Raw genomic sequence first — 1,153,433 nt, 5'->3', positions numbered from 1 at the left:
ACCTTCCTAAACAGCTTGACGAAGGCCCCTGAGGGGCGGTGTGATGGCCATGGACTCGGAGAAGACGCTTGGCTCCGACACCCTTCCCAAGTCTTATAGCACTGGTGTAGCCTGAGATCGCCCCCGACATAGGCGGCCGGCTCCCGGGATCCGGCGGAACTTTTTGCCTTTTGATGACTCTTCAATTCTGAACCTTGTCCCATCCAGCTGAGTTGCGCCCACTCTTGCGGCTACAGCGTCTTGCCCACCATCCAGCTGAATTGCGCCCACTCTTGCGGTGCAGCGATAGGCGACTGCCACAGGACTCTCAAAATGGCGGCCGGCTCTTCGGTTTTGGGCCTGGTCCACTAAAATGGCCCTGGGACACCTTTGAACTCGGACGCTTCCCTGATAGGGCTTGGGTCCCATTCTCGAAAAGCCTCTCCTCAGCCGTGAAGATTCTACAAAAGTCTTGGGGGCCTCCGACTCCCGCAGGCTTCTGGTGGGGAGCGGCTGCCATGATTGCTCGTGGAATGGCCACGACGGAGCTACGAGATGGTAGTGGTCTCATGCTGACGCCAGCTTTAGTCTGAAACATCCAGAAACACTGTAGACTACCAATTCGATCAGTTCCGGTAGCGCCCCAACATGACCCGGAAGAGAAGAACTTGCCCTCCCCTCTTTGACTGATGGTTCTTGTTGCCTGTCCCCTCTGTTGTCATTTAACAGAACTTTTTGGACTGCTGAAAGGAGTTGTGTTCCGAACGCTGGTTGGTGGAGACATTTTGACTATATTCTTGACCTACGTTGTCGCGTAATGCGTTATATGACACGCCGCGTTACCGCACCCGGAAGTGATCCGCGGCGCGGCGCGCAGCGCGCAACGTAAGCATAACAGGACATGTGACTTGTTAATAAAACTTTTCATTGGTTCATTTTACTTTTGTTAATTTAATGATGAAAAGCTTGGTCATATGACCTAAAAATTACGCTTTTTATTGTTTTCGAACAATATTTTTTTTTCAAACATATGTTATAATATTCCAGGCTAATGTACTTTCCCGGAAAATTTACAACTGTCTTGTAAGTAAAATATATTCCTTTTTCGAGAAAAAGGGCGTTTCTTCCTTCCATAACGGAGCCGTTGAGTAAAAGAGATTCGGCCTGCTATCTTAGTCGCCGATACGCCTGATTATCAGATTCTTATCGATCACTTTATATTGCAGACATGAAAAACACAACTGCTATTAAGCATTTATCTTTACTGCGTTCCTACATATTATACCTTTTATCCGTCATGTAATTGGACTGCTTTATTTCACTTGCCTTTACTGATTCGAAAACAGTGACTAAAAGTAAAAACTTTACCAATGTAAATACTACTACCGTGTTTTGTTTTAAAAACCTTTATTGTGAAAATGTCAGTATACAAATACGGGCCTATAACCACGTGGGCCGGCCACGGAGCAAACTGAAATCGTATATGATGAGGAGACATTTACACTGTAGAAGAACGTAACGAGCGGGCCATTAGGTTGCAAGAACAAAGGTGTCTAACAGTTGCGGAATCGGTGGACGTACATTTTGTAATTAAAATACGACACAGCCACTTACAATAACATTTTCTAGATATACATTTGCGGGCAAGGAGTTACGAGTCCCATTTATACCGGCGCCATTTTGGGCGAGGCCGGGCAGGTCCAAGATATAGTCAAAATGTCTCCACCAACCATCGGCCAGACCAGAACCCCTTTCGGCCCTTTATGCTACAAGATGGTGTCTTCCATTCAGAAAATATTGTTGGCAGCATTTTGAAAGGAAACAGAAACAGCCGTTCTCCTAGTGAGTTTCACATTGTTACATTTAGGAAGAATGTTGAAGAGTAGTATGTGGAAAATCTGAAGCCATTTTTCTACAAACTCTCAATCAGACTTGGATGGAAAAAAAAAACCTGAAGAATGTACAAACTGAAAACCAATTTTTGTCTGTATAGCATCAACAGTAACGCTTGAGTCAGCTTTGTGTCAAGCCGCCATTTTCATTCAATCAATAGCGTCCCGCTGCACACATTCAGGGACCTGGTCGTGTCTTCAGATGAAACGGATTGTAGGAAAAGAAGCAGAAAGGAAAAGGAAAAAAGTTCAGCCGCACCTCGGGAGCCGGCCGCCTATGTCATGTGCCACCTTTGGCCACACCAGGGCAATAGTGAAGCTGCAGCAGGTGCAAATAAGCTTCAGACAGTCTTACAAGCACTGCTCAGAACTCTCAACTGAGGCACTCAACATCCAGGACTTGCCATTCGGATCTTGGCGCCTTGTGCTGGTTCCGACCTATTCACACATCAGTCCACTACTGACATCACCTCATAAGCCAACGGGGCACCCCACGCCGACTTTCGGCGCAGCATTGTAGGATGGCCACACCAGTGCGGCCACTTGCTGGACACCACCTCGGTGCCATCCGGATCTCGGCGCGTTCGAGTCACTGTGCCGGAAGAGTGACCGGAACTCAGCTGAACACGCCGTCTTTCGGCGCAGCATTGTAGGATGGCCACACCAGTACGGCAATTTGCTGGACACCACCTCGGTGCCATCCGGATCTCGGCGCGTTCGAGTCACTGTACCGCAAGAGTGACCGCAACTCAGCTGGACACGCCATCTTTTGGCGCAGCATTGTAGGATGGCCACACCAGTGCGGCAATTTGCTGGACACCACCTCGGTGCCATCCGGATCTCGGCGCGTTCGAGTCACTGTACCGCAACAGTGACCGCAACTCAGCTGGACACGCCGTCTTTCGGCGCAGCATTGTAGGATGGCCACACCAGTGCGGCAATTTGCTGGACACCACCTCGGTGCCATCCGAATCTCGGCGCGTTCGAGTCACTGTACCGCAACAGTGACCGCAACTCAGCTGGACACGCCGTCTTTCGGCGCAGCATTGTAGGATGGCCACACCAATGCGGCAATTTGCTGGACACCACCTCGGTGCCATCCGAATCTCGGCGCGTTGTGCTGCCTTTGGCCTATTCGCACATCGGTCCGCTACTGACGCCGCCTCACGTGCCAACGGATTTTCTACGCTTTTTGTAGCCCTATGCCGCATAACAGGTCATGTGACTTGTTTATAAAACTTTTCATTGGTTCATTTTACTTTTGGTTTCCTAAAGATGGAAGGCTTGGTCATATGACCTAAAAATAACACTTTTCATTGGTTTAGAACATTTTTTTTTCCCAAACGATGAAAGCCCCACCTTGTTTCTGGATGTTTCAGACTGAAGCTGGCGTCACCATGAGAGCACCACCATCTCGTGGCTCCGTCATGGTCATTCCGCGAGCAATCATGGCAGCCGCTCCCCACCGGAAGCCTGCGGGAGTCGGGGGCCCCCAAGACTTTTGTAGAATCTTCACGGCTGAGGGGGACGCTTTTCGAGAATGGAGCCCAAGCCCTAGCAGGCAAGCGTCCGAGTTCCAAGGTGTCCCAGGGCCATTTCAGTGGACCAGGCCCAAAACCGAGGAGCCGTCCGCCATTTTAAGAGCCATGTGGCAGCCGCCTATCGCTGCACTGCAAGAGTGGGAGCAACTCAACAACATGGTGAGCGAGACGCTGTAGCCGCAAGAGCGGGCGCAACTCAGCTAGATGGCCGCCACCTGGGGAGGCCCGTTCACGCCGCCTCCCCCACCCCCGGGCCGCCGCACGCCAATTTTCGGAGCAGCATTGTAGGATACCAAAACCAGTGCGGCAGTTTACTGGACATCACCTGGGTGCCTGTCGTACATGTTGTGTCAGCCATGTGACACTGGACACAGTCCCATCAATATCTCAACGCGTTCTGCTGCCTTGGGACTATTCGCACAACAGACCGCTACTGACGAGGCCTCCCCCCGCACCACCCGGGACGCCCCACGCTGTTTTTCTGTGCTGCATTGTAGGATCCCAAAACCAGTGCGGCACCCAGGCGACATCACCTGGGTGCCGTCCAGAACTCTGCACGTTGTGCTGCCTTGGGACTATTCGCACAAAAGACAGCTTCTAACCATTGTTGCTTTTTGTGTTGAAAAATGTTTAAATGTTTTTAGTTTTTGTTCCGTTCGTTATAGTTAATAGTTAATAAAGTTTTATAATCTTACTTTGTTGGAGTGTTATCTATTTTTTTAAAAACGGGTGAATGGGGCCTTGAATCGGGTATTGTCATGTGTGGGCTTTGGAAGTGTGCTGCTGCAGGATCGGACATTTCAAACTCAAATGCACGTTCTTTTTCTTACCTTTCCGAAGCATGGAGCGCAATAGCAGGCAGAGAAAGGGTGATGCACGTGTTGAACACTACCTGACCTGGCAAGTTGCTGGCAGTGCCTCCCCGCCCGCTCCTAAAAGAGGGCACACACACACCGCCGCCCCGAGTACTTCACAAATCTTTAAAAGACCATGCGCTTGTTCATGAGGCTTAAATGGTTTATCACCTCTTCTAGAACCCCTGCATCGACCCTCTGACGTTTCCTGGAAAAATTACCATGTAACACAATACCAAGCCCTGTCAGCTGAAACCCCCAAGGAATCGTGGGGCATATTATCAAGGGGGTTTATCTCCGCTTTTTTGGCTTTAAAAGCCATGAAAGCGGAGATAAAATTATCTCCCTATTACCAAGCTGTCGCTAACACCAGTTAGTGACAGCTAAAAGGAGATAGCGACCATCTTGGGCCCCGCTTTGCATGTCAGTGATACTTATCACTAATGACATGCAAAGTGGCGTACCAAGATGTTAGCGACTGGAAACAGTCCCTAACATCGCTATCTTCTATTACCAACTTTTGGAGATATTCGCGCTAAGCGCGAATATCTCCAAAATCTAACACCTGCCCTGAGCAGTTCTTAGCCATGTTATCCAATGGGAGGTGGATAACATGGCTAAGAGCATTTGCTCGATAATACATGAATATCGCTGACTTTTCTGCGATAATAGCAAGGTTTATCTGCGATAAAAATCGCCGATGTGCGGCGATAATTTTTGTCTCTAAACAAGTTAGAGACAAAAATTATCGCTAGTTGTTCGTAATATGCCCCCGGGTTTTTGCTTGCAGAAATCGGGAGGCGGGAGACTAGCACTGAAATCAGTAGTCACACGCCTGAATCGGGAGGGTTGGCATGTCTGAATTCTCTACAGCTGGGGCCATAAACTACATCCGCAGGGGTAGGTGATAGCCTGGGACCAGCCTGGCATCTAAAATGGATGCCGTGCACGACAAAATTGTGGCATTGGAAAAAAGGCAAGATGGCGCAGCCGCTGGAAGAGATGTATCAACATATATGAGCCTCCTCAGCCACCCTCAGGAAACATAGGGGATTAGGATACGTCTCCCGCACCCCCTTATACCTAGTAATTTAATTAACGAAGCACAAAATGGCGAATTCCCGTTTCGCTACCAGTTTGCGGCCCAGTTCGCGGCCCGTGAAGCGCTTCTACCGTGAAAAATCATTTTTTTTTTCTTTTCCCCACGGGACCCTTTAATAACCCCAACAACATTCCTAGGGGGTCAAGAGGGGGATACCTTGCCCCCTTTCATTAAATTCCCCCTTAGTTTTTCACCTCTTCTTCTCTCTCGATCCTACCGAGAGACAAGATGGCGGCCGCTCCGGACTGTCACGCAGCAAAATAAAAAAAAGCTCACGCACAGCCGCTGGAAGAGATGTATCAACATATATCAGCCTCCTCAGCCACCCTCAGGAAACATAGGGGATTAGGATACGTCTCCCGCACCCCCTTATACCTAGTAATTTAATTAACGAAGCACAAAATGGCGAATTCCCGTTTCGCTACCAGTTTGCGTCCCAGTTCGCGGCCCGTGAAGCGCTTCTACCGTGAAAAATCATTTTTTTTTCCTTTTCCCCACGGGACCCTTTAATAACCCCAACAACATTCCTAGGGGGTCAAGAGGGGGATACCTTGCCCCCTTTCATTAAATTCCCCTTTCGTTTTTCACCTCTTCTTCTCTCTCGATCCTACCGAGAGACAAGATGGCGGCCGCTCCGGACTGTCACGCAGCAAAATAAAAAAAAGCTCACGCACAGCCGCTGGAAGAGATGTATCAACATATATCAGCCTCCTCAGCCACCCTCAGGAAACATAGGGGATTAGGATACGTCTCCCGCACCCCCTTATACCTAGTAATTTAATTAACGAAGCACAAAATGGCGAATTCCCGTTTCGCTACCAGTTTGCGGCCCAGTTCGCGGCCCGTGAAGCGCTTCTACCGTGAAAAATCATTTTTTTTTCCTTTTCCCCACGGGACCCTTTAATAACCCCAACAACATTCCTAGGGGGTCAAGAGGGGGATACCTTGCCCCCTTTCATTAAATTCCCCCTTCGTTTTTCACCTCTTCTTCTCTCTCGATCCTACCGAGAGACAAGATGGCGGCCGCTCCGGACTGTTTAGAATGTTGACAGACACCGGAGAGCCAATCAGCTTTCTGCGCGCAAAGTTCCGATAAGCGAAAAGTAAGCGGACCGGATCGCTGCCCGGAGCGCTGTTACAGATATATATCTTGATTTAAACGTTAATTTCTCAAAATCCACTGAAGCACATATATTGAGACCTAGCAAAGGCACATCGGGCTACCAGTCCCTACAATTTTGCCAAGTTTCGTGCAAATCCATTCAGCCGTTCGAGCTAAAAGTGAGGCCAAAGGCCCTATGGAAAAATGAATGGGAAAAACGCGTTTTGGGACCCCCCTTTTTTCTCGGCCCCCCCTTGACGAAACCCCACCAAATTTTCAGGGGCTGCTCAGAAACAAAATGTGCCATTTTCCTGCCATTTCAGCCGATTCCGTCCACAAACGCCAAAGTTATTAGACATAGAATTTTCAAAAGTCCCATAGAGAAAAAATCCTAACTATATATACCTACTGGCTATCGCCAGTAGGTAATATATATATATATATATATATATATATATATATATATATATATATATATATATATATATATATATATATATATATATATATTACATTTATTATCTTAAAATTAAACATTCTCTATGACCAACGAACACTTTATCTAGGGAAGAAGACACTTCCTTTTAAAGGCCACATCTTCCTTTTTTGTGGTTATATCAATTTATAATTAAAGACACATTAATGCATCAACTTAAAATTGTCGTCAAGCCATGTGACAGGTCGGCCTGGATGACTTGCTTCATTGTGGATAGTTGTTTGGGCTTAAATCAGAATTTCTTAAATATAGCTCTTAAAGCTTCATTCACTCCCCTTTACCCCAAAGAAACTAGAATTGATTAAGGAGTGAGAACGCTTTTTGAAATTCTGGGAACAGTGGCTGAGAAAGGTTATTACAGGCTTTTGGTCATTTTAAGTCTGGCTTTATTGACTTACTGCTACGAAATTATTTGAAATATACATAGAGTTGGCTTTAGGTCTACCCAGAGGACTATTACCTTTCACCTCGGGATTTTTGCTCTTAGTCGGATTATTCCACTTCCTATGGATTGCCTAAAGCACAATGCTTCGGGGATTGTTTTAGGTCTCAAAAGGACATTAAGGCTCTCATTATGATGTTAGGTGGTCGGGTCACCAACAGGCCGTCAGTGGCGGTCTGACTGCTGACATCTGTTCGGTTCAACCGCTGCATTACGAAGCTGGCGGTCAGAACCACAGCTGTTGGACGACAGACCGCTGCCTCCGCCAGGATCAGAAATCCCAACGGAGTGGCAGTTAGAGCATCATCCCAGTATGCCAGCGGTGCCGAGCCAGGCATCGTCAGATTTACAATATCCCTTTCCGACAGCTTTTTCATTGTGGGAACATTGCCACGAAAATCTTCCTGGAAAGGGATATTGGGGCCCCGAAACGGGGCCCCCTTCTGTTGTGGTCGACTGCAAAGAGGCACCTTGGCTTGATAGCAGGTGTCAAAAAAAAAAAGCCACTCTTAAAAAGCTTCAATGCGTACAACACGCATCGGCCAGACTTGTTCTTAAGCTACCCAGGAGATTGTCTGCTTCGTCCGCCCTGAAAACCCTTCATTGGCTGCCACTACCCAAAAGAATACTATTTAAAATCTTAATCATAGCCTTTCGTGCATTCCATTTCACCGGCCCGACCTACCTCATCAGACGTTTCCCCCACTATAACCCTTCAAGGACCTTAAGATCCTCAGGTCAAAACTTGATTAAGTTACCAAAATTCAATTACAAAACTAAAGGAGGCAAGTCTTTAACCTTCTTATCTTCTAAAGCCTGGAATTCAATTCCCAATAATCTTAGATCCTTAACCCAGGAAAACCACTACAGAAAGCAACTCAAAACATGGATCTATTCCCTCCCAGACGATCATGTAATGACCCTTATCTAGTCTCCTAATCTGAACTTTTGCACACTGTTTAATTAGCGCCAGGATGCTCCTTTCAGAGCGATATTGCGCTTTAGAAATACACAATACAAAATACAAATGCACCGTGTGCCATGCACTACATGGTGCATGGTACCGGGTCCATGAACGTGCAGGAGATGCTGCATGGTGGAGGCAGGTGCTGCAGCCTACTCACTTGGTAGTAGCATGCCCCCACTCTGTGTCTGATGTGTTTTTGACCACCAGCCCAGCAGTTGCATCAGAATGCGGGGGTCGGAATACCCGTATGGTTATCAGCGGTCTCGTGACCGCTGCAATTGCAGCTGGTGGTCCAATCGATCTCCATCGTAATGAGGACCATAGTATTCAAGCATTGAGGGGTCAATTTACTAAGAGACAGGCCACAAAAAATGGTCACCAAATTGCGCAATATTGCAGAATATTTTATGAGTAGTTTTAAATTTAGAAATTTGATATATTTCTTTTGAGATAAAGAAGATGGGTGAAAGAGTAATGCAAAGGTATGGGCGTCGATTCACTTCTAATGGATTATGATTTTTATGTTTTACGTTATTTCAGAGGAAAACCTGCTTGGGAGAAGATATAACTAATGAGTTGTAACTTGACCAACAGCTTCTGCTTTGCCTATAGTGTTTGAGAACTTCACAGGAGTATTTTGTTTTCTATGTGTTTATTTTTTATGTTTTGCCTAGACAGTGCATGCACTGTCTCCGCAAGACTTTTGTGTACATATAGTGGCTTAGAGGCTGTCCTTAGCTTACCATTTCTTAGCTTCAGCATCACTCTAATTTGCTTCGCTCCAGTTTGTCACTGCATGCGGGTGTCATGTCCTTTTCTCGTGTTTGTCTCTCCCCTGAAGCATGTGTCCATCCACTGCTCCCATTTTCGAAACAACTTTTTTTTGTGTTCAAGTGCTCCGTAAAAGTGTGTTTTCAGTCCGTCTCTCAATATCCCCATCTATGTAGCTTCTATTCCCTCTCACCCGTCCACTTTCCATGTTGCTTATTTTACGTCCCACTCCCTACACTGCACTCTAAGCCACTGAACTCTATGCCACTGCACTCTACACAACAGCATTCTAGGCCACTCTACTCCACTCTGTACCACTCTACTCTATTCCAGTTTACTTTGCACTTCTGTACTCTACTCCACTTTACTCTAGGATACTCTACTCTGTGCCATTCTACAAAACTGCACTCTATGCCACTGCACCCTATGCCACTCTACTCTACACTGCTCTATTCTACACTACTGCCCTCTACACCATTCTACTCTTCTCTGCCACACTCAACTGCAATGCACTCTACTCTAATCCACTCTTCTCCATGCCACTCCACTCTAACAACTCTACGCCCCTGCACACTAAGCCAGTCAGTCCACTCTACTCCACTCTAATCTATGCTACTCCACTGCCCTCCACTCTATGCCACTCCACTATACTGTAGGCCATGCTTTGACACTACTCTACAACACAGCATTTCACAGCATTCTACTTTATTCTGCACCACTCTACACCACTCCTGACAATGCGACTCTACTCTACGCCACTTTACTCTACGCCACTTTACGCCACTTCACTCTACCCCACTTCACTCTACCTAAGTTCATCCTACCCCAATTCATTCTATACCACCCCACTTCACTCTACCTCAGTTCACCCTACCCCAATTCATTCTATACCACTTCACTCCACTCTGCGGCACTCTTCTACTCTATGCCACTCTACTTCTCTATTCCACTCCACATCACTCATCTTTACTCTACTCTGCTCTACTCCACTCTACACTGTGCCACTTTTCTCCACGGCAATCTAGTCTACTCCACTCCACTGTACTCAATGGTGCTCTACAACATGGTTAAAACCATCTGCAAAGGTGAAACCTATTGGCTTTGGCAATGCTTGTTTTGAAATGATGAAGGATTGTCAACATTTCAAGAGTCTAATTAAAAGGCTATTCCTCATTTTGTGTGTGTGTGTGTGTATATATATATATATCAACAAGAGAGTATGAGGTATATTCACCACATATTCTCCAAGTGAAAGCAAAACCAACTTCAAAAAGATGTTGTGATAGAGCAGATGATATGTCACTTGGACATTTACCTAGGACCTAGCGTCTACTAGAATGGTAAATATTTTGGATGTGAAAGCCTAAATCCAAGATATTGAGCATTCTAGGAGACATTAGGTCCTAGGTAGACGTTCAAGTGATACATTATCTGCACCATCACTGCATCTTTTTTTTGGTTGGTTTTGATTCCCTATTTCATTTCATAATTTGTGCAAGTTAAAAAATATTATTTCAGAACCAGATGGCATTGCACTGTGCAGAACACCAATAGTGGCATAGCAAAGTTTCCTGGGCCATAATGCAAGAGAAGAGAGCTTGCTTGCCAATACATGTTTCTTTTTCAATTACTTTATTGTAGACCGATGTCCATGACGGTTCAGAGTGTCTCAAACCCTCTTCTCACATTCAGTATTTCTTTTATACCTTGCTCCATTTGTATGAGTACGACCTGGTAATGTTTCATAGAACAAGGAAAAGGTTATGTTACCGGTAACAATCGTTCCCAGTAGTACTTACCTTATCTACCATCACATAACACTTGCAGGGCCTCTTTTTAGTTTTCGCCGGTGCTTGAGAAATCTCTTGTATTTAAAAATAATATCTATTAAAAGGAGCTTAGAGCCCACCCATCACTTACCTTTACTTACTGTTGTATTCTCGGTATGCTGTGTAATTCAGTTCTATTCTGGAACTGGTATGTTTTAAGTAGGGAGAAGGTTCATTGAGGCAGTTGCATACGGGATCTAGCCCTTGCTGGTCGCTGCTTTCCAACTTATCAAATAAAGCAACTTCCTCCAACATCACAGTGTGCTGACCCTCATTTTAAGTGGCGTCGAGCGGAGGCCCTGAACCGGTGAGGAGAGCAAAGGAACTACAGGGCAGTTACAAATTTGGAGTGTGAATCACGTTATTTTTCCGAGCGCAGTGTGTGAATAGCTGTGAACAAAACAAGCATTGGCATAGCCAATAGGTCTCACTTTTGGGACCTTATAAGTATTTAGTTATGCAGCACAATATCCTTGGTGCAACAACATCAACCGTTGCAAGGCTAAACACCTATAAGGTCCCAAAGGCGAGACCTATTGGCTGTGCCAGTGCTTGTTTATTGTTTCACTAAAGCAAGCTTTTTAAAATGTTTTATTAAGTGAAAAGAGAAGTGTGGCTCACTGGTTAGAGGAGGCAGACCTGGAAGCAGAGGTCAGCCCGGGACCAGGGTTCAATTCCCGGCCCGGCGGGGTCTTAAGTCCTAAAATGTCCATGGACTCGACAATTCTCGCTCCGGTGCCTACTCGATTCACGGGTTCACACTCTGCGACTCTGGGCAATAGCTTGCTTAATCTCCACAATGGCCCCTCTTGGTGGGATGCCTGGCTTTCACCTTGTGGATACCCTGCCGGGGTTATCTCACAGGGGAATACCAGGACGGGTTCCCTAAGCAAGCGCTTAGATACCGGGGCGGTGATTTGCACTATATAAATACATGTACATTTACATTCACACATTCTTGATATCTTGAATCATTTTAGGCTTTAGTGATAGGCTCTGCCTTAAAAGGTGACATACATTAATAAGTAGTCATTGCCATGATATAGTGAAAGGTAAGTGATCATGTCACTAGTAAAGAGTGTCCGGAGGATGTCCTTGTTCCAATCTTACAGCCATATTAACCCTGGCAGCACATTTCACTGTTGTTTTTTAATCAAGTGGATGATGTGCGGTAAAAGATAAGGGTGTCTGTCAAATGTTGGGCCACCAATATATGTTCCTTGGCTCGATGATATGACGTGCTTGATGACCTGGTTCTCTTTCATGTTATGGTAATTTTTCTAGATATCGTTCCCTTTCACAGGTATTCACCACAATATTGTTTCAAATGTATAAATAAATGTACAAAATAATGTCAAAAAATTGTGATGTAAAGAATTTTGTGGGACAGAATTTTGAAGACAATATCATATTTTTAAAGTATTTTATATTGTCTTTAAAATATATATCTACAAACTATCATTTTTTTATTCAATTAGTTTTTGTGTTAAAAGTTGTTATTACTCTATGGGTAAGTATTTTTATTTCAATTTATTATTTTTTATTGGTGGGATGTTAGGACATGCAATGGAAAGGTTTTTAAATATTTATGTTTGAATTGATTACTTAAAAAGCTATTTGTATTTGTTAAAATCATTATTAACTATGCAAATACTTAAAATAACATTCTCCATAGATATCTTTTAATATTGGTGCTAATTCTTTTCATGGTTAGTTGTTTAATTGGTTAATTGGTTCGGTAAAGTATGTATTTGTTTTTAATAATTAAACTTTAATTACATTATGTTTTTCATTTTTATATATTCATTTTATAGATTTTACAAAATAATATATATTTTTATTGTTATTGTAACTTGTGTTTGCTGGTTTGGAATTATATAGTAATAGGTTGGAATGGGTCTTTACTTTTTAATGCTTTCATTGATAAAATGTTTTAACACAATTTTAGTTATTAATTTAATTTACTGTTTTGGCTATTATTTCTATAAACTATATCATGTTAACATTACTATTTCAAAATATATTGGTGGAAATACATGTTATATAAGCACATGCACATATATTGAGGGAGATGTTATCAGTGATATCATTTAAGATGTCATCAGTGATGTATTCAATGATGTAATTTAATGTGTCATAAATGAAACAATATGTGAGGTCATGAGCAGTGCATGGCAGGGGCACAAGTTATACACTCCCGAATCGGGCCATAGCTTGTCTTAATAGAAGTGTCACAGTGTAAGTATCTGAGCAGTGCTACAAGAGCCCCTTCTACGCATATAGTCTTCATGATGGTCCATAGTAGTATGATTTTTCTAAACATGGAAGTAATACTTTTAAGTTCAGCAAAAAGAAAGCAGGTTTTGCTTACGAATAAAGTAATTCCTTCCAGGTCTATGTCACTAAGAATGTCACTTGTCCATTTGTTTGGTTATATTAAGCGCTTTGTCAAAATGGCTTCTTGCAGTGATCAAGGCGATCCAGGCCGAAATGCACAGAGGAGCGTCTACCTGCAATCAAATCACGTTTTGGTGCAACACAACTTGGTTAGTGCGCCTGTATTTTCGTACGTTTGAACCACATTGTTTTTAAATAAATCCTCATAACTAACACAATTGCATAGATAACAATAATCAATTGAACATAAAATGAAAGAAAAGAACAGAAAAGCAAACACATAAAATATTTTAAAACGGAGAATTCAATAATGATCAGGGAGGCTTGAAAGTCTGGTATGGCAACGGGTGAGAAGTGTAAGAGCAGGCGTTAGTAATGTTTATAAAGGTGATAAGGGGTAACCACAGTAAGTCACTTCTGTGATCTAAAAGGATGTGTTCTTCATAACATCTATCCAGTTTACGATGATGGCATACTGCATACGACCGGGCTTTGTAAGAGATATTAGCTGTTAGATGGTAATCTGCTGAAAAGCAAGGGCAATTTCAAGGTCCATCAAATTAGTATTAGAAAAATATGACTTCCGCTCTTCGTGGAGGCTACCAAGGAAAAGAAAGATAAAGGTGAAACGAATGGAAACACAAACAATTTGGTTAATTTGTTTCCAAACCTTATGCCAAAATAACAAAGTATTGGGAAATAAAAAAAATTGTTTTGGGTCACTTACTGGAAATGAACATGACCAACATTTGGAATCACCTGGAATAACATAATGAGACATGAATTGTGGAGTAAGGTAAAGTCTGTGATAAATAAAAAATAGTGCTTGAAAAAGAGTAGCTGTTCTAGAGGGTTTGTACATTTTAGGCCATATTTTGTCTCAAACAGGGGCTGACCACTTGTGAGCTAAATCCCCTTTCCTCAATGATTCCAACGAGGCTGTAGGTCTTAAGAAGAAAGTAACAATTTATATATGAGGGAAGCCTTAGGCCTTCTAGGGAGTAGTGAAGTAGAGAATGAGTATAAGGATCTTTGGGATTAGTTTCGAGTAAAGTTACGAGAGTGTCTAAAAAGATGTTCAATAAAGTAGAGAATTTAGATTTAAAGGAGTTAGGACTATTATAATTTAATTGAAATTGGGGCAAAGAGAGTGGAATATCATCATCATCAAGAAGATCACTAATCCAGTTAATTTCTTTATGTTTTCATGCTTTCCAGAAATTAGGTCTATTATTCAGTTGGATCAACTTATTATACCATATTGGTAACTGGTTAAAAGCCTGGAAACATTACATAATGTTCTACTAAGCGATTGGGAGGGGAGTACTTGACAAGAGTGTTGGAGGATTGGAGAAGACAAACAGGGAGAGTGAGAAGATTGGATAAGACATTCCTGAAAAGAAAAGATAGACATTGTTCTATAGAATATCAAAGTGGTGTGAAAGAGTAGCAGCTATGAAACAGTAAAAAGAAGCTTGATGAAGAGAAAAAGTCTTATCATATTGCTGGAAGTAAGGAAAATTCACTCCTCCATTACATTTATGGTGTCTGAGTTTAGATAGAGAGATATGAGTTTTATTTTTATTCTATTAAAACCTGGATACAAGGAAGTCACTTTTCTTCAAATATGTGTGAGGAATATGGACTGAAATCATAGGTAACGTATAAAGAATAAAGGAGAGGGTCATCATTTTGAAGGAATCTATATGGCCCCACCAAGATTAGGAAATCGGGTTCTATTTGGAAAGAAGAGATTCAATTTTACAAAGAAGGCCTGTAAGAGTGAGGGAAATAGAACGGATAGAATTTGAAAATAACAGTCTAAATATTTAATTTTAGTAGGAGCGAGGCAAATCCAGAAAAGCCAAAGAGCTGTTTAGTACAGCATGTATTTAGTGTAAAATTTAAATGTGATCAAAATTCACTTTATAACCTGAGAGGTGTGAGAAGGAAGAAATATCTTGAGAGTTAGTATGTAAAGAAGTGTCAGGATTAGAAATGAAAAATCGAACATCATCAGCATATGCAGCTAATTTTAAATGGTGTGACTCACATTGGAAAGTGGAGATCAGCGAGTTTTGTGGAAGTTTTAAAAGAAATGGCTATATTGTCACAATAAATAAGAGAGGTGATAGGGGACAGCCTTGTTGAATGCCTCTTTAAAGTGTGAAGTATGAAGAAGTTAAACCATTCACTGTAATGAAAGTCTTTGGAGAATCATACAGTGCAGGTATGTAGGAGAGAATTTTATGTCCAAAATCATACCATTGTAAATCTCTAAGCATAAAAGACCAGTTAAATCTATCAAAGGCTTTTTCAACATCAATAGTGATGGCAGCAAGCGAAGAGTTAAGAGTAGAGACCTTAGTTACGTTGTTAATAAATAGCTTAGTATTGTCAAAGTTCATGTGCCCTTTAATAAAACCAGCTTGCTCTGAACCCATTAATTGGCATAGAAAGGATTCTAATCGCAAATCAAGAAGTTTAGCAAAGATCTTCTATTACACATTAACTAAGGAGATAGGACAATCATTTTTACTTAAGGTAGCATCTTTACTTTCTTTTGGAATAAAGCAGATAACTCCTTCTAAAAATGTGCCCTTGGGAGTGTTATCTGAAAAGGAAGAAAATAAGTGTTACCATTTGGGTACTACTGTGGGGGCAAATTGAGAATACAATTCTACAGTGAAACCATCCGGTCCAGTATTTTTGCCATTCTTTAAGAGATGAAGAGCAGAAGTTACTTCAGAGAGGGAGATCTCCTGTTCTAGATAATGAATCAGGCACAGAAGTGGACCGTTTGTCAAGAGTCTTCAGACAAGAATCAACATCATAATTGGTAGGGTGATGCCCTGGGATATAAAGAGTTTTATAAAAGGGTGTGAATTCATGAAGAATATAACAGTATTTCAAGATCTGGGATCCTGAGCTGGACTTCAAAGCATCCACTTATGCATGATCTTTTCGTATTTTGAGATATTAGCAAGAAGTTTACTGGCTTAATTACGACCACCATAATAACTCGCACTGGTCTTTAGTAAATATTTAGAGACGTCATCAGAGGGAATTTTATTAAAGTTAAGGTTGGCTGTAACCAAATCATGTGATATATTAGGTGCCTTGGAACCACAATATTGATGTTCCAGTTGTTTTAAAAGGAGCCAGTAATTGCGCTTGTTGGTTATGAAAGGATTTATTTTTCTTCGAAACGTACTTGATAATAAAGTTACGTGCATTAGCCTTGAAAGTGTCCCATATTAATTGTGGAGAAAGGAAAGGATCGCTATGAATAGAAAAGAATTCATAAGACAAATCAAGGAAAGAGGAAGAGAAGTGGGTGTCTGTCAGTAAGGTATTATTGAATCCCCCTCTCTGTGGTGGTTTGTGGGGGAGGGGTAGAAAATTAAGGTCAACTATCATGGGAGCATGATCTGAAATTACTACTGGAGCAATTTTGCTTTAAGCAGAAAAGGTGTGTACTAAGAAATAAATGGTCTAATTATGTGATGGGGAGAAAAATGTGTATTAAAGAGCTGTTGGGTTACACAAACGCCAGGAGTCTACCTCCTGTGGGAGTTGAAAGAACAGAATTGTTTGTGCATTTTTATTAGGGATGATTGTAACTGGGGATTGTCTATCGAAAAAAGAGTCAGTAATTTCTCCCGCTAAAAGAAAGTATTCATCGTAAAAATTGAAGGTAATTTTTCATTATCAGGTCAAAGTGAAAGGGCTATATCTATTAAAAACAGGTAAAAGAATTTTGCTAACAATGAGCTTAGTAACAATCCCTCTACCCTCATTATCAATTTCTTCTGAAAGATCAGAAGCATCTATTATGTTTACTGCAAAGAATAATAACACAATTTTCTTGGTTGTAGTGGGGGAAACAAGCACAGTACCCACCCATGACCTCCTCAGTTTAAGTGCTTCCAAATCCATGAGAGTTTCTTGGAGAAGCACTATATCAGAAGTATATTTCGGAAGATGGGAGAGAATTCTCTGTCGCTTTATAGGATTATTTAAAACATTAACATTACAGGCAATAGCTCTGAATTAAAGTGATTTGAATCATTTAAAGACAAAAAGCTGATCCAAAAGAAATATTCAGGTATAAGGGAGTTATTGGGAAAGGAAATGGAAAGAGAAGAAACAGGGAGGTAAGAGGCAAGGACATGAGAGGGAGAGGATGTAGCCTTATGGCTAGAGTTGTCATCCTCGAAGCTGGGGAACTGGGTTCGAGTCTCAGCAATGACTCTCAACATCCTGTGATTCTGGGCAAATCACTTAATCGCCCGTGCCTAAAAAAATGAATGTGTCCTCATGTAACAAAACTGGTGCTCATGTAAACTACTTTGATACCCGATGTCTCGGTCTCGTTTGCGCTATATAAAACTATTTAAAAAAATGAAAGTATATCAGAAGATAGGACAAGCCATAAAGATGGTAACTGAAGGGAGTGCATGTCTGGGAAGATAAAAAAAGGGAGGGCATGGTGACAGCACATCACAAGGACAGACTTAAGGAGCCAAGCACAGTAAACCACCTTGAACAACAGGACATTGACAGTAGGGAAATAATCAACCTGCGACAATAAAAAGATAATATTAAAAGCAAGGAGATAAACATGAGAAAAACGATGTAAAGTTATATCCCATGGTGTGAGGAAACATTGGCATATGTAAAACAAACACACAGCCTGTGGCAGAAAAAGAGAAGTATTCTGATAACTCAATGACTATAAAGACTAGAAATCTGCATGGAAGTAGGTGCGTTGTCCTGAAGAAATTTCTTATGTTTCATTGAACTTGTAAAGGCAAACAAATTATCATATGTGACCTTGAATGTACTGGGATGAAGAAGACCAAAATGACCTCCCATGCACCTCAAAGTTGACTAAAGAGAAAGAAATTCCTTCATCTATCAGCAGTAGACTTGGCAACATCCAGTGTAAGGAATAACTTATGCCCAGACCAGACAATTTGTTTCATAGTTTTGGTAGCTTATAGGACTTTCAGAAAGGTCCATGCATTCCAACAAAAAGATTATAGTTCTCCAAGGTTTGGTTGAAGAAGATCCTTTACACCCAAGTCTAAGGGCATGTTGTATGTTGAGTTTTGGTGAATTGGTAATGTTTAAAATTTGATGCAAGAAAGTAGTGTAGAAAGAAACTGGGCTGCCCTCAACATCTTCCGGAAGACTGTAAATATGGAGATTTTTGTGTCTGTTTCCATTTACAAAGTCTTCATCATGTTGTTTAAGGAAGGCAATCTGTCTCTCTCTGTGTGTCTTGTCAGTAATCTTGGAAGTCACATCTTGAAGGACACTGATTGTTTGTTCTGCTTCTTCGAGTCTAGATTCCATGGAAGACCGTTTTGCATCTAAGAGCCTGATTATGATCCGACCGCCATTGTCACAGGCAGGTGACTGTCTGACGATGAGTTTGTGATCGCGTCCACTCTATTAGGATACAACCACCTACACAGGCACCGCTTCCATTGTAGGGATTAAAGTCTGAATGCCCCCCGACGGGCTCCTTGAGCCTGTCGGAGGCTGCGGTCAGTCCACCCACCATTATCGCTCCAACCACCGGTATTATAATCCAGTGGACCGATGGCCTAACTGTCGTGTGGACCACCATGAACAACCTGTAGATGGCTATCCGCCCAACATCACATCGAGGGCCTAAGTTCTGTATATTGATATTAATTTCTTCCACAAATGGGTGCAGAGCTCGTATTTTATCTAGCAGATTTTCTATAGATATCGAAGAAGATGATTTATCAAGTCAGGAAGGATCCTGTTTAAGCAGTCTGTTTGGCAGTTGAGTGAGGCTTAGGAGCAGCAATAGGTACATCGTCTATAGACATAGAAGTTGCCACTGGTTTAATGGTTTGCATTGAAAGGCAGCCCAAAGGATGGTTAATACATGATTAAGTTAAATTTCCTCAGTCTCCCAAGCCACAAGGGAACACAATTTTCAAGCAGGAAGCACAATAAAAGTCATATTCCTAAAAGTGGAGAGTAAAAAATTATCAAATGTTAGAAAATGTAAGTCATGCCAGTGATATAACCAAAATAACCAGTCTATAATGTGATGGAGGTAAAATTCCTAAAATACCTGAGAAGAAAAGAAGGAAAAAACTCTGTACAGTACCAGCAGGGGGCTGAAAAAGTGCTGCCAAGAGGAAAGCAAAATGGCTGTTGCTGTCTGAACAGAGACACAGGCTGTCGTAAACACAACATTTTGCCTGAAAGTAGGAGTAAGCAGCCCTTAAGACTGTGCTACAAGCCACTGCCAACCTCATATCAGTTTCCCTGCCTTAGGCAGTAAGCAGAATTGGGCAGAAAGGAGCCCAACACCAAAAAAGGTGATTGGCTGCTCACTGCTCCCTCAGCCCATGGCCATCCTCTTTGGCGTCAAAGCAACGCCCCTTACTAATCTTTCCTACCTTGGATTTGGAATAGTGAATTTGACCCCTCCAAGTTTAAATAATTTCTTATATATATTTGGATGAACAACAACAATGTAGCAATGGGTCAAGAAGAGAACTCTATTGTATGTGTCTGTCAATGCGTGACCTCAACTGTGAATAGTAAACAGCAAAATCAAACCTCTGGAACTTTCTCTATGCGAAGAAAATTCCCATCAGATTACCAACCTGTTCCGCCCTACATCATCTGGGAGCCTTCACCATGAAGGTAGATAGTCGTACCCTCGGAAGATTTGGCCAGGCTCAGCCAAATCTCACAAGTATGTCCCAGTGTCAGTATTATCTTACTGGGTATCAAGTGGTAACTGAATAGCAGTGCTAACTAGTGAAAATCATAAGTGATTAAAGTGAGATAAGTAAAATTGGGTAGTGAAGAGGAAAAGGTATTTTTAATAGGCACCTCCTTACTCCCAAGTTTTAAAAACAGTGCAAGTAGTTGTATAAACAAATAACTACTAGGATAGGTGTTAGGTCGACATGTTTCTGCAGTTAACCGGGGCCCACAGGTGCTACTGCTAAAATATTGTGAAACAAGTGAAAATAATTTTTTTTATGTCACCTGAAATTCTCCTGCTTTCGAGGTCCAATGTGTACCAAAGTGTTAAAGAGAATGGACGAAGGAACATATTGTTCCAAAATGCATTGGGTTATGATTTGAAGTGCATTGTTGAATTTTGTATATATCATTTGTGATTCTGCCTGACAGTGCTTATGAACTGTATGGAATGAAAATGCAAATTTGTTGAAATGAAATTGTTTATCATTGATTAAAGTAAATAATGGAATACTGCTTTAAGTTGTTGCATGTCAGAGTCCTAGCTGCTTGCAGGGGCTAGGCCACTTTCAGATATTATCATGTATGTCAGCAGGCATCAATCTGACATTGCACACATATCACACTATTGCTTTAAACACCGACTATAGAGTGCGATTTTCACATACATTCATTGTTTTATCACTCTTCTGCCCAAGTAAAAATCTGCACCAACCCTCGAACAATATGTCATTTGAATCTATTGCCAACATCACGGACAACCGTGCAACGACCAAAGTCTATACGGCTGATGAAGCTACGGAAATATACAAACTGATAAAGGAAACTAAAACATTTGATGCCCAAAGCGGATCAGTTACTCAACAATTTCGGCAACTAGAGTATTTAACTAGAAGTGAGCTCAACCAACGATTGTATGCCTCAACCTTAATTCAATATCACCGGGTCAAACGAATTCCACGTGGACTAAGACTAGCAATACTTCCAATGTTATTCAGGTTAAACAACAACAAGCAATTCATGGAGAAATGGTTTAGTATCCTGAACAAGTGTTCATTAGACTTAATACTCCTTTTGGTAGAAGAGCTGTTAAGAACAATCAATGAACTTGAAGAAGAAATTTACAATGTTAAAATAGAATTGTCAAACAGACTTGAAACTGAACCGTGGGGAAAATTCTTAGAAGATTTGGATATACGCCTTGACAAATATGGTAAAGAACTACAGGAGACTAAACTCCGTAAGTTCAAAAGGGATACCATCGACTACAAATTGAACAAAGCTTACACGTGGGCTGAGGTATATGCCCAAAGGAGATACAGTGGCAAAAAAATAACACAACCAGCTTCCTCAGAGGAAAGTGTTGTTTCTGATAGTGACACTAATATTTCAAGACAACCGGCAAGTCAACCTAAACCTACAGAAAAGACAACAGATGTAATAACGGCTTCTGATACAACATCTATGACTACATCTTCTTCTTCTTTTTTAGACAAGGAGGGATCACAAAACAGACCACCAGAACAGACAGCACCCTCAACATCAGAAAAAAGACAAGAAGAGGAAAAGGAAAAGGAAAAAGACATAAAAAAAAGGTCTAAGGAGCCAAGGGAAAATCTCGTAATCAAAATTTCACAACAGCCATTAACTAATTTTAAAACCCAAGTGTTGAATAAAGGACTCACATTTGTCAGCACATATCACACGACGCAATGAGAAACAGAAATATCGTTCTACAAATTCATGAGGATCCTTCGCCTCAAAAACTTCTTCACGCTGGTAAACCCTATCGAATCTGAGGACAATCCTTTGACCCAATTTAAACCTAAAAGTACCTTCATCGCACCGATCTCACACAAAAGCTTGGATACTTTTGAAACTTTAGTCAAGGCGGATCTCAACACCATCCAGTACAAAAGGAAGTTGAAAAACCTTTCACGAGCAGAGCATAGTGCGCTACAATCACTGGCTAAAAACAATGAAATTGTCATCCAAAAAGCAGATAAAGGCGGAGGAGTGGTGGTAATAAACTCTGATTTTTATCTAGCCAAAGGCACAGAGCACGTGACGAACACTGGGACTTAAACCAAGTTGGACAAAGATCCTACAGTCGAAATAGCCAACACACTGAGTTCAATTCTTGATCAAGCAGAGAAATTGGATTGGATCAATACCTCAACCAAAAGATATCTGCAGCAACATTTTCCACGACGACCAAAAATATACTTTCTGCCGAAAGTTCATAAAGACTTGAATAACCCACCCTTCAGGCCAATTGTGTCAGGATGCCAGTCCATCTTTGAAAACATTGGAAGATTTATTGATTTTCACTTACAATCTTTCATTCAGCAGTGGTCGAGTTATATTGAACTTGTACCCACAGACAATTTGATTCTATGCACCATTAATGTGGTTTCATTATACACATCCATTCCCCATGCACTGGGACTGGAAGCGATTGAGTGGGCTTTGTTACAGGAAGAAAAACCAATCAAACTGAAATATTTGATCTTACAACTTCTTGAATTCTGTCTGGAAAACAGTTATTTCACGCGGCATAATTATTTTTACCTTTAATTGAATGGCACAGCCTTGGGGTTTCCAGGAGCATGTGTATACGCCAATATTTGTATGGCCAAATTCGAGAATGACTACATCATGACGGACCCAACCTGGCAGGAAGGTCTCATTTACTACAAAAGATACATAGACGACGTATTTTTAATATGGAACAAGACTGAGGCGTCACTCATTGGCCTCATTAAAACCCTGAACCAGGTGGACTCAAGAATTCAGTTTACTTCTCATATGGATATACAGGAGTTACCTTTTTTGGATGTAATGGTCTCGCTAAAAGACAACACCATCCACACGAAAGTATTCAGAAAACCAACGGACAGAAACACAGCCTTACTGCACAAGAGTTTTCACCCGACGACTTTAGTCAACAATCTACCTATATCTCAGTTCATGAGAATTAAAAGAATCTCTTCAGACCCAATTGCTTGTAATAAGGCATCGGAGGAGCAAAGACAAAGATATATTGAGAGAGGATACTATCCCGAACGCCTTTATGTACAAATTAAAAAAGTCAAAGAAATGTCTAGACCAGTCCTCTTACAAAAGAAAACTAAGACACCAAATAAACGTATGGTTTTTGTATCTAAGTACTCTTCAGCTTCACTTGATATCAAAAGAATAATCCTGAAACGATGGGAAATACTGGAGATCGAAGAAGACTTAAGATCTTTGTTCAAAGAAAAACCCATTTTTGCCTACAAACGAGCACAAAACCTTAAGGAACTTTTGACAAACAATGCTAGAACACAAACTGACGCAAGCCAAAGGGTACACAAGGGCACAACCAAATGCTGGAACTGTAAAAATTGTAACAATGCAATTGTTGGAAACATTTCGCTTCACCCAAGAACAGGTGAAAAGATTAAATTAAGACACACATCGACATGTGATTCTGAGCATCTAATATACATGATCAAATGCCCATGTGGACTCTTATACGGGAGTAAAACCGAACGTAAACTTAAATTCAGGTTATCTGAACACAAGAGCAGGATGAGGAACAAAAATGTGACCTCACCGTTAGCTCTTCACTGGATGGAACATCGCCACACAATAGCGCAAATCAAATTTCAAATCATTGAAGTGGTACCACAGAGACTCGGTCAAGATAATTCAAAAATTTTACTACAAAGAGAAGTCTTTTGGATAAAAAGATTGCAATCTTTAACTCCTTACCTTACCTAGGAATCCTAGTGAATCATGATATAGAGAAGATTACAAAACGCAATCTGAATAAGGTAGCCGGAGATGTAAGACAACTGCTCGAGGCTTGGGCCTCTTTACCATTGAGTTTGATTGGGAGGTCAAACATAATCAAGATGACCATCTTACCAAAGTTCACTTTCCTATTTAATGCAATACCAATGGAGTTTGGAAAAGCGGAACTAGCACGAGCACAGAGAGACATTACAAGTTTTATATGGGCAGCAAAAGGCACGAGGATTGCTTGGAAAAAGATTAGGAGGTGCAAGAAAGATGGAGGGCTGGCCAGCCCAGACTTGGTAGAATACTGCAGAGCCTTTCAATTCAAGAACATCAAAGTACTACTAAAAAGCCACGACAACCACCCAACCTACTTGCAAGTAATTACAAAATCAGAAGATCATGCACTGTTTAAGTATGGACACCCCAAGTACTTTAAAAAATAAAGCTTAAGACACTAAGAGATGCAGCAAAGATGTGGGCACAAATTAGAGGTATCCTGAAAATATCATACTATAGTAAATGGGCCCCTATTTGGGACTCCCCCGGAACCCCAGAATGCCTAAAAGATATTCTTGCATTTTCACTAAAAAGAGCCAACGTAAAGTATTGGGGACAAATACTAAATGGCCCGAACCTGAAAACATGGTCAGAGCTCCAAGAGTTGACAAATAACACACTATCCAAATTCAAATATTACCAAATTCTAAGTTGGTCCAAGACTCTCCCCAGTGTAAATGGTAATGATATTCTGGAAAACGATATGGTTAAAACAACACGAATACCAAAAGAAGTAGCAAAGTGGTACTGGGCCCTGATAACGGCCAACGACATTAACCTTAACATAGAAACGCAAATATGGGGGAAAGACATTTTAACAGCAGATCTAGACTTAATTTGGGAAAAATCTGTGGCTAAATGCTGGTCAACTTTGAAATCCGCGGCCTTGAAAAGGAACCATTTGTATACAATTCATAGGGCGTATTGGACACCAAAAAAACTCTCCAAATTTAAAAATGCTGGAATAAAGAAATGCCCTAAGTGTGGAGAAGAAAAAGTAGACAACATCCACATGTTTAAAAGCTGCCCCCGACTGAAAGACCCTGAGCACTATCCTGTCAAAACAACTAACTGTAAGTATAATTCTTACCCTTTTTGGGATTGTAGATCCAGGAAATGAGGGGGGGCTCACTAAAGAGCAAGAAAATCTTCTCTTTGTATTAATAGTTCTTGCAAGAAGGGAAATTTGTATCAAATGGATAGGATCCTCTTGCCCAACTCATGCAGAATGGCTGAATTTGGCAATAAGAATCAACAAACTTGATAGGATGGGAAATGTAAGTAAGAGATTTAAGTTCTGGGATAGTTTTGAAAGTTTCTTAAACCCCAAATAAGACCTAAACATAAGTCCTATGATTAACGCGATACATCTTCTGGTGGACAAGTATGGTACTTGTCGAGTAGTCAAGTTGACTAGCTCCCTTAGTTCCAAATCAGAAGCATTGGTATGTAACGAGTAAAGGAAACTCCTCAAAAACCAACAAGAGGAAGACAAAACTCCCCAGACAAGAGAGATCGAGGGTCAGTGTCGGAAAAGAAAAAGAGGCAGACACCTGATACTCCGTAATCATACAGTTATCGCAAGATGAGGACAAAAAAAAAAAAAACAATGCAATTGTTGGAAACATTTTGCTTCACCCAAGAACAGGTGAAAAGATTAAATTAAGACACACATCAACATGTGATTCTGAGCATCTAATATACATGATCAAATGACCATGTGGACTCTTATACGGGAGTAAAACCGAACGTAAACTTAAAATCAGGTTATCTGAACACAAGAGCAGGATAAGGAACAAAAATGTGACCTCACCGTTAGCTCTTCACTGGATGGAACATCGCCACACAATAGCGCAAATCAAATTTCAAATCATTGAAGTGGTACCACAGTGACTCGGTCAAGATAATTCAAACATTTTACTACAAAGAGAAGTCTTTTGGATAAAAAGATTGCAATCTTTAACTCCTTTTGGTCTCAATGACAAGCTCGAGATGGCCTGCTTTCTCTTAGTTAAGCTCTCAACACATCATTGATTGCAAATTCATCACCCACACCCCATCACAACACTAATAAAGTGTTCAACCAACTATGCATAAATTGCCATAGATTAGACAATGTTGGATTGTTTACATATAGTCTTTCTGTTAATAATGTCTAGTTGATAATATGGACACACTGATTAGGGCAATATAATCAGATGTTGCAGATTGCAAAATTATAAGTACAATTTCTTTATAGCGTTTCAAAACAATGAAATTCGTGCAGTTTTACATATGTAATCCAAATCAAACCGTCAGACTATTTCACACACAAAAACCGAATTCTTTGCCCCATGTCTCGGCCGCTTGGAATCCCTAGCTAGAAAATAGGTTTTCGAATTGTGAATATTGAGCCCATTACAAAATGGCGCATTTTTAGTAGTTCAACATAGCTGACTACAGTCCTCTCTTTAGCCCGATGATTCCAGCACATATCAACATAATAAACAGACTGCTCGTCAAAATATCGAGATGGCGTGAGGAATCCTGTTTGTTGGATTTTTAAAAACGAGCGGGTAAGGAAAAAAGATTTGACGAACTAAAACTAGCATTTTCAAGTCAAATCTATAGTCACTAGTGAATATACTTCTTATTCTTTCGTTTTATCCGCAGTTTCTCCGCTCGAGACTCACACCAAGTAACATCGTGCGGCGCAACTTAACATCCCGCACCAGCGGGTAAGTTCGAACGCTATAGTTTATTTTCCGGAGGTTTTTTCGCGTTAAGTGATAGATCGTAATTATATTGTACATATTCTTTATTTACAGCCGTCGTTTGGACAAAGCTCCAAGCGTTTAAATTCCACGCCCTTTTCCAGTCATACGCAGGTCAGTTACATACTGATTCAGCACAATTTTAATTTTCTTCAGCACTGAATATTTCCGAAGGCTTCATTATGTAAACCAGAACCGGTTTTTGATTTGTATTTTTAAGTTGACATTGCCCCAATCCAATCAGCTGTTGACATAGGTAAGCTGGATATATTCTGAGAGAACATAGAGATATAATTATGTATCGATGTAACACACAAAAACAACCCTTCGTGTTTTTCACATGTAGGTTCCTGCAATCAGCAGTGCCATTTCGCGTTATTTAGTGTTTCCAATACCATTTAAATCGGTAAGATTCTGTCATTTCCCGTTTATTCTTGATTGACACATCATCATGCTAAAGCCACAACAAATACAGAATAGGCATCAATAGGAATATGTTTCCTTTATTTTTGTGTTTAAACAGAACCCCCGACGAAGGAACGTATTGTTCCGAAATGCATTGGGTTATGATTTGAAGTGCATTATTGAATTTTGTATATATCATTTGTAATTCCGACCTGACAGTGCTTATGAACTGCATGGAATGAAAATGCAAATTTGTTGAAATTAAATTGTTTATCATTGATTAAAGTAAATAATGGAAAGTTGTTGCATGTCAGAATCCTAGCTGCTTGCAGGGGCTAGGCCACTTTCAAAGAGAATAGACAGACAGAAACATACAAGAAAAACATACACAACATTAATAGTGTATACATATCGCATTATTCCTTCATGATTCATTGATCAAATCAAGGACGGACATTTCAGTATGTCGTGTTTATCTAGAGTGATATACCGTTAGGTTGTATCAACTTTAGTACATTGCCACTCACCTATGTGGTAGGAGAATGTAGCCCAACCTCACCTGGCCACAGCGCAGGTAAAACGGAGCACCGCTCTAGTTAGATAAGAAGAAGAAGAGGGTCAAAGGAAGAACCTCAAAACTACAGGTACAAGAATCGCTTTAAAGATTTTTGTAAGTCCGACTATGTTACATTTTAATTTCAATTTCATGAGTGCCCGACGGACAGGTAAGCGTAAGCGCAGGCCGATACGCGATCCTTCGATACGATAGCTCGAACTGTTTTCATTGTAGAATAATGATGTAGACACCCAGGGTGGACACGCTGGTTACACTATGCGTGGCTGCCTCTTTCCATTTGGCGTCCATGATGCGGAATGCTAAGCGTATGACCACCTGTTTGGTATTTCCACGAGGGAGTAAGATCGGCTTTCACGAACGCCTCCATACCAATAACTATGGCCGAACTGATTTGATATGCGCAGCGCCACTTATATAGGTAACTCTCTCCACAAACCCAGTTGCCAATGAGTTCTCAATCGGGTTTGTTTATGGACGGTGCGCTGTGAAATTGAACAAAGACATGTTAAGTACCATTGAGGGGCAGTAAAAATGCACTCGTGAAATTGAAATTAAAATGTAACAAAGTCGGACTTACGAAAATCTTTAAATCGATTCTTGTACCTGTAGTTTTGAGGTTCTTCCTTTGACCCTCTTCTTCTTCTTATCTAACTAGAGCGGTGCTCCGTTTTACCTGCGCTGTGGCCAGGTGAGGTGGGGCTATATTCTCCTACCACATAGGTGAGTGGCAATGTACTAAAGTTGATACAACCTCACGGTATATCACTCTAGATAAATACGACATACTGAAATGTCCGTCCTTGATTTGATCAATGAATCATGAAGGAATAATGGGATATGTATACACTACTAATGTTGTGTATGTTTTTCTTGTATGTTTCTGTCTGTCTATTCTCTTTAACACTTTGGTACACATTGGACCTCGAAAGCAGGAGAATTTCAGGTGATATAAAAAAAAAATTCTTTTCACTTTGTAGCCGTGGGAGGGGGGCTTGGGACGCTCTCGGTGGTGACAACAGGTGGCTCAACAGACACTTGACCAGTATATCTTTTCAAACTCGGTTTTATTTTTAAGGTACGTCTTGTACGGAACGTTAGTCTCTCCCTCGCAAACTCGATTTTATCCGTGGTGGTGGTCTTCGGGGCACGCAGGGCAACAGGTATTGAAAGACCCCAGGTTCCAGGGGGAGACGCAGGATAAGTGGTTTCTTCTTTAGAAGCAGCATCGTGGATACCCCAAGCAAGGTACGGTCTCAGGCGTTACTTCCCCGGTGCAGCCACATGGAAGAAAACAGATGGACAGAGGGATGCCGTTAGTCGATTATCCGACAAGCATTTGCACCCAATGGTTTACCGTGGTTGTGAGGGACACCGGTGTATTTTACAAACACGCTAGTGAGTTGGTGATCGTACTTGAGGGAAGAGTGAGGGAATGAGGGGTAGGTGCGGTACGGGTATAGGGTAGCGGGAAAAGGGGGGGAAACGGGAATCACAGAGGTTAAGTACACACAGGGAGCTTTTTACACTATTCACACGGGGCACTCTTTCTCCCCACACAAGCCGCCCAACGCCGCCGTACCTGGCTAAGCCACACTCCTCCCTCGGGAGCGTGGCACGGCGGAACACAGGGTCGTTGGCCTCCTGGCTTTCCCTCTTCTTCTCGTCTTCCGTTTTCTCCTTCGTCTTTTTCCTCCGTTCGGTGTTCCTCGCGTCCTCTGTCCCTCGGCTCGCCGATGACGTCACACGCCGCGTACAGGGCTTCCCCTGTTTTCAACCATCCCGGATTGTCGACGTCAGTGGTAGGCGGGTCCTCGTGGAAGTCATCATACGCCCACTTAAAGGGGGCTGTGGACGTTTCTTCGGTTTGATCCACGTCCCAATCATCCCTCGGAGTTGCAGTCTGTCGAGTAGAAGGGGCACAATCAGGGATCCACCAGTCCTCCCGGCAACCCGACCGACCCCGTTACACACTTGTTTCACAATATTTTAGCAGTAGCATTCATGGTCCTGATGTAGCAGTAGGAGACCTGTGGGCCCCGGTTAACTGCAGAAACATGTCGACCTAACACCTATCCTAGTAGTCATTTGTTTATACTACTACTTGCACTGTTTTTAAAACTTGGGAGTAAGGAGGTGCCTATTAAAAATACCTTTTCCTCCTCAATACCCAATGTTACTTATCTCACTTTAATCACTTATGATTTTCACTAGTTAGCACTGCTATTCAGTTACCACTTGATACCCAGTAAGATCATACTGACACTGGGACATACTGGTGAGATTCGGCTGAGCCTGGCCAAATCTTACGAGGGTACGACTATCTACCTTCATGGTCAAGGCTCCCAGATGATGTAGGGCGGTACAGGTTGGTAATCTGATGGGAATTTTCTTCGCATAGAGAAAGTTCCAGAGGTTTGATTTGCAGTCTGTAGAGTAGAAGGGGCACAATCAGGGATCCCCCAGTCCTCCCGGCAACCCGACCCAACCCCGTTACACTGCTCCCCCCTAGGATTCTCCCGATCGGGGAGGATGGGCGACCTCGACAGGTAGTCTGCATTACCATTGTGGACTCCTTTCCTGTGTACTATGTGGAACGAGAATGGCTGTAGGAACAGAAACCACCTCAGAACCCTGGAGTTTTGTGACATGTTTTTCTGCATCCACTGTAGTGGAGCATGGTCCGAAAACAGCGTAAATGTTTTACCCTCCAGGTAGTACCTCAATTTGTCCACTGACCAGCGGATCGCCAGGCATTCCTTTTCAACCGTGGGGTATTTACATTCTCTCGGGTGTAGTTTCCGACTGATAAAGAGAATGGGATGTTCCAACCCATCTTCACCCGTTTGCGACAACACCGCCCCTATTCCTATGTCTGAGGCGTCGGTGGCCAGGGAGAAGGGTTTTTCAAAGTCCGGTGGAATTAGGACGGGGCTTGATGTGATAGCTGACTTTAATTTTTCGAAAGCTTTGGTAGCCTCTCTAGATGGACTCTTCCCTAGGCTGTTTTTGGAATTGTTTTTCAGAAGGTCTGTCAAGGGAGCTGCAGTCTCTGCAAAATTCATGACGAACCGCCGGTAATACCCTATCAGACCTAGGAAAGCACGAAGTTCTTTTTTTGTGGTTGGAAAAGGAGTACTAGTGATGGCTCTTATTTTCTCCTCCTGAGGAGCGATGACCCCCTCGCCTAACATGAAACCCAAATACTTCACTCTGGGAAATGCCGCCCTTGACTTCTTTGAGTTTATGTGCAGGCCTGCATGTTGTAGGGCCCGTAGGATACTGTCTATGTGTTCTAGATGGTCCCTCCAGGTCTTGCTAAAGATGACAATGTCATCTAAGTACACTGAACTGTACTTGATGTGGGGAGCCAATACAGTGTTCATAAGTCTTTGAAAAGTAGCCGGGGCTCCATGGAGCCCAAATGGTAGTACGGTAAACTCGAACAACCCATCATCAGTGGCAAAAGCTGTTTTGTGCCTGTCTTTTTCTCGCAGAGGAACCTGCCAGTACCCCTTAGTCAGGTCCAGGGTTGTAATATATCTGGCCTCTCCTATTCTTTCGATTAGTTCATCAACTCGTGGTATTGGAAAGGCATCAAATGATGATATAGCATTCAAGGCACGAAAGTCCATACAGAACCGGGTGGACCCATCCGGTTTTGGAACCATCACTATTGGTGAAGCCCAGTTGCTATGTGATGGTCGGATGACCCCCAGTTGTAGCATGTCCATGACCTCTTTTTTTACGTCGGCTCTCCTGGCAGCCGGAATACGGTAGGCCCTTTGCTTCACTACCTTGCCAGGTTCAGTGTCTATACAGTGCTCAGCTAAATGGGTATGACCTGGCACATCCGAAAACATAGGTGCGAACCGTTGTAGAGTTTGCAGGAGCTCTTTCTTTTCAGGTTCTGTCAATTCAGGGTTAATGGGAAGCTTGTCGAGGGTAGTACCCTCGTCTCTTGACGGTAACGTCAGGTTCGCCGATTTGGGTAGTGGACCTATCCATTTCTTCAACAAATTGATATGGAAGGTTTGTTGCCTTCCCGGGGTGATTTGAACCCGATAGGTTGTTTTGCCTATAGTCTCCACGACTTCGTAGGGCCCCTTCCATTCGCTTCTGAATTTTTGGCTGGACGACGGGAGAAGCACTAATGCCCAATCCCCCTTGTTCAACGTCCTCCATTTCTTACCTTTGTCATACTGGTGTCTCTGATTCTCCTGGGATCTCTCCAGGTTGGAATATGCTAGGTCCCTGAGTTTACCCAGCCTGGATTTCAACTGTTTGGTATATTCCAACAGAGACCTCTGTTCCGCCTCCTCTTCCTTTTCCCAGGCCTCTTTTGTGATCTCTAAGAGCGATCTGGGTGGCCGCCCATATAACAACTCAAACGGGGAGTACCCCAGACTGCTCTGTACCTGGGCCCGCAACACGTAGAGAGCCAAAGGTAACAACTTGTCCCAGTCTTTGTTTTCGGCAGTCAGCATTTTTTTTAACGGGGATTTGAGAGTACGGTTGTATCTCTCAACCAACCCATCCGTTTGTGGATGGTAGGCCGAGGTGCGTATGTGTCTCAGCTCCAGAGTCTTGCAAACTTCTGCCATCATTTTTGAAACAAAGGGTGTCCCCTGATCTGTGAGGATCTCCCTAGGAAACCCCACCCTTGAAAACAATTTGAGTAATTTATCCGCTACATTCCGTGATGTCGGGGCACTGAGAGCAAAGGCTTCCGGAAACCTAGTGTTATAGTCGACAACAACGAGAGCATAGGTGTGTCCTCTGGATGTACGAGGAAGGGGACCAATGAGGTCCATCCCCACTCTTTCGAAGGGATTACCGATGATAGGTACTGGTTGGAGGGGCACCGCCGGAGGACTAATCATGTTTTTCTTTTGGCACACCTCACACTGTCGACAGTATTCTTCGGAGGATTTATAAATGCCAGGCCAAAAGAACAATCTTGTGATGTTCTGTAGGGTCTTTTCGGCCCCGCTATGTCCTGCTGTTAAGTGTGTGTGGGCATAGAATAAAATCTGTTCTCTAAATTCTTTTGGGACGACTAACTGAGGAGAGTCACCTGCCTTCCGTTCCCTGTACAATAGTTCATTAATGATTCTGAATCTGGGATACCCTTGGGACGGTGTTGTTTCGTTTACATGGGCTGCCTCCCATGCATTCAAGAGTGTTGGGTCATTACTCTGCGCAAATTTGAAACTCCAATCTATCTCCCAAGGATCGGTAGTGATAAATGCTTCTCGTGGTTGTTCCAACTGCTTCCGGAAGAGATTCAAGAAGTCAGGGTTATCCACCCCCAAAATCAGATCTTCGGGCAATGACTCTACCACCCCTACCTTCACTACACAAGACTCCCCACCCAGGGGCCTGAGTGTAAGATGAGCCACAGGATAAGGTTTCACATCTCCATGTACACATCTAATGTGTACCACCAGATCAGGGCCCAACTGGGAAGGTAGAACATGCTGCTTTTTTATGACCGATTGTTTACAACCAGAGTCTAAAAGGGCTTTTATACATTTACTGTTCACTAGTACCCTTGCGTAGAAGGAGGGTTCCTTCTCCGCTGTATACATCACGGCCTTAGGGATGTAGCCGACCTCCATAGGTTCTTCGGTTGATCGTTTCCGGGGACACATTCTAGCTATGTGTCACCACTCCCCACAGTCAAAGCACTGAGGACCTCTTTGGGATGGAGGCTCATATCGTATGGGGCGGGTTTTCAACGGCTCTGGTGCTGGTTTTGGTTTTTTATCTTGTTTCGCCAACCCTATAGGACCTTTGCTGCCTTTGTCCGTATCCCAAGGGAAGGCCTGTGGCATTGCTCTGTTATAGTTCGATGCCATCTCAATGGGCTGTTCAGCGGTAAGGCCTGAATGCTGTCTGAGCCACCGCTGAGTGCCATAAGGCAAGGCTTCCATAAACTGCTCCAGGTATATGCTGGACATCACCTCTTCTTTGCTCCTGCTCTCTGGTTTTAACCATTTGTCGGCGGCCATCTTTAACAGCAAGTACAATGTCTTAGGGTGTTCCCCAGCTATCCCCTTTTCTTTCCTGAAGCGTAGTCTGTAGGCCTCTGCATCTAGCCCGAGATGGTCCAAAATCACTGCCTTGATAGTCGCATACGGAGTTACTCCCGCATGGTTAGCTACCTGGTAGGCCGCTTGTGCCTCACCGGACAGTAAGGGAGCCAGGAAAAATGGCCACTTGTCCTCGGGCCATCCACAAGCTCTGACTGCTCGTTCAAAATTGAGAAGGAACGCGTCCGGATCTTCCCCTGGCACGTATTTTTGTAGCTGCATTCCTGAGGGATGGGGTCCAAAAGTCCGCCGCTCTGTTACGGTAGACACCCCGGGGTTCTGTACTACCTTGTGTAATCCCTCGAGTTGGGCTGTAATGGTATTTTTAAACATGTCCCGGTCAGCGTCCGCAGCCGTCATTTGGTGGCTGATAGCCCATTCCAGTTTCTGTTGGCCCTCAATGAGCTGTTGCACCACTTGTTCCATGGCTGTTGTTTGTATGGAGGGACCATATCCCACTTCTGACACCAATGTAGCCGTGGGAGGGGGGCTTGGGACGCTCTCGGTGGTGACAACAGGTGGCTCAACAGACACTTGACCAGTATATCTTTTCAAACTTGGTTTTATTTTTAAGGTACGTCTTGTACGGAACGTTAGTCTCTCCCTCGCAAACTCGATTTTATCCGTGGTGGTGGTCTTCGGGGCACGCAGGGCAACAGGTATTGAAAGACCCCAGGTTCCAGGGGGAGACGCAGGATAAGTGGTTTCTTCTTTAGAAGCAGCGTCGTGGATACCCCAAGCAAGGTACGGTCTCAGGCGTTACTTCCCCGGTGCAGGCACATGGAAGAAAACAGATGGACAGAGGGATGCCGTTAGTCGATTATCCGACAAGCGTTTGCACCCAATGGTTTCCCGTGGTTGTGAGGGACACCGGTGTATTTTACAAACACGCTAGTGAGTTGGTGATCGTACTTGAGGGAAGAGTGAGGGAATGAGGGGTAGGTGCGGTACGGGTATAGGGTAGCGGGAAAAGGGGGGGGAAACGGGAATCACAGAGGTTAAGTACACACAGGGAGCTTTTTACACTATTCACACGGGGCACTCTTTCTCCCCACCCAAGCCGCCCAACGCCGCCGTACCTGGCTAAGCCACACTCCTCCCTCGGGAGCGTGGCACGGCGGAACACAGGGTCGTTGGCCTCCTGGCTTTCCCTCTTCTTCTTGTCTTCCGTTTTCTCCTTCGTCTTTTTCCTCCGTTCGGTGTTCCTCGCGTCCTCTGTCCCTCGGCTCGCCGATGACGTCACACGCCACGTACAGGGCTTCCCCTGTTTTCAACCATCCAGGATTGTCGACGTCAGTGGTAGGCGGGTCCTCGTGGAAGTCATCATACGCCCACTTAAAGGGGGCTGTGGACGTTTCTTCAGTTTGATCCACGTCCCAATCATCCCTCGGAGTTGCAGTCTGTAGAGTAGAAGGGGCACAATCAGGGATCCACCAGTCCTCCCGGCAACCCGACCCGACCCCGTTACACACTTGTTTCACAATATTTTAGCAGTAGCATTCATGGTCCTGATGTAGCAGTAGGAGACCTGTGGGCCCCGGTTAACTGCAGAAACATGTCGACCTAACACCTATCCTAGTAGTCATTTGTTTATACTACTACTTGCACTGATTTTTAAAACTTGGGAGTAAGGAGGTGCCTATTAAAAATACCTTTTCCTCCTCAATACCCAATGTTACTTATCTCACTTTAATCACTTATGATTTTCACTAGTTAGCACTGCTATTCAGTTACCACTTGATACCCAGTAAGATCATACTGACACTGGGACATACTGGTGAGATTCGGCTGAGCCTGGCCAAATCTTCAGAGGGTACGACTAGTATCTACCTTCATGGTCAAGGCTCCCAGATGATGTAGGGCTGAGGTTCCGTCACGATTCGAACCCGTGTTTTCGACATTGTCGTAAATCCATAATTTCGGTACCAGTGAACCGTAAATGATCCATATAGTATATCCTGGTGTTTTCGCTATGCTACGAGCAAGAGCACTCCTGTTACGAGCACATTTTCGATACACCGATGGCATCCATTTTAGATTATGGCATCCATCTTGTATTCTTGCCCTCACATAGTCAATGGACACACAGTGACCTCTGATCAACTCATTTCACTTAAGGACACGTAGGCTTTAACCGGCGATTCACCTTGCTAGTGACACGTGCACCTTAGGACAGAAATGCTGTGGCCGCATGACTCGGCAAAAGCTGCCTCCTCTGCCTGAGGCCAGTCCTGCTATACTGGTTCTCGTGCTCGTTGGCCTGATCATGATTAGGCAGCCGAAGTTGGTAGCCTTGCCCATTTACGACCCACAAACATCTCTTATCCTGTTTTTCTATCTTCTGCACCTGGCTCTGCTCCTTTCCTTCTGGGCCTTTATTAGGGGGAGGTAACGAAATTTACAATGAGGCGGTCCGGCTCTTGAATGAAAAGATGACACGGGATTATGATCGAACAGTGGGAACCTCTCATTCGTAATGTTTTTGACATCAGAAATTTGTTGACGATTCCTGTTTAACGCCAAATATTTATTGTTTAGGACATAAAGTTTAAGAAACGTACTAGTATGTGGAGAATGTTGCCCCCAGCTAAAAAACTTGTATTTAAGGAGCAACCAACTTAGTGCAAATTGAACAGGCTCCTAGAATCTGCCCGTGTGTAGTTTCTGTGACTTCTGTGTCCCTGCAGTAATAAACCTTTTGGTCTTTGACGCCACCATCGAGAAGCCCGTGTTTCTGTTTATTTGTGCACCAAGACAGGTAGAACTCAGGGGTCTTCGGGTGTTGTCCCTGACACCTCTGGACCTTAATAAAAGTCCAGAACTCCAATTGGCGCCCAACGTGGGGCGACGTCATTCGGTACCGGTCCAAAAGCCTGAAGAGTTCGAGAAGCTTCGTGTGAAGATTCCAGAGGGAGGCGCCCCACTTCATCGATCCCGGCATATCGCAAAAGTGGCCCGACGTTCTCTTCCACGAGGGTTCCCGTTCGGACGGCTGCAGTGGTCCGCTGCCTTGACTGTCGCCCTGTCTTGGACCCGAGGTGCAGACCTTAGTACGGTGAGACGTGACGGGTTACCCCTTGGTGACGTCTTCAGTGCCTCAGTTAAGTATTAAGTGGTTGCTAGTTGTTTGGTTACCTCGTAAGGGTTTGCTCCTGTTTGGATAATCCTTTTTAGTTCTTTGGTTTGGTTTGGTTTCGTAAGATTATCACTGGTTGTTCTCGTTACGATAATCTTTTGGTTTGGTTTGGGTATCGATACATTAGTTCACTTTTGTAGGCCTAAGTTCTTAGTTTGAGTGCGCACCTTTGTTTGTGTTTGTTTTGTGTTCCGGTTTATAAAATGGTAAGTCGGAAAAACTGTATGTTTTCATGTTTTGGTTGCAACAGGGACTCCCGATTGGAGGACTCGTGTCCGGTTCCTCCGATTGGAACTCCTCTTTATGATCTTTACTGCAAGCACGGTGTGGGCCCTATATCTTATAATGAGGTATGGATCCGCTACACGGAGTAAGATGGTGTCCTTAGTTGGCCACTACATGGTAGTTTTGAACCTGCAATTCTCGATAATTTAGAAATAAAGCTGTTTAAGAAGAAAGCCCGGCCGGCAATGTTTGATTCTTTCCGTTGTTGGCGAAAAGAATCCAAACAGAGAGAGACTAAAAAGTTGAAGAAAGAGCAAAAAGAGCAAGAGTTGACCTTAGAACAGTCTGCCAAGCAGCTGCAACTCAATGAATCTGAGAAAGCGATAGAGGTAGCCGATAGAGAGCGTAATTTAGTGATAGACAAGTGCTACCCTGCCTTGCCACCAAGTACTGCTAAGACAGAAGAGGACCATGAAAAGGATCCCCTGTTGTCTTACTTGTTGAGGTCACCTCCACCGTATGCACAGGGTGCTACAGCTCCACCTCTGCCAAATGTTTTGTTACCGGTTGCTGGACAGCCTGGTATGCCTGCCCCTGCTCCCCTGAATCAAGCTCCGGCACTCCTTGTGGTTAACAATATTCCTCCGGCACCCCCTCTCCCAGGGTTGCCAGCTCCTCTGCCTATGCCTGCACCGCTTATACCTGTTGTTTCACAAATTACTTTGCCTGCTGCTCCTACTCTTGCTGTTTCTTCTGTCCCAACTACTACTCTACTTCAAACTTCCTCAAGCTATATGACTCCGCTTTCTGTTCGTCGGAGAATCACTGAATCTGTCTCTAATATTCTATCTCCCTTTTATAAAACTCTGATTAAGAGTCCCGCTTCTGAATCTGTTCAGAGACGTAGTCAGCTTCCTAGTGTTGAATAACGAGGAATATTAGATTCTACAGCCCTTAGGTGGATTTCGAAAGTTGGAAGGTATGAAGTACGGGATGTATTAGATACATTTATGCAATGGAATGAACCGACACAGCGCTATGCGTTTGATGTTATGTGTTCCCTTTTACGTGAGGAGTGGGAGGAGAACGATTCTGAACAAGTTCCGGATGAATTAATTCATGTTCAACAAAAATTTGCTGCAGGTATGATAGTAGGCAAGGATATAAAAGAAGCAATGGAACTGATCTTAAGCTATAGGGTTGATCCCTCCCTCAGTTCACCAAGGGACTTAGAAAAGCGCAGCACCAATAAAGGTCGTCAATATCCTATGAGGGAGGTTCCGCCAATATGGCGCAAAGCTGTTCAAGCTAATGCGGCCCAGGGTATTGCAGCCGCTCCAGCCCAATTCCAGAGAGTGTGGATACACATTCCGTGGAAACGAGCTGAAGTGTTAGCAGTAAAACAGGCCTTGCCAGATCCGCGTAAAAATCCCGCTGGATATTACAAAGAGCTGACCCAGACGGTTCAAGCTTGCGTAATGAATTTAGCGGACATTGACATGCTATTTGGCAATGTAGTACCGCAACCAATCTGGGCTAAAATTCGCAGAGAAAATCATCCAGTTGCTCTATGTGGTGATTGGCCAGCTATAATAGCGGCAGATGGTCAGCAAATTGGTGGTTCTAAACCCGAACCTCTGATTGCTAATTTGCCTGGTAGAATAATTGATTTAATGAAAACTCTGATGCCAGCATTGCGCGTTAACTGGGACAAATTGTCCGCATGCAGGCAGAAGAAAGACGAAAGCGTCTCCGACTTTTTCACTAGATTTGAAGAAACTTTCGTAGATCACAGTGGTCAGGATATGAGCACGGAGGGAGGCCAGAGATTATTTGTTGATAAATTTGTGCACAATTTGTTACCAGAGCTTAGTAATAAATTAAAAGATTCTGAAAATGCGTGGGCTGTCTCTACGACTGCGCAAATACTTGCAACTGCCCAATACTATGAAAATAGGGATAAAGAAGAGAAAGAAAAATCAGAAAAGAAAACAAAAGATTTAAAAACTAAAGTCCTTTTGCAGCAGGCATATCCGCCACGTACGAATCAGACAAACTCACAGCAAGCGCCATACCAAAGGACTGATTACGGTTCTCAGAGACCGCAATACCAATGGAATCAATGTGCTTATTGCAAAAAGGAGGGTCATTATAAAAATGAGTGTCCAGTGCTAGCACAAAATAATAATGCTGCAGCTCAGAGAGGTCGTGGTGGTTTTACGCAACCTTCTAGAGGTCGAGGACGAGGTGCTATGCCTCCACAAACGAGTGATCGCCCTTCTAATTATTTTGATCAGCGAAATGGACAATCTGTACAGCCAACTAGATCTCAACAGTATCACGTTGAGGATTACTGTGAAGTTAGTGAGGAATTTCAGCAAAATGGGTACTAGGACAGCCATGGACAAAGAGAGGGAGTAGTATCAGTTCCAGTAGATCAGAGTGGGCCTTATGTCGCAGTAGCCACATCAGGTGTAGTCGAACCGTTTCTGTTGGATACTGGTGCAGCAAAAAGTTCTATCATACATGCAAAACTCCCTGGCACACCTTTGTCCGGCTTAACAAATGTTTCAGTAGGTTTTTCAGGCGCCCCTGTTCACAACCCTGTTTCTGGTCCTTTGCCTATTTCTGTTGGGCCTCGTCAATTGAAAGCACCCTTGATTTTGACGACCGGTTGTAATGAAAATCTGCTTGGTTTAGACTTGTTAAAACGCCTGTATGCGACATTGTACTGTTCTCCATCAGGAGTACAGCTTACGTTAGGTAAGAGAATCATCTCCCCGATGTACTTGTCAATGTATGCGCTCCCACTGGAGCTGCGTTCTCTCCCTGATACTCTTTGGGCGGCTGGTCCTAACGATGTCGGTCTTTTGGAAATTCCTCCTTATGTAGTAACTTTGAAAGCAAATGTCAAATTCCCACGAATCCCACAATATAAGATCTCTAACGAAGGTGAACGTGCACTCTTATTGATAGTGCAAGATTTGATCCAGAAAGACGTAATAGAGGAAACTAGAGGAAATGTCTGTAACAGCCCTGTACTGCCAATTCTAAAACGCACTGATCCTTCAAAACCTCCAGTCTATAGATTTGTAATTGACCTTAGAGAGGTTAACAAAATTGTGATTCCACAGTTTCCTGTGGTTCCAGACATTACTGCATTGTTAACGTTGATTCCTGCAACAGCCACATGGTTTTCAGTGATCGACTTGAAGAATGCCTTTTCCAGCATTCCGATAGCCGAAGAGAGCAGAGACATTTTCGGCTTCTCTCTAGGAGGCCGAAGCTTCAGGTTTAAACGTGCTCCACAAGGCTATTGTGAAAGCCCATCCATTTACAGTCAGGCATTAAAAAGTCAGTTAGATTCTTTTGTGCTTCCTCCTGGTTCTGCCTTGGTGCAATATGTAGATGATCTTCTAGTGGCTGCCGATGACAAAGAAACTTGCAAAGCAGCTACAATTTCGCTACTGCATCATTTGTCTGATTTAAATCACAAGGTGTCACCTTCCAAAATGCAATATTGTTGTCAAGAGGTGACCTACCTAGGTCATCTCTTGTCAAAGGAGGGAAGAAGGTTGACCCCAGAGAGAATTAAAGCAATTACGCAGATGAATGTTCCTAACACACAGAGAGAAGTGCGTGCGTTTTTAGGTATTACCTCATACTGTAGGCAATGGATCCCAAATTTGTCACTTTTGGCAAAACCATTGGTGGCCTTGACTGGGAAAGGTGTTCCAAGTCCGGTGCCATGGTCTGCCGAATGTCAGCAGAGCTTTTCTGAGTTACGGAATGCACTGTGTTCAGCTCCGGTGTTGGGAACACCTGACTACAGTAAGCCATTTACACTCTATGTTCACGAGAGAGAAGGTTGTGCATTGAGTGTTCTGACGCAACGATTTGGTGATAAACAACGTCCTTGTGCGTATTTTTCATCAACATTAGATCCGGTAGCCAGAGCGTTGCCAAGTTGCTTGAGAGCTACAGCAGCAGCTGCAGTGTCCATTCGACAATCTGCTGGTTTGGTCATGAACAACATGCTAGTGGTCATGGTTCCACATGCCGTGGATACACTCATGAACCGAACAAAGACACAGCACCTCACCAGTGCTAGATTATCAGGTTACGAGCTAACACTGCTAGCGAGTCATATTCAGATTAAAAGATGCAATGTATTGAATCCAGCAACACTGTTGCCGACTAGCCAGGAGTCGAGTGATTCTGAACCCCATGACTGTTGTTTTAGAACCGAGGAGGAGACAAAAGGACGGATTGATCTTAAGGACACTCCGTTACCAGATCCAGATGGCACGTTATATGTTGATGGGTCTTGTTTTAAATTGGAGAATGGTGATGTGACAGCTGCCTAGGCAGTCACGACTTTGAGTACGATTGTGGAGACCGCAAGAGTGAGTCAGAATTCTGCCCAAGCTGCAGAATTAATTGCGTTGACTAGAGCGTGTGTTTTAGCTAAGGGAAAGAGAGTGAATGTGTTCACAGATAGTCAGTACGCGTTCGGCGTAGCGCATAGTTTTGGTCGATTGTGGAAGGAAAGAGGTTTTATTACGTCCCCTGGGACTAAGATCCAGCATGGTCAGCTAGTCAATGACTTGTTGGAGGCTCTAACCTTACCAATGGAAGTTGCGATTGTGAAGTGCAGTGCTCATCGAGCAATCACGGATGATGTTGGTCGTGGGAATGCTTTTGCTGATGAAACAGCTAAACAGACAGCCAGGAATACGATGAGTGGGATGTATGTTGCAACCTCTGCAAGATGGGTTGCTGAATCGGGAATGTGTGAGGACACAGTGGAAAGTGTGAAAGCAATTCAGGATGAAGCAACTGAAGAGGAAAAGCTTGCATGGAAAGAGAAAACGGGTAAATTGGACTCGAGTGGATGTTGGATCGATTTGTCGGAGCAGCAGCGTTGGATGTTGCCTGATGCGTATGTGCTTGCGGTGGTAACGATGGCGCACGGAGCAGCGCACATCAGTTCTAAAGGGATTTGTAAGATGTTGGCTCCAGTCTGGAAGAATGATGGAATTAGTAAGTGTGCAGAAAGAGTGGTGAGAAACTGCATGATATGCCTGATGCATAATCCTGGTAAGGGAACCCCCACACCTGCTGGTCACTTCGCTCCTCCTTCCTACCCCTTCGAAGTGATTCAGTTAGATTTCATTCACATGGATCGATGTAACAACCTTAGATATGTCCTAGTGGTAGTCTGTGCTTTTTCAAGGTGGATTGAAGCATATCCACTAAAAGATAATACTGCCTTGTCCACTGCCAAAATCCTCCTAAAAGAGTACTTCCCCAGGTATGGTATGCCACGGAATGTATGGTCGGATAATGGGAGTGAATTCGTAGGGAAAGTTATGCAGAGTGTGTGTGCGGGCTTAGGGATCAAACAGAAATTTCACAGTGCGAATCACCCCCAGTCAGCAGGTTTGGTTGAAGGGTACAATGGTACCCTCAAGCTGAAACTAGCCAAGATACAAGCCTCCACGGGCTTGTCCTGGCCAGACGCACTACCTTTGGCCCTGTTATCCACAAGAGCGACTGTGCATTCCCGAGTAGGGCTCAGCCCCTACGAGATTGTGTTCGGTCGTCCTGCTAATGTCTGTGGGGTACCAAGACCTAGGGAGTTTAAACAACTGGAATACCCAATGCTAATTGATTACCTTTTTGACTTGACTGCTAAATTGAGTCTCATTCACCAACAGGTTTTCGATGCATTGCCAAAGCCTCCGGAAAGTCCAGGTCATCAGCTGAAACCCGGCGATTACATCGTTATCAGAAATTTTGGACGGACCAGGAACCTCCAACCCAAGTTTGTGGGCCCCTTCCAAGTGCTGTTGGCGACAAGGACTGCTGTACGTGTGGCTGGACGGAAAAACTGGGTCCACGCGACCCATACTAAGCGTGTACCCCTTCCACTCCCTTATGACAACTGGGTTAGGCAAGGAATTGGTGCCTCTGATACAGAACCTGTTCCTAGATATGTTCCTTTCAGTGATGCAGAACTGATAACTGATTTACCGAACTCTAACTCTCCTTCTGAAACTGCTTCTTTGATCACTGACCAGAACACTGCATCAAACGAACATCTATCCTCTGCGAACTCGAACATTGTTACTCCTGCTGAAAACAGACTATTCCTGGATCAAACTACGCCAGGAAAACTGAGATACAACCTTCGTTCTCATTCTAAGGACAAATAAAGCAGGAAACTGCATTTTTTATATTTGATCTGTCACATTACCTCCAGCCAGGAAGTTTGCTATTCATGTTTCGTATTTCATTGTTTGTTTCTGTTGTTTCTATTACCTTGCCGTCTGGGTCGCCGTAGGCTCGTGGCTTTGTGCCTAGTTGAATCTGCGGGGGCCAGACACGAGGTCGGTCTTTCTGTTAATTCTGGGAACTCCCAGGGCTGATAGAGGCATTTTCAACTACGTACATATCATCAGTGGTCGCGAGCGGTTGTAGAAGATGGAGCTTCCTGGGCTGCACCGAGAGAATGTAATTTATGTTCGCAGAAACAGATTATACAAAATTCTACATAACAAATGTTTTCTGATGCAATGTGCTATTACATTTTTGATTATTTTAATAACGTTGGTGGGTGGAATCGTCTTTGGGATTCACTTAATTTTTGCAGCGATAATGACTACAGTACCTCCTCCTGATCTTGTTTCTCCTACTGTTGCTTCTTTTCATTCCTTTCATCCGTTTCCTGAACATGAGCAAGCTCGACGCTCAGAATTCATAAATAACACTTTTGTACAGCTCTTGCACCAACACCAACTGGTAGTTAACACAACAGACTGCTGGGTATGTGGTTTGATACCACACACCATGGATAAAGGCATTCCCTATCTGGTCTTGCCTTTTAGCTATAATGGATCATTTCGGGCCTTTCAGACTATATTTGTTTATGCCCTCGAGACCTATCCCCCGCGTCCTCCACGTTCCGCCAAGTATAACTCCGCTAATAAAGCCCTGATCAAAGGAATCATTGACATGATTAAAGACGTCAATAACACCCCATCTTATCCTAAGGATGAGCTACGGGTTTATCTGAGTTGGAATTCCACGGAGTATAGCATTAGTGTGGGTGAAAGCAAGCGTAAGAGCTCCACTCCAGTTTGGGTCGTACCTCACCGAGGTCAAGTCTGTTTGCAAGGTAATGGGAGAAATCCAAGAGCTCGGCTAGGGAAGAGTGACTGTGTTGAAACCTACGTGTATCCATCAAACTCTTCCCCTGCCTTCCTAACTGCTAAGGGTACCTACTTCATCTGTCGAGATAGGGCATATACATGGTTGCCTGCTGATTTTTCAGGTTCATGCTATATTGCTCGACTGTTGCCTCCGACATACACTGCTTCCCCAGATTATCACAAGACCAGAGTAATAAGAGGTGTTTTCAGCAAAGAAGATACCGCTGGTCAGGAAGCCAGAGACTTTTTCAAAGGTTTCCTTCCGTTCTGGGGGCCTATGGCCAATAGTAGAAATCTACGTCAGCTAACACGGGTAGTTGAGTCTACTATTACAGAAACTGCTGGTGCCCTTAGTAATTTAACAGCTGAGCTCCAGGCGGATCGTCTCATGACGTTACAGAACCGTATGTTTCTTGATGTAATACTTGCAGATCGAGGTGGGGTATGCAGAATGATCCAATCGAGCTGCTGTGTTTATATCCCCAATAATGCTCCGACCGTGTATGAAGCGATCTCTAAACTACACAAGATTTCCGACTCTATCCATGTAGACAAGGGAAATTGGTCGTTAATGGAATGGCTTGGGACTCTATTATCAGCGTGGGGATTGAAGGTTCTGATGGTCGTTGGTATTATCTTAGTATTCCTATTCTCGTGCTGCCTTATTATCCAATGTGGTCCTGCTTTGTGTAGCCTCTGTGCTGTAACCTGTTTTAGAAAACCGCCTGTGTTTGGAGATAAGGTGCGAGAAAGGATAATGCTGCAACAACATATCACTGACCTAATGAACATCGAGATAGACTCTGACATAGACTGAGTAATTGCCTATGTAAAGGCAAAAGGAGGGTCTGAGGTTCTGTGACGATTCGAACCCGTGTTTTCGACATTGTCGTAAATCCATAATTTCGGTACCAGTGAACCGTAAATGATCCATATAGTATATCCTGGTGTTTTTGCTATGCTATGAGCAAGAGCACTCCTGTTACGAGCACATTTTCGATACACCGATGGCATCCATTTTAGATTATGGCATCCATCTTGTATTCTTGCCCTCACATAGTCAATGGACACACAGTGACCTCTGATCAACTCATTTCACTTAAGGACACGTAGGCTTTAACCGGCGATTCACCTTGCTAGTGACACGTGCACCTTAGGACAGAAATGCTGTGGCCGCATGACTCAGCAAAAGCTGCCTCCTCTGCCTGAGGCCAGTCCTGCTATACTGGTTCTCGTGCTCGTTGGCCTGATCATGATTAGGCGGCCGAAGTTGGTAGCCTTGCCCATTTACGACCCACAAACATCTCTTATCCTGTTTTTCTATCTTCTGCACCTGGCTCTGCTCCTTTCCTTCTGGGCCTTTATTAGGGGGAGGTAACGAAATTTACGATGACACGGGATTATGATCGAACAGTGGGAACCTCTCATTCGTAATGTTTTTGACATCAGAAATTTGTTGACGATTCCTGTTTAACGCCAAATATTTATTGTTTAGGACATAAAGTTTAAGAAACGTACTAGTATGTGGAGAATGTTGCCCCCAGCTAAAAAACTTGTATTTAAGGAGCAACCAACTTAGTGCAAATTGAACAGGCTCCTAGAATCTGCCCGTGTGTAGTTTCTGTGACTTCTGTGTCCCTGCAGTAATAAACCTTTTGGTCTTTGACGCCACCATCGAGAAGCCCGTGTTTGAATTTTCTTCGCATAGAGAAAGTTCCAGAGGTTTGATTTGCAGTCTGTAGAGTAGAAGGGGCACAATCAGGGATCCACCAGTCCTCCCGGCAACCCGACCCGACCCCGTTACACTGCTCCCCCCTAGGATTCTCCCGATCGGGGAGGATGGGCGACCTCGACAGGTAGTCTGCATTACCATTGTGGACTCCTTTCCTGTGTACTATGTGGAGCGAGAATGGCTGTAGGAACAGAAACCACCTCAGAACCCTGGAGTTTTGCGACATGTTTTTCTGCATCCACTGTAGTGGAGCATGGTCCGAAAACAGCGTAAATGTTTTACCCTCCAGGTAGTACCTCAATTTGTCCACTGACCAGCGGATCGCCAGGCATTCCTTTTCAACCGTGGGGTATTTACATTCTCTCGGGTGTAGTTTCCGACTGATAAAGAGAATGGGATGTTCCAACCCATCTTCACCCGTTTGCGACAACACCGCCCCTATTCCTATGTCTGAGGCGTCGGTGGCCAGGGAGAAGGGTTTTTCAAAGTCCGGTGGAATTAGGACGGGGCTTGATGTGATAGCTGACTTTAATTTTTCGAAAGCTTTGGTAGCCTCTCTAGATGGACTCTTCCCTAGGCTGTTTTTGGAATTGTTTTTCAGAAGGTCTGTCAAGGGAGCTGCAGTCTCTGCAAAATTCATGACGAACCGCCGGTAATACCCTATCAGACCTAGGAAAGCACGAAGTTCTTTTTTTGTGGTTGGAAAAGGAGTACTAGTGATGGCTCTTATTTTCTCCTCCTGAGGAGCGATGACCCCCTCGCCTAACATGAACCCCAAATACTTCACTCTGGGAAATGCCGCCCTTGACTTCTTTGAGTTTATGTGCAGGCCTGCATGTTGTAGGGCCCGTGGGATACTGTCTATGTGTTCTAGATGGTCCCTCCAGGTCTTGCTAAAGATGACAATGTCATCTAAGTACACTGAACTGTACTTGATGTGGGGAGCCAATACAGTGTTCATAAGTCTTTGAAAATTAGCCGGGGCTCCATGGAGCCCAAATGGTAGTACGGTAAACTCGAACAACCCATCATCAGTGGCAAAAGCTGTTTTGTGCCTGTCTTTTTCTCGCAGAGGAACCTGCCAGTACCCCTTAGTCAGGTCCAGGGTTGTAATATATCTGGCCTCTCCTATTCTTTCGATTAGTTCATCAACTCGTGGTATTGGAAAGGCATCAAATGATGATATAGCATTCAAGGCACGAAAGTCCATACAGAACTGGGTGGACCCATCCGGTTTTGGAACCATCACTATTGGTGAAGCCCAGTTGCTATGTGATGGTCGGATGACCCCCAGTTGTAGCATGTCCATGACCTCTTTTTTTACGTCGGCTCTCCTGGCAGCCGGAATACGGTAGGCCCTTTGCTTCACTACCTTGCCAGGTTCAGTGTCTATACAGTGCTCAGCTAAATGGGTATGACCTGGCACATCCGAAAACATAGGTGCGAACCGTTGTAGAGTTTGCAGGAGCTCTTTCTTTTCAGGTTCTGTCAATTCAGGGTTAATGGGAAGCCTGTCGAGGGTAGTACCCTCGTCTCTTGACGGTAACGTGAGGTTCGCCGATTTGGGTGGTGGACCTATCCATTTCTTCAACAAATTTATATGGAAGGTTTGTTGCCTTCCCGGGGTGATTTGAACCCAATAGGTTGTTTTGCCTAGAGTCTCCACGACTTCGTAGGGCCCCTTCCATTCGCTTCTGAATTTTTGGCTGGACGACGGGAGAAGCACTAATGCCCAATCCCCCTTGTTCAACGTCCTCCATTTCTTACCTTTGTCATACTGGTGTCTCTGATTCTCCTGGGATCTCTCCAGGTTGGAATATGCTAGGTCCCTGAGTTTACCCAGCCTGGATTTCAACTGTTTGGTATATTCCAACAGAGACCTCTGTTCCGCCTCCTCTTCCTTTTCCCAGGCCTCTTTTGTGATCTCTAAGAGCGATCTGGGTTGCCGCCCATATAACAACTCGAACGGGGAGTACCCCAGACTGCTCTGTACCTGGGCCCGCAACACGTAGAGAGCCAAAGGTAACAACTTGTCCCAGTCTTTGTTTTCGGCAGTCAGCATTTTTTTTAACGTGGATTTGAGAGTACGGTTGTATCTCTCAACCAACCCATCCGTTTGTGGATGGTAGGCCGAGGTGCGTATGTGTCTCAGCTCCAGAGTCTTGCAAACTTCTGCCATCATTTTTGAAACAAAGGGTGTCCCCTGATCTGTGAGGATCTCCCTAGGAAACCCCACCCTTGAAAACAATTTGATTAATTTATCCGCTACATTCCGTGATGTCGGAGCACTGAGAGCAAAGGCTTCTGGAAACCTAGTGTTATAGTCGACAACAACGAGAGCATAGGTGTGTCCTCTGGATGTACGAGGAAGGGGACCAATGAGGTCCATCCCCACTCTTTCGAAGGGATTACCGATGATAGGTAACGGTTGGAGGGGCACCGCCGGAGGTCTAATCATGTTTTTCTTTTGGCACACCTCACACTGTCGACAGTATTCTTCGGAGGATTTATAAATGCCAGGCCAAAAGAACAATCTTGTGATGTTCTGTAGGGTCTTTTCGGCCCGCTATGTCCTGCTGTTAAGTGTGTGTGGGCATAGAATAAAATCTGTTCTCTAAATTCTTTTGGGACGACTAACTGAGGAGAGTCACCTGCCTTCCCTTCCCTGTACAATAGTTCATTAATGATTCTGAATCTGGGATACCCTTGGGACGGTGTTGTTTCGTTTACATGGGCTGCCTCCCATGCATTCAAGAGCGTTGGGTCATTACTCTGCGCAAATTTGAAACTCCGATCTATCTCCCAAGGATCGGTAGTGATAAATGCTTCTCGTGGTTGTTCCAACTGCTTCCGGAAGAGATTCAAGAAGTCAGGGTTATCCACCCCCAAAATCAGATCTTCGGGCAATGACTCTACCACCCCTACCTTCACTACACAAGACTCCCCACTCAGGGGCCTGAGTGTAAGATGAGCCACAGGATAAGGTTTCACATCTCCATGTACACATCTAATGTGTACCACCAGATCAGGGCCCAACTGGGAAGGTAGAACATGCTGCTTTTTTATGACCGATTGTTTACAACTAGAGTCTAAAAGGGCTTTTATACATTTACTGTTCACTAGTACCCTTGCGTAGAAGGAGGGTCCCATCTCCGCTGTATACATCACGGCCTTAGGGATGTAGCCGACCTCCATAGGTTCTTCGGTTGATCGTTTCCGGGGACACATTCTAGCTATGTGTCCCCACTCCCCACAGTCAAAGCACTGAGGACCTCTTTGGGATGGAGGCTCATATCGTATGGGGCGGGTTTTCAACGGCTCTGGTGCTGGTTTTGGTTTTTTATCTTGTTTCGCCAACCCTATAGGACCTTTGGTGCCTTTGTCCGTATCCCAAGGGAAGGCCTGTGGCATTGCTCTGTTATAGTTCGATGCCATCTCAATGGCCTGTTCAGCGGTAAGGCCTGAATGCTGTCTGAGCCACCGCTGAGTGCCATAAGGCAAGGCTTCCATAAACTGCTCCAGGTATATGCTGGACATCACCTCTTCTTTGCTCCTGCTCTCTGGTTTTAACCATTTGTCGGCGGCCATCTTTAACCGCAAGTACAATGTCTTAGGGTGTTCCCCAGCTATCCCCTTTTCTTTCCTGAAGCGTAGTCTGTAGGCCTCTGCATCTAGCCCGAGATGGTCCAAAATCACTGCCTTGATAGTCGCATACGGAGTTACTCCCGCATGGTTAGCTACCTGGTAGGCCGCTTGTGCCTCACCGGACAGTAAGGGAGCCAGGAAAAATGGCCACTTGTCCTCGGGCCATCCACAAGCTCTGGCTGCTCGTTCAAAATTGAGAAGGAACGCGTCCGGATCTTCCCCTGGCACGTATTTTTGTAGCTGCATTCCTGAGGGATGGGGTCCAAAAGTCCGCCGCTATGTTACGGTAGACACCCCGGGGTTCTGTACAACCTTGTGTAATCCCTCGAGTTGGGCTGTAATGGTATTTTTGAACATGTCCCGGTCAGCGTTCGCAGCCGTCATTTGTTGGCTGATAGCCCATTCCAGTTTCTGTTGGCCCTCAATGAGCTGTTGCACCACTTGTTCCATGGCTGTTGTTTGTATGGAGGGACCGTATCCCACTTCTGACACCAATGTAGCCGTGGGAGGGGGGCTTGGGACGCTCTCGGTGGTGACAACAGGTGGCTCAACAGACACTTGACCAGTATATCTTTTCAAACTCGGTTTTATTTTTAAGGTACGTCTTGTACGGAACGTTAGTCTCTCCCTCGCAAACTCGATTTTATCTGTGGTGGTGGTCTTCGGGGCACGCAGGGCAACAGGTATTGAAAGACCCCAGGTTCCAGGGGCAGACGCATGATAAGTGGTTTCTTCTTTAGAAGCAGCGTCGTGGATACCCCAAGCAAGGTACGGTCTCAGGCGTTACTTCCCCGGTGCAGCCACATGGAAGAAAACAGATGGACAGAGGGATGCCGTTAGTCGATTATCCGACAAGCGTTTGCACCCAATGGTTTCCCGTGGTTGTGAGGGACACCAGTGTATTTTACAAACACGCTAGTGAGTTGGTGATCGTACTTGAGGGAAGAGTGAGGGAATGAGGGGTATGTGCGGTACGGGTATAGGGTAGCGGGAAAAGGGGGGGGAAACGGGAATCACAGAGGTTAAGTAAACACAGGGAGCTTTTTACACTATTCACACGGGGCACTCTTTCTCCCCACTCAAGCCGCCCAACGCCGCCGAACCTGGCTAAGCCACACTCCTCCCTCGGGAGCGTGGCACGGCGGAACACAGGGTCGTTGGCCTCCTGGCTTTCCCTCTTCTTCTCGTCTTCCGTTTTCTCCTTCGTCTTTTTCCTCCGTTCGGTGTTCCTCGCGTCCTCTGTCTCTCGGCTCGCCGATGATGTCACACGCCACGTACAGGGCTTCCCCTGTTTTCAACCATCCAGGATTGTCGACGTCAGTGGTAGGCGGGTCCTCGTGGAAGTCATCATACGCCCACTTAAAGGTGGCTGTGGACGTTTCTTCGGTTTGATCCACGTCCCAATCATCCCTCGGAGTTGCAGTCTGTAGAGTAGAAGGGGCACAATCAGGGATCCACCAGTCCTCCCGGCAACCCGACCCCGTTACACACTTGTTTCACAATATTTTAGCAGTAGCATTCATGGTCCTGATGTAGCAGTAGGAGACCTGTGGGCCCCGGTTAACTGCAGAAACATGTCGACCTAACACCTATCCTAGTAGTCATTTGTTTATACTACTACTTGCACTGTTTTTAAAACTTGGGAGTAAGGAGGTGCCTATTAAAAATACCTTTTCCTCCTCAATACCCAATGTTACTTATCTCACTTTAATCACTTATGATTTTCACTAGTTAGCACTGCTATTCAGTTACCACTTGATACCCAGTAAGATCATACTGACACTGGGACATACTGGTGAGATTCGGCTGAGCCTGGCCAAATCTTCCGAGGGTACGACTATCTACCTTCATGGTCAAGGCTCCCAGATGATGTAGGGCGGTACAGGTTGGTAATCTGATGGGAATTTTCTTTGCATAGAGAAAGTTCCAGAGGTTTGATTTCGCTGTTTACTATTCACAGTTGAGGTCACACATTGACAGACACATACAATAGAGTTCTCTTCTTGACCTATTGCTACATTGTTGTTGGTAGTTGTATATGTATAGGGGCAGTAGCTACGACCGGTCGTTAAACATCCCCTAGGACCCCCCCTCTTTTCTTGTAGTTATATTTCCACCAGTGTGGCCATATCCTCTATCTTACAAAGCACATTAGGGACAAAGAGACTCCTTAAGAGTTTGCCAGAGAACTTTCCCTGCTGTATTTAGAAATGGGGAAAATACAAGGTTTACATCAGCTGAACCTCTGCTTGCCCTGCCAGTGTTACACTGCCATTGTGACCTGTCCACTGAAGTGGCATCAGGTCACAGTGATGGTTGTCAGAGTTCCTCTGAGTTTGGATCTCTGTTACCCAGAAGCCATGGTCTCCACCACACTTGTGTTCCTGTGTTTAAAGTAAAGTCTGTCAGCATTTCTATGGTGATATACAATAGAGGTAACTCTACTAGACATGGTGGTGGCCAGTCATCCTGGATTAGGCAGTTGATCTTCCACAAACGTCTGTTGGATTTAACTTTGAAACTTGGTTGATTCTGATGATCGTGTTGAAGCATGTCTGTGGTTCAGGACACAGTAATTCAGTCTGTTTTATTTGTAGGCGTGTGTATGGGGAATCTGTTGTTTTATATGGCAGATTAACAAATACTGCCCTTTTCTAGGTAATACCCATGGCATCATGGGATATTGTCTTAAGGTCTGGGTATATAACTATGAGATGCTTTCTTCTAGTTATTGCTTTTAACTGTTTAATTGGGCCACAGATTGGCACAGTGTCCTTTGGTGATGAATGGAGATGATAAATTTGTTGATTTGGAAATCAGATTATGGCATACTACATTATCTGGTTTGTGTATAATGCACACGCACCACTAGTGTATTTTCACTTTAGAAAGTACTGGTAGTTGCAGATAATGTAACAGGCTTGAAGCCTATTTCTTAATATTTGTATGTCCCCTTCAGTATCACATAAGGATTGAAAATAAGATGATCTGGATACTGCTAATCAAAAGTTCTGTTCTGTTAGATGTAAATGGACTGTGTACATCCACAGTTGTGCCATCTTGAGTCAAAGGAATGGCATTGGCTGGTGCATATTGTTGACCAATAAAACTTCGTGGTAGTAGTATATTTCCTTGGCATAACTATGCACAACAATGTCTTGAAAGGTGGATATTCCATTCATGGGTTATTTATGAGAAGCAGGAATCCTGTAATTAGTGGCGGCTCCTCCACTAAGGCAGATGGGCATCCCCCCACTTATCTTAGAGCAGTGAAAAAGGGAAAAATAGGATGATAATAACAACGTTATTATCATTTTTTTTTTCACTACTGTAGGGCTGAGCTAAGGTGAGGCGGGGCTGGTGTCCCAGGGATGAGGAGCGGTTTGGGTGCACAGAAGTGCTCATGACTGCTTGGCTGGATGTCTTGGCCAAACATTCATGCGCACTTTGCATATTCCCCACCAGGCTGTAATACCAGCCTGATGGGGAAGTTTGCACAGACTCCCTGTCACCATCTGAGCACGGATCCATGGCAATCAGACCAATCACCACGCTGCATTGCAGCGAGGTGATTGGCTCAGGGGAGCCTGTGGGCCTGGGTGCTTCCTGCAGCTTTTCTGGACTGGAGTCAGAAAGAGGAGAGAAGTGGAGATGGAGCAGAGGCAGGCGGAAATGTAAGTGCATTTTAATTTTATATTTTTCAAACCCAGCCACCCTTGTTCCCTAACAGCCGCCACTGCCTATAAGACGTGGCACATTAAAGGGAGACCGCACTGGAAGTCTCCACAGGTACCAACTGTGGTCTACCAAGTGAAAGAAAGACAACAATAATTTTAGCACGTCTGGCTGAAGCTTATTAAGGAGATTAGGGTGATGAGAACCGCTGACACTTTATTATATTAGCACAAGGAAAAAAAACAAGTAGGGAGATGCCTCTCTTGTCTATGATTAGGAGGGTCTTGTCTTTCATCTAAACTGTTGCTTATATCTATAATGTACTTGAAGTAGAGCCCAGACCTACATCTAGAGCAGACTCTGCTCTTTTTGGAATTATAAGTACAAATGTGAAATACATGATGGGGCAATAGTTGGTTAGGTCACCTGGGGAGAGATCGGACTGGTTCGCAGACCTGAGAATTTGCTTTATTTTTGCAGGGAAGGGGAGATGTCAATCAATCAATCAATCAATCAATCAATCAAACATTTATATAGTGCGCTACTCACCCGGAGAGTCTCAAGGCGCTTGGGGAGGGGGGGTCCGCTACTGCTCGAACAGCCAGGTCTTGAGCTGCTTCCTGAAGGCGAGGTGGTCTTGGGTCAGGCGGCGGTGGATCGGGAGGGAGTTCCAAGTCTTGGCGGCCAGGTAGGAGAAGGACCTTCCTCCTGCTGTGGCTCTTTGGATGCGGGGGACGGCGGCGAGGGCGTGGCTGGTCGATCGAAGCTGGCGGGTAGGAGTGTAGAGGTTGAGGCGGCTGTTGAGGTATCCTGGGCCTTGGTTGTGTAGGGCTTTGTGTGCGTGGGTGAGGAGACAGAAGGTGATTCTCTTGTTGACCAGGAGCCAGTGCAGGTCTCTCAGGTGTCCGGAGATGCGGCTGTGTCGGGGGATGTCGAGGATGAGTCTTGCTGAGGCGTTCTGGATCCGTTGAAGTCTCTTCTGGAGCATGGCGGTGGTTCCGGCGTAGAGGGCGTTGCCGTAGTAGAGTCGGCTGGTGACGAGGGCCTGGGTGACCGTCTTCCTGGTCTCGGTGGGGATCCACCGGAAGATCTTACGTAGCATGCGCAGGATATTGAAGCAGGACGAGGAGACGGCATTGATTTGTCTGGTCACGGAGAGGGAGGAGTCCAGGATGAAGCCCAGGTTCCGTGCGGGGGGCCACCAGGAGTCGTCCCAGGCGGAGGGCGAGGAGCCCAGGATGAGAACTTCCGTCTTGTCTGAGTTCAGTTTCAGGCGGCTGGTCATTATCCACATGGCTACGTCTGTCATCCCTTCGTGTAGGTTGGCTCTGGCGGTGGCTGGGTCGTTGGTGAGGGAGAGGATCAGCTGAGTGTCGTCGGCGTAGGAGATGATGTTGAGGTTGTGTTGGCGTGCGATGGCTGCGAGGGGGCTCATGTAGACGTTGAAGAGGGTGGGGCTGAGCGATGATCCCTGTGGCACGCCGCAGATGACTTCGGTGGCTTCTGATCTGAACGGAGGAAGGCGGACTCTCTGAGTCCTTCCGGCGAGGAAGGAGATGATCCACTCCAGTGCCTTCTCCTGGATTCCGACGTAGCTGAGGCGCTGCACTAGGGTGCGATGGCAGACAGTGTCGAATGCCACGGAGAGGTCCAGGAGGATGAGGGCTGCAGTCTCCCCGTTGTCGAGCAGGGCTCGGATGGCATCGGTGGCTGCGATGAGGGTGGTCTCGGTGCTGTGGTTGGCCCGGAAGCCAGACTGCGAGAGGTCGAGGGATCCATTCGTCTCAAGGAAGGCGGCCAGCTGCTTGTTGACGGTCTTCTCAATGACTTTGGCCGGGAACGGGAGGAGCGAGATGGGGCGGTAGTTTTTGAGTTCAGTGGGGTCCGCTGATGGTTTCTTCAGTAGAGCGCTGAGTTCAGCGTGCCTTCAGCTCTCCGGGAAGGTGGCCGTGTCGAAGGAGGTGTTGATGATGTCCCGCAGGTGGGGAGCGATGACAGCGTCAGCCTTATTGAAGACGTGGTGAGGGCAGGGGTCGGTTGGAGATCCGAAGTGGATGGAGTTCATCGTACGGATGGTGTCTTTGGTGGTGATCGGGGTCCAGGCGCGGATTGAAGTGGTGGGGGGCGTTGGTGCGGTCGTGGAGAGTGTTGGTTGCGTGCTGAAGCTGTTGTGTATGTCTGCGATCTTGTTGTGGAAGTAGGAGGCGAGGGAGTTGCAGAGGTCTTGCGATGGGGTGATGTCGGTGTTTCCGGCGTTGGGGTTGGAGAGCTCTTTAACGATGTTGAAGAGTTCCTTGCTGTTGTGTGCGTTGTTGTCCAGTCGTTCCTTGAATGTAGTTTTCTTGGTTGCGTGGATCAGTTGATGGTGTTTTCGAGTGGTGAGCTTGAGGGTGGTCATGTTGTCTGGTGTAGGGTCTCTGCGCCAGGCTCTTTCGAGGGCTCGGCAGTTCTTCTTGGAGCTCTTGATTTCCTCGGTGAACCAAGGTGCTTTCTTACTACCGGGTCTGCTAGGCGGGGTCCTCAGTGGGGCGAGGACGTCTGCGCAGGTGCTGATCCACTTCGTGAGGTTGTCGGCGGCCTGGCTGGGGCTCGCTGAGCTGGTGGGAGGGTGCTGGCTCAGGGATGCGACGAGCTGGCCGGCAGTGATCTTGTTCCAGCTCCTGCATGCAACCTGTTGCTGGTGATTGTGGATCGTGGTTCTTCTGAAGCTAAAGTGGATGCAGCTGTGGTCCGTCCAGTGGAGTCCGGTGGCGTGGCCGAAGACGATGTCCTTGCTGGATGAGAAGACGCGGTCGAGTGTGTGTCCGGCGTAGTGGGTGGGAGTAGTCACCAGCTGCTTGAGACCGAGGTTGGCGAGGTTGTCCAGCAGGGTGGTGGTGTTGCGGTCGTTGTTGTTCTCCAGGTGTAAGTTGAGGTCCCCGAGGAGGATGTAGTCAGCGGAGGGGAGGGCGTGCGGGCAGATGAAGTCGGCGATGTCTTCGCTGAATTGTGTGCGTGGTCCCGGGGGTGTGTAGATGAGGGTGCCTCTGAGGGTGGTCTTGGGGTCGGTGTGGATCTGGAAGTGCAGGTGTTCGGCGGTTGTGAGGATGTCGTCGGTGTTGGTCGTGATGCGGATGGTGTTCTTGTGGACGATGGCGATGCCTCCTCCGGTCTGATTGCCGCGGTCCCTCCGGGTGATCTTGTATCCGTCCGGGATGGCGATGGCGATGTCGGGCGCTGAGGAGGCGTTCATCCAGGTTTCCGTGAGGAAGGCGACGTCTGGAGATGTGGTGTCGCGGAGGTTCCAGAGTTCGATGGCGTGTCTGTGGATGGAGTGAGTGTTGAGCAGGATGCACTTCAGGTGGTTGCTGCTGGTGCTCGGCCTGGTGGGTGATCGTGTAGTGCAGGTCCGGATGCAGGTGAACTTGCAGGAGTGGTAGCTGAAGGGTCCGTTAGTGCGTCTCGGGGTGGCTCGGTAGCATCCCGGGATCCGACCGGTGTTGAGTGCGTTGAGTTCGGAGGAGTCGTAGGTCCGGTGGGTGGGCTGGCGTCAGCGGGAGCCAGGGGTCCGAGCGCTGGGCGTGGTCCAGGCGCAGACGGGCTTACCTTTGGCGCGCCTTTGGCGCACAATTGGCGCGCCCGCTGCGCGTCAACGCTGCGCGTGCGCACGGTCGCCATTTATGGCGAAGTGCGAGGGAGGGAGGAGCAGCTGGGAGGCGGGAGCGGGGAGGGCACAGAAGGCAAAGTGGGCGTGTCCTTAGACACGGCGGCGGGAAGCGGGGTGCGGGGCGGGAGGGCACAGGGGGCAGCTACGGGGAAAAACGGCACAGGGGGCACACAAAAACCGAGACAAAGGGGGCAAAAGCCTAAAATAGGCTACAAGGCAGCACAGTTAACTTTACAAGCACAGTGGCGCAGGAGACCACCCCGAGCGACGGCGGGGCGTGGTCAGCGGCAGGCGGGGGAGCACACGCTACAGCTGGTGGCCGTGCGGCGCGGGGGTGTCCTACGAGTAGGTCACCGTCTACAGCAAATATTGAGAAGATAGGGGTTGATTATAGAAAACAAGAAGATATCATGCTGAGAGGTGGCCTTCAGCTACTGTGTGCTTTGATAATGCCCAATTAACTTAGGCGAAAGTGGGTAAATGGGGGGTGGTGGTCATATTTGCTATTCTAACTCCAGTCTCTAATCCAATTAGCACTTGAAAGTACATATACTTGAGAGAAGGGGAGCCTAACTCTTGGGCAAGTGTATTTAATTGCATTGGGTGAGAGGGTGACCAGATATATTCTAACTCCAGTCATTCGAACATTAAGGAAATAAACATTCATGGCATGGGTGGGTGGTGGCAATAATTACTCTTCTAACTCCCATACAAATAATATTGCTGAAAAAACATAATTGGAGTGGAGGGATTACATTTTTATATAATAGTTTAATAATTATTTCAAAGTAAATATATATATATATAAAATAATTATTATATGTGTGTGTTTACTTTTGAATTATGTTTATTTGTTAAAATGTATTTTAATAAAATTAATTACTTTTATTATTTAATACATTAATTTATATATATATATATATATATATAAAAAATAATTGTACAACTATATTTATGACATCAATACTTTTTTCCTCTATATTTTTTATTTACCATTATAAATATAGGATGTCGATATTTATATATATACATATATTCATTGAAAAAATCATAGGTTTTAGGAGTGTTATAGTTAGCTGGATATTTCACTCATACAAACCATTGAAATTCCTCCGTTATAGTTCGTTGTACTAACTGTAACTCTCGCGCCCACAATCTAATGGTGATGATGTCACATATTACATCATTCATGACATCGTCAGTGACATCACTGATGACATCACTGATGACATCTCAAATTACATCACTGATGACATCATCCAGTGAATGTGGTTTGGTTTGTTAATCAAATATCTATTATATATATAGCAATCTGCATTTAAGAATCAGTGGATATATACCTATCTTGATGGAGGATTTAGTGGCAGTGTGATTGACTGTTTACTTGACTAATTTATAGTGTCTCACTAAATATATTAGATAGTGGCCACACTGTGTGAATATCTTTATTACTTTGTCAGTTGTTGTATAAACTGCTACACCAGTTGGTTACTAGCTATGTGAAAGTCTATATTAGTTATTGATTAGTTAACTGAGTATTTACATGTGAGAGTGAATGCGTGTGTGGTTCGGTGGGGGGGTGTGACTGCCCAAAGATGTGTGAATACTTGATTTAGTAGGCATATGACGTTAAGACTACATGTTATAATAATTATTTGGATGAGTGAATATCTTTATGGGTGTAGTGATGAGCCAATATATCTCTCAATGGTGCATGTCCAACAGAGTAGAAAAATAAAAGGCAGTGTATGTGACAGCTGTTGTATATAAATAAGTATATATGACTCATTGATTGCATGATTGACTGTATGGATAACTGTAATAGTGATTTCACAACACACTAAGTATGAGTTATTATCTAAATGAATAAATGAAGTGCTATTAGTATAAGTGTGTAGCTGAGTAAATTTAAATATGATACATTATTTGCAAAAGTGAGTAGAATGACTTCATAAGTGAATAGGATGTGTGCTGGTGTGTAATGTCAATATAGGTGTATAAGTATATTTGATAGTGTTCTATTGATCATTGACAGCATGTTTGAGTGAATCTATAGGTAATTGATTAGATGTGTGTGTGTCGATCTAGAAATCACTGAGTGGGTTTTTAGATACTTGTATTGGTGTGTCAATGGATTCAAATATGATACTCTGTATTTTTCAGTGAGTGATATAAGGTTATACTAGTGTATGATGAGGTGTATCTGATAATCATGTGGATGATGTCATCAGTGTTGTCATCAGTGATGTCATCAGTGATGTAATCAGTGATGTCACTGACCATGTCATGAATGATGTAATATATGACATCATCACCAATGGATTGCGTGCGCGAGAGTTACAGTTAGTACAACTAACTATAACGGAGGAATTTCAATGGTTTTGTGAAATGTCCAGCTAACTATACCACCCCTGAAACCTATGGTTTTTCAATGAATTTCTAATGTTTTTTAAAGGATAATTTCTAACTATAACCTGCTTGAAACCTATGGTTTTTTCAGTGAATTTCAAAGGTTTTTTAAATGATAATTCCTAGCTATAACCTGCCTGAAACCTATGTTTTTTTCAGTGAATTTCAAAGGTTTTTTAAATGACAATTCCTAATTATAATGTTCACCACTTCCCCATATTTTCAACAAGAAACCAAATCTGCAATGCTACCTAAAAAAACAGGCAATAGTTCCACTTACCACTAACAAATTAACATCAACATTTAACTAGTGTAAGGACGTCGACTATGTGCTAGGTGAATTATATTCAACTCACACCCATATTTAAAAAACAGTATGTGATAAAGGTACTCATATACTTCCGACACCCAACAAAATCACAGTACCTAGCGCCACAACCACTACAACCACCCCTCCTGACCCCTCCCCCTCTACTACCTCAGAGGCAGCGCAAAACAGGACAACGGACCTTCCCAAAATAATATATACCCTCAACAGCACACTAGCTCAATGTTCAGAGATGTGGCAACCAACTATGTATAAGGGAAGGAACACGTACATCAACAATATTTTACACAATGCCAAGACTACTGGTGAAATGCTATACACAACTCACTATAGAAACCAAAAACTTTTCTGTGTGTAGATATACTATTGATACGTGTAGTGTACTGCATAGTGGATGCAACCATATTATCTCAGACACTGGGGAATATTTCGGTCATGTAGCTGTGTTGTCCCCCCCTTGAAGCAGAAGTGGAGTGGACTGGTTCAACGTACGCAACGTCAGCGTAAGACTATAAATAATTAGCCTACGCCTTGTGCGTGGTTCACTTCTGCAAAGAGAATAGATTCCACCACAGCGAAGGTCCTCACCCTGCCACGTGGCTGTCGCCATGACCACGTGCCTCCTCAATACAGGCCCATTGCGAACTCAGCGCTAAAGCACCGCAGACTTATGTCTGTATCGACTACTGCCTTCGATCTACACTACGGACAGCAGGGTTCACAACTTAAATTCAGCTTTGGATCTACACTACGGACAGCATTGAAGTTAGCCTTGATTTATGTAAGGCAGAGACATTTGTACTCTATGTCCTCAGACTTTGTTAAAATAAGTGACAACATTCTTCATCGATATCTAGGCTGACTACTGCCTTCGATCTACAGTGCGGTCAGTACAGTTTACTACTTGATACCAGTTGCGGATATGCACTACAGACAACATTGAATTCAGCCTCAAATTATTTATGGTAGAGACAATTGTACTATGTCGTCATATTTTTGTAAAGTATGTGACAAAAAAGCATTCCTCGATGTCTGTGTCAACTACTGCCTTCGATCTACACTGTGGACAGCAGGGTTCACAACTTGAATTCAGCTTTCCATCGACACTATGGACAGCATTGAAGTTAGCCTTGATTTATGTAAGGCAAACACAATTGTACTCTATGTCCTCAGACTTTGTTAAAATAAGTGACAACAATTCTTTGTCGATATCTTTGCTGACTACTGACTTTGATCTACAGTGCGGTCATTAGACTTTACAACTTGATACCAGTTGTCATTAATCACTACAGACAGCATTGAATTCAGTCTCAATTTATTTAAGGCACAGACAATTATACTATATCCTCAGATTTTGTTAAAGTATGTGACAAAAAAGCATTCCTCGATGTCTGTGTCAACTACTGCCTTCGATCTACACTGCGGACAGCAGGGTTCATGACTTGAATTCAGCTTTGCATCTACACTACGGACAGCATTGAAGTTAGCCTTGATTTATGTAAGGCAGAGACAATTTTGTTAAATGACGCAACAAAAAACTTTCCTCAATGTCTGTACTGAGTAGTGCCTTCAAATGTACACTGCGATCAACACTACTTGATACCAGAAGCACATCAGCACTACAGACAACATTAAATTCATTCTCGATTTATTTAAGGCAGAGACAATTGCACTGTGTCCTCAGATTTTGTTAACGTATGTGACAAAACAGCATTTTTCGATGTTTGTGTCGACTACTGCCTTTGATGTACACTGCGGACAGCAGGGTTCACAACTTGAATTCAACTTTGCATCTACACTACGGACAGTAGGGAATTTACCCTTGATTTATTTAATGCAGAGACAATTGTACTGTATGTTTCAGATTTTGTTAAAATAAGAAACAAAAATCATTAGTCCATATCTGTGCTCAGTACTGCCTTCGATCTACAGTGTGGACAGCAGGGTTCACAACTTCAATTTAGCTTTGAATCTATACTACGGACAGCATAAAATTTAGCCTTGATTTTTTTAAGGGAGAATTAATTGTACTTTATGTCCTCAGATTTTGTTAAAGGATATGACAAAAAGAATTTCTTGATGTTTGTGATGACTACTGCCTTTGATCTACGTTGATCAAAGACTACTGCCTTTGATCTACGTTGTGAGGGCTCACGATTCAGGTGGAATGGCGATTGCACATGGCGCATTCCAGTAGGCAAGAGACATTGTACCAGTGCGACCCGCCCGAACCACACGCTGAGTTCTTCAGGTACCACTAACTCACTGCACCACAAGTCATCTCCCCGTGGCCTTATTAAGGCAGAATTCACTAAGCAAAAAACATTGCTCCTAGTGCGGCCTGCCCGGACCACGCATCATCACAGGTTACGTACACGCTCAGTGCGAAAGCTACTGCTAACTCAGTGCACCATAATTCATCGCCACGTGACAGTATTGAGTCAGATGTCTTATTTTGAAGAAAACATATCATAGTTTTTGGAGATCTACTGCAACTTATTCCCATAAAAGGACAACCAGTATTTATAAGAAAACTTGGTTTTAAAGACTTTGCTACCAGTGCGTCCTGCTTGGACCACGCATCATCACAGGCTCCACAGAACTTTGTTGCTTCAGGTGCCACTAACTCTGTGCACCACTTATCATCGCTGGCTGCACACACACTAAATTACCAATGCTGTGCAGCTTTACTCAACGCTACGTGGCCGTGGGCTCTTGTTAACCACTGCCTCCTGTCTACACTGTGGTCATCAGAGCACACAATTAATTAGACTGTTTATTAATTATTTGCAGAGTACAATACCAAACTAAGTATGATATTTATCAAACCCAATACAATATCCCTTTAGTATGCTTCCTTTAAGAACCTCTTTTATATCACTTATAGATTTAGTTGAATAATAAAATTCATGCTGCAAGTGCAAAGGCACACTTAATGTCAGTCTACACTGTAGAGAGCATAGGTCACAATTTGAACCTCACTTTTTCTTCATTGGAAACCTAAATTTCTTTTCTTGGAGACAAAAATGCCTACACCATCTGATTCTGATAATTTTGTTGCTGAAGAATTGATAAACATCCATGGTACTTTCTTTCCCCCCTCAAAGTACATGGAGTCCAGTATGCAACAGTCAATACTTTGAGTGCAGCCCGTTCAGACTACGCATCATCGCAGGGTGAGCACACGCTAAACACCAGACGTACCACTATCTCAGTACACCATAAATAATCACCACGAGGCTTTATTAAGGCAAAATTCAGTAGTCAAAAAACATTATCCCCAGTGTGGCCTGCCTGGACCACGCATCATCACAGGTTATGTACACACTCAGTCCCAAAGGTACTACTAACTCAGTGCACCATAATTCATCGCCACATGGCCGTATTGAGGCAGATTTCAACTGATTCTTCATTCATTATTTATAGAGTGCAGTACCAAACAAAGTATAACGTTCCTCAAACAGACACAATATCCCTTTACTAGTCTTCCTTTAAAAACTTTTCAAAATTCACCCTGCAAGTGCAAAGGCACACTCAATGGTAGTCTACACTGTGGACAGCACAGGACACACCTTGAACTATAATATCTCTAAAACATACATATTTTGACAATGTATTCCATACATGTTTCATCTTTTATTTCAATCGTGATTACAGATCATGCAGTCCAGTAGGCAACACGCTGAGCACCATACGTACCACTAAGTCAGTGCATCATAAATAATTGCCACGTGGCTTTATTAAGGCAAAATTTAGTAGCCAAAAGACATTCTTACCAGTTTGGTCTGCCTGAACCACGCATCATCGCAGGTTCCACACAAACCGTCCCTACCTTAGTGCACCACAACTCATGAACCCTTTACGATAGAATCTTCTGTGTATTATTTCACATGTAGTGCTCCTACCTTTGTACAGCAGAAGTCATAAACCGTTTACGATTGAATATCTGTGTATGATATCATGATTACTATTCTACGTGTTACCAACAGCAACGTAATAAAATGGAGTCGAGCACACGTGCCCTTATGCACTTCAACTATCTATGTGTCTGTGTATTTATTATGTTTGTAAAATGCTGCTCCTGCGCCCTACCACATTATATTGTACTATAAATAGCGTATGCAACCATCTTACCTCTGACAGTAAGTGTGGGCTGTTCCTCCTTTTTTTTTTTTTAGCATATTTATATAGCGCAAAGTCAACCTAAAACTATATCAGCAATTTACATGAGCGCCGTATTTACAGTACATTTTCAGGCACACGTAGATTACATAATTACTCTACAATAACAGGATGTGGACGCAACTCCGAGCCTCAAACACTGATTTCCAGCACCAAGTTCGACAGTGTATCTGAATGACCACATACATATATATATTATCTGCCTTTCATGTGACAAAAACTGCAACCTAAAACTTTCACAGCCATGTATTACTACAGCTACAACACTCCACTGAATTTACAACAAACATTCATATTCGCAGAAATGCGTCATGTCCACCCTCTTTTATGTGTACATCTATGGATGAATATAAAGTCAATGATACCCCGTACCTTCCATGTTAGCCATATTGTGGGATTTTACAGACATAATGAAACATTTAGGTGTAAGACCCGGGTGATGGCAGCACTACAACACGGACGCCTGAAGCAGTTGATTTCTCATATAGCTCACGACAGAACTACGCCCATAGCTCCGGAGTCATCGTTCACAGCCTCGTGCAGCACTGGCATACGTCAGTCCAGCCCACTCCACTTACGCTTCTAGGAAAACACAACAACGGTACATACATGGCCCAGATTTCCATTGTAGTGATTTCTTACATCCAGGTCTAGTTGTCAGAATAGCACACACACTCTCCCTCATGGCTGGAATATACCCACACCACACCCATCCAGCACATGTGACCCTACCAATAGAAAAGACAGGGCGCACGTGCTCTACGCCATTTTAGAGTTGCTCCCATCTCAAGCGCTGTGATGGCTCATCCTAGTGGTTCGGACACCTCATGTAGATACGAACTACCGAACAATGGGCCCACCACCATTTGTGTGGCCGCTTTGGTCACTGAGTTAGTGGTACCGCAAGGACTGAGCGGGTGAGGAACCTGCGATGATGATGGGTGCACAAGTATGCCTTAGCGATATCAAGACTCAGCACCATATCTGAGACTTCTTGGTGGCAGAGCAGGACTGCATGCTGTAGAAGATGCCCTGTCCATGAAAAACTGAAAAGTCAGGCCTGGGTGCGCAGCGGAGGTCATAGATGAGGTGCAGCAGACTGGATACAAAAAGGTGACGCAGAGATTTAGGCGTACGCAGTCGTATATACCGTATCTTATTGCATTTGTATTTTTTTCCAATAGCAGGAAAGTTTTTATAATCGGTCAAATATCCGTCGCTTGTGATGATCGAAACCACGTGTATCACTGTGCACCACTTGCTTTCACAACCGGATAAAAAACATTAATACTATACTAATTGTACAAAAATCGAAGCCTATTAAACAAGTTGGAACTGTACAAATAGTTGTTTTTTTTCAATGCGGGAGGGAAGGTGTGTGAAAGCGCAATGTAATTCTACTCCACATTAAGATAGTAAGAATTACCAATCATAACAGCTTTCTTTTACTATCTTTTAGATGTAGAGCTTCAGGGTGCATTATGTCCCGGCACGTGGTGAAAGACACACCGGTGACAGAAAGGTGAGCTGCGAATCCTCATTTCAGTAACTCTTTCACTTCCTCTCTCTTTTGATAAAGAAATTACGCACAATGTTAACTTCCTTTTTATCTTACAGGTTGTGTTTCACAAAGTAGCATCCCCCCACCCAACACCTCCAAAGCTCAATGTTCGAGGATTCTGTGATGATGCGCAGCCATCGTAACAATGTCTGGGAAGGCTGCTTCGACACGTGATGCACCCTCTTTGAATCACACCAATGGCACAAGGTGAGCAAAGAAGCTTGTTTCCAATGCAATGACAAGTCACCTGTGGGCGGAGAGAGTGGGTAGTGTGCAGCAGCTTGACTGCGTAGGAATGTACAATTACCTCCGGGCAGTGAGAATGGATAGGTTGCAACAGTCTGAGGGGCAGATTTACAAGCCCCTTGCGCGAATTTTGCATCACTTTTAACACGGGAAAAGCGACGCTAAAGTGGCGCATGGAGCTTGTAAATCTGCCCTTGAGTGCTCAAGAAAAGGCACTCACCTCCAGACTCTGGGAATCAATGGGGTGCAACAGTCTGGGTATGCAGTAATGAGAACTCACCTCTATGCAGTGGGAGTGCATGGGGTATAGTACTCTGGGGGAAATAGAGCGCACAGACACCTCCTTGCAGTGGAAGTTGATGTAATACAGTATCCTGAGTGTGCAAAGACCTAAAGCAGAAATATACTTGTGCAATTGTATGTACTCTGCTATTACTAACTCTATACTATCTTTCAGATCACTAAACTTGAGGGTGCACTATGAACTGGCATGTGCTTGGACACACAACCGAGGCAAAAAGGTGAGCTACGAAGATTTTCTCCAGTATTAACACTACCTCTCCTGCTCCATCTATTACTTTCTCTCTCTCTCACACTTTTAATGTCATTATTTCTCTCTTTCTCTCTCTCACTCTCTCTCACATTGTTTCTCTTTCTCTTTTAAAGTTATAGACGCTGCTGTCCACTCTGCCTATAAAAAAATCAAGGCTGAATTTAATACAGTCTGCAGTGTAGAACCAAAGCAAAACTCAAGTTGTGCACTCTGTTCACCACAGTGTTTACACAAGGTAAGCAGAGCAGCCTAGATACACAATGCCTCCAATTAAATGCGTTCGAAATAAACAATATTGTCCTGCATAATGATGTGATCTATCACCTAATCCTGTCTCATCTCTGAATCATTTTAAAGACTTGTTGGTCCATACTGTAAATCTGACGCAGTAGGCACTTCCGTACAGACACCTCTTCAACTCGGGCCTATAAGAGAGGTGGAATTTATCAGGCACACTGCAGACGTGGAAATAACCAAATATTGCCAAGTGTTACCTTAACGTGTGATCTTTGACCTCATTCAGTCACATCGATCTAATTTAAAACACTTATTTTCATTTTTGTTTTGCAGGTTATCTACCCTCCTTTCATTGGAGTCCATTTCACATTTTGTTTATTATATTGTTATGTTAAAGTTACGTTTCTCATTATTTATTGTTGTTTTAATAAAAGTTAATTTTTAAAAAAGTATATACGTCTTCTTTTTCTGACATTTCCCTATTATTTAGTGTGATAATCATGTGCTTAGAAAACATTAAACAATTAAAAATAGAAATGATGTTTATAACTAGAAGTATAATACTGAGGCTAACTCTTTACCAGCTCTTTACCAGAGTCTGTAGCTGCGATTAACGGTTCCTATGGAAAATTTTAAAAACTCCAGCACAGTAACTGTTTGGATTAGCAACATTATGTGGTAAACTTGTAACCTATGTGCTTACTTAAGTGTTCCATGAACTGTTACTATGGTAACAGGCAGTAAGCAGTTTGGGGATAGGGTTGAAAGGTACTGGCTGTACAGAAACCGTTATATTTACCCAGGAACCTCTACATGACAGAGAGGAAAGCAAACTAAGACACCTACATTGCAACTCATTGGCGATACGAGCCAGAGGGTGGTAATCCTCGGGGGTTAGACAAACATTTGAGCTCCCTCACCCATTTATTTTGTAGAACCGAGGAATGGGGATCCCCGGGCTACAGGGCCCCTCTGGACCTCCGTTAAATGTAACATTTTAGACCCCGGGATTTGGCCCTCCCAGGTAGCTAATTTTTAAACGAGCACAGGAACCCCCAATTTTATTTTTATTATGGCGGATCCATGCACCCAATGCACACTTCTCCACCCCACCCTCCAAAAAACCAATTTGGGACCCCCTAAGCAGGTCTAGATGATCAAAATATTTCTTACATGCCCCCTTTATACGTGTTGAACACTTGTCCCACTATTTTCTAGATCCTCGTCTCTACCGAGTTACAAAATGGCTGCCAACACTGGTTTCGAATATTGATAACCACTTCAAAGCCAATCAGCATTTTGCGCATGATCGGGACGGTGCTCTTATATTCATAAGATGCGCCGATCCACAGAGGCCATAGATATATATATATGTACTTTTAATTGTAATTTTCTCTGGAACTACTGAACAGATTTACACCATATAAGCAAAAGGCACGAGTCTGAACCAGGGACTACAACTTTGCCAAATTTGGTGTAATTCCATTCAGCCATTCAAGCTGTAGCCGCGATGAATGCTACCTATGGAAAATTGCATGGGGAAAACACGTTTTGAGACCCCCCTCTTTTCTTAGCCCCCGCTTCACGAATCACTCCAAGACTTTCAGGATAGGAGCGACCAGAGCGCCTCACCAGTTTTGAAAATTTCACGAAGATTCGTCAACCGTGAAGCGTATTCAAATTGGGTTGTACTGTCTACAAAGCCCTGGCCGGCCATGGTCCAGCATTTGTCTCATCCTTGATACATCGTTATACCCCTTTACGTGAACTACGTTCCTCCCATCTGAACCTACTTATCATCCCCACTCTCAAACGGAAAAAACATGGTGGTCTTAGATTTTCTGTGTTGGCTCCTCAATTTAGGAATTCTCTCCCTATGGAATTTTGATCAGTAACCTCCTACACCCAGTTTAGAACTCTCCTTAAAACCCTCCTGTTCTCTCAGGCATATGAGGAAGCTTCTGTCATCTCCTCACTGATGCTTCCTGTCCCTAGCGCCATCAAACCGATTGGTGTAAGTGCGCTTTATAAGTTATTTTAACATAACATAACATAACCGGCGCCAAAGTTATTCCAAATAGAATGTTGTGGATTTCCTATGGAAAATAGGGCCTAACTATAACTACCTAAGTAAATATATATATATAAAATAATTATTATATGTGTTTACTTTTTTAAATTATGTTTATTTGTTATATTTGTTAAAATGCATATTACATTAATTTTTTTTAATATTTAATACTTATTAATTTATTATATATATATATATATATATATATATATTTCCACAGCTTCTTCTTCCTACGTTAAGTAGACCAAAGGACACGGCACAGCAACAGATGGTTTTCAGCGTTCTTTATTTACACACCAGTGCAAAAAGTAACGTGCATCAAATGGACGGTCTACGCATTTCGGCTCCTGCCTTCCACTGGACCATAGAGTCCCTAGGTCTAGACCTTGCTTAAATAACGTGAACAGTGTAAGTACCCTCTACCATTTCCAAGGTCATCTAGACCAACCCACCCAGCATAGTCAACACATGGCCAGTACATGTTAAAGGTATATACACTAATATGTACAATCAACGTAAAGTACCATAACGGTAATTTAGAACCATACATTCGAAATAAAGTATTTATACCAATTTGAGTTCCATTTTACATATCAATGTAAAAAATAATATTAAATGTAAAGTACCATTGGAAGAGCAGAGCCGATAATTCTAAATAAAGTATTTACAAAAATTATTTACAAGCAGGTCCATCTATTCATATGATGAATTATATTGTACCTTTCCATGTGAAGTACTCGGACTGAGGGCTAAATTTAAATCAAAATGGATGATGACCCAAACTTACAACAACTAATCCAGAAAATTTATGAGAAAACCTAGGTGTTTAGAATTCAAAAGTTGCTGCAATGATCTAATTGATAAAGCATCATTTAAAAATCATATAAACATGGGGATAAGTCTCAATAATGCAAGTTATCATTATCAAGGTATACACAGCCTATAGTATATAATTATATGCATAATTTTGACAGTTCTTCCCCGTGCAGCAAAATAATATATGTGAAGTACTACAGTTTTAACTTAATTCCTCATGATATCTATTGTTGTCACAATTTCTGTAGGTCATCTTTCCACACATTCGCTATCCTCCAGTTAAATTATAGGATCTGCAAAGAATTAATCGGATCTGATTCCATGATATTCAAAACATGTACGTATTCCAGCTACAACCAGGTGGCATTCCCAAGATCTTATAGAATTCAACCCATTGAGATGACAGTATCATTAAATTGTCTCTATATTAGATCACAAATGTACATACAGTTCGGCATCCAAATTATGACCAAACGGTGCCTCAGTTCCCATGTTTAGAATCATTCTCGATTCCAGACGTCTCAATTGTTGTAATTGATCACCACCCCGTTCCGGGAGTTTGCACAGTTTTATTCCCGAATATTTCAGAAGAGTGGGATCACTCTGATGATATTGGGCAAAATGTGTGGCCATTGGGTAGCACGGGTCCTTGTTCTTTATCGCCCTTAGGTGTTGTAATATTCTCAGCTTTAGTTTGTTTGTGGTGCTCCCAATGTAGTACTTGCCAAAGGGGCATTGAAGCCTATAAACCACACATTTGGAATCGCATGTAATGTGGTCATATATGGTCTCTTTTCTGCCATTCTGTAATGAGTATTGTTTGATGTTCACCCCATGCTCACATGCTTTACATTTGTGGCATTTCCAGAAGCCAGGTGTTGTTAGCCATCTCTGTTTTTTCTCCTCACGCAGTACTAGATGACTTTGTGTTAGTATATATAAGAGGAGGTTTTTCTGTATGTTATGCTGGGATTTTTCGTCAAGCTCTCACTCAAAGTGTTATCCAGATGGAGAATTTGCCAATGTTTTTTGTAGGCTTGTCTCATTTGTGTGCTTTGGTTGTCATAGTCAACTATTATTCTGGTTATGTCGCTGCCCTGATTTGATCTTGGTTCTTGATCTCTCTTGAGTTTCTTATTTTTTGGGGATAGTAGTTCTTCTCTTCTTTTCAGATGCATCCGACTGGTAATCACTTCCATTGGGTATCCTCTTTCAAGGAATCTGGAGCACATATTGTCTATTTCCTCAATCAGGTCTTCTTCCTCAGAGCAGTTTCTTTTTGCCCTTAGCATTTGGCCATAAGGGATGCTCCATTTCAATCTTGTTGGATGTCCACTGTTAGCATGTAAAATGCTATTGCATGCTGTTGGTTTTCTGTGGATTTTTGAACAAAGTCTGTTATTTTTGATGAAGATTTCCACATCGAGGAATATTAGAGAATGGGAGCTGGTTGTGGATGTGAATTTTAGACTGTATCGGTTGTGGTTTAGGGATTCAATGAAAGCTTTCAGTGAGTTCTCAGTTCCGTCCCAAATGACGAACAAGTCGTCAATGAAACAACACCAAAGTTGGATTTTTGGCCCATCCGGATTTTCCTGGTCTTTCTTAACCCTTTCGATGCTGATGACGAGCTCAGCTCGTCATGATGCACAGTTGAGCTGTGCTGATGACGAGCTGAGCTCGTCATGAAAGAATGGAAAGAATCAAAAGTCAGCACCGGAGGGAAAAACGCCTAGCAGCCAAGGTGTTAATAACTTCACTCTCCCATGCACCCATCAGGAGGTTCGCATATGTCGGTGCAAATGATGTCCCCATTGCTGTCTCCTGTTTCTGGAGATATATCTCCCCCAGGAACAGGAATGCATTGTGAGTTAGGCAGTATTGGAGCATGTCCAGCAACATATTTGAATGTTCTAGAAAATTAACAGATCGTGCCTTGAGGGCTTCTTTCACACCCTCAATGCCATCCTCATGGCGTATTGAGGTGTAAAGTGATGAGACATCGATTGTTGCCATTTGGTAGGTTGATTTCCATTCACATTTTGATATTTTCTCTAAAAAGTCCATTGTATCCCTTAGAAAAGATGGTAAATTAGTCCATAGTTCATCAAGAAAATGTCTATGAATCTTGAGGTAGATTCTAAGAGGGACCCTATTGAGCTCACAATTGGTCTCCCTGGTGGATGGTCTAGTGACTTATGGATTTTTGGTAGGAAATATATGGTTGCCATGGTCGGAGTGTTCGTTTTTAGGTAATTGTATTCATCAAAATCCAATAGACCCCTATCCTTCCAGGTTAACAACATCGAGCGGTATTCATTTGTCCATACTTCCATTGGATTTATGGTCAGTTTTTCATAGTGTTCCTGGATAAGAAGTTGTCGATTTTCTTCCTCAATGTAATCTGTGACATTTTGGATAACAAGGTTACCCCCTTTGTCTGAGGCTTTGATGATTATGGACGCATCATTCTTTAAGTCTCTCATTGCTTTTTGTTCTTCCAAGGAAAGATTTTGTCTTCCAGTTCGTCCATTTTTTGTTGATTTATCTGAAATTTTCATTATTTCCTCGATCTTAAGTTCCTGAAATAGGTCAACCTTGTTGCCAGGTGGAAGTTGTGGGCAAAATTTAGAGTTTCTTTTTAATCCACTGTTTCCACTCAAGTTGGTAGGTAGACCAATGTTTTCACAAAAGTTCATTTCCATTTCCGAGGTGATTGTATTATCCTCTTGGCTACTGGAGGGGGTTTCTTTGATAGATGTTAGTGTTATCATAGCAGTTAAGTCCTATATAAATATATATATATATAAAACAATATTTTGTACAACTATATTTATGACATCGATACTTTTTTTCTCAATATTTTTTTATTTACCATTATATAGGATGTCGTTATTTTTATATGAATATTTATAACTCAATATTGTGGTATGGGGATATTTTAGGTGTTGATATTCTGTTAGTAAACCGAACCATCTGCAGCCCCCCAGGCCCTGTAACTGTGAATCCCCCCTCACCCTCAGGAAGAGAGACGTCCACCCAGGTTATCAGGAGGTGAGGATGGCAAGACCCCTGTCTCCACCAGCAAGAAACGCAGAACCAAATTACCTCCAGTGTGGGACAACCATTCACTCTGTCGACTACTCCTGGATGCGTTTACCTTTCTGATGGCAGCTGTATTTTGGACACGGCATTTCAAACCATTTTGGCTCTTCAACTATGGTCTTATTCACCATGACTGACTTCTTTATGGTTTGGTTTGCTATTTGATTTTCACTCTGTTTAATGTCTTCATGGTTAGTGCAATAAATTCACAACTCAGAAACTCATAGACTGGTGTTTTATTTCTCAACTCTATCAGTGCGTTTGTTTCCTTCCATCATACTTAACAATGACAAAAATCAAAGGATTGTTTAAACATAGATAAATTGACTCCCAAAAACATATATCATTAAATCTACTACTATGTTTACTCCATGTGACCTATAATTGTCTGTCAACAGTTTCATTAACATTACAGTCCATACATGACACTAATACTCAGTGCCTGTTTTCACATTTCCAGCTACAGAACTTGCCTACATGGAAGAAGGGGTTTTATCCAAAACAACCAGATTGAAAGGGCTAGTTTTCATTGATTCATGTCATCAGTTGGAGCCAAATCTTCAACATATGGAAGCCCACATCAATAACACCAATAAAAAAGAACAATAGACAAAAACATAGCAGTACTACATTTTGTAGGCACAGGATCATTCCGATACACTGTTCCAGTATCTGGCGGAATGTCATAGTTAAGTTTCAGTGGTGTGCCACAAGAAATATGTCCTACAATGATGAGACACATCAAAAGCTACATACACATTACACACAAAGTGTATGTTGCCAATGAGAAGGGAGATTAGCATGATGTGGTTCCACTATCACATGCGGTTTGAGCTCATGATGGCACACATACTACAGTAGTGCCAACACATGACAGAGAACAAATCCAACGTAATCTTCAAATCTTCCATTCAATCTCAGTGCAAGTTGCCTTGGTACAAGATTTGTACACCCTAAGTCTGTGACTGTCTTTCCCAGGATCAACCCATGTTCCCTTTGTACTTGAAAACAGCACCATATATCTGTAAAATATCAATCAATCAATGTAAAATATTACAACTCTGAAATGTCCAAATAAAGATGACATGGTGAAGGAACCTAAAACACATCAAAACAAAAAGATTACCAATCGCACATTACATAAAAGGCACTTTACAAAGTCAACTTTTGGAGGACACAGTTTCACAAAACAATCATAGATTAACAATGTGTAAGGATCCGGTTTGAGTTTCCGCAGGAGTGCCAGGAGCCGATGATAACCCCAACCCTTCCTCCCTACACCACCTGTGCCTATCAAACTCTAGGACACAGGGGTGATATGGAGGGAAAGGAGGGAACAAAACAAGGAAAGTAAGGGGAGACAAAACACTGGACTCTTCGGACACTGCTCTCTTCTGCTTCTGTCTGATGATGAAGCTACAAGGAATAAAGGGGTTAATACAACAATAATCAATCCGCCTATCAACCCCCTCAATGGTTATTACATAGACCAACAATCACCTGAGAGTATACAGGAGTGACAAGGAAAAAACTACGATCTCATCTGGAACCGTATATGTAAGAAACCCTATGGAGATTGAATATGACCTGAATTGAGGAATAGGTTTTGTAAATTCTAGTATGACCTTAATTTGTACTTATCTACAGGTATGAGTTTCTATCTTACCTCATCAAATTCACTTCTCAACTAATGGATTGATATGGTACAAGGTTGGAATCACAGCAGTTCTTGCCTGTAGGGTAATGCATACATACATAAACACCCAAGAGGATTCAACAAGAACACGATGTAATTATAGTGCGCTACAAGCGCTTTACCAGGTCTTCTTGTCTTTGCACTGTGATAAATGCCAGCATCCGGGAAGTCCAGAGAATGCAAAATAATAAGGTAAAAGGGGGAATAAAGAAAACTCGCCAGGCGGACCAAAAATCCCACAATGCCATGCAACCCCACACTCCCCTACTCCGCAAATACCGGCCGTTTGGCGGGACCGTAGTCCGGCCCAACGACGAGTCCGCAAGCAGCAGGGTGTATGAAATCACTATGACCCTTGGGTAAGATAGCCGGCACTGGTCGAGGGAAATAATAAACAATAGCACCCACGTTAAACAGCACACATGGGTCTATCGGGTAACTGAGGCAGGAAAACTCTGTGCAGCCTGTACGAAGCGATTACCGAGAAACACTCGGCTTACAGAGATTGAAGCTGCCAGAGATAACTAAAGAATCGTTGTCGGAAGAAACAGAACAGAGAATGGGAGCTCCGTGTAAACAGACGTTCAGAACAGAGGTCCGCGATAATGCGCCCCAAGCCGGGATCAAACTAAAGAACATCAACACTGCAAGGGAAAGCAGTGATCCGAAAATCAGGAACAAGTGTCCACACCAAACTTAGGCAGAAGACTGAAAGTGGCTAAGTGGAAGTGACGTAGTAACCAATGGGGAAACTAGAGCGCAAAGCGTTAGACGCCGAGGGAAACGAGCTTATGTTCCTGCCCGATTCCCTCGCGCATGCGCAGTTCCTCGAGGCCATCTTGCATTGGTCTCGATACTTCATCTGTGCTATCCGCGGATGCTCGGCAGGCATGACAGTACATCCCCCTAAGGATCCCCCCACGGGTTTAGGCTTCTGGGGATGTTGTCTGTGGAATTGCTTCACTAAGTTAGGGGAGTGTACCTGACTAGCTGGTTCCCAGGTCCTGTCTTCCACACCATACCCTTTCCAATGTATGAGATACTCTAACTTGCGCCTGACTCGTCTGGAATCTATGATGGCCTCCACCTCATATTCCAAACCATCATCCACATCTAAGGGTGGAGGAGAGGTCGGAAGGACTGTTCCAGGTGCAACAAGCTTCAATAAGGAGACATGGAACACAGGGTGTATTTTCATTGTATGGGGAAGGTCAAGTTTCATGGCCACAGGATTAACGACCTTTGTGATCTTATAAGGTCCTATATACCTGGGCTTAAATTTACAAGCCCCTTTCAAACTGATGTGTTTTGTGGATAACCAAACATTGTCCCCTTCATTATAAGAGGGTTCCTGTCGTCTGTGTGCATCTGCTCCCTTCTTGTACCTTATCTTGGCCTGGTCCAAAGTATCTTGTGCAAGTTTGTGGTTACGTTGGAGGTCTTGTACTAATTCACTAGCAGCAGGGATTGTACATGGGGAGGTAGCACCAGGGAGTATGCGAGGGTGATAGCCATACGTACAAAAGAAAGGTGTAAAGTCTGTGGAAGAGTGATGACTGTTGTCATATGCCATCTCAGCCAACCAAACTAACTCATCCCATTCTGTTAAGGACTGTAGGGCTTGACATCTGATATACTGCTCAAAACTTTGATTTACTCTCTCAGTCTGTCCATCAGTTTGTGGGTGATGACTAGACGAGAGACGTACATCAACAGACAAAAGAGCACATATTCCCCTCCAGAACCGAGACACGAACTGGGAACCTCTGTCTGAGATCAACACAGAAGGTAATCTATGCAATCTGACTATTTGTTTCAGAAACACAGAGGTCAATGTCTTTGCAGTCGGTAACCCAGTTAAAGGGACGAAGTGAGCCAATTTAGTAAAGGGATCTACCACCACTAGCAATGTGTTGTTCCCCTTCTGTGTAACAGGTAATTCGACTATGAAATCTAAGGACACTGTGTGCCATGGTCCTGGGGGAGTTGGCAAAGGCCGTAGTAGTCCCACAGGGTTCTGATGTGTAACTTTACTCTGAGCACAGATATGACAGGTCTGTATGTATTTTTCTGTGTTCTTTCCCATTCCAGGCCACCAGAAACGTCTCTGTAACAATTCCAAGGTCTTCTTATAACCAGGATGACCGGCCAAAGGATGAGAATGACACCATCTGAGGGCTTGTTCTTGTAAGTCTGTAGAAGGAAGGACCAAACCACAATCAACATGGTAGAACTCTCCCACCCTGACCACATCATGTGATCTCATTATAGGCTCCATCGTAGCTGTACTCTGTTCATGCCTTACTTTGTCAAGAAAATCATCCTCAGAACTGATCCCTCCTATAAATCTGTCTGGAGGTATAATGGGTGGTGTCTCTTTCGGTTCTTCAGCAGTAACATATCCTAAACGGAATAAAGCGTCTGCCTTCCCATTCTTATGACCTGCGCGATACACAATCACAAAATCAAATTCGCTAAAAAACTGAGTCCATCTAAGTTGACACATAGTTAACGCCCTGGCTGATTTCAGAAACTGTAGATTACGGTGATCAGTCACAACGGTCACCGTGTGATTTGTTCCTAATAGGTACTGTCTCCATACTTCAAATGCCTTCATAATGGCCAACAATTCCTTATCCCCTGTACAGTAATTCATCTCAGCAGGATTCAGTTTGCGCGAGAAGTATGCTACTGGGTGACTAATTCCTTTTTCAGGGTCAGATTGGGAAAGGACACCCCCCACAGCTTTTTCGGAGGCATCTGTCTCCACCAAGAACGGGTTAGCAGGATCAGGATGTCATAGGATAGGGGTTCTAGTAAATGCCTCTTTCAAAGTGGAAAAAGCAGCATCCGCTGCAGGTGTCCATTGGAAAGAGATACCTTTCTTAAGCAAAGAGGTGATAGGCACCACCAACCTAGAAAAACCGTCGATAAAAATTGGCAAATCTCAATAAACTCTGCACCTCATTGATACAGCGAGGAGTGGGCCATTGGTGTATGGCTTGTACTTTCTGGGGATCCATCCGGAGACCAGAGGAAGATACTATAAACCCTAGAAAGGCTACTTCAGGAACATGAAAGAAACATTTCTCCAGTTTACAGAATAAACTGTTTTCCTGTAGTCTCTCCAGAACTCTTCTCACATGACTCTTGTGTTCCGCCATTGAGGAGGAAAAAATGAGGAGATCGTCGATATAGGCGATTACAAACTCATCTATTAGGTCTCTCAATACCTCGTTGATAAAAAATTGAAATACTGCAGGGGCATTACAGAGCCCAAACGGCATCACTAAATACTCATAGAGACCGAATTTCGTGCAGAAAGCTGTCTTCCACTCGTCCCCCTACTTGACTCTCACCAGATGGTAGGCTCCACGAAGATCTAATTTAGTGAAAACGGTGGCGGTCTTTATTCTGTCAAGGAGGGCTGAAATCAAGGGGAGTAGGTATCTGTTTTTGATAGTGATGTCGTTAAGGGATCTATAATCAATACAACATCTCAAGCCTCCCTCGCGCTTTGGTATGAAAAAGAGTGACGAGGAGGCAGGCGAACGAGAGGGTCGGATAAAACCTATCTGAAGCATGTTATCCAAATAGTCCCTAAGGTACACGTTCTCTTTCTCAGTAAGGGAATACACCCTACTACATGGTATCTTAGCCCCTGCCTGGAGGTCAATGCGGCAGTCATATTGCCTATGGGGGGGAAGGCTTGTTGCTTGTACTTCATCAAAGATGATGCGTAGATCCGCATAATCAGAGGGTAGGTCAGAAGGACCAATTGAGGCGAGTGTAATACCTCTCCCGCTTACACACCTGTGTCCCTTACATGCATAACCATTGAATTCCAAAGTACCATTACTCCAATCTACCTGAGGGTTATGTGTACGTAGCCATGGTAACCCCAATAGGACAGGAAATTGTGGTGATTTTATTAAATCAAACGAGAGCACCTCATGGTGTCCTTGTTCTAGGGTCAGACTTAAAGATACCGTCTGATGGGTAATAGGCCCTGATTTCAACATGCTACCATCTATAGTGGTGACTTCTTCCCACACTGATTTCTCTGATGACTCAATAGCATGATGACTAGCCCAATCAGTGTCCATGAAATTTCCGGTTGCCCCAGAATCCAACATGATAAGGGCTGTGATTGACTTGTCTTCATATGACAAACTAGCAGGAATATAGAAATGACTGGGTATAACAGAAGGGGTGTCAAGAGATGAGACTACCAAACCTGAGTTACCCGACACCTTAGCCTCTCCAGGCATCGGGCTAGTTAGTTTTCCGACTTCTTGGTTTGGGTAGGCTTCACAGGGCAAGTCCTTAAAAAATGGCCGGATTTGCCTCAATAAAGACATAACTTGTTATCCCTTCTCCTCTGTCTTTCTTCCTGACTCAAAGGTCCTCTTATTGACCCGTTTGCATAGGCTCCCCTTCATTGGGTGTTTTCTCTGCTTCGGTCTTTCTATGATATACATAGGACTTGACTTCATAGCGCCCTTTCTCTCTTCTGCGCTCTTGTAACCAGTGGTCTAATTTGACCACTAAATCTATAAGTTCAGGGCAACTATCAGGAGGATCTACTACATGTGATAGTGCGTCCTTAAGTTCTTCTTGCAGCCCCCGATAAAACAAGGCACTGCGTTTTCTCTCAGGCCAATCTGCTTCTGCTACTAATCTCTGAAATGTTGTGATATAAGCGGAGAGCTCTTTAGAGCCTTGTTTGAGTGACAACAGGTCGGTATCTGCAGAATGAGTAAAAGTATGTTTATCGAATATCTTCTGTAATTCCCGTTTGAATGCTCTATAATCATGTAACATGGGATCGTTTCTTTCTACAAGCGGGATAGCCCAGTCCGCTGCTGAACCCCCCAAATAAGAAATAACAAAAGCTACTTTAGCCTGGTTTGTTGGGAAGCAACTGGCCTTGCACATAAAGTGTAACTGGCACTGGCTTATAAAGGTAGACAGTTTAGTCGTGCCACCTGTAAATCTTTCAGGGGGAGCTAACGGGACTGACTGGGGAGTAGTAACGTGTACAATTGGGGCAGGGGTGCTGGGCCCAGTTCCCCCTCCTGCTTCTACTGTAGCCTGTCGGTCTCTTTGTATGGTATCCACCCTCTGGGATAATGCTTGTGTCTCTAACTGGAGATTAACTGTATAGAGAAAAAGAAGGTACCCTGCCTGATATTTATAGAGGTCCCAGCTAGAGGATCCAATCGTGATAGAAGAGGGGGGGGGTGAATAGCCCAGAGGCTGAGGCTGCACAGGACAAAAACCTGGTCAATCCAAACAGACTCAAAAATATGTTGAAAAAATATACATTTTTTATTTTTCTCTTTTTAAATATATTATTCGAGACTTTCAAAAGACAAACATGTATACATTAGATAGTCAGTGATCATTTTGCAAGGCACATAGCTAAGATTCTTTTCGGGATTAAGATCCGCCCAGTACTGACCACACTTCAAACACACTACCACACTCATTCATACCAGGGTTTTCTAACTATGGTAGAAACATTCAACTTTCATTCATCCATTCATATAGTCCTGGCGTAGACAACAATAGATCTTTAATCGGTTGCCTGAATCGGGGGGTTCATCCAGGAAGATGGTATTAATACGGGTCCTGGTGTAGTTAGGACAGATTGCCGTATTCCTGGGAAAACGTGCCGACGCGCGTTTCGGTGAGAGGCCAATATGGCCACACCTTCGTCAGGGCCTGGGTAGTATGCTGGGCAGGGAACAGGCATAAAATTCTGTTTGCTTTATTAGGAACGCATGCGATCTAAGGACCACCTTCACCAATTCAGGAGGGAATGAATTCCAGTAGTTACCAGGCTCTAAGGTCTCAACTCGTGGTTCCTCCAGTAGAATATAAAATGCAACTTGCTCAACCCGATGGCTGTCTATGACGGTTTTGGTATTAGTAGGCTGTCCTGCACGTTCTAATACTTTGCCTTCAGTGCCGCGGGCTGAATCAGAATAATTGGATAAGATATTTCTTGATATAAACAAAGCCGGGCTTTTAAGTTAGGATTCCACCGACATAGTTAGGATCCAGACGGAATGCCGCTCACTCGATTTCCGTCAAGAAGTCGGTCATTTTCTTTCAATGGGGTTCCGCCGGCAGCCTCGGTCGGCCAACTGCGCGATACAGGACGCAGTTGAAAGAAAATGACCGACTTCTTGACGGAAATCGAGAAAACGGAAAAAAACTACGATCTCATCTGGAACCGTATATGTAAAAAACCCTATGGAGATTGAATATGACCTGAATTGAGGAATAGGTTTTGTAAATTCTAGTATGACCTTAATTTGTACTTATCTACAGGTATGAGTTTCTATCTTACCTCATCAAATTCACTTCTCAACTAATGGATTGATATGGTACAAGGTTGGAATCACAGCAGTTCTTGCCTGTAGGGTAATGCATACATACATAAACACCCAAGAGGATTCAACAAGAACACAATGTAATTATAGTGCGCTACAAGCGCTTTACCAGGTCTTCTTGTCCTTGCACTGTGATAAATGCCAGCATCCGGGAAGTCCAGAGAATGCAAAATAATAAGGTAAAAAGGGGAATAAAGAAAACTCGCCAGGCGGACCACAAATCCCACAATGCCATGCAACCCCACACTCCCCTACTCCGCAAATACCGGGCGTTCGGCGGGACAGTAGTCCGTCCCAACAACGAGTACGCAAGCAGCAGGGTGTATGAAATCACTATGACCCTTGGGTAAGATAGCCAGCACTGGTCGAGGGAAATAATAAACAATAGCACCCGCGTTAAACAGCACACATGGGTCTATCGGGTAACTGAGGCAGGGAAACTCCGTACAGCCTGTACGAAGCGATTACCGAGAAACACTCGGCGTGCAGAGATTGGAGCTGCCAGAGATAACTAAAGAATCATTGTCGGAAGAAACAGAACAAAGAATGGGAGCTCCGTGTATATGGACGTTCAGAACAGAGGTCCGCGATAATGCGACCCCAAGCAGGGATCAAACTAAAGAACATCAACACTGCAAGGGAAAGCAGTGATCCGAAAATCAGGAACAAGTGTCCACACCAAACTTAGGCAGAAGACTGAAAGCGGCTAAGCGGAAGTGACATAGTAACCAACGGGGAAACTAGAGCGCAAAGCGTTAGACGCTGAGGGAAACGAGCTTATGTTCCTGCCCGATTCCCTCGCGCATGCGCAGTTCCTCGAGGCCATCTTGCATTGGTCTCGATACTTCATCTGTGCTATCCGCGGATGCTCGGCAGGCATGACACAATGTAACTGATCACAGTAGTATATGTGTCAAAGCTTGGATGAGCAAACACCGTTGGCCTGTATTTCCCTCAACTTGCCCTTCCTAACACATTACCACCACATACTATCATCATCATATCAATAGTTGGAGTATTGGTGAAAGTGTTAACATTTAAAGATATACTTACGCTCATGAGAAGAAGTTGCCAAGCTCGCCGTACTGCTGACGAGAAGGCACAGGAAGCAGCCATGGCATGGGAAATGCTAGTGCAGGCACTGAGGGATAGTATGTTAGACGAGGAGGGGGAAGAAGAGGTGGAGGGGCAGGAGGCTCCTATAGCGGGGGCTTTGACTTCGGCACCGACACCAGGCACACACGAGCAGTAAACATGTAATGATCCGGAGACCCGCAGTATAAGTACATATCCTAGCACCAGACATAGTTACAGACACCGGGGTGGGAGGAGGAGGGTGGGGGAAGCGTCCCGAGATCCGGAAGCGGATTATGTACGAATTTCAGCGAGTGCAGGCGGGAACGGGGTGAAAATATAAAAGCAGAGGGTGGAGAGTCTCATATGTCGCATTGCAGCAAATGACCCAGACAAGAGAGTACGCTGAAATTAAATAGCGCCGCCCGACCTCCGGGTTGTGGGCTGAATGGCTGTGTACGGGGAATAAGGGAAGCAACAGGGGAACGACTCAGCACTCAGAGATTCTGATACCAGTAACATGATTTGTAATTGACTCTGCAATAAAAATTGTTTAAAAAAAAAAAATGAGAAGAAGTTTCCAATTACATCTTGACATAGGTTAACTCCTTCCTCTTAACCACTATCAACTTCATTTGGCATTCCCGATCCTCAGCCGGTGGCGCTTCATGTTTCCACCTGCTGCGATGTAATGGATGTTCCATCATAGGGCGATGTTGTGGAGCATGCAGAAGGCCAAGGTGATTTGGCATACCTCATCAGCTGAGCAGAAGAGGACTCCACCAGTTTTGTCCAGACAACAAAATCTGGCCTTTAGGAGCCTGAAAGCCTGCTCCTCTGGCTGCTGTGTTCTTCCATGGGCCTCACTGAAGTGGACCTCCCCTGGTGTTGTTGAATTCCTCAGTGGAGCCAACAACCATGGATGGTTGGGATAAGCTAATTCTCCTATCTGGAAGACAGAAAAGTGCCCAAAAATGTAATACATTTTCAGATTATTCAACTGGAAATTCCCTAAGCAATATTATGAAAGATTGTATTGACCAACAAGCCAGGCCCTCTCAGGTCTAAGGGCCTGATTACAATGGAGGAAAGACTGCCACTGACAGGCTGTTGGTGGCGGTCTCCCCGCCATAGAAACCAACTTTACCGCCCCCCATATTATAATGGCAGGCGGATGTGTGGCGTACGTAAGGACCGACTGCCACATATTCGACAGACTCGCTGAGTCTGCCTGTGTGGCGTAGGGGCTCGTAGTCTCCACAATGGTTGTAGTGCCTACCAGGCACCGCTGTAGGAACTACGATATCTCTTTCCGCCCGCTTGTTCATGGGACCTGGGGGCACCATGTGGCAGCACCGCATGCTGCCTGCCACATAGTGCAGGGATATGTAAATTGTTCCTTTTTTGCATTGCTGGCACAGCTGTAGCCAGCAGTACCCGCCAAAATGCAAAACATGGGCAAAGCAACCGCCCTGGTGGCGGTCGCATCGTAATTCATACTGTGGGACTACCATCTTGTAGATGGGCGATCCCAAATACAAAATGGTGGCAGAATCAGCCCCTAAGTTGTGACATTTGCAGGAGCTGTTCCATAGTACAAAGGAATCACGGGCAGACCCAGGGAAATGGAAAGGGGCGACCACTCGGTCCCCCCGAACGTATGGCAGAGTGCCTCGATCCCCCCGGGAAGCCATTTTTTGGGCGGGAGGCGCGTCTCGGCTGGTATGCCCGAAGCGGCGTAGCCGGGGCGCGCTTTTTCCCGCCCTTGAGTGGGCTGGCCTAGACACTGACGCCGCCGGCCACGCCCTCGGGGCAGGCAGGGGCGGGTTTACGCCCGCCCTGAAGATGGATAAAAGGAGACGCAAGACCAGAAGACATCCTCTTGTTCCTGTGCTCTGAAGCTGCACCCCCTCGCTGCACGTGAGCTCGAGACGGAACAAAGAGCCAATTTTGAGCGTTTTAATCGTTCTTGTTTGTTTTTCAGTTACTTTGTTGGAGAATGCCGAAGAAGGTTGGAAAGCGCATGAATACCGACCAGATGCTGCGTGTTCTCATGAAGGAGATGTCCGAGCTAAAGAAGCGGGTGGACAAGAATGAGGAAAGGGGTCCAAAACGTCCTTTGGCGGGAGCAGCCCCGGGAGGGAAAAACAAGAGGCCCAGGAGGGGGGCAGCGGGTGATGAGATCCCCGGTCCCAGTGCCCCGCTCGAGGCCCCAATTCCCGTGCCAGAGGAGGGGAATCCGATCACCCCCGTGTCCGAGGATGATATGCCGCCCGAGTTGGCAGCACAATTGGCAGCGTGGTTGGGTAAAGGTAACGAGGGCGCCACGGCTGTCGAAGCGCAGGCGCTGATAAAGCAATTGCGTGAGAAACGGGAAGCAGCGAAGGTGCCCGTGCCGGCTGCAGCAGGGGACAAGACACCAGGGACGATTGCGACCACAGAGGCAGCGTCGGGTGCAGGTAAGCGGCCATTGCCGATCGCGAGGGATGAGTCAACACCCTCTCGGAGAGAAAAGTTGGGGCAACATGTTCCTTTGGCAATTAAGGAAAAGATTTGGGCGGGGGAGTATGTGAACATTTTTTCATTGCTTGTTGATCATTATGAGGTGGAGCATGTAAAGAGTCAGAAGGATCTCATGCATCCGAGTGTTTGGCGCGCAAAAATGGCCGCCTTTAAAGTGAATGAGAATATCGGCAATTGGGGCAATGCCTGGGGAATCTTTACATCAATCTTGGGGGAACGTAGACCTGAGTTGCTTTCCGAGTTCCCAATTTACCAATCACGAATCATGGGGTACTCGACATCGCACCAGGGTAATCATTGGTTTTGTTACGATAATATGTTCAGAAAAGAAAAGGAGCATAATAAAAGTTTAACCTGGGATTGTTATGATGCCTTGACTTGGGATAAAATGAAAGAGTCAGGAATGTTGAAAATGCCGTTGGTAGGAAGTAATGTGGGCGAATCCTCCCGACAATATGCGGGGACGCCTTTTCGATCAGGTTCGGGTGCTGACGATCACTCGAAACCTACCGGCAATACAGGAAGAAAGGGTTTCTGTTTTAATTACAACAGAGGTAAATGTACGAGACCGCAGGGATCGTGTAAATTCAAACATGAATGTAGTGGTTGTGGGTCGTCCCATCCTGAGGCCTCGTGCAGAGCCAGAACGGGTGATAACGGGGGGAGAGGAGGTGCCAAACAGGTCTAATATAGTCAGAGGGGCGCCTTTACCCACTCCCATTGATACCCTGGCAATGATTCCTTGGCTCAGTGACTACCCGGATCGTACTTCTGCTGGGGTGCTGCGAGACGGTTTTTCGTATGGTTTCCGCATCCCGGTAGGGGACTTTCAGGGTGTGGATAAGTGTAAAAATCAAATTTCCGTCTTGCAGCATACAACCGTAGTACAGGATAAGATCCGGAAAGAGGTGACTCGAGGTCGGGTCGCTGGCCCGTTTAGTGTACCCCCGGTCCAGAATTTTGTTTGTTCCCCCTTAGGGGTAATCCCCAAGAAAGACCCTGGAGAGTTCCGACTAATTCATAATTTATCGGCTCCACGAGGTTTGTCCGTAAATGAGGCAATCGACCCAGAAGTGTGTTCGGTGCGGTACGCATCCTTTGATGAGGCCGTAGCCATTTTGAATCGCCTGGGGCCCGGGGCGCTGATGGCGAAGTCAGATATCGAGTCAGCGTTCCGATTGCTCCCGGTACACCCAGACGACCAGCGTCTCCTAGGTTTCATGTTTCAGGGTTGTTATTATATGGATAGGTGTATGCCAATGGGGTGTTCTATATCCTGTGCTTATTTCGAGAAATTCAGTAGTTTTCTACAATGGGTCTTCACAAAGAAAACGGGTTTCCTAGATGTAATGCACTACCTTGATGATTTCCTGTTTCTTGGGGCTGACGGGGGTCTTGAATGTGGCCGGGCCTTGGCCGAATTTTGTGTGTTGATGAAACAATTTGGTGTGCCATTGGCGCCGGGTAAAACAGTGGGTCCTACGACTTGCCTCGAGTTTCTGGGGATCGAGTTGGACTCCATTGAGGGGTGTTTTCGTTTGCCAGCCGAGAAAGTGTTGAAGTTCAGGGCGGCGCTGCAACTGTGTATAAATGCATCAAAAGTTACGCTGCAACAATTACAGCAGGTGGTGGGACAGTTGAATTTTGCCCTGAGGGTAATACCAATGGCCCGCCCGTTTTCCCGTTCAATTGCCCAAGCGATGGTTGGCCTTAAAGAAGGCCATCATCGCACGAGACTATCAGCCGAGATCCGCCAGGACATGCGTATTTGGTTAGCATTTTTGGCGGATTTCAATGGTAGAATCGTCTGGAATAAATCAGCCGTGTCTTCTGAAGAGCTGGGGCTGTGGACAGATTCGGCGGGAAGCGTAGGTTTTGGCGCCATTTTTGGCACAAAATGGTCGGCACAAAGATGGCCGACATGGTGGCATGAGAATGGCCTGACGAGTAATATTGCTTTCCTCGAACTGTTTCCCATCTTGGTGGCCTTGAGAACATGGCCTGATGGGTTCAAGGATCACTCTGTCATATTTTGGTCTGACAATATGACCGTGGTCGAGTGCATCAATAGTCAGGCAGCACGTTGTAAACTGATCTTAAGACTGCTTAAGGAAATTGTTTTACTGTGTATGCAATTGAACGTGCTATTCAGAGCAAAACACGTTCCAGGGGTGTTGAATCAGGCGGCTGACGCACTGTCTCGTTTTCAAATGCAGGCTTTTTCGGGTTTCCTTCCCTCAGCGGACCCGGAGCCGGCACCATTTCCCGAAGCTCTCTGGTCTCTCGGTGCCCCGAACTTCGTCACCTCGTGGGAGAGAGTCTAGCACCAAGGACGAGGAAGGCATACGAAGGGGCGTTTAGGGCCTATTTAGCCTTTTTGGGGACTGTTAGAGAGCGACTCTGGGGTCACGAGGAATGGGTAGTGAATTTCCTGTTGTCCTTACGTAGGGCTGGGAAATCGGTGGCTACGGCCCAGAGGCATCGTGCTGCCATTTCCTTTGTTGCCAGAGCACACGCTATCCAAGACCCTACAGCGTCTTTCGTTGTGCAGAAAGCGCTGCGTGGGTGGCAACGCCTGGAGGGTCGCAGAGTGGATTTAAGACGCCCGATAGGTTTGGATAGATTGTTCCAGTTGTTGGCTACACTACCTGCCACATGTTCATCTCAGTTTGAGGCGGTGCTGTTCCGAGCCGCTTTTACGCTAGCATTTCACGGGGCAATGCGGGTAAGCGAACTAGTTGCGAGGAACAAACTGGATGTGGCGGGGGGTTTGTGCCAGGAACACGTTCAGATCAGGGGAGAAACAATGACTGTCTCCTTTGTAAGGTCCAAGACGGACCAAGATGGGTTGGGTGACTGCGTCATCATACGCAGGATTCCTGGGTCCTCCATATGTCCGGTAAAGTGTTTAGAGGATTACCTAGCACGAAGGGTGGCATCATGGGGGGGGACTTTGTTAAGACACGCGGACGCCACCCCACTGACGAAATTTCAGTTTCAGCGGGTGCTTGCGATGTCAATTGCCGCTGCGGGCTTGAACCCGGGCGATTTTGGGACCCATTCCTTTCGGATAGGGGCTGCTACGGAAGCTACAGCCAGGGGTCTTAATGTTGAACAAGTGAAACGAGTGGGGCGTTGGTCCTCCAATTGTTATAAAAGATACGTGCGGTTGCACATGTTGTGAAGCTGTAATTATGTACCCTGTACTCACGCTTCTTGTTTTTGTTTGGTTTCAGTTACGCAAGCCTACGAGGCGGGGCGGACTACGCAGTCGACCCTACACCGGGCCAGCGGTCAGACATCACCGGCTGTGAAAAAGGAGGTGTGGGTCGTGGGCCACTCATACGTGAGGCGTGCCGCAGACGTATTCAAAGCAGGTGACTTGGTTCACGTAGCTGGGGAATACGGGTACAGGATGTCCTTCCACGGAAGGGGCGGTCTCTGTATTGACCAGTTTCAAACATTCTTTGAGGATTTGTTAGGGCGGACAAGGTCACCGCCGTCTATAGTTATAGTACATGTTGGGGGCAATGATTTGGTCACCATCGGTAGACGACTACTCCTGGAGGCAATGCTTTCCACTGTAAGTTGGTTGGCAAGGAGAGTTCCGGGGTGTACGATTGCATGGTCCCATTTGATTCCACGAAAGGTGTGGCGGGGGGCTATCTCTATACCTGCTTTGAATCATTCCGTTAGAAAGCTTAACAATAAAGTGAGTAGGTTGTTCCGTTCCAGGACATTGCATTCTATTTCCCATGGCTGTATTAATGATGACAGGATGTATTCGGGGGATGGTGTGCATTTGTCTTGGGTGGGGAATGAGTTATTCTTAGGAGACTTCTTAGCATGGTTAAAATCTTTGAAACATGACCTTTAGGTAGGAGTTTTTGTGGGGAGTCCGGATAGCCGGTCAACTATCCGGCCTTGTGGCGGTAAGGTCATGATCGGTGAGCACTAATTGGAAGATCCCTATGAGTGGGCGTCACCCAACACGGATGGGAGCGCTCGGGGGAGGTGGCCTTTGGCCCCTCAACGGGGAGGCGGTCCCTTCTAAGGATGGGTCGCCGAAAGAAGAGGAAAGGCGGTCAAGGCCCCTTCCTGTGTAGGAGGGGGTACAGCCCCCTCCTGGGGAATTTCCCGGGGCCAGGGACATCTGCGACGGCAGATGCGGTAAGTTGTGTGGGGTTGGGGGGAGGTCTACGATACCTTCTAGATACCTCACACGAGTTCGAACGACCTTTAAATGGCGTCGAGTTGATAAGTGCCCCCGTCAAGACAAGGGAAATTGTAGTAGTTGCACGTGAGTACGCCTCAGTGCGGTCGCCCCTCCCAAGTGGGGGGGGTATGTCTGGTTAGGGATCTTGACACCGGTTACGACCTTGCCGTTGGCCCTTAAACGTTAGGATGTACAATTTCAATATTTCAAGTAAATGTTTTGTAGGATGTTAGATCGGCTAGGAGAACCTCTGTATTAGAGAATCTGTTAAAGTTAGCCAAACATCGCAATGTGGTATGAAATTGTACATTAATGTTTAACCGTTTTAATTTTTTGTTTTAATAAATACGGCCGGGAGGGTCACTCCCTCCCACTTCCAAAAACTTCAAGAACTGTTTCCGGTTTCCCTCATTTGGGGATTGTGTTGAGAGGGGGTGGCGGGTATCTCAGCCATATGGAAAGGGGCGACCACTCGGTCCCCCCGAACGTATGGCAGAGTGCCTCGATCCCCCCGGGAAGCCATTTTTTGGGCGGGAGGCGCGTCTCGGCTGGTATGCCCGAAGCGGCGTAGCCGGGGCGCGCTTTTTCCCGCCCTTGAGTGGGCTGGCCTAGACACTGACGCCGCCGGCCACGCCCTCGGGGCAGGCAGGGGCGGGTTTACGCCCGCCCTGAAGATGGATAAAAGGAGACGCAAGACCAGAAGACATCCTCTTGTTCCTGTGCTCTGAAGCTGCACCCCCTCGCTGCACGTGAGCTCGAGACGGAACGAAGAGCCAATTTTGACCCACCCACCAGCCCCTGAGGACAGCTAGTTTGTTTTAATAAAGTTGATCAGTTATTCTATTTCGTTTTCAGGTTGTTTTGGTGTTATGTTGATATTTAGTGTGTAATAAAGATTGGTGTAATTTTCAGGTTGTGTGATTAAAGAATTTCGGATTTAAGGTCCATTTAGTACAGCTTTTTTCGGTCATAGTGGCCAATGTAGTTTCAGTTAAGTAGCATTTTGTCGTATTTATTTCGGTCAGGCGGTAGGCGGTAAGGTCATGATCGGTGAGCACTAATTGGAAGATCCCTATGAGTGGGCGTCACCCAACACGGATGGGAGCGCTCGGGGGAGGTGGCCTTTGGCCCCTCAACGGGGAGGCGGTCCCTTCTAAGGATGGGTCGCCGAAAGAAGAGGAAAGGCGGTCAAGGCCCCTTCCTGTGTAGGAGGGGGTACAGCCCCCTCCTGGGGAATTTCCCGGGGCCAGGGACATCTGCGACGGCAGATGCGGTAAGTTGTGTGGGGTTGGGGGGAGGTCTACGATACCTTCTAGATACCTCACACGAGTTCGAACGACCTTTAAATGGCGTCGAGTTGATAAGTGCCCCCGTCAAGACAAGGGAAATTGTAGTAGTTGCACGTGAGTACGCCTCAGTGCGGTCGCCCCTCCCAAGTGGGGGGGGGTATGTCTGGTTAGGGATCTTGACACCGGTTACGACCTTGCCGTTGGCCCTTAAACGTTAGGATGTACAATTTCAATATTTCAAGTAAATGTTTTGTAGGATGTTAGATCGGCTAGGAGAACCTCTGTATTAGAGAATCTGTTAAAGTTAGCCAAACATCGCAATGTGGTATGAAATTGTACATTAATGTTTAACCGTTTTAATTTTTTGTTTTAATAAATACGGCCGGGAGGGTCACTCCCTCCCACTTCCAAAAACTTCAAGAACTGTTTCCGGTTTCCCTCATTTGGGGATTGTGTTGAGAGGGGGTGGCGGGTATCTCAGCCATATGTGCACAGACATGTGTGCTTTACAAATCGGTAAGCATACAACTTGCACGTTGATTGAATAAAAGTGCTTCTGATTCCGATCTACCTGTTTTCGGGAGTGTTGTGGCACAAACACAATATGTGTGCCATCAATTGCTCCAACCACATGTGGTAGGCGACCCAAACCATAAAAAGTCCCCCTTCACATGGCTAAATCCTGCTGACATGGAAACCAGACAAAGCTATTGATGTGTCTCATCAATGAAGATAGAATTTCTTGTAGCACACCATTGAAAGTTATTTCTAATGTTCCATTGGATACTGACACAATGGAAGGATCTTGTGACCACAAAATGAAGTACTGCCATAAGTTTGACAATTGGTGTAATCGATCTGGTATTTCTGGTGTGAGGCTGAAGATCTGGCTCCAGCTGATGACATAAATCCGGTATAGTTTGCTTATTCAATCTGAACTTCTTTATTATATCCCTTTCTTTCGTGGTGGAATGGTCTTGTAATGGGCGGTCACCTGAGGCTGTCATCTCATCACTCTCCCATGGTTTAAATGTCTGCACTGGAAAACATTTTAAAAAATTCACATTTTCCACAGCAACATATTTGATAATTAACTCTAAAGTCATGTAGTTCTACAACATATATGTTTTTACTACATCTTTTAAGCAAACATATGCCTGTTGTCCTTTACTCTTCACAAATAACATTTATAGCTAAAATAAAATGTTAACAAAATGGGTAAATAATACATTTCAAATGTATTATTTTCTCTAAAAATACAGTCAACGGAGGTGTAAACAACACCACGCAAGTATCGAATTTTAGCACAGTAATGCATTACATAGAAATGTATATTTGAAAAAAAATGAGTGTTCATCGAAGTTTTAATATGTAAACAGGCCAGCCCTCATTTTGAGTGGTGATGACACACTTAACAGTCACAAACACACTATTTTGAACTTCTAAAATGGGGAGTGCCTTATCTCACCGATAGGAGATTAGGAATCAGACGGGCACGGAGGAAGTTGACCGCATAGTGGGCAGTAAACTCAAAAACGGACACATCCATTGGCTAACGTTGGTGAAAGTAAAATACGAAGGCCAATGGCTGTGTACGATTACGTTGGCGATCGCATACATCCTATAAATGTATGCTGCAGCTGGAAAAAAAGCTCACTTTTCTCCTAAAACTCTTACCATCAATATTTCCTCAATTTTTACTGCTGTTTGTCACCTACAGGAGCAACCATGACAGGTCAGGCAGATGAGAGGGCCCCTGTATTCATGCCAGAGGGGCTGGAGTTGCTTTCAAAGGATGCCCTTTCCCTGCATAGCAAGCTCTATGGCTCACCAGAGGATCAGGTACATGAATCTGTGTAACTGTTTTTGTTCCATCAACACAGGGTCTCAGGGTCCCTTTGAGGTCCAGAGTGAAGTGTATTGATTGATGTTACGTGTCACATATTTTGGTCCTTACACAGGACTATGATGTTTGGGATTTGTAAACACTTTACAATATTAAAACATTTGTATGTGTTGTATGTTGAAAGCCCTAGATTCTAACTCGTGTGTATGTAGAGACATATCTATGTATATATTTAAATTACATGTGATATGTTAAAAACTCACATCGTGGAAATTAGAAAGCACTTCAAATGCTTTTCACAACTGAACATGTTTTCTGTACAAACCAAATGAAAATGAGGTTAGCAATGTGTATCGTCCACAGATCACTAGATCAGGGCTCTCCAAACAGTTGTATGGGAGCAACTAGTAGCTGTCACACACTTTCAGAGTAGCACACAGCCTTGAGGTCATTTATCAGATGGGCATAAGGTAATTTTTATGCAAGGGTTAAGGAAAGGCTGTGTTAATGTGACATCATGATCATCAGGCTGCAGATAAAGAGGCCTGACCAATGAGCAGTGCTCAATTAGAATAATGGGCCAGGCTGTGACTGAGGGGGCCATTACGATAGCAGTGAATCTACTACCGGGAGCCTGCTGGTGGCAGATTCACCACCATTGTGCAGCCAATCTCCGCCCGCCAGATAAGGAAATTGGGCGGATTGCTGGTGGACGTGAAGTCCGTCTGCCACGGGTCCGACACAGGCAATCATTAAGATTGCCTGTAGGACCCACCCCGTATCCACAAAATGGTGGCGTGCCTAGCAGGCACATCTGCCAGATTAGGATGCTGCATCCCCGCCAGCCTGTGTATGGCGGTTCAACTGCCATTTACAGGCTGGCTGGGATGTACTTTGGGGGCCCGTTGCGGGGCCTACCACATAGTGCAGGGAAATGCAAAACTTGCATTTTTACCATTGCGGTGGATGCTGCAGCCAGCAGCACCCGCCGCAATGGTAAACATGCACAATGCGACCGCCACAGTGAGGGTCGTATTATAATTGCACATGCGGGACTGCTGCCATATTGGCAGCCGGTCCCACACCCTGTTACCGTGACGGACGGACTTAAGTCTACTACAAAAGTGTGCATTGAGATATTTGTTTTGCTCAGCATTTAAAAATACACATGTTGTATGCTAGCTACTAAATCATGCTACTGATAAACATTGAAATATGTTGTTAAATAGATGCAGACAAACAAAAAGTCATGAAACCTCTGTTTTTTCTTTCATTTCTCGTGTCCATACAGCTCAACTCCCTATCAAAAGCGGGACGTTTGAACAGGTCATTGCCTTGAAGGTGTGGACCCTGGGGTAAGCATGGGCGGAAAATCCGTTTCGCTCGCGGATTTTGCGGATTTTCGGTAAATTCGCAATCCGCGAGATTCGCGAATCTCCCGCAAAATCCGCAAATCCGCGAGCAGCGGATTTTGCTCGCACTGCTCGCACTGTTCGCGTGAGTTCGCGGCTTCCCAGTACAACTTCGCGCCCCGCGAATAAGTGCAAAATTGCAGAAATACGATCTTAGCAAAACTGAAACTACTTACCAGGTTCAAAAGTTCAGGCTCATCATTAGTAGCCATTTCCTGTAGTGCTTCCTGAGGGGCCCCTCCAGAGTTCAGTTGCCAGTTGCAACTATTATGTGACCCTGCTCTGAACCTCAGAATAGTTACACATATGCCACAAAGGTCCTGAATTACAGCTAAGGGAGACAAGCAGGAGCCAGGCTGGAAGTTCAAATCCATTAATCAGCCCCTAATTCATTATTGTCAGTTGGGGCAGGGCAGGTGTTGTAACTAATTTTGCAACAATGAAAGCACTTAGCAAGTGCAAAAGATCACTAATCAGGAAGCACTAAGGAAGCAGGTGCCAGCTAAAAAAATATTCTGTGACACATTAATCAGCCCCAAATTAATTCAGGTCACTTGAGGCAGGGAAGGTGTGCTTGCGTTGCCACAATAATGTACACTGACTGGACAACCAGAGGGTGCTGTGATGAAACAGAGGGTGGCATGGGTGGGCCAGAGGGTGGCATGAGTAGTCAGAGAGTGGCAGTGGTGACAGAGAGTGGCAGTGATGAAGAAGAGTGTCCCAAACAGGCTGGACACGTAGAAACAACAAGTTCGCGAAACTTGCGACCCGACAGGTAAGTTCGCAATTTGCGACATTGTACAAAACCCTCGCGAACTGGCAGAAACCCGCGCAAACACAAAAAAAAAAAATCCGCAAATTCGCGAGAATTCGCGGATTTTGCGGATGCGAGTTCGCAAATCCGCAAAATTCGCGAACGCGAGATTCTCAAAATTCGCCCATGCTTACCCTGGGGGTCTACAAGTGGTGGGAGGACCTGTGAAAATGAACCAGCAAGTCATCCAAAGTCCAGCTCGGGCAGTCCTCCTAATGTGGGAAGCGTGTGCGACGCACCCTGGTCCCCCTAATGGCCCCCATTCTTGCTGCGGCCTAAACAGAGCTTAATGGGTAGTTGAGGGCCCAATAGCAGCAACAAGGGGGTGCATTCTAATCAGAGGTTCACATGTTACATGACTACTTCTTTGTTACAGCCACAACTTTTTCCTATCAACATTAAGAGTGACTCATGTTTAACGTACAAAAAGAGTTCTTGACGGTGTACGTTTTGCACAATGTGTGTGATGATGTGTTTTGTCTATTAATTTATTGAAAAGGATCCCACTTGATTTCTTTTCACTACCAAAAGTCTGTTCTGAGCAGATACATAGCTGCCTAAGCTCCACATATACATCAGGATCTTCGATGTCGTGAGGAACAGTTGTATCAAACAGGCCAATAGTCTTTATTGAGTCAGGTGTGATGCTCCTTCACTGTTGTGGATAATGTAATGGTGGCCCTATTACATGTGACAGAGCATACTAGGCACTAATGATACAGTGAATGTACCAAACATCACATTGGTAAGTTAGGATTCTACACAAACAATAGTGAACATGTGATCCAAAATGACTAGTGTCATCAGAAATGATGGCTACATTTTGGAACCAATACATATCCAAATTGTGTTTAGTGTCAGAAATACTGCTCCATACATATTAAAAGTGACAGATTTGCAGGATGTCGTACTCCTTTATAATGAGTTTGTAAGCAATCCTGTTTTGGGAAAAATAATTGTGATAAGCATACAATTTGTGTTGAAACACAGACAGGAATGTGTACACATCGGTGACAGAGTAAAACATATTCAAATCCATTTTCCAATTTCCTTTGTCATATCCAGATGATAAATCAATGATGGAAAAAAATGGGAAACATAAAGGGATTTTGGAAGGTAGATTGAAATACAGAATCAGGCCCAACTCATGACTCATTAGGCAAATGTTGAAGAGCACCAAAGTGTAATATTTTACATATTGTGATTTGCTCCATTGCTCTGGTCAATCCCCACTCATTGTTAAACATCTGAATAAAGTAAGTCTCTCGACCCAGTGCTCTTTTTCCTTGAAAGATTGGGAGGCTCTCTGTTTATTGGGAAACAAATCCTTGCGCGCTGCCAACTATAAGAGGATGGCCTTCCTGTCTCGTTGGCTAGCCTATTATACGCCTGAGGCTATGGAAAGAATGTTTCCTGGAACAGAAAACAAGTGTTTTAGATGCTTAGCACACAGCCAGGGAGGATGGTATCATATCTTTTTTGCCTGCCCGATGTTGGAGTCTTTCTGGAAAGAGATATTCGCGGAAATTGAATTGGCCATTGGAAAATCATTTCCGCCAACGGTAGAAGTAGCCTTGTTTGGCATAAGCAAGGATAGAAGCAATATCAATAAATCGGAGGAGGTATTTATATTTATATCATGTGCGGTCGCTCGCTCTTTAATACTACAAAATTGGAAATCAAGGGAAATTCCATCACTTATAAAATGGTTTAATAAGATGAGGAGAACCTGTCTCTTTGAAAAAGCATATGCGGGCAGAGTAGGTTCTATTAGGAGATTTGAAAGGAATTGGAAATATTTTGGGGATTTGGAACATCTGAAGGAGGGATGAGCAGCAAAAGAAGGATAAAGATAAAGAAAGGGTTAATACATTTGACTGCACTAGCACTTTTTTAGATATCACTTTATCATAGTTTTTTGCACATGCAGTAGCACTTTATTGCAGGTTTTTGCACTTTTTTGCAGTGCCACTTTATAAATTGCGGATTTTGCACAGACCCTTCTTGATAAAATTGTTGTTTGTATTCCTTTTTTTGTGCTTGATGAATCTCTTCCCCTTTTCCTAATTCTCATGTCTGATATATATATGTATATAGATCTCTTTCTTTTTTTTATTTTTTTATTTTTAAGTCTGTTTAACCATTGAAATGATTATTGAAAAAGAAAATTGTAAAGATGCGTTGTACCATTGATCATCCATTGCTATGTTCAATAAAAAATTTATAAAAAAAAAAAAAGTGATTTACATTTCAATTTTAGAAGTTAAAATATATAAATGAATCAGTGTATGTAATATTTACAGTGATACTTTACCAATGTTTGCCTAAAGTTAAAGCCTGTAACAAACAACAATGTCTCAACTAGAAGTCATTAAAACTTAGCAATTTAAAAAATAGTGATATAAATCACATAGGAAAGGGGAAGAATAAAGGTAGGGAATTTGGAGAAGAATTGTATTTGTAAGTAGTTATTACAGTACTACAGTACAAGTCAAAGTACAGGTGACCATAACACTCAAGTAAGCACTGGGCGTTCTAGTGATAGTGAACAGCGCAGTGACACAAGGGTGCAGAACAGCGTGAATGGCGAAAGTATTAAGGTAACGATGTGGTAAAAGAAACAAAAAGTTATATACAGTGTAGGCTCTTTAACAATGAATAAATTGACCACAGCAATGCCAAAGTTCTTTGCTGGGGGGCCGACGGTGTTTCAGGCTGATTTATTCCAGGCCATCATCAGGACAATGGTCACAGATTTTCTAAGAGTGTTGTAAAGAGGAAGGGGCAAAAGTGGGGTAAGTGGCGGAAAAGTGTGGCCTGAAGACGAATAAGGGAACAGGTTCAGGCGGTGAACAATTACCTGCACGTAGCACAGAGTAGATCAAGAAGTCCAGGCAAGACGGGGTCAAGGGTTAAAGTAGGGGAGAAGAGGCTCAGTGTCAAGTCAGTACGTGATTAATCCTGGAGAGAAAAATAGGGCGGGACGAGAGAGGAAACACGGGGGTCAGTTGAGTAAGGTGCCATGAGTGTATAAGTTCCCTGAGAGGGCTGTAATGTGGTGAAAGAGCTGGTTCGCAGTAAATTACCCAATCAGTGCAGAGGAGTCAGCATGGAGTTAATAGGTGTGCCGATTCGATGGGGGTCAAGGAGGTACTGTGGTGGTTTCAAGTACCGGGTAAAGTAGATGCAATCTGTGTTATCGAGGAAAAAGGGGGGACAATTAGGGGCAAACCAATTGCAGTAGTAATGTGGCATGAAATGGGCCCAGCAGTGTTGTGACAACCTTGTTGAAAATGAACCGGGCTCGGGCCGGCAGAGGTGTGAAACAGTTCCTGGATAGGCATAATAATAGATAAGAGGCAAGATCATACATGATGGTGGAGCTATCATGGGGAATGACATAACTGTGACCAAATGTTTTTTTAGACAATGTTGCCTGCATGCATGAGTTTATGATAATGCAGAACAAACATTTGGGAGCCTTGAAGCAGGTGAAATCTGAAAACATGTGAACTGTTATGAAATCAAAGGTCATGATCAGCTCTGTTTACACAGATTCAATAAAACTATTGTATATCCTTTTCATCTGGAGGAGGCGAAGGAAAAGTTGCCAACATATGCAGGGAAGCAGCTGGTAACTGTGTTTTTTTGGTGCAGACATCTCCGATACCGAGGAAACAAGTGGCACAGATGATGAGGGAAGTGCAATGTAGATGCCTAGCTCCTCAACATCATCTACAAAGGCCTTGTCCAGCAAGCACTCCCTAATGGTGGTGGACCCAACAGGAAGTCAACTGCCTGCATTGTTGTTCGCCATTCAGAGTATCATTTCCACCCTCCCTCTGGCTCCCCCTACAGTTGCCAGCCCCCGAAAAGGGGCACAATCTCCTTCACTACAGGCAAATCACCCCGTGCCCTTGTACCCCTGGCTGTGCTGAGTGAGGAGGCTATTTACCACCTCAGGAGCATCAGTGTTGGTCAGACTGCACTACAGAATGCCATCCAGGGGCTTGGCTGCCAATTGCAACAAATGGTAGCCTACCTGGAAGGCAGTCACAGTGTTATGTCTGGCCTACAGAATTCTTTTCAAGGTCTAGCTTCTTTACTGACCACAGCCTCCCAACGATCCCAAACGTGAGCCCCACCTCCCGCTCCTTCTCCAATAAAATTCCCTATTCACAGACCTGTCCCAAGCACACTCACACCTTTACATGCACTCACTCAAAAAGACACAAGCAGCACACCAACACAGAAACACAAACACCACAATTAAATACAGACACACAACCAAACATACAGATACCACAGCCACCACCACACCCACAAACATCTCAACCACACCGAGCACCTCCACAGATATCACATCCGCTACAACATACCCGCATGCACCATAACCACTCCCACCACCTCCACAGACACTGCAACAACCACCACACCCAGATGAACCACACCCAGCAACTCCACACACACATACACACCTTAGAATACACACCCAAAAAACTGAAAAACTCACACTCAAGTAAACAACAGACACCTAGTAAGCAAGACACACCCAAATATGCATGACATACACCAGACCCACAAGCACCTGCACCTTTAACAGACACATGCACATCAGGCACTGCCACTCCCTCTACCTCCCAAACCCAACTTCCTGCCAAATACCCTGCCCATTTTCCCATTAAAGAGGTCCTTTTTAGGTCTCGCAGAGTCAGCACGCATGCGATGCTCGGAGAGACTTAGTAGGTGAGTTTTCAAAATGCCACTGGCTGGCGTCAGGCTTGTGTTTATGCTAGCAGGCACACGCGAACCGCCAGCCTTCAGCGCCATCTGTCTTTCCTCTTGCTTGCTCCCTGTCTCCGCCCCTCCCCACCTTCGCGCTTACAAGCAATCGGGATTCTCCCAATGGGTGCATCTCCATCAGGCAATATCACGCCCACCTTAACTTTCTCTTCAATCGCTGCCCCAACGTGCTTTCCCTTTCCACAAACTCAATGTTTATTTTGAGATACTTTTCATTTCATTTCATTTCATTTCATTAATCTTTATTTCGATCACAGATCATAAAAGATGAGAAACAATACATACATTTAAAAAGTTATTAAACAAAATGTGATCCAATTGATTAAAATAAGGATAAAACATTTGCGGAATGCCGCTGGACATGTCCCTTTATACCAGACTTTTCATCATTCGGCTACGGGTAAACCACAATGAAGTTAAAAATTTTGAGAGTGCAAAAACGGTAGGAGGGGAGAGATCAGATTTTAGGACTCTATAAGCAGTTTGATGAGATCTAAACCCCAGGTTCCTGAGCATCGGAACAAGCCAATATTTCCTGCTCCGCTCGTAACCCTTACAGAAAAGGACCGCATGCATGTCGTCCTCCTTCGGATGTGCACACATTGGGCAAATTGATGTAGTGGAGCAAAGTGACCAGGATGCTGTAAACGCAGCTAAAGGAAGGCATCCATAGCGCCATTGTAAAAACAGTTTCCTGGTTAATGCAGGCGAGATCTCATCTAGGGTTTTTTCAAGAAAATAGGTATCTTTTATGTTCAGAAAGAGGTTTGTCAAGGACCCCTCACGAGTGTCATTAGAGGCTCTAGTGAGCATCATGGCATAGTAAGTGTTCGCGAGTGCCTTTTTTGAGATCTTAGTGCAAGAATTGAGCGGATCAGTCCATAGTTCCGGAAGTCCCAATTCCTCGCACGTTCCTCTGACATAAATCAACCAGGGAATCTTCTTAGTGCTCCGTAGTTCCAGGAATTCTTGTAGTTCTTCTCTATAGCTTACGAGGTCAGGACTAGTCCACAAACGCCTCCAGAATTTTAGGGGTTTTAGTCCTAGCTCCTCTGCAATGGGTCTAATTCCCAGATCCAACCTTAATGGTAGTAGAGGGGTACTCTGGGGGAGGGCAGCTACCTGTCTCAAAAACTTATTCTCCGCGGTCTGTAACTTGGAGTACGGCATGTGTCCCCACAACTCTCCCCCGTAAGTGACCCCTGCCCTAGCTTGTGTTTTGTATATGTGAATAACTGGGGTGAATGGTCGATAGCTAGATTTATTTGCCAGACGCAAAGTGCCACCCGCCAACTGTGCCAGTTTGATGGTCACTTTGGCCTGGTGAGTTGACCAAGTTAAGTGTTCATTTATAGTGATTCCCAGGTATTCAATATTATGCACCCGTTCTAATTGAACCGTGCCGAGCTTGGGAGGGGTTCTATTTCGGGAGGAAGGATTTAAAATCATGAATTTTGTTTTTTGGGGATTGACTTCCAGTCCCCGATCAGAGCAGAAGTTAAGGAAGCCGTCCAGAATGCGCTGAATCCCCATAGGGGATTTAGACAGCAACAGGGTGTCGTCTGCAAACATAATTGCAGGCACCCTGTTGCCTGTCAACTTGGGGGCGTCCGAATAGGCAATCCCGTTGAGGTGGGCAATTACCCCGTTCACAAAGATGCAAAACAGGGTAGGTGCAAGTACACAGCCCTGTCTTACACCTCTGCGAACGGGGAACCGCTCAGTTAGTTTTCCACCTTTGCCACATCTAACGCGGGCATAGTTGTTAGTGTGGAGTCTTATCAGAATTGCCAGGATGTCTGCGGGGACCCCAAGATCTTTCATGACATTCCACAGCCTCGCTCTGGGCACCAAATCGAAGGCGGCACGTAGGTCTACAAAGATGGTATAGAGACTGCCGCCTTCGATTATTGCTGTTCTCCAATAGAGCAGTTGTAACCTAAATATTTGGTCTGTGGTGGAAACACCCTCCCGGAATCCTGCCTGATATGGGGATAGGATATCCATTTCTTGGATCCATGCTTGCAAACGATTTAGGATCAGTCTGCCAAAAAGTTTTTGAGAAATATCTATCAGACTGATAGGTCGATAGTTGGACGGGAGCAGGGGAGATCCCTTTTTATAAATTGGGACTACCTCTGCTCCCGTCCAAGTATCGGGCACAGTCATTCCCTCCAGGATGGCATTAAATATTATCGTGAGGTACGGAGCCCAAATCCCCGGTTCCTGTTTAAACAGGTCCCCCGGGACCCCGTCCAACCCCGGGGCTTTTCCAGCAGCTAAACCTTTAATCGCCTCCCTTACTTCTTTTTCAGTAAATGCAACCCCCGAAGGGCTGGGTGCGGGCAGATTGCTCCCAATACAAGAATCCTGCCCACTCTCAGCATATAATGCTTCGAAGTGGGCCTGCCATACCGTGGCGGCTATGTTAGGTTCTATTGCTGATGATAACTCACCCGTACCATTCGCTACTACACGCCAAAATTTACGTGAGTCTCTGGTAGATAATGCCTTCACGAGATTCTCCCAGTAATCGTGGTCCCATTCTACCCTAGCATTCACCAGGAGGGCCTTATACTTGGTTCTTCTTTCACGAATTACCTCCCTACTGAGGCGTCCCTTTATGGCCGATATCAAGAGAGCTTTAGCCTTCCTACATGAAGCATTATACCAGGATGTCTTTGGCTTATTGCCTCTCCTTTTCATGGAAGAAGTGAACAGGTCTTGTTCAAGGGAATCTGTGATGTTTTGGTGTATTATTGCTAGTTCCCTTCTGGTGTCATCGTCTGGGTTCTTAATACCCAGATCAAAGGCACTCTCTAGTAAGGGAATTAATCTTTCATAGAGGCGGGGTAGTTTGTCTGTGCTGCTAGCCAGCTTCTCCCACTTCACTTTCCTGCGGTTAGTTTCAAGTAGGAGACCCGACTTGTCAATCCCAAATCCCTGCGAAGTGTCCTTACTACCAGGAAGCAAGTAAGTCAATTCCAGAGAATTATGGTCACTGTCATGTCTTGGGCACACTTTGAAGTCAACTATTGCTGGCCACATAGAGGTTTTGACCATAATATAGTCAAGTCTGGATTCGCTACCAGGTTTGTTGTAGGTCGGGTTACTGGGTATGTCCGAACTACAGCGGCCATTACATGCCCTTAGGCCAAAATTAAGGGTGAGGGCATTTATTTGTAGGGCTAGGGGAGTCCAGGCCCTTGGCGGTGGCGCCGCCGTCTCTGGTATAAACCAGCAAGAATCTTCCTCAAGAGAGGGGCCGTCGCGTAATCCGGGCAGGGGTTCATAGTGAGAATTAAAGTCGCCCCCGACCAAACAAGCAAGGTCACGCGGAATGCCCTCCAGGAATCTAGCTAATTCCTCTATGGTAGACGACTCTTTATGCATTTGGGTCGGTCTAGAATAGATGTTAATAATTAGCAGCTTTGCTGAGTCCGGCCATTCTAGTAGTACAGCTAGGAGATCCTCGGAAGCAGTCTCTACATCAGAGGCTTGACAACCTAGATCCGTTGCTACCCCTATCATTAACCCCCCGGATGGTCTCCCCTTACCCCCCCACGTGGCTGTTTTGGAGAAGGAGGCAAAGCCAGTTATGTCTATAGCTTCCCGCGCCCAGGTTTCTTGCAGAAGTATTAGGTTCTTAGATCTAATGTAAGAGGTCCATTCTAGGCAGTCTAATTTACTAGAGAGCCCCGCTACATTCCACGAAATTGCTGTTATATGTGGCGGTTGGGCGCGCGGCGGACTCACAGCAGGCTCGGTGGGCTCTTGGTGGGCCCTATAAGTTAAGGGTGAATGTGTAATGTCTAGTAGACTAGTGGCAATAACTGGGGGAGGGTTCACCATGACTGGGGTCTGGATCGATTCGCCTAAGCCTGTTGGTAATATACCCGGCAGTGTATGTGAATTTGTATCACATACAGAAACTGCCGATATATTGGTGGTAATTGAATAGTTAGCAGGGGCATCATTCCCTTCTCTAGCCGTCTGTCAATCTACCATGTCTAGATTGCTATAGCGATTCTGTGTTGGTAGGTAGGCAGGGTAGTGCGTTCTATATGGGCCAGGTATTCCCCTCCTATGACCACCTCCCCCCCTCCTCCTCCTGGTGACGGTTTCCCAACCTGCCTCCTCCCCGTAACCAGGGGTATACTCATTTAGTCTCCCCCTATAAGGTGGATGAGTATTGATGTTTCTGTGACAAGTTTCCCAACCCTCCAGTAACTCTTGATGGTGCCCCCACCTATAATCCTCGCAATCATAAAGATCGGAGGGGTAGAAAAATGAGAGGGGAAGTGTTTGGATGATGTTACCAAAGTCTTCATCAGAGGCACAGGAGCAGATATATGCAGCTGTGTTGGGATCTCTAAAGGAGACCAAAATGCAATCCCCTCTGATGGACTTCCTAGTGTGCCCCACCCATGCTACTCTCTTTGCCGTGGATATATCACTCACAGTACCTCTCGGTAGTGGTCTATTAACCGAGAGCCAATTTATTACTTTGTTCTTGAGTGAGGTGTATGATTCAAATGTGGGGGGGTCGAGTTCTGGTACCCCCACCAAAACTACTGTGTAGGGGGCTGCTTCTGGAGGGAGGTTCACAAACTGTAGTTTTCGTTTGACAGGTGGCTTCTCTCCCTCGAGTGGGGGGTGGTCCTTGGTTTTAAACAGAGGAGTTGGGTTTGATTTCAATGGAGAGGCCGGTTTGGGGGTGGTGCTCTTGGGTTGCTGTGAGGGTATCGGGACTGTAAGTGTAACAGTAGGCTTAGATGAGTTGTTTTTTACAGATTGTGTGGATCTAGGTTTTGGGTCTGATGGTTTAGGGTTTGATGCAACCTGCAAGCTGTTGTTTTTAACCGAATTGGAGGCTGTACCTTCCTTTAGTGTCTTAGTAATGTTACTGTCGGTTTTCCTAGCATCAGCAAGTTGCACCGTTGCCTTTTCGATGCTCACTAATCTTGCTTCGATCTTGATCAATCTTGCCTCTAATGGGCTTAATAAAGACCTGAGTAATGAACCTATATCCTCCAAAGTGATGTCGTCCGAGGAGGTATCTAGAGGGGGATTGTCATTAGGTTGTAGGGGTGGGGTTAGCTTTGGTGTTCTGGAAGTAGATGGAATTTCTGGTCTGTCCCCCACTGTGGCAAGGGCGTTTAATTTCCTCCCCTTACCTCTAGTTTGTTTGGATTTAGGGGTTTTAGACCTGGGTTCTTCAAGGTTTTGTAACCCTTGCTTTTTCTTTGGGATCGCTCCCTCTCTGGCTCCCTTGTTGTTAACGCTATTGGATTCTAGGGTAGGAGCTACCTCGGTACTCTGTGGTGGAATAGGTTGGGTGTTTTGAGTATTAGGTAACACCATTAAGCTCATGTCCTCTAGATCACTTGTGGCATCAAGAGTGATTTCTGGGCTGTTTGTTATAATGTCTGTAGGGTGAGTTGATGTCTGATCAATACTATGCAAAATGGGCCTGCCCGAACTATTTTCAGGCGTTCTAGCTAGTGCCATCGGGCCCATTGACGATCTCCTTACCCAGTCAATTTCTTGTGAAATTCTTCGCTCCAGAACTTGAATCTCCTCAATCAAGAGTGAGCCCGCCTTGGCAAAGTAGGTGTCGATGGGTCCTTTGACAGTTCCAGATGCAGCAAGGGAAGATGTTTTACTTCTTGTTTCCCGTGTGCACATTATTCAGGATGTCAATCGACTTTAGGGAGGCAGGCAAAGAGAGAGGGCCCGGACCGGACTCTCCCGACCTCGAACGGCCTCAAACGGCCCGCTCTTTGCCCGGTCTTCGCCCCGCGCGCGTCCCGCGTCGCGGTTAAGCTGGGTTGGATTAAATGCACCAAGGCAGGGGGCGTGGCCGCCGGGGGAAGAGGCACCAGCTGAGTCAGCTAGGGCTGCTGGTCCTCGCAGTCCTCCGGTCGGCTCCAGGCACAATCCTACGCTCTATGCCACACCCAGGAGCGCGTTAGAACTTCACCGACTGTGAAGCAGCTCCCACTAGGCAGACACGGCGAGTATGCAAATGAGCGGCACCCGCGCAGCGGGTGTCGCGAAAAGTAGCGCTGGTCGTGGGTCCAGGAATACAGCAGAGTCTGTCTCACTCCTCAAAGGGCAGCAGCGCCAGAAGCACCCACTCGATGTTAGGACACAGGTGATCTTATTTCCGTGGAGGAGGGGGCGTGGCCGCCGGGGGAAGAGGCACCAGCTGAGTCAGCTAGGGCTGCTGGTCCTCGCAGTCCTCCGGTCGGCTCCAGGCACAATCCTACGCTCTATGCCACACCCAGGAGCGCGTTAGAACTTCACCGACTGTGAAGCAGCTCCCACTAGGCAGACACGGCGAGTATGCAAATGAGCGGCACCCGCGCAGCGGGTGTCGCGAAAAGTAGCGCTGGTCGTGGGTCCAGGAATACAGCAGAGTCTGTCTCACTCCTCAAAGGGCAGCAGCGCCAGAAGCTTTTTAGTATTACTGTTACACACACAACCACAACCACAACCACACACAAAACCACACACACACAACCACACAAAACCACACAACAACACACACACCACACCCACACACACAAATAACCACACACACAGAACCAAACCCACAACCACACCCACACAAACACACACACAACCCCACACACAACCACAAACACAACCCTACACACAACCACACACAACCACACATACAACCACACACACAATCACACACAACCACACACAACCACACACACAACCACACACACAAGCACACACACAAACAACCATACACACAACCACACACACAACCACACACACACACACACAACATACACACAACACACACACACACACACAACCACACACACCACAATTACATACACACAACCATACAAACACAGAACCACAACCACGCACACAACAGCACACACACAACCACATGCAACCACAAACACAACAACACATACAACCACACACACAACCACTCACAACCACACACACCCACAACCACACACACACAACCACAAACACACAATCACAAACACAAACACACACACAACCACCCAACCACACCCAACCATACACACAAGCACACAACCACACACACAACCACACCCAACCACACAACCACACATACAACCACACACACATAACCACACACACAACCACACACACAAGCACATACACAAGCACACTCAACCCCACACACAACCACACACACAACAACACACACAACCACACACACACACAACCACACAAACAACCATACACACAACCACACACACAACCACACACAACCACCCAACCACACACACAACCACACCCAAAACCACACACACAACCACACACATAACAACACACCCAACCACACACATAACCTCACACACAACCACACATACAACCCCACACACACAACCACCACAACCACATACACAACAACACCCACAAACACACAAACAACCACACACAACCACACACACACAACCACCCACACAACCACACACACACAACACACACACAACCACACACACCACAATGACACACACACAACCATACAAACACAGAACCACAACCATACACACAACCACACGCAACCACAAACACAAAAACACACACAACCACATACAACCACACACACCCACAACCACACACACAACCACAAGCACACGCTCACAACCACAAACACAACCACACACACACCCACCCAACCACACACAACCACCCACACAACCACACATACAACCACACACACATACCCACGCACACAACCACACAGACAAGCACATACACAAGCACACACACACACACACACACACACAAAACCACACACACAAGCACACCCAACCACCCAACCACACACACAACCACACACACACCCAACCACACCCAACCACACACACAACCACACCCACAATCACACACACAACCACACAGACAACCACAACAACACACAACCACACACAACCTCACACACACAACCACACACACAGCGACATCCAACCACCCAACCACACACACAACCACACACACACACAACCACACCCAATCACCCAATGACACCCACATCCACACCCACAACCACAACTACACACACAACCACACACCCAACCACACACACAAGCACACACACACAACCACACATACCCACACAACCACACACACACACAACCACACACACACACACAACCACACACACAACCCTACACACACACAACCACACACACACACAACCACACAAAACCACAAACTCAACACACACAACCACACACACAATCACACACACACAACCACGCACACACACACAACTGCACAACCACAAACACCCACAAGTACACACACAACCAAAACCACACACACAACCACCCAACCTCACACACAACCATGCAACCACACACGCAACCACACAACCACACACACAACCGCACAACCACACACACAACCACACACAACCACACACACACAAAACACACACAAACACACACACACACACAACCACACACAACTACACAACCACATATACAACCACACACACACAACCACACACACACACACACACAACCACACAACCACACACACAAACACACACAACCATACACACACAACCACAATCACACACACAACCACAACCACATACACAACCACATCCGCACACACAACCACACACACAACCACACACTTAACCACACATCACAACCAACCACAACCAACCACACCCATTCACAGCCACAACCACACACACAACCACACCCACAACCACACACAACCACACACAACCATCCCCAACCACACCCACCCACAACCACAACCACCAACACCCACAACACCCAACTACAGCCCATCATACCCAACCACACCAACATCCAAACACAACCACACACACACACAACCACACACACAACCACAACCACACACACAACCACAACCACACACACAACCACATACACAGCCACAACCACACTCTCACAACCACACACACACAACCACACACACCCACCCACACCCAACTACACACACAACCACACACACAACTACACACACAACCACACATACAACCACACACACAACCACACACACACTCACAACCACACACACATACAACCACACACACACAACCACAACCACACACACAACCACAAACATAACAACACACACAACCACACACACAACCAAAAACATAACAACACACACAACCACACACATACACAACCATGCACACACATACACCCATGCACAACCACACACAACCCCACAACCATACCCACACATCCACAACCACACCCACACCCACACCCACACCCACACCCACAACCACACACACACAACCACACACACAACACAAACAGCCACACACACAACCACACAAACAACCACACACACAACCACACACAACCACCCACTCACAACCTCAACCACACACACAACCACACATACAACCACACACACACACACAACCACACACACAAACACAACCACACACAGAACCACACACAACCACACACACAACCACACACAACCACACACAGAACCAAACACAACCACAAACACAACACACACATAACCACACACACAACCACACACACACAACCATGCACACACACACAACCACACAACCACACACATCCACAACCACACACACAACCACACAGACAACCACACAGACAACCACAGCCACATACACAACCACACACACACACACACACACACAACCACACACACAACCACACATACACAACCACACACACACCATAGACAACCACACACACAACCACAATCACACACACAACCACACACACAATCCATTCTCTACAATATTTAAGCAGCCTGTAAGTCTCCTATCAACCATACCACTCCATGCATTTTCTCTGATCCACATAGATATCAGTGGTACAGACAAAGGTAACCACTTTTCTTATCCTTCCTTCAAGCAATAACCAGAATACTAAACTGCATTTGTGCCCCCACTTAGTTTTAAACAGCAAACAGTTATTCTAATTGGTTTCTTTCACAGAAGTTGTGTCTTAGGAGAAGGGCAGTGGCACCCGCATGGTACTATACGCAAGTGTGTTCAAAAGAGTTGTTTAAAAAAACATTTTATGAAAAATTTACTCTTTTAAAAATTCTGATTCCACCAGAATCCGATTCCTCCACAACACCCTGTTTTTATGGCTGTCAGCTGTGAAAAGGAGACCAATATTGCCCCCATTTTTATTATTCTGTATCCTCAGTTCAATTATGGGGTGCTTTTTCAACTTGCTGCTAGTTCATTGCAAATCTTACTGTTACTAATTCAAATTGTGTTAGCTTTGGCTTATTTGCATTGCAAACTGTATCTAAATAAGTTGCTTTAACAAGCTGCAAGTCCACTACGTAAGCCCATTCATTTGCTAAATATTTTCCACATAAGGTTGCAAGACAATAAAGTGGAGTTTTCGGGATTTTGAATAGTTTCTTGTTTGAAGAAGTTACTCTCTCCTGCGCACCCCACTCCTGTACGAGGGTTATGAATGACTTGGCATCTGCCTTTCAGAGGTTCTTGCATCCACCCAAGTCAGGCCTGGCACTGGTGCGTCCCAGCCTGGCACACACCGGGTGATGATCTCTGCACCTCCCTCTAGACCCCAGCTCACTACTGTTTGCAGTCTGTCACTCACCCCTCACCTCCCTGGCACTCACCCTTCACCCCTCAGGCCTGGCAGTCACTCCTCGCACCTGGCACTCACCCTTCTGCCTCTTTGGCACTCAGCATTGACTCTCCGTAACACTCAACTGTCACCTCCCTGACACTGACTCTTGACCCTCCTGGTACTCATACTTTCCCCTCCCTGGCACATATCCTTCACCTCCCTGACACTCACCCATGTCCCTCCTGGCATTCACTACTCACCCCCTTGGCACTCACCCTTCAACTCCATGGCACTAGCCCTTCATCCCCCTAGCCTGACAGCTACCCTTAACCCCTTGCAAGCACCCTTCCCCTCCCTGGCACTCACCTTTGACCCTCCTGACTCTTACATCTCACCTCCATTTCATTCAACTGTCATCTCCCTGGCACTCACCCTTCATCCCCCTGACCTGGCATTCAACCATCACCTCCGTGGCGCTAGCCCTTCACCTCCCTGGCCTGGCAGCTACCCCTCACCCCTGGCACTCATACTTCCCGTTCTCGGCACTCACCCTTCCCCTCCCTGGCACTCACACTTGACCCTCCTGACTTTTACGTCTCATCTCACTGGCACTTACTCCTCATCTCTCTGGCACTCACCCTTCACCCCCATGGCCTGAGAGTCACCCTTGTCCCTCCTGCCCTTCTCTTCTCACCTCACTGCCACTTACCCTTGACCCTCCTGGCACTAGCCCGGTTTACCCCAAGAAAAATAAATATCAAGCATTGTCATAGACAATAGGTCTCGCCTTTGGGTCCTTATAAGTGTTTAGCCAAGCAACAGTTGATGTTGTTGCACCAAGGATATTGTGCTGCATAACTAAATATTTATAATGTCCCAACTGTGAGACCTATTGGCCATGCCAATGCTTGTTAACCTTGCCCTAACACCCTCCAAACCACCTCCCACCTTTAGCAAAGCCAAATCTACCCCGTCCACACTCCAACCCAGCCCTCCACAGCCCAAACCACCCCTACCAAACTCAAGAGTACTCCACCCAAAACCACACACCCCATCCCAAACCTAAGGGCACCCCTCCCAGACCGAACTCCCCTTCCCATGTAAGATCTTTGACGAGCCTTCCCTGAGGAGGTTTACTTTGGCAGTGAATTAGGAGGTGAGCGTTATGCCACTGTAGAATGTTCAGAATTTTGGACTTCATGGACTGCCATTTAACCTGAATATTACTTTGACTGCCTTATCTCATTTTGTGGAATAAATCTGTACTTTTGATTTCATCAAACTTCTTCCTGCCATTACTTTTCCTTATCAATTGTTTGATTCCTAACAATGTTTCTGAGCAAAATGTGAAGTACTTATTTTCCTTTGACATGATGGCGTTTAATACAACAGATTTTTTTAATGTCGACTTTGTTAAGTGCATATACTGGTTAACATAGTATGTGATGGTCATTTAAATTTAGGAGCAGGCATTCATCATAGTACGGCCACTAGCAGCAACTAATTGATGGTACAAATTTTGGGGGGATGTGTTACTACAGTTGTGTTTGTTTTACCTTGATTACTGATAAATATGAGACATTTTGTGACCATTGCAATTGGATACAGTACAGGTCTTGCAGTAGACAAGTGGAAATGTTACATGGATGTATATGTTGAATACTTCTAATTAATGACTGACATTGATGTCACAGTTAATGTCTAGGTTAAAAGTTAAACTTTGTGTACTGCAATTACATCATGTTGCATTTCACTCATCTCTATGATGTCTGTTGCATACACTTTTTTAATGTGGGAATTTTAGGAATTTCTTTAAACACACCTGTATGGTGACTTTTTGATTTTTATTTGGATACCCTTTTTTGTGCAACTGCCCCTTTTTTTAAGGCAGCCTGCACTACATTTATACATACAATGTGATCATACCGATGTGTTTGTTTAAATTTCTTAAACGTCAACATTACAAACATATGAATTGAACATAGATATGTTATTGCTTACAAGAGAGATTTATAAATGCACGAGTCCTGTGCAAATGTTAACAAACAAGTCAATAGGTAACAGCTAAAAGTGGAGCTTACTGTCGATTTCGCCCACGACAGTGTTGGTTTTGTTCGTCATCAAGCAGCAGTGGCAGGACTTGGAAGATCAGATCCACGGTGGACAGGAAGTGTGAAAGTGAGAACACTTGAGTTTCTGCCTTATATCCTTTCCATTCCGCCAACTAGGGTGTGGAAGTTTTACCACCACAGTCATGTCTGTGGGAAGGAACATTGTGAATGGCTCAGCCGGAAACTGCTGGTCCACCTTCTGACAGACGCTTTTGCCTATCCCGCCATTGACGAGGTTGAGACTTCTTCAAGGTGATGGGGAAACCGCAGCAGTCTTTCTTCTATGGACCCGCTAACATCTAAATAGAGTGGGCAGACGTCAAGCCGGCGGACGAGAAGACTGCCGAAAGACCACGGTGGGACCCAATCCACTCAGATCAGACCCTAAGTTTAAATCCTTCCAAATGGGGGGTGTTCAGCTTGAAAAGACAAAGGATCTGATTTCGATGTTGGCATATGGGTTACTTTGTCACAACAGTTTACGGATATCCTGTACACTGAAATATAAATCCCACAGGATAAAATAGTGTTTATATTTTAGCGAAAATATAAATCAGGCCCAAAGACTTTTCATTATTGGGGAATTCTCTTTAATTCATATTTAAGCAGAAACCTTATTTTAAACTTGAGGTTATAGATTACGTCATAAATCTGTGAAAGAAATGTTAAATATTTATAAAAGCAAATGTATCCCAGTAGGGACTTATAGAGGAGGTGTGTGGGGTTAATGTAATGTGGGAACTCTCAAAATTGGTTTCATTTATAGACTATTGTCGGTAACATGGAGTACAGCTACTTTAATTTGACATGAGGAATTGGGACTAAACTTTTTAGAAGATGTTATTGAGTTAGCACAATTGAGGCTATGGATCATTAGTTGGGGCAACCGGAGACCAACTTGGTTAGACTTTTTCTTAATGATTGCCTCACACTTGACAAATTAGGGATGATCCTTTGGTTTGCTTATTTAAGAAAAGCTTTAGAGCCAAGAGATTTCCCTGAATTTCTCAAGAACCAGCAATCGATAACTCTTAGCTGTAAAGAAACAGTTAAACAATTGTACCGTGACCATTACATGAGGTTGCGGTTGGAAATTTCTGGAAAGAGTGGATAGGCAGCCCTCCTTGTCAGCAATAGGAGGAATGGAACCCTATGTAGATTGAATACTGAACCCCACCTATTGTTTTTATTTTACTCTTTTGAGATTAATCACAGTGCACTTTATGGTAGCCTTTTCTTCGCAAGGAACCTGGCAACAAGATCTCCCACTTTGTCCATGTGACAACGTGTCTAAACACGGTACAAAAGGGGGTGGTGATGGACGGAGCATCTGAATCAATCAAACACTCACACCCAGTCAAAAGATCTGGGTTTAATCCATCACCGTTCTTTAGCCCACTCTGCCACCCCAGTTCAGACATGGCTATATGATTCCGGTAAATGGAAGACATGGCTTGGCAGTTCGGGCTGGACTGTTCCCATGACTGGGTGTGAGTGTTTGATTGATTCAGATGCTCCTTCCATCACCACCCCCTTTTGTAACGTGTCTAAACAAAGCATCACCTACTTAATGCTGTTCTGCCCACTGTATTCAGATTTCCTTTTTGGCCCCAACCTACAATGTGCTAATATTAGACAATATAAGGATGGCATGCTGTTTTTACTGCAACTACATACGCCAGATATGTGTAATGCAATCATACATTTTATAAAAATTGCACTAGTAATTTGGAAACATTATGAAGATTTAAATGTTTAACCTGAGGGTGATTTTTATGAGGAATCACTGCACTGAATTATCCTGAATGTGTTTAGATTACTACATATAATGTTTGAAAATGTATGTTTTTAATATTTTAAATGACCAAAGCTCGGATTTATGAACTGTATATATTATGTCTCACTTTAAGACTTTTGCTGAATAAAGATTATTGACTGACTTTCTGATTTGAACCAGTTTGCTAGACATGATATAAACCAGTTGAGAATCTTATCTTGGAAGTCCATGTGATTCTGTAATGTCTGGATAAGGGCGTTGTGATTCACAGGGCTGAAAACCACCAAGAGGTCTTGTAAAATCAGCAGACATGAACCCCTACATGTTTGATAGGTAAAGTGTCATATATGAATTATAGGATGGAAGTTTTAGTACTCTACCTAGTCCAAAATCCTAATTGGCAGTCATCAAGGAACCTGTTGTAATTGACAAAAAGTTTCAATTGGGTATTTATGCAACTTTTAAGTAGTTTTGCTGGGAATGGAAGGCCTGGATGGAAATTGTTCAGGCCAGTTCTTTTTTAAGATGCAGAGTGACTTAGATTGATGGTAAAGGGTGAGGTTAATCAATTTGATCCTTTGGAGGTAAGAGTATGACATATTTATTGGGCTAGGTAGGATAGTAAAGGGTCAGAGACTAGATTAGGAGGTTTGATTTAGGACAGAATGCAGAATATTTCGGTCTAACAAATCAGAAGATAGGCCGGCTGTTAGGGGCTTTCCTACCTACACTAGAGAGCAATGAGTTGAGAGGAGAAGAAATTGATTTATATTTACATCTCTTCTAGAATCAGCTTTGTTGGGTTAAAAGAAGTCTTAACAATCTTGAGGAGCTTCCTTAGTCTGTTATTAGGTAATTAATTTGGGAACTCAAGAATGAGAATTCTGATTCTAAGATGTGTTTTCTGTACGCTTTTGTGATTTCCCCTGTGTATAGGTTGTCTTTGGATGGTTTGAAATACCAAGATAGTTAGGTCAATCTGAGTATTTTTCTTATTTAGTTCTTTAGTGTACCAGGTTGTTTTCTTTTTTCTCCAATGAGAGCAATATCCTCCATAATCCCAATAAAGCATCATTTAATATGTTATTAGCAACATTCACCTCCACTTAAGCCAGTAGCAAAGGAAGGTTCAAGGCCAATCCTTAGGTTAGCTCCGTGGGGTTTACCTCCTAAGATCTTGAATCAATATTTTAGGATCCGTGGGTTGTCTAACAGGGGTAGCATTAATGGAGGTCATAGAGAAAAAATTTGGTGGTGAAAGTGGTAATCAGAACAGTCTACTGTCATAGGGTCTCCAAATGGGATGGAGTCTTCTCTGATAGTATCAAGATCTGGTGTTGCCATTTTTGCGTGGGTGGGTTTTAGGCTGTGTTGGGTCATGCATTTTCCTAAAAAAAAGGAGGGAAGGAAGGAGGATGGACAATCATTAAAGTTTCCTGTTGTGAGTTAGAATCTCCACCAAAGATATGATTGTGATTTGGTGGAGTAAGTTGGGAGGTGATGTGTTCTATTCAGCTGTGAGGTATTGACGGATAGGGTGGGAGTAAGCGGTCACTATACAGCAGGGAGATGAGTTGTGGTAGATATTTGCTATTCTGCCACAGAATTTTCCACACTATGTTGAGACATAAAATGAATTAGTAATATGGTAGAAGTGGAACCATCTTTGTGATGCTTTAACCCCTTCCATGCTCATGATGAGCTCAGCTCGTCATGAGGCACAGTGGAGCTGTGCTGATGACGAGCTGAGCTCGTCATGAACAATGTAAATCTGAAGCCTTCAGCACCGGAGGGGAAAATGCGCAGCAGCGATGTGGTTAAGGAGCCACGTCTTGCTTAACATCATGCAGTCAATGTTCCGATCAACATGAGAGTCAGCAGAAGCATTCACTGGGGCATCAAAGTGGAGGCAAACTTAAATGGAGACAAACTGAATGGGATTTCAATATGTTTAGTGGAATTCAGCCTTTGAATGCTGGAGGGGAGATGTCCCATCAAAATCAGGACTTTGTGGATGTTAGATGTGTGCAACTCAAGGAGCTAAGCAGGGGTGAAGAGGTAATCAACAGTCAAGGAATTAGTATGTTTCTCCAAAAGTTCAATGTTGTAATCTTCCAAAAGTGCCTTAGTTTTTCAAAGAGGAACAATTCTGTGAGGTTGAGTTTGATCAATTGATCTTGCGCATGAATGCCTTGGTCATGTAGGGTGTACTTTGTAGGTGTCAAATTAGATATGGGCATAGGAACATTGCATCATGTAATGTGTGCTTACTAGGTACCACATTAAACCTAGAGGATCTGTGCTGGGTGTCATATATTTATTATTATTAAAGATTTATAATGCACGCCGCTATCCAATAGGGTTTCTGGGTGCTGAGCAGGACAACGTGCAAACCTAGGTTGCAGATAGTCGAACAGAGGATTATACTTGGTTATGAAGAAAGGTCTTTAGCTTTTACGGAAGGCTAAAAGCGACTGACAGATCTTAAGTTCCACAGTTTAGGTCCAAGGTAGGAAAACAAGCGACCTTTCACACGATTAAGCCAAACTCTGGGAACAGAAAAAAGAAAGAGGCTGGCTGATCTCAACTGACAAGTGGGTACATAAGTTTTGGCCAGGCTTGATATATAAGGGGGTGCCAAGCCATGCTTAGCTCGAAACATGTAACATAAAGGCTTAAACTCGATTTGCTTGTTCACCTTGAGCCGGTGAAGATGATAAAGCAGAGGTGAGTCAGAGGCGTGTCGAGACAATCGAAAAAGAAGGTGGGCAGCCCCATTGTGAATGAGCTGTAACCGGCGGACAGAGGCTTTATCTGCGCCCAGGTACAGTACATTGCCATAGTCAAGTCTGGAAATCACCAATGCCTGCGTTACGGGTCTTTGGGCTGCGGGTGGATTTAACCAAATGATTTGTTTGTACTCACTTGAGAACCGCAAAGCACTTGAGGAGTGCATCATAGATAATACAATAGATCTTATGCATGAGTTCATTGCATTCTGTAAGGTGTATTTCCTAAGTACCACGCTAGATCTTTGGCATGGGTGCCTGGTTGAATACCTGGTGTGCTTCCTAGGTATCGCATGAGAATCTAGACATGCATGCATGGCACCATGCATACTGTGCTTTCTAGGTGACACATTACATCTTGGTAATGGTTGCCAAGGCTTTCGATTGTGTCTGTTGGCCCAATTTATGGGAAGTTCTGGCGGCTATGGAGCTCTGCCCATGTTTCATAGCAACACTGAAAGCCTTATGTGAACAAACAACAGCTAGGATCCTTCTTAATGGCTCTCATACTAAAAGTTTCCCAATCTTTAGGGGAGCACAGCAGGGTTGTCCTATTTCACCATTATTGTTCGATATTTATATCGAACCATTTCCCCAGATGTTGTGTCGGGATGATCAGATTATTGCTTTCAGTTCAGGCCCCTATAAAAAGAAAATCGAATTATAAGCAGATGATCTTGTAATCTTTATGGCAGATCCGGTTTTAATTATTCCCGCAGTGAAAGTCCTAGTTAAAGAGTTTGGGGCACTATCCGGTCATTTGGTAAACAACAAGAAAACCGGGATATTGTGTGGTATGTCCCAGACTGGTAAGGACATTTTCAGAGTGAGATTAGATATCTTGAAATCAGTATAATCAACTCATTAGAGGGAATTATCCCTGCTTAAATTGGAGAGGATAGCGAAAGAAATCAACAAATCACTCACCAGGTGGAAGAATCTTCCCCTGACCATGTATGGGAGAGTGAATTGAATCAAAATGGTGATATTGCCTAAATTGACATATCTTTTTAATTGCATTCCTCTGACATTTCCTAAAGGTATGATTGATAAGCTACAGGGGAAATTAGTTAGTTTTGTTTCAACATCTAAGGGAGCTAGGCTCGCCTGGAAGGAACTGAGGCGTAGGCTGGAGAAGGGCAGTTTGGCTCTCCCTGATCTAAGACCATATTGTTTCGCCTTCCAGTTCAAAAACTGCAGAATCCTCCTAGGCTAACTGAGGGCCTTGGTATGGGGTGGCCTGTTGGAGGAAATGGTAAAAGAGTGGGGCGCTAAAGATTTTCTTTATAATTTCGGGGCAAGGAACTTCTTTAAAAAAGTTAGGTTGAAGACGTTGAAGGCAGCACCCACTCTTTGGTTGGGGGTAAGGAAGACACTTGGAATGGGCTATTTTTCAGATATCTAACCAATCTGGGATTCACCAGGTACGCCAGAGTGCCTTCAAGATCGGTTAAGTATTCCACTAAGGAGGGGGGAATAGAAATGTGGGGGATCTCCTGACAATGCAGGTAATGGTGCCATGGGAAGTACTGGCGGCAAATAGGGGCGATTCCCTCTCAAGATTCAAGTACCTGCAGCTACTATCTTGGGTGGAGGCTAGTAGATGGGAGATTGGTGGAGCGTGAGAATTCGAATCAAAATTACAGAATGAAGCCCCTAGCAGAAAGGAAGTTGCCGATTGGTTTTGGACTTTGCTGCTCTCTGAAGATAAGAAGCTAAAACCCCCATATGAGATCTGGGAAGTAACAATTCAGATGATGGAGCCAGAGAAAAATTGGCAACTTTCATAAAAATTATTTTACAAGGTGAATAAACCAGCTAACCTGAAAAGAAACCACTTCTTCACAATTAACAGGCTGTACTGGACACCTCAGAAACTTTCAACGTTTGTATTAGCTCCAACTCCAAGATGTTATAGATGTGGTGTGCTAAGCGCCAATGATCTACATATGTTTTTTGAGTGCCCAAAATTACAGGAGTATTGGCATATTGTCGAGAAAGTAGTCAATTATATTTTTCAGGTCAATATAACAATGAGTTTAACGTTGATACTTTTGGGGCTGGAGGATCAGCCTACTCAGTCCCTCTCTGCAAATAGGAGGGATCTTCTTTTTTATAAGATGCTCCTAGCATCATAGAGATTTGCGAGACATGGACAGACCCCACTCCACCACAGGGTTTTGACTGACACCAGGCGGTTAAAACTATTTGCAAAATGGACACTGGTGTTAAGGGCGGCCCTCAAAGTATGATCTGGGATGATTATTTGAGTTGGTGTGGAACAGTAAGAACTTAATGGAGATGTCCTATGATTACACCTGCGTGAAACCAGTAACCAGGTAACTGGATGGACTGGATCACCGGCTAGATGTTTAATTGCAATTAGTCTGAGGCGGAACAGGTTGGGTACCAGGCCTGGCTTTGCATACACTGGTAATATGAGGACAATAAACAAAAAAACAAACAAAATGGTTGCCAGGTGTGATCCATGGTGTGCTTCCTTGGTTCCACATTAGATCTTGGACATGGGTGTGTGGCATCATTCAAGGTGTGATTCCTAGGCTCTATATTAGACCTTGGGCACAGGTGCATGGCACCATGTAATATGTTCACCTTGGGTACCACATTATCAATCACATGTGCTTAGATAAATTCAAAGGAATCAGATTGTTTGAGATTTTTTACGCTGAAAGCTGTGTTGTCAGGAAAGTGGTTTTGCACAACGGGTCTTCGATGCCATTTCAGGTCTTCAATGCCAGTCCAAATCTCCCTCCTTAGAATATCTTACAAATGGAGAAGGAAGTCCACATCCAAGTGAGCACCCAAAGGAGAAGTGAGGTGGTAGGGTGAAAATCAAAACATTTATCTTGGGTTCACTGGAGCTACAGTATGGTATTCAGAGCCAAGTTGAATGGTCCACAGCCTAGGCATAGTATTTAAGAGTGGGAGCTTAGGCATAGTATTTAAGAGTGGGAGCTTAGGCATAGTATTTAAGAGTGGGAGCTTAGGCATAGTATTTAAGAGTTAGAGCTTAGGCATAGTATTTAAGAGTGGGAGCCTAGGCATAGTATTTAAGAGTTGTAGCTTAGGCATAGTATTTAAGAGTTGGAGCCTAGTCATAGTATTTAAGAGTGGGAGCTTAGGCATAGTATTTAAGAGTTGGAGCTTAAGCATAGTATTTAATATTGGGAGCCTGGGCATAGTATTTAAGAGGGGGAGCTTAGGCATAGTACTTAAGAGTTGGAGCCTAGACATAGTATTTAAGAGTGGGAGCTTAGGCATAGTATTTAAGAGTTGAAGCCTAGGCATAATATTTAAATGGGGGAGCTTAGGCATAGTATTTAAGAGGGGGAGCTTAGGCATAGTATTTAAGAGGGGGAGCTTAGGCATAGTATTTAAGAGTTGGAGCCTAGGCATAGTATTTAAGAGTTGTAGCTTAGGCATAGTATTTAAGAGTTGGAGCCTAGTCATAGTATTTAAGAGTGGGAGCTTAGGCATAGTATTTAAGAGTTGGAGCTTAAGCATAGTATTTAATATTGGGAGCCTGGGCATAGTATTTAAGAGGGGGAGCTTAGGCATAGTACTTAAGAGTTGGAGCCTAGACATAGTATTTAAGAGTGGGAGCTTAGGCATAGTATTTAAGAGTTGAAGCCTAGGCATTATATTTAAATGGGGGAGCTTAGGCATAGTATTTAAGAGGGGGAGCTTAGGCATAGTATTTAAGAGGGGGAGCTTAGGCATAGTATTTAAGAGTTGGAGCCTAGGCATAGTATTTAAGAGAGGGAGCTTAGGCATAGTATTTAAGAGTTGGAGCTTAGGCATAGTATTTAAGAGTGGGAGCCTAGGCATAGTATTTAAGAGGGGGAGCTTAGGCATAGTATTTAAGAGGGGGAGCTTAGGCATAATATTTAAGAGGGGGAGCTTAGGCATAGTATTTAAGAGGGGGAGCTTAGGCATAGTATTTAAGAGGGGGAGCTTAGGCATAGTATTTAAGAGTTGGAGCCTAGGCATAGTATTTAAGAGTGGGAGCTTAGGCATAGTATTTAAGAGTGGGAGCTTTGGCATAGTATTTAAGAGTGGGAGCTTAGCCATAGTATTTAAGAGTGGGAGCATATGCATAGTATTTAAGAGTGGGAGCCTAGGCATAGTATTTAAGAGTGGGAGCTTAGGCATAGTATTTAAGAGGGGGAGCTTAAGCATAGTATTTAAGAGTGGGAGCCTAGGCATAGTATTTAAGAGTGGGAGCTTAGGCATAGTATTTAAGAGTGGGAGCCTAGGCATAGTATTTAAGAGTGGGAGCTTAGGCATAGTATTTAAGAGGGGGAGCTTAGGCATAGTATTTAAGAGGGGGAGCTTAGGCATAGTTTTTTAAGAGCGGGAGCCTAGGCATAGTATTTAAGAGTGGGAGCTTAGGCATAGTATTTAAGAGGGGGAGCTTAGGCATAGTTTTTAAGAGCGGGAGCCTAGGCATAGTATTTAAGAGTGGGAGCTTAGGCATCGTTTTTAAGAGTGGGAGCTTAGGCATAGTATTTAAGAGTGGGAGCCTACAACGAGTATTTAAGGGTGGGATTAGGTAACCATATAGGGTTTATACTGCAAAACATACCAGACCGTGCAATTACTTTTGATCTGAACCACCTCCCCACATCGGTAGATATTTGACAAGTGGTTTTAGGGATTTCATGCTTCTCCAAAAAGAAAGGCCATGACAAACCCAATCGCAACTAGGATACGACTCTCAAACACAGAAGAAGCAGGATAGAACTACGAAGCACAAAAAGGTGAACGAGAACGCAAAGTACAGGTTGACAACCAAATTTACATGATGGAAACAAGGGATAAAATGAAGCAAATGAGAGACAAACAAAGTTGAGTGTGAACTGATGCTTCAAACGGTAACCTTCCAAGACACAAACCTTGCCAGGTAAGTTGTTTCTTGCAGACTCTGCCCTGCTAGCTTTGGGATCTGTGCAGCACTAGCACCTCCCTGATCTGTGTCTCCTGTGTCTCAACCTCCACAATCTGTTCCTTCGCCTCCACATCAGGAGCGGCTTGTATCAGGCAAAAGAGGTGGGTGGGGGGCGGGGCTGCAAGGAGGTTGAAAAGAGGGATGAGAGAGACAATGTAAAAAATAAAAACAGAACTTACCTGCTGCCCTCCGCCATTGCGTAGCACTCTTCTACTGCTCTCCTCCTCACTGCAGGAATGCACAGGTTCCCAGCATGCCCTGTGGCTATCCGGAAGCTGCTCTCACATATGAGAGCAGCTTCAGGATTGGCCCGAGGGCCCTCGGTTTACGCTCCAGGACAGACTGGGAGTGAAACTGAACTCAGACAAAACAGAAGTCCTCATCCTAGGCACCTCCCCCTCCGCCTGGGATGACTCTTGGTGGCCAGAGGCCCTTGGAAAAGCACCCATCCCAACGGACCACGCACGGAACCTGGGCGTCATCCTGGATTCCTCACTCTCGATGAACAGACAAGTCAACGCCGTTTCTTCACCTTGCTTCAACATTCTTCGCATGCTCAAAAAAACATTTCGCTGGATCCCCACCGAAACTAGAAAAACGGTCACCCACGCACTGGTCACGAGCCGACTGGACTACGGAAACACCCTCTACGCCGGTACCACCGCAAAATTCCAGAAAAAACTCCAACGCATCCAGAACGCTTCAGCCAGGCTCATATTAGACATCCCACGTAAAGAACACATCTCCGGTCACCTGAAAAACCTCCACTGGCTCCCCATCAATAAAAGGATCACTTTCCGGCTCCTAACCCACGCACACAAAGCACTCTACGAAATCGGACCCGAATGCCTCAACACACGACTGTCCTTCTACACCCCCTCCCGCCAGCTACGATCCTCCAACCAAGCCCTTGCCACTGTACCTCGCATCAACAAATCCACCATGGGAGGTAGATCCTTCTCCTACCTGGCAGCTAAAACCTGGAACTCACTTCCCACTCACCTTCGCCTTACTCAGAACCACCTAGCATTCAGAAAGCAACTTAAAACGTGGAAATTTGACAAGTAATTCCCCACCCTTCTTCAAGCGCCTTGAGACCCTCCGGGTATGTAGCGCGCTATATAAATTTTTGACTTGACTTGACTTGACTTATTTAAGAAATGGGAAATTTTATAACCATGTGATGCGTTGACCAAAGGAAACAGGACCCTTTTGGTCCCCTATGTTGCGGAAAACCTTCCACAACAGACAATTACAAAAAATATTTCGGTTTGTGCCTTCTCTCTCCATCCCAACTGCGTTGCTCGGTTGGAGAGAGTTTTCACTGCGCATGACGGTTTGGCCGGCCTGAGACGGCCAGCCAAACCATCATGTGCAGTTAAGGGACTGACTACCAGTCCCCTCAGTGCGTGTAGCCACTGTGGCCCGGCCCCCAACACTCGGCACAAGGAAAAGAAAATGATAATACATCGGGTTTTAAACCCGGTTTATTATTGCTTTATTTTCCTTGTTTTGGAGGGTGCTGGCAGTAAGGGGTGATGCTTCTCCGCCATAGCGGAGGAGCTGCCCCTTGGCCACATGCCCATTCTCCACTTTTTCCACTGACCCGACTCTGTCCTAACCTTCCAACTACAGCTCTTTTCTGGTAACTCTTTCCTGAGCTTGCAGTAGAGGGCAATTGGCTCTGTCACGACAAAGGGCAAATTCTTAAACTGATTTTTCTGAAATTTAATTATAGAGCTGATCATAATGAAGACTTGAAATAAAACATCTCAGTCCACTTATTGAAGTGTTTTTTTAATTACTGAAATGTGGATCTTAGTCGGACTTGGAGTTTTTGATTCCACTCAAAAGATTGCTGATATTACTTACTGTCTGTGGAGGAACCACATCTGAAGAGACTTTTTCCTAATAATGGCCATTAATCACGACTTAAGTTTCATACTGAATAGAATTTCTGCAAATAATCTTGTTCAAAAGCCCTGCTGAAATTCTGATATATGAATTGGTAGGTTGTTCTACAGATGATTAAATTATTAATAAAAAAAGTTTTTGCCATTTTTTGATGTCTATTCAAATTGAAGGTAATATTTTGAGAACAATTAATAAACATTTTTCATGAAAAACAAAGTTATCGCTATATTAAGGTAGAGAGTAATGTAAGGCGTACCCTACAGGAACAATACTGTTGAATTGAGTACTATATACTGGAACAAGAGGTGCTGAAGGCAAGATGGCCGCCGACGGACCGTAGGAGGCAGCAGCTCCTGTCTGCTCTCCTGAGGTGATACGGATCTTTTAGAGTGAATTCGAGATTGGATGAATTGTTTAGAAACTGCAAAACCCTGATTAAATGAAGAGCAAAGCGAAGGAAGAAAGGAGTAGCCACATCGACCATCGACCATATGGATGGGAGAAGAAAAACTGAAAGTGATATTGGAGCATGTTTATGATTCTCCCAGCTTGGGCTTGGGCCAGGGGGTTTAAGTGGTCTGCCTCACAAGCTCTGGAGTACCTGGAGAAAGAATATTGGAACCTGCGGCTGTTAATAGGGGTACCAATACAGCGAGCGTGGAAGACTTGGCATGAAAGGAAGAAATATATGCCTTTAAACCTGATACGAGTCACCAAGGATATGTCAGAGGAAGAGGAGTCACTACTCAGTGAGACCGAGAACCCTTCTGTGGCCCTAAAAGTAAGGACAAGACGTAGGGCACAGTTAAGAAGGGAGGCTCTAAAGGATCGGGAAGAGCCGAGAATCTCTGTGGCAGAGAGAAGGAAACAGGATAAAGACAAGGCCACGGAAAAGAGAAAAAAAAAAGAGGCGCTAAAGAAAGGTGCCGGCAGGAATATAGAAGCAGGCTCAATAAGAACAAAGGAAATACCTCTCCGCCAACAGACATTGTTCCAAACATTCCCGGGGTTTGGAGCTGAGGACGCCCCCGGCATACCCGGTTCGAGTGTTAGGAGTGGCGGTAGCAGTGGTCTGACGGAGGTTACAGAGCAAATCTCCAAAGCAAGATTTGTAGCGGATTCTGGCGAATTACAGCTCTCAGTGGCGCTTGCGGATAGTCCTATTGGTGGAGGAAGAATGGAGTCTCCTAATTGGATGGCCGGTCAAGGTCAGGCGGAAGGACAGGCGGAAGTGCGAGACAACCCAATTGAGGTATCGGGTTGCGCTGGGATACCGGGACACGCTGAGAATGCCGAATATGCAGGAAATCTTAAAGAAACCGACTCGGCAGTAAATATGGAGCAGAATCAGAAGTTACTGCTGATAGCATCGTCAACTTTGGAGGAAGGAAATAGGAATGAAATCCAGGCAGGTTTGACAGAGACTGGTGCACCCCAAGAGGCAGAACATCTGATGGCTTTCTCTGGACAAACGACTGGTGTGAGGGAACAGACCACTCGAGGGGTAATGGAGCCTGTATCTCTGTTGACGGCAGTGGCTGAGTCGGTAGGTAAGGAGCAAGAGGGCGTGTCTGGCATTAATAAAGGCATTTTTGATTCAAAAGAGCACCCGTTACAGCTGGATAGTAACAATGGATTAATAACTATGTCTGAACCTATGACTATCGTCATGAGCGATGCCGCTGATATAAATGAGATCGTTTCAAATACCCCTATGAGGAAAGATGAAGGGGCTACCAAGGACAATGCTACCATTAAGTATGTGGAGGGGTTACAGGATAGCCCCGAAGGGATTGTCAGAAGGGTAGATGAGCAATATATGGATGGAAAAGATGTGTCTCTCCCTGTAGCAACTGGCTCACCCAGTGATGACTGTTTTTTTACTGGGAATGACGATGACAGGGAGGAGCTTGAATCTGAGGGGTCAGATGAGTTGACTCCTAATTTATCCTCTGATAAAACAGATATAAGTGCAGAAAGTGCATCAGATTCAGATACATCAGAGCTAGAGTCTGAGCCAATTCAAGAACACAACACTATATTAAAACGAAATCTGGGGTCTAAGCTGAGTAGGAAAAAGGGTGCTAAGGGGAGAACTTCTAGAAGAACGAAGAAAAGAGGAAGCGCAACACAATCCGGGGTGGCGAAAAAGCTGGACTGGGATCATGCGCCAAACTCACAGATACATCCTGAAGGTGCAGTTGGAGGTTTTGAACAGCCAAATAGATCACACCCCCAGACACACACATGCCCACAGATAAAGGAAAATAATAATGTAGCAAATTTTGAGCTTCTGTTTTCGACTTTAAAGCAGATTCAGGGAGAGGCTCGCCAGGAGAGCCAAAGAGCGGAACTGGCGAATAAAAAGATACAAGGGTCTCTACGTAAGGTGGATAAACTGTATACAGAAATGACTGAGCGGCTGGCGGAGGTTGAGGAGAGGACAGGTAAAGTGGAGGAGGAAGTGGTAAAGCTACAGGAGTTCAAGGATGATCAAGAAAAAACAACATCTGATGTCCTGTGGAAACTTGAAGACTTCGAGAACAGGCAGAGACGAAATAATATAAGAATTTTGGGCGTTGACGAAGAGAAGGAAGCCTCGGACATAAGGGGGTTTGTTGTTGAGTTACTAAAGGGAGCATTTCCAGAACTCGATAAGTGGGATTGGGACAAAGAGGTGCAGCGTGCACACAGGTTCCCCTTAACACAGAAGAAAGCTACAAATCAGAAAGCAAGGGCTATCTTAGTATATATTGGGAATTTCCTACTAAGAGAGGAGATAATTAAAAAAGCAAAGCCTACGGCTAAACGCTCACATAAGGGTATAACATTCTTCACCCGTCCGGACTTTTGCCACACGACTGTGGAAAGGAGGTGGCGAATGAGGCAGTTAATAACGCCCTTTCAGAATATGGGTTGTGAAGTGTACCTAATGTTCCCATGCCGTCTTAAAGTTGGTCACAACGGCCAGTTCAGAGTTTTTTTCTCAGAGGTAGCGGCACAAGAGTACCTGAATTACTTAAAAGAAATGAAAGCACAAAGAGAGGGAAAGGCACAAGATGAGAGAGCAATAGCTATTAGACAAACAGAGATGGTTACACAGAAAAAGAAATAATAAAATGTAAGAAGAATATAAGAATATAAGAAGAATATAAGAGTGGAGCAGGGTGGAGCAGTTCAAGGAATGATATTAAGGATATAGATTGGTTAAAATGACACCTCGGGAGGGTGGGAGCGGAGAGGCCCTCTGGTGGGTACCGGCTGTCAAATAGAGGTCACTATTGACCTCTTTGCCAGTAGGGAGGGTGGGGGGGAGGGTGGGGAGGGGTGCAGTCCTGGGGTGGGGGAGGGTGGGGAGGAACAGGGCACGGCAAGGCAAAAAGGACAGAAAAGACAAAAAAGAGTTATAAAATTGTTATTGAAAGCAAATGCAGAGACAAGAGAAAAAGTAGATACAGATATAGAAAGATATGAGATGAGTGAAGTTATGTTGCAAAGAAATAGAAGCATAAGAGCCAAAAGATATAGAGTGATAAAGTTTGAGTATGAATATAAGTGTAACAGGGTAAATAAAAGAACCATAGAGAATCACTGATGGGTACGAAATACGTAACATGGAATGTATGTGGGCTAAATGAAGCCCAAAAAAGACTTAAGGTATCAATATTATTGAGGCAAATGAATGTGGACTTTATTTTTATACAGGAAACACATGTCTTGAGTTCACAAGAGTTTCTATTAAAACAATTGGGATTTCTGGTCCTGGTGGCCTCGCACCAAAATGTTAAAAGAAGGGGTGTGGCTATATTAACCAGAGATAAAAATATTTGTGTGAGGAAAAAGGCACAAGACCAATGGGGGAGGTGGGCAATGGTGGAATGTAAGATTGATGGGGAGTGGACAACGTTAATAAGTGTATATGGATCGACTGAGGATGACCCGGAAATTTTTCAGTATTTGGATGTGGAACTGGCTACTTGGGCTCCAAAAATTATAATGGCTGGGGATTTGAATATCAATGGGGCTGATGGTCTGGGTTTAGAGTCATTAGGTAGTTATTGTGGCAGGAAAAAGCGGATGTGTCGTGCTCTTCAAGAATTAGCAAAAAATAATGCTCTATATGATGTATGGGGGAAAAAAATGATAGGCAATAAGGGTTATACATATTACTCTGCCCCACACAAAATATGTGTGAGATTGGATTATTTTTTTGCTTCAAATGAAATTTTAACAGAATCTAGGATGGATAGGCTTACCCGAATATTAAGTGATCATAACCCGCTAATACTTTCGGTGAGAAAGCAAAAAATCACCAAGCAGACAACTCAATGGACTTTTGAAAGAGCATTGCTATCAGAAGAAAAATATGTGGAGCATATGAAGGCATGGATAAAAGAATTTTTTGAGAATAATAGGGGTAGCACTTCTGTGGGGGTAGTTTGGGATGCATTTAAGTCGGGGGTACGGGGAGAGACTTTAAGTTTTAGTTTACATAGGAGAAAGCAGGAGCAGAGGAAGAATGCAGAGATAGCTGAGTTAGTGCTGAAGGCTGAGGAGTGTTTAGAGCAATGTATTTTGAGTGGAACCCCCGTAGAAAATGCATATTTGAATCTGTTAAAAGTGAAAAGTGAAGCCGAAGGAGAGATTGCTAGGAAAGCTGCAAAAATTTATATTAGCAAAAGGGAAAAATGTCATGAGTTCAGCGAAACAGTAGGAAGAACTTTAGCAGTTCGCACAAGACAGCAAGAAGCATTAGGTAGGGTGAGGGAGATTAAGGACCCCTCTGGTGCGATGCATGTAGAGACGGGAAAAATTAGGGAAGTCTTTAGATCTTTTTATCAGGAGCTATATGAGGAGCCGATAAAGACTGATCTGGGGAAAATTAGGGATTATTTACATGACATTCCCATGGCTAGATTTACGAATGAGGAAGCAGATGGGTTAGATGAGTCCTTTGTGGAGGAAGAAATAAGAAATGCTGTAGCAAACTTACCATCTGGAAAAGCAGCTGGCCCGGACATGATTCCCATAGAGTTTTACAAAGTGTTCCGGGAGGTTTTAAAAATAGATATGCTTCTGACAATGCTAAAAGCACAAAGCGGGGACTCAATACCTAAGACCTGGGGTGGTGCCGAGATAGTTATAATTTTAAAAAAAGGGAAACCTCCAGAAGAACCTGGCTCATACAGGCCCATTACGTTAATGAACACGGACACAAAAATCTTTTCTAAAGCATTAGCGACAAGATATGCCAGGATTATAGATAGAGTGGTAAGTAAAAATCAGCATGGTTTCATACCCGGGAGAGGTACCACCCACCACACGCGTAAAGTGATTACATTGCTTGATGCTGCAACAGTCTCAGGGGACCCGATAGCAATTATGCTACTAGACGCAGAAAAAGCATTTGATCGGGTCTCCTGGGACTATCTGTGGTTTACACTGGAAAGGGTAGGAGTTAAAAAGGGCTTCCTTAAGGCAGTACAAGCGCTATATGTAAACCCTGCGGCTTCGGTTAGGGTGAACGCGGGGGTCACCACACAGTTTGCGATAAGGAGAGGCACAAGACAGGGCTGTCCTTGCTCCCCATTGTTATTCGCAATGTATATGGATCTTTTAATCCGAAAAATAGAAGCAAGTCTCTTAATAAAACCCTTACCTACCCGGATGGGCCATTGTAAAATATTGGCATATGCCGATGATGTTGCAGTTATTACACCAGACCCAACGGAGGCTATACCCCAAGTAGAAGCGGAAGCCATGAAATTTGGAAGAATTTCAGGTTATAAACTCAACATTACTAAGACGCAGATTATTAAGAACTCCCACACCCCATGTATAGATGGGCGAGTAATTAAGTCTGGAGTATATTTAGGGGTGACCATATCGGCGGAATTAGATACCTTAGTAGAAACAAATATAAATCCTTTAATAAATAAGGTGCGAAAGGACTTAGATAGGATAGACAATTTGCACTTAACAATCTTGGGGCGGACTAATGTGATAAAAATGTTGGTGTTGCCAAAATTTTTGTATTTTTTTAGAGCTATCCCTTTACTCTTTGAGAGCAATATCTTTAAGAGAATAGAAAATATGATTAATAGGTTTATATGGTCAAAGGGGAAAACCAGGAGAGCACTCAGATTTATGGTTTTGCCAAGGGAAAGGGGTGGATGGGCATTGCCAGATTTAAGGTTTTATTACTGGGCAGCAGCTTTTCAGAATATGTTGGGTTTGGTGGGTGGGGGAGAATATGAAGTAGGGAATGAGCTAGGTTCACTGGCAATATATGGTTTGTTGTTAGGACCAGAAGCGGAAAATGCCTTGTTGAGGTACACTGAACCCAGTTACTACAAGAGAACGCGATTCAAGACACTCACTGCCGCATATACAGTATGGAAAGCTTTTACAAAAAAATTTGGGTTAGGCCGATATAATGCCTATACAAGATTGAAAGGAAATCCGAATTTGTCTGAGGAAATTACTTCGGGGAGTATATTGAGAGAATGGGAACGAAAAGGACTTAGAAAGGTTGGTGATATCATGGGACAACAGGGAGTCTACCAGTTTTCGGAATTACAAACTAAATTTGCATTGGATAGAAGGCAATTTTTTAAATATTTACAAATTAGGAGCTTTTTGCATGATAAGAAGGGCGGCCTGCTAGGATTTAATAAAAATGAAATTATGGAAGTGATACAGGCAGGGGAGGAATGTACTATCAAGAGATTGTATGCAGAATTATTGGCTTCAAGAGAGGACGATATAGAGAAATGGTCAAGCAGGTGGAAACTTAGCTTGAACATTAGTGAGGAAACTTTTGATACCTCATTAGAAATGGGGTGCACACTGTTGTGTTCAGCGTCCCTACAGGCACAGCACTATAAAACATTATTTCACTTATACCATACACCTGCAAAAATTGCTCAGTGGGGAGGTATAACGGGAACTAATTGTTTCAGGTGTGGGGACTCCGATGCAGATTTACTGCATATTTTTGCAACATGCCCTCATTTACAACCACTGACAAAAAGCATTGAGGGTTTTTTTCAAAATCTAGGAATAGATCTGAATATTACAACTTCAATTATACTCTTGGGGGTAAAAGAAGACGGGGAGGAACAACAACAGAGTAGCTGCAGACCTGGTGAGATATGGGAATATTTTTTGTTTATGGCTATGGCAGTATTAAGACTCACTATTGCATCGGCATGGCTGGATCCTAAAGTTCCATCATACCACCAATGGCTGGCAAAATTGCTTTCAATCTATAACTTGGAGATAGAAATTTATGCAAGAAAGGGGAAAAGACGTAGGAAAACTGGTAAACAGATTTGGGGGCCTCTTATGCGATGGAAAGAGGAGAGTCTGGATTGAAGAACGTAATCAGACACCTTTGTTAGAAGGAATAGGATTAAAGAAATGCTACGAATCTCTGTTATTTACTGAATGTACAAACATTGTATTCTTTGCCTAATTTTTCTATTATATTTTTTTTTTATTATTGCTTTCGTTTATTTTTTTCCTTTTTCTTTGTTATGATTAGATACTTGTAAAGTAAATGCCATTGTCGTGTCCTGTTTGTAATGTAAAATATGGGAAAAACTTGCTAATAAAGAGAATTAAAAAAAAAAAAAAACTATATACTGGAACAAACGAATTCGGGTTTTAATGATTTTTAGAGGGTTAATTTAGAATTGGCATAAAATGAAACCCCTTCAATGCACAGTCCTGTTCTACAAATCCCGAAAAAATGTACTGATTGAGTCAGGAAGGAAGCAGATGGAACAGGTCAAAGAACATGGAAAACATGCAGTTATTTGCATTTCATACAAAAACGCCCATATTGTAGTCTGCAGTGCCAAAAATCTGTCTATTTAGCTTCATTTCTGCTATTTTGCAGTTTTTATCCACTTTTTTAATTTCTTAATGCATTTATGTGATTGTTGTTTTTTTGTTGCGTTTCCCTGATTGTTTTGTTTAATAGTAGCTACATTAAAACATAGTTTCATTGTTCAACAGGAGACCCCTCTATGGTTCAAAACAGGCTGTCCAAGAGAGGACATTCCTTTTGGTGAATGGATTCACTTGGCTTAAGCAAGTTGGGATACACTGGTGTGAAGTAGAGAGCCCAACAGAGAAAGGAACTCTCCGTGCACTTCAGTTTAATTAGATTTGTCACTGCCTAAAAGGTGTTTCTTCCTCACAATATTTTTCCTGGCTTGTTTGACCCTCTGCAATAGGACAGCTCACTGTGTATGTAAACAGCGACAGAGGCTCAGACGGTAAATATGTAACGTTGGTGTAGAGCAGCAGCTGAGGTGGGCGATGCGAGGTTGCCATAAGCCCCATGCTGGGGGCATCAGTGTCTCCCCTCCAGGCCACGTCTGTTGCCAGTGTCTCTCCTCCTCAAAGCGCAGCGCCACCCCTCCGAGTCCTGCGGTGCGCCCAGATGCCCGCGCCGGCTCCTCTCCTCTGCTTTCTGCGCCGCTGCCTCTCAGCCCTGGGCAGCGCCGTGCCACCTTCCCTCGGGGCGCTACAAGCTGTGCCAGCCCAGGTGCAGACCTGCCCGGCACATGCGGCTCCTGGGCGCGCAGGCGCGTGCGCTGCTCTTCCGGCGCGCGCAGTGGAGTGTGAGGAGCCCGGGGAAGGCACGGCAGGTCGTACATCATCCTCGGTACAGCGCCGGGGGGAGGCTTCAGGAGAGACTGGTGTAAGCCTGTGTGTTTGGAGAGGCTGGAGGCAGCCACGCCACCGGGAGGAGGATGAAAGTCTGAGCGTACAGATGGACTCACTGCTTGCACTTGTGCGTAATCCCACCATCCATGAATGAGATTCCTTACCTCACAATTAACTTAGGGGCAGAATTACAAGCCCCTTGCGCCTCTTTTACGCCGCTGTTGCGTCACTTTTGTGGCGCAGAGGCGGCGCAAAAGATGCGCCATGGTGCGGGGTATTTACAACGTGACGCATCTGGGAGATTGTAAATGCCGCGCACCATGGGTGGCGGAGCTGCGGCGCACAATAACTGGTGCATCCCTGGGGATGCGCCAGTTATTGTAAATCTGCCCCTATTAGTCCTTTAATCGACCACAGAGAAACAAGAGTGAATGCACGGGATGGTTATATTAAACACACAAAACTAACATCAGTAGCCGCCCTATACCAATAATATTGGACTAACCAACAGCCTTGGGTTCCGAAGCAGAGTGCTGCCAGGTGGAAAACGCTTTAACGCCTCGTCGGGTGTAGTAAGAGCTATATAAATGCAATTACGAATTACGATTACCTAGCGTCGACATAACACCACCAGTGCTTCTAACCTGCAACGGTGAGCTACAAGCCGCTTACAGGTTGTCCCAGGGCAACAAAAGTTTGTATAAAGTTAGTTCTGGAGCTCAAACCCAGGGCAGTTTCCAACTACCTCGAACGGGTCCTGCCTCACCTGGTAGCCCTGGAAACGCCATCCTACCTCCGAGACACCTTTACAACTTTTGTAAGTGAGCTGGGTTTACCTACCTTTTTTGAGTTCTTGGCTGACTCTGATAAGTGTGTAATAATAATAATCACATTTTTACTTGCGTCCGGTGAATTATATTTGATGTTTAGGGGCCGTGGGGTGGACACATTGTGCAAACTACAGAAATTAAAGATGGTGCCTAGGCCCTCAGTACGTGTGGTCTTTTCATTCTGATGGGGCCTTTAATAGGAGTCACTGGCCCCATCGGAATGATATTTTGTGTGGGAGCACCGCAGCGGGGGCCCTTTCATCTGGAGATCTCACATGCTGCAAGTAGGCAATGCCTCCTGTCAACAGAGCAGAAAAAAAGAGGTAACTGGTATGGACAGTACGATTGTAACATGTTATTCCCCAAACTCTCATAACACTGTTATTCCATTATACCCCTCTAGGGATTACAACACCAATCCTTCCAGGAAGGGGGCGTAGTGGGAGCATGTTTACTTCCTGTTCCTGCTTAATAATGACCCTCTGACCAGGGGTAGCAGGCACAATGCCAGGGTTACTGAAGTGTTTGCCAGGGGTCGCAGGTGTGACTCTTAACTGATGTTTATGCTTTTGGGGGAGCGACTACAGGGTGACATAATATTTACCTTGTATTAATTTCTCTTGAATGGACATGTGGCGGTTAAGGGGAAAGTATATTTTTTATTTTTTACTCTCAATGCATAAATGTTGTGAGTTTGAAAGCACAGACTACCAGAAGTGGCAGTGTTTGACCACTATCACAGTGTGGTCTGGACTGGACATCTGTCCTGGCTGCTGCCCTCCAAGTGTGACCTTTCACTTCCTGATGCCTCATTTATGAGCCCTTGCATCACTTTTACGCCGCCGGTGCATCATTTTTTGTGACGCACCAGTGGCGTAAAAAATGCGCCTTGTTGCGCCATATTTACAAAGTGACGCATCTAGGTAGATGCGTCACTTTGTAAACCCCTGCGCCACATTATACCTGCGCCAGGTATAATGTATGCAAGGGGGGGCGTATTGACGCAAGGAAGGGTCGTAGAAGTGACGCAGTGAAATCTATGAGATTTCACTGCGTCACTTTTAGGACGCCGTTGCATCAAAATCTTGCGCCTGCCTCACAGCAGGCGTAAGACTGACGCAGGCTCTTTCACATGGGACTTGCCCCATGTGAAAAGACGCATTGCTGGAGTTGCGTCACTTTTGAGACGCACTCCAGCAATGCGTCACTTTTGCGCCTACAGATACGTCAGAAATACTGACGTATCTGTAACTCCTTGCGACATGATGCGTCATACATTAAATATGACGCATCAGGAATGTTGCAAGGGGTGCGCACTGAGAAGTGACGCATCGCTGCTTTCATGCAGCGATGCGTCATTTCTCATAAATGAGGCCCTCTGCTTCTAGCATAACTGAATTCAGACTCTCTAACCTGCCCTCAGGAACGTACCCAGAAATAGCCACACATTGTTTCGACCTAGCTGGTTTTCAGATCACTTGGAATGGGCTTCCAGTACATTCTGATTCAGTTTTCAAATTTGTATATTGAATTATGAGGTATGACATAATAATACATTTTAAACTGCCAATAATGACTGATAATTTCCCTGCACCTCAATTATGGACCGAAGCGGAAAGCAAAGGCTCAAAATGGCGTGGGGAGGGGTAATTGCCCTTTTTGCACTCCAGATGAAGGTATTAGGACTGCCAGCAGCCACCCACCTGAAGCATTAGGGGCGGTGTGAGAGCAGGAGCTGCCCCTGACCTGAAGAGACTGAAAACATGCCCAGTCTCCTGTGGTGGTTCCTTGGTCTCTTCAGACAAAGTCTATGCACACAAGGTTGCCCGGGCTCCTGCCTTTGAGTCTGATGACAGAGGAGTTCACTCAGTCAAAATAAAGTAGAAAAAACGTTTGCTAACATTGCATCTTTACGGTAGAGGTGGTATGGGTTATAGAAAATTCCATATTGTTCAACAGCCTCATGTAAATGAGTTGGCCAAAGATGATAGCGGTTAATTTGAAGGTCTCCTAGGAGTAGCTTTAGCTGTCTATTGGCGCTGATGACATCACTGTTTCAAAAAATTGAACAATAAGAAGTCCAGAGCATGTGGGGTTAGCGTCAGTCTCGTTTAGCCATTGATTTTCATATATTTTTGATGGCCTGTAATTGCTTGGAGGCCCTGGCATTTAATAAATGAATGTGTTGTTCGGAATTGTGTCCCCTTTAGGTTTTCTCGGTGTAGAATTAAGAAATCCTTTTGTTAGAATGCTGATATGGCATTTAGCTTGTAATTCATAGGCAAGACAGGTTCTTTATTGAATTTAATTTGTTGACACAACATTCTAATTTATAGTTTCCGAATTTTTTGTTTAGGAAGGGCATGCTGTTTGGATGCCTTAGCCTGACATAAAGACATTACGTGTTACACTCTAATTGTCCCTCTTTTTTGCCTTTGCTGTCAGAATAAAGTGTCATTGGATTTACAGCCCATGTTAACAGACTTCTGGGGAATGCCACCAGTTGAAGGGACCCCCAAGGCAGAGGCTACTTTTATAGGTGGAGGCCTGTAAGTTACCCCCCCCCCCCCCCGTCTCTTGCTGCTGCACCACAACCGACTCCTGCTTGCTGCTTCATATGGATCACCGCTTGTCTGTCCATTTTCCTACCCTGCCCCTTAATATTTTGCTTTTGCTGGGGTGATGTGTTCTGAGGTTGACTTTTGTCATGCGCTTTGCTGCTAGGTTTTGAAAAAGGAGAGAGTATGTATTCCGTTATTATATACATATTACTTTGAGGCTGAATCCTGTTGTCATAAATTCAAGATGCCATTCAAATGATAGGGTTGCTCCAGTTTAGAAAAGACAATCTTTATAAGTGCAAATTCAAACATTGACAGCCGACACGTGTTTCGCCCTCTGTGGCGATTGGCGCCAGGGCTTTCTCAAGGCTATTCCAAATTCATTTGTACATTCTGTACATTTCTCTGATTTTCATCATTATGTACACCCGACATCAAAAGTTACTGGAGTTTTCAATTTGGAGGTAAATCTCCTACGGTATACAGTGTTTTCACGGAGGTGCCGTGTATGGCAGAAAGGTCCCGTTGTCAGATGTAGCTCTGGAATCCTTGGACCTTTTTTCTTTCAATTGATATGAGCTTTGCTGCTCGGTGTTTGCTTTTGTTGTATTTAAGAGCAAGGTGGGCTCATGGTGGGCAGTGACGTTTATTTTTAGCTATCTTGACATCTTGTACCAAATGATTCACATCATTTGATATTTCATTTGGACCCACAAAGGGGGGCATCTGTAGCCTTAATACTTTAGAGGAGGTTGGGGACGGATGCTGCCGCAACTGTTTCTGCCCTTGTCATTCATGTAGTTTCTCCATTCTTGTCTCTCTTTGGGGAGATGAGAGATGTAGTCTGCATAAGGGACTAAGAAATTGGACCAGCACATCTTTCTTTCGGTGTCCGGGGGTCTTCTAGGGGATGCCTCTGCCGTGGATATTGAGGTTTGCATCAGAATCGACCTTGCACCCTTTCAGCTATGCTGAGGTATCAAGGTTTTGGTGGGCCTTTCACCACGCTATTCAGGGCCCGGATTGGTTTTAGAAGATGCAGGGAGAACCTGGGGCCTTATTTATGAAGGACTTGCGCCGCCGGTGTGTCACTTTTAACATGGGAAAAAGTGACGCACCGGCGGCGCAAGTCCTTCATAAATAGGGCCCCTGGAGAGGAGTGGGACCACGAGCTCAGAAAACTGTGCATAGGCAACAAAGTGTGTTTAGGAGTTTTTTTATATAGCTTTATAAGGGACCCCCAAACAATGTCTATATTTGTAATCGTTTTGATCAGATTACATTTGAGTGCTTTCCTTAATAGTTTTTCTTTGTTCCCATTGCAAAGCTGTGAAAATAAATATGGCCTGAGACTTTTATATCTAACCAAAAATGTTGCGGTCTCAGGCCTTTTCTGTTGGCCTGTCTTGCTTTTTAGTCAAGTAAGTCCTGGATAGGTGCTCGCCATATCAATTTCAGCTCTCTGGCTATGGAGCTACCCAGCAGGATAAATGTGAATAAAGGAAGCGGGTGGTTGAACAAGAATCCTAACTTATAATCGAATGCCAGCAATGCTGGAGGGGGTGGAAGTTTTACTTTAGCGCACATGCGCGCACATTAACCAATGGAAAATAAAGTTCAATATATCTAAAAAACAGATATTGGGGTACTACAAAAGATGTCATGCCAGAAGCATTTTGTAAATACATTCCTCTTGCCATGATATCTCCCCCTGCTGGCTTGTACCCAAATCAACCCAAGCCAGGACTCAAGGCAGGTCGCATATTTAGTTTTATGATTTAAATGACCCCAAAGTACGGAAATCTGTGCTACCTATTTATTAAATAGTTCTGTAAATCTCAGAGTTTGCAAAGTCCTAGGGATTTTTTTACTCGACTAGTTAAGAAGGTCAAATACCAGATAAAAAATCAGGGAGAAGGTGGAAAATAAAAAACATAAAAAGTCACATTTTCAACCTCTTAAATAAAATAGAGGACCCTTGAAATGCGTGAACGCGAAAAACGAGATTTCCAAGCATCTAAATAACATTTAAATATGGCAATAAACAGTACCCTTAACCTCTGATGTTTTCTTTGCCTTTTAAAAGGGTAACACGAGCAACAGCCGGTCATCTTAGCAAGTGATGGGGACAAATGTTCCCCGGGAACCGCTCATCAGTATCCGTAACAGCAACAGCACTTCTATCTCCATGGTCAGTTGCATGCTCATATGATCAGATGTTTAATTAGCAGTGTAAACAGCTTCTAATTAGTGAGAAATGGAAATGTTTTTACTAGCAGAAGGAGGCAGAGGCTTAATCATTGTGGAATTAAGTGGAATCATCACTTTGTCAGTTATTGCTGGATTTATATGCTGTGTGAGTGCCTGTAGCTATCAGATGCCATCGAGAACGAGGCCGGGGATTGCTGCCTCTGCTGCTAAGGGGTCCTACTTTCTAACCTTAGATGTGACTGTTCACCCCTTAGGGAATACAGTTCCCTTTAGGACAAGCAGCTCTGAGGAACAGATGTCTGTGACCGATGAGCTGTGACTACACAATCAAGTAACCAGGCAGGAGAGGTCACTTTAACACCAGGGTCGAATTACAGGCTGTCTGGAAACGTTTGCACATAGTGTTAGATGGGTCAAAATCAACAGGGTTATACCCAAATCACCCTCTTATACCTAGGTATGGGACGAAATTTATACAATAGAAAATGATATAGAAGGAAAAAATCCAGCACAATTCATGAGAAGAGCACATTTAATTACCCTCTCCAAAGTTCATATTTTAGGAAATATATCAAAACATTTTCATAACATACATGCGCAGAGGCACCCGATCTATGAAATTAATGTGTAAATGTGGGTGTACTTGTAAAGCGCACTGCGACTCCATGGAGTATCCTGGCGCTGAAGACCGCTGGGGAACCCGTCCTGGTTTTCCCTGTGAGATGGTCCCTTTCTGGGTATCTCCAAGGTGAAACCAGGCATCCCCAGCGTCTGTGGGGGCCGTTGTAGAGATAAGGCAAGCTTAATGCCCAGAGTTGCCGAGTGTGTTCCCTGGTTAGAGTAGGCACAGAGGCGAGAATTATCGAGTCCGTTTTGACCCTGGTCCACGACCCTGCCGCGGCGGGAATTGATGTAAATGTAAATGTGTTGTATTTGTATAGCGCGAACAGTAACCCGTAAGCATCCCGGCGCTTGTACTCCTACCACAAGGGAACCCCTCCTGGCTTTTCCTTGTGAGGTGTCCACTCCTGGGCATCCCATGGTGAAACCAGGCATCCCTTGTGTATCGGGGTCCGTTGTGGAGACTAAGCAAGCTATTGCCCAGAGTTGCAGCGTGGGGCCCATGCTTAGATTCGGCACTGAGGCGAGAATATCCGGTCAGAGGAATTTAAGCCCGATCCCGACGAGGCAGGAATCGAACCCTGGTCCCTGGCCAGCGCTCTGCATCAAGGTCTGCCGCTCTAACCATTGAGCCACACTTCTCCACTATCCGAGGCAGGAATTGAACCCTGGTCCCGAGCCGTTCCCTGCTTACGGGTCTGCCGCCTCTAACCAGTGAGCCACACCACTTAATGCAAAAAAGACATATATCGGAAGACAGAAAAAATCTATATATACAACATAACATAACACAATAACCCTACAGAACAAATTCTCACTAGTGTCCCCCTTGTACTTCAGGGTAAACCATTTGGAGCTAGTCCAGGTAACACACCTAGGGTGAGATGAACGAATGGATCTAACTCTAGTGTGGCACCTTACAGATATACAAATTATTCAAATTACAACTCCTCCTCCTTAGAAGTGTTAGATGGAGCACAGTTGGGATTCTTGTGGCATTTTAGATGGCCTTCAAAACTTTATAACACTCACATATTGTGTACACCAAAAAATTAAGAGAAGATGCTCTTTTTGGGTATGGGTAAGCAAAGTTAGGAAGTTGGTTGCCTTGTCACTTTGCATTTTTTTCACACATTTCAAGCTTTGCATAGTGGCTTTTTGTTGTAATAAAAGAATGTGTTGGCTGGAATGTTTGAATTAATCTCAGTAAATGGTTATTACTCTGGGCCGCGATCCAGTCCATTGTTTTGCCCACTATGACACTTCCAGAGATGTCGCAATATGCAAATCAGTCTTGGTCCAGCCTCCATAGAAATAGTCCAACCTGCCAAAATAGGGTCCCTTCAACACTGGAACCCAAGGGGCACCAGACTGGTTGCAGCCTCTTTCAGCCTGGTCAGTGACGCGCATCTTGAGGTCCATGGCACATTGAGTATGAGATTCACATATCAATACAACTGTCACACTTAGGGAGTCTCAGTTAGAAAAACAAAAAAATTATGAATTGGCATGCCTAAATTGTTATCAGACATGGCTAATTACTATGAGCTGAATCCCAGTCCATCCTTTCTGCCCACTATGCCACTCCAGAGCGAGACCAGATCAACTGCTCCTATTGGACGACAACCAAGTGCGATTTTCATAGGACAATCATACTTGGTTGTCAACCAACAGGAGCAGTTGATACTACACTGGCAGTCCAGGCCTACTTTAGAAAGGAACCCAAGCAAACATAGATTAGGGGGCATATTTACAAGGACGGCGTTAAAATTATTGCCGCTTTAGTGGCAGGAAACTGCCGCTAAAGGGGCGATAATGGGCTTGATAATAGGCTCTTGAGAAATCCAGAGAATTCTAATAGAAGCCCATGTTCTGGTGTAAACCTGGGCTTCGTTTGGAATTCTCCGGAATTCTCAAGAGCCTATTATCAAGCCCATTATCGCCGCTTTAGCGGCAGTTTCCTGCCGCTAAAATGGGGATAAATATAACGCCGTCCATGTAAATATTCACCTAGGTTTTAGCATTTATTTTTACTTACCTGATATTTGATGTCCTACCTGCATGAATGACTTTCATACCAGAAGGATTGCCATGCTTGGTCAGGACAGCCTGCCACAGGAAATGTCGCCGCAGGTGGGATGCACCTTGCCTTGGCCTATGTGAGGGGAATAGTTTCCCGAATTTGCAGCACTAACCAGGTGAAGTGAGCCACAGGAAACAGATAAGATTAATGCTGAACTTAATTTCTGTAGTAACACGCCACATAAATGTAATTTATATGAGTTCCTTCATTATGCGACCAAGTGCTCCGCGTCTTCCAAGCAACTGATTTCTCCCACTGTCATTTCTCACATTCTAACTTCAACATTCCACGTTCTACTGATGTCACCACTTCTCTTACATCACCTCTACAATCTCCTTTTAAGTCCCTTAGAACTGTTTGTTTTTCAGTGTAAAATCTTTGAAGAGTATTGCACACTTTATCAAGAAGCAACTTATGTATCAGTTTTGCTACACAAAATACGCTGGTGCTCTTTAGGGCATGAAAGTGATGTGGACCATTTAAGGGGGTGCACAATGCTTTGTCAAAAGACACCTATGCTCTAATCACTGACTTGTGTTCACATTTGTGCACAGCCTTTCATCTGGCCCTGGGAGGGCAGCCATTTTTCAAACATGATGACCTCCCTAGTGTACAAACAGCTGGAGGTCGGATTCAATTAATAATTTAAGTACTGGGTATATTTTTGCATGTTCAAGATTATTATTATTATTATTTATTATTTAGCGATTTGTAGAGCGCCTGGTGACCCGGAGGCATCCCCGCGCTATAACATTTGTGGAGACCAGAGGGAAAAAGGGGGACTTTATTTTGGGAATAGCAGAGTTTTCAGTTTTTTCCTGAAAATCGGATGACTGGGTTCCATCCGGAGGGTGCGGGGAAGTGAGTTCCACCCAGAGGATGCTTTAACAGAAAAGCGTCGGCCGCCGGTACATGTCTTCCTGAATCTGGGGACGTTGGCCAGACGCTCGTTATCCGAACGGAGGGACCTGTGGGCCTTGTATGGAGTGACCAGGTCTCTCAGAATAGCAGGTCCGAGACCGTTGAGCAGTTTGTGTGCAGTGCACAGGGCCTTGAATTCGACCCTTTGACGTATTGGGAGCCAGTGGAGGGCCTTGATTGCTGGTTTGGCTGAAACTCTGGAAGGGAGGTTCATGAGCAGCCGGGCGGCTGCGTTCTGCGTGCGCTGGAGTTTAGCCATGGTGGATTCAGGAGCTCCCAGATATATCATGTTGCTGTAGTCCAGCCGCGCAAGGATCAGACCCTGGACCAGGAGTTTTCTAGATAGGGGCGGAAGTAGTGGGAGGATCCTGCGGATGGAGCGCATGAGGCCAAAGCAGGTACCTGCTGTTTTGGATGCTTGGGTTTTCATCGACAGCTGGGGTTCTAGCCAGACTCCTAGGGTCTTAATTTCTTGTTTGGGGGTGGGAATTTCCCCGAACACGTCTGGACAAGCTGATGGGGGGATGGTGGTCCATTGCTTACCCAGAAGCATGACTTCCGTTTTTGACCCGTTTAGTTTGAGCGATGACTCGCACATCCAGTTGTGGATTTCTTTGAGGCAGTTCGGCAGATTGTCAGGATAGTTGTCCAGTTGTGAGAGGGAGACGACAAGTTGCGTGTCGTCCGCGTAGCTAACTATCTTGATCCCGAAGGGGGTGACCACATCTTCGAGAGGGGCCATGTAAGCATTAAATAAAGTGGGGCTTAGTGATGACCCCTGGGGGACACCGCTCGTGAGGGGGAGGGAGGCAGAGTGGGAGTTGCCATCCCATACCTGGAACGAGCGCCCTGAGAGGAAGGATTCTATCCATGTGAGCGCGGAACCTGTGAGCCCTGCCGCGGCCAGCCGATGGAGTAAGACACGATGGTTAACTGTGTCGAAGGCTGCGCTGAGATCCGGGAGGATCACTGCCACTGACCCTCCTGAATCCAGAATGCACCTTGCCTTCTCGATGACGGCGAGGAGGGCGGTGTCTGTGCCGTGGCCCGGGCGGAACCCAGTTTGGGACTGCCGCAAGATGTTATTTGATTCTAGAAACTGTGACAGTTGCCCATTGACTAGCTTCTCGGCCATTTTGCTGATGCAAGGGAGGAGTGAGATTGGCCGGTAGTTCGCCATGTCGGCAGGGTCCAGCTGGGGTTTTTTTAGGAGTGCCTTGACTATTGCACTCTTCCAGCTGGGGGGGACCGAGCCTTGAGAGAGCGAGATGTTTATGAGCTCCGTGATCGTGGGCACGATGGCAGGGGCTACTGTTTTCAGGAATCTGATTGGGGCGGGATCCAGAGGGGAACCGCTTTTCATTTTGTCCATGGTTGTGTCTACTTCGTTCAGTGTTACTGCCCTAAAAGCGGTCAGCTGAGGATGCAAGCTGCTTCCTGCGCGGTTGGTGGGTGCCTCATTGTCCATGTGGTTCGGCAGGCAGGGAGGGGGGAGGGAAATTAGAATACGGGCGATTTTAGAATTAAAGTAGGTAGCCAGCTCATTACTTCTGTCCGCAGGGGGTGCGTTGGGGGAGGGTGGAGCTGGTATTTTCAATAGCTCTTTGGCAATGAGAAAAGATTCCCTTGCCGAGTTGGTGGAGTTTTTTATTCTCGTATCATAGTGAGAGGCTTTAGTGAGCTTTAGGGTTGTTTTATAGATTCTCACTGACCTATGATATGCTTCCTTGTTGGCGTGCTGCCAGTCTTTCCTCCAAAGCCGCTCTGCTTTTTTGCAGTTTTTGCGGAGAGTCCGGAGTTCCGGGGTGTACCATGGGGCAGATCCTAGTTTACCGTTTTTATCCTCACGGGTTTTTATAGGGAGGATGGAGTCCAATGACGTGGTGATCCACTCCCTGAATTTACTGTCTGCGGTGACCGGGTCTTCCGAAGAGGTCGGGGTAGTGGAGTTCAGGGTTCTGGCCCAATCCTCTGTGGAGAGTCTGGACCAGGCCCTGTCCCTGGTATAGGTAGTGGGTTTAAGGAGTTTCTTGAAGGCTCCTGGTAGGTGGAGAGGCACCATGAAGTGGTCCGTCCATGGGAGGGGGAGGTACTCTTTGGCTTGGAGGGTAGGGATGTTGGTAAACACCGGGTCAAGCAAATGACCTTTAGTGTGTGTGGCTCCGGAGTTGGAGAGGTGTAGACCATAGGCAGCCAGTTCTGCGATCAAGTCGGCTGCCCCTGTGTCTAGGGTGTCGTCGAAATGAATGTTGAGGTCTCCTAGTATCGAGAAGTTGGTGGTGGAGTGGGCTTGAGATGCTATGACATCTAGGAGAGCACTGGTAAAAGGGCCAGAATGGCCAGGGGGACTATAAACTAGGAGGCCTGACAGAGAATTAGTCGGTGCTAACTGGATTGTGAAATTAAGACTTTCGGCGTCCAGGATATGCGAGTCGTTGGTTCTACAGGAGAGATAGTCCCGGTGGATGATGGCCAAGCCTCCTCCTCTGCCAGATGGACGAGGTTGGGACTGGATAAGGAAACCCGGGGGAAGGGCTAGAACAACGTCTGCATCCGAGTGATCAGTAAGCCACGTTTCCGAGATGTGACTTTCAAGATACCCAAAGTCAGCATACGCTGAACAAAACATTCCCACTCAAGGTAAGTGTGATACGAGGCATTCAGTGATACATTCAGACTGCTGACCTCGAGATAGCGTCTACATAAAGGTGAATTGTACCTTGTCTTATACAGCAAACACAGGGACCAGCCAAAAGCATCTGGAAGACAGTGATCACGCGGGCACAGGATCACCTTATGGGATGGTGCAGGTTCTGCGCAAGTGACACCATTTCTGATAGAAGTGTACCAAGTAATGCATTTTACAGCTCATAAATAAATATATATTAGCTATGCATGAAAGCCAGATAATGTTTCACCGTCAGATACATGTCTAATCAGAACCCGGCTACTCGGAAAGAGAATATGCTTCTAGTGGAGAAGCGTGGCTCAGTGGTTAGAGGCGGCAGACCCGGAAGCTGAGATCGACCGTGGACCAGGGTTCGATTCCCCGCCTCGGCGAGTCTCGGGCTCAAAATTCCACGGACTCGACAATTCTCACTCTGGTGCCTACTCAACTCACGGGGTCACACTCTGCGACTCTGGGCAATAGCTTGCTTAATCTCCACTACGGCCCCTTGCGGCGTGATGCCTGGCTTTCACCCTGTGGACACCCTGCCGTGGTTTCTCACAGGGGAACACCAGGACGGGTTCCCTAAGCAAGCGCCGGGACGCTTACGGGCAGCTGTGCGCTTTACAAGTCCAGCACATTTACATTTACATTTACAATATGCACCCTTGAACACACTTTGGGTTACTTCTTTGAGCGGAAGATTTGGCAATTATAGGTGACTGCATGAAAAAATGACCTAATCTGATCAGTTGTAATGTTATTTATTATAACATATTTAATGCACAACAAATACCAGGGGTCCATATGATAGGGGAAGCAAATATTCAGAAGATAAAATAAACACATTAGACAATAAAAGATGCAGCATCATTTCTGGTCCTAAAATTAACATATTAGACAATATTATACAACTGGAGCGGGAAACAGACGATTATAAAGGGGGAGAGGGCAGGAGGTATTAGGGGGTGCATTCAGATAAAGGGAGATTGGGGAGGAGAAAATATAATATTGCAGACAACATGTTTGTTTTGTGGCTACAAAGACTGTGGATGAGGGCAACCATACTGCAGTGGTTAATTTGTAAAAAGAAAAGTGCTGGGGTTTTCGCCCACTTCTTCTGTGGGCGCCGCCAAAAACAGAACCAACTAGTAAACATCAAAGTGGGGGGAGGATGTGGCATTATGGACAGAGCTGTCGACCTTAGAGCTGGGGAACCAGGTTCGAGTCTTGGCATCAGCTCAACATCCTGTGATTCTGGGCAAATCACTTAAATTACCCAAAAAATGCCCTTAACTGGTGCTCATGAAAATCCCCAGTGCTGATAATTAAGTGCTGGGTCTCTTATAGGGGAGTGTTTCAGTTTAGGACTGAAGAGGCTGGAATCAAAAAATCAAATGCAACACAAAAGTGGCTCTCAGACCATGGATCAATAAATATTTTAACAACGGAAATCTCCAAGCATCATCTCATTGTCTGTTCAATTAATAAACCCTATTTACTTGTGTCATTCTTGTAACAACTTACTGGCGTTTTCCTTTTTTAAACTTAGTATATACAACTCGGATGATTTGTACCAAATCATTACTCATATGTCATATAAATTGGCTGTATCAAACATTTATCATTAAAAGGAACCATGAAATAGAGCACTGACATATTTACATATAGAACAAAAAATGAATACGTTGTTCGAGACAACACATGAATGTAACTCCACAGATTAATCTAGAACATTCAAAAACAACATACAAAGAAAATAATTAATACATTCTAGACAGTGGACGTAGTAGACATTACATACATGTCAATATCACACCAAACTGAATATTCAAAATCTCCTATGGACTGAACAAATTCTTCCATATAGTGGATCCTGTATGCCCTACTTTTTTCTTGGATCGGGACCTATCTACTTTGTCTCCTCAATACTACTTCGGTGTATAGTCCTGAATAGGTCAGAGTACAGATATTGTAAATCTCGTCTAGGCCATCTTAATTGAGCTTAGACTTTCAGTCCTTTATGGTGGTGTTTACAGTAATCACTCTTGGCCTCAGATGAGTATGTGCCGACGCGTTTCGACCTTCGTGATGAGACCGAGAAGTATGTTCGATGGAAGGTCTTCCTCAGGGCTGGAAAAACTTTTTGTAGGACACGAAAATATGCCTCGTTTTATTCATAGGCATGTTTTAATTGGGACGGGAATCTGTCTGTGAAGAAGGGTGGGTTTCTGCACGTTCTCCTTTTCTTTCTGTCTCCATTATTTTCAGATTTCCTTTCTGGGCTTCGGAAATTTGTTCAAGAAGTCTCCGATGGGGTCCTCAGTTCAAAGAACTGAGGACCCCATCGGAGACTTCTTGAACAAGAGAGGAGGTCAGAATGGGGCTACTGGCACTAGTGCAATAAAATTGGCATGAAGAAGTCGGACAGCTAGACCGGCAACGTATCTGGTGTACTGGTGGAATAACACCTACACTTCCACACCAATCTCCAACCCGATTGGACCACTACACTAACGACTCGCAGGTTACAGAGGTGATTCACACGACGTCTGTAACTTGTGCGTTGCGTAATTATGTTACTCTGTCTCTTTGATTTGCATGACTTTTAATGATACACTGACTATTCTAATCAAAGCTTTCCTGTAGAGCATAGTGAGGGTTTCGGTCACATTAGGTGGCCTTTCCACCTGTTTACAAATAATAAGACTATAGCATCTCTCCTGGCAATTATATAGGAAGTTGCACTTGGTGGCGCACCACATATATGTTGAATTTTAAGTGGCACTGTTGAACACAAAAAAGCATGGATTTGTGGCTATTGCACTGGGATACATGAGATCAGTATGAATGTGTGGGTTATGCGAACAAGAATTAATAACCAAGATGAGATGTTTACAATTTTATTTACCTGACTGGTCAATATCATCATTGTTGGTACCAGAAAATGATCTGTTTTTTTCTTCTTTCTTGTCTCTCTGATATCCTATTGTGTTATGGGAAGAGAGGGACCAGTCCTGATGAAACATATCGACTCACTAAGGGTTTGCGAAGCATAAACCTTGTATTAATGTGGTTTTTAATGATGCAAAGAAACAGCCTTTAACTCCATGGCTGCTAAGGGTTTCCCCCCCCCGGTGCTGGGATCCCAGATTTTCCATTGTTCATGACGAGCTCAGCTCGTCATGAGTGCAGCTCCGCTGTGCCTCATGACGAGCTGAGCTCGTCATGAGCATGGAAGGAGTTAAGTAAAAACTTCATTTACTGACCTCGTCTTATGCATTTTTACCCTCTCTGTGCCTTTTTAAGGAGCACTCATTCAACTTATTGTCCCTCTTTAACTAACAACACGCGAAGCAGAAATGTATACTATTACTCTGTGAATTTCCCATTAAAGGAAGAAAGATAGGCTTCACCCCATTAAAGAGCTCCCAAGGGAACTGCTACATATCTGAGTCATTGGATCTTATAAGGAAGCACGCAATGACAAACCATGCCACTGGAAGGGGGTGAGGGTAACCATACATTTTAAGAAAAAATTCTAGAGGTGGACAGGAGAAATCATTTTCTCATTGTTTTTCATAAATTCTCAATAGCCAAACATTTCTCTGGGTAACATGCCTCCATGTTTTATATTAAGTGATGCTGAAAGGGTGTATCAGGCTGTACCCATTAAACTCTTCTCTTCCCCCTGTCTTTGTGTGAATAACACCAGAGGGCCTGGAAGGCCAGATCTTCAATCAGAAAAAGGTGCAAAGCAAACATCAGAACAGCATGCAACCTAGAGATGCGCGAGCGCGTCAACCAAGATGGCCGCCGCCACCGGAGCTCCGTGAATACTTCGGCCCGAAATTTCCTTTGACAACGATTTTCGTGTCAAAAAGTCGGCAAAAATAGCGGCGCTTGCCTCCACATACTGTTCCTTACCTGTGGAGCGGTTTTTGGACGAATTCCTTCGGCGGAAGTGCTTTTTCTGGCTCCATGGTTCCTGCTCCCAGCTTCACTTGCAGGTACTGCCGGCTTTGAGTGCCTGGGGGCGGATTAATATTTATGACAGAGCCTGGCTTGGGCCTAGCCACGCCTACAGTCCAATTTAGCTGCTGCACCTGTAGTTTTGAAGAGATTTTTGGTGTTTTTGTCACTATTTACGTCATTCTTCTCACATTTTGAGGTGGTGTTTCTTCACTTTACTATTCCTACGTATTAGTGAATATTTTTTCACCTCAGAATGGATTCCAAAAATTCAACTAATAATAAAAGGAAGCAGCAGGTTTCTCCTCCTCCAACCAAATCTAAGGTAGTGGAATCCTCAGAACCTTCTCTTACGCTAATTTTGGAGGAGCTTAAAGCATTGCGTCTGAATACTGACACTATTGCCTCAGAAGTCAAAAATGTTCATAAAGATATGGCTTCTATTTCAATGAAGGTTTCAGATAATGTCATTAAAATTCAGGATAATAAAAATAAGCTGGACGCTTTCACACCTTTAATGGCCAGAATTGTTCCAATGCATACTCAACTGCTGGATATGGAAAATCGCAATAGGCAATATAATCTTCGTATTTTTAATTTGCCTGAAGATGTTGAAGGGACAAATTGCCGACTATATCTGGAATCTCTTCTACCTGGTCTTTTGAATATTAAATTTCCAGAAAAATTTGAGATTGACAAAGCTCATAGAGTCCCGTCACATCAGAATCCTCGACATACAAAGCCCAGGCAAATGATATTCAAGGTACTGCGTCATCATCATTTGGTTCTCATTCGTAAAGCTGTGAGAGAAATTCCATCATTGTTGGTGAATGGTACCAAAATCTTTATTCACCAGGATTTTGCTAAAGAAACTGTGGCTATTCGTAAAGAGTTTTCTTCCCTTCGTCCGCAGCTGAGGAGCCTTGGTTTCAAATATGGTCTTTTTGATCCATCTACGATGCGTGTGTGGAAAGACAATGTCTCCAAGTCTTTTCAACGTCCTGAAGATCTTCAGCTGTTTCTTGACTAGCAAGCTCCTCCATCCATGGATACTCAAGATCCTAATACTTGAGTTGGTCTCGTCTGACTTCACTTGTCACATCTTTACATAATCTTTATTCATGGGCTTCAACGGTTACTGGCCATGCTTGAGGAACGGGTGTGCGTTTCCTTCTTTCTATTCATGTTTCTTGTTTGTTCATTCTTCTCTCTTTTTCTTTTTTCCCTTTCATATTTTCTACATAGAGTTACTCCTTTGACTTGGCTATTTCTTCACTCTTCTTGTTCTGATTCCTTTCTTTCCTTCTTTCTATATCTTAATGGCTAACATTCATAATATTAAAATTGTTTCTCTTAATGTAAAAGGTTTGAGACATCCAATCAAACGTACGAAAATTCTAGATTATCTGGGTAGTTGTAAAGCTGATATTTGTTTTGTTCAAGAAACACATGTTGGAGATAAAGTCTTACAGTACATGAATAAAAAATGGGTAGATTCTATTGTCTCCTCGCCTGCTAAAGGTAAGAAAAATGGGGTCGCTATTTTCTTTGCTAAAAGATTGCATTGTCAAATTCTTAATAAGATTTTAGATTCTGAAGGGAGATACATTATAGTTAAAATCAAAATTCATGACTCTATTTTCTTTTTGTTTAATATTTATGGCCCTACAGCAGATGATCCTGTATTTTGGGCTACAGTTACTACTGAAGTTTTAAAGTTGGGAAAAGTTCCTTTGATAGTTGGTGGGGATTTTAATGTTATTGCTGACCCCTTGCTAGAGAGATTATCTACCTCTAAATTTCGTCCATCCAAGATTTTCCATGTCTTTAAAACTTTTCTTCATACCACTAAGTTAGCTGACATTTGGAGATTACACTATCCCACTGGTAAAGATTTTTCTTTTTTCTCAAACCCTCATAATTCTCATTCCAGAATTGATTATTTTTAACTCTCCCCCTTTCTTATTCAATCTGCAAATAATCCTACCTAAGCATGGGCGAATTTTGCGAATTCGCGATCCGCGAATTTGCGGATTTGCGAATTCGCGATCCGCAAAATTCGCAAATTTGTGCGAATTTGCGGATTTTTGTTTTTTTGCGTGTTTGCGGGGTTTTTTTGCGTGTTCACGGGTTTTTTTTGCGTGTTCGCGGGCCTTTTTGCGTCTTCGCGAGCCGCTTGCATAGCGAAGTTACGCATGCAGTCGTTTATGGGAGAGGGAGAGAGAGATAGATAGATAGATAGATAGATAGATAGATAGATAGATAGATAGATAGAAAGAGAGAGAAAGAGAGGGAAAGAAAGAGGGAGAGAGAGAACGAGAGAAAGAAAGAGAGGCCGGATCTCAGAAGGGCCAGATTCCTGAGTTGCCCCTACAGAACATACAGCTTTTTATTTTTAGCAAAATGCATATGAAAATTGTGCTGTAAAGGTCTCTTTTAGTTTAACCCCTCCTGACAACTCAAAATGGGTGTATTTGGCATCCTCTCCCTTCTTCCTGTTCTTTATATCTGTAAGTGCTTCCTGATGAGGTTTCATTCCTTGGACAGGTGCCTCGTTGCCTACTTGTAACTATTCTCTGACCCTGCTTCAAGGGTCAGAGCAGGGTCAGAGAATAGTTGCAAGTAGGCAAAGAGGCGCCAGGAAGCAATTAGCAGCAGGTGTCCAAGTTGAAGTTAATTTGTTTGTAACCCTTTTGTAAAAGGTTACAAAGAAATTAGGTTCAACTTTTGCACCTGCTGCTGTAACCCTTGCTTGGCTGAAAATTCGTCCCCGCTGATTCGCGTTTTCGCGAGATTCGCGGATCGCGAAATCGCGGAAAATCCGCAAATTCGCCCACGAAATGGATTTTACGCCCACCCTTAATCCTACCATTGGTACTATTGATATCTCAGACCATGCCATGATTTCTTTTGTTTTGAATGTCTCGTCCTCTTTTGCTAAACAATCCAGATGGCGTATGAATACTGACATTGTCCTGAATGACACTCACAAACCCAAATTGTTACAAGCGATTCAAGATTATTTTATATTCAATCCGGAAGACTTTACTTCTATTGTTAATCGCTGGGATGCGTTTAAAGCTTATATTAGAGGTTCCACAATTTCTATTATGGCACATGAGTATAAGAAATTTAATTCTAATATCAAAACTCTTGAGAAGCAAATAGCCCAACTTGAACGTTTATTTATAACTTCCAATGATCCCCAATATAAAATTAAATTACAAAAACGTAGCTATGAATTTAATGCTATCCTTAGTACTAGGGCTGGGATCCAGATCTCTAAGTCCAATGCTAAATTCTGCTTTAAATCCAATAGGTCTGGAAAACTCCTCGCCAATTACTTACGTATTAAAAGGGATAAAACGCAGATTACCTCCATTCAAGGCCCTCAAGGTAAAATTGCACTTTCCCATAATGATATTGTTCAAGAATTTCTACATTTTTACTCCACCTTATATAATAAACCAGATCTTTGTGATGATTCTATAATTGATGCTTTTTTAAATGCTTCCAATTTACCTCATATTTCTCCTTCTGACAGACTTGGGTTAGACTCACCAATTACTAATGATGAAATCCTGAATGCCATCAAATCACTCCCAAAAAATAAATCTCCTGGTCCTGACGGCATGCCTGCTGAATTTTATAAAGAGTTTCGATCTCATCTATTACCTCACTTATACCAAATTTGTTCTCACTTTAGTTCCTCAGGTACCATTTCGGGTTCTTTTTCAGAAGCCTTAATTGTTGTCCTTCCCAAACTTGATAAAGACCCTACCCTTGTTTCTAATTACCGTCCCATTTCCTTGATTAATCAAGACTGTAAATTATATGCTAAAATCCTTGCCTCTAGATTAGCTCCTGTCCTACATTCTATTATCTACCCTTACCAATCCGGTTTTATGAAGAATAGATACCCTGCTAACAATACTAGAACATTATTGCATGTTATCGAACAAAGTCCCTCACTCCTTTTCCCTGCTGGTGTTATGGCTTTAGATGCAGAAAAGGCCTTTGATAAAATCCATTGGCAGTTTTTATTTAAAACTTTATTATCCTTTAATTTTGGACCCTCTTTTATTCGTATGATTTCGGCTTTATATTTTGCTCCCACTGCTCGATTGTTTATTAATGGTCAAATTTCTGACCAATTTTCCCTTTTTAGAGGTACACGTCAGGGATGTCCCCTTTCCCCTCTTTTATTTTTATTAGGAATAGAACCTTTTCTTAATTCCATCCGTAAGTGCGAAGATATTCAGGGTATCACCATCAAAGATGTTACTGTTAAAACTATAGCATATGCTGATGATGTGCTATTATTTATTAGTAATCCTACTTCGTCTGTACCATTATTGCTTGATATTATTTCCAAATATTCAGCTGTATCAGGATATAAATTAAATGTTACTAAAACTGAATTTTTTCCTTTGAGTATGCTTTGTATTCCCGATATGTTACCTTCACCTGATATTGTTTGGCAAAAAAGCAAGTTGAAATACCTTGGTATATTATTTTCATCATCCTTGCATGCTACCTTGAAATTAAATTGTGATTTCATGCTTGATTATGTTAAACAAAAAACTTCCAAATGGTCTTCCTTTCATCTTTCCTGGTGGGGGAGAATGGAATCTATTAAAATGAATATTGCCCCGAAAATATTTTATTCTCTTGCAATGATACCAACTCAATTCCCACTCAAATTTTATAAAGATATTGATAAACTATTATCTAAATTTCTTTGGAATAATAAACCTCCTCGTATTGCTTATAAAAAATTGAAGATTCCTAAATGCCAAGTTGGGTGTTGCCCTACCGGATTTTTATCTATACCATAAGGCTTTCATCTTAAACAGAGCTCATTATGGTTTAATATTTCACCTATTGTTAATCCTCCTATTTCGTTTCATATTGAAAACTCCCTTGCAAAGCCTTTTCCATTGCCCTCCTTGTTAACTATGTCTCATACCTCTAAGGTTATACATTCCTCGTCCATAATCAAATCATCCAGATTAATTTTTACTGATTTGGACTCTAATTTTGTATCTTCTTTACTTTCTACGGTGCATTTGTCATTATGGCATAGCGCTTTAATAAAATTAAATAGAAATATCTCTTTTTGGTCTTCATGGATTGACAAGGGCATTTTCCATCTTAAGGATGTTTTCTTAGATGGTGCATTCATTTCATTTGCTCAACTCCAATTAAAATTCAATCTACCAAAATCCGATTTGTTAAAATATAAATTTTTGTGTAATTCCATTTTAGATTCCTTCCCAACTGGTATTCCATTTATATCCTCAGCTGATTTTTTAATTTACATTAATACTGTTTCTGTATCTTCTAAAGCAGTTTCTGTATTTTATAAGAAACTTACCTTTTCATTAGGCTCCAACGTTGATATAATTTCCACTTTTTGGAATACTGAACTTTCCATTTCCCTATCAACTGACTCATGGTCATTAATTTGGACTAATAGTATTTCTGGATGGTTCCCAGTTTCACTTTATCAAACCAATGCTTACATTATGTTTAATTCTTTATGGACACTACTATGTTTATTTCAAGCTAAATTATTACCATCAAACCTATGTTGGCATTGTAATTTACATCCTGGATCTTTACGTCACATGTTATTTGATTGTTCTATTATTATGAACTTTTGGTCTGAAGTTTGGAATGTGATATTAAAAATGTTGCCTATTTCTGATTTGCTTTCTTATAAATTGTTAATATGTAGATCAGTTGTTTTGATTAATCCTCTTGAAGATGCTGAAGCAAGGTTATTTAATTTTTTGGTTTCGGCTGCGTTAAAATCCATTACTTTTTGTTGGAAGGATGCTACTTCTCTCTCAGTTCATGCTTGGTGGTCTTGGATTATCTTTACAAGAAGAGGTGCTCAATTATCTTTACAAGGTGTTCATCATAATTCCATGCATTTTCAATCTTTTTGGTCTCCTATTGATTCATATGTAAAGTTATGATTCATGTTCTTTCAATGTTACTATTTTATTTATTAATTATTATACTGTTTTTTAGCTTTTTATTGGTAACTCTATTTATCTAATTTATTATGGTATGAAATGTATATTTCCCCTTTCCCTTCTTCCCTCCCTTTCCTTCCTTCCCCTCCTGTTTTTAGTTATCCTTTGATTGACGATTGTACTCTGCGTTGTAATTTATTTGTGACTGCTTATTTATGATTGTTCTTATTCGCTTCCATGTAATTTAATGATTTAACTTGTAATTTTTCTGTATGTATCTCTGTGATTTTCCTCTGCTAAAATTCAATAAAATCATTTTGAACTAAAAAAAAAGAACAGCATGCAACCTTCTGACAAGTGTTTTTACCAGAAGTGCTGTCAAAATCTGTTTGTTATTTATATTATATGCAAGATGTTTGTTATAATATCAATATTTTACCGGGATTGTTTTTCTTAAGTAATTTATAATAGTATGTTCCTTCACCTTATTAGTTCCCCCCTCCCTATGTCACCTGTTGATGCATTCCCACAGTTGGAAATGCAGCCTGCTTTAGAATGTTGAGTGCTCTTAAGATTCTGCTCTGGTCAAGCCGGCCAGAGTGTGAAGTGATGGTGGAGGGAGGAGACGCCGAATAAAGGCCAGAGTTCACTGATCCTGCATCCTGTCATCTTTTTAACACTGATAAAGATTTGGTCTGTGTAAGGTGGCAGATGCCGCTGTCTCCTCCCCTTCTGATTCCTCCACACCTGTGTGGTATTAGGTTCCAGTTCGGGACCCAGTCCTTCTACCTGTTGTGGCTCTGCATTTCCATGTAATCCTACATGGACGAAGCTCCTGTGCTGAATTGACCTATTTAAGGCTATTTATTTTAGTATAGCCCATTACTTGAGGAATCATTCCTACTTCAACGCGGATTCTGACAGGGGTAGTGAGGAGCCTGCCTCTGCGTTTCCTTCCCACTCCTGTGGTTGTCCTGGTAGCTAGTGATTTAGCCACTTTGAACCTTTGGGAGCATGGAAGTGCGTTTCCTACAGTAAAGAGGAGATGCCTTGAGTGCAAGTTTTGGTTCTCAGCTATTGCTTGTTGCCTGCACCATCCGCGTCTCACTGATCTGAGCCTCTCCGTGGTCTCTGCTTTGTCTTCCTATTCTGGTATCCCTCTTGGAAGCCGACTGGACTCCTGGGTTCCGGAAACAGCATAAAGCTCTTTACAATGACTGTGCCCTTCTCACTTGTCCAGAGTGGTGTCCGAGCTTATCCAACGATTTCGTAGGAAGCAGGATCCCTACGCAGTCATTGCGTGGTGTCCTTCCATCCTTCACTGTAAGCAGCGGCTGTGGTGCTCTTCACTTCCTTCTCCGACTGGAGACCTCTGAAAAGTTCTGGGTGATGCTTCCGAGGTCTGCCCACCCTTGGGCAAGTTCCTCTACTAGGCATGACTCTGAGGCCTGGAGATCTGCCCCTACAGCAGTACAGCACACCCAAGGCCAGCCTTTTTCACTTTACAGCAGCACTTCTGTCAAGGGGCAAACACATTTGACAGTGACACACACCTTCATGGGCATGTTCTGCTCCTAATGTATCGCCTAAGCATGTTAATTCTCTCGACAAAGTTGAAGGTGACACGCACACTCATCTTCAATTCTGCTCTGCAAAGGTGACATGCACACCCGTGACTTTTCCCTCAACGTATCAGCCACAGGGCATGTAAATCTGACGGTGGCATGCACACCATATTGTGAAGGTTGAATGTTTTGTGCAGTGCATTTTCCACATAATCTTTTTACAGGGAATCACTTCACAATTTCCTAAATGAGTGTTTGCCTCTGATGACACTTCAACACATCTATATCCGTATATGTTATGATTCATTACTTTTACATACATAATTTAAGGAAGCTTTATCACTGCTCATAGTTTTTCATTGTATTTAGAGATAGGAACAATAACATATACACCATTCTCTGGATTAGAGCCACTGAAATTACCACATTTATGGACATTATATTTTAAAATTGCTTACAATTGTTTTACACTACAATATAAGCTTGAGTTGCAATTATTTGCTTTTAGGTCATTCAGACTGTTATATGTATGATTATAAGTTGTAATACAGTATTTGAATAAATCTGTACTCTCTAGCAGTTATATTTAAGAGTTATAGTGGGTAATCACGACTACTTCTAGTATATGAGTATATGTCACAATCTGAACCATTTTTAAATGAATTAGGAGAACCCAAAATACCATGGAAGGAATGGGTGAAGATTTTTTAATCCTACCTAATAGCTTTAGGGGATTAGAGGTTCAGCCCCTATGAAAGCAGCATAATACTCCATAATTTAGGCACACATGGTAGGAAAAGTTTTGAAACATTACCAGAACCATATATACCACAAGATGAACAAGTTGATGAAGTTGAAGATGTAGACAAGTATAAAATTACTTTTCTAAAACTTGAAAATCAATTTTGGGTCAAAATCGATATAGTACTTGAATGTCATAAATTCTTCAGCTGAGCCCAGGAAAAACATGAATATCTTGTAACAATGTTCCGAATGGTCAGAATTTATTTACTTAAGGCAGCAAAGTTATATTGCCGATGATCAGGAAGCTGTGGGCTTATGAAAGGAATGGTAACAATTTACTCGTATATCTGTCCGGTCTCTCGATGGAGCTGGCGGCGGGGATCTGCCTACGGTTACAGTGCGCGATGGAACCATAGGCCCACAGCTTCCTGATCATCTGCAATATAACTTCACCACCTTAAGTAAATAAATCCCGACCATTCGCCAAGATAAGGCATTGTTTGTACATTCAGGCAATTAATTAAATAGTCCTGATGATGATCCTACTATTCGTTGTGCAAGGGATCGAAACGTCGTCAACCAACTCAATAGTTCCATGCAACACCAATGTGCAAAATTAGTGTGTATACTATTATGGATAGCAAGTTCATTTTCTGATTTAATCAAGCTTCCGTTTTTTTTAATTTGCCTAAAAATCTTTTTGTTTGTTATATATCTGTTTCTTGTCCTATGTACTGGATGCAGGATTGGTCCCGCTCTATTGTTGTTTTTGCTTAATTGTGTTTAATTGATTCTATCTCACGAATTAAATTCTGTGTCCGGCTGGACACTGCATAAATATAGCGCCCATCATGGTCTATTTTATATTTGTTTTTGTATATATTGCTTCCCTAAGGACCATTGTTACAAGATATAATTGACACCCGGGCTCCTTAGTTGCTCATTGGGTCCCCTTGTTTATTTAAAACAGGACAAACATGAAAGCATGACTAATTATGTTGCAGTACCTAGTAGTTTGAGCAAGTTGTGTGACTTAGGGGATTTAAACGACTCCCTCATAAGGGACGCACAAATAACACCAGGATACAAGAATAATTATTTCAAAAACAACCGAATTTACAAGAAGTTATTGAGACTACGAAGTCCATAAAGCACACAGCCATGTGTTTAAAAGAAATAGGAACCCCTACTACAACAGAACAAGTCCCTGAAATAACAGAGGAGGAATGTGAAACTGCAGTGTGTAAAATAAAGACAATGAATGATTACCGCCATAAAAATGAGTCTGAAAATAGTACGCTTAAATGCTACTGCCGTGGCAGCGGCAAATGCTACCTGGCTAATTATTCCAATTGCCAAGCTAAATCAGGAGATTCATTAAGAAAGGCCACTTTGCCCGAGTATGCAGAGATACTTCTAGAGCTGGGAAGTGAGGTGAAATCAGAATGGCAGAAGAAGTTCCTCAAGTAGTAAGAATGATAATTTTCCAAATAACAGATAGAAGCTCTGTCAATCAAATTGAATTGCTTGAGTGCAATGTATATCTACATGGTAGCCCCACATAAATGTTTGTGGATTCAAGCTCCCCATTTACTTTAATTAACTTTACAGATTTTAAGTCCATGACAGATAGTGAAAGTAACAATCTTCAAACTCCGGATATATCACCTAGTGGGTACACTAAATATCCAATTTCCCTCAAAGGGATGGTTAAAACACTCATCACCCTCAAAGATTCTTCTACGATAGGTAAGGTATATGTGGTGGAGGAAGATTCCAACCTTCTAGGGTGCAACACCAAAAGGAATTAAGCATCAAGGTGGATCCCAGTAACCCTGAACAGGTCTTGAAGGCAAACCAGTCCATCACAGGAGATCAAATATGTGATGAGATCTCGGAAATCTTTACAGAAAAATTAGGGGTACTAAAAGATTTCCAGCATAAGATCAAATTGAAATCAAACACAAAGCCTGTGGTACACGAAACCAGACCTATAGTTCACCTGATAAGGGCACCTTTAGAGAAAGAACTTACTAGGTTAAACGATTTCCCATTTTACAACTCATTGAATATTCAGATTAGGTGGCACCCATCATCATAGCCAAGAAAACCCATGGTGATGGAATCAGGTAATGCGTGGATATGCACAGCCTTAATAATAATATATGGATTATAAGCGATTCTTTACCCTGCATCCATGAAATGCTAAGTACTATGGGGGAAGCTACATGTTTTAGTGCTCTGGGCCTATCCATGGCCTACCATCAGATGGAGTTGCACCCCAAATCTATGTGGTTAACAGCACAGGATACCGTTTGGACTAGCTTTTGTGGCTGCAGTCTTCCAGAAGATTATGCAACATATCTTGGAAGGAGTACCAAAAACCTTATGCTTCCAAGATAATGTCCTGATATATGGTGCCACAGTTACTGAGTATAACATGAACTTAAGAACGGTGCTTACCAAACTCAGGGACAGAGGGGTCACTTTAAAAAATGACAAGTACCAAATTGCCGTTAGTGCAGTGGAATATCTTGGATACACCATTTCTAAAGATGGGTTTAAACCCAAAATACGTCTTCTAGAAGCCATTGAGCTCCAGCCAGAACCAAAGAAAAGCTCAGGTAATTTTTAGGACTTGCAGAGTAGACTGCAAAATATGCTTACAATTTTGCAAACCAAACAAGCAATCTTAGAGATCTGGTAAAAAAACACACTCAATACAAGTGGCGGGAAGAACACCAATCTTCCTTTGAGAAACTCAAAGAAGCTATACTTACGGCTCAGTACTTATGCAATGTTGATCCCAGTAGAAAGATCACTCTTACTACTGATGCCAGCAACAAAGGACTACGTGCCACATTATCCCAAATCCTTGCTGGCAAAGAAACAATTGTTGCTTTCTCCTCAATAGCCCTCATGAAGTCGTAAACTAATTACACCGTTGTTCGAAAAAGAAACTCTGGCATGCTTCTGGGTTGTGAAGCATTTTAACTTATTTTTGTGCTGGCAAGAATTCATTACACATACTTATCATAAACCACTCAGATACATGTTCACTTCCAAAGGGTCTTCAATATCCCCTTCCCCACATAGCCCAATGGGTATTCAGCTTAGAGAGCTTTTGCTTCAAAGTGGAGTATGTTCCGGGAAACCAAAACACGCTGCTGATTTCCTATCCCGACCCTCACTGGACAAGGAAGAAGAATAAAAAATTCTGGAGTATCCCATGCTAGTAATGAGTTCCGCAGTTCTCCTCCCAATCCTAAGGATTGGGAGGGGAGTACGGCTAAGGTTGAATCTATAAAACAACTGAAAACATACGTATTACAAGGGTGGCCCAATTCTTGCAAAGAGGTGAAGGAAGAAAATAAAGTGTTTTGGGAAGTTTATCATGTGATCAGCATTAATGAGAACTCAATACTTGGAAATTACAAAATAATACACCCCACAGACAAAGAAATAAAGTTATACATCTTGCACATGAAGGCCACTTAGGGAGGAGCTTAACCAAATCAAGACCTAGAGAATGTTATTGGTTCCCTAACATGAATTCCATGGTTGAGTTAAAAGTAAAAGATTGTACCATTTGTGCCAAAAGCGATAAATCCAAATCTGTTTGCAAAATTCCGCTATCCCCACTGTCCATCTCAGACAAACCATGGGAAAACTTGCACTGGATATAATTGGCCCCATCTATGGGTTGGCATAAAGGTTACGACTTGAGGTAATTACTTTTTAAACTCGAATGCCTCTTTTAAATCTGGTGAATTTTTTTCTTCGAAAAAATGTTGGGGGAAGATGTGTTATAATTAAGGCTCCCGGTTTTCTGTTTTTACAGATTTTTACAGATAAATACAGACAGAAAACCATGTCTTTTCTTGTCTGTGTTTATTTTTAAATGTGGATAAAAACAAAATTGGGTGTTTTTTGAGTGATTCTAAATACACTTTGCCATGACTGCCAGGCCAATAACTGTATAGATTGATAGGTACGGAGGTTAACAATTAAAGGAATTTCAGTAAAGAGGCTTAAACAGCAGTAGCTATGCACAAGGCTGATACTGAAATGTGCATATTTTCATACAAGTGCATTGATTTATCTTCTGCAGGTGTTTATATCATCGAAACCTGGCAGGCATTCAAGCATGACTGCATATTTATTGGTTAAATAAATGTGGAAATATACCAGTTTCAGCTTTACTGTTTTCACAAAACCCATAATAAATATAGATAAATACAGATAAAGTTAACAAAAAATAAATATGGATAAATACAGACGGAAATGACCCAAAAAAAATACCATAACACTGGGAGCTCTAGTTATAATGTCATTATTTTACGGGGATGATTTTTCTTAAGTAATTTATAATACTATGTTCCTTTGCCTTATTAGTTCCCCTCCCTATATCATTCCCACGGAATGCTATAGGGAGGGGAGAGAAGTAGTGTGGCTCACTGGTTAGAGGCGGCAGACCCGAGAGCAGAGGACGGCCCGGGACCAGGGTTCGATTCCCGGCGCGCAGGTTTCTGGACCAGGGTCAGCGGACTCGATAATTCTCTCGCCTCGGTGCCCACTCTGATCAGCGATCACACTCGGCAACTCTGGGCATTAGCTTGCCTCATCTTCACTAACGGCCCCACCAGACTGCCGGGGATGCCTGGTCTCACCCTGGAGATACCCATTAAGGGACCATCTCTCAGGGAAGCCAGGAAGGGTTTCGCAGCGGTCGAAGCACCTTGGGACCCTACGGGTAAGTAGTGTGCTATATAAATGCCTATACATACATACATACACGGTTGGAAATGAAGCCTACTTTAGAAAGTTGATTGTTCTTAATGTTCTACTCTGGCCAAGCAGAGTGTGAAGTGATGGTTGAGAGAGGAGACGCCAAACATTGGTTGAAAGGGATAATGTCCTTCAACAGACCTCATTTGAAAGGGTCAACTTCCTGCATCAGACATCAAATAAAAGGAAAAATGTCTGCAATCACACATCATTTGAAGGAATCTGTGTCCACCACCAGACATCAGTTGAAAAGACCAATGTCCAGCAGCAGACATCTTTTGAAAGAGTCTGTGTCCACCACCAGACATCAGTTGAAAAGACCAAAAGAATCTGTGTCCACCACCAGACATCAGTTGCATCTGTCACTTTGTCTGGCTGTATTGCACCTGACAAAGTCACACGTGCACTTTGAAGCTCTCCACTGGGTGGGGACCAAGCACAGGCCTGCAGGGCCTGAAGGAGCATCTAGCCAGACCGCTCCGTCCAATCCTGGCACTGCTCTCATGTAGATTAACATCATGAGAGTAGCGGTTGCACTGGTTAGGGAAGCTCGACTTCCCCAGTAGATTCAGAATTGGAACACTGAGGAGGACGTGCATCCATAGGTAAGTCCCTTTTATTTTATTTTATTTATTTAAAATGTTATTCTAGGTATTTTTTTCTACTTTTGGAGGGAGGGTGTATTTTATTTTGGGCTTTCGGAGGGGGGTGGGTTTACATTGAGGTTTTGGAGGAAGGGGGTGTTTTATTTTGTTTTTTGAGAACTGTTGGGGCACTTCACTTGGCCTACCATTTTCAAAGAGTACCGTCCGCCACTGTATCATTTGAAAGAGTCTGTGTTCACCACCAGACATCAGTTGACAAAATGTTTGAGGGTAGCTGGTGCAACCCCAGTATTTATTGCCTCCGGCATAGACAATTGGCGTCCTCTTTTTTATGTGCAGCTTTTCCACCGGGGCTGCTGACGCCTCCATGTTGTCACAGTAGCATCGCACCCTCAGACTCATAATGGTCTTCCATGGCAGGCCTTTAATTATGCAGCTGAAACCAGTTAACAAGTCCCGGGAGAGCACCCTACAGAAAAAATATTTCCAATTCCAAAGTATCTTCTTTTATTACAAATTCAGGTCGACCACATGAGTGCCAATAACAGAGAGTGCAAAAATCACCCAAATGCGCGAGGAAAGAAAGCCCTGTAATTAAATGGCGGAGGAAAGTGTGAGCTTTCTCGTCTCGATTTGCATAAACCATCTCCTTGGACTCGAACAGATCATCGCCTGCGCGGCATTCCCGGGTAATTAATTCCTTCATATTCTGCAGTAATAACAGATCTCACTTCTGCGTCTTCCATTGAACCCGTGACAGTCGTTTTAACTCCTGGTGTTTTCCTGTATTATGCAAATCCACTTATAAAGGCTAATTAAAGGCAAAATCGTCGCCTTCCTCCTGCTTTTGTGGAGTATCAAAGAAACGGGCTGATAAGAGCCATGCCATTTCGGAGGCATTGTTACAATCTGCAGACTGTGCTGTCTGCCATGTGTGGTGTTCTTGTGTATCGCTGGTTGGAGTCTAGACAGTGATGGGTCCTTTTGTGGTTAGTGGACGGTAGGGTGCGACTTGCTCGTGTTTGCGGTCTCTCGGGGTAGCACGCGTGCCGCAAGCTCCATTGGCAGGCTCCGCACACAGCTGCCAGTCCCTGCTGTCACTGTCAGTCTAGCGATGATCTGTGTTGGATGAGATGAGTAAGTGCATCCTCTCTGTTATTGAGGTTCATGGAGGTTTGGAAGATGTGCATGTTGAGCCTTGTGGTCTCCAGCACCCTCTACCATGACCGCCATCTTTAAGCGGGAATAGTTTCATGTCCCGTGCACCTTGATCAACCCTGCTTCAAGAAAGACCTGGCTGAGCACTGCTCTCCATTTATAGATTGTTTTTGAGTGATGTACCACAGTTCACAAGCTGTGCCAATGAAAAAAAATGAGGAATGGGGTGTAAGGCAATCCTGACCTTCTGATTGGTTCAGATCATGTTCAGCCATAAAAGACATGGGGCCTCATTTATGAAGTTTTGCCGTACGGAAGAGCAGCAGGCCTTCCTGCTGCGCTCCCTTACGGCAAAAGAAAAGGGCAGGAATAAGTCGTATCTATAAGATACGGCGCATTCCTGTCCTTTTCCCCTGTGCCGGCGCACAATGGGCTGCCGAGCGCCAACGCAGGCACCTTTTCACCATGGTGCAAGGGTGCTTGCGTTGCGGAGATGATTATTATTGTATAGGTGGAGCACACATAGAAAAAGGAGAAACGAGGAGAAATAAAGACATTTCTCCTCGTTGTGCCTCTCTTACGCCTCCCCCTGGGGAGGTGTACGTTGTTGGCGCTGCCTCATATTTACGATTTCTCATAAATCTGGGGCAGAGTCAAAAAGCCATGAGTGTTGCTGGGAACTCCCCCAGCAACACCCTTTGCACGCCCCTTTAACGCGGACCACTGTGTTAAAGGGACTGATATTTCTGAGGCAGCATTGAGCCACTAAAAGTGGTTTGGTGCTGCCTGATAAATATCACGCAGGCTTCTGCGCCAAGGAACGTCACAAATAGTGGCTTTCCGGAGGCGCAAGGGACTCATAAATAAGCCCCATAAACGTTGCAGTCTCTTCAGTTTAGGGTTTGTTCACCATGGGAAAAGACAGGTATCAGCGCACGCAGTGCTCAGTTCTCGTTGGGGTTCCTTACATCACCCACCAGCTTTCAGTCACCAAAAGGCAGACAGCTGCAGCAGGAGAAGGTGGGGAAAACATGTGGAAGGGGCATCAGCTCCACTTATGAAGTATGCATCGTCAGTCATTTTGGTGATTGTCTAAAGGGTGGAAGTTTCCAGCTAAACACTAGCCATGGTAACCCCCCCCCTCACACCCTCTCCCCCAACCACTGAAGCCTACTGTCCTTGGCTGCACAACGCCCCTTATCTTCGATTCAGAACTCTAATCTCTTCTGCCTGTAACTAAATCCTTATATACCGCTGGTCCAGTGAAACCATAAAATACTGAGAGGAAATCACATCACACCCAAAAGGCGCAAAGAGCACTGTTGACCCCATGAGCTTCCGGTGTTTGCCACTGTTACCCCTTTAGCACAATTCCATCAGAATTGACATTTGGATCAGTTGCTTCAATTGGACTCCCTGGAGTTAGTGACAGATGAGATGCAAGGTGGCCAAAGTAATGCAAAGCTGGTGCATCTGACCACATCTGCATGCAGGCTTTTGCATTGTGCAGAATGGTCTGACTTAGTCCTGCATGCCTACATTGTGGTCCTTGTCAGGAGCAGCTTTAGGAGTCTATATATGACATCGGCCACTGATGTTTACACTCATTTAGGACTAATATCCTGCACTGAAGCTTAGACCGTTGCCCTGCAACACCACAGCAGCCTTCACGCATGTACAGGCATGGGTCTGCACATCCCCACAACCACTGGCTTTAAAAGCATGCACACATGGACGCACACTTGAACAATTTCATTCTCTTTATGCTTGCACCATTACAGAAAAACTATTTATTTGCAGCCGAGGTCGGTAGTGGGAGTACCTGCAGGGCGGTGATGTGGGGAGGGGGAGGGGCAGGGTGGGGGGTAGTAATGCATGGATTAAAACGAATTTTGTTGCGTGCACTGCATCACCAAATGCGATGCAGTGCGCGCAACGAAATTCGTTTTATTTATTTATATGTTTATTTACCTGTAAAACTCCATAGTCCATACATTACTACCCCCCACCCTGCCCCTCCCCACGTCACCACCCTGCAGGTACTCCCACTACCGACCGCAGCTGTTTATTTGCGGTAACCAGAAAATTATATAGCCAGTACGGAACCGCAGAAAATATTTGGAAATCCATGGAAATGTTCTTACATTTCTGTGGTTAAGCTCAAATCTGCAAGAGAGACCCAAAAATATTTGGAATGCAGTCTCATTTTCATGCTAAAAATAAGCCAATACATTAGATCAAATTACGCCTATTGTGTTTTTTTCAAAAACTCCAGAATGTTGAGAAAGCAAAGTGATCAAAGTCTGTGTGGTACCACCCCCGCGTGTGCGCGTCTCTCCCCTCCATCCTCTGCTGGGAGTCTTCATGTCAAGATGTCTAGAGCCTTCACATATGCCTTTTCAGCCGGTCTTCTGATCCCATAGTCTCTGCAAACATAACATGTTAATTAGATTAATAAGTATGTAAATAGTTTACTTGTTATGTTATTTAATTACTCTCTGTAAACATTGTTATTTATTTAATTAAATATATTAATGGTTAGTGTAACATATTTGTAAATATTTAATTAATGCAATGTAGTGATGAGGTTCGCAGCCAAGATGTAGTTTTAAATAGATTTATTAAGATCAGTTACAGGTAAAGATCCAGCATCACCAGTAGCAGTCTACCTGCAGCTCAGCCCATACATCAACTGTCTATTCAAGCATCCAGGCACCCAAACATTCCATTCAAGACCATCACACCAACATTCCATGCATCACATTCACACTGGCTGAGCAGGTTGGGGAGCAAGTAACCAAATAAGTATAATATAGATTACTACATGTAATCATTCTTTTAAATTGTTTATTTATTTTAAATTAATAATAATTATGTTATTAAATATGTAAATTATTTCATTTATTTAAAGTTTTCATTTCCTTTATTTTAGCATCTTTACGTGTTTGTTTTGTTTAGTATCATTTCACTTTTGTCTGGGTTGTTGAGATTGTAAGGGTGTAAAGTGGGAAGTGTTTTCATTGTACATTTGGTAGTATTTGAAATTGGTAAATAATGTTTGAATTGGTACATTTTTAGTAAGTAATTTGTTTGGGATTTTTTAAAGTAATGATTGGGAGTTTTTGGTTGTTTTTAAGATATGCTTGAACTAATTTACATATATTTTTTCCATCACTTTCCCTACTGTTGTGTGAGTTGGAGTGGGAACAGTAAATCACGCCTCCCATAGCCCAACACTTTCCCTACTTAGGTTGGAGTGGAAAAAGTAAATCTGACTCATTCAAAGTCCAACTCTTTACATACTGTTGCTGAGTTTAATTGGGAATAGTACAGTTATCCAAAGTCCAGAGCTTGAACTAGTGCTGCCTAGTTTGGAGTGGGAATACAATCCTGACCTCTCCAAAGTTCAATATATTCACCAAATTTGGTTAGGTTTGAGTGGGAATATTAAATCTGGCCCCTCTAAACCCAACACATTCCCTTCGGTAGTTTAGGTTAAAGTGGGAATAGTAATTGTTACTCTTCTAAAGTGCAATACTTTCCCTACTGGTTTTTAGGTTGAAGTGGAAGTGGTAGAACTTATTCTTCCAAAATTTTAATTTCTTTACTTTATTTTTCAGTTTAGAATGTTCATTTTGTTTTATTTTTGTTTTGGTTTTTATTTTTATTTTCATGAAATTAGTTTGATACTTATTTCAAGTTATGTTATGGTTATTTCTTTGCGTGTAGCATTTAACATATTCTATCCCTTTTTGTTGGAGATATATCTGTTTTTATTACTTGTTCTAGCTTTTTTTACATCAGCATTTCTGAATTTGCTTTTGTTTTTATTTTAAATGCTGTTGTTTTGTTATTTTTATTTTCAATATATTTTTGTTATTTTATTAATTTTGATAAGGTTTTAAAATGTTTAAAATGTAATATTCATTATTTGGTAATTGTAGTGAATACTTCTATTTATTTTCATGTTTTATTAAAAATGTATAAGATAAATATATATTTTGTGTTTGTTTTTAGTAATTGTTTTTTGTAAAAGAAAAACTTTTAAATTTAGTTACATATTTACATATTTTTTATATATGTTTTTCTTTATTTAAATGTATTTTTAAGTATATTAAAGAATGATATATACATATATAGGTGTGTGAAAGGGATGATGAGTGTGTTAGACGTTACATCTTGGTGTCCTTAGGCTCAATCCTTTTTTGTATGAATAGAATCAAAAGAGTCCGTGCTTTATAGGAAAGTTGCTCTTTATTTATGTGGATAAAAAAACGTAGACAGCCGACACGTGTTTCTCCCCTGTGGCGAATTGCGCTAGGGCTTTTTCAAGGCTGTAATAAATCACAATAAAAATTGTAAGTGTTCGTAATTGAGAAGAGAGCGCCTGTGACCCCAAGTACCGTGCAAGAGTACGAAAAAGAAGTAGTATAGAGTGCAAATTCATTGGTGTAAAGTGTGGTGTGTGATCACCGGATAGGAGAGGTCCCTTATGTGAGTTTTAAGAACGGGTGTGTGCATGCAGACGAAAAACGTCAGACACTGAGAGTTACGCCACCACGGGTTTAGTGCAAATTAGATATAGAGTTCTTGAGATTTACAGTTTAGATTAATTAGAGGTTAGGTAGGATCTAAGTGATCATGAGTAAGCAAATGCCACCACAAGTCTAGTTATAGAAAGGGTTAGGATATTTAACCAAAGTAGAGAGATTAGAGGGCGTGAGAGGAAGAAAAGTTTAACATTATCTGTTTCATACCTATTTACAATGTTATGTGTTCTGTAAACTTCCTCACTATATACACAGTGTTTTTCAACATTTGATCCGGTTTGTAAATCTGTTGACTCAACATTTTCAATTTTTAGAAACGGATTGTTATATTATAAACAGCCATTTTTACTGTAGTCATTAAGAACATACTTATGCCTGTTTCTAAGTCTAGTGCCAGTCTGATTCAGCATTTTCAATTTTTGGAAAAAAATTGTTACATTATAAAAAACCATTTTTACTGTGGTCATTAGGAACATACTTTTGTCTGTTTCTTTGTCTAATAACAAACTGGATCGAAGGATACAATGTAGTATACCGCTATCTATTCACATAAATATCATTGTTTCCATATTATGGTTCACAACATTTTAGCCCAGAAATTTCGACCTATGTCTCAAAATTATCATATGATAAAGATCGATGAATCGTAGTTAAACAAGTTAACTCCGGGTCATCGATTTGGGTCTAATGAGTCGTGTGAAAGGATATTGGGTTGGGAAAAGAAGTCCCTTAGTTTCTAGGGCGTGATCGTAGAGGAGTTAGGGCAGATGTTTAAGCAGTGAGTAGTTAGGTAGGTTTGTTGCATATAAGGTCTAGTTTATGACATTGTGGAGCCCAAGGGAAAACCAATTTAAATTGCATCAGCAAAAAGTTGTTCAAACCTTAGGGGTTTGAGCCCTTCAGTGTGTGGACACGGGATAGGCAGGTTTTCTTAAAACATACAAAATTCGCGCAATTTCTTGAGAGCACACACAATGGATGTGTGCGCCGGGGGTGGTAGTCCGACAGGAGGTGGTACGGTGCCGCATACTTCAATATGGAGAAATCAGCTTGGCGGGCTTTTTTAAGGGATGCATTAGTAGCACGGCTTAATTGACAGGACACCATGCGGGTGTATGCGTAGGGAGATGAATGTCCGACAATTAGTATTTCATGCAGCGTACTGTTATTTTAGCAAACGGGGACTGAATTGCGGAAATTAAGTCACTTACTTATTAGGGGTCGAATCCCTAGCGTACTCCTCAAAGTCTCTCGTTTCTTCTCCTGTTTCCACGAAATGCGCGTTTGCGGGACTCTTCCCATTTTAAACCGGAAGAGAAGTCTTGACCCGGAAGTGCTGATCTGAGCTGTAAATCTACACGGGTTGTTTTTGTGTTTAAATCTATAGTTCCGGAAAGTGATGTAAGAGATCTGAGGATAATCTACATTGTGCCCAGTCATTTATATTAAATATACGCATTGTTTTGTTGTTTTTACGTCACATAACCCTGAGGTGATGTGTGGGCGTGAATGGGTGAAAAAAATCAAAAACGGACTATTTTTGGAAACTGATGATCGTGTGGGTAAGAGTCAAGAACGGACTTTTATAGAGAGAGAGCATGTGTGGGGGTAGCGCCATATATGAGTGGTATGTATGGCGGTTGTTGACTAAGTGATTGATCACAGTGGACAAGAAATAGTTAATTATACATACTTGAAAGATCTGCAGAGGGTGATAGGCAGTTTTACTTATTCTCCTAATGATGCGTTGTCTGCTATTCATTAGTCTGTCCATTTATTTGAGGGTGGAGGGATAGAGTGTAAACTCCCTCGCTTTGAGTCATATATGTGAGGGAAGGGCAAAGCAAGTGCCCTTGTGCTTTATATTTCTACTTTTTAGGGAAGGGATACATTTATATCTAATTTAGAACCTGCAGCGTTCTAACGGGGGATGAGTGCGGGTACATCCGTTAACGGTCTCCTGGATTTTGCTCTTGGTTCAGTCTGTCTATTGATTATAACAGTTAGGCATCATCTTGTTCAATACTATTGATAAACAGTTGTAGTCTATACTGAGCTTAATCAAGACAGTTCTTAACTTAGATAAACTAATCATTGTCTCTTTGTCCCTATGTGATGTTCTCAGATGTCATTTATTCCAGCCAGTGGTGCCATTCATATTCTTGGTTCAGGCCCTTCTCCACTGTGTCCATTTTTATAATGAGCGCACTTTCTTCTCTTCGTAGGATGCGGTCCACATCACCTCCACGTTTTGGTGTCTTGAGTCTTTTAATACCTACGAAAGTAAATGTTCGATTGTGCTCATGGTATTGCAGAAAGTGTTCTACAAGGGATTGTCTGGTGTCAGTTTTATGAATGTTCCGGTAATGTTCCTGAATGCGAATTTTGAGAGGTCTTCTTGAGCTACCAATATAGTTTTTACCACAGGGGCAGGTGATAAGGTAGATCGTATTGGTGCTTTCGCAATTGATGAAGTCTCTGATTGTGTATTTTTGTCCATTAATACTGACTTCTTTGGTCTTAGACTGGCCAAGTTTGCAGATTGAGCAGTTTGTGCAGGTGTAAAAACCTGTGGTTTGTGGTGGAAATTTTATAGGTTTGTTTTTCGCCTCAAAGAAGGATGGACAGAGTATGTCGCGTAGGTTCCTACATCTGGAAAAGCCTAGTTGTGGCTTCGCTGTCAGAGAGTCTTTTAGGGTTGGATTGTCTCTCAATAGGTGCCAATGTCTGTTTAGAATTTTTCGGATTGTATGTTCACCACTGTGGTATTCAGTGTTAAAGCGAATGGTTGTTTTGTTCTTTTTGACCGAGTTGTTGTGAAGTAGGAATTGTCTGTCGGTTTTAAGGAATTTTTCTTGTTCTTTAGAGAGTTTTTGTTCATTATAGCCTCTTTGTTTTAATCGTTGGGTTACAGCCTCTGAATGGTTTTGATATTCTTTTTCTGCACTGCAGTTTAGACGGGCCCGACTGTATTCTCCTCCTGGGATGTTATCAATTGTATGCGATGGATGGCTGCTCGAGGCATGGAGAATCGAGTTTGCAGATGTTGGTTTCCTGTGTATTTTTGTTTGTAGATGCTGGTCCGAAACATATATAGTTAGGTCTAGGAAATCGACTTCTGTTCTAGAGATGTTGTATGTGATTTCGATGCCCCATTTGTTTGGTACTAATGATTTGATGAAAGTTCTCAGTTTTTGTTCCCTGCCCTGCCATATTAGGAGAATATCATCTTTGTAGCGACCCCACATAATTATGTTGTCGATGATTTCTTCAGATCTTTCTTGCCACAGCCAGTGTTCTTCGACTGTACCCATCAGCAGGCAGGCGTACGGCGGGGCAAATTTGGCCCCCATTGCGGTCCCTTGTAGTTGAATGTAGTATTTGCCATTGAATAGGAAGTAGTTATTGAAGAGGCAGAATTCCAGTAGATCTAGAATCATTTTGTTCCGTGCAGTTAGGTGGACTGATCTTGTTTGTAAGTATTTTCTTACTGCAGCTAGGCCATCAGTATGTTTTATTGAGGTGTACAGACTGCAAATGTCAATTGTAATAAGGAGGTAGTCATCTTGCAACGATACATTTTCTAATTTTTGTAGGACATCCATGGTGTCTTTGAGGAAGGATGGTAGTGCCTTCATCAGAGGTTGTAGTTCTGCATCGATGAAGGCCCCTATGTTTGAGCAGATGGAGTCGATTCCAGCAATGATTGGTCGTCCTTTCGGTATTCTTCCCGGCTTGTGCACCTTGGGCAACAAGTATAATGTTGGTGTGATGGGGTTTTTTATGAAAAGTAAGTTTTTTTCTTCTACGCTCAACAGGCCTTTTTCATACCAAAGGTCCAGTAAAGTAGTTAGCTTATCCTGGATATGTTTGGTGGGATTATGGTCCAACAGTTGGTAACATGTTTTATCCTCCAGTTGTCTTTGGGCTTCTTGTAAATAGTCAGAGGTGTTTAGGAGGACAACATTTCCTCCTTTGTCCGCTTCTTTGATCGTAATGTTGTCATTACTTCTCAAATCCTTTAGTGCCATTCTTTCTTTTGCAGAGATGTTCTTGGGGATGTATTTTTGTTTAGTTTTATATTTCTGGAATTCCTTAATGTGGGCTTGGATTCCTCTGTGGACCACCTCCCTTCTGTAGAAAACATATATAGGTGTGTGTATGTGGTATATATATTATATACACACACACACATATATTTATATGTGGATTTATTTATGAAGAAAACTCGTCCTCTATCCACAATCCTGCTCAGTATGAAGACGAGGCGAACCCAGATGGATGGTGCAAATCTTTATTAAATGCCCAACATCACCGCCATGACGCGTTTCAACCCACGTAGGGCCTTGATCACATCACTGGTGGATTTATATATATATATTTATACATACATATATATATTTATACATATGTATATATTGAGAAAGAGATGTTAATTAATTTATTTAAAGTTATTCTAAATAATTAGGGCCGCTAGCAGTGCTTGGACCGGCCGCCAGGGGTGCGGCGGTCCAGCACAGCCAATTAGGATGCAACTGAAACCCTGGCAGTCGCATCCCACATCTTTATCATTGCGCCGGGTGCTGCTGTAAGCAGCACCACCCATAATGCCAAAGAGGCATGTTGTGCATTGCCATGCACAAAGTGACAGGCACCGCACGGTGCTGCCACCTTGAGCATGGCAATGTAGGGGGGTACCATAGGTAGCGGTGGCAATCCACCTGCCATCATAATCACCCCCTTAGTACTAAAATATTTTTGTAGATGTTGTAGATATGTTTGTAGTTTACACTGTAAGCATGTAAACTCAATATTTAGTATCACAATGTTTTTTACTGTGATATTTGTGTCTCACAATGCTTTAGACATTGATATTTTGTCATAAAAGTGGTGGTCTATTACCGCACCTTAATTGTGTAAACCATCTTCTTTCTTCACCTTTTAATACATAGGATCCATAATACTTGGAAGAGGCCTTTACGTTGATTGAAGTAAAAATTAATTAGTTAAAACCATGCATTTCATGAGATCCTGGTAATGCAGCCAGTATCTTAGTCCAAGCCGTGTCCTTGATTGGACGAGCCACATCTTCCTCCCACTGCTGCTTTAATTCCTCTAACGGATTATGGATATCTGCCCTTACTTCCTCGTACAAACGTGCTACGGCCCTTCTCTTACCCATCGCCAGGCAGGGGACTCACAAGACCCACTTATGCAACATTTTCTTGTATTCTGTTTTTATTTCTACTGTTTCGGTTTTGTTTCACTTGACTGTTTTTTTGTGATGCGATTGGCCTACATTTGTAATTTTATTGACTTAGCTCTTAAAATGATTCTCCACCCAGACCTACTAGCAGTCCCCCTCCCACCCCTAGCGCCTTGAGACCCTCACGGGTGAGTAGCCGCGCTTCAAATGCCCCTGCTTGATTGATTGATGTTTGGCATAGAAGTGATGGTCTATTACTGCAGCTTAATTGTGTAAACCACCTTCTTTCTTTACTTTGTAACATACAGGACCCATAATACTTGGAAAACGATCAAATTACCTTGAAACTAACGATATACTCGACCCCTCTCAGATAGGTTTCAGGGCTACCAACAGCACAGAGGCCACGCTGCTGGCAGTACTGGACAACATCAGAGCGCGCTCTGACCAGGGAGGAGCGGTGGTCCTGATACTGCTAGACCTGTCGGCAGCGTTCAATACGGTCTCACAAAACAAATTGCTGAATACCGTCTACAAAAAGGGAATCCACTCCAAAGCTTTGGAATGGCTCAGTTAGTTTTTAAGTACCGAACACAAACAGATCAACTAGGTCATTTCCAATCTAAACCTACTGCCATCAGCTGTGGTGTCCCGCAGGGGGCATCGCTAAGCCCCACTCTATTCAACGCCTATGTATCATCCTTGGCGAAAATGAGTAGAAACACAGCTGATGGTAGCCCTCGAGGAAAGACCTGAAGTCACAAAAATAAAACTGCATAATTGCCTCTCAGAGATGGCACAATGGATGTCCGAGAACTATCTGAAATTAAATGCCGGGAAATCAGAAATCCTGCTTTTTGGAGGCGCCAACTTAATTTGGGATGCCACATGGGGGTCGCAAACCCTTGGTACTGCCCCAACCCCCTGCACTGCAATGCGCAAGAAACCTGGGCATCACTATCGATATTGCCCTCTCCATGAAGGAGCATGTGCGGGCCCTCTGTGGAAAGGGATATGCAACCCTGAAACTGCTGACTAGACTCTTCCTTTGGATCCCACCGGATTGCAGAAGAAGAGTCACGCAGGCCCTGCTCATTAGCCAGCTTGACTATGGAAATGCCCTATTCGTGGTCATGAATGAGCTCCTATTCACACGGCTACAGGTGCTGCAAAACGCTGCAGCCAGGCTGGTGTGCAACAAAAGTAGAGTAGGCTCAGCATCAATGTGCATGAAAAACCTGCATTGGCGACCTATGCGACAGAGAGCAGTATTCAAACCCGCTCAGTCATGCACATAAAGTACTACATCTTAACGGCCCTAGAATACTGCAGGGGAAAATCGAGTTCTATGTTCCCACAAGGAGCCTTCGGTCACTCCATCAAGCATTAGCCAGAACTAAGCGCATCAAGAAAGTGAGGACAGGAGGGCACTCCTTCTCATATCTGGCGGCTAGGAAATGGAACGAACTCCCCCTGGATCTACGCCTCACAACCAACTACCTATCATTCCGTAAAAAAATAAAAACTCATCTGTTCCCCAAAGACTACCATCCATCTGTTACTACCCCACCAGCAGCCTGGCCTTTCTCGCCATTAGCGCTTTGATATCCTTAAGGATGAATGCTGCGCTTTACGAATAAATAAAATAAATAAAATAAAATAAGAGGCCTAGACGTTTATGGCTATGTCCTTGGACTGCGACAGCTTTATCAAGACTATTCTTGGTGTCCACGTACATCTCCTGTTATAGCTCTCTGTTCCTGGCTCGAAGAGTGTAGGTCTTAGCAAGAGGAAGTATTTGCCTGTTTATGGTCATTTGAAAAGGGTACCCAAGAGAAAAGTTGTTTATCAAATGGCGCAATTATACATCTAGCAAAAACTTGCAGGAAAGGTGCGAGATGGAAAAATATATAGATTGTTCTATACTCCTGATATGGCTCTGATGGTGGACCTGCAAAGGTCCCCTTGGACTCGAGGTGAATATATGAGCAGGGTAGCAGGCTTGGCATACTTGGTGGTAACAAGCCATCAGCTTTATTTGTCCTCCTATTTGAAACATCTTTGTCATTTTATTACCTGGAGATGCCATAGGATCAGGACCTCAGACTGAAAGTATTGACCTAGCACAGTGACATCATGGCTTGTCTCATTGCACTAGAGAAAATAAGAATTGTGGTTTAGACACTCCAGCATCCAAACAGCAGTTTAGGAAGACGGAAGTATGCAATCAGAAATTCGATATATTGCTTCATAAACCTTGATTAAAAGTTACTCAGTACTAGGGTAACGTCTGATGTTACTTTAACTGTACAGTCATTTCTCACCAGTGCATTAAGGAATTACAAGGTGGGACCGATTTTCGAGTCATAAGCCACAAGGAATTCACCACTTTGTGTATTTACAGCAGACGTTTGCCGCCTGCTCTGAGCAGGCAGGATATGTATGTGCAGGCCTGTGGGTGGGGTTGGAGCTTGCAGAAGAGGGAAAGCAACTCTTTTTCGTAGCAGCAGGTGCACTGCATATTCCCTCTGCGAGAATAAAATGCAGGGTGAGGCTTGGCATCTCGTGCAGACAAAGCCTCCTGTGACTTTTCCTGCCAGAATTTCAGGCCGGAAAATTTGAATAGGGTTCCCCTACAGCTCCCAAAACTGTGTGTTTCAAAGACCTGCCAAGTCAGAATGAGGCTGAGCAAAATTCTATGCGATATTCTGAGGCAGAATCAAGAATTAAGATCTGTGCCTCCAAAAGGCATGGAGAGCTGGGGGGCAGTCAGTCATCTGCCTCGGCGTCCCTGGCATTCCTCAGGAAATGACCTGAGAGGCAGTCTTTGAACTTTTCTTTAGGATATATTTCCTAAGGATGCTGATTTCCCCCCAAAATCACTGCAGCACTCAGGCCCAGCAGAGAGGCAACGCAGTGCATGGGCATGACGTTCGAAATCCTTTCACCCTTTCTTGCCTAGGGTCTTTGCTTGCTTGCAGCTTTGCACGGGGGTGCCTCCTTTTTCAGGTGACCATGGTATGCAGCGCCTGCAGCTTTGCACGTTTGGCAAAGCATTACTTTCACTGTTACAGCGTGCACTCACTACTTCATTCGCAGTTCTGTAGTGATTTGTTTTTTGCAAAAATAATAAACACCTTCACTTCCCCCTGCCCATCCTCCCGCATACATCCACTCGATGCACCGTCCCCTCCCCTCCTCTGCTCCTTCATGCACTAAGTTCATGTGGGGACTGGTGGTGGCCCTTGGCATGAAAGGTCCCCACGCCCTACATGGCTTCATACTAACAAAGCATCATTTAGTAGATTCTGTAAACAGCGGGGTCGAGGTGGATGGGTTCCATGGGGAACGCGTGCAGGGGCGGAAGGCTAGAGGGCCTGCCCCTGCCCCCGTGCGGGGACACATCTTCAGAACAAACAGCCTCGCTATCTTTAAATAAACAACATTTTGCTTTGCAGAACGCAGAGGTTAATGCGCTTTATTGTTCTGTGTCATGTTTGCAGTGGGTTGTCTGGAGGGGAAAAGGAAGTGATTAATTGCCCATAAACCTGCAGATCTACAATTATTTGGTTGTTGTGAGCAAAAATCCGGGACTCTGGTATTCATCATGTTGAAATGAGGCAGTTATATAAATGATGGCCCGCCGCTTATGAACAAAAACCCGGCCTTGTTGCCGCGCCATCTGAAAATGCGCCTTAAAAATTGTAAATGAGATACAGCCTTTTGTGTCGGGCCCGCGGGTGATTTGTCTTTCTGTAATGTTTGTAACGCTGACCTATCAGGTGCCGCTTTTAATTTATGTCACGGCGGGTCCCTTCATTATACACTTTATGAAAACGAAGTGCCAATTTGTGATAAAGACTTGTCCCCCCCTCCTTTTTTGGGGGCGACGGTACTTCTTTTCATTAGCACCCATTTCGCCAGGCCTAGTTAAGGAATACAGGTAGACACTGAATATGGCCCGTCATTTATCATAATTCAGCTTCTCACTTTGTCGCAGCTCGGGTATTTAAGGAAGATAGATGGTGCAAGATGTTGTCTCCCTTCCAGACGCTTTCTGCTCTGGTAAGTGTGTCCGATGCAGAATTATTTTGCCACTTTATTATTTTCCAGTCAGTGTTTGTCAAAGCCCACGTGCCTTCTGCGGCGGGAGGGTTGCTTCCTGTCAATCACCTGCTTCCGGTCTTTGCGCGAATCATTTGCGCAGCGGCGCGCCACTGGCGCATGGCGCCTTCAGGGGCGTTAGTTCGCCTACTGACCTCCCGGGGATGCCTCTCCGAAGCAGAATTGTATTTTCAGGTGTTTGCGACACTTGCACATCACCTATGAAAGTTAGACCATAGATAAGAAGGTTCTGAAATATACTGATAGGCAGCAAATCTGGACCCAGAAATCAAAGAATGCTGCTGGTGAGTCAATGAAACAGAACAATAACCAAGACAGCAGACCCATGCAAAAAATAAAAAATAAATAAAAGAACAAAAAAAAACGTTAACTCCACAAACTGGAAAAAAGTCCCCAAAATTATAATATGTTGTGTTAAATTGTAGTTTCAGAGCACTTGACACCACAGGACTGATGGATCATGGCAAGAGAGCTTAAAAGCTAAAGGGAACTAAAGGCTTTTTGAGAAAAAAAACACACGTCTTGATAGCTCTGAGGAGCACCACAAGAGAGCACGAGGCAACGGTTATCTGTTTAAGTGGGATGGAGCTCGAAACACTTAGGGCCTGATTTCTAGTTTGGTGGTGCGGGAGCGGACCGCCATGCCGGCGGCGCGCTCCCGCACGCCAAAGCCATGTGCCCACCGCCCGCCAGATTACGAGTTTCCTTGTGTTTTGCAGACTTTTTGTGGTGGTCCCAAGGCGGTGCCCCTGAAAAGGGGAACCGCAATGGGAACGCTAAAAAAAGTTCCTGCACGGCATGGACTTTAAAGTCCACGCCGTGCAGGAACTAGGGTACATGAACACAGGGGGACACATGTTGTGCCCCACTGCATGCGTTCCATGCACTTGGGCAAAGTGGCCTAGTTAGACCTGAGACAGCGCAGGCGGTACCTGTGTTTGCTGCCCCACGGTGGACTTCTTGAAGGGGGGAGGTGCTGGCGAATCCATGGATTGCCGCCCTGTGACAGTGCCACACGGAAGATAGCAGGTGAGAGCTGGGGGACGGAATTTTGCCATTTTGTCACCCCCCTCAGTGACATTTTGTCACCCCCCTCATAGACGACACCGGGGGCGGCCCACATCCACCACCCGCCCCTTCCTACGCCACTGCATGGTCATCGTTTCAGGACTGCCAGCCTTTTCATGGATTATGAAAAACAGCGGTCCATAGGATTGAATTTTCACAAAAACAGATGCAAATATAGACTCCAATCAGTGCTATATTGACTAGTATTTTCAGTACCCAGCCCGGCCTGAAATTTTATTTCAAATATCAACAAATTTAAAAAGACCATCAAAGAGGTCTAATGCGAGGGTTGATAGGGTACAAGCCTGTACCTATCCAAAAGTACACTCAGAAAAGAATTCAAGGATGGGAAAGAAAGCAAGGAGAAGAGGGTAAAGAATATCAGGCAAAAAGAACATGGGAGCCAATTGTCCCTTGCATCAATAGCATATTCGCCAAGCAAGTTCAGACAACCAATTCATGTAACAGAGTCAGCAGAATGGGAAAGTTACAAGATTGGAAAAAGTGTCGACGGCGTTTCGATCCCCGGCTCCTAGTGAACTGGGATCATCATCAGGACATAAACAATGTATTGCCTGTATGTGCTTTTAAAAACCTTTTTCGAACGATCTTCACGTTTCTCTCGTAATTTCTAGGAGAGATGGTAGGGTGGAGGGCTGGTGCCTCGTTGTTCTATTCTGATAGGTTTTGGGTTGTGGCCATTGGTTCGTATCCAGTGTTGGATAGTTTCCCGCTTTGAAGGATATGAGAATCACGGGCCAACATACTTTTTCAGACCGAGTGAAAGTATACACTGGGTTTCAAAGTCTTAGCGCGGAGTCAATGTTCATTCCCTCGCGATCCGAGTGAAGTTCAGGCGGTGTGCACGATGGCAGTCCGCCGGCTTCCCGAAAATGGCAATGGCCACAACCCAAAACCTATCAGAATAGAACAACGAGGCACCAGCCCTCCACCCTACCATCTCTCCTAGAAATTACAAGAGAAACGTGAAGATCGTTCAAAAAGGTTTTTAAAAGCACATACAGGCAATACATTGTTTATGTCCTGATGATGATCCCAGTTCACTAGGAGCCGGGGATCGAAATGCCGTCGACACTTTTTCCAATCTTGTAACTTTCCCATTGTGCTGACTCTGTTACATGAATTGGTTGTCTGAACTTGCTTGGCGAATATGCTATTGATGCAAGGGACAATTGGCTCCCATGTTCTTTTTGCCTGATATTCTTTACCCTCTTCTCCTTGCTTTCTTTACCATCCTTGAATTCTTTTCTGATTGTACTTTTGGATAGGTACAGGCTTGTACCCTATCAACCCTCGCATTAGACCTCTTTGATGGTCTTTTTAAATTTGTTGATATTTGAAATAAAATTTCAGGCCCGGCTGGGTACTGAAAATACTAGTCAATATAGCACTGATTGGAGTCTATATTTGCATCTGTTTTTGTGAAAATTCAATCCTATGGACCGCTGTTTTTCATAATAATTGATTGCCCAAGGTCCCTAGGTACTGTTTGGGTCCCCCTTGTCTTTGAAAAATAGCCTTTTCATGGAGTCAAGACCTTCATGACACCGCTGGTGGTCCTGAAACTCACAATATGCATGCCAGTGCCACAGCAGCACCACCAGCATATTACTGATTCCCTCACTGTCGCTCCGCTGCTGTGGTGGAGGAATGGCGGTCCGACCACCCAACTTGTAACTGAGCATCGTACCGCCGGTGCTGCAGTGACTGGACTGCCAATGACACGCACCCGAGTCTGGCGGTCCTCGGACTACCAGACTTGTAATGAGGCCCATAAGGCCAAAAAGTAGAATTTCTCCTCTTACCAAGCGATTACAATGGAACAATTTTGCAACAAGAAGAAGAAAGGTTGAAGAGGAACCGATCATCTGCTAGTGGTCTAAGAGAGGATGCACCTTGGTATGAATATAGGGTCCTAACCAATAGATTCATAAACTTTGGAACCAGTGGAATGCCATGAGCATGGGGTCTAGTGTGGCTAAAAACAAGCATGCTTCCTAGTTTTGAATAATTTGCAGACAGTGAAGAATAATTTGGGGCAGTCCAGACATAAGGAGTTAGCATAGATGAGTCTGACATCTATGCTTTGAGAAACCACAGAGAAAGGCATTTTGCATCCTCAGAGGGGGGAGCAAATGTGGAAGGAGCAGTGGGACACCGCAGAGTATATATGGGGTGCAAAAGAGACCAGAGTCTGAGTGGACCCCAAGATTATACACAGTAATGAGCGGAACAGATGTGTGGATCGCGGCCACTGGTCAATAACTGTCTTACCTAGCGCTAGGCTGGGAGCCGTCCATCTTAACCTCAGCATTATCTACATTAAGTTTAAGCCATTGACCTCTCACCCACTGCCTGATCTGCCTTATACGGTCTTGAAAAATGCTGCTGGTAATGTATACATGCATGGGGTCATTTAGAGTGGAATTCCACCATTGATTAGATCTGTCATCTTATGATCTACGCTATGTGCATTCAGTCTGCTGAGGTTCAATTATATAACTTTGACTTGGAAACTGTTATACCATCAGGCAAACTTGAAACATGCTTTTGTCCTCGAGAGGAACCAGGATGTCAGTAGCCGAGGTGACTTTATAACAACAGTCAGCATGAAGATCAGTGACCGATCCACAAGCTGGGACAGAAGAGGGCTGAATATACTCCCTGAATTGAGGAGGACAAATATTAGATCAGTTGTGATACTTCAAGCTGGCTCGATGTCTTTTTTGTTACAATCAGAAGATATTTTATGGAAAAATGTAATGAAGAAATGGTCTGACCAGACCCTCGGCAAGGACACAATGTTTTTAATAAGGCCATCTTGCAAATATGATCTGATGGTACCAAATGAGGAAACCCTTTATTCTACACATATAACACATTATGTCTTCATCAATATGTTCCCACCAGAGAGACAATCAGGCAAAATGCCAGGATTCTACCTGGCAAAAGGTAGAAAATTCTAACATTTGGCCATGTAAAAACAATTCTGAAGTTTCATTGACACTTATCACAAACTTTAAATACTTTTTGTTATTTTGTCATTCTGCTCAATTATACGTCTCAACGCCCTCTTGTCTAGAATGGTCTACACTGGAAACATCCTTCAGTGGTTTACATCCTACTCGAATAAGAGGAAACAGCATGTGCAGTGTCCTCCTGCGGGCTCCAGTACTCTTCGGTCTCTTCAGGGAATCAAGGTGAGGTCACCTTGGCTGAAGCTGAACCCCCTGAAGAAGGAATCAGTGCTCCTCACCAGCAATTACCACCGTAACAGGCACCTATGCACAGCTGGCTATCAGTGGTGACCCTTGATGGCTTTACTTCACAGCGAGCAAGGTGCCAAATTTCTAGGATCCCACATCTACACCACCCTTTGCTTTAGAATAGACTTCTGAAGAAAAGAGATTAACTGCCTGACGCCAAATCATCCTTTCCCACAAAGTGAAGTTATTTCTTCCAAAACAAGCCTTTCAATTCAATTAACAATATATTAAAGATTTGGAACTCAAATGAGGTCCACATAAAAGAATACATATAACTTACTACATAAAAAATATACGGTAGGACATTTAGGGCAGCAACTACATATACAAATTGTTCAACGCATAGCAGCTTCGACAAATAAAGTTTGGAATTAGAAGCAATAGGATTAAGGTAACAAAGCATATCCATAATTGTGCAAAGAGCATTTAAGTAGCAGCCAGTACATGTGCAAATTATGATTGAAAGTCCAGCTTCAGCAGAAATTTGAGTTTAAAATTAGCAGCCAGTTCATGTGTAAAATACAATTAAAAGCCCAATTTCAACAGAAAATTGAATTTAAAATTAGCAGCAAGATAATAGGAATACCAAAGCATATCCTAACATGTATAAAAAAGGCAGTTGAGTTACAGCAGTTGCATATGCATAATATAGTCCAAAATCCAGCATCAATAGAGAATCAGATTTTAAAATTAGCACAAAAAAGTATACAGAAAGCAAAGCATATCCCAGTTGTGCAAAGAGCTATTAAGTAGTAGCCAAAGCATGTGCAAAATACAATCAGAAGAAGGAGAGAATATTAATACTCCATAATAGGGCGACAGACACAGGAATAACTGCCCATTTAGAGGAAAGTATAAAAGATTAAAATATATACATAAACTCCTTAAAAAAACTTGAATCATTTTACACAGACAGCTTCGTTTTTTGGATTAAAAAGGAAGCCACAGGGTGAAGCTATATCTTTAACACCATTTTGTAAAAACATCGGCCGAAGCCAGATGCGATGACTCGAAACCAATGCTGGACAGACAAACAAGACATGATCCAGATTCTGAATGCTCAACTCACAAAAATTACATATTTTTCCATTTTTCATGTTCTGTGACCAGCTTACTGTTAAATCATTTAAAAGTAAAAGATTCATGCGGCTTAAGGGGAGCCAACGTCAAATTCCATGTTCTAAATTCCAAGATAAATATTTCTTGGAGATTCTCAGGGAACTCGATATAGTTATTATCTTTAATCTCTCTTTTGCATTACAAAATTTGATATCTGTATTGAAGCTGAGGTTACCACTTAGAGTTTTTAAAAAGGATTTACATTCTAGTGGCGGGAGGGTAATCACTGTTTCTTCTTGTACACAAAAGAGATCCAGGGCCAGATGTATGAAGCTCAAATGGGTTTGCAAAGACCGAAATTCGCAGAACTCTTTTGAGCAAAATGGTATGTATGTAGCAAATTTCAGTGCAAAATAAGGATTAGCAAATTTGCGATTCCTTATTTTGCATTTGCAGTTAAGGAATCACAAAATTTGCGGATCCTTAAATGCAATGTATGATGCAAAAAAAATTGCTAATTGTCCCTAAGGAATCGCAAATTACCACCAACTTCAAGTTGGTGGTAATTTGCGAATTTCTTGAAAAATGCCCATTTTTGCATTTTTCAAAGTGCCATGTATGCCATGTATGTGCACCACATGTGCACCCATGCTTATTTCAGGGGTGCAACAGGGTGTCTTTGGACACCCTTGCACCCTTGAAATTATTCTCAATTTGCGATTAGCAAATTGCGAATCACAAATTTAGAATAATTTCACATTCATTCCTATGGGCCTCATTCAGGGTGAGCATTGAACATGTAACTCTTACACACATTGTTGGTTTATATGGATAGTTACATGCTACTGGAGACTGATGCATTCAAGACAATGTTAATTATGTCATGCTTTCCTTCGCAGGATTCACTGTAGTGTAAGTGAGTCGGAGGGTGACAGTTCATGGTTATTACAGGTTGTACCGTATTTAACCATTCTATTTCAGTTATATATTTTTGTTTATGGTGAAGGTGGTGATCCTTTTATCTCACAAACTTAGAGTGCAACAAGTATAAGAGCAGAGGCCCTGATGAATGCCGAGGGATTGAACACCCACTAGGCAGAAACATGTTGGCCCATCTATAGGCAGATATTTGTTACTGTCTTCTTGCACTGTTCTGTTTTTAATTAGGAGGCATGTCATGTCCATAGAATAAAGTTGTTACAAGGAGGGCATTCCATCCTATTTTAAGTCACACCTTTTTGTTTTGTTGCACCTGCCTTTTACCATCAAAGATCAGCCATTATGGAAGTTTCATGTATGTTGGTGGACCAAACCCCAAAACATCGATAATGTGCGGTTTTGTCCCTATGATCAGGGGACTAGCCTTCCACACCAGGGTTTGGCCCGGTGATATGACTGATCATTAAGTCTCTTTTGATGGAAACCCTATATGAATGTTTTTGGACTGGTTAGCCATTTATGAATATTCTGTAATGCATCTGTCTTTTTTGCATGTTGAGTCCATCCATCTAAATTTTCACACAACATACTGTCTTCATGATGTACACACTCTGAGATCTAGTCGACTCAGTATTTGACAGTGTAGCTTTAATAGTTAGCTGGCAGACCCCCTGTGTTTCTTATGTTGCACATTGAGTAGGAGCTGGGGATAAAACCAGGTGTGGGTCTATACATCTTATATCCCTTGGACCCCTTTGAAATCGTTGTATTTACCTCCTGGCCCATAGAAATAATTGGAAAATTATTCCTTAATTGCGATTTTTAAGAAATCGCAAAAAAATAGCGATTTTCTACATACACACCATTTTGCAATTCTCAAATAGCAATTCCTTAAAAATCGCTATTTGAGAATCGCAAAAGTGTATCTTGATACATCTGGCCTCCAGTGCCAGAGAGAAATCGCGATAAAAGGAATATTTCCCCCAAACACCGCCGAAGATTTCTTGACGCATGAAATCTCTTAATGAGTAAGGCTTGCTGTTTTTTAACTGGTATCCCCAATGTAAAATCCTGGATACACCTTGGATGTAGGAGCTTATCAGGCCCAATTCCAGTGTAATAGCAGCTATGGGACTATCGTGTTAAAGTTGCACAATTTACGTAAAATCTGGCCTTCAATCCTATCTAAAAAACTCCAGTCCTTTACAGGGATATATTTGATAGCATAAAGCAGAGTTGGAGGGATTTTTGCTTTGAAAACCGTCAGCAGATGTAAAAAATGCCTTCTGCCCATTGCACTGTAAAAAATGTGCAGACCATTAGCGCGGGATACAGCTTTACAGGAACTGTGTTCGATGTGAAGATTATTCTTCATATTACCAGCTATTAGTTTCCCTAAGTAAAGGTATGTATCTACCACCTCTTGCTTTTCAAGATCAATTTGCCACTTAAAATTACTTGATTTTCTACTTCTGTTGCATTTCATGATTAGAATTTTGCTGTTTGATACATTTATCTTCAAGAAGTGAGCCATCATGTAATTCTGTAATTCTATCACCTTTTCTTTCAGCCCAATAGGGGTTAGCTCCATCACTACTATATCGTCTGCATAAAGGAGACATGCGAAAGGACGGCTGCCTATCTTTGGTGCATCTCCCTCTAACTGGGAAAAACAATCAGGTAAATCTGCTATAAACAAATAAAATAATAGCGGTGCTAGTAAGCAACCTTGTTTCAGACCATTTTCTATGGGTATTACAGAAGATAAGCCTTGGTTTCCTCCCATTAATACCTGGCACCACGTTTGAGAGTGTAATGCAATAGTTAACAACTTCAGGGCGGCACGAATTTTCGCGCTGTGCTGAAGGTTCTAAATAACGGGCGTGGCCGTGACGGAACGGTTCTGTCATAAGCACAGCCCAACCGGCGCTCGTGACGGAACCGTTCCGTCACAAGCATCAAAGGGGTTAAGGATAGCAGGGGAGCTGGTAGTCCCATAATATGTAATTTTCTCCATAATAATGGTCAGTCTACCTTATTGAAGGCCGTTGAAAAATCTATAAAAACCATATAAACGTTTGACCGACGAGAGATCGTGTATTTCTCCTTAATTAGTTTCAACATGGAGATGTTATCCAGGGTAGAGTGATTTCTCCTAAAACATTCTTGTTCTATAAGGAGTACCTTCTGCTCTATCACCGATTCCGTGTGGTGTTCGAGAATAGCACGTGCAAATATTTTCCCTGCTGCATCTAATAAGGCTATTTGCAGATAAATACTCGGATGGGTTCTAGGGCCTTTTATGTGCAGAGTGATGAAAATACTACCGGACCAAGATGGTGGAGTCTTCCCCTGAGAGTAACAAAAATTAAACAGGGTTAGATAGGTGGCCCACAGAAGTGGCTCCTTTTTTATTACTGTCATGGGGATTTAATTTGGACCCATTGCTCCTGAAGATCTCATTTTTTTAATAGATCCAATCACATCATTCACTGATTGTACATGGTTGAATATAGAAGTTTCAAAGGAGTCAGGTGCAGCATGGACAAAGCTGGTAGAATTAATATAAAAGTTTCAAAGGAGTCAGGTGCAGCATGGACAAAGCTGGTAGAATTAATATAGAGGTTTCAAAGGAGTCAGGTGCAGCGGGGACAAAGCTGGTAGAATTAATATAGAGGTTTCAAAGGAGTCAGGTGCAGCGGGGACAAAGCTGGTAGAATTAATATAGAGGTTTCAAAGGAGTCAGGTGCAGCGGGGACAAAGCTGGTAGAATTAGCCTTTCAAGCCATGTTACTAAATGGAGACGAGGCCTGCACACCAGCATTCCCGAATCCTATCTAACCACTCTCAAGAACACCCTTCATGCACAACTGATTAAGAGAGTCAAACAATTTGACAGAATCTCATTCACCATGAGGGATCTTCACTGGCTCCATGAACCTGCATCAGCTTCAAAGCCCCTCCATCACCCACAAATCTGTGACACTGAGCATGCCTCCATCCCTGGCATGCAAGAGCACTGATCTTCATTGGGCGCTGCGATACCCACAGCAGCAATCTCATCACGCTAGAGACAAAATGTGGTAAGGAGAAGTCAATGCCTCCTCGGTCATGCTCCTACAATCCAAACCCTCAGCTGCCACAGGGCCAGCCCATGCAACCACTCTTATTATTCAGGATTACTTCCTCTTCAAGAAATATCTCATCTAGTGATCATCCTCTGGCTTTTGGTACCCTGCTGGGAGTCCACCTAGGCAGCCGTCCATCCCTTCGCTCTTTCCTCACTGTGCTCTTCTTCCTCTCCATCCTTGCACAGTGCTTGATTGCTGTGCATCGTTCGCACGATATAAACCCCACACACACGCATGCGTAATTTGAAAGGAGAAATTGAGATGAAAGTATTCCTGCTGTGAAAAGTTTTTTTTTCCCAATTTCTTGTACTGGGAGAAAGGTTTCACTCAGCAGTCATTGGAAATATGTGTCCTTATATTTAATGATGAAAGGGAGGGGCTCCTTACTGGAAGAGTGTGGCTCACTGATTAGAGCAGCAGACCCTGATGCAGAGGTCTGGTCCTGGACCAGTGTTCAATTCCTGACTCGGCAGGGTCCTGAGCCCAAAAATGTCCACGGACTCGATAATTCTCGCCTCGGTGCCTACTCTAATCATGGGGTCCCACGCTGCAACTCTGGGCAATAGCTTGCTTAATCTCCACTACGGCGGCCCATCCGCTGCGGGATGCCTGGCTTTCACTTTGGGGATGCCCAGTAAGGGTTATCTCAAAGGGAAAAAGCCAGGACGGGTTCCCAAGGCAAGCGCCTTGATGCCTTCGGGTGATACGTGCGCTATATAAGTCGCAATACACATTTACATTAATTGAGTGCACCAAAGGGGTTTGCTTTAGACACTGCCATTGCCACTCCCCTAACATTTCAGTAGTTGAGTCACACTTTTATTTAAAAAATGTCCCTCATGCAATCGCTGTATGACATTTTATCAACTGCCTTAAGGCAGAGTACAGGGGAAGGAAAGACGTGTGCTTGACAGAATGGTACATTTAGCGGTAGTAATATATACTTCTGTGTATGGAAGCACTTATGCCTTGCTTGAACGTTTTGTGATGCAAGCTGGTCTCTTCGCCCTGGAACTGAGAACATTTTTCAAGGCTTCTTTCTTTCCAAAGCTGCATTTGGATTTTTCACAGGTTTTCCACTTAGTTGTAATCTTAAGTATGCATAACACCTCTGCTTAATGCTTCCCACTGAGTATACATATTTTGTGTAAAATTCATATTTTCCTTAGGCAAGTATGTTTCTGCTGCTTTAGATGTTTTATGAATTTAAGGCTCGTTGTTGTTGTTGTTAGGGCATTTGCATGTATTTAGTTTTCCCAAAGGTTTTCTGGCCATGCTTGGCTGATTGTTTGCTTAATCGGGATTTGCAAAACATTCCTTGTTAGCTGATGCTATCTCATAATATAAATTCATTCAATATTAAATGTTAATTGTTATGTAATTGATAATATAACGTCCATCCAAGAGATAGACCACTGCCCAAAAATATTTTCTAACTGCTCCAGATTTTTCAAGGTCAAGATTTCCACGTACAACTTTCTGTCCTTTATTTCCGTCCCCTGATAGTCTGTTTGTTCCAGTTACTGTATTTTTTAGTGTTCAATTCATATGTGTATAAGTCCCCCAACGAAAAGTAGCAGGAATTCAGTTAGGTGTATATTTGTGCTCAATAGTATGTTTTTCCATCACAAATTGCTATCAAAACATTCCTCTCAATGCTGATCATTCAACACCATTTTACTTCTGATATTCAGCACATAGGGAGCCCTCTATATTTGGATATTTAGTAGCAAGAGTATTTCATGTAAAATAAAAATTAAAGTCTATTGTCATATTCTTCACCAAATATCACTGCTTCAGATAAACTCTTCTTACACTCCTTCTGTTTATTAACAAAAGTAGAACGTTCCTTTTAATTGGTACATTTAAACCTTTCAGAATTTAGGATACCACTGTGAATGGTTTATCTAAGTTTACGCTCATGATATAAATATGATTTAAATTTAGAATATACAATTGTCCAGGCCAAGAAAAGTTTGTAATCCTGATAACCTATCTTAAATATTTCTTTGTTTAATGCAACAGCAATCAGGAAATTAGCGTAGAAAGCTACCTAATATTGTTTAGGGTTTGTTGTCTTTTTATGTGGTTTAGCTGAGCTCTGAGATATGCACCTTACTAGAATGATTTCACATAAAGACCCTTTCAAGAAGTCACTCTTAGGAAAACTAGGAGCCACAAAGCGGGAATGCACTAACACTGCAGGCCAAGACACTGAGGGACAACCAAGCATATGGTGACAGATTGAGGGATACGAAGGCTCTCATTCACATAAACATGAAAAGACAATCGCACAGTGAAATAGGCACATAGATATGTGAACTCTGGATGACAAAGACACTGAAAACCATGCACACTGGGAAAGTAAGACAGCATCTCTCGGATCACACTCAGTATGCAAAAGGTCTAAGTTTACACAGAAAAAAACTCCTAAAACCCCAATGTGCTTGAGGCTTTACCAACAGCAGAACTGTTATAAAATACAATAATGGAAAATAACAGTAGCATGTCAGAGGTCTCAAGTGTATTATTACATCTCTCACACAAGTAAGTACATTTAGGAGCATATTGAATTGAGTAGAAGTAACCTCCTACTTGAGAGGGGCTCTTTCAACTGCTTCCAGTAGACCTCCTACACGGAAAACCATATTCAAAGTCAGGATTCCACTGGGATATCACTCATTTCACTACATCAAATGCTGTACATGGCAATTAACAAATAAATACTAAGTAATTAAAGTATTAAATCATTACAAACAATTGGCAGAAATAAAGTTTATAAATAATGTATAACAATCAGGGCTACTGGGGTTATGTGGCAAGGAAGGACCAAATTATGGGGCAGGGTTTACTAAATTATGCAGCAAGAAAAGGCAAATTATATGGCAATAGTATCAGCTCATTATTTTGTTATTTCTACACATATTAACACTGTCTGAACAAGTGTACTTCTTATTAGTACTAGCTTAACACCTAAATATAACAATATGCAACTGAAAGGTCAACCTTTGTGAAGTGTCTTCTGCTGCACAGCAACATGTGTTGTTGCACTTTTAGTAACTTTTGATCCGTTTGAGCAAGAAACATAATTATTTGTTAAAATCTGCAAATTATATTGAAGAAGATGTCTTATGTAGCAAATGTGGCAAATCCATAACTATGGGGAAAAAGTAATTGCCACAGAATCGTACAATTATGGTGGCCCTGACAATATTATAAAAAAAGTATTTAAGAAACAAAATGTCTAGGCAAACTCCCTAATGTTCTGCACATATAATAACGCTCCCTGTCTGGACATTGGTGTACTCGTAGACTGTGTGTGAATTTACACATATAATCAAGCCCCCATAATGGGTGTTAGTGCAAATGAGTGCCTATCCTTACACCCATAGCTGCAACACTTCTTTTCATGCCATTGAACAACCATCAAATTCAAAGTAAGCCATTAACCCGCTAACCAAAATTGCACTCTCACAACCTTTCCTACATCCAACACATTATCATCTCAAAGTTCGACCACCTGGCTTCCCACTCTCACAGCCTTCGAGCATTCAAAAAGCTGAGACACTCCAGTCTAACCATTCTACCCTTAACTTTTACCAGAGCTCCTATCCTAAAACCTTTGCAACAATCTTTCTATTGCCCTTCAGCATACTCAGTACAACCGACTTCCACCTCCATGATTCATTCTCTAGATGGCAATTTCCATATGCTCATCTGGTAATTTCATCATCCAGGGACATTTTAAGTTGCACACTGCAACTCTCCCTTTCATTATTCCAAGTTGGGATTTATCTCCTACTCTTCTTGGAGAAGTGCGATATACCAATAAAATGTCCTTAACCCCTTCTACAAGTTTTTATTGCTAACCAAAGCCAGCTGAATTTCTTCCTTTAACACCATGACCCCGAAAATGCCATTACTTTGAGGATAATAAACTGACATGCCTATATGATCAACTCCATCACGTGAATAAAATATTTTATCTCCTCTGAAACTAACTGAACTCACTTGTGTGTGACCAATAAAAATTGGACAACGTTCCCTCTCAAATACTTCCAATAGAAATTCAATTACTACTCTTGATTTCTCTCGCCCAACCAATTTAACTTCTGGCCAACATTGTGTGCAGTGCCACCCAGCCTCTACTATACAATGTATCGCACATTCAACCAGAAGGCCTGACTCGGCCAAATGGTATAAATAAAGGGCAGAGGATTGCTCGTGAATCAAAATTTGCTGCGTTGCTATTTTCCTGTGTCTGTGGGCATGCCCGTGCCTGATTTTGCGATTTATTTTGTTGCTCAGAGCCTCCGGCTGCGCCCTCTTGATACATCTGTGAAGTGGCTGCATAGTCCCAATCCAGTTTTTTCGCCACCCCAGATTGTATTACACTCCCTCTTTTCTTTGTTCTTCTACAAATCCTTCCTTTGGCTCCCTTTTTTCTGCTTAGCTTAGACACCAAATTTCGTTTTAGTATAGTATTATGTTCTGGGTTTGACTCTAATTCTGAGACATCTGTCTGCGAGGTCTCTGAGTCGCTTTCCGTAGTTGTTGGTGTATCTTCCATATCGGTGGATAAATTATGATTGGAAGCCGTCTCTTCCGGCTCTTCAGACTCAATTTCTTCCTTGTCATCATCGTTACTAGTGAAGAAACAGTCATCACTGGGTGAACCAGTAGCTGCTGGGAGGGAGTCAACATTTCCGTCAACATGTTATTTATCTACCCCCCCGTTATTTCTTTGGGAGCCATCTAGTATGTCCTCTGAAATATTGCTAGTGACATTATTAGCTTCATCTTTTTTGTGCGCAAGAGTAACTGAGGGATTTTCTTTTGGTGAAGCTGAGCCAATCATGGATGCAGTTCCCCTATTACTATCAAGCTGTACAGAGATTTCAAGAAGTTCAGAAGCGTTCTTAGTTAGATAGGATCCCCCCTCTTGCTCCTTACCCAAAATTCAGCTGCCGGGAGAAATACGGGCTCTGCTGCCTCTCCGGTACCTGTTTTACCGCATGCATCTATTTCACCCGTTCCCCCGCTGACACAAGTCTGGTGCTCTATAATTATGCTCGGCTGTACAGTCTCATTTTCCAAACCTGAGCAAGTTCTTCCTGTATGCCCTTCCTTGAGCATTGTTGCCGACTCGCTCTCCTCGGCATTTTCAATTACACTGTTCTCATTTGTCCCTCGCTGTACACTGCGAATACTCCCCGGTGCATCGTCCCGTTCTTCCGCCTGACTCCGGGCGACTGCTCCTTCAGAGAGCTTCGTGCTCTTTCCTTCAATACCATCTTCCGCCGACTTCATTCCGGCCTCTGAATGGTCAGCCTCTTCTATAAGCCTCGCACCAGGGAGTTGCTCTGTAATCCCGTCCAGTCCGTCACAGCCACTCAAACCGCTAACATCAGGTATGTCAGGGACGCCCTCGGTTCTCAGCCCCGGAAAGGATTGAAACAATGTCTGCTGTCGGAGGGAGGCTTCCTTTGATGTTTCGGAGCCTGCATCTACATTCCTGGTAGAGCCTTTTTTTATTGTTTCTTTATTTTTCTTTTTCTCTATGTCTTTATCCTGTTTTCTCCTCTCTGCAACTGATATTCTCAGTTCCTCGCGTACTTTAGCAGCCTCCCTTCTTAGCTAGGCTCTATGTCTTGTCTTCGCTCTCAGCTTCACCAATGGGTTCTCGGTCTCGCTAGTCAGTGGATCCTCTTCCTCTGACCTGACCATATCCTTAGCTGCTCTCGCTCTCGCTGTTTTTGAGGCCATATACTGCCTTCTTACTTGCCACGTACCCTGGACTCATTGTAATGCTTCTTCTATCGATGCTCCTAATAATTGCCACAAAATCCGAGGTTCTTTCTCCAAACTTGGCGAACACTTGTAGTGCGGACCACTTTGCGAGATTAGCCCAGCTCGTTAGGGACTTAATCATGCTGTTACATCCCGCAGTATCATACGTCAAATCTCTGTTTTCTTTCTTTTCTTTGCACTGCCGGTCACTCCCTTCTTTCCTCTATTCTCCACAGATGCTGGGTGTTGCAGTTTATTCCCCAAATTCACTCCATTCTCCGAGGTTTCAACATTCACCTCGGGAGAGTGGACAGGAGCTGCTGCCTCCTACGGTCCGTCGGCGGCCATCTTGCCGAGCCTCATCTTAAAACAGATTCAGGGAGAGGCCCGTCAGGAGAGTCAAAGAGCTAAGCAGGCGAACAAAAAAAATACAAGGGTCTTTCCGCAAGGTTGACAAAATGTATACAGAAATGGCTGATCGATTGGCGGAAGTTGAGGAGAGGACAGGCAAAGTCGAGGACGAAATGGTAAAGTTGCAGGAGTACAGGGATGAGCAAGAAAAACATCATCTGATGTCTTGTGGAAACTTGAAGACTTTGAAAACAGACAGAGACGCAATAATATAAGAATACTGGGCGTTGATGAAGAGAAGGAAGGATCGGACACACGTGCTTTTGTTGTAGAAGGGGGCTTTCCCAGAGCTTGATAAATGGGATTGGGACAAAGAGGTGCAGCGCGCACATAGGTTTCCCTTAACACAAAAGAAAACTACAAATCCGAAAGCAAGGGCTATCCTAGTATACATCAGGAATTTCTTGTTGAGAGAGGAAATAATTAAAAAGGCAAAACCTATGACTAAGCGGTCATATAAGGATATAACATTTTTTACCCGCCCAGATTTTTGCCACACTACTGTGGAGAGAAGGTGGCGTATGAGGCAATTTATAACGCCCTTTCAGAATCTGGGATGTGAAGTATATTTAATGTTTCCCTGCCGAATCAAAGTTGGCCACAATGGCCAATTTAGGGTTTTCTTCTCAGAAGTAGTAGCGCAGGAGTATCTGAATTACTTAAAAGAAGTGAAAGCACAAAGAGATGGGAAGACACAAAATGAGAGAGCGTTAGCCATAAGACAAACCGAGTATGTGACACAAAAAAAGAAAAAATGAAATGAAATAAAAAGAGAATAAAGTATCAAGGGTGGGGCAATACGGGTAAATAGCACTAGTGATACAGATTGTATAAAATGATACTGACACTTCGGGAGGGTGGGAACGGAGAGGCCCTCTGGGGGAGGATCGGCTGTCAGACAGAGGTCAATATTGACCTCTTTGCCAGTAGGGAGGGGGGGTGGGAGGGATGGGGCCTAGGGGAGGGGGAGGGGGGAGGGACAGGGCACGACAAGGCAGAAAAAGGCAGAATTGTTGATGGAAGCAAGGACAGGAGTGGGAGGAAAAGGAGATAAAATAAGATACAAGATAAGAGATATGAGGTTGAAAAGAAGAAGAAGGAGAAATATAATCGATAAGATGAGGGAAAAAAAAGATATAGAGTGGTAAAGTATGAGTATGAGTACAAGTATAGCTGGGTACACAATAGATATACAAAGAAACACTTATGGGAACGAAGTATGTGACATGGAATGTTTGTGGGTTAAATGAGGCTCAAAAAAGACTTAAGGTATCACTGTTATTAAGGCAAATGAATGTAGATTTTATTTTTATTCAGGAAACGCATGTCATGAGCCCACAAGATTTCTTTTTGAAACAATTGGGTTTTCAAGTATTGGTAGCTTCACAGCAAAATGTTAAAAAAAGAGGAGTTGCTATATTATCCAGAGATAAAAACATATGTTTGAGAAAAAAGGCACACGACCAATGGGGAAGATGGGCAATGGTTGAATGCATGATTGATGGGGAGTGGACAACGTTGATAAGTGTATATGGGTCAACCGAGGATGACCCGGAGATTTTTCAATTCCTAGATGTGGAATTTTAGCCACTTGGGCTCCGAGAATTATAATGGCAGGAGACTTGAATATTAATGGTGCTGATGGATTAGACTTAGGCACATTTGGTAAATATTGTGGCAGAAAAAAACGAATGTGTCGTGCTTTACAAGAATTAGCAACTAATAATGTTTTATCTGATGTCTGGGGGAAAAGAATGCCAGGGAATAAGGGCTATACATACTATTCTGCCCCACACAAAATATGCGTGAGATTGGACTATTTCTTTGTTTCAAATGAAATATTAATAGAATCTAGGATAGATAGACTCCCGCGAATCCTAAGCGATCACAATCCCCTAATCCTCACATTGAGAAAATCAATAAATACTAAACAGCAAAGGCAATGGACTTTTGAAAGGGCACTATTATTGGAAGAAAAATACGTGGAGCACATGAAGTTATGGATTAAAGAATTCTTTGAGAACAATAGAGATAGCACTTCGGTGGGGGTGGTTTGGGATGCATTCAAGTCGGGGGTACGGGGAGAGACTCTGAGTTTTAGTTCGTATAAGAGAAAACAGGAACAAAGGAAAATATGGAAATAGCCGAGGCAGTACTTAAAGCTGAGGAGGAATTAGAGGAATGCATTTTGAGTGGAACCCCTGTAGAAAATGCGTACTTGAAACTATTAAAAGTGAAGGGTGAAGCTGAGGGAGATATTGCTAGAAGGGCTGCAAAACTTTATACTAGTAAAAGAGAAAAATGTCACGAGTTTAGTGAATCAGTGGGAAGAACTTTAGCAGTTCGAACAAGACAACAAGAAGCACTAGGCACTGTAAGGGAGATTAAGGATTCTTCTGGTAGGATACATACAGAGACTGAGAAAATAAGGGAAGTTTTCAGATCTTTTTATGAAGAGCTATATGAGGAACCGATAAGGAGTGATCCCGGGAAAATTAGAGACTATTTACAGGATATTCCGGTGGCTAGATTTACGGGAGAGGAGGCAGATAGTTTAGAGGAGATTTTCTTGGAGGAAGAAATAAAAAATGCTATATCAAATCTCCCATCTGGAAAAGCAGCAGGTCCGGACACAATCCCAATAGAGTTTTATAAAATATTCTGGGATGTTCTCAAAATAGATATGCTTAGGACAATGCAGAAGGCACAAGATGGTAATTCAATACCTAAGACATGGGGAGGTGCCGAAATAGTTATAATATTAAAAAAAGGGAAACCAGCAGAAGAACCTTGATCATATAGGCCTATCACGTTGATGAATACAGACACCAACATTTTTTCTAAGGCATTGGCGACAAGATACACTAAGATAATAGACAGAGTGGTAAGCAAAAATCAGCATGGCTTCATACCTGGGAGGGGCACCACCCACCATACGCGTAAAGTGATTACACTGTTTGATGCCGCAGCAGTCTCAGGGGATCCGATGGCAATTATGTTATTAGATGCAGAAAAGGCATTTGATCGGGTCTCCTGGGACTATCTGTGGTATACACTGGAAAGAACAGGAGTCAAAAAGGGATTCATTAAAGCAGTCCAGGCGCTATATGTAAACCCCGTGGCCTCGGTGAGGGTGAATGCGGGGGTCACTACCCACTTTGGGATAAGGAGAGGTACAAGACAGGGTTGCCCCTGTTCCCCATTGTTATTTGCAATGTACATGGACCCACTAATCCGGAGAATAGAAATGATTGTTTTAATAAAACCATTACCTACACGGATTGGGTATTGTAAAATATTGGCATACGCCGATGATGTTGCAGTAATTACACCAGATCCAACGGAGGCTATTCCTCAAGTAGAAGCGGAAGCCCTGAAGTTTGGAATAATCTCGGGCTATAAACTTAACACTGCTAGGACCCAGATTATTAAAAACTGGCACACCCCCTGTACAGATAGTCGAGTAATTAAATCTGGAACATATTTGGGGGTGAGTATATCGGCTGAGTTAGATAAATTAGTGGAAACAAATATAACCCCTTTAATAAACAAAGTAAGGAAGGATTTAGATAGAATAGATAACTTGCATTTATCAATTCTGGGGCGGACCAATGTGGTAAAAATGCTGGTGTTACCGAAGTTTCTTTATTTTTTTAGAGCAATCCCTTTATTATTTGAGAACAACTTATTTAAGAAGATAGAAAATATGATTAATAGGTTTATATGGGCAAAGGGAAAAACCAGGAGAGCACTCAGGTTCATGACGTTGCCAAGGGAGAGGGGCGGGTGGGCACTGCCAGATTTAAGGTTTTATTATTGGGCAGCAGCTTTACAAAATATGGTGGGTTTGGTGGGCGGGGGAGAAGACGAAGGAGGGAATGAGTTAGGCTCATTGGCAATATATGGCTTGCTACTAGGGCCAGAAGCAGAGAATGTACTTTTGAAGTATACTGAACCCAGCTATTACAAAAGGACACGGTTTAAGACACTCATCGCTGCATATACTGTATGGAAAGCTTTCACAAAAAAATTTGGGTTGGGGCGGTATAATGCATATACGAGATTGAAAGGAAATCCAAATCTATCCGAGGAAATTACATCTGGGACTATATTGGCAGAATGGGAAAGAAAAGGGCTTAGAAAGGTGGGAGACATCTTGGGGCAGCAGGGAGTCTACCAGTTTTCTGAATTACAAATTAAGTTTGCATTAGATAGAAGACAATTTTTAAGTATTTGCAAATTAGGAGTTTTCTATATAATAAGAAAGGTGGTCCATCAGGGTTTAACAAAAATGCAATTATGGAAGTGATACAAGCAGGGGAGGATTGCACCATTAAGCGATTTTATGCAGAATTGCTGACCTCAAAAGAGGATGATATAGAGAAATGGGCAACTAAGTGGAAACATAGTCTGGAAATTAGTGAGGAAAGTTTCGATATATCCTTAGAAATGGGATATACATTGTTATGCTCAGCGCCTTTACAGGCACAACATTACAAAACATTATATCACCTATATCATACGCCTGCTAAAATAGCTCAGTGGGGTGGTACAACTGGAATTAATTGCTTTAGATGTGGGAACTCAGAAGCAGACTTAATACATATGTTTGCAACATGCCCTCACCTGCAGTCGCTGATAAAAGACATTGAGGGTTTTATAAATCAAGGATTAGCAATAGATGCGATTCTTACTCCTTTAATTATTCTTTTGGGGGTAAAAGAAGAGGGGGATGGACAGCAGCAGAGCAACATCAGGGCAGATGAGAGATGGGAATATTTCTTATTTTTGGCTATGGCAGTATTAAGACTCTGTATTGCATCGTCATGGTTAGATCCTAAAACTCCGACATACCACCAATGGCTGGCTAAATTACTCTCAATATATAACTTGGAGATAGAGATCTATGCAAGAAAGGGAAAAAAGGGTAGGAAAATTGGTAGACAGATCTGGGGCCCTATTACTCATTGGAAGGAAGAGAGAGTGGAATGAAAGGTTTGATTTAAATATTTGATGGTTTGGATCGATTCGGATAGAATGTATTAATATTGTTTGATTTATATGGAAATTAAAAAACATTGTATTTCATTTTTTTCTGTTAACTTGCCTAGTTATCTGTAATGCAAAATCTATTGTCGTGTCCTGTATGCATGTAAAATTTGGGAAAAAATTTGGCAATAAAAAGATAAAAAAAAAAAAAAGGATTGCTCGTGAATCTTTGGCGAGACCAGTAAAAAACCTCACAAAAAATCTTCCGGCCATTAAGAAAAGCGATCAAGCAAAACTAAAAAATAGTTGGGCACACCAGCTACGTACATGGGACCTACTGTTTCACATGCAATACTTTGCCACACCTTGTTGGGCCTCAATATCTTTTTTTCTTGGTTGTTGAATCACTTTTTGTAAGGTCATTAATGGCACACTCTATAAAGATCTAACCTCACCTTCCACACACCTGGCCACCCATTGCCACCAAAAGTTAGACCTGACTCTTCTCTGTTTGGTACTCATGCCAGGAGGACTGTCCGTCATGAGCCATTTCTAGAAAACTTTCATGCACATCAATAGGTGCCACCAGCTGGTCCAGTCTTAGCAATCAATCCTCCTAAAAAGGCACCTGTCCTGCCAATTGAAATATGGCAATTCATCATGTTTAGGACTTCAGACTCAAAACATTCTATAATCTTACTCATAGGTACATCCTACAATGGTGCTTCTTTCCATTCCTCCTCAGGAATATGTCCCTTGGAAATTATGCGGATAGAAATTGCCCTTTACTCATCTTGATCCTTTGACTTATCATTACCTGATTCGTTAATCAGCAATCTTGATAGGAAATCAGGCAATGCATTCCTAACTCCAGGAATAAATTCTACATGAAAATGAAATTCTTTTATCTTACATTAACATCTATCCTCCCTGGGAGGTATTTTTCTACATCACCCTGTGTTGAATAGTACTACAATCGGTTCTCACAAAAAAATCAAATCCAAACATACATTTCCTGCAATATTAAATTCCCTAACACAATGTTTCTTTTTCAGGAGTTGAATACCTAGATTAAGCTCACTTATGTGTTCTTGAGGATATACTAAAGTAACAACTTTATTATTGTGTTCCTTCCTGAGAACTGTTCTAATTCTTTGATCACCAGCATCTGTAAGAATAATGGACCTACACCTGGGGGTCTAAAAGCTGGGGCAGCAGCAATTTCCTTCTTCATAGCTTAAAACTCTCTACTACGGTCCTCATTCATTCAAATCTTGAATTTTTTTCATTAACATTCTCAAATATACTGTTTTATTGGCGAAGACCAGATCATCTTTTAAATAATATTTGGCTCAATCTAAAACAATCAAAGCTGGCTTTTCTCCATTGAATAAGGTGCTTCTTCTGTGGCTTTCACAAAATTTCTTTCGGATCGACAATCTTCTGACTAATGCAATGGTCTAAGTAATCAACAGAATCCTTCTCAAATTTACATTTTCTTTAGTGATTTGACATTCTAAAATGATAGAATCTCGTATTACATACCATAATGCCCTTTTTTGTTTTAAACAAATATTTAGATGTCATTGTAGGAAATCTGCTTTATTTATAGGGTTACCACACATTTTGTGCGTTTTCTTGACCCTATGTTATTGCTAATCCCTGATGGCTCATTTAACTTTTCTATGAGGTCATAGTATATGGTAAGCAGCACTTAACTAATGTGACCAAAAACACATAGCTTCAGACTGAATGCTGCATTTTAAAATCTGTGGTGCAAACAGTTAAAAGAACTCTTTATTCAGGTACAAGCCTATCATTAAATATTAGTAAATCACCCCCATGTAGGCCTTGTTACCAATAATGTATGGTGCAAGGCATTGTAGAAGATTAATGTTACCATGTACGTATAGTGGCAAAGCCCTAATAGCAATTTTTACAGGCGCAGGTCTAGTTGTCCTAGTACAGAGTACAGATTAAAATACTAATACTGTATCTCTGGAATGGGACTAGCTGGTAAAATATTTAATGCACAATTTCTAATAATTCTTAATAATTCAATTCAATGGGGAACTCAGATTTTTAATAATCATTATAGAAACCCACCTTTTAGAAAGGCACTCTTTACCTGCCTGAACTGTAAGAAGGCTGATTAGCATAAGCCTCTGCCAGCTCACAACCTGTGCTCAGCCTTGCATAGGTAAGAACGAGGTATGAAATGCCTCACTAGTCAAATAATAGGCTGACCTGAATGGGAAGAGATGACTCCTCTTTGCTCAACAAAATATGCAGGGTGAGAGATGAGGATATTTCTTTTGACAGTACAGTGTCCAATCCTGCTTGGCTGGTCTGTTGAGTCACATGCCACTCCATGGCACACTTGAAAAGGGGGCGAACAGGGTTGCCAAGTTGATTCTTGTGCATCTCTGGTCTGGTTGCTAAAGGACCCTGCTTTGGTCATACCATACTTCTGTCTCTGGGTTTGTTGTGGGTACAATCCCGGCTTCAAACTGGATTTTGGTGTTAGATGTGGAAGAACACTGGTGATTTCACTATGGCACTCCCTTGCTCACCCCCAGATAACAGATCCCAAGTTAAGTGTGGCCGAGTGTTGAAAATGCCCTGTCACAAGTAATTTCTACCATGTTTGCAGCAATGCAACCAGGAACTGCTGCAAAAGTGGGTAGGGTTAGCCCTCAGAACTTTTAACTCATTGGTTAGGGTGAAGCCAGGAATCACCCCACCCACTAGCTGGTCCCTGACATAAACACCCCCAGGCACCCTGTTCAGACCACTTTCTGGAAGTGCAGAAGTTCAGATGTTGACTGGACCTGCTGTCTGTTACCTGGCAGGAACCCCGACCTGGTCTCCATTGTGGTCAGCTTGAAATTGCACCTTAATCCCGGTCTACCACTACTATTGGCTATCATTGGCATTTTATTTTTGCCATCACTATTTATACTTAAAACCTTAAAACTTCATATCTCTGGTTCCCCTTATTGAATTTCTGTAATTTGGTGTCAATTGTTTTTTTTAATTGTGCTCTATCTTTCTATTTCACTTTAATATTTTTGTTGTTTGGCATTTAGACTTTATTTCTGTTTTGCTTCTGCATAAATACTTTACACATTGCCCTGAATTAAGTCTGTCTGCTCAGTGCAATAACTAGCAGGGGCTGAGCTCAGGCTAATTTAGTAACTTTAAGGGTTCACCCTGACAAGAGTTATGATTATTCCTTTAGGTGGGCAGTCACCCTGATGCTGTATAATAATTCAATTTCCAACAGTCATCCTGAAATTGCATTGAATGTTCCTGATCTTTGCCCAATTTATGCATTAGATGTAAGAACACTGCTGATGCAATATTAATCCAAAATGCACTCTCTTGTAACAGTGCACACCCTCAGGTGTGATAACACAATTAAATGTCTTGAATCTTCATGATGTGCTAGCGTAAATTAGGCCAATGTAACATCTTATGTGGTTAATATTTCAGCATTGCTAATTAAGCACAAACATTTATTATTTAGTCAGATCAACACACAATTGAATCTTCCGTTGGGCTTGTGATTCCTTCTTACAAAATATCTCTACTCCTTCTTTCAACACATTTTCACTGTTACTGGCATGATTCGTACTTTGTGAACCATAGCAGTGACACGAGCTATCTCCTACTGCTGTATAGCTGACTCATGAGTACCAAATCTGCCCTCAAAGAAATTGCCTGCCTACTTATTCCTATGGCACAGTGCAGTGTATATCTTTTTTACATCTACCACACAAATCTCTAGAATGAATTTTTCCTTTATCTCACCATTTCCTCGACATACTTCTTTAATTTGATTGTAATAAATGTTACTATTACCACCCCTATAATATCTACTCTTACCGTTTCTATTCCTGCATACTCTAGCAAAACGACCCCGGATTTCACACAGTGTACAAAGACCTGTCCCAATGCCAGACACCCTTTATCTGTTGCCACATGGTTAGAATCCCACATTGTAAGCAATCCCCTTACTTAAAGTTGTTTCCTCTTTCAAGTTATTGGCCATTCTTGGAAAGATTTAATTTTTCATTTTTTTGTTTATTTTCAATGTCGTGCTTTAAAAAATTTTTTTTACGGAGTTTTATATAGCGCGTACTTGACTGAAGTTATCGGGGATCAGAGCGCTTTACACGAGCACCAGATACGTTACATGAGGACACATTAATTTTTTTGTTAGGCACAGGGAAATTAAGTGATTTGCCCAGAATCACAGGATGTTGCGCGTCCTTTCCGAGACGTGAACCAGGTCCCCCAGATTTGAGGTCGACGCCCTAGCCGTTAGGCCAATTCCTCTCCTCATGCTTTACCATGTGAACACTTTTTTTCCCTCTACATTATTGCATACTAACTCTTTAAAACCAACCACCGTTTTTTCAGACAGGTGGGCTATAATCATGAATTTGTCTAGTGTTAAATCTTCTACCTGTAGTAGTTTCTCTTAAAACTTGTTATTCTTAGCTCTGTGACCAAATTTATCTCTGATCATTTGATGCTGAACAGATTGGTAATTGCACTTGGCAGACAAAACTCCTAAGTCATTCACAGATCCATTACGCACTTGTTCTCTTCCTAAAACGGATCTCTTGTGACTACTTCTTTCACTTTTATTCCAAAATTAAGTTTTTTTTTAAGCTGTTGCATAACGGTTTGGTTCCTCATTGTCTTCGTCTAATAGCAAAAGTGGCAACTGTTTCAAAATGTCCTTCTTCCTTCAGCTCCAAGACAATATTTGAACATTGCCAATTTAGCACTCCCCTTTAGCTTCAATGTATGCTTTAAATCCTTCGATCGACTGTGACCACTACAATAAAAGTCCTCCAGGTTGTTGTGGAAATGGAATAGGAGCACTTTCTAGAACTACAATTCTTCAGTATTTTTCTCATCTTTTTTCTAATTGTAAAGTACATTGGTGTGTGTCACTATGTTATAGGTTGTTCATGCAGTTGTATTCACTTTTATATTTTTTCTCCATATTCTCTTAATATATTTTGTGTGTTGCTAATATTAGGATGTGTAACTTCACTATATTTCTGGTTTGCGCATCACCATTGTTTAAAAAAATAGCAACATTTCCTTTGTTTCCCCACTGCTTGTGGTGCATTCCTATACATATCTTCACCCACAGAGTTATTTATGGTATGCACATCACCACTGGAGCATGATACACTTGTGTTACTAATTAAAGCCCAATTCAAAATGTCTGCCTCGGCTGCTGATTTATTCATGGTGTGCACATCACTGTTGTAGTGTGATGCACTTGCTTCAATAAGTGCAATCCAATTGAAAATGCCATTTGTTTTATGTGACCTTACTTTATTACCTGGTCTAAATCAAGATGTCCATCTCAGATGATGCTGTTGCCATGCTGACATATTACAGACACCTCTCATCTCATCAATTTCCTTATGGGAATTTGAGCAAAGTAACTTGTGCTCCACTGACCCCTCCTTACTGGAGCATGTAATTTTCCAGTGATCAACCTCAGGTCCACAGAACCAACTGTAGCTCCTGCCCAATTGTGTTTTTTTCTTATTTTTCTGTTCCTGGAGTATCTGAATTCTTGGCTTCTTTTTGGCCTCCTGTAATAGCTTTGGACCACCGACTCGACCCACTTGACACCAGTATTAAATCTCTCATGCAGGTAAGTGCATTTTAGGAGTTTTTTTTATTAATTACAAGTCAGCTCCTATCTGAGAGGGGGCATTGTCCTACTACATACAGTGTAATCTCCAACGTTAAAACATTAGATTAGATTAGATTGCACTAGAATACCACAAGTATCTTCTTCAGTCCCCTTAGTAGGTGGACGAAGGTGAAAACCTACACTTAGGGAGTTGCTGAGTGAGAATGGATCAACTATTCAAAAAGCAGTACATTTGAATGAATAAAGAATGTAAGGTCTAAACCAAATTCATACAAAAAATACAAATGTACAATATGAATATCAAACATAATTTGAGAAAAATAAAATGGTGGAAACAGAAAAATAAAATGTAGGAAACAGGGCAAAATATGTCTGCCTAATGTAGCTTGGAGTCAATGTGGCAAAACATAAACAAATAAGTCAAAGTGGTTCAATGCAATGCTTATTTTGAGCCAGAGGTTGGAAGTGGCGCCAACCGGCACTCATGGACGTCATTTGTTGGTAGTCAGGGTTTCCAGAAAATGTTGAGCCTCCTCTGAGGCCAAGGGTTGCACAGGAGGTGCCAGGAATAGCAGAGAGCAAGCTAGAGGTCTCAGCCGTGCCCCTGACTACTCACAAATAACGTCCATGCTGGCAGTCATTTTTGGGGACAAGCACCTATTTTTCTTCATCAGACTTTGTCCCGGAGCAAGAGAAAGAAAGACGCCCATGGGTGAAAGGCAAAGAAGAGAAAGATGGAAAAACCATGACAAAGGAAGAAAGGAGGGATGAAAAAGAACCCACAAAAGTGACATAAAGGGGTGGAGAGTGTCTGGTAGTGGGTTAAAAAGTCAAGAGGTGAAATCAAGACTTTGAAGCCTTGATATTCGGCAAGCTGACATTCAGGGGCCGATTTCCGATTTTGGCCGTAAGGGAATCGGTCAGTGCCGGCCGGATTCCTTTCTGAACGAGCCATTCGGGAGGGCTCGGTCGGAAAGGAATCCAACTCGGATTTCCGGATTGCGGACAACAGGCCCGGAGAGCCTATCCGTAGTCCGGAAATCCCTCAGTACTCCCCAGGTCGCCTCTTTACGACCAAGGGAGTACAATGAAAGCTTTTCACTGCCTTTTCATGCCAGTGTGTCCGGCACGAAAAGGCAGTCGGAAGTTGTCTCTGGGGTCCCCAGCAGGGCTCCCATGGGTGTGAGGCTGCCGGAAAGCAACATGGGGGCACCTAAGGTGCCCATCTGTTGATCCCTGCACCCGGTGGCAAGCACCTTGGGGTGCCGGCCACAGGGTGCAGGGATGAACTGCACCCCTGCTTTCAGCAATGCAGGCATGCATTCCACTCGGAATGCATGCTTGTATTGCAAAGTATACAAATGCGACCGAACCCTGTTCAGTCGCATCGTACTAGCAGGGCTGTAACCGACGACAGCAGGTCGGTCGGTTACAGCTCCTGGCCGATGTTGGACGGACTCAGGTCCGTCCGACATTGGAATCGGCCCCTCAGTAGCTCCGGCCACGTGCTCCTGACCAAAACGTTGGGTGTCTGCACTTAATTTTTTATTTATTTCACAAATTGAGCACTCGGTCAATGAAAGTCTATATGAAAGAGTGAAAAAGCCAGCAAATCTTCAAAAAAGCTTTGGAACTTCAAAGAATTACCTGTCATTTTTCTGACTCTTGTGACATGTTATGTTATGTTATGTTATGTTATGTTATGTTATGCGTTTTTATTTGGCGCACAGATGCTCCAGCTAAGGAGCGTGCTGGCGCCCGACAAGGCAGCTGCACAACACAACTAAAAACAAAAACAAACAAATGTACACAGACTAAGGGAATAAAAAAGTTTTCACCGCGCGGCGAAAGGAAAGCAAATCTCCCATAGCGCGAATCGCCGGGGGCAGGGAGTTCCACAGGACCGCCGCGCGCACTCGGAACGAGCGTCCTCCGGCTCTGCTCTGCTTGAAGCGCGGCACAACAGCCAGTTCTAGGTCCGCAGATCTTAAGAGTCGCGCTGGGGTGTAGTTGGCAAGGAGGGCCATAAGGATCGTTGCTGGGGACCCCTTCAGAATTTTATAGGCGACGCAGAGGACCTTAAACTGGATCCGCTGGGCCACCGGAAGCCAATGCAGTGACCGCAGGGTACTGGAGGTAGGACAGAATCTTGGGAGACCTACCACCGCTCTAGCTGCGGCGTTCTGAATCCTTTGTAGGCGCCCGATCTCTGCCTGATTCAGACCAGCCAGCAAGGAACTCGCATAATCCAGCCTGGAGATGACAGTGGCCTGGATCATGAGCTGCCTGGTGGGGGCATCGAAGAACTTAAGCACAGGACGGAGCCCGCGCAGAATGCCAAAGCAACATGCTGCTGTACGTTTGGTATGGCACACAAACGTGAGGGAAGGGTCCAGCCAGACCCCGAGGTTCTTAAGCTCGGTGACTGGGATGGGAACAGGACCCAAATCCCCAGGCCACCATCTCTCTCCCCACAGATCCGGCTGCCTGCCAAAAACCATGACCTCGGTCTTACTAGCGTTCAGCTGGAGACAGTTGGACGTCATCCAGCTGGCGACCGTCCGCAGTCCTTGTTGAAACCTGGGGGCATCGACTTCGGCATCCCCGCTGATCGTGACCGCTAGCTGGGTGTCATCGGCGTATGACACCATCGTCATACCCCATTGCCTGACAACCTCAGCTAGCGGCCTTACGTACAGATTAAACAGCGTAGGGCTCAGCGAGGAGCCTTGGGGAACCCCCAGGTTCAATGGATGGAATTTGGACTGGTAAGGTGGGACGGTCACGCTAAAGGCCCGGTTGGTTAAAAACGACCGGAACCACTGGAGAGCGATACCGGTGACACCAGCCTCCTCTAGGCGCAGCAGAAGGATCGGGTGCGAGACGGTGTCAAAGGCAGCGCTCAGATCTAATAACACAAGCGCTGCCGTTTGTCCCGCGTCAAGCACGGAACGAAGATGCTCCACCATATAAAGCAGAGCCGTCTCCGTGCTATGACCAGCCCTAAACCCATTCTGTGTTGCGTCGAGGATATCTGAGCGGCATAGATGTTCCGAGAGGACGGCATTTACATGCGCCTCCATAACCTTAGCCGGCCACGGCAAGAGTGAAATCGGCCGATAGCTCTCAGGCTTGCTGCCGTCCAGGCTGGGTTTCTTAAGGATAGGCTGAACCATGGCTCGCTTCCACTTCAGTGGGACCTCGCCAGATGTTAACGACGAGTTGATCAAGGAACATAGCGGTGAGATGTCATGTACCGCTAGGTCCTTGAACACATCTGGGCAAAGTGGATCCTCTGGGGACCCAGACTTCACTCGACGGGCCAAGGTGTCTAGGCTATCAGATGTTAACAAAGGTAAGGAATGCAATCCCTCAGATGGTAACGGCTTAGGAGATGGATTAGCCGAGGGAGTGGCCAAAGGAAAGGCCCGATAAATGGCATTCACCTTTTCCAAGAAAAACTCTGCCAATTTTTCACAGTGCTCAACAGAGCTCTGGTGCGTCGTTGTTACTTTTTTGGCAGTAAGGTCTTTCAATACCTTAAAAATAGCCTTAGACGGGTTCGAACTGGTCCTGAATTGTGCAGCATAAAATGCGGCACGAGTTCTGCATACCGCCCGATGATACACTTTCACAGTCGACAGGTAGAGAACTTTCTTCGTGCTGTTATAAGCTTTACGCCAAGCCCGCTCTGCACGCCTACAAGAGACCTTCAGTGCCCGCAGCGAGTCGTCGTACCAGGGGCTGGCTTTACCAGCTCCAGTTTTACAGCCTACCAAGGGAATAAGGGTGTCCAAAGCCCTGGATACCCAGCTGCAAAACCTGTCATAAACCTGATCAGGCGATCCCAAGATGTCAAATGGGTCAGCCGATAGGAGGTGGAAAAATTCATCCAGCTTAAGTTTGTTCCAGCGTCGTCTTGGAACCGAGCACACCACTGGTTTAGGTTGAATAGCCGCGATAGGGCAATGGATCTGTATCAAATAATGATCAGTCCATGCTAGAGGTGTGTAGCTGGTGATGCAGGCTTCCGTAAGATTAGTAAAAAACGGATCAAGGGTATGACCCCCTGAGTGGGTGGGCTGTGCCACCATCTGATTCAGCTGGAGCGCCTCAAGGTCTGCCACAAAACTGGACACCGAGGGACTGGTAGAATTGTCAAAATGCAGATTTAAATCTCCAATGATGGAAAAATTGGAGCACCCCGTAGCCAGTTCACTAATGGCGTCAGGTAGCGCCGCTCTGAAAGCCACTTCACTCCCCGGGGGCCGATAAATCAATAGGCCCGACAGGGTGAAGTTTGATGTAATAGCTACCTTAAACAGTGCGCTTTCGCAACCCGGGATTTTTTGCCCATGCCACATACAAGAATAGCAGGATTTAACCGCGAGAGCTATTCCTCCGCCTCTTGAAGCTCGGTTTAAAGTGAATACCGAGTATTCCGGCGGGAAGGCCAGATTGACAATGGCCGTGTCGGCATCCTGCAGCCAGGTCTCTGTCACACAGAATAGGTCAGGCAACTCCTCATCTAGCAGATCATAAATGTCTAGATGATGCTTAACAAGCGACCTGGCATTGAGATTCCATACACTGATACAAGGCTGTGGGCTTATGGCCGCGCGGGTGGCCTCCCTGCAGCTCCTACTTACGGGGGCGGACAATGAGAAGCATCCGCAACCACACGAAAACGGCCCGCATAAGGGATCCACCCGAGATGCTGTACAGGTCACCCAGGACCGGTTAATGGCGACCAGACTGTCTCTAGTGTAGCACCGCATGATGTACAGGAGTACGGCCAGGAGGGGGGTCAGAGTCCAGCCACGTCCAGCGCGTCCTGTCGCGGACGGGCGCAGACGGGCAGGACTCTGGCACGACTCCGGCCACGCGAGGACGCGCCCGCTCCGCGATCCCGCTACGGAAGGGAGGAGCATTTAGTAGGCGTCCCCTCGCACACACATGCGCAGTCACGCGCTGGCAAAGGAAGCTGCTCTGCCCCTCCAGAACCTTACAACTCTCAGGAATAATACATTAGGCTTCTTGCACTAGTGTTTACCAAATAAAAGGCACATTAGGACACCAACTTCCTCTGCTTCATATTCCAGTAGTCACTGATTCCCTCTTCTCCAAAACAGCAGCAGGATTTCTGGGCACAGCGTGACATTCCCATTGCTAATTGTACAATTTATCTATATTTTATGTTACTAATTTTCTTGACAGATTAGCATTCTCGCGATTGTGAGAGGTTTGGTTATGTCTGCAAAGCTCACATGCCACAGTTCCCTAAAAGTGTAACATTGGACTTTGTGTCACACCGACTATCATCTTTGCTTGGTGTTCGATGTCTGGCGCTAGGACGCAGGAAGTAAAGGTCTCCCCTGTTCAAGGATGGAACCATCAGGATGGGGCATCCTACTGTGCAACATAGACCAAGATCGCAAATCGATCAGTCTTTTAATTGGATTTCTCATTGACAGTAGCAGTCATGGAAATGTGGCTTCTGAATGACTAACTGTGCAAAAAAACAATTAGTAACTTAATATAATATATTTTGGATAAAGATAGCAAATATACTTAGATTTTGGTTCCTGTATGGCAATACACTTCAAATCGATAAAAATATATTGCTGTTGTGTTTTAGCAATTAAATAGCATATTGGCAGGTAGACCTACTGAGTGCAGGCACTGGTTGCTCCGGCACAGAGGCATGGAGAGACAGTAGGGAAACATATGTGCTTGTCTCTTCCTGCTTGGAGGGTGCCAGCAAACCTAGATGAACCAAGTCACTCTGATAGTTTTAGTGCTGCTGAAACTGTCTGGGATTGAACTTCTATGACAGAGAGATCACAAAAGAAGGTAAGAACAAAGCATAGCAAAGGATCAGCCTTAATCACATCTGGAAAGCGAGCCCTGCATTGATAATCTTTTAGTAGAGCCCTGCCTATAGTCTGATCACTTCCTTAGCAGATTTACACAAGGAAAGTCTCTCAGTCAAAGAGTGATGAGATGTTAAATTTATGTGGTACCATAAGTGAGTCAATTAAGACATCTTCCAGGAAGCATTATGTCAAATCCCCCATCCATCACATTCACATGTAGAACAGCAATGCTCATCATATTATAGATGAATATCTCAATCTGAGGATGCCCTTGTGTCCAGAAAGCCTATAACCAAAAGGTTACGTACAAAACCTGGAGTTTGTGACTGGGATCAAGTAAAAACTAACCCTGGGCGTATTAATACGCTACACTTGCGTAGTTTGCGAAGTGTTTGCTATTTCGCACTACTCGAATTGCACATAGCACAGTGCAAAGACATGTAGCATAGCGTAGTGGTAATTTTATGCTCAAGTTGGTGACCGCGAGCGAGCAAAATTACATCCCGGCGATACTTTTCCCTCGTGCGCGATCAGCAACATCAAGTTGCCGATCGCAAGCGTGGAAAATAAACCTCCTTGCGAGATTCTCACCGCGGGGAGGTCAGGTTTCTCATTGCGAGTGGTCGCGTATTCCCCGACCGCTTGCGATGAGAAACTTCCAGTCCGCATTGAGAAAGCTGTTGCTCTAGTAGAAATCTACTCAAGCGGCAGAAAGCGACCCCTTGCACTGTGCAAGATGCAGTTTGCACTGATTGCACAGTGCAGACAAGCATCCGGCACTGGGCAATCAATGCGAACAGCATTTTGCACAGTGCACTACGCTGTTCGCGTAACTCGCGTAGTGCGAAGTGCACTTCGTGTAGCTACGCGTAGCGCTACTATGCGAAGTATGCCCAGGGTTAGTAAAAAACACGAACATTGATCTCCACCAGGAAGAGCGTGCTTGAGGTTGGAAGTAAGATGAGGCTGCTTAAGCACATTTTGGAAGAGCCATAAAAACTTTAAATATAAAGCATCACACAAGCTTTGTATTCAAACAGGATTATAACTGCTTCTAATACTCAAAGAGCTGTCCTCCAAATTATCAGTGAATTGTCAGATGATTCCGGTACCAATCAAGGAGTAAATCCCATTACAAGATCTATGTAATCAATTCAATAACTTTTTCATTGCTAAAATCTCTCAGTTACAAGACGATATTGGAAAGAAACAATTTCCATTAACCAGTACAGTCCTTGATCCTGCCATCACAGGACTTTCTTGACATCAACCTTTCTCAGCTAATGATCTTTCCTCTGGCACTGCAAATTAAACCCTGAAGGACTTTGTGATCCTTGTCCACTAAAATCTTTTAACAAGTGAAAGCTAGTTTATTGCATTTCCTTAGGCTACTACTCAGTTCTTCAATAAGCAAGATTCAATACCTGAATAATTTAAATCATTAATGGTTGTTTCTACTTTAAAATACATCTAGTGTTGACTCTACTAATATGAACTCTTCATTCCATATACCATTTACTAGCAGTGACCCAACAGTTGGAAGCCCATGTAACTAAGCAATTAAGTACCACATTCAAACTACCCATTTACTCTTTGATATACCAAAGCTGGTTTTCACCCGGTGCACAGTATTGAATCAGTATTATTAGATGACCTCAGACTTCAAGCCAATCAAGGAGGGGCTAATGCTCTGATATTTTTTGATCAACTGTATTTGATACCGTAGTCCACACTGTCCTATATGATTGGCAAAGAACATCTGGCATCACCAAGATGGCTCTTGCTTTGTTTAAATCCTTCTTCACAGATTGTACTCAAGCTCTTAGCATCCCCCCGCATCATGCATCAGCACTACTTCTGAAATTCGTTGAGCCTGCAAAGCTCCACACTTTCACTTCATCTCTTTAACACTTACTCTTGGCCTCCTGCTAAAATACAACATACACTAGGGGCTAACGTATATATGTATGATGATGACACTCAGCTGGTGGTACATGGGATGATGAACGTTCCTCAAGCTAGCAGCTTCAACAATGTATGTGATCCATATGGCATTGAAAGGGAAGCAACTGGTTAAAGCCTAATGTGATAAAATAGAGTTACTGGTGATAAGTCTGAAACTTCTTTTGCCCTGCCGATATTTGTGATCTTCACGCTCCAGCTAAATAAGTCGAACGTTTAGGCATACAAAGTGATAGCAAATTATCCGGAGCTGATCAAGTTGCCTAGCTGACTTGTACTTGCTTCTTCCATATAAAGCTGTTGTGGAAAATAGTACATTTTCTAAATGAAAGTGGTTAAAGATTGTCATTGTTTTTCCTTAATTGGCTCCGGATCGAACTTTGTAAATTCTTTGTAAATAGTCTTACCTGCTTACCTACGTCAGAGTCTCCAACTGATCCAGAATGCTGTGGCACATCTGGTTCTTGCAAGCCTCAGAGTTTCCTGCATGTGCCTCAGTTTTTCTGTTCCACAGGCTTTCAATTAAAGAGCAGTTTATTTATTTTGAAAGTTTTATATAGCGCGAACAAGATCTTTGCAGATATCAGAGCGCTTTACAGACTAAGGGTACAACATGTGAGTAAGTAACAATTGGGGTGGGGAAGGTACATGCGGGAGCATAGTCAGACAGATACATCAATAATGATACAAGTAAAAATAAGTGGTAGCGTAAACAATCAGGTAAGTGTATAATAACACGAGTCATACAAAAATGCAGAAAGATCAGTAGAACTGGATGGTACAGCTTCTGTAAAAATCATCCCCAATAATAATTCAAGTGTATTTAGCCATGAGGATAGCAGTTGAAGGTTCTTTGCTCTGTGCACAGATCCCTCTATGGACAAGCTCCTCACTTCATGAAGAGCAGGATAACATACGGTCCTGCAAGAACCTTACGAACTGCAACCTGCTAATCTCCTTGTATATCCAAAATTCACAGAACTGGGGTAGGTTGTTGTGGCTTTTCAAGATGTTCAGTGAAGATGCAGCACTTATTGGTGGAGAATCTGCGTAGTGTAACACATCTTAGCATCTTTCCAAAGAAGTTTACTCTTCCCCAGTTCCATCTTGTTATGGTTGGTTTGATTGCACTAACAAGCCATTGGTGAATGAGGACTGTATGAATTATCATAACATAACATTACTATTATTATTATTATTATTATTAAGGAGTTTTTATATAGCGCTAGCCTGACCTGAGAGCTTCCCAACAGTTTTTGAACGAGATTCATACAATAAAGCAGTATTCTACATATAGGTTCGGAAGTCCAAGTGTGCTGAGCAGCATTGAGGTAGTATGGGAGTCCTGAGATAACCTCATAGAGTGCACGTTGTCTGGAGGTTGAACCAATTAAGGGTGGGAGGAGCAGTTATGGGTAGCAAAGCATAACATAACATAACGTAACATAATAAAAACATAACAAAACATAACAAAACAAACAGAAAAAAAGGCCCTGAATTTCACGATTTCATTGATTTTAAACTTGAAGGTCTTAAATGAGATCTATATGAATAAGAATAACAATAACTAATTAAAAAGTAAAGGTAAAATGTGGGGGAAGGTGACTTAAAAAGAGAACCTACTAGTACTACTAATACTATGTCTACTACTGCTTTAACCACATTTGCGACTTCTAAAAATAACAATAACTAGTTGTAGGTGGTGTTTGCCACCACAGGTTTTCTGTTCCTAAGCATTTTACATAAAAGGTGCTAGTTTTGCCCAATTTGCTGGTAATAAGTGGACGAGTGATGATAAGATGGGTCAAGGACATGTGTGCGTTGAAGATGATTCAGTAAAACCAATTGGTGGTGGAACTTGAAAGAGGGCAATTCAACTGAGATATGATGTGTGGGGGTCGAGGTAGGTTAAATAGAAAAGGAACAGATCAGATCACTGTAGAATGAGAAAAACCTCAAAGGAACCTCAAATTTCCAATCAATATTTTAGTAATACTCAAGAAACCGAGGAAGAACGTTTATAAGCAGAAAACGACAAGGCAAGTCACAGATAATAGCAAGGTTCTGAGCAGAAGAAAGAGTTGGGGCAGTACACAAGTCTGAATGAGAGGGGTAGAGAAAATGTGAATTTTTGCTTTACTAGCGTTAAGATGGAGGAAATCGTGACAAATCCAGAAATTTCTAGCAAACATATGTCGTCATCAGGGAGAAAGCGAAAATGTGTTGAAGATGTGTTAATCATTGCGCAGAATTATTTTGTAGGATTTGCAGATAAGATATTAGAAGCTGAGTGCTGAAACCAAGGGGACTAAAAAGTGGTTGGGGGCAGAAGGGTTTTTGATCCAGCTAATATGCAAAGTGAGAATAACAGGAAAAAGCAAGAGCAGGGTCTTACATTTAAATGTAAGAAAGGCTGGGCAATTTAATTGGATTGCTGTTCTAGATCAAGGTGCATATTTACGACATTCTGACACGTTGCTGCACCGCGCTGCACCAGAGCGAAAGGGCAGGAATGTGCCATATTTAAGCAATAGGGTGCATTCTGTCCTTTCTTCTTGCGCTGACGCCATTTTGGCTGCCTAGCATTAACACAGGCACCCTTGCAAGGGTGCCTTCATTACATGCAGGATTGTTTTTGAGCAGGAAGGACAAACTTCCTGCGCAAAAAGATCCATCAAGGCTTTTTCCTCTTACAGCAGAATGAAGCACACATAGAAAGAGGAAAAAAACTAGGAGAAATAAAGATATTTATCCTCGTTAAGCCTCTCCAGGGGAAGAGTACGATTTTGATGCATTCTGAGGTTTACTAGTCCTTGTAAATATGGGAATGCATGAAAAAACATAGGAGATGCGTGGAAACACCCAATGCAACACCCATGGAACTCCCCCTTGCGCAAAGTAAGGTGACACAACAATTTGTGCTGCATTGCCTTACTCCACATTTATGAAGCAATTCAAAGCCACACAAGGTGGTTGTGCGTGGCTTCATAAGTCTGACTTAGTGGTTTGTTTTACGCACGTTCCACTTTGCATAGTGCAAACGTGATGCAAGCATTTAATAAATATGCCCCGAAATGTTTTGGTTGTCACATGGTGCATCCTTCTTTTTCTACAGGGCAAGACAACTAAGGGCCTCGATTATAACTTTGGTGGTCTTGGCACCACTATCACATCGGTTTCACTGCCACCAACTAGTTGGTCAGCCCGCTGTATAACAATGTTGTTGGTTTGCTGAACGAAAGACTGCCGGAGCAGTGCCTTGACCTATTCACAGACTCCATCGACAGCAGTCGGAGAAAAGCAGCTGTCATATGGCAGTACAGAGAAGATCACCGCCATCCCAATTATGAGCTGGCTTTCTGATGAGCCGACTGTGGCAGGAAGACCGCCTTCTTCGAGTCAGCAAAATTGAAGGAAGTGGAGTGCATACTCACCCATTTCCTTTTCTTCCCTGAAATCTCTAACTTGGATCTCTTTCTCCAAGTCCCCCTTCACAGCAGCATCTTGACCTTGAAGAAAAGGACCCATTTTGGTGCCGCAATCCAGGTAAGCCCTATTTGTACTATTTACCCATTGACTGGACTTGGCACATATGGTCCAGACTCTAGCTATGGTAAAATACTTGTAGTAGTTATTTTTTCGTATTTGTCATGTATATGTGTACATTCGACACTTGTGCAGTCAAAATATCCACACATACATCAACATAAATGAAAAAATATACACTGCCTCCAGAAACACCACTGTTGGCCCAGCGGTCACATCGTAATACAGTGGGCCGGAGACCTTTGCTGCGGCAGTCTTCAAGTAACCACTGCCGCAGTGGTACACTGTATGACCTGCCCAAATCATAATCAGACCGTAAATAAGGCTTCTCTGACCTTTTCTGCTGATCTTCTACTTCGAGTTTTCAGTTGCAGGTTGGAGAATTTTCCTTCCTGTAAGACTACAGAGACTGGGTTTGAGGAAATAATGCATCTTTTTGAACCAATTCCATTCATGTTTTACTCTGAAGAACTGGTATATTGACCTATTCAGTAACTGCACCTCCTTAACCCCTTCGCTGTGGCGGCTATTCCGCCGCAGCGCTTAGGGGGAGGCGGGGGACAGTTCCGTCACGGCCCCGCCCGCTCTACAGAATGTCCAGCGCAGGCGCAAAATTCCACCACGCAGGCGCGGCGAGCGGGCCATGACGGAACCGTTCCATCACCAGCACAGCCCACCCGAGGCTCGTGACGGAACGGTTCCGTCACGAGCATGGGAGGGGTTAAGGGATTCCAGGGACAGGTGCTATGTTTAGAAACATAGACACCTTTGCTTCCCAAATTTCCATATTGCTATAGGCAACCATCAGCGTCCAGGGTTTTGGGTGAAGGAACTCTGGGTATGTTTTTTTACCACAATTTTCCTTCCTGTAAGACTACAGAGACTGGGTTTGAGGAAATAATGCATCTTTTTGAACCAATTCCATTCATGTTTTACTCTGAAGATCTGGTATATTGACCTATTCAGTGACTGCACCTCCTTAACCCCTTCGCTGCGGCGGCTATTCCGCCGCAGCGCTATGGGGGAGGCGGGGCTGCGCGGCGGTCCCGTGCTCATTACGGAACCGTTCCGTCACGAGCATGGGAGGGGTTAAGGGATTCCAGCGACAGGTGCTATGTTTAGAAACATAGACACCTTTGCTTCCCAAATTTCCATATTGCTAACGGCAACCATCAGCGTCCAGGGTTTTGGGGAAGGAACTCTGGGTATGTTTTTTTACCACAAAAATGTTCCTAGAAACTGAAAGGCGTCAGAAAACTTGGGATGGGGAAGCATAGGAACTGTATTACAATTTGTCAGAACCCATATAACAATATTAGTTGGGTTCATCCCTTGAAATTCCCTTGGTGAAGCATTCCAAGGGGAGACCTTGCCTTGAACTTAAGAGGGGAGAAGGCCTGCCTGCGGCTACTGCATGCAGAATTCTAGTCTATTCACCGGAGGACTGGAGAGGAATTCTATGGCAGGACCGGAGGCTTCTGATTATGCTTTCTCATTTCTCTACTGCACAAACAGCAGCCAATGAAAATGAAACTACAAATGTAAAAAACAACATTTCCCATGAGGCTTTGAACCACGCCTCTCTTACAATAACCAATCACAATGGTAATAAGCATATAAAGTATAGAGACACTAATCTGGCCCCCTCTTTCTTTGCTGCTCCGCAGCCCAGATAAGTGCTCTATTCTTTATATGTTTATTCTCAATAACTTGTGGCCTATGCCTTTGATATCGCCTTAGCGCGTTTTGCTGTAACTTTTACTGCTACTACCCACTGCTTTGTGTATACGCTTATGCTTGCTTGATTGATCGCTTTTGCGCTCACTGTTTGCATTGGTTTTTCACTTTTGCCCGAGCTGTCCTTAGTTTGGGACCGGAGCTCCGCTCCGCGTCCCGACCCCCCTAGTGGCGCGTGTTGCGCCCGTAGGCCCCCCCGCTCTCTTCCCCTTCATCGCTGCATCCAGCGGCCGCTTCCCAGCGGGCCGCGCTAGTGAGGGGTTTCGCCCCCCCCTTGGAGAGAGAGACGCACGCCGGAGCCGGAGAGGCCCTGCGTGCGTCTCGGAGAGCTCGCGCACGCCGGTTTGTGCGCGCGCAGTTCTCGAAGGTGCCTGATTGACGCTCTGCCCCCGGCTGAAGTGGGGATCAACGCAGCATTGGCCAGGAGCCGAGGGCGATTTCTGGAATCAATTAGCAGCGTTTTCACTGATTCGAGCAAAGGAGCCTTCCTGCTATTAACTCTTGCCTTCCTGTGATTCAGGAGGCATTACTGTAATTTTTGAAGGCCCTTTCAGTCTCTTGGAAGGGGCTATTTCCTCCATTAGTCCTAGATTGGGACTTTATTTTATATTCTTCTTGGTATTTCCGGCTCCTGTGCCTGGCACTCCCCAAATTCGACGCCCCTGCCTGGGCTGGTTCATAGCTTCCCTCTGGGGATTGGAGTTTGGAATTGCTAATTCCTTGTAATTATGGCAGACACTGAGTACTGCGAGGAGGAGGATGCTGCGTATGAATACCAGGGTCAGCAGGATTTCTATGAAGGAGAATCCATGGAAGATATCATTGATAAAAAGCTAGATGCCAAATTGGACAAAGCCCTTTCATCGGCCCTCCTCCCCTTGGCCAAGAAATTGGAGTTACTGGTCCCTGGTAAGCCTCTGTCCCTTCCTGATAAAGACTCTCCTCGTCCCCCCCTAAGAAAGTGGCTCTTGATCCGACCTGGCCCCATTCCCAATCGTATGAAAAGATTTATAAATCCAAAGAATCCCGAGCCAATGACAAGTCTGTGACCTCCCCCCCACTGCCCCCCCGAATGACACCACCACGGATACGGGCACCGATACTGATTCTTCGGATGCCGCCCCCCGCAAACGCACTAAGAAGCGTAAGCATACCTCTCCGGTCACTCCTTCTCCCTTTTCCTTTGACCCGACTGACATTGTCCACCCCAGGTCCTCAGACTGGGTTCCCCCCCCTGCTGTGGCGGCCTATCTGGAGCCTCACCTACGTAAAGGGTTTGATAAAGAGGTTCGCTCCCGCCTTAAGTCTGAGTGTCCCCGTCCCGATTTACCCCACAAAGTGGCAGTTACACCGGACATAGACCCCTCCATGACCACCTTTCTGAAGAAATATAAGAAGGACCCCAAGAAAGGGATGGATCGCGTGCTCAGAGCGTGCCAAGATAAGGTCCTGGACCTTTCGGGCCCTTTGGCCAAAATCCTTGAGTTAGCCCTTCAGGCTCAAGAGACTGGTGACGCCATCCACCCTGAAGTTTTGGCGGGCTGGGCTCAACGAGCCATTTGTATGCTTGGAAACGCAAACTGCGCTCTTGCCTCTGAACGACGGAAGTCGGTCCTTCTTCGAATCGACCCTCAATTGGTGGAATTGGCTTCTTCGGAGCCGGGTCCTTTGGCGGAAGGACAATTGTTTGGTGACAATTTTGTTAAGGACATTGCAAAGTTTGTCAATACTTTTGCATCCCTAGACAAGTCTCAGGCCTCGCTGAAGCGTGTGTTACATCAGGTCTCTGGCAGGGCCGGGCGTGGCAGAGGACGCTCGACCGGCCACTACTCGAATTCCAGTCCTCAACGAGGGTACGCCCCTAGACGGGGCAGAGGGTACACACAGGAACCGGACCAGGTCGGATTTTACCCGTCAAGATCCCGCGGCTTCAGGGGCCGCTATAACAGAGGGATCAACCGAGGATACAAAAACTTCGATAATCAGTATTCCGGTAAGTCCCTCGCTTCCTTTGATTCCGCTAGGGGGAAGGTTGCGGCATTTTGTCAGGAATTGGACAAGTCTCACAGCAGATGTTTGGGTCCTTCGGACCGTCCAGGGCTACGAGATAGAGATGGTGACCTGCCCCCTGCAACCCTTCCCCCGTCGCCCTCTCCTTTTTTCCCATCTCGAACAGAGTTTTATAGACTCAGAACTAGACGAGCTTTTGACAAAACAGGCCATTGCTGTAGGACCCTTCATTCCAGGGGGCTTCTGCAGCAACGTCTTTCTTGTGCAAAAGAAGGGAGGCGGCCAGCGCCTTGTGTTAAATCTGAGAGATTTCAACTCCTTTGTTACGTATCGCCACTTCAAGATGGAAGGCATCCATCTTTTACGAGACCTTCTATTGGAGAACAATTGGATGGTACGATTGGACCTGAAAGATGCCTATCTGACAGTCCCCATCTGCCCATCTCATCAAAAGTTTTTGCAATTCTCTTGGAAAGGGCGTTGGTTTCGTTACAAGGTGCTTCCCTTCGGGCTGTCCTCAGCCCCTTGGGTGTTCACCAAACTGCGCAAACCGGTGATCTCGCGCCTTCGAGAGATGGGAGTGCGTCTGATTGTCTATCTAGACGACATGCTACTCCTGGCTCAGGACCGGTCCCTCCTTCTCACTCACTTGGAGTGGACGAAGTCCTTATTGCAAGATCTGGGATTCGTGATCAATACCAAGAAATCGGTGCTGATACCGAATCAACGGATGGAATTCCTGGGCTTCCTGATAGACTCGGTCTCAGCCCAGCTTCTCCTTCCCCTTCCAAAAATCAGGTCCATCAAGAGGGAGATAACATCCACCTTGGCCAAGGAGAAGATTTCCTTGCGGGTGTTGGCGCGGATTGTGGGCCTTCTGGCCTCGTCGATTCAAGCCATCTTCCCCGGCCCCCTGCACTACAGAGCTCTACAGAGACTGAAAATCTTTTACCTGCAGAGGAATTTTCATTACGATCACTTGATCCCTCTCTCCCCCGAGTCCCGGGAGGAACTTCAGTGGTGGCTGGATCACATGTCATCCTGGAACGGCCGAGCTATCTTCGGCGCAGCCCCAGATGTGGTGGTAGAATCAGACGCCAGTCAATGGGGCTGGGGCGCTCGCTGTGGCGAGTTTACCACAGGAGGACGGTGGTCAGCAGACGAACTCTCACTTCACATCAACTGTCTAGAGTTGCTGGCAGGGTCCTTTGCCATCAGGTCTATCTCACCACTGAAGAGCAATTGTTGTATACTCCTTCGGATGGACAATGTCTCCGCGGTGAGATACATCAACCGATTGGGAGGGCCGAGGTCCCGGATGCTAGTCCACATTGCGAAGGAATTCTGGCACTTCTGCCTGGATCGCAAGATCTCAGTGGTGGCGGAATACCTTCCGGGGAAATTCAATCAGGTGGCGGATTGGAACTCCCGATTTCTCCGGGACTCCAGCGATTGGAGGCTCCATCCGTCATTGTTCTCGTGGATCATGGCTATGCGAGGCCCATGCCAGATAGACCTGTTTGCCTCTCGCCTCAATGCCCATCTTCCCCTGTTTTACAGTTGGAGACCGGATCCAATGGCAATGGGGACAGATGCGTTCCTTCACCATTGGGGGCGACAGAGGAATTATGCGTTTCCACCATTTGCGCTGATCCCGAGAGTAGCGGCGTTGCTACGCCGACAGAAGGCGACAGTGGTGTTGGTGACCCCGTTTTGGTCAACTCAGTCGTGGTTTCCCACACTGTTGGAGTTGTCAATAGATCTCCCCTTCCGGATCCCAGTCTTTCCAACGCTTTTGCAGGACCCAGTGGGGGCGTGCCATCCACTGGTCCTGCAGAACGAATTGACCTTGATGGTGTGGACGCTCACCGGAGACATGAACGCCTTGCAGGCCTTTCACGAGAGGCTTCCAGTTTTATGCAGCAAGCGTGGGCTCCTTCCACCCGGAAACGATACTCTGCATCCTGGAAGAAGTGGGTGGGTTGGTGCCTTTCAAAACAGGTGGATCCCGTGGGATCAAATGTGACTGAGGTACTTAATTTTTTATCTGACTATGCAACCTCGGGCCTGGCTTACAGGTCAGTTAACAATTTCAGATCTGCTATTTCTGCTGGTCACGACCACATCGACGGTAAACCTGTGGGGATGCATCCTTTGGTGTGTAAGTTGCTTAAAGGTGTGCGTGTGGCCAACCCTCCTCGGCCCAGGTATTCCACCAAGTGGGATGTTACTAAGGTGCTTAATTTGTTGGAATCCTGGCCCATTAATGGTGATTTGTCTTTAAAACAGCTCTCTGCCAAGCTTACCATGCTGTTGTGCCTCATTTCACGTCGTAGGGTCTTAGATGTCAGAGCTTTAGATTTGGCTGGTAGGATGTTTTCTCCTCAGGGTGTATCCTTTGTTATTACAAGACGTACTAAGACCATGTCTCCAGTGCTTAATTTGTAAAATATGAAGTGTAGGTGCTCAAATGTTTCTCGGAGGCCACACCCACTTTTTCTGGCTCCACCCACTCCCTCCACTGGCTCCACCCACTTACTCTACTAGCTCCACCCATATCTTAAACTGGCACTGCTAAAAGTCAAATATATTACCTGATCTGAATTTCAGAAAGGGAGCCTTCCTCATAGTAAGGTTTTGATAGGTTGATTAGGGACTCTACCCCTGCTGTTTTGTTTGTTGCAGGCCACACTAGAGAAATATTTTTCTATGCTGCAAAATAGTCAATTTTCACCACAAACTTGTTGTCCTAAAAAAAATTACAAACATGGCTCAAAGTTGTTGAACAATCACAGACGTGTAATGCCCTGTTTGGGAACATAATGTAGCAGAGTCCTCAGTATTCTTTCTCTCTCTTACTCTCTTCTATTTTTCTCTCTAACCCCCACACCCCCCTGTCTACCTCTAACTCTGACTGTCTCTACTTTCTCTCTACCTATCCCTCCCCTCAACTCCCCGGCTTTCTATATATCTTTCCTTCTCTTCTCACCCATCTCATGCTCCGTCATCTCATCTCTCTCTCTTGCTATCTGACCTCATGGCTCACCCCTCTTTGCCTCAGTCTTTTTCTCTCTGCTGCTTACCCTTTCCTCCCTACCCTCAACGAAGTTATTCTTCACCTCACCTCCCTCTTGCTATTATGCTTCTGCAGCTGGCAGTAATAATGAAGTGAAGAAAGTAGGGGCATAAATAAACTTCATTAAGTCCCCCCCCCCCACCACCAGGTATTCGTATTTCCTTAGTAGACACATACTGCAGCTCTGCCAGCCTCCACCATAAATAAAAGCAAACAATTCTAAGGAAAAATAAATCCGCACAAGCTACTCAAGAAAGCCAGTTGCACGAAGAGTCTACTGGACGGGCCCTGGACGCCTGTTTTAATCAAACGCTTGTGATAATGCACGATATAGATTGCTTCAAAGTTCAAATTAAATTAATGGAGGACAATGCAAGGCTGATTCTGACCTACTCCTGTCGGTTGTTTTTGCACATAATCTTTAATACATGCTAACAATTACATTACAAATTTAGAAGCACAAACCATTGTCACCATTGTGAAGGTCTAACCAACCCAGCAGGCGTGAGGGGAGCAAACAAATAAGACACCTCAGAAGGTGCAGGGGCAAGAGGTTGAAAGTTATGAAAACTGTGTGTGTCTGGTATAGGTGGCGACATGGATGAAGAGGAAGTAGAGCTGATAGATGGTATAAGGTGCAGTTGGGGGGGAGGTGGTTTGCAACAGCATGAGTTTAAAGAGTCAGGTGGTTAATAAGAGCATTATTAAGAGTACAATTTGTGTAAGTGAAATGGGGTATTTTGTTGTATTGGAGCTATTGTGTGAGCTTTGACTCACAATTAGAGTTGTTTTTTTGTTGCTCTGCCTCTCCCAGGAGACTTTACGTGGGCAAAGTATTTAGGAAACGTAGTTGATAAAAGGCTGCTAATACATTGTATGCTCTTTCAGGATGTAAACAGCACATGGGTCGAGGGTGCCGCAGCACAATATTCAATTAAACATGTTTGTAGATTGTGCGACTTGTCCATTGAATCTCACAGCACATGGTCTGCGCACACACGCAGCTTTAATGGAGTGACGAGGGCTGCCCCCCGCCCCCGCCCCAGACAAAGGTCTCTTGGATATAACCTAACAGCAGTTAATACGGCTTTTCACTGTATCTTAGAGGATTACATCGAGAAGACCGTCAACAAGCAGATGGCCGCCTTCCTCGAGACGAATGGATCCCTCGACCCCTCGCAGTCCGGCTTCCGAGCCAATCACAGCACCGAGACCGCCCTCATCGCCGCCACCGATGACATCCGAGCCCTGATGGACAACGGAGAAACAGCGGCCCTCATCCTCCTAGACCTCTCCGCGGCTTTCGACACTGTCTGCCACCGCACCCTAGCACAGCGCCTCAGCAATGTCGGAATCCAGGACAAGGCGCTGGAATGGATCATCTCCTTCCTCGACGGAAGAACACAGAGAGTCCGTCTATCACCGTACAAGTCAGAGGCCACCGAAGTCATCTGCGGCGTCCCTCAAGGATCCTCTCTGAGCCCCACCCTCTTCAACGTCTACATGAGCCCCCTCGCGGCCATCGCACGCCAGCACAACCTCAACATAATCTCCTACGCCGACGACACCCAGCTGATCCTCTCCCTGACCAACGACCCCGCCGCCGCCAGGGCCAACCTGCACGAAGGGATGAAAGAGGTAGCCGAGTGGATGACGACCAGCCGCCTGAAACTGAACTCGGACAAGACGGAGGTCCTCATCCTGGGCTCCTCACCCTCCGCCTGGGACGACTCCTGGTGGCCTCCCGCCCTGGGCACCGCACCCAAACCGACAGACCATGCACGCAACCTGGGCTTCATCCTGGACTCCTCCCTCTCCATGACCAGGCAAGTCAACAACGTCTCATCGGCATGCTTCAACATCCTCCGCATGCTACGAAAGATCTTCTGGTGGATCCCCACCGAGACCAGGAAGACCGTCACCCAGGCCCTCGTCACCAGCCGACTGGACTACGGCAATGCCCTCTACGCCGGTACCACCGCCAAGCTCCAGAAGAGACTCCAGCGGATCCAGAACGCCTCAGCCAGACTCATCCTCGACATCCCACGATCCAGCCACATCTCCGGACATCTGAGAGACCTTCACTGGCTCCCCGTCAACAAAAGAATCACCTTCCGCCTCCTCACCCACGCACACAAAGCCCTACACGACCAAGGCCCGAGCTACCTCAACAGCCGAGTCAACTTCTACGCTCCCAAACGCCACCTCCGATCAGCCAACCACGCCCTCGCCGACGTCCCCCGCATCCGAAGAGCGACTACAGGAGGAAGGTCCTTCTCCTACCTGGCCGCCAAGACCTGGAACTCCCTCCCGACCGACCTGCGCCTGACCCAAGACCACCTCTCCTTCAGGAAGAAGCTGAAGACCTGGCTGTTCGAGCAGTAGCGGCACCCCCCCCCCCCCCCCCCCCCAGCGCCTTGAGACCCCACGGGTATGTAGCGCGCTCTATAAATGTCTGTGATTGATTGATTGATTACACATGCCTCCCATTGAGCTAGGATTGTTACATGTAAACAGTATTACCAATACATTAAATATCAAATGTAGAATTTCTTATAAAGAAAGTGTTTGTATGGTAGTGGTGTTTGACACGATTTTTGTGTACTGATCTATTTTTTAATATTTTTATTTTTAATTTTGAAGGCCACCAACTTGATTGAACTTAACTTCAGTGAATGTTTTTAGGAATGGGTGTGATCTTTACTGTGCCGACTTTTTATTGAATTAATGACAGCAACAGTTAGCAATTATCCACGGATGTCAGCTATGTGCAAAGTAAACGCTTGCTTTCACGACAGGGCTGGTTGTTTCCGTAGGTGAAGTGGTTCCTTGATTACCTGTTGAGATGGCCCCTTTACTGCCAGCAGTATTTATGAGTCCGTGGATCCCCGAATGGGGGTGGGGGGTCAGGGGCCGCACTCCTCGGCACCTCGGCCCTGCACAGAGGGGAGGCAGGGCTTCCTGGCGCCTGGCAGCAGTGACTGCTATCTACCAGCAGATCTTGTCCTAAGGGCCCAAGTAAGTGACAACTTTCACATCTCCTTTGCAAGAGATTTCCTCCCTAAAGAGTCACTCAAGGCAAGCCCTCCCCTGGAGACCCTCATCCCCAGGTCTGTTGTGCAGATTTACCGTCTCGAGGCATGATGTCCGTCACTCTGTGAGAAACTGTAGCCTAGCCCCCCCCTGCCGAGCACACTGTTTGGAGCAGCGAAAGCGCAGCCAGATGCAGAGAAACCAAAGAGAACGGTGACAAAAAAACACAAGCACTGGCAAAATCCAATAGGTTTCACCTATGCGTCCGCCACCCATCTGCATGACCCGACCACTCCCTCTACGAGAGCCAGACAAATGCACCCCTCCCGAGGCCTGCTGATTGCTATCTTAAAGCGTTTAACTTTGAATCTTACCGTTACATGTGGTGGGCCATCGGGAATGACACTGCCTTGTGCCTTTGCTTAGTACGTACGTACTACGATTGATTAGGACGCCATGGCGGCCTGGTGGTGCTGCCTGCTTGCTACCAGTACCAGACCGCAGTCTGCCAGCAGTGCCAGACCGTCAGTACCGTCAGTAGTACTACTGGAGCCTGCCAGAGAGTTGATCGATGCCTGCACACAGACACAGGCTGCCCAGCTCTGCCCTCAATGTAGTCGTCGGGCGGGGGCCGAGCCGCCGGGCCGACTTAAGTTGAAGATCACTCGTGGGGAGCTAGGGAGCTGCGGACTGCGGTGGTTATGCTGGGGCGTGGCGACTGGTGGCACAGTGTAAAAATCTGCGCGTGCTTCCGCGCGCACAGCCCCTATCCATCAGAACATCCAGCCCGGCCCCAGGGGCCGCCCAACGGCCCAAATGCATCAGTGTGTGTGTGTTCTGAACTTCCGCGGCCTGCCCCCACTGGCAAGTGGCATAGATACAGTCAACACTACTTCTGCACTAGAAGGGCTGCGCGGCCGCCATGATATATATTATATTTTATTAATTTGAATATTCATTCTCTTGGACTTTAGCAAGGCTGCCTGCTGCAGGCTAAATGATTAAGAACTGTGAGCAGTAACAACACTAAACGCCGTGACTCATACTCGGCGGACAGTGCGATACGTGAAAAACACGCCACAGGCCCGCCTGCGGCTGCACCGAGTACAATTAAGGTATATTTTAAAAACATCAATGTGGGCATGGGCAGCAGATGCGTAGACCCGGCCCTGGTAATTAAGTGCAGGTGCTAAGCACCGGAAAGCACCGGCACAAATTAAGCACTGCATGTCTCGCTCAGTTGACTATCCAGCTTTTCCACACAACAGCAAGCTATGTGTTCTTCAATGTCTTAAATGTTATGAGGAGCGTACTCTTGCGCACAGAGTTGATCCTTTGGGGCAATTGTTGATTTCTGTTCAAAAGCCATTCAAGCTAGTCGCTGCTGCTACCTTAGCCAGATGGGTCAGATGGATCATGCCGGAAGCCGGCATTGACACTACTGCTTATGGTGCGCACTCTGCTAGAGGTGCGATGGCTTCCAAAGCCTATTTACTGGGTTCCCGCTTGGAGGATATCCTGAAGGCAGCTGACTGGTCTTCAGATTCCATGTTTAAAGTGTTTTATTACAAACCGATTCCTCATGTTTCTGATGCTGTGATTGACGAGCTTTAATTTGAGCTTTGAACCAGCATAATCAGAAGCCTCCGGTCCTGCCATAGAATACAACATTTTCTAGCTATCGCGACAAGAATTTTAGATTCTATTAAGGACACGGAGGCGAGGATTATCCCACCCGTTGGGACAGTTATGCAACTGTTGTTGATTACATGACGTTGTCTAACCTTTTTTATACCCACCCTCTGAGTTTTGTAGGTTGTGGGCGTTTTTTCCCAAACTTCTTTTTCTGTTTTAGGAAACGACTCCAACAAGAGTTGATTGCCGCCTGTGGATTCGACTGCTGTACCTTCCTACTGGAGGATGAGTTCTTACTGTTCTGGATTTCTCCGTTGAGAATGATTTATGGAACTGTTTCTCTCCGTTGAGAGCTAAGACTTTTGTTCAATGTACCGAGACTGTTTGAGACTGTTCGCGCAAAGAAAGAGGAGGCCAGATTAGTGTCTCTATACTTTTTATGCTTATTACCATTGTGATTGGTTATTGTAAGAGAGGCGTGGTTCAAAGCCTCATGGGAAATGTTGTTTTTTACATTTGTAGTTTCATTTTCATTGGCTGCTGTTTGTGCAGTAAAGAAATGAGAAAGCATAATCCTCGCCTCCGTGTCCTTAATAGAATCTAAAATTCTTGTTGCGATAGCTAGAAAATGTTGTACTCCTTCTCTAAGTTGGACACCTCCTCCTGCTTTTTCTTTGGGGTTGGCAGTACCAGTTTTTTCCATATGGGAAAGGGATGCAGGCCAGTAGCGGCCCGTGGTGGAAGTGCTGCCAGGCGGTGACATGGGGCGGGGGAGGGGCAGTGTGGGGGGAAGTAAACTCCGGAATACGGCAGCTCAGATGTAAGTAAACAAACAAATAAATAAAGCAAATTTTGTTGCGCATGCTGCATCGCCAAATGTCACCGCCCGGCAGCACTCCCACCAAAGGCCGCTACTGATACAGGCCCTAAAGTGAAGCATTCTTTCCTATGTGAAACTTACATTCTGTATCTGAAAGGTGTAGATTGTCCTTAGAAGATACTATAGTCTACCAGAAACAATTCCACTGGACCAATTACAAGAAGTTTCTCTTGCTATGCCTCATGGAATGCTTCTCTTTGTACTGAGAATTCTAGAGGGTTGTTTGAATTGGATATGTCCTTGTAGGGCTGAAAGCAGAGTTGTGAAAGTCTCCTGCAACTATAAACTGGAGCTTGAGTAGACAGTCATAAATATATTTTTCTTCAAAGTAGGGTGGCTAACAGATCTTTCCGAGAATCTTTAAACTTTGTGAATAACAACCAATTGCCGGATCAGGTTTGCATAAACGTAAACGAAGATAAGAAATAATGTTGGATTGAATCAATTTAAAGATACATCTTTTAAAACATGTTTTATATTACAGTTTCAAAACAACAACAAATATTTAGATTGTAGGTTTGCCCATATCCGAATACCACTTTCTGAAAAAATAGCTTGCCAGCGGATTCTAAATTAAAAAGTACCACATCTAATTTTTGAGGGTTTCTTTTTAAAGTGTGTCAGTGTAACATGCAAAAAAATGCTTCACTGGTGGTGTGGCAGAATCTATCACCTTTAAAAGCCAAAATGTTGTGACAATAATAGTGAAAAACATTGTGGTTCAACAGATGGATGAACGTCAACCCACTATTTAGAATAGAAATAGAGGGAAATATAAAAAGCTTACACCTACCAACAGTGACTCATACTCAATCCTATTCCACTTTAAAAATGTGTCGAATAAAATAGATTGTCTCCCTATTTAAGATCCCAGGGTAAAAGTAGGATATTTAGTCCTGTAGGCTTACACCTATGTTTCCAACTTTTATGTTACTTGCAACAAATTCTAGGGTTAGTCCTAGGAGCGAGTACAGTCCCACATTCCCAGGAATAATTATATGGGCATCAATTGAGCCATGGGGGATTATAACACAGTATTTTCTTATTCTCAGTGGAGAAAATATTATTTCTCTTGTAGAAGCCTATTCTGCTCGCTATTCTGGGGCATTTCCTTCCCATTCCATCGATCCAAACACTAATTTGCACAGGGATCAGAATCACCCATTGTGTGATTATTAGTACATCCTTGCAGTTTTCCCTTCATAGATTCTGGCAGGTCAAACATGCTAAAATGTATAGGGGCGGGCGAGGGAGCCTGGAAAAAAAATCAAAATGTAGAATTTGGGGTGTTACAAATCGATTCCTCAAGTTATGCCTCATCTTCATGTTAAAAACTTGGAGTAGGAGCTATTTTTGACACATGACAAATTATTTATCCTGTGATAATGGTATTTACGACATGTGGTAAACACCCCACTCTATTTCCCTCTACTTGAAATTGAGGGTCGAAGAGGGTAAACGCATCCTCAAAAGGGTTTCACCCATTTAGTCCCCCAGAATTTTTTGCTTTTGATTACCTCTTTTTTTACTTTTAGTGTAGGAGGGTCTCACTCCCCGAGTCACACTCAATGTAAATCCAAAGTAATTTGACTGAGTGTGTTTACGGCCAGTGTCCACCTTTTACGGTAAGGCTGCTGCAGCGCCTGTGGCTGGTTACATGTGAATATCTTTTCACATGTGTGTGCACATGTGTGGGCTGTAGAGACCACCATTGTGCGCAGCTTGGTAGCTCCACATAGGTAACATGTCTGTGGCAGTTTTAAACTGCAAATTTGACACGTTAAAATAATCCCTTTTTGACAGGCCTAAACCTGTTTAAATATTAAGTCACCCCTGAGTAGCCTTCATTTCCATTAAAGGCAGGGCGCAGGAGGACCTGGCTTGGCAGTTCAGTTTGGACTGTTCCCATGAGACACAGGGTCAAGACTGATTTGCATATGGCTGGCATGGTGAGCAAAAGAACAATGGAATTAACCCAGATCTTTTGGCTGGGAGAGAATGTTTGCATTGTCAGCATTCCGTCCATCATTTGTTTGCTGTAACAGGTATTTAAATGTAGAACATGTCAAAGATAATGTTGAACATGTCCTTACAGTGAAATATTCCTCACAGCTATTTTCACAGGCTGGTTGCTTTCATATGGAAGCACTGGAGTACATTATTACATTTAAGAAAAGCTACCTTTGAATTGGTAGCAGATAGAGAAATGATTCAGGGACTCAGTCTATTGTTATGCAATGTACAATTTAAAGGTAATATTGAATTTTATCTACCTAGTATGAAATGGTCACTTTAAAAAAGTAACAATTTTCTTACCAGAAGCTTGTAAATATTTAACTGTCACCTGACGGTTAGATGGCTCCCCTGTAGTGAGATGTGGATTGCTCCCAGACAAAGGGCTTGGGTGTGGGGAGGTACTGGCCTTCGTTTGACAGGGTGGCCTTGTGGTGCCCAAGCACTAGTTACACTTCAAAAGGGCCTACACTGTCACAAGCAGATGAATCTGACACCAGACCTTCCCCCTTCCTTTGTCCCTCTAGCCAACCTGCCACAAAGGGGGGTATGCCCATCACCATAGCCATACCTCTGGGTGAGCACAGGGTGCTCTGACCAGGTGAAGAAGGGTTCTTCCATTATGTATTGTCTCAGAATGCTGTGTATACTTTTTGTATCAAAATGATTATTTTTTCTGAGTTACATTCAGAGTTACGTCATGGAGTGTTAAAGGGTTAAATAATCCCATTAAAAGACGAGTGCTATCCCATCTGGCTAGACTGAAAACTGACATTGCCATGCTACAAGAGACCCATCTTTCAGACATTGAAGCTTCTAAATTGAAACGGCTTTGGGTCGGTCATGTTTTCTTCTCCCCAGCCTTGGGGAAAAAGAATGGTGTTGTTATCTTAGTTCACAAAAAGTTTACTGTTTCTGTTACTCATCAGGAAACTGACTCTGATGGTCGCTGGGTGATCACAAAACTAACAGTTGACAAAATACCTATTGTTATTTTTAATGTATATGCCCCTGTATCTGTTGACAATAATTTTTGGCCACTTATTTTGGACAAACTAATTTCTCTTGATGACAACTATATCATTTTTTTGGTGACTGCAATCAAGTTCATGATCCCATTCTCGATAGACAATCCCCAGTTAAATTTGTCAAGTCCAAAATGCACACTCAATTTACCTCTACCATTCGACGTAAATCCCTGACGGATGTTTGGAGGCTATGCCACCCTGACCTCCAGGAATTTAGTTACTTCTCCCCTCCTCATAAAACACAATCACGATAGGTTCTATCCTAGTATTTGATCATGCCCCAGTTATTGTCGATTTAGACCTAATCCCTTTCTCTCCTTCCTCCGGCAGATGGCGTTTTAACAATTCCCTTCTTGCTGACCCTAAATTCTATGGTCAATTCAGTTCTTTCGTTGAAGACTTCTTCACTACTAATACCAGCTCTGAATATTCTCCAACCATGATCTGGGATTCCTTTAATGCAACCGCTAGAGGTTTTATAATTAATTACGTTTCTCAGAAAAAGAAGGTTTCGAGCAGCAATCCACCCATCTTCTTGCCAAAATTAAACAGTTAGAATATTCCTACTATCATTCTCCTACGGACTCTTCTTTGAAGGATCTTATCACGGCCAAAGTCGCTTTCAATAAATTATCTACTGATTCTGCGGCTTCCTATCTTTTGAAAAGTAGTGATCGTTACTATGGGGGTCAAAACAAAATGGGGAAACTCCCAGCTAACTATTTGAAAACTCGGCAAGACAGAACCCGGATTGCTTCTTTAACAGACTCTACCGGTAAATCCCATTTCAAAAATGCTGATATCTTGCAGGAATTTGTCACTTTTTATAAATAACTCTACACTCCTGAATCCATACCCTCTCCTTCTGATTTATCCTCTTACTTTCAATCACTTATTCCTCCTTCTTCTTCCCATATTGATTTTGATTCGCTTGAGACAGATATAACCTTGGTGGAAATAGCTCACGCAATTTCAATCCTAAGACGTGGTAAGGCTCCTGGCCCAGATGGCTTCACTATCGAATGTTACGATCATTTTTCAAAACTTCTCCTTCCGCATATGCTCCTTCTTTTTAACTCCTTTATCGTTAATGGTTCTTCCCAAGGTACTTTTCAAGAAGCTATGATTTGTCTGATCCCCAAAGATAATAAAGACCCCTCGTTTTGTAAAAATTACCTTCCCATTTCCCTTGTGAATACGGATTATAAGATCTTTGCCAAGTTAATTGCTTTGCGTATTGATCCCATTTTACCTGAACTCATCGGCCCTGAACAATTTGGTTTTGTCAAGGGTCGTTTGTCCTCTGACAATTCTAGAGTTTTCTTTAATGCACTTAGTAAAGCTTCTTCCGTACAATATCCACTTGCAGTCATAACTTTAGACGCCGAAAAGGCATTTGACAGGATTAGTGGGGAATTTTTGTTTCGTGCTCTTACCTGGATTGGCTTACCCCCTAAATTGATTTCCCTTATCTCCCTTTTATACTCTGGCCCTACAGCTTCTATCTTTGCTAACGGGAAGATTTCTGATTACTTCTCCCTTTCCAGAGGTGAAGAACCGTTTTTTTAGAACCCAGCGGCGCCAGGGGAAACGCCCGAAGTCTTCGGATTCACCTGTCTTGGCAAACAGAGACACGGGACACTTCTTGGTGACGTCAATGATCAAATTTATTAGCTGCAGCCAGTAACAGAGGTCCTAGAACTACAACAGAGTGTATGTTCTAAGGAGACTGCTCAAATTCAGAGAGCGAGACATCGTCTTTTATGCCAAAAATCACATTCCTGGCTAGCATTAATTACTTACAAACTGACCAATCAGAGGATGACATTTCAAAGGTATCACATATCGACAAACCCACTTTCAGCCGTCCAGCCCACCAGAAATGACAAGGCAAAAACGAACATTCTTGCTCGGACAGGTCAAACGACCCCATAATAAAAGGACCTCAACCCATGTCATAAAATAGACCATAAAGAAGGAACAGAAACAGATGAGAAGTAAGATAGAGAGGTGTGTGCGTGTACCATAAAAACAGCAATGTCCTGCTGTTTGATCTCTATCTGACCAGCTGCCTAGCAAGGAACTGGCTCAGCAAGTTTAGCCTCGGGCAACAGGGTTTGTTCACTCAGGTCAAACAAAAGTCAGCACAAACTCAAGCTAAGGTGTACGTGTCCTAGAGACTCTTTTGGCCACAGTCATCAGCCTATGTGAGGGCAACCACACACAAATGGCTGCCGTACACAAAATGGAACCCGAAGGTTCAGACGAAATCCCTTAATACGCAGTGAATCCATCAATCGATCATGACGAAAACACTCGTACATACCGCACTCGTTATTCGCGGTCCGCTGATACCAAAATCATCACGATACGACAACCTTTATTTAACGGGTTCAGAATCACGGAACCTCAGACCCTCCTTTTGGCCTTACATAGGCAATAACCTAAACTCACGTCAATCTGAATCCAGGTCTATACTCATCAGATCATCAAGATGTTGCTGTAGCATCATCCTAGTACTTAGTAACTCTCTCTGGACAGGTCTCCTCGCACACAAAGTAGCACAAAGGCCACATATAGCAGGAGCACACTGTACGCAAAGACAGAACAGGAAAAGTATAGCTAATATCATCCCAATGATCTTCAGAATCTTCCATCCCCAGGTGGATAACAATCCCCAAAACCATCCTATTAACGACTAATCTCCTTCGTCCATATGTACAGACTCAGAGATCTTATGTAGCTTGGAAATGGCTTGGTGCACTGTTGGAGCGTTGTCTGGAATGAAAACGCAGCAGCTCGATTGGATCAATTTGCATACCCCTCCTCTATCTGCAAGTATGACATCTAACGCAACTCTGTTCTGAACAGTCATAAGGCGATCCGACTGAAGCTGAGCAGTCAAGTTACTAAGGGCACCGGCAGTTTCAACTATGGTGGACTCAACCACTCTTGTCAACTGTCGAATGTTCCTGCTGTTAACCATAGGTCCCCAAAACGGCAGAAAACCCTTCAGCAAATCTCCCAATTCTTGTCCTGCAGTATCTTCCTTACTGAAGACACCTCTAACAACTCTCATCTTGTGGTAATCTGCCACAGCTGTATATGTAGGAGGCAACAGGAACGAGACAAAACATGTGCCCGAGAAATCAGGGGGCAACCATGTATATGCTCTATCGTAACAAATGAAATAGGTACCCTTAGCCGTTAGAAACGCTGGGGAAGTCTGGGACGCAAAGACATACGTCTCAGTGCAAACACTCTTCCCTAACTGAGCTCTCGGATTCTTGCAATTACCTTGCAGACAGTAATGACCCTGATGGGACACTATCCAAATCGGAGAGGATCTTTTCAGTCGCTGGTTAACACTCAAACTAACTCCATATCCAGTAACGTTCCATCCAATGTACGCTAGTGTCTCATCTTTCGGGATAGTCTCATAGGAATCTATTCCTCTAATCATGTCTACTATACCCTTGACTAGAGCACTATTCTTTGGATTATCTTTCACAGAACGTAGGGGGTAGACTTCACGAGCATAGATGAACATCGTTCTGTATGCCCATACGGAACCATTGTAGCTAAAAGGCAGAACCAGGTAAGGAATACCTTTATCGGTAGTATGGGGCATAAGGCCACACACCCAACAATTAGTCGTGTTCACTACGAACTGGTGTTGGTGCAGAAGCTGAACAAAGGAATTATTAGCGAATTCCATTCTCCTAATGGACTCATGTTCGGGCAGAGGGTGAAAAGAATGCGAAGAAACAGTAGGAGGAGGCATACGTTGTGTAGTGGGCATAAACGTCACTTGAAAAGAAAATGTCACATATCCAATTAAAAACATCATTAAGCTAAGCAACATAAACAAACACAATATTAAAAATCGTTTTCGGCTCATCAGTTTACAAATTTTGCTCTTAAAGCTTATTCTCTCAACAGGTCTCTCCATCTCGAAAAACTCCATCCTCTCTAATTGCTGCTCACGGTGGTAGGGTGTTCTATGCTAAGGAATGCTTCTGTCAGTCCAGGGCAACTCCCTTAGACCGACCAGAACCGTCGACCTAACGTCTTCGGCTTGCACTCCAAAGACTTGACAACCGCGACCCTACAGCTGAACCCGGATGGCGGTTCGAAAAACAAAAATTAAAATAGTTCCTCGGAGAAGAGCTAACCTTAAAAAAATCAGTAAAAGAAAGAATCTCAGTGCTTTATTTGTCCCGCCACTCTCGGTCGCAAATTATAATTCTCTTTGCCAGGCAATGTCTGCTCACAGAACAGTAAGTCAGGTTCAACAGTGTTCAAACGATTCAATGGAGGCACAGCTTCTTGAAGAAGATCATCACTTTCTTGCTCAGTGTTCGTTCCAATCAAACGGGCATCGCTGAAAGGCAGAAAATGAGGCACGGTCTCAGTCTCGGAATCAGGAAGTCCTTTCTGGACCCACCGGTCATACGGCAGAGGCAAAGGAGCCCTCTTACAATGTACGCCGTGGATACAGTTCTTTTTACCGTGCACTCGTATTGCTGAACGTGTGGACAAATACACCAAATAGGGTCCGTTCCAGCTGGGCTGCTCGTTCTTGGTCCGCTGAAAATTCTTGACAAGGACCCAGGATCCAGGTTCAATGGCGTGTCCTGGATCTTCAGAAGCTTGTGGCAGTGTATCGTGAACCTGTTGATGCAAAACACGCAATTTAGCCGTTAATTCATAAAGGTAATCAAGCAACACAGGGTGCTCTATCTCACTGAATTTTGTCGGCCGCGGCACTCCCCAAATATTTGCCAGGCAACCAAAAACAACCTCATAAGGACTAAGTCCCATTTGCGAATGCACAGTCATTCTTGTGGACAAAAGGGCTAACGGCAAAGCATCAGGCCATTGTAGACCAGAGCTCGCCTAAATCTTGGCTAGCTTTAGCTTAAGGGTGCCATTATAGCACTCAACCAAGCCAGCTGATTGGGGATGATTTGCAGCGTGGAACTTCTGCCGGATTCCTAACCCATCACACACTCTCTTCATCACTTGACCCACAAATTCACTCCCATTGTCACTCCAGACCATTCTCGGAAAACCATATCTAGGGAAAAATTCCTTAATAAGGGCTTTCGCTGTGGACAAGGCAGTGTTATCTTTCAAAGGGTAAGCTTCCACCCATCTTGAAAAAGAGCAAACAACCACTAACACATACTTCAGGTTGTTGCACCTCTCCATGCGGATGAAATCTAGCTGCAAAGCCTCAAACGGATACGTTGGAGGAGCAAAATTACCAGCTGGAGTTGGAGTTCCCTTACCAGGATTGTACATCAAACACACCATACAATTCTTAACTAAATTCTCTGCACACTTAGGAATTCAAGCATTTTGCCATACCGGAGCCAACAACTTGCAAATCCCTTTCACGCTGATTTGAGCCATTCCATGCGCCATCGTAACCACTGGAAGCACATACGCATTGGGTAACAACCATCGTTGATGCTCTGACAACTCAACCCAACAACCATTCGAATCCAATTTACCCTTACTTTCTCTCCATTCATTCAACTCTCTCTCTGTAGCTTCAGCTTGGATGGATTTCACGCTCTCTATCGTATCCTCACACATACTTCTATCCGGAACCCATCTCGCCGGACCCGCAACATACATTCGACTCATCACATCTCTCGCAGTTTCTTTCGCAACTTCATCTGCAAACGCATTACCACGACCAACGTCATCACTAACTTTCTTATGCGCACTGCATTTCACAATCGCAACTTGCAACGGCAAAGTAAGAGATTCAAGAAGTTCATTCACCAACTGACCATGCTGAATCTTAGTCCCATGCGAAGTCAGGAACCCACGCTCTTTCCACAATCGTCCAAAACTATGAGCCACACCAAACGCATACTGGCTATCGGTATACACAGTCACTCGTTTCCCTTTCGACAACACACACGCTCTTGTCAATGCAATCAACTCTGCTGCTTGCGCTGAACTATGTGGGATGCGTGCAGCTTCAACAATTGTATGCAAAGTCGTAACAGCATATGCCTCAGTCGTATCACCATTCGGAAGCTTGAAGCACGAACCATCAACCCATAAAGTACCATCACATTCTGCAAGAGGAGTGTCCCTAAGGTCTATCCTCCCTTTTGTTTCTTCCTCTGTCCTAAGGAAGCAATCATGCTGTTCAGAAACATCTGTCTCAACTGAAATCGGCAACAACGTAGCTGGATTCAACGTGTTGCATCTCTTTATATGCACATGACTCGCTAAAAGTGTCAATTCATAACCTGACAACCGGGCACTAGTTAAGTGCTGTGTCTTGGTACGATTCAATAAGGTATCCACTGCATGTGGAACCATCACAATCAACGTATTGTCCATTACCAAACCAGCAGACTGTCGAATAGGGACAGCTGCTGCCGCTGTACCTCTCAAACAACTCAGCAACGCTCTAGCTACCGGTTCCAAAGTCGACGAGAAATACGCACATGGACGTTGCTTATCGCCAAACTGTTGAGTCAAAACTGACAATGCACATCCCTCTCTCTCGTGGACATACAATGTGAAAGGCTTACTGTAGTCGGGAGTACCGAACACAGGAGCCGAACACAACACATCACGCAATTCTGAAAAGCTCTTCTGACATTCGTCAGACCAAGGGGTAGGATTTGGAGTATCCTTAACGGTAAGAGCTATTAAAGGCTTCGCAAGCAACGACAAATTAGGAATCCACTGTCTACAATATGATGTAATACCCAGGAAAGCACGTACTTCTCTCTGTGTCATTGGCACACTCATTTTCGCAATAGCTTGAATTCTTTCTGGGGTCAATCTTCTTCCCTCCTTCGATAAGAGGTGACCTAAGTAGGTTACTTCTTGTCGACAATATTGCAACTTCGAAAGAGACACCTTATGATGGAAATCAGACAAATGACGTAACAATGACAAAGTAGCCTCTTTACAGATCTCTTCACTGTCTGCCGCAACCAACAAATCGTCAACATACTGAATAAGGGCAGCACCATCAGGTAAGACAATTGTTTCAAGCTGTGTTTTCAAAGCCTGACTATAAATCGATGGACTCTCACAATAGCCTTGAGGAGCGCGTTTAAACCGGAAACTTCGGCCTCCTAAAGAGAAGCCAAAAATATCCCTACTCTCCTCGGCAATCGGGATGCTGAAGAAAGCATTCTTCAAGTCAATCACCGAAAACCAAGTAGCAGAAGCTGGAATCAAAGTCTGTAAAGCAGTGATATCTGGTACAACTGGAAATTGCGGAACTACAATCTTATTCACCTCGCGAAGATCGATCACAAACCTATATACAGGCGGCTGTGAAGAATCAGTACGTTTCAAAACAGGCAAAACCGGACTATTGCACACATTACCTCTCGTTTCTTCAATCACACCTTTCTCAATCAGATCATAGATGATCGCCAAAAGTGCTCTCTCACCATCGCTGGAAATCCGATATTGGGGAATACGAGGCAATCTAACATTCGCTTTCAGCGTCACAACATATGGCGGGATCTCCAAAAGACCCACATCATTAGGACCAGTAGCCCAAAGAGAATCAGGGATAGAAGACAATTCAGCTGGAAGTCAGTCTTTAGACAAATACATCGGAGAGATTACTCTCTTTCCAAATGTAAGCTGTACTCCTGAAGGAGAACAATATAGCATTGCATACAATCTCTTCAACAAGTCCAATCCCAACAAGTTCTCACCACAACCTGTCGTCAGAATGAGGGGTGCTTCGAATTCACAATGTCCAACAGAAATAGACAACGGACTAAAAATCGGATTCGTAACCGGGGCGCCAGAAAAACCTACTGAGACATTCGTTAAGCCAGACAAAGGTGCGCCAGGGAGTTTAGAGTGCATAATAGAACTCTTCGCCGCACCAGTATCCAACAGAAAAGGCTCTGACACACCTGATGTAATCACTTCAACATAGGGTCCACTCTGATCTATTGGAACTGAAACAACTCCCTCTCTTTGTCCATGGCTGTCCTAGCAATCATTACCATCCATATTCTCACCTTCGACATAGTAATCGTCCGCATAGTACTGAGCCGTCCTACCAGACGCACCATTCTGCTGATCACAGCTATTCATAGAATTCTGTGGAGGCAAGGGACGCGCATTCTGGGGAAACACACCACGTCCTCTACCTCTAGGAGCTTGCTGAACACCCCGACCTCTCACACCAGAAGCACCATTCGTGCGTTGTAACAGGACCGGACAACTACTCTTGAAATGACCCTCTTCTTTGCAATACGCACACTGATTATGGCCTACGGGAAAACGCTGTTGAGAAGACTCGAATCTTTGCGAGTTTCTCTGATATTGCTGAGGTTGCTGATAATCGCGTTGAGTATTACGAGGCGGATAAGCTTGCTGTAGAAGAACTTTAGTCTTCAATTCCTTAGTCTTCCTATCTGCTTTCTCTATCTCATCCTTATTTCTATTCTCATAGTACTGGGCAGTAGCCAAAATCTGCGCTGACGTAGAAACAGCCCAAGCACTCTCAGAATCCTTCAACTTATTGCACAACTCGGGAAGCAAATTATGCACAAACTTGTCAACGAATAACCGTTGACCACCTTCTGTACTCATGTCCTGACCACTGTGATAGATAAACGTCTCTTCGAATCTAGTGAAAAAAGTCGGACACAGTCTCGTCTTTCTTCTGCTTACACGCAGACAATTTGTCCCAATTGACACGCATAGCAGGCATCAGAGTCTTCATATAATTAATAATCCTACCAGGGAGGTCAGCAATCACATCCTCTGGTTTAGCACCACCTACTTGTCTATTATCTGCAGCTCTAAGATTATTCCATGTATCACCTAATTCCTGTGCATGATCCGTATGACGAATCAATCCCCATATAGGCTGTGGAACAACATTCCCAAACAACATGTCTATATCGGCTAGATTCATAATACATGAATCCGCAGTTTGAGAAAGTTCCTTATAGTACCCTGCTGGATTTTTACGTGGATCAGGCAAAGTCTGCTTAAGGGCTAAAACTTCAGCACGTTTCCATAGAACATGTACCCAAACACGCTGGAAATGTGGCGGAATAGCTGGATTAGCGGCTGCATCACCTGGCCTCCAAACTGGGGGAACCTCTCTCATCGGATATTGTCGCGCCTTTCTCCTAACTGAAGAATCAGGCTCAAACAGTCGCTGAGAAGGACATTCACTCCTAAATGACAACAACGTCGCAACTGCTTTCTCAATCTCAAGACCCACCAAAATCCCTTTCGCAAACTCAGAACGTATACGGTACAACTCAGGCGGAGTTTGTCCTAAATCAAAAATGAGGATTCCCATTTCAAGTACTTTAAATAAAGAGACTTTAGTCTCTAGGGGGTTCAAACCAAGCAGAAAAGGGTGAGCCATATGTTGTATCTAAGGTTGCATAGAGATTGACAAATTTACAATTATAACAAATTTCCTCTGTTTCTGTAATCTTTAAAAACAATACATCAAATACAGCCCGGAAGGACAGTCCGTGAAGACGCCCGTTTGATGCTGAGGAGACATTCCAAAAAATTGGAAAGGAGTACTGTTTCTAACGAAAATCGCCGCCAAATAATAAAAAGCGTGCACCCTAAAGACATTGTGCAAGAAGAAAAAACCTTTAATCATATTGGGCAAAGAATAGGAACGACCGTCCTTCTCAGGATTTAATTAAAACGAAATCCAGGAACATTGATATTTTACCCAGAGGGCCCGGTAGTGGAGAGAACAATCAAAACCCATCCCTACTAAGAGGAATATTCGTAGGAACAAGAAATCATGATAATGTTGAAACATTTTGGATTCGCCCATTGATAAAAGCGACCCACCTACAGCTTATTTAGAGTGATTTTAAATGAAATATTGTCCTGAAGAAGGTGACGATTCATATCACCGAAACGCCGCGTCGACATATTTTTCCATATTTTTTTACTTTGATGTACAAAATTTTTTTTAAATGTATTTTATAAATAAATGTGATAATTTTTAAACTCAACATTGGTATGAACAGATAATAAATTTTTGAAGAAAAATCCTATTGTGTGTGCACATTCTCATCAGTCTTATTTGATGTATTGTTTTTAAAGATTACAGAAACAGATGAAATTTGTTATAATTGTAAATTTGTCAATCTCTATGCAACCTTAGATACAACATATGGCTCACCCTTTATCCTTGGTTTGAACCCCCTGGAGACTAAAGTCTCTTTATTTAAAGTACATGAAAAGGGAATCCTCATTTTTGCTTTAGAGTATCTAACCCCTCCCTTTTCATAAAAAGGGTTTCTCCTTAAAACTTTTTGGTTTGTCCTAAATCACCATCTTCCCATTGTTCACGAAGGAAAGAACACATCATATCAAAAACATATCTTTGTTTTGTTGCTTCCCATTGACGGAAAACATCCATAACACACTCAAGATCATAGTGCGAAGGATACGCAACCCATTTACGCGCTAAGTGATCTAACACTGTCCGTTCAACTGGACCAGGCAATTGGCTACGCAATTGCTTACGCTCTACAACAGGAGACATATCCAATGAACCAAGAAGAGGAGAAAAGAGACCAGCAACAGCATCAGTCATTCTCTGTCGAGCAGAAGGAGAAGTTGACAAAAGAACAGGAGACAAAGCAGAATGAGAAGAAACCAAGGTCGGAACAGTAACAGAAGGAACAGGCAATACAGGTGTAGGATTAACAGACAAAGGAGGTAACAAAGTCGGCGGCCCTTGAGAAGGCTGCGCCAAAGCAGTAGGAGCCAGTGGAAGAAGAGCTGGCTGTTGAGGAACCACTGGAGGCAAAACAACCGGAGGTTGCACAACTATAAGTTGTGGAGGTGCTGTAGCACTCTGCACATAAGGGGGCGGCGAACTCAATAGGTGCGACATGAAAGGATCTTTCACAAGATCTTTCTTTTCATCTTGCTGTTGAAGTGGCAGAGCTGGATAGCACTTGTCTACCTCTAGTTTACGTTGCCTAAGCAACTGTTCGCTTTCCTGTTCCTCTTCATTATCTCTAAACTGTATAGCAGCTTGCATTATTGAGATACCCTTCTCTCTTTTATTTCTTTTCGCTAATTTAATTTCTTTCTGTTTGGCTTCCTTTCGCCATAAGCGGAAAGAGTCAAACATCGCTGGCCGGGCTTTCTTCTTGAACAGTTTAACTTCGAGATTGTCTAAAATCTCTGTTTCAAAACTACCATAACGGGGCCACTGTAGGACACCATCTTTCCTGGTATATTTGATCCATATTTCATTATACGCGATGGGGCCCACTCCATGTTTTACGTAGAGCTCATAGGTCGGAGTTCCAATCGATAATCCCTATTACAACCACAACAAAATATCTTTCCAAGTCTGCTAAGACCAGGCATCTTCGCTCACTAGTCTAGCTTCAAACTTCAAGGGAGATCTTAAAACGATTGTCTTGTGAATACACAAGTCCCTCTGCTTTGGGGCCTGCAGGTACCAAATCAAAAAATCCCGAAGGGATACCAAAACAAAACTAAGGACTGGGAGACGCTCCACTCATACTTAACTGAATTGTCGATGCGTCACCAGAAGACCCTTTTATCGTCTTGCTATACAAATCGTCTAATGGCTCCAAGACAGGGCGACAGTCAGGGCAGCAGTCCTTCGTAGCCGTCGGAACGCGGGGAACCTCGCAGCAAAGACTTTCAGACCACAACGACATACAGGGGTCGATGAAGTGGTAGGCCTTCCTCCAGAATTTTCACACGAAGCTCCTCACGATCTTCAGGCTTGGAGCGGTACCGCTGAAGTCGCCCCACGTTGGGCGCCAACTGAAGAACCGGGTTTTTAGAACCCAGCGGCACCAGGGGAAACGCCCGAAGTCTTCGGATTCACCTGTCTTGGCAAACAGAGACACGGGACACTTCTTGGTGACGTCAATGATCAAATTTATTAGCTGCAGCCAGTAACAGAGGTCCTAGAAGTACAACACGGTGTATGTTCTCAGGAGACTGCTCAAATTCATAGAGCGAGACATCGTCTTTTATGCCAAAAATCACATTCCTGGCTAGCATTAATTACTTACAAACTGACCAATCAGAGGATGACATTTCAAAGGTATAACATAACGACAAACCCACTTTCAGCCGTCCAGCCCACCAGAAATGACAAGGCAAAAACCAACATTCTTGCTCGGACAGGTCAAACGACCCCATAATAAAAGGACCTCAACCCATGTCATAAAATAGGCCATAAAGAAGGAACAGAAACAGATGAGAAGCAAGATAGAGGGGTGTGTGAGTGTACCATAAACTCAGCAATGTCCTGCTCTTTGATCTCTATCTGACCAGCTGCCTAACAAGGAACTGGCTCAGCAAGTTTAGCCTTGGGCAACAGGGTTAGTTCACTCAGGTCAAACAAAAGTCAGCACAAACTCAAGCTAAGCTGTACGTGTCCTAGAGACTCGTTTGGCCACAGTCATCAGCCTATGTGAGGGCAACCACACACAAAATGGCTGCCGTACACAAAATGGAACCCGAAGGTTCAGACGAAATCCCTTAATACGCAGTGAATCCATCAATCGTTCATGACGAAAACACTCGTACATACCGCACTCATTATTCGCGGTCCGCTGATACCAAAATCGTCATGATACGACGACTTTTATTGAACGGGTTCAGAATCATGGAACCTCAGAGGGGTTCGACAGGGTTGCCCCTTATCCCCCTTATTGTTTATTGTGGCACTAGAACCATTTCTAACTAAAATACGACAGGACACTCAAATCACTGGCTTTAATCCGGGCCCTAACCAAGTTAAATTGTATGTCTATGCAGACGACATCCTTTTGTATTATTCTAACCCTGAGTCCTCTTTACCTTCTTTTCTTAGTCAGGTTGATGCTTTTTCGCTGGTCTCGGGATATCGCCTTAATCGTGATAAGTGCGAAGTTCTGCCCCTTAAGGTCTTATGTCTTCGTCATTATTTTGACCAAACTGGTTTCTCCTGGCAACCGACCAAAGTAAAATATTTAGGACTGTGGTTAGGACCTCTTCTATTTCGGACACCTTGAAAGCCACTTTTGATTATATCACTAAAAAAGTGTCTTGTCTGATTCTATCTCCAGATGGCACCCTCTCTTCCTCTCTTGGTGGGGTAGACTAGATTCAATTAAAATGGTGCTGGATCCTATGATCTTGTATTCTCTTTCTATGATACCTGTTCGTATACCTGGATATTATTTCACAATATTGGATTCAATCCTATTGAAGTTTCTCTGGAAGAATAAACCTTCACGGATTGCTTTATCCTCTCTTAAAAAGACAAGACGAATGGAGGTCTTAAGTTTCCGGACTTTAAATCATACCATTATTCTTTTATCCTTAAACAAGCTTCTCCTTGGCTGTCTACGGAAGTCCTCACTCATCCCCCTGTTTGGTTATCCCTGGAAAAATCTCTCATCTCGCCGTTTGACTTTCCTGAGATTCTTTCTTTTTCTGCTAAAGCTTCTTTTTTGAAATCTCCTATTATTGCTCACTCACGTCACCTTTTAACTCCGCTTTTACCCTCCTCTCACCCCTCTCTTGCATCCTTATCTCAACAACCCATTTGGCACAACAAGCTACTCCGAATCAAAAAACGCTCTTTCTTCTGGAAAACTTGGAAATCCAAGGGTTTACTGTGGATTTCCCAACTCCTACTCGATAACGTTCCTCTAACTTTTGCTGATCTCCAATCTCAATTTCTCCTTCCTAATGCTTTTAGGAAACAATATGATCTTCTACTCCCTGTTCTTCTCCAATACCTTCAATCTCTCCCTTCTTCCTCTGACCTACCTTTCCTCTGTTCCGGATTCTTCTCCTTCGGCCTCTTGCATTTACAAATGTCTGCTAACTCCCTCTGAGCGACTCAAAATGAAGTCTGAATTGGCCTGGGAACAGGATTTGTCAGTATCTTGGCCCATCTCTTTATGGGATAAGTTATGGTTAAAGATTCATAAAACATCAAGGGCTGCTAATACTACTCAAACCCTCTATTTCGTTTACCAACGTTTATTATTTTCCCCGGCTAAGTTGGCATCATTTTCCCCCGATCTCTCACCTAAGTGCTGGTCCTGTCCTTGCCAATCTGCCGACTTGCTCCATATGCTATTTCATTGTCCCAATATTGATACTTTCTGGCATTCAATTTGGTCCCGTATAAACACTATTTTTAGCATAAAGGTCCCCTTTTCCCCCCCTGCTGTCCTATTAGGTTCCTTATCTCCAGATCTGCCCCATTCCCCTTCTCACTTTAAGTTACTGGATTTATTTTAAGCTGTAGCCTTCCACTTGATCACCTCCAATTGGAAAGATTCGATAAAAGCCAGTTACTCTGCATGGTGGAATGCTATTTGTTTCAATCACAGACTTGATACCAACTACGTTACCCCTGTTTCTCTTGCAATTAAGAGGGACTTATTATGGATTCCTCTTACCACTTATCTTTCCTCACTCTCTACTCCAAGTTCCACCACCATTGGTACTCATACAAACTCATCTGATGAAGTCCGTAAACCTCCATGATTATCCTTTTGTTGTCTTTTTACATGATTTTTCTTTTCTTTTTTCCTAATTGATATTCATTGCTTATGTTTTTTGCCTTTATTACTGTCATATACGGCATACAATGTTGTATTTGCATATACTGCCTTCCTTAATTGTTTTTCTTATACGATTTTGTTTTCTCCTTCCTTTCTTTTTCTTAGTTTAGAGATACGTGTTTATTGATTCTGTTTTATTGTACACCAGCATTATATTTTTATCGTTTTCATATAATTTTATATTGACTTGATGCACTGTTATTATCTGATTCTTATACTTGGTTTCAATAAACTTGAACTTAAAAAAAAAATTACTATTCCAACTCCAGTGAGTGCAACAGTAGGGATCGTGGTGTGTGGCGGAGAGGTAAAAGGTTATTATTATTCCCACTCCAGTGGGTGCAACATTAAGGAAAGTGTTGGATAGTGGAGGGAGATAAATTACTATTCATACTCAGATAAAACAAAAATAAAAAAACATTACTTTTTTTAATTATAAAAATAAATCAACAATATTTAATAAATGAAAAATCAAATATAATAAATCTATAAAAAGAAAACATAATATATTATTTACATATACCAAAAACCTACAAATAAATTATAAAATAATAAATACATTTTTAAAACATAATTCTTTTAAACTTGAAAATATTTACAAACAAAAAACATTATTAATACATGAATGTATTTATTTTATTTCCTGCCCTATAACACCACACCAATAACAAAACACTTCAACGTTTGTAATTACATTTTCTTCCATAATTAACATAATTGATAATCAATTAAAAAATATTATTAATTTCAAAAACTAATAATGATTAATTGACTACACACACTTTTAAACTATAACATAATAAAACACAATTAAAACTTATTTTTAAATAAAAAACCATTACTATTAACAACTAACAATAAAGTAATTAAAATGCATTTAATACCCACCCTTCCCCCCTTTAAAAGTAAAAACAACACACCAAAAATAAACAATTAGCCAAAATAAATATCAAATAATTAACAAATATATATTAATTAATTGCAAATTACTTCCCACCCTTTACTCCTATAAACAACAAAACACACACCTAAAATTAATTACACAATGACCATAATTAATTGCCAATTAATCAATTACAATTAATTAACATCAAATTATTAATTCATCAATTAAAAATAAATTACTTCCCACCCTTTACACCAATAAACACCACAACACATGCCTAAAATTAATTACACAATTACCATAATAAGTTATCAATTAATTAATGAGAATTAATTACCAACTAGTTATTAATTAATAAATTAAAAATAAATGACTTCCCACCCTTTATGCCTATAAACACCACAACACACACCTAAAATTAAATACACAATTACCATAATTAATGACCCATTAATTAATTAAAATTAATTAACAACCAATTAATGATTAATTAATAATGAATTACTTTAAACATTTAACACTATAACATCTCAATTAAACACATAATAATAAATAAAGAATAATCAATAAACTTAATGTAATTAAATTACTTCCAGCTCTATTCCCCGATAAACCCACAACATGCTATGGAACTAAAAACTATAAAAAATAATAAATACTAAAAAATTAACACATATATGAAAAATACTAACAATTCATATACAAACAAACATACATCACATACATATAAAATATATACTAAAAGACATAAAATTAATTAAAAAAACATATTTTTAACAATTATATTTTTACAAACAATATTAAACACTTAGCTATTTTTAAAAACGATATTACTTACCTCAAGTCGATATTCTTGACCACGATATTCTTGCTGTTGTTTCTGAACCATGATATTAATGACTCAATCAATATTTGTGCAACTCGATATTTTTTACTTGATATTCTGGCTCTGCGACCTATTTATGCCAGAAACCTTTTTTTGTTCAAATTCACAAATTGTGCAGTGGATGATGGATTGTGTGGCAAATGAGGCAAATATATATATTTATGCCGAAAACACCATGGCTGCACAATTGCATAATTGCAGTGGCCCTGGTTAGTGTGGCACACATTCTTTAGCTGGCCATGTCTGACCTAGGGTGGTGTGGAGTGCAAAAAAACGATGGATTTAGGCTCAGATCTCTGTACTGGGGTGAATGTATGACATTGTTCTGCATTCTGTCCATCAATTGTTGTTTTGCATTTGTCACCCCGAGTGGGCTGAGTATGCTCAGACGTCAGTCCCAGGCTCTCCACACCACTGGAGCCAAGCTATCCTGGCTGAAGACGGCTGATAGCCAGAAACTGGTCCTAGGATGCGTGATTCCGGTCCAGGGAGGACTTGGTTTGGCAGTTCGGGCTGGACTGTTCCCATGAGGCACAGGGTCAAGGCTGATTTGCATATGGCCATGTCTGAACTGGGGTGGTGTGGAGTGGAAAAAAACGATGGATTTAGGCCCAGATCTCTGTACTGGGGTGAATGTAAGACATTGTTCTGCATTCTGTCCATCAATTGTTGTTTTGCACATTCTTTAGCTAGGCACACTGCATGAGAACATGAAAAACAGAATGTGCTTGCACCTGTCGCCATTGGAACGCCCTTCCATCTGGCCTCCCCATGTTTTCATGCTGCAGCCTCAAAGACAGAATTTACAGGAGCTAGGCCAGAATGAAGGCCTTCATATGTTCTGCCTATGGAAGAGATGTGAGCAGTTATTTGAGCTCTTTACTGTAGACCTTGAGATGTTTGTTTTCCGTCCTCTTTTCCATGTTGTTCTTGTTAGGTCTGGCGTGATAGTGCAACTGTCTATGTGACCTATTATTACCAATTCCTTAAAATACACAGAGTGGGCTTCGCTCCACTCAGAAGAATGATACTCCCTCACCGAATATGTGACAATACAATGCAATGATTTACGTTGCGGTACGTTACATTGTAGTTGTTACAACGCAAGTCGTTACAATGACATGCGCTAGAGGCGCTGGACTTAGGAATAGTATGATTTACTATTCCAACTCCAGTGTGTGTAACAGTAGGGAAGGTGTTGGAATAGTAAATCATACTATTACTTAGTATAGAGCGCCATCCAGCGCAAGTCGTTGTAACGACTTGCGTTGGAATGACCCCGATGTAGATGTATTGCGGTGTAATGACCGTGGTGTAAAGGTCATTTCCCCCCTCACCTCTTGCTATTGGCTGTTTGGTATTCAAGGCCACCTCTCTTAAAGTGCTTATATTCAAATATTTATTATTTGTGCATTTTATACAAAAATATTTTGTTTGTTTTGTTTTGACTGCAGCAGGCTTTTTCCATAATATTATATTCAGGACTCAAATTGCAAGCCAGACCTTTAGTCTTTGCCAGTGCTTGTTTTATCCATTTTACCATAATTAAAAACACTGCATGATGCTCAGCAAATCATGTTTCCTCCCCCTGGCTCAGTGCACTAAGCAGGGCGCTATTGCAAGCCCCTACAAACAAGTAAAGACCCATTATTAAGCACAATACCATAAAAATACAAATAGATCGTCTTTAATTTCTCTGATATATTCCCAGATGCCACGGTCAAAACATCACTGGCAAAGCCAATACGTCTTGCTTTTGGCTTTGCCGCTGGTGATTTTGTTTGTGAATGCTTTTTGTATGAATGCATGCGACTCACAAGCGGCCGGGTAACGGCGCTGGGGAGAGATTTGACTAAAAGACAAACTATCTATTCAACGCTTGAAATCGAAAAATTGAAGTGTAGGTTCCCTTTACCAGAGTACCTGTTTGTTTCAGAGAAGTGGCGGTGCTTTCCAAATAAAAGCAATTACGTCTCTCTCTTAAGATGTGCAGGTAATCTCCCTCTCAAAATAAAAAAGTGCTGGAACTCATTATTGGACAGTACCGGCCCATTTAAAGCACTGGATATATATTTTTTTTAATTACATTGCACCAGCAGTCCGAGGCAGGGATGGATTGGGATCAAAAATCGTTGAGGGCACACACAAAATAAGTGGCCCACATTTGCGAATTGCCTTTCCGCAAAACACTGCTTCAGCGAAGTTTCATGAAAAGAAAGGGGGTGAGGGGCATGTTTTATTAACTTCACTTAGATTTTTTAAAAAAGGTTCGTTCACACTGCTGAGCCACACATAAAAATAATTCTTACGGGGTAACCCAGTATCCCTGAGAACCTGGGCGATACAATAGTAATTTCAACAATGGTTCCTTCGGGTTTATCAACAATTACTTTAGGTCATGCAAGCATCTACCATAATGGTCAAAACATAACTTTGTTCATTATTATGCACATTAGTTACTTTTGAAATGCAAAACCAAACCAAGAAAAAGGGTCAGGATATTTTAATTATTCAGTTATTTTTCCTTTTTTTTGTTTTTTAACTGACACCTTAGATATAAGCATAAAATACTTTTTCACACAGTACAAAACACGGCGCAACAATTCAGATCAGTGTGCAACGTGACATAACGTGAAATATTGTGACACTGTGACATATAAGTGAAGTTCTATATACAAGTGAATAAATAGGTATGGAAAAAGAACAATTATTAAAGGCCAATTCCTGTTTTTGATACTAGAGTCCAACACGCTATTTTAATTAGCTTTGGTGTATTGGGCATGGTAAATAGGTCCTTGTGATGATTCTGTCGACGTTTCGACCCTATGGACACCTTATTTGTGGGTCTCTAGCGGGTCTTCTTCAGGACGGGGACTGGGAAGGGATTATTGCGCCAGGTCTTCTTCACACGGGCATCCCAATATTCTACTTTTAGGGGTATCCTCTGTGATCTTGAATCTATAGTGAAGATCTTGTACTTAATCAGGGTTATTCTTATTTGTTGGTTGCTTTTTCTTTAATTGCAACAGTCACTATTCTATCCACCTTCAATCGTCTATGCGTGTAACACTAAGTCCTTAGGAAGAGGCGATGTCGCTGTCTACCTCACTCATGACGCCTCATATTCAACATTAAGGATAGACTCGGACCGAAGTCGGACGCATGCGCGCTATTCACGTAGCGTTGCTAGGCAACACTGACGCCGACGTCCTCGAGACAGAAACGCGGAAGTATATTTCTTTCATGTTTCCTGACGCGCGTAAAGCCACTCGAAACTGCTAAGCCGAGCGGACCGGTTTGACTCCCATCTGAGGAACGCAAACAGTGCGTGGAAGAAACCCCGTAATTGAATATGAGGCGTCATGAGTGAGGTAGACAGCATGACCTAAAATAATTGTTGATAAACCCGAAGGAACCATTGTTGAAATTACTAGAGCCACACATAAATGCAAGTGAGACCACTTCTGCTCAGGCCCCCGTCCATACATTAACCCTTTCCGTGCTCCGTCCGCCATAGGCTGTTGTGCGCTCTACCTGGCTGGAGCTGCGGACGTCCGTTGGCCGACGCCGGCCCGCCCACTATTTAAAACCGCCGCACCGCTGCGGAATTTGCTCCATGGTTAATGGGCCAGCCCAGCGAGAGAAAGTGAGTGATACCTCCGCCCATCTGCCTCTAAAAAGGCCACTCAAGCACCCACTGGGCCACTGGCGGCATCCTAACAGCACGTACAGCCCCCAGACTGCCCCAAAAAGCAGCCCACAGCTAGAACTTGGCTACCAGCCCTTCAGCCACTTCCTGAATGCCCGCGTTACCAATCCGGCCCTGGTCCCAGGCACTGAAGGGAACTCTGCCTTTTGTGCGGATGTACACACTGTAAAGAACATATGTTGTCATTCACAGTCAGCCAAGAAAGTGCCCCATGCTATAATGCTGTGGTGGGAGGGAGTAAAATGTGAATGACTCTACAGCTGACCAATGGATGAAGAGGCTGACCAAAATGACTGTACGTAAGTATGTATAGTATTTATATATTTTTTTAATTAAAAATAAAAGCTCTTGGTTAATGCCAGACCTAAAAAAAACATATACATATAATTGTATGCAAATGCTTTAAGTGGAAGAGGTGCAAGCGAGCAATGCTGACAACTATCATCAGTCATGGGCGACATAAAAGCAACATTTTCTCCGCTAAAATAAAAATAAAAAAAATGCCAGGCGCCTGCTTGTGCTGTGTGGCTCATGGCCATGCTAGTTTCCTTCTACAATCGAAGCATTTCCTCTAGTCCATTTCTGTGCTGATATTGGCCACACGGTGGCGCCAGATGAGCTCTGCTTGAAACCTTGGCTGAGCCGCGGCTGCTCACTGATCCTGCCAAGTAGTAGCTCACTCTGGGGTTTGTTTATCAGGTTGGTGACGTCCCGCTTAAACCTGAGGATTCTGCACACACCCCGGTGGCCTCCGTGGCTAAGCAGGAGATGCCGAGCGAGCAGAACACTGCAGATGTTCCAGCATTAACCTCCCTGGACCCCTTCAATGCTCCTGTGCATTAGGGGATGTTTTCTTAGAAGATCCAGGCAGGCAAAAGGAAAAACACTTTCATTTACACATTGATGCACCACCTAAAACCACCCACAATCATGATTCTAAAAAGTGTTTTTCTTAGATAATGACTAGTTGTGTTTGACAAGAACCCTGGGACACAAAGCAGAATGTGTGTGTATTTACAATAAGGGATTGTGTCCCTTCCCTTTAGTGAAATGGGGCTGCAGTCAAGATGAGGATTACCATGAAGAGGAGGACATTCTGCAGAATGCAGCAGCTCGTCTGATAATGGGTAAACCCAAATTTGCGTCAGTAGCCCAAGACTTGGTGAAGCTACACTGGCTACCAGTGCGTAAAAGAATAATTTTTAAAACACTCTGCGTAATTTTTAAGGCTTTGCACGGTCTAGGCCCCCAATGCATGATGAAGCTTGTCCAATGGTACAAGCCTATAAGAACATTAATATCAGCAGAGCAGGAGCTGGTGGTAGTCCCAAGAATTAGGAAAGACCGATGGGGAGGCAGGAGCGTCTCCCTAGGAGCGGCGAAGACCTGGAATTCGCTGCCACTGAGCCTTAGACAGCGTCCAGACCTCCTTTCATTCAGGAAAGCTCTTAAAACACGGCTCTTCACACATCAATTCAGCGCCAGGACACCTTCGGGTATCAGTGCGCTTTAAAAATTGTCAAAATAAAAATAATAAAATACATGGGTGGGGCCGGAAGAGCAGTAGGCAAAAGTCCCTACAATCGTTATGTGCTCCACCACTGACTACAAGGCACAGTGCTTTACGTGAGATGAAAAAGATGGAGGGGTGGTGCAGCGAAAGAAGCTAACTCTGAGACCCCGCTGGACCCACCCCACTTAATGCCCTGACACTGCTCACATTAAATGAGTGGGAGCTGCCCCTCTTGGACAGCATTCTATCTGTGAAATGATACCACACACTTTTTGGTGGCCTGTAAAAAGGTCTAGTTGCTACGCATAAAGGAGAAACAAAATGGCGAAATGCAATTTTGTCTTTGCCACCAATAACCTTGAATAGGTGCTTCAAGAAAAATAGATTTAACAAGGAAAATGATTCTCACGCTCAACGGTGCCCAAGGCTCAGATCTTGGCTCCATCAGACCCACTTGTTAGTTCCATTGCTCGCATGGGTCTCTCACTTTGTGCTGCTGAATACCCCGATTCAATATGGTCAATCAATCAATCAGGGAATTGTGAAGCGCGCTACTCATTCATGAGGGTCTCAAGGCGCTGGGGGCGGGGAGGCAGCTCAGAGTTAGCCAAAAAGCCGGGTCTTGAGGCTGTTAAGGCAGGGGCAGCAGCACAACAGCAGGGCTGCTGGGGGATAGAGCAGGTCTCTGACCAGGACTTGATTTTTATTTGGTAATTTGCAGAATTTTGTTATACTTGCTTTGCAAAATTCCCGAAATTACACCATTAGGCCACTTTGTGCAATTACACGCCATTCACAGTCAAAATTGACTATGAACACACGTAAACAACTTTTGTCCACAGTGCATTGTTCAAATGCATAGTCGCCCCAAAAATTCAAGTGAGAAAGCGATTTGTGCTAAAATTTAGGGTAAAATTGCAAATGTACAATCCACATAATTTTGTGTGTAATTTCACGTAATTTTGCTGAAATGTTGCATAATTACGTGGAAGAAAATTATGCAAATTTCTCACACCCCTAATTTTCATGAAAGCAAAATCTGGCAATCAGAAATATAATTGTGTTGTAAATGTGTGTGTGGAAGGAGGCTATTTTCATAGGGAGTGAAGATCATTTCACAAGGGATCATTGCATTCGAGAATGCACACACAAAAGGGAATGAGAATGAGCAAAAGTGAGAAAGTGAGAAAAATGGCAAGAAATGAAAGAATTAGATGTGAAAGAGGTGGCAAAAAATAAAAAAGGAAAAGGAAAGGGATTAAAAGAGACTAGAGGAAAAGAAAGAGCTAGGAAATGGTGAGAGAATAATAGAAAATGTGGAAACATCAGCAAACATAATGTTGGCAGTAAGATGAAAACAGAAAATAAATACAGAATAAAGAAGATATGGCAAAATAAGATGAACAGAAATGGAGAAAAAATATAATCATGAAATAAAAGAAAACAGTAAATTTAAAAAAAAAGCAATGAAAAAATAGATGAATGAAGATACTGAGAACAAAGACGGGACCGATCTTGATAAGGAGTACAGAAGGAGGACAAAAGAAAAATAAAATTAAAGCGATAGAAAGCAGCAGGAGACTAAACAGGCGCTGCACGCGCCGGGTTAAAATGAGAGATGTCTCAGTGGGTTAAGGCGTCGACTCTACGTGACTGTGTGTGCTCCGTCTGAACGCTCCGTGCTGATTGCAGCTGCTGCCGAGACAGATCTGCATGCCATCTGTACGTCACAGGGTTTGACCCTAGGAGGAAAGCTCAGAGGTTAATGCCTCTGCAAAAGAGGTGTGATTGTAGCCTATAGGTCAAAAGGTATCAAATCCTAGTGACAGATTGGTGAGTTAATGTGCTAAATCTCCGTGAAACAGGCCACGGTCCTGGAGTGGTAGTTCAAGTGAAGCAGTGAAAAAGAGGATGCTTAAAAATCCAATTAACTGAAGCACTTACCTCTGGCATACATCACTGTTGACGATCACCCACTCTCCACACCCATTATATGCCCACACTCAGGGCAGTTTACATTACATGTGCCATGCCACGCCCATGCCAGATCAAACATGCACAGTTCCAGACCCCACTCAGCCTGGTTGTCAGAACCGCTCGACGATGCACAATCCGAGCTGGCTGCCTGGAAATATGTGTAGAGCACATCCAGGCAGAGCGCAGCGCCAAGAGGCAGGCATGCGCTATATAAATGAAAGTAACAGCATTCACAAGATGCCGCGGGGAGGGGCGGATCTTTCGGCGCAGCTGCATTTTACAGCTACCAGTAATGACCTTGAGCCCTACTCTTGCACTACTAGGGGCACCTGCTACACCCCTTCCCCCCGTGGGCGTCACGTGCACGCTGCTCTCCCCTCCAAAGTCCAGCGCCTCTGTGTGCAGCGCCGCAGCATCTGTGTCTGTTTACAGCCCAACAGGCGCTGTGTCAGCCAGAGAGCATTAGAGCTGCAGAAATATGGCTTTCATTACTTTCTGACTGCAAATGTATTGTTTGGGCGAAGCACGTCGGGAAGCGGCGCTGGAATTTTAATCTTACATTCGTCTGGCTCTTCCTTAAAGAGCGCTTGGTGCTAATTACCACAAAAAATGAGCTTGTGTTTGGAGGGTGGCGTGAAAGGGGCGGGGCCTGGCCACGTCCGCGTTATTGATGCGTGCGGTATTTATAGAGCGCGAACCTCGGCACAGGGGCTGCGGGGCACCCCGCGGAAGAGCTAAGTATGTGTTAATTAGCAACAGTAGACACATTCCTCCGCTTCTGCCTGCAAGGATGCCGTAGAAGGGCGCTCCTTCTGTTAAATCTTTGCTTAAAGGATAAAAGGTGGAGTATGCCCTACCAGGATTTGAACCTGTGGATTGACAGCTGGTCTTATATATCTGCAACAAATGCTCTAACCCACTGAGTTATGTCCCACTCGTCTTACGTACTCCTTCCTAGCGCACTCACTCACTTCTCAGAACTCCCTCCCCACCTCACCCTTTTACTCTATCCCCCTTAGATGGCGTTTGAAGATGACTCACACCATGGGATGCAGGTGTGAAGTCTTTGTGATTTCAGAGGGAGTTATGATGTTCAATTTAAATATCTTGCAGGGCAATGCTTTCTTAGTCTGTGGACCACTTACCAGGCCCACTTTTTAAAGTCTTACATGTTGTACCTACACTGACCATGCCAGATCATTGACTCTCCCTCAACCCTGGAGACCCCAGGCCTCGACCCAGTGAATGCTGCAGAAACCACCTGGTACTCAACCCCTTTAATTCGGTGACCCTCACATGTGGTGGTAACAAAAATATGACCCGACCTCTTCAACCTCATGAAACAGGACCACCCGCAACCGCGTTGAGGGAAGAGAAGTCCCTACGAATGATCATGCGCTCCAGCCTCTGTCCGCAATCTCAGGTCAACTGAGGAGTGAGAGAAGGTGCTTTTCACACTTTGAAAATGCTGCACCTTGTTGTACTATACCCTGGTACCGCCCAGAGGACCCTGCGCTGAACGCCGCTAACACCAAGTCAATCCAGAATGCCGCCACCAGACAAGATCCAAGCCTCATCCGGCAGATCTCCCATGCGGTTCCCCTCAAAGCCCTTCTCTGGCTGATAGTCGTACAGGAGGACCCTAGAAGGACAACCCAAACCCTTAGTGGCTGCAGTTCTTTCACCGCACACGCTTGTAAACCCAGGATCACCCTCTCAAAGAAACGAAGACAATTGCTTAGAATTCAGAAAAGCGATACAGACTTGGCTGTTCCCTGAAACTTAATTCAGCTGCTCTCATTACACAATATACTGGTTTGTGGTAGCAAATTGTGTTGCTGTGCCTCACTCACACACTACTTCAGATATCTCCTATCACATAAGGCACTCCGCTTGCAGTAGCCCGATTGGAGCACCCACGTCCAAGAGCTAACTGCCAGTAACCCGTACTACAAAGTATCTACAGACTGTCTATTGCTCAAAAAAGTTCAGATGCTTATGTCCTTTTGAAGATTTGTTTTCCTTTTATCTTTACTCACAGTAATCCTTTCCTTTACATCTTAAAAGTCAACAGCCAACTAGGTGGTGGTCACAGGCAGTAAATCACAAGGAAGAGGGTGATGCTGGACTAGATGGTGGTCACCGACAGGTGAGTTGAGAGGAAGAGGCCAATGCGGGACTAGGTGGCGGTCACTGTCAGGGAGTCACAAGGAAAAGGTTGATTCTAAACTAGGTGGTGGCCACTGACAGGTGAGTTGAGAGAAAAAGGTTGATGCCGAATGAAGTAATGATTATTCGGCAGTTGAGTCGCCAGGAGGAGGTAGATGCAGGACGAGGTGATGACCACTGGCAGGTGAGTTGCAAGAACGAGGTTGATGTAAAATGATGTGGTGGGATGTGGCTGGTTCCACAGGAGATTGTTGTTATGTTATGTAAAATAGTTTCTATATTATGTTATAAATAGTTTTCTTGAGTGCTCGAATACGCAAAGGTGTCCTGGCACTGGCTGAAATGACAAGCAGTGAGAAGAGTGGACCCAAGGCTACAGTGTGTTAAATAGCCAGGTTTTCAAAGACTTCCTAAAAACTAATAGATTGGGGGCCTTCTTAATGTGCAGAGGAAGTGAGTTCCAAGCTTTAGTGGACCCAAGTACAGTGCTCTTGACACTCCTGGTTGCATGCTTAAACCTGGGAAATACTGCAAATTAGGTTGCGGCAAAGCATAGGGTCCTGCCAGGGGTGTAGCATCTAAAGCTGTGTTGTGAAAAGAGTAGGCCGGGGCCAGGCAGAGCTTGGTAAGCAAAGAAGGCAGAGGAGGTCACTCATCAGAGAATCGAGGAAAAAAGCGATTGAAGACAGAATCTCCACCCACGCACACAACAGCAAGGAACTCTTCAGCATCATCAAGGAGTTTGCCCAACCCACCAGCGATTCCACCGACATCCCTCCCTCACAAGACCTCTGCGACAAACTCAGCATCTTTTTCCACCACAAAATCAAGAGCATCTACGACAACTTCGACGAAGACAACCAACACACTGAACCCTCACCAACCACCCCCGACACCCGGAAACCAGTGATTGATGACTGGACAGCCCTCACCACCGAAGACACACTGAAGACAATGAAGTCAATCCACTCAGGGGCCCCCACGGACCCCTGCCCCCACCAAATCATCAACGGAGCCGCCAACACCATCGTACCCATGCTCTGCCACACCATCAACCGCTCCCTGGCGACCGCCTCATTCCTCGACGACTGGAAACACGCCGAGGTCAACCCCCTCCTGAAGAAACCCTCAGCAGACCCCACCGACCTCAAAAACTGCAGCCCCATCTCACTGCTCTCGTTCCCAGTGAAAGTCATCGAGAAAGCTATCAACAGCCAACTCGCCACATTCATTGAAGAACACAACATCCTCGACTCCTCCCAATCCGGCTTAAAAAAAACCCACAGTACGGAAACCGCCCTCCTCGCCGCAACAGACGACATCCGCACCTTACTGGACAAAGGAGAAACAGTAGCCCTCATCCTCCTCGACCTATCAGCGGCGTTCGACACAGTCTCCCACCGCACCCTAATACGCAGACTCTACGATGCAGGAATCCAGGACAAGGCCCTCGACTGGATCTGCTCTTTCCTCTCCAGCAGGACGCAGCGGGTCAGACTCCCCCCTTTCCTCTCGGACCCCACACCTACCACCTGCGGAGTCCCCCAGGGCTCCTCCCTCAGCCCGACGCGGCCAAAGCATGGAACGCCCTTCCGCTCCACCTCAGACAGACAGCATCGCTCCCCATCTTCGCAAGAAACCTCAAAACCTGGCTCTTTGACAGACCCCCTCCTTGATGGAATGGAACCTGCACCCCCCTACCCCCCACCCCTAGCGCCTTGAGACCCTCACGGGTGAGTAGTCGCGCTCTAACAAACTCCTGATTGATTGATTGATTGAGGTCACTGTATTGACATGGTCTGAGTAGGTAAGTTTATCAACCAACAGTACCCCAAGGTTGCAAGTCTTTCTCAAGTGAGAAGGTAGGGGCCCCATATCCCATGGTCAGCTAGAAGGGGTCCAGAAGGAGGTTTGAGCTCGAACAGCAAGACCTCAGTCTTTGCTGAGTTAAGCTTGACGCAATTTTTGTCCATCTAGGATTTGACGGCCTGCATGCTGCTGCTGAATCTGGAGCCAATGACATTCTCGTCGTTAGCTAAGGAGATGCCATTCTGGGTGTCATCTGCATATGAGGTCAGGGAAAAACCAACATTTTTTATAAGGTCGGCCAGTGTGGTGACATGGACGCTAGGAAGAGTCGGACTTAGCGAGGAACCCTGTGGGACCCCACACGGAAGCAAGAAGGGATGTGAGGTAAATTTGTCTATGCTGACCGACTGCCCACAGTCCTGGAGGAAAGACTTCAGTACTGTCCAGGCTGAGCCTGTAATCTCTATATTTGTGAGGCGGCCCAGCAGCAGCCCTTAATTAATGGTATCAAAAGCTGCTGAGAGATCGAGCAGGATAAGGTCTGCCCCATTGCCTGGGTCGACCACCATCCTATTCTCTTTGGTAGCCTTGATCAACGCCAACTCCGTGCTGTGGCCACTATGGAAGCCAAATTGAGTAGGGTCAAGTACATTATCGCATTGAATGTACTCAACAAGCTCGGAATTCATGAGTTTTTCAGCGATTTTGGGTGGGAGAGGTAGACACGAGATAGGGAGGTCATTGTTACAGTCTTTGGGGTCTAGTGTGGCTATTTTTGGGAATATCGAGACCGTCTTCTATAGAGTTCGCAAAGTGCCAGATCTGAACATAAGATGGAGAATGGGTGTGAGCATTAAGGCAATGATCTCTGCAGAAAGCTTAGCCACTTTTGGCATACACGGATCCTGAGGGGCCCGAGGTAGTGGACCTGAGAATTTTGGTAACACGAGATTCCAGCTCTGAAGGCAGTGGTAGGGCAGATGAGTCTGCGGTAGTGAGAAAAGCTGCAGTGGAGACCCTATTGTACACTGCTTCTACTTCATATAGACAAAAGTTTGCCAACGTGTTACAGATTGGCTGGTATCTAAGTGTGTTTTGGTATCTGTTGTCAATGTGACAACCGTCTTGAACAATTCTTTGGTTGAATTTTTGGCTTTATTTCTTTTTCTAGTACAATAGGATGTCTTTTCCTTGACAAGAAAAGACTTGTATTCTGCTAAGCAATATTGAACTTCTTTTGTTAGAGTGGACAGGAGACCATGCGAAGGCGATGGATCAAGGGGCTTAGATTTGGTAATTACCGTCCCTGAGATCCAGCTGGACAAAGGTATATGAAGCTCTCACCCCAGTGAAGGAGAAGCAGGGTCTCTGACCCGAAAGTTATGCACAGAAGGTACTCCGCAGTGATGTGTCGGAAAACCCTCCCTCTTTCCCCCGTCAACCCATTGAGTCTATCTTTGACAAAAGTATCTAACGTAAACGGTACAATCCTCAGTAAATTAGGTGCAAAGTCTTGTGGTGACTTGTTTCCAGCTGTGCCCCCCACATAGGTAATTCAATGGGTCGGGGTCCTCTTGGCGGCTTATGTTTTCCAAAGTCAATAGTGTGTTTTTTTTGCAGAATAAAGCTAGCATCCCTGCAAATATTGTTTATAATTTTCTATACGTAGGTTGACCAAAGGTCATGGATTTCCCGGACCGTCCCGTTTTTCCAAGCACTGCCCTGTTGTCCCCGATGCTTTCCTAAATTTGAAGCTTATATCCCGGTTTTTGGGAAAAAGGTCAAAGCATCCTGAACGGAGAACTGAACGGTATGCTCTCCTTAAGTAAATTGTTCGTTTTTTTCAGGCATCACAGCAGGTCGGCTGCAACAGATGCGGAGTGGGAATGGAAGGCAAAGAGGCTATGGGTACTCCGGGTAGAGGTTGTGACATAGCTAATGTTATGTGTGTGTGAGTGTGTGCACGCACGCACACACATTTACAAGGCTACACAAAGGACCCGATTATTATCCCGTTCATAAGGGCTCCGAATCGGATTTGGGTTTGCCGAATCCGATTCTGAACCCTTGTTGCTTACCGAATCGTACACAGTTCCCAATGACCGATAAAGATGCCCGTACACTGATAGGGCTGTCCGAATCTGTTCCGAATGGCATTCGGATAGCTAGAGTCTTCCATAGCCAAATCGTACAGCCCTATAGACTCATTTTCCGAGCAAGCGAGCGATTCCGATGACCGATTCGAACAGCCGTTACAAATCGGTTTCTACGGAACAAATCGGCTGACGGAATATGTCTTTGGTGGCCGCGTAGCAGACCCCCTTCACCTGGGGCCCTCCGAATTGGGCCTGTGGGGTACCCAAGGGGCCCCACCTTTCCAACCATGCACAGTGTGGCAGGCACTATGAGGTGCCTGCCACAGGGTGCAAGGTTTTCCCCAGCCACCCTTTACTACAATGGGAGCCTGTGTTCTCCTTCGTAACACTAGCTCCCGTTGAAGTCAATGGGGGTGCGACTGAATCATATCAGGAAGCATCCAGATACATCCAAATGGCTCCTTCGGACTTTCCTGTTCCGAGTCGTCTGGAAAGCATTCCAGCACTGATTCGGTAGGAATGCTTTCCGGATAAGATTGTAATAGGCCCCAAAATTGGGACAGGCCAGAGGCTTTAGTTCTACTTCTATGTCTGGCTTGTCCCGGTTTCCCTTCTCACAATCTGGTCACCCTATCAATAGGTCATTCCCTTCGTGTTGAATTATCCACATTAGATATTCATATAGACCCATCACGCCCTCTCTTTTTCATGTTTCTAACACTAAATGCAGATTAACCTCTTTCCACATTTCTTTCATTAAACCCTGAAGCAATTAATGGTGTTGCCCTTCGTAGTTTTTTTTACATTCTTTGTCCCAAAGCCTGAAATAAAACACTTTATTCTACATGTATTCTTACCAAAGGGCTGCAAGCTGACGTTATCATGGCTTTACCTCTGAGTTTCACCTCTCTAGCTATTCAAACCGGCTAGTTAAACCAGTATTTGTGTGCAACGGATGCTGGAAAACATACAAAGATTGACAAAATAAATGCAAGCATTTACAAGTTTGAAAGCACATTCACGGCCACAATTTGTCTTTATTAAAACAGGCACAATACATCCAATTTGCATTTGCCAAAAAAGCGATATCAAACATTGAGCACCATCTATTGCAAAGGAGGCCAATGACTGCTCGTTTAAGAACACCCATTTTACCCCAAATGTTTTAATCTCCTGATATAATATGTATAATTAATTAAGTATAATTAAATCATTTATACGCATAGAAGCTTTCAGCCAGCCTTCTTCATCTACTAGTCTGTTGGTGAGTAATTCACGTTTTCTTCCACCCACTACACCATACAGCAGGGGGCAATGGGTCAGCCTACTTCAGGGTTTGTCTGACTTCACTGCGACTGCGGCAAAAACAAGGTGATGGATGGAATGCATCAATTAATCTCAGCCACTGACAATCGCTCCGGCCGCAAACCAGTCCATCGTTTTTTGCCTACCTATGTCACCTCAGTATGGACCCAGCCATATGTAAATCATTCTTGATCCTGGTCCAATAGGAATAGTCCAGCTTGAAGTGCCAGGCCAGCCTCTCCCGGAACACAAGCCACCTAGGACTGGTCTCATCAAGAGCCAGGTATTGCTTGATACCAGTGGTACAGGGAGCACAGGTCCAGCGCCTGGGCACAAAAGATCCCAGAAAAGAAAGTTATAATGAAACTACATGGGATACACGTTCGGCAAAGAGAGTGCAAGCAGTGAGAGAACGCACTAGAACTTTCAAAATAATATTCCAATGCAAGTTATGGTAGGGCAACTACAAAACTTGAAATTGTTGAAAATGTCAGAGAGTATAATCATCCCCCAATCATTGCAGAAATTGAAGTAAGAAAAGTACTGCAAGAGCTCTAAGAAGCTAGCATGAGCTCATAAGAGCCTAGTGGCACAATTAAAAAATATATAATCCTCAATGTTCCTGATTATTCTACTGGCCAGCTCCCTGAAATTGCCAATTTAAAAAAGACTCATACCCAGAACTAGAAAAGCAGCCAGAGATTCACCAGATGCTCCAAATAGATTCAAGCATATACAAAGGGCACTCCAATGGATGCTGAGACACATTTCCATGGAAGGCCTGAAATGAAGAGGCCCATGCGGTGATGGAAGAAGAGATTCGATGAACGATAAAAGTCTGCCAGAGAGACTTGTGATTGAACTCTGGGCATAAGTTGTGATTATACAAGAGATTCCTATATAGTTAATTACTGGGTGTTGTGGAATTAATTTTTATTGTCTTGCCTGCAGTATTTTAGAGTAGTATTCTGTTTAGTACAGGTAGAATAGAAGTTTATTCTCTGTGGAAGAGTATCCCTATTCAACATGAGAGCATTGAAGGATTGCATTGCCACTGTTTCACATGAGTATATAGTGTTTTCTGAAAGATTTTAGGATTTGTTATTGCTTAGGGTTGTGAAAATGCTAATTTTCTCTGTAATAGTGGTCATTACTTTCTCCTACTGCTTGTATGTATGCTTATGACATAATGTCCCGTTCTTTAGTATTCCTGGTCATACCCTTGCTGAAATGATTACAATGGAAAATGTTTATCTAACAATGAATTAGGAATAGATGAACATATTTGAAAATTAATCATCATCTGTTCCCCATGTTCCTATTGGATCATACGAATGTCTTCAGCAAACGCTAAAATGGGCGTCTGTTGTAAATTGGTAAAATGGGTTAGCGTTAGCAGAAAACATCTTGTATTTAGAAGTTATCTTATCCGCTTTTTAGAAGCCATTTTAGTTTCTGGAGGCCATCTTGTCCACCATGTGCTGCCATGTGCTCACTATGTGCATTGTCCTACCTTCCTTTTAGCTGCGCCTGAAGTCTGCCTAGTAACAGGATATATTTAGCCTCCTCCACTTCCACGCATGCTCAGAAATGCCTGGTAGAGTCTGCATCTGTTACTGATTAGTTTTACATAGGAATGTGTTCACTACGTTCTGAAACTGTTAGCTCCTCCCACTTGGTTGAACAAAGAGAACTGATATGTCCATATTAGGTATTCTGTGCATGCTCACAGGAGCCAGGACTGCCCCTTTCATGTATGCTTACTGTGTAAGTTTGAAATGTATATAAGGCGCCAGCCTTCTGAATTCCTCAAACTGCCTCATTCATTTGCCATGGCTTTTGGGCAACGCAGCCTCACCTCATATGAGTGTAATAAACTGTCCTTTGATATTTCAGAGTTCTGTGTCAGTCTTTTACTGCTTTATGGACTGCGTATCAGTGACACCCCTGAGAGGCAGGATTTTTGAATTACAACAGTCGGCTGCAACAGATGGGGAGTGGGAATGGAAGGCAAGGAGGCTATGGGTACTCCGGGTAGAGGTTGTGGCATAGCTAATGTTATGTGTGTGTGAGTGTGTGCACGCACGCACATACATTTACAAGGCTACACAAAGGACCCGATTATTATCCCGTTCATAAGGGCTCCGAATCGGATTTGGGTTTGCCGAATCCGATTCTGAACCCTTGTTGCTTACCGAATCGTACACAGTTCCCAATGACCGATAAAGATGCCCGTACACTGATAGGGCTGTCCGAATCTGTTCCGAATGGCATTCGGATAGCTAGAGTCTTCCATAGCCAAATCGTTTAGCCCTATAGACTCATTTTCCGAGCAAGCGAGCGATTCCGATGACCGATTCGAACAGCCGTTATAAATCGGTTTCTACGGAACAAATCGGCTGACGGAATATGTCTTTGGTCGCCCCGTAGCAGACCCCCTTCACCTGGGGCCCTCCAAATAGGGCCCGTGGGGTACCCAAGGTTCCCCACCTTTCAAACCATGCACAGTGTGGCAGGCACTATAAGGTGCCTGCCACAGGGTGCAAGGTTTTCCCCAGCCACCCTTTACATCAATGGGAGCCTGTGTTCTCCTTCGTAACGCCAGCTCCAGTTGAAGTCAATGGGGGTGCGACTGAATCATATCAGGAAGCATCCAGATACATCCAAATGGCTCCTTCGGACTTACCTGTTCCGAGTCGTCTGGAAAGCATTCCAGCACTGATTCGGTAGGAATGCTTTCCGGATAAGATCGTAATAGGCCCCAAAATTGGGACAGGCCAGAGGCTTTAGTTCTACTTCTATGTCTGGCTTGTCCCGGTTTCCCTTCTCACAATCTGGTCACCCTATCAATACGTCATTCCCTTCATGTTGAATTATCCACATTAGATAATCATATAGACCCATCACGCCCTCTCTTTTTCATGTTTCTAACACTAAATTCAGATTAACCTCTTTCCACATTTCTTTCATTAAACCCTGAAGCAATTTCAATTAATGGTGTTGCCCTTCGTAGTTTTTTTTACATTCTTTGTCCCAGAGCCCGAAATAAAACACATTATTCTACATGTATTCTTACCAAAGGGCTGCAAGCTGACGTTATCGTGGCTTCACCTCTGAGTTTCACCTCTCTAGCTATTCAAACCGGCTAGTTAAACCAGTATTTGTGAGCAACTGATGCTGGAAAACATACAAAAGATTGACAAAATAAATGCAAGCATTTACAAGTTTGAAAACACATTCACGGCCACAATTTGTCTTTATTAAAAACAGGCACAATACATCCAATTTGCATTTGCCAAAAAAGCGATCGCAAACATTGAGCACCATCTATTGCAAATGAGGCCAATGACTGCTCGTTTAAGAACACCCATTTTAGCCCAAATGTTTTAATCTCCTGATATAATATGTATAATAAATTAAGTATAATTAACCCCTTGCATGCTGATGATGGCCCCCATCCGTCATGCACTACGGTGCTCGTGTGCTGATGACGGCTGGGGGCCCTCATGAACCCACTCACTCGCGATTTTGCCGCACAGGCGCAGAATCGCGGCAGCATGCAAGGGGTTAAATAAGATATACGTATAGAAGCTTTCAGCCAGCCTTCTTCATCTACTAGTCTGTTGGTGTGTAATTCACATTTTCTTCCACCCACTACACCATACAGCAGGGGGCAATGGGTCAGCCTACGTCAGGGTTTGTCTAACTTCACTGCGAAAGCGACAAAAACAAGGTGATGGATGGAATGCTTCAATTAATCTCAGCTACTGACAATCGCTCCAGCCGCAAACCAGTCCATCGTTTTTTGCCTACATATGTCACCTCAGTATGGACCCAGCCATATGTAAATCATTCTTGATCCTGGTCCAATAGGAACAGTCCAGTTTGAAGTGCCAGGCCAGCCTCTCCCGGAACACAAGCCACCTAGGACTGGTCTCATCAAGAGCCAGGCATTGCTTGATACCAGTGGTACAGTGAGCACAGGTCCAACACCTGGGCACAAAAGATCTCAGAAAAGAAAATTATAATGAAACTACATGGGATACACGTTCGGCAAAGAGAGTGCAAGCAGTGAGAGAACTTACTAGAAATATTCAAAATATTATTCCAATGCAAGTTATGGTAGGGCAACTACAAAACTTGAAATTGTTGAAAATGTCAGAGAGCATAATCATCCCCCAATCATTGCAGAAAGAAATGTACCGCAAGAGCTCTAAGAAGCTAGCATGAGCTCATAAGAGCCTAGTGGCACTATTAAAAAACTATATATAATCCTCAATGTTCCTGATTATTCTACTGGCCAACTCCCTGAAATTGCCAATTTAAAAAAGACTCATACCCAGAACTAGAAAAGCAACCAGAGATTCACCAGAGGCTCCAAATAGATTCAAGCATATACATATCCCTGAAAGCGTAACCTTAACAGACACAAAAGACACTTTCCTTTTATACAACAATATAAACAATGAGAGAAGAATAATTATATGTGCTACTAACAATAACCTACAAAAACGTACCCAGAGCAACACATAGATGATGGACCGCACTTTCAAACTGTAACATCTACTACCATTGGAACATATCTACTCAAGCCATGGAGAACACCAAAATACCAGTATCCCCTTAGTTAATGTTATTTTAACAAATAAAAGCAGCAAGATACCAAAAAGTATTAAATGAAATAAAATCCAATACCAACAATGACAGTAAAAAACAAGATATATATTGACTTCGAGCAATCAATGAGTTCTACCATTTTAAAAATATAGCCATACACAGTGACTCAAGAGTGTTCCTATCATTTTTATCAAAGTATCTGGAGACACCTGCAAAAATTGTCATTAAGTGGGAAATACTACAGAAACGCAAAATGTACCAGTGAAATTAAAAAAAATAATTGCCTGTGCATACATATCTATACCTAAAGTAGCAGAACTCTACAACCTACTAACAGAATCACCTTACTATCAAAGACATAAACAAAATGTAACTCCCTTAATGGACTACTTTGACGATATCTGGGTTGGCAGACTGCATCATTCTGGTCACAGATGTCCACACAAGTATCATACACCTTGTTAGAATGTTTACAACTGTCCCATGGCACAACAGGCAAAAATCAACAATACCTAGGAAGTCTGCCACAATTCCTTTCATGGAGCTAAATGTAAAAGCTATCAAGATGGAACTAAGAATGAAATATTTGCTAACCCAACTAAAATATAATGTTTCAAAACAAAGCAAAGAAATACACAGGTTACAAAGCAAAGTCCAGCTCTTTGAACCGAGGGCTACTATAGCTAGACTCTATAGCAAGAATCCTATTCTAAGCAATCCAATGAAAATGCCAAAACAACCCTGAACAAACCTTTAGAAACCAAACTATTTATTTATTTATAAATATTATTTCATTTTGTCTAGTCAATTTTAAATAAAAAATAAGCATCCAAAATGATTTAATAGATTGAATTGTAAAAAACATGTTACATGTTTAATATATAAATAGACATTAAATATCACAAATATTAACTCTAAAAACGCAACTCAAAATACAGAGCATAAAACTATTATTAACATTAAACATATAACAAAACTACACAATAACAAATCTCACCATTTAAAAATTGAACAGAAAAGTGTTACTTACTGTTCGTAGCTGAGATATGAAGCTCTATAATAATCCAAAAGGCAAAAGTAATTCATAAATATGAATTAAAAAATCCTCCCAACAATGTCAAGGACAATAAATACAATTCAAAAGAAGTAATAGCAATCCATAGAGAACACCCAAAACCAGAAAAATGTAAATTTCTAAAAAGCTCCAGAAAAAAGGAGAAATTGAGGAAATAAAAAATAACATTGATTAAAATATGACTAAGGCTCCCTGTTTTCCATTTTTACTTATTTTTACAGATAAATACAGACAGAAAATCATTTATTTTCTTGTCTGTATTATTTTTCAAATATGAATAAAAGCAGGATTTTTTTTGAGTGATTTTAAATACACTTTGCCATGAGTGGCAGGCCAATACCGGTGTGGATTGATAGGTAAGGAGGTTAAAAAAAGGCATTTTAGTAAAGAGTCTTAAACAGCTGTAGGTATGCACAAGGCTGAAACTGAAATCTGCATATTTTCATATAAGTCATTGATTTATCTTCTGCAAGTGTTCATATCACTGAAACCTGGCAGGCAATCAAGCATGACCGCAAATTTATTGGTTAAATAAATGTGGAAATATACCAGTTTTAGCTATATTTTTTCACAAAACCCATAATAAATATGGATAAATACAGATAAAGCTGACAAAAAATAAACATGGATAAATACGGACGGAAATTTCCAAAAAATAAATACATTAAAACCGGGAGGCCTAAATATGACCAAATATATTTCATTGCAGAAGTGAATCATCCACAAAATTGATATATTTGATGACTCTAATGAAAAACCTTTAAAAGAAACACAATCACCCTCCTTCATTGGGGAAAGTGTTGGACTTTGAGGCTATTAAAATAATATTCCTGACAAACCTGTGTACGAACTGCCTGCCAGATCAGGAGTTTTTTCCTGGTCTGGTGGGTGGTTCTTTGGCAGTCCCAGGGTGGTGCCTATGAAATAGGAATGTCAAACACATTATCTGCATGGCATGGCTTCCTGCAGCCCATGTAGTGCTGGTACAGGGATGCATGCACACAGGGGAGTGTAGGACCCCCTTTGTTTCCTCTTCACCACGGTTTTCATGGCAGGATCCCCGGGGCAAATAGGAAATGTGTAATATGCTTGGCGGTCCACAGCTCTCCCGCCAAGCCTAATGCGACCTCAGGACTGCTGCGCAACCACCAGGGAACCGACTTGGCGCATGCGGCCGGCATAGAGAGGCCCAACCGCAGTAGTCATAATAGGACTGTAGGGAGACAGCCATGGTGAGGCTAATAATAAGGCCCTTGGTACATAGGGGAAAGTGTTGGAACTTGAATGGGGCATATTTACTATTCCCAACCCAATCTAAGCCATATTTCTGAAATACTTAAACTTTATAAAATCTATATTAAATATTTCCGATCCAACATTAAGCATGTTGCTAAAAAACATAATATGCTAAAAAAAATCACAGACTATAACAAAAACATTAACACCCTGATATGAATAAAAACATATACATTATATTATAAAACATTTATAATTACAAATTTATTATATTAAATAAAATATTAGAACAACATTTTCATTACTACAAAAAAGTACATTAATTAAGAAATAAAAGTTAAATAATTATAATCTTACAAAAACAGACTTAAAACAAATAGAAATTAAAAATATACATTAGAAATTAGTGTAAGAAATGTAAATAAACAATACAATAAATATTTTTAACAGTATATGTAAATTTACATAAAATGCTGATATCTTTATTAGAATAACAATTAATGCCTAATAGAAATAATATAATCAAGCAATAAGAAATACATAGACTTTACATAGCTATAAATATTTGTATCATTATAATACAAAATATAAATGATCAACCACTAACATGATTTATTTATTTGTTGAAAAAAATATCAATACATTATAAACTATATATATATAAACATATTTAAAAAAGATGTATACGAATTAAAAAATCAAAATTCAAAATGCTAAAAAAGCTAATTTTAAAAACGACCTACCCAATTCCCTTACATTTCACTCAATTCAAGGCAAAGTAATCTTTATTGAGATGTAAAAATCTAAAAAGACACAATTCTTTTCAAAATATCCAGACATCCTATCATAAATGCACTCCAATCACATTTAAACTCACTCATTCAACACGTTTTCTAAGTGAGTAAGAATTTCTTTAATTATATTGCACATATAATACATTTAGCTGTTGCAAAGAAAACTTCCACAGTATTTAGATTACATACAAAGTTAAAAGCATTTTTACAATGAATCAATCTACTGACAATAAATAATGGTGTTAAAAATTGTTTTCTAAAATCCGGATAAAATGTACAAAAAAGAATAAAATGATGGGTAGACTCTGCTAATTTGCCATTGCATGGGCAATTTGGTATGCACTTCACCCTCGACTCCCTTCGTGGAAATTTAACTATAAAGTGCATGGTGCATAGCTGGAGCCTAGTAAGATAAAACCTATCCTGTGTACTTGTTATAGTTGTTAAATAACTCTGAATACTACTGTATATTTATTCACAATCAGGTTTAGGTTGATACATTGTTCTAGTGTGCGGACCTCTCATCTAAAACGAAACTGCAAATCTGTAAGTATATTTTTGTCCTCAGCCCATGTATCCAGCCTCTCCAGTAGTATCCTTCCAAGCAACTTAACTGAGCTATCAAGGAGGTAAATTGGTCTTTAACATTTCACGTCCTCTCGATCTCCTTTTTCATATATGGGGTCAATTATGCTTTCTGCCCCCGTGATAGGTATATGTCACTTTGTAGCGGCTATATATACGTGAGTTAATATAGGTTCCCAAATCATGGGGTGTGACTTATACTCGTCTACAGGGACCCCATCAGGTCCTGGCGCCTTCTTATTTGCACATTTAGCTAAGGCCAATTTTACTTCACCCACCGTAATCAGAGTTAAAAAGGGAGGTAGGTTCCACATTTATTTTTCCTGGTTCAAATATCTCACTATAATGTGCCAGCCAATAATCTGGGTGTATATTAGTTACTATACCAGGTGCAGTAATATCCATGACGAATGGTTGATTAATTGTTCGGCAGAATAGGAAGTTGTCCCTCAATGTAGCTGCCTGTTCCAAGTCTTCACATGCTTTCTACATTTAACTCATAAAACATTATAATAATTTAAAAGAATATACCCCAAAAAATGTTTATACAAACAAAATTAAATTAAATAAAAAACACAAAAGATCATTAAAAACATACATCAAAAACAAATTGCATACATTTAAAATAAAAATTACTTTTTCCATCTATTCACCTAAAAACCCCACATCCCGCTCCTAAGAATGCAAACTAATTTAAATAAAAACATACCAAAAAATAATATTAAACAAGGCTATTAAACAACAATATTTTAAGCAATATTAACAATGATATTAAAAAAAACACTTTGACATCACAATATTATTGCTATGAAATTCTTGTGTCACAATATTTTTTTTCATTAATTTGTCAGAAAAATTCACAATCCACATTTCCCTAAAACAGTATAGTATCCGGAATTTTGTTTGGAATCTACCGAAATTCCCCTCCACAAACTGCACAGATTCGTACAACCCTATATGCGAGTGACAGGGCAGTGCTCAAAGAATGTGCTTTTGCCAATAAAAGTCGTTGTGATGCAGCACCTAATGATCTATACAAGTGTTGAGTAGGGTATAGACGGAGAAGCAAGGTTAATTCTTTTTCTCTGGAAACAGCCATCACATTGCATGTGTTAAAACGCATGAGATTACAAGGTGGTTGTTACAACGACCGCATTGTTACATCGCATTACCATTACAACGCAAGTTGTTACATCGACTTGCTGTAGGGGGCATGCTAACCTAAGGAATAGTATAATTTACTATTCCAACACCTTACCTTTCATAGGTTCCCAATGCAAAAAGGGGTGGGTGGGTAAAAGCCTGCACCCTGTGGTGGGCACCCACCACATTGTTCATGCAAGGAAAGGGGGACCCATTGGTACCCCCACAGGCCTGATTCGGAGTGCCCCGGGTGAAGGGGAGCCTGTTACGGCCCCCCCAAAGACCGATTCCCAAAGCCGTTTCATCTCGGCAAAACCGAGTAGGTACGGCTGTCAGATTCGATCATCGTTCTAGCTAGGTTGGAAGTCATCCCATTGCCCTGCACAAATCAGCTCCGAACGAGTCGGACTAACTGATTCGGGTACAGAACTGATTCGGTCGGCGCGGATGGCTTCTTCGCATCGTACTTGCTTCTTCGGATAGGGGGACGATTCGGTTGGAAACAGCGGCTCCGAATTGGATTTGTTCTTTCCGAATCCCGTTAGGAGACCTAACAAGATCGGAATCGGGCACTAAGTATTGAAATCTATTTTGTGAGTAATGTTAGTGTTTTAAAATCCTTGCTGGATAAAAAGGGCAAATATGCCCTTGAAATTAATTCTGACAAATATTTTGAAAAAAGCAGTTAGTGCTTAAAAAGGCTGTATATCACCTTTAGGTAGTGATCACTATTATTAGTTCACCCCAAGCGAAGATTTAAATAATCATGGCATAGGTATGAATTAAAAATTTTCCGACAAGAAAAAATGGCTTACAGGGTGAGATGTGCTAAACATTTTAGCAGGTTCACACCCTAGGATTTGCACAATTTGTGAATTTGTGACCAATAAAGCATTTTGTACTATGCATTAAACCCATTTTTGGTGTTGACAAAGTTTTACTTACTTTTAAAATGGGTTTAGAAATGAAATATGAATTGCAATATGAAGGGGAGTGCTGTGGGCATCCCTTCCACATTGTGATTACTATCAATATCTATGAATGGTTTACAACCGTAACAGCATTTTCAAACCATTAAAAAGTTACCAAAACTCATGTTGGGGAGGTAACTGATTCACAAAAAGGGAAGGAGTCCTCTTTGGGAAAAGGGGCCACTGCCAACTGCCACTAAAACTTCGAACTATAGATTTTCATTTTTAAGCACCCCTGTTCCTCTACCGAAATCAGGCTGTTTTAAAAAATGTTTTCTTTGTTTAAAAGCAATCCCAGCCTTAGTGGTCGGCTGACCCTGTCATCTTCCTATTTAAAGAAAATTCATTAGGTGTGTAGGCCTACGACCCACTCAAATATCTTACTTTATGAATGGACATATGAGTACACAGGTTGGTTGGCAAAGTAAGTTTCTGCTTGCAAAATGCACAGTCACAAATTGTGACTGTTTTGAGCAATTAGAAAGATAGTACATCTCACCAATGGTCACAAACTCATTCACTCGTGCAAGAACAGAGTAATATTGAGCAGGAAAGAGACATCCAAGTCTTAAGCAGTGTCTGCACAAGTGTCGAAATAAATCCATGGAATGCCAGTAAAGGAGAGCAAACAGATATCTGTGGGTATCTTGTTATAAGAGTGCAACTAGCAGGATCTAATTGAAGAGTGGAGGGAGATAAACCTAGCTAAGAGTTTCAATGGCATCTCTAGGAGCAATGTGGCTGCCGCATCTGACACCATTGACTGGTGGCTAAGAGAGTGTGACATCACAGTAGAAAATGGCGGCACCCTTGACAACACATATAATTGTGGAAGACAGCAATGGCTCATGGGATGAAGGTGGCACCCACGTTAGACATTTATTATTGTGGATGGAAACACTGCCACATGGAGCGGATAGGTAAAAATATTATCTGAAGAATTAAAGGGATGTATGACGTTACAACGCAGGCTATTACAACGCCTGCCTTTACAACGCGGTTTTTACATCGCATACCTTTACAACGCATAGCGCTTAGAGGTGCTGGATAGTGAAAAGTTTAATATTCTATTTTCTATTTCCAGTCCCCGTGGACACTAGGGAAGGTGATGGATAGAAAATAAACGTATTCCCTATCCTAGAGCGCCCCCCAGCGCAATGCGTTGTAATGGTTTGCGTTGTAATGACCGCGTTGTAATAGTAGTGCGTTGTAAAAGTTTTGTTGTAAAGGTTGTTCACCGAATTAAAGAATAGGTACAGCCCTGGTTGACTCGCCAGTTAACTCACCAGAGAGATCAATTTTGACAGGTAAATTAATTTTACAAAAGATTCTTGAAAGAAGATTAAAAGATATTCACTATTGTATTTAAAAACAATACAGTGGTGGTTGGCTTGCAGCTTTTTCTTCAGGTTCTAGTTCCTGGCTCTGGCACCTCAGTCATCACTGCCACAATCAGGACTCTCTGAGCCACTGGTGCTTCTGGCACTAGGACCTGCGCGGCATTCACCCTGCGCTGCCCCTGTCCACATGAAAAGCCCACAGAGCGGTGTGGACATCATACTCATCCTACAGCACTCCTTCAATTCTTAACAGTGTCGGACAGGTGTGGGGGCTTGGGACCCGCGCAACCGCCATGTTTTCTGTGGGAATAATCTCTGCTGCACTTTTTCTAGTGACTACTAGGTGACACGGAAAGGTCACGAGTGGATGCCATTAAACATGGCTCTGGTTATAATGCTGTTTTCGGAACAGTAAGAATAACAAAACTACTGATCGGGAAACAAAAAGCTCTTATGGGCAAGTCAAACCAGAATGGTAGGAAAGCAACAAAGAGCTAGGCAATTGAGATTGACATGAAAGCCATCCAGTCTTGGGCCAGGATTGGTTCTGTGGAGTATGGCATCCAATGCTGCCTCCCAGCAGACAGCTGGAACTGTCTGTAGCCAGACTGAAAAAACATATTTGGGAAATCACCAAACTCAATAAAATGGTAAGCAATAAAGAATGGACAGCAAATGACACCGGCAGAAATGTGCTAGATAAATCATCTTTTAAAAGCACTTTTCTTAACTACCAAAAGTGAAATACTTTTAGAGCATCTTATTGAAATTGAGTCCTCAGCATGAATTACAAAAAGAATAGTGCATCTGGCAGTACTGGTACAAAACCTATTTGTGGTGTTAAGTTGCCTCTGGAAGTTTGGTAGGTAAAAATTGATAATAAGATAATACCAACTTGTGTAAGGTCATTATTAATATGTATTGTCTATTTAATTTTTTATTTATTAAGAAGCTTATAAAGCGCACGGCTACCCCCAACGGGGGTGTCCCAGCGCTATAGACTACAAGCTAGAGAGAAATGAGCTACTTATGAGATAGTGAACAACCAAGTTTTCAGTTTGCTTCGGAACAAAGGTTCAGAGTCAACAAACCTAAGATCCAGTGGGAGGCTGTTCCAAAGTTTAGCTGTTACTACGCCGAACGCTCTGCCCCCACTTCTGGCACGACGGAATCTGGGCACCACCAGGAGGCGTAAGCTGTTCGATCTCAGAGACCTGACAGATTGGGACAGTTTAAGTCTCTTTCTCAAATATCCTGGGCCTAACCCGTTATGGGCACGGAAGGCAAAAATCAAAGCTTTGAACTGAATGCGACGGGCAATGGGAAGCCAGTGCAGCTTCTTCCGGTATGATGCAACCGAGTGGCGAAAAGGAATATTGCCAATCAGTCTCGCTGCAGTATTTTGTACTATTTGTAAGCGTTCAATTTGGTACAAGGGGGCGCCCGCATAGAGACTGTTGGCATAATCTAAATGCGATGTAATCAGGGCATGAACAATGGTTTTGCGGGAATCCAATGGGAGGTAAGGAAAGATCTTCCTGATCATACGCAGTTTGCCGAAGCAAGCTGCTGTGACCTTGTTAATTTGTGATTTGCAGGATAGTGCATTATGAAATTGAAAGCCCAAATTTCGAGCTGTCTGGACTGGGACCGGAGGAGGATTAAGTACAGTTGGCCACCACTGAATGGCAGGCAGCGCGGTTTTCTGTTAAAAAAATAAAACCTCTGTTTTATCGGTATTCAGTTTAAGGTGGTTAGAGGTCATCCAGGAGCAGATATTGCTGAGGCAGTGGCAAAAATTGATGAAATTGGTGTCAGCGTGATCTCTAAATGAAAACACAAGCTGAGTATCATCAGCGTAGGAGATCACTCTGACCCCCCAAGATTCCACTACTTTTGCCAGCGGAGCGAGATAGACATTGAAAAATAGAGGGCTCAAGGCAGAGCCCAGAGGCACTCCGCAAAAAAGAGGTTTACCCTCTGATTCAAAAGGTCGGAGAAAGACCTTCTGGGTCTGACCTGTGAGGAAAGATCTAATCCAAGTCAACACAGTACCTCCGATTCCCATCTGACCTAACCGATCCAGCAGTATCTCATGAGATACTGTGTCGAAAGTGGCGGATAGGTCGAGGAGGACCAACATGGCCTCCTCGCCCCTATCCACACACTCACAAATTGTCTCCGATACCTCTAAAAGAGCGGTCTCTGTACTAAAGCCTGTTCTAAATCCAGACTGCGAGTCATGTAACAATTGGTTGGCTTCTAGGTAGTCTGCCAATTGTTTCTGGGCAGCCTTTTCCAGGATTTTTGCTGGCTTTGGAAGGAGAGAAATTGGACGGTAATTACAGAATTGCGAGGGATCCACATCAGCTTTCTTCAAAATCGGGACTAACATTGCCTGTTTCCATGCCATGGGGAATTGACTCGTGCATAACGAGGAATTCCAAATAGAGAGGAGTGGGCTGATCAGTAAAGGGGCAAGATTGCCCATCACCTTAGCATGAACCGGATCTAACGGCGAGCCAGATTTGCATTGGACAAGTAGACTTAAGGCAGCCTCAGTAGTAAGCTCTTTAAAAGAATTCAGCGAAACTTTATGAGAGTCCGGGTCACTGATCGGAGGGGAGGCCAGAACCGGATTGAATGAAGAAGTTAAATGAATAATTTTGTCCTGAAAATAGTCCGATAGCCCATTGCATAGTGCCTGGCTAGGAGAACTCTGAACCATCATGGTGGGTGGGTTAACAAAGTCCTTAACAATCTTAAAAAGAATTTTAGTAGAGTTCTCTGCATTCTTAATTTGCTGGGAATAAAAATCTCTCATAGTGGACCGTTTTAATTTTTGAATTTTTTTTAGGGCAGTCTTGTAAATCATTTTCCACTCCGGATCATATGTCTGCCGCCATTTGCGTTCCAACTGTTTACAGCGGCTCTTTTCCTCTCGCAAGGCGGGGGAGAACCAGGGTGCAGAGGGCCTAGATCTAGTAGAGGTGATAGGTTTAAAGGGGAGATGGCATCAATAGCAGCTAAAAGAGAGGAGTTGTATTTCGCCACTTCTTCGTTAAGGTCCTTAGAGAGAGGATCAAACTGATAAGAAAAGAGAGGATCAACGGCATCACGTGTGACTTTATGCCATTTTCTCCCCATTTCCCTATCAAGAGTTGAGGAAATGGGTAATGAAGGGGGAGTAAGATCAAAAGGAAGGAGGTAATTAATTGACCAGGTAAGGGGAAGTGAGGGAAGAGTAGTGATGCCAGGATGATTCGTAAATATCAAGTCAAGAGTGTGACCTGATATGTGGGTCGGGCCCTGAACTAATTGGGACAAGGTCAGTCCTTGCAAGGTCTCTATTAAATGAGACGCTTGTGAACAAGAGGGATTATCAGCATGAAAATCTCCTAGCACAGTAAAGTGTGAATGTCTGAGGGAGAGATCCGCTATCATGTGCAAAAGGGTGACTAATGATGAAGCTAAAGCATTGGGGGGGTTGTATACTAAGATGCCAGCCAGAATAGTAGTTGCCGAATCTAGGATCGTAAAATACATGGCTTCAATAAGCCCTATATTGGTTAATTTCTTAAAGTCAAATTAAGATGTGACCTTAGGATGACGGCAAGTCCACCCCCGGTTTTAGCGTTTTCTCGATAGATACCCACCAGTCGGTACCCTGAGGGAGTGGCTAAGTGAATGTCAGGTTTCGAGGTTTCTTTGATCCAAGTCTCAGTGAGAAATAAGATGTCCCAGGCATGGGCATCGAGTGACATCCAGATCTCACTGGCGTGACGAGGAAGGGAGCGGCAATTGATCAGAGCAGCCTTTAACATCCGCGGGTGGCTCGGGCATCTAGCCAGATTCGAGTGCTGAGGGGAACGTTTCAACCAAGGAGTGAGAGTGAGCTCACAGAGTGAGCATTTGAAAGGATGGCCCTCTAGGCTGAATGGGCATCAGCGGGCAGCTGGTGCGCACGTACCTCGTCTCAACTCGAGGAGTTGAGTTCTAGTCCAGCAGATCTTTCTGGTGTTGGTGAAATTGACAGGGGGACCGGCGCTGGTCGTGGGCCAGGCCCGGACGGGCGCAGACGGGCTTGCCTTAGGCGCGCCTTTGGCGCGCCACAGGCGCGCCCGCTGCGCCCACCCGCTGCGCGGACGGGAAGTCCCATTGTTTTTATCCATACTAGAGGAGGGTGGGAGGCGTCCAAGAGCTGGACCGCTACCCTGCCTCCCCCTAAGATGGCGGTTAGCCCTCTGACACCCGGCGTCAGCGCCTCAATCGGCTGCACCGGGAGGGAGATCTAAATACCGGGAGCCTTGGAGCGTTGCAAATCTCGGCCACAAGGATCGGCAAAGTAGGTAGGTAGCTAAAACTGCACAATTAAAATATATACAGCATTAAAAATCTTACGATATAATCAGCCAAGTGTGAAATTGCGAGAGGGATAGTAGAGAAACGCCCCTGGCTTCTGCCTCAGAGGAAAGTAGCAAGTAATCTGCGTGTGAGCGGAATTTAGCACCTTAAGTAACCAGGGAGGGCGGGAGGAGTCCAAGAGCTGGACCGCTACCCTGCCTCCCCCTAAGATGGCGGTTAGCCCTCTGACACCCGGCGTCAGCGCCTCAATCAGCTGCGTCGGGAGGGAGATCTAAATACCGGGAGCCTTGGAGCGATGCAAATCTCGGCCACAAGGATCAGCAAAGTAGGTAGGTAGCTAAAACTGCACAATTAAAATATATACAGCATTAAAAATCTTACGATATAATCAGCCAAGTGTGAAATTGCGAGAGGGATAGTAGGGAAACGCCCCCGGCTTCCGCCTCAGGGGAAAGTAGCAAGTAATCTGCGTGTGAGTGGAATTTAGCGCCTTAAGTAACCAGGGAGGGCGGGAGGCGTCCAAGAGCTGGACCGCTACCCTGCCTCCCCCTAAGATGGCGGTTAGCCCTCTGACACCCGGCGTCAGCGCCTCAATCGGTCATTAGTTTGTTTAATGCTATTGAATCATGTTCTGTGCAATTGTGGTAACACCACAGCCTATAGCCCCAGATCCTTTTAAGGTTATTAGATCAGAAGGTGAATGTTTCATCTTCTCATATTCTGGCTCTTATACACCTGTGCATCACCTGTTTCCCTTTGAACTGACTACTCTCGACCTACTTTCAACCTGTACATGAAACTGTAACTGTACATCAAAAATATATGAAACAAAGAGTTAGCTAAATTTACAAACCTCAAAAGTAATATCCTGAGTGTCTCTGATTTACGAATTCCCATTATTCAGACTATTAGACTGAAGTCATTAGCATTTGTTCTAGCGAATTACATGCCAAATATCTCAGGATGCAGATCAGACACTGATGAGGTTGAGTAGAACTTTAATCGGATTCTACCTCTGCTAGCTCCTTTGTTGGTGGCCAGTGCATGTTTTCAGAGCTGTGTTTGTCTGTTATCTCTTTTTGAGCCAAGTATCAGTCTGCAATGGCAGGTTGCACTGCCTGCAGTATTTAGTAGGGTTTATGTTAAGAGGCAGTCATAATGAGCTGCAGTTGTCTCTTGTTCTGAAAGACGGTTAGATAAAACAAGGACTTTTATAAAGAAGCAACTGTTCAAGCCAGATTTTAGAGGCTCTCTATATCCCTGTCATCATCCCTATAGAGGCTTCCATTAAAAAGTAACTGTCTTTTATTATGAAAGATTCTATCCAATTGGGAGCTAGAAATGGACGAGCCTCTGAAAGCTTGAGCCTGGTCGTGCCTGATCCCAGGCTCTGGATCAGCTCGAGGTCCTTTCAGAACCTTGAGAACAAAGCGAGCTGAGCTTTTATGTGGCTTCTGTCTACCACACAAGACCTCTCTCTGACTCTCCACCTCTAGCACGAACAACCCACACTCCAACACAGATCACCTCCACTTCCAGATCCAGACCTCCCCAAAGACCACGCTTGCGGCACTCTCGCCTACAGACCACCGGGACCCCGCTCCCCGGCCACATCTGCAATCAATGACCTCGTCGAATCCTACATCCTACTCTGAGACCTGAATTTTCACCTTGACAACCTCTGCGACCCCGACTCCACCGCCCTCTTCGACAACCTTTCCAACCTCGGACTGAAGGAACTCGTCAACGGCCCCACGCACAGAGCAGGACACACTCTCGACCCCATTTTCACAGGAAAGTTCAAGTTCAGGAGTTATATAGCGCACTACTCATCCAGAGGGTCTCAAGGCGCTTGGGGAAGGGGGGTTCATTTTTTGTCGAAAAGCCAGGTTTTGAGTTCTTTTCTGAAGGAGATGTGGTTTTGAGTAAGGCGGAGGTGAGTGGGGAGTGAGTTCCAGGTCTTGGCCGCCAGGAAGGAGAAGGATCTGCCGCCCATGGTGGATTTTCGGATGCGCGGGACTGCGGCGAGGGCTTAATTGGATGATCTGAGTTGGCGGGTGGGTGAGTAGAAGGACAGTCGAGTGTTGAGGCATTCGGGTCCTGGTTTGTAGAGGGCCTTGTGTGCGTGGGTGAGAAGACGGAATGTAATTCTCTTGTTGACGGGAAGCCAGTGGAGGTCTTTTAGGTGTCCGGTGATGTGATCTTGGCGAGGGATGTCCAATATGAGCCTCACTGATGCGTTTTGGATGCGTTGGAGTTTTTTCTGTAATTTTGCTGTGATTCCGGCGTATAGTGTGTTACCATAATCCAGTCGGCTCGTGACTAGTGCGTGGGTGACAGTCTTTCTTGTTTCGAGGGGGATCCAGCGGAAGATCTTTTTGAGTATACGAAGTACATTGAAGCAGGAGGATGAGACTGCGTTGACTTGTCTGGACATCGAGAGAGAGGAGTCTAGGATGAAGCCCAGGTTGCGTGCGTGGTCTGTGGGTGTGGGTGCTGTGCCCAGAGCGGAAGGCCACCAAGAGTCGTCCCAGGCAGAGGGGGAAGATCCTAGGATGAGCACCTCCGTTTTGTCTGAGTTGAGTTTTAGGCGGCTATGTTTCATCCATTCGGCTACTTCTTTCATGCCTTCGTGAAGATTGGTTTTGGCGGTGTTAGGGTCTTTGGTGAGGGAAAGGATTAACTGGGTGTCGTCGGCGTAAGAGATGATGTTAAGGTTGTGTTGACGCGCGATGGAGGCGAGTGATCTCATGTAAACGTTGAAGAGGGTGGGACTGAGTGAAGATCCTTGTGGTACGCCACAGATGACTTCAGTGGCCTCTGAGTTGAATGGGGGAAGTCGGACTCTTTGAGTTCTCCCAGCGAGGAATGAGATGATCCAGTCTAAGGCTTTTCCTTGTATGCCGATGTTGCTGAGGCGTTGTATAAGGGTGCTTTGGCAGACTGTGTCGAAAGCGGCGGAGAGGTCGAGTAGAATGAGGGCCGCTGTTTCTCCGTTGTCCAGTAGTGTTCGGATGTCGTCAGTCGCTGCAATGAGGGTGGTTTCGGTGCTGTGTTTGGCTCGAAATCCGGACTGAGAGGGATCGAGGAGTTGTTGGATTCAAGGAAGGCGGCGAGCTGGCTGTTGACGGTTTTCTCAATGACTTTGGCGGGGAAGGGGAGGAGGGATATGGGTCGGTAGTTTTTAAGTTCAGAGGGGTCTGCCGTGGGTTTCTTCAAGAGGGCGCTGAGTTCGGCGTGTTTCCAGCTTTCTGGGAAGATGGCAGAGTTGAAGGAGCAGTTGATGACATCGCGGAGATGGGGTGCGATGATGGAGTCAGCTTTGTTGAAGATGTGGTGGGGGCAGGGGTCGGTTGGCGAGCCAGAGTGGATTGAGTTCATTAGGCGGATGGTGTCTTCAGTGGTGATTGGGTTCCAGGCGCTGAGGTTGTTAGTTGGCGGGGTAGGTTCTGAGGGGGGTGGGGAGGGTTGTTTGCAGGGAGTGTTCTCGAAGCTGTTGTGAATGTCGGCAATTTTGTTGTAGAAGAAGGAGGATAACGCATCGCAGAGGTCTTGGGAGGGAGTGATGTCGTTAGATGCTGGGGTGGTGGGGTTGGTGAATTCTTTGACGATGTTGAAAAGTTCCTTGCTGTTATGGTCGTTGTTGTCGAGTCGATCCTTGAGTGCTGATTTCTTGGTGGATCGAATCAGTTGGTGGTGTTTGCGGGTGGCTGCCTTGAGGGTGGCCATGTTGTCGGTGGTTGGGTTTTTTCTCCATGTTTTCTCTAGGGTGCGGCATAGCTTCTTGGATTTTTTAAGGTCATCATTGAACCAGGGAGCCTTTTTGCTGGCTGATTTGATCTGGTGGTTTTTCAGGGGTGCTAATTCATCAGCGCTGTGGGTGATCCATTGCTTGAGTTTGGTGGCCGCTTGGTTTGGGTCCAATGAGGGGGTGGGAGGGTTTTCGTTAAGTGATGTGAGGAGTTGGTCGGAAGTAATTTTGTTCCAGTTTCTTCGAGGAATAGGTTGTGGGGGGTTGTGGGTCAAGGTGGTTTTGTAGCTGAAGTGAACACAGCTGTGGTCCGTCCAATGGAGGGCTGTGGTGCAATCGAAGGAAATGTGCTTGCTGGAGGTGAAGATAGGGTCGAGCGTGTGTCCGGCTGCATGGGTGGGGGTGTCAACAAGTTGTTTGAGTCCGAGATTGGCCAGGTTGTCCAAAAGGGAGTTGGTGTTGCTGTTGTGTTTGTTTTCAAGGTGGAAGTTGAGGTCTCCTAATAGAATGTAGTTCTCGGAGGCGAGGGCATGTGGGCTGATGAAGTCAGTGATGTCATCGCTGAATTGAGTGCGGGTTCCTGGGGGCCTGTAGATGAGGGTGCCTCTAAGTGTGGTCCTAGGGTCGGTGTGGATCTGGAAGTGGAGATGTTCGGCGGTTGTAAGATTACCGTCGAAGCTTTTCGTGATTTTGATGGTGTTCCTATGGATGATGGCGAGGCCTCCTCCTGTTTGGTTGGTGCGGTCTTTTCGGATGATCTTGTAAGCGTCCGGTATGGTTATGGCGATGTCGGGTGCTGATGATGTGTTCATCCATGTTTCTGTAAGGAAGGCGATGTCCGGTGACGCAGTGCTGAGTAGGTCCCAGAGTTCAGTTGCGTGTCTGTGGACCGAGCGGGTGTTCAGCAGGATGCACTTCAGGTGGTTAGAGTCGGAGCTAAGTTTGGAGGAAGTGGATTTGGTGTGGGTCCTGAAGCAGGTGAACTTGCAGGTGTGACAGGCGAATGGGCCATGGGTACGTCCTGGGGTGGCTACGCAGCGATATGGTGTGCGTCCGGGGTTGAGGGCGAGGAGAGTTGCGGCATCATATGCGACTCTAGTGGGCTGGGTACGGCGGGGGCCAGGGAGTCTGGCGCTGGGCACGGTCCAGGCGCGGACGGGCGTAGATGGGCTTACCTTTGGCGCACCTTTGGCGCGCATGGGCGTGACCGCTGCGCGTGAACGCTGCGTGTGAACGCTGCGCGGATATGCATCTGTCATATGCGGATAGTGGGGGGAGGGGCGAGGGAGGGTCAGCTGGGAGGCGGGGCGGGCTGTGGAGGACGGGCTCTGAGGCAACAACAATAAAGATGGCGGCCAAAAACTAAACTAGAGGTAGGCTGGGTCACAAATGGTCAGCAAAGGCTGAGATAGTGTGTCTTGGTAGCGCGATGGCAATCTGCACAAAAATCAGGCAATGCAGCATAAACAATACAGCACAAATATCAACAGTTTATGCGAGCGTGAGTCAAAGCGCTGTGTAATATAAACAAAAAGCGCTATAAATGTTATTCTAAGTCGACAGTGGCACTCGCACTATAGCGCTATGCAATTGGAGGCAGCAATATTATTACGCGAGTAGGAAGCACAGGAGCGCGGATAACGATACCAGGCAGGAGCTGTGGTGAGGGAGCGACCGCTTCTGAAAGCGTCAGAGTGGTCACAGCGCTTACGGGTCTGGGAGCGAGCTGTGTAGTCCGTGGGAGGGAGGGTCAGCTGGGAGGCAGGGCGGGCTGTGGAGGACGGGCTCTGAGGCAACAACAATAAAGATGGCGGCCAGAAACTAAACTAGAGGTAGGCTGGGTCACAAATGGTCAGCAAAGGCTGAGATAGTGTGTCTTGGTAGCGCGATGGCAATCTGCACAAAAATCAGGCAATGCAGCATAAACAATACAGCACAAATATCAACAGTTTATGCGAGCGCGAGTCAAAGCGCTGTGTAATATAAACAAAAAGCGCTATAAATGTTATTCTAAGTCGACAGTGGCACTCGCACTATAGCGCTATGCAATTGGAGGCAGCAGTATTAATGCGCGTGTAGGAAGCACAGGAGCGCGGATAACGATACCAGGCAGGAGCTGTGGTGAGGGAGCGACCGCTTCTGAAAGCGTCAGAGTGGTCACAGTGCTTACGGGTCTGGGAGCGGGCTGTGTAGTCGAGGGAGGGTCAGCTGGGAGGCGGGGCGGGCTGTGGAGGACGGGCTCTGAGGCAACAACAATAAAGATGGCGGCCAGAAACTAAACTAGAGGTAGGCTGGGTCACTGCGTACATTTCACCTTCAACACCACCACTGCACCCATACTGGCCCCCAGCCTGCCACGAAGAAACTGGAGTAAAATCACAGAAGAACTCAGCGCCACCGTCCTCCAAGACCCCCCCACCACCGTGACGGACGCCAACTCCGTCGCCGCAGAATTTCACAGATGGATCTCCAGATGCGCTGACAAGATCGCCCCCTTCGCCTCCGAGCCAAACAATGCCCCCCTAAGTCCCCCTGGTTCACCACTGAACTCCAAGTTGCCAGGTGCACCTGCAGACGCCTTAAGAAGGCCTGGCAAAGCTGGAAAACCACAGAAGACTTAAATAACCACAGGAGTGCCTTGAAGAAGTACCACCAGCTCATAAGGGACAAAAAACGGACCTTCATCAAGAGAAAATTGACGCCAACGCAACCAATTCCAAAGGCCTCTTCAACGTCATTCAGCAATTCACCAAACCCCCCAGCAAGGACACAGACGTTACTCCATCCCAGGAACTCTGCAACAAGCTCAGTTCCTACTTCCATCAGGAGATCAAGACCATATACGACCTTTTCAGCGACAAGACGCCTTTCACCACTCCATCCCCCACCACTGACCACAATCTGACCATCACCACCTGGACTCCCGCCATGATGGAACTCATCACCACAACCATGATGAAATCCCGATCTGGAGCACACACTGACTCCTGCCCTCTGCACATCTACCAGAGCGACGCCACCACCATCGCCCCTGAACTACGACAGACCATCAATGCCTCCCTCAAATCCGGCATCTTCCCCGACATCTGAAAGCAGGTTGAAGTCAAGCCCCTCCTCACGGCCAACCCAACAGACCTGAAGAACTACCAGCCCATCTCCCTGCTCCCTTTTGCCGCCAAAATCACTGAAAGACTCGTTAATGCACAGTTGACCTTGTTTCTCTTAGAAAACACCATCCTAGACGCCTCCCAGTCCGGATTCGGCAGCAACTACAGCACCGAGACTGCCCTCCTTGCCGCCATGGATGACATCCGCATGCTACTCGACCAGGAAAATACTGCAGCCCTCATCCTACTAGACCTCTTCACGGCCTTCAACACCATCTCACACCACACCCTTGCAGCCAGACTACACAACAACGGGATACTAGAAACCACCCTCAACTGGATCCATTCCTTTCTCTCCGGCAGAACCCAGAGGTTCAGACTCCCCCCTTCATCTCCGAAACCACAGAGATCAGCTGTGGAGTACCACAGGAATCATCGCTCAGCCGCACGCTGTTCAACATTTACATGGCCTTACCCGCCGCCATCGTCAGACAGCATGGACTCAACATAGTATCCTACACCGATGACACCCAGCTCATCCTCTCCCTCACAAAGGATCCGGATGACACCAATATCAGCTTCCAGGAATGAATGAAGGACGTTGCAGCTTGGATGATGGACAGCTGCATGAAACTCAACACTGACAAAACAGAGGTCCTCATCCTGGGACCCTAGATCTCCGCCTCGGACAACACATGGTGGCCCTCCGCCCTCAGAAGCCCTCCCACCCCTACAGACCACGCACGGAACCTCTGCATAATCCTTGACTCCTCCCTCACCATGACCCGCCAGATCAACGCTGTCGCCTCCACCAGTTTCAACGCCCTCTACGCCGGCATCAGCAGAACCCTCCTTCACAAACTCCAAACCATCCAGAATGCCGCGGCCACTCATGCTTGTGACACCTCGCCACGAATACATGACGCAACAACGCCGTGACCTACACTGGCTCCCCGTCGAAAAGAGAATAACCTTCAAGCTTCTCATCCACACCTACAAATCCCTCCACAACATCAGACCCAAATACCTCAATGAGAGAGTCAGCCTTCACGCACCCAAAAGAAATCTCTGATCCACCTACCTCGCCCTAGCAGAGATCCCCCGCATTCGCCGAAGCAGAGCAGGAGGAAGGGCCTTCTCCTACATCATGGCCAAGACCTTCAATGAGCTCCCAGTCCGCATGAGACGCTCTTCGAACCTACACGCCTTCAGGAAGGACCTCAAGACGTTGCTCTTTGGCTGAGCCGGAGCTGCCTCCCCCCTCTGCCCCCTCAGCGCCTTGAGACCCTCACGGGTGAGTAGCATGCTCTATAAAGCCCTGATTGATTGATTAATTGATTGATACCACCTATGCTCTACGGTCATGCGCAAATAATTACAGGCTACACAGTATCCTTTGATGTAAAACATGCAGGAGACAGAGATACTCATTTAGAGCTTGAACGGTACAATGTAGAATGTTACAATGAAGATGGATCCTTGTAAGTTATAGGATGGAGGTTTATTTAGCTTAGCTACAGGTATTGCCCCAACAGGAGTAGCATCCTTGCTGCTCAGCCCATTCACTCCAACTGGCTCCATCCAAACACAAACACTCTGAACATTCCCATGACCTCACACACTGGCTGAGCAGAAGGAATCGTAGAGACTGTGAGGAGGGAGTATTACACAACACAGGTTACAACATAGAACTAGATGACCTGGATCAATTTCGGCTTCCCTGCTTCATAAAATTGTGTGAACCTTGACAAATATTTTATTTCACCGAGCCTCCTTTTTTAACCTATCCCATATGAGAACACTTTCAAATATGGAAGTTTAGAATGTCAGCTGTATGTAAACTTCTGGCATCTGAATCAAACGTTATATTTTGCTCCTTGTAAAAATCTAGGCCACATATTATGCTATACACATGATAAGTGACTTGCAGATTAGTTCACCTACGGCATGGTTGTCAGGGCAAGGGGTGGCAGGAAAGTTTAAAAGTTATTACTTGTAATAAATACCTCTCAAAGAAGTGATATAATTAGATGTACTACGGTGAAATGCTTCAGCATGGTAAAAAAAGTGAACCTTTTAAAGTTTCAAGAAACTTTATTGTATGTTTGCATTATGTCTGTCACAGTGGCAGCTGCTCTAGGCCAGTAATAGTGGGGAGAGGGAGTTAAAAAAAAAACAAGAAAAGAGCACTTACCTGCTGGCTCTCCTCCATCCTCTGCTTCTGTGTAGACTGGGAGCACAAAGGCTCCCAGACTCCCCTAAACCATTCACAACACTGCTGTCAGCAGCGTTGTGATTGGTCTGAGCACCATGGTTCGGCGCTCAGACAGGCAATGGGAGCCTTCGCATGTTCTCCTCACAGGCTGAGTATTACAGTCGGGTGGAGAACATGATAAGTGCGCATGACTGTTTGGCCAGGCCAAGACGGCCGGCCAAACCGGCATGTGCACTTAAGTGCCCCAACCACTCCTCCTCCCTGCTCTGTAAGCAACCCAGACCCAACCCACCAAACTGCTCTAGCATGGGAAAATAAAATGATAATAACAGCGTGTTATCATCATTTTCTTTTTTCTTTTTGCAGTACTGAAAACCAGTGGGGCAACGCTCCTCCGCCTTAGCTGGAGAGCCATCCCTGGTTTGTTATATAATTTACATGCCAAATATTTTCAGGGCTTGGCTAGTGCACAGACTCGTACAGCCAGCCAGACCCTTGGCTTGGCTCTCCCCAGGGCCGGACTGGCCATAGTGGGCACCGGGCAATCCCCAGTGCGCTGCACGGGTGGGGGCCGGTTTTGGGCCACTGGGGCCCGTTTTTGGTACATGGCCGTTTTTGCAGCATAGCTGCAAAATCGGCCCTGTACCAAAATTAGCCAAACACCGGCCCCTACAAAGCGCTCGGCGGCACCTCCAACCCCCAGGGCCTGTTGTGGTTCCCAGTCAGACCCTTGGCTTGGCTCTCTCTGTTATTTATTGGCTCACCCACCTCGAGTGGCAGCACCATGACAGTGGCAGACGGGTGGCACCTTGGGCTATAATATCCAAAGAGGTGAACGTTTAGTAACCCCATGTTGTATGTCAATGCATTGCATGGAGTCCTAATAATTAAAATAAAGGATTTTGAACATACATCCGAAATCAAATGAACACAGTACAATCTAATTTACCCATGTTCTCAGCAAGTAAAAACTCTTGAACTCGCAGAAACGACAGCCACTTTCTGGGAGCCCTTCATGACGTCTGAAGGGTTGTTCGAAGGCTGTCAGTAACTTGTAGCCACTGATGTGTAGTCCCATATATGCAATAAATCAAGCGTTGCTCATTGTAACAGACACGACTACGGGTTAACTTAGTGTACCATTCCAAATGGAGAAATCTATTAAAATAAAACGCCAGGAGGCCACGCGCTGCATCACACTGAGAATACCCCGTGCCGGCTCGACTGGCCGGAAGCGTCCTGCGCGCAGAGGCGAAGTAAATAGTCGGCTCCATAATGAAAGCGGGTCCATTGTTTGTCAGAGGTATTAGATGTGATTTGTCAAAAAAAGGAGTAGAGACATGCGCGGCCCCTGACACTGACTGCACCCCAATTTCACAGGATGCTGGCCTGAGTAGAGATAAATGGAGCCGGGCTGGCTGCGAGCCGCGCGCGAGTGGCAGGCGCGCTGACATCTCATCCCACACTTGGGTAGACGCTCTTGTCCTGAACTCCATCCACTCACCCAGACGGATTCTCCCAGAATCCCTCCCTCGCGGCATCATTCATTGTGACACTGGCTTGTTCAGCCGCTTCTTTGCGTGGGGACATCTTTGTCGGGCTCTGCAGTTTCCACGCTGATTCCCACCTCAACAAACAGCAAAAAAGGTCAGATTAACGTAGAATAACAGAAACAAAACAGAAGTAAACGCGCAATAAAATTAGAATTTGAGAGACTGTTCGGAAATATTTCACCCAGGCACGCGTGCCAATCCGGCCCTGCTGAAAACCATCGTCTTCTTGCTGGCGTTGTCCAGTTGCTTAAATCTATGAGCGCTACCGCGGTCAAGATATGAAATTTTAACTTATGCAATTTTCTTTAATTGAGAAGAGGACTTAAGTAATCACTATCAGCCCATGGAGGGCCAGAAAGCATGGCCAATGGAAGCAGGCCTCTATGACTGTGTCGCACATGGTAGTAGGCCGAGTCTTCATTTGCTCACCCGATGACCTCAGTATCCAATTAGGAAACGGCAGGGCACAAGTCCTAAAATAAGAAGTGGGGGGATGCTCCAGGTTAGGTGGTGTCACCGGAAGTGACGTCACGTAAGGTGGCTTGCACCATCAGATTCATTGCCTTCCCTCACACACCCCTTAGCAAATGCATCCGAGAAACCCAGCGCATAAGCAGCGCTCTCAATGAGCTCCGATCTCACCCCAGAGAGGCCAAAGAGTGAATGTTTGGCTCCAGTTATCGAGCTCTCAAGTTTTCCACGGTCATCGGCGATGTCAGCCAGTCCTGGTTTTACTACTCTCCTTGCTTTGCGTTATGCATAATCAGGGCTTGAGACGGGCTACCACGCGGGTGGACGGTGCCCCCCACTTATTTTACCGGGGGTACGCCGCCCCCCCCCTGCCAAACAGCTGGACTTCACTCTTTGGCCTCTCTGGGACGAGGAGCTCCTCCTCGGCACCTTTCGTGATGTCACTTCCTGCCGTGACGTCACTTCCAGTGACAGCGTCCCCCCCACTTCTTTTTATACGACTTGTGCCCTGTGCATAATATAATAATAGTAATAATGTAGGTAAAATTCCAATTGCACGGATCTCTCGAGTCACTGGGTAAAGGGAAATCGACGGGGCGGCTGTGTGGGCAAGTAACGCCATAATTGAAAGTCAAGCTTTTGGGCAGGGGGGATGGTGTCCACCCGGTAAAATAAGTTAGGGGACGCTGTCCATCCACGTCATACCCAGACTCGAGCCCTGGGAAACAGAAACACATCATGGAAGGTGATTGGTGGCGCTTACCATAGCAGAACTGTGCCGAGGCTACGGAGTCCATTATATTGAGTTTTTTTGAGAATGGTGCTCAGAGCAAGGGGTAGCTTGGGTGGAAGAGTGTGGCCAACCAACGCACCAGGAACCAGTGAGAGAGCAGCACTGGGCACAAGCAGGGGGAAGTTGTGAGGCTTCCACAGAGCTGAGACAGGCTGAAGGCAGCTTGGCCTGTCGGCTGTGCCTTGAATGCTGCAGTGTGGGTGGTGATAGAGTACAGAGGAAGAGATAGACCTTTGCTCTTGACAAGCTCTAAACCAGGTGTATGGTGGGGGCGGGAGTCTACGCCTTTAACCTAAGCAGTAGCCAATATCAGGTGAAGCTAAAGCCCTCCGGCTGGCTGCATACACCCACATCCTTCAGTGGCTTACAGGAAGGAAGGAGATGATAGGGGAGCTTCCCCAATGGCTAATAGTTCGCTGGCCTTGATAGGGGGCCCCTATTCTCATTGCGACCTATGACTCAATACTGCCGCCAGCCTGCCAGATGTTGCATTGCATGCGTAAGGTGGAGGATGAGTTACTCTCTTTGGTCCCGTTTTTAGGTTTTGCCTCGCCAAAAAGATGCGCTCTGCGCATCTTTTTTGCGCAGCAAAAACCTAATGAGTACTGTGTGTGGGTTTGGGTCGGCCCTCGTCATTCATTGGCTGGCTCCATAAATGGAGCCTAGCCATTGGACGAGGGGCCTGTCCGTCAATGCCGGACCAGACACGGGGGCGTTCCCGAGATTCTTTGGCTTTTGCCGACGTCACGCGACGTCAGCCGAAAGCCGGGAACGCCCCCGAATCTGGTCCGGCCGGGCCGCAAGCAAGCCGTAAGTCCCGCCGCCTCTTGTTTGTTAAGCATCGGGACTTTAAGTGATTTGCCCAGAAGCGCACGATGCCCAGAATCGAACCTATCTCCCCACTTCTGAAAATCAGCATCTCTGGCCGTAACCCCACATTGGTGGCGCTGCATGTTTGTCGGGTGGGAATTTCCGAGTTTACAGGAGCGTGCCTACAGTTCTGTCACAGTAGTGAATGAGCAGGTCTGACAGTCTGAAAACTGCACACTGTATCACTCCGTGAGAGAAAAGAGGCAAGCTCCCGTGTGCGACAGGTGGCATGGTGTATAGAGGCCCTGCAAAGCACGGTGCGTGCGTACAAGGACACAAACACACCCGGGCACACAGGCCCTCCACCCATGGTCTACTCCCAGAGTAACTACTCAGTGGGTGCAGCCTCTGTCCCAGAGTGCTGTGTGCACGGTGTGTAGGCCACAGGTCAGTTGGCGCACCTCAGGGGTGATCTACCAATGTGAGGTCACTCGCCTCATCCCAACAGGCAGGATCTTACTGACAGACTGGACTGTGTGTATAGAGTACACAGCGGGCGCATGCCGTAGTGCAGAGTGCCAGAGTGCCAGAGTGCCAGAGTGCAGAGTGCCAGAGTGCCAGAGTGCCAGAGTGCCACAGTGCAGAGTGCAGAGTGCAGAGTGCAGAGTGCAGCTTCAGAGTGGAGCTTCAGAGTGGAGCTTCAGAGTGGAGAGTGGAGCTTCAGAGTGGAGGTGGAGAGTGGAGCTTCAGAGTGGAGAGTGGAGCTTCAGAGTGGAGGTGGAGAGTGGAGCTTCAGAGTGGAGGTGGAGAGTGGAGCTTCAGAGTGGAGGTGGAGAGTGGAGCTTCAGAGTGGAGGTGGAGAGTGGAGCTTCAGAGTGGAGCTTAAGAGTGGAGAGTGGAGCTTCAGAGTGGAGCTTAAGAGTGGAGAGTGGAGCTTCAGAGTGGAGCTTAAGAGTGGAGAGTGGAGCTTCAGAGTGGAGCTTAAGAGTGGAGAGTGGAGCTTCAGAGTGGAGCTTCAGAGTGGAGCTTCAGAGTGGAGCTTCAGAGTGGAGCTTCAGAGTGCAGAGTGGAGCTTCAGAGTGGAGCTTCAGAGGGGAGCTTCAGAGTGCAGAGTGGAGCTTCAGAGTGGAGCTTCAGAGTGGAGCTTCAGAGTGCAGAGTGGAGCTTCAGAGTGGAGCTTCAGAGTGCAGAGTGGAGCTTCAGAGTGGAGCTTCAGAGTGCAGAGTGGAGCTTCAGAGTGGAGCTTCAGAGTGGAGCTTCAGAGTGGAGCTTCAGAGTGGAGCTTCAGAGCGGAGCTTCAGAGTGCAGAGTGGAGCTTCAGAGTGGAGCTTCAGAGTGCAGAGTGGAGCTTCAGAGTGGAGCTTCAGAGTGCAGAGTGGAGCTTCAGAGTGCAGAGTGGAGCTTCAGAGTGCAGAGTGGAGCTTCAGAGTGGAGCTTCCGAGTGCAGAGTGGAGCTTCAGAGTGGAGCTTCAGAGTGGAGCTTCAGAGTGGAGCTTCAGAGTGCAGAGTGGAGCTTCAGAGTGGAGCTTCAGAGTGCAGAGTGGAGCTTCAGAGTGGAGCTTCAGAGTGGAGCTTCAGAGTGGAGCTTCAGAGTGGAGCTTCAGAGTGGAGCTTCAGAGCGGAGCTTCAGAGTGCAGAGTGGAGCTTCAGAGTGGAGCTTCAGAGTGGAGCTTCAGAGTGGAGCTTCAGAGTGCAGAGTGGAGCTTCAGAGTGGAGCTTCAGAGTGGAGCTTCAGAGTGGAGCTTCAGAGTGGAGCTTCAGAGTGCAGAGTGGAGCTTCAGAGTGCAGAGTGGAGCTTCAGAGTGGAGCTTCAGAGTGCAGAGTGGAGCTTCAGAGTGGAGCTTCAGAGTGCAGAGTGGAGCTTCAGAGTGCAGAGTGGAGATTCAGAGTGCAGAGTGCAGATTCAGAGTGGAGCTTCAGAGTTCAGATTCAGAGTGGAGCTTCAGAGTGCAGAGTGGAGCTTCAGAGTGCAGATTCAGAGTGGAGCTTCAGAGTGGAGCTTCAGAGTGCAGAGTGGAGCTTCAGAGTGGAGCTTCAGAGTGCAGAGTGGAGCTTCAGAGTGGAGCTTCAGAGTGCAGAGTGGAGCTTCAGAGTGGAGCTTCAGAGTGGAGCTTCAAAGTGGAGCTTCAGAGTGGAGCTTCAGAGTGCAGAGTGGAGCTTCAGAGTGGAGCTTCAGAGTGCAGAGTGGAGCTTCAGAGTGGAGCTTCAGAGTGGAGCTTCAGAGTGGCGCTTCAGAGTGCAGAGTAGAGCTTCAGAGTGGAGCTTCAGAGTGGAGCTTCAGAGTGGAGCTTCAGAGTGGAGCTTCAGAGTGGAGCTTCAGAGTGGAGCTTCAGAGTGCAGAGTGGAGCTTCAGAGTGGAGCTTCAGAGTGCAGAGTGGAGCTTCAGAGTGGAGCTTCAGAGTGCAGAGTGGAGCTTCAGAGTGGAGCTTCAGAGTGCAGAGTGGAGCTTCAGAGTGGAGCTTCAGAGTGCAGAGTGGAGCTTCAGAGTGCAGATTCAGAGTGGAGCTTCAGAGTGCAGAGTGGAGCTTCAGAGTGGAGCTTCAGAGTGCAGAGTGGAGCTTCAGAGTGGAGCTTCAGAGTGCAGAGTGGAGCTTCAGAGTGGAGCTTCAGAGTGCAGAGTGGAGCTTCAGAGTGGAGCTTCAGAGCGGAGCTTCAGAGCGGAGCTTCAGAGTGGAGCTTCAGAGCGGAGCTTCAGAGCGGAGCTTCAGAGCGGAGCTTCAGAGTGGAGCTTCAGAGTGCAGAGTGGAGCTTCAGAGTGGAGCTTTAGAGTGGAGCTTCAGAGTGGAGCTTCAGAGTGCAGAGTGGAGCTTCAGAGTGGAGCTTCAGAGTGGAGCTTCAAAGTGGAGCTTCAAAGTGGAGCTTCAGAGTGGAGCTTCAGAGTGGAGCTTCAGAGTGGAGCTTCAGAGTGGAGCTTCAGAGTGGAGCTTCAGAGTGGAGCTTCAGAGTGCAGAGTGGAGCTTCAGAGTGGAGCTTCAGAGTGCAGAGTGGAGCTTCAGAGTGGAGCTTCAGAGTGCAGAGTGGAGCTTCAGAGTGGAGCTTCAGAGTGCAGAGTGGAGCTTCAGAGTGCAGATTCAGAGTGGAGCTTCAGAGTGCAGAGTGGAGCTTCAGAGTGCAGATTCAGAGTGGAGCTTCAGAGTGCAGAGTGGAGCTTCAGAGTGGAGCTTCAGAGTGCAGAGTGGAGCTTCAGAGTGGAGCTTCAGAGTGCAGAGTGGAGCTTCAGAGTGGAGCTTCAGAGTGCAGAGTGGAGCTTCAGAGCGGAGCTTCAGAGTGGAGCTTCAGAGTGGAGCTTCAGAGCGGAGCTTCAGAGCGGAGCTTCAGAGCGGAGCTTCAGAGTGGAGCTTCAGAGTGGAGCTTCAGAGTGGAGCTTCAGAGCGGAGCTTCAGAGTGGAGCTTCAGAGTGCAGAGTGGAGCTTCAGAGTGGAGCTTCAGAGTGGAGCTTCAGAGTGGAGCTTCAGAGCGGAGCTTCAGAGCGGAGCTTCAGAGTGGAGCTTCAGAGTGCAGAGTGGAGCTTCAGAGTGGAGCTTCAGAGTGGAGCTTCAGAGTGGAGCTTCAGAGTGGAGCTTCAGAGTGGTGCTTCAGAGTGCAGAGTAGAGCTTCAGAGTAGAGCTTCAGAGTGGAGCTTCGGAGTGGAGCTTCAGAGTGGAGCTTCAGAGTGGAGAGTGGAGCTTCAGAGTGGAGCTTCAGAGTGGAGCTTCAGAGTGGAGAGTGGAGCTTCAGAGTGCAGAGTGGAGCTTCAGAGTGCAGAGTGGAGCTTCAGAGTGGAGCTTCAGAGTGCAGAGTGGAGCTTCAGAGTGGAGCTTCAGAGTGCAGAGCGGAGCTTCAGAGTGGAGCTTCAGAGTGGAGCTTCAGAGTGAAGCTTCAGAGTGGAGCTTCAGAGTGGAGCTTCAGAGCGGAGCTTCAGAGTGGAGCTTCAGAGTGCAGAGTGGAGCTTCAGAGTGGAGCTTCAGAGCGGAGCTTCAGAGTGGAGCTTCAGAGTGCAGAGTGGAGCTTCAGAGTGGAGCTTCAGAGTGGAGCTTCAGAGTGGAGCTTCAAAGGGGAGCTTCAGAGTGGAGCTTCAGAGTGGAGCTTCAGAGTGGAGCTTCAGAGTGGAGCTTCAGAGTGCAGAGTGGAGCTTCAGAGTGGAGCTTCAGAGTGGAGCTTCAGAGTGGAGCTTCAGAGTGGAGCTTCAGAGTGCAGAGTGGAGCTTCAGAGTGCAGAGTGGAGCTTCAGAGTGCAGAGTGGAGCTTCAGAGTGGAGCTTCCGAGTGCAGAGTGGAGCTTCAGAGTGGAGCTTCAGAGTGGAGCTTCAGAGTGGAGCTTCAGAGTGCAGAGTGGAGCTTCAGAGTGGAGCTTCAGAGTGCAGAGTGGAGCTTCAGAGTGGAGCTTCAGAGTGGAGCTTCAGAGTGGAGCTTCAGAGTGGAGCTTCAGAGTGGAGCTTCAGAGTGGAGCTTCAGAGCGGAGCTTCAGAGTGCAGAGTGGAGCTTCAGAGTGGAGCTTCAGAGTGGAGCTTCAGAGTGGAGCTTCAGAGTGCAGAGTGGAGCTTCAGAGTGGAGCTTCAGAGTGGAGCTTCAGAGTGGAGCTTCAGAGTGCAGAGTGGAGCTTCAGAGTGCAGAGTGGAGCTTCAGAGTGGAGCTTCAGAGTGCAGAGTGGAGCTTCAGAGTGGAGCTTCAGAGTGCAGAGTGGAGCTTCAGAGTGCAGAGTGGAGATTCAGAGTGCAGAGTGCAGATTCAGAGTGGAGCTTCAGAGTTCAGATTCAGAGTGGAGCTTCAGAGTGCAGAGTGGAGCTTCAGAGTGCAGATTCAGAGTGGAGCTTCAGAGTGGAGCTTCAGAGTGCAGAGTGGAGCTTCAGAGTGGAGCTTCAGAGTGCAGAGTGGAGCTTCAGAGTGGAGCTTCAGAGTGCAGAGTGGAGCTTCAGAGTGGAGCTTCAGAGTGGAGCTTCAAAGTGGAGCTTCAGAGTGGAGCTTCAGAGTGCAGAGTGGAGCTTCAGAGTGGAGCTTCAGAGTGCAGAGTGGAGCTTCAGAGTGGAGCTTCAGAGTGGAGCTTCAGAGTGGCGCTTCAGAGTGCAGAGTAGAGCTTCAGAGTGGAGCTTCAGAGTGGAGCTTCAGAGTGGAGCTTCAGAGTGGAGCTTCAGAGTGGAGCTTCAGAGTGGAGCTTCAGAGTGCAGAGTGGAGCTTCAGAGTGGAGCTTCAGAGTGCAGAGTGGAGCTTCAGAGTGGAGCTTCAGAGTGCAGAGTGGAGCTTCAGAGTGGAGCTTCAGAGTGCAGAGTGGAGCTTCAGAGTGGAGCTTCAGAGTGCAGAGTGGAGCTTCAGAGTGCAGATTCAGAGTGGAGCTTCAGAGTGCAGAGTGGAGCTTCAGAGTGGAGCTTCAGAGTGCAGAGTGGAGCTTCAGAGTGGAGCTTCAGAGTGCAGAGTGGAGCTTCAGAGTGGAGCTTCAGAGTGCAGAGTGGAGCTTCAGAGTGGAGCTTCAGAGCGGAGCTTCAGAGCGGAGCTTCAGAGTGGAGCTTCAGAGCGGAGCTTCAGAGCGGAGCTTCAGAGCGGAGCTTCAGAGTGCAGAGTGGAGCTTCAGAGTGGAGCTTTAGAGTGGAGCTTCAGAGTGGAGCTTCAGAGTGCAGAGTGGAGCTTCAGAGTGGAGCTTCAGAGTGGAGCTTCAAAGTGGAGCTTCAAAGTGGAGCTTCAGAGTGGAGCTTCAGAGTGGAGCTTCAGAGTGGAGCTTCAGAGTGGAGCTTCAGAGTGGAGCTTCAGAGTGCAGAGTGGAGCTTCAGAGTGGAGCTTCAGAGTGCAGAGTGGAGCTTCAGAGTGGAGCTTCAGAGTGCAGAGTGGAGCTTCAGAGTGCAGATTCAGAGTGGAGCTTCAGAGTGCAGAGTGGAGCTTCAGAGTGCAGATTCAGAGTGGAGCTTCAGAGTGCAGAGTGGAGCTTCAGAGTGGAGCTTCAGAGTGCAGAGTGGAGCTTCAGAGTGGAGCTTCAGAGTGCAGAGTGGAGCTTCAGAGTGGAGCTTCAGAGTGCAGAGTGGAGCTTCAGAGCGGAGCTTCAGAGTGGAGCTTCAGAGTGGAGCTTCAGAGCGGAGCTTCAGAGCAGAGCTTCAGAGCGGAGCTTCAGAGTGGAGCTTCAGAGTGGAGCTTCAGAGTGGAGCTTCAGAGCGGAGCTTCAGAGTGGAGCTTCAGAGTGCAGAGTGGAGCTTCAGAGTGGAGCTTCAGAGTGGAGCTTCAGAGTGGAGCTTCAGAGCGGAGCTTCAGAGCGGAGCTTCAGAGTGGAGCTTCAGAGTGCAGAGTGGAGCTTCAGAGTGGAGCTTCAGAGTGGAGCTTCAGAGTGGAGCTTCAGAGTGGTGCTTCAGAGTGCAGAGTAGAGCTTCAGAGTAGAGCTTCAGAGTGGAGCTTCGGAGTGGAGCTTCAGAGTGGAGCTTCAGAGTGGAGAGTGGAGCTTCAGAGTGGAGCTTCAGAGTGGAGCTTCAGAGTGGAGAGTGGAGCTTCAGAGTGCAGAGTGGAGCTTCAGAGTGCAGAGTGGAGCTTCAGAGTGGAGCTTCAGAGTGCAGAGTGGAGCTTCAGAGTGGAGCTTCAGAGTGCAGAGCGGAGCTTCAGAGTGGAGCTTCAGAGTGGAGCTTCAGAGTGAAGCTTCAGAGTGGAGCTTCAGAGTGGAGCTTCAGAGCGGAGCTTCAGAGTGGAGCTTCAGAGTGCAGAGTGGAGCTTCAGAGTGGAGCTTCAGAGCGGAGCTTCAGAGTGGAGCTTCAGAGTGCAGAGTGGAGCTTCAGAGTGGAGCTTCAGAGTGGAGCTTCAGAGTGGAGCTTCAAAGGGGAGCTTCAGAGTGGAGCTTCAGAGTGGAGCTTCAGAGTGGAGCTTCAGAGTGGAGCTTCAGAGTGCAGAGTGGAGCTTCAGAGTGGAGCTTCAGAGTGGAGCTTCAGAGTGGAGCTTCAGAGTGGAGCTTCAGAGTGCAGAGTAGAGCTTCAGAGTAGAGCTTCAGAGTAGAGCTTCAGAGTGGAGCTTCAGAGTGGAGCTTCAGAGTGGAGAGTGGAGCTTCAGAGTGGAGCTTCAGAGTGGAGCTTCAGAGTGGAGAGTGGAGCTTCAGAGTGCAGAGTGGAGCTTCAGAGTGCAGAGTGGAGCTTCAGAGTGCAGAGTGGAGCTTCAGAGTGCAGAGTGGAGATTCAGAGTGGAGCTTCAGAGTGCAGAGTGGAGCTTCAGAGTGCAGAGTGGAGATTCAGAGTGCAGAGTGGAGATTCAGAGTGCAGATTCAGAGTGCAGAGTGCAGATTCAGAGTGGAGCTTCAGAGTTCAGATTCAGAGTGGAGCTTCAGAGTTCAGATTCAGAGTGGAGCTTCAGAGTGCAGAGTGGAGCTTCAGAGTGCAGATTCAGAGTGGAGCTTCAGAGTTCAGATTCAGAGTGGAGCTTCAGAGTGCAGAGTGGAGCTTCAGAGTGGAGCTTCAGAGTGGAGCTTCAGAGTGGAGCTTCAGAGTGCAGAGTGGAGCTTCAGAGTGCAGATTCAGAGTGGAGCTTCAGAGTTCAGATTCAGAGTGGAGCTTCAGAGTGCAGAGTGGAGCTTCAGAGTGGAGCTTCAGAGTGGAGCTTCAGAGTGGAGCTTCAGAGTGGAGCTTCAGAGTGCAGAGTGGAGCTTCAGAGTGGAGCTTCAGAGTGCAGAGTGGAGCTTCAGAGTGGAGCTTCAGAGTGGAGCTTCAGAGTGGAGCTTCAGAGTGGAGCTTCAGAGTGGAGCTTCAGAGTGGAGCTTCAGAGCGGAGCTTCAGAGTGGAGCTTCAGAGTGCAGAGTGGAGCTTCAGAGTGGAGCTTCAGAGTGGAGCTTCAGAGTGCAGAGTGGAGCTTCAGAGTGGAGCTTCAGAGTGGAGCTTCAGAGTGGAGCTTCAGAGTGCAGAGTGGAGCTTCAGAGTGCAGAGTGGAGCTTCAGAGTGCAGAGTGGAGCTTCAGAGTGGAGCTTCAGAGTGCAGAGTGGAGCTTCAGAGTGCAGAGTGGAGCTTCAGAGTGGAGCTTCAGAGTGCAGAGTGGAGCTTCAGAGTGGAGCTTCAGAGTGGAGCTTCAGAGTGGAGCTTCAGAGTGGAGCTTCAGAGTGGAGCTGCAGAGTGGAGCTTCAGAGTGGAGCTGCAGAGTGGAGCTTCAGAGTGGAGCTTCAGAGTGCAGAGTGGAGCTTCAGAGTGGAGCTTCAGAGTGCAGAGTGGAGCTTCAGAGTGGAGCTTCAGAGTGCAGAGTGGAGCTTCAGAGTGCAGAGTGGAGCTTCAGAGTGCAGATTCAGAGTGGAGCTTCAGAGTGGAGCTTCAGAGTGGAGCTTCAGAGTGGAGCTTCAGAGTGCGGAGTGGAGCTTCAGAGTGCAGAGTGGAGCTTCAGAGTGGAGCTTCAGAGTGCAGAGTGGAGCTTCAGAGTGGAGCTTCAGAGTGCAGAGTGGAGCTTCAGAGTGGAGCTTCAGAGTGCAGAGTGGAGCTTCAGAGTGCAGATTCAGAGTGGAGCTTCAGAGTGCAGAGTGGAGCTTCAGAGTGGAGCTTCAGAGTGCAGAGTGGAGCTTCAGAGTGGAGCTTCAGAGTGCAGAGTGGAGCTTCAGAGTGGAGCTTCAGAGTGGAGCTTCAGAGTGCAGAGTGGAGCTTCAGAGTGGAGCTTCAGAGTGCAGAGTGGAGCTTCAGAGCGGAGCTTCAGAGCGGAGCTTCAGAGCGGAGCTTCAGAGCGGAGCTTCAGAGTGGAGCTTCAGAGCGGAGCTTCAGAGTGGAGCTTCAGAGCGGAGCTTCAGAGTGGAGCTTCAGAGTGCAGAGTGGAGCTTCAGAGTGGAGCTTCAGAGTGGAGCTTCAGAGTGGAGCTTCAGAGTGGAGCTTCAGAGTGGAGCTTCAGAGCGGAGCTTCAGAGTGGAGCTTCAGAGTGCAGAGTGGAGCTTCAGAGTGGAGCTTCAGAGTGGAGCTTCAGAGTGGAGCTTCAGAGTGGAGCTTCAGAGTGGAGCTTCAGAGCGGAGCTTCAGAGTGGAGCTTCAGAGTGCAGAGTGGAGCTTCAGAGTGGAGCTTCAGAGTGGAGCTTCAGAGTGGAGCTTCAGAGTGGAGCTTCAAAGTGGAGCTTCAGAGTGCAGCTTCAGAGTGGAGCTTCAGAGTGGAGCTTCAGAGTGGAGCTTCAGAGTGGAGCTTCAGAGTGGAGCTTCAGAGTGGAGCTTCAGAGTGGAGAGTGGAGCTTCAGAGTGGAGCTTCAGAGTGCAGAGTGGAGCTTCAGAGTGGAGCTTCAGAGTGGAGCTTCAGAGTGGAGCTTCAGAGTGCAGAGTGGAGCTTCAGAGTGCAGATTCAGAGTGGAGCTTCAGAGTGCAGAGTGGAGCTTCAGAGTGGAGCTTCAGAGTGCAGAGTGGAGCTTCAGAGTGCAGAGTGGAGCTTCAGAGTGGAGCTTCAGAGTGCAGAGTGGAGCTTCAGAGTGGAGCTTCAGAGTGCAGAGCGGAGCTTCAGAGTGGAGCTTCAGAGTGGAGCTTCAGAGTGGAGCTTCAGAGTGGAGCTTCAGAGTGGAGCTTCAGAGCGGAGCTTCAGAGTGGAGCTTCAGAGTGCAGAGTGGAGCTTCAGAGTGGAGCTTCAGAGTGGAGCTTCAGAGTGCAGAGTGGAGCTTCAGAGTGGAGCTTCAGAGTGGAGCTTCAGAGTGGAGCTTCAGAGTGGAGCTTCAGAGCGGAGCTTCAGAGTGGAGCTTCAGAGTGCAGAGTGGAGCTTCAGAGTGGAGCTTCAGAGTGGAGCTTCAGAGTGGAGCTTCAGAGTGGAGCTTCAAAGTGGAGCTTCAAAGTGGAGCTTCAGAGTGGAGCTTCAGAGTGGAGCTTCAGAGTGGAGCTTCAGAGTGCAGAGTGGAGCTTCAGAGTGGAGCTTCAGAGTGGAGCTTCAGAGTGGAGCTTCAGAGTGCAGAGTAGAGCTTCAGAGTAGAGCTTCAGAGTGGAGCTTCAGAGTGGAGCTTCAGAGTGGAGCTTCAGAGTGGAGCTTCAGAGTGCAGAGTAGAGCTTCAGAGTGGAGCTTCAGAGTGGAGCTTCAGAGTGGAGCTTCAGAGTGGAGAGTGGAGATTCAGAGTGGAGATTCAGAGTGGAGAGTGGAGCTTCAGAGTGGAGATTCAGAGTGGAGAGTGGAGCTTCAGAGTTGAGATTCAGAGTGGAGATTCAGAGTGGAGAGTGGAGCTTCAGAGTTGAGATTCAGAGTGCAGAGTGGAGCTTCAGAGTGCAGAGTGGAGCTTCAGAGTGCAGAGTGGAGCTTCAGAGTGCAGAGTGGAGCTTCAGAGTGCAGAGTGGAGATTCAGAGTGCAGAGTGGAGATTCAGAGTGGAGCTTCAGAGTGCAGAGTGGAGATTCAGAGTGGAGCTTCAGAGTGCAGAGTGGAGCTTCAGAGTGCAGAGTGGAGATTCAGAGTGCAGAGTGGAGATTCAGAGTGCAGATTCAGAGTGCAGAGTGCAGATTCAGAGTGCAGCTTCAGAGTTCAGATTCAGAGTGGAGCTTCAGAGTGCAGAGTGGAGCTTCAGAGTGCAGATTCAGAGTGGAGCTTCAGAGTTCAGATTCAGAGTGGAGCTTCAGAGTGCAGAGTGGAGCTTCAGAGTGCAGCTTCAGAGTGCAGCTTCAGAGTGCAGCTTCAGAGTGCAGCTTCAGAGTGGAGCTTCAGAGTGGAGCTTCAGAGTGGAGCTTCAGAGTGGAGCTTCAGAGTGGAGCTTCAGAGTGGAGCTTCAGAGTGCAGAGTGGAGCTTCAGAGTGTCAAGAGCAATGCCAATAGCTCTAACTTTAACAAAGGCAAAACCATTGCATTGTAAATGCTTGTTTTCTCTGTGCCTGCGCTCCTCAGCACCTCTGCCGCGCTACATCATACGTCCCTGTGATTCATAAGGTGGAATGAAAACTCAAAGGAAAGCAGCGCCATCTTTGGGCCTCCTTGGCGCACCTAATTGATCAATATTTTAAATTAACCAGGTGATGATACCCTTTACTTGACTATCAGAAGTGTCCTGTTGTATTGGTCCAGGTACCAATCACTCATGATCAATAATTCTATTACTCATACATTCATACATACAGGCATGCACCAAACATTAAAAAAGCACATACAACTTATCTTCATTGTAAAGGGGGAAGCCTCGGAGGTCCCAGGAGGGTTGGGACTGCTGCCTTAGCGAATGAGGGAAGGCAGCAGTCCCTTACTCATCAGAAAGTGGGATGGGGTCAGTGAGACTGTTGACCCCACCCCACTCTGTGACGACATGTTACTGATTGACACTCGGCCCTATGTACTTCAGGGCTTAAATCTAAAGTGCCCAGGTCTGAGGCAATCTGAGATGTCATGAAGTGGAGGGCCTCACGGCACTTTTGCCAGGCAGAGGAGGTAACGCCCACAGGGCAGTGAAACCCTTAGTCTGGCAGACAGAAGCATCTGCATTTAGTAAATGTCCATCTCCTGGCTGCCTGATCTGACCAAGAAAAGTGCCTGTCAGGCTGACCTTTATGCAGCCTGACAGACATTCTTCTTTCCAGGAAAAAGGTGGCAGTGTGGCCCCTCAGCCCATATGAAGGGCTGTGGCTGACAATATCTATTAAGTCCAGCTAGCATTTGCATCTCACATAACTCCCTCTAATGCTCACATCTATGTCAATAATGTACCTCAAAGAAACTGGAGTGGATGTACGGAATGAGCATGCAAAACTAACCCCAATAACACCAATGGACTGACCACTAACTTTGAGCTCCCGGTAACGTGCAACTTGCAGAAAAGTGCTTCAAGGCCTCTCCCTGGAAATAAACACTACATCAATTAAATTACATTTAAAAGCACAGGCAGGTGGAGGAGAAATGTGTCTTTATTTTCCTCTTTTCTTTGTGAATCAGGCTGTTGTATCTTCTGCAGCTCAGCATCTCAAAGTCAGTCAGCCACTCCTCACCCAGAGGGGCAGGAGTTCATCAGCTGCCCCACAGCCATCTAGAATCTAGAGTGAACAATCTTCAAGCAGGGTCTCAATGTAAGAATTTAAAACAAAGGCATGGGAAGTGCGCAACACACCTAGCATCATTTTGAGTGTTTAAAAAATATTTTATATATCAACGGCATAAGCCACACCCATTTCTTATATACAAAATACAAATATCACAGGTATCAGTTGTAAGTTGGAATATTGTATCCATCTGACAAAAGCAGTGTGGTCTGAATATTGTTAAGAAAAATATTGTCCCAAATATTGTAACTTTGGGAAAGGTGTGTCGCAGCGGCTAGGGCGGCTAATGCCGGAGGCAGCTCAGCTCAGCATTATGCGACTCTGGGCAATAACTCATGTAATTTCCTTGATGGCCCCCAGCGCCTTGAGATCCTTATGAGTGAGTAGTTCACGCTGTACAAGTACCGGGTTATTGACTGAAGATATTCAATTATTAAGTTCAAAGGGGCGATATTTTTGTACACAACATTTAGGACTCAATGTTCTTGCAATGATATTCTGGTACCACACTCTGCCTTCAACAAGCAATGTCTGGATGTGAGGCTCCTGCCCAGCCTTCACACTCTAGCTGTTGTCGTCATCGTCCCATTCTTTTTGGGGTAAGAGCGGGGTCTACCTAGAAGACTCTATCCAACCTTAACTCTGTAGGGGTCCATTCAACCTGCAGTGTGAGCTGCACCTGGCTGAAAGGCTCTCCCAAGCCTTCACACTTTATTAGTCAAGTCCCCATTCAACCTGTGGTACGAGCTGCGTATGACAGAAAGACTCTCCCCTGACCTTAACGCTCTAGTTGTCATGTCCCCATTCAACCTGTGGTACGAGCTGCGTCTGCCTAGTGGACTCTCCTCTGACCTTCACGCTTTTGTTGTCATGGTCCCATTCAACCTGTGCTATGAGCTGCGTCTGGTGGAAAGACTCTCCCCTGACCTTTATTCTTTAGTTGTCATATCCCATTAAACTGATGGTATGAGCTGCACTGAGCTGGAAGACTCTCCCCTGACCATCACGCTCTAGTTGTCATGCCTCCATTCAACCTGAGGTCTGAGTTGCGTCTGACTGGAAGACTCTCCTCTGACCTTCACACTTTCGTTGTCATGGTCCTATTCAACCTGTGTAATGAGCTGCGTCTGGAGGAAAGACTCTCCCCTGACCTTAATGCTTTCATTGTCATTGTCCCATTCAACCGATGGTAGAGCTGCACCTAGCTGGAAGACTCACGCTGACCTTCACATCTTAGTTGTCATGTCCCCATTCAACCTGTGGTACGAGCTGCGACTGCCTAGTGGACTCTCCTCTGACCTTCACGCTTTTGTTGTCATGGTCCCATTCAACCTGTGTAATGAGCTGCGTCTGGAGGAAAGACTCTCCCCTGACATTAATGCTTTCATTGTCATTGTCCCATTCAACCGATGGTAGAGCTGCACCTAGCTGGAAGACTCACGCTGACCTTCACATCTTAGTTGTCATGTCCCCATTCAACCTGTGGTACGAGCTGCGACTGCCTAGTGGACTCTCCTCTGACCTTCACGCTTTTGTTGTCATGGTCCTATTCAACCTGTGTAATGAGCTGCGTCTGGAGGAAAGACTCTCCCCTGACCTTCATGCTTTAGTTGTCATGTCTACAACAAACAAAAAGATAGGTGGAGGGTCCGAGGGAATGTTTAACGACCTCAGCACAGTTATAATCCCCCTGACAAGCTATAGAAAACGCAAAGAATAACTGTGGGTCTAAGACGAAGGGAAAGCTATATGTGTGTACATATGACTATATATATGCTTCAAATTAAAGCAGATTACTGGACATTTACCCTTTGTGAAAAAATGTCCATCAGTTACTCTTCCTGTACCGCCCTATTCATCATTTGGTCTACTTCACAGTAGGTAGTCCGTATTTACCATCTCCAGAGATGTTACTAGGAGATTTTTGTTTTTGATGGTGTTATTTATACAGGATGATGGGTGGATGTTGTTTGTTCGTAACTGAAAGCAGTGCATATGTGATTTGTGAATAGTGATAAAGAAATGTGTCTGTGATAAAATTGGATAGTGTACGCAATATAACTTTATTCTGGAGTCGTGCACTTCCAACAATAAAAACAATAGAGTGCAAAAAAGTCAGATGGTTCAAACAAATAACTTCTGACTGGGTTATCTAGTCAACATGTTTCTGTGGACATTTAAAGGTCCAAAATGGTACCTGCCGCTTCTTCAGGACCCATAACCTTAATTGCTACTGCTCTTACGTGATGAACTAAAAAAACAATAATAGTGAACAACAATGATAAATGTCACCTGTTCACTTCTGGTATTCCTCCTTGTTAGTTGGAAGAGGTCCAGCTTAGATTCAAGGGGAACGTGTTTCTCCTCACCTGGCAAGCAGCTCAGGACAATGGAGCACCGCTCTGTCCGTCGGTACTCCTAGCAGCCTTCTGGGCTGTTTGGGGAGGTGCACACATATAGCTTTCCCTTCGTCTTAGACCCACAGTTATTCTTTGTGTTTTCTTAGTTGTCATGTCCCCATTCAACCTGTGGTACGAGCTGCGTCAGCCTAGTAGACTCTCCTCTGACCTTAACGCTCTAGTTGTCATGTCCGTATTCAACCTGTGGTGTGATCTGCGTATGACTGGAAGACTCTCCTCTGACCTTCACGCTCTAGTTGTCATGTCCGTATTCAACCTGTGGTGTGATCTGCGTATGACTGGAAGACTCTCCTCTGACCTTCACGCTCTAGTAGACGTGTCCCCATCAACCTGTGGTGCGAGCTGTGTTGGTTTGGAAGACTCTCCTCTGACCTTCACGCTCTAGTAGACGTGTCCCCATCAACCTGTGGTGCGAGCTGTGTTGGTTTGGAAGACTCTCCTCTGACCTTTACGCTCTAGTAGACGTGTCCCCATCAACCTGTGGTGCGAGCTGTGTCGGTTTGGAAGACTCTCCTCTGACCTTCATGCTTTAGTTGTCATGTCCCAATTAAACATGTGGCATGAGCTGAGTCTGACTGGAACACTCTCCCCTGACATGCATGCCCTAATTGACATGGTCCCACTCAGCCCTGGTGTAAAGGTTTTTGGAGCCCAGCAACAGATCATTTCTTTGAAGCCAGTTGTTAAAATTCAACACCCCCTGCATCTGTTGTGACACTATGAAAGAACTGCTTGTAGAGACTTTAATTTAGCACTATACATGGGCATGTTCAAGAAAATAGTGATACTATAATTCTATGTATACTGATTAAATTGGAGCTCTCTCCTACATCACTCTTCCTCATATCTTCCGGGTCCTACTGTGTAGTAGTGCTGCTGTAAGTAGTGGCGTGGAAGGCTCTGCAGCCCTTACAGGAAAACCTTGAAGGAGTTCAGGCGGAGAATGAGTATTAACATTTTTTTTATAGTGTTTGTTAGCATTTTCTGTTTTCAAAGACAAACAGTCAAAACTTCGACAAAGGTCTTCAGGCTCACTACTGCTAATTTTATTAACCTGATGATCACTGTGTATTCTGGGGCGGCCGGCAAGCCTCATGGGTGGGCGGCCGATGTGGATAGGAGGGGGTTCTTGTTCATAGGCTGTTTTAAAACAAAAAAATATTTAAAAAATAAAAGTTACTATGCAACCGCCGAGTTTTGCGTCTTCTCTCCTGCTCTCTTTTATTAGACAACAGGTTGGAACAGAAAGGAGGCAGCCAAGCTCCCAATGGAGTATTGTGATTGATCTGAGCACCGTGAAATGGCGTTCTGCCAGGGGGACTGGCCGTTGAGGGCACCGGGCAATTCCCCGGTGGGCCGCATGATGGTTGGGGGCCGGTTTTGGGCCCCTGGGGCCGTTTTTGTTACAGGGCCGTTATGCTGCAAAAACGGCCCTGTAACAAAAACGGCCGAAAACCGGCCCTGTCACAGAGCGCGGTCGCACCTCTACCCCCTCCCCTCTCCTCCCGGAGGGGGGGAGGGGCGCCGGCCGAGCACTTTGCCAGGGCCGGTTCTGGTTCCCAGTCCGGCCCTGGCTGTAGAGGTAGGCATGTTTTCCATGCAGGCTGTAATGCAGCCTGCATGGAGAACAGGGCAGTGTGCATGACTGTTTTGGGAGGCCAGAGAGCGCTTACTAAACAGTCATTGCACACAGGAGTGTCTACTACTCCACCCCTGCATCTCAGCCCTGTCCCTCACACACTGCCACAGCAGGAGGAAAACACAAAAATGATAGTAACATTCCGGTATTATCATTTTATTTTTTCCTTTCTTTGCTGCTCCTGGCAATGGGCGACGCTCCTCCGCCTTAGCGGAGTACCCGCCACTGTGCGCTCTTTACCTCTCTGACTTGTCTTCTTTCTTTTGTTTCACTTAACTCAATAGCTACATTAATTTGTCAAAGAAAAGACCTGCAACCGTGACCCTAACTACCTGGAGAGATTGGAACCCTTGTTAGTGAGTAGAAAATAGTATGTAGCAGAAAACTCAGCTTTGCTGGACTCTGACACCATGTCGAGTAACCCTGGGCAAAGTACTACGCTACGCTCGCGTAGTTTGCGAAGTTTGCACTACTTCGCACTACGCGAATTGCATGTAGCACAGTGCAAACACGCTTAGCGGTCATTTTTTGCTTGCTCGCAGTCCTCAACGTCAAGTAGGCGACCGCGAGCGAGCAACATGACATTCCGGCGAGACTTTTTCCTCGTTCATGATCAGCAACATCAAGTTGCCGATCGTGAGTGTGGAAAATAAACCTCCCGGCGAGATTCTCTATGCGGGCAGGGGAGGTTTCCCTTTGCGAGTGGTCACGTATTCTCCCGACCGCTCGCGTTGAGAAACTACCAGTCCGCGCTGAGAAAGCTGCAGCTCGAGTAGAAATCTACTCGAGCAGGAGAAAACGACCGATTGCACTGGGCAAGATGCGGTTTGCACTGATTGTACAGTGAGGACAAGCATCCAGCACTGTGCAATCAGTGTGAGCAGCATTTTGCACAGTGCACTTCGCAGTTCGCGTAGCTACGCGTAGCTCACATAGTGCGAAGTGCACTTCGCGTAGCTACACGTAGCACTACTACGGGAACTACGCCCAGGGTTAATGTCGAGCCCGCATCATTGTCATTCTTCTTTGCTGCCTTCTCATTAGGCGATTAGCATGCTTCACTTCCTTTTCTTGCAGTAGCGCATGGACCAAGTACAGATTTATTAGCTTTGATTAGTGCCCCTTTATTGGCCATCTGCTGCTTGCACTGGAATGCAGGTATTATTTCTGCGCTACGATGTAGTCCATGCTGGCTGCCTCATAGCTCTTTAAAAAAAACATATTAAACATATCCACCCTCCCATTCCTATTTCTACTCCCATGTTTCCTACCCACCTGTCTTTTTTTTAGGTCTCGCAGACCTAGCGCTGGAGCGCGCATGCGCTCCTCGCTCTGTGAGGCTTATTGTCATCAGTACGCTTTCAGAAGGGGACTTGAAGCCAGGCCCCTTCTTCCCATTGGCTTGCATCATAGGTCAAGCTACACGCTGGCTTTCTATTGTAAAGGAGGTTTCTTAGTCCCTCCTTCTTACCACCTGTCCACTTTTGGCCCCGCCCACCCGGACTGGATCCCTTACTTGCGGCGTAAGTCTGTCTCCTTTAATTACTGGGTGAGCACTTTCTTTATGTTATTCCGGCTGCAAAGTGAGATAGCACTCTGTTGTCCATGCATTTCCACACCCCTCACAAGCACTCCGCTGTCCATGGATTTCTGCACCCCCACACCCGCAATCCGCTGTCTGGGAATTTTCGCACCCCCACTCCCACCGTCCGCACTGCATGGATTTTCGCACCCCCTCCTCCCGCCCACACTCCGCTGTTCATGCATTGTGCGTTCTTGGTGAGTGTCCTTTCAGTGTTTGTGTTTTTTTGTACCATTATTAAGGTGTAGTTAAAAAAACTGAAAACAACAATGAAGAACGCATTTTCAGCTCTTCCAAGCCGTCAATGTCTCACAAATATGCCCAGTGTTTTTAACTTGCTAGAGTGAGAAACTGCTTTACTAAAATGACCGAATATTGGTGTTCAGGCCATATTTATAACAATAAACAATTGCCTGAAAGGAAGCTGGAGGTGGATATTTTCAGAGAAATACAAATTTGGAAAGCCTATCTCAACCACAGAAGGGCCATCACCATGTGGAGGATGTCCAGAGCTAACAACCAGAGCAGCCGACTCTGGAGCTGGAGAACCAGATAAGTCTCGGCAATGGCTCAACATCCTGTGATTCTGGGCAAATCACTTAACCTTCCCTGGCTACCAAAAAAAGAAAAAAAAACACAAATCAGTCCTTGTGTAATGCATCTGGTGCTCATGTACAGCGCTCAAATACCTTCGGTCGAATCAACACTGCATAAAACTGCAAAAAAAGAAAATAAATGGTGTGTGCACCAATTCCCTGCGCATCCAGTACCAGTTTCGCCTTCTTTTGTATTTTTTCGGATTACACGACTATCACAAGTCTTTGTATGGCCTCCAGGGAGCTGTACTGTAATATAATTGTTACAACGTGGTATAGGATAGGTAACACTATTTAAAAAACCTTTGATATTGGGTGTTAAGTATTACCTCAGGATTGTTTGTGGTCATTTCCGGCATTATGAGTGAGGCAGGCAGTAAAATGTGTTTCAGGCCAAATCGGGGTGTTGGTTGCGGTATATCGTACTGTGGTGAAATAACATTCATTTTTCTGTGAATCGGGGTTGTTTTATTTAGGGGTTGTTGCAGTTACGCTCTTGTCAGAGTGATAGAGCGCGCAGGTCACCCGGGTCACAAGTTTACCAATTTTCCCCACGCACTGGGCCCTGACGCGAGTACCAGGTCTGAGTTTGCGTGAACCGGGTGATTTCTTGCACGCCACTATGAGTAATTCGGGGGGTGACTCTTACACCATTTACTATTCATGTACCTGACTTACCACAGGCACATTACTCCTAACGGATCAGGAGCTAGAAGTGGATGGGTGACAGGTTTCCTAGGAAAGAATATACTTTATAAACCCTAAATACATTTGTCCACTCTATATACTGTAAAATGACCACAGACACCTGATGAGTTTTTAAAGTTTATCAAAAGATTTCAGAATGAATATGCCAAAATAATAAGCCAAATACAAAGTAACACATCTATCAGTAGAACCAAAACCACAATATAACTATGGATTAGGGCAAGGCTCATTAGAGTAAGTGAGAACACTGAAAGGTAATAGGTTTTCACCGCAAACTTAAACTATGGCAAGGGACAGGAATCTGGACCTAAAACAAGTACTTCTAGACTAGTTATTCTATTCTTACTGAGTTTCACTGCAATCATACTAAGGGAAATGGAAAAAATGGAACATACTACTATAATGTGACAATTCAGTAACGTCCTACGGGTAGGGAAAAGTGGAACAGTTCTAATAAACAATGGCATATACGTTGCTACCAAGGCAATAGGGAAATATTACAGGCAAGAGTGCTTTATTAAGAAAAGAAGAGAAAGTGAGAGAAAGACGCAAACCCACAGAGTAATATTTACCTAATTAGGAATGAGGACTAACCCTGGCCACGGGTCAGTTTGGAAGGACGGGGACAAGGACCCTCAAGAAAGGAATACCAGAATGCGAGCAGGTACAACTCACGGACAGTCAGGACAGGATACCCCTCAGGTTTTGTGTCAGGACTGGGCTCACCAAGGTACGACCAACACCCACAGCTTCGGATGCAACGCCTGCGTTACCCCTCTCTGCAAGTAATCCGCCAATAACCCCGATTGGGTTTTCGAATTTCCCAGCAAAGTGCTTCGCCAGCACTTAAGACTATTTCCACCCCTAGGAGTTTGTGGAAAGTATGGACAGAGTGCTCCGCAGCACTCTAGATTGAGCACCTATAGAGTTCGTAGGGTCAGTGACAGGCCTGCTACTCGGACAAGTCGGACAATTTCCCTAAGCTACACCAGGACAATTATACGGTTTGGGGACCCTTAGAGCACCCACTAATGTTGCAAGTGACAGTTTCCCACATTATGATTGGTCAGGAGAGGTGACCTGGTCATTGTCACCTCCTAGAATTCAGTGTTCCCATCAATAATATGAAAATTTTCACACCCGCCCCTTGGGTTCACGTTCCCAGGCATAGGAATACAGCAAGACAATACAGTACATAGCATATAGCAACAGTGTTGCTTCGCTCAAGGTAGGATTCAGTCTCCTGGAGAGGTTTCCCAGGCGCATTGGGCTTCAGGAGCCAGCTGGCTTGTTTTAGTTTCTGCGCAGTGAGGTTTCTCCCAGGTCACATGACAGGTCTCAGAGGAGCTTCATCATGGCGTAGCTCATGTGTGCCCCAGCCCCCAGAGATGCGGTACATGAAAAGTAAGCGAGAACAAATTAGAATCATACAAAAAAATGATCACACTGTATACCGTGATAGATTTTAACACACCCCTTATTTTATGACATCTATAGTATTAAAGTTTAGTGCGAAAAGACAGATAGGCGAAAGCAGTGGTAGCAAGCAGAGAGCGTGGTGAGAGACAAGCGGCCATCTTTGCATCAGTGCGCATGAGCAATACAATCCCTCCAAAATGCGAGTGCGTCACATCACATGGGTATGACCGACGCATGCGCAGATTGGATTTCTGCAAAGCAGCCATTTCCTTAGTGCAAGCATTGTGAGGATGAAAAAACACACAGGCAAGCCTCTCGGGGACACCCGCGTGTTGGGGAAAATCCTAAATAAATGACGGACAGTTGGATTAATATGATTATACGTTAGGCGAGGTTCATGAGTGCGAGCAAGTCGCTTTACGTGCGAATCCTTGCTCCATCAATCCCCTCCTTGATGATATTTACTATCATCACTACAAAGGAAACAGATGCCAACTTTCATTCTTCCATATCATGCATCTCAATTTCGACAAATTTATTATTTAGTTTTCTCTTGGCTTCTCTATGAGAGTGGTGATTCTTTACCTTTTTGTAGATTTGATTCCTTAGTTCTTCTAATTCTAACTCATCAATGTTTCTTTTCACCCCTCTCTTATTTATTATGTACTTCTTTTTAAATTTTTGGCATTTACAGCAGATGAATATGATCAGAACAACCACACCTATTCCGATTATTGGCATCAGTATTTTCCACAGAAGATTTCTACCTAAGTTAGAAAACCAACTACCTATTGAGGAGAGACCTCCTGTCAGTCTCGTCCAGGCACTGTCAACCTCCAATGGTTTGAGCTCTTTTTCCAAATTAGTTATATTCCTTACATATCTTTTAAGTTTGATACTTTTATCAGGTATGTAGGTGCAACAATGTTGAGCCTTCAGCATTCTACAGACTCCGCCCTCTTTTGCCAATAAGGTGTCAAGAGCAAGGCGATTCTGCAAAACCATCGATCTGATCGCAACCATTTCAGTATTGACCAGCAGGAATCCAGCAGCAGTGTCAGTAGATAACCGATCCACTACTGTAGACAATTTGCAGATTTGGTGTGTGTTCAGAACTACCCCCATTCCAGGTATCAGTGCACTGAAAATATCACCTATGATTTCTCCTACACTCTCACGTTTACTACGCACTAAGCCATTAGTATCCTCATCATTGCTTCCAGCAGCATTATTCACATGGTATATTTTCAGGAAAACAATGCCAAAGTAGCAGCTTCCATACCAGTGATCCGGTAATTTAAAATAAGCCTTGTTCCCACATATATAATATATTCCGGGAAACACAGGTTCTGACCCATTTTTGAAACCCCAACCTCCAATTACCTTATAATTATGTTCACACTCGCTGGAACCAATGAACACATTGTTATAATATTCCGTCCTTTCTCTATGGAGACAAAGTTTTCCTTTCCGTTCAAAATCCAGCAACAAAGCAGGATTAGCTTCGCCTTGTGAGGTGTTGTCCATGTGCTCGTCCCACCTAGGGACTCTATCCTTTTCATCATTTGCCTTTTTCTGAAACTTTTCCCTCCTTCTGTCTGCCATTTTTATAAACATCTTTTCCTGCTCTTGCAAAGAACAGGTCAGATTTTCTTGTCGTGCTTCATTTAAATCTATGTCACCTATAGTCAGGAAATATTCACCTATGTAACGGGTTACCTCGCTTTTAACATGTACAAGGTTCAGATGTCCTCTAATAGGAAGCTCAGAAAATATTACATCAGCATTTGAATAGTAGTACTGCAAAGTACTTCTATAAAACAAGCTAGTTAATATACTGCAGGAAATTCCGTAGGCTAGGGGTAAGAGGTGATATGTCACACCTTCAGCTACAGATGTGGGTAGCTTCATGCAGACATAACAATCTTCTATTTCCATAGCTTCTACATAATGCACTAACAGGTTAGCGAAAACATTTAAATGCGTCCGGTTTTTCATCTTGTGAAAGTGCAGTCCATCCTCATCTGATGCTTCTAAATTTGGTTGTGTGTGTTTCAAACTAACTGAATTGTCACATCGTTCTAAGCTTCGTGGTGTTTCTGCAGTCTGTACAACGTCTGTGTCTAATATTTCAGGTTCAGTAGGGGACAAGTTAGGATCTTTACTTATCATAAAAGGTATAAAGATTGTTAATCCTATCCACATCACTATTAGCATAGCTACACTACATAAGCATATTTTACAGCAAGTTTTACAACACCCAAATCTGGACCTTCCAGCTACGTTTGAATCAGACATTTTAGCTTACAGGTGGCTTTTGCAACCCCTCTTCGTTTCTTTACACCAAGGCTTCGCTCTGTTTTGTCTCAAGGAGGGTCTTCGTCCGAACTCCGATCAGTGATGGACTCTTCGTCACTTTTGCCACTGCGATTAGGCTCATCAATTTCTTCCAGCACCAGGTATGTCCATTCGGGGCTCCGATACAGTCTATTCTGTTTCTTCACTCTGTCGCTCTTTCTCAGAGACTTGCCTCGGGCTGCTTTTCTTTCACTTTCAGCCCTCTTACGGTCTTTCAGTTTCTCCTCGACTGTTTTTATTCGGAGTCTTAGCCTTTTGACGTACCTGGGTGTACTTTTGCTTCTGTGACTTTCAGTGGTCGAGGACACTTGGCCTTCCTCGTGCACTCTTTTTATTTTTCCCTTGTGTTTGACAGAGTCTATTTCCCTTCCTGTCTGACTAGTTCCAGGTCTTTCATCTATTTCTTCTGCCTGGTCCTCAAACTTGCCCTGTTCAGGTTCGCTTTGTAGGCTTTCTTTGCTTTCGGGTGAACTGGATTCCAATTCCTGAACACGTTCGTCTATTTCTATCTGCTCTGGTTCATGCACTTCGTTCCCTTCATTTTCTTCCGCATTAACTTCAACTTTGACCACTATCTGTCCCTTTCCAGACTCCGGAGTTTCAGGTGGAGTGTCGACGTCTTGATCTGTCCCTACTTGGCCTATTTCCTGATCAGGTGTGATGTGAGTCTCGTTGACCTGACCTTCGTCCTCTAGTTCTGTCTCACCTGGACTATCCCACTCACTGTCTAGGTAGGAATATTTCCTGGTTCGTATTGGATCATGAACCTGGTCGTCGGCAGGGTACCAATCAACGTCTCGACTTGTGCTCGGCAGTTCGATGTCAGCGAGATCCGGACTCTCCTCGGGAGTCTCCTCAGCAGTGCTGCCTTCAGCTTCAGTCGCGTTTTCTCCGGTTACCCGCTTTGTGTGGCTGGCATGGATCCACTTCGGTACACCAGCACACTTTACAGCAGTAGTGGTGACAAGGATTACTTGTCTTGGCTTTCCCCACTTTGGTCCAAGGCAACTCTTCCGGGTATGTTTCTTTAACACCACCCAATCACCTGGTCGTAGTTTATGTGCTGGAGTCTTGGGCCAGTCGTCAGCTGTCTCTCCAATCTGGTGGGAGATAGAACGCACTTGGTCACCCAGTTGCTTGCAGTATTCTAGTACCAAATCATCAGTAATGCTTAGCAGTTTGTGTCCAGGTACCCATGCTTGTCGCATCACTCTCCCCATTAGTACCTCATGGGGGCTCAGGCCTGTTTTTCGATTTGGAATACTTCTCAGACTCATCAGCACAAGGGGCAAAGCTTCTGTCCAGTTCATTTTGGTGGAATCACACATCTTCGCCAATCTGGACTTGATCGTGCCATTTATCTGTTCAACCACCCCAGACGCCTCAGGATGGTAGGCACAGTGCAGTCTTTGCTTCATTTTAAAGGCCTTACAGAGCTCTTCTAGGACATCGTTGGCAAAATGCCCACCTTGGTCTGTTTCAATCGTCTCAGGAATTCCATACCGAGGTATCAACTCCCTGAGCAATAATTTGGCTACAGTCAAGGCATCATTTTTCTTTGCTGGGTAAGCCTCCACCCACCGGGAAAACAGGCATACTATAACCAGGACGTACCTATATCCCTTGCATCTGGGCATTGTTATAAAGTCTGCCTGCATCCTAACAAAGGGACCTACTGCCTTTCCGATGGTATTTTGCTCTACTACCGTCTTCTTTCCTGCATTAAATTGCTGACACACTAGGCACCTCTGGCAAAACTTTTCCGCCTGGTTCCTGAATTTTGAATTGTAGAACACCTTGTCAAACACACGACACATGGCGTCCCTTCCCATATGTGTTGGTTCATGTATCATCCTAACCATGGGATCTATCAGGCTGTCGGGCAGCACGGGCACTCCAATTTTGTCTACCACCACACCGTCATTCCTCACTTTGCATTCATTCTCACTCCATCTACCCTTTTCTTCCCTGCCTGTTGACTGTTGTAAGTCTTTTAATTCATCCCACGTTGACACATTATCAAACAACATCAGTTGGCAGCTGTGTCCGCCCCATAACCCAATTTGGAGGGACATTTGGTGTCGGGCACAAAATTGTGCGATTTGGTCAGCGTATCTGTTCCCGGCTGTCACATCATCATTTCCTGATCTGTGAGCCGCACACTTGACCACAGCCAATTCTTTGGGCAATTGAATAGCTTCCAAAAATTCTTGTACCACCTTTCCGTTTCTGATAGGGGTACCTGAGGAAGTCATGAATTCTCTTTGTAACCATAGTTGGCCGAAGTCATGAACAACCCCGTAACAGTACTGACTGTCGGTATAAACAGTTATTCTTTTGTTTTTTCCCCTCCTACAGGCTCTTGTCAATGCGATGAGCTCTGCTACTTGTGCAGATTTCACCTCGCATAGGTAAGAGGCTTCTATGGTGTTTGTCAATGTGACAACAGCATAGGCAGCACACAGACCTCCACTCTCATGTCTTAAACATGAGCCGTCCACGAACATTGTAAGATCCCCATCAAGCAATGCTACTTCTCGGATGTCAGGACGGGGCTTAGTGCTGAATTCGGTTAGATCAATGCAGTTATGTTCCTTTTCATCCTCGTCGTCTACATCCAGAGGAACAGGTAACAGAGTTGCTGGGTTTAGGACATTGCACCGAGAAATTGTTACATTCTCAGCACCAATCAAAATTCTCTCATACTTAGTCAGCCGACTAGGTGTGAGATACTGGGTCTTGGTTCTTGTCAGTAGAATTACAACAGAATGTGGAACATATACTGTGACAGGATGTCCCATGACAATATTCTCACTCTGTTCCAGACTGACACAAGTAGCAGCTACTGCTTTCAGGCATCCGGGCAATCCAGCAGCCACCGGATCTAGAGTGGCTGAGAAATAGGCTACGGGACGCCTGACCAGCCCATGCTCCTGGGTCAGGACTGAGAGCGCACAATTTTCTCTGGTGTCACAGAATAGTTCAAAACGCTTGGAATAGTCGGGCATACCTAATGCAGGAGCGGTACATAGACAATTTCGCAATGTTACCCACGCGGACATGCTTTCACTGTCCCAACTGACTGGGTCTTCCACTCCTTTCCTGGTCATTTTTATCAAAGGTTTGGCTAGATTTGCGAATCCCACAATCCACTGCCTGCAGTACCCCACAACTCCCAGAAACATCCTCACCTCTTTCTGAGTTCGGGGTAGGTCCATTGCTTTAATTATCTTGATCCTTTCTGTGGTGACTTTTCGGATCCCTTTCTCTATCTGGTGCCCCAGATATTTTACTGAGTTTTTACAGAACTGCAATTTGTCAGGGGATACTTTATGTCCTCCCTTTCCTAGGTGATTCAGCAAAGCGATGGTGTCGGTGACACAGTCTTTTTGAGTTTTAGATGCCACTAAAAGGTCATCTATGTACTGTACCAAAACGGACTCTCCGGGCAGTATTAGGGACTCAAGACATTTCTTTAGGATCTGGTTGAAAATCGAAGGACTTTCAGTGTACCCTTGAGGGACACGATTCCAGACATAGATATGGCTGTCAAATTCAAAACTAAAAAGGAACTTGCTTTCTGGATGCAATGGGATGGAAAAGAATGCATGGCACAGGTCAATGACAGTGAACCATTCCGCATTCCAAGGAATCTGATACAAGATCACTGCAGGGTTGGGCACAATGGGACAGCAAGGTACAACAATTTGGTTTACCTTGCGCAGGTCCTGCACTACTCGGTACTTTCCACTAGGCTTTTTAATCCCAATGATTGGTGAGTTGCAGGGACTGCTCATTACTTCTTCTATGATTTCTGCTTCGAGCAACCTGGTAATTTCAATTGCGACTCCTGCCTTTACTTCTGCACTCATTTTGTACTGTCTTGTTTTGGGATATACTGCATTTGTTTTTATTGCTATTTTAACTGGGTCCACGTTTGCCATTAAGCCTACATCTTTTCCCGTGAAATCCCACACTTCTGGTACCACTCTTAACTGGAGTTCTTCAGGCAAGTCTTCAACCGACAAGGGTTTAATGTCAGCGTCAGGTCTTACTAAAATCAGTTTGTACAAACCATCTTCATCGGGGGTCTGAATTTCGACGCCTTTTGGTGAGCAAAAGATGGTGCAGTTCATTTTGCACAACAAATCGCGCCCTAACAGGTTCACAGGACTGGAATCACAGACCACAAATCTGTGCATTTCTTTAAAGTTTCCTATGGAGATTTCCATAGGCTCAGTTACTGGAGTACTTATTATTTAATTGGAGACACCCACTACTTGGATTGCTTCTCCCGAGAGGGGTAGGTTAGGAACATCCACTGTTCTCACAGTGGACCGGGTAGCACCAGTGTCCAACAGAAAGGTGACGTCTTTTCCTTCAACCTTTCCTTCAATGTATGGTCCAGTCTGGTCTACCGGTAAGGAGGCGCGAAGTACGCACTCCTTGTCCTCCCCTCTCAGGCCCCGTCAATCTTGTTCATTACAGAGGAAAGAATCATTTAACAGGTACTGTGGAATCGCTGCATTGCTTCCATTCTCTCCTTCCCATATCTCCGCCCTTTCATTCTGCTGGCCCTGATTCTTATAATTCTGTCTAGGAGCGCGAGGTACTGGAGGTAGCTTTACCTGTTGCTGGTTCTTTCTTGTCCCCTCTTTCTGCACCTGTGGATTTAAACCATTTATAGGGGCATTACCGGCCTGCAGGTGTGGACACTCGTCTCTCCAATGCCCTAACTGGCTGCACCCGTGGCAGGGGAACTTCTTCATAGCCTCTTCCCGACTCATTTTTGCCCGGGGCTTCCCTCCTCCCCCAGCAGTGGCATTCTGAGCATTATTATTGGAATTCAATTTACTTAACTGTTTTTCTTGCTGTTCAGCCAATTTCACCTGGGCCCACATAACCTTCTCCTTGAGGGCCTTCTTTTTATTCTCGATTTCATCTTCGCAGTATTTTGCGTATTTCAGGACATCATCTATGGGCTTTCCCTGCCAACTTATTTTATTATCTCGAATCCATTGTGATATTTCAGGCCTTAATCCTAGCACGAATCTGTAACTGAAATGGGTCATGTCTTTCATGTCCACATTATCGATACCACTGTAAGTCTTGAAGACTTGCAGTAACCTTTCATAAAAGGAATGGACAGTTTCATCGCGTTCTTGGGTGGTTCTATCTATCCTGGTCCAATCTGTTTCCTTTGCGGGCACCTTTTTCTTGAGGTACTGTATGACTTGATCATACTTCCTCATTACTTCAGGCGAGGGAGCTCCTGTTTTCTCGTCTCTTGCATATTCCTCACTGGGCCAATCAATCTCTATTTTGCACTCGGTCCATAAGTCTACAGGCACCACAATGTCGAAAAACCCATCCAGGTCTTTCAGAAGACATTTCTGAACTTTTATAAAGCGTTCGACCTGTCTGTACCAATCAACTGGTTTTTCCCGTAATTTCGGGAAGTCATTAGTAAATGACACAATATCCTGTCGGGACCAAGGGACATGGACATATTTCCCCCCCGGGACCTCTCTCATGGGACACAATTTTTCTGTCGGGGTTACTTCTTTTAGCACGTATTCTGAAGCCTGAGACTTAGCCCTGCTGTCTTCCTTTTTCTTTGCCCACCGGGTTCTCCATTTCCCTACATCTCCCCATTTATGCAAGAGTTTCAATAATTCCTTTATCTGGATCTGTTTTCCTACCACATTCAAGCTCTCTAAGTCTTTGTCCGAAAAATCTACTCTGTAGGGTTTCTGAAGGATTTTGGAGCGACTGACATCGATTCCCATTTCTGTGGCTGTGTCCATTAATCTTTCATGGAGCAATCTAGCATTCCGGGTAAGGTTTTTACTGAAGAACAGTAACTCTTCTTCACGGAAGGAGTTTAGGCGGTCTAATCCTACATTTCCAGCCATCATCTCTTCTATTTCTATCCTTAGTTTATAGATCTCTAATGGTTTGGATTGGGGAGTGGTCTCTTTCTCCAACTCTTTGGTCCATCTGTCTAATTCCTCTGGGGATACTACTGTGGCACTCCTAACCCCGGACGTACTTTCAATCAGAACCTCTTTTGGCCTACTCTGACTCCTTGCCCCCGACATGCTAGTCCTAGGTTCTCTAATGGGCATATCCATCAGGACCACTGATTCACATTCACTCTCTTGATCGTCATCTATGAATACTTCCCTTCTCGGGGGTGGGATGCTAGGAGTAGGCATTATTGGGGATATAACAGGAGGACGAGGACTAGCCAGGTTATCCCTATAAAGAGGAATAGCAGGCCCAATGGTTACTGGGATAGTCAGGGAATCTGGATGGGGGTGTATCTGGGCTATGGTCCGGACTAAATCATCTCGCTGTCTAGCCAGAGCTTCTTTCTCTTGTTCTCGCAAAACCCTTTCTGCTGATTTGTCATGCAATACTTGGGGAACCAAGGGAGGGTAAATACTTGGGGCAGTCGGAGTGACCAATCGAGGTGGGCCTTCTCCAAACGGCTGATAATTTGGGACCGTTGATTTAGGTCTGCAAAACCCATCCCCTTCACTGGTTTTACTGTCTGTACCTGTTCCATCTGTCTCGCTATCCCTCCGACATCTGGGATATTTGGCAAACGGGTTTGGTGAACTTAAAGGCTCTGACTCTGCTACATAGGGAGGTGGGTTTTTCATCAACAAATCTTCTAGGTGCTCATCTTCTGAGTCCCCTACGGGCATTAAGTGATGGGTTTTTTCTTTACTTTTTCCTTTCCCTTGTTCCAACATTCCCATCATTGGAAACAAACCCTCCACCATCATGCTTTGTCTCCAATGTTTCATTTTTTTCTCTTTGGTTTCTCTTTGGACCCTCGGATACCATTTACTCACTCCCTTGTCCATCCGGGGTCTATCTCTCTCCAAAGCCTCAATTTCCCATTCTTCTAAGGCTTCGTACTGGGTTAATCTGGGTCTGGGATGTAATTCATTCATGCGGGTCCTCAAGTTAAACAGGATCCTACCATTAAATGTACCATCAATAGGAAATGCTAGGACTCCGTCATCTGCAGTATACTTTGCCCAATTCTCTGGCCATACACAGGTATGATACCCTTTTTCAAACATCATGAAGGAAGCAGGAGTATTCGGTGGAGGAATGATCACACCCTCCCTCGTTCTAATGGGCTTGTCTATTTAAAAAAAATTCTTTACCTTGTCGGCAAATGACATTTTTCTTTTTATTCCATACATCATGTGCGGTCTACCTCGTATAATCTGTTCCTTACAGAAGCCTGAGTTTTGTGGATTAGGTAAGAACTCAGGATACCACATATGCCTTTCCAGGCTCGCTTCTAACTCGGCCTGATTAATTTTGTTTACCTTTGTACTTCCAATTCTAGCGCGACTCTTATTTGGTAGAAACCACTCAGCACTGCGAATACAAAAATCCTTGTCCAATGGGTGCGCGGCCTTTCGCGAGACGAGGTCTCACGCTCCGGCACTCACCCCTCCCTTACAAATTCAGCTTCACTACACACCCGCTGTCCTGACCAATACCAGCGCGGCACGGAGTGACGTCAGAGCAGTCTTCCGACCGACTCCCTCCTTCACAAGGTATCGGAAACTTTTAACTTTTCCTAAAGTGCGAGTGCAAAATTTAGTCAATAACACACAACGTCTGCCACTGTGTCTGAGTGTTCTAAATAGATAGAAAAATTTTCTTTCACTACAAGTAAACCACTTCTGTCTACTTTTCATTCACTCTGGATAGACTTCTTTGCCTAACCTCTCACACGAGCAATATAGAACCTGTTATTCTTCTGACTCATCCACTTCTTTCCGGGATATATACTGAGCCAGGATTTCACCAGCGGACTATTTTACTTACCAGTCAAGCCTCGGAGACCCTATTACTCCTCCCGTATGTGACCCTTTCTAGGTGATATCACAATAGAAGTTTTATAACGGACTCGTAGCTATCATATATTCAGATGCAAGAAGATCCTAATTAGCGCTTCCAGGTATTCCTAACCCTGCACTAATGACTCTAGACAAGTGACTTTTCCAGCTAACCGGATTCTCCTCACCGTTAGCTATATACTTCCCCCGGGGATTCGGACTACACTGAACGCTTACAAACAGTTCTTTGTTAATACGACATGTAACACTTATAGCAGTAAAGCAAAAATCATATTCATTTACATATAAATTCTTAAAACATTGCAAAATTATTTGAATCAATGAAAAAAATTAGCAGCACATTTTATCTTCACGGTTTGTTTATCAACTACCCTGTCTTCCTATCTTAACTAGTCCTAACCATAACTCTGCTACCAGAAAATTACTGATAGAGCGCGCAGGTCACCCAGGTCACAAGTTTACCAATTTTCCCCACGCACTGGGCCCTGACGCGAGTACCAGGTCTGAGTTTGCGTGAACCGGGTGATTTCTTGCACGCCACTATGAGTAATTCGGGGGGTGACTCTTACACCATTTACTATTCATGTACCTGACTTACCACAGGCACATTACTCCTAACGGATCAGGAGCTAGCAGTGGATGGGTGACAGGTTTCCTAGGAAAGAATATACTTTATAAACCCTAAATACATTTGTCCACTCTATATACTGTAAAATGACCACAGACACCTGATGAGTTTTTAAAGTTTATCAAAAGATTTCAGAATGAATATGCCAAAATAACAAGCCAAATACAAAGTAACACATCTATCAGTAGAACCAAAACCACAATATAACTATGGATTAGGGCAAGGCTCATTAGAGTAAGTGAGAATACTGAAAGGTAATAGGTTTTCAACTTAAACTATGGCAAGGGACAGGAATCTGGACCTAAAACAAGTACTTCTAGACTAGTTATTCTATTCTTACTGAGTTTCACTGCAATCATACTAAGGGAAATGGAAAAAATGGAACATACTACTATAATGTGACAATTCAGTAACGTCCTACGGGTAGGGAAAAGTGGAACAGTTCTAATAAACAATGGCATATACGTTGCTACCAAGACAATAGGGAAATATTACAGGCAAGAGTGCTTTATTAAGAAAAGAAGAGAAAGTGAGAGAAAGACGCAAACCCACAGAGTAATATTTACCTAATTAGGAATGAGGACTAACCCTGGCCACGGGTCAGTTTGGAAGAACGGGGACAAGGACCCTCAAGAAAGGAATACCAGAATGCGAGCAGGTACAACTCACGGACAGTCAGGACAGGATACCCCTCAGGTTTTGTGTCAGGACTGGGCTCACCAAGGTACGACCAACACCCACAGCTTCGGATGCAACGCCTGCGTTACCCCTCTCTGCAAGTAATCCGCCAATAACCCCAATTGGGTTTTCGAATTTCCCAGCAAAGTGCTTCGCCAGCACTTAAGACTATTTCCACCCCTAGGAGTTTGTGGAAAGTATTAACAGAGTGCTCCGCAGCACTCTAGATTGAGCACCTATAGAGTTCGTAGGGTCAGTGACAGGTCTGCTACTCGGACAAGTCGGACAATTTCCCTAAGCTACACCAGGACAATTATACGGTTTGGGGACCCTTAGACCACCCACTAATGTTGCAAGTGACAGTTTCCCACATTATGATTGGTCAGGAGAGGTGACCTGGTCATTGTCACCTCCTAGAATTCAGTGTTCCCATCATTAATATGAAAATTTTCACACCCGCCCCTTGGGTTCACGTTCCCAGGCATAGGAATACAGCAAGACAATACAGTACATAGCATATAGCAACAGTGTTGCTTCGCTCAAGGTAGGATTCAGTCTCCTGGAGAGGTTTCCCAGGCGCATTGGGCTTCAGGAGCCATCTGGCTTGTTTTAGTTTCTGCGCAGTGAGGTTTCTCCCAGGTCACATGACAGGTCTCAGAGGAGCTTCATCATGGCGTAGCTCATGTGTGCCCCAGCCCCCAGAGATGCGGTACATGAAAAGTAAGCGAGAACAAATTAGAATCATACAAAAAAATTATCACACTGTATACCGTGATAGATTTTAACACACCCCTTATTTTATGACATCTATAGTATTAAAGTTTAGTGCGAAAAGACAGATAGGCGAAAGCAGTGGTAGCAAGCAGAGAGCGTGGTGAGAGACAAGCGGCCATCTTTGCATCAGTGCGCATGAGCAATACAATCCCTCCAAAATGCGAGTGCGTCACATCACATGGGTATGACCGACGCATGCGCAGATTGGATTTCTGCGAAGCAGCCATTTCCTTAGTGCAAGCATTGTGAGGATGAAAAAACACACAGGCAAGCCTCTCGGGGACACCCGCGTGTTGGGGAAAATGCTAAATAAATGACGGACAGTTGGATTAATATGATTATACGTTAGGCGAGGTTCATGAGTGCGAGCAAGTCGCTTTACGTGCGAATCCTTGCTCCATCAAGAGTATTTTGAGATAAAAGCGGTAGTATAGTGCAGATAAACTTAGGGTTTGTTTTGGACTATTTTTGACCTTCCAGGGTGGCGTGGTGCAGCTAAAATTAATATCAGGACCGTTTTCGGCCATTTCATGTGTTAAAATGTAGTGTGATTTAGTTAGATGTATCCCCGAGTGAGGTGGAATCATTTTGTTAGCTTGAAATGGCGCTGGGGGCAGTTGACCATTTAATGGATTTGGGGTATGGTTTGAGGCCAAACTGCGGTAGATTGCATCTCAATCAATTTTCGGGTAGTTCAAAGTAATTTTCAGCAATAAAGATGATGGTGTGGAGTTAACTTAATTTCAGGACAATATTGGGTCAGTGTAGGTGTACAATTGTGGCGCCACGGGGCTACATTGTTTCTGTTTAATTCGAGGTAGCGTTTGTTGTTAAAGTATGGTGCGGTACAGCTGCACTCATGGGGACAGATTTACAAGCCCCTTGCGCCATGTTTACGCCGCCTTGCGTGACGCAACAGCGGCGTAAATGTGGCGCATCCCTGCGAGGCATTTACAATGTGACGCTTCTAGGGAGATGCATCACGTTATAAAGCCCAGCGCCACAATGGGGGCGTTCCCACGCAGGGTGGGCGTTCCGGCGCCTGTGCGCCTCGCAAAAGTGCCTGCGTGAGATTTCACATGGGCACTTCCGCGACGATGCTACGTCAATTCCTTACGCCTGCTTGAAGCAGGCGTAAGGACTGACGCAGCATGGTAAGTATTGGGCAGCCCTGACCATTGCTGGAGTTGCGTCACGCTTGCGACGCAACTCCAGCAATGCGCCACCCTTAAGTCACGAGATGCGTCACGCATCTGCCTACCCTTGCGCCACGGTGCGCCGCATTGTAAATGTGGCGCATGTGCCGTGACGCAAGGGTAGTTTTGCGTGACGCATTTGTTCTGGCGCATCTCTGCTGATATGCAGAGATGCGCCAGAACTCGTAAATATGCCCCATTATGCGGTGACTTGGAGCAATTTCAGGTGTAAACTGGCGCTGCAGAGCAGTTGACTCACTGTCAGGGTGTTTGGCTGTAATGTTTGTTGTCACATGAGTAGTCGGAGCACTAAAATGAAGTGCAAGTTGACTTGTGGCCATCTCAGGCGTTAAAGTGCGGTGTGTTCAATCCAGTTACTACCAGAGAGATCCCTGGTTATTTTAGGCGCCAGGGAGGTGGGCGTTGCAGTTAAATAATTCGAGCTGTACTTATGCAGGACATTGTCATTTACCGCGCCATTTACAACACCAATAGCTCTAACATGAGCAAATGCGAGACCTATTGCATTTCCAATGCTTCTCTTAACCTATTCCTACCCCTTCCCTGTTTCGTCTCCCCTCCCACCCGCCTGGTGTGTCTGTGTCTTTGCATGCACCTGCTGTCAGACTAGTTTGATTACCACACTCCATGCTTTCTTTCCATTCGAATATTCTTCCATTCAGAGGCGCTCAGGTATCTATAAAGCTGGTGCATTAACTCACGAGTTACTCTAAGCTTAGTAACACTGTAACTTTTTCCCCCTCAGCTCAGGAAGGTGAAACCATATTTGTGAAGTGTTCACAGGCCCTGGTTTGGTATAGACGTCGCCACAGTTAAAACATGCAGCTGAAGTATTTTAAAACAAATATATACAAAGAGGCACGCATTACTTTACGAAAATAGCGACGTTTATTTGGAAATTTGCATCTTAATTAACTTTTTGATTCCTCGATAAACATTTTTTATAGCGCTTTTTACAGAAAGCCCTAATTAACTTGGCCTCTTCCTTCATTAAAGAAGTTCTCACGCCAAGCTAGACGTTTGGCTCGAGCCAGGTTCCAGCCTTCATTGGCATAAGATGTAGCCGAAAAAATCCTAAAAGTTGTGATAAATGGTCTTTCTAGAGTGACAGATCCGAGGAATTTCTTGTTTATGGTCACACATTCTCCATTTGTGACGTAAATCATCCTGAATAGTCATGTGTAGTGTTTTGAGTTTTCTTTCTTTAACACATCCATTTCTCTCTCTTGTACTTTCTTCCCCCTTCCTTTCCCACCTACCAGCCCCAGTCTCTGCAATCTCAACCTGAAAAGCGCTACAAAGAAGCAGGCGCTGGATGCTTTACAGCACTTCTTAAAATTTTCACGCTATCCTCCCCCACCACTGCCCCCGGTAAGCCACCAAGACCCAATTGCCAAAGTCAATAGCTCACCCATGGGTGAGACCTTTTGGTTTTGCCGATGCTTGTTTATGTTTGGTCTCGTCTTACATTCAGAGAACGATGCTGCATGGGACAGAAGTAAGCAGCATTATTCTATTGCAAAGCAGCACCACAGGAGATTGTTTGCATTGGCAATACAATTCTCCTGAAGGCATTGCTTGTCTGGCACAATAGACCATTCTGTTTATTTTAATCTGCAATACATTGTGGAAAATGTGCTCAAAATGTGTCACTGGATATTTACCCATCCCCATCCCAGCATTCTTCTGTATCTAATTCAGTAATGATGACACTAATACCTGCACAAACCTCTTTGCACAGTTGCAGGAAGCTCACTCTCTATTTAGTGTACAAAAATGAAATATACTGTACAGAGAGTCCAGTTGGTCCCCAATTGGTTTACTGAGGCAAAAGTAGATAATACAAAAGTACTCTTTTTTTGGTTTAAATCTTTTATTGAAGTTGTAACAAGAGAGACATTGGACACATCAACAACACGGGCGTGCATGCGATCGCCCTCCAAAGACCAGCTATCCCGCCTTTCCCAAATGGCGGGGCCCATTGGTGCTGTATAGAGTGTGTCCTTGAGTGCCAGGTAGGCCCCGTAAGCGAAGTGAAGCTCCAGTCTGGTCCCATAAACATCCAACCATCCCTCCCCCTCCCCGCTCCCTCCCGCATCCCACCCACAATTCCCCTTCCCCGGTGTGGTAATTGCGGTGATATCAGTTCTCTCGAGGCCTGTAGTGTAGGCAGCTTTCAGTTGGGCGATCGAGGTTCCCCCCGGAAGTCGTCTGGAAGCCGAAGCACCCTGAGGTATTTTGGGCAGGTGATTTCATTAAATTCCTCTGATAGGAGAGAGACGAGGGGCTGCCATGTAGCAAGAAATGTGTCTCGTGTTTGGGTAAGGGAGGCCTGTATCTTCTCCATGCCCATAATATACCACAGGCGATGGAGCCATCCCGTGTGGGTAGGTTTTCTAGGAGTGCCCCAGAGAGATAGGATGTGTTGGGTGGCAGCCCCCATTGCTAGCCCCATCTGTCTCCCCCTGATCGATTTGAGAGGGTATGTGATGGCGTTAGGAAGGCCAAGGACCGTGTACGCCGGAAATCGGGGAAGCTCGGTGTCAAAGTGTGTGTCGAAGCTCTTGAGCACCTCCTCCCAATACCCCTGAACCTCTGTGCATTCCCATAGGATGTGAGTGAGTATCCCCTCTTGCCCGCATCCCCTCCAGCACCTAGGGTCCCTACGTGGATTGCCTTGATGGAGCCGTGCCGGTGTGAGGTGCCAATAGTACGCTATTTTCACCGCAGCCTCCTTACTGGCCACATTACGGGCGGTGTGATGAGCCCTGAAGTATATGTCCTGCCATTCCTTATCTGTGAAGGAGCGTCCTAATTCGTGCTCCCATCTATTCTGCCCCGCCGAACGTGCAGCAGGGGGAGGTGGGCTGAGCATCATGTATAGGTCAGTGATTGCATGTCTGTCAGTTGTTTTCGTGTGGAGCCATTTTTCATAGTCTGTTAGGGGTCTGCTCACGTGAGGTAGCACCTCTTTCTCTGTGAGCCAGTGTCTGATCTGGATGTATTGGAAGCGTTGGATTTGTGGGAGTGTGTAGCAGTCTTGCAAAGTGCGTATCTGCATGAAGCCCGTGGGGTCGAAGAGGTCACCGGCCGCCTTGCATTCTGACTCTTGCCACTGCGAAAACGACCCGGGGGTCAGTCCTGGAGGGAACGCTGGGTTTTCAAACAGAGGGGACATCGGGGACGGAAATGTGGTAAGGCCCTTCGGAACCGCTACTTTGTCCCATACCTGTATTACCGTCCTCGTAATGGGTGATTTCCTGAGGTATGAGGGCCTGTCTTTCCGTCTCAGGAATGGGACTTTCCATAGGGACATCTGACCCATGGCTCGGTCTTGAAATAACCACCGCTTTTCCGATTCGGGCCTGCTCCATTCTAGGAGGTAGCGAAGTTGTGACGCGTAAAAGTAGCGAAGTAAGTCAGGGACCCCGAGTCCGCCGTCCACTGTGGTCCGCGGGTTCAGGTCCCTGCGTAAACGCGGGCGCTTACCAGCCCACACAAAGTGTGTGATGGAGTCCTGCAGTTGTTTGAGCACGCCAATCGGGGGAGTTACCCGAATGGTCTGGAACAAGTACAATACCTTTGGCAGTAGGGTCATTTTTATCGCCGCCACCCGTCCTAACCAGGAAAGCGGCTGACGGCGCCATCGTGCCAAGTCCCCTTTTAGGGCAGCCAGTAGAGCCGTATAGTTCCCCTCGACAGTTTGGGCTGTGCTCGGGGTCAGAGAGATGCCTAAGTAGGGTATGGACATCTGAACTCGAAGGTCCCCATATGTCTGGTGGCCGCGCCGCGCTGCTTTTGCGTTCCGATCAAGAGGCAAGATTAGGGATTTCTCCACGTTTATCTTGAACCCCGATACATTCCCGAAACTCTCTATCTCCGAAAGGAAAGCCGGTACCGACGTCGAGGGGTTCTCCAGGGCCGCCAGGACGTCGTCTGCGTACAGACTGATGGTCTGTTGTTCTCTGCCAAAACGGACACCTGTAATGGACCCGTTGTCTCGGATCCGTTGGGCTAGGGGTTCGATGTACAGGGCGAATAGCAGGGGTGAAAGAGGACACCCCTGCCTGGTTCCCGTTCGGATGTCAAAAGGTTCCGAGCATACCCCATTAACTGTGATCTTGGCTTGCGGGGCGGCATAGCAGCTGGCGACCCACGTGCGGAACCGGTCTCCGAACCCATAGCGCGCCAGGACGGCATCCAGATATCCCCAGTCCACCCTGTCGAACGCCTTCTTGGCATCTACTGACAGTAGGACCGCTTCGGAATCATTGTAGTGGGCTTTATCAATGACATGAAGCAGGCGCTTGGTATTGTCCGCACACTGTCTGTTGGGGATAAATCCCGCCTGGTCCGGTTCAATGATTCCCGGTAGGCACGGGCCCAATCTGGCTGCCAGCACGCTTGTGAATAGTTTTAGATCGAGGTTTAGTAGGGAGATGAGCCTATATGCTTTGCATTGGGACGGATCTTTGCCCGGCTTAGGGATGTCCACAATGTCAGCGTCTAGCATGTCTTGAGGGATTGAGCCTTTGCCTTGGAAGGAGTTGAAAAGTCTGGTTAATGCCGGTGCGATTTGGGGGCAGAAAGCCTTGTAGAAGCTGGCCGAAAATCCATCCGGGCCCGGGGCCTTCAGAGGCTTGAGACGCGCGATCGCAGAGATTACCTCCTCGGTTCTGATGGGAGCTTCGAGGAAGGCCTTGGTGGGTTCATCCAGGGGCGTTATCTCTGTGTCTCGGAGATAAATGTCGGCGGAAGTCCGCTCGTCCGGTGGCTCCGCCGTATACAGCAAGGCATAAAACTCGCGGAAGGCTTCTGCTATGTGGTCATCGTCTCGGACGACTATCCCATCTTGGGTTTGGACGGAGGAGATTTTCGCCCGTAAGGTTTTAGCTTTGAGGCAATTCGCCAGTAGGCGCCCTGTCTTGTCCCCACCCACATAGTAGGTATGGCGCAGTCGCAGGGCTGCATATTCCGCCCTATCTAGATCTAAGCTGGCGAGCTGGGCCCTGACCGCCTTAAGCTGTCTCCATATCCTGGGAGCCCCGGTCTGACTGTGAGCTTGCTCGAGTTCAAGCACTTGTGCGGACAAGGATTGCCTCTTTTTCCTCCGTGCCTTGGCTTCTGCCGCGGCTACCGAAATCAGTTCCCCCCTCGCTACCGCCTTAAGTGCCCCCCACACCGCAGCCAGGGAAACCTCCGGAGTGTCATTGGTCTGCAGATATTCTGTGATGCGGTCTTGAAGCCGCTGCGTCACCCCCTCATGTTGCAGGAGTGCATCATTGAGGCGCCATCTACCTTTCCTTTGAGTGACTCCAGGGGCTTGCATGTGTAGGAAGAGCGCATCGTGGTCAGATAACGCCGCTGGGAGCACCTACACATCCTCTATCAGGGGTGACACGTCTGTGCTGCCGAAAAAATGATCGATGCGTGCGTAAGTGCGGTGTACGGGGGAGTAGAAAGTGTATCCCGGGGTGACGGGTGGTGTATGCGGCATAGGTCCACGAACCCCTCCTCCGACAACCATTGGCTCCCCTCCTGTGTGATCGCCCCGGCAAACCCCTGCCGATGGCCAGACCTGTCAATGTTGGGGTCCATCACTAGGTTAGTGTCTCCACCCACCAGTATTGCCTTAGTGTTAGGTTGCAGTGCATCTGCCAGTGCCCCCTTGAGGAATGGTTCTTGCTTGGTGTTTGGAGCATAAAGGGAGCCTACAACCATTTCTAGCCCCCTATGTGAATCGTGTGGGCTAGGAATCTCCCTTTAATTTCAGCTACCTTGTCCCCTACTGTCCCCTTAAACTGACGTGCCACCAGTAAGGCCACCCCCGCTTTCTTCGCTAGGATCGAGGAGTAGTGCTGGATCGGGAAGGCCCTCGAGCGCATCCTGAGCCAATCTTTGGAGAGCAGGTGAGTTTCTTGGAGCAGACAAATTTCCGCTCCCGAGTTTTCTAAGAAGGACAGGACAGCCCTGCGCTTAATGGGGTTATTAAGCCCTTTCACATTTAAGGTGAGAATCTTCAGCGTAGAACTAGCCATTCATGGGAGTTGTGTAAGTAGCGCAGTATGTTCGGCTTGCCCGGGGTCCGCCAGGTCCCCATGTCGGTCTGTTCCGACTCTATTGTACCACACCGGGAGGGACCTGATAACTCCTTCCCCACCCACCCATGACCCCAACCTCCCCAACTGTTGTCTTCTCTCACCCAAAATCCCCCTTGTTCCCCTTGTCCAACAACACCTCTTTCCCCTTCCCACCCTAACCCCAACTTGTGGTTCCCAACCCAAAGTCATAGTCCCAGGCGTATCCAGAGTCAGTTCAGGCCTGTAGGTCAAGTAAGTGAAGGAGACTGTGGCAGTGGCAGCCCTTGTGGCCCCCCACTCCTCTTCCCCCCCCCCACTCAGAAAGAGCGCATTGAGCATGGCCCCCTGTCCGAGGCACATTTTAGGATTTGGCGGTAGTGTCCTTAACGACCTCTTCAATGGCTGCGGCCTTATCCTTGGCAATCGTTCCCGGGTCCGGGCAGAGGCAGTTTTTAGGCGCGCGGCGTCTCCTCATTTGTTGCCAGTCTCCCCCAGATGACTGGGTCCGGGCCGCTTGCGAAGACGCCGGGGTGGAGTTCCCATGTGAGGTGTCGTCGGGAAGCTCGATGCCTAGCAGGGCGCAGGTGTCTTGAAGTGAGCGGAGTTGATGCAGGGTTCCCTCCCATTTGAAGATCAGGCGGAACGGGTGACCCCAGAAGTATGGCACTCCTTTGTCCCTCAGGAACGTAGTGACGACCCTGAAGTCTTTGCGTTTCTGAAGAGCACTAGCTGAGAGATCCTGATAGAGTTCAATGGGGCTGTCTCGGAAACGGATGGGCTGTGTTCTACGTGCTTCTCTCAGTATCCTCTCTTTCAAGGGAAAGTCCGGGAGGAATGCCAAGATGTCTGGCGGGGGGGTCCGGAGCCCGGCGAGGCAATCCCACTCGGTGCGCTCGGTCGATACGAATGGGGAAGTCGCCAGGTTCGTTGAGAACCTCTCGGAAGAGGTCTTGGAGATATTCCATGACGCTGTTCCCCTCCGCTTTTGATGGCACTCCCCGAACCCGTATATTGTTCCGTCGAGAGCGGTTCTCGAGGTCCTCCGCGTGGGCCTGGAGGCCTACCTGCTGCTCCTGGAGACGGATAACTTCTTGTTGGAGGTGCACCAAGTCTTCACAGCGTGCATGATTAGATTCTTCCACCGCCACCACTCTTTCCCCCAGACCATCCAGGTCCCGGCGCAGTTCCCTCTGTTCACTCACCAGGTCCTGTTTTAGAGTCTGAAAGTCTTCACGCAACGTGTTGAAGAGGGATTCTAGAAATGATTTTGTGATAGGGGCATCTGCAGCCTCCTTGGTCGGGGTGACTGCCTGAGCCGCCGGCGATGTGGATGCCTGGGATTTCTCTGATTTAGAGGAATTCTTCATTAGTAGTTCATTAATCGGCCGGCCCCCTCTGCGGTTAGCATTCGACATTGTGGGGTGAGAAGAAGAGCAGCCTGTGCCCCAGTGGAGTGAAAGTGCAGTGTCCGGTGGAGGCTTGCAGATCCAGTCTCTTGCGTGGCCTGGCGGTGGGACTAGAAATGCAGGCGAGTATTGCGTGCGTCCTACCCCCGCCGGAGGCTCGGTTTGCACCCCCCGAATAGCGGGGGGTGGCGCAGACAAGGACAACACACCACCTGTCAAGTGGTCCACAGGGCTCTCAGCACGCGCTCGGGGTGCAACCTAGGCACAGCTCCCACCTCCCCGGGCACCGCAGGCAGTTGTTAGTGGGCCCGGAGTGGGATCCAGCCTTGGGCATACACCAGCTCTCCTCCCGCCGGGGGTGCGGTCACCAGGCCCCCGAGTACCCCCAGCTCCTCACCTCAGGTATTACTGTGTCTCTGATCGTCCTCTCCGTAGGTGGGATGCAGGTGCTATTCCAGGGTCCCCCACGGCTCTGTGGGAGGCCCGATGCCACAGGTCGGGGCAGATCTCAGCAGTCACCTCGAGGTACGACCGGTGCTCCTGGCCGTCGTCGGGCCCACAGTTGCAGTACAGGAGCCCAGGCCGGGCCGGGGCCTGAATGAGTCGCTGCTGTGTGGGCTTGAGGCAGGGTGCTGTGCGGCGCCAGGGGGTTGTAGTGGGGATGGGGATCGTGGGCACAACCTCTTCGGGTTAGGCGGGCCCCCGGAGTGTGCGCGCCCACTGTCTCTCTCCGCCGTATAGGCCCGAGCCGGGGCCTGGCGTGCAGTGTCCCCTGGCCGCAGTCCGCCCTGGGCGCCGGCCGCGGCGTCCTCCGCTCCACAACGTAGACCCAGTGGCCAAAGGTGTTTTATGCCGGAGTCAGGTTCGGTCCGTTGGAGGGAGCCTGGACGGTGCAGTGTAGGATTCGCGCTCTCTCCCCCCACCAGTTCCGGGGTCCGCGCAGGCCCAAGCCGGGGGCTAAGTTAGGGGACAGCCCAGGATGCAGCTCGTTTCAGCGGCGAGGCGTCCCTTCGCTGCCGGCGGCTGTAGTGCGGCACTCCTTTGCCCCGGGGGGCACCCCCCACCGGGGAGCGGCTTCCGATTCACCAATACCGCCCCGCGGTAGCTCCGGGCGACCTCAGGGCCGTGGCAAGTCTGATCAGTGCAGGGCCCGGTCTTCGGCGCTTTCCCATCTCGATCCGCGGCGGTGGCAGAGATGGGCAGCAGCAGTCGAGTAGGCTCACACTCCGGGGCTCCGGGTCTACCCCGCTGTGTGCAGCGCGTTGTGCAGTGCGTGGGGGGCCAAATCAGTTTAAGGGGCTTTTGTGGGGGTTACGAGGGATCGGGCGAGGAGCTCCGCGGCTACACGTCCGTCCTGGCCGCCATCTTGGCCACGCCCCCCAAAAGTACTCTTTTGATGTCCTGTGAGCGAGCAGTTAGACTTATCAGAGGGTAGTGCTAAGCATGTGTTTTACTCACAGAGGTTATAAATGAGACAAAAATCAGAGACCAAATTAGAAAATAAACACTTCTTTTTATATATGTTTTAAAACCAAGAACTTCGTTTAACCCCTTCCATGCTGATGACGGCCCCCAGCCATCATGCACTACGGTGCTCGTGTGCTGATGACTGCTGTGGTCCGTCGTAAACCCGCCCACTCGTGATTCTGCCGCACAGGCACAGAATTGCGGCCGCATGGAAGGGGTTAATGGTAAGTACAGTTTTTGATAGAAATATTCACAGGTAAGTGAAATGTTCAAACCTGTGCGCTTTTACGCACAATGCAATCTTATCAGAGAAAAGTCAAAGATGTATAAAGGTAGGTACAGTCGGTTTTTAGGGGTTCACCTTCAGGGTCCAGAGTTGTAGTGGATCAAGGTTCAAAGTACTCCCAGCAATTCTTCGGGAACCGCCCAGGTTCTACTCACAGCAGGGTGCTGGTGCTACGGTGAAGGGGGGCCACCCAAAAACAGGCTGCACAGTGGGACTTCCAGACAAGCATGATGGCTCCCAAATGAGGGCAGAGGTCACAAGGAGTCTAAGAGCAAGGGGGCACAGACGGTTTGTCAGGACCAAGGCCGCAACAAGAAAACAAAACACTGGTAAGCATGGAAAAGCAAAGGGATAAGCATAAACATTATACAATGTGTGACCATTAAAATGTTCATTTTAAAAGCAGGAGACAACAAGAAATAAAGCACCAACGAAAACTGCAGTAACACTATTAAAAACAGGTGCTTCCCATTAGTGAGCGAATCCTGCATTTTTGGGTGAGGGTGTTATGTCCTATGTTATACAGTCGTATAACATAGGCCATAACAAGGTTGTGGAGTATCTTGAGGGAAACTCTTAACAAATAATCAGCTTTTGGGACGCCAAAACTACATGACGTGTGACTAAACATGGTAGGTATCACCATGACTGAGCGACCACATGGGACTAATCGCAGGAAGACGTGAATAAAAGAAACACCACCTTCGCAATATCACCATGGCAACGCGTGTTGCTTGAAGAACAAGTGACCAAATAGTCAAAACGGAATATTGCAACAGTACCTTCAGCTGGAAGAGAACTTGCCAAAGTCCTGCATCTCACCAAAAACAGGAGGGACATAAGAAAGATAAACAACAATCACAGCAATTCCTCCAAATGAGGATCGGAACATCTGACATAAAGGTCAGGGAACTGTACTTTGTGCGGGCAGAATATACTCTAAATTTGTAGCCTGTGCCAACCGCAAGATGGGGTAAAAAACAACAGGAGTATATCCCATAGACCAGGTTGAGATCTGGGTAAGTACGCAAAAACTAACAAAAATGTCTCAACCGGTATCATTGAGGAAGGAAAGTATATATGCATGTACAAGACTTTGCAAAGGAGGAAAAGGGAGACTTGTGGTAAGTTTTTAGAAAGTGCTCATGGCATCATATATTTGAAATACCAAATTATACAGGACAGTTATATCAGCACTTTGGGCATAAATACCAAAGGCAACCCAAAAAGGGAACTTGGTGCACTATTTGTGCTCGTGACACACAAGGGTGAAGGCACAAGTGACAAGTGAGAAAGCAGTGGAAGGCGCAATGTGACAAAGTGAAAAAAATATGTACAGAAAAATATGGTTCATCAAAGATTATTTACAATAGTTGGTCATGGTTTGGCTAGACATTTTATGTAAACCATAGTTGAGTATGCACCGTGGATTACGCTGAATGGTTTACACTGAATGGTCCACAGCATTTCAATACTATTTATTCAGGATCATCTTCAGGACCGGGTTGCCAAGTTAAAGGGTGCTGAAGGAAGCAGGGGGCGAGCATCAGGGTGCAGTGTGGTTTGCCCAAGGGAAAGGGAAACAACAAATAATGTTTCAGGGTGGGTAAGCTGGGAACCACGGGCGGAGCGCAGCGTGGAGGAGCGTCTGTGTAGCGGAAGGTACCGGTGATCACTCGGGGTACCTAACAGCGAGATAAATTGGGAAACAGGAAGGCATACAACAGGGTCAGAGCCCCGATCCACTGTGTGGGGTTTGGTGGGAAAATACGCTATGTGATAAGAATACATAAGTTATTCTGAGGAGTATAAGTGGTATTAGAACATTGGAATGTTGGGAGCTCCATTGAAAACAATGGAGTGCTCTGGGCTTATAGTGGCTGGTATAAGCCTGGAGTGGTATTCAGGGGAATTAATCCAGGGCCAGAACAAGCAATACGATAAGCGCCGAGCCGCCACGTTGGTGTGCGGTCAAGCCGGTGTCCCTTTGTTTTTTTAACCGTAAAATTGAGGCACACAGCGTACGCTGTGCTGGGTGGCTCTCTGCACGAACATGCACCAAATGTTGCTGCGCAGCATTACTGACACAGATGGAGTGCAGAACATCACAGAAGAGGAGAAAGCACAACAACGCTGAAGGAAATCAGCAAGATCCCCAGGTGAAGGTAAGCGGCGCGTGCGTTGTCCAACTCGTGCCACGTTTAAAAAAAAAAACTGCAACAGTTGAACTGTCACCAAGCACGCAGCAGCAATTACGCCACAGATCAACCCCAAAACAGTGAAAACTCTACTTGCCACTCCTTAAATGACTCATACAGCCTCCGATGGCAAAACAAAAAAAAAACATGTTGAAATCAGGTGCCGCTTCAGGCTCCTCAGAAGTAAGTGCTACCTTGAAGATTCACAAAGCACACACAGCAAGGAAGATAAAATTAACTTGACATCCGTACCGCTTCAATTCAGGGAGCACTTGTCATGGAGCAATACACAAGTCCTCACAGCAGAGTTGTGGCAGGCTGGTCCAAAGGTGACAAGGGAAACCACAGGTTCACGCAAAACCTGGAAAGTGTGTTTCCTCCCCTTTGTAGAAATCTTGTTCAATAAGTCAAAGTACGCAGCATCACCACATGTAGCACAAGTAAAGATGTTAATAGTTTAAGTATGGGCTGGCTATTAGCTTTTCAAAATGTCAACTCCAACAAAACCATCAAGAAAAGCAGCAGGATAGGAACACCTCTTCCAAGACTACAACAGACAGGAAAAAAGAAAGTTCAGCAGGTACTGGCACACGGGTTGGGGGCGACCGATTTCAAGGTCACTGGTGGAGTTCAGCAGTGCTAGCTTGCTTTAAATATGCAGTTTTCAGTTGATAAAGAAGTTCCTTTACCTAACAGTTGCTTTAGGCTTCACAGTAGCAATCCATTCAGGTAGCATACGCAGGTTCTTTTATCCTCGTCACCAAACTGTTGTGAACAGAAGAAGGTCTGGTCCAAGTAGTTTCTTAAGTAGATTTATTCCAGGTATGATGTACTTTTTGTGGGCAGAATATACTCTAAATTTGTAGCCTGTGCCAACCGCAAGATGGGGTAAAAACCAACAGGAGTATATCCCATAGACCAGGTTGAGATCTAGGTAAGTACGCTAAAACTAACAACAATGTCTCAACCGGTATCATTGAGGAAGGCAAGTATATATATAGTGGAGAAGTGTGGCTCAATGGCTAGAGCGGCAGACCCTGATGCAGAGGTCTAGCCCGGGACCAGGGTTCAATTCCCCGCCTCGGCAGGTCTTGGGCTAAAAAATTCCATGGACCTGATAATTCTCGCCTCGGTGCCTATTCCAATCACGGGTCCCACTCTGCAACTCTGGGCAATAGCTTGCTTAATCTCCACAACTGCCCCCACAACGCTAAGGATGCCTGGTCTCCACCTTGGGGGTGCCCAGGAGTGGACGCCTCACAGGGAAAGCCAGGATGGGTTCCACAGTGGTATTTGTACAAGCGCCTTGAGACCCTTGCGGGTGAGTAGTGCGCTATACAAGTATCAATTTACAATTTATATGCATGTGCAAGACATAGCAAAGGAGGAAAAGGGAGACCAGGAGCAGCCTTCCTGCTACTCAGCCCATCCACCAACTGACATCCTCTCACACCAACATTCCACAGTCACCTCTCACACCAACATTCCACTTCACAGTAACACTGGCTGAGCAGCAGGTATAACAGTTTTTTGCTTTTTCCATGTGTGCTGCACAAGGCAGCACACATGGAAGAAAACAGAAACAAGGAGAAATAATGTATTTCTCCTAGTTTTGCCAAGTTAAAACTAGAATGTACCTGTTCTTAATTTTGCCGCTGCCTCCTATGTACGCCACCCTTGTACATGGGGATAGCATCAAAATGAATAGGTGTTGCGGTTGAACGCCCACCAGAGCACTCACTGCCCGCCCCTTTCACGCTAACAAACGTGAAAGGGGGCCTTATGTACAAGGCAACGTTCAGCCACGTTAAGCGGCTTAACGCTGCCTCGTACATAAGGCAAGGCTCCTATCGCCACTACAACGTCAGTAAAAGAGACATTGTGGTGGCGATAGGGGCTTGTCTATATGCCCCCAAGTTTCTGTGTAACTTCAACTTACACGTGCTCATGAATTTATGACTCAAGTCGTGCATTTGGAGGAGTTGTTAAAGCCAGTAAGCAAAGCCCACGCTTGCCTTTTAAGAGGACATTGAAGAATGTGCAGTTATATTAGCCAAAGAATACATTGGCTAATGCATTCGCGTCTTCACATTACCTAATTTTCTGATGGTAATATATTTTTCAAAACTAACTTTAGTGGCAGTGAGTTAGTACATATATTTATAGTATGGCTATCAGTAGCAGTCGCAAAAACAACAGTTGATGGACAGAATGCAGAACAATGTCAGACATTCACCCCAGTACAGAGATCTGGGCCTAAATCTATCATTTTTTTGCACTCCACACCACCCCAGTTCAGACATGGCCATATGCAAATCAGCCTTGACCCTGTGCCTCATGGGAACAGTCCAGCCCGAACTGCCAAGCCATGTCTTTCCTGGACCGGAATCAAGCATCCTAGGACCGGTTTCTTGCATTTATCAGTAGCAGTCACCATTTTGGATTTTCTTTTTCTCCGAGGGCTGTCTCATTCGCCCTACAGGGGTCCCCCTTGAAATTCAGTGGCCAGTAGCTAAGACACCTGACCATCCGTAGTGGCCTCAACAATGACCCGTTCACCTGAACCCCCAAAACAGACCTTTTATCGAGTCACGCATTATTCCACGCTATCCACGCTCCATCGTGGGCTTTGCTCCTTTCCCCCAAGGCTTCCAAGAAGACCCCGCTAATTTAGCGGCCCCGGGGCCTACTTGGTCTCGTCTGCTTTTAATGTGCCCGGCGTTAGCGCCTTCGGCTCGTCTCGCGCTGGAGGAGAACTGCAAAGTGTGCCATAAATTGCGATGATTTAGGCCCGGCGCACAGTTTTATTAATACTCTTTAATGTATTCCCTAATTTATGGAAACATTGAAATCTGATGCGTCATAAATTATTCTGACAAAAAAAAGGGGTCAGAATTTTAGTGCCCTCGAACTGGCGGCTCGCAGCCTCTTAATCAATTAGAACAGTAAAGAAACAAAAGCCTGTACCCAGAGGCTGTAAAAACAAATGGTAATTTTATGTTTAGAGAACAGGCCCAATAATAATAAAATAAGCTCGGTTCTTCTTTCGGAAATCACTTTGTTCCTCTTTACTGCGCGCCTCGACATTGCCGCCATTAAAAAGTTCCCCTCGCCCGAGCTGCTGTCTCTGCGCCATCAGAACCGTCTTGGAATGAATAACGTCAAACTTCGCGCTTGGGTTATTTACATAAAGCATTGTTAATTTTTTTTTCACGCCGAGGCCCGGCCTGGCAGCGCCATACCAGGCGCGAGATTGCGCGGCGGGAAGGAGCGCTTTTAAGAGCTTGCGTGGCACAGCAGTCCACCGGGTTGCTGCAAAGAGGACGTATTTAGCATCCTTTAAAAGCTGGTAACCCTTCCCGCCGGAGCCGCGGGAGGCCACAAAGTGATCAATTTGTAACGGATTCTTCCAAATCAGTGTCGCGTGGAAATAGCCGCGCATCTGCGGGGGTGCGCAACGCGCCACTGGAGGGGCCCGCGAGACGGCTTTGTCAAGCAAGTGCTTTGACCTTGGAGCTTGAAACTTTGCACTTAGGGGACCTGCTTGTCCATACGGACGTGTGCATTTATAGATCTGAAGTAAACATGTTAGCCGGGAATTAGAAAATGTACTTCCATCAAAGCAATAGTTTCAAATTTTTTACTTGATAGGTGTCCCAACTGGAAAAAAGTCTAATTTTGTCTCTTACACGAAAATGTTTAAATCCGCTGTTAGCCTCGTGCTGAACATGAATTAGATTTCGACTGTATGGAAGTGACATGGTTTTGAGCAGTGCTTGAAATGGAAAAATAGAAGTGCAGGAACTTTGTGCCAGAGTACCTGCTTGTGTCTGAGAAGTGCCTGTACTCTCAAATTAAAAGTATCAGAGGGCATATTATCAAGAACGGCGTTAAAATTATCGCTGCTTTAAGCGGCGATAATGGGCATGCTAATATGCCCTTGCGAATTGCCATAGAAGCCTGCCTAGGCTCTGGTGTGAAGCGGCGATAATTTTAACGCTGTTCTTGATAATATGCCCCCACATCTTTCTTGAGAAGTGCCGGTACTCTTCCTTTCAAAATAAAAAGTGCTGGTACTCCGTACTGAGCAGTGCCGGCCCATTAAAGCACTGGTTTTGAGTTGTCCCTTTGTTGCAGCTTGGACCCAATGCTCTTTTATCGACTGCATGTGGAGAAACATATGACCACCCTTGAGGTGAGTGGCGGTGCTGAGGAGCACAAGGTGCTCCGGCCATTCAGCATCTGGGAGATCATCTCAGTGATATCCAGAAGGGGCAGTCATAACTTCACCCCACAGTGGAAGTGTAGACTACTCAACCAGTGCTTAATTTGTAAAAAAAAAAAAAAAACAGAAGCTCCAGGGCCCTTATCAGGAGGCCAGTGCAGCTTGCACAACCCACTGCCTCTTCCAGTGCTGCCATTGACACTGCCAATATGGATACCAACCATTGACCAATCAGACTATTCCAGGCCCTGAAAGCTATAAGAAGGGTTGTGTAGTAGATATTAGTAATTTTTACAATTTATTATGGAATTAATAAACAACAATTTTTGTCCTCATCTCTAAATTAGACAAATGGTGCCACCACCTGGCAGAATTTAATGAGTGTTGGTGCTGACATTTAAGTGCTGGTACCAAATGGCACTGGTCCTGGCTACTTAGTGAAAAAACTCAAACGATATCAGCCTGTAAGAACATTAAGGTCCAGTTCAAAGTTTCTTTTTACCCCACTACGAGTCCGCACCGTACGAAACGGGGGTAGATTTTTTTCTTTTCTTGCCCCTCATCTCTGGAACAAGCTGCCGTTTCATCCAGCGTCTATTACAGATAACCAGCGTTTCCGCAAAGAATTGAAAACGTGGCTGTTTTAGACCAAGAAATATTGGAACTAGATGTGACCCTTAGTCTCTGGAATGTCCGCAAGCGCTATGAGACCTACTGGGGATTTGTGCGCTATATAAGATTCTCTGACTTGACTTGACCAAGCACCAGAAACCACCAACTCAAAAAAACAGTGCTTAATTTGAGATGGGTTGAAGGTGGGGCCGACCCGTACTACTTTCTGAGGACTGCCACTAATTTGCCCTCAAAAGACTTTGATCCAGAGAAAGAAAAAAAAACTGAAAAAGGGGAATGAAGGAGGAAATGAAAGATTGAATACAGTGGCAAGGGTAGACAAGGGATAAAAAAGCACACCTGATGAAAACTCACATGGAGAGCTGAGTCGAGTGTCTGGGGTACTTCTAAGAGCCGTAGTACGCCGAGACCAAAGAAAATGTCTGTAATTTAAATTGCCCAACGGAACGTACGCAACTTTAAACATTTTTAACATTGATAAAACAGTCTTTATGGGTGTTTCCTTAGAATGCACTTCATCCCACTAATCAACCAAGTGACACATTAACCCATAAATCCATTTTTTTTTACAGTGCACATTTTTGGACCAAATTGCTTACAAGTGCTCCTGGCTTTAGCAGTCGAGGAAGATCAGGTAACTCTTGTAAAATGGCTTTACCAAAATCACATATTTGGCTCAAGGGGGAAGCTGTATTTAAAGACAGGTTTCCAACAGTTTTCTCGGTCACACTGTCTGAAATGTATCAATGGGAATAATATCTTCCTGTGTTTACTGTTTAAAGAAAGGACAAAGTGAATATTTGTTTTTCCAAAGCTAAAAAGCAAATTAGTTCCTTCATTCAATGAAACTGTCGTAGAAAGCATACAAAGCACACGATATATTAATCTGATGCTATATAAAAATTTTAGGCAAACAGAACTTGATCTAGTCAGAGGAGGAATAAGAGCACTAAATCAAATGAGTATAATACAAACATACAAACTACATGGATTAAAAAGTGCATCTATGTTGCTCCCAGTATGACAAAGTTAAGTGTAGAGACAACAGAGTCCTGCATGCATGTCACTGTTACTGGCCTCTGTGACTTCGCCAACAAAACTATTGCAGGAGAATCTCCACACCTTAATAGAGGGAATAAAACAGATGAACATAAGAATGAAGTCACAGAAGGGAGCTTGCACTTTGTGGACAGGTTCTAAACTCAGTGTGGGGCCGGGGAGGTTCAGCCCAGCGTTGCTTACAGGGGGTGACAGCTTGAAGAAAACGAACACAATGTTCATAATCAGAGTCTTGCTCTTTAAACACATCATAGCAGTCATCGCTTTTAATCTTGATGTAGGAATTGTCTCTGTTGAAGAAAGAGAATTTTTTTTTCTAACTAAGAAAATGATCAAGAACTAAGATTACCTACCTGCAAGAGGTTACTATAACATCGAAGAATCAATGAAAGAAGTTGCCCCATGAGAACTGAAACTTTGTTCCTCCTGAGTATTCAAAAACAATAAGACGAATAGATTTTTGAAAAGTTGAAACAAAATAACCGCCAAGGCAAAGGAAAAAATATTCCATATACAAGAGAAGTAGGGACGGGCTATCCAGAACCAATGCCAACAGAATCTGTGACGGAGTCCTGAGGAATGCGCAAGCCGAAACGCGCGTAGCCAGAACATAAACCGCCAGTTTCATCATTTTAAAGAGGAAAAAAATGAATATGTATTGATAATAAGGGAGATGTTGTAGGACAAAAAGCACATATGAATGTATCAACCAATGTATCATGAAATGTGAGAGAAATAATTGGTATTAAAAGGTTATGTACAAAGACAACCAGTTTTTTATACAAAGAAAATGTTTTTGATCAGAACAGATATCTGTCCGTAGAAAAATTGTTTATTGCTTTTATACTAAAAAAATAAGTGACTAATATCAACGTACTGAATACAAATTTGGACAAATGTCCCCCCAAAAAAAGAAAATAATAAAAAATGTGTTTTTAGTATAAGATTGTCTTGTGATGAAAATATATATATATGGTCATTTATTAAGTGCATAATATAGAATGTGCCTGTGAAATGTTTCACTTCAAGTAATTACTTAATATGAAATGTGCCTGTGATATGTGGTGATCCACTTTGCCAAAGTGATTCTTTCCACCAAAAAAAATCAGCCCTGCGACAGACCTCTTTTTCATTTTGCACATTGTTAGGTCTCGCCTAAAGACAGCTGTTATACAACTGAACCATGTCAATACCTAGTGTGGCTGAGGGCCATCACATGGCTTACCATCGGTTGGCTTCTTGTCAGTCCGATTTGCATGCTACTCATTCAATAGCTTTCCTTCCTCGTCTTGTGTTTGTCCCACTCTTTGAGTATAGCCTCCTTACTGTCCTTCTGGTAAAAGGCTTGTATCCTTCCACTGCTCATCTTCAGGGAACGTTGCTTTCAGATCGAAGCCTATGGTCTGCTAACAACTTCTTGGGGACATTTTGAAAGCTTCCCTGGGAAGGCATTCCTTCCATTGCTTACCATTGTCTGTGCCTTTTTTAACTCAGGTTTGCTTGCTTTCTATTTGATGGCTTTATTTGTTTTATTAAGAATGAGGGGGTCCCAGAGAGGGAAAGAAACATATTATTTAAAGGCTATTTGAATAAATCTTAGTCGGAAAAGAATACCTCTACAATGTTTTAATTCACATTATAGGAAAAAGCAGTAATAAGCATTTACGAAGCATACAAAATTGTGGTGGTACAGGTGCCCCTGGGGGTGGAAGGGACGTGATGTAGTGAGGGTAGAGTGGGGGGTATTCGTGACAATAAAAACACGATATTGATCAAACAATAATATGAGTTCAATGCCAAATATTCAGTGAAACAGATGATTAATCATTGCAAAACTTCAAATAACACATGCCCCAATGTCCATATTCATACACACGTAGTGGGTTGGAGGGGGCTGTGTAAAAAAGGGGGGACGTGTGTCGACGTTTCGACCCAATAAACGCAGGATTAGTTGAACTCCTTGCATACGGGTCTTCTTCAGGACGGGTAGAAATAGTGGGGCAACCACCTATCATTAGAAAGATGAATTAGATAATTTACCAAATAAATGAACAAATCTTGACTTTAGTGTGGGTAGACACATGTTATGTACAGGGCGTACCTGAGTAAATCAGTATAGAGAGAGTCGATATTTCAGGAGAAAAGTCGGGGGCGATTATTCTATCCTGTGAAGAATCATAGTTGAACCAATTAGTACTATATTATCAAGCAAATTAAATCTGATAAATTAGTGGTGGAAACTACCATGAGACTTACTTGTAAAGTAAAGTCCGGTTTCCACGGGGGGATCCGATTGCTGGATAGGGAGAGCCACTCAAACAATCTATACAGAAGGGGAACAGCATTTAAAATTGGGCCAATTCGAGATAAAACTTAAGCAAAAGGTGCAACGGAAGCAAAGCTTACCGAGTAGCATCGAGGTCCTCTTTTAAACTTTGTAGTTTAGGGTTGTGTTCTGATAATATCAAGAGTAGTGTCCTGTAAGGCAGAGAGAGTGATGGAGCGCCATTGATTTTAATTATTAGTATTGCAAAGGTGTGCTACATAGAGTTATATTGCGGGAGCCGGTGTTGAGAGAAGCTTACCGGTCGGCAAATTGCTCGACGTCTCTCTCGGGTTCCTCTGTCAAACTCTGTTTTTGTTGAACTCTGTTGATTGTATCAGGGCCAGTGTCCTGTAGGACAGAGAAAGTCACGGGGCGCCGTTACTTTAAGAATGGCCGAGATATGCTCAAAACGTTATCCTGTGGGAGTCAATGTCTAGAAGAGCTTACCGGTCGGCAGAAGGCTCGGCGTCTCTCTCTGGTTTCTCGAAGGAAGTGAGCAACTTCCTGAAGCCGTGGTTGTCAAGGCAACAGGGGTCACGTGGGATGAAAAAATGGATGAAAGACTACCAGGAGTCGTCCGTCTCCAGGGAAAACAATTTGGTAGCGTCGTTAGGAACCAAGATAATTTGATATCTTTGGAGCGTATTGACTCAGTGTATACCTAATTAGCTGGGGGTCGCGTAACTAGTAATACAGAGGTTTATCTAATTTGTCATATTAAATGACGAGTGTGGGAAGTGAAAAAATTGATTTAAGTTAACCATGAATTTACGGTGAGAAACAACACTGTCCGGGAGTGGTCAGAAAATTACCAAAAACCCATATGACAATTATATTGCAATTGAAATTGAAATTAGAGGTCAAGTACTGCGTACCTATCCCACGATGGTAAAGGCAGTATACATCATTAACAGTCAAGTAATTATTTTGTAACCATGATATACATGTTGGAAGAGGCAACGTGCCATTCAGTTCATTCTAGAAAAAACAATTCATACTGTATCTAGAGATGTACCGCGAACCTGTCACATGACGGTATAGGCAGTTACGTTCAGTATCAAGCATATAAATACATTCTCAGGTTATAGAGAGACATATCATATGTAACAGAAAATTAGTTGACATCATTCAAGCGCTAGTAATCCTTTCTACGGGAAGTGCCAGAGCTCCGCAGGCAGACGCCGGGAGACACAGTCTTTTAAAAGCCTGTAAAAATTGTTTTTATCTGTGTGTATTCATCCAGAAGCTTGTTGCTTCACCTACCAGAACTTAGCCCAAACAGCGTCCTTCGTGACGGCTGCAACGACCCCCAGCTCGCCTCCCCGGCGACGCACAGGCCACGCCCACGTTCGAGGCCACGCCCCCTCTGTGACCACACTTAAAAGCGCGCGCGCTGTGCGTCGCCTCTAGAAGTGCCAGAGCTCCGCAGGCAGACGCCGGGAGACACGGTCTTTTAAAAGCCTGTAAAAATTGTTTTTATCTGTGTGTATTCATCCAGAAGCTTGTTGCTTCACCTACCAGAACTTAGCCCAAACAGCGTCCTTCGTGACGGCTGCAACGACCCCCAGCTCGCCTCCCCGGCGACGCACAGGCCACGCCCACGTTCGAGGCCACGCCCCCTCTGTGACCACACTTAAAAGCGCGCGCGCTGTGCGCCGCCTCTAGAAGTGCCAGAGCTCCGCAGGCAGACGCCGGGAGACACGGTCTTTTAAAAGCCTGTAAAAATTGTTTTTACCTGTGTGTATTCATCCAGAAGCTTGTTGCTTCACCTACCAGAACTTAGCCCAAACAGCGTCCTTCGTGACGGCTGCAACGACCCCCAGCTCGCCTCCCCGGCGACGCACAGGCCACGCCCACGTTCGAGGCCACGCCCCCTCTGTGACCACACTTAAAAGCGCGCGCGCTGTGCGCCGCCTCTAGAAGTGCCAGAGCTCCGCAGGCAGACGCCGGGAGACACGGTCTTTTAAAAGCCTGTAAAAATTGTTTTTATCTGTGTGTATTCATCCAGAAGCTTGTTGCTTCACCTACCAGAACTTAGCCCAAACAGCGTCCTTCGTGACGGCTGCAACGACCCCCAGCTCGCCTCCCCGGCGACGCACAGGCCACGCCCACGTTCGAGGCCACGCCCTCCCCCGCCCATATCATGTGTTGCCAGCGGAAGCGCAGCGGACGAGCGCAGCGGGAGCGCCGTTTGCGCGCCGAAGGCGCGCCTAAGGCAAGCCCGTCTGCGCCCGTCCGCGGCAGACCGGGGCACGGGGCCAGACCCCCTGGTCCTCACCTCCCAGATAACCGATACGATAAAGAGGAGCTCCTCAGCCTTCGCAACAAATACCTAAAGGTATGCGAGCACAGTATTGATCTCAGTATACGTAGTCCTACAAATCCCTGCGAACACTGTGGCTTCATCCTCAATAAGCATCCTAAAGCAAGTACGCCCAACGACAACGCCCAACCAGAGCACAGTAGGAAAATCAGTGGTGCTCTGCTTAACTGTCGTTCCCTCAAAAAGCACAAACTAGAAGTATTCGACCTTCTAATAGACAACAAATGGGACATACTATGCCTCACTGAAACTTGGCTGGACGAAGACTCAGACCCTGAAGTCAGGGAGGCCCTTCCCCCTGGCTATGCAATTTGCAGGCAGGATAGACCTAAGGGAAGGGGAGGTGGCATTGCCATAATCTATAGAGTGAATATGACATGCTCCCTCGAACCAGCTAATATAACAGATAGCGAAACTGGAGCTTTCTCCATCGGTATCGACAAAAATACGGTCATTAAAGGCCTACTAATCTATAGACCCCCGGGAGGTAGCAGAAAATTCGCGGAAAGTCTCATCCAGAACGTTACCCCATCGGCTATGAGATACAGGAAGTTCCTTGTATTAGGGGATCTTAATCTCCACTTCGAAGACCTCAACAACTCAGCTGCTCAAGAATTGCGCCAAGAGCTGCAAACCTTACAATTAGAAACAGCCTCCCTCCTCCCGACCCATCGTCAGGGGCACCTACTTGACCCCATTTTTAATAATTTGGAAGATCTGAAGCAGGACCCTCCAATTCCTTTGCTGTGGACCGATCACTTCCTAGTCCCCTTTCACTTCCTAGTCAAGACTCACCATAAAAAAAACCACCATAGCGCCAATAAACAACAAAGGAAATGGGCCCGTTTCTCCATGGACTCTTTTGAACATCACTTCCTACTAAACGGTTCCCCCACAGACTTAGGAGTAGATGTTGACAGGGCTTGCATGGCCCTGGACGGACACATCACTAAAGCCCTGGACATCACTGCCCCTTGGGCCAATAAGGGCCCGGAGCGACAAACTAAAACTGCACCTTGGTTCAACACAGCTCTTAGAGAAACCAAGGCAGCCTGTAAGAGGCTCGAACGCGCCTGGAGAAAGAACTACTCACCAGAGGCAAGAGATGTGTACAAAGCCAGCATAAAAGAATACCACTTCCAAATTAGGAAAACCAAAGCGACCTTCTACGCTGATCGAATAGACAGTGCTAACTGCTCATCCAAGGAACTCTTTAGGATCTATAAAGAGATCACTACACCTCCCCCCTCTTCAGAGCAGGCCGACACCTCAGCACAATCTTGTAACGCCATCGCGGAATTTTTTCACAAAAAAGTACGCGACATTTACACCAGTTTCCCTGATGATGCCAGAACTGGCTCTAACCTTCTTCCTCCTCAGGAAGAAGCGACTTGGGAGGCAAAGAGCGAAGGCTGCCTCACAGTATACCAGGTTCCGACGGAGGACCTCCTGATAGCCACTGCTAAAGGAATCAAATCAGGCTCCCCTCACGATCCTGCCCCTGCCAAATTCCTGGCCAGTGCCATGAGTCTTCTGGCACCTTATGTTGGCCATATATTGTCTACCTCTTTTAACACTGGCAAGGTCCCTCACGGGTGGAAACAGGCAGTCGTACTGCCTCTTAAGAAAAAACCCCACATCAGTGCGTCCCAGCTTAGCAACCTTCGCCCCATTTCGCTTTTACCCTTCTTCGCTAAACTGGTGGAAAAGCTGGTCAACCAACAACTCTCAGCACACATAGAGTCCAGAGGCCTCCTACATACCAACCAATCGGGCTTCCGGGCCCGCCACTCCACAGAATCAGCCCTCCTTTTTTCGACTGAGGCACTGAGGAAGCACGTGGACGCCGGGCATGTGGCGGCACTAGTGCTCCTGGACCTCAGCGCAGCCTTCGACACTGTAGCACATCATACGTTGCTACAGTGTCTGAAGAAAGGAGGGGTGACAGGCATGGCCTGGTTATGGCTGGAATCTTTTCTTACCAACCGTAGCTTCTCGGTGGAGCAAGGAGGAGCACGCTCTGACACCTTTGACCTCGGTCAAGGAGTGCCGCAGGGATCAAGCCTCAGTCCAACCCTTTTCAATTTATATGTCACCCCCGTGGCTACTACTGCGGAACGCTTTGGGGTGGAAGTAGTGACATACGCAGACGACACCCAGCTGGTGGTCGCTCTGACCCAACCTGCTGAACAAGCCGCCGCGAACTTCTCAGCATGCCTCCAGGAGCTGGCTGGATGGATGGCGAAGAACTGCCTCCGTCTTAACGGTGACAAGACTGAGGTGCTGATTGTTGGAAAACCCCCCTCAGTCTGGTCATCTGCCTGGTGGCCGCAGACCTTGGGGCCCCTCCCTACCCCCAGTGATCAGGTCAAGAATCTTGGAGTATGGGTGGACTCAAAGCTTGACTACGACTACCACACCAGACGGGTAGCTGGTACGTGCTTTTCGATTCTACGGAAACTCCGCAAAACCATCGACCTGCTCCCAGAATCCTCAAGGAAGACCCTGGTCCACGCCCTTGTCACGTCAAGACTGGACTACGGCAATGCCCTGTATCTAGGCGCCAACGCCACTAGTCAGCGGCGACTGCAGACAATCCAGAATGCTGCCGCTCGCCTGGTCCTCCGGCTGCCCAGAAGAGCCGCCTCTAAAAAATCCCTACAAACTTTACATTGGCTTCCGATCAATGAAAGGATCGACTTCAAGGTCCTATGTATTGGTCACAGGATCGTACATGGCAAGGGCCCGGCCTTCCTTCGGAACCTTCTCTGCCCCTATACGCCCACACGACAACTCCGCTCATTAGGAGCAGGCCTTCTCGCTGTCCCCAGACACAAGAAAGCCAGAATGGGAGGTAGATCCTTTCGTACTTTGGCGGCACACAAATGGAACTCTCTCCCCCTGAGCTTAAGAGTGGAAACATCGGAGCTCATCTTCCGCCGGAAACTTAAAACATTCCTCTTTCCTAAAGATTAGCCCGTCTTGTTCTGACTGACGGAGTAACTGGCCCTTCTGACAGCGCGGGGACACACTGACAGTGTAACCAGGCGCTATACAAATTCAGAAATAATAATAATACGGTAGGGTCGCAAGCTGTGAGAATGAACTATCTTGTTCGTTCAGGCCTGAGTTAATAGAATCGAAAAAGAACATCCACTTAAGTTCCCTGATATTAAGTATATCAGAGATATTGCCTCCCCTAGGGCCTAAGGTAGCTCTTTCAATGACAACCCATTTCAGGCTCTCGGGTGGGTGTCGGGCTGCCCTGAAATGGTCAACTAATGGGGCACCTACCACTTCACACCTGATACGGCTCATATGCTGTAGGACACGTTGTTTAATTTTTTGTTGGGTTTGACCGATATAAATGAGGTTACAGGGACAAACAATCCCATATATCACAATGGAAGAATTGCAGTTAGTTAAAGATCTCAATTGGATTTTGTGCTGGTTATGCTGAAATTCTTTAGTCTGTATGGAACTATCACAGGCTTTACATTGGCCGCATCTGAAATGGCCAGTGATTGGTGGAAGATTCCAGAGTGATCTGATGGTTGGGTCCTCCCTGATTGGAAGGAGCGAGCGTACTACGTAGTCCTTAACACTTTTGGATTTCTTGAAGGCATGTAAAGGGGTGCCTGGATGTTGGATATCATCTGCAACCAACTGCCAATGATGATTAACAATCTTTTTGATTTGGTTGCTCTTAGTTGAAAAAGTCGTAACGCAGACAATGCGATCCTCTTGAGTATTGGTGGAATCTTTGGTCTTCAGGAGTGCCTCTCGTGGGTAGAACCAGGCTCTTTTTCGGGCCTTAGTAACCACTCTTTTGGGATAGCCACGGGCTTTCAGACGATCCGTTAGGTCTTCAGACTATTGGAAGTAATGTTCCTTGGTGGAGCAGTTCCTACGGACACGTAAGAACTGACCGAATGGGAGATTGTCTCTGAGGGCACGAGGGTGGTGACTATTGTATTGCAATAGGGAATTCCTCTCCGATGATTTCCTATATAGTGTCGTTAATAGTTGGCCCTGGTCGTGGTAGATGGTGATGTCCAAGAAGTCTATACTTTGGTTATCAGATTGAATGGTAAATTTTAAATGAGGTGATTGTTGGTTCAGCCAATTATGGAACTCATTGAGCGTGGTAGGATCACCATTCCAAATTATTAGAATGTCGTCTATGTAACGAACCCAGAGGTGTAAGTGATTACGAAAAGGGTTGTGAATATTGAGTATGTTATTGTCCTCAAAGGCTGCCATATATAGAATGGCTACATCCGGGGCGAATGGAGCCCCCATTGCCACACCTTGGGTTTGTAGAAAGAAATCATTTTTAAAGGTGAAGAAGTTTTTTGTCATTGCCACCCGGAGTAGGGATATGATGAATTCCGATGGTACCTGCATGGGTGCCGGTCTAGATTCCAAATATCTCATGATGACTACTAGTGCTTCCTCTTGTGGGATACATGTATAAAGAGAAACCACATCACAGGTCGCCAACAGTTGGGTCACAGGATCAAAGGGTGAGTTCTCCACCAGATTGATAGTTTGTAAGGTGTCTCTTAGATATGTTTTGGTGGCTTCTGCCAGGGGTTTTAGGAAGAAATCGATATATCTTCCAAGTGGTTCCAATATAGAACCGCACCCCGAAACAATCGGGCGCCCTGGTGGATTGTTCATATCTTTATGAATTTTGGGTAGAGTATATATCGTGGCCAGACGTGGATGTCGTTGGTTGAGATACTCAAATTCGTGTTTCGAAAGGAAGCCGAGATCCAGTCCAAGTTGGGTTATTTCCAGGATTTCACGTGCTATTGCTTGGGACGGATCAGAGCGTAGTTTATGATAACTGATCCCATCTGTTAGTTGGCGTTGAATTTCAGCTTCGTACTTTTGGACGTCCTGAATAACAATAGCACCGCCCTTATCAGCAGGTTTAATCACAACCTCTGTGTTCTTAGCCAGTGATTGGAGGGCATCTTTTTCAGTTTTGCTGATGTTATACCTGGTGTAGGTATGGTTAGATAAGGTTGAGTTGACATCCCTCCATACAACTGCCTCATATGCCAGGATTTTATTCGTCATGGTGCAGAAGGGTGGGACAAACGTAGAGGGGATCCTTAAACCCGTGTAGGAAGGATTTGTGTATGGGCCGGCATTCCTAAAGAAGTATTTGAGTCTGACCTTCCTGAAAAATTTGAACAATTCAGTGCGGACTGTAAAGGGATCCGGTCTACTGGTGGGAACATATGATAGTCCTTTGCTCAGTGCACGTATTTCCTGTTCATTCAGGGTGTAATGTGAGATATTTACCACGGGATTCATAATGGATTTTTGCGTTACCAATGATAGGTCTTGTTCCGTGTGGTTCTCTCTCCGTGCTGTTCCTGTTGAAAATGCACCTGTTTCGAAGTTTGGCCTCGTCCGGTGTCCCAGTTGGCGTTGTTCTGGTTCTGTCCACGTGTTTGGCCTCTGTTGGAGAAATGTCCTCTGCCTCTCGGTGGGCGCCATGGTGCAGGTCGTTGTCCTAAAAAAGGTGCGTATTGTGGTGACTGATAACCGTGATCCGGATAGTTGTATAGACGACTGGGGCCAGCACATTCCTGTTCGCCTTCGGAACTGTAGGAAGAATCTGAGAAGGTTGTGTAATTTCTTCTGCCACGGAAACTTCCTCGACCTCTGTTGGTGAATCTTCCTTGTTGGTCCTGTTTATAATAGTCGTCTTGGAGGTAGGGGTAAGTTTTCTTTTTGTCATATAATCTGATATCTCTGGCGAGTTTTTCTAATTTTCGATTTTGGGTGGTGAGGTCAAAATCCTTTAAAGTGGCTTCCAGATTATTGAGTGTTTCTTTGGCTCCTGCTAGATTGGCATCCGCAGCAATCTCTGCTCTGAGTGACTTGATTTCACTAGTCAGCACTTGGATCTGTTGGGCAGCTGTTTCGATCCCAAGCACCACCCAATGGCGAGAGCAGTTATTTGATATGTGACTGAAACCTTCCCTGAATTTAGGAACCTCAACAAAGATGGCTGGTTCTATCTTTATCTGTAAGCCAATCGGAATGATGTTCTCCTTAAGATATTTCGTGAGCAGATGTCCGTGCCAGCGGGTACGGATCAATTTCTTTTCAAGGCGTTCTAGCCGTTGAATTTTATCTTTTAGACTAAAGTCTAGAGTGGGTATGTCCGTTGTCAAAAAGTTATGGTCCGGATTCTCAAGAAGCTTATCAATGTAATCTTCAGAATAGGATAATAATTCACGTTCAACCATAGTTATGTGAATACCCTTGTATGTAGAATTGAATTCTAGAGTGAAAACCTCGCAGACAGCGTCTGCACGAAGTATGGTATAAGGATAAGGGTTAACCCAATAACGTCGCTGGGACCTGGGTGACTATCATTAAGAATGAGGGGGTCCCAGAGAGGGAAAGAAACATATTATTTAAAGGCTATTTGAATAAATCTTAGTCTTTCTAATGATAGGTGGTTGCCCCACTATTTCTACCCGTCCTGAAGAAGACCCGTATGCAAGGAGTTCAACTAATCCTGCGTTTATTGGGTCGAAACGTCGACACACGTCCCCCCTTTTTTACACAGCCCCCTCCAACCCACTACGTGTGTATAAATATGGACATTGGGGCATGTGTTATTTGAAGTTTTGCAATGATTAATCATCTGTTTCACTGAATATTTGGCATTGAACTCATATTATTGTTTGATCAATATCGTGTTTTTATTGTCACGAATACCCCCCACTCTACCCTCACTACATCACGTCCCTTCCACCCCCAGGGGCACCTGTACCACCACAATTTTGTATGCTTCGTAAATGCTTATTACTGCTTTTTCCTATAATGTGAATTAAAACATTGTAGAGGTATTCTTTTCCGACTAAGATTTATTCAAATAGCCTTTAAATAATATGTTTCTTTCCCTCTCTGGGACCCCCTCATTCTTAATGATAGTCACCCAGGTCCCAGCGACGTTATTGGGTTAACCCTTATCCTTATACCATTTATTTGTTTTAGGCTGTCCAGCTTGCGTTCCTCTCTCCTGTGGAGCATGTATGTTCTACAAGTGGCCCCTCTGACTAAACAGGCCTTTAAATCTTTTTCTTATCTGGTCACATTTGCTGTGCATTCAAAGACACGGGTTACATGTTTGGCTCGGTCTTCCAAGAGAGTTTGTTGTTTATTTTTCTTTCCCTGACTTCAAAGTGAGAGGATTTATGTGACAATCTTGTTGTGAAGGAAATCTTTTTTTCTAGCACAAAATGTAAATGTCTGTAAATGTACTTACTGTGCAGATATTTCATAATATATCCGAATTAAGAAAGTGCAAATGAAGCACTTTTATTGTAATTCTGAAGTGTGGTGGAAACAAATATTTTATTATCATCTAAACAAATCAATACAGTGGTTGATGACATTTTCACACACTATCGTTTGTGCACTGTATGCTTTTATCATTAAAACTGTATGCATGTGCATATGTCGTAGTCATTTCGATTGAAAATGTGCTGTCTGTAATAGCAGTGCACTACTATACCATGCATACTTCACGCTGTGGCACTTCACTCTACACCACACAACTCCACTCTACAGCACTGTACTCCACTCTATGCCCTTCCATTCTGAGACACTCTGAGACACTCTACAACATGCCACTCCATTCTATGACACTCCACTCTATGACCCTCCATTCCACAACACTTGACTCTATGCCACTGCACTCCAAGTCACTCTACGGCATGCCACTCCACGACACACTAATACACCGCACCCCACTCCTTTCTTCTCTACAAAATGCCACTCCACTCTACGCCTCTCCACTCTAAGACACTATAAGACATGCCACTCCTCGACACACCAATACACTGCACCCAACTCCACTCTTCTCTGCAAAATGGCACTCCACTCTACGCCTCTCCACTCTAAGACACTCTACGACATGGCACTCCTCAACACACCAATCCACGACATACCACTCATCTCCACTCTACAACATGCCACTCTATGCAACTCCATTTGTTGCCACTCCACTCTATGACACTTTACTCTTCACTACGACACTCTACTCCACACTATGCTACTTTACGCTATGCAGTTCCACTCTACACCACTCCACTCTAAGAAACAACACTCTACTATGCCACTCCACTCTACTACACTCTAATCCACTCTACTCCTCACTGTGCCACTCTACTCCACTCTACTCCACACTCTACTTCGTGTTACTTTGCTTTATTCTATGCTACTCCATCCTACTTCACTCTACAACACTTTAATCCACTTTATGCTTCTCCACTCTACTCCGGTCCACTCTACTCCACTCTTTGCCACTTCACTGTAATCCTCTCTACACAACACTCTATGCCCCTCTACTCTAACACTCTATGCCATCCCACTCTACAACACTCTACAACACTTTGCACAACTTCCTCTATGACACTCCATGCCACCTTACTCCACTCTACTCTATGACACACTACTCCATATGCTACTCTATGCCAATCTACTCTACACCACTCTACTTTATAACACTCTATACCACTCCAGTCTAAGACACTGTACTCCACTCTATGCCACTCCACTCTACTCTACTACACTCTACTCTACTCTACTCTATAACACTCTTCTCAACGACATTCCACTCTCCAACACTCCACTCAATGTCACTCCACTTTCTGGCAATCTACTCCACTCTGTGCCACTCTACTCTATGACAATCTACTCCACTGTTCGCCACTCTACTCTACAGCATTTCAATCCACTTTGCACAACTCACTCTACGCCACTCCATGCCACTTTACTCCACTCTATACCTCTCCACTCTACTCTATGGCATTCTACTCCACTTTACCACACTCCATGCTACTCCACAGTACTCTTCTCCACTCTATGCCCTCCACTCTACAACACTCTGCTCACGACACGACACTCCACAACACTCTATGCCACTCTACGCCAGTCCCCAATACTCCACTCGATGCCACACCACAATGCTTTACAGCACTCCACTGTAAACTACTCCACTCTACTCTACTCCATTCTATGCCACTCTATAATACTCTATGCCACTCGATTCTATGACATGCTACTCCACTCTATGGCACGCCACTCTGCGACAATCTACTCCACTCTACTCCATGACACTGTTTTCCACTCTTCGCAACTCTCGCCATACCACTCCATGCCACCTTATTCCACTCTATGCCACTTCACTCTGCTCTATGACTCTGTACTCCTCTCTATTCCATTCTACACCACACACTCTATGACAGTCTATGCCACTCCACTCTATGGCACTCTACTCCACTCTATGCCCCTCTACTCTACGCCCTTCCACTCTGGTTCCTCCACTCTACTCCATGACATTCTGCACCACTCCACTCTCTGACACTTCATTCAATTCCACTCCACATCACTCTCGTCTACACCACTAACTGTTAGCCATGCTGAAAAGCAGCCACACTGGTGTACAATACAGCTAAAACACATTTGCAAAGCCAAAAACTCTTTCATAGGCAAGACCTAGTATCATTGCGAATGATTTTTTCTTTTACTTTCATCACTCCATGAGAGGGAATGTGTTTCTTGTTGCCTCCCCAGCGGTGCTGCCCCCTTCTCACACTTGATTACTACCACACTTTCCTCAAGATGGACACACAGCCCCCAGCTCATTTGTTGCTTTTCCACCCCTCCATATACTCCTTGGCATTTTAAAACCCCACCAGCTCCTTCACAATTTTCCTCCTAACCTACGGCACAGTGCATTTTGTTAGGGGTGCGTATTCAGCTCTCAGAGTCATCCTGTCGACTTGGAAGTTGAGGGGCAGTTAAGTGCCTTTTCTTTTCACACTGTTTCACATCCGACCTCCTACTGTTGCTAGACGGGTGGAAATGAGTAAGCATGGGCGTAAAATACGTTCCGTTCGCGGAATTTGTGGATTTTCCTCAATTTCGCGGTCCTCGAATCTCGCGAAATTGCAGAAAAATCCGCGAAATCGCATGCGGGACGGATTTTCGAAAACTGAGGTACATGAAGCACTTACAGGGTTACAGCAGGTGCCCAAGTCGAAGCTAATTTCTTTGTAACCATTTACAAAATGGTTACAAAGAAATTAACTTCAACTTGGGCACCTGCTGTAACCCTGTAAGTGCTTCCTGAGCGACGCCTCCAGAGTTGTTGCCTACTTGCAACTATTCTCTGACCCTGCTCTGACCCTCGAAGCAGGGTCAGAGAATAGTTACAAGTATGGCACAATGCTCCAGGGTGTCACAAAAATTAAACCACAACAGGAAGCACTTACAGATAAGGAAGCAGTTGCCGGACATGAAGCTCAAATTCAGTAACACATTAACCAGCCCCCGGTTGAGGCTGGGCAGGTGTGCTTTCTCCCCATAATCTACAGTGGTGAACCAGAGGGTGCTGTGATGAACCAGAAGGTGCAGTTGTGAACCAGAGGGTTCTGGGATGAACCAGAGGGTGGCAGTGGTGAACCAGAGGCTGGCAGTGGTGAACCAGAGGGTGCTGTGATGAACCAGAAGGTGCAGTTGTGAACCAGAGGGTGCTGTGATGAACCAGAGGGTGGCAGTGCTGAGCCAGAGGGTGGCAGTGGTGAACCAGAGGGTGCTGTGATGAACCAGAGGGTGGCAGTGATGAACCAGAGGGCGGCAGTGATGAACCAGAGGGTGGCGGTGATTAACTAGAGGGTGGCCGTGATAAACCAGAGGGTGACAGTGATGAACTAGAGGGTGGCAGTGGTGAACCAGAGGGTGGCGGTGATGAACCAGAGGGTGGCAGTGATGAACCAGAGGGTGGCAGTGATGAAGCAGAGGGTGGCAGTGGTGAACCAGAGGGTGCTGTGATGAACCAGAGGGTGGCAGTGATGAACCAGAGGGTGACAGTGATTAACCAGAGGGTGGCAGTGATGAAGCAGAGGGTGGCAGTGGTGAACCAGAGGGTGCTGTGATGAACCAGAGGGTGGCAGTGATGAACCAGAGGGTGCTGTGATGAACCAGAGGGTGGCAGTGATGAACCAGAGGGTGACAGTGATGAACCAGAGGGTGACAGTGGTGAACCAGAGGGTGGCAGTGGTGAACCAGAGGGTGCTGTGATGAACCAAAGGGTGGCAGTGATGAACCAGAGGGTGGCAGTGATGAACCAGAGGGTGACAGTGATGGACCAGAGGATGGCAGTGATGAACCAGGGGGTGCTGTGATGAACCAGAGGGTGGAAGTGATGAACCAGAGGGTGACAGTGGTGAACCAGAGGGTGGCAGTGGTGAACCAGAGGGTGCTGTGATGAACCAGAGGGTGGCAGTTGTGAACCAGAGGGTGGCAATGATGAACCAGAGGGTGGCAGTGATGAACCAGAGGGTGGCAGTGATGAACCAGAGATTGGAAGGGGTGAACCAGAGGGTGGCAGTGATGAACCAGAGGGTGGCAGTGGTGAACCAGAAGGAGCTGTGATGAACCAGAAGGTGGCAGTGATGAACCAGAGGGTGGCAGTGGTGAACCAGAGGATGGCAGTGATTAATCAGAGGGTGGCAGTGGTGAACCAGAGGGTGGCCATGATGAACCAGAGGATGACAGTGATGAACCAGAGGGTGGCAGTGATGAACCAGAGGGTGTCAGTGATGAACCAGAGGGTGGCAGTGGTGAACCAGAGGTTGCTGTGATGAACCAGAGGGTGGCAGTGATGAACCAGAAGGTGGCAGTGGTGAACCAGAGGGTGGCAATGATGAACCAGAGGGTGACAGTGATGAACTAGAGGGTGGCAGTGGTGAACCAGAGGGTGGCGGTAATGAACTAGAGGGTGGCCGTGATAAACCAGAGGGTGGCAGTGGTGAACCAGAGGGAGCTGTGATGAACCAGAGGGTGTCAGTGATGAACCAGAAGGTGGCAGTGGTGAACTAGAGGGTGGCAGTGGTGAACCAGAGGGTGGCAGTGGTGTAACAGAGGATGGCAGTGATGAACAGAGGGTGGCAGTGATGAACCAGGGGGTGGCACTGCTAAACTGCCAGGGAGCCCTGTGGGTGTGAGCCCCTGTGCTGCTGAGCTGTCCAGGGGTTGTGAGCCCACGCGCTACTGAACTGCCCCGGGGCCCAGTGGGTGTGAGCCCCCGTGCTGCTGAACTGCCCCGGAGCCCTTCAGTGTGAAAATCATTCATGCTCAATTGCCTGGGAGCCCTCTGAGTGTGAGCACACATTGTGCCTAGTGCCCCCCTGCCCCCAGTACATATATACCCGTACCGCACAGCACCATTATGCTCTTGCACCATGAAGTCTGGTGCCTGGATGCTCCTGATCCGTGTAGGTGGTACCACATCTGCTGCTGTCAAAATGTAAAGTCATACCTTGCTACACAGCACCAATAAACACGTGTCCCTCCTGGCACCGGTATGCGCATTTACCAGGCATGGAGCACCCGCATGCCACAGCACCCTACTGCCCAGCGCCAGCATATGCCTGTATGGCGCAGTTTAGTATGAGATGGGACATTGTCCAGCAGTAGCAGCTGCATGCGCCTGAACCCACTGAGCAGGATCAGAATGGCTTTGTACCAACACGCGCAGCAGAGCTATCTTACACATCTGAAGGATTCTGGGGTCCTGTGCCAAATGTATTTTGCTCGGTCTCTGACCCTTTATAAACAAGATGCATCTGAACTCGCATAGAAGCCCCGCCCATTTGGCCCCATCCACCACACACTAGCAGTATGAAATGTCTTCCCGCCCGTCCCCACTATAACGGCCAGCTCACTCAAGGGACCTCGGCGCCTTTTGACGCACTGGCAAAGTTACAGGCACACGTGGTCACATATTTGTGCAAATGGCACAAAAATCCGCGAGTTCGCTGGAAAATTCACGAACTCACGGATTTTTTTGCCATTTCGCACTAATTCGCGGACCGCGAATTCGCAAATTTCACCCATAATTTGAAATGAGACAGGCTCTTCATTGCTTCCACCCAACTCCTGGCCGTCCAGTGGTGCAGGAATTGGAACAACCCAGGAAGGGTCTGTAAGCAGCTGTTTATAGGTGAGTCCTGGCTAAGGTGTCACACTGCTCAGCGTCTACTGAGATAAAAGAGAAGTGGGAGCTCAGGACGCCAACAGCGCAGAATGTGATTGCATATTGTGTTTTTAGTTTGAAGCCTATCAGACAGCACAGCTGTCTGGGTTCGCTAAAGACAACTTGTGGACATTCTTAAAGTGTCCCTGGGAATGTGGTTTATGACTTACATTTTCTTGCTTTCTATGTGCTGGCTTTATTTGTTTTAGGCTGTCAAGCTTGAGTTTGTCCCTCCTGAAGAGCATACCCTATTTACTGTATTCTTCCACTACTGTTCAGTTTCTGTAAATAGGACTTTGAATCTTGTTCTTACCTTTTCAATGTCAAAGGAACCTTCATTCAGTTCCATGGACCATAAAAGGTTGACAGACATACATAATACTTGATTTTATTTTCCATATCGAGTTTGTGCGGTAACATAAATGAAATCAATAAAAACCAACATTATATAGAGTTTAAGCAATTAGCACTTTGCAAAGTAGTATAATCCCTCACGCCCAGAACCCAGAACAACAGACTAGAATATCAACCGACAAATTTCATTAACATAAATGATTGTTATATAAAAAGTTTTAAAAAAGGCCTGTTTCTCTATTGTGATTCATATTGTTTTCCTATTTACATTGCAACTTAATGTAGTTGGAGACAGCGCACTGCAAATAGAAATAGTAGACAAAGAGTGCAAAAAGTTAAAACCATCCATATAAGTACAGGGACTGTTTTCCTCAAAAGTGGGGCTAAAATTGTACCCCCGGCTCTTTATAAAGAGGGCAGAACAGCATAAAGTACAGAGTGCTCTGAGCTGCCAAATTGTCACATTGGCAAGGGATAAGTTTATCATTCCATCCTGACTGTGGGAAATGCCACTAGAAAGTGCAAAGTGCGTAGGCGGAGTCTAGTCAGAAAAAAACATGTCTGTACATTGGTGGTAAAAGTTAGGTAAAATTGCTGTTGCAAGGGGAACAGAGCATGGATGACCTGGCACTACCAATTGTAGGTGGCGCATATTTGCCTCAGAGTAATGGGCCTCTTTTATGATGTTTTTCGCATTTGTATGGATGCTAGCAGGATTATCGTAGTAGTACCCCAGACCAATCTCATGGAATTTTTCTCCCATGAATTGTAGCCAAGGGATCGCCAAAGCACTGTCAAGATTGGTGCAGTCCTTAATGACTTCCCTTGAGAACATTAAGTCCTCAGACAGTCAGATTTTAGCCCAGAGAAGAAAAGGGGCAATATCAAGTCGATCCTCTGGATAATCCAGCCCCACCTCGAAGGGGCAAAAAAGTGTGGGGGCACTCTTTGGGGTCATCAATAGCCTTTTTATGAATGTATTTCTAAACTTGTAAATGGCGGGTTTTGTGATGGGCTTTTATGCACAATCAGTTTTTTCAATTTTTTTCATTTTTTCATTTTTCACACCATCCATTCGTTTAGCTATAATACCCCTCCAACTATTAACATTTCTATTTTGATACACTTATGCCTTTAACTCGTCACCCATTGGTGACTAATACAGCCCATACTACTCCGCTCCGAGATAAGACTTTCCCATAGTCTTTCGACCATGTCTATGGTCATATGACTGGTCACATGTCCGGCATTTTTTCAAAATAGTAAAGCGCGGCCGTATTTCGTCTGTGCCGACGCTTCCGGAGATTGCCAACTGACTCGAGCACGCCAAAACCTACATTCCAGGTTAGTCCACAACAACCGCCAGATTTTAGCATCCCGAGCGTTCCACGTTAACGCTCTTTAAGCACTACTGACTACGCTTTTACTGTCTTGTTACAGATGTAAAACAAACCCCGACGAAAGGCTTGTAAGTGACACATCGCTTTTCATTTTGTTCTGTTTTCTCATGTCACATTTGCACTTTCATGCACAGGGAACCCCTTGGTATCAACGATTATATTTAGCATGTTTTGTTCTTTAGCGTTTATAGTTTCACGAAGTGCAAATACTGCACAATGACGTTGTTTATAACGATTATGATAAACACCATTGTAATTGTCACTATATTGTATTTGCAGTGTCGATTCCCTGATGAAGGGCATGAATGAAATGCCCGAAATGCATTGGATACGTTGAAATAACATTGCCTGAAGTATATATGGTTAAAGCCCATGCACAAATGAAATGAAACTGAAAATCATATGTTGAATTTAAAGGAAAAATAAATGACATTTATGTACCAGAAATAACGGAGTGGAAGTCTTTTTCCAATGGGAAAGACAACAATATGTGTGCCTTAAAAGGGATGAGACTAGAGACCCTCTAGCTTCACTTCTAAAATATATTTTCAGACGCCGTTGGACCCTCGACGTCACCTTTGGGAGCACCATAAACATTTAACTAAACCCTCTCATTAAACAATGTAACCAACACCAGCTGTGCATCTATCCGAATTGCATTGTATTTTCAAGGAAAGTGTCCCCAAGGACAGATAGCACGCATAAATTCGATACACGAGGAACTACACAATGAGAAATTACGACGATATATCAAAAAGCCCGGAGGCCAGAGCCTCGACCTTCGCGTTTGAAGCCAAAGACGTGGACCAAATCTATTCTCTTATCAGGGAGGAACTTGCACAGGAAACCACAAGCCGGTCCAAAGAGCAAAATATAAGACAATTATTGTATCTCTCTAAAAGGAAAACTAATCAACAACTTCATGCCAGCACCCTCATAAAATGTCATCGCAATCAACGCATACCACGAGGCTTAAGAATCGCACTAAAACCATCCCTTTGTAAACATTCTAAAAAGTTCCAGGAACGGTGGTACGAAATTTTGAATAAATGTTCATTGGACCTGATTCTATTAATCATTCAAGAACTATCTACAATCCTAGAAGATCTCAGTACTGAAATCGAAGACGTATCAACAGAATTATCCAAAATGATGACCGAAGATGAACTCAAAACAACTTTGGACGACATAAAAAGTCAAATAGAGCGACATTCACGAGAAATCAACGAACGGAAAATTCGTAAGTTCAAGAGGGACACCCTCGATTATAGACTTGGAGAAGTCTACACATGGGCAGACATTTACGCCCAAAAAAGAAGGAATCGTCCATACAATTCTAACACCGACACTTCATCAACGGACAGTGATACTAGTCAAAAACCACGCAAACCACAATCGACCCGAACAGCACAAGATAAAACTTCAGCTGAACAACCTACAACCCGAATAGCACAAGATAAAACTTCAGCTGAACAACCCACCACCAGCGCAACAGCAGAAACCAATCCTTTTTTAGAACAGGGCCAAGCCCAAAAAGGAGACCCAGGAGAGGGAAAAGAAAAGGAAAAGGAGAGAGATCCACCAAACACACGCAGCACGACAGCAACAACCAAGGACAAGGAGAAAGAGAAGAGAACCAAAAAGACGCAGAACAACTAGTTATCAACATAAGCGATCAATATTTCAGCCCCTATGAACTAGGATTACTGCAAAAGGGAACATATTTCGTACCCACCACCACCACGGACAACTTAGAACTAGAAGTGAGCTTCTTTAAGCTGATGCGCAAATTAAGACTAAGACACTTTTTCGATAACATACTCCCGGAGCGACCCCAACAAGAAAAAGATCAATTGTTAGGATTACGACCACAGAGCACCTTTCAGGCTCCCGCAAGCCACAAGACACTGGACCTGTTTGAAAGTATAGTCAAACAAGACCTAAACAAGATTAAACACACCAAACCCAAAAGAAGAAATGTAACTCAAAAAGATCTCGATACATTACAGAAACTCGCATCCAAAGACAACATAGTATTCACCAAAGCTGACAAAGGAGGTGCAATTGTAATCATGAATAGAAGCATGTACGAGACAAAAGTGATGGAACATATCACAGACTCCAATACGTACAGCAAACTGGATAACAACCCCACATCTGAATATTCTAAAACACTGCGAACAATCATCGATAATGCTCATCAACAGGGCACAATCACAGACAGGACAAGAAACTTTCTCATATCTTCCAACCCCAAAAGCCCTACTTTACGTATGGTACCGAAGATACACAAAAACACCTTGGATCCTCCAATGAGGCCAATAGTATCCACATGTGGGAGTTTACATGAACCAATTGGTCAGCTAATCGATAAATACTTACAACCAACAGTCCAAGCGATGCAAACCTATGTCAAGGATACTTCACAATTTCTACTAAAATTACAACAAATACCATGGAATTCAGATGAAAAAGTGATACTATGCCCAGCTGATGTACGTAGTCTTTACACGAGCATACCCCACGACATGGGGATAGAAGCCATGGAAGCAGCACTTTTGAACACAGATCTTGATCAGGATTTTCAGACTTTTCTAATGGAACTCATGTACTTTACACTGTACCATAGTTATTTCAGAGTCAACGAATCATGGTATCAACAACTTACTGGGATGGCCATGGGCAACTCGGCGGCACCCGTGTATGCGAACATTTTTATGCAGTGGTACGAAAATAAACACATTTTTTCCAAAAAAGAATGGACGGATAATCTCAAAATGATCATCAGATACATTGATGATCTTTTCATCATGTGGACAAACACAGAGGAGAAATTGCAAAGTGAACTGACTGAATTCAACAAATTAGACCAACGAATCCAACTAACTTGGGATATATCAGACACCATGGTCAACTTTCTGGATGTCAAAGTTTCAATAACACCACAAGGATTCACAACGGATATATACGTTAAACCCACAGACAGAAACAACATGTTACTTCACACGAGTTTCCATGAACCCAATTTGATAAGAAACCTACCATTTTCACAAATGGCCAGAGTGAAAAGAATCACTTCTGAGGAACATACCCTCAATATAAGACTCAATGAAATGACCAATAAATTCACCAACAGAGGGTACCCTCAAACATTGATTGAAGAATCCAAGGGGAGGATTAACAAAATCAATAGAACCAAACTTTTAATTCCAAGAGAGAAACCTGAACAAACATGGACTGTAGTTGTTTCAAAATTTTCAACAGCCAGTAAGAGATATAAAAAAATCATTTTGAAACATTGGCCAATATTAAACATGGAACCAGATTTCAAACAGATTTTCAATCAACCACCCATTTTTGCATTCACCAGAGCAAAGAATTTAGGCGAAATTCTACAACACAAACCCCTTGAGATCACAGCACACACCGGAACTAAACCGTGCCTTAATTGTGGCAATTGTAACAGTATAATCCGAGGAAACACCATCAACCATCCAAGGCAAGGCAACCCCATTAAACTCAAGGTTAACGCCACATGTGACACCAGCAATCTGATCTATGGAATAAGATGCCCTTGCGGAAAGATGTATGTCGGGAAAACTGAACGTCGCATTAAAGTGCGACTAACAGAACATAAATCTAACATACGACTGAAAAATATGAAGTCAGCATTGTTATCGCACTTTGTAGAAGAACAACACAATATTTCCCAAATAAAGTTCATTGTACTTGAAACTGTCCAGAAAATTGAGGGGAGAGACAATACTAAACATCTCCTAAGGAGAGAGAACTATTGGATCCAAAAACTTTCTACACAAAAGCCGTTTGGCTTGAATGAAAGAATTGAATTGTCATGTTACCTGTAAATTGATTGCTCCGCTGACCGAATCTTGTGTATACTGTTTCAGGTCATTCTAATATCAGACACTCTGTACTAACATGCTTCCCACATTCACTGCCATCCACACCACTTAGAACCACACATATTCGTAGTATAAACACTCGTGGTTTTAACCTTGGGCTTTTATGCACAATCAGTTTTTTCAATTTTTTTCATTTTTTCATTTTTCACACCATCCATTCGTTTAGCTATAATACCCCTCCAACTATTAACATTTCTATTTTGATACACTTATGCCTTTAACTCGTCACCCATTGGTGACTAATACAGCCCATACTACTCCGCTCCGAGATAAGACTTTCCCATAGTCTTTCGACCATGTCTATGGTCATATGACTGGTCACATGTCCGGCATTTTTTCAAAATAGTAAAGCGCGGCCGTATTTCGTCTGTGCCGACGCTTCCGGAGATTGCCAACTGACTCGAGCACGCCAAAACCTACATTCCAGGTTAGTCCACAACAACCGCCAGATTTTAGCATCCCGAGCGTTCCACGTTAACGCTCTTTAAGCACTACTTACTACGCTTTTACTGTCTTGTTACAGATGTAAAACAAACCCCGACGAAAGGCTTGTAACTGTAAGTGACACATCGCTTTTCATTTTGTTCTGTTTTCTCATATCACATTTGCACTTTCATGCACAGGGAACCCCTTGGTATCAACGATTATATTTAGCATGTTTTGTTCTTTAGCGTTTATAGTTTCACGAAGCGCAAATACTGCACAATGACGTTGTTTATAACGATTATGATAAACACCATTGTAATTGTCACTATATTGTATTTGCAGTGTCGATTCCCTGATGAAGGGCATGAATGAAATGCCCGAAATGCATTGGATACGTTGAAATAACATTGCCTGAAGTATATATGGTTAAAGCCCATGCACAAATGAAATGAAACTGAAAATCATATGTTGAATTTAAAGGAAAAATAAATGACATTTATGTACCAGAAATAACGGAGTGAAAGTCTTTTTCCAATGGGAAAGACAACAATATGTGTGCCTTAAAAGGGATGAGACTAGAGACCCTCTAGCTTCACTTCTAAAATATATTTTCAGACGCCGTTGGACCCTCGACGTCACCTTTGGGAGCACCATAAACATTTAACCAAACCCTCTCATTAAACAATGTAACCAACACCAGCTGTGCATCTATCCGAATTGCATTGGGTTTTGTGATGACTCCACACTCCTGCCCCGTGAGATTTGACAGATAAGCACTTAGCTTTATACAGAGTGATCAACTCTGTCACGGCTTGTGGTCTAACTTACAGGTAAAGCGGAATAAAGCCTCCACTACCCGGCTAGTGTGTTGTACACTTGTATTGATAAGAGACTACCAGTTCATTCTATTATTAAAAATGTTCCCCAAATATGTAAAATTGGACAGCTTATCAATGGTCTTACCCTTTATGGCAAATGTTCTTGTTTTAGTTGGTTTGAGGCCACACACCATGATATGATTTAATAAAATTAACTTTTAGGTCCAATTTTTACACAAAGTCTATAAAAGTGTTCAGTGATTTTTGGAGGCTGTTGGGTGTCAAGACCATTAACACAGTGTCATCCGCATAGTGTATTATATTGTATTTTAATTGCATTTATATAGTGCTTACTACCCCTGATGAGGTGTTGAAGCGCTTTTTTCGGTGAGTAGCAGGCTACTCCGGAACCCATAAAGGATCTGGGGCCCATTAGGATGTCGGGCGGATTGCTCCCGCCAGGCTGGCGGTAGCCACCGCCGGCCTGGTGGGGGCAATCCGCCCAACATCTGCAACTGAATTCCCCCCGTCATATTAGTATGCGGGGGGACCGCGGCGGACAGAAAGACCGTCCACCGCTTTTCCGCCCCAGTTGCCTTGCGGCCGGGGCGGAAAAGGATTAATATGGTGGCGGTGTCTAACAGACACCGCCAGTCATATTAGTATGGGCCAGAAGGATGCCTTTCAGTGGCGGCGATGCCCTGTGGGCCCCCCAGAGTGAAGGAGGGGTGGGGGTTGCACACGGGGGTACCTGTGGTACCCCCCAGCATTTGCATAAACGAAGCATCAGGCACTGCATGGTGCCTGCCGCTTCGTGTATGCAAATGCATGCATACATTTTTAACATTGTGGTGGGTGGTGCAGTGAGCACCACCCGCCACAATGTTTAAAATGAGGGATGCGCCCGTCACTGTGGCGGGCGCCTCCTAATGCATACATCGGGATTCCGGCCCTTAAGGCGGGCGGTCCTTTTTACCGATGGCATGGGACTTTGTCCGCCCGCCATCCTAATGGGGGCCTTAGTGTTGAATTAGTGTAGTGAAATATGAAAGTAATTTAGGTGGAGGATAGGTTAGTCAATTATTGGATTCAGAAGGATAGCAGAAGGATAGAAGAGGGAAAAAAGGTTTGTATTTATATAGCACTTGTTATCCCTGATGGGGTGTTGAAGAGCTTTTTTTGGAGAGTAGCACGCTACTCCTGAAACCCATAAGGATTAGTGTTGAATTAGTATAGTGAAATATGAAAGTAATTTGAGTGGTGGATATGTTAGTCACTTATTTGGATTGGGAAGGGTTGAGGAGAGGAAGAAAAAGGAAAAAGGTTTGCATTTATATAGCTCTTGTTACCCCTGATGGGGAGTTGAAGCACTTTATTGGCGAGTAGCACGATACTCCGGAATCCATAACGGATTAGTGTTGAAAATGAGTATAGTGAAATATGAAAGTAATTTGAGTGGTGGATATGTTATTAAGTTATTTGGATAGAGAAAGGTAGTGGAGGGATAGAAGAGGGAAAAAGGTTAGTATTTATATAGCGCATGCTACCTCTGATGAGCTGTTGAAGCGATTTTTTGGCGAGTAGCACGCTACTCTGGAACCAATAAAGGATTAGTGGTGAAATATGAAATTTGAGAAGTGAACATGTAAGTCTGTTATTTTGATTGAAAAGGATAGTGAAGGGATAGAAGAGTGAAGGATCTAGACTTTTGTTTTGTTTTGGAGGTCATAGCAGTAGGGGAGGCTTGGGATGAGTAAAAATGGGATGTGGAGGGACAGAGTCAGAGGGAAGAGTTTAGAAAGGCTTGTTTTGGGGAATCAGTATAATAAAAGAGGTGTCACATGATGCAAGGAGGGGTAGAGTAGGAGAGAGTCTAGAAAGGGTTATTTTGGGGATCATAGTAGTGGTATAGGGTTTGGGATAAATTAGAGAGTGGATGTAAAGGATATATTGTTAAAGGTATAGGGTGAGAAATAGGATAGTACATTGGAAAGAGTAGTATATATAAGTTTGAGATGAGTCAGAAAGTTGGGGTAGAAGATATATTGAGAGAAGTATAGGGTGATAAATAGGGTAGTGCATTGGATATGCTGAATTAGAAAAAAGTGATAAATATATAGATCCATAAGTACATGGAAAGTATATAGATGCATAAAGGAGGTAGGTATATGTAAATATTGATAGAGGTATAGGATGAGAAATAGGGTAGTGCATTGGATATGCTTTTTAGGAGAAAAAGTAATAAATATATAGATCCAAGTAAATGGAAGGTATATGGATGCATAAAGGAAGTAAGTATATGTAGATTAAAGATGCATTACATAAACTCTGGTTTACAAGTGTTATTGTACTTTAAACATTTATTTGTATTTATTTTTTAACAATATAATTATTCTACATATTTATACAAAGCAATACACGAAGATAGGTACATATCTATAGTAAAAAGAAATGCTTACATACAGAGTGATATGCTGTAAATTTCTGTTTGTATATGGTGCTTATGTTTGGAAGAGCCAATTCTTGAGTAGTTTTCTGCAGATAAGGTGGTTGTCCCTAGATCTTATGTTCAGGGGTTAAGAGTTTCATAGTTTGGCCTCTTGAACAGAGAAGGATGTGCCACCCATGTTTTTTTTCTTGTATCTTGGGATTTTGAGGTGAGGTGCCACTTTGGAGCGGAGGTTCCTTTGTTGAATGTGTTTGGGGATTTTAATACTAACCCTGGGCGTTGTGGGCGTAGTGGGGCTACGCGAAGCACCACTAAGTGGGGGGAAATCTACTGACACCCACACACTTCGTGTTGCCCCACTATGCACCGCCCGCCTCCCTCCCGCCCTCTTCTAAATGCCCTTAAAATCATTTAAAACATTGTAAAACTAATGAAAATGACTTACCTGAGATGCGGCGTCCCTGATCTGATGTTCCATATTGTTAACGAGAGCTGTGAGCCACCCGGCTCTGCGCCACTGTACGTGCCGCCATCTTACGTCGCTCTGCTTCAATCTGTTCTAGTTACAGCATTCGGCCAAGTATTCTTTTGTTTACAGCAGTTCTGTGTTGTTCATAAACTTACTACCAAGGAGTGCAGCAGTTCGTTTGGAAGTGTGGATCTGGTGTCAGTTCTTAAGTGACACCCGATATGAAGGTTCTGTGCATCCGCAACTTCTCTTTTTCGCAGTTTGTTCTTCATTTTAATGAGGATATTTCTCTCGGGGGCAAGGATCGAGCTCCGGAGTTTAAAATATTAGTGAATGCTAATGTTGAACTTCAACCGATTAATTTACATTTCTAGTCTAGCTTTTGAAGCCCTGTCATGTCCTGCATACACATTGTGGATTTCCTGCACTACAACACGGTGACAGGCACACCTATGACTTTTCAAAATGTAAGGTGTTTTGTGGTTGTGACAGGCACACCTTTGTCGAGATGTTAATACGAGCTTTAACAAAGAAGAAATGTTACTTTTCACGGACTTATGAAATGTTTATGCTTTTAGTGTATTTTTACAGCATAGTAATTTTCCTTAATGTGTACTTTAAGGTGTGTTGTTAGCATAGGAGTGGGTTTTAGTCCCATTTCCTGTTAAAATACGTTTTCCCTTTCTTTGTGTTGGGGGTGGGTTTTAAGTCCCGTCACCCCAGTATGCCAGTTGGCATAATGTGTTTGCTACATTTATTGTGGGTTTCAGTCCCACCTGTTTGATTTGCTATGGGTCCCAGTCTCATTTGCTTACAGTTACTGTGGGTTTTAGTCCCACCTGTATAATTTAATGTTCGCGACGGGTCATAGTCCCATTTGCTTGTAGTGGGTTTTAGTCCCATCTACTTTATTGAATGTTTTGTTATGGGTTCAAGTCCCATTTGCTTGCTGTGGGTTTTAGTCCTGCTTGCGCAATTTCTATTTATTTGCGATGGGTCACAGTCCCATTTGTTTGTAGTGGGTTTTAGTCCCAACTACTTAATTTAATTTACTGTAGTGGGTTTTAGTCCCCCCTGGCATTACGTCAGTTGTCCACACGGATCTCGTCTAGTTTTGTTTTGTGCCCTGTTGGGTGTGCTTATTTAAGTCTCCTTCAGAGGAGTTATGCTAGGGTTTTAGTCCTATAGCATTATTGTGTTTTAAATTAACATTTAGGTTTTAAAAGTTTTTCATCCACATATTTAGCTTATGTTTCTCTATTTATGTGCTTTTATGCTTTCTATGCTAAGTATGTTTAGATTTCACTTATTTTTATTGCAACTTCTTGCACTGTTATCTCTTGCGTTACGTAATTGTATTTTGCTTAGAGGTAATAGTGTTTAGATGAGGTTTCACTTGTTCTTGAAATGAAGGTTTCTTTTGCTCTTTCTCTTTTCTATTGCCTTCCTTTATTTTCTTCTTTTGAAAGTTCTGTAAGAAGAGAGGATGGTTTATATTGTGTAAGAAGGGAGTAAGAGTTCATACATTTTTTCCATTCTTCTTTCTTTGTTCTCTTTTTATGGATGTTTTCTCTTTGCTGTTCCTTTTTCCGCTTTTGCTCAATTCGCTTGCTTTCAATTCCTCTTGTTCTCCGTTGCTGTTTTTGACTTTTTGTTTTCTGTTTGAGAGGAGAGGATAATGTGGTATCTTGGTATTCCCTATGCTATCCTTCTCTACCTCTATTGGAATGTTCATGTGATGCACCTTTCAGAATGTTGATGTTCTGCCCGAGAGTTTACAGTTGGCTGGGCTGAGCACCATGTTGGATGCTCCTGGTGGGGTCTCTCTGTACATCTTGCATTAAAGCATCACTTAAATACTACTTCACTTGTGGACTTCTCATCATTACAAAAAGCAAGTCAAGTATTCAAATAAACATATCACATGAATTAAACAGTAAACAAAAATCAACCATCAACCACCCAAGGGAAGGGTGGGAGGGATAATGTTAGTCTCCTTGTCTTTAATGAAATCCAGATTCTCTAGTCATGTTAATAGGAGAATCGCAATTTCATTACAAGACCGGAGGCTACCATTATGCATGTTGGTAGCCATGTAAGACAACATCAGACATATGAGTGATTGGTTTGCAATAATGATGAGCAAAGTTCTAGAATACGACCAATCAGCAGCTTTAAGAATATCATCCAACTTACCTCCTGACCAAAAGGACTTACTGGCCATAGCACCCCTGATAGAGTGTGGTTTGAAGATACTTAGATCAACACCAGCAAGGTTCATAACAATTTTGACCCATATTGCAATAGAGGCAGAGGAAATACCCTTAGGAGGATTGACGAAGGATATAAGTAACTGATCAACACCACATAGGGGAAGTGCATGCATTCTCAAATCATATTGTTTCATACAATCCAAAACACAGAGTTCTTTTTATAAATATCAAAACGTGGCTAGAAAATAGAATCAGACATAGTCTTGGTCCTTCTGTGGAGTTCAAATTTGACACCAAACATATCATAAGACCTATAGGAAATATCTAGAGGTCTAACATCAGAAACACTACGACAGGAAATTAAGCAAAGAAGAGTAGTTAATTTGATAGAAAGGTTCTTTCTGTTCAAAAGACAGTTATCTGGCCAACTACAGAAAAGGTCAAGAATTAATTTAACATCCCACATACATTGATATCTAGGTTTTGGAGGTCTTTTAAGTCTGATACTTTTAAGGATTCTAAAAATAATAGGATCTTTACCTACGGTCTTACCATTGACCAAGGAATGACCAGCAGAGATAGCCGATCTATAACAATTGATAGATCTATAACTTAGACCCCTGTCAAATTGTTCTCTGAGAAAATTGACTATATCAACGTTTGGTGCTTCCACGGGTCCAAGTTCCTTTCCAAGCACCAACGTAACCAAACTTTCCAAATGTTGTTATACCGGTAATGTGTTCCAGGGGCCCATGATTCTCCGAGGAGAGTTGAAGCTGTTGACGAAAACCTTGCGAGATAATTGGATCTCCTGACACTCTCCGGGCAAGAAGGTTCAAATTACCTGTTTGGACAAGAGGGTGAATTCGACCGTCTATGTCGGTGAGAAGGTTGTTGAGAGAAGGAATCAGGAAAGGAAGATCGTAAAACATCTCTAGGGTAGTTGTGAACCAGGCTTGGTAAGGCCAAAAGGGAGTTACCAGGACAATGGAGGCATGTTGATGTCTCACTTTCTGAAGGACCCTCTGGATCATAGCAAAAGGAGGGAAAGCATAAGCGTTAACTCCTACCCATGATTGGAGAAAAACGTTGACCGCTAGAGCACCCGGGTCGGGCATCCAGCTGAAATAATGTTCCATTTGAAAAGTCAACCTGCTCGCAAAAAGATCTATTTGGAAGGGACCCCAGAAGTTGTTGAGGGATCTGAACACTAAGGTGTTGAGTTTCCAATCGGAGTGATCCAAAAGGAATCTCGAATTCCAATCCGCAGAAAGGTTCGATTCCCCTGGAAGATATTCTGCTCTTAGAGAGATCTTGTGTTCCAGGCAGAACATCCAAAGTTTCTTTGCTAAGTTTGACAAGTCTTCCGACTTTGTTCCTCCCAGGCGGTTTATGTAGGCAACGGCGGACATGTTGTCCATTTTTAGAATAACTGATCTGCCTTGAAGAGAGTGTTTGAAGCTCATTAGAGCATAGAGACCTGCAGTCAGTTCTAGGTAGTTTACATGATGTGAAGACTCCACTTGAGATCAAACTCCACCTTAGTGAAAACGACTCTTCTTCTTTCAGAGTTGAGACTGGCATTGGCATTTCCTAAAAGTACCAGTGCCCTTTGACTCCAACCACGGATAAGATCAGTGTTCAAGGTGGAGCCGTTGATACGACTGTCTTCAGCGGCATCAATGATTTTAGCGAGGGGACCTAAAATATCAAGAAGTCAGTCTTGACAAACTTTAAGGGATCTCTCCATACCCTTCCTGGGGTCCCTACCGAGCTTGAAAAGATATTTTATCAGCTCGGGATCGAGGTTAGGTGTTTGGCAGACTTTACCCTCGGTAGAAGGCCTTGAGCATTCTGCTCGCAAAAGATTACGGGTGTCTCTCTCTAGAGGATTCCTGATCCATTTGGTAATAAATTTACTAATGTGGTCATGAGGAACCCAATCAGAGCTTCTAGGATGTTTGATGTTAAGAGGTGAAAACATCTCCTTGCCTAGAGGGTCTAGAATGCTATCCTTTGAAGAGGAAGGTAAATTATCATCAAAGGATTCAAAATCTTGGTTATCTTCATCCAATCAAGGATGTATTCGTCAGGGAATTCTGAGGCAATATCATCATGGTCATCGTTATTAAAATCATCATCGTGGATGAATACATTACTCTGAGCACTTGGATAGGTTGTGCCGCGGAGGACACCTTTATAATTTGTGCCGCTGGGGACACCTTTAAATGTTGTGCCGCTAGGGACACCTGAATCGTCTGAGGTGAGGTCATCATCATTTCGAAATTCATACTGAAATTCATCATCCTCTTCTGGTGAAAAGGATCTCTTAGATGCCATGACTTTAGAAAGTGTAGAAAACATACAAGACCTCATTTCTTTATGCATCAGAGATTTAAATGCCTCACCTTCAGTGTTGAAGAGTGAAACATTATCTTGGCCTGAATCTGTGTCAGACATGATGAGGATGGGGAATAGAGAGGTATAAGAATACATAAATAAATAAGTAAAGACTTCTCTCTTTTTTTTTGTTTGACATAAATATATAAATCAATTCAAATAAATGTAATACCCTTTTTTTTTTTTTTTAGAGAGAGATTAGATTAGATGGGGTGGGATTGTGAATCGTTTTTGAGATTGTAAATGAGATACAACCTAAACTGAAGTTAAATTAGAAAAAAGTGCTAGGAAATGGTAAATATGCCCAAACAGCTGATCGCGTTGGAAAACTGCCAGTTTCCTTGAGCGCGATCGGCCGGTTGCCCTGAAACTTTCATTGTGAGCTGGGAGACTGAGGAAAGCACCTAAGTAACGATAGCACGCAGCACGTGTGTTGCTAACGGTCTTTCTTCAGTTTTTGGTTAAAAACACAGTCACGGGCAGCGGTGAGGGGAGAAACTCGATAAAGCAAACGAACGAGGCAAGGTATGTCGAAGCGCAAGGCGCTTTACGCAAAATGAACAAATATAATTCTGTAGCGCGCGAATTGAAAGAGCGCGATTACAAAATAAAATAATGTGAACAAACAGAGGCAATTAAAGGGAGCCGACCTCCATAAATTAGAGGACGGGTGGTCGAATCAGGGGAGGGGGAGGGAACAAAACGTCCCAAGGGAAGCACGAGCAAGGAAAATTCAACAAAAGCAACACACTTATCAGGTAATAGTAGCAGAAATGTCACAGTATAGGTTACTAATAAGTATAGGTTATAGATAGCAATAAAACAACAACAATTAAAAGGACTAGTCATGTCAAAGGAGAGTAAAAGAAAAACAGGACTTATCTGCTTGGAGCCACATTTAAAAGAGGCTGATTGCCTAGTGCTTACTGGAATTGTTTGGTTAAGAATGTTCTAATATGGAACTATTGCTTTGTGACATATGCGGCTGCCTGGGTCTGCATTAAAAGTTGTATGCATAATGGTAGCCTCCACTCTTGTAATGAAATTGATTGATCAGTACCAGTAATTACTTCATGTAGATGTTGAAAAGCATGGGTGAGATGATAGAGCCTTGACGGACCCCTGCTTTTGTGGACTATGGTTTGAACTAAAAAGGTGGGGTATGGATGACATTAGTTCTGTTTTGAAGGTAGGATGTGACCCAGTCTAGAGCAGTCCCCTCTATGCCGGCTTCATAGAATCTTTGTTTCAGAGTGTCATGGTCAACCATGTCAAAGGCAGCCGAGAGGTCCAAGAGGAGTAACGGAGAAACCCTGTTGCGGTCTACTGTGTTCTTACGGCCATCCCAGATGGCAAGGAGAGCAGATTCTGTGCCTCTTCCCGGATGGAATCCAGTTTGGAAGTCTGAAAGTTTGGCATTGTCTTCAATGAATTGTGACATCTGGGCGAACACTGCTCTTTCTATCAGTTTGCCCAGGAAAGGTCCATTTGTAATGGGTCTGTAGTTGTCAGGGTTCAGTGCGTCCAAGTTTGTTTTCTTCAGTAAAGGGCATATGTATGACTTTTTGAGATCTTCTGAAATATTCCGTTTTGTTTATGGTTCTTCTTACTGGAGTGGCAGCAGCAGTTGTTAAAAGAATTATCTTGAAAGTTTGCGGTGGGCACGGGTCAGAAGGGCTGCCGGCAGGCCTGCTTGCTTTCACCAGGTCCATAAATTCATTGTGTGAGATGTGTTGGAGGAATGGAGAGGCTGGGTTAGAGTATTCTTGGATTTTTGTTTTATAAAAGGGTTAGTGCTGGTGCTTTGTCTCTGTTTTAAGTATGAGTCCAACGTGTCTGTTTTGTCCGTGTAATGATTTGCCAGTTTGTCTGTGAAATCTTGAGTAACAGGATGTTTTCCTTCTCGGCAATTTGGTTTACGAAATTCATTGAGTATTTTATAGAATTCTTTATTTGCACATTTAGCATTTTGTATTCTGTCTGAATAGTACCTTTTCTTAGCTTTTTTGATAGCAGACTTGTATAATTTGTAAATTTTCTGTAGGTAAAGTTTGTCTTGTTTGGCGTTGGCTTTGAGCAAGGTATGTTGCAGCTTTCTAATTTGTTGGTTTATGTCTTTTATCTCTATATTCCTCCAAGGAGCTTTTTTCTTTTGTTCCGTTGTGTGGTTTTGTGTGATATCAGGATGTCAAAAGCTTCCTGTAGCCACTCATATCGTTTTAATTTATTGTTTCCAGATGTTTACTGGATGTTATTTCTTTTTCTAAGTGTTCCAAATTGAGTTTGTTCCACGGTCGATGGATGGATGCATGTATGGTAGTTTTAGGTTAGTCGCTTAGTGTTGTTTTATGTTGAAAGCAAGCAAATGGTGGTCTGACTGGTTCCAGGATTAAATATTGATGTAACAAATGTCGCTGAAAATAGTATCGAGGTAAAAATATCGATAACAAAAATATCGACTCCCTATACTTAAACAGGTAATTACAATAATATTGACTCAAAGATATCAATGTAAAAATATAGATAAAAAAAATATCAACTTTAAAAAATAAAATAATTAAGTAAAATGAATTAAATAATATTAATATTGTATTAACAAAATTAATTACATTTAATATATAATTTAACTGATTATAACAAATAAACTTAATTTAATAATTATAAATACAAAAAGATTTGTACATATACATTTATTTACTTAAATACATTTTGGGGTCGATTCCGATTCTGGAAAAAACGCTCCGAATAGCGGTTCGGAGTGTTTTTCCAGTACGAATCGTACCCTGCAACGTCCCCCGTACGTACGACGAAGTACAATTCATACCAGGAGCTGGACTCCGTACGAATCGTACAAAGATCGTACGATTCAAATCCCCGTACAAATCTCCCTCTGAACCCGCTGTACGCGACATCTGTATGGTTCGCGACTGCTTTTTTCGACCCGGCAAGTACGATTCGTGTCGGGTACGCACCGTACGACATGTTTGCTGGGTGTACGGTACGTACACCCTACAGTCGCGGTGTACGGTGCGTACACCCCATGATCGCAGGGGTACGCACAGTACCCCTGCTATCATAGGGTGTACGCACCGTACGGTGTGTAAGTGATTGTGTGCTTTTCCGTACGAATCGCCATTACCTGACATGGACCGTACGAATCGCGTCCTCATACCCCGATCCGGATCCTACTCGTCGGGTCGTACGGCATGTGTACGAGTCATACGGTTCACTGTTTCAGCCTTGCAATACGTACGATCGCGACGATTCGGACGGATTGACGGAATACGGATCGTACTACGCAACTCGGATGGACGGGTACGAATCGTACGACGATGGCTCCGGATGAAAATTGTACAAACTTTTTTTTTCCCGAATAGGAATCGACCCCTTTATTAACTACTATCTTTATTTACTTAAAAAACTTTTTAAATTTTATAAAAATAAAATAAACACATATATAAATAATTAAAAATAAAATAAAATATTATATATATAATTTACACATTAAACTATTTAAAAAAGCATAATACATACATTTAATAATAAAATAAAAACATTAGTAGTTAAAATGTTGGATAGCGAGGGGGTAAAAATTACTATTCCCACTCCAATGAGTGCAACAGTAGGGAAAGCGCTGGATAGCGGAGGGGTAAAAATTACTATTCTCACTGCAGCAAGTGCAACAGTAGGGAAAGCGCTGGATGGTGGAGGGGTAAACATTACTATTCCCACTCCAGTGAGTGCAACAGTAGGGAAAGCGCTGGATAGCGTAGGGGTAAAAATTACTATTCCCACTCCAGTGAGTGCAACAGTAGGGAAAGCGTTGGATAGCGGAGGGGTAAACTTTACTATTCCCACTCCAGTGAGTGCAACAGTAGGGAAAGCACTGGATAGCTGAGGGGTAAAATGTACTATTCTCACTCTAGTGAGTGCAACAGTAGGGAAAGCGCTGGATGGTGGAGGGGTAAACATTACTATTCCCAATCCAGTGAGTGCAACAGTAGGGAAAGCGCTGGATAGCGTAGGGGTAAAAATTACTATTCCCACTCCAGTGAGTGCAACAGTAGGGAAAGCGTTGGATAGCGGAGGGGTAAACTTTACTATTCCCACTCCAGTGAGTGCAACAGTAGGGAAAGCACTGGATAGCTGAGGGGTAAAATTTACTATTCTCACTCTAGTGAGTGCAACAGTAGGGAAAGTGCTGGATTGAGGAGGGGTAAAATGTACTATTCCCACTCCAATGAGTGCAACAGTAGGGAAAGACCTGGATAGCATAGGGGTAAAAATTACTATTCCCTCTCCAGTGAGTGCAACAGTAGGGAAAGCGCTGGATAGCGTAGGGGTAAAATTTACTATTCTCACTCCAGTGAGTGCAACAGTAGGAAGCGTTGGATAGCGGGTGGGTAAAATTTACTAATCCCACTCCAGTGAGTGCAATAGTAAGGAAAGCGCTAGATAGTGTAAGGGTAAAATTTACTATTCCACTCTAGTGAGTGCAACAGTAGGGAAAGCTTTGGATAGCTGAGGGGTAAAAATTACTATTCCCACTCAAGTGAATGCAACAGTAGGAAAAACGATGGATCTCAAAACCATTAAAAACAAAACCATCAACATTTTTATTAAATGTAATTTCCAATATTAACATAATTAATATATACATTGAAATATATTATTATTAAAAAGATAATAAAAAATAATTATTTACACATTATTTAACACTATAATATCCACAACACACACCTAACATAAGTACACAATTGAATTTAGTAATTACTAATTAATTGATGAGCATTAATTCATTAATATTTATTAATTAATCAATAAAAAAATAATTACTTACCATATTTCACACCATTTATACATATAAACACCAAAACACAAACCTAAAATAAATTACACAATTACAATTAGTAAGTACTATTCAATTAATGGTAATTAATTTTAAAATATTTAGTAATTATTCAATAAAAATAATTACTTACCACCCTTCACACCATTTACACATATAAACACCACAACACACACCTAAAAGTAATTAAATATTTAACATAATTAATTATTAATTAACCAATTGAAATTAATTAACAACTAATTATTAAACTATTGTTAATGAATCAGTTAATACATTAATTATTCAAGACATTTATATAATTAAATTACTTCCAACCCTATTCCCCTATAAATCCACAACCCGCTACAGAACTAAAAACGCAAAATTCAAATTAAAAAAACCAAAATGAACTACTATAAATTATTATTTAAATCTATATAATTAAATTACTTCCCACCCTATTCCCCTATAAACCCACAACCTGCTATGGAAATAAAAAATGTAGAATTAAACTTAAAATATTTTAATTACTAGTAAAATTCTAAAACATATAATAAAATGACAAACAATTCTCATTATAAACACTAAAATACATAACATTATTAATAAATCGATATTTTTGTCAACTATATTTCTGTAAACAATATTTATTACAACTATATTTTTGTAAACGATATTTATTGCAACAATATTTTTGTAATCGATATTACTTACCTGTCATTCGATATTCTTGTCAACTATATTTTTGTTGTCGATATTTCTTCCCCACAATATTTTTGTGGCGATATTTATGTCCCATGATATTTCTCTGTCGATATTCCTGCTCTATACCGGTCTGACCATGTGACTGGAGTTATAGTTTGAAAGGTAACTAGTTCTGAATTAACAGAAATTACATCTAGGATATGTCCAGCGACGTGTGTGGGTTTGTGTACAATCTGATGCAGGTTCAGTGCATCTAGGCCAGTGATTATTGTTTTTGGATGGGTCATATTGGGTTTGTCAAATCAAATGTGAGGTCACCCAGAACGCATTGGTTGGAGTGTATTGTTATCAGGTTTGAAACTGTGTCTAGAAGTGCGTCTGTGAATATTGCCTTGCTAGGTCGAGGTCTCTAAAGGAGCAGGAAGCTACAGGAGGAAGATGGTGTAGGATTGCATCTGGTGAGAAGAGCTTCGCAATTCTTTATGGAGATGTCGTCAACTTTAGTGACATGTAATGTTTGCTTGAATACCACAGCTAGACCACCTCCTTTTTTGCCTATAAGGTTTTGGGTAATCGTTTGATAGTCTAGAGGAATGGCTTCAATCAATCAATCAATCAATGCATTTACAGAGCGCACTACTCACCCGCAAGGGTCTCAAGGCGCTGAAGGGAGAGGGGGGATCACTACTGCTTGAATAGCCAGGTCTTGAGGTGTTTCCTGAAGGTGAGATGGTCCTGGGTCAGTCGTAGGTGAGCGGGGAGGGAGTTCCATGTCTTGGCGGCTAGGTAGAAGAACGATCGACCTCCGGTGGTGGCTCCGCGGATCCTTGAGACGGTTGCGAGGGCGAGGCTGGCGTAGCGGAGCTGGCGGGTAGGAGAGTAGAACGAGAGGTGGTTGTTGAGGTATTCGGGGCCCATGTCGTGGAGTGCTTTGTGTGCGTGGGTGGGGAGCATGAACGTGATCCTCTTGCTGACGGGGAGCCAGTGCAGGTTTTTCAGGCGGGCCGATATGTGGCTGTGGCGAGGGATGTCGAGAATGAGTCATGCTGAGGCGTTCTGTATGCACTGCAGTCGTTTCTGAAGTTTGGCTGTGGTTCCTGCGTAAAGGGCGTTCCCGTAGTCCAGTCGGCTGGTGACGAGGGCCTGCGTGACCGTCTTTCTGGTTTCTGTGGGGATCCACCGGAAGATCTTTCGGAGCATGCGCAGGGTGTTGAAGCAGGAGGATGAGATGGCGTTGACTTGTTTGGTCATCGTGAGCAAGGAGTCCAGGATGAATCCCAGGTTGCGTGCGTGGTCCGTGGGTGACGGTGCAGTGCCCAGCGCAGTGGGCCTCCAGGAGTCGTCCCAGGCGGATGGGGATTGTCTGTGGATGAGGACCTCCGTTTTGTCTGAGTTCAGTCCCAGCCGACTGAGCTTCACCCATTCCGCGACGTCCTTCATTCCTTCCTGGAGGTTGGTTTTGGCGGTGGTTGGGTCTTTGGTGAGGGAGAGTATCAGCTGGGTGTCGTTGGCGTAGGAGATGATGTTGGGGTTGTGTTTGCGTACGATGGCGGCGAGGGGGCACATGTAGATATTGAAGAGGGTTGGGCTGAGCGAGGAGCCTTGGGGTATGCCGCAGATGATCTTGGTGGCTGTGGAGCGGAATGGGGGGAGGCGGACTCTCTGGGTTCTGTTGGAGAGGAACTAGTCCAGCTCTTTTCCTTGGATCCCAGTGTTGTAGAGGCGGGTTATTAGGGTGCGGTGGCAGACAGTATCAAAGGCGGCTTAGAGGTCCAGGAGGATGAGGGCGGTTGTCTCCCCGTTGTCCATCAGGGTCCTGATGTTGTCGGTGGCTGCAATGAGGGCTGTCTCGGTGCTGTGGTTGGCTCGAAATCCGGACTGGGATGGGTCGAGCAAGTTGTTTGCCTCAAGGAATGCAGTCAGCTGTTTATTGACGGTCTTCTCGATGACTTTAGCCGGGAAGGAAAGAAGAGAGATGGGGCAGAAGTTCTTGAGGTCTTTAGGGTCAGCTGTGGGATTTTTTCCGAAGGGCATTGATCTCTGCGTGCTTCCAGCTCTCTGGGAAGGTGGCTGATGCGAAGGAGTTGTTTATGAAGTTCTGGAGGTGGGGTGCGATGATGGCGTCTGCTTTGTTGTAGATGTGGTGGGGGCATGGGTCAGAGGGAGAGCCGGAGTGGATGGTGTTCATGACGTGGGTGGTGTCTTCTGTGCTGATGGGGGTCCAGTCGCTTTGGGTGGTGGTGGGGGTCATTGGTTTGGAGACTGGAGGCGGAGTCCGGGCGTCAAAGCTGTTGTGTATGTCTGCAATCTTGCGGTAGAAGAATGTGGCGAGGGAGTTGCAGAGGTCTTGTGATGGTGTGATGTCGTTCTTGCTGGCGTTGGGGTTGGAGAGCTCTTTTACGATGCTGAAGAGTTCCTTTCTGTTGTGGGTGTTGTTGTCCAGCCGCTCTTTGAATGATGTCCTTTTGGTGTTGCGGATCAGCTGGTGGTGTTTGCGAGTAGCGTTCTTGAGTGCTGTCATGTTTTCTGTCGCCCAGGCTTCATGTAGGACTGGAGCCATATCATCTCCCAACCATGATTCATGACATCAGTGGGACCGAATTGCCTCCTATTCTGGGAAAATCAAGTTTCTTCTCTATTTGAAATGCCTCTTGGCCATTAGTGTACAATGCAAAGAATAATAAAGCTAAAATGCACCCCTTCCGAACACCTAGACACCGACACCGAGACAATAGGCCTAGTCTTGTCCCCCCCAGGGCCATATTGTATCGTATCATAGACAATTGAAGCCTAAGCAACAGGGAGATGAGAACTTTTTCAATACCCATTTTCTCCATTTGTCCCCACCATTTCTCCCGATTAACGGTGTCAAATGCACTGGACCAGTCCATGAAGGTTAGGTGGATAGAGCCCCTCCTAGCCAGGAGGGGCACTATCCACCTGCCCTTCATGGACTGGTCCAGTGCCTTTGACACCGTTAATCGGGAGAAATGGTGGGGACAGATGTACTTGCTCATAATCAGAGACAAATTGAGGCACCGTTCTGTGGTGCCCACCCCTCTCCTAAAACCATATTGCATTTGTGACATGATCCTGTGTTACTCGCCCAGGTCTCAAGATGTGCAAGAATGACCCTCCCCAGTACCTTTACAGTAAGGGTGGGCGTAGTTCGCGAAGTAGCGCTACGCAAAGCTACGCGAAGTGCACTTCGCACTACGCGAACTTCACGTAGCACTACGCGAGCTGTGTAGTAGCATGTTCGCACTGTGCAAGATGTGTTTTCAATGATTGCACAGTGCGGACAAGCATCCGGCACTGTGCAATCATTGAAAACGGCATCTTTGACAGTGCAAGCTGTATTTTCTGCTGCTCGAGTAGATTATTACTCGAGCTGCAGCTTTCTCAACGCGAACTGGTAGTTTCTCATTGAGAGCGGTCACGAGCATGCGCAACCACTCATAATGAGAAACCTTACCTCCCCGCGTTCAGAATCTCGGCGGGATGTCATTTTGCTTGCTCCCGGTCGCGAACATGACGTTCAGGAGCGCGAACAAGCAAAAAATGAGCGCTGCACTACGTTACGCTGCACTACGCGTGTTCGCACTGTGCTACGTGCAGCTCGCATAGTGCGAAGTTGCGCAAACTTCGCAAACTCCGCGAGCGTAGAGTAGTGCTTCGCCCAGGGTTACTTTACAGTGGTGTCAAGAAGGGGAATTGGCCTTAACAGGTGGGGTTATTCCTGTTGCCCTTTTTATGCACTGGGACCACCACGGCCTCCTTCCAGGTTGTTGGGATGGGGCCAATTCTCACTGCTTTGAAAACATTAGTCAACAGGGTTGCAGCAAAGGTTGGATTGCTTTTGAACAAGTCTAGTGGGACCCAATCAGGGCCTGGGGCTTTCAAACAGATTCCCTTTGCTAAGGCCTCCTCTACCTCAACCCCTGTGAGGGATGCACTGAGTTGGGAGGCCAGGACAAGATCTAATGGGAAATCTCCTGCTTTCCACTGTAATGGAATACAATTTGGATTAAATATGGCTGAGTAATGGCATTCCCAAGCTTCCCACAGAATCAGTGAATACACACGCCTAACCTTTTCCCAGTGGTGGTGCGTCCATTTGGGCGCTGGGGCGTTGCCCCACTAATGCTACTAATGCCACATGCCCGTAAATTATAACTCGCGGCTCACCACTTGCGGCGGCTGAGGCTCACACAGTCACTGACGCATGCTAATTCCGACACCGGGCCACGCCCACTTTGGTGAGTGACAGACAGAGACTACTGTGTGTTGTAATGAGTGCAGAAGCAACTAAGGGTGGGCGTAAAATCCGTTTCGCGGGCGAATTTGTGGATTTTCCGCGATTTCGCGATCCGCGAATCTCGCGAAATCGCGGTAAAATCCGCGAATCAGCGGGGACGAATTTTCAGCCAAGCAAGGGTTACAGCAGCAGGTGCAAAAGTTGAACCTAATTTCTTTGTAACCTTTTACAAAAGGGTTACAAACAAATTAACGTCAACTTGGACACCTGCTGCTAATTGCTTCCTGGCGCCTCGTTGCCTACTTGCAACTATTCTCTGACCCTGCTCTGACCCTTGAAGCAGGGTCAGAGAATAGTTACAAGTAGGCAACGAGGCACCTGTCCAAGGAATTAAACCTTATCAGGAAGCACTTACAGATATAAAAAACAGGAAGAAGGGAGAGGATGGCAAATACACCCATTTTGAGTTGTCAGGAGGGGTTAAACTAAAAGAGACCTTTACTGCACAATTTTCATATGCATTTTGCTAAAAATAAAAAGCTGTATGTTCTGTAGGGACAAATCAGGAATCTGGCCCTTCAGAGATCCAGCCTCTCTTTCTTTCTCTCGTTCTCTCTCTCCCTCTCTCTTTCCCTCTCTTTCTCTATCTATCTATCTATCTATCTATCTATCTATCTATCTATCTATCTATCTATCTATCTATCTACCTATCTCTCTCTCCCTCTCCCATAAACGACTGCATAGGTAACTTCGCTATTCAAGCGGCTCGCGAAGATGCAAAAATCCCCGCGAACACGCAAAAAACCCCGCGAACACGCAAAAAACCCGCAAACACGCACAAAAACAAAAATCCGCAAATTTGCACAAATTCGCGAATTTTGAGGATCGCAAATTCGCAAATCCGCAAATTCGTGGATCGCGAATTCGCAAAATTCGCCCATGCTTAGAAGCAACCGTGCGCATGTTCGGTTTTAGGCTGGTCATTTTTATGACCAGCCCAAACGTTCGCACTACTAGCCACTACCTTCCCCTTAGGAGAGCAAGGGTTGCTTCATGCAGCAGCCTCCGGTCTCCTAATGGGCAGGGGGCATCCCTGCTCGAGCCAATCCTGGCGCTGCTAACGCAGCGTCTGGATTGGCTGAGAGTGAAACACCTCGCAGTCAGGCTAGTCTAAGGCTGGAAGACATTGAAGGCAGTAGGAGCCAATGCGGGACCCCAGCCCAGAGAAGAGACGGCGCAGACCCGGGGGTAAGTTTTCACTTATACTTCATTTTTAACCCCCCCCCACACTGCATCCCTGCCACTGCTGTAGCCCCCAGACTGCCGGGACTGTGAGATTTCCTTCGCGGTCGGACTCAGCTCGTGACTTTTTTCGGGTCCTGTGCACCTTAGTTGGCTGTCTGTTTAGCTTTACATGCATGATTTGGTGTCTTAGGCAGTATGATGGAGGGGGTTGGCGTGTGAGCATTACTTGCTCTCTTGAAACTTATTGTGCATGGGTGCGGCATGTTCTGTGTGGACTGGTTGGTTGTGTGTGCTGAAAAACGTTCCCCAATGGGCTGTGATGTAGCCTTTCTGTGCGGTACGGGGGTAGGTGAAATGTTCACTCGAGTTCTCCAGATTGGAGTCAGTCAGAGGGTTAGTGAGGGGGTTACTGCTCTGTTTCTGGGTGGCATGATCTGGTAGCAGGTGGGCGGGACCAGGGGAACTGCTGGTAACTTGGGCTGTAATGGTTAGAGTGAGAAGGCTTCCAGCGGCGCCCATGCTTTTAAAACATTTATTTATTTTCAGTTGGTTGGAAGAAATTAAGGAAGTTGGTGTAAGTGAAAAGAAATTGCGAACGCTCTGTGTAAAAAGTGAGTGCTAATGCAAACATCATAATGCCAGCATTAATAGAAAGAGCACTTTAAGGGTGTGGCCTGAAAACATTTTTTTATTTCATCGATGGCAGATCGGCCATAGGGAAAGCAAGGTAAATGAGACATGATGTGTAGAATCTCATTACCAGCCCCCTGGGAGCCAGAGTCTGTAGATGAAACCTTCTTATGCCCCCTCTCCACCCTGACAAACCGTGGCCACCCTTTGCTGAGTTAGAGAGATGATCATATGGCCAGCTGTTAATGTTTCAGTTCTCTTCGCACATTAACTACACTCCACGCTGTTACTTGAAGCGTAAAAGGCCATTTTATTAGTACAAGATTGCAATCATTTAGACTTATTAACAGTACATCAATGCAAGAAATATACATTCCCATCCCCATACCCAGGCATTCTCCATTCTGCCTTCTCAAAACCATCTCACCTGTTTGACTCTTCCCCATTCACTTGATAACTTCCTTCCTTTCCCCATTCTCACCTTCACTTGCCCTCCAAGCATCCTCTGTTGACTTTGCCTTCATTGCTCATTGCCTCCCGTGCCCCGCTATCAGTCACCTGTGTACAGTTCTCCCCCCACCCGAGGGGTGGATCCGCCCATATGTGACTCCCCACCCCTCCAAAGTACCGCCAACCAGGGAACCCCCGTAGGCGGTTACCTCCCCACCCCCCCTCCCCCACTGTCCTGGGCACCTTTCGCCTCCTGCCCACCGACCCTGCAGCCTCCTAGTGATCGACCATCCACCACCTCACCCTGCGTCCTGCAGAAAAGTACCATTCACGGTACACACGGGAAACGCGAAAGGTTCCCATCCAACGTGCCCACCAGTCCTGTGCGACTAAAGGCTGCCCCACTCTGCAGCACCAGGTGAACGACAACCCACCCAAACATGCGTCCCTAAAGTCAGGAACGTTCCCGGGACAATACCTGCATGCCGGGTAAGCAAATAACATCCCATGGGGCCACTCCCTGCCGCAACCGGTGCCCCAACGCGGTGGACGACCATCCACCACCAATACAAATGCCCGTATAAACCAGCAACATGTCCGGGCCCAATAATTCGACCACAAAGTTGCCCCCTCCGCGGATAACAGCCATCCACCACCTGGCCTGCATCCCGTGGAAACGGTAATCTTGCAGGCCCAAAAAACCCTGTCCGCAAAGAGACACCCCCGCGCCATGAACAAACAGTCACCACCTGGACCTGTGTCCCATGTACATGCAAACTTCAGTCGGGGCCAATCCTCGCGGCGAACGACCGCCCACCACTTATACCTGTGCCCCAGCAAAACAAGCAAACCTCTCCGGACCAATCTATTGGCCACCCAAGGCGCCCCCCCCCTCACCGAGGTGAACGACCATCCACCCCTAGTACCTCCGTCCTTTGCATCTCCATTGGCGAATTTTGCGAATTCGCGAATTTGCGAATTTGCAAATTCGAGATCCGCAAAATCCGCGAATTTGCGCATTCGCGGATTTTGCAGATTGTGTGGGTAATGGCCGGGCGGAAAAACTGTGCACATCGCTAGTGTGAGGGGCAGGGCCAAACGGGCGAGGCTTATATGCGAGTTCACATGCCTCTTGTATGCATAAAAGGACAGGCACGGATCAGAGAAGCTCGTGGTCACAGGAAATGCACAGGGATTGAGCTCGTGAAAGTCAATAATGCAAAGGCCTCCATCAAGCATCATAGCTAATTTTCGACGATAGATATGTTATGTTATGTTATGTTATGTTAATAACTTTTATTCGGCGCTCAGCTGCCCCAGCGAAGGGGCGTCCTGGCGCCTGATCAGGTACAATAACATAACAGGTCAGAGCTGAAAAGGGAAAGAATCAATTAGCAGAAGCGAACAGGTGGGTTTTAATGGCGCGTCTGAAAAGAGTTAGGCTATTTAGGGCACGAATGTGCACAGGAAGGGAATTCCACAGATCAGCCGCCAGAACACGGAAAGATCGTCCTCCCATCCTACTCAGTCTGAACCTAGGCTTAATGGCCAGATGGTGAGATTCAGACCTGAGGGACCGCGTGGGGACATACGGAGAGATAAGGCTCGCGAGGGCAGGAGGGGAGGAAAGCTTCAGGATTTTAAATGTCAGACAGAGAGCCTTAAATTTGACTCTCTGTCTGACCGGAAGCCAGTGAAGGGAGGTCAGAACAGCGGAGACAGAACATCGTCTCGGAAGGCCCACAATGGCCCGAGCCGCAGCATTCTGCACCCTCTGAAGCCTGGTAGCCTCAGCCTGATTAACTCCCAGTAGCAGAGCACTCCCGTAGTCCAGCCGGGAAAGGATAGAGGCCTGAACCACCAGTTGCCGCGTGGGAGGGTCGAAGAACTTGAGGATAGGTCTCAGTCCTCGCAGAATATTAAAACAGGTAGCTGCTGTCTTCTTTGTATGACTGGTGAAAGAGAGGTTAGAGTCCAGCCAGACCCCCAGATTTTTAACTTCGGCCGCTGGAATGGGGGACACCCCCAATTCGGGAGGCCACCACTGGTCTCCCCAAAGTTCCGCCTGCTTCCCTAAAACCAGGACCTCGGTCTTCTTGGCATTGAGCTGTAGGCAGTTGCTACGCATCCAGTTGACCACAGCTATAAGTCCTGCCCGGAATCTGGGCGCATTCACCTCAGGGTCCCCACTAAGTGTCACCGCCAGCTGCGTGTCGTCGGCGTACGATGTCATGGTAAGGCCACATTGCCTGACGACAGCAGCCAGCGGTTTCACATACAGGTTGAAAAGTGTGGGGCTTAAGGCAGAGCCCTGAGGGACTCCCAGACCCAGAGAGTGGAAAGAGGACTGGCCAGGTGGAATGGCTACTTTGAAAAACCGGTCCGAGAGGAAAGAGTGGAACCACTGAAGAGCCTTCCCCACAATACCTACTTCCTCCAGGCGCCGCATCAAAATGTCGTGAGACACCGTGTCGAACACGGCGCTCAGGTCTAACAATAGGAGCGCCGCAGTCTGTCCCGCGTCCAGCACTGACCGCAAATGCTCGGTCATAAAGAGCAACGCAGTTTCAGTGCTGTGTTGTGAGCGGAACCCATTTTGACTCTCGTCAAGAATATTATTACGAGAGAGATGGGCAGACAGGATGGAATTTACGTGTGCCTCAGTGACCTTGGCGGTCCAAGGCAGGAGGGAGATGGGCCGATAGTTCTCTGGGAGCAAGGGGTCTAGATTGGGTTTCTTCAGAATAGGGCTGACCACCGCTTGCTTCCATGAGGAAGGAACCACGCCCTCACTGAGGGAGAGATTGATCAGATCCAAAATGGGCTCACGACAGAGGGGCGGGAGAAGAGTAAAAAACTCCGGCTTCAGCGGGTCTAAGGGAGAACCAGATTTAATTTTGAGGCTCAGAGTGTCAAATACCTCTTTAGACATGGCCGGTAAGGAGGACAGAGCTTCAGAAACCGAGACCTTCACAACACTAGGAGCATCTCCAGGAGCAGATGGTATAAATCCTCGGTAGATTACCTGCACCTTCTCCACGAAAAAGGATGCCAAACTTTCGCAGTGCGAGTCCGTGCAGATTTCTAGCGAGGTGGCCCGCTTCCCCATCAGGTCTTTGAGTACCTTGAAGATTAATTTGGAAGGGTTGGGGCTGTTGGAAAACTCAGTTGCGTAATAGGGAGAACGCACACCTGCCCAGCCTCAACAAAACTCACATTTTTGGGGGGCTGATTAACTTTGCCATCACACCAAAGAGCGCCGGGGTCCCTCGAGTGAGCTGTCCATCAAGTGGGTAAAGGGCGGGAAGGCGGTGCACACCACTAGTGTGTGGGGAGGGGCCAAACGGGCGAGCCTTATATGCGAGTTCACATGCCTCTTGTGTGCATAAAAGGACTGGCATGGATCAGAGAAGCTCGTGGTCACAGGAACTGCACAGGGATTGAGCTCGTGAAAGTCAATAATGCAAAGGCCTCCATCAAGCATCATAGCTATTTTTCGACGATAGATATGGGGAGAACGCACACCTGCCCAGCCTCGACAAAACTCACATTTTTGGGGGGCTGATTAACTTTGCCATCACACCAAAGAGCGCCGGGGTCCCTCGAGTGAGCTGTCCATCAAGTGGGTGAAGGGCACGAAGACGGTGCACACACCACTAGTGTGAGGGGCAGGGGCCAAACGGACGGGGCTTATATGCGAGTTCACATGCTTCTTGTGTGCATAAAAGGACAGGCACGGATCAGAGAAGCTCGTGGTCACAGGAACTGCACAGGGATTGAGTTTGTGAAAGTCAATAATGCAAAGGCCTCCATCAAGCATCATAGCTAATTTTCGACGATAGATATGGGGAGAACGCACACCTGCCCAACCTCGACAAAACTCACATTTTGTCCTGAAACTATTTTAGGATGGCGCCGGCAAGCTGACAGCGCCATCCTAAAATAGTTACTAAATTAGCTTCATCAGGAAGCACTAATAGATAAAATAAAGCAGGTGCTCGAGCACCTGCTTTATTTTATCTATTAGTGCTTCCTATTGAAGCTAACTTAGTAACTACTTTAGGATGGCGCTGGCAGCTTGCTGGCGCCATCCTAAAGTAGTTAAAAGTTCAACAGGCTTGAACTTTTGCCACCCAAATCTGCCGCTCGCGGATCTCGCGGATTTTCAGTAAATTCGCGGGAGTTCGCGGATCGCGGATTTACCGAAAATCCGCGAAATCCGCGAGCCGAACTGATTTTTGGCTCACCCTTAAAACAAATGCAGGCTGGTGACCACTCCTGATACAGAAAGGTGCCCCCCCCAAACTCCATGTAGCATGCCAGTTCTGTTCCCCTTCCATATGTGATGGCACCCCCTCTGTTAGGAATGATTAACCTTAGAAGTTCCCGATGACCAGGAAGAATTCTAGAGCGTGACGTGGTCCGCAGGCGATCATAGGACTCCAATGTAAACAGCTTTTGGTCTCAATTTAAGCATCAAACTCCTGCATGTACCTCCTCACTTCATCTCTTATATCATCGTGCATTGTATAATTGCACCCTCCTCGCGGCAAACGACTGTTAACCCCTTGTACTGTTGCTCAGCAAAACAATAAAACCGTCCCGGACCAATCTATTGGTCCTCCACGGTGCCCCCCCCCACATTCGAGGTAAACAACCATCCACCCCTTGTACCTCCGTCCCTGGCATCTCTCGATAAACAATGCAGGTTTGTGGCCACTCCTGGTCCAGAAAGGTGCCCGCCCCAACTCAGTGTAGCATGCCAGTTCTTGTCCCCTTCCATATGTAATGTCATCACCTCTGTTAGGAATGATTAACCTTAGAAGTTCCTGGTGACCAGGAAGCATTCTAGAGCATGACGTGCTCCGCAAATGATCATAAGACCCCAATGTGAACAAACTTTGTTCCTAATTAAGCATCAACTCCTGCCTTTACCCCCTCCCTTCATCTCTCATATCTCCGTGCATTGTATAATTGCACCCCCCCTCACGGCACACAACAGTTTACCATTTGTACTGTTGCTCAGCAAAACAAGCAAACCGCCCCAGACCAATCAATTGGTCCTCCAAGGTGCCCCCCCCAATTCGAGGTGAACGACCATCCACCCCTTGTACATCCGTCCTCTGCATCCCCTGATAAACAATACGATGTGTAGCCCTGAGGTGTCGTGAATTCTGAACCTGGGTCATAAAGGTCATGGTTCTGTTACGAATTTGGTAACAGCGAACAGTAAACAGTGAGTTCAGCAAGTATGAGTGTTTTCATCATGTTACACCAATGGATTCACTGTGTATTTGAAGATTTTGTTCTGAACCATGGGTTCCATTTTGTGCATAGCAGCCATTTTGTGGTTGCCCTCACATAGGCATATGACTGTGGCTGAACAAGTCTCTGGAACACATGCACCTTAGCTTGAGTTTGTACTGACTTCTGTTTGACCTGAACGAACTGACTCCCTTGCCCGAGACTGACCTCGTTTAGCCAGTTCCTTGTTAGGCAGCTGGCCAGATAGAGATCAAAGAGCAGGACATTGCTAGTTTATGGCACATGCACACACCCCTCTATCTTACTTCTCATCTGTTTCTGTTCCTTTTTTATGACCTGTTTACGATATGGGTTTGTCCAGATTGTGTGGGAAGGTATGTTGGGTTTTTTGCATGCTTGCATAAGCTAGGACTGCCCCTTACTTTTGTGCTGAGTCATGTAACCCTAAAACATATATAAGACCTCTGTTATCTGTATTCCTCAGACTGCCTCATTCAATTGCTAAGGCAGTTGGGTGACGTAGCCGCACTTGATTAAGTTTAATAAAGATGTCTTTTTCATATTTCAGCTTCTGTGCCAAGTTCTTTATTGATATTAGGAAGACCCCTGAGAATGAAAATTTTCCATTTCCTCAAATGGCGCAGCCATCGCGGGGCTCATCAGAGAAGTGACTTTCTATGGGAGTGATCTTGTCAGGAGACTGAAATCTACTGAGGAGGACAGAACAGGATTCTTCTAAGAAGGTACTCTGTGCACAGGGATTCTGGAGATTCTTTTTCTGCAGCCCAGTATATTTCTGATCTTCCTGATTTTGATCCTCCACATGATGTCACTCCTGACTGAGAACATTTTTGGCGTGAGTATTATAAAAGACCGTTAGGTCATGTAGAACTTGACAGTTAGAATTTGGATAACATTTTGATTAGTAAAAGTAAGAGTTAAGTATAAGTGGGTCACTCCCAGTCCTTTGTTCTTTGGTTCCATGGTTCTTTGCTAAGTTTGTTTGGTCCTTAGTTTTATTTGAAGATTGCAATTTTCAAAAACCGAGGGTCTTGTATATTTACGAGTGTATCGATAGAGATAGCCCCTTGAAGTTTGAAGCTAGATTAGTGAGCTATAAGATGCCTGATCTTAGCAAATTTGGAAATGTAGCTTTGGAACTTTGGAATTTGTGTTGGCCAACTTTTGGTTTGTATAGGTTTGGATATGCAAATTGCAATTTGTGTAGGCAGGTAATGAGGAGATATTTCTCCATTTGGTTTAGTTGAATGGTGCACGTACGAAAAGTGCCTTAAGCACCACTTTGATTATAATACTTGCGTTTTCCGCAGTATTTTTGGCATGCCTGTTTGTAAGCTCACATGGAAAAAGTGTGTTGCTTTTTTGGAAGGTACCATAGTGTGATGTGAAGTAAATTAGCCGACACCCCCAAGCGGGAAATATCTAAATAGGTTTAGAGTTAAAAACATATTTCTTCCTTGGTGATTTTGTATCCCCAGGGAATTAAAATATGACATAATACAAAACAAGGATCCTTTGTTCTGCGCAGTTTTATGAATGAAGATATGCAGAACGATTTTGTTTGGTGTTCTGCTAGCCAAAACTAGTGAATTGAGCGCATTCACTACTTCTTGGACATACATCAGTCTGTTGGGCTGTTTATGCAGTCTTTTGGAAGACTATTTAGAAGCGTTTCTTGTAAATATGACTTACAACTAGTATTTGCAAATGGTTTGGTTCAAGTACAGTCTGTAAGCTGTTCTTTATTTCTGTCCTGAGTATTGATTTGTGGGTCAAATGTGTGTTTAAATGTCTATGTGGTTTTCCCATTAGTGCAGCTTCTGTCAGTGAATAGCGATGGCGCTATTCACGAAAATGCATGGCGCGCCGTATTGTGTGTCCGGAGTGTTTGACCCTTTTCTGTTGATGTCTGAAATAAGCTCAAATGTGTGTTTGTGGTTTTTTTCAGTCTATTAAGCAAAATTTTGTAAGCATATTCTTGGATCTGTTGCTAATTACAAATTGTCCTTTTAAAATGGCGCAAACATTTTGTCATGTTATAAGTTAGGTTTCTGTGATTAGGCTTATAAATGAATGCATCTAAAATGATAGGCAAGGGAGGCAGCTCGCTTTTATATGTGTAATTATAATAAATGATTGGGTTTATTAAAAATAATTAATACATTTTGAAAAATAATTATTAAAAATAAGTGCTACAAAATTCGTTTTTCACTATTCATGAAGCTTAATGCTCATACTGTGACCTCCTAGCATTATAATTTATTTAAGTTGTGTTACACTGCATAATGAGGACATTAGCAATATGGAATTTTTACTTAGCGCAGGCGTAAAAAACAAATTTTTCTAAAGATTTACATGGGATATGTCTGATTAAAAATCTCTGTAATTTGTAAAGAACATTCTGAGGATGATTAATATGTATAACAAGTAAAGGATATTTATTTTTAAGTGCCCCTATTATTAAAGTCGAATTTGGGTAAAATAGACCATTTAAAACAGTATTTTTGCCATTTAAAATAGCTTCAAAGTGCATTAGGCCTCAGTAAATGCATACATTTAGGTATAATTCAAATTCGCAGGTTGTCCCCATTTGGGTTTACTTTTAAATGACCCAGTGAGATCCAATTAAGGTTGCTGAAATGAGTACCATTGCAACAAGCATTTGTTCTAAAAACTGGTATGTGTGTTATTAGGTTCTGTGAATCATTCACAGTAAATGTAGTAGGCCTTCTGTCTTAGTCAGCCTCAGAATGAGCAGACACTGTGGGCTAGGAGAACAGGCTGCTCAAGTTGCGCTAAGATGCTACCTTTAGTTTTCCTGTAAACAATGGAAGAGGCTGTCATGTTGACATTTGTGACCTTTTAAATTCGAGCCTTGTCTCTGTGGAATGCAGAATGACTTTGCTAAACAGGCCTCTGAAAGGTGGGATTTCTGGTTTCTCCACAAGAACATCACTAAAATTAAAGAACTTAATTCCAAAGGGACAATATAAAAAAAGGTTTTTTTGAAAGTCCCAACATCATGACATTTGTATTTCTGCTCTAAGAAATAATGTCTGCTAGTTGCTTTATTTGACAGAAAATTATTGAAATTTTGAAGGCTACATGAATAAGTGAGCAAGCTGACTGACAAGATGGTAACAGTTAAGTAATGGAAATTTATTTTTGTGTTTGTTAATGTGTATCATGTTTTGTCTTCTGATTAAAAGTTATAATTGATATTCTTTGGTTATGAGAAATGTCTCTCTTTTGTGTGTTGTGTATTTGTTTTTCCTTTTTTTCTCGCCTACAGATCATTCATGGACTGTTCTGGGTGATTTTAAGGCTGACAAGACACGTGAGTTTGGTTGGTTGAAAAGAGATGTGTGTTTGAGTAATTTCTTTGAAAATAAATGTTTGTGCATTTTACATATTCTTGCATTTTATCCTTTTATGAATTGTTCCTGCTGGTCCTGTGTGTCAGAAGTGACACACAGTAAGTTGCCAACCAAATCTCCACTACCTGTTGATCTGCTGTCAAAAAGGATGGTGAGGATTTTAAACCTGACAAATTAAGAAGGCCCGAATGGCCCGAATATTGGGTTTTGGGACATGGTATTGTGCGTCACCGCTCATTTACATATGTTATTGTTTTGTCTATGCTTTTTGTGCTTGATGCTTGATATACAGCAAGTATATCTAATGGCTTGACATGTGCGTTATGCATGTTTTTGTTTTATGTTGCTGCTTTTGATATAATTACAAGTTCACCTGTGTTGTGAAGGGATATACATGACGATGTGTATCGCTACACTACAGTTGGGTTGATTTGCTAAATTTCACAAATATGATATTTTCATTTTTGTGAACACGACACAGACAACACTTCATCAGTGTATGCCAAATTTGGCTATAAATAGTATTCAAAAAAATAAAAGAGATATACAGGATCAAATGTGTCACTTGCTCCTTCTTCCCTTAAAGGAACAGGCAGCCCCAAAATTATGCATCCTGATTGGACGTAAGGATAAAATTATAGATCTGTGACTCTTGTACATGGTGACCTTATTTCTATATTACATTACTCAGTTTTGTTCTGCTTCCTAAGTAGTGTATGGCTTTGTACCATAAAGGAAACCAGGTTTTATTTTTTTCCCTGAAGAAGGAACTGGAACATTAGCTGAGGTTACCGTATGTGGTGTAGCGGCCAGCGGTAGAGTTACATTTTTTAACTATTGTGATTTTTTTTGTGCATCACTCACACTCTTGGTATTGTGTCACATGCTTGACTATCACCCAAGTAATTTCTTGTTCTTCTTTTACATTTTTCTTTTGTCACTACTCCCCTCACCAATGTCGCATCATGCCTAGTTATTGGGGATTTTAGCTGTGACCTAGTCCCATTTCTCTTTTCCATATTTCTTTCACTAGTCAGCTTTTTTTTTATTATTATTGAAGTATTGTTCAGGTTCACACTTCTAGATTGCAGTAATATACCAGAGAACCCCATATTATGTATAATTCCCTTTTGCATGACCAGACTGTTTTTTTAAGAATTTTCTTTAGGCCTAGTTTGATGTTTCCCAGTCTAACTGTCAGGGTAGTGACGGACTGGTTAACTGACTCAATATTATAGTAAGATACGTTTTCCACCTCAATAGGAGACACCTTACGTTTTCTTGAATATGACAAATTCAATGCCTATTCTAATTTGGTTTTTAGTTCCTTTTTCTGCTGCTTTAATTTTTGATGGACCAGATGTATTTTAAATAATGGAAATACCAGGACTCTCTAGTTCTTGTCTTTTGTTTCCACATCTTGATCATTAGCTTTTGTATTGCATAGTCCACCTGATGCACAATTATTAAAGGGAGGTATCTACATGTCCTTGATAATATGTACTATGTGATCTCTCTTTTGAGGTGTTCTAGATAAGGAATTTAGGAACACCTGTATGTAATCATTGAAAAAAAAAAAAGTGTTTGCCCCATTAGACAATGCCACCATATGTGAAGACATCCATTTAGATAGAATTCTTGTGTAGTTATCTACCCTTAGATGATGGAGGATATGCTCTCACACGGAAACCCAATTGAAAAGCCTAGAGGCACTGTTTTGCCTACTGCCTTTATATTTGTATTGCTTTTTGAGAATGACAGTGTATTCTAGACCAAAATTGTCCCATGGCGTGTGGCCACTCCTTTGAAGATCGCAGGCCACCTGTTTGCAGTCCCATTGTTATACAATGAACTGTTTAAAGCATCGCACTTGCTTCATCAGAAGGCGTTCAACATCAGTAAAGAAGGAGGGGCTGGGTTTGCCACAGAACCAGAATTTCAGTGCAAAAGAGCGCCTGTCATGTGCTGGTTAACCTCTGACAGTGTGCAGTCCCTTGAGCCCCTTGGCCTGAGTTTTTGGCCACACACCCCCCTTTTTCCTTTGCTCCAATGGAAGTGCAGTGCACCGGCGGATCCAAGATTGACAAAAGGCACTACATTCTGGTGCCCATGAAAGAGCAGCCTGAGCGTCCTCTGACACTGAATGATGAGTGTTGGAGCCTGAGAATGGTCCCGGGTCTGCACGAGATGACCTGTGCCCTTGATCAATGGAGAGCACACTACCTGTAGTGCCTGCCGCAAAGGAGAGATACTGGTGCACTGCCTTGAGACATTGAAACTTTTGAATGAGCTATGAGTGTTTGCCAGGAGGGCACTCCAACGGATCATGAAAGGCTTGAATGAAGAGGCCCATGCAGAAGAAAACAACAAAAGAAGATTTGATGGACAATAGAAGCCTGCCAGAGAGGCTTTTTGAACGGACGCTGAGCATAGTTGGTTTCACAAGAGGTTTCCGTGTGATTGTATAGACTAGGTGTTAGGAGACTGATTGTTTTGCTGGCATTGCTTTAAAGTATTTTTCTGTTTAGTAAAAGCAGAATAAAGTCCATTTTCTGTGGAAGAGTACCCCCTTTTCACCTCAGAGCATTGATGAGGGTCACCACTGTTTCACCTGAACATACAAAAATTACTGAAATGCATAGAAGCCCTAAAAATGTTACTAGATAATTTTAGGATTTGCTTTTTGCTTAGGGTTGTGAAAAATTATTATTTCATTTGTAATAGTGGTCACTACTTTCTCCTGTTGTCTATATGTTCTTAATAACGTGTTTTCTAGTGTCTTTTTAAACATGACGTTGTCATTTATGGGTGGGATTGTTTTTCTCTACTCAATTGACTTCTGCACCCACTTCCCAACCTATGTCTTTTCCTACTACTACTTCTTTGCACTCTTTTCACCCTTTTCCTGAACATGAGTAGGTTAGAAGATCAGAATTCGTAAGCAATTCTTTTGTACAGCTTTTGCATCAACACCAGTTAGTAGTGAACATCACTAATTGTTGGGTGTTTGATCTTATGCCACCTACTACAGATAGAGGTATTCCCTATTTTGTCCTGCCATATGTGGCCTTTGTGCTACTACATGTGTAAGGAGACGTGTCCAAAAAGAGTTGCTAAGTAATAGGATTATGCTCCAGCAACATCTTGATGATCTGATGAATATAGACCTGAATTCAGATTGACATGAGTTTAGGTTATTGCCTATGTAAGGGCAAAAGGAGGGTTTGAGGTTTCGTGAATTCTGAACCTGGGTCATAAAGGTCATGGTTCTGTTACGAATTTGGTAACAGCGAACCGTAAACAGTGAGTTCAGCAAGTATGAGTGTTTTCATCATGTTACACCAATGGATTCACTGTGTATTGGAAGATTTCGTTCTGAACCATGGGTTCCATTTTGTGCATAGCAACCATTTTGTGGTTGCCCTCACATAGGCTTATGACTGTGGCTGAACAAGTCTCTGGGACACATGCACCTTAGCTTGAGTTTGTACTGACTTCTGTTTGACCTGAACAAACTGACTCCCTTGCCCGAGACTGACCTCGTTTAGCCAGTTCCTTGTTAGGCAGGTGGTCAGATAGAGATCAAAGAGCAGGACATTGCTTAGTTTATGGCACATGCACACACCCCTCTAGCTTACTTCTCATCTGTTTCTGTTCCTTTTTTATGACCTTTTTACGATATGGGTTTGTCCAGATTGTGTGAGAAGGTATGTTGTTTTTTTTGCATGCTTGCATAAGCTAGGACTGCCCCTTACTTTTGTGCTGAGTCATGTAACCCTAAAACATATATAAGACCTCTGTTATCTGTATTCCTCAGACTGCCTCATTCAATTGCTAAGGCAGTTGGGTGACGTAGCCTCACTTAATTAAGTTTAATAAAGATGTCCTTTTCATATTTCAGCTTCTGTGCCAAGTTCTTTATTGATATTAGGAAGACCCCTGAGAATGAAAATTTTCCATTTCCTCAGCCCGCTCCTGATCCATAAAACAGTCCCCCCCGCCCAGCACCGTAGCGTGTAAGTCCGTTCGCCCTCTATATGTGATTGCACCGTACCTTTAAGGAATATTTAACCGTAGGATTCCTGATGACCAAGAAGCACTCCAAAGCATGATGATTTCTTCAGATGAACATATAAGCTCACCGTGAACAACTCTTGGTCTTTGATAAGAATCAAGACGCCTGCATAGTCATCCCTAGTCTCTCACAACTCAGAGCATCAGATGTTTCACAGTGGATCCCACTACACGCAGTGAATGACTATTCACCACCCGGGCCTGTAACCCGCACACAGAACGATTGTCGGGCCAAACTCCTGCCAGGCGAGGTGCCCCCCCGTGGACGACCATCCATTATCTGCACCACTGTCCTAGTGTAAGTGAAGAACCATTCCCGACCATCCATGTACCGGGACAGGTGCCTCCCCTTGACAAAAGGGGACCCCACCTTCAATCTCCCCCAAACAGGCCCATTACCAGGGCGCCATGGCCTGGTCCTCCAAATCCTCAACCCCCCAGGCTGTCATCCCCCAAGCACCAACCATGCGTTTGACTAGGATACCCCCTCCCCCAGTCACCATTAACACATCCCCCGCCAGCATCCTCGGGATAACGCCAGACCTGACATATCCCAGTAACAGTTCTCCCTCTCCTGTATCCTCAAATCAGGGCAACAATATTTCTTGTGACCCAACGGCCATCGTACTGGCACCAACGTCACCGTTAACACATCCCCCGCCAGCATCCCCGGGATAACGCCAGACCTGACATATCCCAGTAAAAGTTCTCCCTCTCCTGTATCCCCAAATCAGGGCAACCATATTTCTTGTGATCCAACGGCCATCGTACTGCCACAAACTCCCCCCCCCCATATTCTCATTTGACCGGGTCCCCGTCATCTCACAGCTTACGATTGCGGTCCCTGCCCCAGGGACGCCTACACACCCTCTAGTGCCTCTAGCGCCGTTCAAATGCAGTGAGAAAACCACCCGTTCCAGGCGACCGCCCGGTTCCCACTCAACTTCCAGATCTTAATGATAGAAAAGGAAAATGAGCCCGCAAGACCTGCCTCGTGGTCCCTATCCCTCGTACGGCAGTTGTCCTAACACCGCTGCAAAAAACCCATGCCCCAAGTACCTTTCTCGCCACAGACCCATACTGTCCTCCCGGCACCCCGAGTCAGCAGCCCCCCATCTCCCCCTGGACCCCCAGAAACCATACGCCTCCGCAGATAACCCTGCCACAAACACAGCCTGCCAACACCCAAGGCCAATAAAATCAGGAGAAACGCCTCTCCCCCTCTGAATGAAAAAACACAACCCCCCAATGTCTTTTACCCTCCATACGTTATGTTCGACACACACCCCAGTGCCCCCTCAAACACACCGACACTAATACACTAATAATGCCGCTGCCCGGCCCCCACTGCCAACATCCGGGCACACCTTTGTCACAACTGTAGCGCACCACCGCTCTCCGCTCGAAATGCGCGCGCCCCAACTGGGCACCCCCCACCGCCCAGCGCAACCCCAACTGCCCCACTACAGCCCCCATTTATCCGCAGCTCCCTCTGAACCATAAACTCCCACCTCCAGAGTGTGCAGTACCAAGCCCCCAGCAACGGAAAAACTAATAAACCGTCTAACACTGCAGGCAATGCGACAAATCCAGGAAACTAAGACCTGTAACCATCCGTTATAACCCTTCACAACCGGCCACCACCCTGGTGTGGCTAGCCCAACCCCCAAGGCCACCTACAACGCTCAACCAAAATCAGGCTGCTTCCCAGTAAGCCTCCATCGCCACGACCCCCTGACCACCGGTTAGCCAGCCGCAGCAAAACCAACTCAGCCCCAGCCCTTCTCACACAACAACCATTCCACACGCAATCTCCTTCACACACCCTTTCACACATTGCCTCAAACTCCATGCCCACACTCGTGCATTTTATACATAACATTATATGTGACATTTTCCGAGTAAGAAGCTGTTTTGGTCACTGCGCGATCCCCCTACGGAGGGCAGGCCGCTGCGGACCCCCCTACTGCTTCTGGCCAGCGTTAGGAGGCCGTTATGGCATTGCACCTACTGCCATGCTCGACCACCAGCCTCGTTTCGCCCCCCAACCGGGTCGTCATAACCAGGTGGGTCCAAGCACCACCAGGCCTCGTGCCGTGCTGGCAGTCCCTCACCCCTGACCCCCATACCCCACACCGCGCCACTTGCAAACTCCGACAAGAAAAAACCCGATGCCCGAACCCCCCCATACCACCCATGCCCCAAACCCCAAGCTATCTCCAGTGCCCCATACCAACTAACTGGCGCATGTTACAAAGCTGGATGGGCCCATACCTCAACCTCGCTGCTAGAAAGGAGAGTCCCTGAGGGAACCGGTATCAGCCCCCAAGCATCGTCGTTAACAGATGCCCCACAGCCCACCACCTGACCACACCTGGAAAAGCCCGTTACACAATCGAGGTGCCCTTGCCTGTAGCAGGGGATGGGCTTCCCCTGCAAAACAGGAAAACAGCTGCCATCAAAATGCAATCCCGGGGACCAAACACCCCCCCACTAGGGAAAACCCCGGCCCCACCCCCAGACCAGAAAGCGCCCCCCCCCCGCCGCACCAAAGCTCCCACGCAGCCACGCACTCAGTCCGAAAACCCCGACCCCCCCCCCCCCGGCCGAAGGCGCGCGTGCAGCAGCCTCCACTGCCTGCCCCCAGAACAGGGAGCCCCCCTACCTGCAAGCTCCGACGCGTCCAGCAGCGAGTCCCGACGTATCCCATTGCTGCCTGCCTGCATGCATAGTCGTCATTTACCCCTGAAATGCGAGTGGCTTACAGTCAGCCCTCGTGTTCACCCACTAACCTCTCCCAGCTTGCTGGGGGTCGTCAAGGCATTTCCCCAGCCACGCACTCAGTCTGAAACCCCCCAGCCGTGCACGTGCAGAACAGGATGCCCCCCCCCTACCTGCACCTCCGACGGGTCCAGCGGCGAGTCCCCCAAGCGCAAAACCACCACCGCTGCAGCACCCGGCCACAGCACACCTCTCTGGAGACACCGCAAATGAAAACGATCTCCCCGGCCTTGCCGCGTCACGCAGCAGGCCCACAAACTTCCTAAAACCTCCACAAACTTTCTCAGCCCTCCCGGTGGTGCTTAGGTGTCAGGAAGAGGCCGGGTCTTCCTCTCCTGACACCTTATATGGCCTCCCAATCCCACCCCTTCCTTTGACCCCTCTAGTCCCGCCCCCCACCTTGTACTTCCGCTATAGCGCGAAAACCCCGGGTGAAAAACTGGTCTGCGACCTTCACTTCCCCCGGGGGCCGCATCCTCCCCTGAACCAGAAAAGTCCTCGGAGCCCGGGCTAGTTGGGGATGTCATCAAAACCTCTGTGGCGGACTTGAGCTGGCATGTGCAGTGGGCCGTGTGCGACACTGGCCTCACCTCGCGAGACATGACACCTGCAGAGCACTTAGCAGCCAAGTACATGGGTTTATTTATTTATTTGATTTGTTGTTAGTTTTCTATAGCGTGAGAAAGAATGTATGGCAGAGATTTCCAGCATCAGGCCCGTGCAAGTGGCACCTACACAGGTAATCTTTGCTTCAAAGCGAGAGGCTCTTTAGGGCTTGACGGACATAGTTTACATACTCCACAGGGTGCTGGTTGTGGCTGTATTCGCCCTCTTCTATTTACCCACTGTGGTGTATATTACTAATTTTTTAATTTTTTAAAAAAAAATTTATTGCACAGAGTAAGGAATTTCAGTTTACACAGCTTCTGGCCTACAACCCCTCCGGGGCCGGCCGCAACCCAGTTATGCAGCTCAAATGCTCCACAAACAATACACAGCCTTGGGGCCGACAACCCGGGGGTCCGGCGGCGCATAGGTGCATCAGTGGTCCAATGTGTAACACAGGATGTACCAGTGGGCGGCTGCCCGCTTTTTCTGTGTGTTTTTCAATTTTCACCCTTCTTAACACCCCCTAAACTCCCTCAAGACAACCCTCCCCCCCTAACCTTGCCTATAGCCCTACCAATGTATCCCGCACCCTTTATCTAAACCAGCTCTGCAATGACCACTCCCACCGTCAGCTCCTTGAACCAATGTTGTCCTACTCATTGATAGCACAGGGGCCCTAAAGGGGGGGCCTAATCCCAAACCGCGCCTCTAATGTCTCTGCTAATGAAGAGATCAAACAGTGAGTGGGCTACTCCGTGAGTCCCTCCTTCGTGACACCCCAACGTCCCCCACCCTCCCACCTTAATCCCCTGCCACCCTTCCCTCCCCGTTCCGCACCTCTTGTCTGCTGTGAGCGTCAGTGAGCTAGTCCTGTCCGTGTGCGGGATCCGCGGTGGCTTCTGCAGGAGAGCCGTCTGTGGCGTCCTCGCTCCCGATCTGTTGACCCTGCCAGTAGGTCCTGTAGAGGGCCCAGAAGTTCTTTGGGCGGGATTTTGGGGGTAGCAGCTCGATGTACGCCTCCGTATGCGTGCAGCAATAGAGCATGTCACGCGACCATCGAGCCTTGGTAGGAAGAGGGCCCCACATCCAGCACTGGGCTACCACCATTCTCGCCATCAGCATCCCCATGTCTGTGAGTCTACGTATCGCCCCCGGAAGTCGTTTTGAGTTACCTATTAGTGCTAGACCCGGGTCCACCTCCAAGTCGACCTCCAGGATCCTGCTCATCTCGGCAAAAACTTCCCGCCAAAATTTTTGTATCCCCGGGCAACCCCATGCCAGATGCAAGAAGTCAGCATCTGCCGCGTGGCAACGCTCACAGTGAGCCTCCGGACGCAGCCCATATCTATGAAGCCGTACTGGGGTGTAATACACTCTCTGGAGGAACTTAATGTGTATGAGCCGGTGCTTTCCGTTTAAGGAAATACGCTTCGTGCTCTCGCAGCAGTAGCTCCACGTCGCGTCATCTAGCGAGGTACCCAAGTCCCTCTGCCAGTCCGAGCGGGCTTTCATGAGTTGATGTTCCCCCTGGGACCTAGCTATACCGTAGAGGCTCGACAGAAGTTTCTTGGGGTCTGTATGTGTGATTACATATGTTAATTCCGGCATGTCCGGAGGTTCTGACATGTCCGGACCCAGGAGTTCGGCTAGGGCGCTCCGAGGTCTGTGGAAGTGGAATCTCTGGAGTAGCGTAGGGTCATCTCCGTCTCCCCGCGCTTGGTCCCAGGTTTTGGCCGTGCCGTCGCGGAAGAGGTCTCCCGCCTTGTTCAGCCCCATTCTAGCGAGTTCCCGTGTAGTCGCTTTATCCGCCATAGGGGGGAGCCAGCGCATTGTCAGCTGAAACCTTTGCCCTACTTGTGTGCGCAACTTGGTCATGACGTGCAATTGACGTGTAACTGGGGGAAGCTGGGGGGAGCTGACTTTCGGTCTAGTAGAGAGGCCTTCAGTGTCAGGACGACCTGCACGTCTGGTATTATCTGATATCTTAAGTTTGGAGGATGTATTATCTGAAGCAAAGGTCGCTCAAGCAAAGGTTGCTCATCACCAAGAGCCAGTGTGGGCATATATTTCTTCGTTCATTGCATGGGGGCTTTGGGCTTTCTATGGATGCGAGCTCTGCAAATCACTTGGAAACAGAAAGGCTAGGCCCTATCTCTGCAGACGGGTTCTGTTTACCTTCTTCACTAGGCAAGAATGTGATTCTGTAGAGCAAGCAGATAACTGTGTGCAAAATACTGTTTTGGCACCCCGGGCTGAGCCCCTCTCAGCTTAGCCAAAAGTATGCGAGAGGTCAGGGATACATAGCTGCAGCCCTCAGAGTGTCTGGAGGCATGAAAACCTTAATTCGGAGACTGGCTCAGGCTGAGCCACAAAATGGGTTCATCTCGATTTTAAACGTGCACAATACAAAAACATGGGCTACATGGGCCTCAGTGCAATATTAACGTTTCTTTCATGGAAGGCTTGGTAACTGACATCCTAAAGTGGGACGGAAATGCAGAGGCGTTATTATTGCAGGCCATAGAGGGAAAATACATGGATGACATGCACATACACTAAACGTGGGGTACACGCAGGGGACACATTGGCCATGTAAAATTTCATTTTCCTCAGCATCCACTCAATCGGCATCTCCAGCGAATATAGCAGCGCTCCTCCTTGACAGAAGAGAAGTGAGTGCCAAGCGTGGGTGGTGGAGGATATGGAATCCAATATCCCCGTTCGGCGATCCTGCGGTTGGCAGATCATGGCCAGGGAGTCAGAGGCAGTACCACCGACTTTGCCCAGTTAACTCTGAGCCCAGAGAGCGCGCCGAACCGGACCACCTCTCTCAGGAGTGGGGGAAGTGAGACAGCTGGGTCGTGGGCGTACAGCAAGGTGTCGTCCGCATACATAGAGACAACCAGCTTATATGTGGGGAACCTGACTCCCCTATGACTATGATACTCCCTCAGGGCACAGGCGAGGGGTTCAGCCGCCAGCGCGTACAGCAAAGGGGACAGAGGGCAACCCTGACGGGTGCCCCTCCCGATGAACAAAGGGGGGGATACCGCATCACCCACCCGGACCCTAGCCGCCGGGCCGTCATATAACGCGCCTATCATTTGAATGAAGGGTTCACCCAGGCCCATGCGGCGCAGTACCTGTAAAAGGAATGGCCATTCTACGGAGTCGAACGGCTTTTCCATATCTAAAAAGAGCGCTACTGCTTGCGTGTCCTGCTTAACGTGCTGAATGGTACCCAGGACAGTTCTAATATTATACGTTAAATTTCTGGATGGGATGAATCCCGCCTGTTCCGGGGCAACTAAATCGGGGGCCAGGAGGGCCAGTCTGTTCGCAAGTACTTTCGCATATAGTTTGGTATCAACATTGAGCAGCGAGATCGGGCGGTATGAGCTACAGTCGGCGGGCGACTTACCCGGCTTAAGAATGGTAACTATCATTGCCTCCCTCATTGAGCTAGGCATGGAACCCTGAGCCCCTATGTCTTCCAGGAGGGTGTGGATGTGCGGCAGTAGTTGTTCTTGGAACGCTTTGTAGAATTCTACAGAGAGGCCATCCATGCCCGGCGCACTACCCGATCTCATAGAGGCCAGAGCCTCCCTGATTTCATCCGGCTGAATGGGGCACATCAGGAATTCCCTGTCCGAGTGCGGGATAAATGGGAGCTGTATATGTTCTAAATAATCACAGATTTCATCTGTTAGATCTCCAGTCTTGGAGGAGTACAGCTCCGCATAATAGTCCCTTAAGACTTTCGCCATCTCCGCCTCATCCGACACTCTGTCCCCGCTCGCGTTCACTAAATCAGGGATCCGCGCCTTTCTTCTCTGTCCTTTGACAATGTTAGTGAGGACCGCGCCCGGTCTCTCCCCCGCACCGTAAGTGCGCGCCGTGGCATATTTGCCCAGGTGTAGTACCTCTCTGTCGGCTGCCTCATGGTATTCCTGCAGAAGGCGCTTAGTTTCATCCTCCACGGAGTCGTCCGGGTGGGAACGGGACCTAATTTCGAGAGCGTGCAATTGCCGCTCCAGGTCCGCCAGAGTGGCTCTGGTAGTTTTCAAGACGCTCGAGTGTTTGGACATCGCTATCCCTCTAATATAGACTTTAAAAGCCTCCCACACCGTTTGGAAGTCTTGCACCGAGCCCACATTTGACTCGAAAAACACCTCGATCGCCTCCGCCAGTTCGCCGCGGAAAACCGGGTCCAACAAGGAATACGGTGGGAAGCGCCAGGTGAAAGGAGCGTAACCCTTCACTGGGGTCTCCAGGGTCAACAAAATGGGGGAGTGGTCTGACAGGGTGCGGGGAAGAACCTTGCAGCACTTAATCAGGCGGTCAGCACTCGCTGTGGCAAACCAATAATCTATCCTTGTATGTATATCGTGGAATGCCGAGTAATGGGTAAAACCGCCCCTCCCGTCGTTCCTGCTCCTCCACACATCAATCATATCCAGCATTAACAGCTTCGCGGAGAGTGACTGCGCGGCTGCGGAGGGCCGCCTGGAGGGGCCTGAGGACCTATCTAAGTCAGGGTGTAGCGTCAAGTTAAAATCCCCACCCCACAGTATGTGAGACTTGTCGTGCTTGGAGATCTCATTGGCCAGGGAGTCAAAGAATACTGGAGAGTCAAAGTTAGGGCCATAGGAGTTAAACACTAGCAAGTCCAGCCCCCTCCCTGTGCAGGACGCTATGACATACCTCCCCTCTGGGTCGACTCGTAAGGCCCGCAGGAGGAGTCCCGAATTCGGGTTTATCCAGGTTAAGACGCCCCTTGCGTGAGTAGTGAACCCTGCGCCCGCTGTGTTACCTGCTAAACCCCTAGTATGTAGCATAGGGCTGGTGGGTGCAAGATGTGTTTCCTGTAGTAGTGCGATATCAATATTGTGGCGTCTAAGATAGCAGAGCACCTTTCTAAGTTTCCTGTGGTCATTCAGCCCCCTCACATTCCATGTCAAAGCGTGTATCCTCCCAGGGCGCTCCTCAGACCCTCCAGCCCCCCTTACAGCCATCAGGGTACCAATCAAGGAGTGTCAACGTGAGCAAACATGCAGAGCAGACCAAAGCAGAGGCCACCGGACCATGGAAGCAAGGGCATTGCATTGTTGGAGGCAAGGCACAACGAAACAGCATAGAACAAATGTATCCCTCCCGTCGTCTCAGAAAGGCAACCGTGCCCACCCCCCCCTCCACCCACAGCAGACCAACCCCAACTCGGCCCAGCATGATACGAAATCCCCCCAACCTCCCTGTTTCCCCCAAACCAAAACCATAGGGCCCAGCCGGAACCCTGTGTGCGATCAGCTCTAGGGCAGAGGTCACCAAAAGAATTGCAGAGAGCATGTAGCGTAAACCAACGTTCGCCATCAGGCACCCCGCCCCAACACCTCTATATGTAATCCTACCACAGCTTTCAATACCAAATTCACTAAACAGTACTAATGTTCTCGTCAGACGAAATGGAACACCCCAACCGCCCGCCGCCCCCCACACCCCACTCTTCAAGAATTCAATGCTGACCAGGGGGAAGAAACTGCCAGCGCCTACAGTCTCCCGCAGTCCCATAAGTCAGCGTGAGCAAGTCAGTGTTAGCCAATTCACTAAACATTACCATTATTCCCGGCAGTCAAAATATCACACCCCACCCGCCCGCCAACTCCTTCACCCCACACTTCAAGAAGCCAATGCAGACCAAGGGGGATAAACTGCCAGCGCTTATAGTCTCACGAAATCCCATAAGTCAGTGTGGGCCAGTAGTGTACCCATGTGATACCCAGTTCGAACAGGCCCCCATATGTGGGAACAATCTCACCATGTGACAAAGTCTGTGCTCACTTCCAGTGGTCCAGCAGCTCTCGCCCATGGTGTGGCCAGGCACGTCGTGTGAACCTCCGAATGGAGCCGGGTGCCCATTACCTCCCAGTGGCAGAGCGCCGGCCGGACACCAGCCAGACGAGTCCCCGGCGATCAAGTTGTCACTCCTGCTCCTCCAGGCTACTGGAGGGGCCCGGGTCCTCTTGTCTGTCTCTCGGGCTGTTTCGACGCTCTTTTGCCCAGGTCTTCAGCGCCTTCTGGAGCTCTTTGGGGTCCGTGAAGAAGTGGGAGTGCCCCCCCTGGTTTATCCGCAGCTTCGCCAGATATAGCATTGCGTAGTCCAGACCAAGCTCTCTCATCTGTTGTTTGTAAGGGGCAAAACGTCTTCTATCCTCCTGTACACGAGCAGTGAAGTCCGGGTATAAGGATATGTTGATCCCTCAAATTGAATCTGGCCTTTCTCCCGTGCGACTCTCAGAGCTGCGTCCCTGTCACGATAGTTTAGGAGTTTAGCTATGATGGGCCTGGGGGAGGCTCCCGGTGGAGGTCTCGGTCCCAAAGAGCGGTGCGCCCTCTCCACTATGAACATGTTGGAGAAAACACCTTCCCCCAGCAGGTCCGACAGCAACTTCTCAACAAATAGCTCCATTCTGCCTGTTTGGGTCGTCTCCGGCACGCCCGTGATCCGTATGTTGGGCCTCCTGGTGTGCGCTTCCAAATCCTCAGATTTGTTCTGAATGACCTGCAGCAACTTCGCTATGTGTTTGAGGTCTTTATCCAGTTCCATCTGCCCTTTCTCCACCTCCGTAATCCGTCTCTCGGACATGTCGAGGCGTTCTGCGTGTTTATCCACCCTTTCCGACATCCTGTCCATACAGTAGGTGAGGGCATCGATCTTGGTCCCTATCGAAGCCATACTGTCCTGCAGGCCCTTTTCCATTGTAACTAGCAGGTCCTTTATGCCAGCGTAGATAGAGCCCTCCTGCGCCGTGGAGGCCGACCCACTGCCTGCCTCTCCCGAGTCCACGGGCCTGGTGCGGCGCTGCTCGAATGGGAGCTTCGACTGCTTCGCGTCTCCTTTCCCCATCTCGTCTCGCTGTTGCTTTTTCCTGCCTCCACTTACCCCGCTGGACTTGGGGGGAGCTGGACTTCGCAGTGGCCGCAACTCCCTTCCTGTGGGGGGATCACCGGGACTCCCCAGCTCGACTCTCTGCGCAAACGCTGTTTCTGGTGGGATGGGGCGGAAGCTGCGAGTAGAACCCCCCGGTGCTCCTCGGGACCAATACTGTCTTCGTGCCGCCCGCCGATCCGCCACTTAGGGGAGGGTCCGCCGCGTGTAACTGGCCGCTGATCTGTCCCGCGCTGTGGGGTGCCCGCTTCCACGCGTCCTCCTACCCTGGCCGGGGCGAGAACGGGCAAGGGCAACGATCCGCCACCTCCTCTGGCTATACCTGGTCCAGTGTTGCAGTCCCCGAGGCAATGCAGCCGTTAGCGACCCCCTCCCAGGGCGGGTGCACACCGATACTGGACGAGGGCAAACACCCCGTAGTCGTTCCTTGGGGGGGGTGAAGGCGCCCCCTGTCTGGTACGTGCCGGCAGTTGTGAGGGGGGGTATCCTGGGGCCTGTATAGCGCCAGGCCCAGACACGTGCACTGAGGACCTCTCACCCTCTGGGGCGCCCACGCCGATGGCTCCTGGTCCGCTAGTGGGCCCGCCGGGGCCGCCTCGCTGAATTCCGACCCCCCCGGGGGCCTGGCCGCTCCCCCGCGGCCCCTGGACAGAGTGCGTGGATGCCGCGTCCAGTCCACCACCTCCCCCGAGGCAAGGATAGCTGGCTGAGCAGGATTGGTCGGTGGGGCCCCCCAGCGGTCTCCCGGCCCCCCCGGGTGCGGGGTCTCGCCTTGCACAGCGCCTACCGTGGAGCCCCCAAGGCCGGAGAGCAGGTCCGTGACGTCACCCGGGCTTCGGGTGGCGCCCGTGCCGCACGTCTTGTCAAGCAGCTTGGGGGTCAGGATACTCCAGACCGCGGCTCCGCGGCCCTCCGCTCGTCTCCCTCCGCTCTCAGTGACCGGCGCTCAGCAGCCCCGCCCGGTCTCCAACGCGGGTGCCGGGGAGATAGTCGGGATGAGGGGGGAGGCGACGATCCCGCCCGACTTGTGGCGCTGTGGGGGACAGGATAAACTTAGGATAATGGAGGTGAAGTGGCGGAGCTGCACACTCAAGCGGCCGCCATCGATGCCGGCAAGCTCTGCCCCCCGTATATTACTCATTAGGGGGATTGAATGGTCCTGCTTCCCCCTGAGTTTTTTCAAGGCTATAGGATATCATTGCTACCTGTATATATCCCCTCTCCATTCTATACGGTACTAAATATTCACAGATTATGCAAATTAACTAATGTTGTGCCTTCTTCTCCTGCCTCTTCTGTGCCTCACTTGGATGAATCTCCAAATACCCCTTCTGTGTGGGTCTTTTGGTTCCCCTGTGACACAAAGCCGGGCCTTACATTGTTGACATCCCTACATGCTGTGTCTTTACCTGTCAGCCGTGTCCTCGCCGCTCCCTGTTTCTTTTTGTGTCTGCTGTCTGTGGGAGGTCTGCACATAGTTCCTACATGGCTGCTTCACTTGCATTATTTCCCCATGTCAGCAAGGATGAATGTGTGTTCTTGGGATCTGTGTGGTGTAACAGCGACTTCGGGCTTCTACTTCAGATTTTAGCATGTGCTTTGTTAATTTAATTCCCTTATTTGTAAAGACTATTGGGAAATTTTGAGTTCAGTGTCTTTTTATGAGAGGGTTTGGTTACCCAGTCGCATGTCGGGTTTATCCAGGGTTGCTTCAGAATTCTCAGTGCCTGGGTCGGGATTCCGTGTTTTGTATTCGTTATCGTTACAAGCAAGTGCTGTGAAAAAAAATCCGCTCTCTTGTAGTTCTGTTCCTCATCAATCATTGTTTTAATTGAGATATGCACTCTAATTTCGTTCCCGGACAAACACCCACTCGAATCAACCATCCCAACAACTCTAGACCAGCCGCTTCGGGAAAAAACACAAACAAACTGTCCCCACAGTACAGGCCTATTTTTACTTAAGATAGTGTGATATGAGCATACAGGGCATTTTCTAATATTATGTGGAAGTTCAGTTCAGGAAATAGGCTCATGTCATATCACTATTCATATTCAGTGTAATGACAATTGAAATGTGGGGGTAAAAACAATGGAATGCTTTAGCAGTGAAAGGATTGCACACTCGTATGCCACTACCATATTTAAAAAATAATGATAACAGAAAAAGATATAAAGTTAATTTATTGAGACTGATAATTTCTGATGGGATATCTGATAACTTCGGTTCTTAAAACTGCAAACCACTAAGGGAGAAAATGGAATGCAAGTATTTTTCTAAATTGTCATTTTCATATACATGTGCAGATGTAGAAATAACTATATAGCAGGCAAACATGTCTCACTTTTTAAAAATCTGTATGATCTGTTGAAAGAGAATTGCATGAATCCAAGCCTGGTTTTTGATTACCTTCCCTGATGTACTCATGTCCCTTCCTGGGCCCGAGCGATCATGAGTCACAGAATTTTCAAATCTGGTTTCTTTTCATGTACAGCTCTGACTGGAAAAGATGGCGAGAATTTTTCTGATGTCAAGTTCATACTAACTGACTCATTTGTTAAAAGCATTTTCTGTCGCTATTCCAAAGGACGCTTCCTGAGTTGACCTTTTATGTGAGTTAAATACGCTGTAGAGCTGGGCATTGGTAACTACATGAGTCTGTGTCTGCCGCATACTTGTCGCACTAGGTGCCTCTCACTGGACTATGAACAGAGTGTTCATAGTCTGAGGAATGCATGTGAAGCTCCATGCAGAGAGTAGGGTGTATGTTGGGCCTGTATGTCTGTACTTGTTTGACTGCATATAGGAATTCATCTTGGATGAATGACAAAATGGACAATTTAAGTGACCCTGCTTAGATTCTTTGTTGCTTAGGAAAAGCCAATACAACTCCTCAGGCCTCCATTTGAAAGTGAGCTGGACTCCTGTGGCTGGAGTGCGAAGGGCGACACACAACTTTGAAGTGAAGAGACTCCCTCGGCACCTTCCTGCTTCCTTCATTACTGAGTGTCATTCTTACAGACAGTTTGGTGGAGTTGTTTGGTAGGAATGGCTCTTTGTCTCATCTGCATGCGAAAGGCCATGTCCACCCTCTTGCTCATTCATTTGTTTAACACTTGAAAAAAGGCTGACCATCACAAACTGAATTTTATGTTGATTTTTGCAGCGCTGCCACGTGCCTATAGGAAATGACATGTGACGATATTTGCTATTCTGGCTTTTCAGTCAAAAGTATGTTGCCGTTTGGGATTTGTAGCTTTATTTTTAACCCTTTGTATAGGTTCCCAAATCCATCATGCAAGTCACATTGGTTAAAAAGTTGGAATTGACCAGAGGTGTTACATAAGACGTGCTGACACTTAGCATCGAGTCGGAGATGCTGTTGTCCGGTGTGTAGTGATATCACGGTAAGCCATTAAGCAATCGTGAATATCTCCAGAACCCAAAGATGGAAAGCAAGCAATTATCATTATATGATAAAATGATGAGCAACATTCCCTAAGCGCTAGTGTCCAAGTAAATTCATCACCCTGTCAATCATGGCATTGTACATGTTAGCTTGTGGTTCTTTACAGTATGATTAAGAATTGTTGTGCTACTGCAGTACCAGTAAATTGTTGTTAATTTTAGTTCTCATTATGTGTCAAATTTATATAAGGTTTCTTAACTCCTAGAACTCTAAACAGAAGTTTTGACTGAGCTGTTCTTCACGCCTTCTGGTTTGCTTGAAAATGCACCATTTGTCCACTCTTTTTTCAAAAATTTTTCTGGGGAGTACCCCGAGGCCCCTGTAGGTGGTTCAGGCTCGCTCGCTACGCTCGCTCGCCGCAGTGAAGTACGTCAATTGTTTTACGCCTCACCACTTTCAAATGTCACCAACCGCAACTGCCTTTTCCTAGAATAGAGGGCAATTTCTGAACTCCCAAAAACTTTTGGTGTCTTTGAGCGCTCTGGCTCTCTCCAGATCTTCCCAGGCTGACCTCCTCAGTTCTTCTTTCCTTTGTTTGATGGTGTTTTTATAAGCCTGTCCCTCACTTTAATTTGAATTTTGTCCCGGGGGTTCGTGTGGAAGGCCTTTTTAAGATTCTTTTGGGCTCTGGAACACTCAGTGTTAAACCACCTTACCTCCTGGGCTTTTCTTCTCTGTATTGATCTTGTTAAACTCTTAGCTACATCAACACAAATCAGTTCAAAATCCTGAACAACCTCATCGGGGGAAGAATCATGTTGGAATCATCTCATGATAGGGTTTAAGTTTGCCTTGATGCTTTTCTCCTCAAATTGAATAGGGTATATTCTGCCCCATTTTAATCCTACCCCTTTATTGGGGTTATATTGAATGGGGCGACTATCTACTTTGCCTTCCTAGGCTAATATACTGAGGGAAACGGTGAGAGGATTATGGTTGCTAACGTTGTTTGGTTCAACCTCGCAGTTGCCAACAACAGGGACAAACTTTCTTGATATGCACATAAAATCTATAAAACTTTCCCTACCTCCTCCAACAGAAGTAGGGTACTGTGATGAGGGCTACTGACCAGGTTATTAGTCAGACACAGGTCCTTTTCAATAATAGTAGAATGTAGAGCCTCGCCCTGTGGTGTGTGAATAAAATGCAGCTGGGGTTGACCCTCCTAATCCAGCAGCCCATAGACTTGTTTGGCGCTATACGAGCAGATGGTACAATGAAATCCCCCACCCAGAGGATGCACAAGGGCTGCCACTTGCCCACTAACTTATTGATTTCCGCCTGTAAGGGGCTTCAATATTGTGGCAGCTGTTTTGGTAAAAAATGTTGTAATACCAATTCACCAGTAGTAACTTAACCTGAATCAGGTTAGAGATCAAAATAAGTTGATATATTTACAACCCAGTCTTGAATAGACCCATCTTTACCTGAGATCAGGGTCACCAGCCCTCCTTTTGATCTCCCTGCAGGTGAAGGAGTTGCATTGACGGTAAAGTAGTGATAACCGACCAACACAATATCAAGCTTATGCCATGTTTCCTGAATACAGATGATATTAAAGTCCTTGATGTGCTCTAACCATACCTCATTCGACAATTTTGGGCGGATACCTGTGATATTCCAGGAAATATTTTTAAATGGAAACGTTGAGTGTTCCTGGTTCGCCGTGTCCACCTAAGTGCAGTTAGTGAAAGGCCTAATGAGGTGGTTACTGGGTCAATCCTCTCCCCTCCAAGTTTATGAACGGGGAATGAAATAGGTGGACAAATACAGGTCTCAAATTAATTTATATTGTTACCAATACTAATGGTGATTTGCAAAAATGGACCTTCTTAGTTTGTAAAATGCCTATTACCAATGTCAATGTCAACAGCATTTGAGTCTCTCCCGGGAACGACACATTGGGTACTTGTTCTTTTCCATTTGGCTAGTCTATCAGATTGCACAGGTAGTCAGTCTATTTCTGTCAAGCCACAGAGAGCCTCAAAGCGGTTAGGGTGATCAAATGAAGAAGACTGGTGGGGGGGTATCTATTCTGAGCTAGCCATGAGGGCTGTTGTCTCTTAATGGTCCCCTGTTGGGGGGGATAGAAAAAGCCCAATGGACAAGCCTTTATCTGGTCAGTGGGTTAATCCCTAAGGTATTTCAAAGCAAGATGCGGGCACCTAATGTTAATAAAATTGGGAGCTGACTTGTTAATTAGACTCCGACAACTTTCTTGTTGGCCAGGGGGAGATAAGGAACCCATGTTAAGATCAGTGTAGAAGATGTGCAATCCTTGGGTAAGTTTAAGGTGTTATTTGCCAGCTTCCCGGTTAAAAGCCAGGTCCGAGAAAAGGTGGGGGAGCAAAAGTTCTGGTGGTGGGCACCCGGGGGACATAACAAGAGTCAGTCCTGTACAACCTCAGCAACTAGCATACATTTAGAAATTAAAATGAATACATTAAAGGTAAACAAATAAAATAAAAATGTACACAACTGATAATTAATTAAACATATAGGTAACAATAAAACAATAATTAACAATAAATTAAATTAATTATAATTTAATTAACTTCCCACCCTATCCCCCTACAAAACCAACAACACGCTACATCATCTATTATTAAGTAAATTAATAAACAAATACACACTTAAAATGAAAAACGATATTAAAAACAATTAAGAACAATTACACTAACTATATAAGCAGTTAAAAACATACTAAATCAAGAGATAAATATTTATCACAACTATTTTAAAGTAAAGGGAATTGAATACAAGGATATTCTTAAAAATAATATTGTACACTGAAAAACTATGGACTTCATTTACAACAAAATGAAGCAGCGCAGTGTTACAAGCCATTTTTCTGCACCAAACTCTGTCATTTTAAAAACAAAGAGATGCATCATATTTACAACAATATGATGCATCCCTGTGCTTTCCCCTGTGCTGGCTCACAATTGGCTGCAGGGCGCCAAATCAGGCACCTTGCACCTTGATGCAAGGTGTCTGATTGTTTTTGTGGTGGAAGGCACACCTTCCTGCACAAAAACAATCATTGAAGATGTTTTCCTCTTTTTATGTGATGCAAAGAAAGAGGAAAAAATGAGGAGAAATAAAACATTTCTCCTTGTTCCGTCTCCTTATGCCTCACCTGGGTAGACATAGGATTCTGACGCATTCCCAGGTGTTGTGAATCTGGGAATGCGGCAAAATCCATGGGTATTGCGTGGGAACAACCACAGCAACACCAATGGCATGCCCCTTTCATAAAGTGATGAATAAAAAAGGGCCGTATTTACAAGGCCATGAAAAGCCACGCACAGTGGCTTTGCATGGCCTTCTAAAGATGAGTCACCACACTGCGCTGCATGTGCGTAAAAAAAAGTAATGCACTGGCGGCGCAAGGGGTTTATAAATACCCCTTACATTGCAATCTAGATATTCTGTTCCATAATATTTTGGTAGTCGTATTGTTGGCACAATATCCATGTCACACAAAATTTTCAATACAGTTTTTTGAACATCCACCCATAACTTGATTTTGCATAATTACGCAATTTTTTTTAAAAACTGCACAAAATTATGCTTAAGTGCACAAGATGCAAAAGTGGCAGTTGGCACTGCAAAATAGTGCAAAAGAAAAGAAAAACAACACAAACAGCAGCCGTTCATGTTCTTACTTTTGTTTTGCTCCTGAGCGATCTCAGTAAATTTTTACTATGAATAGTCTAATTATGCTACCTGGAATCAGGGCACGAGTCGAGGGTAAACGTGGGTGGACGCCGTCCCACTGCAAGAAGTTAAGGCCCACATGCATCAAGCACTTTTTCATTCGCAAACGGTGCGATTACTTAAAATCGGCCGTTTGCGAATGCAAAAGTGCTTTTTGGGATGCATGAAGCAATTTTAGAATTCGTAACATTGTTGCGAGTTCTAAAATTGCGGGTGCTTTTAAGAAGTCGCAGATGTGCGACTTCTTAAAAGCAATGCATCATTACTTTGACAAGTGGAAATTCGCAATTAGGGTTCCAAATTTACCGAGTGGTTGAACCACTCGGTAAATTTGGAAAAAGTGTTTAAAATGTTGAAAATGCTTTTTTTTCAACATTCATGTTACGGACACACATGTCCTTAGGACATGTGTGTGTGCAACATGATGCAAAAAATACATTTCAGGGGTGCAGGGGGGGTCCTTTGGACCCCCCCCTGCACCCATGAAATTTTCTAAGTGCCACTCGCAATTTGCATTGACTCCTATGGGCTTTGGCCCATAGGAATCAATGGGAATTGCGAAAATTAACTTAAGAATTCGGTATTTCTTTGGGATTCGGTAAAAATTGCGATTTTTACCGAATCACAAAGAAATACCGAAAAAAATGATGCATAGCATTTTGCACTTCTTAATTTGCGATTCCTTATTTTTCGCAAATTAAGAAATTCAAAATGACACAATGATGCATGTGGGCCAAAGTTCCTCTGAAAAAGATGCTGCAGTCGTCCCAGTTTAATTTCCAAACACCGGGTCACTTTCAGCAGCGCCTGCACGTTATGAGCTTTCGATTCGCAACAAAGTGCAGGCAGGGACGGGGCTCTATTATTTCTGACTCCTGCTGGGCCCATAACAAAGGCCGAATCTGAGAGGTCATCAGGCCTCCTTTTGTTCAAGTCTCCTGGCTGGCAGGAGTCAGGAGCCTCACACATGATGCAAATGCAGTAAGGGGAAACAAAGGCTCACACCTTGTTAGCACTTCACACATACTTAAGAGAGGCAGCCCTTCACTTTGCTCAGGATCTGTAAGAATATCAGATGTGTTGATCTTTCCCAGTATTTGCAGAAAATAAATAGCATTTACATACTACCCCTGAGGAGGCGTTGTAATAATTAAAATATCACTATTTTTTCTTTTAAGCACTATGGGTAGAGGAAGCTTTACGCTGTGTGAAGCTTAGAAAAGTGTGCATCTTTTGCCTAAATCAGGAGGGTTCGCAAGTATACTTGAAATGTGCTCAAAAGTACTCATGATAGACTGCTAAACATATATGTGAAGGCTTAAGATCTGATGTCACTTCTTGTGATGCCACTTCCTGTGATGTCACGCACCGCGATGTCACGTGTCGTGATGTCATACGCCGTGATGCCACATGCATATTGATTCATTAGGTTAGTCCCACCCCCCACTTCTTTTTTTAGGACTTGTGCCCTGCCTGGAATAATAGCATAATTTTGAAATTTTCACATTGAAAGATTAATATGAAATTAGAGAAATTGTGCTAATTACACTAGAGGAACACACATTTTTCCAGGGCCTATTTTTACTCTACTGAAGCCTTTCTCTTTTATGGCTCTCTATTTAGGATGACGCACCTTATCTCCGTGTCAGAGTGTTTTACTGTCTGGCCGCAGGCAGCACTCTGGCATGTATCTCCACAGTCCAAGTTCCTACTTTATTTCTAAGAAATTCCTCCTTTTCAGCACCCTTTCCTGTCTGAGTTTGGGATCATATTGATTCCTATGACATGCTTGAAGAAACTGGCCCATTTTCACAACAGTTGTCCGGACAACCTTTATGCTTGAAGGCCTCCCTCAATGCAGTAAAGTGGGACTTTTCACTCACACAACTTTTCATCCCTCTTAAATATCTGCAGGTTAATAGAGTGACCCCAAATCCAAATTTATCTTTAGATTTTTCAAATTTTCAATTTCTGTTAGAAGCCCCCAAAAAGTATTTGACGCTGGTTCCCACCCAATGTATTCACCTACAAAATGGTACAGGTGTTTTTCTTTGTTTTTAGTTACTAACCAAATTGGATCGCAAACTAAAATGCAAATACAACGTGGTAAATTTGTTTTTTGAGGCAAATGGGATTTGGAACAGAAGCAATGGGGGTGGAAGCAGCACAAGTGAGGGAGCGGAAATGCAGAAGCAACACAGAGAGGGTGGAGGAACATGGAAAAACATGTGGAGGGTAAGAGGTAGGCATAAGCAACATGGGGGGACGTGGGAGGGAGGCTAAAGAAACACGGGGAGGGCGCGAGGAACATTGAAGCAACACGAGGTTGGGGCAAGCAATGTAGATGGTACTTGGAGGCAACTGGAAGCAATGAACCAGCACAAGAGAGAGAGGGTGCAAAGAAGCACTAACGTGACAGGGTGCAACACGTGCAAGGGAAGGGAGTACAAGAGGGAGACACTTCTAAAACACATGCACTCTTGTTGAGTGCTGAGTACTAAGAAAATGTAGGGTTTGATAAGCAAACTGTGGAAGCAGTTAAAGAGATAGTAAAGAGGCAATGCTCAATGGGAGGGACAATCACTAGATTGACAAGCTGGGTCATGAATAAGAAGCAAGCATATGAGAGTGAATGGACATCTAACCAGTGGTCAGTGGCATAGCAAGGGGTGGGGGGGGGCAGTCCAACCCAGGGGGCATGTGTTTTTCATGCAGTCACACCGGGAGCATCAAACGCATAGACTGTCAGCACCCCGCGCTCTTTCATGTGGCTGTAGAGACCGCCAGCACCCCGCCTGTTCTTTCATGCAGCCGCCACAGGTGGCAAACACAGTGACCGCCACAGGAAGCACAAGGGTTAGCTAAGTCACTGCCAATGGTAAGCAATGGGCAGGCTCCAAGGTCCTCCACATTCTGGGTAAGCTACAATATGCATCACAATAGACAGGCTATGCACTGTCTAGTAGGCTCGACCTACAAAAGGGCAGAAAGTCAGAAACTAAACTTTATTTTGTATTTCACAAGTCTGCCAAGTGGCGCTATGACTTACGTTACAATCAGCCACTCCTAGTGCTTCAGCCAACAACATGTTGCTTTGTGAAAATTGCACTTTTGCTTTAAACACTTTCATCATGGGCTGAGACATCAGAGTGCAAATGAATGTTGGCTAAAATGAAAGAATTGACTAAAGGTGTTGCATAGATTCATGCTACATAAATACCAGAGGCATATACACATACATATTGATTCTGCTGTATTTACATTCTGTACAGCTGCTCCTGCTGTAGCAATCACTTCAGGTTATTATTCTTGGGAGCAAGCTGTGCCTGTGGTATCTGATTCTGGTGTATACACATCCTGTGGCCCCTGTAAAACAATTTAGGTGAGGTAAGTGTGAGCATGGCATGCACAGGGCTCTAGTTGTTTTGGGAATTATTGCTAAGGAAATGGGGCAACCAAGTAACCCTGGGTCCTGGCTGGACAATTACTATCAAAAAGGTGGTCTCCCTGGGGGGAATGTAGCCTTGGACCATCACTGCAATAGTGGCATCAAGGAAAACGTTTACTATGGTTTCTTAATATAAGCTCTCAATGCATGTATTCATGGTAATAGAATTATGAAACACTATTTACATTCATCAAAAAGGACAAGGTGCTCCAAAAGGGTGATGTCGCAGTGAAAGTGACTCAAGTGATAAAACAAGTGCTCTTGTGCTAGATACAAATATATATACATGTGACTTGGATAACATGGTGTTGTTCTTGACTCTTATGCTATGAGGTACTACAGGTGTTACCTGGAGAGAATGGTCTATCATTCAATCAATCAATCATAGCATTTGTAAAGTGCACTACCTACCCGTGAGGGTCTCAAGGCGCTAGTGTGGGGGAAGCTGCTACTGTTCGAAGAGCCAAGTCTTGAGGAGTCTTCTGAAAGTCTTCGGTCTACCGTTGGAGGATGAGGAGGGCGATTCCATGTTTTGGCGAAGAGGTGGGAGAATGATCTACAACCGGTGGTCACTCTTCGGAAGCAGGGAATGGTGGGGAGGGCACGGTCTGCGGAGTGGAGCTGGCGGTTGGGGGTGTAGAGGCTGAGTCGGCTGTTGAGGTACGCTGGTCCGGTATTGTGGAGTGCCTTTTGTGTGTGGGTGATGAGTTTGAAGGTTATCCTCTTGTTGACGGGGAGCCAGTGCAGGTCTCTCAGGTGGGGTGTGATGTGGCTGCAGAGAGGGATGTCGAGGATCAGGCGTGCGGAGGAGTTCTGGCTGCGTTGGAGCCGTTTCAGGACTTTGGCCAAGGCTCCGGCGTAGAGCGCGTTTTTGTAGTCCAGTCTACTGCTACTACTGACGAGGTCCTTCTCGTTTTGGTGGGGATCCACTTGAAGATCCTGCGAAGCATGCAGTGGGTGTTGAAGCAGGAGGAGGAGACAGCGTTGACCTGTTTTGTCATGGAGAGGGTAGAGTCGAGGTTGACCCCTAGGTTGCGTGTGTGGTCGGTAGGTGTTGGGGGTGTTCTAGTACAATCGGCCCCCAGGAGTCGTCCCAGGCTGAGGCGGTGGATCTGAGGATGAGAACCTCCGTCTTTTCTTAGTTTAGCTTCAGTCGGCTATTCCTCATCCAGTCGGCATCGGCCTTCATGCCTTTGTGGAGGTTGGTTTTGGTGGTGTAGGGGTCCTTGGTGAGGGAGAGGATTGGCTGGGTGTCCTTGGCGTAGGAGATGATGTTGAGGTTGTGCCATTGTGGGACGTGGGTGAGCGGTGCCATGTAGATGTTAAACAAAGTTGGGCTGAGGGATGAGCCTTGGGGTATGCCGCAGATGGTCTGGGTGGCTTCGGAGCAGAAGGGGGGAGGCGGACGCTCTGAGTTCTACCGGAGAGGAAGGAGAAGGTCCAGTCCAGGGCCTTTCTTGGATTAAGGTGTCGTAGAGGCATGTTCGTAGTGTGTGGTGGCAGACCGTGTCGAAGGCGGCTGACAGGTCCAGTAGGATGAGGACTGCGGTTTCTCTGTTGTCCAGCAGGGTCCTGATGTCATCGGTGGCAGCAATGAGGGCAGTTTCGGTGCTGTGGTTGCTTCAGAACCCGGACTGGGACAGGTCCAGGATGCTGTTCTCCTCGAGGAAGCTGGTCAGTTGTTTGTTGATGGCCTTTTCGATGACCTTCGCTGGGAATGGGAGTAGGGAGATGGGTCAGAAGTTCTTGAAGTCCTTGGGGTCCGCCTTGGGTTTCTTGAGTAAGGCGTTGATCTCTGCATGCTTCCAGCTCTCCGGGAAAGTTGCTGTCTATAAGGAAATGTTGATGGTTTTCCAGAGATGGGGTGCAATGGTGCTGCTGGATTTGTTGAAGATGTGGTGTGGGCAAGGGTCTGCCGGGGATCCGGAGTGGATGGTGTTCATGATCTTGATGGTGTCGTCGTCGTTGATGTTGGTCCAGGAGAGCAGGCGATTGGTGTGGGTGGTGGTCATGGGAGCGGGGGTCTCAGTGGTTGCCGGGGTGATAACGACGCTGAAGCTGTCATGGATGTCTGCGATCTTGCGATGGAAGAAAGGTGGCCAGCGAGTTGCACAGGTCTTTTGAAGGTGGGATGTCGTTGGTGTTGGAGCTGGGGTTGGAGAGTTCCTTCACGATGCTGAAGAGCTCTTTGCTGTTGTGTGTGTTGTTGCCTAGGTGGTCTTTGAGGGAGGCCCTTTTGGCAGATCTGATGAGGTGGTGGTGTCTGCGGGTGGCATTCTTGTGGGCTGTGTAGCTTTCCTGTGTTCATTCACAGATCCAGTTTTAGAGTTTTCGGCAGGTTCGCTTGGAGGTCTGGAGGTCTTCGGTGAACCAGCTGGCTTTCTTGCTGGTGTGGATGTTGGAGGGTTTCTTGAGCGGGGCGAGGGTGTTGGCGCAGTTGTTGATCCACTGACTGACGTTGCACGCGGCGGGGTTGGGCTCGGTTGGGTCAGCGGGTAGGCTCAGGGTGAGGGTGGTGGAAAGCTGATCTTCGGTGACTTTGCTCCAGCAGCGGCATGGCATCTGTTGGGTGCGGTGGTGCGTGGTGGGTTTCCGGAAGGTGAAGTGGATGCAGCGGTGATCGGTCCAGTGGAGCTCGGTGGTGTGGTTGAAGGCGACGTGGGAGCTTGTGGAGAAGATGGGGTCAAGCGTGTGGCCGGCAGAGTGGGTGGGTTAAGTGATGAGTTGTCTGAGTCCGAGGTTGGCGAGGTTGGTGATCAGGGTGGTGGAGTTGGTGTCGTTGTTGTTCTCAAGGTGGAAGTTCAGGTCCCCGAGGAGGATGTAGTTCTTGGAGGCGAGGGTGTGTGTGCTGACGAGGTCGGTGATGGAGTCGCTGAACTGTGCTCGGGGGTCTGTAGACAAGGGTTTCTCTGAGGGTGGTGTTGGGATTGGTGTAAATCTGGACATGCAGGTATTCGGCGGTGCTGAGGGTGTCGTCTGTGTTAGCTGAGACTTTGAGAGTGTTCCTGTGGACGATGGAGATTCCTCCTCCTTCTCCATTGGTACGGTCCTTGCGGGTGATCTTGTAGCCTTCCGGGATGGCTATGGCAATGTCAGGTGCCAGGGAGGGGTTCAGCCAGGTCTCCGTCAGGAAGGCAACGTCTGGGTTGTTGGAGTCCAGTAGGTCCCAAAGTTCTACGGTGTGTTTGCGTGTGGAGCGAGTGTTGAGGAGGATGCATCTGAGGTAGTTGGGTTCTTTGGTAGGTGGTTTGGCAGGTTGGATGCTGGTGAAGCTGCAGTTCCGGCAGGAGAAGGGTCCATGGGTGCGTTTCTGGGTGGCTAGGCTGCAGGTGCGTGGTCACCCGATGTTGAGTGCGTGTAGGGTACCTGAGTTTTAGCGGATGTGGTTGTTGTGGTGCTTGCGGGGGTCAAGGGTTCTGGCGCTGGGCGCAGTCCAGGTGCGGACAGGCACAGACGGGCTTGACATAGGCGCGCCTTCGGCAGGCCAGCGGCGCGGCCGCTGTGCAGCTGCTGCGCGGCCTCCATACGAGGGGATGTGGGAGGGAGGAGCAGCTGGGAGGTGGGGCGCGAGCGGGGTGGTGAATGGGGGTGCAGGAGGCAGGGACGCGGGGACGCAGTGGTGGGAAAACAGGCGAGGGGCAGTAATATGGCGTAAAAGAAGAACAGATAGGGAATAGAGAGAAACACATTTCGGCACAGAAAAAAATAGTTTAAGCAAGAACAGTGGAGGTACGGGCAGCCAAGTAGTCAGGGAACAGCAGTCAGGCACTAAGGAAAGGAAACAAAATATAGCCACAGAGTGAAACAAATTAGGCACAGAAACAAACACTATTAGGCAAAAACAATGCAGGTACAGGCGGCGGGGCAGGCACAGACAGACGGAGCCGTGCAGCAGCGTGGGGAGCAACCTGCCTGCGAGCAGGGTCAGAGGTCGCTGTTCTTATGTTCGATTCATTTTATTCAAGTGTCTGTGTCTCATTAAAGAGTATTCTGTGGTGGGCGGAGTTTGGGGAGTTGCACTATGTGGAATGCTGCGGAGTTGTATAAAAACTCCATTGAATCCCACAGAGTTCCACTCTGCCCTATTATTATTTTCCTTCATGTCAATCATATGCAAATTAGTTGTCACGCTAACAGAATGTACGTGGAAGGAGATCCAAAATAGTATGAAAAGTACAAGCGTGAACTAACGCAAAACGCGTTGCTTGCTGTAAAACTGTGCCAGAGCAATACAGTACTCATTAGCAGCCCATAATATCAGCCCAGCCACCATCCTAATAGACCCTGCCCCGGTTTCCACCCCTGATGAGTCAACGCCCCCAGTTTAGCTCCCAGCCCAAGTCCCAACCCCGTAGCTTCAGAAGCTAAGTCCCATCTTTTCCTGACAGATGTCTCCCATCTCTCCCTCTTCTTGACTCCTTTCTCTCTCCAGGCTTTGAGGTTTGAGGTGTGTTTGCCTCCTTCAGCCTAGATAGCTTGACTCGCATATAGCCATTGTCTGACCTAGGGTGGTGTGGAGTGCACAAAAACGATGGATTTAGGCCCAGATCTTTGTACTGGGGTGAATGTAAGACATTGTTCTGCATTCTGTCCATCAACAGTGTTTTTTGCAATTCTTCACCCGAGTGGGCTGGGTATGCTCAGACGTGAGTCCCAGCCTCTCCACATCACTGGAGTCAAGCTATCCAGGCTGAAGAAGGCTGATAGCCAGAAACCGGTCCTTAGATGCTTGATTCCGGTCTAGGAAAGACATGGCTTGGTAGTTCGGGCTGGACTGTTCCCATGAGGCACAGGGTCAAGGCTGTCACAGAGAAAGAAAACAGGAACCTGGGTGAGTGAGATAAATGGGCAGGGAGTGTTTGGTGGTTAATTAAAGGGGCACAAGGTGGTTTTACAACAGCCAGCCTTGGTAGTTGGAGTGCTGAAAGTTTCTGAAAAAACTTTGTATAACGGCACTCTTTCTTTCATAAATCAGTGGCGGAAATGCAATAAAAAAGTATGGGAACTGTGATGCTGTGTGCAATATAGTTGAGCGAGTGAGTCTGGAGTTGAGGGTCAAAGGCGTGGCTAAAGAAATACAATATCAACAACAGGAGGAACCCAGGGGAAGGACAATGTTTAACGGGGTCCAGTGTACATGTCCTAAGAACAGTGGCACAAAGAGGGTACAAAGTTCCCCAAAGTGAGTATGTAAGTGTGCCTAGCGTGGAGAGAGAAACAGGAAAAAGGGAGGGGAATATCCCTTATTGGAACTAAAACCCTCACACACCCAGCAAGCTAGGTGTCATGCTTCATCATATGGGTTCTGCTCCTCGTCAGACTGGCGCTGCAATGTCTGACGGGCACCCGCGAAGGGGCTCTTTATCGTAGATCTTTTGTTCCAGCCATATTGTGCATGTGTGTAAGAGGGGAGGGTAATCACAAGTGAATGTGTAGTCGTGAAATGAGTGTGAGCTAAAATAGGTAGGTCAATCCACAGAGAACTTTATTAATGTGGCTGACTTCCTAGGTAAAAAGGTGGGAGGGGAAATATGTACTGGTGTAAGGTTCACAGTAGAATATCTACAACCCCCCGGTTAGGTCAACATGTTTCTTGCATTACGCAATTCGTCAGGACCTTAGTGCAAAATACTACACAGTGAATGGAAAGATACAACCTTATGACTTGAGGTTCAATATATACGCAGGCCTGTTGGTCCTGCCGTGAATGATGCAACCTAGAAAGGAAATTGAACAACAGAAAACAGCAGTCACTTTTATGCTCTGTTCCTGTCTAGGTACATTGTTCTCTAAGCTAAGTGAGGCACACTAATATTGTACAGTTTAAAATATGTGGAGACATTTTCGAAACAATGTCCACAGGGGTAGTTTAAAATACTCATCAAGTAGTGAACGAAGACAAAAACCTCTTCAAAAAGTCAGAATAGGGAGACAAAGATGGATGCCCCAGCAGTCAGCTCCCGTGGGACCAGCACCTATGAGTAAGGTACCTGAGGGAGACAGGGCATAATAATAGAGAAGTAACCTTAGAGGTGACTACAGGGCGTCTGAGCATGTGCTGATGGGGCTCACCAGATATCAACTCGGGGCAAAGCGACCGCTCTCATGTATAGCCCCATGGCCGCCCGTCATGGTATGCGTACCTGGTCAGGGGCGACACAGAAGCGGAATAGGCTGCTAATCCCCATATGGAAACCACGTTTCCATTTCATGGCACCCGGCTTTACTCCCGTCCCGCCAGTTACTAATGGGGACTTCAGATGGGAGGGATAAAGCAAGGGGTGCCAGTCCGTGTCCGCTGACTTACAGCAAATACCGTCAGGGGTCAAGACGCCATCCACAAACTGCACGACCACAGGCCAAGCCCCATACCAATCAATAAGCAACCAAGTAGGAGATACCCATAAGGTCGTACCCAGAGCATTACCTTAATGTTCCCGATCTTGGTTCCGGCTCTCGGATTTGCAGTAAACTTACCCACAGTGGCGCGCGGTCTCTGCCGTCACACCTAACCCCACAGCATCTGGTTGGGACTGGGCAGCGACTGGTAGCATGCTGAGACCCACGCGGGATCTCTTATGATCATGGCGCTCGCCTCTCTCTCAACCGCGGGGAGGCGGCGTCAACTGAGTCAGAACCGCCCATGCACGGGATAGTGAAATTGCATAAACCGGAGTACAGCAGCCATCAGTGGGGTGTAAAACGCAGCGGCCATCTTAGGAGTAAGGTTAAGGCTAATCATTAGTAATATTGTGAAGCCAGTCGTCATCACGGTATACAAACGCAGCGGCCATCTTGGATGTATAGTAAAGCTGGTCACTAGTGATATTATGAAGCGGATCGTCACCCAGTTTGAATGTCCTGGGGTATGGGCAACAGGAGAATGATGTGCTCATGACCCTAAGGTGTGCACATAAACACTCCAGTGTATGGGGAATACAGGTTATTAGTAGTGTTGTGAAACAGGTCTTCATTCATTTATGTATGTCCTGGGGTACAGGCGGCAGGAAAATGATGTGCTCATGATTCTGGTGAGTGTCATATGTCACTCCAGTCTACGGGGGAGATGTTGATAGTTAAGTACACAAATGTAGATTTATGTCAGCCTCATCGTCCTTACCCTAAGTTGTGGTGACCCAGGACACAGTTGTTCAGTCTCATGTGTGCGTACATAACTTGAAGTGGTACAGGAGTTCGTCGGTATCTACAACGCTGCAGCGTAGGGGGTGGTAGGTACTCAATTTCATTATCAATGTCCCCGGTATGGGGTGTTAGGTGTTATACCCTGAGAATAGTCGAGTAGGAAGAGGTGTGACGCCCACAGTGTTAACGAGACAGCGTAGACCAGGGGACCGAGTCATTTAGCCCCACTGTGTCTAACCTCAACCGGTGGATCCACCTCTGTTCTATCCTAAACAGAGCCTGGGAGGTAATGTCCGGGTGGGATTCCAGTACAAGCCAGCGTACACTATCTGCTGTGTGTCCCTGTTGAGTGTAGTGCTCGTACAGTCTGGTGTGTGTTTTTAAGCATCTAATGCTGCTCTTGTGTTCGGTGATTCTCAGCTTTACTTGTCTAATCGTCATCCCAATGTAGTGTTTATCACAGGGGCAGGTGAGCATATAGATGCACCTAGTGCTGTTGCAATTAGTATGCCTTTCAAGATGCCAGATAAATGTTTCAGTGAGTTTAATCTCTTTGCATTGATGGGTTTGAGGGCATACGGAGCATCCCCCGCATGGAAAATGGCCCACAATGGGTGGGAGACCAGGTACGCATACCATGACGGGCGGCCACGGGGCTATACATGAGAGCGGTCGCTTTGCCCCGAGTTGATATCTGGTGAGCCCCATCAGCACATGCTCAGACGCCCTCTAGTCACCTCTATGGTTACTTCTCTATTATTATGCCCTGTCTCCCTCAGGTACCTTACTCATAGGTGCTGGTCCCACGGGAGCTGACTGCTGGGGCACCTTAGGAATAGCCTTAGGGTAAGCATCCATCTTTGTCTCCCTATTCTGACTTTTTGAAGAGGTTTTTGTCTTCGTTCACTACTTGATGAGTATTTTAAACTACCCGTGTGGACATTGTTTTGAAAATGTCTCCACATATTTTAAACTGTACAATATTAGTGTGCCTCACTTAGCTTAGAGAACAATGTACCTAGACAGAAACGGAGCATAAAAGTGACTGCTGTTTTCTGTTGTTCAATTTCCTTTCTAGGTTGCAACATTCACGGCAGGACCAACAGGCCTGCGCATATATTGAACCTCAAGTCATAAGATTGTATCTTTCCATTTACTGTGTAGTACTTTGCACTAAAGTCCTGACGAATTGCGTAATGCAAGAAACATGTTGACCTAACCAGGAGGTTGTAGATATTCTACTGTGAACCTTACACCAGTACATTTCTCCCCTCCTACCTTTTTACCTAGGAAGTCAGCCACATTAATAAAGTTCTCTGTGGATTGACCTACCTATTTTAGCTCACACTCATTTCACGACTACACATTGTAAATGTAAATGGTGATTACCCTCCCCTCTTACACGCATGCACAATATGGCTGGCACAAAAGATTTCCGATAAAGAGCCTCTTCGCGAGTGCCCGTCAGACATTACAGCGCCAGTCTAACGAGGAGCAGAACCCATATGATGAAGCATGACACCTACCTTGCTGGGTGTGTGAGGGTTTTAGTTCCAAAAAGGGATATTCCCCTCCCTTTTTCCTGTTTCTCTCTCCACGCTAGGCACACTTACATACTCACTTTGGGGAACATTGTACCCTCTTTGTGCCACTAAAGAAATACAATATTCAGAACCTTTTTCGGTCTTTCACATTCAGGTAACTACATATAAAATAAGGAACAGCTTAAATGAAAATAAATTCAAGTTAAGTTAATCAGAGAGAAATGCACTATTGCTTATAAAGAAAACCTCTATTAGTTAATTTATTGCAGAGGTCTCTATCAGTAACCAGAGAGCCAAAGAATGTAACCCTGGTTGAGGCAGTAGATAATAGTGACTTGTGAATGTTTAGTGCTATGAGGTGCCAGTCTGTTGACATAAAGCACTATGAATATGTAATTCACTATTTTTAATATGCATTACACACAGTATAAGATAGGTTGCTTCAAAATGTACAAAACGTTTTAACATAAAAAAAAGTGCTTCCAAAATATAGATTTTAGCAATACTCAGACAGCACATAGTGATGTTTAGGTGAAACCTAGAGCCAGTGCGCATGAGCAGCTCTGACAGACTTGTTGTAGTAGAGTAGGGAATAGAAGGTCTGCCCACTCTCCACCAATATTTGCCACTGGCTTGTGTCATTGTCTGTCCTAATTGCTGGCTTTTGATTTGTAAATAGGCTTGCTAGTTCCTCCTTAGTACCATCTCCTCTTCATTTGTCACCACCCATGACGACTAGCCCCTTTACTTTAGTTGTTACACGATACGTGTTACAACAAGATGCTAGATATCCGGTGGCAATCCATGCTAGCATATGCCATGGACAAGGGCCTAAAAAAGAATTTGTTTTCTTTGGTATAGATCACATTCCCATAGACATTAGAGGTGGAAATAGAGACTTACGCCTTAGACGCGCAGAAGCGTTCTGGATTATGAGGCTTCATACAGTAGGGCGGGGACTTAACTGTGACCCCGAGATGCAATTTTCTTGGACAATTGATATCTGTACTTCAAATCTCTGTAATATATAACGTTACATCTCTATAGCGTTCCCCTGTAAATTATTCTGTCCATGTCATTGATTGGAAATCTGTACACTAGGACAGAGAACTACATTTTAATATAGTTAATGTCTAATATATGACGTAGAGTAGATGTTGTAAACTCTATGTGTTTGTATTATGATATCATTCATGTTTAACCATGGTAAGCATGCACTTGTTTTTAAGTTAGAATGCAAATTTCTGTACAATCTAATTACTCTCTCTATACTTCTCTCTTTTTACTGTCCTAATTTTTCTTATTATATGACATCGTAGAGACATGCCATACTTGCGCCCCCTTTTTGTTTGCACTTCTTTCAGCCTTGATTTTGGCTTGGTGTCTTGTTCACGGTTATTTAAGATGGCGACACACTAATGAGCCTTTGAAACCTTTACACAGGTAGTATTTCTTAGAATTCGAAACTTTATTGACAATTTTGAGCAAACATGATTTTACTTAGACGTTCATTAGACTTTGTCAACCCACAGACTTTCCTTATGCTACAGAATACAGGGATTCTTCATTCTGGCATAGGCTTACCGGCTTTGACATTAAATAATTTTTTTTTACTAGACATATAGATGGCGTCTGAAGGGGCGTTTTCGATAATATATGCGCTCCTTAGTGGTGTCATTGAGACGTCTTTTGTTTTTTTGCGGCAACACGCAGAGTCGTTCCAATTCAGGCACAGCACATTTTCAGGTCAGCAGTCTAGTTTTTTATTTGCAAGTGGTTATCTCCACCATCCGGTTCGGACCTCAGTCACTTCCGGGTTGCAGACGCCAGTCTAGCGAGGGCGATTCGGCCCCAGGTAAATGCCTTTCCTTCTTTGGATAATTTTTATTATTTCAAATTTTTGTCGTTTTTTGTTAGGTCTTTCACCTAACGTTGGGATACTAGAACTAATAGGTCTCGTTTCCCCTTGTTTCGAGTGAGAGACACTACACGTATTCGTGTGGTGCTTTTGGAAGGAACTTTAACCTGCCACGAAATTGGGAATATTTAATACTTGTTGCACATATGTGCGGAATACTGGTGTCGTCTGCTACAATTCAATACGAAATATCGGGTAAGAGATAACCACAGTTTGTAGGGCTGAATTGATTTGCATAATGGTTTAATAATTTGTGGATGGGTGATTTTTAATAACCTCTGTTTGGATTAAATTTCTGACACAATTGATTGGGCTTTTAACAATGCAATGTCCGTAGTGATTTATATATTACTGGTTGGCGTCTACATATCTACTCTGAATTGAAGTTTATTACAGTCCACAGACGCACAGAAGTGCCTACATGTACTTTGGTATCGCTTTTCACAGCGCTATTATGGACATGTTTCTTGTATACAACAATAGCCCAGAGCTACACTTATACGCAACATTACCTTACCCCGTTTATATGGTACCTATTACCTTGCAGATTTCCATACACCGTCACCATTCCATTAATAGGTTACCCTGCCGGGTTGGAATTATCACCGGAATTGGGGTAAGAACCTCGTTTTTGCTGACTTTTCGCCCCTTTTAGGAGGGATTCCAGACATGAGTGACTGGTAGACTAATACTTTGCCCTTTTGTGTTTTTCTCTTCTTTTTCCTTTTCACACATGAGTAGCCTTATGACTAAGGATTCAGCCTTTGAGGTAGCTTTTATAAATATATATTCTTTCTTATCCCTTACAGCACACTCTTGGGGACTGCTTGCGGTTTATGTGTCACGCCTCTTTTGTGATTTGCTTGTGTATAGATTAGACATTACATACAAATCAATAGCAAATAATGTTTTCTTTGTACTATCATTTGGCACGGGTGTCTTTTCACACGTTCTTTTGCGACGTACAGTAATACAAAATTGTGTTGTTGTAGTATAATTATGATTTGATCATGATTTACGAATTACTGACCATGATATTTTAACTACTTGAGGGTTCCACAATATCTGGTGCTTTTCTGGAGAAGAAAGTCACATCTGGGTTTATAATTGTATATATCCATGATGTGAACGGTTTTAAGCAGGCTTGCTACAGGTCATCCCTTTTTGTATTTTCCAGCCCTGAAGAGTTGTAGCATCTGTGCATGTATAGACCTACAACAAAACACGTGTTGGCTGGCTGTAAATTATCAATGGTGTGATGATCAAATAAAAGGAGATATACATGAAACTCCAGGAAACGACGTTGGACATTCTTCTATTCAATTACTTATAGTTGCACACTACTTCGCATACTTGATTTGAGTGCGCAGGACTGTGAGCCCTATGTTCTTTATCCACTTTCTCCTACTGCAGGCATGACGTGCTTTGGTGCCTTCTTTACAACTCCGCCCTCCCTCCCATTGTCCATGCCTTATTTACCCCCCGCCCTCCCTCCCGTTGTCATGCCTTCTTTACCCCCGCCCTCCCTCCCATTGTCTGTGCCTTCTTTACCATCTCCGCCCTCCGTCCCATTGTCCGTGATGCCCACCATTTGTAATGCAATAGATCTCACAATTATGCGAGTTAGAGCTATTGGCATTGTAAAAGACAATGCCTTTTAATATGTTTTGGTTTTTAAAACATAAATAAAACTCATTGTCATTTACAATGCCAATAGCTTAAACTCACATAAATGCGAGACCTATTGCATTGCAAATGCTTATGGTTTAAGGGAGCAACTTCTGTCGACCACAGAAAGTTTCCCTCAGCCTAGTTACTCCCACTCTGTATCGTTGTCAATCAGCCACATTTTGTTTGTCCGCCTTCTGTGTTTGGCTGAGTACCACTACACGGAATTCTGCAGAATTGAACAAACACTCAGTGAACTCCGCTCCGCAACTCTGTTCCGTTTCATGTCAATTTATAAAACAGAAACCTCACATACCTTTAATAATATAGCCATCTCACAAAAATGAAAATGAAACTGGAGCAAGCAGTGAGAGAGGTCATGAAATTGGGGCCCTTCCTAACCTAGGGGGAGAACCAAGCAGATGACTTGAACACAAAGATGACTTGAACAATTCGGTGGTGGTCCCTTCCTCCTAGGACCACCCCTAGGACCTAGGGGTCTTCCTAGGGGTAGTAAGCACAGTTATGGGCAAGAATACAATCCCAATCAAAAAGGCCCTGCAAAGCAATATGGGATGATATTTTAGAGTGCAGTGAATATTATAGTATCCAATATCAAAACATTCCTCAAGGGGCAGACTCTCCCCGCTCAGCTGAGAGCTAATGCTATATTATACACTGCACTCTAGAATCTCACCCCATAATGCTTTGCTGGGACTTTGGTTGGCGTTGTATTTTTGCCCATAACTTTGCTTGGGGTGGTCCTGGGAGGATGGGACCACCACCGAATGGTTCAGCATGATATGCTCTTTGTGTTCAATGCATCTGCTTGGTCCTCCCCCTAGGTTAGGGGTGACCCCAAAATCATTTCTCACTGCCTAATATTTTTCAAAATGCACTTTTGTGCATTGGGTATATACTTTTTAGCATGTAAAGGTTGTTGTTTTATCAAAGGGCTGTAGGTGCAGTAGCTAACTCTGCTACGTGGCAGAGTCAGAATTTTTGCATGAATTCCGTGTTTTCAGTGTAATGCGTAGTTAACATAAGCTCTGCAACCTCCGCTAGCGGAGAGGAGTCTATTGCCCACGGTTAGTTGGAACGGGCTTGCCATTGGTCTATGGAAGAAAGGCAGATGTACTACACAAGCAATGTAATCGCCGCCCCATCTATTTGATATCTGTCTCGTGGCACAGTAAATCTGCGTTGTTTTCCATCCGCCTCCAGGCAGCGCTGTTGTACAGCCCCGTCTTCTGCAGTTCTACTTTCGGAAGGTGACGTCGTTTTGGTGAGTACGGCGGCCAGAAGGAATAATTCACAGAATGGATAATCACCATTGTTGTTACACTGTAGTAAAAGGACAGATATTTTCCCCAAATCACCTCCGCCGTTATCAAAACAGAATTAAGGGGCGAAACTGTATGTTACAAAACTGTTTCGAGTTGACAAGTGAGTATATGTCATTCCAAGATGGCTGCTCCAATCCAAGTGCCCGAAGGCCTTGTGCCTTCTGTATTCGTCAAGGTCCATATCAAGGGGTGGGCACTCCATTCCACATTCTGTTGTATTTATATTCTGCTTGCTACTCTATGGGGAGGTGGGGGTGCACTGAAGAGTTTCCCCACATGGATGCCGTGGCATGTTGAGCGGGGAGTAGTTTGAGGAAATATATCATAAATGAGGAAGGCATTCGGACCCTAGCAGACCAGACTAGAGAGTAGGGTTTATAAGGGAGGGATCAGTGACTAAATATCGAGGGACACAATATCGAGTGTCCAGAATATCGAAGCAAAAATATTGAGGGACATAATATCGAATACCTATCTACAAACAGGTAAGTACCAAAATATTGAGTACAAAATATCATTGGTAAAAATATAGGTAACTAAAATGTCCATTTTCAAAAATATATTAGAACTAATATAAAAGTAATTAACTAATAAACACAATTAAATAAAACATAGTTAAAATAATGGAAAAAAGCATAAAATGTAAAAGTAATAAATTTAATCTAAAAAACACAAAATATCTAATTTGTTTTTAACATATATATATGAACCTAATAATATTAAAAAATAATTCTTATTCTTATGATAAAATATATAAAACACTATTAAAATATAATTACATATTTATATAAGTAAACATATTATATACATTTAAAAATAAGTAATATACAATAATTAAAATGATAATATTAATATTTTTTATGCAAAATAATATTTTACACTACATTAAATGGAACAATAAAAAGAATGTTGCATAGCGTAGTGAATAAAAATAGTATTCACACTACAACAAGTGCAAAAGTATAGAATATGTTGGATAGCGGGTGGGTACAAATTACTATTTCCACTCCAGTGAGTGGAACAGTAGGGAAAGTGTTGGATAGTGTGAGGGTAAAAATTACTATTCCCACTCCAGTGAGTGAAACAGTAGGGAAAGTGTTTGATAGCGGGAGAATAAAAATTACTATTCCCATTTCAGTGAGTGAAACAGTATGGAAAGTGTAGGATAGCGCGAGGATATCAATTACTATTCCCACTCCAATGAGTGGAACAGTAGGGAAAGTGTTGGATAGTGGAAGAAGAAAAATGACTATTCCCACTCCAGTGAGAGTAACAGTAGGGAAAGTGTTGGATAGCGGGAGGGTAAAAATTTTAATTCCCACTCAAGTGAGTGGAACAGTAGGGAAAGTGTTGAATAGTGGGAGGGTAAAAATTACTATTCCCACTCTAGTGAGTGGAACAGTAAGGAAAGTGTTGGATAGCGGGAGGGTAAAAATTACTATTCCCACTCCAGTGAGTGGAACAGTAGGGAAAGTGTTGGATAGCGGGAACATCAAAATTACTATTCCCACGCCAGTGAGTGGAACAGGAGGGAAAGTGTTGTATAGCGGGAGGGTAAAAACTACTATTCCCACTCCAGTGACTGGAACAGGAGGGAAAGTGTTAGATAGCGGGAGGGTAAAAATTACTATTCCCACTCCAATGAGTGGAACAGTAGGGAAAGTGTTGAATAGCGTAGAGGAATAATTTAGTAGAACCAGTCCTACAATTTAATTAAAACTAATTAAAAAATAAATAATTATTTACATTTAATTTACCTCCCACGATTTTCCACTATAAACGTCACCTCCAATAGTGTAAAATATTAATAAATTAACATAATTTATTAACATTTAATTATTTAGCTAATCACAATTAATAAAAAAAAACTGATAACAATGATAACTAAATTAATTAACACAATTAACAGTATAAAATAACTTTGATTAAATATTATATAAATATTAATAAAAATGTCTTTTTAATTAATTTAATACACACCATACTCCCCTAAAAAAACTCAACACACTCCTCAAAAAATGAACAAAATAACATAATATATTAATTATTAATAATTAAGATTTAATTAATTACTAATTAATACAAACTTAAACAATTGACATACTTATCAATTAATTAAAAACGTGTATTAATACCTTTTTAAATATTTAATAATAAATTAATTAACTTAATTACCAATATTAATTATTTTCCATAAAATTATTAATTACTGAATTATTATTTTTGTTAAATTAAATTACTTCCCACCCTATTCCCCGATAAACCCACAACCCACTACGGAACTAATATACGCAAAATTTAATTACCAATATTAATGATTAACCATAAAATTATTAATTTATACATTATGATTTTTTTTGTTTAAATTAAATTACTTCCCACTCTATTCCCCTATGAACCCACAACCCGCTGCGGAACTAATATACGCAAAAAATAATTAACATAAAATTCATTATCTTAACAAAATTGTAACATACATTAAAAAATAATATATACTTTTAACACAAATAATTATATATAATACAATTAAAAAAATCGATATAATGACATTCTATATAATGACATTCTTTATTACTTACCTATATGTCGATATTATTTCTAACTATATTATGTCTATTCTATATTCTGTCCTCTCGATATTTTTGATTCGATATTGTGTCCTTTCAATATTTGTAATTCTATATTTTGGGTGTTTACCATAAGGGAGTATAGGTGCAACAACTAGGGAAGCTTCATGAGTAGTGTGATCGGCTGACTTCATGTTACTGGACTCGCTTGATAATAATGACATGTAAAATCAAAGTCCAGAAATTTGGAAAGTGGTGGCATGGAGCCACAGGGCTTTAAGGGGGATGAAAAAACGGGGGGAAGGGTTCTCTCAAAGGGGTGTGGCCAATGTTATTAAGGGCATTGCTTAAAAACACAAAAGCTAAAAACCTGTGCTTAGCATAGTGTGTATTTTGCTGTTCCTGTCGTTGTATCTAGATATATAATTCAACAAGTAACATTATACCTAGAACAAGCCAGGACTATTGGCTTTATCAATGGTTTTTAGTTTCATAAGAAACAAGCATTTGCAATGTAATAGGTCTCGCATTTGCGAGAGTTTGAGCTATTGGTATTGTAAATGACAATGCCTTTTATTCAGACCCTCCAGTATTTCGCGATTTCGCGATTCGCAATAAAATCGCGAAATCAGCGAAATAGCGCGATGACCGCGATATTTATGTTTTTTGCCGCAAAAAAAGGTCTTGACAGACAACAAACATAATGGTGACCTCTGATTGGCTGTACGGGCACACGTCACTACGTCGTGCCGTACTAGCTAATTTAGAGGTGTGAGTAATTGTACACGCCTTGTGGATTAGAGCGGCCAGGACAGCTCATGGCTCCAGCAAGACTGCCACCTGTGAGTGGGGGCATTAAGGAAGGGGGCTCCTGACACCACGTCTGAAAGCGCTAACACGTTCCATTCAGTTTGGCTGTTGCCGGCGGGACTAAACACCAATCTTGCTGCTTTACAGTAATCACAGCAATCAGAACCAACAATGTGCTTTCAGATTAGCACTCACGTACATTTTACAGCAAGGACGTGCTAAATTTAACACGCCGTATAGAAAAGATGAAAGGTGAGTCAGACACAAAGATCGATTGCAGCAGCCTGCACACACACATCTCTGCGGAAGGTGGATCTCCCTTTGGTGCAAAGTGTGACTCCCTTGTAAATCCACCCATTCCGATTTCAATGAGGTCCTCGTGCTCCGGAATGATGTATTTCTACACTTAGGGGCATCCATCCCTCCCCTGACATACCATGATAGCTGTTTTAAACAAAACGCACAGCCAGCATACCAAAAACAAGTGCATCACACCAACAATTCAACCGGCATCCAAGGAAGCTTCTTTTTTGCACGCAATCATGTTTTCAAAGTCGGCACAAACACCTTTGCAAAATGTGTCAAACAGAGTATAATCGGAACTGCTTCCTCTTGGATCCAGGCAGCCTGGCCTTACTCTCGCCTTCGATGTGTATACTGGCGCTGAGCAGGTCGCAGGTGTGGCCAGAACAGGAGAGACAGGTATGTACGTGGTCAGATTTTACTTTGAGCTGTTCCAACTCTATCTTTCATCCTTCCGAGGGCGATAATACAACTGAGTTTCGAATGGTTTATGGGCAGACCTCGTCATTTTAACTGAGAGCTGTAGGTCGACTAGAGATGAAGCTGTGGGACTGAAGGATGGATGGGTACACTTTTAGGAGGGAGATTTTGGGGCAGAAGTAGGAGAATTGTATTCTGTGATTTTAGAAAGGAGCAAGCAAGGCTTTAATCAAAATATCAACTTTCCAGTGAAAGTGGTTTATTGCTTTCCTGCATAGGACTTATCGGCGTGGAAATCCATCTTTCTATTTTGGAATTTTAAGAGTTTGCGTTGCCCAGGGCAGTATTTGCATTTCAGATTTGTGTGAGTGCATAGCTTCTTCAATTGTGTACAGACCAGCACAATAATTGTAATTTTGACACAATTCAAGGTTGACTACAGTGGTTACATTCTTTTGCTTGCTATTGTTCCATAAATTCTGTTGATGTGTACGTTTGTGTGTGATAAATTAGCAGTTTGTAAATAGCTGTTTGAAGGGTAACATTTGCTCAAATTGTAATATTAATCCTGTTCAATAGGGTTAGTAGACTTTTTCCAAAGGTGGCTGCCAATCTTTTTTGCATGTTCTATTGTATTTGTTTTTGGGCGTCCCATTTTTAAATGAGAATTAAGAATCATGCACGTCCACCCTCATTCACCCATGACCAACGCCAGGCTGCCTTCTGAGGAGCATTTACATGTGCTCTGCATGCACCAGTATTCCATAGACAAGCCCTTCATTCCCAAGTCCAGGGACTGATGGGCCGCACAAATCTTCTGGATCGGGGCTTGCAGTGGCCGCTAAGGGTGGAGAGGAACTCAACCCCACTCCACAACACCATCTAAGTGGTTCCTGCGGGCTGAATGGAGGACCTCCAGTTGGATGTCGCGACCTCATGAAACTAACACCAGCTCAACCAATATTTTAAGGGTTTGTGGACCTGGCACATAGAATCCTTTGCTCTGAGGACCCGCAACTAAAACACTTACGCAAAAAATCTTTGCTTAGCATAGTGTGCTGCCCGACTTGTATTTTGCTGTTTCTGTCATTGCATCCAGATATGTGATACAACAAGTAACATCATACCTACAACAAGTCAGGATTATTGGCTTTGTCAATGGTTATTAGATGCATAAGATAAATAATTGCAACTATGGCTTGTTACATATAATATTGAAAAAGCTTCCGCTTAAAGCCCTGGTGACACCACAATGTTGCTGCTCTTGCGTTTCAAAAAGAGAAGGGAAATCCAGAAAGAAAATGACTCTTTAAAGGAGTCCCTCCCCTCACAACGCTCACCTGCCATGACGTCAGTAACTTCTCCACTAGTCAGACCCTCCAGGATTTCGCAATTTCGCGGTTTGTCGCGAAATCGGCACTTTTGTAAAAATGCCACAATTTTTACAAAAGTGCCCACTAAGATATCTGTGTTTGTTGTAGGAAAAACTGCCAAATAAAATGCCGCAAAATTGCCGCTAAATTTCCATATTTGTGCCGCTAAATTTCCATTTTTGTGCCGCTAAATTTGCTAATCCATGCCGCTATATCCTGGGGGGTCTGTTTATTTATGTGGTTTGAAAACCTGCAAGCAGTCCGTAAACATGCACTTTTTACTTATAGTTGTTGCTTACGAGAAGCAAAGCCGGCAGTAAAAGGGGTGCAGTTACTGCCAGCCTTGCTTTTCGTAAGCAAAGATTAATACAAGTTTTATAATTGTCCTTTGAAAGCACACACTTCACAGCTCAACTGGTAACTCCCTTGCAATACCACTCAGAACAATAAATCTGTACCATCGGGAACTTAAGTGATTCCTTCAGTTACAGCCACTACCCAACCACTACCAGCTTCCCAGCACAGTTTAAATTTGCAGAATAACCAGGTGTGCACACTTACATTTCTTTCAGGCACGCAGGTACCCTTGAAAGAAGGCGTGTTCAGATGGCTGCCCATCCCTCTGATTCACAGCACAGGAAACTCCCTGCCTTACACTTTGGCTAAAGGATTTCAGCTCTCGGAATTAACTATTCAGGAACGGATGTCTTTTCACAAAAAGTAGTGGAAAGTTTTTTTGTTGAAATAATGAAGTATGGCAACGTTGTGCCCCTCAGATCCCTCCCACTTCGACCACTGCTTAAGCTAAACCTGAATCCTGTGAACTTCGCTCTCACATTTTATTTAGTAAGGGGATTCCTACCAGCTGCCAAAGGTCTACCTTGCATATCCCATCAAAACAGACAACCAGGGAATTTACAAGCCTGTTTGGTAGAAAATCCTTTTAAGAAGTCATTTCCTAAACAAATTAATAAAATACAATGTATTGCTAATTGAGAATTGCTGGTACATTTGGATTGTGTGTAGATATGCTAAGCTGACATCATGGAATGATGTCATGATAGTGTACTGAGGATGCCGATTGCCGAGCGAAGAAATGTATGTAAGAGTTCTTATATAGCGCCAACCTAGCAACAGAGTTCCAAAAGAAAATTGGCCTCTTTCTGCCAGTTGAGTTTGTGTTCCTCCCTTTATGGCCCCTGAGACCAAGCACAGAAGGTGAAGCGCGAGTAGTCCACAGAGCAAGCTAGAGGTGGCAGCTGCGACCTCTGGCGACCACTCATTGACGTCACTGGGGCATCAAATAACACAAGGCCCGAGACCCAGTTTCTCGGATGTTCTGTCGCGCCTCGTGTAGGCCACGCTAAGGAGGCCTCTGCTTGACGAAGTCGCGTGACGCCGCCGACGAATAAAGTGTATAATTAATGAGCGCGGAGATGCAGGCGACACTCCGCACTCGGGGACCGCCATCTGCTGTGGACGAGGAGCACACGGCGCGCCCTCTTCCTCTGGCCCCGCTCTGAACGTCACCTCTCATTTCATCCATCATGCAATATGCAGATGTGATGCCACGTCACGCGGCGCGCGGCGGGCCGTAAATCACCGACCCGGGCCCAGCGCATCATTATAGATGATCCGAGGAAGCAGGCCTTCCAAAAACAAGCACATGCTCCTCGCAGGTACCTCTGCAGCCAGAGCAGGTGTTCCTCATTAGTCACAGGCACATCCGCTGGGAATCGCCCCACCTTCGCCCCCCTTACTTTGTGTTATTGTTTGGGAGGGGCTCCTTTGAATAATGCCAGCCTGCAGATTGGAAAGCAGGACATGGGCTGGGGCGGCGTGTGTGCTCTAATTACCGAGAAGGCAGCTTGGAATAGACGCGCACGCTCTTTCCTTCCAGATCTGTCACCCTGATGGGCTGTTTGTTTCCCTGTCTCTCTATATATCTTGGTTTGACTCAAGCTATATTTATCTGTCTGTGTCGCCATCTTGTTGCAGGTTTCTTTATCTGTCTTTGCAGATGGCCATCTCTGCTTTGTTATATACTTCCAGCTGTCATTGTTTGTCTTCAGCTGTTCTTTTATAGATATATCTTTGTTGTCATATGCGTTTATCCATTTGTCATTGTATGTCTTGTCTCTGTTGTTTTTTGTGTCTCGCTGTCAATAATGTCCACCTCTAGTTACATATAATAATAACTTTTCATTATATTGTCATTCGCTCAGCAGTTGTTGATTCCAAGCTTGGAATAACATGTGTTATAGAAGTTACATCTGTCACACATGCACAGATCTCTGTTTTCATATATGTCTCTCTGTCATTATGTGTCTAGCTATTTTTGTAATTTGTTATTTGCCATTACACATATCTTGACGTATGTCTGTTTTGTGTCTATGCATCTGCATATATACATATTAATATAGGTGTTTACATATAGCTATAGATCTCCTATTATCTATGTTTATCTTACTAAGTTTGCGCATGTCTATCTATTCTTTGTTGCATCTAACCCTAACCACATCTTCTTATTATCAATATAAGTCTGCTAGTCTGTTTTTAACTATGTACATTGCACCTTATAATTTAACCATGTACATTGCACTTTATTTTCAAACTCTGAAATGATGAATTTTGAAGACTTTTTTTTTCTTTGTATTCATATATCTCGTACTGTATTAATTCTACTACAAATGTGTCCTGTAATGTCTATCTGTTTCCTATGAACTCTCAATAAAAAAATAATTTAAAAAAAACATGTCTATCTATTGGTTTATGAATATGTCTATTTCACTGCTGTTATATACGTTCATTTATCTATTCGTCTATCTGTCGTAAATTACTTTTTGACTTTGCACCTATCTACCTCTCGTTATACGTGTCTATCTGTTGTTACACAGTCACATAAACGCTGTTAAGTTATCACAACGTTCGATAAATTGACCAGTAACATCAGTGCCAAGTTCTTGTAGCTTTTATGCTATTGAGAGAGCGCAAATTTGAATAAAAATTATGTATGGACCCTATTTACAAGCATATCGCATAAACGTAGGAGTTGTAACATGAAGGAATACTTATAGCATATAATTAACCGATGTAATCAAAGTAATATAGGAAATGTAACTGCATTTACTCTTGAACATGCATTAGATTTAGAAGGCCCGTATACGTAGTGGGCTAATGTAGAAATGTGTAGAAATGCTTACGAACTGAAGAACGTGTAAGGTAGAATTCATGTACGTGTGTAACTTTAAATGGAGAAACGGCGAGAAATGCAACATGGAAAAATGTGTAGAGAGCATACTTAATGGTGTAACGAATGAAAGTATAAAGTATATTCTATGTAATTTGTATTCTATGTAGAATGTATTCACATATAAGCAAACGCTTTGCTAAATTCGATTATATATATAAATGTGTGTTAAAGGTTATACTGTGTAGAAAGCCTTTTGTAGGAATGTTAGAAGGGTTTAGGTCATGTGTGATTTTAACCTAACTGACCAAGAGCACGCAGGAGTGTAGTCCGCTGTATGTAATTTAGTGGGCTCACAGGAGTCGTGAATAGCCGTGGTCTGAATGTGCGAGACAAGAGCAAAAGGTCTTGCTAGATTTAAGGTGACAATGCCGGACGAAGTTTATGACCTGAACGTGATAAGAGGCGCTTGGAATTTGAGTGTTGTTTAGAGAAGTTCATTCACAGGACCAACTAAGGTTATGAATACAGCCGTAAAGAACTAAAGTTCTACTGAGGTGATAGACTTTGAGCCGAAAGTGTCAATTGTAATGTCAAATGAAGTCACCAGCAGGAAGACGAAGATGACATCTAAGGAGAAGGGTCAACTTAACGGACGACGTGAAGAGATGAAGCCATGGAAAGAGTAAAGAATTACATCATGGAGAAAGTACGTGGTGGGCGTCGAAGGGGCGTTCCACCCATACTGTGATTGTGTATTTTAGGGACAGTACCCCGGGGAGAAGATAGCGAGAACAGCGAGGAGAGGCAAGTTAGGAGCGAGCGCTGAGAGAGATCAGAGCGCAAGGGAGCAGTAGGCCGAGGACCCTTAGAGAGCGGATGGGTAGGCAGAAAGGGTACTGCTTCTCGATAGAAATTACCATTAGGAGTTAAGAGAGTTTGAACTTCTTTGGAAGTCAAACTGCTGACACCTTTTTAGGTAAGGAACTTGCGAAGTAGGGATGTCACTTAGTACAGAGTAGGGACAGAATTAACTTGTCTATTCTTTTATAGATGACGCAACAGGACCACATTGTATCTATGCTTTAATCTGCAGATTTGGAACAGAATTGAAGGAGATTTGGAATTGATATTAATTGTATTCTTTTGTATACGTATTGAAACTTATCCTGAGAGGATTGTATATGCACTTAATTCTGATTTTATATAAAACTCTTAAAACTTCATCAGTTGTAAGTGGTTCTTCAGAGTTGCGTCAGTTTATGGGGTTTATCTAACCTATGCGGGGGTTGTCTTTTACTCAATGACAGATAACAACCGATCCAAAATGATGAATGAGATTAATATCTAAATGATCAAAAACGGTATCAAAATCTCGTTCCCCGCAGTTGGTAGCAGAGAAAGATGGTTTTCTTCTTGAGGAAGACAACCTAGGTCAGGTCTAGATTACCCCAAGGTCCCTAGTCATCGACGACCAGAAGAAGAATCCCTGCCGAAGACGGTGCTGACGGTGCGAGAGAGACAAAGCAGCAGAATCGGTCGAGAGTGAGTATAAGGGTCATGCGTTGTAAGATTGCGGTGTTTTATGTTGTACCTGTGTTGTAATGTCAAGCGGAGTTGAATGCCTGTAGTGTGATTGAGGGAAGGTTGTGAGCGCGCGCAACCGGATAAAATCTTAAGTTCAAGGAGAGCTTAAGTGGTTCGGGTGTATCGAACACCCAGAGTAGTTGTTCACCATTGAAAGGGGGTCATGAGGTACCATTGATCGCCCGACAGACCGATGATAGGGGGAGCGTATGAGTGAGTGTATGAGTAACGGACGCTGGTCGTACGTTTACTGTGTGTAAGTAACCTATCAGTTAAGGCGATCGTCTGACCGTGTGAGGAAAGACGTTTCGTCAGTTGAGGTGACAATTACAGTTAGACTGTGGCCGTACAGTCAGAGAAAAGTGATTGCTTGGACGGAAGTAGTCATTTTTCAGCGTATGAATGAAAACGCATGCAAGATCGTGAGACGAGTTGAGAAAGAAGGGGAACTGCTGCAGAGGGAACGAGTGACGTCAGCGTAGAGCCGCGCTGAGATTGGTCAGTCAGCGTAGAGTCGCGCTGGGATAGGCTGATCAGCGAGAGCCGCGTAGGGATTGGTTGGTTTGTCATCGGGACGTAAACAAGGAAGAGAATAGAGGAGAATCGTAGATTATCGAAAATGAAGTGTTTTAAACGTTTAAGGGCGATCTTTAAGAGAGATAGAAGAAACTTGTATGCCGGAGAAGAAGCTCCACCAGAAGGCACACCAGCTTATCATATGGCAGTGAATGTAGGCTTACACTCGATATTATGGATCTCCGAGTGGAATAAACTAACGGAAGGGAATAAGGATTTGACGTTTCCGAGATACGGAACGTTTACGTTGGAAGTATTGAACCAACTGAAAGCGGTAATGCTTGCGACAAGACCTCTACCAAGGCCAACACAATTCGAAGCACTTAGTGCATGGTTTAGAGCAGCACACGAAAAGAGCTTAAAAAGGCGCCAAGAGAGAGTGAGACGATCAGTAAAAGCAGTGCAGGATGCTAAATGGGACGATGAAGCTAAAAAGTGGAGGGTGCAAAAGATAGAAGCAGACAAACTGTTCACAATGCTAGAAGCTACGGGAGAGAAGAAACCTCTAGAAGAAGATGAGGATAGTGAGCCAGATGAGGATCTGATAGAGAGACTATTAACAGATAGACCACCTCCGTACAACAGAGAAGACGAAAGTCCTGTGCTACAACAAGGGGAAGGAGCTAGATGGGGAGAATATAAATCGCTCCCAGTAACAGAGTGGGATGTCAAGAAAGGTGAGGAAGTACCTCAATCTAGTTCCGAACAGAGAGTAGTAGGAAGATTCGTGGTCCAGAAGGTGCCAGAAACGCAGTATGCAAGGTCGTATCAAATGCCAGATGCTTTACAAGTACCTGTTACCATAGGCCCTATAGTGTCAATCTACAACCCAGAAGGGGTCCAGCAGGAGGAACAGGCACGATGGGACAGGGAAAGGGCAGAGATGGAGAATAGGAATAGGACGATTAATCCTCAGAGGCAGATACTAGCACCAAGGAGTCGGAGTACCCCACTAGATTCCGCAACGGGTCCCTGGATAGAACAGGGGGGTCAAAGAGGACAGATGGATTTGAGGGGACCGAAACCGAAATCCTATAAGGAATTAAGGGAATATTTGAGAGAATGGGATGCTGCCGAAGAGACTCAGAATAAAAGATTAGAAACAGGAGCAGAATGGAGTGATCAGGATAACAGGATCCTCTCTCACTGCGGAGCTGGCGAAAGCAGCCCTGAGTGGGAGGGAGGAAGTCAAGGAAGCAGAGGAGATACTTGCCATATTATTAGCGGCAATAGGCAAATGTGCAACGACAGAAGTACAGGGTGTGGGGAGGTGCCTCGCGTCACCTTTAGTGAGGGAGAACGAAGGACGCAGGAGTACCGAAATAGTTTCAGATGCACTCACCATGCCCCAGATGAAAATGCGCGACATTGGAATCACGGAAACATGGAGAGCCGCGAAGGGTCTCGCCATGCATCCGGCGACCACGAACGGAGTCATGAGAATATAGGGAGTCGCGAAACGTCTCGCCATACATCCTGTGATCACGAACGAGATCGCGGGAGCATGGAGGGCCAAGAAGGACATTATCAGTTGTTGAGCGACACCAGACAGCAAGCGAGTTACAATGGTTTAGAACAGCACGGAGGATCCTATATCGTATCGGAGGAAACTGAGCCGAAAAGACAGAATGTAGTAATGGGGAATAGATCAATGTTCCACCATACCCCAAGGGAAGATGGTAAAGCTTGGGATTTAGAGAGGTGGGAACAAAGAGAAACAAGAAAGACTCCTCATAACTCACCTGTGCTTAGACGTAGGGCGCACAGTGGAGGAGAGAGGGATGTAAGAGAACAACCTAGGACTGACGTACAGAGAGCTGAAATCAAAGCAAGACGGATTGATGTAATGAGTTTAAAATCAGATTTGGATGAGATAATTGATGGCACAGTGGCGATAGAAAGGTTAGAGCTGTACGAACCGGATGAAATACTGTTTTTATCTAAAGATGTTACTCGGAAAGCAAGGGCAGCTCATGAGAAATTATCTGAATTGGCAGAAAGGTATATGATAGACATGTCACGGACTAAAGCCTTACAGGCCAACCATAGGCTGAATTGCACAGATCGAGATCTAGATGAGCGTAGAACGATTGGGCTAAGAGTACACATAAGGGAATTGATCATGTGTATCAGAATATGGAGAGATCTGGACAGATGGGAGTAAAGATGGTCCAAGAGGGGCTCTGTCAGGAGGAGTACACTTGCGAAGTCCCAAGATGGAGATCTAATGCGAATGGAAGCTTTCCCTTTGCGGGAAATCGCGAACGGAAACTACGTGCATGTGCCCTGGAGTAGGGGGGATTTAGCGGCATTTACTAATTCTTTCCCCAAGCTTAGAGAGAACCCCGTGGAGTGGTACAAGCAGGTAGAGAGGTTCGTGAAGATCTCTAAGGTGCTGTGGATCGATTTGAACACATTGTTTGATATCGTAGTACCCGGAGATTTGTGGACAGCATGCAAGCTTAGTATTGAATGGCCCACTTGTGAGCCTCCGAGAGATACTCAGACAAACGGTCCATCAGAGAGAGTAATGGAAAAATACGAGAGAGTAATTGCATGGCTAAAAGAGAAAGTGCCAGTACAAGACATAGACTGGGTTAAGATAGATCGAACAACTCAGGAGCCTAAAGAGACCGTTCATGAGTTCTACGAGAGATTGCTGAAAGCATTCAAACAGTACAGCGGGTTGGATGTCATGGATCCTAAAGACATAGGACAGTTTGTGTCGAAGTTTGTTCTGGGATTGAGACCAGACATAAGCCTAATGATTCAACAGCATTTGATTTGTTGGCAGAACAAACCGTTAGATGAGATTCTGAGGTACGCAAGGTACTGTAGCGACGAAATAGATTCGAAGGCAAAGAAACTTAAAGAAAAGCTGATGTTGGTACAGATGCAATCAGCTGGAAAGGGTGGACAGCGACAACAGGGAACAGGAACAGCAGTAAAGAAACAGAATAATCAAAGCAGAGATGAGGAAGAAAGACCGAGACCGAGAATAGATATCGCGACACTTAAAAAGACAACAAGATGCCATCAGTGTAACGAGGTGGGACATTGGAGACGCGAGTGTCCCTATAATGTCGAGACGGGGGAATTAGAACAGGAGGAGGAAGAGGTTCAACCCAGCATGGTAAAGGGAACAGCAGTCCCGAAGGGAAAGTTTATCAAAGGGGGGAATCAGACTCCTCGAGCACCGTTCCCTCAACCGCCTCGCATTACAAATGGAGGGAAAACCTATAGACAAATGCCATTGTTCGTAGGAGGAGAAGAATGCTACTACGTTGATCCTCTTACAGGGCAACGAGTGAATAGGGAAGAAGATTGTACTCTAGGAGCAGCCCTGGAGGTAGATCAGAGAGGACCATACGTAGAAGCTGAAGTAGCTGGATGTCCTACGACCTTTTTGGTAGACACGGGGGCCACTCGATCCACTTTGAGATCAGTGGTAGTCCCAGGTTTGCCAATGTCGGGAGAAACGATTCAGGTGGTAGGAGTCGCAAACAGGAGAATGACGAATCCTCTAACAGAACCAGTGTCAGTGAAGATAGGGAATTACAGTGACGAACATCAGTTTGTAATCTGTGATTCTAGCCCTGTGTGTCTGTTAGGAAGAGATCTGTTGTGTAAACTAAATTGCACGATACATTGCACACCTGAAGGAGTAGAAGTGCAGACCAACGATGAGGATGCCGATTTTAAAGTTGTTAATTCGCAGGAATGTGTGGAACTATATCCTACCTTGACAGTAGAGGAGCTTCCACAGGACTTGAGAGAGAAGGTGTCAGCTGAGGTGTGGGATTTTACCGGAGAAGAAATAGGATTGATTAAAGGGGTAGAACCAGTAAAGATCATGGTAAGACCCAATGCCGAGTATCCGAGAATACCACAATATAAGTTGACACCGGAGACGATTGCGGGAATAAAGCCTGTGATCGAATCCATGATTAAACAGGGAATACTGAAGGAGATCGTGGGAAGTCCATGTAACTCCCCGATTATGGGTTTGCAGAAGCCTAGTGGGAAATACAGAATAGTGCAGGATCTTCGAAAGATTAATAATATCGTTGTTTCATGTTGTCCAGTGGTACCGAATCCATCAGTGATATTGTTTCAGATACCGTTCCAAGCTGAATGGTTCACCGTGATAGACTTATGCCAGGCTTTCTTTTCGATTCCTTTAGATGAAGAGAGCCAGTATCTTTTCGCTTTTAAGCTGGAAAATCGCGTTTTAACATGGTGTCGTATCCCTCAGGGGTATACAGAAAGCCCATCGATTTTTAACCAGCTGCTGAAGAAAAATCTTGAAAGTCTAGTACTGCCCAAGAACTCTGTTCTAGTTCAGTACATAGACGACCTCCTAGTTGCGTCAGAGACTGAGGAAGCTTGCAAGGTAGACACCATCACCTTACTAAATCACTTGGCCGAGAACGGACACAAGGTGTCTCCAAGTAAATTGCAGTATTGTCTCACTGAAGTGCAATACTTGGGCCACAGGATTGAAAAGGGAAAACGGAAGGTGTCTCCAGACAGAATAGAGGCGATCATGAAAATGCACGCGCCTACAACACAAAGAGAAGTCAGGATGTTTCTAGGCATGGTCGGTTATTGTCGGCAGTGGATAGCCAACTTTTCACTGAAGGCAAAACCTTTATTGCAACTGACGCACAAAGGAGTGAGTGATCCGGTACCATGGGACAAAGATTGTTTGATGGCGTTTTTGCAGCTGAGGGAGGACTTATGTCGTGCCCCGGCTTTAGGAATGCCAGATTACACAAAACCATTCTTGCTTTACTGCTGCGAAAGAGAGGGTTGCGCTTTAGCAGTTTTGGCCCAGTTACATGGAGATGCGCGTAGGCCAGTTGCTTATTTTTCGGCTACATTAGATCCAGTAGCCGCAGCGTTGCCCGGATGTCTCAAATCCGTAGCTGCAACGGGTGTCAGCATTGAAAGATGTGAAAGTGTGGTAATGGGACATCAGTTAGTGGTGTACGTACCGCATTCTGTGGAATTATTAATGACCAGGACTAAGACTCAGCATCTGACGAATAGCAGGCTCACACGCTATGAGCAAGTCATTCTGGCTGCCGAGAATGTGACCCTAAAAAGATGCTCCGTCTTGAATCCTGCAACTTTGATGCCACTTCCAAATGATATTGATGATGAAATTTGTACAGATCATGACTGCCTAGATGTGACTGAACTATGCACCAAACCGAGACCGGATATCGTAGATGAACCATTGACTGACCCCGATGAAATATTCTTTGTTGATGGTTCATGCGTAAGAGACGATATCGGTCAGCTGAGAGCAGCTTATGCAGTTTGTACAATTACCAGAGTTGTGGAAGCCGCCTGCCTGGAAGGAGTACATTCCGCTCAGGTAGCTGAAATTATTGCTTTGACGCGTGCCTGTTTAGCAGGTAACAAAATTCGAGTCACCATATACACCGATAGCCAGTATGGTTTCGGGGTAGTTCACGACTATGGGCAGTTGTGGTCTCAGAGAGGTTACATGACCTCCTCGGGTTCTCCTATTAGGAATGGAGAATTCGTGAGATTATTGTTAGAGGCATTGCAAGGTCCGTCAGCCATAGCAGTTGTCAAATGTGCCGCGCACACGAAGAATGTAGACTTTGTGTCGCAAGGCAACCGTTATGCTGATGAGGTAGCAAGTTATTGCGCAGAACAAGGTTATTCTCACACCAATGTAGAAGTGGGGGGAATACAGGAAAGAACTGAATTGACAATGTTGTTAGACACTGTAGATACGTGGGATGAGTTAAAGTGTGTTCAGGAGAATGCACCAGATGATGAGAAAAAGGGCTGGGAAACAGCTGGATGTACTAGAAGTGAAATGAATTTTTGGATCTCTGCCGATGGGAGAGCAGTTTTACCAAATGAACTTGTTAGTCCAATGGCAAGGAAATTGCATGGATCAGCACACATAGGTAGAGATGCTATGGTGAGAGTATTCAGACAAACGTGGTTTAACCCGAAGTTTAGAGTAGCGGCAGAAGCAGTATGTCAGCGTTGTGCGATCTGTCAGCAACTAAACGTAGGAAAGAGAACACCAGTCACACTGAGTCACATTGGGAGGTCTGGGGGGCCTTTCAACAGAATGCAGCTTGATTTTATTGAAATGCCTCAATGCAATAGACTCAGATACGTTTTAGTGATTGTTTGTATATTTTCTAGATGGGTTGAAGCTTACCCTACACGTAGGTGCGATACACTTACAGTAGCGAAATTGTTACTTAGAGAGTTGATACCGAGGTTTGGGGTGCCATCCTCTTTGGAATCGGACAGAGGAACTCATTTCAATAGCGAAGTAGTGAAGATGCTATGTTCAGCTTTGAGTATTGATCAGAAGTTACACTGCAGCTATCGACCAGAAGCTTCAGGGATCGTAGAACAAATCAAAAGTACAATCAAGTCCAGACTTGCCAAAGTTTGTTCATCGACATCTCTGAATTGGCCGGATGCACTCCCATTGGTTCTGATGAGCATACGTAGCACACCAGATAGGAAAACAGGTCTCTCTCCACACGAGGTGCTAATGGGAAGAGCTATGAGACTGCCATCGGTTCCGACTGCAGCGTTGTTGAACATCACAGACGATTTGATCTTGGACTACTGTAAGGGACTATCTGATGCCATTAATTCTGTGTCCCTCCAGGTCCAGGCTGCAGAGGTTCCATCAGCACAAGACTTGTGCCATGACTTGTGTCCAGGGGACTGGGTCCTGGTGAAGAAGCACGTTAGGAAGAACTGTCTAGACGTGCGCTGGAGAGGACCGTTTCAAGTCATACTAGTTACGAACACTGCAGTAAAGTGTGGAGGTTTGCCCAACTGGATACACGCTTCACACACCCGAAGAGTGCCGACACCTCTAGAAGAAACAGCTCCTCTCTCGGATGAGAATCCAGCAGAAAGCGGAGAAGCCACAGAGGGGGAAAGCCAAGCTGTAGAGGTGATCGAAGAGGCTGACCCTGTATCGGAGCAGGCTGACGATGGACATGACACCAGTGGGACCGAAGTCGTCTCAGAAGAAGAGAGTACATGGGAGTTCGAATCAGATGACGAACAAGCTGTGAGCGATCAAGAGACAAGTCCAAGAACAAGGAGCGGGAGGACAAGGAGTGACGAAGCCAGTTGGCCGGAGAGAAGAAGAAGGCCAAGCTCGAAACCAGATCAAGAAAGAACCCTTGTCCCGATTTCTGAAGAGTCGGATCAAGAAGAAGAAATTACAGATTCAGGATCTGAGAGTCCGAGAAGATCAAGAAGGGTACGTGTGCCCTGCAGAAGGTACGCCACCCCAGAGTGGACTTATCTAGCAGATGTCTTGGGGACAGAAATCTGGGAGAGTGAAAGAAGTGAAGGTAATCGATCTCGATCCATTTGTGGCAGTGGAGATATGGATGTTGACGCCTGGACTCGAGACTGAGGGGTTACTGACTTTCACACTTCCCATGCCCCCGTACCTAAGTCGGATCAAAGAGCTAGTGCTAAATCGATTACAGTTTCCGACTTTTGGTCATCAAATTCCAGAAGAAGAAGAAAAAGTAGTTCCTTTTGAATTATTGGAACATGCTATTAAAGCCGCAGGTACGAGAATAATTGATGATGCATAAAGACTTTTGTGTATAAGCTATAAAGAAGAAGATAACCTAGCGCCGAGTGGAAAGAAGAATAAAATTAGGGATTGCATTTAGAGGACGGAGAAGGGTTAGGGTTGTCTGTTGCAGAAGATAAAAAGACATTGTTGTGAAAGAGACTTTGTTGATAAAGAGCACTTTTACACTGAGAAAGCAAAAAAGGCAAGACAAAGACTTGAAAAGAAACTTTTTCCGCAAAAGAAGGAGCTACGCTGTTTGATAACATGGAGAACGGCAACCCAAACCGAAAAGCTAAATGCATAATAGGTACACTAATAGCGGTAGTAATTTTTCTCATTATTACAGTAGTTACCACATCATACATGGTAGGACATGAAACTGATAAAGAAACAGAAGATGTAAAGCCTGTAACGACTTTGAAACCTGCTCTTGTTGGGAAGAAGGAGGAGAGCAATGTCATCCGTGAAAAGGCGTTACTGGCAGAGGAAGCTCGTAGGTTACATGTAGACGAGTCACAGGGAAATTTTAGGTCAAATGCATATGCCAAGCTATTGTACGAGTATATCGATGCCATGGAGGCCAAAGAATGCTATGTTTGTATGCAATTGCCGGCTTCCGTAGATGAAGGCATCAGGTATCATCATCTCCCACTGACTTATGGGATAACATGTAGTTTACTGCTTAGTATATTTTATGGTAGAGAAGGATTTGAGTACTACTTTTCAAATTATGATTCGGTACTGCCTGAAGTCCCGAATTATAAACAAATGAATAAGTGGGACTATTACAAAAAGGAGGATAGACTGACCAAGTTCTTTCTTCCTTGGGATACACTAGATACTTCATATGCACGCAGAAATAATCTGACTTGCAAGGTGTCAGAGGTTGAGAAAAAGTTCATAGGACAAGTAGATGACAGATACAGAAGGCAGAAGATTCTGAAAATGTCAGGTCAGTGGAAAACAGATTGGACCGAAGAAGAAAAAGCACACAAGAAGAAAGGTAGCAATGGTCCAATAGCTTTGGATAGGACGCAGAAAGGAAAGTTATGTTTAACTCGAAGCAAGACGTATTATGAGAGTGTATTTGTAGGTGAAGTGAATTGCGAACATGCTTTTAGGTTAGAGTACTATACGAAAGATTTTATGAAAGGGATGCAAGCGATTCCTAATGTATATTTTGTATGTGGAAGAAATGCCTATGTAAAACTGCCTGACAATTGGTATGGTTCGTGTTACTTGGCAATTGTCTTCCCCAAAATATATCATGCAAAGGATTTAACGATTATAGAAGGAAAGGCTTCGACAAGAGCGAAAAGGGAAGTAGGAGATGCAGAAGTAGTTGGAGACATTTTTGGAGCAATGTTTCCTATGTTAGGTTTAATACTTAACGATGTTAAGATCAGGAGACTAGCTACAGTTGTAGATAGATTATCTGCAAGTACTGCAAGGTCATTAATGTTAGTAGAAGGAGAAATGCAGTCGATTAGAGCAATGGTTCTTCAGAACCGACTTGCTTTAGATGTACTGCTAGCGAAAGAGGGCGGAGTTTGCAAGGCTTTGAAGGTCCAAGAATGTTGTACTTACATTCCAGACAATTCAAAACCACTTGAGAAAGTCTTACAAAACATTACACAGATACATAAAGAAATCGAAGATTTATCAAAAACAAATGTTTGGGAAAAAGTAGGACATGGAGTAGGAAAGGTTGGAAATTGGTTTGCCAACCTAGGTAAAAGTATTGTGTGGTATATATTAAAACCTGTATTGATAGTATTGATTTGCATAATCACATTATTAGGGTTAGTTAAATTGTATAAATGGTATAGGTCGAACCGGTTACAAAGATCCATGAGAGAGCAGGAAAGGAGATTAGCTGCTTTACAAGATCAACAGTACAAAAGTTTAAGAGCTCTCGAAACGATGAAAAGGGGGAATCTTGTAACTAGTTCTGTGTAAAGATGTTATTCAAATTGCATTTAGTGATGACTCCTAGAAGTCATCAAAGGGGGGACTGAGAGAGCGCAAATTTGAATAAAAATTATGTATGGACCCTATTTACAAGCATATCGCATAAACGTAGGAGTTGTAACATGGAGGAATACTTATAGCATATAATTAACCGATGTAATCAAAGTAATATAGGAAATATAACTGTATTTACTCTTGAACATGCATTAGATTTAGAAGGCCCGTATACGTAGTGGGCTAATGTAGAAATGTGTAGAAATGCTTACGAACTGAAGAACGTGTAAGGTAGAATTCATGTACGTGTGTAACTTTAAATGGAGAAACGGCGAGAAATGCAACATGGAAAAATGTGTAGAGAGCATACTTAATGGTGTAACGAATGAAAGTATAAAGTATATTCTATGTAATTTGTATTCTATGTAGAATGTATTCACATATAAGCAAACGCTTTGCTAAATTCGATTATATGTATAAATGTGTGTTAAAGGTTATACTGTGTAGAAAGCCTTTTGTAGGAATGTTAGAAGGGTTTAGGTCATGTGTGATTTTAACCTAACTGACCAAGAGCACGCAGGAGTGTAGTCCGCTGTATGTAATTTAGTGGGCTCACAGGAGTCGTGAATAGCCGTGGTCTGAATGTGCGAGACAAGAGCAAAAGGTCTTGCTAGATTTAAGGTGACAATGCCGGACGAAGTTTATGACCTGAACGTGATAAGAGGCGCTTGGAATTTGAGTGTTGTTTAGAGAAGTTCATTCACAGGACCAACTAAGGTTATGAATACAGCCGTAAAGAACTAAAGTTCTACTGAGGTGATAGACTTTGAGCCGAAAGTGTCAATTGTAATGTCAAATGAAGTCACCAGCAGGAAGACGAAGATGACATCTAAGGAGAAGGGTCAACTTAACGGACGACGTGAAGAGATGAAGCCATGGAAAGAGTAAAGAATTACATCATGGAGAAAGTACGTGGTGGGCGTCGAAGGGGCGTTCCACCCATACTGTGATTGTGTATTTTAGGGACAGTACCCCGGGGAGAAGATAGCGAGAACAGCGAGGAGAGGCAAGTTAGGAGCGAGCGCTGAGAGAGATCAGAGCGCAAGGGAGCAGTAGGCCGAGGACCCTTAGAGAGCGGATGGGTAGGCAGAAAGGGTACTGCTTCTCGATAGAAATTACCATTAGGAGTTAAGAGAGTTTGAACTTCTTTGGAAGTCAAACTGCTGACACCTTTTTAGGTAAGGAACTTGCGAAGTAGGGATGTCACTTAGTACAGAGTAGGGACAGAATTAACTTGTCTATTCTTTTATAGATGACGCAACAGGACCACATTGTATCTATGCTTTAATCTGCAGATTTGGAACAGAATTGAAGGAGATTTGGAATTGATATTAATTGTATTCTTTTGTATACGTATTGAAACTTATCCTGAGAGGATTGTATATGCACTTAATTCTGATTTTATATAAAACTCTTAAAACTTCATCAGTTGTAAGTGGTTCTTCAGAGTTGCGTCAGTTTATGGGGTTTATCTAACCTATGCGGGGGTTGTCTTTTACTCAATGACAGATAACAACCGATCCAAAATGATGAATGAGATTAAAATCTAAATGATCAAAAACGGTATCAAAATCTCATTCCCCGCACTATCAATCGATCAATCTCTCCAAACACAAAGGACCCTACAGGAAGAAATCATCAATGATCAGGTGGAGAGATGTATTTTTAAAATCAGGATGAAAAAGGGTAACACTGGTTTTTATAGACCTGGTTAGCTGGAAAGCAAAGCTATTTAGTTGCAGTAGCAAAGGTAATCGGCAAAGATAACTACAAGAAATCTAGGAAGCAAGTTACAAGAAGGAATTAGCATGGAAAGATAAGATATAAATAACGGGTAAACAATGGAGAAAGAATTCAAGAGGTTTTGACAGATATAATTTGTTTCAGGAGAAACATTTTATTAGAACCAAGGGCCTGATTTAGATTGTGTCGGACAGGTTACTGCATCACAACGGTGACGAATATCCCATCCGCTGAAATATAAATCCCATAGGATTCCGGTCCGCCAAGACCTAAGCGACATAATGTATTAAAATAGATGGGTCTAAAACAAGAGATTGCCTCGAAACAGGAGCAACTTTAAGAGATGTGGCAAATTGCCATCTTTTACAGGATAATGAATTTTAGCATGGGCTAAAACAGAAAATCCTGCTTAAGTGTACTAGAGAGGCACGTTATTCATCATTTTCTCTGTATATGCTCCTAATATAGATAATTTCAGATTATTTTGAATGATCTCACATTCTAATTATGAAACTGGAAAAAAACATACATATTTTGGCAGATTTCAATTGTATTATAGACACCACTTTAGACAGCACTAAAACTGCCCATACAAAGGGGATGAATAAGTCTATGAAAGCTAATAAAAATAAGATGGTACATTGGGGATGGTAATCTTATGGTGCGAGTCCCACCCTCTGGTCAGCGAATATACTTTATTGTTCATAACTTATCAACTATTTTCTCATATAGATTCGTCTTTAACATCACACTAGATGACCCTCAAGATACAAGTAAGGATTATCCCACCATTACGTTCTATTGCACAATCATTTAATTACTAGTGACAATGGAGTGGCAACCAGGTCAAGTAAGGAAATGGAGATTTCTGAGCTTTCTTTTTTTTAAAGTGGACTTTGTAACATGCAGTTTCGGTTAAATTGTATTTCCAAGAGAAAGAAGATTCTGCATCAGGCAGTGTGATGAGGGACTCCTCGAAGATTATATTAGGGTACTCCCTGGAGCATTCACAAGCAGCAGATTATATAAGAAACAGAAACCTGAAGAGCATTGTCTTAGTGCGCAACCTTAGAGAAGCTCCATTACAGTTATTAACTAAAGGCCATGATAAGACCAAGACACATGTGGAAAATATCACTGTCATAAGTCGATGCCTCATCTGGGGTAGTAAGTGCTGCATAAATGCAACTACAATACAATACAAAAAGGGAGTCAGTTTAAAGTTATACAGTATACACTCAACAAATATCACCCATCAAACAGTAAGACAAAACAAACACAACTTGAGACAGGGGAGAGAGACCTGGAGGCTAAATGGTATACATGCTAAAGGAGCTAGTTATGAATCACCAAAAAGAGTCCACTCTAGATTAAATGGAAAAAAGGGCTAACCTTCCAGTAGAAGTGAGTAACTAAACCCAAGAGAACCGTTCAGTTTCTAGCATGGGAAAAAACAATAAGCTTTCTAAAATAACCCTCACCCACCAAAGGTCCCTTGGTGTCATGCTTCTTCATCGGTTCTTACCGCTCCGCTGCGGGACGGGGCGTTCTACGACCTACAAACACGTGGGAGCGCTTTTCAAGTGAAGTGAAGTTATGTGTATGGTGTGAATTACAAATATCAGTGGCAGGAGACCTTCTATCAAATAACACAGACATGCTTGAAAGAGTGAAATTTCTCTGAGTAGTAGCTGTGAATGATTATGTAGAGCGATTCAAAGTAAAATATGAACGTTTTATAAGGAGTGCACAACACTCAATCACAAGTGTATGTACTTAGCAATATTCTTGGCAGGAACAGTAAATGCCATTTAATCCCATTTAAATTATAATACTATGATAATTATACCATAAATTCAGTGCCTTTCCAGTGTATGTCCTTTTGTTATTTCTCACAAGAAGGATGCACTAGTGTCTAATTTCATGTGGAAAAACAAAAGACCTATAAGTGCGAAGAGGTGTCTTTGTTTGTCCAGGGAAACTGGGGAATGGTCAGGGCCTGTTGATGCAGTATAACTAGGCTGTCTGGAATTCGGTTAAAACCGACTCTCCACGGCAGTACACCTCTGGATGAAAATCAGGTGACCCGGTTTAAACCGAGTGTCACTGATTTTCATAGCTGACGTGGGGGGAGAGGAGCTGTTGTGGTCTGCCGTCTGTCTAACTGCGGCCGGCCGCACCAGAGTACTTCACAGGTCTTTATAAAGACCATTCACTTAATGAGGCTTTGCTGTTCTGTTGCCCCTTATCAGAGTCCCTGGGGACTCAGTTGAGCCCCAAAGTGTGTGCAGGCGAGAGGGACAGCCACCTCCACAGAGAGAGCGCGGCCGGGCGCCCCTTCCCTTGCTGCCCCATATTCTCTTCCACTAATAAAAACCAAGCAGTGTTTTTCCTTCAACAAAAAACAACTGTTTCTCTCACCTGCAGTAACGTGCTGTAGATTGCAGGGCTCGGCCTCCCCCCGTGGAGTTACGTCGGCAGCTGCACCAGGGAGCTTGGAAGCAGACACCTATTGGGCTCAAACGGCTTCAGTCCCCCCCCCATCCTACCTCCTCCTCCCCTAGTGTGTCAGCCCGGGCTGAGCAGCCTCCAAGGCAGACACGTTTTTGATCTGCCAGCCGCACCAGAGTACTTCACAGGTCTTTAAGACCATTGACTTGTTAATGAGGCTTTGTCCGCAGCCTCCAGTGACTTTCCACAAGAGGTGGCTGGAGGCGTCAAAGCCCTCATTCGTAAGGATGTGTCATTGTCCACGCGATTGTGCTCTGTGCAGATGTCTCTCGTTTTGAAGGTCGGCTCGCATTTCCATCACAGCTCGGAAGGAAGGATGGAAAAGAGAATATGAGGGGAGGGGGGCTGTAGGAGAGGAGACTGGGGTCGAGGGAGATGCAACAGATGCACCTGTGAGAAAGTGGGTGCTTTCTCTGACAGGTCGGTGTTCCTAGAAAGACATGTGGGCTGGGGCAGGATCAGTCACGTGCCATTTAGTTCCTTAGCTGAGCAAGCGGGGACCCGAGACGGATGACAGGTGAGTGCCTGACGTGGCCCTGGGACTGCTGGGGGCTGGAGCCTTCCGGCACGGGCGCTGGGGCGACTCCGCATTTTATCCTTGAAGTGCTCCTCTTTGTGTCATACCCCCAGATGAGATTTTTTTTTTTGCGGGCTCTAGTTTTACCTACCCTGCTGTTTATGTTAATGGGCTTCTCGTTCCACTGCTCCTCCTCTTATCACCGGCTGCTTCTCCTCTTATCATCCACTGCTGCTGTGATTTCTGCTATAATTTGCATGGGATTACCAGGATAACTGTCTCAGGATTGCATTTCATAATGTTGTCACATACTGCTGCTCCTCATTTAATCGTGCACTTCCTGTTGCCTGCTACTTCTGTCATCCCCGTCCGTGGCCGTTTAGTGCTCGTGGTGTTATCGTTCGACTGCTCCTCCTCTTATAATCCGCTGTGATATCACTCTACACTCTGCTGTGTTTCCTGCTATCATTTGCTTTGAGTTATGAGGAACCCTGTCTCAAGATTGCTTTCCATACAGTTGTAACATACCGGAGCTCCTCATTTTATCTCGCACTTCCTGTTGTCTGCTACTTCTCCTGTCATCCATGGCCGTGTAGGGGCATTACTTCTCTCCAGTAGTGGTGCTCCGCCACAGTGTTGGTCTGTTTTACCTACCCTACTCTGTATATTAACAGTGCGCTTAGTGTTATTGTTCGGCTGCTCCTCCTCTTATCATCTGCGGCTCCTCCTCTTATCTTCTGCTGTGTTATCGCTCTGCTGTGTTTCCTGCTATAATTTTCATTGAGCTATGAGGATAATTGTCTCGAGATAGCTTTCCATACAGTTGTCACATACTGGTGCTTCTCATTTTATCACACACTTCCTGTTGTCTACTGCTTCTCATCATCCTCGTCTGTGACTCTTTAGGGGCATTACTTCCCTCCAGTGGTGATGCTCCGCCAGTGGTGGTCAGTGTGCCCTCGGGACTGGCTGCAGCAGGTCAGCAGTCATTGCTGTGCAGGTCTTCTTGTTAAACTCTCACCCCTGGAGGTCCCTATCTTACTCCCTTCTAATGGAGGAAGGATGCTCTGGGGGTTCAGTGCTGGGCAGGGTCTCCTTGTTAGCCTCATGCCTCCCCCCCGACCCCCGTAACTGACCGTCCCACCCCCTTGTAATGGTGGCAGGATGCTCCAGAGTCAGTACTGTGAAGGGTCTCCTTGTTAATTCCCTCCTCCCAGAGCTCACTCTCTCGCCACATTCTAATGGTAGAAGGATGCTCTGGGCTGGACTGCCATTTATTGCAGTATCGTACTTGTACTTGTATTGTGTACTCTTTCGTAACATGCACACATGTCACTTTTTCCTTCTGTAACGTAGCGTTTGCTAACTCCTGTATTTTGTTTGCTCTTGAAACATGCACAATTGTCACTTTTGCCTCATGTAACGTAACATTTGCTTTCGTAACATGCTCACTTGTAATTTTCTCCTCATGTATCACTACTGTTCCTATTGTGAAGCGCTCTGACACCTTCGGGTAAAGTCAGCGCTATATAAAAATGCAAAAAATATAAAATAAAACAAAAATAGAAAAGTGTGAGGGGATGTTGGAGGGAGGGGAGGGCAGGAGAGTAGGGAACAACAATGAGCAGTGAAGGCTGAAATTAACGCTGCACAGAAGTTTGGGGTTCTTAGTTGGGGGTGTGGGGGGCAGCCAGGCTGCAACTGTTCATTATACCACCAAGGATTAAAAGTGCAAGGAGTGAAGGTCGTCCTTCACATTCCTAGCCCCTAAACTCTGAAATGCTTCCCCTCTCTCTCCGAGGGACCTATAAAACCCTCTTAAGGCCATCCAGAGAACGCAGAAATGGTCTCTCTAAGCGAAGGGGGAGCAGAGACCTATAGACGATTGCACTGTGATGTGATTGTTTTTTTAAATTCTGTAGCACAGATTGCTTTCCACGCTACAGGAGAACACACCAACAAGGTTAACACATGGCTGGTAGCACCATGCTATGGTAGTGATATCACTACCATAGCATGGAGCTACCAGCCATGTGTTAACCTTGTCGTGGAGAAGTGTGGCTCAATGGTTAGAGGAGGCATACCCGGAAGCTGAGGTCAGACCCCGGACCAGCGTTCAATTCCCGACACGGCAGGGTCTGAGCCCAAGTGTCCACGGACTCGATAATTCTCACTTCGGTGCCTACTCGAACCACGGGTTCACGCTCTGCAACTCTGGGTAATAGCTTGCTTAATCTCCACTACGGCCCCCCGCGGCGGGATGCCTGGCTTTCACCTTGGGGATGCCCAGTACGGGTTATCTCACAGGGAAAAGCCAGGACGGGTTCCCAATGCAAGCGCCGGGACACCCCGTTGGGGTAGCCGTGCGCTATATAAGATACACTAAAAAAAATAATAAAAAAAAGCACTCTGTGCTACAGAATTAAAAAAACATAACAAGTACAGGGGTACGTTTCCATCTTTAGTTACTACTTGAGCTAATTCACCTGTAACCATTCAAAGTATGTTGTTAGTTCCGGAAGGCATTCTCTAACGGCTCCAAAACCACAGGTCTATCTAGTTTAAAATTCGGTAATGGTGACTTGTTTGAATAAGTGTCTGGCATTTCCATAATTTCATTATTACGTACAGCACGCAAATTAATTGAAGTGTGCTTATTACTAAGGAGAAATCTGACACTAATAAAGATAAAATTGTCTTTCTCTGGGCTTATTGCAGAGCACCCGGCCATCCTTCACGCCGAGAGTGGTGCTGATGTCCAGCAGGCGGGGGCTGTGGTAGATGAGGGGAGCAGGAGTTTGATTTGTGGTAGTGCTTCTTTCTGCTCGCCCTTTGTTGGCACTCTTCAGTTGTATTTAACTGATCATGTTGATAGGCACCTACCGCTGAAATAGCAAACCAGTTATCATTCTTTTACAAAACATGTTTTTGTAATCATTGTGATACTGCAATGGCAAGATTTCAACTTCACAAACCCAAACACAAACTCAAACACTCAAAGCATAGACTCTTCCATAAACCTTGAAAATAACAGCAGCAGAGGATGTAGTCTAATGGTTAGGGCGGTGGACCTCAAATCTGGCGAACAGGGTTCGAGTCTCGGCAATGATGCTCAATATCCTGTGATTCTGGGCAAATCACGTAATCTACCCGTCCTTAACAAAAATGAATGTGCCCTTGTGTAACGCAACAGGTGCTCATGTGAAGCGCTTCAATACCTTCAGGCCGAGTTAGCACTATATAAACATGAGGGGGAAAAAATTGCAGTGAAAACCAGCCTAGTTTTACTCATAGCCGTGCCATCATGCTACGTGATTTGTGAGGAGTGCCCAAAACCATGAACATGTCACCCAGCTCTCACTTTCTTCAAATGACAACACATTGATTCTAAATGAACTATGAGAACTGCCTGCCTTGCCTACAATGCCCAACACCCCCATAAATCTCTCATTTCCAAAAAGTTCTCTCTGTACCCAGTTCAAGAGGTGTGCCTTGCACAGAGCCTCCCTTTTCAGGCAAATTTCTGAAAGTGCTGACTTAACCTTCGACTTGTAAAAATGTATGTGGACCTCATATACACTGTACATTGCCTGTCTGTATACTATGCATCAATGAAGAAAGCAAGCAATAATAAAAGCAACGCTTTCCATAAACACCGGTAAAAGCCCGTTTCGGTTGTTTTTTATGGTGCAAAAATGAATAACCACTGAAAAGCACTCTTTTTTTGAGGTATTGAAATCACTGGAAAACACTGAAAAAATACCACCAGAATTTACCAAAAATAGAAACTGAAAACAGGAAAGCCTAAGTATAACTCAGATGAACCCCATAAGTGGGCAGAGAAATTAACTCTTTGGATTGCTAGGGATTTACATGTGGAATACAGAAAGAAATTCATAAAGTACATAAAATAGGGACTGATTCTGGTGCGAATACAAGCTTCACAGTGTACGTTAATCTTTGATTACTATCTGACCCATATTAGAATTGACAAGTGGAAAATTGGGTACTTGGACTATAGCATAGGTATGCAGAGCCAGCTGCTGACAGATTAAATGTTTATTAAATGTCCAGTGGGAATTTTGGGGAATGATATCACTGCCCATTTCCCTAGGGAATTTTATACAGCACTATAGCCAAAAGGGCTAAACCGAATGACACTAAATTTCACAGAAAGCTAGATCTTTACCCAGATAGCGTGTTTTTTTCTGATGTGTTGTTAATATATTTTTTTCTCGAAAGAATATATATATATATATAGGTCAGGTCAATCTGGTTGTTGCAACATAGCAAAATGCTTATTAAAATGGTGACTTTCTGTCTCAACAATAATTTGTTTATGTTTCAAAATCTTGTTTATCAACAAATGTGTGGAGTTGATATGGGAGTCAGCTTCTCCCCCAGCTATACTTTTCTACACATGGGCTGGTGGGGAGGAGCTGGTTCTCAGGGGGACACATGAGACAACAATGAATGAACATGTAATGATCTGGTTGTGATTCATAGATGATCTATTTGTGGTGTGAAGAGGGACTAAGGCAAGTGCTTTGGAATTTGTGTCAACTCCTAATAACAATGAGATCAATTTGAACTTCACAGCCACAGTGAGTGAAGAAACAGTTCACTTTTTAGATGTACAGATGTGCAATTTTGTTGTTTTCAATGTAATGAAAACAACAGAATTGAAACCAAAGTACACCGCAAAGAAACAGCTGGCAATTCTGGGCTACATGCTACAAACTTTCATCCTAGGCATCTAATAGAGAGTATACCCTATGGGGAAATGCTTAGGTTAAAGAGAATTTGCACTAATAGCTCAGACTTAGAGGTGGCCCAACAAGCAAGCAAACTCAGATTTATAGCACAAGGCTACTTAAGAGAAATTGTAGAATTGGCCATCACAAAATCAAAGCGGTTAAATAGATTGAATCTGTTAACTAATACAAAGACTGTGGAGCATAGGGGTTGCCAACCGATGTCCAAAACTGTTAAACTAAATGATGATGAAGGAGGTAAAGATCAAATCAGATTGATACTCACATTTAACAAACAGGACAACGAACTGAGAAGTATCATCAGACGCAAATAGCTAGTAGTTTTAAATGATCCTACTACTGGCCATCTCCTTCCTAAAAAACCTCTTTATCGCATATAGAAGAGCACCCTCAATGAGTAACTCCCTCGTCAAAAGTAGCCCTGGGATAGTAGAAGACAATACTTGGCCATCACAAAGAAGATGTTTTTTAAAATGCAAAACTTGATGTGCCGGCCAATTTGCGGAAAATAAAATGACATATACAACTCTCTTTAGTGACAACAACTGTATGATCAAAAAGCTGTTGACATGTAAAACAGACCATGTGATATATGTGTTGGAGTGACCGTGTGGACTACGCTATGTTGGTAGTACCAAGTTACAAGCACACAAACGGCTACTCCAACACATTCGGGCAATTAGCAACCAAGACCCGACTTACCCTGTAGCTCAACACTTCAAAGAGAGGCCCAACAACATTTTGGAACAGTTCAAATATTGTTTTTGGGATTCAGTGCCATTCAATAGATGAGGGGGCGACAGGGAAGGAATGTTGAGAAAATTAGAGACTCTATACATTTTGGAACTCGACTCCAAAACCCCAGGGGGACTCAACACTACTGAGGATTTATTCACACATCTTTAACTGAGTCACTTGATAATGGATATGGCAGTAGAAGGATAAAACACCATGCAAAGACTAGATTGAAACATTGTAATTAGCACCAATCATATAATCCTCTAAAGTAATCTTTGAAGAAATAAGCAATATTGCTGAAATACAAGAACAATTTAATAATTGACGTATTGACAAATATATATATTCATAACTATTTATGAATAACAAAAGCTGCTACAATCCCGTTGGTTTTAACATTAGCAATATATTACTTTAGAAAAAGAATAAGGGGTGAGGTATTGACACACAGCACTTTGAATTTCAGCACTTTGCACAATAGTAGGCAGTTTAATAGTATGGCAGTATGGTTCGGTGGGGGTATTACTTAGTGCATAGATGCATGAATGAGTGACTCACTGTTTTTATGTGTTGAAGACAGCATGTGTGCAGGGCTGTATGGGTGGATGAGTGTATGTATGGGTGTGTTAGTGAGTGAATGACTGTCTCAATATTGTCTTTATGAGTAACTACATATGTTTTAAACTAGTATATGTGAGTATTGGTGTATATAAGTGAGTATATGTGAGAGTGAGAGATTGGAAGACTTCCTGTATAAATAAGTATGTGTTTCTATAAGTGATTGTTTAAGAGAGTACGTATGTGTAAGTTTCTGTAGAAGTAAGTGTGGTGGTGTATGTATAACTGTATATGCAAGTAAATGGATGATTGATACTCTGTTTGCATGTGTGACTATGTGTGTGAGTAACTCTATGGATGAGTGGCTGTGTGTAACAGTATGTATAGGTTTATGAGTAGATATGATGAGTGAGTACATGTATGAGTGACTGTATAGGATTGTTGGTGAATGAGTGGATGTGTGTGTAGATCAGAGCTTTCCAAACTATGTGTACCGACACAGTACTATGTCGCCTGAAAATGGTGGGTGTGTCGCAGGCACTTAGCACATAACTGCTGCTAATTAAGAGGCATTCCTAGACACTCTGCTCTATGGTCTTTTAAAGACCTGTGAAGTGCTTGGGTGTGGCTGTGTGTGTGCCCAGGAAGCTGCGGTGAGGTGACAGAGGGTGACAGACAGAGGGAGGGAGACAGAGGGCGACCGACAGAGGGAGGAGGGCGACTATGGGAGGGAGAATGACAGAGGGAGATAGACAGAGGGAGGGAAACAGAGGGAGGGAGACAGAGGGAGGGGAACAGAGACAGACAGAGGGAGGGAGAGAGAGGAAGGGAGACAGAGGGAGGGAGACAGACGGAGGGAGATAGAGGGAGGGAGGGGAGACAGAGAGCAACAGACAGAGGAAGTAGGGAGACAGAGGGAGAGAGACAGAGGGAGGGAGACAGACAGAGGGAGGGAGACAGACAGAGGGAGGGAGACAGAGATAGAGGTAAACTGTGGGAGACAGAGAGAGAGGAAGACAGAGGGAGGGAGTCCGGGATAGACAGAGGGAGAGAGAGGGAGACAGATAGAGGGAGACAGAGGGAGGGAGACAGAGAGAGAGGGATACAAAGAGAGACCGAGAGAGAGGGAGATAGAGGGACGGAGACAGAGAGAAAGCGAGACAGAGGGCGAGGGAGACAGAGAGAGAGGGGGACAGAGAGAGAGGGAGACAGAGAGAGAGGGAGACAGGGAGAGAGGGAGTCAGGGAGAGAGGGAGTCAGGGAGAGAGGGAGACAGACAGAGGGAGACAGACAGAGGGAGACAGACAGAGGGAGAAAGACAGAGGTAGGGAGACAGAGGGAGGGAGACAGAGGGAGGGAGACAGAGGGAGGGAGACAGAGAAGACAGAGGAGACAAAGTAAGGGAGACAGAGGAAGGAAGACAGGCAAGAGGGAGGGAGACAGGCAAGAGGGAGGGAGACAAGAAGGAGGGAGACAAGAGGGAGGAAGACAAAAGGGAGAGATGGAGGGAGACAGAGGGAGACAGAGAGAGCTCAGCTAGACAGACAGAGAGAGAGGGAGACAGACTGAGTGAGTGAGAAAGAGGGAGACAGAGAGAGAGGGAGAGAGAGATACATAGAGAGAGGGAGGGAGACAAGAGAGAGAGAGGGAGGGAGACGGAGAGAGGGAGGGAGACAGAGACAGACAGAGATAGAGACAGAGACAGACAGGGACAGGGACATAGACAGATAGAGGCAGAGACAGGGATAGGGGCAGACATATAGAGGCAGAGACAGACAGAGACAGAGAGAAGGAGAGGGAGACAGAGGGTAGGGAGACAGGGACAGACAGAGACAGGGACCGACAGACAGATAGAGGCAGAGACAGGGACCGACAGATAGAGGCAGAGACTGAGACAGACAGAGAAAGAGAGGCAGAGAGAGGGAGAGGGAGGGAGGCAGAGGGAGAGAGAGTGAGGGAGGCAGAGGGAGGGAGAAAGGGACAGGCAGGGACAGACGGACAGGTAGAGGCAGAGACAGGGACAGAAAGATAGAGGCAGAGACTGAGACAGGTAGAGAGAGAGAGGCAGAGAGACAGAGAGGAAGAGGGAGACAGAGGGAGAGAGAGATATGGAGACAGAGGGAGGGAGCTGGAAGAGATAGAGAGAGATAGAGACAGAGACTGACAGAGACAGGGACAGACAGAGACAGATAGAGGCAGAGACAGGGACAGGGGCAGACACATAGAGGCAGAGACAGACAGAGACGGAGAGGAAGACAGAGTGAGGGAGACAGGGACAGACAGAGACATGGTCTGGCAGACAGATAGAGGCAGAGACAGGGACAGACAGATAGAGAGGAGAGACTGAGACTGAGACAGAGAGGCAGAGAGACAGAGAGGGAGAGGGAGGGAGAGAGAGGGAGACAGAGGGAGGGAGACAGGGACAGACAGGGACAGACAGACAGGTAGAGGTAGAAACAGGGACAGACAGATAGAGGCAGAGACTGAGACAGGCAGAGAGAGAGGGGCAGAGAGACAGAGAGGAAGACAGAGGGTTAAAGAGGGAGGGAGCGGGTGGAGACAGAGAGAGAGGGAGACAGAGGAAGACAGAGAGAGGGAGACAGAGGGAGGGAGGCAGAGTGAGACAGAGGGAGGGAGTCAGGGGAGACAGAGGGAGGGAGAGGGAGACAGACAGAGGGAAGGAGACAGATGGAGGGAGACAGGGGGAGGGAGGGGGGACAGAGAGCGACAGACAGAGGGAGTAGGGAGACATAGGGAGGGAGACAGAGGGAGGGAGACAGACAGAGGGAGACAGACAGAGGGAGGGAGACAGACAGAGGGAGGGAGACAGAGATAGAGGTAAACCGTGGTAGACAGAGAGAGAGGAAGACAGAGGGAGGGAGTCCGGGATAGACAGAGGGAGAGAGAGGGAGACAGATAGAGGGAGACAGAGGGAGGGAGACAGAGAGAGAGGGATACAAAGAGAGAGGGAGACCGAGAGAGAGGGAGATAGAGGGACGGAGACAGAGAGAAAGGGAGACAGAGGGCGAGGGAGACAGAGAGAGAGGGGGACAGAGAGAGAGGGAGACAGAGAGAGAGGGAGACAGGGAGAGAGGGAGTCAGAGAGAGGGAGACAGACAGAGGGAGACAGACAGAGGGAGAAAGACAGAGGGAGGGAGACAGAGGGAGGGAGACAGAGGAAGGGAGACAGAGGGAGGGAGACAGAGGAAGGGAGACAGAGGAAGGGAGACAGAGGAAGGGAGACAGGCAATAGGGAGGGAGACAGGCAAGAGGGAGGGAGACAAGAGGGAGGAAGACAAAAGGGAGAGATGGAGGGAGACAGAGAGAGCTAGACAGAGAGAGAGATAGGTAGACAGACTGAGTGAGTGAGAAAGAGGGAGACAGAGAGAGAGGGAGAGAGAGATAGATAGAGAGAGGGAGGGAGACAAGAGAGAGGGAGGGAGACAGAGACAGACAGAGATAGAGACAGAGACAGACAGGGACAGGGACATAGACAGATACAGGCAGAGACAGGGATAGGGGCAGACAGATAGAGGCAGAGACAGACAGAGACAGAGAGAAGGAGAGGGAGACAGAGGGTAGGGAGACAGGGAGAGACAGAGACAGGGACAGACAGACAGATAGAGGCAGAGACAGGGACCGACAGATAGAGGCAGAGACTGAGACAGACAGAGAAAGAGAGGCAGAGAGAGGGAGAGGGAGGGAGGCAGAGGGAGAGAGAGAGTGAGGGAGACAGAGGGAGGGAGACAGGGACAGGCAGGGACAGACGGACAGGTAGAGGCAGAGACTGGGACAAACAGATAGAGGCAGAGACTGAGACAGGCAGAGAGAGAGAGGCGGAGAGACAGAGAGGAAGAGGGAGGGAGACAGAGGGAGAGAGAGATATGGAGACAGAGGGAGGGAGCTGGAAGAGATAGAGAGAGATAGAGACAGAGACTGACAGAGACAGGGACAGACAGAGACAGATAGAGGCAGAGACAGGGACAGGGGCAGACACATAGAGGCAGAGACAGACAGAGACGGAGAGGGAGACAGAGGGAGGGAGACAGGGACAGACAGAGACAGGGTCTGGCAGACAGATAGAGGCAGAGACAGGGACAGACAGATAGAGGGAGAGACTGAGACAGAGAGGCAGAGAGACAGAGAGGGAGGGAGAGAGAGGGAGACAGAGAGAGGGAGACAGGGACAGACATGGACAGACAGACAGGTAGAGGTAGAAACAGGGACATACAGATAGGTGCACAGACTGAGACAGGCAGAGAGAGAGGGGCAGAGAGACAGAGAGGGAGACAGAGGGTTACAGAGGGAGGGAGCGGGAGGAGACAGAGAGAGAGGGATACAGAGGAAGACAGAGAGAGGGAGACAGAGGGAGGGAGGCAGAGTGAGACAGAGGGAGGGAGTCAGGGGAGACAGAGGGAGGGAGAGGGAGACAGACAGAGGGAGGGAGACAGAGGGAGGGAGACAGAAGGAGGGAGACAGAGGGAGGTAGACAGAGGGAGGTAGACAGAGGGAGGGAAACAGAGAGGGAGGGAGGGAGACAGAGAGGGAGGGAGACAGAGAGGGAGGGAGATAGAGAGGGAGGGAGACAGAGAGGAAGGGAGACAGAGGGGGAGGGAGACAGAGGGGGAGGGAGACAGAGGGGGAGGGAGACAGAGGGATGGAGAAAGAGGGAGGGAGAAAGACAGAGGGAGACCATTTGCCCACTTGTATTTCAAAATGTTCTTCCGGGGGGTGAACCACCTCGCCCCCCCCCCCCCGAATCCCCCTTGGTTGGTTCGGGTTCGCTCACTCGCTACACTGCCTTACTGTGTCACAAAATGATGCATCTCCAAACAGTGTGTCACCAACATGAAAAATTTGGAAAGCTGTGGTGTAGATCTTGGAATTACTGAATGGGTATGTTGTAACTAGTGTTGGTATGTCAATTGTTTTGAAAATATTCGTTTGTATTTTTCGAGTGTGTGTATCAAAAGTTATATTAAGGTGAGAGGAGGTCTGCCACTCTATCACAAGGATGTTGTCATCAGTGATGTCATCAGTGATGTCAAGAGTGATGTCACTGACCATGTCATGAGTGATGTAATATGTGACGTCATCAGCAGTGCATTGTGGGCGCGCAAGTTATAGTTAGCTGAACTAAGTATAATGGGGGAATTTCACTGCTTTTGTACGAGTGAAATGTCCAACTAACTATAACGCCCCTGAAACCTATGTTTTTTTCAGTGAATTTCTAAGGTTTTTTAAATGCTAATTTCTAACTATAACATGCCAGAAACCTATGTTTTTTAAGTGAATTTCTAAGGTTTTTTAAATGTTAATTTTTAACTATGCCTACAGGGGTAGGACATGTGAAGAAAGAAGAAAAAACACACAGAAAGAAGCAAAAGAAATGCAGAAAGAAGCAACAGAAGTCCACAAAGATGAAGAAAAGTGCAGGAAGAAGCAAGACATGTGCAGAAAGAACCATCAGAGGAGCAGAAAGAGGCCTTGTTGCAAAATCATCCTGTGCCCATAACTTTTTCAGACGGGTACTGATGGTAACTGACTCTGACTAACCAGGCTTAGAGCCAGTGTTATGCTAAAAGACACTTATAATACAGTGAAAACACCCACATACACTAGGGAACACCATGGGTTGGGGTACCCCTATGATTAACATGACCTCCTCTGTAAGGCCCTAGTACATAATAGGGCAAGGGGATTAAAACTACCTCTAAATCAGAGGTGCAGAAATATGCTACTTTAACTAGTAGTTACGTTTGCAGAGTGGTGAAGAAAAGGTGCTGGGCGTCCAACCAACGCTCAGGAATTCCACTGCATAGGACTTACAGGAGGTACCAGGAGTGATTCTTGGCCCCCAAACTACCACTGGACTAAATTGGACTTCATCCCCCATCCCGTATTCTGCCACGAAGCATGTTTGCAGAGTGGTAGAGAAAGGGGACAGACAAATGTATAGATGTCCTACCCATTTGTAAACGGTCACAGATTATAATGTTTGGGCGTGGGCAGAACTTAGTAGTGTCCTGGTGTCAGCAGATTTTTCTCTTCTTCACAGTTTCTGTGTGGACACACTAAATGAAAGATGCTTGTTTATTCAATTTCGAGATAGAGCCATAATGGTCCTTTAAAATTTATGAGAAGAAAATGACATTAGAACAAGTTGCATGTACACATCAAAGATACTATGTCTGGACTTTTGATGGTCTTTTAAATAAGGGTATTTGATGGCTATATTCCTTTCTGATGTCACTTCATGGGGTAAAACCTTGTTTATATTTCCTATGCAGGAGTATTTGACTGACAACAGACTTATATCGACGTTCATCTTGATACACAGCAGTGGGGATTTTTTTTTTTTTTGAGGTAAGATGTCAGATCAAAGTAGGGGCCCTGTAAGGATATATGAGAGGGAGGTTATTCGCGTTTGTTGATAAATTATGGCTTTACTTTTTCCTTGACAGGAAGCGGGTGTCCTCCTATATTTTGCTTGGTATATTATATACCTTGTTATGGTATGTTATGTTATGTTATGTTATGTGGGGGTTTTCTATAGCGCTCGGCTACTCCGGAGAGTGTCCCGGCGCTTAAGATCCTTCACTAGACCGAAGGTGTGGGAGAGCCAAGTACCTTTATTGAGAGAACAGCAGGGTCTTTAGGCATTTCTAGGCATGAGCGGGAAATCCGTTATGCCCGCGGATTGCGGATTTTTGGGAAATCGGCAATCCGCGAATTTTGCGGATTTCCCGCAAAATCCGCAAAAAAAAATCCGCGGACGTAACGGGTTCAAAAGTTGAACCCCCACTCATGTAACTATTTTACAATGGCGCCAGCAAGCTGCCAGCGCCGTTGTAAAATAGTTACAAAGTTAGCTTGCACAGGAACCACTAGATAAAACGAAGCAGGTGCTGCTTTATTTTATCTAAGTGCTTCCTGAGCAAGCTAACTTTGTAACTATTTTACAACGGCGCTGGCAGCTTGCTGGCGCCATTGTAAAATAGTTACAGCTCACTCAAGGGACCCCTGCGCCCTTCGGGGCGATTGCATAGTAACACACACATGGTCGCTCGAACTAGTTGATGCTCAAATTCAGTGACTCATTCATTAGCCCAAAAACAATCGTGAGCGTCGTCGAGGCTGGACAGGTGTGCCTTCTTCCCAAATCTACCGTGGAAAATCAGCTGTGATGCTGGATAGACTTTGCATCCTTGACTTTCACGAGCGCAATACCCGTGCTGTTCCTGTGACCAGGAGCTTCTTTCTCTTCATCTGCTGAACTGTTCTTTCTCTGACCTTTTATACACACAAGAGGCACATACATGAGCAGGCACATTGTGTTCGCACGGGTTTCTGCAAGTTCGCGAGCGGTTTTGTACAATTTCGCAATTTGCGAAATTGTACAAAACCCTCGCGAACTTGCAGAAACCCATGCGAACACAAAAAAAAAAAAATCTGCGAGGATTCGTGGATTTTGCGGATTTTCGCAATCCGCAAATCCGCAAATTCGCGGATTGCCAATCCGCAAAATCCACCCATGCCTAGGCATTTCCTGAAAGCGAGCAGATTGCCCGTGGTTCTGAGGGACACGGGAAGGGTATTCCATAACTGAGGGGCGAGCAGTTTGAAAGTACGTCCGCCACATCTGGCCCGCCTTGTGGCAGGAATCATGGCCAAAGCAAGGGAGGCCGATCTGTTGGATAGTTGATTACAGTAAGTACCTATAGATGAGTTATAACTGAAAGGACAGTTCTGGTCCAAGTTATAGACGCTAACCTAGGAGTAATGAGTAACACATGTTTGATGTGTAGTCTAGTGTAAATATGGAGGATTATGTGTTTTTATAGTGTATATAATATGGTGGAGGTGCAAAAGCTATCCCTCATAGTAACATGAAGAGCATGTTTCTCTGTTTTCTATTTTGCCCTTAGTAAGTTGGGGTGAAATAATTACAGAGAATTCACAACTGCTAGCACACATCTTTCGGTGAAGACACTATTGTTTTGGGATAATGTGGCACCGTTGGATTGAATCACGTGTTAGTGACACTTCATATCTTGGAAAGTTGGTCCAATCGATGTCATTGCATTGTTAAATCATGGGCTGTTAACTGACTGTATCTATATATATATTCTTTTAGGAATCCCAGGGTGGAAAGAACCATGGCTTGTTATCTGGCGGGTCCTGATGAAGGTGGCGCCTACTCTCTCTGTATGCCACGAAACTCGTTGACCAAGGCCATGTAAATCCTGCTATATGCAGTTGCCCTGAAAAGGCTCACAGAGACTGAAACCAACATTATGTCTCAGCTTGTACAGATAGATATGGTTGTGAATGGGATATGTATGTAGTATAAAAGACTTGAATGCATGAGTGATTGGTATAGATGTGTCAGTTCTCTACCTGGGTCTGAATATATTGTTATGTGAAAAAAAAGTGTATTGTATGGATAATTGAGTATATTATAAATATGTACCTTTGATATGTTCAAATGCTCAAAATAATGATGATAAAATAAGAATATTGATGAAAAGTAGTAAAATAAAACAAAGTTAAACCTAAAAGCAAGGTATACATGATTATGAATCTTATTTAGGTTTCTTCTTTGAATAGTCCATGTTAGAATTCATGTTTGAATCTTAGGAAATAGATATAGGTCACGAGGGAGCTTCTTTACAGTGGTTTGTTGTTTTCCCCTCTTCTCCCTGACCTTAAAAAGAACACCTTTGAGAAGGGGTCCCAAAACGTTTTGCATGGTAGAGAAAGGGGGCCATGGCCTCTGAAGACGTCTTAGCAATCCTACGGTGAGGGCCTTACTGGAGGTTACAGAAGGGGTAGTTGGCCCCCAAGGACATCCTTGGGGACCAACTTCTCAAACTATTACCTCCAGTCAGTCCCACACAGCAGCATTGGTAAGTACTCGTAACAGGCCATGCCAACTTTGCCCACCACTAACAAACGCACTCCCTGGCACGCTCTTGGATGGGGATTGAAGTCCCCTTCGCTGCTGGTGGTCCTTTAGGGGCCAACTAGCCTACCTTTTACCTCCAGTTAGCCCCACGCATTGGGATTGGTGAGAGGTAGACAAATGCCATGCCCCCTTTCTCTACCACTCTGCAAACGTGCCCCCTGGAACGTTGTAATTTGGGGAAATAAGTCCCCTTGAATCCTGAGGGTCCCTGGGGTCCAACTAGCCCACCAGGTACCTCCAGTAAGCACCACAGAGCTGCGTTGCAGAGAGGTGTAAAAAGGGACGTGGCCTGGACCACCCCTCTGCAACGCAGGCCTCTGGCACTTACTGGAGGTACCTGGTGGGCTAGTTGGCCCCCAGGGGCCCTCAGGATTGAAGGGGAATTAATTCCCCAACTTAAAATGCACCACAGAGCATGTTTGCACACATGTCACCCCAGGTCCCGGCCCCTCCCTTCACCACTGTGCAAACATGCCCCGTGGCGTGTTTTAAATTGGGGATTAAGTCCCCTTGAATCCTGAGGGTCCCTGGAGTCCAACTAGCCCATCAGGTACCTCCAGTAAGCACCACAGAGCTGCATTGCAGAGAGGTGTAAAAAGGGGCATCGCCTGGACCACCTCTCTGCAGCGCAGGCCTCTGGCGCTTCTTTGAGGTATCTGATGGGCTAGTTGGCCCCCAAGAGCCCTCAGGATTGACCGGAATTAATATCCTAACTTAAAACGTGCCACAGGGCGTGTTTGCACATATGTCACCTCAGGCCCTGCCACCTCCCTTCACCACTGTGCAAACGCGCCCCGTGGCACGTTTTAAGTTGGGGGATTAAGTTCCCTTAAATCCTGAGGGTCCCTGGGGTCCAACTAGCCCACCAGGTACCTCCAGTAAGTGCCACAGAGCTGTGTTGCAGAGAGGTGTAAAAAGGGGCGTAGCCTGGACCACCTCTTTGCAACTCAGCCCTGTGGCGCTTACTGGAGGTACCTAGTGGGCTAGTTGGCCCCCAGGGACCCCCAGTATTGTAGGGGAATTAATTCCCCATGTAAAAAGCGCCCCAAGGCCCGTTTGCGGACTGTTGCTATGAGGGGGCGGGGCCTCTGGCACCATTGCAGGGTTTTTTATTAGAAGGAATTTCTTTTTATTTTTTTGGGCCCTGGAGACCCCATCTGCCAGGGCCTTACCCACATAAAAAAAAAGACTTGAACGGGAAGGGGGCCGCGTGGGCCCCCCTTGCGTGGCCAACTCCAGCCCCAGGGACACCATCCCCAGGGCATGGCCACATAAATATATATATTTTTTATGGAGGGTGGCTGCGTGGCCCCCCTCCTGAGGCCTCTATTGGCCCCCGGGACCCCATCCCCAGGGGCCAGCCATTATTTAAATTTTATTTTTATTGTATTTTCTGGGGGGAGGGGGGCCATGTGGCCCCTGTCCTAGGCCACTTCTATCCCCGGGGACCACATCCCATGGGGCTGGCCCTCTCTGTTGGGGACAGTGGGGGGAGCCCCAATGCCCCCACGGTCCCGCCGGCACCCCGCGCCCTGTGGGAGCCGGCATTGCTTTTCCATATGGGGAGCTGCTGACATGTTTATTTATTTTATTTATTTGCATGTTTGTATGGCGCTGTGAATCGACTCCCGGAGGAGTATCTCCGCGCCTTTGGCAGCAACTAAAGAACAGCAACTCGTCATAATTTAATTCAAAGCCCTAAACCAGCTAATAATTAAAAAGGAACGTTTTGAGTTTCTTCCTAAAAGGGAAATGTTCCCTGCATACTCTGATTTCCTTCGGGAGTTGGTTCCACAACTTAGGGCCGGCTACAGATAGGGCCCTACCCCCCTTTCTAGCCTTCATGGCCCTAGGAACACATAACAATTCCTGATCTCCTGATCTCAAGGATCTAGATGGGACATAAGGGATGAATTTTTCAGTGAGGTAGCCAGGACCCTTTCCCATAAGGCATTTATGGATGACACAGCAGATCTTAAACATCACCCTCTGCCTTACCGGGAGCCAGTGCAGTTTGGCCAACAATGGTTTTGAGGGAGTACGAGGCGGGACGTTTAAAACTAGTCGTGCAGCAGTGTTTTGCACAACTTGCAATCTAGCCAAGATACCCTCATTGGCACCCAGCAACAGACCATTGCAGTAGTCCATGCATCTCCCCGTGTGGAAAAGCAATCTGCTTTGCTTCATTGAAGCGAGAGCAGGTTTCCCTGCTCTCGCTTGAATGAAGCAAAGCAGAGTTTGCAATGGCAGGGCGGGAGCCGCATGGCTCCTGCCCTGTTCTTGCAAACAGCATTGTCACTGCAGGAGCCGGTCCTAGGGGGTGGCAGTCCCTAGGGCCATTAGGGATCCAGGAGGGGGTCCGGGTAGCCCCCCTCCCAATGTTCGCACAGCCCCGGGGAGGTGGTGGTCCCTGGGGGTCTATTACAGACCCCCAAATTTGAATATTAGTGCCCCGGGGAGGTGACTGTCCCCGGGGCGTGTGAGGGGGCTTGAGCTTGTTCCGTCCGTTCGCAATGCTTTTTTCCTGTTCGCGAACGCTGTTTGCGTGCTCTGGGGGAAATATCTCGGGACCACGCATTTTGATAGTGCGTGCTCTGGGGGAAATATCTTGCGAACACGCATTTTGATAGTGCGAACAAGCAACAAATTCCGCGAAGCCGCAGATTGCGGAATTTTTGCCAATTCCGCGTTCTCCGTGAATGCGAAATTACCCAAATTTTGCAAATTTCTTGCCCGGGTCTAGTTATAATGAGGATTTTCTAGATGCCACCCTTAACAGGGTGAAAAACATTCCTAGAGAAACCTCTTAAAAAAAGAATAAGAAGGATGAAGACAAGACGGCTGATACCAAATTCAGGATGATAACTACTTTTTCGGATGATGCCAATGAATTAAGAAAAATGTTAAGGAAAAAGTGGCACATCCTTAAAACAGACAATGTCATTGGTTTAGACATTACAGCCTCCCCCTTATAACTTTCAGAAAGGCTAGATCACTGAGGGACAGCCTTGTACAGAGTCATCTAGAAACAAAGCCGAATACAGGAGGAACCCTAAGGGATCTTAGAGGTTTTAATCCTTGAGGGAAATGCAAGGGCTGCACAGGGAGCAGAAGAACAAATGTACAAAGTGCCAGGTCTAAAGCAGCAAAGGACCATAAAAAAGTTTCTGACATGTAACACTACATATGTGGTGTACTGTCGACAGCACTATCCACCCCATAAAAATAAGAGTGCTAAAACATATGAGGGCGATAGCTAAAAAAGATGCCACCTATCCAATAGCGAGGCATTTTGCAAAGAAACACCATAGTGACAGGGAGCTGTTACGTTACTTTGGTCTAGATCAGGTCCCAAACAATGTGAGCGGAGTGGACAGGATTCTGAAGTTACGAAGATTGGAATCGAGATATATAATTGATTTAGAGACCAAGGCCCCGAAAGGAATGAATATACGGGAGGAATTAGCTATACATCTCGGTGATTAAGTATCAACTCATAAATGAATCTAAGGCAATGTTGAGGATAACTAAAATTAATTGTTAGGTCTGTGAAGATTTTCTTAAAGAATTGCTCTAAAAAAATGTTTTTTCTAATTTTCTCAATATTGTGATTTTGAATGTTTCTATTGATTTGTCCTTGATGTACAATGTAACTTCTAGCGGGTGGTAGGCTAGCTGATATACAGCAAAATAATGAGATGTTTAGCTGCCATTGGGTGTAAAAGCAATGTTAGAGACTTCAATATGGCCAAATGTCTTAACCATTAATGTGCAGCCACTATGCCGATACACGGCTTGATAGTAAGGATACCTGATCCGCTTCTTTAAATTTTGCTATGTAATGCTTAATTCTGATTTTCTCGATATGGAATAATTGAAATGCAAAATGTGGATCTATAGCAAAGTTGATAAAGCAACACTTTAATTACGGGCTCTGCTGTGTAGTATTGAGCTATTCAGTATATGTACCAAGATGGCGCTCAAACATACGCAGGATGTGCTGGTCCGCGTTTCTGACAATGTTGAAACATCATGTGACTTATCAGTGGATGGTTTAAAAAAATGTCGTCTCTTGGCGCAAAACGAAAAAAAACATTAGATTAAGGAACAAGCCGAAGTGCGTCATGTTGGCTGTACGAATTAAAGCAGTTTAAAAGACTACGACCCCGTGAGTGCTTTTTTCCAAACCGAAGAGGCAAGGGAAGTGAGTGAGAATATTGATATGGACGCACCGCCGCATTCTGAGCACCCGTCCGAGAGTGCGCCGGTCAAGGTCCAGCGGAGCGAGTATTTATATATATATTTTAACCATGATTACTTCATGTTTAGATCTGTAAAGACCCTTGGAGAGAACACCATTCCAAGATGGCGCCCACAGGGGCTTAAGGGGTGTAGTCCTATGTCTATGACAATGCTTATGATTTGTTTGTTTATAACATGGATTGTTAGATGTGGACGAATGACACACTGACGAAGGCTCACGCCGAAACGCGTCTGTGCTTTTCTTTTTCCCTCTAATTAAACCCTGGTTTGACCTTGATCCGCGAGTGCTGCCTCTTTCTTTTGGATTTTGGGAGAGTCGAGCGTAATATATATATATATATATATATATATATATATATATATATATATATATATATATATATATATATATATATATATATGTGTAAGCTCCAGTGTAAAAACACACAGCACTCACGGAGTTCCTTTATCCATTTATTTCGGCGAGGACGCGTTTCGGCGGTCTGCCTTCATCTGCTCGCATTTGGAAATAAAACAGAGTATCTGTGGCAATACTTGAACTGATACATGGCTTTTCATTGGGCGCAGCAGATGAGCGGGAGGAGGGGATTGGCTGATGGTATACCAATGAGATTTCTCCACACTCGTTGTTATGATCAGGACACACTCGGGAAAGTTCGGATGTTTGTCTTTCATATTAAGCCGGTATGGCACCCCCGAAGTGTCCAGTTATGTATATATCCTCCCTTTGCCACAGTCCATTCAAGAGTGCCTTGTTGGTTGTTGTGTTGAACTTTGTAAAGGAGCCCCTTCGTCAAACCCTTGGCAACTATTAGTTGGTGGTAAGTAAGGAATTCCTATGTAAATACATAAATGTGCATTTACACCTGTGCCATGTGACAGACATACATGCCACATGTGCACACCAGCACTAATCAGGGGTGCAACAGGGTGTCAAAGTGACACCATGCCACCCTTGACATTTTCCCAATTTTACCGAATCGGTAATTACCGATTCAGTAATTGACATTCATTCCTATGGGCCGCTAGCCTTATAGGAATGAATGGCAAATACTGAATCGGTAATTACTGATTCGGTAAATACCGAATCTTAACGATTCGGTATTTCTTACTGATTAATTACCTACATAGGATTTACCAATTCTAAAATACCGAATTGGTAAAATTCGGTATTTTAGAATCGGTAAAACCTATTTACCTACATCTAGTCCTAATGGTTTCTTTGGACCCTGGAGATACTTTCTTTCACTACTGATGGCTCTTTCTCCTCCACTCTGGCCCTAGTGATCTACTTGAATGGTTCTTGCCTGTCTATTTCTGGGGCCAGCATAAGCAGCCTATCAGAGGGACCAAGTAATACGGTCAGACGAGCAAAACGAAAGGGGAAATCAGAGGGCATAAACCAAACCTGCTTGTCTGAAGGACTGACTAAGTGTCAGGCAGCTCCAGCTTTGAAATGGGATTAATCTGCTACGCATCAGATATATCCAGAGCCAGACGATCAGCAGCACGCATTATCTCCTCAGGAGATGACAGAACCAACCCCTATGGTTGGAACAGAAGAGCCTAGTTGGTGGCTTATATACAGCTCTGTAAAGCAGCATCAAAAGGAAACTCACATTGATAGTTGTAGGGCACGATTTGCCCCAAAACAATTGAATGGGCTGATAAGGAAAGTCAATAAATCTTATGTCGAGATTGGAGAGAGGATATCTTCAGTGGAAGGACATGCCGCAGTGTTGGAAACTGATATGTGTGAACTCAAGGGCCAAGCTGATTCTCATGAGTCACAGATATCTGATATGTTATAGAAATTGGAGGACTTAGAGAATTGACAAAGGAAGAATAACCTGAGGTTCCTGGGTCTAGAACACACGGCAGGCAGTGACATCAGGGCCCTCACGCTGAGCCTTCTCAAGGGGGCTTTTCTTGAGCTGGCCTCATGAACTGGGATACGGCGATTCAGTGAATGCACAGGTTTCTGCTGATGCTCAAGAAAAAATCTCAAACTTCAGAGGAGAGTATCGAAAGGGCCAGAGTGACTATTGCTTAGCAGCACACATAGAAGGGGTCAGAAGTTGCTTTTTGAGGCACACAGGACTAAGTTATTGCAAGAAGGGTCGATTCAATTCTCTACATGCTGCATTTGGAATATGGTCAACATTGAGGAAAAAGATAGGGCTGGGTAGGTTCAATTATTGTAATCCACTGCAGAGAAACCCAGCACTTCTGGGAAATCTTTCAGGACTCCTATGTGCTCGGCTGGGAGGGCCAAGGGTTCGAAATGCTGGGGTATTTTAATGTGAAGGTAAGAGTAGTTTCATTTGAGGAACTATGAGTGAACTTTGGGATTCAACAGAAGGAATTTTTTAAATACCTACAGGTTCAGGATTTTCTTCTTAATAAAGCTGGAGTACCAAGAGGCTTTGTAAAGGATGCTCTAATTGAGCTACTAAGGAGTACGGAGTGTCGGATACAAAGGATAAGGGCCAAGGATCCACAGGAGTGAAGATAAATCCCCTTAACCTCCAAAAAACAAGAATGCAATAGAGTATACACTCCTGAAAACTGTTTCTTAAAGATATGGGGGAAGATTCCAAGGAGTGTCCACCACTCTCCCCATACATAGGGCGGAATCACAGGAGGGAAGCAGGTCTGTCTGGCATAGGTAGGGCTGTAGAAAAAACAGTGTAAATGGTACCGATTCTATGTACACTACACTAACACCCAAATAAGTTTACATTGACATGTGATTAGGATCGCAGTTCACTTACCCCAGTCACATCCAAGGGTGTCCTTGAAGTAGGCATTCTTAGTGGAGTAATACAGCCCAGGAGTAATAGTTCCAGGCTATGTAGTGAAGGTCTCACTAAAAGGACGCATTCATATACCATTCAGACCTACAGAAATAATAAGGGGGTACAGGAGTTGAGATGCAATGGCCGGCTCTTCCGGGGGCAAGAAGAGCGGAGCATGTACATACTCAAGAGAGGTGCAGCCCGGCCCAGCAACTTGTTCCCAGCGGAGCAACACTCTCTCAACAAGGTAAGAACGGAACAAATAAATATCGTGCCGACTTGCCGGAGGATTCAAGACAAAGCCTCTGAAGCCCCTTCGGATCCGGCAACCGGTAGCTGATACTGAAAGAGCAAGGGATTTCCCGATAAACTCGAGTGCCTAGAAAGCAGCACACTGGCGAAGGACCGGGGAAACTCCTCAACCGGGGAGAGGAGGGATTCCGGGCAACAGACAGGGCACTGATGTCAGCTCAGCAGTAACCCGCAGCAAGCCCTGAGCATTCCGAACCAGCGGGGTCAAGATAAGAGGCAAGAAATGCGGGGAATAACAAGACGCCAAAAGGAATGGCGTTTCACTCGAACTGTAAATCAATAAGAGGGCGTGGTAACAGGTAGTAAGCCAAGCGTTGGCTTGCGGCCCGGCACGTCTCTTTACGTCTGTTAGGGACCATCAATAAATTATCAGAGCCGTGCGGAGAGTCTAGGGAATGGGAGTAAATGACCTGGGGAACCCTGCCTAACCACATGTCAATGCCTGTGGTACGGCATGCGCCGCAAAGACCTAACACGGAGGGGTGTACAAGCAGTCAGATATGTGGGGTCTGAGTTCTTTGTTACAGGATGATTGTGAGAAATCTATATTTAAGATAAGCAGAAGAAGCTGGGCACCTCACACTGTTGTTTTTATGAATCCCTTGAGCTAGGAGGTACTCCGCTGTGTTTGGCTAGTTTGCCTGCGTAACATTACAAAAACGATGTTCAACCTAATATTATACACCGGCAAAAATTGCCAAATGGGGGAGGGCTTGAAAAACATCAGCTGCCCTTGCTGTCAAAGTCAGGGACCAGATGTGGTTGATATGTTCAGTACATGTCCTGCCATAGAAACACTTAAGTGCAATGTAACAAAGTTCATAAAAACTATGTTAAAACTTAATGTTGCGCTGACCCCAAGTTAATGTTGTTCGGGGTGCACAGTGAGGGGACTACCCAGGCCTATTAGTGTTTTGTGTTTATGGCCATGGCAGTGGTTCTTATCTGTATTTCATAAGTCTGGCTGGACTCACATCCCCCGTCATTTCATCAATTGCTTGAACTTCTGTTGTCAATATATAATCTGGAAAACTCTTTCTGTGAGCTTAAGGAAGGAAAGCCAGGAAGATGAGGAACTGGATCTGGACTCCTAACCAGGACTGGGTCAGGGCCCTGCAGTCAGCTCAGACGGATTTAGGGGATACAGCTATTGAACAAGGTCTCCCGCAATTAGCGAAAGAATTCCGTGGCTATCATAGATCAGAAGTGCATGACTCCCTTGGGTACAACAATGCTGATATATCAAAGCAAGATAGAACCACCTTATGCACATTATTGTTTTAATTAGTATTCAACTCTTTTTATCCTGGCAGATCTCAGTAATATTTGTAGTATATTTTGCACCTTGGCTATTAATTGCATGTGTTTTCAACGTTTCAATAATGGATATTGATATTAGCCTGTTGTTGAGTAATGTTTAATGCACTTTTTGCACTTTATTTGCTGAGTGGCACTTTATATGATCTCTATGAACTATTAGCAGTGTCTTTATATCATGAATTAAGTGTAACTAGGCTAAGCTCAATGTGGTGATCTTAACTCCGTTATATATCTTGGTAAATTTGGAAATGGGTTTGACATTTTTTGTGTGAGTCTGCAATTGTGTATTTTGCTGTTAGTACTTTATATGGTGTTCAATAAAATATATACAAGGCACCTTTATGAACTTATTGGTATTCCACGCTGAGTTGCATGTATCTGTCATAGTAAGTATTTGTTTTTTTGTTCGTTTGGTGACTCTTCTCTTGTGTTTTTTATATTTACATTTCAAAAATCTGCAATAAAAAAGTAAATTAAACTACATTATATTACCCAGTGGCGGTCACCACTGGGTAGCTATAGTTAGGATCATGTTTCCATTGGAAATGCATTTTTTGTTTTGCTTATTTATTTGGTGCTGTTTGACGAACCTCCATGAACATTTCCACACAAAAAAACACAGTCACTTACTGGAATGATTCGAGGGGATCAGTCCAGCGTGGGCCAAGAAAAAGGGAGGCTCACAAAATGCATTTTTTCCATAGGAATTGTAGACACAGCTGCAGCCCAAACTTCTGAATGGATTTACACCAGATTTGGCAGAAAGCTAGATCTTGATCCAGAAAGAGTGCTTTTGTGATTTGGTATATATTCGGTCAGTTCTTTTTGAGCTATTAGTGCTCAAAATGTTGTATATTTCACACAATGAAGGATCCGTTGAGATCTGATTAGCTACTAGTGCAAAAGAGGGCACTTGAAAGAGCATCTCATAATTTTAACACAATTATATATTTGAGCCAAAATATTCATACTAACTATAAAAAAATAGCTTTTTTTCATTCTTCTTATACTTTTTTTGTTAAAAAAAAAATTATTTGTCAACTAGCACATTTGTGTCAGAGCTCTGTAACCCAGAGACTTCTGTATAATAAATGGAGTACATTATGACTTGGACATTTTCATATGAAAACAAGGAAAGTGAAGAGCAATGGAGATGAAAGAAAAGAAAGAGCAAAAAATGGAAAGAAAAGAAATAATCTTAAAGCCCCAAAGCCCCACATTCCAACAGCCCCCCCCCCCCTCATCGCACTAACAGCCTCCCCGGAACAGCACTACAAGAAAACATCCCTCACCGGGAGCAATTACAGCACACAAAAACATAATAATACACCGAAGCAAAAAACTTTGGGACCATACCTGACTCTGGCAGGACACCTTGCTGGGATCACCGCTGCTGTTCCGCTCCCTTCCGCCTCCGCAAATCATCACTAGCGGCCGCAGTGCGAGGGGGGCGACCACTCCAAACTACATTGCCCAGATGCCCTAGCGCCGGAACACGCCATCACACGCAATCCAGGCGCCAGGAGGCGCTTGAAAAGGAGTCAAGCCCCGGTGGAGCGGGGGAAGCAAAAAACTTTGGGGGCATACCTGACTCTGGCAGGACACCTTGCTGGGATCACCGCTGCTGTTCCTCTCCCTTCTGCCGCCGCAAATCATCACTAGCGGCCGCAGTGCGAGGGGGGCGACCACTCCAAACTACATTGCCCAGACGCCCTAGCGCCGGAACACGCCGCCACACGCAATCCAGGCGCCAGGAGGCGCCTGAAAAGGAGTTCAGCCCGCGAGTCACGGGACCGCGCGTGGTCCGCTGCCGGGCTAAGCCCGGGCAAAGGGCGGGCCGTTTGTGGCCGTCCGGGGACAGCAGGGGTCGGGTCGGGCAACCCCCCTAACAAGAGCTACAGAACAATGGGTAAGCGGAAACTACAGACCTCGATTACAGGTGGGCGTGTTAAAGCTAAAGTCCCCAGAAAGTCCACTAGTATTATATCATATTTAACCTCGGCTGTGGGGGAATTGACAAACCAAATTGCTATTACTGAACGTGAATTGGGTCTGGTTGGTACGGACATAGAGACACAGGCCTATCATCCACTGTAAGCCCACCTACTAACCATACCCCCTTGGAACCAAGGATCGTGATTGATAATCCAAGGACCATTGCAACACCTGTTTCTAATACTCCATCTAGTCACGATCAGAGTGCTTCTGGGAATATGCCAAGTGAGACTGTGCAATCAGAAGAAGTGATAAACGGTTCAAAAAGCAATGGGGAAAAAACAGCACAAAATGTCAAAGTCACCTAATACAAATTCGACAAATAGAGCGTTAGTATTGCCAACCAACTTAGAAGGTGCTGTAAGGGACACAGTAGAAAAAATCTTCACTGAGAGACTAGAAACTATCTTAATCCGGATATCAAAGGACATTATTGAGACATTGAATGAATGTGTAAGTGGGATTATGAAAAAATGTGAACGCTTAATTGATTATCTATTGACACCGGACCACTCCCTTAGCCAGCGGCCAGCCATACCTCCAAAGGCCCCAAAAGCTGTAATACCTCAGAATGTTAAGGGAAGGGATGGGAATGTTCTCTCTACCGTCTCTGGACCACAAGTTTCAACTATGCGCCCAAGTAATCTAGTGACACTACCGGTCGTAATTGGTACCAATACCCAGGTGGTGGGTATAGGCCCTACAACCCCCCCTATTCAGGAGAAAGCCGTACCTGTTAGCACAGACCTGAGGAGGGATAGAACCTTGATACCTCTGCCACCTATTAATCTTCCCCCTGAAGCCACCCCTTTTGTTGCCATCCTTGTAAATGTTCCCCCATTAATAGCAGGTGAGGCAGAATCCCCGGATGTTTTGTTGCAAAACATAAAGAAGTGGTGCAATGAAAATTGTACCGGGGAAAAAGACATCTCCGCTAGCATAACCATGGGTAGAAGGGTAGGTTGGTTGGGCTACACTAAAAAAAACTTGAAGGGGGATTGCCTCATTGTAAATTTTAATAATGCTGATGAGGCACGTCGTTTATTCTGGGATGCGTCAAATCTAGACCCAGAGGACGGCGGTATTCGAGCTATCCCATTGGGCTTTCTCTACCCACAGCTGAAATCGCACATTGAGGGTGAACGGGACGGCTCGGTTCGGAGCTTTAGCAAACATAGTAGGCCCAGCCCAACCCTTCCTGTCCACCAACATACCTGGGTCACACAAAAACCATGGGGGCGATACAGGGCAAATCATCATACCCTTGGACAGGAGAGCAGGGAGGGCCCGGTTCTGTCGAATAGATTTTCACCTCTATCATAGTTAGAGGAGATTGGGGAGTCCAGGTAATTCGACCTCCTTAAATGTACAAAATGGAGTAATCTTGACTGAGGGGTCCCCCACACTTGAACAAAACAGATTAAACATAACCGAGGGGCAAGGGGGAAAAGTAAGAATACTAAGTTGGAATGTTGCAGGCCTGAGGTCCAAAAGGGACGATAATGTTTGGTTAAATTTTGTGAAAGAGTATGACATTGTCGCATTACAAGAGACGTGGGACAGAGACAGTGACTTTTGGATAAATGGTTTTACGTCTTATTATGTACCTGCTGAGCAATCGCCGGCGGGGAGAGACAGAGGGGGTCTCATGCTCTTGGTCTCAGTAGATATAGCCTGCCGAGTTAAAGTGGTTAAATGTATTTCCACAAATCTCCTAATACTGGAAGTAACCTTTGCCAGTAACATCAAGCTGATTCTTATTAATTGTTACAATTCATTGCAAAGTGGGCCCCCAAATGAGCATCTTCATTTTTTGTCAAATTTCTTATCATCCTATAAGGAAATTCAAACCACTTTTGTCCATTATATTTTGATGGGTGATTTTAATGTACATCTATGTAATTTAAATTGCCAGTACAAGGACAGTGAGGGCCCGGACTATACAACACCTCAACATTTTGAGCATAGTTCGAAGGGTGAAGCAATGGAGACACTCCTGTCCACAAATGACCTGTACGAGGTGGGGTTCTTGGCAAGCAGTGACCGTGTAGTCACATATAGAGCTAGAAATTGTGAATCTGTAATAGATTACATATGTTTATCTCATGGGCTTCTAAGTCATGTATTATTTTATAATGCTATACACTCTAGTTTCAGTGACCATAACCTGGTAGTGTTGGTCTTAGACAATAGTCTCTCACTTTTTAATAAAACATCTACAATACTAACAGTAGTGGAAGTAAAACCAAAAGATCAAGGGAGGAGACTAAAGTGGAACAAGGTTACGCCAGAAGATTTCCTTAATTCTATCATTTTGAAGGTTGGCCCAGAATTGAACACCTGTACAGACCCGGATAAATATGGGGGAGACGTAATTTCCTCATATGAAGCGATTTGTCTACAAGTGTCTAAAGAACTAACAATCCCTATACGCCATAAAACAAACCTACCCAAGGGATGGTTTGACCAGAATGTACTAAAGCACACAGCCTACTCAAGAAGGCTCTTAATAAAACACCTAGAGATAAGCTTTTGGTTGTACAGCTTAGGAAAGAGTATACATCAGTAGCGAGGGCACATAAGGAAGAAATTAAAAAGAACGCCTGGGACGCATTAATGGATAAATCAACATTGAAAGACAGCTCTAAGTTCTGGGCAATTATTATTAACCCCTTGTTCACGGGTACCCAGAACTCGATAATGGAAGCTAATATCTCTGAGGAGGATTGGCTATGCCATTTTGAGAACATATATGGGAGTAACATTGAGCTGCAATCTTTTGAGGTACCTCTTTCTGACCCCCCTCGGGAACCAATTAGTTTCACCTTGGAAGAGGTTGAGAAAGCTACAGAGGGAACGGTTGGGCATAAGGCCCCAGGCCTAGATGGCGTTCCTTCTGATATATATAAAGCTAACTGCAAATATTGGGCGTTAGTATTGACAAATGTTTTTAATAGGACGGTTGTAGATGGTTTCCCCATATCTTGGTCCCGTTCAATTACAATTCCCGTTTTTAAGAAGGGACAAAGGGGAGACCCCAGATGTTACAGACCTATTAGACTCTTCTGTAAAAATTCTTGGGAAGGTCATTTTAGCCAAAATAACGCAGTGGGTTACGGAGAATGAAGTTTTAACAAACGCCCAGGATGGCTTCAGATCTGGTAGAGGAACGGAGGACCAATGTTTAAATTTACATTTATTAATCTCCAAATACACGAAGGCTGCAAAGGGCTCAATTTTTTTTAGTTTTATGGACCTGTCCACAGCCTTTGACCTAGTTATTAGGTCGAGGCTGTGGCCCATGTTGCTGAACCTAGGCCTAGATCGGTCCTTGGTGTATTTCTTAGCAGATTTATACAGGGATTTAAAGGCTTCCATAAGGGTGACGCAGGAGGGAAAATGTACTGCAGATTTTAAGTCAGGCAGGGGTGTACGCCAAGGCTGTATCCTGGCCCCCATGCTATTTACACTATACATTAATTCCCCAAACATAACCTGTTGATGGCAACATTAGATATTCCGCGTATAGGAGGAACGTCCATCCCTGTACTCCTATACGCGGATGACGCCGTTTTAGTGGCATGCACCCCCCTCGGTCTGCAAAGACTATTAGACTCGTTTGGAGTCTTTATGAAATCTCTGGACCTTGTGGTTAATAACGGTAAATCACACATTATGTCAGTAGGTGCAAGAAAAAACAATATTAAAACATTTTTCTGTAATAAGGAAGTAATCTCGAGGGTGAAGGTGTTTACATATTTAGGGGTCGTGTTTGATGACAATGGCCTGTGGACCCCGCAATTGAAAACTAAGGTGAACGCAGTGAGAAGTTCGGCTGCTGCAATACTAGGCTTTGCAAAACCAATAGGTGGAAAACCGTGTGAAGCAATTTTAGCCATATACAGGGCAAAAACCATGTCAATGGCCAGGTATGGGGAAGGAATTTGGGGATACGTAAAAGCAGAATCCATCCAAATAAAGAAGAAAATATATTCTTCGTGCCCTTTGCGATTCACCTAGAGCTGGGGATGGGTTACCTTGCAGACACAATACATATGGCTCCCATCCTTCTATAGATTAGATTATGGCTGAACCCCAATCTCACATTAAACCATAAGATAATCAAGGATTGCATGAAACTTGAGAAGGTGAAGGAAATTCAGTGGCTAACCTATATTAAAATAGAAACCACGAAACTGGGGGGCCCCGATTTTTTCTTTAACCCTGAGGGGCTGACTAAAGCTGATTTAACTTGGGTAAAATTAAATTTCATCAAGTCTTGTGAGACTGAGTGGGAATCTGAAGAAATAGGTAAACCCACGGTTAGGGCTCATTATTTGCTCATCTCATCCTTAACCATGCAACCGTATCTTTCTATTGTTACGATCCCCTTCCACAGATGGTTACTGACAAAATTTCAGCTTAACCAAATCCATATGGTTCTAAGTGACATACAGGGATGTAGTAAGCCTGAGGACAGTGCACCTTGTAAATGTGATGATTATTCGCTGCAAGATACTATGCACTTTATGTTTTTCTGTTCTTTTTATCATGAAGCCAGAAAAAGGTTTATTTTTCCACTGTTGAAAGATAAAGCATTCATTCAGTCGAAACCTGCACTATGGCACTTGCAATTAATGGAATCGCCTGTAATTATGTTTGGTGTAGCAAGTTTTCTGGTCACATCATTCCGCAGTAGAAGGTTAAGATTAGCCGTACAACAGGAGAGGGATGTTTGATAACAGAAGTGTAATGTATATGATTAACTGATTTTTTAATGTGACATTATGTTCTTTTTAAACTGATTTTATGATAAATTTGAGCAACTGTTTTTACTTCTGTATAGCATGCTTTTATGATTTTTAATAACCGAATAAAGTGGTTTTGAGGGGCCCAGTTGTAGACACCAGCTCTAGCACCAGGCCACGATAGTCCGCCCAACGCTTCTAGATTTTAAAATATTTAAGGGGGCACCCTCTTGCAATAAAGATGGGTAGCTCCAAGCCCATACAAAAGTCCAGGCCATTCTTCCATGCAGACAATGAGGGTGTAAGCAGAGCCTTCCAGGCCCTAGCAATGTTTGCCAGAACAAACCCAAGAAACATGAGATGGTGTTAGTATATGTTGTCCCAATTCCTGTCCATACCATGCAGGAGCACTAGCTTCGGCGAGTGTGGAAGGTCCCATCCCAATACCTCAGAGAGGCAGGTCATCACCCCCATCCAGAATCGTGTCAAAGAAGAACAGTACCAAATTGTATGCATCAGGGTACCTTCCACCCGTTCACACCTGAGACACGCCGGGGAGGCTACCAGTCCTGCAGCCCACAGCCGAGACCTCGTAAAATATACCTGATGTAAATATTTAAACTGGACCAGGTCCAGTAGAATTGCCATAGCCGCCCCCCGCGGAGAAGCTAAGGCCTCCTTCCAGTCTTCTTCAGCAAGGGGGCCAACATCTCCCTCCCAGGCCCCTCTAAGCTTCTGCAGTGTAGGAGAACAATGAGTAACCAGGGATTGACAGATCTTAGAGATTTTATGATCCTGGCGATCCCCCATGAACACCTTTGCTTCTATTGGGCTAAACTCCGCCAGTGACTCCAAGCCCTCCAGGCTAGGGGCAAAGGCATGCCGAAGCTGGAGGTATTTTTAGAATTGAGTTTTCCGCACGTGGAAGTCTGTCTGTAAATCCTGAAAGGACTTGAGGACCGGCCCTCACATCACATCCCTCAGGGTAGAGATACCTATACTTTCCCAGCCACGGAACCCCGACAGAGTGGCTAATTGTGGCAAGCGTCCATTGTTCCATAGAGGGGTCTCCCATGTTAGTTTATCCCACCACTCCATCCTCCGTAGGGCCTGCTGCCAAATTTGGAACACGACCTTCGTCGCCGACGGCAACACATTTCGTACCGGTGCAAAGTACAGTATTGTGTGCAAGGAGAGATCCCCCATGCTGCGCCTCTCAACGGCATAGGCTGGGTCATCCCTATCCCCATACCACCACTCGTTTAGGGCTAGGAGGTGCGAGGCCATATAGTACGAAAGAATATCGGAAGTGGCCAGCCCCCTACAGTATGTAAAAACGAAACACGTCCACAGGGCAACTCGCATAGCTCCTCCCGCCCATTGAAACTGACCCAGGGCGGCATTAACTTGTCAGAACCATCTTGGGGAAATTGGATAGGGATGGTTCTGCAGTTGATATAATAAGCGAGGGAGTGAGACCATCTATTCTTCTTATACTTTGATCAATTTTTTGTCTCATGTAACACATATATATTCAAACATTTCACCATAACTTATTCATATTAACAAAACATTGTGTGCATCATATAACACAGATAGAAAATTGCCCACTGCAAGTTCCATTCATACTAACAATTGTGTATCAACACCACAAATGACTCAATCATACCCCATTTAATCGAACCCAAACAAAATATCAGGTAAAACATTGAATTTTAAACTAACAAAACCACAGACATTTTCCAGTAATAGTTATCTCAAGTAACTGTAGCTCATGCCCCCATAACACTCCTGGGCAGGGAACCAGAGTGCCCAGGGGGGGGGGGGGTCCCGGGATACTGCATAGTGTCAGGCCCCAGGGGATGGGGTCTTAAGGGTCAATCTGAGCTCCGGGAGAGGGGTGAACAGCCTCCCTCCCATCATTTAAAAAAACAGCCTCCCTTCTTTTATTAATCGATTCCGCCCCAGGGAAAGGTGTCCTCCAAGCCTGAGATAGACTTGTTGAGCAAGACCCTGGGGCTTTACCCACCCCATGGGGGTTATTTTGTTAAAAGACTATAAAAAATTGCAGTGGATTCGCAGATCCACCTTAAATTCATGGCAAGTTTAAAAAAAATATATATTTTTGGCCCTGAGTTGGGAGGTTTCTAGGACAAAGGTCTGAGATCCAAGACCTAAGATGGATGCTGCTGCATTGTTGTTTATGCGGTGACCGTCAATTAGATCTCTACTTGAGATAAGTCGACTCTGCATAGCCTCCTCAGTATGATATATGAAGAGTGTTTGAGCCTTAATTTATCAAAAAATACTGAATGGATTTACACAATTTTACAAAAAGCACAATCTCTGTGCAAAGATAAGATCTACCTTTCTGCCAGATTTGGTGTACTTCTCTTCAGCAGTTTTTTTCTACCCCCTCTTGACTTATCTCGAAGGCTGAGGTGGTTTGATAGTAACTGTTGTAAGATCGCCTCGCTGTCCTTGGGAGGTGAAAAGGTACAGATCAGCCTATAATTTAGCACTGAAAAACAGGAAGAATGAATTAAAAACCCTGGACTGGGATTCTCAGATCAAAGCTAGTTTGTCCAAAGCCACCTGCACCTTTTCACAGGTTATTAATGGCCCATTCTTAAAGGATGAATTCGCTCCCAGCCTAGAGGCGGCAATCAATGAGTCAGAGTGGGTTACTCACTTTTCCAAGATATATTCTCATTCAACCCAGTCATATTCTGGGTCTGACAACACCCCTCTGGAATTTATGCTCTCTGATCCCAATAGTTTGTCGGGGTTTTGGTATGAAGTCAACGGGGCTATTGCAGGCAGTAAGAACGAGAAAGCCCCTGGCCCAGTTTGCATTCCCATTGATCTGTTTAAGGCAAATATTCCCTTGTGGGGTTTTATCATTACCAGAGTATTATGAGCTTGTTGTCATTCTGGTTTTCTTAGAACCTGATCAGGGCCATAATTGAGATGACTTCAAGAAAAGCGACCATGCTGATCTCGACCTGCTATCACCCCATCTCACTCCTTAACTCCATGGTTAAAGTGACCGTGAGAATACTGGTGAATTGTCTGTAGGAGTGGGCTGAGACTGATAAAATATTTTCCGACCTGCAGTATGGATTTCGAAAAGGCTTGGGGACTGTAGAACAGGGTTTTCACCTCAACCTACCTATTAGCAAATACACTTTTATGCAGAAGGGCCGCCTGTTTTTACCTTTTGTAGATTTATTGAGCATCACCGATAACATTCTGCACAGTAAATTATGGGCAATTTTATCAAAGATGTGGATGGGTCCACCAATCATAGCCTTTTTTAGAGATTTATACCCTGAAGGTAAAGTCAGAGTACGCTACGACCTAAAGGATGAATGCACTAGCACTTCAGATCTTGTAAGGGGGGTCAGACAGGGCTGTGTGCTTGCACCTTTTTTATTTACCCTGTACATTACCAGCTTAGACACTGCTCAATGCAGTACCTGTAATGACCCCTCCCCAGACTGGCCACATACCCACACCTTGTCTGCTTTACTTAGACAAAGTCATGCTCATGTGCTGCAACCCACGGGGTCTGCGGCAGTTACTTAATGGTTTTGTAGATTTTTTGTTTGATCTTGGTTTGTCTGTCAACATAGGGAACGCTTCGTAATGAGGTGCGGGTGCTGTGATTTCAGGATAAATAATGCTAAGCTAAGTTTTATCTCGACCATTTGTCATCTTGGTATTTTACTTGACGACCGTGGCCAATGTAACCTAGCTGTTGGTAACTGACTGCAGTATTGTAACAAATCTATCTTTGCACTCCTCAAATTTGCTAGTAAGTTAGGTGATTAGCCAGTTAGAGAAATGTTAACTGTCTACAATTCTAAATGCGTATCATATATCCCTTCATGGGGTGGGTATCTGCGGCTTTAAAAATGTCATCCAAATCCAGACACCAGAGAAGTATTTTTTAAGAATTTTCTGGTTTTCCAAAGAAGCCTTTCCACCTTTTTTTTGTGAGAAGTTCGCCTGGCATATGCTGTCCACTATTCTAGTGGGCACCTTGCACCAGTCCAAATGACCCTTATTGATGGTAGGTTTAAAGACAACCTATATAGAAAGCTACCCTAGTGGTAGCTGTGGAAAGCAGCCTTCAGGCTAAGTCTTGAAGGAATGTTAAGCAGCTTGTTTTACCAGTCTATAATCTCATGAATGACCAAATGAAAGGACAAACACACGAGGTATATATATAAAATATATGTATTTATTCTAAACACATACCACTAGTCTCTTTTTGAGGTTAGAGGCAAACGTACATTCAGTAAACTTAATTAGCACACAGTAAATTAGCACAATATACATTGAGCCCTAGGGGCGTACCAAACCATATATTAAGAAAGTGGTATGAGAACTACGACTGACATAGAGACAAGGCCTAGAGCCTTTAGAACCGCTGGGACCACCAGGAACCGCCCAAGGTAGTGACACAGGGGACCGACGGGGGATGCGTGCAGAGCCTAAACACAGCGGCAAATCACCATTAACTTCCATGGGGAAAGACACGGTTGGAATTTTAAAGATAAAGGACACCTAGAAGAGGACTTGTATCAAACCACTTTAGAACTAGGAGATTCTAGAGTCAACACCCATGGGAGCACCGGAGTACTCGAGTTACCTCACCCAGGGAAGCCGGGTGCATAGGTGTCTTCTCGTGTCGGGTTTCGTCGTCAATTTCAATGGCTATCTGCTGCAAAGTGCTGCTGGTGACTAAGTCCAAAGTGTCTGGGTGGATCCAATGGTGGATCCGAGGTATGAAGAACCTGAAAGGAGAGGGTACAGAGTCTTGATAACTTGCCAGTGACCAGGAAGGCGATGAGCGGATGCCCACCGATGTTGGGTGATTTCAGGTGAAGAAGATGAAGCTTGACTCTTGAGCCATGAAAACCAGGAGGTGTCAACAATGACCAGGAGCTGGACGCGAGCTGTCCTACAAAGGATGTCGAGTGCTGCGGTATTGGTTTCCGTATTGGACCCAACAAGCCTTGGCAACAGCAACCCATGCAGAAAGCAGAGATTAGCTTCGGTGCAGACCAGCAAGGTCTGAGGGACTCACCACTTTGTGGGGAGTTAGGGCACATCTTGAGCAACCAGGGAAGCCCAAAGAAAAGAAGAGTTACCTTCGTGGGGACCCACCAGTCGATGGACCAGGGATTGCGAAGGGGCCTCAAGCAGAAATGCTAGAAGCGGGCTCATGGAACACTCGTGGAGTGTAGGTCCATAATCTTCAGTGCAGATGGTGCTCAGGGCTTGGACTACAAGTAGCCCAATGCACAACTTTGGGAAATCTCAGGAAGTTGATGCACTAGCAAATATGCAAGGTGTCTAGAAGTTCTGCTTCCACATCAAACGTGATGGCTGTGGGTCTCAGCTTTTCTGGGATCTCGTGTCAGCCTCTGAGAAGTCTGGAAGTCTGTGTCCTGAGTCACAAATACTTCAGAGTCAAGCAGGAGCTTTGGAAATGCAGACCGGCAAGGTGCTTCTTTGGTGCCTGTTTGAACAGGGGAGTCACTCCTTGACCCCAAGGGAGATTCTTCAGTCCTCTAGTCGATATAGTGTATCGAAGTTCCAGGATTCAGTATCAGTGTTTCTTCCAGGTGTAATCTGAAGTCCTAAGGACTGGGGTCCCATACTTATACTAAGAAAGGGGGTTGGACATACTCTGGGGATCCATGTATGGGGTGTCTGGGGAGAGGGGTGGTTACACCCCTTTCCCTTTGTCCAGTTTTGACCCAGAGCAGGGGTTGAGTGCCCCTGCAACTGGTTTGAACTGGGGTATGCACAGGGACACCAAGTGTGCCCCAGCACTGTCTGAAAAGCATTCTCTGAATGCACCCATCCAGACCCAATACACTAAAGCCTATCTGGGAGGTGGTTACACCTCCCTGTGACAGGAAACCTATTGTCCAAGCCTCCCCTGCTGGAGTTTCATCCAGCAGCAGGAGGTCAGACTCGTGTCTGAAGCTGCAGCATCCATTTTGTGATGCTAGGACTCTTTTACACTATTACCGGTCAGGTAAGTGTGCACATGTCTTCTCCCTCTAGAAAGGTGGAATTATACCCCCACTGCCAGGACTGGTGGTGGGGGGGTAGGATTCCAAAGTGTTTGACACCAAACACAACATGTTTCCATGCAGCCATTCCAAAGTTAGCATTTACCGCAAGGTTATAATGCTCTTAAGAGTATATGGTCTGGCTGTATCACAGAACAGCCTCAGAGAATAGGCTCCAAAAGCTGCAGAGGGGCCCACCTCATACATAGGCACCCTCTCACACAAAGCCAAAAAACCAAGCACTCTGCCTTCAGGATTGATAAGGCCTGCCATAGGAGTGACTTATAGGTTTATATGTGTCAGCGATTAAAGGTAGATATAGGTAACCTATATCTTAGTAAGGGGTGCATGCACCACCTTACCCAGGCTACAGTAGCAGACCTGTGGTGCCATTTTGGAAGGATTCCCAGGGGTGGCATAATACATGCTTCAGCCTCTGGTAGGCCTCTCGGGTACCTATGCCCTTAGTACCTAAGTTACGATAAACTAGGGACTCACAAGGGTAACCCAGTAACTATTCTGGAGTGTACCCAAAGTACATGCAATGATTTTAGAGAGGAAGCAGCTAGGCTGGGGTCCTGAATAGCAGGGACTCAGCCAGACTAAAGTCGAGAAACAGTGAAACACCAGCAAAAAGTGGGGGTAACCATAGTAGCAGATCCTACTCTCCTAAAGTTTTTAACTGTCCTGATCAACATACAACCTTTTTTATTATGGCGTAAGTTTTGGCCAAGCAATTTTACTATTTTAATTTGCATGATTTTGAATGAATATTTAAACCTGACCTACTTTGGTGCATTCTCCTGGTTTAAGTTTCTTAAACTTTTTTGGGTGAATCTGGGTCTTCCTGAATATTTTGATACACCCAATGTTTTACTTTATGTGAGTATAAAAGACCTAAAAAATCATTGTTTCTCCTTCCTTAATGACCAAAGAGGGAAATAGCCAAATCTAGTGTTATGAAAAACCAACTGACACTGCTTACAGATGGTGTTCAGCCGTTCCTTACTGTCGTTCACAATCGCCAGCATAGGTATGTTTTAACACATTTTAAGTTAGACATATTTTATCGATTAATGACTTTTCTATCTAGGGTTCACCATTGATTCAAAACTCTCATGGAACCCACAGATAAAGAAATCAAAGTCCATTTTAATGCAAAACTCTGCCCCTATTATAAAAAAGCGAGAAACGAACTTAACAACGCGCTCAAAATACCGCAATACATTTACATTGTTGCTTTTACAACGCAAGTCGTTACCATGACTTGCACTGGAGGGCACTCTAGACTAAGGAATAGTGTGATTTACTATTTTAACACCTTCCCTACTGTACGTTGGAATAGTAAATCATAGTATTCCTAAGTCCAGCGCCCTACAGCACAAGTCGTTGTAACGACTTGCGTTGTAAAAACAGCGATGTAATGTACCATGAGCTAAATGATAGCGTTGTTATATCACACATCCTAAAAAAGCAACATGCAACCATATCAAAGGCTGTTACCCCAGCTCTAGAAGTTTATAAGTCCAGAGCCCAAACTGCTACCCTTTATGGCTCAGAGTTGTGGGGGGGGGGGGCGAAATTATTTCCCTTTTAGTACTGGGAGAAAACAAGGTATTGAGAAGGTTTTGGCTCTCCCCAAAACACTCCTATGATCCCTTTAACGCATGATCACGGCATAAAAAGACTGGGATACATGTTGACCTGGAGAACACTGTCATACTGGATAGAATGTGGTCTACAGTGGAATTAGAAACATATAAGCAAACACTGCGTGAGTTGCTGTCACTTGATATCCACATCACTTTTCCCTGGTTTTCACATATCCGTAAGTGGCTCTTTGACTTGAGTTTGAGCAGATTTTGGATAAATCCGAGTCTGATAATGCCGGACTCAAATCAGTACATTAAGATCATTTATTGGAATTTTATTTGGCAAAAATTCACTTTAAACAGTACTTCTAGCAGGCTTACTACACAATTCCTGATGATTAAAATGATCCCCTGTTTTGAGTAATTTCTGGACGAAATTGAGCCCCAACTGGCAAAGACACTATATCTGAAATTTAGATACAGAACATTACAGATAAAGGCTTTTACATCAAAATGGGTAGTGCCACAGGATGGGGATAAGGATTGCAAGTGCTTGGTATGCCAATTGGGAGCTAAGGAGGATACCACACACGTCTTATGTTTCTGTCCAGCATATGTAAACGCCAGAAGAAAATGGATAAAACCATTAAGCAGGATTTTGAATGTTAGAAAATATAATGAGATGTTGCGAATACTAAAAAGCGACAGCTCTAAACTAATTGTATTTGGCGTTAGCAGATTTTTATTGGCTACTAGTTTTGTAAGGAAAATATAAGGTTAAAATTTTATAAAGCTTTTAATCAGAACATTTCAACATAGGGACTGACCTTTGCACTAAGGTATTTTGCACTTGGGTACAGGATGTGTAATATAAAATATGTGAATGCTAGGAGCAGAATTGATTGCAGTTTTTTCGCTCTTTATAATTGTGTTTTTAAAGAAGTCCCTGTTAATTTGCACATGCACTTTTTACATAACCCACAAAAATGTAACCAGAGAATGAAATGAAAAATTGAAATGAAAAATTATATTTATATAGCGCATAGACTACCCGGAGGCCTCACAGCGCTTAACTGAATTCCAGGGCGGTAGGCTAGGGTGGTTAATAAGCTCTTCCAAACAAGTGAGTTTTTAAAGACCTCCTGAATGACATCCGGTTGTTGTTCTCTCTAAGATCAAGTGGGAGGGAATTCCACATTCTCGCAGCATTGTGCGAGAATGAGCTTCCGCCCCAGCGGGCCTTATTGATTTTAGTTGTGGTGGCTAGATGCAACGAGCTGTAGCGGAGAGCTCTGAGAGGGAGGTAGGGATTGGCTAGGGGGTACATGATGGCAGGACCCGTTCTATGGATGGCTTTTTGAACAAGGCACATAGTTTTGAATTGTACCCTGGCAGCCACCGGAAGCCAATGCAGCTTCTTTAGGGCCTGTTTGGCCGACTGCCAGCGTGGAATATTAAAGAGCAGTCGAGCCGCACAGTTTTGGGTGACCTGAAGTTTGTTAATCGCTGCCACCGGGGCTCCTAGATAGAGAGCATTGCCGTAATCCAGGCGGGAGAGTATCATGGCCTGTACCATGACTTTCCTCGCCTGGAACGGAAGCAAGGGGAGCACTTTCCTGAGCATTCTCATTAGCCCAAAACAGGTGGAGGCCGTTTTAGTGGCCAGGAAGGTAAAATCCAGGGGCCTCATTTATGAAGGCCTTGCGCCACCGGTGCGTCACTTTTTCCCATTTTAAAAGTGACGCAAAAGTTGCGCAAGACCTTCATAAATAAGGCCCCAGAGATTTATCAAGCCAGACCCCCAGGCTCTTTATCTGAGGTTTGGCGAGGGAGGGGAGCCTAGACACGTGGGGCAACTCGACGTCAGGATGGTAGGTGAGGGGTTGCCTAATAGCATTATTTCTGTCTTCTCCCCGTTTAGTCTGAGGCAGGAGGATTGCATCCATTTAGCCACTGCCTCTAGACAGGGGCCCAATGTGCTAGACGACCCCTCAGCATGGTCCAATGAGACCACCAGCTGAGTGTCGTCTGCGTAGGTGACAATACGGACACCAAAGGGATGGACTATCTCCGCCAGGGGCCTCAGATAAACGTTGAAAAGTGTGGGGCTCAGGGCAGAGCCCTAAGGGACCCCACAGTTGAGCGGCTGCATAGAGGATACTACTTCCCCCTCGAACACCTGGAAGAAGCGCTCATCCAGGAAGGAAGTCAGCCAAGCCAGGGCCGCGCCCGACACTCCTATGCCCTTCAAACGATGTAATAAAGTGTTATGAATTATGGTTCATTGACAAGATTAGTTGAAGATTATAAATTGTGTAATTATAATGTTCCCTCATATAATGAGGATGCTGCTAAATGTAAATGTAAATAATAACAGAAGTAATGTATTGTATGTGTTTTTAGAAATGTCTTATAATACCTAAATAATGCTTTGATGATTCTATTAATCGAATAAAGATCTTTTGATTAATTACTATTCCATTTGTTAATGACTGGTCAGAGGATTTGATATACTGCACATGTGATGGCCTTTTGACTCAATGCACTTTGCACTTTATGTTCTTCTGTCCTTTTTATGCTGTACCATGTAAACGCTATATTTTACCTATCATACGCGATCATAATTTTAATCAATTTCGGCCTGCTTTATTGTTCTTACAGCAACTGAACTCTTTAGTGATCTGCTGTAAGATTTCTAATTTTTATTGTCCGTGATCCAGCTAGGAAAAAATATGAGTTCACTGCAGTGATGTTTATCAATTTGAGTTTATCATGTTTTTTATGCTACCTGTGTTTTGACAGTGAAATATGCATTTTATTTGTATACTTGCTTTTATGGTATCTTTAAAAAAATAATCGAATAAAGCTGATGATGATGATTATGACGACTGGGCCAGTGCTTGTTTATAAAGCACAGCTTTAAAGTTAAAGATTTAAAAAATCATAATAGCGGAAGAAAAGAAAATACATATCCTATGTGTCTCAGAACTGTACTGAATTCAATATTTTTAATAATTATAATTGGAATAGTTTATTTATCAAATACTTTTCCGTCAAGACACTCTGAGCAATATCTAAAAGAATAAGTAAGTGTCTGAATTTAAAGAAAATGCTTCCCAAGGCCTAATTTACTTCCCACAGTGATCCGAACTGAAAAAAATGTTCTCCTTTGGCATAGCCCAGGGTGCATAACTATGGTTCCACACGTGAAGAGACATCAACTTTTTTAGCTGTGCTAACTACACCTTCTGCCTCAATCTCCAACTGAGGGGGTGGAGAAGCCATCCCTCTCATCAACATCATAAAAGCATTTGTATGCCAAGAACTTTGCTGTCCTGCAATATGTCAACAGAAAAAGATGATGGACAGAAATGCTGAACATTGGGAGCAGTCCTGCCCAAACTGCCAGGCCAGGTCCTCCCTGGACCAGAAAACAAGCATCCTGGGACTGGTTTTGAGGTACCACCCCATATCAGCCGGACTAGCTTGAATCCAGTGTTGCCGCGAGCACGGGACTCACGTCTGGACATACCCTTCCCACTTAGGGTGACTATAGCAGCACAAAAATATGATGGACGGAATGCTGAACATATTTAAACATTCACCCTCAGTCATGGATCTGGGTTAAATCTGGTTTAAATCTAGCTTTTTATCTTATCATGCCACCCCAGTTAGGACCCAGCCATTTGTAAATCTGCCTTAACCCTGCTCCCCAGGAGAACAGCCTAACCCAAATTGGCAGGCCAGGTACTCCCTGGACCACATAACAAGCATCCTGGCACTGGCTTTGGGGTATCATCCCTCATCTGCCAGGCTAGCTTGAATCCATTGGTGCTGCGAGCATGGGACCCACATCTGAACATACACTTCCTACTAAGAGCGACTATAGCAACACAAAAGATGATGGCCAGAATGTTAAACATTGTCAAACATCCATCCCTAGTCATATATCTGGGTTAAATCCATCGTTTTTTGTTCACAATGCCACCCCACTTTGGACCCTGCTATATGCACACGGGTGGGTCCAAACTAGAGAGGAGTAGTGAACAAAAACCGATGGATTAGGGCCAAGATCTTAGACTAAGGGTGAGTGTTTGACCTTGTTCAGCATTCCATCCATCAATTGTACTTTCTGCATTTGTCACCCGAAGTGGAACGAGTATGCCCAGACATGGGTCCCGTGCTCGCCTGCCACTTGTTCCAAGCTATTCTGGCTGATGATGGGTGATACCCCAAAAAAGGTCCTAGGATGCTTGTTTACGGTCCAAGGAGGACCTGGCCTGGCAGTTCTGTTGACTGTTCCTTTGGGGTAAAGGGTCAAGACTGATTTTCATATTGCTGGGTCCAAACTGGAGAGATGTGGTGCACAAAAAAATGAGATTTTGACATTGTTCAGCATTCCATCCAATTGTTCTTTTTGCATTCCTGCAATATGTGGAACCTATTGAACAAAACAAAAACAACCCTTAAAGTCTGCTATTTAGTCATACCTTGGTAAAAATACACCTTTTGCTGTGCTTTTACAGACAAGCCTGGAAGGGACACTGAGAGTGCAAAGTGGGTATTTGAGGGAGGAATAGAGCTAGAGCGTGAGGTAGAGAGCTGAAAACACATGCACTCTTATGACATACTGAAAGAAACAAAAGTAGCTCCCTAAGTGTTACCAGATTTGACCAATCTGGCCCCCCTCATACAATGGATAAAAATATGGCTTAATCCGGATTTAATTTTAAATCAGCAAATCATGAGGGATTGTATTTGCCTAGACAATGTTAAAGATATCAAATGGCTCTCCTATGTTAAGTCTGTTTTTATTAAGCTAGGAAGACCAGAAATTTATGAAAGACCGGACTCCATTTTGAAAGGAGATATAAACTGGGTCAAAACGCACTTTCGGGCTTTAAGGACACAGGAGCGCGAGGATGATGATTTGCTCAAACCCACAGTAAGAGCCTATTTTTTAATTGCTACCCCAGATTCTTTTGAATTATATTTAAAGGTAGTCACTAGACCTTTCCACAGATGGCTATTAACAAGGTTTAGGATCAACCAAATCCTTTTCTGTTAGGAACAAACAGGTATGGAATACTGTTGACAAGGTTTTACCCTGTGATTGTGATAATTGTTCTGTCCAGGACACTACTCATTTCATCTTTGTTTGTAAACACTATTCAGTAATAATGAAAAAATACATCATTCCATTACCTAAGGGCACAGGGTTACGTCAAGTCAAACCTGCTCTAATGTTCCTGCAATTGTTGCATAATGTCTGGGTCATTTTTAATATTGGGAGCTACTTGGTGGCAGCTGTTAGATTGAAAAAGCGAAGATCCATTAATAATGCAGAATTATGATGCTCTATGTTTTAATGTAGATCATTGTATTTGGTTATGCATTTTGATCCATTGGCTTGTTAAGTAAATCATGTGTAGTATTTGGCTTTTAAATCTTATGAATGAATATTACTGATTTTATATTGTGTTCACCCATCGATTGAATGTATATATATTTGTATGTTGTATTGTGTCCTTTTATGATTTTAACTTAATCAAATAAAGTGTTTTGAATTGAATTGGATGGTAATGATGCTATGCTCCAGAGAAGTGACAAACACAATAAAAGAAATGCAAGCCATTGAATAAGGAAACACAAATGAGAGTGATACTAAAACGGACCAATGGTAAGAAATGGGTGTGCCAGTAAGTCCACTGTAGGTTTCTAGTATGGTCCACAGGTAGCCTTTGTCACAGACAGTTGAAAACAGTCTGGTAGGCAGGACCTAAAAAGTAAACATTGCTTGCAGTTTTTGGTTGGCAGAGTTTACACCCTGCCCAAGCAGGAGCCACAATCCTAGTCAGGGTAAATCAGACACACAACCTAAACTACATTTTTACATCAGCAAAGGTGCACCACAAACAATACTGTATCAAAGTAGATTTTACAAAGAGTCGCAAGCGATGATTTTCTTTTTTGGATTTCCAATCTTTATTTCAACAAATGGAGTACCACACAGCCGACGCGTTTCGTCCCTCGCAGGGTTAAAGATGCTTTTAAGAAGAACGCAGAGACGCAGTATGTCACCAGACAAGGCAATCTTCTGTCCAAAACCGTGATAAGGCCTCCGGAGGACTTATCACGGTTTTGGACGGAAGAATGCCTTTGATACTCATAGAACAGTCCTACTAAGACTGTTTTTTGAATACACAATTTTGAATCAGCCCATGTCTGGTGACATACTACGCCTCTGCGTTCTTCTTAAAAGCATCTATAACCACCACGAACCTGATCTATGTTGAGAAGAGACCTACATATTTCGATCTCTCTCCAGTTCTGGTGTTACAAGCTATCTTTGACCTCTCTCCGAGACAAGAGATATCCCTGAATAATTGACCTGGCTAAATATAAAACATTAAGACACATCTAGACACTTGAGGCCGGAGGAATACCGACTTTCAGATCATCAGTTCTCCATACTTTGAGGTCAATAGCAACTATAACAAGCCCTGAAGAAGTCCCCTGCGAGGGACGAATTGCATCGGCTGTGTGGTACTCCATTTGTTGAATAAAGTTTGGAAATCCAAAAAAGAAAATCATCGCTTGCGACTCTTTGTAAAATCTCCTTTGACACACTATTGTTTGTGGTGCACCTTTGCTGATGTAAAAATTAAGTTTGAATTCCCTAGGGAATAGGCACCGTGACGGTGGGTGCTACTCAGTGTGCACACGATTCCCTTTCTTTAATATTTAGGGAAAAACTGGAAACTTAGAAAGGGCTATTGGATATTAGGTGCTTCAAAAGGAAGGGATCACTGTTAGGTCTGTTTTATCACACAACCGAAACTAACCTGTGCTCACCCTCTGGTTGCCTGACGCAGAGCAGTCAGGCTTAACTTAAGAAGCAATGTGTAAAGTACTTATGCAACAGTAACACAGTGAAAACACTACAAAAAGACTCCACACCAGTTTCAATCAATCAATCAATCAAGCACTTGTAGAGCACACTACTCACCTGTGAGGGTCTCAAGGCGCTAGGGGGTGGGGGGGAAGCTACTACTGCTCGAACAGCCAGGTCTTGAGAAGTCTGCTGAAGGTCAGCAGGTCCTGGGTCTGTCGCAGGTGGATGGGGAGGGTGTTCCAGGTCTTGGCGGCAAGGTGGGAGAAAGATCTGCCACAGGTGGTCGTTCGGTGAATGCGTGGAACAGTGGCGAGGTCGGGGGAGTGAAGCTGACGGTTGGGAATGAAGAAGGTGAGGCGTTTGTTGAGGTATGTTGGTCCGGCGTCATGGAGTGCTTTGTGAGAGTGGGTGAGGAGCTTGAAGGTGATCCTCTTGTTGACGGGGAGTCAGTGCAGTTCTCTCAGGTGGGCAGTGATGTGGTGGGGGATGTTGAGGACGAGGTGTGCGGAGGCGTTCTGTATGCGTTGGAGTCTTTTCTGGAGTTTGGCAATGGTTCCCGCATAGAGGGCATTGCTGTGGTCCAGCCTGCTGGTGACGAGGGCCTGGGTGACCATCCTCCTGGTTTTGATGGGGATCCATCTGTAGATCTTGCGAAACATGCAGAGGGTGATGAAGCAGGAGGAGGAGACGGCATTGACTTGCTGGGTCATCGACAGTGATGAGTCCAGGATGAACCCCAGGTTGCGTGTGTGGTCGGTGGGTGTCGGCGAAGCTCCAAGCGAGGTCGGCCACCAGGAATCGTCCCAGGCGAAGGGGGTGGAGCCAAGGATGAGGACCTCCGTCTTGTCCGAGTTCAGTTTCAGGCAACTGTTCTTCATCCATTCGGTGACAGCCTTCATTCCTTCGTGGAAGTTGGCTTTGGCAGTGGTGGTGTCCTTGGTGAGGGAGAGGATCAGCTGGTTGTCGCCGGCGTATGAGACGATGTTGAGGTTGGACGATCGGACGATGTTGGCGAGTGGTGTCATGTAGACGTTGTAAAGGGCCAGGCTGAGGGATAATCTTTGGGATACGCCGAAGGTGATCTTGGTGGCTTCAGATCGGAATGGAGGGAGGCGGACTCTCTGTGTTCTGTTGGTGAGAAAGGAGGTGATCCAGTCCAGGGCATTGTCGCTGATCCCTGTGTTGTGGAGGCGTGTGTGCAGGGTGTGGTGGCAGACGGTGTTGAAGGCGGCCGAGAGGTCTAGGAGGATGAGGGCAGCGGTTTTGCCGTTGTCCGGCATGGTCCTTATGTCTTCGGTGACAGCAAAGAGGGCAGTTGCGGTGCTGTGTTTGCTGCGGAATCCGGATTGGGACAAGTCCAGGGTGTTGTTCTCTTCGAGGAAGCAGGTCAGCTGTCTGTTGACGACCTTCTCTATGAATTTTGCCAGGAACGGGAGCAGGGAGATGGGGCAGAATTTATTGAGGTCCTTTGGTCCGCCTTGGGTTTCATGAGTAGGGCGTTGATCTCTGCGTGTTTCGAGCTCTCCGGGAAGGTTGCGGTCTCAAGGAAGCTGTTGATGATCTTCAGGAGTTGGGGTGAGATGATGGAGCTCGCTTTGTTGAAGATGTGGTGAGAGCAGGGGTCTGACGGTGAGCCGGAGTTGATGGTGTTCATGGTTTTGATGGTGCCTTTGTCGTTGACATGGTTCCAGGAGAGCAGGAGGCTGGTGTGACTAGGGGGCAGTGAGTCTGAAGTGTCGGCGGCTGTCGAGTGGAACTGAGTGTTAAAGCTGTTGTGGATGTCTCTGATCTTGCGGTGGAAGAAGGTGGCTAGAGAGTCGCAGAGGTCTTGAGACGGCTGGATGTTGTTAGAGCTGGAGCTGGGGTTGGCAAGTTCCTTCACGATGTTGAAGAGCTCTTTGCTATTTTGTGCGTTGTTGTCGATGCGTTCCTTGAAGAAGGTCCTTTTTGCAGTTCGAATGAGTTGGTGGTGCCTGCGGTTGGCGTGATTGAGAGCTGCATGGTTGTCCGGTGTGTGTTTGTGGCGCCACTTCTTCTCGAATCTTCGGCAAGTCTGCTTGGATGTCTGGAGGTCAGTGGTGTATCAGTTGGCCCTTCTGCTGGTGCGTCTGTTTGAGGGTTTCTTGATCGGGTGGGAGTTTTGGCACAGTCTTTAATCCATTGCCTGAGGTTGCGGGCGGCTGTGTCAGTGTAATCAGTTGAGGGGTCTCGGGCGAGGGCGGCGGTTAGCTGGTCTTCGGTGACATTGTTCCAGCTGCAGTGGGTTATTCATTGCGGGTTGTTGTGTGCAGTGTTTGTCTTGAAGGAGAAGTGGACGCAGCGGTGGTCGGTCCAGTGGAGTTTGGTGGTATGGCTGAAGGTGATGTGGCTGCTGGCGGAAAAAATGGGGTCGAGCATATGTCCGGCGGACTTAGTGGGTGTCGTGACAAGCTGTTTGAGTCCGAGGTTGGCGAGGTTGTCTGTCAAGGTGGTGGAGTTGCTGTTGTTGCCGTTTTTGAGGTGGAAGTTCAGGAATCCGTGGAAGATGTAGTCTGTGGAGGCCAGGGCGTATGAGCTGACGATGTCTGTGATGGAATCATTGAACTGTGGCCAGGGTCCACGGGTCTGTAGGCAAGGGTTCCTCTGAGGGTGGTGTTGGGATCGGTGTTTAGAAAATAGAGAATAATTATCTGAGTAAAACAAGACAAAAGTGACAGAAATCCAATAAGTAGAACTTAAGATATTAATTTTTTAAGTATAAGCTGCAATATAGCGCTTAGGAGTCAATGGCGCTTAAAAGGTTTCTTGAGGTCTCGCTGGACCGGGGTAAATCAAAATTTCAGGCCGATCTTGATAGAGGGCAAGCCGGCTACAAGACTCACACAGGGACCGCTGAAAACGTACTTTAGATGGAGCAAGTATCAGCGTCGAAGTCTCGATGTGTCGGTTCCGGTTCAAGCAGTTGGGCTGATGCGTCATCCTCGAACCCTTCCTGATGCAGACCCTGCATCATCGTTGAGCCACGCAGGGATGTTGTTGGATCGTTGCTGCATCGGCGTCGAACCCTACAGTTGGGACCCATGACATTGTCGAGTTGCACAGGGATGTCCCCGAATCGGCACTGCATCAGAGTTGAAGGGCACTGTGTGAGTGCCGATCGGTGCACAGCTGTCACTCCATTGTTTTTTAAGGAAACCAGCTGCAGAACCCACTTTCGAGGCCCAGGAGTGAATTGGCACCTCTTGGCAGGGCAGGACTCACAGTTGGCAGAGTCCAGCAGCTGAAGCAAAGTTGAAGGAAGTCTTTGATGGCCCTGCAAATTCAATACAAGAGGCAAGCCAGCAACCTTAGGAGAAACTTTGGTTCAAGGATGTAGAGAGCAGGTCCAGTCTTTCTCACGCTCAGGCAAGAAGCAGCAGGCAGTAGGCCAGCACAGCAAAGCAGATAGAAGAGTAGTTGTCCCTCCTGCAGCACAGCACTTCTTCTTCCTAGCAGAATGTCCTTGGTTCCAGCAACGTTCTGATTTGACGGTTTCAGGGGTCCAGTACTTATACCCAAATGTTCCTTTGAAGTGGGGGAGACATCAAAGAGGCCTTTGAAGATCACAAGTTCCCAGCCTTTTTTTTACCTTGGCCCCAGACATACTACAAGGGGGGAATGCAGCTAGTTGTGTGGAGAAAAGCACAACCCTATCCAGGTGCAAGTGTCAGCTCCTCCATCCCAATCTACCTCATTAATTCCAATCAGTCTGGTGATGGGCCATCAGGATGCAAATGTCACACCCCAGCTCCCTTTGTGTGACTGCCTAGAGGAAATGCACAATGCCCGGCTGTCACCTAACCCAGACATGCATTCAGAGACAGGCAGAGGCACAGAATGGGAAAAGTATGAAAATGCCATCTTTCTAAAAGTGGCATTTTCAGACTTGCAATTTAAAATCTGACTTCACCATAAGTTGTGATTTTGAATTGTGAGTCCAGAGACACCAAACTCCAAATTTGCATGAGCTCCCAAATGGAAATTATACTTAAGATGTGTTAAAGGCAAACCTAAAGTTAACCAGTGGGAGAGGTAGGTCTTGCAGTAGTGAAACATGAATTTAAGGGTATTTCACTACCAGGACATGTAAAACTCAAAAGTACATGTCCTACCTTTTAAATACACTGCACCCTACCCATAGGGCTGCCTTGGGCCTACCTTAGAGGTGACATATGTATTTAAGGGGAAGGTTTGGGCCTGGCAAGTAGGTGAACTTATCAGGTCGAAATGGCAGTTTAAAACTGCACACACAGGCTCTGCAATGGCAGGCCTGAGCCATGTTTAAAGGGCTACTGAATTAGGTAGCGCAATCAGTGCTGCAGGCCCACTAGTAGCATCTCATTTACAGGTCCTGGGCATGTATAGTGCACTTTACTGGGGACTTATAAGTAAATTAAATGTGCCAACTGTGGACAAGCCAATGTTACCATGTTTGGAGTACATACCATACACACTTTATCACTGGTTAGCAGTGGTAAAGTGCCCAGAATCCTGAAGCCAGCAAAAATGAAGAGTGCTAAACAGGAGGTCAGAAGCCAAAAAGTCGGGGGATACCACAGCAAGGATGCCAGGTCTAACACTTTACTTGAAAAACATGATTCAGCTTTTTTTTATCACCCATGCTGATGGTGTATAGTTTGGAAACAGGAGACACTTGGAGCCCGACTCAAAGTCAGGTGCAATGAAATTTATGCTTGCTTGCTTGCATGCATTTGAATATTAGTGGCTAGGCTTTTCCATACCTATATATTTACCAGGTGTTGAAAAATCCAGTCTGATTTTCTAGCCTGATAAAATGGCCAGTAAAATTGCACAAATCTTTGGCTGCAAAAAATGCCAACACTGTTGTCACTTTCTTTGGCATGGGGAATCATACAATGCTTCCTCTTTCTAAAAAATAAATCCCTTTCTTCCCTTACTCTCCCCTCCATCACTCCCATATCATGCACCGGCCCCTGCACACATTTACCACCTGCTAAGAGCAGGTGATAAATGCATGCAGTAAACGGCATTGAATGGGACATTCTGTGTGGTTTCACAGCCATATAAATCAGCCCCACACAGAGAGTAGAGTTGGTTTGCAGTGAAGGGAAGGTAAGGTGAAGATGGGGTCAGACGCAGGACCCCCCGCCTCTAACATCGGTGGTCGCTCCACCTTCATCTTGACTCGACATCTACCTCCAAGTGCCACAGTCTGAATTCCCCGTTAGTTGGTAGGAAGGTGACTTTGCAATCAGATGACCAGATCTGTGGTTTTCCCTTACCCTCCTGAATACACAGTCCCTGATTACGAGTGGGTTGATGGTTTCCAACCCCCTTCATTAACCCCTGTTTAAGCAGATGCTGAGTCAATGCGTTGCGCAACATTTATGGCATTCAGTAATTATGCATTGGGCAATATTTACTGCATTTAGGGCCTTATGTATCAAGGCCAAATGGGTTTGCAAACGCCGAAATTCGCAGAATGCCTTAAAACCCATTTATTCACCAAATCCTTCGAATAACTGCTCCCTCCTCCTTCCTTGCCTCTAACCTCAGTCCCCGTTAGCTATAGCGCCAAGAAACCGCTGGTGTACGTTGCGCTTTACAAGAACTTTCAAACTCAAACTCAAACTCATTCTCGCAAAATGGTATGTATCAAACAATTTGGGTGCAAAATATATTTATATATTTATTTATATGCGCACGCATGTCATTTTCAGGGGTGCAGCAGGGTGTTCTTGAGACACCCCTGCACCCTTGAAATTATTCTCAATTTGCGATTAGCAAATTGCGAATCGCAAATTGAGAATAATTTCCCATTCATTCCTATGGGCCTTCTGGCCCATAGAAATGAATTGGAAATTATTCCTTAATTGCGATTAGCAATTTGCTAATCGCAATTAAGGAATTTCAAGGAATCTCTTAAAAATAGCAAATTTCTTCATACATACCATTTTGCGATTTCTAAATAGCGATTCCTTAAAAATCGCTATTAAGGAATCGCAAAAGGGTATGTTGATACATATGGCCCATTGTAATTAATAGGTGTGTTAAATATCTCACGCTTGTTAAATTTTGGCAGGTCAATCCAGCTGGAATTTAAAGGGAAATGTATATGGTATTTACCACATCATGTAGAATTTCGTGAAATAAACCCCAAAAATCTGCATGTTATTTATTAGAAACGTATACAATGTGCTATTAATCACACATAAGGTACCCAGGGTATCGTTCTTTATCAGGTGCGATACAAAGCACCTTGATTCTGACAAACTCGGAATCAGTGTCAGTGTGTGATTCTGGGCAAATCACACCATGTACCACTGCCTCCGTTCCTTTATCTTTCAACACTGTTTAGAAACAGGCAAAATGCTGTCTTCCTGTGGCCTGTAACAACTGTTGACATTGCTATTTGCATCTGCTTGTGTCTGTGTGCTTGACCTGTGCTAGACTGGTCACTAGTAGTGTGCTGACCTTTGCCCTTCAGAGGAACCACACAAAAAACTGTAGAAGCACTTTGAGGAAATACTAACCCGTTGACTTCAACTCACATCTTTGAATATTTTGTAGGCTGTCATCTCGCTTCCTTGGTTGGTTCTGTGGGAAAAGGCGCGCGCATACAGCCCTGTCTCAATTACTCCCTTCTACGTATTTATTCCGTCTCTCGAAAGGCTGTCGGACACAATTAGCATAATCATTCATGCCTACATTTTTATGGAGACCCTTAAGAATCCTTGCACCAGGAGCGGTCCCCGCCTCCTCCAGACCCCGGCCCACCCCTTCCTTTGGCGGTGAGATGCGACTCAAGGAAGAATGAAAGTTTTTTTGAAATATTAGTTTAATAAGACATGAGAATAATATTAAGGATATGAGTCTGCCTTATTTATTATTTATATGCGCGGCTTGATTTAGAGGAGCGCTGGCAAACAAAGTCGCGGCCGCAGAATGGCTCTATCTCTCGCTATATATATATTAAAAAAAAAAAAAATACAATATTCGCCTGGAGATTGTGTCCACATATTTTCACATTGTGATTTAACATACACAGTTTATCAAGGCCGGTATGTGGCACTGAGGAAGGTCTGACTTTATGTAGGGGTATAAATAACCAATGCACAGAGCAACTTTAAATTACTGCTAATGTGTTTTACTTATGTTCCCTCTAGAACGATATGTGGAATAACTGGGAGTCGCGAGGCCCATACTTGAAAAATAATATCCAGGCGTTTCCATTTTTATTATTTTCGCGCATTTCTTATTAAACCGCGCGCGCGCGGCTCGGGATACCTCAGGACTCTGCAGTCAGGCCCGCCGTCGGATGTAATCGTCGGCATATAAATGTCGAGGTTAATGCCGCGTGGAAAGGGCGCCGCGAGCCAGGAGCTTTGGCGGTTTGCTTTATGGGGAGGCAGAGGATGCTGCAGCCGCCACGTGGGCCCGGCTCCCGCCCGCTCCAGCCTCGACTGCAGCAGGCCCCGCCCCCGCGCTAGGCACGCGCACGGCAGCCATTGCGTGCTCTCCTGCTGTTGTAACCTCTTGCCTGACCTAGCATCCATTCGATTGCAAGGACTTTATCTGTTCTCCCTTCCATGAAGCGTGCTTTTATTCCACAAACTACTCCCCAGAGAAAATGGCAAGCAAAAAATAGGCAGTGGGTAGAAAGAGCAGTGCGGATTATTAGGGGTACTTTACTTAGAATAATAGTTTTCATACTGGCCAAGTTTTAAGAAAGAGAGGAGTGTGTGTGTGTGTGTTTGTCAGTGTGGCCATTTAAAAATAGTGTGAAATCTGGCAAACACGTGGCATAACGGACTGAAAGCACCTATACCCTACTATTTACCATATAATACAATGTTTTAGGGGGGTGTAAATCGCCCACCCCCCCCAAGCTAGGCCTCCGAATGCACTCAGTTTTTCCTTCAGTGATAAAAGAGATTGTAGGAAGAAAGTGCTGATGAGTTTATGCAGCCATAACACAAGATGTTTTCATACATTGTTTTAATAATTAAAGCCACTGAGAGCTCAGGTAGAGACTGCTTCAGGAAATGAACAAGAGAAATAAAGACATCAAGATATTTTATTATCTATTAACTTTAACACTTTGTAAGGAAATACGCCCGCATTGCCTTGTTTCTGCTGACATTCTTCCATCGTGTTTTGTTTGAAACACTTCTTGGTCCACACTGAACCTTCTTGCAACAAATTAAATATATTGACGCACATAGATAAAATAAGAGTTTATGGTAAAGGGGTGATTACCTCCATAGATGTGAATATGAGCAAAACAAAGAACACTGTGGCCAAAATAGGACCTGTGCATACATTATGCAAAATACAGAATTATGTGAGTTTTATTGACAGTACAAAAAGGGGCGTGGTTAAAGAAATACTGAGGAGAACTTGCTTACCCGTGATCCATCAGGCCCGTGCATTTGATTCCAGCTGCCACTCCTATACCCATGGTCTATTTTTAGAGAAATAAATGTAATGGTATTACCAATATAAAAATTCAACTTTGATCTATTTCGTCCTACTGGTAGGTCTTGTTTGGAAATAGGTGTTACTAACAAGTAATTCGGTGATATTCAGTTTAGTTAGCTGGGTAGAGACTTGGTGCCTGATTACCAGTTTGGCGGTCCTCCTGTCGGCCTGCCGCTGCTGAGCCAACAGGAGGACTGCCAAGCCCGTAGTGTGCTCGACGGCCGGATTTTGAGTGTAATCCATGGCGGGCAGGCAGTCCTGCTGGACTCTCACAGCAGTGGTCTGTTAGGCTCATAGGAGAGCCTTAACGGTAGACCGCCACTATGGCAGCACCTGCAGCATGTTCCTGCATGGTGTGGCATGCATTATCAAAAGATTGTTCCTCAAGCAATTTACACACATGGAATTAGTCTGTCATGACAAAAATCAGAAACTCAGGATCATAGGAATGCAGTTCGGGCATGCAGGGCTGGCAGGGCACACAGGTATACATCATGCAAATTAATTTTTTGCCCTAACAAAACAATTTTTTTAAACTTAATTAGTGTATTTAATTCATATATCTTTTTCACTGGGTTGAATTGTGTGTGCTTTAAAAGTTGTCCATTTATAAATCAAAAACAGTAGCAAAATACCGTTAGGTTAACGCATATTTATTTGCCCTGTGTGAAGCAGTTTAAAATCCTAAACTTTGCCACAAAGAATCATGAACATAGGAAGGTCAGAGGCACACAGCCTGCTTTAGCTGCACTGGAGCTAATGTAAGTGATGCAGCTGACCCTGTCTTTTCTGGAATTCTAACCGAAAAAAGTGCCACAGAGAACAGTTGTTTTTGTCCCTGAATTTTAGGAAGTGAAAATGAGCAGGGAAAGATTGTAATAATTTCACTGCATCTTCTCAAGGGGGCTGGCTTCTCAAGCCCCTTCTTCTTGCATGATGGCGTTAAAGGCGTTTGCATTTCCTAAATAATTCACTGGAAAGGGAGCCCATGAAAAGGTGCTCCCTCTCTCGGTTTGCAAAGCTCAGCCTCTCCTGTGTGAAGTATGATCTCGTGTCATCTGTATATTAATTTTTATGTTTCTAACAAAGTAAAATATTCATACAGGCTTCCATGGAGCTCCAACCTTGTTCTTTGGTTCCTTATTGTTCCATTCACCTTTTTTAGTCTGCCTACTCTGTGCTCCCGATCGACCAAAGGAATTCCATGTCAGCCTTGGAGCACCGGCCCTGCCTGCCTTCTCCCGTCTGGCGGGCACACATTTATTGTGCTTCTCAAACATTGCTGAAAGGCCTGAACTTAACCCCTTCCGTGCGGGGCGTATTTTCCGCCTGTGCTGACTCCGCCTTGCGCGGGCGGAGTCATGACGGAACGGTTCCGTCATCAGCACAGCTCAACCGATGCTGATGACGGAACCGTTCTGTCATCAGCATGGAAGGGGTTAATGCCAGGCTGCCCTGAGGGCCTGAGCATTGCACAGGGTGCCCCGCCTGGCGCCAGTGGCATGATTGCTGGGCCTGGGGCAGCAGACCTCTGAATTGGTTCAGTTGAGTGTCACGGCATCACCAGGCGCAAGAAAAAGCAGTGTGCCGTGAGTGCTGAGTTTTTATTACTTACTGCGGTCCGGTCGTCGGTTACTGCTGGACTGGTGGCACTGCCTTTGTCTGTACTACTACTGGGCTTAATTAAGAGGTCTGATGTGCTGCTTTATAAAAGTGCCCACCTCCACGTCTTGCGAACTGCTGCTATTCGTGCACTGGAGTGTGTGTGTGTGGGGGGTGTGGCTCACCATCTGTGGAAGGAAAAAATGTACATACCTGATGTTATTGAGGCACCCCCCAACCCCGTCCTATTTTCCAAGTTCCCCATGCTCACTGAAGAAGTCTTCTTCTCTCTCCTCAGGAAAGTGAAGTCCGGCTTTCCTCGGGACAGCTGCCCCCTCATATTAGCCGGGAGATCTTTCTTAACATTCCTAAGCCCCCCCTTTCTCTTCTGAATAATTCTCTCTCCTCTGCTGTGGTCCCCATTTCCTTCAAAACAGCTGTGGTCTCACCCATTCTTAAAAAAGCAGGAGCTGATCCCGGGACACTCTGCAACTTCCGTTCAATCTCCCTTCCCCCCTACCTGGGCAAAATCTTGGAGGCCTTCGTGGCTAACTGCCTAAGTCCCTTTATAGAATCCACCCACTATCTAGATTCCCATCAAGCTGGATTTAGGCCTCAGCATTCTACGGAATCAATTGCCCTGGCCGTCCATGATGAGCTCAGAAAAGGGGGCTGATCAGAACATCTCACAGGCACTGGTGCTCCTGGATTTGTCGGCGGCATTCGATACCGTCAACCATACTGTTCTTCTCGACCGTGTTGAGTGCGCCGGCATCCGGGGGCAACCGCTGAGATGGATCGCCTCCTTCCTCCAAGACCGATTCATAGCAGTCTCCCTCCCCCCTTCTCCTCGTAAGGAAAGCGACTCACCTGTGGAGTCCCGCAGGGCTCCTCCCTCTCACCACGCCTGTTCAATTTGTATATTCGTCCCCTAATTTTTGAGCTTCAGAAAAGATCTGTGATCATCTTTAACTATGCCGATGATCTTCAGCTCATTCCCTTCCCCTTCCTCCATTCAAAACGTCCATTCCATCATGACCGTCATCAGCTCCTGGATGAATTCAAATCAGCGTAAACTTAATCCCGACAAGACTGAGTTAGTCCTTACTGGGCCCCAAGGCAACCCCTGGAACTCCGCCTTCTGGCCCCTCTCCCTCGGTCCCTCTCCTTCCCCTGTTGACTCTGTCAAGAGCTTAGGCATTACCATTAGCAATGACCTCTTCATGAGGGCTCAAGTTAACTCAATAGTATCCGTTTGCTTCTTTCATCTGCGCCGTATTCGGAAAATCAGCAGACTGCTCTCTCGTGAAGCTTTTTTTCAGGTCACTCTGGGACTAGTCATGTCTCGCATTGATAATGCGAATTCTCTATACACGGGCATACCTGCATATCAATCTCAACGCCTCCAACTCATCCAGAACCAGGCAGCCAAGTTTATTCATGGCCAGCCTAAGTTCAGTCACACTAAACCTCTTCTTAGGAGCCTTTAAACTCGGCTGCCTGATCCACAAAGCCCTTTCCTCTCAGGGACCCTCCTTCATCTCCTCCCTCTTACACCGTTATGTCCCCCATCGCGCCCTATGCTCTTCCGGCTCTAACTTACTGTCCCCCTGCTCTTTCAGACGTAAGAAGCATGGAGGCCTGAGATTCTCTACCCAGTCTCCGCTCCTATGGAATTCCCTTCCCAAAGAACTTCGTCTCCTCCCCTCACTTTAGAAAATCACTTAAAACCTGGTTCTTTTCTCTAGCCCACAACTAATTCCTTCCCACTCTGTATCACTCAGCCCTTCCACTCCAGCACCAAGAAAAATCGCAAATTGCGATTCCTTAATTGCAATCGCATTTTCCGAAATCGCAAAAAATTGCGATTTCTTGTAATTTTTTGTTGATACATCCCAAATAGTGATTTAGGAATCGCAAACGGACAAATTTAGCAATTCGCACTGTTTGCGATTCCTAAATCCTTTGATGCATGTACCTGATAGAGACTTAATTTTAATAGGCAATAAAACAAAGAAGGTTTTAAAATAAATAAATGCTTTGTTTGAAAATACAAGAACAAGTAGGTAATATAAAACTTTGCAGTATTATGAAATACAAAAGAGATCTTAACTTTCAAAAATAGACTTTTTTTTTTAATGCAGTACATATTGGACTTCAAGCAATTGGACCAAAAGTTAGCGTTGTAAAATTACACAGGCTCCCAACTAAACGTCCAATGTGTATTCCTTGGACAAAGTCACTTCTATAATGACCCCAGCGATAGTTAGGGAAAATCCACTCAACATCCCTACTGGTAAACCAAGAAGGATATTCCACCTAGTTTAATCCTTGTTTACAAGGACTCTCTGTTTAGAAAGCAAGGACATTGAGAGGAGAACCAGCAAAGCATGGCATGCTTGCCAGGCCAGAGTTAAGCAAATGGTCCCCAACAACCTCATGAAATTTAGAACACGTCTCTATTTACCTGACACTTATATTGTGAAGTGCTGAATTTCACTCACCGTTCCACAACAAGTAAACGGACAACATATAATTGATTCGCCTTGACACTTGACGTTCACTGTATGTCATCCTGTTTTTTAATGTTACTAAGTCTAAATCATGGATGTACATTGATAATTTACTTTAACCAACGCTTTTTTTTTCTACTTTTTGTAATGGTTTTTACTAACTATACAATAAAGTTTATTTACACATTTTGTGAAGTGCTGCACTGCAGAATACTGTACATCAAACATTTAACTTACATCACTGATAAATCCAATGAAGGAAGAATATGTGATACAAACACCACCACCACTGGGACAGCCCTGATCCCATGACACATGATATCCAACAGAACGTTCTCATTAACATGTGCCCCCCCTGCATGCACCCCCATGCAGTGGGGTAACAGGAAGGCCCTAGGGCATTCTTTGGTTCCTCACCTCCAACCTTATCATGGTGAGCTCACCTGGACAATGGGGAAGCAAACGCTGTGTACTTAAGAAAACATGCGTAAGGCTGAGATGCCATCAAATGTATAAAAAGATGACAAATAGGCAATGTTGGACCTGACTTCCTGGTATTCCCCCAAACTTTTTTCCTTCACTCCCTTATTTTTGTTGACCACGTTTTTGTTGGCATTAGGATACTGTGCACTTTACTACTGCTAACCAGTGCTAAAGTGTATGTGCTTTCTCCTTCAAAATGGTAAAACTGAACTACATCTAATTGGAACATTTAATTTACTTGTTAATGGTACCATATGTACCCGGGGATTGTAAATGAAATTATATGAGTGATCAGAAGCACTCCTTGTCCCACCCACTAACACATATTTTAATACATGTTGCAGCCCTGCTACCACAGCCTGTGGTTCAGTTTTAAACTGCCAATTAAACCTGGCAAAATATACCTTTGCCAGGTCTAAACCATGCTTCTGAATATTTATTAGGGATCACTAAGGTAGTCCCAAAAGGCTCACAGGGATCAGTGCATTGTATTTAAAAAAAAAGTAGGGACTTTGTACTTAACTGTTTCTGTCCTGGCAGATAAATCTCCTAAAGTCGTTTTTCTCTGTTGTAAGGCCTGTCTCTTCTGTTGACTAGCAAAGTGTTACTTTATCACATTTATTAGTGCTAATCTCAGATTGAGAACATATAGAGTCATGCTGTTTTCAATCAAATGGATTGTAATTTTAAATCCTCTTTAATGGTGAAGTTTGAGTTTAAGTTGCAGTTCTGGGAATGCCACTTTGAGAATTTGTCATTTTGTTGTCTCAACCAACTGTGCCTGTCTGCCAGTGTCATGGGTCACATGCCTGTGAATTACTCTGCTGTTGGGGTTTGTGTATTACCTATAGATAGGGAGACAGAGGAGGCTAAGGTGTGGTCAGGATAGGCAATCCTGTCAAGATAGCTGGTGAGGAACCGCACCCAGCCTCACTTATACTTCAAAAGCCTTTGCTTACAGTACACACAAAGGAACCTGGCACCAGACTGCCCTGCCTTTTCACAAACTAGACAGTTTGGATCCCGGACCACGGGAAGGAGAAGAACTGACCAGAAACTGTTTTTGGGAGTAGGTCAGGGAATTCCCACCCACTAAGGCTGGCACCAGGTATAAAAAGGGGACCTTCAGAGCCACTCAACAGGACACTCTTGGACTTGTGGAAAACTCAGAAGAAGGATTGCTCTGCCACCAAAAAATAATTTGGACCTGCTTGCCGTAGCTCCAGGCTACACAGAGTACCTTCAATGGTCAGCTGGCTGACCTCCAGTGTGAACAATAGGGACAGAACTAGCTTCTAGAGGCCTCCTTGCAGCTGTCCAGATGACCACCTGTAACTGGACCTGCCTGGACCACCCTGAGTCCTGCTGAGGGTCTCTGCTGAAGTGAGCCTTGATCCCCAGGAGGTGCCCCCCAGGTCCTGGACCCTTGGCAGACATCAGTGAGAGCTCCTCCCAAAAGAAAAAGGTGAAAATCCTGAAGTTTATGCTTCTTGCTACTGTGAACGGGCCTTTTTGAATCAAAACTCTTCCACCCCTCTCAACCAAGGCAGGTATACTGTCTACTGATGTGCACATACACCACAGAAGTGAGGAAAGAAGTGGTAGAGCATTTACGCTTGGTGACGTGAGCATAAACTACACAATCTTTAAAGGCTCAGACTTCACCTACTCCTGCTAGGCTGACAAAGGCCCACATTTTGAGCATAGGTGTGCGCTCCACACCTCTTGCAAGCTCAGGAAGGCTTGCAAAGGTGGGTAAGCACCATTCAGGTGAACCCTAGTCAGGTCTGTGCTGAGCCAGACTGGCACCCTGCACGCACAAAGGTGGGAGTGTTAAACAGGCCCAGCACCTCGAGACCCTCATGGATGATTTGCCAAATTCGATCAATGTTTGATTGATCCATTCATTGTTGCACTGACAATACAAGAAAACATCTGTTCACCTGTTGTTCCCTTTCTGCCTTTACCCCTCCATGTGACCCCAATACTTTTTTTAGATCCCAACCAGAGATCCTTTGTCTTTCCAGTTCTGGTTTTACTCGAAGAGGCATATTTATGCCATACTAGAATTTCAACTTTGCATTTTAGTAAGGAATGGGATTTGAGGGTAAAAAGAGGCAGCATGTTGAAAGGAGGCTTACCAGCTTCCATTAATTCAGCTAGAGCAACAGCATTTGGAACAGCCCCTGCAGCTTCTAAAGATAAAGGTAGGGAGTTAAAGAAGGCCCAGGCTGCAGGTGAGAAGGGAGACCAGGTAAGAGCAGGGAGTGTGGAGCTGCAGAGCCTGGGGTGAGGGGAAAGTGAGGAGGAAGCAGCAATAACCACAGTGCATCTGCATAACATTAGGGAGATTCCAGGCCATGTTGCAGTTTCATAGCTACTGCAGGTTTTCAACAAGTATAATGCACACATGTGCATGGATAATGTAATTAATCAGTAAAGGTTACTTTGCAATATTCTCTTATGCTAACATTTTAATTTCTTTAGGCCGTTGTCACATTTTGGATGATTTGTAGAAAAATTACGTCAAATTGGTCCCTAGTGCATCTTTCTGCAGTAGATATATATTGATACGCTTAATTTAAACTTGGTAAACTTGATACTGTAATAACCTTAATCTCATGCTTACACCCAATAGCAATTTGAAAAGAAAACGCGAGAGTGAAATATTAGGCTTTTATGTGGAAGTAAATGTTTGTAAAATATATACAGAAGGCACCCGAGCGAATATTCATGTATATAGTGATACATGCTTATAGCTATAATCTATTATCTTAATATTAATTAATGTATTTATTTATAAGAGTTTTCTGCCGAGTTCCCGCACCAAAGTGTAGTAGAGCGATTTACAGACAACTCAACTAATCATATTACATATAATTATAGAGAACATCTTGTACAATAGGTTGCCGTCCATGTGATCATCCACCCCACCTGCTGATGGAACACAATTCTGGTGGTGTAAGATAATATCAGTGAATTCCCTCTGCAGAGGTATTATCACTGTTAATTGACCATCCCACAATAATGGGCCTCTTGCTAATGAGAGGGCAGGCAATTTTGTGCTGTTATGGTGCCACAGCATTTGGGCAATAAGGCTGTCTGCACCCACCCCCTGATTGTATCCAACTGTGTTTTGCAGAGATCCATTTCCTGGCCCAGATTTGGGAAGCAAAATTATCCTAATATATTTTTTGTGGGATTTAAATAAAATGTACAATTATTTGAAATAGCCTGTCCCTTGAAGAGTTGCGGAACATATACAGAAGGAATCCCAAGTGACTATTCGTGCACATGGAGAGTTAATGTTGCAAGTGAGAAGTAATTTTTGATGAGTAAACCACTCTAGTGGTATTATATTGGGGATTCTGGACAATTCCATACTACAATGAAAACTACCCTTAGGCATGTACTCTATACCTCTCCAATTTACTGTCATATATTGAAACATCGCACAGCATGATTGTAAACAGTGGTAAGGTAGGTCCAGGATAGGTACACAACGAGCACTGAGAATCTGTATACTCTTGTTTACAGCCCTATATACCACATTGGGGAGAGGATGTGGTCTGGCGTGGGCTAGACTTGCGACTTTGGTGCTGGAAACCAGGGTTCGAGTCTTGGGGTCGCGCCCACATCCTGTGATTCTGGGCAAATCCCTTAATCTTCCCATGCCTGAATGTGTAATCTAAATATGGTGCTCATGTAAAGCGCTCCAATACCTTCAGGACGAGTTCATCTATACTAATATAATAAAGAGAGAGCCCAAACCTTCGAGGCCGGTAATCTCAGGAACCACAGCACCAATCACATCACCCAATACAGCGTTGGTAAGAGCAGTTGCAGCAGAAGTACATAGGCTATGCAGACGCCCACCATATATGCATTTAAAAGGGAAAAGAACCCTGCCAGCAAAGTAGTCCCTTGTGGGCGTGTCTGCGTTGTGCTGTGGGCGTGTGCTGGGGGCGTGACAAAGCACTGGGGGCGTGTGGTACTTTCCACCCTTCATGCCATGTCTCATATTGTGTGCTAAACGCACCCTGCTCCCTTTAAATGCCCCTGCACCCCATAATCATAACACACCCTTACTCCTTAAAATACCCCAACACCCTTAAACACTAACCCATCTTAACCCTATAAATATACCCTGTACCCCAAAACCCCAAACTATCCCTAAACCCTAAAAATACCCCTGTACCCCCAAACCCAAACATAGCCCTGAACCCTATAAATACCCCTATACCCCAAAACCCAAACCTAGCCCTGAACTCTAAAAATACCACGGTACCCCAAAACCCACCCCTGAACCCTAAAGTACCCCTGTACCCCAAAACCCAAACCTAGCCCTGAACCCTTAAAATACCCCAGTACCCCAAAACCCAAGCCTACCCCATAACCCTAAAAATACCCCTGTCCCCCAAAACCCAAACCTAGCCCTGAACCCTAAAAATAACCCTGTACACTGAAACCCAAATCTACCCCTGAACCCTAAAATACTCCTGTACCTCAAAACCCAAACCTAGCCCTGAACCCTAAAAATACACGTGTACCCCAAAATCCAAACCTAGCCCATAACCCTTAAAATACCCCTGTACCCCAAAACCCAAACCTACCCTGAACCCTAAAAATACCCCTATACCCCCAAATCACAAACCTACCCCTGAACCCTAAAAATACCCCTGTACCCCAAATCCCATCCCTATCCCTAAACCCTAAAACTATCCCTGTACCCATAACCCAAAACTTTATCTGAACCCTTAAAATACCCAAACACCCCAAAACATATACCTCAGTACCCCAAAACATATACCCCTATACCCATACTTACCTTATCCAAACATTTAAAAAAACATGCTTTTATCATTCATGCATTTACAACAAAATTCGTTGTAAATGTATGCGCGGTAAAAGCATATAAAATGTAATTCCATGTGTTATAATGGCATTGCGGAGTCATGGTACTTTCGTAATGAAAGTATGCGGAGTGATGGTATTCGGAAAGAATGTTGAGGAATAATGCGTGTTTACCCTCCTCCGGTAAGTACATTGGTGGCACGGCGGCCCACATCTCCAGCAACATACTCATATTTTTTCACCACACATTTGAAAAATGCACAGGTCTCTCTCATTGATGCAGTAAAACAAATGGAGGAGTATCACCCGAAGTAAAGCTGAAGGTTTCCTAAAGGGGGTTTTTCAATGATGAAAAGGAAGGATTCATCCTTTTATAAGAAACCCCTCACTCACCAACCTAGTGGTGACATGCTTCATCATCGGGGTCCACCCTGGTGGCCTAGCGTCACCAGGGTGTGCTTCGACACCTGTAGTACAGTGGAGCAGGTTGTGAATGTAGGTGCAAAAATGAATGTTAAAAATTGTCCTGGTTTAACTTGAAAAAATGAATTTTTATTTTAAAGCAACTGGACAATGTTAAAAACAAGGGGCGAGATACTGGAAGGGGAGCTACGACCAAAGTATCTCTATATGTGTAGTGGTGGGTTGGTCAACATGTTTCTACCTTGTGGGTTAGTACCCGGTATTCGTCAGGACCATGAACAAGGAGATGGACGGTGTGGGCCCCCTAAAAGGCACACCCTATCCTAAATCCTTTTGTACCTCTTAGCAAAATTGCCAGTGGTAAAATGCTCAAAATATTGATGAGCATATGTGTTACGAAAAGCAAAAACCTGTGGAGAAGAGAGAAAGTAAACAGTTGTCAGGCGTGATCATTCTTACTAGCCTGTTATGTCGTGCTGTGTCTCAGTGCTTTCATACGTCATGCCACGGTAATTAGGAAAACTTCTAGTGATCAGCAGCGTGATGATCAGGTGTCCATGGGGGGCTTATTTAGGTGCCAGGACAGGTATACGTATCAATAAGTGCGTGCTCTATCGCACGCATTATTTTTATTTTTATCGCAATTCCACATTATCTTGTAAATACCACACACGGCGCGATAACATGTTTTGTATACCCGACTATGGTGGTCAGGAAGATCAGGGTGCAAATTATGCCCGTAATGTAGAAAATGACGTACAAGAACTTACAAACATGTAACATTGAGAGGCACACAGATACTGCATGGCAGGGGAGAGGCTTACTTATTTTAGTGCTTTCAAATGCTTCGGCGGGCAGGGGGTAGGCTCATCTCGCGGTACGACATATTCTGCAATAATATGGAATATGTACCGGTAGTGAGAGGCGAGTCCGCTAAATGCCGAGGGGCGGGGTGAGTGGCCGCCTCGGTTTTATCATGGTGCGCGGTAAATGCCAAAGTAGAAAATGAGGGGTTCTGTGGGAAGAAAGAGTACAGTTTACTTACAGTTTACCGGTGAAGAGTAAGGCTAATAACCTACTTCTACCTTCCGCTGCTCGTCTAGTAATGCCGTGCGGCTGGGTATCGGTAATAAGGGCAGCGTTGCTTCTGGGTGCGGTCACGTGGTGACGGCGTCACGATCCCATGAAGGGCTAAGGAAAGCCGGAAGGGCCGCTGGTATCCATGGAGATAGGACGCCGAGCATAGCGCATGCGCAGGCTTGAATGTGCTGAATGCTGGTTTGTTGCGATGCAGCAAAGTAATGAGATGAAACCCAAAACCCGATCAAAGAGGTCCTTATATGAAAATGGAGGTTGGATCATTCCCAGTAGGGGTAGGAGTTATCCTCAGGTAGGGTGGGTAATGCTCAATGCTGAATTTAAGCAGTGCAGCAAAGTAATGAAATGTGATATAGATCACAGATAATGACTATGCCCTGGGAAAGTATTCCATATGAAGCAAAGAAGCACAGCTCAATCCAAATTTGGTGTAGGGTGGGTGCTTTCAAGAATCAGGAATGGGATAATGGTAAGGTGTCAGCCATCAGTGGGGAATATTATTAGCGCATGGTTCATAGGACAAAGGGAGACACATTTTACTTTAAGACAGATGCCCATGGAATATTGTCATTCAGGCCCATCTTGTGGGTTGAGAGTCTATAAATCCATCGTTGTTCTTTTTCGAAGAGACGGGATTGTACATTTGGACCTGGTTGTATTTGTTCGATCACTGTCCACTTCATGTCATTCAGGGTGTGGTGTACCGTCAGGAAGTGGTCTGTGAGTCTGGTTGTATTTTTCTTACATCGGATGGTACTTCGATGTTCACAGATGCGCTGCTTTACCTTGCGTGTGGTCATTCCTATATAGGGTTTTCCACATGTGCATTTGATCAGGTATATAACATTGCTGCTATTGCAATTGGTATGTGATCTTTGTTCCCAGACTTTGCCTTCTTCAAGATTTAGAGTCTTGGTATTGTCAGTGAGATGGCATACACTGCAATCTCCACACCTTGAGTGTCCTGTGACGGGTGGGAGCCCCCACATCTGTGTGATGCTGGGGTTATTGTTGGTTGTTGTAGTCTTGGGTCTGGTGTTTACCAATCTGTCTTTTAAACTTTGGGATTTTTTGTATGAAAAAAGTGGTTTATCCCATTTGAAGTTACCTGAATTGAGTATAGACCAATGTTTGTTTATGCTTTTGCTCACTTGGTTGGATATAGCGTTATAGGTTGTGAAGCATGTGAGAGGTATTGTTTCACTGTTCTTGATTTTATCCTCCAGTAGGGCTTGTCTGGGTTGGTTTCTTGCTCTTTTTTGGCATTTGTTGATGATTTTGGACGGATAACCACGGTTACTCAGTTTCTTAGTGAAGTCTTCCGCCTGATTTTTGTAGTCTGCCAGCTTGCTACAGTTTCTTCGTAGTCGCAGATATTGGCCATAGGGCAGATTTTCCCTCTGAGGGCGGGGGTGAAAGCTCTCATATCTCAACAGGTTGTTTTTGGCTGAGGGTTTGAAATGGGTTTTTGTTGTAAGGATGTCATTTTCTCTTTGAATTTCAATGTCCAGAAAAACCATTTTGTTCTTATCTGTGCTATGTGTGAAGCGCAGGTGTGGGTCGCAGTTATTGAGCCACGTAATAAATTACATTAATGTCTCTTGTGGGCCTTGCCAGATTGTTAGAACATTGTCTATATATCTTCGCCAGAATTTGATGTGGTCAGTATAGGGGTTTTTTTCAGGACATTTATGGTCGCATCCTAGGGTATGTTGGTATAGAGGCTTTCGATGTCCTGAAAAAAACCCTGGAAGATGCCACCTGGGACCACCGCACGCCAAAACACTTTATCATAGAGTATGCAACACTTGCCCTCAAGATTTTTTTTTTTGAATATGAAGGATCTCTGTACCTCCAGATAGGAGGCACTTCAATGGGCAGTGTTTTTGCCCCCAGTGTAGCGGGGCTCTATGTATTCGATTTCGAGCAAAAATACATCCTATCACCTGACAACCCCTATACTGACCACATCAAATTCTGGCGAAGATATATAGACGATGTTCTAACAATCTGGCAAGGCCCACAAGAGACAATAATGTGCAGAACCGAGTCATGCATATGGACTTTGTCATAAATAATACCATAAATAGGGACATATGGTTATGATATACTCTTTTGTTTTCAGCACGTTGGAGAAATAAAAGCACAGTATATCTGAGACTGTAAGAGACTGACCTAATCTCATGGAAACTATGAAAGATAGTCTGAATATCTGACAGGTACAATCTTTTAATAAAAAATTGATCTTCAATTTAATATAACGTTGAGCTGTGATGACTCCTAAATTGACGACCGGGTTAGGTTTCAACAAAACTGTACAATCTATTTCTTCCTACAGATTAGTAAACGCATCACTACATTGGCAATATTTAAAGAGCTTATCATCCGATCTATAAGGAACAAAACAAATATTTTCATCGGTAAGGAATGCTAACTTTTGTTTTGTCTTAGATTAAAGACCTGGTTAGGTTCCAAAACAAAACCACTTATTTCTCCCTTTAAATAGAGAAGTAAACCTGGTACAATATTGATAAAATTTAAGAGGTGATCCATCTGACTCATAAGGACCGACGTAACACCACAACTTTAGGTAAGGAATGCTGACTTTCATTTTCTTATGCCCCCACCACTAATCAAAACATCGAATATATACTCCATACTACCTCATGATGGTATGGTGGCCTCCGGAGTACAATTACTACACAATATAACAGAATGGTATTTTAGAGACGCACTCTTTGAATTGAGAACTGGTCAGAACTTGAAACCATATCATCCACTAGCCCAGTGGGGAAATGCCACAGTGATAGACTAGCCAGCCTGGACATGCGCCGACCTACTTAACAGATGACAACCTCCTTGGAAGGTGACCCATGCTTGTGAGATACTGGCCCACTGTTGGTCATGGCCAGATGAGGTGATGGCCTGGTGCGGCACCTGTATAGGGAGATATGTAGGGGTACAAAGAGTGTAGACATTGTCACTTTACAAAGGCTGCAAACATCCTTACAGAGGCCTCTTGAGAGCTCTAGGAGGGACAGTAATGCATACTGGGGAGCACAGAAAGACTTAGTTAAGAGCCTAGAAAGAGTGGAGGGGTCTGTTTGAGTATCGGGGCAAGAGCGGGAATCTCCATACCGGAAGTTGGGTAAAAGTCATCTACTCTGAAAGATGGCCATGACATTACTTTTTAATCAGAGCAGGGCTCGAGGAGTAGAAGCCATAGATTGATAGGAGTTCTCCGATATACGAGATGCCAACTACATTGACAGCTTGAAGGTGGAGAACGGATTTCTGATGTAGTAGAGTTAGACAAACTACAAGTTTTAAGCAACCCTTTGAATGTTTTTGAAGTGACCAGTTAGCACCATGATGGCAACCATTGCGTGCATATGCAATGACTAAGACCTCATTAGTGTTTCAGGCACTGAGCTGTTGGGGCCCAAAGGAGTGAGGGGCCAAATGCAACCCAATTATGATGGCAACTTACTACACGGCTAGGGGATGGGGAAGCTCTACGTACCTCGCTTGCACGAGGCCCCCTGGAACTCTCGCTACACCTTTGTGCATTGCATCTAGAAGAACTGAAGCTAGCTACATCATAACTACATCGTGAAGTCGTTTCTTTCAGGCAGGGGTCTCCAACCTTTTCTGTAATAAGGGCCACTTAAGATCAATGAGAATCATCCCGAACTACTAACGTTATTAGAATTGCACCAGTGACCACATAAATCAAGATTACATTAGTGGCCACCACATGGAAGATTACCCTCTGTGATCCCATCACGCATCAGTTCGGGCTGCCAGCAGTAATGTTAATAAGGCTTTGAAAGTTAGAATACTTAATACAGAACTAACAGACTAGTCATACCTGCAATTCCCCCTCCCGCAAAATGGTAATGTCTACTCAATGCCATATATTTAAAGCTGAAATTTCAGAGATAAATCATATTCTGAAAATACACACATTTTCATCTTAAATATAGACACTACATTTTTGTGTACATATACTAATTCAACAAGCAAAAGATTCTTATTTAGTATACCGGGCTGCACACAATAGGGCTACTTAAAGGAAGCTGGGGAGCTAGCAGTAGCTCACGAGCTACTCATTGGAGAAGCCTGCTTTATGTACGGTTTTTATTGCGGCTCAAACCAAGACTTTTTCACCATCTGTTTGGAAAGTGGTGAATGTTTTTATTTTACTTTCAGGCTTCCCTATTTGTGGTCCAAACCCTTTACCTTCCCAAGAACATGCAACAGCAGATTCATATTTTTTTTTAGCTCAACACAAACTAGGAACTAAAGTTGCTGCAATGTGTTATAGAAGGGGGAGAAAGCAGGGCAGAAGCATATTTCTTAAATAAAAATGGCCCGCTGTCTCTGTCAACCCCTGTGCTTGTGCACTAAAGAGTGTGCTTAGCATGACATGAAACTTTGCACCAGGGTCCACGGTGTCGGTGTGTGTCTAGTAGATGACTTGTATTTGAAAGCCTACCCTTCCAGTGCAAAATACTATGCCTAATTCTGAAATATTCTATAGTGTGTGTCTGTGTGTTTTTTTGCTGGGCAGTGCAGCACACAGGCATGTGTGGAATACTTGGAGAAATTAATACATTTTCCTTCCTAGCACCCGTTTTAAGGAGGGATTAGTTATTGATGCAAAGCCCGGTCTGGCAATCTTTGTAGATCAGGCTTTGCGTCACAAACTACGAGTGTTTGTGCAAATCCAACACAGAAGTAACGCCCAAGTAACACCCCCATAACACAAAGTAACACAAAGCGATATTTGTGCTTAGAAAAAAAGCACCTTCCCAGAGCAAAAAGCTTTGTGGAGCAGGAACGTTAATACCCCTGCAGGACGTTTTGTTGCTTCGGCACACTTGAAGTGACTTTGCGCTGGCACAAATTGTTTTAAAATAAACCTGGGCCACAACCTCAATAAACGGACGGATTATGCAGCATCACTGTTGCGGCTCGTGCTGCTGTTCTTTCCATCTGACTTGTACATTTTTGTGGCCTTGACTTTCAGCTAGCCAAGGCACTGTGCCTCCTGGTGGTCTGGATTTCCCCTGCTGAGTTAAGTTTATCAGGCAGCTTCCGTGCCAAGGATGGACTGGTCCAGGACGCTGAACTTCATGTTGAGATAGTGCTGGTTGTCTGTGCACGCTGTCACTTGTTGACAGTAGCGGTCGGTGGTGGGAGTAGCTGCCGGGCGGTGACGTGGAGTGGGGGAGGCAGGGTGGGGAGTAGTAATCTATGGATTATGGAGGATTACAGGTAAGTAAACATATAAATAAATAAAACGAATTTCGTTGCGCGCACTGCATCACATTTGGTGATGCAGCGCGCGCAAAGAAATTCGTTATATTTATTTATATGTTTACTTACCTGTAAAACTCCGTAATCCATACATTACTACCCTCCACCCTGCCCCTCCCCCTCCCCACGTCACCGCCCTGCAGGTCTTCCCACTACCGACCGCGGCTGCTTATTTGCCTTATTAGCTCCTTTTTCATGGCGGGCTCACCACCAAGAAAAGGGTGGTGGTGAGGCAACGCGTAATATGCTCAGCAGTGCTGCAGCGGCACCGCCTACATATTGCTTCCTCAACCAGCACTGCCTCTGATGCATGTGATCCTTGATCCTGGCAGTGCCAGCGGTCTCCTGGTGGTCTGACCGACTCAGAAGCAGTACAGTGGGCGGTCTCACAGCGTCACAGTGGGAGGACCGCCATCATGGTTTCGGCGGTAATATGGACCGCCAAACTGGTAAGTTTTCCCTTAAATTTTAAATTGACTTTTGGCACTCACTTCTGAAAAAACAATGATCAATAATTAATGAATGGTTCATTAATCCCTTAATTTGAACACTTGAATGCGTTATCAGCTGCAGGGCTGGGTGTTCATTTGAGAATTCTGATAATGATGTGAACTTTCAAAAGTAAATAATCACATTTTTTTTAATAACCTGTGTGCATAGTTTTATTCAGGGGCCATAGCCAGGAGTACATCCTGATAATTGACTTACCATGGGTTCGTGGAGTTTCCCATAGATCCTTCCCACAAAGTAGCAATATTTCTCCCCATGGTTGGCACAGAAAATTGACATCACATTTATGTCATAAATCAACTTTATCATCATTTTCCTTGTAAATTTGAAAGTGAATCGTTGTTGGTGATCTTTCTTCCCTAGCAACTTAAAATGGGATGAAAACAGGGGTGCAGGAGGCACTAATGTTCTAGGGGAGTCAGGGACAGCCATAGGGGCGTTCCATTGACGCTATACAGATTGTGAGTTGTCTGAGAACTGCAGGTGGCTGTAACTTCAATCACAAAGTTTTGAAGAGAAGTAGTGAGAAAGGAAGGAATGTAGTCACAGTTTGCAAGTATGCTTATTTGTTATTTACATTAACAAGGTGATTAGATCAAATGTGGAAAAACTGGATGTGCAATTTGCACACTGACTGGTTTCAGAATGGGTGTGGTAGTTGCAATGTGATCTCTATATCACTAGGTCATGTTACAAATGATTCACTGAAAGGGGATCACAAAACGAACTGCCTCGTGAATATTAATGAGTCAGAGCACAAATCGTGACCCTCTGTAATTGGCTGTGAAGGAAGGAATGGGACCCAAAAAGGACAATAGACCTCCCACTATGCATTTCCTTTTTTCAAATAGCAAATATGTGATGGGTGTAAAAAGCTGTGATGGGAGATGCACAGTGGGGTAAAATCAAATGAATTACAAGTCATATCTCTTTACTAATGTTGTACATTTGAGGGATAAAGTCTATATTATAGGCACCAAGACAAATGGAACTTTCTGATTGGTCTGTCTTCTGTGTGACTGGAAGATTAGCGGTTGGGTGTCCTTCATGGGTTTCATCTCACTAGCTCTGAAATCACACACTCATGCTTTTATAGGGGCTACATCATCTAGGAGGAATCTGCTGTGTTTAATTCATCCTTTGAAAAAGTTCCTGACTTTTGCATCTATGCTTCAAGACTTTTAACATTGAGTTCCTTAGCGGATTAGCTTCACCAACTCTACTTAGACCCCTTCAAACGAGTTGGTACAGGCCACCAGCCTTTGGCTGAGTTATCTCACATAGTGAGTGACCCAGCTTTCAAAGAACTTATACCAACTTCTACTGAGTCTGGTGGCTCGATAAAAACCTATCAACATATATATAACATTGTTTGAATGGGATATGGATGCCTAACACAGACAAAGGCCATCGAGCTTTCATGTTGCACCACTGACTGTTCTTGGCTTATTAACTGAGAATTCTGTTGTGAGGACCCCCTGATATTGCTAACCTTGTGCCAAGCTGGGAAGTGACCTTTTCTTTGCAGAGGGGTCAGGAGTACCCTGTCTCTCATTGTTTGTGGTGAATGAGCCACTGTAAGACAACTTTTGGAAAGCACAATTCAGAGTCATATTTTGGACCAGACGGTGTGTGTTTGGCTGAGGGGAGTTATTGCATTATTTTCCTGTCAGCACTAAAAAGGAGTGGGAGTCGCTTAGCTTGCCCAGATGTGTGAAGTTGTCGGCTGTAAGAAGCAATCGTTTGCAATAGGTCTCACATTTGTTAAAGTTAGAGCTGTTGGCATTGGAAATAACAATGTTTATACTTTTTTTTGTTCTCTTTTTATTTGCTACTTATTGGCACAGCATGTTACAGTTCAAACATGTTTATACACATCGGAGCTTGACTGGTAATTATCTTCAGTCACTAGACGTCCCATGTATGACTCCCAACTCCCCTGCCCACAGTTATGCCACGCAGTAACTCTACCAGCCCATTTCCTTGTGCTGAGGGGGAGGTGCAGGTGTTGCCTCCATATTGTATTCCATTTCCCCCATACCGTGTCCCATTTTTAGGGGCATCCTCTGTTTGTTTAAACCGCTTGTTCAGCTAACATACACCATTCAACATCTTGCTCCCATTCTAGCATTGTTGGTGACTCGGGAACACCACATCTACGGGTGATATTATGCTTTGCTAATATATAGCCCATGGCTGCGTCAGTATCTTCCCATTCTTTATCAGTCAGTCAGAAATACTTTTATTTGATCTCGTTAAAAATCATAAAAGAGTGGAAGAAGTTCAATGATACAAACATGTTAAAAAAAAAAAATGCATAATTAGATAAATTGTTGAGGGTTAACCCCTTCGAAGCTCATGACGGGCTCAGCTCGTCATGAGGTACACCTCTCGTACACTCATGACGAGCTGAGCTCGTCATGAACAATGGGTTTTTAAAAACTTCAGTGCAAGGGAGGAATCTGCACAGCACCGATGGTGTTAAAAAGGAGCTAAAATAAATTTTAAAATAACACAATGCTGTCATGACCTGGATAATCATCCATAGATAATACATTAGATAAAACTTTCATGTTAAAAGGAAATTTTGAACAGAGAGAGGCGGTACTGTACACCGGGGGCCCATAAATTATGTTGGTGCAGGAGAAGAACAAGGGTCCAAGCGGTCTTAACTGAACCACTCCAGTTCATTCTTGTTTGTTGTCTAATTATTTGGCTGCCATTTTCCAAAGCATAATGGCTTTGCAAGAAAGTTCAATGGAGTGGCCTCCAAGACATTGTATGACTGCCGCTCTGCATGTCCGTAGCTGATTTTTTATCAGCAACTTGCGGAGGACCCTTTTCCGAATTTCTAGAAGTGTGGGACAGATGCATAGGAGATGTAAGAGGCTCTCTTCTCCTTGTCCACACAGCCGGCATTCTTTTGTTAACCATACTTGTTGCCATTTTGGGGTTAGGTCCTTCGTGTAAATTGATACTTGTATAGCGCACTACTCACCCGCAAGGGTCTCAAGGCGCTTGTACGAATACCGCTGTGGAACCCATCCTGGCTTTCCCTGTGAGGCGTCCACTCCTGGGCACCCCCAAGGTGGAGGCCAGGCGTCCTTAGCGTTGTGGGGGCCGTTGTGGAGATTAAGCAAGCTATTGCCCAGAGTTGCAGAGTGGGACTCCATGATTGGAATAGGCACCGAGGCGAGAATTATCAGGTCTGTGGAATTTTTGAGCCCAAGACCCGCCGAGGCGGGGAATTGAATCCTGATCCCGGGCCAGACCTCTGCATCAGGGTCTGCCCCTCTAACCGTTGACCCCAACCGTAACATGGTCAGATAATGCTTTTTATGTTGTGAGGAGTGATCTAACAAGTATGGTTGTGGTTTGAGCGACTGATAAGAACTAATCACTGCCCGAGCGTGTTTTTTCTTTGAGAATGCAGTTTTGTCCATTAGCTGTGAAATTTGTTTTGTTGCGCTGTTTACTGCCTTTTTGAAGCCAGAGAAAGAGGTGTTTATGTGCCATGCCCCTTCGAGGTGTAAGTCCTTGAGTGAACCTTTTAGGACCGTGGTGATGGAATTGTTTAGCCTCGCTTGCTTTTCGATTTCTTCCCAGCAGGAGTGGGCTAATGTGTATCTTCTGCTTGCCTCATCCGCCAATAGTATTTGATGACCGCCCCTTGTCTGGCTGGTTTCTGTTTTTTTAGCCCGCATCCCAGTCGAATCTGGGCTTGAGAAATGTGCTGGGGAATTGAGAACAACCTCTTGAAAAAGCTTGATTGGGCTTGGTTAAGGGCGGCTGCATCTATTGTATGCAATATTTCTGACCCGTATGATATGGTTGGTATGAATTTGGCTGCGATTACCTTCAACACATGCCCTGTTGAGCTGCCTTTTAATTTTCTGTGTAAAATTTTGAAGGTGTAGAGAAGTTGTTTTGCTTTCGTTCTCACTTGATTCAGCTGATGTTTGAAGTTAAGGTTTTGATCAAGTTGAAACCCTAGATATTTGTAAGATTCCACCTGGGTTATTGGTTTGTCACCCAGGTTCCAGATGAATTTGCCTTTTGACCCTTTTTTATGATGTTTTGAGAAGCACAGCACCTTAGTTTTCTTGAGATTAATTGTTAATTGGGATGCAATGGTGTAGGTTACTTGTTGGGTATCGCTATCGCTTGTTGAGGAATCGCTATCGTCCATAAGAAATCAATCCGCATCTCAACCAGCTCTGACGCCAACCTCGCCAACTCCGAACACCTTCACTTCCAGATCCACATCGACCCCAAAACCACACTCAGAGGCACCCTCCTCTACAGACCACCAGGACCCCGCGCAAAATTCAGTGAAGACATCACGGACTTCATCACTCCACACGCGCTCCCCTCCAAAGAATACATCCTTCTGGGAGACCTCAACTTTCACCTTGAAAAGATCAACGACCGCAACACCACCACCCTCCTGGACAACCTCGCCAACCTCGGACTTAAACAACTGGTCACTTCCCCCACCCACATCGCAGGTCACACACTCGACCCCATCCTCACCTCCAGCAATCATGTCTCCTTCAGCCACACTACGGATCTCCTCTGGACTGACCACAGCTGCGTTCACTTCACCTACAACAAGCCCAAACCCACCAACCACCACCAACCAACTCTGCAAAGAAACTGGAAAAAAATCTCCACCGACCAGATCTCCTCATTGCTCCTTCTAAACACCCCAGCCCACTCCTCGGACCCAAACCTAGCCGCCGCCAACTTCACCCTATGGTTATCCAACACCGCCGACACCTTAGCACCACTGAAAAAACGTCAAAGCAAACCTGGCAGCAAGAAGGCCTCATGGTTCAACGATGATCTTAAGAAGTCCAAGAAAATCTGCCGCACCCTTGAAAAAGCATGGAAAAAAGACCCAACCACCAGCACCAAGGACGCCTTCAAAAACGCCACCCGCACTCACCACCAACTAATCCGAAAGGCCAAGAAAACAGCATTCAAGGATCGACTTGACAACAACGCCCACAACAGCAAGGAACTTTTCAACATCGTCAAGGAGTTTTCCAATCCCTCGGCCAACTCCAACGACATCACCCCCTCTCAAGCCCTCTGCGACTCCCTAGCCTCATTCTTCCACAACAAGATTGCAGACATCCACAACAGCTTCGACAACCAACCCGGATCCCAACCCACCCAACCACATGCTGAACCCTCTCCCCCCGCGAACACCCTCAACGACTGGAACCCAATCTCCACTGAGGACACCATCCGCCTGATGAACTCCATCCACTCAGGATCCCCCACAGACCCATGCCCTCACCACATCTTCAACAAAGCAGACTCCGTCATTGCACCGCACCTCCGAGACGTCATCAACTGCTCCTTCAACTCCGCCACCTTTCCGGAAAACTGGAAACACGCTGAACTCACCGCCCTTCTGAAAAAACCCACTGCGGACCCCACCAAACTCAAAAATTACCGACCCATCTCGCTCCTTCCATTCCCGGCCAAAGTCATCGAGAAAGCCGTCAACAACCAGCTCGCCGCCTTCCTCGAAGCCAACAAATCCCTCGACTCCTCACAATCTGGCTTCCGAGCAAAACACAGCACTGAGACCGCCCTCATCGCAGCAACAGACGACATTCGAACTCTACTGGATAATGGAGACACAGTCGCCCTCATCCTCCTCGACCTCTCTGCAGCATTCGACACAGTCTGTCATAGCACCCTGTTACAACGCCTCAATAACATCGGAATCCAAGGAAAAGCACTAGAATGGATCACCTCGTTCCTCACCGGAAGAACCCAGAGAGTCCGCCTTCCTCCATTCAAGTCAGAGGCCACTGAAGTCATCTGCGGCGTACCACAAGGATCCTCTCTCAGCCCCACCCTCTTCAACGTATACATGAGCCCCCTCGCGACCATCGCCCGCCAACACAACCTCAACATCATCTCTTACGCGGATGACACTCAACTGATCCTTTCTCTCACCAAGGACCCCAGCACCGCCAAAACTAACCTACACGAAGGAATGAAAGAAGTTGCTGAATGGATGAAACACAGCCGTCTGAAACTGAACTCAGATAAAACAGAAGTCCTCATCCTAGGTACATCCCCCTCTGCATGGGACGACTCTTGGTGGCCGGAAGCCCTTGGAAAAGCACCCATCCCGACAGACCACGCACGGAACCTAGGCGTTATCCTGGATTCTTCACTTTCAATGAACAGACAAGTCAGCGCCGTATCCTCATCCTGCTTCAACATTCTTCGCATGCTCAAAAAAACATTTCGCTGGATCCCCTCCGAAACCAGGAAAACAGTCACCCATGCTCTGGTCACGAGCCGACTGGACTACGGAAACACCCTCTACGCAGGCACTACCGCTAAACTCCAAAAGAAACTCCAACGAATCCAAAACGCCTCAGCCAGAATCATATTAGACATCCCACGCAACGAACACATCTCTGGTCACCTGAAAGACCTCCACTGGCTACCCGTCAATAAGAGAATCACTTTCCGACTGCTAACCCACGCACACAAATCACTCTACGACATCGGACCAGAATGCCTCAACTCAAGACTGTCCTTCTACACCCCCTCCCGCCAACTACGCTCCTCCAGCCAAGCCCTCGCCACTGTACCTCGCATCAACAAGACCACCATGGGAGGCAGATCCTTCTCTTACCTGGCTGCTAAAACATGGAACTCACTCCCCACTCACCTTCGCCTTACCCAGAACCACCTAGCTTTCAGAAAGCAACTTAAAACGTGGATATTTGACAAGTAATCCTCCTCCCCCTCCTTAGCGCCTTGAGACCCTCTGGGTATGTAGTGCGCTATATAAATTATCTGACTTGACTTGACTTGACTTGGGTCATTGATCGTTGAAGGCCTACCGGTGTTTGTGATAGAAGGACGATATCATCTGCGTATTGAAGGCTGGTGATTGGTGTTTTGCCCAGTTTTGGGGGGTCAGTTTGGACTTGTTGAAGGTGTTTCTCGAGGTCGGCGGTGTAGATGTTAAAGAGGCAAGGGGCCAGCACGCACCCCTGTTTCAGCCCAATTTTAGTTTGGATCTTACTTGTTATGCTGCACCCGTCTCCTTTTTTTATTTGAACCCATGTATCCGAGTAAAGGTTGATAATTGCCTCCAAAAGTTTTGTTGGTGCCCCCCAAGCTTTGCATTTTGGCCCATAGCTTTGTCCTCTTTACTTTATCGAATGCTGCTTTGAGGTCAATAAAGCAGGCATAGAGGGAGCGGGATTTGGCCATGGCTTGATTGGCTAGGAGTGTGACCGCAGAGATGTTGGTGAGGGTGCCCATTCCAGGCCGGAATCCTGTTTGTGTGTTTGGCATCAAGTTTGTGTGGCTCACCCAGTCTTCTAAATCTGTCAGCAGGTTTGAGGCGTAAATCTTGGCTTCAACATCGATGAGTGCGATCAATCTGTAGATGGCAGGATCTGAACGTGGACCAGATTTATATATAGGATTAAGGCGGCTTCCTCCCCAGGAGTCTGGAATCGTACCTGATGATAGTGCATGTGTGAATAATGGAGTGAGGATGTCGGACCAGAATAAGGGATTGTGCCGGAATAATGCGTTGGGCAATCCGTTAGGTCCTGGAGCTCCTTCAGGCCTTAGATTTTTTATGGTTTTAAGGACCCGATCTTGGGAAATCTGCAGAAGTGGTTATGGCAGTTCAATCGTAGGTGTATCATAAGCTATTACTGCAATGGGGATTTCCTGATTTGTGGCTCCTGAAGGTAAGATGTCATTATATGTTTATAATTCTTTATCAAGTCCCCAACTTGCAATATACCTATGGTGTCCCACTTGTCGAATCCTTTACTTTTACTTAAGTTGCCAGGTATGCCTGCGTGCCATAGAGGCGTCATTTGTGTCAGCTTCTTGCACCTGCCTAGTTTTGTGGTGGTAGTGTGCCATATTACAATCGTGAGGGCAGTGGGGCCAGTGAGCGGCTGTCTACTTGTTTTATATGCCTCTCTATATCCCCCCCCCCATCAGCCACTTGTCCATCTGACACACTGGGTCCTGCTGCGCACCATAGACCCACTTATTTATGATTGCAAGGTGTGCTGCACAGTAATAGTTTTGGATATCTGGCAGAGCAATTAACCCATCCTACCACCCCTGGATCAGCTTTGGCCCAGTGATGCGTGGCGGCTTTCCATCCCACAGTAGGCTTCTAACTTCCCCATCAATTGCCTTAAAATACATGTCGGACACCCTATATGGGGTATTCTGCAGTGCGTACAAGAGCCTAGGGAGAGCCATAATTTTATATACTGCTGCACGTCCTGGCAGTGATAGAGGCAGCGCCCACCAATGACGGACATCACATTGCAATCGAGTTAAGGGGTGCAGAAGATTCCGCTTGTAGTAAAGCGATGGGTCAGCTGTTCCCTATATGCCTAGATAGCAAAATCCTTCCTTCACGACCATGGCTTCACATTCTGCCGGCAGTGCTGGGGCTGGCCAATGAAGCGGGTACACAACCAATTTAGACCAGTTAATAGTGTAACCGGAATATCTGTAGTCATTAGAACAAATCTGGAGTAATCTGCTAACTGAGGCATGAGGGGAGGTGACGTATAATAGGATGTTGTCCGCATAGAGTGAGATTTTGTCCTCCCATTCATTAGCCGACTTTAGTCCCCGTAGCAGTGGGTCTCCATGAATCCAGCACGTGAGAGGGTCTAGGACAAGAGAAAATATGAGGGGGGATGGGGGCAACCCTGCCTCGTCCCGCGGCGCAGAGTAAAAGGACTGAAGGAAAAATGCCCATCCACTTGTGCGAGTGGCTCAGCATATAGGAACTTGACCCAGTCCAGATACGTCTTCTCTAGGTCCATACACTAAAGAATCGCAAACATATATGGACACTCGACAGTGTTGAACGCCATTGGGGCGTCTAAAGATAGTATGGCTGCGTTTTCTCTAATGGTGTTTTTCCTAGCAAGTACTCCATTTAGCCGGCGTAAATTCAGCACGGTGTTACGGCCAGGCATGGCAAAAGTAGTTTAAGTGTTGGATAGCGGAGGGATTAAATGTACTATTCCAACTCCAGTGAGTGCAACAGTAGGGAAACTGTTGGATAGTAGAGGGGTTAAAATTACTTTTCCCACTCCAAATAGTGCAACAGTAGGGAAAGTGTTGGATAGCAGAGGGGTAAAAATTACGTTTCCCACTACACTGAATGCAACAGTAGGATAACAGTAGGATAAGGGTTGGATAGTGGGGGGTTACTTTTTTTATCCCCACTCCAGTGAGTGCAACATTAGGGAAAGTGTTGGATAGCAGAGAAACAAAAATTACTAAGTACACTTAAACAGTTGAAAAAAAAAACCAAATGTTACAAAATGTAACAAATCCTAAAAATAAAACAATATTTAAAAAAATATATAATTAAATATATTAAACATATAAAAAGAAGACATATTATAATATTAGTTACATATGAAAAAACCTACAAATAATATATTAAATCAATTAATAAATACATTTATAAACACCAATTATTTAAAAGTAGCAAATATTAACAAACACAAACATGATTTGAAACATAAATGTATTTATTTCATTTCATACCCTGTAACACAACACCAATAACAAAACACTTCAACATTTTTCAATACATTAATTTCCATAATAACATAATTAATAATCAATTAAAACATTTCTTATTAATAATAAAACAACTTAATTCAGTACACAAGCTTTAACTCTCTAATATCCACAACACACACCTACATTAAACTATAAAATAGTATAACACAATTATATATTATTTTTAAAAGAAAAACTATTACTATTAATAACTAATAATTAAATAACAAAAGTGTATTTAATACTCACCCTTTACCCCTTTGAAAGTAAAAACACAACTCAAAAAATAAACATTTACTCAAAATAAATATCAAGTAATTAAAATTAACAACTATATATCAATTAATTAAACCAAAATTACTTGCCAGCCTTTACCCCTAAAAAAACACAACACGCACAAAAATGAATTACACAATTACCATAATTAATTACCAATTAATTAATTAAAATCAATTAACAACTAATTATTAATTCATCAATTAAAATGATTTACTTCCCTCCCTTCTCACCATTTACACCTATAAAAACTATCGCACACAAATAAAATAATTACATAATTGACAAAATTGATTAAAAATTAATTAATTAACAGCCAATTAATAATTCATAAAATAAAAACACATTTCTTCCCACCATTTACACTATAAACACCACAGCATACACCTAAAATTAATTACACAATTACCATAATTAATTACCAATTAATTAATTAAAATTAATTAACAACCAATTATTAATTCATTAATAAGAAATTACTTTACAGATTTACCACTATAACATATCAATTAAACAAATATTAATAAATTAAACATGATAAATCAATTTAATATAATTAAATTACTTCCCACCCTATTCCCCTATAAACCCACAACCTGCTACGGACATTAAAATGCAAAAATAAAATAAAATAAACAATTATAAATTTAATATTATTACATTTCTTCCCATCCTATTACCCTATAAACCCACAACCTGCTATGGAACTAAAAACGCAAAAAAAAAAAAATTAATTACAAATCTAATTTAATTAAATTACTTCCCATCTTATTCCCCAAAAAACCCACAACATGAAACAGCACTAGATGCGCAAAATTCAAATCAAAAACAATCAAAAACTGCTAAAAATGTAACACATATATTAAAAATACAAATCTTATACAAAAAACATTCATCACATTCATATAAAATATATACTAAAAGACATAATAATAAAAAAACTATCTTTTAACAAGTATATTTTTGCAAATGATATTAAACACTTCGATATTTTTAAAATCGACATTACTTACCTTAAGTCGATATTCCTGACCCACGATATTAATGACTCGAAATTTGTGCAATGCGATATTTTGTACTCGATATTCTGTCTCTGCACCGCTGTTAAACTGCCATTAACAATTTCACTGTATATCCCTTTATGTAACAGAATACAGGATGTTAAATAAAAAAAACAACAAAGAAATGTTAAAATAAAAAAGTTAAGTACAGGCATATTTTTCACTTGGTGGAAACGAATCACATTTTTCGTCTGACCCTAGTAGCCCAGGTACAGATAGCTCAGCATTTTAGGGATGATTCACAAAGGTTCTTGTGCATCTTGGATCGTCTTAGGAGTCCAAAAAACTACTGCAAAATTTCACACATCCTAATTCACAAAATCATGGCTTTGTAGAAATTGATGCTGAAATATGAGCATTCAGACTGGAGTAAATTTACTAGCACCCAGTTTTTTTCTATATTTGAAGGTTAAGCATTTGTGACGGGAAAGTGGGTGGCCATGGAAAAGCATAGAACACCCTCAAAGCTAAAATTTGGATTGGGCATTACAAGGCTGGAAGCACAAATACATTTACTTCATAAAAAGATGAAGTAAGAGTGACACCCTAGGTTGCTCGACCTCGGAACTGGTGATCTGGGTTCGAGTCTCGGTAACGACGCCAGACATCCTGGTCAAATCACTTAGGGCTAGATGTAGGTAATAGGAAATTACCGATTCTAAAATACCGAATTTTACCGATTCGGTATTTTAGAATCGGTAACTCCTATGTAGATGAAAATTCGGTAAAAGATACTGAATCGGTAAGATTCGGTATTTACTGAATCGGTATTTACAGATTCAGTGTTTGCCATTGATTCCTATGGGCCTGGAGGCCCATAGGAATGAATGTCAATTACCGAATCGGTAATTACCGATTCGGTAAATACCGAAAAAGTCAAGGGTGGCAGGGTGTCACTTTGACACCCTGTTGCAACCCTGATTAGTGCTTGTGTGCCATGTGGCACACATACATGCCCTATGGGCATGCCCTATGGGCATGGATGTGTGCCACATGGCACAGGTGTAAATGCACATTTATGCATTTACATAGGAATTCCTTATTTACCACCAACTAATAGTTGGTGGTAAATAACGAATCCTTAAAGCCCTGTAGCACTGTTTACAGTGCTACCTACATGTCAAAATACAGATTCGGTAAAATTACCGAATCTGTATTTTGAGATGCCCTACATCTCAGTATCCAAATACCGGTCGGTAACGGCCGAAAATCAGTATTTTCGGCCGTTACCGACTGGTATTTGGATACCTACATCTAGCCCTTAATCTCCCCGGGCCTAACAAAAATGAATGTGTGTCCTCATGTAACATAACTGGTGCTAGGTAAAGCGCTCTGATACCCAATTCGGTTCGGGTCAAGTTCGCACTATATAAAACTCTGAAAAAAAAAACTGGAAGGTAACACCCCTAAACCTAATACAGTTGACGGAGAATGAATGGATTTGTCTGCCAGCACAAGAATTTCCTCGGTAGAAAGAATTGCTTTTGAGTTGGGTCCTTTCAAATTCTAGCTTGGTTGAAATGAAATGAGTGTGAATTTTTATTGAATATGAAAAAAGTACCAGTGAGAATCTTTGGATCCAAGCAATGAAACCATGACTGCCAGCACACTGTTATTTTAAGATAATGTTAGGCTACTTCACTCTTAAATCCAAGTTTGTTTGTTAGTTAAGAAATGAGGGGAACATACAAACATGCATATGTGTATACACACACACACACACCCACCAACACACACACACCCAGACAGACACACACACACACTCTTGAGTGCACTTTGTGCAGACCATAGACTTTTTCTGTGTCTGGTTCTTTTTTATTTCTCATTGGTAATGCTCCTTAATTAGTAAGCAGGAGCAGGGCCTGTGCTTTTTGGCGCATCCTATTTGCTTTTTCTGCACACCGAGGACCTGCACTAAATCACAGCGGGGTGCGCCTCGCTGTTTTGCCATTCTGCCTATTTAGCAAAAGATAGCTATTTCTTTGTAAATAAGGCCTTAATTGTTCATTACCAAGTCTCCGCTGAAGTCATTTAGCCTGCACATTATTTCTGATTAATTTGTGTCCTTTAAATATTTTTAGCAGGAGGTTGTTCAATAAATTATTTTGTCTAAATGGAAGTAAATTAACTGAGCGCATTTAAAAATGGTAATTCAAGCCAAGTAACTTAAAAACAAAAGCAAATTGGATTAAAGGGGAAATATATATTTCAGTGAGCAGTGAAGGCGGGCCCATTACAAATCTTTGCTAAAAGGTTCTGTGAGTCTAGTACAAATGTTTCTCTAACAGGGCTCCCCTGGAACAAAGCGGGAGTCAGCCCACGAGTCTTAAGAAATAAAAAGTGAAGCATTTCCAAAAGGTAAACTACTTAAAGAAAGCCCATAGGGAAACAAACACTGGCAAAAGCAACAGATCAGGCCTAGGCAAGCTAGTGTGTTAGATAGTTTATTTAATGCAAACATATACCAGAAAAATTAAAAGAAACGTAAAAAAAGAAAATAAAGACCGCCACATAAACGTGGTGGGTGGCCATATGCTTGCAATAAAAATTATAATTTTCTTAAAGTAAATATACCATTGCACATACTTTTAATAGAACATTCTGAATGCTTCCTACCAGGCGGGTGCTCTTATAATAGTATACTACTCCTTTTTTTAGTTTTAATACACAACACAGTAAAAAACGTTTTCTTAGTAGGGCTATGGCTTTGAAATATTGCAACATGAAGACAGAGTTTAAACGCACAATGGTGAACCCAAAATATAAAAAAAGATAAAAAAATGAAGAAAAGAAATTGGCAAAGAAAAATATTGTCTTACCAACCCTGGAACGGAATGCTCGTGTAATAATAATAATAATAATAATCCACATTTGTAAAGCGCGAACCATCACCCGTTAGGGTCTCTAGGCACTGGGGGCCATCGGGAAGATTAAGCAAGCTATTGCCCAGAGTCACATGGTGCTGGGCTAATCTGCCGCCGGCCCCGGGTACCGAACTGTGATCCCCTGGTTCCCGAGTCAGTCACGGCTGGCCACGGCGCCACCCCTCTCCCTATAATTGATCAATCAAAATTGCACCATTTGCGGTGCAGGACAGCCAATAGCTGACATGACCCAGTACCCAATGATATGTGCTGATATGGGCGTTAGTGAAATGTGAATGACAGTTGGACAAACCAATTAGAGAATGAGGATAGACCCAAAGCCCCTCTGGATTTGTATTTTTGCTTATGATTTTCATTTATTACATGTTGGTGGTGAGACAGCTGAAAATGTCTCTAGGGCAGACTTTAAAACATGACTGGTTCTCCATTAGATGAGCTAAAGCCATAGGGCGCCACATACCGGTGGTGAGAAAGTACAATTAAAAATTAATGAAACAACCTTTCTTCAGTTTAGGGGTGCATTTCAACAGGCAAAATGGTATTTTGCATGGAGCACTGAACATCTATACACCTGTCAAACCTAGCAGAAGAGGCCTTGGCTTTGATTGTTTGCTCCAGTTGCACTAAACATGTAATTTACAAATAACAAGCAAGGAGTTACTTATTTCAGTTAGATGTGTGTCGTGTAGCATGTTGGCATATGTGTGGAAGCTTTGTGTTGCATGGTGATGGGAAAAGGGAATTCTAGAGCCTTACGCTGTCAGCCGGTAGCGCATAACTTGTGCATTGTCAGTGTGTGGCTTTTCTGAATGAATAAAGCATGTCGGAACTGTGGCAAATTTGATGAGCAAAGTGACAAGCAGTGAGTGGCCTGCACAAGTGTCCCGCCATCACGACCTCAAAATCATCTGCTACGCTGACGACACCCAGCTCATCCTCTCCCTCACCAAGGACCCACACACCGCCAAACGCAACCTCCACGAGGGAATGAAGGCTGTCGCCGATTGGATGAGGAGCAGCCGTCTGAAGCTGAACTCGGACAAGACGGAGGTCCTCATCTTTGGACCCACCCCCTCAGCCTGGGACGACTCCTGGTGGCCGACCACACTGGGAACAGCACCAACACCCACCGACCATGTACGAAATCTAGGATTCATCCTCGACTCCTCCCTCTCCGTGTCTAAGCAGGTCAACGCCGTCTCCTCCTCCTGCTACAACACCCTCCGCATGCTACACAGGATCTACAAGTGGATCCCGACCGAAACAAGGAGAACGGTGACACAGGCCCTCATCAGCAGCAGACAGGACTACGGCAACGCACTCTACGCAGGAATCCCAGCCAAACACCGACGACGACTACAACGCATCCAAAACGCCTCCGCCCGACTGATCGTCAACGTCCCCCGCTGCAGCCACATCACCCCCCACCTGAGAGACCTACGCTGGCTCCCCATCTACAAGAGGATCACCTTCAAGCTCCTCACCCATGCACACAAAGCACTCCACAACACTGGACCAGCCTACCTGAACAGCAGACTCAGCTTCTACACCCCCACCCGCCAGCTCCGCTCCACCAGCCTCGCCTTCGCCGCTTCCCCCCGCATCCAACAAACGACCTCCGGCGGCAGATCCTTCTCCTACCTCGCCGCCAAGACCTGGAACACCCTCCCCACCCACATACGGCAGACCCAAGACCTACTCACATTCAGAAGACTCCTCAAGACCTGACTCTTCGAACAGTAGCAGCACCCCCCTCCCCTCAGCGCCTTGGGACCCTCATGGGTAAGTAGCACGCTCTACAAGTACTCTGATTGATTGATTGACTGATTGATTGATTGATTGATTGATTGAGTGAACGGGGTTATTCTGAAATGGTTACTTATAGTCATACATGCCTAATAAAATACACTAAGGGCCCGATTACGAGTCTGGTGGTGCTGGAGCGGACCGCCATTCCGGTGGCCCGCTCCCACACCGCCAAACCCATGGTACGGCCACGCGCCATATTACACGTTTACTCATGTCTGGCAGGGCAATTTTGGCGTTCCCACACCAATGCCTCTGTGAATGGGCAGTGCAAGGGAACACCGAAAACAGTTCCTGCATGGCATTGACTGTTAAGTACATGCCGTGAAGGAACTGGATTGCATGCACACAGGGAGGCACATTCCCATGCAAATAGACAACAGTGGGCCCTCTAGGGACCACCAGCCTTTTCATGGAGGAAAGAACGCTTGCTGTCTAGAAACCTGTAATATGCTTGGCGGTGTTGCATCAGCACCACCAGCATTTTACTTAGGCCCCAAGCACCGCTACACTGCCAGTGAGCGGTGGTTCCGCAGACCTCACCGTGACCCCCCCCATTCGCAGAACCAGAGCAGGCGGAAGAGCTTTCTCCTACATCGCACTGCAACGCATTTGGTGAAGCAGTGCACGCAACGAAATTCGTTTTATTTATTTATGTTTACTTACCTGTTAAACTCCGTGATCCATACCTTACTATGACCCACCCTGCCCCTCCCCCTCCCCACATCACCGCCCTACAGGAACTCCTACTGCCGACCGCGGCTGATGTGGACTGCCACCCTCATAATCAGGCCCCATGTAGATCCCTTATGATCATTGGAATAAAAGTTTTAGTTGTGACGCAGGTTGCATGGTTGGATTCCATTTGGAACCTAAGACGCGGTCCAGTTCTGTTGGACATTGCAGGATTTAAACATTGGAAAATGTGATGCCCACTTTGAATCGGCTTTAGAAAAGATGTATCAGACAAATGTCTGATACTGTAGGCGGTTCTTTCAATTGAAAGAGAACAAAAAATCTAAATCTTACCTCTCAAACACTTAAGAATCTGATGCCTGGAGGAGCCAGCCTTGCTCTGAACTCTTTTGGGGAGAAAACAAAATACAGCAGAAAGTGTGATTATGTTTCTGGCTGCATGGAGTAACTGATCTCAAATATTTATCTTGCAGTGTAGCAACAGTTAATCTATTCAAGGACACACAACATAAGACTTTAAGGTATCAGAATAATATCCAGATTTTTTGTAAATGTTTAAATTATAGTCTTTAAGTACACATTTAAGAAATAGTTCTATCGTGTTTAAATCTCAAGTCACAACACTAATTAGATGAACGTACAAAATTCAGAATTAAATAATTTAAAAAATCTAAAACCAGACGCACCAAAATTAAATTATGAATTAAAATTACATTTCTAAAACTTTTAAAATACTGCAATTACTTGTGAATATTAGCCTGGCAAGAATCATTAAAGGTAGCCGTGTTGATGAGAGTACCTTCAATAGCAACTAGTTTTATACATCAATTCTGTTGGTAGAACCAGTAGAGGCTCCTGGTGGGAGTGCTGCCAGGCGGTGACGCTAGAAGGGGGAGGGGGAAGGGGATGTTACCTTTGGTACGCTCAAATACACGATAGACACGCTTAACCCCTTCACTGCGGCGGCTATTCCGCCGCAGTGCTAAAGGGGTGGGGGGAGACGCGCGGCGGTCCCGTGCTCGTGACGGAACCGCTCCGTCACGGCACGCAGGTGAGCTGTGCTTGTGACGGAACGGTTCCGTCACGGCCCCGCCCGCGCTAGAGATCGTTAGCGCAGGTGCGGAATTCGCGCCGCGCAGGCGCGGCGAGAGGGCCGTGACGAAACTGTTCCGTCACCAGCACAGCCCACCCGAGGCTCGTGACGGAACGGTTCCGTCACAAGCATGGAGGGGTTAAGTAACTGGCCAACTTTTTAAGCACTCACAAATCAATGTCTTGGCTTTTGTATTTGACAGCAAAATTAGATTGCAGCAAAACCCGGTTGCTATTGTATGTTTACTCAGAAATGGTAGGAAATTCATCTGGGGCAATACATTTGAGATCTGCTGTCTAGAATTCTTTGCAGAGATTCCTTTATTCTATTTATGTACCACTGAATTCTGTTTCATCAGTTTGTTATAAGTATTAACAATATACAGGTATTCATAATTTTCATCACTACGCTTATTCTAAACAAACCGTAGCTTTATGACATTTTGTGCAATTACAATTCGCTGGTTTTATATACAAGTGCGCTGTATTTTGAATGTCACAGTTTATTACCTAGGTGCTATACTAATGCAAGCATTGTACAATTTAAGATATATATATTACATGTAGTTTTGAATTTTATTATGAAGGGGTGTACGAGTGTTAAAGCTAAACATCAAGATGCGATTTTTACTTTATTATTCCCTGTACTCATTGCGATTTATTTGCAATTTAAAAAAATGTATAGTGAATTTATTGTAAGTTGTTTCAAAACATATCCTAGATTTAGTAATAATACTTTGATTTGTTAAACCCAAAATTGTTAAATATGCAAGGACCCGATGTACTTTTTACTGGTTGCAAAATAAAGATCGTAAAATACAAATAGCAATTTGTGGCTGGGAAAATAATTCTTTTTTTTAATTTCTAATCATTTTTATTTTTCAAAACAGAAATAAAAAGTACAAGACAATACAATACGGATCAAAGAAGCATAAAAGATATTACAAATGACTCTCCAAGTACAAAGGACTGATTATGCTAGAGAAAAAAATGGTGAGTGAATCATTGACTCATTAGTGTAGCGGAGAAGCCTAAATAAACAAAAAGAGACATCAACGAACTTCAGTGGTCATGCAATTACATATATGGAAATACATTCGCAGTTGCGAAGCCATCAAGTAACGCGCTTAGGATCTCATCTTGAAGGTTTGCTGGTTAGAGCAGTTTGGCTTGAGATTAGCTCAGTGGCCTAAAGGGGGTCAAACGAGAAGGAAGAAGCGTCCAGGGCCTTCCAAAGTTTTTTATGGGAGATGCGTCCTGGGGAAGAGTGCAGTGCAGGGTTATCGGCACCTCTGAGGAAGGACAACCACTCTTGCCACATTTTGAATGATACCTCAGAAGCATTTTTCCACTTACACAGTACAACCTTGCATGCCAAGGTTAGAACGAGATCAAGAAGTTGTCGGTCAACCGCATTTGCCAAATGTGGTTCCTGTATCTCCAGCAGAACATAAACAAACTCTCTAGGTGGGTTGATACCAAAAATGTGCTTAATGCAGTCAAATATTCTGTTCCAGTATCCCTTCAGTAAAGGGCAATTAAATAACATGTGTGCCAAGTCCCCCACCTCTGCCTCACAATTCCAGCAAGTTGGGGTGTCTCTTAGCTTAGTTTTATAGAGTTTTTCAGGTGTCCAATATGGTCTGTTAATTAACATGAATTTAGTCTGTGACAGTATAGGCGATACCTTATTTCTAAATGCAGTAGTGTGTATTATATCCCAGTCGAAGGTCATACCCGTCGTGTTTGACTCTGTTTCCCATCTCTTCTCATTTTTCCTGCTCGCTTTCTGAGGGAGGGGATGGAGCATTTTATAGATCGTTTAAAATGAAATGCCCAGATTTATTGATGCGTGGTACAGAGCTCCATAGCCATGGCTCAGAGGGGGTCAAGGAGCGCGCAGAGAAGAGTGTTTTTAACTTCAGGAAATCATAGAAGTCTAATGGCGTGAGGGCATGTGTGGCTTGTAGGGACGAGAATGGTAGAGGGTCAGTGCCCTTGAAAAGATCACTTGCCAAGTTAATACCTTTCGCGGACCAGTGATCCCACTGGAGCGGTGCTCCATTGAGTTTCAGTAAGGGGTTGTACCAAAGAGCTATGGAAGTGGATTTTTTTATTTTTAGGCCTTTGTGATTTGCTTGGTCGAGCTTCAGGAGAGCCCTTCTTGTGTTTAGAAGAATATATTTAGAGTGGGGTATATGTGTAAGCTCCATGGTGAGTAGGGCCGCGAGTGGGATATTGCCCAATATAGCTTTTTCGATGTCTATCCATAGCGGGGTATAGTCTGAATCTTTGGTTAGCCACAGAGCTCCCTGTTTACATAAGAACGCTGTTTGGTAGTGTCTGAAGTTCGGGAGGCCCAGGCCGCCTTTTTCTTTAGCTAGTTGTAGCTTTTTCATTGATATCCTTGGTTTCCTCCCTTGCCACAGAAACGTAACAAACAGCTTCTCTACCCTGTGAATGAAATCATCGGAGAAAGTCATTGGGAGCATACTCGCTATGTAATTAACTAAAGGTGTTACCATCATCTTCAGGGTTTCAGCCCTGCCCCACCAGGATAAGTATTTAGGCGACCAACCATCTAGGAGCTTGTTTATTTTGTTCAGAACAATGCTCTCATTAGCTCGTGTTGTAGAGGTTAGGTCGCTATCAAAATCTAACCCCAGGTATTTAAAGCCATGTTAAGCCAGAGTCTCCTATAATGTCTTTATTCCCTAAATTATTGAGTGATTTGACTTCTGTCTTGTCTTTGTTTAATTTATAGCCGGATACCTTTGAAAATTCGTCAATCGTCGTGAGTAGGGCCGGTATTGCTTCATTCGCTTATCATCAGCATATGCTGTTAATTTTATGACACAGTCGTTGAAGGGGATTCCTGGTATGTTTTTGTTTTGTCTAGTTTGATAAAGGAATGGTTCGATAGCCATCACAAATAGTGACGGGGAAAGGGGGCAACCTTGCCTGGTGTAGTCGAAAAGGTGACGAGAGTGACCCACCTGCCCTGACCCTCACTATCGGGCAGAAATAAAGAGACATGATCATCTTTATGATTGATGGGCCTAAGTTAAATTTACGGAGCACGGCCTCCAAGTATCTCCAATCTACTTTATCAAATGCTTTTTTAGCATCTAATGTTATTGCTGCTGTGGGCGTTGATAGTAGTTTAGCTTTTTCTAACACATGCGCAAGAGTCCTGGTCTTATCACTGAACAACCTGTTTTTCATGAATCCCGCATGGGAAGGATGTATGAGTTTTGGTAGTATTTTCTGGAGGCGTGCTGCTAGGATGGAGGCAAAGAGCTTACAGTCAAGGTTTATAAGGGAAATGGGCCTATAGTTCTTGGTTAGTGTGGGATCTTTCCCCTCTTTCGGAATAACCGCGATAGTGGCTTCTGATAGAGTGCCCTTAGCTTCCCCTGTTTCACTTATTTCTTCGAACATGTTGAGCAGTGGTTGTGTGATTGTCATGGAAAAACATTTGTAGAATTTCACTGAGAAGCCATCCGGACCGGGAGCTTTACCACATTTTAGTGATTTAATGGCAGTCTGGACTTCTCCTCCTATCCAGCCTTTCACTTACAATTTTATTATATTCGTATTTTTTATTGGCTAACTTATTTAGTGACTCAGCTTTCCTGTCCTGCAAGTGTTTAACTTATAGAATTGATATTTCTTTTTCTAGGATCTCTAATTTCCCATTATGATTCTTATTCATGGCAGATTTAATCTTAATAATTACACCTCTTATAGTGCTTTTTAGTGCTTCCCACCTAGTTAAATCGGAGGTATCACCCCTGATATTGTGGGCCAGATATTCTTTGATAGCGGTTTCAATGGTTACCCGGTGTTGTTCATGTTCAAGTACCTCATCGTTGAGCCGCCATACTGACTGTCGGGTGGATGGCTTTATGTCAGAGATGGTGAGTGTGATGCACGAGTGGTCGGACACGAGCCTTGGTTCTATTGAGGTCTCTACAATTCTGGGTATGGCGTTCTGTGTGTCGTGGGGCGAGGAGTAGAATCAGTAGTCCCTGTCGTCCGGGTTTTGAAGGCGCCAAGAGTCTACCAGGTGAAATTGTTCACAAAGGTTTTTGAAGGCTCTAAGAGACCTATTACTACGAAAGGGACATCGAGAGTCTCTGTCCAGGGTCGGGTCAATTGGGAGATTAAAGTCCCCCGCAAGAATGTGGACTGCCAAGTCCGGGATCTTTTCAATTTGTTTCGTAAGGTCCGACCAAAACTTCAAGTCGCATGTGTTTGGGGCGTAGATGTTTGTGATGTAGAATTCCGTCCCATCCTTTAGGAGTTTGGTTGTAACCCATCTCTCTTTCGTGTCAGTCGTAGATGAGAGGAGGTCAATGTTAGATTTTTGGGAAATCAGAGTTGCTACCCCGTTCTTTTTCCCCACCGGATCTGAGCCCGTGACATCCCTGAAGAATTTATTTCTAAGTGTATAGAGCTGCTTAGCCTCCAGCTTTGTTTCTTGAAGCAGTGCGATGTCTGCCTTCTGTCTACGTAGATAGTCTAAGACTTTTTGGCGTTTTACTGGATTGTTAAGGCCTTTGACATTGAGGGAAAGCACCTTTAGCTTCTCTACCTGAGTAACCCCCATAGGTGTACTAACCATTGGCATTGGTGTAATCATATCTGGAGTGTTGGACTATTAGGTTTCCATTGACGTAGGGCGAGACCCTGTGTTTGTTATTCCCTTTTCCGACTAATGTTCCTGCTATTATTAGGGATCCGCTGAAGTTCAGCATTATAGTGTTAACTTCCCCTGTTTGTGTGGGCACTAAGGTAGTGACTATACTGGAGGTAAGTAGGACATTCAGAGCAGTGTGTACAATTAGACAACCTTTTCTTGTGTCAGAGTGTTGAGAGTGTGCATAAAATGATGACAAAATGCAACCACAAAGTAAAATTAGGACATTAATTAAAAGAAAAAGATAAACCACCCCACATGCAGGGAAAATAATTTTAAGACTTTTAAGGTTGATTCTTAAATGACCAAATCATAGTGGTCTGGAATACGACCAACTTAGTGAATATTAATGAGCTAGTTTGAAAATTGCAACTCACTACAATTGGAGGCCCTCACAGAGATTGTGGCCTGTTGGGTTCAGCAGACAACCGTGTCTTTGATAGCTTTTTAATAAAGCAGTCCTTTTTTTGAAAATGTGGAAGATAATGGGACTGCGCTTAAAAATAAAAGCTTAACTTTTTGTTTGGTTAAGATTTGCAGTGGCCCCCTGGACTTCTACCTACTCTTAAACAAGCTTTTTTTACATTAACAAAATGGAAAGCGCCCTAAGATATAAAAGGGTTACCACCACCGTGGAGGTGTTGGTAAAATATGGACTGGATTTCGGTAGGAAAAAATATACATATTATATACCGATTTGGTACTTGAAAGGGACGCCTACAATACTTCAGAAAGTAGTTAACAAATATGCACTGAAATTACTACTGCCAATGAGGGATCAATTGTATAACAATAAGTGAGAAAATATATCATCTCTGCAAATACTAACAGCTGTAGAGGTGAAGAAAATCTAATAATCTGTTGTGCATATCAATAATGAACAAATTTGTTCATTTACTGATGATGGGAAAAAAATAAAAGAACAATGTGTAAAGCACAGACCATAAATGCTTGTAATAAGCAGAGATCATAAGTGCCCATAATACAAACCCTGGGGAGGGAGACTTTTAGCTGTGTTACATGCAAAGAGTAATGGGCCTGCACAAACAAATTAAGGTATCACCAGCTAGATGGCAAATAATAGAAATATACACTTTCCTGTGGGTGCCGTCGACATTGTGCGTTCATCAGAACGAGGGAGGGAATATATGGCATAACTCTGACATCATTATTATTTATTAACATTTATTACCCACAGGCACTGGGAGCCCAATTAGCGTCTTAACTCTCAGAGTGGGACATGGAGTGAAAACAAAGAGTTGGAATGATGCCCAGAGAGATTGGCAGTGGTTTAGTCTATTTGCAAGCATTCCTCCCATCACCTTTTGTGTGTTTGACGTAACACCTTTAGTGGCCATAGGTATGGTCAAACATGGATCCCTTGTTGACTGCGATACAGGATCAAAGCTATATCCTATTGGCGAGGACTAACTAGGCTGGAACAAGTCTTGTGTTGCTAGTGTTTCTCTCTGGAGAAGACATCGACTTGCATTTCAGAATGGACTATTCATGTAAGTAGCAGGCTGATTTGCATAAAGGCTCCTGACTTGAGTGACAGAGTGGGTGAAAAATGATGAGCTGTATTGCTACCCTGTGAGATTGCCAGTGGCTTGTACTATTTGCAGGCATTACTCCCATTATCTCTAGTATGTTTCATTCCAATTATTGCAGGTCCCTCCTGGGCACCCATATTCGAGGGCCAAAACTAAGGAACTCTGCATGAGTTATCTTTTAAAACTGACCCATCGACTGTCATAAATAACCTAACGCCTAAGTTATGACAGTAAACAGTCTGTTCAATGATATGATCACTATGAATGAATGAATGAATGAATACTCATTTCTATAGCGCGTGGTTACCCGGGGGCATCTCAGCGCTGCAGTGAACCAATTCATCACCCGAGAGATTACAGAAATAGGAAGGTTTTTAACATTTTTCTAAACCTAGAGTGGTTCTCTTCCTTCCGAATAGGCTCCGGCAGGTTGTTCCAGAGTTTAGCTGATTGGACAGAAAAACGTCTGCCGCCCATGCAGATTCTCCTTATTCGTGGGACTGCCTGAAAGTTCTTACTACTAGATCTCAGGGTCCTATTGGTTTGGTAAGGGCAGAAGAGAGGTTGGGTTAAACCAGGCCCTGTCTTGGTCAAGGCTTTATGGACAATGGTCATAGCCTTAAATTCGACCCTTTGTTGTATTGGCAACCAATGGAGTTGTCGGAATGCTGGTTTGGCGGAAGTTCTACGCGGTATCTTTAGAAGCATCCGGGCAGCACAATTCTGACCGTCTGAAGGACCCTGAGTGTCCCTAGTGGTGCTCCAAAGTATACTGCGTTAGTGTAGTCCAGGCGTGTTAGGATCAGGGCCTGGACTAATATCCGCCTTGCTTCGAACGGAAGCAATTCAATGATTTTTCTAAAAGATCTCATCAGGGCGAAGCAGGTCGCTGCAACCTTCTGAGCTTGTACCAAAAAGTTAAGAGCTGGGTCTAGCCAAACCTCTAGACTTTTGATTTTCTTTTTGGGAGAAGGGGGGTGGCCCAAAGTGGTAGGCCACCATCCGTCCACCGTGGATGGAGCATCATGCCCCAACATCATGATCTCCGTCTTTGTTCCATTAAGTTTCAGGAAAGAGGCATCCATCCACTCACAAACCTTGCTAAGGCAGGAGGAAAGTTTATCATAGGATGACATCTGATCAGAAAGGGTGATGATGAGCTGCGTATCATCAGCATACGTCACTAGTTGCACTCCCCAGGGTAACACCACCTCAGCCAAAGGCCTCATATAGATATTAAATAATGTTGGGCTGAGGGATGACCCCTGGGGAACGCCACAGTGAAGATGCGCAGGTGGGGAAGAGATGTCATCCTCAAATACAGAGAAGGTCCGGTTGGAGAGGAAGGATTGCAGCCATTTCAGCGCGGTCCCAGTGACACCCACATCACCCATCCTTTGAATCAGAATAGAGTGATTAACGGTGTCAAAGGCCGCGCTGAGGTCTAATAATAATATGGCTGCACAACTGCCTTCATCTACAATCCTTCTTGCTTCCTCAATGACTGCCACCAGAGCCGTTTTGGTGCCTTGTTTGCACCTGAATCCGGTCTGGGTTGGATGCAGTAGATTCTGGGTTTCCAGATGGTTGGAAATCAGAGAATTGACATACTTTTCAGTAAGTTTGCTAATTGTGGGCAGCAAAGAGATAGGGCGGTAGTTAGCCCAATCGTCAGGATTGAGGTTGGGCTTTTTCAATAATGCCTTCACTCTTGCATGTTTCCAGTGGAGGGGGACTTCCCCGGCTGCGAGTGAAGTATTGATCACCTCCTTAATCACCGGGGCCACAACATCAGAGACCAGGTTGAGCATGGTGGGGGGTGCTACATCAACTGGTGAACCTGATTTAAGGTTACTCAGAAGTGATTGAACCTCAAGGCAGTCAAGAGGGGGAAATGTCTCAAGGAGATTCATCTCCAAACTAGGGGGTGATACTGATATCCATGGTGTATCATGGAAAGTGGAATAGATGTCTGTTATTTTTTATATAAAAAAATTAGCTAGTTCCCTACAGCGAGTATGTGCAAGACTGGGATCAGCAGTGGGAATAGGTGGGGTGACTAAGGACTTGAATATTTTAAAGATTTCCCTGGAAGAGCTGGAGGCAGAGGTGATTTTTTCCTGGTAATAGTTGGATTGAGTGGATTTAATCAGTTTTTTATAGTTGCGAAGAGCAGTCCTATAGATATCCTTACTGGTTTTTTGGTAGTCTTTTCTCCAGAGCCTCTCCTTCTGTTTACAGAGTTGTTTAAGGGTTCTAAGCTCTGGGGTGTACCAGGCTTTTTTATTTGCTCCGATACGATGGGAAAGCTCAACCTTAGGTAGGGTCTGATCCAGTGAGTCCTCAAGCCAACAATTATAACAGTTGTTAGCGTCTGAGGGGTCATTGCTAATTTCTGGTACAGTTTCTAAAAGGTTGAGTGTCCATTTCTCAGTTACTAATTTAGACCAGGGACTTCTGTTTTTTTTTACAAAGCAAGCCTGGCCTGTCTGTTCCTGGCGGGTGAGGGAGAAAGACAGAAGCGAATGATCGGACCAGGGAACTATTCAAATCGCTTCAAATTACAGATGTTCTCTTCTAGCCCAAGCATTGTTAATGTGGTTGATTTAAGGAGGCCGCGGTTCGTGTCTTAAATCATTGTGAGTTTTGCGTTATGCTCATCTAACTACGGTTACCTGCTGATGTCCTTGTGAATCTCCACTCACTTGTCAACCGAAGAAGTAAAACCAGTGTCAGGCTCAAAGAAACACCTCCAGCACCTCGAGATGGTCATTCATCCACCTCCCAGTTACTTGGTCCTTTCTGCTGCTGTGCAACACTGAGGATGATAGCAACTTCTGGGAAAAGGGTGAAGGGAGAAGGAAAAGAGCAAAACACTGGAGCTACTCTGGGGCTTCTTCCTGGACAGTAGACCTCAGCCATCATGTATATATATAAGCATAGGCACTGCATAGGACAGGATGGAAAAGAACCAGTTGTATTGGGAACAATAAATAGGAGAGTAGTAGAAGTCACTGATCGGGTTTACTTGCAAAAGGTTGAAGAATCTAAGAGTTCCACACTTTGGAGAGCCAGACTGGAGGCAAAGGAAGCCAGAAAAGCAGAGATGAGGTGTGCCAGAGATGAAAATGAGGCCACAGAATATCACTGATTACATGTTTTTTCTGAAGAATCATGGAGTTCCCATTTGGCGTTTTACGTCAGATTTATAGACAACATTTTTCTCATTTGGAAGAGTTCCAAAGAATCATTGGAAATGCAAATTAATGAGCTGAATTCCAAAAATGCACAAATCAGGTTTACATATAATATCAGTGAAGACAGCCCATCATTCCTGGATGTACTAACAACCAAAAAGAATAATGAATTTCAAACTTCAGTATACACAAAACCTACGGACAAGAACAATTTACTGCTATTTTCCAGTTTTCATTCTCCATCATTGCTACAAAACTTACCTTATTCCCAGATGCTGAGGATTAAAAGAATAGTATCAGAGAAAGAGAAGTTGGAAACTGCTTTAGCTGAACAATGTGAGAAGTTTAAGCAAGGTGGACATCCTCAAACTATTATGGATAAAGCAATCATAAAAACACGCTCAAAGGGACCTAAACTTTATCAAATTCGCCATGTCTTAGAACATTCATAGAACTGAGAAACTGATGAAGCAACACAAACATTTCCAAGCAACACATTATAATTCCTGGTGCCCTATTATTCCTTTGTCCTTAATGCTACAGAAGCCCCGCCCCTTTCCCAAAAAGTGTTCTTCTGCTTCTGCTTCTAGCAACCAAAGGTTGGTCCACCACAAATGCTGTGGCACAATCCATAGGGCATGTCCTACAAGCCAAGATATGGTGAAACCCCTATGCTCCCAGCTGATACCTGATTTATGATTGTTATGTGGGAACTAGGGAAAGGATTTAAAAAGAAAGGGATTGGGTAGGAGACTGGTCCACACCCTGTGGCCCAAGATGGTCTTTCAACCTTATGAAGTTCTGGAAGCTGCAGCCATCACTCCTGTCAAGTGAGAGGAAATATGGATTATTTTGCGAGCGTTGGCCATGAAAGAGGGGGGTAACCTCCCACCCCCCATTTTGTCTTCCGTCAGAGTGTCAGCCTGTGCAGGTAAGAACAGTGGTGCGGGGTGGTGGGGAATCGACAGGTGACGACGAGGGAAAAATAAATATTTATTTATTTTTCCCTCGTCGTCGTTTGTCTTACCTGAACTGGCCGCTCCTGCTTGCATAGTGTTGCCTGGTGGCTAATTTTCATTTACCGATCAAACATGCAATGGGGAAACAAGCACCAGACAGAGCAAGGTAACACAGGCACACACATGAATAAAAGATTCAGTGTCAAGGCCCATAGTCTCCGTATTTTCAAATTATTGGGTTTGCCAGTGCTTTCTGCCAATGCTATTTAGCACTGGCAAAAAACAGAAGATTAATGCAGCATTTTGGATGCTGGACAGCATAAGCAAAAATAAATAAAAAGTGTAATGATGCATAAGTACGCATGCTATCCTGTGTGTATGCATCATGACACTATGGCGGCATCAGTGTTATGACATAAGCCTGGGCATGCATCATGAAAGAAGGGCATTCCAATCTTTGTTTAATTCCCTGCCCCAAAATGAGGAGTGCCCATCTTGGAGCAGTAAATGAAAAAGTGCAGCAGATGCATTTTTCAAGAAGGAGTGGTCCAGCAGAAAGTTGCAGCAGCTGGGCCTCCAAAAGAGAACAAGATGAGGAGGGGCGATGAGGAGCAGCAATGGGGAGGGTGGCCTAATGCTTGGGAGATGCATTAATTACTTACATGTGGCAGGGGAAGCCTGGGGGTACAGAGAAGTTACAAAAGGCCTGGGCAATGGTGAAACTTTAAAAAAGAGAGATACAACTACACAGAGGAGGAGCAGGGGAAGCAAAGGATGCACTAGAGAGGGACCAAGACAGAGAGCACAAGGCTGGGATTCAGGTGAGAACAAGCAAATGAGGGAGAGAGCAAGAAAGAAACACATGCTGTCTCATGGAGTACTGCAAGAAAAAAAAACAAGAATTGCAAAGCCAATAGGTCGCACCTTATTGATCTGTTGGCTTTGCCAACGCTTTTAAATTATGGTGCGCTGTGCCTGCAAACTGCAGCATCAGGAAAAAAAGAGTAACTACTAAAGGGTGACAACGTGGCTACTGCTAGCAGTTGTACACTTCCCTAGGGCTGTGCAAGCATGCCGATGCCTGTGCATTCGTGCGGCATCATGCATGAACATGCATCGGGAAAGATGTGGGCAATATTTTTAAATTAATTTACTGATCCAAGATTTTAGTTAATCAAAACAAAGCGCTTTTTATACTGTGTAGCGGGCTGCAATCAAATGGCAGCTGCCAGGTCCTTGAAAAGAAACGGACAGTTTAGGGACAAACACAAGAAGAGGAAGGAAAGCCGTGAAATAAGAAGCAGGAAAATAAGATTGACAATGAGGTCAACCAATGTTAGGCAGTGGGCAGGCTCTAAGGCCACTGTAAGTCGTTGGGGTGGTCCACAATAGATTTTCTCCTTCGATAGACAATCCCTAAAAAGTAGTGCAATTAGTGTGAGCATTGAAATTATACAATGTATCCAAGTCAAAAGCATGATAATAATAATAATCCACATTTGTAAAGCGCGAACAATCACCCGTAAGGGTCTCTAGGCGCTGGGGGCCGTCGGGAAGATTAAGCAAGCTATTGCCCAGTCACATGGTGCTGGGCTAATCTGCCACCGGCCCCAGGTATCGAGCTGTGATCCCCAGATTCCAGCGTCAGCCGCCCTGGCCACGGCGCCACACCTCTCCCCCTCATAAAAGCTGATATAAAAGCTATTCTCCAGGGGCGAGACAAACACAAAAAAGGAAGGAAACAAATATCATATAAGAAGCAAGCAAGTAAGTGGCAAGAAGAAAATCAGCCAATGGTACGCAATGACTGGACCAAAGCCCACTGTCAGATTGGTATTATCCACAACACATCCCCAACAACAGATAGCTAAAGGCTCCATGTTGGTTGTATCCAGTCGGCAGTAGAAGGATGCGACTCATCAAATCAAAACACTTGGGAACCAGAAATGCTATTGGTTGGGACAAATCAAATGATAGGGAGGAAAGCCATTGCATCAAAAGCACATGCCTGAGTTAGACAACAAAGCCATCCAATCATTTGTAAGAGGATAACCCAATGTCCACTCTTAGTTTATTTGTATGTGTTTCAAACAATAGGTCCTACCAACAACCCGCCAAAGCTGTCTGTAGCCACCACCAAAAATGGTCTCCCTGAAGGATCCACAAGAAGCTTCAGAACTTTAAAGATGCTATCAAGTGCAGAGAAAAATAAAAGTTCACTTTACTCAGTCAAGTGTCAATAACAAGCACAAAGATTAGGCATTCCAAAATGCTCCTTTGATAGATTATGTCTGCTTGTTTTTTTTACACCTATTGTGACATAATCTACCAGTTGATCCTTTTGACCTCAGCTGTTATTGCTTTCAAACAATTGGACCCTGTACTGAAAAAGAGGGACACATCCTGACCTTTCCCTCCTTTCATTCTGCTGAGTACTGTAGTCACTTTATTGAGTGTTCCTGTGAACCTTTATGTACGCAGTATGCACCGAACCCTGCATGTGCCAATACAGGAAACATAGTCTAGCTAAAGCAACACCTTTCACCAAAGACAGCAGCATCGGGTCCCAGGTGAAAATAAAAGCAGACATAAACATCATAAATTATCTAGTCATCTAAGACACTTTATTAGCACTAGCATGTCTTTTGTGTGCTCCTGAAATTTGAAGCTCAGACAGCCACATAAGTAAATAAAATGATGGCAGCCTCGTGGAGGGCAAGCACTTTTTTTGTGGAAGCACACAACGTCTGCCCAATCCAGGGCACAAGTCGCAAAAAAAGAAGTGGGGGGACGCTGTCACCAGAAGTGACGTCACAACAGGAATTGACGTCACGAAAGGTGCCGAGCTCCTCGTCCCAGAGAGGCCAAAGAGTGAAGTCCAGCTGTTTTGCAGGGGGGACGGCGTCCCCCTGTAAAATAAGTGGGAGGGCGCCGTCCACCTGCCTGGTACCCCGACTCGAGCCCTGGCCCAATCAAAATATGTACTCCTGGCTTACAACATTGGGGCGGAGCCTAAGCCCCTCCCTAGAGATGCTCACACAATTGTCTTGCAACAGCTGCACTGTCAAGCCGGACCATAAAAAAACGTGGGTTTACGTGACAGCAGCAGGACACTGACTTCCGCCACTTCATCTCTATCACTTTATTTTCGACAGTAAATTCCTTACTCTCCTTAACTGCTTGAGACAATTTTTATTGATTGCACTCCGATCCGTCAGAGGCGTCCCGGGCTGGTCATATGTTACCCCCAGACACCTCGTGCATTTCAGATAATAACTCGGCGCTCCGGAGAAGAAATGAACTGGATGCGCAGTCAGTGTCTGTCCAAGTGAATCATCGCACGGCTCGTCAGCGGTTTGAGCCCAGCCGTCAGCTCAGGGCTGAGAAATCAGCCCTTCTCATGCCTGCTTGGAATTATTGTTCAGCACGTGGCAAGAGTGGAACCTTCTCACAGCCAAAAGTCAATGTCTGGTCTATTACTTACACAGTGGCGGCTGGCAATATAAAAATAAGGGGGGCACCATGCGTCCAGCTAACCTTCCGGGGGCGGCACTCCCGGCGATGGTGGTCTGACTGAGGTGACGTCCACGAGCAGGAAACAGAATGACGTCACTTCCTGCCCAAATGAATGAGTCTCCTGACCAATCCTGGAGCTGCTTTCAGCATGAGAGCAGCTCCAGGATTGTTGGGAGCAGGCTAACTCAGCGCTCATTTTGAGGCTGGTGGCCTGTGCCAGCAATACCCTGGCTTTTTTACAGCCCGGGGATTTCTGGGTGTACAGGGCGCATGTCAGACTGGCCGTAAGTAGCCATCTGGCCAACCCAACATGTGCACTAAAAGGGGCAGCAGTAATCCTGCAATAGCAGGAGTCAGCCTGCCTCACGCTGGCGTTGTACGCAACGCGAGCTGGTGGCAACATAAAAGAGCATTATTATGCCATTTTATTTATTAGAGTTTGGCCTGCTGCACGACACTCCTCTTCCATTGTGTTGGAGGCGACCCTGTATTTAAAGCATGGCTCATTTAATTAAAGGCCTTTGTGAAAGTTCAACACTTTTGTGAAAGTTTCAGACATTTGCGCAAGTTTGCCAGTAGCGATTTGTAAATTACAATTTTGAACAGCAATGAGAGCTCAAGATCTTTTTCAATTGGGTGCACTTTACAGTGCTCCACTGACTATCACCAGGCTTGCACTGCATAAATATTACTAACTTACGTAGGCCCTGGTTATGTGTTGCACTGTGCTTGGGCTGTGGTAAAATCTTGCTAAATTTTATCAGTACAGCCAGGTAAAATCAGCATAATACCGTGACACTACCAGCAGGACGTCATGGAGCGGGGATTTACCATGTGGGACTGAGGCAGCGCTTCCTTTGTAAAAGAATAAGTGGCAGATTCACAAGGAACTGAGGCATCTGCATAGATGCCTCTGTTTCATTACGTCGGGCCGAATGATTAACAGATGCGTCAGAAATTCTGACGCATCTGTTGGTGCAAAAGTGACGCATTGCCAGAGTTGCTCATGAAAGTGATACAACTTCAGCAATGTGCCACAATAGATGGGTGAGCCCCATTCAAAAAGCCCGGAGTCATTCCTTACGCCTGGTCTGAGCAGGTGTAGGGATTTGACTCAGTGAAGGCGTAGAGTGAAACAGTGAAATCTTGTATATTTCACTGCGTCAGTCCTACATGGATTTCTGCATACGAACGCCAACCCTGCATGCATTATACCCGACGCAGGTATAATGTGACCCAGGGCGTTACAACTAGACGCATCTCTCTAGATGCGTCACATTGTAAATGGGCCGCAACATTTACGTCGTGGCTGCAACTCAAAAGTGAAGCAACAGCAGTGCAAAAGTCAAGCAAGGGGCTTGTAAATCTGCCCCTAAAAGTGTCGGGCCCAACGTTATGCTCAGAAGCCCGTGGCAAGCACTATTTGATTTGATTTGACTTTTATAAAACGCAAACAATTACCTGAAGGCTAGATGTATGTTTGTAAAATATATATGGAATTCGCTACTCCCTGTCACCTTACTGTATACATTTCCCGCTTGCTCTGAGCAGGTGACAAATGTGTGGGTGGGCATGTGGGTAGGGTGGAGCGGAGGAGATGGAGGAGTAGGTGAGGGTAATAGAATATTTATTCTAGTAGTGGAAACATTGTTTTTCCCCTATGTAATTTTTTTTTTAATTAGGATTTGCTGCTGCTCAGTCAATGCCCCATGTGATTTTTCTGGCCAGCATTAATAGGTGGAAAAATTGTGTCAGGTTCTCCCAAACCAAGTGCTTAATGCTCAGAGGGCCACGGTGGCCCTTTTCAATGGCTAAGCATCTAAATACCAAGGCCAGTAGTCTTAAATCCACCTCAGACATCTTTAATCCACTACAAGACACTCCCTGCCCTTTTATCTCACTCTTGCAGATTTCTGTTTTCTCCTTTTGTGATTTTTTTCCCATTTTTCTCTTCTTCAGTGTTTCTATTTTGTGTGTTTTTATCTCTCTTGCACTGGGTAAGTATCGGACGTAGAAAAATAAGTGCTGGCCCCCAAAAATAAATGCTGATGGACCCCACTGACAACGACTGCTCAAATTAGGCACTGCTCACAGCCAGTAAAACTGGGTATGAAAAAAAAGTAAATCTTTATAATTAGGCAGAGCTGAATTAACACATAAAACATGTGGTATTTTTGCTCTGTCTAACTTGTACTCTGGACCCCAGTCATTTTTTTACAATGTGGCAGAGTGTATTATAGTTACGGCTCTAATTTTTTTTTCTCTAACATTTCGGTCTGTAGTTATCCATACTAATCTTTTACTCATTTTATCTGTATTTATCCATATTTATTTTGTGCTTAGTGTAAAAAATGAACCTGCAACAGGAATGACTCCACAATTATTCAACCGATAAAACTTTACTCATTTTTGAATGTCCAATGGATTTTAGCCATTTACAGTCCAATACAGTCATTCAAAACCATTTGCATTGTAGAGCAGCCTAACCAGCTGTACTGCCAGCCGCGATCCATGCAGGTAACAGCGGTGGGGCCGGGTAAAGGGAGATTTCGAGGGACGATGCAGAGGAAAAATTAAATAAATATTTACCTGCATGGACCGGGAAAATTAAATAAATAATTACCTGCACGGACCGCGGGCTGTGTACTGCTGCAGTTATTTAGACTTCCTCAGGGAAATTGTTTTCTTTTTAACTCCCCATACCTATCAATCTGCCCAGCTATTGACCTAGCAAACATGATTGACAGTATTGAGTAGCCTCCAAAAGAAAACCTATTTGCTGTATTAATCAGCATTCAGAAATAAATACAGACAGGAAAATAGATGGATTTCTGTCTGTTTTTATCGGCATAAATCAGTAAAACCGGAATCCGGGAGCCTTATATATAATTGCCATCTTTGACTGAATTATGGGCTATCCTTCCTCACATCCCCTCCTCCTTCTTCCACCAAACATCTGAGATTACACAGTTCTGTGTTTTGATGTAAGCGATGGAATAGCCAATGGGAGTTCAACACCAATGTATGCAGTCTCCGAGAGGAAGGTGTCTACAAAAAGTGGCGACTGTGGGCTTTTACAATAGGTCCAGTATACATGCCCGGCAGTGTATAGATACAAGAAGAGGTATGCAGTTCCTGATGGTCAAAAACAGGTTGTGAATAAAGTGAAATCCAGTATCTATCCGAGATGAAGGTACAATCAGAGGTAATTTGTAGAAAAGCAGGAAGTAGCTCTTTTTCTTTATTATAGCCTTATAGCCCGCCGTAGAGGGCTATACCGGCTATTAAAGGCCCTCTCCAGCGTTAAAGGCCCCGAGCCGAAGGCGAGGGCCTTTAACAAGGGAGAGGGACTTTAATAGCGGTATAGCCCATCTACGAAGGGCTATAAGGCTATTAGAACATTCTGTCACTAGAGGACAGAATGTTCTAACAAAAAAACAAAGCCTTTTGGGAGCGTGAGGTGATTGGAATCCCCTCAGGTTCCCTGAAGCCTTTGTGCACAGCCAGAGCTGTGAACAAAGAAACATTGGAATGTTGGAGCTCCAGGCTTATACCAGCCATTATAAGCCCAGAGCACTCCATTGTTTTCAATGCAGCTCCCAACATTCCAATGTTCTAATTGGTGATAATACACTCGGGCAGCAAAGATTTTTCTTAATGAAACAATTTCCTTGATTTTTACACCGGTATCTGCAGAACAGCGTACAGCAAAAAGACATTGCATAAAATGTTCAAAATGACACAGCCCAGAGAATAGCGACAATAGTTTGTGTACAGGTGCTTGATGTTTATACCCAGTTCTCTTGAAAGCATCCTGTTGGACTTGGCCCGCAGGGCAGGTTCACCCCTAGACTTTTTGCCTTATGTGTGACCCTGTGTCAGTGATTTTTGGGTCTCTGCGCACTTTCCCCTGAGTCCCAGAGTGAAAGTGCGTGCGTGTAGTATGGCTGGCCTGGCCTCCCATAGGAATGCATGGGGAATGTGTGTTTCCCTGGTAGTTCCTGATGCGTGGGGAGTGCAGGCTCGAGTTTAGTATGTATAAACTCGTGAGAGTGAATGCTGCGAGATGGTGTCTGCGGCATGTGTGTGTCTAGTTGGGAAGTGCTACTTCTGGACATTGAGATATGTGTGCATGTGCTGTGAGGGTGCTGGAGCGTGATTGGCTGGAGCTGGCTGGCATGCCAGGCTCCAGGAAGTCTAGATGGGTTTGCCCGGTGGTGAGTGGGAGATTAGCATGAGTGATGTGTGGGAGGAGTGTACCTGGGTCCTGGATGGGCTGGGTTTTCCCCACACAATGCTGGCTCCGCCCCCCTGTGGTGTGGCTAACGACCCTAGCCTCCCCAGTGAATGAAATGGGTGGTTGGGCCATCAAGAGTGCTCCAGAACCAGCTGCGACTGGTTTTCCCCCCACCCTGCACATTGTAACAAAGGATTTACTGTATAAAAAGGGGCTGTGTCCCCTTGGAAAATGTTCTACTCTTGGATCCTGCCAGAGGGGGCTGTGGCTGCTGCTGGGGCCAGAGGACCGCCACTTGGGGAGTCTCCCTGCCTGGAGACCCAGTGTGCTGGCTCTTGGCCCAGCCTTGCCCCCCTGCCCCTTGAAAGGACTTTTGCTGGGCTTGTTGGCCCCTAGCGCCTGGGAGCGCTTTTGATCGCTGTTGAGCGCTTAAGAGCGCTTTATTTTTGCTTGCAGCGCTTGGGAGCGCTGTGGTCATCCCTAGCGCCTGGAAGCGCTCTGTGTGCTTCAGCCGGTGCCCACCCGGCATTGCCCCGCACCTTGCTGTATTTTTTTGTGGTCAGGATCGCCGCCGCCGCCCGGCCGGAAGTCAGGCAGGCCGGGGGCGGGACGAGCGGGACACCAGGAAGCTGACGGAGTTCCCCGGGCCGCGCTCTGATTGGCTGCCGGCCCGGGACCTGCCTGGAGAGTGAGGAAGCCGGAAGCTGCCTGCCGGGGCTCCCATGGGAAGGGAGAGCCCCGGGGAGAACGAGAAGAGGCCTGCAGCAGCTGTCCTGCCTCCAGCGAGGCCCCAGTGAAGAGGAGCAGGGCCGAAGAGGAGTCCTGTTCCCCTGCGAGAAGGAGCCTCGCCCGCCGCACCCAGCCGAGGAGCAGCCTCGGGGAGAAGAGCTGCAGCACCAGAGACCGGTGAGTGCCTGCCCCTCCCCTCCAGAAGCGAGTCACTTGTGCTGAGAGGCCCGTGGGGCCTCAAGTGATTCCCGAGTCCCCAGGAGGGGGACTCCAATAACGTGCCAGTACTCTCGAGTCCACCCAAGGCGCCCCACGTGTTCGTTGAGCCTGGAGAGGCTCTAGACACGGCGCACTTTGTGTTGAGCCTGAAAGGCTCTTAGGGGGCATTTTTGGGCGATTCGAGTCCCCAAGAGGGGGACTCCGACCCGAGCCAGAGAGGCTCTTGCTGCATTTGTCCTTGCGCCGAGTCCCCCGAGAGGGACTCCAACGTGGCATTTGTTCTTTGAGCCCAGAGAGGCTCTGAGGGTGCCATTCCCTCGTTTTGAGAGTCCAGAGAGGCTCCAGCCTGCCTTTTGCTTTGCGAGCCCTGAGGGGCTTGAGTGCCTATTTCGAGTTAAAGAGCCTGAGAGAGGCTCAGCAGCACCCTTATCTGATTGAGAGCCCTGAGAGGCTCACCAGTGCCACAGTGGTGGTTTTTGAGCCCAGAGAGGCTCCAACGTTGCCCTAACTTTCCCTGCTCCAGTTGCCCAGCACTTTGTGGGCAACTGCCACGTTTAGGCCCTGACATTGGGACACCGGCACAGTCACAGGTGGTGACTTGTGAGTTTGGCGCAATTGTGATTGTTTATACACCTCTGAATGTTAAGGCATCATGTGTTTTATCCTTACACCCCTACAGGTAGTGTGACATGTAGGTGGTTGTTTTCTCCCTAGTACAGGTGGTGCTAGCGAGGTCCTGTTACCAGTGATTACTGGTTGTATGCTCTACTTTTATATTGTGTGCTACACTGATTTTACTTTCTGAAAGTGTTATTGTGTTATTTCTAAAAGTGCTGATACCCTTGACAGTGGTCCAAGTGGCCCTGTCCTGTACAAATATCCCTTGTAAATTCCGCCCGTGCCTGTTGGCACAGTGTAACAAGATGTGTGTTTTATCTGATGTATATTTATTATAATACTTAAGGCTATTTTTATATAACCTTGTGTGGAGTGTTCCTTTGTGGTGGGCCTTTGGTTGTTGTTGCTGGGGTGCGTGCGCAAATACTTAACTTACATCGCCTCCAAGTTTAGCCTTGACTGCTCGCGCCACGTTACCTAGAGGGCGAGTAGGGGTTATCTTGGCGTGTAACTCCCTTGCCCTGACTTTGGGAATGGTGATCCCTGACTGACCTCGACGCGAGTCTTGGCCAGCCAGGGTCCCGTTTCCAACACATCCCAAGTCACAGCTTTTCCATGAAGCCTCGATACTCCATCCACCCTCCCCACACTGTGATATGTTTTTGTGGCCTTCCTCAGGATCTATAAATGGGGATTTCAAAGGGCATACAACAGTCTTTCACGTGTGCCCAACTTTCACAAGTTAGTGGTTCTACTCTTTTCTAGGCTTGAGCAATATTGCATCATTTCACAATTACCAGACCTAGGGCCATTTTGTGTTTTTCTGCATCTAAATCTAGTGAATTGTGCAGGAGGAGCAATTTCGGGTTACCGTCTATTTGCGATTGTGTAACCATTTGTATATTCCCCACCTTGTCCCAGAAAGATCTGATTTTGGGACATCTTAATGTGCATGATGTGAGACTTTCCACATAATACGCACTCTGGGGATTCAAAGTTTCCAAAACTGCATAATTTGTCCCTTGTGCGGTTATTCCAATGGAGATTCTTGAATTGAATTAGCCTATACTGCATAGAAATGCCAACCCTTTTGAGGGGCCATTCATGCAGCTTGCCACTCCTCATCAGAGAGCCATCTCATGTCCCCTTCCCATACCTTCCTGAGTTCCTCAAATTTATCAGGGGTAAGATTTGCCTGGAATCAATAAAGTTTCAACATTTATTTGCTCCCTTATCTCCCATTAATAAATGGGTTATGATAAGGAATTTCCATCATAAATTTGATATGTGGGTGTAAATGTAAATGTATAGGCATTTATATAGCGCACTACTTACCCGGAGGGTCCCAAGGCGCTTCGACCGCTGCGAAACCCTTCCTGGCTTCCCTGAGAGATGGTCCCTTAATGGGTATCTCCAGGGTGAGACCAGGCATCCCCGGCGGTCTGGTGGGGCCGTTAGTGAAGATGAGGCAAGCTAATGCCCAGAGTTGCCGAGTGTGATCGCTGATCAGAGTGGGCACCGAGGCGAGAGAATTATCGAGTCCGCTGACCCTGGTCCAGAAACCTGCCGCGCCGGGAATCGAACCCTGGTCCTGGGCCGTCCTCTGCTCTCGGGTCTGCCGCCTCTAACCAGTGAGCCACACTGGGTGTGACACATGGCTAAGTTGTAAGATTCTAAAGAAAATTGCTTTTGTGCATATTTTGGTTCTTTTGTAGGTCATCATAGGAGCCTCTAAATGTACGTGACACAATATGATCCAATTTTGAGATACCATTATAAGACCCCCCTAATCGTCCCCCCATCTGCCCCCCATGGAATCCCTGAAGCCTGTTAACTTCCTGGAGGTGAATTTGTATCCGTAGTGGGGTTTCCTTGCATTTCCCTCTGTAGTGCGATAACTGTCAGAGAGCCAAGCGGCAGACGTGGGTCTATCCTCCACGTGTACAAAATGTGCAATGTGTGCGTAATGTCCATCATTCACTTTTAGGTGGCAAATGCAGGATACACGTTCAGGTCATAACATAAAGCCTGCCGGGAAATGCATTGTTGCACCTTCTGCAGTAATCCCCCATCATACTATGATTTACAACATTTATTCATTGTTATCCTTGGAGTAGCTCACATCCACAGGAATGATTGTTTCACGGCATTTAGGCAAGGGGAAAAACTCCTATGGAATGATGTGTGGGCAATTCTGATGATGGAGCAAAGCAAACACAAGAAGATCACAGATCTGGGTTGAATCCATCAATGTTCTTTAGCTCACTACGCCACCCCAGTTCAGACACAGCTATATGCAAATTGGTATTGACCCTGTGCCTCATGGGAACAGTCCAGCCCGAACTGCCAAGTCATGTCTTCCCTGGACCAGAAACAAGCATCCTAGGACTGGTTTTGAGCTAACAGCCCTCATCAGCCAGGCTAGCTTCAATCCAGTGGCAAAGTGAGCAAAGGACCCATTTCTGGGTATTCCCGGCCAATTTAGGGCGAACAAAGCAAACACAAGGAGATGATGGACGGAGCTCTGAAACTTTTCAGACACTCACCCCCAGTCACAGATCTGGGTTGAATCCAATTCTGATGATGGCACCACAGGTGCGGCAATATCTATGTCTTAAGTATGACTGCTCTTCCATGCAAGGACAAGAGGAGGGCACCCCACAAGACAAAATCGCTCTGTAGTCTGGTTGTCTATAGCACTAGGGTACACTCCCACATCTTCTCTTTCTTCCTCGTACTGTACTGTCCCAAATATTGTAGTCTTTTATCCACCACCATCCACTCTGCTGTCCACTGAAGGATCAATCTCATAGATTAGAGTTGATAATTCACTGGTTTAGCCCGATTTGGTTTTAAACCAGAATATTTCCCAAATATTTGGTGTACGTGTAGATCTCTATGTTCAGACAAAATGGGGTCTTGAAGATATATTAAGAGATTATAAACATAGAGTAACACTGTATCTGCAACCCCATGATCCACAATGTATGAATCCATTTCACCCGTTGCCAATTGCCATGGTAAAGAGCTGGGCGACAGTGGACAGCCCTGTCTCCTGCCCATATTAATAGAAATAAATCAGACAGAGCCTCATCTACTGTGACTCTTGCTCGTACACTAGTGCAGAGAAGGCAAGTGTAGCTCAGAAATGTAAGTTCCAGACTTAATGTCCCAAGCAGGACAAATGAGTGGTCCCTGTTGACGGAATCAAACAACTTCTTGAAATCTAGCATCAGCAAGCCTGACTAATTCTGCGTCTAGGTTATGGAATGAATTACCAGACGACACCCAACTCCAACCCTCCAGACCTCGGTTCAGGAAATTGTTGAAGACATGGTTATTTACCAGGCAGTAAGCCACTCTGCCTGTACTAATCCAGTGTCCTGCTACAGCGCCAAGACGCCTCTGCATTTGTGCGCTCTATAAGCATATTACTTACTTACTTATTTACTTACTTACAAGGCTGACAATCCGCTGAGGTGTCAGGCAAAGTGACAGGCCCTGGTAAAGCAGGCAAATATAATGGAGAGTGATGCGACATGGTATAAAACCACAGTGGTAGGGTGAGACTACAGAGCCAACTGCTTTGAGTAGATGTGTGGACATTCCTTTAGCAAGTATTTTGTTCTCCTTAGTAATCAGGGACCGGTCTGTATGCGGAGCATAAGTGTTGCAGCCGACTAGTCTTTGGGATGATGGCTATCTCTGCTCTTATAAGGTCTGGAGGGACTCACTGCCGACAAGTGCCTCCTGCACTACAACCCAAAGGTGTGGTAGAATCATCCGGGACATGCATTTACAGCAATTGCTGGAGGCTGTTGGAACTCAGCATTTTGCCAATCTTGAGGTCCTCAATGCCTCTGCCATATCCTCCTCCTCTACTGTTCTATCAATAAAATCTCTGTCAATTTCCATACACAATCAGCAGGGCTTTACATTCTTCACATATAACTGACGTAGTACTCTGCGAAGGTTTGCAAGACCTGGCGATGCCCAGTCTCCATCCTACCTTGAGAACCTTCGACCAGATTAGTCTCACCCATTACCCTTATTATATTTGCTATGCCACAGGCAATACAACAACTTTCTGGCTTTCCTGGCCCACTGGTATAGAAAACTTTAGGACGTTATCCATGTGGTACTGGGCAAAAGGTTTACGGCTTAATAGACCCTCTTCTCTCGTCTCCATGCTGAGCAATCCAATGATTGGGACATACTGGATCAGATTCCTAGATGTTGAAAGAGTAATTTGGGAAATCTGTAACAGTCTTAGGCTTCTGAGTGCATGCTGATGGAAACAATTTTATAAATGTACACTTTCCACCTAGTATAAAATTCTGCTTGCAGAAATATGATGCAAATGTCCTATATACACACCAACTAGCTCGAACAATCTTGAAACAGGTGAAAGCAACATGAGGTTTCCTGTTAACTTCCTGTGAAGCCTGGACTTATATTTAAAAAAATAACAGCAATGTTTCACTGATATATCTGTTATAGGGAAGGAATAACTTCATTTGAATGTCATGGCTATACCTAATAAGCAATAAAAACGCATACAGACCAAGACAATGGCAAAGAGTCATATGGATCTTTAAGTTATTTAATGAAGGGATAGTTCTAGTATTTTATCAGAAACAAAAGTGGGAATGTCAAATGGAGGTGCTCAGTGCAATAGGTAATCACAGGGTGCACGTGATGTAAATAAGATTGCACAAAAGTGTAAGAGCAAAAAGGGTGTCAGACTTTAGATATATTTTGCTGAGTATCAGGGGATTAATGTTCATGAATAAAACTATTTACTTCACAAAGGATTAAGGGTCTGATTACGATCTTGGCGGACAGGGTTACTCCATCCCAAATGAGAAGGATATCCCATCCACCATATTACAATTCCATAAAATCCTATAAAATCTTGTAATACGGTTGATGAAATATTCGTCACGTTTGTGACGGGGCATTCAAGACATCAAGATCGTACTCAGGCCCTAAATATGGTCCTTTGTTGTTGGAATCATCAACGGCGTTTCAACCCTTTTGAGAGTTATTGGTCATCATCAGGATGGAAGAATTTAAGCCTCAGTACAGGGCACTTTGAAAAGCATAAGCAAGTAAGTGGTCATTTTAAGTATGGAAAAGTATGGTTACTGGGCTGAGAAACTGGATCAGCAAAATGAATTGTGCTGTAATTACCATTGATTGAATCCCAGCAGGATGAAAGTGCCCAAATACAAAGCAGCCTGCTGATTGTCAGACCCAAACAAACATACTTTGCAATGCTGTATACTCTACTAGCTACCAACCGTGTGGCAGGTGACTTTCAAGACACTTTGTATAGTTCACAGTGCCACATTTTCAATCCCAATCGAATAAACAAATTACAGATTTCCACAATATATACCAGTGAATTATATCAATTTCTTGGAGCAGGAATTATTAGTGGTGCCTCATTTTGTAGGCAGCATATAGACCATGCCTTCTTGGTGCTAGCCACTTAACTCCGGAACAACATTTTTGTAAGCTCAGCTTGGCTACAGCTCTACTCATTTTCAAATTATGCATTTGCTCTTTTCGCCTTTGAATGTTGATTGTAGTTTAATTTTGTTTATGTGCTCCAATAAACCCATTAGGGTGCACACGAGCTTCATCAAATTAACTAACTAATACATAGATTCATCATCGGCATGTTTTGCGAGTCTGTAATAGCGATTATTAAGGAATCGCTATTACAGACTCGCAAAACGGGATTCATGTAGAAATCGCAATATTTATTGCGATTTCTACAGCTTCCTTATTTGCGATTAGCTAATTGCTAATCGCAAATAAGGAATAACTCCCCATTCATTCCTATGGGCCTAAATCAATGTGCAAATCGCTATTAGCGATTCGCATGTTGAGTTGGCGATTTCAAGGGTGCAGGGGTGTCCAAAGGATATTGGATGCTGGTGTTACGCACACACACATGTCCCAAGGACATGTGTGTGTGTGTAACATACAACTTAGAAAAATGCACTTAAGTGCATTTTTCTAAGTTTCCGCTATTTACCACGAGGTTTGACTTTGCGGTAAATAGCGGCCCAAAATTGCAAATTCGCAATTTTTAAATGTTTCATGAATTGCATTTAAGGAATCTCAAATAGAGATTCCTTAAATGCAATTCCTCGCAAATTTGCGAATTCTATAATAGCGAATTTTGCATTTGGGATGATGAATCCCACATGCAAAAATTGCGCTCGCAAAGGGCCAGCTTCTTAGAATCTGGCCCTTTGCGAGCCGAATTTCCGTTGATAAATCTGGCCGTATGACCAGTGTTAGGGCTAAATAACATATTTCTTCCTTTAGGTCCTATCTTCTACAAAGAGGATTCCCACTTTAAGACCTTAAGCTTCATCACCTTCTTCAATCAATCAATCATTGCTATCACAGGGCAGGTATCTGTTGAAAGAATTCAGACTCAAAATATACTGGATTAGTAAAACTTCAACATGATCTCTTTTATGAGCTTATCACCAATGGTTCTACAATATAGTCTGCACCTGTTGTAAGTAAAGGAGCCGCACCAGAAAGGAGGTAAGTGTCTGGCTAATGGAATCTATTTTAAGGATTTTATTTCCCTTGTCAAGAATGGACTTTCAACAGTTGTTATGTGCGGATTACTTGTTCGACTCCCATAAGGTTAATGATATTGAATTGGATATCCGTGGATCTATTTAATATTAAACATTCACTGTGCTCGCCTCTGTGCAAAGGAAGAGATGTATTTTCACTATACGTCTTATGTAGTGCAAAACAGGTACCATAAGCACGACTGGTGCAAAGATTTCAGAATGTTGCCAATTGCAGAGCTCCTTGTACATTGAAAACAGGTTACTTCTGAAAGATTTTTTCAATAATGTGCATTATCTGGTGGCTGCTGCCTCACATCGCCTTACTGAGGCGCCTGACCTGCTTGGGAGTGCTAATAAGTGTGCACAACGCTCAGAAAAGGAGCCTTGTGGGCACGCGAGCTTTGCAGACCCTGCCACACCCTAAATGTTTGCTCATCCTGCGCATGCAACAACCGCATGCAAGGCAGGCATGTGCACAATTTCAATTTACAGAGAACACTCAGTTTCTGCATTTGCATTGTGACCCATGGCCTCGATATATTCCCATCGACTTGTGCAGGAAAAAAAAGTGATTTATTTAACTGCGAATTATAGTAATAGCGAGAGAATTGGAACCACTATAAAGCAAAAGACGACCATATTTCACAAAAGCAGAACGAAGAGAAAGGAAAAAATAAAATGTTCACTTTGCTTCTTTGTATTCGAAATGGCAAACGTTTAAAATAATAGCTCTGCATTAGACACGATTTTCATCGCTTTTAGCTCCGTAGAAGCCAGATTTTACGCTGCGAAATATGTGTTTTATTTATCCTTTTGTCGGAGACTTCTTCTATTCTTCACCAAAAAAGAACATTTTTCCGAGAATGCTTCCCATCAGCTGTACAAGTTAAACAGAGACGAAAACAAGAGTGTCGGGGATGAATAATTGATCAGAACAGCTGTAGTAATGCACAGAGCAGGCAATTCGGCAGCGTTCCCCCCGTTCCTCCTCTCCTCTGGTTACCATTCTCGGTCCCTTTAGGATTACATGAAAATCAGCAGTTTTTATGCTGTCTTCTCTGCAATATTCTGCAGCTCTACCCCCTGCCTTTGTGCACAGAATAACCACCCGAGAATTTAACCCCTTGGATTACCACATGCATTTTCAGTTTATCCCTTTTATGCTGCTGACAGATAGCAATAAGGCCTTTATTTAAATTATGGCCCAGCCCTGTTTCTTGTTCTCAACAGGTGGGGGACTGCATTGACACCAGTCACAGCCCCATGGAAACAAAATATTAACATTGCACATTTGTCATCACAGAAGTGATCCAATACACCGCGCCATCTTTGATTTAGAGAAGTGAGGCCAATCTCAGCCATATTTATTACGCATTGTAAACATGACATAACGACGTTGGCTACATCATAACCATAAAGAGCAATAAAGGGAAATATTCATATACATTTTAAATGACAGCATTTTCAGCAACTATTACAATTTTTAATTCCTTCATACATTCCGTTCTCAGAATTATGTTTAGCCACCCCTCAGGTCACATCCCCTGTGGCATCACCTGTCTCAGTTGTCCAGAAAACCCTCTCACGGGTCATCCCTCACAAGGCGAACTCCCTTTCTTCCTCTGTACAGAGGAGGCTTGAGCCAGCATAGGGCTGGTCTCCTCCCAAAACTTATCAGGCCAGTGTCACTCGACAAGGTATCTGGTGGCCACTATTCCGGGATGGGCCAGGCCATACCCGGTCCCACACATCCCTGGACCATCCACCGGGGCCGCGTTATGTAAGGCTATGGACACTTGCTGTAGCAGACTTCACTAGCCCTTCTCTACAGAGTGTGGGCCTCATTTATGAGAAATTACGCATCGCTGCGTGAAAGCAGCAATGCATCACTTCTCAGTGCGCCCTCCTTGCGACATGATGGATGCGTCATATTTACTGTACGACGCATCATGTCGCAAGGAGTTACAGATACGTCAGTATTTCTGATGTATCTGCAGGCGCACAAGTGACACATTGCCGGAGTGTGCCACAAAAGTGACGCAACTCTAGCAATGTGTCCTTTCACATGGGCAAGCCCCATGTGAAAGGGCCTGCGTCAGTCTTACGCCTGCTGTGAAGCACACATACGTTTTTGACGCATTTGCACCCTAGAAGTGATGCAGTGAAATCTCGTAGATTTCACTGCATCACTTCTAAAAGGCTTACTTACATGAGAACGCCCACCCTGCATACATTATACTTTATGCAGGTATAATGTAGCGCAGGGAACTACAAAGTGACGCATCTGCTTAGATGCGTCACTTTGTAAATAGGATGCACCAGGAGGCATGTTTTACGCCGCCAATGTGTCACAAAAAGTGATACAACGGAAGCGCAAAACTGTCGCAAGGCCTCATAAATAATGCCCCGTGTACCCCTGCCCCGGGTTGGGAAACCAGCTTAAGGCCAATTCCTTCCTTGATTTGCCTGCCCTTCTACCAGATGCCAAGGTTCTCCACCTGTTTTGTAGCCAAACACAACTCCTTTTCCATCCCATTATGTTGAATGAGGGGACGGGTGGGGAAAAAAAGGCGGCTCGAGTGATGCTGGCTGGTGTGTCGGTCAAGGGCGTCCAGGCAGCAAGGCGGCAGCAGATAAGGTTCCTCCCTATTTAGCTCACCTGACCGCCCCTACCGGTGGCCCAGGGGACCCAGCTCGTCCGCGGACAACAAATAGCGTTTGGGGGCGAAGGCCTGCACAAATTCGATAGATGTGGCCACCGTTGGCAGCCAGTCCAGACCTACCAAATCTGGCTTGCGCATGTCCTGGGGGCCTGCCAGCAAGAGGTGTGGCCCCTCCCCTGTCAGAATATATCTCTATCAGCTCAATGATATATGCTCTGATTACCAGTCATGTGAGAGGAATTCGCTTACACGTTTCTTCTTCCCCTGCTCATGACTAGCCCTTTTTTCCTGCACAGGGTTTTCTCAGGTGAGTAAGCACCGGACCTTATTTTTACTGGCGGTCACTGAGGAAACACCCCACTCCTCCCTACTCTCCCTACCCTCCACCCCTGCCCAGGCAATGCAATTGGTAAACGTATACGTTAAACCCCTTGTAAGAGGGATTCCCCTTTGAAATACCATAGGGTAATTCCATGTTCACTGGTATTCCCCATTCTGAGGGGTTTAAGGTCATTATAGTTGTAAACGTGTGCAAAGATACTGGATGAAAACTGCAATTCCATTGACCTATTATCTCCACGCATGCTTACTAACTCGTAAACAGACCAAGGGGCATATGTAGGAAGGCGTTTGCGATTAGCAAACGCTGGAATTCGCAGAATTACGGCGTTTGCGAATCGCAAACGGCGTTTTGGAATGTAGGTGCCACAGCGCAAAATAAGGAATCGCAAAAATTGCGATTCCTTATTTTGCTCAAGCATTTAAGGAATCGCAATTTTGCGATTCCTTAAATGCTATGTAGGGGTGCCTTTAAAATTGCGATTTGGGCTTAAGGAATCGCAAAATACCACCTACTCCAAGTAGATGGTATTTTGCAATTTCCTGTCAAAAAGCATTTTTTTTAAATTCAAAATGCCATGTGGCGCACAGACATGCCCTTAGGGCATGTATGTGCGCCACATGTACTTACAGGCACATTCCAGGGGTGCAACAGGTGTCCTTTGGCCACCTTGGCACCCTTGGAATAGCGATTCTCAAATTGCGATTTTCCCAAAGAAAATCGCAATTTGAGTATGTATCCCCATTCATTCCTATGGGCCTCTTGGCCCATAGGAATGAATGGGACACTCATTCCTTAATTGCGATTCGCAATTTTCTAATCGCAATGAAGGAATTTTAGGGATTCGCAAAAGAATTGCGAATTATTACCTACATTCCATTTTGCAATTCTCAAATAGCGATTCCTTAAAAATTGCTATTTGAGAATTGCAAAACGTTAATTACCTACATATGCCCCCAAATACTTACATTTTTTGCTGCCTAAAAAGTAATTTCACAGCTCTCGCCACAGAAGGTTATTTATAAAGTCATGGGTTTCACAGATCAGCAGATGGCTTGGGTAGTGACTGCAGGGACTCAAACCATTGTTTTAACAAGGTGAACGATTTAACACCCAGGTCTGAGTCCGGCACCCACGCAAAGGTGACCTGCTGAATGGTGTATGAGGGTAGCTGGTTCCACTTGCAAATAACTCCCCTTACACCTCCCACCAGACAACCGTGTTGGGATTAGGAAGATGGAGGCTGAGTAGAATGGTTAAAGAGCAAGAGTAAAATGCACAGAAAGGGAGAGGGGAAGTGGGGGAGAGACAGAAAGAAGATGGAGGAGAGATTATCCTCACAGGCTTAGCATCAATGCATGAGACATGAGTCAAAATAGCTGTAAGGAATCCAATTAACCAAAGAAAAACTCTCAATTCTAAGATCCATGATTAATAATCCATCAGAAAATGGGAAAGGCAGGGTGGAGCAGGAAGGTAATGCAGGGATTGGGCTTCAGGTTACAAGGTTTCATTTGGTTGCTGGCAATCATTGTGAGACTGAGCAACTAACTCTTCTGATCTATGTGATGCGTAATCAAACAGGAAATCAGTATATTGTAACCATAAGGACACCTGTCCTGTCTAAATTTACTGATTGTGACCGAGATCTGAGTAACCTGAGAGATATTTCTGCTATATTAGGCCTGAAGATGCAACAAAGCTCTGCTGAGTTATGGGCTTTTATCTTATGGATCAGTTGGGGAATAACTCTGCTATGAGAATATATAAAAATTCTAAATGCCATACTTCTAAGAGTAAAATATTCATATGATAATTAATAACCAAATCATATTTTCCCTTGAAATGCAGTTCAGCTCTTACAAACGTAACACCTATAAGAGCTGTTTAAACAAGTGCTTAATTTTTGCTGGTGTTTTCCAGTTCTCGGCACCTGCACCTATTTCTTGACACTTGCACTTTGATAATCTACCACATGGAGGCGCTGCCTGATTATTTTCTTAAATGAGCACATCAAAAAAGTACTTTAAAATGCAATCCATTAAACAAAATGATACCAGTGCATCCAGGACATTTGAACAGCTTTGGGTGACCTGCAATAGTCCAAACTATCATAGTTATCGAAGAGGGATGGTGAGTAGATAGCATTCTTTCTGGCATTTGGTAGTGCTGGCAGGGGCAGTTGATGGCGATAGCTGCAGTGGCCTCCTGAGAAATACCCAGGGCTCTGGCACTTTTTTGTTTTAAGAAACTAAGGGCCATATTCATGAACACATTTTCCCATAGACACAGAATGGGCAAAACCCTTTGATGAATCAGGCCCTAAGCACTGTGTGTAACCCAAGTGCTAGCTGTGCTGTCCAAATCCAACACCTGTAAGAAGTTTTTGTATCCTGAGGACTAGCTCTGTTGTATGATACCATAGCATGAAAAGTTTATCACCTGAGGGATAATTCAGCAGATTGGCACTTGAGTCTGTAAGGCTTGTGTTGCCATATTTGATCAACTGTTTGCCATCTTGATATGTATGGAATGGAAGTTGTCAAACACCCCACCCCTCAACATTTGGGCTCTTAACAATACTGTTTTTTTTAATTTCAAACTCTTTTCTTGCCTTCGGGCTTGATGGTGGCACCTTCCTCGTTCAGGTTCCCAAATGACCAAAGCTTTGAATGATTGGCTCAGAAGTCTTTAAACTGATTAGCTATTTGACTTTATTGGAAAGTCAACTTTTAAAACTAGAGTCATATGAGTTTATTAGAGAATTACCAACTATGCTTGGTCTGAAAATTATAGGAAAGAAATACAATGAATAATACCAGCTTGAAAAAGTGTGATTGCGGTCCACCTTGCATTTTGAAACATATGTTCTCATCCCATGAGTAGCATGTGTGAAATTGAATTCATGTAGTGATGTTGTCTTAAAACATACCAGGACAGGATAAGTGTGTAACACGTACTTAAGGACCTATTTCAGTCCTCCTTTTGTTCTTTGAATTCTCGCACGTGAAGTTTTAACATTGAATTTGGCCGCACAGAATCATTTTCTGAAATACACAAATTTGAAAGAAACCCACCCTTTTCAGGTGAGAAGTTGGTTAAGTTATTCGAAGTAGGCGCTATAATGATAGTAGGAACGTCATTAAACAAGTAGTAGATAAACTCTACGTAGATGTCTTTTTTTCACAGGGCTTGATGTAAGGATGGATCATCCCTTGTCATGTTTGTGTCTAAATCTTAACATTATACAACATACTTTACTAACTATATAGCACTGCTCACCTGCCAGTGAATGCATAGGTGGATAGGGTATTTCAGGTTAACATTAGGTTGAAATCTACATTTTTATTTGTGGATGACTTTAACAGCAATAAAACATCGTCTTAAAATTTCAAATTTATTAAACGAGCATCTATCCATGACAAACGTAGTGCACAGTTGTTGAGCAGAAATACATCAAATCAATTTGGCAAAGCGAATCTTGATTGTCATTAGTCGAACTAAATTATTGTTCATCTACAGCCCAGAAAGGTCATTGGTCAGCCAGAATCAAGGTTAACCTACAGGTCTGAAAGGTCATTGGTCGGTCTGAATCATTGTTTACCTACAGGCCAAGAAGGTCAGTGGTCGAACTGAGTCATTGTTTACCTTCAGGCCAGAAACGTCATTTGTCAGAATGATTCATCGTTCACCTACAGGTTAAAAATGACATTGGTCGAAGTGAATCGTTGTTCGGCTACAGGCCAAAAAGGACATTGGGCGAAGTGGATCATTGTTCGGCTACAGGCCAAAAAGGACATTGGTCGAAGTGAATCATTGTTCGGCTACAGGCCAAAAAGGACATTGGTCGAAGTGAATCATTATTCGGCTTCAGGCCAAAAAGGACATTGGTCGGGCTGAATCATTGTTCAGCCAGAGGCTAGAAAGGTCATTGGTCAGTCTGAATGATTTCTCATTTACAGGCCAGAAACAGCTATGCTCATCAGACCAAATTTCACAAGTAATTGATTTTTCCTAAAATCCTATTGCAAGGTGCAGAAAAATGGCCTACAATATTCATTTTAAACGTGAATGAATGAATATTAGATTTATAAAGCGCAGACTTAGCCCAAGGGCATCAAGGCGCTACAGAGGACTAATGCACATAGAACGTGGGTGTGCAATTAATCGCTATTTTGTATGCCTTATTTTCGTTTTATTATTGAGGACACTTCTAGATCCTGGACCTAGCCACAAGGGCACTGGGGGTTTTCACATAAAACTGTATTAGTACCAACATGAGAGGAGGTTGAGAAGTAGTAAGAGGGAACCACATAGACGTTAAGGTTCTTTCTGAATAAATCTGCCTTTAAGCCTTTTAGGAACATAGCAGTGTGGTGTTGAATCACATATGGTAAATATGTAAATTGATACTTGTATAGCGCACTACTCACCCGCAAGGGTCTCAAGGCGCTTGTACGAATACCGCTGTGGAACCCATCCTGGCTTTCCCTGTGAGGCGTCCACTCCTGGGCACCCCCAAGGTGGAGGCCAGGCATCCTCAGCGCTGTTGGGGCCGTTGTGGAGATTAAGCAAGCTACAAGCTATTGCCCAGAGTTGCAGAGTGGGACTCCATGATTGGAATAGGCACCGAGGCGAGAATTATCAGGTCCGTGGAATTTTGAGCTCAAGACCCGCCGAGGCGGGAAATTGAACCCTGGGCCCGGGCTAGACCTCTGCATCAGGGTCTGCCGCTCTAATCATTGAGCCACACTGGTAAGGTAGACAGCCCCAGGCTCTCCGTGCTTGTTACAGGAAACACTAGTTCATTGGCTTGGATTTTGTTATTTTGGAGTTTCCAGCATTGGGCGGGAGGTCTTTGTAGTACGCCTCAATTCTCCTCCTATTAGGTGCATTTTATCCTTCTGGATACCAGTGGGGCCATGATGGAGAGCTTTGTGGAAAAACCTTTCGGGGATAATCAATGCCAAAGATAATTGTAACTTCCAAGAGGAACTAATGAAGGTCTTCTAAAACTGGAATGACATGCCCTTATTTCTCTGCGTCTGTAACAAAGTGACCAGCGATTTGAAGTCTAGCGGCGAGAAGTGCTATGGTTGATCCGGGCATGCCAGGCAGTATAGGTTTGCCACCAAAGGAATCACTGCTTGAAGAACTGTTTAAAATCCAAGGGTGGATCCGCAGTTTCTGATTCTGTTGAAGATAGAGATGGAAGGAGGTGGTTTTGTTGATTTTGGAGTTATGATGAGAAATATTTAGGTTTTTTGGACAATGCTCTATTTGATTTGGAGAATTAAACCCATATGCGAGAGACATCCCGTTTTGCAACTGCTCCAAGCCATTTGCGTCTCTGGAGAGCAGAAGGAGGAATTTGTTGGCCTAATTTAAGGAAAACAGAGGACATACTGATAATAAGTTTATCCAAGGAGATGTTTAGCCTAAATTTGTGATGGGGATGGAGATTTTCAGGACCAGTTGTGCATCATGTGCACAACGATGGGAGGTGATTGGTTGATCTTGAAGCATTGGACCTAATACTTCCATTTATATGTTGAAGAGGGAAGTCTTGGAAAACACCATCTGTAATTACTTGGGAGTCCATTTTCACATGTGATCTCTTCTCAAAGAGTCCATTTTTGTCAATGATGTCAACACAAGTTCCATGATCAAAGGATGACCTCCACAGATAAACCTTCTACTAAAATCAATGTTTCTATTGTGGACGTGCATCTGTGTGCACGGTTATACCAGCGGAGTCTGTGTGCACAGTTGCACCAGCTGAATCTGTACATACAGTCATACCAGCAGAATCTGTGTGTACAGTTATATCAGTGGAGTCTGTGTACACAGTTACCCCAGTGGAATCTGTGCATACAGTCATACCAGCAGAATCTGTGTGTACAGTTATATCAGTGGAGTCTGTGTACACAGTTACCCCAGTGGAATCTGTGCATACAGTCATACCAGCAGAATCTGTGTGTACAGTTATATCAGTGGAGTCTGTGTACACAGTTACCCCAGTGGAATCTGTGCATACAGTCATACCAGCAGAATCTGTGTGTACAGTTATATCAGTGGAGTCTGTGTACACAGTTACCCCAGTGGAATCTGTGCATACAGTCATACCAGCAGAATCTGTGTGTACAGTTATATCAGTGGAGTCTGTGTACGCAGTTACCCCAGTGGAATCTGTGCATACAGTCATACCAGCAGAATCTGTGTGTACAGTTATATCAGTGGAGTCTGTGTACGCAGTTACCCCAGTGGAATCTGTGCATACAGTCATACCAGCAGAATCTGTGTGTACAGTTATATCAGTGGAGTCTGTGTACGCAGTTACCCCAGTGGAATCTGTGCATACAGTCATACCAGCAGAATCTGTGTGTACAGTTATATCAGTGGAGTCTGTGTACGCAGTTACCCCAGTGGAATCTGTGCATACAGTCATACCAGCAGAATCTGTGTGTACAGTTATATCAGTGGAGTCTGTGTACGCAGTTACCCCAGTGGAATCTGTGCATACAGTCATACCAGCAGAATCTGTGTGTACAGTTATATCAGTGGAGTCTGTGTACGCAGTTACCCCAGTGGAATCTGTGCATACAGTCATACCAGCAGAATCTGTGTGTACAGTTATATCAGTGGAGTCTGTGTACGCAGTTACCCCAGTGGAATCTGTGCATACAGTCATACCAGCAGAATCTGTGTGTACAGTTATATCAGTGGAGTCTGTGTACGCAGTTACCCCAGTGGAATCTGTGCATACAGTCATACCAGCAGAATCTGTGTGTACAGTTATATCAGTGGAGTCTGTGTACGCAGTTACCCCAGTGGAATCTGTGCATACAGTCATACCAGCAGAATCTGTGTGTACAGTTATATCAGTGGAGTCTGTGTACGCAGTTACCCCAGTGGAATCTGTGCATACAGTCATACCAGCAGAATCTGTGTGTACAGTTATATCAGTGGAGTCTGTGTACGCAGTTACCCCAGTGGAATCTGTGCATACAGTCATACCAGCAGAATCTGTGTGTACAGTTATATCAGTGGAGTCTGTGTACGCAGTTACCCCAGTGGAATCTGTGCATACAGTCATACCAGCAGAATCTGTGTGTACAGTTATATCAGTGGAGTCTGTGTACGCAGTTACCCCAGTGGAATCTGTGCATACAGTCATACCAGCAGAATCTGTGTGTACAGTTATATCAGTGGAGTCTGTGTACACAGTTACCCCAGTGGAATCTGTGCATACAGTCATACCAGCAGAATCTGTGTGTGCAGTTATATCAGTGGAGTCTGTGTACACAGTTACCCCAGTGGAATCTGTGCATACAGTCATACCAGCAGAATCTGTGTGTGCAGTTATATCAGTGGAGTCTGTGTACACAGTTACCCCAGTGGAATCTGTGCATACAGTCATACCAGCAGAATCTGTGTGTGCAGTTATATCAGTGGAGTCTGTGTACGCAGTTACCCCAGTGGAATCTGTGCATACAGTCATACCAGCAGAATCTGTGTGTACAGTTATATCAGTGGAGTCTGTGTACGCAGTTACCCCAGTGGAATCTGTGCATACAGTCATACCAGCAGAATCTGTGTGTACAGTTAGATCAGTGGAGTCTGTGTACGCAGTTACCCCAGTGGAATCTGTGCATACAGTCATACCAGCAGAATCTGTGTGTACAGTTATATCAGTGGAGTCTGTGTACGCAGTTACCCCAGTGGAATCTGTGCATACAGTCATACCAGCAGAATCTGTGTGTACAGTTATATCAGTGGAGTCTGTGTACGCAGTTACCCCAGTGGAATCTGTGCATACAGTCATACCAGCAGAATCTGTGTGTACAGTTATATCAGTGGAGTCTGTGTACGCAGTTACCCCAGTGGAATCTGTGCATACAGTCATACCAGCAGAATCTGTGTGTACAGTTATATCAGTGGAGTCTGTGTACGCAGTTACCCCAGTGGAATCTGTGCATACAGTCATACCAGCAGAATCTGTGTGTACAGTTATATCAGTGGAGTCTGTGTACGCAGTTACCCCAGTGGAATCTGTGCATACAGTCATACCAGCAGAATCTGTGTGTACAGTTATATCAGTGGAGTCTGTGTACGCAGTTACCCCAGTGGAATCTGCATACAGTCATACCAGCAGAATCTGTGTGTACAGTTATATCAGTGGAGTCTGTGTACGCAGTTACCCCAGTGGAATCTGTGCATACAGTCATACCAGCAGAATCTGTGTGTACAGTTATATCAGTGGAGTCTGTGTACGCAGTTACCCCAGTGGAATCTGTGCATACAGTCATACCAGCAGAATCTGTGTGTACAGTTATATCAGTGGAGTCTGTGTACGCAGTTACCCCAGTGGAATCTGTGCATACAGTCATACCAGCAGAATCTGTGTGTACAGTTATATCAGTGGAGTCTGTGTACGCAGTTACCCCAGTGGAATCTGTGCATACAGTCATACCAACAGAGCCTGTGTGCAGAGTTACACCGATGGAATCACTGTGTACGGTCACACCAGCAGAATCTGCGAGCACAGTTACACCAGCAGAATCTAAGTGCACAGTTACACCAGCGGAATCTGTATGCACAAATATGCAGGAACAATCTGTGTGCAGAGTTACACCAGCAGAATCTGTATGCACAGTTATACCAGCAGAATCTATGTGCACAGTCACACCCGAAGAATATGTGTGCACAGTTATACCAGAGGAATCTGTGCCCACAGTCACACCTGTGGAATCTGTGTGCACAGTTACACCAGCAGAATCTTTGTGCACAGTTACACCGGCGGAATCTGTATACACAGTTATACCAGAGGAATCTGTGTGCAAAGTTATACCAGCAGAGTCTGTGTGCACAGTTATACCAGCAGAATTTGTGTGCAGTTACACCTGCAACATATGTGAGCAGTTATACCAGCAGAATCAGTTTGCACAGTACACCAGCAAAATATGTATGCACAGTTATATCAGAAGAATCTGAGTGCACAGTTATACTAGTAGAGTCTATGTGCACAGTTACACCAGCGGAATCTGTATGTACAGTTACCCCAGAAGAATCTGTGTGCACAGTTAGACCAGCGGAATATGTGTGCACAGTTACACCAGTGAAATCTGTATGCACAGTTATATTCGAAGAATCTGTATGCACAGTTATACCAGCAGAATCTGTGTGCACAATATTGCCAGCAGAATCTGTGTGCACAGTTACACCAGCAGAATCTGTGTGCACAATTATAATAGCAGAATCTGTGTGCACAATTATACCAGCAGAATCTGTGTGCAGTTACAACAGCAACATTTGTGAGCACAGTTATACCAGCAGAATTAGTGTGCACAGTCCCACCAGCTGAATATGTGCAAAAAGTTATACCAGCGGAATCTGTGTGCACAGTAATAACAGTGGAATCTGTGTGCACAGTTACACCAGCAGAATCGGTATGCACAGTTCTACCAGCAGAATCTGTGTGCACAGTTATGCCAGCGGAATCTGTGTGCACAGTTATACCAGCAGAATCTGTGTGCAAAGTTACAATAGCAGAATATGTATGCACAGTTATATCAAAAGAATCTGGGTGCACAGTTACACCAGCAGAGTCTATGTGAACAGTTACACCAGTGGAATCTGTATGCACAGTTACATCAGAAGAATCTGTGTGCACAGTTACACCAGCGGAATCTGTGTGCACAGTTACACCAGTGAAATATGTATGCACAGTTATACCAAAAGAATCTGTGTGCACAGTAATACCAGCAGAACCTGTGTGCAGTTACACTAGCAACATTTGTGAGCACAGTTATACCAGCAGAATCTGTGTACACAGTTATACCAGCAGAATATGTGTGCACAGTTGCAACAGCAGAATCTGTGTACATAGTTATACCAGCAGAATCTGTGTGCACCGTTACACCAGCAGAATCTGGGTGCAGTTACACCAGCAACATTTGTAAGCACAGTTTTACCAGCAGAATCAGTGTGCACAGTTACACCAGCGGAATATGTATGCACAGTTATATCAGACGAATCTGAATACACAGTTACACCAGCTGAGTCTATGTGCACAGTTATACCAGTGGAATCTGTATGCACAGTTACAACCTAAGAATCTGTGTGCACAGTTACACCAGTGGAATCTATGTGCAGAGTTATACCAACAGAATCCGTGTGCACAGTTACAACAGCAGAATCTATGTACACAGGTATACCAGAAGGATCTGTGTGCAGTAACACCAGCAACATTTGTGAGCACAGTTACACCAGTGGAATCTGTGTGCATAGTCCCACCATCAGAATCTGTGTGCACAGTAATACCAGTGGAATCTTTGTGCACAGTTACACCAACAGAATCTGTGTGCACAGTAACACCAGTGGAATCTGTGTGCACTGTTACATCAGAGGAATCTGTGTGCACAGTTACACCAGCAGAATCGGTATGCACAGTTATACAGCAGAATATGTGTGCACAGTTATACCAGTGGAATCAGTGTGCACAGTTAAACCAGCGGAATATGTGTGCACAGTTGTACCAGCAGAATCTGTATGAACAGTTACACCAGCAGAATCTGTGTACACAGTTATACCAGCAGAATCCGTGTGCACAGTTACACCAGCAGAATCTGTGTGCACAGTTAGACCAGTAGAATGAATCTGTGTGCACAGTTATACCAGCGGAATCTGTCTGCACAGTTACACCAGCAGAATATGCGTGCAAAGTTATACCAGTGGAATCTGTGTGCACAGTTATTTATACCAGCGGAATCTGTGTGCACAGTTATACCTGCGGAATCTGTGTGCATAGTTACACCAGGAGAATCTGTGTGCAAAGTAACACCATCGGAACCTGTTTGCACAGTTATACCAGCGGAATCTGTGTGCACAGTTATACCAGCAGAATCTGTGTGCACAGGTGTACCAGTGGAATCTGTGTGCACAGTTACACCAGGAGAATCTGTGTGCAAAGTAACAACAGCGGAATCTGTGTGCCAGTTATACCAGTGGAATCTCTGTGCACAGTTACACCAGGAGAATCTGTGTGCAAAGTAACACCAGCGGAATCTGTGTGCCAGTTATACCAGCGGAATCTGTGTGCACAGTTATACCAGCAGAATCTGTGTGCACAGGTGTACCAGTGGAATCTGTGTGCACAGTTACACCAGGAGAATCTGTGTGCAAAGTAACACCAGCGGAATCTGTGTGCACAGTTATACCAGCGGAATCTGTGTGCACAGTTACACCAGCAGAATCTGTATGCACAGTTATACAAGCATAATATGTGTGCACAGTTATACCAGTGGAATCTGTGTGCACATTTAAACCAGCAGAATATGTGTGCACAGTTATACCAGCAGAATCTGTATGCACAGTTAAACCAGCAGAATCTATGTTTACAATTATACCAGCAGAATCTGTGTGCACAGTTACACCAGCAGAATCTGTGTGCACAGTTAAACCAGCAGAATGAATCTGTGCACAATTATACCAGTGGAATCTGTGTGCACAGTTACAACAGCAGAATCGGTGTGCATAGTAACAACAGCAGAATCTGTCTACACAATTACACCAGAAGAATATGTGTGCAAAGTTATACCAGTGGAATCTGTGTGCACAGTTATACCAGCGGAATCTGTGTGCACAGTTATACCTGCGGAATCTCTGTGCACAGTTACACCAGGAGAATCTGTGTGCAAAGTAACACCATTGGACCCTGTTTGCACAGTTATACCAGCGTAATCTGTGTGCACAGTTATACAAGTGGAATCTGTGTGCAGAGTTACAACAGCAGAATCTGTGTGCACAGGTATACCAGTGCAATCTGTGTGCACAGTTACACCAGGAGAATCTGTGTGCAAAGTAACACCAGCGGAATCTGTGTGCCAGTTATACCAGCGGAATCTGTGTGCACAGTAATACCAGCGGAATCTATGTGCACAGTTACACCAGCAGAATTAGTGTGCACAGTTACACCAGCATTATCATTTAGGACAACAGTTTAAGTAACAAATGAAACGCTGCAGCAGTTCTATGATCCACTCACCCAATGTACTTCATGTGTTCACTTGTGTGATTAGAAAACAGGGGTTTGTGGTAATGTTGACCCAGTTAAGTCCAAAAAGCCAGTATTTCACATTTCAGTAGAGCGAGTGAGGAGAGTGAGAAAGAGAGAGAGAATTTGTTTGGGTGTCTCTATTTATGCATAGCCTACAAGGGTGGGACAGGACCTGTCCTCAGAGGGTTTGCCAACACATACAAACTATGACAAACAGCACTGTGTGAGGATCAGGGTCGGACTGGGAACTAAAACCGGCCCTGGCAAATTGCTGGGCCGACCCCCCCATTCCCCCTCCCCCCCCCCGGGGGGAGGAGTGTGCAGCCGAGCTGTAAGCGAGTGCCGGTTTTGGCCGATTTTGTTACAGGGAGCCGATATTGCTAACAACCAGTAAAGAAAAACATCCCCCCAGGGGCCCAAAACCTCCCCCCACCCTTGCGGCCCACCGGGGAATCGCCCAGTGCCCGCTACCTCAGTATCAAGGCACCTGTGGAGGCAGAGTAGTAAGTACACACTCCATTAACATCCACCACCTGTCAGGCCACGCCCCTTTTGCTGAGCACTTAAATAGCGCGCCAATCTGAGCGCGAGGCAGAACCTACTGACCTCTTGAGGCGGAAGCCGGGAGAGTCGCCCTAGCGATTTTTAAAACTTTTGGTGTAATTGATGTGATTTTAAAACTGATTTTACCTTTGTTGAGTGTATTTTTGTGACATAATACAATCCTACCTCGATCCCCTGGGCCACGTGATACTCCTGGTGTGGACGCCCTCCCCTGGGACACGCAGGCCACGCCCACCACCTGTCAGGCCACACCCCTTCCTCCACCTCTACTTATCATGTGTTGCCACCGGAAGCGCAGCGGACGAGCGCAGCGGGAGCGCCTAAGGCAAGCCCGTCTGCGCCCGTCCGCGACCAGACCGCGGCCGGGGCCAGACATGCTGCCGGCAGTAAAACACAAGGTGGAAGGATAGCGTGGTCAGGTGAGGACTTAAAGGCTCTCGATCCCCCATCTAAATGCTGCCCTCACTCTACAGATCCCCTGACCTTCGACCCCCCTCAGATCTGCAGCAACTGCGGGATAGCTTTTGGCAGTGTAGATTCTGTGAAACCCCCTAATCCCAAATCCCCACCTCAAATATGCCTTAGAGCTGGCTTACTGAACTGCAGATCCCTAGCCAAACATTCAGATGATGTCTGGCTCTTACTAGAAGAGCAGGAATGGGATATCCTGTTTTTAACAGAAACTTGGATCAAGGAGGACAACCTGACCTCCATTGCACTTGCAGTCCCCCTGGGATTTAAAATATGCCTCGCCAACCGCCCTGGGACAAAAAGAGGCGGTGGTGTAGCCATTATTTTTAAAGAGCATTTAGTATTAACATCTTCAGCCCCCACTACTATTCAAGGAATCGAAGGCCTCCACTTTTGCTTTCAAGTGAGCCCTCAGCTATCACTAGCAGGATTAGTGATATATCGCCCCCCGGTCAGCGTAGACCCCAACCTAATCACCCTACTAGATACGATTGTCCAGAGCTCGCTCCTACACCCCCATTTTATGGTGGTAGGTGACTTCAACATCCACATGGATAAACCCGACTGTGCCATGGCAGAGCTGCTCAGAGCCACATTAAATACGGCCAATCTTAGACTGATCAATGAGGGCCCTACACACACAGGGGGCCATACTATTGATCTCATCTTCTCTAACATCAAGAATGTGCTGCCTGAGACACCTCTCCCTCTGACATGGTCAGACCACTCACTTGTCCCATTTACACTGAACATGGTGCATGACATCCCTGCTTCTAGCAAATGCTACTTCCTGAAGAGGCAATGGAAAAAACTGACCCCGATACTATGTGCTCTGTCTTGGCGCAAACCACCCCATCCTTGACAAACAATGCCAATATAGACGCTCAACTCCTCAATGAGTGGGTCGGAAAGATGGTCTCCTCCATTGCTCCAGCCTCCCGGGCTCTATCAAAAAGAGACTCTCCCTCAGCTCCCTGGTTCTCGCAGGAACTAAGGAATGAGAAAGCGGCCTGTAAAAAGCTGGAGAGACTCTGGAGAGCTAACTACGGCCTGGAAGAAAAAACCAGGTATAAGGAAGCTTCCAAAAAACTACGGAAAGCTATCAGAAAAAGTAAAAAACGTTTCTATGCGGATTCGATTCTACAGGCAGAACAGTCTAGCAAACAGATCTTCAAAGTGGTACAGTCGTTTTTTAAACCAAAATGCATTGAAAGAGAGGTTGTACCCACAGTTACACTATGCGAGCAAATTTCCGAGTTCTTTGACCAAAAAATCAAAAAGGTGTACGACTCGTTTGGTCCAGTAATAATAACAGTAAAGCAAGACCTCGCGAGCAATGGTGAGCCAGGCGTGACCTTCACCCAGTTCATGGACATCCCCCTGAGTGAGGTAAGGCAAGAACTTATCCGATGCAAATCTGGTTCCCCTGACGACCCTTGCCCAGCTAAATTATGGAGCTCTATAGCGGACTCTGTAGCTCCCACACTTCAACATATCTGGAACTCTTCCATCGCTTCGGGCATATTCCCAGACGTCTGGAAGCATGCCACGCTCCTACCCCTAAAGAAAAAACCAAATGGGGATCCAGAAGACCTTACTAATCTCCGCCCAATATCTCTATTAGCTGCCCCGGGAAAAATGTTGGAAAAAGTCATACAGCGCCAACTGAGCAAATTTGTAGAAATAAACAATATCCTACATGAAACACAGTCTGGCTTCCGACCCGGCTTTAGCACAGAAACAGCGCTTATTGAGGTGGCCGAGTCAGTAAGGTGGTCGATGGATGCAGGTAACTCAGCAATGCTGGTACTCCTGGATCTGTCGGCCGCCTTCGATAAGGTGGACCACGCCAGACTACTCAGCCGGCTGGCTGAGATAGGTATTCAGGATAGGGCGCTGGGTTGGATACAATCCTACCTATCCCAGAGAACTCAGAAGGTGGCACTCGGGACGATCTCCTCTACACCCAAGACCCTCAGCTGTGGAGTTCCACAAGAGTCGGCCCTCAGCCCCCTCTTGTTCAACATCTACCTGGCTCCTCTCTTTACGTTAATTGCCAACTGGGGTGTCAAGGCAATCTCGTATGCCGACGACACCCAGTTGGTATTTCCGTACTCTGAGATGACGCGGGAGTCCTTTTCAAATTTCAAAGGCTGTCTCCAAGATATAGCACACTGGATGAACACAAATAAATTAAAACTAAATGCCAATAAGACCGGAGTCATCTTCTTTGGCAAGGGTCCCTCCCCCGCCTCAGAACTCTGGTGGCCGACGGAGATGGGCCCGGCCCCCTCACCCAGTCACACGGCAAAAAATCTTGGAGTGAGATGGGATGATAGCATGTCCTTTACATCCCATATCCAACAAGTCGCCGGATGCTGCCTGAGCAAACTGAGAAATCTCCAAAAAATCCTCAGACTCCTTCCGGAGAGCTGCCGGAAAACGGTTATCCATGCGACTGTCACCTCACGGCTGGATTATGCCAACGGTCTCTACCTAGGCCTCCCAAAATACCTGACTCACAAGCTTCAGGTAGTTCAAAATGCGGCTGCGAGACTGTTACTGCGAATCCCTTTCAAGCAGTCAGTCTCTCCGCATCTTCGAGCCCTGCACTGGCTGCCAGTTGCCAGCAGAGTAAAATTTAAAGCTCTGACGCTCGCGTTCCGATCTCTGCATGGCTCCTGTCCACAGTACCTAAATAGCCGCCTCCCGAGATACTCCCAAACCCGCGCACTACGGTCCAACTGCCATGTTCAATTGGCCGTCCCGCGCACGAAAAAGGCCCGACTAGGCGGTCGGACTTTTTCGGCAAACGTCTCCGCTCTGTGGAACTCCTTACCACAAGAAATCCAACAGGCCCCTTCTGAACCCTGCTTCAAGAAACTGCTAAAAACTTGGCTTTTCACCCAGCCACGCTAGTTTTTCCTATCTTTAGCCCCAGGTCATCTGTGTTCTACTAGCGCCGGGACACCTCCTAGCGAGGTAGCTGTTCGCGCTGTATAAAATCCAGTATTATTATTATTACTATTATTAATGTTAATGGCCGATTCTCTTGTATGTGAGAATGTTTGTGAATATTTGGCATGTGGGTCAGAAAAAGGGGTATCCCTGGCTTGCATTTTCGCCCCTCTGGCACTGTCCCTGTTACACCTGCTCTCAGGGGCCACAATGCCAGCAGCAAGTTTCTCTCTGCAGTTTCCACGTCTTGTCCTCTGCTGGTCCCTAAGCAATAAGCAGTTGACAAATTAAGAGTTATGTGTGGGCAAGGGGTCAGCTCTGTGATGTCATGGGCGGGGGGCGGGGTGTCAAAAGTCCTGGGACCTCACTTCCGCTACTCTTGGCATTTTGATAAATCAACATTTGTGGCAAATCCCTGTGTGGATTTGAAACTAATAAATCGGTGCCTGTCTATCCTGTAACCTCTGTGTCTATGTAACTGTTTTTATTGTTTTCCTAATTTCCTTGGATTTTGGCCTCCTCCCTAGTTTATCTTTAAACCTTCCCTGCTATCCTCTTTAAGATCTTTTTGTAGCATTTCTCTGTAAATCGCTCCAATACCCTTTTAGGCTAGGGTCGAGCTGCATTGTTATGGACAATAAACTGAAAAAAGGAAAATAAAGTAATAAATAAGTCTTAATTACACATAGACACGCAGCTTTAGAAAGTGAAAAATACACTAGGTGAACAAAACATATAGAAACGGAATCCGTAAATTTTGTATCCTCTAAAACTGACATTTCTGCCCTATAACAGTGCTTATTCATAATCATATCCAATAAAATTGTGAATTCTATCCAATTTATATGGGACATTTCTGTTTCTTGGACGCTGCCAGACACACATTGTGCCCAAGCCACCCCCATTTATAGAGAAGTATAATGCAGAGCCACAACTCCTTAGTACAGATACTAGTTATGCTAAGACAGTTTTGTAAAAATACTTTGATTGGACCAATGGAGATATGGGCGTTATTTTACCTAAACAGAGCATTAAGGGTTAACACCTATGCAATGAACCATCACTGCAGTAACCTTGTCCTTCTTGGGAAAATACAGTTCTTAAGACAGATGCCTGTTCTAAACGACATTTTTCTTTTAATTAAAAAAAACAATTATACTGCAACAATAAATGAGAAAGCCATAGGTGCTACATTACAAGTTAATAGATACCTTCTGGGAAAATATAGTCAAGTCATTTGGATTAAATTAAGACATTGATTTCTGAGCTTTTCCATAATGTGGTAATCATTACACTGAACTGAGCTTATAGCATTAATCACACATTTACAATGCACACTTCTCTAAATATACTAGCGCACTTTTGAGTAATGCACAGAGGTTGAGAGAAATGTAAGGTGAACTTTCTACCCCTGTGATTCTGAGAACTTACAAGACAGTAATTGCTGCTTATGCCTTTTTCAGGTGAATATCAAAACAAACTTTCAGGGAATATCCTGGGTCAACCAAACCACTTTGAATTTTTATCATGTACATTTTTGGGAATCTGAGGGCATATTACCAACCTACAGCGATATTTACCACTAAGTAGGGTTAGCAGTAATATTTTTATCGCCGCCCTTCACTTGTTTTTATCGCCGAGATAACTTGCTATTATCAAGGTTCATCTCAAAAGCGATAAAAATCAGGCGAAGTGCGTGAATATCGCTGTCAATACAGCGATATTCACGCGTTAGCGTGACAATGCTCTTAGCCATGTTATCCACCTCCCATTGGATAACATGGCTAAGAACTGGTCAGGGCAGGCGTTAGCTTTTGGAGATATTCGCGCTTAGCGCAAATATTTCCAAAGCCACGCCTGTGTTGATCATAGGCGATAGCGATGCTAGTGACTGTTTTCAGTCGCTAACATTTTGGCACGCCCACTTTGCATGTCATTAGCGATAAATATCGCAGACATGCAAAGCGGGCCCCAAAATGCTCGCTATCGCCTACAAGCTGTCGCTAACTGGTGTTAGCTACAGCTTGGTAATTGGGAGATAAAATTATCGCCACTTTAGCGGGAAAAAATCCAGCTAAAGCGACGACAAGGGCCCTTGGTAATATGCCCCCTGGATTGAACAAAGCCTGGAACATATTTGAGATTCGAAATAGTTACTTGCAGAGATGTGGGTTTCTCTCACTTTTTCTGCAGGTGTGCAGCTGTGAAGTCGGCCTTTTCAAGCCTCTATGCACTCAGCAGGGCTTGATGCCGGTGAAGGGAACCTGCCGCATACCTAATCATACCGTCTGTGTTTACTGCAGGTCATATTTCGAGAGTCTGCCGGCCTGTTTTCTTGGCAGGATGTATTTTATGTCTGGCTGTGCACTGTGCTTACATTCTAAGTGTGGAGCAGGGCACAGCTGTGTGAATAGTGTTGCTTTGCCTTTGTCAGTCGAAAGTAAATTCAACATGATGTTTTTCATCTTGTGTTCTCTTTACCTAATGCTGGCATGTACTCGCAGCATATGGAGTTTGTAAAATGCCTTGCTTTGCAACATTTGCAGGGTGCACAGTGTATTTACTGTGCTAGGTTGGGGTTATATTCCAGTATGGGAATTTACAATGCAGGAGCCGCGCCACAATGAATGCCATGGTCAGGTGGGACGCACAGGGGAGTCAGGGACAGGAGTTGGAAAAAAGAAAGGGTAGTGAGTTTGGAGAGCAAAGAGTAGTGGTGCTGGAACCAGGGCACCCCAGATAACGTGGAAGGAGTTCAGAATTAGAAGGAAGAATGAAGAGGTCTTGGTCTATTAAGACCAGTAAATACCACAAGAAATTTCAACCTACTGCAAATTCATTTGTTCCCCTGTCCTCCCACTGATGAAAAAGTGAAATCAACTGCATTTTGTAATTGGAACTTAGAAGAAACACTAGTTTGGAGTACAAGATAGTGTGAAATGGGAAGGCTATGGCCTGTTAATATGTTTTCTGACATATGAGAATAAAACATTTGCTTTTTTTGCAATCTAAACCTAACAGTATTTCAAAATATACCAGTAGCTTTCAAATTGCGAGAGAGGTATATTGGGGTCACTTAGACACAGACAGATGACACACTGCAAGTTTTTATCTCTCAATTTGTCACTGAGTTCTAAGTGAGACTTGTTGTGTTACTTTTTACTTTGTGATCATGGCATTTGACACAGGTTTTTAGTATCATGAGGTATGTTGATTTTTGACCTGTAGTGTTCTATTTGAGACAATGTGCAGTCTGTACAGCGCAGCAGGCGCATTACCCATTGGAACTACTAGTGCATTAATTGGTGCCGGTCTGCCGGGTGCAAGTCGACCCCAAGTTCTCCAAATCCATATTTAGATGCAGAACTTAGAAAAGTCAGCACTCCATTAGACGCCATTGGTAAACATCGTTTACCACGAAGTTTTTACAACGCGGTACCTTTACCACGCATCCCTTACAACGCAAGTCGTTACCACGACTTGCGCTGGAGGGCGCTAAAGGATTACAAATAGTAAATGTACTATCCCAACACCTTCCCTAGGGTCCACGGGGACTGGTGTTAGAATAGTAAATTATACTATTCGAAATTCGCACCCCCAACGCAAGTCGTGGTAACGACTTGAGTTGTAAGGGATGCGTGGTAAAGGGATGCGTTGTGACGGTACGCGTTGTACCGTCATACATCCAACACCCATAAGGGCCCCATTCTGATATTTGGCAAGTCTATATTCAAGAATTTCTATCAAAAACTCCACTCTTAGATAAGTAGCACGGACACACAACAAATATTAGGTAAACACAAGTTTCAAACTGTAAAACAGTTATTAGATTGTGGAACTACAATTTACAATTAACGACAATAATGTACACAAAGTTACTTTACTCAGAGAATATACATTGTATTGCAACTCATAATTTAGAAAGAAGCCCTGTGGGTTGGAAGTGGCAGACTGGGTTCAGCTCTCCCTCCCACCATAGGGGTCGGGGTCACCCTATGTACTCACGCCGATACGTGAAAGCACCAGCCCTTGGTAGGGTGCACTGGGGGCAATTATGTAAGAATGCTACTCACCAAGGAACATGGGCTGAACATGCTCTAGCCATTGAACAGAGTGCACTGCCAGTTTCTCATCCAAGTTCAAGCCACCAGGATATTTATTTTTCAGTTCAACTATATATCTTGATTCACACCTTCAGAGTAGTTTTCCTCTATCACTATGACATCTGCTGAGCAATCACAAAAAATGAGAGAAATTTCACATTAGACTCATGTATGTTGCAAAAGTGTCTAGCTGTAGGATATGTATGTTCTCTGTTGTTGTAGCGCTCCTATGTGCCTGGATGCTCTTACATGCCAGAATAATAGTGTTCCTAAAATAGTAACGCTTACATGGGCACACCACTACATAATCACTAAAGGCAGAAGCATATTTAAGGTGTTTCCATATCAATCAATCAATCAATCAAGATTTATAAAGCGTTGCTAATCACCCGATAGGGTATCCATGTGCTTGCAGGCCCCGGAGGCTTATTCGAACAGGTCTTGAGGGACATTTGGAATTCTGGAAGTGAAGTGATGGTCCGGAGGTGCGTAGGGAGGCTGTTCCAGGTCTTCGCAGCGATGTGGGAGAAGGAGCGTCCTCCACTTCTGCTCTGGTAGATGCGATGAGTATGGGCAAGTGAAAGGCAGGTGGAGTGTAGTCTTCTTGATGGTTGGAGGAAGCTCAGGCAGCTGTTAATGTAGGCTGGTCCTTGATTGTGTAGAGCCTTGTGTGCGTGGGTCAGCAGCTTGAATTGGCATCTCTTCTGAACAGGGAGCCAGTGGAGTTTCCTGAGGTGGGGTGTGATGTGGGTTTGTTGGGGAACGCTGAGGATGAGTCTGGCTGCGGCGTTCTGTATGGTCTGAAGTCTCTGTAGAAGGTGTGCAGCGATTCCTACATAGAGGGTATAATCGTAATCCAGTTGGCTGGTGATGATGTCTTGTGTCGTGGTGCATCTCATGTGCAGGTGTAGCCACTTGAAGATCTGGGCATAGTGAGGAAACAGGCAGAGGAGACGGCATTGATCTGTGTTGGTTCTGAATCTAAAGAGCGTGTTTCCTGGGCCCTCAAACACTTTGAAGTTTGTACTGGGGTTACCTGTCTTACATTTAGCACAGATGTAAATTACTTGTACTGGTTGCATTCAATGGTGAACATGGGGATTGAAAATCACTACTCACAAGAAGGTCCTTCATTGCTTTGGGCTTAAGTTATGTGATGGAGGCTCTACTCAACATTTGATTGAGGTAAAACAGTAATGTCCCAAGTCATGTGCAAATAATATCATTGATTGGGGCTTGTAAATATGTAAACATTGATAACACATCCAACCCAAAAAAGTCTCTTTAACAGTTTGGTACATCAAAAAAAGAACTGATTTTACTTTAAATGAGAGAGCGAGGAATTCAGGGGATGGTAAAGGAGAGGTAATCCTTGCCTTCAGCAGTCTTTGTAGCAAAGAGCGTGTGGAATAAACTGGGAGGGGAGCTTGCTATTGCCAATGAGAAGAAACATTTACGTAATGGTGTGGCATGAGATGTACCAGGTCTAAGTCCTGTTTGTCTGTTTGATCTTCAGCATGCACACAAAACCCCAAAACCTGATCACCAGAAATAATTTTCATCTTTTAGATTTTCTTTTGTAAAACATTATGCCAGTGCAGAATCGATAGCGATAGTAAATATTGTGTCAAAAGAAGGATTGACCAGCAAGAGCTTTGTCTTACCCAAAGGTACAAGACTGAAAACACAGTGCCACAATACCCCAGAACTGTCTTAAAAACAGATCATGTTAAATTATGAAAAGCAATTAAGAAGTTGCACCTACACATCTAAACTTAGCTGCTGGTCAGTAATGGGTTCCTCTGAACATGGATGGCCTTTCTATTGAGAAAATCTACAACAATTTCCCACCAACCCATGCTAAATGATGAATATGTGATGTCACAACGCCACATATTACATCGCGGTAGGTAACAACACAGATGTTACATCGTCCGCGTTCTTACCATGCATGGCATGACTTGCACTAGATGGCGCGCTGGATTTAGGAATAGTAGAAATTAGTAATCTTACTCCAGTAAGCGCAACAGCAGGGAATGTGTTGGACTTTAAATCCAACACATTCCCTGGTGTTGCACGCCATCTAGCGCAAGTGGTTGAAACGACTTGCGATATAATGTCATGCGTGGTAACAAAGCGGACGATGTAACGTCTGCGTTGTTACCAACGCGAGTGGTACTGACAGCATTGTAAATGCTGTCTCCCTAAATGAAATATCTCTAAAATGCACTCCAAAATGCTCCTTTGGACCACCCACTTCTGACTACACATCCTCCTACTTTCCCTTTCAATTGGTTTGGCTCATTCGATACCCTCAAGCTTTAAGTAGCATTTGGATTTTTTGCAACTCCTAAGACCTTAGTGAGATGATGTTAAGAGCCATCAACCCATACTTAACCCCTTCACTGCGGGGTGTTTTCCCGCCGATGTGTGGGGGGAGGTGGGCCGCGCACGGCGCCGCTGTGCTTGGGACTAGCTCTGCTCGTCATGAGGCACAGTGGAGCTGCACTCATGACAGCCACACCCGTTTTGGAACGTTCAGCACAGCGGGGTAATTATCCCCGCGTGCGAACGTTCCAATGGCCGTGACGAGCTCAGCTCGTCATGAGTGCAGCTCAACTGTGCCTCATGACGAGCTCAGCTCGTCACAAGCACTCAACGGGTTGAAAATGTTCCAGCACCACTAGAGAAGAGGGGCTAAAGGGAGGAAAGGACAAGGAAGGGTGAAGAAAGAAGGAAGGAGTAGGGGTGAGCTTGAGAGAGAAGATGGGTATTTTGTCAAGGCTAGACACCTGAGAGAGAACCACACAAGGGTGGGTCTACACATCCTTCCAAGAGTGAACGAGACATGGAGTTGTTTGAATATTAATGGGTAGCACGGTCCCAGGATTGTGTGCGCAGCGGGGAAGACATACTATTTTGGCATGTACGTCTTAGAAACTTGCTGCACAGTGGAATTAATGCTATCTTGTCATTTACTTCTTACAACCTTCCTGAAACGCAGAAGGCTCCATATCTTGTCTCTAACTTCTTATGACCTTGTTGTATAGTAGAAGACATATCTTGTCATTTGCTTCCAAGGACCTTGCCGCATCGCTGATGGCATGATATCTTGTCATTTAGTTCTAGAGACCTTTCTGCAGAGTGGATGCCCTATCATATTATTTACTTCTTAGGACCTTGCTTATTTGTGGAAGTCATGATCTCTTTTCATTTGCTTGCATTTTCTAGTCTAAATCCTGGCGCTATTGAGGCTCTCTGTGGTGTATTCACCCACAGGGGATCTTGCTCTTACCTGGCAGACGAAGAATACACAAGACTGAATGACACCTCATAGGATGCTGCAGGGCAAATGGAAGGACTTAGAACTGGAGGAGTCCATTGGGATGAACTAGTAACAGGGGCGGCTCTAGGTTCATGGCGGCCCTGGGCACGGAGCCTCGTAGGGTGCCCAGGAAGAGGGGTCCGGGCGGGGCGGAGTGCGGAGGCCAGTGAAGAGGGGGGGGGGTCAGGGTGTTTGGAAGTGGAACAGAACCGGAGGCCGCCAAATCCCTGCCAGGGGCCGCCACGCAAATATGTATCCATCCTCAGAGGATTATTATATTAAGGCGTGGTGGCCGCTGGGGTTTGGCGGCCCTGTGCAGGTGCACAGCTTGCACATGCCTAAGGCCGCCCCTGAAGGAACCAATGTTAAGATTGGACCAGGTATTGTAGTACAGCACCATCAAAATCTTTTATATGACACACACACACTAATCAAATTCCTTTGCACAGTTTACACAAAGTACAAATTATTTAAAATTACTTTAATGCATACTATTGTACAAATAGAATCTGACGTATATCTGGCTATCATGGTCACTGATGCGCTACTAAGCCCAATGTTACATGAGCCTGCCGCGCGCTGCTTTCTGAGTACCAGATGCAGTGGTGGATGAGGCTAGCTTAGCAGGCACCTGGGTACAGGTTTGTTCTTTTTTACTGGATCATGTGGTTTGTAGGGCACAGCTGGGGACGCCATTCCGTGCACTGACCCAAATTCTAAGTGCTGCGTAAGTGAGACGCCACTGCGACCTTGTTAACGGTACTCATTATTTTAGGAGTTGTACACCGCTGTTCAGGAGCGGTCCCGGTGGATTGCTTGAACTGCCAAAAATAAGGTTACACAGAGTTAGCCAAGCTACTCATGAGGAATTATATCCCAGCACTATTACTGGGCACTTGGTAACGCACCACCACCGAAACCGATACATATTTTGTGCTATATGTTGTAAAAAGTGTCTTTTGAATTTCCTTCTATTTTTAGAACTGAAAAGTTGCATATTTTGTGCGAAAACAGTTGAAAGAGTGTACCCATAATCACCTTTTTTTTGCAGCTTTATAGAACGCAAACTTGCCTGAAGTTATTGCAGCGCATTGCAGGAGCCCCAGTTACATTATACAAGGTCACATCAAAAAAAAATTGCCACGGGGAGATTAGGGGCAGATTTATCAAGAGCTTGTGTTGCCCTTGCATCTTGCCGAAACGCATCGATGCTTAAGAAAAAGGAGGATTGTGCTATATACTAATTGAAGACAATTCTGACGTTTTGCTGAATTGATTTTCTGTTTGGTACCTCCTTTTTACCAATAGGAATTTGAGTGTTTCCTTATTTTAATTGTCTGTCCCTTGTTTTTTAATCATTATTTTAATTATTTTGTATTATATTTTAATATGAATAAACTGTTCAGCATACTCTTATATTTTTGTCTACCTTTACATTTTGCTTCACCAATATAGTATCGCGTAGTATTTGTTGTTCTTGTGTATGTGTCCTGAGAATATATGTTCCAACAGTAAGGTGTCCCAAAGGGAATATTTGTTTGACGAAGGTATCTTGCAAGGTGACACAAGGGTAATACAAGCCCTTAGGGGAAACTTAACTATGCCACGCAGAGCTACCTTGCGTGGCTCTCCGTAGCATAGTAAATCTGGAGTAACACAAGGAAGTGCAAGTCGCTGCATTGCCCTACTAGGAAGGTTTTCAATGGGTAGACTATGGGTCTTCCTATGCATCCACCCATGATTTTTGGCGCATTCCCAGATCTACTGGCACTAGTAAACCTGGAAATCTGTCTAAATGGTACGCCTTGGCCGTGGGAAGCATAACAAGGAGAAATGTGTTTATTTCTCCTCCTCTTTTCCTCTTACTGTGTGTGCTGCAGAATGATGACAAAGTCTCAGAGGATTGTTTTTGTGCAGGAAGGCTTGCCGTCCTGCACAAAACAATTGTGGCTATAATGCGGACACCCTTGCATCATGGTGCAAGGGTGCCTGCATTGGTGCTTGGCAGCCACAAGTGCACCAGCATGGAGGGAGAGCAGGAATGCGACATATCTTAGTAGATATGGGACATTCCTGACCTCTCCGTTTGACGCAGTACAGTAAGTAGTCTAGCTGTGCTGTACCAGATATTAGTAAATCTGCCCCTACGTGTTAGGAGCCATACCTGGGTGCTCACTTTCAGAGCACCTGTTCAGCAGTTTTTCTTTCATGTTACCCAGTTTCCTAATCCTAAAATGGTAGCTACATCATTGAGACTGCACCATTGGTTCTAAAGAGTCCCATATATGTGACCACATGACTGGAAACTGGATTTCAGCTGAATGGTCTCTGCTCCCTCAGTGTCCACCAACTTCAAGAGCGTGGTCAGCCTCTTTGGTCAGTTTAGGAGTCACTTCCTTACCTGAGTAGTTGGACCAGTGCACTCACCTGACCATTATTCCTTTAAGGTTGCCTGACTGCCTGACGCTAAAATGAAACCCTCTAGAATGCTCCAACATTGACATCATAGTGCCTAACTGTGCTTACTTGATAGGCCCTACCCACTAATTTCTTTATCCAGTGGTGTCTTTGCCTAGGTATCCTCAGAGAATGATATATTGAGCCACAAACGAGTCCCAGTGACAACTTCCCAGCTCAGCAGGCTCGTGTCTGAAATGTCCATGGCGCAGAAACTCACCTCCAGCGTTAGACACAATATGTATCTTTCCATCACCTGTGGAAGCTATTCCCATCCTATAACACGTACACATGCCCTAGCCTTCTTAGAACAAACTGGGTCTCATCTTATTCCAGTCTCACACACATCCTTCTCCCATGCATCACAGATCCGAAGGCAGAGGTCGGACCAGGACCAGGGTTCAATTCCCGACGCGGCCGGGTGCAGGACCAATGTCAGCGGGCCCGATAAATCTCGCCTCGGTGCCACTCTAACCATGGGGTCCCACGCTGCAACTCTGGGCAATAGCTTGCTTAATCTCCACTCCGGCCCCATCCCCGCCGGGGATGCCTGGCTGCACCTTGGGGATGCCCAGTAAAGGGACCATCTCACAGGGAAAGCCAGGACGGGTTCCCCAGTGGTACAGCGCTGGGACGCTTCCGGGTAACCACGTGCTCTATAAATCCAACATTCATTCATTTATTCATTCACCTGCCCTTACCTTCATTGGACTTAGGGTCTCCTACACTCCCATCAGCAGCTCACACAGGCATCTGTTATTGTTGACTTAATCACTAATCCTGGCTAGATGTAGTCTCCTTTAGTGAGACCTCTTTCACTTACACCTCCTTTCTGTCTTTCACTTACTCATGCCACATGGCTGCCTCTTCCTGCACCAAAAACACATTCACAAAACTGGAGATAGCCTCAGCAGCCTCTGCAAAACACATCCCTGACATCATAACCCTTGCGGGTCAACACAATGGCAGTAGCCACAACTTCTTGGGTTGGGCTTTCATGGCCCTCTTTCCCCTAAAATAGGTGGCAAAGTTTAAGGCTATTTTTGAGGAGCTGCGGGATGCCTCACCCTTAAGCATGGTGGGAGCAGAACAATCTTCCTCCAGCTGCAGTAAAGGAAAGTCTGCTATCCTGCTTGCCCCCAAAGGGCAAAGAAAATAAGCGCTTGCATCATTTCCCACCTGCTCCATGCAGTGGGTAAATGTGTGCAGATTTAGGACACAATATTCCCCCAGAAAGAGGGGTAGACATGCAGAAATGGATCCGGTATTTCTCGATCCCTGTGTCATTCCCAATTTCAGGGAAAATAATTTGTAATTTCTGTTAGTTCATAGGGAGATACCCAGTGATTATTCGGTAAAAAATACACAACTGCCAGGGCTCTCGTCAGGAGGCCACGGCAGCTTGCACTACACATCGCCCCCGCCATGCTGCCAATGATAGCGACAACACAACTACTAACCTTCACACTTGCATAAGTGTGACAATTCGGACCATTTCAGCCCCCAAAAAGCTTTAAGCATGGCTTGGGGTCGGGGGGGAGGGGGGGGAGGGAGCAGGTAATAGAACTAGTACTTAACTGGTCTAAATGAGTCTTTTTTAATGTATGTTGACCTAATAATTAACTGTTGTTGTGGTCATTTCTAACTTATTCAGATATCGCCACCTTGTGGCAGACTGTCACAAGCTCGGTGTTGACAATTAACTGCCGGTGCCGAGCACTGGAAACCACTGGCTCAAATTAAGCACTGGAGATACCGAAAGAAATCACTCGTTCAGGGCCAGATGTACGACCAATTTTAGCATGCGCAAACGGGTTAGCGACCCTTTGGTGCATGCTAAAATTGGCATGGCCATGTACCAAAACATTTTTGCGAGTTGCAAATGATTTGGGACTCACAAAAAAGTGTATAGAGACTCGCTATTTGGAAGGGGCGTGCCTTTCGAAATAGCGACTCTCTAACCCACGTATGAATGCTTTGTGACCGCAACTGCAGTCGCAAAACATTCACAAATTACAACCCTGTTCAAGAGGGTGGTACTTTAGTTGCAATTTGGAAGGGGTCCCGTGGAGACCCCTTCCACTTTGTGACTTTCTCCAAAAGGGCAGGAAGTGGTCCCAGGGACCACTTCCTGCCGTAAAAAAATGAAACAAAAACATTTCATTTTTGTTTTTTAAATGCATCCCGTTTTCCTTTAAGGAAAATGGGCTGGATTAAAAAAAACTGCTTTATTTAAAAGCAGTCCCAGACATGGTGGTCTGCTGAGCCCAGCAGGCCACCATACCTGGGAGGGCCTGTCATTCCCAATGGGCTCACAAATTGCGAGAGGCTCATTAATATTAATGAGACTCTCAATTTGCGACCCCATTGAGAATCGCAAACAGTGCGAAACACACTGTTGTACATCGGAAATTGCGCCTCGCAAATTGCGATTTGCAAAAGAGTCGCAATTTGCGAGGCGCAATTTTCTTGGTCGTACATCTGGCCCTCAGACTCTAGTTTCTCCACTCGATTTTAATGGGGAACTAGTAATGTGTAGATGCTGTCATCCTAAAGCATGAGGCTTCCACCTTTAAATAGCTCCTCCACGGTCTCTGGAGAAAAGGTACAACAACAGCAATGCAGGATGGTCCAGCTGTGGCTGAGCACTGACTTTCTTTCATCCAGCCGGTCAGTCAGAAACTGTAAATTCAAAAAGAAAAGCTGATTGTCTTACTTACAAACATAGAGGTAAATATAGACATGTAAAGGGATTCACAGGACCTACTAGGAGTTACAGAAGGCAGGGGAGAAGAAAAAAGGTATAAATATGAGAAACCCAAGTACTGTCTTTAAAGAAAAATCAATAGTTAATTCGAAGGGAGCTTAAAGACAGCGATTTGGAATATCCTGACTGGGCTTTGTCACGACAGGTGAGGAAATTTACACAACAGGCATAAAAAAGCATTGATATTAAGTGCTTCAAGAGCGACAAAAAAGTCCACATATCACATGTCTATTCAGCCTCATTCATCATATGGGAATTCAGGGATTGTTGATTCTAGTTTTGGTCTGATGGATGGGCTGGGGTCCCTAATGCGCTAGATGATTAGGTCTCAAGTAGCTTCTATGTGAGTCGGCTCTGCGTTAGAGTGCAGATAGGATGCGGCCAAGCCATGAAACATGTGTCCTCTTATGGTAGCCTTAACTGCTTCCCAGAGCATTTGTGTTCAGGAGACAGAGTCCTAGGTTTTGTGTGATTATTACTGGATGTGTCACCTATGTTTTTTTGTCGTGAGGGACTTGCATTTGATGGCCTCTATGCAGCAGAGTCTGCCCGGGGAAGTAACATGCCCTACATCTCATCCCAATAGCACCAGTGAATGGCCTATTATTCCTGCCTCCAGAATGGCACAGTGGATTACATCTCTAAATTGGGGACTCTCAACTGGGAAACAGGCAGTCCTCGAGGGCATGCCATGTGTCCAAGATAGAAAGGTATACCACTTGTCTAATGTAATGGCATTTGGTTTCTCCAATGATTGGCATATTTGATTTACTAATGAGTCCCTAGTTCAGTGCAGTGTGTTTGCCCAGTGCCTGTAAATCAAATGCTACTGGGGGCCTGCAGCACCGATTGTGCCCTGCAAACCTGTCTCAGGTCTGCCACTGCAAGGCCTACGTGTGCAGTTTTAAACTATCTATCGATCTGGAAAGTTCACCCACTTGCCAGGCCCAAACCTTACCTTTTATTAAATGTAAGGCACTCCTAAGGTAGGCCCTGGGTATACCCATGGGCAGGGTGCAGTACATTTGAAAGATAGGATATGTACTTGTGAGTTTTACATGTCCCGGGATTAAAAAACTGCAAAATGTATTTTTTTACCACAGCAAGGCCTATTTGTCCCGTAGCTCATCATTGGAGCTTCTATGCAACATCTTATAGGTGTATCTTCCAATTGGGAGCAGATTGAAAATGGAGTTTGGTGTCACTGGACTCACAATTTAAAAACACATCTTTTAGTGAATTTGGTTTTTAAATTACAGGTCTGAAAATTCCACTTTAAAAAGTAGGCATTTTCTTACATAATTATTCTGAGCCGCTGCCTGTTCCTAGAATACATGCCTGGGTCAGGGTGGCAGCTGGCTTTTGTGAATTCACCCTAGACAGTCACACGCAAAAGGAGCTGAGGTGTGCCCTGCATATCCTGATGGCCCATCACTATGCTGATGAGTCTTCCTGGGCTAAAGTGGTTGGAGCAGCTGGCACTTGCACCTGAATAGGCATGTGCCTGTCCCCAGACAAAGAGATGCATACCCCCCTGTAATGTGTCTGGATCCAGAGAAGGGGAGGGTCTTGTGCACTACAAAGATCTTTCCTTGAAGTTTCCTTACTTCAAAGGCTAAAATGGTTTTTAGTACTGGGCCTCGGACACTATATACTCAGAACACTTCTGGACTGAGGACATTCTACCAGGAAGAAGAGCTGTTGTACTGCCAGAAGGGACTGCCACTTTTGCAATGTTGGCCTGATGTTTTTTTCCTGGGGGTGAGATGACTGGACTTTACTCTCTGTTTCCTGCTTTCGAAGGTTCTCCAAGGGCTTTCCTCCTGTTGCTGAAGTCTCAGGGACACCAAAGACTTCACCTGCATATTGCTAGCAGCACCTGGGCTCCTCTGCAGTGCGTCATGTCCTGCAAGTGGTGCGAAATCTGTCCTGGGCCCTGGGAGGTGAATTTTGGTGCTGCAATCAAGAAACCAATGCATCGACTCCAAGCATCAGCTCGGAACCGGTGCATCCCTGTGACATCTCTGCATTGCCACTGCCTGCACCATAGCTGTGGACACAGCTTGCCAAGTGCACAACACCCTGAACTTGACTTTCAACACAACTCTGACTTTGCTTATGCAGCACCTCCGAAGAACTGCAGCAGCGTCTCTCGAGCACTGATTCGCCGAAGTCCATGATGCACCACTCTGACTCCGACATAGCCTGTGTGACTTTTGCTCGATATATCACCTTCAACCCAGCAGTTTGACACTGACGCCAAAGAATTGATGCAGCGTGCTTTCGATAGCAATGCAGTTCAACACCGCATCGCCTTCATGATCTGAAGCTTGCACACGCAACTGACACATCACCTCCTCTGCGCAACACATTGTCCCAGAGCAGGAAAGCTCAACAACTCTGCCCTGCCTTAAGGAACCGACGTATCACCTGCATTTGTGACACCTCACCTTCTGTGTGCCATGCATTGTCTTTGATTTCCAATGCATTAATGGAACTGTTAGGGGTTCTGTATGATTCCTGTATGAGTGCCTACCTCTGCCGCCAACTAGAGACAACATTTCAAACAGGGATTCTAGTTCTGTTAGCTTGGGTCTGTGGATGGGGGCAATAACTGTGCCACTGGTATTGAGGTAGCGAAGTACACATTTTCCTTTGATGATGGCACAGGCCATTGCGAATTATTAACATTAACAATTTAGGGGCAATACTCCTAATATCTATGTAAAACAAAGGTGCAGTAATTGTGCTGTGGGTGTAGCACCAAGGTATAGCTAGCGTGGGTGAAGTACAATCACATACAGTAATATCTCTCAGGGGTATGCTGTGACTGGGTTTCTGCATTTACTAATTTCAAAGGGTTAGTGAGGCATGCCACTGGAAGGGAGTTTATGAAGAAAGGGATTTAGTTCATCCTGGTTATGATGTTCCTCCGCTACACACAAAGTAGGGCGCTTGAGAAGTGTAGGGGAGTTGCGTATCAGATCTGGTGGAAAGGGCAATGAAAGCACAGGGACCCGCTGGACCCGACCCCGAGCTTTGTGCTGTGGAACACTGGTGCAGTCACTGCTTACAGGATGGATCTAACCATTAGTATCTGAGAGCCACTCACATGTCCCGCGTTTTAGAGAAAGAAATATGATCCATAAGTGTTAGTCTATATTAATACCTTTAATGCCTACTCCCATATAAGTATTGTATCCCATTGCTGAATGTTGCCTGTTGTCCTGCTTTGTGGTTGACTCTTCTACACAGCTGTTCTATTTTCCCAGATATTATCAAGAGCTTTCTCTATAAGTGGTTGCATTGCTTGTGTCTAAGATAAATATTTTTATATACAGAGCAACCACATACATGTGACTAGTTGGAACCTTTTAAAACTTCTCACCCATAAAACTAGGTGAGTGCTTAGTATACACACACAATATTACATGTATGTGGACATATACACACAGGACTGACACAGTATAGATTTTAACTCACATGGTGTCTCCATTTCTTGATCTGAGGAAGACCCCCAACTGATGATCAATTGTCGCATTGAATTATTCGGGCTGAAACATCGACAAAATACTCATCTGTACCACATTTGGAGGGCTGGCATTCAATATATGGACTCATTAAATGAATCATCCCAGACTATTAATCAATATCTTTTTTATATTTTTTGTTCATGCACTTTTTTTTGCACACACACTTGCTATATACTGCACATGAAACACCTCAAGTAATGCTGTTTCTCTAGTGAAAGTAACTATTTTGAGGCAATATATCTATTATAAATTAAACAGCTTTTAGTTATTTATGTGTATTTGTGTATCTCTATGAGAACCATGTTAGACTGATGAGAGGATCTTTGACTACGGACCCCTCTAAACCGGTAAACATTGAAAATAGATCCGACAGAAACACGCTTTCAGCTATATATCTTTATCAACCCAGGTTTTGAGGAACACAGGATGACCCCATATGTTGTTGCTGATTCCTAAAGAAGACAGAGGTTGTGGCTGTGGGTGTCCAGCACCACCTGGGTGTTGTTATATGGACCTTCGGGCCCTCCAGAAGCTGGTTTCATGGGTTCCCATAGTAGTATGGCGTAGTATGGCTAAAGCAGTGGTCTCAGTTATCTGTTGTCACAATGTTAGGTCAAGGCCTCTGGTGTCTGTTGTGCCTACATAAGGCTCTCCTTGGGTAGAGTTAGGCTTTGCAGTCTAACTGTGGGCTCTGATCAGACACAATCAGACTTGCCTTAGATCAGGGGAATTCGGCTATGCTGATTCTCCTTGATCTATCAGCTGCGTTTGATACCATTTCCCACTCAATTCTAATGCAGAGATTGGGGCAGACTGGTGTCAGCGGTAAAGCTCTGAAATGGGTGGAAGATGTTTTATTAGAGCGAACTCATACAGTGCAAATGGATCCTTTTAACTCTAAAACTATGTTATTGTATAAAAGGGTTGCACAGGGATCGATTCTGAGCCCTACCCTCTTTAACATATATGTGGCTGCCCTGGCCAAGCTTATTAGGTCATGCGACTTCGATACAGTTTCATATGCTGGTGACACACAACTTGTGAACACTATGAATTCTAATCTGGAATTTACCTAAACCAATCCTAAAAATTGCATCTTGGATGATGTAACGGCCGGATTCTCGGACCAGATAGGATCAGCTCCTCAGAGCACCTCCAACCCAGCCGGAACGTAACCACCTCCCTCCTCAGGACCCATCTGTCCAGGCACCTGGGTACCTACCTGAGGATGGGGAACTCGCAATATACAAGCTCATATCATCAGAAACACCACTAAATCTATAGGGATTACTAGGAATACTCCCTGATTACTAAGGACGTCCATGCCCTACACCACACTCATACCTCATAGTCTCGCGACCACATGGGCCCAGACTAATCTACCCTGGGGAAGTTCTGATTATTTACCATTACACACTGACCACAGCCAGTGCTCGCTCGACAAGCCGCAATCCTGCGTGTCTAGGCACAAGTCTCCTCCCTGGTGTTCTCTCACTCACATTCCGATCCACAATCTGGCGGATCTAGGCACCAGTATCCTCCCTGGTGTTCTCATTACTTACATCCCAAGCCGCAATCCTGCGGGTATCGGCACCAGTGTCCCGCCTGGTGTTCTCATTAACGCCGCTTACCAACGACGATCACTTTCCTATGAATACCTTTGGAAGGAATCTTTCATTGGCTACTAGGGATATGATACTACAATATTATGGATCACACAACAACTTACCGAATTAGAGGATGTACAATCTATTCTCCACCTCAAGGGGCCCCTCTCTCTCTCATTGCTCAGTCACTACTTACCTGACCGGGAATTACATCCGTTCATGAAAACAATGCCTGACTAGAAGAACAGGTTACCCTGATTGAACAAGAATACGAGGCACATGCTGGTTCACTAAGAACTGGGGTATCTTTATTACAATAACAATAAAATGGGAATAGACACATACACAGATCTGCGGGGTCTCTGTAAAGCTCTATTGATATACCACATCCACATGTAACTAACAGGAACTGTAAATAGACTGCACACCGCTGAAAGAAAAAGGATTAGACATACAATAGGGACAAGGTTAATATTTAAAGATAAGGAAAGGTATCACCTAAGGAGTGTAAGGTCTTGCTCTAGCTGTCATCTGGGCCCCTCTCTCGTCTGTGCCTTAGCTCGTCTTAGATCCTCTCCTGCACTCTTGGACACACATCTGCGCTGATCACTCTGCACTGGATTCCTCTCCCCCACGAACTCTCTCCACCTTCCAGCTTCAGCCTAATTGTTTCTGCCGCTCTGATAACCGTTTGCTCCACTAGCTTCTTCACTCTGTCTGATTGTCTCTGTGCCAATGTCCAATTCACTCCAGCTGCTCCCACTGATTAATCCACGATATAACTTCAGTCTCTTCCAAAAAGCATCACTTCAGACTCCAGCTGTTCACAACTCCTCCTGATAAGTAACTGCTTCTGACTGCTTCCTTCAGTTCCAGCTCACTGACTGTCTGTCTGTCTTCTCTCTGTTCCAAGCATCTTCTGTCTCTTCTCCTCTGCTCCAACTCCTCTCCTTCTGCACTCAACTCTTTCTGCTCCAATCATCAACTGAACTCCTTCCAACTCAAACTCTTTCTGATTCTCCACTCCTCCTGCAACTGCACTCCTCTCCTCTGCTCCAATCCAACTCAACTACTTCCAGCTCAAACTCTTTCTGATCCTCCAACTCAACTGACTGACTCCGCCTCTGCACTTCACTAATATGGAATGCTGTCTCCTCATGGAAAGTTCCAGCTAGTAGCCTCCTCCCACCAGGCCCATGCACCAGGCTCCTTGCTCTAGACGCTCCCACAGTGATCAACTGCTTGTTTCGTCTAGAGACCTGAGCCAAGGGACACTTCTTGATTAGATTCAGCTCTGGCCGGTTCTCTCCGGATCGCTTAGGACGAACAACAGCTCAAAACTAAAACATTACCTTTACCCTGCAAGCATCTCAGTTCTGCAGGGACAGAAAGCAAAATGGAGTCTCTCTAGTTCTGGGCCTTGTAGGCCTGAGAAGGATGAAATAACACTTAACTCTGTCAGAGTACCTACACAAACCATACCAATATGTAATATAAAGTCAGGACTACAGGATCCACCCTCTACTATAGGCAGGATAATGAAAGGACACATAATTATGTCAAAGCCAATAGGCAATAGATGGATTAGAGTCAAGAATAAGGGATCTATCATCATATTAAGCAGCTATCCTCTAGTTTATGCTTCTAGGTCTGGGAAAAAGGGCTTAAAGGGGCCAACACAAGGTAAGAATACAGATTCAAGATGTTAGCAAGCTTAAAGTCATCATCACTCAGAAATAGAGCCAAAAACCGTGTCAGAACAGATGACGACTAATTTCTTTCAGCTCAACACTAGTAAGACGGAAGTCTTACTCTTTGGGAAAGCTCACTCAGTATGGTCTACCGACTGGAGGCCATTAGAACTTGGATTGTCACAGACTCATAAAAAATGGTTACGAATTTGGGACGATATCTGGATGATACTCTCTCCATGAATGAGCATGGTAAATCTATCTCTGGAACTTGTTTCGTCCTAATGCACATGATTAGGAAAGTAACAGAACTGAAACACACAACTTCTCCAATAGCTTAAAAAGGGGACAATACATCTCCAACACTAATAAACCATAAGTCAGATCAATTCATTATGTATTTTATTCATCATCAGTAATAGTGTACATGATCAGCTAATAATATTTATATTTACATTATATACAACAGTTTTCATATATATGCCAGCTCCACCGTGAGTACAAATAACATAAAGAACAAGCCTACATGAAAAACAATACCATTTTTTTTTACAACAACGGAAATACAACACACTCACACCCAAACATACTTAACACCAAGAGTACATATCCAGACAGGAAGTTAAAAAACACAATAGTAGGAACAAAATATTTTTTCACTTTTTTTACATATTAACATTTTTCAACTTATTATATAATCATTTAATTTAATGTACACATGTATTTATTCAATGAAAATGAGAGAGACAGAAATGCGCGGACGCGCGTTTTAGTAAAGTCACTCCGGAAGTATAGGAGAACACAACCTTCATCAGGGCGTTATCTGTATCCAGACTGCAGTGGCATCAGTCATCTGATGCGAGTAGATAGACAACAAATTAAGGGCCATATGTAGGTAATTGTCAAATACCAAATTCTTAATATCGAGTTTTACCGATTTTGTATTAAGAATTCGGTATTTGTGATGTAGGTAAATATTCGGTAAAAAATACTGAATCGTTAGTATTCCTTATTACCAAATCGGTACTACCTATTCGGTAATAAGGAGTACCTACTCATTCATTACTATGGGCTTGGAGGCCCATAGGAATGAATGTGAAGACATTCGGTATTACCGATTCAGTATTTCCGAATCGGTAATACCAGGAGGACACCCTGTTGCACCCCTGAAATGCGCATGTGTGCACATGTGGCGCACATCCATGCCCTAAGGAAGGAAAAGCCAAAAAGTGGACGTTTTAAGCACCCTACAATCCATAAAGTTTTTTCAGATTTTTTTTTTTAAAGGAACCCTTGTCTTTGTTAATCTATTCCTAGTGAAGCCACTTTAAGATGGGATGTCAAGAGATCAGGAGTTTAATATTTCTGCATTATTTTCTCCTTTAAGCAGGTATCTGGATTTATCTTGGTCTCTGTGCATTTCCTCAACGATCCTGTCCAGGCCTTCTTTATTCATACACCTCTTTGCAGCAGACCATGGGTCATGTGGTGGAAGACCATTGTTTTGTGCTTCTTATGAGTCCTAGAGGAAGAGTATGTGGAGTCTCAGTCCAGGGAGAGCATTGTATCCTAGGAGTCTGAATCAAGAGACAAAAGTCGTTTTCAAGTTGTCTGGAGCTGTAAATTTTAAGGTCTTTCAGTCTAGAGTAATGTCGATTATCAGAAGTTCAAGGAGGCTGAATTTTATATTTCACTTCCTTAGATGAGGTCTGAGGGCAAGGAATCTTTCTCTATTGACATTTGCTTTAGAAGCGAAGACAACAGAGATAGATATTGTATGAGGAGAGGACCGTTGTCACTGGTTTCCTGTAATATCGCAATGGTGTGTTGTAACAGAAGAGACATGCAATATCAGGATGGGATGTATTCAATACATTCGGGGACCTGAGGCAAATTCTGTGTGTGATCTGTAATTCAAGGGGTCACTTGAACTGTATTTTCAAAAGATGTGGCAACAGTTCCATCAAAAAGCCAATCATGTTATCTTTTTCTTCCTTGTCAGACACTCCATAGATCCTGATATTGTTGCAGCAGGAGCGCTCTCCTAATTTGAGTAGCTTTAATTTGCATGTTCCCTTCCTCAGATAGGCCCTAAGTATAGTCACTCCTCAATGACGGTCAGTCTCCTTACAGCAGATTCTAGGCTTGTGTTGAATACAGAAATGCCTAACCTTGTGGATTTCACTTCTAAGGACATGTCCACATTTTTTGTACAATGTTGCCTATGGTAGAGTTAATTTAAGAGATCCATGTCATATAGGTTTTATAGTGAACTCTGATATCTATTGCATTTTGGAACATGGCACCTCCTTGGTGCCTGACATCACTTCAAAGAATAATAGATGGTGGGCAGGTCGGGAGGCATTCAGGTGCACTCTTACAAGACACTCAGAGTGTTACAAAATTGTCTATAACTATAGTGGGCACAAGTGAAAATACTCAATAAAGACACTCCTGCCCACAGCAGCATAGTTAGTGACATTGCCTTAGTAGTGGCATTTGGTAAATAAGAGCCCACACCCAGTGTCACTAACCTCTGCAGTTTCCAGAACTTCTGCAAGTAAGTAAATGCTATTCAAGGGTGTGTGATTGAGGTGTAGAACAGACATACATGAGGTCTATACAGCATATATAGGCAAAAGCAGATGCCAAATAGGCCATTTATTTCATACATTAAATAGAGAATTTGGTAGGCCAAGCTTGATGAGGATGGAAAAAGGTGTTTCAAAGTGCTCAAGGCCAAGATATCATCCAATAATTCGGTGCGGGGAGTTAGGCATGGTACTCTTCTCCCAGGGCCACTCGCTCACTGATCTTCCTCTGCAAGCTAGGCCGTCACTTTGCGGTACAGGATGTGTTACCACTAGTTATCCTCTGGTTCAAATCCCTATAAGAGAGTGTGGTGAGCTTTCTAACAGAGCACTGCCAACTGCAACAGTAATCAAATAGGTTAATGGCTAAAACAGGTCTGACAGTGAAATACCCCAGAGCAGACCATGGGCCTTGACACTCGGACAAACGCTAACAGTGGGCTGGGGCACATCCTCTTCTCAGCATCTGTAGGCAATGCAAAGAGCATCAGGTCATGGAAAATTAGAAGCAATGCTGTTTCATACTCCTAATCACTGACTCAAGCACACTGGTTGTCATCAACATGGCAAATATAGGACCAGTGACGAGCTCAGCCTACGGTGCACCCTCATGGGCAGCAATTGCTGCTGCCAAGCTCCAAATCAACTTACATTCATCGGTAATGTGAATGAGGCTTGCTGGACTATCATCAAGGGTGCAATGGAACTTCTTGAGTAAATTGATAATGCCAACCGGACCCAACTGCCTCAGCTGTATCCTAATCAACACTTGCTGCCTCTGCAAATATGCCCTAAAGATTTGGAACCTACTCAACTCCCTCTCCCCCGACAACACCTTCCTCACGGAAACCTGGATAAACCCCAGCTCAGCCCCGGCATTGCCACTTCCATCCCTGATGCTACAAGATCATGCGCAAGGACCGAAGCAACCAACCAGGGGGAGGCATAGCCATCATTCACAACACCACCCTCCACCTGACCACCCATTTGAACGACCCAACGACCAGCATGGAGCACCTCCACTTTCAGATGCAGATCAACCTGAACACCACCCTCTGCTGCTCCCTCATCTACAGACTGCCAAGTACCCGCTCACTCTTTAGCAATACCATCATCGACTTCATTGCAGCCCATGCTCTCGCATCCACTGACTACATCCTACTCGTCGACCTCCATTTTCACCTAGACAACCCCAAAGACCAGAATACTACATCTCTACTAGAGAACCTCACCACCACAGGACTCATACAACTATTCACTTCTCAAACCCACTCAGCAGGACACACACTCAACCCTGTCTTCTCTGCCAGCGACAACATTACCTTCAACCACACCTCTGAGCTCCTCTGGACCTACCACCGCAGCGTCGACTTCTCCTTCACCAATCCCACCATACACCACCATGCCCACTGCGTCCCCTGCAAAAGCTGGAACAAGGTCACCAAAGACTATCTAACCACCTCCCTCAGCAAAACCCCTCCGCCGTTATCCACAGATGCCAATGTCTCAGTACAAAACCTCCAACGATGGACATCCAACTGTTCCAACACTAGATCCCCTCAAGAATGCCCCTGGCCAGCAACACTCCAATAAAGCAAGCTGGTTTACTCCCACCCTTCACCTGCTGATGGCTCAAGAAGAGATGGAGGAGCAACAAAACCCTGGAAGCCCACAGAGCCTTCAAATCCGCTGTCACAGCAAACCAAATTCTCCTCAAAACAACAAAGAAAATGACCCTTCAAGAAAGAATCAACACCAACGCACACAACAGCAGAGAACTCTTTGCCGTAGTTAAGGAGTTCACCAAGCCCAACACCAAGACTACAGACATCCCACCGTTCCAAGACCTCTGCAGCAAGTTTGGCACTTTTGTTCACCACAAGATCAACCAGATCTACGACAGCTTCAAAACCCAAAACCCTCCCATCACACCCACCAATGATGACACCCCCCACCAGATTCTGATCAACTGGCAGCACACACCACAGACAACAACCTCAAGATCATGATGAGTATCCACTATGGAGCACCCTTGGAAGCCTGCCCGCACCTATCTTCCACAGAACCACCACCTCCATCACCCCTGAGCTCCCCCGCATCATCAACTGCTCAATTGAGACTGCCACCTTCCCTGATGACTGGAAACATGCAGAGATCAACCCCCTGCTAAAGAAGCCCTCCGCCGACCATAGAAGACAACCACATTCTGGACCTCTCCCAATCTGGTTTCTGAAGCAATCACAGTACTGAGACCTCCCTCCTCTACACTAAGCATGGGCGAATTTTGCGGATCTCGCGTTCGCGAATTTTGCGGATTTGCGGATTCGCAATCCGCAAAATCCGCGAATTCCCGCGAATTTGTGGATTTTTTTTTTTTTTTGTGTTCGCCCGTGTTTCTGCCAGTTCGCGAGGGTTTTTACAATTTCGCAATTTGCGAACTTACCTGTCGGGTCGCAAGTTTTGCGAACTTGTTGTTTCTACATGTCCAGCCTGTTTGGGACACTCTTCTTCATCACTGCCACTCTCTGTCACCACTGCCACTCTCTGACTACTCATGCCACCCTCTGGCCCACCCATGCCACCCTCTGTTTCATCACCACACCCTCTGGTTGTCCAGTGTACATTATTTTCGGCAAAGCAAAGCACACCTTCCCTGCCTCAAGTGACCTGAATTAATTTGGGGCTGATTAATGTGTCACAGAATATTTTTTTAGCTGGCACCTGCTTCCTTAGTGCGCCCTGATTAGTGATCTTTTGCACTTGCTAAGTGCTTTCATTGTTGCAAAATTAGTTACAACACCTGCCCTGCCCCAACTGACAATAATGAATTAGGGGCTAATTAATGTGTCACTGAAAGAATTTAAAGTTCCAGCCTGGCACCTGCTTGTCTGCTCCTTTAGCTGTAAATCAGGACCTTTGTGGCATACAGTTAAGGTCAGAGCAGGGTCACACAATAGTTGCAAGCAGGCAACCGAATTCTGGAGGGCCCCCTCAGGAAGCAATACAAAGAATCGTTACAAATCATGAGGTTGACCTTTTGCACCTGCTCATTGCTTTTGCTTTTGCTGAAATCGTTTTGCGGTTTTTTTCGCGCTATTCGCGGGGCGCGGCGTCGTGCGAAACCGACCGCGGAAGCCGCCAATTCGTGCGAATGAGCATTTTATTTTTTTGCGGCTTGTTGTTTCGCGAGTTTTTTTGCAGTATTCGCGAGCCGCTTGCAGCGCAACACGCGAATTTACCCCAAGGTCGAGTACGGGCGCGGCCATTTTGTTTGCGTGACGTATTTCCGTTTCCGCCCGCTATGTATAATCTCGCGCAGTAAGCGCATTGCGAGTAGAGGTTCGCACGAGATCGCGCGGGAAATCTAGAGGTTCGCACGAGATCGCGAGGAAAATCTCGCGCGAACTGACTTTCGCGCTCGGAAACGGGCGCCGGCCATCTTGTTTTTCATTCATTTCCTGTGTCTGGGCATGGTGTTTAATCCTCTTGATATCTTTCCCATCCTTTGCTTGTTTTCAGTTTTTTTTTTACGATTTTGCTTCTTATCTATCCCTCTCTTTTCCTAGCTGTATATTTTTGTCTTTTCTGCTATTTTTCTTTACTTTTAAACTACTTTTGTAAACTCTTTTCTTTTCTTCTTCCCTATCCTATTCTTTCTTAATTTTCTACTTCTTCCTACCTTACCTGCCCAGACCATGGTCAAGCCAGGCGCCGTGAAGCTGCCCAGGCACTTGAGGGCCGCAGCGGCGGCGGGGAGTAGTGCTGGACCCAGTGGCAGGACAGCAGGCGTGAGATCGAGGGGGGAGCAGGTGACGCGCCGGGAGATATTCAGCCCGGAGGAAGTGGGCGCGCTGGTCTACTTCGTCCAGCGCCGCCTGCCCAGGACCATCGCGGGAGGCGGCAGGATCGCGGCCGGCGGCTACAACATGCGGGAGCGCCGGAAGCGGTGGGAGAAGGTGTGCTGGGCCATATCCCACCTCTACGGGGTCCAGCGCACCTACAGCCAGGTCACCCATCGCTGGACGGACCTCCTGGACCGCGAGCGCGACCTGCTGGACCAGCTCGGCTTGGAGATCCCCGGGCTTGGTGAGTAGTAGTAGCCATTGGCATTTAATCACTCACTACTATGATGTTTTCTCCTGCTCTGTGTTGTTGTATTGCAAATATTTGTTTTTTACATGGAGCAAGCCAATAATGCCGCTGATGACGATTACATTGTAGTTAAATTATATTTCAAAATCTTCTGTGCATTTCAGGTGCACTGCTCTCCTTCTCAGTGGGGTTGCTACTATGCTTATTTGTTTTCTATTTCGTGGTCTCATTGGCCTGAGTAACTATTATGTATGAGTGTACTTAACAGAACTGCGTAATGCTAGACACTAGGGGGCAGATTACATTTACAAGCCCCTTGCGCCACGTTTACGTTGCCTTGCGTGACGCAACAGCGGCGTAAACGTGCCGCATCCCTGCAAGTCATTTACAGCATGACGCATCTAGGGAGATGCGTCACGTTATAAAGCCATGGGCCTGCACCACAATGGGTGCGTTCCTAGTACGCAGGGTGGGCGGTCCAGCGGCTGTGCGCCTCGCAAAATTGCCTGCGTGAAATCTACAAGATTTAACGCAGGCACTTCTGCGACGCTGCTACGTCAATTCAATTCCTTATGTCTGCTCGAAGCAGGCGAAAGGACTGACACAGCATGTAAAGTATTGGGTGGCCCTGAGCATTACTGGAGTTGCATTGCGTTGGCGACGTGACTCCAGCGATGCGCCGCTCTTACGTGACGAGATGCGTCACGCAAGTGCCTACCCTTGCGCCAGGGCGCGCCGCATTGTAAATGAGGCACATCTGCCGTGTCGCAAGGGTAGTTTTGCGTGACGCATTTGATCTGGCGCATCTCTGGAGATGCGCCAGAACGCGTAAGTAAGTATGCCCCTAAGGGGCAGAATTGCAATTACCGTCGCATCCCTGCAAAGTAGCAGGGATGCGCCATTAATTGTGCGGCCCGCTACCACCACCAAACATGGTGCGCCGTATTTGCAATGCGGCGCCCCATGGGCCCAAAACGTCACCAAAGCTTTACTGCTGGAGTTGCGTCGCAACGATGGCGCAGCTCCATCAATGCTCTGGGGTACCCTATCTCCCCAATGCTGGGTCAAGCCGTACGTCTGCTTCAAGCAGGTGCAGGGTTTGTGTGACGCATCATTGTCCTAAAGGTGACTGATTGATATTTTGTAGATTTCCCTCAGCCACTATTAGGATGTGTTCCAGCGCAGGAATGCCCTCCCTTGCGCCGGAACGCCCCCTGATGGCGCAGGGCTTTATAACGGGATGCATCTCCCAAATGCGTCACGTTGTTATAATATTATACGCCGCACCATGGCGCCCTTTTTTGTTTAGCTGCTGCGTCACAAAAGTCACGCAAGAACGGCGCAAAAGAGCCGCAAGGGCTTAAATCTGCCCCTTCCTTTGTAACCCTGACAATAAGAAAAATAGTGGCGGTGGATTGATAGTTTGACTATTTAAATGACTGGTAATGTAGCAGGCAACTGTTAGTGTTGTCACTGATCTGACTGAAATCACAATGGAGTTTGTCTGTCACTTTGCGTCTTGCCTGCGGACTGCTGCCTGCCAGTCCTAGGTGAACGTTTCAGTACTTTGTTTAGTGAGTTACGTGACTTTCGAAGTCACAGGTCCGCAAATAAATAAAAAGTAACCATAATCAATATAATTTCGCGGAAATATTTTGTTATTGTTCTTTTGAAATGTTTGATTTGGTTGACATTGACAAGCAACAATCATCCATGTTTTCTGTTCTTTCTTTCATGTTGTACGTCAGCTCCCCCCAGGGGCGAGAGGAGGACACAGGAGCAGCAGGCGGCGGATGCTGTTCAACAGGGCCAGGATCGGGCAGGCGAGGGCTCCTCTGCTGGCCCCAGTAAGTTTTCATTTTAGACTAGTACCTATTTTTCCTAGCGTTCCTCATTTGAATTTTTTCAAAATTGTCTTTGCTCTTCTTGTAGACTGTATCTAAATTCTTATCCTGCCTCTACTATGACTCCCTGTGGTATTACTAGATTATTCTTATTAGTCTGTCTGTGTAGCTAGCTAAGATTGCACGGTTGGCGAAACTCCCATGATTCTAGTCAGCAATAGCTCTATCAACTTAGTGCAGTCCTCTGGGATTGTCCATAATGTCTTTTGAAGTGTTCTATCTGGACTCATGCTTGCAAAAATTGCAAAACCTTTCGCTCAGTCACTCTAGTCTGGAGGACCAAAAAACACAGATTGTATTTAAGTTTAAAAGCTTTATTAAAAGTAAACACATTTATTAAAATGAAGTCATAATAAAACTAAACGTTTAACTGATAATGGAAAAGTGGTTAGTGCTGACGATTAATTGAAGACATTTCTTGTGGTCGAGCCGAGCTCTCACCTGGTTTCAACTTGATCTTGTTGTTAGAAGTCCATCTTCTGTCTGTGTGGAGAAAAATGGTGCGTGTTAAAAAATCAGCCTTCATCAGTTGTGCCAAAAAGTGCAGCAAGACAACCTTCCCTGGAAAAAGGGACATTTTTTTTAACTTTAACGTAGACAGTCACAAATTACATTGTTTTCACATGTCTTCATTCCTAGACCAAATACTAGTGACTAGTGAGTGCTTTATTCTAAGATTCTTAAATGTACTTTGTAGGTGGAACATCTGGTGGCGGGGCCAGTGTGGTGGTGGTGCTCGACACGGAGGCGGAGGGCGAATCATCAGGGGAGGAGGCGGCGGCGGCGGCTGTGAGAGTTGAGACGGTGGTGGCGGCCAGAGGTAAGCTCTTATATATTCCTTACTTATTGAGATTGAAGACTAGCTGGGAAGGCAAGAATATGAGATGCATGGCTGGGTGAATGATGAAGCAATGATGGGTGGAAGGACAACAGCCTGGGTGGGTGACACAGAAACTGTATGTGTCCATATACCTGGATCATGCTACTATCTGACTCTTAGATAGCATATGTGTATCTAGAGCAGGGGTACTCATAGTACGGCCCGCGGGCCGGTGGTGGCCCGGCAAGCCTTCCTTGGCGGTGCGCAGACCTTGCAGACAATCACTGCTCCCCCGGCCCCCACAGAGCAGAGGCTTTTTTGTATTTCACCTGTTAGCGCCCCTGCATCTCCACTCTGACAATCACTGCTCCCCCGGCCCCCACAGAGCAGAGTGGAGATGCAAGGCCACAAAGAGGTGAAATAGAACAAAGCCTCTGCTCTGTGGGGCCGGGCAAGCAGTGATTGTCAGGGTGGAGAAGCAGGGGCGCTAAAACAAACAAAGCCTCAATAATATGTTAATGGTCTTTTAAAGACCTGTTAAGTACTTTGGTGTTGTTGTCTGTGTGTGCGCGTTGAGGAAGCGGTCTCAACCCGGGCTGAAGGCTGACACAGATAGACACACACACAGTGAGATGACAGAGGGGGAGGGAGAGGGAGGGCAGGAGGGAGAGAGAGATGGAGGGAGGGCAGGAGGGACAGCAGGAGGGAGAGAGATGTATGTAAATGCTGGGTCTGGTGGCTCAGTGGATGAGGGCATCTGCTGCAGGGACCTGTGTGCAACCTCATGGTCACAAGTTATCGTTTTGCTTTAGCCCCGCCCCCTCTGACTCCGCCCCCACCAGTGCGGCCCTCGGCCCCAAACTACACTGTAAATGTAGCCCCTGAGAGAAAGTTTGTGAGTACCCATGATCTAGAGAGAGTAGATGGTCAGTGGATGAACTAAGTGTAACTTTGAACAGCATGTAACACTGCACCCGCACGTCCGTTCCAGTGTAGGAAAGGCAAGGAAAAGAACTTTTAATTTTGTCCAAATACTACCATAAATAGTAGCAGTAGTTTGTATTGCAAGCACTGCATAGATCCGGTTATTATGGTGGCCACTCCCTACCTCTCTTAATAAGTTTAGTAGTACTCAGTCATTCATGTGTGGATGTATCACTGCCTGTCACTCAATAAAAAGCAAAGCACCTAAAGTCATCCCATATATAAGCAAAAACATCCCATGTGAAGTGATAGATAATCAGATTATTTATCTTCTTCAATTTTCCATTTCTAGTACTCATTTCCACTGTAGGGTGAAAGTTAAATTAATTAAGCAGTAGCCCTTGAGTTGTAACAGAGTATTCTCAGTGCCACCCGTAATAGAAAAGTAAGAGATTCACCACCTGCATGTACTGGACGGGTACAGTAACGCAACGGCAACGCAAGTCTAGGTCACTCCTCATGGCGTGCGTCTCTTTTTCTCGGTTGCAAGTTTACCGCGCTGGCATTATGCCGGCTTGCAGAAAATAACGTACCAATTTTCCAAAACAAGAGATAAGAAGAAGAATAAGACTGGTGTACTTTCATAGTCGACTCCAATGGAAGTCCACAGTGCTCATAGAATTTGTTCCTTAAACTCCCACTAATGTTAGAGCAAGGATGAAGAAGTGTGAGGTTAGATAGATACTGGCCTCAATAGTTATGTAATGCGCTTGCAAGTTGCTAGTTGTACTGCAGCACACATTTCTGCTGAATGATTGAGTTAATCTTAAAGAGCATTGGTTACAGACTATGTCTTTCTTTCTTCATATAGGTTCTCCTTCCAAACGAACAAGGAGGAAGGAGCTGGCTAGAGCGGCCCGGCAACGGAGAATCGAGGCCACTGTTGCGGAATATCGGCGGCTGGTGGCCCTGGAGGACGAGGAAAGTGTGCGGTCGACAACAACGACAACGTCGTCTGCATCGGCCTCCGTGGCCCCACCGGCTGCCACCCAGCACAGTGGTCCACCGAGACTGAGCCGGGCTGCCAAAGGCAAACGCCACCGCCGAGCAGCAAGGCCAACAGCTGCTTCTCACAGGCCTTGCACCTGCAAGGCAGTGAAGGCACGCCTGCGCCGCACTACCTTGATGGTGTCCCGCCTTCAGCAGGAGCTCGCCTTGCTCCGCGAGGAGCATGATGCCCTGGCCCAAAAAGTTAACAGCATCCACCCATAGTGTCCCTTGCCCCTTTTTTAGAGACTTTTGGGGGGTGGGAATTGGGAGTTGGGTTTTTGGGGACTTTTGAAGGACAATCGTTGGGGTTAGGGAGGGTCTTGCGGGAGATTATTTTGTTAGGGATATAAATATACTTTTTCAAACTTTATCTGAGCATACCTGTTTTTTACTGCTTGCCTGGTGGGTGGGGGTTTAACGTTGACTGTTTTCCTGAAAGTTTAGTTCCATTTTCTTCCTTTAAGTGTAAATGCCCAAATGTTTTCAACACTAAGTGCCTCTCACAGACTAAGTGAAGTGAATCCAAGAGTCCTAGGACTTTAGTAGTACTACCTTCAGTCTCTCGTCTCTCGTACTAATACTCCATTATACCCCCAAACCACCAAACGCTTATCTTACCTGTAATTTGTGTTTGAAAGTAGGGCTAGGCCCAGGGCTGGCTCCACGGGAAACACCGAATAACGTTGGCAATCTTGGTCGGATAAAATTTCCTCATAGCGGTGGTACTAGTGGTGTGACACAGTGGCAGTTGCATGCCTATGAAAAAAAAGAAAATGAAATCTGGTTTGTCCTCCTGAGCAATTCAACGGTACAACTGAGAATATAGCAGGTGACAGAAGTACAGTAGAGCAGTGCCACATTGTAGCCTAACAAATGGTAAAGTATAACTACTAATTCGGTTGAAGTTCTTTCACATTAGCAATGGTTCTTTGTCAAGCAGAGTAAGAATATATCATCGACAACTGTGGAAAGAAAGAATGCGACAGTACAGGGCCTGTGTGGAATTATTGATAACTATATTCAACATAAGGTCTCTGTAGCCAGATACCCGAGAGCCTTGCTGGTCACTATAAATCCATTCACAACAACACTCAATGGGGTTGGTCTGGAAGGTGTCACGTTTACTCCCCGTGATCCAGTCGATGCAAATATGGTTCCACCTCCAAATGTCACCAACACCCAGAAGTGTAAACACAGGGTGTTCGAGGCATTAGGCGAGGGAGAAAAATAACAAACTAAAATAAAAAATGTGGGATGGGTAAAGGTAGGGTCAGCAGGGAAAGGATACCTGTAAGAGAAGACAAGACAGGCATCAGTGAAGTGATGTCCTAACATACAAGGGTACTCTCATATAGTCTCACTAAATAGTCTGCAAGTCTCCCGCCTACTCATGGGAAATGTAGTTTCATAGTACGGTAGGCGCTTAGGGGCTGCGTAACCTGACAGAAGGTATAGTAGATAGAAAAGGAGAAATTGCTTTTTTTCTAGGTGTCCCCTCACTCACCAGGGTTGCCCCTTGGTGACATGCTTCATCATTGGGGCCATCCCAGTCCTCTACGGCCTGGGGCGTGCTGCGACTTGCGAATTACGTAGGAGCACTTACAAATGACTATGTGTGGTGCAGATAGTGGAGTGGACTAAGTGATGTGTTAAGGGATCAATGTAGAAGCCGAGAGAGAGCAAAGAAATGCAGTCACAGTCAGAGAAAAAGGCAAGGGATACTGTATCTATGTGGTTGTAGTGGTCCTGTTGGAAGTGGTAAGTAAGTTGCCCGCAGAAAAAAAATCCTCCTATTAGCGGCACTCCTCCATTGCAGCCGACGCTTCGTCCACCGATGTTGGTCACCAGAAGACACCCTGTCCACTGCCTGCCTGATGCTGAATTGTGGCTCGCTACTGTGAAGCCTGACTCCATCCTTTTTTCCCCATTGCAGAGACTGAAACCCGGCCTGTAATTATTCAACGAAAAACAGGAAGTGATATAATATTACAACACCACTGATAAATAAATATAAGGTATGTAGGCTGTGGAGTGCAAAAAGTCACAATTTGTTTTTCCTAGTAGACAGACAGTACAATGTTTTTGAAAGTGCGTACTCTGAGTCACCTTTTGAAGGATAAATAAGTATGGGCAAATTAATGTAGCGGATCTTGCCCCTCAAGCTAGGTGTACTGTAAACTGTGTTTTAGAACAAAAATAGATCTTCCTAGCAGTGCTCCCACCCAAAAAACGAGGCCTAGCAGAAAACTGGAGACAAAACTTACTTTGAAAGTAAAAGTAGGCCGAAGTACCCTAATTACCCATTACCCCCCGTGGATTGCATTCAAACCACTTGCAAGCAACCAAGCAAAAGTAGCCATAGCCAGCATCGCTCCAAGACTCGAAATCCCCCCCACTCAAACACATGCAATAGAAATACTGCTAACCCTAACGAACCCTAAGTTAAGAATAGTGGCAAAGGCTTTCTTTAACTATGCCAAATCCCCCCTTTCCCACCATGGATTTTCTTCAAATGACTTGCAACCAAAATTACACATTCTCACGAGTGCTCTAAGACCCCAGAACTCAGTTTGAAAAATCTAGAACACCCCGATACACATGCAATCCTGCTGCTAGGGCTAACCCTAACGAACCCTAAGTTACAAAAAGTGCCAAAACTAAAGGCTTTTCCGCGCGGATTTTGTCCCAACCACTTCTACCCGGTATTAGACCTTCCCAGGAATGCCCCAAGACCCGGCAACCCACCCGCCAAGAAGCATAACACCCCCAAACAGGCCAAAAGCAAAATCTCATACTTGCAATATTTCTGGGCCTTCGGTCCAAACGCGCTGCGTAGCTAGGCCATAAGTCGGGGTTGGCACGACGGATTTCCTGAAAAGCAAATGCAATCAAGATTAGAGTGTCCCAGCAGTGCTCCCAGACCACGAAACTCACCCAGAAACACCAGGAAGCCCCCCAAACAGGCCCCCGAAAACGCTACATAGAGCAAAATGTCAGAAATAGCCCAAAAAAAAATCGGCCTGGATTTAGTCCCAACCACTTCTACCCGGTATTAGACCTTCCCAGGAATGCCCCAAGACCCGGCAACCCACCCGCCAAGAAGTATAACACCCCCAAACAGGCCAAAAGCAAACTCTCATACTTGCAATATTTCTGGGCCTTCGGTCCAAACGCGCTGCGTAGCTGGGCCATAAGTCGGGGTTGGCACGACGGATTTCCTGAAAAGCAAATGCAATCAAGATTAGAGTGTCCCAGCAATGCTCCCAGACCACGAAACTCACCCACAAACAGACGGAACCCCCCCTAAGAGCACCTCAAAGGCAAGCAAGTCATCAAAAACACAAAAAATTTTCCGCCTGGGATTTGGTCCAAAACACTTTTATCCGGTATTAGAGCTTCCCAGCAATGGCCCCAGAGCCGTCAACCCAGGAGAAAACGAGTAGAAGACCCCCAAACAGCCAAAGAGCAAAAGTACAAAAATGGGGACTACGTCCCCTCTGCCACCATGGATTTGCTTCAAACCTCTTGCAAAGTAAAGTAGATATAGCCAGCAGTGCTCCCAGACCACGAAACTCACCCAGAAACACCAGGAAGCCCCCCAAACAGGCCCCCGAAAACGCTACATAGAGCAAAATGTCAGAAATAGCCCAAAAAAAAATCGGCCTGGATTTAGTCCCAACCACTTCTACCCGGTATTAGACCTTCCCAGGAATGCCCCAAGACCCGGCAACCCACCCGCCAAGAAGTATAACACCCCCAAACAGGCCAAAAGCAAACTCTCATACTTGCAATATTTCTGGGCCTTCGGTCCAAACGCGCTGCGTAGCTAGGCCATAAGTCGGGGTTGGCACGACGGATTTCCTGAAAAGCAAATGCAATCAAGATTAGAGTGTCCCAGCAGTGCTCCCAGACCACGAAACTCACCCGCAAACACCAGGAAGCCCCCCAAACAGGCCCCCGAAAACGCTACATAGAGCAAAATGTCTGAAATAGCCCAAAAAAAATCGGCCTGGATTTTGTCCCAACCACTTCTACCCGGTATTAGACCTTCCCAGGAATGCCCCAAGACCCGGCAACCCACCCGCCAAGAAGCATAACACCCCCAAACAGGACAAAAGCAAAATCTCATACTTGCAATATTTCTGGGCCTTCGGTCCAAACGCGCTGCATAGCTAGGCCATAAGTCGGGGTTGGCACGACGGATTTCCTGAAAAGCAAATGCAATCAAGATTAGAGTGTCCCAGCAATGCTCTCAGACCACGAAACTCACCCACAAACAGACGGAACCCCCCCTAAGAGCACCTCAAAGGCAAGCAAGTCATCAAAAACACAAAAAAATTTCCGCCTCGGATTTGGCACAAACCACTTTTAGTGCTTCCCAGCAATGGCCCCAGACCCGTCAACTCACCTGCAAAGAGGTAGAACAACACCCCCACAAGTGCTGAGTCTTTCTTCATTGGGCGTAAACCAGCCCTCTGCTTTGATGGAAATAGGAGTCTGGAGGAGGAGGATAGAGGAGCATGTTCTTCTGAACTTGTGAACCTGAGGAATGCAGACTGCGGCACCTTCAAATAAATTAGCAAACAAGTGAAGACAGTTCTGCTGATGGGCTTGTCTTTGTGATTATCTGATTAAAGTTTGAATTATATTAACTGTGCACAACAAAGAAAGACAGACACACAGGAATAAAAGTGAATAAGGATGAAAAAGAAAGTTATTGATTCGTTGTCTCATTTTCAGGGCTCGAAGTCGGAATCACGGTCCAGGAATAAGAATAAGGCTTCGTCATCATACTCTGCGAATTCAGCCCGGGTGAGGTCAGTGCCACCTGACAGAGTAGAAATTCCCTCATCTATGGTGCTGGCCACCTCCTCTTCATCCGGCACGCTCTCTCGTACTCTTATATCTGGTGGTATGAGGTGCTGATTCATCTTGATCATTGTTAATCTCTCCACATTTTTGGGCGAGAGGCGGCTCCGTTTGGGAGTTACAATCCCACCAGCCGCACTGAAAACCCGTTCAGAAGACACACTTGCGAGTGGGCAAGACAAGTAGTTTAAAGCCAGGTTGGTGAGCTGTGGCCACAATTCTTTTTTCCCATGCCAATACGCCAATGGGTCAGAATTAACATAGACCTCTGTGGAGTCATTCAGATAGTCCTTCACCATCGACTCAAGGTCCTCCTCCAAGGTTCCTCCACTTTGCGTAGCTCTTGCTGTGCCTCTGACCTTTTGAGAACCAAACCCACGCAGAGCTAGCCAATCCTCTTCAGCCTCCAATGTTTCTGCTGTCTTTCGTGCAGATGATGCGGTTGCCGGTGTCTTTAACGGCTGAGAGGTCACTTGTGCCACAGCCACAGGTGCAGAAGTGGATTGTTTTGACTGGGGATGGCCTGCTGATGTACTGCCATTTCCTTCAATTTCCAGCCGTTCTGTTTCAAACTTCTTGGCTGACAAGGCTAGCCAACGTTTGTACTTTGTAACATCTTCATCAGCAAAAGGAAAGAATGCTCTGCCTGCCAGCGCCTTTTTGTAGCGTGGATCCAGAATAGTAGCACAAATGTAATGCTGTTCTGAGTGGATCTTTTGAAGACGTTCATCACCTTGTAGGAGCTCTAATAATTTCTCAGCCAGAAGCAAAGAGTCTTTCTTTTTGTCATCTTTTCGAAACACAGAACACACCTCCTTCAGTTGGTCCTCCAGCATGTACAACAATGGGATAGCTTTTCCCAAATTAGAGTCCTCCTTGCTGACTGCACGTGTGAAGACCTCAAAAGGACGAAGCATGCGTGTTAGGCTTTCAACTATGTTCCATTGCGGCCCACCCATCCTCAGCTCCTCTATACCCTCTTTCAAGAAATATTGATCGAGTTGCGTATACTGCTCATACAGACGCTCAAGCATGTAGAAGGTTGAGTTCCAACGTGTTACCACCTCCTGGATGAGTGCTTTCACTGGCATTTGACTTTGATATAGCATGCTCCTCAGCTGCTTGCGGGCCTTAAAAGAATGCCTGAAATGCTTGCATATTTTTCGGCAGTTCTCCAATACACTGTACGCTGCACTGCGTTTATTACCCAAGAATTTTTGGACAACCAGGTTTATACAGTGCGCCAAACACGGCACTCTGAAATAGTAACCGTCCCTCATGGCCTTAACTATATTGGAGCCATTGTCTGTGGAAACATAACCAACCTTGCGTTTTAGTGGGGACAGACAGTTAAGGACCTTTGTGTTAAAGACATCCAAAATGTTTTCTGCTGTGTGACGTTTCTCCAAACCAAACATGGCTAGTGTTGCATGTTTCCGAGCACCTTTAAAAACAATGTTAGTGTCAACACCTGAGTTTAGCTTTGCTTTAGCCCCTGAAAAAGAGACCCAGTGTGCAGTGATGCACATGTAATCAGCGCCTGCGCCACTGGTCCACATGTCTGTTGTCAGATGTATAGTGTGAACAGCACTCTTCTGCAAAGCTGCCCCAATCACCTTCAGAACATCTTCATGTAGTGCTGGAACCGCAACTCGGGCAAAATAGAACCGGCTAGGAACCTTCCATTTAGGGCAGAGCGCTGTCACTAATTCTAGAAAACCAACCCCTTCTACAAAAGAAAAAGGGAGAAGGTCCAGAGCTAGCATTTTAGCCAGCTTAGTGTTATACAGACGGGTCATTGGGTGGTTGCGTTCATATTGCGCTTCTGTAAACAACATCTTTTTAATGTTGCCCTGGACCAATGATTTACGGGATGATGATGATCTCTTCGACCCAGTTACGCTCGCTGATGAACTTTTCCGCATTGATGTCTCACTCTCTCCCACACTCTTAGTGTGGCTCCCATGGGGTGTGCTGCTGACATGGGAACTGGGTGTAAGTGAAGTGTTTGAATCGTCTTCTACCTCGTCATCAGCAGATGACAAATCAACGTTTTCATTACGTGCAATTCCGGCTTTCTTGACCGCCTCTAGGTGCGGAAACCATTCGACAGGGTGCCTTCTCTCAAGATGACCTCTCTGGCCTCCGGTACCATAGTTAGAACCAAGCTTACCACGACTAAATCGAAGCTTACAAAGGCTACAAATGGCTACGTTTTCCTTTTTTGGGCAAACACTAAAGAAGTCCCAAACTGGAGACTTGAAATGTCTTCGGGGGCCGGAGGAGGCGGCGATACTGGTGGTGGTGGTCCTGCTGCTAATGACAGATGAAGTGGAGGATGTGGATTGCCGAACTTCAGTACGTTTTGCACTTTCACCACCACGAATTGAGGTCGAGGTGGATGGAGGTCCCTTCTTGCGAGGAAGAAATATGGAAGCGGTAGGTGTTGGTGTACTAGTTAACTCCAAATCTAATGATTGTTGTGTTTCCATTTCCATTGCCTCCTCGTCGACATCATCATCACGCTCAGCAGCTTCTCGGGATAGGGTCAAAATGTCTCTTTGCTGCATGCCCGGTGGGGCTGCAGTGACCTTTGTGATGACTGCCTCGTCGTCATCGTGAGAGGCTTCATCACCAGCAGTATCTGTCACTTCTTGTTGAGCCTCATCACACTCCATAGGTTTGAGTTTTTGGACGACCTTCCTTTTACGCTTAGGTAACGGTGTCAGATCATGGTGTGCCTCTGCCTCACTGTCAGACCGCAGTTGTGGTTCCCAAGACAGATCACTTGCACCAGAACGAGGTGGGCTTGAAGAAGATGTAGACACCCCCCTTGATCTTTTCCTTGCTAGGGATGTGGAAGACAATGAATGATCATCAGGAGGAGTGGCTTCCAATGATACCTCAGCTTCATTGTCGATTTCCAAATGTGCCCCTACTTCGGGAGGAACAACTATTGTGGGCACTTGTGAACGTCCATGCACCTTTGCTTGCGCATCTCCTTTTGCTGCCTCTCCTTCCACATGTACTTGGGCGTGTACTTGCACATGGTGTTGTTGTTGCGGCTGTGGTTGTTCAACACTTGTCAGATGAGTTACAACAACCTGTGTTGATTCAGGGACATTGCTGCTACTTTCTTGCGATGAGCCAACATCACTGGTCGATGGTGATTGGAGAAGTACACTGACTGCCTCTGAAGCACTCAAGGGCTTTGACTTAAGTTGGCGTGGTGGTGGAGGCACTGAACCCAATGGAGCAGGGGTGCTGCTCTCAGGTTGGTCCCCAGCAGATCCTGCTGCTGCAGGCGTACTTTTTTTTTTGCTCCCAAAAAAAGTGGCAGGTGGCACACCAGCCTCCTTGGTAACTTGCTTCTTCTGCTCCTTACTAGCAACTTTCTTGCTAGAGGAGCTACGGAGAACTTTCTTTGGGGCCATCTTCTTCAGAGCAGGTCAGACAGCAGGCCGCAGTTGCACGAATTGTAGAGTTGTCTGAGGCCAGACGTGACGTCGCGTGACGTTATGCTGCACACACACACCGCTGCAGGACTTCTTCCTGGCACTGGTGGTTCTCTTGAGTCTTGTGCACCTAAAAAAAATGGAAGACAGAGGAACATCAGTTCAGTTATAGAGCACAAAAAAATCGAAAAACACTGCAAAATCAGCACAATCCCAATCCATCCATGCCCTCCATAATGTTTAAATTCAAGACAACCCACAGAAAGACTAGGCCCATGCAAGACTCACTACCCCTGGCATAAATAAAGGTTGAAAAGTAGGCAAAATGGTTGGAGGCCTAACAACAAAGCCTGCATTCAAAATGGCCACTTGCCTGCCAGCACATGGCCAGTGCCTGTAGCTGCACTCAAAATGGCCACCAGCCACATGGCATGTCCCTCCCCATGAACACCCCCAAAAATCGAAAAACACTGCAAAATCAGCACAATCCCATTCCATCCATGGCCTCCATGATGTTTAAATTCAAGACAGCCCACAGAAAGACTAGGCCCATGCACCACTCACTACCCCTGGTCAAGGCCCCAACAACAGGTCAAAAATCGAAAAACACAAAATTTTACAAAAAAAAAAAATCGAAAAACACAGAAAAATCAGCACAATCCCAATTCATCTATGGCCTCCATGATGTTTAAATTCAAGACAACCCACAGAAATACTAGGCCCATGCAAGACTCACTACCCCTGGCATAAATAAAGGTTGAAAAGTAGGCAAAATGGTTGGAGGCCTAACAACAAAGCCTGCATTCAAAATGGCCACTTGCCTGCCAGCACATGGCCAGTGCCTGTAGCTGCACTCAAAATGGCCACCAGCCACATGGCATGTCCCTCCCCATGAACACCCCCAAAAATCGAAAAACACTGCAAAATCAGCACAATCCCATTCCATCCATGGCCTCCATGATGTTTAAATTCAAGACAGCCCACAGAAAGACTAGGCCCATGCACCACTCACTACCCCTGGTCAAGGCCCCAACAACAGGTCAAAAATCGAAAAACACAAAATTTTACAAAAAAAAAAAATCGAAAAACACAGAAAAATCAGCACAATCCCAATTCATCTATGGCCTCCATGATGTTTAAATTCAAGACAACCCACAGAAATACTAGGCCCATGCAAGACTCACTACCCCTGGCATAAATAAAGGTTGAAAAGTAGGCAAAATGGTTGGAGGCCTAACAACAAAGCCTGCATTCAAAATGGCCACTTGCCTGCCAGCACATGGCCAGTGCCTGTAGCTGCACTCAAAATGGCCACCAGCCACATGGCATGTCCCTCCCCATGAACACCCCCAAAAATCGAAAAACACTGCAAAATCAGCACAATCCCATTCCATCCATGGCCTCCATGATGTTTAAATTCAAGACAACCCACAGAAATACTAGGCCCATGCAAGACTCACTACCCCTGGCATAAATAAAGGTTGAAAAGTAGGCAAAATGGTTGGAGGCCTAACAACAAAGCCTGCATTCAAAATGGCCACTTGCCTGCCAGCACATGGCCAGTGCCTGTAGCTGCACTCAAAATGGCCACCAGCCACATGGCATGTCCCTCCCCATGAACACCCCCAAAAATCGAAAAACACTGCAAAATCAGCACAATCCCATTCCATCCATGGCCTCCATGATGTTTAAATTCAAGACAACCCACAGAAATACTAGGCCCATGCAAGACTCACTACCCCTGGCATAAATAAAGGTTGAAAAGTAGGCAAAATGGTTGGAGGCCTAACAACAAAGCCTGCATTCAAAATGGCCACTTGCCTGCCAGCACATGGCCAGTGCCTGTAGCTGCACTCAAAATGGCCACCAGCCACATGGCATGTCCCTCCCCATGAACACCCCCAAAAATCGAAAAACACTGCAAAATCAGCATAATCCCATTCCATCCATGGCCTCCATGATGTTTAAATTCAAGACAGCCCACAGAAAGACTAGGCCCATGCACCACTCACTACCCCTGGTCAAGGCCCCAACAACAGGTCAAAAATCGAAAAACACAAAATTTTACACAAAAAAAAATCGAAAAACACAGAAAAATCAGCACAATCCCAATTCATCTATGGCCTCCATGATGTTTAAATTCAAGACAACCCACAGAAATACTAGGCCCATGCAAGACTCACTACCCCTGGCACAAATAAAGGTTGAAAAGTAGGCAAAATGGTTGGAGGCCTAACAACAAAGCCTGCATTCAAAATGGCCACTTGCCTGCCAGCACATGGCCAGTGCCTGTAGCTGCACTCAAAATGGCCACCAGCCACATGGCATGTCCCTCCCCATGAACACCCCCAAAAATCGAAAAACACTGCAAAATCAGCACAATCCCATTCCATCCATGGCCTCCATGATGTTTAAATTCAAGACAGCCCACAGAAAGACTAGGCCCATGCACCACTCACTACCCCTGGTCAAGGCCCCAACAACAGGTCAAAAATCGAAAAACACAAAATTTTACAACAAAAAAAAATCGAAAAACACAGAAAAATCAGCACAATCCCAATTCATCTATGGCCTCCATGATGTTTAAGTTCAAGACAACCCACAGAAAGAATCAGTCCACCCACCACTGAGTACCCCTGGGAAAAGGCCCCAAAACAGCCCAAAAATCGAAAATCCCAAAATTTTAGTTGCAGCAACTGTAATGCCCCAAACAAACTTACTTGTAAAATTTCTAATCCAACAGTGATCCAAAGAAAGTCAAAAAGGCCTCAAATCCAAAGATCCAGCAGCATCCACAAAAGGTAATCCTTCCAGGTCCACATCCGAATGAAAAGTGACCAGGAGATGGACAAAGCACTGGGAGGAGCCTGCTGAACAGGAACAGGAAGTTGAAGACTATGGGGCACTTCCTTCCTCCCACCCCCCTGCCCCCCTCCCCAAAATGGACTCCTCGCTAAAAAAGTGCAGGCAAATGTCAAACTAAGGAGTTATTCACATAAAAATCATCATTTCTAGAAGGTTTATGCTGCTTGCTGGTGGATTTCTTGTGCAGAATTGCAAATTTATATTTTCGCGCGCCGCATCTCAAATCTCGCAATTGCGAAGTACCGCGAGACGTGATCTCGTCGTACTCGCGTTGACAAACTATCGCTGGCAAGCCGCGATGACGTAATCGCGCTCGCCAATTCCCGCGGGATCACACAGCAAGATCCAAAATGGCGCAGCACTCGCAAACTATCGAAAAAAACAACTCGGCAAACGATGATAAACGCCGCGCGCCGCAAAAATTGTATCACCAACGCCGCGCGCCGCCAAAAAAATCCGCTGCGTGCGAATTTGCGGATTTTGCGGGAAATTCGCAAATCTCGCGGATTGCGGATTTCCCGAAAATCCGCAAAATCCGCGAGCGGAACGGATTTTCCGCCCACGCTTACTCTACACTACAGATGAGATCCGCTCCCTCCTCGGCTGAGGCGAAACAGTAGCCGCCATCCTCCTGGACCTCTGGACCGCCTTCGACACCGTCTCCCACCGTACCCTATGCACAAGACTCCAAGACACCAGCATCCACAATAAAACCCTGTATTGGATCTGCTCTTTCCTCACCAGTTGCATGTAGAGAGTCAGACTACCACTCACAGCTCCTCTCAAAACCCAGAGAGATCAGCTGTGGAGTGCCCAAGATCTCCTACCCGAGCCCCACCCTCTTCAATGTCTACATGGCCCCACTCACAGCCCTCACCAGGAACAACGGACTCAAAATCGGCTCTTATACCGACGGCACCCAGCTGATCCTCTCCCTTACCAACAAACCCACAGTCGCCAGGAGCAACTTCCACAACGGGATGAAGGCCGTCGCCACCTGGATGGGAGACACCTGCCTCAAGCTCATCTCAGACAAAGCCAAAGTCCTCATCCTGGGCCCCACCCACTCCTCTTGGGATGACTCCTGGTGGCCTGCTGCACTATGAACACCCCACTCCACACTCATGGACAACACACAAAACCTTGGCATCATACTGAACTCACTCACCATGAACCGCCAGATGAATGCCATCTCTTCATCCTGCTTTCACACACGTTGCCTGCTACAAAAAATCTTCATATGGATCCCCACCGAATTCAGAAAGATGGTCAGCCATGAACTCATCAGCACCAGACTCAACTATGGCAGCACACTCTATGCCAGAGTCACACAGAAACTCCGCAAGATACTGCAGAATATTCAAAACTCTGCAGCCAGACTCATCCTTAACATCCCCCGTTGCAGCCAACTCATTGAACACCGGAGAGAACTCCATTGGCTCCCAGCCAACTAAAGGGTCACCTTCATGCTCCACACACATGCCTACAAAGCCATCCAGGACGCGGGACCACCATACCTCAACCACTGCCTCTCATTCCATGCACCCACCTCTGCCCCACCCATCAGGCCCTGGCTACTGTGCCACAGATGTGTAAGACCAGGGCCGGAGGAAGATCCTTTTACTACCCTGGGCCCAAAACCAAGACCACCCTGCCTCTCCACCTCAGGCAATCACCGCCGCTGCCCCAATTCAGGAACGACCTCAAGACCTGGCTCTTCTACTAAACCACAGTGCCTAGACGGATCAGCAGTGCCCTCACCACCGTCCCCGCAGCGCTTTAAGACCCTTATGAGTGAGTAGCTGCGCTTTACAAGCATTTGACTGATTAATTGATTGATTGAGCCACCTTTACTGAGAGGATTATTTACTTACTTATTATGAACATTGTATATTATGTGCGTACAGCTTTAACGTGATTGTGAATTAGGTTTAAGTGGTAAGATACAGAATTGAGGCGCTTATAGATGAACTGGTTTGCCCACAGGAGGTTATTGAGAGGTAGCTTTGGAGCTGGGTTACGAGTTGACGTGTTCTGGATCCTAGGTTGCCACTAGACCGCAGCTCCTTCTCATGAACTCGATGTATGTGCCATATGTGTATGTGTATGTGTATATCCATGTATGCATGTGGATATGTAAGTAGGAATGTCATAAGAAAGCAGTAAAAGCATGGATGGTAGGGGGGGCACAGGGCAAGGGTAAGGATAGGGTGTCAACAAACGGGGTAGTTAATGGCATTGGGTGTTCAAGATGGGGTGAGGTATGGTCCACGCATCACCCAGATCAAGAGGCGCTAGCTGGACTGGGTCAAGGAGAGCCCGGAGAGGTGCAGAGAGGTTGCAAGCAAGAGCCGAGGGTTTCCTAGTCAATGCGCCTTGCAGCCAGGAGGCTTCTAGCCATCTGATTCATTTTGCAAAGGTGAAGAAGATGGAGTGAAGATGGAGTGGCTGCAGAATGAAGGGCCCTCTTGGATGGGAACAGCATCTCACAGCACGCCTAGGCCTGAAGACCAATTGATGACTGGCCCTGTCAGCATCAATTGCCGGAAGTCAATGCTTTTATGTTAATGGGCGAATGGGGCCATTACATCACCCTTTCTGGGCTGAGACACTCTGGGATTCTGATGCATTACAACACACCACAGTTAATGGCCATGGCTACGACTGTGAACGTTCACAGCTGCCAGTGCAGTATTTCTGTTGCCACAAACTTCATATGACCCTTAAAATGACAAATACAAAGTATTTTATTACGTGAAAATGACAAATACCAGCAGTGCTGTAAGAAAGGTTATATGTGGACGTGCCAGGAGCAGGATGAGCAAGAAACCATTTAACAGAATGGGGCTGACACATCTTCACATGCCTGAAATCTATAATGTACTGTTTTTTCACATATTGCAAAAGGGCAGTCTTTCAGGCTGCAGAATCAGGAAGCCCCGAATCTTCATTCCATATGCAGACATTTTACTTTTAGGTAAAGCGAGTGTCCAGCTTTATTCTCACCTCTGTTTCAGTGCGTTTGCAACCTGTGTATTTACTATGCTACGCAATACAGGAACCCAATGTGAAGGGTTCAGAGACCTGGTTGGTGTTTTTGGTTACTGCTTACTAAGTCAGTGTGTACCAAGAGTGTGAGAAAGAAAAATTTCTTTCTAGAGTCCCCTCACTCACCGGGGTTGCCCCACGGTGACATGCTTCATCATTGGGGCCATCCCAGTTCTCTACGAAAAGGGGCGTGCTGCGACAAAACGACTACGCAGGAGCACTTGTTTTGTGAGATGACTATGTGTGGTGTAAGTGTGGTGATGGTGGAGTGGTTGTGTAATTAAAAATACCGTGCTAGTGGGCCTCAACAATTTATTTTGCTCCTAGTGTGGTATAAATTAAAAAGGGGTAACACTGTATTCCAACTTTAAGATTGAGCTAGATCAGTGTTATGGTCGACATGTTTCAAGCTCCCCCAGGCTTTTCATCAGGACCATACAGGGTCCAGCCCTGTATTTCCACTCCTATATTCTAATGAATAGGTGTTTTAAAATTAAATACTAGTTATTTATGCTCTACGCTGTTAATAATAAATCATGCGTGTTTTATATACATACGGTTTGTATTTTACTCGTACTGATATATGAGTGTTAAGTTACACTTCATGGTCTCAGGCGAGGGCAGGATCGCCTCGTGGAAACATTGTTCCTATCGGCAAACCCGCTCGATACTACCTGGTCATTCCTCACCCGACCGCATGCCGCATGCGGTCGGGTGAGGAATGACCAGGTAGTATCGAGCGGGTTTGCCGATAGGAACAATGTTTCCACGAGGCGATCCTGCCCTCGCCTGAGACCATGAAGTGTAACTTAACACTCATATATCAGTACGAGTAAAATACAAACCGTATGTATATAAAACACGCATGATTTATTATTAACAGCGTAGAGCATAAATAACTAGTATTTAATTTTAAAACACCTATTCATTAGAATATAGGAGTGGAAATACAGGGCTGGACCCTGTATGGTCCTGATGAAAAGCCTGGGGGAGCTTGAAACATGTCGACCATAACACTGATCTAGCTCAATCTTAAAGTTGGAATACAGTGTTACCCCTTTTTAATTTATACCACACTAGGAGCAAAATAAATTGTTGAGGCCCACTAGCACGGTATTTTTAATTACACAACCACTCCACCATCACCACACCTCGTGGACAACCTCACCAACCTCGGACTTAAACAACTAGTCACTTCCCCCACCCACATCGCAGGTCACACACTCGACCCCATCTTCACCTCCAGCAACCATGTCTCCTTCAGCCACACTACGGACCTCCTCTGGACTGACCACAGCTGCGTTCACTTCACCTACAACAAACCAAAACCCAGCATCCACCTCCAACCTACCCTGAAAAGGAACTGGAACAAAATCACCACGGACCAAATCTCCGCATCGCTCCTTCAACACACCCCAGCCCCCTCCTCCAACGCTAACGAAGCCGCCGCTAACCTCACCCTATGGTTATCCAACACCGCCGACACCTTGGCACCACTGAAAAAACGCCAAAGCAAACCTGGCAGCAAGAAGGCCTCATGGTTCAACGATGATCTCAAAAAGTCCAAGAAACTCTGTTGCTCCCTTGAAAAGGCCTGGAAAAAAGACCCAACCACCAGCACCAAGGACGCCTTCAAAAACGCCACCCGCACTCACCACCAACTAATCCGAAAAGCCAAGAAAGCAGCATTCAAGGATCGACTCGACAATAACGCTCACAACAGCAAGGAACTTTTCAACATCGTCAAGGAATTTTCCAATCCCTCGGCCAACTCCAACGACATCACCCCCTCTCAAACCCTATGCGACTCCCTAGCTTCTTTTTTCCACAACAAGATCGCAGACATCCACAACAGCTTTGACAACCAACCCGGAAACCAACCCACCCTACCATCTGCTGTCCATCTTCCCCCCATGAACACCCTTAACGACTGGAACCCAATCTCCACTGAGGACACCATCCGCCTGATGAACTCCATCCACTCAGGATCCCCCACAGACCCATGCCCTCACCACATCTTCAACAAAGCAGACTCCGTCATAGCACCGCACCTCCGAGACGTCATCAACTGTTCCTTCAACTCCGCTACCTTCCCAGAAGACTGGAAACACGCTGAACTCACCGCCCTTCTGAAAAAACCAACAGCGGACCCCAACGAACTCAAAAACTACCGCCCAATCTCGCTTCTTCCATTCCCGGCCAAAGTCATCGAGAAAGCCGTCAACAACCAGCTCGCCGCCTTCCTCGAAGCCAACAAATCCCTCGACCCCTCACAATCTGGCTTCCGAGCAAAACACAGCACTGAGACCGCCCTCATCGCAGCAACAGATGACATTCGAACTCTACTGGACAATGGAGACACAGTCGCCCTCATCCTCCTCGACCTCTCTGCAGCCTTCGACACAGTCTGCCACAACACCCTCCTACAACGCCTCAATAACATCGGAATCCAAGGAAAAGCAATTGAATGGATCACCTCGTTCCTCACCGGAAGAACCCAGAGAGTCCGCCTTCCTCCATTCAAGTCCGAGGCCTCTGAAGTCATCTGCGGCGTACCTCAAGGATCCTCACTCAGTCCCACCCTCTTCAACGTATACATGAGCCCCCTCGCGGCCATCGCACGCCAACACAACCTCAACATCATCTCTTACGCGGACGACACTCAACTGATCCTTTCTCTCACCAATGACCCCAGCACCGCCAAAACTAACCTGCACGAAGGAATGAAAGAAGTCGCCGAATGGATGAAACAAAGCCGTCTGAAACTGAACTCTGACAAAACAGAAGTCCTCATCCTAGGCACATCCCCCTCTGCTTGGGACGACTCCTGGTGGCCGGAAGCTCTCGGAAAAGCACCCATCCCGACAGACCACGCACGGAACCTTGGCGTCATCCTGGATTCTTCACTCTCAATGAACAAACAAGTCAACGCCGTATCCTCTTCCTGCTTCAACATTCTCCGCATGCTCAGAAAAACATTTCGCTGGATCCCCTCCGAAACAAGGAAAACAGTCACCCACGCTCTGGTCACGAGCCGACTGGACTACGGAAACACCCTCTACGCAGGTACCACCGCTAAACTCCAGAAGAAACTCCAACGAATCCAAAACGCCTCAGCCAGGCTCATTTTAGACATCCCTCGCAACGAACACATCTCTGGTCACCTTAAAGACCTCCACTGGCTACCCGTCAATAAGAGGATCACTTTCCGACTGCTCACCCACGCACACAAATCACTTTACGACATCGGACCAGATTGCCTCAACTCTCGACTGTCCTTCTACACCCCCTCCCGCCAACTACGCTCTTCCAACCAAGCCCTCGCCACTGTACCTCGCATTAACAAGACCACCATGGGAGGCAGATCCTTTTCTTACCTGGCTGCTAAAACATGGAACTCACTCCCCGCTTACCTTCGTCTCACCCAGAACCACCTAGCGTTCAGAAAACAGCTTAAAACGTGGATATTTGACAAATAATCCTCCTCCCCTTCCTAAGCGCCTTGAAACCCTCTGGGTATGTAGTGCGCTATACAAATTTCTGACTTGACTTGACTTGACTTACACCACACATAGTCATCTCACAAAACAAGTGCTCCTGCGTAGTCGTTTTGTCGCAGCATGCCCCTTTTCGTAGAGAACTGGGATGGCCCCAATGATGAAGCATGTCACCGTGGGGCAACCCCGGTGAGTGAGGGGACTCTAGAAAGAAATTTTTCTTTCTCACACTCTTGGTACACACTGACTTAGTAAGCAGTAACCAAAAACACCAACCAGGTCTCTGAACCCTTCACATTGGGTTCCTGTATTGCGTATACTGACTGGAGGACGACCTGGTCTGGTTTAACCTCCCTCCCCCTCCATTTTTGTATTTACTATGCTAACATGTTGTTCGCTTTGTGAGTGACACTACATATCTCTTTTTAATATTAAGCAAAGATATCTTAGATTTCGTTCTGGTAGACTTGGCCCTCTTCCTTGTTTGGGTTCAGCCCTTCCATCAACATCCGACCACTCCTGACCCACTGCCACAGTCTGGAATTTCTGGGCTACCCTGTATCACAAGGGGGTATGCAAAGATGCAATTTCTTGTATTTTTGCCACCACGGAACTTTTGTCATTTTATAGCTGAAACAATGATTCTCTAAATTAACTTTGTAAAAGAACAGACCCCGATGTGTGCCTGTAAGTTGGACTTCGAGCCTCTCCTCATGACGACTTCGGAAGGCAAATTCACTTTTGAAACTCTCAACCCCTGTGTTTCCACTCACAAAGAGATTTCCTCGAGTTTAGCACTACTTCAGCTCGGTGTAGCATTGCACACCAGTAAAACCTCTTCCAGGGGCAGGCGTCGGATATTCCAGTGCGAATGCCCTGGAAAGTTTGTGCGTGCCAACAAATAACTAACAAAAAAACTTTTGGGGTATTCACAGATTTCTTCATGCATTATTTCCACCCGGAAAAACCAATGACTTAGGGACAGGAGTAAATCATTTTCGACCATGGGCTTCGGAAGATCCCCCTCCCCCCAGCATATGTGCGTCACAGGGTGAGAGGGTTGCTCTATGTGAGAATTATTTTCCCCTTTGAAGAATATAAAAAGAAAAGTCAAAAGAACATTTTTGCATGGACAGTTGTACACTAGATGTCATCACACATGCGCCACTGCTTTCACATTGGTGTCATTGGGAATCCAAACAATGCTCCACAAGCCATTCCCAGCCTGGGAACAGAGCTAGAGTTACTCCTATGCAGGTGTGAATGGGAAGGTAAAACTCCCAAAATAGGAAGGGTTCTTTGGAAAGGGTTTTCCCGACAGGAATATCCCAAAGTCCCAACTGCATGATCTTAGGTTTTTTGGAATATAACTTTTCTTAGTATCGGCGACAACAGCTTGTGTACTCCCTACTTGCAACTAATGCTGGAGACACTTGGAAGAAACTCAGGCATGGGCCAAGGTTGACACCACTAACTCGCAAGTCCAGGTGGAGATCCGGGACTTCAGGAGTAATGTAGAGTCTATGCCTCGGCATCTATCTACCTACTTCCACCTCTCTGAAGCTGCTAAAGGCTATAGAAGGACACAAATGGGGGAAAGGGGCAGCGGATGAGAAAAAGACCATCCTGATATTTTGGACCTGTGCAGATAATAATAGCTAAAGAGAACACAGGTATCATTGAACATGAACACCAATATAACTACTTTAATCAGCAACAACAGAACAAATAGAAGAGTACGCCAGAGGAACAGACAATTAGAGAGCTGGGTGAGAGATAATGGCCAGTAAAGGTCCATGCAGTAGTCAAGACAAAGATCAGGACATTACTTCCTTACCCATTTATAGTTAAATTTCAAGGCATTCATTCATGATAGCAAACAATACAAATATGTTCATGAGGTGTAACACACAGAACCTGGAGAAGTGCAATGCCCGATCCAATTTAATTCTCTGTACAAGTGCAGAATCAATGGAGGGCTGTGCCGTGGCACGATGAAGAAAGGCGGCAGAAATCTCACTGAACAATGGAGTTGCCTTCACTAGTTGCTGCTGACTTCAGGCTATCAGCTGATGATGAGCAGGAGCACAGTATCCTTCTGCTTTTAAATACAGAAAGGCAAACAGCTTCCAGACATGGGCATGGGGAAAGTGGCGGTGCGTCCATTAAGGGCGCTGGGGCGTTGCCCCACAAGCCGCCTGCACACGCAGCTCCCTCGACGTCTTTGAACTTAAGTAACTCTCAGGTTACTCAAGTTCAAAGACGCCGAGGTTGAACTGACAATCATGTCAGTCAACATGACGTCGGACTGCCCACCCCTTCAGAGTCTGAAGGGGTGGGCGGTCCGACGTCATGTTGAATGACATGATTGTCACCAGGGGCAGCAGGAAGGAACACAACGTCACTGAGCACAAGTGCGCATGAGTGGGGACGGAGGTCGAATTTTCCTCCGTGCCCACGCATGAGCACTAGTGTCCGTTCTGCTGGCGCATGCCCATTAGGAGAGCGAGGGTTGAGCACCTCGGTCTCCTAACGGGCAGAGCGTACCACTGCCCTAAATCAATCGGATTGGTCTGAGGTGTTGCCAGTAGTAGTGACAGAGACACGGCTGTTCCTGTAGGCGCCAACGGGAGTCCGGACCCCGGAGCAGTCAGAGGCAGCTCGGAACCGGTACGTTTTTTATTTATTTTTAAACTCCTGTCGGCCCCCACCCGACTCCCCCCAGCCTCAGCGCAACCCTACCCTACTCACCCTGTATCCCCTTAGGTAGCCAGAGTCACCGTCTCTCCGGAGGGAACTGTCTGCCTGCAGCCTGCCATTTCTCACGGTAACAACAGTCTGCCAGCACATTTGAGTCACTTACTACAAGCACTGCTCTCAGGTACTACCTCCAAATCTTTCCCTCCTCACTTTGTGCCTTCTCCTCACGAGATGCACGTCTCACTGACAACACCATGCTGTCACTGTCTGCATACATCACTTCTCTCACGACATGCCTACTTACTTTCACTTTGTGCCTTCCGCCCATTTCTTCACTTTTAGTTATAAATGTCAGATGTCTCTTTAGTAGAGAAATTGGTGATTTTTCCCTAAACAGCTGATATTCCTCAACTTTTTTCTATTTTCTCTACTAAAATGCAGGTCGGGGGGTCCTCCTTGCAAAACCAGGTTAGCTGTTAGTTTAAGACTAACCAGGGGTTTGACATTATTGTGTCTGTATGAGGAAAGCTTGTAGTGCAGTTGCCTATACTATACATATTCTAGTTTGTGCATTGCTGCTGCCTGTGCTGTGTGTTATGTGTGTACTGTGTGCACATGTATGACTATGTGCGTCTGTTTTGTGTAGCAACTCTTGTGCTTTATCTGTGTCTAAGGGAAACCTGCCAGAGACCATAATATACCAGCTGAGTGTGAATGAACTTTGGATGGGTGAGTGGATGGGTGCATGGATGGATGCATGAATGATGGATGCAGGTTAGATGGGTGGGTGGATGGATGGGTGGATGCAAGAATGATGTATAGATGGATGCATGCATGATGGGTGGATGCATGAATGAATGTTGTATGGATGCAGGATGGGTGGGTGGATGGGTGGATGCAAGAATGATGTATAGATGGATGCATGCATGATGGGTGGATGCATGAATGAATGTTGTATGGATGCAGGATGGGTGGGTGGATGGGTGGATGCAAGAATGATGTATAGATGGATGCATGCATGATGGGTGGATGCATGAATGAATGTTGTATGGATGCAGGATGGGTGGGTGGATGGATGGGTGGATGCATGAATGATGTATGGATGGATGCATGCATGATGGGTGGATGCATGATGGATGGATGGGTGGATGCATGAATGAATGATGGATGCAGGATGGGTGGATGGGTGGATGGATGGATGCATGAATGATGCATGGATGATGGGTGGATGCATGATGGATGGATGTATGTAAATGTATGTATTGGCATTTATATAGCGCACTACTTACCCGTAGGGTCCCAAGGCGCTTCGACCGCTGCGAAACCCTTCCTGGCTTCCCTGAGAGATGGTCCCTTAATGGGTATCTCCAGGGTGAGACCAGGCATCCCCGGCGGTCTGGTGGGGCCGTTAGTGAAGATGAGGCAAGCTAATGCCCAGAGTTGCTGAGTGTGATCGCTGATCAGAGTGGGCACCGAAGCGAGAGAATTATCGAGTCCGCTGACTCTGGTCCAGAAACCTGCCGCGCCGGGAATCGAACCCTGGTCCCTGGCCGTCCTCTGCTCTCGGGTCTGCTGCCTCTAACCAGTGAGCCACACTACTTCACTGGGTGGATGGATGGGTGGATGCATGAATGATGTATGGATGGATGATGGGTGGATGCATGATGGGTGGCTGCATGAATGAATGATGTATGGATGCAGGATGGGTGGGTGGGTGGATGGATGGGTGGGTGGATGCATGAATGATGTATGGATGGATGCATGGATGCATGCATGATGGGTGTATGCATGATGGATGGATGGGTGGATGCATGAATGAATGATGTATGGATGCAGGATGGGTGGGTGGGTGGATGGATGGGTGGATGCATGAATGATGTATCAATCAATCAATCAAGACACTTGTATAGCGCGCTACTCACCCGGAAGGGTCTCAAGGCGCTTGGGGGAAGGGGGCCGCTACTGCTCGAACAGCCAGGTCATGAATGATGTATGGATGGATGCAAGGTGGTTCTGGCTCGCTCGCTGCGGTCCAATATGCAAATTAGTTTACGCCCACCACTTTCAAATGTCACCAGCCGCCCCTGCGTGGGGTATTTTATCAGCTGCAACCAAGATGGCTGCTGGTCTTGCAAGAGAGGAAGGTCTCACAAGAGTTTTGAGATCACTCAGTTCCGTGGGAACAGCAGAGACAAGAATAGACAAAGCATGCTGCCAAAAGTCCAGATGCCTAATAGGGCAGACTGAGACCATGGAATAAACCAGGGAAGACTGTTCAACTAAACCTTCCCATGCAAATCTCAAGATGATTCTGAGGTTGAATCACAGCAATGACCGCTGGAGTACTTGGCGGCAATGTTCCAGAGAGCACTACTGATGCACAAGTGATTACACATGGCCAATCAAGTCACAGTTCTGCAGGCACATTAAGAAATCAAACCACATTAGGATAGGCTCTGATCACTCTTTGATCATGCTCTACATCAATTATCTTTAGTGCACAGATCATGAGGCAGTTTCCATCAGTGCAGAAACAGTAAGGCCTCCCATATTTAGATATAGATCTCTACCTAGTGGTTGTTGCTTTTTTCTGACCAACTTCCAGAAAGTCCTGCCCAACCACATTGTTTTAGGTCACATGTAGCTTCTTTCTTCTTTTCTGATTTCAGTGACCCATTATTGTAACACCAAACACAGAGTCTGCACATTCTTTCCTCATATCTCCCTAACCAGTCGAAAATCCACAGTCCTGCATCCGACATCTGACCTCGGCCTCCTCCATTATCTTTGCATGTACCATTGCAGTCTATTGCTCTTCGCAAGCGTGTGTTGCTACTGCATCTCAACAGCCTTCCTTCATCTCTCCTAGCCAAAGCATCAAGTTGTAAAGCCTTGTAATATGTGCTACTGTAATTTCTTTTTCAGGGCCAGGGCCTTTGTCCCTATCTTTGTCCAAAGAGTGATGCAGTGGCATGACTGGCAGCAGGGCTGCTGAGAGGAATGTAAAGGCAATTTTTTTTTTTGGGAGAGTTTTATATAGCGCAAACTTGACCCGAATCAGGTATCAGAGCGCTTTACATAGCACCAGTAAAGTTACAGGAGGACACACATTCATAATTGTTCGGCACGGGGAGATTATATGATTTGCCCAGAATCACAGGATGTTTAGCGTCATTACCGAGGCTCGAACCCAGATCCCAAGGTCCGTGGTCCAGCGCCCTAGCAGTTAGGGCAACTCTTTTGCCATATATGAGGAACCCAACAGGACATTTGCTGCATCTTCATCAGACTAATTTAGCAGTTGCTCTGCTCATGCTTATGGACACTCCAATGCTTTCATTAGAACCTCATCAGGATCTCACACTGCGCCAATCTGAAGTTGACGCCTCCACCCTCTGCTCTTTCCCAGATGAACTTTAACACCCAAAGTAACCAAGTCTAAATATCACATTGTTCATGTCAACCAGCCTTTAGTATTCAACTAAACACCAACCCAACCCAACCTTTCTGACAGCCATGCCATCTAAGAAATTTGATAAGACCCGTAGGATTGCATTTAGTGTTTGAGAAAGTTGAAGCCCTGCTGGAACAGGAATAAATATGCACTTATGCTTGGTTTAAGCAATTTAACCCATGCATAATATTACTAAAGGAGGCTCACTGGACAGAGGAGAAGGAGAATAATAGGATGAAACATATAGGGCTATTCGTTTTTTCTTCTCTGCAAAAACTACCCTAAGGAAAGGGGTTGCAATGTTTGTTAAAAAAAAAGACCTGCAAGCTAAATATTACCAGCTTATTAAATATCAGCTTGGGCACTGGGCCAAACTTCTGATGGAGATTGGAAGCCTGAGAATTAATTTTGCTTCCTATTGTGGCCCAGTGAATGTTGACCCGAGTCACAGTTGAAGAGGTGCACAGAAAAGGTTTTCTAAGACATCTGCCTCTGTTTAGCTGTAAGGGATAGTTGAAGGGGCGAAATTGCAAGAGCTAGATCTATACTTGCTACTCTAAACATTTTCATCCTACTTCAAGGGTTGATATGTTTCTGGGGCCTGCTTCTCTTTGTTATTAATAGTTAGTTCCATACCCGTGGCCTTTCAGACCGTGTGATGGTTATTCTTAGCTGTGCTTTTGATACACTGGTTAAAACCTTTAGGAGGGTCATGGACAAGACTAGTTTTCTGCTAGAAGATTTGATTGATTAATTACATTAGAAATTTTGAATGATTCTATGGCTAATGAATTGACTGCTGATGTGTCCTCTTGTGGGAGGCCTTCACGTGCATAATTAGAGGAGTTTTTATTTCAATAAAAGCATTTTGTGCAAGGCAATAGAGGGAAAACATTTGCTCCCTCCAGGAGGGGGTGGACATGACTTCTCAAGTCCTGCTTTCAGAGAATTCAGTAATGCTAGTTTGAAGGTGGACAGAGGTGAAGGAAAGGATATGGGATTTCTCCCTCCAAAAGATGTTTCGTTAATACCCAGACTTTTCAGCAATAAATTAATGGGGAGGGCAAGTTTCTAGGCCATTTTTTGGCTTGGCAGGTTGAAGATGGAGGGAATCAGAATGTAATTATAAGAGTTAAGAACTCCCGGACTAATCAATTCACGGATAAAGTTGATGAAATCAAACAGGTTTTTTTTTGTAACTAATATACCAGTTTTCATTGGGATGAGCAAGCAGAGGAACTGGGGCTGGAGCGCCAAACAATGATTTCCTCAAAGACTTTAATTTTCCCTACTTGACACCCGAAACAGCTGCCCTTTTAAGAAGGCAAATTTCAGAAAGGAAGATACAGGAGATACTAGGACAGCACCCTAATGGTAAAGCCACAGGAGATGATGGCCTCATTAGTTGATTAGGCTCTAAGTTTTTTATAATATTTGAATCATCCTTAATTGGGTCTTTGACTATCCTTTTTATTATTCATGATTTTTTCAAGACCAGGTCTATTAACTTTCTGCAAACTTTACTGAATTTATTACACATCAAAAAATCTATGTAAGAAAAGTAGTATTACTGAGAGAAGCAGATTTATCTGAAAGTCAGAAAAGAACCAATGCCATCTCTTTAAATGAATTTTCTGTGAAATGTGTCGATTGTGGATGTGTACATGAAAGAAGCAACACAATTCAAAAGTCATTTTAGGTCTGTTACGAACTTTTTTAGATGTCTGCTACAGCTCATGTCAACATCACATAAGAACACAAGACAAAATGCACAGCATAGAAGGGGGGTTTAGATCAGCCCCCTAGCTCACATTGGCTTGTTTGGGTGAAACCCATTTAGTCAATGCATGTCTCATACACTTCAAATCTGCCGATGGCATTTTATGGATGTTTATATTTTCTCTTTAGATTTTGTATAGGCGCTTGTGATTAGCTAAAAAAGTAGTCCCTCTCAGATATTATGAGCCAACAGCATCATTAAACTGAACAGCATCAGCAAAGCAATTACTTCTTCTAAAGAAATAAAGCATTGGGAAAACCAATAGTTTGCATCTCAATTTTAAAAGACTTTGAGAAAGCTTACCATCTTAGTCCAGAAGGGAATCTCTTTTAAAGGATGACAGAATGAAGTACCAAACCTCTGATGCTCACTTGGGCTCTTCTTAAATTTGAAAATTGATGGCTGATCCCTTCCCAAGTTTCTACATTGAACAGCACTTTGGCAAAGTTTATTTGTGGCTTACATTAAGAGGTCCATTACCATACAGTGCATGCAGTGTTAAAGTGCTTTCCTTAAAGATAAGAGACTTATCAGGCAGCCAATACATTTGAGTAAATTCAGATTCATATCTAATGTATTCTGTGATTTCGACACTATCTTATCGCCTCTAATCTTTATCATCTGGAATGTAGGGGGTCAGAAGATAAAAGTGCTACAGTACTTAGGCTTGCACCCAATATTTCCAATTTCAGTGGTGGTCAGACGCTCTCCAAATAAAAAAATGACTGATGCACGAGTAGTACTAAAAACGCGTCAAATTAGAGATACTGAGACATATGAAAGAGATAGATCACTATATGATGTACGTAATTGACCTCCAATATATGCCTGAGAGAGCCTAAGGGACTGAGTAAAAGTACGCAGAGATAATTGGTAAGAAGCCAATCTAACATAGGGTGTGTAATGCAAAATGAAGAGACAGAATTGTCTGAGTTCCCCCCCAAAGTTTCGCTTAAGTTTGTTGCCTGATGTTTACTAAGATCCCGCGTGAGCTGCGGACCCCGGAGGGATGGCGGCCCTCTTGCACAGCATGACCGGTTTCCCACCACTATGTAACGGTTACCCAAATGATTTGCTCTGCATTTTATTGTCCTTGTAAGGCTGATTGCCCAGTTTGCTGCACTAGGATTCAACACTATAACCCTGATGGCACCATGATCTTACCATCACAGCATTAACCTGCTGAGTCATCGCCCAACTCCGTAAGTTCTAAGACTCATCATGCCACACGAAAGGTTTGGGGACTATCATGCGTGCCTTGTATGTGCCCTGTTCACAAATACCAATAACAGATGTGCGACCCTGTGAGCAGACTGCACTATTACTTAGTCACTAATTTTATTCACTATGCTAGTCACACTTTAGCTGCCCCATCAACAGCTTTTGAATTGCCCCCATCGTCACCTCAACAGTCAACCCCAAAAAATGGAAGTCTGAAAATCAGCTCATCCATTGCCCCATAATCAAACTAATAATGCATTGGTTGGCGTCATTAGCTGATAGCCTGTACATCAACCACTCTGGTAATTGTTCTTAGCATGGTGCCTCAATTGCTTTCTTAATTTATTTATTTTTAGAGAGTTTTACACAGCGTGAACTTGACCCGGTATCGGGTATCAGAGCGCTTCACATAGCACCAGTTGCATTACATGAGGACACATTCATAATTTTTGTTAGGTACGCGGGGGATCAAGTGATTTGCCCAGAATCACAGGATGTTCAGCGTCATTGCCGATACTCGAACCCGGTTACCCAGATTCGAGGCCGACCGCCCTAGCCGTTAGGCCAACTCCTCTTAATCTTCTCACTAATTGCTAATTGGCAGTCTAATAAATAATTCATCCTTTTGTAGCCCAGTATTTGGTACTGACCGAATGTCATTATTGCCACCTGTGGTTAACTCTGCCATCATGACTTTGGCAGCTCTTCTTGACATCAGCACTTTAATGTCCTCTTTGATCACCTCATCACTTGCCCCAGGTAGCATAAGAGTGTTTGACTGCGCCATGACCTAGTATTTCTTCCATCCCCACCTTAAATTCCTCTTTCCTGATCTCATTAACTGACCCTGTAGTCATTTCAGCAATTAACCCTGTAATCACTCCTCTCATGGCACCAGTAGTTTAATTGCTTTGTTCTTTTACCTGGTTAATTGCCCAATATATGTTCATATAAATGACTCTGCCCTATGGCTATTGATTGCCTCTGGCACAAGATGCTTTAATTGCCCTTTTTATGGGCAGATGACATGCTCTATTATCAGTCCCACAACCACTTTAGTTATTGGCCAAGTAGCTGACCCTGTCCCCATCCCATTAATTGCCCCACTCATTTGTCAAGTAGTTGCCCCATCATAGTCTCAGTAACCGGTGCTATTAGTTTTACCCTGAGATAAGGTCATTAATGGGCGCTTCAAGTTTCCATTAATAGCCCTATCCTCAATTCAATATCGGACCTCATGTAGAATGTATTAACTGCCAGTCCCCTAACGTTAATAATTGCCCCTTTCCTCGCCCATTCTTCTCTCCTTGCATCGCTTCTTTAAAAGCCAGTTTTGTCATTCTATTAACTGATTATGTCTTTTTCATAATATCTGTTACTGCCTTTAGGGGCATTAAGAGAAATATAGGGCCTTGCAGCTAGAGGGCACTTTGCTCAACTAAATGACTCACTGCGCCCAGAGTAAGAAAGGTAAAAAACAAGGGCTGTTGGGCAGCTGGTCACATTGGCAGCACCTGTAAGCTGAACACTGCACGCCATCTCCATACAAGTTTAAGCACCAAGAAAGGCTGTCGCTAGTGGGCAAGAAGCCTGGGGTGAGGGTAATACACAGTGGAATGAGGAATCTAGGGGCTTCCAAGTCAACCTCTTAGGGCCGGATTAAGAGCTTGGCGGTGTGGGAGCGGGCCGCAATGCTATCGCCCCGCTCCCACACCGCCAAACAGGGCCGCTGCCTGCCCTCCAGCTTACGAGTATTATCGTGGCCTGGCGGTGTGGCTGTCCAGTGGCGGATCAGTTTAAAGGCTCGTATGTGAGCCTTAAACTGCACCGACGTGGTACCACCAGTGCATGTTCCTGATTGACATGTACTATGATGTCCATGCTGTGCAGGAATGGGGTGCATGCACACAGGAGGGCAGAACATGTGCCCCCTGCATGCAACCCATGTACAGGGCCAAGAGGGGGTCATGTAGGGCCCCCTTTCTTTCCTCGTTGCTATCAGTTTCATAGAATAAGAACCTCCATGAGACCACTGGCGGTGAAGTAAGTCGTAATATGCTTGCCGGTGCTGCAGGGAACCACCAAGCATCTTGAAGCCCACAGACCGCCACATCACCGGCAGGGATCTAAAATCCTTGGCGGTTGCGGCGGTGGCATGGCAGTCCGACCACCCAAATTGTAATCCGACGGTCGAACTCAGGTGCAGCAGTGGCCGGACCGTCACCGCTGAGCCACCATGAGTTTGGGGGTATTCGGACCACCAGACTCATAATTAGGCCATTAGTGGCAGGGCACATTCTTCAATATTTACCTGTCACCTCATAACCTTTGCTCTAGATGAACGGATGCTGGAAATACAATTGTGCTTTACTGGGGCTATTAAATGAAGAGGGAAGGGGGTGGAATTGTTGACATGAGGGATGCTGCAGCTTTTGAATGGGGTCAGGCTGCCAGAGGTGGCTTGTGAACACCCCTCTCTCCCGACTCAGATGCGGAGCACCCCTCTCTCCCGGCTCAGATGCGGAACACCCCTCTCTCCCGGCCTTAGATGCGGAACACCCCTCTCTCCCGGCTCAGATGCGGAGCACCCCTCTCTCCCGGCCTTAGATGCGGAACACCCCTCTCTCCTGGCTCAGATGCGGAGCACCCCTCTCACCCGGACTCAGATGCGGAACACCCCTCTCTCCCGGCCTTAGATGCGGAACACCCCTCTCTCCCGGCCTTAGATGCGGAACACCCCTCTCTCCCGGCCTTAGATGCGGAACACCCCTCTCTCCCGGCTCAGATGCGGAGCACCCCTCTCTCCCGGCCTCAGATGCGGAACACCCCTCTCTCCCGGACTCAGATGCGGAACACCCCTCTCTCCCGGCCTTAGATGTGGAACACCCCTCTCTCCCGGCTCAGATGCGGAGCACCCCTCTCTCCCGGCCTTAGATGCGGAACACCCCTCTCTCACGGCTCAGATGCGGAGCACCCCTCTCACCCGGACTCAGATGCGGAACACCCCTCTCTCCCGGCCTTAGATGCGGAACACCCCTCTCTCCCGGCCTTAGATGCGGAGCACCCCTCTCTCCCGGCTCAGATGCGGAGCACCCCTCTCTCCCGGCCTCAGATGCGGAACACCCCTCTCTCCCGGACTCAGATGCGGAACACCCCTCTCTCCCGGCTCAGATGCGGAACACCCCTCTCTCCCGGCCTTAGATGCGGAACACCCCTCTCTCCCGGCTCAGATGCGGAGCACCCCTCTCTCCCGGCCTTAGATGCGGAACACCCCTCTCTCCCGGCTCAGATGCGGAGCACCCCTCTCACCCGGACTCAGATGCGGAACACCCCTCTCTCCCGGCCTTAGATGCGGAACACCCCTCTCTCCCGGCCTTAGATGCGGAACACCCCTCTCTCCCGGCCTTAGATGCGGAACACCCCTCTCTCCCGGCCTTAGATGCGGAACACCCCTCTCTCCCGGCTCAGATGCGGAGCACCCCTCTCTCCCGGCCTCAGATGCGGAACACCCCTCTCTCCCGGACTCAGATGCGGAACACCCCTCTCTCCCGGCCTTAGATGCGTAACACCCCTCTCTCCCGGCTCAGATGCGGAGCACCCCTCTCTCCCGGCCTTAGATGCGGAACACCCCTCTCTCACGGCTCAGATGCGGAGCACCCCTCTCACCCGGACTCAGATGCGGAACACCCCTCTCTCCCGGCCTTAGATGCGGAACACCCCTCTCTCCCGGCCTTAGATGCGGAGCACCCCTCTCTCCCGGCTCAGATGCGGAGCACCCCTCTCTCCCGGCCTCAGATGCGGAACACCCCTCTCTCCCGGACTCAGATGCGGAACACCCCTCTCTCCCGGCTCAGATGCGGAACACCCCTCTCTCCCGGCTCAGATGCGGAGCACCCCTCTCTCCCGGCCTCAGATGCGGAACACCCCTCTCTCCCGGCCTCCGATGAGGAACACCCCTCTCTCCTGGCCTTAGTTGCGGAACACCCCTCTCACCCGGACTCAGATGCGGAACACCCCTCTCTCCCGGTTCAGATTTGGAACACCCCTCTCTCCCGGCTCAGATTTGGAACACCCCTCTCTCCCGGCTCAGATGCGGAACACCCCTCTCTCCCGGCTCAGATGCGGAGCACCCCTCTCTCCCGGCTCAGATGCGGAGCACCCCTCTCTCCCGGCCTCAGATGCGGAACACCCCTCTCTCCCGGCCTCCGATGAGGAACACCCCTCTCTCCTGGCCTTAGTTGCGGAACACCCCTCTCACCCGGACTCAGATGCGGAACACACCTCTCTCCCGGCTCAGATTTGGAACACCCCTCTCTCCCGGCTCAGATTTGGAACACCCCTCTCTCCCGGCTCAGATGCGGAACACCCCTCTCTCCCGGCTCAGATGCGGAGCACCCCTCTCTCCCGGCTCAGATGCAGAACACCCCTCTCTCCCGGCCTCAGATGAGGAACACCCCTCTCTCCCGGCTCAGATGCGGAACACCCCTCTCTCCCGGCTCAGATGCGGAGCACCCCTCTCTCCCGGCTCAGATGCGGAACACCCCTCTCTCCCGGCCTCAGATGAGGAACACCCCTCTCTCCTGGCCTTAGTTGCGGAACACCCCTCTCACCTGGACTCAGATGCGGAACACCCCTCTCTCCCGGCTCAGATGCGGAACACCCCTCTCTCAGATGCGGAGCACCCCTCTCTCCCGGCCTCAGATGCGGAACACCCCTCTCTCCCGGCCTCAGATGAGGAACACCCCTCTCTCCTGGCCTTAGTTGCGGAACACCCCTCTCACCCGGACTCAGATGCGGAACACCCCTCTCTCCCGGCTCAGATTTGGAACACCCCTCTCTCCCGGCTCAGATGCGGAACACCCCTCTCTCCCGGCTCAGATGCGGAACACTCTCACCCGGACTCAGATGCGGAACACCCCTCTCTCCCAGGCTCAGATGGGGAACACCCCTCAGATGCGGAACACCCCTCTCACCCGGACTCAGATGCGGAACACCCCTCTCTCCCGGCCTCAGATGCGGAACACCCCTCTCTCCCGGCCTCAGATGCGGAGCACCTCTCTCTCCCGGCCTCAGATGCGGAACACCCCTCTCTCCCGGCCTCAGATGCGGAGCACCCCTCTCTCCCGGCCTCAGATGCGGAACACCCCTCTCTCCCGGGCTCAGATGCGGAACACCCCTCTCACCCGGACTCAGATGCGGAACACCCCTCTCTCCCAGACTCAGATGCGGAACACCCCTCTCTCCCGGCCTCAGATGCGGTGAAGCCTGATTTAAAATGGCCGCCTTCGTAACAAGCATTAGAAATGCAATAGGTCTCGCAGCATTAGAGTTAGTGCTTTTAGAATTGTTAATGGTTTTTTTTGTAAATCTTTAGCATGAGGGTGAGTGAGGGTGGGTGAGGGTGGGTGAGTGAGTGTGAGTGAGGGTGTGTGGGTGAGTGTGGGTGAGTGTGGGTGAGTGTGGGTGAGTGTGGGTGAGTGTGGGTGAGTGTGGGTGAGGGTGAGGGATTGAGGGTGAGGGATTGAGGGTGAGGGGTTGAGGGTGAGGGGTTGAGGGTGAGGGGTTGAGGGTGAGTGAGGGTGAGGGGTTGAGGGTGAGTGAGGGTGAGGGTGAATGAGGGTGAGGGGTTGAGGGGTTGGGGGTGAGTGAGGGTGAGGGGTTGAAGGTGAGTGAGGGTGAAGGTGAGTGAGGGTGAGTGTGGGTGAGTGTGGGTGAGTGTGGGTGAGTGTGGGTGAGGGATTGAGGGTGAGGGGTTGAGGGTGGGTGAGGGGTTGAGGGTGGGTGAGGGTGAGTGAGGGTGAGTGAGGGTGAGGGGTTGAGGGTGAGGGGTTGAGGGTGAGTGGGGGTGAGTGAGGGTGAGGGGTTGAGGGTGAGTGAGGGTGAGGGGTTGAGGGTGAGTGAGGATGAGGGGTTGAGGGTGGGTGAGGGTGAGTGTGAGTGAGGGTGAGTGAGGGTGAGGGTGAGTGAAGGTGGGTGAGGGTGAGGGGTTGAGGGTGATTGAGGGTGAGGCGTTGAGGGTGAGTGAGGGTGAGGGGTTGAGGGTGAGGGTGAATGAGGGTGAGGGGTTGAGGGGTTGGGGGTGAGTGAGGGTGAGGGGTTGAAGGTGAGTGAGGGTGAAGGTGAGTGAGGGTGAGTGTGGGTGAGTGTGGGTGAGTGTGGGTGAGTGTGGGTGAGGGATTGAGGGTGAGGGGTTGAGGGTGGGTGAGGGGTTGAGGGTGGGTGAGGGGTTGAGGGTGAGGGATTGAGGGTGAGGGGTTGTTGGGATAATTATATTTTGTACAGAACAGCGCAAGTGTGTGTTGAGGCTTTTTATCCCTCATCCCTATGAGAGAGGGGTTGGGAGGACGGTTCAAGCAGTGAAGAGGGCGTGGGGGGGTGAGCACGCAAATACAACTGTGTATCGAGATAGCATGTGCTTGCGGTTGCAGAAGGAACAGCTTCAATAACCCAGTGATAGTGCATAGATGGGCAGCCTTCCCAAGTACCACGCACGGCATCTTAATTGCAGCGAATACGCACAGCGAGCACTAACTTTTATTTTCAAGCCGCCTTCAACGCTCACGTCTTTCGGCAGCTTAATTTATGCTAATATCCACTCTTAGCTTTAAGCCGCCTTTGCTCATCATGTTCCCAAAGATATTTAAATGTAACCTAATGAAACAGGTTACCTTTATATATATGGCGAGTCAGCATTAAACTCTAGTTCTAAGCCGCCTTTAACATCTATGTCCTTGAGCACCCTCTCCTAAGCAAGTGTCTCTGCGAGCTCCGCTGTGTTAATGTATTTTAAACAAATGAGTTAGTTTAACTCCACTCGCACCTTAATTGCAGCGAGAACGCACAGTGAGCATTAACCTTTATTTCCAAGCCGCCTTTAAAACTCACGTCCCAGAGCAACGTAACTGATGTTAATATCACTTTTACCTCTAAGCCGCCTTTGCTTATCGTGTTCCCAATGATATTTAAATGTACGGCGGGAAGGGGAGGGGGCGGAACGGGGGCGGAGAGGGGAGAGGTGCGAGTAAAATAAACAAAAAAAAAGAAGCCGGAGGGAAGAGAGGGGAGGGGGGAGGAGAAATGCGACACGGCGGGAAGGGGAGGGGGCGGAACGGGGGCGGAGAGCTGAAAAGTGTTGCTGCAACGTGTGGATGCTTGTGAAGGACATCATGTAGTGAAGATGCTCCCTTGGCGTAAGGAGCATAGTAGAGAAGACGTGGTGAGGAGGCTGATAGCTGGTGAGTTCAGGATTTAGCATGCGGCCTGTGCATGTATGTAGGGGACATGCAAAAAGACCAGAGATGTACTTCGATCCTAGGACAACAAGTGAACGGGGTAGCTGGTTAGTATTTTAGAAAGGGTATATGCTGGATCTGTGTCACACGGCGGGTAAACTAAACAAAAAAAAAGAAGCCGGAGGGAAGAGAGGGGAGGGGGGAGGAGAAATGCGACACGGCGGGAAGGGGAGGGGGCGGAACGGGGGCGGAGAGGGGAGAGGTGCGAGTAAAATAAACAAAAAAAAAGAAGCCGGAGGGAAGAGAGGGGAGGGGGGAGGAGAAATGCGACACGGCGGGAAGGGGAGGGGGCGGAACGGGGGCGGAGAGGGGAGGAGCGGGTAAACAAAGACGGACATGCACGCGCCCGTGACTTTTAAGGTCAATGCGCATGCGCATAAGCTTAATGCGCATGCGCATTGACCTTAAAAGTCACGGGCACTGCAAGGAATCGCCACGATTCCTTGCAAGCTAGTAAAGAGTCGATGAGCCCCTATAGTCTCGCTTGCTCGATGCGCATGCGCATCGACAGGCGAGACCTAAAAACGTCCAATTTCCAGGGCTGCGCCTGCCTGCTCGGCCGGCTCTCTGAACTCCCCGAGAGACGCCCATTAACTCTGCAGCCTAAGCAGCGGGTTCAAGCAGAATCTACAGAAACGTGATTAATAATTTTGAACTTTTGGAGAGTGACCTTACTTTTAACTTTTATTGCAGAAAAAGACATTTATTAAGGCAGCACCATTAAGGGCCGGAATGGCCGGGCGGGTGGCTGGGGCGCACCGTGGGTTTTCCATCACGGAATCCGGAGTGGTGCGCGCAGAAATTTAGATCAGGCAGCCTGACATTCCGTAACTGCTGGGCTGTGAATCGATGGCCTGCCCGCATCCCGCGGTGGGGAAATCGATTCCCCCGGCAGAATGGATTGGATTCATCACTGTGTTTCACCTTGTCAAAGACATGTCTCATCTACTTTCATCCAGAGGGTTTTTTCAAGTACTTCATTGCACGGGTGATTCCCCTGTATATCTCCCTACAGTCTCACCACATCTCACTCTGCCCCAGACACAGAGGGAGGGCAGGCAGCCACAGCGCACAGATGAACACTCAATCACACATGTACTCACTAATGCAGAATAAGAAGGGTTGTAGCGTACACCGATACAGAAACCAGCATTCAAAACACACACACAAAAACACGTGCACACAGACAGGCATTATTTAAACGTGTACATATACATGTATGTACACAAGCATACATAAACACACAAATGGAGGCACCACATGCAGAAACACTCACAAACTTAAGCACACATGTTCAGTTACAACACGCAGAAACAAAAATACAACCACAAATACACAAACAAGCATATTCACAAAATACATAAATACAAGCATACTTATACACACAAATTGAGACACCACATGCAGAAACACTCACAAACCTAAGCACACATGCTCAGTTACAACACGCAGAAACAAAAATACAACCACAAATACACAAACAAGCATATTCACAAAATACATAAATGCAAGCATACTTATAGACACAAATTGAGACACCACATGCAGAAACACTCACAAACCTAAGCACACATGCTCAGTTACAACACGCAGAAACAAAAATATAACCACAAATACACAAACAAGCATATTCACAAAATACATAAATACAATGCACATAAACACACATAAAGAAACATACATAACTAGGTACAAACACACAGTGGCTCAAAAAGACATATCAAGATGCACAAATATGCCTACAGCAAACACGACCAGACGAAGAGAACACAAACACACACAACTATAGACCCACAGGCACACAAACATTTCTGCAAGAGAATGACAAGTGAAAGATCAGACACGCCCACTGATACAAACATTAAAACACAGGCTCATGCAAGTATAGTTACAAAAATACAGTAGAAGAAAACAAACAAACATGGTCACAAACACATACACAAACACAGACACGCTATCCCATGTAGAGGGGATGCACTTACACACAAAAGAAGTATAAACATGCACATAAGTACAAAACATACACTAACATGCATGCAAACAGACACGTAAGCCCTCATTTACGGGGAATTGGCGAAGGGCAGCGCTGCAAGTTTTCTTACTGCGCTGTCCAATGCCAAAGTGAAAAGGCTGAAATGCACCATCTTTTATAAATATGGTGCATTCCTTTCCCCCGTGTTGGTGCACAATTTTCTGCCTAGCGCCGATGCAGGCACCCTTGCACACATGCTGGCCTATTTTTGTGCACCTCCTGCACAAAAACAATCCAGAGAGGCATTTCCCGCTTTCTTTGTGGGCTGCTGCAGCGCACATGGAAGGAGGGAAAAACAAGGAGAAATAAAAAAAATTCTACTCGTTATGTCTACTCTGGGACGGCGTAAGGCTTTGGCACTGCCCGAGGTGTACGTGATTAAGGAAATCTGGGGCAGCGTCAAAATCCATGGTTGTTGCATGGCAAAACCCACTGCATCATCCACAGAACGCCTCCTTGGTGCAGAGAAAAGTAAGGCAGAGACTGGGTGCCTCTTTGTCTTGCTTCATATCTATGAGGCTGTGCAAAGCCACGCAAAGCGGCTTTGAGTGGCCACATAGATACGATTGAGAGGATTGTGCCGCTGGAGTTTCAAAAAAAGTAAAGCTCTGGCGGCGCAAGCCTCTCATGAATATTACCCATAATGAGAGTAGATCTGCGAGGGGAAAGAAGGGTGCAGATAAGGGAAGGGTCCGGGGACCAAGGGACAGAGGTTCCTCTCCCCGCCCAATCTGACCTTATCTACCGGCTTGCTTTGCAGATCCCGTGGCAACACAAGACAAGACTGGACCGAATACCCCGAAGCACCTTCCTCCTGAGGTACCTTCGCCGTCTCTCATTCCCCGTGCCCACTGTCCCTTGGTCCCCGGACCCTTCCCTTATCTGCACCCTTCTTTCCCCTCGCAGATCTACTTTCCTGAGCCCGATCACTGACGGACCGGTGCTCTGACATTGCTACTAGTCCCGCCGACCTACCACGGATCGGCTCCATACCCTATCCACCGGACCCCCAACTTGATTGGCAGACTATCGCTAGCCTTGGTAAGTCCATCTCTTGAGGGCCGACCACCGCCGAACCTCGCCTACTTCCTCCCGATCCCCCCTCATAGGTTCTCATATCTCGCCCCCTTCCCTCCTAGGACAATCGACCCTCTGGAACCTCTGTGTCCCAGCTCCAGCCTTCCCTGATTTACACGACTCCCACGGTAAGCTTTGCTCTCCTTCCGCTACCCTAATTTCAGTAGACCTAGCCGAGCCCTCATTTGTCTACCCCTCCTCCCTAGACTGCCTCGATTTACTTTCAAGTCCGCACTGGCATCGCACCTGCTCCTGTTAATTTCCCCCGCTTTGGTACACTTCTCGTGTCCCCAGCTCCCCTCCCCACCACTCGCATCCCTGCGCATCTTAGGGACACCACTTATCTCGGTGCTTTCAGTTCCGTTTACAGCTCTTCCGTTATCGACCCTCGCGCCACGGGACAGCCCTGGCACACCCAGCTTGTCCAGCTCCTACTCACTCTAGAGATCTCTGTTTTACTACTGGGGCACGCCTAGCGTGATGGCTACTGTTGAGTTAAATGTTTTAGAGGAGTGTTCTATGACCTAGCAGAGGAGTCTTGTATTGTCATGGGACATGCAAGTTTTTAGGTAGCCTACCTGTGTATTTCCGATTAGCTGTGGGAGCACTTTGTTTAATATTGTGGCTAGGATTTTGGCATATAGCTTGCAATCTAATTGTGGGTCTTTACCTTCCTTAGGTATGACAATTATGTTGGCATGTGACATGGAAGTTGTCACTGCCCCCTCTTTTCCACAGTGGTTAAAGACTTTTTCCAAGGCCGCTAGTAGGTGGTCTTGGAAGGTTTTTTAAAAGGGCCCGGTATAAACGTCTGGTCCCGAGTCTTTGCCATCTTTTAGTGCCTTGATGGCTGTAATGATCTTGCTAGTTTTTATGTCCTGACCTAAAGCCTTGGCTTCCTCTTCTGTTATTTTGGGTAGATTAAGGCTGTCTAGGTAGGCTGAGCAGCCCTCCTGGTCTAGGTTGTCATCTTGTGTGTAGGATTTCCTTGTTCCTGGTGTGTGGCATGTTGTTCGTATCCATGATTGTGTAGATACATTGTTCCCTTTGTTTGTATTTGAGGTATGACACAAGTGTTTTACCCGCTTTATTAGCCTCCCATAGTTTAATTTGTTTGTATTTCCTGATCCAAAGTCTCGCCCGTTCGCTCAGAATTCTGTTGAATTCATATTTTTTCCCTGTGAGTTCCACCAGTGCGACTGCGTTCGAGGTGTCCTCAATGTGTTTCCTTTCTAGTTCTTTGATGTCCTGTTCTAGTTGGTTTAGCTGCCCTTTTGTTTCTCTGTTCTCCTGGCCTTGATTTCTATCAGCGTTCCCCTGATTGTTGCCTTAAGGGCGTCCCACAGGCACTTTGTGTCTGTGTCCGGTATATCGTTATCAGCGATATAGTTCTTTATGGCTTTCTCTATTCTGTCCGTGTCTTCCTTTTTTGTCATGGTTATGTTGTTAAATCTCCATGTGTCTGCCCGTGAGCTGTAGGCTGATGCACAAGTGATCTGAGATTGTTCTAGCTGCGATGTCTGTGTGTTCTATCAGGTGTGAGTGTGAGGCTGAGATGAGGATGTAGTCTATTCTACTGTAGGAGTTGTGTGGGTTAGAGTAGAAGGTGTAATCTCTGGTGTCGGGGTGTTGAAGGCGCCATGGATTCTCGAGATTAAACTTAGTGCATACGTTTTTTAGAATATTGAGGGACGCTGGGGTCGGGTATGTGACTAGCATCTAAAAGCTATCTTGCTCTGTGGCAGGCCTAGCTGACCTATGTAGAAAACAGGAGTATAGTTTAAACATTCTAATACTGTTTTTTGGGAATGGGGCTAGTTAGAAAAATAATTCAACAACTATTTTTAATCGTTTTTTAAATTGTTATTAAAACATTTGAATAGATATTGAAGAAAAGTAACTTTTATAAATTTACTTTTTCTCTGCCTGAAGTTCCTGGAGGCTAGAATTCCGTTTGTACTCAAACGTCTTCCAGCCAGTAATAGCTTATGAAGATATATGAAAACTGTTCCTAGAGCAGAGAATAAATGCCTGGGTGTCCAGTGGGGTTGGACTCATGAACGAACTTCAAAGAGGTCTCCCTTGTCACAGGCAAATTTTATCTGGCACCTAGGCAAGGCCATTACTTACATTACTTACCACCTCAGGTCCAACCCCAATCTGCCTTCCTTTCGGAAACAACTTAAAACTTTTCTCTTCACTATATATCACTAAATCACCCTGACGACGACTGTGTCTGGTAGGTAGCATAATTTCTTCGTAGCGCTTGGACGCCCCAGGGCAGCAATCGCGCTCTATAAACTGTCTTTTCATTTCATTTCATTCATTACCTTGTCACTTGTCCCACCCACCCATCCAGACAGGCTTCAATCACGCCCACACTCTGAAACTCTCTCCCCATGGATGTCTGCAAAGAATCTAGTTACATACGCTTTTGCAGAGCCCTTAAGACCTGGCTATTCAATCAATAACTCTACTCATAGTTTTATACTTTTGTTACCAAGTACTTTGCCCGTCCAGCGCCGGGAAACCCTTTTTGGGTAGCTGCAGCACTCTATAAATTTAATAAATAAATACATTTTGACATTACGGTGCCAAATACTTCTGGAGTGCCAAATACTACCCAACAGGTCTTGGGGCAGGAGATGAGGGTGGGATTACATCTCAAACTGGGGACACACTTAAAAGGAGTGGAAGCAAGATGGGCAAAACAATTCTTGTGTATTCACTTTCTAGTTCCTGGAAAACCCTGATTTTTTCTACTACACGTCTGTCTCTGGATTTATTGGGGCAAGGGTGTCAGTGACTGCCCTATTTTGATTTTAGTGTTAGGTGTAGGAGGACACTAGGTTTACCATAGTACATTTTCCAAACACACAACCAGCCCTCAGATCTCAACTTGAGTGTGGCCAAAGACTTTTGCCATCTTGAAACTGGAAAATGTGGGTTTGGATTAGGCTCAGGAAATTTTACTGCATTGGTTAGGTCATACTAAAGAGTAATTTCCCCCACTACCTCATACAAGCATAAGTGAGGCACGTCCAGGCAACCACTTCACAACAATCCTGGAGTTGAGGAAGATCAGAAGAGTTGGGCACACCTTTTATGTTATAATTCCTCAATATCAAGATTCTCATTGAAATAGTGCAAATCCCCATCTGATGACACTTGACTTAATTTAACAATCCCTGCTTTGTACCACTTTTTTCAAAAAAAGGTTTTGTTTTGCATCCTTAACCTACTGTTAATCCATAAATATGCTTCATCGTGTAATTCCAGAATTAATGGGATGATTAGGATGCGGGCGGTGTTATGTATGCCAGCCACCCTATTGGAAATGGGACCGCCCGACAGGCTGTCAGCGGTCCCGACAGAGCTACCACGGCAGTCGCAATGCCTATATTTTGCATTGCAGCAGGTGATGCTGGCTGCAGCACACGCCACAATGCAAAAAGAAGACACCTGACATTTCCCTGCACTAACTTTTTTCTTTATTGGCGGGTTGTTGTGCTTTTAGAAGAGGAGTGTTTAATGTGTTTTTAGTAAAGATTTTACATTTTTTAATAATTGTTTATTTCATTTTTAAACCTCAACTCATTAATTAGATTACTTAGGAAAATTATTTATTTGAAACACAGGTTAATTTTCTTGTAATAAATCCATAATGACTTTATTTTGATTGGTCAATTAGATTATCATTTTTGTACATTATTTATTTTTTAATTAATTAAATAATTTTAATGCTATGTGTTTAGTCTTGAAAACTTGTTAGTATTTCAATTGTAATGTTTAATAGGACTTTAGGTTTTTTATCATCATTATTAATATTTTATTGGGTATCTTGATTTGTAAAGGAATATGGTGGGAAGTGTTATATGTATATTTGCAATGGCTTTTATGGTTATTTTTCAATGATCGAATATAGCTTACTAATATATACACACGCATACACACACACAGACACACACATATATGATCATTTATTACTTTTATTATCTTACCTATTATTCCCTTGATTTATTATTTTGTTTTCTGTTGAGGTTGTAGGGAAGTATGGAGGTATATTTAATATATTCCATTTTCCGGCATATTACGTTTTGTACCTTATTTTAGACAGACACTTCTTGCATTATCCCTCGCATTACTTGGCGGGGCTGCTCTACGTTTGTAAGCTGAAATTAATGTCCGCCTCTACATGATATATTCTGCCGCATATGGCTCTATCTTGAATCAGGACGCGCTAGATATCTTTAATAGCTCAATTTCCGCGTTGCTACTTTGTGAAGCTATCAGTTGAGATTTATATATCTTTTTTAGAGCTCTATATCTAATTACTAGTATCCCTTACATCGTTCTTGTCGTTAATACATAAAACTCCGTTTACATTATAAATCAGTAAACATGAGCGCCATTTTAGATTGGGACGTTTCCATTTCCGGCACCTTATTAGTCCTACTTTGTTATCTACTCCATTACAAACAATTGAAGGTTTTTCGCGCCATTTGGGCCCTTTAAATAAGGCATTGGCCGCCCGGCTTGTAATCTTTTCTTTTCGCGGAGGATTGTTTCCCACACCACGTATATCGGAGCAGCACCATCTTGCTGTCCATCTACCATCTTTCTGCAAAAGGTAAGAATTTGCCCATGTCGATTGATCTGAGATATTTATGGTTTTAGACTATTATGTCTTTAACCTTCAGCCAAGCATTAGTTATTAATATCCGCCCTTGGCTTTCTTTTCAGTTGTGTATCTTCTTCTGCATTAAGACGTCCCCGCCCGCTAATGCATATCAGGCAACGCGGAGTAGTTCACCTTTTTTATAAAAGATAAGGTAAATTGGATGTCACCATGTAACTTCCGCCTATTTGAGCTTTATGCGCTATATTTGGCATTCTGTTAGAGAAGATTTGTGCTAATTTAGCCTGTTCTGTTTTTCCCTGTACCATTGATTAGTAACGCAGGCTCTGACGTCTTACGAAGGGAATTCCCGAAAGGCTTCACCCATTAGCCTCCCGTCTAAATAAATAAGGTATATCTTTGCCATCGAATATCGTCATACCGGTGTTCTAGTCGTACTTGCATCACACTTAGTTCCCGTTATCTGACTAATGGCGCTTATCAGTGTCGTCTCTTTTTTCTTTTCCTCCACAGTCCCTGTAGGTGTGAGGTCCTACCAGTATTCTGCGAGCAGCGATCTATTTAATAAAGAACCACCTTGCCGCTCTGCTTATGTGTTTTTTTATCAGCACTATCTGACACAAGAATTTCACTTTATACCAGGTAATCTGAATTAACAAACTTTATACCTTAGCTAGAAGAATTAGTATCGTTGGTACTTATACTACTGTTGATATACCCTCACTGTGACCGTCGATATGATACCATTAGGTGATCCTTATTCACTGCTAAGTACCGTATATCCGGCATACTGACTATCATCTGTGTTATCCATGTTCTTCTATGAGATTTGAAGCTATGCAGAAAGCCACTTTCTTAATACTTTTCCTTGACTGAATCTTAAAAGATTAGAGGATTACTCTCTTTCCGTGAAACATTTCTTAATATGTATTTTGTTAGTATTCCTAGTTCTTTTTTTCCCTCCCTTGTTACATTTCACTTAACTCCATCAAAGTCAGTAACTTACCACTCAGATTTTTATTGTTTATTTTTTCCTTACTTTAAATATCCTGATATACTGCTCTATCCGCATGTCTTGATTAATGATGTGACCCATTGTGTTCTTTATTGTTAATATATGTTATAGCGAGACTACATCTGCCTGCGTCTCTCTCCTTATCAGGAATTTATTTCCATATAGAGAGACACAGCTCCTCTAAGAAATATATATGAAGATATCACCTCCAGTTATTGTACTGCACGGATAGAGTGTCCTCTGATGTAAGTGTATCACCATGTATTTTGCACTATGTTTCCATGTAATTTCCTAAACATGTATCATGAAGATGTTATGTTTTATATCGATATATAATATCATTCAGTCTTCTATCAATTTATATATCAAGATTCAACGATTTATATGCTATAAATATATACACGCTAACACATCAACTGCATTAGTTATGTATATGTAATAGGCCGCTCTTGCATGACAATCCTCTCTCTTAGTTAAGTACTGCACAATCGCCAAAGATCATGTGTCAATTATTTGTCGATAAGTGAACAAATTAGTAACCCTGGCCAGTTAGGTACCAAGGATTTTCGAGCTTAGAATCCAACACTGTTAGCCTTATCTAAAGCCGTCTGTAATGTATTTTTTAATATTATTAGTGAGTTTGCATAAAGATGTATATGTATATATAGTAGCCTAATATAACCTCTTTTTTATAAATGTATTTCCAGGACTTTATCTGTGACTCCTGAGGAAGGCGGTTCACTGCCGAAACGCGCGTCGAGTTTTTATATTACATTTTCTTAGCACTTTTTTTATTAAATGTGATTTTTGAATGTATTTTGATTTGTACACAATATAATTTTTATGTAATAGATCTATTTGTTTAATATTTGTGTCTATTGAATGAAGTTTTATTCTCATCATATAGTCTGATTTCTGTTCATCTACTATATGGTTTTTAATATATTGATTAAAAAGATATGTTTTATATGAATTATTATTTCGATTATTCCTTTGACCACTGGCTTGGCTTCACTGTTCACTTAGTTCTTTGATGTCCTAGGATTTTTTTCACACCTGGTATATTTAATATATTCTTCATTATTTGTATTGTAATATTTTTAATTGGTTGATTATTTTGCTAATTGTGTCTTTTTTATGTGTTGCAATATTTTACATTTGGCTTATATATTTGATTTATTTAATTATAATTTGTAATTTACATATAGTCACATATATATTTGGATACATATATAAATATGTTGTAAAATATAGTAATTTTAAATGTCATTTTTTGCATTATTTATTTTTTATTTTGTAAAATATTTCCAATTGATGTTTTTTAAAAATAATGTTTTACTTTGTGATAGTATTTGTAATATTTTACACTAATTATTATATTTGTAAGTTAATTTATGTTTTTACATATAATACTTGAATAGATTTGTAAAGACTTTGGGGTATATTCATAACAACGTGTGCTAAACATCACCAAAAAATGCTAACGCACCTTTACACTTTGCAGCCTATTGCGGGACAATAACCCCGTAACGTGGAATTCACAACAAGTTTGTAGCATGCGATAGTCTACCGAAATCGCGGACAATGTCTGTGATAGAACCACCTCGATGGAGATAAAAACACAAACCTCAACGTGAAAAAAACTGCGATGGGCCAAAGCGCGATGAGGAAACCAGTGATAAACAGCACCAGGCATGCAATACACACAGGGAAGGCAGGAAAAATCACTATCAAAGTAGATTAAAACACTCAAACACAAACTGACCAACACTCAAGCACCATGGAGGCAGCCGGAGCTGGCTCAAAGGATGAGCGCAACCCCACAAGCACCCCGGATGACCGGCCTGGGACCTCGGCGAACAGGAAGGGCATGGACAAGAGGAAGAGGAAGACGAAGTTCATTCTGCAGGAAAACAGGATACTAGTCACAGAGGTGAAGGAACACCATCAACAACTGTTCGTCACCTCCAATGTGTCATTGGGCACCAAAAATGGAATATAGCGGGACATCGCGGACAAGGTGAATGCCGTCGGAGAGCACAAGAGGTCAATGGACGAGGTCAAGAGGCGATGGAGTGACATCAAGCGAATGACCAAGGCAGACTGAGGTAGGAGCCCAGCGCCACAGCTCGTGCTGGATGACATGGAGGAGCTGGCGACAGTCATCAATGTGGAAAATGTGGCAGGAGTGGGGGGACTGGACACTGCTCAACAGTACGCAACACAACCGCAACAGGGTGAGTGACCACCAGGTACTAGGGGGACCAGTGGAGAGGGCCACAATGGCAGAGCACAGTGCACACCCAGAATGACTCCTGATCTACACACTGTCACAATGTACAATGCCATGCTGACTGAATGTCAACATGCACCATGCGACTACATACATGTGGACACATTGTAATACACCATCGCCTCTTCACATTGCAGAGGAACCATCAACACCTCCTGCACAGCTGTCCCATCCACTCTTCACTGATGACAAGGAGGACAGCCCCAGCATCGACACCCATCATGGACATCATGGTCATCTATCACATCATGGACATCATCTGCAACTCACCTCCAGGATCAGGGCAGGCCAGTTGCATCGAGGAGACCCCACCCACTACCCAAACCACCCAGCAGGAGGCACCCACAGCCCAGGCAGTCTCCCAAGACCCCCAGGAACAACACATGGCCTGTCAACGCCATGTGCTGGAAGGCCAGAGGGAGACAGCTGAGCAGGTGTGGTTGGGGTTTGGCCTCAAGGCTACCAAACTGAACTCCATCCATGGGTGCCTAGGTCCCATCAGGGACCAGCTCCAGTTCCTAACAGACAGGGAAACATCCCTTACAACGCAACTTTTACAACGCACTACCATTACGACGCAACTTTTACAACGCAAGTCATTACAACGAATTGCGCTAGAGGGCACTCTAGGATAGGGAATAGTTTAATTACTATCCAACACCTTCCCTACTATCCACGGGGACTGGAGTTGGAATAGTAAATTAAACTATTCAATATCCAGCGCCCCCCAACGGAAGTCGTTGTAACGACTTGCGTTGTAAAAGTTGCATTGTAATGGCATGCGTTGTAAAAGCATGCGTTGTAATGACATACATCCTAACAGACACCCACGGCCCCTCCATGGACTCCAACGAGCAAAGTAAGACATGGTGTGGATGGAGGCGAAAAGGATGGCAGCCACCGCTGCACATCAGCGCAATGTAGCTGGGATCTACCATGCCCTGCAGATCCTCATCATGGCGTTGCCGCCACAAGGCGTGACGCTGGTGAATGCTGCTGCCCACACACCATTCACAGCTCCGCCCCCTGGTGTGTCAGTGTCTCACAGTGCAGCAGGCGTATCCAATCTAGCACCTGATGTGTCACTGCCACACAGTGCGGTCGAAAATCCTCCTCCGGCCCCTGAGGTGTCAGTGGCACATATTGCTACAGCTGGTACTGCAACAGCCACAGGTGGGGCAGAGCACACATCCGAGGACGTGGGTGGGATTGTGGTCAAAAGGTGGCACTAGTATTCATTTCCACCAGCTGGCCAGTTTCTGCTTGGTGCTGCACATGACCACATGACGTTACACTGACCCCGACACACTACGCTGCACTCACCGGGGACCGCGACATGGATTGCCATGGACCAAAGACATGGCGACCTGATTGCGGACTGTATTCTTCCTCTTCCGCAGTACTTGTCATCACAGGATGGACTCTGGCTGGCACTCCATGGGCACATACTGTGTAGTGTGCCTAGTACCGCTCCAGCTGCGAAACGCCACTGGATGTGCAATAAACATCCAGTAACGCACTGCTGTGTCATGTCTTTCATCATTCATGTATGAATGTGTGGATAAATGTTGGGGCAGTTATTACCCTTATGCCAATGATGCTCATCTAGTGGGATGCCAGTCACAGGGTGCTATGTTGCCTATTGTGTTCCAGGTGCCATGGACACTACGACAGGGACACACGCATTAGTCACTTCCTTGTCCAGACATGCACTGAACCACACCCAGAGTGCGAGTCATTGATGCAATCACTGCGCTGGTCTGGCGTACGCCATGCCAGATCACTCCGCTTAGGCTCTGAGGGGGGCCCACATACCTGCCTGGCGCAGGCATACTCGCTGGTGGTGTGCAGGTCACTGGTCTAGTTGTCAGTAACCCTGAGCAAAGACTACGCTACGCTCGCGTAGTTTGTGAAGTTTGCACTACTTCGCAGTACGTGAATTGCACGTAGCACAGTGCAAACACGCGTAGCGTAGAGTAGCTGTCATTTTTTGCTTGCTCGCAGGTCCTCAACGTCAAGTTAGTGACTGCGAGCGAGCAAAATGACATCTCGGCGAGACTTTTTACTCATTCACGATCTGCAACATCAAGTTGCCAATCGCGAGCGTGGAAAATAAAGCTCCCGGTGAGATTCTCAACGGGGGGAGGTAAGGTTACTCATTGCGAGTGATCGCGTATGCTCTCGACCGCTTGCGATGAGAAACTACCAGTCTGTGTTGATAAAGCTGCCGCTCTAGTAGAAATCTACTTGAGTGGCGTAAAACAACCGCTTACACTGTGCAAGTTGCAGTTTGTACTGATTGCACAGTGCAGACAAGCATCCGGCACTGTGCAATCAGTGCCAACAGCATTTTGCACAGTGCACTACGCAGTTCGTGTAGCTACGCGTAACACGCGTAGTGCAAAGTGCACTTTGAGTAGCTACGCATAGCGCTACTACGTGAACCTTGCCCAGGGTTAATAATTAGTAAGGAATAGTGAGGTCTTACATGTGAGGTGAGTACCATCCCCACCCTACTATGTATAGTACTGAGCCTGGGAAAGGTGTGAATGGAGAGACTGTGTCTCTCTATACCCTACTCTACACACTAGTTATTTTCATGCAAGATCTCAGTGGAGAGACCAGTCTCTACCCATAGTCTAGTTGTGGGGATTGTAAGAGGTAAGCATTGTAAGAAAGGAAAATGTAAATTCTTACTCTAAAGTCATTTTATGATCTCACGAGAGTCGAGGGGTAGCGAAAATCTGGCTCACATAAATTATATCTATTACAATAGGATATGTTCAGTAAAAATGCAAATCCCACTTTAAAAGTTACTATAGTAAGGAGTCCCACAAGAGTAAACTGCACCATGTCTGAAGGTCTCATGGCTCTCGTGAATGCCTCGCGAGAGTCATCAAGAAGTAAAAAAAAAGGGAAACTACAAACAGCATACATACAGTACAGTGTAGCTCTGAAAAGAGTTTTTTCAATTAACATTTTTTAACAACTATGTTTTTTTGTGTTTTTTTAGCTTTTTTGTATTTATTTTTTTAACAAGGGTACAACAAATCATGAAATTGGGAGTAAACAAAAAAACAGCATCTCCTTCAAAAGAAATAAGAGAAAGAAGTAGAAGAAAATGCTAAAAAAATCCCCAGCACAGTGGGGGAATCCGCCCCACATGCAAGGGGTTAATACCCCCCACCCCGCTGTACATCACCGCCCGGCCACACTCCCACCACCAACCAGGTTGAAAAGGTGTGGGTGCCCCGATTAGATATCAAGCTTTGCAGCACAGGCTAACTCAACCTGAGCAAGGCGTTGAGGGTGTATAGCCCTCAAATGTCGCCACATTCTAGTAGTACTCATGCTGTATTGCTTGCTCCTGCTGTCCCCGCTAAATTCCTTTTTGCATATTTTATATAGTACATAGTTCTTAGATACTTTTTTCCCACCATGCCTCATTTAAAAAATGGCCACACCAAGGACTACTTGGGTGGGTGAGGTGGCTGAGATGCACGAACAGCAATAAGGTTCTCATCTGAATCTGAGCATGACATTCTAGAGACAGAAAGCCTGCAATGCCAAGGAGCTAGACAAAAAGGCCTAACCACAGCACAAACCCATAGCCAAATGAAGCAACAAAAAAGGAATATTGTTTTGCTAAATAAAGGCATCCACATGAACCAATCACAATTCTTCCTCGGATGCATTTTCTCAATCGGGCATCTTGTTGGTTTCTCGCGAGATCATTAAAACTGAAAACTTTCTAAATATCTCAAATGCAACGATACATCAACTGTTTTTCTACTTTAAACAACACTTCTCATGTCTTACTTTCCTCAAAACAACAAAATACACAGTTCTGAACTTAAGTCCATATGCCGGATCTTGCGCACGGATCACGAGAGCCGGACAGGAAGTACAGCCCCTCTTATTCCACGCAGGGGATTGTGTGTTCAACTCTCACTATTGTCTTGTGAAGGCCATACGTTTGTTAACAAAAGAATTAATATCATATACATACTGTCCGGATTATATTATTAAAGAATAGCATTCAATAAGAACTGACCACATGAAAAAGATACAACACAAAATCAGGAACCCTACTCAAATGTATGGGCTAGCCTTTCCTTTAAAAAGAGCAAAAAGCTTTTGTTATATAACCCTCACCCAACAGGGTTACCTTTTAGGTGGCATGCTTCATCATTGGGTTCTTCCTGTTCCGCTGCAGACCAGGGCATGCTACTACATGTGTGTTACACACTAGCACTGTATAGTATCAAACCACAGAATAGGAGTTGGAGAGGTTCTCTTTAGGTTTGAAAATACCTGTCTGGTCGGAAACCGTGTTTTATTCAATCCTCCAGTTACTATCTTTAAAATATGGGGAAGTAGAAGTGGAAAGTTTGCTCGAGTTTAATGAGCCTGCTTTCCTTTCTGAACTTGATCAACATGTTTCTGCCACCCTTCTCTGTGGCTGTCGTCAGGACCATAAATCTCACTCCTTGAGACCACTACCTACACCACTACCTACTTTGCTTTATAATGTGCACAAAATGCTGTACAATCGTGCACTCCATCGTATTGTATTTTTCGCCCATGCACCCAAAAAGGAGTGTCCAATTGCTGTGTAAATAGAGGAATAGTTGAACCCACCAAGGGCATTCGCCAGATGTAACCCCTGTGATCAAAAACATTCACTCTAATTATACTGCATGCATACTCGACAGCACATACATAAAGGAACACTAATTAGTGCTCCTTATGTCCCACGGTGATGAGGCGGGGTAAAATTAGTTAGTGTTGTAGAGTGTAGTATAGTGGATTGGAGTGCAATGCTATAGAGTACAGTGACATACAGCGGCATAGAGTGAAGGGACGTACAGTAGAGTAGCGAAGTAGAGTGTAATACTGTGTCATAGAGTAGAATGGAGTAAAGTGGAGTACAGTGGCATACAAAGAGTTGTGTGCAATGTCGTACAGTGGACTATAGTATCATTGAGCAGAGTAGAGTGTTGTACAGTGGATACAGTATAGGACAGGGTCATGCAGTGGTGTGTAGGAGTGCAAATAGAAGTAACATGCAGTAGACTGTTGCAGAGTGCAGTTGCATAGAGTCAAGTACTGTGTCAAACACAGGAGCTGCATAGAGTACAGGAATGTATGACGTTACAACGCATACTTTTACAATGCATACCTTTACAACACATTTTTTACAACGCAACATCCATTACAACGCATTCCATTACAACCCATGCCATTACAACGCATTTTTAAAAACGACCTTTACAATGCATTCCATTACAACCCATACTATCTTTACAACGCATACCATTACAACGCATACCATTACATTGCATGTATGGTAAGTATTGGATAGTGTAGGGGTAAAAATTACTATTCTAACTCCAGGGGGGTGCAACAGTAGGGTAAGTGTTGGATAGTAGAGGGGTAAAAATTATTATTCTAACTCCAGGGGGTGCAACAGTAGGGTAAGTGTTGGATAGTGTAGGGGTAAAAATTACTATTCTAACTCCAGGGGGTAACAGTAGGGTAAGTGTTGGATAGTTTAAGGGTACTATGCGTTGTGATGGTATGCATTGTAATGGTATGCGTTGTAATGACTGCGTTGTAATAACATGCGTTGTAGTGATATGCGTTGTAGTGTCATGCGTTGTAATGGTTGCATTGTAATGGCATGCGTTGTAATGGATGTTGCGTTGTAAAAGTTTTGTTGTAATGGTAGTGAATTGTAAAAGTTGCGTTGTAAAGGTTGTTTCCTGAGTAGATTGTTGTATAGTAGCGTAGAGTGAGGTAAATCTTGAACAGTGGAGTGGAGTAGAGTGGAGTGGCATAACGCAGTGTGGAGTAAAGTGCAATAGGTTGTATTGATATGTAATGGAGTAGAGTGGCATGGAGGGGAGTGTAGTGGCGTAGCGTAGAAAATAAACTGTTATAAGTTGGTGTGGGGTCTTGTACAGTAGAGTGGAGTGCTGTGTCATATATAAAAGTGTTGTATAGTGGAATATTATGTTGTACAATGGAGTGTTTGGGCATAGACATTGGTGAGTCCTGATTGTTTTCGCTGGCTCTACGGTAGGCGGCTCTGCTGCTAGCATTTTACTGTTACCTCTACTGCACTGTGCAAAGTTTTAAATTTGCGTTGCTTCACTTTATCAGTTACATTTATTATAATTCTGCAGGCTCTTACCGGTTATGTGCAGCCGGCGGGGAGGGGGGGAGGTTAGCAGTGGGTAGGTGCTCCTTGGAGGAATTTCCACCCCGTTCCACCACGGCATGTGTCGATTGTAGCGGAGGGCGTTGCACTCTACCTCACTGGGCACTCTTCCCCTTTCTCACTTCTGGGGCTGAGCGTGGCGCGGGTGGAGCGGTCTAGTGCTCCCAGCACTCACGCTATTAAAACCCATGATCAAACGGGTGCACAGCGGACATTGGTGAGTCCTGATTGTTTTCACTGGTGCTACGATAGGCGGCTCTGCTGCTAGCATTTTACTGTTACCTCTACTGCACTATGAAAAGTTTTAAATTTGCGTCGCTTCGATTTATCAATTAATTTTAATATAATTCTGTAGGCTATTACCGGTTGTGTACTTTAACACGAAGAGAGGTAGGGAGAGTAGTTTGACACTCTTGTTCCCCGGTTAATTATCAATAAACAAAAAAAGAGTGTCTTAAGAAGTAGGCTAAACCACAGTAGGGAGTAACAGACTTAAGAGACGGGAAACAACCACACTGGGATGTTAAGGAAAGCCCTCACTCACCACCTAGTGATGACATGCTTCATCATCGGGCCCCACCAAAGAGACCGAGTGTCTCTTTGGTGTGCTACAACGCCAGATCTACTGCGGAGCGGGATGGTGAGTTCAGGACGTGTTGAGTGAGAGTAAATTAGTGAGTGATGAGGGTATTAAAAATTGTCAGTAGTGTATCAAAAGTAATTATTTATTCTATGACCACTAAAGACCGTATTTAAAATTAGATATGTGTAAGGAAGCAGTCCACTTTTAATTGAGTGGTGGATTCCTATGCGTTAGTCGACATGTTTCTTGCCATCGAAACGGTGTGAATTTACCCGGCAATTCTTCAGGACTGTGTGTGATAAACCCTGGCTGTATGGGCGCGCTAAGGCCCACCCTTACCTAGGGGCGTGAAAGTGAAAAAAACTGAATGTGAAAAAGTGCAAAAAATTAGGAAGAATGGTTCACTTCCTAATTACTCCTGGTTTAGGAGGCTTCAATTTTACGGTTTCTGCACCTGGAAAGCAAAGGGGACAGAGACATACATGTAGGACAGAACAGACACTTAGTACTAGTACTGATTGCTACTGTAGGTCTAAGGTGCTCCAAATGGTGACAGAAAACAGCTGTGGTCAGATAGCGCTATTGTTATCACCACCTATTATCCCGGGGTTCATATAAACTGGGAGAAGTGCAGTGCACTATTCGTGATATGAACTGGGAGTGACTGTGGATTAAAAAGTGAAAATCTTCAAAGAAAATCTTCACCTGAGCGATCAAAGTAAAGGTCATGGTATGATCGCAAAAGGTAAATTAAAATGTCTCACTTAGTAGGTATTAAAATCAAACACCATGGGTCTCAGGAGGGGGGTGGAAGCATATTCGGCACACCCTGTAACATGTCAGAACGTAGGGAGAAAGAAAATAGGCATGGAATCAATGTAACACCCATCGTTAATTATGGCACGATCGGTACTTAGCTTCGTGGTTTTGCATGGGTTTTACTCACGCCCTTGACGCTTGGCACCCTCAGTCTACCTGCATCGCCCTCGAACCGTACCCCGAAGATGTCAGAACGGGCTTCGTTTGCCGTTTAAAAGCAAAGCGGCGAGGCGGCGAATACTTCCGGGTGGGCGTGGTCTGAGGCCGTCACACGTCATTGGACGTGTGTAGCCAATCAATGCGCCGGGAAATTTGTGACGTTATGGTATTTTCTTTGAAGATTTTCACTTTTTAATACACAGTCACTCCCAGTTCATATCACGAATAGTGCACTGCACTTCTCCCAGTTTATATGAACCCCGGGATAATAGGTGGTGATAACAATAGAGCTATCTGACCACAGCTGTTTTTTGTCACCATTTGGAGCACCTTAGACCTACAGTAGCAATCAGTACTAGTACTAAGTGTCTGTTCTGTCCTACATGTATGTCTCTGTCCCCTTTGCTTTCCAGGTGCAGAAACCGTAAAATTGAAGCCTCCTAAACCAGGAGTAATTAGGAAGTGAACCATTCTTCCTAATTTTTTGCACTTTTTCACCTTCTGTTTTTTTCACTTTCACGCCCCTAGGTAAGGGTGGGCCTTAGCGCTCCCATACCGCCAGGGTTTATCACACACAGTCCTGAAGAATTGCCGGGTAAATTCACACCGTTTCGATGGCAAGAAACATGTCAACTAACGCATAGGAATCCACCACTCAATTAAAAGTGGACTGCTTCCTTACACATATCTAATTTTAAATACGGTCTTTAGTGGTCATAGAAATAAATAATTACTTTTGATACACTACTGACAATTTTTAATACCCTCATCACTCACTAATTTACTCTCACTCAACACGTCCTGAACTCACCATCCCGCTCCGCAGTAGATCTGGCGTTGTAGCACACCAAAGAGACACTCGGTCTCTTTGGTGGGGCCCGATGATGAAGCATGTCATCACTAGGTGGTGAGTGAGGGCTTTCCTTAACATCCCAGTGTGGTTGTTTCCCGTCTCTTAAGTCTGTTGCTCCCTACTGTGGTTTAGCCTACTTCTTAAGACACTCTTTTTTTGTTTATTGATATTACCGGTTGTGTGCAGCCGGCAGGGAGGGGGAGAGGTTAGTAGTGGGTAGGTGCTCCTTGGAGGCATTTCCGCCCCATTCCACCACGGCATGTGCCTATTGTAGCGGAGGGCGTTGCGCTCTACCTCACTGGGCACTCTTCACCTTCCTTACTTCCGGGGCTGAGCGTGGTGCGGGTGGAGCGGTCTAGTGCTCCCAGCACACACGCTAATAAAACCCTTGATCAAACGGGCGCGCAGCGGGCGTGCTGCAGGCGCGCCGATGACGGGCCTAAGGCAAGCCCATCTGCGCCCGTCCGTGCCTGGACGGTGCCAGGGGCCAGGACCCCTGCCTCCCCTATGATAACCAGGAGAGTGTTTACTGCTGAGGAATTGCGGGCCCTCAGATGTGGGGTAGATACCTCCTGCTTACACTCCATGTGGGTGTTGGGTAGGCAAAGTGATTGTGCGCACTGTGGCTTCCGTCTTACACCGGATGAGGATGCAAGAGATAAAAGGGATGTGCCTGGAACAACCTGCACTTCTCTGTACTGTCTCTCCTTAAATTGCAGATCGCTCAGTAAACATAGGTTAGAAATTAGTGATCTTCTTAGAGACCATGAACCAGCTATATTATTCTTGGTTGAAACCTGGCTTAATTAGGCATCCGCTTCTGATATTTTAGATGCTATACCCGAAGGTTATGTGATTTTGAGGGTGTACAGGATCGGCCGGAAGGGGGGCGGCATTGCTGCAATTTTTAGGAGAGATCTTCAGTTTAAATTGGTGAAACTTGAGCTTTCTAGTTGCGAATATTTCTAGCACCAGATCAGTGTCTGGACTACTCATGTATAGACCCCCGGGTCCAGGGAGAGCCTTTATTGAGGAACTTCTGGAAACACTCCCTTCATATGTTCTTCGCTATTCAAATTTTCTCCTATTAGGGGATTTTAATTTGCATTTGGAAAATAAAGGCTGTAAAGAATCAGCTGAGTTCTTAGTTGGTCTTCCGGCCTTGAGCCAGAATCAATTGGTCTACTTTACCACACATAATAAAGGTCACACACTGGATAATATTTTCACCAATTGTGTAGGGACAGCTGCCGCATTGCCAACTCCTGTAGTTTGGTCAGACCACTATTTATTATCCTTTAGCATAGTGATGCCGGGTCAGGCCTTACCTGGTAGCTGCTAAAAACCGACATTGGTTCGGAAATGGGCGATATTAACCCATGATGACTTTGAAGGAGCATTGGTGGGCAGCCTCCCTGAGTTTGGGGACAACATCTTGAATGCTGATAATGTAATGTCTAGTTGGATGCTGGAGGCAGTTAACTCCCTGATTCCGTCAAAACAATACAATAGTTGGCGTACCTCTGCCTCTGCAAAGTGGTTTCTGGCAGATTTGGCACAAATGAAATCTAGTTGTAAGCATCTCAAGCGTTAATGGAGGAAGAGCTATAGGGATGAGAATAGACTGAAATATACGGAGGCTTTAAAGCTTTACCATCGTCAGATCAGGAAAGTGTGCAGGGACTACTGTTCTGGGCAAATTGATTTAGCTAAAAATTCAACGAAGGCCATCTTTCAGGTAGTGAAACAATTGTCCTCTTTGGAACGAGTAAAAGCTGCGCTTCCTGTCTCTACGGACTACTGCAATGAGGTTGCTGGTTTTTTTACTAATAAGATTGCTAAGATCTTTGCCACCTTTCCAGAAAGCAGTAGGAGTTATGTTCCTGCAATTGGCTTGCATATTCCGAGGCCTGAGGATATGTTTGTCCTCCGTCCCTTGGTGGAGGCTGAGGTGACTAGGCTGATGGCGATGGTAAAATCTGGGTCACCTCTAGACCCGGTACCCCCAAAATTTCTGCTACTGGGAAAGAGAATTATTACTCCTGTCTTCACCTCTCTATTGAACCTGTCATTTAGAACTGGTCAGGTCCCTACCAATTGGAAACATGCAATGGTGGTCCCTTTGTTGAAAAAACCTTCATTGGACCCTGCTCTTCCTGAAAACTTAAGGCCAATATCTCTTCTTCCCTATGTGGCTAAAACTGCAGAAAAACACCTGAGTGGCCATCTCTCAAAGTTTCTGGAAGAGAGGCGGGTTCTGCACGATACCCAGTCCGGGTTCAGGCCTATACATGGTACAGAGTCCGCTCTCCTGCTGGCAGTCGAAGTATTGAGGGCGGCGGCTGATGAAGGTAGGACAGCGGCCTTGATTCTGCTGGACCTGAGCGCCGCGTTCGACACGGTTTACCATGGCCTTCTTTTAGAAAGGCTACGGGAAGCCGGGGTCTGAGGTATCGTGTGGACCTGGGTGAAGAATTTTCTGGCAAAGAAATCCTTCCAGGTCCTGCAACATCCTTTTACTTCCAGAATTTGTCCTTTAAACCGAGGGGTGCTGCAGGGTTCAGCTCTTAGCCCAACCCTCTTTAATATATATATGCGCCCACTTGCAGACATGGTTTTGAAACACTGAATTCAGCTGGTGTCATATGCTGATTATACTCAGCTAGTTGTGACTCTGGAACAGAAGGAATCTGAAGGGGCTGCCGATTTTAGAACCTGCCTGGGGGAACTTATGGGCTGAATGAGACTGAGTTGTCTCTAGCTAAACGCAGGGAAGACAGAGGTGTTGGTAGTTGGGAAACAGCCCTCTCTCTGGTCACAGCACTGGTGGCCCGAAGCACTGGGAACTTGTCCAGTGCCAAAAGCCAAGGTGAAAAATCTAGGAGTGTGGTTCTACGATGGTCTCACCTTCTCCTCGCAAATATCAGCTGTGGCAGGGATGTGTTTTGGCATTTTGAGGCTGATAGGTAAGATCTTGGACTTTCTCCCCCTAGATGCTAAAAGGTTGATTGTGCAGGCGTTGGTTACATCTCACCTTGACTACTGCAATTTCCTGTATATGGGGGTAAGGGCTACAAATCTGAATATCCTGAAGAAAGTCCAAAATGCCGCAGCTCGACTCATCCTGAATGTGCCTAGGAGGGCTTTGGTGGGAGAAGCCTTAAAGGTACTGCATTAGCTTCCAATTTGGGCTAGAGTTACCTTTAAGGCTCTATGCCTGAGTCACAGGATCCTTGGGGAGAGGGGACCGTGTTTCTTGTGGCCTCTCCTTAACGCTCACCACCCTGCTCGTAGTTTGAGATCATGGGGTAGTGCAAGAGTGATTCTGCCCAGGGTGCATAAGGTGCGGTTGGGTGGAAGATCTTTTGGATTCCTGGCAGCTAAGTCCTGGAATGAACTTCCAGTGGATCTTAGGACAACTGAGTCGGAGTCTCTGTTTTGTAAGAAATTGAAAACATGGCTCTTCCTTCTTCCCCGGGGAGGAATGTAGTGGTAAGGTGCCTTTTTGTTTGGTTGCCCCCATTATGGTGGCGTTATGGTGGCTGCTAGGGAGGGCTGTTGGGGTTCAGTTATGTCCTAGCTCGGGGACACTAAAGGTTGGAGTAACCATTGCGCTTTATAAGCTTACCAATAATAATAATAATAGAGTGGAGTATAGAGTTGGACAGCGGAGTGTACGGGGAGAGAGTGGAGTAGCATGTTGTAGAGTGCCATAGAGAGGGGTAGAATTTTATAGAGTGGAGTTATACAAAGCAGAGGAGAGTGTCACATGGTGGATCAGCACACGGTAGTGGCGCTGTGAGTGGATTAATGTAGAGTAGCATACAGTGGAATAGCGTACATTGGAATATTGTACAGTGGAGTGTAGAAGAGTAGAGTGGCACTGACTAGAATAGCATAGAGTGGAGTGTTGTACAGTGGAGTGACGAAGAGGGGAGTAGGGTACAGTGGATTAGCATAGAGTGGAGTGGCACACATTGAAGTGACATAGCATAAAGTTGAGGAAACGGTTAAAAATTGGAGTAATGTCTCATACAGTAGAGATCAGTGTTGTGTCGTACAATGTTGGAAACTGTGATAGAGTGCTGTAGAATGTTGTACAATAGAGTACAAACTTGGACAGTGGAGTGTACAGGGCTAGAGTGGAGTAGAGTCTAGTAGAGTGGCATAGAGTAGTAGAGTATTGTAGAGTGGAATTATACAGAATAGAGGAGAATACACTGGAGTGGCGTAGAGTGTAGTAACGTAGAGTGGAGTGGCATAAAGTGGAATTGTGTAGAATAGAGTGGCATATAGTGGAATAGCATATAGTAGTGTAGTGTAGTTCCTATATTCCCAATAGGCTCGGCACATTGGACTAATATATCCTATAGATTAGACGTAGGACTGAGGTCTACTAGATCTCTATCAAAATATATAAGACTTAATTGTAAGTGCAAGCTAGCTCAGAGGTCACTAGAAACTTTCTCGAATAAACAAGAAGGGATTAGTTTCTGACAACCGCATAAACATGACAACTTTGTTTCCCCAAGATAAAACTGATCATCAGAGTCATGGAAACAATAGATAGATATTTTACTCAGTCAATCGTGCATGCTTCGTTTCACCAGAGGTGCAGAGAAAATAGAAAGACGGGCATTTTCAATAAAAGGATTTATTGAACAGTCTTCTTTAAAATATAATGCATACAGTAGAAAGAGTAGAATAAAATGATACTGTAAGAGCATTGTATGGTTCCCAAACCATAGAGAAATACATACATAAATAATAGAGGCTAAAAGTACTCAACTGGTGCTTCTAAAATACTTCTACCCCGGTGTACCTAACCTAAGTTTAGTACGAGGGAAGAAGTAAGTGAGGTGTAGCATAAATGTAGTATTCTTTTGCCAGGAATCTGTCCAAGATTTCTCTTAGGGTCTAAACAGCTCCGTACCTTGATTTGGAATGAAGAAGGTCAGGCTCAGGACTCGATTTCCCAACAATCCGCAAGGGTAGCTTGGAAACACTGGAGCTGAATTTCTCGGCAAGAGAAAAGACAGCGTCTCTCTCAGTGCATCTGCTGGAGGGTCGGCTTCCTTCGGCAGTAGCAGGGTGCGTCGGGCAAGTAGATAGTCGAACTGCTCCAAACCACTGTGTGTTCGTTAAGGCAAGTGTGGGCATATTTATACCTTGAAGTTGCTGAGTTTGACATAAAGGTAGACATAATAACGTCATTAAAGACTCTCAGTTCTTTGAAAACACCAAGAGTTCTTGGACAAGTCGGTATTCGAGCAAAGGGAAGTCCCTAGCCGTTGAAGCTGAGTTTTCCAAGAAATCGTTGAAGATTTTCAGAACTAGTGGAAGTAGCCCTGCCGTATTTGGACTGCATGAGCTATGTCTAAATATAGTTATGATTCTTTTTTTTTTTATTGATTCTTATACCTAGTACATTACATTAAATACATTCATTCATAAAGAAGCATTTCAGCTATAGAAAAAGAAAATCAAGAGTGAAATTAATTAAATACATTTTGACGGATCATAAAATAAAAAATAAAAAATAAAAAAAGAGATACATTTCCTAGTTACTTAGTGTGAAGAAAAGAAAGAAGAGTAAAATACACTGTGGAGGATACATTCATATATATACACCAACATATTAATAGCCATTCAGGGGGTTTCTCTCTATATAGCAAGGGGAGCCCAAACAAAAAGGCCCCATTCCCTCATCTTTCTTCCCCCTCTTTTATAAAGAGCAGCTTCAATATTGTGAATGCCTAATAGCCTGGCTAGCCACATCTGAAAAGTAAGCGCCGTATTGTCCTTCCATCCTGCTGCCACCAGGATCCGAAGGACTGCTAGGCATATAAACACAAAGGCCTCCTTATCATATTCAAGATTAAGATTATTGTCAAAACCAGATATCATGAGTATAGGGGATAGGTTAACATGAATACCAAGAAACCCCAAGAATCTCTCAATCTCTATACAGATTCCCCTAATCTTTTCACATTGTGTAAACATATGGATTAGGTCGGCTAGTCCCTCCTGACTTCTTGGACATTTATCGTTCTCCCTTTTGCCCCACTGAAAAAGCTAATAATACAGATTAAAAAGGACTTTGTATTGTTGTGCCCTTAAATTGGTAGAACGGAATACTCTATTCGCTAGTTGTAGAGCTTTATCTAAGTCGAAATCCGGGTCACCTAATTTCATCATTCATGATGATTCGACTTTATCCATATCATCTTGCATCGTCTATTAGGACTTTATAAATTATCTTAATTCCTGCTACGCCTTCTAACAGATACTCGATTAATTGAATTTTGCCGCCTGGATGTATTCGCGGTCTTATCCCATATATTATTTGTCAAATCTGGATGAACTTAAATGTGTGACCAGAGGGAACACCGAATTTAACTTGGATATCACTGAAAGTAAGTAATTTCCCCGTGCCAATAATAAAGATGTCCCCCATTGTTCTAATTCCTCGTTGTTCCTATATAGACTCCATCCTATCACTACTGACTTAGTAGTGATGAGTCAGTAGTGATGAGTAATATGGTTATGATTCTTATGCCTATATGAGGACATAGTGATTTATACCTATATAAGGGCATGCATCGGGAAAATTACAATAGAGTCCTAAAATGGTTCACAACACCCACTCCACGTTATCATGTGCATCTAAGATCAAGTACTTAAAACATATAAGCTAGAGCATGTGTTTTTATAATCCCACCCAAAAATGCATGAAATCTATTTAAAAAATGGTCGTTTGTACAGTATGCATCTAAAAGCAATGATTTAATTGTAAGCATATGATATGATATTAGCAATGCTAACCAAATGAATCACAAAATTATATTCATGAAATGGCTCTAGATATAGAAAAAACGTCGAGACCATCCCATAGCAGAATATACAACTGGTTTGGTTTGTGTCTTCGGTCAATATTGTTTCTAGGAAGTAGTCAAATAATTCTTGTCCTCTAAGAATAGTTCTACTTTAAGCAGATTACTTTTTGCCAAAGTTCAGTTTGTTTTGGAAAAAAGTCAAATTAAATCATAGTGAAATAGAGTTCCAAACTTGAAAGCTTTTGTTTTGAAAAAAGTGAAGGTCGAATTTCAGAGTTCGAAAGAACACTATGTGCTAATTTCAAAAGTTATTCTCAGAGTCAGGAGAAAACTTTAAGTCATCAAGGCTAGCAAAGAAATCGTCTACCACAATAGATGAAAGTTCAACCACTTCATTAAGAAGGTCAATTGTACACAGATGTGAAGCATCGCCATCAGTGTCAGCCGTATTAGCAATGTTCATAGCAGATGGTATCTGTGTGCCTGTTGGTCCGCATATCTCACCTCCAGTTGGATTTGCAGGTGAGATCTCAATGAATGCCGTCATCAGTATTGGTAGCCGTTGGGGGCAACACATGAGCCGTTACCGGACCCAGTAATGCGTCAACATCCGTTGGCATTGCCGATGGTAATGTTAGACAGACATCTAACACGCATTCCTCTCCACAAAGCAGGCATCGTAAAACAGGTAAGATGCAATCTTGCCAGATTGGTCTGAATGACTGGAAGCATGTGGTATTCAGATCTCTCAAACAAGCCAAGCAAAAGACCTGTGTTATTCTGTCACGATATCGCATGGCCTGGAGAGCATTCTCCATGCTGACTTGGGTATCGCTGGTGGCCGGATTTGCCATAACGGAGCAGGAGGAATAAAAATAAGATCCCTGCTACGAGTCCCAAAATGAGAGGCAGGCCACCGAACACAGAGTGTACGAAGTTAGGAAAAATGCCCAGGAATGCTTCGAAGGGTGCTAACAGTCCCGAAAAAATTGTCTTAAATACATGTACAATACCGCTAGTATCAGACATGTTTAAGATACGACCTAACATTTCTGCGAAATGTACTGGGCAGTTTGTTGATAATAATGCATGTATCTCTGCAGAAGTCCTTGCAACTTGCAGATCATATGTCTTTCTGGATGAGGTCAGTGGCACAGTTTTTTGCAAAGAATGGCTTTCATTCTGCTTAAAGTATCTATTCGTATAGAAGAGATGTTCAGTAGAGATGAGCGAATTTTGCGGATCTCGCGTTCGCGAATTTTGCGGATTTGCGGATTCGCAATCCGCAAAATCCGCGAATTCCCGCGAATTTGCGGATTTTTTTTTTTTTGTGTTCGCCCGTGTTTCTGCCAGTTCGCGAGGGTTTTTACAATTTCGCAATTTGCGAACTTACCTGTCGGGTCGCAAGTTTTGCGAACTTGTTGTTTCTACATGTCCAGCCTGTTTGGGACACTCTTCTTCATCACTGCCACTCTCTGTCACCACTGCCACTCTCTGAATACTCATGCCACCCTCTGGCCCACCCATGCCACCCTCTGTTTCATCACCACACCCTCTGGTTGTCCAGTGTACATTATTTTCGGCAAAGCAAAGCACACCTTCCCTGCCTCAAGTGACCTGAATTAATTTGGGGCTGATTAATGTGTCACAGAATATTTTTTTAGCTGGCACCTGCTTCCTTAGTGCGCCCTGATTAGTGATCTTTTGCACTTGCTAAGTGCTTTCATTGTTGCAAAATTAGTTACAACACCTGCCCTGCCCCAACTGACAATAATGAATTAGGGGCTGATTAATGGATTTTAACTTCCAGCCTGGCTCCTGCTTGTCTCCCTTAGCTGTAATTCAGGACCTTTGTGGCATATGTGTAACTATTCTGAGGTTCAGAGCAGGGTCACATAATAGTTTCAACTGGCAACTGAACTCTGGAGGGGCCCCTCAGGAAGCACTACAGGAAATGGCTACTAATGATGAGCCTGAACTTTTGAACCTGGTAAGTAGTTACTTTCAGTTTTGCTAAGATCGTATTTCTGCAATTTTGCACTTATTCGCGGGGCGCGAACTCACGCGAACAGTGCGAGCAGTGCGAGCAAAATCCGCTGCTCGCGGATTTGCGGATTTTGCGGGAGATTCGCGAATCTCGCGGATTGCGGATTTCCCGAAAATCCGCAAAATCCGCGAGCGGAACGGATTTTCCGCCCATGCCTAATGTTCAGTGAAGGCCATAGTGGCGACTCCCCATCTGTCTTGGTTTTCGGAAACAATACTTGCAATCAACAAGTGACCCTGGCTGACACACTAACGGGATAGATTCCAGGCATCATTCCACAACAGCTGTGATCATTTAACATAATGTAGCTTCCATTGGAAAGCTGCCTAAAAATTGGATCTTTTGCCGCTGTGGGCGAACCTTGCATGTGGCAAGAAAGGTTATTGGAAGAACCCTCGCAGGCTCCGTGTAAATTAATACCTTGACACAATAGTGTACCGCTTAGCGAGTTTTTACCATTTTTACCACTAAGAAATACCGCCTGTCCCCCACTCCAACATGTGTGTGTGTATGGTAAATCCCAGGTCGACTTAATGTATTCTTTACCCAACCTTTCATACAGGCCTGCTGGTATGTGTTTTAAGCAATACTCATACTGGAAAGCTGTCACTGGTATCGTGATGGTGCCATGTATTATCCATTCAACTGATGGTTTCTCAGAAACGGTCAATTGTAATCTCTCTAGTTTTTCTATGCTCAACACCATATAGTCAGCTCCCCTCTGTGCCAATGAAATTTTTTTATCTGTAAGGTTAAATACAGTAAACAATGACATAGTGTTGATTAGACGCCAAGGCACATAGCCAGAACGAAGGTTTTGCAACTCCCAGCCTAACAGCATTATAGAATGTAATTGAGACTGGCCATGTTGTAACATTAGCAAGTCCTGTTCCATTATCTCTATGGCAGAGGATACAATGCTATCCAAAGAATATATTCTGGTCGACAGAGTTGTTAACCCATTGTCAACTACAGAGAGTGATTTCTCTAAATTAATACGATCACTTTCTCGTATTCTTTCAGCTGTTTCCATTTGCGTGACTATCCATGCTTCATTGTATGCAGCGTATATACCGGCATCTATGAAACGTTTATGATGTGGATTACGAGGTCCCAGTAAGAATTCTCGTAAATCAACGCCATCTTTAAGCAAGGATAAGTGTTGTTTTATTTCTGGAAGTGTGGGTTTCTGCAGCCACTCAAGGCATAGTTTTCCTACACTATAAGTTGTTATTATCCCTGGATGTTGTCTTTGGATATATCTTGGATCGGTCCGAAGTACTGTAAACCCTTGTGTCTTGTTCAGGAAGCTATCTTGACAGATATTCGTGTCTGTTGACCATTTTTTCCATTCAGGATTTGTTCTGTTTTGTAGTAAAATATAATTTACGTCTACCTCCTCACCTGAAGTTATATTACTATCAGGTGGGGGCTTAGGTATGGATGGTTTGTTTAAATCTTTTATCTTAGCCAGGCTAAGACAAGATGTCTGTTGAACAGTGTCATTTAAGAACATCATTTGTTCTGGGATGATGCAGGCTCTGAACAATGCTTCTAACCCTTGTTCCTGCCATTGTTTTGTGCCCCAAACAGTTTTTATCTCAATGTTGTCTTTCCAAAAGTCAAAGTCTAAGGTGGACAATTGAGTGTAAAAGGCCGCAGAATATTTTTTTTTAGTATTCGTCAACATACTTTTCATGCCTGTCTTATTCACATTTTTAAAGTAAAAACTTTCTGGGTTTTTAACATTAAAACCTGTAAAATATGGAAATTTTCTAACAAATGTTTTACAACTACCTTTTGGAGGTGTTGGACAATGTTCTCATTGATTATAAGTAAAAACATTTCAAGGATTTGCAGATTTGTGCAAGTAATTATGACCAAAATGATTAAAACAATAGATTTCTTCATAATTTGATGAACCTTTTAAGTATTCCTGTTTTCTAAATTTTGCTGGCATTTCTAAGTCTGCCATCATGTTATTAACCATTTCAAAGTCTCAATCATCAGAAAATGTGCTGGGTGAAACGAAATCACTCAAGGAAACCTTAAATTGGTGTGGAATTTTCAGAAGCTCGACTGGGCCATAAATGTCATAATCAGTTGTATCCCAAGCTATTCCACCAGGTAGAGGAACTGCTGTGATGTTTACTGATGACAGGTCTCGTTGTTCACGATGAGATGATTGGTGTGGCTTCAGGAGTAAGTTGATGTTCTTACTTGCTGCGTCCTTTTTAATGTGTTTTCCATCCATCATCTTTTCCAAACTTAAAACAAGAATGAGCCATAGCAGGAGATAAAATACACCTAATCCCATCCAAAATTCAACCCATGGTGAAACCAGATATGTTTTTGCAAGCTCTTGACCAAGTTCTGTCAATTTTTCCTTGAAAGTTTTATTTGCTGGCATAGTTTCAGGTTCACTGGGATCCTCAGAAAAGTTATCAAAGTTGATAAAATAGCCAGAGGCAGTTCTGTCAATAGTTGTTATTGCATCCAGATTCTTTGAAATTGCTGGTGTTGCTTGTTCCCTTGACATGTTTGTATAGTCAGATGCTACTTCATTGTAGACGGGAGTTTCTTGACGAGTTGTTATTTGGGTTTCAAGAGGCACAAGTTCCATTGCTTTGTTGCATAGTCCTTCTTTTCTCACTTTAGAATCTTCAAAGGTGATGAGTCTTTCAGTTTGAACCTCTTGGTTATTAGCAAGATTTGGTCATCTGTTACATCTTGGGAGCCCACTGGGCCTACTACTTAATATCGGCCACATGGTGTGGTTTTATCAGGTCAATTGATACAGACCAGTTCTCCTTTCTTCCAGCAAGGGGCGGCAGTAACACTGTTCTTGATCCGTGGACTGCTAAAACAGGTACTGGTTTTCTGTAAGAAGGCCCAAATTCCTTCTTGTCCGCTATTTTCTCCCTAACCAGATCCCCAATCTTTGGAATCCAGACAGGTCTTACTGGGACAGGTGTTTTTTCTTCAGTGGTCGTTGGCTTTTTGCTGGTGTTGCTTAGACTTCTTCTTGTTTCATTTAAGTCCTGTATAACAGCCAAACGATCTTAGATATCAAAGGGTTTTTGTTCCACCACTGAAGTGTGACAATCAAGATCTTAAACCAACATTCTAGTACCAAAAAGGATTTCATATGGAGGTATTCCACCCAGAGAATTTCTTGGCAGTTTGTTAAGACTACGTTGGACATGTATTAGATGTTTGACCCACCCGTCACCCGAACCTAATATCCTAGCTGTTATAGATTGCTTTATGTCACGGTTTTTTCTCTCCACAACCGAATTTCCCTCAGGATGGAATGGACTCAAAAACCGCAATGCAACGTCCAAGATGGCCATGGCCTCCTTGTAAGCCCTAGAGCTAAACGCAGGACCCTGGTCATAATGTAGCGTGCCGATTGCGTATGTGCCGATAAAGACTCGCAAATCTTTTATAACAGTTCGGGCGTCAGCCGAGCGCTGAGGCCACATCCAAATGAATCTTGTCCTAGTGTTTGTGGGACTGCATCAGTCCTTTCGGACGTTTGCATGTAGATAGCCTAATGCTGTCTAACAGTGGTACCAGGCTAGCTACACTGTAGTCAGGAATCTGGTGGTGCTTCAGGCTTTGATATTTGTAACAGTCATCGCATTTAATTCCGAATTCGTATACGTGAGCTTTCATCCCTGGCCACCAGTACATCTCTTCCAATTCTAGTGAAGATTTTGAGATCCCTTGATGTATCAGACCCTCTCCCATAAGTGCTTCGTGAATCAAAGCACCCTTCCGGTTCCTGTTTGGAATTACCCTATCCCCCATTTCAGGGATTCAAGCAAAAGGAACAGAGTTCGCATCAATTATTTATGTATATTTGAGTGGATAATTTAGAGGTAACCCAGCTCCGCTGCCTTTGCTCGTGGCATTGACAGCTAGCATTGTTTCACCGTCTATTTTCGTTTATGAATGAGTGATTGCAGCTAGGGAAGCCGCTTGCACAGAGGCTTGCACAGCCAATGAATTCCCTTCAACGTGAAGGCCATCACGCTGATTACTCAGTGTATGGATCATGTGAGTCTTTTGTAGTTCTTTTTGTAAAAGAACTGCTTGTTCCCAAAGCATTTTATGCTTGATTGTGCCACCTTTTTAGTCTTTAAAACTATTTTGAACCCAGTTCTGCAGCTACTCATTGTAAGACTGGACGCAGTAATACGAATCGCACACTATGAGTGTGGGGGATTCGTGATCAGTATTTTCAAGCGCCATCTTGAAAGCCTGTATTTCAGCTCGCTGAGCTGTACAGTCTCCGAGAGATTGAGTTTTTGTGTCTGGATTTACCATCACTCCAGAGACCTTTAACAATCGCACACGCAGCACTATGAGCTTGTTTACCCCAATCGCGGGCTGTGCAGATCCATCTGTATATATTATACAGCCGTAATGTTCTAGAGGCAGAATTTCAGTGGGCAGAGGACATTCTTGTTCATATTGGAGAAATATTTGTGTCTTCAAGTAAGGGTCAAAAACGTATTCAACGTCTGTTGCAGCAAGAGAATTAACCCATTGTATCCATCTTGGATGTAGAGCTTTTGCATTTGGAATGCTGCCTTCGTCACTGCCTCTAAGGCAGGTACAGGTGTAATGACTTTAATGCGTTTACCCTGTGCAAGGGCTCTCTCCTTTATTTATTTATGCGATTTGTATAGCTCGAACAATTGCCCAACGGCGTCTCGGCGCTGTGGACAAAGCAGAATGAGGGAGGGAGGGAGGAAAAAAGAGTTATTGGTTGAAGAGCCATGTCTTTATTTTTCTTCTAAAAATGGTCAGAGTGGGGGCCGACCTAACGTCGGGTTCAAAGGAGTTCCAAAGTTTGGCTGTTGATACATGGAAACTGTGGTCGCCCCAGGCGACAGTTCTAGTGCGTGGGACTGTCATGATAGAAGCATTCATTGAGCGAAGTGGTCGTTTGGGGACATGGAATGCGAAAGGGTTGAGAAGAAATCGCGGGCCCTGATTGTGAGAGGCTTTGTAGGCGATGCAGAGAGCTTTAAACTTTATTCTGTTTTTCACTGCTAGCCAGTGATAGTTTTTGATGATATGGGCGATTGGTTGGAATTTAGGGGTACCTGAAAGCAGTCTGGCCGCAACGTTTTGTATGGACTGCAACCTTTTAATGACCTTGCTTTGGGCATTGACCAGGAGTCCATTACAATAGTCCACTGAGGACATGACAAATGAGGTAACCAAAGTTTTACCGGAGTTAGGGGGAAGAAAAGGGAGGATCATTTTTATGGCTTTGAGTTTGAAGAAAGATGACGAGACAATGGAGTTGACATGGGCAGAGTAAGTAAGTTTATCATCTATGAGTATTCCTAGGTTTTTAACCTTGGTAACTGGGAGGGGGGAGGGCCTAGGTTAGTGGGCCACCATGCATCTGGCCAGGTAGGGGTGAGCTTACTGAATGTCATGACCTCAGTTTTGTTGGAGTTCAATTTGAGGCAATTAACTGACATCCAATTGCTGATGGCCAGCATGCCCTGCTGAAAATTGGCCACTATTTTGTCTCCGTTCTCTTTGACAGTAAGGACCAGTTGGGTGTCGTCCGCGTATGATGTTAGGCTCATCCCCCAGTCCTTAATTACCCTAGCCAGGTCAGTGACATAGATGTTAAATAGGGTTGGACTGAGGGATGAGCCTTGAGGTACACCACAAGGTAAGGCCATTTGTTCAGATAGAAAAGTTCCTAGCTGGACCGTCTGGGTGCGGTGGGCCAGGAAAGATGTTAGGAGGTCTTTAGCCTTAGCTTGGATGCCTATGGCATTGACACGGTCGATCAGGATGTTATGATCGACCGTGTCAAAGGCTGCGGTGAGGTCCAGCAGGATGAGCACTGCCGCTCCTCCTTGATCAAGGGCCATTCTTATCTCATCGGTGGATTTGATGAGTGCGGTCTCGGTTCTATGATGTTTGCGGAAGCCGAATTGGCTGTCATCGAGGAGGGAGTGTTCATCAATTTTTTCGGCAATTTTGGCTGGGAATGGCAGGCTAGCTATCGGTCGATAGTTGTTGGAATCATCTGCATCAAGGTGAGGCTTTTTCAGCAGGGGTTTAAGGAGAGTGTCCTTCCAGATTTCTGGGTATATTCCAGTGTTAAACATGGTGTTGAAGATTTTGGCAGGTTGGGGTGCAATGACATCTGAGATAGGGAGGAGAATAGATGCGGGACAAGGATCTTTGGCTGATCCTGATTTAATGGTGTTCATGGTTTTGGCAACTAGGGTGGGGTTGGTGTTATGACATTGTAGAAAAGTGGGGTTGTCAATAGAGGCTACAGTAAGGTGAGAGTCTATGTGGGTTTTTTCTGAGAAATTGGTGTATATGTTGTTTACCTTATCAAAGAAAAAAGTAGCCAGGTTGTTACTGAACGATTGAGTCAGTTTGGGGGTTGATTGGGGGGCAAGTGTGACAGTTTGGCTACCACTTGGTAGAGTTCCTTATTAGAGTTTTTGGCTTGCTTAATTTGGGAGGAATAGAAGCTGCTTTTAGCATGTAGAATTAAAGATTTGTATTGGGTCCTACTCAGTTTATGGTGGATATTTTATCCTTTAACCCACTCCAGACGTCTATTGGAGTTTTTACGGGATAAAGGGGTCTCTGTGAAAAGCACGACTGAGTTACTTTAGTATCTAGCGTTAAATTAGTGCCTTACCAAACGTTGGGAACCATGTAGTGTAGTTCCTATATTCCCAATAGGCTCTGCACATTTGAATAATATATCCTATAGATTAGACGTAGGACGGAGGTCTACTAGGTCTCTATCGAAATATATTAGACTTAATTGTGAGTGCCAGCTAGCTCAGAGGTCACTAGAAACTTTCTTGAATAAACAAGAAGGGATTAGTTTCTGACAATCACATAAACATGTCAACTTTGTTTCCCCAAGATAAAATTGATCATCAGAGTCGTGGAAACAATAGATAGATATTTCACTCAGTAAATCGTGCATGCTTTGTTTCACCAGAGGTGGAGAGAAAATAGAAAGACGGGCGTTTTCAATAAACGGATTTATTGAATAGTCTTCTTTCTCAAGCATAAGAAATAAACTGCTACAATCGTAAAACTGGTTGTAAAATATAATGCATATAGTAGAAAGAGTAGAATAAAATAATACTGTAAGAGCATTGTATGGTTCCTAAAACCATAGATAAATACATACATAAATAACAGAGGCTAAAAGTACTCAACTGGTGCATCTAAAATACACCTACCCTGGTGTACCTAACCTAAGTTTAATACGAGGGAAGAAGTAAGTGAGGTGTAGCATAAATGTAGTATTCTTTTGCCAAGAATCTGTCCAATGTTGCTCTTAGGGTCTAATCAGCTCCGTACCTTGATTTGGAATGAAGAAGGTCAGACTCAGGGCTCGATTTCCCAACAACCAGCAAGTGTAGCTTGGAAACACTGAAGCTGGATTTCTCGGTAGGAGAAAAGACAGCGTCTCTCTCAGTGCATCTGCCGGAGGGTCAGCTTCCTTCGGCACTCGCAGTAGCAGGGCACGTCGGGCAAGTAGATAGTCGAACTTCTCCAAACCACTGTGTGTTCGCTAAGGCAAGTGTGGGCATATTTATACCTTGAAATTGCAGAGTTTGACGTAAAGGTGGACATAATAACGTCATTAAAGACTCTCAGTTTTTTTAAAACACCATGAATTCTTGGACAAGTCAGTATTCGAGCAAGGGGAAGTCCCTAGCCATTGAAGCTGAGTTTTCCAAGAAATCATTGTAGATTTTCGGAGCCGTATTTGGACTGCATGAGCTATATCTAAATATGGTTATGATTCTTATGCCTATATAAGGACATAGCAATTTATACCTATATAAGGGCATGATTCGGGAAAATTACAATAGTGTCCTAAAATGGTTCACAACAGTAGAGTAGCAAACAGTGGAGTGGTGTAGAATGGAGTAGCATAGACTGGAGTGAGAGTACAGTGGAAAGGTGTTGAGTGTAATAGCATATAGTGTAGTAGCATATAGTGGAATGGCATACAGTGAAGTACTGTAGACTGGTGTGGTGTTTTGTGGGGTGGGGTAGATTGTAATAGCATATAGTGGAGTAGGGTAGTGTGGAATACCTTGCAGTAGAGTGGTAAAGATTGAAGTTGCATACAGTGTAATAGCATAGAGTAGAATGGCATACAGTGAAATGGCATAGAGTGGAGCATAATGGAGTAGCGTAGAGTAAGGGTGGGCGTAAAATCTGTTTCGCGGGCGAATTTGCGGATTTTCTGCGATTTCGCGATCCGCGAATCTCGCGAAATTGCGGTAAAATCCGCGAATCAGCGGGGACGAATTTTCAGCCAAGCAAGGGTTACAGCAGCAGGTGCAAAAGTTGAACCTAATTTCTTTGTAACCTTTTACAAAAGGGTTACAAACAAATTAACTTCAACTTGGACACCTGCTGCTAATTGCTTCCTGGCGCCTCGTTGCCTACTTGCAACTATTCTCTGACCCTGCTCTGACCCTTGAAGCAGGGTCAGAGAATAGTTACAAGTAGGCAACGAGGCACCTGTCCAAGGAATTAAACCTCATCAGGAAGCACTTACAGATATAAAAAACAGGAAGAAGGGAGAGGATGGCAAATACACCCATTTTGAGTTGTCAGGAGGGGTTAAACTAAAAGAGACCTTTACAGCACAATTTTCATATGCATTTTGCTAAAAATAAAAAGCTGTATGTTCTGTAGGGGCAACTCAGGAATCTGGCCCTTTAGAGATCCGGCCTCTCTTTCTTTCTCTCGTTCTCTCTCTCCCTCTCTCTTTCTCTCTCTTTCTATCTATCTATCTATCTATCTATCTATCTATCTATCTATCTATCTCTCCCTCTCCCATAAACGACTGCATGGGTAACTTCGCTATGCAAGCGGCTCTCGAAGACGCAAAAATCCCCGCAAACACGCAAAAAACCCCGCAAACACGCAAAAAAACCCGCGAACAAGCAAAAAAACAAAAATCCGCAAATTCGCCAATTTTGCGGATCGCGAATTCGCAAATCCGCAAATTTGCGGATCGCGAATTCTCAAAATTCACCCATGCTTAGCGTAGAGTGGAATAGCATAGAGTGGAATGGCGCACAGTAAAGAAGTATAGATTAGAGTGGTGTACAGTAGAGTGGGGTATCATGGGATAGCATATAGTGGAGTGGCGTAAGGTGGAGTGGTGTCAAATGGGCTAGCATAGAATGAAGTGGCTTAGAGTGTAGTGATGTAGAGAGGAGTAGCGTACAGTTAAGTGGCATGCAGTGGAATAGTGTAGGGTGGAGTGGTGTACAGTGGAGTGGAGGAGAGTGGAATAGCTTATAGTGGAGTAGGGTACAGTGAAGTGGTGTAGACTGGAGTGGCGTACACTGGAGCGGGTGGAGTGTAATAGAATACAGTGGAATAACATACAGGGGAGTGGCATACACTGGAGTGGTGCAGAGTGGAGTAGCAGGTAGTGTAGTGGCATACAGTGAAATAGAATACATTGGAGTGTTGTGCAGGGGAGGATCATACAGTGGAATAACATAGAGTGGAGTGGTGTACAGTGGAATGATGTAGAGTTGAATATTATATATTGGCGTAGTGTTCAGTGGAGGGGCATGCAGTGGAGTGGCATAGAATGGAAGAGCCTAGAGAGGAGATGCATACTGTGTAAGAGTGTAGAGTGTAGTGGCATACAGTGGAGGTGCGTAAAGTGTAATTGCATATAGTAGAGCGGAGTCTCAAAGGGGGAGAGGTGTAGAGTGGAATATCACATAGTGGAGTGGTGTACAATGGCATGGCGTACGGATGTATGCAAATTTGAGCAGCTATGTAGATTATGGTGTGCAGAGTAACACAAAATAGCGAACTGCACTGCCTTGCATTTCTCAAGATTTACCAATCAATGCAGGGCCACTAATGGTGGCATTTCATTGCTTTGTAATCAGATTTAAGTATTGCTTTGCCCATGCTACACCATGCGTGATGCAAAGGTACTGCAGTCCAATAATACAGCTAGGCCCTAGTTATATTTTAGACCATAGTATATAGCAGTAACTTTGCAGTAGGACTGGGTGCAACTCGCAGGGTTTCACTTCATTGAGAGTTTCTGGGGAATTCCGCATATGGGCGGAAATAGGCTTGTTGCGCTGTGATTTAGCGCTGGGAGCTCGTTCCACACTGAAAAATATGTGCAAATGGCACCACACGATAAGCCAGAGGGTGCAGCGTCGCACGTTGAATTTCTGGCTGCTCGAGTAGATTATCCATGCGAGCGGTTGCTTTCTGACTGCGAACGGTCGTAACCACCAGCGACCGCCCACGTTGGAGAAATATTGCTGGGTGCCTTTATAGCACCCGAAAATTGTGCTAGGAGATGCCAAATCTCATTCGTTCTCACCAACTTACCGTTTTTGAGCCGCACTCAATACATTTGTTTATTTAACAAATAATTGATATATGGATGTAACAATGTGTTGCAATATGTCACATCTGGTGTATATTTAAAAAAAAATATGAGCAATAATAATTGTTTCTTCTCTTAAAACGTGAAAGATAATATTAGGATTGGAGCAAAATCAGTTTATTCCTTTTTATTGCACAAACAACAAGAAAATCTAAAATCACTTTGTTAATCTTTGTTTTTGAACTTCTATACAGACCATAACGCTGTATTACACAGGTAAAATGACCAATATACATTACATATGTAATAAATGTTTAGTGGTGGTTCTGCATTTCGTTTTTAGGTCGAGCCTAGACGAAAGCAAAGCGAAGCTTTGCTGTCTAGGCTCGACACTTATGTCGCCACTTTCAGGGGAATGTGGACAGCAGACTGTCACGAGCGAGCGTCTCCCGCCGGAGATTCTACCTCGTGAGCGCGCACGTCGCCGTGCCTCATTTTGCCATTCTCAAACCAAGCCACACTCACGCATGCGCACATACACACACTGCATACACACACACACACGCACCCCCCCTTAAACAGACACACGCTGCATACACACACGCACCCCCCTTAAACAGACACACGCACGCACAGACACACTCAAACAGACACACGCGCGTACACCCCCACCCTCAACCCCACTCACCTGGCTCCTCTCCCCTTACGCATGTGAAGGCACTGTGCTAGAAGGTACCTGTCTGAAATCACCGCCGCCTCCCACAGCGGCATTGTATGTCAATTATAAGTTGGCTCCCCGTAAACACCGCCGCAGCCCGGGAACTTCGTTAGCCTCACAAATCCCGAGCGCAGCTCCTCTGACGTCAGACGAGGAGCCGCGCTGGGATTGGTGCCGGTGGGGCCGTTGCCTGGCAACGGAAGTGTCGTCGACGCCGGGCGGGAGGGGCTTCTTTGCGTAACACATCACATCCCCCACGTGCTACTGCGAGGCCACCACGGGCAGTCTGCAAGGGTAACACTCAGGGGGCCCCGTCGGACGTGGTTGGAGCCTCTCGGGGCTCAGGGCAACAGCAGGGCATGGGCGGAGTCCCTCACGGGGGTATTCGGGACTCACCGGGTCGGCTGGCGCTCGGCGGCGGGGCGGTCTCTCCTTCTCCAGCGGGGGCTCCCTCTTCTGCACGGGGCCCCCCGCCATGGCTGGCACGGCATCTCCGGTCTCCCTCACGACTCGGGAGACCGGAGGACAACAGGCAAAGCCTCCGCAAGGCAGTGGAAGCGGACACACCTCTTCCCGGCCCCGCCCACAACCAGGCGGCGGTCCGGACATCTGCTTCCGGTGTTTTCCTCCGGGCTGCGGCGGTGATTGCTCAGACATGGCTCATCCTCTTATGCCTTCAGTTTCCACCCCATTTGAGTTTATTAGAAGGCACCCCCACTCCCCTCCTCGGGCAAGGCATTCGTGGGTGCGGGCTTCGCGCACAAAGCGGAAGTCCCGCCCCCACCATAGCTTTCGTTTTCAGGACTGGCGCGCGCCGCTGCGTCCTCCTCCGTGTCAGCAACTCGTGGCCCCTCGGAGCTTGGCGCCTTGCTGTGACAAAACTCTTGCCTTCTGCTAACACCTCTTGCGCCAGTTCTGTCCTCCCTGGATATCAGAGCAGGACCATGGCGTTCAGAGCGCCACCGTTTCTTCCCACTGTGACTACACTAGCACAGTTGAAGAGTATCCTGTCAGAGTCACTGCTCGGTTGTGGATTGCACGAATGAACACCTGAACCCACACACGCCCTCCTGACCACTGTGTGTGAAGCAACATTCTGCAGCATGGAGCGGAACGGGAATGAGGCAGCAGCACCAGAGAGAGCTTCCCTCGCGGCCGTCCATGCCTTGGCCACGCGCCAGCCTCACCCGGCGCGGCCTCACAGAGGCGGGCGCGGGGGCTGCGCGCGGGAGTCTCAGCTGAGCGGGGTATGTGACTGGATGCACGGGGGGAGGGGTGACAGCAGGCTCGTCAGCTCGTTATTGCCATGCACTCTGCTGCACATGCATTCGGAAACTGAAAGGGCTGGCGATGCCAGACGCCATGCAGGAAAGCAGCTTCATCCCATGCACACCACAATCCGTGCAATATGAGATTCCCATATAAATCTCACATCACTGCAAGTGCCCGTTTTATGAACTGGAACATGATACAGAAAACATGTTTAATTGTCGGTGAGGGGTGACTTATGCTTAGACTTTTCCTGGATGGCCCCTTAGTCCATGCAGTGATCAGGGCGCCTTTTGTCTTCCCATCTCTGCTGTCCCGTTGAATTCTTTTTCACATCGTTTAATCTGAGAGCAAGCACCAGTGCTTGTTTTCTTACTTTTTGAACAAAGGGAGATGTAGGAAATGCACTGAGCTTATTGCCGACTCACCCTGTGGGGGGACTGTTCATGACCTTTATCTGCTGCATATTGTGTGGTGAGGACAAACATTTTCTTAAAAACAAAAAGTCACAAAAGAGTCCAATGTTCTCAGAAAAGAGCATTGGTGTTTGGGGTTATGCATAGTATTCTGGGTATTATCTAGAGGTTGATTGACGTGGACAGTTTTCCCAAATGTGCCAATTGTCCCATCCACCCAATTTAAAGTGTGTACATGAGTATAACTGGTAATAAAGGATTATAAACTCAGGGGAACAGGACTTTTGTTGGATGGCCTGCATCAGCGAAACTGAGTATCCACACTAAACAGTTTGTAACAAGCATTTGCAATGCAATAGGTCTCGCATTTGCGAGAGTTTATAACCTATTGGCATTGTAATTGACAATGCCTTTTATTTATGTTTTAAAAAACAATACATAAATAAAAGGCATTGCCATTTACAATGCCAATGGCTCAAACTCTAACAACTGCGAGACCTATTGCATTGCAAATGCTTGTTATCCATGTTTCCCTGGTGAAATATTTCAGTAATATCTGTCGTAAAAAGGACATATTATATGAAAACAAACGACAATTACACTTTGCACTATGTCGCTGCTCGTGTAACATACAATGGATCACACAAGTTATGTTCCAGTTCATATCCCAGAAAGATTTTCACACAAATAAAACATGTAGGAAAGGATTTCCCAAGCATTTCTGAGCTCGTGTAACACTTTTTCTGGTTTTAAATCATTATCCATGTTCTTAGTAAATAGCTCCCTGTATTTGGCTAAAAAAAACTGCCTTTGACTATTTGTGCTAATTATTTGGTAAAAATATAATGGAACTAATTGATTTCCCATTGAAGTAATTTATTTTCGTAATTTTTGTTACATAAATACAGCAGTAATCCTGTGAATTAAGTATAATGTATAAGTTGATGTGAAGCAAACTTTTAATTTTCAGTCAGTACCTTAAGCAGCAAAAATGATGCAAAGAGGTTTGATTATTATTGTTTCATTATTTTGTATTTGTTTGGGTTTTTTGTATTGGTGCAACATGTCCACAGTATGCTCATGCAGTTTCTGGGAGAGTTTTGAGTGACTTATTTTGTGACAGCCACAACACTGGCATTTCAGTAAAATGAGCCAGTGACTTGGGGGTGGGTGTGATAGAACAAACATCTGACCATTTTAAGAACCCCTGTGGCAAATGAAAAAAAGTAAACTTCTACAACTTTGTTTCCGCCAGTGGGCTGTAACATCGAGTAAAGTCTCTAATGAAAGTGCTCTTTATTGACCTCGGTTCACTGTGAAACTCAGCCTGTCCAGTGCATTAATGCTGTTTATCTAGAAGTAATCAATGGCACTTTTATAGCCCTGAGTATTGATCAATACATAGCTGCTATCTTAATTGTTTTGGCGGAGGCGTCTTCCCCAGTGTGCCATCAGTCAAGCAGGATCTTACTATGGGGGTGTGCATGTGAAAAAGAGGGTTTAATGCAAGTAGCAGTGCCTGCCGAGTAACCAGTGCTCTATCCGGGGCAGCCAGGACCAGCACTTTAAACATCCTACTAGCAGGAACCCATACACTGGGGGCGAAGGGATGACATCAGAGAAGAGGCGGAGTCACAAAGGGCTAATGTCAGTCAATTTATACATTCAGGGACAGATTTACAAGAACTGACGCATTTCTGCATATCAGCAGGGATGCGTCAGTTAATTTGTGTCACACAAAAATACCCTTGCGCCACCATGGATGCATCTCAGTTACTATGCGGCGCACCGTGGCGCAAGGATTGACAGATGCGTGAAGCATCTGTTGGCGTAAAGGCAAGGCATTGCTGGAGTCGTGTCGCAAGGACGGCGCAACTCCAGCAATGCTCAGGAATGTCTATTCCTATTATGCTGCACCACTCCTTATGCCTGCTACAAGCGGCGTAGGTTTTGAAGCAGTGGCTTCGTAGAAGTGACCCAGTGAAATCTTGTAGATTTCACTGCATCACTTTTACAAGGCTTTCTTACGTTGGAATGCCCACCCTGTAGACATAAAACCTGACGCAGGTATAATGTAGCGCAGGGCTTTACAATGTGACGCATCTCCCTAGATAGCATTTGGGATGAGGCATCTGATGCAGAGATCTTTACCTACCAGCAAGTTATGTGGGATAAGAGGAGTAAATGCTGGTGTTCAATGCAATGCATTTGCTGGATAAATATGTATGCAGTCTACTCACAGCTTAGACTCATCATAAAAACCAATAGAGGGTTAATGAGCCTACTGCAAAGCACATCACATAGTAAGCAGGTCGCAGATTTGTATGTTATGAAGATAGCTAATTGGGTTACTGCCTCCGTTGCTGAAATCCTAGTGTGATACAAGTCACATTCCTTTCAATATAGCGTACTGAGTGATGAATTGCCATCAAGGAGCTACTTGCAAACAGCAAAGTGTAAGTTTAGGGCGTTATTTTTTTTTTCTTCTATGTTTTGATAGTCCAAGGTTGCTAAAAAGGGTTCAGTTGGGCAGAATTAAAGAGTGGTTCAATCAATCAATCAATCAGTGACACTTATAAAGCGCGCTACATACCCGTGGGGTCTCAAGGCGCTGGGGGGGGTGGGAGCCGCTACTGCTCGAACAGCCAGGTCTTCAGCTTCTTCCTGAAGGAGAGGTGGTCTTGGGTCAGGCGCAGGTCGGTCGGGAGGGAGTTCCAGGTCTTGGCGGCCAGGTGGGAGAAGGACCTTCCTCCTGTAGTCGCTCTTCGGATGCGGGGGACGGCGGCGAGGGCGTGGTTGGCTGATCGGAGGTGGCGTTTGGGAGCGTAGAAGTTGACTCGGCTGTTGAGGTAGCTCGGGCCTTGGTCGTGTAGGGCTTTGTGTGCGTGGGTGAGGAGGCGGAAGGTGATTCTTTTGTTGACAGGGAGCCAGTGAAGGTCTCGCAGATGTCCGGAGATGTGGCTGGTTCGTGGGATGTCGAGGATGAGTCTGGCTGAGGCGTTCTGGATCCGCTGGAGTCTCTTCTGGAGCTTGGCGGTGGTCCCGGCGTAGAGGGCGTTGCCGTAGTCCAGTCGGCTGGTGACGAGGGCCTGGGTGACGGTCTTCCTGGTCTCGGTGGGGATCCACCAGAAGATCTTCCGTAGCATGCGTAGGATGTTGAAGCATGCCGAGGAGACGTTGTTGACTTGCCTGGTCATGGAGAGGGAGGAGTCCAGGATGAAGCCCAGGTTGCGTGCATGGTCTGTCGGTTTGGGTGCGGTGCCCAGGGCGGGAGGCCACCAGGAGTCGTCCCAGGCGGAGGGAGAGGAGCCCAGGATGAGGACCTCCGTCTTGTCCGAGTTCAGTTTCAGGCGGCTGGTCGTCATCCACTCGGCTACCTCTTTCATCCCTTCGTGCAGGTTGGCTCTGGCGGCGGCGGGGTCGTTGGTCAGGGAGAGGATCAGCTGGGTGTCGTCGGCGTAGGAGATTATGCTGAGGTTGTGTTTGCGTACGATGGCCGCGAGGGGGCTCATGTAGACGTTGAAGAGGGTGGGGCTCAGAGATGATCCTTGGGGGACGCCGCAGATGACTTCGGTGGCCTCTGACTTGTACGGTGGTAGGCGGACTCTCTGTGTTCTCCCGTCGAGGAAGGAGGTGATCCACTCCAGCGCCTTGTCCTGGATTCCGACGTTGCTGAGACGCCGTACTAGGGTGCGGTGGCAGACCGTGTCGAATGCCGCGGAGAGGTCTAGGAGGATGAGGGCCGCTGTTTCTCCATTGTCCATCAGGGCTCGGATGTCGTCGGTGGCGGCGATGAGGGCGGTCTCGGTGCTGTGGTTGGCTCGGAAGCCGGACTGTGAGGGGTCGAGGGATCCGTTCGTCCGTTGCAATGTAAATGATTATCTGACTTTCTTACAGGGCATGTATAGCTCTTCCATACAAAGCTTAGAAAACTCAAAACTTGCCCACAAGTCATAGTTTATCTCTTGTTAAGTATAAGATTGTCTTTGTTTCCTGGTATCAAGGTGTTAAATCTCCAACTAGACCCCAACCAGGACAAGACTGGAACAAAAGGAGTGCCGAAGATCCTCAAATAGAGGCATTTATGTTGGGCCCAGCTGGAACTGAAATGAAGAGGGTTCCCTCGCCCCTGCAGGTGGATACAGTGAATGCAATGCACACAAAGTGCAGGCACTGCTGAATGAGGCACCAGAACAAAGCCCACAGATTTCACTAGGTCTGGACCTGGCTCTGTAATAGCTGCTAGATTAGGGACCTAGATGGATCCTCTGCAATTCTAGTGACTGATCGTAACATAGATTTACAAAGGTTTAAACCATGGTACTTGTGACGTGTTCGACAAGTGAGCCCTGATTTAAAAAAATATGCAGGTGAAAATGGGTCTCAAATCCAAGAAAGTGAGTATCTATGGGCTACAATGCATCTCTTTAATGACACTCAAGAGGAGGACAAGGACTTTGGGTGAAGGGAGGTGTTTTTGTTCCTCAGGCGGGATGTCCACTTGAGCTTTGGCCAAGAACTGGTTTAACTTCAAAGTGCATACTCTGTCACGTGCAAATGTTAGCTGACACCTGGGCAGACCCTTCCTTTGTGGCATCTACAGCACACTGCCCTCCTGAGAACACTTGTGGACCTGTGGAAGATCAGAAAAGGACTGAAGCTATTGTCTGAAACCTGAGAAGAGCCTAGAAGACTGGACCTGCTCTCAACCCTTATTTCCAGGACTAAGACATTGACTCCAAGGGTCATAAGGCTGAGTTCCTGTTCAAGCTACAAGGATATAAAAAGCTACAAGTGGCCTTTTCTGCAACTGCCCAGCTGACCAGTTCCAATAGGACCTCCCTCTGCCCTGATGGTGGTTTCTGCTGGAGTGAGTCTTGACCCACCAGCAGCTGTACCCAAGCTCTTGGGACCCTTGGCTGTGTTAAAGTGTACTCCTAACATCTCTTGAATCCTGGGACTTAGAAAAGTTTTGACGCCAAAGACCTCCATAGGACTGGGACCAACCTGCCAAGACGATTCGATGAGGACACATTGCTGCTGAGTTACAGGTACAGGTTTCTCCAGCTTGAAGCTTTTCTTCAACAGCAAATCAGCTTCAGCGAGTCTTCACAGAGAATGTATCTGTCCTTGAGGAGCCCTCTACGGCAACAGGCTGCTATTTTCCCTCATGGATGGAATTGAATTTCAAAATGGTGGCCCGCTGAGGATTTTTGACTCCCATTTCAGAGACTGAGTTTGAAGGTAAAACTTCAGACGAGGTCAAACCTGGTTTCTGTAGCTCCATCAATGTCAGCCTCAGCTCATGCCTAGGTACTGGTTAAGCGCAACCAGATGACCGCCGTTGTCGCTTTTTGGAGTTACTTTGAAATTTATGTTTTAAGAATTCATATCTCCGGTTGCCCTTATTGGATTTTGTTGTCATTTTAGTGTCATTTTATGTATTTAAATTTAGATCTATTTTTTCAAATTGGTTTGGGATTTTTGTTGCGTTGTGTTTTGACTTTATTAATAATAATAATAATAATAATAATAATAATAATAATAATAATAATAGGGGCATTTATAAAGCGCTGAGTTACGCGCACCGGCGTGTCCCCGCGCTGAAAAGTGGGAGAGGCGGCAAACAGGGAAAAACAGCTACCAGGCAGGCCATTATCTAACATAGAGGTGGGTTTTTAATTTCGCTCGAAACCTCGTTTCTTCAGGTTCCAGGCGCAAATCCACTGGGAGTTTATTCCAGTAGTTTGCCGCTAAATACCTAAAGGATCTGCCTCCCATGCGAGCTTTCTTCACCTTGGGGATCCTCAACAGTCCCCCACCCGCGGATCTGAGCGCTCGAGCAGGTTCGTAGGCTTCAATCAGTCTCCGCAGTGGTCGAGGTGCCCTGCCATTCAAGATCCTGTGACAAGTGCAGAGGTGCTTGTACTCGACTCTACTCCTCACAGGGAGCCAGTGTAGCTTCTGCAGGGCCACCTTCGAGGGCGCCCTTTTGGGCAGCCTAAGGATCAAGCGCGCTGCCGGATTTTGCAGCACTTGAAGGCGGCCCATGCTTTTCTCCGGTACCCCCAGGTACAGCAGGTTCGCATAATCCAGCCTTGCGGTCACCAGAGCATGTACCAGGGTTTGACGGGCTTCCATCGGCAGTAGGTCCAAGACTTTCCTCAGTCTTTTCAGGACCCCAAAACACACTCCGACCACCCGGTTGATCTGGGGCCCGAAGGTAAGGCCCGCATCAAACCATACTGCTAGGTTTTTTGCCTCCTGGCAGGGGGTGGGAATCGGTCCTAAACAGGATGGCCACCAAGCCGACGACCAAGCAGACTGGGCTCCCCCTACCACCAACACCTCTGTCTTGCTGCCATTAAGTTTCAAACAGTTGATGGCCATCCAATCGGCGAGCTCTTTCATGCACGATCGGAAGCCATCTGCAGCAAGACAGGGCGCATGCGATAGGGAGATGACCAGTTGCGTATCATCGGCATAAGATACCAATTGGAGGCCATGGCTCTCCACAATGGAGGCTACAGGCGCTACATACAAATTAAAAAGGGTCGGGCTCAGGGACGAGCCCTGAGGCACGCCCTGGGCCAAAAGTACCCCTTTAGAATAGCAGTCGCCTTGCCTCACTTGAAAGCTTCTTCCCTTTAGGAAGGCCTGGATCCACCTCAGCACAGTGTTAGCGATGCCACCTCTGTTCAGACACTGTAGCAAGGTGGTATGTGCTACAGTGTCGAACGCCGCGCTGAGGTCTAGCAGGATCAGGGCCATAGTTTGCCCCTCATCTACGCCCTGTCTCAGATGTTCTGTTGCCATGAGAAGGGCGGACTCTGTAGAATGGCGCGGTCTAAAGCCAAACTCCGTGGCGTGGAGCAATCCCGCCTCCTCCACATGTTTCATAATTTGGGTGTTTACCACCTTCTCCGCCACTTTGGGCAGAAAAGGCAGGAGTGAGATGGGCCTCAGATTTTCTAACACCTCAAAGCCAATGTGGGATTTCTTCCGGAGAGGGAGCACCACTGCCTGTTTCCACCGCTTAGGCAACATGCCAGACTTGAAGGAGGTATCCAGGACATGCCTTATATAAGGCTCCAGGACTTCCAGGCTGTCCCCCAATCGTTTAGGGGACACCGGGTCCAAGGGGATGCCAGAGTTAACAGAGAGACACTAGCTCTTCAGGAGGGGGGTACTAAAGTCTGTGAGGAGCCCCGCGATCTCCGTGCCCTCCGATGTAACCTCAAACTCAACCCCTGTAGGGGGAGGGTTAGGAAAGGTCGAGTAAATTTTCTCGACTTTATTGGAGAAGTAGTTGTCGATGCGATTGCATGTTTCCGTCGAACAACTCTCCGGATCTGCAGACGAGTCTATAGTAGTCAGAGACTTATAGATGCAGAAGAGCTCTTTGGACGAATTTTTTGCCCCTAAAATTTGTCCTGCATAAAAGGCCGCCTTCGACTTTTTAATCAGCCTGTGATGGAGCCGTCTTTTTTCTAAAAACAATTCCCTGGCCTGAGTGTCATACGTAACCCTCCAAGCTCTTTCAGCTCGCTTACATTCCGCCTTTGTTCGTCGCAGCTCTCCACTGAACCATAGGGCTGATCTTTCCTTGCGACCGCATGCGGATGTTCGGCAGAGTGGGGCGGTCTGATCGAGCGCTTCTGTAATGCGCCTATTCAAGTTAGAAACCACCGTTTCTATGTCCTCACCTCCTGGCTGGCCGTCCCTCGTCAGAGCTTCATTAAAATCCTCCAAGGAGAATTTTGCCCACTTCCTCCTTAAATAGTTTAGGGGTGCCTGACTAAGTTTTGTGGATTTGGAGCTATTTATGGAAAATACCACCAAAAAGTGGTCTGTCCAGGGAATCGGCTCAACTGTGGAGACCTCGACCCCTCCCCAGTTTGCAAAGACCGGGTCCAAAAGATGACCTTGACGGTGCGGGGGGCTTGAGAGCTTGAGTTCAAGCTGAAGGGCTTGAATATCCTGACAAAACTCCTCCACTCCTTTGTCCTCTGGGCAATTCAAATGCAAATTCAGATCGCCCAGTAGGAGGAATGTGTCCCTAAGTAGTGTTGCCTCTGTTAAACTTTCTAACTTGTGGGACACCCCCGCGCCGCACGGCCACCAGCTGCTGCGTGTGCCCCTTGCCTGCCTGCCCTCTGCCTCGCTGCATCCTCGTCTGCCGGCTGCCGCCGCTGCGAGTGTTTTTTCCTTTGTTTTTACGGTCATTTGTGCTTGCCTTGTATAACTCTGTGTATCTCTGTTTTTGCCCGCTTTTTGCGTAAATTTGTGCCTGTTATTACTTTTCTTACGTGTTTGCTCTCCTTCCTTGTTGTCCGCCTACCGCGCCGCCCCCCGCCCTCCCTTCCCGCCACCGCCGCTTGTCCCCGCCCCTTTTGTCTTCTGTAACCCTCCCCGCTCCCGCCTCCCAGCTGCCCCGCCCACCCGCGCACTTGGCCTTAAATGGCGACCGTGCGACGCAGGTGAGTGTGACCCACTTGTGGGACACCCCCGCGCCGCACGGCCACCAGCTGCTGCGTGTGCCCCTTGCCTGCCTGCCCTCTGCCTCGCTGCATCCTCGTCTGCCGGCTGCCGCCGCTGCGAGTGTTTTTTCCTTTGTTTTTACGGTCATTTGTGCTTGCCTTGTATAACTCTGTGTATCTCTGTTTTTGCCCGCTTTTTGCGTAAATTTGTGCCTGTTATTACTTTTCTTACGTGTTTGCTCTCCTTCCTTGTTGTCCGCCTACCGCGCCGCCCCCCGCCCTCCCTTCCCGCCACCGCCGCTTGTCCCCGCCCCTTTTGTCTTCTGTAACCCTCCCCGCTCCCGCCTCCCAGCTGCCCCGCCCACCCGCGCACTTCGCCTTAAATGGCGACCGTGCGAACGCGCAGCGGTCACGCGCAGCGGGCGCGCCGATTGTGCGCCGAAGGCGCGCCAAAGGTAAGCCCGTCTACGCCCGTCCGCGACCGGATCGCGACCAGCGCCAGGACCCCTGGCCCCCGAAGAGCCCGACCGACCCGCCTGACGTACTCAGCCGCCACCCTCATCGCTCTCAACACCGGCCGACTCCCAGAATGCCACCAAGCCACTCCAAGACGCACCCACGGACCTTTCAGCTGCCACGCCTGCAAGTTCTCATGCATCCGGACCAGCCCCGCACCAGCACCCGACAAGTCGAACACCAGCAGCACCCACCTCAAGTGCATCCTGCTCAACACCCGCTCCGTCCACAGACACGCCATCGAACTCTGGAACCTCCTAGACGCCACAGCCCCTGACGTTGCCTTCCTCACGGAGACCTGGATGAACGCCTCTTCAGCTCCCGACATCGCCATCGCTATCCCAGAGGGCTACAAGATCGTCCGGAGGGACCGAAACGCCAACCAGATGGGAGGAGGCATCGCCATCATCCACAGGAACACCATCCGTCTCACGACCAGCACCGACAACACCCTGACCACCGCCGAACACCTGCATTTCCAGATCCACACCAACCCGAACACCACCCTCAGAGGCACCCTGATCTACCGACCCCCTGGACCACGCACGCAATTCAGCGAGGACATCGCCGACTTCGTCAGCCCGCATGCCCTCCCCTCCGCTGACTACATCCTCCTGGGGGACCTCAACTTCCACCTGGAGAACAACAACGACCGCAACACCAGCACCCTGCTCGACAACCTCGCCAACCTGGGACTCAAGCAACTGGTGTCCACCCCCACCCACCTCGCCGGACACACACTCGACGCCGTCTTCTCATCCAGCACAGACATCGACTTCAGCCACGCCACAGAGCTTCAATGGACGGACCACAGCTGCGTCCACTTCACCTTCAAGAGAACGACGACCCACCAACACCAGCAACCCACCGCCCGCAGAAGCTGGAACAAGATCACAGCAGACCAGCTCGCCACCTCCCTGAGCCAACACCCTCCTGCCAGCTCAGCGAACCCCAGCCAGGCCGCCGATAACATCACGAAGTGGATCAGCAACTGCGCGGACGTACTCGCCCCGCTGAGGACCCCGCCCAGCAGACCCGGCAGCAAGAAGGCCCCATGGTTCACCGACGAACTCAAGAGCTCCAAGAAGAACTGCAGAGCCCTCGAGAAAGTCTGGAAAAGGGACCCGACACCGGACAACAGGACCTCCTACAAACTGGCCACCCGGAAACACCACCAGCTGATCCGCGCCGCCAAGAGAACAGCATTCAAGGACCGGTTGGACAACAACGCACACAACAGCAAGGAACTCTTCAACATCGTGAAAGAGCTTTCCAACCCCAGCGCAGGAAACAACGACATCACCCCATCGCAAGACCTCTGCAACTCCCTCGCCTCATACTTCCACAACAAGATCACGGACATACACAGCAGTTTCAACAACCAACCAACGCACACCACGACTGACCAGCCACCCCCCCCCACCACCACCCTCCACGCCTGGACCCCGATCAGCACAGAAGACACCATCCGCACGATGAACTCCATCCACTCCGGATCACCAACCGACCCCTGCCCTCACCACGTCTTCAACAAGGCCGACGCTGTCATCGCACCCCACCTGCGAGACATCATCAACACATCCTTCGACACCGCCATCTTCCCTGAAAGCTGGAAACACGCCGAACTCAACGCTCTACTCAAGAAACCAACAGCGGACCCCACCGACCTCAAGAACTACCGCCCCATCTCGCTTCTCCCGTTTCCAGCCAAAGTCATCGAGAAGACCGTCAACAAGCAGATGGCCGCCTTCCTCGAGACGAACGGATCCCTCGACCCCTCACAGTCCGGCTTCCGAGCCAAACACAGCACCGAGACCGCCCTCATCGCCGCCACCGATGACATCCGAGCCCTGATGGACAATGGAGAAACAGCGGCCCTCATCCTCCTAGACCTCTCCGCGGCATTCGACACGGTCTGCCACCGCACCCTAATACGGCGCCTCAGCAACATCGGAATCCAGGACAAGGCGCTGGAGTGGATCATCTCCTTCCTCGACGGAAGAACACAGCGAGTCCGCCTACCACCGTACAAGTCAGAGGCCTCCAAAGTCATCTGTGGCGTCCCCCAAGGATCATCCCTGAGCCCCACCCTCTTCAACGTCTACATGAGCCCCCTCGCGGCCATCGTACGCAAACACCACCTCAGCATCATCTCCTACGCCGACGACACCCAGCTGATCCTCTCCCTGACCAACGACCCCGCCGCCGCCAGAGCCAACCTGCACGAAGGGATGAAAGAGGTAGCCGAGTGGATGACGACCAGCCGCCTGAAACTGAACTCGGACAAGACGGAGGTCCTCATCCTGGGCTCTTCACCCTCCGCCTGGGACGACTCCTGGTGGCCTCCCGCCCTGGGCACCGCACCCAAACCGACAGACCATGCACGAAACCTGGGCTTCATCCTGGACTCCTCCCTCTCCATGACCAGGCAAGTCAACAGCGTCTCCTCGGCGTGCTTCAACATCCTACGCATGCTACGGAAGATCTTCTGGTGGATCCCCACAGAGACCAGGAAGACCGTCACCCAGGCCCTCGTCACCAGCCGACTGGACTACGGCAACGCCCTCTACGCCGGGACCACCGCCAAGCTCCAGAAGAGACTCCAGCGGATCCAAAACGCCTCAGCCAGACTCATCCTCGACATCCCACGATCCAGCCACATCTCCGGACATCTGAGAGACCTTCACTGGCTCCCCATCAACAAGAGAATCACCTTCCGCCTCCTCACCCACGCACACAAAGCCCTACACGACCAAGGCCCGAGCTACCTCAACAGCCGAGTCAACTTCTACGCTCCCAAACGACACCTCCGATCAGCCAACCACGCCCTCGCCGCCGTCCCCCGCATCCGAAGAGCGACTACAGAAGGAAGGTCCTTCTCCTACCTGGCCGCCAAGACCTGGAACTCCCTCCCGTCCGACCTGCGCCTGACCCAAGACCACATCTCCTTCAGGAAGAAGCTGAAGACCTGGCTGTTCGAGCAGTAGCGGCACCCCCCCTCCCCAGCGCCTTGAGACCCTACGGGTATGTAGCGCGCTTTATAAGTGTCACTGATTGATTGATTGATAACAGACTCTCCCTGAACTTGGTACAGGGCCCTGGGGGTCTATAGACAAGAAAACCTTTAATCGTCATTCCCCCGTTGACTTGTATCGTGAATGCTCCCGCCTCGCTCTCAGCGACCAGCGTAAACTCCAACAAGCATCCAAGAGTTTTCCTAAAAATAACCGCTATCCCCCCTCCCTTCCCCACTGGCCTGTCCTGCCTCACCATGGAGTAGTTCTCAGGCATAGCCTCAATGATATCAGAATCAGAGAAATGGTCTAGCCATGTTTCCATGAGGAACAATAGGTCAAATTTCCTCTCCATAAGCAGCTCGAATATGTCCAGTCTATGTTTGCGCAATGACCTCACGTTAAGGAGACCGCAGGATAGCACGGCTTGCTCACCAGCATCTTGCAGAAAGGTGGTGAAACGAAAACTGCAGTAAGCACATTCCGCATCCTCACCTGACATGCCGTGCCTACATGGATGTATGGTGTCCGGACGTAGTCTGAGGAGCTGCTCCCTGTCCCAGGAGATCTTACCGACCGGAGCATGGGTTATCGCCCTAGCCCACAGTCGGCCGCGGACGGGCGCAGACGGGCTCGACTTTGGCGACACTTCAGCGCGCCTTTGTCGCGCCCGCTGCGCTCGTCCGCTGCGCTGCCGATAATACATCCGCCTTTTATGCCCCAGAGCGAGTGCCTCAGGAGCACTAGACCGCTAACCGGTCCCCCCGCTCACCGGAAGTAGCAGTCTCGACCTTCCTCGCCCTCCGCGCAACGGTGCTAGTCACCGCGTCGGACCAGGGCGGGAAGGAGGGAAGAGATCAGCCCCGGCGTCAGATCCAGCAGGTAAGCCAGCAACTAACGTGGCACAGGAGAATAAAAAGGGAAGCCTAAATCGCTATCCCGTCAAAGCCTTGTGCAAGCTGCAATGTCAAAAGAAAAATTAAAATGCATTAAACGCTTTTAAAATACTGCCTCAGCGCCGAGCACAGTGGCTGTAGACATTGCCACTGCCTACTCACCACCACGCTTATTACTATTTAGGTATAAAGCATAAATACTATACACCATGCCTCTAGATTTAGCCTGTGTGCCTTGTGCCATAGTTACCAGGGGGGTTAAGCTCAGTTTATTTTAATGATTTTAGTGATTCACTCTAACAAGCATTGAGATTATTACTTGATGTGAGTAGGAAACGCCCTCAACTAATGCTTTTAATATAGTACAGCATATAAATGAAAGTGATAACCATTTCCAAAGTGAACAGGTAAATTAAAACAATATTTGCGCTTTGAATACTCTACCACAAGTTTTCACATGTTTAACTTTGGGAATGTAGAATTAGATAGCAGATGATAAGGTTCTTTATTTTCTTTTTTATTTATAGTATTTTTAAGTGTGCTTCCACTCATTTACAGGGTCACCTGGCTTTACTTTGGTGGACACACTGTCACACCCATAGCACCTAACTTAGGGGTCGATTATGATTGCTGTGAATCCGCATCCTCCGCGTCGGTGGAAGCCACCGCCGGCCCGGAGGATGCAGATTCCCTGCCGCGGTTAGAGAAAACACCCACCGCCAGATCATGATGGCGGTGGGAACAGCGGCGGATGGCAGGTCTGTCTGCCGCTGATCCGAGGGGTGTTGACCGCCATTTGGTGGCAGTGTCTGCAGGACACCGTCAGCCAAATTAGGATGTGTGTGTAAACATGCTTTTCCGCGGCGGCTTTTCCGCCGCCTGCATTTGCATGCACAAAGTGGCAGGCACCGCGCGGTGCCTGCCGCTTTGGGCATGCAAATGCAAAGCATTTTTAACCTTGTGGCGCGTGCTGCTTCAAGCAGCGACCGCCGCAATGTGGTGGCAGTCACATTCTAATTGGTATGGAGGGAACGCCGCTGCCCCTGCAGACGGTCCCTCCACCTCGGGGGTGGCGGACGGACGCAGGTCTGTCCACCATCATAACAGACATCTATGGCGGAGAAGAGCCATGTTTTTAGGTTTGCACAGATTTTAGGAGATTTCATTCATAACGGATACAGAGGGGATGTGAGCTTCTAATGGGTGATCCCAGAATACTGTGAGATGGCCCTCCCCCTGCTACCAGTTTATATATGGGGATGAAGAAAGAAGGCTTGGCTGAGGATCTCAGTCACCGGAGGGGTAGATATTTCTTAAATCTTTCCCAAACAAAAGTGGGTGTAGAAACGTAGGAAGTTTTATGCATCAGGCAAGCATCCTTGAACTGTATATATTTTCTCACTGCTAACTATTGAAGCTGTTTACAGTGAAGAGTGACTTGGTAAATAAATGTCAGGTCGAATTCCATCCTTGCCGCTGCTTTTTGCGGTGAGGCTGGTTTTATAATTTGTAATGGTTGAATATAGATTGCTTAAAGTGATAAAAGCCCTGAAAGAATATGTGGTGCACCATGTAAAAAGTCTTAAATAAAAATATCTTTTCTACTGGGAACTAACGAGTGTTGGAGATATATGAACAAACTTCCAGAATCACAATAGCAGTTGAATTGCAGGCATTCTACATCCTTTGTAGGTCATCAATTGCTTTAGCATGGGTTCTAAATCTGACACTATTGCCTCAGTGGGAGCACTCATTCAAATGTACCCCTATGCATGATGGTCCTGAACGTGTAATCCATCTTGTCATTATTACATCACCTTCTTCAACCCCTTCCTTTCTGCTCCTCCTCTCCACCACACATTTGTGCACTGTTCCATTGCTTAATTGCTTTGACTTGCACTTTATAAATCCCTCTGTACATACTATGAAAAGGAATTAGCACCTGTGACTCATTGTTCGGTGGACAGGGAGAGCGCGATAGGCTTTGGATGCTACTAACAATAGAAACAACGGCTTGAGATGGTATTCATCTGATGTCTAACATCAGATTGACATTATGTCAGATGGGCTTCTATGATCATGAATCAATTTCTTACAGCAGTGGGCAATTTCCCATGGCGATAGGGCTAAAGGAAGAGTTCCCAGATAGTGCATAGAAGGTGGCTAATATCACCCTGGTATGATTTAGGTTCCAGTTTTAGAAACTTATGGACTTCCATCATCTGATCATTCTCAGACAACAACACATTGAGATGGATAAACAATGCCCAGACCCTCATCAGTATCTAAAATGAGTGTCATTCACATACATAAAAGTGGCCCTGTGTAAGATGCTGGTCCATGAAGAGCTGCCTATAAAAGATGAAAATGAATGGTGCTTTTGGTTTGGTACACCACAATTCTCTGCCTTAGAAGCTTGCTGATAAAAGGGATGATAGACAGTCTCTAATTTTTCAGTGAGATGTGACTCAATGCTGGAGAGTGCAAGACACAGAAGGCTGAGTTCTGAAAAGTGATAAAGTAGGGTTTGCAGATAGACAGTAGTAAACTCTACTGATAGGTTGAGTAGAATGTGAGCTCTGTCATCAATACCGTCTACTTTATTTTAAGGTCTTCCATGATCAAGAGTAGGGGATTGGTGCGCACATCAAATCTAAATCCTGATTAAAAAGATCTAGGATTTTGTTCTCTTTATGATTAATATGAAAATGAACAGCTGCTATACTTTCCAGAGTTTTGTAAGGGAAGTCAGCTGAGATGTTGGATGGCAATTGCCTATTTCCTGGAGATCTGGGGATGTTTATTCAACAGGGGTCTCACCTCAGGTGACGTCAGGTCCATGACAGTACAGTCCCTGGTAGAAAGAAGCGAGTGAATAAACAACAGTGGTTACCTGCAAACAGCGAGCCCAGTTCAAGTTGCTTTGTAAATTTCTGAGCAGAGACAATAGGTATTTGTTTATTCTCTCAATCTTAGATTTTGTGATGAGCAAGAGTGGTGATTCACAAGTAGTGTTTCCACTCAATTCTTCGCTCATGTTACTTTATGGCTCAAGTTTCTATGTTTATTAAAAGTGTCATGAAGAAACAATGTGTGGCCTTAATAGTCAAATTTAGGATCAAGGGTTACTTTAGATTCTATACTTTGTTCTCTTTTTGTACTCTAACGTTGGGTGTATGGAACCAGATGTACAGTTGTGGAGAACGTTTCTGGAAGTAGTGCTGAAAATGGTGGAGAATCCTCTGGTAGAAGTTTGCACGCCATAGGGATAATAAAGTGGAGGAAAGCGGGTGCCCCAATTGTTTCTTTTACAGATTTAGAATTTCCTTAACAAATATGAAAGCTTCCCATTAAGTCCCAACTTTAAATACGCTCCATGGCACTTAACGTCTACATTTTGGCACTGCAGAATGGTGGTGTAAACTCCCATATTTTCTAGTCTTAGCAAATAAAAACTGGAGTTTAGCAGGACCATCAGCTACATTATTTTTTCAATATTGTTTTTTTAAAATGTTTTTTTGCATTTTATAGAAACACATGTATAATTTATTTAGCTACTTAAAATACAAGCTTTGGCAATGCCAATAAATCTGACTTTAAAGGAATGTTGTATAGTAATGTGAATCACCACAAGTAAATAGAATGGGAATAGATATGTGTGTGTGTGTGTGTGTGTGTGTGTGTGTGTGTGTGTGTGTGTGTGTGTGTGTGTGTGTGTGTGTGTGCGTGCGTGTGTGTGTGTGTGTGTGTGTGTGTGTGTGTGTGTGTGTGAAAGCAAAGAACTGTAGAATAATATGGGTGTAGGTTAAAAGGTCAGGTGACAGTCAAGCGAGATCTAGAAATCCATATAGGTTAGTGACTGCCCTCCTCCCAGCTATGGTACTGCCAGAGAAAAACAACATAAATTATCTTGTTGTCTGAGTCACTTTCATTTCATTAAAATGCCATAGGTGTGTGCCCCTGAAAGTTCAAGCTTAATCAGCGGGATAAATAAACTAAATGATCACAGCTCTGTGGAGGACAAGCATTTTTTTGAGGAAGTACATAACTTCTGACTGGTGGCGGTTGGTGATGCACAAAAATGGTGTGTCGTCATAGATAAAAGTAAACAATATAAATTATGCATTTACATTTTACAATGAAAAAAAAAGGTTTCACTTACCTTTTCAGTCTGCAACACGTCCTGTCTTCCGTGTTCTCCATCCGGCTCCCGACTCCTCCAGCAAGCTCCCAACACCTCCAGTGCGTGGTCACACAGCTCCTTATCCAATCCAGGCACTGCTCTTATGCTGCATGAGAGAAGTGTCTGGATTGGCTGGAGCAGGCTGCTTCAGCGCTCTGAAGAGCACTGAAGACCTGTACCTGCTCTCCAACACTGCTGTTTATGACAGCCGGGTTGGAGAGGTTAAATTGCACATGTTTGTTCGGGCGGTAATAATGTAGCTGGCAAAACCAACATGCCCAATTCACACTGAAAGGGCCACTCGTCATAGATGCCAATCAGCAGGAATGACGCACTGTCCCTGCCATGCCCTCCCAGCTTGGCAGAAAGCCGGAAAACTAAAATGGTAATAAAATCCTAACATTACCATTTTATTTTGCCAGCTTTTTGCAGCTTCTGACCAATCCAAAAATGTCATTCTGACTCCCAAAATGTGCACGGAGACAAAGTCCCTCTATAGTGATGGTCACATAATTGTCCTGAGACAACTGTGTTTTCAAGCCAGTCCATAAAAAATTAAAGATTTAGGGGCCCATTACGATGTCGGGCGGATTGCCTGCGCCATGGTGGTGGCGATCCGCCCGACATTAATGCTCGCCCGCCACCCATTTCCCCCCTGCCATTTTACTATGGCGAGGGGACCGTGGCGGACGTAAACACCGTCCACCGCTTTTCCACCCAGTTCGCCTTGCGGCCGGGGCGGAAAATGTTTAATATGGTGGCGGTGCCTATGGTGAAGCTTTCCTCACGCCGTGCAAGGACCCCCACCGTGGACCTGCACTTACACTAATTTCCGATCCTTGGACAATGGCACCGCTCATGTAGATTTCACGCTGGCCCCACCAATTGAAATTCACTCTAACTATTGCCGATCCCTGGCTGAGTGACTTCCAGCTTATCCCCACCGTGGGTTCAAGCTAAATTGTTACTTCTTTAGGCAATCATTTCTGTCCTGAGGATGAACCGAGAATTTGTATTGTTCGAAACGTCGTTGACAAAAATGCACTAAATGCATAGTTAACACAAAATTGAACATGCATATGTGTACACTGTGGATTGTCTACTTATGATCTATGCTATTCAGATGACCCAATTTTTGCCTACTATTTCTCTCCCTTGTTTATGTTTCCATAGTGTGTTAGCTGGACATCGGCTGGTGTCCCACGTTCATCACACTCTGTGTTCTATTTCTTTTGCATTATATTTATCAAGATATTAAAGTGTCCGGCTGGGCATTTCTCAAAAATATAGTTCTATTCAGTCTATATTCATTTCTTGAACATTTCCCTTCCTTCACTAAGGACCACTGTTATTGATAATATGAGACACCGCGAGCCATATTATAATGGGCTTCCTGACATGCTTTTCCGTGGCGGCATTGCCGCCACGGAAAGGCATGCAGAGACTCCATGCGGGGGCCCGTTGCGGGCCCCCTGGGAGTCCGGGGGTGGGGAGTGCACATGGGGGGTACCTATGGTACCCCCCCCTGCATTTCAAAGTGCAAAATGGCAGGCCCCGCAGGATGCCTGTCATGTTGTGCTTTGAAATGCACAACGTGCATTTTTATCATTGCGGCGGGTGGCGCTTTCAGCACCGCCCGCCGCAATGGTAAAAATACAGGATGCGCCCACCAGTGTGGCGGGCACATCCTAATGCCCAAGGCGGGACCGCCGCTCCTATGGCGGGCGGTCCCGATTTGCACGAGGATTGCGAGCGGGCAAAGTCCGCCCGCCATCCTAATGGGGGCCTTAGTGTTGTTCCAAATTTGGTGAAAGGAATTCTCCCAGCAGTGAGGCTATTGATGAACTGTTCACGAGAGGATAAACCTCTGCTGCCCAAGTGTAAATATGGCAGATTTTGTACCACTTTGGATGAAGAAATATCTCTGCAATCTATCCCCACACTTTATATCTGTACAAAAGTCCAGGATTTGTTGCACATTTTGAGGCACATTTACAAGGAGTTAACGCCACCAGAACATTACTTTTTCTGACATTCTGGTGGCCTTAACTCTTTCACCTTATTTACAAGGCGGCGTTATTGCTGCTTTGTAAGTATTGCCCCTATCCATGCAGCACTTCGTGTGAAAGGGGCCTGCAAAGGGTGTTGCCGTGGGCATTCCGCCGCAACACCCATTGCTTTTTGAGACAGACCCATATTTACAAGGAATGGGACAGTGCCAAAAATACAGCCAGGTAATACCTGGTCTTAAGTAGGTGATGCGAGGAGAAAAGTTTTATTTCTCCTGGTATTTTGCTCTTTCCACATGTGCTGCATTCTGCAGCACACATTGATAGAGGAAATCACCTGTAAATATTGTGCAGGAAGGTGCCCCTTCCTGCACGTAAACAATTGCCCTTGCCGCGCAAGCATCCTAGCAAAATATTGCTAGGGTGCCTTCACTGGCACTAGGCCGCTTTTTTAGCGCCAGCACTAGGGGTTCCGCAGGTGTGCACCGCATTCTTGTGCATATGGCGCATCTTTGCGATTTGAAACTGTCGCAGCGCGGCATTACCAATTTTGGCGTAACACCAGTTTGTGTCCAGCTGCTTCTAAGGCCATGCTAATTAAATAATCTATTACAAACCTGTTTCTGGGGATGCAGAAGTAATTTGCCAACGATCACACAGTGAAGCAAACCAGACACCCAAACATGTGCACATTCTATGTTAGTCCTCAAAACCAATTAGATGAAAATGCCAGCCTTGTTCTGACTGAGCTGTCAACTGTGGGCCAGGTATGGACGCAAGGAGTAGATTAAAATATCTGCAAGGTGAGTAAAGAGCAGTGGGCGGTGGTGCATTGAGCGCAGCGTGCAAGGACCAGCTTAATTCGATATTTCTCGTTCGAAGTGCATGCTCGACAAAAGGCCTCAAGCAGTAACCTTTCCTGTGCCAAGGCAAAAAAAAAAAAAAAAACTCACTGTAACTCATAGCGCGAACCCCCACATTTCCTCACATTATGAAGTGAAAATCAATTATCTGTTTTGTTAAACGCCGATATAGGGCACATTAATTTTGAGCTGTTACACACACCCTTCAAGGGGGAAAGCGCGCAGCCTGATCCTGTGATGCAAATGCAAAACTAAGCCTCGTGTCTGAAAATACCTACCGGCGAACAGCTAATGACAGAATAACGGATGAGGAGCGCAACGCTGAATGCTTTTTTATCAACAAATTAGAAATGATTATGCTGCAAATGCAAAACGTAATAATTTGTTTCATCAACAGTAGGGGTTGCCTTTCACAGCACACTTGGTGTTTTGAAATGTTCATGCATGAGGGGTGATTACAGAATGTTTCCCTGAGTGACTTGTTAAAGGTCTCTGTGGGTACCGGAAGTGAACGCTCCGGCTGCCAGTCACAGGCGAGCCGCTCTGACCTATTGTGTTCCAGTTAAAGGTCAGGGAGGGACCGCAAGCATAAAGCTTTCAACCTTACAGAGAATATAACGTATGGCCGCACTTTCAGTTCAGGGAAGATCACAACCTTTTCAAATAAAGGTCCTTCAGCCGAGGTTTTTTTTTAGATCTGGCGGTTTTACAAACTACTTGGCCTTATGGATTATTAATATGTCAACAGAACTTTTTGATGGAGTCAACTTTGCGAAAGTGAAGTAACGGATCTTTGCTGAGAAGACAATATGGCGCCCCTGGGGTCTGGATGAAGTGTTGTCAGCACCCCGCGCGTGGGTCTGGCTGCAGTGTTCTCAACACCCCTTCCCATAAGGACCACTAGACATGACCTTTGGCTGTGCCCAGAAAACCCATGTCCCCCATCACAACCCAGAGCTCGCCACACGTGGTCTGGGTATAGAGTCTGGTTTAAAAGGGGTTTAAGGGAGCATGAGGTTCATAGTCACAGTCCAGGAAATAAAAGGGGGACACCCATAAAGCTCCAATGTGTCTAAAATAAGAACAAAACATAGTGCCATTATCGGCAACATCCCCACCCACAGTCTGAGCATGCATGAATAAATGAATACACAAGACGTTTGTTATGGGAAAATATTGCTGCAGGTTTGTTCCATACAAAAGTATGCACTATGGTGGGTTATTTTACGGTGATCCAAGGGCAGGCAGCTGTACCAACCTATGCTGCCTCGCTCGCCTGATGAGCAAGCACTGTGGGGAACCCAATCAGTGCTACACCTTTTGGGTGATCCTCCTCCGCATCATATGACATGTTGGTCCCATATTACTCACGCCCTTTTCAGGGTGGAGCGTAGCAGGGCAAACCACTGGTTAGTCATGCCCCCAACCACCCAAATGACTAATGGGGCACCGTCGGGGTTTTGCAGGAACCTACCCTGAGGCTCCTGGTCATTGGCTTTGGCACACCTATTGTGCCACGCAGAGGTACCCTTACTGTATCCGTCTGCCGCAGAGGTACCCTTCTGCTTCCAGATCGCCCTGTAACTCCACCTGCAATGTGCGGCATGTCTGGTGCAAAGAGGATGCCAGAGGGGCGGAGGGCGGTATAAGTACCCTCCCCCGACCTATGTGCGCCGGAAGTGACGCGCCTAGTGCGCCAAGGTGAAGGACTCCTTCCCTGAGTCTAACCCTTAGACCAGGCGGGGTGGTGTTTGTGCCCAAATGGCACTAACGAAAATGCCGCCCTTTTAGGTGTCCCCCTGTGGGGGCCACGGGCAGCCGCATACTCTGGGTATAGGGTGTGGTTCTAAAAAGGTATGGGGTCATTATGAGGGAGTATATACTTTACAGAAGGATGTCAGGACATGTGAGAGGAGACTCAGAGAGACGTAATTTGTGCTAGACATAAATTGAAAACGTGCTCTGTGTGTAGGGTCTGGTTAAAATAACAATGGTCAAACAAAGGAGTACGGGGATCACACTCAAATCCCAGGAAATATTAAGGGTCATCCAGAGGGACTTACTTTGTGCCCAAAATAATTGAAAACATGCCAGTGGGTGTAGGAGCTGATTCAGAAGATGTATGGGGGCATGATGGAGTCTGGGGTTCTCTCTCAGATGGCAGTAAATATGAGGGACACCTAGAAGGGCCTAGTACATGTCCGATATAAAAAAACATGGCAAAGTTTGTGGCCAATGGAATGTGGTCCATGAAATTTACAAGTAATTTAGCAGGCACCGTGGAAAAACTTTAACCAATTTCTAGATGGCAGCAATTCACTTCCATCTTCAAATGATTGCTGTAAACAACCTGTGATCCCCAAAGGACTGAGGGTACATTTTGAAAATGGAGAAGTGGACCGAGTCCTGGAGGGAATCTGGGAGAAGGCTTTGTCCTATGGAGAATTCCCATTAGTCCTGAACAAACATTGTATGCAACTTATTCTCGAACCCAGAAACCAGGCACAGGGGATGGCAAAGGTTATGGCATTTGCACATAGCCAAATTCACATGGCCAAAACTGTGTGCAGTGATTACTGGGTGTCAGGGAATGGGTGCAGGGTGTTGCAGAATGTCTTGCTCTGTGACACTGGGGCACAACCAGCTCAGTAGCTGGTTGCGCAATCCTGTGGGAGTGATATGTGAATAGCAGAAGCTGATTCCCTATGCCCCCAAGATTCCTACAACCACAGGAGACTTGTATAGAGCTTCAGCCAATAACAGCACCCAGGGGAAAGGGGAAGTGGAGAAAACACAAAAGATGGTGTCCCTGTATCCCTCCAAGGTAACTGCATCAAATCGCAGCACTAGAGGTTCCTTAAGTGTTTTAGAATCATCATGAATCTACCACAAAGTAAAATGGACCTTTTCAGTAGCTTCGCCTCTAAAACACGGACATCTAAAAACTAGCTTAACAACTGGTAAGAGTCGTTCTTACCTAATACCTCCCACTTTCCCACTGGTATGTACTGGCAGGAACCCAATAAATGTAGTGTGATCTTGAGAGAATGAACATAAATACAGGATGCTGAAATAATAAGAACATCATAATTTCCAACCCCTAGTACCCCTATAGTGCCCAGTAGTACCTCAGCACTTAAAGTGACAGGATTTTAAGGCGAGCAACATAATAACAGAATAACATCATTTCTTCTCAAACAAAATCCATAGAAAATAAGTGATTGCGGTTGTCCCCAGGGGCGTCTAAAAAGTATTTGAAAACAAACAATTGCCTTGTACTCTCAATCACTGTGTATAGCAGGATACACTTGCATTAACAGTATTTTCCTTTTTTGGGGGGACTACACATATCAATATCCAATTGCAGGACAGTGAGTTTATATCCAGAATTACTTGCATGCTTGCATTTTACCAGATTAGAAGATTAGTCAGATGTTGGCAAACTCTTTTTACAACTTTTTGTCTCCACCGGCACAAGGAAGAATGAAAACTTCCCAAACTGAATGAGCACCAAGTAAATCAGCAAAGAGTTGGAGAAGCCATTGAAGAACTTAGGGAATCCCCCTAAAAAATTGCAGGAAAGGCAGCAGCGTGACTGGCAAGTAAGGAATAGCCGAAGCGAGGCTGCCATGAAGCAAGGTAAGTAAGCGTCAAGGTAAGAATTTCAGGCAAAGACGGGTTCCTGGGTGCAGCTTTTATGATGGCGCACTCAAAGTACACGACCATGACCAGTACGCCTTCCAGGAGGAGGACCGATGCAGGGGAACGCATAAAGACTGGACCACGTGCCCTGCCTCGGCCTCTCTCCCCACTTCCAGGTTGGCGGCGGCACTGCTGCACATCCTAGCATGGACACACAGCTGCAGCCATGACATGCTCTGTACCTAGAGTCCACTGCACACAGGCGAGTGTAGACTGCAGCAGTTTCACAGTACATGCGACTAGGGGCATGGTATGTCCAAAGGATATGAGTTGTGTCCAGAACCGACGCGGCAAGGATGAAGCCTGGGGACATTGTGTTCAGGCATTTGCTGACCTGCACCCAAAGACCACAGTCTATGACTCACAGCTTATGCACAGGAGATTCTGGTGTACAGGGACTAGCCAAGTGGCCACTGTGCACGACCAAAGGCAACGCAAAGCCTACTACTGACTCCCAAACCCAAATGTTTTGTGTAAGACAAGGCCGAGACGTGGCCAAAGAACATGGCCTTTTGCCAGAATCCACTTTGCATTGTTGAAAGCAGACTGGATACATGGGGCACAGAGATCTGGTGCAGCTCTTGACTGAAGGCCACACCCGGTGCCCAGATCCAGGTGCAAATAGTAGAAGTTCATACACTGCTCATTCTGAGTCTACAAGGGCTGTGAGTGAAGCGTGTCTGAAGTTACAGCTTTGAACCCTATCTCTTTGTGCACAGCTAAAGATTAGGAAGCCTTGTTGAAAATCATCGAGATAGGGGTAATGGGACAGAAATTAGGATCAGAACCTGGCCAAAAAACATATCTTGTTCCCAGGAACCACTACATGGGGTACATCCTGCTGTATCGCTCGACCATTATATCACCTCCACTGTATTGTGAGAACAACTAAAGGTGAATCACTACACACCTAATGAGAATACTGCCTAAGGCAAGTAACAACATTCATTTTGGAATCAGGGTTAATAATAGAAATTAAATTGAATTAATTTAAATGTGATGAAATAAAATTGAGGAGATACTCAGAGAAAGATCCCTCTCAAGATACTTGAAAACCATATTCATATATTAATTTAAAAAATGCTAAGAGTATTTATATGTTACAATGCGTTTATTTATTTAACCTAATAGTAAATTAATGTAATACACAGAATAAATGTAAATTATTTTTAGATGTTAGTGATATATAATAATTCCTAAATAGTAAAATACATTTTTAGGACCGGGTACAAATTCTAAAATATTTTTATTATAACATTTTAAAATATACATAAATGCTAGGGCTCAAAAATCAATTGTGTACATTATAAAGTTAGGATATTACATAAAATGAATTATAAATTGATAAAATATATTTAGAGGTCAGGTTACACACAAGAGACAATAAGGGAAAATGTTCAAACAAGAAAGGGTAAACATGACGAGTAAGTAAAAATATAATTTAGGAATGGAAAAAAGAAAAAAAAAGATGTCAAAGTAGATAAGGGATATGCAAAGTGTAGTATGGTCTCGGGATAGTGGAAAAGTACATGCAAAACATACCAGGACAATGGAGTTGTAGGCAACGCAGTAAAACCACTCTACTACACAAACTCCAAACCTACCAGAACGCCGCTGCCAGACTAGTCCTCGGGACACCACATCACGAACACATGACCCAATACCTACAGACCTCCACTGGCTTCCCGTTGAGAAAAGGGTTCCCCTCAATCTCCTCACCCACGCCTACAAATCCTTCAACAACAATTTAGCCAAATACCTCAACGAGAGAGTATCCTTCCACGTACCCAAGATGAACCTCCACTCCGCCGACCTCGCCCTGGCAGAGGTCCCCCGCATCCACAGAAACAGAACAGGCGGGAGAGCCTTCTCCTACATCGCAGCCAAGACCTGGAACGAGTCCCCGTGAACATCTGACACTCTCCAACCCTGCACACTTACATGGAAAGACCTCAAGACCTGTCTCTCCGACTGATCATGAGCTGTTCCCCCCCCCAGCGCCTTGAGACCCTCACGAGTGAGTAGCGCGCTTTATAATTCCCTGATTGATTGATGTAGTGGTACAGTGCTGAATTTGTGGGTGATGTAATAACTTGCAACCCTGCGCATAGCTAAAAGCGATGTACCGTGGGTTCTGTAGGTGTTACAGGCCGTGGCTGATGACCACCATAGATGGCTGATGACCACCACAGATCCATCTAAAGCAGTGCTTTAAAGATCAGACATGAAGTCACACATGAAATAACTGACTACAACATTGTAACTTCACCACTTGCATCCTCAATGACATTCATGAAGAATTAGCTGGGCTCAAATTTCAGGCCTGTCCAGCAATCTTTGTACACAAGACCACCAGGCCTTGTGCTCCACAGCATTTCCCTGGATCATATAGTGCTAGCTCTTCGGCTAAGTCTCCAGCAGAGTCGAAGCACATGGACCAGCATTTGACCCAACCCTACACACTGCTCAATCCTCCTGTTCAGGTGCACAAATACGCCAAGGCAGGGATCTGTGTCTGATCTCATGGTCACTGGTTTGAACCCTGTTATTATTAGCACCACGTGTTATATTGAGCGAACAAGGCGAGAATTATTATCAACCCCGCCAGGCTTTTTCCTGTTGTGCACAAAGCGCCACTGTGTACTGGTGCCAGTTAGCACTGAATATGGTGATTCCCGTGCATGCAGTACACACTGGTTACCAGTGCAAAATCCCAGGGTGTTAGGGTAGTACATTTCAGAAAAATATTGTCTATGGTCAGTCTAAAGAAACAATGGCCTAATGTCAGAAGGATGTGTTGAAGCTCCTCCGGTCAACAGAAGCATGTTTCTGGGTAAGGGCATTCTACACCACTCTGGCAAATCCCAGAGTCTGGTTGTCCTAGCAGATCAGGTTTTCTTTCAGTATCTATGGATGCTAGTGTTAATCTGTCCAAGTTACACCCGAGTAACTCCCCCTTGATGCAAAGTGCTGCACAGCATCTCAAGCACTATTTACCCTGAGAAAAGGGTACATTTTCAGTAGAAAATACTTCTTGGCTGGGAAGTAAATTCTCTTGCAAGATTTTGTGCTCCTTTGTGTAACTTTGCACAACTTTGCCCTTGTGCAAAACCTTAGTAAATCAGGCCCTAGGTTTCTGTTCCGCATGCTCAGCTATCAAAGGAGAAAAATAATCTTTTTTGCGAGCAATGTTATCATGACTGTCTCATTGGCTTTCCCAGAGGGCCCCTTGGAAGATGGGAGGCCAGGGCATTCGCCCACTTTGCCCATGCCTTAAAACGCCCCTGGCAAGTGCAATATTCCAGAGAAGTTGCTGGATGTATTTTTGAGGAATTGTATATAAGCCTCAAGCTGCCATTTAGACATTATTTAAAAACAGCAGCAGCGCTGTTCTGGGTTGAAGGCCTCCCCCTCGGATGAGCGCCAGGGTGGCGCCGAACCATCAATCCCTGGCTCTGAAAAGGAGCGCATTTCTCCAGCTCGCCTAATGGCTATTCTGACAATGTGATTGCTCTATATTTCTTTCCACTTGTCACATTTGCAAGCCTGTCAGGGCCGCTAATCTTTCTCAATGTAACGTCAAACCCTGGCGAGGTAAAGAGTGGGAGAAGGGATTTAAATGATAATAAACACATTTGTGAATTCCGATGTTCCCGCTGCTTCAGCTTTGTACTATTTTATTAATATGCAAAATGGCGCCGATTTTTCATGTTTGCTTGACATGTTGTCTCTGACTTTGTCTTTTAATTTTTTAGAACCTTTCCAAAAATCTCACTCTTTTTGATGTCTTCAGACTTAATGGCCCCATCATTTACCGCTCCCAGATGCGCGCTGAATTTAAGGACAGGGTGCCCCTATGCATACGATTGTAGCACAGGAACCGCTGGGATAAATCAAGAACTTGCATCTGAAAAATTGACAAGTTTTTGAGAACATTTTTGGCCCAGAATTTACTAACACTTTGTGCGGGGTAGGCATACTTTTGTAACGCGAACCCAATGTAAAGTGGCGTGTTAGGGTTTACAATCCAGTGCAAATCCCAAATTAATACAACAATGCTCAATGCATTGTTTTCCTTTGCACTGGTCATGGGGACTTTTCATTGGTGGTGTCTAGGCATTCCCAGGCAACTGCCCAGGGTTATGAAGCAACCCCCTGTTTCCAAGCAATCATAGACAGGGATTTGCTACAAAATCCTATGCTTCCTCGAGGCAGGTGTAACAAGGACAAAGTTTCAATTCCTCCTACCTTTTCCTACTCTGCACGCATGCTGCATTGTACAACACACATCCAAAGCAGAAAAAGGGTTAAAGGATAATTATTTGGAAGGGATAAAAATTATTCTGGTGGAAGGGTGTGTGCGTTGGTGCATTTCAGCCAAAAGTGTGCCAGCTAAGCATGGGCGGAAAATCCGTTACGCTCACGGATTTTGCGCATTTTCGGTAAATTCGCAATCCGCGAACTCTCGCGAATTTACCGAAAATCCGTAAATTCACACGCAGCGGATTTTTTTGCTTGGTGATACAATATTGCGGCGTGCGGTGTTCACTTACCGTCATTCAGCGTTTGACGAGTTGTTTTTCTCGATATTTTGCGAGTGCTGCACCATTTTGGATCTTGCTGCGGGATCCCGCGGGAGTTTGGCGACGCATCGCGAGAGTTCGCAATTGCGAACATGTAGATGTGGCGGGCAGCAACAATCTCGCACTCGCAAAATTACAAAATTTGCAATTCTGCACAAGAAATCCACCAGCAAGCAGCATAAACCTTCTGAAAATGATGATTTTTATCAGAATAACTCCTCAGGTTGAAATTTGCCTGCACTTTTTTTTGCAAGGAGTCCATTTTGAGGGGGGGGGGGAGGAAGGAGTGCCCCACAGAAAAACAAGTTTTGCAAAACTGAAAGCACTCAGCAGGTGCAAAAGTTCAAACTCATCATTAGTAACCATTCCCTGTAGTGCTTCCTGAGGGGCCCCTCCAGAGTTCAGTTGCCTACTTGCAACTATTCTATGACCCTGCTCTGACCCTCACAGCAGGCTCATAGAATAGCTACAAGTAGGCCACAAAGGTCCACCCAGCTTCAAGACATCCAAACTACATCACCCAAAGTGAATGAAACAATACCTCCCTTAAGTATCCGAATCACATCACTCTCAAGACATTCTAATCACACCACCACAAAGCATCTAAACCACATGACCATCAAAAAACATACAAATCACATCATACCAAGACGTCCAAACAATAATGCCCTAAGATATCTAAAACACACCATCTCAATGCTTGCAAACTATGCCTTTTTAATAAATCAAAATCACCCTGGTACAAGGCATCCAAATTATATGGCCACCCAAAAAAAATCAAAACACATCGTATCAACACAATCAACCTATATCATCCCCAAAACATCTAAACCATGCCATGTAAAGACATGCAAATTACACACCCAAAAAAATTAGCAACTGGCAAGTAGTGCAAGAATATCGTGAAGTCAAAAAAATCATGGGAGAAACTATTGTGGTAAGTAAATGTTTTTTTACTTTTAATCAAGTATCATGCTTTTAAATATATTGTTGTTTATCTGTTCGTTGTTAACGTTTTTTTGAGGGTTATTTAATTTTTTTATTGGGTGTCTGGATAATATCAGGGAATTGGGTGGTAAACGTTTTGATGTAAGTATTCAAAAATATATTTTTGCTTTACAAGTTTGGTTGCTACTACTCTGCAGGTGTGCATGGCAAACTGGGGGTCCCTGATTTGATTATTTATTTATTTATTTTAGGGTTTTATAGAGCGCAAACTTGACCCGTAAGGGTATCAGAGCGCTTTACAGATTCCGAGAGTCATACAATAGGCAGGATATCACATCAGTACAGTACATCAGAGCGTTTTACAGAGTCGAAGGGTCATACAGTAGGCAGGGTATCACAAGAGTACTGTACATTAGGGGGGGGGGGTGATGGGTACCAGAGGGATGGGTGAATACAAGGAAGCATTACAATTACAGATTACTGAAGACAGACCCCAGTTTTCTTGATGTGGCGAGGTGGCATGATGGGGCAGTAGTCTCTGAGGTGGTTGTGGAGCGGGTTTAGCCAATAGTCTCTGAGGTGGTTGTGGAACGGGTTTAGCCAAGGAATTTACCCATGAGGAAGGATTTAGCCTCCTTTTTGAAGCGTGCCAAGGAGGGGATTCTTCTGATGTCGGGTGGGAAGGAGTTCCATATTCTTGGTGCAGTCCCAGTGAACGCCCGATTGTATATTTTTTTTTCCTAAAGCGTGCAGGCCGGAGTAGGAGGGCATTGGCCGATCGTGAATTTCTGCTTCCTCCGGATATCACAAGTTTCTGTGCAAGATACGCAGGGGAGTTAGAGTGTAGGGCCTTGTGCTTGATGAATGCCAGCTTGAGGTTTATCCTAGCCTCGAGGGGAAGCCAGTTCAATGCTTTCAGATGAGGAGTGATGTGCTCAAATTTCCTTGTGCCTGTAAGTAATCTGGCGGCTGCATTGAGGCAGGCTTTTAAGGGTGCTAGAGAGATCTTGGGTAAACCAGAGAGGGTAGAGCAACCATATTCCAGCCGAGAAATAACTAATGATTGGACTGCAAGTTTTAGGTCGGGAGCGTCCGGAAAGGGTTTCAGTTTCCATAGGTAGCTCAGGTGGAATCTGGCAGATTTGGCCATTGAGTTCATGTGGTCTTGCATGTTTAGGTTATAATCCAATGTAATTCCCAGAGATTTGGCCGAGTCCTCAATGGTCTGGATCTCAGAGTTGCTTTTCGGCGGGGAGATTAGGAGGAACTCAGTTTTCTTAGCATTGAGTTTGAGTTGGTTGGAGGAGAGCCATTGGACGGTCAGCTTCAGGGCCTCATTCAAGGTGAGGATCTCCTCAAGAGATGAGATTTTTATGTAGATCTGAGTGTCGTCAGCGTACATATGGAAGGAGATATTTGCAGTGCAAAGGACTTCGGCAAGGGATTTCTAAATAGAGGTTGGAAAGGATGGGGGACAACGTTGATCCTTGAGGGACTCCCACCGTGATCACGGAGGGAGCGGACAGGTTGCTGTTGATTAGGAATCTCTGAGATCGTTTTTGGAGGTAGGAATTAAACCATTTGAGGACTATGCCATATAATTCCATCCTAAGTTAGAGGCGTTCAAGTAGCATCTCCTGGTTGACTGTGTCGAAGGCCGAAGATAGATCAAGGAGGATTAGGAGACAGGTTTTGTCTTGGTCAAAGGCTTGTAGAGCATCATCGACGATGTGGAGCATGGTGGTTTCAGTGCTGTGTCCAGGTCGGAAGCAGGATAATCAACGCCTCTCTCTGGCAGGGATCAATCCCGGCCTCGCTGAAAGCGGGCCAAGTCCTCCCCATTCTGAAAAAGCCGTCGCTGGACCCAGCCTCCTCAGACAAAGTTAGACCGATTTCCTCATCAACAACTTCCATCTACAGCGCCTCAGCAACACCGGAATCCAAGGAACGGCCTTGGAGTGGATCATCTCAACGGAAGAACCCAGAGAGTCTGCCTCCCCCATTCCGATCCGCGGTCACCAAAGTCATCTACGGCGTTCCGCAAGGATCCCCGCTCAGCCCCACCCTCTTCAACGTCTACATGAGCCCCCTCGCAGCCATCGCACGCCAACACAACCTAAACATCATCTCCTACACCGACGACACCCAGCTGATCCTCTCCCTCACCAACGACCCGCCACCGCCAGAGCCAGCCTCCAGGAAGGAATGAAAGACGTTGCGGAATGGATGAAGCTCAGCCGTCTGAAACTGAACTCAGACAGGACGGAAGTCCTCATCCTGGGACCATCCCCCTCTGCCTGGGACGACTCCTGGTGGCCCCCTGCCCTGGGCACCGCCCACAAGCCAACGGACCATGCACGCAACCTGGGCTTCATCCTGGACTCCTCCCTCACGATGACCAAGCAAGTCAACGCAGTCTCGTCATCCTGTTTCAACACCCTTTGCATGCTCCGAAAGATCTTCCGGTGGATCCCCATCAAAACCAGGAAGACGGTCACCCAGGCCTTTGTCACCAGCCGACTGGACTACGGGAACACCCTCTACGCTGGAACCACAGCCAAACTCCAGAAAAGACTCCACCGCATACAGAACGCTTCTGCACGACTCATCCTGGACATCCCCCGCCACAGCCACATCTCCGCCCATCTGAAAGACCTGCACTGGCTCCCCGTCAGCAAGAGGATCACGTTCAGACTCCTCACCCACGCACACAAAGCTCTCCACGACATGGGCCCCAAATACCTCAACAGCCGCCTCACATTCTACACACCCACCCACCAGCTCCGTTCCGCCAGCGTCGCCCTCGCAACCGTCCCACGCGTTCGCAAAGCCACCACTGGAGGAAGATCCTTCTCCTACCTGGCGGCCAAGACATGAACTCCCTCCCCACTCACCTACGGCTGACCCAGGACCATCTCTCCTTCAGGAAGCAACTCAAGACCTGGCTGTTCGAGCAATAGCGGCTCCCCCCTCCTCCCAGCGCCTTGAGACCCTAGCGGGTGAGTAGTGCGCTTTACAAATCTGTTGATTGATTGATTGATTGATTTGTTATAACGAGGGAAAGGTTGTAGGAGAGGGCGAGGTCAAGGGTTTCCTCCTCCGATAGACAGCTAGTGTGCTTGCGAGGCGAAGATGCCTCAAGGATGTCGGTAATGGGCATTTAAGGAGCTCTGGGATAGGAGGGTAAATCAGCTGAGGCATGAGGTTTGCGAAGGAGAGTTCAGCGAGGTGGAGGAGGTTCGTTAGATCCAGGAGGAGGAGTGGATGCTCTGAATTATTTTGGAGGCTCTGGAGTGCAGAGAGTGGATATCTGTGGATGGGGGGGTTGGAGGGTTAGGATGGACTGTGTTAGGAGTCATGGAAGGGGTGGATTGAGTGTTAGCGGGGCTAGCTTGACCTGCAACAGCAAATGTCATTGAGGACGTAATGGTCTTAGAGTCCGAGTGGGGAGCATGGAGGGAGGAGACCAAAGGTCCCGGGTTGATTCCATTCTGGGGGTTGTAGGAGGGCTGAGGGGGTTAAGGTGTGCAATGTTGGAAAGTGTCTTGAATTGTTTTGTTTTATCTTTCCCATTATGCTCAGTATGCGGTGTTGATTTTAATGGGGGAGTTCAATTTACACTCTTGTAAGGAGTGTTATCTCTACCACTCTAAAGATGAAGATGACCTTTCTGAGGATCAGGTCCATGTGATGCACTTCTCAGGTGGATCTATTAAATGATTTGATTGATAATTTTAATCTAGTGAATTTGCTCCCCAAATATGCTCCGGAGCAGGCCCCCAGTATATCTATGTTTAAGGGACCGGGTATTGGGCTCTCTTATTGATTACATTCTTGTTTCTAGTGGTGTTTTCCCTCCCTCCTGAGCTTTTTTTCTGGTTTGGAATTCCTACAGTGATCATAATCGATTGATTGTCACATTTTCCAGGGAAAAACAGCAAATGAGGAACCACTAACCTTTATAATGCACCAACCACGTCTAAGGATCAGGGTCGTATGATTAAATGAGGGAAGAATATTCCTGAGGAATTTATTGCCCTTATGGTTCAGACATGCCAGGATGATCTTAGAACGTGTTGTGTTGTGGATGCCTCAGATATCCAGATCCTTGGTGCCCCTGAGCGCATTGGAAAATATATTAATCATGTCCTGACCAAACAAGGTGCAGCAGGATCCCTCTAATATGCGTAGATTGTTTGATATTTACTGTATCAGGACTAAGAGGGAGCTGCTGTTGACAGTAAAAAGTGAACCACAGGATAGGGATGCAATTAAAAAGTCTAGATCAGCCTTCAAAGCAGCTCTTGCTAGCTGAAAGCTCCAGCTAAAGAATAAGCTGTGGACTGATTTGGGAACAGCCAGCTCACTGAAGGACAGTACCTAGTTCAGGGGGTATTGAATCATTCTTTTTTTTAAAGAAAATCAGATGACGGATCAGGCAGCTACTGTCCCCTCTCAGGCCTGGGTGAGTCACTTCTCTGACTGGTATAGCCGTACGGAGATCAAGGGCAGTCTCAGCCCCATCCCCGTAGCTGATATGTTTTCAGTAAAGTGGGAGGAGTTAAGAGATGTCATCCTCTCTCTCCCTCCTGATAAGGCCCTGGAGGCTAATGGGATCCCTGGTAATCTTCTGAAATCTTTGTTGAATCCGTGTGCCTCAGTCATTACTTCCATCAAAGGCACGGAAGAGTTCTGTTATGGTCCCTGTCTTCAAAAAGAGGAAATAGAGCTGATCATGCCTGTTATAGGCCTATCTCGTTGGGAAACGTGGGGATAAAGATCATAGGTAAGGTACTCCTGGAGAAGCTTACTATGTGGACAGATGAGAGGGCAATTCTCTCTGATATACAGTACAGGTTTAGACCCGGCAGGGGTAGAGTAGAACAAAATCTAAATCTACACCTCCGGATTTCAAAGTATGCATCGGCCAAAGGGAATGGCATTTACATGGCATTTATGGACCTCAGCTCTGCCTTCAATAATGTATATAGAGATAAGCACTGGTTTGAGCTTGTGTCTATGAGGTGGAAAAGGCGCGAGTAGCATTTATGCGAGACCTTCATAATGGCCTTATAGGATTTTTTAGATATGGGCCCAGGGAAAAAAGCACTGGGCCTCTTGATTTGAAAATGAATGTTCGTCAAGGGTATATTTTGGTCCCAGTTTTATTCATCATGTATATAAATGGCTGCAGGGTGTTTTAACAAATATTGTCACTGATATTCCTAGGCTCTGCGGAAGACCGATACTGCTTTACTCTGATGATGCTGTTTTATTCACCCGCACAGCCATCAGTTGGCAAAGCCTCTCAAATTTTTTTATTGTTTTCATGAATTGTCTGGACCTTTCTACTAATTAAAAACAAATCTTGCAGCATTTCTGCACTGGGGCAGGTTTCATCAAGGGTGGAGAACTTTTTATATTTAGGACTGTTAGTGAATGCAGGTCTTAGTTGGATTCCACTAATTAAGGAGAATGGAAGAACTCTGACAAGGACCATCTCTAAGATATATGATTTTGCCAGACGTATTGGGCATAAGCCCCAAAAACATATTCTAGATATATATGAAGCCAAGGGTATACCAATGGCTATTTGGGCTTTGAGATTTAGGGGCATGCATCAATGGATTCCCTTCAAGTGATTGAAAATATGTTTTTGAGGAATGCTTTGGCTGTGGGACAGGGCACACCCACAGAAATAGTCAACGATGAATTGGGTTTGGCTATTATCTCTGATTTTATTCGTCTTCGCTCACTCCTATTGGGGTGCTATGTTTGGTATAGAGAGGGTTTACATTTAAACTGACTTATTTTACAGGTTTCCTGTTGTTAGCTAAAGTTGTCCAGATTCCATGGCTTCAATACATCAAGAATTCTCTTATTGAACTGGGTTGTCCAGGTAATTTCTCTGAGCCTCTGAGCATAGTGATAAACGATCTTGTTTGGACTAAGCAGGCTTTCTCCCAGAGGGTGGCAGCTAAACGGGAGAATTACGCCTTGGCCAAACAGTCATATCATGGATTTTTTTCAGGTTAAAACTGTTAAGGGGAAAAAGCCTTGTCTCCAAAGGGATACGCCTAATCTGCATCGACAATTTATTACATTTCTGAGGCTAAATATTTTTCCTCTGCTTTTATTCCCTAAGGGGGTTTGCTTAACACAATCTCACTTCTTGGACGTGATATGTTTTCATTTGTACCTCTATGCACAAGTACTGACGTGCCACAAGTTTTCTGCCCTTAGATATACATTTTTAGTTTACTACTTTTCTGTCCTCTCACTCATCTTTACTGTAATACCTATTTTTAATCTATTCGTCTTTCATTCGTTCCCCTCTCTCTCTCTCTTCTTCTCCTCTATTTCCTTTTTTATTCTCCCTTTTCTTTCCTCTTTTTTCTCTAAAAAACATACAGAATACATATTGCAGACTCTTTTCTTTTTTCTTCTAGAACACATTATTTTATTTCGATGTTATGATTTCTTATCCCCATTACTTTCTCTTCTTATATTATTGTGTTTTATTATAATATTTGCATTATGGGCTCTTATTTATTATTCTTAATCAAATATACTCTGTTTATCTCCTGCTATATATACTCTGAGTAATGTAATGTTTTAAATCTGTGTTCATTGTCTTAATAAAAATTAATTAACAAAAAAAAAGATTTCAATTTGTAATGCCTCTTCTGATTGATATTATCAAAGACGTTGGAAAACCCAATATACCCTTGTAGGCTTGGGCAATGAATAGTTAAAGTGAAAGATGACTACAAGGGATTTTGTTCGAGAATCAATTGGCTTAAGTAAGATGATTATTATTTATAGGTTCTTTAGTGAATGGAACCTAATGTATCCACAGGATGACTCTGACATTAGTCATCAATTTGAAAAAAGGTAAACCAATACAGTAATGAGAAGAAACACACAGCAAAGGAAGGTTATATTTAAAATTGATTGTATTGAAATTAATCACAAAGAAAATTTCATGGGGACAGAACAGAGAACAAAACTTTAACATAAAAGTCATGAAAAGCAATATATCTAAGTCAACTGGTCAGTTCATAACAATACATCAGCTCCACAAATAAAAGAGGAAAATCAAAATCATAAATGTCTCGTGGTATCCTTATTTATTTATTTATTTAGTGTATTTTGTTATAGCGCACAGATACCCCAACGGGGTGTCCCGGCGCGCCTGTGTGATCTTATGCTGGAATAAGTGTCATATAGAAAGGAGATGTTTAACCGAACAGGTGAGTTTTTAAGGCTTTCCGGAAGGGTAGTTCTTCCTGGATCAACCGGATGGAATTTGGTAACTTGTTCCAGAGGGCATAGGTACATACTTGGAAAGTTTTTCCGCCTGAGCGAGTTTTTTAAAATCTGGGAGCAGTGATGAAGTTTTTTTAAGAAGAACGAAGAGTCCTGGTGTTGTTATATGGAGTGAGACAGGCGGAAAGGTAGGCAGAGGCCTTGCCTCTCAATGCACGGTGAGCCAGTACCAGTGGTTTGAATTCTGCCCTTTTTTGTATAGGAAGCCAATGAAGTCTGTGACGGTGGGATGAGATGTGCTTGCGTAGGGCAATGCCACCAACCAGTCGTACTGCAGCATTCTGGACTGTCTGAAGTCGATGACAAAGACCTGCAGACAGACCAGTGTACAGGCCATTAGCGTTGTCCAGGTGCGAAGTGATCAACGCCTGGACTACAATCTTCCTGGTGTTGTTGGGTAAGAAATTGATGAACTTTTTCACCATTCTGATCTTGGCAACACATGCTGCAGAGACTGTGTGAACTTGATGATGCAGTGTGAGACTAGAATCCCATCTAACCCCTAAGTTTTTCACCGAGTCTTTGGGCTGGGGTGGTGCACTCAAATCAAGAGGCCACCAGATGTTGGGATCTAGTGGGGACGGCTGGTGAAAGAAAAGTACCTACATTTTTCCTGCGTTTAGCCTTAGGAAATTATTGTCCATCCACTGGGCGATTGTGCGAAGGCAGTTTTTTAGAGGGTCAAAGGTTGTTTGGGAAATGCTGTTGAATGAAAACAAAAGTTGAATATCATCAGTGTAGGAGGTGGCCTTTATTCCAGTTTGGGCGATGATATCAAAGAGGGGTGAAAAATAAACATTAAATAGGAGGGGACTCAGTGAGGAGCCTTGGGGGACTCCCCACCGAAGTGGACAGCTATCTGACGTATATGGGGGAGTGAACACTGCTTGCGTACGGTTGGACAAGAAGGATGCAATCCATTTTAAGGCCATACCCTGGATGCCTTTGGATTGTAGGCGGTCTAGGAGGAGGGGGTGGGAGACGGTGTCGAATGCTGCTGACAAGTCAAGCAGCACCAACACCGCTCTTGATCCCTCGTCCATTCCCCAGCGTACTGCATCTGCCATCTCGATTAGTGCTGACTCAGTGCTATACCCTGGTCTAAAGCCGTGCTGAGAGTCATGGTAGGCACCTGATGTTTCTAAAAAACCCGCTAGTTGTTGCTGAACGAGTTTTTCGAGCACTTTGGTGGGGGCTGGTAAGAGAGAGATTGGCCTGTAGTTGGAAGGTTCACTCGGGTCGGCGTTGACTTTCTTAATTATGGGGACTAACCGTGCATGCTTCCAGGAGTCTGGACAGACTCCCGTATGCAGCGAATCGTTCCAGATCCCGTTCAGTGTGGGGTTGAGAATGGGTGCTAGGGACTTGTATTGCTTGGCGGGCCAAGGATCAAGAGGAGATTGGATTTGCTTTTGTGGAGTTCTTTGAGAGATCGATCTAAGGTGATCTCTTTAAAGTTGGAAAGCGTACAGACAGATCCAGTGATGGTAATATTAGTAGTACATTTGTCTGAGTTAGTATTGCTGGGGAAGGAGTCTTATATGGTGGCTATTTTGTTCTCGAAAAAATCAGAGAGGCTGTTGCATAGTGTCTGAGACACCAATGGGGGTCGTTTTAAAGCCAGAGGGTCGGTGAAGGATCTAACTGTATCAAATATTTCCCTGGATGATCCTTGTGAACGGTTGATTTTTTCTTTCAGAAAAGTCTTTTGTGTTCAATAATTTTTTTCATATATTCTTTTAAAGCAGATTTATAGAGAGATTTACGGTCAGGTGAGTAGGTTATTCTCCAACGTCTCTCGAGGCGTTTACATTCCGATTTGCAATTTCGGAGTTCGTCGGAGTACCACGGAGCAGATGGGGCAGAGCGGTAGGTTTTGATGGGCCTAATAGGTGCCAGAAGGTCAATTGCGGAAGAAATCCAGCCGTTAAAGTTAGTCAAACGAGTGTCAAGGTCAGAAATCGTTTCTAGGGGGTCGATAGATTGGAGATGGGCGGCAAGGCTGTCAGGGGAGATATTGCTCCAATTTCTGCCCTGTAGTTTGGCCGGGCATATGTGGCGATTTTGGCGGTGCGGGGGGTCCTTCAGTGCAAACAATGCTGAGGAGTTGATGTCTTTGGTCGACGTTTCGGTCTTGTATGTTGTCATCTATAAGACCATCATCAGGACAAAATTTTTCATCAAATAAACCCCCCTATCTATACTACTATCATAAAGGAAGAACTTTGAACCTTTGAGGCGGGTAAACTCGGGAACCACAGCGCCAATCCACACACCCGATACATCATTGTAATCGTCAGGGTGTGCAGAAGGACATAGGCTATATAAACTTAATAAATATACGTTATTTAAAAAATTTACCCAAAAAAAAGTAGTCCCTTGGAAGAAGCGCCGGCCGCGACGTGCGTGATGACGTGAGGAGCGCGGGGAGGAGCAGCGTCCAGGCGATGAGGAGCGGCGGACAGGTGGTGAGAAGCGGCGGACAGGCGGGGAGGAGCGGTGAGCGGCAGATGAGGTAGGTTATTTATTTATTCATTTATTTAGGAGCGATGAGCGGTGGAAAAATGAAGCAAAAATGACAATTGTGAGCAAGAGGAAGCAAACAGAGCATTACAAAAGTGAGCCAAACGGTGCATTACAGGAGGAAAAAGGTATGGGTGCAGGTTACAAAAGCGTAGAAAGTAAACATAGAGGTATAGGAGGAAAAAGTGACGTGTGCAGGTAGCAAGAGGACGCAAACGGAGCAATACAAAAGTGAGCCAAACGGTGCATTACAGGAGAAAAAAGTTACGTGTACAGGTTACAAAAGCGTAGAAAGTAAACATAGAGGTATAGGAGGAAAAAGTGACGTGTGCAGGTTACAAAAGCGTACAAAGTAAACATAGAGGTATAATACAGCAATATATGGAGGAAGGCTCCGTGGGACTCACGGACAACGTCTGGGCAGGTGGGGGCCCTGAAGCCTAATTGCTCCCGGACAACGTCGGGACGGGCTGCTAGATAGTGAAGAAAGGGGACCCCCTCTGGGAATTACTTGCAGGTCAGGGAGTAGAGGGGAGAATAAATATCAAAACAACTGGAAGAGCTCCCTCTTGACCTATAAATACATTTGTCATCGGAATTATCTCTCAAGCACAGGGCATACACCAGCAATGTCTACACAAAATGTGATTTATTTCTCATTTTATTTCATTTTTCAGTAAAAAAGTCTTTTTTTTCCATTTTTATCATAATTCTCAAATATAACACTTATAAAATTATATATATTTCACAAGGAGGCTTCGGAATTTTTTTTTTTCACCACACCGAAGCTATGCATATATAACTTTAGTTATTCAAATTCATATAAACACAAGGTCAATTAAATATGCCCAAAACAGGTAAAGAGCCACACAAGCCAACACATACATACTACCTAAACATCCATCCCATCACAAAAACAACAGAAAATATATCCTATAGCGTTGAATCTGGTGTCCAATACATGACCAAAGTCATGGGATTTAAAAGGAGGGAGAAGGTCGACGTGTTTCGGTGGAAAAAACAGGAGTACGGACCACCTTCTTCAGGACCAATCAGATACAGTGCGAAATAGGATCTCTAAACCTGAAATGCGAATCTGGAGATTTGCCGGAATCGATGGAACCTGATTTATATTACTTTTTATCGGAGTGGTTAAGACAGCTGACTGCTGTGAAGTATACAAGATGGCAGAACGAGGCCGGGAGCGGCTATTTGCAGTCTCTAAATTTGGCTTTTCTTCATTAAAGATGTAGAGGGGACGCCACTTTTACGTGTTTCTCAGATGTAGTATGAATGTAACCATCGTCACCAAAGTACGATGTATGTCGACGTGTTTCGAATGTCCAAAATTTCTGGTCCCCTTCGCAAGCCGCCGCCGTCCTCGTCCTCAGTTTGTTCGATGCTAAGCGGGCTGCTAGTACAAAAATAATTATATACAACTAGATGATATATCGACACAAATCAATAACATCATCAACTTATAATTTACATAAATAACCTAACAATCATGCTCTGTGTTTACTATAGCCAATACAAAGAGCTATCTCTTAGATTGGGATCTTCTCTTGTCTAGGCACTATAACATAAGTTTATGACTTTGTATCAAATGGGCTCATGTTATTCAAAAAAATCTGATTCAATTAAAGTAGAGCAAGGCTCTCACCACATGGTATCTCATACAGTGAAAAGGGTAATCAGACATAATATCGAAAAAAAAATATCGACAAGACAAAATATCGAAGTTTTAATATCGAATGTCGATAATATTGGAAAACATAAATATCGAATATAAAAATATCGTAATTGGTAAGTATTATAAAATATCGCAATTATTAATATCGTATGACAAAATATTGACTATAAAAAATATCGTTTTATACTGAAAAATATAAAATAAAGTAGTTAAAAAAGTAATGAAATTAGTATAAAATGTTAACATAAAAATTATAAATAATAAAAAAATTAACAAATTTTTTTTATCATAAATTTAAAAAATACATATCTAGTTTTAGGAGCGGCTTATTGGGTTTATAGGGGATAAGGGTGGGGAGTGTATTAAAATGTATGTTAAAAATAAAAAAAAATAAAAAAGTAATATAATAATATTTAATATAAAAAAATCATAAAATACATTATTTAGTTTTAGGAGCGGGTAATAGTGTTAATAGGGGATAAGGGTGGGAAGTGTTTTAAAATATATTTTTAAATCACAATAAATGAAGACAATTAATGTAGACTGGAGTTTGATTATTAATTATTAAATAATTAGTGTGCAGCAACTAATTCAATTTAATGTAGATTGGAGTAGGAATGGTAATTATTAATTAATTAGTGTCCACCACCTACATCTATTTAATGTTAATTGGAGTAGGAATAGTAATTATTATTAATTGGTGTCCAGCACCTACTCCAATTTAATGTAGACTGGAGTTGGAATAGTAATTATAAATTAATTAGTGTCCAGCACCTACTCTAATTCAATGTAGATTGGAGTAGGAATATTAATTATTAATTAATTAGTGTCCAGCACCTAATCCAATTTAATGTAGACTGGAGTTGGAATAGTAATTTTAAATTAATTAGTGTCCAGCACCTACTCCAATTTAATGTAGATTGGAGTTGGAATAGTAATTATTAATTAATTAGTGTCCAGCACCTACTTTAATTTATTGTAGATTGGAGTAGGAATATTAATTATTAATTAATTAGTGTCCAGCACCTACTCCAATTTAATGTAGAATGGAGTTGGAATAGTAATTAATAATTAATTAGTATCCAGCACCTACTCCAATTTAATGTAGACTGGAGTTGGAATAGTAATTAATAATTAATTAGTGTCCAGCACCTACTCCAATTTAATATAGACTGGAGTTGGAATAGTAATTATTAATTAATTAGTTTCCAGCACCTACTCCAATTTAATGTAGACTGGAGTTGGAATAGTAATTAATAAATAATTAGTGTCCAGCACCTACTCCAATTAAATGTAGACTGGAGTTGGAATAGTAATTAATAATTAATTAGTGTCCAGCACCTACTCCAATTTAATGTAGACTGGAGTTGGAATAGTAATTAATAATTAATTAGTATCCAGCACCTACTCCAATTTAATGCAGACTGGAGTTGTAATAGTAATTATTAATTAATTAGTGTCCAGCACCTACTCAAATTCAATGTAGATTGGAGTAGGAATATTAATTATTAATTAATTAGTGTCCAGCACCTAATCCAATTTAATGTAGACTGGAGTTGGAATAGTAATTTTAAATTAATTAGTGTCCAGCACCTACTTTAATTTATTGTAGATTGGAGTTGGAATAGTAATTAATAATTAATTAGTGTCCAGCACCTACTCCAATTTAATATAGACTGGAGTTGGAATAGTAATTATTAATTAATTAGTGTCCAGCACCTACTCCAATTTAATGTAGACTGGAGTTGGAATAGTAATTAATAATTAATTAGTGTCCAGCACCTACTCCAATTAAATGTAGACTGGAGTTGGAATAGTAATTAATAATTAATTAGTGTCCAGCACCTACTCCAATTTAATGTAGACTGGAGTTGGAATAATAATTAATAATTAATTAGTATCCAGCACCTACTCCAATTTAATGTAGACTGGAGTTGGAATAGTAATTATTAATTATTTATTGTCCAGCACCTACTCCAATTTAATGTAGACTGGAGTTGGAATAGTAATTATTAATTAATTAGTGTCCAGCACCTACTCTAATTTAATGTAGATTGGAGTAGGAATAGTAATTATTAATTAATTAGTGTCCAGCACCTACTCCAATTTAATGTAGACTGGAGTTGGAATAGTAATTATTAATTAATTAGTGTCCAGCACCTACTCCAATTTAATGTAGACTGGAGTTGGAATAGTAATTAATAATTCATTAGTGTCCAGCACCTACTCAAATTTCATGTAGATTGGAGTTGGAATAGTAATGAATAATTATTTAGTGTCCAGCACCTACTCCAATTTAATGTAGACTGGAGTTGGAATAGTAATTATTAATTAATTAGTGTGCAGCACCTACTCCAATTTAATGTAGACTGGAGTTGGACAAGTAATTATTATTTAATTAGTGTCCAGCACCTACTTCAATTTTATGTAGACTGGAGTTGGAATAGTAATTATTCATTATTTAGTGTCCAGCACCTACTCCAATTTAATGTAGACTGGAGTTGGAATAGTAATTATTAATTAATTAGTGTCCAGCACCTACTCCAATTTAATGTAGACTGGAGTTGGAATAGTAATTATTAATTAATCAGTGTCAAGCACCTACTCCAATTTAATGTAGACTGGAGTTGGAATAGTAATTATTAATTAATTAGTGTTCAGCACCTACTCCAATTTAATGTAGACTGGAGTTGGAATAGTAATTAATAATTAATTAGTGTCCAGCATCTACTCAAATTTCATGTAGACTGGAGTCGGAATAGTAATTAATAATTATTTAGTGTCCAGCACCTACTCCAATTTGATGGAGACTGGAGTTGGAATAGTAATTATTAATTAATTAGTGTCCAGCACCTACTCCAATTTAATGTAGACTGGAGTTAGAATAGTAAATAATATTTAATTAGTGTCCAGCACCTACTTCAATTTTATGTAGACTGGAGTTGGAATAGTAATTAATAATTATTTAGTGTCCAGCACCTACTTCAATTTAATGTAGACTGGAGTTGGAATAGTAATTAATAATTCATTAGTGTCCAGCACCTACTCAAATTTCATGTAGATTGGGGTTGGAATAGTAATTATTAATTAATTAGTGTGCAGCACCTACTCCAATTTAATGTAGACTGGAGTTGGAATAGTAATTATTATTTAATTAGTGTCCAGCACCTACTTCAATTTTATGTAGACTGGAGTTGGAATAGTAATTATTAATTATTTAGTGTCCAGCACCTACTCCAATTTAATGTAGACTGGAGTTGGAATAGTTATTATTAATTAATTAGTGTCCAGCACCTACTCCAATTTAATGTAGACTGGAGTTGGAATAGTAATTATTAATTAATCAGTGTCAAGCTCCTACTCCAATTTAATGTAGACTGGAGTTGGAATAGTAATTATTAATTAATTAGTGTCCAGCACCTACTTCAATTTAATGTAGACTGGAGTTGGAATAGTAATTAATAATTAATTAGTGTCCAGCATCTACTCAAATTTCATGTAGACTGGAGTCGGAATAGTAATTAATAATTATTTAGTGTCCAGCACCTACTCCAATTTGATGGAGCCTGGAGTTGGAATAGTAATTATTAATTAATTAGTGTCCAGCACCTACTCCAATTTAATGTAGACTGGAGTTGGAATAGTAATAATTAATTAATTAGTGTCGAGCACCTACTCCAATTTAATGTAGACTGGAGTTGGACAAGTAATTATTATTTAATTAGTGTCCAGCACCTACTTCAATTTTATGTAGACTGGAGTTGGAATAGTAATTATTCATCATTTAGTGTCCAGCACCTACTCCAATTTAATGTAGACTGGAGTTGGAATAGTAATTATTAATTAATTAGTGTCCAGCACCTACTCCAATTTAATGTAGACTGGAGTTGGAATAGTAATTATTAATTAATCAGTGTCAAGCACCTACTCCAATTTAATGTAGACTGGAGTTGGAATAGTAATTATTAATTAATTAGTGTTCAGCACCTACTCCAATTTAATGTAGACTGGAGTTGGAATAGTAATTAATAATTAATTAGTGTCCAGCATCTACTCAAATTTCATGTAGACTGGAGTCGGAATAGTAATTAATAATTATTTAGTGTCCAGCACCTACTCCAATTTGATGGAGACTGGAGTTGGAATAGTAATTATTAATTAATTAGTGTCCAGCACCTACTCCAATTTAATGTAGACTGGAGTTAGAATAGTAAATAATATTTAATTAGTGTCCAGCACCTACTTCAATTTTATGTAGACTGGAGTTGGAATAGTAATTAATAATTATTTAGTGTCCAGCACCTACTTCAATTTAATGTAGACTGGAGTTGGAATAGTAATTAATAATTCATTAGTGTCCAGCACCTACTCAAATTTCATGTAGATTGGAGTTGGAATAGTAATTATTAATTAATTAGTGTGCAGCACCTACTCCAATTTAATGTAGACTGGAGTTGGAATAGTAATTATTATTTAATTAGTGTCCAGCACCTACTTCAATTTTATGTAGACTGGAGTTGGAATAGTAATTATTAATTATTTAGTGTCCAGCACCTACTCCAATTTAATGTAGACTGGAGTTGGAATAGTTATTATTAATTAATTAGTGTCCAGCACCTACTCCAATTTAATGTAGACTGGAGTTGGAATAGTAATTATTAATTAATCAGTGTCAAGCTCCTACTCCAATTTAATGTAGACTGGAGTTGGAATAGTAATTATTAATTAATTAGTGTCCAGCACCTACTTCAATTTAATGTAGACTGGACTTGGAATAGTAATTAATAATTAATTAGTGTCCAGCATCTACTCAAATTTCATGTAGACTGGAGTCGGAATAGTAATTAATAATTATTTAGTGTCCAGCACCTACTCCAATTTGATGGAGCCTGGAGTTGGAATAGTAATTATTAATTAATTAGTGTCCAGCACCTACTCCAATTTAATGTAGACTGGAGTTGGAATAGTAATAATTAATTAATTAGTGTCGAGCACCTACTCCAATTTAATGTAGACTGGAGTTGGACAAGTAATTATTATTTAATTAGTGTCCAGCACCTACTTCAATTTTATGTAGACTGGAGTTGGAATAGTAATTATTCATTATTTAGTGTCCAGCACCTACTCCAATTTAATGTAGACTGGAGTTGGAATAGTAATTATTAATTAATTAGTGTCCAGCACCTACTCCAATTTAATGTAGACTGGAGTTGGAATAGTAATTATTAATTAATTAGTGTTCAGCACCTACTCCAATTTAATGTAGACTGGAGTTGGAATAGTAATTAATAATTAATTAGTGTCCAGCATCTACTCAAATTTCATGTAGACTGGAGTCGGAATAGTAATTAATAATTATTTAGTGTCCAGCACCTACTCCAATTTGATGGAGACTGGAGTTGGAATAGTAATTATTAATTAATTAGTGTCCAGCACCTACTCCAATTTAATGTAGACTGGAGTTAGAATAGTAAATAATATTTAATTAGTGTCCAGCACCTACTTCAATTTTATGTAGACTGGAGTTGGAATAGTAATTAATAATTATTTAGTGTCCAGCACCTACTTCAATTTAATGTAGACTGGAGTTGGAATAGTAATTAATAATTCATTAGTGTCCAGCACCTACTCAAATTTCATGTAGATTGGAGTTGGAATAGTAATTATTAATTAATTAGTGTGCAGCACCTACTCCAATTTAATGTAGACTGGAGTTGGAATAGTAATTATTATTTAATTAGTGTCCAGCACCTACTTCAATTTTATGTAGACTGGAGTTGGAATAGTAATTATTAATTATTTAGTGTCCAGCACCTACTCCAATTTAATGTAGACTGGAGTTGGAATAGTTATTATTAATTAATTAGTGTCCAGCACCTACTCCAATTTAATGTAGACTGGAGTTGGAATAGTAATTATTAATTAATTAGTGTCCAGCACCTACTTCAATTTAATGTAGACTGGAGTTGGAATAGTAATTAATAATTAATTAGTGTCCAGCATCTACTCAAATTTCATGTAGACTGGAGTCGGAATAGTAATTAATAATTATTTAGTGTCCAGCACCTACTCCAATTTGATGGAGCCTGGAGTTGGAATAGTAATTATTAATTAATTAGTGTCCAGCACCTACTCCAATTTAATGTAGACTGGAGTTGGAATAGTAATAATTAATTAATTAGTGTCGAGCACCTACTCCAATTTAATGTAGACTGGAGTTGGAATAGTAATTATTAATTAATTAGTGTTGAGCACCTACTCCAATTTAATGTAGACTGAAGTTGGAATAGTAATTATTAATTAATTAGTGTCCAGCACCTACTCCAATTTAATGTAGACTGGAGTTGGAATAGTAATTATTAATTAATTAGTGTCCAGCACCTACTCCAATTTAATGTAGACTGGAGTTGGAATAGTAATAATTAATTAATTAATTAGTGTCGAGCACCTACTCCAATTTAATGTAGACTGGAGTTGGAATAGTAATTATTAATTAATTAGTGTTGAGCACCTACTCCAATTTAATGTAGACTGAAGTTGGAATAGTATTTATTAATTAATTAGTGTCCAGCACCTACTCCAATTTAATGTAGACTGGAGTTGGAATAGTAATTATTAATTAATTAGTGTCCAGCACCTACTCCAATTTAATGTAGACAGGAGTTGGAATAGTAATTATTAAGTGTCCAGCACCTACTCCAATTTAATGTGGACTGGAGTTGGAATAGTAATTATTAATTAATTAGTGTCCAGCACCTACTTCAATTTTATATACACTGGAGTTTTTCCCAATAATAAGATTGTTAGATTATAGTAATACAATAACATAAAATATGCAACATGATTGTAAAAAAATGTTTTATTATGTTTTGTATTTTTTCCAGAGATAACAATTTAAACCATAACAAATTCAAATGTATTAAACATTTATTTTTATGATAATATTTTCTAAACACAATGACAAGCAATTTTACAGAAGCATTATCTTTTTTTTAATTCTCAGTATTAATATGTAATATTATTTTGTATAGTATTACATATTATATATTAAAAAAAAATATTAATAACAATTTTTATATTCATAATAATTTTTTCACCTTTAATTGTTAACATTAAAGTTTTTATTAAATAAGGGAAATAATTTGTTAACATTTATTTTACATTTATACATTGTGTGACAATCTAGTAATATTTCTATACATTGTTTAAATAAATATTATTGTTTTCATAATATTTATTTAATAACCTTTTATACATATTTGTAAATAAAATCAGAGTTGTACAAATGTAAAACTTTATTTCCAAATAATAGCAATTTATTAATTATTTTAGGCAATTGTTTAAAGTATTGATATTATATTTATTACTTTGGACTATTTTAGTGCTTTTGGGTTCTTTATTTTTTAACCGGGTTAGGTCGTTTTGGGTCATTTGGATGAAGAGCTGCTCGCGGTTGGGGGACACTTCACGTCGCTTCAGGTAAGGTTTATTTTATATGTTTTATGTGTCTTTTAATGATGTTTTGAGAGTAGTGTGCTTCTATTTAGTGTTATTAAATGTGAGGGAGTTGTGTTTTACATTTTGAAAACGATTGGAAAGGGGCGACCACTCGGTCCCCCCGAACGTATGGCAGAGTGCCTCGATCCCCCCGGGAAGCCATTTTGGGCGGGAGGCGCGTCTCGGCTGGTATGCCCGAAGCGGCGTAGCCGGGGCGCGCTTTTTCCCGCCCTAGAGTGGGCTGGCCTAGACACTGACGCGGCCGGCCACGCCCTCGGGGCAGGCAGGGGCGGGTTTACGCCCGCCCTGAAGATGGATAAAAAGGGACGCAAGACCAGAAGACATCCTCTTGTTCCTGTGCTCTGAAGCTGCACCTCCTCGCTGCACGTGAGCTCGAGACGGAACGAAGAGCCAATTTTGAGCGTTTTAATCGTTCTTGTTTGTTTTGCAGTTACTTTGTTGGAGAATGCCGAAGAAGGTGGGAAAGCGCATGACTACCGACCAGATGCTGCGTGTTCTCATGAAGGAGATGTCCGAGCTAAAGAAGAGGGTGGACAAGAATGAGGAAAGGGGTCCAAAACGTCCTTTGGCGGGAGCAGCCCCGGGAGGGAAAAACAAGAGGCCCAGGAGGGGGGCAGCGGGTGAAGACATCCCGGGTCCCAGTGCCCCGCTCGAGGCTCCAACTCCCGTGCCGGAGGAGGGGAATCCGATTCCCGTTGGGGTCACCCCCGTGTCCGAGGATGATATGCCGCCCGAGCTGGCAGCACAGTTGGCAGCGTGGTTGGGTAAAGGTAACGAGGGCGCCACGGCGGTCGATGCGCAGGCGCTGATGAAGCAATTGCGTGAGAAACGGGAAGCAGCCAAGGTGCCCGTGCCGGCTGCAGTAGGGGACAAGACACCAGGGACGATTGCGACCACAGAGGCAGCGTCAGGTGCAGGTAAGCGGCCATTGCCGATCGCGAGGGATGAGTCAACACCCTCTCAGAGAGAAAAGTTGGGGCAACATGTTCCTTTGGCAATTAAGGAAAAGATTTGGGCGGGGGAGTATGTGAACATTTTTTCATTGCTTGTCGATCATTATGAGGTAGAGCATGTAAAGAGTCAGAAGGATCTCATGCATCCGAGTGTTTGGCGCGCAAAAATGGCCGCCTTTAAAGTGAATGAGAATATCGGCAATTGGGGCAATGCTTGGGGAATCTTTACATCAATCTTGGGGGAACGTAGACCTGAGTTGCTTTCCGAGTTCCCAATCTATCAATCACGAATCATGGGGTACTCGACATCGCACCAGGGTAATCATTGGTTCTGTTACGATAATCTGTTCAGAAAGGAAAAGGAGCATAATAAAAGTTTAACCTGGGATTGTTATGATGCCTTGACTTGGGATAAAATGAGGGAGTCAGGAATGTTGAAAATGCCGTTGGTGGGAAGTAATGTTGGCGAATCCTCCCGGCAATATGCGGGGACGCCCTTTCGATCAGGTACGGGTGCCGACGATCACTCGAAACCTACCGGCAATACCGGAAAAAGGGGTTTCTGCTTTAATTACAACAGAGGTAAATGTACTAGACCCCAGGGATCGTGTAAATTCAAACATGAATGTAGTGGTTGTGGGTCGTCCCATCCTGAGGCCTCGTGCAGAGCCAGAACGGGTGATAACGGGGGGAGAGGAGGTGCCAAACAGGTCTAATATAGTCCGAGGGGCGCCTTTACCCACTCCGATTGATACCCTGGCGATGATTCCTTGGCTCAGTGACTACCTGGATCGTACTTCTGCTGGGGTGCTGCGGAACGGTTTTTCGTATGGTTTCCGCATCCCGGTAGGGGACTTTCAGGGTGTGGATAAGTGTAAAAACCAACTTTCCGTCCTGCAGCATACGACCGTAGTACAGGATAAGATCCGGAAAGAGGTGACTCGAGGTCGGGTCGCCGGCCCGTTTAGTGTACCCCCGGTCCAGAATTTTGTTTGTTCTCCCTTAGGGGTAGTCCCCAAGAAAGACCCCGGTGAGTTCCGACTGATTCATAATTTATCAGCTCCACGAGGTCTTTCCGTAAATGAGGCAATCGATCCAGAAGTGTGTTCGGTGCGGTACGCATCCTTCGATGAGGCCGTAGCCATTTTGAATCGCCTGGGGCCCGGGGCGCTGATGGCGAAGTCAGATATCGAGTCAGCGTTCCGATTGCTCCCGGTACACCCAGACGACCAGCGTCTCCTAGGATTCATGTTTCAGGGTTGTTATTACATGGATAGGTGTATGCCAATGGGGTGCTCTATATCCTGTGCTTATTTCGAGAAATTCAGTAGTTTTCTGCAATGGGTCTTCACAAAGAAAACGGGTTTCCAAGATGTAATGCACTACCTTGATGATTTTCTGTTCCTTGGGGCAGCCGGGGGTCTTGAATGTGGCCGGGCCTTGGCCGAATTTCGTGTGTTGATGAAACAGTTTGGTGTGCCATTGGCGCCGGGTAAAACAGTGGGTCCTACGACTTGCCTCGAGTTTCTGGGGATCGAGTTGGACTCCATTGAGGGGTGTTTCCGTTTGCCAGCTGAGAAAGTGTTGAAGTTCAGGGCTGCGCTGCAAATGTGTATAAATGCATCAAAAGTTACGCTGCAACAATTACAGCAGGTGGTGGGACAGTTGAATTTTGCCTTGAGGGTAATACCAATGGCCCGCCCCTTTTCCCGTTCAATTGCCCAAGCGATGGTCGGCCTTAAAGAGGGCCATCATCGCACGAGACTATCGGCCGAGATCCGCCAGGACATGCGTATTTGGTTAGCATTTTTGGCGGATTTCAATGGTAGAATCGTCTGGAATGAACCAGCCGTGTCTTCTGAAGAGCTGGGGCTATGGACAGATTCGGCAGGAAGCATAGGTTTTGGCGCCATCTTCGGCACGAAATGGTCAGCACAAAGATGGCCGACATGGTGGCATGAGAATGGTCTGACAAGTAATATTGCTTTCCTGGAACTATTTCCCATCTTGGTGGCCTTGAGAACATGGCCCGATGGGTTCAAAGATCACTCTGTCGTATTTTGGTCTGACAATATGACCGTGGTCGAGTGCATCAATAGTCAGGCAGCACGTTGTAAACTGATTTTAAGACTGCTTAAGGAAATTGTTTTACTGTGTATGCAATTGAACGTGCTATTCAGAGCAAAACATGTTCCAGGGGTGATGAATCAGGCGGCTGACGCACTGTCTCGTTTTCAAATGCAGGCTTTTTCGGGTTTCCTCCCCTCAGCGGACCCAGAGCCGGCACCCTTTCCCGAAGCTCTCTGGTCTCTCGGTGCCCCGAACTTCGTCACCTCGTGGGAGAGAGTCTAGCACCAAGGACGAGGAAGGCATACAAAGGGGCGTTTCGGGCCTATTTAGCCTTTTTGGGGAGTGATAGAGAGCGACTTTGGGGTCACGAGGAATGGGTAGTGAATTTCCTGATGTCCTTACGTAGGGCTGGGAAATCGGTGGCTACGGCCCAGAGGCATCGTGCTGCCATTTCCTTTGTTGCCAGAGCACACGCTATTCAGGACCCAACAGCGTCTTTCGTTGTACAGAGAGCGCTGCGTGGGTGGCAACGCCTTGAGGGTCGCAGAGTAGATGAAAGGCGCCCGATAGGTTTGGATAGATTGTCCCAGTGGTTGGCCACACTCCCGGCCACATGTTCATCTCAGTTTGAGGCGGTGCTGTTCCGAGCCGCTTTTACGCTAGCATTTCACGGAGCAATGCGGGTAAGCGAACTAGTTGCAAGGAACAAACTGGATGTGGCGGGGGGTTTGTGCCAGGAACACGTTCAGATCAGGGGAGAAACAATGACTGTCTCCTTTGTAAAGTCCAAGACTGACCAAGATGGGATGGGTGACTGCGTCATCATACGCAGGATTCCTGGGTCCTCCATATGTCCGGTAAAGTGTTTAGAGGATTACCTAGCACGAAGGGTGGCATCATGGGGGGGGACTTTGTTAAGACACGCTGACGCCACCCCACTGACGAAATTTCAGTTTCAGCGGGTGCTTGCGATGTCAATTGCCGCTGCGGGCTTGAACCCGGGCGAATTTGGGACCCATTCCTTTCGGATAGGGGCTGCTACGGAAGCTACAGCCAGGGGTCTTAATGTTGAGCAAGTAAAACGAGTGGGGCGTTGGTCCTCCAATTGTTATAAAAGATACGTGCGGTTGCACATGTTGTGAAGCTGTAATAATGTACTCACGCTTCTTGTTTTTGTTTGGTTTTCAGTTACGCAAGCCTACGCAAGGCATACGAAGGGGCGTTTCGGGCCTATTTAGCCTTTTTGGGGAGTGATAGAGAGCGACTTTGGGGTCACGAGGAATGGGTAGTGAATTTCCTGATGTCCTTACGTAGGGCTGGGAAATCGGTGGCTACGGCCCAGAGGCATCGTGCTGCCATTTCCTTTGTTGCCAGAGCACACGCTATTCAGGACCCAACAGCGTCTTTCGTTGTACAGAGAGCGCTGCGTGGGTGGCAACGCCTTGAGGGTCGCAGAGTAGATGAAAGGCGCCCGATAGGTTTGGATAGATTGTCCCAGTGGTTGGCCACACTCCCGGCCACATGTTCATCTCAGTTTGAGGCGGTGCTGTTCCGAGCCGCTTTTACGCTAGCATTTCACGGAGCAATGCGGGTAAGCGAACTAGTTGCAAGGAACAAACTGGATGTGGCGGGGGGTTTGTGCCAGGAACACGTTCAGATCAGGGGAGAAACAATGACTGTCTCCTTTGTAAAGTCCAAGACTGACCAAGATGGGATGGGTGACTGCGTCATCATACGCAGGATTCCTGGGTCCTCCATATGTCCGGTAAAGTGTTTAGAGGATTACCTAGCACGAAGGGTGGCATCATGGGGGGGGACTTTGTTAAGACACGCTGACGCCACCCCACTGACGAAATTTCAGTTTCAGCGGGTGCTTGCGATGTCAATTGCCGCTGCGGGCTTGAACCCGGGCGAATTTGGGACCCATTCCTTTCGGATAGGGGCTGCTACGGAAGCTACAGCCAGGGGTCTTAATGTTGAGCAAGTAAAACGAGTGGGGCGTTGGTCCTCCAATTGTTATAAAAGATACGTGCGGTTGCACATGTTGTGAAGCTGTAATAATGTACTCACGCTTCTTGTTTTTGTTTGGTTTTCAGTTACGCAAGCCTACGAGGCGGGGCGCACTATGCAGTCGACCCTACACCGGGCCAGCGGTCAGACATCACCGGCTGTGAAAAAGGAGGTGTGGGTCGTGGGCCACTCATACGTGAGGCGTGCCGCAGACGTATTCAAAGCAGGTGACATGATTCACGTAGCTGGGGAATACGGGTACAGGATGTCCTTCTACGGAAGGGGCGGTCTCTGTATTGACCAGTTTCAAACATTTTTCGAGGGTTTGTTAGGGCGGACAAGGTCACCGCCGTCTATAGTTATAGTGCATGTTGGGGGCAATGATTTGGTCACCATCGGTAGACGACTACTCCTGGAGGCAATGCTTTCCACTGTAAGTTGGTTGGCGAGGAGAGTTCCGGGGTGCACGATTGCATGGTCCCATTTGATTCCACGAAAGGTGTGGCGGGGGGCTATCTCTATTCCTGCTTTGAACCATTCTGTTAGAAAGCTTAACAACAAAGTGAGTAGGTTGTTCCGTTCCAGGACATTGCATTCTATTTCTCATAGCTGTATTAATGATGACAGTATGTATTTGGGGGATGGTGTGCATTTGTCTTGGGTGGGGAATGAGTTACTCTTAGGAGACTTCTTAGCATGGTTAAAATCGTTGAAACATGACCTTTAGGTAGGAGTTTTGTGGGGGGTCCGGATAGCCGGTCAACTATCCGGCCTGTGGCGGTAAGGTCATGATCGGTGAGCACTAATTGGAAGATCCCTATGAGTGGGCGTCACCCAACACGGATGGGAGCGCTCGGGGGAGGTGGCCTTTGGCCCCTCAACGGGGAGGCGGTCCCTTCTAAGGATGGGTCGCCGAAAGAAGAGGAAAGGCGGTCAAGGCCCCTTCCTGTGTAGGAGGGGTTACAGCCCCCTCCTGGGGAATTTCCCGGGGCCAGTGACATCTGCGACGGCAGATGCGGTAAGTTGTGTGGGGTTGGGGGGAGGTCTACGATACCTTCTAGATACCTCACACGAGTCTTCGAACGACCTTTAACTGGCGTCGAGTTGATAAGTGCCCCCGTCAAGTCAAGGGAAATTGGTAGTAGTTGCACTTGAGTACGCCTCAGTGCTGTCGCCCCTCCCAAGTGGGGGGGGTATGTCTGGTTAGGGATCTTGACACCGGTTACGACCTTGCCGTTGGCCCTTAAACGTTAGGATGTACAATTTCAATATTTCAAGTAAATGTTTTTGTAGGATGTTAGTTCGGCTAGGAGAACCTCTGTATTAGAGAATCTGTTAAGGTTAGCCAAACATCGCAATGTGGTATGAAATTGTACATTAATGTTTAATGTTTTAATTTTTTGTTTTAATAAATACGGCCGGGAGGGTCACTCCCTCCCACTTCCAAAAACTTCAAGAACTGTTTCCGGTTTCCCTCCTTTGGGGATTGTGTTGAGAGGGGGTGGCGGGTATCTCAGCCATATGGAAAGGGGCGACCACTCGGTCCCCCCGAACGTATGGCAGAGTGCCTCGATCCCCCCGGGAAGCCATTTTGGGCGGGAGGCGCGTCTCGGCTGGTATGCCCGAAGCGGCGTAGCCGGGGCGCGCTTTTTCCCGCCCTAGAGTGGGCTGGCCTAGACACTGACGCGGCCGGCCACGCCCTCGGGGCAGGCAGGGGCGGGTTTACGCCCGCCCTGAAGATGGATAAAAAGGGACGCAAGACCAGAAGACATCCTCTTGTTCCTGTGCTCTGAAGCTGCACCTCCTCGCTGCACGTGAGCTCGAGACGGAACGAAGAGCCAATTTTGACCCACCCACCAGCCCCTGAGGACAGCCAGTTGTTTTAATAAAGTTGATCAATTATTCTATTTCGTTTACAGGTTGTTTTAGTGTTATGTTGATAGTGAATGTGTAATAAAGATTGGTCTAATTTTACAAGTTTGTGATTAAAGAACTTCGGATTTAAGGTCCATTTATAAACAGGCTTTTTCGGTCATAGTGGCCAATGTAGTTTCGTTTGGTTAGCATTTGTCGTATTTATTTTGGTCGGGCGGTAAGGTCATGATCGGTGAGCACTAATTGGAAGATCCCTATGAGTGGGCGTCACCCAACACGGATGGGAGCGCTCGGGGGAGGTGGCCTTTGGCCCCTCAACGGGGAGGCGGTCCCTTCTAAGGATGGGTCGCCGAAAGAAGAGGAAAGGCGGTCAAGGCCCCTTCCTGTGTAGGAGGGGTTACAGCCCCCTCCTGGGGAATTTCCCGGGGCCAGTGACATCTGCGACGGCAGATGCGGTAAGTTGTGTGGGGTTGGGGGGAGGTCTACGATACCTTCTAGATACCTCACACGAGTCTTCGAACGACCTTTAACTGGCGTCGAGTTGATAAGTGCCCCCGTCAAGTCAAGGGAAATTGGTAGTAGTTGCACTTGAGTACGCCTCAGTGCTGTCGCCCCTCCCAAGTGGGGGGGGTATGTCTGGTTAGGGATCTTGACACCGGTTACGACCTTGCCGTTGGCCCTTAAACGTTAGGATGTACAATTTCAATATTTCAAGTAAATGTTTTTGTAGGATGTTAGTTCGGCTAGGAGAACCTCTGTATTAGAGAATCTGTTAAGGTTAGCCAAACATCGCAATGTGGTATGAAATTGTACATTAATGTTTAATGTTTTAATTTTTTGTTTTAATAAATACGGCCGGGAGGGTCACTCCCTCCCACTTCCAAAAACTTCAAGAACTGTTTCCGGTTTCCCTCCTTTGGGGATTGTGTTGAGAGGGGGTGGCGGGTATCTCAGCCATATGGAAAGGGGCGACCACTCGGTCCCCCCGAACGTATGGCAGAGTGCCTCGATCCCCCCGGGAAGCCATTTTGGGCGGGAGGCGCGTCTCGGCTGGTATGCCCGAAGCGGCGTAGCCGGGGCGCGCTTTTTCCCGCCCTAGAGTGGGCTGGCCTAGACACTGACGCGGCCGGCCACGCCCTCGGGGCAGGCAGGGGCGGGTTTACGCCCGCCCTGAAGATGGATAAAAAGGGACGCAAGACCAGAAGACATCCTCTTGTTCCTGTGCTCTGAAGCTGCACCTCCTCGCTGCACGTGAGCTCGAGACGGAACGAAGAGCCAATTTTGACCCACCCACCAGCCCCTGAGGACAGCCAGTTGTTTTAATAAAGTTGATCAATTATTCTATTTCGTTTACAGGTTGTTTTAGTGTTATGTTGATAGTGAATGTGTAATAAAGATTGGTCTAATTTTACAAGTTTGTGATTAAAGAACTTCGGATTTAAGGTCCATTTATAAACAGGCTTTTTCGGTCATAGTGGCCAATGTAGTTTCGTTTGGTTAGCATTTGTCGTATTTATTTTGGTCGGGCGGTAAGGTCATGATCGGTGAGCACTAATTGGAAGATCCCTATGAGTGGGCGTCACCCAACACGGATGGGAGCGCTCGGGGGAGGTGGCCTTTGGCCCCTCAACGGGGAGGCGGTCCCTTCTAAGGATGGGTCGCCGAAAGAAGAGGAAAGGCGGTCAAGGCCCCTTCCTGTGTAGGAGGGGTTACAGCCCCCTCCTGGGGAATTTCCCGGGGCCAGTGACATCTGCGACGGCAGATGCGGTAAGTTGTGTGGGGTTGGGGGGAGGTCTACGATACCTTCTAGATACCTCACACGAGTCTTCGAACGACCTTTAACTGGCGTCGAGTTGATAAGTGCCCCCGTCAAGTCAAGGGAAATTGGTAGTAGTTGCACTTGAGTACGCCTCAGTGCTGTCGCCCCTCCCAAGTGGGGGGGGGTATGTCTGGTTAGGGATCTTGACACCGGTTACGACCTTGCCGTTGGCCCTTAAATGTTAGGATGTACAATTTCAATATTTCAAGTAAATGTTTTTGTAGGATGTTAGTTCGGCTAGGAGAACCTCTGTATTAGAGAATCTGTTAAGGTTAGCCAAACATCGCAATGTGGTATGAAATTGTACATTAATGTTTAATGTTTTAATTTTTTGTTTTAATAAATACGGCCGGGAGGGTCACTCCCTCCCACTTCCAAAAACTTCAAGAACTGTTTCCGGTTTCCCTCCTTTGGGGATTGTGTTGAGAGGGGGTGGCGGGTATCTCAGCCATATATTTCCATGTAGTAGATACACGTAGTTTTACTTAGTTATAGGATTGTTTACAGAGTTACTTTTTGTAGGTTTAAAGTATATGTACTACCAAATTTATGTTTTTTATAATGTTAGTACTTAATTATGTGTTGGTTTATCTGGGTGGGAATGTCTGTTTTCTATGTTTTTGTTATCGGTGTTCGCTAAATCGGAAGTTCCGTTTTTTTTTTTAAAGGAAGTGTTTGTTGGTTTTATTCACCACTGCTTTGCAAACACTTCTTTTCACTTTTCGGTTTTCCTGGAGCGTTTCTTTAACTTTTTACAATTTTTCGGCTTTTTTATGGTATTCGATGGCTCTTCACACTGTGGATTTGGTATTTTGGGAACAGTTGTATTTCTGCATTTTTTTTGGGTTACTTTTGCACTACCTGAATTACTTTGGTGGAGAAGGACGTCATTGGATTTAGAACATGATTGGTAAGTCATTTCTGTGTTATCTTTTGTGGGTGGGTAATGTGATTATTAATATGGCATTGTTTTATAGTTCTTATTTTTATTTAATGTGTGCATATATGTGAATAATATCTCTATATATTGCATACATTAAATACTTTTAAAGATCAGGTTTGAAATGTTATGCATATTTAGGTGATAGCTTTAGGGCTTTATTTGCTTTTGGTAATTATTCAGAGTAGGGTTTTGGCAATGATGTTTAAGTATTCAATGCCTTTTGTACTAGGGTATAATTTTACTTGTTCTTCTAGGTATTTGTGCATTTGCTTATTTTGTTTTGACGTTTTAGGGACTAGTTCAGTTATGGATTGGTCCATTCTGAATTCCTGGTAGCTTTGTTCTTTCTGTAGGCATTTAATAAAATGTTCTAGAGTAGGTTTTGTTCTGCCAGTTGATTGTACAAATGCATTGTGCCAATCTTCTACTGCGTTGTTAGTTTTAGATTCTCCATTTAAGGTGCTTCTGTAAACGTGCCACCAGGGTATTAGGAGTGTCTTCTGTGGCCAGATCTGTGGAGTCTACCTACCCAGGTGTCTTCAAAGTAGTCTAGAAATGGACTCAACTTAGCTTCATTTTGTTTGTAGAAGGGGCTGTCTATAAGAATGTTGTAGTGTTCTGCTACGTCTGTTTCTGGGACATAAGCCAGTGCAATGAGCTTTTTAATTTGGTATGCAAAAGATGAGTTAGTAGCATATTCTACACTTAAGGTAGTTTTTTTGTAGATGTCTCCATAAACACTGGTTTAAATGATAGTAGCAGCCTTGAATGCAGGTATGGGGGTGGATTTTTAGGATTGTTGAAAGCATTGCTTGCTCAAAATCTAGAATTATTTTTTCAGGAGAAAAATCATTTGTTTTTTGTTTAATAATATTTAATAATTCCATATATGTGGAATTATTTTTGTTTGGTAATAGTGCATATAGTAGTGGTATGTTGCAGTTGTGGTAGAGGCCATGTACTGTGTATAATTGGAAAAATGGTTTGGGACAGATGTTAAATGTTCCATCCATCATCCTATATTGGCTTTGCTGAAGATTAACTAAATTCATATTTGTACCAAATATAATAAGTCTTTTGTCATTGTTTTCATTGTCGTAAACTATAAATGGTTGTTTGTTTAAAGTAATAATTTGGTTAGCATTTAAGTTTATATCATGATATGTTCTGGGAGGTGCTGTGGTAGTAGTATTAGCTTTTTTAGTTTGTGCTATAGTTCTTTTTAGGGAGAGAATATTTGGCATTTGGGTTGTGGCAGTTTTAGGGATTTTAGGAATTGCTTCTTTTAATATGACGTTTGTTTGTTTTTGGTAACCTGTACTTGCCTCTTTTATATTTTCCAAAGCTGTTCTAACTTCAATTTCAGTAACATTTGGTGGATGATTGTGCTCCCTAGTATACAGTACAGTAGCTTCTCTAGTTGTTGCTCTTCCATAACACTTGTTAGAATAATATTTACAACATTTCCAATTAACTTTCATGCCATATTGCTTTTCTTGTGTATAAGTGTAACCCATGTAGCACAGTAATAGTTTTCCTTTCTGGCTGGTAACAAATTCTGCTCCTTATGTCAGTTTGTACTTTGTATATCTAAAAAATATATACATAATAGTTAATGTCAAGGAAAATGTGTTTATAAATCTAAGTAAGTGATAAGTAGTAATGTATATACTTACGTGTTTTATAAATCAGTGCAACATTTTGATCTGCTTTATTCTTTTGTTGGGGATACTGTTTTGTGATGTTGTTGTAGCTGTTAGGAAACACATAAAAAGAGTATATTATTACCCATTTTTGTGTATATTTACAATGTTACAGCTAATTTTGACTAAAAAAGTGGATACTAATAAGTGTAGATTTATCATTTACATTGTCAAGATACTTACATTTTGATTTTTGTTAGTGTTTTCCAGTATAGTTGTATGTTCGTTTTCTGGAGAGTAGTTAGAATATTCACCATGTTGGTAGGTTTTTAACAGATTAGCAGTTAATTATGTTCTTTAATATACTTACTTAGTGAGTTGTATATGTGGTATTCCGATTTTGGAAATCTTTATAATTTCAGTATATCTATTTGTAGTGTTAGCTGTGTAAAAAAAATAGATAATAACAACTGATTAGAACAAGTGAAAATGTTTGTAGGTTTTTTCCACATTTATTTAAGTTTACAAATACTTACTTAGTAATATGTAATGTAGAAATAGTAATGATGTCCTTAGTTCATTTGTAGTGCAGTTTTCAGTAATAGAATCTGGAGGAAAAAATCAAATATGTGGTAAAAATGTCATACTTTGTGTGTGTTTAGAAGTATTTACAATTAAATAAAAAATGACAATTTACTTACTTAGTTATTATAATCTGTATTCCTATGTTTTTGTTCACAGTTGTTTTGTGTAGAGTATTCTCTAGTTTTATTATCTATAAAAACATTTGTATATATAAATTATTTGTATGTTCAGTAGTACGAATAGAAAAGGAGCAGTGGGTATTGAGCAGGTAAGTACTGTAGTAGTAGTAATTTATGTAGTTTATTATTTATTTACTTACTTGGAAGATGTAATTGTATGTTGATAGTCTTGATGTTCTTGTTGGTGTGCTGCAATTCATAGAGAGATGAATCTCCTTCCGTGACTTTTAGCAAGTGGTTTGTGTTTTGGGTTTAATTGTTTATATAGGGGAGTGTCATTAGTAATTAGTTTGCTATTGGTTGATTTTAAAAATCAGTGTTGTGATTGGTTAGTTAGTAGACTTGAATTTCAGTTCTGAGTATGTTGTAATAGAAGTGAAAAATAAAACACATTATATAATTATAAAAATAGCATAGAATATTTTTCGATGTGTAGGTGATTTAATGGAAAAAATAGAATAGTTTTGAAAATTAAATTGGGATAAAATACTGTTAATTTAAGTAGTGTGTATTTATTTTGATGTTAAAATATAAAAAGTTAAATAAATGTGCAAAGATATGTATATAAACTGTCGATATATCAGAAAATCCTATATGTTTGTTCACGATATTTTTGATGTCGATATTTTATTTATTGTGTATGTATTTTTAAGAAATCGATATTTATGTATACCGATGTAAAAGTGGTCGATATCAATGAAAACGATGTTTGTGTATGTTGATATTAAGATATCGATATATTTGTAAATCTATTGTTAAGTATAGGAAGTCGATAATAGTGATGTCGATATTTTTGTTCCGATATTAGTGTATGACGATAATCTGAATATCGATAATTTGTCAGACATTCAGTGAAAAGATAACACTCTATGACCAATCGAAAGAGCTATCCTTTGGATTAAGATTTTCTCTTGTCTAGCCACCATAACACAAGTTTATGACTTTATATCAAATGGGTTCGAATTATTCCAAAAAGTATACTTCAGTTAAAGTAGAGCAAGGGCTCTCAACACATAGTGTTGCATACAGTACAGAGATCACACTCACTTAGGTACATCAAATGTGTAGGGCTGATCTTCAGGAGTGGGCACTAGTTCCAACTGGATTATAGTAGCCAGGCAGATCTACAAGAATATATGGATTGTTTTAATTCAGGGAATATAGCTATTAGTGCTAAGCTGCATGGGTATGTATGTGGTTCATAGTTAACATACCTGTTGGGGCTCTTCTTTATATTTAGAGCTTATTTAGATGTACGTTGGTTGGTATCCAGAATAATCAGAGATACTCGTAATGTCTGCAGTGAAGAAATATATATTCACTTGCTTAAACACTGTTCTTAGCGATCATTTTCAAATCTACATTAAAGATATCCTGATAAATGCGTACCGACAAGATAATTCGGTATTAGTGTGCAATATTGTTAATGCCAAAATCTTGATACTAATAAGAATTATCTTCAGATGATATCTGAAATACCGTCTAGATATCGGTGTAGTAATACCATGTTAATAAGGGGTAACATGTCTCTACAGCGCACCAAACAATACATCGCATTTAAAATGTTAATCTTTAAATCACATTTCCAGTGGGTCCATTTACAGAATGCACCTGTTGATGCATCGCAATCTGATTTAAATTTATAGCAAAGTAGCGATGCGTGTTGTATGTGGCAGATGGATATTCTTTGAAAAAAAGGTTTAAACTGTGTTCCAAACACTATGGGAAAACTTGTTTACAAAACCGTCTTTGTCAAAGAAAACTCTATGTATTAAATAGACAAATGCATCAAGGTCTTTTGGTAGATACGTAGCGCCCGTTATTAGCAGTAAAGCAGACAATTTCTAAACATGCGAGCGTCTTTAGCAAGTTAAAAAACATCGCGGGTAAATGCCTGCCGTCGGTAATTAGTTTTATGCCGGTCATTCAGTGTAAGGTTACATTTTAATAAGATGTAGGCATCTTAAGCAAGCTTAAAAACATCTTGAGTAACCATCTGCCATAGATAGCCTATTTTAAGAAATATTGTCTCTTAATGTGCGCTATGCAATTTACCACAAGTTCTATCTCTACTTACTAAGTACGAGCGGCGGGTCGGTCTGGGATCGTAAATCGCAGACACGGAATTTCCTCACGGTCTCCAGTTGAAAAAAATACAACAAGTCTGCTAGGAAGGAGGCGGCGTATTTAAATGATTGAACCCGGAAGTGAAAGTTACCTTCTTTGAATGTTACATAAATGGTCTATGCTGAATGGGTCGGCCATCTTAGAAAGGTGTTTGGATTGCGGGTTATGTATGATTCAAAAAAGAAATGTGTGACAAAGGCCAAAGTACCGGCAACAAAGGACATATAATCATCTTATTAATTAAGTTTTGACCTTACTTACAAATCGACTTAATACTTAATCTTGGTGCCATAGACGCAAGTCCATGTAGATTTAAAATCGTGAATTGAGTGCAAGAGGGTAGTCCATTCTGTCTCTATTTTATACATGTTCAGTATTTCATACAATGGGCTACTTAGGATCACGTGTTAGTTTGCATCAAAAAGATATAGTTCGTGATATATCCATTTGATTATTGACAATTATTACATAATCGATTCACATAATTCTAAATAGTTTTAACATTCAAAACAAATGGAGTTCTATTCTAGTATGTGTGGTAAAGCGTTTTCAAGTAAACCGTATTATGTAGTTGAGATACAATTGTACATTGGTATATCGACATCAACAATCTTATAATCATTGTTACAGTGTAAAAGACATACAGAATAACTCATGGTAATACATGAATATTGCAATTTCAGGTTTTGTTCATATATAGAAACGAATGTTGCAAACACAATCAATATTTAATAATTTGAACAACAATAATGTAATATTTCTAGCAATAGGTAATCTGCAGCATAAGTTACTAGCATTCAATACAGTTCTTGTCTTGGTGGGTAAGGAAGAGTTAAACCTCATTTAAGTCCCTGTCTTTAAACTCCACACGTCTCTATAGTTCATGAATATTACAATTATAGATTTTGTTCATATATAGAAACGAATATTGCATAGACAAATGTTCTATAGTACTTAGAACAACAATATTGTCATCTTTATAGCAATAGGTGATCTACAGCAAAAAGTTACTGGCATTCAATACAGTTCTTGTCTTGGTGGGTAAGGGAAAAGTTGAGCCATATTTTGGTCTCTGTCTCTAAACTGCAGATATATCTGTATTTCATGCCAAGCAAGCTAAAGTTTGCCACTCAGTTCTGGAGTTAAGGCCATTTTTCACTGAGTCTGCAAAACAGATCCAGCATTGTTCTTTTATGGTCAAACTCCTGTCTACATTTGGTTGCCTAATAGTGGGCCTTACTGTTTCAACTACCCACCAGATTAGATCTTTCACGGTGTGTTTTACTTTTGAGAAATGTTCCACAAGTGGAGCATTCTCTACATGACACCGAATTGTAGACTGATGTTGTAGTATCCGTTGTTTTACTTTCTGTGTTGTTTTGACAAAGTATCTTAGTCCGCACGGACACTCAATACAATAAACAACGTTTGTTGTGTTGCAATTAGAGAAACTTTTCAGAGTGATAGTCTTTCCATTTATTAAAAAGTTTTTGCAAGTCTTCGATGTTTGGCATGCAGTGCATTGGTTACATTTAAAGTGTCCGGTAACTGGACTTAGTTGGCGCATATTATCTATTTGATTAATATCTTTTTCTTTGTATGCGTGGACTAAGCAGTCTCTTAAGTTATATCCACGTTTAAATGCAAACATTGGTCTCTTACAGAGTTCGGGTAGGCTTGATAACAGAGGCCAATGTTTCAAAACCAATTTTTTCACTTGATTAGTTGCTGTTCCAAAGGTGGTAACACAGACCAATTTGGCTGCAGTTGTTTGTGTTTTGGTCACTAGAAATGAGCATCGAAGTGGTTAATATATTACAAAAGTATAGCAGCGGATGACACACCCGGCCCGGGAAAAGAAAGCGGCAAATTTAATACCTGAAATGAGGACAGGTTTGCTTGGCACACTTGAAGAAAAAGAAAAAAACGTGGGCTTGGAAATGAGGCTGTGCATGCGTAGTACAACTGGTGCACAAAAAAAACGGAAAGTTTAACATACTATCATAGAAATATAGCTCTTTTTTTGACCAGTAAAGTTAGTTCTTAAAAAGAACTTTAAAAAAAAATGTTTTTAGCCCCAATGCTCCCACGATCGCAGACGGCTCCCCGTGTCCTTCGTGAGCCCGCATTGCTTTATCAAAGACATCACCTTATATGCTGCTCTCTCTTTTGAAAAACAATCTTCTTTCTTGAAAGAGAGAACAAATTAACTTGTTCTCTTTTTCAAATAGGAAAGCGGTTTCCTGTGGTAAAGTGAAAGCGCCGATGGTGCGCCCTACCATACCAAACAGCAGTATCCTGGAAGTACGCACCCCGAGACACTACAAGAACCAACCCTGGGAGATGGTGGACCCCAGGGCCACCAAGAGTTCCCGGAGGGGGGTAGCGCGACCCCCTCCCAACATTAAAAAACCACGGGGAGTACAGGTACCCAGGGCTGGAAGGTCATTTTACATATTACTGCCCCAGGAAGGTGGCGGTCCCCGGGACATGTACGGGAAGAGAGAGAGGGAGAGCTGTAAACACACTTTTAAAAAATATATATATATTTTTTTTAAAGCCTTGTCGAGGTGATGGTCCCCGAGACTGAGGGGAAGAAGATTAAACCCCCCGAATACTTCAAAATAAAACCACAGAGGGGTGGCGTTCCCCGCTGCTCGGGGCACCTTACAAGCCCCCCACTATGAAAAAAATTGACCCTGAAATTTGTCCCCCCGGAACCTAATGAATAAAACAGACTTCTATTTTTTATTTCCCTTTTCCATACGCGTACCCCACGATTTTTTATTTAAAAAAAAAATTGAGCCTAAAGATCCATGTACGACCCCCTGAGCAAGCCTAGAGGGTCAGGATGTTTCTACCCTGCCCCCTTTCCTTATTTCTCAACTTTGTTTTACTGTTTTCTTGTGAGTCGCTTCTAGCGACGAACAAGATGGCTGCCAACACTTCCTGGTTTGGAGTGTTCACGCACAGTTGACAGCCAATCAGCATGCAGCTCGTGCTCGTAATTGTACGCATTTCCGTACGCGTGCTGTACTCCATCTCTAGATACGGCTATGATTTTACTTGTAATTTTCCAAGGAACTACTGAATGGATTTACACCATTTAACAAACAAGCACAATCTGCTAACCAAACTCTACCTCTCTGCCAAATTTGGTGTAATTCTGCTCAGCCATTTGGGCATTGCATGGGGAAAACACGCTTTGGGACCCCCCTTTTTACTCGCCCTCCACTTGACGAATCACCCCCAAACTTTCAGGAAAGGAGCGGAACCAAGCAGGCCATTTTCTTGGAGAAATTCTCGAAGATTCGTCCACCAAAGCCAAAGTTATTTCAAATAGAATGTTGTGGGTTTTCTATAGAAAGTGTATCTCGGTGCTGGCCATCAATGAGAGAGACCTGTGCATTTTTTAAATGGGTGGTGAAAAAATATGAGTAAGTTGCTGGAGATGTGGGCCGCCTTGCCCCCAATGTACTTACCGGGTGAGGGTAAACACACATTATTCCGCAACTTTCTTTCCGCATACCATCACTCCGCATATATATATATATATATCTATACTAATACAGTAAAGAGAGACCCCCAAACCTTTGAGGCGGGTAATCTCAGGAACCACAGCACCAATTACAACACCCAATACAGCATTGGAAAGGGCAGTTGCAGCAGAAGGACATAGGCTATGCAGACGCCCATCATATACATTTAAAAGGTTCTAGATTTGCTAACTTTAGAGCTGGGGAGCTACGTTCGAATCTCGGCATCAGCTCAACATCCTGTGATTCCAGGCAAATCGCTTTGTCTCCCCGTGCCTACCACAAATGAATGTGTTCTTCTGTAATGTAAATTGTGCTCATGCCATGTTGTCGAGTTCGCGCTATATAATATTGCAAGGAAAAATAAAGTAGGGAAACTCAAGTTCACACACTACTGAACCCACACTCTTAAGTGCATCAGCAGTGCACTGTGAATCGGAGCGTTTCACAGGCCTGTCACAGATAAGAAATGCTATCAAAACGAAATCCTACAAAACAATATACTACTGGCCGGCAGCAATTCATACCCGGACAACGTCGGGACGGGCTGCTAGTATTATATAATGGTAAATTAAATTATTTAAAATAGTTCAAAAGATAAATCAGTCTAGTTCAATGGTTTAAGGTAAAAATACAAATCTAATAAGGTATTTGCCTATTTACTCTATTTCACCCTTGAGGCGGAAGCCGGGGTTTCTCTGCGCTACCTGCGCGCTTTTTCGCTATTTTGGCACAGTGCCTCGTTATTGATGCTGATAATAACGAATTTTAAATTGTATATATTTTTAAGCTGCAAATAGTAAAATCTGGCCCCCACCTTGGCGCGAGATTAGCGTCGCCCAAGGCTCCTTCCTGACCGCCTAGTGGACATCGCGCCGCCGCTATCAGGCTCATTTCAGGCGCCATCTTGGACTGGGGAAGGCTGGCGGTCTAGCTGTTCGATAGTCCCGCCCTCCCTGGATACAAAAGGGTGCTTGTTTCTACCCTCGAGGTATTTGCCTATTTACTCTATTTCACCCTTGAGGCGGAAGCCGGGGGTTCTCTGCGCTACCTGCGCGCTTTTTCGCTATTTTAGCACAGTGCCTCGTTATTGATGCTGATAATAACGAATTTTAAATTGTATATATTTTTAAGCTGCAAATAGTAAAATCTGGCCCCCACCTTGGCGCGAGATTAGCGTCGCCCAAGGCTCCTTCCTGACCGCCTAGTGGACATCGCGCCGCTGCTATCAGGCTCATTTCAGGCGCCATCTTGGACTGGGGAAGGCTGGCGGTCTAGCTGTTCGCTAGTCCCGCCCTCCCTGGATACAAAAGGGTGCTTGTTTCTACCCTCGAGGTATTTGCCTATTTACTCTATTTCACCCTTGAGGCGGAAGCCGGGGGTTCTCTGCGCTACCTGCACGCTTTTTCGCTATTTTAGCACAGTGCCTCGTTATTGATGCTGATAATAACGAATTTTAAATTGTATATATTTTTAAGCTGCAAATAGTAAAATCTGGCCCCCACCTTGGCGCGAGATTAGCGTCGCCCAAGGCTCCTTCCTGACCGCCTAGTGGACATCGCGCCGCCGCTATCATGCTCATTTTAGGCGCCATCTTGGACTGGGGAAGGCTGGCGGTCTAACTGTTCGCTAGTCCCACCCTCCTCTCACCCTCCCTCCTCCCACTCTAATGATGAATATAAACAACAGGATTTCCCGTCCGCGCAGCGGGCACGCCGGCGGCGCGCCGAAGGCGCGCCAAAGGCGGGCCCGTCTGCGCCCGTCCGCGCCTGGCACGGGCCGAGGGCCAGTTCCCCTGGTCCTTTAGGCCCGTGTGGCCTAGATTCTCTCGGTCCTTATACGCCTGCCATGCTTATGCACTTACGACCTCTAAAACATCAGTCATGCATAGTATTGGATCCGCTACTTCTCGACGTGGGCTCTTCTCAAATCTGTCCTTGTTGTCAACAGCAGATTCCCCTGCTCCCCAAACTTCATCAGACAAAGCCCAAGACTCATCCTTCCAAACCCTTTTTATTCGCTCTAATAAATGTCCGGTCGCTTGGGAAACATCGTCAGGATATATCTGACCTAATGAAGGATAACAACTTAGATATGCTGTTTATGACAGAAACATGGATGGACAATTCCTCTGACCCTGATATAGTAATTGCGGTTCCTAAAGGATTCTCCATCCATAGATTGGATAGACCACGCAGGAAAGGTGGTGGGATTGCCTTTATTGCACGTGACTCTTTCACGGTTAGAACTAATACCATTCCTCTACCTTCCTGTGAAGCCCTGCAATTTTCTGTCAGACTGACTCCATCTGATCATTTTAAAGGGATCCTTTTGTATCGCCCCCCGGGATCAAGAACAGGATTCATCACTGATCTCAGGTCCATCTTGGAATCATTTGCTCTTGACAGTTCCTTCACTGTCCTCGGGGATTTTCATTTCCACTTTGATAAATTGGAGGACAAAGACATTGTTATGTTTTTAGGGGATATGACCACTTTTGGTCTACCTCTTATGATTAAATCACCCATGCATGATGGTGGCCACACTCTTGATGGCATTTTCTCCAACTCCGATGATCTACATATCACTCAGATTTTTCCGGTTACTTGGTCAGACCATCGTGTCATTACTGCGTCACTAACCCCTCATCAATTAGCTCCCCCTTTAAGTTCCATCAATGCAAATCAAACTTTTAAGGCATGGAACGATATAGACAGCTCCAGCCTCAAAACGTCCTTACTCACCTCTATGCCTTCTCCATCACAAGACCCTAATATTGCCACCGCTCAATTTTATGACTGGGTGGATGCGGCAGCATCTTCGCTGGTCCCCATCAAACAACTATCTCGTAATAGATCTACTCCTTCAGCCCCCTGGTATTCAGCTGCCTTAAGACAACAGAAACAACAGTGCAGGCGAAAAGAGAGGCTTTGGCGGAAAGACTACGCCGAAGAGGCCAAAGCAAAATATAAGGAAACAGTAGCCAAATATAAACTAATGATTGATGAAGCCAAGAAACTATTCTTCAGTCACAAAATAGAAACAGCAAAAAACTCTAATAAAACCCTGTATGACACTGCTAAGCAGTTAGCTAGCTACTCTCCCAATCTGATTCCACCCCCATCACAATCTCTCTGTAATACATTGGCTAGCTTCTTCTTCAGCAAAGTCAACGATATTTACTCCGCCTTTGCCATTAAAGCCAAAAGTTCCTCTAACATATTATCCGAAATACACACTGGACCCACGTTCACTCAATTTGCAGAAATTTCTGATTCACAGGCCATGGATATAATATCCACCATTAGATCAGGCTCAGTACTTGACCCATGCCCGCTCAAAGTTCTAACGCCAGTTATGGATGTGGTTATTCCGGTTATTTCCTCCATATGTAATGCCATGTTTAGTACAGGTATTTACCCCGAAAGTAAAAAAAAAACACTCATAAAACCTCTTTTAAAGAAACCACATCTGGATAGGGAAGAACCTAAGAGCTACCGGCCCATCGCTAATTTACCAGTCCTGGCCAAAATAGCTGAAAAAGCTATGAACAAACAGCTGTCCGCTTTTCTGGAGCAACATCATTTACTTGATGAAACCCAGTTTGGCTTTCGCCAATTTCATGGGACAGAGACAGCTTTGATTAAAGCAGCGGACGACATCAGACTCATCCATGACAATGGGGGTACAGCGGTTCTGATACTGCTCGATTTATCTGCAGCCTTCGACACGGTCGATCATGTCACCTTGATTGACCGTGTCGAAACCCTGGGTGTTCAAGGGATTGCCAGTAAACTACTGGCTTCCTTTTTGGCTGATAGAACCCAGGTAGTCACAATGGAACCATTTCAATCGTCCACCTTGTCTCTGCCATGTGGAGTACCCCAAGGCTCATCCCTAAGTCCGACACTTTTCAACATCTATGTGTCGGACTTAGCCAATGTTATTCGGGCTTATGGGATGAGCCTTACTTCATATGCAGACGACACCCAGTTGGTTCTAGCCATTAAGAACAATGGGTATAAAGTGGCGGATGACCTCAAATCTGGCATGGTAGCAATAGGGAGTTGGATGGCCTCCAATTGTTTAAAGCTAAACTGCGATAAAACGGAAGTAGTCATCTTCGGACCACTAACACCTGAATGGTCATCTAATTGGTGGCCTTCCTCTTTAGGCTCTCCTCCCGAGCCTGTTAGTAAAGTGAGGATTTTGGGTGTCATCTTTGATGATCGACTCACGTTTCACTCGCTTGTCAACCAGATCACCTCCTCAGCTTTTTTCAAACTGAAGCTTATTAAAAAAATCCTCCCTTTTCTCCGTGAAAAAGCCGGTAAAACCTTGGACACTTCCCTTGTGTTGTCCACTTTGGATTATTGCAATGCTTTGTTCCTAAACGCACAGGAAGGAGTCTTAAACAAGCTGCAAATAATACAGAATTCAGCTGCAAGGCTCTTGGGAAATATTCCCAAATATCACTCTGCCTCTAATACCATCAGAGAGCTGCATTGGCTATCCATTAAAAACAGGATAAAGTTTAAGACTCTGTGCATTGTGTATAAGGCATTGCATAATCTAGGACCTGCACATCTCATCCGTAACTTGATTCCTTACCATCCACCTAGAACACTACGTTCATCTTGTTCAGGTGATCTTGTGGTACCCCGTACAAAAACGGTTTCATGGGGTGACAGAAGATTCCTGGTATCGGCCCCAAAGTTGTGGAACACTTTGCCACAGGTGATCAAAGCCAGTCCATCCTTATGGCTCTTTTGCAAACAACTAAAGACCTGGCTTTTTAATCAGTAGATCCTGATCCTTCTTCTTAGGGTAAATAAGTTAGATACTCAGCGCCGAGACGCCTATGGGCCTTTGTAGGCGCTCTAGAAATATCAAAATTAAATTAAATTAAATTAAATAATATTTATTTTTTGATTACAAAGTATTTTAACAACCTGTTTTGTATTTATAAATAATGTGGCTTTAATTTTTGTGAAAGTATAATAAGACAATATTTAATTATTTTTTCCATCACTATTTAAAATATTACAGCATAGTAAAATACATGTTTTACTTTAGATGGAAATTCATTTTTTTGATGAAACTTCAGGAAAATATATTTTATTTTATTTTATATATCTACATTGATTAATGATATAGTTCAACAATTTGCTAAAAGTGCTGTGGTATTTTGTTTATTTTGTTCTACATTTAAAATACATATTTAAAATAATTTACATTATTAGTTAACATAAACATATTTTTACAATTTCTAAGGAGTTATGTATACTTTTTTACCTTCTCCTATACTTTACCAAGTGCGACCGTTGAGGGGAAAATCTCTTTATGGTAAAGTGTAGCGAAAATTAATAAAGTTTATTAAGCTTTATATTAAAGTATTACAAATATTTTTTGTTAACTATCAATGCAAATGAATTTATATTTTTATTTTAAATGTAGAACATAAAGAATACTACAGCACTAAAGTGATGTATTAAATTAATGCAAAGTATTTTATTATATTTCAATCAAATTGCTACATTCATTTATATTTGAAACCAAGTTAACATGTTATAACTAAATATTAAATATGTATTATTTTGGGATTTATTTTATCAATATATTATATTTAATTATATTTGTAAATGTTTCAAATAATTTAATTCAGTTTATAATTATTTCTTGGAAGGTTTTATTTTAAGTCCCTACCTCCATTATTTTCTATGGCAGGGCATTGCAGTACCAGTAGTTGACCACGTGTGGTACTGGGCTTACTATTTTTTCTTTTTTAGTTAAAGTAACTTGCACTTGTACATTTGTCTTCATTCCATTTTTCAGGAGGCAGAAGCTTAGGTCTAAATTTTTGAGTAAGTCTTCTATCTGATTTGGTGAATAGCCCAACGTTGTAAAGTTACTCCAAAGTGTAAGAGTAAACTACATACATAAATTACTCACAAGTGTAAGTTAACTTTGATAATACCCCCTGCATTTTTTTGTTTAGTTTATGGCTTAACGGGTGGGTGCATATATATTATTTTAATGCTTCAGATTCCATTGAATAAAGAAAGTTTCCAGGTGCGTTACTATTGCATTTATTATGTTGTTTTTTATTTAAAGTATAGTATACATTTCTTTTTAATTCCAGATATTTTTAACTTTCCTTTAAAGGTTCAGTTTTGCTTAATATATTTTTACCAACCCACCTCGAGTGAAATCACACCCGACCACTGTGCACTGTTGCGAAACTATTTTAGTTTATTTTCCAATTCTTTTTCGATTTTTAATGTTCAAAATCAGTTTGAGTTTATAAGCAAATCTTTTCAATTCATTACATTGAAAACATCATTCTCAATTATTGCAATTATTTACACATTGATACATTTGGCGGCAAAATTTGTACAATGAACAGAACATGACAAATTATCCATTTCATTATTCATTAGATTGCCCGATGCATTTCGAGCCCGATGAGGCTCTTCCTCTGGGGCCTGAAATCCTATCTCTTCGTGGCGCAAACAAAATTCCTCGTAGAAAAATGCTGCGTTAGTCAATTCTTGGTGGTTCAACGAATGGACTCTTCTGCCGTATCAACTCACGTAGCGTTTGCCAAAGGTTTTTGGAAAATAAACTAAAATAGTTTTGCAACAGTGCACAGTGGTCGGGTGTGATTTCACTCGAGGTAGGTTGGTTCAGTTTTCGGCTTGTGAGGACAAACGGGCTACCACTGTTGCACGCGTAGATCAGTCACATATAAACTGTTAAACTTAAGACTTACAAAATGTTCAAATAATCAAATAGGTGTGCTTCTCCCCAGCATTTATTTTAATATATTTTTAAACATGTTTTGTCTTTCATAAGGTTTCAAAGGATTAAATATAGATTTGTTTTTTATTTCTGGGTTTACTCTGTGATGTTTGAATATTTTATTACAACTTCTTTTAACCCCTTGCATGCGGCCACGATTCTGCGCCTGTGCTGCAAAATCGCAAGTGGGCGGCTTTATGACAGCCCCCCTGCCGCCATCAGCACACGAGCGCCGTAGTGCATGACGGATGGGGGCCATCATCAGCATGCAAGGGGTTAATTGATATTCTTTAGTTGACTCATGGAATTGAACAAGTGTGTGGATAAATACCTATGTTTACCCTTTTTCTAGGTTAATAATTTAACTAAAGTGGTATTTGAAGTTGCAAATTGGGTTAGTTGTATATTTACATATGTAATGTCATATCTTTATGTGTTTGATATTGAATTTGCAATGCTATAGACGTGATTATTAGAATTGTTTGATAAGTATGTGAAAAGATATGTACTATGTTAATTTTCTTTATTGTATTTTCCTTTGCATAAGTGTAACCCATCATTTTTAGAATTGTAAGTATAATCGACTTTTTGTATATATCCATGGTTTAATACCTTTAATAATAATAATAATAATATTAACACATTAATAAAGCGCAACAGTTACCTCAAGCAGTATAGATAGAATGCCAGGAGTCTAGCTCTGGCTAAATAGCAAGGTCTTCAGCGTATTCCTGAACTCCAATTACGATTGGATTAGGCGAAGTTTAACCAGAAGAGAGTTCCATAATGTGGTCATACCCAGCGTAAAAGATCTAAACCCACTGCGTGCCTTTGCGTATCGGGGTACGCAAAGCAAATTATGGGAGTTCGATCTTAAAGAGCGTTTTTGTTGATAGGGGTGGATTCGTATCCCAATGTAGCTGGGACAGATGCCTCTCAGAGCCCTGAAAGCTACAGTTATGGCCTTGAATTCTATTCATTTTGCTACAGGTAGCCAGTGAAGCTGTTTAATGTGCGGAGAGATGTGTTGTCTAATAGGTACTCTTCTGATCAATCTGGCAGCCGCATTTTGCACCATCTGCAATCTCCTAATCTGATATGCAGGCAGCTCCAGGTAGAGACTATTCGCATAGTCCAACCTCGATTTCACTGATGTATGAACAAAGGCTATGCGGCAACTCACGGTAATAAGTGCAAACATTTTCTCAGGCTTCTCAGTATACCGAATTAAGAGGATGCAATGTAAAAAACTTGGGTTGGGAACTTCAGGTGGAATTCCCATTTTACACCCAGGATTTTTGCCGTGGTTGAGGGGCAGGGAGAAGACCCATTTCATCCGGCCACCAGAGTCCAGCCGATGAGGGGTTCCTTGCCGAAAAACCGGACCTCCGTTTTTTCTGCGTTAAGCTTTAATTTATTGTTGTTCATCCCGCTGGAGATGTCCCTCAGGCATCCCCTAAATTTGGTGAAGGAGTTAGATGAGTGGTCCTTGAAGGAGAATACCAGCTGGGGGTTGTCTGCGTAGGAAAGAGCTTTCATTCCCCATTTGGCAATGAGCAAGAAGAGGGGAGCCAGATATATGTTAAAGAGAGAAGGGCTCAATGCTGATCCCTGCGGTTCCCCACACCATAAAGGTTTGGCTTCTGACTTAAAAGGGTGAAGGTCACTAAGATAGGACTTTAGCCAGGCGAGAGCCGTCCCCTCCATTCCCTCACATTTAAGCATGGCAAGTAGGATTAGATGATTCCCTGTATCAAAGGCGGCTGACCAGTCCAGTAGCATTAGCATAGATGAGGCTTCACTGTCCACTGACATTCTCATAGACTCTGTCACCTCCACTAGAGCTATTGCTGTGCTGAAGCCCGCTCGAAATCCAGACTGCGTTTCATGTAAAATGTCAATGAAATTGGTCAGTTAACGATGAACCAATTTTTCCGGCATCTTAACTGGTGCTGGAAGAATTGAGATCGGGCGGTAGTTGTTAAGTTCACCAGGATCAGCATTGGGCTTCTTCAAGATAGGCAGAAGCATAGCATTTCTCCACAAATCCGGGAAGATGCCAGTGGCCTGTTCCATAATTGGTTCAAGGTGGGATTAACCACCCCTTCGTCGCTCATGACGAGCTCAGCTCGTCATGAGTTACGGTTCTCGTACGCTCATGATGAGCTGAGCTCGTCATGTAACACGGGTTTTTTAAAAAGTCAGCACGCAGGGGGAACAGCCGCCGTGCGCATGGTGTTAATATTGTGGGCCAGTGTTCTCCACAGATTTGGGGGGCATGGATCTCCTGGGGATCCCAATTTACATTTCAGGATCGACCAAGGATTCCAATAGTGAGATGGAGGGAAATTCTGAAAAGGAAGCCTCCCCATTGTGGGTTTCCACAGCTTCGGATTCAGTAGTTTCCATTCTAGTAGTGAAGGCATCATAGACCTCTGGATTATTTCCTCAAAGAAATCCGACAGTTTTGCCCACAATGACGGTGACAGCGATATCTTACCTTCACGTGCTATTGGCTTAGTAAAAGAGCAACTATCCTAAAAATGTATTTGCTGGAGTTCTCCACTGTGTTAATTTGATGGGTCTTTCAGGGGTCTAACAATGTATTTAATATTTCTATTAAGGCAAATTAAGGAGCTTCTTCCTTTTGGCAAAAGTGTCAAAACTTGGCTATTTCCCAAGTAACTCTGTTTGGCCTGCCTGACCTGACATTCTCCCACCCTCCCCTTTTTTGAGCCCAGCGCCAGGATGCCTGCAAGGTGATAGTGCGCTTTATAAGACAAATAAATACATAAATTATGTTGTGTAGGTGCATATTTGGTTATGGTATGCAATATTTATTTTTTAAATGTATATTCTAGGTTTGGAAGTTTACATTTTCTATTCTTTATACTAGTTTAGTCAGTCCTAGAATGCAAATAGAAAATGTATTGCATTCATGTATACTCTATTTTTAGATTGTTTGAATTATGTACTATTTTTAGTTGGTTTCCTTTTTTTTAGTATGTCAGGGGCTTGGTGTTTTACGCAAGTTGATTAGTTTAAATTAGAGTGGGGGTACCTTTTAAGTTAGACAGCCCTATAACACTTTTAAAAGAGTTGTGCTTTTTCACTAAGCATGTTTTACATTTCTGTAGTTTTAAGATACCCGCAGGGTAGTGTGTGGGCCAAGCTTTGTCAAAGTAAATCCATATTTGTAAAGAGCGAACTACTCACCCTTATGGATCTCAAGGCGCTGGAGGCCTTTGTGGAAATTATGTGAGTTATTGCCCAGAGTCACATGGTGCTTAGCTGAGCTGCCGACGGAGCCGGGGATCGAACTGTGAACCCTGTGCTCCGAAGTCAGCTGCCCTGGCCGCTGCACCACACCTCACCAAGCTTTGTGTGATTGTGAGTTTCTTTTTCTAAATGTTGATGGACTCATACAGGGTTGGGTAGTGTATGCCCAGAGTGCCACCCTGATTGTTTTTGTTCTTTAATTTTGTGCTCTTGTACACATTCCACTATTACATGTAGATGCTTGGTGTTTGTAATCTGAAAGGTGCATTTGACCCACACAGGTGTCCTGAAAAGAATGAAGTAGTTGTTTCTACAATGACATCTTCATGAGTCCTGTAATACCCTGAGTCAGTCTGTGGGCCGTAGTGTTTAGTTACTTCTCTTGGAGACATTCACACAATGACTATGAGTTTTTTAGTTGGAAGATAATTTGGCTGTTTGTGGCATATTACACTAGTAAGGTAGATTTTAGTATTTTCCAACATGTCAACTGATTGCGCCCATCATCGGAAACTTGAAATCAGTCATTTTTTGGCAGTCATCTGGTGTTTGAGTGATATCATGGTGATGTATTTCTATTTGGAAGCAGAGCATACATGAAGGTATGTTATTTTTCATTTCATGTCCGTTAATTGTATAAATCTGGGGTAATCAGTGTGGGCAACATTTAAAATGGCCATCCAATTATCATACAGGACACTGTATGAAGTTTGTAAATTACTTGCTGTAGAGAAAATATTATTATTATTTTTTTTTCATTGCTTCTTTAAAAATATATTTGGTGCAAATGTTGTTTGCCTCATCAATCTTCTCTATTGATTGTGATGATTATGTTACAGATCTAGTTTTTTTGTCCTGAAAAGCTGTTACCAATCCTTGAGGTGCACAGGAAGTAGAGACAATTTCTTTTCAATTTTGTGGGACACCTTTTTACAATTGCATCTACTGATGGCATAGATTTATGTTATTATATATGTTCAACTTGTTCATTAACTGTTGTAGCACTTCATAGTACTAGTTTGCATATTATGTTGTATATTTCCAGTAAGCCAATTTATTTATTGTATTTTCTTTGGAATGCATCTTAGTAAAGCTTTTCCCTTCTGGAAAGTAGGGTAGCTGGGCTGTTCTGGCATTCTAGAATCCCCCCAAAAAAGAAAAACAGTAAATATATAATTACTTCACTGGTCTATTTTGAAATGATAGACTGTGGCACATTTTCGTGTTTTGAATTTCAATTCTATACATTAGTCTTTGTATATTCAGCATTTTGTAGTTTTCCCTGTGGTTGTTCTTATAGTGCTCTGCGACAGCTATTCATTTGTTTTTTTCTTGGCTGGTTTTTGAGATGATGAATCTATAATATAAATTTTAATATATTTCTATATTTATGTCAAGATTTCTAAATTGAGCATTTATGTGGTTTTAACAATGAGTTTTTATATATTTTATAGTTATTGTATTTGTAATTGAAACTTAACTGTAGGTCTTTCTATGATGCAGGAACTTGTGCTCCCCTGTACTTGTTTGACAGCAGTTAGAATTAGTACTTGTTCTGTGCAGCTTGTTAGTGGGCATTGCTTAATTAAAGTTTGAATGTGATTGGGTAAATCATTTCCTTTTAAATTTTTAGGTGTTATGTAAGAAAGTGGGTTATTGATTGTGTTGATGTGAGTGCACCACAAGTAATGTGGCCTCAAACTTGTCAAGATAAAACACAGATTCAATCATTTAAACCTGGGCTCAACACTCTGGTAACTATGCAAAGAGCTGATAGTCTTATCGTCTTATCTCAGGTTAGTGTGTACACTATATAGCAGTAACAAAACAGTTGAAAGTCAAAACATAACACAATAAACATTTTGGAATCATTCTCTAAAATTAGTGAAAACATTAAGGGGCTGAATATGATCTCGCTGGGAAAGCCCTCCATACGACTCGGATCCGGAGGGCTTTCCGACCGAAACATGCTCCGGGAGTTCCAGTGAGTGAGCGTGAAGCATCCGTATGGTTACGGACTCGATTTGCTCGGACTCCCATTGAATTCTATGGGACCCTGTGTACCGACGCGTACACAGGCTCCCATAGCAAAAAGGGGGGATGGGGAAAAGCATATACCCTGTGGCAGGCACCCCATGGTGCCCACCACACTGTGCATAAAAAGAAGTTCCCTACTGGAAATATAGTGGTTGTTTCTTCTTTCTCTTCCGTGCGTACTCAAGAGTATTCATTTTGTATTAATATCCAGTGCTGAATATACATGTGGAGAATATTCAAGTGACTTAGCATATTTAACTAGAGAAGATTTTCTTCTCTATCTTGTCCGGGGAAAATGTTCAGAACCATTATTATTACACTATAGCCAAGTTCTTGGACACTGATTAGGTTACCCCATTAGTCTGTAATAACCCGACGGATTAAGGCAGTTCATGTCAGTGATTTATAAATGACCGTCAACTTGGTGGTAATTTATAAATTGATAGATCTGGTAAATTACTCTGTCACTCTAGTGGAACAGCAGGCAGTCCCCCAGGAAAATAATCTGCCCCTTAGTCTCTTTTCATACAGCCAAAATCCTCCAGCTGGGTAATCCCGAAACTGAATCCACCATTTCCACAAGGTACCATTGATGCATCAGGGATTTGGGACGTTCCAACTTTATTGCCTTTTTGCAGCACCTTCTCTACGTCTTTGCTTCCAGAACCTCAGGGACAGCCGAAAGAGGTCAGCACTCACTTCAGCAAAGGCCACCACCAGGATCCAGTCTAGGTTCAGCGGCTACTGGTTAGCTGGGCACTTCAGGAAAGAAATGCCTTTTGCATCTTGTTTTGTCCCTGTAGCCAAACAGGAGGCCAGCCAACTGACCTTTGGAGTCCACTTCTTAGTCCTGGATACAAGTTGGTGCATGCCCAGCCCTTAATGTCTCCTTCCAAGTCTCAAACAGCAGGCATAGTCTTTTTACATTGATTCACAGGTCCAGAGAGTATTCTGAAGAGCTATAGGTGAGGTGCCACATTTTGGGGATTTACTAGCCAATTGGGTGGTGACTCCTGGACATTCCCTGACCAAGAAAGAAAAGGTTCTCAGGGACAACTGTACCTATTTTTGCAGTACATCCTGTTTGCCTTCTGCAATCTATTCTATTCACCATTCTTAGTTGATGAAAAATAGCAGCACCTTTCTGCTATTGAAGTCTGTTGCTATGTTACAAAGGGGTGTGTTTCGGGAAATAAGTAGCTCCTCTCTCCTCTTTTACACCAAATTGGTTCTGTGGCCTGTTCCCCCTCTTACTTGGCTGGTACCAAACTAGCCACATAGAGCCTAGAAAACGAAAGGTTTCTTTTCCCCGGGTCTTACTTTACATTTAACTATTGTACAGGCTACTCCTTGGTCACTTTAAAGTTAATGAAGTTCCTGTATAGTCTCCATTTGCCTTTCCTGAGCTAATATGAGTCATATACCTAACACCCAGGTTTCCCTGCCAAAATGTCTCAGCTGGTGCTTCTGATCTGGAAGAGGTTTTAATGCCTAATTAATGGGAAGCACTGATGGTGGCCAGCTGCTGGCGGCAAATACTAATGAGCCTACTGGAGGTTTAGGCAAACTCCAACTTTTTGAAGCTACTTTTTCAAAATATTTATTAAAAATCTGACTACGCTACAGAATTAGATTTTTAATAAACATTAAAAATAGCAGGGGGGTGGGAGCCAGCAAGCTGACGAGCTTTTGGAGATGCACCTGTGAGATGCCTGCGAGTGGTACTGTGACCTAAGAGGAATTTGGCAGCATTTCCAGCAACCCCAGATGATTTGTCTTTGCTCTCTAATTCTGAGGCTCTCTTCTGATGAAGGGCTAAGACCCAGAAACACATGTCTCGAGATATACAGCAATGTGTTTGTACCAATTTTGGTGAAAAGCACCAGCTAATTTTCAAGTAAGCATAAAGTGTGTGCTACCTTTACCAGGAAGCGAAGGGGCGAACTGTCCTGGGATGTGAGGCAGTGTGCTCCGAACCCCCATTCTGTTTAAAAGGCCCCCTTCAGCCAGGAAGCTGATGAGTTTTTTTAGATGCACCTGTGTGCCTGTGAGTGATACTGTGACCTGAGAGAACTTTGGCAGATTTCCAGCAACCCCAGATGATTTGTCTTTGCTCTCTAATACTGCTACTCTCTACTAAAGAAGGGCTCAACCCAGAAACATGTGTCTAGAGATATGCAGCAATGTCTGCACCAACTTCGGTGAAAGACTCCAGCTAATTTTCAAGTAACCATGAACTGTGTACTACATTTACCTGGATGCAAAGGGACGAACTGTGCTGGGATGTGAGGCAATGAGCTCCCAACCCCCATAACATTAAAAATAGTGTTTGAAATATTAAAATAACTTTTTCCAAAACTAAAGTTAGCAAAGTTATGTTTTTTTCTACACTTTGGTTTTTCTCATGGGACAGCTAATGCCTTCAAAGTGAAAATAGCTTTTGTAGTACTTTTAAATACCAGACATTATCATTTAATAAATATTTTAGAGTATGTTTATTCCCCACCAAAATGGGTTATTATTACACCTTCACCTGCAGGTTTAAAAACTGTAGGAGTCAAGCTATACAGGTAGGCCTAAAGCCATGTTTTCTTTGTTGGCTTAATGGATGGATGGCACAACATGTTCTGCAGTCCACAGGTGATGTATCATTTTTAGATGCCATTGATGTATTTCCTGTACCATAAACTATGGCCTTACTGGAAAGTTTGATATGTCAATTAGGAGTTAGCCAATTGTACCATATTCGAGGGGGTCGAAGCAAATACACAGGGGGCTGGACAGCAGTGTCCCGTGTTCAGTGTCCAATGTGCCCCTTGATCAGCAGCATCAGTCCATAAAATATTGGGTTGCCCATGTAAAAAGAGGCACTTTCTCACATGGTGCAATTAGGTATATGTTGTTTTTATTTTAATGTGATTGGTTAAATTATGATTTTCAGTTTTTTTCTATTTGAATGATTAAGTGAATATTTGGTTTTGTGTAATATGTGTTGATGTATTGAAATACTGTGCTATTGTATATAGTTGCATGTTACTATTTGTGATTTCAATATGACTGTCCATATTTTGAATTGCAATATTTTTAGTGTCTGGGTTTTGGCTATTTTATGGTATTTATGATGTCTATGTTTTGGAGATAATGTTTTTAAGATATTTTTGTAAGCTGATTTTTTGTGTTGTTGATATTTTACTGTTTGTATAGAAAATAAATAGTTCTACGATATTTCGGATACAACGTTTCCGTAGTGAAATATTTTTGTGCTATATATTTTGGCATACAATAATCACTAAATGAGCAATCACAAACCAAAATGAATATAGCAAGGCATTTATGAAGGTTCTGAGCATCAAAGGCCATGAAAAGCAAACTACACACCCACACCATGTAAGTCAGACAGGACGGCTGATTTACCATACCATGGAAACACACATATGGCAGTACATAAATCCCAGGGAGGAGCACCTTTGGTTAGCCAGAATTGGAGTAGGTTACATACACCACACAGGCCACAAAGGGAAATTGTATTTGATTGCGTCCACACACCCACAACACGTATGTCTGCCACAATTTTCATTGGAAAAAAAAACAAATTTCCTCAAATATTGAGATTGAGGAAGGATAAAGCATTGACCAGGCTCCCTTGTATCTGACTTTTAAGTTAAAAAAAAAAATACAGGAGACAAACCAAATGTCAAGAATAATTCGTTTTTTGATTCTATGTTTCGAAGTCTGTGTCGAAGAAAAAGAGAGACTTGTGTTTGCCTATTTGGACATGTTTAAACTCACCACCCCACGTGACTCTTCGCACACCTGCAGACAATACACCATCACACTATAAACAAAGAAATGCAAAAAAAGAAAATAAGCAAGACAGAATGGCGTCTCCACTCATACACTCATGATCTGGAACAATATCCTGAATTTAGCAGGACTACCAGAGTCCTGCTTCACTTTAGGAAAGAAAGAAAGACACACTTCCTTAAAGACCACTACATTATGATGCAGTAGCAGTTCACTTTTACTTTTAGCTATTAGTTACCTGTCAATCATATGTTGACTTTGTCTTTGCCTTGAACCCTCTCCATGATTCCGCTGCATTTCAGGTAGATTTGTGCTACATCAGCACCGCATTCATGGATAATATAAACAAATTAACAAAAGCTTTGTGGGGGACAACAAACTGCACATCACCATGAATTGCTTACCACTGATGAACTTGAATGAAGCACGTGTAAAATAGGCAAAGTTTCAATTGAACTGATGAAATGTGCGTCATTTCATGAATGTTGCATGAGGCTTGAGTGAAATTCTTGAATGTACATCATTATGCCATGTTGAATAACTACACTGCCTCTGAAGTGCACATGAACAATATGAATGACCAGTGAGTGACTGCCGTTCACGTTACTTGAGTTTTGCCACTATTATTATAGTTTGAAATGGTAGTTTGTGTCTGATGATGCATTCCAGGCTAAAATATGGCTCCAAATGCTTGGGGCAGGGTTTCAAATCTTTTGCGCTGGTTTAGCGTCACAAAAGTAACGCTAACCAGAGTATTTTTTTTGTTTCTATTTTCTTTCCAGCCCAAATCTTGTTTTGCGCTGGAAAGCACTCTTTAAGAGGCGCAAAGCGCTGCTTCGCGTTACTTTGCGCAGAGGGAGCGTACATAGGTGGTACATGGGTGTTCCCATGACACAACCCAAGCCTTTTGAAGCAAAACCATACTAGCAAATATGTATAAACATGGTTTTGCGCCAAAAGTTAACAGCCCTTCAAAGGAGGTGCTAGCAGGAGAAATGCTTTCATTTCTCCCTGCTTTTCTGACTTTGCATGCGTTCTGCACTGTGCAGCTCGTATGCAAATTGGGAAAATCTTTGCATCATGCCTTGCATAGTATTTTGTACAGGAAGTGTATACCATTCCTGTACAAAACCTATGCTACACTCATGCACACACCCTACCGCTGCGGAGCTAAGGTGTGTGCATGGCTCACGGCGGCTGAAGTCAGCGCCGGCGCAGGGGAAAGGGGAGGAAAGAGCCATATCTCTGAAGATATGGTGCTCTCCTGCTCCCTCTCTGTCACGCAACGTGGCAAAGCCTCACGGGGGGCTGCGCCGCGTTGCGCAACCTTTTTGAAACTCTCCCCCTTAGTTTGCATCTTGTGTAATTAGATGTAGTTTTGCATAATTTTCCTGAAATTTCTGTTAATTATGTAAACCCTGTTCTATGATTGTTTCTCACAACCAATACGAACCAATCAAGTATTAAAACACACAATGAACAAGTAACAAAACCAGGAACTGGAAGAGGACAGTTAGACCATGCACTACAACTCAAGCCCAAACACCAACCTCCCACTGATAAAGGAATAGCAACCGTTCTGAATCTTTTTAGGATTTTTGTAACAACTGTCTCCTACTGGGTTAATCGTTATGCCTGCGACCATGAGGTGAAGGACTCTGATTCTGAAGGCTCTGCATCATTTGAGTGTCAATGATGGTCAATACCTGCAGATCTGTGGTGGCTCCTCTAGGGAGTGTTGTGGGGCGGTGAGGCAGGGCGGGGGAGAGGCAGGGTAAAGGGGTAGTAAACTCTAGCATACGGTCGAACAGAGTTAAGTAGATAAATAAATAAATAAAATGAATTACATTGCGAGCCCTGATTTGCTATTTGGTGATGCAGCACGCGCAATGTAATTCCTTTTTTTTTAAAATCTACTTAACTCCGTTCAGCCGTATGCAGGAGTTTACAGCCCTGCACCTCCCCCTTCGGCCCACCACCCACCAGCACTGCCTCGAGGAGCCGCCACTGCTGCAGAATAGAGGTAAGTTGAAGAAATGCTCAGAATACACCAGCAGGCATTGCCAGTGATGCCGCCTTCACACACTTCTTCTCATACTGCCATTTCTTCCTGACTTCACCGCGGTGCACCTCTCCATCTGTACATGCATTACTTCACTGCCCTTTTGTTATCCTCAGTACAACTGTGTAAGTGGGATGGGTATGCCCAGATATGGAGTCCTTACACACCAGGCTAAAGGAATCATTTGCTCCTCAATGAAGGAGTCTGGTCTGTTGTTGCTTCTTTCCCCTTCAGAGAGCTCTAACTTGGCTGTTCAGGTTGTGCTCTTCTTACTGGAGCAGGACCAAGCTTGATTTCCATGAAGTTAGTACTTGTCTAGAGTAGTAAAGTAGGCACAAATGATGGACTGAAATGCACCCCAGATGAATTACCAGTGGCTGAGAATAATTAAGGCCTTTCACCCATCATTATTGTGTTTTCCTCACTGAAAGAGAGAGCATTGGAGGAGGGAGGCTTTGCAAGCTCCTCATCATGTACAAAACTACAATCTTGCCTCCTCCGCTGTGAAGCTTTTCCTGAAAGTTTTGGACTCTATTGTGAGGAATGGCCCAGAACAATGTAACAGACGAGGAAAGAACAATGGCTTAACCGCACATATGAAGGTGCTTAGATCATTGATTTGTGGTAGTTGTAAGCAAATGGGCTCAGGTGTGTAGGGGTGTCAAGTCCAACATTTGTATTTTCTGCCACAGATATTTAGCTGAACTGATGTTCTGCATGCATAGTCTGAAAATATGCTCTGAGCAGGTCTATGTATTATCACTAATATACAAACGTGCATTCAGATGCGCACACAATTGTGAAAAATTGTTACTCATATATTCAATCATACAAGCACTCACAAAAAATCTGCAATCACAAATACTGTGCAGGATGTTGTACATTCACGTGTCCAAATGAATACATTGAGATTACTGTGCATTTCAAATGTCTGGGCACCTGCGGTGTAAAACTACGGATGTGTAAATTGAGACTTCATTTTTTTAAATTTGTGTTTAGTTATGAAATTCGGGATGAAAATGAGGATTATAGTTGTGTGAGAGCGAATTGTTTTTATCTCACAATGCATCCATAGTACTGAGCAAGTGGTGCATCCTCGTGATAATTCAGACTATCATGATCATTTTATATCTAAGTATTAATTGTTTTAGCAACAAATTAGACAAGCCTCAGCAAGGCCATCACTTGCATGTAAAATGCTAGTGAAATAACAGCTCAATAGTTTTTGAGAGTACTCCCAAGTAAAAAATAAGCAAGGTTTGCTCTTGCATACAAACTCTTTGTGAGTTATCAGCACAACATGGTTGCAAAGAACTCAAAAGAAAAAGTAATGCAAGTCATTCACTAGCCTTCAAAATGCCTGCAGCTTACATGCACCAAAGTGTACTAATGTGGGAAACCTACACAGGCGTGCAGGTGAAGGACAAGCAGCAAAACCCATGAGCTACAGAATGGCCAATAATCAGGAATTCCAGGAGTCTATACTGACTTAAAACCAACTTGACATAGCTCTAGTAAGGGTGTGAGTGCTGTGTTTTGCTCTGGAAACTAGATTTTCTACATGTTACTTACACAGTTAACCTTGGCAGTAACAAGTAGTGACATTTTACCACAGTAGGAATCATGTGCATACACACTCTTTTAAGACTGTTTGCCTCACAATATGAATAGAGAACTCTTGTGAACTTATTGACACACACATTTACTAGTGAAGTGAAATATATTTTGGAATTAAGTTTATCCTATTGCCCCAAGCAAACTTTTGATTTTCTTGACACACACATGACTTTATTTGGTTTTGTAGAAGATTTAAACGACACAGGCTTTATTAGTGAAGTCCTCAATCAACACTACAGGTAAAAGAAGGATTATACCAATTTGAGAATTGGGTAAATTTAACATCTAACCACATTATATCATTTCAAACATGAATGCCTTGGTCACAAAGAAACATACACAGAAATGCAAACTCTTTTGGAACAGATATTGACAATGGGATGAGTATAAACAGCGGCTTATGTGCCAAATCTACTTTTGTCACAAATGACCATATGACAACGTAGATGCTTTTGCAAAATGTGGCCCTTGATGACCTCAGAAAATTCAGAAGTCGAATTGATAACCGCAACCGACATACAATTGAAAAAGATTCTATATGAAAGCTAACCTGTTGTTTTTCCCAATGACAATCTGATGGAGAATACTTCCATATCTATCAAACATTTCATTGCCCTTTCTGCCCTCTTACAGTAGGGATACTTTGGACCTTTTGGCTAGGATAGATGATATCCCATAGTATGAGACATATTGTCTAATGATCGTTTATGTGACATCATTGTATAATTCAGCTGACCATAAGCAAAGATTCATGAAATGTACATATTTTCTTAACATGAGGTAATTTCAGTATTTAGAATGCACTATTATGTTGATTGACATGCCTTATGTCTGCCTGACAAATAAAATGTTCATTTTTCAAGATATCTTAGACAGACAGATAAGAAGTACAAAAATGGGCACCTGTTTCACCCCCATCTACGAAAATGTATTCATGGGCTGAGAGGAGGAACGTGGTGTGGTCAGAAGGATGACATAATCTTATGGCTTCAGTACAAGATGACATTTTTGTGATCTGCAGTGGTAGCATGAAGAAGGCACAAGAATGTGTGTTGCGGCACAATGATAATTACTTTAATTTACAGATATAATAGGAGATCAGTAAGCCTTATGTAACTTACCTAGATGTGGCAGTGAAAGCATAGAACAGACAAGTAACTAACATAGGGGCTGATCACGATGGAGGATTTTCCGCATCCTCCGGGCCGGCGGAAGCCATCGCCGGCCCGGAGGATGCGGAAACTCCTCTGCGGACCCACCAAAGACCCACGGCCACATTAGGATGGCTGGTGGGTCCTGGTTTCAGTCCGCCGCGGTTGTCTTACAACCGCGGCAGAAAAGGCCTAATATGGTGGCAGTGTCTCTCAGACACCGCCAGACATATTAGGATGGCTGAGAAAACATGCTTTTCTGCGGCGGCTTCTCCGCAGAGGAAAAGCATGCGGATCTTCACCTCGGGGGCCCGTAGCGGGCCCCCTGGGTGAAGTGGGGGTGGGGGGTGCACATGGGAGGTACCTATGGGACCCCCCTGCATTTGCGTGCACAAAGCAGCAGGCACCGCGTGGTGCCCGCCGCTTTGTGCATGCATTTTTATCCTTGGGGCGGGTGCAGCTTGTAGCTGCACCCACCGCAATGTTAAAGATAGAGGATGTGACCACCAGGGTGGCGGTCACATCCTCCGTCCGTGATCCTAATGGGCCCCATAGTTTGTAAGCCAACCATCGAGAAGGTCACTATGCGAAACTCGTCTGACCCCAAATACTGAAGAGATGTCTGTACTTGTGGCACCAGGGCTACCTAGGGCTTGTAAGTTAAGTGTCCCTCATGGACTGCAATACTACTTAAGACACCACAAGTGTGACAAAATAAAGCATGTTTCCCAGCCTGCCACTGCAGACTGGTTTTAAACTGCTAACATGACTTTGCCTATTAATGTAAAGGCAAAGCCCAAGCTTGCCATTTTAATATATAGGTTACCCTTAAAGCAGTGCAAAGGGTTGCACTTCTGTTTTTTCAGACAGGATGCCATTGTTGACAGAGAGAGGGAAGCCACTGCCAAACCAGTTTGGTGTGTAGTCCCCAGGTATTCACACCTCTAGGATGGGCTAGCGAGCTCAACATGTCAAGACAAGGGTTCTGCCATATTGGGAGTGGACAGAATGGCGTGTTCTGGGCGAGCTAGATGCCACACTTGGTTAGTAGTTGCTGCATCTCTAGGGGCCAAATCTGGGCATAAAAGTGCATCTCTGGCACCCAGCCCTCCAATCATGAATTGTACAGGAGAGCGAACCCAAGAATGACTTCCCTGTTGTACTCTGGGCCCAGCAAAAAAAGGCAAAACCAAAGAATGGACTGCACCTGCTGCACTTTGAGGCAAAGGACTGTGAGTGTGGTGCTCTGCTCAAACAAAGAAAGGTTGTCCCTCAGCCCCAGATAGAAGAGGTGACTCCAGGAGTCAGTTGGCTGACTTGCTGTTACACGGCCACAAACACTGAAGAAGTCTGCCTTGGTGAGCTGGTAGCCCAAAGCAACACCAACTGGTAACCACCAGTAGGTAGTATATAAATATATATGCACATATATGTATATATATAAGCACTTGTGAGAAAGAAACCGGTCCTAGGATGCTTGTTTCCAGTCCAGGGAGGACCTGGCTTGGCAGTTTGGACTGGACTGTTCACATGAGGCACAGGGTCAAGACTGATTTGCATTTGGCCAGGTCTAAACTGGGGTGGCATGGTGAGCAAATGAATGATGGATTTAACCCAGATCTCTTGACTGGGGGGGAATGTTTTGATTTGTTCTGCATATTGTCCATCAATTGTGTGTCTTTTTATAATAATTTACCATCATTCTAAATTCAAAATGTAAAACCACTAATGCCTGACACGTTTTCTAGCACATGGTTTGTTTCACAATTCCCAATTTTACTGCTGGCAAGCTAATCACTTGACATTTTTTTGCACATTAATGGTATTCCCAAAAATATAAATTAGTTTTACCACAGGTCTCAAAATAAGGCATTTGGGGCCCTATGATTCCCTGATTACAACTTTTCAGCAGAGCAGTGGCGCAGTGTTGCACACCACCACACCACCGCTCCGCCGAAGGTTGCCACCACCCGGCCACCAGATTACAACTTTTCAGTAGTCTGGCAGGTGGGTGGCGTGGCGGTTCCATGGTGGGCCTCTTTTAAAGGCAGCGGTGCCTTTCAAAAAGGCACTGCAATGGGACCGCACTAAAAGTTTCCTGATGGGTATGGGCTCGAAACTCCATATCTTGCAGGAACCTATGTGCATGCTCACAGGGGCAGATGTTATGCTCCCCCCGTGTGCATCCATATGCGGTATACTCTCCTCCAAGGTTTACATGGAGGTAGAACTCCTCTCCTGCAAGGTTTACATGGAGTAAAATCCTCCATGTATACCTTGGAGGAGAGGAAACTCGTAATATGCTTGCCGGGACCGCAGCGGTCCTGCAAAGCCTATTGCAGCCTCTGACCGCCGCTCCACCTCTAGGGAACGGCGGTTTATTTATTTATTTGCGGGTTTATAACGCTCTTGAATAAACTCCCGAAGGAGTATCTCAGCGCTCCAAAAAAACAAGTGGCAAAAGAGGGGCAGTTCCTAAACAGAGATTCATAATTGATAAATCTTTGCCAAGCCGGTTAGGCCTGAAACAAGAGGGCGTTCAGTTTTTTTCTAAAGGCAAGATGGTCCGAGCACTGTCTAAGCGGAAGAGGACGTTTGTTCCATAATGTTGGGCCTACCACTGACAGTACTTTGCCACCCTGTCCAGCCCTAGAGTGCAGAGTGGAGGTCCCAGGGTGGGTCAACTTCCCAACTCATAATGGGGAGGTTGGCCTGCCGGTACGGCGGTGGCCAGATCCACCACTGCTGCGCCACCACGAGTCTGGCGGTCCCTGGCCCGCCAGCTTCATAATCGTGCCCGGAGAGTTTGGAATATGTGAGACATTCGCCCAGGAGAAGAAACATATACCCTGTTTAGAGTTTATAGGACCTCACTGAACTCTACAGGATCTGTTGCTGCTTGACCTCAAACCTAAAATCAGCCTCTTAGACTATCTAGTCCACCCTTTTCTTTAGTCTATACTGCCAGACCCCACATGATCTCATATTCGTCCGTTCTGGTTCCTAATGTTTGAGAAGAAATATTACATCACAGTTCAACAGTTGCAAACACGCGTATGACAGAGCTGCCTGTGCATGGAGCCATTTTTTACTGTAACATTTTTATTGTAGCAGGAGCACCTCAGACAAGAGCTGCTGTTATGTAGCAGTGTGTTGTGTAAAATCAGCAGAGGGGAGATAGAAACATGCAATACAAATAGTATCATCTAAACAAGCAAGCAGATAAAGGCATGTGCCCAGAATCACACACCTGTGTAGGTCAAGCTAGGATTAGTAGTGCGTTTTCCGGGTCCTTAAGTCTGAAACTCATCCACTAGGTCCCATTTATTTTTTTATAAGCGTCATCAAAAGAATCCACATTTGAAATATAGCAGTGACAGCGACTTGCATCGATTCCTCTGGCATCAGAGCAAGCATGTAGAACAACCTGAGCTCTAGCGCCTTGCTGCTGAAGATGGAACAAAGCGCTGCGGAGAGGATTATCCCCAAGGCTCCAGTTTCCCTACTCTGTTAGTGGATACCAATGCAGTTAATTTATGTCTGAAAAGTGGAGCATAAAAAAAAAGGCCAGAGGTAGCTTCCCAAGGGGGGGAGACCGTGACTGAGCCCAGCCAAGAGGAACCAGCCCTCAGAGGCACCATCTAGTAATTATGTCTTTTTTACTCATGCAAATGTTATCAATAATATTTATATATTCCTAGCCGCACACAAATAATACATACATTTATGCTTGGGTAATTGCCTCAACTCTATAATTTTTATCGGCGGCTATGAACTTCAATGTTAATAATGCAAATATTTTCCGGACTATAAAGTTGGATTCGTATAAATATATTTGATAGAATTAAATATTTAGAAAATAAAAATGAAAAAGACTGAGAGTACTACGGCTTTATAGTTTTTTTGCATGAAATTTGCAAGCGGTAAATAGCGCTGAGATTTACAGGGGTGTTTAAGCCTCGAAAAGAGAGAAAAATTAGCTAACGTTTATTCTTACTAAATAATACTCATATGTCAGATTTAATATGTATATTTTTATATGTTTTAGGCCCATTTATATATTTAATATCTGATTGATCTTTCTGGTAGGCATTGGTCACTTACTGCCAAGCTAAATTAACCGAAAAACCTACCTCTTTCCTCCGATCATTAGCAATGACCAATAAACTCTTCGTTTTTATCTCTTCTACACATTTTTATGCTCCTCCTGGGACATTTTCAACGCTCTTGTCTCCAGCTCTTCTCTGAAGGTTTGACTTCCTTTCTGTAACTTTCTCTTCTCCTGGTTTCGTTCCCAGACTGCTCCTTTCCCAGAATCCCTCTTGTTTCCTATAGTTTGGTCCTTTTTTTATTTCCACAGTCTCTGACCTAGGACTCCTCATTGTTGTACATTGGGTCATGCTATCCAGTGCCATTGTATGCCCTTCACTCAGCCTCACTCCCGTAGCTTCCTCTCTTTGAGGCTCTACTTCAATGATGGCCCTTCAATCTTTGCCATCATCGCTCATTGGTCTCACTTTAGGGTTATCGCCCTCCGCTTAGGATATTAACAGCCGTTAATGCCCTGGCAGCTTCAACTCTGCGCTATTTGTATTGTGTGACTATGTGCGATTCAAAAGCAAAGGCGGAGGAGAGAAACAGAGCTTTGCCTTAGGATCAGAATCTATACAGAAGCTGGTAACTGCTGCTAATACCTGCCCCACATTTATGGATCAGAATTCCCAATTTGGCCTACATATGTACATAGTTATGGAAAATAAGAAAAATGCCCTAGGCAACAGTGCCCTTTTTCTGCAGGCGTACAAATTTGAAATTTTGTCTGAGCAAAATTGCACTTCACCCTTTGCAAACATCGGCAAGGTTTACTGTCTTCTACATGGCAATGTTGCGCAGTCCGTGACTGACAGTAACTGGGCTGGGCCAGGATCCCTGCCTGTTCCTTTCGCAGTCTACCACTGTCACCCCTCAAGTAAGACCTATCTCTGTCACCATATCTCTGTATTCCCTGTTCATCTATCCTATTGGTAACCGTTTCTTGCTTTCTTGGCTTTGGGAGAGTTACTCTTAGTTGACTATTACCCAACTGACTTCAACATGTCAAGCAAAGGTCTTCATCTGTACCCAATACAATAGACAATTACCTGGTACAGGTTGTGAGTAAAATAAATAACACAAGACGGATATCGCTGGGCTTGAGCTCACCACCTGTCATCTCCACGCAGAGTTCTTTGCTAAATCGTACTATGTTAGAAGTTCCGATACAGGTACATAGTAGTGATATTTCAGCCACTGAGATAAGCCCGATTGTTAACCTTGATTTAAACACATCCGCTGTTGTTAATCTAGACAATGAACCAGGTGAGGAGTCAAACACGATAGAAGATCATTCCCCTTCCCCTGTGTCTGTGCCTTTTTCACCCTCTGAGGCGGAAGCCGGAGGTTCTACTCCTCTTTTCTTTACCTGCTCTGGCACAGACTCAATTGCAGAGGGCAACGCTAATTTTAAATCGCGTCCCGAGTGACGCTTGCATTTTATTTGCGCTTGATTTTAAAAAGCGGATTTCATCTAGGATCTTTGTTCCCTACCTTCCTCTACCTCCTGGGCCGCTCTCAGCTGAGTGTTGACGCTGAGAGCTGGTCCCGGGGAGGCGAGGGCTGTTTAGCGGCCATCTTGGGTGTGTAGGCGCGCCCTCGCGCTCTAGTCGCTATAAAAGAGACCCCTGTTGCTCCGCGTAGCGGACGCGGTAGCGGATGCGCTGGATGCCCGCCGGAGTCACGCCAGAGTCCAGCCCGTCTGCGCCCGTCCGCGCTTTGGACGCGCTGGACGGCTGGTCCCTGGACTCTGGTAAAATGTCATCTCCCCCTTGCAGCTACTCTCTTCGCGATCTGTTGGCTCTTAAACCTTGTAAAAAACGCTGCTCACATTCTTATGAACCGGATGATTTCCTGCTCCCACTTCGATGTGGCTGTTACCTCTCGTCAAGACCTCCCAACCCCGCCCCCATCTACCCTACCCCTGAACACCCCGTCACATCCAGTTCTAATATAGTAGGAGTAGAGGGCATCTTGGTCAATGCCCGCTCCCTTATCAAGAACAAGGTTATGTTTAAGGAGATGGTACTGGACAGAACGCCCACTCTAGTGTTTGTGACCGAAACCTGGGCTAAGGACTCTTCCGACCCTGATCTAATAGAGGCTGTCCCTGAAGGTTACTGCCTGGCCAGACTAGATAGGCAGGGACGAGTGGGAGGGGGGATAGCGATCCTTTACAAAGATCACCTTCAATGCCACATAGTACCCATGACTGATTTTCCTGACAGTTTTCAAGCTCTTTATTTTACTATAAAGGAAGAGCAACGCCCCTTCTTTAACGGTATCTTAATTTATCGTCCCCCGGGCTCGAGAACCCACTTCACGCACCACCTCCTCCAATCTCTTGAACCCTATTTTGGCCGAGACAACTTCTCCATCCTGGGTGACTTTAACTACCACCTAGAACGGCACGACCTCTCCGATACCTCCTGTCTCACTGAGGCCCTAGAATCTTGCGTGCTTACGCAACGTGTCACGGGAGCCACTCATCGTGCAGGACACACTCTGGATGGCATCTTTTCCAATGACCCCCGTCTGACTACCAAGGACCCGATCCATCTTTCCTGGTCTGACCATCTGGCGGTCCCTTTCCTTCTGAAACACCACAGTGTGAACTCCCGTAAACTAGGGAACCATACAATAGAGACTACTAGAAACTTCAGGAATATTAATAGCAATTCCTTCGTGCCCTGGGCTGCAAGCCTTGCTATCACTGGCCTAGATAGCGTACAGACTGCAGTCGCTCACTTTGAACAGGTCACTACTGAGGCCCTGAATAAACTAGCCCCAGAACAATCCCGGCGCTGCGCTAGAAAGAGACCTTCTGCCCCCTGGTTCTCCGACTCCCTTAGGCTTCTTAGGCAAGAAGTGAGGAGAAAGGAGAGGCTATGGCATGCTAGTTGGGACTTCAAGAACAAGGAAGCTCATAGACTTCTTGTTAAAAAATACAAAGCTGAAATTGTGCAGGCTAAACAAGAATACTTTGTTACCGCGACTTCCTCGCTCTCCTCCCCGAAGGAACGTTTTAAAACTGTTGACTCCCTGGTCAGATTGCAAGCCCCTGACCCTGTCATTCCTTCGCAGGATTTCTGTGATAAGATCGCCTCCTTCTTCCACTCTAAAATTCAGAATATCCACCTAGCCCTCGAGGAACAAAGAGCTGTTCTCAGTGCATCTATACCCAGGGTAGAGACGAGTTCGACCATCACAGAAATCTCCCCACCATGCACTCTGGACGCTTTTCCCCCGCTGGCCTTGCAAGATCTTGAGCTACTGTTAGCCAAGACTAAGTCTGGTTCCCCTTTGGATACCTGCCCACTGAAAGTCATCAAGCAGTGTAGGGAGACCCTCTTACCACCGCTGCTAGAGATAATGAATCTAGCCATTAGAGATGGCATTTTCCCTGCAGAGTGGAAGAAGGCGGTAGTAAAACCCCTGTTGAAAAAGGCCTCTCTGGATCCGGGGGTCCTAAAAAACTTCCGGCCTATCTCCCTGCTCCCTGCTCCTGCGAAGATGCTTGAGACACATCTTAATAAGCATCTTGCCGCCTTTGTGGAAAGCTCGGGATGCTTAGACTCCTCCCAGCATGGATTCAGGAAAGAATTCAGCACCGAGTCAGCCCTCACCATCGTGCTTGACAAGATCCGCACGACAGTAGATGAGGGCCAGACCTCTCTCCTGGTCCTGCTAGATCTAACTGCGGCTTTCGACACCCTCTCCCCCTCAGTACTTACATCGCGGCTGAGGGAGGTGGGGGTGAAGAACGCAGCTCTGGATCTCTTGACCTCCTTCCTTATGGGGAGGGAACAAAGAGTCAAGCTTGGGGAGTTCCTATCTCCATCCCGTCCTGTGCTATGTGGGGTTCCTCAAGGGTCAGCACTTAGCCCGACCCTTTTTAATATCTATGTTACCCCACTAGCCAAATTAATAAGATCATTCGGGATGGAGGTAGTCTCGTACGCAGACGACACTCAAATCCTCGTCTCTCTTCCCCATTCAGATGAACTAATCGCCTCCAAGTTTAGATCTTGCATGGAGGCGGTTGGTAAATGGATGATCCAGAACTCTCTGAAACTGAATGGGGAGAAGACGGAGGTGATGGTGTTTGGGGGGAAAGAAAACATCTGGTCAGCCAATTGGTGGCCTGACTCTCTTGGAACATGCCCTTCCCCCACATCTTCTGCTAAAAATCTCGGGGTGCTAATAGACCCTGCCCTTGACTTAGGCAGCCAGGTGAGCAGAACCGTTTCCACCTGTTGGGGCCTGATTCACACCCTACGAAGGGTCAGGAAATATCTTTCCCTCCAGGCAAGAAAACAAATAGCTGTTGCTCTTATCGGCTCGCGGCTGGACTATTGTAACGCGCTGTATGCTGGACTCAATAAAGGACAGCTGCAGCGCTTATAGGTAGTCCAAAACGCCATAGCCAGATTTGTCCTGGATATTCCCATACGTTCTTCGGCCACTGCAGCCAGGAAAACGCTGCACTGGCTGCCGGTAGAATATCGTATCCGGTTTAAAGTCCTATGTATGAACTACAGAGCCATCGCCAAAAAGAGCGACACTGGAATAGGATCCATCATCTCCCACTATGTCCCCCGAAGGAACTTGCGCTCCTCTGGGAAACTGCTTCTGGCAGCCCCCCGTGTACGAAGAGCCAAATGGGGCGGCAGAGCCTTCTCCACTCTTGCCCCTAAGTGGTGGAATGAACTTCCTCTGGATCTGAGATCTCTCCCGTCCTTACAGAACTTCTGCACTGCCTTAAAAACCCTTCTCTTCCAGCAAGCATATGTGTAGGGTTTTATGTCTTTTTCCTGATCATTCTCTGATCTTTTGCTAGGCGCCTTGATACCTGCGGGTTATTGTTTTGCGCATTATAAATTTTCTTTCAATTCAATTCAATCCCCTGTTCCTATTCCCTGTAACCTCAAGTCCCCCAGGACACCCACCTGCAGGGGAGCATGGAAGCCACTGCCAGGGAAGGTGTGCACTGCTCCCTCCCTGCTGCTGGAAGTTCTGCCCTTGGATTTTTGGAACGAGGAGTAGGTCATTAGGTACACAGTAGGCTGGACTTGCTGACTTTCACATGCATGATTCTGTACAACAGCAAAAATACTCTTCCTACAGCAGAGGGTGCATTTCTTTGCAGGATTTTTTTATTTTATTTCATTCTAAGGGCTGGACTTACTTGAAATCAAATGCAGCCTTGGAAAATTGTTCAAACTGGCCACACGCTGTAGGAGACGGCACCTAGGCCAGGAGGGCGTGGTTGAGTTATGGGGGCGCATCCTGCTCTGACAGCAGCACCCCTGGTATGCAGTATCTAGCTTAGTGCAGCCCAGTTCGCACTATGCAAAGTTAGTGATGTTTTGAAAAAATATTCTATGTTGCTGAGCACTAAGAACCTGATTATGAGTTTGGCAGTCCGTGGACCGCCAAACTCATGGTGGTGCAGTGGTGGTGGTCCGCCACCGCTGGACCACCGCAACCACCAGGGAACCGAGTTCCTTGCCAGTGGGGCAGTGGTCAGAGTCTCACAATATGCTGGCAGTGCCGCTGCGGCACCGCCAAGCATATGACAAGTTTCCTGACCGCCAGCGGTCTCATGAATGTTCTTACTCAATGAAACTGCTTGTGGTCAGGAAACAAAGGGGGCCTCGTCATTCATGTTGGCGCATGCAGGTGGGCACATGTTGTGCCCCATGTGTGCATGCACCTCCAGTTCCAGCACGGCATGGACTTCACAGTCCATGCCGTGCTGGAATGCACTGTGCCAGTTTTGAGCCTTTTTCTGCACCGCCGTAGGACCACCACGCCACCCGCTAACCAGACCACGATTTCAATTGTAATCTGGAGGGCGGTTGATGTTCAGGTTTGGCGATGTGGGAGTGGGGTGGTGGCGAACCTCCTGGCTCCCGCACCGCCAAACTCATAGTCAGGACCTTAGTGTCGCATCTTCACAAAGCCCTACCTTTGTTCCCAACTTTGTCCTACACTGTGGCGTTTCAGCTTCTTTTGTTGCCTTTTAAATAAGTAAATTCTGATATATGCATCTAAATAGTTTCCAACTGTGAATGCAAAGCTGTCTTGATTCAGACAGGCAGTCTAAGGGAAGGTATGCATGTACAGTAATTTATGAATGCTGCAGTGACACACAGTACACCGTTTTTTCTGCATTTATAAGAGACATAGACAAGAGAATTAGTGAGTTCTCCTACAGGATACAAAAGGAGTGTGGTCACGTAAAAGTAAATGAGAGGTACACCCACACCGTTCATTGGTCCCTAGTCTCAAAGTTAAGTGTGCATGTGTAGACCTCCTCACAAGTAGATCTACTCACACACCTGAGTTTAAATGTACCCACAAATGGAATTCACCATTTCCATGTATGTGTTTAACCTAGATGTACCAGGGACGTAACAAAACTTGAGGGGGCTCCCCCTTCAAAGTACATGGAGGCCTTCCCTGACCTCACTGAGGAGCTCTTAGGCAAGGGTACTGTGCTGAGGGCCCCCCTGGAGCTCTAGGGCCCACTGGCACTGCAGAGTCTGGGGGGGGGGGGGGGGGTCTTTGTTACGCCACTGATGTAGACTCACAAATCTCCACCCCTTTGAATGAGAGTGTGGTGATGGCTATGTCTGAAGTTACGACCAAATAGTTACTAATAGTAACATTACACCTGTTTGTGGAGATCACCACCATCATGGGGAGATCTCTCTATAGGAAGCAATAAGCAGTTAGAAGAATAATAATCAAAAATATATATACATATATATATATATATATGTATATATATATATATATATATATATATATATATATATATATATATATATATATATATATATATATTTCCACAGTTCAGGTAGCACCAACAAACACCTGCCTTTCAAAATAGAGCCCATGTGGGTTGATTCGCTGATTTCTTTGCACTCGTACTGTCCTGCTTTGTAGTAGTCGAGACACTCTTGTGCAGGCTGCAGCCCTGTAACTGGAGCATGCCACAACTTCCTTTTTCTATTTTGTTTTTAATATTGAGAATGAAAGCGCACCCACTTGGGACTATCTAATACGGACTACAAACACCACAAGGCAGTGCGAGTGCCACGCCCACAAGGGCAGGTGTTTGGAATTCATAATGAGCGTTTGCTTTGCGCTTTTCATTTCTCTCATCCCGCCACTGAAGAAAGGATCAAAACTCCTGAAACGCGTCTGGCGAAGGAGATGGGATGCCTGTTTCCTGTCAAGCTGACTGTTGGCAAGTAGCCGAGAATAAAGATAACTACTTGAATGGCACTTCCTGTGGCTTTCCTTTGTTGGTGCTACCTGAACTGTGGAAATATATATATATATATACCACAGTTTCCTGTTTTATCTCGACGGGGCAAACTGTTTCAAATTTGACTGCCCAAGTTTCTGTTCCAACCTGAGAGGAGGGGCGCTGCAGATAATCGGGGACACAGGACTTGCACCGCGATGTTCATCGTCCTTCAACCACCCCACCTACCTGATTGGGCACAAGACTACATTGTTCTCCACTCCTCCACACCAGCTACCTGACATTGCCAAAATTATGCATGCTGGGATTTGGAGTCCCCGAAACTCAAAACGGACTGCAATTGGCTGTGCAGATTGCATGGGGGAGGGAACAGAGTGCCTTTGGACATTCATATACAGGAGGTTACTGGGAAGAGGCTTGTTAAGGGGGAAGGCGCTGAGGAAGGCACATTTGCCGAAATGCATCCGCCAATTCCGGGACCTCTGAAATAAACGGCTGTTTGTTCCCTACTCCCCGTGTGGCCTCTCATCTTTTCACTCGGAAAGGATATCAAGTGGCATATACTGCGCAGCCAGACGCGCAGAAGAGTTGGCCCTGCAGCTACAAGTGACTCCGGGTTTTTACTGGCAACCGCGCTGCTTGCAGCTTTCAAGAATCGAGGGATCGATAAACCCGGGAGTCCGCCAAGATTCTCAGCACGGAGGAAGCTGGCTGAGGTATTTTATCTCGATGGGGCAAACTGTCTCAAATTTGACTGCCCCAGTTTCTGTTCCAACCTGAGAGGAGGGGCGCTGCAGATAATCGGGGACACAGGACTTGCACCGCGATGTTTGTCGTCCTTCAACCACCCCACCTACCTGATTGGGCACAAGACTACATTGTTCTCCACTCCTCCACACCAGCTACCTGACACTGCCAAAATTATGCATGCTGGGATTTGGAGTCCGCGAAACTCAAAACGGACTGCAATTGGCTGTGCAGATTGCATGGGGGAGGGAACACAGTGCCTTTGGACATTCATATACAGGAGGTTACTGGGAAGAGGCTTGTTAAGGAGGAAGGCGCTGAGGAAGGCACATTTGCCGAAATGCATCCGCCAATTCCAGGACCTCTGAAATAAACGGCTGTTTGTTCCCTACTCCCCGTGTGACCTCTCATGTTTTCACTCGGAAAGGATATCAAGTGGCATATACTGCGCAGCCAGACGCGCAGAAGAGTTGGCCCTGCAGCTACAAGTGACTCCGGGTTTTTACTGGCAACCGCGCTGCTTGCAGCTTTCAAGAATCGAGGGATCGATAAACCCGGGAGTCCGCCAAGATTCTCAGCATGGAGGAAGCTGGCTGAGGTATTTTATCTCGACGGGGCAAACTGTCTCAAATTTGACTGCCCCTGTTTCTGTTCCAACCTAAGAGGAGGGGCGCTGCAGAAAATCGGGGACACAGGACTTGCACCGCGATGTTCGTCGTCCTTCAACTACCCCACCTACCTGATTGGGCACAAGACTACATTGTTCTCCACTCCTCCACACCAGCTACCTGACATTGCCAAAATTATGCATGCTGGGATTTGGAGTCCACGAAACTCAAAACGGACTGCAATTGGCTGTGCAGATTGCATGGGGGAGGGAACACAGTGCCTTTGGAGATTCATATACAGGAGGTTACTGGGAAGAGGCTTGTTAAGGGGGAAGGCGCTGAGGAAGGCACATTTGCCGAAATGCATCCGCCAATTCCGGGACCTCTGAAATAAACGGCTGTTTGTTCCCTACTCCCCGTGTGGCCTTTCATCTTTTCACTCGGAAAGGATATCAAGTGGCATATACTGCGCAGCCAGACATGCAGAAGAGTTGGCCCTGCAGCTACAAGTGACTCCGGGTTTTTACTGGCAACCGCGCTGCTTGCAGCTTTCAAGAACCGAGGGATCGATAAACCCGGGAGTCAGACAAAATTCTCAGCACGGAGGAAGCTGGCTGAGGTATTTTATCTCGACGGGGCAAACTGTCTCAAATTTGACTGCCCCAGTTTCTGTTCCAACCTGAGAGGAGGGGCGCTGCAGATAATCGGGGACACAGGACTTGCACCGCGATGTTCGTCGTCCTTAAACCACCCCACCTACCTGATTGGGCACAAGACTACATTGTTCTCCACTCCTCCACACCAGCTACCTGACATTGCCAAAATTATGCATGCTGGGATTTGGAGTCGGCGAAACTCAAAACGGACTGCAATTGGCTGTGCCGATTGCATGGGGGAGGGAACACAGTGCCTTTGGACATTCATATACAGGAGGTTACTGGAAGAGGCTTGTTAAGGGGGAAGGCGCTGAGGAAGGCACATTTGCCGAAATGCAACCGCCAATTCCGGGACCTCTGAAATAAACGGCTGTTTGTTCCCTACTCCCCGTTTGGCCTCTCATCTTTTCACTCGGAAAGGATATCAAGTGGCATATACTGCGCAGCCAGACGCGCAGAAGAGTTGGCCCTGCAGCTACAAGTGACTCCGGGTTTTTACTGGCAACCGCGCTGCTTGCAGCTTTCAAGAATCGAGGGCTCGATAAACCCGGGAGTCCGCCAAGATTCTCAGCACGGAGGAAGCTGGCTGAGGTATTTTATCTCGACGGAGCAAACTGTCTCAAATTTGACTGCCCCAGTTTCTGTTCCAACCTGAGAGGAGGGGCGCTGCAAATAATCGGGGACACAGGACTTGCACCGCGATGTTCGTCGTCCTTCAACCACCCCACCTACCTGATTGGGCACAAGACTACATTGTTCTCCACACCAGCTACCTGACATTGCCAAAATTATGCATGCTGGGATTTGGAGTCCGCAAAACTCAAAACGGACTGCAATTGGCTGTGCAGATTGCATGGGGGAGGGAACACAGTGCCTTTGGACATTCATATACAGGAGGTTACTGGGAAGAGGCTTGTTAAGGGGGAAGGCGCTGAGGAAGGCACATTTGCCGAAATGCATCCGCCAATTCCGGGACCTCTGAAATAAACGGCTGTTTGTTCCCTACTCCCCGTGTGGCCTCTCATCTTTTCACTCGGAAAGGATATCAAGTGGCATAAACTGCGCAGCCAGATGCGCAGAAGAGTTGGCCCTGCAGCTACAAGTGACTCCGGGTTTTTACTGGCAACCGCGCTGCTTGCAGCTTTCAAGAATCGAGGGATCGAGAAACCCGGGAGTCCGCCAAGATTCTAAGCACGGAGGAAGCTGGCTGAGGTATTTTATCTCAACGGGGCAAACTGTCTCAAATTTGACTGCCCCAGTTTCCGTTCCAACCTGAGAGGAGGGGCGCTGCAGATAATCGGGGACACAGGACTTGCACCGCGATGTTCGTCGTCCTTCAACCACCCCACCTACCTGATTGGGCACAAGACTACATTGTTCTCCACTCCTCCACACCAGCTACCTGACATTGCCAAAATTATGCATGCTGGGATTTGGAGTCCGCGAAACTCAAAACGGACTGCAATTGGCTGTGCAGATTTCATGGGGGAGGGAACACAGTGCCTTTGGACATTCATATACAGAGGTTACTGGGAAGAGGCTTGTTAAGGGGGAAGCCGCTGAGGAAGGCACATTTGCCGAAATGCATCCGCCAATTCCGGGACCTCTGAAATAAACGACTGTTTGTTCCCTACTCCCCATGTGGCCTCTCATCTTTTCACTCGGAAAGGATATCAAGTGGCATATACTGGTGCAGCCAGACGCGCAGAAGAGTTGGCCCTGCAGCTACAAGTGACTTTGGGTTTTTACTGGCAACCGTGCTGCTTGCAGCTTTCAAGAATCGAGGGATCGATAAACCCGGGAGTCCGCCAAGATTCTCAGCACGGAGGAAGCTGGCTGAGGTATTTTATCTCGACGGGGCAAACTGTCTCAAATTTGACTGCCCCAGTTTCTGTTCCAACCTGAGAGGAGGGGCGCTGCAGATAATCGGGGACACAGGACTTGCACCGCGATGTTCGTCGTCCTTCAACCACCCCACCTTCCTGATTGGGCACAAGACTACATTGTTCTCCACTCCTCCACACCAGCTACCTGACAATGCCAAAATTATGCATGCTGGGATTTGGAGTCCGCGAAATTCAAAACGGACTGCAATTGGCTGTGCAGATTGCATGGGGGAGGGAACACAGTGCCTTTGGACATTCATATACAGGAGGTTACTGGGAAGAGGCTTGTTAAGGGGGAAGGCGCTGAGGAAGGCACATTTGCCGAAATGCATCCGCCAATTCCAGGACCTCTGAAATAAACGGCTGTTTGTTCCCTACTCCCGGTGTGGCCTCTCATCTTTTCACTCGGAAAGGATATCAAGTGGCATATACTGCGCAGCCAGACGCGCAGAAGAGTTGGCCCTGCAGCTACAAGTGACTCCGGTTTTTACTGGCAACCGCGCTGCTTGCAGCTTTCAAGAATCGAGGGATCGATAAACCCGGGAGTCCGCCAAGATTCTCAGCACAGAGGAAGCTGGCTGAGGTATTTTATCTCGACGGGGCAAACTGTTTCAAATTTGACTGCCCCAGTTTCTGTTCCAACCTAAGAGGAGGGGCGCTGCAGATAATCGGGGACACAGGACTTGCACCGCGATGTTCGTCGTCCTTCAACCACCCCACCTACCTGATTGGGCACAAGACTACATCGTTCTCCACTCCTCCACACCAGCTACCTGACACTGCCAAAATTATGCATGCTGGGATTTGGAGTCCGCGAAACTCAAAACGGACTGCAATTGGCTGTGCAGATTGCATGGGGGAGGGAACACAGTGCCTTTGGACATTCATATACAGGAGGTTACTGGGAAGAGGCTTGTTAAGGAGGAAGGTGCTGAGGAAGGCACATTTGCCGAAATGCATCCGCCAATTTATTTATTATTTATTTTGTCAATTTATAGGGCGCAACAGCTACCCAAGAAGGGTTTCCCGGCGCCTAATTCCGGGACCTCTGAAATAAACGGCTGTTTGTTCCCTATTCCCCGTGTGACCTCTCATCTTTTCACTCGGAAAGGATTTCAAGTTGCATATACTGCGCAGCCAGATGCGCAGAAGAGTTGGCCCTGCAGCTACAAGTGACTCCGGGTTTTTACTGGCAACCGAGCTGCTTGCAGCTTTCAAGAATCGAGGGATCGATAAACCCGGGAGTCCGCCAAGATTCTCAGCACGGAGGAAGCTGGCTGAGGTATTTTATCTCGACGGGGCAAACTGTCTCAAATTTGACTGCCCCAGTTTCTGTTCCAACCTGAGAGGCGGGGCGCTGCAGATAATCGGGGACACAGGACTTGCACCGCGATGTTTGTCGTCCTTCAACCACCCCACCTACCTGATTGGGCACAAGACTACATTGTTCTCCACTCCTCCACACCAGCTACCTGACATTGCCAAAATTATGCATGCTGGGATTTGGAGTCCGCGAAACTCAAAACGGACTGCAATTGGCTGTGCAGATTGCATGGGTGAGGGAACACAGTGCCTTTGGACATTCATATACAGGAGGTTACTGGGAAGAGGCTTGTTAAGGGGGAAGGCGCTGAGGAAGGCACATTTGCTGAAATGCATCCGCCAATTCCGGGACCTCTGAAATAAACGGCTGTTTGTTCCCTACTCCCCGTGTGGCCTCTCATCTTTTCACTCGGAAAGGATATCAAGTGGCATATACTGCGCAGCCAGACGCGCAGAAGAGTTGGCCCTGCAGCTACAAGTGACTCCGGGTTTTTACTGGCAACCACGCTGCTTGTAGCTTTCAGGAATCGAGGGATCGATAAACCCGGGAGTCCGCCAAGATTCTCAGCACGGAGGAAGCTGGCTAAGGTATTTTATCTCGACTGGGCAAACTGTCTCAAATTTGACTGCCCCAGTTTCTGTTCCAACCTGAGAGGAGGGGCGCTGCAGATAATCGGGGACACAGGACTTGCACCGCGATGTTCGTCGTCCTTCAACCACCCCACCTACCTGATTGGGCACAAGACTACATTGTTCTCCACTCCTCCACACCAGCTACCTGACATTGCCAAAATTATGCATGCTGGGATTTGGAGTCCGCGAAACTCAAAACGGACTGCAATTGGCTGTGCAGATTGCATGGGGGAGGGAACACAGTGCCTTTGGACATTCATATACAGGAGGTTACTGGGAAGAGGCTTGTTAAGGGGGAAGGCGCTGAGGAAGGCACATTTGCCGAAATGCATCTGCCAATTCCGGGACCTCTGAAATAAACGGCTGTTTGTTCCCTACTCCCCGTGTGGCCTCTCTCACTTTTTCACTTGGAAAGGATATCAAGTGGCATATACTGCGCAGCCAGACGCGCAGAAGAGTTGGCCCTGCAGCTACAAGTGACTCCGGGTTTTTACTGGCAACCGCGCTGCTTGCAGCTTTCAAGAATCGAGGGATCGAGAAACCCGGGAGTCCGCCAAGATTCTAAGCACGGAGGAAGCTGGCTGAGGTATTTTATCTCGACGGGGCAAACTGTCTCAAATTTGACTGCCCCAGTTTCTGTTCCAACCTGAGAGGAGGGGCGCTGCAGATAATCGGGGACACAGGACTTGCACCGCAATGTTCGTCGTCCTTCAACCACCCCACCTACCTGATTGGGCACAAGACTACATTGTTCTCCACTCCTCCACACCAGCTACCTGACATTTCCAAAATTATGCATGCTGGGATTTGGAGTCCTCGAAACTCAAAACGGACTGCAATTGGCTGTGCAGATTGCATGGGGGAGGGAACACAGTGCCTTTGGACATTCATATACAGGAGGTTACTGGGAAGAGGCTTGTTAAGGGGGAAGGCGCTGAGGAAGGCACATTTGCCGAAATGCATCAGCCAATTCCAGGACCTCTGAAATAAACGACTGTTTGTTCCCTACTCCCCGTGTGGCCTCTCATCTTTTCACTCGGAAAGGATATCAAGTAGAATATACTGTGCAGCCAGACGCGCAGAAGAGTTGGCCCTGCAGCTACAAGTGACTCCGGGTTTTTACTGGCAACCGCGCTGCTTGCAGCTTTCAAGAATCGAGGGATCGATAAACCCGGGAGTCCGCCAAGATTCTCAGCACGGAGGAAGCTGGCTGAGGTATTTTATCTCAATGGGGCAAACTGTCTCAAATTTGACTGCCCCAGTTTCTGTTCCAACCTGAGAGGAGGGGAGCTGCAGATAATCGGGGACACAGGACTTGCACCGCGATGTTCGTCGTCCTTCAACCACCCCACCTTCCTGATTGGGCACAAGACTACATTGTTCTCCACTCCTCCACACCAGCTACCTGACAATGCCAAAATTATGCATGCTGGGATTTGGAGTCCGCGAAACTCAAAACGGACTGCAATTGGCTGTGCAGATTGCAATTGGGGAGGGAACACAGTGCCTTTGGACGTTCATTTACAGGAGGTTACTGGGAAGAGGCTTGTTAAGGGGGAAGGCGCTGAGGAAGGCACATTTGCCGAAATGCATCCGCCAATTCCGGGACCTCTGAAATAAACGGCTGTTTGTTCCCTACTCCCCGTGTTGCCTCTCATCTTTTCACTCGGAAAGGATATCAAGTGGCATATACCGTGCAGCCAGACGCGCAGAAGAGTTGGCCCTGCAGCTACAAGTGACTCCGGGTTTTTACTGGCAACCGCGCTGCTTGCAGCTTTCAAGAATCGAGGGATCGATAAACCCGGGAGTCCGCCAAGATTCTCAGCACGGAGGAAGCTGGCTGAGGTATTTTATCTCGACTGGGCAAACTGTCTCAAATTTGACTGCCCCAGTTTCTGTTCCAACCTGAGAGGAGGGGCGCTGCAGATAATCGGGGACACAGGACTTGCACCACGATGTTCGTCGTCCTTCAACCACCCCACCTACCTGATTGGGCACAAGACTACATTGTTCTCCACTCCTCCACACCAGCTACCTGACACTGCCAAAATTATACATGCTGGGATTTGGAGTCCGTGAAACTCAAAACGGACTGCAATTGGCTGTGCAGATTGCATGGGTGAGGGAACACAGTGCCTTCGGACATTCATATACAGGAGGTTACTGGGAAGAGGCTTGTTAAGGGGGAAGGCGCTGAGGAAGGCACATTTGCCGAAATCCATCCGCCAATTCCGGGACCTCTGAAATAAACGGCTGTTTGTTCCCTACTCCCCGTGTGGCCTCTCATCTTTTAACTCGGAAAGGATATCAAGTTGCATATACTGCGCAGCCAGATGCGCAAAAGAGTTGGCCCTGCAGCTACAAGTGACTCCGGGTTTTTACTGGCAACCACGCTGCTTGCAGCTTTCAAGAATCGAGGGATCGATAAACCCGGGAGTCCGCCAAGATTCTCAGCACGGAGGAAGCTGGCTAAGGTATTTTATCTCGATGGGGCAAACTGTCTCAAATTTGACTGCCCCAGTTTCTGTTCCAACCTGAGAGGAGGGGCGCTGCAGATACTCGGGGACACAGGACTTGCACCGCGATGTTCGTCGTCCTTCAACCACCCCACCTACCTGATTGGGCACAAGACTACATTGTTCTCCACTCCTCCACACCAGCTACCTGACATTGCCAAAATTATGCATGCTGGGATTTGGAGTCCGCGAAACTCAAAACGGACTGCAATTGGCTGTGCAGATTGCATGGGGGAGGGAACACAGTGCCTTTGGATCATTCATATACAGGAGGTTACTGGAAGAGGCTTGTTAAGGGGGAAGGCGCTGAGGAAGGCACATTTGCCGAAATGCAACCGCCAATTCCGGGACCTCTGAAATAAACGGCTGTTTGTTCCCTACTCCACGTGTGGCCTCTCATCTTTTCACTCGGAAAGGATATTAAGTGGCATATACTGCGCAGCCAGACGCGCAGAAGAGTTGGCCCTGCAGCTACAAGTGACTCCGGGTTTTTACTGGCAACCGCGCTGCTTGCCGCTTTCAAGAATCGAGGGATCGATAAACCCGGGAGTCCGCCAAGATTCTCAGCACGGAGGAAGCTGGCTGAGGTATTTTATCTCGACGGGGCAAACTGTCTCAAATTTGACTGCTCCAGTTTCTGTTCCAACCTGAGAGGAGGGGCGCTGCAAATAATCGGGGACACAGGACTTGCACCGCGATGTTCGTCGTCCTTCAACCACCCCACCTACCTGATTGGGCACAAGACTACATTGTTCTCCACTCCTCCACACCAGCTACCTGACATTGCCAAAATTATGCATGCTGGGATTTGGAGTCCGCGAAACTCAAAACGGACTGCAATTGGCTGTGCAGATTGCATGGGGGAGGGAACACAGTGCCTTTGGACATTCATATACAGGAGGTTACTGGGAAGAGGCTTGTTAAGGGGGAAGGCGCTGAGGAAGGCACATTTGCCGAAATGCATCCGCCAATTCCGGGACCTCTGAAATAAACAGCTGTTTGTTCCCTACTCCCCGTGTGGCCTCTCATCTTTTCACTCGGAAAGGATATCAAGTGGCATATACTGCGCAGCCAGACGCGCAGAAGAGTTGGCCCTGCAGCTACAAGTGACTCCGGGTTTTTACTTGCAACCGCGCTGCCTGCAGCTTTCAAGAATCGAGGGATCGAGAAACCCGGGAGTCCGCCAAGATTCTAAGCACGGAGGAAGCTGGCTGAGGTATTTTATCTCGACGGGGCAAACTGTCTCAAATTTGACTGCCCCAGTTTCCGTTCCAACCTGAGAGGAGGGGCGCTGCAGATAATCGGGGACACAGGACTTGCACCGCGATGTTCGTCGTCCTTCAACCACCCCACCTACCTGATTGGGCACAAGACTACATTGTTCTCCACTCCTCCACACCAGCTACCTGACATTGCCAAAATTATGCATGCTGGGATTTGGAGTCCGCGAAACTCAAAACGGACTGCAATTGGCTGTGCAGAGTGCATGGGGGAGGGAACACAGTGCCTTTGGACATTCATATACAGGAGGTTACTGGGAAGAGGCTTGTTAAGGGGGAAGCCGCTGAGGAAGGCACATTTGCCGAAATGCATCCGCCAATTCCGGGACCTCTGAAATAAACGACTGTTTGTTCCCTACTCCCCATGTGGCCTCTCATCTTTTCACTCGGAAAGGATATCAAGTGGCATATACTGGTGCAGCCAGACGCGCAGAAGAGTTGGCCCTGCAGCTACAAGTGACTTCGGGTTTTTACTGGCAACCGCGCTGCTTGCAGCTTTCAAGAATCGAGGGATCGATAAACCCGGGAGTCCGCCAAGATTCTCAGCACGGAGGAAGCTGGCTGAGGTATTTTATCTCGACGGGGCAAACTGTCTCAAATTTGACTGCCCCAGTTTCTGTTCCAACCTGAGAGGAGGGGAGCTGCAGATAATCGGGGACACGGGACTTGCACCGCGATGTTCGTCGTCCTTCAACCACCCCACCTTCCTGATTGGGCACAAGACTACATTGTTCTCCACTCCTCCACACCAGCTACCTGACAATGCCAAAATTATGCATGCTAGGATTTGGAGTCCGCGAAACTCAAAACGGACTGCAATTGGCTGTGCAGATTGCATGGGGGAGGGAACACAGTGCCTTTGGACATTCATATACAGGAGGTTACTGGGAAGAGGCTTGTTAAGGGGGAAGGCGCTGAGGAAGGCACATTTGCCGAAATGCATCCGCCAATTCCAGGACTTCTGAAATAAACGGCTGTTTGTTCCCTACTCCCCGTGTGGCCTCTCATCTTTTCACTCGGAAAGGATATCAAGTGGCATATACTGCGCAGCCAGACGCGCAGAAGAGTTGGCCCTGCAGCTACAAGTGACTCCGGGTTTTTACTGGCAACCGCGCTGCTTGCAGCTTTGAAGAATAGAGGGATCGATAAACCCGGGATTCCGCCAAGATTCTCAGCACGGAGGAAGCTGGCTGAGGTGTTTTATCTCGACGGGGCAAACTGTCTCAAATTTGACTGCCCCAGTTTCTGTTCCAACCTGAGAGGAGGGGCGCTGCAGATAATCGGGGACACAGGACTTGCACCGCGATGTTCGTCGTCCTTCAACCACCCCACCTACCTGATTGGGCACAAGACTACATTGTTCTCCACTCCTCCACACCAGCTACCTGACATTGCCAAAATTATGCATGCTGGGATTTGGAGTCCGTGAAACTCAAAACGGACTGCAATTGGCTGTGCAGATTGCATGGGTGAGGGAACACAGTGCCTTCGGACATTCATATACAGGAGGTTACTGGGAAGAGGCTTGTTAAGGGGGAAGGCGCTGAGGAAGGCACATTTGCCGAAATGCATCCGCCAATTCCGGGACCTCTGAAATAAACGGCTGTTTGTTCCCTACTCCCCGTGTGGCCTCTCATCTTTTAACTCTCAAAGGATATCAAGTGGCATATACTGCGCAGCCAGATGCGCAAAAGAGTTGGCCCTGCAGCTACAAGTGACTCCGGGTTTTTACTGGCAACCACGCTGCTTGCAGCTTTCAAGAATCGAGGGATCGATAAACCCGGGAGTCCGCCAAGATTCTCAGCACGGAGGAAGCTGGCTAGGGTATTTTATCTCGATGGGGCAAACTGTCTCAAATTTGACTGCCCCAGTTTCTGTTCCAACCTGAGAGGAGGGGCGCTGCAGATAATCGGGGACACAGGACTTGCACCGCGATGTTCGTCGTCCTTCAACCACCCCACCTACCTGATTGGGCACAAGACTACATTGTTCTCCACTCCTCCACACCAGCTACCTGACATTGCCAAAATTATGCATGCTGGGATTTGGAGTCCGCGAAACTCAAAACGGACTGCAATTGGCTGTGCAGATTGCATGGGGGAGGGAACACAGTGCCTTTGGACATTCATATACAGGAGGTTACTGGGAAGAGGCTTGTTAAGGGGGAAGGCGCTGAGGAAGGCACATTTTCTGAAATGCATCCGCCAATTCCGGGACCTCTGAAATAAACGGCTGTTTGTTCCCTACTCCCCGTGTGGCCTCTCATCTTTTCACTCGGAAAGGATATCAAGTGGCATATACTGCGCAGCCAGACGCGCAGAAGAGTTGGCCCTGCAGCTACAAGTGACTCCGGGTTTTTACTGGCAACCACGCTGCTTGCAGCTTTCAAGAATCGAAGGATCGATAAACCCGGGAGTCCGCCAAGATTCTCAGCACAGAGGAAGCTGGCTGAGGTATTTTATCTCGACGGGGCAAACTGTCTCAAATTTTACTGCCCCAGTTTCTGTTCCAACCTGAGAGGAGGGGCGCTGCAGATAATCGGGGACACAGGACTTGCACCGCGATGTTCGTCGTCCTTCAACCACCCCACCTACCTGATTGGGCACAAGACTACATTGTTCTCCACTCCTCCACACCAGCTACCTGACATTGCCAAAATTATGCATGCTGGGATTTGGAGTCCGCGAAACTCAAAACGGACTGCAATTGGCTGTGCAGATTGCATGGGGGAGGGAACACAGTGCCTTTGGACATTCATATACAGGAGGTTACTGGAAGAGGCTTGTTAAGGGGGAAGGCGCTGAGGAAGGCACATTTGCCGAAATGCAACCGCCAATTCCGGGACCTCTGAAATAAACGGCTGTTTGTTCCCTACTCCCCGTGTGGCCTCTCATCTTTTCACTCGGAAAGGATATCAAGTGGCATATACTGCGCAGCCAGACGCGCAGAAGAGTTGGCCCTGCAGCTACAAGTGACTCCGGGTTTTTACTGGCAACCGCGCTGCTTGCAGCTTTCAAGAATCGAGGGATCGATAAACCCGGGAGTCCGCCAAGATTCTCAGCACGGAGGAAGCTGGCTGAGGTATTTTATCTCGACGGGGCAAACTGTCTCAAATTTGACTGCCCCAGTTTCTGTTCCAACCTGAGAGGAGGGGCGCTGCAAATAATCGGGGACACAGGACTTGCACCGCGATGTTCGTCGTCCTTCAACCACCCCACCTACCTGATTGGGCACAAGACTACATTGTTCTCCACTCCTCCACACCAGCTACCTGACATTGCCAAAATTATGCATGCTGGGATTTGGAGTCCGCGAAACTCAAAACGGACTGCAATTGGCTGTGTAGATTGCATGGGGGAGGGAACACAGTGCCTTTAGACATTCATATAATGTATAATGTATAAATTATTTTATAGCGCGCTCCGTTACTGGAGAGTATCCTGGCGCGGGTAGAGGAGAGGTAGACAGTCAGACATACAAGAAAACTTAACTTACACTCTTGAACAGATGAGTTTTCAAATGCTTTTTAAAAACAGCCACTGAGGACATAGATCGTAGCTGGAGAGGGAGAGCATTCCAGGCCCGGGTGAGGTTCCGTGACAATTGTAAGTGGTGTTTTCGACTCGCACGAATATGGTCGAGTCTGGTATCTATGAACCGCAAATGACGAGTTTAGTAAGTGTGCACAGTTTCGCTGTGCTAACTTAAACCGTTCGTTTGTTATGTGGGTTTTTCATCTGTACCCACGGGTTCCATCTTAGATACGGCATCCATTTTGTCTCTTGCCCTCAAGTAGCCAGCGAACGGACGCTGTCCGCTTCGCGACCCTGGGACTCCCAAGATATTTGCGGAAGACACATGTTCTTTGTAAGTGTCTTTATGACGAGGGGGTTGCTGCTGTAAGGCAGATGGCGCCGTACAAGGCTCATCTTGCCGCACGGGCTTATTGTCTCAGCCGTGCATCTCATTAGGCACGTCCCTTTGATGCCTGTATCTCGTGTTTCCCGATACCTCCCCTTTTACACCCTTTCCGATCTCCCCACTGTCTCCGTCTTCCTCTGCACCTGTCTTCGTTCCTATTTCGATCTGTTTTACTGCTGATTGGAATTTGCTAATGGTGGGAAGATGGGTTTTTACAGTTGGGAACCGCCAAATGTTTCCGCACTTATGTTCCGGACCTCGTGTGTTTCAAAGTGACCAAAGCGACCCCTCTGGGGGATAATTGTGGGAACCGGGTTGTAAACTTTTGTGTATCATGTTATCCTATGGGTAAAAACTGTATAAAAGGAGCGATCCACAGAACCAATTTGAAGCAGTCTCCCCGAACTACACTCGATGTACTTCCTGTGATTTCTGTGTTCCCTGCAGCAAATAAACCTTGAATCTTTGACGCCGAAGGAAGTGTCCCGTGTCTCTGTGACTTGTACGCCGGAGCAGGTTACCCACGAAGGTTTCAGGTGTTGTGCCCTGGCACCGCTGGGTCTTAAAGAACCCAGTCCTTCAGTTGGCGCCCAACGTGGGGCTGCATCAGTGGTACTGGTCCAAGCCCGACGATCGTGAGGAACTTCGTGTGAAATCTCCGAGGGAAGGTGCACTCCGCTTCATCGATCCTGTTGTCGAAATAAGTGGCCCGAAGACTTTTCCCGCGAAGATTCCCGCCTCCTGACGGCTGCGACGGACTGCTGCCCTGACTGTAGACCTGTTTTGGCGCCTGGCGTAGACCTTGGTATAGCGAGACGATTGACGGGCCTTCCTGGTGACGCCATCGATCTTTGAGTTAAGTATTTGTGGGTCGCTCCCAGAGTTCTTGGTTGTTGACACTTTAGCGAGTGTTTTTGTTGTTCACGCTGTGTGAGTGTTTTTGTCGGTGACACTTTGCTAGCGTACTTTGTTGTACTGTTTGACGACTGCAGCCGCCAAAAACCGAGGGTTTTGTTCTTTGCTGGGACTTGGTAAATCCCGTAACCCTTGAAGTTTGTGAAATTCGGCTAGTGTGCAAGATGCCTGGTCGCAGTACTTTGTTCAGTTGTTTCAGATCTTGTGGTGCGGATTCCCGACTGGAGGACTCGTGTCCGATACCTCCGGTTGGAACTCCTACTTATGACTTGTATAGTAAACATGGGCTAGGCCCGATTACCTTTAACGATTATTGGGTTAAATATACAAAGAAAGACGGCGACCTTCGTTGGCCACCTCACGGTAGCTTCGAGGCGTCGATCTTAGACAATTTAGAAATAAAGTTGTTCGAACGTAAATCAAGGCCGGCCATGTTTGATGCCTTTCGGTTGTGGCGCAAAGAAGCCCGACAGAAAGAGATCAGACAGAATAAACGCAGTCAGCGAGATAATGTTGCTACCATAGTGAAGAAAGCTGAGCAGTTCCAGCGTGATAAGGAGGATAAGGATAAGGAAGTGTTTGACAGACTACAGCGTATGACCATAGATAAATGTTACCCTGCTTTGCCTACAGAGTCGGATAAGAAGGAAGAGGCAGTTGAGGATCCTTTAATGTCCTATCTTATGAAGTCGCCACCTCCGTACGTACAGGGTACCGCAGCTCCTGTGGTCCCTGCCGTACCTGTTCTTCCACCTATTGTTCCTCCGCCTGTTCCTCAACCTGCACCCGCTCTTCCGTCTGTTCCTGCTCCCTTGTCTGTTTCTATTCCTACTGCTCCTCCGCTTCCGCATACTCCTGCTCCCGCTACTGCTCCTGTTTTGTTAACCCCTGTTGCTGCTACTGTTTCTACTCCTTCTCTTGTTAGTCCTGTGTCTTACTCTTCTCCCTCTACTCGTAGTCGCAATTCTCCTCTTGCAGCAAGTTTCTTTCAGTCGCTCGGACCTGTTCATGGGTCTGCTGGTTTCGATGGTCCTCAGCGACGTAGTCAGCTTCCTGGTAACAGGGAACGCGTTGCGCTATACAATATGGCGATGGGTTGGATGGTAAATCCTCAGAGAAGTCCTCCCCGTGTTGTCCTCGAAACATTTAGTCAATTCAACATACCAACTCAGAGATATGTGTTTGACGAAATGTGCAAGTTCCTTCATGATCAGATAGCGGCCGACGCGCCTGACGAGGTGCTGACCGCCCTGTCTGAACTTCGGCTTCAGTTCGCAACCGGACTGATAGTAGATACCAACGTTCGACGTGCTATTGAGCGGTTGCTATCTCTTCGTCCCGCTCCAATACCTCATGCATTGTTTGTTGAGGATATTGAACACCAACCAGACGAGTCTGGCCAATATCCTATGCGTGAAGTTCCGCCGGTTTGGATACCAGCGAATCCAAATGCTCAACCTCCGACATTGGCGCACTTCCAGAGAATATGGATACATCTCCCATGGAAACGATCGGAAGTACTACAGGTGAAACAATCTTTGCCCGATCCTCGCAAAAATCCTACTGGGTATTATAAGGAATTATCGCAGCTCGTAGATGCTACGGTAATGAATCTTGCCGATATCGACATGTTGTTTGGCAATGTCGTACCGCAACCGGTATGGGCTAAGATTCGTCACCAAGATCACGCAAATGAATTAGGCGGTGATTGGGCTGCCATTACAGCGGCAGATGCTGGACAAGTGGCTGCTGCTAAACCTGACCAATTGATTACTGCTCTTCCTCAGCGAATAATAACGCTAATGAAGACTCTTATGCCATCTATGAGGGTAAATTGGGACAAACTGTCAGCTTGCAAACAAAAGAAAGATGAGAGTGTTTCGGACTTCTTTACGAGGTTTGAAGAAGCATTCATTGACCACAGTGGACAGGATATGGGTACTGAGGGTGGACAGAGGTTGTTTGTGGATAAATTTGTGTCGAACTTGTTGCCCGATTTGAGCAATAAATTAAAGAATTCAGAGAGTGCATGGGCTGTTTCTACCTCAGCTCAGATATTGGCTACGGCACAATATTATGAGAATAGGGAGAAAGAGGAGAATGACCGTGCTGACAAAAAGACGAAGGAACTAAAAACTAAAGTGTTGTTGCAACAAGCGTATCCGCCGCGTTCTAATCAGAATGCGCCCCAACAGAATAGATCGCAGTCGCAATCGAATCGATCGCAGCCACGTAATGATTCCTCTTTCCAAAGATCCTCGTTAGGGTACAATCAATGTGCTTATTGTAGACAGGAAGGACACATTAAATTCAATTGTCCTGCTTTAAATGAACGTAATAGTGGTAACTCGTCTAAAGGAGGCCGTGGTGGTTCACAGCACGCATCACGTGGTAGAGGTCGTGGTGCTCAGAACGATCGCTTTGACAACTCGTCTAATTCTAATAACTGTTTCGATCAACGTGGATCATCGCAAGGACGATCTGCGCAGTACAATGTAGACGATTATTACGTCGATCAGGGAACTGACGACAGTAATTACTAGGACAGCCAAAGACAAGGAGAGGGAGTGGTATCAGTTCCGGTTGATCAGAGAGGGCCTTACGTCGCAGTTGCTACATCGGGCGTCGTTGAGCCTTTTCTGTTGGACACTGGTGCAGCGAAAAGTTCTATCATGCATTCGAAACTCCCTGGCGCACTTTTGTCTGGCTTAACAAATGTTTCCGTTGGATTCTCTGGCGCCCCCGTTAGCAATCCAGTTTCGCGCCCTCTGCCCCTTCAAATTGGGCCACGTGAGCTAGAAGCTCCGTTGATTTTGACTACTGGTTGTGGTGAAAATCTTTTGGGTCTGGATTTGCTTAAACGTTTGTACGCAACTTTGTATTGTTCTCCTGCGGGTGTAAAGCTTACGTTAGGAGAGAGGGTAGTCTCTCCCATGTATTTGTCTCTCGATAAGCTTCCACCGGAATTGAGTTCTCTTCCTGCGTCTTTGTGGGCGACGGGTCCAAATGATGTGGGCCTGCTTGATATCTCCCCCTATGTTGTTCAGTTGAAATCGAATGTGCGATTGCCACGTATTCCCCAGTATCGTATCTCCCTTGATGGTGAACGAGCTTTGTTAGCAATCATCTATGACCTGATCGAGAAAGATGTTATTGAAGAAACCCGGGGAAACGTGTGCAATAGCCCTGTACTGCCCATTCTTAAACGTACAGATCCTACAAAACCGCCTGTTTATCGCTTTGTTATCGATTTACGGGAGGTAAATAAAATTGTGGTTCCTCAATTCCCCGTTGTGCCTGACATCACGGCGCTACTGACTCTGATTCCAGCTACTGCATCATGGTTTTCGGTGATTGATTTGAAAAATGCGTTTTTCAGCATCCCGATTGCCGAAGAGAGCAGGGACCTTTTCGGTTTCTCTCTCGGTGGACGTAGCTTCCGGTTCAAACGCGCTCCTCAGGGCTACTGTGAAAGTCCATCGATTTACAGTCAAGCCTTGAAGGGTCAACTGGATGCGTTTCGGTTGCCGGTTGGTGCGGCTTTAATCCAATACGTCGACGACTTATTGGTGGCTGCCGATACTCAGGACATTTGCAAAATTGCTACGGTGTCGTTGCTGCAACATCTCTGTGAGTTAAATCACAAGGTGTCACCTTCTAAACTCCAATATTGTTGTCAAGAAGTAACCTATCTAGGTCACTTATTGTCAAAGGAGGGAAGGAGATTGACCCCAGAGAGAATTGCAGCGATTGCGCGAATGGCTGTGCCAAAAACCCAAAGAGATGTGCGTGCCTTTCTAGGTATCACGTCGTACTGCAGGCAATGGATTCCTAATTTTTCATTGCTAGCGAAACCATTGGTGGCTCTTACGTGCAAGGATGTTTCAACTCCTTTACCATGGACGGATGAATGTCAGAAAAGTTTTTCTGAACTGCGTGATTCATTGTGTTCGGCTCCTGTGTTAGGTACCCCTGACTACGGTAAGCCGTTCACGTTATATGTTCACGAGAAGGAAGGTTGTGCTTTGAGTGTTTTAACGCAACCTTTTGGTGGTAAGCAACGTCCATGTGCATATTTTTCCTCGACCTTAGACCCAGTAGCTAGAGCATTGCCGAGTTGTTTGAGAGCAACTGCGGCAGCTGCGGTCTCCATCCGACAATCAGCAGGATTGGTCATGGATAATATGCTTACGGTGATGGTTCCGCATGCAGTCGATACTCTTTTGAATCGAACGAAAACTCAGCACTTGACGAGTGCGAGGTTGTCTGGGTACGAATTGACGCTCTTGGCAAGCCACATTCAGATAAAACGTTGTAACGTCCTAAACCCGGCAACTTTGTTACCACTTAGCACAGAGTCAGATGAAGTAGCAGAACATGACTGCTACTTGAAAACTGAAGAAGAAACGAAAGGTCGAGTGGACCTTAAAAACACCCCATTGGAAGATCCGGATGGCACTCTGTATGTGGATGGGTCATGTTTTAAGTTGCCGAATGGCGATGTGACTACCGCTTATGCTGTTGTAACACTGAACACTGTTGTTGAAACTGCGAGATTGAATCAGAACTCTGCCCAGGCTGCAGAGCTGATCGCTCTTACTAGAGCATGTGTGTTAGCAAAAGGGAAACGTGTGAATGTGTACACCGACAGTCAATACGCGTTTGGTGTAGCGCATAGTTTTGGACGATTGTGGCGAGAGCGTGGTTTCTTGACGTCGCACGGTACGAAGATACAGCATGGCCAGCTTGTGAACGATCTTTTGGATGCATTGACTTTGCCTACACAAGTGGCGATTGTTAAGTGTAGTGCGCATCGTCAAGTGACGGATGATGTTGGTCGTGGTAATGCGTTTGCGGATGAGATTGCTAAGGAGACTGCCCGGAACCTTAGCACTCGAATGTATGTGACGAGTTCGGTTAGGTGGCCTACAGAATCAAGTATGTGTGAAGACACTGTTGAGAGCGTGAAAACAATTCAGAATGAGGCCACCGAGACTGAAAAGATGAAGTGGAAAGAAAGTACGGGAAAGTTGGATGCGAGTGGTTGTTGGATTGATTTGTCGGATCAGAAAAGATGGTTGTTGCCTGATGCGTATGTGCTGGCTGTTGTGACAATGGCACATGGGTTAGCACATATTAGCGCGAAAGGTATTTGTAAGTTGTTGTCGCCTGTGTGGAAGAATGATGGCATTACGAAATGTGCTGAACGTCTGGTGAAGAATTGTATGGTGTGCATAATGTACAATCCTGGCAAAGGAACCCCAACTCCTCCTGGCAGTTTTGCTCCTCCTTCGTATCCCTTTGAGGTGATTCAATTGGACTTCATCCATATGGAGCGATGCAATAACCTGAAATACGTTTTAGTCGTGGTTTGCGCATTCTCTCGATGGATCGAGGCCTATCCCCTCAAAGACAATACTGCTTTGTCTACTGCGAAAATCCTACTGAAGGAATACTTTCCTCGGTATGGAATGCCTAGAGTCGTGTGGTCAGATAACGGAAGTGAGTTTGTTGGAAGTGTGATGAAGAGTGTGTGTAAGGGCCTTGGAATTAATCAAAAATTCCACAGCGCCAATCATCCCCAGTCAGCTGGATTAGTTGAGGGGTATAACGGCACCCTTAAACTAAAGTTAGCAAAGATTCAGGCTACGACTGGTCTTTCGTGGCCTGACGCTTTACCCTTAGCATTACTGTCAACTAGGGCGACTGTACACTCCCGAGTAGGGCTTAGCCCCTATGAGATAGTGTTCGGCCGTCCTGCGAATGTGTGGGGGGTTCCCAGGCCAGGAATATTCACTGATCTTGAGTATCCAATGTTGATTGACTATTTACATGACTTGACTGCTAAACTGAGGTTAATTCACCAACAGGTTTACGACGCATTGCCAACGCAGACGGAGGGTCCAGGCCACCAGCTCCAGCCCGGAGACTGGGTGGTCACACGCAACTTTTCACGCAAGAATAATCTGGACCCAAGATTTACTGGACCTTACCAGGTGCTCCTGGCCACGAGGACTGCCGTTCGTCTTGAGGGGCGCAAAAATTGGGTGCACGCTACGCACACCAAGCGAGTCCCTATTCCCTTGCCGGCAGACCCGTGGGTAAGGAAAGGCATTGCGTCAACAGAAACAGAAACATTGCCGGCGTTTGTGCCTTTCAGTGACGCACAGCCCGTTGGAGAATCCTCAGCGCAGCAGAAAGCCACTGTTGAAAAATCGTTAGTAAAAGACTCAAGACCAGAACAATCAACTGATCAGCAGGACGCTGTCTCTTCAACGGATCCTTTGTTCGACGAGCAGACTCGTCCCGGGAAACACAGATATTCTCTGCGATCTCGCACTAAGGACAAATAAAAATTTTTCTTGCTTTGCTGAAATTGACAACTGCAATATCCTCGTTTTCCGTGATCAGTTTTGAACATTCGTATCACTGTGATTTGTGTATATATATACATATATTGAGTTTCCTTCCTTGCATCTTTTTACTTCCACAGCTGAGAGACATTGTGCTTGTACATACATATTGTGTATTGAAGGCCGTAGGGCCGCGCGCGTACTTCCTTCTGGACAGTAGGTCTTGACGCTAGGTTAAAGGCCGTCGGTTCCTAGGAACTCCTGGGGATTGACTATTGCTGCACAGAACGAAGTGCGTCAAGAAACGTTGCGGACGGTCATAGGGAATGGCATTCTCGAAGCTGAATGATTTGGAGGGGGCTCAAGTCTATAGATTCAAGCTGCAGCAACTCAGCCGTACCAAATGTTTTATATTCCAATTGTTTGTATTATTTTTGACTGCTTCTGCATTATTGGCGGGTGGGGTGTATTACACGATGTCTTACTTCTTACCTGCTACACCTACTCCTACTCCTTACCCTAATCTTACTTCTACTGCTTCTCCCCATTCCTTTCACATGTTACCGGAACACGAGCAGGCTAGACGTGTAGAATTCCGCAACAATTCCTTTATTCAGCTCCTCCATCAGCATCAGTTAGTAGTTAACACTACTAATTGTTGGGTGTGTGGGTTGATGCCACATACTACTGATAAGGGAATTCCATATCTGGTGTTACCGTATAGTTCCCAAGGGTCAGCTCGAGCATTTCAAACAATGTTTCGAAGCGCACTGGGTTTCCACCCCATTCGAGAACCACGTTCCCCCTACTCTGGCCCTACCTCGTATCAGAAGCCTTTATCGATAGCAATAGAGGACTTAGATAGTGAGATCTATGATCCTTCGCTTATCCCTGAAGAAGAGGTACAAGCCTATAAGGTCCTAAGTAGAGGTGAATATAGTGTGTTCACTAGTGAAAAGCAGCTTAAAAGCTCGCCTCCAATATGGGTTGTACCCCACACTGGTAATTTTTGTCTCATGGGTCGTGGCCGAAGATCGCAAGCCCGACTTGGAGCAAGTGCTTGCACTGAAAATTACATTCTGCCGATGTTCTCGTCCCCTGTGTTTCTGGCTGCCAAGGGTACATACTTTATCTGTTATGATCGTGCATACACATGGCTGCCCGCTGACTTCATGGGCTCATGTTTTATTGCAAATCTGTTGCCTCCGACGTTCACTGTAGATGCCGATTATCATAAGACTAGAGTTGTGCGAGGCGTAATTAGCGAAGAGGATACTGCCGGTCAAGAGGCAGGAGACTTTTTCAAGGGTTTCCTCCCGTTTTGGGGACCTATGGTTAATAGTAGGAACCTGAGACAGTTGACTCGAGTGGTAGAATCGACAGCTAATATTACTGCCAGTGCCCTTGGTAATATCACCACAGAACTTCAGGCGGAGAGACTTATGACGTTGCAAAACCGTATGGTTTTAGATGTCATCTTAGCAGATCGCGGTGGGGTATGTAAGGTGATCCATTCGAGCTGCTGCATTTTCATTCCAGATAATGCTCCCACTGTCTATCAAGCCATCTCGAGGTTGCATAAGATCTCCGAATCCATACACGTGGATGTAGGGGATTGGACGCTACTTGGATGGTTTTGGGGCCTGATGTCGACTTGGGGTTGGAAAATTCTGATGATCATTGGGGTTGTGGTAGTGTTCCTGTTCACGTGTTGCCTTTGTGTGCAGTGTGGTCCTGCCTTATGTGGCCTCTGTGCTACAACGTGTATGAGACAACCATCTGTTACCAAGGGGACTCGGTTGGACAGAGCTATGCTACAGCAACATCTCGATGGTCTGATGAATATCGAGTATGATTCCGACTAGTGCTTGCCTACATGAGGGCAAAAGGAGCGTCTGAGGTTCCGTGACAATTGTAAGTGGTGTTTTCGACTCGCACGAATATGGTCGAGTCTGGTATCTATGAACCGCAAATGACGAGTTTAGTAAGTGTGCACAGTTTCGCTGTGCTAACTTAAACCGTTCGTTTGTTATGTGGGTTTTTCATCTGTACCCACGGGTTCCATCTTAGATACGGCATCCATTTTGTCTCTTGCCCTCAAGTAGCCAGCGAACGGACGCTGTCCGCTTCGCGACCCTGGGACTCCCAAGATATTTGCGGAAGACACATGTTCTTTGTAAGTGTCTTTATGACGAGGGGGTTGCTGCTGTAAGGCAGATGGCGCCGTACAAGGCTCATCTTGCCGCACGGGCTTATTGTCTCAGCCGTGCATCTCATTAGGCACGTCCCTTTGATGCCTGTATCTCGTGTTTCCCGATACCTCCCCTTTTACACCCTTTCCGATCTCCCCACTGTCTCCGTCTTCCTCTGCACCTGTCTTCGTTCCTATTTCGATCTGTTTTACTGCTGATTGGAATTTGCTAATGGTGGGAAGATGGGTTTTTACAGTTGGGAACCGCCAAATGTTTCCGCACTTATGTTCCGGACCTCGTGTGTTTCAAAGTGACCAAAGCGACCCCTCTGGGGGATAATTGTGGGAACCGGGTTGTAAACTTTTGTGTATCATGTTATCCTATGGGTAAAAACTGTATAAAAGGAGCGATCCACAGAACCAATTTGAAGCAGTCTCCCCGAACTACACTCGATGTACTTCCTGTGATTTCTGTGTTCCCTGCAGCAAATAAACCTTGAATCTTTGACGCCGAAGGAAGTGTCCCGTGTCTCTGTGACTTGTACGCCGGAGCAGGTTACCCACGAAGGTTTCAGGTGTTGTGCCCTGGCACCGCTGGGTCTTAAAGAACCCAGTCCTTCACGGGCCCCGATCACTGAGATCGATTGGCCACCGAGTCTTGCTCGTTTGAAGCGGGGAAGATACAGTTTGTGCAAGGTAGAGGATCTGAGGGGGCGTGCAGGAACATAGCTGGTAAATCTCTTCCTCAGATACAAGGGGCCTTGATCATGAGAAGCGCGAAACGCAAGCACCAGTGATTTGAATAGAATGCGCTGGGCCACCGGAAGCCAGTGGAGCGTGCGCATCTCAGAACGGACGCTCTTCCATCTCGGGATGTTAAACAAGAGTCGGACTGCCGCATTCTGGATGATTTGGAGGCGTTTTACCAAATAGGCCGGAATGCCACTAAACAGTGCATTTGCATAATCCAGCCTAGCCAGTATAAGTGCTCTGGCAACCGTCTCCTTAGCATCCCTGGGGAGCAAAGGAAAGAATTTGCGGAGCATTTTTAGGGTAGCGAAACAGGTGCCTGTAAGTTTATTAATGTGGGCCTCAAATTTGAGATCCTCTGTGAACCAGATGCCGAGATTTTTAGCTGGTCTCCCCATCTCTTTTGGGCAAGGAATGTTTGGTGGCCACAACGAGTTCTTAAACGAGGTGGGGAAGGAGCCATAGAAAAGTACTTCAGATTTTTCCTCGTTGCATTTCAATTGGGTCTGTGTTAACCAACGAAATGCAGCGGACAAGCACAGATGAACAACCGCTGTATCCAGATTGTCATCCGGCCAGGTAAACAACAGTTGGGTATCATCTGCATACCCTATTATCTTGGCCCCAAACTGTTCTGCCAGGAAAACCAGGGGGGTTATATAGACATTAAACAGCAGGGGGCTAAGAGTAGACCCCTGCGGTACCCCTGTAAGCAGTGGTTTAGGTTCAGAGGCGTGGGGAGGCATCCAGACCTGCTGAGTCCTATCGGACAGAAAGGAGGATAGCCAATCTAGGACAACTCCCCCAATTCCAATGGCCGACAACCGGCGGAGAAGGAGCTCATAGGGGACGGTATCGAATGCGGCAGAGAGGTCCAATAAAATTAAGACCGCTCTGCCACCTCCGTCCAAACATTCCCGAATTGACTCGGTCATCTCCACCAGCGCCGTCTCAGGACTATACGCCGCCCTGAAGCCTGATTGAGCAGGATGGAGGGCATTGGAGGTGTCAACAAAATTCTCCAGTTGCTGAAGGACTACCTTCTCACAAATTTTTGTAAGTGCCGGGAGAAGGGAAATGGGACGGTAGTTCCCAGGAACCGACACGTCCAGTCCAGGTTTCTTCAGAAGCGGCAGCAGCTTGGCCTGTTTCCAGGCTGCAGGCACCTCTCCAGTGGCCAAGGAGAGGTTAACAATCTGCGTGATCTCAGCGCAGACTGTTTCCGCCACCTCCGACAACACCCGGGCCGGGCACGGATCGGCTGGAGAGCCAGACTTCAGGGACTGAAGGAGCGGGAGAACGGTACACTCCTCAGCTTGCACAAAGTTTGTGAGGTGCTGCCCTGAGTTTGGACATAGTGAAGGGTCCAAATCAGCCGCTAGGTGGTCGGCTGGGAGGGCCGCTAAGAGGTCCTGCTGGATCTTTGTTATTTTCGTAATGAAAAAAGATGAGAGTTCCTCACACCATTGCGCAGAGGACGAGAGTGGAACAGCATCAGCCACAGGGGACAAAAAACTTTTAACAATAGAGAAAATCTCTCTACTATTGTTATCAGCCTTAGCAATGCGCCCTGCATAGAAATTCCCCTTGGCTACCTTGATGGCTGTATAATAGTCTTTCTGGGCGAGTCGTAGAGCGGATTCCGCTGCGCCTTCCCCCTTAACAAGCCTCTTCCCAGTAACCTCCTGTATATGTATGGCTGATCTTTGTGGTGGCAGCACTTAGAAACGCTGCTGGAGAAGAGAAAAGACGAGCAGACTGCGAGTTTAACTCTTCTGCTCTCTCGCTTTGCTGCTTTGTAGCTGTAGCGCTATATTTTAAAATCCATTTTTATCTCCTTACACTCTATTGCTTGACTAATGGTGTTGTATGTACTTTTTTAATCAAAGTAAAATCGTTTTAATTACCTGCACTGCTTCTCAGTTCCCCTGTGCCCTGGTCCACCGCGGCTGTTTTGTGCCGATTGTTGTGGAGGGACAGGTCGGGCGGCGCCATCTTGAGTGAGGCCCGGTCCCTGGCTGGTCGGGAGGTAGCGGTCCAGCTCGGGGAGGGGCTTGGGTGATAAATAATGGTCCCCCATAGGGCGCGCAGCGGGCGCGCCGACTGCGCGCCGAAGGAGCGCCAAAGGAGGGCCCGTCTGTGCCCGTCCGTGCCTCGGACGGGCCCAGGGCCGGCCATACTGCTCGGCGCATTCCTGGGATCTCTTCGCTAGAGAAACGCAGGTACTCGCGCAGCGCTCTGTGGAGTCTGGCCCCCCCTGCTAAGGATCTACCCTGTCTTCGGGTGGCCCCTGATGGTCCTTTGGCTATATGCCCCCACTGTGGCTTCCTCCCCCAACCCTTCCTTCCTTCATATCCGGCCATCAACGCCCCTGCCCCCAACATCAGGGCGGGTTTGATCAATGCCAGATCTGCGGTGAGGCATGCCGCCGATATTTATGAATTGCTAGGGGAAGGCCAGTTGGGCGTATTGTTCCTCACGGAGACGTGGATGACTAATACTTCCGCTCCTAGTGTGGAACTTGCTGTCCCCAGGGGTTTCAAGATAGCTAGGGTGGACCGCCCTTTAGGTAGAGGGGGGGAATAGCCATCGTTTCTAGGGAGTGGTGGAGCTTCACCTCTGAGCCTCCGACTGCGGATGCCAGGGCAGAGGTTCTTCATTTTTCTATAAAAACTTCCCCTCATTTTACCCTGGGTGGATCTTTGATCTATAGGCCACCGGGTCAGCCTAGCCATTTCCTGGATTCCCTAGAAGAGTACATAGTGCCCCGTGCCCTAAGCTTTCCCAAGTTTCTGCTGGTCGGCGACTTAAACATCCATATGGATGTTCCGGACGCCCCAGAAGCCCGAAGACTTGGTGAAATCCTCGAGCTTGCTCAGCTGAATCAATGGGTCACTGGTGCAACGCATGCGGGTGGCCATCTACTCGACCTGGTTTGTTCTAATTTTCCCATTCAGTCGGTTACTGTGGAAAAGACTACATGGTCGGACCATGATTTGGTCAGATTCATGTGGGAATTGCCCGAACCCAGTCTCCCATCTCTCATGAGCCACCCTCAAAAGATTAATGTACTTGAGTTCAGACAGGCTTTGTCCAGCACCCGCCCAAAACTTAACTCATGTTTAGACACAGCAGTATGTGAGTTTAATGAGTGGGCTCGGGAGGCGACTATCGCCTCTACCAAGCAAAGTACGGTGTGCAGAGCTAGGCGCTCTCCCTCCCAACCCTGGTTCTCCCCGGAACTGAGAGAACGGAAACTGGGGTGTAAAAAATTGAAACAAGCTTGGAGATGTGGATATAGCTCTGAAGCCCTGGGCGCTGAGGAAGGCACATTTGCCGAAATGCATCCGCCAATTCCGGGACCTCTGAAATAAACGACTGTTTGTTCCCTACTCCCCATGTGGCCTCTCATCTTTTCACTCGGAAAGGATATCAAGTGGCATATACTGGTGCAGCCAGACGCGCAGAAGAGTTGGCCCTGCAGCTACAAGTGACTCCGGGTTTTTACTGGCAACCGCGCTGCTTGCAGCTTTCAAGAATCGAGGGATCGAGAAACCCGGGAGTCCGCCAAGATTCTAAGCACGGAGGAAGCTGGCTGAGGTATTTTATCTCGACGGGGCAAACTGTCTCAAATTTGACTGCCCCAGTTTCCGTTCCAACCTGAGAGGAGGGGCGCTGCAGATAATCGGGGACACAGGACTTGCACCGCGATGTTCGTGGTCCTTCAACCACCCCACCTACCTGATTGGGCACAAGACTACATTGTTCTCCACTCCTCCACACGAGCTACCTGATATTGCCAAAATTATGCATGCTGGGATTTGGAGTCTGCGAAACTCAAAACGGACTGCAATTGGCTGTGCAGATTGCATGGGGGAGGGAACACAGTGCCTTTGGACATTCATATACAGAAGGTTACTGGGAAGAGGCTTGTTAAGGGGGAAGGCGCTGAGGAAGGCACATTTGCCGAAATGCATCCGCCAATTCCAGGACCTCTGAAATAAACGGCTGTTTGTTCCCTACTCCCCGTGTGGCCTCTCATCTTTTCACTCGGAAAGGATATCAAGTGGCATATACTGCGCAGCCAGACGCGCAGAAGAGTTGGCCCTGCAGCTACAAGTGACTTCGGGTTTTTACTGGCAACCACGCTGCTTGCAGCTTTCAAGAATCGAGGGATCGATAAACCCGGGAGTCCGCCAAGATTCTCAGCACGGAGGAAGCTGGCTGAGGTATTTTATCTCGACGGGGCAAACTGTCTCAAATTTGACTGCCCCAGTTTCTGTTCCAACCTGAGAGGAGGGGAGCTGCAGATAATCGGGGATACAGGACTTGCACCGCGATGTTCGTCGTCCTTCAACCACCCCACCTTCCTGATTGGGCACAAGACTACATTGTTCTCCACTCCTCCACACCAGCTACCTGACAATGCCAAAATTATGCATGCTGGGATTTGGAGTCCGCGAAACTCAAAACGGACTGCAATTGGCTGTGCAGATTGCATGGGGGAGGGAACACAGTGCCTTTGGACATTCATATACAGGAGGTTACTGGAAGATGCTTGTTAAGGGGGAAGGCGCTGAGGAAGGCACATTTGCCGAAATGCATCCGCCAATTCCAGGACCTCTGAAATAAACGGCTGTTTGTTCCCTACTCCCCGTGTGGCCTCTCATCTTTTCACTCGGAAAGGATATCAAGTGGCATATACTGCGCAGCCAGACGCGCAGAAGAGTTGGCCCTGCAGCTACAAGTGACTCCGGGTTTTTACTGGCAACCGCGCTGCTTGCAGCTTTGAAGAATAGAGGGATCGATAAACCCGGAAGTCCGCCAAGATTCTCAGCACGGAGGAAGCTGGCTGAGGTATTTTATCTCGACGGGGCAAACTGTCTCAAATTTGACTGCCCCAGTTTCTGTTCCAACCTGAGAGGAGGGGCGCTGCAGATAATCGGGGACACAGGACTTGCACCGCGATGTTCGTCGTCCTTCAACCACCCCACCTACCTGATTGGGCACAAGACTACATTGTTCTCCACTCCTCCACACCAGCTACCTGACATTGGCAAAATTATGCATGCTGGGATTTGGAGTCCGTGAAACTCAAAACGGACTGCAATTGGCTGTGCAGATTGCATGGGTGAGGGAACACAGTGCCTTCGGACATTCATATACAGGAGGTTACTGGGAAGAGGCTTGTTAAGGGGGAAGGCGCTGAGGAAGGCACATTTGCTGAAATGAATCCACCAATTTAGGGACCTCTGAAATAAACGGCTGTTTGTTCCCTACTCCCCGTGTGGCCTCTCATCTTTTCACTCGGAAAGGATATCAAGTGGCATGTACTGCGCAGCCAGACGCGCAGAAGAGTTGGCCCTGCAGCTACAAGTGACTCTGGGTTTTTACTGGAAACCACGCTGCTTGCAGCTTTCAAGAATCGAGGGATCGATAAACCCGGGAGTCCGCCAAGATTCTCAGCACGGAGGAAGCTGGCTGAGGTATTTTATCTCGACGGGGCAAACTGTCTCAAATTTGACTGCCCCAGTTTCTGTTCCAACCTGAGAGGAGGGGCGCTGCAGATAATCGGGGACACAGGACTTGCACCGCGATGTTCGTCGTCCTTCAACCACCCCACCTACCTGATTGGGCACAAGACTACATTGTTCTCCACTCCTCCACACCAGCTACCTGACATTGCCAAAATTATGCATGCTGGGATTTGGAGTCCGCGAAACTCAAAACGGACTGCAATTGGCTGTGCAGATTGCATGGGGGAGGGAACACAGTGCCTTTGGACATTCATATACAGGAGGTTACTGGAAGAGGCTTGTTAAGGGGGAAGGCGCTGAGGAAGGCACATTTGCCGAAATGCAAGCGCCAATTCCGGGACCTCTGAAATAAACGGCTGTTTGTTCCCTACTCCCCGTGTGGCCTCTCATCTTTTCACTTGGAAAGGATATCAAGTGGCATATACTGCGCAGCCAGACGCGCAGAAGAGTTGGCCCTGCAGCTACAAGTGACTCCGGGTTTTTACTGGCAACCGCGCTGCTTGCAGCTTTCAAGAATCGAGGGATCGATAAACCCGGGAGTCCGCCAAGATTCTCAGCACGGAGGAAGCTGGCTGAGGTATTTTATCTCGACGGGGCAAACTGTCTCAAATTTGACTGCCCCAGTTTCTGTTCCAACCTGAGATGAGGGGCGCTGCAAATAATCGGGGACACAGGACTTGCACCGCGATGTTCGTCGTCCTTCAACCACCCCACCTACCTGATTGGGCACAAGACTACATTGTTCTCCACTCCTCCACACCAGCTACCTGACATTGCCAAAATTATGCATGCTGGGATTTGGAGTCCGCGAAACTCAAAACGGACTGCAATTGGCTGTGCAGATTGCATGGGGGAGGAAACACAGTGCCTTTGGACATTCATATACAGGAGGTTACTGGGAAGAGGCTTATTAAGGGGGAAGGCGCTGAGGAAGGCACATTTGCCGAAATGCATCCGCCAATTCCGGGACCTCTGAAATAAACGGCTGTTTGTTCCCTACTCCCCGTGTGGCCTCTCATCTTTTCACTCGGAAAGGATATCAAGTGGCATATACTGCGCAGCCAGACGCGCAGAAGAGTTGGCCCTGCAGCTACAAGTGACTCCGGGTTTTTACTGGCAACCGCGCTGCTTGCAGCTTTCAAGAATCGAGGGATCGAGAAACCCGGGAGTCCGCCAAGATTCTAAGCACGGAGGAAGCTGGCTGAGGTATTTTATCTCGACGGGGCAAACTTTCTCAAATTTGACTGCCCCAGTTTCCGTTCCAACCTGAAAGGAGGGGCGCTGCAGATAATCGGGGACACAGGACTTGCACCGCGATGTTCGTCGTCCTTCAACCACCCCACCTACCTGATTGGGCACAAGACTACATTGTTCTCCACTCCTCCACACCAGCTACCTGACAATGCCAAAATTATGCATGCTGGGATTTGGAGTCCGCGAAACTCAAAACGGACTGCAATTGGCTGTGCAGATTGCATGGGGGAGGGAACACAGTGCCTTTGGACATTCATATACAGGAGGTTACTGGGAAGAGGCTTGTTAAGGGGGAAGGCGCTGAGGAAGGCACATTTGCCGAAATGCATCCGCCAATTCCAGGACCTCTGAAATAAACGGCTGTTTGTTCCCTACTCCCCGTGTGGCCTCTCATCTTTTCACTCGGAAAGGATATCAAGTGGCATATACTGCGCAGCCAGACGCGCAGAAGAGTTGGCCCTGCAGCTACAAGTGACTCCGGGTTTTTACTGGCAACCGCGCTGCTTGCAGCTTTGAAGAATAGAGGGATCGATAAACCCGGGAGTCCGCCAAGATTCTCAGCACGGAGGAAGCTGGCTGAGGTATTTTATCTCGACGGGGCAAACTGTCTCAAATTTGACTGCCCCAGTTTCTGTTCCAACCTGAGAGGAGGGGCGCTGCAGATAATCGGGGACACAGGACTTGCACCGCGATGTTCGTCGTCCTTCAACCACCCCACCTACCTGATTGGACACAAGACTACATTGTTCTCCACTCCTCCACACCAGCTACCTGACATTGCCAAAATTATGCATGCTGGGATTTGGAGTCCGTGAAACTCAAAACGGACTGCAATTGGCTGTGCAGATTGCATGGGTGAGGGAACACAGTGCCTTCGGACATTCATACACAGGAGGTTACTGGGAAGAGGCTTGTTAAGGGGGAAGGCGCTGAGGAAGGCACATTTGCCGAAATGCATCCGCCAATTCCGGGACCTCTGAAATAAACGGCTGTTTGTTCCCTACTCCCCGTGTGGCCTCTCATCTTTTAACTCTCAAAGGATATCAAGTGGCATATACTGCGCAGCCAGATGCGCAAAAGAGTTGGCCCTGCAGCTACAAGTGACTCCGGGTTTTTACTGGCAACCACGCTGCTTGCAGCTTTCAAGAATCGAGGGATCGATAAACCCGGGAGTCCGCCAAGATTCTCAGCACGGAGGAAGCTGGCTAAGGTATTTTATCTCGATGGGGCAAACTGTCTCAAATTTGACTGCCCCAGTTTCTGTTCCAACCTGAGAGGAGGGGCGCTGCAGATAATCGGGGACACAGAACTTGCACCGCGATGTTCGTCGTCCTTCAACCACCCCACCTACCTGATTGGGCACAAGACTACATTGTTCTCCACTCCTCCACACCAGCTACCTGACATTGCCAAAATTATGCATGCTGGGATTTGGAGTCCGTGAAACTCAAAACGGACTGCAATTGGCTGTGCAGATTGCATGGGTGAGGGAACACAGTGCCTTCGGACATTCATATACAGGAGGTTACTGGGAAGAGGCTTGTTAAGGGGGAAGGCGCTGAGGAAGGCACATTTGCCGAAATGCATCCGCCAATTCCAGGACCTCTGAAATAAACGGCTGTTTGTTCCCTACTCCCCGTGTGGCCTCTCATCTTTTCACTCGGAAAGGATATCAAGTGGCATATACTGCGCAGCCAGACGCGCAGAAGAGTTGGCCCTGCAGCTACAAGTGACTCCGGGTTTTTACTGGCAACCGCGCTGCTTGCAGCTTTGAAGAATAGAGGGATCGATAAACCCGGAAGTCCGCCAAGATTCTCAGCACGGAGGAAGCTGGCTGAGGTATTTTATCTCGACGGGGCAAACTGTCTCAAATTTGACTGCCCCAGTTTCTGTTCCAACCTGAGAGGAGGGGCGCTGCAGATAATCGGGGACACAGGACTTGCACCGCGATGTTCGTCGTCCTTCAACCACCCCACCTACCTGATTGGGCACAAGACTACATTGTTCTCCACTCCTCCACACCAGCTACCTGACATTGGCAAAATTATGCATGCTGGGATTTGGAGTCCGTGAAACTCAAAACGGACTGCAATTGGCTGTGCAGATTGCATGGGTGAGGGAACACAGTGCCTTCGGACATTCATATACAGGAGGTTACTGGGAAGAGGCTTGTTAAGGGGGAAGGCGCTGAGGAAGGCACATTTGCTGAAATGAATCCACCAATTTAGGGACCTCTGAAATAAACGGCTGTTTGTTCCCTACTCCCCGTGTGGCCTCTCATCTTTTCACTCGGAAAGGATATCAAGTGGCATGTACTGCGCAGCCAGACGCGCAGAAGAGTTGGCCCTGCAGCTACAAGTGACTCTGGGTTTTTACTGGAAACCACGCTGCTTGCAGCTTTCAAGAATCGAGGGATCGATAAACCCGGGAGTCCGCCAAGATTCTCAGCACGGAGGAAGCTGGCTGAGGTATTTTATCTCGACGGGGCAAACTGTCTCAAATTTGACTGCCCCAGTTTCTGTTCCAACCTGAGAGGAGGGGCGCTGCAGATAATCGGGGACACAGGACTTGCACCGCGATGTTCGTCGTCCTTCAACCACCCCACCTACCTGATTGGGCACAAGACTACATTGTTCTCCACTCCTCCACACCAGCTACCTGACATTGCCAAAATTATGCATGCTGGGATTTGGAGTCCGCGAAACTCAAAACGGACTGCAATTGGCTGTGCAGATTGCATGGGGGAGGGAACACAGTGCCTTTGGACATTCATATACAGGAGGTTACTGGAAGAGGCTTGTTAAGGGGGAAGGCGCTGAGGAAGGCACATTTGCCGAAATGCAAGCGCCAATTCCGGGACCTCTGAAATAAACGGCTGTTTGTTCCCTACTCCCCGTGTGGCCTCTCATCTTTTCACTTGGAAAGGATATCAAGTGGCATATACTGCGCAGCCAGACGCGCAGAAGAGTTGGCCCTGCAGCTACAAGTGACTCCGGGTTTTTACTGGCAACCGCGCTGCTTGCAGCTTTCAAGAATCGAGGGATCGATAAACCCGGGAGTCCGCCAAGATTCTCAGCACGGAGGAAGCTGGCTGAGGTATTTTATCTCGACGGGGCAAACTGTCTCAAATTTGACTGCCCCAGTTTCTGTTCCAACCTGAGATGAGGGGCGCTGCAAATAATCGGGGACACAGGACTTGCACCGCGATGTTCGTCGTCCTTCAACCACCCCACCTACCTGATTGGGCACAAGACTACATTGTTCTCCACTCCTCCACACCAGCTACCTGACATTGCCAAAATTATGCATGCTGGGATTTGGAGTCCGCGAAACTCAAAACGGACTGCAATTGGCTGTGCAGATTGCATGGGGGAGGAAACACAGTGCCTTTGGACATTCATATACAGGAGGTTACTGGGAAGAGGCTTATTAAGGGGGAAGGCGCTGAGGAAGGCACATTTGCCGAAATGCATCCGCCAATTCCGGGACCTCTGAAATAAACGGCTGTTTGTTCCCTACTCCCCGTGTGGCCTCTCATCTTTTCACTCGGAAAGGATATCAAGTGGCATATACTGCGCAGCCAGACGCGCAGAAGAGTTGGCCCTGCAGCTACAAGTGACTCCGGGTTTTTACTGGCAACCGCGCTGCTTGCAGCTTTCAAGAATCGAGGGATCGAGAAACCCGGGAGTCCGCCAAGATTCTAAGCACGGAGGAAGCTGGCTGAGGTATTTTATCTCGACGGGGCAAACTTTCTCAAATTTGACTGCCCCAGTTTCCGTTCCAACCTGAGAGGAGGGGCGCTGCAGATAATCGGGGACACAGGACTTGCACCGCGATGTTCGTCGTCCTTCAACCACCCCACCTACCTGATTGGGCACAAGACTACATTGTTCTCCACTCCTCCACACCAGCTACCTGACAATGCCAAAATTATGCATGCTGGGATTTGGAGTCCGCGAAACTCAAAACGGACTGCAATTGGCTGTGCAGATTGCATGGGGGAGGGAACACAGTGCCTTTGGACATTCATATACAGGAGGTTACTGGGAAGAGGCTTGTTAAGGGGGAAGGCGCTGAGGAAGGCACATTTGCCGAAATGCATCCGCCAATTCCAGGACCTCTGAAATAAACGGCTGTTTGTTCCCTACTCCCCGTGTGGCCTCTCATCTTTTCACTCGGAAAGGATATCAAGTGGCATATACTGCGCAGCCAGACGCGCAGAAGAGTTGGCCCTGCAGCTACAAGTGACTCCGGGTTTTTACTGGCAACCGCGCTGCTTGCAGCTTTGAAGAATAGAGGGATCGATAAACCCGGGAGTCCGCCAAGATTCTCAGCACGGAGGAAGCTGGCTGAGGTATTTTATCTCGACGGGGCAAACTGTCTCAAATTTGACTGCCCCAGTTTCTGTTCCAACCTGAGAGGAGGGGCGCTGCAGATAATCGGGGACACAGGACTTGCACCGCGATGTTCGTCGTCCTTCAACCACCCCACCTACCTGATTGGACACAAGACTACATTGTTCTCCACTCCTCCACACCAGCTACCTGACATTGCCAAAATTATGCATGATGGGATTTGGAGTCCGTGAAACTCAAAACGGACTGCAATTGGCTGTGCAGATTGCATGGGTGAGGGAACACAGTGCCTTCGGACATTCATACACAGGAGGTTACTGGGAAGAGGCTTGTTAAGGGGGAAGGCGCTGAGGAAGGCACATTTGCCGAAATGCATCCGCCAATTCCGGGACCTCTGAAATAAACGGCTGTTTGTTCCCTACTCCCCGTGTGGCCTCTCATCTTTTAACTCTCAAAGGATATCAAGTGGCATATACTGCGCAGCCAGATGCGCAAAAGAGTTGGCCCTGCAGCTACAAGTGACTCCGGGTTTTTACTGGCAACCACGCTGCTTGCAGCTTTCAAGAATCGAGGGATCGATAAACCCGGGAGTCCGCCAAGATTCTCAGCACGGAGGAAGCTGGCTAAGGTATTTTATCTCGATGGGGCAAACTGTCTCAAATTTGACTGCCCCAGTTTCTGTTCCAACCTGAGAGGAGGGGCGCTGCAGATAATCGGGGACACAGAACTTGCACCGCGATGTTCGTCGTCCTTCAACCACCCCACCTACCTGATTGGGCACAAGACTACATTGTTCTCCACTCCTCCACACCAGCTACCTGACATTGCCAAAATTATGCATGCTGGGATTTGGAGTCCGTGAAACTCAAAACGGACTGCAATTGGCTGTGCAGATTGCATGGGTGAGGGAACACAGTGCCTTCGGACATTCATATACAGGAGGTTACTGGGAAGAGGCTTGTTAAGGGGGAAGGCGCTGAGGAAGGCACATTTGCCGAAATGCATCCGCCAATTCCGGGACCTCTGAAATAAACGGCTGTTTGTTCCCTACTCCCCGTGTGGCCTCTCATCTTTTAACTCTCAAAGGATATCAAGTGGCATATACTGCGCAGCCAGATGCGCAAAAGAGTTGGCCCTGCAGCTACAAGTGACTCCGGGTTTTTACTGGCAACCACGCTGCTTGCAGCTTTCAAGAATCGAGGGATCGATAAACCCGGGAGTCCGCCAAGATTCTCAGCACGGAGGAAGCTGGCTAAGGTATTTTATCTCGATGGGGCAAACTGTCTCAAATTTGACTGCCCCAGTTTCTGTTCCAACCTGAGAGGAGGGGCGCTGCAGATAATCGGGGACACAGAACTTGCACCGCGATGTTCGTCGTCCTTCAACCACCCCACCTACCTGATTGGGCACAAGACTACATTGTTCTCCACTCCTCCACACCAGCTACCTGACATTGCCAAAATTATGCATGCTGGGATTTGGAGTCCGCGAAACTCAAAATGGACTGCAATTGGCTGTGCAGATTGCATGGGGGAGGGAACACAGTGCCTTTGGACATTCATATACAGGAGGTTACTGGGAAGAGGCTTGTTAAGGGGGAAGGCGCTGAGGAAGGCACATTTGCCGAAATGCATCCGCCAATTCCGGGACCTCTGAAATAAACGGCTGTTTGTTCCCTACTCCCTGTGTGGCCTCTCATCTTTTCACTCGGAATGGATATCAAGTGGCATATACTGCGCAGCCAGACGCGCAGAAGAGTTGGCCCTGCAGCTACAAGTGACTCTGGTTTTTACTGGCAACCGCGCTGCTTGCAGCTTTCAAGAATCGAGGGATCGATAAACCCGGGAGTCCGCCAAGATTCTCAGCACAGAGGAAGCTGGCTGAGGTATTTTATCTCGACGGGGCAAACTGTTTCAAATTTGACTGCCCCAGTTTCTGTTCCAACCTAAGAGGAGGGGCGCTGCAGATAATCGGGGACACAGGACTTGCACCGCGATGTTCATCGTCCTTCAACCACCCCACCTACCTGATTGGGCACAAGACTACATCGTTCTCCACTCCTCCACACCAGCTACCTGACACTGCCAAAATTATGCATGCTGGGATTTGGAGTCCGCGAAACTCAAAACGGACTGCAATTGGCTGTGCAGATTGCATGGGGGAGCGAACACAGTGCCTTTGGACTTTCATATACAGGAGGTTACTGGGAAGAGGCTTGTTAAGGAGGAAGGCGCAGAGGAAGGCACATTTGCCGAAATGCATCCGCCAATTCCGGGACCTCTGAAATAAACGGCTGTTTGTTCCCTCCTCCACGTGTGACCTCTCATCTTTTCACTCGGAAAGGATATCAAGTGGCATATACTGCGCAGCCAGATGCGCAGAAGAGTTGGTCCTGCAGCTACAAGTGACTCTGGGTTTTTACTGGCAACCGAGCTGCTTGCAGCTTTCAAGAATCGAGGGATCGATAAACCCGGGAGTCCGCCAAGATTCTCAGCACGGAGGAAGCTGGCTGAGGTATTTTATCTCGACGGGGCAAACTGTCTCAAATTTGACTGCCCCAGTTTCTGTTCCAACCTGAGAGGCGGGGCGCTGCAGATAATCGGGGACACAGGACTTGCACCGCGATGTTCGTCGTCCTTCAACCACCCCACCTACCTGATTGGGCACAAGACTACATTGTTCTCCACTCCTCCACACCAGCTACCTGACATTGCCAAAATTATGCATGCTGGGATTTGGAGTCCGCGAAACTCAAAACGGACTGCAATATGCTGTGCAGATTGCATGGGTGAGGGAACACAGTGCCTTTGGACATTCATATACAGGAGGTTACTGGGAAGAGGCTTGTTAAGGGGGAAGGCGCTGAGGAAGGCACATTTGCCGAAATGCATCCGCCAATTCCGGGACCTCTGAAATAAACGGCTGTTTGTTCCCTACTCCCCGTGTGGCCTCTCATCTTTTCACTCGGAAAGGATATCAAGTGGCATATACTGCGCAGCCAGACGCGCAGAAGAGTTGGCCCTGCAGCTACAAGTGACTCCGGGTTTTTACTGGCAACCACGCTGCTTGCAGCTTTCAGGAATCGAGGGATCGATAAACCCGGGAGTCCGCCAAGATTCTCAGCACGGAGGAAGCTGGCTAAGGTATTTTATCTCGACGGGGCAAACTGTCTCAAATTTGACTGCCCCAGTTTCTGTTCCAACCTGAGAGGAGGGGCGCTGCAGATAATCGGGGACACAGGACTTGCACCGCGATGTTCGTCGTCCTTCAACCACCCCACCTACCTGATTGGGCACAAGACTACATTGTTCTCCACTCCTCCACACCAGCTACCTGACATTGCCAAAATTATGCATGCTGGGATTTGGAGTCCGCGAAACTCAAAACGGACTGCAATTGGCTGTGCAGATTGCATGGGGGAGGGAACACAGTGCCTTTGGACATTCATATACAGGAGGTTACTGGGAAGAGGCTTGTTAAGGGGGAAGGCGCTGAGGAAGGCACATTTGCCGAAATGCATCCGCCAATTCCGGGACCTCTGAAATAAACGGCTGTTTGTTCCCTACTCCCCGTGTGGCCTCTCATCTTTTCACTCGGAAAGGATATCAAGTGGCATATACTGCGCAGCCAGACGCGCAGAAGAGTTGGCCCTGCAGCTACAAGTGACTCCGGGTTTTTACTGGCAACCGCGCTGCTTGCAGCTTTCAAGAATCGAGGGATCGAGAAACCCGGGAGTCCGCCAAGATTCTAAGCACGGAGGAAGCTGGCTGAGGTATTTTATCTCGACGGGGCAAACTGTCTCAAATTTGACTGCCCCAGTTTCGGTTCCAACCTGAGAGGAGGGGCGCTGCAGATAATCGGGGACAGAGGACTTGCACCGCGATGTTCGTCGTCCTTCAACCACCCCACCTACCTGATTGGGCACAAGACTACATTGTTCTCCACTCCTCCACACCAGCTACCTGACATTGCCAAAATTATGCATGCTGGGATTTGGAGTCCGCGAAACTCAAAACGGACTGCAAGTGGCTGTGCAGATTGCATGGGGGAGCGAACACAGTGCCTTTGGACATTCATATACAGGAGGTTACTGGGAAGAGGCTTGTTAAGGGGGAAGCCGCTGAGGAAGGCACATTTGCCGAAATGCATCCACCAATTCCGGGACCTCTGAAATAAACGACTGTTTGTTCCCTACTCCCCATGTGGCCTCTCATCTTTTCACTCGGAAAGGATATCAAGTGACATATACTGGAGCAGCCAGACGCGCAGAAGAGTTGGCCCTGCAGCTACAAGTGACTCCGGGTTTTTACTGGCAACCGCGCTGCTTGCAGCTTTCAAGAATCGAGGGATCGAGAAACCCGGGAGTCCGCCAAGATTCTAAGCACGGAGGAAGCTGGCTGAGGTATTTTATCTCGACGGGGCAAACTGTCTCAAATTTGACTGCCCCAGTTTCCGTTCCAACCTGAGAGGAGGGGCGCTGCAGATAATCGGGGACACAGGACTTGCACCGCGATGTTCGTCGTCCTTCAACCACCCCACCTACCTGATTGGGCACAAGACTACATTGTTCTCCACTCCTCCACACCAGCTACCTGACATTGCCAAAATTATGCATGCTGGGATTTGGAGTCTGCGAAACTCAAAACGGACTGCAATTGGCTGTGCAGATTGCATGGGGGAGGGAACACAGTGCCTTTGGACATTCATATACAGGAGGTTACTGGGAAGAGGCTTGTTAAGGGGGAAGCCGCTGAGGAAGGCACATTTGCCGAAATGCATCCGCCAATTCCGGGACCTCTGAAATAAACGACTGTTTGTTCCCTACTCCCCATGTGGCCTCTCATCTTTTCACTCGGAAAGGATATCAAGTGGCATATACTGGTGCAGCCAGACGCGCAGAAGAGTTGGCCCTGCAGCTACAAGTGACTTCGGGTTTTTACTGGCAACCGCGCTGCTTGCAGCTTTCAAGAATCGAGGGATCGATAAACCCGGGAGTCCGCCAAGATTCTCAGCACGGAGGAAGCTGGCTGAGGTATTTTATCTCGACGGGGCAAACTGTCTCAAATTTGACTGCCCCAGTTTCTGTTCCAACCTGAGAGGAGGGGAGCTGCAGATAATCGGGGACACAGGACTTGCACCGCGATGTTCGTCGTCCTTCAACCACCCCACCTTCCTGATTGGGCACAAGACTACATTGTTCTCCACTCCTCCACACCAGCTACCTGACAATGCCAAAATTATGCATGCTGGGATTTGGAGTCCGCGAAACTCAAAATGGACTGCAATTGGCTGTGCAGATTGCATGGGGGAGGGAACACAGTGCCTTTGGACATTCATATACAGGAGGTTACTGGGAAGAGGCTTGTTAAGGGGGAAGGCGCTGAGGAAGGCACATTTGCCGAAATGCATCCGCCAATTCCAGGACCTCTGAAATAAACGGCTGTTTGTTCCCTACTCCCCGTGTGGCCTCTCATCTTTTCACTCGGAAAGGATATCAAGTGGCATATACTGCGCAGCCAGACGCGCAGAAGAGTTGGCCCTGCAGCTACAAGTGACTCCGGGTTTTTACTGGCAACCGCGCTGCTTGCAGCTTTGAAGAATAGAGGGATCGATAAACCCGGGAGTCCGCCAAGATTCTCAGCACGGAGGAAGCTGGCTGAGGTATTTTATCTCGACGGGGCAAACTGTCTCAAATTTGACTGCCCCAGTTTCTGTTCCAACCTGAGAGGAGGGGCGCTGCAGATAATCGGGGACACAGGACTTGCACCGCGATGTTCGTCGTCCTTCAACCACCCCACCTACCTGATTGGGCACAAGACTACATTGTTCTCCACTCCTCCACACCAGCTACCTGACATTGCCAAAATTATGCATGCTGGGATTTGGAGTCCGTGAAACTCAAAACGGACTGCAATTGGCTGTGCAGATTGCATGGGTGAGGGAACACAGTGCCTTCGGACATTCATATACAGGAGGTTACTGGGAAGAGGCTTGTTAAGGGGGAAGGCGCTGAGGAAGGCACATTTGCCGAAATGCATCCGCCAATTCCGGGACCTCTGAAATAAACGGCTGTTTGTTCCCTACTCCCCGTGTGGCCTCTCATCTTTTAACTCTCAAAGGATATCAAGTGGCATATACTGCGCAGCCAGATGCGCAAAAGAGTTGGCCCTGCAGCTACAAGTGACTCCGGGTTTTTACTGGCAACCACGCTGCTTGCAGCTTTCAAGAATCGAGGGATCGATAAACCCGGGAGTCCGCCAAGATTCTCAGCACGGAGGAAGCTGGCTAAGGTATTTTATCTCGATGGGGCAAACTGTCTCAAATTTGACTGCCCCAGTTTCTGTTCCAACCTGAGAGGAGGGGCGCTGCAGATAATCGGGGACACAGAACTTGCACCGCGATGTTCGTCGTCCTTCAACCACCCCACCTACCTGATTGGGCACAAGACTACATTGTTCTCCACTCCTCCACACCAGCTACCTGACATTGCCAAAATTATGCATGCTGGGATTTGGAGTCCGCGAAACTCAAAATGGACTGCAATTGGCTGTGCAGATTGCATGGGGGAGGGAACACAGTGCCTTTGGACATTCATATACAGGAGGTTACTGGGAAGAGGCTTGTTAAGGGGGAAGGCGCTGAGGAAGGCACATTTGCCGAAATGCATCCGCCAATTCCGGGACCTCTGAAATAAACGGCTGTTTGTTCCCTACTCCCTGTGTGGCCTCTCATCTTTTCACTCGGAAAGGATATCAAGTGGCATATACTGCGCAGCCAGACGCGCAGAAGAGTTGGCCCTGCAGCTACAAGTGACTCTGGTTTTTACTGGCAACCGCGCTGCTTGCAGCTTTCAAGAATCGAGGGATCGATAAACCCGGGAGTCCGCCAAGATTCTCAGCACAGAGGAAGCTGGCTGAGGTATTTTATCTCGACGGGGCAAACTGTTTCAAATTTGACTGCCCCAGTTTCTGTTCCAACCTAAGAGGAGGGGGGCTGCAGATAATCGGGGACACAGGACTTGCACCGCGATGTTCGTCGTCCTTCAACCACCCCACCTACCTGATTGGGCACAAGACTACATCGTTCTCCACTCCTCCACACCAGCTACCTGACACTGCCAAAATTATGCATGCTGGGATTTGGAGTCCGCGAAACTCAAAACGGACTGCAATTGGCTGTGCAGATTGCATGGGGGAGCGAACACAGTGCCTTTGGACTTTCATATACAGGAGGTTACTGGGAAGAGGCTTGTTAAGGAGGAAGGCGCAGAGGAAGGCACATTTGCCGAAATGCATCCGCCAATTCCTGGACCTCTGAAATAAACGGCTGTTTGTTCCCTACTCCCCGTGTGACCTCTCATCTTTTCACTCGGAAAGGATATCAAGTGGCATATACTGCGCAGCCAGACGCGCAGAAGAGTTGGCCCTGCAGCTACAAGTGACTCCGGGTTTTTACTGGCAACCACGCTGCTTGCAGCTTTCAGGAATCGAGGGATCGATAAACCCGGGAGTCCGCCAAGATTCTCAGCACGGAGGAAGCTGGCTAAGGTATTTTATCTCGACGGGGCAAACTGTCTCAAATTTGACTGCCCCAGTTTCTGTTCCAACCTGAGAGGAGGGGCGCTGCAGATAATCGGGGACACAGGACTTGCACCGCGATGTTCGTCGTCCTTCAACCACCCCACCTACCTGATTGGGCACAAGACTACATTGTTCTCCACTCCTCCACACCAGCTACCTGACATTGCCAAAATTATGCATGCTGGGATTTGGAGTCCGCGAAACTCAAAACGGACTGCAATTGGCTGTGCAGATTGCATGGGGGAGGGAACACAGTGCCTTTGGACATTCATATACAGGAGGTTACTGGGAAGAGGCTTGTTAAGGGGGAAGGCGCTGAGGAAGGCACATTTGCCGAAATGCATCCGCCAATTCCGGGACCTCTGAAATAAACGGCTGTTTGTTCCCTACTCCCCGTGTGGCCTCTCATCTTTTTACTCGGAAAGGATATCAAGTGGCATATACTGCGCAGCCAGACGCGCAGAAGAGTTGGCCCTGCAGCTACAAGTGACTCCGGGTTTTTACTGGCAACCGCGCTGCTTGCAGCTTTCAAGAATCGAGGGATCGAGAAACCCGGGAGTCCGCCAAGATTCTAAGCACGGAGGAAGCTGGCTGAGGTATTTTATCTCGACGGGGCAAACTGTCTCAAATTTGACTGCCCCAGTTTCCGTTCCAACCTGAGAGGAGGGGCGCTGCAGATAATCGGGGACACAGGACTTGCACCGCGATGTTCGTCGTCCTTCAACCACCCCACCTACCTGATTGGGCACAAGACTACATTGTTCTCCACTCCTCCACACCAGCTACCTGACATTGCCAAAATTATGCATGCTGGGATTTGGAGTCCGCGAAACTCAAAACGGACTGCAATTGGCTGTGCAGATTGCATGGGGGAGGGAACACAGTGCCTTTGGACATTCATATACAGGAGGTTACTGGGAAGAGGCTTGTTAAGGGGGAAGCCGCTGAGGAAGGCACATTTGCCGAAATGCATCCACCAATTCCGGGACCTCTGAAATAAACGACTGTTTGTTCCCTACTCCCCATGTGGCCTCTCATCTTTTCACTCGGAAAGGATATCAAGTGGCATATACTGGAGCAGCCAGACGCACAGAAGAGTTGGCCCTGCAGCTACAAGTGACTCCGGGTTTTTACTGGCAACCGCGCTGCTTGCAGCTTTCAAGAATCGAGGGATCGAGAAACCCGGGAGTCCGCCAAGATTCTAAGCACGGAGGAAGCTGGCTGAGGTATTTTATCTCGACGGGGCAAACTGTCTCAAATTTGACTGCCCCAGTTTCCGTTCCAACCTGAGAGGAGGGGCGCTGCAGATAATCGGGGACACAGGACTTGCACCGCGATGTTCGTCGTCCTTCAACCACCCCACCTACCTGATTGGGCACAAGACTACATTGTTCTCCACTCCTCCACACCAGCTACCTGACATTGCCAAAATTATGCATGCTGGGATTTGGAGTCCGCGAAACTCAAAACGGACTGCAATTGGCTGTGCAGATTGCATGGGGGAGGGAACACAGTGCCTTTGGACATTCATATACAGGAGGTTACTGGGAAGAGGCTTATTAAGGGGGAAGCCGCTGAGGAAGGCACATTTGCCGAAATGCATCCGCCAATTCCGGGACCTCTGAAATAAACGACTGTTTGTTCCCTACTCCCCATGTGGCCTCTCATCTTTTCACTCGGAAAGGATATCAAGTGGCATATACTGGTGCAGCCAGACGCGCAGAAGAGTTGGCCCTGCAGCTACAAGTGACTTCGGGTTTTTACTGGCAACCGCGCTGCTTGCAGCTTTCAAGAATCGAGGGATCGATAAACCCGGGAGTCCGCCAAGATTCTCAGCACGGAGGAAGCTGGCTGAGGTATTTTATCTCGACGGGGCAAACTGTCTCAAATTTGACTGCCCCAGTTTCTGTTCCAACCTGAGAGGAGGGGAGCTGCAGATAATCGGGGACACAGGACTTGCACCGCGATGTTCGTCGTCCTTCAACCACCCCACCTTCCTGATTGGGCACAAGACTACATTGTTCTCCACTCCTCCACACCAGCTACCTGACAATGCCAAAATTATGCATGCTGGGATTTGGAGTCCGCGAAACTCAAAACGGACTGCAATTGGCTGTGCAGATTGCATGGGGGAGGGAACACAGTGCCTTTGGACATTCATATACAGGAGGTTACTGGGAAGAGGCTTGTTAAGGGGGAAGGCGCTGAGGAAGGCACATTTGCCGAAATGCATCCGCCAATTCCAGGACCTCTGAAATAAACGGCTGTTTGTTCCCTACTCCCCGTGTGGCCTCTCATCTTTTCACTCGGAAAGGATATCAAGTGGCATATACTGCGCAGCCAGACGCGCAGAAGAGTTGGCCCTGCAGCTACAAGTGACTCCGGGTTTTTACTGGCAACCGCGCTGCTTGCAGCTTTGAAGAATAGAGGGATCGATAAACCCGGGAGTCCGCCAAGATTCTCAGCACGGAGGAAGCTGGCTGAGGTATTTTATCTCGACGGGGCAAACTGTCTCAAATTTGACTGCCCCAGTTTCTGTTCCAACCTGAGAGGAGGGGCGCTGCAGATAATCGGGGACACAGGACTTGCACCGCGATGTTCGTCGTCCTTCAACCACCCCACCTACCTGATTGGGCACAAGACTACATTGTTCTCCACTCCTCCACACCAGCTACCTGACATTGCCAAAATTATGCATGCTGGGATTTGGAGTCCGTGAAACTCAAAACGGACTGCAATTGGCTGTGCAGATTGCATGGGTGAGGGAACACAGTGCCTTCGGACATTCATATACAGGAGGTTACTGGGAAGAGGCTTGTTAAGGGGGAAGGCGCTGAGGAAGGCACATTTGCCGAAATGCATCCGCCAATTCCGGGACCTCTGAAATAAACGGCTGTTTGTTCCCTACTCCCCGTGTGGCCTCTCATCTTTTAACTCTCAAAGGATATCAAGTGGCATATACTGCGCAGCCAGATGCGCAAAAGAGTTGGCCCTGCAGCTACAAGTGACTCCGGGTTTTTACTGGCAACCACGCTGCTTGCAGCTTTCAAGAATCGAGGGATCGATAAACCCGGGAGTCCGCCAAGATTCTCAGCACGGAGGAAGCTGGCTAAGGTATTTTATCTCGATGGGGCAAACTGTCTCAAATTTGACTGCCCCAGTATCTGTTCCAACCTGAGAGGAGGGGCGCTGCAGATAATCGGGGACACAGAACTTGCACCGCGATGTTCGTCGTCCTTCAACCACCCCACCTACCTGATTGGGCACAAGACTACATTGTTCTCCACTCCTCCACACCAGCTACCTGACATTGCCAAAATTATGCATGCTGGGATTTGGAGTCCGCGAAACTCAAAATGGACTGCAATTGGCTGTGCAGATTGCATGGGGGAGGAAACACAGTGCCTTTGGACATTCATATACAGGAGGTTACTGGGAAGAGGCTTGTTAAGGGGGAAGGCGCTGAGGAAGGCACATTTGCCGAAATGCATCCGCCAATTCCGGGACCTCTGAAATAAACGGCTGTTTGTTCCCTACTCCTTGTGTGGCCTCTCATCTTTTCACTCGGAAAGGATATCAAGTGGCATATACTGCGCAGCCAGACGCGCAGAAGAGTTGGCCCTGCAGCTACAAGTGACTCTGGTTTTTACTGGCAACCGCGCTGCTTGCAGCTTTCAAGAATCGAGGGATCGATAAACCCGGGAGTCCGCCAAGATTCTCAGCACAGAGGAAGCTGGCTGAGGTATTTTATCTCGACGGGGCAAACTGTTTCAAATTTGACTGCCCCAGTTTCTGTTCCAACCTAAGAGGAGGGGTGCTGCAGATAATCGGGGACACAGGACTTGCACCGCGATGTTCGTCGTCCTTCAACCACCCCACCTACCTGATTGGGCACAAGACTACATCGTTCTCCACTCCTCCACACCAGCTACCTGACACTGCCAAAATTATGCATGCTGGGATTTGGAGTCCGCGAAACTCAAAACGGACTGCAATTGGCTGTGCAGATTGCATGGGGGAGGGAACACAGTGCCTTTGCACTTTCATATACAGGAGGTTACTGGGAAGAGGCTTGTTAAGGAGGAAGGCGCAGAGGAAGGCACATTTGCCAAAATGCATCCGCCAATTCCGGGACCTCTGAAATAAACGGCTGTTTGTTCCCTACTCCCCGTGTGACCTCTCATCTTTTCACTCGGAAAGGATATCAAGTGGCATATACTGCGCAGCCAGATGCGCAGAAGAGTTGGCCCTGCAGCTACAAGTGACTCCGGGTTTTTACTGGCAACCGAGCTGCTTGCAGCTTTCAAGAATCGAGGGATCGATAAACCCGGGAGTCCGCCAAGATTCTCAGCACGGAGGAAGCTGGCTGAGGTATTTTATCTCGACGGGGCAAACTGTCTCAAATTTGACTGCCCCAGTTTCTGTTCCAACCTGAGAGGCGGGGCGCTGCAGATAATCGGGGACACAGGACTTGCACCGCGATGTTCGTCGTCCTTCAACCACCCCACCTACCTGATTGGGCACAAGACTACATTGTTCTCCACTCCTCCACACCAGCTACCTGACATTGCCAAAATTATGCATGCTGGGATTTGGAGTCCGCGAAACTCAAAACGGACTGCAATATGCTGTGCAGATTGCATGGGTGAGGGAACACAGTGCCTTTGGACATTCATATACAGGAGGTTAATGGGAAGAGGCTTGTTAAGGGGGAAGGCGCAGAGGAAGGCACATTTGCCGAAATGCATCCGCCAATTCCGGGACCTCTGAAATAAACGGCTGTTTGTTCCCTACTCCCGGTGTGACCTCTCATCTTTTCACTCGGAAAGGATATCAAGTGGCATATACTGCGCAGCCAGATGCGCAGAAGAGTTGGCCCTGCAGCTACAAGTGACTCCGGGTTTTTACTGGCAACCGAGCTGCTTGCAGCTTTCAAGAATCGAGGGATCGATAAACCCGGGAGTCCGCCAAGATTCTCAGCACGGAGGAAGCTGGCTGAGGTATTTTATCTCAACGGGGCAAACTGTCTCAAATTTGACTGCCCCAGTTTCTGTTCCAACCTGAGAGGCGGGGCGCTGCAGATAATCGGGGACACAGGACTTGCACCGCGATGTTCGTCGTCCTTCAACCACCCCACCTACCTGATTGGGCACAAGACTACATTGTTCTCCACTCCTCCACACCAGCTACCTGACATTGCCAAAATTATGCATGCTGGGATTTGGAGTCCGCGAAACTCAAAACGGACTGCAATATGCTGTGCAGATTGCATGGGTGAGGGAACACAGTGCCTTTGGACATTCATATACAGGAGGTTACTGGGAAGAGGCTTGTTAAGGGGGAAGGCGCTGAGGAAGGCACATTTGCCGAAATGCATCCGCCAATTCCGGGACCTCTGAAATAAACGGCTGTTTGTTCCCTACTCCCCGTGTGGCCTCTCATCTTTTCACTCGGAAAGGATATCAAGTGGCATATACTGCGCAGCCAGACGCGCAGAAGAGTTGGCCCTGCAGCTACAAGTGACTCCGGGTTTTTACTGGCAACCACGCTGCTTGCAGCTTTCAGGAATCGAGGGATCGATAAACCCGGGAGTCCGCCAAGATTCTCAGCACGGAGGAAGCTGGCTAAGGTATTTTATCTCGACGGGGCAAACTGTCTCAAATTTGACTGCCCCAGTTTCTGTTCCAACCTGAGAGGAGGGGCGCTGCAGATAATCGGGGACACAGGACTTGCACCGCGATGTTCGTCGTCCTTCAACCCCCCCACCTACCTGATTGGGCACAAGACTACATTGTTCTCCACTCCTCCACACCAGCTACCTGACATTGCCAAAATTATGCATGCTGGGATTTGGAGTCCGCGAAACTCAAAACGGACTGCAATTGGCTGTGCAGTTTGCATGGGGGAGGGAACACAGTGCCTTTGGACATTCATATACAGGAGGTTACTGGGAAGAGGCTTGTTAAGGGGGAAGGCGCTGAGGAAGGCACATTTGCCGAAATGCATCCGCCAATTCCGGGACCTCTGAAATAAACGGCTGTTTGTTCCCTACTCCCCGTGTGGCCTCTCATCTTTTCACTCGGAAAGGATATCAAGTGGCATATACTGCGCAGCCAGACGCGCAGAAGAGTTGGCCCTGCAGCTACAAGTGACTCCGGGTTTTTACTGGCAACCGCGCTGCTTGCAGCTTTCAAGAATCGAGGGATCGAGAAACCCGGGAGTCCGCCAAGATTCTAAGCACGGAGGAAGCTGGCTGAGGTATTTTATCTCGACGGGGCAAACTGTCTCAAATTTGACTGCCCCAGTTTCCGTTCCAACCTGAGAGGAGGGGCGCTGCAGATAATCGGGGACACAGGACTTGCACCGCAATGTTCGTCGTCCTTCAACCACCCCACCTACCTGATTGGGCACAAGACTACATTGTTCTCCACTCCACCACACCAGCTACCTGACAATGCCAAAATTATGCATGCTGGGATTTGGAGTCCGCGAAACTCAAAACGGACTGCAATTGGCTGTGCAGTTTGCATGGGGGAGGGAACACAGTGCCTTTGGACATTCATATACAGGAGGTTACTGGGAAGAGGCTTGTTAAGGGGGAAGGCGCTGAGGAAGGCACATTTGCCGAAATGCATCCGCCAATTCCGGGACCTCTGAAATAAACGGCTGTTTGTTCCCTACTCCCCGTGTGGCCTCTCATCTTTTCACTCGGAAAGGATATCAAGTGGCATATACTGCGCAGCCAGACGCGCAGAAGAGTTGGCCCTGCAGCTACAAGTGACTCCGGGTTTTTACTGGCAACCGCGCTGCTTGCAGCTTTCAAGAATCGAGGGATCGAGAAACCCGGGAGTCCGCCAAGATTCTAAGCACGGAGGAAGCTGGCTGAGGTATTTTATCTCGACGGGGCAAACTGTCTCAAATTTGACTGCCCCAGTTTCCGTTCCAACCTGAGAGGAGGGACGCTGCAGATAATCGGGGACACAGGACTTGCACCGCGATGTTCGTCGTCCTTCAACCACCCCACCTACCTGATTGGGCACAAGACTACATTGTTCTCCACTCCTCCACACCAGCTACCTGACATTGCCAAAATTATGCTTTTTGGGATTTGGAGTCCGCGAAACTCAAAACGGACTGCAATTGGCTGTGCAGATTGCATGGGGGAGGGAACACAGTGCCTTTGGACATTCATATACAGCAGGTTACTGGGAAGAGGCTTGTTAAGGGGGAAGCCGCTGAGGAAGGCACATTTGCCGAAATGCATCCACCAATTCCGGGACCTCTGAAATAAACGACTGTTTGTTCCCTACTTCCCATGTGGCCTCTCATCTTTTCACTCGGAAAGGATATCAAGTGGCATATACTGGTGCAGCCAGACGCGCAGAAGAGTTGGCCCTGCAGCTACAAGTGACTCCGGGTTTTTACTGGCAACCGCGCTGCTTGCAGCTTTCAAGAATCGAGGGATCGAGAAACCCGGGAGTCCGCCAAGATTCTAAGCACGGAGGAAGCTGGCTGAGGTATTTTATCTCGACGGGGCAAACTGTCTCAAATTTGACTGCCCCAGTTTCCGTTCCAACCTGAGAGGAGGGGCGCTGCAGATAATCGGGGACACAGGACTTGCACCGCAATGTTCGTCGTCCTTCAACCACCCCACCTACCTGATTGGGCACAAGACTACATTGTTCTCCACTCCACCACACCAGCTACCTGACATTGCCAAAATTATGCATGCTGGGATTTGGAGTCCGCGAAACTCAAAACGGACTGCAATTGGCTGTGCAGATTGCATGGGGGAGGGAACACAGTGCCTTTGGACATTCATATACAGGAGGTTACTGGGAAGAGGCTTGTTAAGGGGGAAGCCGCTGAGGAAGGCACATTTGCCGAAATGCATCCACCAATTCCGGGACCTCTGAAATAAACGACTGTTTGTTCCCTACTCCCCATGTGGCCTCTCATCTTTTCACTCGGAAAGGATATCAAGTGGCATATACTGGTGCAGCCAGACGCGCAGAAGAGTTGGCCCTGCAGCTACAAGTGACTTCGGGTTTTTACTGGCAACTGCGCTGCTTGCAGCTTTCAAGAATCGAGGGATCGATAAACCCGGGAGTCCGCCAAGATTCTCAGCACGGAGGAAGCTGGCTGAGGTATTTTATCTCGACGGGGCAAACTGTCTCAAATTTGACTGCCCCAGTTTCTGTTCCAACCTGAGAGGAGGGGAGCTGCAGATAATCGGGGACACAGGACTTGCACCGCGATGTTCGTCGTCCTTCAACCACCCCACCTTCCTGATTGGGCACAAGACTACATTGTTCTCCACTCCTCCACACCAGCTACCTGACAATGCCAAAATTATGCATGCTGGGATTTGGAGTCCGCGAAACTCAAAACGGACTGCAATTGGCTGTGCAGATTGCATGGGGGAGGGAACACAGTGCCTTTGGACATTCATATACAGGAGGTTACTGGGAAGAGGCTTGTGAAGGGGGAAGGCGCTGAGGAAGGCACATTTGCCGAAATGCATCCGCCAATTCCAGGACCTCTGAAATAAACGGCTGTTTGTTCCCTACTCCCCGTGTGGCCTCTCATCTTTTCACTCGGAAAGGATATCAAGTGGCATATACTGCACAGCCAGACGCGCAGAAGAGTTGGCCCTGCAGCTACAAGTGACTCCGGGTTTTTACTGGCAACCGCGCTGCTTGCAGCTTTGAAGAATAGAGGGATCGATAAACCCGGGAGTCCGCCAAGATTCTCAGCACGGAGGAAGCTGGCTGAGGTATTTTATCTCGACGGGGCAAACTGTCTCAAATTTGACTGCCCCAGTTTCTGTTCCAACCTGAGAGGAGGGGTGCTGCAGATAATCGGGGACACAGGACTTGCACCGCGATGTTCGTCATCCTTCAACCACCCCACCTACCTGATTGGGCACAAGACTACATCGTTCTCCACTCCTCCACACCAGCTACCTGACATTGCCAAAATTATGCATGCTGGGATTTGGAGTCCGTGAAACTCAAAACGGACTGCAATTGGCTGTGCAGATTGCATGGGGGAGGGAACACAGTGCCTTTGGACATTCATATACAGGAGGTTACTGGGAAGAGGCTTGTTAAGGAGGAAGGCGCTGAGGAAGGCACATTTGCCGAAATGCATCCGCCAATTCCGGGACCTCTGAAATAAACGGCTGTTTGTTCCCTACTCCCCGTGTGACCTCTCATCTTTTCACTCGGAAAGGATATCAAGTGGCATATACTGCGCAGCCAGACGCGCAGAAGAGTTGGCCCTGCAGCTACAAGTGACTCCGGGTTTTTACTGGCAACCGCGCTGCTTGCAGCTTTCAAGAATCGAGGGATCGAGAAACCCGGGAGTCCGCCAAGATTCTAAGCACGGAGGAAGCTGGCTGAGGTATTTTATCTCGACGGGGCAAACTGTCTCAAATTTGACTGCCCCAGTTTCCGTTCCAACCTGAGAGGAGGGGCGCTGCAGATAATCGGGGACACAGGACTTGCACCGCGATGTTCGTCGTCCTTCAACCACCCCACCTACCTGATTGGGCACAAGACTACATTGTTCTCCACTCCTCCACACCAGCTACCTGACATTGCCAAAATTATGCATGCTGGGATTTGGAGTCCGCGAAACTCAAAACGGACTGCAATTGGCTGTGCAGATTGCATGGGGGAGGGAACACAGTGCCTTTGGACATTCATATACAGGAGGTTACTGGGAAGAGGCTTGTTAAGGGGGAAGCCACTGAGGAAGGCAAATTTGCCGAAATGCATCCGCCAATTCCGGGACCTCTGAAATAAACAACTGTTTGTTCCCTACTCCCCATGTGGCCTCTCATCTTTTCACTCGGAAAGGATATCAAGTGGCATATACTGGTGCAGCCAGACGCGCAGAAGAGTTGGCCCTGCAGCTACAAGTGACTTCGGGTTTTTACTGGCAACCGCGCTGCTTGCAGCTTTGAAGAATAGAGGGATCGATAAACCCGGGAGTCCGCCAAGATTCTCAGCACGGAGGAAGCTGGCTGAGGTATTTTATCTCGACGGGGCAAACTGTCTCAAATTTGACTGCCCCAGTTTCTGTTCCAACCTGAGAGGAGGGGCGCTGCAGATAATCGGGGACACAGGACTTGCACCGCGATGTTCGTCGTCCTTCAACCACCCCACCTACCTGATTGGGCACAAGACTACATTGTTCTCCACTCCTCCACACCAGCTACCTGACATTGCCAAAATTATGCATGCTGGGATTTGGAGTCCGTGAAACTCAAAACGGACTGCAATTGGCTGTGCAGATTGCATGGGTGAGGGAACACAGTCCCTTCGGACATTCATATACAGGAGGTTACTGGGAAGAGGCTTGTTAAGGGGGAAGGCGCTGAGGAAGGCACATTTGCTGAAATGCATCCGCCAATTCCGGGACCTCTGAAATAAACGGCTGTTTGTTCCCTACTCCCCGTGTGGCCTCTCATCTTTTAACTCTCAAAGGATATCAAGTGGCATATACTGCGCAGCCAGATGCGCAAAAGAGTTGGCCCTGCAGCTACAAGTGACTCCGGGTTTTTACTGGCAACCACGCTGCTTGCAGCTTTCAAGAATCGAGGGATCGATAAACCCGGGAGTCCGCCAAGATTCTCAGCACGGAGGAAGCTGGATAAGGTATTTTATCTCGATGGGGCAAACTGTCTCAAATTTGACTGCCCCAGTTTCTGTTCCAACCTGAGAGGAGTGGCGCTGCAGATAATCGGGGACACAGAACTTGCACCGCGATGTTCGTCGTCCTTCAACCACCCCACCTACCTGATTGGGCACAAGACTACATTGTTCTCCACTCCTCCACACCAGTTACCTGACATTGCCAAAATTATGCATGCTGGGATTTGGAGTCCGCGAAACTCAAAACGGACTGCAATTGGCTGTGCACATTGCATGGGGGAGGGAACACAGTGCCTTTGGACATTCATATACAGGAGGTTACTGGGAAGAGGCTTGTTAAGGGGGAAGGCGCTGAGGAAGGCACATTTGCTGAAATGCATCCGCCAATTCCGGGACCTCTGAAATAAACGGCTGTTTGTTCCCTACTCCCCGTGTGGCCTCTCATCTTTTCACTCGGAAAGGATATCAAGTGGCATATACTGCGCAGCCAGACGCGTAGAAGAGTTGGCCCTGCAGCTACAAGTGACTCCGGGTTTTTACTGGCAACCACGCTGCTTGCAGCTTTCAAGAATCGAGGGATCGATAAACCCGGGAGTCCGCCAAGATTCTCAGCACGGAGGAAGCTGGCTGAGGTATTTTATCTCAACGGGGCAAACTGTCTCAAATTTGACTGCCCCAGTTTCTGTTCCAACCTGAGAGGAGGGGCGCTGCAGATAATCGGGGACACAGGACTTGCACCGCGATGTTCGTCGTCCTTCAACCACCCCACCTACCTGATTGGGCACAAGACTACATTGTTCTCCACTCCTCCACACCAGCTACCTGACATTGCCAAAATTATGCATGCTGGGATTTGGAGTCCGCAAAACTCAAAACGGACTGCAATTGGCTGTGCAGATTGCATGGGGGAGGGAACACAGTGCCTTTGGACATTCATATACAGGAGGTTACTGGAAGAGGCTTGTTAAGGGGGAAGGCGCTGAGGAAGGCACATTTGCCGAAATGCAACCGCCAATTCCGGGACCTCTGAAATAAACGGCTGTTTGTTCCCTACTCCCCGTGTGGCCTCTCATCTTTTCACTCGGAAAGGATATCAAGTGGCATATACTGCGCAGCCAGACGCGCAGAAGAGTTGGCCCTGCAGCTACAAGTGACTCCGGGTTTTTACTGGCAACCGCGCTGCTTGCAGCTTTCAAGAATCGAGGGATCGATAAACCCGGGAGTCCGCCAAGATTCTCAGCACGGAGGAAGCTGGCTGAGGTATTTTATCTCGACGGGGCAAACTGTCTCAAATTTGACTGCCCCAGTTTCTGTTCCAACCTGAGATGAGGGGCGCTGCAAATAATCGGGGACACAGGACTTGCACCGCGATGTTCGTCGTCCTTCAACCACCCCACCTACCTGATTGGGCACAAGACTACATTGTTCTCCACTCCTCCACACCAGCTACCTGACATTGCCAAAATTATGCATGCTGGGATTTGGAGTCCGCGAAACTCAAAACGGACTGCAATTGGCTGTGCAGATTGCATGGGGGAGGGAACACAGTGCCTTTGGACATTCATATACAGGAGGTTACTGGGAAGAGGCTTGTTAAGGGGGAAGGCGCTGAGGAAGGCACATTTGCCGAAATGCATCCGCCAATTCCGGGACCTCTGAAATAAACGGCTGTTTGTTCCCTACTCCCCGTGTGGCCTCTCATCTTTTCACTCGGAAAGGATATCAAGTGGCATATACTGCGCAGCCAGATGCGCAGAAGAGTTGGCCCTGCAGCTACAAGTGACTCCGGGTTTTTACTGGCAACCGCGCTGCCTGCAGCTTTCAAGAATCGAGGGATCGATAAACCCGGGAGTCCGCCAAGATTCTAAGCACGGAGGAAGCTGGCTGAGGTATTTTATCTCGACGGGGCAAACTGTCTCAAATTTGACTGCCCCAGTTTCTGTTCCAACCTGAGAGGAGGGGAGCTGCAGATAATCGGGGACACAGGACTTGCACCGCGATGTTCGTCGTCCTTCAACCACCCCACCTTCCTGATTGGGCACAAGACTACATTGTTCTCCACTCCTCCACACCAGCTACCTGACAATGCCAAAATTATGCATGCTGGGATTTGGAGTCCGCGAAACTCAAAACGGACTGCAATTGGCTGTGCAGATTGCATGGGGGAGGGAATACAGTGCCTTTGGACATTCATATACAGGAGGTTACTGGGAAGAGGCTTGTTAAGGGGGAAGGCGCTGAGGAAGGCACATTTGCCGAAATGCATCCGCCAATTCCAGGACCTCTGAAATAAACGGCTGTTTGTTCCCTACTCCCCGTGTGGCCTCTCATCTTTTCACTCGGAAAGGATATCAAGTGGCATATACTGCGCAGCCAGACGCGCAGAAGAGTTGGCCCTGCAGCTACAAGTGACTCCGGGTTTTTACTGGCAACCGCGCTGCTTGCAGCTTTGAAGAATAGAGGGATCGATAAACCCGGGAGTCCGCCATGATTCTCAGCACGGAGGAAGCTGGCTGAGGTATTTTATCTCGACGGGGCAAACTGTCTCAAATTTGACTGCCCCAGTTTCTGTTCCAACCTGAGAGGAGGGGCGCTGCAGATAATCGGGGACACAGGACTTGCACCGCGATGTTCGTCGTCCTTCAACCACCCTACCTACCTGATTGGGCACAAGACTACATTGTTCTCCACTCCTCCACACCAGCTACCTGACATTGCCAAAATTATGCATGCTGGGATTTGGAGTCCGCGAAACTCAAAACGGACTGCAATTGGCTGTGCAGATTGCATGGGGGAGGGAACACAGTGCCTTTGGACATTCATATACAGGAGGTTACTGAAAAGAGGCTTGTTAAGGGGGAAGGCGCTGAGGAAGGCACATTTGCCGAAATGCATCCGCCAATTCCGGGACCTCTGAAATAAACGGCTGTTTGTTCCCTACTTCCCGTGTGGCCTCTCATCTTTTCACTCGGAAAGGATATCAAGTGGCATATACTGCGCAGCCAGACGCGCAGAAGAGTTGGCCCTGCAGCTACAAGTGACTCCGGTTTTTACTGGCAACCGCGCTGCTTGCAGCTTTCAAGAATCGAGGGATCGATAAACCCGGGAGTCCGCCAAGATTCTCAGCACAGAGGAAGCTGGCTGAGGTATTTTATCTCGACGGGGCAAACTGTTTCAAATTTGACTGCCCCAGTTTCTGTTCCAACCTAAGAGGAGGGGCGCTGCAGATAATCGGGGACACAGGACTTGCACCGCGATGTTCGTCGTCCTTCAACTACCCCACCTACCTGATTGGGCACAAGACTACATCGTTCTCCACTCCTCCACACCAGCTACCTGACACTGCCAAAACTATGCATGCTGGGATTTGGAGTCCGCGAAACTCAAAACGGACTGCAATTGGCTGTGCAGATTGCATGGGGGAGGGAACACAGTGCCTTTGGACATTCATATACAGGAGGTTACTGGGAAGAGGCTTGTTAAGGAGGAAGGCGCTGAGGAAGGCACATTTGCCGAAATGCATCCGCCAATTCCGGGACCTCTGAAATAAACGGCTGTTTGTTCCCTACTCCCCGTGTGACCTCTCATCTTTTCACTCGGAAAGGATATCAAGTGGCATATACTGCGCAGCAAGATGCGCAGAAGAGTTGGCCCTGCAGCTACAAGTGACTCCGGGTTTTTACTGGCAACCGCGCTGCTTGCAGCTTTCAAGAATCGAGGGATCGATAAACCCGGGAGTCCGCCAAGATTCTCAGCACGGAGGAAGCTGGCTGAGGTATTTTATCTCGACGGGGCAAACTGTCTCAAATTTGACTGCCCCAGTTTCTGTTCCAACCTGAGAGGAGGGGCGCTGCAGATAATCGGGGACACAGGACTTGCACCGCGATGTTCGTCGTCCTTCAACCACCCCACCTACCTGATTGGGCACAAGACTACATTGTTCTCCACTCCTCCACTCCAGCTACCTGACATTGCCAAAATTATGCATGCTGGGATTTGGAGTCCGCGAAACTCAAAACGGACTGCAATTGGCTGTGCAGATTGCATGGGTGAGGGAACACAGTGCCTTCGGACATTCATATACAGGAGGTTACTGGGAAGAGGCTTGTTAAGGGGGAAGGCGCTGAGGAAGGCACATTTGCCGAAATGCATCCGCCAATTCCGGGACCTCTGAAATAAACGGCTGTTTGTTCCCTACTCCCCGTGTGGCCTCTCATCTTTTAACTCGGAAAGGATATCAAGTGGCATATACTGCGCAGCCAGATGCGCAAAAGAGTTGGCCCTGCAGCTACAAGTGACTCCGGGTTTTTACTGGTAACCACGCTGCTTGCAGCTTTCAAGAATCGAGGGATCGATAAACCCGGGAGTCCGCCAAGATTCTCAGCACGGAGGAAGCTGGCTAAGGTATTTTATCTCGATGGGGCAAACTGTCTCAAATTTGACTGCCCCAGTTTCTGTTCCAACCTGAGAGGAGGGGCGCTGCAGATAATCGGGGACACAGGACTTGCACCGCGATGTTCGTCGTCCTTCAACTACCCCACCTACCTGATTGGGCACAAGACTACATCGTTCTCCACTCCTCCACACCAGCTACCTGACACTGCCAAAACTATGCATGCTGGGATTTGGAGTCCGCGAAACTCAAAACGGACTGCAATTGGCTGTGCAGATTGCATGGGGGAGGGAACACAGTGCCTTTGGACATTCATATACAGGAGGTTACTGGAAAGAGGCTTGTTAAGGGGGAAGGCGCTGAGGAAGGCACATTTGCCGAAATGCATCCGCCAATTCCGGGACCTCTGAAATAAACGGCTGTTTGTTCCCTACTCCCCGTGTGGCCTCTCATCTTTTCACTCGGAAAGGATATCAAGTGGCATATACTGCGCAGCAAGATGCGCAGAAGAGTTGGCCCTGCAGCTACAAGTGACTCCGGGTTTTTACTGGCAACCGCGCTGCTTGCAGCTTTCAAGAATCGAGGGATCGATAAACCCGGGAGTCCGCCAAGATTCTCAGCACGGAGGAAGCTGGCTGAGGTATTTTATCTTGACGGGGCAAACTGTCTCAAATTTGACTGCCCCAGTTTCTGTTCCAACCTGAGAGGAGGGGCGCTGCAGATAATCGGGGACACAGGACTTGCACCGCGATGTTCGTCGTCCTTCAACCACCCCACCTACCTGATTGGGCACAAGACTACATTGTTCTCCACTCCTCCACACCAGCTACCTGACATTGCCAAAATTATGCATGCTGGGATTTGGAGTCCGCGAAACTCAAAACGGACTGCAATTGGCTGTGCAGATTGCATGGGGGAGGGAACACAGTGCCTTTGGACATTCATATACAGGAGGTTACTGGGAAGAGGCTTGTTAAAGGGGAAGGCGCTGAAGAAGGCACATTTGCCGAAATGCATCCGCCAATTCCGGGACCTCTGAAATAAACGGCTGTTTGTTCCCTACTCCCCGTGTGGCCTCTCATCTTTTCACTCGGAAAGGATATCAAGTGGCATATACTGCGCAGACAGACGCGCAGAAGAGTTGGCCCTGCAGCTACAAGTGACTCCGGGTTTTTACTGGCAACCACGCTGCTTGCAGCTTTCAGGGATCGAGGGATCGATAAACCCGGGAGTCCGCCAAGATTCCCAGCACGGAGGAAGCTGGCTAAGGTATTTTATCTCGACGGGGCAAACTGTCTCAAATTTGACTGCCCCAGTTTCTGTTCCAACCTGAGAGGAGGGGCGCTGCAGATAATCGGGGACACAGGACTTGCACCGCGATGTTCGTCGTCCTTCAACCACCCCACCTACCTGATTGGGCACAAGACTACATTGTTCTCCACTCCTCCACACCAGCTACCTGACATTGCCAAAATTATGCATGCTGGGATTTGGAGTCCGCGAAACTCAAAACGGACTGCAATTGGCTGTGCAGATTGCATGGGTGAGGGAACACAGTGCCTTTGGACATTCATATACAGGAGGTTACTGGGAAGAGGCTTGTTAAGGGGGAAGGCGCTGAGGAAGGCACATTTGCTGAAATGCATCCGCCAATTCCGGGACCTCAGAAATAAACGGCTGTTTGTTCCCTACTCCCCGTGTGGCCTCTCATCTTTTCACTCGGAAAGGATATCAAGTGGCATATACTGCGCAGCCAGACGCGCAGAAGAGTTGGCCCTGCAGCTACAAGTGACTCCGGGTTTTTACTGGCAACCACGCTGCTTGCAGCTTTCAGGAATCGAGGGATCGATAAACCCGGGAGTCCGCCAAGATTCTCAGCACGGAGGAAGCTGGCTAAGGTATTTTATCTCGACGGGGCAAACTGTCTCAAATTTGACTGCCCCAGTTTCTGTTCCAACCTGAGAGGAGGGGCGCTGCAGATAATCGGGGACACAGGACTTGCACCACGATGTTCGTCGTCCTTCAACCACCCCACCTACCTGATTGGGCACAAGACTACATTGTTCTCCACTCCTCCACACCAGCTACCTGACATTGCCAAAATTATGCATGCTGGGATTTGGAGCCTGCGAAACTCAAAACGGACTGCAATTGGCTGTGCAGATTGCATGGGGGAGGGAACACAGTGCCTTTGGACATTCATATACAGGAGGTTACTGGGAAGAGGCTTGTTAAGGGGGAAGGCGCTGAGGAAGGCACATTTGCCGAAATGCATCTGCCAATTCCGGGACCTCTGAAATAAACGGCTGTTTGTTCCCTACTCCCCGTGTGGCCTCTCTCATTTTTTCACTCCGAAAGGATATCAAGTGGCATATACTGCGCAGCCAGACGCGCCGAAGAGTTGGCCCTGCAGCTACAAGTGACTCCGGGTTTTTACTGGCAACCGCGCTGCTTGCAGCTTTCAAGAATCGAGGGATCGAGAAACCCGGGAGTCCGCCAAGATTCTAAGCACGGAGGAAGCTGGCTGAGGTATTTTATCTCGACGGGGCAAACTGTCTCAAATTTGACTGCCCCAGTTTCTGTTCCAACCTGAGAGGAGGGGCGCTGCAGATAATCGGGGACACAGGACTTGCACCGCAATGTTCGTCGTCCTTCAACCACCCCACCTACCTGATTGGGCACAAGACTACATTGTTCTCCACTCCTCCACACCAGCTACCTGACATTTCCAAAATTATGCATGCTGGGATTTGGAGTCCGCGAAACTCAAAACGGACTGCAATTGGCTGTGCAGATTGCATGGGGGAGGGAACACAGTGCCTTTGGACATTCATATACAGGAGGTTACTGGGAAGAGGCTTGTTAAGGGGGAAGGCGCTGAGGAAGGCACATTTGCCGAAAATCATCTGCCAATTCCAGGACCTCTGAAATAAACGACTGTTTGTTCCCTACTCCCCGTGTGGCCTCTCATCTTTTCACTCGGAAAGGATATCAAGTGGCATATACTGCGCAGCCAGACGCGCAGAAGAGTTGGCCCTGCAGCTACAAGTGACTCCGGGTTTTTACTGGCAACCGCGCTGCTTGCAGCTTTGAAGAATAGAGGGATCGATAAACCCGGGAGTCCGCCAAGATTCTCAGCACGGAGGAAGCTGGCTGAGGTATTTTATCTCGACGGGGCAAACTGTCTCAAATTTGACTGCCCCAGTTTCTGTTCCAACCTGAGAGGAGGGGCGCTGCAGATAATCGGGGACACAGGACTTGCACCGCGATGTTCGTCGTCCTTCAACCACCCCACCTACCTGATTGGGCACAAGACTACATTGTTCTCCACTCCTCCACACCAGCTACCTGACATTGCCAAAATTATGCATGCTGGGATTTGGAGTCCACGAAACTCAAAACGGACTGCAATTGGCTGTGCAGATTGCATGGGGGAGGGAACACAGTGCCTTTGGACATTCATATACAGAAGGTTACTGGAAAGAGGCTTGTTAAGGGGGAAGGCGCTGAGGAAGGCACATTTGCCGAAATGCATCCGCCAATTCCGGGACCTCTGAAATAAACGGCTGTTTGTTCCCTACTCCCCGTGTGGCCTCTCATCTTTTCACTCGGAAAGGATATCAAGTGGCATATACTGCGCAGCCAGACGCGCAGAAGAGTTGGCCCTGCAGCTACAAGTGACTCCGGTTTTTACTGGCAACCGCGCTGCTTGCAGCTTTCAAGAATCGAGGGATCGATAAACCCGGGAGTCCGCCAAGATTCTCAGCACAGAGGAAGCTGGCTAAGGTATTTTATCTCGATGGGGCAAACTGTCTCAAATTTGACTGCCCCAGTTTCTGTTCCAACCTGAGAGGAGGGGCGCTGCAGATAATCGGGGACACAGGACTTGCACCGCGATGTTCGTCGTCCTTCAACTACCCCACCTACCTGATTGGGCACAAGACTACATCGTTCTCCACTCCTCCACACCAGCTACCTGACACTGCCAAAACTATGCATGCTGGGATTTGGAGTCCGCGAAACTCAAAACGGACTGCAATTGGCTGTGCAGATTGCATGGGGGAGGGAACACAGTGCCTTTGGACATTCATATACAGGAGGTTACTGGAAAGAGGCTTGTTAAGGGGGAAGGCGCTGAGGAAGGCACATTTGCCGAAATGCATCCGCCAATTCCGGGACCTCTGAAATAAACGGCTGTTTGTTCCCTACTCCCCGTGTGGCCTCTCATCTTTTCACTCGGAAAGGATATCAAGTGGCATATACTGCGCAGCCAGACGCGCAGAAGAGTTGGCCCTGCAGCTACAAGTGACTCCGGTTTTTACTGGCAACAGCGCTGCTTGCAGCTTTCAAGAATCGAGGGATCGATAAACCCGGGAGTCCGCCAAGATTCTCAGCACAGAGGAAGCTGGCTGAGGTATTTTATCTCGACGGGGCAAACTGTTTCAAATTTGACTGCCCCAGTTTCTGTTCCAACCTAAGAGGAGGGGCGCTGCAGATAATCGGGGACACAGGACTTGCACCGCGATGTTCGTCGTCCTTCAACTACCCCACCTACCTGATTGGGCACAAGACTACATCGTTCTCCACTCCTCCACACCAGCTACCTGACACTGCCAAAACTATGCATGCTGGGATTTGGAGTCCGCGAAACTCAAAACGGACTGCAATTGGCTGTGCAGATTGCATGGGGGAGGGAACACAGTGCCTTTGGACATTCATATACAGGAGGTTACTGGGAAGAGGCTTGTTAAGGAGGAAGGCGCTGAGGAAGGCACATTTGCCGAAATGCATCCGCCAATTCCGGGACCTCTGAAATAAACGGCTGTTTGTTCCCTACTCCCCGTGTGACCTCTCATCTTTTCACTCGGAAAGGATATCAAGTGGCATATACTGCGCAGCAAGATGCGCAGAAGAGTTGGCCCTGCAGCTACAAGTGACTCCGGGTTTTTACTGGCAACCGCGCTGCTTGCAGCTTTCAAGAATCGAGGGATCGATAAACCCGGGAGTCCGCCAAGATTCTCAGCACGGAGGAAGCTGGCTGCGGTATTTTATCTCGACGGGGCAAACTGTCTCAAATTTGACTGCCCCAGTTTCTGTTCCAACCTGAGAGGAGGGGCGCTGCAGATAATCGGGGACACAGGACTTGCACCGCGATGTTCGTCGTCCTTCAACCACCCCACCTACCTGATTGGGCACAAGACTACATTGTTCTCCACTCCTCCACACCAGCTACCTGACATTGCCAAAATTATGCATGCTGGGATTTGGAGTCCGCGAAACTCAAAACGGACTGCAATTGGCTGTGCAGATTGCATGGGGGAGGGAACACAGTGCCTTTGGACATTCATATACAGGAGGTTACTGGGAAGAGGCTTGTTAAAGGGGAAGGCGCTGAAGAAGGCACATTTGCCGAAATGCATCCGCCAATTCCGGGACCTCTGAAATAAACGGCTGTTTGTTCCCTACTCCCCGTGTGGCCTCTCATCTTTTCACTCGGAAAGGATATCAAGTGGCATATACTGCGCAGCCAGACGCGCAGAAGAGTTGGCCCTGCAGCTACAAGTGACTCCGGGTTTTTACTGGCAACCACGCTGCTTGCAGCTTTCAGGGATCGAGGGATCGATAAACCCGGGAGTCCGCCAAGATTCCCAGCATGGAGGAAGCTGGCTAAGGTATTTTATCTCGACGGGGCAAACTGTCTCAAATTTGACTGCCCCAGTTTCTGTTCCAACCTGAGAGGAGGGGCGCTGCAGATAATCGGGGACACAGGACTTGCACCGCGATGTTCGTCGTCCTTCAACCACCCCACCTACCTGATTGGGCACAAGACTACATTGTTCTCCACTCCTCCACACCAGCTACCTGACATTGCCAAAATTATGCATGCTGGGATTTGGAGTCCGCGAAACTCAAAACGGACTGCAATTGGCTGTGCAGATTGCATGGGTGAGGGAACACAGTGCCTTTGGACATTCATATACAGGAGGTTACTGGGAAGAGGCTTGTTAAGGGGGAAGGCGCTGAGGAAGGCACATTTACTGAAATGCATCCGCCAATTCCGGGACCTCTGAAATAAACGGCTGTTTGTTCCCTACTCCCCGTGTGGCCTCTCATCTTTTCACTAGGAAAGGATATCAAGTGGCATATACTGCGCAGCCAGACGCGCAGAAGAGTTGGCCCTGCAGCTACAAGTGACTCCGGGTTTTTACTGGCAACCACGCTGCTTGCAGCTTTCAGGAATCGAGGGATCGATAAACCCGGGAGTCCGCCCAGATTCTCAGCACGGAGGAAGCTGGCTAAGGTATTTTATCTCGACGGGGCAAACTGTCTCAAATTTGACTGCCCCAGTTTCTGTTCCAACCTGAGAGGAGGGGCGCTGCAGATAATCGGGGACACAGGACTTGCACCACGATGTTCGTCGTCCTTCAACCACCCCACCTACCTGATTGGGCACAAGACTACATTGTTCTCCACTCCTCCACACCAGCTACCTGACATTGCCAAAATTATGCATGCTGGGATTTGGAGCCTGCGAAACTCAAAACGGACTGCAATTGGCTGTGCAGATTGCATGGGGGAGGGAACACAGTGCCTTTGAACATTCATATACAGGAGGTTACTGGGAAGAGGCTTGTTAAGGGGGAAGGCGCTGAGGAAGGCACATTTGCCGAAATGCATCTGCCAATTCCGGGACCTCTGAAATAAACGGCTGTTTGTTCCCTACTCCCCGTGTGGCCTCTCTCATTTTTTCACTCCGAAAGGATATCAAGTGGCATATACTGCGCAGCCAGACGCGCAGAAGAGTTGGCCCTGCAGCTACAAGTGACTCCGGGTTTTTACTGGCAACCGCGCTGCTTGCAGCTTTCAAGAATCGAGGGATCGAGAAACTCAGGAGTCCGCCAAGATTCTAAGCACGGAGGAAGCTGGCTGAGGTATTTTATCTCGACGGGGCAAACTGTCTCAAATTTGACTGCCCCAGTTTCTATTCCAACCTGAGAGGAGGGGCGCTGCAGATAATCGGGGACACAGGACTTGCACCGCAATGTTCGTCGTCCTTCAACCACCCCACCTACCTGATTGGGCACAAGACTACATTGTTCTCCACTCCTCCACACCAGCTACCTGACATTTCCAAAATTATGCATGCTGGGATTTGGAGTCCGCGAAACTCAAAACGGACTGCAATTGGCTGTGCAGATTGCATGGGGGAGGGAACACAGTGCCTTTGGACATTCATATACAGGAGGTTACTGGGAAGAGGCTTGTTAAGGGGGAAGGCGCTGAGGAAGGCACATTTGCCGAAAATCATCTTCCAATTCCAGGACCTCTGAAATAAACGACTGTTTGTTCCCTACTCCCCGTGTGGCCTCTCATCTTTTCACTCGGAAAGGATATCAAGTGGCATATACTGCGCAGCCAGACGCGCAGAAGAGTTGGCCCTGCAGCTACAAGTGACTCCGGGTTTTTACTGGCAACCGCGCTGCTTGCAGCTTTGAAGAATAGAGGGATCGATAAACCCGGGAGTCCGCCAAGATTCTCAGCACGGAGGAAGCTGGCTGAGGTATTTTATCTCGACGGGGCAAACTGTCTCAAATTTGACTGCCGCAGTTTCTGTTCCAACCTGAGAGGAGGGGCGCTGCAGATAATCGGGGACACAGGACTTGCACCGCGATGTTCGTCGTCCTTCAACCACCCCACCTACCTGATTGGGCACAAGACTACATTGTTCTCCACTCCTCCACACCAGCTACCTGACATTGCCAAAATTATGCATGCTGGGATTTGGAGTCCACGAAACTCAAAACGGACTGCAATTGGCTGTGCAGATTGCATGGGGGAGGGAACACAGTGCCTTTGGACATTCATATACAGGAGGTTACTGGAAAGAGGCTTGTTAAGGGGGAAGGCGCTGAGGAAGGCACATTTGCCGAAATGCATCCGCCAATTCCGGGACCTCTGAAATAAACAGCTGTTTGTTCCCTACTCCCCGTGTCGCCTCTCATCTTTTCACTCGGAAAGGATATCAAGTGGCATATACTGCGCAGCCAGACGCGCAGAAGAGTTGGCCCTGCAGCTACAAGTGACTCCGGGTTTTTACTGGCAACCACGCTGCTTGCAGCTTTCAGGGATCGAGGGATCGATAAACCCGGGAGTCCGCCAAGATTCCCAGCACGGAGGAAGCTGGCTAAGGTATTTTATCTCGACGGGGCAAACTGTCTCAAATTTGACTGCCCCAGTTTCTGTTCCAACCTGAGAGGAGGGGCGCTGCAGATAATCGGGGACACAGGACTTGCACCGCGATGTTCGTCGTCCTTCAACCACCCCACCTACCTGATTGGGCACAAGACTACATTGTTCTCCACTCCTCCACACCAGCTACCTGACATTGCCAAAATTATGCATGCTGGGATTTGGAGTCCGCGAAACTCAAAACGGACTGCAATTGGCTGTGCAGATTGCATGGGTGAGGGAACACAGTGCCTTTGGACATTCATATACAGGAGGTTACTGGGAAGAGGCTTGTTAAGGGGGAAGGCGCTGAGGAAGGCACATTTGCTGAAATGCATCCGCCAATTCCGGGACCTCAGAAATAAACGGCTGTTTGTTCCCTACTCCCCGTGTGGCCTCTCATCTTTTCACTCGGAAAGGATATCAAGTGGCATATACTGCGCAGACAGACGCGCAGAAGAGTTGGCCCTGCAGCTACAAGTGACTCCGGGTTTTTACTGGCAACCACGCTGCTTGCAGCTTTCAGGGATCGAGGGATCGATAAACCCGGGAGTCCGCCAAGATTCCCAGCACGGAGGAAGCTGGCTAAGGTATTTTATCTCGACGGGGCAAACTGTCTCAAATTTGACTGCCCCAGTTTCTGTTCCAACCTGAGAGGAGGGGCGCTGCAGATAATCGGGGACACAGGACTTGCACCGCGATGTTCGTCGTCCTTCAACCACCCCACCTACCTGATTGGGCACAAGACTACATTGTTCTCCACTCCTCCACACCAGCTACCTGACATTGCCAAAATTATGCATGCTGGGATTTGGAGTCCGCGAAACTCAAAACGGACTGCAATTGGCTGTGCAGATTGCATGGGTGAGGGAACACAGTGCCTTTGGACATTCATATACAGGAGGTTACTGGGAAGAGGCTTGTTAAGGGGGAAGGCGCTGAGGAAGGCACATTTGCTGAAATGCATCCGCCAATTCCGGGACCTCAGAAATAAACGGCTGTTTGTTCCCTACTCCCCGTGTGGCCTCTCATCTTTTCACTCGGAAAGGATATCAAGTGGCATATACTGCGCAGCCAGACGCGCAGAAGAGTTGGCCCTGCAGCTACAAGTGACTCCGGGTTTTTACTGGCAACCACGCTGCTTGCAGCTTTCAGGAATCGAGGGATCGATAAACCCGGGAGTCCGCCAAGATTCTCAGCACGGAGGAAGCTGGCTAAGGTATTTTATCTCGACGGGGCAAACTGTCTCAAATTTGACTGCCCCAGTTTCTGTTCCAACCTGAGAGGAGGGGCGCTGCAGATAATCGGGGACACAGGACTTGCACCACGATGTTCGTCGTCCTTCAACCACCCCACCTACCTGATTGGGCACAAGACTACATTGTTCTCCACTCCTCCACACCAGCTACCTGACATTGCCAAAATTATGCATGCTGGGATTTGGAGCCTGCGAAACTCAAAACGGACTGCAATTGGCTGTGCAGATTGCATGGGGGAGGGAACACAGTGCCTTTGGACATTCATATACAGGAGGTTACTGGGAAGAGGCTTGTTAAGGGGGAAGGCGCTGAGGAAGGCACATTTGCCGAAATGCATCTGCCAATTCCGGGACCTCTGAAATAAACGGCTGTTTGTTCCCTACTCCCCGTGTGGCCTCTCTCATTTTTTCACTCCGAAAGGATATCAAGTGGCATATACTGCGCAGCCAGACGCGCCGAAGAGTTGGCCCTGCAGCTACAAGTGACTCCGGGTTTTTACTGGCAACCGCGCTGCTTGCAGCTTTCAAGAATCGAGGGATCGAGAAACCCGGGAGTCCGCCAAGATTCTAAGCACGGAGGAAGCTGGCTGAGGTATTTTATCTCGACGGGGCAAACTGTCTCAAATTTGACTGCCCCAGTTTCTGTTCCAACCTGAGAGGAGGGGCGCTGCAGATAATCGGGGACACAGGACTTGCACCGCAATGTTCGTCGTCCTTCAACCACCCCACCTACCTGATTGGGCACAAGACTACATTGTTCTCCACTCCTCCACACCAGCTACCTGACATTTCCAAAATTATGCATGCTGGGATTTGGAGTCCGCGAAACTCAAAACGGACTGCAATTGGCTGTGCAGATTGCATGGGGGAGGGAACACAGTGCCTTTGGACATTCATATACAGGAGGTTACTGGGAAGAGGCTTGTTAAGGGGGAAGGCGCTGAGGAAGGCACATTTGCCGAAAATCATCTGCCAATTCCAGGACCTCTGAAATAAACGACTGTTTGTTCCCTACTCCCCGTGTGGCCTCTCATCTTTTCACTCGGAAAGGATATCAAGTGGCATATACTGCGCAGCCAGACGCGCAGAAGAGTTGGCCCTGCAGCTACAAGTGACTCCGGGTTTTTACTGGCAACCGCGCTGCTTGCAGCTTTGAAGAATAGAGGGATCGATAAACCCGGGAGTCCGCCAAGATTCTCAGCACGGAGGAAGCTGGCTGAGGTATTTTATCTCGACGGGGCAAACTGTCTCAAATTTGACTGCCCCAGTTTCTGTTCCAACCTGAGAGGAGGGGCGCTGCAGATAATCGGGGACACAGGACTTGCACCGCGATGTTCGTCGTCCTTCAACCACCCCACCTACCTGATTGGGCACAAGACTACATTGTTCTCCACTCCTCCACACCAGCTACCTGACATTGCCAAAATTATGCATGCTGGGATTTGGAGTCCACGAAACTCAAAACGGACTGCAATTGGCTGTGCAGATTGCATGGGGGAGGGAACACAGTGCCTTTGGACATTCATATACAGAAGGTTACTGGAAAGAGGCTTGTTAAGGGGGAAGGCGCTGAGGAAGGCACATTTGCCGAAATGCATCCGCCAATTCCGGGACCTCTGAAATAAACGGCTGTTTGTTCCCTACTCCCCGTGTGGCCTCTCATCTTTTCACTCGGAAAGGATATCAAGTGGCATATACTGCGCAGCCAGACGCGCAGAAGAGTTGGCCCTGCAGCTACAAGTGACTCCGGTTTTTACTGGCAACCGCGCTGCTTGCAGCTTTCAAGAATCGAGGGATCGATAAACCCGGGAGTCCGCCAAGATTCTCAGCACAGAGGAAGCTGGCTAAGGTATTTTATCTCGATGGGGCAAACTGTCTCAAATTTGACTGCCCCAGTTTCTGTTCCAACCTGAGAGGAGGGGCGCTGCAGATAATCGGGGACACAGGACTTGCACCGCGATGTTCGTCGTCCTTCAACTACCCCACCTACCTGATTGGGCACAAGACTACATCGTTCTCCACTCCTCCACACCAGCTACCTGACACTGCCAAAACTATGCATGCTGGGATTTGGAGTCCGCGAAACTCAAAACGGACTGCAATTGGCTGTGCAGATTGCATGGGGGAGGGAACACAGTGCCTTTGGACATTCATATACAGGAGGTTACTGGAAAGAGGCTTGTTAAGGGGGAAGGCGCTGAGGAAGGCACATTTGCCGAAATGCATCCGCCAATTCCGGGACCTCTGAAATAAACGGCTGTTTGTTCCCTACTCCCCGTGTGGCCTCTCATCTTTTCACTCGGAAAGGATATCAAGTGGCATATACTGCGCAGCCAGACGCGCAGAAGAGTTGGCCCTGCAGCTACAAGTGACTCCGGTTTTTACTGGCAACAGCGCTGCTTGCAGCTTTCAAGAATCGAGGGATCGATAAACCCGGGAGTCCGCCAAGATTCTCAGCACAGAGGAAGCTGGCTGAGGTATTTTATCTCGACGGGGCAAACTGTTTCAAATTTGACTGCCCCAGTTTCTGTTCCAACCTAAGAGGAGGGGCGCTGCAGATAATCGGGGACACAGGACTTGCACCGCGATGTTCGTCGTCCTTCAACTACCCCACCTACCTGATTGGGCACAAGACTACATCGTTCTCCACTCCTCCACACCAGCTACCTGACACTGCCAAAACTATGCATGCTGGGATTTGGAGTCCGCGAAACTCAAAACGGACTGCAATTGGCTGTGCAGATTGCATGGGGGAGGGAACACAGTGCCTTTGGACATTCATATACAGGAGGTTACTGGGAAGAGGCTTGTTAAGGAGGAAGGCGCTGAGGAAGGCACATTTGCCGAAATGCATCCGCCAATTCCGGGACCTCTGAAATAAACGGCTGTTTGTTCCCTACTCCCCGTGTGACCTCTCATCTTTTCACTCGGAAAGGATATCAAGTGGCATATACTGCGCAGCAAGATGCGCAGAAGAGTTGGCCCTGCAGCTACAAGTGACTCCGGGTTTTTACTGGCAACCGCGCTGCTTGCAGCTTTCAAGAATCGAGGGATCGATAAACCCGGGAGTCCGCCAAGATTCTCAGCACGGAGGAAGCTGGCTGCGGTATTTTATCTCGACGGGGCAAACTGTCTCAAATTTGACTGCCCCAGTTTCTGTTCCAACCTGAGAGGAGGGGCGCTGCAGATAATCGGGGACACAGGACTTGCACCGCGATGTTCGTCGTCCTTCAACCACCCCACCTACCTGATTGGGCACAAGACTACATTGTTCTCCACTCCTCCACACCAGCTACCTGACATTGCCAAAATTATGCATGCTGGGATTTGGAGTCCGCGAAACTCAAAACGGACTGCAATTGGCTGTGCAGATTGCATGGGGGAGGGAACACAGTGCCTTTGGACATTCATATACAGGAGGTTACTGGGAAGAGGCTTGTTAAAGGGGAAGGCGCTGAAGAAGGCACATTTGCCGAAATGCATCCGCCAATTCCGGGACCTCTGAAATAAACGGCTGTTTGTTCCCTACTCCCCGTGTGGCCTCTCATCTTTTCACTCGGAAAGGATATCAAGTGGCATATACTGCGCAGCCAGACGCGCAGAAGAGTTGGCCCTGCAGCTACAAGTGACTCCGGGTTTTTACTGGCAACCACGCTGCTTGCAGCTTTCAGGGATCGAGGGATCGATAAACCCGGGAGTCCGCCAAGATTCCCAGCATGGAGGAAGCTGGCTAAGGTATTTTATCTCGACGGGGCAAACTGTCTCAAATTTGACTGCCCCAGTTTCTGTTCCAACCTGAGAGGAGGGGCGCTGCAGATAATCGGGGACACAGGACTTGCACCGCGATGTTCGTCGTCCTTCAACCACCCCACCTACCTGATTGGGCACAAGACTACATTGTTCTCCACTCCTCCACACCAGCTACCTGACATTGCCAAAATTATGCATGCTGGGATTTGGAGTCCGCGAAACTCAAAACGGACTGCAATTGGCTGTGCAGATTGCATGGGTGAGGGAACACAGTGCCTTTGGACATTCATATACAGGAGGTTACTGGGAAGAGGCTTGTTAAGGGGGAAGGCGCTGAGGAAGGCACATTTACTGAAATGCATCCGCCAATTCCGGGACCTCTGAAATAAACGGCTGTTTGTTCCCTACTCCCCGTGTGGCCTCTCATCTTTTCACTAGGAAAGGATATCAAGTGGCATATACTGCGCAGCCAGACGCGCAGAAGAGTTGGCCCTGCAGCTACAAGTGACTCCGGGTTTTTACTGGCAACCACGCTGCTTGCAGCTTTCAGGAATCGAGGGATCGATAAACCCGGGAGTCCGCCCAGATTCTCAGCACGGAGGAAGCTGGCTAAGGTATTTTATCTCGACGGGGCAAACTGTCTCAAATTTGACTGCCCCAGTTTCTGTTCCAACCTGAGAGGAGGGGCGCTGCAGATAATCGGGGACACAGGACTTGCACCACGATGTTCGTCGTCCTTCAACCACCCCACCTACCTGATTGGGCACAAGACTACATTGTTCTCCACTCCTCCACACCAGCTACCTGACATTGCCAAAATTATGCATGCTGGGATTTGGAGCCTGCGAAACTCAAAACGGACTGCAATTGGCTGTGCAGATTGCATGGGGGAGGGAACACAGTGCCTTTGAACATTCATATACAGGAGGTTACTGGGAAGAGGCTTGTTAAGGGGGAAGGCGCTGAGGAAGGCACATTTGCCGAAATGCATCTGCCAATTCCGGGACCTCTGAAATAAACGGCTGTTTGTTCCCTACTCCCCGTGTGGCCTCTCTCATTTTTTCACTCCGAAAGGATATCAAGTGGCATATACTGCGCAGCCAGACGCGCAGAAGAGTTGGCCCTGCAGCTACAAGTGACTCCGGGTTTTTACTGGCAACCGCGCTGCTTGCAGCTTTCAAGAATCGAGGGATCGAGAAACTCAGGAGTCCGCCAAGATTCTAAGCACGGAGGAAGCTGGCTGAGGTATTTTATCTCGACGGGGCAAACTGTCTCAAATTTGACTGCCCCAGTTTCTATTCCAACCTGAGAGGAGGGGCGCTGCAGATAATCGGGGACACAGGACTTGCACCGCAATGTTCGTCGTCCTTCAACCACCCCACCTACCTGATTGGGCACAAGACTACATTGTTCTCCACTCCTCCACACCAGCTACCTGACATTTCCAAAATTATGCATGCTGGGATTTGGAGTCCGCGAAACTCAAAACGGACTGCAATTGGCTGTGCAGATTGCATGGGGGAGGGAACACAGTGCCTTTGGACATTCATATACAGGAGGTTACTGGGAAGAGGCTTGTTAAGGGGGAAGGCGCTGAGGAAGGCACATTTGCCGAAAATCATCTTCCAATTCCAGGACCTCTGAAATAAACGACTGTTTGTTCCCTACTCCCCGTGTGGCCTCTCATCTTTTCACTCGGAAAGGATATCAAGTGGCATATACTGCGCAGCCAGACGCGCAGAAGAGTTGGCCCTGCAGCTACAAGTGACTCCGGGTTTTTACTGGCAACCGCGCTGCTTGCAGCTTTGAAGAATAGAGGGATCGATAAACCCGGGAGTCCGCCAAGATTCTCAGCACGGAGGAAGCTGGCTGAGGTATTTTATCTCGACGGGGCAAACTGTCTCAAATTTGACTGCCGCAGTTTCTGTTCCAACCTGAGAGGAGGGGCGCTGCAGATAATCGGGGACACAGGACTTGCACCGCGATGTTCGTCGTCCTTCAACCACCCCACCTACCTGATTGGGCACAAGACTACATTGTTCTCCACTCCTCCACACCAGCTACCTGACATTGCCAAAATTATGCATGCTGGGATTTGGAGTCCACGAAACTCAAAACGGACTGCAATTGGCTGTGCAGATTGCATGGGGGAGGGAACACAGTGCCTTTGGACATTCATATACAGGAGGTTACTGGAAAGAGGCTTGTTAAGGGGGAAGGCGCTGAGGAAGGCACATTTGCCGAAATGCATCCGCCAATTCCGGGACCTCTGAAATAAACAGCTGTTTGTTCCCTACTCCCCGTGTCGCCTCTCATCTTTTCACTCGGAAAGGATATCAAGTGGCATATACTGCGCAGCCAGACGCGCAGAAGAGTTGGCCCTGCAGCTACAAGTGACTCCGGTTTTTACTGGCAACCGCGCTGCTTGCAGCTTTCAAGAATCGAGGGATCGATAAACCCGGGAGTCCGCCAAGATTCTCAGCACAGAGGAAGCTGGCTGAGGTATTTTATCTCGACGGGGCAAACTGTTTCAAATTTGACTGCCCCAGTTTCTGTTCCAACCTAAGAGGAGGGGCGCTGCAGATAATCGGGGACACAGGACTTGCACCGCGATGTTCGTCGTCCTTCAACTACCCCACCTACCTGATTGGGCACAAGACTACATCGTTCTCCACTCCTCCACACCAGCTACCTGACACTGCCAAAACTATGCATGCTGGGATTTGGAGTCCGCGAAACTCAAAACGGACTGCAATTGGCTGTGCAGATTGCATGGGGGAGGGAACACAGTGCCTTTGGACATTCATATACAGGAGGTTACTGGGAAGAGGCTTGTTAAGGAGGAAGGCGCTGAGGAAGGCACATTTGCCGAAATGCATCCGCCAATTCCGGGACCTCTGAAATAAACGGCTGTTTGTTCCCTACTCCCCGTGTGACCTCTCATCTTTTCCCTCGGAAAGGATATCAAGTGGCATATACTGCGCAGCAAGATGCGCAGAAGAGTTGGCCCTGCAGCTACAAGTGACTCCGGGTTTTTACTGGCAACCGCGCTGCTTGCAGCTTTCAAGAATCGAGGGATCGATAAACCCGGGAGTCCGCCAAGATTCTCAGCACGGAGGAAGCTGGCTGAGGTATTTTATCTCGACGGGGCAAACTGTCTCAAATTTGACTGCCCCAGTTTCTGTTCCAACCTGAGAGGAGGGGCGCTGCAGATAATCGGGTACAAAGGACTTGCACCGCGATGTTCGTCGTCCTTCAACCACCCCACCTACCTGATTGGGCACAAGACTACATTGTTCTCCACTCCTCCACTCCAGCTACCTGACATTGCCAAAATTATGCATGCTGGGATTTGGAGTCCGCGAAACTCAAAACGGACTGCAATTGGCTGTGCAGATTGCATGGGTGAGGGAACACAGTGCCTTCGGACATTCATATACAGGAGGTTACTGGGAAGAGGCTTTTTAAGGGGGAAGGCGCTGAGGAAGGCACATTTGCCGAAATGCATCCGCCAATTCCGGGACTTCTGAAATAAACGGCTGTTTGTTCCCTACTCCCCGTGTGGCCTCTCATCTTTTAACTCGGAAAGGATATCAAGTGGCATATACTGCGCAGCCAGATGCGCAAAAGAGTTGGCCCTGCAGCTACAAGTGACTCCGGGTTTTTACTGGTAACCACGTTGCTTGCAGCTTTCAAGAATCGAGGGATCGATAAACCCGGGAGTCCGCCAAGATTCTCAGCACGGAGGAAGCTGGCTAAGGTATTTTATCTCGATGGGGCAAACTGTCTCAAATTTGACTGCCCCAGTTTCTGTTCCAACCTGAGAGGAGGGGCGCTGCAGATAATCGGGGACACAGGACTTGCACCGCGATGTTCGTCGTCCTTCAACCACCCCACCTACCTGATTGGGCACAAGACTACATTGTTCTCCACTCCTCCACACCAGCTACCTGACATTGCCAAAATTATGCATGCTGGGATTTGGAGTCCGCGAAACTCAAAACTGACTGCAATTGGCTGTGAAGATTGCATGGGGGAGGGAACACAGTGCCTTTGGACATTCATATACAGGAGGTTACTGGGAAGAGGCTTGTTAAGGGGGAAGGCGCTGAGGAAGGCACATTTGCCGAAATGCATCCGCCAATTCCGGGACCTCTGAAATAAACGGCTGTTTGTTCCCTACTCCCCGTGTGGCCTCTCATCTTTTCACTCGGAAAGGATATCAAGTGGCATATACTGCGCAGCCAGACGCGCAGAAGAGTTGGCCCTGCAGCTACAAGTGACTCCGGGTTTTTACTGGCAACCACGCTGCTTGCAGCTTTCAGGGATCGAGGGATCGATAAACCCGGGAGTCCGCCAAGTTTCTCAGCACGGAGGAAGCTGGCTAAGGTATTTTATCTCGACGGGGCAAACTGTCTCAAATTTGACTGCCCCAGTTTCTGTTCCAACCTGAGAGGAGGGGCGCTGCAGATAATCGGGGACACAGGACTTGCACCGCGATGTTCGTCGTCCTTCAACCACCCCACCTACCTGATTGGGCACAAGACTACATTGTTCTCCACTCCTCCACACCAGCTACCTGACATTGCCAAAATTATGCATGCTGGGATTTGGAGTCCGCGAAACTCAAAACGGACTGCAATTGGCTGTGCAGATTGCATGGGTGAGGGAACACAGTGCCTTTGGACATTCATATACAGGAGGTTACTGGGAAGAGGCTTGTTAAGGGGGAAGGCGCTGAGGAAGGCACATTTGCCGAAATGCATCCGCCAATTCCGGGACCTCTGAAATAAACGGCTGTTTGTTCCCTACTCCCCGTGTGGCCTCTCATCTTTTCACTCGTAAAGGATATCAAGTGGCATATACTGCGCAGCCAGACGCGCAGAAGAGTTGGCCCTGCAGCTACAAGTGACTTCGGGTTTTTACTGGCAACCACGCTGCTTGCAGCTTTCAGGAATCGAGGGATCGATAAACCCGGGAGTCCGCCAAGATTCTCAGCACGGAGGAAGCTGGCTAAGGTATTTTATCTCGACGGGGCAAACTGTCTCAAATTTGACTGCCCCAGTTTCTGTTCCAACCTGAGAGGAGGGGCGCTGCAGATAATCGGGGACACCGGACTTGCACCGCGATGTTCGTCGTCCTTCAACCACCCCACCTACCTGATTGGGCACAAGACTACATTGTTCTCCACTCCTCCACACCAGCTACCTGACATTGCCAAAATTATGCATGCTGGGATTTGGAGTCTGCGAAACTCAAAACGGACTGCAATTGGCTGTGCAGATTGCATGGGGGAAGGAACACAGTGCCTTTGGACATTCATATACAGGAGGTTACTGGGAAGAGGCTTGTTAAGGGGGAAGGCGCTGAGGAAGGCACATTTGCCGAAATGCATCTGCCAATTCCGGGACCTCTGAAATAAACGGCTGTTTGTTCCCTACTCCCCGTGTGGCCTCTCTCATTTTTTCACTCGGAAAGGATATCAAGTGGCATATACTGCGCAGCCAGACGCGCAAAAGAGTTGGCCCTGCAGCTACAAGTGACTCCGGGTTTTTACTGGCAACCGCGCTGCTTGCAGCTTTCAAGAATCGAGGGATCGAGAAACCGGGGAGTCCGCCAAGATTCTAAGCACGGAGGAAGCTGGCTGAGGTATTTTATCTCGACGGGGCAAACTGTCTCAAATTTGACTGCCCCAGTTTCTGTTCCAACCTGAGAGGAGGGGCGCTGCAGATAATCGGGGACACAGGACTTGCACCGCAATGTTCGTCGTCCTTCAACCACCCCACCTACCTGATTGGGCACAAGACTACATTGTTCTCCACTCCTCCACACCAGCTACCTGACATTTCCAAAATTATGCATGCTGGGATTTGGAGTCCGCGAAACTCAAAACGGACTGCAATTGGCTGTGCAGATTGCATGGGGGAGGGAACACAGTGCCTTTGGACATTCATATACATGAGGTTACTGGGAAGAGGCTTGTTAAGGGGGAAGGCGCTGAGGAAGGCACATTTGCCGAAAATCATCTGCCAATTCCAGGACCTCTGAAATAAACGACTGTTTGTTCCCTACTCCCCGTGTGGCCTCTCATCTTTTCACTCGGAAAGGATATCAAGTGGCATATACTGCGCAGCCAGACGCGCAGAAGAGTTGGCCCTGCAGCTACAAGTGACTCCGGGTTTTTACTGGCAACCGCGCTGCTTGCAGCTTTCAAGAATCGAGGGATCGATTAACCCGGGAGTCCGCCAAGATTCTCAGCACGGAGGAAGCTGGCTGAGGTATTTTATCTCAACGGGGCAAACTGTCTCAAATTTGAATGCCCCAGTTTCTGTTCCAACCTGAGAGGAGGGGAGCTGCAGATAATCGGGGACACAGGACTTGCACCGCGATGTTCGTCGTCCTTCAACCACCCCACCTTCCTGATTGGGCACAAGACTACATTGTTCTCCACTCCTCCACACCAGCTACCTGACAATGCCAAAATTATGCATGCTTTGATTTGGAGTCTGCGAAACTCAAAACGGACTGCAATTGGCTGTGCAGATTGCATGGGGGAGGGAACACAGCGCCTTTGGACGTTCATATACAGGAGGTTACTGGGAAGAGGCTTGTTAAGGGGGAAGGCGCTGAGGAAGGCACATTTGCCGAAATGCATCCGCCAATTCCGGGACCTCTGAAATAAACGTCTGTTTGTTCCCTACTCCCTGTGTGGCCTCTCATCTTTTCACTCGGAAAGGATATCAAGTGGCATATACCGCGCAGCCAGACGCGCAGAAGAGTTGGCCCTGCAGCTACAAGTGACTCCGGGTTTTTACTGGCAACCGCGCTGCTTGCAGCTTTCAAGAATCGAGGGATCGATAAACCCGGGAGTCCGCCAAGATTCTCAGCACGGAGGAAGCTGGCTGAGGTATTTTATCTCGACGGGGCAAACTGTCTCAAATTTGACTGCCCCAGTTTCTGTTCCAACCTGAGAGGAGGGGCGCTGCAGATAATCGGGGACACAGGACTTGCACCGCGATTTTCGTCGTCCTTCAACCACCCCACCTACCTGATTGGGCACAAGACTACATTGTTCTCCACTCCTCCACACCAGCTACCTGACACTGCCAAAATTATGCATGCTGGGATTTGGAGTCCGCGAAACTCAAAACGGACTGCAATTGGCTGTGCAGATTGCATGGGGGAGGGAACACAGTGCCTTTGGACATTCATATACAGGAGGTTACTGGGAAGAGGCTTGTTAAGGAGGAAGGCGCTGAGGAAGGCACATTTGCCGAAATGCATCCGCCAATTCTGGGACCTCTGAAATAAATGGCTGTTTGTTCCCTACTCCCCGTGTGACCTCTCATCTTTTCACTCGGAAAGGATATCAAGTGGCATATACTGCGCAGCCAGACGCGCAGAAGAGTTGGCCCTGCAGCTACAAGTGACTCCGGGTTTTTACTGGCAACCGCGATGCTTGCAGCTTTCAAGAATCGAGGGATCGATAAACCCGGGAGTCTGCCAAGATTCTCAGCACGGAGGAAGCTGGCTGAGGTATTTTATCTCGATGGGGCAAACTGTCTCAAATTTGACTGCCCCAGTTTCTGTTCCAAACTGAGAGGAGGGGCGCTGCAGATAATCGGGGACACAGGACTTGCACAGCGATGTTCGTCGTCCTTCAACCACCCCACCTACCTGATTGGGCACAAGACTACATTGTTCTCCACTCCTCCACTCCAGCTACCTGACATTGCCAAAATTATGCATGCTGGGATTTGGAGTCCGCGAAACTCAAAACGGACTGCAATTGGCTGTGCAGATTGCATGTGGGAGGGAACACAGTGCCTTTGGACATTTATATACAGGAGGTTACTGGGAAGAGGCTTGTTAAGGGGGAAGGCGCTGAGGAAGGCACATTTGCTGAAATGCATCCGCCAATTCCGGGACCTCTGAAATAAACGGCTGTTTGTTCCCTACTCCCCGTGTGGCCTCTCATCTTTTCACTCGGAAAGGATATCAAGTGGCATATACTGCGCAGCCAGACGCGCAGAAGAGTTGGCCCTGCAGCTACAAGTGACTCCGGGTTTTTACTGACAACCACGCTGCTTGCAGCTTTCAAGAATCGAGGGATCGATAAACCCGGGAGTCCGCCAAGATTCTCAGCACGGAGGAAGCTGGCTGAGGTATTTTATCTCGACGGGGCAAACTGTCTCAAATTTGACTGCCCCAGTTTCTGTTCCAACCTGAGAGGAGGGGCGCTGCAGATAATCGGGGACACAGGACTTGCACCGCAATGTTCGTCGTCCTTCAACCACCCCACCTACCTGATTGGGCACAAGACTACATTGTTCTCCACTCCTCCACACCAGCTACCTGACATTGCCAAAATTATGCATGCTGGGATTTGGAGTCTGCGAAACTCAAAACGGACTGCAATTGGCTGTGCAGATTGCATGGGGGAGGGAACACAGTGCCTTTGGACATTCAAGTGATATATATATATATATATATATATATATATATATATATATATACACACACACACACACACATATACATTACCTATTGGCAGTCGCCAGTAGGTAGTTATAGTTAGGACCACAGTTTCCATAGGAAAAAGCGTTTTTTGTTTTGCGAATAATTTTGGCACCACTTGACAAACTTCCATTACATTTTCACAACATTTTTCCTTTTTAGGTCTCGCCCTGGAATTCGCATCCGAAGGATGCGTCCAGGGTCGGAGACTTATAGCTATCGGACACGGGGGAATGGAGGACAAGAAACTGTCACAAGCTTTAGCAGGCAGATTTGGCTGCGCGAACGCGCACGTTCTGTCCTGCGCCGCGCCGTGCACTTCCCTCCCATACGCCCAGCAAGTCAGCCTAACGCGCATGCATGCACACAAACGCGCACACGCATTTACACTTACACAGACATGCAGGCACCCAGACAGGCAACCCCCTCCAACCCCCCCACAGTCACACACACACACACGCATACACACAGACTCCAAGACACATACACACGCACGCTCACACATACACAGCCCGCCGCCGCACGCGCGCGCGCATACACATGCCCCCCGCCCTCGCAGCCCAGCAACAAGACGAAGCCCCACTCACCGGCTTCCTTGGTGCAGCGGCTCTCACCGGCAGCAGGACTCTTCCTCCCTTCTTCGGCACCGGGGCGCAGGGTAGGCTCCTGCCTGCTCCGGTGCTCCAAACAATCGCGGCTCTTCCGTGGGAGGCGGGGTAGGCTCCCACCCTCCTACTTCCTGTTTCCGGTTGTCCCGCCGGCCTGCCTGAATTCCTGGTCGCAGGCCGGCGGCGGACTGCAGCACGCACTTAAGCAGGGGTTGTTCTGGAGTGTCAGTGTTGAGCAGTGCTTGAGGGCCGGGTCTACACGCGTTTAGTGCAGGTAATTGATTTTATGATAATTATGTGCAACAAAGTGAGTGCTGCAGTGCTTCTCTACCGTAAGTTGCTGTTACTGTTAGTGTTAGGTTTGTTAATTACTGCTTCATGACTCAGTCACACCACACGAGTCACAAGTTAGTTCTTCTCACTTCGTATTTCTAGTATGATCTCATTTATCTGATTCTCGACGTGTTGAATGCAGCCTGTGGCTCTGTTTTCGGCCCAGTGGGCGGTACACAGAACTGGGCAGGGCTTTGGTGACTGTGTTCTGCAGGGGTGGAGGCTGTGCGCGGCAGCAGGCAGCGTGTGCAGTTATTTTTTAGATTGGAATGCGCGCGCATTTACTGCTTTTTGCCACCACGCCCCAGCATACCCACACGGCCGCACCTCACTGAGCCATCGTGGACTGGGTCCTTCAATCGGCTGCTCTGTCTAGTGAGAGGCGAGCGTGAGCTGGACGACGTTGGTTACCACTACCTAGTTACTTACAACAGGCAGCAGCACAGCACCAGGTGAGGCACGGCCTGGTGATAGGCCTAATCATCAGTTAAAGTAAATAAAGGTGCACAGCGCAGCCTAAGCACCAGTGTGAGGGTGAGGGTGAGGGCGAGGGCGACGCAGGCCAGAGACTGATCATTTAATGAAGCTGCTCAGCAGCCTGCCTAACGTAACAGAGTCGAGTGAATATTATCTGCATGCTCAGAGAACATCATTTTATCAATGCTGTCGGATTGACCAATGACAGAGATTTGTACTTTTTTATGCAAAGAAAATTTAAATACTGCATAAATGACTTTTCTACAACACATATTTTATATGTACCTTTTTATGCAAAGAAAATTAAAATAGCACATAAATAAAAACATTGCCATTTACAGTACTAATAGCTCAAACTTAAATAATGCGAGACCTATTGCATTGCAAATGCTTGTTGGTTAAGCTGCTGTATTGAAAGTTTCGGGGTGATCCATCAAGCGGAGGCTGAGAAAAGAAGGGTCCCAAAACGCTTTTTCCCCATGTTAAATCTATGGGCATTTTTCATTTTTTGAACATGACTACAGTCCGAGCTGCAGAACAGAATTACACCAAATGTGGCAGAATGCTAGATGTTGGTGCAGAAAGTGTGCTTTATGTGATTTGGTGTAAATCCGTTCAGCAGTTTTTAAGATATCTAACTTTAAAAAATATAGATATCTAAGGATGTGAGTCCTTGCAGTGGACTTGGGGATCCTAAAAAAATATGAATGGCTGTCAACACTTCACCCAGGAACTGTTGGCAGCCATCTTGGAACTCCGCTTAAAGCCGAGTCCCAGAAAAAATGTTAAAAATAAAAAAAGGGGGCAGGGTAGGAATACCCTGATCCTTCAGATATGGTGGGGTGGCCCATCAGGCACCCCGCCGGGGGTTAAAAGCATTTTTTTTATTTTGAGGCAGACTCGCGGGTGAATCCATGAATCTGTGGCAAAATAGAAGAAAAAATAGCAGCATATGCTAAATATAGGAGGGTCGCACATGGCACCGCTCCTAGGGCTTATTATAGCCCAGGAGACCACCACCTCTCCAAGGCATTTTTAATTATGAATGCAGGTGGGCACACTGGGCCCGCCCGCAGCCCCGGGGACTGCCACCTCCCTGGGGCTAATTTAAATAATAATTGGGGGGCTTGCAGGCCCCCTCTTGCCCCTGGGACCACCACCTCCCCGTGGCTAATTTTGATAATATGGGGAGCCTTGTGAAACCCCCCTTGCTGGGGACTGCCAATTCCCCGGGCACACTGTTTATTTTTTGCCGCTGACCGCGCGACACGCAGGGGAGCATGGGCGGGACAGCGCCTTAGTTCCACACGACGGGCGAGCGGAGCCTGTAGCACGCAATCCCTATGAGCCACCCTCCTCGCTAAACAGCCAATAGGGAGGGCTCACCTGGGGATGGGGGCGGTCCTTGGAGTATAAAGCGGCCCAGCAACTATGCTCGGCCTCTCTTTACTGCGCTTGGTTCCCTAGGCTCTGCGCTGATCCCACCCTGAACCCTGACCCAGCTGCAGAGCGGCGGGCGAGAGTTGTGAATTTTTTAATGGTCATGTTTTATGTTGCAGGCGGAGTCACAGGGCGATCTGGAAGCAGATGGACAGTAGGGGTACCTCAGCGGCAGAAGGATACAGTCAAAATACCTCTGCCTGGCACAGTAAGGGTGCCTGAGCCAAGAACCTGGAGCCGAGGGGGTTCCAGGCAACAGCGTCGGTGCCCCGTTAGTCCTTCGGGCGGTCGGGGGCCTGAACCGACCGGGGGTTTGCCTCATCGCTCTGCCCCGACAGGGGGGGCGGGAGTATAACAAAATAAAATGGTAATTTACTGCACCGTCAGAGCATCGACTCGCCGTGCAAGATGGCTCCTTAGGCATGCGGGTCAGCGAGGGGCTGCCGCATTGGATCGCCTGTAAGATGACCCACCTTATCAGCTACCTGTTGTACGAAATAAACCTGCAGCACTGCTTTCCCACAAATATGTCTCATGAGTTTCTGTGGTATATAAGTGTTAATGTGCGCAGAGCGGAGCGAGCGCTGGCGGTGTGGGCACTATGAGTAATGTGGGGGAGGCTGTAGGGCCTCCCACGCTGCCCTGGGGATGCCACCTCTCCAAGACACAAACTTTATAAAAAAAAAATCAGGGCAGGTTCTACGGTCTCCCCTGCGGCCACGGGGACCGCCACCTCCCTGGGGCACAAATACAATAATTAAGGGGGTCCGTTGTGGCCCACCGACCACCACCTCCCCGGGGCTTATTTGAACAAAGGAGGAGGGCCACACAAGGCCCCTCTCCTGGACCCCTACATTGCCCTAGGGACTGCCATTCCCCAGAGCCTGGCCAATAATGTCCAGTAGTGCCCAACCCAGGTACATGCAGTTTGCTGTGGCTTGGCGGAGTATAGCTACCACCAATCCATAGCAAACACTCTGCTTTCAGCAAGTGAGAGCAGGAAAATACTCTGTCGTCCTGAAAGCAGAGCATGTCAGTTTCCCTGCCCGCTTGTGCAGTTTTACTTCGCGAAACTCAACGGACTTACCAAGAAACTCTGCTAGATTCTGCGGAGTTACACAACCAGGTGGAGTATTTCTTGCCCAATAACCTGTTCGGCTGCAGAGATCCCCTCACACTTGTGGGCTGTTGTGCCATAGCCTATACAATTAGGGTTAGAGAAATCAGACTCAGAATGCGTGAAAAAGTGCAATTTCCAAACCTTGCCTAAGGGAAAGTGACTTTGTTTTCAATTAATGGGGTGGAACACTTGCAGAGTAACTTATTAACTCAAATAATCAACACTTCTAACATGCTACAATGTACAAAACAAAATTGCATAAAGAAGGCGCAAAGATCAACCAAAGTGAAGTCACGCTGAAAAGGGTTACAACAATTTCAGTGTGCCGCCTGTCACCCAGGCCCGTTTGAACTGATGCGGTACAAAAGGGGGTGGTGATGGACGGAGCATCTGAATCAATCAAACACTCACACCTAGTCAAAAGATCTGGGTTTAATCCATCACCGTTCTTTAACCCACTCTGCCACCCCAGTTAAGACATGGTTATATGCAAATCAGTCTGACCCTGTGCCTCATGGGAACAGTCCAGCCCAAACTGCCAAGCCATGTCTTCCCTGGACCGGAAACAAGCTTCTGAGGACCGGTTTCTGGCATTCCAGCCGTCTTCAGCCCGGCTTGCTTGAATCCAGTGGCAAAGTGAGCAAGGGACTCACGTCTGAGCATACCCTGCCACACTTATGGCGGCCAAAAGCGGTACAAAAGGGGGTGGTGATGGACGGAGCATCTGAATCAATCAAACACTCACACTCAGTCAAAGGATCTGGGTTTAATCCATCACCGTTCTTTAGCCCACTCTGCCACCCCAGTTCAGACATGACTATATGCAAATCAGTCTGACCCTGTGCCTCATGGGAACAGTCCAGCCCGAGCTGCCAAGTCATGTCTTCCCTGGACCGGAAACAAGCTTCTGAGGACCGGTTTCTGGAATTGAAGTGAAGCACAACTCGGGGGAGCGAGACTGAGGCCACTCAGCAGGTTTTCCAATAGACTCAGAGCCATTTGAGATTCTGGCAACAGCTAGGTGCACAGACTCCGGCAGTGATCGGCACAGTGGCAGTCATTTCTACCCCCTCTCTCCTTCCCCAGCTCTTCTCTGGTAGATCCAGCCCTTGGATATAGACACCTGGGATCCACAAACCTCCAGAAGGGTGGGTCTCTTCTTTGTTCACACAGACATGCCAAGCATTAATGCCCAGGGGTCTTGCACGGACAAATAGGCGTATTCATTATTCAACCTCCTTTTCCCCTCCAGCCTACACAGCGCCTTAAAGTCTGGTGAGTGTTGATAGTAAAACCTGCAGAATAAGACAGATGCCTGCGAATGGCTCCATGGGGGTTGTTTTTGTTTTTTGTAATCTGTCTGTCTTGGCCGCATTTCTATGGGAACCATGTCAGATGTCAGTGTGGTCTTGCTCGGGACATCCAAGCCAGCTCAAGTGGTGAGGAGGTCTAGCATGTGACACCCGGCAGCAGATTTGTTTATTGTAAGACACCAGGTGGTGCATGGAAGTATATAGACGGTAATATATGGATGGTTTTCCTAAAGCATTAGATATAATTCCAAGACAGCAAAATTGACAAGATTGCATGAAAGGGTTGAAAAGCAGCAGCACACCGGCAGACTCCGCTCTGCTGGAGCTTGCCGGAGTTTTTTTGCTGAGCTTCTTACTCCAAGCAGAGTGTGGAGTAGTAAAAACTCCGCCGACTACACTGACGGAGCGGAGTCCATCGCCCAGACTTAGGAAACAGACCCATTGTTTTGTGATCCAGGGCGCTGCATATTCAGCAGCTCCCTGGGGTGTCTCAAAGCAATGCCGGCTCCCGCAGAAAGCTGTGAGGGGTCAGGGACTGCGGGGGGCTTCAGCCTCCCCCTGAGGTCCCCAGCACAGTGGAACAGCCGCTGGGGATGGGGTCCAGGAGGGCCCATTGAAGAAAATGTTAAAAAAAGAGAAAAGACCTAGCTCCGGAGGATTTGGTCCCCGGTGCCAGAATTGGCCCCGGGAGGGGGCCGCATGGGTCCACTCCCTTTAAAAAAATAAAAAATAAAAATGGGGCAGGCCTCGGGGCCAAAAATGGCCCAGGAAGGAGGACGCTTGACCCCCCCCCTATTGAATTATAAGAAAAATATTAAAGGCCGGGCCCCAGGGGATGAGGTCCCCAGGACCCAAAATGGTCTGGGGAAGGGGGTAAAAAATAAATAATAAAGGCCCTCCCCTCCACTACTCTGCAAATGTTCCTTCTGGCGTGCTCCCAGTATGGGTTCTTAGGGGCCAACAAAACCTCCTCTTACGTCCAGTAAGCCCCACACGGTGAGTTTGCTCAAGGGTGATCAGAGGCTATGTCCCCTTTCTTCACCACACTGCATACTTACCTCTAAGTGAAATGCCGGTAGGGAGATGAGGTCCTCTTGCCTCCTGAGGGTCTCAGGACTAAAGTGGACTTCTTCTCACAAGAGTAGTGTCCCAGGAGGTGCATTTGCAGAGTGGTGCAGAAAGGGGACGTGGCCTCTGATGACCTCTCAGCAATCTACCTATGTGGATCTTTCTGGAGGTAACAGGAGGGCTAGCTGGCCTCCATGGTCCCTCAAGAGCCAAGGGTCTTCAATCCCCAACTAGTAGTGTGCCAGGAGGTGCGTTTACAGAGTGGTTGAGAAAGGGGGCATGGTCACTGAAAACTTCTTAGCAAACCCACTATGTGGGATATGCTGGAGGTAACATTAGGGGTAGTTGGCACCCAAGTACCCTCAATACCCACGGGGACTTCCTATCCCGACTAGTAGTGAGCCAGAAGCAGTGTTTGTGAAATTGTGGAGAAAGGGGGCTAGGCCTGCTATCAGGTCTCAGCAATCCTGCTGTATGGGATTACTGTAGGTATCAGTAGGGGTAGTTGGCCCCAAGGACGTCCTTGGGTGTCAACTACCCCTCCTGTTATCTCCAATAAGTCCCACACAGCGGGATTGCTAAGCGGACTTGGAGGCCACACCCCCTTCCTCCACCATTCTGCAAACCCGGCTTATGGTGAGCTAATCGTTAGGGGATGAAGTCCACTTTACTCCTGAGGGACTTTGCGGGCCAAGAAGCCAGCCCTCCTGGTACCTCCTGTAAGTCCTACACAGTGGGATTCCTAAGAGCTGGTCAAAGGCCCAGCCGCCTTTATCCACTACTCTGCAAACGCGATTACTAGTTAAAATAACATAGAAATTCACTGAAAAAAGAAAGGTTACAGGGACATTATAGTTTGAAATTAGCATTTAAAACACCATAGAAATTCACTGAAAAACACAAAACTTACTGGGACTTTATAGTTAGGAAATTAATTTTTTTAAATTAAAAAAATTCACTGGAAAAAACAAGGTTACAGAGATGTTATAGTTAAGCTCAGGTTTCACTCGTACAAACGAGAGAAATTTAGCATAACTCGCACCCCCACAATGCACTGCTTATGACCTCACATATAACATTACTCATGACATGGTCAGTGACATCTCTGATGACACCATCCACAGAATATCTGACGCACCCACTCACACACCAGTATAACCTTTCATACACCCACTACCACTTCCACACTACCATTCTCAAAACCATTGACAAACCCATACCAGTACTTGTACACTTAACCACTGATTCTTAGGTCTACACACATATCCAGTCAGTCACCCATACAGTCACTCATACACTACCTCACTCACTAATACAGCCGGTGATAGTTCCACTCATACACCCATAGTGCCACTCACACACTGTCAGTCACCCATAGAGCTAGTCACACACCTAATCACTCACCCATAGAGTCAATCACACAGTCACTTACTCACCTATACAGTTATACACATAACACTTATTCATACAGATACTAACACATACTCACTCACCTATACAGTCACTGACACAAGCCCACACTCACCCATACAGCAACTCTCACAATCACTCTCTCACACATACAGTCACACCATATACTCCAACACTCACCTATACTGCCTTTCACATATGCAGTTATTCACCCATATACAACTGACACATCCATTTATTCACTGACACATCCATACACACACTCAGTCACCTATACAGCCCCTCGGAGATGCACTCACTAACCCATACAGCCACTGACTCACCCACTCACTCATCCATGCAGGCAGTCACACATACCCTCCCCCACCCACATAGACACTCATACACCAATACATGTACTCAGACAACCAATCAATCGCCCATACAGCCATTCCCATACCCACTTACCAACCCATACAGCCACTTAGACACCAACTGACAGACTGATACAGATATTCACACAACCAGTTACTCACCCATACATTTACTGAGACACCTAATCACTCACTTATAGTTAGTCATGCACCCACTGAATCATCCAATCATGCTCTCATATACCCCCTGATTCACACCAATACACCTTATATATATTTAACATCATAAACCTTTTGTTTAAACTCAGTCACTGGATGATGTCATCAGTGATGTCATTTGAGATGTCATGAGTGATGTCATGAGTGATGTCACTGACCATGTAATGAGTGATGCAATATGTGAGGTCATAAGCAGTGCATTGCGGGGGCATGACTTGTAGTTAGCTCAGCTAACAATAACTGCTGAATTTCTCTGGTTTTGTATGAGTGAAACCTAATCCTAACTATAACTAAGTATGGGCAAATTTTGCAAATCAGCGGTTCGCGAATTCCGCGAAATCGCAAAAAAATCTGCAAATTCACAAATTTACCTGCAAAATCGCGGATTATTTTGCGATTTTGCACCATAATTAACTGGAGTACTTTCTACTGGCTAATCAGTAAGTGCTACCTCGTTGGGTAAATGTATAGTGCTTTTCCTGCACTACATCTGCATAGGACCAGAAGAGTTGCCTCCAGTGACCATGTGTGTGTAACTTTGCCATCGCACCGAAGGGCACCGGGGTCCCTCGAGTGAGCTGTCCATCATAGTGTGTAAAGGGCGGGAAGAGGGTACATACCGCTAGTGTGTGGGGGGGCAAAAGTGGGGGGCTTCTTTGCGAGTTCACATGCCTCTTGTGTGTATAAAAGGTCAGGCACAGATCAGAGCAGCAGATGAGGAGAAAGAAGCTACTGGTTACAGGAAGTGCACGGGGATTGCACTTGTGAAAGTCAAGGATGCAAAGGCCTCCATCAAGCTTCATAGTTAATTTTCGATGGTAGATATGGGGAGGAAGCACACCTGCCCAGCCTCGACAAAGCGCATGATTTTTTGGGGCTGATTAACTTTGCAATCGCGCCGAAGGGCGCCGGGGTCCAGAGAGAGAGCTGTCCATCATAGTCGGTAAAGGGCGGGAAGACGGTGCACACCGCTAGTGTGTGGGGAGGGGGGCAAACGGGGGGGGGCTTCTTTGCGAGTTCACATGCCTCTTGTGTGTATAGAAGGTCAGGCACGGATCAGAGCAGCAGATGGGGATGAAGAAGTTACTGGTTACAGGAACTGCACGGGGATTGCACTTGTGAAAGTCAAGGATGCAAAGGCCTCCATCAAGCATCATAGCTAATTTTCGACTGTAGATATGGGGAGAAAGCACACCTGCCCAGCCTCGACAAAGCGCACAATTTTTTGGGGCTGATTAACTTTGCCATCGCGCCAAAGGGCGCCGGGGTCCCTCGAGTGAGCTGTCCATCATAGTGGGTAAAGGGCGGGAAGACGGTGCACACCGCTAGTGTGTGGGGGGGGGCAAATGGAGGGGCTTCTTTGCGAGTTCACATGCCTCTTCTTGTGTGTATAAAAGGTCAGGCACAGATCAGAGCAGAAGATGTCGTGAAAGAAGCTACTGGTTACAGGAACTGTACGGGAATTGCACTTGTGAAAGTCAAGGATGCAAAGTCCTCCATAAAGCATATAGCTAATTTTCGACTGTAGATATGGGAGAAAGCGCATCTGCCCAGCCTCGACAAAGTGCACAATTTTTAGGGGCTGATTAACTTTGCCATCGCACTGAAGGGCGCCGGGGTCCCTCGAGTGAGCTGTCCATCATAGTGGGTAAAGGGTGGGAAGACTGTGCACATGGCTAGTGTGTGGGGGGGCAAACGGGTGAGGCCTTCTTTGCGAGTTCACATGCCTTTTGTGTGTATAAAAGGTCAGGCACGGATCAGAGCAGCAGATGGGGAGAAAGAAGCTACTGGTTACAGGAACTGCACGGGGATTGCACTCGTGAAAGTCAAGGATGCAAAGGCCTCCATCAAGCATCATAGCTAATTTTTGACTGTAGATATGGGGAGCAAGCACACCTGCCAGCCTCGACAAAGCGCACAATGTTTTGGGGCTGATTAACTTTGCCATCGCGCTGAAGGGCGCCGGGGTCCCTCGAGTGAGCTGTCCATCATAGTGGGTAAAGGGCGGGAGGACGGTGCACACGGCTAGTGTGTGGGGGGGCAAACGGGTGAGGGCTTCTTTGCGAGTTCACATGCCTCTTGTGTGTATAAAAGGTCAGGCACGGATCAGAGCAGCAGATGGGGAGAAAGAAGCTACTGGTTACAGGAACTGCACGGGGATTGCACTCGTGAAAGTCAAGGATGCAAAGGCCTCCATCAAGCATCATAGCTAATTTTTGACTGTAGATATGGGGAGAAAGCACACCTGCCAGCCACGACAAAGCGCACGATTTTTTGGGGCTGATTACCTTTGCCATCGCGCTGAAGGGCGCCGGGGTCCTTCGAGTGAGCTGTCCATCATAGTGGGTAAAGGGCGGGAAGACGGTGCACACCGCTAGTGTGTGGGGGGGCAAAGGGGGGGCTTCTTTGCGAGTTCACATGCCTTTTGTGTGTTTAAAAGGTCAGGCACAGATCGGAGCAGAAGATGAGAAGAAAGAAGCTACTGGTTACAGGAACTGTACGGGAATTGCACTTGTGAAAGTCAAGGATGCAAAGTCCTCCATCAAGCATATAGCTAATTTTCGACTGTAGATATGGGAGAAAGAACATCTGCCCAGCCTCGACAAAGTGCACAATTTTTTGGGGCTGCTTAACTTTGCCATCGCGCTGAAGGGCGCCGGGGTCCCTCGAGTGACTGGCCATCATAGTGGATAAAGGGCGGGAAGACGGTGCACACGGCTAGTGTGTAAGGGGGGCAAACGGGTGAGGGCTCCTTTGCGAGTTCATATGCCTCTTGTGTGTATAAAAGGTCAGGCACGGATCAGAGCAGCAGATGGGGAGAAAGAAGCTACTGGTTACAGGAACTGCACGGGGATTGCACTCGTGAAAGTCAAGGATGCAAAGGCCTCAATCAAGCATCATAGCTAATTTTCGACTGTAGATATGGGGAGAAAGCACACCTGCCAGCCTCGACAAAGCGCACAATTTTTTGGGGCTGATTAACTTTGCCATCGCACCGAAAGGCGCCGGGGTCCCTCGAGTGAGCTGTCCATCATAGTGGGTAAAGGGCGGGAAGACGGTGCACACCGCTAGTGTGTGGGGGGGCAAATGGAGGGGCTTCTTTGCGAGTTCACATGCCTCTTCTTGTGTGTATAAAAGGTCCGGCACAGATCGGAGCAGAAGATGAGGAGAAAGAAGCTACTGGTTACAGGAACTGTACGGGGATTGCACTTGTGAAAGTCAAGGTTGCAAAGTCCTCCATCAAGCATATAGCTAATTTTCGACTGTAGATATGATAGAAAGCACATCTGCCCAGCCTCGACAATGTGCACAATTTTTTGGGGCTGATTAACTTTGCCATCGCGCTGAAGGGCGCCGGGGTCTCTCGAGTGAGCTGTCCATCATAGTGGGTAAAGGGCGGGAAGACGGTGCACACGGCTAGTGTGTGGGGGCAAACGGGTGAGGGCTTCTTTGCGAGTTCACATGCCTCTTGTGTGTATAAAAGGTCAGGCACGGACCAGAGCAGCAGATGGGGAGAAAGAAGCTACTGGTTACAGGAACTGCACGGGGATTGCACTCGTGAAAGTCAAGGATGCAAAGGCCTCCATCAAGCTTCATAGCTAATTTTCGACTGTAGATATGGGGAGAAAGCACACCTGCCAGCCTCGACAAAGCGCACGATTTTTTGGGGCTGATTAACTTTGCCATCGCGCTGAAGGGCGCCCGGGTCCCTCGAGTGAGCTGTCCATCATAGTGGGTGGTAAAGGGCGGGAAGACGGTGCACACCGCTAGTGTGTGGGGGGGCAAAGGGGGGGCTTCTTTGCGAGTTCACATGTCTCTTGTGTGTATAAAAGGTCAGGCACTGATAGGAGCAACAGATGGGGAGAAAGAAGCTACTGGTTACAGGAACTGCACGGGGATTGCACTTGTGAAAAGGCCTCCATCAAGCATCATAACTAATTTACAACTGTAGATATGAGGAGTGTGAGAAGGTGGCCTGATATGCAGTGCTCACTATTCTAGTGAACACTATGCATCAGTCCAGCAACCCTTATTGATGATTGGTTGTAAGTCAACCTTATAGACCAGCTATCCTAGTAGCATGGATACGAGCAGTCTAAGGCTAAAGACTCGAGAGGGCGTGTTAAGCCAGCTGTTTACCACACATATACCCCTTGAATACCCAGTGAAAGGACACCACACAAGTGTTATGAAAATAAACAAGATATTTATTAAGAATCACAACAGCCCTGTACTCTTTATGAGGACAGGGTACTAAGCACAAAACAAAACTCTTACGAAAATACTTAAGTTAGCACAGTATATACAAATGCCTGAGGGGCACGGAAAACCATATACTCTGAAAGTGGAATGCGAAATTACTAGCAGGTAAGTACAGTACTAATAGGCTTAGGAATCGCTAGGACTTGACTATAGAATCTTCAGATTACTTCTAGGAGGCCTAGGGGACTCGGGTGCAGAGTGTGTACTCTCACGCGTGATGCGGGACAAAGTCTATGGTAGCTAGTAATGACAAAGTTAGTGTTCTCGGGCGAACCCGACCTGGTAGGAGGAAAACGAAAGTGGATCCTGACCCTTGGATAGTGAGGCTATGCTGGGGCACCGAAATGCCGAAGTTACCTAGCCCAGGGGCTGCAGCTGCATAGGTCTCAAAAGACGTCGGGAATCCTCGTAGACGGACCAGGAGCCTGGAAGAAAGAAGTTGCTGGCAGGCGACCAGTGAAGAAAGTTCGATGGATCCAAGCCTGGATCGAAGGAAGATGACACCTGAAAGCAGAGGGGACCAAGTTCGAGACTACTAGCCAGTAGTCAGGTGGCACCAGGAGGGCACCGGATGGTAGTCACCTCGACTAGGTGAGTGGGTGACGCTGTGCTCGCAGATCTCACGGACCAGGAGGCGTTGTCGGCGACCAGGATGGAGGAGCGAGCTGTCCCACGATGGATGAAGCTGTCGCCGTCGCTGGACCCAGGATTGGGCAACAAAGCCTTGGCAAATTCCAGCCCACGCGGTGGACTCAAAATGGCATCTGGAGTGGACCAGGAGGGTCCGGGGTGCCTCTCTTGAAGAAGGAAGCAAGGGCCAGTCTGGAGCAACCAGACCAGCAGCAGTGATGTTGTCGGGCGTCGTGAAGAAGGCCACAAGCCAGCCGGCTAGTAGCCACACAGCGCGATGAGCACGCAAAAGCAGAAGGGCCCCACGCAGATCGTGGAGATGCTGGAGGGCTGATCTTCGGTGCTGGAGCTGCTCAGGGTTGGGGCTTCTCGGACCCCAAAGCACTCACCAGTGGAGCACATGGTGGGCTTGTTGCAAAGAAGTCGTGCAGACTTGGCGATCGTCGGTCCCTCGAGGTCTCGTCGCACTCACGGTTCTCAGCTTTGCTGTAGAGGTTAGTAGAGGTCAGAGGTGCCAGGGAAACCGGGTCTCGTCGAGCTGGGTCGTCGGATTCGTGAAGAAGGTTTTGCAGCAGACCGCAGTGTTCTTAGGATGGTGCCCGCTTGATGCAGGGTGACTACTCCTTAGCCACAAGGGAGAATCTTGAAGAAGGAAATCTTGAGGTCTTTCGCAGAAAGTCGTGTCTTGATTCCAAAGATGATCTAATTTGAACAGGGGGCCCGCTCCTATCTTTATACTAAAAAAGGGGGCTGACCCGGTGACTAGGTCCTGCCTATGGGTGGGACTAGGAGGGGGGTGGTTACACCCCTCTGCCATGCCGGACTTTCCCCAGGCCAGGGGCTGGTGTGCCCCTGGAACTGGTTCTGACCGGCCTATGCGTAGTGAGCACCGGGGTGCCACTCAGCAGTCACCTTCCTGTAAAGCCCTGCCTACCCAGGATACACAAAACCATGTCTGGGACGGTGCTAGCACCGCCCCTGACAGGAAACCCTTTGTCCAGGCTCCCCTTGCTGGAAGGACTCCCAGCTGCAGGGGGTCAGACTCGTGTCTGTGGTGGCAGCATCCATTTTGTGGAGCTGAGGCTTCGTTTAACTTTAACCGGGGTTCACAGTTACATACATGTCGTGTCCCTCTAGAAGGGTGGAATGCTAACCCCGTCGCCAGAATTGGCGAGGGGTTAGTATTCCAATTTGTATGACACCTTACTCGACATGTTTTGATAAAGCAATACCAAAGATAGCCTTTAACCGCGAGGATTATAATGCACTCAAGAGTATATGGTATGCAATATCATGGAACAGCTATTAGGACTTGGTTCCGCAAGCTGCAGACAGGCTCAGCTCATGCCAGAGCACCATCTCACATGATTCCAAGCACTCTGCCTTCAGGATTGTCAAGGCCTGCCATAGAAGTGACTGATAGGAATCTGTGTGTCCATTTGTAGGGTTAGATATAGGTATACTATATCTACAGCAAAGGGTGATTACACGACTTTGCCCCAGCTGTCATGCAGCCAGTTGTGTCAAATTTAGGAGGCCAGCCAGGGGTGGCATAATACATGCTTCAGCCCCTGGCAGCCCTGGGTACACCCATGCCCTGAGTTACAGGGTCTGATAGGGTGGCCCAGTACCAATTGGAAATGCACCTAGGGTACATGGAATCCATTTTACGGAGAGAGCAGTAGGCCTGGGGTCCTGATTGACAGGGCCCCAGGTCGACTATGTCAAAAACCAGCTAAAACACAGGGCAAAAAGTTGGGGGCAACCATAGTCAGGAGGTACCTTCCTACACAACCCCCCCCCCCCCCCCAAACGAAAGGAGATAAGGCTATCCTTGTCCAGGTAAGCCTCTATTACCTAAGTGGCCATATAAGGACGGACCAGCTCTGGCTTGGTTTCCCCCTGTGTCATGGTCCACTAGGCAACCCCTCACCCTAAGGGTATCTGAGGGTCTCCACCATAGGGAATCTCTGTCTCTGGTGTGTCTTGGGAAAGAAGAAGGCTGATGCTGGGATGGAGTACTGAAGTGAGGCTCCTCTACCTTTGGGCTCAACTTCCTCCAATCACCATTCATCATGTGTGCCTTTCTTTCTTTAGCTGAGATGCACTGAGCTCTCAGGGTCAGCCTCTGGCTACCTAAAGCTGGAGGCTGAGTCCCTCTGTTTGGCTTACTGGAGGGACAGGTCAGGTCTGGGGTTTTTAGGCCCCATGTTTGGCTGTGCCCAACAGTGTCCAGCTGGGGGAGGTCCCTAACTACTTTTAAGGGGGATCCCTCAGGAGTCTGATTTATTTTCACTTGGCTAGGTTTACCAGCTTCAGTGATCCTAATCTGCTGATTAAGGAGTTCTTTTGGACAGGGAGCCCTTTGGGGTCCACCACTGGCCTCCCTGAACTCTTCAGCCCTGGGCTGACTGAGGCAGGGTAGAGAGGTGCAGGTTACCTGCTCCAGACTGGGTCCCACCTGGGAAGGGTCCACTGCCATCAGGGGCTCTGCCAGGCTAGGCCTGACTACCTCTGGGGCAGTTCCTTCAACAGGGGTAGAGTCAGTTCCCTGAGGAGGCTGGCTCTCACCTAGTGTCTGGGAGGGGGAAGACTCTTCTTCCTCCTCAATGCTCTCTGTTTGAGTGGAGTGATCCATTGTTTCAGGCTTCACAACCTCACTATCTGTTTGAGTAGAGGCTGAGACCATTTCAACCTTGCCAACCTGTTCAGGAGGGCACTCAGTTTGTGTTTGGGCTGTGACTGTCACAGCCCTCCTATCCTGTTCTGGAAAGTCTGTCTGAGCCTGGGCAGTGGCTACCACTGCTCTTCCAACCTTTTCAGGGAGGAATGGTGTTTGGACTGGGGCTGTAGCTATTACTGCCCCACTAACCTTTCTGGGTAGGCCTATCATTCTGGAGTGAGTTTCTTGCTCCACCTCAGCCCATGCTGAGATTTCCAGGTCATTCCCCAGTAAGCAATCTACAGGTAAGGTGTCTGTCACTGCCACTCTCATGGGCCCTGTGACATTACCCCAACTGAGCTCGACTACTGCCATGGGATGCCTTCTCTTCACTCCATGAACGTCTGTCACCTGGTAAAGGAAACCAGGGGTCAGTTGAGCAGAGGGGACCAGATGGTCAATCACCATGGTGATACTGGCCCCTGTGTCTCTGTATGCCTCAACTTTCTGACCATTGATAAAGGGCTCTTGTCTATACTTTCCCAAAATGTGGGAACCAGTAGTGAAGTTGGCAAACCCCAAGCCAGTCTCACAGACAAGAGTGTTGTTAGGGGACCTGGCTAGGCCATAGTCCTCCTGGTTTCCCAAAGTAATACCCACCACATTCTTGGGGGCACTCCCACCACCTTGGGGATTACCACTAGTGGTAACAGGAGGTCTGGGAGTGTTACTTGGGGGTATGTTTTCCTTATTGCTATTTTTAGGGCACTTGGCATCACTTTTGTAATGGCCCACCTGTTTACAGGCATGGCAATAAGGTTTCTTCTGTTCTGAAGGAGTGTTCTGGGACCCACCACCCTTGTTGGAGTTTTGGGGCCCTTGGGAAATCTTCTCTGTGGATTTATCCCCACCCTTCTCTTGAGGCTTGGTTGATTCCTTCTTTTGGTCACCACCCTGGTTTTTAGGCCTGACCCTGGTTCTGACCCATTTGTCTGCCCTCTTACCCAATTCCTGTGGAGAGGTCAGATCAGAGTCTACCAGGTGCTGATGTAATAACTGGTTCTGACAATTACTTAAGATTTGCTCTCTCATAATTAGATTGTACAATCCTTTAAAATCAGTAACCTTACTACCCAGTAGCCAGCCTTCAAAAGCCTTAGTGGCACAATCAACAAAGTCAGACCAATCTTGAGCCTGAGTTTTCTGGGTGTCTCTGAACAGCATCCTGTACTGCTCAGTGGTTAAACCAAACCCATCAACCAGTGTATTTTTCAAGATTTGGTAATTGTTAGCATCCTCCACTCTAGTAGTGAGGAGCTTATCTCTACCTTTACCTTCAAAGGAGAGCCACAAGATAGCTGCCCACTGACTTTGGGGAACACCCTGCACAGTGCAGGCCCTCTCCAAAGCAGTAATCCATTTGTGGATGTCATCCCCTTGTTTAAAGGGGGGCACTATCTTATTCAGGTGCTTTGTATCAAAACTCCTTTCCCTATTGCTAGGTATTTTGCTGCCACCAGTGGGGACTACCCCACTTAACTGTTGCTCTCTAGCAAAGGCAAGTCTCTCTTTGGCCAGGGCAAGTTCTTCCCTTTCAATCCTCAGTTTGACTGCCCTTTCTTCAGCTTCATACACTCTCCTCTGAGGGGAAGTCATCCCTCTGTGAGAAGAGTTGTGAGAGCCATTGGTTCGAAGGGATCTGTTAGAGCCTCTTGATAGAGACCTAACTCGTCCATTCCCAATGTTAAGCTGGCCTGAGAGTGGCCCCAGGGGTCCCCTAGTACCATTCTCATGCCTGCTTAAGTTGGACCTGGTTAGTCTGCTGACTTCTACCTGTCCCTTATCTGCCTCATCCCCTGACAACTCATCCTCATCCTCAGCATCATCTGCCTCCTGGAGGGGATGGTCATGGTTATCAAAGGGACCCTGTAAGGAGGGCATACTCCCGTCTGGATTAGAAGGGTCTGGGTTACCAGCCCTACTGGCATCATAAGTCTCTAAGAGACCAATCAGAAAGGAAGTTGTGGGGTTAGACCCCTGCTTTATCTTCCTGGAGGTACACACTTGTCTCATCTCCTGGAAGCTAAGAACAGCATATCTGGAAGTGGGGACCTGTGGAGGGTCCACTGACACAAGGGGAGACTCAGAGTTTCCTCCTTTGTCTGACATGCTGATTCTAGTGTGGTGTAAGTGATGCACCTACCTACACTATGTGTTTGCCTACTGATCCCTTGCTAAGAGTTGCAGCCAAGGTGTGCTAAGCCTTGAGGAGCTACAACAGCTGGTTCGGTAGAACTCAGAGTATTCTAAGCTAAGTTATATGTACCTGAAGTACTTATGTGATCTTTCAACAAGATATTCTTAGGATACGTGTGGTAGAACAACAGCAAGCTCAAATCCCAACCGCTGCTCACCAATGTGAGAAGGTGGCCTGATATGCAGTGCTCACTATTCTAGTGAACACTATGCATCAGTCCAGCAACCCTTATTGATGATTGGTTGTAAGTCAACCTTATAGACCAGCTATCCTAGTAGCATTTATTTATTTATTTATAGAACTTATAGAGCGCGCGGCTACCCCCAAAGGGGGTGTCCCGGCGCTGAGACTGTGAGCTAGAGAGGGGGTTGATCCCATAACAGTGAGAATAGCCAGGTTTTTAGACGGCTACGAAAGAGAGTTTCAGAAGAAGCAAATCTGAGATCTAAGGGGAGGCCATTCCATAATTTAGCCGTCATAACTGCAAAGGCTCTGCCGCCCATTCTGGAGCGACGGAACCGAGGGACAACAATGAGGCGCAAGTTGTTCAACCGCAAAGATCGGGTAGAGTGGGATAGTACTAATCGTTTGCGTAAGTAGTCTGGTCCTGTCCCGTTAAGGGCCCGAAAAGCAAGAGTTAACATTTTGAACTTGATGCGACTGGCGATTGGAAGCCAGTGCAGTTCTTTGCGGTAGGCTGCAACCGAATGCCGAAAAGGGATATTGCCAATCAGCCTCGCCGCCGCGTTCTGAACGATCTGTAAGCGTTCGATTTGATATTGAGCATGGATACGAGCAGTCTAAGGCTAAAGACTCGAGAGGGTGTGTTAAGCCAGCTGTTTACCACACATATACCCCTTGAATACCCAGTGAAAGGACACCACACAAGTGTTATGAAAATAAACAAGATATTTATTAAGAATCACAACAGCCCTGTACTCTTTATGAGGACAGGGTACTAAGCACAAAACAAAACTCTTACGAAAATACTTAAGTTAGCACAGTATATACAAATGCCCGAGGGGCACTGAAAACCATATACTCTGAAAGTGGAATGCGAAATTACTAGCAGGTAAGTACAGTACTAATAGGCTTAGGAATCGCTAGGACTTGACTATAGAATCTTCAGATTACTTCTAGGAGGCCTAGGGGACTCGGGTGCAGAGTATGCACTCTCACGCGTGATGCGGGACAAAGTCTATGGTAGCTAGTAATGACAAAGTTAGTGTTCTCGGGCGAACCCGACCTGGTAGGAGGAAAACGAAAGTGGATCCTGACCCTTGGATAGTGAGGCTATGCTGGGGCACCGAAATGCCGAAGTTACCTAGCCCAGGGGCTGCAGCTGCATAGGTCTCAAAAGACGTCGGGAATCCTCGTAGACGGACCAGGAGCCTGGAAGAAAGAAGTTGCTGGCAGGCGACCAGTGAAGAAAGTTCGATGGATCCAAGCCTGGATCGAAGGAAGATGACACCTGAAAGCAGAGGGGACCAAGTTCGAGACTACTAGCCAGTAGTCAGGTGGCACCAGGAGGGCACCGGATGGTAGTCACCTCGACTAGGTGAGTGGGTGACGCTGTGCTCGCAGATCTCACGGACCAGGAGGCGTTGTCGGCGACCAGGATGGAGGAGCGAGCTGTCCCACGATGGATGAAGCTGTCGGCGTCGCTGGACCCAGGATTGGGCAACAAAGCCTTGGCAAATTCAAGCCCACGCGGTGGACTCAATATGGCGTCTGGAGTGGACCAGGAGGTTCCGGGGTGCCTCTCTTGAAGAAGGAAGCAAGGGCCAGTCTGGAGCAACCAGACCAGCAGCAGTGATGTCGTCGGGCGTCGTGAAGAAGGCCACAAGCCAGCCGGCTAGTAGCCACACAGCGCGATGAGCACGCAAAAGCAGAAGGGCCCCACGCAGATCGTGGCGATGCTGGAGGGCTGATCTTCGGTGCTGGAGCTACTCAGGGTTGGGGCTTCTCGGACCCCAAAGCACTCACCAGTGGAGCACACGGTGGGCTTGTTGCAAAGAAGTCGTGCAGTCTTGGCGATCGTCGGTCCCTCGAGGTCTCGTCGCACTCACGGTTCTCAGCTTTGCTGTAGAGGTGAGTAGAGGTCAGAGGTGCCAGGGAAGCCGGGTCTCGTCGAGCTGGGTCATCGGATTCGTGAAGAAGGACTTGCAGCAGACCGCAGTGTTCTTAGGATGGTGCCCGCTTGATGCAGGGTGACTACTCCTTAGCCACAAGGGAGAATCTTGAAGAAGGAAATCTTGAGGTCTTTCGCAGAAAGTCGTGTCTTGATTCCAAAGATGATCTAATTTGAACAGGAGGCCCGCTCCTATCTTTATACTAAAAAAGGGGGCTGACCCGGTGACTAGGTCCTGCCTATGGGTGGGACTAGGAGGGGGGTGGTTACACCCCTCTGCCATGCCGGACTTTCCCCAGGCCAGGGGCTGGTGTGCCCCTGGAACTGGTTCTGACCGGCCTATGCGTAGTGAGCACCGGGGTGCCACTCAGCAGTCACCTTCCTGTAAAGCCCTGCCTACTCAGGATACACAAAACCATGTCTGGGACGGTGCTAGCACCGCCCCTGACAGGAAACCCTTTGTCCAGGCTCCCCTCGCTGGAAGGACTCCCAGCTGCAGGGGGTCAGACTCGTGTCTGTGGTGGCAGCATCCATTTTGTGGAGCTGAGGCTTCGTTTAACTTTAACCGGGGTTCACAGTTACATACATGTCGTGTCCCTCTAGAAGGGTGGAATGCTAACTCCGTCGCCAGAATTGGCGAGGGGTTAGTATTCCAATTCGTATGACACCTTACTCGACATGTTTTGATAAAGCAATACCAAAGATAGCATTTAACCGCGAGGATTATAATGCACTTAAGAGTATATGGTATGCGATATCATGGAACAGCTATTAGGACTTGGTTCCGCAAGCTGCAGACAGGCTCAGCTCATGCCAGAGCACCATCTCACACGATTCCAAGCACTCTGCCTTCAGGATTGTCAAGGCCTGCCATAGGAGTGACTGATAGGAATCTGTGTGTCCATTTGTAGGGTTAGACATAGGTATACTATATCTACAGCAAAGGGTGATTACACGACTTTGCCCCAGCTGTCATGCAGCCAGTTGTGTCAAATTTAGGAGGCCAGCCAGGGGTGGCATAATACATGCTTCAGCCCCTGGCAGCCCTGGGTACACCCATGCCCTGAGTTACAGGGTCTGCTAGGGTGGCCCAGTACCAATTGGAAATGCACCTAGGGTACATGGAATCCATTTTACAGAGAGAGCAGTAGGCCTGGGGTCCTGATTGGCAGGGCCCCAGGTTGACTATGTCAAAAACCAGCTAAAACACAGGGCAAAAAGTTGGGGGCAACCATAGTCAGGAGGTACCTTCCTACAGGGGGAAAGCACACCTGCCCAGCCTCGACAAAGTGCACAATTTTTTGGGGCTGATTAAGGAGTTACTGAATTTGACCTTCAACTCGGGCACCTGCTTTATCTATATCTGTAAGTGCTTCCTGTTCATGGAGCCTCATTGTCTACTTGTAACCATTCTCTGACCCTGCTTCGAGGGTCAGAGCAGGCTCAGAGAATAGTTGCAAGTAGGCAACGAGGCGCCGCTCAGGAAGCACTTACAGGGTTACAGCAGGTGCCCAAGTTGAAGTTAATTTATTTGTAACCATTTGGTAAATGGTTCCAAAGAAATTAGCTTCAACTTGGGCACCTCTGAGCAAAATTTGTCCCGCTCGCGAATTCGCGGAATTTTCCGCCCGTACTTAACTATAACATTTCTGTAATCTTAGTTTTTTCAGTGAATTTCTAAGGATTTTTTAATTCAATTTCCTAACTATATTGTCCCTGTAACCTTTGTTTTTTGAGTGAATATATATATATATATTTTTTATTTATTTATTTTTGGAGTTTTATATAGCGCTAGCTGGACCCGACGGTATCAGAGCGTTTTACAACATGTACAGTTAAGTGCAGATATACAATAAAAATACTACGATAGAGCATGCAGGATCGAACCAGGTATAGATCAGAGACGGGAGCGAGCAAGCATGGAGCGGGTAGGGTGTTGATTATTCAGGACGAGAGTCTAATAGGATTCTTTGTTCAACCAGGACAGGAGACCAAGATTTTTTCTGGGTCCAAGTCAGTGTCCACAGTCAAAAGATTACCGTAAGATAAAGAGCCGTATAAGGTGCTTCCTTGGTTCTTATCGTTTCGCTCGAGAACGGTCTAGAAAGACGACTTTGAGAAGTTCTTGAATTTAGGGAATGAGGCGATCGTTCTGATGTGGGGAGAGATAGAGTTCTAGATTTAGCTGCGTTTTTTTGCTTACGAGTTTTCAGTGGGATGAGTAGTAGAGTGTTGGAGCTCCTGAGGTTCCTGGACTGGCCAGCCCTTTTAAGGTTGGCGGATAAGTATTGCGGTTTGCCTGTGTGTAGGGCTTTATGCGTGAGGCAGGCTGTTCTAAGGCTGGCTCGCAGTTCAATTGGGAGCCAGTTAAGTTCCCTGAGTGCAGGAGAGATGTGGTTGAATTTCTTTGTTCCTGTGACCATTCTTGCTGCAGTATTGAAGGTTGTTTTTAAGGGTGCTTGGTGAGATTTTGCTGTTCCGGTCAGGGCTGCCATCCCAAAGTCAATTCTGGAGAGCACCAGTGCTTGAGTGGCTTGTTGGAGATCCTTAGGGGAAGGAAGGGTTTTATTTTGTACAGTAGTTTCTGGTTGAGGAAAGCACTTTTGGTGGATCTAGTAATGTGTTTTTTCAAGTCCAGTTTTGGGTCTAGGGTGATACCTAGAGATTTTACCGCGTCCACCGGGGTGAAGGTACCGTTGAGGGCATCAATAGCTTTGAAACATTCTTTAATTTGGTTTTTTTTGTCTTTGTTGGAGATGAGGAGTACTTCCGTTTTCTCTTGATTAAGTTTAAGGTGGTTGATTGTGAGCCAGTGTTGAAGCTCTTTGAGCGTGAAATTTAATCTCCGGATGTCGACGATGGAAGTGGTTTCCAGATATAGCTGCATATCATCTGCATATAAGTGGAAAGGGATGTTGGAATTCCTGAGTAGTGTGGTAAGGGGTTCCATGTAGATGTTGAAAAACTGCGGGGAGAGCACTGACCCTTGAGGGACACCTCTATTGACTGGTTGAAGGTTGGGCTCAAAGTTTTTAATTTATATTCTTTGTGAGTGGTTGTGAAGAAAGGAGGAGAACCAGTGTAGGACTGTCTCTTCAAGACCAGCCCTTTCTTGGAGGACCTTGAGGAGCAGAGAGGGATCGACTGTATCGAATGCGCCAGATAAGTCTAGGATGATGAGAAGGCAGCATTGATCCGATTCCAGTGACTTGTGTAGACCGTCTAAGACATTGAGGATTGCGGTTTCGGTGCTGCAGCCTTTTCTGAAGCCCGATTGATGGGGATCTAGGAGATTGAATTTATCCAGGTGTTGGGTCAGCTGAGGGAGTGCACATCTTTCCAGGATTTTGGACAGAAGGGGTAAATTTGATACAGGTCTAAAGTTGTTCATATCCCCAGTGTCAAGCCCTATTTTTTTCAGTAGTGGCATGACTTGGCCTACTTTGAGGCAGTCTGGTAGAATTCCAGAGCTCAGTGAGCTGTTAATGATCTTACACCATAACGGGGCTAGGACGAGCTTCAGGTCCTTGGCTAGACGTGAGGGCAGCTGGTATTGAGCATGGGATGAGGGTTTAGCAATGGAGATTAGATTGACTATCTCTGCTTCCTGAATGGGGATGAAGGAGGACCAGTGTTTTGGGAGGTTCACAGAAGCGTTACCCTTAGTTTCAGATGCCTTGATCTTGGTGGCGGGGGAGAGATTTGAGCCAAGCGAGAGATCAATCTTGGTGATTTTGTCGCTGAAAAAGACGGCGAAGTTTTCACATTGTTCTTTGGATGCCAATATTGAAGATGTCGTAGGCTTGGATGTTTGATTTCTGATGATATTGAAGAGTGCTTTTGGTACGTTTTTTGCGGTGTTTAGAGCACAACCGAAGAAAGCTGTCTTTTTATTCTTAATGCGCTTTTTGTAATTCCTGCGGGCTGCATTAAGTTGTTCACGATGGAGGTGGAAGGATTGTTCCTCCAGATTCTTTCTGAGGCCCAAATATGTCTTCTTTCTTCATTAATGTCAGTGGTGAACCATGATCTGGATGGGATGATCTTGGGTTTTTAATTTCAGGAGGGCAATGTGGTCCAGAGTGAGCTTCAGATTGGCGTTGTAGAGAGAGATAAGTTCAGTATTTGAGAGGTGATCAGTAGAGCTGGGGAGGAGCGAGCTTATTCTTACTTCTAGGTCAGACCGAGGGATCTGAGCTGTGTTCCTGACCCATTTGGGGGGTCCTGCTTGGGAGGTTGAGTTTGAACCATTTGGTTGATGTGGAAGAGAATGAGGTGGTGGTCTGACCAGTCTACGGGAATGATGTGGTCAATGGTGATTGCGTTGTTTTCGGTAATGATTGCGTCCAGGATTGCCCCGCTATGGTGAGTTTCTTCTGAGCATTGTTGGGTCATATTATTTTCTAGAAGGAGGCTATTTAGAGATTGAATGAACAGGTTTTTTGTTTCATTCCATCTTAGATTGAGGTCGCCGAGAATTATGTTGTTAGAGTTACCGAGTGCGCAGTGGTCAATCAGGTCGGAGAGGTGTTCCCCAAATTTGTTGGCGTTGCCTGGAGGGTGGTATAGGAGATGACAGAGTATTGGCCTGTTAGTGCATGTCTTGATGTTGACTGAGAGACATTCAAAGGTGCTATACAGGCAAGAGGTAATTTCTGTGATGGAGATGTTGCTCTTGTGAATAATTGCTATTCCCCTGCCCCTATGTACTTTTCTATCTTTGTTGATCATTGTGAATCCGGGAGGCAGCAGCATGTCCATGATAGGGTAAGAGAGATTGTTTAGCCAGGTCTCCGTGATGAAAGCTATGTCTAAATCATGGGAAAGGATGGCTTCTGCTAGTTCTGATGCATGCTTAGAGGTAAATCTACAGTTTGGGAGCATGCATTTAATGGGGGGGCTTTTTTCGTTCTTAATCTTTGTAGGTTGGGCTCTGGGTAGGGAGGTTAGGTGAGATGGGGCTCTGGGGACTCTTGGAGGGGGATATTCCCTTCCGACTCCCGTAATTACTTGGATCTTGGATTTGGGGAGGAGTTCCAAGGGGGGTCACAGGTTAAAGCAGGAAGTGCCACTTCCTGGGAGGTAAGTGTGGATTTGGGGGAGGAGTTCTCCGGGGGGTCAAACGATGAGGCAAGTAATGTCACTTCCTGAGGGGAAAGTGTGGATTTTGCTCTTCTGGGTCTATCTAAGCGGATCTCATTCCCCGATTTGTTGGTCAAGGGTCGAGATCTGAGGGGGGCATGAGGCCCGCAGGGAGGGTGTTATCTTACTACTCCTTCTGGGTTGGGAGGTAATTAACGGAGCGGCAGAGGGTTGAGTTGGCTTTCGGATTGTGGCCAGGGTAGATAGGGTTTCATTCAAGCCTCGTATCAAGATTTCAAGCTGAGATTCGAGTATGTTGAGGCGTTGCGTCAAGGTATCCATGGAGGGAGGGAAGATGACAGAGTCAGAAATGCCCGAGGGGGAGAGAAGTGGGGCCAGTCAAGTTGGTTAATGGGGGAGGAGCTGCCCGGATTGTGTCTGGGAGGGCTCCTGGGTAGGAGGAGTATTGGCTCTGGTAGGGAGTTGCGTCTTGGTTGGACAGGGGCTGGGGAGGGTGTGCGAGGAGGCTGAGCTTGGGGGTAACGCTCCTCTCTGGATGGCGGGGTGGTATGGGAGGGGAGGCAGGGTTGGATGGGGCATCTGTCAGAGGGGTTGGGATCCTTATTCAGAGGTGTAGAGAGGAGGTATGTGCTACTGGCGGGCGGGTTGGGGGAATCGCAGAGAGGGCGCGGGAGGGGTCCGTTGCCTTATTTGTTGGGGAAGGCTCGTTGGGGGAAGGGGAGGGTCAGGCCGTGTTGAGTCTTGTGCACAGGTGAATTTTTTTGCGAGACGCAGAGGAAGTCGAAGACCTCGAGGTTATCGCTCTTAGCCTGTATCAGGACAGTGCCGTTTTCATAGATGGTTATGGAGATATTACTGCTTAGGGTTTGGTGATGCAGGAGGGAGGTCATCAGTTTGCGGCTATGAGCTGTGATGATAGTTTTGAAGATAAGAAGATGGGTGTTGAGGATGGTGAACCAGTTGTCAGGTCTTTCAGTGTGGCAGATGAAGTTCATTTTTAACTGCCCTCTAGACTAGCAGTGGTAAGTGTCTATGAATAGAGTTTCAGAGTGTTGTCTGATCAGTCTGTGTTTGAAGAGTCTTTTCGCTTTACTAGAGAGGCTGGGGGGAAAGTGATTGCGAATGAGTTCAGTCCGTGGGGTATCAGGTAATTAGAGGTTCCAGGGTAGAAAGCCATTAGAGTAGCCGGTGGCATCTTATCTAGGTTAGTAAGGAAACGTATTTCCACTTGTGTGGAATAGGTAGGAGGCTGTGTGGGGGAGAGCACGCTGTCTGACAGGGTGGTTGGTGTGGAGTAGGGAGAGTGCCGTGCGGTGGATAGACAGCTGTCTGGCAGGTTGGATGGGTGGGGAAGCTTGAGGAGTAGGCTCTTGTGCGGAGGGGGGCTAAATGCTAAGTGAACAAAGAGAGGCGGCCCTTGGTGTGGTCTTCCGGTGTGGTTGGTGCACCTGTGATTTGATGTGGTGGTAAGTCGTGGACTTGGGCCCCAAGAGGGTGTGGTTGGCAGAGCGACTGGAGGGTGCCTACACTATCCTGTGGGTCCAAAGCCGTATTGGAGTGGCATTGAGTTGGGGTTCTCTTGAGACCAGACCAAGTTAGGTCCCTGGTAGACAATTAGGGGCCAAGCACTTAGGGGCTGTCAACACCGACCTTTGAGTTCTTGATGTAAAGGTCTCAGAGGTTGTCAGGGGTCTTCTTTAGGCTTTATTGCTGGACCCTCTTTCAGAAGGATAGGGAGTTTCTGGTGTGCAATTGATTAATTGTGTCTTGGGGCTCCGTTGTGTCCTGGGGCTCCGCTCCCGCCTCAGGCCATCATAAGAAGTGGTCGGTCGCAGATGCCACAGTTTACAATGACAGAGGGCTCAAGGTAGATCAGGATCCTCCTATGGACTTATAGTAAGACTCTTTCTATTACTTATCTCAGAGGCCAATTTTAGGTCAGGCATCTTGGGCTCCTGCCTTGTGGGGTGCTGGAGCTTCTTGCCGGTCTCTGGACATCTTAGTCGTCCTTGAGGGTGGGAAATGACCTGATTCTAATAGATTGTGAAGATCCAGGTATCCAGTGTCATTCCTGATCTTAATAGGGGCAGGACCCATCGATCGCTCCTATACGAGTGGCCATTACAGAGTCCGGTTCCGTTGATGGGGTGGAACGAATCAGAGCTCCGACTCTGCTATCCGGTGAGTCCGTGCTTCTCCGAACCAGAGTGGGGGTCTCCTCGTTGGTGGTCTAGCTCCAAGGAACCCAAGCCAGCCTCCCCTGGGCGCTCTGACCACGTTGCCGATTAGAGACCCTCTCGTCGCTCTCTCCGTCTCCCAAAGTTCAAGACTCTTCTCCCATGGACAGTCTTTCACTACACCACAGTCCGGTGATTGAAGCTGAATTGTGCTGTTCTTTCGAGGGGCTGGGGGGGTCGATCCGGTCGGGATTTTCACTGACCAGGAGCTCAGCCCGGCATCTCCTTCCCTGCGACCATATTGTTTACAATATATACATATTTATATATATATATACATACATATATATATATATTCAGAGCAACTCGGCAAGGTCCCCCACCAGAGTATCCACGGCACAGAGAGAGTCCACAGCATGGCAATTTTCTTAAGGTATTTTTCTTTTTCCTCTAACACCATGTGCAAAGCAAAAGGACGGTCGACGCGTTTCGGCATATGCCTTCAGCTGGACCATAGAGTCCCACCGTCTAAACAGTCTATTTAAAGTGACTAAGTGCAATGATCCCTTTTTCTGTTTCCATTAAAAAAATAGACTAGACCATAAACCCACATTCAAGTATTCTAACTTGGCATATAGTAGCTGCCATTTTATATGAACATTAATTATTGCATTTTCATGATAAAACGTTTTTGGCGACATTCTCAGTAAAGTACTCGTTTTGTTTCAAGAGGCATGGTAAGATCTTTGAAGATGCCTGTGATAGATACTACTGTGTCTAAAATTAGGTTTGAAAAAAGGGGGAGGGGGGAAAGAGAAGGGAGTAGGGGGGGGAAAAAAGGGGAAGGGGAGAGGAGGGGGGAGAGAAAGGGAAGACAAGGGAATTTACAATTGATAAAAATGGAAGAAATTCTAAAAAGTACTAGGCTTACTGGGATGTTCTACATGGCTTGCATAGGACTTGTCCATTTTACCCGGGGGTGACATAAAGAGATGTTTCTAAAGAGTGTATTCAAAGAGTGAACAGGGTCATTATAATCTATGTGAAGTACTTTATATATATGACCCTAATCATTCTATTGCAACACTTGCTACAAGGCGGATTAAAAATAGAGTAAGACTAAAATTCTAAGACCAGGATTAAGATAAATTGCTTCAAAATTATTACAATTTTCATGATTGTCAGGAGAAAGAAAAGTGACATGTGTTTAGTGCAAAATATGCAATTTCAGGTCTTGAAGTAGTCCATCAGTAAAGTCTCATGGTGTGTCATTGAGAGTCAGGCAGTGAAATTGTAAAGATGCATTAGTAAGGTGCATTGTGCAGAATAAAATTTCAAAGGCCTGCACTCAAAGAATTTGTAGCTCTCATGAGATATTTTTCAAGACCAAAGAAGTAAAGCGATGAGTGCATTGTGCAGATGTATTGTGCAAATTCGCAGTTTTTTTAAGATGTCTTTCTCCAAAAATTTCATTTTTCCTTTGAGATAAGAAAAAAGTAAAAGAATGTTAATTTACTTCATTTGGGGCATTTCTTCAATTATTTCTCAGTCTCATATTCAGTCCTGGATTGTTTTACTGCTGATTTTTTAAAACTAGCCTTCTCCCCTATAATCCATTGTAGACACCCCTGCCCACTAGTTTCCCAGTAGTGCCAGTTTTGAAGCCCTTGTCTCACATGCCATTCATTGCTTATTTTAAAAGAATCTTTGGTGGTTGTCCAATGACTCAGTTGGGTACCATTACGGAATTATATTTTTCTTTTTTCTCCTCTGTCTTTCTCAGCATATATCTTCATAGTTGGTCCTGAGTACTGTAGCACCAAGATTTAAAGTTCCATAGATTTTATAAATGTAGCCTTCTCCCCCAGCATCCAAATTATGGCCAAAAGGTTTTAATAACCCCAGAGCTAATATGAACTTGAACTCTGCTCTTCTGAGTTCCAGGGTTTTGTCCACCCCCTCTTTTGTTTCGTTTTATCATTTTAGCTCTGAAGTATCTTAATCCTTGGGCATTTCCCTGATGTTTTTCGGAAAAATGCTTGGCCATCAGATATGCCAGATCTTTGTTTTTTATTGCTCGGAGATGCTGTAGAATCCGTAGTTTTAATTTGTTGATGGTACTCCCAACGTAGAGTTGTTTGCAGGGACATTCTAAAACATATACCATGTATTTTGATTCACACGTGATATGTGCAGTAATCCACTCCTTTTTTCCATTTGACAGTAGATATGATTATGTATTTGATCCATGTTCACAGGCCTTGCATTTGGAACATTTCCAAAATCCAGGAGTTGTCAACCACGTTCCTTTTTCCTTTCCGAGTATTTCCAGTTGACTTTGTGTCAGGATGTCGTCTAGTGATGCAGTCTTCCTTTATGTTATTTTGGGAGTAGATGATAACTTCCTCTTCAGTGACTCATCAAGCAGTAGTATGTTCCAGTGCTTTTTAAGATGTTTCTTAAGCATTTATTTTCCACGTTGAAGTCCAGAATAATTGGAATTGTGTCATAATCTTCCAGATCTTCTCGCTCATTCAGTAATTCTGATCTTAGTTTCTCCATTACTCTATTCTTGGCATCTTCAATGACGTTCAGAGGGTAGCCTCTTGCCAAAAATCTGGTACCAGTTTCTTCTATATTTTTCTTAATGTCACTGGCTTCTGAACAGTTCCTCTTGGTACGGAGCATCTCGCCGTACGGAATGCTCCATTTTAGATGTTGTGGGTGTCCACTGTTAGCTTGGAGGATATTGTTTGTGGCAGTCAGTTTCCTGGGAATTCTGTTACAGAGCATCTGTTTTTGAACAAACACTTCTACATCCTGGTAGGTCATGTGTTTCTTGCTCCAAGTGGATGTAAAAGATAAATTGTAATTGTTCTGGTCCAAGCTTTGGATGAATTCTTCAAGTATTGACGTATGTAACCATGATCTGGTGGTTATTCCAATTGATGGCTTGCAATCTGTTCAGGAAGGCCGTAATGTCCTTTAGGTATGAGGGGAGCGTTATAACATATTACATCAGGAACACATCGATGTAATGAGATGTTCTTTCTAAGAGGGAGCCAGTGGAACTGACTATTGGCCTACCCGGGGGATCTGTGAGTGTCTTATGCACCTTGGGTAGAAAATATATTGTTGGTGTCACTGGATTTTCCACCTTGAGGTACATATATTCCTCAAAGTTGATCAGTCCACTTTCTTTCCAAGTCAAAAATTGTGCATGATATTCTATGGTCCATTGTTCCATTGGGTTCTTTTTGATAGTGGTCCTGATTCTTCAATTGTCTGTAAGCCTCAGAGACATATTGTTCTCGATCTTGTAGGATAATATTGCCGCCTTTATCGGCGGCCTTTATGATGATTTGTGGATTATCCCTCATATCTTTCAGTGCTTTTTGTTCTCTTTGCACGAGATTCCATGATTGTTTCTTGTTTTTCTTTCTCATGGTGAGCTGATTAATCTCTTCTACAACAATCTCATGAAATAAATCAACCTTATTCCCTGTGGGTAGTTTCGGACAGAAATTAGACTGAGATTTTAATCCACTTTCACCACCTTGATGAGTATTTAAGCTTTCTTTTTTGACAGAATGTTAAGTCATCTTCAATGTTGGAACTATAATTCAAGCAATTGTCTGGAGGGTTGCTCCCTAGATTGGACAGGGCTTTTAGTGCAGGTAGGTCATTTCGATTCAGTGGGAAAATGTCCATGGATTTTGGACCCCATGTGCCCCCTGCTGTTGCTGGATTTTCTTTAAAGTATTTCTTTAATATGGCTTTGCAACAGAATTTATACAGGTCGATGCAAAAGTTTGGAATGTCCAAGGTTGCGTTCGGACAGAATGTCAGTCCCTTGTTAAGGAGGCTAATGTGGTCAGAGTTTAAAATCATACTTGAGATGTTAATGCCCAGATCTTTGTTAAGTGACATTCTTTTTTATTTTTGCTTTTTCTTGTCTTCGCCTATTTTGGGCCTTGCTCCTTCTTTTGCTGCATCTGGTTGTGGTGGGTTTTGTCCCCTTCCCCTCCCTCATGTTGTTCCTCTTGTTCGACCTCGCTGTCGCATCTCCATCTGGGCCAATCTCATTTCCCCACAAAAATCTAATTTAGCGACCTCTGTGCCTTCGTCTGCCGAGCTCAAATCAGAGCTGTCATACATGCCCTGGGTGTCATAACTGATACATTTATCCATGGCCTTGCTATTTCCCAGGGAGTCATATTTCCTAGTGAACGTTTAAATGCGTCCATTAGAATAATCCATACGGTCGCGATTAGATTTACTAGCTTTCCTTTTTTCCACATCAATCTCATGTTTGGTTATCTTTTTCTCCATAGCCTCCATCAGTTCTTTTTTCTCATTGTTATTCGGTAATTTATCCAATTCTTCCTCCATGGCTTTATGGCCATATGTAGGTGGCCCAATACCGGTCGGTAACAGTGACATTCGTTAAATTTCACCATTACCGACTGGTATTTATGCATTTGTGATGTAGGGAGGATTCGGTATTAAGGAATCGGTAAATACCGATTCCTTAAAACCGATTCCTTATGGCCTTGCATTTAAGGAATCAGTAATATCGATTCCTTGAATGCAATGTAGGCAGCACTTAAAACAGTGCATCTCAGACTTAAGGAATCGCTATTTACCACCAACTCCAAGTTGGTGGTAAATAGCGATTTCCTTTCAAAAAGCACTTTTTGCTTTTTGAAATGTGCCATGTGGCACACATCCATGCCCTTAGGGCATGCATGTGTGCCACATGTGCACACATGCACTTTTCAGGGGTGCAACAGGGTGTCCTTTGGACACCCTGGCACCCTTGAAATACCTCCCGTTATTACTGATTCGGTAATACCGAATCAGAAATACAGAATGTCTTCACATTCATTCCTATGGGCTTCCAAGCCCATAGGAACGAATGGGTAGGTATTCGTTATTACTGAATCTCAATTACAGATTCGATAATAACGAATATTAAGAATTCTGTATTTTTTACTGAATTCTTACCTACACCTGAAATACCGATTCCTAAATATCGAATCAGTAAAATTCGGTATTTAGGAATCGGTATTTCCATGTTAACTACATCAAGTCATTAATTTTTTACATGATCGCTTCCAGTTTTCGTTCAGCATGTAATATTAGTGTCTTCCTTAACCTTAGAGAGCATTCATTTGTGTCCATCTGCCATTGTTTTATTAAATCCATATCTAAATCATTAAGGGTGGGCATTATTAAGAAGCGTAGACCCCTGGGCACCCTTTTGAACTCAATGTATTTCTCTAGTATTGTTTTCTCCCACCACTTATTTATTTCCACTATTTTTGCCTGATGTAACTCTCTAATACGGTTCTGGCGGTTTTTCTTCTCCCGTCTGTATATACACAAACTTTCACGGATTAAAGTAAATAGCGCCACTAGGACAGCGGTGCTTGTCTTAAATATGTATTTGGCAAAACTGAAGTTGATCAACGTGTTTCGGCTGTCAACCCTGTCCTTGGTCACGAAAAGTGATGGAGTTCTGGACTTTTTGGTTCCGTCCAGAGGTGTCAGGGTACAACACCCAAAGACCCCGGAGTTCCACCTGCCTTGGTGCACAAATGAACAGAAACACGGGCTTCTCGATGGTGGCGTCAAAGACCAAAGGTTTATTACTGCAGGGACACAGAAGTCATAGATACTACACACGGGCAGTAACCAGGAGCCTGTTCGAATTGTACAAAGAGGGCTGCTCCTTATATACTGTTTTTTATGCTAGGGGCAAATTCTTTACATGTAATACATTCCCAAAACCTTTGTGTCTAAAACAATAAATATTTGGCGTTACACAGGAACCGTCGATAATATCTGAGGCCAAACATTGTGAAGAGAGGGGTTCCCACTAGTTTGTCACAATTCCCTGTCAATATTGCATTCAGGACCCGGACCGCCTCATCGTAAAGTTTGTTACCTCCCCCTAATAAAGATTCAGAAAGAAAGAAACAGAGCCAGGTGTGGAAGATAGAAAAGTGGGATAAGGGATGTTTGTGGGTTGTAAATGGGCAAGGCTACCGGCTTCGGCCGCCTAATCATGATCAGGTACAATGGACACGAAGACCAGTTTGGCAGGACTGGCCTCGGGCAGAGGAGGTAGCCTTTGTCGAGTCATGCAGCTACAGCGTGATCTGGTTTAAGGTGCACGTGTCATGAAAGAGGTGAATCTCCGGCTAAGGCTACGTGTCCTTAATCAAAGTGGAGTGATCAGAGGCTATTGCATATGTGAGGGCAAGGAAACACAAAATGGCGGCCATGATTTAAGATGGATGCCGTGGGTAGATCGGAAATATATCAATAGAAGGAGTGCTCTTGCTTGTAGCGTAGCGAAAACACCAGGATATACTAAATGGATCATTTGCGGTTCGCTGATACCAATATTATGTATTTCCGACAAACTTGAAAACACGGGTTCAAATTGTCACGGAACCGTCACGGAACCTCAGACCCTCCTTTTGCCCTTACATAGGCAATTACTCAGTCTATGTCAGAATCTAGTTCTATGCTCATCAGGTCAGTGACATGCTGTTGTATCATCATCCTTTCTCGTGTCTTTTCTCCAAACGCAGGTGGTTTTCTGAGACAAGTCGCAGCACAAAGACTACACAGAGCAGGACCACACTGGATAATCAGACAACATGAGAATAGGAATACTAGGATGACACCAATGACCATTAGAACCTTCCATCCCCACGCTGAGATCAGAGTCCAAAACCACTCCATGAAGGACCAGTTTCCCTTGTCTACATGTATGGAGTCTGAAATCTTGTGCAACTTAGAGATCGCCTCATAGACTGTTGGAGCATTATTAGGAATAAAGACACAGCAGCTCGATTGGATCATTCTGCATACCCCACCTCGATCTGCAAGTATAACGTCTAGAACCATACGGTTCTGCAACGTCATGAGCCTATCCGCCTGAAGCTCAGCTGTTAGATTGCTAAGGGCACCAGCAGTTTCGGTAATAGTAGATTCAACTACCCGTGTTAGCTGACGTATGTTTCTACTATTGGCCATAGGCCCCCAGAACGGAAGGAAGCCTTTGAAGAAGTCTCCAGCTTCCTGACCAGCGGTATCTTCCTTGCTGAAGACACCTCTCGCTACTCTTGTTCTGTGGTAATCAGGTGAAGCAGTGTATGTCGGAGGCAATAGTCGAGCAATATAACATGATCCTGAGAAGTCGGCAGGCAACCATGTATAAGCTCTGTCTCGACAAATGAAGTAGGTGCCCCTAGCAGTGAGAAAGGCAGGGGAAGAGTTAGCCGGAAACACATAAGTCTCTACGCACTCACTCCTCCCTAGCTGAGCTCTTGGATTTCTCCCATTACCTTGCAAACAGACCTGACCTCGGTGAGGTACGACCCAGATTGGAGTTGAGCTTTTACGCTTGCTTTCTCCTAAACTAAGGCGATACTCTGAAGTATTCCAACTTAAATATACTCGCAATTCGTCTCTAGGGTAAGATGGAGTATTATTGACGTCCTTGACCATGTCAATAATTCCCTGGACTAAGGCTTTATTGGCAGAGTTATATTTAGTGGAACGCGGTGGACGTGGAGGATAGGTTTCAAGGGCATAAGCAAAGATGGTTTGGAAGGCCTGAAATGATCCATTATAGCTGTAAGGCAAAACCAGATATGGAATACCTTTATCCATGGTGTGAGGTATCAAGCCACACACCCAGCAGTCTGTCGTGTTAACTACCAGTTGGTGTTGGTGTAAGAGCTGTACAAAAGTGTTGTTGGTAAATTCTGAGCGTCGGGCTTGCTCATGTTCTGGAAACGAGTGAAAAGAGTGTATAGAAGAAACAGTAGAAATAGCAGGATCAAGGGGAGGTACTGTAGTAACTGGCACAAAAATCAAATTTATGCTAAAGACGATTCCACCCACCAATGTTGCTAAAACAATCAAAAATGTAATGGCACATTGCATCAGAAAGCATTTGCTATGAAGAATTCTATTAAGTCTGTTTCTGCGAACATAAATCACATTTTCTCGTTGCAGCGCAGGAAGCTCCATCTTCTACAATCCGCTCGCGACCACTGATGATGTGTACGTAGATGAAAATGCCTCTATCAGCCCTGGGAGTTCCCAGAACCAACAGAAAGATCGACCTTGTGTCAGACCCCTGCAAATTCAAACTAGGCACACAGCCACGACCCTACGGCTACCCAGACGGCAAGGCAATTTTAAAAACAATAAACAATAGCAAACTTCCTGGCTGAAGGCAAAAGTTCAATATATATATATCAAAATCACAATATGCAGTTGCCTGCTTTATTTGTCCATTTTATGGCTTCTTAGGTTGTATCTCTGCTTCGCTGGTACTGTCTGATCGGAAAATAGTGTATCACTAGCAGCTGTTGCAGAGTTCAAGTTCGCAGATAGCAAAGTTTCTTCTGATGCTGGAGACAAATGTTCAATGTTCAAAGGAGTTTTTTCAGGAGGAGAGTCAGGTTTCAAAGTGTCAGTAATCAATTCGGCATCGCTGAAAGAGATGAACTTCGGTGTGATTTCAGATTCGGAGGCACCAATTCCCTTCTTCACCCAGTCGTCGTAAGGGAGCGGCAACGGAACACGCTTTACGTGAGAAGCGTGAATCCAGTGTTTGCGGCCAGCGACACGTACTGCTGTCCTCGTTGCCAGTAAGATCTGAAAAGGCCCCACAAATCTTGGTTGAAGGTTCTTCGTCCTCGCGAAGTTCTTGATTACAATGAAGTCACCCGGTTTCAGCTGGTGCCCTGGACTCTCCGGAGGTTTTGGCAAGGCATCGAAAACCTGTTGATGAATAAGACTCAATTTAGCAGTCAAGTCGTAAAGGTAGTCTATCAACATAGGATATTCAATGGAGCAAAATTGTTTAGGCCTTGGCACACCCCAGATATTTGCCGGGCGGCCAAACACAATCTCGTATGGACTAAGCCCTATTCTAGAATGTACTGTTGCTCTCGTTGATAACAGGGCCAAAGGAAGTGCGTCTGGCCAGGCTAAACCTGTGGATGCTTGTATTTTGGCTATTTTTAGCTTGAGGGTGCCATTGTAACCCTCGACTAAACCAGCAGACTGGGGATGGTTTGCACTGTGAAATTTCTGTTTCAATCCTAGACCAGCACACACACTCTGCATAACTTTCCCTATAAACTCACTTCCGTTATCTGACCATACAATCCGTGGCATTCCATACCTAGGGAAAAATTCCTTGAGAAGAATTTTGGCAGTCGATAGGGCAGTGTTGTCCTTTAGTGGGTATGCTTCTATCCACCTGGAAAAAGCACAAACTACCACCAGGACGTACTTTAAATTGTTGCAGCGTTCCATGTGAATGAAGTCTAACTGAATCACTTCAAAGGGACAGGAAGGAGGAGCGAAATGACCAGCTGGAGTTGGAGTTCCCTTGCCAGGATTATGCATCAAGCACACCATACAATTTTTCACCACTCTTTCTGCACACTTACTGATTCCCTCATTCTTCCAGACCGGAGCCAACATCTTACATATCCCTTTAGAACTTATATGCGCTACTCCATGCGCCATCGTCACTACTGCAAGCACATACGCATCGGGCAACATCCAACGCTGCTGTTCTGTCAAATCAATCCAACATCCATTCGAGTCCAACTTGCCCGTACTTTCTCTCCATACACGTTTCTCTTCCTCAGTCGCTTCTTTCTGAATCTCTTTCACACTTTCCATAGTGTCCTCACACATTCCAGACTCAGCAATCCATCTTGCAGACGTAGCAACATACATTCTACTCATCGTGTCTCTAGCTGTCTGTTTAGCAATTTCATCAGCAAAAGCATTCCCACGACCAACATCATCCGTGATTGCTTTATGAGCACTGCACTTCACAATCGCAACTTCAGTCGGTAAGGTTAGAGATTCCAACAAGTCGTTAACTAGCTGACCATGCTGGATCTTAGTCCCATGGGACGTAATGAAACCCCTTTCACCATCTGGGTCGGATAGGGGAGTATCTTTCAAATCGATGCGTCCTTTTGTCTCTTCCTCCGTTTTGAAATAGCAGTCATGTGGCTCGGAATCACTCGACTCTTGATCAGTCGGCAACAAAGTTGCTGGATTCAATACATTGCATCTCTTGATCTGAATATGACTCGCTAGTAATGTCAGCTCGTAACCAGATAATCTCGCACTAGTAAGGTGTTGTGTCTTCGTTCGGTTCATGAGTGTATCCACTGCATGAGGAACCATGACCTCTAGCATATTGTTCATCACCAAACCAGCAGATTGTCGAATGGAAGCTGCAGCTGCCGCTGTAGCTCTCAAACAACTAGGTAACGCTCTGGCTACCGGATCTAATGTTGATGAAAAATACGCACAAGGGCGTTGTTTGTCACCAAACTTCTGTGTCAGAACACTCAACGCGCAACCTTCTCTTTCGTGAACGTAAAGCGTGAATGGCTTACTGTAATCAGGTGTACCCAATACAGGAGCTGAACACAAGGCTTTTCGTAATTCAGTAAAACTTTCTTGACATTCATCAGACCATGGCACCGGACTCGGAACATTTTTCCCAGTCAAAGCTACCAACGGTTTCGCTAACAGAGAAAAATTTGGAATCCACTGCCTACAGTAAGAGGTAATACCTAGGAAGGCACGTACTTCTCTCTGTGTGCGTGGAACACTCATCTGCGTAATTGCTTTTATTCTTTCTGGGGTCAACTTCCTTCCCTCCTTTGACAAGAGATGACCTAGGTAGGTCACTTCTTGGCAGCAGTATTGCATTTTCGAAGGAGACACCTTGTGATTCAAATTAGACAGATGATGCAATAGGGAAATTGTAGCTGCTTTGCAAGTTTCCTTGTCATCGGCAGCCACTAAAAGATCGTCTACGTACTGTACTAGGGCAGAACCTGGAGGAAGGACAAAAGAATCTAACTGGCTTTTTAAAGCTTGACTATAAATGGATGGACTTTCACAATAGCCTTGTGGAGCGCGTTTAAATCTGAAACTGCGACCTCCTAGATAGAAGCCGAAAATATCCCTACTTTCTTCGGCTATCGGAATGCTGAAAAAGGCATTCTTTAGGTCAATAACTGAGAACCATGTGGCTGTGGCAGGAATCAATGTTAACAAGGCAGTAATGTCTGGCACTACAGGAAACTGCGGGATTACAATCTTATTAACTTCTCTAAGGTCTATGACAAACCTATATACTGGAGGTTTTGTAGGATCAGTTCGTTTCAGAATCGGTAATACAGGACTGTTACAGACATTTCCTCTAGTTTCTTCAACCACACCCTTCTTAATCAAATCTTGCACAATCAATAAAAGTGCACGCTCACCTTCACTCGATATTTTATATTGGGGAATTCTCGGAAATTTCACATTCGCTTTCAAAGTTACTACATACGGTGGAATTTCTAGGAGACCTACATCATTAGGACCAGTCGCCCAAAGAGAATCAGGGAGTGAACGTAGCTCCGGCGGGAGTGCGTCCATTGACAAATACATCGGAGAGGTGATATTTTTACCCAACGTAAGCTGTACTCCTTCCGGAGAACAGTACAATGTCGCATATAGTCTTTTTAACAAATCTAAACCAAGCAGGTTTTCATTACAACCTGTCGTCAAAATCAGGGGTGCTTTCAATTGGCACGGTCCAACAGAAATAGACAAAGGACCAGATATCGGGTTGTAAACAGGGGCGCCTGAAAAACCTACAGAAACATTTGTTGAGCCAGACAAAGGTGCGCCAGGGAGTTTCGCATGAATGATAGAACTTTTTGCGGCACCAGTATCCAACAGAAACGGTTCGACTACACCTGATGTTGCTACTGCGACATAAGGCCCACTCTGATCCACTGGAACTGATACTACTCCCTCTCTCTGTCCATGGCTGTCCTAGTACCCATTTTGTTGATAACCCTCATCTACTTCATTATAGTCCTCAACAAGATATTGTTGAGATCTATTTTGCTGAGTAGATTGTCCATTTCGTTGATCAAAGTGATTGGAGGGACGATCATTCGTTTGTGGAGGCATCGCACCTCGTCCTCGACCTCTAGAATTCTGCACAAAACCACCACGACCTCTCTGTGCTGCTGCTGCATTATTTTGCGCTAAGATCGGACATTCATTTTTATAGTGACCCTCTTTCTTACAGTACGCACATTGATTCCACTGGTATTGAGGTCTTGATGAACCATAATCTGTCCTTTGGTATGAGTTTTGCTGCGTATTAGTTTGATTCGCGCGAGGCGGATACGCCTGCTGCAAAAGAACTTTAGTTTTTAAATCTTTCGTTTTCTTTTCTGATTTTTCCTTTTCCTCTTTATCCCTATTTTCGTAGTACTGTGCAGTTGCAAGTATTTGCGCAGTCGTAGATACAGCCCACGCACTTTCTGAGTCTTTTAATTTATTGCATAATTCAGGTAACAAATTATGCACAAATTTATCGACAAACAATCTCTGTCCTCCTTCTGTACTCATGTCTTGACCACTATGATCCACAAAAGTCTCTTCGAACCTCGTGAAGAAGTTGGAGACACTTTCGTCTTTCTTCTGTCTGCATGCTGACAACTTGTCCCAATTTACACGTAGTGCTGGCATCAGAGTCTTCATTAGATCAATTATTCTACCTGGCAGATTAGCAATTAAAGGTTCGGGTTTCGCACCACCTATTTGTTGACCATCTGCTGCAGTGATAGCTGCCCAATCACCACCTAAAGCAGCTTGATGATCCTCTCTACGAATTTTAGCCCACACTGGTTGCGGAACTACGTTACCAAACAACATATCGATATCGGCTAGGTTCATTATACAGGCCTCAACTGTCTGTGTTAATTCCTTGTAATATCCGGCTGGATTCTTACGTGGATCTGGCAAGGCCTGTTTCACCGCTAACACTTCTGCTCGCTTCCATGGAATGTGTATCCACACTCGTTGGAACTGTGCTGGAGCAGCTGCAATTCCTGCATTATCATCACGTTGTATTGCTTCGCGCCAAATTGGAGGAACCTCCCTCATAGGATATTGGCGACTTAGCTTCACTTTACCTTTTTCTAAATCTCTCGGTGAACGAAGAGATGGATCATTCCTAAAACTTAAAATGAGTTCCATCGCTTCCTTTATATTCTCACCCACTATCATTCCAGCAGCAAACTCCTTTTGAACCCTAATTAAATCTTCCAAATCTGATTCGACATCATCTTCTTCTATCTCCTCACGTAACAACGAGCACATCTCATCAAAGACGTACCGTTGCGTTGGTTCCCCCCACTGCATAAATGTGTCTAGCACATCTCTCGTACTATACCTTCTACCTTTCGAAATCCATCTGAGAGCCGTGGAATCTAAAACTCCCCGTTCCTCAGTACTTGGAAGCTGACTCCGTCTCTGTACAGAGTCAGGAGTAGGAGTCTTAATCAAAGTTTTATATATAGGAGACAGCATATTAGTAACAGAATCAGTGATTCTTCGACGAACAGAAAGCGGAGTTAGTACACTCGCAGACGTAGAGAATGCAGTAGAGGTAGGAATAGATAACGGAACAGTAGGAGTATCGAGAAAAATAGTTTGAGGAACAGTGGGTACAGAAGTAGGTATAGAGGCTGGCAGTGTAGGAAGAGGAGGAGCTGTAGGAACATTCACATTCACCACAGGAGGTACAGGAGCTTGATTCTGGGGGACAGGAGCAAGAGCACCAGGTTGTCCAGCAACCGGCAATTGAACATTCGGGACGAGTGGAGCCGCAGCACCTTGTGCATACGGTGGAGGTGACCGTAACAGATAAGATAACAGAGGATCGTTTTCGGAATCCTCCAATATCTTAGCCATTTTCGATGGCAAGGCAGGATAGCACTTGTCAATCGCTAGATTACGCTCTCTAATGGCTACATCTATAGCCTTCTCACACTCGTTAGCCTGCAACTGTTTAGTCGCTTGCTCTAGAGTTAACTCTTCTTGTTCTTTCTGTTCTTTCTTCAACCTTCTCATTTCTCTCTGTTTGGATTCTTTTCGCCAATAACGGAAAGAATCAAACATTGCCGGCCGGGCTTTCTTCTTAAACAATTTCGCTTCCAAGTTGTCGAGAATCTCTGGTTCAAAACTACCATGCAGTGGCCAACTAAGGACACCATCCTTCTTACAATAACGGACCCATATCTCATTATAAGATATAGGACCCACGCCATACTTGCAATATAAATCATATAGGGGAGTCCCAATCGGAGGAACCAGACAAGAGTCCTCCAATCGTGAGTCACTGTTGCAACTAAAACAAGACAACATTTTCCGACTTACCATTTTCAGTTCGGAACACAAAACAAACAAACACGGAACACATATGTGCACTCGAACCAAGAACTTAGGCCTACCAAAACGAACTGATGTATCGATACCCAAACTAAACCAAATAGATTATCGTAACTAGAACAACCAATGATAATCTGACAAAACCAAACCAAACCAAGAACCGATCAAGGATTTTTAACAATCCTCACAAAAGTAACCAGCTAGCTATCACTAAATACTTAACTGAGTCACTGAAGACGTCACCAAGGAGAAACCCGTCACGTTTCGCCGTACTAAGGACTGCACCTCTTCGGGTCCAAGACAGGGCGACGGTCAAGGCAACGGCCCACTGCAGCCGTCCTGAACGGGAAACCCTCGTGGAAGAGAACTTCGGGCCACTTTTGCGATATGCCGGGATCGATGAAGTGGGGCGCCTCCCTCAGGAATCTTCACACGAAGCTTCTCGAACTCTTCAGGCTTTTGGACCGGTACCGAATGACGTCGCCCCACGTTGGGCGCCAATTGGAGTTCTGGACTTTTTGGTTCCGTCCAGAGGTGTCAGGGTACAACACCCAAAGACCCCGGAGTTCCACCTGCCTTGGTGCACAAATGAACAGAAACACGGGCTTCTCGATGGTGGCGTCAAAGACCAAAGGTTTATTACTGCAGGGACACAGAAGTCATAGATACTACACACGGGCAGTAACCAGGAGCCTGTTCGAATTGTACAAAGAGGGCTGCTCCTTATATACTGTTTTTTATGCTAGGGGCAAATTCTTTACATGTAATACATTCCCAAAACCTTTGTGTCTAAAACAATAAATATTTGGCGTTACACAGGAACCGTCGATAATATCTGAGGCCAAACATTGCGAAGAGAGGGGTTCCCACTAGTTTGTCACAATTCCCTGTCAATATTGCATTCAGGACCCGGACCGCCTCATCGTAAAGTTCGTTACCTCCCCCTAATAAAGATTCAGAAAGAAAGAAACAGAGCCAGGTGTGGAAGATAGAAAAGTGGGATAAGGGATGTTTGTGGGTTGTAAATGGGCAAGGCTACCGGCTTCGGCCGCCTAATCATGATCAGGTACAATGGACACGAAGACCAGTTTGGCAGGACTGGCCTCGGGCAGAGGAGGTAGCCTTTGTCGAGTCATGCAGCTACAGCGTGATCTGGTTTAAGGTGCACGTGTCATGAAAGAGGTGAATCTCCGGCTAAGGCTACGTGTCCTTAATCAAAGTGGAGTGATCAGAGGCTATTGCATATGTGAGGGCAAGGAAACACAAAATGGCGGCCATGATTTAAGATGGATGCCGTGGGTAGATCGGAAATATATCAATAGAAGGAGTGCTCTTGCTTGTAGCGTAGCGAAAACACCAGGATATACTAAATGGATCATTTGCGGTTCGCTGATACCAATATTATGTATTTCCGACAAACTTGAAAACACGGGTTCAAATTGTCACGGAACCGTCACGGAACCTCAGTGATGTCATTTTTAGTGCGATTAAATAACACAATCAATAAACAAAAAAGCATACTTCTCAAGCACATACTTTTTACAGTTCTGAAAAAAGACGCATGTAGCAGTACAACCTCCCAAAATTGTTCAAAATATTTTATAATAAACTATCGGTAATATTTAAATGTTCTTCCTACAGTCCTGTCCAAGTGGGCTAAATATCTGAATAATGCATCAATAAAAGGGAGTAAGGGACAAATTAGATCCCCTATCTGAATACCCGAACTGGGTCAGGCTATGGACGACAGAAGAACTAGAGCTGTACAGAGCCTGTCTTGGGTAGATATTGGCCAATAATAGAGCAGATATGATCCACTGGTTAACTCATATTAATGCCAAGCTTTTCAGGTTGGGGCTGAGAGAATATTGGTTGTCCCCCTTCAAAATTCCTAGTTTCACCCGAGAAACTGCTAACATCCTCTATTGGAATTGTGTCTATTGCTTCAGGCAGCCTAACAGATTCCTACTTGGCTTTTAAATGTGCCCCTGAATTTGAGGAATTTATGGATTATATCAATGTGCCATGTTCACTTGCTCTTTTTATTAAATTCAGGGGTTTTGCCAACATACTCCTTCATTGGCTCTTGTTGAAAGGTTATCTCTTCCACCTCATGCCTAATGTTGAGAAGAATGATGAACATTTACTACTTTTCTGCACCGCTAATGCTAAGCAGCGTGCCCACTGGATTATTCCTCTTTGCCGGCTGTTTGGGCTCAGCGATAGATGCCACCCATTAAGAGTCTGCAAATCATACAATAAGAGCTGTATTGTGTATTTAATTTCAAGGTTTTTAGCCTTAATATAGCATATTAATGTGAGTTGTGTTAGCAAGAATCCATTGCCACAAGGGCAAACTCTTTGACTGTACTAATGCTCTTAAAGGTTTGAGGCACTACATACTTTACCTTTTATCTGACAGTTTACTAACATCTAACCGAATGACATAGCGGGCTCAGCTTTGTGCCCACGTTTGGCCTCTTATTGAGGTTTTTGTTATCAGCTATCAGAGGTAGCATGGAAGTATACCAAATGGTGCATGTTCTTAAATTAACAGACTAAGGCTTTGAATGTGTAATAGTATACACTGCAATGAACTATGTTTATACCTTTTGTATGTTTTGTGTGATTTTTATCATTTTTACATTGTACTTTTATGGTTCTTTGAACTGAAATAAAGTGAATGATTGATAGATTGAATACCTGAACTGCATACATGAGATCTTACAATGTGTAATCTTCATAACATAACACCAGTATTCCTGAAATAATTTAATCAATAAATCACTGGTTAATAAAAACGAAAAATACAATTAAACATAAAACCCAAGAGGGCAATACTAAGGGCCTGATTCCGAGTTTGGTGGTCTGTGGATCGTCAATTCCGGGGTGGCCCAGCGGTGGCAGTGCTCACCGGCGGCCCAATCGCCATATTACAACTTTGGCAGTCAGACTACCATGGAATCGCCGCAGGCGCTAGGGATCCGCAGTTGATGGTGCAGCGGTCTTGAGGCCGCAATATTTTTGGCGGTGCCGCTGCGGCACTGCTAAGTATATTTACGAGTTTCCTCACTGAACCCCTAACCAGGCCAGTGAGCCCACATTGGAAAGGATGGCAGTGAGGAAACAAAGGGAGCTCTACAGGGCCCCCTCTTTCCTCATGCTCATGGGATACATGCAGGGGGCACATGGTAAGCCCCCTTGTCTGTATGCACCCCCTTTCCTGCACGGCATGGACTTGGCAGTCTCTGATTTACACTTTAATGGACGGGTAGTTCGTCACAAACATGGCGCATATCCTGTCCCCTTATTACAAGTGCCATAGGACATGACGCAGTTGTAATAAGGAGGGTGGGATATTTGCCACAATTGTGATGGAGTAACTAGTATGCCAAACGTCAACTCCAAGCCTGTGCATTAAAAATAAGTGGACAGTAGTAAATGCCAATCCTGTTACTCATTTGGGAGAGAAGCACCAAAAGTAGTTACAGAAACTAACTGCATCCTTACTAAAAAACAGGGGCCGATTCACACGAGGAGAAGAAGCACTACAAGATACTCTTTTACATACTCTTACAAACCTTTGTGAATTGGCCACCAAACATTAATCTCCTTATTAGTAAAAACCCAAATAGAGCACACTACTTTAATTTTAACTGTCCTATATGATTATTCTCTGAATATTCTAATTTCATTCCCATTTTTGTTGTTTTGGGGACAATATGCCTCCGTGAACAAGCACCAACATCTTTTGGTGTCTTAACGGTAAACTCTGTGCTGTTCCCCCCAAACTCTTCTTCTCGACATAGCGCGAATTAGGCAGTTGCTGCTCTCTTTAACCGCTTCCATGCTGATGACGGCCCCCAGCCGTCATGCACTACGGTGCTCGTGTGCTGATGAACCCGCCCACTCGCGATTCTGCCGCACAGGCGCAGAATCGCGGCCGCATGGAAGGTGTTAAATTCATCTTCCTTATGCAATAGAAGAGCCTCTCTCTTCAAAGATGCAACAGTCTAACAATACTTTAGCAACAGAGGACATCTGTCTGTGTACACACTGTGCGAAACCAAGTCATATTGCATAATTCGTTGATGTCACACAATCACAGATTCACACATCCATTTACTATCACAACACAGCACAACACAGCGTAGCATTGCAAAGGGAGCATAGTGGTTGCTTTGTGTCATAACAGACTCTACTAAGCCATCACTAGATGCGTTATGAAAACCATCTGATCAGCAAATGAGAAGGTGCTCTTTAGAAAACACACAAGCATTGGCAATGCCAGTAGGTCTGGCTTCAAAGAAATGTAGTGCGGTAATGTGAAGCATTACAGGTAGATAGCATGAGAATGGATATGTGTTGGATTGGAAGCAAAGAGCTGCAGAGTAATACTGGTGTAGGTTAGAAGTTCAGGTGAGAGTTGCACTGTCAAGCCAGACCTATAATTCCATGTAGATTAAAGACTGCTCTCCTTCCCATCTGTGCTGCTGGCAGAGAAATACAACATAAACCATCTGGTTACCTAGGACACTTTCATATCATTCCAATGTCATGTGTGTGTCCTTAAAGTTCAAACTCAGTCTCCTGGATAACTAAACAAAATGATTACATCAATGTGGAGGCAAGCACTTTTTTGTGGAAGCACACAACAATTTTACCGATTCAGTATTTAAGAAGTGGTAAAATAGAGGGGGGGGGGGGGATGTAGGTATTACAGATTCTTAAATACCGAATCGTTAAGATTCGGTATTTAACGATTCTGTAAATACCGATTCGGTAATGCCCATTGATTCCTATGGGCATTGAAGCCCATAGGAATCAATGGGCATTACCGAATCGGTATTTACCGATTCGGTAAATACCGATTCCAGCAAGGGTGCAGGGGGTGTCACTTTGACACCCTCTAGCACCCCAAATACAGGCATGTGTGCCATGTGGCACACAGACATGCCCTAAAAGCATGTCTGTCTGTCACATGGCATAGGTGTGCATGCACACATGTGCATGCACACCAGGATTCGGTATTTTACCACCCAATTGGATTGGGTGGTAAAATACCGAATCTGAAAGGCCTTTGGGACTCAGAAGAGTCCCACCTACATCTGGGTTCTACCGAATCGGTAAAATTACTGATTCGGTTTTTTACAGAATCGGTAAATTTACCGATTCGGTAAATTTACTGAATCTGTAAAATGATGCCCCTACATCCCAATCACCAAATACCGGTCGGTAACGGCTGAATTCGGCCGTTACCGACCGGTATTTGGGCTCCTACATCTGGCCCCAGATGTGTACACATTTATTCCACACACAAAGTTTTGCGAAGTTTCCTATTTGCTCACTTTTTGCAGTTTTTTTATTTTTCTTTAAAAACGTTCTTTCCACGTCACCAGACACTCTTGATGATATTCAGTAAGAAAAATACGACTTCTCCTCGTGTGCGTTGGAAGTTACCTGCAGATTGGCGTGGCAGTCCAGTCCTGGGAAGCATATACACATGCTTTGTCCAGTCTACATTTCTATACCCAAGGGAATGTCTGCAAAGAACACTTACTGATGTCTGTGAATTATATATTGTGCTTGAGAGAAGGCTATATGCAAAATAAATTGTTGCAGAGGTCAAGACTTTCATACTCTTGCCCCAAAGAGAAAAATGTTGCATCATTTCCTTAGACTTTTTTGTAAAAGTTGGTAAACAAAACTTTACAATAACCACCGTATGACCCACTTAAGTATGACGGCTCCATATATAACACCAGAACTCATTCACAGAGCAATGGACAGGAAGTGCGATTAATATCCCCCTGTATATCAGATATTTATATCAGATATTTTATTAATCCTATGTGCGCTGACGGCTTGTGCTCTGGTTGTTACGTTGTATAAAATTAGACAGGAAACCAATAAAAAGATAATGTTAGGAAGCAGATGACCTCGCCGGGGCAGAGACCTTCCCGTCAGGCATGGCTCGCCCGCAGGGAGGCGGTGGGGCCGGCAGGAAAAGGTGCTTTGATGCTGTCGATAAACAAAGTTGTCTCGAGCTGGCGTGTTCCACATCACATCCAGCTCTTTAATAAAACGGGCTCGGATCTGTTGATAAGCCTGAAGCAAAGTCAATGCGAAGTGTCAATCCGGCCGTCAGCGCGCGCCTGCCGGGGTCAAGCGGTGTCCTGGATATGATCATTGCATCACAGATCTGTCAGCCGCGCGGTAAGTGTCTCTCATGAACCGAGGGGCGGAGCGGGCGCCAGGGGGTGATTAGAAGGGACGCCGGAAGTGCGTGATGTTTGAGGAAGGAATCGCTGGGGTTCAGCGTGTGTAGTCCTAGGCTGCAAGCAACTCAGGGCGAACCGATAAGGGAATAAGGGCTTTAACCTGGAGCAGAGAGTTAGCTGCTGGAGATGATGTTCAGCTAAGTCTCGTGGAGGGTGCCGAGGGCGTTAACTGCTGTTAATGGACCTCGGACTAAGATAGAGGCCCGAGCCACAGGTAAGGACCTTTAACAAGGAGCAGGGCCTTTAAGAACCACTGGAGGAAGAAGGTTAGTAATATGATTATCAATATACTCCTGTTAAAATGTTCTTAATTAAACAGGAACAAACAGAAAGTCAAACATTGCAGTAGAAGTTCGGTGCACATATTTTTTAGCTTTTACCCATGGTCGACAGGGGTAGCAAATGCGACCTCTGGCTAGTCTTGTGCAAACCCAGGCACTGCCTTCGCGACCTCAGGCCTCAGAGGTGGGGTCAAAATCAGTGCCAGGAACACAGGGCCAGCTCGCCCTCTGGACAACAGTTCGTGCTCCACTCTCTTTGTTTACTACCATTTTTTTTATTACACTAATATCTATATATATAAAAACGAAAGTATGTCTGTTTGTCCTTTATGCATTACTACACCATTCATCCGATCGGCATGAAACTTTGGGAAGTTGTTGAGTGCACTTCCGCGAAGGTTTTTGGCAAAACAAACAACAACAAAAAAAAAAGAAAAATGTGTTAAATATCGGCCCCCCGGATCCCTCATAATCTTTCCAATACTGAACGTTTACAGTTTCCGGTGAGACTCGATTTTGCAATGACCATCAACAAAGCACAAGGACAATCGGTGCAAGTGTGTAGACTACATTTGGAGAATCCGTGCTTCTCACATGGACAACTGTATGTGGCCAGCTCACGCGTCGGAAAACCTTCTGATTTATTCGTGTACGCACCAGACAGAAAAACAATAAATACCGTGTATCCACAAGCACTCGAATAAATATACAGAATTAAAACAACACTTCAAAATGTTTTCCATATTAAAATGAATAAGTTTCAATAAAAATGACACAATGTAAATAAAATGTTATCATTACAAGTTTCCTTAAATTTCCGTTCTTCTGAGATCGCATCAACGCGCGACGGGTAAGCTAGTTGAATAATATTATACTATCCACTATCAGTGTAATAAAACAAAGAGTACAATTAACTGGAAGGACAACCTTCCAGGCAGCTGAGGTAAGTAAAAGAAATACTGTTAAATGTATGGTGTGTGCATACTTGTGCGTAAGTAAGCCTGTGTTTATGTGTGAGTGAGCTGGTGTATATGTGAAGGTGTGTATGTGTAAGTATTTGCGTGAAAGTGAGTAAGTCAGCAGCAAGAACTGACACCCTGAGACTGTTAATAAGTGCGTATGAATATGTCAAAGTTAGTGAGACTGAATGAGAGTAAGGGCGACTGCAAATGATTGAGTGAGAATGAAGGAGTGTGAGGGAGTATCAGAGATTCTGATAATCAATGTGACTGAGACTGAGTGAGTGACAGTGAGTGAGTGAGAAAAAAGATTTAGAGTAAGAGTGAGTTCAACAAAGTGTGAGTGAGAAAGTATGATTAAGTCAGAGTAAGAGTGAATTTGAGTGAGTGTGAAGGGGTGAGAAGTGAGTGAGTGAGAATTTTAGAGTGTCAGTAAGAGTGAGTGACAATGATTGAGTGAGTGCAAGTTAGTGAAAATGAATAAATGAAAGTAAGTGAGTTAGAATGAGTGTGAGTAAATTTAAGAGAGCGAGCAGGTGGTATTTTGCTTGTGACCCTGCCATTCGCCTTGGCATAGTGAAAGTAATTCATGCCTTATGGAGGCACCCATGACACAGTACTGTCAATATTTACTATGACAGACACCTGACACAAAATACGGGCAGACTAAGAGTAATTTTTGGCATAATGGTAAAATGCTTTTACTGTCATACTAGAAGTAATTAGAACTGGAGGTAGAGCTTGGCATAAAGGTAAAATACTGGTGCTGGCATACTAGAAGTAATTAGCACTGGGCTAGTTCCTGGCATAAAGGTAAAATACTGGTGCTGGCATGCTAGAAGTAATTAGTACTGGGCTAGTTCTTGGCATAAGGTAAAATACTGGTGCTGGTATACTAGAAGTAATTAGTACTGGGCTAGTTCTTGGCATAAGGTAAAATACTGGTGCTGGTATACTAGAAGTAATTAGCACTGGGCTAGTTCCTGGCATAAAGGTAAAATACTGGTGCTGGCATACTAGAAGTAATTAGTACTGGGCTAGTTCTTGGCATAAGGTAAAATACTGGTGCTGGTATACTAGAAGTAATTAGCACTGGGCTAGTTCTTGGCATAAGGTAAAATACTGGTGCTGGTATACTAGAAGTAATTAGTACTGGGCTAGTTCTTGGCATAAGGTAAAATACTGGTGCTGGCATACTAGAAGTAATTAGTACTGGGCTAGTTCTTGGCATAAGGTAAAATACTGGTGCTGGCATACTAGAAGTAATTAGTACTGTGCTAGTTCTTGGCATAAGGTAAAATACTGGTGCTGGCATAATGGAAGTAATTAGTACTGGGCTAGTTCTTGGCATAAGGTAAAATACTGGTGCTGGCATACTAGAAGTAATTAGTACTGGGCTAGTTCTTGGCATAAAGGTAAAATACTGGTGCTGGTATACTAGAAGTAATTAGTACTGGGCTAGTTCTTGGCATAAGGTAAAATACTGGTGCCGGCATACTAGAAGTAATTAGTACTGGGCTAGTTCTTGGCATAAAGTTAAATTACTGGTGCTGGCATAATGGAAGTAATTAGTACTGGGCTAGTTCTTTGCATAAGGTAAAATTCTGGTGCTGGCATACTAGAAGTAATTAGTACTGGGCTAGTTCTTGGCAAAAAGGTAAAATACTGGTGCTGGCATAATGAAAGTAATTAGTACTGGGCTAGTTCTTGGCATAAAGGTAAAATACTGGTGCTGGCATAATGGAAGTAATTAGTACTGGGCTAGTTCTTGGCATAAAGGTAAAATACTGGTGCTGGCATACTAGAAGTAATTAGTACTGGGCTAGTTCTTGGCAAAAAGGTAAAATACTGGTGCTGGCATAATGAAAGTAATTAGTACTGGGCTAGTTCTTGGCATAAAGGTAAAATACTGGTGCTGGCATAATGGAAGTAATTAGTACTGGGCTAGTTCTTGGCATAAAGGTAAAATACTGGTGCTGGCATACTAGAAGTAATTAGTACTGGGGTAGTTCTTGGTACAATGGTAACACACTGGTACTGACAAACTGAAGGTAATTCTTGGCATATAGGGCCCCTGTAGAAATATGCTGAAGCTGGTATACTTGAAGAGGTTCTTGGCATAGGGGCCCCCATGACAAAATGCTGGCACCAGCATATGTTATGGCCATTTGTATAGCACACTAATCACCCGAGAGGGCATTGAGGCCCTTAGGCAGGTGTGTGGGTAGTGGTCCCCTTGGCGTTTAATCAAAAAGTTAGGTCTTCAGCTCCTTGTGAAACTCAAGAAGTGTGGAGGAGGCTCTGATGTGTTGAGGGAGGTAATTCCATGTTTTGAGTGCGATGTAGGAGAAAGTGTGACCTCCTGCTCTGCTTTTGTGGACGCGAGGAGTGTGTGTGAGTGAGATATATCCAGATACACCTATAAAGAACTTCTGCAATCTAAAGTACGAAGACAGTCTTCCTCAGGAAAATAATGGGATCTGAAACATTTTTTGGCAAAAAAGACAAATCAGGACTTGGACCTACTGCCTCCTCCGCAACAGTACGAAAGGGAGAATGGCTCAATAATGCACCCGGCTCATCAACCCTTCTAGCAGACATAATTCTACCAAAAAGGCAGTTTTCATAATGAGAAACCCTATATCGACTGAAGAAAATGGGTAAATGGAGTGATTCAGCAACGCAGTGGTACTGGAACAATTTTCAGAGTGGGAGTGTTGGCATCAGTGTTAGATCACCAAAGTCATAGGGAATGTGAAAAATTCAAGAGTCACACAGAGAACAAGTATAGTGAATGAGCTATGCCAGCTCAGCAGGAGAGGGTGTGGTATGTAGCCAGTGGTGTATTTTAGAGCACACTGTCACATATATATTTCTAAAGCAAAGTGTGGTACCTCATTTTCATTTACAAAATCATCTTTTCCATTAAAGTGGCTAACAACATTCACAATGACGAACAAGAGAGGACTGGCTAGGTATACAGGCGCACTCAAACCCCTTTCTTTTTGTGTAATCAAATGATAAATTATTGTAAGACAACAAAAAGTCCACCTGTTGCTTCGGGAGGAGAGGAAGCCAGCCATTCCCTCTCAATAAGACCAAAGTCCAGAAGATATGAAGAATGTCTCCAAGCATCGGCATCCGCGTACTCGGTGGACCGTTCTTTCCTACAATCCTCCTGGGTCAAATAATTTCCCAACTCGTGAACAAAATAACAGATTTCCTATTATTACTTTCTTCCCCAAATTGGAGCTAATACTTACCTACCTATTTTGATTGAACTATGTGACCTGATGAAGCCACTGTGACTAAAACAGCTTGTGACGAAACATGCGTTGGTATATGGGCATCAGCACAGATATTTGAATAAAGGACGTGTAAAACCGTGACCTTAGCCTACATTTCTGTGTGCTTGGAGACCTTCTTCATTACATTCACAATGATATGCAGTTTTACTGATAAAACTATATAGCACACGAGTGATAATGTGTAAAAATTGAATCTCAGTAAATATTCATCATTTGCGTGACATCAATCAAGGGCATAACACAATAGGACAACCCAATAATCCCAAGGTAGACTAGGTATAAACATATCCAGCACAAAAAGTCTCCTGAAGGGGAAAGTTAAAACTTATGCCCACGTGCATCATTGAGAATTTAATTTGCAAACGGTGCGAATCGCAATTTTCGGCGGTTTGCAAATGCAATTCTCACATTTGGGATGCATCATGCTTTTCGCAATTTTGGGAATCGCAACCATGTTGCGATTTCTAAAATTGCGATTGCATTTAAGAAATCGCAATTTGAGATTTCTTAAATGCGATGCATGGTCATTTTAAATTTGCGAATTCGCAAATAGGAAGGGGTAAATTAGCATGAAGTTGACCTTCATGCTAATTTGCGAAAACTTTAAAAAATGCACAAAAATGCATTTTTGAAACTTTCATCTTACACACACACATGTCCTTTGGACATGTGTGTGTGAAACTTGCACTTAAAGCTACATTTCACCCTCTGCACCCTTGAAAATGCATTCACAAATTGCGATTCGCAAAATGCTAATCGAAATTTGTTAATGCCTTCCCGTTCATTCCTATGGGCCTCTTGGCCCATAGGAATCAATGGGAAGGGATTCCTTAATTGCGATTCGCAAATTGTGAATCGCAATTAAGGAATTTTGGGAAATCGCAAATAAAAATGCGATTTTTTGATGCATAGCAATTTGCGATTTCTTAATTGCGATTCCTTAATTTTCGCAATTAAGAAATCGCAAATGCTAACTTTGATGCATGTGGCTGTTAGTGTCTTATTTAGGGGAATGCCGTAAGAATATCTGCTCCACGCTATACAGTGCGCTAAGTAGCAAACACCAATGGAATATGCAAGACACAATAATAGTTACAGCAGGGTTACTTCTTTGCATAACAAAACAAATTGTTACTTATTAAATGATAGTAAAATCATTTTGTTAGGGTCAAAACAAATCACACTACTCCGCTGTCAGTCCTAGGTCACTAAAGTATTCTTATAGTCCCAGTAGTGATCCGAGACAAGCAACCATTCTGTTCTCCTTGTTTTTAAGGGTATTTTCTTGAGAAAGATCTTGTGAGTCTTTCACGTTTAGCAAATTGTGATGGTTAATTCATTGATGTTTTTAACTTCAGCCATCTAACAATTTCACAAGACCATCCTCAGGACAAAATTTTGAGTTTTACATGTGTATAGACCCTTTGAATACAATGAAGCAATCAGCAGATCTCATACAACATGCCTGTAAAAGGTGCTCTTCAATGTATATGACCGCAATCCAGATGGAAATTAATAAAGGATGTCCTCAGATATGAATTATCCCGCCAATAAACGTGGTCAGTTTATTGGAGTCCCCCAAGTAGCCAATTTACATGGGGATCAGAACAGCATCTACAGAATTATTCTAGTCACTGGATATACATCACCAAGTAAAGAGTCTAGGGGTTGCTTTGATACTAATAAATCTTTGCTTTCAACATACTTCAGAATTACAAGAATTGTAGGTTTATATTTGTGCTTTCCTAACTGCTAGTATGCTTAGAAATATGTATACAGTTCATTTACATGTATTTAAATGTTTTTATTCATAAAAGGTAATTAAAAAAACTGACACCCTACAGTCTTTGCTTTCATACTTCCTGAGCAGTCAGAGAAAGAAAAGTAAACACCGCTCTCCACTGAAAACAATAAACAGCAATTTGTCAGAAGACACAGCCTGATATTTGACCTTCATCTTAGAACCCATAGCAAACGTGGCAAGATAAAAAACAAACTTTAAAGGTGCCTTAATTGCTCATTCACTTTCTGAACTCCAGCATGTTTATTTGAAGAATGCTTCAGCACCCCTACTTCCAGCGCCTATGCTGCAAACTCTCAACACTAACAGCAGGTCCCATGGAGGAGTTGTAGGTATTACCAAGGGACGTGCCAGAGAAAAACTCTTGGCGGTAACTATTGTTGTGAGGGACTAAAACTGTGGTATCTGAGAGGGAGTCAACCATGGCAAAAAATGCTGGCCCTGACGTAGTCAGGTAAATTTTGATATAAGGGTCACCCAAGGTATATGGATGGCATTAATGGCAACATTCTGACTCTGGTATATTGTATGTAATTTTTGGCCTAGATGGGCATCCATGACAAAATGCTGGCCCTGGTGCAATGGGGGTATTTTTGACATATGGGGTCACCCATAGCACATTTTGAAAAAAATGGGGTCAACTTCTTGGGAGAATCAGGTTTCATAGGCATGTCATGCAATAAAAAGAACTGGAATATTTAAGGAGTGTCCCTTCAGAGCCCATAACTAATTTATGCTTCAAAATGCACTATTATTTCGATTTTTTCAAGAATTTCTCTGGGGAAGGCCCCCAGACCCTCTTACAAAAGGTCTGGTCTTACTTACCTGCTACAATAAAGGGCTGTATTATTTTCAAAGATCATGTCAGCACCCTAACATAGGAGGTATGCAAAATAGACATGTATACATGTTGTTTTATGAGACTACAGCAATGTCACTTATTCTGATGTCATTAAAGGTTATCGTGGTAAACTTAAATCAATCAATCAATCAATCAATCAGTAAATTTATAGAGCGCGCTACTCACCCGCGAGGGTCTCAAGACGCTGAGGGAGAGAGGGTTGGGGGGCGCTACTGCTCGAATAGCCAGATCTTGAGGTGTTTCCTGAAGGTGAGGTGGTCCTGGGTCAGTCGTAGGTGAGCGGGGAGGGAGTTCCATGTCTTGGTGGCTAGGTGGGAGAATGATCGTCCTCCAGTGGTGGCTTTGCGGATCCGTGGGACGGTTGCGAGGGCGAAGTTGGTGGAGCTGAGTTGGCGGGTGGGGGAGTAGAACGTGAGGCGGTTGTTGAGGTATTCGGGGCCCATGTCGTGGAGTGCTTTGTGTGCGTGGTTGAGGAGCCTGAACGTGATCCTCTTGCTGACGGGGAGCTAGTGCAGGTCTCTCAGGTGGGCCGATATGTGGCTGTGGCAAGGGATGTCGAGGATGAGTCGTGCGGAGGCGTTCTGTATTCGCTGCAGGATTAAAGCTCTTATAATGTACCTACCTGTAATGCCATGAAGGTCAAACGGTGTGTGTTGTCACATCCACTACCCCCGGCAATTTGGTGAATCGACATCCATACCTTTGCTATCGCTTTTCTTCTTCAATCAAACTACCAATGTTCTATGCAAAGCTGATTATTTTTGGGGCAATAGCACCACTCCTCAATTTTTTGCCAGTTGCATTCACCCAACAATGTCCTAGTGGCACAGAAGAAACCACATTTTTGAGTCTTGCCTGAAACTGCACAGTGCTTCTCCTAAAAGTCTTATGTACACAAGGCAACACTTTTATTAGTTTCAGCAGCTTTTGACAGGCTCACAGCCGCCTACACCTATGCTGTGAAACAAGAACACGGGTGCACTGCTAAGCACTGTGTCGTGCACCACAGCTTGCTGCGGTGTTTTTGTTAACTTGCTGGAACTTCACAGAGACAGTATTCAGCCACTAAATACAATCTTCCATTATAAAATCTGATGGATAGTGGGAGCATGCTCTGTTCTGGTCATGTTGAACGAGACGTCATTAGTCATGTGTAATAACTTATACATTACATACATCATTTATTGCAGGTGACTACTAATGGAGTCCTCCTACTGCATGTTCTGACAGATGAAATCCCATGAATCAGGAAATAAATTACATGATTGTGTTTAGAGGTAAAGGATTCCAAAATTAATATTTATCTGTAAAAAAAATGTAAAAATTGAAAACCGGGCGCCTTAATCATGATGCATCCAAGAAAAATACGGTTTCGGGCCGCAGATAGCTAGTGGCAGCGCACAGCTTTTCTTCCACTTCTGGGAGAGGGCTCACACTGCAGGTCAGATGTAGCCTCCTCCTGCTGCAGCAAGCAGGCAATTATAGGGTGGCTGTGGGAACAAATGTTGATGGGCCCTCAGTTCAATTTTTCAGGTAACCTCGAGTCTCGGGCCCCATATGGTCAGATCTTGTCAAGGCCGCCCTCCTATCTTCTTTGGGTAGTAGGTTTCCACAGATCCACTTCTGTGTACTAGAGTCTTCCACAACCAGTGACATGTGTGGTATCATGGTCTTCTCAGCTCTGTGGCACACTGGTCAGCCTTAGTCCTAGGTTGTGGTATAGTATCACAGAGTAGCCAAAGTCACAGTTGTTTGGGTCATAGTGACCTGGGATGAGCCACTGTTACAGTCTATTTGGCCACAAGCTACACAAGGAGCTGCTGTCACAGTTGTGGGCACAAGGGCATTAGGCAGGTATATTTCCATAATTCCTACCTGGATTCATCAATTAGTGAGACTGATACCCACCAACTCCTGGGACATACAGATCTCACTCCCCTGCGCCCTTCCTCAACAGACCACACCAGCACTGGGATCAACTGCGCCTTGCTTTTCCTGGACAGTCACAGCTCTTGCTGGGTTGACAGGCTCCTTCCATCTCCCAGCAGACAGGTTGACTTCTGAACACCTCAGATCAGATGAGCAGCTTCTTCCAGCACGGCAAGGCTTCAGGTGATGTCCAGTGCCCTCGTCTCTGCAAAGATGGCCGTCAGGCAGATGCCAACTCTGGTTGCACCGCAGTCCTATGTGAACTTTGAGGAGCACTCCCTTCGTAGGTCAGAGAGAACATGAAAGTGGAAAAATTAGCAAGTGGACCAGTGGGTTCCACTGTTAAACAGTCAAAGTAAACAGGAGATGTGGATACACTTTCTACTTTTTCAGAACCAGTCTAGAGTCATTATTCTTTCAAGTGTTCTTTCTAGGCTGCTCTCCAGGCACTGATCCTCCTCACAGAAGGGTAGTCTTCAGCCTGGAGCACCCACAACAGAGCCACAAAGAAATGCAAAAAGTAACCAAAGACACTGAAAATTGATCAGGGGAAATGCTAAAGGTGTTTCTTTCAACTTAAACAACGTGCACTACAGTTCCACCCTTCACTTCTATCATCTACCAAAGGACAATGCTGAAGGCAGACATGTCAGCAGCTCCTCTCAGCAAAATAGAATTTCTAAAGGAGCCTTCTCTTATCTCGCCCCACTTCATTCTCTAGTGGCCTGATTTAGAAGTCGACGGAGGGAATACTCAGTCGCAAACATGACAGATATCCCGTATGCCGTATTACGATCCCCATAGGATAGAATGTGATCATAATATGGCGAAGTGACGGACTGTTTCCCTCTGCCGACTTCTATATCAGGCCCTAAGTCTGTTCCCTACAGCTTCTGGAATGCCGGCAATACTCTTCCACTGTTTGGAATGTTATCCCCAGCATCTGGGTTATTAAACAGAAATGCAAATTTGCATGGATGCATGGATGGACAAGTCGTGGACATCACTCATGTCACAGAACAGGCCAGGGCCTCTGCTAGTGTGAAGCTAGGTCCAAAGTCAAAAGCTAGGAAACTAGATGATCTTGTAGTCAGACACTCAAGGAATGGGAGCAGCACTGTGCACACATCTCCGAAACACTGCTTTACATGATGAAAGACATTCAGCCAATGCACAGGCAGTTGATCGTGCAGGGGATTTGTGGGGTATGGGCACTGCCATTGGAATTATGTGGCAGTGGTGGACCAAATTACATGGCAGGGTTGACATAGGTGGAAAGATAGGGCAAATGATGTAGCATAATGCGTCACAATCTTGACCGGTAATCTTTTGTTATTTTGTTATTTAATAGTTGTTCATACTGTCTGGGCAAAGTTGCACCTCTTTAGAACTAGCTACCCCTGAATATGTAAATCAGCAGCTGAAAAGTGATCTCTTAACTTTTTCAAAGTTGTTGCCACTGCACTTTTTGTTTATTAACTTTTGACCCACGGAAGATAAAAACAAAAATATTTTGACAAAATCTGCAAATTCTGTAGTAGATGCTGGATTGTGTGGCAGCAAATCTATTTTCCTGCAGACAACACAATGGCTACCGAACTACATAATTCTAGTGGTCCTTTGTGTGCGGTCTGTTTATGCCTGCAGCATGTGAGTGGTGAGGCTTAAACATGTGGGGGCATGCATGCAAGCGATATGGTGTGGAGGACAACAATATACATTTTCCCTTAGGGTGGCAAAAGGCTCTTCCACTGGACAGCACACTAGCCTTCCTCACAAACAAGCATTTATAATGTAATGGTCTCGTCTTTGTTAAAGTTAGAGCCATTGGCATTGCTCATGACATTATTTTTGTTTTTAAAACATATAAATAAATGGCATTGTCATTTACAATGCCAATAGCTTAATCTTTCGTAAATGCGAGACCTATTGCATTTGCACCCACACACACACACACACAAAGCCACACACAGAGCCACACGCAAACAGACACACATAGCTACACACATAGAGACACACACACACAGACATAGCCACACACAGACAGAGCCTCACAAACACACACACAGACAGAGCCACACGTACACACAGACAGAGCCACACACACACACACAGACAGAGCCACACACACACACACAGACAGAGCCACACACACACAGACAGAGCCACACACAGACAGAGGCACACACACACAGACAGAGCCACACACACACAGACAGAGCCACACACACGCACACACAGAGCCACACACACACAGACAGAGCCACACACACACACACAGACAGAACCACACACACACAGACAGAACCGCACACACACAGACAGAGCCACACACACACACACACACACAGAGCCACACACACACACAGACAGAGCCAGCCTAATGGTACTAATAAATGACACTCTTACTACTGCTCTGAATGCATGAGTAAATGAAATGCTAAAGGTGAGTCACTAAGCTACGCACCTGAGAGCACCAGTACTGTGGGACACCATGGAGAGAGAGTACCACGGACAGAGGTTACTGCACGCATGGTAACTTAACATACTTGGCAACGTGATTAGATCAAGTAATATAGTTACCGATGGTTTTGGCCGTTTACTAATCCCATCTAGTCTTACTACCACAACAAATGTTAGAGTGCAAAAACCAAACCAGGCACATCCACAGGTTTCCCCCTTGAGTTATCTAAACCATTCCTAGGTTACATATCAAAAAAATTAAAAAACATCTCAACTGTATACGATTTATTAACACATGAATTAAGTATGCTGATACATTCTGCAATCGGCACCGCATTCTACTCATGAATGTACCTGGCTGCATCAAACTGTGGGCGTTTAAAATACTGCCCTCTGTACTTATAACATTGTAACCCAAAAGAGTACTCTTGAGTACAATTTTAAAACATTTTTGGAATTTTCTAACCACGTCTCCCAACATTAGGAACCATATGGCATCCTGCTAGAGCCCATAACAATGCTAGACGCCTTCATAACACACAGGCCCTTTCTTTGATCCTAGACACCTATGACCTCAACTACACACTCCAACGTGTCAGAGTGCACTGACAGTAAACTCCAGTGAACCTAAAGTTATGGCATCCATGCATCCAGAGCTTACCCGGCACATTTCAAAACCCTCACGGTGCCTTCAACCTACTCAACACATCTAGTCCAGTCCAGTGCACACTCCTCTCAGTGAGCACATTCTGTTAGCAGATGATTTGTTTCGACTTGTAATGAGCAACGAAAACCTCTCATCCATCTTCCGCCCTCACAAAACCGCCCGTGATATCTACCCGCTACGATCCACACTAGTGAAGCCCAATAACACCATACCCGGTGCTATGCGATCTCGCTGACCTACTCCCAAGACATGTAAGTCTACTTTACAGCAAGTTCCGGCTGATCCACACTCGGGCAGCTAGTCTATACTAGTACCCCAGTAAAACTGCTCAGTGACAAGCACCCAGACAGTCTCTTCTTCGTCGCTGACCCATTGAGCTGAGAACACCCACTGCCCTCTTCTACCAACATAAAGAGTAGACCCCTGCAAAGACCAAACTCCGCCAATCCTTCTACAATTACCACCACCACCACCACCTCTCTGACTACCACGCACCTTTGGTGAGGCACCTGAGACAAAGGCCTCTCATGCACCCTTCCCAAATTAAGAGCAGGGGCTAACCCATCACATGCAGCGACCCCTTCAAACCCGCCTCGCAAACCTGCCACCAAGAACAGATTGATAACTATCAACAACTCCCCCAATGACTACTCATACTCAGGAACATCACCCCGCTTCCCAGCAACGAGGAACACCCCGACAGCGACTCAACAGGCTAACATCAATGCCTGAAGTGAAAACCCAGTTCTCCCACACTTGTCCAGAGCACCTTGCAATCCCTCAGCAGGCTACAAACACCCACTGATCTACTTCCCAGAATCCAAAGATTCCATCCTGCTTCAGCTGACATCTATTCTTTCCCATGTCCTCGTATCATACTTAGTGGGTATTCACGCTTCCATGCCCTCAAATGCCACTTCTTTCAAGGACATATGAAGCACCGGCTCTCACCTGGGGTTAGACTAGGCTGACAAGCTAGACGCTGAACAATTATTCAAGTACTAATCCATATTTGTATGATTTATCTTCTGTTTAATTTATATCAAAAAAGATTTTGTTCACATTTTATGTTTGTATTCAACTTGTGTTGTGTCCACATGGTGAGTGAATCTGATGTTGATATCGCACAAGTTTATCCAGTCAAAAAATTCTTCTAGATTATCTTCAAGAGATAATGTGTATAGTTGTATAGTACAGTCACATAAATGTATAGTTTAGCGTTAAAACCAACTTGCTTGATTAGACACAGGACCTAGCAGTGTAAGAGAAGCTCCTTATTTATATATCATCGTAATATAAATATAGATTATATATAAACAGTACAATTAGTTAGACGCTGTTAATTATGATCAGATCTGTAAGATTGTTCGACTAAAATTGAGTTTTTCTTTATCATAGTATCAATTGTCACATAGAAAATACAGAATTCCTGAGGAAGGCTAACCTCTGAAACGCGTTGAAGAGGAATTGGCTCTGCATTCCAAGAGATGACTGATCGTTTTTATGTGATTTAGTTGTAATTGTAGTTTATTAGAAGTGTATAGGATCACATCAAATACAATGTATTTTGCCAAGTTAAAAAATATGAAAAATCTTTTTTTTTTAAAACAGACATAAAATGTGAACAAAATCTTTTTTTGATATAAATTAAACAGAAGATAAATCATACAAATATGGATTAGTACTTGAATAATTGTTCAGCGTCTAGCTTGTGTGGTTATAATCTCTGCACGTAACCCGGTGCTTTTTTCCCCCCCTTGTTTTCCCAAAAAGTATATTTTCCTTACCAGGGTTCATCCTGTGAGGTAGGGGCCCCTTCTTTTCATACAAAGTTAGACTAGGCTGAGCCAGCTAGCGACCCCGGAGCAGGCCACCTACTGCCCCGCTTAAAGCGCAGCGACAAAACAGCGATGCTGCGAGCATGGCTGCGTACGGACAGAAGGCAAATTGTGTCTGGCTTCGACTTCACGATACACAGGAACGCGCCTCAAAGATGTCCCACGCACGTTCCTGCTCAGTGGTTGCACCACACGCTAACCGGAAGTACAGACGTTCACGCTGGCTTCAATGACAGAGACACAGAAAGGGCAGCACATAGTGCTAGAGGGCGAATGGACGTCCTGCGTCCCATGACGTAGTTGCGTTATGAACGTTCCCGCACTCCAGTGCATAGAAGTGAATTAAGGACTACAAAGGAGTACACTAAATAGGAAGGAGGACTTTTTTTTTCAAAGTTAGACAAAGGATATATATTAAATGAAATCCTTGCGGGTTGGCAAAGCGTTTATATAAGTGTCTGCATATGTATCTAAAGAAGGTTGTGATGTGCGCGAATGTGTATGTGGAAGCGCACTTGCATGCAATGATAATTATGTACAATCTTGTTTGTTAGTCATTGTTGGTGAGAGTTTGATGTGATCGCATTTCAGATCTTGTCTGATATTGTTGCTGAGCATCTCTGATCTGCTAATGCTGCCTGGTAGGACTACTATCCCAAACCTGCCAAATATGGTAAGCAATGTTGCATCACTGTCTAATAAAGACTGATTTCATAATTTCCTGAGATGGTCATTATTTGTAATAATGTTGATATACTTAATCTAGTTCCCACAATTGCACTCTAATTTGATAGTCCAGACCCCAGAGTTTTATTAACCACACTGAATCCCAAAACTGAACACCACCCGCCCTTTTAAATTCATAGAGTTTCAAGGACACTTGCAGCATCATGTTATGTGCAGTTGGGGGAATGTTATTCTTTGTAATATAAGCGTCCCCTTTCCACCCTAAAACCCCTGTAATTTGTTTTGCTAGCTCTCCTTTCACAAATACTTGTGGCCACCCTGCTAGTCCCTGCATTTCCTTTATTTATATATTTTTTAGGACAATGATTTATTGAGTGTTGTAGTTGCGTACTGGCGATATAAAATTGCTGGCCCACAATACATCCCCTGACTAGGCCTTGGACGGCTCCAATTCACTAGCCAGAGAGAGTAAAGTGCTACAATGGGGTACTTGGCTCTCAGCAAAGGGAAACTTGAGGATATATTACTTGTGAAGTACTCACATTTTTGGCAAATAATAACCCAATTTCCTACATTACATGTGTAAATTTGCGAATAGGTCCGAGGCAGACGAGAGCCCCTTTCTGCTCTCAAGTTTTTTCAAATATACAGTATCACAGTTTGCAAATTTGAAGCAGTTTTGGAAATTGCAACATTGCTAGGTCTTCTTTTATTTTTAACTTTGTCCACAACCCATAACCAACAATAATGAATGCAGGCTACCCAAATTCATAAGAAAAAATCTGAAATTGTAGCAAATACTTGTAAATCAGAGACTGCAATGGTGGCCGCGAGGCGTTGAAGCAGTAGCGCGCGCGAAGAGGCGCGCACACGCTTCCCATTCTTGTGCGCTGGAGACTCTCTAAGGTCGCCCCCTGCGCATCTATTACAATGATAATTTCTAGAATCAACGGATTTATAGTTCATCAAATAGACATCTGACCAGAAGCATTTTTGATTTAACTTGCAAAGCATAATCCCGGGGTTAATCAGATAAGGAAACGGCCACTAAATCAGTTGGCGGGTTCTCTGTTGTCAGCATAATTAGACGTTTGGTAGGAATTCATCTTCGTCTGCATGTTTGTGCAAGAAATATTGATATGAAAAAAAAGCGATGTGCAACATTTGGGACCAGAGGCGCAGGATGCACATATTTAACAGGAAGATGGTTTTTAAATTAACCCAGGCGAAGCTAAAAGGGGCCTGACGCAAAAGGTACAAAGGTTTGTGTTCATTGAACAAATCAGTGGGGGGTGCAAAATGTTTGTCTTCAATATGTGGAGTGCATTTTTCTGTTTGCTTTATCACAGAAACCCCTTTCTGCCCAGGCAAACCAGCCTAGGAGGCTGTCTATGCAGGTGAAAACACCTGCACCCCAACATCAGACGCACTGGAGCAGATCTGTGAATTGCCTATCAGAATGGATGCAGTGCAGTGCGACAGAATACAGGTGATGGGTGCTAGTGCTTGAATTACCATGGACCACTTGTAATTATACTGGGTGAATTCCATTCCAGTGGTTTTAGCTTATCCAACTAGGGAAGCACCAAGACCCAGGTTTGCTAACATTTTGTATTGAGGTTGCCTCACTTTTTTACCATAGTCACACGCAAAGTCTTTTTTGGGATTTGCAAAGCCACACAAAACCCAATATGCATGGCTTTTTTTTAAAAACCAGTAACACAAGGCAGTACAATTGTAAATTGATACTTGTATAGCGCACTACTCACCCGCAAGGGTCTCAAGGCGCTTGTATGAATACCGCTGTGGAACCCATCCTGGCTTTCCCTGTGAGGTGTCCACTCCTGGGCACCCCCAAGGTGGAGGCCAGGCATCCTTTGCGTTGTGGGGGCCATTGTGGAGATTAAGCAAGCTATTGCCCAGAGTTGCAGAGTGAGACTCCATGATTGGAATAGGCACCGAGGCGAGAATTATCAGGTCCGTGGAATTTTTGAGCCCAAGACCCGCCGAGGCGGGGAATTGAACCCTGGTCCCAGGCCAGACCTCTGCATCAGGGTCTGCCGCTCTAACCATTGAGCCACACTTCTCCAGTGTGCTGTTTTGCTTTGGTTTACACCATGGGTGTTACATAGGTGGAGCATGGGTGTGCCTGTCCATCCACTCATTTATTCTGAAACAAATCCATATTTACTAAAGTCAGTAAACATGAGTTAGTTAAAAAATGGTGTGCCTACCCCAGGCTGATGTAACGAGGAGAAAAATGTCTTTATTGTTCCTTGTTACTCCCTCTTTGCCTGTGTGCTGCCTTCTACTGCATTTATTCAAAGAGTAATAAGCCTCTAAGAATAGGATTTGTGCAGGAAGGTATCCCTTGGAAATAGAATTTAAAAACCTTAGAAATTAACCTTGGGCGGAGAACGCCGCTCCGCCTGCGGAGTGTACAGAGATTTGACTAGTCTGCGTTCTGCGGAGAACACGAAGTAGGCAAATCTCCACACAGTCCGCGGGGGAGCGGAGTTGGCCAGCCCCTGCCTCCCACCCGCCCTTTAACAATTGATTAAAAGTTTTAAAGAATGTGTTAAAAGTAAATGGGCGTCCCTGGGCTGCCCTCTTCCTCTTCATTGTGTTCTTGGTGAACACTGCATGCAATTGTTAAAAGGCATGCGGGAGGTGGGTTGCGTAGCGTAGCTACGCGGATTTTCATGGAGTTTGTTCTCATCTCCGTGGCACTTTGCGTAGCCCCACTCTGCCCACTCCGACCAGGGTTATTAGAAATTCACTACAAGGTTACATGGGCGTTATAGTTAGGCTCAGATTTTGCACACACAAAACTATAGAAATTCAGCAGTTATGGCTATACTTATCTCAAGAAACTATAAGTCGTGCCCTAAGGTAACTATTACTCGCTCCCTCGCCATGCATGGCTACTTGTCCCACTTCAATCATGACATCTTCTATGATATCTTTGATAATATCACTTTAACATTTCCAATGAAGTTATTTATGAGAAAACTGTGCATGGCTGGGGCACGAGTTATAGTTACCTTAGGCCACGTGTCATAGTTTCTTGAGAGAAATATAACTCTAACTGCTGAATTCTACGGTTTTATCTGTGTAAAATCACAATATTGTGACCCATTCATATTTCGGATTTCATATTCCCAGTCTTGCCCGGCCAGGTTACAAAGAGTGAACCAAATGGTATAATAGGCTGGTGCTAATTAAACCGGCACTGAGCCAGGAATGGTGAGAGGAGCGTCCCAGAGTCATGGGATGGTGTTGATATCAGAAGGTGGTATCGATTTGATGGCATCTGATTCCCTCTTTGCTTTAACAGTTGATAGGATTCATTGCCCATATTTCTAACTCACATCTTCGCAGTGGCAGCTCCACCGCTGAGGCGAAGGAGCTTCGTCCCACTGCTATTTGAGCTGTGCAAAACAATATGATAATAACAACTTTATTATCATTCTCTTTGTCTGTGCGGGACTAGAGCCAGCCAGGTCAGGGCAGGGCAGGGCTGAGCAAAGTAAGGAGTGGTTTTCACTCCCTAAGTGCGCATGAATGTTTGGCTGGCCCTTTTGGCCCGGCCAAACATTCATGTGCACTTAGCAAATTCTCCATCTGGCTGTGTTGCACAGCCTGATGGAGAACATGCTCAGGCTCCCAGGCACTGCCTGAGTGGCCAAACAGGCCGCTCAGACCAATCACAGCGCTGCTAATGGAGCGTCGTGATTAGCTGGGAGAGTCGGTTTCCAGTGCTGCCAGTGCAGATGAAGAGGACGCAGGAGAGGTGTATGGCGCCGCCTGCGGTGAAGGGCAGGTAAGTTCTATTATTTTATTTATCCATTCCTCCCCCACTTCGCCCCACCACCCCTGCTTCAAGGCAGCTGCCCCTGTCTCCTACATTATGAGATTAAAACACAAGCAATGAAAACACAGAGGGCTTGAGTCTGTAAAATATATCTGTGGGTTTACTCCCACATTTACGTGCAGGTTTACAATTGTTTTAGACTTTACAAAGGTTTCCGAAAGCACTTCGAAGAAGCCTGCTGCTACAGTCATGGGTTTATCAGGAGTACTTCCAGCATCTTTTGTGAATGTGCAATGACGTCCATGCAGATGTAGTGCTGTGTGCATAATTGTTTCTACTGTCCCACTGTGCAAGGGTAATGCCTTTAGACCAGTGCAATTGCACTTTTTCCCTACCCTAATATGATTTCCTTTCTCTGCGAAGAAACCCCTTCTTATGGGCCATATGTATCAACACATTTCCCCATAGACACAGAATGGGCAAAACGCTTTGATACATCTGGCCCTATATCCCCATCAAACTGATGGTGCTCACTCACCATTCCTCACAGGAAAAGGATTTACTCCTCCCACTTACAGAAGCTCTTCTCTATTTCATGAGTGGGACTGAGCTGAGAAAATGAGTGTGAGCATGCACGAACCCACAAATTTGTGGGGTTCACAAACTCCATGGCATCCATACCTTGGGATGCCCACTGTCCCCCGAAGAGAGAAGAGTTGCTGGCACGCAATATTACACCAAACTGGGGTTATGTTACCTGTCAGTGTTTTTACTCGAGTAAAATTGGGTTTTGTGACTACCAAAAGACACTATGGTCCATATGTATGAAACTAGACTTTTGTGATTCTGAAATTGCGATTTTCAGAGAATCGCAATTTTAGAATCGCAAAATGCAATGTATGTGGGATTTGCCAATAATTTTGCGAATCCCACATATTCCTTATTTGCTAATCCTAAATTGAGATTCACAAATAAGGCCAGAAGGCCCATAAGAATGAATGGGAAGGCATTCTCAATTTGCGATTAGCAATTAGAGAATGCAATTTCAAGGGTGCCAGGGTGTTCAAAGGACACCCTGTTGCACCTCTAAAATGTGCATGTGTGCATATGTGGCACACATATATGCCCCAAGGGCATGTATGTGCACCACATGGCACTTTTAAAAAAGGAAAAGAGTGCATTTTTAAGTGAAATCGCAATTTACCACCAACTTGAAGTTGGTAGTAATTTACGATTCCTTAAGGCCAAATCGCACTTTCTTTTGTGCTTCTTACATTGCATTTAAGGAATCGCAATTTGCGATTTCTTAAATGCAATTGCAAAATAAGGAATCACAAAATTTGCGATTCCTTATTTTGCAAGGGGGGTTTTGTGTGCTACATTGCACACTGCTAATTTGCAATCGCAAACGCTGAAATTTTGCGAATTTCAGCATTTGTGATCGCAAATTGGCTTCATGCATATGGCCCTTTATGCATAAACTGATTTGAAACAGGCCTCTTGAGCACACACCATTGAAGTCTTCGGAGGAGGCTACTGATAACTAATATCATTCCAGAACTGATTATATGTTTCATCACTTGTATAGATATTTTGGAAAATACTCGTTTTGTAGACCTATCTCGTGCACACCCGTGTGTGGGGTGGAGGGGTCCACCCCCACCTCTATAGTTCTGTATTTTTGCAGCTATCTAGTAAGACTGCTGGAACAAGAAACAGTTAACTTAAGCCTTCTGAAAGTTGCTTCTTAGCTGAGAAGTCCTGGGACCAGGAGATATACTCTACATTGGCACTGAAAACAGTCCCATTTACTGTATGCTGTTTTAGCTGCTTGAGCTGCACCCAACAGTTTTCAGACTATTTTGCTGTATTTTCTAAGGATGCCTAAATGCATTTATGTGTATTTGTATAGTACAGTCTTTGTTGCACATCAATGGAGTGCCTGTCAATAAGGGTACAAAGTCAGGGCACCTAAGACTTTTGTATACATTTGAGGGTTTGGTCACCGAACAATTGTACTATGGATAATGATGTGTTGACCAAGACACATGACTTGTTGATTAGTGCGATTGATGACAGTATTTTTCTTCTGTCCAGTTTAAATCTCCAATTTCTATGATTATAGGAATGTTATTCTGTACATGCAATTTGACATATGTGATTGTTATATAATGATATATTGTTTAGGACTTTTTATGGTTTTAATGCACTTCTGTTTCAGAATGTTTTAACAATTATTGACAAACTTGAGATTCATTGAATAAAAATATTCTGTAAGTAGCTTTGGTGATTTTGCAATAATTATTGGGATATTTTGGATGGTTTCCATATGAGTGAATGTTAGTGTGCCTTTGAAGACATCCCAAAGGGAAATTGTTCTTTTGACTTGAGGGCAGTTTGCTGTCCAGACCCTTTGGTTTTTAGAGGAGCCCTCCCTCTTTTTTTGGCGATACTTTTGAGGGTTGACAGTCACTGGTGTCCATATGGTTGGAACAGCCATGATAACGCGGGGATTACCCCGCACTGCCATTACCACGCAGGGATTACAACGAAAGTCATTACAACGACTTTCGCTGGAGGGCGCTGTTGGATAGGGAATAGTTTAATTTTCTATCCAACACCTTTCCTACTGTCAACGTGGGCTGGAGTTGGAATAGAAAATTAAACTATTCCACTATCCAGCGCCCTCCAGCGAAAGTCGTTCTAACGACTTTCGTAGTAATCCCCGTGTTGTAAAGGCATGCAGGGTAACAGCCCGCGTTGTAATGCCATACAACCCCATATGGCATACTCATTCGATGTGGTTGCTCCTGGGCGTGGTGTCCCTCGGAGAGAAGGACCTGCAGCTTCTTCCTAAGGTGGCCAGAGTGAACATGCTGGCTGTTAGGGCTGTTGTTGCGATGGAGCTCCAGGTCCTTCGTGCGCAGCAAGTGAAGGCCTGTTGTCTGGTCGTCTGGTGTTTTTCCTTCTTGCATCTCTTTGTTTCATGCTTCTCAGTGTCCTGGCGGCGCGTGTTGCATTCACCCATGGAGGTCTCCATCTTGTCAGCTAGGACGGGTGGTGTTTTGGCAGTGACAGCCTTGGAAGTGGCCGAGCACATCTGGAAAGTGCTCCAGATGTGCAGGAGAGCTTGGAGTGCTGGTGTGGTCCATTCATTCTTTCCCAGTATCTGGCTGCTGGTTGGAGGGTGCTGTTTAGAGGTGGGAGGTTACTTTCCAGGACTCAGATGAGCAGGGTGTCTAGGTGTGGCAGGGTCTGAATGGTCATTCTGCAGTTATGCTCTGAGAGGTAACTTTGGCTTTGGCTTTGGTGCCAAACTGACTGTGACTTCTTAGCGACTTTAGCCTTGAGGCAGAGTCTGCTGTTGATGTGAGTCCAAGGGGTTCACCCTTTTTGCAAATTGAAGGGTGTTTCTACTGTCCTTTGAACTGGGCCAGTTTTGTACTTTATTCATATTGTTGCTGTTCAAAACACCTCTGCTTTCAGCTTCAGCATTAAGTCGGCCTTTGACATCCGGGCACTGGGATGCCTTCTAAACAAGAGGATTTATTTTGAGTAACTAGTCCCTACCTGGTGAGTTAGGAATAGAACCCTCTGACCCCTGTGCCCTTGAAGCCCCTGAGTGAAGTAAAGATTATTGACTGTCTCAAATGATACAGAGGCTTCCAGGAGGAGAGGAGGAAGGGCTCACTGCTGTCATTGTTGGTGTTTGTCTCCATGTTGCACGTTGATGTCACCACAATCATTGATGGTGGATGTCTCCATGGTGCACGGTGATGTCACTGCTGTCATTGATGGTGGAACTCTCCGTGGTGCAGAGTGATGTCACCTGTTGGCGACCGCGAGCAAGCAAATTGACATCACGGCGAGACTATTTCCTCGTTCGCGATCAGCAACATCAAGTTGCCGATCGCGAGCGTGGAAAATAAACCTCCTGGCGAGATTCTCAACGCGGGGAGGTAAGGTTTCTCATTGCGAGTGGTTGCGTATACTCGCGATGAAAAACTACCAGTCACCGTTAAGAAAGCTACCTCTCCAGTAAAAATCTACTCGAGCGGCAGCAAAAGATTGCTCGCACCGTGCAAGATGCCGTTTTCAATGATTGCACAGTGCGGACAAGCATCCGGCACTGTGCAATCATCGCGGACAGTGCACTAGGCAGTTCGCGTAGCGCTACTTCGCGAACTATGCCCAGGCTTAGTCAACACTGTCATTGATGGCAGATGTCTGTGTGGTGCACAGTGATGTTACCACTGTCATTGAAGATAGACGCCTCACCGCTGTCATTGATGGTGATGTCTCTGTGGTGCACAGTGATGTCACCGCTGTCATTGATGGTGATGTCTCTGTGGTGCACAGGGATGTCACTGCTGCCATTGATGGTGACGTCTCTGTGGTGCACAGTGATGTCACCGTTGTCATTGATGGTGGATGTCTCTATGGTTCACAGTGATGTCACTGCTGCCATTGATGGTGACGTCTCTGTGGTGCATGGCGATGTCACCTCTGTCAGTGATGGTGGACGTCGCTGTGGTGCACACTGATGTCACCGCTGTCATTAATGGTGACGTCTCTGTGGTGCACAGTGATGTCACCGCTGTCATTGATGGTGATGTCTCTGTGGTGCACAGTGATGTCACCACTGTCATTGATGAAGGATGTCTCTGTGGTGCACAGTGATGTCACCGCTGTCATTGATGGTGATGTCTCTGTGCTGCACAGTGATGTCACCGCTGTCATTGATGAAGGATGTATCTGTGGTGCACAGTGATGTCACTGCTGCCATTGATGGTGACGTCTCTGTGGTGCACAGTGATGTCACCGTTGTCATTGATGGTGGACGTCTCTATGGTGCACAGTGATGTCACTGCTGCCATTGATGGTGATGTCTCTGTGGTGCATGGCGATGTCACCTCTGTCAGTGATGGTGGTCGTTGCTGTGGTGCACACTGATGTCACCGCTGTCATTAATGGTGACGTCTCTGTGGTGCACAGTGATGTCACCGCTGCTGTTGATGGTGTATATTTCTGTGGAGCACTGTGAAGTCACCACTGTCATTGATTGTGGATGGCTCTGTGGTGCACAGTGATGTCACCGCCATCATTGATGGTGACGTCTCTGTGGTGTATGTTTATGTGGTGCACAGTGATGTCACCACTGTCATTGATGGTGGATGCCTCCATTGTGCACAGTGCTGTCACCACCATCATTGATAGTGAAGCCTCTATGATGCACAGTGATGTCACCGCTGTCAATGATGGTGACGACTCTGAGGTGCACAGTGATGTCACCACTGTCATTGATGGTGACGACTCTGTGGTGCACAGTGATGTCACCGCTGTTATTGATGGTGGATGTCTCCATTGTGCATGGTAATGTCACCGCTGTTGTTGATGGTGGACGTCTTTGTTGTGCACAGTGATGTCACTGCTGTCATTGATGGTGACTTCTCTGTGGTGCACAGTGATGTCACCGTTGTCATTGATGGTGGACGTCTCTATGGTGCACAGTGATGTCACTGCTGCCATTGATGGTGACGTCTCTGTGGTGCATGGCGATGTCACCTCTGTCAGTGATGGTGGACGTCGCTGTGGTGCACACTGATGTCACCGCTGTCATTAATGGTGACATCTCTGTGGTGCACAGTGATGTCACCGCTGCTGTTGATGGTGTATATTTCTGTGGAGCACTGTGATGTCACCACTGTCATTGATTGTGGATGGCTCTGTGGTGCACGGTGATGTCACCGCCATCATTGATGGTGACGTCTCTGTGGTGTATGTCCTGGTGTTGCACAGTGATGTCACCACTGTCATTGATGATAGATGTCTTTGTGGTGCACAGTGATGTCACCACTGTCATTGATGGTGGATGCCTCCATTGTGCACGGTGCTGTCACCGCCATCATTGATAGTGAATCCTCTGTGATGCACAGTGATGTCACCGCTGTCATTGATGGTGACGACTCTGTGGTGCACCGTGATGTCACCACTGTCATTGATGGTGACGACTGTGGTGCACAGTGATGTCACCGCTGTCATTGATGGTGGATGTCTCCATTGTGCATGGTGATGTCACCGCTGTTGTTGATGTTGGACGTCTTCGTTGTGCACAGTGATGTCACCGCTGTCATTGATGGTGGACGTCTCTGTGGTGCACAGTGATGTCACCGCTGTCATTGATGGTGGATGTCCCTGTGGTGCATGGCGATGTCACCGCTGTCATTGATGGTGACGTTGCTGTGGTGCACAGTGATGTCACCTCCATCATTGATGGTGGATGTCTCTGCGGTGCACAGTGATGTCACCGCTGTCATTGATGGTGACGTTGCTGTGGTGCACAGTGATGTCACCTCCGTCATTGATGGTGGATGTCTCTTTGATGCACAGTGATGTCACCGCTCCTATTGATGGTGAAGTCTCTGTGGTGCACAGTGATGTCACCCCTACTGTTGACGTATCTGTGGTGCACAGTGATGTCACTGCTGTCATTGATGGTGATGTCTCTGTGGTATATAGTGATGTCACCGCTGTCATTAATGGTGACGTCTCTGTGGTGCACAGTGATGTCACCGCTGTCATTGATGGTGGACGTCTCTACGGTGCACAGTGATGTCACCTCTGTCATTGATGGTGACGTCTCGGTGGTGCACAGTGATGTCACCGCTGTCATCAATGGTGACGTCTCTGTGGTGCACAGTGATGTCACCGCTGTCATTGATGGTGACGTATCGGTGGTGCACACTGATGTCACCGCTCCTATTGATGGTGAAGTCTCTGTGGTGCACAGTGATGTCACCGCTGTCATTGATGGTGGACGTCTCTATGGTGCACAGTGATGTCACCTCTGTCATTGATGGTGACGTCTCGGTGGTGCACAGTGATGTCACCGCTGTCATCAATGGTGACGTCTCTGTGGTGCACAGTGATGTCACCGCTGTCATTGATGGTGACGTATCTGTGGTGCACACTGATGTCACCGCTCCTATTGATGGTGAAGTCTCTGTGGTGCACAGTGATGTCACTGCTGTCATTGATGGTGACGTATCTGTGGTGCACAGTGATGTCACTGCGGTCATTGATGGTGATGTCTCTGTGGTGCACAGTGATGTCACCGCTGTCATTGATGGTGACGTATCTATGGTGCACAGTGATGTCACCGCTGTCATTGATGGTGACGTATCTATGGTGCACAGTGATGTCACCGCTGTCATTGATGGTGACGTATCTGTGGTGCACTGTGATGCCTGAATCCTAACCGCTAGTCCTGGAGGAGAGAGTTGGTCTTTATTTGTTTTATACCTAGTTTATGAATAGATCTGTGGGTACTTTTTATTCAGCGATGGTAATCTTGCATAGATTTTGATTATTGTTTTACCAATGGCTTGTTTAGTTTCCTGTTTTCTCTCTGCTTTCTCCAACCGCATAACCTTCCCTTGCTTGAGAGTTGTTTCACACACAATTGTCTTCCAAGAAAGGAGAGTCATGAGAAAAAGGAAGAGCAGGACCATTCACAGTGAACTTAGCACCCACAGATCACTACTAAAAAACGTGAACAATATAAGTTCCTATTTTCAAATAATCGCCGCTCCATCCTGATAAAGATATATTCGCTGAACCTCCATTCATTTATGTTTTCAATTTCTCTTTGGTCATTGACTTTAGAGTTTTGTTCCACAATTCGTTGGACATTAATGTGGCCTGCAGCCATTGTGGCCAGGGTGTGTTGACTATTTTCAACTATATAGCTCAATATTCCGATGGTTAGTGTACCCCCTTGCAGTTTGCACACATTCGTAGAGGGTATTTCTCGGAGCACCTGTCAGTGGGCATCTACCTGCTCTTCAGAGATGTGTCCCATTTCTTTTTATATTTAAAAGGGTGGCAGTGTCCTTCCGTGTAACCTTCTCGTGCACCGTAGGCCACTTCCGAACATTTATTTTGCTGTGCTTGAATCTGGCATCTTGGGGCTCTTAGTGCCTCTTCAGTTCAGATTCTCGCCACCAGTGCAAGAATTTTCAGAGATACGGGCACAATCAGATTTTGCTGTTCGGGTGCTCCCTTCTCTCCATTAACTTTGCCGTTTTAAAGGCATTTGGTGCAATCTGCTGCCCTCTAGTCGCCATCTGAGGTAACTCTTGTAGGCTACTGCCTACAATGACACTAATGCTGCAACACCCCCGCTGTTTGGGACTAAACGCTATCGCTGACCCTCCAGCCTGAATGTACAAGGATTTTCTAAGGAGTGAGGGTGATGGCGGATTGCCACCTCCGATTTGGAGATGCAGATAATAGGTCCTCAAATGTGAGTGAGACTTTTAGTAGGAGTCAGCTCTTCCCACGTCTATATTTAACATATCTGTGCCCCTCACTCCACTTCATTGGCAAACGTGATTTAAATCTTGTCGACCTGCCTGCTTTCATCTCTGTGAAGGGCGTGATTGGCAGAATACCTTCCTGTATAGTGCTTGGAAATCCAAAATAGGCGCCCACCGATCGGTTGTCCTTCGAGTATGGGATACTGGAGCTGGGGGCCATAAGGGGTCACTTGCAGACACATGGCATCCACATTTGGTGCCTGGCAACAGTATGATTGTACAAAATTACTCACAAATATAACGTAATGTAAATGTGAATCTTTTATATAGTGCTTAAATCTGTGCGTAAAGTACGCCCGTGCAAACGTGCGTTTTACCCTGACCATTCGGGCGTTTCTTGCTAAAATGTGCGCACAATCCGCGAAGGTCGCGAACTTCTATGCAAGAGTACCCTCGCACGAAAATGGGGACATTTGGCGCGTGTTTACCATCTCTTACACCACATTTTCATCAAAATGCTTTCCAGCTTCTCCAAACGTCTGCTGGGACCTTTATTTTGGCGCCTCCTCGCCTCAAACATGCTTTATTTTGTTCGCTTGCGAAATTTGGCGAACCGTTCCCTCGAGGAAAGAGCCATCCACAAAGGAAAACACCACAAGGCATGCACTCTCGGCAAAATAATTCGTGAAAATCACTTGTAAGGTGGTCTGCGTGATGTGTATTCACGGGCTGGTGTGAGAAGGTGCAGGGACTAGCAATTCTGGGCACTGGCAAAAGGAGGCATTTTAGAAAAGGCAATAATTGGGAACTTTGCAGAAGTTGATTAGCATAATAAAATGTCCGCACACCCCAAGATTTGTGTGGTTTGCAGCCCAGGCGCTTCAGCGTTTGACACAACAGCTCTGAAGAACAAAGGGGCATATTATCAAGGAGCAGCGGTAAATTATCGCCACTTTATCGGCAGGAAACTGCTGATAAAGTGGCAATAATGGGCTTGATAATATGCTCTATGGAATTCCAATCGAAGCTCATGTTAAATGTCCTTCACATCTAACATGAGCTTCGATTGGAATTCCATAGAGCATGTTATCAAGCCCATTATCGCCCCTTTATCAGCAGTTTCCTGCCGATAAAGCGGCGATAATTTTATCTCTGAGTCGTGATAATATGCCCCCTGGACTTCTATTGAAATTCTCAAGGGCGTATTATCAAGCCCATTATCGCCGTTTTAGCGGCAGTTTCCTGCTGCTAAAGCAGCGATAATTTTAACGCTGTTCCTTGATAATATGCCCCAAAGATGTAAAGTGGTTGGGGCAGGGTCACTGGTATGGTGAGTGGAGCGCACATAGCGCTTAGATACAAGCATAGCGCTTAGATACACGGGGCATATTAACAAGGAACAGGGAAAATTAACGCTAAGGGCGCTTAGCGTTAATTTTTTTACCGCCCGCTATCGCTGGATAATATCGTCTGGTTATCTCGTTACTAACAACGCTAACCGCCTAGGCGATAAAAAATCCAGCGATAGCGGCATTTTGGGAGGTTATTGCAGGTAATGCAACGATAAAACTACAAGGATAGGGATATCCTTGTTGATAGCACATGGTGGATTTAGACATGTAATCCACCTCCCATTGGATTACATGGCTAGGTCTGAAAATTAGCAGACGTAAAAAATCAGGGTTAACCATGGTTAGCGCTGCTTTTTTTGTCTCTAACAGGGTTAGCGTGAAGCATGATAATAGGAGAAATGTCGAGCGACATTTCTCCTGTTATTTTGTTCTGTAACGCCCACTTTGCATCTCATTAGTGATGCAAAGGGAAGTGTAGTGAAAAAGGGTGCTAACATGCGATTTTGCATGTTACCACGCTGTTGTTGATAGGGCGATATTCTTATCTCCGCTTCTTTGGCTTTTAAAGCCCAAAAAGCAGAGATAAAGCCCTTGTTAACCCCTTCCACGCTGATGACGAGCTGGGCTCGTCATGGCGTAGCCTCCTCGCACGCTGATGACGAGCCCAGCTCGTCACATAACATGCGTTTTTAAAAATCTCAGCGCAGGAGCGGAATTCCGCTAGCGCACATGAGGTTAATAGGCCCCCAAGTCCTCCATCCAGAATCCAGGCGTGGGGAGAGCTGTAAGGCGGCTGCAGCAGGAGTTTGTTCAGTGATTTTGTAGGCTGGTGAGATATTAAATGGTCATTGTTTAGATGTGATAGAGCAGTGGTGAAGAAAGGATACTTTAACTCTGAAAATTTGAGGTGTGTTTAGAAATCATGAATTAGTTTATAGTACGAACCATCTCGCAGTCCTATGTCTGAACACCAGACCCGCCCCTCCCTCCAGTCGCAGTGAGTGGTAAATGAAACACAATAACCATAGCGCTGGGACGCTCACGGGCAGCCATGCGCTTTACAAATCTGTAAAATAAATAAATAAGATAAACAATAAAAAAACAATAATGTTAATAACACCAACATCATCAATAATTATAATATTGATGATAATAATAAAAATAATAATACTACAAGGCAGAGGTCTTCAAACTTTTTTACCATGAGCCCCCTCCCAAAACATTTTGAAGTTGGGCCCCCCTCCAAAATGTTATGAAAAGACTGTAGAAAGCAAGAAGAGCAGAGCTGAGCATAGGGGGTGGTGTGTATGAGATCATTTCACAGGCATTTTTTTAGTATCTCGTAAGCCACACTAAATGTGCGACTTATAAGAAAATATACAACAAAACCTGAAATAGAAGAAAAAACTACTCCTGTAATTTGTGAAACCCCCTCCCACCCCCCCCAAACTATTCCTAGGCCTCAATGCAACTGCACCTTCTGCACTAATCATAGCTGCAGCCCTGAGAAGCAGGGTATCTCCTCCGACTCTTTCACCCCTTTCCCGCCAAGCATGGCCATCAAGCCAGTTTTGAAACAGACTCTGAGTCTCTTTCACAACAAATTAGATCCCATGTGTTTCTCGCCTCTTTGCAGCAATGGTGCCCTCAGTCCTAATGCTATCCAGCATGCCTCTATTCTAAAGTAAGACTGTCATAATTGTGAGCAGGGGGACCTTCACACTCCTGTGCAGGGCACCTCTGCATCTGCCTCACTAATAAAAGCTAATGCCTTGTGAAGCTGGACTTCTCCTCTGCCCCTTGTTAACCCACCATCCGCCTTTCTATCTCCGAGGCCTTAGCTAAGGTATCTCCTCTGCTTCAATGTTCTTCTCTCTGGTGCCATTGGTTCAATGCTCAAAGCAACACTGGCACAACAAGGGAGCATTGAGCCCTAATATAAGACAGGAATGATGGTAAAAAATGCCATAATAGGGGCTTAGTTGGCAGCTCACACCCTTGGGACCCGGTGACACTGCACCTGCAGGAGCAAATGTACCTATTCCTCTGCCCACACTACTGGGCTATTTCTGCTAGACCTGAGGCCTAAAGCAGGATGTCTGCTCTTTTCTGTATAACAAAAGGAAAAGTCCCACATTTCGCCCACTGTTGCTTGGGATCTGTTCCCTGTGCAGCATAGGGGACTTGGGCCCCAATACCAACCAGGAAAATGGCTTCATTCTACCCCCTTTTATGCTAGTGACATATCCTTAATTGGGGTGTAATGACTACTCACACCAATGCCCCCGTGCCAATGTGCCTGTTGCACTAATGGTAGTGATGGTACTAAAAATTAAAAAATGTATGAATCCACATTTCTCAAAACCTTCTTCAGAGCATCTCACTCAGAAAGTGGGACAGCTGTCTCTGTCCATTTGTGAATTTAAAAAAATAGACCCCACATAGTGCTTTTTTTTCAAGGTCATCTCTTTGACTCTATCCATGGATTTTGCTCTGTTCTGTTTTTTCCTGAGCCATTAGTCTGAGGCCCAAGAGGTCATGACAATCAGGGATCTGAAAATGACCTTGTTGGCCTCCTTCCTCCCACCTCCTCTAATCACCTGAGAGGACATCTGAATGAAAACAGAGGTTAACATTGGCTAGGTGTACTGGGGACCAAGGTGTTTTTAATTTTACAAAAACAGTTCCCATATATTGTGTTAAAAGAAACAATCCCTGAATTGTTAATGGTGACCTGGAGTACTTGGAAGGTGGGAGGTCAGGGAAGAGGGCTCTAAAGTGATTTAATTTTAAGAGCCACTTGAAGTTTCATGATGAGAAACATTAATACCTTTTTTTGAAAGATAATGTAAGGATGACGATTTTTAAAAAGTGTCCTTTAATGATCTTATAAAAATGTCTACACTAGGTTAGCTATTATGAGAATGTATTCTTGGGAACTACGTGTTTTCATAATATATACCAAATTATTGTGTGCCAGCCTATTTCATGCTGTTACAACTTAAAAATAATTACTTACATATTTTCAGTGTTTTCTGTTACTTGTTAGGACCTCAGACCACTGTAAATGAATGTCAGTATTCTGCACTGTGCCAAATTGAATTCTGTTCTCTGACTCTAGTCTCACAAAAAGACATCTGCAGTGACAGCATTAACCAATAAATGGTTCATAACTGAAAGAGTGCATTTGCCAACAATTAATTGAATTTGGACTGATTTTTTTTATATATATAAGGAGTAATTTAAGAGCATGTGCAGTTTATTTATGCAGTTGCCCTGAATTTTAAAAAAAGTACAAAATACTTCTCAACCACAGGGCTCGGGAACACAATTGCTGGCAGGACTAGTAATTTAATGTCATGCAAATATTAGAAAAATCACATACAACCGATATTTCTTTCTGTTATTAACACATACTTTAAATAGAAAATGTTAAAAGGAAATCATTTAAAATGTGTACCACTGCTGCCCTAATGACCTCTGAATCATAACGAAAGTAGACAGAAAAGCCATGTTAAGAATGAATACCGATGTCCAGTCCTCTGCAGAATCTTAACACATGAACAGATGTCAGGCCTTCACCGTGAAAGATGGCACTCCTATCCTCAACTGCTTCATGTAAATGAAGACGGCCTGGAAACAAGATAACAAAGAAAGCCGCGCTTTCAGGCCATCATTGTTTACAAGTACTTAGTGAAGCATTTGCGCTCCCCTTGGACTGCCTCCACGGACGCCCAGGGGGGCGCGCCCCACAGTTTGAAGACCTCTGCTATAAGGGATAAAGTAACCCTTGTTGTCTATTATATGCATATTCCAAGTCACTGAGGAGTTCCATAAACATATAGAGGAATGAGGCCGAAGGCTAAGTTACTTTTAAGGCTATGGATCTCCGAGGTGACTTCCAATATCCTTATCCTGTATGACAGGGGGTACTTTATCCCATATAATACTTGGTCACACCATCACCTTTCCTACAAACCACTAATTACATTGGTGTGTAGCTCTTTCATTTGAAAGATGTTTGTAAACATGAAGAATAAAAATAACACCTCTAGTGCAAAATTAAACACATCAAAAACCTGTTAGATATTTGTTGAAAAAAGATATTTGAAACAGTCCAATATGTCAGTTAAGAAAAGAGAAAAGCTGCAGTAGCTCGTAATGTTTCAAAACATGCAGAAAGATTCCAGCTTTCTCTATCTAATGCAGTGCAAAAAAATAAACATATCTCTGCTTTTTCATTGTAAACTATTAAAATAGAGCAGAAGAAAAACAACATTCTATTTGTATTGCTTTAAACAGCTGCTTCGATTATGCTCTGTGATCTGACCTGCCTTATCCTGCATTGTGAGGTCAGACCTTGACTGTAATAACCTTATGACAGTCGAGTTCTGATGTTTACTATTTATAACCAGCGACTGTATGTGTCACAAGTCGCCAATTATAAAGAAAGTAAGGACTGCCCTTTATGCAGACATTACAGAATACTATCTAATATATTAATAACAGTGCCGCGCAGCAAAAACACAAATATGAGGAGCAGCACTAAACTCTTACGAAGTCTCATCATTGAACCTATCAGACACAAATCCATAGTTTGCTTTAAAAAATAAATCTCTTTAAGCTATCCGACACATTGAGTTGCCTGTTGGGCTGGTAGCCAAGGCCTCCGTTAAACGACACAGTAATGGTGTAAGGATGAATCAATTAATAAATAAACCAGCCAGGTTCGAGCGGATGAATTCTTGAGTGACACACAGATCCCTGCAGCAGGCGCACCAACCCATCGAACTGCATCGCTTTCCTCCATAAACTCTTCCTGAACCATCCCGCTCCCTCCTTTTCACGACGCTCCTTCGGCAGAGTTCAAGGTTAGGCGATTAAACACCCCGGGGAGCCTCAGTTTTGCAACCTTACTAGACAGAGCATTTTGCAATGAATTGCCTTTCACAAACCCGGAGTGAAATATTTTCTGCGAGATTTAGAGCCGGCGATTCCTCAGTTCCCGGGAAGAACTAACCCGTTTTTTTTATATTTCATTTTTTTTTTTAGTTACACGCCATGGAAAAAATATGACCTTTTTAGGGACGATGCTTTTCTGCTCTGGACAAAGAAAACCAGGCGGGCTGTGTCAGAAGCACACAAAGGTTCCTCTGGCAGAGCCTCCGTTTGTAGCCACAAGGGGGCAGCATTGCTTCAGCTCTGCCAGGCTGCCCGCTGCTGTCACTGCTTTCGGGCTGCGGCAACTCTCAAATAATTGAGGTCTAACCCCGTTCAAGAGAACATATATTGGTTTCTTTGTAAAAGTCGGCAAGGAACAATGAATTTCCATAAGTGAACGAGGAATTGCATTTGGAAGAGACCAGGGCCCCTGTGCCTTTTTGCATGAAAAAGATAATCTTTTTTTTTTTTGCAGGCGAGGCACTTTTCAGCTCTCGGATAACAGCGGTCGCCGCACAGCTGGAGTCAATGTGTGCCACTGCACTTGGGACTCTATTAAAGTCTTTCTCGCTGTAACCTGTGAGATAGCTCTGTTGGTTTAGCCTATGCTGCGAAACTCAACTTGTTCTCATCCCAGCCCTAAAGCTGTGGGCGCTGCTACTTTTAAAGTAAATTAAATTATAGATGCAAAAAAAAACAAAAAACTGAAAAAGTCTTTGTTCGTGGGCTTTGCGTTTTACAACCTAAATAGGCTTCGTTGTGAACTTAGGCGCTTCCCAGCAGTCTACAGAGCCCAGTCCAGTAAATGTTTTTACCTAGCGCTAAGTACTGGCTTTCAGCCCGTTTCTAATTACAACCACTTTTATTTTTGGGTAGATAAGGGCTCTGGGTCAGTAAGAATAAAGCGCGCGATGATTAATTAACTCAATATCACTATACCACCGGGATCACGCTGATGCAGACGCGTTGGCTGTTATGTTTTTTGGGAAGCAGACGTACAAACACTGCAGCCTCTACCAGCCCACCGGGTCGCAGCCGGGGTCAGCTCTTTAGCCCCCCAGGAGGGGTTCACCCTGGAACGCGCGAGACAGGCTGGCCAGCAAGACCCACGTCCTCGCGGACACGGGCTGCAGCCTGAATCGGGAGGGTTGGCATGTCTGTAGTAAGGTTAGCTCAATACTAGTAATGTCAACTCAGCCTTCCATCCTTCTGAGGTCGGTAAGAGGAGTGCCAGTCATTTGAGTACCAGTAAGACTTGTGTTTTCTTTCCCTGCGCATAGACGCTGTCACGTTGTGGTATGCAGCGCTAAAAAAGGAGAAGCGCAAATCGAAACTACACTGGAGAAAATCACTATTTTAACGACGATGCCCACAATCGGATCACAGACTATGCAAATGTGTTCTTTCAAAGCAGACTTAGTGTGAGTTTGCGTTTGTCATCGCCTCCTGCTGCGAAGGAGCGGGGGAGGATGGGTCTGTGTCCGTCTCCTGTGAGGACAGGAAGCAGGTATGGCGCACGCCTGTCTCTGCCTCGTTCTGGGAGGGACAGGGTGCAAAGGTGAATGAGGTCTATACCCAACTCCTGGTGGGAGACAGCAGCATACCACCTGCCAACTTGAAGAACAATCTCACAGTGTGAGGGGGGGGACCTCGAAGGGGGCGGGGCCTCGTGCGAGAAATACCTAGGAGGCACATCAGAACCTCACCCCACTCTCCAGCAACCTCTGCCCAAAAACAGCTTACTGAGGCTAGTGCTGATGTCTTGGGGTGTTTCACATCCCTCAATGGACATCAACAGCGCAAAGCCTCTCGAAAACGATATTTACAGTGGTTTTCAGCAGTGCTTAATATAGCCTTATAGCCCGCTGTGGGCTATACCGGCTATTAAAGGCCCGCTGAATCGTTAAAGGCCCGAGCCGAAGGCAAGGGACTTTAACGAGACAGCGGGACTTTAATAGCCGGTATAGCCCTGCTACGAAGGGCTATAAGGCTATTAGAACATTCTGCCACTAGAGGGCAAAATGTTCTAACAAATTAAACAAAGGGTTCTCGAAGCTGGAGGGGATTTAAATCCCCTCGAGCTTCGAAAAGCCTTTGAAGAACATTAGAATGTTGCTCTGCGGCCTTTACCGGCCCGTAGAAGCAGGGAGCACTCCATTGTCGGCAATGGAGCTCCCAACATTCCAATGTTCTAATATGTAAACAAACAAGTGCCAGGGCACTTCTCAAGAGTCTACTGCAACATGCACCACCCATTGCCCCTACCAGCTCGGCCAATGACAGTACCAACACAACTGCTAGCCACCACACTCCTACAAGTGTGACAATTTAGACTATTTCAGGCCACCCACTGGTATAAAAATGGTGTAGTCAGCAGATATTATTCATATTTGATTTGTATGAATGATTAAACAATTGTTGCTGTGCTCATCTCAGAATTAGACACACAGCGCCACCATGTGGCAATTGTCATAGGAGTGGGTGTTGAGAATTTGGTGCCGAGCACCGTAATCTACAGGCTCAAATTAAGCACTGGTTTTCAGCTTGTTTTTCCTGTCACAGTGTGATATCGGCTTCTCACCGGTTGACTGTGTGATGGGAGCAGATATTGTGTGCCACACTATGGCACCGTTTTTGTTGGCAGGTATGGAGCAGGGGTGGTTGGGGTCTGTCCTCGATTCCTGGTGAGAGCGGGAACACACCATACAATCAGCTGTGGCTAAGAGGAAAACCTAGCACACCCCTGATTAGTCCTTCACATGCCTTTTGTCCGCAGGTTCTCCTACCCCCAGTACTCAGCTGCCACAAGTCCCACTGCAGACATGTGCAGAAGCAGTGCATAAAACTAATTGGGGAAGAGCACACTCCAAAGTGTAATTAAATAACAAAAATTCCTAAGTGGCAATTAAAATTTTCCTTTATTCTTCATCAAAAAGCACAAAACAGCCAATGTGTTTCGTTCCGTTTCACAATACGGAACTTCTTCAGGGCAAGAGATTCTTATTTTTCCTAAGGTGGATTCAACAGTTAATCCTGCAGTTCCATTTCCATACTAATTTGTACAGTCACATGATAATGAAGCCCTGTCTTATCAGCAGAGGGATAGGGGTGGTTTTCGTCAGTCCCTGTCTTTCTTGTGGTGAGCAAGTGGAGGAGCAAGTGTAGTTGGTCTGTCAGTCTCTCGGGGAGAGGGATAGGGAGCAAGGGCACGAGGGGTCTCTCCTAGTCTCCGGTAGAGGACAGTGGGAGGGGCAGTAGGAGTGGTTTGCCTCTGTCCCTGTCTTCTGCTGAGGTAGTCTGGTCTCTCGCTCTATCCTTCACACTCTTTTTCAGATCTTAAGAGGGATCTTAAAATGGAATATTCTAAGGATCGCAAAGTGTGGAACGTGGGACTCGAATCAAGGGCTTCCGGTACAATAACAGGTAACTGGAGCAGATTTCAATGTCTTCCAAATATACTGGCAGATACAATAATTCATAACAATCTTGTCCAATTTGCTATAAATTAATGGAATACTCAGTGCTTGTCTTCGACCTGAATAATCTTACAGCACTTCCTGCTTTTTTCAAAAGGTTACATTTTGTTGATGGAGGTAAGAGGCAGAGGTGCAATTGTAAAACGTGTATCCCTTGAAGCCATAAATTGGTGGTCAAGGTATGGCAGAGAAAAGAGAATTTAGTTGCAAGGGGAGGAGTCATATAAAGACCAGTCTGACACACAACATATACATTCATTTCTTTTAAAAGTCTGCCACAAATAAATTAGCAACAAGGAGAAACACGACAGTAAAGGGACGACTACAATGCGGCCCGTAAAGGCTTCCGACCGACTAGCGGAGCCTTCAGTGCCACATCATAATGAGCCGCCTGGATTACTTACCGACTGCCTAATTATGAACTAAGCAGTCGCAAAGTAAACCAGCCGGTCAGTCTGGCTGGTTTCAGACGTGCTCCTGGAGCCCGCCAACCAGCTGTAAGCCGGCCAGTAATCGCAGGGCCTGGCCTTACAGCCTTGAGATTGTGATGTCCGGTTTCCAGCATGGTTTCCATGTCAGCCTGTCCGACATGGAAACCATGTCGGAAAGCGTGTTTGGGGGCACTCAGCAGAGCCCCCTTGTGCTTGGGACCTATAGTTGGGGGCCGAGGGGACCCTATTGTACCCCCTGTTGATCCCTGCACCCTGTGGCAGTCAATTTGAGATGCCTGCCACGTGGTGCAGCAATGAATTGCACCTCCCTAGCATGCTCCCAAAAGGAAATGCAGGAATGCGACGATCAGTGTTCGGTCGTATCCGGAGGCGATCGGGACCACAAACCAGAGGTCGGGCGATCCCGGGAACGAGTGCTTCTTCCCGATATCAAAATCGGCCCCAAAATCTGTTCTGGCTTACTTAATTGGTCACAAAGAGAGTGGATTTTAACATTTCTAACATAGTTAAGGCACCTGCTGCAGAGATCTCTGTGTGCCCAGCAATATTTCAGGAATGATATTAATGGCAAGATAATCCCGGTGGGTAATGCATTCGCTGGATAGATTTATTTTGTCTAGTCACAGTTTTGACTCATAAAGTCACACTGAGGGTTAATGTACCTGCTGCAAAAAAAACATTCAGATAGCAGATTTTTATTTTATGTAGGTAGGTACGTGTGCTACCGCTTTTGACACATAGATCAAATATTAATGGTCTTGCTGGAAAGTGCAGCTGTCACCAGACAATGATGTCAGCATCACTTGAGAGGGCCATTGGCTCCATCCACATGTTGAGAGCCAGGAATGTGTTTTGATTGGGCAGAAGGTGTGTGCTTCTATAAAAGTGCTTGCCCTCCACACAGCTGTGATATTTTTATGAATCCAGCTGCTAGAGACTGAACTTTCAGGGGCACAGGCATGGCATTGTAATGCTATTAAAGTGTCCTAGATAACTGGCTAATTCATGGTGTTTTTCCTCTAGCAGCAGCACAGATGGGAGTTGGACAGTCATTAACCTACATAGATTTTAAGGTCTGACTTGACAGTGCTTTCATAAGCACATTGAGATGAGTGGCGCTATAAAAGAATAAAATAAAATAAATGGGTATGTTCTATTTACATTCGTATTTGTGCAATTACTCATACAGCCGGATACATCTGAAATTCTTAAAGTGAATGCATATCTCTGATATACAGGTGTCGACCAATCATAGCTTTGCTCAAATACACGTGAAATAATAACAAGCCGTGTGCCTTTCTATTCCCCTGTTGTATGGTTATCTAGGCGATAGGCTCCAGATAGCTCCGAACCAGGATGATACACAATGGCGGCCGGCACAGGTAAGCGCGGAGAGGCGGGCAGGGGGGGAAGCCAACAGATGACGGAATAGGTATTATTTATTTATTTAATGATACCTATTCCATCGTCTGTCGGATTATCCTCCTCCCACTCCGCTCCGGCCCGCTTACCTGTGCCGGCCGTTGCTATTATTTAGGATCGAACAAAAGAAGGCTTAGTGGCACTTTAAATCAGGCCTTTGTTTTGGGCCAACTAGAAGTGAAAGTAATACAGACCCTTTTTCGCTTGCATACGTGCGGACACTGCTGATTGCACAGGGACAAATCCGCATATTTCACTGGGACCAGCACGGATCAGGCTCAGCTGCCGGATCCGGGATCCCGCTAGATCCCACTGATTCCTTGAACTGGTTATAGGACTTTCACTTCAGGTGGGACCATGCACCAGTAGTGCTTCTCGAGATCACACATGCCCACAACTTTCCCAACAAGCATTTGCAATGCAATAGGTCTCGCATTTATGTGAGTTAAGCTATTGGCATTGTAAATGACATTGCCTTTTATTTATGTTTTAAAAATGAAAACAAAAATAAAAGGCGTTGTTATTTGCAATGTCAATTGCTGAAACTCACCTAAATGCAAGACCTATTGCATTGCAAATGCTTGTTAGATTAGTGAGTAGAAACGCTTCCTTTCGGACCGCACGGCAAATTAATTAAATAAACAAGCATGACCACTACAGTGAAAGCGCTGCAAATAAAAAAAAATAGTGCTTACCGACTTATGAAGGAGCCTGTGTAACGCCACAAGTAAAAGATCCAGTCCTCATGGGAGGTAACAAATGGCGACAGGGCGGTATCAAGAAGGGACTAACAAACCTCATAATGAATTGGAAGCCAGCATTTTCCAAGAACAATGATACCAGCCAATCACAAATATGGGCGGAGAGAAGGCGAGGCTTTCACAGCATACTCGACAACTGTATGAGGCATGCGCACTGCCCTCAACTCGACCCAAAAAAGTGCATCTTTCACCCCAGACTCGGTGCATGCCCAAACTGGGCATGCCGGCATTGTGTAATTTCCTAGTGGAAAGCAAGCTAGAGGGGGGTGCTTTTGAGCTGGATAGCGCTACCAAACGACCCAGAAAGCGCTTAGCCAGCATGTTTGAAACCTTCTGCTGTAAATGTCACAGTTCGGGCCATCGAGGTTCAGAATCGCTGGCTATGAGCACTGATGTGAGGCTGATGGGGGTCCCCAGCCCTGCCATGTGGAGAAGTGTGGCTCAATGGTTAGAGCGGCAGACCCTGATGCAGAGGTCTTGCCCGGGACCAGGGTTCAATTCCTGCCTCGCCGGCTCTTGGACTCAATTTCCCCGGACCTGACATTTCTCGCCTCGGTGCCTAGTCTAATCATGGGTCTCACTCTGTGACTCTGGGCAATAGCTTGCTTAATCTCCACAACGGACCCAACATCGCTGGGATGCCTGGCCTCCACCTTGGGGGTGCCCAGGAGTGGACATTTCACAGGAAAGCCAGGATGGGTTCCACAGCGGTATAAATACAGCGCTACGAGGCATCCTGGTAGAAGTGCGCTATATAAATACTCTACATTTACATTTACTCTACATGTGCAGCAGGACTGACCCCCCCTCCATTAATTCTCCAGAGCCCCGCCTTCCTACCGAGCGCGCGACCCTGGAAAACCAAGGGCAGATTTATGATAACTGGCGCATCCCCATGGATGCACCAGTTATTTTGCGCCGCTGCTCCGCCACCCATGGTGCGCCGCATTTACAATGCGACGCACCATGGGGCAAAAACGGCACAGATGAGTGACGCAACTGTGCTGTAAAGGTGGCGCATTGCTGGAGGTGCGTCGTAAGCGCGACGCAGCTCCAGCAAGGCTCGGGGGTGCCCCATCTACACAATGCTGCATCAAGACCTACGCCTGCTTTAAGCAGGCGCAGGGTTTTGACGCAGCATTGGCCTGAAAGTGACTGAGTGCAATCTTATAGATTTCACTCAGCCACTTTTGCGAGGCGCACCTGCCCCGGAACGCCCGCCCTGCGCCGGGACGCCCACAAGTGGCGCAGGGCTTTACAACGGGACGCATCTGCCCAGATGTGTCACGTTGTAAATGGGTCGTAGGGATGCACCGCGTTTACGCCGCAGTTGCGTGACGCAAACGTGGCGCATTCCCAACATAAATCTGCCCCAAAGAGTCCGCGGAGTTGAGTGCACCCTCAGCAGCGAGGCTTCCGGCGACACTCAGATGCCGGCGCTTTCTAATGTTGCACCCTCTGAGCTGAGGCCTCCGGTGGGAATCAGACGAAGATCCCGGCCCTCTGAGGCTTCTTCCTACCGGCGTCACACAAGAAACGCCAAAGCCCCGGGGTACTTCTAATTGGGGCTGAAATGAATATTCAAGCGTGTAAAATTATGCAGCTTTTTGCCAGAGAGAGCAGTGTGACCCATCCACGGCACGCGCCGCAAGACCTGGAAACTGATGCATTTGTTTTTTTTACTGTGATTTGTTGCACTTCACGTCCCCTTAGGTGCTGCCAATGCTCCGTTGGGGGCTATGGGCAGGAGTGGGAGGGGGGAGGTGGGGGGGGGGGGGCTACGCCTCTTCCCCAAAATACCTTCCCAATCAAGAGTCACTCATCTCTTAATAAATGTAGCTTTATCTTGAGGACTGCGGTGCAATGCCCGGAAGCTGTCTGTAAAGCGCCCAGACACCCTTTCTCTGCGCACGTCTGAGGTTAACGCAAGTGCGCACCTCTGTTCATGATATCATCACTGGGCGACACTGTTGTGTGAGGCTAGGTGCTCGCTGAAATACCGTATACCTCTTACAAAATATACAAACGCGTTTTTTTATATAAATGGTAAAAATCCTGTAAATTAATATGTAGAGGTAAAATGTTAATACTATTTTCATATATCTGTCGATCACAACATGGCTTCCACTCTCTCCACATTTAATTGAATTTCTATCTTTGAAATTACAAAGTTCATTCACCTTTCATTCTGTGCGAAGGTAATTTGAAAACGGTCGTCTGTAACCTATTCACGCAATCAATGCTTGTGGCCAAAGTTTAAGGATATTGTCAATAAGAATTGGCCCACAGTCCTTTGCACTGAGAGGGCAACATTGTTATTGAATCTCAATTTAGACTGTTTGGAACACAGTCTGTGCCAGGGAACTCCGATCGGAAGCTCGCATCCGATCAATTGTCTGTCTATATTTATTGTCCACTCAGTGCACCTGCTGCAGGGAGAGCTGGCTGAAACCCGCAGCTCCCCCAGAGTTTCCGGGGACTGTGAGAAACAAAGAGAACTTACTAAAATCTTGGATTTAGGCAAAAAGTTACAAAGAAATACAGCAATGAATTAACACAATAAAATCAAAAGTTTATATTTTTTGTTAAAAAGGGAAAATATTTGGATAGAAACATAATTAAAAAAACAAAAAAAACAAGTATTCGTGAGAAATGTTTTTACGCTGTCTGTATTCTTTCAGGATCAAAGCATCTTTTAAAAAGGAAATTATTCTAACATTTGGGGAACTCCTAACACACCACCATATGTACTCCCCTAAATAAGGGCCTCATTATGATGAATGCGATCGCACCGCCGACTGGCTGTCAATGGTGGTCCGACAACCATTCGGTCTGACTGCCGCATTATGAGGCTGGTGTTTGGACTCACAGCTGTTGAACACAAGACCGCAGCCTCCTCCAGGATCAGAAATCCCGACGGGGCAGTGGTCGGAACAGCGTCCTTGAACGGGGCCGGTGCAGAGGCAGGCATGTAAATGTGTTTGTATTTATATAGCGCCTTCTACCCAGAGGTCTCGTAGCGCTGTATTCATACCGCTGTGGAACCCTTCCTGGCTTTCCTGTGAGATGTCCACTCTTGGGCACCCTCAAGGTGAAGCCAGGCATCCCAGCGCTGTTGGGGCCGTTGTGGAGATTAAGCAAGCTATTGCCCAGAGTCACAGAGTGGGACCCATGATTAGACTAGGCACCGAGGCGAGAATTATCAGGCCCGGGGAGATTGAGTCCCAGAGCCGCTGAGGCAGGAATTGAACCCTGGTCCCGGGCCAGACCTCTGCATCAGGGTCTGCCGCTCTAACCATTGAGCCACGCTTCTCCACACAGCCATCGGGATCACAATTTCCTTTTCCAACAGCATTTTCATGGCAGGATTCACGCCATGAAAAGATAGTCAGAAAGAGATGTTGGGGCCCAAACAGGGCCCCTGTCCTTCATGTACCACTAAAAAGTGGCCCTGGGGGCACATGTAGTGCCCCCACTCACCTCCATGCACCTTGTGCCATGCACGACATGGTGCATGGTGCATGGACGTGCAGGAGGGGCTGCACGGTGCAGCATCTGCTGCGGTCCTTTTCCTTGGCTATGGCATGCCCCGCCGTGGTACAGAGCACTTTCCGACCGCCAGTAGCGCGGTCAATTTGAAATGCGGTAGTCGGACCTCCGCAAGCTTTTCAAGCGTTCTTCTGACCGCCGCAATAGCAGACAACAGTCGGACCGACTGCTATCGTAATAAGGCCCAAAGAGATGCCCAGAGGGTCAACCAGGTCTTTTATTCCATTAGGAATTTCCCCCGAGGACTGGGGGCCTTGCAGATTGGTTGTGAAAGCCCAGTGCTGCTCCTGGTACCTCCATTATTGACCCTATCTCCCTGAGTTAAATTGCAGAAGGCACAGGGAGGCTTCATGAGAGAGAGAGAGGTGGGGGAGAGGGTGGAGGGAGAGAAAAAGTGATCAGGGAGAGAGGAGAGAAGGAGCCAGAGAAGGAGGATGGATGGATGGATGGATGGATGGATGGATGGATGGATGGATGGATGGATGGATGGATGGATAGAGAGAGATAGCGTGAGGAGGCGCAGGGAGCAAAGCTGGTTTAAACATTTTAGAAATTGCTGCTTTTGTTTTGCTGCTCCTGCTCTGATTGTCCAGATCATCTCATAACCCAAGAAAGCAGTAAAATAAAGTGTCACACATGCAGCACTCGTACACACTAAACAATAACAAGTAAACAAGTAATACAATTCATAGTAGGTCTAAAAACCAGCTAGCTTGCAGGTGCCTAAAAACAACTTGCCTTTGTATCCTCAGTGGCTCGTGACCCTCTGGTCTTGGGTGCGACTCTCCCGCTGCTGCTGCCCAAACCCCACGAGGTCGGTCTCGCTGCCGCTGGTAATTCTTTAAGCTCAATTCACCTGGGTTTTCCTGCTGGTATTAGGCTGTGTTATTTTTATTTATTTTTATTTAATTCCTGTTGTTCTTGCACTTTTGCACCCTATCTGCCTCCCTGTTACTGTCCCCGCTCCCACTGTTTTTCCTGTTCGTACTCGAGCCCCCCTTACCGCCCACATCTACTTAATGGAGGCAGCTGAGCAACCACGGCAAAGGCAAGCCCATCTGCACCTGACCACGCCCAGCACCAGGAACTCTGGCCCTCTGCAGTCCAACAAACACTTTGCCCTCAGACCTCTGTGCCCTGGGCGCAACAACAACTGCTGCCTCGCATCACCTCGCTCCACATCACCACCTTTCACTTGCACCCACTGCCGGTTCACCTCCACCCCAGGACTGACCACCATTACACAAACCAGCGCCATGCCATTCCGCCGACCGAGAACTCCACAGAACAACGCAGCTGTCTCCTGATCAATGCCAGATCACTCTGCAAACACGCTACCGTGATCTGGAACACCATCTCCACCCTCACCCTGACATGACCTTCATCACAGAGACATGGTTCACCCCTGCTAACACCCTAGACATAGCCACTGTTACACCCATTGGCTACAAGATGACGCACCGCGACAGCACCAACAGACACAGAGGAGGCAGCACCACCTAACACAAAGAATCGGTCATCTGCACCACCACTGATGGCAAAACCACGCCAAACATGGACTACAAGAACTTCCACCTCTGCATCAATCACAAAACCACCCTCTCATACAGACCAGCAGGACCTTGTACCGGCCTCAGCAACGCCACTGCAGAATTCATCACCCCGCTTGCCATCGAATCTGAATGCTTCCTGGGAGACCTCAACTTCCACTTGGACGGCCCCCTGATACCAACTCCACTGACCTCCTGGAAAGACTGGACAGCATCGGCCTCAAGTAGTTGGTCACAGACCCCATGCACAAAGCAGGACACACTCTGGACCCCATCTTCACATCCAGCAGTAGAATCTGATTCAGCCACACCTCTGAACTCACCTGGTCAGACCACTCTATTGTACACTTTATCCTCTTCGGACCACCCGGTACAACCCCCAACCTCCACAGACCTCTCCTCGCAGCTTGATCAAGATCACTCAGCACCAATGGACTAATGCACTCAGCACCACAGAGCCCAACCTCACCACCAACGTGAATCAGGCAGTAGAGAAATTCAACTCCTGGATGAACCAATACCGCCACCAATGTCTCCCCAACCAAACCAGGCAGAACGCACAGACGTTTCCAAACAGGGAAGTTGATACACTCTGGAATTCTGCACATCAAACTGAATGTGCAAACAACTGGAAAGAAGATGGTGCACCAATAGAACCACACCGACAGAGCCAGCTTCAAGTCAGCCCTCAACAAATACCAAAGCCAGCTAAAAAAAGCAAAAAAGGATGCCCTGACTAACTGGAATGAGATTGGCACCAATCAAACCAAGGAACTCTTCACCATTGTCGGAGAGTTCACCTGGCCATCGACCTCTGAAAACCTGATGCCATCCTCACACGAACTCTGTGACACCCTTGCCGACCACTTCAACAACAAAATACATCTACAGAAACTTCGATCCCCAACCCATCCACCTCTTTAGCTTCCCAGTGACCACCACCAACCACCGCTGACCACTTGAGAACAGCTCAGTCCACCGGACACAATACTGCTAATGAACTCTATCCACTCTGGAGCACCCACAGACCCATGCCCCCATAGACTCTTTAACTTCGGAAGGGACAAGATTAGTCACCAGCTCACTACCATCCTCAACGTCTCCATAACCATAGCCACCTTTCCTGATGCCTGGAAACACGCAGAGGTGAGACTCCTCCTTAATAAACCCTGTGCAGACCCAAGAGAGATCCTAAACTATCATCCCATCTCACTGCTGCCATTCCCCTCCAAAGTCCTGGAGAAAGTCATCCACCTCCAACTCACCAAACATCCAGAGAGAAATACCCTGCTGGACTCTTCCCAATCAGGTTACTGAGCCCACCACAGCACAGAGTCAGCACTGATTGCTGCATCAGACAACATCCGCATCCTACTTGACAGAGGAGAATCATCTGCCCTGAAACTGCTCAACCTCTCCGCAGCCTTTGATATCAACTACCACCACACCCTCATCGATCGACTATGCCAGATTGGAATCACAGACAATGCGCTTAGATGGATGGCATCCTTCCTAACAGGATTCACCCAGAAAGTGACCTCCATCCATTCACCTCATAACCCAAGCACATCCTCTGCGGCGTACCCCAAGGCACATACCGCACTCCGACCTTCTTAAACAACTACATGACACCTCGCAAACATCATCTGATCACATGACATCAACTTCATATCTTACGCTGACGATAGCTTGTCTTATCACTCTCAGCGAACCCCACCACCATGAAAACCAACTTCTACAACTGCATGAAGAGCATCTCAGCCTGGATGAAAGACAACTGCATGAAGCTCAACACAGGCAAAGCTGAAGTTCTGATCGATCTTATGAAGACACACTGCCTTCCAGAATGACTCCAGGTGGCCGAAGGAATTCATACCCACCTCCTCCCCTATAGACCATGCCTGCAACCTCAGCATCGTCCTGGACAGCCACACTAATGTCAGGCCAACACCTTCACCTCAGCCTGCTTCCACGCACTCCACTTGCACCGCAAAGTCTTCAAGTGACTCCCCACCAGCACCATAAAAAACACTGACTAGGGCCCTCATTACCAGCCAGCTAGACTACAGAAATGCACTCTATGCGGCACCACCAACAAACTCATGAACTGACTCCAGACGATTCAAAACGCAGCCCCAGGCTGATCCTCAACCTTCTCAAGAGGACCCACTTCACCCAACACCTAAAGGACCTCCATTGGCTCCATGCCCAGAAGAGATGCCATTTCAAGCTTCTGACCCAAGCCTACAAAGCTCTTTATGACCAAGGACCTGCCTACATGAACCGCTGCATGCACTTCCACGGACTCCCCAGAAACCTCTGCTCCTTTCACCTCAATCTTGCACAGGTAGCACGCATCCTCCGCTGTTGCATAGCAGGACTCATCATCTCCCACCTCGCCACCAAATTCTGGAACGCCTTCCCCCTCCACCTCCTCAACTCCCTATTGCTGACTCACTTAACCCCTTCCATGCGGCCGAGATTCTGCGCCTGTGCAGCAGAATCGCGAGTGGGCGGGTTTATGACGGCCCCCAGCCGTCATCAGCACACGAGCACCGTAGTGCATGACGGCTGGGGGCCATCATCAGCATGCAAGGGGTTAAGGAAGGGACTCAAGACCTGGCTCTTTGACTGACACCTGCAGCACAGCGCCTGGATACCTTCTCTGGTCGATTTTCAAATACAACTTGATTGATGGATTGATTTTACTCTTAATTTTATTTTTTCTTGGATGAGATGTGGTTTTGGAGGAAGAACAACATGAAACAAGAAAAATAAAGATTAAATTATTGCAAAAAGCTAATGAAACAGTATTATTCCTACAATAAAGCGTGTTGACTTATGAACAGACGTGTAGTGCTCAATCAATTGCATAACTGCACTTTAGCTGAAAAAAATGATTTTTTATATCAATGCGAAAAAGCATATTTTGCTTAGACTATTTTCCACTGTTTTATTTTTCGCTCTTATCATTTTGACCAACATCTGGGCATGCTTTTAGAGGTGGGCCCAAATCTGTTAATGACAGGACATGGCACCTCTGGGAGAATCATTCAGCTGCTGCTGTCTGAATCAAGAGCAGTTTATTAGGGGGGGCATGAGGGAGACACGTGGAGGGTACACACGAGACTAGGACTGAATGCAGAAGCCACTTGCAAGGCATGACGTTCCATAACCATGTAAAACCATTTTGTGTACTCTTATAGTTCGTAGATTTGAGAGATTAACAGCTTTTAGGTAGAATAATGCCTCTAGATCTCTACAGGCTACGGTCAGGGCTTAATTTGTGAAATAAAACGTGTAGGTACTAAAGCTCTGCTCAGCCGCCTATGTCTGCTGCAACCAAATGTTGATGTGCTGAATACTAAGGCTGCATAGGGTTAAATCCACCTCACTGCTCTTTAATCTACCATCAAACACTTCCTGTCCCTTTATCTCACTCTTCCAGGTTCTTGCTTTCTGCCTTTATTATAGTTTCTCTATCTTTCTCCTCTTCCATCTTTCTACTTCTTTTGTTCTCTCCCTCTTTTGCTCTTGGTAAATGTTTGATGAGGAGAAATAATTGCTGGTGCCCAAAAATGAGTATGGGTGACCCCACTGGCCACCACCGGCTCAAATTAAGCACAGCTATCAAGGCAGTGAGTAAAGTCTCCTTACCACATTGACTTGAACTTTGTTGTAAATGCTTGTGATTTCTTTCCTTGTAGTATCCCTCCTGACCGCAAACCATAGCCGAAATGCAGAAAAGAAATGTAAATATGTCCTAGACATGCAAACTTATTTGAATAAGGCAACACAGTGACCTCTGGGATTTAAAGAAACAGTTCTGGGCTTGCAGAGACATATGGGGGAAGGAGGCGTGGCATGATCGGAAATGGGCCTTTCCAGTTTTTTTTATTAGGGCAATAGCCTACCAACAGTTCAGAATACCGTTCAAGCATGAGCACAGTGTACATCAGACTGGTGCGAGGGCCCACTCCACTGGAAATTGAGCATTACATTAGAATTTGCATGGTGCAAGCCTGGATGGTGCATGAGGAATGGCACAGGGAGAGCTCACTCCACAGGAGACTGAGTGCCACTCTAGAATGTGCATGGTGCCAGTCTGGTATTGCATGAGACATCACATGGTTCGCTCCAACGGAGATTGTCTGCCCTTAGAATGAACAAATGTGCTTAGAGCCTGAATCACATCTCAAAACTGACCTCTCCCTGTTGGTAGTTTGGATGTGGAATTTGTGACTTGAAAAGTTTGTATGGGTTCCACTCAAATTAACTACCAGCTCACACAACACTAATTGTTATGCTTCTCTTATGGTATAAATGTGCAGTTGTAGAAAGTATTTTGAAATCTAAAATGTTGTGCTCAGGTAACATCTGGATGATGGTGCCTGTTGTCTTTAGGTTCGTTTTCTGTAAATATATAATGCTGCACTGCCCCTCTGCCGAGGCGTGGTCAAACATAGAAGCACATCTTAGATGTAGATATGATTGTAAGACACTATGGTCCTCACTACAATGTCAGGCGGACTTGCGCCTGCCCGACACCATTGCGGAATCGGGACCTCGGCTGTAAACCAGCAGTAAAATAAGCTCCCAAATGGGTGTTTTCGTTAATCCCTAATGGTGCCTGCCACTCGTTGAAGGGACCATTGATGCCCCCCAGGTCTCCTACCGGAGACCGCTGTGGCAAAGGGGCCCTGCTAGGATCCCCAAAGTTGCTTTCCGACAGGCTTTTCACTTCCGAAAGACCAGCATGAAAATCCTGTCAGAAACTGACATCATAATTCCCATGGCGTAAACGCCGTACATAGGGGATTAAGAGTGGCCTTCAACTGGCCGATGGGCTCCTTGAGCCGTTTGGAAGCCAGTTGGTAGGACTGGTTGGTTTCTAATCCCACAGCCATTATCGTAAGGAACAGGGTCAAGACTGATTTGCATATGGCTGGGTCCAACCTGGGGTGGTGTGGTGAGCAAAAGAATGATGGATTTAACCCAGGTCCTTGTGACTGGGGTGAATGTTTGCATTGTCCAGCATTCCGTCCATCAATTGTTTCTTTTGCATATGTCACCCTTAGTGGGAAGGGTATGCCCAGACATGGGTCCCCAGCTCACCACACCACTGGAATCAAGCTAGCCTGGCTGATGAAGGGTGATGCTCTGAAACGGGTCCCAGGATGCTTATTTCCGGTCCAGGAAGGACCTGGCTTGGCAGTTTGGGCTGGACTGTTCCCATAAGGAACAGGATCAAGACTGATTTGCATATGACTGGGTCCAACCTGGGGTAGTGTGGTGAGCAAAAGAAAGATGGATTTAACCCAGATCCTTGTGACTGGGGGTGAATGTTTGCATTGTCCAGCATTCCATCCATCAATTGTTTCTTTTACATATCTCGCCCTAAGTGGGAAGGGTATTCCCAGATGTAGGTCCCCTGCTCATCAAACCACTAGATTCAAGCTAGCCTGGCTGATGAAGGGTGATGCCCTGAAACCGGTCCCAGGATGCTTGTTTCCGGTCCAGGGAGGACCTGGCTGGGCAGATTGGGCTGGACTGTTCCCACAAGGATCAGGGTCAAGACTGATTTGCATATGGCTGGGTCCAACCTGGGGTGGTATGGTGAGCAAAAGAATGATGGATTTAACCCTCATTGGAATCAAGCTAGCCTGGCTGATGAAGTGTGATGCCCTGAAACCGGTCCCAGGATGCTTGTTTCCGGTCCAGGGAGGACCTGGCTTGGCAGTTCGGGCTGGACTGTTCCCATAAGGAACAGGATCAAGACTGATTTGCATATGGCTGGGTCCAACCTGGGGTGGTATAGTGAGCAAAAGAATGATGGATTTAACCCAGATCCTTGTGACTGGGGGTGAATGTTTGCATTGTCCAGTATTAGGTCCATCAATTGATTCTTTTGCAGTTATCGTTATAAGGCTGTCAGATTTGAAACTGATGATGTAAGTCAGAAAGCCTCAAATATTGCCCAAAAAATAAAAAAACATAAATACTGCTTATGCTTTAACAGTAAATATAAAAATATAAATGACAAAAACATTAATGAAAAAAATCTAAAATACAACAAATTTATAAACAAAAATAAATATCACTTATTCATTAAAACTAACAAAACATAACAACAAACACAAACAACAAAATATCAAACACCTGAAACTAAATATAACACTAAATAAAATGCACAATATTCCATAAAATGTATAAATGCATATAAAACTAAGTTAAAATAAAATGAATATACATTAAATAAATAAAGAAAACACTAATTAGCATTTAGTATAAATGGTGCAAAAAAGAATAAGCCCGGGCGGAGTTGCCGGAGTAACACTATGCGGAGTTCCGCGGAGTTGGAAAAAAACTCTGTGGAACTCTACTCCGCTTCACTCCCCTAATAAAAATAAAAAAAGCAAACGAAAAGCACTTACCTCTACTTTGGCGTCTCCAGGCTGCCTTCCTCCTCCTCGCCTTTGTGTCTCGCTGGGCCGCTTTCCTCGTCCACGCGCACCCCTACCATGTATGTCTTGTGAAAACTGTGCATGCACGCCCACGCACGCATGTGCAGTCCTACCCAAGACGTACGTCATTGGGGTTTGCGTGCGTGGGTGGATGAGGAGACGAGCGAGAGACCAGAGTGAGGAGGATGAGGCAGTCCAGAGATTCCACAGCAGAGGTAAGTGCTTTTTGTTGACTATTTTTAATGGGCAGGGGCAGCTAACTCCGCTTCACTGCGGAGTCAGAGATTTGCCTGAACTCTGCGGTCTCAACGTAGCGTGGAGTTGGCAAAACTCAGCAAACTCCACTGGCGGAGTGATGTTCTCTGCCCAGGTTTAAAAAAGAACACAGGCTAGGATCCAACCAACGAATCAAATTAAACAAATAAACAGTTAACAATTAGAAATAATTTTCGAAATTTGACACATTTTAGAAAGGCTACAAAAATGCACTAATATATAAAAAAGAAAACAAACTAAACTCAGACAACCAATTAATCAATACTCAAATAACACAACCTGGAAAATAAATAGAGGGACCAAAGCATAAAACTAATATATAAGTTAAAAAAATATTTCACTTATAAAAAAATAAAATAAACAAAGCCCAACAAAATTGTTCACTAAAAAATAAACTGGCACAACGAATTATTTTTCCTGTCAATTGACTGCAACAAAAGAAAACCGTGCCAAAAACACCAAACAGACCTTGAAAGCAAAGTTTTACAACTAAAAGAAAGTGAATACAATATCCGGAAAATAAGTGTAACATTGTTAGCATTAAGATAACATCATTTATTGATTTAAAAAATTGTATGCAATTTCTATGTTCTAAAACCCACAGATAAAATATTAGAAACAGCAAAATACATCAAATCCATAACGGATATTATTAAATTACAGAGTATATTCCTAGAGTATGGAGGGCACCACCAGTGGCAAATACACTAGAAAGGCACTAAATATTATTCAACAACATGCTTTAGCAGAGGTACAACTAAAAATCAAATAGTTAAAAGCATTAGCAAACATAATAATCCCCCTAATATTACTGAAATAGAAGTAAGGGGAGGTTACATTTACCTGTAGTTGCGCAGAATTTCCCATCATTTTGCCAATAGTTTGCATAATTACACAATAAGGAAAATTTTGAATTTTGAACAGCCCTAATCTACACTGAGAGAAAGAAACCTACTTTAAAAAATACACTACATGACATCATTTAACATCCCTAAAACACAAATACTCATACTTTATTATTTATTTCTAAATATTATGACAGGAAATTTGACATACACATCTGAATGAAAAATAATAATTGAAAACACAAACATTCAAATTGATTATTAAAATGTACTATAAGTATTTATAAATATATACATATACAGTGCAAAACAACCAACATTATTTTAACCCCTTGCATGCTAGTAACGGAACCACTCCGTCAACAGCCACGGGTGCCGTGTGCTCATGACGGAGTGGTTCCGTCATGCTGCGGCCGCTCCGCCCACGCGGCATTAATTCCCCGCCTGGGCGGGTGAATTAATGAGCGGGCGGGCCGTGACGGAACCACTCTGTCATAAGCACAGCACACCCGTTGCTGTTGACGGAGTGGTTCCGTTACAAGCATGGCGGCGCCATGCGACCCCCCTCTCCCTCAGCGCCGCAGCGGAATTACCGCCACGGCCAAGGGGTTAACTAAGGAAACACTTTTCTACCACCTATAAAAATATGCTAACTCCGTAAAAATCATGTCTATAAAACAATAAAGAAACATAAGATGAAAAAATTAACATTGCTCCCTTATAACGTAAATAAATAAAAGTTTGATATCTAAAAATAAAAACCTGCAAGGGAGAAGCATACAAACCATTTCAAAATCAGTTACAAGCTTAGTACAAATAAAAGCACGATAAAGCAGTAAACACATCAATGTGAAACATATAAAACACACATATTAAAAACAATTATTAGTACATCTCACACAAAGGCCTACCACAATACTGCACACGAAGTAAAACACACAAAACAAAAAAAATATACTAAGACAAAATCCAATTTCAAATACTAGTCTAACTAAGTCTTGCGCCATACTATTAAACCCTTACAGAAAAGTTAAAAATAGCCTTACCTGAACCGGAGATCAGCAATGGGAAATCCTAACTACTAGTTCCAGGATCAGCCCCGGATGATGAAGAGGGACTACAAACTCAAACAAAAAGGAATACAGCAGAAAAATATAAATGAAAAAGACTTCCATACCTTAGAAATCAATGCTACAATATGTATTTTATTCATGAATATCTATAAAATACTGAAGGAATGTTAGAAAATACAAAACAAATTCATTATTACAAAAACGCACACAAATGTTGCATGTATAAATATATATTAAAAACTCTGACAAAATATTGAACCATTTTTTTAAATACTTGCTTGTTAAAAATGACTGTACAGCATATTTAAGAAATCATATTACTGCAAGTAAAAAAATATGCTCACTGCAACTAAATTATATGTGAAATCACAGTTATTCTTATGTAAACATGTTTTTTCTTGGAAATGTTTTTTTTAAAACTTGTAATTATTGAAAATGAATGTACAGATGAGTGTATTCTAGCTCTGGAGATGCGATGAGGAACTAAGAATGAAATTTCAAATTAACAACAGAGACTTCTTCAAATACCTACAAATACGGGACTTCATAACAAAAAGAAATCTCTGTGAAATCATCAGTATAAAATGTGATATATTTGAGACACTGTCGTCCAGTAAAGTTAACACCATTAGTGAAATATATATCCTATTAAGCAACTCGGTACCTTATGATACAGGAAAGATAGCCTCGAAATGGGAAAACAAAATTGGCATATCCTGCGCTGAAATTGAAAGTACAATGGCAATGTCTCAAAATTATTTTCTATCAACCAAACTACAAACGCAGTTTTATAAAACCCTCTTTATGTTATATTACACTCCTGACAAAATTGCAAAATGGGGCTCGGGTAAAGGAACTTACTGTCCCTGAAGCCACTTTCCGAATGCAGACTGTATACATATTTTTGCTACCTGCGACGGCCTATCCCAACTGAAACTCGATATTGAGAGGTTTATATCAGCGGTGGTGAAAAATCCCATTACCTTGACTATTGAAACTATGCTTTTAGGAGCGAGTGACCCAAACTGGAATCCACAAGGGGCGGAATATATATTTATGCCAATGGCTGTTTTTAGGATGTGTATTGCATCGGCCTGGCTTGATGAACTGGCACCCTCATTTCAGCAATCGCTCGCCAGATTACTAGCCACATTTAAGTTGGAAATTGCAATCTATAAAGGGAAAAGTAGAAAGAAACGCACTGCTGGCCTAAAAATCTGGGCTCCGCTACAGGAATGGTGTGATAATCAAGGCAATAATAATAACAATAATAGGCAACTCCTTCAAACCTAATCTGGATTTATTGGTGTCACTCTTAGTGAAGTCTATATGTGGGATTTAACTATTTAACCAGGTAGTAAGGAACAAAGGAACTGATACTTGTTCTTGTATTTGTATTTGAAATAGCAAAGGCCTCTGTATTCTTATTTGAAGATGTTTTTATGCTGTGCTATTATTACACATGTGTCTAGTTTAATGTAGCTTGATTTATTATCAGTGATGTCATTTGAGATGTCATCAGTGATGCCATCAGTGATGTCACTGACCATGTCATGAATGATGTAATATGTGACATCATCAGCAGTGGATTGCGGGTGCGCGATATATAGTTAGTGCAACTAACTATATATTTGAATTTCAATGGTTTTGTGCGAGTAAAATAAGGTTTTGTAAATGCTAATCCCTAACTATATATGGTCTATAACCTATGATTTTTTCGTTGAATTTTCAAGGTTTTGTAAATGCTAATCCCTAACTATATATGGTCTATAACCTATGATTTTTTCGTTGAATTTTCAAGGTTTTGTAAATGCTAATTCCTAACTATATATGGTCTATAACTTATGGTTTTTTCAGTGAATATATATATATATATATATATATATATATATATATATATATATATATATATATATATATATATATATATATATATATATATATATATATATATATATATATATATATATATATATAATATATTCACTGAAAAAACCATAGGTTTCACACCAGTTATAGTTAGGTGGAAATTTTACTTGCATAAAACCATTGAAATTCCCAAGCTATAGTTAGTTGGACTCACTATAACTTGCGCGTGCAATGCACTGCAGATGTCATCACATATTACATCACTCATGACATGGTCAGTGACATCACTCATGACATCACTGATGACATCTCAAATGACATCACTGATGACATCATCCAGTGAATGTGTATATTTCTGAAAAATAAATATTTTTTATATATGTATATCTAAAGGTTGATGGAAGAATAAATGGGTAAATAAATGTCTAAATGGATGTTTGTTTTGTGTAAAATTGATTGGTTAACTGACTTATTAAATGTATCTTAGTGAATATATATATTAGCGAGTAATGTTTAAATATTTAAATATCTGTATCTGTGTCTCACTTTGTGTATAAGTGGCTGCATGGGTTGGTGAGTAGCTACATGAGTGTGTATATGGGTTATTAGTTGTTTTTTTGAGTATCAGTATCAGTGTCTGTATGGTTCGGTGGGGGATATTACTTAGAGCACAGATGCATGAATGAGTGACTCACTAATTGTATGTATTTTGAAGACAGCATGTGTGCAAGACTGTATGGGTGGATGATTGTGTGTATGGGTGGGTTAGTGAGTATGTGTTTTTATAATTGATTGTTTAAGAGAGTAAATATGTTTCTGATTCTGTAGAAGTATGTGTAGTGGTGTGTATATATCAGTATAATCAAGTAAATGTTTATTTGCATGTGTGAATTTGTGTGTGAGTAACTATATGGATGAGTATTAGTGTGTAACAGGATGTATAGGTGTATGAGTACATATGATGAGTAAGTACATGTATGAGTGACTATATAGAACTGTTGGTGAATGAGTGGATGCGTATGTAGATGTTGGAATTACCTAATAAGTTGTTGTAATTGGTATTGGTTTCTCCTTTTTTAAGAAAATGTTAGTTTCTATTTTTGAATGTGTGTGTCAAAGGTTATTTTATGCTGATAGGAGGTCTGCCACTTTGTCACAAGGATGTTGTCATCAGTGATGTCATTTGAGATGTCATCAGTGATGTCATGAGTGATGTCACTGACCATGTCATGAGTGATGTAATATGTGACGTCATCAGCAGTGCATTGCATGACTGTGCTGTTTGATCATCGCTGGATTCATTACCTGTCAGATCAGATTCCGATGTTTCCACTGTCTGGACGGTACAGTTTTTTTGGAACTTAGTTCTTTTTGTGAAACGTCACATTTTTTTGCATAGGTTAGTACTCTGCCCTGTGAATAGTCTTGTTCGTCCCGTTGAAACTTCTCTTGTTTACAGGTTTTAATTTTCTGTTCATATTTCAATAATCTAGGTTTCATTTGCTCCATTGCTTCAGTTATTTTCTTGTCATCTTCCTCTTTACGTAGTTCCTCTTCTAGCTGTTTGATCTCCTCTAGTGTCTTCTCGCGGTCACTCCATGCGTATTTCACCAGCAATCCCAATGTACCTTTGCAGTAGTGGGCCGTGTGTTCTGCCCAATCCGTTAGAAGTTGAGGGTCAGGGTTCTCATATGAGGGGACAGTATATACCCGCAATCCCCTTGGGACTCTGTCCATCTCAATATACCCCTGTAGACTAGACGCCTCCCACCATTTTCTAACTTCGCGTTCGTACAAACGCTCCAATTTTAGCATAGTTTCATTGAACTTGGTCTTTGGTTGTTTGGGATCCGGTGCGCTAGCTTGAACTTCGCCCGCATTTGATTTTTTAAACATGCCTTTTGCATCTTCGTGCCTGGTCGATTCACAGAAAATGCTTGCGTCTCGTGGCTGTTGTCTGGGACTCTATGATTACGTTGTTGTGCAACTGCTTCTGGAAATGACGCCCCTTACGTCGCGCTGCCACACATTACTGCCTTTTACTTTTCAGAACAGAAGGAGAAAAAGACATTGTCGCTCACCCAATTGCGGGTCTTCCGGCTCACTGCGCCTCCTCCGAAGCGACGCTCCTCATTCCCCCACAGCTGGTACGGCTTTTACGTCTTGACAATTTTCTCCTCGTGGCCATATAAAGAACTGACACAAACTGATTAATTCACCGAAGTACAAAAATATATTTCCACTGCAATGTTTCATCTTCCGCCTTCCTCTGGTAGCACAAGATGGTTTGCAGTGGCTGCAGAGATGACACTGTTGAATTTTCAAAAAGCATCATGAGTGAAGATTCCATTTTGAATGTGGATGATTGCAGTCCTGAGAGCACTTGAGCTATGCAGCGATCAAGTGGTATTGTCAGTAATGGTCATTCCATCTGGATGTAGTGATTATAAACAGTACATCCAGAAGTTTTCTCTGGAGTCCAGTAGTTCTTCCTTTCCACTGGAAAAATCTTCAAATCTGATAGTAAATGATCCACAAGGTTAAAATGTTTGGCTACAGGCTGTTTAATTTTCTTATTAATCATTGCCGATTCGTGGTTCCTGAATCGTTTATGGAGGCCATTCACTGTTTGGCCTACATATTGGTCTTTACAGCTTTGGTGTTAACCTTGTGGATCATTTACTATCAGATTGTCCCCATTCTTGGGTTAATTATATGCAAACACATCTCAACCACCATTAAAAGGGGAAGGAATGACAAAACTACAAATTCAAGGAGAAATTTATTGGACGGAAAATCTTTACAACCCACTGGCTTAAATGAAGACCAATCATGATTTGTTATGTTTCCCCAATTTAAGCAACATACCAGCAATGATTACTGACCACAAAAGGCTTCACTGGAGTACATCTAATAATAACTCGAGGGGGGGTCAATGTGATGCAATGCAGCACAGGAGACAAAAATTGTTTTACTATGCTGCTTTGTATCAAATGGAGAGTGAAAAACAGCACCTACTAAGATATGGCTGTGTTTTTCTCTGACCCAGTGCTGGCGCACTTAAGCCTGTCATGCACCTACACACATACCCACACCCTTGCACCATAGTTTTGTTAAGCATAGGTTGTGTACTGGAATGGTAACCTTCTGGTACAAAAGCAGTGTTTTAATATTTTTCTCAGTTTGTATGTGTGCTGTAAAATGCAGCATACATGCAAAGTTTTAAAAATATGGTGAAATGAAAAAAATTCTTGTGGGGGTGTAAGGTTTTTGCACAAATCCATGTATACAGTTTTTAGTAGGTAGGGATGTGCATCATATCACATCGATGTTACATGGGAACATCCATTTGTAACTGATAGTAAACCCACTTGATGCAGAGTAGCACATAGGGCTACTTTATGTTACTTGTGCCAACTTTCCATTGCAAATCCTAATTTGCATTGGAAAGTAAATACCATCACAACACATTGTACTGGATTTGAGTAAAAAAGTTATGCAAACCTGGCACAAATTGCTAGTAGATCTGGACTAATAACTATTTGTCCAGTCCAGTTCTCCTTGTGTATTTTGCTTGAAGTTCTACATGCACCAACCTTACCTACTTCTATAATTTTGGAGACATTTCCTCTTCACCTTATGGAAGAGAATGGAATCTTTTTGGTAACGGCGACACATGTCTGTGTACCACAAGGACTTCATAGTGCCTTCTATGAAGGATCGGTGTGCACAAGACCAGACTTGCATATTAGACCAATGTTTAAAGATCTCAAATGCTCAAACATTACATATTTATTTTGCTTAGTAATAACCTCATGAAATATGCATTTTACCTCCAGTATGCTAGGTGTTTATTAGCTCTTTCTTTTGTTTTCATTTTGAATGTTGACTTGACTCCTAATGAAGGGATTATTCCTGAAATTGTGAAAGATGAACTCATATCCTTTCAAAAATGAATAATTGATGAAAAATCTGATCAGCCCAAATTGAAAAGAAATATGTTCTAGTAATTAATAAAAGGGACGTGTGAAACACCTCAGTGAGGAATGGGTAATTTTTCTTATGAAAATATGAATTCATAAAAATAAATGATGAATACTGCAAGAGGTGTGTGCATGGTGGGGAAGGAAAGCCCAGCTTGCTTGAGACAATGCCAACAAGTCTGCAGGATTCAAGGGATAGGATAGAGTGTCAGAAAGGAGTGCAGAGCATTCACTAATCTGTCAGCATCCTGTCCATCCTCCTCTTCCTAACGGGCTGTGTGGATGCCACAATGCATGGAAATGTTGAGTAACAATCCTCAGGATGAATACTGTACTGCAGGTGTGGTCTGTTCATGTAAGAGCAGTGGAGGTGGGGCGGTCTGGGGGCGGAGTTGACAGACAATGCGACGCAAAATGAAAAAACATTTTTAAAAAAGAAAACCACTTACCTTGCGCTAGTCGCATCACCGATGCAGCGAGCGCAAGGTAAGTGGTTTTCTTTTTTGTAAATTTTATTTTACCTTGTCGTCTGTCGAATTCACCTACCTCCACCCCTCCACCCCACCACTCTAACCTGCATGTGGAGGTGGGGCGATTTAGGGGCGTAGTTGACAGACAATACGAGGCAAAATGAAATACAATTTTGAAAAAAGAAAACCACTTACCTTGCGCTAGTCGCATCACCGATGCAGCGGGCGCAAGGTAACTGGTTTTCTTTTTTGTAAATTTTATTTTACCTTGCCGTCTGTCGAATTCACCTACCTCCACCCCTCCACCCCACCACTCTCACCTGCATGTGGAGGTGGGGCGATTTAGGGGCGGAGTTGACAGACAATGCGAGGCAAAATGAAATAAAATTTAAAAAAAAGAAAACCACTTACCTTGCGCTAGTGGCATCACCGATGCAGCGGGCGCAAGGTAACTGGTTTTCTTTTTTGTAAATTTTATTTTACCTTGCCGTCTGTCGAATTCACCTACCTCCACCCCTCCACCCCACCACTCTCACCTGCATGTGGAGGTGGGGCGATTTAGGGGCGTAGTTGACAGACAATACGAGGCAAAATGAAATACAATTTTGAAAAAAGAAAACCACTTACCTTGCGCTAGTCGCATCACCGATGCAGCGGGCGCAAGGTAACTGGTTTTCTTTTTTGTAAATTTTATTTTACCTTGCCGTCTGTCGAATTCACCTACCTCCACCCCTCCACCCCACCACTCTCACCTGCATGTGGAGGTGGGGCGATTTAGGGGCGGAGTTGACAGACAATACGAGGCAAAATGAAATACAATTTTGAAAAAAGAAAACCACTTACCTTGCGCTAGTCGCATCACCGATGCAGCGGGCGCAAGGTAACTGGTTTTCTTTTTTGTAAATTTTATTTTACCTTGCCGTCTGTCGAATTCACCTACCTCCACCCCTCCACCCCACCACTCTCACCTGCATGTGGAGGTGGGGCGATTTAGGGGCGGAGTTGACAGACAATGCGAGGCAAAATGAAATAAAATTTTAAAAAAAGAAAACCACTTACCTTGCGCTAGTGGCATCACCGATGCAGCGGGCGCAAGGTAACTGGTTTTCTTTTTTGTAAATTTTATTTTACCTTGCCGTCTGTCGAATTCACCTACCTCCACCCCTCCACCCCACCACTCTCACCTGCATGTGGAGGTGGGGCGATTTAGGGGCGTAGTTGACAGACAATACGAGGCAAAATGAAATACAATTTTGAAAAAAGAAAACCACTTACCTTGCGCTAGTCGCATCACCAATGCAGCGGGCGCAAGGTAACTGGTTTTCTTTTTTGTAAATTTTATTTTACCTTGCCGTCTGTCGAATTCACCTACCTCCACCCCTCCACCCCACCACTCTCACCTGCATGTGGAGGTGGGGCGATTTAGGGGCGGAGTTGACAGACAATGCGAGGCAAAATGAAATAAAATTTTAAAAAAAGAAAACCACTTACCTTGCGCTAGTGGCATCACCGATGCAGCGAGTGCAAGGTAAGTTGTTTTCTTTTTTGTAAATTTTATTTTACCTTGCAGTCTGTCGAATTCACCTACCTCCACCCCTCCACCCAAACACTCTCACCTGCATGGGCCGCCCTTGCTGTATAGCTTTCCCACAGTTACGTAGACACACGAATCATGACTGCGGCATGCCGGAGGTGCGCTCAACGACACACTCTATCCAGCTGTGTCCCAGGACATCTCTTTGCAGCCTGCCGGCTTTGGAGTTCAAGTGAGGTGTTAGGATCCACCCAGGTAAGCCAACTGCACTAGCACATACCCAGGGAAACATGGATTGCAGATACTAGACAATTTGTTATTCAACTTCTAGAGTCTTTTGGCTGCATATACATTATTATCAAGGAGCTCACTTACTCCATAATCTACCAGATGTTTATATAATGCTTTGTGCCTAAATACCTAGCTGCAGTGCTTAATTTGAGCCGGTGATAGGTGGTCGGACCCACCAGCACTCATTTTTGCAGGGTGACACTTATTTTTCTTTCTTCTTCTTCATCAGGGTTTGATCCAGAACAAGAGAGAGAAAAACACAAAACAGGGAAATATGGAAGAAGAGAAAGACAGAAAAACTGAGACAAAGAAGGAAACCAGGGATGAAAAAGAATCTGCAAGAATGAGATAAAGACAAAGGGAGTGTCTGCAGATGGATGAAAGAGGCCTGAGGTGAATTCAAGACTATGCAGCCTTGGTATTCAGTGCACAAACTTTAATAGTGATGACCGGGCTTCTGAGCAGAGCTTTGGGTTTCAGGACTTATTCTTTTACTAATTAAGCACTTAATATGAGCTGCCTGTGCATATTATCATTAAGCCTGTAATCATACAGTAGAACTCACAAAGTACTTGCACACTAAGAGAGAGCATTAGTCCTTCCTTATATAATATATGGGCTTTCCAGCAAGTAACGAGCAAAGCAAGACAAGCGTTGCATGAATGCCACCACTCCCTGTTGAGGAATGAGGGTCTTATTATGAGTACGGCTGCCTATTGGACACACAGTGGCGGTCCGACCTCTGCCACACTCGGGGCTCACCGCAGTATTATGAGTGTGGCGGTCGGACTGCCACAGGACCGCTGCTTCACAGGGAATCCAGGATCCTGTGGTGGTCGCACAGTGGTCAGGGAGCTGCAATACATTAGCGGTGCCGCTGTGGCACCGCTGAGCATATTTCAAGTTACCTGTCTGCCACATCCCCTTCATGGCGGTGAGAACACCCTGAAAAGGATGCCTGAGAGGGGAAAAAGGGGGCCCCTGCCAATCTTGGACCTGGGGGTGCAGGTGGGGGGGGACACATGTTGTGTCCTTCTGGATTTGCACCCCCAGTCCCTGCACAGTGTTGCATGCAGGAACATGCAGTCAGTGCTCTCACTACGGCTGTTTGCATGTTAGGCTCTCCCATGAGCCTAACAGATCGCCGCCGTCTGACCGCCGCTGCAACACCTGCCTGCCATGGATTATGCTCGTAATCTAGCAGGTTGGGAACACAACCGCCTTGGCGGTACTCCAGCAGATGGTGCGGTGACGGCACCGCTGGAGGACCACCAAAGTCAGAATAAGGCCCTGTGTGTCATGCACATGTTTTTGGATTGTTCTTGCAGGAGCATCATGAAACCACATGTGGGTATTAGCATTTAGGCACACAGGTGTGAAAAAATGGCGGATTAAATGTTTCCCTGCACTCCCATTATATCACCTACTATGCCTACTATGACTGAAAGCCCCCAAAATTAGTAGATGAAATACAGTCTACATCTGCATATGAAGGGATAGTGACAGACTCCTGCGGCTAATATGTTCTGCACTAGATAATTAAATTATGTCTTAACTTCATACAGCTTATGTTCTGTTGATATCAGTATTCCTCAATTTTAATTGTCTTAATAGTAAGAACTTCAATTTTTTTATAGTTTTAGTTTTTTCCATTTATAGGTAATTGTAATTTTTATTGTAATTTTATTCATATAGCCCTTACTACCCCTGGCATGGCATTGAAGACCTTTTCGGCGAGTAGTATGATACTCTGGAACCCAAAGGTGGATTAGTGGAGGGGAATATACATTCTTATTGGGGGTTGTGGGAATGTTAGCCCTGTGAGCCTGTAGGTTAGGTTAATAGGATAGAGGATGGATAGGTGAAAGAAGAGTTTAGAAAGGATTATTTGGGAGTTCGTATGGGTAAAAGAGGTGTGGGCAGAGTCAGGGAACCTGTTAGTTGGATGATTAGGACAAAAGATGGTTAGATGGGAAGAGGAAGGAAAGGGTTATTTGGGAGTTCATAGTAGTAAAGACGTTTGGGATAAGTCAGAGAGTGGAGGTAGGAGATATTTTTGAAGAGGAATACATTGAGTCCTGGAGTGTTGGTTTGGTGAGTCTGAGGAGACTAGTTACAGTGGGAGGAAAATATATAAAATACTGGACACAAAACCACACATAAGAGGTATATCTAACAACAACGATCCCTATTTGTTATTTTAATAGTGATCAAGCTAATGACTTCAGATGTTTGGACGGATTCTTGGAATTGTAGGCATTCAGCTCAGATGTCAGTAGTAAATGGTTAATTCACATAGTCACAGAAACTTTAAGGAGTCACCCTGGTGCAGAGAAAAAGGACAGGGTGTATTTATACTCACAACAACAAAAGCTTCTCTTTTCAATTAAAATCTAGATATATTTTCTTCAAACAGGTAGAAATGGAATCCAGTGAATGATCCAAGACCGAAAAGCATACGAATATATTAAACTTCAAAACTAGTCATTATAATCAATTGAAAATAAACATCCTTAAGACAACTTTCTCATTCAGGAACCCTAAAAAGCCCTTCAATCAAATAAAGCGAATGTATATAGATCTATAATCTTTGTAAATATTGTTTATTTTCTTATTCCACTTTATACATAATGAAAACAGCTGAGTAAATGACTTCCATTTATACCGGTTTGAAGAAAAATATCTAGATTTGAATTGAAAAGGGAATTGTACCAGGATTGAGGAAGTGCAACTTTCTGTATGTTTTTGTCTATTTTTCTACATTTGCACTGCCATCCACAAAACGTCATTCTCGAATGTGTGCTCCAAATTTGAAAGTTAAAGTTCTCTCATGCATAGGAACTTTTGTCACTGCAGTATAGCAGAATGACTATGTTACACAGTTTGCACATTCGTCAAACTTTGCATATTAATTTTACTTGATCACTTGAGATCTGCGGCTATTAGTATATAAGCAATGACTCTTGAAGATGGTCCATCAACTTGTGTCTGTGATGGACTAGAACCAGCAGTACTTGCACCCTCATGGCACCACTTCAGCAGCTCTTGTGTGAAAGTGACCTGTACATGGCACCTGTGTACATGTGTAAGTAATTCCACTGAAGAGGTGGGTCAAGTCGCCCAGTGATTGTCACTCAGCAAGCGGGTGTGCATGTTTGCCATACTGAGGAAAGATTTCCAACCACCTCTTGTAGCAATGCTTCAGAATCTCAGCCATCCCTCACTGCCTCAGCTTGTAACAAATGTTCATTCATAAACACTGCTACTGCCAAGCAAATATCTGGTGTCTGCCACCAACAATTTTACAACTCTGCCTTCATACTAAGCATTACTTAACTCCTCAACCCGCTCTACTGCTTGGAAAGAAAGTGCTTTTGTCCCATCATTTGCATACAAGGTCTGTCTGGTTGGGGGATAGAAATACATGAAAATATCACTTCATCAACTTCTTGTGACCCTCATCAATTGTGTCTCTAGGTTTCGGAATTTCAAGCCCATAGTCTTCATCATGGGTGTCAGCATAGGTCATGAAGGTAGAATCAGTAATTACTAACTATGGAAATTATTTCCATTTAGTTTTACTGAAGAATGTATCTTATCATGTGGATATTCTGGAAGTTTGGCATTGTTCGAATACTCTGAGACTTACAATGGACACCCCAGGTCTACAGAGGATCTTCTAAGATGTATTTTCTTGCGCTTGACTTCAGTGAGGAGAAGACCTTATGACCACATTTTAAGTTCTGATCCTTTCAGATGTGCAATCAATCAATCAATCAATCAATCAAAGACATTTATGGAGCGCACTACTTACCCGTAGGGTCTCAAGGCGCTTAGGGGGAGGGGGGGTGCCGTTACTGCTCGAACAGCCAGGTCTTGAGCTTCTTCCTGAAGGAGAGGTGGTCTTGGGTCAGGCGCAGGTCGGCCGGGAGGGAGTTCCAGGTCTTGGCGGCCAGGTAGGAGAAGGACCTTCCTCCTGTTGTCGCTCTACGGATGCGTGGGACGGCGGCGAGGGCGTGGCTGGCTGATCGGAGGTGGCGTTTGGGAGCGTAGAAGTTGATTCGGTTGTTGAGGTAGCTCGGGCCTTGATCGTGTAGGGCTTTGTGTGCGTGGGTGAGGAGATGGAAGGTGATTCTTTTGTTGACGGGGAGCCAATGCAGGTCTCTCAGGTGTCCGGAGATGTGGCTGTTTCGTGGGATGTCGAGGATGAGTTTGGCTGAGGTGTTCTGGATCCGCTGGAGTCTCTTCTGGAGCTTGGTGGTGGTTCCGGCGTAGAGGGCGTTGCCGTAGTCCAGTCGGCTGGTGACGAGGGCCTGGGTGACGGTCTTCCTGGTCTCCGTGGGGATCCAACAGAAGATCTTCCGTAGCATGCGCAGGATGTTGAAGCACGACGAGGAGACGGCGTTGACTTGTCTGGTCATGAAGAGGGAGGAGTCCAGGATGAAGCCCAGGTTGCGTGCGTGGTTCGTCGGTTTGGGTGCGGTGCCCAGGGCGGGGGGCCACCAGGAGTCGTCCCAGGCGGAGGGCGAGGAGCCCAGGATGAGGACCTCCGTCTTGTCTGAGTTCAGTTTCAGGCGGCTGGTCGTCATCCACTCGGCTACATCTTTCATCCCTTCGTGCAGGTTGGCTCTGGCGGCGCCGGGGTCGTTGGTCAGGGAGAGGATCAGCTGGGTGTCGTCGGCGTAGGAGATTATGTTGAGGTTGTGTTGGCGTGCGATGGCCGCGAGGGGGCTCACGTAGACGTTGAAGAGGGTAGGGCTCAGCGAGGATCCTAGATGGACGCCGCAGATGACTTCGGTGGCCTCTGACTTGTACGGTGGTAGGCGGACTCTCTGTGTTCTTCCGTCGAGGAAGGAGACGATCCATTCCAGTGCCTTCTCCTGGATTCCGACGTTGCTGAGGCGCTGCACTAGGGTGCGGTGGCAGACAGTGTCGAAGGCCGCGGAGAGGTCTAGGAGGATGAGGGCCGCTGTTTCTCCGTTGTCCATCAGGGCTCGGATGTCGTCGGTGGCGGCGATGAGGGCGGTCTCGGTGCTGTGGTTGGCTCGGAAGCCGGACTGTGAGGGGTCGAGGGATCTGTTCGTCTCGAGGAAGGCGGCCAGCTGTTTGTTGACGGTCTTCTCGATGACTTTGGCTGGAAACGGGAGTAGCGAGATGGGGCGGTAATTCTTGAGTTCGGTGGGGTCTGCTGTAGGTTTCTTGAGTAGAGCGCTGAGTTCGGCGTGCTTCCAGCTCTCGGGGAAGGTGGCGGTGTCGAAGGAGGTGTTGATAATGTCCCGCAGGTGGGGTGCGATGACAGCGTCGGCCTTGTTGAAGACGTGGTGAGGGCAGGGGTCGGTCGGAGATCCGGAGTGGACGGAGTTCATCATGCGGACGGTGTCTTCGGTGCTGATCGGAGTCCAGGCTCGGAGGGTGGTGGTGGGCGGCGTTGCTGTGGTCGTGGCGTGCGTCGGTTGAGTGCTGAAGCTGTTGTGTATGTCCGCGATCTTGTTGTGGAAGTAGGAGGCGAGGGAGTTGCAGAGGTCTTGCGAAGGGGTGATGTCGTTGTTTCCGGCGTTGGGGTTGGAGAGCTCTTTCACGATGTTGAAGAGTTCCTTGCAGTTGTGTGCGTTGTTGTCCAGCCGGTCCTTGAATGCAGTTTTCTTGGCGGCGCGGATCAGTTGGTGGTGCTTCCGGGTGGCGAGCTTGAGGGTGGTCATGTTGTCCGGTGTAGGTTCCTTTCTCCAGACTTTCTCGAGGGCTCGGCAGTTCTTCTTGGAGCTCTTGAGTTCGTCGGTGAACCATGGGGCTTTCTTGCTGACGGGTCTGCTGGGCGGGGTCCTCAGAGGGGCGAGTTCGTCCGCGCAGTTGCTGATCCACTTCGTGAGGTTGTCGGCGGCCTGGCTGGGGTTCGCTGAGCTGGCAGGAGGGTGCTGGCTCAGGAAGGCGGCGAGCTGGTCAGCTGTGATCTTGTTCCAGCTTCTACGGGCAACCTGTTGCTGGTGGTGGTGGATCGTCGTTCTTTCGAAGGTGAAGTGGACACAGCTGTGGTCCGTCCAGTGGAGTTCTGTGGCGTGGCTGAAGGCGATGTCTTTGCTGGATGAGAAGACGGCGTCGAGTGTGTGTCCGGGGAGGTGGGTGGGGGTGCTCACCAGTTGCTTGAGTCCAAGGTTGGCGAGGTTGTCGAGCAAGGTGCTGGTGTTGCGGTCGTTGTTGTTCTCCAGGTGGAAGTTGAGGTCCCCCAGGAGGATGTAGTCAGCGGAGGGGAGGGCATGCGGGCTGACGAAGTCGGCGATGTCCTCGCTGAATTGAGTGCGTGGTCCCGGGGGTCGGTAGATCAGGGTGCCTCTGAGGGTGGTCTTCGGGTCGGTGTGGATCTGGAAATGCAGGTGTTCGGCGGTGGTTAGGGTGTTGTCGGTGCTAGTCGTGATACGGATGGTGTTCCTGTGGATGATGGCGATGCCTCCTCCCATCTGATTGGCGGTGCGGTCCCTCCGGGTGATCTTGTAGCCCTCTGGGATGGTGATGGCGATGTCGGGCGCTGAAGAGGCGTTCATCCAGGTCTCCGTGAGGAAGGCAACGTCAGGGGCTGTGGTGTCTAGGAGGTTCCAGAGTTCAATGGCGTGTCTGTGGACGGAGCGGGTGTTGAGCAGGATGCACTTGAGGTGGTTGCTGCTGGTGTTCGGCTTGGCAGGTGCTGGTGCCGGGCAGGTCCGGATGCAGGTGAACTTGCAGGTGTGGCAGCTGAAGGGTCCGTGGGAGCGTCGTGGGGTGGCTCGGTAGCATCCTGGGATTCGGCCGGTGTTGAGTGCGATGAGGGTGGCGGCGGTGTACGTCAGGCGGGTCGGCCGGTGTCCTCGTGGGCCAGGGGTCCTGGCACTGGGCGCGGTCCAGGCGCGGACGGGCGTAGACGGGCTTACCTTTGGCGCGCCTTCGGCGCACAATCGGCGCGCCCGCTGCGCGTGACCGCTGCACGTTCGCACGGTCACCATATATGGCGAAGTGCGCGGGGGGCGGAGCAGCTGGGAGGCGGGAGCGGGGAGGGTACAGAAGGAAAAAAGGGGCAGGGTTAGCGGCGGTGGCGGGAAGCGGGGAGGGAGGACGACGGGGGCTAACAGAAACAGGCAATACAGAAAGAAAAACAAATACAGGAAACAAGCCAATACAGAGGACTAAGCTAAACACATTTCAAATGCAGCAAAGATAACAGGGGCAGGTCAGGTGGCCACGGACCACGCCGCTCGAAGGCAGGGGGCGTGGTCACGCGGCGGAGCCGGGGCAGCGAGGCAGAAGGCGGGGAGGCACACGCAGCAGCTGGTGGCCGTGCGGCGCGGGGGTGTCCTAGAACTAGGTCACACTCACCTGCGTCGCACGGTCGCCATATATGGCCAAGTGCGCGGGGGGGCGGAGCAGCTGGGAGGCGGGAGCAGGGAGGGTACAGAAGGAAAAAAGGGGCGGGGTTAGCGACGGTGGCGGGAAGCGGGGAGGGAGGACGACGGGGGCTAACAGAAACAGGCAATACAGAAAGAAAAACAAATACAGGAAACAAGCCAATACAGAGGACTAAGCTAAACACACTTCAAATGCAGCAAAGATAACAGGGGCAGGTCAGGCGGCCACGGACCACGCCGCTCGAAGGCAGGGGGCGTGGTCACGCGGCGGAGCCGGGGCAGCGAGGCAGAAGGCGGGGAGGCACACGCAGCAACTGGTGGCCGTGCGGCGCGGGGGTGTCCTAGAACTAGGTCACCCATGTTTCCAAGGTCACCTTTGAGAAGTTATCCTGTGAGGCTTTTCATGCGGCTCTTTTAGGGCGTCCCCTGTGCAAATTTTAAATAGTAAATCCTGCTACATATTTTTTTTGACTGCAAAGCTGTTATTAAAAAAGCAAATTATTTTCATGAGCAGATGGAAGTGGAGTTACACCCTTGAAGGGGAGAGGCTCTGACCTCGTAAGAGTGGTACACCTCTAAAAGCAGACTACTTCGATACTTCTTAGCCCCCATACATTGATACCTCTATAGCACCCTTGTAGTAAAGAGAGGTCTAGGCCTTCCAAACCTATGGTCATATGGAGCGCTTCAATCAATCAATCAATCAATCAATGCATTTATATAGCACACTACTTACCCAGAGGGTCTCAAGGCGCTTGGGGGATAGGGGGGGATCTGCTACTGCTCGAACAACCAGGTCTTGAGTTGCTTCCTGAAGGCGAGGTGGTCCTGGGTCAGGCGGAGGTGGGTGGGGAGGGAGTTCCATGTCTTGGCGGCGAGGTAGGAGAAGGACCGTCTCCCTGTGGTGGCTCTACGGATGCGGGGGATGGCGGCGAGGGCGTGGCTGGTCGATCGAAGCTGGCGTTTGGGAGCATAGAAGTTAGGGCGGCTGTTGAGGTATCCTGGGCCTTGGCTGTGTAGGGCTTTGTGTGCGTGGGTGAGGAGACGGAAGGTGATTCTCTTGTTGACCGGGAGCCAATGCAGATCTCTCAGGTGTCCGGAGATGTGGCTGCGACGGGGGATGTCCAGGATGAGTCGTGCTGAGGCGTTCTGGATCCGCTGGAGTCTCTTCTGGAGTTTGGCGGTGGTTCCGGCGTAGAGGGTGTTGCCGTAGTCCAGACGGCTGGTGACGAGGGCCTGGGTGACCGTCTTCCTGGTCTCGGTGGGGATCCACCGGAAGATCTTACGTAGCATGCGCAGGATGTTGAAGCACGACGAGGAGACGGCGTTGACTTGTCTGGTCATGGAGAGGGAGGAGTCCAGGATGAAGCCCAGGTTGCGTGCGTGGTCTGTTGGTTTGGGTGCGCTGCCTAGGGCGGGGGGCCACCAGGAGTCGTCCCAAGCGGCGGGTGAGGATCCCAGGATGAGGACTTCCGTCTTATCTGAGTTCAGTTTCAGGCGGCTGTTCTTCATCCATTCGGCTACCTCTTTCATCCCTTCGTGAAGGTTGGCTCTGGCGGTGGCGGGGTCGTTGGTAAGGGAGAGGATCAGCTGGGTGTCGTCGGCGTAGGAGATGATGTTGAGGTTGTGCTGGCGTGCGATGTCTGCGAGGGGGCTCATGTAGATGTTGAAGAGGGTTGGACTGAGCGAGGAGCCTTGAGGGACGCCGCAGATGACTTCGGTGGCTTCAGATCTGAACGGAGGGAGGCGGACTCTCTGTGTCATTCCGGCGAGGAAGGAGATGATCCACTCCAGTGCCTTCTCCTGGACTCCGACGTTGCTGAGGCGTTGTACTAGGGTACGATGGCAGACAGTGTCGAAGGCCGCGGAGAGGTCGAGGAGGATGAGGGCCGCTGTTTCTCCGTTGTCGAGCAGCTCTCGGATGTCATCGGTGACTGCGATCAGGGCAGTCTCGGTGCTGTGGTTGGCCTGGAAGCCAGACTGCGAGGGGTCGAGGGATCCGTTCGTCTCGAGGAAGGCGGCCAGCTGCTTGTTGACGGTCTTCTCGATGACTTTTGCAGGAAACGGGAGCAGCGAGATGGGGCGGTAGTTTTTGAGGTCGGTGGGGTCAGCCGATGGCTTCTTGAGTAGAGCGCTGAGTTCGGCGTGCTTCCAGCTCTCCGGGAAGGTAGCGGTGTCGAAGGAGGTGTTGATGATGTCCCGCAGGTGGGGTGCGATGATAGCGTCGGCCTTGTTGAAGACGTGGTGAGGGCAGGGGTCGGTCGGAGATCCGGAGTGGATGGAGTTCATCGTGCGGACGGTGTCTTCGGTGCTGATCGGAGTCCAGACGCGGAGTGTGGTGGTGGGGGGCGGTGGTTCGGTCGTGGTGTTCGTCGGTTGAGTGCTGAAGCTGTTGTGTATGTCCGCGATCTTGATGTGGAAGTAGGAGGCGAGGGAGTTGCAGAGGTCTTGCGAAGGGGTGATGTTGTTGTTTCCGGCGTTGGGGTTGGAGAGCTCTTTGACGATGTTGAAGAGTTCTTTGCAGTTGTGTGCGTTGTTGTCCAGCGCTTGACATCAGTGTGGGTTGGCTGTGTATAAAGAGTATTGCAGAGAATCAATGGATGACTAATGGAATGCATCAACCACAATGCCAATGTTTCTCATTATAGGGCCTAGCCTTGTTTTCCATTTTCTTGTCTTCATTACCTTCAAAATAGACATAGGACATCGCAAAAGAGGTGCCATAATTTTATGGCTCTCCGAATGAGCTTACAAACAATCCCCCCTGTATCCTGGTGGGCCGAGATATCCACTAGAGCACCCATTAAAATACATCAGGCCATCAAAATGCTCCAAAGTGGGTACCCAAGGCATCTCCTCTTAACAGGGTTAGAGGTAGAGGGAACATATTGAGAAGGAGGGAACTTATCTGCCCTCTCCTCACAATGGACATGGTTCTGCACATTTGTTGGTCTCACTCAAGCCTTGTGTCTTCACAATTCAGAATATACTTTTGCTATCCATTAGAGTCAGAGCACCAGTGACTTATATGGTGTGGTTATGTGTGCCGCACAAACACTGAGGCTGGTTGTTCACTTCCTCAGGCTCTGTCTCTCGGCAACCATAGAGGTTATCGGCTCTTGGAGAAGTGTGGCTCAATGGTTAGAGCTTTTAGAAAACAAACAGAGAGAAAGGGTATTAATATATATATCTATATATAATGGGAATACTCCTAGACCCCTTGGCTAATCCTAAACAAACAAATGGAAGAGTACCCCCTGGTTGAGCTTTTATCTCTTCAGGGGGAGAGAATCCACGGAACGTGAGGGTTTGCGGAAATAGGCGCAGCAGCTTTAGTGACAGGCTCCCACAAATCGTGGTGGGATTAAGTCAATGCAAACCCTCATAGTTCATGAGGCATACTAGTACAGATCTTCAAGTACATTTTTTCAAGATTTGAGAAAGAAGTAGCAGCCACTTACTGAATTTTTTAGGTGCATATTTTTCACGTAGCCAAGGGCAAGGTGCACCTTAGCGTTTGCACACCACCCAGACTACATTCTTTGGTCCTGACGAAAACCCTATATTAACAGCAGTGGCTGAAACATGTAGACCATATTTTAATATTTCATCACTCTTTTTCCTGTTTACCTGAGTCCTTCCTAATTAGGCATTGGTGTCCAGCTAAATTAAAACGATTTTATCATTGGCCATACACTCCAGAATAAAATGTAAGATAGCGAGTAGTTTATTGGACAAATTCTAAATACCACCACATCACTTGTTTTTAAAAAATTCACATATAAAACTGAAAAAACAAAACCCGCTCCACTGTAGTCAGGTGTCGCAGCACACCTGGATGGCACTCGGCTGTCCGGGTGGTACCCCTATGATGAAGCATGTCACCTCCAGGTTGGTGAGTGAGGGGTTTTCAAAACAAAGGATGCAACCGTCCTTTTAGACACTCCAGTGCACCTCTTTTCTCTTCCCTTGAAGAGATAAAAGCACAACCAGGGGGTACTCCTCCATTTGTTTGTTTTTGTCAATGGTTAGAGCAGCAGACCCTGATGCAGAGGTCTGGCCAGGGACCTTGGTTCACTTCCCGCCTTGGCGGTTCTTGGGCTCAATTTCCTCGGACCTGATAATTCTCGCCTCAGTGCCTAATCTAATCATAGGTCCCACTCTGCAACTCTGGGCAATAGCTTGCCTAATCTCCACAACGGCCCCAACAGCGCTGGGGTGCCTGGCTTCACCTTGGGGGGACCCAGGAGTAGGCACTTCACAGGGAAAAGCCAGGAAGGGTTCCACAGTGATATGCGTACAGCGCCTAGAGGCCTCAGGGTATAAGTGCGCTACACAAGTACGAAGTTATTCTCTACCTCCCCAACCAAGAGCATTTCCTTATTTAATTAATAATACCAATTAGCACATGATCCCCCACACCTGGCAATTTATTTGTAATTGTTTGTAGTTACCAGTATCTCAGATGTACACTCCTGAGCAAGGGTATAGCCAGAAAATGAAATACCCATCAATTTGACCTTGTCTGTAAGGCACCAAACAAGCAAAGCATGTAAGCCTCACAGTCCTTACAAGTTTACAGGAGGGCTGGATTTCTGCTGAGGTCCAGTTCTCCTCTTAAGAAAGGGTTTGAAGGCTACACAGTGCACTTCACAGCACTATACTTTAAATAATGTTCGTAAAAACAAAATGTCTTTTAAGTGGTTCTACAGAAGCACTCATGAAATAATCCCACAAAAGAACTATCAATGTGTTGAGACCTACTCCAAGCGCCTAAGGGGGCCTCCTTCTCCAATTTGCTATCTTTCCTTTCTTCTTTCTTCCCTGCTTTTTTCTTTTTTTCGCTTCCATACTGTGTTTTCCTCAATTAATGCACTCTTTCTCCCTCTCCCTCCTTTCTTTCCAATTTTCTCAATGTTCTTTTCCACTATCAATGTATTTCCATCGACAGCACTTGACCCAGCTCTGTCATGTCACTCTGGTGAAATTGTATTTATGAGTTTCCTCATGAACAAGGACAGAAGGGGGGCATGACTCATTAATTACACCCTTCTGTGATCAGTCCTGTCAGCTGCTTAGTGTGGGGCTCCCCATGCCAATACTGTGCTGAAATATTGGGAGCAGATGGTGTGTGCGGCAGTAAAATGCCCCCTCACCAACGATCCCGCCACCGCCAGAGCCAGCCTCCAGGAAGGAATGAAAGACGTCGCAAAATGGATGAAGCTTAGCCGGCTGAAACTGACCCCAGACAAGACGGAAGTCCTCATCCTGGGGCCATCCCCCTCTGCCTGGGATGACTCCTGGTGGCCCCTGCCCTGGGCACCGCCCCCAAGCCTACGGACCACATACGCAACTTGGGCTTCATCCTGGACTCCTCCCTCACGATGACCAAGCAAGTCAACGCCGTCTCATCTTCATGTTTCAACACTCTGCGCATACTCCGAAAGATCTTCCGGTGGATCCCCACCAACACCAGAAAGACAGTCACCCAGGCCCTCGTCACCAGCCGTCTGGACTACGGGAACGCCCTCTATGCCGGAACCACAGCCAAACTACAGAAAAGACTCCAATGCATACAGAACGCTTCCGCACGACTCATCCTGGACATTCCCTGTCACAGCCACATCTCTGCACACCTGCGAGACCTGCACTGGCTCCCCGTCAACAAGAGGATCACGTTCAAACTCCTCACCCACGCACACAAGGCTCTCCACCACACAGGCCCGAAGTACCTCAACAACCGCCTCACGTTCTACACACCCACCAGACAACTCCGCTCCTCCAACATCGCCCTCGCCACCGTCCCACGGATTCGCAGAACCACCACCGGAGGAAGATCCTTCTCCTACCTGGCTGCCAAGACGTGGAACTCCCTCCCCACCCACCTACGACTGACCCAAGACCATCTCTCCTTCAGGAGGCAACTCAAGACCTGGCTCTTCGAGCAGTAGCAACTCCCCCCTCCACCGGGAAACATCACTTACAACGCAACTTTTACAACGACATACCATTACAACGGAACTTTTACAACGCAAAAACTTTTACAACGCATGTATTTACAACGCATGTTTTAACAACGCAGGTACCTTTACAACGCATACCATTACAACGTAAGTATTGGTAAGTATATAATTATATTTTAAATGTTATATGTTTGGGGTAAAGGGGTATTTTTGCGGTTCAGGGTCAGTTTTGGGTTTTTGGGTAAAGGGGTATTTTTGGGGTTCAGGGTCAGTTTTTAGTTTTTGGGTAAAGGGGTATTTTTGGGGTTCAGGGTCAGTTTTTAGTTTTTGGGTAAAGGGGTATTTTTGGGGTTCATGGTCAGTTTTTAGTTTTTGGGTAAAGGGGTATTTTTGGGGTTCAGGGTCAGTTTTTAGTTTTTGGGTAAAGGGGTATTTTTAGGGTTCAGGGTCAGTTTTTAGTTTTTGGGTAAAGGGGTATTTTGGGGGTTCAGGGTCAGTTTTTAGTTTTTGGGTAAAGGGGTATTTTTGGGGTTCAGGGTCAGTCTTTAGTTTTTGGGTAAAGGGGTATTTTTGGGGTTCAGGGTCAGTTTTTAGTTTTTGGGTAAAGGGGTATTTTTGGGGTTCAGGGTCAGTTTTTAGTTTTTGGGTAAAGGGGTATTTTTGGGGTTCAGGGTCAGTTTTAGGTTTTTTGGTAAAGGGGTATTTTTGGGGTTGAGGGTCAGTTTTGGGTTTTTGGGGTACAGGGGTACAGGGTAAAAATAAATTAAAATTAAATTTAAATTAAATTACATTAAATTATATTTTTTTAAATTAATTTACGATTATAAAATTAATATATATTTACCAATACTTACGTTGTAATGGTATGCGTTGTAAAGGTACCTGCGTTGTAAAAACATGCGTTGTAAATACATGCGTTGTAAAAGTTTTTGCAGTGTAAAAAATGCGATGTAAAAGCATGCGTTTTAATAACATGCGTTGTATCATCATATATCCCCCTCCACCCCCCCTCCCCCCCAGCGCCTTGAGACCCTTGCGGGTGAGTAGCGCGCTCTATAAATGTCCTGATTGATTGATTGATTAAAATGTAGGTGGGTTCCCTGGGTCCACCTCAATAGGACATCTCCTCAATCTGTACTACTTATGTCCACTCTTCAGTTGGCACAGAAAGGTGCAATATGCATTACAGCACCACCCACTCAAGATATTCAAGGTCGCTCTGGCACCAGAGGCAATGGATGGGGCATCAAAGGTTTTCAGCAGCATTACCAAGTGTTCAGCATCTCAACTGTATGTTAGATTAGGTGAACACCAAACCAGAGCAGAGAATCTGAAGTAGTTCCAACATATCCAGTGGTCAGATACAATCTTCTTGCAAAATCTACCCACTGCCCGCTGCTGGTAGCTGTGCTGCAATCGATATGGTGTGGTTATGTGTGCCGCACAAACACTGAGGCTGGTTGTTCACTTCCTCAGGCTCTGTCTCTTGGCAACCATAGAGGTTATCGGCTCTTGGAGAAGTGTGGCTCAATGGTTAGAGCTTTTAGAAAACAAACAGAGAGAAAGGGTATTAATATATATATCTATATATAATGGGAATACTCCTAGACCCCTTGGCTAATCCTAAACAAACAAATGGAAGAGTACCCCCTGGTTGAGCTTTTATCTCTTCAGGGGGAGAGAATCCACGGAACGTGAGGGTTTGCGGAAATAGGCGCAGCAGCTTTAGTGACAGGCTCCCACAAATCGTGGTGGGATTAAGTCAATGCAAACCCTCATAGTTCATGAGGCATACTAGTACAGATCTTCAAGTACATTTTTTCAAGATTTGAGAAAGAAGTAGCAGCCACTTACTGAATTTTTTAGGTGCATATTTTTCACGTAGCCAAGGGCAGGGTGCACCTTAGCGTTTGCACACCACCCAGACTACATTCTTTGGTCCTGACGAAAACCCTATATTAACAGCAGTGGCTGAAACATGTAGACCATATTTTAATATTTCATCACTCTTTTTCCTGTTTACCTGAGTCCTTCCTAATTAGGCATTGGTGTCCAGCTAAATTAAAACGATTTTATCATTGGCCATACACTCCAGAATAAAATGTAAGATAGCGAGTAGTTTATTGGACAAATTCTAAATACCACCACATCACTTGTTTTTAAAAAATTCACATATAAAACTGAAAAAACAAAACCCGCTCCACTGTAGTCAGGTGTCGCAGCACACCTGGATGGCACTCGGCTGTCCGGGTGGTACCCCTATGATGAAGCATGTCACCTCCAGGTTGGTGAGTGAGGGGTTTTCAAAACAAAGGATGCAACCGTCCTTTTAGACACTCCAGTGCACCTCTTTTCTCTTCCCTTGAAGAGATAAAAGCACAACCAGGGGGTACTCCTCCATTTGTTTGTTTTTGTCAATGGTTAGAGCAGCAGACCCTGATGCAGAGGTCTGGCCAGGGACCTTGGTTCACTTCCCGCCTTGGCGGTTCTTGGGCTCAATTTCCTCGGACCTGATAATTCTCGCCTCAGTGCCTAATCTAATCATAGGTCCCACTCTGCAACTCTGGGCAATAGCTTGCCTAATCTCCACAACGGCCCCAACAGCGCTGGGGTGCCTGGCTTCACCTTGGGGGGACCCAGGAGTAGGCACTTCACAGGGAAAAGCCAGGAAGGGTTCCACAGTGATATGCGTACAGCGCCTAGAGGCCTCAGGGTATAAGTGCGCTACACAAGTACGAAGTTATTCTCTACCTCCCCAACCAAGAGCATTTCCTTATTTAATTAATAATACCAATTAGCACATGATCCCCCACACCTGGCAATTTATTTGTAATTGTTTGTAGTTACCAGTATCTCAGATGTACACTCCTGAGCAAGGGTATAGCCAGAAAATGAAATACCCATCAATTTGACCGTGCCTGTAAGGCACCAAACAAGCAAAGCATGTAAGCCTCACAGTCCCTACAAGTTTACAGGAGTGCTGGATATCTGCTGAGGTCCAGTTCTCCTCTTAAGAAAGGGTTTGAAGGCTACACAGTGCACTTCACAGCACTATACTTTAAATAATGTTCGTAAAAACAAAATGTCTTTTAAGTGGTTCTACAGAAGCACTCATGAAATAATCCCACAAAAGAACTATCAATGTGTTGAGACCTACTCCAAGCGCCTAAGGGGGCCTCCTTCTCCAATTTGCTATGTTTCCTTTCTTCTTTCTTCCCTGCTTTTTTCTTTTTTTCGCTTCCATACTGTGTTTTCCTCAATTAATGCACTCTTTCTCCCTCTCCCTCCTTTCTTTCCAATTTTCTCAATGTTCTTTTCCACTATCAATGTATTTCCATCGACAGCACTTGACCCAGCTCTGTCATGTCACTCTGGTGAAATTGTATTTATGAGTTTCCTCATGAACAAGGACAGAAGGGGGGCATGACTCATTAATTACACCCTTCTGTGATCAGTCCTGTCAGCTGCTTAGTGTGGGGCTCCCCATGCCAATACTGTGCTGAAATATTGGGAGCAGATGGTGTGTGCGGCAGTAAAATGCCCCCTCACCAACGATCCCGCCACCGCCAGAGCCAGCCTCCAGGAAGGAATGAAAGACGTCGCAAAATGGATGAAGCTTAGCCGGCTGAAACTGACCCCAGACAAGACGGAAGTCCTCATCCTGGGGCCATCCCCCTCTGCCTGGGATGACTCCTGGTGGCCCCTGCCCTGGGCACCGCCCCCAAGCCTACGGACCACATACGCAACCTGGGCTTCATCCTGGACTCCTCCCTCACGATGACCAAGCAAGTCAACGCCGTCTCATCTTCATGTTTCAACACTCTGCGCATACTCCGAAAGATCTTCCGGTGGATCCCCACCAACACCAGAAAGACAGTCACCCAGGCCCTCGTCACCAGCCGTCTGGACTACGGGAACGCCCTCGATGCCGGAACCACAGCCAAACTACAGAAAAGACTCCAATGCATACAGAACGCTTCCGCACGACTCATCCTGGACATTCCCTGTCACAGCCACATCTCTGCACACCTGCGAGACCTGCACTGGCTCCCCGTCAACAAGAGGATCACGTTCAAACTCCTCACCCACGCACACAAGGCTCTCCACCACACAGGCCCGAAGTACCTCAACAACCGCCTCACGTTCTACACACCCACCAGACAACTCCGCTCCTCCAACATCGCCCTCGCCACCGTCCCACGGATTCGCAGAACCACCACCGGAGGAAGATCCTTCTCCTACCTGGCTGCCAAGACGTGGAACTCCCTCCCCACCCACCTACGACTGACCCAAGACCATCTCTCCTTCAGGAGGCAACTCAAGACCTGGCTCTTCGAGCAGTAGCAACTCCCCCCTCCACCGGGAAACATCACTTACAACGCAACTTTTACAACGACATACCATTACAACGGAACTTTTACAACGCAAAAACTTTTACAACGCATGTATTTACAACGCATGTTTTAACAACGCAGGCACCTTTACAACGCATACCATTACAACGTAAGTATTGGTAAGTATATAATTATATTTTAAATGTTATATGTTTGGGGTAAAGGGGTATTTTTGCGGTTCAGGGTCAGTTTTGGGTTTTTGGGTAAAGGGGTATTTTTGGGGTTCAGGGTCAGTTTTTAGTTTTTGGGTAAAGGGGTATTTTTGGGGTTCAGGGTCAGTTTTTAGTTTTTGGGTAAAGGGGTATTTTTGGGGTTCATGGTCAGTTTTTAGTTTTTGGGTAAAGGGGTATTTTTGGGGTTCAGGGTCAGTTTTTAGTTTTTGGGTAAAGGGGTATTTTTAGGGTTCAGGGTCAGTTTTTAGTTTTTGGGTAAAGGGGTATTTTGGGGGTTCAGGGTCAGTTTTTAGTTTTTGGGTAAAGGGGTATTTTTGGGGTTCAGGGTCAGTCTTTAGTTTTTGGGTAAAGGGGTATTTTTGGGGTTCAGGGTCAGTTTTTAGTTTTTGGGTAAAGGGGTATTTTTGGGGTTCAGGGTCAGTTTTTAGTTTTTGGGTAAAGGGGTATTTTTGGGGTTCAGGGTCAGTTTTAGGTTTTTTGGTAAAGGGGTATTTTTGGGGTTGAGGGTCAGTTTTGGGTTTTTGGGGTACAGGGGTACAGGGTAAAAATAAATTAAAATTAAATTTAAATTAAATTACATTAAATTATATTTTTTTAAATTAATTTACGATTATAAAATTAATATATATTTACCAATACTTACGTTGTAATGGTATGCGTTGTAAAGGTACCTGCGTTGTAAAAACATGCGTTGTAAATACATGCGTTGTAAAAGTTTTTGCAGTGTAAAAAATGCGATGTAAAAGCATGCGTTTTAATAACATGCGTTGTATCATCATATATCCCCCTCCACCCCCCCCCCCAGCGCCTTGAGACCCTTGCGGGTGAGTAGCGCGCTCTATAAATGTCCTGATTGATTGATTGATTAAAATGTAGGTGGGTTCCCTGGGTCCACCTCAATAGGACATCTCCTCAATCTGTACTACTTATGTCCACTCTTCAGTTGGCACAGAAAGGTGCAATATGCATTACAGCACCACCCACTCAAGATATTCAAGGTCGCTCTGGCACCAGAGGCAATGGATGGGGCATCAAAGGTTTTCAGCAGCATTACCAAGTGTTCAGCATCTCAACTGGATGTTAGATTAGGTGAACACCAAACCAGAGCAGAGAATCTGAAGTAGTTCCAACATATCCAGTGGTCAGATACAATCTTCTTGCAAAATCTACCCACTGCCCGCTGCTGGTAGCTGTGCTGCAATCGAAATTCGGCTCCACCGCTGCATCACACACCAGTTGATTGATGGTAGTGTAGAACTGCAGCAGGCCAGCACTTTCTCACACCTGCTACCACTAGCAACTTAAAGAGATCTGAGAATCAAGGCTAATGAGGATCACAGTTGATCACCCCTCACCTCAGCAGTGTCTCATCCATCTCAAGGACACTGTGTTCCTGAGCCCCGCCTGTTCCTATATTTCTTTCTAACTTGACCCAAGACGAAACCCAGGTAAATTGCAGTGCTTTTATCAAACGCAGGTTGCTCAGTTGTAAATTGGGGCCCCTCCAAAATGGCTCATTTTGAGGCAAACTTCCCCCTGAAGGATTTAATGCATGATAGATCTGCCTGAAATCACCATGCGGCACATTTTTATCACTCTCATGAGTACCAATACATTTCAAAGTCATTGAGAGTGAAGACAATGGTAAGAAATACCAAAGATATGGTGAAGCATGAAGTACACATTCTATCTGATCATCTATAGCCCACGCCTCATCCTTTCTGCCTTTTATTTAGACACTTTCCCTCCATAAAGGCTACCAAAAGCAAAACAAAGTGTGGATATGCAATTGTTCACTGAGAAGCATCCACTATGGAGAGTAATTGGTTACAAGTAAAACCCCAGAAATATGTCAGAATCAGAAGGCAGTGGCAATTCGGTATTAGGTTGTCAGTCAATCTTCACGTATCACACAGATATTCCTCCCTGAAAGGACGATGTATGTGGAGTAAATAAAAATGTTGATGATGCCTCAGACTCCAGTATTTACAATATTACTCAATGTGATATTGACCTCTGTAGTAAATTATTTTCATTGGCCAAGTGAGTAAAGTATGAAGGGTTCTTTATTCAAGATAAAGAGTAGAACAAGAGCAGACCCTTCACTGCAGCAGCAACCATTAAACTGTCACATAGTAGAATACAGAAGATACAAAGCACAGAATAAAGAATACAGAATGCAATACAGGTAAATTCCATAAAGACTAGAAAGATAACTTATAAATAACTTATAATGTACTACCCATCTTTTCTCCTTTTTTCCAAAGCAAATACTAAATACAGTGAGAAAGAAGAAAAAAAAAACAATTTAATAAATGAAATCCTTCAGGTAGGCAGGTGGTCGACGAGACCTTACAGAACGTGTATCTAGAACATCATTCAAAACAGGAGGAGTATTGCACAAAGGGGCAGGAGCATCCCCACCTCCCGAACTGCTGAGCTCAGTGTAAGGTAAGGACTCGACAGGGGTATGCTCGGCTAGCAAATACCCACTTGTAGAAGGAGCCAAAATGCTAGGAGAAGCACAAGCATCACATGGAGAGGAGAGAGTATTACCTTGAGAAATAGACTTCATTTTCTTATAAAAAGCTACCCTCCTAAAATTCCAACACTCCCCATTATTTAGAATGACACAGTGATTAAGTACTTTTTCCCTTTAAATGGCCCCTTGAATTTTGACAAACCCCTTTGTACTGTTGCGGATTTAACTTTGACCAAGTCCCCAATTGAGAAAGGAACAGGATTAGGTGCAATTCTAGAGGAAATGACGTCACTTGGTTGAGTTTGGAGAGTGACAACATGTGTCATCCATGAAGGAAACAATTTCACACCCGGATCACGCCCCCTCATTAATTGAAAAGGAGACTGGTGTCCATGGGCAAAAGGAGTTGTGCGATAAGCCCACATCATCTCATTGACCATTTTTCTCACGATACCTCCATTGCTGGAAGCCATCTGAATAATTATTTCACAACCTTGTTAGACCTTTCACACACTGCGTTGCCTTGTGGATTATATAAAGATGTACGGTGGTGTGAAATACCACAATCTTTTAAGAAAATCTGCATATCCCTAGAAGTGAGTTGAGTCCCATTATCAGTGATGATGACTGAAGGTAATCCCTCATCTTTAAAAAGATTCCCTAAGAACCTGATGGTGTTTCCTGTAGTAATGTCATTAGTGAAATGTACAACTAACCATTTTGAAAAAAAGTCCACCACAACCATAGCAAACCTATCCCTCCCATTCAGTTCACCCATTGGACCAATGAAGTCAAGGCAGATGGTGTGCCAAGGTAAATCAGGACTTTGTATATGCGCATTAGAACTGGATTTTGGACCTGTTTTCAAACGTTTTTCACCTTCTCTACACATTACCCAATTCTCAACCCATTCCACAACTTGGGCATCAATACCTGGCCACCAAAAGTGATCCCTAATGTGACGTTGCATAGGAGTCTGTCCCATATGACCCTCATGTGCTAAAGCTAACACTTTATTCCTCAGACCAAATGGAGGTATGAACTTCTCTCCTTTAAGCAACATGTTATTTACAAGTGAAAGTTCATCCAATACCTTACTGAAAGGCCTGACTGAAATGGAGACTGAACTCTCACGTCTAGGACCTAGCTTGATGAGTTTAACTACCTCTTGTAGGGTGTGATCAGCATCCATCTCCTTCAACCAGTCACTAGCTGAAAAAACACCCTCACCAACGAAGACAGCATCCTCAACCGAAGCAACCGCTACATCATCCATAGACCGAGATAACTCTGAGCCATGAAAGGTATGCCAGTCTAAAGACAACCTTGTAAGACAATCTGCTTGTACGTTTTTCCATCCTTCGATATATTCCACAGAGTACTGAAACTTCTGATGTTTAGCAGCTAGTTTCATAAGCCTGGCAGAACCCTTTCCTGCACCACCAGGAGAAAGAACTTTGATAAGGGGCTTATGATCAGTTCTTATGATGAATTTCATTCCCCACAAATATGTGCGAAAATACTCAACTGCCCAAGAAGCAGCCAACGCTTCCCTTTCGATGACTGAATAGTTTTTCTCAGACTCAGTAAGAGACCTCGAAGCAAAAGCAACAGTGACTTCAGATGAACCCTTGAACTGCGAGAGCATAGCCCCTAGACCAGTCGCACTTGCGTCTACTGTGACAATGGACTTATTGTGAACATCAAAGGAAGACAAAACCTTTGCGTTACATATCTCATTCTTGATGTTGTCAAAGCACTCCTGCTGTTGGGGATCCCAGGTGAAGCTAACACCACGTTTGAGTAAAGACCTGATACAGACAGTCTTATCAGAAAAGTTTTTGACAAACTTTGAATAGTATTCAATAAGTCCCATAAAGGAACATAGTTGGTTCTTGTCTACTGGTTGAGGAGCAGAACGAATAGCCTCATACAAATCCCTTTTAGGCTTGCTACCCGAAGAAGAGATGGTGTAACCTAAATAATCCACCTGATCCACTGAAAACAAACACTTATCCCTACGCAAAGGAAGATCAGCAGTAGACAACTTGTCAAGAACAACTTTAAGTGTGGAATTGTGTTGATCTTTAGTTTTTCCAAAACTTAATATGTCGTCCTGAAAATAAACAACATTTTGTACCCCCTCAAAAATGCTCGAGACCATCCGCTGAAAAACGCTAGCAGCAGAACAGAGGCCAAAAGGGAGTCGTTTGAATTGGAAAGTGCCCCACGGAGTAATGAAAGCTGTTAAACTCTTCGAATATTTATGTGAATCAATCTAGTGGTACGCGCTTCTAAGATCAAGTTTAGAGAAAAACTTAGCTCCTTTGAGTGTAGTGACCAATTCTGCAATGTTGGGCAAGGGAAAGGTGTCAGCTACAACACATTGATTAAGAGACCTAAGGTCCACACAGAAGCGGAGCTTGCCATCCGATGTTTTGGTGACGACAATCGGCGAAACCCAAGGAGAAGCTTCTACTGGTTCAATCACACCAGAAAGCAACATATCATCAAGAAGACGTTTTACCTCATCTCTGATAACAATAGGTATACGTCTTACTTTATTCTGCACAGGAATTGAACTTTTTTCAGGGAATAATCTTATGGGAATATCCTTTGAGACGGCCTAAGCTCTCACCAAAGACATGTTTGAAGTTTGAAATGATTAATAGTAATTCATCATCCTCAATTACCATCACCTGTGGATCAGCACGGGGATTAACAATGATGCAAAGATCATACTGGTGAACCCACCCTAGAATGGCAGGACCAGCAGCAGAAACATAGACCTTTCCCTGAATTTGCCTAGTGGAAAACCTAATATTGGCTTCAAAATAACCAAGAATGTCTAAGGGTTCTCCTTGGTAGCCACCAGGAGAAATGTCTTTGGGAAGGAGTGGCCCTGTGCCCCACACCTCAACGTACACACTATTAGGAATAATGGTGTAGCGTGAACCAGTGTCCACCATTAAATAAACATCTCTGTCATTAATGGTAAACAACGCTTTGGGCCTATTTCTACGTTTATGTTCATCCTCATGAGAACACTCGTCAAATCCAACAGTCAAAATCTTATCTTTTTCATCAGAGACAATGGAAATGTCGCTCACACAAGACACAGAAGAGCGAGTTTTACTCCTACACACTCTTGCATAATGTCCTAATTTACCACACTTCATACATTCTTGCTTAGCAGCAAAACAAAATTTCGAGTCAGACGTGTGACCAAAACTACCACACCTGTTACATTGTTTTGCATTGAACAGTTTAGAAATACTTTGAGATTTCACTTGAACATTTTTCTTGTTAAAGAATTTTTTGTTTTTTACAACAGCAATGTCACCTTCTTCATCTTGAAGACCTACAGTTGGATTAGGAAGAGACACTTCACTAACATCACTAGAAACCACCCTTTTTTCAAGTTCTTTCATACATCCCTCAGATTGTTCTACAATCTTAGCCAAGTCAATAGCTGTTTGTAAGTTCGGATTTTTGGCCGCCCACAACCGTTCCTGTATTTTTTTATTATTGCACTGGACAATAAGTTGATATCTAATCAACACATCCGTCATGTTGCCGAACTTACACTTTACAGACATTTTGCGAAGTCTGGACACAAAGTCATCAATTGACTCACCCACTCTTTGAGACTTTGTGTAAAATTTAAACCTATTCATAAATAGGTATTCTTCTTTTGAATACCTCAACTCCAAACGAGAAATAGCTTCCTTATACTCGTCTAAAGGAGCTTGTGCACCTGCTTGAAGAACCTGTGGTAAAAACTTAAAGACACGTTGACCTTCTTTCCCAAGTGAGCTCAATAAAAGAGCTTTTTTGCGTCCAACGCAACCAAGTAGTTATCGAACATGGGAAACCAATCTTACCAAGATATGGTAGGTTGACCTGGACTTGGAAGAAAGCTGGGTGGTAATATGACTGAACAATTTTGAGCAACAGCTTGGTCATACATATTAAACAATATGCACACTCAAACCAACTAAAACTAAGCAAGTAATAGTGAACTAAGCTGAAGAGTATTATCAAACAAAAAAAAATTCTGAAGTCTGATATTTTCACAATGTACCTGAATTTGACGTGTATATCGTCGTAGACATGCACAGAGAGATTGACACCAAATGCGTGTTAAGTTGCAGGATTCAGAAATCACCGAAGATTAATGCGTGTCAGGAAAACAAAAATGGTAACAGGATAAACCTTGCAGGAACACAACTGTCGTGTGTATTCCCGAACAAATCCCCAAATTACAGAGCACAACAGACGTGTGGATCGTCAGATAAGATTGCGTTGCTGGAGGTGATCTCCCGATTCCGTCAGGTTGCTACGGCAACTCAAAATGACTTCCTCACGGCTGCGTTGCGCAATGACGTTTCTTGTTTAGCGTGAGCGTTGAGCCCTGAGACGCCGCAAGAAGAGTGGAGCGTGGACTGCCAAGCAGTGATTGGACGATAACTGAATCCTCTCCCAAGGATCCACCATCTCCCACTGCACATTCTAGTACGTCATCAGATGAAGAGCGAATGCAGAGCATGGCAGCCAAACCAACTCGAAGACTTGAAGAACAGAGTGAGGTAAGAGTTGCGAGAACTTTTCCAACAGAGTGACTATTGTCCGGTGATGATTTTAAAGTACCCATTTTACGAGTAAAAGTAACAGAAATATCATTGAATGTGAGTACCACAAATGTCACCGTGCGGTAATTGAAATATTAGAAAGTGCAAAAATACTCAAAGTATTCAGAGGAAGTTCTTAGCACTTTAACACAACGATGTACTCACTCCGTCAAAGAAGCAGAACACAAGTTGCTTGAAGAGAACTCGACAGTCACTCTGTCAACGGAAACCACAGGATGAAAGGCAGAGAAACACCTCAATCTAGTCCGCTCTTGGCTTCAGGCTTGCACAACTGCGATGGGTTCGAGAACAAGTCGCCAAAAAGTTGTAGTAAATGAGTTCCATTGGCCAAGTGAGTAAAGTATGAAGGGTTCTTTATTCAAGATAAAGAGTAGAACAAGAGCAGACCCTTCACTGCAGCAGCAACCATTAAACTGTCACATAGTAGAATACAGAAGATACAAAGCACAGAATATAGAATACAGAATGCAATACTGGTAAATTCCATAAAGACTAGAAAGATAACTTATAAATAACTTATAATGTACTACAACCTCGCTGTCTGACGCCAATTCTTTGATAGCTTTATTAATATGGACTTTTAGTTTAAATACCACTAATGTTTCCCTGTTTTAAAACATGATAGAGTTTGTGCTGGTACAAAATGCCCCTTTTTAAGCGGTTGATCTACCATAGGTTTTTGGTGTGCCTGTTTTTCTGTCATTGCGGGCCTAATTACGAGTCTGGCACGCCGTGGACCACCAGACTCGTGGGGCCACGGCAGTGGCAGTCTTCTGACCACCCTATTGCAATTACGGCAGTCTTACAGACTGCCAGGGAATCACCGTTCCCTGGTGGTGTTGCGGCAGCCAGAAGACCACAATATGATTGGCGAGACTTCCGCAGTCCTGCCAAGCATATTTCGAGTTTCCTCTCCGCCACTGTTTTCCTGATGGTTCCTCCTCCATGAAAACTATGGCAGGGAAGAAACAAAGGGGGTCCTACAGGGCCCCTCTGTGCTTCTGCACCATGGGTTGCATGCAGGGGGGCACAACATGTACCCCCCAGTGTGCATGCACCCCAGTTCCTGCACGGCATGGATTTTACAGTCCTGCCATGAAGGCAATCTTTTTGGCGTTCACATTGCGGTGCCCATTTTCAGGGCACCGTCTTGGGAACGTAATAAAAAGCCTGTCAGACATGTGAACTACTTGTAATCTGGCGGGAAGCCCGACCACAGGGTTGGCGGTGCAGCGGGGGTCGGGGGGGGAGCGGGGGGGGGGTGGACCTGGCACCACACCGCCAAACTTGTAAGCTGGCCCTTAGTGTTACTGAATATGTGGCAAATGAGTATGAAAGTACGTTTTTGATTATGCATTTGTTTTCCTTTCCCTATGAGGGTACGGTTCAATACATTTTGGAGTTTTCAGATTTTGTTTCTTTTCTGGTTTTATCATATAGAAGAATGTATTATGTCCCTCATTAAGTGAGATAAGTTAAATAAGTTTTATTCTACCTTACTTTGGTATCCTTTGAAAAATACAATTTTAGTCTAGGAAGGTTGATTAGTGTGACAGGCAGTGTATGAATTGTACAGTTTTTCTGCTTTCTGAATTAAATAAAAAGTAATGGTATGATGCATTTAAGTTCCTCAGTGCAGACAGCACCAGAAGGAACACTGCGAGGGATGTTTTTCTCCCGGCAGCTCCACTTCAGTCTGCAAGACTTCCATTAGAGGCCCAGAGTGTGCGCGAGCATCTTTTGTCTTGACTCAAGAGGTTCAGCAACAAACATTCAAAAACCGTTCACTGGAAGCAACACACTTAAGGCTTTTTAATGGCGGCTTGTCTGCCAGCCGCACGGCGGAGAATGGGAAAAAGGCATTTACTTTAAATTGTGACCTTGGAAGCGGTAACAAATCTCTGCATCATATATTTTTACGCGGCTCGTATATCTTTTATTTGTGGTTCCTCAGAAGCAACTTTAAAATGGTCCCATAAAAGAGGATCTGTACTTTTATAGTAAGATTGAATGCTAATAAAGTGAATTGTCATTATTACGGCTGCGCGCGAGGGTTGCCGTGCTGTCCGCATCGCCGCATAAAAGACCTGCGCGAGGCAAGCCTACTCCTTTCATCACAGGAATATTCTGTACTATTATCACAGGGCAGCAGGCCTCTTCATCACCTCCAGGCGCCTGAGACAGAGCCCTCTCACCACTGCAGTGCAGTTTGACGGCTGGTGACTTTTGAAAGTGGTAGGGCATTTAAAGAAAACGTTGGTAAAGAATGTGGTTTGAAAATGGTAAGGTTTATAAAGGAATTCCTTTAGTGACCCTTGGAAATATAAAAAAAAAACTTCAAAGAGTGTGCCCATGTCTTGTTGTGGCACTGAGGGCCTCTTTACGAGTCTAGCAGTCCACGGACCGCCAGACTTGCTGGTGGTGCGGTGGTGGCGGTCTCCTGACTGTCCTATTACAAACAGGGCAGTCGGGCCGCCCTGACACTGCCGCAACCGCCAGGGATCGGAGATCTCTGTTGGTGGCGCAGCAGTCTTGAGGCCGCATGTCTTGTTGTGGCACTGAGGGCCTCTTTACGAGTCTAGCAGTCCACGGACCGCCAGACTTGCTGGTGGTGCGGTGGTGGCGGTCTCCTGACTGTCCTATTACAAACAGGGCAGTCGGGCCGCCCTGACACTGCCGCAACCGCCAGGGATCGGAGATCTCTGTTGGTGGCGCAGCAGTCTTGAGGCGACAATATGCAAGTTTCCTCTCCGCCACGGTTTTAATGGCGGTGAGCCTGCCATGAAAATCGCGGTGAAGAGTAAAGAAAGGGGACCCGACAGGGCCCCTCGTTGCCTCAGGGCCAGGGGGTACATGTAGAGGGGCAAATGTTGTGCCGCCCTGTGTGCCTGCACCCCAATACCTGCACGGAATGGACTACAGCAGTCCATGCCAGGCAGGTACTGATTTTGACGTTCCCATTGTGGTTCCTATTTCATTGACACCGCCGTGGAAGTGTCAAAGAATCGTCCGCCAGACATAAGAAAACTCCTAATCTGGCAGGCGGTGGTTCAACCATGGGTTTGGAGGTACGGGAGGGGGGCGGTCCCGCACCACCAAACTCATAATATGGCCCTAAATATTTTCAGCGTGCCTATTGTCTCAGTCGGGACGGGGTTCACTTAATCAAATGTTGATGCTCAGCATATGTGATGCACGCCTTTCACACTCTCATATAAAACTGCAGTTTGTTGCCGTAGGAGATTTATGATTGCACGGAAGTGAGCTTGATGCATATCAACATTCATTTCCAGATTCAAACACCAGGCATCCTCATCTGTCAGGGACATGACAAAACGACACACTGCGAAATGGATAGAAGTACATTAAATTGCACACATTGACTGCAGATGCATAGATCTAAATTTAATTTCAACATATTTGATGTACAAATGTACTCAATGTCTAAGACTGTGAAAAAGAAGAGAACTTCTCTTTGGGGTGTGCTGCCTAGGAGGGTATTAGAAAAAGGAGAAGAGTTAGCAATGTAAAATGTAAACAATTTGAATAAAGAGAATATGATGGCCTTACTGCTGGATCAAAAAAATGCTTGTTACACCACGTTACTCCAGACTGTTACAATAAAAAATGCACTGTGAATTTGATCATCAAACTGAAACTATTATAATTAAATACACAATAGTAGTCTCCTCCAGAGGTAGGTCAAATATAAAAAGTTGGAATTTGCAGTGAAATTATTTATAGCACCAGCTAGAGACAAAGGGCCATATGTATCAAGATACCAATTAGTGATTCTGTAATAGCGATTTTTAAGAAATCGCTATTTCAGAATCGCTATGTGGTATGTATCAAGAAAATCACATTTTTTTAGCGATTTCTTGATATTCCTTAATTGCGAATTCACAAAGTGCAAATTCACAATTAAGGAATACTTTCCCATTCATTTCGATGGGCCTCCTGGCCCATAGGAAGGTATGGGAATTCATTCTCAATTTGCGATTCGCAATTTGCTAATCGCAAATTGAGAATAATTTCAAGGGTGCAGGGGTGTCCAAAGGACACCCTGTTGCACCCCTGAAATGAGTATGGGTGCACATGTGGTGCACATACATGCCCTAAGGGCATGTATGTGCGTCACATGGCACTTTGAAAAATGCTGAAATGTGCATTTTTCAAGGAAATCGCAACTTACTACCAACTAGAAGTTGGTGGTAATTTGCGATTCCTTAAGGGCATTTTGGATTTTTTTTTTGCTGAATACATTGCATTTAAGGAATCGCAAAATTTGCGATTCCTTAAATGCAATTGCAAAATAAGGAATCGCAAATTTTGCGATTCCTTATTTTGCACCCAAATTCTTTCATATATACCATTTTGCGAAAATGAGTTTGCAAACGCCAAAATTCTGCGAATTTCGGCGTTTGCGAACCCATTTGGCCTTGATACATATGACCCAAAATGATTGACCGATAACAAAACATTTTGCAATTAATCCAATCACAAAGCATTGTGTGATTGGTCAGCATAAGCACTGAACAATCGAACCAATCAATGATTATGAATCAGAAAATAAAAAATAATTACTTTACATTTTCCACTCCATACGCTCAGGATTCACGAACTAATGATAAGGAAAACACAATTTTAGTGCATATTGTGTGATTCTATGAATCAGCTGTGAGACTTGCCTGCACTACACTACGGCCCTAATTACGAGTTTGGTGGTCCAAGGACTGCCAGGCTTACGGAGGTCCAGCAGTGGCGGTTCAGCCTCTGCCACACCAGCAGTTCGACGCCCTATTAGGACTTCGGCGCTCGGACTGCCATTGCACCACGGAGCCACCAGGGAACACCCGTTCCCTGGCGGTCCCACAGCAGTCTGAGGGCTGCAATATGCTTGGTGGGGCCCTGAGGTACTGTCAAGCGTATTACAACTTTCCTCACTACCAGCACGGTCATAGAGGTTCTTCTTCCATGAAAGGGCTGATGGTGAGGAATGAAAGATGAATGAAAGATGGCCCTACAGGGCCCCATCATGCCCGTGTGGACAGGGGTAAATGCTGGGGGGCACATGTTGTGCGCCTGTATTTCTGCACCCCCAGTTTGTGCACAACATGAAATGGACGGCATGGTGCATTTCTTCCTGTGCAGGAACGTACATTGGCGGTTCAGTGGTGGTGCTGTTTCAGGCTCACAATGAGCCTTGTAAACAGCACCGTCACGCTGCCTGCCAGACTACAACAGCTTGTCATCTAGCAGGCAGTGGTGACTCTATGTGGTGTGGGGGCACGGCGGTGGTGGGCCACTCCCCCTTGCCCTGCCAAAAGTTATAATAGGACCCTAACAGTTCAGTCCATTGCTTCCATTTCACTATCAGCGCATTGTGAGAACTAGAGACCTCCTATACTTTGTAAAACAAAAGCATAGACTGTGGAAGTTTCTGTGCTACCTGGAGTGATCTGGGGTCCTTGTGTGAAATAAAAAGCACTTCCGCTTCCCAAATAGACTACGTTTTTAGGTCTTGCCTAGGCAGCGCTTGCGCTGTCTCTTTGAGACATACTGTATTTAGGATATGGGCATAAAGCTCCGCCCACTTTCTGCCCATCGTTTGCATTTTCTCCTGACCCTGTCCTTTGTAAATGGTGGCTTTTCATTGGTCAATAGGCTTAATAGTCCCTCCTTAGTACCGCCTTGTCTCTTCTTGTAACCTCCCATGTGGGCATCCCCTCTTATATATGTAATTACTCCCCCGGTTTTCATTACAGCCTCAAGGAACTATTTTCTTAAAAGGCTTCAGGCAGGACACACAAATGGTCCTTGGCTAGGCTGGCAGTGGTTACATCATCAGCTCCACATAGAGTACAACCTAATCTGAAATTAATGTCATAATTCTTTTATCACATTTCAAAGCTACTAATTGTATATATGGACATATCTATTTGAATGTACTCGTAGTACTGCCTTGCATGGAATGCATTATGGGCAGGGTGGACTTACCATATCTTCTGCAGAGTGCAGAGTGCAGTACCATAGGTCACCAAAAGAGGTCCCCCTTTGGTCATTTATGGTACATGCAACATGGCTAAGTAAAAAAAAAAAAGCCATTTATAATGCCAATAACTCCAACTTTGTAGACAGGTAGTTCTGGTGCCTTGCTCACTATGGCCCTCTAGGAGCAGCTTGCAGTACTGCACCTAGACATGCAGTGCTGGTGCTTTGCTCGCTGGGGACCTCTAGGAGCAGCTTGCGGTAATGCACCTAGACATGCAGTACTGATGCCTTGCTTACTAGGGACCTCTAGGAGCAGCTTGCAATACTGCACCGAAACATGCAGTGCTGGGGCCTGACTCAGTAGGGACCTCCAGGAGCAGCTTGCGGTACTGCACCTAGACATGTAGTGCTGGTGCCTTGCTCACTAGGGACCTCTAGGAGCAGCTTGCGGTACTGCTTTCAGACATACAATGCTGGTTCTTGGCTCACTACGCAAGCATTTGCAATGCACTAGGTCTCGCATTACTGAAAGTATGAGCTATTGGAATTGCATTATTATTTGCAACTCCAAAATCTCAAACTATCAGTAATGCAAGACCTATTGCATTGCAAAATGCTTGTCCATCTCTACTTGGTGACTGGCTGACCTTTACTATGAGGGAGCAGTAGAAATGAAAGGATTTTTTGGGGGGTTTGCATTTTACTAGAATGATAAAACGTCAACACTTCAACACTTGTTCAAAGAGACCTAATAAGCTGCATGCCGGCAGTGTGTCTGTGTAACAATAAAAACAAAAAAGTTGAATTAAAAACGCGCAGAAACATGTATGTACATACAGTTGTGTGTATATTCGGACAGCCTATGAAGTTGTTTTGGGCATGGGTCAATTGTGGATATTGGGGATATTTACATATTTTGTTACTGGGCACGTTTGGAAGCACGAGAGTGTAGGTACCACAAACACTGACCCTAAACTAGTCAAAATTAAATTAATGAGGCAGGGCTGTCTCACCTGCATCCTTGTGCTTAGAACATTTGTCCAACCATAAATAAAAAAATAACATTTTATTAAAGCTCCCTGTAGTTTGGGGTGAAGAACAAAAGCTCTGCATAATTCTTTGGGTACATTGATTTCTAAATAATTATATTTGTCGAAGCTTGCAATCACAAGTCGCACACTTCTACCTGCATGTTTATGTGTAAGTCTCTGCCTAGCAACTGCACCATAAGCTGTGTTCAGAGCAAAGCCTGCTGCAGAAGTGTGTGTGTGAGTGTGTGCATGTGCGTGGCGGGGTGGGTGGGGTTGAGGCCCTCCCTGGGCGATGTGTTTATTTTAATCTGAAATGCGCAGGTTCAGTTATCAGTCACACACATTCTCAGAGGTGCCACAAATTACATTGATTTCATAAAGTGTGCCAAGTTCTGCCTTTTCTTGTGTGTGCCTCCACAGCGCACTGTCTTTGTTAAGGTGTGTACAGCAGCGGCCGGCACAGGTAAACGCGATGGGGAAGTGGTGTGGGGCGGGACAGGGTGGGAGGATGGGAATTCAACAGATGATGGAATAAGTATAGTTAAATAAATAAATAATACAGATTCTCTCATCTTTCGCCCCCCCCCCCAACGTGCCCTGCCCCACAGCATTTGGAAAGGGAAGACCATTCGGTAACCCCGGACGTATGGATGGGTGCCCCGATCCCCCCGGGAAACCATTTTGGGCGGGGGCGTGGTTCGGCTGGTATGCCCAAAGCAGCGTAGCCGGAGCACGCCCTTCCCGCCCAGAAGGGGTTGTCCTAGACACCCACCCGGAAGACCGCGCCCCGTGGGCGTACCTGAGGAGAGTCCCCGCCCTCCCGCAGATGGATAAAAGAGCGGGAATCCAAAGAAGCGTCCTCTTGTTCCAGTGCTCGGAAGGCTGCACCACTCGTTGCTCGTGAGCCCTCGACGGAACAAGCGGCAATTTTGAGAACTTGTAATCTTGTTGTTTCTCTTTCAGTTATCCCTCGTTGATCGACTAGAACGGAGTAAACGAAGCTATGGCCGGCAAAAAAGCGGGAAAGAGCTCCGAGCTGGAGAAGGTACTGCGCACCTTGTCGAACCGAATGGCGATCATGGACCGAAAACTCGGTAAAGTTGATTCGATCGGTCGAGGTTTGGCCGAGGTTAAAAAGCAGTTAGCGGCCCAGAACAACCCCTCAGGCCGTCCTAAGAAGGTAGTAGGCCCGGCCTTGCTGGGAGTCGTCCCTGAGGGTAGGGGGAAGCGTATTAAGAAGTGGGCGGTTTCCGGGGGGGATCCGGTGCCTGAGGTGCCCCCAGCCTCCCCCATCACACTGGCAGACAGCCCGGTACCGAGTCCAGATATAGGTCTACCAATCCCGGTTGTAATTACCCCTGTTAATGATGATCAGATGCCCCCGGAACTGGCCATCCAGTTAGCGGCAGTGTTACCCTGGCTCAAGAAGAAAGCGGGGGGGGCAGTAGCTGCGGGGGACCAGGCCGAGGAGGCTAGACTAATAATCGAGCAGTTACGGCAGTCGAGAGAAGCCGGGACGGCGAATGTTCCTTTTGTTCCCCCACAGGTGGCGCCAGGAGTACCTACGGTTAGCCGGGAAAAGGCAGCAGACACGGCGGTTGAACCCGGTAAGCACCCATTGCCAATGGCGGGGGAAGGTTCATTACCTTCAAGGCGCGAAAGGGTGGCCCAGCACATCCCTGCGGCCACAAAGGAAATGATATGGGGGGAAAAATATGTGAATATGTTTTCATTGTTGACTGACCATCGCGAGATGGAATATGCAAAATTCCAGAAAGATTTATGGCACCCCAGTGTATGGCGGGCCAAGATGACGGAATTTAGGGTCGATGAGACCGTAGCGAACTGGGTAAAGGCCTTTTCGATATTTACGGCAGTCATGGGTGAACGAAAGCCGGAAGTGATGACCGAGTTGTCCTGTTACCAGAATAGGATTATGGATTTTTATACCATGTATGAGGGGGTGGAGTGGAAAGGATATGACATGAAATTCCGAAAAGCGAAAGAGTTTGATGCAACTTTGACCTGGGACTGCCTCGACTCGGTGTCTTGGCACAAGCAGCTCTTGCCTGGTGCGGCGGGTACGTCCTCGCTGGGCGGGAGCGGGCCGGGGTCCATTCGCCAAAAGCCTGCGTTGCCCTTTCGAGCAAGCGCCGGTGGGGAATTTCAGCCCAAGACCGGCGGAAATGGCGGCAAGCGGGGGATTTGTTGGGGCTTCAATAGAGGCAACTGTAACAGGCCCCAGGGAACATGTAGTTTCAGGCATGCGTGTGCGGGCTGTGGGAACTCCTCACACCTGGAGAGTAGCTGTAGATCAAAGAACAGCGGAACGGGAGGAAAAGGGGGGTCTAAGCAAGAGTGAGGTGATGCTTGGGAACCGATTGTCTACACCTGTCGATATCATGGCTTTGATTTCTTGGTTGAACAACTACCCTGATCATGTATCCGCAGGGGTTTTGAGGAATGGATTCCTATATGGCTTCAACATCCCGGCGGGGGATTTTCGGGGGGACTCCTTTTGTAAAAATCAGTTATCTGTCCAACATAACCCAAGCGTAGTAGCAAAGAAAATTTCCAAAGAAGTCAGCTTGGGGCGGGTGGCGGGGCCTTTTCAATGACCGCCGGTGGCAGATTTCGTGTGTTCACCGCTAGGAGTGGTTCCAAAGAAAGACCCAGGGGAGTTTAGACTCATTCACAACTTGTCTGCCCCAAGGGGTTCCTCGGTGAACGAAGCCATTAACCCGGATATTTGTTCGGTTCGGTACGCATCGTTCGACGATGCCGTTGCCATATTAAATCATCTGGGCCCCGGAGCGCTGATGGCGAAATCGGAAATCGAATCGGCATTCAGGTTGCTCCCGGTACACCCGCGGGACCAGCGCTTGCTAGGTTTTGCGTTTCAAGGGAGTTACTACATGGATAAATGCATGCCTATGGGTTGCTTCATTTCTTGTGCCTATTTTGAAATGTTCAGCTGTTTTTTAGAGTGGGCGTTCACCGAGACCACAGGGCATAGGCACGTTATGCACTATCTAGATGACTTCCTGTTCTTGGGAGCGGCCGGCAATACGAAATGTGCGCAGGCGCTGCAGGACTTCTGCATCCTCATGCAGGAGTTCGGAGTCCCATTGGCACCAGGTAAGACGGTGGGACCATCTACTTCACTGGAGTTTCTGGGAATTGAGCTCGATTCTGTGGAAGGATGTTTCCGTTCACCAATGGATAAGGTGGCCAAGTTTAGGGCTTCCTTGACGCAATGCCTGGGCAGGGAGAAAGTGACCCTGCACCAGTTACAGCAAACAGTGGGTCAGCTTAACTTTGCCTTAAGGGTGATACCAATGGCCCACCCCTTCTCACGCTCTATTGCACAAGCTATGGTTGGCCTCAAGGAGGGACACCACCGTACGAGACTGTCGGCAGAGGTTCGCCAGGATATGCGCATTTGGTTGGCATTTCTGGCGGACTTCAACGGTCGAGTTGTGTGGAACAAACCACCAGCATCATCGGATGAACTAGGTTTGTGGACCGATTCAGCTGGGAGCGTGGGATTTGGCGCCATCTTTGGTAATCGATGGTCGGCGCAAGTATGGCCGACGTGGTGGCACTCCAGCGGTCTGACAGGTAACATTGGGTTCTTGGAGTTATTTCCCATTTGGGTCGCTCTGATGGCATGGCCGGACGACTTTAGGGGCCGCTCGGTGGTGTTTTGGTCTGACAATATGACTGTGGTTGAGTGCATTAATCAGCAGGCAGCCCGCTGCAAGTGGATCCTGAGATTGTTAAAAGAAATTGTTTTGCATTGCATGAAATTGAATGTACAGTTCAGGGCAAAACATGTGCCAGGTGTACTGAATAATGCAGCTGATGCACTCTCTCGTTCACCCATGCAGGCGTTCAGGGGCTATCTACCCACAGCGGACCTAGTGGCGGCACCGTTCCCCGAAGCACTGTGGCTGATCGGTGCCCTGGATTACAAGACCTCGTGGCAGCCAGCTTAGCGCCCAGGACGAGGAAGGCTTATGAGGGAGCGTTTCGTTCGTACTGCACCTTTTTAGGACCGGCAGGGAGACATAGCTGGGGGCAGGAGGAATCCTTCCTGGGGTTCCTAGTAGCACTGCACAGAGAAGGCCGATCAGCCGCATCTGCCAACAGACATAGGGCGGCCATATCATTCATGGCACAGCTCCACGGTATGAGGGATCCAACGGGTTCCTTTTTAGTCAGAAAGGCGCTTCGCGGCTGGCGACGCCTGGAGGGTCGCAAACAAGATACGAGGCACCCGATTGGTTTACAGAGATTGTCTCGGCTTTTAGCAAAGCTGGATGAGACATGCTCCTCCCCTTCTGAAACAGTTCTGTTCCGGGCAGCTTTCGCCCTGGCATTTCACGGGGCCATGCGGGTAAGCGAACTTGTGGCGAGGAACAAGAAAGATATGGAGGGAGGCCTTTGCAGGGATCACGTGCAAATACGGGGTGATTCGATGCTAATCTCAATAGCTAGGTCCAAGACAGACCAGGATGCTGTGGGGGATAGTGTGGTTGTGCAGCGCGCTCGAGGTTGTCCCACTTGTCCGATAAAGTGTTTAGAGGAATACTTTTGGCACAGAGGCCGGCGACATGGGGAGGGAGCTCTTGTTCCAGTGCTCGGAAGGCTGCACCACTCGTTGCTCGTGAGCCCTCGACGGAACAAGCAGCAATTTTGACCCACCCACCAGCCCCTATTGCAATGTTTTTTTAATAAAGTGATTTGTTGATGATATCAGATTGTATTAAAGAAATGCAGTCAAGTGGTTTCAGCATTGAATAAATGTGTATAGGCCTTTTTTCCTTTGTAGAAATGTAAAGGAATGTATCAAGTAATGTAATTGTCTTGTGCTTTACGACCTTTTTCCTTTGTAGAAATGAAAAGTTGATGAATCATCAAGCTGTTTCAGGTTAGGTGAATTTTCTTCCCTTAGTAGGTAAAACAACTGTCGTATTTATTTTTTGGTCGGGCGGTAAGGTCATGATCGGTGAGCAGTAATTTCAAGGTCCCTAGGGGGGGCGCCACCCAGAATGGATGGGCGCTGCCGGGGGGAGGCGGCCATTGGCCCCTCCCATGGGTAGGCGGCACCCACTACGGATGGGTCGCCTAGGGGGAGACGGCCATAGGCCCCTCCCAGGGGGGAGACGGCTAGATGCCCCTCCTACGAATTTCCTGGGGGCCGGATATCCGCGACGGCGGAAGAGAGTGTGGGGAAGGGGGGGAGTCCACGCTGTCCTTCTTACAGATACCTCACACGGGGACTCGGACGACCTTTAAGATGGCGTAGAGTGAGAGGGGGCCCCCACGACAAGGGAAGTTACAGTTGGCAACGAGGGTAAAGTCCTCTGCGCATGCGTCACTCACACCGTGAGGGCGGGAGTTTGGTAGTAGGGATCTGACACCGGTTAAGACCTTGCCGTTGGCCCTTAATGCTAGGATGTACAATTTTAATTTAGATTGTATACATTTTCAGGATGCTAGACTCGGCTAGGAAACCTTTGTATTAGAGAGCTGTTAAGGTTAGCCAAAGAACATGTCTTCATCAAAAATGTAATGAAAGTAAAATTGTACATAATTCCTGAAACGTTTTAATTTAATGTTTTAAATTTTGTTTCATATTTTAATAAATACGGCCGGGGGGGTAACTCCCCCCGCCTTCCAAAAGCTCAAACCAGTGTCTGTCTCCTCCTCTTGGGGAATTGGTGTTGGGAGGGGGTGGCGGGCATCCCGGCCATATACCTGTGCCGGCCACCGCTGAGTGTGTACAGACACGTTGCTGTCAATTGAAAAGTAGCCACTTTATGGGAGGACAGGAAGAGAGGTGGAAGTGGCTAGAGTACTGTAGTCTAAAAATAAAATTAAAATGTGATACAACCAGGACCCAACGCTTTAAAACTACACCTGTCCCTCTCTGCCTGGCTGTAATGGCGTGCATGCAAGAGCTGCAGAAAGCAGGTGCCATGCCTCCCTCCCAGCCAATCCAGGCCCTGCTCTTGTTATGTCTATAATAGTAAACAGCATAGGAGCACTGCCAGGATTGGCTGTGACCGGCGAACACAGCACTGCATCTGAGTTTGCAGGGACTGTCTTTGCTTACACAGCTCCCTGTCAGTGCTGACTGTGGAAGCCTGATCTGCGCATGTCGAGCTGGCCACAGCAAAGTACCGGTCAATCTGACATGCGCAGTTCAGTTACACAGCCTCAGCTGGTTGTCTCAATTAATCACACCTACTGCTCGGAGAGACAGCTTTGTAGTTGCCTGCCCCCTTTAAGGAATCAATGAATGATGCACAGTATGGAGGAAAGTATTTTAATGTGGATTTTTTTTAATAAGAGCCAAGAGTGTAGTGGCATGCAGTGGGGGCAGGTGTCAGTGTTGCTATAGAGGAACATCCCCCAAATTTAGCACAGACACATGTACTGACCGGCCAATGAGAAAAGTGGTGGTGGTAACACACCTTCAGGAATATCTGGATACACCCAACAGTCTATCCCACATAAAATCCAGACACCCTCCCCCCACCAAGGAACCAAGAGTCCACTGCAAGATTTCTGTGTAGATGCCCTGCATGCTACAGGTGACGGTGCTTGCTGCCTCCTGAGAATGCTCGACCACTCAGCAGTGGTCCTACAGAAGTTGTCCATGGTGACTGCTGCTGAATTGACATCATTACATTGTTATGTTATGTTATGTTAATCTTTTTTATATAGCGCTCGAATCACCTGGGGGCATCTCGGCGCTTCACTCAGGGACATCCCGATGGCCAGCCAGCAAAGACGATAGGGAAGGGATTAGAACAATAACGCCTTTAAATGTTTTCTAAAGACAGGGTAGAAGGGAATTTCTCGCAAGGATAACGGAAGGCTGTTCCAGTATTTGGGTGCGAGATATGAAAAAGCCCTGCCCCCAAAACTTTGGAGTCTGAAAATTCAGGAAAGCAAACACAAGGATCCTAACTCCCGGCTTTCCGCCTCAGAAGTGTCAGAGTAGCAGTAACATTGTTTACTTAATTTATATTGGACTGCTCTCTGAGTCTGAATGGGTCCTTTGGTCACACAGGAACCTTTCCTTACGGGTGCGATCCAACAGAGCTCCCTGCTTCCACCAGCACTTTTGAATCATTATTGAAGTTTCAATTAACAGCCAAAGCAGGCATAGAGCTTCATATAGTGTACATCAGTAAGGCACAGGCTGGTCACGCTCAGTTGTCCAACCCATGGGAAATAAAGAACAGAAGTAGGACGGTAGACTTGTGTTAGCCCACAGTTCCAGCTAAAGATGCTGGTCTGACAGACAATCATACCAGACCAGCCACTGTAGTCCAACTCCATCAAAAGTGCCACCCTCTGACCACCCCAGCCACCAGAAAAGTAGTATCTAGTAAGTATGGTTTCAGCTTCAGCGTACCCCATATGTTGTGTGATATGCAAGATTGTGGCATTGTTGGGTAGTATATCTCCAGCTGTTCCTGACAGGAATGTGGATCAGTGAGTGATGCATGAGTTGTTGCACTGTGGCAAGTAGCACTGGGGTGTGGAGTCTACCGCATATGTTAAGTCAACCTGCTTGGGTGTTTTCTACTGTATTAATCTCACTGTGTCCCCATTTTTGGTGCTGGTCAGAAATCACCAAGAGCTGTGGTCATGCAGTATTATATGCTCAATCACTGTATGCGTCATGTGAGACAAAGGGATGCATCCAATATAAGCATAATGAGACTGAGCGAAAGCATAGTTTAATGCAAAGTCCAGCGCTGTGGGGCCGCCTCGCTTGTAGGGTTATGTAAACACCTCCCATCTAATCTGTGGCTGCTTATACGCCCATGCCAGTGTTAAATGCGAGCATAGTGTAAGTGTATTAAAAAATGTTTGTTTAGATGGATCAGAACATTATAGGCGAAATCCAGTAGCCCTGGTAGGACCACCATCTTCATTAGTGCCAGGCACCTGAATTGTGGTAGAGGCAGTCGCTGCCACCTCCCTACCTGCTCTTCTGTTCTGGATTTAACTATACTGTAGTTTTCCAGAAACATCCTATTTTTGTCACTGCTAACCTAGACTCCCAGATATTTCACTGATGTGGTTCACCAGGGGAATGGAAATTCTGGAGACACCCCTGGAGTTACTGTGAGTGAGTGTTCCAGTTGATGGAAAAGCCCGATAGAGTGTGAAAGAGCATGAACTTCCTGATGACCGGGCTTTAATTTTTGGCAGGGTCCAGCAAGTATCAGGTTCTGTCATCTGCATACGAGGAAATGAGGAGGTTACAGGGAGTGAAATCAAGTCCCCTCCATGCATGTAATTGTTGTACTTCACAGACCAATGGCTTTGTAGCATCGTACCTCACAGGCCAATGACTCAGTTGCAATAGCAGTGGGGAGAGGGGTCAGCCCTGTTGGGTGTCCTTCACAGCGGGGTAGGGTCACAGAGAAGGCTGTTTAATCACACTCTGTCGGTTAGGGCTGTGTCTAGGAGTTTTATCCAGAGAGTGTACCTTCTTGGGATGTAACTTCAGAAAGGCAAATAGGAAAGGCTGCTCTAGGAAGTCAAAGACCTTTATGGCATCCAGGAAGTCTGCCACCACTTTGAGTTGTGGGTTAAAATGGTGCATGACGGCAATGGAGGTTTAGAGCTGTGGATATACAGGGCATAAATCCTGCCTGATCCCGCATCAGCATGTTTGCCAGGTCCTTGGCCAAGACATTTGCGTCTACATTAATTAACAACAAGGGGCGATAGGAAATACAGTGATCTGCAGCTTTACCAGGTTTTATGGGTGATATGGGTAGCTTTGGTAGGAGGGGCAGCATGCCCTTTTATTGTGCTTCAATGTACATTTTCAAACATTGGGGAGCCATTTGGGTTGAGCATGCTGTGTAGAATTTCTCAGGAAATTCATCAGAGCCAGCAGCCTTACAAGTGAGGAGTCCTGAGATAGCAGTGGTAATCACTTCAAGGGTGATGGCCAAATCTAAGAACTGTTGTCTCGGGTCCTCCAGCCACCCCAAGACAAGGCTTCAAAATAGGTGAGGTATTCAAAATGGTCTAAAAATAAATTAAAAAAAACGAAAATATTGACTGTGGGAAAAAGTAAACTAGGATTAAAAGAATGGAGCATTTATGGTTTGGTCATTGAATGTGTAAAATCGTACAAATATTTAGAATCACATTTGATGATAGTATGTCATTTAGGCAGCACTTTAATAACCTTGAAGCTAAGGGAACATCACTATCATTTGCTTTTAGAAAACTGAGAGATGAGCTTTATGCCCAAATTATGATCACATGCTGAAGGTTATGAAAGCAAAGTTAATTCCATCTTTGGATTATGGTTCCATTATTTTTCGCGGCAAAGATGCGAAAATTCTTGATGACATTGAATTAAAGACATACAAATCAGTTTTTAGGATTCCTAGATATATTAGTCGTGCCAATATAAGACTAGAATTTGGTCTAAAAAACAGATTTTGGCCCGACAATCTACATTTCTAAAGTCCTTTTCGACATTGTCTCGTGCTGAAGAGGGTTCCCTTGCAAATCAGTGTTGGCTTGAGATAATGAGAAGTGAATATATGAGTAGTTGGCAAATTTCTTTAAATGAGTGTCTACGAAACTTTGATTGTCCAAATTTAGTAGATGAAGTGAGGAGTAAAGTGGCTTATAAAAAATCAATCAACCAATCAGCTATTTTATTGTCAACTATAATTGATAAAGATGAATTAATGAAAAAAAATCTATGGTCAATTGCTAACTCCTTTGGTAAATTGGTTCCCCAACCTTATTTGTTGTTTCATTTAAAACTTTTAATTAAGAATAAATTTATGTTATTGCGGTTTGGGAGATATCCAATTAAAGATGGAATACCAAAATGGGAGAACAAGTGGCCCTCCAACCTATGTAGGTTATGTGGGTCTTGTAAGGAAACCCTAGTGCATATAGTAACTCTATGCCCTAACCTGTTAGAAGAGCGGAGGACCATCTTAAAGCCCATTTTTAATGAATTGGGCGTAAGATCTTGTAGAAACGCAATTATTTTATGTTTAAGTGGAGCCACCACCCGTCTCATTTACTGATTTGTTAAGTTTATTTTTAGAGCTGAAAAGAAACTTTGTAATATAGACAATTCAAGCGAAGAAACTTCTGCTATGAAAATTATTTTAAAAGCTGCAATGATTTTCTTGGGTTATGTATTGTCCTCAAACTATGGTTGTTAGGGTTTGATGGCCCAAGTGCGTTTTTTTATATCGGTTTCAAATGTTTTTAGGGAGAGTGTGGGCATTTTGAAGCCTGGTTAAAGTCTATTACTATAAATGCACTTATTGCAAATGCCGTATCTAACGCAATTTCATAATGGTGGGTTGTCTTTCATGTACTTTTTTATTCTAAAAGTTTACTTGACAACTTTAGCTGCTAGCACAAAGCACCTTAATTTCTGCTGCTAAACGTTCATTAGCTTAATTGTATTTTATGGTCAAATTTGTCCTAAATGTTATTCCTTTGTGCTTTTTATTTTTTGTGTCTTTGTTTTAAAGTACTGTATTTTGTGAATTATTGCTGTAGGCACAATGCACTTTCTTCTAGTAGACCGATTATTTGTAGTCAAACAAACTTTGTCAGGGCTTAGCTGTGGATCTCGTCTTGGATATAAATGTCCACAGTATCTGTATACTTTTAATTTGACTCTGTTTTGCATATGTACTTTGCTGATTGTAATGATTTTAAGTAATCAACAAATAAATATTTCTATCTATCTAAAATGGTGCATGACGGCAATGGAGGTTGTGAGCTGTGGGGCATAAATCCTGCCTGATCCCGCATCAGCATGTTTGCCAGGTCCTTGGCCAAGACATTTGCATCTACATTAATTAACAACAAGGGGCGATAGGAATTACAGTGATCTGCAGCTTTACCAGGTTTTATGGGTGATATGGGTAGCTTTGGTAGGAGGGGCAGCATGCCCTTTTATTGTGCTTCAATGTACATTTTCAAATATTGGGGAGCCATTTGGGTTGAGCATGCTGTGTAGAATTTCTCAGGAAATTCATCAGAGCCAGCAGCCTTGCAAGTGGGGAGTCCCGTGATAGCAGGGGTAATCGCTTCATGGGTGAGGGTCAAATCTCGGATCTGTTGTCTCGGGTCCTCCAGCCACCCCAAGACAAGGGTTCAAAATAGGTGAGGAATTGTTTTTGATAGCTACTAGAGATTGATGTGTGAAGGACAGAGAAATGATTTGCAAAATCTGCTGGAAAATCCTCTGCCTCATACAAGGTTTCCCCCTGAGTGATCATTGGAATATGTGGTGGCTGCCTAGTACTGCTGCTAGTGTCTTGCCTGGCCATTCGGCCTTCCCATATGCTCTGGCATGAGGGTATTTGTGCATGTGTCTCTGTTCCTGATCTGCTACAGTTAGGAATTCGTTCAGCTTGCTGTGCAGGCTCGCTATGCTGTTGGGTGTCCTGGGTGAGTGCCAAGCTCTGTTCTAGAGCCTTTAACTGCTTAACCCAACATGTTATTCCATTTAAGTAGGGCCTTACGGACTCCATGCTGCTTGGTGATGCAGACAGCACACATATAGGCCTTGAAGGCCTCCCAGAGAGTTCCCACACTGTCATCCGACACCTTGTTAGCTTGAAAAAAGGTTAGGATTTCAGACTGTATCTTCTATCTAACGGCATTATCCAGGAGGGCTGTTATCAATAGGTGCAAAGTGACTGCCCAGTGTACTGGGTTGGGGAAGCCCATTACAAGTTTAACTTGGGCATTTTCTGACACCATAAAGAGGATATGTCTCTTGCGCCCAGCCAGTATTCTAAGTAGGACCAGGATGCATGCACTGTGGATACTCCCTGTCAGATGGGTGTCGCAGGTGCTAGATATCAGCCAGGCCTCTGTTGGCCATTATAACAACCAGAGTCTTTTCTGCTTTGTGATGTGTGGGAAGACCAGGGCTTTAGAAGTTTCTGCTTATTAAGAACCAGGTTAAAGTTACCACTCCATAGCAAGGTCTGAGGGGCCATAGATTTGCACTTCACCTAAACCTGTTCCAGAAAGTCTGCATCATCAGTGTTAAGGTCATATTGAGGAGGGAACCATGAGCCCGTTTGATGATCTTCGGGCCTTCTACAACTTGCCAGGTGGGGATTTCTTATAATATATGTCCCTCACGACGGCCATCAGGAACCACTGGGGCGGAGGACTAACAGAGCCACCCACTTCTATGGGGTGCCAGTATTTGGTGATGGCAGCTGGCACCTTTAAGTGGTGACATATCTCTATAGACGTATGGTACTAGATTCCTTATCCCCCCTGACAGGTCTAAAGTTCAAATGGGAAACAGATATAGGGGAGGGTATCCATGACAGGACATGGAGTGAATTTGTGGAAAGAGCCTGGAAGAGTACGAGAAACGCAAGGTTCCAGTTAGTGCACTTTCATATTCTACACAGTGCATACCTTACCCCGGCGCGATTGCATGCATACTTCCCGGCCCAGTCAGCATACTTTCCAAGATATTCTGCAGACGATGCGGATTTTAAACTGCCCGCTCCTTGACAGCTTTTGGGAGGAGGTGACAGCTTTACTGACAGATCTCACAGATAGGGACCTAGACCCCTCCATGGCTCACTGTATATTACATTAGTTTCCTCACACCTCAATGAATAAAATCACTAGTAAATTTATAGATTTGGGATTCCTACCAGCCAAGAGAGTCATCACCACGCATTGGAAGGCGAAACAGGGCCCTAGTATCGCTAAATGGAAAGCAGACTTTCGGAAGTGGGCTGAGTGTGAGGGAGTGATTATGTTACAAATTGAAAACCACTTAGGGAGTGAGAAGGCAATGGAGAGGGCGAGAGCCTGGGAGAGGCTTGCTGTGGCTCTTAAGTCCCCTGAGGATGATACAATTGATGTAGATGCAGATGACCCTGTGGAAGCCATAGTTCAATACATAATCAGTTCTGACCCCACCTTCTCTTGTCTCCCCATGTTTGATGGTGGTGCTTGGGAGATATACCTGTTCTCACGCAGCTCTCTCCCATGCTGACAAATTGACCCACCGTGACATTAGTTCTCTTGATCTTTTGCAGACAGCACTTAAGTGACACGCCTGGGAGGGTGGTGAGGGAGGGGTATAGGGGGGATAGTTTGGGGTTGGGTATTTGCAATGGTTGGAGAATGACTTTAGCAATGCAATCAATCATGGTTCAGGCCATGGCGGGAGGGACGAGTAGCCTGAAGAACCACTGACTTGCCTTAATAACCTGAACTGACATGTGTATCTACTGAAAACTGGGAAAGGTAACCGAACCCCTTATTGTCTTTGGTTTTTCTCTTTGATTACCATATTGATTCACTGATAATCAATAAAAATTGGTGTAAAAAAAAAATCTGTGTTGGGCCATATGTCTTCAGGATCGATAACTGCTGACCACTGATCAGAGCTTGAATCAAATTATACCTTCCCTGGGATTCTTTTTGCTTGTGAGTTGAAAGAGAAGACCTGACCAGCACTACTATGGCGCAGGCGCATAAGCAATAGTTTGCAATTGCTTTGTAGGTGCACCACTTATCCACTAGGCGAAATTTGTCCTTATCCGGTAAATGTGCTTCATGGAGTAGAGCGATGCCTACATGGTGTCTGTCTATATATGCAAGGACCTGGCTGATCTTGCAGGAATTATTAAGACCTTGAATGTTCTGGGTCAAAAAATTGTGTTTTTTCATAACATCATCACTCAGGTGCTTTATGTACTCAGTGTTATGTGAGACAGTTGGCATGACAACCATGGTGGCGTCACTCGAACCTACTCCATTCTGAGTGGCCGTGTGCTGTGGTTGCCTGTGCCAAATATGATCCAGTTGTGCCTGCATTAATAATATTAAACATACTCCTAAACCCCCTCCCACCTCCCACACAGGCCACCCCAACCAGCTAATGAAATCTAACTAACCTCACCCTCCTGAACCATGCCAATAGAGCAGATACTTAAGTAAACTCATATCACTTACTTTACTCAATTCAGTGGTCCATCCTGTGCAGTGACTTGTTCACTGTGCTGCGTGTTCAATTTAGCTATGGATTTTTTTGACAAAGGTAGCATTGCTCTGTGGGTCTTGGAACACCTGCGCCTTATTTTGATATGTAATCTTCAAGCGTGATGGATAGTGCATGGCTTAAGGAATGCCTGCTTGCTGCAGTTTATGCTTTAATTGCAGGTTTTCATGTCTTGCCGTGTGGACGGCTAGGGTGAAGTCTGAGAATATTGAGAGAGCATTGCCATCATGCACCAGGTCCCACTTCTCTTTTGCAAGCCTTTCGAATAGTATTGCAGCTTCTGAAATTGAGAACCTTGGCAATGATGGACCTTGGAGGAGCGCCTTGAGGGGGCTGTGGGCCCAGTGATTGATTGGCTCTCACCATCGTAAAGCATGGTGAAAGGCTCTCAGTTCTGAATAGTACCAAAGTAGATTTTCAATGTGATCAGCAATGTTACCATTATTGGTGGATTCAAGGAGACCTATGAGTTTGAGATTGTTGCATCGGGACCTGGCTTCAAGGTCTTCATTCTTATCCTGGATACTCTTCAGAATTTTTGCCATATCAGTCAGTTTGGTGGTGTCAGATATTGTGTCATCTTCCAGAGACCAAATTATAGTTTCTGTGTCGGATACATGCTTTTCCTGTTTATCCAGCTGAGACGCGATCGTGTACACCTTGTTCGTAAGTACATCTAGTTTACCTTCTGTGGAGGAGAGGCTTTGGTGGATGTGTGACAGGTGAGTCTTCGGGCCTGATTTTATTCTTGGTGGTAAGGAGACTATGTTGCAATGGTGATAGAGTATCCTCACCACCAAGAATGCTGTCTGCCTGCCGCATTTAGATCCAGGTGGATCTTTGGGTTAATCATGGCAAAGACTACTCTGTCTCCACCTTGATAAACCCTCCCTCTGATGGACCTAGAGAGAAAGGGCCATTAGAGAAATATCTACATGTCGCCCACCCAATTTGGATTGGCAGACATGTAGCCATTTCTTTTGACTGTTTTTACAGCCAGGTAACACCTGCAGTAAGAAACAGTACACTTTTTTAAAGCTCCCCTGCCAGGGAAAAAGCATCCCATGTTGAGGGGGGAGGAGAGCATTACTTGTTTTCTTAATGAAAAGAAAATCCTGTTGTTTGTTACGGAGCTGCGTCCTTCTTAGGCAGCCCTATAAAAAATAGTAAAATGTATTGACAGGAATAACCAGGATGGTTATAAATCCCTTAATAAAATGACTGCCTGCTAGGTGGTCATTTATATATTTGGGGGGCAGAGTACTCGCGGCCTGGGGGATGTAAAGTCCTCTGCCAGGCCAAAGGTAACTACTCCATCCACCAAAAATTTAATCAGGCCCTTAATGTCTTGTTCCTTGCCATCTCCCCCATGTTCCTGTAGCACACTATGGTAATCCGGAACATCAACTTTGGCACTCTTGGACGTAATGGACAATTTGGGCTCTTTTATCACTTTGCCCATGTTTGCTTGCGGTGGTGACTGCCCCCCAGAGGTATGAGGGTCCCGTCAGTAAGACAGATATAAGCTAAGGCACAAATTTCAGCCCGAGTACTGGCTTTCAAGGTGTGATTTTGTTCTAGGGTGAGTGGAGGGCCGCTTGCATCGGTGACTCAAATCCCCAGACCAGCAGCTTCACACAGCAGAAGGAGCACTGGGCTCTCTTCCCCTGTATCTCAAGGCACCATCAGAGTTGCAACATTAACCAACAAAAGGCATGGGCAGCAAAGATCAGATCTTCACTGACTCCGATGGGGTGCGGTGTATTATATAGGGGGCACATCAGTGCCATTGCAGTAATCTCCTCAGGCTCTAATCTTCCAACCCCGGCGGACCCTATTCAGCTTGGGCCAAAAGAGGGCCGACTGATCCGAACCCCAGGGGGCTGTCATCACAAGGCCAAAGGCCCACAGCTCCAGCAATCATCCGACAGCCCAGATAGGATGCCCCCGTTGCCGCATTCCGGGACACCCACACCCCGGATACCAATGTGGACCATCCCAGCTCTGGGTGGTCAACCGAGATGGCCTCAACTTCTCCTTCTCCGGCTCTCACCTCTCCCTATCCTTATCATTTGGGAGCACAGTGGGGGAGTCCGCAGGGGCCCCGATCTTGCACCAAGCGGCTTACTCCCCGCCCTCAGGACCTGATGCAGGTGGTATGGCCACAGTCCAGACCACAGCTTATGAGCTCAATAGCCATTCCTCCGGTCTTCGAGGTGCAGCCAGCAGCGTACAGTCCCACCTGCAACACCAGGGGGGGCAAAACCTCCCCCCAGAGGCAGTTTTGGTTCTCAGCCCCTTAGTCTCTGCTCCGGATTCAGGCACCATTTTACAAGAGACACCACCGTGGCCCCTCTGTCAATTTTAGGGACAAGCAGCGCCCCCTCAATCTCCAAATCACGGACAACAGTGCAGTGCCTCCTGTGGTGTGTGCATGTTCGTTCAGCGGGCCTCCTACGGGCTATGGTCTGCAAGGATGATGACAGATAATATCCCAGGAGCCTCACAGGAGTGTGGTCATCTTGGGGCAAGGCTCTCTAGCACCCAATACTGCCCCTATTTGACTTATAAATAATCATAAAATCATAAAATTCATAGACAGGCATAGAAACTATGGCAATGAATGACTTAAGGTATGAGTTATCTTAAGTAAAACTGATTTACCGAATTGGTAAATTTACAGAATCTGTATATTTGAAGGCCCCTACATCTCCATTTGCAAATACCGGTCATTAACGGCCGAAATCGTCCGTTACCGACCGGTATTTGCCGACCTACATCTGGCCCTAAGTTATTTGGAGATACCATTCATGAAGGTTTTGAAAATTGGTAGTCACGTTCAGATGTTGAGGTAAGTCTAATTAATGAGTGGTCTGTCCAAAGTCTGTACTCACAGATTTTGCCGCTATTGCCAGGAATTTTATCGCTTTTGAGATAAACGTTGCTAATAGCACGTTATCACAGCGATTAAATCCTGTGTTGCGCGGCGATAGAAAAATTGCCGCTAACCCTACTTAGCAATAAATATCGCTATTTGTTGACAATATGCCCCATGGTTTTATTTTCTAAGAGGTAGGCGATGACAACTAATTTTTCCAACAATTCTTATTGCTGGAATCATAAATTAGATCATTTCTGTCTGGACAATCTTCATGAAGAACTTCACTACTGTTTTCTCCCACAGTTAGAATGGACCAAGTACTTGTGTTCATCCGCTGATCCCGTTTTTGGGGCTACTTTTCTTTTTGTGTTCTAGCTCTCCACATGAGTGCTTGTGTTTTCCCCTCTTCTCCAGTCAGTTTATTTTGTATTCCAGCACTTCACATGAGTGCTTGTGTTTTGCTCTCTGTCCCAATCCATTTATTTTGTTTTCAAGCACTCTACATGAGTGCTTGTGTTTTTCCCTCTGCCACAGTCCATTTCTTCTCCACCCACACCAGCATCGATTAAAAAGATTTTTTTTTAAATTAGAAGAAACTGTTCATATTTTTTGTGATGGTTGTTGCATTATTTATACAGCAATTGTTTTCATGGCTCGGCTGGTGCACGGGCTCAAAACTCAAAACTAAAATTCCTACAGGTCTCAACAGTGGGGAAGAATTGGCCGTCCATCTAGGAAAATAAGTTATAGAGACATTGCTAGTTCTACCACATCATTCTTATGGGGAAATCGTATTGCCAATCTTGACTATACATTGAGGTATTCCTTGCGGTTTCTAGTGATAGGAACCGCCATCGCCGATCCACGGCAAGATTTTCTGATTTGGAGATGTGTTTGATATTAGGCTATGCTATTATATATCGTTATTTAAGGTGCACCCTTCGAAGTAATTTATATGTGTCAAATGTATATGATGATATCGGTTAGAGTCTAAATTGTTGATGATTAAGACTGTTTTAAGAATGTTATTCGAATTTTGAATTCACTCTGAGCATAACTAGTGAATAATAGATATGTTTCGCCGATTCATGGCGTGATTACATGATGTCAAAAATCACAAAAACCTAGTCCAAAGGGCAATAATTTTTATAAATCTATGGGCATATATGGATTTGTCACAGATCATTCCAATCACACCCCTGAATGCAGAAATAGGTGTCGTGCTCAAGATACTTGCCAAAAAATAATAAAAGTAGCCAATCTCTGATAGGTCTAACACTAGACAACACAGTACAAACATTCACTAGAAAGACGACATTTGAAAAAATGTGTGAATAGCTAGAAGACACCTCACGGGCGCACCACCAATGGGGCCCCTGGTTGGTACTCACCAGGGTAGCCCTGTTCTCATCATCGGTGTCAACTAGCTTAACGTAAACGTGTCCGACTCCCAAAAGTAAAAAGACAGTGAATGGTGCAGTGTACACAAACTTATATGTGACAAGGACTAACAACGTTCAACATATAACACAACAACTACTGTGCATACAAGAATAAGAACCTTTTTATTTGTATTCTCTTGTCTGCCAACAGTAAACATATATACATAAAAAGGAGAGAAGCGAATACCACCTATCGATTCGCTTTCAGCTCACTGCCGACATGTTTCATTGCCTTGGTAGAGATTCAGGCAATTTCTTCAGGGCAAATGTTTATGAAAAGCCACTGCCAGCAATACTGTGTTTAGCGTGCTGGCTTACGGCTTTTACTTTCATACCGTTATGGCCACGTCTTTAAAAGTCATGGACCCACTCCCAATCGGTAAGTGTGGTCTTTCCTCCCTTATATTTTTATCAGTGGAGAATGCTCGAACGGCGTCTTCTCAGCACCGGCAGACAAGAGAATACAAATAAAAAGGTTCTTATTCTTGTATGCACAGTAGTTGTTGTGTTATATGTTGAACGTTGTTAGTCCTTGTCACATATAAGTTTGTGTACACTGCACCATTCACTGTCTTTTTACTTTTGGGAGTCGGACACGTTTACGTTAAGCTAGTTGACACCGATGATGAGAACAGGGCTACCCTGGTGAGTACCAACCAGGGGCCCCATTGGTGGTGCGCCCGTGAGGTGTCTTCTAGCTATTCACACATTTTTTCAAATGTCGTCTTTCTAGTGAATGTTTGTACTGTGTTGTCTAGTGTTAGACTTATCAGAGATTGGCTACTTTTATTATTTTTTGGCAAGTATCTTGAGCACGACACCTATTTCTGCATTCAGGGGTGTGATTGGAATGATCTTTTGACAAATCCATATATGCCCATAGATTTATAAAAATTATTGCCCTTTGGACTAGGTTTTTGTGATTTTTGATTGAATGAGTGGAGGGCGACCTAGTCCTATAAATCCCTCTTAACTCCTAGTATATGAACGTGATTACATGATGTACCTTGCTGTCCCAAATACCAAGAACCGGGTTGGCCGATACACGGCTAAATGTATGAATTGTTGACATATCTGATATCATTGCTTGCACATATCGATGTTGATTATGAATTGCATGTATATCGTTTTGCCTAATTTGCACAGTCCAAGATGGTGCTCGTAAAACTTTGACGAGCAGTCCTACCTTGATTTCCACAATGAGAATGCACGTTGCACTTTAAAATGAGCTCCAGTGTAACACTCGTGTTAACACATTGACAAAGGGCTTGACCCGAAACGCGTCTGTGAGGAGCGCTGAAATAAACTTGGAATAAGCTGACAAACCCCCCGTGAGTGCTGCCTTTTCTTTCCCGGCTGGGGAGGAGACTTGGAGCGGCATTTAATACACGGTGCACCACCATGTTAGCGGCACCCACCGCTAGTGCCCCGTCGCCTTTGGTGCAAACTCGAGCTGGTATATATATATATATATATATATATATACATATATATATATATATATATACACACAGAGTTGCCCCCAAAGATTAAGCTACAACACACTGTGCTAGTCCATTACTACTTGGGTTTATTCAGCCATAGACCGCACACAAATGAGCCAAATGCGTTTCGTGCGCTACGACGTCTTGATTACTGGCAATGGAAGCCCCATCAAAGCAGCCCACCTGAGCACAATATAATGTCCCGCCCATGTGGGCGTGTGCTGCGGGAATTCTGGTAGCTGTGGTCCGCTTTTAAATACTGACCCAAGTGGGGGATGCGGGCCTCCATGAGAAATGAACAGTCTTACCCCAGTGGGTATGTCCTAGAATGAGGCTGAATTCTGGTAACATCCTCCTCGGAGGGGACACGGTGTTCGCATAGTGCCTCTTCATCTTTTGCACCAGCGACCTGCAGTTCCGCAGTGGGGCCTCATCGTGGCCGAGCCAGCCGCTATACATCCATACACAGAGTTGCCCCCAAAGATGAAGCCACAACACACTGTGCTAGTGCATTACTCCTTGGGTTTATTTAGCCAAAGACCGCACACAAATGAGCCAAACGCATTTCTTTATGTATTTATATATATATATATATATATATACGCGCTCCAATTCTCTATATTTCAAAAAGAATTACCGCACTCACGGGGGCGTCTTTGCGAACTTCCTTTATTGTTTGGCTCTGAACAAACGCGTTTCAGCGTGAAGCCTTCTTTGGTGTTCATGACAACTCGAAGACGGCATGTTAATAAAGATTTGTTGACATGTATAGAAATCAAGACGGGACACATACTCCTTAGCAGAAAATGAGCGCTATGTTGGAATTCATTACATGCATATTCACAAAGCACACCAGCAGTTGATTTTGCAAAAATCATTGTGCTACATGTGACCTAATACAGCTGTTTATCAGCATACATTATACACAATTGCAAGGGGTAAAAAGAAACTAAATCTTGCCGTGGATTGGCTGGTGTCCCTTCATTTAGACATTCTACTGTACAATGTCTGCGAGAACAGAAATTATTACTCTTTACAACAGCATTTCTACAGTTCATCATATTCATCTTGAAAGCACTTATTCAATTCATAAGCATTAAATTAATTTATGCTTCTCTAAAAGATAATAAACACATTGGAAACAAAAACAGAGGACTACTCATCTATTTCCCCAGATGTACCACTAGCTCTTTTCCGCTATTTAAGCCCTTTGGAAATTTGGTCAGTAAATCTATGATATATCTTGATTCTAAGCGTCGTAAACCAACTTCTGTGTTCAATCCCCAGATTCCTTTGGACGCCATTGACTTTTTCTCTGAGGCAATGATCAATGATCTTTTGAAATTCAGAATAAAGAAAAACATCTATATGCAAAAGGGGAACATCACCCCAGCAGAGAGGACGGCATTGCAGGATCTTATGGAGAACACCACAGTCATTATAAAAGCTTCAGGTGAAAATGTGGTCCTGTAAACAAGGGAACAATATCGGAATGAGGCAATCAGACAATTATCGGAAGAGAAGTACTACGAAAAAACCAACAATGAGTCATACAAGCATAGTGTGAAACTGTATGATGGACTTATACGGAAGTGGTATGATAGATCAATATTAGGGACGGAAGAACATTTATTTCTTTGTAGTAACAACCCCATGGTCCCTACGTTTTAACATTTTCCGAAATTACACAAGGACAGCCAGCATTCACCTGGCAGACCGATTGTGTCTTCAGTGAACAGTCTGACGGAGCATTTGTCTATGTTTATTAACAATTATTTGTTTCCTTTTGTAGCTCAGCTTGAATCATACACAAAGGACATCAAAGACTTTTTAAATAAGATTGCCAACACTACCTGGGATTCTAGGTATTTGCTAATGGTATTGGACATTAATGGTCTATGTACCTGTATTAGACATGAGCATGGTTTAAATGTTGTTCGACACAATTTAGACCAACAACAGTTACGCTATGCGGAAGATAACTTAATGCTACTTGTATTTGTTGAGTTCTGTCTCACGAATAATATCTTCTTGTTTGAGGACCAATTCTTCAGGCAAAGGTCAGGCACTGCTATGGGCACCTGCTTTGCCCCCAGCTATGCAAACTTGTTTGTTGGCTGGTGGGAGGAGCGGGTGCCCAGGCAGTATGAGGGACAGAGCAGTGGAAGAGTAGTGCAGTGGCATCAATATATCGATGACCTGTTCATTGTGTGGCAAGGGATGGTGGACATCGCTCATCTATATATCGATGCTCTTAATGAGAATGATTACAACTTGCACTTTTCGGGTACCATCAGTCCAGTGGCAGTGGACTATTTGGACCTGAAGGTGTTTGTTGAAAATGGTGAATTACACACAGCACTCTTTCGTAAACCAACTGCTGGCAATTCCATCTTGTTTGCCAGTAGAAAACACCCGCCTAAATTAATTCAAAGCATACCGTATGGCGAGCTGCTACGATTAAAGAGAATTAGCTCCAGAGAACAGGACTTCGAGGTGGCTGCCTTGGAGTGCATTACCAGATTTAGGGCCCGATGTAGGAGCCGTAATACTGGTCGGAAACGGCCGATTTCGGCCGTTTCTGACCGGTATTAGGGTTTTCTAATGTAGGAGCATGCTTTACAGAATCGGTATTTTACCGAATCTGTATTTACAGATTCAGTAAAATTACTGAATCGGTAAATACAGACTCGGTAAAAATACCGATTCTGTAAAAGCACATGTAGGTAGCACATCTTTGAGTGCCGCAGGCCTTTCAGATTCGGTATTTTACCACCCAATCCAATTGGGTGGTAAAATATCGAATCCAGGTGTGCATGCACATCTGTGCCTGTACACCTGTGCAATGTGACACACAGACATGCCCTTAGGGCATGTCTGTGTGCCACATGGCACACCAGTCCGGAATTGGGGTGCCAGAGGGTGTCAAAGTGACACCCCCTTCACCCTTGCAAAAATCGGAATGTCCCGAATCGGTAAATACCGATTCGGTATTCACCATTGATTCCTATGGACTTCAAGGCCCATAGGAATCAATGGGGGATACCGATTCTGTATTTACCGAATCGGTAAATACCGAATCTTACAGATTCGGTATTCACCGATTCTGAAATACCTAAATGTGCCCCCTTCTATTTTACCACTTCTTAAATACCGAATCGGTAAAATTCGGTATTTTAGAAGTGGTAAAATAGAATTACCTACATCTAGCCCTCAGTGTGAGAGGCTATGATCAGGACACCCTGGATAGGACTCTGAAGAAGGTTAGAAAGATCCCAAGGAAAAAAAACCTTATTGGTAAACCGAAGGAGAATAACACCAAAAGTAAAGGCAAATTTTGTATGATTACTCCTTATTCCTCATAAGCAAACCACTTGAAAAAGATGCTCAAAAAGAACTAGCATATTCTTAAGACTGACAGTGTTATTAGAGAGGATATACCTACACACCCACTTGTCACATTTAGGAAGGCCAGGTCCCTACAGGATATGTTGGTGAGGAGCCATTTAGAGAAAGTTGCACCAAAGTAAGTACCCTGAAAGAGATGAAGGGTTTCTTCCCTTGCAGCAGATGCAATGCTTGCGCCGGCAGCAAGAGAGTTCTTACCTACATCTTACCAGAGAAATCCAAAGAAATCTGGAAATTTATCATGTGCAGTACACCATACACAGTTTACTGTTTAGTTTGTCCATGTGGTCTACGCTACATAGGCAGCACTATCCACCAGCTAAAAATCAGAGGTCTGGAGTATCTGAGAGCGAAAGATAAAGCAAACGCTGCCTTTTCAGTCGCACAACATTTTGCTGAGGTCCATCATAGCGACAGAAGTAAATTACAGTACTTTGGTTTGGATTTTATCCCAATCAACATCAGGGGCGGTGATAGGCAACGTACTGTCCGTCGCTTAGACTCAAGATATATCATTGATTTACTGACCAAATTTCCAAAGGGCTTAAATAGCGGAGAAGAGCTAGTGGTACATCTGGGGAAATAGATGAGTAGTCCTCCCCTTTTGTTTCCAATGTGTTTATTGTCTTTTAGAGAAGCATAAATTAATTTAATGCTTATGAATTGAATAAGTGCTTTCGAGATGAATATGATGAACTGTAGAAATGCTGTTATAAATAGTAATAATTTCTGTTTTAGATGACTTGAATTTGAGATGCTCGGTGTCATCCACTGATCAATGGCTCAACGGCAACTGTAAAGTTTTTCCAATGTCTTTGGGGCTTTCCAGTTTAAGAAGTATTTATGTGTCATCTGCGTAGTTATAACAGGTGAGCTGAAATTCATTGATCATTGCCAGTAATGACTTCATGTAGACATTGAAAAGCATAGGTGAGATGATAGAGGCTTGAGGGATCCCTGCTTTCATGAAGTAGAGTTTGGATGAGAAAGAAGGAGTATGGATGACATTTGTTCTGTTTTGAACGTAGGATGTGATTTAGGCGAGCTCAGACCGCTCTATGCTGGTTTTGTAGAGTTGCATGTCATGATCAACTGTTTCGAAGTAACCCTGGGCAAAGCACTACGCTATGCTCGCGCAGTTTGCGAAGTTTGAGCTACTTCACACTACGCAAATTGCACGTAGCACAGTGCAAACACGCATAGTGCAGCGGTCATTTTTTGCTTGCTCACGGTCCTCAACATCAAGTTGGCGACCGCGAGCAAGCAAATGACAACCCGGTGAGACTTTTTCCTTGTTTCCGATCAGCAACATCAAGTTGCCAATCGCGAGCATGGAATATAAACCTCCCGGCGAGATTCTCAATGCGGGGAGGTCAGGTTTCTCATTGCGAGTGGTCACGCAATGAGAAACTACCAGTCCGTGTTGAGAAAGCTGCCACTCGCGTAGAAATCTACTTGAGTGGCAGAAAACGACCGCTTGCACTGTGCAAGATGCAGTTTACACTGATTGCACAGTGTGTACAAGCATCCAGCACTGTGCAATCAGTGCAAACAGTATTTTTCACAGTGCACGACGCAGTTCGCGTAGCTCGCGTAGTGAGAAGTGCACTTCGCGTAGCTACAAGTAGCGCTATTTCTCGAAATGCACCCAGGGTTATTTCGAAGGTAGCTGAGAGGTCCAAGAGAAGTAGTGCAGTGACCCCATTTCAGACTACTGTGTTGTTAAGGTAATCCCAGATGATAAAAGTTGCAGATTCTCTGCCTTCTTTGATGGAATGCTGTTTGGAAGTTGGAAAGTATGGAGTTATTTTCAATTGAGGCACCTGAGTGAATGATGTTCTTTCTGTTAGTTTGCCGAGGAATAGTCCATTTACAAATGATCTGTAGTTGTTTGGATCTTAAGGGTCCAGGTTTGTTTTCTTTAATAATTGCCATATATATGTCTTTTTTAAGTCTTCGGGAAAAACTCCTGTTGTCAAGGAATGAGTATTGATTGTTCTGACTGGGATGGCAGCAGAAGTTGTTAAAAGGATGTTCTTGAAGATTTTTGGTGGACAAGTATAAGAGGGGCAGCTGGCTGGTCACTTGTTTTGACACGATCCATAAAATCAGTTGTGATAGTTGTTTAATAAAATTCAGAGGCTGAGTAAACCTACCCTTGGGTGGGATTGTTGGAAAAGGGCTGGTAGTTTTCGTTTGCCTTAATTAGAAATCCAGCACGTCTGATATGGTTGTGTAATGATTGGCCAGCAAATTCTTGGGGAATAGGATAGATTCCTTCTTTGCATTAAGGTGTATGAATTTTATTAGAGTTTTATAAAAATTCTTTATTTGCACATTTTGCATTCCAAATTTTGTTTGAATAGAAGCCTTTTTGTAGTTTTCTTGATAGACCTGTATATTCTGTTGTGTTACTGTGAGCAAAGTTTGTCTTGAGTGTTGTTTGTTTTGAGCCAGGTGTGTTGTTGCAGCTTTGCAATTTGTTATTTTATCTTTTTCACTTCTGTATTCGTCCAAAGTGCTTGTTTTCTTTTTGGCATGTTTTGTTGTGTTTAGTAGAAGTAAGACATCAAAAGCCTTCAGGAGCCACTCATAGATTTTTTAAAACTTAATTAATTGTACCCAGATCTTTGTTGGGTGGAGTTGTGTTTCTAGGTCCTTAAAATTCAGTTTCTAAGGTTGATATGTGCTTGATGGTAAGTTGGCCTTAGATGTAGAGTTGCAGTGTCTTGTGTTGGAAAGCTAGCTACCTGATGGTGATCTGGCCACATAACTGGTGTAATCCTTTGGAAAGGGACTAATTCTGGATGTGCACGAATGACATCTAGGATGTGTTCATCCAGCTGTGTGGGTTTGAGAACAAGCTGATGTAGGTTCTCTGTGCCTAGGTTAGTGATGATAGTTCAGCTCAGGATGCATAGTTTGAGTGTAGTATCAGAAGATTTGAAACTGTGTCTAGAAATGTGTCTGGGAATATTCCATTGTTAGGTGGTGGTCTGTAAAGAACGAGGAAGCTACACAAGAATGTTGGTGAAGGGTAGCATTTGTGATGAGGGCCTCACAACCTTGTATGGAAATGTCATCAGCTTTGGTGATATTTATTGTTCCCTGAAGTATAACAGCTAGTATATTCATCATCATCATCGTCAAAGTATTCAGTCATGAACGTCATAAGACTAGTACAATGGGTTGACTCCTGTCTATATAGGGATCACTCTTATGAGAAAATTGTTATCGAGTCATTTTAAGCTTTATGAACAATTTCTGTCCCTGAAAATATGAAACTCATCCTGGGTTAAACCACTGATGTCTGATTTACTAATCAAGGTGTTTCCCCAAGAATATCTAAATCCTACTTCCACATGACTATTCATAACATATACCATCCCCTGATTGTCATCAGTATCATTATAAGATTCTACTTGAACTGAACTAGGATAAACAACCACATATGATTCTTATGTATTCAAACCCAATAAAGTATAGGTTAGACAGCAATGATGTCAGGTATATGTTTGATGCTGAGCTCCAGTTGAAGGAATAACAAGGGGTAACCGGGTCCTTCTCTCCCTTTGCTTAACCCTGTTTAACTTTGAATCCAAACAAATACTTAGATAAGCAAATTTGTTAATACAATCAGGAAATTTGCCACTAACAGCTAAAGATCTTTTTAAGACAGCATGGCTCTTCAAGAAAATAACTTTAGTTTTGTATACATTAATAATCAACTACTTCAGTCTGCAGTATTCTATAAAGTAACTAATTCCTTTTGTGCACAGACAGTTCTGTTAAGGAAAGCAGGACAGAATCATCGGACACAAAAGTATCTGCATTTCAGTGTTACCTAACTTGGTTGTGTTGAAGTTCAGCCCTCCCTAGCATTCCCCATCATCATTCAAACCAAGATGATGATTCGTGATGCCGGAACACATCCTGCCCAGAAGCCTGTTGAGATGGCAAAGCTCTCTATAAAATCCACAGCTGGGCAATATAGCTCTCTTGGTGGCTTATATTAACGGCTTCTCAAGATGTTGACAGTCCAGTTAGAGAGACAACTGGATTCTATTAACCCAATGGATCCACAAATGTCAAATGTAATGGAACCCTTTTAAACTGGATAAATGTAACACCTTTCAAATAAAGTTGTATGTTCTGGTCACCGGGGAGTAGCCTTCGGTCATTATATAAAGCTCAGCCTAGCTCAATGATCTGCTTCACAGACAACTTTAACCCATGTCCTGGGTCAGAGTACATTGGCATGGTAGGGTTGTAGTGGTTTTCCCTGAAGAATCTAAGTATTATCCAGGGAAGGCAGTAGGGGACAATACATAACCCTAGGAACATGTCCCTAAGGTGCAAAAACTGCCCCTCTTCTGCCATGAAGAGACATTACCTTCTGGTTCAGCAGTAGAACTTCTGGTGGAAACGAAGTGGGTAGGAAGTCTTTTTTCTGCAAACATGGGTGGAGAGTGGTTCATTTAATTTCTCTCCACCTCGGTCAAGTGTTACAGCTGAGTTGAAAAAAAGCTGACTGTTGATGTGGACCGCATTTCAAATGCAGCATTAACCTAGTGTTTAAGGTTTTTTATATAAAACATATTTCCTCCTGAAGCCAACTGACACTGCTACCACTTTTATCAATGAAGATAGAAAAGTTGCAACACCTTTCTTGTTTTTGTGAAATTGTGGTACTTGCATGACACCTAGAGCTTCAGGAGCAGGCAAGGAGTTAGAGCTGAAGAGTTGTTCCAGTGTCTTGTATATAGAAAGACACATACAGCATATTTGTGGACTTCCGGCCCTACTCACAAAAGTAAGTTAGGTTATAAAAATCACTTACACACTCAGATTGCCTTTTTACACACACTCCAGAAATCCACTAAGGAATTTGCGGTAAGCGGCCGTCAATCTCTTTACTACTACACATTTTTCATTCACAAGTACAGACAAATCTGCATTATTAAAACAAATTCAAGGTGTAAGCTGTGGTTATTGCAAGGCAGGGTTTCCTTAGAAGTTTGGGAACCTCCACAAATGCACATTTGTGGGCAATGTTTTATTGCAGATGCTAAAATGAAAACCAGAATGCCCACCCATGCTGAGTTCACTGAAAACATTTGTCTATGTAATTAATAGTCTGTATTGATTGTCACCCACTCTTGAATTAATCAATCCACTCTCTCTTCATCATCCAACTGCTCATTCATTGAGCCATGCAGCCCTGTCTACAATTCTCATCCATCCATTAGATGATTGAGCACGGTTCGATAATGGAATATGGGCTGTAAAGCACACCGTATTTGCAATTTATTTTCAAAGCTTTCTTGTATGGGTAAATCCCATAAGCCCCTCCTACACTGATCATGCTCAATCATTGCACCCACCCCCTGCCTGCTGATTAGGGGATGCTCTGACAAAATTTTCCAGGGCTGCCTTTGGTTTCCAGTCCAGTTCTGGCAAACACTTTGTAAATGAGAGAGAGAGATAGTTGTGATTGGAAATGAGTTATTGCAGATCAATCATTTACCAGGGAGGCCACCACTGGATATGGAAACACAATTTCTGTATGCTTCTAGAATGTACACTTCTTAATGATGATCATAGGAGTGAGCCATGATGATCCAATAGATACCTTCATGGAGTTGCATCATCCCAGATCTCGGAACACACCATCAACAAAGCAACATCATGTCTTTACACTGAGCACCTGCACACACCAATTGGAAGGGCTTTAAAGGCGCCCACCAGAGGACTGTAGGGTGTTAATTTATCAAAATACAAATATGAACCCTTGGGTCTAAAGAACATTATTAGCCTACTAAGAGAACACACCCACCTAGGAAAATTCCATTTATAGGATGGTTTCTTTCACCGACTAAAGGTAGCATCCTTCATCATTTGGGAACCTACTCCTATTGTGATGCCAAGTCACAATACAGGCTACGGCCCCCTCACTGCACTAAGAGGGAGCAGCTCAGGGATGTTTTTTTGTATTAAAAGAGGTATATACTAAATGTCCAATCATTGTGCTCGGGGTGGTGAGGGCAGCAGAGCTAGTGAAGAGAGTGATTAAAACTAACTACAGGGTTTGCTGCAAAACTTTAATACGGCGAACCTGGGATAGGATTAAAAAACAGCGCAGCACGACAGGACTAACTAAATCCGTTTGTGTGTCACAAAGGTTGACATGTTTCTGCCATTGACCCACGTGGTGACACAGCTTTCTTCAGGACCTAGGAGTGCTGCTGCTCACAAGTGCTCAACACAAAATAGCAAAAGACGTAATGATGTATGCAAAACCATCCAGTGATCCAATAGAACATCCGAGGGTGAAGGATTCACTGGTTGTACCGACTGTTGTCGGGTGTCACACCTCAACCCTCCTTGGCATGGGGCTCAAGGCGCTAAGGGATCTCTATCCTTTTTCAGAGAGCCGGCATGCCAGCTCACTCGCTCTATTGAATCACTGGATAGTTTCATATATATCATTATGTCTTTTGTTGAATTGTTTTGAGCACTTGTGAGCAGGAGCCCTCCTAGGTCCTGAAGAAAGCTGCAAATATTCATGATTTAGGAGCCCATTTGTGTTTTAGGACTCAGCTTTTAAAAATGTTTAAGAATTCATAATTTTCCGTGATCACGCTTTGATGTGTACCTGTTGTTCTTTGCATAGTGGATCGTGGCGCAATTACTTTTATTAAATGATTGAACAAATCCCTTTTTTTCCCAATATTTTTTATTTTGCTTTTCTGTTTCAACTTTATTTTTCTTAGAATATTTTTCCAAAAGGCATCACTCCTTCTAACAGAGGAATTTGGTGGCAATTGATGAACCAAGTTGTAGAGTAATTTATACACCATGGCAGTCTCAAACAAAGCAGTAATCCCCAAAATCCCATTAGGTCTGTGCCATTAATTGCAGACATAGATGCAGCACACTTACCACATTATTGCAATATTCAGCAAAATTAAATCTTACTTGATTACCCACCAGAATTCAAATTCTCAAATTGGTGAATGCGTGTGCATTAATCCGCTAAACTACTGCACTATTTTTCAGCCGCTGGCCGTGCAGGTAAGAGTGGTGGGGCCAGGAGGGGGAAGGGGGATTTGGACGATCGATGATGAGAAAAAAAATAATTATTTATTAACCCCACCGCCCCACCGCTCTTACCTGCACAGGCCGCAGCTGCTATTTTTATCCACTCACCTTCTATTCTGTTAAATTTTCCAGTGGGCTTTGCTGTCAGTTTATTTGTCCTTCAATACCGCCTTGTTTTCAGGACCCGATGTGGGCTATTACCTTTCAGTTGCTGATATGTTGAGAATGATTTACATTTTCCTGCCATTTTCCATAATTAGATAATTGGTGGTTATAATCTAGTTACTAAACTATAATAATATTAGTCCTCTACGTAGCTAGGAATACAGAAAAGAACAATGCCATGTCAATGATATAGCTGCAAGCAATATATTTCAGGCTATCTGCAAAGAAAATCTGTAAATGTGCTGAATATCTTTTGAATTTACAATGACAATTGCAACTCTTGCTTGTGCAATACAAAGATGCTTTATTTGCACACGGGTTACTCACGTTCACTTGATGGGATATTGGGTCTAATTTAAAAACAAAAAAACATAATGCTCTGTGTGAATTTTACTCAGTTCATTGTAGAAAATCACAACTTTTTTCCTGAGTCCCGAAGTTGTTGATGGACAGGTATGAATTTCTTCAGCTTCTTGGCATGCGCCTGCTTGAGGAACATAAATTGTGATATTTCACAAAAGCATATTTAATTTTCTTCTCATTGATAACATCTTTCCATATGGAGTCTTCTCTTTTTGCATCTATCCTATGACATGGGGTTCTTCTGTGCCCTTTCTCACATATCCTGCACCACTTTTGTGTAGTTCACTAAGGTGTAAATTAAAAGTGCAGAGATTTGTCTTCAAACTATTGCAAACAATTGTGAATATAGACATAGCTACAGTTCTGTGGTGGTACACATTGGTGAAATGAACACCATGACACTTGTGACTGTGGAAAAATGTTCACTTACAAAAAGATCCAAAATCGTGACATATCTGTGACACATCCTGTATTATTGAATGGGAAGCAGTGGCGGCTCCTCTGAAATGGCAGAGGAGCGTCACCCCACTGCCTGGCGCAGAGCCAGCAAATGAAAAATAAAATTATTTTCAAGCTGTTAGACCTGTCTGCTTCTGGGGAGACTCTAACCATTATTATTTATTTTTGTCCCCCTTAGCCTCCCAGAGTTTCTATTTTTATTTTTACATATGTCCATCAGGAATTTTTTTAATGCTGTCAGGGGGCTAGGTGTTCCTTGGCGATGACGCCATTTTTCCCTCATAACCTGTGAGGCCTAGTCAGCCCCCTTGAAAATCTAGGGATCTCCAGAAACCTAAGATGGTGTCCACCAACTGCCATAACGGACACTACTGGAGGACAGGTCCATAGGATAACATTAGGGAACTTTCTAGAATTGACTAGAGACTTCTGCAGGTCTCAGGCCGCCCTATATAAGGCCAGTGACCAGCAGCCATTTTGTGCTGACCCAAGAGTGGAGGAGTGAGGCAGTGGTGAGAGGAGGTGGACACACTGAGAGCAGCTAGTTTGTCTCTGAGGCTGACAGTTTCTTCAGAGGGTTGTTCCCCCTTCAGCCTCTGACCAATCCCTCCCCATACAACAATTGCTGAGAAGAACAGCCACCTGAGTGTGAAGGGAGACCCTTCTCAACCTGCACCCCAGTGGAAGCTGACAGGACACTCTGTCTGAAGATCATTCCCACATCCCCTGCCCAGCGCTGCACCTACCAGTGTGACGAAACAGCTGTGGTCCCCTTGACGTGCCCTGGTGAGGTCGGGGAACCGTGAAGCCTGTTGTGACCTGAGGAGCGAGGGCGCCGTGTGTGCACATCCTTCCTGAGAAGCCGGAGTGGGAAGTGACTGAGGAGAAGCAGCGGCGCTGCTACGATCGGCTGTGGGACCCCGGGGGCACCGGCCGCGGTAATTGACGAAGAAAGCGCTTCCGCGCATGTCCCCCGCAAGTTCACTGCTGCGGAGGCAGGCCCAGGAGAGTAGCGTCCCTAAGGTGAGCAGCGGCCGCTAGAGGAGGCGGGAGCGAAGGCGGAGCCATCGAGGAGCAACGCGCATGCCCAGAGGTTCAGCGCGATCATCGGCTGGTCTGAGGAGGCACCGGAAGGATTCCCGGAGCGCCGCCTCGGCTGCATTAATCCCCTGCGCTCGAGCGCTAACTGTGGAGCCAGCGCCTGAGGAGAAGAAGACTGACCGGCCCCCTTCCCCTAGCGCCCTACTAATAAACGAGTCATCGCGCTGATCTGTAACAAGGCCCCCCTGCCCAGCGCTGTTAAGTGGAAGCGCGCTTGGGGCTGAGGAAGTCAACAAGTTTTTCCCCCCACGCCAGCAACAGGAAAGCAGCTGGTTGGGGAAGCCCAGGAGTCGGGTACCATCTAGAGACCTGTGGACTGTGGCGTACCTGCCACTAAGACAGTAAGGAGAGTGGGGGTGAGGAAGGAAAGTGCTGGGCACTAGTGAGTAAAGTTAAAAGAAACCTTATCAGTTCTAGCGACAAACAGGGGGGACCCTGATCATTTTTGGTCATCTTTAATTCTAAACTATGACATAGTAGATAAGGGGATAGAGATCATAGCCCTGTATGTGATAGAATAACCAGTGAATTGGCAGGTTCAATTGGTGAAGTATTGCTGACATGGTGTATTAATGTAAAGTAACCCTGCTTAGTGTGAACCTTATAGGATCCTGTTAATTCCAAAAGAGTTTCCTTTACTCATTACTGAATCCTTGACAATAGATGTGTTATACTGTAATTTCTCCACAGCAAAGAGGAGTGACATGTATTGTTTTTCGCAGACAAAAGTGTAATGATTATTTCTAAGAGTAACTGATGTCGTATCCTGTATAAATTGAATCCAAAGAGTCATATTATTTTTATAAAGGTAACGGTATTTTTCCAAACATTGGTGTTGTGTCTTTTGTTTTAGTGGTTCATCACTGAGTTACTGTGAGTGAGACTTGTAAGTACTTAGCCAACGCCTGGAGTTAGCTGTAGACCACTACTGTGCCAAGCTACCTTATGTAGACTTGGGTAAACTAGGTCCAACACAAGCATCGTTTTATTTTTCGTTTGCCAGCTCTGGGATAGTGTGTGCATGGAGGGGCGGGTCCTGGGAGGGTGGAGGAGGAGTGCTTGTGTGTGTTTGAGCAGCCGTCTCAGACTTTCAAAATCACACATGCGCACTTAAGTTTCTCCAGCCCAGCTACATTCAACAGAGAAACAGAGAAATCTCACAGACTACATGACCTGAGCGGAGTGTCTTTCCTGCCTGCTCAGGCCAATCCTCGCACTGCTCTGCAGCACAAAGGTTGGTTGGGAGTCTGTCTCAGGGGCTGCTGTGACCCAGGAAGAGACAAGCAGAAGCCATGCAATGTGGGAGGCATACAGCTGTGTCAGGTAAGGTTGTTAAATTATTAACCTGTCGTCCCTAACACCTATGCCCCCATGCTCGCTCTCTTGCCCCCCCGCATCCCACCCACCCCACCACCCTTTGTTAGTGGGGGCCACAACTGCTGGGAGACAGCAAGCTATGAACTTTTGCAACGTTAAAAAGGTCTTTGTTAGGTAAATGCAGTTTCAATGAGAAATATTGCCCAGTCCCTGGTAGCTATGGCTCAAAACAGGTGGATTTGTTTCTCAGAGAAATGCAAGTTAATTTTGTGTTTAAGCGCCACAAAAACACAAGAAGTCAAGAAACCAAACAGTAAAATTCCCTAGCTTATTTAGATAGAAGACAAAAAAGGTTCAGGAACAAAATAGGAGCAAAGTAACAGAGATCAACTTGGATTTGGAGTTATGAATTTTTCAATGCTAATTATCACAAAGTACCAAGAACCTGCACAGCTTCGATGTTATCGAAGAGGTGCAGGTCTATCAATCAATCAATCAGGGGCTTGTAGGGTGCAGCTACTCACCCGCAAGGGTCTCAAGGCACAGGTGACGGGGACATAGGCATCTTTTCAAGCTGACCACGATGGTCACAGGTCAAACACACTGGTTCACCCTGGTCAACAGTTTAACCTTCTGAAATGATGGAAGTCAAAATGTTCCAGCAAGGCAAGATGCTGTGGGTGAAGATGGTGCCAGAACTAAAAAAAAACAAAGACCGCGGTGGCTCCATGGAAACCCTCAGTTTTGGCATGAAAGGGATCTGCAAGGGTTCAAACCTGAAACCCAAAGCTGGAGGCTGTGTGCATGTCTGATCTGAAGTCATACATCCTTTGCATCAGTTACAGCTCACATGCATGCCCTCTACCAGGGTGTGCTGTCTCAATGTGTTGGTCCTTGCTCGCTAAAGCTGATGCCAGGAAGGAATTGACACTCTTAGGTTCCTCCAATGATCCATCCCTGCTGTCTACTGTGTAGATAAGGGAAGGAGTAGGGGAGTAGTTGCTATGGGTTTTGTGTGTGAGTATGTATTTGAGACTGTTTGTACCCAGCGCTGTTAAGGAAGCAGAATAAAAACACCCATATTCCCTCCTGTCACCTTTCCACTTTCATGGAGTCAAAGAAACAGTGGCATGCAATAGTCCTGCACCTAAGCTGTGAATGTAGGTATTGGCAACTTTTCTTATTTATTTATTTTCCAGACCTTACATAGAGACTTGCAGCAGGGCTTCAGATCCATGAAGTAAATCGTTGAGCGTGCACAGTGGGGAACCATGCCCACACCCAGTGAGGATGATCGATGCTCGTAATCAAGTTTTAAAATTATAAAAAACCTGGCTGCTCCTGCCACGGCTGGAAGATTCACTCCATATATCTTGAATGTGAACCTCCAAAGTTGGCAGGGCAGAACACTAACACCTCCCTGTAGCAGCTGTCAATGATTTGCAGAATATTAGAACATTAAAATGTTTGGAGTGCCTTTGAAAACAATGGAGTTCTCAGGGCTTATATTGGGCGGTAGAAGCTTGGAGTATCAACATTCCAATTTTTGACTTTGTTCACACGCTTTGCTGTGAACAAATGTCTCTCGGAGCCCAAGGGGATTTAAGCCCCCTTGGGCTCCCAGAGGTGCTTGTTTTTACTAATTAGACCATTCTGCCCTATAGGGGCGAATGTTCTAATAGCCTTAGAGACCTCCATAGCGGGCTCTACTGGCCATTAGAACATTGGAATGTTGGGAGCTCCATTGCAGACAATGGAGTGCTCCCTGCTTCTACGGGCCGGTAAAGGCCCGCAGAGCGACATTCCAATGTTCTACAAAGGCTTCTCGAAGCTCGAGGGGATTTATATCTCCTCGAGCTTCGAGAACCCTTTGTTTACTTTGTAAGAACATTCTGCCGTCTAGTGGCAGAATGTTATAATAGCCCTTCGTAGCAGGGCTATACCGGCTATTAAAGTCCCGCTGTCTCGTTAAAGTCCCTCGCCTTAGTCTCAGGCCTTTAATGATTCAGCGGGCCTTTAATAGCCGGTATAGCCCGCTACGGCGGGCTATAAGGCTATATTAAAGGCCTGCTCCCTTGTTAAAAGGTTAGGCCAGAAGCGGGTAGATACCGCTACAGCGGGCTTTAAGGCTATAATAGTGCATGAGCAAAGTGCCTGCACCCAAGCTCAACTGTAATTTAAAAGTTATTATCCTCCACAGAAGAATGTTTTTCCTAGTGTGTGTAATTTACGAATTTGCTTTCGTGTAATTATACAAATTTTGTCAGTTACCCCCCTGGAAAAGTTTCACTCATGCCTTTGGCATAAGTAAAACTCCATTTGTTACCACAGTGGAAATGTGCCATAAAAAAGTTTCTGAATACCCACAAACAAGTACAACTGAGGATGTTGTCCAATGGTCAGGACAATTGAACACCAGAGCGGCCACTCCCATCCCCTGGAAGTGGATTTACTCTCAGAAACTGGTTGTGTGCTTACATTTTTTTAGCGTTACTCTCCACCTTTTGTATATTCATAAAAAAATGTTTTATGTGTGTGCTGAGCTTACCTGTACAAACAGGTGCCACTTTGTGGGTATTTACTAGGCCAACGCGAACAACCAGAACACAGTGTGCTTTTTGTGCTATGTGTCCTTGAGACAAAGAAATGACGCAAGGACTCATTTAGCTCTAAAATAAAGTGCTGAAAGAGGGATTTGCAATTTGCGTAATTTTGCGTGATTTTCAAAAATGTTGCATAATGATAGGAAAGCAAATTTTGCAAAATTTCACACATCCGTAGAATTCAGAAACCATCCCGACGAGCACTTCACACCTAATTTGTGCTCCCACACTTAGGTATACAATAGTGATTTAAGTGAGCGTACTGATTGTGAGAATCCGCCACCTGGGAAAAATTCAAAATTGATGAAAAATATCAAATAACCATACATGGAAATTCACTTGTTCGCAATACTTCCTCCAGCTGACTGTGCCTATGGAAATCTGCAGGAGTAAGTCTAGTGCAGGAGTATTCTGCTGATATAGCTGTGTTCTGCATAGATTTCCATGCCCACCCCTCGAGATGCTCGTGATTGTTACATACAGTGGCTCCCTGCACAGATAGTTGGCCTACTCTGTCACACCTTGATGTAGGCATCATTTGTCAATCCCGCTCACTGTTTTTACTCAGTACTTGGCTCTACTCGCATCTGAAAGCTGCCATTCAATCCCTGCTGCTCCCTGCTCCTTCCTGCAGTGTGATCTGTGGCACATGTCAGAGAGAGAGTGGGCAGCGATGCTCTCTCCTCCTGTCACACAGCATTTGCTGACCTTTTCAATAATGTTTCCAGGGAAAGGCTAAACGCCTGGGTCACTGTGCAGCTGCTTGCCCTGATCAGCAGTTAGCCAGGGGGCACACCCACTGCTCCCTTTGACAAATAGCAATTGACCCGACTGACTCCGGGCACATGGCAGGCAAACGAAGAAAGGTCCCAGTGGCCAGTTACATTGTAGCAGCCCTTGTGGCCTTTCCTTGTGGTTTTTCGATATAGATGATACATTTGTAACCTATGTTTATTAGGAAATAAAAACGGAAAGCCTGTCCTTTAAGGGCCTTTCTCGAGGGATTCTTTATATCCAGGGGATGCATACAGTGATTAATGTCAATCTCTGGTGTTTCCAGTTGGCTTCACTTGAAATGTTAACTAGACAATAATTAACTCATCTGGGAAGCATGTTCAGGTCTTATAATAGGAGAAATGGAATATTGAAGGATAAAGTCATGATTTAGAAAGTGCAATACAATTGGCTTGTGGGGGAGAGGGGGTTGGTGGGGGTCACGAGACTTTAAGTATAAAGGTTAATAGGGCCTCTTGTATGACAACGAATTTCGCAACAAATGGTCCGACATGCCGAAAATTAAATAGTCAATTTTAAATATGCCACTTGATTCTACATGCAATGCCCACATGCAATTACATTGGGGTTGTAACAACGCATACCATTACCCCGCAAATCATAACAACAACTTGCTCCGGGGGTGGGGCGGGTGGGGGCGCTGGATGTTGGAATAGCATAATTTACTATTCCAACTCCAGTATGTGCAACAGTAGGGAAGGTGTTGGATTTTAAATCCAACACCTTCTGCCTCCTAAACAAGTCATTGTTCCGACTTGCAGCGTAATGGTATGCAGTGTTACAACGCGGAGGAAAGGATTTGTGGTAAAGATGTTTACCTTCAATTTTCATTAACGACTGAAAGTACTGAAATAATTCAGCTACAATTATTTCAGTCTTTGCCCTCATCCTCCTGTTTTTTTAAGTTTTAGTTGTGTGTATTGTTTAAGGGGTGTCTACGGTGTGCCAGTTAGTAAAATGGTTGCTTGTTGCAGCAATATTAGCCTTGAGGAAGGGGAGGTTTCCCCGTCCTCACTCAGTGCTGATATTAAGCATCTTTTGGGTTAATTGTGGCAATCTCCACCATGAAGCACCCGACACCTCCTGTTCAGAATTCACATGTGCGGTTGGAAGGTTGTAGCAGAGGTCTCTCAATCAACCTCGAGTGGTGGAGCTGCACTGCGGTACTCGCAGTGTTTACCTCAAATGATAATTTTTTGCTCTGGGGTTCACCTCACCATCCACAATATATATTCAAACATTTAGAAAATTTGGAAAGTAACACCCTATTTTGGTTCTTGATTAAAACATTTTAAGGATTCCTCGAATTGTGAAGTAAACTCTGGATTAATGAATAATGCGTAGTTTCATTCCTTGTATCGACCACTCAATTCGTTGATCAGCTGATGTGTTTCACTCTGGTATATATTAAGGGTGGGTGACGAATTCTGCTCTGCTGTTGGAGCTTGCAGAGTTTTGCCCACACCGCGAGGAGCATCAGTGTGGACAAAAGTGCTGCAGCGCAGAGTTTTTCCACTCGTGTGGCTCGCCAACATTACGTTGGCGGGCACGAGCAAGAAAAATCATACACTAGACCACCTCCAGGCGAGATTTCTCAACATGAGCAAGAAAAATCATATGCTAGACCACGTCCAGGCGAGCTTTCTCAACACGGTCATCAGGTCGCTACCGCTCATGTTGAGAAACTTGTTGCTCGTGTTGGGGAAACTGCTGCTCGAGTAGAACATCTGAACTGAGCATAATGCCGCTGGTGCTGATTCTATATTGTGAGACAATCTCACAGTTTTAAAAATCAGCACAAGTAGCTTGATTTACTGCACTCCACTGCTTGCGGAATTCCGGGGAGTGCAACCGAGTTTTTTCGGCACTTAATGGAGTTCCGCAAAGCAGAACTCCGTGAACTTCGCCCTAGCCTAGTACATATGCCCGTGAGCTTATTCAAGCCCAAGATCTTTTTATACTGTAGATCTTATGGGTCTTACAATACTGTGAAAAGCTGTTTGGCAATGAGTGTCTCTCTATTATAAAAGGATCTATCATACTCCGTACATACATGTAATAAATGTATCAACATTTCAATACCTAATATGTATTTGTTTTGTTAGTCGTTTGCTTCTGCGGTGCATGCAGATTTGTGCGATGCTGCAAATGTGGAAATCATGACGAGTCCCCCTGGTATGTAAGAGTAGAATAGATGAGAAATGTGGGTGAAACTGGCTAATCTTTACACACATAACTCTTAGAATGCTTAGCCTGTTTTACCAAAAATTCTGGCTAGGCATCCTCAGTTTACATACTGTATAAATATCTGATTATTTCTGCATTTTTATTTTTTTGCTATCCAATTGGAAAACAAGACTAGCTGGTTTCTCTCTTTATGACTCCCAAAGGCTGACTAACATCATGTTACACTCAGTAAATGCAGATAACATAGCATAACTGAGTAATTTACAAGCATTGTCTGAGAAGGGATGTATTGGCTTGTTTGTAAGAGCAGCAAGAATCCACCCACTAGTGTCTACTTCAATAACATCTTATGTAGACTAAGCAGCAGGGCAAAGGGAAGGAGAGAGGGCATGCTGATACCACAATCAAGCTGCCATAGGTGAGCAAGAATTAGCTCAAGGGAGCATAGATGAAAAGCCAGAGTGCTTTCTGGGCAGGAGCTACGTAGCAGGCTACAGACAGCAGCAGTGTCGCTGGAACAACATTCTGAGTAAAGGTGCTACCATCAATGTCACACTTACCGAAAGGACAGATCCCATTACAATGACAGCTACATTTGCACAGACATACATTTTTACTGATAAAACTATACTGCATTCAAATAATAATTTGGGGAAATCGGGTTTCATCAAATATTTATCATTTGTACATCACCAAGGAAAGTGTCTTCATTTGTTTTGATCCCTAATAAAATCTTTGCTTCCATCACACTTCAGAATTACAAAATATGATCGTCAGTCCTGCTTTCCTAACTGCTGATATAGTTGGAAATGTTTGTACAGATCATTGTGACCTTTCTAAATTGTATTGTGTGGTTACAGTCTTTCCAATCACATTCTCAGTACCCCAGCAAGATTGTCACATAATTCACTTCACAAAATCTTCTCACTTAGCAGTCAGAGAAAGAAGTAAACACACATTTCCTTGTTTAAGTAATAAGCAGAAATTTGTCAGAAGACAGCCTGACTTTTGATCCCTGTCTTTGAACAAACAGCAAATGTGACTTTCTAAAAACAAAATGTAAATACATATTTACTGCCCACCGATCATAACAATTTTGGGGATGTTGCAGCCCCCCAGCATCCCTACTTCCAGTGTCCTGCTGCTCACATGCTTGTTGTCCTCCTCAGCCCTACCTGCTGCCCTCTCATCTCAGCAGCTGTGGAGTAGGAGGCAGGGACATGGTGTGCCTCATGTCAGAGTTCACACAGCAGCAGAAGGACGGCACTGGGATGTCACTACATGCTTGAAATGAATACTTACAACTTCGCAAGGTGGTACTCTTTTCTTATTACAAACACTTTTTGACATATGAACGCCTGTAATAAAGATGTACATGACACCTTATTATGGAGTGATTACAGTCAGGAGCCTAGGAGAGTGAGTTGTTTAAGTGTCGGAAAAGCAGTATTGTTAAAGGGCAAAGTTGTTGAGCCCTTACCTGCAGAACTCAAGAGTGTGGATTGAGACTTTCTGTCTTCGAGGAGATTCTGGTTGGAGGAGCAGCTTCCAGCCCCTGCCCAGCAGTCTGAGCTTGCTAATTGGCTTCCTAGGTCCAAAGCAACCCTGAGCCCTCCTCTCACACCTGCCCAGGACCCTTAAGGGTTTGTTTGGTGAACCCCAAAACATTCACCTCCTATTTGTGAGCTGCAGTTTCTCTGTGCGCAATATTGCAGTGACATAACTACAAGAAAGAAGGGGGGTGCTAGGGAATATTTAACGACCGGTCATTGCTACTGCCCCTATACATATGTAACTACCAACAACAATGTAGCAATGGGTCAAGGAGGTGACCTCAACTGTGTATAGTAAACAGCGAAATCAAACCTCGGGTACTTTCTCTGTGCGCAGAAAATTCCCATCAGATTACCAACCTGTACCACCCTACATCATCTGGGAGCCTTCACCATGAAGGTAGATAATCGTACCCTTGGAAGATTTGGCCAGGCTCAGCCGAATCTCACTAGTATGTCCAAGTATGATCTTACGCGGTATCAAGTGGTAACTGAATAGCACTGCTACAAGCCCATAAAGTATTGCACACTCTTCTACAAAACAGTCACACTATCACCAAAGCTCAATCTCTAAACTGTCTACTAATAAATGCTCGATCGCTCTCTAAAAACAAACATCATATCTACGACCTTCTTGCTGACACAAAACCTGACATGCTCTTCATAACTGAATCATGATTGGGAGATGATATGGCTCTAGTCCTACATGAAGCCGTTCCTAGATCATGCAAAGAAACATAAACTCACTAGCATAAACTATACAAGGCAAAAAAACCTCTTAAGCATAAAAACCCAGTTAGAGGTATCACAGGCATAAAGGCATTGCACATTACGCATAAATCATGTTAGGCAATTATCACCACAAACACAAATCACCAATCACCTTGCGCAAGAATCACATTAGGAACTGTCCCCAGGCCAATTGGCCTTCCCTGGAGCTCAAATGCCCTTAGTCCAGAATGTCCGGGCTTGCTGCGCATGCAGCGAAAGCAACAAGGGAAAAGAGCAGCCTAAACGTGGAAGCTGCCCACTAATTACTGGGCAGCTGTGCAGTCACAAAATGAGGCACTGGCACTCCTTGTGCCAACTCTCTCCCCCACTGGGACTCTAACTAAATAAAATGTGCCCCAAATGTTGCAGCTGCCTGCGCTCTCAGGGTGGGCTCCTGTCGGCTTCTGGCTTGGTTTTGGAGTCTGTTTCACTGGCAGACGCAGGAGCATGGGGTAGGCTCCCGCTGCTTCCTGCTTCCTCAGCAAGCTCCACCCATGTCTCCTTGGACACTACCTGACTTCCTGGGTTTCTCGGGCTGCGGCGGCGTTTCTCTGTATCCCGGACCGCGGCGGTGATGCGGGGCAGATGAGGGGTAGGCTCCCTCTTGATTTAGGATATAAAGCAGGGTGGGCTCCTGCTGTTGAATGATAAAACAAAACATAGGCGGCCAGGCGGGGTAGGCACCCGCCGTAATTTAAATAACAGTCCACACGGCAGTCATAACGCGGGGTGGGCACCCGCGATGCCTTAAATAAAAGTGCCTGCCAGTCCACCAGCTCGTCCCCACAAAGCACAGGGTGGGCTCCTGCTTTACCCGTGGAGCAGGGGGAACCCTACTTGGTGCAGCTTTACACTGCAGGCCCCCACCAGCCCTCCTGGGCCAGCAGCACAGCGCTCCTCAGGACAGCAAAGCCCTCTTTAGGATGAAAAATAAAGCGTTCCCAGGGGCTACAGGCAAAGAGTGCAGGGGGCAAAGGCTGGGCCCAGGGGCCAGCTCACAGGGCCCTCCAGCAGGGAGGCAGTCCCCAGTGGCGGTCCTCCTGGTGCCCAGCCGCAGCAGCAGGCCCCCTCAAGGTAGGTTCACATAGAACATTTTACATGGGGTCACAGCCCCTGTTTATATACATTTTCCTTTGTCTTCTAGCACAGGGTGAAGGGAGAACCAGATGCAACTGGTTTTGGAGCTCTTTATTGTGCTCAGCCCCTCTCCCTATTCACAGGGCAGGCTAGGGACATCAGACGCCCCACAGGGGGCAGAGCCAGCATTGTGGAGTGAAGGCACAGCCCTATTCAGGTCCCAGGTGCACTCCTCCCTACCATCTACATGCAGACCTCCCCATTCACCACCGGGCAGACCCACCCTGACTCCTGGAGCCAGGCACACCAGCCAGCTCCAGCCAATCACAAGCCAGACAGTCAATTCACATTCACTGCACAGACATGCCAACTTCTAGAAGTGACACTTCTACACTAGACACATTAAATCCGCGCACACCATCACGCAGCATTTAATCTCACGAGTTTGCACGTACCAAACTCGCCCCTGCACTCCCCACACATCAGGAACTACCATGGACACACCGCATTCCCCATGCATTCCTGTGGGAGGGCAGGGCAATCTCACCACATGCACTCAGATTGCGCACGCACTTTACACTGGGACACAGGGTTAGAGTGCGCAGAAGCCAAAAACAACTAACATTAGGTCACATTTAAAAGCAAAAACTTTAGGGCTGAACCTGACAAAAGGGCCAAGTCCAACACAAGTGCTATATAAATGCAAATCATTTTCCTTCTTCTATCCCTCCACTATTCTTCTCAATCCAAATAACAGACTAATATATTCACATCTCAAATTACTTTATATTTCACTATACTAACTCACGGCTAATCCCTTATGGGTTCTGGAGTAGCGTGCTACTCGCTGAAAATGTGCTTCATCACCTCATCAAGGGTAGCAAGCAGTATATAAATGCAAACCTTTTCCCACCACTATCCTTCTCAATCCAAACAACAGACTAACATATCCACCACTCAAATTACTTTCATATTTCACAATACTAATTCACCACTAATCCTTTATGGGTTCTGGAGTAGCGTGTAACTCACTGAAAAAGCGATTCAATGCCTCATCAGAGGTAAAAAGCGCTATATAAATGTAATTACTGTTACAATTACATAAAGTACACCAGAGAGTATTTACACATCAAGGGCGCCTGGGAGAATTTATTGACTTGTCAGCTTATGTTTTGCTTTATTGTCAATCTAATATTTTGTTTATTCTATAGTATTTGAATATCTGTAATGATTTATATGTGTCATACTAGATCTTTTAAAAACAACCTAGTAAAATTAAATTATTTTGTTACTCTTTTTTTTTTTAATTAAGGAAACAATATTTTTCCTATTATGTGGATGCTTAGCTTTCATCAGAGCTAAAAAAAATAACATGTACATTTTAACAAATGGAAGGCGTTTGCACAATTTCCCCTTGGAGATGTTTCACTTCTACTTTCAGTTCCTAATAAATGGTTAAGTGGGCTGAAAGAGACGAATGGCTAAGCCTACAGTACACCAAGGATGCTTATAAAATGCTCAAAGAAAGACCTCACCTCACTGCATTGGTTACCCGTGAGGCAAAGGGTGATATTTAAGACTTTGTGCACCTGCCATCGCATCCTCAATAACGCTAGCCCAACCTATCTGAGCGACCTGGTTACCGGACTGGTGGGAATTCCCAAGGTCAAGAAGGCCAGGATGGGCGGCCGCTCTTTTAGGTTCCGGGGCGCTCAATTTTGGAACAAGCTCCCTCTGAAACTTAGGCTGGAAAGTTCTGAAACTAATTTCAGAAGGATGCTGAAAACTCACCTGTTCTCTTGCAGCATGTAATTGCGTAAGGAGGAGTCTCTGCCTTTCTGCTTTTCACCCAGCGCGGGGACACGCCGGGATGGCGTAACCATTGCGCTTTATAAATGCTTTATTATTATTATTATTATTATTATTAATAAAAAAAGGCAACAGTCGCTATGGCTATCACATTAACTTGTTCTCCCACTTGGTCTACGTTTCAAGGTTCAAAGGTTACGTTCACTTCACTGGGGCCAGAGCCAAGATCTCGTGAATCTGTCCCTGTTGTCCACGTCAGTCTCCCTTGCCGCTCGACCACACAGAATGAACTTTCAAGCCATAATGTGATTGTGCGGCATAATGTTGTGTAAACCATACTGCAATCTCATATCTGTCTCGTGAGGCTTGACAGAGTGAATCAAATGCCGGAACCAATGCAGCGGGGAGAGAAATCAATGTATCAGTCGAAAGGAATAGCATGTTAAGTGCATGATGCCAGACTTGGCGGCAGAAGGTCACGTGACCTTGCGTCGTGCTTTTGTGCGCTGGTTCCCGGCTAATCCAATGAGCTGAGTCACTGTTGACGTCCCAGAGTGCACTATCTCCTCTGAAGCCATCTGCACAAAACACGTCAGAAGTCAGACATATGCAATTCTTATGTTCTGTGCCCGTGGTGTGACATTATAGAAAAACATTCTGTATAATATGTTTCTTCGTAGACCTCTTTAATATTTGATTATAATACATATAGCCCCTTGCGCTCCCTGTACGTCACTTTTCCCATGTTAAAAATTACGCAAAAGTGGCGCAAAAGGCTTGTAAATAAACCCCATTACATTTAGAATCATGTGGACTCATTTCTACAATTATTTATTTTATTTATTTATTTATTTATGCTATTTATAAAGCGCTTTGCAACCCTACGGGCATCCTGGCGCTGTAAAAGTGCAACTGAAAAATGAGCATCATGGGGCAAGATGGGGGGTGAGCAGTTTACTCCTGGGGCAGTTAAACTTTAGGGAAGAGCCATGTCTTTACCTTTTTCCGGAAAGGCATCAGTTCGCTTGTTTTCCTAATTGCAATAAGGAGGCTATTCCAGAGATGGGCTGCCGCTATACTAAAGTCTCTGCCACCATGAGTGGTTTTCCTGATCCTAGGTATGCTAATGAGGTTAGTGGAAGAGGAGCAGAGGGTCCGTGAAAGTAATAATATTCCCAAAGGTGGGGGCATATTTACAATAACTGGTGCATCCCTGCATATCAGCAGGGATGCGCCAGTTATTGTGCGCCACAGCTCCGCCATCATGGATGTGCTGCATTTACAATGCGGCGCACCATGGGACAAAAACGGCACAGATACGTGACGCATCTGTGCCGTAAAAGTGGCGCATTGCTAGAGTTGTGTCGCAAGCGCGACGCAGCTCCAACAATGCTCTGGGGGCTCTATCCTGTTAATGCTGCGTCAATCCTTACGCCTGCTTCAGGCAGGCGCAGGGTTTTTACGCAGCATGGGCCTAATTTCACTCAGCCACTTTTAGGAGGCGTTCCTGCGCCGGAACGCCCCCCCCCCTGCGCAGGAACGTCTACATGTGGGGCAGGACTTCACAACGTGACGCATCTCCCAGATGCATCATGTTGTAAGTAACCCGTACCACGGGGCAGGATTTGCGCCGCCGCTGCATCACAAAAGTGACGCAACAGCGGCGTAAAGGAGGCGCAAGGGGCTTGTTAATCTGTCCCTAAATGTTTTGACATTGTATTGACAGTGAATAAAAGAAACTCTCTCCCCTATTTAGTGGAAGACAATTCAGTGGCATTCATGATCCGAAAACGTTTTTCAAATGCTTAAGATTATCTTTGTTTCATCAATCACTTGGGAGAGATTGTCATGGTGTTGTGCTTTTGTGTCTTTCCTAAAAACAATGCAGTCACATGTGAATTACTAAAGTGATAGTCGACTAAAATCAGCAAATGGAAGCCAGGTACCAGCTCTGTATGCTAAGGATAGTGAAAACAATTCTTCCAAAAGAAAGCAGTTTTAGAACTGTGGTTCAATCGTTCACACTCTCACATCTTGATTACGGTAATGTCATTCTCCATGCCCTCCCAGACTCCACACTGGTCCTCTTTAGAGCATCCAAAATGTAGCAGCATGTCTCATTTAGAGCCAGAAGAAATATGATCACATCACCCTCATCCTGATCGAATTTCACTGTCTGGCCTCGATGTCCCGCTCCATCTTCAAACCCAGCTACATCATCTAAAAAGCCATCACAATTGGCACCCCGTCTTTAACCCCTTCCATGCTGATGACGGCCCCCAGCCGTCATGCACTACGGTGCTCGTATGCTGATGACGGCTGGGGGCCGTCATAAACCCGCCCACTTGCGATTCTGCCTCACAGGCGCAGAATCGCGGCCGCATGGAAGAGGTTAATGCTGAAAATCTACCCATGTCTGGTGGCTGTCGGTACACTCGTAGCCAGGGAACAATGGACAATTTTAAGGAACAATGCAGTTAAGAGCGCACCTCCACTCACAGAACCAGTTTCCACTGCAACCACTGATTGACTTATTCCTGCCTTCTTCAACTACACTAGATAGCTGAATATGTGTTTTAATTGAATTTCCCTGGACAGTGGAGTTTTATCTCAAGGCAATAGTTAGCCAGAGATTGACGATCATCTGCTTGGGGTTTGTTCAGTAACAGTTTATTAGAGTGATTTTAATGGTTTAGGGAAGATCTCTCTTCAGCTTTTAACACTGTTGACATCTAAGGCTGCTAAAATCCTTGACTGCAGAATGGGCTTCCGTAGCCCACTTTTGTGTTGGTTTATTGCCTACCTCTTTATTCATAGAAAGCTGGTAAAAGCATCTCCTCCACATCCAACATGACATGCAGAGTCTGTCAAGGATCAGTTCTGGTAGCATTACTCTTCATCCTGTTTCTGGAGCCTTCCTCTGACAAACTAAAAGTGACTTGAGGTTCCGTGACGATCGTAAGTGGTGTTTTCGACTCGCACGAATATGGTCGAGTCCGGTATCTATGAACCGCAAATGACTAGTTTAGTGGGTGTACGCATTTTTGCTGTGCTAACCTAAACCGTTCGTTTGTTTCGTGGGTTTCTACATTCGAGCCCACGGGTTCCATCTTAGATGCGGCATCCATTTTGTCTCTTGCCCTCAAGTAGCCAGCGAACGGACGCTGTCCGCTTCGCGACCCTGGGATTCCCAAACTCTTGCGGAAGACACGTTTCCTTTGAAAGTGTCTTTATGATGAGGGGGATGATACTGTAAGGCAGATGGCCCCGCTCGAGGCTCATCTTACCGTGCCGGTGTATTGTCTTAGACGTGCATCTCATTAGGCACGTCCCTTAGATGCCTGCAGCTCGTGTTTACCGATACCACCCCCTTTACACCCTTTCCGATCTCCCCACTGTTTCTGCCTTCCTCTGCACCTGTCTCTGTTCCTTCTTCAATCTGTTTATTGCTGATTGGAATGTACAAATGGTGGGAAGATGGGTTTTTACAGTTGGGAACCACCAAATGTTTCCGTACTTGTGTTCCGGGCCCTGAATACATGAAAGCAACCCCTTCTGGTATTTACTATGGGAACCAAATTGTAAACCTTTGTGTATCATGTTAACCTATGAGAGAAATGTGTATAAAAGGAGCGACCCACAGTAGCAATTCGAATCAGACTCCGTGAACCTACATGTGATGTACTTCTCGTGACTTCTGTGTTCCCTGCAGTAATAAACCTCGAATCTTTGACGCCGAAGGAAGTGTCCCGTGTCTCTGTCACTTGTACGCCAGAACAGATTACCCACGAAGGTTTCAGGTGTTGTCCCCTGGCACCGCTGGGTCTTAGAAAAACCCAGTCCTTCAGTTGGCGCCCAACGTGGGGCTGCATCAGTGGTACCGGTCCAAGCCCGACGATCGTGAGGAACTTCGTGTGAAATCTCTGAGGGAAGGTGCACCCCGCTTCATCGATCCTGTTGTCGAAACAAGTGGCCCGACGACTTTTCCCGCGAAGATTCCCGCCTCCTGACGGCTGCGACGGACAGCTGCCCTGACTGTAGACCTGTTTTTGGCGCCTGGCGTAGACCTTGGTACAGCGAGACGATTGACGGGCCTTCCTGGTGACGCCATCGATCTTTGAGTTAAGTATTTTGTGGGTCGCTCCCAGAGTCCTTAGTTGTGGGTGCTTAGTTGTTGCATGGTTCCATTGCATTTGTGGTTCTTAGTACTTGGTTCTTTGTTGTGATATTTGACGTCTGCAGTCGCCAAAAACCGAGGGTTTTTGCTCTTTGCAGGGACTTGGTAAATCCCATAACCCTTGAAGTTTGTGAAACTCGGCTAGTGTGCAAGATGCCTGGCCGTAGTACTTTGTTCAGTTGTTTTGGTCGTTGTGGTGCGGATTCCCGACTGGAGGACTCGTGTCCGATACCTCCGGTTGGAACTCCAACTTATGAGCTATATAGCAAGCATGGGTTAGGTCCGATTACCTTTAATGAATATTGGATTCGCTATACTAAAAAGGACGGTGTCCTTAGTTGGCCACCTCATGGTAGTTTCGAGACCCCGATTTTAGATAACCTTGAGGCTAAATTGTTTAAGAAAAAATCAAGGCCGGCCATGTTTGATGCCTTTCGGTTATGGCGCAAAGAAGCCAAACAGAAAGAAATCAGACAGACAAAACGTAATCAGAGAGATGGAGTTGCTACCATAGTGAAGAAAGCAGAACAGTTTCAGCGAGATAAGGAGGAAAGGGAAAAAGAAGTTTTCGATAGGCTTCAGCGTATGTCCATAGATAAATGTTATAGCGCTTTGTCAACGGAGTCGGATAAGAAAGAGGAATCAGTTGAGGACCCTTTACTGTCCTTTCTTCTGAAGTCACCACCTCCGTACGCACAGGGTACCACAGCTCCTGTGGTTCCCCCTGTACCTGCTCCTGTACCTGTTCCTCAACCTGTTCCTCAACCTGTACCCGTTCTTCCGATTGTTCCTGCTCCCCTGCCTACTTCTATTCCTACTGCTCCACCGCTTGTACTTCCTCATACTCCTGCTCCCGCTGCTGCTCCTGTTCTACTTACTCCTGCTGTTTTGTCTGTTTCCGACTCTTCTCTTGTTAATCCCCTATGTTATACTTCTCCATCTACTCGACGTCGTACTCCTTTAGTTGCTGCTAACTTTTTCAATTCTCTTGGACCTATTCTTGAGTCCGCTGGTTCGGACGGTCCTCAAAGACGTAGTCAGCTTCCCGGTAATCGGGAACGTGCTGCGCTGTATAATATGGCGATGGGTTGGATGAAATACCCCCTTAGAAATCCTCCACGTGCGGTGCTTGATACGTTTTGTCAATTCAATATACCGACACAAAGATACGTTTTTGAAGAAATGTGTAAGGTTTTACGTGACCAAATATCGGCCGATGCATCTGACGATGTATTGACTGCTTTGACTAATCTGCAGCTCCAGTTTTCGAGCGGAATGATAGTAGATTCTAATGTTCGACGCGCTGTTGAGCAGTTGTTATCTTTTCGTCCCTCTATAATGCCTCGAGCATTGTTTGTGGAAGACATTGAGGGACCACTAGACGCGCCTGGTCAGTATCCTATGCGCGAAGTTCCACCAGTGTGGATGCCAGGTGATGCTGCTCAAGTTCCACCAATCCTGCCGCATTTCCAAAGAGTGTGGATCCATCTTCCATGGAAACGATCAGAAGTTTTGCAGGTAAAACAATCTTTGCCTGACCCTCGTAAAAATCCTGCAGGGTACTATAAGGAATTGTCGCAGCTTGTAGATGCTACTATAATGAATCTCGCTGACATTGATATGCTGTTCGGTAACGTAGTTCCGCAACCAGTTTGGGCGAAAATTCGTCAAGAAAACCATGCGGCAGAATTAGGTGGTGATTGGGCTGCTCTTATTGCGGCAGACACACGACAAATTGGTGGGGCTAAACCTGAACAGCTCATTACGGCTTTGCCTCAGAGAATTATCGCTCTGATGAAAACGCTTATGCCAGCCATGAAGGTAAATTGGGACAAACTGTCCGCTTGCAAACAGAAGAAGGACGAGAGTGTCTCTGATTTCTTCACGAGATTCGAGGAGGCATTCATCGATCATAGTGGTCAGGATATGGGTACCGAAGGTGGTCAGAGGTTGTTTGTGGACAAATTTGTCTCTAATTTGTTGCCTGACTTAAGCAACAAATTGCGTAATTCAGAAAGTGCGTGGGCTGTTTCTACTTCTGCTCAAATATTGGCTACGGCCCAATATTATGAGAATAGGGAGAAAGAGTAGAATGAGCGTGCTGACAAGAAAACGAAAGAACTCAAAACTAAAGTGTTGTTGCAACAGGCGTATCCTCCGCGTTCCAATCAGAATGACTCGCAACAGCGGAACAGATCACAATCTCAGCCAAATAGGTCACAATCACGAAATGATTCCTCTTCGCAGAGATCTCCGTTGGGGTACAATCAGTGTGCCTATTGTAGGAATGAGGGTCATTTAAAATTCGATTGTCCAGGTCTCAATGAGCGTAATAGTGGTAATTCGTCTAGAGGAGGTCGTGGTGGTTCTCAACAGACATCACGTGGTAGAGGTCGCGGTGCTCAAAGCGATCGTTCTACTAATACTTCTAACTCCAATAATTGTTTTGACCAGCGCGGATCATCGCAAGGACGATCTGCTCAGTACAATGTGGACGATTATTACGTCGATCAGGATGCTGACGACGGTAATTACTAGGACAGCCATAGACAAGGAGAGGGAGTAGTATCAGTTCCGGTTGATCAGAGAGGGCCTTACGTCACAGTTGCCACCTCGGGCGTCGTTGAGCCTTTTTTCTGTTGGACACTGGTGCAGCGAAAAGTTCCATAATGCATTCAAAACTCCCTGGCGCACCTTTGTCTGGCTTAACAAATGTTTCCGTTGGATTCTCTGGCGCCCCTGTTAGCAATCCGGTTTCGTGCCCTTTGCCACTTACAATTGGGCCTCGTGAACTGAAAGCTCCGTTGATTTTGACCACTGGTTGTGGTGAAAATCTTTTGGGCCTGGATTTGCTAAAACGTTTGTACGCGACTTTGTATTGTTCTCCTGCGGGAGTAAAGCTTACTTTGGGTGAGAGAGTGATCTCTCCAATGTACTTGTCTCTCGATAAGCTTCCACCGGAATTGAGTTCTCTTCCTGCATCTTTGTGGGCAACAGGTCCCAATGACGTGGGCCTGCTTGACATCTCCCCTTATGTTGTTCATTTGAAATCTAACGTGCGCCTGCCACGTATTCCCCAGTATCGTATCTCCCTTGATGGTGAGCGAGCATTGTTAGCTATTATCTACGATTTGATTGAGAAAGATGTTATTGAGGAGACTCGGGGAAACGTGTGCAACAGTCCTGTACTGCCCATTTTGAAGCGCACAGATCCATCAAAACCACCTGTTTACCGTTTTGTTATCGATTTACGGGAGGTAAATAAAATTGTGATTCCTCAGTTCCCTGTTGTGCCTGACATCACGGCGCTACTGACTCTGATTCCAGCCTCTGCATCTTGGTTCTCTGTGATCGATCTGAAGAATGCTTTCTTCAGTATTCCGATTGCTGAGGAAAGTAGAGACCTTTTCGGTTTCTCTCTTGGTGGCCGCAGCTTCCGGTTTAAACGTGCTCCTCAGGGCTACTGTGAGAGTCCATCAATATACAGTCAAGCCTTGAAGGGCCAACTTGATGCGTTTGTATTGCCGGCTGGTGCAGCCTTGATCCAATACGTCGACGACTTATTGGTGGCTGCAGATACTCAGGACATTTGCAAAATTGCTACGGTATCATTGTTGCAGCATCTCTGTGACTTGCATCACAAGGTGTCTCCTTCTAAACTTCAATATTGTTGTCAAGAAGTAACTTATTTAGGTCACTTATTGTCAAAGGAGGGGAGAAGGTTGACCCCAGAGAGAATTGCAGCGATTGCCCGAATGACTGTGCCGACGACTCAGAGAGATGTGCGCGCCTTTTTAGGTATCACGTCATACTGCAGGCAATGGATTCCAAATTTTTCATTGCTAGCGAAACCATTGGTGGCTCTTACGTGCAAGGATGTTCCAACTCCTTTACCATGGACGGAAGAATGTCAGAAAAGTTTTTCTGAACTGCGTGACGCGTTGTGTTCGGCTCCTGTGTTAGGTACCCCTGACTACAGCAAGCCGTTTACATTATACGTTCACGAGAGGGAAGGTTGTGCGTTGAGTGTTTTGACGCAACCTTTTGGTGGTAAGCAGCGTCCATGTGCATATTTTTCCTCGACCTTGGACCCGGTGGCTAGAGCATTGCCGAGTTGTTTGAGAGCAACAGCGGCAGCTGCGGTGTCCATCCGACAATCTGCAGGATTGGTCATGGATAATATGCTTACGGTGATGATTCCGCATGCAGTTGACACTCTCTTGAATCGTACGAAAACTCAGCACTTGACGAGTGCGAGGTTGTCTGGGTACGAGTTGACGCTGTTGGCAAGTCATATTCAGATAAAACGTTGTAATGTCCTGAACCCGGCGACTTTATTGCCAATTAGCATGGAATCAGATGAAGTGGCACCCCATGATTGCTACTTACGGACTGAGGAGGAAACAAAAGGTCGCGTGGACCTTAAAAACACTCCTTTGGAAGATCCCGATGGGACCTTGTATGTGGATGGTTCATGTTTTAAATTGCCGAATGGTGATGTGACGACTGCGTATGCCGTGGTAACTTTGAATACTGTTGTGGAAGCTGCGAGATTGAATCAGAATTCTGCCCAAGCTGCAGAGCTGATCGCTTTGACTAGAGCGTGTGTGTTGTCGAAAGGGAAACGGGTGAATGTGTTTACCGACAGCCAATACGCTTTTGGCGTCGCGCATAGTTTTGGACGGTTGTGGAGAGAGAGAGGTTTTATGACGTCGCATGGCACTAAGATTCAGCATGGACAGCTTGTGAACGATCTTTTGGATGCACTTACGTTGCCTAAGCAGGTGGCGATTGTCAAATGTAGTGCGCATCGTAAGGTGACGGATGATGTTGGTCGTGGTAATGCGTTTGCGGATGAGACTGCTAAGGAGACTGCCCGGAACCTTAGCACCAGAATGTATGTGACGAGTTGGGTTAGGTGGCCTACAGAGACTGGTATGTGTGAGGATACCATCGAGAGTGTGAAAGCGATTCAGAATGAGGCCACCGAAACTGAAAAGACGAAGTGGAAAGAGAGTACGGGAAAGTTGGATGTGAATGGGTGTTGGATTGATTTGTCGGAGCATAAGAGATGGATGTTGCCAGATGCGTATGTGCTAGCCGTTGTGACGATGGCACACGGGTTAGCACATATTAGTGCGAAAGGTATCTGCAAGTTGTTGTCCCCTGTGTGGAAGAATGATGGTATCACTAAATGTGCTGAGAGATTGGTGAAGAATTGCATGATATGTATGATGTACAATCCTGGTAAGGGAACCCCTACACCTCCTGGCCATTTTGCTCCCCCTTCATGTCCTTTTGAGGTGATTCAACTAGACTTCATCCATATGGAGCGATGCAATAACCTGAAATACGTTTTAGTTGTGGTTTGCGCATTCTCCCGATGGATTGAGGCCTACCCTCTCAAAGACAACACAGCACTGTCCACTGCGAAAATCCTACTGAAGGAATACTTTCCTCGGTATGGAATGCCGCGGATTGTATGGTCTGATAACGGAAGTGAGTTTGTGGGGAGTGTGATGAAGAGTGTGTGTAAGGGCCTTGGAATTACTCAAAAATTCCACAGCGCCAATCATCCCCAGTCAGCAGGTTTGGTTGAGGGGTACAATGGCACACTCAAACTGAAATTAGCGAAGATTCAGGCTACGACTGGTCTTTCGTGGCCTGACGCTTTGCCTCTAGCTCTGTTGTCAACAAGGGCGACTGTACACTCCCGAGTAGGGCTCAGTCCCTATGAAATAGTGTTCGGCCGTCCTGCGAATGTTTGGGGGGTCCCTAGACCGAGTGTGTTTTCTGATCTTGAGTACCCAATGTTGATTGATTATCTTCATGATCTGACTGCTAAACTGAGGTTAATTCACCAACAGGTCTTTGAAGCACTGCCGACGCAGATGGAGGGTCCAGGCCACCAGCTCCAGCCCGGAGACTGGGTGGTGACGAGGAATTTTGGAAGAAAACGTAATCTCGAACCTCGCTTTACTGGACCCTACCAAGTCCTCCTTGCCACGAGAACTGCTGTCCGTTTGGAAGGCCGGAAGAATTGGGTGCATGCCACCCATACCAAGAAGGTACCTATACCTTTAGCAGCGGACTCGTGGGTGAGGAAGGGCATTGCTTCGTCTGAAACTGAAAGATTGCAGACCTTTGTACCTTTCAGCGACGCTCAGCCTGTCGGAGAATCCTCAGTGCAGCAGAACGACATTGTTGAACATTTGCCACCACAAAACTCAAGATCTGAACAATTGACTGATCAACAGAACTCTGTTCTCTCATCGGATCCATTGTTTGACGAACAGACACGTCCTGGGAGAAGTCGATACTTTTTGCGATCTAATACCAAGGACAAATAAAAAGTTTGCTTTTGTCTCTCGACATCTACGTTACCCCATTGCCACGATCAGTCTAAACACTCATACAATTGTGATTTTGTAAATATTGAGTTTTTTCCATATGTGTGTTTTTGCTTCCACAGCTGTGAGACTTTGTACATATTTGTGAATTAGGATACCTTGCATCCGGGTGCGCCGTAGGGCCGCGCGTGTACTTCCTTCTGGTTAGTAGGTCTTGACACTAGGTCGGAGACCGTCGGTTCCTGGGAACTCCTGGGGATTGACTACTGCTACACAGAACGAAGTGCGTCAAGAAACGTTGCGGACGGTTTTAGAGGATGGCGTTTTCAAAGCTTGTGGATTTGGAAAAAGCTCAGGCGCAAAGATTCAAACTGCAACAAATTACTCGTACAAAATGCTTTATGTTTCAGGTGCTCCTTCTGTTTCTAACTGTTTCCTCGTTATTGGTGGGTGGGGTGTATTATATGATACAGTACTTCCTACCTTCTGCCATACCTACTCCTACTTCTGAACCTAAACTTACCACCACTGTTTCCCCTCATTCCTTCCATATCTTACCCCAACACGAGTAGGCTAGACGTGCGGAATTCAGAAATAATTCTTTCATTCAGCTCCTCCATCAGCATCAGTTAGTAGTTAATACTACTAATTGTTGGGTGTGTGGGTTAATGCCACATACCACGGATAAGGGAATTCCATATCTAGTCCTTCCTTATAGTTCCCAGGGTTCAGCTCGAGCATTTCAAACAATGTTTCGAAGTGCACTAGATTCCTACCCCAATCGAGAGCCACGTCCTTCCCACTTTGGTCCTGGTCCGTACCACAAGCCTTTGGCTATAGCGATCGCTGATTTAGATAGGGATATCTATGAGCCGTCGCTCATCCCAGAGGAGGAGGTGCGAGCCTATAGGGACCTGAGTGAGGCTGAGTATAGTGCGCTCGTGGGTGAAAGACAGCTTAGAAGCTCTTCTCCGATATGGATCGTACCCCACCTTGGTAATTTCTGTCTGAAAGGTCGTGGCCGAAGACCGAGAGCTCATCTTGGAGAGAGTGCTTGCTCCGAGACGTATGTCTTGCCGATGCTCTCGTCCCCTGTGTTTCTGACTGCCAAGGGTACGTACTTTGTCTGTCATGATCGTGCGTATACGTGGTTGCCCTCTGATTTTGCGGGCACATGTTATATTGCAAATTTGTTGCCTCCGACGTTTACCGTTGATGCAGAGTACCACAAGACTAGAATTGTGAGGGGCGTGATTAGCGAAGAGGACACTGCCGGTCAAGAGGCAGGAGACTTTTTCAAGGGTTTCTTTCCGTTTTGGGGACCTATGGTCAATAGTAGGAACCTGAGACAGTTGACTCGAGTGGTGGAATCGACAGCTAATATCACTGCCCGTGCCCTTGGTAACATCACAGCAGAACTTCAGGCGGATAGGCTCATGACGTTACAAAACCGTATGGTTTTAGACGTTGTTTTAGCAGATCGAGGTGGAGTATGTAAAGTGATCAATTCGAGCTGCTGTATTTTCATTCCAGATAACGCTCCGACTGTCTATCAAGCCATTTCAAAGTTGCATAAGATCTCTGAGTCCATACACGTGGACGTAGGGGATTGGACGCTACTTGGGTGGTTTCGGGGCCTGATGTCGACTTGAGGTTGGAAAATTCTGATGATCATCGGGGTTGTTGTAGCGTTTCTGTTCACGTGTTGCCTTTGTGTGCAGTGTGGTCCTGCCTTATGTGGCCTCTGTGCTACGACGTGTATAAGACAGCCGCCTGTTACCAGAGGAGCTCAGATGGATAGAATTATGCTGCAGCAACATCTTGATGGTTTGATGAATATCGAATATGATTCTGACTAGTGCTAGCCTACATGAGGGCAAAAGGAGCGTCTGAGGTTCCGTGACGATCGTAAGTGGTGTTTTCGACTCGCACGAATATGGTCGAGTCCGGTATCTATGAACCGCAAATGACGAGTTTAGTGGGTGTATGCATTTTTGCTGTGCTAACCTAAACCGTTTGTTTGTTTCGTGGGTTTCTACATTCGAGCCCACGGGTTCCATCTTAGATGCGGCATCCATTTTCTCTCTTGCCCTCAAGTAGCCAGCGAACGGACGCTGTCCGCTTCGCGACCCTGGGATTCCCAAACTCTTGCGGAAGACACGTTTCCTTTGAAAGTGTCTTTATGATGAGGGGGATGATACTGTAAGGCAGATGGCCCCGCTCGAGGCTCATCTTACCGTGCCGGTCTATTGTCTTAGACGTGCATTTGATATTTTGATATTTATTAATTTTTGTAAAGCGCATCTATCGCTCCGGAAGGAGCATCCTGGCGCTGACAATCAGAAGGGACCAGCTAGGTGAGGTGAGGAATCATATGGCTGCGAGGACTAACGGGTCGGGTTGAAGGAAGATCCAGGTCTTCAGGAGTTTCCTAAAGAGGGTTTCTGAGGGGGCATGCCTAAGGTTAGAGGGAAGGCCGTTCCAAGCCTTGGCCGCCAGAAATGAAAAGGTTTTTCCACCTTTCGTTTTGAGCTTAAACCTGGGTATGATAACCAGATTAGCTTCTAATGACCTCAGGCAGCGCGATGGAATGTATTGGGGGAAGCGCTTAGCAAGATAGGAGGGACCAGTGTTCTTAGTGGCTTTGAAGACAGTAACAAGGAGTTTAAAAAGGATCCTTTTATGGAGGGGCAGCCAATGGAGGGTGTTGAGGGCCGCAGAGGCCGAGGACCTTCTCGGAAGACCAAGAACGAGCCTGGCTGCCGCATGCTGGACGCTCTGCAGCTTCTTAAGGGTGGACTTTTTTATACCTGCCAGAATACCATTACAATAATCAAGCCTGGACAGGATCAGAGCCACGGCCACTGATTTCCTGGCGGAAATAGGGAGAAAGTCGAAGAACTTCTTTAGCTGTCTAATAAGATTAAAACAGCACCCTGCAGTGATGCGCGCATGTTCGTCAAAACTGAGGGACGAGTCAAATTGGACACCCAGATTGCGGGCCGATGAGACAGCACTGGGGGGTGCCTCGGAGTGTTGGGGCCACCAATCTTTTGGAGAGAAAAGGGTGTCTTTGCCTAAAGGTATGATTTCAGTTTTGGCGCTGTTGCACTTAAGGTGGTTATTGTTGAGCCATGCAAAGACTTGGGAAAGGCAGTTCTGGAATCTAAGAGCGGCATCAGGAAGTTTTTTGTCTATGGTGACGACAAGTTGGGTGTCGTCAGCGTAAGATGTTACAAGGATGCCGTGGGATTCGATCAGGGTAAGCAGGGGAGCCATGTAAATGTTGAAAAAGAGTGGGCTAAGAATGGACCCCTGGGGCACACCTGATGGAATGGTTCTTTCGCTGGAGAGGAAAGGGCCAAGTGAGACTGTTTGTGATCTGTTGGATAGAAATGAAGATATCCATTTCAGAGCGGTGTCCGACACACCAATTTCGCGCATTCTGTGGATGAGGATTGCATGAGAGATGGTATCAAATGCTGCGGTTAAGTCGAGCAGGATGAGTACTGCGTGTTTCCCCTCATCCTGCAGGAACTTAATGGTATCGGACAACTCGATCAGAGCAGTTTCAGTAGAATGCATCTCATTAGGCACGTCCCTTTGATGCCTGCAGCTCGTGTTTCCCAATACCACCCCCTTTACACCCTTTCCGATCTCCCCACTGTTTCTGCCTTCCTCTGCACCTGTCTCTGTTCCTTCTTCAATCTGTTTATTGATGATTGGAATGTACAAATGGTGGGAAGATGGGTTTTAACAGTTGGGAACCACCAAATGTTTCCGTACTTGTGTTCCGGGCCCTGAATACATGAAAGCAACCCCTTCTGGTATTTACTATGGGAACCAAATTGTAAACCTTTGTGTATCATGTTAACCTATGAGAGAAATGTGTATAAAAGGAGCGACCCACAGTAGCAATTCGAATCAGACTCCGTGAACCTACATGTGATGTACTTCTCGTGACTTCTGTGTTCCCTGCAGTAATAAACCTCGAATCTTTGACGCCGAAGGAAGTGTCCCGTGTCTCTGTCACTTGTACGCCGGAACAGGTTACCCACGAAGGTTTCAGGTGTTGTCCCCTGGCACCGCTGGGTCTTAGAAAAACCCAGTCCTTCAGACTGGAGTCGGTATACGTCAGTCCACCAATGACACAGAGCTTTACAGAAAAATATTGTATCTACATGACATCCTCGCACTGAAGTCCTGGCTCAAGAAAATATAACATTGGATGCCAAGCACCTTCCTCTTGATAAGCCTCCAAGAGACAGAGTTTATCCTCATCACACCAAGAACCAAAAACAACCTGAGAACTCAGTCCTTAACACAATTTCCTTTGATGGCTTTTATCCAATACTACCTCATTTCTGAAATCCCTTGATTTCATTGTAGAGCAACACTCTGACTTTAGGATTTAATGTAAGTAACTTGGCCTAATCTTCAGAAATCTTCCTCAAAATCAAATAAAATGAAAAATCTCCTAACTTCTGCCCCGAAGGGAACTACGACTCATGAACTAACCATCTCACACTTCATCCCGGCAATGTTTCTAGCAGTGTTCTCGCTGTCTTCCCTCTCTCTCATCAAGAAGGGTTTCCACGCAAAGGCTTGGCACATTGCTGTTTTCTTCAAAAATAAAATCTGACAACTTTTCAGTGCTGCTAAAGGAACTACATTGATAATCGATTAAAGCCAGAACACCATTCAAAATTGGTTATTTGACTGATAATGCACTTCACCTAGATATTCATCCCTAACTAACATTGCATCTTAACATCTCCGGAAGACAATGATAACTTCAAAGTAAAGATTAATTCCTTGTAAATGCTAAAAACACAGCTGTCCTGGCACTGGCTGAATTGGTTACACTTGTTTTGTGGGTGGGTGGAATTGGTGGAGTTTCATTCCGTTGAATTGTGTGCAATTACATAGAAATTCAGTGGAATTCTGCTAAGGGACAGAGTGGGCACCGCAAGTGCAGTGTATACCCTTTGATGTTCTTACATAGGTATGTAAGGGCACCGAGGAGTATTCACTGCAGTGCAGCCCATACCCCTCCTCGCCCTTTCATAAGTATGTATGGGCACGGAGGGGTATACAATGTGCATACCCCTCAGTGTCCTTACATACTTATGAAAGGGCACCAAGGGGTATGCACTGCAGCTCATAACCCTAATTTTCCTTTCATAAGTGTTTAAGATTGCACGTTTTGTGTTTGGGAAACCCAAGGAACAGCGCCACCCAGAATCCCACTTTCCAGCAGCACTGTCTCTGGTAAAATATAGAAACCCCATATGGACAGAGTGGCTAGATGGGGGGGGATACAGGGTGGGTACAGCGGTGAAGGAGACCTGGAAGAAGGGTTGTTAGGCATTACATGGTACACAGAATGAGATACAAATCAAGTGCATCAAACGCACTCAGCATTGCATCATAACGCAAGCATCAGGTAACATAGTTGTAACTAATTGCTATATGAATGTATTGTTAAAGTATGCACAGACCATTAAAATTGCTGTCCTCTCAGTCCATTACCACTATACAGGATTGTCCCTTTTGTGAAGCCAAGGCCTAATATAAGCTACACAAATAATCGTTTTCTCACATGTCAAGCAAAACAAAGTGGTTGTTACTAATACAGCACCACAGCCACTGACATGAGAGCATACAGCGCCTTCTAGAGGTTAGCTGACATTTAGATTATGCCTAACTCCCCTATAACTCTGAATTCCAAAATGAAGTCAAAAACAGAATATCAGCTTGTTGTAGACCCCTCCTTTCAACACAAAAATGCTTGGAAAGCTGGGAGTATTGAATATCCAAGCAAACCTCATACAAAAATCACAAACAAGATCAGATACCACCCGTATATGTCCCAGAGTGCGGGAATCTCTGCAAATGCGAAAGAACTGTACAGCGGAGACTCAATGGCTGCCACAAGCACTGGAACTCCGCTGGGTGCTGGCAGACCGCGAGTGCGCATGAGAAATTCTCGCGTGCCCCCATAACTCCAAAGGCCCCAAATACTGTACTACTGATCAGAATGAAACTGCAGAATCCAGTGCACTCTCTCCAGGCTGCAGCCACCAGGATTCAGACTTCTCACATGCCACTGGAAAAAAAAGACATGACTAGCAGGCACCGGTCCATGATTCAATTATACACACATGACATATCTGACACCTTACCGACTCAGAACCATATAAGGTGGAAACCACAGGAGCTACCCATGATGCGCACACTTTGATGCAGATTTTTGCCACATGACTTGAGACTGCCCCTCTTGCAGACGTTTTGGGGGCGTTGCTGAACAAACCACCTTTAACCGCACTCCAGTATGCTTGATAAAGGTGTGCCTCCTGGGGAGGTTCCCTGGGACCAAGACCCGAAAGGTGGATTACAGATTTCTGGATCTGGCCCTTACACTGGTGAGAAGGAGGACAGCGTTGGAGTCGAAGTCTAGAGAGGGCCCAAATTTGTGAGTATGGTCGCATGATGTGACCACATGAGCAAGGGCGAAGGAGAGGGCATTACTGAGGGAAGAGGTAAGAGGGGTACTTATGCGGCACACTGCGGGCTGGTGGGCAGAGGTGTTGGAGTCCTGGGAGTGACCCCATGATGAGAAGGAACCAGTCATTGATGTACCTATTATCCCCGATAGGATGGGTGGCAACCTTGGGTGAGGGCTGTAGGGCGGGTGTTTGGCCGAGTGACTTAGGGGAGCACACCTGCCCTTGCCAGGAGCCTCTGCCCTGCTCGCCCGATAACCCCTGAGCTAGCGACCCCTACTTGAGGTGACTGTTCACTGGACTGCCGCTAGCTAAATTCCTGTTCATGGTTATGGTTATGGTTGTGTGCCTCTCCCGAATACACCCACCCATAGCGGCTCACTGCGATTCGCCCAAGACAGTTGTTCAGAAATTATATTGGGCCAGATGTATCAAAGGGTTTTACCCGTTCTGTGACTATGGGAAAATGTGTTCATACATATGGCCCATTATGCTCTATTGGTTTGTCTGTCCATCTTTGCGATGGATTGGCTTTTGCATTTTAATTATGCCCTACACCACGTGAGGTACACGGCTTACACCCACTGGTGAAGCAGGGAGCCGGGACCACTAAGTGAAGCTAAACCCAGAGGTCCCACTTGATTATATTGTAGCAGGCTTCATTGCACCATCCCATTATCTGCACACGAAATGATACAGTCCACACACTGAAACCCTAACTGAGGTATGCTTATTTGAATGTGGAATATCTGTGCTTAATAATATATGTACAAAATGATTGATGCTCTCAATTGGATTGCATACAAATGTACTTAAAATGCTACTAAATTCAGTTAAAAAAAAGTTCACTCACTCACTCACCATTTTTCTGCTCACTAACCAAGCCTCATTCTCACTATTGGGATTGCTAGCTTGTTTTCTCACTGACACCATCAGTCAACCACTTTCTCTTCACTGTCTCGTTCACTTTTCCACTCATGTGTTCATCAATTCACCGGCTCACTTGCTCTCACTGTGGCAGAATCACTCACATGCTTTCTAGGTCACTTAACCATTCACTCACTCACTCACTCACTTATTCAGCAGCTCTCTCCGTCGCTCAATTTGGTTGCTCACTCTCTAGACTGCATGCTCACGTGTTGGCTCGCCTGCCAGCTCTCTCACCCCATGAGTTGCTCACTCGATCTCTCCCTCAGAAAGCCTTATCTCTGGAGTCACATCAGAAAGGCCAGTCTTGGAACTAATACTAGAATCTGAGAGCAGATCATTTGAGAATCATAAACATAATACCTTCACCATTAAAGCCCTCTAAATAACCTGTCTCTGACAAGCAGCTGCTAATGGAGCTTTTAAAAAAAATGTTTAATAAGCTTTATTAAATAAATAGTACTAACATAAGAATTGGTCATGAAACAATAAGTATCATAATATAATAGAAAAAGTGTACAGAGTAGAAACCCGTTTACATTTTAGTGATAATAAAGGAGAAAGGGAGGGGAGGGAGAAAACGCAGAAAAATACTACAGTTCTAAAATTGAAGATCATCAGAATAAATTATAAACATATTAAAAACTAAGTAGATAAATGAACATATTATATGACTTAAACCACTGTTATCATAACTTATTTTACCGAAATGTAGCTTTTTTGCAGTTTATGTAATACTTGTTCTACACATTACCCATCATGACTGTATTATAGCGCTTGAATCGAGAACGTGCACATAACAGCTCCTCGGTATATTCACTTGTGGAACAGCCCCTCCTTTATCTCAGTCCATGGATGGATAATGTCCCCAAGGGGTCTCTGAGGAGGTGACTGCTTATATAACGTGAACAAGGCCCGCTGTGCGGGAGTTCACTTCTGCTGGCACTGAGCTCCCCAGGGGCCTCTGCAGTCAGTGTATAAATGACGAATCAGCTCTCTTGGGATACAGGACAGAGCAGGAAGAAGGAGAGATGAAACACTGAGGCAGCATCTCCCAGCATCTTTGTTTATCCTTGAGTGGTGCAGTAATACCTGCCAGGAAGGCCACGCCCACTCTGTGTGCCTGGACACCTGTGGCCTCATTTATGAGAAATGACGCATCGCTACGTGAAAGCAGCGATGCGTCACTTCTTAGTGCGCACTCCTTGCGACATTCCTGATGCGTCATATTTACAGTATGACGCATCTTGTCGCAAAGAGTTACAGATACGTCAGTATTTCTGACGTATCTGTAAGCGCAAAAGTGACGCATTGCTGGAGTGTGTCACAAAAGTGACGCAACTCCAGCAATGCGTCCTTTCACATGGGGCAAGCCCCATGTGAAAGGGCCTGCGTCAGTCTTACCCCTGCTGCGAGGCAGGCGCAAGATTTTGACGCAACAGCGTCCTAAAAGTGACACGGTGAAATCTCATAGATTTCACGGCGTAACTTCTACGACCCTTCCTAACGTCAATACGCCCTCCTTGCATACATTATACTTGGCGCAGGTATAATGTGGCGCAGGGGTTTACAAAGTGACGCATCTACCTAGATGCGTCACTTTGTAAATATGGAGCAACAAGGCGCATTTTTTACGCCACTAGTGCGCCACAAAAAGCGACGCACCGGCGGCGTAAAAGTGACGCACAGCCTCATAAATGAGGCCCCTGCAGCCTTGTGAATGTCCCCCATCTGCCAGGGACCACTGCATTAATGCCACTGTTCTCAGGAGCCTTTCACAGAGGTTTACAATCACCCTTAAATGAGAACAAACATAATCAGCGTTTCCAGGCAATGGCTTATAATGTCAAATAAGATTGTGATTGCTGCTTACAGAAAGAACAGGCACACAGAAGATATGTTGGGCTGCTGTGTCTAAAATCCTAAAAGGCTATTTGTTGAGGGGTTCTGTTGACATCCTCAACCACAGGACTGAAGGTCATTCAATCAATAAATATATTTATTCGGTCAAATGTGAGACCATAAGAGCACATATTAAAACAGTTAGAGACATCCCAAAAGCATTAAAATCAAGTGTTAAATATGACATAACAGTTCCTAAAACCCAGCAATCAAGCGTAGGATTTCATGATGTGTATTTTTTCCTTAAAATCAGCGCTTGGGTAATAAAATTAAGAGTAGCGAAACAAATCGTTGGGGACTCAAGGCGTCATAGGAAAAACAAACCCCCTTGATGTGACTTAAGACATCTCCCTCTAAAAAGAGGGTAAGTACCGTGATATACGGAATGCATACAATGAACAAAATAACATAAATTGCTTATTGGATTGGCCAGAAACCCCGTCGCAGGGATAACTCAGTAGGGAAACAAACCAAGATCCTGAGATGGGGAAGGCCCCTGGATGGTGAACCATATTAAGACGAAGCTGAGAGAGATAAAACCTTCGCTCAGGGGCTTTGACCCTCATTACATAGGGCTCTGTGCCATTACTGGTGGAGAGCGGTATGTAGTATTCGACTGTTACCATATCAATTGCTTCCCTAAGTCTCAGCTTTTATTTATGATCGAAAAACATTGCTTTAATCTGCACCTTAGGGGGTATACAGCTTTACAACGCGTGCTTTTACAGCGCGTGCTGTTACAACGCGGTTTTTTCAACGCAAGTCGTTACCACGACTTGCATTGGAGGGGGTGCGGACTTAGGAATTTTTTAATTTACTATTCCAACACCAGCCTACGTACAGTAGGGAAGGTGTTGGATAGTAAATTAAAAAATTCCTTGTCCTGCAGCGCCCTCCAGCGCAAGTCGTGGTAACGACTTGCGTTGAAAAAAAACGCGTTGTAACAGCACGCGGTGTAACAGCCGCGTCTTAAAGGCTGTTCCCCCTTTAGGGTGGGAGTTAATATTATGTGTTCACCCATATGTTAATCAACCCAAGATCTCGGAGAGTAATTTTAACAAAGTTTATCCAAGGAGTGGATTGCGCATTACTTTGTTTCATGTAGTCTTCCACAATACTGTGAGTAAACTTTAAATCAGGAGAAGACCAGATTTTGGCCCATACAAGATGGGAGCCAGGCCTACCAAGTCTTCTAAAATTCCTATCGCCAATTCATTGGGAGTAATAAGGCTCATGGTAGATCTAGGGAGTCTTAAGTATCTGTTAAAAAATCTGTTCTCTACTGCCTGAAGGATCTTCACAGAGGAATGCCTCCATATGTAGCCACTGACAAACATTTGCTTTAAAAAAGCATGATAATTTCTTTAGGAGATTTGTGGCCCAATTTCCTGGCAAATCTAAAAAGTGTTTCACATGCCGCGTCACTTACTTGTGACCTCTGATTTATTAATAGATCCCAGCTCATGTTAGCAGAACATAAAATACCCAAATAGCTATTTTCGTTATAGGTATACCCCCAATATAAAGGTTTTTGGAGTTAGTATTTTGTGGGCCACTAATCAAGATGTATGATTTATTATGGTTGATCCTGCATAATGGAATGAAACCCATCTAAAAGCGTTTTTAGGCCATTTGCGGTGTGTGCTAAAACCACAGCGTCATCTGTGTACACAAGTACAAACGTGCTCCAATATTGGGTATATCAGGAGTTAGGGACCTCAAAAAGACATCTAAATTGTTAACATAAAATAAGAATAATAAAAAGGTGACCCATATACATCCTTATCTGACTTTCCCAGATGACCTGAATGAAGGCCATCTGATAACCACTAGGGGTGGGCGGAATTTTGCAAAATTCACTTTTGCGAAAATGTTGCAAATCTCCGCAAACATGCTGAAATATCATGAAGACGCCGAAGTTTTTTTCCCTCCGGGTAGCGATATTTTCTGCGTGATTGCATTGAAAAATGTTTAGCAAACTTACCCATGCGGTTGCTCATGGGCGCGGCCATCTTGTTTCCACTTGTCCCGCCTGCGATGCTTGCGTCCTGTTCCGGGTCGCGCAATGCATGCTCGCGCCTGTTCGTGGTACCTATTTCCTGTTTAGGAACTATTTTACATGTTGGCGATGTTTTTTGCATGCTCGGGGAGAAAATATTGAGCAAACTTGCTCACGTGGTCGCAATGGGCGCGGCCATCTTGTTTTTCACTCTGATATAGTTTTGGGGCCTGATTTTCAATCCTCCCTCTATCTTTCCAATCATTTGTTTCAAGACACTTTTTTTGGATCCGTTTTATTTATCTCTCTGACTATTTTCCTGCTTCTATATTTTTGGTTTTTGTCTACTTTTTGGTGTGTTTTTGGCTACTTTTTCACTCTTTTTCTATTGCCTGCTATTTTCATTTCTTTTACTTACTTTTTTAATTGTATTACCTTTTCTTTCCCGCCCCGTCTCACTTGCCCCCAGAACCATGTCCAGGGGTAGGGCTCTCCGCAGGAGCCAGAGCCGCGACCGCCTTCCTTGCGGAAGGTGGCGCCCACAAGGGGTGCAGGCCCGGGCCTTATTTGGGGTGGTGGAGTTGGCTGCACTCATTTTCTTTCTGCAGCGCCACCTCCCCTTAACCCTGGCAGCAGGTGGCAGGCCTGGGTCCAGGTATGGGCTCCGGGAGCGTTTGCAACGGTGGGGGAAGGTGCGCCGGGCAGTGTTCCGCTGCTCTGGGGTCTGGCGCACCCAGGCCCAGTTCACGTACTGGTGGTCCGATATCCTGGACGTGAGCAGGACCTACTGGACCTGCTAGGAGTAGAGGTCCCGGGTCTTGGTGAGTAACTATTTAATTATTACTACTTTGTGTCTTTTTTTCTGCGCTGTGTTATATATTGCGAAAATCTTTTTTTTTCCAACCAGCTACAATGCTGCTGCTTACATTACAGGTAAAAGTCTTCTGTGATTGTTATGATGACACAGGTGCTCTTCTGCGCTACTAATCTTACTTATCTGCAACTTTGCGTTTTTGCTCGCTTAGCGTGAATATGTAAGAGTTCATGTTAGAGAAATTAAGTTACGTAATGCTATAGTGACTCTAGTCCTTACTTTGTCCTTTCACTAAGAGACAGGGGCGGATTCAATATTGACACTTAGGTTTAGTTACTTTGTATGAGTTTGTAATTTTTTAGTGGTATGCGTGATGCCCCCTCTGTTACGTCACGTGCTGCTAGTACCCCAGTCTTATTAGAACCTTTTCTAGTTTGTTCATTGCGTGGTAATAGGCTTAGCACTAGCAGAACATCAGCATCAATCAATCACCCAAAACGTTGGTGTATACAAAAATGTAGTCATGTGTCCTCCATTTGACCATATGCATTGTTGAGGACTAAAAGAAAAGGAAATGCATACTTAATGTACAATTGGCATGCCTGGTATAGGTGGGCTAGGTCAGGTGGTACGTCGTACTTAGGCTTAGTTAGTATTTTGGAATCAGAATGGAAGACAGGATTATTGTTGATAAATAGTAAGTAGTCGATCAGCAAATCCCCTGATACTACTTGCTGACCAGATGAGACGTGTCAATTTACTTATTGCAACTGTTGTTTACATAAGGGTTTTTTGACCGTTCTTTAAAAATATTTTATTTGTTTGACACCATCCATCAATGTTTGTTTCTCTTATATCTTTCCTATTCAGCACCCAAGGGCAGGCAGAAAGGGGCGCAGTCGGTGGGAGAACAACACCATCAAGAGGAGGACACCAACGCGGGTTCTTCTGCTGGCCCTAGTAAGTATTCTTGTTTCTTTTTAATAATAATTCTTATTCCCTAACTTTTACTGCACCATATTTTTCCCAAACTATTTTTTCCGATTCCTAATGCAATTTTTTTTACCAACAATTATCCTTCGATCTGTACTGTTTCGAAAATCTTGTTATCCCGGCCTCTGCTATGATGACTCTCTGTACAACTACTACTATTAGTCTGTCTGTACTGTACTAGCTAAACTTGCCCAGTTGGCCACTCTTAATTTAAACGGTTTTAAATAAAACTCAGAATCACCAGTAGCTCTAGCCATTGAGTCCAGTCCTTTGGGTCGTCCTCTTGTACTACTTCTAGTCTTATTGATCTTGAGTCTTCGTTAATCTTGAGGATTTGACAATTCACACCAAGAAAATGCCCAACCAGATTTATTACTATTTTGATATGATAGGACATACTACTACTGTTGTAGGGATTTTGAACATACAGAACTTTGCACAAGAAAATAGGATGTTGGTGATGGGAGGTTGGACCTTCCTCACACACCTCAATCAAAAGTTCAGAACCCACCACAATCCCCTGACCGACCAGTTATAGTAGTCTCTTGTCATAACTATTAGCTCTCTGAACCCTCACCCCAAGATACCCAACTAGTAGACAACCCAGAACATAACACACCCAATGTCTCAGTCGTGGAAGCAATGCACATGCACACCCTTCCTTTTGCTCGCTCACTCATGTAATTCCACACCAAATACCACCAAGTCTATGTAAGTTCAACATTTTTATTTTGAATTGACAAGCTCTGTACGTTGTTCTATAAAGCAGCACCAAAAGGAAAATCAATAACATTCAAACAATAAACATTGTTACACTTACGTACATTTGGGAAATAAGTCATGATAACTGAACAGTGGTGGAAGCACCACCATTCCCTAGGTAGGAATATAGTTTATATGAATTTATAAATGAAGATCTCTGAGTGAATTCTGTGGACCCCTCACCTTAGAGGAACCTAGTACTGGTAGTTGTTGCATCATAGCTCTGCAAAACTCTGGTTCATAGAAGGGAATCTTCCGTCTGTAATGCGAAAAATGAAATGGTGCGCGTTAGTATATTGCAAGCATTTCTCAGTTGTGCCAAAAAGTGTAGCATTTATGGAAAAGCAATATGGACTAACAGTACACCAGAACTTTATAAAAAAGTGGCTTGTTAATGTTAATGTTTTGGTTGACCTTGTACGCAGCGCTTAGACAGTAGCAGTATGAGGTCATGTGGGCTCAAAGGTGTCTTATACAACAAGCTGCAAGGTAATGTCACATGTGCAAAAATAAAAGACACAAAGGTAAAATGGTTGCATGGCTCGGGCTAACTAAGCAAAGGCTATAATGACCCTAGGGACCATATATAACTACTACTAGTGTCTACTCTACTACTACCTGATTTTTACTAGTAATGTATGTTGTATACTATTAACTAATTTTTTAATCTTGCTACTGACCAATAGGGAGAGGTTTATATGACGCCTAAAAATGTGTAATGTTTTCTAGGCGCACTACTGACCATCAGTGCCAGGGCCAGCAGTGAAGGCGACGCGGAGGGAGAAGATGCAGCAGTTGCCAATGGAGCGGTAGGGGGTGAGCCAGCACCAGTGGCGGGTGGTGGTAAGTTAGATTCATAATCCTTAACTACTGACATTACACTCACTGCAAGGGTGTACTGTATGTATACTGTACTGTTGAGACTTAGGACCCCATTGGGATTGCGGGCGAATTGCCCCCGACGGCAGGGGCAAACCTTCTGCCATCCCTGTAAAAAATTCCCCCCCATATTACAATGGCTAGAGGGTCCGCAGCAGATATAAAGACCGTCCTCTAATTTTCCACAAAGTCGACATGTCGACCGGACGGAAAAGGGTTCAATATGGTGGCGGTGTCTGAAACACACCGCCAGCCATATAATGTGCATTTTGGAATGCCTTTCTGTGGCAGCATTGCCAACACGGAAAGGCATGCGGAGTATGCTTGGCCCCCATGGAGGGTACCTATGGTACCCCCTGCCTTTCAAAGCACAACGTGGCAGGCACCGCGCGGGGTCTGTCACGTTATGCTTGAAAAAGCACAACATGTATTTTTAGCATTGCGGCAGGCGGTGCTTTCAGCTCCGTCCACCACAATGTTAAAAATACAGGATGCGCCCGCCACTGTAGTGGGCACATCCTAATTGCCCCCACGGGACCCCCGCCCTTATGGCGGCCGGTCCCTTTTAGCGTGAGGATGGCGGGCGAACAAAGTCCGCCCGCCATCCTAATGATGCCCTAAGTAAGTAAGAGTTGTTGTGTATGTTTGAAGAGTGAAGACACCCTCTAATTGTCATTAGTAAAGGCATTCGGGGCGGGAGTATTGAGTAACCAATGGCCTCATCTATCTGTGATTTCAACTCCGCTTTGAAAGTTTTTGGAGAAGACTAAAAGTCAGATCAGATCACCTGGTGTTGAAGTAAAAAGTGAAAGACGGGTGGAAGGAAGAAGGACTGGCGACATTTAATATTTATGACTGACAGAGAGAAGGATACGTGTGATGCAAGCATGCAAATTGCAAAGGTGGCTGAGTAAAGAATCTGATGCATGGTTGGTTGAATGCCTGAAAAAAACCCTGCAAATGTTAAAGCCCAAGCAAGTCGGAGGATAGATACATACCACAAATGTTATGTACTGTGCTTTATAGTGCTACCATGCCACTATGTGTATAATTAACTTGTCTTAATCTTATTTTGCATCCTTGTATTTTCAGCTAAGCGACGGGCTAAGCTCTCCCCCAAGTCATCAGCTTCCTTTTTGCCCTCTACACCTTTGTATGATTCCGACACCTTCTTCAGCTGATGCTCTAGCATTTGCAATAATGGGATAGCCTGGCCCATTGTACAGTCCTCCTTGCTGACTTCACGTGTGAAGACCTCAAAAGGACAAAGCATCTCAGTCAGGCATTTAACTAGGCACCATTGGTCCATCTGAAGGGTCATGCCTTTCGCAGGAGCATCCAGTCTGTGCATGACATATTCATTGAGTGGCCTGTACTGCTCAAACAGATGATTAAGCATGTAATACGTTGAGTTCCAATGTGTTGCCACCTCCTGGATGAGTGCTTTGACTGGCATCTTATATTCACGTTGAATGATCCTCAGCTGCTTCCGAGTTTTAAAAGAATGGCTGAAATGAGTGCATATTTTTTGGCAGATGGTCAGTAAGTTGCTGACTATGGGTTCTTTTTTCAGAAAGTCTTGAACTATAATGTTTATGCAGTGCGCCAAACACAGAACCCTGAAATAGGAACCAAGGTCCATGGCCTTAAGTACATTACTGCTATTATCTGTGGCAACAAAACCAATACTAAGCCCTCTTGGGCGCTGTCATTCAAAAACCTTGCTGCAAAACTCTTGCAAAATGATTACAGCAGTATGAGATTTCTCCATGGCGAACATGGCTACAGTTGCATGTTTCTGAGTAGCTTTAAAAATCTCAGCTGTGTCAACAGCACCTCGTTCAGATAGCTTATCTCTAACTCCCACAAAAGAGACCCAGTGTGAAGTGATGCACATGTAATCTGTGGCTTGGCAACTGGTCCACATGTCTGTTGTCAGGTGGATATTGTGACCAGCACTCTGCTGAAAAGCTTGTCCAACCAATTGCAACATATCATGATGTAGTGCTGGAACAGCAATTCTTGCAAAATAGGACTGGCTGGGAACCTCCCATTTAGGGCATGGCTGACACAAATTCAAGGAAACACATCCCTTCAAAAGATGAAAAAGGGAGAAGGTCCAGTGCTAACATTTTAGCCAGCTTTCCATTGTACAACCGAGCCATTGGGTGGTTGCGTTGGAACTGCCCCTCCAACCTAAGCATGCTCTCAATGGTAGGCTGGATTACTTTCCTTGTGGTGCTGTTGTTTTCATTCACCCACTTAGGCTCAACAACGCAGTCTGTCTCATTGCAATACTCGGTCGACTTGGTGTCTCAGCCTGACTCTGAGTATGGCTCTTACTGCGGTGCCACTCAGATGTTACTGAGGAGGATGTGGGCGGTACCACTACACTACTGGGGACAGGGCTAGAAATGCCTCCTGCTCCACCTTCCACCGCAATAATATCATCCCCTCATTCTTCCTGACCAACTTCAATGGGTGGAGTTTTTCTACTTTGTTTTAAGTGAAGTAGGTGATTCTCCCACACGATAGTGTGGTGTAGTCTGAGATGACTTGCTTGGCCTCCGGTACCATAGTTTGTACAAAGCTTACCCCGCCGGAAACCTTGTCTAAAAATTGAGTATATAGCAACGTTCTCCTCCTTGGTGCTAACAGAAAAGAAGTCCCAAACTGGGGAGGAAAACTTTCTAGCACTGCTGGATGTGCCACTTTCAATACCAGATCAACTGGAGGGTGTGCTTGGAATATGACTCTGTGCAGCTACACTGTGACCTTTACTACCACTACCTACTGAGATTGTTGAGCTGGATGTAGGTCCCTGCTGGGCCTTGAAAAAATATGGCAGCTGGAGGTCGTGGTGGTGTAACCTGTGTTGGTGGTATCCGTGCTACATCCCACTCAGTAGCAGCCTTTCTGGATAGGGTGAGAATGATGGTCTCCATCCACTTTGGGGCAGGAGTGATGTGCGTGATGACTGGCTTGTCTTCATCGACATCATCCCCCTCTTCTATATCTACCTCCATAACTCTAAGTTTCTTTGGAACCTTCCTTTTCAGAAGCATTGTCTTGTGGCGTGCATCACTCTCAGACTGAGCTGGTGGCTGCCAAGAGGCATCACGATCATCAGAAGCGGGGCTTGAAGAAGACGATGATGGACTAAGCCTCCTTTTCCTTGCTGGTGGTCTGGAAGACAATAGATCTTCCGAAACAGTGGTTTGCTCCTCTTTGTCTGCCGGTAGCTCGATTTCCTGAAATGCACCTATGTCAGGAGCAACAACTACTATTGTGGGCTGTTCTTGCGGCTGCTGCTGCTGTTCTTCTTGCGACTCCTGCTGTTCTTGTTGCGCCTGCTGCTGTTCTTGTAAATGTAAATGTAAATGTAATTTATATTTATATAGCGCATTATCACCAACGGTCTCTAAGCGCTTGCTTTGGGAACCCGTCCTGGTTTTTCCCTGTGAGATAACCCGTACTGGGCACCCCCAAGGTGAAAGCCAGGCATCCCGCCGCGGGGGGCCATAGTGGAGATTAAGCAAGCTATTGCCCAGAGTTGCAGAGTGTGAACCCGTGATTCGAGCAGGCACCAAAGCGAGAATTATCGAGTCCGTGGACATTTTGGGCTCAAGACCCTGCCGTGTCGGGAATTGAACCCTGGTCCCGGGTCTGATCTCTGCTTCATGGTCTGCCTCTTCTAACCATTGAGCCACACTTCTGCTTCTTGTTGCGGCTGCACACTTATCTGCTGAGTTTCCACCTGCGTTGATTTTGTACTACTTTGCGATAATGACATTTCAACATCGCTGCTCGTGAGTAGACTGGCTACCTCTGCGACACTCAAGGGCTTGGGCCTAGGTTGGTGGGTTTGGACCGCTGGTGCGGAGGTGCTGCTCACAGCTTGGTTCCCGAACAACGCTGCTGCAGGCGTAACTTTTTTGGACCCAAAAAAAAACATTGGCCGGCACATCAGTCGTGGTAATGGCACTTCCTTTTTCTGTTCCTTCTTCTCACCGGCAACTTTCTTGGTACTGGACCTGGTACCTTTCTTTGGGGCCATCTTCTTCAGATGTCAGGCAGGACGCACGTGCACAACAAGTCGTGGTCACACGTGGACGTGATGCGCAGCAGGACTTCTGTCTGGCGGGCAGTACAACGGGTGATGATGATGACACCTCCTCCTCTGGCTTTATGTGTACCTAAAAGCAAATAAGCCAGGAGAAGAACATCAGTGAAATGTTGCATTTGTTGTTGTGGTTCAGATACTTACTACTGTACTAGTGCAAACAAAAGATATAGTCTAGCCATTTCTGAGACATTGTCAACAAGGGCTATGTTATACTACTGTATACACACACTACACTCTCAGGAAGTATAGGAAAGAGAATAAGAACCACCAAAATAAAAATGAAATGGAAGTGGGGTGGACCCTATTTGCCATTAAATTATTTAAGCATCACATCATTCATGGAGCTGCTGCTGGCAAAGGGGGTGGATGGATGGAAGCAGTAAGCCAATAGGAAAACCAATCAGGCCTATATGGCAAAAGCAGGACACTAATAACTCCCAACACAAAAAAAGGCCACCAGCCGCATGGACACTCACAAATCACAAGCAACAAGCAGGGGGCCTCAGAAACACCTGGAGCTGACAAAAGGCCTATAAAAGCCAGGCAAAGGATGCTTGCTAAAGCACACTGCTCTGCCTTCTTAATGCAACAAAATGCAAATACGAAAATTCACAGGCCCCAAAAAGGTCTGCTGGGTGCATGCATTGCACACCAACACACACCAGACACACACAACACAGACATGTCTTTAAGACGCCCAACATCAGAAAGCCCATAACAAAAACATACTTCCCAACTCAATCCAATGCCATCCATGCCATAAATGATGTGTAAATTCAACAGACCACACAGAAACACTTGATTAATAAAGCTGTGGCTACCTGCTCTGAGCCTACTGGATGAAAGCAGGCCTGTTGGCAGACAGCAAGGCCAGACAAGCTTGCAGGCCTTAGCTTCAAAATGGCCACCAGCCACATGGCCAGGCCCAACTACATCAGAAAGCCCACCCCAAAAATACACTTCCCAACTCAATCCAATGCCATTCATGCCCTAAATGATATCTAAATACAACAGACCACACAGAAACACTTGATTAATAAAGCTGTGGCTACCTGCTCTGAGACTACTGGATGAAAGCAGGCCTGTTGGCAGATAAGGCCAGACAATCTTGCAGGCCAAGGCTTCTAAATGGCCACCAGCCACAAGGCCAGGTCCAACAACTGAAAGCCCAACCCAAAAAACACATTCCTCCAACTCAATCCAAAGCCATCCAGGCCCTAAATGATGTTTGAAATTAATACATTCAAAAAACACAAAAGGAACAGTTGCTTCATCAGCTCGGGCCTACTACTGACTACTAGTCTACTACCCAAAACATCTTTAAAAAAAAGGAATGATAGTTACCAAAATTAAATTGTAGTTGCAACAACTGCAATGCCCCCAATCAAACAGACACAACAACCACTTACTTGTAAACTATCCAATTCAAAAATCCTCAAATCCAATTGCAATGACGTAGCAGACAAAAAGAGTGATTTTTCCAGCTCAAAATCCAAAGGCAGAATGAGTAGGAGATGGAAAAAGCACTGGGAGGAGCCTGCTGGACAGGAACCGGAAGTTGGAGATTCTGTGGTACTTCCTCCCTCGCCCCACCTTTTTAAAAAAGGACTCCTTGCACAAAAAAGGACAGCCAAATGTCAATCTGAGGATTTTTTTTCATCCAAATCATCATTTGCAGAAGGTTTCATGCTGCTAGAGCTGACATTCTTCTCCAAATTGAAAATTTTACATGTTCGAGTTCTCGAGCTTCACATTACTTCCGCCGGATGTCGATGGCGCGTCCAAAATGACGTGATTGCATTCTCTCGCTCCCTGTCGCTTGGGATATGACGTGTTCGGGGTCTCTCGCTCCTTGTCGCGTTTGATTTGACGTGCTTGCGTCCTCACGCTCTTGCTCGCAGTGGAGAATGACGTGTTCGGGTTCTCTCACTCCTTGTCGCATTCGATATGACGTGTCCGTGTACTCACGCTCTCGCTTGCGGTGGAGAATGACATGTTCGAGACCTCATACTCTCGTGCTGCATGATCGCAAGACGAAAGACGTGGTCGCGGGACAAATGATGTGATCGCGGGCGCGAACTCTTGTAAGATAGCTAAAATGGCTACCAACAATCCAACATCTCGTGGAGAACGCAACCGGATCGGGAAAACTTGTCGGCGAAAGCAGGGATTCAGGTAAGGCGATCGTGCACGCGAGAACTTATTTTTACAGAGCGAGCAACAAAAAAAAATTCCTGGACGATGCGGATTGCGGAAATTTTGACATTTTCACGCTCTCCCCGGAACGCAAAAATGTCAAATTATCGCAATTTCCGCGAGTGGAACGGAATTTGACGCCCACCCCTAATCACCACCCTGGGTGTATCGTACCCTCAGGATAGTGTCTTAGTGCAGTCTTCTCAGAACCATCAATAGAGGGGAATCAGACCCTGCACACCCCAAAATATCCCATTATTTATCTCTATCCACTAAGTCAAATGCCAAGGAGAGGTCCATAACAGCGTGGCTCCTCTCTTGCCCTTGACATATTTGCCTAGAATGAGGGACTCGTTTAGTGTTTGTTCTGAAGTCCTCAAACCTTGGCAGAACCCATATTGGGCCTCCAAAAGAAGTCTCCCTCTTCCACTCAGGTTTTCAGTTTCCCTAAGATCATTCTCCCAAAAATCTTGGCAGAGGAGTCAAAAAGCGATATAGGCTGGTAATTTGATGGGTCAATTTTGTCTCTTTTCTTGTGAATAGGAACTGTCACAGATTCTTTCCAACAGTCAACTTGGCCTTTAACAACCATGGCTCTAAAAACATTTTCAATCAGGGGGACCCATAAATCTAAGTTATGCTTTAAATAGCTCTGCTGGGATCCCGTCTGGGCCTGCCGCCTTTCCTGTTGCTGAACTAACAATGGATTTTCTCACTTCCTCCCCTGAAATTGTTTTACCAAAGTTCACCAAATCCTTACTGTTGGCAACAGAGCCGGGCAGGGCAAATGAAGCTACTTTTCTTAAATCTGGGTTGAATGTCTTAATAAAATGAGAAACCCAATCCATGTCTTGGATTTTATTGGTTATTTGTTTTGAAAATGAATATGCATAAGTGCAGTCATTGTTGAACCATGTATGTGCGAGGCAGCTGTCTGTGGTTTCTCCACTAGTAACATGCCAGAAATGGAAGTGCAGATCTTCCTGAAGCTATCCTCTACAAACAGGGGGTCTACGTCCGCAGCTAAGTAGATCATGATCTCATCACGGCTGATCAGGATCAAATCTGCGCAGATTTCCATAGGATTCATGTATTGCCATTTTCAGCGCACCCCTTGATAGAGGAGAAAGTTATAGGAAAGATCTGGATAGAGATCGGAGGGACTTTTGATACAAGAGAAAATATGGCAATGATAGGGTGATGATCATTAAAGGGAGGAGGAAGGATGTCATATTTTTTTAATGATGGAACCAAGTCATCAGAAACTAGTATATAGTCAATACATAGTACTACCTTTACCCCTCCCCACAGAGGTCAAAGTGCTCGCAGAGGGAACCCCACATAATTCTGATGCAAACAAAAGATTATTCATTAGAATTATTCTAGTCAGTGACTCTCCATAGGGAGAGTGCAGGAAGTGTGCCATATTGTCACCCTACCCATTGACAGTACTGCACACCTGGTTTCCACTGTGAATACATTTAATAGCATTAAGATCTACTGCCCATATAAGTGAGGCACCAGTAGTCTCTTCACTCATTAAGTCAGCGGTCATAATCCCCAAATCCTCAATAATATTCACAGGCTGTGAAGCATTAACATTATAATAGACATTTACTAAGACTATATTAAACTCTTTTGTGGAGGAAAGCTTCACGATCTGATAGTAGGGATTTACAGTTATCTCCATAACACATAAATTCCTAATTTTAGCAGATACCAGAGCTACAGGTCCTCTCTTACCCCTGTCAGCACTTGAGGGAACAGCGGGAGAACTAAGGACCTAAACCCATCTACTGCAACATTATCAAAAACCCAAGTCTCCTGACAACAAATAACATCAAAGGATTCGATAAAAGACAGCCATTCATTGTTACATAGTTTGGAGTGAAGCTCGCCACCTTTGAAGAAATAAAAACAAAGGGGCTTATTTACAACAATGTAACACAGCGTTGTGTCACGAACCATGTGGTTGTGCTGTGCTTTGTTACTTTAGAAGCAAAGGGATGCATTGTATCTACAACAATATGAACAACACGACCAAGGTGACCCTTGACCCGGTCACTCTACTACCGCACGGCCCCCATGTGCCCGGCTGCCGCTGCCGCTGCCTGCTAGGGCCTCTTGCTGCCGCCTCTCCTTAGGGCCCCTGCTCTCCAGGCTTGCCCTTGCTCCCCAGGCTTGCCCAAGTTTGCCCTCGCTCTCCAGGCTTGCCCAGGCTTGCCCTCGCTCTCCCCGCTCCGCTTTCCCGCTCTTTCCAACCCCCCCTCTGCTCCCCCCCGCTGCTCTCCTGCGGCCCGCCCCCTTCTCCTGTATCCCGCTCCCCATTGGCCGCCCCGCTCCCGCCTCCCAGCTGCTCCTTCCTCCCACTTCGCCATAAATGGCGTGGCCGCATGTACGCGCAGCGGCCACACGCAGCGGGCACGCCGATTGCACGCCGAAGGCAAGCCCGTCTCCTCCCGCCACGCCTGGACCGCGCCCAGCGCCAGAACCCCTGGACCCCGCCAGAGCCAGCCAACCCGACTGAGCTACGACGCCGCCACCCTCCAAGCACTCAACACCGGCCGACATCCAGCCTGCTACCAAGCCACCCCGAAAAGCACCCACGGAGCCTTTACCTGCCACGCCTGCTACTTCACCTGCACTCGGTCCTGCACCGCGCCAGCCAAAACAGCCGCCAACAACAACCACCTCAAGTGCATCCTGCTCAACACCCGCTCCATCCACAGGCACGCCGTCGAACTATGGGACCTCCTGGACAAAATGGCACCAGACGTCGCCTTCTTCACGGAAACCTGGATGAACGCCTCCTCAGCCCCCGACATGGCCATTGCCATCCCGGACGGCTACAAGATCATCCGGAGGGACCGTGTCAACCAGACCGTAGGAGGCATCGCCATCGCGCACAGAAACACTATCCGCATCACGACCAACACCGACGACACACTTGTCACCGCAGAGCACCTGCACTTCCAGATTCACACCGACCCCAAGACCACCATCAGAGGAACCCTCATCTACAGACCCCCGGGACCACGTTCACTCTCGGGCAGGGCCATCGCAGACTTCATCAGTCCACTCGCCCTTGCCTCCCCCGACTACATCCTCCTAGGAGACCTCAATTTCCACCTAGAGAACGACCAGGAGAACAACACCACTGCCCAACTAGACAACCTCGCCAACCTCGGATTCAAGCAACTGGTCAACACCCCCACCCATTACGCCGGCCACACGCTCGACCCTGTCTTCTCCTCCAGCAACCACATCTCCTTCAGCCACACCACCGAGCTCCACTGGACTGACCACAGCTGCGTATACTTCAACTTCAGGAAAACAACGACCCACCACCGACCTCAACAAACCCCCCGAAGATGCTGGAGCAAGATCACCACCGACCAACTTACCACCTCCTTGCGCCTAAACCCTCCCACCAACACCACGGACCCCAACAAAGGAGCCCGCAACCTCACACAGTGGATCACCGACTGCGCCAACACCCTTGCTCCACTGAAAAACCCTCCCAGCAACCTGAACAGCAGGAAAGCCGCGTGATTCACCAATGATCTCAAAGAATCCAAGAAATCCTGCTGTGACCTCGAGAAAGCCTGGCGCCACAGCCCGTCAACGGACAACATGACAGCCCTCAAGAACGCCACCCGCAAACACCACCAGCTGATCCGCACCACCAAAAGGTCATCCTTCAGAGAACGACTGGACAACAACACCCACAACAGCAAGGAACTCTTCAACGTCGTGAAAGAGCTCTCCAACCCCAACGCCAGCAACAACGACATCACGCCTTCTCAAGACCTCTGCAACTCTCTGGGCACCTTTTTTCACCGTAAGATCGTCAACATACACAACAGCTTCGGCGCTCAGAACACGTACCCCTCCACCGAACCTACACCCCCCACCACCACCATGTGCGCCTGGACTCAGGTCAGCACGGAAGACACCCCCACACGATGAACACCATCCACTCCGGCTCCCTAGCCAATCACTGCCCACACCACATCTTCAACAAAGCTGACTCCATCATCGCACCCAAAGTTCGGGACATCATCAACAACTCCTTCATATCCGCCACCTTTCCGGAGAGCTGGAAGCACGCAGAGATCAGCGCCCTCCTGAAGAAACACACCGCAGACCCCTCAGACCTCAAGAACTTCAGCCCCATCTCGCTCCTCCCTTTCCCTGCAAAAGTCATTGAGAAAATCGTCAACAAACAGCTGACAGGCTTCCTGGAGACAAACGGCTCCCTCGACCCATTGCAGTCCGGATTCCGAGCGAACCACAGCACCGAGACCGCCCTCATCGCGGTCACCGACGACATCTGGACCCTGCTGGACAACGGAGAAACCGCCGCCCTCATCCTGCTCGACCTTTCGGCTGCGTTCGACACGGTCTGCCACCGCACCCTGACAACCCGCCTCCGCCATGCCAGGATCCAAGGAAAGGACCTGGAATTGATCACCTCCTTCCTCTCTGACAGAACCCAAAGAGTCCGTCTCCCGCCCTTCCTCGCAGAAGCCACCAAGATCATCTGCGGCGTACCTCAAGGCTCCTTGCTCAGCCCCACCCTCTTCAACGTCTACATGAGCCCCCTCGCAGCCATTGCACGCAAGCACAACCTCAACATCATCTCCTACGCCGACGATACCCAACTGATCCTCTCCCTCACCAATGACCCCACCTCCGCCAGAGCCAGCTTCCAGGATGAAATGAAAGACATCGCAGACTGGATGATGCTCAGCCGCCTGAAACTGAACTCAGACAAGAGTGAAGTCCTCATCCTCGGCCCATCCATCTCCGCCTGGGACGACTCCTGGTGGCCCCCTGCTCTGGGCCCCCCACCCAAGCCCACAGACCACGCACGCAACCTGGGCTTCATCCTTGACTCCTCCCTCATGATGGCCAAGCAAGTTAACGCCGTTACCTTCTCTTGCTTCAACACTCTCTGCATGCTCCGTAAGATCTTCTACTGGGTCCCCACTGGAACCAGAAAAACTTTCACCCAGGCCCTCGTCACCAGCCGTCTGGACTACGGGAACGCCCTCTACGCTGGGACCACCGCCAAACTACAGAAAAGACTCCAGCGCATCCAGAACGCCTCAGCACGAATCGTCTTGGACATCCCCGACACAGCCACATCTCCGCCCACCTGAGGGACCTGCACTGGCTCCCCGTCAGCAAAAGGATCACGTTCAGACTCCTCACCCATGCACACAAGGCTCTCCACGACTTGGGCCCCGAATACCTCAACAACCGCCTCACGTTCTACACGCCAACCCGCCAGCTCCGCTCCGCCAGCCTCGCCCTCGCCATCATCCCACGGATCCGCAGAACCACCACCGGAGGAAGATCCTTCACCTACCTGGCGGCCAAGACCTGGAACACCCTCCCCACCCACCTACGACTCACCCACCATCTCTCCTTCAGGAAGCAACTCAAGACCTGGCTTTTCCAGCAGTAGCAGCCCCCCCAGTGCCTTGAGACCCTAGCGGATGAGTAGCGTGCTTTACAAATACTCTTGATTGATTGATTGAATATGACAGATCCCTTTGCTCTTCTCTCACTGGTGCTCAATTGGCTGCCATGCACAGATGCAGGCACCCGTGCACCATGGAGCAAAGTGGCGCAAGGGTGTCTGCGTTTTAGGGGAGATTGTTTTTGTGCAGGAAGGGACACCTTAATGCACCAAAACAATCACGAGAGGTGATTTTGTCTTTCTATGTGTACTGCAGAATGCAGCATCCATAGAAAGAGGAAAAACGAAGAGAAATGAAAGCATTTCTCCTTGTTGTGCCTCCCTATGCCTCCCCTGGGAGGCGTAGCATTCTGACGCATTCCCAGGTTTACGAAAGGTTGCAAATCTGGGAGTGCGGCAGAATCCATGGGTGTTGCGCAGTGGTTAATTTGAGCCGGTGCTTACCGGTGCTAAGCACCGACACTTAATTTGTTTGCGGTGCTCGGCACCTAATTGTCAACACCATACACAGAACAGCCTAACACATGGTGGCGCTGCTCATCTAATTTAGAGATGAGCAGAACAACGGTTATTTAGGAATAGAATATACATTATATTTTATAAATACCTGCCTCCCCAGCCATTCCTTTAGCTTTGGGGACCTGAAATAATCTGAATGGTCACATTTACATGTGAGAGAGATGGTTAGCAGTTGTTTTGGCAGCGATGACAAGAGCGATAAATAGTGCAAGCTGCAGTGGCCTCCAGGTCAGAGCCCTGGCACTTAATATTTTACAAATTAAGCACTGGTGTTGCGTGGGAACACCTACAGCAACACCCATGGCATGCCCCTTTCATGCATAGTGCTGTGTGAAAAGGGGCCTTATATAGAAGATCATAATAAGCCATGCAGGGTGGCTTTACGTGTGTTTGTAAATATGGGGTAGCAAAATGCGCCACTAGTGCGTCGCAAATCGCAAATTACCACCAACTTAAAGTTGGTGGTAATTTGTGATTTCTTTGAAAAATGCACTTTTTTGCATTTTTCAAAGTGCCAGTGGTGCACATACATGCCCTTAGAGCATGTATGTGTGCCACATGGGCACACATGCACATTTCAGGGGTGCAACAGGGTGTCCTTTTGACACCCTTGAAATTGCATTCTCATTTTGCGATTCTCTAATTGAAAATGTCTTCCCATTCATTCCTATGGGCCTCTAGGCCCATAGGAATGAATGGAGAGGTAGTCCTTTATTGCGATTTGCAATTTGCGATTCGCAATTAAGGAATATGTAGGATTCGCAAAATTATTTGCAAATCCTACATACATAGCATTTTGTGATTCTCAAATAGCGATTCTCTAAAAATCGCTATTTGAGAATCGCAAAATGTAAGTTTCATACATATGGCCCTATGTGCTGGGACTGAGCACAGAAAACACCAGCTGAAATTAAGCCCTGCCAGGAAGATCTTTTCCTTGGTCATCGTAAGGTTATGCCTTGTTGGAGTTCACCTTTCTAAACAATAACATGCAGAATGTTAGCTAAAGGTCTGGCCATACTCCCTCGCCTATCTTTACCTTCGATTCTGATAGAGTACAGGTGGGAATGGGCGGTTCACTTTCCAGGGACAGCGACATGGTGCCTCCCACACGTGCCACATCCTTAATTAAAATATGCTTTAAATAAATGAAAGAGAAATCCGCTGGGATGTCTCTTTGATTGTGGAAGTGATGAATGAGCCGTTGACAGGGGCTGTCATTTCGCATCAGTCACATCATGGAATGTCACAGACCACTCAGAGGCAACTTGGAGGAAAGTTTGCAGCAGAAGCTGCCGGCTGCACTGGGCTTGAGGTGTGTGTGCCTGAGACCTGTGTACACATACAGCATGCTTCAGATTAGCAAACGCAGGGATCCATTCATGCCCCTGGCTCCCCTCCTCTGTGCTTGTCTCAGTGGTTGGCCCACTTCTGTCTGATGGCCTCTGCAGCCTCGCGAGAGCCACTCTGACGCTGCAGGGGCGGGACTGTTCTTTTTATGTGCTTAGCATCTCCTCTCTGCTGATTCAGAACAACACTGTATACAACACAGAGCTCATTATAAGAATGCCATTTACAATATTTATTACTTTTTATATATGTGACTTCCCTGCTTCATAAGTGCCTGTTAACCATTATTTCTGCTGCAATAGGTCACCCAGGGTCATGGTACTTGATAAACCGCCATCTAGATAAACAATTGAAATAAAAGCACTTTCAAACTGCACATAGGGGCAGATGTACTGAAAAAAAACACCTTACCAGCACAGCACTCACTGATATACGAAGGGGCCCTAGATGGAATTCAATGACGTCATTTAGGGATCGCAGCTGCGACCCCGGACATCGGGTGGGGCTCCAATCTCGTAGTTCTTGGTCCTTTTTTTATTACACTAATGGTGAATAATTATATACGTTGTTAGTGTAATAAACAAATAGAGCACAAATAGCTGGAATATCAACCTCCCTTGCAGCTAATGTAAGTAAAAAAAGCTATGTTTTGTACATGCAGTCTGTGTGGGATTGTATATGTGTAAGCACACGTGTGAGTGAATATAACCCTTTCTATGCTCATGACGGAGCGGTTCTTACCTTCTTTACCTATTGAGGCATCAGGGGAGAGGAAAGAGTTTTTCCACTCCCCTGATGTCTCTTTGAAGGGCATTTTAGCTGCACGTTTGTGCACAACGTCGCGATCGTGCATCATAAATGCCCCCACTAAGCACCAGGGATACCCTTTACACTACATGGAAGCGACCCCTGGGGGCAATGGTCGCATCCAAGAAGCCAATAGTGTTTTGGATGTTTTTCTGCCCCACATGGGGGCAGATCAGCCTGTATTTTTGTCCTGGGTGGGAGGGCAGAAATCCCCACTAGGCACCAGGGGTTATTTTGGTACTGCATGGAAGCGACCTCTTGTGCAAAGGTCGCTTCGTATGGGGCAATAATATTTTGTATGTTTTTCTGCCTCCCCCCGTGGGCAGATCGGGTAATTTTTTGGCCTTTCTGCCCTCGGGGGCAATACTCCCCACTAGGCACCCGGGATTATGTGTTTATTGCATGGAAGCGACCCCTTGGGGAAGGGTCACTTCGAAGGGGGCACTTCAATTTTAAATGTTTTTTTGCCCCCCACCCCCTGGGGGCAGATCAGCCCGTTTTTGTGGCCTTCTGCCCCCCCACCTAACTAGGCACCAGGGATTTTGTTTTTGTTTGTATGAAAGCGACCCAAGGCTTTCATACAACAAAAAACAAAATCCCTGGTCTCTTCCAAGGCCGTCAAAATTACTGGATCATTTTTCTGCCCCCGTGGCAGATCAACACATTTGTATGGCCTTTCTGCCCCCACAGGAGGGAGAAACCCCACCAGATCCATTGGGCAAGTCACCCCCCCATTTTACTTGGCCCTATTTGAAGGCCTATCTGGCAAATTGACCATTTAAGTAGTGACATAGCATGGTATAATGTTTTATTTCTTCTGAATTGCAATTGTAAGGTTATATTTTTACTTTTTCTTCTAGTTCAAGGCATTTGCTCTTTAGACTGATGATCCAGGTTGTGGTTTCGTCACTGGTGGTTTTGCAGTTTGTGTAGGTGCATGTGTTTGGTAAGAAAATGTTTTTTGTACTATTTACTCTAAATGAGTTGAGTTTCATTTCCCTGCATGAATGTCTGTTTATAAATGGTGTAATAATAGCTGAATGTTTAGCATCTGTTTTATTGAGTGTTAAAAACGTTTTGCATTTGTTCTGAAGAACCGGGTTTTAGAACCCAGCGGCGCTAGGGGAAACACCTGATGTCTTCGGGTTCACCTGTCTTACAATACAGAGACACAGGATACTTCTCGGTGATGTCAAAGACCAAGTTTATTGGCTGCAACCAGGAACAGAGGTCTACGAAGCACAACACGGGTGGTTCGCTAGAGACTGCACAAATTCATAGAGCGGAGCATCATCTTTTATGCTAAAAATCACATTCCTGGCTAGCATCGATTACATACAAACTGACCAGGAGGATGACATTTCAAACATATCGCATGACGACAATCCCACTTTCCGTTGTCCAGCCCACCAGAAATGACTAGGCAAAATCCAACATTCCTGCTCGATCAGGCCGGACGGACCCATAATAAAAGACCTCAACCCAAATCAGTAATTAAGCCATAAAGGAAGGAACAGAAGCAGATGAGAAGTAAGATAGAAGGGTTTGTGCATGTACCATAAACACAGCAATGTCCTGCTCTTTGATCACTATCTGACCAGCTGCTTAACAAGGAACTGGCTCAACAAGGTCAGCCTCGGGCAAGGGAGTCTGTTCGTTCAGGTCACACAAAAGTTAGCTAAAGGTGTACGTGTCCCAAGGACTCGTTCGGCCGTAGTCATCGGTCTATGTGAGGGCAACCACACAAAATGGCTGCCGTACACAAAATGGAACCCGAAGGTTCAAATGAAATCCCTGAATACGTAGTGTTCTCATTGATCGGTTGTGATGAAAACACTCATACATACCGCACTCGTCATTTGCGGTCCACTGATACCAAAATCGTCTAGATACGACGACCTTTATTTAACGGGTTCAGAATCACGGAACCACAGACCCTCCTTTTGCCCTTACATAGGCAACAAACCCAAACCCATGTCAGTCTGAATCCAGGTCTATATTCATCAGATCCTCAAGATGTTGCTGTAGCATCATCCTAGTACTTAGCAACTCTCTCTGGACAGGTCTCCTTACACACGAAGTAGCACAAAGGCCACAAATAGCAGGAGCGCACTGTACGCAAATACAGAACAGGAAAAGGTTAGCTAAGATCATCCCAATGTCCATCAGAATCTTCCATCCCTACGTGGATAACAATCCCCAAAACCATCCCATCAACGACCAATCTCCTTTATCTATATGCACAGACTCGGAGATCTTATGTAGCCTGGAAATGGCCTGGAAAACTGTCGGAGCGTTGTCTGGAATGAAAACGCAGCAGCTTGATTGAATCAATTTACACACCCCACCTCTATCTGCAAGTATGACATCAAGCGCAACTCTGTTCTGAAGAGTCATAAGGCGATCCAACTGGAGCTCAGCAGTCAAGTTACTAAGGGCACCGGCAGTTTCGACTATGGTGGACTCAACCGCTCTCGTCAACTGTTGAATGTTCCTGCTATTAGCCATAGATCCCCAGAACGGCAGAAAACCCTTAAAGAAATCTCCCAATTTTTGTCCTGCGGTATCTTCCTTACTGAAGACACCTCTAGCAACTCTCGTCTTGTGGTAATCTGCCACAGCTGTAAATGTGGGAGGCAACAGGAACGAAACAAAACATGTGCCCGAAAAGTCAGGGGCAACCATGTGTACGCTTTATCGTAACAGATGAAATAGGTACCCTTAGCTGCTAGAAATGCTGGGTGTGTCTGGGACTCAAAAACATACGTCTCAGGGCAAACGCTCTTCCCTAACTGAGCTCTCAGATTCTAGTCATTACCTTGCAGACAATAATGACCCTGATGGGGCACTATCTAAATCGGAGGGGATTTCTTCGCTCGCTGGTTAACACTCAGACTAACTCCATATCCAGTAACGTTCCATCCAGTGTATGCTTGAGTCTCATCTCTCGGGATAGTCTCATACGAACTAATTCCCCTAATCATGTCGACTATACCCTTGACCAGAGCACTAGTCTTCGGACTATCTTTCACGGAACGTTGGGGATAGACTCCATGAGCATAAATGAACATCGTTCTGTATGCCCAAATAGAACCATTATAGCTAAAAGGCAAAACCAGGTAAGGAATACCTTTATCGGTAGTATGGGGCTTAAGGCCACACACCCAACAATTTGTCGTGTTCATTACTAGCTGATGTTGATTCAGGAGCTGAACAAAAGAATTATTAGCAAATTCCAATCTTCTAACAGTTTCATGTTCGGGCAGAGGGTGAAAAGAATGCGAAGAAACAGTAGGAGGAGGCATAGGTTGCATAGTGGGCATGAACGTCACTTGAAAAGAAAATGTCACATATCCAATTAAAAATATCATTAAGCTAAGCAACATAAACAAACACAATATTAAAAAACTTTTTCTACTCAATAATTTACAGATTTTGCTCTTGAAGCTTATTCTTTCAACAGGTCTCTCCATCTCGAAAAACATCTTCTCTAATTGCTGCTCGCGGCAGTAGGGTGTTCTGTGCTAAGGAATGCGTCTGTCAGTCCAGGGAAACTCCCTTAGACCAACCAGAACCGTCGACCTAACGTCTTCGGCTTGCACTCCAAAGACTTGACACCACGACCCTACAGCAAAACCCGGATGGTGGTTCGAAAAACAAAAATCAAAATAGTTCCTCGGAGGAGAGCTAACTTTAAAAATCAGTAAAAGAAAGAATTTATTGCTTTATTAGTCCAGCGACTCTCGGTCGCAAATTATAACTATCTTGTCAGGCAATGTCTGTTCACGGAATAAGAGCTCAGGTTCAGAAGTGTCCAAACGATTCGACGGAGGCACAGCTTCTTGCAGAAGATCATCGCTTTCTCGCTCAGAGTTCGTTCCAATCAAACGGGCATCGCTAAAAGGCAGAAAACGAGGCACGGTCTCAGTCTCAGAATCAGGAAGTCCTTTCTGGACCCACCGGTCGTACGGCAGAGGCAAAGGGGCTCTCTTACAATGTACGCCGTGGATCCAGTTCTTTTTACCGTGCACTCGTACTGCGGAATGGGTGGCCAAAAGAACTAAGTAGGGGCCGTTCCAGCGGGGCTGCTCGTTCTTGGACCACCGGAAATTTTTCACCAACACCCATGAACCAGGTTTGATAGCGTGTCCTGGATCTTCAGAAGCTTGTAGCAGTGTATCATGAACCTGTTGATGCATAACACGCAATTTAGCCGTCAATTCGTACAGGTAGTCAAGCAATACAGGGTGTTCTATCTCACTAAATTTTGTCGGCCGCGGCACTCCCCAAATATTTGCCGGGTGACCAAACACTACCTCATATGGACTAAGTCCCATTCGTGAATGCACAGTCATTCTAGTGGACAGAAGGGCTAATGGCAAGGCGTCTGGCCATTGTAAACAAGAACTCGCCTGAATCTTGGCTAGTTTCAACTTAAGGGTGCCATTATATCACTCAACTAGACCAGCTGATTGGGGATGATTTGCAGCGTGGAACTTCTGCTGGATACCTAATCCATCACATACTTTCTTCATCACTTGACCCACAAATTCACTCCCATTGTCACTCCAGATCATTATCGGCAAACCAAACCTAGGGAAAAATTCCTTAATAAGGGCTTTCGCTGTGGACAAGGCAGTGTTATCTTTCAAAGGGTAGGCTTCCACCCATCTCAAAAAAGAGCAGACAACCACTAATACATATTTCAAGTTGTTGCACCTCTCCATGTGGATGAAATCTAGCTGCAAAGCCTCAAATGTATACGTTGGAGGAGCAAAATGACCAGCTGGAGTTGGAGTTCCCTTACCAGGATTGTACATCAAACACAGCATACAATTCTTAACCAAATTCTCTGCACACCTAGGAATACCAGCATTCTGCCATACTGGAGCTAACAACTTGCAAATCCCTTTCACGCTGATATGAGCCAATCCATGGGCCATCGTAACCACTGGAAGTACATACGCATCGGGTAACAACCATCTCTGATGTTCTGACAACTCAATCCAACAACCATTCGAATCCAATTTACCCTTGCTTTCTCTCCATTCATTCAACTCTTTCTCTGTAGCTTCAGCTTGGATGGATTTCACACTCTCGATCGTATCTTCACACATACTTTTATCCGGAACCCATCTCGCCGGACCCGCAACATACATTCGACTCATCACATCTCTTGCAGTTTCTTTCGCGACTTCATCTGCAAACGCATTACCACGACCAACATCATCAGTCACTTTCTTATGCACACTGCATTTCACAATCGCAACTTGCAACGGCAAAGTAAGAGATTCAAGAAGTTCATTCACCAACTGACCATGCTGAATCTTAGTTCCATGCGAAGTCAGGAACTCACGCTCTTTCCACAAACGTCCAAAACTATGAGCCACACCAAACGCATACTGGCTATCGGTGTACACAGTCACTCGTTTTCCTTTCGACAACACACACGCCCTTGTCAATGCAATCAACTCTGCCGCTTGCGCTGAATTATGTGGGATACGTGCAGCTTCAACAATTGTATGCAAAGTCGTAACAGCATATGAAGCAGTCGTATCACCATTCGGAACCTTAAAGCACGAACCATCAACCCATAAGGTACCATCACACTCTGTTAGAGGAGTATCCCTAAGGTCTATCCTCCCTTTCGTTTCTTCCTCTGTCCTAAGGAAGCAATCATGCTGTTCAACAACATCTGTCTCAACTGAAATCGGCAACAACGTGGCTGGATTCAACGTGTTGCATCTCTTTATATTCACATGACTCGCTAACAGTGTCAATTCGTAACCTGACAACCGAGCACTAGTTAAGTGCTGTGTCTTGGTGCGATTCAACAAGGTATCCACTGCATGTGGAACCATCACAATCAATCTATTGTCCATCACCAAACCAGCAGACTGTCAAATCGAAACAGCCGCTGCTGCTGTAGCTCTCAAACAACTCGGCAACGCTCTAGCTACCGGATCCAAAGTCGATGAAAAATAAGCACATGGACGTTGCTTATTGCCGAACTGTTGAGTCAAAACTGACAATGCACATCCCTCTCTCTCGTGGACATACAATGTGAAAGGCTTACTGTAGTCGGGGGTAACCAACACAGGAGCCGAATACAACGCATCACGCAATTCTGAAAAGCTCCTCTGACATTCATCAGTCCAAGGAATAGGATTTGGAGTATCCCTAACAGTAAGTAAGAGCTATCAAAGGTTTCGTGAGCAAAGAAAAATTAGGGATCCACTGTCTACAATACGACGTAATACCCAGATAAGCACGTACTTCTCTCTGTGTCGTAGGCACACTCATTTTTGCAATCGCTTGAATTCTTTTTGGGGTCAGTTTTAAGGGTGGGCGTAAAATCCGTTTCGCGGGCGAATTTGCGGATTTTCCGCGATTTCGCGATCCACGAATCTCGCGAAATCGCGGTAAAATCCGCGAATCAGCGGGGACGAATTTTCAGCCAAGCAAGGGTTACAGTAGCAGGTTGAACTAATTTCTTTGTAACCTTTTACAAAAGGGTTACAAACAAATTAACTTCAACTTGGACACCTGCTGCTAATTGATTCCTGGCGCCTCGTTGCCTACTTGCAACTATTCTCTGACCCTGCTCTGACCCTTGAAGCAGGGTCAGAGAATAGTTACAAGTAGGCAATGAGGCACCTGTCCAAGGAATTAAACCTCATCAGGAAGCACTTACAGATATAAAAAACAGGAAGAAGGGAGAGGATGGCAAATACACCCATTTTGAGTTGTCAGGAGGGGTTAAACTAAAAGAGACCTTTACAGCACAATTTTCATATGCATTTTGCTAAAAAAAAAAAGCTGTATGTTCTGTAGGGGCAACTCAGGAATCTGGCCCTTCAGAGATCCGGCCTCTCTTTCTTTCTCTCGTTCTCTCTCTCCCACTCTCTTTTCCTCTCTTTCTCTCTCTTTCTATCTATCTATCTATCTATCTATCTATCTATCTATCTATCTATCTATCTATCTATCTCTCTCTCCCTCTCCCATAAACGACTGCATGGGTAACTTCGCTATGCAAGCGGCTCGCGAAGACAAAAAAAAACCCCGCGAACACGCAAAAAAACAAAAATCCGCAAATTCGCACAAATTCGCGAATTTTGCGGATCGCGAATTCGCAAATCTGCAAATTCGCGGATCGCGAATTCGCAAAAATTCGCCCATGCTTAGTCAGTTTCCTTCCCTTCCTCAATAAGAGGTGACCTAAGTAGGTAACTTCTTGTCGACAATATTGCAACTTCGAAAGAGACACCTTATGATGGAAATCAGACAAATGACGTAACAGCGACAAAGTAGCCTCTCTACAAATCTCTTAATTGTCAGCAGCAACTAACAGATCGTCAACATACTGGATAAGAGCAGAACCATCAGGTAAAACAAGCAAATCAAGTTGTGTTTTCAAAGCCTGACTATAGATCGATGGACTCTAACAGTAGCCTTTAGGAGCACGCTTAAAACGGAAACTTCGGCCTCCTAAAGAGAAGCCAAAAATATCCATACTCTCCACGGCAATCGGGATGCTGAAGAAAGCATTCTTCAAGTCAATCACCGAAAACCACGTGGCGGTAGCCGGAATCAAAGTCAATAAAGCGGTGATATCAGGCACAACAGGAAATTGCGGAACTACAATCTTATTCACCTCCCGAAGATCGATCACAAACCTATATACAGGAGGCTGTGAAGAATCAGTTCTTTTCAGAACAGGCAAAACCGGACTATTGCACACATTACCTCTCGTTTCCTTAATCACACCTTTCTCAATCAGATCATAGATAATCGCCAGAAGTGCTCTTTCACCATCACTGGAAATCCGATATTGTGGAATACGTGGCTATCTAGCATTCGCTTTCAAAGTCACAACATATGGCGGAATCTCTAGGAGACCCACATCATTAGGACCAGTAGCCTAAAGAGAATCAGGGAGAGAAGACAATTCAGGTGGAAGTCGATCTTTAGATAAATACATCGGAGAGATCACTCTCTTACCTAATGTAAGCTGTACTCCTGAAGGAGAACAATATAGCGTTGCATACAATCTCTTCAACAAGTCCAATCCCAACAAGTTCTCACCACAACCTGTCGTCAGAATAAGGGGTGCTTCAAATTCACAAGGTCCAACAGAAATAGACAACGGACTAGAAATCGGATTAGTAACCGGGGCGCCAGAAAAACCTACTGAAACATTTGTTAAGCCAGACAAAGGTGCGCCAGGGAGTTTAGAGTGCATAATAGAACTCTTCGCAGCACGAGTATCCAACAGAAAAGGCTCTGACACACCTGATGCAATCACTTCAACATAAGGTCCACTCTGATCTACTGGAATTGAAACAACTCCCTCTCTTTGTCTATGGCTGTCCTAGCAATCGTTACCATCCACATTCTCACCTTCGACGTAGTAATCATGCGTATAGTACTGAGCCGTCCTACCAGACGCACCATTCTGCTGATCAAAGCTATTCATAGAATTCTGTGGAGGCAAAGGACGCGCATTTTGACCACGACCTCTACCTCTAGGAGCTTGCTGTACACCTCGACCTCTCACACGAGAAGCACCATTTGTGCGCTGTAACAGAACCGGACAACTGCTCTTGAAATGACCTTCTTCTTTGCAATACGCACACTGATTAGGACCTACAGGAAAACGCTGTTGAGAAGACTCGAACCTTTGCGAGTTTCTCTGATATTGCTGAGGTTGCTGATAATCCCGCTGATTATTACGAGGCGGATAAGCTTGCTGCAAAAGAACCTTAGTCTTAAGCTCTTTAGTCTTCTTGTCAGCTCTATCTTTCTCGTCCTTATCTCTATTTTCGTAGTACTGGGCAGTATCCAAAATCTGCGCTGATGAAGAAACAGCCCAAGAACTCTCAGAATCCTTCAATTTATTGCACAATTCGGGAAGCAAATTATGCACAAACTTGTCAACGAACAACCGTTGACCACCTTCCGTACTCATATCCTGACCACTATGGTCGATAAACGTCTCTTCGAACCTAGTGAAAAAGTCGGACACATTTTCATCTTTCTTCTGCTTACACGCAGACAAATTGTCCCAATTGACATGCATAGCAGACATCAAAGTCTTCATATATTTAATAATCCTACCAGGGAGGTCAGCAATCACGTCCTATGGTTTAGCACCGCCTATTGTCTAGCATCTGCGGCTCTAAGATTATTCCATGTATCACCCAATTCCTGAGCATGATCCGTATGACGAATCAATCACCATATAGGCTGTGGAACAACGTTCCCAAACAGCATGTCTATATCAGCCAAATTCATAATGCATGAATCTGCAGTTTGAGATAATTCCTTATAGTACCCTGCAGGATATTTACGCGGATCAGGCAAAGTCTGCCTAAGGGCTAAAACTTCAGCACGTTTCTGTGGAACATGTACCCAAACTCGCTGAAAATGTGGCGGAATAGCTGGATTAGCTTGCGCATCACCCGGTCTCCAAACTGGGGGAACCTCTCGCATCCGATATTGTCGCGCCTTTCTCCTAACTGAAGAATCCGGCTCAAACAGTCGCTGAGAAGGAGATTCACTCCTAAACGACAACAACGTTGCAACTGCTTTCTCAACCTCAATACCCACTAGAGTTCCCCTTGCAAACTCAGACCGTATACGGAACAACTCAGACGGAGCTTGTCCTAACTCACCATCTTCCCATTGTTCAGGAAGGAAAGAGCACATCATATCAAAAACATATCTCTGTGTCGGTTCTCCCCATTGACGGAAAACATCCATAACACACTCGAGACTATAGTGCGAAGGGTACGTAACCCATTTACACGCTAAGTGTTCCAACACTGTCCATTCATCAGGACCAGGCAACTGGCTACGCAATTGCTTGCGCTCTGCAACAGGAGACATACCCAATGACCCAAGAAGCGGAGAAAAGAGACTAGAAACAGTATCGGTCATTCTCTGTGGAACAGAAGGAGAAGTTGACAAAAGAACAGGAGACAAAGCAGAATGAGAGGAAACCAAAGTCGGAACAGTAACAGGAGGAGTAAACAAGACAGGCGTAGGAGTAGCAGACGAAGGAGGTAGCAAAGTCGGCGGCCCTTGAGAAGGCTGCCCCAAAGGAATAGGAGCCAACGGAAAAGGAACTGACTGTTGAGGAACCACAGGTGGCAAAGCAACCGGAGGTTGAGCAACTATAGTTTGTGGAGGTGGGGTAGCACTTTGCACATAAGGGGGTGGCGAACTCAATAGATGCGATATTAAAGGATATTTCACAAGATCTTTCTTTTCTTCTTGCTGTTGAGGTGGCAAAGCTGGATAGCACTTGTCTATCGCCATTTTACGTTGCCTAAGCAACTGTTTGCTTTCTTGTTCTTCTTCGTTATCCCTAAACTGTATAGCACCTTGCACCATTGACCTACCTTTTTCTCTCTTATTTCGCTTCGCTAACTTAATTTCTTTCTGTTTGGCTTCCTTTCGCCATAAGCGGAAAGAGTCAAACATTGCCGGCCGGACCTTCTTCTTGAACAGTTTAACTTCGAGATTATCTAAATCTCAATTTCAAAGCTACCATAACGGGGCCACTGTAGGACACCGTCTTTCCTGGTATATTTAATCCATACTTCATTATACGCGATAGGGCCCACACCATGTTTTACATAGAGCTCATAGGTGTTGGGATTTAGGATTTACGGCGCTCAGTCCTCTCTCTGTGCACATGTTCAAAGGTACACCCCTCCCCTTTCCCTCCCATGTGATCGCTTTTAAGGCCGTGGGACCGGTCTTTCAGTGCTTGGTTTTGTTTCCGGTCAGTTGTCTAATGGGGATCCTAGTACCTGATCGTGTGGCTGAGTTCGTGTTCATTGCTATTCCTGACTATTCGGGTGTTTGTCAGAGTGAGGCTTCACTCTGACCTGGAAGGACGTGTTTGGGGATTTCCGGACGGAGATCTTGTGATTGGAATCAAGTGCGCGGCTGCGCACTAGTATTGCATCCTAACCGGTGCTATCCTTTTCGGGAGCTTTTTGATTTACAGGCGCTTTTGTGAGAGACTTTTGGATTCATGAAACGAACCAGCTGAACGCTGACGTTTTATTTTTCTGTTTTTGCACTACGTGGCCACGGGTTTTTTCTAGCTGTCGGGAAGTGGGGATTTTGTTTTACACTCCTTGAATTCAGAACGGGGTTTTTTCAGTCCAAGGACTTTTTCCCCGATAAAGAAAGGTGAAGCACTCTGCAAAGAAAACAAACCCGGATGGGCGTTTCTTCTTGAAGACTTCCGCATTGCATCAGAAAAACGGGGTCTCCTATGCGGTCCTGTTAAGGCTTTTATTGGGTAAGAAGAACGGAGAGCGGTTGTGTTTTATGTTGGTAATTGACTGTGCACAGAGAGATTGACGTTAGAGGGAATATTTATCAGTGCTTGTTTTCTGTTTATGTTTCCTCTGCAGGGTGCGAGGTTCCGTGTATACTCTCGAGGTTAAAGAGAGCTGTCAGGAGAATCCCTGGGTCTACAAGCCTGCTTCACCTCCCCTTTCCCTGGGGTCGTTATTTTTTACCCTTCCCTCTCTCCTGGCCCAGGCTGTAGAGTGCATTGGTTTTCCTTCGTGGCCTGCAGTCTGTGCGGGGGTAGAGAGAGGGGATTATCGTCGCTCCTGCAGCGCGGTTTCGAGTGGGAGACCGCTTGACAAAAAACCAAGCCCACGAATAGTTGCGCTGCCCGAGCGAGGATGGACGTAGATAAGAATGAGGACAAGGCGCAGGAAGAGAGGGTTCCCTCTATGCAGGAGTTGATGGGGGCCATCACGGCCTTACAAACACAATTGCAGGAGGTGAAACATGAGAATCAGGGATTACGTAGGGAATTGGATGTAGCTAGGTCCCGTGATCAGGGGAGTTGGGGAGCAGGAAAACCTGTTATACACCCGGCCACTTTTCAGTTCGAGAGGGGAACTAGCTCCAGCCCCGCTCCCATGACAGTGAATGTTCACACCCCTACTCCTGTCCCTTTGGCGGCTCCTGAACGTTTCTTTGGTGACTCGAATAAGTTCGCGGTGTTTATGAATCAATGCCATCTACATTTTTTATGTAAACCCGCAGCTTTCCCTAATGACTCCGCTAAAGTGGCGTTTGTGATCTCTTATTTAGCCGGGACTGCGGCTACGTGGGCCGTGCCTTTGGTGGAGAACAATGATCCTGCTTTGACTAATTATGATACGTTTAAGGACATGATGCATGCCTTGTTTGCCAAACATGCGTTTATGCAGGCCAGTGACGCAGAATTAATGGCTTTACGGCAGGGCAAACAAGAACTTCTTACGTATATATCTACCTTCAATAGATTAGTGTCGGAAACCCATTGGCCTGTGGATAAACGTACCTCCATATTCTATCAAGGATTATGTGAGGAGTTAAAGGATGTGGTTTCTCAGGTGGTTAATCCTCCTTTGGATTGTACTGAGTTCATTGATTTGGTAGTGAAGTTAAATCACAGGTTGATGGAAAGGAAGGGAGAAAGACCTAGACCCTTTCTGCCTCGCCCCCTGTCTTTGCGGAGTGAGTCACGGGGAGTGGGGGGGGATTTGAAGTCGACCCCCGAACCGATGGAGATAGGTGGTATTAGAGGCCCGTTGCCCTTGGTGGAAAAGGAAAGGCGTAGATCTAACAACCTTTGTTTGTATTGTGGCCAGGCGGGCCATTATGCCCGAGATTGTCCTGTGAAGCCTTCTAAAGAATCTCCACGTAAGGCGGTGGCTTGTGTGCATCGTGACGATCGGCATGTGGACTCTGTGGTTCCTTGTACTCCGTATCAAATACCTGGCATAGTGAAGAGGGTCCCCCGACATTTTACTATCACTGTCTGTTTGGTGATTTCACACAATCATCGGGCTCCAGTATCTGCTCTGTTGGACTCCGGGGCCACGGGGAACTTTATGGATATCAAGTTGGCAGAGAGAATTGGAGTTCCCTGGGTTTACAAGGAGCAACCTGAACCTGTCAGGGCTATCGATGGGACGGAGTTGTCATCGGGTACAATCACCCGTCAGACTGAACCCCTCTGTATGGTGGGAGACAATGGTCATTCGGAGGAAATCGGATTTGATTTGATCGATGCCCCGTCCTTCGGTGTGGTTCTGGGAGTACCGTGGTTGCAGACCCATAATCCTAAAATAGACTGGATAAGAAGAACAGTGACCCTTGATTCTGCTCACTGTTTGCAAAATTGTTACAAGGTAGCAACCGATTGGGTAACTCCCTTGTCTTGCGCTGCTAGTTCCGGGGAGATGGGTGATGAGTTGAGAGTCCCTGAATCCTATTCGGTCTTTAGCGATGTATTCGATAAAGGGAAAGCTAGAGAACTGCCCCCTCACCGGTCATTTGATTGCCGGATTGATTTGATGCCAGGGGCTACGCTTCCTTGTAGTCGTGTCTATGCTTTATCGGGCCCTGAGGAACTACACTTGAAGGGGTATATAGAGGAGATGTTGGAGAAAGGGTTTATACGTCCCTCTTCCTCGCCCGTGTCATCGGCTATCTTCTTTATTCCGAAGAAGGAAGGTGGACTTCGGGCTTGTGTAGATTATAGAGCGCTCAATAAGGGTACGATTAAGAACAAGTACCCTCTTCCCTTAATACCTGTGTTGCTTGATCAACTAAAGCATGCAACGGTTTTCACCAAGTTAGATCTCCGGGGTGCGTACCATCTCATCCGCGTCCGTGAAGGCGATGAATGGAAAACTGCCTTCCGGACCAAATTCGGCCTTTACGAGTATTGCGTGATGCCCTTTGGGCTCTGTAACGCTCCGGCTGCTTTTCAGTTTTTCATTAACGAGGTATTGAGGGAATATTTGGATTTGAGCGTCATAGTCTACATTGACGATATCCTCGTGTTTTCCACCACAGTTGAGGAACACGTCGTCCATGTAGGGCAGGTCTTGCAGCGCCTAAAAGAACATCAGCTGTATGTTAGATTGGAAAAGTGTAGCTTTCACACACCTAGGGTGGAGTTCTTGGGATTTGTGATTTCCGAAAAGGGGATCATGATGGATCCCAAGAAAATAGAAGCTATCACTTCTTGGCCAGCGCCGACGTGTGTGAGAGATATCCAAGTTTTACTTGGATTCGCTAATTTCTATCGGCGGTTTATTTCGCACTTTTCCGAGATTATAGCTCCCATGACAGTATTGCTACGGAAAGGGGTGCCCTTTGTGTGGTCATACCATGCTCAAGCCTCTGTGAATCTGTTAATTGAGAGGTTCACTACGGCACCTGTTTTGGTTCATCCTGACCCTTCATTGCCTTTCTTTGTGGAGGCTGATGCTTCCTTGTGTGCTGTAGGGGGGGTGTTGTCTCAGAGGAATGCGGAGAACGGAGAGATGCATCCGATCGCCTTTTTTTCCAAGACCTTGCTGCCCGCCGAGAGGAATTACACCGTGGCGGAGCGTGAATTGCTGGCCATTAAGTTGTCCTTTGAGGAGTGGCGCCATTATTTATGGGGCGCTCGGCATCCGATCACCATCTTCACTGACCATAAAAACTTAGAATTCTTCAGGTCAGCGCGCGCCCTAACCCCTAGGCAGATGAGGTGGGTCTCATTTTTTAATGAGTACGACTTTATCATTACTTACAGGCCTGCTGCGCAGCAGGTGAAGTCAGATGCATTGTCCCGTATCCATGTGAAACATCTAGGCCTGCCCAGTGAGAACGTGAAGTGTACCTTTATCGCCCCTGAGAGAATAGTAGGTAGCGTTTCCATTGATGACTTTAATGACTTGGTCCGAACAGAACTGGCAGAGATTGATCTTACCCCTTGGATGTCTCAACCCTTGATGTCCCTAAGAACTGGGTTGTTGTATCATGAGGACAAACTGTTTATTCCCCCTAAACTCAGGGACATGGTATTGGAATGGTGTCATTCTTCTTCCCTGGTTGGGCATCCTGGTTCCACCAAGACCATGGAATTCTGTTTGAGGTGGTTCTGGTGGAATTCCGTGGCAAGTGACGTGAAGTCGTACGTAAAGGCCTGTCCTGTGTGTGCCGTGAATAAACCAACACATGATAAACCCTCTGGATTGCTGCATCCTCTCCCTGTCCCTCGGGCTCCCTGGCAAACCATAAGTATGGATTTTGTGACAGATCTGCCTCTGGAGTCTGGGTTTACCACCATTCTCGTTGTAGTGGATTCCTTCACTAAAATGGCACATTTTATTCCCTTGGCCAAGTTGCCTACGGCAGGAGAATTGGCCACGATCTTTTTGTCTTCCGTGGTACGCCTGCATGGCTTGCCCCTGGCCATTGTTTCCGATAGGGGGGCTCAGTTTGTCTCTCATTTTTGGAGGGAATTGTGTGCGGCCTTAAAGATGAAGTTATGTCTGTCCTCCGCATATCATCCTCAGTCGGATGGACAGACGGAACGCACCAATCAGACCATGGAGCAGTATTTGAGGTGTCTGGGTACATCTTTAGCTTGTAGTTGGGTGGTGGCTCTCCCGCTGGCTGAATTCGCCTACAACAACAGTGTGCATTCAGCGGTGGGAATGACCCCTTTCTTTTGTTCCATGGGGTTTCATCCCCGAGCGATTCCCTTTCAGCCCTCGGGCCAGGTACCGGCGGTAACTGCCTTAGGACTGTCTTTGGTTCAGATTTGGAATACGACATTGGAACATCTAGAAAAGGCAAAGGTTGACATGAAGAAGCAGGCAGATAAACACAGGGTCCCGGCGCCTTCCTATCGGGTGGGAGATAAGGTGTGGCTTTCCACCAAGAACCTGAGATTAGGGGGGTCACGTAAATTGCAGCCGAGGTTTGTGGGTCCATTTCCTATACTCAAGATAATCAATCCAGTAGCAATGAAGTTGGGGTTACCTGATGAGTATGGGATCCATCCTGTTTTTCACACCTCCCTTCTGAAACCCTATGTAGTCACCTCTCAGGTTTTGCCCCCTCCTCCCCCTGTGTTGATAGGTGAGGTAGAGGAGTTTGAGGTCAGTGCAATCTTGGATTCCAGGAGGAGGAATGGGAAGCTGATGTATCTGATAGACTGGAAGGGATATCCCCCAGAGGATCGAACATGGGAGGCTGCTAGTGGGGTGCATGCTCCTAGATTGGTAAGACTTTTCCATTTACGTAACCCTTCCAAGCCCCGTCCGGTAGGGAGGCCTTTGCGGGGAGGTACTGTTGGGATTTAGGATTTACGGCGCTCAGTCCTCTCTCTGTGCACATGTTCAAAGGTACACCCCTCCCCTTTCCCTCCCATGTGATCGCTTTTAAGGCCGTGGGACCGGTCTTTCAGTGCTTGGTTTTGTTTCCGGTCAGTTGTCTAATGGGGATCCTAGTACCTGATCGTGTGGCTGAGTTCGTGTTCATTGCTATTCCTGACTATTCGGGTGTTTGTCAGAGTGAGGCTTCACTCTGACCTGGAAGGACGTGTTTGGGGATTTCCGGACGGAGATCTTGTGATTGGAATCAAGTGCGCGGCTGCGCACTAGTATTGCATCCTAACCGGTGCTATCCTTTTCGGGAGCTTTTTGATTTACAGGCGCTTTTGTGAGAGACTTTTGGATTCATGAAACGAACCAGCTGAACGCTGACGTTTTATTTTTCTGTTTTTGCACTACGTGGCCACGGGTTTTTTCTAGCTGTCGGGAAGTGGGGATTTTGTTTTACACTCCTTGAATTCAGAACGGGGTTTTTTCAGTCCAAGGACTTTTTCCCCGATAAAGAAAGGTGAAGCACTCTGCAAAGAAAACAAACCCGGATGGGCGTTTCTTCTTGAAGACTTCCGCATTGCATCAGAAAAACGGGGTCTCCTATGCGGTCCTGTTAAGGCTTTTATTGGGTAAGAAGAACGGAGAGCGGTTGTGTTTTATGTTGGTAATTGACTGTGCACAGAGAGATTGACGTTAGAGGGAATATTTATCAGTGCTTGTTTTCTGTTTATGTTTCCTCTGCAGGGTGCGAGGTTCCGTGTATACTCTCGAGGTTAAAGAGAGCTGTCAGGAGAATCCCTGGGTCTACAAGCCTGCTTCACCTCCCCTTTCCCTGGGGTCGTTATTTTTTACCCTTCCCTCTCTCCTGGCCCAGGCTGTAGAGTGCATTGGTTTTCCTTCGTGGCCTGCAGTCTGTGCGGGGGTAGAGAGAGGGGATTATCGTCGCTCCTGCAGCGCGGTTTCGAGTGGGAGACCGCTTGACAATAGGTCGGAGTTCCAATCGGAGGAACCGGACACGAATCCTACAATCGGGAATCCCTATTACAACCACAACAAAATATCTTTCCAAGTCTGCTAAGACCAGGCATCTTCGCTCACTAGTCTAGCTTCAAACTTCAAGGGAATATCAAAAAACAATAGTCTTGCGAATACACGAGTCCCTCGGCTTTGGGGCCAGCAGGTACCAAATCAAAGAATCCCAAGGGGATACCAAAACAAAACTAAGGACTGGGAGACGCTCCACTCATACTTAACTGAAATGTCAATGGCGTCGCCAGAAGACCCATCTATCGTCTCGCTTTACAAATCGTCTAATGGCTCCAAGACAGGGCGACAGTCAGGGCAGCAGTCCTTCGTAGCCGTCAGAAAGCGGGGAACCTCGCAGCAAAGACTTTCGGACCACGACGACATACAGGGGTCAATGAAGTGGCAGGCCTTCCTCCAGAATTTTCACACAAAGCTCCTCACGATCTTCAGGCTTGGACCGGTACCGCTGAAGTCGCCCCACGTTGGGCGCCAACTGAAGAACCGGGTTTTAGAACCCAGTGGCGCCAGGGGAAACGCCCGATGTCTTCGGGTTCACCTGTCTTAGAATACAGAGACACAGGATACTTCTCGGTGACGTCAAAGACCAAGTTTATTGGCTGCAACCAGGAACAGAGGTCTACGAAGCACAACACGGGTGGTTTGCTAGAGACTGCACAAATTCATAGAGCGGAGCATCGTCTTTTAAGCTAAAAATCACATTCCTGGCTAGCATCGATTACATACAAACTGACCAATCAGAGGATGACATTTCAAACATATCGCATGACGACAATCCCACTTTCCGTTGTCCAGCCTACCAGAAATGACTAGGCAAAATCCAACATTCCTGCTCGATCAGGCCGGACGAACCCATAATAAAAGACCTCAACCCAAATCAGTAATTAAGCCATAAAGGAAGAGAAGGAGTTGAGAAGCAAGATAGAAGGGTGTGTGCATGTACCATAAACTCAGCAATGTCCTGCTCTTTGATCTCTATCTGACCATCTGCTTAACAAGGAACTGGCTCAACAAGGTCAGCCTCGGGCAAGGGAGTCAGTTCGTTCATGTCACACAAAAGTCAGCTAAAGGTGTACGTGTCCCAAGGACTTGTTCGGCTGTAGTCATCGGCCTATGTGAGGGCAACCACACAAAATGGCTGCCATACACAAAATGGAACCCGAAGGTTCAAACGAAATCCCTGAATACGAAGTGCTCTCATTGATCGGTTATGACGAAAACACTCGTACATAACGCACTCGTCATTTTCGGTCCGCTGATACCAAAATCGTCTAGATACGACGACCTTTATTGAATGGGTTCAGAATCACGGAACCACAGTTCTTGATGTGTATTTTGCTGTCTTGTGAGTAATATGTTTTGTGTTTTTTTTTCTAGTGGGATCTTGTTGGTTTTTGCTGTGTCTCTGCAGAGTAGGTGCTGGTAAGTGTAGCTGTCGCTTGCAAGCGAATCGTATAGTTTTTGAGGATATAGATCTTTGTGATAAAGGCACACTTTTTTTTAACTTAATTATTTTGCCCAGTGTTGGTTGTTGTTGACTTGTTTGTGCAGTCTCCTTTCTTAGTAAGGATTATGGCTAGCCGCAGGATTACTGCTCAGCAGGTTATTGGTATGCTTTTTGAGTCTTCCTCTGGCCATGGTTCAGAGACTGACTGCATCTTTGGCAGAGGAGGGAGTGGAAGATTCAGGCAGTGAGTTTTCTGTCCACTAGGAATCATCGGATGATGAAGCTACTCTCAGTGCGGATGAAGCTACTCTCAGTGCGGATGAAGTGCTAGTGCAGCAAGAGGCATCTGGGCTGCAGCCTGGGGCTGCAGGGCTTCCCGTTGGAAGTGCTGGCCTCTGGGTGTCCCCAGGCATGGTGCAGCTGGCTTTGCCAGACTTTACTAGTGTTCAACGGTATAGAGTGAATACTGAAAACGTTTTGCTAATACATTTTTTTCAGTTGTTTATGGACAATGTATTTTTGGCAGAGATTGTTGAGCAGGCTAATTTGTATGCTGAACAGTATTTGTGAGACAACAGTGCCAGCCTTAGGCCCCACTCTAGAGCTACCCGGTGGACTCCCACAAATCTGGATGAGTTGAAGAAGTTCTTGGGGTTACCTTTTTTGATGGGCTTGCTAAGGAAGCCATCAATATCTTCAAAGTGGTCTACCAGTCCCTTGATGGCAACAGCTATATTTCCGGCAGTCATGAGTCGTGATAGGTATTTGCTTCTGCTTCAGATGCTGTATTTTGTCGATAATGGTTTAGCGTTGCCACGAGATCACCCTGATTGTGACTGTCTTTTTCAGATTCGGCCTGTCATTGATCACTTTGTAGATCAATTTCCTGAAATCTAAGCTCCAGGGAAAGAAATAGCAGTGGATGAGTCTTTGGTCTTATTCAAGGGCCACTTGGTTTTTAGGCAATACATTCCTAGTAAGAGGGCATGCTATGGAATTAAAATGTATATGCTGTGTGACAGTAGGACTGGATATGTCTGTAATTTCAGGGTGTACACCGGTAGAGATTCCAAAATTGACCCCCCTGGTTGTCCGTCCACTTTTGGAGTAACTGAGAAAATTGTGTGGGAACTTGGAAGAAGACTTTTTAACAAAAGTCACCATTTATATGTAGATAACTTCTACACTGGTGTGCAGTTGTTCAGGGAATTGGCCAAAGTGGACGCTGTTGCTTGTGGCACAATCCGCTATAACCGTAAAGGGTTCCCAAAATAGCTTATTTGTAAAAAGGATTGTGCGGGGACAGTACAGTGCATTGTGTGGCGAGGAACTTCTAGTTGTGAAGTTTTCAGACAGGAGAGATGTCTACATGCTGAGTACCATCCATGATGAAAGCACTTCACCTGTGACTGTTTGGGGTCAGGTTGCTGAAGCGCGCAAACCTGTGTGCATTTTACACTATAATAGGCACATGGGTGGTGTTGATAAAGTAGATCAGAGGTAGGAACCTTACAATGCTCTTCCATTTGGTATAAGAAGTTGGCTATCCATTTTTTCCACATGGCCACCTTTACTGCTTTTGTTGTATTCAAGAAGTGTTGTCTTGAGTCAAAGATGACTTTTGCTGAGTTTCAGGAGTCTGTAATAGGCAGCCTTGTTGTAGTAGAACAGGCAAGTGTTCCTAGAGTTGGAGTGGTGGAGTATGTAGCTTGATTGAAAGATTGCCACTTTCCTGATCACATTTCCCCCACGCCCTCAAAAGACTTTCCCAGTAGACTCATATGTACTGCCCCGAGTGTCCTTCTAACCCTGCGCTGTGTGTGCCTGCTTGTTTTAGAAAGTACCACATGCATAAGAATTTTTGGGAGCAGCCATGAGTGGTAAAGTGAACTGCCTGGTCTGCATTGTTTTATATTTTTTGTTCAGTTTCAAGGTTGGCATTCGTGCAATGTATTTAGTTTCAGATTTTGTGTTAGTAGATTTGCATCTATTTACAATTTGTTTGTGTTTTATGTTGTGTATAAAAAAAAACCTAAATGTGATGGTGTGTGTAGGCTGGTGCTTGGCTGGTGGTGTGCGTGGACTAGCGCTTGGCTGGCGATGTGTGTGGACTGGCACTTGGCTGGCGGTGTTTGTGGACTGGTGCTTGGCTGGCTGTGTGCATGGACTGGTACTCGATTGGTAGTGTGAATGGACTGGCGCTTGGCTGCCAGTGTGTGTATTCTGGTGCTTGGCTGGTGGTGTGCTTGGACTGACGCTTGGCTGATGGTGTGCGTGGACTGGTGCTTGGCTGGCGGTGTGCATGGACTGGTGCTTGGCTGGTGGTGTGCGTGGACTGGCGCTTGGCTTGTGGTGTGCGTGGACTGGTGCTTGGCTGATGGTGTGCGTGGACCGGTGCTTGGCTGGTGGTGTGTGAGTAGTAACGTGCTGCTGGTCACTACACACACTGCTAGCCAATGCCAGTCCACGCAATCCGTCAGCTGGTGTCGTTGATGTGTCAGGCATGTGGGCGTGTGAAAGTTATGGGCCCTTGAGTGGCGCTGTCTGCTGGTGTGAGTGTTGACACAACTTCAGAGCACACTGCCTGCCTATACAATAGGAACCTGTCTCATACTGTACTTAAAGTAAACAATCATGATTTATATGCCTGGGTTTGAGCCACTCCACTGCACACTTGGTAGGTTTGATTTACATAATCACTCCATTATAAATGCCTGAGGAGCAAAGTTCTAAAATAGCCCCCAAAACAGATCTAGCTACTGCTAGACCTGAGAGGGGACAGGCAGCCAGATGTTCTGATATCTGCACATTAGTTTTGAGAAAAAGGAGAACTGTAGCAAATGAATTATAGCTAATATGCCATATCCTATGTGGTGGACTTTAGTATCAATACGTTACATATAATAACATGAAAACAACGGTAATCATAAAATTTTGTAAAAATATATATTCTGTTTATTTATATTTTTCTTATTTTGTTTTCATTTGATTGTATTCATTTTCAAAATTTCCTATTAAATCAAGTCAACACAAATCAACATTAAATAGCAAACATTACAAAAACAAATGACAAGTTGGTATGAGGGACTAGAGAGGTTGGCAATGCGGTGGGTTGGAGCACTACGCGCGTTTCGGCCACTGCCTTCATCAGGAGCCCGTCATTTGCAACAAAACAATAAAGAACAACAACACTGAAAAGAATAATAAAAATATATCAAAGATACAATAATATAAATTATAATAAAACAGTATACGTATCTACATTAAATCCACCTCTAGGCACGGTCATTTATGAACAAATTAATGTCTAATGATAAGACAGTTTAAATGTGTAATATGCAGCTAGTAAATTGTTTAACCTAATTTACATTGATTCTTACATTTAAAACATTTTTATTTGTGTTGTAGAGGCTGATACAGTTTCTATATTGGATATATTCTTTGTTTTTATCGTGGACAACGTATTTATTGCAAACATGGACTTGGCTAAAGATATTTAAAAAGTATAATACAACAGCATAATCTCAAAATATTAGAGCCCTAATAGAATAGATTAGCTGAGATTTATTTATATAGATAGTCAAGAAGTTGACATAAAGAGAAAAAAGATGGGAAAAAAAATTGATGGGACAAAAAGATGGGAAAAAACAGGAAAAACTCTGGGTTCAAGATTGCAGAAAAATTCTTATATGACAATTCCCTAATTTGAATGAAAAATTGTTATCGAAGCAGAGACATGTTTGTCTAACCTAGAACGACATACCGCTGCTGCATTTGAAGAACCGCTATTGTTTTAAACTGTATGGAGCTCTGCTCCTTTTTTTAAAATTGTCTTCCTGTCAAAATTTTATTCATGTTTGATAAATTGCTTTAGTGATTAGTTTGCTCAAATACTGTTTTAGCGACACCACGCTCCCTCTTATTTTCGCATTGCCTGCACTATAATCGGAAACAACAGCACTTTCTCACCACTTTGGTGATTCCCTCGGCGCCTCACGCCGCCCGCCATCTTGGGTGTGGGCTAGAGACGCTGACACCACGCTTTGGGGGTTAGCGGGCTAGTCATTGCACGTGCCTTCAGGTAAAGCTATTTTAGGAGGTCACTCGGTGAGCGCGCCGATTAGACCTAGAACGACATACCGCTGCTGCATTTGAAGAACCGCTATTGCTTTAAACTGTATGGAGCTCTGCTCCTTTTTTTAAAATTGTGTTCCTGTCAAAATTTATTCATGTTTGATAAATTGCTTTAGTGATTAGTTTGCTCAAATACTGTTTCAGCGACACCACGCTCCCTCTTATTTTCGCATTGCCTGCACTATAATCGGAAACAACAGCACTTTCTCACCACTTTGGTGATTCCCTCGGCGCCTCACGCCGCCCGCCATATTGGGTGTGGGCTAGAGACACTAACACCACGCTTTGGGGGTTAGCGGGCTAGTCATTGCACGTGCCTTCAGCCACACTATACAAATAATCACCAGTATGCTGGCGCGCAGCGATCGCGCGCAGCATCGCGCCGGAGGAGCGCCAGAGGAAAGCCCGTCTGTGCCCGTCCGGGCCAGGACGGGCCCAGGGGCCCTAAACTCTGGTAATTTTCGTACATACTCGCCCGATGTTTTATGGGCATTAAAGACAGACTCCATCTGTCTAGATGAAAGTACTTTGGCCAACTTGCAAGCTGAGGCACTGCTGCAGACCACAGGTACTGGCCCCAGGACTCTCCCGACTTTGACTGGCCGGCAGTCACATAGCCTTAGATTAGCGACTCTTAATACGCGCTCTTTACAAAAGCACCATCTAGAAGTCTTCTCCCTATTGCTCGATGGAGACATTGATATCCTTGCTCTCTCAGAGACATGGCTGGGCTCTGCCTCTATGCCTGACATTTTGGCTGCCCTACCCCCAGACTATGATGCAATTTGGAATAATCGTCCAAATGATTGTAAAGGGGGGGGGTGTAGCCTTTTTGTATAAAAAATGCCTCGTAGTGAAAGAGATTGTAGCACAAAATTGTGCCAGTGCAGAGCTGTTAGGGATAAAAGTCTCGCTTAAATCCTCATGTATAGTAATACTGGTGGTCTATCGCCCGCCGCAAAGTTCTCCGGATTTCAATGATGTCCTTTTTGAACTTTTACCGGATTTGGCCACCAGATATAAGTCCCTTCTGGTGGTAGGCGATTTCAACTACCATTGGGACAAGATACCCAGAGGCTCCACGGAGACTGAATTCGAAGCTAATCTATCGTTGCTCAACCTGCAACAGTTAGTGGTGGGTCCAACTCACGTGAAAAGCCATACACTGGACCTTGTTTGGTCCTCCTTGCCTAACACAGAAATAACGGAGATTAGTCCATGCATTTGGTCAGATCACTTTCTGATAAAATGCTGGGTTCCAGCTGACCCTGTGAGGGCTGCCCCTAATAAATCACGGAGAAAAATTCGATCCTGGAGTAAGGTGGAAGCCAACCTCGTAACCACGACCTTGCTCTCTTTTACCCCCACTAATATGAATGGTATAGACCTAGACCATGATGTTAGGATGTTAGAGACCTGGATGCTCACCGCTCTGGACAAACTGGTCCCTGAGCAGATGGAGAGCACTAGAACTAAAGGGAAAGGAGCGCCATGGTTTGATGCCTCCTTGAAACAGAAGAAGCAAGCCCTTCGTAAGGCAGAGAGAAGGTGGAGACTCCGTTATAGTCAATCAGAGGCCGTAACTTTCAAAACTCTGCTCTTAAAATATAAGGCAGACATCCTGGAAAAAAAGGCTGCTTTCTATGAGGGAAGAATAAGGGAGGCAACTAACATTCAGCGAGAGACCTTTACGATTCTAAGGGAACTCATACAACGAGAAGGGAAAATCTCGGCGGAAGATCAACCTGACTGTGATTCCTTCCAAACCTTCTTCCTTCGGAAGGTATAGGACATCATCTCTGACATCAAGGCACGGCCAGCTATAACCATGCTGCCCTGCTAGACTGCTCAGGTGCCATCCATGACTTTTAACAGCTTCCCTCCCATCGACGACAAGTGCCTAGTGGAACTGGTCGGTCAAATTAAATCAGATCCATGTCCCCCTAAAATTTTTAAAATGGCCCTTCCAGGCATTCAGCCCCAGGTACTGAATTTATTGAATAACTCACTTAAATCAGGGTATTTGCCTACCCAGATGAAAGAAGCCAGGGTCTCCCCACTCTTAAAGAAAGCAGGAACGGACACGACAGCCGTAAAAAATTACAGGCCCATTCCGCAGTTGCCTTTTCTCAGTAAGATCTTAGAAAAGCACGTCCTCAGCACTCTAGCCGGCCATCTGGAAGAATACCATCTCCTCCACACCAGGCAGGCTGGGCTCCGGCCCCAACATAGCACAGAACTAGTCATGGCCTCGGTCGCCGATGAGCTGAGAGTCAGGGCAGATAACAAACAGCCGTGTGCCCTGATTCTATTAGACTTATCGGCAGCCACACCATCTTGCTGGACCGTGTCGCGAAATTGGGGATCACAGGCCAGGTGCTAAAGTGGCTAGAATCCTTCCTGTCAGGTCGAACCCAGAGAGTGCAGCTAGGAGACCAACTGTCGAAGACCTGCGACGTGACCTGGGGGGTGCCCCAGGAGTCGGCCTTATCCCCCCTGCTTTTCAATATCTATCTACAACCATTAGTGGAGGAGCTTATGAGTATGAACTGCGAAATTTTTAATTACGCAGATGATACTCAGCTCTTAGTCCGGCTGGATAACACTATAGAGGCCCAGGAATCAGTGAGGAATTTGCTCTCATTCACAGTCAACTGGATGACTAACAATCTGTTGAAAGTGAATGCTGAAAAAACAGAGGTGCTGGTGATCAGCAACAAAGAGGATCCCTGGAGTGACCTGTATTGGCCCCCCGAGTTGGGAACCACCCCGTCTCCTGGTACTGTAGTAAAAAGCTTGGGGTTAAGGATTGATGCAGACCTCTCAATGGCCCCTCAAGTTTCTGCTGTCGTCGGATCCTGCATAGGTGTGTTGAGGCAATTGCGAAAGCTAGTTCCCATCTTATCTGCCTCCACCCTGCAATCGATCGTATCCGCCACAGTCATCTCGAGACTTGATTATGGCAATGCCTTATATCTGGGCTTGCCACACAAGCTGTTGAGGAAGCTGCAGGTAATACAGAACGATGCAGCCAGGCTGATCCATTCTCTGCCTAGAAACTCGCACGCAACCCCCCTGCTTCAGAAGCTGCACTGGCTTCCAGTGAAATTCCGAGTCCAGTCTAAATGCCTCTGTGTGGCCCATAAGGCACTTTTTGGGAAAGCCCCAGAGTACATTAAGCAACGTTTGAAGAGGTACATTCCCGGGAGACCTTTGCGCTCACAAACAACCGCCAACCTGATTCAACCTAGGTTCAAATTAAAGACCAAAGGAGGCAGGGCCCTGTATCCAAAGATCCACCATGGGAGGTAGATCCTTCTTCTACTTGGCGGCCAAGACCTGGAACTCACTCCCCACCCACCTCCGCCTTACACAGAACCACATCTCCTTCAGAAAAGAACTTAAAATCTGGCTATTCGATAAATAATGAACCCCATCCCCAAGCGCCTTGAGACCCTCTGGGTGAGTAGTGCGCTATATAAATTCTTGAACTTGAACTTGAACTCTGTGCTTCTCCTGCAATTGTGGAATGAGCTCCCGCCCACCTTGAAAGAGGAATCGCAGCTTCTACCCTTCAGAAAGAAATTAAAAACTTATCTTTTCAGAAGGGCTTTCATGACATTATAGGAGGTGGAACAACTGAGGTTCTAGGGGCATTAGTGTGTTATGCTTTTTCTGGTTAGCGCTTAGAGACCGGCGGTGATAGGCGCTATATAAATACTCCGTAACATAACATAACATAATTTTTCAAAGAAATTAGATTAAATGACCAAGGATTAGTCTAAAACATATTTGGTTTATTTATCCAAGTATGTATAGGATTTCAACGGTTAAAGATTGTAGCTAACTCCCTAGATATATTAGTTTAGATTAAGAGTCTAAAGAAAGGATGATGGCCTAGATGAATTCCTAAATTCAAAAAATTGCATATACATTTAAATGAAAAAAGGTGGTCATAGGAATTTTTACCAGTTTTTAATGATGAAAGGAGACTGCGTGATAATACGCTTCTGGTGTACACAAGTACGACGTTAGGGCTGCTTGGACAACCGTCAGATTCTGTCGGTCTTTGGATGGAAATTTCTATATAAATAAATTATATAGACGTGTTCTAACCTCATTGTTCATTATTTTTGGAAAATAGATTTTTCATATTATATTACATGGCAGAGTGTATACCTACAATAAATCGCGATTATCTTAAGCGAATGGATTCGCCTGGCTTTGTATCGGTTCTACAGTAGAGATAGGTTTTTGAAATAGCCGGCCAATTCACATTCGGTTGGAATACTGATTATGCAGGTCCTAAACAAAAATTGGATATAAAAATATTATTGTCAACGTTTGTTAAATATATAATGAACTAAGCGAATAGGATGACATTAGTTACATTTTAGAGGTTAGTGTTTTGGTGCATATACCTTTTATAATGGACGATTCTCAGAGGAAGGGAACTTTTTTTCTTTTATAATTAGTTAGTGTACGCCATCGATTGTGGGAGCCATCGTCGATAAAGTGGCGTCCTCGGGTACTGGTATAAAAGAAGAGGTATATTAAAATACGGAATGGGGATATTTTGCGAGATGTCTAGCAGAGCTTCGCCTTCAATTTGTAATCTTACCTTTTCAATTAATCAAGTAATTCTGTATAGCTAGGGCTCTATGGTACGGGCACCGCCATCTGATTTCCAGAGAGGATATAGTGTGCGTGAATGGCCAAACATCTATTTATATAGTTAATCGTAATTGAAATTGCCGCCAGGTGTCGGACGACGGGGAGTTGTTTCCGGTCGCTAGAAAATGACATTCAAGGCTTACTTATGGAGTACGTTATGAATCATTATAGAAGTAGGACTACTGGTGGTGTGCGTGGACTGGCGCTTGGCTGGTGGTGTGCGTGGACTAGTGCTTGGCTGGCGGTGTTCATGGACTGGTGCTTGGCTGGTGGTGTGCGTGGACTGGCGCTTGGCTTGTGGTGTGAGTGGACTGGTGCTTGGCTGATGGTGTGCGTGGAGAGGTGCTTGGCTGGTGGTGTGTGAGCAGTAACGTGCTGCTGGTCACTACACACACTGCTAGCCAATGCCAGTCCACGCAATCCGTCAGCTGGTGTCGTTGATGTGTCAGGCATGTGGGCGTGTGAAAGTTATGGGCCCTTGAGTGGCGCTGTCTGCTGGTGTGAGTGTTGACACAACTTCAGAACACACTGCCAGCCTATACAATAGGAACCTGTCTCATACTGTACTTAAAGTAAACAATCATGATTTATACACCTGGGTTTGAGCCACTCCACTGCACACTTGGTAGGTTTGATTTATATAATCACTCCATTATAAATGCCTGAGGAGCAAAGTTCTAAAATAGCCCCCAAAATAGATCTAGCTACTGCTAGACCTGGGAGGGGACAGGCAGCCAGATGTTCTGATATCTGCACATGACACACACAGACACCATGAAATGCAATTTCACTTTGGTGATGGGATTCGGGCGGAATCAGGTTCTTCAGTCATTGTCAAACATATGTGGTGTCAATGGATGGTTTTGTCATGCCTGTTTTGTGATGTGGGTGAATCCAGCAAGAAAAAAGCAATCATTTTTTGTTTGTTTTCATGTGTACTGCAGATGCAATCCAATGGTTGGCAACCTTCTGCCAACCAATACTGTAGCCCACCTGTAGAGTATGATGGACAGGGCACTCTGGCACAAATTATGACCATTTGTGGCAGGGTACCCTTCCCATCAAACTGACAGCCTCTATTTAGAGTCTGGCGGACAAGCATGTCGCTCGCGGCACTGCCTGTTCTCTGCAGGAGGAAACCTTAGACTGATGGCTCAGAATATCTGCCCTATAGAGTGGACAGTCTGATGTACTTTCTTCTCTCCTGGATCTCCAGGTAAGGCCTGACGGTCTCAAAAAGAAAAAGAAATGACCCACATACACTGTAAGAAAACGCCCATCGTCTCAGGATTGGTTGTTGTTTCTTTTACATTAACAAACCTTTGATTTTGTAATACAAAAAGGTTTGCTGTGCAGTTGCATGAAGCGTGGTGGTTGCATAACCAGAGGAGCCGCGGGTGTTGCAGAGGCTCTGCAGGGACAGGGGACTCCAGCAGGCATGTGGGAATCTCTAAATATGGCGTGTGTTAGCTCACCAAGCAGCAGAGGTTGATACCACCACCCCGGGGTAGTTAGCAGGCTGCCCACCTAACCCAAAATCAGGGCCTATGTCACTTATTGATTCTGCAGGGACTGAGGCATGTAAATCAGGAAAAGGCCTTCTCATGCTTGAAGAGCAATGGTCATATGTGAGGTTCTGTGGCCTAATTAATTGGTTACGATTTTTCTTATTTGTTGTCCATGTTCTTTGGCACAGGCACCTTGATATGTGTTTAACTAGAAGCCAGCTTTGTGCCAACCATCACACTGCGACTGCTGATAATTCTATTCATCATTCACTTGTTCCTTGCTCATAGTTGCCCATTCTACATCAGGGTCATTTTTTTGATTATCTTTTATAAGATGCACTTTCAATGCATGCATCTTGCACATTCTGATTTTCAGGTTTGTGTTTGTCCTGATTATATTAATCAATGGACAGTAGCATTTTGCTTTTTTTAGGTTTGGATGTTTCATATGTGTCCTTTTTTATTTTCAGAGAGTCATATGTGCCAGTTCTCTTGGTGATTGTGATTTTGTATGCAAAGGATGACATTTTTGCTTTTTGGATTGTCATAGTGCACGTGCGCGAAGGAGACGCGCGCTCGGAGCAGAAGCTCCTCGGGGAACCCGCACACCAGCTTTCAGGATAGCGCACTGAGCACTCAAATCCCTCTGAAAAACCACAGTACTGCATCCGGAATGTCGGTGGATCGACTAGCGCTAAGACTCGTCTCATTACGACCCTGCATGGCAGAGAAATAATCCGCAACGGCCCCACAGGCGAGTGACTCAAGATGGCGCCTGAGGAGCTATGAGACTGCACCCGGAAGACGAGAGAGATGACCCACGGTGTACAACACAGCAACTGATAGGGCTCTCATCACTCCATGCCCCCTCCCTGGCAAGTAGTATTGCTGGCTGCCCTCCTGGGGGAACAAAACTCCCAGCTATGCACTTTACTGGCTTGCGCCCACTGTGAGGTATGAATGCGCTAGTCGGGGGAGGGCCGCGATCCTGCCCCACGACTTACTACGCTGGACTCGCTTAAGGGACCGCACCTGCCGGGAGGCAAATGGACGCTAGTGCTGACTACACGCTGCCCAAATGCATACTAAATGCCCCCTTTGAAAGCGGGGACTTTGCAGCCTGTATTTTCCAGGATTCCTCTTCTGCGCTGCCTCTGGTGATCTCTCCCTGCAGTCCTTGGGGTTGCTCACCCATTGAGATTCACTGTGAGAGACTGAAGCGCATGCAGGTTAACACAGAATTGGGGCAAGCCTGCAGACCTTGGGACTATTCTTTGTGCTTCATCCCTTACTGCTCTAGGCACATTCAGGAGATAACTCCCCAAAAAGATGGTGGGTCCTTGGGACGGAGACGCTGGTCGGGAGCCGGCCCTCCTCTCCACTGTCTGTTAAGAGGCTCCAACCATGAGGCATACAAATGTCAGCATGTGATAGGCAGCATTGAAAGAGCGGTGGAGGAGTGAGGCCCCCCTGCTGCACTGCTTGAGCCTTGCGAGGGTGCCCTCGTCATGGCCTCCACATAAATGGACCAAACAAATAGGCTCCTACCTACTATTCCTTACTCTTGAAGCCCTTACACCACTGACCCCCTTCTCACTCCACCGGTCTTCAGCAAAAAGAGAAGCCCCTCCAACCACACCGGACTCCCTGGACTGGCTCATCGAGCTTACACCAGTGAGGCCAGGGGTGCCCCCCCCACCATCCTCCCCCACCCGGATCTCCCACCATGACATAATCTATGTAATCTTCTGCAGACAGTGGAGACCTAGCTCGCTGTCTGATGTCCGGTGGAGCTACCTGTTAGCTAAAGAGGAGATGGGTTTTAGACTTCCCCCTCGGCCGTCACCTACCCAGCCTGACTTAGGGCAGACTTTCCTTCATCTCTCCGTTGTATCTCCCCCCTACCCCTTTATCCTTCCCCCCTACCCCTCTACGCTCCATTTATCTCACCTTCCTATGCTCTTTAAATGTTTCTCAGCTGAGACCTTGCTATTTGGTTGATGCCCGGTGGCGCTAACTGATAGCTAAAGAGGAGATGGGCTGTGGACTTCCTAGGCCGTCACCTACCCAGCCGGACTTGGGGCAGACTTTCCTTCGTCTCGCAGTTGTTTTTCCTTCCTACCCCTTCACTCTACCCCCGTACCCTTCTACTCTCCATTTATCTCTTTTTCTATACTCTTGAAATGTTTTACAAGTAACTGATGTAACTTGTGACCTGATGTAATATTGTAACTTTGTGGAACTTCATGTAAAGCGCTCTGATACCTTCGGGTCTAGCCAGCGCTATATAAAACTCTATAAATAAATAAATAAATAAATTGTACCTCGCAACCTGCATTTGTTTTTATTTAGAGGGTCATATTTTGCTTTTCAGTTCTGCATGTTGTTCCTGTGTTTGATCTCTTGGTGTTTTTGTGCTCTGAGAGTCACATTCTGATTGTCTCCATGTGTATCCTTCCTTTCTGAACCTAGCTGTTGATTGGATGTGGTTGTTTTCCCTAATCCCCGGTTAATGCTAATTGAAATGTTACTTATTTTATCCTCTTCAGACCTCTGTACCCACTTCCAGCTACAACTAGATATGTTCTGTAGCATTATATGACGAAAAGAGATTGATATTACAACAGCCTTACAAGCTGCTTCTGCATACCATGAAAAGATGAAGAGTGCATTGTTTATGCTGTTGACTGTAGAGTTTTGTGAAATTAAGGAGGTAGGTCCTGGGACGTAGGGTCAGCTGGACCATATAATACTTTTTAAGAAACAAGATGCCAGCCCTACAATTCGTTTTTTTAGAGCTCGTAAATTCAAGCAACAAATCAGTCCTATTTCTGGATTTGTTAGGTACAATTTATTTATACCCTTTACTTTTTCGATTGTTCAATAGAAATTATTTTGCATGAGAAAAACATCACGTAAAACATTACACATGTACATAAATTATAACATTACACATAGAAACAACATTTCATTCAATGAACGTTACATATACATTGCACATCTGTTGTCCAGCAAATATTCAATCTTTGCGTGGTATTTTACATATATCATTTAAAGGATAAAGTCACGTTCAAAAGGAGATGAAAAAGATTTGACTAAGCGTGTTAATCAATATTGTAATTAGTCCAACAGTTAATTTCTCCTTTCGGCCGACGCGTTTCGAACTCGTCTCAAATTACGAGTTCTCACCAGGGCTTTATCACTTTTATCTGCAAATTGTGTGCAAAAGAAAAAATTTGCGCTAGGTTGGTTTATGTATCATTACCATCCCTTTCATATTACATTGTACTATTTTGTTACAAATAGTATACCTTTGACCTATTGGTTTCCAGGGTTCACTCTGTGTCTCTGTCTTGATTAAACTTTCTGAAAGATAGCAATAATCTAGATTTAGTGATTGCTCCGATACGTGGCCAGTGGCCTGACTCTCTGAACACTCATTTGTCCTACCTTTTTTTTGATGTATGAGGCTTGTCGTTGCCTTAATGTCACTTCTCTTGGTTTGCTTCTGTACTTTGAATAAAAACACCGGGGGATAAAGACACTTTATCGTTTTCTGAAAGTCACATCCAGACCCTAATAGCTTCATCCCCCTTTCTAATATTACCTTAAGCACCTCCGCACAACAACAAAACAAATCAGATAAACTGATCAGATTAAGCAAGAAACATATTCGAACAGAGCTCCAGGGTCATTTTCTTCTGAAAAGTGATAAAGCCCTGATGAGAACTTGTAGATTGAGACAACGAGTTCGAAACTCGTCGGCAGAAAGGAGAAATTAACTGTTGGACTAATTACAATATTGATTAACACGCTTAGTCAAATCTTTTTCATCTCCTTTTGAACGTGACTTTATCCTTTAAATGATATATGTGAAATACCACGCAAAGATTAAATATTTGCTTGACAACAGATGTGCAAATGTATATGTAACGTTCATTGAATGAAATGTTGTTTCTATGTGTAATGTTATAATTTATGTACATGTGTAATGTTTTACGTGATGTTTTTCTTATGCAAAATAATTTCTATTGAACAAACGAAAAATTAAATCGTACCTAATAAATCCAGAAATAGGACTGATTTGTTGCTTGAATTTACGAGCTCTAAAAAAACGAATTGTAGGGTTGGCTGTAGAGTAACATAGGTTTGAACCATATCCCCCAAGTTCAACACTGAGGCATTAATCTGCCTTGGGATGTGAAACAATTCTGAGAGGAGAAATTACCAGAATTATAATTAAGGATATATTACCCAATTGTATTTTCATTAGATATGGCCTTTGAGTCAGCTTCAGCTGTCACCCCAGACTATTGTTTTTCCAGACAATTCATATATAATATACATAAAGGGAGTAGGGGTTGGAGTAAAACACGTAATTCAGTGTACCATATTCATGTGGAATTACCTAAATATTCTTCAGGAATTATGCATAATTATGCGAGAAGAAAAATTCTGCGTTTAATGTTATTCCTTAATGCAAAAATGCCCTCTCGTTCCAAAAGGGGCGTGAGAATGCGTTTTGCGCTACAAAATAGTGCTAAATGCAACAGAACATGCATAGCAAGTGCGAGCAGCTACTCTTGTGGTAGGATTTTCCCTCAATTTACCCCAGCTTTTAGCACTGTTTTCTTATCACAAAATGACACATTGCATCCAAAATATATCTAAGAAGGCATTTTGCCCTAAGAAATAACGCTAGACGTGTTGTAGGAGTAGAATTTTCCCCAAACTTACTTGCGACATCTATCGCTATTTTCCAAAATGCACCTTTGAGTCCAAAATGGATGTCAAGTCAAGTCAAGTCAAAAAATTTGTATAGCGCACTACATACCCAGAGGGTTTCAAGGCGCTTAGGAAGGGGAGGAGGATTATTTGTCAAATATCCACGTTTTAAGCTGCTTTCTGAACGCTAGGTGGTTCTGGGTGAGGCGAAGGTAAGCGGGGAGTGAGTTCCATGTTTTAGCAGCCAGGTATGAAAAGGATCTGCCTCCCATGGTGGTCTTGTTGATGCGAGGTATAGTGGCGAGGGCTTGGCTGGAAGAGCGTAGTTGGCGGGAGGGGGTGTAGAAGGACAGTCGAGAGTTGAGGCAATCTGGTCCGATGTCGTAGAGTGATTTGTGTGCGTGGGTAAGCAGTCGGAAAGTGATTCTCTTATTGACGGGTAGCCAGTGGAGGTCTTTAAGGTGGCCAGAGATGTGTTCGTTGCGTGGGATGTCTAATATGAGTCTGGCTGAGGCGTTTTGGATTCGTTGGAGTTTCTTCTGGAGTTTAGCGGTGGTACCTGCGTAGAGGGTGTTTCCGTAGTCCAGTCGGCTCGTGACCAGAGCATGGGTGACTGTTTTCCTTGTTTCGGAGGGGATCCAGCGAAATGTTTTTCTGAGCATGCGAAGAATGTTGAAGCAAGAAGAGGATACGGCGCTGACTTGTCTGTTCATTGAGAGTGAAGAATCTAGGATGACGCCAAGGTTCCGTGCGTGGTCTGTCGGGATGGGTGCTTTTCCGAGGGCTTCCGGCCACCAGGAGTCGTCCCAAGCGGAGGGGGATGTGCCTAAGATGAGGACTTCTGTTTTGTCTGAGTTCAGTTTCAGACGGCTTTGTTTCATCCATTCGGCAACTTCTTTCATTCCTTCGTGTAGGTTAGTTTTGGCTGTGCTGGGGTCATTGGTGAGAGAAAGGATCAGTTGAGTGTCGTCCGCGTAAGAGATGATGTTGAGGTTGTGTTGGCGTGCGATGGCCGCGAGGGGGCTCATGTATACGTTGAAGAGGGTGGGACTGAGTGAGGATCCTTGAGGTACGCCGCAGATGACTTCAGAGGCCTCGGACTTGAATGGAGGAAGGCGGACTCTCTGGGTTCTTCCGGTGAGGAACGAGGTGATCCATTCAAGTGCTTTTCCTTGAATTCCGATGTTATTGAGGCGTTGTAGAAGGGTGCTGTGGCAGACTGTATCGAATGCTGCAGAGAGGTCGAGGAGGATGAGGGCGACTGTGTCTCCATTGTCCAGTAGAGTTCGAATGTCGTCTGTTGCTGCGATGAGGGCGGTCTCAGTGCTGTGTTTTGCTCGGAAGCCAGATTGTGAGGGGTCGAGGGATTTGTTGGCTTCGAGGAAGGCGGCGAGCTGGTTGTTGACGGCTTTCTCGATGACTTTGGCCGGGAATGGAAGAAGCGAGATGGGGCGGTAATTTTTGAGTTCGGTGGGGTCCGCTGTTGGTTTTTTCAGAAGGGCGGTGAGTTCAGCGTGTTTCCAGTCTTCTGGGAAGGTAGCGGAGTTGAAGGAGCAGTTGATGACGTCTCGGAGGTGCGGTGCTATGACGGAGTCTGCTTTGTTGAAGATGTGGTGAGGGCATGGGTCTGTGGGGGAACCTGAGTGGATGGAATTCATCAGGCGGATGGTGTCCTCAGTGGAGATTGGGTTCCAGGCGTTAAGGGTGTTCACGGGGGGAAGATGGTCAGCAGATGGTGGGGTGGGTTGGTTTCCGGGTTGGTTGTCAAAGCTGTTGTGGATGTCTGCGATCTTGTTGTGAAAAAAAGAGGCTAGGGAGTCGCAGAGGGTTTGAGAGGGGGTGATGTCGTTGGAATTGGCCGAGGGATTGGAAAATTCCTTGACGATGTTGAAAAGTTCCTTGCTGTTGTGGGCGTTGTTGTCAAGTCGATCCTTGAATGCTGCTTTCTTGGCCTTTCGGATTAGTTGGTGGTGAGTGCGGGTGGCGCTTTTGAAGGCGTCCTTGGTGTTGGTGGTTGGGTCTTTTTTCCAGGCCTTTTCAAGGGAACGGCAGAGTTTCTTGGACTTCTTGAGATCATCGTTGAACCATGAGGCTTTCTTGCTGCCAGGTTTACTTTGACGTTTTTTCAGTGGAGCTAAGGTGTCGGCGGTGTTGGATAACCATAGGGTGAGGTTGGCGGCGGCTTCGTTAGCGTTAGAAGAGAGGGCTGGGGTGTTTTGAAGGAGCGATGCGGAGATTTGGTCCGTGATGATTTTGTTCCAGTTTCTTTGCAGGGTGGGTTGGAGGTGGATGTTGGGTTTTCATTTCATTGAGAAATAGCGCTAAATGCAGCAGAACACAAATAGCTGGTGAGAACAAGCGCATGTGGTCCTAAATGGGCTCTCGCAATAGGATTGTTTATCCTGTATTACTCTTAGTTACATAAGCAGGCGTAATCCCGTTACTATCAGTAATTCTGCATCATCGAGTTATGCAGAATTACGAAAATGACTCTAATTACTACAGTGTAATTAAAATTACGCTTGGTCCTAAAAGAGAGGTAATTTTGGTCAGTGGGCTTCACCCAGTGGTCTATTAAATTGTTATTCTTGGTTTGCATGGGGCAGCGGTTCAGCCCACTCTACACATTTACATCACTTTGAGGAACTGCACATTGTTGCTGTCTTCCTAAAAATGTTCATTTCTCTTCAGTAACAAAGCTAGTTCAAAGTGTGCTTCATTTTATTTTTTGGGGTAACTTGAACACTGGCTATTTATTCTGCCTGAACGTTGGATGTCCAGTTTAATGGTGATTTATTTTTGTCTCCTTCTTAAAGTTGATGTAATAAAGTATTTAAGCGACACTGTAGCTTCAAAGCAATAAATTGCATGCCTCAACTGAAATCCTTGCTATTTGAAAACTATCTCTAGCAAAGCGACCTCCTGAGTGAATGCATTTTAATTTAATTTTTAATTGCAAGCATTTGACAGTTACATTTAGCTGAGTGCATTTTTTGTATTTTATTTTTATCGTATATGCTTGCATTAAAACAATAACAAGTGTACCAGAAAAGGCCAAACCAATTGGCTCTTAAAGATTGTTCAGTTGTGACATTTAAGGGCATATTTAAAAGCCGCTATTGCCACCAATAATTCACTTTTAGTGACGTTGTGGTGGTGATACAGGCTTTGTAAATAAGGCACCCTTTCACGCTATGCTTAGCGTGAAAGGGGAGGGCAATGGATGTTGCGGTGGGTGTTCCACTGCAACACCCATTGATTTTGATGCTGCCTCATATTTAAAAGGATGGCGTAATTATGGGGAAGAGCCAAAAGTAGGACCAAAAAATACCTGGTCTTACCCTGGCGAATTGAGGAGATGGCCTTATTTCTCCTAGTTTTTGCCGTTTCTGTGTGCTGCGTTGTGTAGCACACATAGAAACAGAAAAACGTCACTGATTGTTTATGTGCAGGAAGGTGTCTCCTCCTGCACATATACAATCATTAAAAAAATGACGCGTTGCTACATCTATGTGTGCTGCATTCTTCTTTACGCATAGAAGTTACAAAACGCATGAACATTAACAATCTTACCCTGTGTTGCAGGCACCTTTCCACAATGGTGCAAGAGTGCCTGCGTTGGCGCTAGGCAGCTGCAATTAGTGCCAGCGCAGGGAGAAATGCAGGGCTGCGCCGTATTCTTGTTAATACGATGTAGCCCTGCGTTTCTGAAGTGGTGGAGTGCAGCGTTAAGCCAACAAGGCTAACTCCACACTCTGTCACTTCATAGTGAATATGCCCCTTAGTTTGAAAACTGTTTGGCTGTCAATAAGAGTGATATTGTTACTTGAGATATGTGCAGTAACTTGTGTCACGACACATATCGCAAACAAGTGATTTGTGGTCCCTCCGTTTTCCCCTAAGGAATTTTGGAAGGTCAAGCCTGTTGAAATTTGTCAGGGAGGGAAGACCAGAACATGTGGATTTTTGGGGGTTTAATGTACCAAAATCTGCATTTTAATCTGCATGTTAATCCCCAATATTGGGGACAAACTCTTGATTGGGAGTTCCTTAGTGTACTCGATAAATCTGAACCCAGTAGAGTCAAATGTTATCAACCCAAACACCTGGCTTCTCGAAATAAGGGGCTTAGGATGAAAAAGTTAAAAACAAGAAGCTGGATAATTTTTTAAAAGCAACACGTGTATTACTTTAACCTCCATCCCATCCAATTCTGCATTTACAGCCAAGTCGTAGTAATGTTAAGTTGTGAAAATGATCAAAGTTCAAATTTCAAACTTTTCTTCAGTCTAAACGGGGTATCTTAAATCTTAAAGGGTTATTTTAAGTAAGTGGCGGTAGTGAGGCGGGGCTGCTTCGTTGGCAATAGAGTTTGCTTTCACCTTCCTAGAAGAGGATCTCCTATCATATTTAAAGTTCGCCTCTTTGTTTTGGTGAAAGTGCTTTTGCTGATGTAGCAAAAGCACTTACAGCAAATAAGAGATGCGTGATGGCCAACATGCCCTGGTGGCCAGCCAGCATAATTCTTTGCTATGCAGAAACAAACCGTCAAATCAAGATTTTATTTATGCAAAAACAAATAATTGACTATAACATTCAAAGAGTTTATCTTCCTTTAACCCCTTCGATGCTCATGACGAGCTCAGCTCGTCATGAGGCACGGTTGAGCTGAGCTGATGACGAGCTGAGCTTGTCATGAACAATGGGAATAGAGATCATGCAGCACAGGAGGGGAATTGCTGCAGCAGCGATGGTGTTAAATTTGGGCTATCAGTGACTTCCTCTGCTCAGGATCGCTTTGGCTCTCAAGGAGGACCACTTCAAAGAAAACTATGCATCGAGAGGACTACCCTAAGTAGGACGGGTCTCTTGATCCATTATAGGCAACAGCCATCTGCTGCATAGACGGCGGCCAATGATTGTATGCCACCGGGACTGAAGGAGGGTCCATTAGTGCATGCTCAATGGTCCCCCACCTTTAAATTGTGCGATCCAGTGGAACCGCAGGATTAGGCGACTGGAGTCTCCATTTAATGACAGTACTTCAACTCCACCAAACCCTGAATGAAAACATACATTTTTCATGCTAAATTAGGTCTTACCTCAATATTTCAAACAGATATCAAGAACACAGACATGAAGTGGAACGGTGTCTGGAACACTTTAGGGTGGTCAGTTGAAATGAGAAGTCGATCATTGTACCACTCACTTACCTGAGACATTAGTACAGGTCTGCAGAGGATATGTCTTTTCTTTTCTTTTCTTTTCTTTTCTCTTCTCTTGTTTCGTTTTTTTCTCTCTTCCCTTCTTTTCTTCTCTTTTCCCTTCTCTTGACCTAAGACACCATACACTGTTTTCTGAAATTCTATATCATTGCTTCCATCATGTAAGGCATTCTATATAGATTAGTCTTCATATTTTAATGGCACATCAAAAAACAGATAAGACGGACACCTTTAAGTGCATCAAATCTTCCTTAATGTATACTTTTTTTTGCATAAAGCCAGACTTGTTGTGTACTATCAATCAAAGAATGAGAACGACCCCTCGACCAAGGTGACAGAGCACTGTAAGAAGAGTAGTGTAAAAAGCTCCCCTTTAAGAATCTCTATTTCACACCACTGATCGCTCGATCAATCACAACACTCAATCATACCACATACATGTTCAATACAGACCCTCTTATCCAAAATAAGTACCACCAAGGTATAAACATTTCATAAAGCTTAATGTCTTGTGTTCAACACTATCATTTGAATCGTATCAACACTGAGCATATAACAAATTAGATATGTCACTATACATAAAAAGGATAACACATCTAATAGATTCTACCTTAATGTCCTATCCTATATTGTAGTCAATATAGTTTCATTACCAGCAACATTGAGCATTGACTATTCTTTCCCTTTGTTCCTTCAAATCTTATCAATATTAGTCTCTGATTGAGCATTTAATGCAGTTAGTTATTATTAAGGCTACCTGTTTTCTGTTTTTACTGATTTTTACAGATAAATATATACAGAAAACATTCATTTTCTTGTCTGTGTTTATTTTTAAATTTGGATAAAAACGGAAAATTGGTTGTTTTTTGAGTAATTCTAAATACTGTCTGTCTTGACTGCTAGGCCAATAGATGTGTGGATTGATACATAAGGGGGGTTAAAAAAGAAAGGAATTTTAGTAAAGAGACTTTAGCAGCAGTAGATATGCACAAGTTTGATACGGAAATTTGCATATTTTCATATCAGTGCACTGATTTATCTTCTGCGGGTATTCACAGCACTGAAACCTGCAAGATATTCAGGCATGAGTGCACATTTATTGGTTAAATAAATATGGAAACTAATTTCAGTTACATTTTTCCACGAAATCCAAAGTAAAGATGGATAAATACAGATAAAATTAGAAAAAAATAAATATGGATAAATGCAGACGGGAATGGCAAAACAATAAATACCATAAAACCGGGAGCCCTAGATATCATCTGAAAATGCAGAAATTTCTGTCTTAGCTTAGATGCAACAGGTTTCTCTGTTGCAACCATAGGACTTCATCAGGCAGTCCACTTCAGATCAAGTTTGTTTATTGCCACTTCAACGCTTGTCACCTTGGTATTTCCCGATCTAGTTTGCATGCAGTTGGCCAACCCTTTTATTTAAAATCGGCCTATCGCTACTCTGAGGCTTTGCTCCCAACACTATAAAAATGCTATTTTTACCCCACTGCTTATTAAGTAGTTCTTTTTATTAATTTATCAAATAACTGGCTGCTCTCTGCTATCCCATATGAAGATAAAGACCTTGGAACAGTGGCCATCTGTCAATTCCATTCTTGTCTTGAACTAAACCACTTATTGAATTGCCATCAATATGTGTTCTGCCACATCCACAGTAAGGGATCTTGGCTTTAATGCATGTGAACAAGTCTTACCTAAATAAAAATGGAAGGTACCATTCATCACATATCTTTTTGGTTCTCTTTTCTCTTCTGGGTATAAGCAATCATGGAGTTTATTCTCACAATCTGATAATACAGGCACTATCAATTTCATGCATTTTGCTCCTCTTCTCCCTCTTAAACAGAGAGCATATGGTTTGAGTTGAAGATACCACCTCTTCCACCCTCTACTGCGGTACCATACATTATGTGTCCCTATGTCCCATCCTCATTAACTAAGACAATTGCCTTCTCTTATCACATTTTTCTTGGGTCTCCAAGAAATACAGATAATACACAGTCAAAAGCAACCCTGAAAATCCAATAAACCCATATTGCTGCTTCTGAGATAACTTCACAAAGGCAGAACCAAAACTGTCTCAACTTAAGAACAAGAAGCGATGCTTCTATATTGATACAATTCAACTCCAGTTTTTACAGCTCACAACTCCAGCATACAGGATCTTTGCAAGGTTTTCTGTATTTTGCATGGATAGTATGGTTGGTATAGGAATATGTCACAGAGATGATGAGGATGACCATCTCATCCTGCGTGAAGTCTGGCGATTTAAGCCCTCACACCTTCTACTTGACTTGTTCCTGTTTCAACATTGGCCTTACGTGTTCTCAGCTTCTTCTGCTGTTCTTACAGTTTTGATATGGAAGTGACAGTAGATGGGTGTTTACTATACCCACTGGCCTCAGATGTATTTTCCTGTTGTCCCCTTCTATGTGTGAAATGCTAGGGTGGATAATGTGATGTGTTGCTTTTACCACTAGCTTTGACATGGGGTGGGTGCCTTGCTCTGGGTCCTATTGGAATTTCTGTGAGTACATTGCTCATCTCTGTATGGCTAGATTTGTAAATATTGTTGTAGATGTGCTCAGTATCTCCCATATTGTTTTATAGGGATTGTGTCCTGTTTTCTGTATGTGTTGTTTATGCTTTGTTACTGGTGGGTGCTGCTGTGCATTTCTAGACACTCTATGGTGTTATTTTACTGAGAGAGAACATGTTTATAACATAAGCAGATATTTCGCCTTTTTCTAAAACAATTCTTAATTTTGTTTATGATTGTTGATGGGGAGGGGTTCTGCTGCACATGCCCATTCTTCATTCCATCATTCCATTGCTTGTGGTAAGTGGGTGCATTGTCCATTTCAGAGGGTGTTGTTGCCTTTACTGATTTATACTGCCCATTTGGTTACCATTATCCTGGGAGTTCTGATCAAGGTTTGATGCAGTGTTCCATCATGGTGCAACATGCCATGCTATTACCCTGATGAACTATGACAGTTGTCACAGTAGTGTTTGCCGTGTAGTAGAATGAACATGAGCATTAGATGAAGATGAAGATGAGAATAAAGATGAAGATGAGAATGAGGATGAAGATAAGCAGAAGTGCTGGATATGGCGATGATGTACACATTTGCGGTCCGTAGCCATTGGGGATGTAATACAGAAGTGTCTTGGAATAAATAGATTTTTCAATGATATCCTGGTTAAATGCTTAAGCCAAGGAGAGTTATTTTCCCTTTGAGCGTGGTTTTTGAGTGTTCATGTCTTTCTGGAGCATTGGTCATTTCAATCCCAGGGCTAGCTGGGCTCAGTTCTTGCTCCTATATCAAAACATGCATTTTGATGAGCCACCATTGGAGAGAGTGGAAAATGTGGATCCCCCTGTAGACAATCAAATTGTTCATCCAGCCTGGGCAGGAAATTTGGAAGGTGGCCATGAGAGGCCTGTGGGATCTGTGGCTCTTCACAGAAAGCATTTAGAGTGAGCACACAAGGAAGTTTATCTCCGTGTAATGTTGGACCTGGAATTTCTGGTGAAGATGTGGTTAATACCCTTGCCTTCTTCTGCATCAGGAAAGGTTTCCATGAGAATGGGTTGCACCAGGCACTGCATTCCACCTCTTATGAACCCACTCCCCTATGCACACCATGAAAGAGCAGTGGAGGAAATGCGACTCCATCAGTGTGCGGACTCCCATGCTGTGCAACTGAAAGTGTTTTTATAAAGACGCTGATCCTCCTCGACCTCACTGCAGACTTCAACATTGTATCCCATCACATGCTGATGGAAAGACTTCCCCACGGTGGCATCCAAGGGGATGCACTCAGATAGATCATCTCCTTCTTTACCAGAAGGTCACAGAGGGTCCGCCTACCACCTTTCACCTCTGAACCCAAGGATATTGTCTGCAGTGTCCACAAAGTCTCACCTCTTATCACTACACTCTTCAATGCATGCATGACCCCACTGGCCAACATCGTCAGCTCACATCGTCTCAACATATTATCCTACACAAATGGCACCCAACTTATAATCTCCCTCACCGACAACCCTACCACCACCAGAACCAAAATCCACAGATGCATGACAAGAATTGCCAACTGGATGTAGAACAACTGCCTGAAGTTGAACCCAGACAAGATGAAAGTATTGATCTTCGGCAACAACATCAAACCCTGGAACAACTCCTTGTGGCCCTCAGACCTGGAACCTGCACCCATAGCCGCCGAACGCACCAGAAACCTTGGCATCATCATTGATAACAAGCTCACGATGAAATACCAGATCAACGCTGTCTCCTCCATCTGCTTCCTCACTCTACACATGCAATGGAAGATCTTCAAGTTGCTAGCCCCGCCGCACAAGTCGTACCGTGACACAGGCAGTTATCACCAGCCGACTGATCTATGGTAACACTCTCTATGTAACAATCTCTGCAGACCTCATATACAAACATCAAACCATACAGAACGCTGCGACCAGGCTTGCCCTCGACCTCCTCCGATGAACATACATCACACCTTACCTCAGGCATCTCCACTGGCTCACCATAAAGAAGAGATGGCAATTCAAGCTGCTGACCAACGCACAACAGGCTCTACACAACGAAGGAACTGCCTACACTAACCACCGCCTGAACTTTCCGCAACCATCATGAAGATTAAGCTCCTCCTCCCTATCACTTGCTCACACTCCACACATCCACCAAACCAGAAGTGGACTGTGCTCCTTCTCCTACATGGCTGCAAAGACTTGGAACGGTCTCCCATACAGCCCTGGACCATCAACTCCCTTCTGGAATATCACGCAAATAGGCACCTTTATTGATAAAACATTAGTGTGAGTGCTTTGGAACAACACAAATGACTAGAGCTCGCGAGGTGGCGATTTGTGGCGCTTGTGCTTTTTTGTGCTATTTTTAAAAGCAAAATGTGTTCTTGCATCCCACATAGACACATGAATTTATTTCACACTAAAATATAGAGCCTAATGCCGGTTTGCATATCCCATAATTACGCATAATTTTCAGAAATCAAGTTGCAAGTCATTATGCAAATGCAAATTTCGTAAATTTCCCACCCCCCGAATTTTTCCGTTCCATTCACACATTTCGGAACCCTGTCGAGTTTGAGTTTTAGATCTTCTTTCACCCTTTGGGGCACCACCCCTCGCCTCGTGCCCCAAGCGTCTAAACTGGTGCAGCTCACTTCCTGTTTTTATCACCCTCAAACTGGCCCTGTGACTTGTTCAACTTCACAGAAATCTCTTTTGTTATTTTTTTCCATGTTCTCTTTCTTTTTGTATCCTTCTTTTTTCTTACGTGCTCCATTTCACCTGACTTGCTCTCAGTTTTCTCTTTCTTTCTTTCTTGTTTTGCTCCACGTTCACCCTCGTGCAAGCCACCCACCGCCACCACCCCCTCCCTGGGCATTATACACGCGTGATGTGATCTTTTAGCAGTCCTTTGTCTTGGAAAAAAATTAATTCTCATTTGCATTACCTCGTCTAAATGTCACCCACCGATATTTTGTTAGACATTAGTAAAGCTGGCAGTGAGAGGCTCGGGATAATTGTGTTCTGCCTAGCAGTAGGATTTACATAATTTCAGACAGCAATTAAAGAATCCCTGGGAATTTTTTTTTCTCTCTTCCAATCTCTCTTACAAAGAAAGTGTTCGTTTACATTAAGCACTCAGCTCCTCGCTGTTCATTTGCATAAAATTAAAGGTTTTTGAGTTCTGGAACAGCAGGGTAACATTTAAAATTCCGTTTAAAAAGCTCACCTTAGAATAATAAAATGTTAATATCATTTCACAGGCTGTAAGTGACTGCCAAATACCTTTCAATTCAAACTTCTACCCAATGCTAACTGTTTTGTTGTTGTTAAGATCGGAACTTTTGTAGGAGATTCATCCTTTCTTGACGAAGTTATGTTTAAAGTCTCACCGGCATGGAGTTTAACAGTATTCCGATCCTGTGCTAAAGTCTTCTGAAGAACAATGGGTTCTTTTCCAGCTAATAATTTCATATTAATTACTCAGATAACATGTATTCCCTGAATATGACCTTATTTGTCTTGAAATTGGTGCCATGGGGTTCCTAACCTTGGTTGGTATTCTCATTTGCACTTTACAGTCATAACATCGACATATTTTGTGACTTTAATATAAACAAAAAACTAAAGTTGATGCGTAATTGTATTTTTGACAAGGGAAGGATCCCCATGCCTTGTAGTGCAGCCAAAGTTATATCTGTGTTTAAAGGAAACAGGGGAAGAGGGTCTGATTGAGGGATCCGAAATGACAGATCAATATAATTGTTGCATGCCATGGCCAAGCAAGGTTTTACCAATGGTTCTCGAGGTTACGCATCCAAGAATGGCTCAGTCATAGCCACATTCTGCCCCAGGTGAGACATGTTTTTATCAGGTCTTCAACATAATTGACAAACACCATAGGCTCTAAGTTATCTCAAACTTTGTGACATGAAGAAAGAGGAATGTGTGTTCCATTTCTTTGTTGCAGCCAACTGCTAATGAGGTGGGTGGTGACAAACTGATAGATAAATAGAATTTTCTTTAGAGGCTTAAACCAGGGAATTGGTGAAACGTATCTAATTGTTGCATTCAGAGATCTCTACATTAAATAGATATGGAAAACTTACTGGTACTATTCATTTTTTAAGAGGTGTGTTACACAGATGAAAACTAGCCCTTACTCATCAAAATCTCCATTGATGGTGTAGACACATGCCTCAAAAACACCCCTCCATCCTCAGGCAGTGATACCGCTCTTTTTTGTAGAGATGACAAGTTTCTAGTTCTCAAGATGCTTGTATGTCAAAATATGGAGTTTTTTCTTTTGACCTAGCACAATATTCTATCCAGAGTATCGACAACCATTGTATTGTGAAGGCAAATATATATCTAGGTAGGTGGTATATACAAACTCACTATTCTTAACTCTACATTTCCACACCTTGATAATATATGTATATTGTCAATCTGATGAATGTATAGTTAAGACAAATACATTTATGGATATCAACAGATACTTACATAGAACATATAGTGGTAGCCAATACTCTTTGCTGGATAATTTTGTAGGTAGGAATATAAAATTAAATAATGTGGTAAATGAAGCCCAAGATCGAGAAAGATTAAGGTTTTTGTGAGGAATTTTACAGCAAATGCCTATTAATTGCTTATGCATTGTGATTCCTGTATATAAAAGAGTCGTAAAAAATATTCTCTCTTGATAGCAATGTTTTAACCACTGGGGTTAAAGCTTTATGGAGGTTTAACAAGTTCCTTGAAAGGTACGCTTTCAACTTCCCCATAGATGTTTACATTGTTGACTGCTGTTTTTAGAAATCGAGTTATTGGTTAAGGGGGTGAAACCCTGCTCAAGTAGCAACCACAATCCTTGTCGGGGTGAAACAGAAGGAAACCCGAAATTAACCTGTGCTTTGCCCTCTGATAGAGTGCCACAAAAGAAGTTTGGCTTAACTTAGAAGCAATGTGTAAAGTATTTATGCATCACTTCGAGCAGTAATAAAGTAAAAACATACCACAAGATAAACCCCACACCAATTTAGTAAATTAGAGTATATTTTAATGCATTATTTGACACAAAAATGACAAAAATTCAATAGGGAGAGCCGTAGGCATGTAACTTTAAAGCTTCTCTAGAAATCAAGCACTTGGAAAAAACTACCATGTAGCCTAGGCATCAACATGCAAAGCTGGCATCGAGGAACAGTTGACAAGGAGGTGCGATGTGAGGCATCAAGATGCGCTGCGCATTGACAGAGTTGATGACCATCGATGAAGCTTGCGACTCGAAGTCATGCATTATTGTCGGGGAAACCTGGGGGATTTGCGAAGACTTGCGCTGTGATGAGTCGACGCAGTGGACGCGATGCGTCGTGCTGGGCCAGTGTCGACATTAGGCTGCATCAATATTAAAGAATTTGCCAGGTCCTGCAATGACTTGCAATAAGATGCGTCGGTGTTGTGGATAAGCTGCGTTGCCCAGAGCCGGAGTCGGTGGTGTGCCGCAATGTGCTGCATCCAGATGAGAGGAGTTGTGTTGAAGAAGTCTGTTACGTCCCTGTAACTTTGAAAGGGGGCAAACCGACTGATGCTTGGAGATTCCATAAAGTCATGAGTTCGCACAGGCAGGCTGGATTCAGCAGGGCAGCTCACAGCAGCAGAATAGTCCTGGTGCAGCAACAGTAGGCCTTGGACAGCAAAGTAGTTCTTGGCCAGCAAGCAGGTCAGAAGGGCAGATTTTGCAGCTGGACAGTCCTTCTTCCTGGCAGAGTCCACTGGTCCAGAAGGGATTTGACGAGTTGGGTCTGACGGTCCACTATTTATACCTAGTGCCCTCTTTGAAATGGGAGAAGCTTCTAGAGTCCTCCTCATACTGAGGTATCTGAGATTTCCTTCCTCCCTGCCTTGACCCCAGAAAAGAGTAGTGTGAAACCCTTTGTGAGTATGCTAAGGCAGAGTGTGATGTGTAAGTGTGGTAGGGGACAGCTACTCCCCCTCATCTTGACAGAGATGGCCCATCCTGCCAACTCCCATTCCCTCTTTGTCTCAGTGTCTGGGAGAAATACACAAAGGCCAACTGCTAGCTACACCTAGTCATGTGACCCAGGATACAGGCTGTAGGCACCATATGGCTTTGGCAAGAAAATGTTAACTTTATAAAAGTCCAACACCACACAAATGCCAGTACTGACTATGCTTTTACACACCTTTAGTCTTTGTGAACGCTGTATTTAACATCAGTGATCACCATTTATTCTTTCGATTTGTTAGTCATTCTTTTTTAATTGTCACACACAGTAGAAAATTATGAACGTATTATACACCTAAAATACAATACATTCAACCCACCCAACATAACAACACAACAAATCACAGTTTATGCAAAGACATTACAGAAAATACACCAAACAACTGTATCAGTTCTGAATTTGGCTGCCCAAAAGGAGGTGCTATTTTTTGCACCCTGAATTTGCAGTGGACTAGCCTTACTGACTTGTATGGTCAGTGAACTTAGGTAGTGAACTTTCTAAAAGTGGAAATTTCTGAATTGTAATGTTAAATCCAACTTTGTCATTAAAGCGTGGTTAAAAGGACAATTTTTTAGACACCAAGCTCGATATTCCTACCTGCTCCCAATTGAAAGTTATCACTTATTAAATGTAATACAGTAACCTAATGTTATCCCATGGGAGAGGTAGGCCGTGCAGTAGTGAAAAACGAATAAAAGAGTTCTTTACTACCGGGACAAGCAAAAGTTAAAAGTACATGTCCAACTTTTTTAATACATGACACCCTCTCGCAGGTATAGGGACTACCCTAGGGGTGACTCAAATGTGTTAAAATGCAAGGTTCAGGCCTGGCAAAATGTTTATTTTTCCAGGTCGAAATTGCAGTTTAAAACTTCAAACACTGTCTGGACTGCCAGACCAGGGACTAGTTTAAAGGCCACTTAAGTGGGTGGCACAATCTGTTCTGCATGCCCACTAGTAGCATTTTAATGTATGGGCCCTGTATACAGGCAGTACCACTTTACTAGGGACTTACACATAAATGATATGTGCTAATTGGGTGGTAGCCAATTTTATCATGTTTTAGGGAGAACACAAGCATTTTAGCACTGGCTAGAATTGGTAAAGTGTGCACAGTCCAGAGTCCAGCAAGAATGAAGGTAATAAAAACAGGAGGATTGATGGGAAAACAGTTGGGGAAAACCATGCCAAGGATGCAAGGTCCAACACGTATGGTGGTAATATTGGGTGCATAAAACTCCTGTGTTAATGAAGTTATAGCACAGTAACAGTATTTAAGCAGGTGTTTTACCTTTTCTTTCTGGAAATGTGTGATAACTTGCCGTGTATATATTAGAGTTCAGCACAGTATCCCTTTTAAGTATTGTTTTCCCCAAACAAATTTCTCCAAATGCTACCTTGAAGAAAGTACACAGGTAACAAAAGGAATTAGTGCCGAAGGAAATCAGGTGCCATATTTAACGGATCCCGCTGATCTCTCAATGAGGCTGTTCATGTTTATCTGCTTCGATGTACAGGGCTGTACATGATATTGATCCATGGAGAACATTCCTCGGTCAACATCTTCTTTGAAACTGCTCTTATCTTATGTAGGAGTATGGAGTCAGCTGTACAGCCCACTGTATAGAGAGAATTTGCAATATTTGCTGGAAAGGTTTGAATGTTTTATCTCGGTTTTTGGGTGTCCCACATTACCAATGTATTCTCTAAGTTAGAACTGAACTTTTAGGAGTTTTCATCTCTGGATTAGGATCCTAACACTTTCCCTGACACTAAATGCCACATGGCAATGACTTTGTGGGTTCACAATGCACAGGGTTGGATTCAGGGTGGTGCGATTGGTGCAGCTGCACCTGGCGCTAGCCTCAAGGAGGTTGGTGCTGTGTTTTGAAATAATATAAATAACTGATGGGTTTAAAAGCACCTCATGCAGACTACCTTGTGGGCCCAGGAAGTTTTTTTGTTTTTACAACTTTTTATTAAGCAGTTACTCAGCATATATGGACAGGTTTGTAGAGGTAAAATCACAACTGACAGTGCAAGAATATAAATAAACTACATTTACAGTGCCATTGAAGTCAAATAAATAGCAAAGGCTTACTACTGTACATTAGGCACATCTCAGCATGGGTCAAAACACTGCTCAAGTCTCTTTATTAACATGTCTGTGATCCCTCCAGGGTGATTCTTAAGTGCTCTCTATACGCCCCCATTTCGTTGGGAATCCCAGACTCTCATGCACCACCTTCTCGGCTTGTTGACACCAATCCAGGTCGGTCTCCCAGTCTGCCACCATTGGAGGGTGATCCACACCCCAAGCCCTCGCTATGTTTCTTTTTGCAACACCAGCCGCCAACATCAACCATATTTTATGATATTTGGGCCATACCTCCTCTCCCATCACACATAGGATATGACGCCGTTCTTCCAATTTGATATCTAAGACTGTGACTGTGGCCATGACCTGTGTTATCTCCCTCCAATTTATTGAATTTTGACCCAAACCCATAGTATGTGGCAAAAGCATCCCACTATGCCACAACATCTAACACACAGGTCTGTGCCACTTCTCCCATGCTGGTACATAATTGTTCTAGACGATAAGGATCTGTGCAAGATCGTCAGCTGTATCAGGCAGAAGCGGGCATGAATAGCTCTCTCTCAAGGACTCCTGATTTCCCCACCCAGTCATCGTGTCCTAGTAGCCCCAAATCCACCTTTTACGCTTCCCTTAGGGTCGCAATGGTTCTGGTGAGTTGTTCCTATTGGTTAAATAGGTGGCTTTGTCTGTCATAGGGTCAAGCAGGATCCGGTCCTTTAAGGTCATGTACTTAGGCAGTTGTCCCCCTCTAAGATGTGGCACCATAGGAAGTGTAAACAATTTAAATTCAACATTCATAGTTTGAAACTAAATGGTTAGACAAAAATAAATCTACAACATCTTTCTTGTTTTACAAATCACATCCGTGTATATTTGATGCATTTGGGCATATATATTTCTCAACATTGTTATGAAATCAAAATAATATAATTGAATTATGTTCAATACAAAGCATGAAACTATTACACAACATTTTGTTTCATAAATAACATAATTGATGTGTTCTTCTGTAAGGTCCACAAGAGAAAAACTTTGATGCCCTATGCATTTCCGGACCCTTAGTACTTTCCTCAGGGGCCACTATGTACAAACACAAGAAAAGAATTCAATTAATCACAACCAATATAAATTTACCATACTCTGAAACCATCATTAACATAAGTCACTGGTAGGTACAACAACTCACTTAATATCTCACGCAGCTCACACAGATTGTGATTTCTAAAGAAGGAAGATGGAATGTATGACATTACAACTCATACATTTACAATGCTTGCTTTTACAATGCAGTTTTTACATCGCAACATCCTTTACAACGCATTCTTTTACAATGCATGACATTACATCGCATTTTCAAAAACTACCTTTACAACGCATTCCATTACATCATATTATACCTTTACAACACAAACCATTACAATGTATACCATTACATTGCATTTAAGGTAAGTGTTGGATAGTATAGGGGTAATACTTACTATTCTAACTCCAGTGAGTGCAACAGTAGGGTAAGTGTTGGATAGTATAAGGGTACTATGCGTTGTAATGGTATGCATTGTAATGATTTGCGTGGTAATACCTTAGTTGTAGTGACATGCGTTGTAGTGACATGCAATGTAATTGCTGCATTCTAATGACATGCTATATAAAGGATGTTACAATGTAATGACTGCTATGTAGTGCGATAGAATGACTTTGTTGTAAAGGTTGTTTCCCATTGTTGAATACATTTTGCAGTGCATACAGGTTATTCTGGCAATGAATGTTCGGAATGGTTTGATTACGTAGGAACATAGGCAGTTCCCTTCACCTGTTTTGCACGCACTCAGTGAATACATTAAGGCACACGAAAAGTAAAATCAAAAATTGTGTAGTGCCCCGCTCACCACTGTATAGTTGACCGTAGGAGGTGTCCCAACTGTAGGTATCAAAACCTCTTAGTGTCTGTCATCTGATACTCTGCCCTCAGGTGTTCAAATGTAATCAGTGCCTGGCCTCTCCAGATATCCCCATGGTAGTCGAGGCACAGGAGTCACCACTTGTGGAGTCCCTTCAGCTTCCCTACCTTCCCGCAGTAGATCACTATTCCATAGTGGGGTCCTTTCCGTTAGCCTGCCCTCCCAGCCCAATAATCTAGTGGCCTCACACCATGCACGAACCACCGTTAGGGTTTGGATTGGCAGCTGTCCTTCCTGCCTCTTTTGGTTCAATATTACAAGGTAAGCTCGACTTCCCATTGCCTGGCAATCCACCCGGTAGACGGGTTCTCCTCTCTCCATGAACACCCAGTCATTACCTGTAATCAACTAGGCTGCCCAATAATATTTCCATATGTCTGGGACTTCTAGGCCCCCTCAAATACCCCCCTCTGGAGCTTGCGTAATGGTATCCGGGAATTACCCCATCCCATAGGAATTTGCGCAGCTCACTGTCAACCTTCTAGAAGAGGTCTTGTGGTATTTTTTATGTGGTGTTCTGTATGATATAGAGTAAACGCGAAAGAGCCCTCATATTGAAGAGGACAGCTCTATCCATCAGGGACACTGGGAGTCTCCTTCAGTGGTCCACCTCGTTCTGCAGTTTTTCAAGCTGCTAGGAGTGAATTCTTACAAAAAACACAGTTGATGGACAGAATGTAGAACAATGTCATACATTCACCCCAGTACAAGGATCTGGGCCTAAATCCATCGTTTTTTTGCACTCCACACCACCCTGGGTTAGACACTGGCTATATGCAAATCAGCTCTGACCCTGTGCCTCATGGGAACAGTCCAGTCCGAACTACCAAGCCATGTCTTTCCCAGACCGAAATCAAGCATCCAAGGACCGGTTTCTGGCTATCAGCCTTCATCAGCCTGGATAGCTTGACTCCAGTGGTGTGGAGAGCCTGGGACTCACGTCTGAGTATACCCAGCACACTCAGGGTGAAAATTGCAAAAAACACAGTTGATGGACAGAATGTAGAACAATGTCATACATTCACCCCAGTACAAGGATCTGGGCCTACATCCATCGTTTTTTGCACTCCACACCACCCTGGGTTAGACACTGGCTATAAGCAAATCAGCTCTGACCCTGTGCCTCATGGAAACAGTCCAGTCAGAACTACCAAGCCATGTCTTTCCCAGACCGGAATCAAGCATCCAAGGACCGGTTTCTGGCTATCACCTTCATCAGCCTGGATAGCTTGACTCCAGTGGTGTGGAGAGCCTGGGACTCACGTCTGAGTATACCCAGCACACTCAGGGTGAAAATTGCAAAAAACACAGTTGATGGACAGAATGTAGAACAATGTCATACATTCACCCCAGTACAAGGATCTGGGCCTAAATCCATCGTTTTTTTGCACTCCACACCACCCTGGGTTAGACACTGGCTATATGCAAATCAGCTCTGACCCTGTGCCTCATGGGAACAGTCCAGTCCGAACTACCAAGCCATGTCTTTCCCAGACCGGAATCAAGCATCCAAGGACTGGTTTATGGCTATCAGCCTTTATCAGCCTGGATAGCTTGACTCCAGTGGTGTGGAGAGCCTGGGACTCACGTCTGAGTATACCCAGCACACTCAGGGTGAAAATTGCAAAAAACACAGTTGATGGACAGAATGTAGAACAATGTCTTTTTTTTTTTAAATATATTTTTATTGCAGAATTAGAAACAAGACCTCAAAATAGACCAACCATTACACTTATGGCATCACGACGATTAAGGTGACATAAATACACTACACAGCCATTTAGCCCACATCCCGGAGGCTGGGCGGCGCGCCAAATTTCCGTTCCCCGAAAGATGCCTCAGTGTGTGCCCTTCACGGGCGTCAGGTCAGTTGCACCGTGTAGTATCTGCTTTTACC

Source organism: Lissotriton vulgaris, chromosome 5 (assembly GCF_964263255.1).
Source record: "Lissotriton vulgaris chromosome 5, aLisVul1.2, whole genome shotgun sequence".
NCBI classification, from domain to species: Eukaryota; Metazoa; Chordata; class Amphibia; order Caudata; family Salamandridae; genus Lissotriton; species Lissotriton vulgaris.
This window is presented reverse-complemented; position numbering follows the sequence as displayed.